At 44.8% G+C, this 1153433-nt stretch overlaps 3 protein-coding genes, 1 long non-coding RNA gene and 1 pseudogene across 15 annotated transcripts; 3 read left to right on the top strand and 2 right to left on the bottom strand.

Moving 5' to 3' along the window:
- The first annotated feature begins 316242 nt into the window (after positions 1–316242).
- On the top strand, positions 316243–328129 carry mylipa (myosin regulatory light chain interacting protein a). The gene is made up of 7 exons (XM_078539204.1): positions 316243–316629; positions 317354–317544; positions 324595–324780; positions 325130–325327; positions 325579–325743; positions 326371–326788; positions 326902–328129. Exons 1-7 carry the CDS (start codon positions 316543–316545, stop codon positions 326989–326991), a joined length of 1335 nt encoding a protein of 444 aa, XP_078395330.1. The 5' UTR covers positions 316243–316542; the 3' UTR covers positions 326992–328129.
- A 163550-nt stretch (positions 328130–491679) lies between these two features.
- On the top strand, positions 491680–599125 carry LOC144679010 (GMP reductase 1). Of its 3 annotated transcripts, XM_078539216.1 has the most exons (10): positions 491858–492079; positions 516440–516559; positions 530350–530433; positions 531099–531272; positions 541197–541278; positions 547578–547684; positions 557231–557273; positions 564856–565015; positions 588880–589004; positions 598160–598232. In XM_078539216.1, the coding sequence occupies exons 1-9, from the start codon at positions 491993–491995 to the stop codon at positions 588956–588958; spliced, it is 936 nt and encodes a 311-aa protein (XP_078395342.1). In that variant the 5' UTR covers positions 491858–491992; the 3' UTR covers positions 588959–589004; positions 598160–598232. The 3 variants fall into 3 exon arrangements, with proteins under 3 accessions (XP_078395341.1, XP_078395342.1, XP_078395343.1); XM_078539215.1 differs by lacking the exon at positions 588880–589004 and having other exon boundaries at positions 491680–492079; positions 598160–599125; XM_078539217.1 differs by lacking the exons at positions 588880–589004; positions 598160–598232 and adding an exon at positions 565199–565322 and having other exon boundaries at positions 491860–492079.
- A 9077-nt stretch (positions 599126–608202) lies between these two features.
- Positions 608203–998471, bottom strand: atxn1a (ataxin 1a). 8 transcript variants are annotated; one of them, XM_078539207.1, is made up of 9 exons: positions 998188–998471; positions 951593–951730; positions 950051–950191; positions 867488–867638; positions 804168–804238; positions 782750–782859; positions 648861–650827; positions 609799–610309; positions 608203–608374 (listed from the first exon to the last, which is right to left on the bottom strand). In XM_078539207.1, exons 7-9 carry the CDS (start codon positions 650670–650672, stop codon positions 608289–608291), a joined length of 2409 nt encoding a protein of 802 aa, XP_078395333.1. In that variant the 5' UTR covers positions 650673–650827; positions 782750–782859; positions 804168–804238; positions 867488–867638; positions 950051–950191; positions 951593–951730; positions 998188–998471; the 3' UTR covers positions 608203–608288. The 8 variants fall into 8 exon arrangements, with proteins under 8 accessions (XP_078395333.1, XP_078395339.1, XP_078395338.1 ...); XM_078539213.1 differs by lacking the exon at positions 951593–951730 and adding an exon at positions 774422–774464; XM_078539212.1 differs by lacking the exon at positions 951593–951730 and adding an exon at positions 694354–694435.
- LOC144673551 (ubiquitin-ribosomal protein eS31 fusion protein pseudogene) lies at positions 721901–723816 on the bottom strand (annotated as a pseudogene). The gene has a single exon (XR_013574373.1). The product of XR_013574373.1 is annotated as a ubiquitin-ribosomal protein eS31 fusion protein pseudogene (transcript).
- A 24952-nt stretch (positions 998472–1023423) lies between the features above and the next one.
- On the top strand, positions 1023424–1031781 carry LOC144673537 (uncharacterized). Of its 2 annotated transcripts, XR_013574372.1 has the most exons (4): positions 1023424–1023531; positions 1024546–1024734; positions 1030600–1030719; positions 1031006–1031781. It is a non-coding gene; the product is annotated as an uncharacterized LOC144673537 (long non-coding RNA). The 2 variants fall into 2 exon arrangements; XR_013574367.1 differs by lacking the exon at positions 1030600–1030719.
- Positions 1031782–1153433: the final 121652 nt, after the last annotated feature.

Raw genomic sequence — 1153433 nt, 5'->3', positions numbered from 1 at the left:
GTCACAGAATGGCTGCATGACATTCTTCTGGGAGAGGATGAACAGCCAGAGATCGTGGTCCACATTGGTACCAATGACTTAGGTAGGAAGGGGGATGTGGTTCTGCAACCAGAATTTAAGGAGCTAGGTAGAAAATTAGCAAGCAGGATCTCAAATGTAGCAATCTCTGGATTGCTCCCAGTACCACATGCCAGTGAGTACAGAAATAGGAGGATAAGGCATATGAATGTGTGGCTGGAAAGGTGGTGCAGGAGGGAGGGCTTTAGATTCCTGGGACACTGGGACTGGCTCTGGGGGAGATGGCACCCGTACAAGCAGGACGGGTTGCACCTGAACAGAGCTGGGATTGAGTTCCTTGTGGGGCGTATTGCCAGTGCTGTTGGGAGGGCTTTAAACTGACTCAGGATAGTGGGGGAACCAAGAGAAAACATTAGAGAGGAATACCAGGGTGCACAAAATACTGGGAGGGACAGGTAGCACTAGTGAAGAGAATAGTAAGTTAGTAGGTGAAGTCAGGGTGAGGGAGAAAGTAACAAAATCTAAATCAGGGTTATGATGCATGTATGTGAATGTACAAAGTATAGTAAATAAGATTGGGGTGTTACAAGAGCAGAGTGCCATGTGGAAATATGATGTTGTGGTGATAGCAGAGACCTTGGCTCAAGGAAGGGCAGAACCAGGTGTTAAATATTCCTGGGTACAAGGTGTTCAGAAAAGATGGGAAAGGAAAGAAAGGAGGAAGGTGGGCGGAATTGGTTAAGGAGAGCATTGCAGTGCTGGAGAAAGAGGATGTCCCAGAGGGTTCAAGGACAGAATCAATTTAGCTAGAGCTAAGGAACAAAAAAGGGTGCAATTGCATCGCTCGGTGTAGTCTATAGACCACCAACTAGTGAGAAGGATGTAGAAGAACAAATCTGAAGGGAAATTACAGGGAGATGCAAACATTATACAATAGTTATAATGGGGTACTTTAATTACCCGAATGTAGACTGGGACAGTGGTAGTGTAAAGGGTGGAGAGGGGCAAAAGTTCTTAGATTGTGTTCTGGAAAATTTTCTACAGCAGTATATGTCCAATCCAACAAGAAAAGACACACTGTTGGACACGTTCTTGGAAATGAGATGGGCCAAGTGGATCAAGTGTCAGTGGGGGAACATTGGACAGTGATCACTGTATTGTATGTTTTAGGATGATGATAGAAAAGGACGATAGGTAATCAAGAGTAAGAATAATTAACTGGATGAGAGCCAACTTCAATGGGGCAAGAACAGAGCTGGGCCAGATAGACTGGAACGAAAGATTGGCGGGAAAAATTGTAGCTGAACAATGGGTTACCTTCAAAAAAGAATTGGTTCGGGCACAGTCAAGGTATATTCCATCGAAAGGGAAAGGAAGGGCAAACAAATCCAGAGCTCCCTGGATGAAAAAGGAGATTAAAATTACGATAAAAAAGAAAAAGCGTGCTTATGAACCAAGAGGGATACAGAAGGGTCAGAGGTGAAAAAGCATATTAGAGAAGCGAAGAGGGATTATGAGAAAAGACTAGCAAGCCAACAGAAAGGGGAATCCCAAAGTCTTCCATAAGCATATAAATAGTAAAAGTGTGGTAAAAGGAGGAGCAGGGCTGATTAGGGACCTAAAAGGGAATTTACACATGGACAAAGGGGCCATGGCTGAGGTATTAAATGAATACTTTGCATCCTTCTTTACCAAGGAGGTAGATGCTACCCAGGCCATGGTGAGAGATGAGGAAACTCTGTCACTAGAAGGATTCAAAATTGATAAGGAGGAAGTGTTGAAAAACTGACGGTACTTAAAGTTGACAAGGCACTGGGGCTGGACAAGATGCATCCAAGGATATTGAAGGAAGTGAGAGTAGAAATTGCAGGGGCACTGGCCATAATTTTTCAGTCTTCCCTAGACTCAGGGAGGTGCCAGAGGACTGGAGAAATGCAAATATTACATCCTTGCTCAAAAAAGGTTGTAAGGATAAGTCCAGCAATTACAGACCAGTCAGTTTAACTTCAGTGGTGGGCAGGATTCTAGAAACAATTATTCGGGATAGAATTAGTAGTCATGTGAAAAAATATGGGTTGATAAGGAAGGGCCAGCAATGAATTTCTAAAGGGGAAATCGTGTTTAACTAACTTGCTGGAGTTTTTTGAAGAGGTAACAGAAAAGATCAATGAGGGTAATGCTGTTGATGTGATGTACATGGGACAGAATTTTCCATTTGATGTGCATGGGAGTGGGACCCGCACACCGACGTATGACGCATGACGCACGGTGAGGTCGGGCGAGTATCCTGATGTCACCGCGTGCCGTCAGGATGGGCGGGCGCACGACGATCTCCATTGCACACCTGCCATTAGTTAACGGGCCACTTAAGGCCCTTGAGGTTCCAATTGACGGGGATTTTGCGGCACCCGTGCGATCTTCGGCTCGTCGCACAGGCGCAACAGGCAGGCGGGTAGCAGAAGTTTGTATAAACCTCACCATCGAACGGGAGAAGAAGGCTCAGTGGAGTCGCGATTCTACAGAATTAAAAGCTATTGTACAAAAGTTACTGAAAGTTGCCTGTGTGAGCTGGAAAAGTTCAAAACGCATACCAGCTGCTTGGTCTGGACTCATAACCTTCAGGTCAGCACTTTGCAGTGAGGATTTGTTTTGGGGCCTGTAGGTTTCAGGAAGCCTCCCTGAGCCTGGGAATGGGAGGTGATCTCTCCATTGGAGGCACCTCCTCTGAGGAGGAAGAGAGGGCTAGAAGGCGGAGGAGGCCAGCAGTGCACATTCAGCCTCCAGGGGAGCCACCTTTGGGAGTACAGGCGCAGGCACAAGGGGCGAAGGGCCAAGAGGTAGTCCAAGGTGGAAGGGGCCACAGAAGACGCCACTATCCTGCTGCCAGGGTATACAGGCGGCGAAGCAGCTACCTCAATATGTCTGAGGTGCAATGCCAAATGAGGCTCTGTCTCTCAAGCCAACACTATCTGTCAGATGATTGAGCCAGAGATCTCAGCTAACTGTGTGGGTGGACACCCCATGCCCGTGGCTCTAAAGGTCACGGCTGCCCTCAACTTCTATGCCTCTGGCTCTTTCCAGGCGTCGGTGGGTGATCATTGCGGTGTCTCCCAATCAGCTGTCCACACTTGAGTCAAGCAGGTTACAAACGTTCTGTTCAGGCATGCGTTGACCTTCATCCACTACTGCCGGGATGAGGCCAGCCAGACAGAGCGGGCCAGTGGCTTCGCAATGATTGCTGGCTTCCCTCATGTCCAGGGTGCTATAGATTGCACACATGTGGCCATCAAGGCGCCAGCAGGTGAGCCCGGTGCCTTCGTCAACAGGAAGGGCTTCCACTCCATGAACGTGCAGATAGTGTGTGATCACAGGATGCAGATTCTGCAAGTCTGTGCAAGGTACCCAGGCAGCTTCCATGATGCCTACATCCTGAGACACTCGCAGGCTCTGAGGATCTTCAGTGCTCCAGCCCGGCTGGATGGGTGGCTGCTGGGTGACAAGGGCTATCCCCTCAGAAGGTGGCTCATGACGCCGCTGCACCATCCAAGAACAGAAGCTGAGCAGCGGTACAATAGGAGCTACGCCTCCACAAAGGCTGTGGTGGAGAGAGCCATCGGCCTTCTCAAAATGCGCTTCCGATGCCTGGACTGTTCTGGGGGCGCATTCCAGTACCCCACCAGATCGTGTGTCACTGATAGTGGTTGCATGCTGCGCTCTCCACAATCTTGCGCTGCAAAGGGGGGACGCTATGGGCAAAGAGGATGTAGACGCAGTGGCTGCGGCTGAACCCGATGAGTCCAGCAGTGAGTCCGAGGATGAGCACACTCAGGGAGATGCTGAGGGGGCAGACGCTGACCCGGGCTTACTCCAGGGAGGCAGGGACACCCGGGACGCTCTAATCCAAGGAACCTTCAGCTAGCGCAGCACATATGGACCTCCAACACAAGCCTGAGCTGCAGCATCCATACTGGAGACATTAGTGCCAAATCTTGCAGGATAGGAGCATTGACGATGGGCCCAGCCAATAAATGTCAAAATACACAAATCACTCATAACATCTCAGGAATCCATCCACCTGCCCAAGGAAAGAGGCACCCTGAGCCATGTTAGACGATATTAATTTAATGCTTTCACAAAAGTGTCTTAACATAACACAAATAAAATGGTGTTGCACTGCAAACACAATCAGAAGGAACTCATAGGAGGGCCAACAAAAAATCACCAGTGATGAACCCGGGCTGTGCCTAAGGTGCCTTAATTTTATGTTTGCAGGTGCTATGTCTTTGTGGTGCCCCGTCGCTGGCACTGGCATCTGAGACAGATGCCACTCGGCAGTGTTGTGAGAATTCTTCTCCTAGAGAAAAGAACGTTGATAAGTGATACTTGTACTGTGATTCTCCTCGTGGCCGGCCCACCCCAAGCCCAGTTGGCCATTGCAGGGGTCCAATGCATCCTTACCCCGATGCTGCCAAACACTCACACAAATATGCCAGGTGTGTCCTTCCCCACCACCACCCCCCCCACCCCCTTGGCTACATGCTGCCTTCATCATACTTGGGAGCACACTGTAGCAAGGAGACACAATGACGTGCCTTGAAGACCACCTTCCACCATGTCATCACCCTGACTTTGACATGTCCTAGAGTTCGAGCACTGCGCCTGGGTGCAGATCCTCCAGGTTGCCGCCACCACAGTCATGTGGATCTCAGTCCAGCACATGCTGCGGGTGCAGAACCCATCTCATCACAACCCTCTCAGTCTGGCCAACACATAGGGATTATTTGCTGGGCCGCCCAGCTAAGGACACATGCCGTCAATGCATTCAGGCCAATCAGACATGGGTGAGGCGCCAGGGGGGAGAAGCTTACATGATGGGTGAAGTGAACGACGCCAACATGCTACTCACCCTTCCCATGTGCAGCAGGCCGCTGAAGCGCTTGCGGCACTGGCGCCGCACCATGTTGTGGGAGCTCACGACCTCCGCTACCTCCTCCCACGCACGTTTGGTCAAGTGGGGTGGCCTCCTCCTCCTCCCGTCCGTGCTGCTACCTCCTTGAGGAGGGCAGCATGGCACTCGTCCAAAAACCGGGGCATACATTGACGACCTGCCCTACCCTCCTACATGGCCAGCCTGGATCTGAGTTGGCTCCGAGCTCTGGCCATGTCCAGCAGCTTTGGAACAGCTGCAGCTTTCCCTTTAAACAGGGCGGCGGGTTGCCATTGGACCCGGCGGCGATTGCCGATCTGCCACCGCCCGCCCACTCCCGCTGTCCCCGGGAGCTGTGAAACATGCTGGGGGGGGGCTTAGTTGGCCCGCCCGTATAAAATGCCAGCGGCGATTGGGCCCGTGCCCGCCCGCACCCACTCCCACCCCGCGCCCCCCGCCAGATGGAAATTTCTGCCCATGGACTTTCAAAAGGCATTTGATACAGTGCCACAGGACAGACTTGTGAGAAAATTCATTGCTCATGGAATAAAAGGGATAGTAGCAACGTGGATACAAATTTGGCTGAGAAATAGGAAGCAGAGAGTAATGATCAATGGATGTTTTCTGGCTGGAGGAAAGTCTGCAGTGGAGTTCCCCAGGGGTCGGTATTGGGAACCTTGCTTTTCTTGATATATATTAATAGTCTAGATCTTGGTGCGCAGGGGACAATTTCAAAGTTTGCGGATGACACAAAGCTTCGGAGTGTTGTGAACTGCGAGGAGGGCAGTGTACAATTTCAAAAGGACATAGACAAGTTGGTGGAGTGGGCAGATAGGTGGCAGATGAAGTTCAATGTGGAGAAGCGTGAGGTAATGCATTTTGGTAGGAAGAACATGGACAGACAACATAAAATAAGGGGTGAAATTTTGAAGAGGGTGCAGGAGCAGAGAGGCCTGGTTGTATATGTGCATAGATCATTGAAGGTGGCAGTGCTGGTGGAGAGAGCAGTTAATAAAGCATATAGTATCCTGAGCTTTATTAATAAGGGCATAGAGTACAAGAGCAAGGAGGTTTTGCTGAATTTATATAAGACACTCGTTAGACCTCAGCTGGAGTATTGAGTACAGTTCTGGGTGCCACACTATAGGAAGGATGTGAACACATTGGAGAGAGGTTGACAAGAATGGTCCCAGGGATGAGAAACTTCAGTTGTGAAGATAGATTGAAGAGGTTGGGACTGTTCTCCTTGGAGAGAAGGTGGCTAAGAGGAGATTTGATAGAGATGTTCAAAATCATGAGGGATCTGGACAAAGTAGATAGGGAGAAGCTGTTCCCACTCGTAAAAGGATCAAGAACGAGAGGGCACAGATTCAAAGTGATTTGCTAAAGAAGTAAATGTGACACGAGAAAAAACTTTTTCACACTATGAGTGGTTCGCGTCTGGAATGCACTGCCTGGAAGTGTGGTGGAGGCAGGTTCAATCGAGGCATTCAAGAGGGGATTCGATGATTATTTGAATAGAAACAATGTGCAGGGGTATGGGGAAAAGGCAGGGCAAGAAGGTCATAATGCTCATTTGGAGAGCCGGTGCAGGCATGATGGGCTGAATGGCTCCTTCTGTGTTGTTAAAATTCTGTGATTCTGGGGTTCTGCCACATTTGCTCAAATTCAAATGGATTTGAGAGCAATGAGAGGCCGGTCTTCAGATCACTCAGAGAGGAAAAGTGGTTCTCAAAACACTCAACCTGTATAGATAGCACTTGCATGTGAACTGATGGATCACATTCATTTCCTTTATCAGCATGTTTTTCTAGCATTTTTTTCAATTTTGGGAAGTGAGTGTAGTCACATGAAGGTAACTGAGTGGACATTAACTGCAGGCGTAGTTTGAGTTTTCTGACACAAGCAACTAGGGTGGGCAAGAGATGATCTTTCCCCTGCAATGACTTGTTCAGCACACTCAGGTGATCAGTGATGTCGGTGAGAAAAGCTACATACAAAATCCAGCTTTCATCTTCTAACTTTGGGTATATTTGAGATTTCTGAGCAAGAAACTGCTGGACTTCTGGTAGAAGTGCCAGGGAGCAGTCCATTATTTTACCGCGGTTTAGCTAGCGCACTTCAGCGTGCATGACAAGGCCTCCATATTCTGTTTCAATTTAGTCCACAAGTTCCACAAACTGATGGTGATGCAGGGGGTGAGCGCGTATGAAGTTAATGATCTGTACCACTTTGTCCATTACAGCTTTCAGTCTGTCGTCCTTTTCAAGTTTAGCACAGAGCAGTTTTTGGTATATTATGCAATGCACACCAAATATGTCAGGTACACAAGCTTTCAACAAAGCTACAAATTCATGGTGTGTTCCTGTCATGGAGGGGCAGCCATCTGTTGTAACTGATACAATTTTTTCCAAAGGTTATTCGTGCTCTTTGAAAAAAATCAGTAAATGCTCGGCCGTGTATTCCCAAGAGATCTAAGAATTCTTCTGTCACATTCAACACAATGAACCTACATGCAGAGCTGAGCAATGTCGTTAATATCTTTGCATTCATCCAGCGCTATACTGATACCCTCACTTGAATGTAGTCCTGAAAAGCTGCTTTGCCAGATCGGCAGCTATATCTTGCACTCTGAGACTCACAGTACACCTGCTGAGTTGCAGACATTTAACACGTTTGATAATTTCCTCTTGGTTTTTAAACCCAGCAAATAAACATCTGATGATTCAATGATGCATTGTTCCACTAATTCGCCATCTGAGAATGACTTTCCATTTTTTGCAAGTAGCCAAACAATACAAAAGCTAGCCAAAGTCACGGTGTCACTCTCATTTAATGCTCATCTAAGTACCTGCTTCTGTGTTTCCATGGCTTCTTTCAGATTTGGAAACTGTCGAGCACGTTGGGCAGAGCCTACCAGAAATTTTGCCACATGAGAGGAAAGGCGTGTTTTATAGGGCAGAATTTTACATCCCGTGGGCGGGTGTGTGCCCAACCTGATTGGGTGTAAAATAGTGTGTGATGAGGTCGGGTGAGCACCCCAACATCATCGCGTACTCGCGCGATATTTTGGTCGGTGGTCATGAGCGGGTGTTGAATCCGCGCCTGCCATTAATTAAGAGGCCACTTAAGGCCATTAAAAAGTCAAATGATGCCGATTTTTCATTGCCCATGCGATTTTGTGCTCGTCGCACAGGCAAAATGGGCAGGCAGCCAGCTGACATTTTCAAAAACCTCATCCACGGGTGGGATAAATGGGGTGAGCAGCAATGCTAGTATCAGTAGTGGGGAGTTTGGCACATAGTTTGCTGCTGGTGACTTCATTGGTACTTGGCAGCTGCATCTCTGTTTGGGGCTTCATTCTTAGTACTTCCAGGCTTCATTTCAAGACTCCTTTGTGTCTCAAAGGCCCCTGGAGGATTCAGACCGTGTGGACCCTTCCAGGTATCAGACAGCCTTCCGTTACCCTGGTAATGGGGATTGTGGTCTCCGCTGGTGGCACCTTCTCTGAGGAGGAAGAGAGGGGCAGAAGGGAGAAGCGGCCAGGAGCCCCAATGCAGCTTGCAGGGGAACGACCTGCGGGAGGAGAGGCAGATGCACCAGGAGCGCAGGGCCAGCAAGAACCCCAAGGCAGGAGGGGGCCGCAGAAGACACCACTATCCTGCTGCCAGTGTTTACAGGTGGCAATGCAGCTACCTCAATATGTCTGAGGTGCAATGCCAAATGAGGCTCTGCCTCTCAAGGGAGACGGTGACCTCCAATTGTCAGATGATTGGGCCTGAGATCAGCTCCGACTATGTGGGTGGACACCCCATGCCAGTGGCTCTGAAGGTCACAGCAGCCCTCAATTTCTATGCCTCTGGCTCATTCCAGGGGTCAGTGGGGGATGTGTGTGGAGTCTCCCAATCAGCTGTCCACAGGTGCGTCAAGCTGGTGACAGACGCTCTGTTCAGATGAGTCCTGACCTTTATTCTTTACCGTACGGATGAGACCAGCCAGGCTGAGCGAGCCAGAGGCTTCACAGCGATTGCTGGGTTCCCCCCATCGTCCAGGGTGCCATCGACTACACACATGTGGCCATCAAGACACCAGTGGGTCAGCTGGGTACCTTCGTCAACAGGAAGGAATTCCACTCCGTGAACGTGCAGATAGTGTGTGATCACAGGATGCAGAGTCTCCAAGTCTGTGCAAGGTACCCAGGCAGCTCCCATGACGCTTATATCCTGAGACACTCCCAGGTGCTGAGGCTCTTCAGTGCTCCAGCCCGACTGGATGGATGGCTGCTGGGTGACAAGGGCTATCTGTTGAAGAGGTGGCTCATGACGTCTCTCCGCCACCCAAGAACAGAGGCAGCACTGCATTACAATACGTGTCATGCCTCCTCAAGGGCAGTGATAGAGAGGACGATAAGTCTTATCAAGATGCGCTTCCGATGCCTGGACTGTACAGGGGGAGCACTACAATACCCCCCTGAGCAGGTGTCATTGATAGTGGTTGCTTGTTGTGCTCTCCACAATCTGGCACTGGCAAGGGTGGGCCCACTGGAGGAAGAGGATCTTGATGCAGCTGCAGAGGCCACAGTGAGTCAGAAGGGAATCACAGTGAGGAGAACCCTGAGGGTGTGGAGGCAGACCTCAGTAACCTGTAGGCAGGCAGGGACACCAGGGAAGCCTTGATCCAAAGCTCCTTCAGCTAGGCTACCAAAGATCAGCTTCAACCATATGCCAGGGCTGCGGCCTTCTTCTTGGATGTCTGAAATGACCCTTTCATTTGTAACCAAAGCCACTCAGTGCCTGTGCAAAAATGTTTAGAGCCACTCAGCATTACATACTGGCGTACCATGCATGAAGAAAATAAAAAGGTGAAGCATACTCAGGCCATTACGACAAAAACAAAATTTATCTCATTTTGACGATCCAAACAAATTTACGTAACCTTCTCTGGTCTTCATTTCCAGACCAGAAGAGATAAACCAAACATAAATGAACAGAAAATCACCCGTGAGCAGTCCCTCTTGTGCTCATGGTACTTTTAACTTACGTTTCCGAGTGCTACGTCTTGGTGCTGTGCCCCCGCCTCTTGCTGGCACTGGCATTGGAGCCAGCCTGTTGACTCTGCTGTCTTGTTGGCCTTGATGACCTTGGCGGTTATCCTCTGGCCAGTGGAGCATGTGCTGGCCCCGCCTGGGAATGAGTGGCCAGTAGCACAGTTGGCATCTCCCCAGTCATCACAGCCTCATCAGATATGATGGCCACTGGCAGAGGGGCAGAGGAACTGCTGCCGTCATCCAGAGCACCCTGAGAGGAGCCTGCAGAGATGACAAACATCTCGTGCGCCAGCGTGAGGTTGCTCTGGACCTCACTGCTCAGCATTGATGGACGGGCACCTAGCTGGGATACTACGTGCCTCATCCATCTCCCACACTGGCACTGACCACCTGAAGTCAGTGCCTGTGTAAAGGCTTGCAGGTCCGAGTGCAATCCCAGGAACTCCTCATTCTGTCCATGGAGCTGCCTCTCCATGAGGGCCGTCACTTATCTCAATGGAGGAGGCAGTGCACTCGGCCATGAGAGTCAACACAGTGCTCACGCTCTGCATGGTCTCCTCCACAATGGAGACCATGGCAAGCACACGCTCACTGATCTCTGCCAGATCCTCCCACACATCTCGCTGGACATCCAGCTTCTGCCGCCTAATGGACGACTCCAGAGGCTCATCATCTGCCATTGATTGAGCATCATCCTAGCCCCCAGCAGTCCAACAACTGCCGGTGTCCTGGGCACTCTCTGCACCTCAAGCAAGTGTGAAGTGCCCTCACCAATGTGCACCAACATTCTAGCTGCCGATCTAATGCCTACCGAGGTGCTAATATCTGCACTGGTACCTGCTTCAGAGAGCAAGTGAAGCCCGGTGGTCCTCCGCCATCAGGGGTGGCCCTTTGGGTCCCACAGAGCGATTGCATGCTGGCAAACCTAAAAGGGAGAGCAAGGACATGTCATCAGTTAAAGTCATCACACTGTCACTGTGCATGCCAGGCACCCAGGTGTGACAATGGAGATCTGCATCATGGTGCCATCGTCTTTCAATGATCAATCGGGACTCCAGGTTCGAGGTTCACATCAATGAAGGGACTACACTAGAAAGGTTGCACAATCCAAAACTCTCACCTCTGTGCACTGTGCTCTTACCTTCATCTGGCAACCCTGCCTCTCTACGCCCGGTTGCACAGGGAGCCTCTTGAGCTTGAGGGCATCCTGTTCAAACCTGGTGAGCAGCAGCAGGTTGGGCAGGCATCCACCTGTACGTGACCTCCCTGCTTGGTTATGGCTCATCTTCTCCTGAAAGGACAGAGGAGCATTGATTGGTCCACCGTCTATCTGCAGCGCCATTGCAGCCAGACCAACCCCAGCTGAGGAACACCTTGCTGGGCAGATCTGAGTTGTGGCCCTTGAGCTGCAAGGCAGTCAGTCAAAGCAGCCAGGGCTCACCTCCTTGGCCAGCTCTGGCGTCATTGACAGTTGGCACTCAGACTCTAGCACCAAGGTCCACGGGGGGACGGCCACACCTTAACACTTCCGTACACTGACCCATGAGAACACGGTACTCACCCTTCCTGAATGCAGCAGGTCACTGAAGCGCTTCCGGGATTGCACCCATATGTGCCGCACCACGTCAAGGCTGCTCACCAACGCTGCCAATTCCTCCCATGCCCTCTTGGTGAGGTGCTGTGGCCTCCTCCTACCTGGGGACCAGGGTGTCCCTCCTGGCAGCCACCTTCTCAAGCAGGACAGTGAGGCACTCATCCGAAAAACAGGGGCCGCGTGCCCACCCGACCTGCCTGCCCGTCTGGTGTCCAGCCGCACTCGATTCCATCACTTGAGTTTGCTAACGCAGAAGGAATGGTTTTCGGTGGCTGCCTTCCAGGGGCTGCCTCTGGCGTTTTTAAACCAGCCGCCGGGTTGCCAATGAACCCTGTGGCCGACCGGCACCCGCCCCTGCTCGGCTCTTCCCGACCAGTGACAAGCTGTGTTTCATGCTGGGCAGGTCTTAATTGGTCCGCCAGCATGAAATTGCAGCAAGGGCCGATCGCGGGTGGCAGGCTGTTTCCCAGCCGCTCCCGGGCACGCCCACCATGCCCGTCCGACAACCTCTAAATCCTGACCATAATGTCTTTTAACGTTATATTTTTTAGGAACTGATATCAATTCCTTGCAAATTAAACAAAACGTTCTGCCTTTCTGTTCAATAACAAAATAATCCATCTCCCAACTCTAACTGATTTTCCTCATTTTGGCTACTTCTTCTTCCTCTGTACTTTTTGACTTTGCACTTGATTCTCCTACTTTAATACAACACTTCAGCACAAAGTGATCCACAGGGGCAAATTAAATATGATCTGAATAAGATCTCTGGAATTGCTTTGAGTCTTGTGTCTCTCTATTTGCCAGGAGTTAAACATATAGCTGCCAGTGTGTGTTTACTGAATTACCGCCAAAAGTATCAAAGGCGCAACCTCCCACATCCACCGGCCAACCACAATGGTCTAACTGCACTTGCATACCCACAATTCGCAGGGCACACCGATCAGCCTCCAGTGCCACTATGCTTTCCTTAGATAAGGGGACCAAAACTGTTCACAGTGTTCTAGGTGTGGTCTAACTAGTGCCTTGTATAGTTTCAGCAAGACTTCCCTATTTTTATGCTCCATTCCCTTTGAAATAAAGGCCAACATTCCATTTGCCTTCCCTATTACCTGCTGAACTTGTATGTTGGCTTTTTGGGATTCATGCAAGAGGACTCCCATATCCTTCTGTGTTGTAGCTTTCTGTAGTTTTTCTCCATTTAAATTATATTCATCTCCTCTATTTTTCCTGCCAAAATGCATATGCTCACATATTCCCACATTATATTCCAAAAAAGTTTTTGCTCACTCACATAACTGTCTATTCCCCCTGTAGACTCTGTGTCATCCTCACCACTTGCCTTCCCACCTATTTTTGTGTCATCCACAATCTTGGTGATAGTACATTCACTTCCCTCATCTAAGTCATTAATATATATTGTAAATAATTGTGACCACAGCACTGATCCCTGTGACATTCCACTAGTTACAGATTACTATCCTGAAAATGTCCCCCTTATCCCAACTCTCTGTCTTCTATTAGTTAGCTAATCCTCTATCCATGCTAATATACTACCCCAAACACCATGGGCTCATATCTTATTAAGTAGCCTTATGTGTGGTACCTTATCAAATACCTTTTGGAAATCCAAATATATTACATCTACTGGTTCTCCTTTATCTAACCTGCTTGTTACCTCCTCCATATTGTATGTTTTTCTTTACATTTGATACTATCCTTAATTTCCTTGGTTAACCATGGTTAGTTTATCCCCGTCCTAGTATCCTTCTTCCTTACTGGGATATATCTTTGTTGTGAGTCATGAACTATTTTCTTAAATGTCTGCCATTGTTCATCAACCGTCTTTTCTGCTAAACTCCTTTCCCAGTCCACTCCAGCCAGCTCTGCCCTCATTCCTTTGTAATTACCCTTATTTAAGTTTAGCACAGTTGTTTCCGACCCAAGTTTCTCACTCTCAAACTGAATGATAAATTCTACCATGTTATGGTCACTGTTCCCTAGGGGATCTTTTACTCTGAGATCATTTATTAAATCTGCCTCATTACACATTACCAGATCCAAAATAGCCTGATCCCTGATTGGACCCACAACATACTGTTCTAGGAAACTGTCCCAAATACACTCTATGAATTCTTGCTCGTGGCTACCTCTGCCAATTTGATTTTCCCAGTCTACACGAAGATTAAAGTCACCCATGATTAATGTACTGCTTTTTTACATGCCCTCATTATCTCCTGATTTATTCTCCGTCCTACAGTGAACTAATCCCACCAGTGTCTTCTTATCCTTGTTATTTCTTACCTCCACTGACATGGATTCTACATCTTCCAATCCAAGATCATTTCTTGCTATCGTACTTATTCCATCTTGTACTAACAAAGCTACCCCACCACACTTCCCTTCCTGCCTGTCCTTTTGAAAGGTCACATACCCCTGAGTATTTAGTTCCCAGATTTGATCTCCTTGTAACCACACCCCCTTTGCCTGTGATCCCCTCAACCTCCTCCTCTGTCACTGCAGAGGAGGCAGCTGGCCAACTAGTGATTCTGGAGGGAGAAGTGTGTGTGTGGCAGGGCCTTTCAGAGCCTTATGCAAGCACTTTCTCCTGCACACGGATCCTTCACTTATCATACTCGTCTCAATGTCCTGACCATTTTGAATGCTGCCTGATGGGGTTCACTTTCAGTTGTCCATCTAAGCTGACCTGCATCTCCACCCACCCAATGATCACACTCCCATGCAGCACCTGATCTCGCCCACCACAGCTGTCGTTTCGCTTTCGATTTGGACAGTATGGTCTGGACTCGCTTTCTCGTACACTCCCCCATCTTTTCCCCTTCCCCAGTCACAAATTTCCTTTCACCCCCAGAAGGAGGCCATTTGGCTCATCACCTCTGTGCCAGATGAAAAAGAGCGATTCAGCCTAATCCCACTTTTCAACTCTTCCTCCATAACCGTGTAGGTTCCAACACAAAATGCAGTGAGGGTTTCTGCATCTACCTCCTTCCCAGCAGTTAATTCCATACTCCCAGCACCCTCTGGATGAAAGCGTTTCTCAATTCTCCACTGATCCTGCTGCCAATTACTTTAAATCTATGTCCCTTGGTTATTGACTTCTTTGCTAAGGAAAATAAGCCCTTCCTTCTCACTTCATCTAGACTTCTCATAATTTTGTAAACCTCACTTAAATCTCCCTTCAGCTGCTTTTCTTCCATAAAAAAACAACACCAGCCTATCTAATCTGTCCTCACAGCTAAAATTCTCCATTGCTGGCAACAGGGGACCATCTCTAACATGTCACAGACCTTCATGATGATATCCATATCCATGGAAACAGTAGCCACCTGCATACAGCATCAGACACAGCAATCAGACAAGTGCATGCTGGTCCCCACAAATGCCTTGCACACTCAGAACGTCACCTTAAACAGGATTGATGAAAATCTAGCCTTGGCCATTCATTGCCTTACTGATGTGCAGCAGTACTCTACTCAAAGTGCTGCCCACTTCTCTTCCATTGATTCCCCCCAACCATCCCCACTTTCGTCACAGCCCTTGTCCTGGCCAAGCCTATCCCTGCACAGGTGCAGTGGGATGGCCTTTGATGGGACCCTCATGGGCTCCAAAACCAGAGGACGACAGCTAAGGGTATCTGATCAGTCTTAATAGGGATATGAGCAGCTTGCCTCCAAGTCTGCTGAAGTCACAAGAATTGAACCAACAGGAGTAGTAGAAAAAGCAAGAGTAAAGATTTGCATTTGCACAAAGTACACAAGTGGGCGTTTAACACAATGTTAGGTTATTAAGCTTTCATTTAATTTTTCTGTACGATTAAAATTATTTGTTTGCTCCATTTTTTCATACTGCCCATCTTTGCCTGCTGTCTGGCAACTGGCTTTCTCCCATGTGATGAATGGTAGGACACGAGTTAAAGACAAGCAATGGTCTGTGATGACTTTGTTGATTGGGCAACTGCTTTGTGTTGGGTTTCAAGTGGGTTCAGAATTTGGCAGCCAGATGGTTTCACTGTTTCAGTCCGACATAAGCTTGTTGGACATAGGGCATCCTGAACAGTTTTGTGTGCTGCTGCTGGTGGCCTCACCACATTAAGTCCCTCCTCCTGCTCCTCCAATGAAGATGATGTACACTCAGCACTTTCTTCCCCTTGCAGCTCCAGTCCTTGTTGCTGTGCTATTTTGTGCAAGGCACAGCACACCACTATCATTCGCGATACCTGGGCTGGTACATATTTAAAATCATCTCAGGATCTATCCAGGCACCTAAAGTGCATCTTCTGTGTTCCAAGCTTCCATTGAGCTTGTTCAGTGGCAGCGCTAGTGGTCAGGTGGCTTCAACACCTTTCCTGGGCATCATTGTATGGTTCGTAAAGAGTGTCATCAGCCAGGTCTTCAGTGGGTAGTCCTTGTCTCCGAGGTGCTATCTGTTAACTCTACTTCAAGCTGTAAAGCTCAGGAATGCTTGACTTGCGCAGGACAAAAGCATCATCCAGCTCCCTGGGAATGTTTTGCAAACATATATGGTTTGTTTGTGGTTGCACACGAGCTGCACACTGATGGAGTGAAAGACCTTGTAATTGATGAATACTCTGAGATGATCTTGGGAGCCTTGATTGCTACATGTGTGTGGAGCTGATAATTCCCTGAACCTGTGGGCCATCAACCAGAACTGCAAAGCTGAGCACACACTCATTCAGACTGGCCTCTTCAGATGCAAATTGTAAGTCCCAGCCCCGGCAAATATGGCCTTAATTACCTGTGAGATGCATTTCTGGAGAGCAGACTATGAAATTCTACAAATACCCCCTGTTGGTCACTGGAAGGAGCCAGAAGTGAAGAAATTAAGAGGTGACTTTAGCAGCCATTGGCAATGCATCCTGCTAGTTCACGTGGCAGGAGGTCTTCATCCAGGAGGCTGCAAATGTCAGTGACCACCTAATACAATACCCTGACCCTTCAGAGACAGTGATGCTCAGACATGTCCGGGCAGCTGATTTGCTGCCTGTAAGTTCTGTGGGGTATCGCCTCCTGCAAGCTGCGTCTCTTTGTTCATCCTCTCTTTTCCCTGGACTGACAGGTGGTGCAGAAGAAGAGTGCTGCTTCTCCTGTTGGTGTTGGTCATGTTGCTGGTGCTGTTGTTGCTTCTTTTCATCTTACAGCTCATCTGAGGCCCAATATAAAGCTGCATTAAGCAACTTCCATGCTTAACTGATGCTTGACAGATCGGAAGTGTAGATCAGATGCACAAAGCTCCAAACTATTGGAAATCACTTGCAACATAATGAAAGCAAACCTCAGAAAAAGCCATGTAAGCAAAAGCCTTTCACTTGGGCTAGGAATCAGGTGTGACATCTCAGTACTTAAAAGATTATTTTGTCTGTCATTTGCTCCGCCCCCTCAAATCCTGCTGTCCTCTTGCCTTAATTGATTTCTCTAGAGTTCCACAAAGGCCGGGAATCTGTGCACACACTGAAAGCTAAAATCCACAATTAAAACAGCTCTCAATGACCAATTTATATACATGTTTGGCAACTTGCCTCTTCCACTACAGCTTTCCCGTGCAAAGCCAAATGTGCTGAAGCTAAAGATGCAAGTCGACAAGTTGCTGCCTGCTTCTTGATGCACTGTCAATTTCATCCTTTTTAACCAGCCACCCACTCCCAAATCCACTCACTTTTCCTGGTTAAAATCCTCCCCCCCACACACCCCCACATCCCCACATAACTCTGTTTCTGTGTCCACAAACGCTACCTGACTTGCTGAGTTCTGCCAGCATTTTCAATTTATATGTCAGTTAAACTAATTTTGCCTTTGAAGGTCAATTTCATTCGATGACTTTGATTAGTAGACAAACCAATAGCTTTGCAAGCTAATGCCATCATTTTGGTTGTTCTGAGTCATTGCACTCAATTACTTCAGTAATGGAATGATTGCTATTTTTGGAATCAATTCTGCCATTCCACCATTAGGTTAATCATTCACTGTTGATTAACATGGATGACATTCCTTTTAGTTGAATTTCTTTTGTAATGACAGCAAATTAAATGTGGACCACTTTCATCATATTTAAAGTCTACAAAGAAACATAATATTTAACTACTATTTTGTGAATAATTATTTTTGATTTAAGTTAAAACACTTCATGGTGAGCAACTATCTCCTTTCTGTTATCTGTGCGGCTATTACTTGGCACATTACGCAGATATGCTTTGAATTGCACTCCAAGGGCATTTGAATCATTAGGGTTTAATAGATTTATCACATTTTAAAGACCTGTGCTCATTTAATTGACAGGGGGAAACGATAATGCAAAATTATAAAAGCTACAGAATGAAAAATGATTAGTTATCACCCTCTGTCACTTGAGATACGAAGAAATCACAAAAAGTTATTTTTTGGAATAGTGAATGAGCAGTCATTTATAAACTCATGTCTTCTGTGCCATAATATTTACTCCCATATCTTAATTATTGTTCAATGACAACAATTACAATTGGTTTGAATCTTGCACAGATAAATAATGTTCATTTGCTGTTTAATAAGACCAAGGGCAACAAAATTTTAGACCATCTAGATCTGCATTAACAACAACGAATCTAGCCGGCAATAGGGGAGATTTAAATTATAAAGTGATGCCATTGATGCTTAATATACACTATTGCAATGATTAACTTCAGAGATTTTTGTTATATTTTTACACAGACACTGCTTCTGTTGAAACATGAATTTGCATACATCAACTTTATTTGTGCATACAAAGTCATTTTTGTGCACGCAACAAGACATTTTTGCACCTCCGTTTGGAAAACAGAGGTCAAGCGTCGTTTGAATCAGTTTCTACACTATAGGTGGCTTATATTTTCAAATTGTTTTATTAATTTCACATTTGGTGGACCTTTTCTTCTTAAGCTATGTTTGGATTTGAGTTAGGCACCCTTCAAGGATTTACAAATGCCATGTTAAGCTTGTTAATTGGGCTAACATATTCCTTGTGAATATTATATCTAACACACAAACCTGGTGTGAGTTGCAGATATATGAGGATTTGGCAGTGTCAGACTTACACCAATTAACCCTGAGCACAATTTCTACACTGCCAGTCCCTTAAGCCCTGAGCTACAAAGTCCAAAGAAAATTAAGTCACAGCTATTTTGCCCTGGGATAAATCTTGCTACATCAGCCTCTCAATGTTGCTGGAGCAGTAATAGAGAACAAAAAAAATATTCTTTGTCCCTTCCTCAGTGCCTAGGATTCTGTTGGTTGCACCCACATATCCACCTGTGCAGGAAATACATATTTGCTTGAACAAAAAAAGTGAATGTTCCTTCAATCTACCAGTGATGCACCATGCCAGGAGAATCATTAATCTGACAGAATCATAACTCAGTTACTCTTACTAATTTTGGATGAGCAGCACGGTTAGGTTTTGTTGAGAATTTTAGTTCCTGGCAGAGGTATCAGAGATTAATCTACAGATCAGTCTCTATGCATATATTGGTGGATTTAATTATTGTCAGGTGACATTTTGAGCAGGTTGAAATGACAATCTAAAGACATGACTCACATACCAAATCAATAGATTTGAAATAGAATACAAGAAATATATCCTACATGGAATTACATTGAGTTTACAGCACAGAAACAGACCATTTGGCCCAACAGATCTATTCTGGTGTTTAAGTATCACACGAACAGCCTCCCAAACTTACTTCATTTATCCTTATCTAAATATTCTTATATTTTTGCCTCCTTCATTAACTTACCTAGCTTCCACTCGAATGCATCTATGCAAATCGTCTCAACCACTCCATACAGTAACGAGTTCCATATTTTCACCAATCTCTGGATAAAGAAGTTTCTCCTGAATTCCTTTCTGGATTTATTAGTAACTATCTTATACTTAAGGCCTTTCATTTTGGACTCCCCACCAGTAGAATCATCTTCTCTATGTTTACCCTAACAAACCCCTTTATATTTTAAACACCATATTAAGGTCAACTCTCAGTCTTCCCTTTTCTAGAGAAAAGAGCCCTAGCCTGTTCAGTCTTTTTTAGTAGTTGTATCCATACAGTTGTGGTATCGTCCTTATAAGTATTTTCTGCACTTTTGTCAGTGCTTCTATATCGTTCTTATTTAAACCAGAACTGTGTATAGTATTCTTAAGAGTGGTTTAATCGTGGTTCCATATAAATTTAACATAACTTCTTTGCTTTTGAATTCTATTCCTCTAGAAATGAACGACAGTGCTTTGTTTTTACTTAGGCTTTGTTAACCTGTGTTGCTACTTTTAATGATTTATTGATATGTACTCCTAGATCTGATTGTGCCTGGACCCCATTTAGATTCTTGGAGAGATTTTATGGAGCCTGCAAGAGCAGAAAACGTGGCGTGTGGGGTGACTGAATTAGGCAGGATACAAAATTTTGATTTCCCTTTGACAGGTTGAGATGCAAAGGTAAAGTCAACAGTGTGCTTGTGGCATGTTGAACCTCACACCGGCCTGTAGCAGGTTCATACTTGGAATACATTTACATTCCATGATATTCATTAGTGTAATTTTTAAAGAAAAGGACCTACCTTTAAGATTAAGTCAGTGGCACAGGAGAATCTCGTTGCATCCGGTTCACATTTATACAATGGTGACGGGCACCAGTTGGATTTGTGCAATTGTGTCTGAGGTCAGCCCTTTTCCCAGTTGAGATCTGCAGCACTAGCGAGGGGAGCAGGAGATTGGCAATTTGTATGCAGGGTTGGGACTGGTAATGGAGAGTCAGTGTTGATGGGGGGAGTGTGGAGTGGGTTTGGGGCATGGAGGGATCCAAGCAAGGATACAGGATAGGGTCGAGGGCATGGGGGAGTGAAGTGGGAAGGGCCTGGTGTCCTGGGTGTGGTGGAGGGGTGGTGGGGACAGTTAATCAAGGTAAGAAAATGAGGAACCTAAAGGGTGGTGTCAATACTGTCCAAATGTGGGTCCATCTCAGGGTGTTGGCCAGCAGATTCCTTGCAGGGCTTTGACTTCACCTACAACATTTCAATTGTCCCACAGAGGATGACCTCAGACAATATTCTTTATAATGCATAGAAGGGAGGGTCAGAATGAAGAACCTACAGGTTCAGCCATGCCTCAGAGAGTGACTGGCCACTAACATGAACTTTCAATAAAGAGTGAACAGTAAAATACAACGTTGTTTCTTCTACAATAAAGGAAATGTTGTCCCTAACACCCCTGTAAACATCAATACGTGTCAACCATGAGGTGTGCCAGTACATTTAGCTCTGGCTAAGCTAGTCACAACAAATAACGATGATGCACACATGAATAAAGCAAAACCAATGTAATGTGAAATATTTACAAGTGGAATTTATATCTGAAAAAAATGCCTGTGCCACCTTTGTGCTCTCAATAATTCTTAAGTTAATATGCAATGGAGTTAGGCAGGAAAATTTTGGCTATGGTGCTGAGCCTCCCTGTTTGACCAAGAGGCTGTTTTATAGCCCACCCATAGCTGCATTGTCAGATGATGGTGGGTTTCACCACTGAAAAGCATCCCCTGCTGAGGAATTGCATGTGATTCCTGTGTACGCTGCTGGTGCTTTAAGTTTTCATTGTAATTGTGTGAGAAATGGGAAAAAGCAGGAGAATGGAAGTGACGCAGACTTCCTGTCCTGACGTCGGGAACGGTGTGCCACTGACAAAATTCCGCCCTTAGACCATAAGACCTTAAGATGTAGGAATGGAAGTTGGGCATTCGGCCTATCAAGTCTGCTCCACCATTCAATCAGATCATGGCTGACCTGATAATCCTCAACTTCGCTTTCCTGCCTTTTCCCCATAACCCTTGATTCACTTACTGATAAAAAAATCTGTCTATTTCAGCCTTGAATATACTTAACTCGGATTCATAGGGCAGAATTTTGCCCTTGGTGGGCGTGCGGGCCCCACCGGCTCGGCGGCGGGCGGCAGCCGACCCCCACCACCGAAACGGGGCCCGCCGCCATTTTGAGTGGGCGGGCCAATTAAGGCCCGTCCAGCGGCCTGCCCGACGGGAAGCGCTATGCACTTCCTGTGCGGGGGGGGAGAGGGAATCCCCATCTGTCAAAGTGCGCTCTTTCACGTATGCATGCGAAAGAGTGCACATCTCCCTGAGACTAAGTGCTGTCTCAGGGAGATTACTGACAGGTAAAAAAACACCAAAAATAGAAAAATATTAAAATTATTAACATGTCCCCCTCATGTGACAATGTCACACGAGATGGGACATGTTAATAAGAAACACATTAACTTTATGAAACCTTTTAAAAACGGACACGAAACCTCATCCCACCAGTGGATGAGGTGTCACGTTTTATCAGAAGCCTGCTGGGGCTCCTGGCCAGCCCGTCAGCCTTAAGGTTGGACGGGCAGGTCTTTAACAATCTTAATTAGCCTGTCAATGGCCTCAATTGGCCATTGACAGGTCGGTGGGCGGACAGCTGATTTCGCTGTCCGCCTGCCTTCCTGAAAATTTAAAGGGACCGGGATGATGTCGGGGGTTCCTCCCGACATCATTCTGCGTCATTTTCCCGTCGGCGAGCGGGCCCTGCCCCCAAATCGCTGACGGGAAAATCCTGGCCATAGACTCATAGGGGGAAGTTCAGGAGCAGGCACGTGCAGGCGCACCTCTAATTGGCGCCCCTGATCAGGATGCTCTGCTATTTTACGTGGGCGGGCCAATTAGGGCCCGCCCAGCATGACGTCCACCAGGAAGTGCTATGTGCTCCCTGTGCGGGCGGAGTGGGGGGGATTCCCTAAGAATGCGCACGATAGAGAGCACTCATCTCCGTGAGGCTAAGTGCTGCCTCAGGGAGGTCAGTGCCAAATTCAAAAATGTTAAAAATTGAAAAATAAAACTTCCCTGACATGTGCCCTCGTGACACTGTCACATGAGTTGGGACATGTCCATCACTTTTAGTTAAACTTTTATTATATTTTTAAAAACCTACATGAAACTTCATGCCGCCTGTGGATGAGGTTTCATGCTTTCTCTGAAGCCCGCCAGAGCTCCTGGCCTGCCCGACAACCATAAGATTAGACGGGCAGGTCCTTTAGCTATTGCAATTACTTTTTGAATGGCCTCAATTGGCCATTGACAGGTCAGTGGGCACACAGCTGATTCGGCTGCGCCCCTGCCGACCTGAAAATTGACATGACGTGGGCTGACATCGGGAGTTCCGTCAGATGTCATCCTGCGTCATTTTACACGTTGGCGTGTGGGTCCCGCCCCCGCACGCCGACTGGGAAATCCTGCCCATAGACTCATAGATGTTTACAGCACAGAAGGAGGTCATTTGGCCCATTGTGTATGTGCTGGTCAACAAAGATCTGACTACACTAATCCAATTTTCCAGTGCTTGGCCCATGGTCCTGGAGGCTATGGCAACGCAAGTGAATATCTAAATAGTTCTTCAACGTTATGAGAGTTTCTGACTCAGGCAGTGAGTTCCAGAGTTCCACCACCCCCTGGTGAAAAACTTTCTCCTCAACTCTCCTCTTAGCCTTCTACCTCTTATCTTAAATGTATGGCCCCTGGTTATTGACCCCTCTACTAATTGAAAAAGTGCCTTCCTATCCATGCCCCTTAAATTCTTATACACCTCTATCAGGTCCCCTCTCAATCTTCGCTACCCCAAGGAAAACAACCCCAGCCTATCCAATCTTTCCTCATAGCTCAGACCCTCCAGCCCAGGCAGCATCCAGGTAAATCTCTTCACCCTCTCCAGTGCAATAATGCGGTGACCAGAACTGCACACAGTACTCCAGTTGTGGGCTAACCAGCATTTTATACAATTCCAACATAACCTCCCTGCTCTTATATTCTTTGCCTTGGCTAATAAAGGCAAGTATCCCATATGCCTTCTAAACCACTTTCTCTACCTGCCCTGTTACCTTCAGGGATCTATGGATCACAGAATCACAGTGCAGAAGAGGCCCTTCGACCCATCGAGTCTGCACCAACATGTGAGAAAGACCTGACCTACCTACCTAATCCCATTTACCAGCACTTGGCCCATAGCCTTGAATGTTATGACGTGCCAAGTGCTCATCCAGGTACTTTTTAAAGGATGTGAGGCAACCCGCCTCCACCACCCCCCCAGGTAGTGCATTCCAGACCGTCACCACCCTCTGGGTAAAAAGGTTTTTCCTCACATCCCCCCTAAACCTCCTGCCCCTCACCTTGAACTTATGCCCCCTTGTGAATGACCCTTCAACTAAGGGGAACAGCTGCTCCCTATCCACCCTGTCCATGCCCCTCATAATCTTGTACACCTCGATCAGGTCACCCCTCAATCTTCTCTGCTTCAACGTAAACAACCCAAGTCTATCCAACCTCTCTTCATAACTTAAATATTTCATCCCAGGTAACATCCTGGTGAATCTCCTCTGCACCCCCTCTAGTGCAATCACATCCTTCCTATAATGTGGCAACCAGAACTGCACACAGTACTCCAGCTGTGGCCTCACCAACGTTCTATACAACTCCAACATGACCTCCCTACTTTTGTAATCTATGTCTCGACTGATAAAGACAAGTGTCCCATATGCCTTTTTCACCACCCCACTAACATGCCCCTCCGCCTTCAGAGATCTATGGACACACGCGCCAAGGTTCCTTTGTTCCTCAGAACCTCCTAGTGCCATGCTATTCATTGAATACTTCCTTGTCAAATTACCTCTTCCAAAGCGTATCACCTCACACTTTTCAGGGTTAAATTCCATCTGCCACTTATCTGTCCAGTTGACCATCCCGTCCATATCTTCATGTAGTCCAAGACACTCAACCTCACTGTTAACCACCTGGCCAATCTTTGTGTCATCCGCAAACTTACTAATCCTACACCCCACATAGTCATCTATGTCATTTATATAAATGACAAATACTACGGGACCGAGCACAGATCCCTGTGGTACGCCACTGGACACTGGCTTTCAGTCACTAAAGCATCCTTCTGTCATCACCCTATGCCTCCTACAACTAAGCCAATTTTGAATCCACCTTATCAAATTACCCTGTATCCCATGTGCATTTGCCTTCTTTATAAGTCTCCCATGTGGGATCTTGTCAAAGGCTTTGCTGAAATCCATATAAACTACATCAACTGCACTACCCTCATCTATACACCTGGTCACCTCCTCAAAAAATTCAATCAAATTTGTTAGGCATGACCTCCCTCTGACAAAGCCATGCTGACTATCCCTGATCAAACTTTGCCTCTTCAAGTGGAGATAGATACTCTCCTTCAGAACTTTCTCCAATAGTTTCCCTACCACTGATGTGAGACTCACTGGCCTGTAGTTCCCTGGCTTATCTCTACAACCCTTCTTAAATAGCGGAACCACATTAGCTGTTCTCCAGTCCTCCGGCACCTCCCCCGTGGCCAGAGAGGAATTAAAAATTTGGGTCAGAATCCCTGTGATCTCCTCCCTTGCCTCCCTCAGCAGTCTGGGACACAAATCATCCGGACCTGGAGATTTGTCCACGTTTAAGCTTGCCAACACCTCCAATACCTTGTCACTCCCTATACCAAGGCCCTTCTGACTTTCAGTGCCTTCCAGGGTCCTACCCTTCATAGTATAATCCCTTGCCTTGTTAGCCCTCCCCATTACCTCATACTTTTCCAGGTTGAATTCCATTTGCCACTGCCCTGCCCACCTGACCAGTCCATTGATATCCTCCTGCAGTTTAAGTCTATCCTCCTCACTATTTACCACCCTACCAATTTTCGTGTCATCCGCAAACTCCTTGATCATACCCCCTATATTTAAATCCAAATTATTTATGTACACCACAAACAGCAAAGGCCTCAGCACTGAGCCCTGCGGAACCCCACGGGAAGCAGACTTCCAGTCACAGAAACATCCCTCTACCATCACCCTCTGCTTCCTATCTACCAGCCAATTTTGGATCCAACGTGCCACTTTGCCTTGGATCCCATGGGCTCTTACGTTCTTGACCAGTCTACCAAGAGGGACCTTATCAAAAGCCTTGCTAAAGTCCATGTAGACTCCATCAAATGCATTATCCTCATCAACATTCCTAGTTACCTCCTCAAAAAATTCGATCAAATTTGTCAAACATGACCTTCCCTTAACAAATCTATGCTGATTATCCCTGATTAATCCTTGTCTCTCCAAGTGCAGATATATTCGGTCCCTCAGAATTCTTTCTAGTAGCTTCCCCACCACCAAGGGTAGACTGACTGGCCTGTAATTTCCTGGTCTATCCCTTCCTCCCTTTTTTAATAATGGGACAATGTTAGCAGTCCTCCAATTCTCCGGCACCTCACCTGTGGCCAGAGAGGATTTGAGAATTACTGTCAGGGCCCCTGATGTCTCTTCCCTTGCCTCCCTCAACAGCCTCGGATACATCTCATCCGGGCCTGCGGATTTATCCACTTTTAAGGCCGCTAAAGCCACCAGTACTTCCACTCTCCCTATGTTAATTTCCTCTAAAATTTCACTGTCCTCCACCCTGATGCCTATACCTGCGTCACTCTTTTCCATTGTGAAGACCGATGGCAAAGTATTCACTGAAGACTGTACACGTCTTCTGGATCCACACACAGGTTATCTCTATGGTCCCTAATTGGCCCTACTCTTTCCCTAGTTATTTTCTTGCTCTTTATATATTTAAATAACCCCTTTGAGTTTTCTTTTATTCTACCCAACAATGCTTTCTCATACACTGTCTTAGTTTTCCTAATTTCCTTTTAAGTTCCCCTCTGAGCTTTTTATTCTTCTGTAGGGACTCTGCTGTATTGAGCCCTCAGTATCTGCCATGAGCTTTTCATTTTTCTTAACCCTGACCTTTATGTTCCTTGACATCCAGAGTGCTCCAGACTTGGTCCCCCACTTTGTCTTTACGGGAACATATTTGCCCTGTACTCTTGCTATTTCCTCCTTGAATGCCTCCCACTGCTCTGACACAGTTTTATCTGCAAGTAGCTGCTCCCAGTCCAGTTGGGCCAAATCGCATCTCATCTTAGTAAAATTAGCCTTTCCCCAGTTTAGAACTTTTATTCCTGGCCCAACCTTATCCTTTTCCATAACTACCCTAAATCTAACTGAGTTGTGGTCACGATCTCCAAAATGCTCCCCTGCTGATACGCCTTCCGCCTGCCTGGGCTCATTGCCGAATATTAGGTCCAGAACTGCCCCCTCCCTTGTTGGGCTCTCTACCTACTGGCTAAAAAAGTTCCCCTGGACGCAACTTAAGAATTTTCCTCCCTCCCTACCTTGGACACTAAAACTATCCCGATTAATTAAAATCCCCCACTATTACTGCCTTATTATTCTTACACTTTTCTGAAATTTGATTACATATTTGATCCTCTATCTCTCCCTGACTGTTTGGAGGCCGATAGTGCATACCCATCAGCGTGTTTGCCCTTTTTGTGTTTATTACTTCTACCCATTTGGCCTCATTTGATGATCCTTCCAAGATATCATCCCTCCTCCCTGCTATAATTGATTCCTTGATCAATATTGCGACCCCTGCCTCTTCTATCCCCCTCTCTATCTTGTCTGAATATCCAATGACCAGGAATGTTGAGCTGCCAAACATGCCCTTCTTTTAGCCAAGTCTTGGTCATAGCTATGATATCATACTTCCACGTGACTATCTGTGCCCTCAGCTCGTCTGTCTTATTCCTCAGGGTCCTTGCGTTAAAATATATTCCATTTAGCCTTGGTAAACTCACTTTTTTCTTCTCTAGCCTATGTTTCCTCTGCCTTCCAGACTCACTTACTAGCGTTTTAACTTCTGTTTTCATCTCAGCTTCTCTCCTCTCTGAACTACTTTTCAGGATCCCACCCTGCAGCCAATTTAGTTTAAATCCGCCCCAGCAGCATTAGTAAACCGCCCCGAAACCTTAATGACCCAGCCTCTGCAGCCTTCTGCAGCAAAGAATTCCACAGATTCACTACCCTCTGAGAGAAGAAATTCCTCCTCATCTCTGTCTTAAATGGGCACCCCCTTACTCTGAGATTATGCCCTCTGGTCCTAGACTCTCCCACAAGGGGAAACAACCTCACAGCATCTACCCTGTTAAGACCCCTAAGAATCTTAAATGTTTCAATAAGTTCGCCTCTCATTCTTCTAAACTCCAATGAGTACAGGCCCAACCAGCTCAACCTCTCCTCCTAAGAAAATCCCTCCATATCCGGGATCAACTTAGTGAACCTTCTCTGGACAGCCGCTAATGCCAGTATATCTTTCCTCAGATAAGGGGACCAAAACTGTTCACTGTAACCGAACGGTTGGACAGGCAGCAAAAAATTTCAATCAGTTAGTTCAATAAGGGCCTTAGTAAGCTGTTTAATTGTCGGCTGGTGCACTGCCGGCTCCCGTGTTTTCCCACCGACCGAAGTATTGCGCGACTGCGTGATGACTTCGGGACGCTCACCTGACGTCATTACATGTCATTTTATGCTTGTTTGTGTCGGGCGCATGCCCGCCCGACAAGCCAAAAATTCTGCCCCAAATATATTACATCTCACTGATTCCTCCTTATCTATCCTGCTTGTTACCTCCTCAAAGAATTTTAATAAAATTGTCAGGCATGATTTCCCCTTCATGAAGCCATGCTGACTCTGCTTGATTATATTATGCACTTCTAAATGCTCTGCTATTACATCCTTTATAATAGTTTCACTTATGTCCTTTAGGGAAGGAAATCTGCTGTCCTTACCTGGTCTGGCCTACATGTGACTCCAGACCCACAGCAATGTGGTGGGCTCTTAAAATGCCCTCTGACCAAGGGCAATTAGGGATGGGCAATAAATGCTGGCCTAGCCAGCAACACCCACATCCCATGAATGAATTAAAAAATAGGCCCTACACTTTCCCAGTGACAGATGTTAAGGTTACTGGCCTCTAGTTAACTGGTTTTTGACTCCCTCCCTTTTTGAATAAGGGTGTTACATTGGCAGTTTTCCAATCCTCTGGGACTTTTCCAGTTCTAAGGATTCTTGGAAGATTCGTACCAGTGCATCCACTATCTCTGTAGCTACTTCCTTTAATATCCTAGGATGCAACCCATCAGGTCCAGGGGACTTATCGGCCTTTAGCCCCATTAGATTCCCTAGTACCTTTGCTCCAGTGATAGTTATTGTATTTATTTCCTCCCCCACTTTTGATTATTTAGTATTTTTGGAATGCTATTGGTGCCTTCTACAGTGACGACTGATACAAAGTATTTATTCAACTCCTCTGCCATTTCCTCGTTCCCCTTATTATTTCCCCACCCTCATTCTCTAAGGGGCCTATGTTCACTTTAGCCCCTCTCTTCCTTTTTATATATTTAAAGGAGCTCTTACTGTCTGTTTTTATATTATTTGCTAGTTTACTATCAAAGTTTATTTTCTCCCTCTTTATTTTTTTTTGGTCATCTTTTGTTGGTTTTTAAAGCTTTCCCAATCCTCTGGGGTACCACTAATCTTTGCCACATGGTATGTTTTTTCTTTCAATTTGATACTATTCTTAACTTCCTTGGTTAGCCGTGGTTGGTTTATTCCCTTCCTGGAATCCTTCTTCCTCACTGGGATATATCTTTGTTGTGAGTCATGAACTATTTTCTTAAACGTTGTGTTACATTAAAGTTTCCAAAAAATATGTTGTTGGTGAGTGGCCTCTTTATTCCTCCTACCAAAGTTCGACACCTCACACTTATCTATATTGAAATTCATTTACCATTTACACTCACATTTTGAAAGTTTATTAATGTCTTCTTGTATTTTATCACAGGCCAGAATTTTTTGCTGAGTGGCCAGGCGCGCGCCTGACCCGCTTGAGCGTAAATTAGCTCACGATGACTTTGAGCGAGCGTCCCTGCGTCACTACGCACTCACATGATATTTCGGTCGGTGGGTGTGCGCTAAACTTGAAAGCGCGCCCGCCTACAAGTAAGAGGGCTATTAAGCTCAATAACGTCGCAATTAACTGGGATTTTTTGCTGCCCGACTAACGTTACGGTTGATGGGCGGGCAAATCAGCCAACCAGCCTTTGCATTTTTCAGGAAGCCTCATCCAAGGGCGGGATGAGGTTTCCGTTATTAAATTTTAAAAAATCTATGCACAGAATTTTTATAATGCCTATGCTCAGGTGACTGCTGGTGTTGCGTGGAAGTTTTTGCTGAATTTTAAAATCTTTATTTGATATTTTTGAAGTCTTCAGCACCCTGAGGCAGCTCTCTGCCTTCAGGGAGCTTTCTCTGAGCGCTCCCCTGCGCCCCTGCTGACTTCAGCGCATGCCCTCCTCCCGCCTCCAACCCAGGCAGCACTGGTCATTTTGGCACGCCGTTAATTGGCCAGTCAGCATGAAATTGGGATTGGGGAATGATTGTGGTCGGCAGTCCAATCCACGGCCACTCCCGGGCCTGCTGATCACGCCTGCACGCCACCATAAAAATCCTGCCCACAGTCTTCTTCAATATTATCTATACTCCTCAATTTGGTGTTGTCCGCAAATTTTGACATTATGTAATCCAAAGTCCTAAGTCCAAATGATTAATGTAATTAGTGAACACAATGGTTCCAGCACCAGTTCACGTGTCACACCAGTCTAAGTGAATACCCTTTAGCCCCTGCTCTGTTTTCTGTTTTTGGCCAGTTTGCCATCAGCTCTGCTACTTGTCCCCTGAGCCCACATGATCTGACCTGAGACTTGAGTCTACTACCTTATGAAAGGTCTTCTGAAAATCCATGTCTATCCATTGCATTACTCTTATGTACTCTTTCTGTTTCTTCTTCAAAGAATTCAGTAAGGTTTATTAAGTATGAACTTCCTGTTTGAAACCCATGCTGACTATTTTGTGTTATATTTTCAGCTTATAGATGCAAGAGAGAAACCTCTTTGTGTAAAGATCCCAATATCTTTCCTACATTTGACATTAAGCTAACTGGTGTATATTTCCCTGGATTTATTCTATCTCCATCTTTTTAGAAATAACAGCCTTCCTGTTCTTTGCCTTGGAGTCCCAAAGATGGTCAAAGGATAAAAGCATCATGGATGGTGTCAGGTCGGTGGGCATTCAGTACGGTGAGTTTCTTGGTGTGGTCACACACCAACTCCACATTGGCAAAGTGGTAGCTATTGCAGTTGCAGTATCATCTGCCATTGATGTGGGCAGGCTGCAGATACATGTGTGTGCAGCTGATAGTGCCCTACACAATCAGGCAGCCCGCTATCCTGGCCAATCATGTATCCTCTCATCCTTGTCTGCCGTCCTCAGGGAGAAGAGGATGATGTTATTTCTGATACCTCCTGGATACTTCGATGGACAGCAAACTGTGAGAGATTGCTAATGACACCAGCTGCTACATGGAAGTAACCAGTTACAAAGAAGGAAAAGGGGACAGTGATCTTCACTGATAGTGGGAGGGCTATTCTCACCCTGGTTTAAGGCCCTAAGTCTTCATGAAGGAGGTGACATAACTCCATCACCACCTCCTTAGTAAAGTGAAGCCTCCTGAGGCACTACTCCTGGCTCATCCCAGGATAGGACTGGTCTCATAGAAGACTCTCTCCAGGTAGGGCTTTCTGCAGCGAACACTACTCCTCCTCCCTCCTCGCAGAGATTCCCCTTTGCCCCGTCCTCTCTCTGTCCTGCTCATGCTGCAGAGCAAGTGACACTGCAACTTTGCCCCCATACATATTAAAGATTATGGTCAGAATTTTATGGTCCCTCGCTGGCAGGTTTGCTGGTAGGGGAGGGCCTGTAAAATTTTCCAGGTGGCCTTCCCACCTGCTCCCAACCTGTCCACAACTTTACAGGGGACGGCGACCCTCCTGCCCCCGCCTCAATTGAGGCCCTTTAATGGACAATTACTGGCCACTTAAGGGCTGCTTTCTGCCTGCAGTGAGCCCCCCACCAACTTAACTCGTCCTGGATTCCAGGGCTTAGAATCTGGGGACTGCTTGTAGTCCCAGTCCTGGCTACTGCTGCTTCTGGTGCTGCTGGGACGAGAGAGCTGCTAGCCCATCAGGTTTGTCGACAGCTCTTTGAGGTGGGAGTTCCCCCTAAGTGACGGGCAGATGTACTGCCTCCAGTCAATTAATGCTCCTTAGAGTCTTATGTGGCCGCAGGGCTGCAGGATAAGTGGAGATGCATTCCCTGCTGACTCTTCAGGTGTCGGCTGGGAAACCTTGCCATCCAAAAAATCCTGCCCTCTCTCTGGCTTCTCTTTGCCTTTCTGTGGAGAGCAGAGGCCATCACATTGCAGCAAATCACCACAGTGCTTCCATCAACATGACCCAGATCGTAAGAAGTGTAATCACATATGAGCACATAATGTCAAAAGCATCTCAACTGCAACTTGTTGAGTGGCCCTTTAAATAGCCTGCGAACAGGGCCCATCCTTCTTGCTAATATTTATTGTTTCAACATTGAATAAGAAAGACATTCCCTACACATTTTTGTTTTAGTGTGTTGCATCAGCCTGTCGTCATGATCTTGTCCTTTCAAGCTCTTTGGGCACATGCCCAGGACACTGGAAATGATGCTAAGTAATTAAATTTCACGCCCATACACTTCCATTATCTACACTTTTCAAAATCATGCTTACTTATAATATACTGTCTTTCCATCTTAGTCATCCCAAAGTGCATCACTTTACACTTTTCCACATTGATCTCCATCTGCCATGCTTCTGTCCATTTCACCATCCTGTCTATGTCATCCTGAAGTCTATAGCTATCCTCATCACTATCTACTACTTTGCTAAGTTTCCTACCACTTGTAGGCTTTAAAACATAGCTCTTTTTACAAGGAATCCCAATATTGAAATTGTAGAAAGAATACTAACAGCAGTCAGTTCTATTTTTAAGAAGTATACTCAGTAGCCCCGTACACACAATGGTTTTTCTTTAACCATTACACAACCTTCCATACCATTCGCTGATGGGTATGATAGAGAGGTAACTTGCTCCAAGTCTTCACCAACTGAGTTTAGTTGAATTGGATCTGTGGCCATCCAACTTAAGAGAAACATTAAGAGAGGATTAGATGCTCCCAAGCTGCCTAATATGTCAATCAGCGAATGGTGTGCAAGGGAGTGGTATGTATCTTCAAACAAGATTACAGCTTCTAGAATTCTTTCCACAAAGTTGCAAACAGTTGCACCAAGAATGGTTTTCAACAATCACTTAAAAGAAACAAATTCTTTGCAACCGCTAGCCCTAACTTTCCAGGTGAGCAGCAACACTGCTGGAGTTGCAGTGGGGCAGCATTCCTGCCTGCCAGCCTGCCTTGGTGACTCTGTCTCGAATCCCGGGGATAGGGTTATTAGCATAAAGAAGAGGATACCTGCTCCATTTATGGTACTCTCTGGGCATCTAAACCACAAGGGATGAGATCAATAGCTTTTAGGAAACAGCATTACAGGTTTGACCTCTGCCTCTTGTGTAACATTTATACCGACATCATGCAGACATACTCTATTTTGGGAAGAGGTGAGATAAGTGTGTTTAAGGCTTTCAGTAGAGTTATGGACGGAGGTGGAACTAGGCAATCGGGGTTTGAGGCTCATGTCACTGATGAATAGGACACCAATGTTCTACATTATTGTGTTCACCCTGAATAACTATTCATAAAGAGATGTGGAATTAAGAGCTGAAGCATACAATTTCTGGTGGGAGCTGTGCAGGATGGCTTCTGACCTCCCAGTATCGAGCTAGGGTAAGTTTTGTCTGAACCTTAACTTAACTTTGGACAGATGCTAGACAATACAGGGCAATTCCATAGATTATAGAATTCAGATTAGTGGCAGAGAGGTTTGATATTATTGGCATAATATGGAAGCTGACCCCATTTTATGGATCAATTCATTGACCGCCACATATCGAAAAGGATAGGAAGAGGAAGATGGATTAGACTTTGGGATATCCCAGACATGTCTGCATGTTTAGAGAGTTGGAAGAGGAAGGGATGGTCCACAGTGTTAATGGCCATGGAAAGTTGAGAAGGATGAGGAGTGATAATATGCTATTGTTGGAGACACAGGTGACTTTGACCATGGTGCTTTGGATGTATGGAATTCGATTGATGGGATTCAAATGGGGAGTAGGGGGAGAACTGGACACAGAATTGGGTAGAAGTGGTACTTCTGTCGTTAGAGATGGAATAGTTGCTGGAGAAACCAGAGTGGTTGAGGGTGGTCTTTTTAAGGAGAGGGACATACTGGCACCAATTTTGAAGGGATTGACAGTATCTGAGGAAAGGGAAAAGTTGATGATGTCAGTGAGAATATGGCTGAGGTAGGTTAAGGAGTTAGGCTGAGTGGCTGGAGGAGCAGGTAATGAATTTGTAGTGTAGAGGATGATGAAAGCAAGAAGGGAAATTAGGTGAGGCTGGAGTAGGCTTGAGGCCTGTAGCTTTGATGGGGAAGTAACAGGGCAGAAATAGGTTGGAGCAAATGTAAAGTTTTTTTGAAGAGCAAGAAAGCTATTCAAACTTAAAACAAAAGTGAGGTGAAAGGAAACTTAGTGAGGGAGGAGTTTTGAGTTATCTTTGTCACTCAGGATGATTCTGGAGTAACAGGAACATTTAACAATAAAAGAAGAGAACCAATGTTGTTTGAGCTAATCAAGCCAGAAATGGCAGTGGTTTGAACAGGCTATTGTGCACATGGATGTGGTGATTTCATAATTGGTAGAGGACCAGCAAAAAGGGTCTTGGAGTTGGGTCATTTGGGTTCCAACAACTCCCATATATGCTTGTGCCATAAGATTCCAGTACCCACCTCTAACATAGTGCATATTAGCTACCATCTTGCAGCACAGTCTGGTTTTTAAAATGCTAGAAGATAAATCACAACAGTAGAACATCATGGCCCTGAAAAGGCTCATAAGTTCCATTGGCCTTCTGCCACAACTATGTTAAAAACCAGTGAAACTACCAGGAAAACAATAGAGAAACAGTTGGAACTGTTTTCCATGGTTTCTGGGAGTTTCCTCACTGCCATGTAAGGGGTGGAATACAGTATCCATCACTTATAAAGCAGTTTGGTGATGGGGTAGGGTCTCCATAAGTCAGTAGCTCTCACTCCTGATGCTCATTCAGAAACCATCACTTGCATAGGAAACAGCACGGTGAGTGAGTAAAAGTACACTAGAAGAATTTACAGTTGAGAAGTAGGAGGTTTTAGAAAGGCTATCTTGACTTAAAATTGATAAGGTACCAGGACCGGATGAGATGCATCAAGGGTACTGAGGGAAGTGAGAGTTGAAATTGCAGATAATCTCCCAGTCTTCCTTAGACACAAGGGTGGTGCCAGAGGACTGGAGAATTGCGAATGTTACACCCTTGTACAAAAAGGGATGCAAGGATAAAGCCAGCAACTACAGACCAGTCAGTTTTACTTCAGTGGTAGGGAAACTTCTGGAAACTATAGTTTGGGACAAAAGCAATAATCACTTAGACAAGTGCAGGATAATCAAGGAAAGTCAACGTGGATTCATTAAAGGAAAATCATGTCTAACTAACTTGCTGGACTTTTTGAGGAGGTAACAGAGAAGATTGATAAGGGCAACACTGTTGATATGGTGTATATGGATTTTCAAAAGGCATTTGATACAGTGCCACTCAACAGACTTGTGAGCAAAGTTCTAGCTCATGGAATAAAAGGGAAAGTAGGCACTTGAATAAGAAATTGGCTGAGTGACAGGAAACAAAGAATGGTGGTTAATGGACGTTTTTCAGATTGGAGGAAGGTTTGTAGTGGAGTTCCCCAGGGGTCATTGTTGGGACCCTTGCTCCTCCTGATATATATTAATGACCTAGATTGTGGTGTTGAGGGCATGATTTCAAAATTTGTAGATAATACAAAGATTGGAAACATTGTCAACTGTGATGAGGATAGTCTTGAAATTTAAAAGGACATAGACATGTTGGTGGATTGGGCAGACAGGTGGCAGATGAAGTTCAATGAAGAGAAGTGTGAGGTGATACATTTTGGCCAGAGGAATATGGAGATACATGATAAAATAAAGCGAGAAACTCTAAAGGAGGTGCAGAAACAGAGGGAACTCAGTGTACATAAGTCATTGAAGATGGCAGGGCAGGTTGAGAGAGCAGTTAATAAAGCATTTAGTAGGGGTATTGAGTATGTTATGGCACAGCTGATGGTAAATGCTGAGCTTCCCAAATCCCAAAGGGAAACTTGAAACAGCTGCCAAAACGGTTTTTGCAATTTATATAGTATGAGGAGAGGTTCTGAAATCAGGAAATGATGTCTCTGACAACTTGCCATGATTTTATAGTAAAGTAAATATTTATTTAAAAAATTAAAGCAAAAAAAAAACACAATTATACTTAAATACCAGAATGGCTTCACACAATAAATGGTACTTTAAAACTGTCCCACAATATCTTAACTACCCTCAGAGCTAACTTTCCCCTTTTCTGTTCAGCAACTATCCTTATTGATTTTAAAATCTATAGAATTCCAGTAATTGTTACCACACAGTGCCTTTTTTCCTTGGGGTGTCCTCTGAGGCTGACAGGAGGTCTGACCAATTATCCTGCTGTTTTCTGGATGTTCTAAGCAGCTACCCCCTCACATAGGCTTCAGTGTTTCCTTAATTGCATTCCTTGCCATTGATCTCTATATTGTCTCTTTAGAAATGCTTTATTGCCAGACTTGATTACACTCTTCTTTACTTTAGCTCTTAGGTTTTTTTAAAAAAGTAAACTTACCCTATCTTTACCTTATTTACATACACCTTTTTACAACCTGTATATATCCCCCTTTGAACTAAAACAACTCAATTCAAAACTATTCCTGTTATTGTTTTATGTAAAACTCTGATTGAAGTTCCTCTTGGTTCATTAAAATATCAAAACACTTCTTACTGTTAGCTTTAAACTCTTGCAGTCACTCTAGCTCTTACTCCAATTACCATATTTAAACCCAAAACAGCCTGCCTCCCAGTATATAAGAAATATGGCAGGATTATTAACAGAAGAAAAATATTACAATTTCTTGTTTTCGTGACAAGTACAAGAGTAAGGAGGTCATGTTGAACTTGTATAAGACACTAGTTAGACCTCATCTGGAGTACTGCATTCAGTTATGAGCATCATACTTGAGGAAAGATGTGAAGGCATTAGAGAGAGTACAGAGGAGATTCATGAGAATGATTTCCGGGATGAAGAACTGTCGCTGTGAGAATAGATTGGAAAGTTGGGACTGTTTTCATTGGAGAAAAGGAGACTGAGAGGAGACTTGATAGAAGTATTCAAGATCCTGAGGGGTTTGGGCAGGATAAATTGTCAGAAACTGTTCCTACTCAAGAGAGCGTCAAGAACTAGAGAGCACAGATTGAAAACAATTGGCAAAAGGAGTAACAGTGATGTGAGGAAAAATGTTTTCGCCCAGAGGGTGTTTGGAGTCTGGAACAAACTTGCTGTGAAGGTGGTGGAGGCAGGATTGATTTAGGTATTCAAAAGGGAATTGGATGGCTACTTGAAGAGAATGAATGCGCAAGGTTACAGGGATAAGGCAGAGGTGTGGGACCAGGTAGAATGCTCTTTCAGAGAGCCAGTACAGACTTTATGGGCCAAATGGCCTCCATCTGCAATGTAAAGATTCTGTGATACACCTCCATGTGGACCTCAGTCAGCTTGTTCCGCTAAGAATATGAGGTAACCACTAGGATCTCAACCCAAAGAATTTCAGGCCCCAGAAGTGAGAAATGCACTGGAATCAGGAGACAAAAAGAAGAGAATGAGAAAGAGATGGAGACAGAGAATACAGACCACTATTTTAGTAAGTGCATTAACCTATCTACTTTAATGGATTAATGACTTTACATGAACACATACATTACAAATATCACACAGTGTGATTTCAACACTCTGGGGAGGAATCGTCCCAGATTTGCACTTAGTGCAGTAGTGGGCAGGAAAAATTACATTTTACCCTCCGGTCGCAATGGTGGCTTCTCATGCCATATCATCCCAATCCTGCTGCTTTGATTATGCATTCCCGGGAAACACGCTGTTTTGATGGCAGGTGGGCTCTCATTTGCTTGCCACGCCATCACCTTGCTGCTTCCTCATGCTAGTTACCATATTTAAAGTGCAGCTGCGTGCACACCTCTCTGTGCTTCCAGCCCAGGCTGCATGGAAGACATGGCCCGAAAGGCAAGAAGACTGCAGCCCCCAAGTTTAATGACACACCCTTGAGTGCCTTTTGGATGTTGTGAAGGCCTGCCATGATGTCCTCTAGCCCCACTCTGGCCGCAGGATGGGCAGCAACATCACCAATCCGGCTTGGGAGGTGGTGGCAGTGGTGGTCAGGGCCAGCCCCCTGCAAAAGAGGACAGCCACTCAGTGCCAATAAAGGATGAATGATCTTCTCCGTTCTGCCAGGGTAAGTCACTCTTCTCATCACTCTCGACTCACACACCCTCAAATCCATCACACATCCACAGGGACCTCGCTCACTGCCAGTTCAAGGGACATCACCATTCACTCTTTCACAGACACCTTCATTGTCCTCATCCCATCCAAGGGACCACTCACCACCCACACATGCCAGGTACACTTCTCATCTGGACTGGTAGGCGCCCTGCTTACACTCTCTTCATCTCTGTTTATGCAGGATAAGCTGGCAGACAACAAGAGGGAGAGGTCGCAGACTGGTGGAGAAATGCCTGAAGTCAAGGTCTTCACGGACTTTGAAAACAGCCATCCAGCTGGCCGGCGACAATCTGGGCTGTTACTATGCTGACGGCGAGGTTGGCAGTGTTGCCGGAGGTCATCGGTAACGGTTGTTGGCTTAGTACAAAGAGGAGAAGAGTCAATTCTCTCATCTCTAAATTCACTTAATTCACGTTGTTAGATCATATACATATAGCTTATACATCTGGTTAGATATAGACATGCAGTTTGCACCAGGTTATACAGTCTTATACCCAAACTAGGATCTAAACGCACACCCACTAGGTTTCTCTGACACTCCCTGAGTGGTCACAGAATATAAAAGCTAATACCCGAAAAAGAGAGTTGACACTGGCCAGGCGTTCCGTTCTCTCTCTCTCTTGCATCTCTACGTTGCTGACGTAGGTTATTCCGCTTCTGCGATGGTTGGTCTCCGGAGTTCTCGCTGGCTCCACGCCCGAAATTCTTCATTCTTATTCCGAAATCTTATCTCTCCAAGCTGTGCTGTCTCTCTCCCGTTGGTTTAGGCATGCTTGCCTTGTCTGTGGCATCTTCTCATTGGCTTTGTCCCAAGGATTTAGGTAGCATTACCTCGTTACTCCTTTCCTAAATAAGGACTTGTGTCTTATCTCATCCCCTTTGTTCTTCAAGAAACTCAGCTACTTCAAACCAGTTCTAGCCAGCTCAGGCCAGTGATTGGAATCAGGTTACTTCAGGTCAAAAGTTGCTTTTGCCTATGTCAGCAGTTCGGCTGCAGCCCCTGGCCAACATCTCCCCCCTTTTGATCCAAAGATACTTATCTTAGGATCATTATTCTCTCTTTCTATGTACCACTTCTGAGGTTGTCATTGTCCCCCAATGGGTATGTTACATCCGTGATATCATATGGTTATATAAAAAATATAAAAGAGAAGTGTATATAAAATACTTCGCACAGTGTCCTTATACTGATAATTGTACCTTCTGTTTCATTATAGCACTAACATTCAATCGGTGCAAAATTTCAATTTTCCACCTTCTAAGCTGATATATGTTGAATATGACAAGTATTAAAGCACATATAATCACAACTACAGCAGCATGTGATAAAATCCTGACCCATGGATGCATTTGAACATTAGATCCCCAATTCCAAAACTTATCCCAGAACCCGGGGTCCTGTAGCAGTTCCTCTGCTTTATCAGCATGAGTTCTAATTATTTTAGTATGTTTAGTCCATTGATGAATTATCTCATTGGCTTCCTCCGCTATTTGCGTCCAATCTGCAGTCAGGTGCGGAATGGGTGGTAGCTCGGTAGGAACATATTTCCGCAGATCTTGGTCTATATCGTTATGTTGGACTGTGAGGTTTTCATTTATTACCATCCTCATTATTGGCTTAGGCAGAACTTGTCCACAGATAACCAGGTCTATGGTCACATTGTTAATGGCCACATTGTGTCCTTCCAGAGGGCACTGTTTCCATCCTTTGTTATAGTTCATAGCCGCTGTGGCTATGAAATACGTTTGTCCCTCAAGGGCGTATTGTAAAAAGGACTGGCTGTTAACAGGCAGAATGGACAATGAACAATTTTCATAAGTACTGACAATTGATGATGATCCAGCCAATCTTTCTAAAGCGCCTGTTATATCCTCCCCAATCAATATATCTCTGATATGAGTCTCTACCCCAGTCAATATTCACATAGGTATGGTCCCAGTGGACCATAATTTTACCTCGACCATTGCTCCCCGATGGTCTCTCAATAAATGGACCCACAAATTGACTAATGATTTTTTTTTCCTCTAGGATTACCAAAAATGTCACCTCTAGAACTTTGTTGCATGAAAACGGTACTCCCGCTCCCTCTGGTATACCCACAGTCTTTCCCGCACACGTTAACCCATCCATTCCCGTATAATACAAATTTAAGTCCTCTCTTTTCCCTTTGTTGGTTCAGACTGTCTTATTCTGCAGTGCAAAGTTGTTCCTGGTCTCGGGATATCCCTCCGCCATCGAGATTGCTTCAGGCACGTTCATTCGTTGTGACGGCTCTGAGGCAGGTTCAACCGCAGTTCTGACGATGGTCAATCCGATAGCAACAAAATGCATTATCCCCTTCATTTTAGGCTGGACCTGTAATGAACAAGTGTAATTTCTGTTCTTATTTACAGTTTCTTTTAAGTACTATTTTAAGTCCAGTCTCTCCATATACTGAGCCAGACCGTCCATATCCTGTTCCCAATTTGTTTCAAATTCTAACCGTCAATTTCTTCTATCCCACTTATTCCCACTCTTTGTTTTATTTTTCTTTCGTTTTTTTCCCTGGATTCGCCTTTGCATGTGAACGGACAGTATCAAATTTGTTTTCAATCACTTCCTCTTTGATATGTAGCTGGTCCTGTCCTTGATCTCCCTGACCTTTGGAATTCGGAACATCATTAACATCAAGCAGCACCTGCTAATGGTGATTATCTTGTTTTTCTCCCACTAACTTTAGCTGATTAATGTGATACTAGCCACTCTTATCTGGTGTCGTTAATATCTTGCATACAGATGGGCTAGCTTTATCTACTATCTCATAGGAGCCAGCAAACTTTGGACTCAAGAATGAGGTGGGCTGGTGTATTCTAATCATTACTCTTTGTCCGGGTCGCAACTCTATCAGGCTAGCTTTTGCGTCAAAATAAGTCTTGCTTTGCTGTTTCTTCTTTCCCTGTCGGTGAGCGGCTACATAATTTGCTTCTTTTACTGTTTCTACTAGCTGTTGTATCCATTTTCCTGATATAATGTGGTCTACCTCGGGTTCGGACAAATCCAAACCTACCAACCCCTCCATTCCCGTCATGCCACTTCCTGCCATGAGTCTATAAGGAGTGTAGCTTGTTGATGAAGCCACGGTATTCCTGATTATCATCAGCACATAGGGCAGAACGACCTGCCAGGTTGTCTTGTGCTGCTGCACCATTTTGGCTATCATGTTTTTCAATGTCCGATTCATTCTTTCCACAATTCCACTAGACTGTGGTCTATAGGGTATGTGGAATCTCTGTCTGACCCCAGAAAGGGTCATAACATCTTGCATTACTTGGGCTGTAAAATGTGTTCCCTGATTCGATTCTATGCTTCGAGGTAAACCCCAACGGGGTAAACACCTTTTCTAATAGAATTTTCGCAGTAATTTTGGCTGTGTTTGTTCTGGTCAGAAAAGCTTCCACCCATTTAGTGACTATTACTAGAATATACTTGTATCCTCCTGGGGCGGGGGTAAGGGGTCCTACATAGTCTATCTGTAAATTAGTACAAGGCCCTTCTACTGGTCTAGTATGTCGGAGGGCCTCTTTCTTAACATTTCTGTCGGGGTTGTGTTGTGCACAGATCAAACAATTCTTGACATAGTGTTCCACGTCACCTTTCATTCTGGGCCACCAGCACACCTCCTTTATCTGATCCAGGGTGCTCTCCGTCCCTTTATGTCCCCATAAGTCATGGTACCAGTGGATAAATTTGGTTCTGTCCCCCCTCTGGCACCACAAATTTTCCCTCACATAAAACCACTCCGTCTTGAATATAGACCCCCTCGTGCCTTTTGTATGTGTCTGACTCTGCTCCTTCTATTAGTTTTTTCAATTCTCCGTCTTTCTTTTGCTCCTCCGTTAAATCCATTACTTTAACCTGCTTCTCTTTCTGGCCCCCGATTTCCCCAATCGGTGGCTACCATTCCTGTCCACTTACAGCACCTAGTTTGGCTAGTTCATCAGCTTTCCTGGTTCCTTTGGGAGATAGTTTTGAATGAGCTTTCACTTTTGTGACCCCAAATCCTTTCCCCTGTGCTTCTTCAAAGATGTACCGTAATAGCGGGGCCGAAGGAAGGGGCCTTCCATCCGCTGAGACAAATCCTCTCGCTTCCCATAGGGGCAAATGTTCTGTGAGGCTATTACAGACATACATGCTATCAGAATATACGACTGATCTAGGCGGAAAGTATTCCGGGTGGCCAACCACATATGCGACGGCTGCTAGTTCTGCTGCCTGCGCACTCATGGTTTTAGGTAATTTCAAAGCCGCACTATATCTTTCCTGTCTGTGTTCATCCTCCATGTATATCCCACTGCCAGTTCTCCTTTCCCCATCCTGTACTGATGAAGAGCCATCCACAATAATTTTAAAATGGGGTTCTTCCTTTCCTGTTTCCTTTGTTTTCCTACTTTCAGGCCCCGTCTTACTCCCTCCCTTTCTCTTTGATACAAATGGGCCCTTGGGGTCATTTGCTATCATCAATTGACACTCATGTTTTTCTCCCTGATAAACTAAGTTATCTGCTAACATGGTAGTGGTTTTTGCCCCCTTTAGGGTTATATTTCTTCCTTGCAGCAACAATGTCCATCTAGCGATTCTATTTTGGCTAACTGCACCATCTTTAATCCTTCCGTCTAACAGTAGCTGTACAGGGGTGTGTTCTGTTAATATTGTAAGTGGGTTTAGTCCCACTATACAGGTAAAATGTTGCACTGCCCAAAAGACAGCTAGCAAGTGTTTTTCGCATACCGTATACCCCTGCTCTACTGGTGAGAGTATACGTGAAGCGTACGCTACTGGTCGTAATTTCCCGTGTGTCTCCTGTAATAGAACTGCCAAAAGGGTGGTTTATGTGGTAGCCACCTCCAATGCAAATGGCTCAGTTGGATTTGGGGTCTTCAGAGCAGACGTGGCAGCTAGTGCTTGCTTTAGAGCAGTCATGGCCTGGGTGTGTTCTGTTTTCCACTCCCAGGCCACATTCTTTTTTAATAATTCCATCAGCGGGGCCACTTTTGTGGCGAATCCATCAATGTGGTCCCTGCAATATCCCACCAAGCCTAAGAAGGACCTTAACCCTTTTACATCCCGTGAAACAGGGAGTCTGCCAACCGTCTCTATCATTCGCTTGTCAATGTCCCTCTTCCCCGGTGTCAGAATCATTCCCAAGTAAGTAACTTTTTGTTTCATGATCAGCGCTTTTTTAGGGTTAATCTTTAATCCCAAGTCATGTAACAATTGCAGTCATTCACTTAGCAATTGATAATGTTCCTTTTTGGTTTTAGTTTGTAGGAGTAAGTCGTCTACATACTGCACTAGACATTCAGGCCTCGAGAATCCTTTAACCCTTCCCTCAGCCATTGGTGAAATTTGGACGGGGAATTGTGAAATCCCTGCGGCAGGGCGGTATCCCTGCGGCAGGGCGGTATCCCTGCGGCAGGGCGGTCCATGTATATTGCTGTCCTTGAAAAGTAAACGCGAATTTATATTGACATTCTTTCTCCAGTGGAATAGACCAAAAACCGTTACTTATGTCTAAAACTGTAAACCACTGCGCATCCTCATTTTGTCGAACTACTGTCTCTGGGCTAGTTGCTACAGTAGGGGCTGTTAACGGGGTGACTTTATTTAATTCTCTGTAGTCTATCGTTAGTCGCCAGCTACTGTCGGGTTTCCTCACCAGCCAAATAGGTGCGTTGTTAGTAGAAGCTATTGGTCTTAATATCCCTTGCTGCGGCAGACTCTGTATCACCTTCTCTATCTCTTCTTCTGCTTGTTTTGGGAAACCGTACTGCTTTTGTGGTTTGGGGTCTCGACCTTGTATACACACACTCCCGGTCATTTCCCCACAATCATGTTTATGTCGGATGAATACTGTTGAGTTTTGTGTGATAATTTGTTGTACTTCACGATTGTCACTCATTTCTCCTGGTTCTATCCACATTTCCCCGATCATGCATATCCTATCCTGATATTCCCCCACCGGGACGAGTGTGTGATTTATACTGCCTATGCCCAAAGGCATTTGCCAAATCATACAATCAACGGGGTCAAAGCAGAGTCCCGCTTTGGCCACATAGAGACTCCCTAATATATGTTCTTGTTCTCTGGGTAATTTGATAAGGACCACTGAATGCTCTATTAATATGTCTCACACACCGACTTCCAACAGTACACTCACATATCCCACTTGTGAATGCCCTGTGAATCCGCTTAGAATAATTTTGTTTTGAATTTTCCAATCTACGTCATTGATCTGAGTGGTGTTAATGGTGGTTCGGGACCGCCCTGTGTCCCAAAGGAATGTAATAAGGCGGCCTCCAACCCTACCATTCACTAGGGGTCTCCCCGTGTCATCCCACCGCGTGTCACACATCCATAACGGAGAGGCCTGAGACCGTCATTGCAGTTCGGGGTACAACCCGGAACTTGGTGGTATTTCTATCATATCACACTGAGGACTTGGTCTATTCGGCCCTTCCATGGGTAGGCTCTGGTTTCCTCCCCGACCTGTATTCTCTCGTCTTGGGTTCAGGCAGCCCCTTGCAAAGTGTCCCTTTTGGCCACAGTTATAGCATTTGGACCCCTCGCCCTGAGTTCTCCCTGTTCTCGAGAAGTTTCCTCTTCCTCTACCTCTACGTCTTCCCACTGTCTGATAAGCTGGAGGGGGTTCCCTCTGAGTAGGTCCCCTGCCTTCATTTCTCCAGGTTGTCACCTGATCCTTAACAGGCATTGCTCCGTCCCTGGATGCCTTGGGTAGTTTTGGTGTTTCCTTTCCCATACTCTAACCATCTTCCTAATTATCCAGGGCTCTGTATGTGTGTCATCAGTGGGAACAAACTGATCTAATGCTTTCTTCGACTCCTCAGTGCCATGCGGCACTAGCGTTCTCAGCCATCGGTTCCTAACCTCCGGCTGTAAATTATCCCTATCTAGGCCTGTGCCGTGGACCCCTTGAAACATCGCCCAAATGTGTGTTGAAAATGCAGTGGGGTGTTCACCTTTTCTTTGATAGCATTTCATCAGCGCCTCCACTGGGTCCCCTCTGTTATCACCCATGACAGATAATACCTGGCCCTTTAAGGCCTCATTTGTGCCTCTACCAAGTTTTTGTTCCTCAGGTAGGGCGGAGTGTATATGTGGGTATAGGCACATTAGAATTAATTTTCTTTCCTCAGCATCGTCTAAGCTGTGTACCCCTCTCTGTTGCCTGACCGCTAGGAACAACTCCCTAGGATCATCCCCGGGCGCACACGTCCCAATATTTTTCACAATATCCCTCAATTCGTGTACCCCAAGTGGGGTGGAATATGTCATATTCGGGCTAGCTTGCCCCTGGTCATCTGCCCCTGCTTGTGCTCTAATGGTTACAAGGGGGGCCATTGGGGCAGACGGTTTTTCCGGCTCTGGAATATATGTCGGCGGTGAATCCTCTGGTGGAGGTTCCCCTTCACCGTTGCTGTATCTATCCACCCCGTCTGCTAATCATCCCAATCTATATCTCCTTGACCGTTTTCTCCACCTCTTCTGGGTGCGAAAGCACACAGTATGCCCCTCTGTGCGGCTAGCTGATCTTGCAGCCTCACTATCAGTTTCTGACACTTTGTGTGATTAGTGTACTGCTCCTCTTTTCTTGAGCTGCTCTGTGAATCACATTCATAGCAGTTTTTAAATCACTACATTGTTGTTTCCATCCCTCCACCTCAGCTTTAGCTGCTTGGGCTTCTCCCTCTCTTTTACTCTTTTCATTAGCCAATTTTTCGCACTGTAACTGATATTGGTTCATGTGCATCAAATCCGCACTTCTCTGTCCCTTTAAATCAGTTACCTTCTCACTAAGGCGGGCTATCTCCTCACGGAGTTTTTTATTCTCTTCCTCTAGTCTGTCTCTCTCCCTCCTAGCCTGCTGTCGGCATTCTATCTATTCCTCAAATAAATATCCGATCACACGGACTTCTGTACCTTTTTAAATTTCTTATCTGACATCTTTGTTTGCACAATTCTCCAAAGGGCCTCCCCAGCAGGTTTTCCCTTGTCGCCAATGTGACCCACATACTCCCCGTATTGCGGCCACTTCCCTATTACGTATTTTTGGAGGAGTCCCTTCCAGTCAAAACAATCCAAGTCCCCAGGGCTTGGAGATTCCCTTTGATTCGTCATCTTATGTTAACAGCTATGAATTAACCCAAACTCCTGTTCTCTGTGTACTTTGCCAACTTGGTTCGGCTCGAGTCTCCCGCTGACTCAACGGAGAGATTTATTCTCAAGCCCACCCAGGGATGCCAAATATGTTGCCAGAGGTCACCGGTAACGGTTGTTGGCTTAGTACAAAGAGGAGAAGAGTCAATTCTCTCTTAACTCTAAATTCGCTTTATTCACGTTGTTAGATCATATACATATAGCTTATACGTCTGGTTAGATATAGACATGCAGTTTGAACCAGGTTATACAGTCTTATACCCAAACTAGGATCTAAATGCACACCCACTAGCTTTCTCTGACACTCCCTGAGTGGTCACAGAATATAAAAGCTAATACCAGAAAAGGAGAGCTGACGCTGGCCAGGCGTTCCGTTCTCTCTCTCTTGCGTCTCTACGTTGCTGATGTAGGTTATTCCGCTTCTGCGATGGTTGGTCTCCGGAGTTCTCGCTGGCTCCACGCCCGAAATTCTTCATTCTTATTCCGAAATCTTATCTCTCCAAGCTGTGCTGTCTCTCTCCCGTTGGTTTAGGCCTGCTTGCCTTGTCTGTGGCATCTTTTCATTGGCTTTGTCCCAAGGACTTAGGTAGCATTACCTCGTTACTCCTTTCCTAAATAAGGACTTGTGTCTTATCTCATCCCCTTTGTTCTTCAAGAAACTCAGCTACTTCAAACCAGTTCTAGCCAGCTCAGGCCAGTGACTGGAATCAGGTTACTTCAGGTCAAAAGTTGTTTTTGCCTATGTCAGCAGTTCGGCTGCAGCCCCTGGCCAACATCTGTGCTCTATCAAGTGAGGATCCAGCAGTGCAACATCCATCAGGCATCCATGCTGTGAGTGATGTGTCCTGATTCAAAGGGCACTGCCTTGCACTAATTATCTCTCCTTGCTTTCGCAGGCATGTGTGGGAAACAGCTGACGGAGTCCATGACTCAGGTCCTCCAATCAAGCCCCGAAGAAACCTCTGAAGGAGAATCTGAAGGCAACCTATGTACCAATGACATAGGTGAAACTAGGAGAGAAGTTCTGCAAAGTCAGCATGAGGGGCTAGGTACCAAATTAAGAAGCAGAACCTCAAAGGTAATAATCTCTGGATTATTATCTGAGCCACAGGCAAATTGGCATAGGGCAAATGAGATCAGAGAGAGGTATGCGTCGCTCAAAGGCTGGTGTGGGAGAAGTGGGTTCCGGTTTGTGGGACACTGGCATCAGTACTGGGGAAAGCGGGGGCTGTACCATTGGGACGGTTTACACCTGAATCGTGCTGGGAAGAGTGTCCTTTCAAATCGCATAACTAGGGAAGTAGAGAGGGCTTTAACTAAACAAGAGGGGTGAGGGATCAGGTTTGGGTAGAGGTAGCAATTCAAGGTGTACAGTCAAGACAGGAGAGCAAAATAGTAATATGAAAAATAAGGATCAGAGAATGGCAGGAAGGGACAGAGAGAAAAAAACCTAAGAATACATCAACAGTCAAGGCTAGATGTTACCAAGGTAACAAAAAGACAAAACTGAAGGCTCTCTATCTGAATGCACGTAGCATTCATAACAAAGTAAATGAATTGATGGCCCACATTGAAGTAAATAAATATGAACTAATAGTAATTACAGACACGTGGCTGCAGGATGACAAAGAGTGGGTCCTTAATATTGAGGGGTACATGACATTCAAGAAGAATAGGAAGCTAGGTAAAGATGGAGGGGTAGCACTGTTAATCAAACAGGGTATTGGTGCAATAGTTGGAGATGACCTTGGTTCAGGAGATCAGGATGTAGAATCGGTTTGGGTGGAGATGAGGAATAGTAGGGGGACAGGTCATTAGTGGTCTACAGGCCCCCTTACAGTAGCCACAGTGTAGGACAAAGTATTCAGAGAAAGTATTGTGTGCTTGTGATAAAGGGACGGCAATAATGATGGGTGATTTTAATCTACACATAAACTGGAAAAATCAGATTGGCAGTAGTAACCTGGATGAGGAGTTCTTAGAATACTTTCAAGATAGTTTCTTAGAGCAGCATGTTCTGGAACCAACCAGAGAGCAGGTTATATTAGACTTGGTATTGTGTAACGTGACAGGGTTAATTAATGCCCTCAGAGTAAAGGCACCCCTAGGTAGCAGCGACCACAATATGATTGAATTCTATATCCAGTTTGAAAGGGTAAAGAGCGAGTCTAAGACTAGTATCTTAAACTTAAATAAGGGCAACTATGCGGGGATGAAAGTTGAGCTAGCTGAAATGTACTGGGAAACTAGGCTAGAGGATAGATCAATAGAGAAGCAGTGGCAGACTTTAAGGGGATATTTCAGAGTATTCAGAATAAGTACATTCCTACAATGATGAAAAATTCTAAGGGAAGGACCCACCATCCATGGTTCACTAATGATGTTAAGGAAGGCATCAAACTTAAGGAAAAAGCATACAACTCTGCAAAGGTGAGTGGCAGGACAGATGATTGGACAGAATATAGAGAGCAGCAGAGAATGACTAAAAGGTTAATCAGGAGAAAGAAATTATGGTATGAGAGGAAGCTAGCTAGAATTGTAAAAACAGATAGCAAGTGTGTCTGCAGGTATTTAAAAAGGAAAGGAGTAAAGTGAGTGTTGGTCCTCTAGAGAGTGACAGTGGTAAGTTAATAGTAGAAAATAAGGAAATGGTGGAAGAAATGAACAAATATTTTGCTTCTGTGTTCACTATAGAGGATACACAAAACATTCCAGTAATAGCTGCAAATCAGGAGGTGAATGGGAGAAAGGAACTTGGTGAAATTGAAATCACTAGGGAAACAGTACTGAGCAAATTGATGGAGATGCAGGCTGGCAAGTCTCTGGGACCCAATGGATTACATCCTCCGGTCTTAAAAGAGGTGCCTAATGAGGTAGTTGATGCGCTGGTGTTAATCTTCCAAAATTCACTAGATTCTGGAAAGGTTCGATCAGATTGGACAGTAGTAAATATAACCCCTCTATTCAAGAAAGTAGGGAGGCAGAAAACAGGAAACTATAGGCAAACTATAGGCCAGTTAGCTTGACGTCTGTCATGGGAAAATTATTAGGATCGATTGTTAAGGAGGTTATAGCTGGGCACTTAAAAGAGGTCAAGGCAACAGGGAAGAGTCAGTATGGTTTTGTGAAAGGAAAACCATGTTTTACCAATTTATTGGAATTTTTTGAAGGAGTAACATGCGCAGTGGAAAAAGGGGAGTCTGTAGTCGTACTGTACTTGGATTTCCAGAAGGCATTTGATAAGGTGTCACATCAAAGGTTATTATGGAAAATGAAAGCGCATGGTATAGTGGGTAACATATTAACATGGATAGAAGATGGGCTGTCTAGCAGAAAGCAGACAGTATACATAAATGGGTCCTTCTCAGATTGGCAGGATGTGAAGAGTGGCATCCCAAAGGGTCTGTACTGGGCCTCAAATTTTTATGATTTACATCAATGACTTAGATGAGGGGAGTGAAGGCATGGGTAGCTAAATTTGCAGATAATACAAAGATAGGTAGGAAAGTATGTTGTGAATAGAACATGAGGAGTTTGCAGATGGATGTAGATAGGTTGAGTGATTGAGCAAAGATCTGGCAAATGGAGTTTAACGTGGGAAAATGTGAAGTTGTTCACTTTGGCAAGAAGATCAAAAAAGCAGAGTGTTACTTAAATGGAGAACGGCTGCATAATTCTGAGGTGCAGAGGGATCTAGGTGTTCTAGTACATGAGGTATGCAGGTACACCAAGTAATTAAGAAGGCTAATGGAATGATCCTTTATTACGAGAAGGATTGAACATAAAAGTAAGAATGTTATGCTTCAGTTATACAGGGCGTTGGTGGGACCACACCTCAAATACTGTGAACACTTTTGTTCTCCTTATTTAAGGAAGGATGTAAATGCATTGGAGGTGGCTCAAAGGGAGTTTACAAGATTGATACCTGGAATGAGTGGGTTGTCTTATGAGGAAAGGTTGGATAGACTGGGCTTGTTTCCACAGGAGTTTAGAAGAGTGAGGGATGATTTGATTGAAGTATACAAGATCCTGAATGGCCTTGACAAGGTGGATGTGGAAAGGATGTTTCCTCTTGTGGGTGGGTCCAGAACTAGGGAGCACTGATTTTAAATTAGGGGTCACCCTTTTAGGACAGAGATAAGGAGAAATTATTTCTCTCAGAGGGTTGTGCGACTTTGGAATTCTCTGCCTCAGAAGGTGGTGGAGGCGGTGTCATTGAATATTTTTAAGGCAGAGGTAGAGAGATTCTTGTTAGGCAAGGGAATCAAAGGTTATCGGGGTTAGATGGGAATGTGGAAATCTAAATACAAAAAGATCAGACATGATCTTATTGAATGGCGGAGCAGGCTCGAGGGGCCGAATGGTCTACTCCTGTTCCTATTTCTTATGTTCTTATATTAACTTAATTGAAAACCCGTCACAGCGCTCACCCACACCCTCTACCAGCGCAGAGACCCACACCTTGATGGGATCTAGCTTTAGAGTAGCCTCGGGATCACATTCTGGTGAGCACATCGCACTTTCTGATCCAGAGCAGGTGGCAGCAAAGACTTCCCAGGTGTCCGGCACTCAGGGGGACTGCTGGAGACCAGAAATTTGCTGAGTCCGAGTCAGGTGACGAGACTCTGGACTCAGTCATGTCACAGTTGCTGGCGCTCCAAAGGCAATCTTGGGAACATTAGGAAGGGATGTCCACTGCACTCCTTAGATTGCAAGGCACGATGGAGGAATCTGCCCATCTTCAGGCTGAGGTGATAGCGCCGACATACCAACACAGCACGGTCAACACTGTTGGGATGGCAGCCACCATGGAGACCTTGGTCCAGGACTACACTGCTGCGCGGGCTGAACTACATCACTGATGCCATATTTGGCGTCGAACAGTGGGATGTGAAGGACGTGGGGCAGTTCGATCTCACTCCAGCTTCCCCTTCTCCTCAATGAGTCAGCCTTGGGCCCTTGGACACCCATAGGGAGGAGGATCAGCAGGTGCACACCCCGAGGCCATCCACTCAGGTGACTGCGGAAGACTCCAGCCCATCCGAATCTCCTCTTCCTGAGACCCCAGCAGCTCCAGCTCCACAAGCCAAGGAGGGTGCCACAACCACACAGCAGGACACTGAAGGCAGGCCAGGGTCCTCCATGTCTTGGCCCTCCAGAGGATGCCTGCCAAGGTCATCACAGACAAGGCATCGCAGGTTGCCTCCACCTCTGCTGTAGATATCCGGGGAACACCAAAACATAGCAGCAGGGTTTGGAAAGGTAAAAAGATGTAGTTACACACTCACTTGTACGTAATGTTTGCTATTGTAAATAAACTCGCAAGAATGTCTCCCTGCCTATGGCTCCTTGTTCTGATGAGCAGTGTTCGTGTCACTTAGATGTGAAACCTCTCTGCACAAGGTAAAGGCAGGTGTCTCAGTCCAGGGCCTCTTCCCTATGCTTTGTGCAGCCTTCAGACCAAAGTGATGGTCCTGCCTCGCACTCACTGGACACATTACTGATGCCTGCACCTCGACGGTGCTTGTCATTGCTGCCAGAATGTCGTGGGCAGGCGCCACAGAGTTCCATCATTCTGTCCGTGTGCTCTCAATACCTTTAAGGTGGGCTGGCCCCCATCTCTTCAGCATCTGTGACCAGTGATGCTGTGCTCTTGAAGGGGTCAGATGCTGAAGACGGACAAAGGATCAGGTGCTTTTAAAGTTTCATGGCCATGTCTCCATGATACGACCCTAATCACAGAGCGCAAGCAAGCTGCCCTCGGCCAGACAGGAGTCAGATATTCTCAAAGGCTATGTGAAGATCTGTCGAGTGTCTTCAGTGCATGTCGTCATCATCCTTCTGCAATCAAGTGCCTATTAGGGCCTCTATTGCATCTCCATGACAAGAGCCTTATCACAGAGGGTATGTTGCACTACCATAAGCCAGACTGGAGTCAAACATCCACAGATGTAATGTGAGGATCTATGGTGTATCCTCACTGCATATCATCATCATCCTCCACAAATGTAGCAGTTATGAAGGCCTCCTGAGTGCTCCTGCTTTGTCTGGCCAGTGCAAGAGCCTCATCGTCATCATCATCACCTTCGACATCCTCCTTATCAGAGGAGACCTTCAGCTGCTCCATCTCCTGCTCAGCAGCAACTCTCCCCATTGCAACGCCAGGTTGTGAAGGGCGTAGCAGGCGACGATGAAGTGTTGCACCTCTGTGGACTGTATTGCAGGGCTCCACCAGGCTTGTCCAGGCAATGGAACGTCATTTTCAGCGTCCTGATGGTTTTCTTCACCAAGTTGCTAGTTGCAGCATGAGCCTCATTATACCTTCACTCTGCTGCAGTCTGAGGCCGCCACACGGGTATCATCAGCCATGTCCTCTGCGGGTAGCCCTTGTCCCCGAGGAGCCATCCCTACAGCCTCTGTGGAGTCTGGAAGATGTCAGGGATCTGTGACTGACTGAGAATGTAGGAGTCGTGGACACTTCCTGGGAACTGTGCACAGACCTGGAGGATGTGTTTGTGGTGAACCAGCTGAACATTCAGCGAATGGAAGCCCTTGCGGTTGATATAGTTGACTGTTTGTTGTGACGGAGATCTGAGCGCCACATGAGTGCAGTCGATGGCACACTGAACCTTGTGGGAAACCCGAAACCTGGATAAATCCCAGCACTTTTCCATCTTGGATTTCCTGGTCTCGGACGAAATGCACTAAGTTGTGTGCCCTTGCAAAGATAGTATCCGTGACCTCATGGATGGATTTGTGTGTGGAGGCTTGTGATATCCCACAGAGATCATCTGTGGAGCCCTGAAAGAAGCCACTGGTGTAAACATTAAACACCGCAGTCACTTTGCAGTGACGTGCAGTGGATGCCCTCCATGTACCCGTGGCTCCAAATCCTGTAGCAGCTGGCAGATATGATGAATCAGTTCCCTAGACATGCGCAGTCTTCGGTGACTCTGGTTCTCGGTCATCTACAGGAATGATAGGCTCTGGGTCTAACTAGGCACTGACCAGCGACGGCTCGCTGTGGTTCTTTGGCGGCGTGTGTGGGAGCTGCAGCTGCCCTTCTCCCTGAGGATACTGCTCCTCCCTCTACGCAGCCAGGCACCTCCATCACTCACTTCTCCATTGTTTTCATCCTCTATATGCTACAAGGCATACAACTAGTTCACCAGGCTCCTTTCTCCTGGTATTCTCCTACTGCAAGATGAAAGAGAGTCGTGTGGGTTAGCTTGGGTGTCCTAAGAACCTCTCTTGATGAATTCTGAAGGCCTCTTAATGCATCCCGGATTGTGCTGGCCACCACTTGGATGGCCAGAGTTTAGTGCACTGCATGGCTGCCCAAAACCCCACCCTACTCCACCCCGCTCCATCTGACCGACTGGTGGCAGCTTTGCCACTGGACTGCATGCTGTGCTCTCAGCTCAGGCACAGGCATTCTCTTAACCCACACTGCAAGGCTACACTGTTAGCTTGAACCATGTGGGAGACTGGCCCAAACCAGGATGGTGATATTGCAAAGGGCTGTGAGCGCCTCCGCCAATGACTACTCCATGGCCAGCTTTAGCAAGGAGATTGTACAATGTGCCCAGTTGTCCAACTCTTCTGCGAACCGCTTTAGTGAACCACTAAAATGCAATATTAATTTGCAGCCTGTGCCTGAGGTATGAAATGCTCTGGAGCACTTGGTGACACTTTCGTGCCTCTGCGTTGCTTGAGTGGGCAGATAAGCTACAGGCCCATCTCCACACATGTCAATGTAGCTGCGTCTGAACTGTCTCAGCTGCAGAGGAATGGCCACTTTCTACACAGTTTCCCTAATGCATGGCTGCTTCCCTCCCCCACGCCCCGCATGTGCTTCAACCGCTGGGCAGCCCTTGCTCCCTCCCCAAGTCACTTTAACCACAGAGCAGCCCTTGGCAGCACCCCCCCCGAAAGTTGCCTTAACCGTAGGGCTGCCCTTGCCCTCTCCCCCAAAGTCACCTCAACTGCAGGGCAGCCTTTGCCCTCCTCCCCAACCTTGAAATCCCACAGGTGACCCTCCTGAGTGCTGTACAACCTTACTGTGCACTCACCTCCGAGATCCCCTCGAAGTGCAGCCCACCAAGTGTACGCCTTATATATGCTGTTGTGAAACACATCTGGGTGCAATCGTGCCGATGTGCTCGGATGATTCCAGCAGGCTAGCCTTACAATGATATGCAGATGTATTACATTGAGGTTCCCGACGTCCAATGGCAGGAAACACGGCCCACCATTGACGGGCTGAGCGGACAATTGCAAACTGGTTTCACAATGTCACCAGAGGGGACAGAAATTTCTGTCCTTTGTCTTTCTGTCAATATGTCTTTCTTTCTCTCTGTGACAAATTTTCATTTCTTGTTTAAGTATTTGGTTTTTGTTGTTGACCACCAGCACTTTACCACTTCTTCTCTATAATTTTTGCTATAAGTGCCTCCCCTTTCCTCTTTGAATAACTTCCCATTGTGCTTTTTTTCCCACCATCTTAATTCCATTCTGCTGTTTGTGTGTATTTCGTATTCAGATGTTTCATTTCTCTGGCCATGCACTGGTTAACTCAGGTACATAAAATACGTTAATGTGCTGGTGTAACATTTTAATAGGTTAAGGACTGTTGTAAAATATTGCACAGTTGAATTTTATGCAAATACCATAACAGTACACTCCAAAAGGAAGTTAAATCCAATCGTGTCTTCTTATGAATTGGTTTGCTGAGGTAGGTTAAGGGATTAATCAACGTCTGCCTGGCTATTCCACGTATTTGTTAGCTGAATGCCAATTCATGTTCAGCACTTTTTTAAAATACTTGACAACAGTTACAACAATTATTATGCATTACAATATTACCATGTGTCCTACATATATTCTGAAATGTCAAATCTCATTTAAATAGATATTGATGATAGGCACACTCAAATTGCATCCAATATCAAAGATAAAATATTCAGCAGAGTTGTATTACACAATCATGAGTTTGAAAGCTAATGGTGCTACCTAAAAAAGTTGAAACTTTTATTGCGGAGATAACATTAAAATTATTTTTGCACAGAGGTGAAAAAGCAGAAATAACTTGCATTTTTATGACTCCTGGTTATCTCTTTAGGGACCCTAAAGCATTTCACATCCATACCTTTGGTGCACTTACTGTTGTTTTGTTACTTATTGAGTTTCTTTTGCCCTTACTCCAGTTATTCTGGTTTCCTCATCTTAATTAGAATCATAGGCACCATCTGGTAGCCTCAAGAGTATCTTCATTGGCTCTGGTATCTGGTTAAGGTGTTGTTAGCATTCCTAGGTTTATGAACCAAAAGACGATCATTAGATTTCTTTAGCTCTTAGATCTATGTGGCGCTTACACAATCTTCCTGTGACATATTTAGAAGTGACAGAGTAACACAATCAACAGGCCTTATTTTAAACAATACCAACCCCTGGAAATGAAGAAAAGCTAGCATTTACACCGCATCTTCTCACCTCAGGATGTGCCAATATGCTCTAGAACCAATTAAGTACTTTTGAAGTGTAATCATTGTTGTAATGTAGGAAATGTGGTAGCCAATTTGCTCAAAGCAAGCTCCCACAAACAGCAATGAGATAAATCTGAATGAGGGATAAATATTGATCAGGACATCAGGCTCAGCCACAAGAGAGCTAACAATGAACCACAACTGTCTGCTGGAAAGGACTGATGAAGAAATTAATAAAGCGATTTGCAATCTAGTTTCTTTAATATCCTTACTGAAGTTAATTGGCCTGATTTAGTCTCTTCATGGCAGATTCTCTATGTTTTGAACAGTCCAAACTAGTTAAATGTCTCAGAACATAGCTGTTTGGATTTGGATAACTATCAGCTAAGTTCAAAATAATCTTCTTTGTTATTAGTGCAGACAACAGAAGGACTCACACAGTATTTGCGTTTCAATGCGTGTCATGGTTTCTACCCTAAATGTTACTGTTTGAAGATCAAACTGATTTATTGTTGCAACATTTGAATTGATTTAAGCTGGGCCATAATCCTTAATGCTGCGAATTTTTAATGTCTTATGAATTGAGACTGAATTAAGGAATTACTATTAAACTAAAGTTCATCAAAATATTTCATATTGCTATGTTGGCAATCACAGCAATTTATCTGCACACAACAAGACCCCAGAAGTAATCAACAAATGATAAAATAGTTCACCCTTTTCAGGATGTTGTTTGAGGGAGGAATATTGACCAGGCCACCAGGAGACCAATAGAATCTTTTAGCATCCAATTGAACAGAGAGACAAAGGGTGGAATCGTCTCAGATTTGCACTAAGTGCGGTTACGGGCAGGTAAAACGATGTTTTGCCTGCTGACTGCAAAGGCGGCTTTTCACGTTGTATTGCCCCAAACCCACCGCATTAATTATGCAATCCCAGGAAACACCCTGTTTCCATGACAGATGGACTGCCATTTACCATCACCTCACCGCTTCATCATGCCAGGCACCACATTTAAAATACAGCCGCGCTCAGTGCTTCTATCCCAGGATTGCAGCAAAGAAGACATGGCCCTGAAGGGGACGAAGACCTGCAGCCCTTAAGCACCTTTTGGATGGCATGGAGGCCCGCTGTGATGGCCTCTTCACCCCCTCTGGCCGCAGGAGGGGCAGCTACATTACCACTCCGGGTTGGTAGGTGATGGCAGTGGTGATCAGTGCCAGTGTTGCATAGAAGATATTGGCCATCCAATACAGATAGAGGATGAATGATCTCATCCATGCAGCCAGGGTATGGCAATCACCTCATCACTCTAAACTCACACACTCAAGCCCATCACACATTCACTGGCATCGCACTCACTGCCAGCTCAAGGGACATCACCATCCATTCTCACACACATACCCTCACATGTCCATCTGATCTCATCTCCTCTGGAGACTCCCTCCTCAGCCCTCACCATCTTGGGGCCATTTGCACAGATCAAGATGTGCCCCCACACACACACCCTGGGCTACCCTTCTTCCCCAGTACAGCCCTCATCCTGCAGCCTCTTCCCTTGCCTGAGCCCACTTTTCCCCCTTTGCCAAGCAAGCCCTAGCCCTGCAGCTGTTGAAAAGCCACCTACATCTGGCTGATCTGGTAGGTAGAGACATGCCCGTAAGCACCCCCTAAAAGTGATGTGATGCTGTCTGTGAAGCCTGGCACTGATGACTGCGAGCGCTGACCGAGCCAAGGCAGGCAAATAAATCTTGAAGTTCCAAGTGAAGTACAGCCCGCCAAGTGTACACCTTATATATGCTTTTGTTAAACACGTCAGTGTGTTTTCCCGCCAATGTGGGCGGATGATCCAGTGAGGGGGGAGGATGAGTCCGGTGGGCTGGCCTTATAGTGATATGCTGATGTATTACAATGAGGTTCTAAATGTTCAATGGCAGGGAATGTGGCCTGTCATTGGCGGGCAGAGCAGACAATCGCAAACTGGTTTCATGATGTTGTGAAACTGATTTTTGGCCTTCTTGCCATGTTGTCCGCTCATTCCACCGAACACGCCCGATGCTGGCGGGCGCAGAAAGTCCCAGCCAAAGTGTCAGTTTAACATTTTATCTAAAGCACAGCATATCCAACAATGCAGCATTACTTGAGAGCCCTGTATTAATAGTAAGTAAAATCTTTCATACTGTTATGGGGATCATGTGGCTGTACAGACGAATCAGCCCTAAGCACGGGTAATCTTTGGGGTGGAGATTTTCTCGCCTTGGTCTTGGTTCAAGCATGTAGCTTCATCAGGAACCCTGGAAATAAAGTTTACTGTTTCTTGCAAGAAACCTGTCCAGTACCCCAAGTTTATTACAATTAGCAACAAGGATAAAAAGCTCCAAAGCTACACCTCACCTCTTGGATGAGAGGATTTTGATTTTTAAGGGAAGAAAGGAAAGCTGACTCACCAGTCATGCCACCCTTTGCCAGAATTGACCCATATGACTCATCCATCAAGGACTGGAGTCAGTACATAGAGCGCCTAGGTTTCTACTTTGTGGCGAATGAAATAATGACGGAGGAGAAACAGAAAGCAATCCTTGTAAGTGTCTGTGGGAGCAAGACGTATAACTAATCCATAGTCTGACAGCTCCGAAAGCGCCAAATTCCAGATCCTTGACCGAGCTTGTAGACCTCGTGAAGGCACATTTTCAACCTAAACCATCGATGATCATGCAAAGATTCAAGTCCAACCCAAGAGTGAGGGCCCCCGGTGAGTCGATTGCAACATACATCGCAAAGTTAAAACAGTTAATGGAGCACTGTGACTTCGATCATACTCTAAACGACATGATGATCGTTTGGTTTGTGGAGTACACAACGACACCATTCAGCGCTGTTTACTTGCAGAAGTTAATATAGACTGAAGCGTGCCATGGAGATAGCGCTAGCAATGGAGAGTGCTGAGAGGGACTCACAGGCTTTGCAGAGTGTGCAACGTGGCACCATTCTTCAGTTAGAGCGGGAACCTACTGCCAGGCGTGACGTGAAAACCAGGGAGACAACAGCAAAGCAGGACATGGTCCCTACTGCTCGAAACTCAAAAGAAATACTGGAAGTAGCTCAGTAATTCAGAAATTAAAGTATTACTAATGGGAGGAGAATCATGTACTGGAAACCTGCAGATTTAAAGAGGCAGAATGCCACTGCTGTCACAAAAAAGGGCTTCTTATTAAACAGTGCAGGGCAAGATCAAGACAGCCATTCAGACAGCAGGCCAAGTTGAATGAAGTGCACAATATAAATGAACCAGAAGCTGCTGATACTGATAACTATTCCCTATACAATCTAAAGGCCAGGAAAACGGAACCAATCATCGTTACCCTTCAAGTAAATGGAAAGCCTCTGGTCATGGAGGTTGACACAGGAGCATCGACCACAGTGGTGGGAGAACATATCTTTAAGTACCTCACAGAAGGTACCCAGCCATTGAGTTTGGAGCAAACCACAGCTCGGCTAAAAACATATCCCTGAGGGCCAGTGCAGGTGAAAGACATCGCCTCTATACCTGTGTCCTACAGGCAGCAGACAGTCCAGCTGCCAATAATTGTTGTAACAGGTAAAGGGCCTAGCCTTCTGGGTCATGATTAGTTGAAAGAAATTAAACTCAACTGGTCAGAAAGTTTTCAAGTCAGAACAGGAGGAATTCTTGAGTTGTTAAAAAAATATGACAGAGTATTCTGAGATGAGTTAGGAAAACTAAAAGGTCTGCAAGCTAAAATATACGTGGATTCCGAAGCAGCACCCTGATTCTTTAAGGCCAGACCTGTGCCTTAGGCCCTAACGGAGAAGGTGGCTGCAGAATTCTGCTGCTTGGAGAAGTTAGGAATAATCCTGCCAGCCCAATTTTCAGAATGGGCAGCACCCATAGACCCTGTGATGAAACCAAATCAAACCATTCACATCTGCAGAGATTACAAATTAACTGTGAACAAGGCTGCTAAATTAAACAAATATCCCATCCCAAAGATCTGTACTTTAAACTTGCAGGAAGAAGATCCTTCACTAAACTGGACATGAGCCATGCATGTCAACAGCTAGAGCTGGACAACACATCTAGAAGATATGTGTAGTAACCTGAGATGTAATGTACCTTTAAGACAAATATTGTAATGTAAGGTCACATGATCTTATTGTCCAATAGCAGAGTAGCACGGGCTACCTCTATGTGAGAGAGTCCTGAGTTAGTCACTGATGAGTGAAGACAGAGTTTTTTGTTGTGAGCACACAAGTATAGTTGTAAAGTTAGTTTGTAAATAAACAGCATGTGTTTATTCTCTGGATGTTCTCTGTCTCTGTACTCACTCGGTCACTCCGAACAAAGCATGCAACCCGGATCCTTTAGCCCCAGCAAAGCAAGGGTACTGGACCCAACACCAACTGGATCCATGTCACCATAAACACACAGAAGGGTCTGTACCAATATACACGGCGACCCTTTGATGTGTCATCTACCTGTACGATTTTTCAAAGAACCATGGAAAGTCTACTACAAGGACTTCCCTGAGTTATAGTGTACCTGGATGACATCCTGATCACAGGATCAACTGAAGCCAAACGTTTGGCCAACCTAGACGAGGTTCTGAAGAGATTTTTGGAGGCTGGCATACTTCTGAAAAAAAGGGAAGTGCACTTTCCAAGCAACTGAATTCACTTATTTGTTTTACTTTATTTTATTCGTTCATGGGATGAGGGTAGGTGTCGCTGGCTAGGCCAGCATTTATTGCCCATCCCAAGGGCTGCATCCATTAGAGGAGAAAGCCAGGGTGATCAAGGAAGCACTCTCTCCTACCAACGTGATGGAGCTCAAGTCTTTTTTGGGCATGGTAAATTATTAGTCACTTCTTGCCTAATCTATCTACAGTGTTAGCTCCTTTATACTTATTATTGAAGAAGGACCACAGGTGGCCCTGGAAGGCACAGCAAGAGGAAACCTTCTTATAAGTCAAGAAGCTTTTACACTCGTCAAGTCTGCTAGTGCACTATGACCCGTCAAAGGAATTAATACTCACTTGTGATGCATCTCCCTACGGAGTGGGAGCAGTATTGTCACACAAGATGGAGGATGGAGCTGAAAGGCCAATAGATATGTCTCCAGAAAATCTCTGTAGCCGAGAAAAGTTACTCACAAATTGAAAAAGAAGGCTTATCTGTCATATTTGGAGTAAAGAAGTTCCATCAATATGCATGGTCGACACTTCACCATAGTGTCAGATCACAAGCCACTTTTGGGTTTGATTAATGAAGACAAGGCAATCCCACCAATGGCCTCTGCTAGAATTCAAAGGTGGGCTTCAATTTTGTCGGCATATGAGGACACTTTTATACACTGTTCGGGTATGCATATAGCAAATGTAGACGCCCTCAGTCGGCTTCCTTTGCCAGGTAGCATTACACATACTCCAGTACCTCAAGAAGTTGTACTTGTGTTGAACTTCCTGGACTCCTCACCGGTCTGTGTGAAGCATAAAAAGAATTGGACAAACCAGGACCCCAATTTTATCAAGAGTCCAAGAACAGGCGTTGCAAGGATGGTCAAATGCACAAGTCTCTGAAGAACTAAAACCATTCTATGCTTGTAAATCTGAACTGAGTTGTCAAAATGGGGAGGAAGAGTCGTCATCCCTTCGCAAGGAAGAGAATTACTGTTGACAGATCTTCATAGTGTGCATCCAGGCATTTCGAAAATTAAGATACTCGCACAAAGTTATATCTGGGGTAGAATTTTCCCCTTGTTGGAGGGGTTGTGTGGGGGCAGGCATTGGTGGGCATGGACCCAATCAGCGCCCCCGATTGGGTCCGTGCCACCATTTTTCGTGGGCGGGTCAATTAAGGACCGCCCAGTGGGATGCGCACCCAGAAGCGCTATGCGCTCCCTGTGCAGGCGGTGGGGTGAGGGGGGTCGAGGGGGGTGGGGGGAGGGTTCCCTGAGTCGGGGCCTGCGCTCTTTCCCACCCGTGGATGAGGTTCCATGAAAAATGCGAAGGCCGCCTGGGCTCTTCGCCTGCCCGACAACCTTAAGGTTGGACAGGCAGCTTTCTCAATAGGCTTAATTAGTTCATTAATGGCCTTAACAGGCCTTTGACAGTTCGGCGGGTGCGCAGCCGACTCGGCTGTGCGCCCGCCGGACTGAAAATGTAAGTGACGCGCGGTGACGTTGGGCTGCACGACCAATGTCACCTCACATCATTTTACGCCTTGGCGAGTGGGCCCCGCCCCCGCTCGCCGAGCCAAAGATTCAACCCCTGGTGGCCAGGTATAGTTAGTGATATAGAAAAAATGGCGAAACACTGTCTCCAGTGTCAGCAACAGCAGAAGTTGCCCATTTCAGGTCCACTGCATCCGTGGGGGTGGCCTGGTTGACCCTGAGTTAGACTACATATAGGCTATGTAGGTCCATTTCCAGGTATCATGCTTTTAGTGATCATCAACACGCATTCAAAGTGGGTGGATATGTATGAAGTGAGATACCTACATTGTATTGAAAAGCTGCACCAATGTTTTATTGTACATGGCCTACCAGAAGTCATTGTTTTGGATAATGGTACTGCTTTCAGTAGTACCGAATTCCAGAGATTCATGAACCTAAATGGGATTAAACATGTCAAAACGGCACCGTATCATCCCTCATCCAATGGGTAAGCAGAAAGAGCAGTACAAACCTTTAAAACAGGCATGAAGAAACTATCCAAAGGAACATTAGAAACACGATTTTCAAGATTTCTTTTCAACTATTGCACAACTCCTCATGCAACTACTAGCTTCACACCGTCTGAATTGCTAATGAAATGCTGCCTTCATACAAGATTGAGCCTAATGTTGCCTAACTTAGAGGGGAAGATGGAAAAGAACCAGAGTAGTCAGAAAGTGAATCATGATGTTTATAGTAAAGATTGGAAATTTACACTGGGAGAGATAGTTTTTGTGCAAAACTTTGCAGCTGGACCAAGATGGGTTCTTGATACAATTGTCTCTGAAACAGGACCTCTGTCATATCAAGTGGAAGTGGAAAATAGGATTGTTAGGAAATACGTGGATCATCTAAGAAGTAGTGAGACACTCCAACAGCCAGTTACTCCACCTAAAAATGAAGTCGAACTTTTGATCCCTGAGGTGCTAGATCAACAAAGACTAGACATACTTGCTGTCTCTGTTGAAGAAAATAATTCTGAACTGCCATTGTCTAAGGATGTCCCAGATGCTGCAGTTCCTGGTCAAGTCGATCCAATAGAAGAATCTCAAGTTGTAGAGTTGCGTCGTTCTACCCAAATCAGAAAACTACCTCAAAGGTTAAATCTATAATTGCATGAACTGCATATATTTTTATAAGATACGGGATAAGATATTTTGAAATAAGAGAGGTAAAACAAAATTAAAGGGGTAGGAATGTAGTAATTGTAAGTAAAACCTTTCATACTGTTATAGGGATCATGTGACTTTACAGATGATTCAGCCCTAAGCGTGGGTAATCTTAGGGGTGGAGTTTTTCTAGCCTTAGTCTTGGTACAAGCATGTAGCTTCATCAGGAGCTCTGTAAATAAAGTTTACTGTTTCTTACAAGAAACCTTTCCAGTACCCCAAGTTTATTACAGCCCCAAAGGTATGGGTCTGCTGTATTCTTGCTATGTTCATGTGCCTCATTATATGCTACATTCTTGAGGTCATGAACTGGTGTCAGCAATCACTTAGATAACCATGTCTTTCTTTGGAGCCAAACTGTCATTAAACATTTTCCTTTACAGATTGTTGGTACACAAGATTGTTTCAGAATAATAGCAACTAAGCCACATTATTCTTCACCTGTGGTTATAGGCCACCTACACATTAAAGGTTTGTTTGGTTGCTAGATAAAAAATGAATAGGAAACCATAAGCATATTTCAGAGTCTCCAAACCAAGTTACTGAGTACTTGTGTTTTCCCAATGCACTCTCTCCCCATAAAGAAAAACTTGCATTTCTTTAGCACCTTTCACAAATTCAGGATAACCCCAAGCGCTTTATAGCCAATGAAGTGTTTTTAAAATATAGTCACTGTTGTAATGTAGGAAATGTGGTAGCCAATTTGCACACAGCAAGCTCCCAGAAACAGCAATGTGATAATGACCAGATAATCTTTTTTTTCAGTGATGTTGATTGCAGGATAAATATTGACCAGGGTACCAGGGCTTATTGCATTGCTTTTCTTCAAAATAATGCCATGGAATCTTTTACATCCACCTTAGAAAGTCATCAAGTATGTACAGAGGTACTGCTGGACTTTAACCAGTTAAAACCGTGCATCTTATCAGCAAAGAGGATTGATAAGCTTCCTGCTACTTATGAAGGCATTCACTTGCAGGGTTATCTGGAGACAAGGAAGAAGAATTCCAGCGTATGATGACAGTTCTATCTCATAGTGTCAGCCATTAGTGTATGTTTCTTGCTTTTTCAGCAGTGTAAGCAAAGATAACCGCATATCATGAGCAAGACCAAATCCAAGGCCTAATGCATGATTAGGTTAGGCTTCCTATAGCGTAAAGATTAAACACCCCACATCCCCAAATTTTAACCAGCAGTTGCATTGAAAAGCTCATTAAATTTGAAGAAAATTGAAAATGCAATTGGTGCTAATCATGCTTATCTGAAATTGGCCTAATAGCATTGGTGGAGTAAAGATTTTGAAATTTAGAAAAGTAGAATTTAACATCAAATGTATCCACCTTAACTGAAGATTTAGTGAAGGGTTTATAGCCTAGTGTTACTTGTGTTCATTCCATGATAGAAAATGTGAGCAAGTAGTAACAGTGTTAAAAATTCCTTTGTCAGCTGAAGTACCATTTATAGCTAAGCAATAAATGGACTGTAAGATTACAAGCAGTCTAAGAATTAATTAGTAATAAACTGAAATGTAGGCAATACAAGTACAGTGTCTCAAAACCAGCAACCTCAGGACCGACCCCGTGCTGGTTTTCGGATCTTGCCAGTTTTTGGGTTGGGTGGTTCGGGTTGGGTCAAGGGTCACTTGGACCACTCGGAGCATGGGAGAAGACAAGCACGCGAAGCTGATAACTAGATGGTATGCCATTGTGCCAATGCAGCACCTAGCTGAATAAGTCGGTAAGTTATTTTACACTTTTAATAATAATAAAAATTCATGCATGACAGCTTAAAAAGATGTCAGATTTTCAGACATAGCTGGTTTTCGGTTAGAAAGATTTGAGACACCTGTACCTGTTTCTCTTGCAAAGTTTCTTGGGGTGAAATTGATCTTTTGCGTGATAATAAGTTGGGTGATAGAAAATTCTACATGCTGTCCCATTTGTTTTCATTGAAGTTAAGGTCAATTTCAACACTCCCCTGACCCAGCACACCACCCCTCCCAGCCCTCCTCCACCCATACATCACACCTCTGTAAAATGCCTTAGGACATTTTCTATACAAATACAACATAATTTCAATGGTGTTGGTGGTCCTGTCAACTGATCCTGACAACTGTTTTTTCTCCTTTCATAGGGGATCCTTGATTATTAGTGTCCTCCCTTGAGTAAGAACTTCAACCAAGGGGAAAACAGGTATTTATTTTGGACTAGGTGCTAAGTGAGTGGATTACTTTAGCCAATGTATGAGCATACATGCTGTGTGGATAACCACATTCAGAATACCATATAAATGTATAAAAGTAGAAGATCATTTGCAGGAACTTATAGGCCAAATTTTCCAGCCGGGTGTGGGGGGGGGGCACAATATGGCAAGAAGGTCAAAAATCGATTTCATGCTGTCGTGAAACCAGTTTGCGATCATCCGCTCCACCCGTCAACGGCAGGCCGTGTTTCCCGCTGCTGCACTTCGGGAATGTCATTTTAATACATTTGCATCTAATTATAAGCCCTGCTTGCTGGAATCATCCCCCCATACTGGACCATCTGGGCACTCACGCTGACGTGTTTCACAACTGTACATAAACGACGTGCACCTGGCAAGCTGCAATTCGCTCGGGACTTTGAGGTTTGTTTGCTCACGTGATTTTGGGCAGCACTCATGGTGATCAGTACCAGCCTTCTCGGGCAGCACCCCCCTCACTTTTAGGGGGGCTCACGGGCAGGTCTGTACCTACCTGACCAGCCATAAGGTAGGGATAGCTTTCAACGGCTGCAGGGCTAGAACTTGCTTGGGGAAGGGGGAGAATTGGCCTCAGGCAAGGGAAGAGACTGTAGGCCGAAGGCTGTACTGGGGAAGGGGGTTATCCTGGAGGGGCACATGTTGATCTGTGCAATTGGCGTCAAGATGGTGAGGGCTGAGGAGGCAGCCTCCAGAGGGGATGAGGCCAGATGGAAATGTGAGAGAGTGAGTGGTGATGTCCCTTGAGCTGGCAGTGAGTGAGATGCCGGTGAATGTGTGAGTTTAGAGTGACAAGATGGTTGCCTTACCCTTGCGGCACTGATAAGATCATTCATCCATTTTCTGCACTGGATGGCCGACCTATTGTGTGCAGCATTGGCACTGGCCATTTCTGCTACCGCTTCCCAAGCTGGAGTGGTGAGGCTTATGGGCCTCCAGTGGCCAGAGTGGGGGTAGAGGAAATCGCAGCGGGCCTCCACGGCGTCCAAAAAATGTCTCAGGTATGTGTCACTGAATCAGCACTCTTCTTGGCTTTTGAGGCCATGTCTTTATTGCAGCAATCCTGGACTGCAACCATTGAGAAGTGTGCATGCGGATGCAGTTTAAATGTGGCGCCCTGCGTGATGAAGCGGTGAGGTAATGGTGTGGCGGGCGAATCGGAGGCTGAGACAGGCGTGCTTCCTGTGGCTACATAATTAATGAGGCGGGAATAGGGTGATATGGTGCAGAAACCCGCCATTTCGGCTAGCAGGTAAAACCTTCTTCCTGCCTGATACCGCACTGTGCAAACCTGGGACAATTCCACCGATAATCTTTAACTCCTGAGAGCTAATCACATTTAAAATTCTAATATGTGATGTTACTAAGAAAATATTTAATCTTACAAACTGCATTTCCAGCATTGGCATTAAGTGACTTACTTAATCAACTACATAATCTGTGGGTTTCATTTTAACCTAATTCTGCTAGCATTTAAGATTGAGATAAAATGATTCCAATTACTGCTGACAGTATTTATCACCTTCATTGATTCATTTTAATATTTAACACAACGCTTGGATAGTGAATACTAATGAGGGCTATCTGTGAATTATTGGATGCTAAGTGTACATCAAACAGTTATGCAGCAGGAACAATAAGGTGAATTTTACACTCCCACCCCGGGACCCCCGCCGGTGTATTTGAGGGCGGATGGGTACGTAAAATAAAAGGGGTGGCCAGCCCACCGCCTTCCTCCCATAATATGGTGGGCAGATAAGGCATCAGCCAGCCTGCCTGCCCTTAGGCCTATTAACGCACTTGAGTTGCTTAGGCACATTCCAACATTTGGTCTGTCCTGTTCCCCATTTTATCACAGACCCTCCCTTCTGTTCTGTTCCTCCCCTTGTGCTAAAACTTCTCAAGAGTCGAACTTTTCCCAGCCCTTATGTAAGGTCACCGGCCTGAAATATTCACTCTTAACTTACTGCCAGAGCTGCTGAGTTATGCCCAGGCATTTTTCAGATTTCCAACTCCTGCAGTCTGTTGCTTTTGTGTTTAATTGTATGAATGGTAGCAGCCATTATACTGCCACATGGCAAAGAGTTTATCTCTTCACTTCTCCTCCCCACCCCCGGCCAGACACAGGCGGATTCACTTGGACTGCCCTATACCTGGGGGGGGGTGCAGTTTTCGAGTCACAGAAAGCTGGTAGCTGATTGGTGAAGGATTTTACCCAGATGGAGTGTGGTTTCAAGTGTCAGGGCAGGAGGTTCCCCCCGCCCCACCCACTGGTTGCCTCTATTGCCCCTGGGATGGGCAGGCTGCTGACGGAGATTGTTTTCAACTTTCTCTTCAACTGAAAAGGTGATTTAACTGTATTTATGACAGAGTGAGAGTGAGTATCTCTGAAGAGAGACGATGCGAGTCTCTGTGTGTCTTTAAACTGTGTGAGTACTTTCTCGCTTCTCGGCCTTTTGGCTAAGATCAAGTGTAGTCGTGAAGCTATGGCTATAACCAGTCGAGCCCCATACCATGGGGTACGTAACACCATTGGGGTGACGGTGAAGGACAGCGAAGGAGGAGCACCCATGGATCGGGCCTTCTTCATCAAGCGGATCCTGTTGAAGGCGTGTGGATTTGAAGTGGAGGAGATCTACTCCCTGCAAGACTTCCCCAGCGCTGGATTTTTCGACGTGACTTTGAGGAGTGTGGCAGCTTGTGCCAAGTTCCTGAAGGTGTTCAAGGAGAAGACAGACCAGCCGGAGATGAAGATCCTGACGGTGGAGCCGCTCTTTGCTCTGCTGTTGCAAGGGGACCGTGTGGTGACGGTGCATCTCTACAACCCCTACGTCCCTGCCGCCGTTGTGTTCACCTTCCTCGCCAGGTACGTCGACAAGGTTGGGAGCTGCATCGAGGTTAGAGACGCCTCGGGATTTGGACGCCAGGTCAAGGTCATGCTCAAGACCGATAGTAAGGGAGCCAGCTTCCACCCTCCTTCCAGCTTCGCTATTGGGGGAAGCCATGGCTACCTTGTCTACACTGGGCAGCCCAAACTTTGCCCAAACTCATGCGGCAAGTCTGGTCATGTGGCGGCCAACCACAGCGCCGCCCTCTGCAAGAACTGCAAACAGGAAGGGCACCAGACAAAGGACTGCAAACAGACTAAGTGCTGCAACCTGTGTGGCGAGGCAGGTCACCTCTAAAGGACCTGCCCCAAACGCTGCCTCACTTATGCACAGGCAATCAAAGACAATGAGGAGGAAGCAGAGGAAATGCTTTGTGTCACTACTACCAAGGACACTTGCAACCCTCCAACCATCAAGGCCCTCAGGGAGAACAACGGGACAAAGGAGGACACAGAGAGAGACAAGGCGGAGGAAAAGATTGAGGCAGCAGACAGCCAATCACAGCACTGCCCCCTGAACCTCCCACTCCTCAGGAGAGCGAATCAATGGAGGAGGAAGCAGCGGAAAATCAGCAGGGGGAGTGGCAGCTGGTAAAGAGAGCCAAAAGGAAGAAGGGGCTAAGAAGGGACCAAGCCACTTCCCAGACAAGTGGCAAGAGGCTTCTCCCATCCGACACGGATGACATGGGCAGCTGCTCTTCGGACGAAGAAGTGCAAGGGTGGCACCTACAGAAGAAGTGGCAAAGCTCTAGGGAGTTGGAGGACGAGACATCCAAGCTCCAGAACATTGGAGACAATGAGGAGACCAGCGCACCCCAATTTTGCCCACAAACCGAAGAGGCCAGCGCACCCCAGGCCCAGGAATCTGGGAGCGGTGAAGCGCTCAGCGCACCCCAGCTCCGGGAAGCCGGGAGCAGCAACGGCCCAGAGGGGGAGAGGATCGGAGAGACTTCTCTAACAGAGGACATTTCAAATCCTGTCCTTTGCACGGACCCCCAGATGCCACCTGAGCGGAACATCTCCAATGGGGTGGTTCAGGACAGTTTCCCCAGCCCATCCAAAGTGAGCAATTTGTGAACACTATGGGTAGTGAACACTATGGGTGAACATATGAGCAGACCAAAGTTCTGGAACCCTCAAAGACAACAGGTTTGGTAAGAGACTTAATGCTTTAAAATGGGTGTAAAGATTGTATCCATAAGTGTGCGTAGCATTAAATCTACTACGCGATGTGTTGCAACCTTGGACTACCTTGCCAAGGTTAAAGCTGACCTGTTGTTTCTGCTGGAGTGTGCGATACCTCAGCTCCTACAGGCAATGGTCACGATGGTGGTCCCATGGGCCATCGATCTGGTCGGGAGGAAACGACTCTCGTTCCTCCGGCCTGGGTATTCTGCTGTGAGGAGGCAACTTCACCGTCTCCAAGGTTAAAGAGGTGGGCGGGCAGGCGCCTCCTCGTAGCAGACATAATGTACAAGAATGCTCCACTCCGATTAATTAACGTGTTCGCCCCGGCACAAAAGGGCGAGCGGCTGGCGGTCTTTCAGCAGCTCCCACTGCTGCTGGCGACCTCCAGGCCGGTTATTCTGGGCGGTGACTTCAACTGCATCATCGATGCGGCTGGACAATCTGGCAGGGCCGACAGCAGATTGGACGCCACGTCCAGATCCCTGATGGAAACAGTTAAGGAGCCAAGCTGCACAACATCTTCAGCAATCCTGCAGACGGAGCGCAGCGTAGATACACCTGGTCGCAGCCAGAAGGGTCCATCCATTCCAGGATAGATTTCCTGTTTGTGTCCTGTTCACAGTCAGATCCACCGACGTCAAGCCGGTGTTCTTCTCTGACCACTGCCTCCTACTGTCTGACTGTCACTTAGAGGAAGACCAGAGGATGGACAGGGAGGCATGGAAGCTAAACGTGCAACTGCTGACCCCAGAGAACATTGAGGAGCTCAAGAGGGATTACAAAGGTTGGAGAACCGTGAAACCCCTCTTCGAGTCCCTGACACACTGGTGGGAAGCAATCAAGGGAAACATCAAGAGGTTTTTCATCTTCAAAGGCACCCAGAAAGCTAGAAAGGAACAGAGGGGAATGTCCCGACTCCAGAAAAACATGCAGGACCTGCTGCGGCTGCAGTTTATGGGGGCCGATGTCAAGGAGGAACTCCAAGAGGCGAAGAGCCAGCAAGCCTCGCTCTTTGCCTTGGAGGACTCCAAGATCATCTTCCGGTCCAGAGTCCGCTCCGTGGAGCAGGATGAGACGTGCTCACGTTTCTTCTTCCAAAAGGTACACAGAGAGAGCTCTGTGATCAGCAGCCTGAAGGAAGAAGACGGCTCAGTAAAGTCATCGCAGTCCGACATTTTGAGGTTCAGCAAATCCTTTTATGCCGGATTGTATGACGTGAAGCCCACAGACAGCACGGCCTCCCAGTCCTTCCTGTCCTCTATCACGGAGGTCTTAGACGACAGTACACGGGAGAGCCTGGACAAACCACTAACTCCTGACAAACTGACTAAGGCTCTTGAGTCCTTCGAGAAGAGTAAAATTCCCGGAGGCGACGGCTTGCCTGCAAAGTTCTATTCGGCTCTGTGGGACTAGATTGGCCCAGACCTGCTAGAAGTGTACGAGAGTATGTTTATGGCCGGCAGCATGTCAGAATCCATGAGGAAAGGCATCATCACCCTCATCTACAAGCACAAGGGGGAAAGGGAGGAAATTAGAAATTGGCGACCCATTTCACTGTTGAATGTGGACTATAAGATTCTGTCCAAGGTCATCGCCAATCGGGTCAAGTCCGCTCTGGAATTGGTGAACCACCCTGACCAGACCTGCACTGTGCCAGGCAGCAAGATCTCTGACAGCCTCACGCTGCTCAGGGATACGATTGCCTATGTGCAGGACAGGGGTGTGGACACGTGCCTCATCAGCCTGGATCAGGAGAAGGCCTTTGACAGAATATCGCACACCTACATGGTGGATGTGCTCTCCAAAATGGGGTTTGGGGAGGGAATTCGCAATTGGATCCAACTGCTCTACACTAACATCAGTAGCGCAGTCTCAATCAATGGGTGGGCATCAGATAGCTTTCCTATTAAATCTGGAGTAAGGCAGGGCTGCCCTCTCTCCCCTGTCCTGTTTGTGTGTTGCATAGAACCCTTTGCTGAGTCCATCAGGAAGGATCCGGGCATAAGAGGAGTAACGATCCCAGGCAGTGGAGGCACTCAGGTCAAAGCCTCCCTGTTCATGGACGATGTCGCCGTCTTCTGCTCGGATCCGCTGTCGGTGCGCAGACTGATCCACATCTGCGACCAGTTCGAACTGGCCTCGGGAGCCAAGGTAAATTGTGGGAAGAGCGAAGCCGTGTTCTTTGGGAGCTGGGCTGACCGATCCTTTGTCCCCTTCACCGTCAGGGCTGACGGCCTGAGGGAGCTGGGTATATGGTTCGGAGGGACCGGGGCATGCATTAGAAACTGGAAGGAGTGAGTGTCTATGATGAAAAGAAAACTGGGCATGTGGGAGCGATGCTCCCTCTCCATTGCGGGTAAGAACCTGGTCATCAGGTGTGAGGCACTCTCGCTGTTGCTGTACGTGGTGCAGGTTTGGCCCATTCCAGACTCCTGTGCGATGGTGATCACCTAAGCCATCTTTCGCTTTATCTGGAGGTCGAAAATGGATTGTGTCTGCAGGGACGTGATGTACAAGCCTCTAGATAAAGGGGAAAAAACGTGCCCAACATCGCCCTTATACTGATGGCCACCTTTGTGTGCGGCTGCATCAAGCTGTGCGTTGACCCTCGGTACGCAAACACCAAGTGTCACCACGTGCTGAGGTTCTACCTGTCCTCGGTGTTGCAAAGGATGGGTCTGGCCATGCTGCCGCGGAACGCTCCAAGTAGTTGGACCATGCCATACCACCTGTCCCTCGTGGGAAAATTCCATAGTGCTTCACAGCCAATGAATTTATTTTGAAATGTGGTCACTGATGTAAGATGGAAACACAGCAGTCACATTTGTGCACAACAACGTTCCAAAAATAGCAATGAGATAAATGACCATACGTTCTGTTTTAGTAATGTTGATTAATGGATAAAATTGCCCAGGACACCAGGAAAAGCCCCTGCTCTAATTCAAATAGCACCATGGGATATTTTACATCCAACTGTGAGGATAGGCAGAGCCTGAGTTTAACAGCTCACCTGAATGACAGAGAGCCCATCCAACAGCACAGCACCCCTTCAGTAATTTACAGATGTATCAGCCTAGATTATATACATAGACCTTTGGAGTTGGTCTTGAATCCACTCCCTTTTGCGATTACCACCACTGAGCCCAAGGCTTGACCAATAGTACCTAGCACAAAGGAAGGTGGTTGTGGTCTTTGGAGGCAAATCATCTCAGCCCCAGGACAGTCCTAGACTCGACCATCTTCAGCTGCTTCATCAATGACCTTCCCTCCATCATAAGACCAGAATTGAGGATGTTCAGTGATGATTTTACAGTGTCTGCTTCCAAACACAACTTCTCAGGTACTGAAGCAGTCCGTGCCCATATGCAGCAAGGCCTGGACAGCAGTCAGATCTGGTCTAATAACTGGCAATTAGCTATCGCATCAAACAAATGCCAGGCAATCATCTCCAATAAGAGAGAATCTAATCATCTCCCCTTGATATGCGTTACCATTGCTGCATGCCCCCCTGCCATCAACATCCTGGGGATCACCATTGAGTGGAAAATTAATTGGACCAGCCGTAGAAATACTGTGGCTACAAGAGCAGGTAAGGGGCTGAATATTCTGTGCTGAGTAACTCACCTCCTTTCCACCATAAGGGACAAGTCAGAAGTGTCATGGAATATTCTCTGCTTGCCTAGATGAGTGCAGCTCCAAAAACGCTCAAGAAGTTTAACACCATCCAAGACAAAACAGCCAACTTGATTGGCACCCTATCTACCATAAACATTCACTCTCTCCAGCAAATGTATACCATACCATAAGTGTATCAGCTACAAGATGCACTGCAGCAATTCACTGAAGCTTCTTCAGCAGCATTTCCCAAATTCATGATTGTTACTGCCTAGAAAAACAAGCGCAGCAGGCACATGGGAACACCACTACCCACAAGTTCCACTCCAAGTACCACGCCATCCTGACTCGGAAACGTATCACTGTTTCTTCACTGTCGCTGGGTCAAAATCCTGGAGCTTCTTTCCTAACTGCACTGTGGGAGTACTTACATCACATGGACTCCAAAAACACTTTGTACCTCATGTGGTCATGTTAAATTTTGCTGTTGCTCGCCTGACGAATGCAGGTACTGACGCAAATTTAAATGCTCACTTTTTGAAGAGCTTCCAATGCTATGTAACTGTGCATAAGTTTCCCATGACTGGCCTTTAACAAGGACTTAAAAAAACAAACTCCAAGAGTACTTTGGTCCAATTGTTTGCCTGACAAGCGCTGAGAAGTCAGCGTGGATGACTGAGTGTGCTTTGAAAATCCAATTATTGAAATCATTGGCTGGAAATTAGGAGCACTGCGAATTGGCCACACTGATCTCTTCACCTGATTCTATGTTAAGCAAAATTCTGTGCCAGTTGTGCAACTCAATTTCTCACCTAAAATGGCTTCTCCAACCTTTTTCCAAGATTCCTTAATGTACATCAGAGTTTAGGAATCCTTGGAGAGGCATTAAAAATGAAAATAGTCCATTAGTACTTTCCTTAAAAAGTTATAACACTTTTTACTCAATATATTTTATCGCTTAGTTTGCAAGGCCAGGAACAATGGACCCAGTGTTCTGTTCTGGCTTGGTTACTTACTGTGTCCTCAAGAACAGAAACTGTGACCTAAATGTATGCCTGTCATTGTTATGTCCAAAAATTTTTAAAAATTCAATCTCAGCAGCCTATTGTGCATGGAGCTGAATAATCTGTCATCCTTATTCGTAGCAGCAAAAAAAACAAATTAACTAATCAATATCTATGTCAAATGGCCAGGTCATGAAGCCTCTTGTGTAACAGCATTTTAGATTGCCTGCAAATTTCCTCTAAGGCATGTTGTTCGATGATGTACTACAGGGTCTGTGCAGTCACATGATGGGGATCTGCAACAATCTGTAAGATTTCTACACAGAGCCTGAATATTTCCAACAAGTGGAATAAGAAACCCGTTTTTCTTTTAAGAAATCATGGGCAGGATTTTTCAGATGGCAGGGTTTCCCACCCCGTGACCTGAAGAGTTGGCAGGGAATGCATCCCCATGAATCACTGCAGGCCCATAGCTATTTAACGCTCCTAGGAGCATTAATTGGCTAGGGACAGGACTTTCGCCCCTCACTCGGGCCTCAAAAAGCTGTCGACCAACCTAATTGGCTGGCTGCTCTGTGCCCCAGCAATGCCAGCAGCAGCAGTGTCCAGGACTGGCACTACAAGCAGCCCCCAGATTTTAAGTTCACGAGTCCAGGACGAAGTACATGCAGGAGGTCTCATGGCACGGAGGGGATGTGAGGCCTGGGGGGTGAGGATCTTGATGGAGAGGCCGGAGGTTAGGGAGCACCTGCTAGGGGAAGACCTTGGAAGGTTGGACCTAATGTGGAAATAAGGCCTTGAGGGTGGCGTCAATCCCTTCCCAAACAAGCCCTGAGCAGTGTAACGTGCCAGGCTTCTCCTCTGCCCCTGAACTCCTCCCGCTAGCCTCAAAATTGGTGTTGCTTGAATAAATGAAGCAATGCTTTTTTTGGTGAGTTGGCAGTTTCAATAACACCGCATCTAAATAAGAAAGAAAGATATGCATTTATATAGCGCCTGGCATAACCTCAGGGCATCTCAAATGTGTTACAGCCAATGAAGTGCTTTTGAAGTGTAGTCACTGGTGAAATGTAGGAAATGCAGCAGCTGATACATGCACAGCAAAGTCCTACAAACAACCAAGAGCAGCATTTTCCCATTGGCGAGCAGGGGTGGGGCACGCTTGCTGACACATAAAATGACGCCTAGTGACGTCAGGCAGGCATCCTGATGTCACCGCATGTCAATTAGATTGTCAGTTTGGTGGGCGGTGCCCACTGAACTGTCAAAGGCCTATTAAGGCCTGTTAAAAACTAATTAAAACAATTAAATGAGCTGCCCATCCAACTTTAAGGTTGGCAGGCAGGCAAGGAGCCCAGGCAGCCTTTGCATATTTCATGGAACCTCATCTACGGGCGGGATGAGGTTTCATGAAGTGTTTAAAAAATCAGTAAAATTTTTTCCAAAATTTCATTAACATGTCCCAGCTTATGTGACACTGACACATGAGGGGACATGTTTCAAAGGTTTAAAAATCCTTTATTTAAAAGTTTAACACTGAAACAAACCTCCCTGAGGCACGGATCTCTGCGCTCTTTTGTGCGCATGTGCGAAAGAGCACAGGGAACCACTCAGGGAATTCCCCCCCACCTGCACAGGGACCACACAGCGCTTCCGGGCGAGCATCACAATGGGTGAGCCTTAATTGGCCCGCCCACGTAAAATGGCGGCGCGGACCCGATCGGGGGCGCTGATCGGGTTCGCACCTGCCACCACCTGCCCCCGCACAATCCCCCCGATGGGGGGAAATTTCTGGCGCATGAGTAATGGGAAGACAATCTGGTTTTCTAGTGACATTGTTTGAGGAATAAGTATTGTCCAAGACAAGGCCCCATGTTACTCTTTGAAATTGTACTATGGGAGCTTTTACACAAACAGGGTCTTGGTTTATTTTAACATTTCAACCAAAAGGCATCATAGCACTTTCTCAGTACTGCACTGGGGCAACCTAGAAATTCTGCTCAAGTCTCTGAAGTGGGACTTGAAACCACAACCTTCTGACTCAGAGGCAGTAGTCCTACCAACTGAGCCATAGATGACACTATTATGCTAAACTTGTCAGAATTTTAAGTTATGATTTTCATGAATGTTATTCCATATTAAGAAAAAAATTAATTTATTTTGACGAAATTTATTAATAATTTCTTGTTAGTTCTTAAACTTTTTGGGGTGAAAATTTCTGAAAGTCACTGGTGGGGCTTTGTACACAACAAGTGGCATATTGGAAAATGGGGTGTGCACTGTCTCAGCACATTTTATCTGACCAGTTTAAATAATAAGCACTGTCAAGTTTTGGCATGTCACTGAGCCAGACTGTGTGAAGAAGATGGATATCAACAGAATTACAGGCTTGGATTTTCTTTTGGTATGTGCTGATATTTTCCATTCAGGTGTAAACAGTTTATATTTACCAAAATAAGGATGGATAAATGATGGTACGATTTTAATATATAGTGCTAATTGACATATTAGCTGTATTAACATTGCTTAAAGAAGCACAACCCAAATTTATACAGCACATTTAATATAAAGAATATCCCAAGAGGCTACATAGGTTGGCATGAGGAAACCAATGCGTATCATTGTAAGCCCTACTCGCCGGAGTCATTCCCCACATCAAATTTATCTCCCACACAGCAGGAAAACACACTGGTGCAGAACATGTATAGACAAGTGTGGTGTGCAGAAGTTGGGACTTACTGTCAGGGCCTTGCTCACATCGCGGACATCTGAGGAGCAGAAGATGTTGGAGCCCAACAGCAAATGGACCCTGGAGGAACACGTGCATTGCATGCAGGGTGGATCCTCGTGGACATGGCTCCGTCGTGAAGCAGCTCACAGAAGGTGGAAGGTCACCATTGAGGGTCTGCTTCAGGATACCAGTGTCTTGGCCATGGTCTGCTATGGATAATCGTTGAGAAGGTGGAGAGAAAGGTCCAGCTGTGAGTGGGAGAGGAAACTGTACCAGGGAGGGTCGGAGAGAAAGGTCTAGGCTTGACTGGGAGAGGAAGTTCTACCGGAGCGAGGGAGGTGGGGGTGGGGGTGGGGTGAAGGGTGGAGGGTGACGGTGAGGTTGGGAGAGGAGGGACAATGGTGTCAGGGGGTGCTGAGGTTGGGACTGAGGGGATGGAGTACGGGGGGAGGTGGGGTGTAATGGGGGAGAATGTGGCAACTGGGAAGGTAGGTGTAAGGGGGAAGGAAGGTATGGAGTTCGGAGGGAGAATGTGCTTCAGGTGGAGGAAGGAGCTCGAAGTGGGGTAGGATTCCAGGGTGATGAATGAGTCTGTGTGGAGAAAAGAGTTAGCGGGGGAAGCTGTACAGGAGGAGGAAGGAGTCCGGGGGGATGAAGGAGTCTGCGGGGAAGAAGTAAGGGTGGAGGAATGGGGGGGATGTCCATGTGAATGTGCAAGGGAGGGGTCTGTGGAATCAATGGCTGCCTCCTAGGGAGTGAAATGAGGGTGGGTGTGGTAGGAGGGAATGGTGAGAATGAGAGAGGGCAGAGTGAGTTGGTAGGTTGGGAGAGTGAGGATGCAATGGTAGCATTAGAAGGGATGGCGAGAGTGGTTGGTGGGAACTTGGAGGCAAACGTGGACCCAGGGGGTGGGAAGGAGGAGGTCAGGGAGGTCTTTGTGGATGGGGGTGGGATTGTCAGGAACATAGGGAACATGCACATTCACCCAGACATCCCATAAAGAAAAGGGTTCTGGCTGGTAGGTGAGGGTGGGGAGGTGGAAGGTGATGCCGGGGGTCAACAGTGATGGGGGAAAGGACATGGGTGACTGGGGGAGGGGAAAGGACAGGGGGGCTAAAGACACACTTCACCAGTACCATCTTGCCAAATCAGAAGTGAAAGGAGCCTCGTGTTGGATGGGAATAGGTGTTGCATGGGAGTGCAGTCAGTGGGTGGGTGGGGATGCAGGTCAGCTCAGATAGACAACTAAAAGAGAACCCCAGCAGGCAGCATTGAAAATGCTCAGAACATTGGGATGAGTGTGATGGAGGAAGGATCCGCTTGCATGGGAGGATGCTTGCATGCGGCTCTATGAGGTCCTGCCCCACACACTTCTCCCTCCAGAATAACTCGTGGGCCAGCAGTATGCAGCTGAACTGCTAGTGCAGGTTTGGGGTGGTTGGAATGCAGGGGGAGGACTCGTGAAGCCTGTAACTCAAGCTGAAAGACACCATTACACATTATTCAGTGGAAGTGAATATATTTTCAGATTATAACGTGGCAAAATGTGTTCACCTGTGCAACTACTTGTGATCAGATATTCTTAACTTTTCTAGGCCTACCACCTTCTCCTAGGTGCTGATATTTGCAGCAGGGGTAGAGACAGCCTGTGCAATGGTTGGCCCTGTTGCTTCTGATGACTTCAGCGCAGGTCCTCTGGAGAGTCAAGGCCTTGAAGCTTGCTTTGGCTGTCCTCCTGTGGGCCAGCTACTCCCTCTACGGTAACAGAGGACGAGGCTGAGGGGGTCATAGACAAATGGGACTTGGAGGGAGAGGACAGCCTCTGAGATTCCTCAGTGGATGACCCCGGGGTGTCCAGCTGCCTCTCTGCCTTCCTTCGGGTGCCTGAGACCCCCGGCCTGACTCCTTGAGCGGAAGGAGCACCTGGAGGGATATCGAGGTGCCCCTTTTCCCTCTCACATTGCCACTGCAGTAATTCACCCATGGCTCCCACGATGAAGTGCAGGTTTGCGTGCATCTCCGTGTTCTGCTGGACCAGGGTCCCCATGGCATCTACCATCTTTCCCATAGAGACCTCCATATATGCACATGTGGGCACCACTTCATCAGACAGCAGGCGCACGCACTCCTCCATTTCACGTGTAACTCTGTTCATGGCTTCCAACAGCTCTGTGTGATGTTCCCCTACCTTCTGCTGACTCTCCATGATGAGTTGGAAGGCCAAAACCAGAGGCTCCTCATCTGACTTGGATCTCACAGATGCCTCTTCACCAGCAGTCTTCTGAGTGCCCGGGAGCTCGGCTGATCCTGCCTCTTCCTGCTGTGGACACGTGTCCATGCGGTGACCACCAGATTGTGAACCTGAGTCTGCTCTAGATCTAGGTCCCATCGAGGTGCAGTGTCTCTGCACTGATATAGGGTATGGGTAAGCACAGTGACAGGTCTTCCAGGCTGCTTATTTCCAGCTCTTCAATGGAGGAGGTGTCCTCTTGGCTGGAGGTGAGGATATGGATGGAGCCGAGGGACTGGCTGGCTGAGGGTGTCAATCGTTTGGCAGATCTCCCTGTGAACCAAAGTAAAGATAATTAGTGCATGGCAGCAGAGTCAAAAGCAGGAGAGAGAGCACTCACAGATGCGTTGAGAGAGGGATGATATAGTGTAGGATCCTCACGTGGGTGTTCACTGCCGAGCTCACTGTTGTCGTAGGCACAATTCTCAAAGTGAGTGAGGGGCCTAATGTGGGCCACTCCACCCCCAGTTTGCGACCTCTCCCTGCTCCTGTGAGTCAGCTTCTCCTGCATGAAAATAGATGGAGAGAGTGTGAGCAGGGCACATGGCTCTGCATGGAATGTTTGTGTGGTGAGCGGAGCCATGGATGGATTAGGATGAGAGGATATGAGCCTGATGGAGATGTGAGGGTGTGTGTGAGAGTTGGTGGTGTTGTCCCTTGAGGTGTGAGATTCCTATAGATGTGTGATAGGTTTGTGAGTGTGTGGGTTGAGAATGTTGAGAAGAGTGAGTTACCCACGCAGAATAGATGAGACCATTCATCCTCTTTCGGCACTGGGTGGCTGCTCTCTTTTGCAGGGCATTGGCGCTGACCACCGTTGCCACAGCCTCCCATGCAGGATTGGTCACCTTGCTTGCTGGTCTTTGCCCAGAGCAGGGTTTGAGGACACCACGGCAGGCCTCCACCACATCCAAAAGGCATTCTGGGGATGCATCACTGAATCAGGGGAGCTGCAGTCTTCTTGCCTTTTGGGGCCATGTCTTCTGTGCAGCAGTCCTGGGCTGGAAGCACTGAGAGGTGTGCGCCCGGCTGCACTTTAAATAGGGTGCTTGATGTGATGAAGTGGTGAGATGACGGCATGGCGGCCAAATTGGAGGCTGTCTGCCAACGAAATGGCGTGTTTCCTGGGAAATCATGATTAATGAGGCAGGATTAGGATGATATGGTGCGAAAACCCGCCATTGCAGCCAGTGGGTAAAACATCCTTTCTCCTGCCTGCTATCGCACTTAGTGCAAATCTGGGATGATTCTGCCCAGAGTGTGCATGGCAAAGTTTTGTACAAATTAAAGTTTTTGGAAGTTGGAGGTATGGAAGGCCAACAGTGAGAGCATTGGACTCACTACAAGTGATGATGGTATCTGTAAGGGCTTCAGTGACAGAGAAGCTGAGGAATGGAGTCTGACCAGGTTAAGCAAGTTCAAAATGTGGTCTATGAAAGTTAATGAAAAGTGAGAGGAAAGACAGCCTTTTTAAATGTTACGACATTGAAAAACAGTTACTTAGCCCAGGAGAGAGGAAATATTTAACTGTGCGTCAGATCAGGAGTTAATGGGCTAAATAAATAGATTGTGAAATATTGTTATAGTAATGAATAGTACAGACGAGTTTATTTTCCAAAGGAAGCAAACTACATTTACCCACTGATGATCATTGTTGAAACTTGTGTAATGTTGTGCCTTCTGGCACAAGACTTCAATGATGTACAGTAACCTTATGGTTGTGGTATAGATAGCAACCAGTGATCATAGGCTCACAGTCTCACCAAGGCAAGGTGTGAAACTGAATTTTAAAAAGTTTAGTCATTTGTGGGTTGGCACCAGAAAAATGAAGAATAAGTAACTTGTAAAAAATTGCTGTAAAAAGCCAAATCATTCACCAATTTTTTTTAGGAATTCCTCCCCAATCTGGCCCAGTTGGTCAAAAACTATGTTGTTAATGCTTAATGCTGCCAGGCACTTAGGAATGGGCAACATGCATTGACTTGCCGGTGTTCCTCACATCTCAAAAACAAGGTTGCTAATGCAGCTGTTCGCAATACAGTGCCAGACTTCTGTAAAGCATCCTATGCATGCATGGAAGTTATCACTGGCTATAAATTCAGTGCAGTGGTGACTATCCCTTCCTCTGACAGGGCAAATCTTCAACTTCATTCTCTGGGCACTGGATAATATGGCACAAATTGGTGATTGCATCGTAATGAAACAGAAAATGCTGGAAATGCACAGTAGGTCTGGCAGCATGTGTGGAGAGGGAAACAGTTAACGTTTTAGGTTGATGACCTTTCATCAGAACTGGAGAAAGTTAGAGATGGAACCGGTTGTGAGCAAGTTCAGATGCAGGGAAAGGGGGAGGGGAAAGAACTAAAGGGGAGGTCTGTGATAGGATGGAAGGCAGAAGAGATTAAATGACAAAAGGGATGATGGTGCAAGGTAAAAGGGGAAAGTAATGGCACAAGTGAAAAAACAAAACAAAAACAAAAATTGCTGGAAAAACTCAGCAGGCCTGACAGCAGCTGTGGAGAGAAAGACAGAGTTAACGTTTTGAGTCCGTATGACTCTTCTTCAGAGCGAATAAACAAAAGATGGGTCTAGAGGAGGTATGAATAGGGAAAGCAGAATTATCATGAGGAGGATAGTGTAGAACTCCAAAAGGACATAGACAGGTTGGTGGAATGGGTGGACAAGTGACAGATGAAATTTAATGCAGAGAAGTGTGAAGCGATTCATTTTGGCAGGAAGAACGCTGAGAGACAAAATAAAACAAAGGGTGCAATTCTAAAGAAGCAGAAGGTTCTGGGTGTATATTTCCAAAAATAATTAAGGAAGCAGGACAGGTTGAGAGCATGATAATAAAGCATACAGCATCCTGGCTTTATCAATAGAGACATAGAGTACAAAAGCAAGGAAGTTATGTTAATCCTGTATAAAACACTGGTTCGGCCTCAACTGGAGTATTGTGTCCATGTTCTGGGCATCACACTTTAGGAAGGATGTGAAGGCATTAGAAAGGGTGCAGAAAAGATTCACAAGGATGGTTCGAAGGGTGAGGAACTTCAGTTACATAGATAGATTGGAGAAGTTGGGACTGTTTTCCTGGGAGAAGAGAGGGTTGAGAGGAGATTCGATAGAGGTATTCAAAATCGTGAAAGGTTTGAACAGAATAGAGAGGCAGAAACTATTCCCATTAGTGGAAGGATTGAGAACAAGAGGGTGCTGATTAAAGGTAATTGGCAAAAGAAAATGGCGACATGAGGAAAAACGTTTTTACACAGCAAATGGCTAGGATCTGGAATACACTGTGTTATGACCAGGTGAGGAGGAGAGTTGGCTCCCCTTCTATTCAGCCCCCTCAGTTTGTCACAACAAAGGTTTTAAAATTTCTTTTCCCCATAAATGCCTTTTCTGATTCAAATGTAGTTATTTGTTAATAGGGAGCCAATCAAAGCAGGTTTTCTTGAGTTAAAGAAAGAGTAAATTTATTATTTACTAAACCCGAGGTAAAATAACAAAGACGCGACCACACACACACACACACACAAACATACACAAATGCAGATATCAGAAGTAGGAAAGTTAGAGTCCAATATAAAGTTAAAAGAATATATGATTAAGTCCTTTGCTTGTCTTTGAGGCATAGATTGCATTAATTTGAAGTTAATTGGTTTTCTGTAGAATTCCGGGGTTGACTTGGTTCAGGTCTGCATTTTGTAGAAGGCACTCTTTTAGCTTCAGAGAGAGAGAGAGAGAGATCTTTTCTGCTCTCTTCCAGCAGTGTTTTCAGATGACAGTGATGTTTCTTTTTCCTCCTTCTCCTTCTGATTCTGCTTGGCAGAACCAGTTTTTAACTCCAGTCTGTATATTCCCAGAAAGGAATTTGATTGGCTAGCAGCTCTCCAGTCCCTGCAGTGACAAGAGCTTTAGTGGACTGAAGAGGAGCTTCAAGACGATGCCTGAGCCGAAGTCCTGGGGCTGGAGGACAAGGTAATTTTAAGCACTCCTAGGGCATGGAAGGTAGGAAAGTCCTGGGAAGGCACAAAGGGGGCGATCTGGGTGTTGGGGGAGAAGCGGGGTAGGGGAGGGAGGTCCAGTGGCCACTGAATCTTAAGGGTGGGAGGGGTGCCCGCAGTCAGAAGGGGGATTCTTATGGAGACACCCATCCTCCCACTCGAGATCTAAGCCCATACTTTTTAGGGCTTCCCCAATGGCAGGTAAATCCTCCTGCCAGCCTAAAAATTGAGCCTGAGTGGAAAACAGTCCTTAAGTGACCAAGGGCCTCAACTGGGGCAAGGGTGGGCCTGAGGTCTTGCCCACCCCAGTATAAAATCGCTGTGAGGTCAGGGCAGGTGGAAATCCAGAAGGAATCCCATTGCTTCAATTTCACACTCACCCCACCTATAAATGTGTCAGCAGGTGAGCATGAAATTCAGGCCCAGATGACTTGTGGTAGCCATTATTTGAACAATGTCTTGTTTTTGTTATAAACAGGCCTTCTTTAAACAGTTCAATATGTCTGTGGTTAGCTGGTGAAGCTGTAGGTAGATCTCACTCAGTCACAATTTCCTGTTGTGATGACCACTGTCTGAGAGTATGGTGGAGGCCGGGTCAATTGAGGCTTTCAAATTGAGTTGGATCATTATTTGAAAAGGAAAATTTGCAGGGCTACAGGGAAAAAGGCAAGAGGGTGGCAGTAGGTGAACTGCCAGTTCAGACACAACAGGCCAAATTGCCTCCTTCTGTGCTGTAACCATTCTATGATTCTATGATCAACAGCTGCTGTCTGAAAAAAATGGTGGTGGAGGTTATTATCTGAAACTGTTGAGCTCAATGCTAAGCCTGAAAGGCTGTATGGTGCCTATTTCGAAAGATGAGATGCTGTCTCTGGAGCTTATACTGAGATTCATGGGAACACAGTATGAGTCCTCAGCTTCGTATTTTCAGCATTTTCTGTTTTTATTTTGGATTTCCAGCATGCACAGTATTTTGCGTCGGTGATTACATCCTTACTTAGCTTTGTGAAGTTCAAGTAGCTATGTTATGTCCAACTGCTGTGCCAGCTGGTTACCTAAGTACTGTTTCTACTGCAGTTTCCGTCATCTGCTCCTCTGCAATATAATAGCCTGCAATTGACACCACACCAAGGCCCTGCAGTTAAGAACATAGCAATGTGGTAACTACAGTTCCACAGCTTGACTTGGCGTGTGGAAACAGGTCCGACTAGAAGTAAATATTTATTTCATCTGAGCAATTCTTCCTATGTTTCTCTCCCATTATCCTGCAAGAGTTTTCCAGCTATTAAAATTAATCTTCCTCCCCATTCTCTGCTTCTGCTGCCTTTCGATGCTTTAGCCATCGGGAGGAAGGTGCATGATAATAAGAACAAAGCTTTTAAAAAGAACAAGGAGTAAATTTGCATTAACATTTCTCACCACTTTACACACTCCTTTTTCTAATACTTTTGGATAGATTTTATGAAATAATTTCATAAAACAGGTGGACATATGGAAATTGAAGCAAGGAGGTCAGTGTGCTTCATAAGATTTTACACCCATTTATTTACTGCATGAAGAACTGTGCAGGGAGCTGAAATTCAGAAAATCTATCCATTCACTTCCTCGGGAATATCCCATTTTCATCAAATCAAAACATGAGGCTTATGATTGAGTGTTTCTATTCACTCTTTAGAAAACTCCACATTTTGTTTGATGTAGTAGTCAGCAACCTCAAAATGATCAGCTTTGTTTGAATGCTTGCTAATAAGGCTGACACAAACAAATTGGCAGCTGCTAGATGCATTCACCAAAGTGCTCTCATCCCTAAATAATATGAGTAAAAATACAAGTTAGAACAGATTTAAGGGCTAACTGAACAAAAGCCATTATAGAACTATAAGTTCACTAATCACTTCAGCTTAGCTTTTCCTCACAACTTTCCCCTTTGCACTTTAGAACTTGTTGCTCTTCTTTCCCCATCAATGCATTTTCCATCTGGTGGCCAAAATTCAGTAGGCTGAAACTTGTGGATGCAACAGGGACTCGGCTGCTGGCTAGAGTGCCAGTGAGACCACTGCATCACCTCTTTTTGACAAGGCCCGCCACATCTTGTGCCATTCAGGCACCTAACAGGCCAGGGAAGGCCTTCCCTGGTAACAGGCCAGGGAAGGCCTTCCTTGATTCGTGGGCCGACGTTCTACCTGCCGTGAACCGCCGGTCAATCAGAGGCCGGCAGCTCTTCTGCGCTTAACAGCGCCATTGGAGAGGAGTGGCTACTGGTGGTACTACACCCACCCAAAGCCTTGGATCAAGGACGAGCCCAGGTACAGGTGAGTGATGGTGGGGGGGTGTTGCAGGTCATAGGCTGCAGGGAAGGGTGTTGAAGGGGTTCGACAGCAAGAGCAGGGTTTCAGCTAGCCCCCCCTCCCCCCCCACCCTGTAAGCAAATACACCAAGGTTTGCTAATTGTGATCCCCTCATGGTAATCCCCTACCCGCCGCTGTGTTAATACCAGTAATGGCGGGATGAGGCCCTTTAAGCTTACTATTAATTGCCCACTTAAGGGTCTCAATTGGTGGCAGAATGGGAAGGCGTCCATGGGCCTTCTCACCATGGACTTAATCAAGGGACCCACCCGTCACTCTCCCGCCTGATTAAATGCCCCTACCACCAAACTCGCCATGAGGGTGGGCACACGATTCCAACCAGTGTTCCAAATGTGGTCTAATCTGTGATTACAAAGCCTCATTATAACCTCTGTAGATTAAAACTCTGCTGTCCTGGCTATGTATCCCAAAATTCTATTTGTAGGAAGGACCTCCCACCAGCTTTATTTAAAAGGATCATCAGCTACTTACAGGCTAGTTGTTAGCTGATTTTTCTCTGCCTGTTGCTTTGTTTTACAAGTGTTTGATGCTTCGGATATTTACCTCAAGTGGCACAAATCTATAGGGAAAGGTGTAGCAGGTGCTGAAGGAGCCTTTAATGAATTCAAATATTCCACACAAATCAGTTGTTCTTAGATATTGGTGCACCGGTAGCCATTAACTTAGACTACAGCGTGACTTTGTGAATGATCAGAGGTCATGCAGAGCTGGACAAGCTTCTGGGAGAGAGAGGAGGAGATGGAAAAGGACTCTTAGAAGGAGACCATATCTACCCATGGTGTTCAGGAAGCAATGCTCCACCCTGAAACTTAGTAAGGAATAATGTGTGAGACTGCTGCTCTTCAATAAGGATACTTTCACTGAAATCTGTCACCTACTGCAACTACAACTGCAACCTCAGAGTAGGGCAAGGATTGAATTTTCTGTGGCTTTGAAGGTGACCGTGGCAATGAACTTTTATGTAAAACAAAAACAAAAATAAAAATACCTGGAAAAACTCAGCAAGTCTGACAGCATTTACGGAGAGGAATACAATTAACGTTTTGAGTCCGTATGACTCTGCAACAGAACTAAGGAAAAATAGAAGAGGTGAAATATAAGCTGGTTTAAGGAGGGGTGGGACAGGTAGAGCTGGATAGAGGGCCAGTGATAGGTGGAGATTGCCAAAAGATGTCATAGACAAAAGGACAAAGAGGTGTTGACGTTGATGATATTAGCTAAGAAATGTGCTAATAGGTGACACTAAGGGTAGAAATCAGGACAAGCAAGGGACTGATAGCCCTAGTGGGGGTGGGGTGGGGGGAAGGGATCGAAATAGACTAAAAGGTAGAGATAAAACAATGGATGGAAATACATTTAAAAATAATGGAAATAGGTGGGAAAAGAAAAATCTATATAAATTATTGGAAAAAAGGGGGATCGGAAAGGGGTGGTGGTGATGGAGGAGAGAGTTCATGATCTAAAATTGTTGAACTCAATATTCAGTCCAGAAGGCTGTAAAGCGCCTAGTCGGAAGATGAGGTGCTGTTCCTCCAGTTTGCGTTGAGCTTCACTGGAACATTGCAGCAGGCCAAGGATGGACATGTGGGCATAAGAGCAGGGTGGAATGTTGAAATGGCAAGCGACAGGGAGGTCTGGGTCATGCTTGCGGACAGACCGAAGGTGTTCCGCAAAGCGCTCACCCAGTCTGCGTTTGGTCTCTCCAATGTAGAGGATACCGCATTGGGAGCAGAGAATGCAGTAGACTAAATTGAGGGAAGTGCAATTGAAATGCTGCTTCACTTGAAAGGAGTGTTTGGGCCCTTGGACAGTGAGGAGGGGGGAAGTAAAGAGGCAGGTGTTGCACCTTCTGCGGTTGCATGGGAAGGTGCCGTGGGAAGGGGTTGAGGTGTAGGGGGTGATGGAGGAATGGATCAGGGTGTCACGGAGGGAATGATCCCTGTGGAATGCCGCCGGTGGGGGTGAAGGGAAGATGTGTTTGTTGGCGGTATCATGCTGGAGTTGGCGGAAATGGCGGAGGATGATCCTTTGAATGCGGAGGCTGGTGGGGTGATAAGTGAGGACAAAGGGGACCCTATCATGGTTCTGGGAGGGAGAGGAAGGCGTGAGGGCGGATGCACGGGAGATGGGCTGGACACGGTTGAGGGCCCTATCAACCACCGTGGGTGGAAAACCTCGGTTAAAGAAGAACGAAGACATGTCAGAGGAACTGTTTTTGAAAGTGGCATCATCAGAACAGATGCAACGGAGGCGAAGGAACTGAGGGAATGGGATGGAGTCCTTACAGGAAGCGGGATGTGAGGAGCTGTAGTCGAGATAGCTGTAGGAGTCGGTAGGCTTGTAATGAATATTGGTGGACAGTCTATCACCAGAAATTGAGACAGAGAGGTCAAGGAAGGGAAGGGAAGTGTCAGAGATGGACCATGTGAAAATGATGTAGGGGTGGAAATTGGGAGCAAAATTAATAAATTTTTCCAGGTCCAGATGAGAGCATGAAGCAGCACCAAAGCAGTAATCGATGTACCGGAGAAAGAGTTGTGGGAGGGGGCCTGAGTAGGACTGGAACAAGGAATGTTCCACATACCCCATAAAGAGACAGGCATAACTGGGGCCCAGGCGGGTACCCATACCCTTTTATTTGGAGGAAGTGAAAGGAGTTTAAGGAGAAATTGTTCAATGAGAGAACAAGTTCAGCCAGACGGAGGAGAGTAGTGGTGGATGGGGATTGTTTGGGCCTCTGTTCGAGGAAGAAGCGGACAGCCCTCAGACCATCCCAGTAGGGGATGGAGGTGTAGAGGGATTGGACGTCCATGGTGAAGAGTCCATGGCTGGGGTCAGGGAACTGGAAATTGTTGATATGATGTAGGGTGTCAGAGGAATTGCGGATGTAGGTGGGAAGGGACTGGACAAGGGGAGAGAGAATGGAGTCAAGATAGCAAGAAATGAGTTCTGTGGGGCAGGAACAGGCTGATCAGTCTGCCGGGACAGTTCTGTTTGTGGATTTTGGGTAGGAGGTAGAAGCGGGCCGTCCAAGGTTGGGAGACTATGAGGTTGGAAGCTGTGGAAGGAAGATCTCCAGAGAAGATGAGGTCAGTAACAATCCTGGAAACAATGGCTTGATGTTCAGTGGTGGGGTCATGGTCCAGGGGGAGGTAGGAGGAAGTGTCTGCGAGTTGACGCTCAGCCTCTGCGAGGTAGAGGTCAGGGCGCCAGACAACAACAGCACTACTCTTGTCAGCAGGTTTGATGACAATGTCAGGGTTGGACCTGAGAATGGAGTGCAGCAAGTTCAGAGAGAGACAGGTTAGAGTGGATGAGAGGAGCAGAGAAATTGAGATGACTGATATCACGCCGACAGTTCTCAATGAAAAGATCAAGAGAAGGTAAGAATCCAGAGGGAGGGGTCCAGGTGGAGGGAGAATATTGAGGCGGGTAAAAGGATCCATTGAACGGGGAGAGGACTCCTGCCCAAAGAAGTGAGCACGGAGATGAAGGCAGCGGAAGAAGAGTTCGGCATTGTGCCGAGCCCGAAATTCATTGAGATGAGGACGTAAGGGTATGAAACTGAGTCCTTTGCTGAGCACAGAACGTTCAGCGTCGGAGAGGGGAAGGTCAGGGGGTATGGTGAATACACGTCCGGGGCTGGGATTGGAAGACGGGATGGGGACAGAGGGATGGGCAGGGGTGGAGGGTCCTGGATGGGCGTTGGTGTCGATGAGTTGTTGGAGCTTGCGTTCCTTTGCACCTGAACTTTTATGTGTTCAGCTCCTTCTGGGCTGAAGCTGGAGATATTTGCAATGCCTTGCAGTTTATCATCCACTGTTACATAAGGAAGGTCACTGAGTCTACTCAATGAGTTAACTACATTTAATTAGTAATACAAAAATACAATCAATAGACATGGAAAACAATTCCCATAAAAAGAGCTAGAATAGATTTTGATGAATATACAACTATATGAGATACAGTGTGATGCCAGAGAGAATCAGGCAGAGTGAGCACATGGCTCCACCAGGGTCGCAAGCTTCCCATGATAAAGAGTTAGGAAATCTCTTTAAGTCAATTAAATGATTCCTCGTGATTCAGGCTTGAGCATGTTGTCCAAATGCAAGTTTATTACTCAGACACGAAAGTATAATAACTGTTCTGTTTATACAATAGATTCATACAACCTGGTTTCCTGCAGAACCAAAGTGATCAAATTTGGCTTCTGTAGATGTTGGACTTCTGACTGTACTGAGAGTTCTCTGAGTTCAAAAAAAATGCTGTATCCTGATCTCTTTGTACCCTTTCTTTGTAAGTTGTATTACATAAAGCCCAGAATGTATATTGAAGTGAGTTCCTCAACATCCAGACTTAACTTAATGGCCATCTTAATAGATTAACTGTTAACTAGTTAATATTACAAAAGGTGCAGCACAACCTAAACAATCTCAGATTGAGTATTTCCAGCAATTTTGTTTTTATTCCAAATTCTGATTAATTTTGATGGGTTCACGAATTTCACCACCAATTTCCTCCATTGACATAAACATAAATTGTTTACCCTTGGCAATGGACATTTGCTGCTGCGCAGCATCACACACAGTGTACACATGAGGCCAGCCGTGCTGCACATTGCAAGGCTAGGCTGTATGCTTTAAAGGAGCATCTCACTGGCCTTATCGTAGCATCATTAAAGCTCTTACGGTACTGGATCCAGCTTCTCTGGTGTTGTCTTGACCCTTGGCAGATCTGGGAGTCTGTCTGGGCCCTAGGGGGGAACAGGACATTCCTGTGAGCTCTACCCCTAGTGCAGGTGGATCTCTTGGTCATGCTCGGGGAACCGATGAGCAGCTCCTTCCTGGGACTCCAGGCTGCTCTGAGCGTGGCCATCCTGGAATAAAGTAAGAGGAGGCTCATGAGTCAGCCTGTTTATGTTTGATACCTTTCCTTGTCATGAAGTTCATGAGGTGCAAAGCTCCTGAGGAGACAGGTTGCCCTGTAGGTAGCATGGGAAGGAAAGGTATGGCTGGCAAAGGTATGCGTGGCCCAATCATAGGGTAGCTAGTGAAAGGGTGCAAATCATGTCCCAGTTCATGAATATTGAAAGGGCACAAGGAGCATGGAGGAGATTTTGTGGCTTTCTTGTGGTGCCTCTGGGGGTAGGCCAGAAGTGGATGCTCAGTTTGCTGCATCCTCTGAGGGCGAAACGTTTCAAGATGGTTGCTGTGGATGTGAGAGGGTCTGAATTGGAGTGAGGGCTGTAGCAGGTGAAGTGTGATGCTGTGGCGACTTACAGAGCTTTGTGAGTTGCTGTATGATGTTCGCTCAAAAGTCAGAGACTAATGGGGGAAGTTGGCATGAAACAATGAACACATGAAGAGAATACAGTCAATGGACCAGCTCACAGGGCTACAATGTATCAGCCAGCAAACAAATACATAGGACTTACACTCCAAGGGTCACAGGTCACCTCCAGCAGTGTGTCAGTGTGAGATCTGAGCTGATCTGTTTGGTACCCTTTCATGGGCAGAGGACAGGAGGAACCAGCCTCTGCCCAGGTCATGTTCTGACCCAGAATGCGAGCCCAAACTCAATCACAGCTCGCAATCTGCACCCAGAACCCACCTCCTGCCAAAATTGGCTAAAATGGCAGGCAAAGTCAGACAGCATTCGTGAGTGCAGTTTACAAGTCACAAAATGGCCTGACTCGTATTTTGTGACCTAAAGACAAAAATTCAGCTGTTGTGTTTTCATCATCGCTGTCTTCTTGCTGTTCCTCCATGACCTGCCCAGGTTGCAGTTCTTGATTACCTGAAAGGTGAAAGACACAATTGGTATGGTTGTGGTGTGTAGGGTGTTGGGGAAGGGAGGTGGTGGGTGGAAGTATGAGGTCCATGCTAACACCATCTGAATGAAGTTTGTAAGAGAATGTAGGATGAAGGGGAAATGGGATGTGAGGAGGATTAGGTATGAGGATGTTGTCATCTTCGATGGTTTCAGTCAATTGAAATTAAAGCCACGGCTTCAGCAATGGCTGTCCCAATAATGACCAGTGCCGTCTTCTCCATGAGGATCAAGCCACCCCTGTCCCTCTCCAATTTAGCTCCTGCTGCCTCCAGATATGCACTACCTTGTTCTGCTAAAGGGAGTGAAATGTGTCAGTGAGTGTGGTGCATTTTGGCTGTTGCGCCCTCCAGAGTTGAATAGCTGTTAGAGTGTGTAACATGTGAGATGTGGATATGTGGCTTGCAGCAGTGATAAGTTATTGGCATGTGAGGGTGATGTTTGAAGTATACGAATGTGAGGTATGAGTCTTGATTGTTAGAGATTGTCAGGGGGTAAGTGATGAGGGTGTGGTGAATTGAGCACTGCCTAGGCTAGTAGTATAGTTCATGTAATTTAAAGATGATCTGGACCACTCATATGAGGTCATTGAACTTGTAACGTTGCATCCAGGTCCATGGACTTGACTTCTGGCATTGACCCCCATGCTTATCTGCTTGCACTGCCTTTTCAGCGTGTGTCATAAGAGCCTCCTGGCCCCTGATGTCCAGGACATCTCTCCTCTTTTCCACCTTCTCCAGTAAAGGCTTCCAGTGTAGCATCCAAAAACCTTGGACACCACGCTCTGCCAAGTTGTGCCATTCTTCAATGTTTCCCAGAACAGAACCACTTCCAACATGACCACCAGCATCTACTCCAGCCACAATACACATCCCCTTTAAGAGGTGTGAGCTCACTTTAAGCAGAACAGGCTAGGTATAAGTGGGGCTACCCTTCATGAAATTGGCCCCCTGTTGATGTATTCAGCCAATCAACAGTGTGGTTAGCACTGGTTGGATGCTAAAATCATTTAAGTGAGCAGGCAGCACGAAGTTGGCTTGCTGTCTATATCGCAATCAGTGGCCAAGAGGTAATCACATATCACGACGTCTGTGAACTCTTTTGGTGCTACTGAATTTAGTTCCCCTTTCCTTTACCTCTTGTACCTAACCTTGTACTTCTCCCAGGTGCTCAACCTGACTAGCAGAAGTGTATGAGATGGCCAGTTGCTGAACTCTGCTAAGTGTTGTTTGAGACTTGAGGTGACTCTTATCTCATAGTCATAGGATCATAAAATGATACAGTACAGAAGCAGGCTATCTGGCCCATTCCATCTGTGCTAGTTCTTTGGTAGAATTAATCAACTATTCTCGCTCCTCCACTCTTTGCCAATAGAGCTGAAACTTAGGGCAGAATCTTCCGGTCAGCGTGCGGGGGCGGGCCCCAATGCGTAAAATGAAGCGCGATGATGTCGGGTATGCATCCCGACGTCACCGCACGCCATCGTGATATTTCGGAGGGCGCGCGCGCGCGCGCTATGAGTTCCGAGGCACGCCCACCATTAATTAACAGGCCACTTAAGGCCCTTGAGGTAGTAATACATAGTGATTTTTCTCAGCTCGTGCGATTTTCAGTGTGTCGCATGGGTGTAACGAGCAGGCAGGTAGGCCACATTTTTAAAACCTCATCCACGGGCGGGACAAGAGGGGTAAGTGGGCTCGCGAATGCGAGTTGTTAGTCATTTACTTTAGAAACTTACTGCTACTTGCTTGTGTGAACAGGAGAACTTCAAATCTCTTCAGAGCTGCTTTCACAGGAATAACAGGCTTCAGGTCAGGACTCTGGAGGGAACATTCTTGGGGCCTTCCAGGTATCAGACAGCCTTCTCTGGAGGCACCTTCTCTGAGGAGGAAAAGAGGGCTGGAAGGGGGAGGAGGCCAGGAGTCCATATTCAGCTTCCAGAGAAGCCACCATTGGGAGGGGAGGCGCAGGCATAAGGCGCTAAGGGCCAACAAAAAGTATAAGGCGGAAGGGGCCGCAGAAGACACTACTATCCTGCTGCCAGGGTTTACAGGCGGCGAAGCAGCTACCTCAATATGTCTGAGGTGCAGTGCTGAAAGTGGCTCCATCTCTCAAGGGAGACAGTGACCTCCATCTGTCAGATGATCGTCCCTGAGATCAGCTCTGACTGTGTGGGTGGACACCCCATGCCAGTGGTGTTGAAGGTCACGGCTGCCCTCAACCTCTATGCCTCTCGCTCTTTCCAGGGGTCAGTGGGTGATCTTTGCGGAGTCTCCCAATCAGCTGTCCACAGTTGTGTCAAGCTGGTGACAGACGCTCTGTTCAGGAATGCATTGACTTTCATTCACTACCGCACGGACGAGGCCAGCCAGGCAGAGCGAGCCAGAGGTTTTGCCACGATTGCTGGGTTCCCCCGCATCCAGGGTACAATAGACTGCACACACATCAAGGCACCAGCAGGTGAGCCCAGTGCCTTCGTCAACAGGAAGGGATTCCACTCCATGAACGTGCAGATATTGTGTGACCATAGGATGCAGATTCTGCAAATCTGTGCAAGGTACCCTGGCAGCTCCCATGACGCTTACATCCTGAGACACTCCAGATGCTGAGGCTCTTCAGTGCTCCAGCCCGACTGGATGGGTGGCTGCTGGGTGACAAGGGCTATCCCCTCAAAAGATGGCTCATGCCGCCTCTCTGCCATCCAAGAACAGAGGCTGAGCAGCGGTATAATAGGAGCCACACCTCCACAAGAACCGTGGTAGAGAGGACCATTGGTCTTCTCAAGATGCGTTTCTGATGTCTGGACCGTTCAGGGGGCGCACTCCAATACCCCCCAGATCGTCTGTCGCTGATAGTGGTTGCATGCTGCGCTCTCCACAATCTGGCGCTGGAAAGGGGGGGCCGCAGTGGAGGAAGAAGATGTAGATGCAGATGCTCCGGCTGCACACTATGAGTCCAGTATTGATTCCAAGTACGAGCACGCACAGGAGAATGCTGAGGGGGTAGACGCTGACCTGGGCAACCTCTAGGGAGGCAGGGAGGCTTTGATCCAATGATCCTTCAGCTAGCCCACCACAGATGGACCTCCAACACATAGCAGGGCTGCAGGCTCCATACTCAATGCCTGAGAGCAACATTTGCCTGGTCAGGAACATTAGCTATGTGGCTTGTCAATAAAGCTCAATGACAAACAAGTCACTCATAACATCATGGGTTCCCTACCACCTGCAGAACTAATGAAGCACCCAAAGGCTAGTTGAGAAGTAAAACATTTAATGATTTCATACAACAAAACAGAAATGAAAGTGCATTAAAAGGTGTTGAGTTGCACACTTAATGAAAAGCATCTAATACGGGGCAAAAGAAAACCACCAGTGATAAGCCCGTGGTGTGCCTAAGGAGATTTATGTTTACATTTGCGGGTGCTATGTCTAGGTGCTCCCCCCTCGCTGGCACTGGCATTGGGGGCAGCCTGTTCACTCTACTGTCCTCTTGGCCTTGATGACCGTGGCGGGTGTCCTCTGGTCTGTGAAGCCTGTGCTGGCCCCGCCTGGGATGGAGCAGCCAATGCCACAGCTGGCATGTACCCAGTCGCCACAGTCTCATCAGTTGCCACAGTCACTGGCAGAGGGGCGCAGGAGCTGCTGCCTTCATTCAGAGTGACCTGAAAGAAGCCCGCAGAGACGACAGGCAGCTTGTACACCAATGTGAGGTTGCTTCAGAACTTCCTGTTCACCCTTGATGGATGGGCACCTAGCTGGGATACTGGGTGTCAATCCATCTCGCACACTTATACTGACCTCCTGAGATCAATGCCACTGTGAGGGTTTGCAGGTCCAAGCGCATTCCCAGGAAGCCCTGATTGTTCTCCTGGAGGAGCCTCACCAAGAGAGTCGCCAGTCCATGGAGGAGGCATTGCGCTTGGCCATGAGGGTCATTGCATTGCTCATGGTCCGCATGGACTCCTCCAACACGGAGACCATGGCACACATTCCATCATGTATCTCCGCCAGATCCTCCCGCATGCCCTGCTGGACTTCCAGTATCTGCTGCCTCAGGGATGACTCCAGAGGCACATCATCAGCCACCGACTGAGCATGTTCCTGGTCCCCAGCAGCCCTCCAACTGCCGGCGCCCTGGACACTCTCTGTCTCCGCCTGCACCTCAAGCGAGTCTGAAGCGCCCTCACTACTGTGCATCGGGACACTAGCCGACAATCTTATCCCCACTGAGATGCTAGTATCTGCGCTGGTGCCAGCCTGGCAGAGATGGTGTGACACTCTTGTGTGTATATCTTTAGGGCCCTCAGGGGTCAGTGGTGGTCCTTCAGCCTCCTGAGTGTGGGCATGCTCTGGAGAGGCTGAAAGGAAGAACAGGGACATTTGATTAGTTGAAGTCATTGCACTGTTAATGTGCATGCCTGGCATCCAGATCAAGATGCGCTCCTCCTTCCATTATCAATGGTCAGCCCATGTTGGAAGCTGAAATCAATATACAGTCAACAGTGGAATGTTTGCACTGACAGACATTGTGACCTCAGTGCACAGCACTCTTACCTCCCACTGGCACCCCAACCTCACCGTGGCCGGTTGACCTGGGCACATGGCACCTCTCCAGCTCGAAAGCCTCCTGCTCGTATCTGGTCAGTATGAGTAGATGGGTCTGACCTTAGCCAGTCCGCATCCATTCGCCATTATTGTGTGCAGTCTCTCCTGAAAGGAGAGAGGAGCATTGATTAGTCCACCCTGTACCTGGATTGCCATTGCAGCCTTGCCATCCCCACCTGAGTGAAACATTGCAGGGCTCATCTGATTCGTGACCCTGGAGCCCCCATACACTCACTCCAAGCAGCCAGGGCTGACCCCTTTATCCAGATGCTGCCTCCATCACATTTGCCACTCACACTGTAAGACCTTCCAAAGCAAGGAGCACTACCACCTAGAAGGACAAGGGCAGCAGATTGATGGCTGCCCCACCAACTGAAAGTTCCCCTCCAAGTCTTTCAGGACTATTGGCGACTCCTCAGATACTGAAGCAGTCCATGTCCAAATGCAGCAAGACCTGGACATTATCCAGGCTGGGGCTGACAAATGGCAAGTAACATTCACACCACACAAGTGCCAGGCAATGACCATCTCCAACAAGAGAGAATCCAACCATCATTTGCTTTAGTGACTGGAAGCCAGTGTCCAGTGGCGTACCACAGGGATCTGTGCTTGGTCCCCTAATATTTGTCATTTATATAAATGACATAGATGACAATGTGGGGGGTAGGATTAGTAAGTTTGCGGATGACACAAAGATTGGCTGGGTGGTTAACAGTGAGGTTGAGTGTCTTGGACTACAGGAAGATATAGACGGGATGGTCAAATGGGCAGATAAGTGGCAGATTGAATTTAACCCTGAAAAGCATGAGGTGATACACTTTGGAAGGAGTAATTTGACAGGGAAGTATTCAATGAATGGCATGGCACTAGGAAGTTCTGAGGAACAAAGGGACCTTGGCGTGTGTGTCCATAGATCTCTGAAGGCAGAGGGGCATGTTAGTGGGGTGGTGAAAAAGGCATACGGGACACTTGCCTTTATCAATCGAGGCATAGATTACAAAAGTAGGGAGGTCATGTTGGAGTTGTATAGAACCTTGGTGAGGCCACAGCTGGAGTACTGTGTGCAGTTCTGGTCACCACATTATAGGAAGGATGTGATTGCACTGGAGGGGGTGCAGAGGAGATTCACTAAGATGTTGCCTGGGATGAAACATTTAAGTTATGAAGAGAGGTTGGATAGACTTGGGTTGTTTTCGTTGGAGCAGAGAAGACTGAGGGACGACCTGATTGAGGTGTACAAGATAGTGAGGGGCATGGACAGGGTGGATAGAGAGCAGCTGTTCCCCTTAGTTGAAGGATCATTCACAAGGGGCATAAGTTCAAGGTGAGGGGCAGGAGGTTTAGGGGGGATGTGAGGAAAAACCTTTTTACCCAGAGGGTGGTGACGGTCTGGAATGCACTGCCTGGGAGGGTGGTGGAGGCGGGTTGCCTCGCATCCTTTAAAAAGTACCTGGATGAGCACTTGGCATGTCATAACATTCAAGGCTATGGGCCAAGTGCTGGTAAATGGGATTAGGTAGGTAGGTCAGGTGTTTCTCACGTGTCGGTGCAGACTCGATGGGCCAAAGGGCCTCTTCTGCGCTGTGATTCTGTGATTCTGTGAAGTCAGTCAGCATCCTGACTTTGAAATTTTTCAGCGTTCCAGCACTGCGCCTAGGTCCAGATCCTGGAGCTCGCCCTCAAGCAGCACTGTGGGTGTACCTGCACCACATGCAGTGGATACAGATGGCAGCTCACCACCACACTCTCAGGGGCAACTAGGCATGGGCAATAAACGCTGGCCCACCCAGCGAAGGCCACATGCTGTGAATGAATGAATGCAATAACAAAATTCCAAGTTGGGTGGGGGGAGGAATAGCGCCAGGGGGGGCCAACTGAACTGCTGTGCTAAGTGACCCATGCCAACATTGTACTCACCCTTCCCAAACGCAAGAGGTCATTGAATCACTTTCGGCACTGAACCCAGGTGCGGCTCACCACATTGTGGGAGCTGACTCTTTCTTGCCACCTCCTCCCAGGCACGTTTCGTCATGTGGGGGGGCCTCCCCCTCCTGTCCCTTGGCACTATGATGTCGTGCTGTGCTGTCACCTCCATGAGGAGGGCAGTAAGGCACTCATCTGAAAATCTTGGGGCACACTGCCCCGCCGACCTGCCCTCCTGCCTGGCCTGCCCTCCGAGAGTGCCCTAGGACACCCTCCTTCGAAAGGCTACCTGCGCCATTTTTAAACAGCCCGCCAGATCGCCATTGGACCCGGCGGTCAACTCCTGCCACCCCCCGCCCCTTCCTGCTGTTCTCGTGAGCCATGATTCACACTGGGCGGGCCTTAATTGGCCCGCTTGCGTAAAATGGCGGCGCGGAGCCGTTCGCGGGCAGTTATTGGTTCCATGTCCTCCCCGGCCTGATCCCGACCAGCCTGCCTGCCATAGGAAAATTTCTACCTTTGGTTTCCTTCAAGTATTTATCCAATTCCTTTTTTATAGTTATGATTGGACCTGCTTTTATCGCATTCTAGATCGTAACAAATCACTATGTAAAAAAAAAGTTTCCTCATGTAGCCTCTTTTTTTTTGTCAATCTGTGAAGTCTGGTTATCAACTCTTCTGACACTGACAATAGTCTATCCTTAATTAGTCAAAATCGTTCATGATTTTGAACACTCCTCACCACTCCTGAAGTCAATTATTAGCCTCCTTATTGTTTGCTGTATTTTTCAGTTTTATATCATTTGCAAATTTTGAAATGATACCCTGTACACCCAAGTTCAGGCCATTGATATTGTTAAGGACCGAGGTGGGAGGAGTGCGCAGTTAATTCTGGCCCCAATTCTCCACAGGTTGTAACAATAGTTCAAATGTTTAATTCACCCACAAAACTGGACAATTGGTACCCTTTGATGCTGTTATTCCCAGCATAAAAAAGACTCTAAATCGGCCTCTTTCAGTAAATGCAAAAAAAAATTGATTTATGATAAAACAAACTACTTTTCAAAAACAAGTTAATAAACTGGTTAACATATAAGTTGTAGTTTAGAAGGGTAACCATTTTCCCCTTTTTAAAAAACAGATATTTGAACCCCCATACACTCACACACAAACACAAAACAGGACAAAACCAACACAGTTCCCTGCAGAGGGTGGAGTATGGGAAAGTTTCTTTTAAAAGGATAAAAATTCGAAGAGATCTGGACTCTGTTGATCAAACAGAATTCTGGTCACAATAGATCTGGAAGTACTTTCAGGTGGATTTTTTGGTGAAACTGTCCTTGATGACTCTTACTTATCACAATTTTGTGAACCCTCAAAAAAGAACAGATGATTTATTCCGATGAGATGTTTCTGAGGAAAGTTTAACTCACACTAGACCGCATATAACACAAAGGTTGGGCAGAGAGAGGGAAAGAGAGAGTCTATTCCATGCAGCTTGCTTCTAAGGCACCCACACTCTTGCTCTGCCTGAGAGATTTTTTTAAAGACTAAGGCTGGAACTTTCTGGTCATGTTGGTGCTGGGCGTCATGGCAGACAGGGCAAGAGACAATATGGCAAGAGGGCCAAAAATTGGTTTCACGCCAGCGTGAAAGCACAGTGGGATCATCCGATGGTGTCTGTCATGGCAGAACACCAATCCCGCTGGAGGCTGGCATAAACCCGCTTTGCATCACACGAATGGATGCTTTTGCAGGCACATCTGGGAAACAGCTGACAGAGTCCACAACCCAGAGTCTCCAATCAAGCCCCGAAGAAACCTCTGAAGAGGAATCTGAAGGCACCCTCGTAGAAGACCTGTCACAGTGCTCACCCACACCCTTCACCAGCGCAAAGACACACACCTCAGTGGGACCTAGCTTTAGAGTAGCCTCAGGATCACAATCTGGTGAGCAAATCGCACGTTCTGATCCACAGCAAGCAGTGGCAGGGACTTCCCAGGTCTCTGGCACTCGGAGGAATGCTGGGTGCCAGGAATTTGCTGAATTTGAGTCAGATAATGAGCCTTTGGACTTGGTCATGTCTCAGTTGCTGGGGCCGCAAAGGCAAGCTCAGGAATATCAGGAAGGGATGTCTGCTGCACTCCTCAGATTGCAAAGCACAATGGAGGAGTCTGTCCACCTTGCTGAGATGATAGAGCCGGCATGCCAATGCACCTAGGTCAACAATGGTAGGATGATGGCCGCCATGGAGACATTGGTCCAGGACTTTAATCCTGCACTGCTGTGCGGGCTGAACTCCATTGCTAATGCCATTGTTGGCCTCCAATAGAGTGTATGGGAGAGGAGTGCTGGGCAACTCGATCTCACTCCAGCTACCCCTTCTCCTCAAGGACTCAGATTGGGGCCATTGGGCACCCATAGGGAGGAGGATCAGCAGGTGCACACCCGGGGCCATCCACCTAGGTGACTCCAGGGGTGTCCAGCTCATCAGAATCCCTTCTTCCGGTGACCCCAGCAGCTCTAGCTCCACAGGTCCAGGAGGATGCCACTGCCACACAGCAGGACCCTGAAAGCAGGCTGGGTCCCACCAGGTCTTTGCCCTCCAGAGGACACCAGCCAAGGTCATCACAGTCAGCAGGCTGCTTCCACCTCCGCTGTGGATGACCAGGCAGCACCAAGGTGTAGCGGCAGGGTTAGGAAGATTAGGAAGATGTAACTCTTTTGAGTCAAAACAATAAACTAATTAGGAAGATGTAGTTGCACAGCCTGGGCACAAGTGTTAATCAATTGTACATAATGTTCACTATTGTAAATAAACTCCCAAGAATGTGTCCCTGCCTATGGCTCCTTGTTCTGATGAGCAGTGCTCGTGTCACTCAGATGTGAAATCTTGGTTCCTGCACATGGTAAAGGCAGGTGTCTCAGTCGAGGGCCTCTTCCCAGTGCTTTGTGCAGCTTTCAGACCAAAGTGATGGTCCGGCCTCACACCCACTGGACACATTACTGATGCCTGCACCTCGACAGTGCTTATCATTGCTGCCAGAATGTAGTTGGCAGGCATCACAGAGTTCTCTCATTCTCTCTGCGTGCTCTCAGCACCTTTAAGGTGGGGCTGGCTCCCATCTTGTCAGCATCTGTGACCAGTGACGCTGTGTTCCTGAAGGAGTCAGGTACTTAAGGCTGACAAAGGATCAGGTACATTTAAAGTTTCATGGCTGCGACTCCATGATACGACCCTGATCACAGAGCACAAGCGAGCTGCTCTCGGCCAGACAGCAGTCAGACATTCACAGAGGCCATGTGAAGATCTATGGAGTGTCCTCACTGCATGTCATCATCATCCTCCTGCAATCGAGTGACTATTAGGGCCTCCACTGCATCTCCATGATAGGAGCATTATCACAGAGGGTATTCATGCTGACATAAGCCAGTCTGGAGTGAAACATTCATAGATGCAATGTGAGGATCTATAGGGTCACCTCACTGCATGTTGTCATCATCCTGCACAAATCTAGCAGCTATGAGGGCCTCCTGACCACACCTGCCTCATCTGACCAGGGCGAGGGCCTCATCGCTGTCATCGTCGTCTTTGAAGACCACCTCACCCTCATCCCATCGATGTCCCCCTCATCGGAGGAGACCTCCAGTTCTTCCATCTCCTCCTCAGCCTGTTCCTCTCTCCTTTGTAGCGCCAGGTTGTAAAGGGCGTAGCAGGCGATGATGATGCGTGACACCCTCTGTGGACTATATTGCAACGCTCCATCAGACTGTTCCAGGAACCAGAACCTCATTTTCAGCTCCTGATGATTTGTTCCACCAAGTTGCAAGTTGCAGCATCAGCCTCGTTAGACCTTTGCTCTGCTGCAGTCTGAGGCCGCTGCATAGGTGTCATTAGCTATGTCCTCTACAGGTGGCCCTTGTGCCTGAGGAGGCAACCCTGCAGTTTCTGTGGACCCTGGAAGACATCAGGCAACTGAGACTGACTGAGAATGTAGGAGTCATGAACACTCCCTGGAAATCATGCTCAGACCTGCAGGATGCCTTTGTGGTGATTGCATACCAGCTGCACATTAAGCAGATGGAGGCTCTTGCGGTTGACACAGTTGACCGCGTGTTGCAACAGTGATCTCAGCACCAAGTGAGTGCAGTCAATGACCCCCTGCACCGGTGGGAAATTCAAGGTCTGGGCAAATCCAATCGCTCTTGCATCCTGGCTCTCCTGGTCCCAGGCGAAGTGCATAAAGTTGTGTGTCATCGCAAAGGTGGCATTTGTGACCTTATGGATGCATTTGTGGGTGGAGGCTTGTGAGATCCCACAGAGGCCACCTGTGGAACCCTGAAAGGAGCCACTGGCATTGAAATTGAGTGCCAAGGTCACTTTCACGACCACTGGCAGTGGATGCCCTCCATGCTCCCGTGGCACCAAATCCTGCAGTAGCTGGCAGATGTGACCAACCAGTTCCCTAGACATGCACAGTCTTTGGCGACATGTTTGTCGGTCATCTGCAGAAATGAAAGGCAGTGTCTACGGACCTAGGGTTTAACTAGGTGCCAACCAGCAACATTTGCGGGACCCCCAGCCACCGCTTCTTCCTGAGGGTGTTGCTCCTCCCTCTGTGCAGCCAGGTGCCTCCGTCACTCTCTTCTCCGTCACCTTCACTCACTGTACGCCATCAGGCATACAGCTAGTTCACCGGGCTCCATGCTCCTGATGTACTCCTCCTGCAGAATGAAAGAGAGAGATGCGTGGGTTAGTTTGGGTGTTCTGTGAACCTCTCTTGACTATGTCTGAAGGCTCCTTAACCCATCCCAGAGAGTACTGGCCTTCACTTGAATCACCATAGTTTAGTGTGCTGTATGGCTTCCCGAAATCCCACCCTGCTCCACCCAACTGCACCTGACCAATTGGCGGCAACTTTGCCCATTGGACTGCAGGATGTGCACTCAACTCAGACACAGGCATTCTCCTAACCCGCAATGCAAGGCTACACTGTTAGCATGAAGCATCGGGGACACTGGTCCAAACCAGGAAGATGATTTTGCAAGGGGTGTAAGCGCCTCCACTAGTGACTGCTTCATAACCAGTTTTAGCAAGGAGATTGTACAACATGCCCAATCATCCAACTGTTATGCAGTCCACTAAAACACTCATTAGTTTGCAGTCTGTGCCCAAGGGGTGAAAAGCTCTGGAGCACTTGATGGCACTTGCATGCTTCCGCGTTACTTGAGTGGGCAGATAAACTAGAGGCCCGACTCCACGCGTGTCAATGTGGCTGCGTCTGAACTGTCTCAGCTGCAGAGGAATGGTCACTTTATACACAGTTTCCCTAATGCGTGGTCGCTTCTCTCCCTCCCACCCCACACATGCATGTGTGCACTACTTTCAACCGCAGGGCAGCCCTTGCCCACACCCCCACCCCCTCCCCACCACCCCCCCACCCCCCACCCCCCAAGTCGCCTCAACCGCTGGGCTGCCCTTCCCGCCCCCCCAAAAGTTGCCTGAACTGCCGGGCAGCCCTTGCCTGCCTCTCAAGTCGCCTCAACCGCAGCACAGCCCTTGCCCCCCCAACCCCAACTTAGTTAATTTTAATTTTATCCCTTTGATATAATTAATAACTCTGATTCATATACTGTTTCCTCATGATTTAAATTACTTAGAACTTCCTTGCCCCTCTGCACCAGATTTCCACTCTCATCAAATTCTGATTGCTGCTCTGTTTAGCAGATTCTCCCAGCTCTGTGTGCCTAGCTTATGACATCTAAGCCCTGAGATGTAGTTGCTGCAGGGTGAACCTCTTATGTTCATTTTTGACACATGTGCAGACATCAAACGGGACTGACCGGAGGACACCGATGTGTGTCTATCCTGAGAAACAGTAGCATCATGTGAGTGGTCTAGAGGAACTTGGCTCTGGTTCTCTATAGCCACGGATCTGCAAATCAATGAAGCTCTGTCAGACATTTTTTTGTGTTCTGGTCCAGAAAGGATCGGGGCTGCCATATGGTCCAGGGTGGATTGTGATTCTGTGAACTTTTCCACCTGGGGCTGAAGACACTGTTAGTGTACTCTTCCAATTGGACCTACTGCATATTCACAGAATCAATTCCTAGTGTATGGAGAAATGCATGATACTTCTCATGCATCCTTCATTGAGGTCCAGGTCCTGATACGTTTTGGCCAAAAGTTGATAACTCCTCACCCTTCGATCAGCAATGCCTATCTCCTCATCTCCAATGTCATTTTCTCTTGCCCATTTAGACTATGTAACACTCTGTGTTCTCACCTCTACCTCACTGTCTAATGCCCCTCAGATGAGTGTGAATGGGCTGGTGAATGAAGGGTGTGCACGATGCAGTGATTGCAATACTGGAAGTAGAAAGGCCTAGAAGATACTCTTCTTTCTTTATGTCTTCTTGGTAAATAACATTAAGAGAATGGGTTGCTGAAGCCCAGAGTTAATTTTAATAGGAGTAACATAAGGATTTTGTGTAGTTGTTGACAGGTTATGTGTGATTCAATAAGTTGAGATGGAAAATAAGCAGAACGCTCATAACATCAAAGAGGGCACAGCTTCGCCACTATATCTCTCAAGTCTGTATACTGTTGGACCCATGCTGTAGCTGGAAGAGCAAGTTCCGCTGCAACCTACAAACAGCAGCAAACACTTCCACTTTTCCACTGACCACAAGATCCAGGCCATAATTTTATCATCAGGTTTAGTAAATTAAGGCTGTGAAATTGGGCTTCATACCATGGCTGATGCCAGTGCTATGGAAGCCCTGAAGGTCTAAAATGGTGCCGGCTGCTTCCAGCATGGTAACATGATGCCCCATGCTATGCGGGGCACGAGCACTGGCATGCCATACGTGCACCAGAAGTGTCAGGAGAGGTCCTCCCATGATGCCAAACAGCCATGCCGGCTGGTTTGACATTTCACAAGCTTGGCCTGCGCATGTGCACTGAACATCTGTGTTAATCGCTCACAGCAGGATAGGCATCCAGCAGAGTGAGGAACCTCCACCAGCTTTATTTACCAAGCCAGCCACCAGTTAAGGTGGGTTTTTGACTTACTTCTTCTTAGGCAGAGTTAATGGAAGTACTGTGGATTGTGTTTGGAAGTGTTTTGGAGACTTGCTACTGTACTACAGGGAGACAACAACATTTGGTGACACAACTCTGCATGAGGAATGGGGGCTGCGATTGCAATGCCTCTAGGTCTGCAACAGCCTTCACTGCAGAGAGGGGAAGGTCTACAAAAAGGGAAGAGGCAGAGGGTTCTCCACAAAAGGCCTTACCTACCATGAGTTTTTCAAGGGCACTTCTCCGACCTCCACCTGACCCAGAAGCAATGGCTGAGGTGACTCAGGTTCAACAAGGAGGCAGTGATAGAACTGTGCCAACCTGACCAGGAGCCTCACAGTGCCAGTGGCTGTAAAGGTCACAGTGACAATGAACTCCTATACATCCAAGTGTTTTCAGGTGGGAACGTGCAACATTTCCAATATCTCCCAGAATGCCATCTATCAATCCATTCAGGAGGCGATGGAAGCCAGGAGAGTCGAATACATTGCTTCTCTTTTCCAGGACATTGGTATTCCCGATGGGGCAAGGCTCTGCGGGCCCCACTGTCAACAGGAAGAGGCATAGAAACCATAGGGGCTACCATTTTCTCAACATACAGTGGTATGCAACCATGCCCATTGCGCCATATTGATAAATGCCATTATTCATGATACACCTCCACTATCTGAACAAGTGAGCATAATACACATATAATAAAAGCTATTGAGCTACCAGGAACATCACGGAATTGACCATTGGCATGCTCAACATTTGCATTGCCCGGACTGCTTGGGTACACACCGAAGCAGGTGTTCAGGTTTGTGGTGATCTGCTGCACCCTCCATATCGCAATCATGAGAGACAGGCATCGCCACAAGGAATCTGGAGTCCTAATCAGGTGGAAGAGGAGAAGGGGGAGGTGGAAGAGGAGAAGGTGGAAGAGGAGGAGACAGGGGGGAAGGATCCTAGATCCCTTTGCCCCAGGCTGACTGTCTGAGAGCACCTGCTCAGAGTTCCATGAAACTACTTTCCTATGGACCCACCATTCCCCACCACTGCATCCATTGGAGACGTCCCATCACAACATCCCCATGCCCACCATCCTACAAAACTTTTTCATTAACATCTTTATTCAACAACATATCCAATTATACAAAGACAAATGACCCACTCTTGTGCATTCCCTTAGTGCCTGCCTTGCAGATGTCTTTGCCTGGTCCAGTGCTCCTAAACAGTGTTATCCATGTGACTGCAGCTTGGCTAGGGGGGGATGCTGACTTTTTGTGGGGGAGACTGAGTATGGCCTTGGAGGGTGTTCTCAAGTAGCTCTTGGCCTAGAAGGCCTGGCTTTGGATTGGACCACCTTGGCACAGAGGTGGGAGAGGTGTGGAAGAGAGGTGGGCAGCAGTCTGGGGCTGGCTGAGAGGCAACAGTAAGGGCACTGGTGGAGTGGCAGTGGTGGGAGCACAAACGCTGTCATCCTGAGAGAAGACAGCAGGTTCATGCTCCACAGTGTCACTGCCACTCCCACCAGGGAACACCTCTGCAGTCCTGATAATCTGTTGGAGGACAGAATGTTGGATTACTGTGAGAGCCTGTATGCCCCTCTGGACACTGAGGCCCATAGCCATGATGGCAACAATCTGAGACTGCAGGGCAACAAGCATGGATCTCATGGCCTTCACCTGAGCTTCCACTGCAGCACTTAGATGTTGGGTGGATTTCACTTGTGCTGCAATGGAAGCTGATCATACTGCCTCACAGTTGGGTCTGTTAATGCTGTCTTGGAGATGGCCTCCACTTCCGCTTGAAAATAATGGGCTCCAAGCTCTGTGTAAAACCCTGTGTGATGTTCGAGCTGGACTCCTCCATGCTCCTTGACACCGACAGGAGGCTGTCTGGCTGGCCTGTCAATGCGTCAAGCACCTTGATGTGCATAAAAATAGAAAATGCTGGAAAAACTCAGCAGGTCTGACAGCATCTGTGGAGAGAGAAACAGAGTTAATGTTTCAAGTCTGTATGACCCTTCTTCAGAGCTACATTTCTACTTCTCTTTAGCTCTGAAGAAGAGTTACACAGGCTCAAAACATTAACTCTGTTTCTCTCTCCACAGATGCTGTCAGACCTGCTGAGTTTTTCCAGCATTTTCTGTTTTTATTTCAGATTTCCAACACCCACAGTATTTTGCTTTTACTTTGGTGTGCATGTTCATCAGTGTTCTCCTGTTAGCTGCACCACTAAACTTCTCATCTGAGGTCACTGCAGCAGAACTCATCTACACCCTCAGGGGAGCTGGCACACAAACTATCCTTTCCTCTTGTGCCTGGTGACTCACCATGTGCTAATCCCAGCTCTATACTAGCCTCTAAAGTTTGCCCAGTGCTGCAGCAAGTGTCAGGTCAAGGGACGGTGCTTCTTCCTCGGAGGACTGGTGTAGCTCTCTCTCTTCCTCCTGGAGCCGCCCTCACTGGCCAGGCAGCCATTCTTTGGTATCTGATAGCAGAAAACAGAAGAGAGGATTAGGGTGAGGGAGGGGGTGTGGGATGAAAATAGGTCCATGGTCATGCCATTTGCAGCTTGCAATTCATGCAAGATAGCAAGATCAGGATGAGGTGAGAATTGAGAAGCGTATGAGGCAGTAACATACCACCATCCAATGATACTGGGTGCCACAGGCTCTATTGCAGCCAGCCCCATGATGCAGAACACTATCTTCTCTGTCAAGTTCAGGGGATGAAGACATGCTGGACCTCGTTGGTTCTCTGCTGCTCCCCTCTTGTATATTGTGCCACCAAGCCTAGCAAGAGAGGGGGTAGAATATCAATGATTATTTTGCACTGATTTCATGTGAGATGCACGCCTTAACTGAATAGCTGGATTTGTGTGAAGGTAGTGGGAGGTGGGTGTGAGACTGGGATCATTGGAGAGTCTGTGAGGACGAGGTAAAGTATTTGAATTTTAGGCCTGAATCCTGACTGCTAGGGACAATTGGTGGGTGAGTGATGGGGATGTAGTGCATTGAGCAGCATGAGAGTTTAATGGTGTAGTCAGTAGCAGATGCCATGTGACGATGCATTCACTGATCTTGACCATCTGCATGAGGCCATTCGATTTCTTTCAGCAGTGCTGCCAGATCCTCAGGGCAAGGATCCTCTGGGAACTGACTTCCCTGACCACCTGCTCCCATTCTTCCAGAGGGTGATTCTTTAGAGCCTTCTGGCACCTGCATAAACATGGTCTCACTCCTCCTGTTCATCTCCATGACTATAAGGCCTCCAGTGCCGCATCAGAGATATGTAGTGTCCTCTCTCTGCCCTGGTGCTCTATTTCCATTCTCTATTTGTAGCTATGACAGTAAGCAGCAGCTTCCACAGCCTCCCTTGAAGAGGGCAAGTCTGCCTTTATGGGCTGAGGCTATCTGGAGCTCCTGCTAGCCTCCCATGCTGTCAAGGCCCCCTGTTGTGAATGCAGCCAGCCAGCAGCATGGATCGTGCGCAGGAATCATAGTAGCAAGGAGGCAACACAAAGTTTGAATGCTGACTGCCTCAATGGGAACGGGCACAGTCAGCTCGCAAATCATGACACCCCACACCTGAAAAAAGAACTTAATGAATTTTCCCCCTTGAATGCATTATATTTATATCGTTACGCCTTAAAGCAAGAGTAGAGGCTGTGGAAAACTTTTCATAAAGGTCTATCTACGTAGTAAATTAAACAAAGTTAATATTTTTTCATATCTTGGGGCTGAAAATCCAAAAGCCCCCACTCTGTTATTAGAAGTGAGCTGAATGTCGTCTTCCATTTGCCTGTTTGCTCTCACCCTTGTTACATCTAAAAACATTCTCAAAAGGAATAACATATTTTCCTACATCCTTCAACAATTCTGTTATCCTGTAGCCATTTTATAGCTGTTAATCATACGTATATACAAATGACAGCAGCCAGAGCTCTGACTTAACGCAGCTCCACAAATACACCTAACAACTTACTTTTTTGTTTTCCTCTTAAATATTAACATTCACTTTTAAGAACATTCATATATGATCTATTTATACAGAAATATTTAAATACATGTTAAAGATTAATTGATAAAACACTTCCTACAAATGACTGAAGCAAGATCCCAGGGACCTGTAACAGTTCTTCAGGACACTTATCTGATTTAAATCATTTTAACATTAATTACCAATGGCAGCAGTTCATTACTTACTTGTACCAAGCTGCCAGCATGAGATGAATGTTAGGAATAAGATTAATGACCACCAAGAGTTAGACAGGCTGCAAAGCCATTTAAAAATAGGGACTATGGTTATTCTTCAAAGAGACAAACATCAAAATATATTCTATTTTTAAAACAAATTCTACGAGTGTCAGTCATGTGAGCGTGCCTTGAGAGGCCTCCTTGTAATATGGATATTAGAATACGCAGCCACAAATGGGTTGGGGGCAATGGTAAATGGTAAACTTAATGTCAGCCACATCTTCATTATAAATTTTTAGAAATACGAACATACGAAATAGGAGAAGAAGTAGGCCATTCGCACCTCGAGCCTGCTCCGCCATTCAATAAGACCATGGCTGAGCTGTTTGTGTTTTGAATTCCACATTCCCATCTAATCCTGATAATCTTTGATTCCCTTGCCTAACAAGAGTCTATCTATCTCCGCCTTAAAAATATTCAATGATCCCGCCTCCACCACCATCTGAGGCAGAGAGTTCCAAAGTTGCACAACCCCCTGAGAGAAAAAATTTCTCCTAATTTCTGTCCTAAAAGAGCAAGCCCTAATTTTAAAACATGGACTCACCCATAAGAGGAAACATCCTTTCGACATCCACCTTGTCAAGGCCATTCAGGATCTTCTATTCTTCAATCAAATCATCCCTCACTCTTCTAAACTCCAGTGGAAAAAAGCCCAGTCTGTCCAACCTTTCCTCATAAGACAACCCCCTCATTCTAGGTATCAATCTAGTAAATCTCCTCTGAACCACCCCCAATGTATTTACATCCTTTCTTAAATGAGGAGACCAAAAGTGCACGCAGTATTCAAGATGTAAGAAATTGTGTTCAAGTTGTTGCGAAAATCTGGTTCATGATTCACATGTTTTAAAATCTAACTTTTAGCTTTAGGAATATAACTTTTTGTTTGGGAACTGGAACTTTTCAATGTCAGTTAAAGGGTAAACAAACTGAAGGCAAGTAGCAATCAAAGGGCCGTAACCTCCGAGCTCCAGGGCAGTGTAACTGCAGGATACCCCAAAGATGCTCTGGGGAACCCCCTGGAGGCTCCCTGGTAAGGCTTGCATGGCAATTGGCAGGGAAGTGCAAACTTCCCATGGGCAATTGCCCTGCACTGGAAACCATCCGAGAATGCAATTTAACTTGCAAACTTCGGATGGTTCCGACTGAATTACGCCAATAGTTACCAACAAAATTTTAGAAGAATTAAAACCACTTCTAACTTCTTGGTAGCTACTGTACAGACCCACACTGACCCCTCCTCAGGACTCCCCAACACCCGAAGCCCCCAGGAGACTCCCTCATCCCCCAACTACCACCTGCTACAGGTCTCCCCCCTCCCCACAGGACACCCCCAACGGGGACTCCCCAGCCCCACAGGATTTCCCCAATGGAATGCCCCGCACTCCCTAGGTACCCCCCGCCAATGGGAACTCATACCATCCCCAATGGAGAGTCTTCCCCCCACCACCCCTTGGGACTCTTGCCCCCAAACTCCTGATTGTCACCACCCTCAAGGCTCAACTCCCGAATCTCACCCCACTCCTGCCAAGGCCCCACCTGACCACCTGACCATCTCCCCCACCACCCCCCACCCACCAACAAAATGCTACCCACTTACCTATACACTTATCTTCTCCCTGGCTTGTCAAAGGCCTTTAAACCTGGTTGGGCTTTTCAACTTACCTGCTTTACGGCAGCTAGTGTCATTAAAAGGGGGTGTGGCCTCTTTTCCTCTGATGCAGCAGCATTCGACTGAAGGCTTCAGGAGCACACTGCCCTGCACAGTTTGGCCTGAGTTGGAAGGTCAGGCGAGACAGAATCGAAAAAATTTAAAGGTAAAAATGTAGAAGCAGAGTGGTAATCTGACTTTGATGCTACTCCACGGATGTTCAGGTCCATTAGGTTGGGGCCATGCTGACTTATCAAGTCAGAGCTAGAAAGGTAAGATCATAAACAACAAGGAACTTGCTCTTAGCTTCATAGGTGGTGTCAGTAAGTCAGTCAAACATTATCCTGTTATTGTTAGAAATATAAGTTATTCATATGGTTTCCCAGGGTCAAGGAAACTTTGGAATTAAAAGTAGTTAATTTGCATTTCTAACTGGGCATAGGCTGTGTGTGTCACCTTGCCATAAAGATTGTGATTCAGGGTGGAGCCTTGGTTAGGAGGTTCTTTAGTTTAATTTATCTATGTCTGTTTGCTGACACAAGCAGACAGTTCAGTTGGATTTTGTGAGGGAAAATAAGCTGTAAGATTTGCTCTAGCTTGAAGCCAGTGGAAGAAATCTACAGTGGCCCTCACAGAACCTTGTGGCAGGAAGCAGCCAGCTTGGAACAGGCAGGGAGAAATATCTGCCAAGGGGCTGGGAATCGGCTGTGGGATCAGCAACTGCACTGAAGATGTGGGAGCATAGAAGGCCATTAGGAACTGCGGTGCTCCTGATATTTAAATCCCTAAGCAAGAGGGCAGTGAAATCCATGCTTGAACTGAAGAGTCCACAGTTGTGAGGTCTTTAAAGAAATTTAGAGGATTGCTTAGTCAAAAGCTAATGGAAAGATCCCCATGTACCTCGAGGAATAGCTGGAATACTAAGGAGAATTAGAGTAAATTCTGCAGGGCTGTGGTATACATTTTGCGTTGGTCCCAGGAAAAGTGAATGAATCTTCAATATTTTTTAAGATAAAGGATCTCTTTGGGAAGAAGTAAGAAGTAGAACTGAGTTTATAGCATAAGTCTTTATAAGCTATAGTATTAAGTTAGTGGTGTTTGCTTTGTTTAATTTCTCTTTATATATACGATAAAGTTTGTTTTTGCTAAAAGTTATGGAATCCTGTGGCATAATTGGGTTGGTTAATTGCTGGGTGTTCAAATTCCTTCTTTAAAAGTTAACTGTCCCGAACAGGATCATAATAAAGTAATACTCCTTATCTTTTCCAATGAGATTACTTTGTGTTAGTAGTATATCAGCAGAAATACAAAACAGAGAAACTGTTCTTTGAGCTTGTTCCATTTAATTCGCACAATGCTCCTCCTGGGTCCAATTATTTTAATGGGAATAGTTTTTCAACTTAATACCCAAATTTAAAACTGATCAGCCTGCCTGTTATAGATTTTCACTTCTATCAATTGACTTAATGATTGTCTAACAAAAGGTCAAACAAAATTGTAAGGAAAAAGTCATGTGATTTGGCAATACTGCTGGCATCAATTGCACGCTTGCTACTGCTGGATAAAAACATCAGCCAGTCATAAGCCCCCAAAACCATGAGGCTTTGCCCACAATGTGGAGTCTCACACGCTTGGAATGCCAAGCGAAGAATCATGCCAGGCGGTCAGCACACTTGACTTACATTGGCTTTTGATTTTAATGCTTGAAGAATCAGTTGCACTAAGAATCTGGTACAATGATCTCTGTACCAGTTCTCCAACCTGCAAACCCGTGAACAAGACTATGGCACCTATATTAACTCAGAAAACATACGAACATACGAAATAGGAGCAGAAGTAAGCCACTTGGCCCCTCGAGCCTGCTCCGCTATTTAATAAGATTATGGCTGATCTGTTTTAGTTTCGAGTTCTACATTCTCATTTACCCCTGATAGTCTCTTGTTAGGCAAGGGAATCAAAGGTTATCTAACTCTTCCTCAAAAATATTCAGTGACCCTGCCTCCATCACCTTCTAAGGCAGAGAATTCCAAAGTCGCACAATCCTCTGAGAGAAAAAATTTCTCCTCATCTCTGTCCTATAAGGGCGGCCTCTAATTTTAATATAGTGCCCCTTAGCTCAGGACTTATCCACAAGAGGAAACATCCTTTCCACACCCACCTTGTGAAGGCCATTCAGGATCTTATTTACTTCAATCAAGTCACCCCTCACTCTTCCAAAGTCCAGTGAAAACAAGCCCAGCCTGTCCAACCTATCTTCATAAGACAACCCCCTCATTCCAGGTATCAATCTAGTAAACGTCCTCTGAACAGCCTCCAATGTATTTACATCCTTCCCTAAATAAGGAGACCAAAACTGCACACAGTATTCGAGATACGGTCTCACCAATGCCCTGTATAACTGAAGTATGACATCCTTACTTTTATTTTCAATTCCTCTCATAATAAAGCATAGCATTCCATTAGCCTTCTTGATTACATGCTGTACCTGCATACTAACTTTTTGTGATTCATGCACAAGAATATCTAGATCCCTCTGCGCCTCAGAATCCTGTAGTCATTCTCCGTTTAAGTCATACTCTGCTTTTATATTCTTCCTGCCAAATTGAACAACTTCACATTTTCCCACAGTATATTCAATCTGCCAGACTTTTTCCCACTCACTCAACTTGTCCATATCCATTTGTAAACTCCTTATGTCTTCTTCAAAACATACTTTCCTACCTATCTTTGTGTTGTCTGCAAATTCAGATACCATGCCTTCACTCCCCTCATCTAAGTCACTGATGTAAATTGTAAAAAGTTGAGGTCCCAGCACAGACCCCTGCGGAACCCCACTCATCACATCCTGCCTATCGGACAAAGACCCATTTATTCATACTCACTGTTTTCTGCTAGCCAGCCAATGTTCTATCCAGGATAATATGTTACCCCTTATGCTATGAGCTTTTATTTTCCACAATTTGATGAGGCACCTTATCAAATGCTTTCTGGAAATCCAAGTACAGTACGCCTATAGGCTCCCCTCTATCCACCGCACATGTTACTCCTTCAAAGAACTCTAACATATTGGTTAAACATGATTTTCCTTTCATAAAACCATGCTGACTCTTCCCGATTACCTTGAGTTTTTCTAAGTGCCCAACTATAACCCCTTTAATGATCAACCCTGACACCTTCCCCATGATAGATATTAAGCTAACTGGCCTATAGTTTCCTGTTTTCTGCCTTCCTCCCTTCTTGAATGGAGGGGTTATATATGCTACATTCCAGTTTGATGGAACCTTTCTGGAATCTAGGGAATCTAGGGGATCTAGGGAAAAAATAACATCAATGCATGTACTACCTCATTAGCCACCTCTTTTAAGACCTTAGCATGAAGTCCATCTGGACCCCAAGACTTGTCAGCCCGCAGCTCCATCAATTTGCTCAGTGCTGCTTCCCGAGTGATTGAAATTTCACCAAGTTCCTCTTTCTCCTCCGCCTGCTAATTTACAGCTATTACTGGAATGTTTTTTGTATCCTCTATAGTGAAGGCAGAGCAAAATATTTGTTCTATTCATCTGCCATTTCCTTATCATCTACTATTAACTCCCCATTCTCGCTCTCTAGAGGACCAACACTCACTTTACCTACTCTCTTTCCTGTTTAAATACCTATAGAAACTCTTGCAATCTGTTTTTATATTTCTGGCTAGCTTCCTCTCACTCTAATTTCCTTCACCTGATTAACCTTTTAGTTATTCTCTGCTGTTCATTGGAAATGGGGAGGGTCTGATATCACATGGGAAACCTGGAAGAAAGTTCAGCTCATCTATCGATTGCTTTTTAAATCACTAGGATTTTACTTCTGAGCTTGACATCCAATATGTGGCAGGAGATATGATGAGGACCGGCATGTGACACAATCTCAACTTCAGTTTATGAAGGGCAAATTTGAAGATGGAATTTGGAGGAGTTTGGAGTTGGGAATATAACAAGGAACTCCCGATGCTCAAAAGCTTCACTGTATCAATGACTTCTCCCTTGAAGTGCATCTGTTGCCAGTAAAGAGATGGCGAATGATAGTCTTTCCAGTAAGGGAGGAAGAAACCTACTGCTAACATCAAGATGTGGATGAGGCGATCAGCAGAAGGAGCATTTTTAATTTTCTTTTTATTCATTCATAGATGTGAGCATCTCAACAAGGCTAGGATTTATTGCCATCCCTAATTGCCCTTAAGAAGGTGTTGGTATGACAAACTTTGATCCGGCAGCAGTACAGAAAATTTGTAATTTCTCTAAAATGTCTGTGGAATCTGTAATTGTTTTTAAGAATGTTTGAATACAACTGTTAAGAGTTTACATCGTTTGTAAAGGGATCAATTAAAATTTTCTTGAATAATAAGAAATACTGGTCCATGTGACCTGATGACTCTTGAAATGGAAGCAGTACCAATAGGAAGGGAGGTAAGAAAGAAGCTGTTGGGCTGGCAGACACAAAGAGAGCTGCAGAAACAAAAGAGAGCTACAAGCAGAGCAGCTGAAAGATGAAGGTGATTAGCACAGAGATGCAGGCACAAAGAGAAAGCAGACTGAAACAGAAAGGAACACAGAGAATTCTTGTGAGGAGAAGAAGCAAATCACTGTCAGGAAGGGGTCAGTTTTTGTGATGGCCGAAAAGGATACAGGAGTTTTTGGAGGTACTATGCGAGCTGGCTAAAAAGGTCTAAAGCCTGGAAAACTGTGTTAATAGCTTGGAGATGCTAAAGAGCTGGGTGTTTTCCCAGAAGTGACCTAACCATGAACCGAGGTGTTTTTGGTTGAAAAGGAACTCTGGAAAGCCACACTGTCAGGACTATCATGACCTGAGGGAAAGAGAGTTTGTCAGAATGTGCCTTTCTAATTATAATCGTACCCGCAAAACTCAAAGGTGAACAAATGTGTTGTTGGATAAGACTCTTATCCTACACTGTGTGAATAAAGAACAGCACATTGTGGAACCGTGTAGCTATGTACTGCCACACTTGTGCAGAGAGTCATGCAAATACTTGTGGTTGGATAAGACATATCTTTGTTATTTAAAGTGAAAATAACCCTTTTATTTGACGTATCATTTGCCTGTTAATTCATGTGTAACTTATATTGGTTCAGATTCATATTAAAGTAAAAACTACAAAAAGTGGAATCTTGTTGGTAATTTCTTCATTTGGGTATCATTTAGTAAATTTGGTTATTTTGGTTCACTGTTTCCTCCATGGGGATCATAACAAAAATGAGCCCCTTTCTTGAACTGTAGCAGTCTGTGTTGTGAAGGTACATCTACAGTGCTGTTTGGGAAAGATTTCCAGGATTCTGAGCCAGAAACAATGAAGGAACAGCAATATATAACAAAGATGAGATGGTGTGTGACTTTGAGGGAATTTAGGAATTTCCCATGTGCTTGCTGCTAGCTTGTTCTTCTAGGTGGTAGGGGTTGCTGGTTTGGGAGTTGCTGTTGAAGGAGGTTTGGCAAGTTGCTTCAGCATATCTTCTAGATGGCACAATCTGCAGCCACTATGTGTTAGTGGTTGAGGCAGTGGATATGTTGTTGAACAAGTGGACTGTTTTATCCTGAATAATGTCCAGCTTCTTGAGAGTTGTTGGTATGGTGCTCATCCAGGCATGTGAAGAGTATTCCATAACACTCCTGACTGGTGCCTTGCCCCAGGATGTTAATGGTGGGAGATCCAATGAGGATAACGCTGTTGAATGACAAGGGAAGATACTATTTCTTGTTAGAGATGGTTATAGCCAGGCACTTGTGTGGTGAAGGTGTTGCTTGTCACTTATCAGTCCAAACCTTGATGTTGTCCAGGTCTTGCAGCATGTGAACATGGACTGCTTCAGTATCTGAGAAGTTGAGAATGATACTGAACACTGCTCAATCGTCAGCGAATATCCCCACTATTGACCTTATAATGAAGGGAAGGTTGTTGATTAAGCAGCTGAAAATTGTTGGGCTTAGGACATCGCCCTGAGGAACTCCTAGGTTTGAAATAATTGACCTCCAACGACCTAACCATCTTTCATTGTCCTAAATATGACCCCAACTAGCGGAGAGCTTCTCCCAATTCCTATTGACTTAAATCTTACTTTGGCTCATTGATGCCATGCTAGGTGAAATGTTTCCTTAATGTCAAAGGCAGTCACTTCCGCCTTACCTCTGGAATTGAGCTCTTTTGCCCATGTTTGGGCCAATGTTGTAATGATGCCCAAAGCCGAGTGGTTTTGGTGAAACCCAAACTGAGCTTCAGTGAGCAGGTTATTGTTGAGTGAATGCTGCTTGATACCAGCATGAGGAGGTGGGATGAACTTACTGCCATATCCCAGGATTCAGGGCAGGAAGCACTTTAATGACCTAACTGTTGTGTACTATGGCAGAATTTTCCAGTCGTTGGCTGGGCACAGCGGAGGGGCCTGGGAGCGGCCCCGAAACGGTTCGCCATCCGCATTCGGGCCCCAACTGTGATTTCATGCTGGCTGGCCAATTAACGGCCAACCAGTGTGAAATGCATGCTGAGGGGCTCAGTGCTGCTGGGGTGGGGGCGGGGGGAGTGCGAGTGCAGAAGTCTGCGCATGCGCAGGGGAGCGTGCCATGAAAGTTCCCTGAGGGCACAGAGCTGCCTCAGGGAGCTGAGGAATTGTGGACACAAAAATGAACATTTTAGAAATAAGAGAAACATGTCCCCCACATGTGACTCAGTCACATGAAGCGGGACATGTTTAAGATGATGTTTAAAAATTTTTATTTTTTAAAAAATTACTTCTGGAAACCTCATCCCACCTGTGAATGAGGTTTCATAAAAGATTCAAAGGCCACCTGGCCAATTCGCCCGCCCACCAACTGAACAGTTGGATGGGCAGCGAAAAATATAAATTAATTACCTGCTTAAGGGCCTTAAAAACCCTCTTAATTGTCGGCGGGTGCGCTGCCAACTCTCGTGCATGCTCGCTGACCGAAAGATCGCGCAAGTGCGCGATGACATCTGGACGCTCACCCGATGTCATTGAGTGTGACTTTACGCCCAATCGAGTTGGGCGCATGACCGCCTGCAAGATGTAAAATCCTGGCCTATATATTTGATTTGCCTTAAAGCAATGCAGAGATGGCACTAGTTTCTAAGTATGCAGGAACTTTACTTGCAGAGTTTTATACAATGCTTTAAAATGTCTATCTCATGCTTCTAGCAGCTTTTGTATTGTCTGTTCATGTATCTCTGTGTTAACATCCAGGCTTAACCAGTCAAGCACAGTGAGCATAGATCAGTTATCAGAGTCACACAATCAAACACAGAACTAGCAAACTATTGATCACTATAATAACTAGGCCAGGAAAGGTGAGTACAGGGACACATTCAGCTACTTCCTGCTGTACACAACACCCACCCCATCACTCTGCCTTGTCAAGCCAACTCCATTACATTACTCATACTTGCCTTGTACATGCACCCATCCTTCATTTTCTATGCACTTCATCACATCTCCATCCATCTATTACTTGCCAATCACTCTTATACTTATGTAACTTCATACCTTTCCATGATGGTCATCCTCACCATATGCACTGTATCCATTTGGTGAACATATGCAGGAGAAGAGAGCACAGGAGATAAGCAAGAGAATTGGAGGTAGACCTCTACAGAATTCCCAACTCGCAAGTGCAGAGGAGGTGGGGAAAATTGATGTGCCTGGCCATCAGAGATGTGGAGAGGTGATCTCACTCTTCCTGGTGATACAATTAAATATCAGTGAGCCACATGCCAAAAGGTATTTGATTTCAACAACGAATGAAATACGATCATTTTCATCATTGTGACATTATACCTTGCCAGTACTAATTCATATTTTTCAACTCTGACAAGGTAATTTTTTCAAGGTGAACAGCAGCAGTTAGTGGAGGTTTCAGATGATGATTCCTGAGAGGAGCGGGAAAAGGTTGCATCAGCACAAAGAATGCCCTGCCAAAAATGCCATTCCTACAAGAACAGAGGCCAACTTAAATCAGTTTGTCACAGCAAAAACTCTTAGCAAAGCAACTAAAGGAGAAACAATCAAGAGCACGGTACCATTCAAGAATTGAAGACATTCAAGGATCAAATGGGAAATATTGGAGTGCAGATATTATGGTCAACAGACATTGAACAAACTTCAAGTTAGACACTGAAACAGAAGTTTCAATTCTGTCAGACAGGGGAAAGAAGTATAAGCCAGACGTATTCCAACCATTGACCCTAAGATTCCACAGTCCAAGAAGCATTATCTGAAAGTCAAGGGACAGTTGACTGCTAAACTCCAGCACAAAGAAAGAGAAATCACAGAAACTTTGTATGTGATTCACAATCAAGGATGCTCACTATTAAGTCGAAAACCTTGCATTGATCTACAACTCATTTTTAAAGGAGACGAGTGGAAAACCTTGGGGAAACCGGACACAAGTTTTTCCTGGAACAGCAGGTGAAAGAACTAGGTAAATATGTACAAGGCAGGCAGCAAACAACAGCAGATGCATTGTCATGTATTCCCGTTGAGAAATCTGAACAGGGGGACAAAGGTCTTGTTGAACAGGTAGGGTATGTAGCTCACTGACTACAAAATCCCTACCAACAACCACGCAGAGGCTAAATAAAATACGACAAGCACAGAAAACAGATGAAGAATGTGCTAAAATTAGAGAATACTGCAAAAATAGATGGCCAGAATATGGGTGGAATCGTCCCAGATTTGTACTAAGTGCAGTAGCGGGCGGGTAAAACAATGTTTTACCTGCCGGCTGCGATGGCGGCTTTTCACACTGTAACGTCCTAAATCCACCGAATTAATTATACATTCCCGGGAAACATGCCATTTCCATGGCGGGCAAGCTCTCATTCACCAGCTAAGCCATCACCTTGCAGCTTCATCATGCCAGGCGCCATATTTAAAGTTCAGCCGCGTGCACACCTCTCAGTGCTTCCAGTCTACGACTGCTGCAAAGAAGACATGGCCCTGAAAGGCAAGAAGACTGCAGCTCCCAGATTCAATGGCACATCCCTTGAATGCCTTTAGGATGCAATGGAGGCTCGCTGGGACGCCCTCTACCCCCACCTGGCCACAGGATCGGCAGCAACATCACTAATCCGGCTTGGGAGGCAGTAGCAGCGGTGGTCAGTGCCAACGCCCGGCAAAAGAGGACAGCCACCCATTGCTGCAGGAAGATAAATGATTTCCTTCATTCCGCCAGGGTAAGTCACTCTTCTCATCACTCTCAACTCACGCACTCTCAAACCCATCACACATCTACAAGGATCTTTCTCACTGCCAGTTCAAGGGACATCACCATTCACTCTCTCACACACACCTTCATTGTCTTCATCCCATCTGTGGGACCACTCACCACCCACACATGCCAGACATACTTATCATCTGACCTGGCAGGCATCCTGCTTACACTCTCTCCATCTCTATTTATGCAGAACAAGCTGGCACACAACAAGAGGAAGAGGTCACTTACCAATGGAGGAATGCCTGAAATCAAGGTTGTCATGGACTTTGAAAACAGAGCCATCCAGCTTGCCAGCGAGGATCTAGATCGTTTCTGTGCTGATGGTGAGGTTGGCAGTGCTCTACCAAGTGAGGATCCAGCAGTGCAACACCCATCAGATAATCATGCTGTGTGTGATGTGTCCTCTTTCACAGGCCACTGCCATGCACTAATTACCTCTCCATGCTTTTGCAGGCACATGTGGGAAATAGCCAACAGAGTCCACAACCCAGGGCCTCCAATCAAGCCCGGAAGAAACCTCTGAAGAGGAATCTGAAAGCACCCTCCCTGAAGTCCCATCACAACTCACCCACACTCTCCACCAGCACAGAGACACATACCTCGGTGGAACCTAGCTTTACAGTAGCCTCAGGATCACAATCTGGTGAGCTCATTGCACTGTCTGATCTACAGCAGATGGTGGCAGGGACCTCCCAGGTATCCGGCACTCGGAGGACTACTGGAGGCCAGAAATCTTTCTGAGTCCAAGTCAGATGATGACCCTCTGGACTTGGTCATGTCACAGTTGCTGGAGATGCAAAGGCAAACTCGGGAACATCAGGAAGGGATGTCTGCTGCACTCCTCAGTTTGCAAGGCACAACGGAGGAGTCTGTCTGCCTTCAGGCTGAGGTGATAGCACCGGCATTGCAACACACCAAGATCAGCACTGGCAGGATGGTGGCCGCCATGGAGACCTTGGTCTAGGACATCGCTACTGCACTGCTGTGCAGGCTGAACCCCATCGTTGACGCCATAGTTGGCCTCCAACAGTGTGTACATGAGACAGGTGCAGGGCAACTCGATCTCACTCCAGCTACCCCTTCTCCTCAAGGAATCAGCCAGGGGCCCTTGAGCACCCATTGAGGGGAAGATCGGCATCCACCCAGGTGACTCCAGGATTGACAAGCCCTTCCGAATCCCCTCTCCCTGTGACCCCAGCAGCTCCAGCTCCACAGTTTGAGGAGTGTGCCACAGCCACACAGCAGCACCCCGAGAGCAGGCTGGGGCCATCCAGGTCTTGGCCCTCCAGAGGACATCAAGGTCATCACAGACAGGGCATAGCAGTCAGCAGGCTGCCTCCACCTCTGCTGTGGATGGCCAGGGAGCACCAAGACGTAGCGGCAGCGTTAGGAAGGTTAAGAAGGTGTAGTTGCACAAGCGGGGCACGAGTGTTAATCTCTTGTACATAATGCTAACTATTGTCAATAAACTCCCACGAATTTTTCCCTGCCTATAGCTCCTTGTTCTAATGAGCAGTGTTCATGTCACTCAGATGTGAAACCTTGCTGAGCAAGATAAAGGCAGGTGTATCAGTCCAGGTCCTCTTCCCTGTGCTTTGTGCAGCCTTCAGCCCAAAGTGATAGTCTGGCCTCACACTGTCTGGATACATTACTGATGCCTGCACCTCGGTGGTGCTTGTCATTGCTGCCAGAATGTCGTGGGCAGGTGTCACAGAGTTCCATCATTCTCTCTGTGGGGCTGGCCCCCATCTCATCAGCAACTGTGACCAGTGACGCTGTGCTCCTGAAGGGCTCAGGTGCTGAATGCGGACAAATGATCAGATGCTTTTAAAGTTTCATGGCTGCGTCTCTACGATATGACCCTGATCAAAGATCTCAAGCGAGCTGCCCTTGGCCAGACAGGAGCCAGGCATTCTGAGGCTATGTGAAGATCTATGGAGTGTCCGCACTGCATGTCGTCATCATCCTCATGAAATCAAGCGACTATTAGGGTCCCCACTGTGTCTCCATGACAGGAGAATTATCACAGAGGGTGTGTGCACTGCCATAAGCCAGACAGGAGTCAAATGTTCATAGGTGCAAGTTGAGGTTCTATGGTGCCTCCTCACTGCATGTCGTCATCATCCTCCACAAATCTAGCAGTTGTGAGGGCCTCCCATGCACACCTACCTCGTCTAGCCAGTGAGACAGCCTTATCGCCGTCATTGTCACCTTTGTGGACATCCTCACCCTCATCCCCGTTGATGTCCCCCTCATCGGAGGAGACCTCCAGATCCTCCATCTCCTCCTCAGTCAGCTCCTCTCCCCGTTACAATGTCAGGTTGTAAAGGGTGCAGCAGGTGGCGTTGATGTGTGACACCCTCTGTGGACTATATTGCAGTTCTCCACCAGACCGGTCCAGGCACTGGAACCTCATTTTCAGCATCCTGGTGGTTTGTTCGACGAAGGTGCGAGTTGCAGCATGAGCCTCATTATACCTTCGCTCTGCTGCAGTCTGAGGCCGCTGCATGGGTGTCATCAGCCACAACCTTGTCCCCAAGGAGCCAACCCTGCAGCCTCTGTGGCCCCTGGAAGACATCAGGGATCTGTGACCGACTGAGAATGTAGGAGTCGTGCAATCTCCCTGGAAACCATGCGCAGATCTGCAGGATGTGTTTGTGGTGGTGGCATACCAGCTGCACATTCAGCAAATGGTATCCCTTGCGGTTGATGTAGTTGATGGTGTGTTGCGACAGAGATCTGAGCATCACATGAGTGCAATTGATAGCACCCTGCACCTGTGGGAAACCTGAGATCTGGGCAAATCCAATTACTCTTGCATCCTGGCTCTCCTGGTCCCGGGCAAAATGAACAAAGTTTTGTGCCCTCATGAAGGTGGCATCTGTGACCTCATGGATGCATTTGTGGGTGGAGGCTTGTGATATTCCACAGAGGTCACCTGTAGAGCCCTGAAAGCAGCCAATGGTGTAGAAATTGAACACGCTGCCACTTTCACAACCACTGGCAGTGAATGCCCTCCATGTCCTTGCGGCACCAAATCTAGCAGTAACTGGCAGATATGACCAACCAGTTCCCTAGACATGCTTCAGTGCTACTGGTTCTCGGTCATCTGCAGGAATGAAAGGCGATGTCTTGGTGTGCACGTCCACCGGTCCCTTAAGGTAGCGGGACAGGTAGATAAGGTGGTTAAGAAGGCATATGGGATACTTGCCTTTATTAGGCGAGGCATAGAATATAAGAGCAGGGAGGTTATGCTGGAACTGTATAAAATGCTGGTTAGGCCACAGCTAGAGTATTGATTTCTGGAATCCGCATTATAGGAAGGATGTGATTGCACTGGAGAGAGTGTAGAGGAGATTTACCAGGATGTTGCCTGGGCTGGAGAGTTTTAGTTATGAGGAGAAATTGGATAGACTGGGGTTATTTTGCCTGGAGCAGAGGAGATTGAGGGGGGACATGATTGGGGTGTATAAAATTATGAGGGGCATAGATAGGGTACACAGGAAGGAACTTTTCCCCTTGGTGGAGGGATCAATAACCAGGGGGCATAAAGTTAAGATAACGGGCAGGAGGTTTAGAGGGGATGTGAGGAAGAATTTTTTCACCCAGAGGGTAGTGGGAATCTGGAACTCACGGTCTGAAAGGGTGGTAGAGGCAGAAACCCTCATAATATTTAAAAAGTATTGGATGTGCACTTACGATGTCATGGCATACAAGGCTATGGGCCTATAGCTGGAAAATGGGATTAGAATAGTTAGGTACTTGTTTGACCGGCATAGACTCGATGGGCCAAAGGGCCTTTTTCTGTGCTGTAGACCTCTATGACTCTATGAATCTATGTCTATAGACCTTGGGTCTAGCTAGATGCCAACCAGCGACGGCTCCCTGTGGCTCTTTGGCAGCTTGTGCAGGAGCCCCAGCCGCCCTTCTTCCTGAGGGTGCTACTCCTCTGTCTGCGCAGCCAGGCGCCTCAGTCACTCTCTCCACAGTCGTCTTCGCTCTCTATAAGCAACAAGACATACAGTAAGTTCACCAGGCTCCATGATCCTGATGTACTCCTGCTGCAGGATGAAAGAGAAAGACACGTGGTTTAGCATAGGTGTACTAAGAACCTGTCACGGTTAAGTCTGAAGGCCCCTTAATGCATTCCGAAGAGTGTTGGCCACCACTCTGGACGGCCAGAGATTAGTGTGCTGCATGGCTGCCCGAAACCCCACCTTCCTCCACCCCACTGCACCTGACTGATTGGCGGCAGCTATGCCCATTGGACTGCATGCTGTGCTCTCAGATCAGGCGCAGGCATTCTCCTAACCCGCACTACAAGGCTACACTGTTAGTTTGAAGCATGGGGCAGACTGGTCCAAACCGGGATGCTGACATTGCAAGGGGCTGTGAATCCCAGTTGTCCAACTGTTCTGCAGTCCACTAAAACGTTCATTAGTTTGCAGTCTGTGCCCTAGGGGGTGAAAAGCTTTGGAGTACTTGGTGGCACTTTGATGCCTCTGCGATTCTTGAGTGGGCAGATAAGCTAGAGGCCTGACTCCAATCATATCAATGTGGCTGCACCAGAGTTGTCTCAGCTGCAGAGGAATGGTCACTTTATACAAGGTGTCCCTAATGTCTGGCCACTTCCCTCGTCCATCCCACCCCACACCCCGCACATGTTTGTGCAGTACCTTCAACTGCCCCTCCTCCCCCAAGTCTCCTCAACCACAGGACAGCCTTTGCCCCACCCCCCTCCAAAGTTGCCTCTACCAGGCAGACCAAATCCACAAGGGAAACTTGACCACACTATCACAATGGTTTTGCAATTTTTATTTATTATGAAAGATGTGTGCACTAAATTCAGAAGTAATGGGTCCACTAAGACCGTTAGAGATTTTAAAAATTAAGTTAAAATATTTATTAGCAAAATAAAAGATTTCAAGCACATACATAAGACTACAATTACTTAATACTATAACAACTCCTATAATTCCTAATTAACCTGGCTCCCAGTTATATCCCACCCTGCCCCTTTATGGCAACAGTCCATAATAGATTTTATTTTGAAAAACAAAGCCAGCAAGTTAACACAGTATCCACTTAACAGTGGAATTCAGAACGGTTTTCTCCTACTTCAGTTACTGGACATAACAGACAGATGCACAAATGGCTGCAAGCTTGTTGAAGGCTGTTTCACGCACTCCTATTAGATCTTACATGGCCTCCAACTGTAGCCTTTCATTCTCCTTTATATATGTTTCTCTCTCTTTAATATGTAAATTCCATTGTTCCATGAGTTTTTGAAACTGTACTTTTCCCATTATATAAAAACTTTCATGTTGCCAATGTTGTCAGTAACCCTTGGGAAAAATAAGCACAATCCTTAGCCTTGCTTATTTGGCTAGTTGTAAACAGACTAACATCCTTTGAAATCCAAACAATTCCTTCACTTACCTAAAAACGCAAATTGCCTTCACACCTTATATGCTAAGACCTCATCCATGTTTACTCATTAGCATTTCAAATACATTTCTACACCTAACTTTTTCTGATAATTTCAAGCTATCAGTCTACCTGACTCCAAATGTAATTACATCACACAGACAGAACCATCTACACTTACACCCATAAACCTACTTTACAACAAACCAGAAAAATATTATGAAAATTTATTATACTTTCAATGAGATTGATTCAGCCCTTTTGATTGTTGTGTTCTCAACCTCCCTTCATTTGTGAGTTTCAGGAAGCCTGTGTAACCTGTAACTCTTGTAGAGTCAAAACAATTAACTAAATTAACAATAACCTGTGTAACCTGTAGATGCCATGTTACATTTGAAAGTAAATTGCAATGTTGTGCCAATTGAGAGATTAGCTCATGTTAATAAGCAACCCACCTCTCCTGAGGAGGTTGCACACAAGCAGCTTAAAGCACTCTAGTTAAATGCGGAAGTCAAAAGGTTGGGGCCAGCTTTCCTTCGTTGTTGGATTTTTAGCTGGTTTTAACCCCCCTACCCAAACGTACGTGCTCCTCCAAGTTAAAATTTCCCTTTTTTTGCCAGGAGTAGAGTTTTGAAATTATGGAGTAGATTTTTAATTTTCTACTTGGGTGTATGACTAGCAGTGCAGATTGGCTGCCTGCGCAAAAGTCAACATAAATATTGAGTGGTTTATATCATGCGTGGAACATTCTGCACCATCAGTGTTATACATGGACAATAAATTGAAATTCACCCTTTTGAGTCTTAAATCATAGGACATTTTTAATTCTGAAACAATTGTTTTATTTCTCGGCAAAAAAAAGTGCTTTCAGATTTGAAATAGTTATCTTGCCCCATTAGCTAAAGAAAACTGAATGTTATTAAAAGATAGAAAATTTGTATTTATATCATGCCTTTCACCACCTTAGTTCAAAGAACTTAACAATCAAGGAAGTATTTTTGATATGTAATCACTGTTGTAATGTGGAAAAGGAAATGTGGCAGCCAAATTACTCCTAGTGAGTTCCCACAAACAGCAATGTGTTAATCTGTTTTAATGATATTGGTATTAAAATATAAAGGGCTTCAATCTTTTCACATAGCTACATTAGGTATTACAGATCCTTATCTGGTATTCAAAGCCACTCATGGGACTGGATTTTACAGGCCCCTGCCATTCATATTTTTGGAGGAGGGTGCAGCACGTAAAATATTACGGGTGGCTGGCCCATTACCTTCTTGCCCACCCCCGACCCATTTCCCATAAAATGGCAGCCTGCCCGCCATCTTAAAAAAAGAATTAATTGGGCAATTGAGCTTATTAACAAGCCAATTGGCATGGATATGATGCTGCCCACATCAGAATATGGTTGGAGTAGGCAGGCAGGTAGGAGTGGGCAGGTTATTTTTTTAATGTCATGTCAATAAGGCATGAAAAAAAATCAAAACTGCATGCATCAAAACCTTATTCCTTTTTTTCTATTTTTAAAATCGACCTTTGCTGAGCCACAAGATTGCTGCTACATGCCACATGACTCACACAATCGGCCATCTGTTCTGGAAGCTTCCAACAGAGATTACAAGAACAAAAGAGTTCCACTCTCATCCTTGTGGAATCTCACACCCCTTTGTAAGGCTGCATTATAATCACAAAGCTAGGCAACTAACAGACAAACTGACTCCCTCCCACCCCCAGCCGGGACGATATCAAAGTCAGAGACATTGAAGCTCGTTATACCTGAAGAGGTGTTAACAGCCACTGTTTCACTGGAAACAATGGATTTTGGCCAGGAGCACAGAAACTGCACGTGAGGCTGCAATTAACTGATTAATGGGCCTCATCACATTATCCCACGCTTCTAGCCTTTTGGACCATTTTAATATTGCATTTCTAGCATCAGAGCTCAGCATGCTGATTTAACACCAACTGGAAAAAACTCCAGCAGATCTCCTGGCTGACCAAGCAGCTAGCCACATCTTTCAACTCCTCGAAACTTGTTTGATTTTCAAAGTCTCTGATCATCGCCTGCCAAGCAGCCTAAGCACAGAAACCCCATCATGCTGTATCGTCATTCATTTCAAGAATTTTTGTGTTGCTGTTTCCAGTCAGAAACTTATCTGGACCACACTCTGCCATGAAGGAAACACCTTCTGGACTTTGACTTCTCAGGCTTTGGAAATCACAGTGAACTAATATTAATTTATGTGGTTCTTTTACTGTTGATGCCCATTGTTGTAAATCTTCCTCTTTTCTATCACCCCTTACTGTATATATGTGTGTGTGTGTGAGGTTGCGAACACTTCCCCCCATCCCCCCAGGTTTCAATGTGAATTAACTAACCTTCCGAGTTAACCATAACATGAATTTGCTGCGAGTTATTTTTAAATTGGATCACATAAACTGAAGAAACAAGCTAAAACCCATGCCCCACCCCCCCTCGACATCCCCCCCCCCCCCCTACCTCAAGGCTCCCTGATCTCTCCATGTCCAATACTTACCTGCCTCTGGGATCCATATTCTCTTCATCCTGGGGCCCACTTGCACTTTCAGCAGCACCACTACTGAGGTCTGGCACTGCTGGGACTGTTAGAACTTCTGGCCAATCTGATTGGCTGGCAGCTCTCGAGGGCAGGACTTCCTCCCATTGAGAGGTGGAAGTCCCACTCTGAGGTACTTAAGGCCACCCTTCTGGCTGCAGGGTAGCTTTGTTTAACATTGGTTGGTTCAGGACCCACATTTCTTCTGGGGGTGGGGGCAGTGGTTGGTGGTGGTGTGGTATAGCTGAGCAGTACGCACCCCCTTCCCCCATATAATTCAGCCCAGGGTGTGTTAAAGTAATCAATCATTTTTCCTCAGTCTGTGCTAAAGGACCAATTTTCACCCTGGTTTTCCTGTGTTGTTGAACTGATGAATTATAGACTGAAGCTATAAAAACATTCCCTTTCAGGAGCACAAAGCAAATGAGGCCACTAAAGATATGAAATATAAATTGCTTTGAGCTCTTGGCTGACATAGCCTTCCCTCTCTTGTACAGGCTTTTAAAACTTATGCTTGGGGACACCTGACCCCTATTTTTTGATGGGTCTTTACTCTTTGTAGCGCCTTGTACTATGGGTCTGTTCTCTCACCAGTTTCCCCAACAAAATAATTTTCAAGCTGTTGAAAAACCTTAGAACTGACTGACCCTGTTACTTCTGACAACACTCAATTGACAATGGCATTGCACAACTTCATATTATTTCCCTTTACATGTCTGAGAACAGAATAGAAGGGAGAAGCAGGTGAAAACTGCATAATTCATGTATTTTATTTTCCTAGCATCTTCAGAAACATTGTATCAATTTGTAAATACATTCATGAAGTGGGTCTCTTTTGGTTGTATTTACTTTTTAATGCCATGTTAAATAATAGCGGTCGCTTTTATTTCCACTCTTACCAACCCCTCCCCCAACCCCCACAGCATTTCACAGCCCAGAGAAGGGAGAGGACAGTGAAAATGGAATGAGAGCCATAGCAATCTGTTCGATTGCAATAAGCAAATTGCCAGTGGCAGGAAGTCCTTACCCGGCCAGCTGAGTCCTTCTTTAAGTATGCAGATCCTGTTGCATGAAAACCTGTTATTTTTTTTTACCTGGGGTCCTAGTGGGAGAGCAGTGGTAGCTTCTGTATTAAACGAATCCTCTCAAGATCTGAATTCATAGTCAACAAGTCTAGGTAAATATTTTGTTTTATTTTTTCTGGTTTTCAGCTCTACTGGGTCCTATAAGAAAACCTTGGATCACCCCTGCCCCACACTCACCCCCACTCTCCCCAGCTCCCTATCGATGATTCCCCACCCTGAGCCATTTAATGCACTTGTTGGCTGGATTCATGCCTCGGGTCTCCAGCGGTGACCTCCAAGGTGCCTGAATTTAACTGTCGGTAACTGCTTTCCACCCAATTCCAGCTATTCTGGTTGGACTATCAGTAAGCAAGTCGCTGTGGACTTTACACTAGCAGCACCTTTTTTCCCTCACCCTCTGCAGTGTCTCCAAATTTGATAGTGTCACTTCTTGAAGGCACAGCCTACAGACAGCTTCACAGTAAGGCTCTCCACACCTCAGGTGTTGCTTGGATCTCACTGAGGTTCTGAGCCTCCATGCACCCCATGCCTTTGGTAAAATCAGAAAAAAGGTAGGAAAATATATGATAAGTGGTTGTTTAACAACCTTAATTCACTCCCCACCAACAATGTGTATGCTACTGATCAGGCCCATTATCTGCATCTCGTAAAGTCGGTCAGCAGTGGGAACACATTAGGGACTGGGGTATTGCTTTGGGCTGCATTAGAGTGCTTCAGTTGGAGTTTGGTGAGAGAGCATTTTTAAGAGTTAATTTCTAACTAAAACTTATTTAATTTAGCAACTAACTAAAAGTTGCTCTTTGGGCAGGGAGAAGGTAAGTTTTAGTCCAGCTTTAAAACAGGGTTATACAAGCGCTGCTTGTAGCTGCAGATAGTTAATTAGTTAACTGGAACAGGTTTTCAGAAGCAGGATTCAGACTGCATAAAAGCAAGCCATCTACAATGCTGCCTTTGTCTGGACTGGAGTGCTGCTTTGGGCTGCATTAGAGTGCTTCATTTGGAGTTTGGTGAGAGAAGGAGTTTGCTGAAGAGTGAAGGAGGTATCCTTTCATTTTCTATCTTTCCTCGGTAAGAAGCGTGGTGGCCTTGGTAAGTAGGACCTGGTGAGTATTCCTTCTGTCCTTAATATTCTCTAAACTAGAGGAAGTTAAAGTAAAAGGAGTAATTTAAGGGTAGGTCATGGCAGGGCAGCTTGGCCACGTGGAATGCTCCTCCTGTGCAATGTGGGAAGTCAGGCACAATTCCAGTGTCCAGGGCGATCATGTGTGCAGAAAGTGTCTACAGCTGCAGCAACTCGAAATCCGCGTTTTGGAGCTGGAGCTGTGGCTGGAGTCACTGTGGAGCAAACACAGGTTTGAGGCCTGAGTTGCTCGCCCTCAAACTGAATTTGAAATTCTGCCATGTTGTGATTGCTACCCCCTAGAGGATTCTTAACTATGATATCTCTTATTAATCCCACCTCATTACACATTACTAGATTTAAAATAACCTGTATTGCTCTAAGAAACAATCCCTGATGCACTCTACAAATTTGTCTTCCATGTTACCCCTGCCAATCGGACTTGTTCAGTCAATATGCAGATTAAAATCACCCATGACAATTGTAGTGCCCTTTTTTCATGCCTCCTTTTTTTCCCGATTTATACTTTGTCCAATAGTGAGGCAACTCTGTGGGGGCCTATAGACGACGCCCACCCATGACTTCTCCCCCTTGCTATTCCTTATTTCCACCCAAATGATTCTACATCACGATCTATTGCACCTACTATCACTACTCACCACCGCACTGCTACCTTCGTCTATCAAAAAAGCTACCCCACTTCTTTTTCCTTTTTGCTTATTTTTCCAGAACATTGAATATTGAGTTCCCAGTCTTGGTCATCTGCAACCACATCTCTGTAATAGCTATCAAGTCATATTCATTTATTTCCACTTGTGCCGCCAACTCATTTATCTTGTTGCAAATGCTGCGTGCATTCAGATAAAGAGCCTTAAGCTTTGACATTTACCATTCTTACTCATTCTGGTTCGAAGTTCTGCTGCACACTTCTGCACATATCTTCTGCCTCCTCCCGTCACACTTTGATTATCATTCGCCTCTTCACTACCCTGCACATCTGCTCTCTCATTTCTTTTTGATTTTTTAAACTTCCCTTCAATTGAACCTTCCCCCCACTAATTAGTTTAAAGTCCTATCTATAACCCTGGTTATATGATTCGCCAGGACACTGGTCCCAGCATGGTTCAAATGAAGCCCGTCCCAACGGAATCGGAACCCATTTCTCTCACACCAATCTTTGAGTCACACATTTACCTCCCTAATCTTATTTACCCAACGCCAATTTTCACGTGGCCCAGGTAGTAATCTGGAGATTATTACCTTTGTAGTTCTGCTTTTTAATTTAGCCCCGAACTGCTTGTAGTCCCTCAGCAGAACTTCTTTCCTAGTCCTACCCATGTCGTTGGTACCTGCGTGGACCACCACAATTGGATCCTTCCCCTCTCACTCCAAGTTCCTCTCCAGCCAGAAGAGATGTCCTTAACCTTGGCACCAGGTAGGCAACACAATCTTTGGGACTCTGTCTTTGCTGCAGAGAACAGTATCTATTCCCCTAACTATGCTATCCCCTATTACTACTGCATTTCTCTTTTCTCCCCCCACTTGAATGGCACTCTGTGCCACGGTGCTGTCGTCTGCTCGCTCATCCTCCTTGCAATCTATGCCCTCGTCCTCACCGGGACCAGATACCTCTTACCTTTTGGATGAGAGCACTGGCTAAGGCTCCTCCAAAGCTAAATTCTGGATCCCCATACCTGTCTCACTCACAATCACACCCTCCTGTCCCTGAACACAGTCCAAATTTTATATAATTAATCTAAGGGGTGAGAGTGTCTCCTGAAACACAGTGTCCAGGTAACTCTCCCCCTCCCTTATGTGTCGCAGGGTCCGCAGCTCAGACTCCAGCTCATTAACTCTGAGCCGAAGTTCCTCGAGCAGCCAACACTTGTGGTCACCGTGGATCACACCGGCGTCTACCAGTCCCCACGTACTACAGGTGCAATGCATCGCCTGCCCACCCATCTCTATTCTATTAAATTAATTAATTTGGATGTTAAATATTTTGAAAGTGAATTTCTTAACTGTAGTCTTCAGCTGTAATAACGTCTCCTACTTTGGCCAATCAAAAGAGACACGGAAGAGATACCCACCGATCACCTACCCATTTTTTTGTGATGTCACACTTCTGCTCTGAAATGTAGAAACAGGTGGAAGGGCTCTCTGCTGCCGGTTTTTATCTCCCGCTGCCGCTGCCCTTCTCACGCAGGTCCATAAGAGAGTAAACTTGCACGGAATGTAAAAGTGGACTGTAAAAGTTTCTATAAGTAGGAAAAAGAAAATGATTGGTGAAGACAAATGTAGGCCCCTTCCAGTCTGAAATGGGAGAATTTATAATAGAGAGCAGGGAAATGGCAGAGCAGTTAAACAACTACTTTAGTTCTGTCTTCACGGAGGAAGACGCAAATAACTTCCCAGAAATACTAGGGAACCAAGGCTCTGGTGCGAAGGAGGAATTGAAGGAAATTAGTATTCCTAAAACAATAGCGCTGGAGAAATTAATGGGACTAAAAGCCGATAAATCCCCTGGACTCGACAATCTACATTGTAAAGGAGGTGGCCATGGAAATAGTAAATGTGTTGGTTGTCATCTTCCAAAATTCTGTAGATCCTGGAACAATTCCAGCAGATTGGAGGATAGCAAATGTAACCCCACTATTTAAAAAGGAGGGAGGGTGAAAACAGTGAATTGCAGACCAGTTAGCCTAACATCAGCAGTAGGGAAAAAGCTAAAGTCTATTATAAAGGATGTGATAACAGGACACTTAGAAAATATCAACGGGATTAAACAAAGTCAACATGGATTTATGAAAGGGAAATCATGTTTCACAAGCCTACTGGAGTTTTTTGAGGATGTAACTTGCAGAATAAATAAGGGAGAACCAGTGGATGTGGTGTATTTGGATTTTCAGAAAGCTTTTGATAAAGTCCTACATATGAGGTTAGTGTGTAAAATTAAAGCACATGGGATTGGAGATAATATATTGGCATGGATTGAGAATTAGTTAGCAGACAGGAAACAGAGAGTGGGAATAAATGAGTCTTTTTCGGAGTGGCAGGCAGTGATGAGTGCGATACCACAGGGATCAGTGCTTGGGCCCCAGCTTTTCACAATATATATCAATGATTTGGATGAGGAGACTAAATGTAATACTTCCAAATTTGCTGATGACATGAAACTTGGTGGAAATGTGAGCGGTGAGGAGGATGTTAAGAGGCTTCAAAGTGATTTAGTCAGGTTGAGTGGGCAAATACATGGCAGATGCAGTATAATGCAGATAAGTGCGAACTTATCCACTTTGGTAGAAAAGCAGAATGGCAAAGTATTACTTAAATGGTGATGGATTGGGAAATGTTGATGTACAAGGGGACCTGGATGTCCTTGTACACCAATCACTGAAAGCAAGCATGCAGGTGCAGCAAGCAGTTAAGAAGGTAAATGGCATGTTGGCCTTCATTGCAAGAGGACTTGAGTACAGGAGCAAGGGTGTCTTACTGCAGCTGTACAGGGCCTTGGTGAGACCACACCTGGAGTACTGTGTGCAGTTTTGCTTTCCTTACCTAAAAAGAATATACATACCATAGAGGGAGTGCAGCAAAGGTTAACCAGACTAATTCCTGGGATGGCAGGATTGTCGTATGAGGAGAGATTGGGCCGACTAGGCCTGTATTCACTGGAGTTTAGAAAAATGAGAGGGGATCTCATTGAAATGTGTAAAATTTTGACAGGGATGGACAGACTGGATGAAGGTGTGATGTTTCCTCTGGCTGGGGGATCTAGAACAAGGGGTCATTGTCTCAGGATATGGGGTAGGCCATTTAGGACTGAGATGAAGAGAAACTTCTTCACTCAGAGGGTGATAAACCTATGGAATTCTCTACCACAGAAGGCTGTGGAGGCCAAGTCATTGAATATATTTAAGAAGGAAATAGATTACTGGACTGTAAAGGCATCAAGGGGTATAGGTAGACAGCGAGAGTATGGCATTGAGATAGAGGATCAGCCATGATCATATTGAATGGTGGAGGAGGCTCGAAGAGCCAAATTACCTACTCCTGCTCCTATTTTCTATGTATGTAAGCTACCGGACGCAGACACACATCATTTTATCAGAACCCCTGCCTCCATTCCTGCTGACATTGAACTGGTAAAATTCTGCCCTTTATTTCTCTTTCTGTACATGTCACATTGAATAAACCTGGACCTTTGTCCTAGGCCCAACCATCTTCGGCGGCTTCATTCTTCCTTCCATCATAAGGTCAGAAGTGGGGATGTTTGCTGATGATTGCACAATATTCAGCACCATTGGCGACTCCTCAGACACTGAAGCAGTCCATGTTCAAATGCAGCAAGACCGGGACATGTCCAAGCTTGGGCTGACAAGTGGCACGTGACATTCGCGCCATACAGGTGCCAGGCAATGACCATCTCCAATAAGAGAGAATCTAACCATTGCCCCTTGACATTCAATGGCATTACCATCACTGAATGCCCCACTATCAACATCTTGCGGGTTACCATTGACCTGGAACTGAACTGGTCTAGCCATAAAAATACAGTGGCTACAAGAACAGGTCAGAGGCCAGGAGTCTTGCAACAAGTAACTCACCTCCTGACTCCCCAAAGCCTGTGCACTATCTACAAGGCACAAGTCAGAAGTGTGATGGAATATTGTCCACTTGCCTGAATGAGTGCAGCTCCAACAACACTCAAGAGGCTTTACACCATCCAGGACAAAGCAGCCTGCTTGATTGGCAGCCCATTCACAAACATTCACTCCCTCCACCACCAGCAAACAGTGGCAGCAGTGTGTACCATCTACAAAATGCACTGCAAAAACTCACCAAGGTTACTTAGGCAGCACCTTCCAAACCCACAACTGCTACCATCTAGAAGGACAAGGGCAGCAGGTGCAGGGGAGTGCCACCACCTGGAAGTGCCCCTCCAAGCCACTCACCATCCTGACTTGGAAACATATCACCATTCCTTCACTGTCACTGGATGAAAATCCTGGAACTCCCTCCCTATCAGCACTGTGGGTGTACCTACACCAGAGGGAGTAGTAGTTCAAGAAGGCAGCTCACCACCACCTTCTCAAGGGCAATTACAGATGGGCAATAACTGCTGGCCCAGCCAGCGATGCCCACATTTTGTAAATGAATAATAAAAAAAAAGACAGGCTTCCCAAGCGCCCAAGTGATTCAAAAGAGGTGCAAGGCTTGAACAAATTCTTTTTGTTTGCACAGAACTGGTCCTGATGTACGAATATATCTTGCTTCTAGCAGGGATAAATGCGCCACTTTACGAGCTCGACTGATTACAGAATCACAACATTTTTACTGCGTAAAAGGGGGCCATTTGGCTCATCATGTCGGCACTGGCTCTCTGAATGATTAATTCCCTTCATGCCATTCTCCCGCCTTCTCCCCGTAACCCTGCACATTATTCCTTTTCAGGTAACAGTGTAATTCCCTTTTGAATGCTTCGGTTAAACCTGCCTACACCACACTCTTAGGTAGTGCACATTTCAAACCTTAGCCCATTTGCTGCGTGAAAAAATATTCCTAATATCACTTTTGCTTCTTTTGCCAATTACCTTAAATCGGTGCCCTCTCGTTCTCAACCCTTTCACGATTTGGAACAATTTCTCTTTAGTTACTCTGCCCTAGCAATTACCTTTATCAAATCTCCTTTCTACCTTCTTTTCTCCAAACAAAACATTCCTAACTTCTCCAATCTATTTTCATAACTGAAGTTCCTCATCCCTGGAACCACTCTTGTGAACCTTATCTGCACTCTCTCCAATGCCTTCACAATTTTCCTAAAGTCCGGCACTCAGAGCTAGACACAATACTCCAGCTAAGGCTGAACTAGTGTCTTATACAAGCTCAGCATAACATCCTTGCTCTTGTATTCTATGCCCTTATTAATAAAGACTAGTATACTGTATGCTTTATTAATTGCTCTCTCAGCCCGCCCTGCCAACCTCTGACTTAGGTACATACACACCCAGGTTGCACTGCTCCTGCACCCCCTTCACAGTTGTAACCTTTATGTTACATTGTCCTTCATATTCTTCCTACAAGATGATTCACTTCATATCCCTCCACATTGAACTTCATCTGCCTCCTGTCCACCCATTCTGCCAACTTGTTTTTGTCCTTTTGAAGTTCTGCACTCAGTTTTTCCTCACAGTTCACAATGCTTCCAAGTTTCATATCATCTGCAAACTTTGAAATTGTGCCCTGTACACCAAGGTCTAGGCCATTAATATATATCTTGAAAAGTAAGAGTCCCAACACTGACCCCTGGGGAACTCCACTACAAACCTTCCTCCAGCATGAAAAACATCCATTAACCACTACTCTCTGTTTCCTAACACTCAGCCAATTTCATATCCATGTTGCTACAGTTCCATGAGCTATAAGTTGCCCAGAGGTCTGTTATGCAGCATTGTATTAAATGCCTTTTGGGAGTCCGTGTACACCACATCAACAGCATTGCCCTCATCAGTCCTCTCTGTTACCACTTCAAAAACTCCAGCAAGTTAGTTAAACGTGATTTTCCCTTAAGAAGTCCATGCTGGCTTTCCTTAATTAAGGCACATTTGTCCATGTGACTACTAATTTAGTCCTGAATTATTGTTTCAAGGAGTTTCCCCACCATCGAAGTTAAACCGATTGGCCTGTAGTTGCTGTGCTTATCTTTATACCCTTTTTGAACAAGGGTGTAACGTTTGAAATTCTCCTGTCCTCTGGCATCTGAGTCTAAGGAAGACCGAAAAGTGATGGTTAGTGCCTCCACAATTTCCACTCTTACATCCCTCAGCAACCTTGGATGCATCTTATCTGGTCCTGGTGTCTTATCAACTGTAAGTACAGACAGCCTATCCAATACCTCCTCCTTATCAATTTTAAACCCTTCTAGTATCTGAATTACCTCCTCTTTTACCATAGCCTGCGTAGCATCTTCTTCTGTGGTAAAGACAGTTGCAAAGTATTAATTTAACACCTCAGCTATGCCCTCTGCCTTCATGTGCAAATTCCCCTTTTGGTCCCTAATAGGCCCTACTCTTCATTTTACCACCTTTTTATCATTTATATGCTGATAGAAGACTTTGCGATTCTCTTATGTTTGCTGCCAGTCTCGTTTCTTACTCTCTTGCTTGCTTCTCTTATTTGCTTTTTCACCTCCGCTCTGAACCTTCTATGTTCGGCCTGGTTCTCAACGGTATTTTCTAGCTGACATCTGTCAGAAGCACACGTTCTTCTTTATCTTAATTTCCATCTCTTTTGTCATCTGGGGAGCTCTGGATTTGTTTGCTGTACCTTTCCCCTTGGAGGAAATAAACCTTGACTGTGCCCGAACTATGACTTCTTTGAAGATAGCCCCTTGTTCGCCATTTTTCCTGCCAATGCTCTGCCCAATGTTATAACTACAGTGAGGGAGCCTATAAACTACTCCCACCAGTGTTTTCTGACTCTTACTATACTGATTCAACTTCATGATCTTCTAAGGCCAGATCCTCTCTCACTAATGTCCTTGTCATCCTTTACTATCAGGGCTGCCCCTCCTGCTTTGCCATTCTGTCCATATTTCCAAAATATTGTGTAGCCTGGAATATTTATTTACCAACCTTGATCACCTTGTAACCATGGGAATAAATGCGGGGGCGGGTGCGAACCCAATCGGGTCTGCATCGCCATTTTACGTGGGTGGGCTAATTAAGGCCCGCCCACTGTGACACGCGCCTGGAAGCGCTGATGTGGAAGCTCCCTGTGTGGGCGGGAGGGGGGGTGGGATTCCCTGAGTCGAGGCTTGCGCTCTTTCGCGCATGCGCGCAAATGAGCGCAGAAATGTCCCTGAGGCACAGAGGTGACTCAGGGAGGTTAGTTTAAATTTTTAAAAGCTGAATGAAGGAAAGAAAAAATTTTAAGACATGTCCCCTCGTGTGACAGTGTCGCGTGAGCTGGGACATGTCAATGAATTTTAAAAAAAATTTTTATTCAATTTATAACAATTCATGAAATCTCATCCCGCCTATGAATGAGGTTCCATGAAAAATGTGAAGGCCGCCTGGGCTCTTCGCCTGCCGCCAACCTTAAGGTTGGACGGGCAGCTCAGTTTATTGGTTAAATTAGTTTTTAAATGGCCTTAATAGGCCTTCGGCTGTGCGCCCACCGAACTGAAAACCTAAATGGCGTGGGGTGATGTCGGGACGCCCGCCTGACATCACCACACGTCATCTTACGCGTCAATGGCTGCGCCCCTACCCCGCTCACCAACCCAAAATTTCTGCCCCATGTCTCTGTAATGGTGATTAGATCTAAATAATTTACCTCTATTTGTGCCACTAGTTCATCTGTCTTATTACAGATGCTTCGTGCTCCACTCTGTTTGTCTTTACCCCCAGTGTTATACTGTTCCGACGCCTCGACCCTTCTCTTTGGATTTCTCAATCTCCTTTCACCCGCAACCCACCCGTCCACCACTGTCCCCCTCTTCCTCCCCCACTGCTGTTCGTTTAATGCCCTGTCCATAGCCCTGGTTATATGATTGTGCAGGACACTGGTCCCAACCCAGTTCAAGTAGAGCCCATCCCAACAGAATTACTCACTCTTTCCTGAGTACTGATGCCAATGCCCATGAATTGAAACCCCTTCTCCCCACACGTCTCTTTGAGCCACACAGTTAATTTTCTAATCTGATTGACCATATGCCATGCCAGAGATTATTACCTTTGATGTTTTGCTTTTTAATTTGGACCCTAACTCCTAAAATTCTCTTAACAGAACATCATTCCTGGTTCTACAGATGTTGTTGGTTCCCATATGGACCACAAAAGCTGGACCCTCCTCCTCCAACTCCAAGTCCCTCTCCAGCGATGAGGAGGTGTCCTTAATCCTGGCACTGGTCCAGCAACACAACCTTCGGAACTCCCAGTCGCGGCTACAGAGAACAGTATCTAACCCCCTGACTACACTGTCTCCTATCACTACCACATTCCTCTTCGCTCCCCCCACTTAAATGGCCCTTCACCATGGTGTCATGGCCAGCTTGCTCATCCACCTTGCAATATTTCTCTACGTCCAGACAGGTAGCAAGCACCTTGTACCTGTTGGACACAGTAAGGGGCAGGGTCTCCACTACATGCTGATTACCCATTCTGTCTGACTCAGAGTCACGCCCTCCTGACCAACTCTAAAGTTCTGCCTAACCTAAGGAGTGCGACTGCCTCCTGGAACAAAGTGTCCAGGTAACTCTCTCCCTCTCTGATGCTCCACAATGTCTGCAACTCAAACTCCAGCTCAGCAAATCTGAGCCGAATTACCTAAATTGCAGACACTTTCTGCACATATGGTTGTCCTGGATTGTAGTGCATTCCACAGATGCCACACTCACACCACACTAATCGCCCTGCCATTTCTGTCTAACTTTATTTATTTAATTAGTCAATTAGTTAATAATTTACACAAAGTAATAAAAAGTTGTACTCCCTAGCTTAGAGACAAAGGAAGAAAACTCACCAACTACTGGGGGCTGAAAAAAAGGAGTGCCTCCTTTCCCCTCAGCACCAAATTTCCACCTGAACCAAATTCCCAACTACACACTCTGTTTGCATCTCACTCCAGTGTAATCTCCTCTCCATACATCCCCTTACTCCATGTGGTTTGAAAAGCCTGTCTGCTGACATGGAGCCTCTGATGAGTCAGGAGCTCGCTTAGCTTCCTACTACAGTAATTAACACCTATTGAACCAACTAATTTCAGCTGTTTGACAGGTAAATCTTTTTAGAGTCAACCAATTAAACTAAATTAACAAAATAAGGGATAAGTTTGACAGGTAACAGCCACTGCCAGGCTGCTCCCTGTTTAATAAGACTATTTAACTCACTTGAAAGTTTAAAACTCTAAGCTAGAGCCTGACTCTTAATCTAAACATAGGGGAGAGTTTTTAGCATGTCGATGGAGCATGCGTGGGTGGGCACAGAGCCAATCGCCACACGTGATCCGCTCCGAGCCATTTTACACAGGTGGGCCAATTAAGTCCCATCCAGCATGAAACGTGGCTCCCGAGACCAGCGGGAGGGGGCGGGCGGCGGTGGGAGTCCAATGGCCGCCGGATCCAATGGCGACCAGGCGGCCTGTTTAAAAACGGCGCGGGCCGCCTTTCAAAGGCTGCAAAGATGGTGCACAGAAGAATGTCTGGCAGCGCTCTCGGAGAGCAGGCCAGACAGGAGGGCAGGTCAGCAGGGCAGTGCGGCCCGAGATTCTCAGATGAGTGCGAGATCATCGCGCCAAGGGACGAGAGGAGAAGGCCCCCCTCCCATGACGAAACGTGCTTGGGTGGAGATGGCAGAAGGGGTCAGCTCCCATGATGTGGTGCCACGCACCTGGGTTCAGTGCCGCTAGCAGTTCAGCGGTCTCTTGTGATTCGGAAGGGTGAGTACCGTGTTGGCATGGGTCACTTAGCACAGCAGTTAGGAGCGCGCCACCCCGAACTCTGAATTTAGTTAGTGCATTGATTCATTCACAGCATGTGGCCTTCGCTGGGTGGGACAGCCTTTATTGCCCATGACTAGTTGCCCCTGAGAGGGTGGTGGTGAGCTGCCTTCTGTATCCGCTGCATGTGGTGTAGGTACACCCACAGTGCTATTTTGGGGGCGAGCTCCAGGATCTGAACCTAGGCGGAGTGCTGGAACGCCAAAACATTTCAGTCAGGATGCTGACTGACTTGGAGGGGAACTTCCAGGTGGTGGGGCAGCCATCCATCTGCTGCCCTTGTCCTTCGACGCGGTAGTGCTCCTTGCTTTGGGAGGTCATACAGTGTGAGTGGCAAATGCGATGGAGGCAGCATCTGGATAAAGGGGTCAGCCCTGGCTGCTTGGAGTGAGTGTATGGCGGCTCCAGGGTCACAAATCAGATGAGCCCTGCAATGTTTCGCTCAGGTTGGGGTGGCAAGGCAGCAACGGCAATGCAGGTACAGGGTAAACTAATCAATGCCCCTCTCTCCTTTCAGGAGAAGACAGCACACAATAATGCAGAGCGGCTGCAGACTGGCAGAGGGCAGGCCCACCTATTCATACTGACCAGATATGAGCAGGAGGCTCTCGAGCTGGAGAGGCACCATGTGCCCAGGTCAACCGGCTGCGGTGAGGTTGGGGTGCTAGTGGGAGGTAAGAGTGCCGTGCACTAAGGTCACAACGTCAGTCAGTGCAAACATTCCACGGTTGACTGTATATTGATTTCAGCTTCCAACATGGGTTGACCACTGATTATAGAAGGAGGAGCGCATCTTGATCCGGGTGCCAGGCATGCACATTAACAGTGTTATGACTGCAACTAATCAAATGTTCTTGTTCTTCCTTTCAGCCTCACCGGAGCACGCTTAGACTGAGGTGGCAGAGGGACCGCCACTGACATCTGAGGGCCCTGAAGATATACATGCACCAGCATCACACCATCTCAGCCAGGCAGGCACCAGCGTAGATACCTGCACCTCAGTGGGGATATGATCATCGGCTAGTGTCCCTGGGGTACAGTGATGAGGGCACTTCACACTCGCTTGAGGTGCGGGCGGAGGCAGGGAGTGCCCAGGGCGCAGGCAGTCAGAGGACTGCTGGGGACCAGGAAAATCCTCAGTCGGTGTCTGATGGTGTGCCTCTGGAGTCGTCCCTGAGGCAGCAGATGCTGGATGTCCAGCAGGGTGTGCAGGAGGATCTGGCGGAGATACATGAGGGAATGCTTGCCATGGTCTCCGTTGTGGAGGAGTCCATGCGGAGTATGAGCAATGCAATGACCCTCATGGCTGAGCGCACTGCCTCCCCCATGGAGAGAGTGGCAACTCTCATGGTGAGGCTCCTCCAGGAGATCAATCAGGGCTTCCTGGGGATGGGCTCGGACCTGCAAGCCCTCACACCAGCAATGACCTCAGCTGGTCAGTGTCAGTGTGGGAGATGTATTGGGCACCCAGTATCCCAGCTAGGTGCCCATCCATCAGTGATGAGCAGGGAGATCCAAAGCGACCTCATGTTGGTGCATGAGCTGCCTGTTGTCTCTGCGGGCTCCTCTCGGGCTACTCCGGATGAGAGCACAAGAACACAAGAACTAAGAGCAGGAATAAGCCTGCCCCGCCATTCAATACAATCATGGCTGATCTCATTTTGGCATCAACTCCAATTTCCCGCCCTCTCCCCATAACCTTTCAACCCATTACTAATTAAAAATCTGTCTAACTCCTTCTTAAATTTATTCAGTGTCCCGGCATCCACTGCACTCTGAGGTAGCGAATTCCACAGATTCATGACCCTTTGAGAATAGTAATTCCTCCTCATCTCTGATTTAAACCTACCACCCCTTAGCCTAAAACTATGGTCTCTCGTTCTAGAATGCCCCACAAGGGGAAACATCCGCTCCACGTCTACTTTGTCTGTCCCCGTTAGCATCTTATATACCTCAATTAGATCTCCTCTCATCCTTCTAAACTCTAGTGAGTATAGGCCTAAACTGCTCAATCTGTCCTTATAAGACAAGCCCCGCATCTCTGGAAACAATCTAGTGAACATCCTCTGAATCGCCTCCAGTGCAACTACATCCTTGCTCAAGTAAGGGGACCAAAACTGTGTACAGTACTCCAGGTGCGGTCTCACCAATGCCTTGTACAGTTGCAACAACACTTCTCTATTTTTATACTCTATTCCTTTAGCAATAAATGCCAAAACTCCATTTGTCTTCCTTATTACCTGCTGTACCTGCATACTAGCTTTCAGCGATTCATGCACGAGGACACCCAGATCCCTCTGCACTGAAGCATTATAAAGTTTCTCTCCATTTAAATTGTAAGTCACCTTTTTATTCTTCTGACCAAAATGGATAACCTTACACTTATCCACGTACCAAACTCCATCTGCCAAATTTTGGCCCATTCACCTAACCTGTCCATGTCCAGTTGTAAATTTCTTATTTCTTCATTGCAACTTACTTTCCCACCTATTTTGGTGTCATCTGCAAATTTAACTATAGTACCTTCTATCCCTGAATCCAAGTCATTAATTTAGATAGTAAATAGTTGGGGCCCCAAGGACCAAACCCTGTGGCACCCCACTAGTTACAGCTTGCCATCCAGAAAAAGACCCATTTATCCCAACTCTCTGCTTTCTGTTGGTTAGCCAATCCTTTATCCAAGCTAATATATTACCCCTAACTCCATGTGATCTTATCTTGTGTATTAATCTTTTGTGCGGCACCTTATCAAAGGCCTTCTGGAAGTCCAGATATACTACACCTACAGGATCCCCGTTATCCACTTTGCTTGCCACATCTTCAAAGAACTCTAGCAAATTAGTCAAACACGATTTACTCTTCATAAAACCATGCTGACTCTGATGGATTGATTGCATTTTAACTTTCCAAATGCCCCATTACTACTTCCTTAATAATGGATTCCAACAACTTCCCAACGACAGACGTTAAACTAACTGGTCTATAGTTTCCTACTTTCTGCCTCCCCCCAACTTTTAGAATAAGGGCATTGTATTAGCATGTTTCCAATCCACTGGAGCCTTTCCACTATCTCCGTTGCCACTTCCTTTAAGACCCTGGGATGTAGGCCATCAAGTCCTGGGGACTTGTCACCCTTTAATCCCAATAGTTTGCTCAGTACTTTTTCTCTAGTGATGTTGATTGTTCTATACCCTCTGCACTACCTGTTACTATTGGGGTGGTACTAGTGTCCTCCACCGTGAAAACTGAGGCAAAATATTGATTAAGCATTTCTGCCATTTCTGCATTCCCCACTATTAACTCCCCAGTCTCATCCTCCAAGGGACCAACATTCACTTTAGCTACTCTCTTTCCTTTTATATACTTGTAGAAGCTTTTTCTATCAGTTTTTACATTTTGCGCTAGTTTTCTTTCATAATTTACCTTTGCTCTTTTTATTATTTTTTTAGTAACCCTTTGCTGATCTTTAAAAGTTTCCCAATCTTCCAGCCTGCCACTGACCTTTGCAACTTGGTATGCCTTAGTTTTTGCCTTTATGTTATCTTTAACTTCCTTGCTTTTTCCCCCTCTTATCATCTTTCTTCCTCTTTGGAATATATTTTACTTGGGAGGAATTGAATATCTCCTTAAATATCTGCCACTGTTCATCAACTGACCTACTTTGTAGTCTTCCTGCCCAGTCCACTAGGGCCAAATCTGCCCTCATGCCTATGTAGTTCCCTTTGTTTAACTTCAGAACACTAGTGTGGGACTCAAGTTTCTTGCTCTCAAACTGAACTTGAAATTCTAGCATGCTATGATCACTCTTCCCTAGACGATACTTTATTATGAGATTATTAATTAATCCCATCTCATTACACAAAACCAAATCCAGAATAGCCTGCTCCGTGGTTGGTTCCACAGCATATTGCTTCAAGAAACAATCTCTAATACACTCTATGAACTCTCCCTTGAGGCTACATTTGCTAATTTGATTAGTCCAGTCTATATGCATATTAAAATCACCCATGATTATTGCTATGCCTTTCTTACATGCTCCCAGTATTTCCTGATTTATACTGTGCTGAACTGCTTTTTGGGGATCTATAGATTACTCCCACCAGGGACTTCTTTACCTTAGTATTTCTTATTTCTACCCAGACTGACTCTATATCTTGCTCTCCAGTGCCTATGTCATTCCTCACTATAGCACCGATCTCTTCCTTTACTAACAAAGCTACACCACCTCCTTTTCTTTCCTGCCTATCCTTCAGAAAACACTGAGTACCCTTGGATATTCAACTCCCAAACCTGCTCCCCCTGTAGCCACGTCTCAGTAATCGCCATCGAATCATACCTATTTATCTCTATTTGCACTGTTAACTCATTAGTTTTATTCTGAATGCTACGCACATTCAGATACAAAGCCTTTAAGTTTGCCCTATCGTCAATTTTCCCTACTCTTATATGATTCTTTGGTGCAATATGGCGTTCACACACTCTGTCCCTTCCTTTCACTTTTTGGTAACAATCAGCCTCGTCACTAACCTGCACTCTTACCCTCTCCTTAAACTTTGACTTTTTATATTTCCATGCTACTGAACCCTCCCCCCGACTATTTAGTTTAAAGCCCTATTTACAACCCTAGTTATGCGATTCGCCAGGACACTGGTCCCAGCATGATTCAAGTGGAGCCCATCCAAACAGAATAGCTCCCTCTTTCCCCAGTACTGGTGCCAATGTCCCATGAATTCGAACCCATTTCTCCCACACCAATCTTTGAGCCACGCATTTACCTCTTTAATCTTATTGACCCTGTGCCAATTAGCTCGTGGCTCAGGTAGTAATCCGGAGATTATTACCTTTTTGGTTCTGCTTTTTAATTTAGCCCCAACCTGCTTGTATTCCCTTAGCAGAACATCTTTCCTCGTTCTACCTATATCTTTGGTACCTACGTGGACCACGACAACTGGATTTTTCCCCTCCCAAGTTCCTCTGCAGCCCAGATGAGATATCCTTAACCCTGGCACCAGGCAGGCAACACAGCCTTCGGGACTCTTGATCCTGGCCACAGAGAACAGTATCTATTCCCCTAACTATACTATCCCCGATTACAACTACATTTCTCTTTTCTGCACTGACTTGAATGGCTCCCTGTACCAGGGTGCTATGGTCAGTTTGCTCATCCTCCTTACAGTCCCCGCTCTTGTTCACACAGGGAGCAAGAATCTCAAACCTGTTGGATAAGGGCAAGGGTTGAGGCTCCTGCAGTGCTACTTCCTGGATCCCTCTACCTGCCCCACTCATAGTCACACCCTCCTGTCCCTGACCACTGGCCGAATTTAAGGTAGTTAATCTAAGGGGTGTGACTGTCTCCTGAAACACAGCGTCTAGGTAACTCTCCCCTCCCTGATGTTTCGCAGTGTCCGAAGCTCAGACTCCAGCTCATCAACTCTGAGCCGGAGCTCCTCCAGCAACCAACTTTTGCTACAGATGTGGTCACTAGGAACCTCAATGGAGTCCACCAGCTCCCACATCATGCAGCTACAACACATTGCCTGTCCCTGCACCTCTATTTTATTTAATTAGTTTTTCAATTTGTTTTTAAATTTCCTACTGGTCTTTAGTTTATCAATCTGTAAAATATTTCTCCTATTTAACTTTAATCTGAAAGCAAGTTAGAATAGAGATTCAAAATACACTTTTTAAAATCAACTGGAACTCACTCTCTCTGCTGAGTTGAAGGTCAAGTGTTAGGCCTCCGATCCTCGGGCCCAGTAGTCACCTTCAATCTGAAGTCAACTTAGAATAGGTAGTTCAAACTAGCAGTCACTTACCAACCAATGAACTTATGGTTTTCCTGTGATGTCGCTCTTTGTTTTCTTTTACTCGGCGACAGTGACTGCAGAGGACGCTCTTCCCAGACTGCTTCCCGGCGATGGTGACTGCAGAGGACGCTCTTCCCAGACTGCTTCCCGGCGACGGTGACTGCAGAGGACGCTCTTCCCAGACAGCTTCCTGGTGATGGTGACTGCAGAGGATGCTCTTCCCAATCTGTTCCCCGGCGACGGTGACTGCAGAGGACATTCTTCCCAGGCTGCTTCCCAGTGACGGTGACTGCAGAGGACACTTTTCCCCAGGGCAGCAGCTCCTCCGCCCCTCTAACAGTGACTGTGGCATCTGATGAGACTGCGGCGACTGGGGAGATGCCAGCTGTGGCGGTGGGGCCAGCACAGGCTCCATGGGCCAGAGGACACCCACCAAGGTCATCAAGCAGGCTGTCTCTAATGCCAGTGCCAGTGAGGGAGGAGCACCTAGACCTAGCACCCGCAAATGTAAACATAAATCACCTTAGGCACAACAGGGGCTTATCACTGGTGGTTTTCTTTTGCCCCCATATTAGTTGCTTCTTAGTCGGTGAGCAGCTCAACAACTCTGAATGAACTTTCACTTCTGTTTTGTTGTATGAACTCATTAAATGTTTTAGTACTGAACAAGATTCAGGGTGCTTCATTACTTCTGCAGGTGGACGGGAACCCATGATGTTATGAGTGACTTGCTTGTCATTGAGCTTTATTGACAAGGCACATAATTAATGTTCCTGACCAGGCAAATGTTGCTCTCAGGTATCAAGTATGGAGAGCCTGCAGCCCTGGCGTGTGTTGGAGGTCCATCTGTGGTGGGCTAGCTGAAGGATCATTGGATCAAAGCCTCCTGGGTGTCTCTGCCTCCCTGGGGGTTGCATTCTCCTGAGCATTCTCGTTCTCAGACTCATTACTAGACTCATCGTGTGAAGCCAGAGCATCTGCGTCTACATCTTCTTCGTCCACTGCGTCCCTCATTTCCAGTGCCAGATTGTGGAGAGCGCAGCATGCAACCACTATCAGTGACACACGATCTGGGAGGTATTGCAGTGCGCCCCCTGAACGGTCCTGGCATCGGAAGCTCATCTTGAGAAGACCAATGGTTCTCTCCACCATGGCCCTTGTGGGGGCATGGCTCCTATTTTACCGCTGCTCAGCCTCTGTTCTTGGATAGGGGAGTGGTGTCATGAGCCACCTTTTGAGGGGATAGCCCTTGTCACCCAGAAGTCATCCATCCAGCCGAGCTGGAGCAGTGAAGAACCTCAACACCTGGGAGTGAAGAGCATCGACACCTCAGGATGTATGCGTTATGGGAGCTGCCTGGTTACCTTGCAGAGACTTGCAGAATCTGCATCCTATGGTCACACACTATCTGCACGATCATGGAGTCAAAGCCCTTCCAGTGGACGAAGGCACCCAGCTCACCCGCTGGTGCCTTGATGGCCACATGTGAGCAGTCAATTGCACCCTGGATGCGGAAGAACCAAGCAATTGCTGCTAAGCCTCTGGCAGCATCTGGGCAAGGGAGTCAGCCCTGGCTGCTTGGAATGAGTGTGTGGTGACTCCTGGGTCATGAATCGGATGAGCCCTGGAATGTTTCACGCAGGTTGGGGTGGTAAGGCTGCAATGGCAATGCAGGTACAGGGTAGACTCATCAATGCTCCTCTCTCCTTTCAGGCTCGATCCGCCTGGCTGGCCTCTTCCAAGCGGTAGTAAATGAAAATCAATGCACGCCTGAACAGAGCATCTGTCACCAGCTTGATACAACTGTGGACAGCTGACTGGGAGACTCCACAAAGATCCACCGACCCCTGGAAAAAGCCAGAGGCATAGAAGTTGAGGGCAGCTGTGATCTTCAACGCCACTGGCATGTGCTGTCCACCCACACAGTTGGAGCTGATCTCAGGGCCGATCATCTGACAGATGGAGGTCACTGTCTCCCTTGTGAGATGGATCCTCCTTCGGCATTGCACCTCAGACATTTTGAGGTAGCTGCATCGTCGCCTGTAAACTCTGGCAGCAGGAAAGTGGCATCTTCTGCAGCCCCTTCCACCCTGCACTTCCTGTTGGCCCTGCGCCCCTTGTGCTTGCGCCACTCCTCCCAAAGGTGGCTCCCCTGCAGGCTGAGTATGGACTCCTGGCCTCCTCCCCATTCTGGCCCTCTCTTCCTCCTCAAAGGAGGTGCCTCCAGCGGAGAGCACAATCCCCATCCCCAGGGTAAGGGAACGCTGTCTGATACCTGGAAGGCCCCAAGAATGATGTTTCCTCCAGAGTCCTGACCTGAAGCCTGTTAATCCTGTAAAAGCAGCTCTGAATAGATTTGAAGTTCTCCTGTTCACACAAGCAAGTCGCAGTAAGTTTCTAAAGTAAATGACTAACAACTCGCATTCGCGAGCCCACTCACCCCTCTTATCCCGCCTGTGGATGAAGTTTTTAAAAATATGGCCTACCCATCTGCATGGCACGGGTTTTGAAAAATCATGGTGCACTAATTTTTCAAGGGCCTTAAGTGGCCCGTTAATTAATGACGGGCGCCCCTCGGAACGCATAGCGCGCCCGCCCACCGAAATATCGCGATGGCGCGTGGTGATGTCAGGATGCACGCCCGAAGCCATCATGCGTCATTTTACGTGTCGGCATGTCATGCCCGCCCCCGCACACCAACGTCAAAATTCTGCCTATAAACTTTAAAAAAAACTTACTAGAATTTACCATCTGACCCAAAGTCCCAACTACACACTCTACCTGCCCACTCCCATATAGCCTCCTCTCCATGCATCCCCTTACTCTGTGAGGGGAGTGCGGTCTTGAGAATATGGATATGGTTCAATTACCTCCTAAGGGCAGGAAAGGTCAATCTCCACTCTCTGACTTCCCCAGCATTCATCTGTACAGCACTCTTCAGACCAACACACTTTGCAGCTCCACTCATTTCTCTCTTTATATGCACCACCTCACATCCCATCTGACCAGCCAACCCTCAAACTCACCCTCATCCTATAGAAATCTCACACCAATCCCTCATATTCATCTTCCACGACTGTTGTCATTCTATCATCTCCACACATTCCACTTCTCATTTACAATTCGCAGTTGCAGGTAAAGAGAGGGTACAACTCAAGGAAGAGGTAGAAAACTGAGGTGGTCCTGCAGTCATAGGCATCCTGACCACTGTGGGGGTAAGCTGTTTGATATTGGCAGGGTGGTAGAGTCACAGGATGTCGGCAATGGAGAAATGGTGGTTTCCCACAGACCTAATGGCAAAATTGGAAATCACACTGCTACTTGGCAGATAACAGTCACTCATGCTGAACTGCTGTAACCACTAACTGAAATGTCAAGATATGCACAATGTAGACTTTTCCACATGTCAGTTCTTATTCATATCTTTCATCTCCCAGAGGCTGGAGGGAGAGGAAGCCGCAGAGTCCTCAGAGGGAAGCATGTACTCTGAGGATACATTATCACTGGGCTCATGCACACCCTCCAGTTCAGATGTGCACATGCATATCATACATGAGCAGGAGCATGTGTTGGAGACAGGGACAGCAGTAGAATATCCCTGTCAGTGGGTGCAGGGCACTCTGAGTTCTGCTCGGCTGGACAGAGATGCTGAGTCTCAGGGGTCATCTATGAAGAGGACAATTCTTATGCAGCAACAGGAAATATGTGTGGTTCTATCAGCATTTCCAGAGGCACTGCACATCTTTAGAGAGAGATTGGAGAAGCCTGTCTCTACCATGAGTGCCATGGTGTCTTGGGCATTTGAATAGCTCCACGAAATTTCCTGCTTGCCATAGAATGCACCCCAGAAAATCTGGAAGTGGGTGAGATCATGCTGGGTTTCCTACATGGCAGCACTTTTTAGGGATTAACCCTCGACCCACACCACACCTGAACCTGCCCCCTTCCCCCAACCCCATAGCCCTTGGCAGATAAAATTCTGCTCTGGATTTATATTGTCACAATGCCATTCCACCTCTCTGGCTCAGAAAGGGAGTAATTGAAGCTGCAGTGTGTCATTTTTCAAAATAGCAGATTGTTCTTTAGATTTTTAAAATTTCAAATTTCAAATTATCTTTTTTTTACTGTCCCTTTTTGTTTCTGTTTTTCTCTGTCTCTTAAAGAGAGGGAAAGAAAGAATTGGACTTTACTTTTTCTGTAGCAAACTTGTATCTAATTCATCCAATTTCCTTCTCTTTCCTACCTTTGTTTCTTTCTCAATCCTTAAATATCATTGGTTAAAGAGAGAGACTTTTGGGCTGGGAATTTGCAGTCACATTTCAGGATTATGATTGGAAAATGTAAATGACCATTAAGTAATATGGCTGCCAGGTTGTTACTTCTGATAACTGGCAAGCTGTAAAGTGAACGAACAGCATTATAAAAAATGGAAAAACGTTCATATGAATTAGAATGGATTATCCATGGGATGTAGTGCTATTCTGCATTGTACAATATTGAAAGGCTAGCCCAGGGTAATATCCAGAGCAAATTGTTTAAACACTCCCCATTGCTTTCAAACATTCTTTGTGTATTATCTTAGTCATCTGTTTGGCTGTTTGAAAGCTTTGAAAGATATATGACCTTACATTCATTCTTTGCAGATCAGCTTATCCATCTACTTGGCTGTTTGAAATCTTTGACAGATGTAAGGTCTTTTGGCTTCCTTCTAAAGCACTAATTGTTTCTGTAGTGCAGAGTTTGTTTAATCCCATTTGAGAATGTGAGTTTGATGGCTTTGACAGATGTATAAACTTCTGAAGATGGTAATGCTTATGAAGTACCTATTCAAATTACATGTATTTATTTTGACAGATTTATGAGCTTCTTAAGAGGCTAGTGGATTTTCAAATGTCTCCTCAAGTGGTTTGTTTTATTTTGTTAGGGTTATGAGCTTTTTCAATGACTTCCAAATGTTATTATAGGGGTTGTGAATTTCTATTTATAAAGTGGATAATAGGTGAGTGGGTTAGGGGGAGTGGCAAGGCCCTGGAGAGGGGGAAAGCATCAGGATCTAGGGGGCCCCAGGCTCAAGTTCTCCTTTTCTATACAAAAAAGCTATAATTTGTTAATCGTTCTGAAGTGAACTCTTATTTCCTACCAACTCCTGCTTATTTCCCCCACCATTTATAAGCGGCCATGAGGATTGCAGCGCCACAGAGAGGCTGCAGGAGCTGCGCTTGATTGATGTGAAGTTTAGACTTTCCATTGGTCCGTGGCACTGTCCATCAATTGAAAACCTGCAGTGGATTGGTGGGGCTGGTGTAGATGGGCACAGGCAAGCATGCAGCAGGCGGAGGCCAGAAAGCATTGGATACAACACAAGGCGCTGGGAAAGCAAAATGTCAGCGCGAGCCTACAAATCTGCTTAGTTCATTTGGACTTTAAATTAACTGCTTCATGTGCAGATCCTGGAATTTAAAAGGGGGATCATATTTGATTCACCATTTTTCCTTTCAAATTTCTCACTCATTTAGACCCATAAAATGTAACTTACAGTTAGAGTTGTATCATCCTCCCTATTCCAAATAATTCAGATTAATATTTTGAGGCAATGGATTTTTTAAAATACCAATTGGCCAACAATATGTCAGTACACTAAGTGACCCTGAATACCCAGCTCCTGGTAAGTAATTGTTGATTGTGATCACATGGGCTTTAATTTGAAACTGGCAACTTTCCCTCACTGGAACACTTGCCAAAACTGAATAAAAACAACTCTATTTTTTAAAGGAAGCAAAATAAATTGTCCTTGTGATTGCTGCTGTTCTTTTATACATGTGGATGGTTTGTGAAACAGGAGCATTATATAGAACCCAAGCAGTGGAACCCAGGCCATTGTTTAATGAATAAAAGTGCACTGCATTCCCCTTTGAAGCTGTGTTACAGTTAGTCAGAAAATTCATAACAAGTATAATTTATCCAATGTTTCATTGCGATGGAAAGCTCAGCTCAGGGTTGAAAAGGCAGTGAGATTGCACTTTGGTTCAGCTTGAGACAGTGAATAGGGAGTGAGATGGAATGGTGCTGTTTTTACATACCTAACTGGAAGATAATACAGCTCATTTAAGACTGGATCTCAGATGAGAACACTGGCAATACAGGGGTGATGGAGGTGTACTGAGAGTTGGTAGAGAGGGTAGAGCTGGATGCGCTCAACATATATGTAAAAGCTGACATGTATAGGGATGGGAAAAGACTGGGACCAAGTGTGGGAAATCTCACTGAGCTAGATGGCAGCAAAAATAAATTAGAGATAGGTGGGGACCATGTGAAAAGCTGCAGAAAGATCAAGGCTAGACAATGCATCTTGGTCACTGTCAAGAAGCTTATTAATGTATATAATATTTTGGAAAATATTTTTCTTTTAAAATGAGGTTTAGTCTGCAGGTATGTCTTAGATTAAAGCCAGCTAGCCTGTGTGCTTTGATGTGTACTAGCTTTGATATGTAAAAGAGATAGCGTGCATTTGCATTTTTTGAATACAGCATTCAAAAAGCAGGGGGTGGGGGGTGAAAACTTGACGCCTTTCTAGCAGCTATCAAGCAAAATGTTTATATTACTAATAAAATTGATACAATGAAAGAGGTTTCGTTGTTAAAAGGTGAAGTTCAATGAGGCTGGTGAGGCAATGAGAATTTGAATTCAATCAGTGGTGGTAGGTATAACTTCAGTAGTTTTCGGGTGTGTAGAGCAGAGGCAATGTAAAATCAAAAGGCAGCTACAAATCTCCAACTGTCTCTAGTAAAAAGGAACCTCATTTTGAATTCGTAAGGTGAACATGCTTTGCCTGGTGTTTGGTTAAGTCTATGGGTTGCTGTTGCCTTAATGGAGATTAGTTTGGGAATTTGTTAAAAGTTATGACAGTAGCAATTTGTAGCCATGTGTATATATAGGTTAACCTGTATAAATTAATAAAATGTTTCAATTAGTTTAATGTAAAACCTCGATAACTGTGGTCTGATTCCAGAATTTAGAGTCACACCTCAAACATAACACTTAAAATTATATGTTCTAACAGTTGTTTAAAGTTTCCCTCTGGGATTTTTAAATAACTCCACTTTACCAACTGCATCGGTCGTAACAGTCACATTCACAGAGGATATCATTGCGACTTGGCTAGCAGCTGTTTCAATGCCATGGCTGTGGCAGAACCCTGATTGGAGAGATTTAAAAATGGACATGCAGGAAGGATGGGTACTGGAGGCAACAACATGTTCAGAGGAAAGGGACGTTGGAGATAGAGAGAGTGGCAGTTTGCAAGGACAGAGGGATTGAGAGTTGCTTTCTTTAGGGGAATAATTTCAGATATGGAAGGGGCAGTACCTGAGGATAGTGAATTTTTTAAACCGCTTCAGCCAGCATGAGGATCAGGAAAGGTGGGTGGTCAATAGTTTAGTGGGAGTCGGTGAATGGAGTGCAAAATTCAGGAAGTTATTCTAAATCTATATAAAACACCAGTTCACCCCACCTGGAATATTGTGTTCAATTCTGGGCACCACACTTCAGGAAGGATGTGAAGATTTTGGAGAGGCTAGAGTAGAGATTTACTAGAATAGTTCCAGGGATGAGGGATTATGGCTACAGAAGCTGGGTTGTTCTCCATAGAGAAGAAATAGGCTAAGAGGGGATTTGATAAATGTATTTAAAATCATGAAGGATTTATATAGAGAAAATAAAGAGAAACTGTTTCTAATAGCTGAAGGGTCGAGAACCAGAGGACACAAATCTAAGTTGATTGACAAATTAACAGAGGCGACATGAGGAGAAATGCCTTCAGCTATTGGAAACGGTTTCTCTTTATTTTGTCTATCTAAATCCTTCATGATTTTACATACATTTATCAAATTTCCTCTTAGCCTTTTTCTTCTCTATGGAGAACAACCCAGTTTCTGTAGCCATAATCCCTCATCCCTGGGACCATTCTAGTAAATCTCTACTCTAGCCTCTCCAAAATCTTCACATCCTTCCTGAAGTGTGGTGCCCAGAATTGAACACAATATTCCAGGTGGGGTGAACTGGTGTTTTATATAGATTTAGAATAACTTCCTGACTTTTACACTCCATTCACCCCACTCCCACTAAACTATTGACCACCCAACTTTCCTGATCCCCATGCTGGCTGAAGCGGTTTAAAAAATTCGCTATCCTCAGGTACTGCCCCTGCAATGAATGGTTGGAATGCTCTGCCTGACAAAGTGGTGGAAACAGGTTCAATAGTAACTTTCAGAAGGGAATTGGTTAAGTATTTGGAAGGAGAAAAAATGTACAGGTCCATGGGGAAAAAGTGGAGCTAACTGGGTTTCTCCTTGCCTGTCCAGACTCGATTGGTCAAATCAGCTCCTGCTGTATTATTCAATCCACTTATTAGATTTTGTGATGCTTGGCCTTCTTTGTGTGGAAGTTCTTTAGTTCTTTATTCCAAATTACAAAACTTAAATCTGATAAACAACAAATGGATTGCCATTCACTGTCCTCTAAGTCAGAGGATATGAAATAAAAGATTTAGCTGTTCAAATGATTTCCAGAACAGGAAAATGAACATGGTGTAAGGTTTTTGATGAACTGATTGTTCAATCATTGCCATAAATATATGGGCTGAATTTTGCACTTGACGCGTGGGTGGGCCTGACTGACTCGGCGGCAGGCGGGCAGCCGATTGCCGCCGCCGAAACGGGCCGTGCCACCATTTTGCGCAGACGGGCCAATTAAGGCCCGCCCAGCAGGTTAGCGACTCCCGTGTAGAACGGGAAAATCGTTGCGGAGGCGGGCGTGTTCAGTCTGTCGGTTCCAATGGGGAACTGGTAGTCTGTATAAAGAACGGCCAGGCAGCCTCCTTTAGGCTGTTCACCATGGCCACTCATAGGGCAGGACATGGTTTGAGGGCAGAGGAGGAGGAGGGAGGGAGCAGGCTGCAGGGTAGACCAGCATGGGGCCACTGTGCCCCTCGGTTCTCAGATGCCTGCCTTGCTGTCCTCCTCCAAGAGGTGTCCAACCATCGGGATGTCTTGTTTCCAGAGGATGGGAGGAGGAGGGCCCCCCACGTCACCAGGTAGGCGTGGCAGGAGGTGGTGGAGGCTGTTAGCTCCCATGACGATGTGCGGCACACTGGAATCCAGTGCCGCAAGCGCTTCAATGATTTGTTGCGCTCTGGAATGGTAAGTACCATGTCAGCCTTGGCCATTTGACCCAGCAGGTACCCTTAGCCTTTGAGGCCCCCCCCACATCTTAGTGTTGTTACTACACTGGGCATTTGGTGCGTGCTGGGTGGGCAAACAGATAGTGACCATGCTTACATCAGCCTTAGTGGTTGAAGAGAAGATGGGTTCTCCCTGCAGCATATGTTGGTGTTTGTTGCATTTGAGTAGTCTGGGGGCAACCTGCAGGGGAGGCAGCTAGACACATACTCAGAACTCCAACACATGTCTTATTGATGGTGATGAGATGGTGGAAGGGGAGCCTCAAGGTGTCATGGCCAATAGCCATCTGCTGGCCTCAGCGCCGCACCTAGTTGTGCCTCCTTGCCATGGGCGCTAAGACCCATGTGTTATTCAAAGTGATGGACGCCGAATGTGTCCAAGGTGGCTGCTGGGGGAGGGGGTTGGGACCAGCCGTACTATCTTCTGGGGACTGATCACCAGTAGTGTGGACAGGAGCCGCTGAAGGCCTCTTCAGCTACTGTGGTTGGGGTGCGGTGTGCACGTGCAGAGTACATGAGCGATCAGCCCCAATAAATGCTCTTCTCTGTTTTGCAGGCAAAAACTGAGAGCAATATAAGGGAGCATCAGCGGACTGGTGGTGGGCACGCTGTGCTCCAGCGCCTCACCACCTATGAGGAGCAGGCCATGGAGCTGTGGTGGAGGCAGGTGGCGAGGTCGGCAGGTGTCGGCAAGGCTGGGGTGCAGCGGCCAGGTATTTGAGGGCCACAGTCCCATCCACACTGTCTCCCCAGCATCCAAACCGCTGATGGTTGCTGCAATTGTTAATGCTGCAACACTGCTCATTCACAGACTGATACAGTCAGACGTGTAGGTCATACACAAAGGTCCCTTGGCCCCTTGAGGATGCACGTCTCTAGCACCTTCCAAAGTCGCCTTATCCCATTTGTGACCACTATCCCCATGGCCTAACATGCCGTGGCATCGCTGCTGCACATCCAAAGACTTATTGCATCTTAGGAGGGTTTGTACCTCCACCACCCTTTCAGGCAGTGCATCCCACATTACTCTGTGCAAAAGGTCCTCAGCACCTCACCTGCCAAGTTCATGGCACTCAACTTAAATAAATGCCACCACGTTAGTCATCCCTGCGCCAAGGGGAAATGTTGCCTCCTGTCCACCCATTCTATGTCCCTCATAACGGTATGAAGGTCAATAATGTGACCTGTCAATCTCCTGTGCTCCACAGCAAATGTCGCAAGTGTATGCAATGTTTCCTCATCACTTCAACTCTCCAGGCCAGCATGGATCCAGGTCAGAAAACTCTGCACTCTCTCCACTCCAGTGCCATCCCTCCCATAAAGCGCAGGTCACAACTGAACGTGGAAGTGTAGATGTGGCCTCGACAGCGTTTTCTGCACTTGCAACATGACCTTCCTTTTCCTACATTCTATACCTTGGCTAATAAAGGCAAGTCTGGCTTCGACCTTGTTAAATGCCTTATGGTCCTGTTCTGCTACCTTAACAGGTCTGCCGAACAAGGTCCCTGTAATCGTAGTGGGTTCCCATGGTCCTACCATTATTCATGTATTCCCGTACCTTACTTGTCCTGCCCAAGTGCTTAACTGAACACTTATCCACGTAACATTCCATGTGGCTTTCCTTAGGCCATCTAACCAGCCTGTCTGTATGCGCGTGTAATGTTTGGGCCTCCTTTTTACTATTTACCACCCCACCAATGTTCGTCTCCTTAGGTTCTTGAAGGGTGAGCACATTATGAGGCTGGGGGGGAAAGGGATGAAAGGTGTTACTGACTGAACGCTAACTGATGCAATGTCCTTGTTGTTAATTTCAGCATCACCACCGCATGGCCGCCCCCAACATGTCCGGAGCCCCCCCTCCACACCTGAGGGCCAAGACTTGCAACTTGCGTCACATCATTTCAGCCAGCCAGGCACCAGCACAGTGACAAATACGTCGGTGGGGAATAAAACGTCAGCTAGTGTCCCGGGGCACAGTGGAGAGGGCACTTCACAATCGCTGGAGGAGATGGCACAGACAAAGAGTGCCGATGGCACCACAGCCAGAGGACTGCAGGGGACCAGGCACATGCTCAGTCCGGCAGTGATGATGTGCCTCTGGAGATGTCAGCAATGCAGCAGCTGCAGGACCAGCGGCAGGATCCACGGGAGCATCTGGCAGGGTTGCATGATGGTGTGCTTCAGTTGGTGTCTGTGGTGGAGGAATCCAGGCAGAGTGTCAGTGACGGCATGAACCTCAGGACAGAGCTTCAGGCTTCCTCCACTAAGAGATTGGGTTACGCTCTGACCTGCAAGCCCTCACAGCGGTAATGGCCACGGGTGATCATTCCCAATGTGGGAGATGTTCTGGGCACCAAGTGTCGCCGCTCGGTGTCCATCCATCTGTGGTGAGCAGGGAGGTCCAATGTGACCTCACGTCGGCGCAGCAGCTGCCTGTCATTGCTGCGCGCTCCTCTCAGGGCGCTCCGGATGAGGGCAGCAGCTCCTCCGCCCCTCTGCCAGTGACCGTTGCGTCCGTTGAGGCTGCGGCAACTGCCAGTTCTGGAACTGGCCACTCCCTCCCAGGCGGGGCCATCACAGGCTCCACGGGCCACAGGACGGCCGCCAAGGTCATCAAGGCCAATAGGACAGCAGAGTCAGCAGGCTGTCTCACAAGCCACTCCGAGCGATGGGGCGGCACCTAGACGTAGCACCTGCAAACGTAAGCATAAGGCACCTTAGGCACTCCCCGGGTATGTCACTGGTGATTTTGTGTTGGCCCTAGTTTAGGGAATATATACTTATGTACATCTGAGCAACGATTGTGTTTTATTTTGGACAGAATAAAGTCCACTTTTCTGACCATGGCTGCGGGTGTTTCCTTTGTGCTGCATTTGTATGTTTCACAGACATCTCATGAGTGTTTGAGTGGACATTGATGTTTCTGTACTAAGCTGTTAGTTGCAGCTGATGAGGTGGAAGATGTAGCACCTAAGTGCCACGTGTGGAAGCGCCAGGCAATGCTGGTCCTGCATGTGTGTGGAGCTAGCTGAAAGTTCGTTGGATTAAAGTGCCCCGGGTGTCCCTGCCTCCTTGGTGTAGTAGCGGGTCGGCGTGCTGCCCCTCATCATCGCCCTGTGCTTCCTCATCCTCTGAGCCACTGCTGGATTCATCATATGCAGCCTCATCCACTGCGTCAAGGTCTTCATCGTCAACTGTATCCCCCCTTTCCAGGGCAAGATTGTGCAGAGCGCAGCAGACTACCACTATCAGAGTGACACAATCTGGGGGGTACTGGAGTGCACCCCCTGAGTGGTCCAGGCAATGGAAGCGCATCTTGAGAAGACCGATGGCTCTCTCCACCACAGCCCTTGTGGTGCCCTGGCTCTTATTGTAGTGCTGCTCAGCTTCTGTTCTTGGATGGGGGAGAGGCATCATGAGCCACCTTCTGAGGGGATAGCCCTTGTCACCCAGCAGCCAACCGTCCAGCTGAGCTGGAGCACTGAAGAGCCCCGGCACCTGGGAGTGTCTGAGGATGTAGGTGTCATGGGAGCTGCATGGGTACCTTGCACAAACTTGCAGAATCTGCATCCTGTGATCACACACTATCTGCACATTCATGGAGTGGAAGCCCTTCCTGTTGACGAAGACACCGAGTTCACCTGCTGGTGCCTTGATGGCCACATGTGTGCAGTCTATAGCACCCTGGACACGGGGGAAGCCAGCAATGGCCGTGAAGCCTCTTGCTCGCTCTGCCTGGCTTGCCTGGTTGCAGCGGAAGTGGATGAAGGTCAATGCCTGTCTGAACAGAGCATCTGTAACCTGCTTGACACAAGTGTGGACAGCTGATTGGGAGACACCGCAAAGATCACCCACCGAGCCCTGGAAGGAGCCAGATGCATAGAAGTGGAGGGCAACAGTGACCTTCAGAGCCGCTGGCATGGGGTGTCCACCCACGCAGTTAGGGGAGATCTCAGGGCCAATCATCTGACAGATATAGTTGAATGTCTCCCTTGAGAGACGGAGCCTCCTTCAGCACTGCACCTCAGTCATATTGAGGTAGCTGCTTCGCCGCCTGTATACCCTGGCAGCAGGATAGTGGCATATTCTGCGGCCCCTTCCACCTTGGACAACCTCTTGGCCCTGCACCCCTCGTGCCTACGCCTGGCCTCCCAAAGGTGGCTCCCTGGATGCTGATTGTCCACTCCTGGCCTCCTCCTTATTCTATCCCTCCCTTCCTCCTCAGCGGAGCTGCCTCCAGTGGAGATGTCAGAACCCATACCCAGGCTAAATGGAGGCCTCCGGAAAGCTGCAGGCCCGATAAAGATTACTGTCTGCAGACTGGTTTCAAGGTACACAAAAAGCTTTTGGAAATCGATATGAACTGCTAACAATCACACAGGCAAGTTTAAAACACTTTCTGCATTAAATACTTTAGAAAAAACATGAACAACCCCTCTGAGCCCACATATCCTGCCCGTGGATGAGGTTTGTTAAAAAATCAGTTACCCGCCTGCCTGTTGGGCCAGTGCGCTGAGGCGAAGATCGCACGGGCTCCTAAAAATCAGCTTCAATTGCCGAGTTAAGGACCTTAACAAGGTCTTTAATTAATGGCGGGCGCGGGTCGCGCTTCATGGCGCGCCTGCCCAGCTAATTATCGTTGGGACGCTCCATTAGTGCACAACATTTTATGCGCTGATGTGCTGGCTCCACCACCCATACGTCAGCCATAAAATTCAGCCCCATGTACTTAAACATAGCATATTCAATTGTAATAAAATTTGTATTGTATGCAAAGAAATTGAAATTCCAGAACAAACAATAATTTAAAATGGTTACATAATGTGATCAGTGGGTCTGGAAACAGAGAAGCACCAAGGCCCATGATTGCTCTCCCTGGCCCTGGGTCGAGCAATGTAGGTGGTGAAAGGTAAGGGAGTAGGGAGTAGGGAGGAGGAGGATTTGGGGGAGGTGAATGAAATAGGGTTGAGGGGTTTGAAGTGGTTGAGGGGTTTGAAGGAGGTAGGGGTGAAAAGTGAAAAGGGTAGGGGAGGAAGAATGAGGGGGTGAGGGGGTTGGAGTGAGGGGGAATTTACATTGATCTGAATGAAAAACTGGGCCATGTTTCTGGAAATGGAGGGGGCCTTTTAACCTGACCACTTTAACATTTCCATTTCGGTCCCGCCCTCAGAGTTGATAAACCTGGGATCATGCATTGGAATTGATCCCAACTCCCACTTCCCGGCTCTGACAGGAATATTCTAGTCTTCGCCCTGTCCTTCACCAGGATGCCATGTGCCCTGGTGCCTTTATCAGCTCGCACTTCCAGCAATTTACAATGCAAAAAAAGAGCTGAAGGATGGGAGTGGTGGGGAAGTGGGTGGGGTGGTGGTAGGAAATCTAACTGATGGAACATGCTCCAGCAAATTCTGACCCATTGAGTTAGATTTTTTCATGGGCTTCAGCAACTCTGATGTCAAGACCAAGTAGTGTTCTAAGTCCCTAATTACTGGCAGGGTGCCTGATGGCACAGTCTTCCCACAGGCGGCCTCCTAATTGGCCGCCTCTATGCTCTTTGTCCCATTAAGGATGGAAGGCAGTCGGGCTCACAATGTTACCAGCCCAATCAGAGGGCCGATAGCTCTGGAACCTCAGCAATGCTACCAGGGGAGGTGGAGGCTGCTGAGGCAGGTTGGAGACCATGAAGGTGCCTCAATATGGAGAGACCTCAGAGGCATGCATTTAAAAGTAAACTTTTTAGGGCTGAAGCCGTTAGGCCCCTCAAACTGGAGGAAAAACCCCTCCAGGTGGATAGTTCCAGCAAAAGCCCCTCCAGATGGATTGTTTCAGCCATGGATGCGAACTTTCATGGCTGTGGCCCCCTCTTTGGAGCATGCCCCTTCCCTCACTGAAGCCTGCTGCAGGGACATCACCTCCATCACAAAAAAAGCCTCTGCGCATGGCAGGGATTCAACCCCATTACTGATGTAATTTTACTTTTAAAATATAGACTTTTGTAGAAAAGGGGGTGTGGTGGGGTGGTGGTGGGATAGGTGGTGATGTGGTGACCAGGATGTTGCAGATAGAATGGTCCCTTCAGAATGCTGAAAGGGGAAGCGAGGGGAAGGTGTGTTTGGTGGTGACATTGCACTGGAGATGGCTCCAGATGAAACAGTGATATATTTCTACTTTCAATTTGGTCCAGTAGGTCCTCATTTTATGTTGACCCATTTTAGGTCGTTCCAATTTAATGTCGCGCAATTAATGGGGCCAGTATTTGTGTTCAGTGTTGGGAGTTTTAATTTAATGTTGTTTCGCGCCAGGTCTGATATAGGGTCACACCACCCAATTGGCACCATTTTGGAGAGGCCTCTCCCATTCCCGACCCTCCCACTTGCCAACCCTCCTTCACGGCTTATCTCCACAGTCCTGCAGCTTGAAGCAGCTCTTCCTGCCTCTTGTCGCTCATCTCCCAAGCCTCGCCCTTACTCAGTGAGGATTTGGGAGAGGGAAGCGGTGAGCAGTAGAGGTGGGGAGCGGGAGGCTCAGCAAGCCGGAGGGTCGGCAGCAAGAGAGAGGGTCGGCAGTGAAAGGGAGGGTTAGGAAGCAGGATGTTTGCCAAGTGGCAGGTTCAGTGAACACAATCAAAGGTGACTGGATGGGTCAGGGAGTGGGAGAGGTGGCGAGCAGTACAGCTGGTGAGCCAGATGATTCAAGATGAGCGGGAGAGACATCATGACCCCAAGCCTCAAGTCGGATGTCATTTTAATTCTCCACCTTGTTCCCTCTCTGATCTTTCTGTTCTTGGCAGTATTCCAGCGGAGTTCAATGCAAGCTCAGACAACAGCACCTCATCTTTTGACTGGGCACTTTGCAGCCTTCTGGACTTAACATTGAGTTCAACAATTTTAGATCATAACTTCTGCCCCCATTTTGTTTGGTTTGGTTTTTTATTCTCTAATTTCTGTGTGAACTACTTTGCATTCAGACGGACGGGTGCTATCGTGCCATTCACATCTCTTCTAGTTACCTTCTTTTCGTTATTTATCCCATTTTGGCTTTGCACCATGACATTTTTTTCATTTAATATCACCTGCCCTCCACCCTATCAGAGACCTTCCCTTTTGTTCTTCTTCTCACCCTCTCCCTTGCACTTGATCAAAACTGATTACATTTCTACCTTTGTTCTGATGAAAGATCACAAGCCTGAAACGTTAACTTTGTTTCTCTTTCCACAGATGCTGCCAGATCTGCTGAGTATTTCCAGCATCTTCTGCTTTTATTTCAGATTTCCAGCACCCACAGTATTTTGCTTTTGAGCTGCTTGTTGCTTACTATGTGTGTTGCATATGAAACTTAGCAGCACCAAATTGCAAAGTGAAATTTTTCTATGTTCAAATATATCCTAAATGATGTTATCATTCACCTTAATGATCTCAAAAGAAAATAAGGAAAGTGCAGCACCCAAACTAACAACAAATCTCAAACAATCCACATTGGACAGGATCATGGTTCCTGTTCCTTTGTTTACGTCTTTAAGCACAAGGCAGTAATGGCTGCTGCAGTTCAATCCAAACAAAACCAGTAGGATTTCTTGCAGTGCTGTACAGGTATGTACAGTGTATTAATTTTAGCATTGCCTCCTATGCTGTGGCTAGTTATATTAATAAACTACCTGTTCTTCAAGGGTCTTTTTCATTATTCTTTGACTTTTGTGATGCCGGTCCCTTAATTTCCAATACTTTGTCCGGTCTCAAGTCTATTTCCTGTTTCAACCTCATAAATTAGTTTTTATTCTGTACTGGCTTCCTATCATTTCTGTCCATGACCCCTTAGTAACCTTTCAATTCTTCACCGGCATAACATCGACTTATCAATCAATCCTGCCTTTCTCCATCCTATTTTCCATACGTAATCTAACTCCGCTTATGATTGGTTTCTGTTCAATTTATTTTTTCCTTTCGTGTACAAAAGAACAGTCTCTCACTGACCTGCATTTGTCAAACATCTATATTGTCATGGTTGGCACTCTGCCTGGACTGGAAACAACTGCTTTTGTCATTGTTAAAATTACCCTCATAGTGAGATATCTCACAAGCTGAGAAATTACAGATCCACCCTGGGCAAGGACTCAGAAAGTCTACTTGTTAAAGAACTCTTCAAGAAATCCTGAGAACTGTGAAAATGCAAAGCTGAAATAAGTTCAATAAAAGCTTGGTAAAAATGAATTAAATGAAACTGTGGAAAATTATTTACTAATATAAGCTCGATAATTTGAAATGAATCAATGTTTTAGTAAAAGAATCCTATAGTGATCTCTATGCTATGTTCCAGACATTCACTCCCATTGCAAGATGCTCTGTAGTTGGCATGTTAATTGGTAATAATTTGTTTTATAAGATATAAGAATGTATAGAACAATAATTGGCCACAATGTTAGCAATGGCTCAGTGCTGATACTCCTGCCTCTGAGTTAGGTGATTGTATGTTCAAGTCCCACTCCAAAGAGTGTGTAATCTAGGTGACACCTCTGAGAGAGTGTTGCACTGTCTTTCAGAAGAGGTGTTAAACCAAGGCTCCATCTGCCCAATCAGGTAGACAGAAAAGTACCCATGGCACTGTTTTGAAGAAGAGCAGTGGAGTTCAGTCTGGTATCCTAATCAATATTTGTCCTTCAATCAACATCACTAAAACAAATTATCTGCTCTTTATCACATTGCTGCATGTGGGATCTTGCATTGTGCAAATTTTGACTGTCGCATTTCCTGCATTACAATAGTGACCACACTTCAAAAGTATTTTGTTGTTGGTAAAGTGCTTTGGGACATCCTTAGGTTGTGCTATATGAATGCAAGATTGCCTGTATTTCTTTCTTTCTCTTATTTTTAAATCCATCTATCTAAGTATCATCAGCTTCTAGTCAACAGCCTCTCTCTGACACTTGGCAAATTTCCCCCGTTTATCCTTTATGCCCAATACTTTGATATATATGCAGTTCTTTTAGAGGCTAAGCTATAATTAAAGTTTTAAAATCTGTCTGCTTATGTAGTTTGTGTTTAAAATTATATAGTAAATGTTCCACTTCTATCTTATTGGCAGAAAATTGTGGGTTGCACATATGGAATTTCTCAATATATGCTTCCAATACGTTCTAATTACACAAACATGTTCTCCAGTTTATGATTCACAAAACATGGAAAAAGAATTGGATTAGCTGAATAAAAATTATTACTACTCCAAACATTACATAAAACATTGGGGGTCAGTATTTGCCGCAAGTCAATTGTATCTTTGGTGAAGAACTGTGTTGCTTTTCTATATTTTTACTGCTATCTTCTGGAGATTCTGAAATTCAGCGGCTGGTGACAAGAAAATTTATGGATGAGGCAAAACTTGGAAGTATTGTGAATTGTGAGGAGGACAGTGATAAACATCAAAAGGACACAGGCTGGTAAAATGGACAGACAAGTGGCGGGTGAAATTTAATGCACAGAAGGAGGAAATGACACATTTTGGTAGGATGAATGAAGAGACGCAATGTGAAATAAAGGGTACAATTCTAAAAGAGGTGCAGGAGCAGAGGGAGCTGAGGGTTTATGTGTGCAAACTATTGAAGGTGGGAAAGCAGGTTGAGAAAGTGGTTAATAAAACATGCGGAACACTGGGCTTTAAAAAAGGGGCATAGAGTACAAAAGCAAGCTTTCTAAAACTAACTTTCCTTTTTCTACATCGTTCTCCTTTAGCTGAAGCTCAGATAATAATTCTATTGCATGTTAGAAATGGTACACCTTTTAAAAAAAATTAAACACCTTACACACCCCTCCTAACACCCCGCCACCCCCCCACCCCCACCCCCCCTCCTCCAAATTATACAAAATACATTACATTTGAAAACTAGATTAAAACATATTTCCCATTGTGGAAATTAAAATAAAATTTAAATTTTGAAGCATACTTACATTTCTGTGCAGGAAATTATTTTTTTGTATAGCAAGCATGCAAATTTAAAAAATGTTATACAATCTCCTTAGGTCCTCTGAAGTTAATTTAGTGCCTACCCTTATTCTACCACCACAAGTGGATCCAGGGAATTCCAGCAGTTGTAATGTAGTTTTAATGTAAATATATTTTATGCCTTAACCGTTATTTTGGTCCAATATGAAGCAGCATTTTACAGCAGAAGCTCTTAATTTTCCTTATTTTAAAACTTTAAGTGTATTTCCAGGCTACCATCCTTCTTGACCCTTCCATCAACAGGAACAGTTTCCCCCTTTCTGCTCTATCCAAACCCTTACTCTTGATCTTCTCTTCTCTAAGGTGAACACCTCCAGGTTCTCCAACCTATACATGTACTGAAGTTCTGGCACCATTCTTGTGAATCTTTTCTGCGCTCTGTCCAATGCTTTCACATCCTTCCTAAAATATGGTGCGCGGAATTGACACAATACTCCAGTTGAGGCTGATATTTTATACATGTTTATCATAACTTCCTTACTTTATATATACTGATATATGGTGATTGGCAAAAGAAGCAATGACAACATGAGGAAAAACTTTTACACAGCAGGTGATTAGGATCTGGAATGCACTGCCCGAGATTGCGGTGAAGGCAGATACAATTGTGGTTTTCAAAAAGGAATTGGATAATTATTTGAAGAGAAAACATTGGCACAGCTATGGGGAAAAGGCAATGAGTGGGACTAGCTGAGTTGCCCTTGCAGAAATTAGGCATGGACACAATGGGCGGAATGTGCTCCTTCTGTGCTGTAACCATTCTATCATTCTAAGAACTTGTCGTTAATCAGAGGGATGGAGAATGTAGCATTCTGATTGGCTAAACTCCTTTTATTCAAATTCAACTGTGGACAGTCAGGCCTGATTGAGTAAAGAGCTGTTTGTTGCCAATAAAATATTACACAAGACTGATTACCTCTGGGTTCCCTTCCTGAAATGTACATGTAAACAATAATGGAAAATTTCCACGTGTAAAGTTTCATTCACCAACTTATGAAACCTTTGTCTCCGTTGGGGCTCAGTTGGTGGCACTCTCACCTTTAAATCACAAATTTGAGTTCAAGATCCACTCCAGAGCTTAAGCACAAAAATCAAGGCTGATGCTCCAGTGCAGTACTGAGGGAGCACTGCATTGTTGGAGGCGGCGTCTCTTGGTTGAGACGTTAAACTGAGGCCCCATTTGCCTGCTCAGGTGGATGTAAAAGATGTTATTGCACTATTTCAAAGAAGAGCAGGGGATTTATCCCCTATGCCCTGACCAATATTTATCCCTCAATCAATATCATGAAAAACAGATTATCTGGTCATTATCATATTGCTGTTTGTGGGAGTTTGCTAAGGACATATTGGCTGTCGCGTTTTCTACATAACAACAGTGACTGAAAGTAATTCATTGCCTGAAAAACACTTTGAGACATTTGGTAGTTGTGAAAAGTGTAGTATAAAGGGTTAACAGATGGGATACGCTAATATATGACAAAGCTGATGATGTACTACTGACACCAGTCAGTCATGTGTTATAAAAACAAAAAGCTAAAAGCTACTGCGGATGCTGGAAATCCAAAACAAAAACAGAATTACCTGGAAAAACTCAGCAGGTCTGGCAGCATCGGTGGAGAAGAAATCAGTTAACGTTTCGAGTCTTCATGACCCTTCGGCAGAACTGAGTATAGTTAGGAGAAAGGTGAAATATAAGCTGGTCTAAGGTGGGGGGGGCGGGGGGAGAGAGAAGTTGAGGGTGTGGTGATTGTGGAGATAAGCAAGCAGTGATAGGAGCAGATAATCAAAAGCTGTCACAGACAAAAGGATCAAAGAGGTGTTGAAGGTGGTGATATTGTCTAAGAAAAGTGCTAATTAAGAATGGAAGACAGGATACTCAAGGTACAGCTCTAGTGGGGGTGGGGTGGAAAGACTAACAAAGTTTTAGTTTTAGATTTAAAAATAATGGAAATAGGTGGGAAAAGAAGAATCTATATAAATTATTGAAAAAAAAGGGAGGGGGGAGAAACGGGGTGGGGATGGGGGGAGGGGGAGATTAAGATCTAAAGTTGTTGAATTCAATATTCAGCCCAGAAGGCTGTAAAGTGCCTAGTCGGAAGATGAGGTGCTGTTCCTCCAGTTTGCGTTGGGCTTCACTGGAACAATGCAGCAAGCCAAGGACAGACATGTGGGCAAGAGAACAGGGTGGAGTGTTAAAATGGCAAGCGACAGGGAGGTTTGGGTCTTTCTTGCGGACAGACCCCAGGTGTTCTGCAAAACGGTCGCCCAGTTTGCGTTTGGTCTCTCCAATGTAGAGGAGACCGCATTGGGAGCAACGAATGCAGTAGACTAAGTTAGGGGAAATGCAAGTGAAATGCTGCTTCACTTGAAAGGAGTGTTTGGGCCCTTGGACGGTGAGGAGAGAGGAAGTGAAGGGGCAGGTGCTGCATCTTCTGCGTGGGCATGGGGAGGTGCCATAGGTGGGGGTTGAGGAGTAGGGGGTGATGGAGGAGTGGACCAGGGTGTCCTGGAGGGAACGATCCCTATGGAATGCCGTCAGGGGGGGTGAAGGGAAGATGTGTTTGGTGGTGGCATCATGCTGGAGTTGGCGGAAATGGTGGAGGATGATCCTTTGAATGCGGAGGCTGGTGGGGTGATAAGTGAGGACAAGGGGGACCCTATCATGTTTCTGAGAAGGAGGAGAAGGCGTGAGGGAGGATGCGCGGGATATGGGCCGGACACAGTTGAGGGCCCTGTCAACGACCAAAAGTCATGTGTTAGACTCTCGAGAGACAGAGAGAGGTTAGAATCATGCCTAAGAGCTACGTGCCTACTCAGTAATAGAAGCAAAATACTGCGGATGCTGGAAACCTGAAACAAAAACAAAAATACCTGGAAAAGCTCAGCAGGTCTGACAGCATCTGCGGAGAGGAATACAGTTGACATTTCGAGTCCGTATGACTCTTGTTCTGATACAGACTCGAAACATCAACTGTATTCCTCTCCGCAGATGCTGCCAGACCTGCTGAGTTTTTCCAGGTATTTTTGTTTTTGTGCCTACTCTGTACCCTGTTTAGAAGTAGTACTAATAAGCAAGTGTTAAGCAGATACCAGAGTACGTCTACAGCCTGTCTAAGAACCAAATCCCACACCAAGACAGAAGGGCCCAATCTCACAACAAAACGCGTTATATAAATGCAAATCATCCTTTTTCTGGAGTTGTCAAAGTCTCCATGTGGAGCGATATTCATTTTACATCTATGTTAAACCTTTGGTATCAATGTACCTTAATGCTGTTTTAAAATCACCCCTGGGACTGACTTCAGTGACTGTTTTCATAAAAAATGCATTAACATTCAGGATTAAAACTGCAGTTAGAATTAGGGATCAACATTTCCATTCACAGTAGCCCCAAAACAACTACAAACTTGAGGAATTTCTAAGATATTAGGGTGTGAGAACTTAGGTTTTGTTACCTCTCAATGCAGTCCCAAGTTAAATCAGAATAGTAATAAGACATGATGCATGTGAAGTTTTTCTAATAGACCTGGGAAACCATACCATCATTTGCAACAGAATGTAACATGGTATATTATGCAGTGGAGCGTGGTGTTTTACCTCTAACTATGTTCTAGCTTGTATCATTATGTAAAATCAAGGCAGGAACAGGACTCTATGGGCAGAATTTTGCCCTTGGCGGGCAGGCTCAGCAGGAACGGGCAGGGGCAGTCAGGAAGCCGACCGCCGACCACAATTGGGAACGGACCCTGATTTCATGCTGGCGGGCCAATTAAAGCCCACCTCGCGTGATAGGTGGCTGGGGAAGCTCTGAGAAGGGGCAGGCAGGGGCGGGGGCAAGATGTCCCCCAGGTCAAGTGGCTGACTCAAAAGCGGCCCAGGCAGCCCCTGGAAGGCTGCCATGGAAGGACACTGAGCTCTCGATGGATTCCAGTGTGGGTGGGCATGGCAGGCAGGAGGGCAGGTCTGAGGGGAAGTTAGCCCCATGTTTCTCCGATGAGTGCCTTGCAGCCCTCCTGGAGGAGTTGGCAGCCAGGAGGGACACCCTTGTCTCCAGAGACGGGAGGAAGAGGCCACTGCACCTCACCAAGGTGGCATGGGAAGAGGTGACATCCAGGGTGAGCAGCCACGACATGGTGAGGCGCACATGGGTGCAGTGCGGAAGCGCTCATTGATCTGCTGCGATCAGGAAGGGTGAGCACCGTGTTCACATGGGTCAGTGTGCAGAACAGTTAAGGGCTGGTCATCCCCCCCGTGGACCTCAGGGTTGTTAGGCTGTGAGTGGCAACTGTCAGTGACGCTGAAGCTGGCCGAAGGGTTGAGCCCTTGCTGCTTGGGCTGAGTGCATTGCGTCTCGAGGGCCATGAGTTGGATGAGCCCTGCGAGGTGTTCCTCAGGTAGGGGTGGCCAGGATGCAATGGCAATGCAAGTACAGAATGGACTGATCAATGCTACTAATACTCTTTCAGGAGAAGACATCCCGTGACAATATTGAGAGATCACCTCCTCATCCTCACCCGTTATGAGCAGGAGGTCCTGAAGCTTGAGAGGCGGCATGCACCTCGATCAACCGGCCGCGGTGAGGCTGGTGTGCCAGGCGAAGGTAAGAGTGCAGTGCACAGAGGCGAGAATGTCAGATATTGCAACCATTCTAGTGTAGTCTCTATATTGATGGCAGCCTCGAACCTGGAGTCCCCATTGATAATCGAAAGATGAGGGCACCATGATGCCGATCTCCATTGTCTCACCAGGGTGCCTGGCATGCACAGTGATAGTGTCATGACTTAAACTAATGACATGTCCTTCTTCTCCCTTTTAGGTTCACCAGGAGGCAGTCACACTGAGAACCCTGAAGGGCCACCCCTGACCCCAGAGGACCACCATGCTCAGCACGCACCTGCATCACACCCGCTCTGTCAAGCAGGCACCAGCGCAGATACCAGCACTTTGGTGGTCATAAGATCGCCGTCTCGTATCTCGGTGCACATTGGTGAGGGCATTTCACACTCGTTTGAGGTGCAGGCAGAGGCAGAGGGTGCCCAGGGAGCTGGCAATCGGAGGACAGCTGGAGACCAGGAACATGCTCAGTTGATGACTGATTGGTCTCTGGCGTCGTCCATTAGGCAACAGATGCTGGAAGTCCAGCGGGGTATGCGGGAGGATCTGGTGGAGATCCATGAGGGTATGCGTGCCATAGTCTCCGTTTGGGAGAAGCCTCTGCAGAGCGTAACCACTGCATTGACCCTCATGACCGAGCGCAATGTCTCCTCCATGGACAGAGTGGTGACTTTCATGGAGAGGCTACTCCAGAGACACAATCAGGGGTCCCTGGGGATATGCTCGGACCTGCAAGCCCTCACACTGGCAATGACCTCAGCTGGTCAGTGTCAGTGTGGGAGATGTATTGGGCACCCATTATCCCAGCTAAGTGTCTGTCCATCAATGGTAAGCAGGGAGGTCCAGAGCGACCTCACATTGGCGCAGGAGCTGCCTGTTGTCTCTGCAGGCTCCTCTCAGGGCACTCCAGATGATGGCAACAGCTCCTCCCCCCCACTACCAGTGATCATGATCTGATGAGGCTGCATTGACTGGGGAGATGACAGCCGTGGCACTGGCTGCTCCCTCCCAGACGGGGCCAGCACAGGCTCCATGGGCCAGAGGACGACTGCCAAGGTCATGAAGGCCAACAAGACAGCAGAGTCAGCAGGCTGTCTCCAATGCTGGTGCCAGCGAGGGGGGAGCACCTAGACGTAGCACCCACAAACAAAAATGTAAAGCACCTTAAGCACAAGACGGACTTATCACAGGTGATATTTCATTCCCCCATTTTACTTTAACTTTTATAATGGTATGAAAAACAATACCGGTTAATGTTTATTTCAGCTATGTTTCACATGCAAAATTAAATGAGATTCTATTTTGTGCTATTGGCCTCTGTATGCTTCATTTGTTCTGAAGCTGCAGGGTCCATTATGTAGTGATAGACGTGAGTCTCCTGAAACTTTATTGCACAACCACAGAGTGTTTGTTGACGGCCAAAGAAATGTTCCTCTCTGGGATCGAGTATTGAGGCTGCAGCCCTGGCATGTGGTGGTGGTTCTTATTTGGTAGGCTAGCCAAAAGAGCATTGGATGAAAGTGCCCCGGGTGTCGCTGCCTCCCTGGAGGTTACCCAGGTCAGCGTCCATGGCCTCAGCATTCTCCTCATGGTGCTCGTCCTCAGACTCACTACTGGACTCATCATCTGTCGCATGTGCAGCAATGTCAAGATCTTCTTCCTCCACTGCGTCCCCTCTTGCCAGTGCCAGATTGTGGAGAGTGCAGCATGCAACCACTATCAGTGACACCTGCTCTGGGGGATATTGTAGTGCACCCCCTGAACAGTCCAGGCATCGGAAGTGCACCTTCAGAAGACCTATGGTTCTTTCTACCACCGCCCTTGGCTCCTATTGTAACGCTGTGCTGCCTCTGTTCTTGGGTGGCGGAGAGGCGTCATGAGCCTCCTCTTCAACAGATAGCCCTTGTCACCCAGCAGCCATCCATCCAGTTGGGCTGGAGCACTGAAGAGCCTCAGCACCTGGGAGTGTCTCAGGATGTAAGCGTCATTGGAGCTGCCAGGGTACCTTGCATAGGCTTGCTGAATCTGCATCTTGTGATCACACATTATCTGCACATTCATGGAGTGGAAGCCCTTCCTGTTGTCGAAGACACCCGGCTCACCCGCTGGCGCCTTGATGGCCACATGTGTGCAGTCAATGGCACACTGGACATGGGGGAACCCAGCAATCGCTGCGAAGCCTCTGGCTAGCTCAGCCTGCCTGGCCTCGTCCATACAGAAATGAATGAAAATCAATGCATGTCTGAACAGAGCATCTGTCACCAGTTTGACACAACTATGGACAGCTGACTGGGAGATTCCACAAAGATCACCCACCGACCCCTGGAATGCAGCTCTGAACGGGGATGAAGCTGTCCAGTTCACATAAGCAACCAGCAGCACACGATCTCCAAAACTCCTCACTACTCACATTGACAATGCTGCTGACCCTTCTTATCCCACCCATGGTTGAGCTTTTGCAAATTGTGGCCTGCCCGCCTGCCCATTTTGCCCACGTAAAGGCCAAACATTTGCATGGGCTATGTAAATTCGGAGACAGTTGGTGTGTCAAGGGCCTTAACTGGCCTCTTAATTAATGGTGGGCACACCTCCGTCTCCCTCGCATGCCCGCCGAGCGAAATATCACAAGAGTGCGCGTTGACGTCGGCACGCTTGGCCAACGTCAACATGCATTATTTCACGCTCGAGCGGGTCGGGTGTGTGCCCGTCCACTGAGCAAAAAATTCTGCCCTATGTTTGCGCAGTTGAATTGGGATCAAGTCCAAGTCAAGTTACCTTGAAATTATCTTTTAAAGGCTGTTGCTTATGGCAAATGACAATGTTAAACATTTTTTGGGGAACTGGATGTTTTCTGCCCTTAGTTACGTCAAGTGCCTTCTAAAGTCAAGCTTATTTTCTGGAAGATGTATTCTAGAACTTTTGGAGCTGATGTCGATTGCCACTGTGTAACCAACAGGTCTTTCATTGTAAGTAAAATAAAGCTGTATCATCTTTAACTCTAACATTTCCTTGTTCAAATCAGTATTTTGAATTTAGAAGAGTAGGGTGAATCATTTGTATGATGCTGGGTTCTGAGGTTGTCTTTCACTCAAATCTTCCCGGTGCTATGCATGGCTTTAAACATTTGCCTGTGTACTTTCCCTCTATACTGTCAAAGTACTTTTTTATTTATTCATTCACAGCTTGTGGCTGTCACTGGCTAGGCCAACATTTATTGCCTATCCCTAATTGCCCTTGCGAAGGATGTGGTGAGCTACCTTCTTGAACCACTGTAGTTCATGTGGTGTAGGTACACCCACAGTGCTGTTAGGGAGGGGGTTCCAGGATTTTGACACAGTGACGGAACAGCAATATAGTTCCAAGTCAGGATGGTGTGTTGCTTGGAGGGGAACACACAGGTGATGGTGTTCCATTCATCTGCTTCCTTTCAACTTCTAGGTTGGAGAGGTCACAGGTTTGGAAGGTGCTGTTGAAGGAGCCTTGATGAATTCCTGTAGTGCATCTTGTAGATGGTACACACTGCTGCTACTGTGCATCGGTGTTGGGAGGAGTGAATGTTTAAGGTGGGGTGCTAATCAAGCAGGCTGCTTTGTCTAAATCATTCATGGGGATGTGGGCATTGCTGGCTAGGCCAGCATTTATTACCCATCCCTAATTGCCCTCATTCAGAGGGCATTTAAGAATCAACAACATTACTGTGGGTCTAGAGTCACATGTAGGCTAGGCCAGGTAAGGACAGCAGATTTCCTCCCCTGAAGGACCTTAGTGAACCAGATGGGTTTTTAACCAATGGTTTCATGGTTTTAATTGAATTCAGACTTCATCATCTGCCATGGTAGCATTCGAGCCTGGGTCCCCAGAGCATTACCCTGGGCTTCTGGAATACTAGTCCAGTGACAATACCACTATGCCACCACCACCATGCTGTTGGACCTGCACTCATGCAGGTAAGTGGAGAGTATTCCATCACATTCCTGACTTGTGCCTAGTAGATGGTGGACAGTCTTTGGGTAGTCAAGTTGATCTTCTTGATCAGCAATGTTCAGATATATTCCCTGGCCTCTCTCATCATCCTTGCGCCTGTGTTAAGCCGTCAACATAAGCAGCACAGTTGCAGTTCACAAAGCACAATTTCTGAAGTGCTAGGAGGTGAAATGTCTCTAGCTCAAGGTTTGATTCTGCAATAGATTCTGGAATACCTGTTAAAAGTGATACCTTACATCAGTTTACAAATGGCTTGCATGTCATTTATAACATGTTGCACTGGTATATCCCAGTAAGCAGCACACAGCTGCATTAAGGCTGTAACTATTACCCTGTTTGCTCATGTGGGGGATTACATTAATTTCCCTATAGATTTGGCATCTCAGATGCAGAAAGCCACGGCCTTTGCCCAATTAGACACTTCCCTCAGGTGCAGGGTGTTATTGATTGCGCTTATGTTGTCATAAAGGCCCCAACTTATCATGTGACGTTTTGTCAACCAGAGGTCCTACCAATCAATCAACGTACAGGTGGTCTGTGACCACCACAAGGCCTTTCTTCACATGTGTGCAAGATTTCCTGGCAACTGTCACAATTCCTTCATGCTGAGGAGCTCTCAACTCCCTCAGCTATTTCAGCCACCAACATAGATCTGTGGTTGGCTTCTAGGGGAATAAGGGCTACCCCTTAAGAACTTGGATAATGACCTGCTTTAGGAGCCCACAAACAGAGGCAGAGCATAACTACAACGGCAGCCATGCCAGAACCAGGCGTACTATTGAGCAGGTAATTGGAATTTTAAAGATGTGTTTCAGGTGCCTCAATCACTCAGATGGAGCTCTGCAATATGCCCTGGCAAGAGTATCAAGAATAGTAGTGGAACATTGCGCAGTGGAGGGGCATACAGATCAATGATGACAATGCCATGGGCAGAGCTCCAGTATCTGAGGAGGAGGAAGCTGAGGAGCAGGAGGAAGCTGAGGAGGAGGAGGAAGCTTCTGATCATTTGAAAGATTTTGAAACAGATGAAGATGAGGCCACCAATGGCAGAGCAGCCGGGTGGCATGGCCATGTAGCCAGGATTGACTCTGTGCAGGAGGGGATGATTGTCAATGGGTCCTTGTGCAAAATAGGTTTGCATGAGTTCCTCTGATATCCTTCCACCTAAAGAACCTTGTACATTGGCTCCACAATTAGTCAAGGAGCTGCCCGCCCCATCTAGGGTCGCCACTGTGACTAAATGTATTCTTGAATGTTTCATCATGACTTGCCCCCATGCTCCAGCTGTCAGTCACCAACACATCCACCCTTGTGACACCTCGCCCTCCAATGCCAATTGGAATGCAAGAAGACTCATTACTTAATTATTACTGAAAAAATAGATTTTTTTGTTGAAGATTTTCATCTTGCACTCATCAGTACAATTCGCAAGAATGCCAATGTAAGGGAAAACAACAAATTTATACCGGATGAGAAGAGAGTGCTGATTGGTTGGCAAATGGACTACTTTCCTTATCCCCCACAATGGAGACAATAAACATCAATGAGTTGGACTCAGTCACATTCATATGGCTGAAACCCTCACCATCATAATTATATTACAAACATGGTAGTAAGAAATTCCCAACCTGGCCCCTCATGAATGTCAATGACTGTAAATGAGGGGCCCATGCTGTCAAATTAACCATAATCAAACCATCCCCGAAATGCTGAGAGTGACATGATGTCAGAATTTAGACCCTATACATGCTGATAGGATTGTACCTTGTAGCCTACATACAGATAAAGCATCTCGCGTGTGAGGAGCCCATAACTGTACAAGAACAGTTCTTTGAAAGAACTTGAAAACCATCATTCCAGCCAATGGTCCAGTTTCTGACGTGGGCACCACATGCAACATTCCTGGTTTCCATATACTTCTGCTTACAGCACAAAACATATCCTGTGACATCTGGAATGAAAATGCAGCCAAAGTAGTGGGCACAGCAGATGACCAATATTACCTGCATAATACATGGTCTCTTGAGCTGCGATGCCTACACCTAGGCCAATATGTAACACTGCATTGCAGATGAATGCTTGCACCCAGCACTCATGCTTGAGATGTACTTACTGCCTAGCATCTGGTCATGGAGTCTGATCATTGAGCCTCTTTTAAAGTCAAGCTTGGGTGGGCAATGAACGATACAAGGAGCAGCTCAGTACTTGAGCCTTTGAACTCTGGAAGTTTAGGTGATACAGTAGAGAAGGAAGAAGCCCTCCAAAATATTACAAATCAACTGACAACCTTGGTCCTGTTGATGGCACATCGCTATGGACCTCAGCATGTCGCCCTCGTTATTGCTGGTAAGAACTATGTTCATAATGTTACCATTCTTTTTTGAGTTTTCTAGTGCGCAAACACATACCAAGTCATGTACAAGTATAAGTAAATACATTAAAGAGGTGCTCCAATGGCTATTTATAATATGAAGAGTGTAACTATGGTGAATTCATGCTGTAGTTAGTGCTGTAGGTGAGGAAACACCCTTCGCTCTCGCACACTCCTATAAAAAATTTTTATGCATTCACGGGATGTGGGCATCACTGGTTAGGCCAACATTTATTTTCCATCTCTAATTGTGCTTGAGAAGTTGGTGGTGAGCTGCCTTCTTGAACCATTGCAGTCCATGTTGTGTAGGAACACCCACAGTGCTGTTAGGGAGGGAGTTCCAAGATTTGGACATTGTTTGCCTCGGAGGAGGTGGAGGCAGGTTGCTTACTTCTCTGTCGAAACAACAATAAGGAGCATGGTGGCTTGCCTCATTGTGCACCCGTTAGGGACTCCTTCCGACCGTAGCCTCTGCATCCCTGCATGGGCAACCATGGTCACTGACATATGTGCAGCAGCCAAGGGTTCCGGCTGGGGAGGTAGAGGAAGATGAGAGTGCTGAGGAGCTCTCAGTAACTTCACCTTCCTCAGACCTGGGTTGGCCTTCAAATGGGCTGGTGGGGCTGGCTGCTGGTGCGCAGCTGTCATTCATTCCAGCAACTGCTGTGCCAACAGTGCGACTGTCCTGTTAAGGGTATGCAGCTCCTCGTGTATTCCATGAATGTCAGCACTCATACTCTGATTGGACTGAGCCAAGCTCCTGAGGGAGGCTTATATCCCTTCCTGGCCAAGACGCTGCTCTTGCACCCACTCTGAGTGTTGCTGATGCATTTCTCCATGAGATTGGCCAATCTCTCATGGTCAGAAATCATGTGGTTGAGCCCCCAGACAATGCAGAGCTCACAACGGTGATGAACTCCTCCCTTTGCAGTCTTAGAGCTCCCAATGTCTCAGGGAACTCTGTAATATGTCCACACATCTGCTCCTGATTTGACAATTGCTGTTTTGGTTTTGAAATGCAGCAGTACTACATGTCCTATCTGGCTTGCTGTAGTAATGTGATCTCTGCCATGAGGCAAGCTCTGTAAGCTGCCATTTTACAGCAATCAGTTCAATTAAGACCCTCAGTGAGAAAGCACTGATGTCTTTGAACACGAAACATGGCTTCAGGAAGTAGAGATAAAATAGAGTTTTGAAATCCTGGAAATGTTGCAGAGAAGACACAACTCAGAAAGGCACGCAGAAATGTTCAAATCTGCTAAAAGCTGCTGAAAAAAGACAAGAAAAAGCAAACAGGTACCAAAGGCAAGGCTGCAGGTAAAATACTGGGTAAGTGAACATGGCAGTAAACTTTCCACTCCCAGCTCCGGTCAAAATGAACGGTGATATGTGGCAGGACTGGCAGTTTTTCCACTTGAAATGGCAAACTACGAGCTGGCAGAAGATTTAGTTAACAAGCCAGAGCCAATAAGAGTAGCTATACTTCTAACACAAGCTTGGAAGTGACTGCTACAAATTGTATTCCACCCTAAATCTAACCGACGAACAAATGAAACAGATGGTAGAAAGCCTTTAATGAACACTTTGAAACCTGACTGAACGTAACTTGTGAGTGCTTATATTCAACACTACAGCTCAAGGGGAAAAAGAACCCATTGAACAGTATGTGTCTACAGTAACACAGCTTGCAGAATCATATGAATTCAGACAGCTAAAAGATGACCTGATTAAAGATAGAATATACTTATGCATACAAGACCCCTCAGTGAGAGAAGGTCTACTGAAAGAGAAGAAACTTAGGGAAGAATTTCCCCCCCGTCGGGGGATAAATGCAGGAGTGAGCATGGGTGGGCGCACCTCTGACAGCGCCCCCGATTGGGGACGCGCCGCCATTTTACATGGGCGGGCCAATTAAGGCTTGCCCAGCATGCTGTCCGCCAGGAAGCGCTATGCGCTCCCTGTGCGGGCAGGGGAGGATTCCCTTAGTGGAGAGTGCGCTTTTTTGCGCATGCGTGCAAAAGAGCACACTCATCACCCTGAGGCTAAGTGACATGTCCCCTCATGTGACACTGTCACATGAGTTGGGACATGTCCATCTCTTTAAAGCATACCTTTATTAAAATATTAAAAACCCTCATGAAACCTCATCCCACCTGTGGATGAGGTTTCATGCTTTTTCTGAAGCCCGCCAGGGCTCCAGGCCTGCCCGCCAACATTAAGGTTGGATGGGCAGGTCCATTAAGTATCTCAATTACTTTTTAAATGGCCTCAATAGGCCATTGACAGGTCGGCGGGTGCACAGCTGATTCAGCTGCACCCCCGCCGACCTGAAAATTGAAATGACGCGGGGTGACGTCGGGAGTTCCGCCCGACGTCATCCCACATCATTTTACGCATCGGTGAGCGGGTCCCGCCCCCTGCTTGCCGACCTAAAGATCCTGGCCTTAAGCTTAAGAAAGTGATAGATCTGTAGAAATGCGGAGCTCTTAAAATTTCAGCTAGAGAATATATATGGCAGAATAGACCAGGAGATACATTGTGCTGAGAAACATTCCAGAAAGAGCAGAACAATCACAGACAAAGGACAGGATGCAAATACTGTGGAGGACATCACACAAAAGAAAAGAAGCTTTGCCCAGCTTGGAGAAAGCAGTGTTTTAACTGCATGAAGCATAATCATTTCATACACAAATGTTTGGCTAGAAAGAAGCAAAACCAAACCTATAGAGATGGCCACAGGAGATATATCAGCAGAAGATCCTGATGAAGCACTATACACCATACAACAGGTTGCTTCCATCAAGTCTAAGGGCCAAGTGCTGGTAAATGGGATTAGGTAAGTGGGGCTCACGTGTTGGTGCAGACTTGATGGGCCGAAAGGCCTCCACTGCACTGTGATTCTGTGATTCTGTGATTCTGTGACGTCTATAAATAATAAAGGATTTGTGACTGTTACAATGACGACCACAGAAGGAGAGTATCAAGTGAACAAGAAGTGTCAGATAGACACTGGTGCGTCATACAACATCATGACCTTCAAAGACCTGTGCAAAATAGCTCAACATGATGATCCGAAGTGAGGCCCTTGAAAGTAAGGTTGAGGCTATATGATAGCACGATACTCATACTGAGAGAACAAATTAGTCTGAGAGCCCAGAGCAATGGCAAGAAGGAAGATCTAGAGTTCCAGATCATAGATGGAATGCAACAGCCACCCATCTCAGCTGAGAAAATCTAAAGCTTGGGGTGGTATCCCTAAAGGTGCCTACAGAGATTCAACGTTAAGCAGCAGCTCAACATGATCTGGAAATCATCAACCCAGCAGAGACATTGAATCTGACAGACTAGCGTCTTGCTCAAATCAAGCAAACTACCCAACAAGATGCAACTCTCTGAGCGCTATAAGAAGTGGTGATGAAAGGATGGCCTGAGAGCATCAGGGACACACCTGTGGTCACAGGACCATATTGAGCATACTGAGATGAAGTGACAGCCTAAGATGGTACCTTGTACAAAGGAAATAAAGTGATCAACCCTAAGATGAGAGGAGAGATCTTCAAGGAATTGAATTGAGTCTGAGAAAGGCAAAAGAAGTGCTCTACTGGCCAAACATGAGCAATGAAATTAAAGACCACACTCCAGTGCGGTGCTTGTAACGAGTACCAAGCTAAACAAGCTAGAGAACTGTTGATGACACATGGTATCCCAGACAGTCCATGAATGAAGCTGAGAGTAGACCTCTTCACTATAGCGGGAGCTAATTATCTTGTCACTGTCGACTACTATGGGAGTTAGACCAGCTGACATCAGTGACGACAGGAGAAATCGTAGAGTGCCTGAAAGCATAGTTCAGTCATTACGGCATTCCAGACATTGTGCTGAGTGACAAGGGTCCTCAGTTCATGAATGAAGAATTCAGCCACTTCACAAAGGATTGGGAAATTCAACACTATACATCATCTCTGCACATCCCCAGTTGAATGGAAAGGTTGAAGCGGCAGTGAAAATCGCCAAAGGAATCATCAAGAAATCAAGCAAATCTAGCACAGAGGCAATCCTCGAGTGGAGAAACACACCAACTTAAGACATGGAAAGTGGTCCAGTCTAAAAACTAATGCCATGCCGCACCCAAACTACTCTTCCAATAGCAAAAAAGCTCTGAAACCAGAAGTAGTAACAGACGTGAGTGTAAAAATCAAGGTAAAAAAGCAGAGAGCCAAATTTCATTTTGAGAAGACTGCTAAACCACTGCCAGAGCTGAGCATTGGAGAGCCAGTTGGGGTACAAACCTTCAATGCTCTCAACAGGAGTCAGCCCACATGGAAACTTGGGATGTGCTTAGAGGAATTGTCACTTAGATTGTACGTGGTGGAAGTGAATGACCAAATATACTGGCACAACTGCAAGCACATACACACAACTAGCGAAACTGTTCCTTCACAGCAATCGACCGGTCAGGGAGAAGGGTTCTCACAAGCTGTACTGAGTACAGAACTACCATCAATCCCAGAGGTCCACGGGTCCCTAACAATGGCAATGGAACAACAACAGTTACCACGGCAACAGGTGCCACGTGAACGATACTCTACAGACAAGGAACATCACCCAGATGAACAGCGAATGACCACGGGCACGTGTATCACTAAGAGACTTGCACGATTTAAAAACTATGTATACATGCACACTAATAGAGACTAATAAGACAAACAGTTGTTCATGCATAAGAGCAGTGGGTGGATAGTGGATAACTTGGGTACTCACAGTTACACATGATCGTGCATGCAAATGTGTCTTCTGTTCGTTAGGAAAAGGGGATGTTTGGATCTTCTGCTCATTATGAAAAGGGGGATGTTTGGGTTTTGAAATGCAAAGGTACCACATGTCCCATCTGGCTTGCTGTAGTTATGTGATCCTTTCCATAGGGGAAAGTCTGTAAGCTGCCATCTTACAATCAGTTTAATAAAGACTCTCACTGAGAAAGCACTGCTGTCTTTGAACTCAAAACAAATACCGTGACCCAAAAGCTGACTCCCAAGGCTCCACGTTCCTGCCCACTGGAGCATCATCGTGATTTTTCTCCCTCCTCCAAGGGGGACTGTGCACAGTTGTCTGACTCTGGCACCTCCCCCTGCACTCTGATGCTGTGCCCTATACTTTGTGCCATTGACTCTACACATGCATTATCCTTCCCAAGTACTTGTATCTGAGTTGGTGATGTGTGGACCAGTATGATACGACGCTGCCTCCTCAGATATCTTTTCCTCCTGTTGAATGCCTAAGGGATGATCTGGCCTGGGTTGGGGGTGTGGGGGGCAGGTGGCGAGGGAGCAAAGCTGAGACCTGTGTGAGATACAAAAGGAGTTATTAAAGTATAGACCTTCTCATAGCGAAAGCACACTCTGATGCATGATGCATGCCATTGCCTTAACCATGCTTGTGCTGCCCATATGACACAAGCCCGTTCTTGCACTCCCTCCCATACCAACACCCCATTGTACTGAGCAAAGTGACAGCATGACCTCAACCATTACCACCATGTGCCAAGATGATTTCAACACCGTCTTCATCACCTGCTAACAGTGATTCACCATCACCAACAGACAGCTTTTTCAGGCACCCTAGCAATTTCCATGGCCATCTGTTCCATAGGACAGATGTGTCTCAGCCAGGCTGACCCAGCCCCAGTCCAGTCCATCTCCATGGTGTTTTTCACCCTTTTTGTTTGTAACACCAACATAAATTTATGTTCATCTGGTATATAGTGCATTGAGGATTATTGATCCTCACTCTGTGCATCACAGTGCTCCAGTGCTCATTCACATGTGTTCTGTGCATACCTACATGAGCTGCATGCACATAGAAGCTTCAGTGCTGAAGCAGAGGTATGTGCCATGTCTCACACCTTAGCTGCAGTGTGCAGATATGACCCTTTCCTTGGAGATCTGTGTGGATGTGCCAAGCTACTCACCTTGCTGGAGCACAGCAGGTCATTCAACCTTTTCCTGCACTTAATCCATGAGTGCTGATGATCTCTTGCTGTTCTCACTGCAGCGCTATTTGAATCCAGGCCTTTTAATTAGTTGTTGCAGGGGCATTACGGCGGCCAACAGGGTAGGGGGCTTCCGGACTCTTCTGGACCTGTTCCCCATAAAACATGAAGGTCCTGGTCAGAAACGTGTGGGGCAACTGGATACATCCCTTCCCCCAGATCTCCTCAGTGTGACATTCCATGACTAAAAATGTCAGGCAAAAAGGGTTGTGAGCCATTCAGATTACAACGTCCTCATTCATTCTTGTGTGCTCACAGTTTAAAACAGTGAGAGCCAGGCCGTGAGTTTTTGAGCTTAAAATAGCAACAGGAGAGCCGGGAGCTTGTTTAAAACAGTGAGAGGAGAACCGGGAGAGGCGAGCAGGGATTTTAACAGTTTAAAACAGCAAGAGGAGACCCAGGAGTTTTACAGTTTAAAACAGCAAGAGGAGAGCCAGGTGTTTTACAGTTTGAAACAGTGAGAAAAGAGCTGGGATTTTTATAGCTTGAAACAGTGAGAGAAGAACGGGGATTTTTATAGTTTGAAACAGTGAGAAAAGAGCCGGGATTTTTATAGTTTGAAACAGTGAGCTGAGAGCCAGGATTTTACTGTTTAAAACAGAGAGAGAAGAGCCGGGATTTTTATAGTTTCAAATAGTGAGAGAAGAGCCGGGATTTTTATAGTTTCAAACAGTGAGAAAAGAGCCGGGATTTTTACAGTTTAAAACAGCGAGAGGGGAGCCGGGATTTTTACAGTTTAAAACAGCGAGAGGAGAGCCGGGATTTTTAGTTTGAAACAGTGAGAGAAAAGCCGGGATTTTTATAGTTTCAAACAGTGAGAGAAGAGCCGGGATTTTTACAGTTTGAAACAGTGAGAGAAGAGCCGGGATTTTTATAGTTTCGAACTGTGAGAGGGGAGCCGGGATTTTTACAGTTTAAAACAGCGAGAGGGGAGCCGGGATTTTTACAGTTTAAAACAGCGAGAGGGGAGCCGGGATTTTTACAGTTTAAAACAGTGAGAGGAACCAGGAGTTATACAGTTTAAAACAGTGAGAGGAGAGCCAGGAGTATTACAGTTTAAAATAATGAGAGGAGAGCCGGGAGTTTTACAGTTTAAAACAGCGAGAGAAACAATGAGATTTTTATAGTTTAAAACAGCAAGAGGAGAGCCAGGATTTTTACACTTTAAAACAGTGAGAGGGGAGCAGGATTTTTACAGTATAAAACAGTGAGAGGAGAGCCGGGAGTTTTGCAGTTTGAAACAGCGACAGGAGAGCCGGGATTTTTACAGTTTAAAACAGTGAGAGGAGAGCCGGGATTTTTAGTTTGAAACAGTGAGAGAAAAGCTGGGATTTTTATAGTTTCAAACAGTGAGAGAAGAGCCGGGATTTTTACAGTTTGAAACAGTGAGAGAAGAGCCGGGATTTTTATAGTTTCAAACAGTGAGAAAAGAACCGGGATTTTTACAGTTTAAAAAAGTGAGAGAAACGATGAGATTTTTATAGTTTAAAACAGCAAGAGGAGAGCCAGGATTTTTACACTTTAAAACAGTGAGAGGGGAGCCAGGAGTTTTACACTTTAAAACAGTGAGAGGGGAGCCAGGAGTTTTACACTTTAAAACAGTGAGAGGGGAGCCAGGTGTTTTACAGTTTACAACAGTGAGAGGGGAGCCGGGAGTTTTACACTTTAAAGCAGTGAGAGGAGAGCTGGGTGTTTTACAGTTTAAAACAGTGAGAGGGGAGCCAGGAGTTTTACACTTTAAAACAGTGAGAGGGGAGCCGGGAGTTTGTTTAAAACAGTGAGAGGAGAGCTGGGATTTTTGCAGTTTATAACAGTGAGAGGGGGGCCGGGTTTTTTACAGTTTGAAACAGCGAGAGGAGAGCTGGGATTTTCACAGTTTAAAACAGTAAGAAGAGAGCAGGAGTGTCACAGTTTAAAACAGCGAAAGGAGTGCTGGGATTTTCAGTCTAAAACAGTGAGAGAAGGGCTGGGATTTTTACAGTTTGAAATAGCGAGAGGAGAGCTGGGATTTTCACAGTTTAAAAACAGCAAGAGGGGAGCCAGGAGTTTGTTTTAAACAGCGAGAGGATAGCCGTGATTCTTACAGGTTAAAACAGCGAGAGGAGAGCCAGGAGTGTTACAGTGTAAAACAGTGAGAGGAGAGCCAGGATTTTTACCATTTGAAACAGCAACAGCAGAGCCGAGATTTATACAGTTTGAAACAACGAGACGAGAGCTGAGATTCTTATGGTTTAAAACGACGAGAGAAGAGCTGAGAGTTTGTTTAAAACTGCGAGAGGAGAGCCAGGATTTTTGCAGTTCAAAACAGTGAGAGGAGAGCTGGGATTTTTACAGTTTAAAACAGCGTGAGAAGTGCCGGGAGTTTGTTTAAAGCAGCGAGAGGAGAGCTGCGATTTTTGCAGTTTGAAACAGCGAGAGGAGTGCCAGGATTTTCACAGTTTAAGATAGTAAGAAGAGAGCAGGAGTATCACAGTTTAAAACAGCGAGAGGAGAGCCAGGATTTTTACAGTTTAAAACAATGAGAGGAGAGCCGGGATTTTCACAATTTAAAACAGCGAGAGGAGAGCCAGGAGTTTGTTTAAAACAGCGAGAGGAGAGCCTGGAGTTTGTTTAAAATAGCGAGAGGAGAGCCTGGAGTTTGTTTAAAACAGTGAGAGGAGAGTCAGGATTTTTACAGTTTAAAACAGCTAGTTAAGCCGGGAGTTTGGACACAGAGAGCATATCTGCATGAAGAGGACAGCAGTAGCAGGAGATAAAAACAGGGGGCAAGGTGCCCCTTCAACCTGTTTCTAACTGTTAGGGCCGAAGTGTGATGTTACAGGAAAACAGGTAGGTGATTGTTGGGTATCTCTTCCATGTTTCTTTTGATTAGCCAAGTGGTTTAAATCAGGAGACGTTATTACAGCTGAAGAGTGCAGTTAGGAAATTCACTTTTTAAATATTTAACATCCAAATTAATTAATTAAATAGAATAGAGATGGTTGGCCAGTCAATGTGTTGCAGCTGTAGCATTGGGGGACTGGTGGACGCTGGTGCGATCCACGGTGACCACATATGCAGCTAGTGTTGGCTGCTCGAGGAGCTTCAGCTCAGGGCTGATGAGCTGCAGTCCAAGCTGCGGACACTGCGATACATCAGGGAGGGGCAGGGTTACCTGGACACTGTGTTTCAGGAGGCAGTCACAACCCTTAGATTAATTACATCAAATTTGGTCCACGGTCAGGGACAGGAGGGTGTGACTGCGAGTGAAGCAGGTATGGGGATCCAGAATTTAGACTGGGAGGAGCCTCAGCCGGTGCCCTTGGCCAATAGGTATGAGGTTCTTGCTCCTGATGTGGACGAGGGCACAGACTGCAGGGAGGGTGAGCAAACTGACCACAGCACCATGGTACAGAGTGCCATTCAAGTGGGGGTAGAAAAGAGAAATTTAGTAATAGGGGATAGCATAGTTAGGGAATAGATACTGTCCTCTGCAGCAAAGGCAGAAAGTCCTGAAGGCTGTGTTGCCTACCTGATGCCAAGGTTAAGGACATCTCTTCTGGGTGGAGAGGAACTTGGAGTGAGAGGGGAAGGATCCAGTTGTGGAGGTCCATGTAGGTACCAATGACATATGTAAGACTAGGGAAGAGGTTCTGCTGAGGGACTGCGAGCAGCTCGGGGCTAAATTAAAAAGCAGAACCACAAAGGTAATAATCTCCGGATTACTACCTGAGACACATGCAAATTGGCAAAGGGTAAATAAGATTGGAGAGGTAAATGCATGGCTCAAAGATTGGTGTGGGAGAAGTGGCTTCCGAATCATGGTGCACTGGCTCCAGTACTGGGGAAGGAGAGAGCTGTTCCAATGAGAGGGGCTTCATTTGAATCATGCTGGGACCAGTGTCCTGGTGAATCGTATAACTAGGGTTATAGATGGGGCTTTAAACTAATTAGTGAGGGGGAGGATTTGATTGAAGGGAAGCTTAAAAAATCAAAAAGAAATGAGAGAGCAGAGGTGCAGGGTAGTGAAAAGGCGAATGATAATCAAAGTGACAGGAAGGGACCGAAAATATAAACAGAAGTGTGCAGCAGAAATCGGAACCAGAATGAATAATAATGGTTAAAAAGTCAAAGCTTAAGGCTCTTTATCTGAATGCACGCAGCATTTATAACAAGGTAGATGAGTTGACGGCACAAATAGAGATAAATGAATATGACTTGATAGCTATTACAGAGATGTGGTTGCAGGGTGACCAAGACTGGGAACTCAATATTCAAGGGTATTCAACGTCCCAGAAATAAAGGCAAAAAGGAAAAGGAGGTGGGGCAGCTTTGTTAATAAAAGAAGGTATCAGTGCGGTGGTGAGTAGTGATATAGGTGCCATAGATCGTGAAGTGGTATCAGTTTGGGTAGAAATAAGGAATAGCAAGGGGAAGAAGTCACGGGTGGGAGTCATCTATAGGCCCCCGAAGAGTTGCTTCACTGTAGGACAAAGTATAAATTGGGAAATAATGGAGATGTGTAAGAAGGGCGCTACAATTGTCATGGGCGATTTTAATCTGCATATTGACTGGACAAATCAGTTTGGCAGGGGTAACATGGAAGACAAATTTGTAGAGTGCATCAGGGATTGTTTCTTAGAGCAATACATTGCAGAACCTACCTGGGAATAGGCTATTTTAAATCTAATAAAATGTAATGGGGTAGAATTAATAAAAGATCCTGTAGTTAAGGATTCTCTGGGGGGTAGTGATCACAACATTGTAGAATTTCAAATTCAGTTTGAGGGTGAGCAACTCGGGTTTCAAACCAGTGTCCTCAACTTAAATAAGGGCAATTACAGAGATATGAAGAAAGAGTTGTCTAGAGCAGGCTGGGAAAATAGACTAAGGGGAAGGTCAGTGGAAGAGCAGTGCAGACATTTAAGCAGATATTTCATAACACTCAGCAAAAATTTATCCCGGTCAAAAAGGATGAACCACCTGTGGTTAACAAAGGCGTTCAAGGAGAGTATCCAATCAAAAACTAAGGCATACAAAGCAGCAAAAACTAGTGGTAGGCCAGAGGATTGAGACTTTTTTATGAACCAGCAGCAGATAACTAAAAAGCTAATAAAGGGGGAGAAAATTGATTATGAAAGTAAATTGGCAAGAAATATAAAAACGAATAGCAAGAGCTCCTACGAGTATATAAAAAGGAGAATAGCTAAAGTAAGTGTGGGACCCTTGGAGGATACGACTGGAGGATTGATAACGGGGAACAGGGAAATGGCACATAATTTAAACCAATATTTTGCATCGGTCTTCACGGTAGAGGACTCTATAAACAGCCCAAAGATATCAGGTAAGCAAGGAGCTAATGGGAGGAAAGATCTTGTAATAATCTCTATCACAAGTGACAAAGTATTTGACAAACTAATGGGACTAAAGGCAGACAAGTCGCCAGGACCTGACGGCCTGCATCCAAGGGCTTTAAAGGAAGTGGCTGCAGAGATATTGGAGGCATTGGTCGAAATACTCCAGAACTCACTGGATTAGGGAAGTTGAAGAGCGGGCGCGCAGAGGTGCGCCTCCAATTGGCGCCCCTGATTGGGGGCGCGCCACCATTTTATGTTGGTGGGACAATTAAGGCCCACCCAGCATGACGTTCGCACGCACAGAAGCGCTGTGCACTCCCTGTGTGGGTGGGGGGGGAAACCCCGGTGGGGGGGAAACCCCTAAACCTGAGAATGTGCTCTTTCGCGCATGCGCAAGAAAGAGCGCATTCATCCCCCTGAGGCTAAGTGCTGACTCAGGGAGATTGGCTCTACTGTAAAAAATATTAAATATAGAAAAAAAAAAATCCCTGACATGTCCCCTCATGTGACACTGTCACATGAGTTGGGACATGTCCATAACTTTTAAAAACACTTTAATTCAATTTTTAAAAACCTACATGAAACCTCATCCTGTCCGTGGATGAGGTTTCATGCTTTTTCTAATGCCTGCCAGGGCTCCCGGCCTGCCCGCCAACCTTATGGTTGGACGGGCAGGTCCATTTAATTACTTAAATGACTCTGTCAATGATCTCAATTGGCCATTGACAAGTCGGCAGGCACACAGCTGATTTTACTGACCCCCCGCCTACCTGAAAATTTAAATGGGGTGCAGTGACGTTGGGAGTTCCGCCCGACATCACTGCGTGTCATTTTACCCATTGGCGAGCGGGCCCTGCCCCCCGCTCGCCAACGGAAAAATCCTGGACCGAGTGTTCTTGTGCATGAAACACAAAAGTTAGCATGCAGGTGCAGCAAGTAATTAAGAAGGCAAATGGAATTTTGGCCTGTATTGCAAGGGATTGGAGTTTAAAAATAGGGAAGTTTTGTTAGAACTGTAACAACTGTACGGGGTGTTGGTGAGGCTGCACCTAGAGCACTGCACATAGTTTTGGTCTCCGTATTTAAGAAAGGATACACTGGCATTGGAGGCAGTTCAAAAGAGATTCACTAGGCTGATTCCTGGGATGAAGGGGTTGACTTATCAAGAGCGACTAAACAGGTTAGGCCTTTATCCATTTGAGATCAGGAGAATGAGGGGTGACCTTATTGAAGCATACAAGATTCTGAGGGGGCTTGACAGGGTAGATGTCGAGAAGATGTTTCCACTAGTGGGGTAATCTCGACCTAGGGGACATAGTTACAGAATAAGGGGACACTCATTTTAAACTGGGATGTGAAGGAATTTCTTCTCTCAGAGGGTAGTGAATGTCTGGAATTCTCTACCCCAGAGAGTTGTGGAGGCTAGATCACTGAAAATATTTAAAGAGGTGGTAGATAGATTTTTGAAATATTGTGGAGTTGAGGGTTGAGGGTTGAGGAGCTGGCAAAAAATAGGAGTTGAGGCCTGGGGCAGATCAGCCATGGTCTTATTGAATTGCGGGGCAGGCTTGAGGGGCCGAATGGCCTACTCCTGTTCCTGTTTCTTATGTTCTTTTGTAACCATTTTCACCATTTTATCAATTATTACTGGTAAGGTATGATGGAGAAACTGGTTCTGCACAAATGTTTGTTGCCATGTATGTTGCAGCTGTGACTCCAAAGTAGCATGCTGTGCTCCATGACCACTGACAGCCCAACTGGTTTCCTTCCTCTTAGCCACACTGTTAAGCTGTGACAATGTGCAGCTGTGTAGGCAGGTGTATTAGTAAGGATTTTTAGCAGGAGCAAGGTTAAATAATAAACAAAGGAATGGCAGGGCTGCTCCAACCTCGAGAGTGCACTTCCTTGTGCAATGTGGAAGCCCCAGGATGCTTCCCATGTCCTTTTCAACCATTTGTGCAGGAAGTGTTGTTAGTTGGAGTAGCTTGAGCTCTGGGTTTCAGAACTTGAACAGCAACTACAATGCACCTGTGAGAACGATGTGAATAGATGTGGTCACCCCATAGCTGGAGTGTATGCAGCAAGAGGGGAATGGTGACCACCAGGCAGTCAAAAAGGAACAGGCAGGCAGTACAGGAGCCCCCAAGTGTATCCCACTCTCCAACCAATATTCAGTTCTGAATTCTGATGAAAGTGATGGTTCATCTGGGGAGTGCAGCCAGAGCCAAGTCCATGGCATCATGGGTGGCTCAGCAGCACAGTGGGGTACAAGAAAGTCTAGAAGAGCAATAGTGATAGGTGATTCAATAGTTAGGCATTTCTGCAGCCACAGACGTGAATCCAGGATGGTTTTTTTTGCCTCATTGGTGCCAGGATCAAGGATGTCACTGAGCGGCTGCAGGGCACCCTGAGAGGGGAGGATGAACAGCCAGGAGAGGTGGTCCACATCGGTACCAATGACATAGGTAGAAAGAGGGATGTGGTCCTGCAGTCAGAACGTAGGGCGCTAGGTAGAAAATTAGCAACAAGGACCCCAAAAGTAGCATTCTCCGGATTATTCCCAGTGCCACATGCAAGTGAATACAAAAATAAGAGGATAAGACAGGTGAATGTTTGGATGGAAAGAGGATGCAGGAGGAAGGGCTTTAGATTCCTGGAACACTGGGACTGGCTCTGGGGGAGATGGGATCTGTACAAGTCGGATGGTTTGCACCTGAACAGAGCCGGGACTGAGATCCTTGCACGGTGTTTTGCTCGTGCTATTGGCGAGGGTATAAACTAATTTGGCAGGAGTGTGGGAACCAGGAGAAAATATCAGAGAGGAATACCAAGCTGCACAAAATACTGGGAGAGACAGGTAGCACTAAAATTGAGAATAGTAAGTTAATAGACGGGGTCAGAGTAAAGGAGAAAGTAATAAAGTCTAAATCCAGGTTATTGTGCATGTGTGCGAAAGCACAGAATGTGGTAAATAAGATTGATGAGTTACAGACACAGATTGCCATGTAGAATTACGATATTCTGGCTATAACAGAGACCTGACTCAAGGAAGGGCAGGATTGGGTATTAAATATTCCTGGATAAAAGGTGTTCAGGAAAGATAGGAAAGGAAGAAAAGGAAGAGGGGTGGCAGAATTGGTTAAGGAGAGCATTGCAATGCTGCAGAAAGCGGATGTCCCAGAGGGTTCAAGGACATATCGATCTGGCTCGAGCTAAGGAACAAAAAGGTGCAATTACATTGCTCGGTGTAGTCTATAGACCACTAATTAGTAGGAAGGATGTAAAGGAAGAAATCTGCAAGGAAATTACAGAGAAGTGCAAAAATTATAGGGCAGAATTTTATGTCCTTTGGGCGGGCGTGAACCCGACCTGATTGGACGTAAAATTGCGCAAGATGACGTTGGGCGAGCGTCCCGATGTCATCACACTCTTGTGCGATATTTCACTCGGCGGGCACGCACAAAGTCAGAAACATGCCTGGTGACAATTAAGAGGGCAATTAAGCCCATTAATGGTGCAACTGACTCTTATTTTTCGTGGCCCGTCCAACCTTACGGTTGGCAGCCAGGCGAATCGGCCAGGCTGACTACATTTTTCATCAAACCTCATCCAAGGGTGGGATGAAATCTCCATTATAAAATAACATAAAAATAAATATCTGTGGACACCATTTTCATGGGGTATATTTTCAGCTGCTTTATTGTGATGCATGGACCTTTTTTTGCAGCCTTTTAAACCTCTATTTAATCATATGAAGGTCTGCAGCTCCCTGAGGCAGCTGTCTGCCTTCAGGGAAGTCTCTCGTGGCGTTCACCCATACCCACAGTGATGTAATTGTCTGCCGTCTTCCAGCTCCCACCCCGGCAGTTCTGAGCTTTCCAGCGCATGTTTCACGCTGGCTGGCTGATAAATTGGCCAACCAGTGTGAAATCGCGGCCGGGGATCCATTTCCCGGCCGCTCACCAGGCCCGCTGATCACGCGTGCCTACCAAGGGTAAAATTCAGGCCATAGAGTAGTTATAATGGGGGACTTTAATAACCTGAATATAGGCTGGGGTAGTGGTAGTGTAAAGGACAGAGCGGGGCAAGAGTTCCTAGAGTGTGCTCAGGAAAATTTCCTACAGCAGTATGTGTCCAGTCTAATGAGAAAGGAAGCGCTATTAGAGCTGGATCTTGGGAATGAGGAGAGCCAAGTTGATCAAGTGCCTGTAGGAGAACATTTAAGGGGCAGCGATCATTGTTTCATAAGGTTTAGGATGACTATGGAAAATGGCAATGAATAATTAATTGGGGCAAGGCCAACTTCAATGGGTTGAGAACGGATCTGGGCATAATAAATTGGAGCCAAAGGTTCGCAGTCAAAACAGTAGCTGAACAAAGAAAAGATGCTTTGGGCACAATCAAGGTATATCCCTTCAAAAGGGGAAGGTAGGGCAAACAAACCCAGATCCCCCTGGATGACAAAGGAGGTAGAAATTAAAATAATGAAGGAAAGGTGTAGTTATGACAGATGTCAGATAGAAAATACAATTGAGAACCAGGCTGAATACAAATGGTTCAGAGGGGAGGAGAAAAAGCAAATGAGAGAAAAGAGGGAGTATGAAAAGAGACTGGCAGCTAACATGAAAGGGAATCACAATGTCTTGTATAGGCATATAAATAGTAAACAGGTCGCAAAAGGAAGAGAAAGGTAAATAAGGGATGAGAAAGGGATTTAAACATGGAGGCAGAGGGCATAGCTAAGGTATTAGATGAATACTTTGCATCTGTCTTTATCAAGGAAGAAGATGCTATTCAGGCCATGGTGAAAGAGGAGGTAATTCAGACACTAAAAAGGTTTAAATTTGATAAGGAGAAGGTATTGGATAGGCTACCTGTACTTAAAGTGGACAAGGTACCAGGACCGGATGAGATGCACCCCAAGGATACAAAGGGAAGTGAGAGTGAAAATTGCTGAGGCACTGGCCATAGATTTTCAGTCTTCCTTAAACTCAGGGGTGGTGCCAGAGGAACTGGAGAATTCCAAACATTATGCCCTTGTTCAAAAAAGGGTGTGAGGGTAAGCCCAGCAACTACAGGCCAGTCAGTTTAACTTCGGTGGTGGGAAACTTCTAGAAACTATAATTCGCAACAAAATTAATAGTAACATGGACAATTGTGAGTTAATGAAGGAGAGCCAGCATGGATTTTTAAAGGGAAAATTCTGTTTAACTAACTTGCTGGTGTTTTTTGAAGAGGTAGCAGAGAGGGTTGATGAGGGAAATGCTGTGGATGTGGTGTACATGGACTTCCAAAAGATATTTGACATAGTGCCGCACAACAGACTTGTGAGAAAAGCTCATGGAATAGAAGGGACTGTGGCAACATGAATACAAAATTGGCTGAGTGACAGGAAACAGAAAGTAATGCTCATGATCTAAAATTGTTGAACTCAATATTCAGTCCGGAAGGCTGTAAAGTGCCTAGTCGGAAGATGAGGTGCTGTTCCTCCAGTTTGCGTTGAGCTTCACTGGAACAATGCAGCAAGCCAAGGACGGACATGTGGGCATGAGAGTAGGGTAGAGTGTTGAAATGGCAAGCGACAGGGAGGTCTGGGTAATGCTTGCGGACAGACCGAAGGTGTTCTGCAAAGCGGTCACCCAGTCTGCGTTTGGTCTCTCCAATGTAGAGGAAACCGCATTGGGAGCAACGAATGCAGTAGACTAAGTTGAGGGAAGTGCGAGTGAAATGCTGCTTCACTTGAGAGGAGTGTTTGGGCCCTTGGACAGTGAGGAGAGGGGAAGTAAAGGGGCAGGTGTTGCACCTTCTGCGGTTGCATGGGAAGGTGCCGTGGGAGGGGTTTGTGGTGTAGGGGGTGATGGAGGAGTGGACCATGGTGTCGCGGAGGGAACGAGCCCTGCAGAATGCTGCCGGGGGGTGGTGAAGGGAAGATGTGTTTGGTGGTGGCATCATGCTGGAGTTGGCGGAAATGGCGGAGGATGATCCTTTGAATGCGGAGGCTGGTGGGGTGATAAGTGAGGACAAGAGGGACCCTATCATGTTTCTGGGAGGGAGAAGAAGGTGTGAGGGCGGATGCGCGGGAGATGGGCCGGACATGGTTGAGGGCCCTGTCAACCACCGTGGGTGGAAAACCTCGGTTAAGGAAGAAGGAGAACATGTCAGAGGAACTGTTTTTGAAAGTGGCATCATCAGAACAGATGCGATGGAGATGAAGGAACTGAGAGAATGGGATGGAGTCCTTACAGGAAGTGGGGTGTGAGGAACTGTAGTTGAGGTAGCTGTGGGAGTCGGTAGGCTTGTAATGGATATTGGTGGACAGTCTATCACCAGAAATTGAGACAGTGAGGTCAAGGAAGAGAAGGCAAGTGTCAGAGACAGACCATGTGAAAATGATGGAGGGGTGGAAATTGGAAGCAAAATTAATAAATTTTTCCAGGTCCAGATGAGAGCATGAAGCAGCACCGAAGTAATCATCGAAGGACCGGAGAAAGAGTTGTGGGAGGGGGCCGGAGTAGGACTGGAACAAGGAATGTTCCACATACCCCATAAAGAGACAGGTATAGCTGGGGCCCATGCAGGTACCCATAGCCACACCTTTTATTTGGAGGAAGTGAGAGGAGTTTAAGGAGAAATTGTTCAGCCAGATGGAGGAGAGTAGTGGTGGATGGGGATTGTTCGGGCCTCTGTTCGAGGAAGAAGCGGAGAGCCATCAGACCATCCCGGTGGGGGATGGAGGTGTAGAGGGATTGGACGTCCATGGTGAAGAGGAGGCGGTTGGGGCCAGGGAACTGGAAATTGTTGATATGATGTAGGGTGTCAGAGGATGTAGGAGGGAAGGGACTGGACAATGGGAAAGAGAATGGAGTCAAGATAGCAAGAAATGGGTTCCGTGGGGCAGGAACAGGCTGACACAATCGGTCTGCCGGGACAGTTCTGTTTGTGGATTTTGGGTAGGAGGTAGAAGCGAGCCGTCCGAGGTTGGGAGACTATCAGGTTGGAAGCTGTGGAAGGAAGATCCCCAGAGGAGATGAGGTCAGTAACAGTCCTGGAAACAATGGCTTGATGTTCAGTGGTGGGGTCATGATCCAGTGAGAGGTAGGAGGAAGTGTCTGCGAGTTGACGCTCAGCCTCTGCGAGGTAGAGGTCAGTGTGCCAGACAACAACAGCACCACCCTTGTCAGCGGGTTTGATGACAATGTCAGGGTTGGACCTGAGAGAACGGAGTGCAGCAAGTTCAGAGAGAGACAGGTTAGAGTGGGTGAGAGAAGCAGAGAAATTGAGACGACTAATGTCACGCCGACAGTTATCAATGAAAAGATCAAGAGAAGGTAAGAATCCAGAGGGAGGGATCCAGGTGGAGGGAGAATGTTGGAGATGGGTGAAAGGATTCGTTGAACGGGGATAGGACTCCTGCCCAAAGAAGTGAGCACGGAGACGAAGGCGGCAGAAGAAGAGTTCAGCATCGTGCCGAGCCCGAAATTCATTGAGATGAGGGCGTAAGGGTATGAAACTAAGTCCTTTGCTGAGCACTGAACGTTCAGCGTCAGAGAGGGGAAGGTCAAGGGGCATGGTGAATACACGGCCGGGGCTGGGATTGGAAGACGGGATGGGGACAGAGGGACAGGCCGGGGTGGAGGGTCCTGGATGGTGTCGATGAGTTGTTGGAGCTTGCGTTCCTTTGCACCTGAAAGAAAGAGACAAAGTTTCTTGTTGAGGCGTCGGATGAGACGAAGAATAAAATGAATCTGGGGGCACGCACAGCTTTGAAAAAGGGTGCGGCGGTGCTGCTGGAGGGAGAGGTCGAGTGTGTTCATATGGCGGAGCAGAGGGTCCTGGGTATATTTGTAATAAGTCAGGTCAAAAGAGTGGCTACTAATGCATACAGAATCCTAGGCTTTATGAATAGGGGCATAGAGTACAAGAACAAGGAGGTTTTGCTGCACTTTAATAAGACACTAGTTTGGTCTCAGCTGGAGTATTACATCCAGTTCTGGATGCCGAATTTTCAGAAGCATGTGAAGGCATTGGAGTGAGTGCAGAAGAGGTTTATGAGAATGGTTCCAGGAACCATTCAGGAACTTCAGTCATGAAGTAAGATTGGGGCAGCTGGGACACTTTTGCTTGGAGAAAAGAAGGCTAAGAGGTGGTTTGGTAGAGATATTGTAAATCATGGGGGTGTCTGGACAGGGTTGAGAGGAAGAAACTGTTCCCACTCATGAAAGGATCAAGGACGAAAGGGCTCAGATTTAAAGTAATCGGCAAAAGAAGCAAAAGCTATATGAGAAAAAACTTTTTCACACAGCAAGTGGTTAGGATCTGGAATGCACTGCCTGAGAGTGAGGTGGAACTCAATCGAGTCATTCAAGAGGGAATTAGATGATTATTTGAAAAGAAACAGTCTGCACGGTTACAGGGAGAAGGCAGGAGAATGGGACTAGTTGAAATGCTCATTTGGAGAGCCAGTGCAGACATGATGGGCTGAATGGCTTCCTTTTGCGCCGTAACAATTTTGCGAATCTACGAATTTTATGATTCTGCAATTTTTGTGAGAGACCTGGCCATAGGACCACAGTGTGGGCGCATGCTGGTAGATAATGTTAAGAGGGCAATTGGATGGGATAATGAGCATGGCACCACTCATCACTTATTCACCCACTGAGGTTTGGAAGCTAACTACATAACTGCATGATATCAGTTCCAGGTAGTGGTGGCAAGACAATGCCATCTCCTTTACTGTGACTTGAGAATCCACTCCATGCTTTCAGTAGTTCAGTTGTGTCCACCGGTGTTGCAGTGGTTAGCGCTGCTGCCTCACGGCTCTAGGGACCCTGGTTTGATCCTGACCTCGGGTGTCTGCCTGTGTGGAGTTTGCGCATTCTCCTTGTGTCTGTGTGGGTTTCTGCTGGGTGCTCTGGTTTTCTCCTACCATCCAAAGATGAGCTAGTTAGGTGGATTGGCTCTGGTAAATTGTCCCTTAATGTGAGTGTGTGTTCTCTGATGGACTGGTGCCCCATCCTGGGTGTACCCCACCTAGTGTCCATTGCCTGTTGGGATAGGCTCCGACTGCCTGCGACCCTGAGTTGGATGAAGCAGCTCTGGAAAAGCGAGTGAGTAGTGTGCACTTTGATTAGGCAGCAACAATGGTAATTCTTGCATAGTGAAAGCCCATGATGGGCCATCCGTTTCAGGGTGAGCTAACAGTTGGACAAAATTTACAGCTTCAGCACTCACCTAACAGGGCAATGATGTTTCCCCTGAGGCACAGGGACTTCACCATTGATGACCTATCTTTCAAATGCGCCTTTCTGTGGACCTGCTTTTTATCTCTGTCCAAGTTGCCCAACCAGCGAGAACATGAAGCCCTTAATTGGGTATTAATTGCTCACTTAAGGGCCTCAATTGGCGGCGAGCTAGGTAGGCTTTCCAGGGGTCTTCCCGCCACTGACTTAATCTGGTTCCCCTCCTACCTGATTGAATGCCCCAGTGCCACCAAACTCGCCACAGGGGAAGGCATTACATTCTGCCCCATATTGCTGAGTTGTTCTAGCTTTTAAACGATATACAAAATTACAGCCGTCTGCAGATATAATGGCAGCACTATTTTAAACTGTCATTAACAGCCAATCTGAAACACAGACAGGAAAACAACACATTAAATCAATCATTTAATCTATAATGAAAAGACAGCTGAATAAACTACTGTAGTCTAACTGAGATGGTGTAGGCTGTCCGTATTCTGCAGTGTGCACTAAGCACAGCAGATGTGATTTTAGGGCTTTTTAAAAAATCTTACAGAGCATCTTACTGTAGTGATTCTATTTAACCAGGATTTGTGGATCCAAGCAAAGATAGACAAAAGAATAAAATACAACCCAGTAAACTGAACTACTGCGTATACTTTATAGACAAGAATATTTACAACCAGTTCAGTCTGGCCGTATTCTCCCCCTCCAGCTAGTTAAATAGCTATTCCTTCTTCTAACTTAGTTGAAACAATGTAACGTGGAATTCAAGCATAGGGACGGCAGGAAGGTTAAAAAGATGCTCCTTTATTCCACCAGCATCACAGCTGTATAAACTCTCAAAGGAAAGCTTAACTTGAAGAGTTACAGAGAATATTCATTGTCAATGCTCAGATCTCTGCCCTATTTGTGGCCTCAGCTCCCCAGCGCAATGTCTGTCTGCTGCCCAGCTCCTGGCCACAGCCCTGCCCTTCTCTCTCTCCATGAGGTTTCTGGTCCCCCTTTCTCCGTCCTGCAGTCCTGGTTCAGGCTGTGCCTCCAGGTTTCTTCAGCCTGTAGCCTGGGCTTAAGCTCTGCTCCTAGTTTTCTAAGGATTTCGGCTCCTGTTCTGAGGGGGCACACACAGGGCCGACTGAATCCCTGCCTGACAACGTCCAGGCCAATGAGCTCTTCTGGCAGTGACCTAGGACCCCACAGGGAATCTCCAAAGCTGGGTGCTGGAAGTCGGGACGTCAAGACAGGAGTAGGTCAGCCAGCAAGACACAGCAGGCAAGTCGATTCAGAGGAGGCTCAGAGCATCCACAGTGGTCAGCAGAATGTGCAGGAAGCACTTCAATGACTATATGAGGTCCGGCAATGTGAGTGCAATGTGACACACAGATTGCAGGCCTGGAAGATCTGGAATGATAAGCAGGTCTGCCAGCTGAGGGCTCATAGTGCTAGGAAGCAGTGAGGGTATGTGCACTCAGAAAAAGTGAGGATATGTGTAGTCGGGAAGAGTGAGGGTGTGTGTGCTCAAGAAGAGTGAGGGTCTGTGTACTCGGGAAGAGTGAGGGTCTGTGTACTCGGGAAGAGTGAGGGTCTGTGTGCTCGGGAACAGTGAGGGTCTGTGTGTTCCGGAACAGAGAGGATATGTGTTTCAGGAACAGTGAGACTATGTGTGCTTGGAAACAGTGAGCGTATCAGTGCCCAGGAGCAGTGTGGGTATATGTGCTCAGGTACAATGAGGGTATCTGTGCTCAGGAAGAGCGAGAGTATGTGTGCACAGGAACAGTGAGGGTATATGTGCCGGGGTACAGGCAGGGTAAGGCTACTTGGGAACAAGAGGGTATATGTGCCCAGGAACAGTCAGGGTATATGTGTTCAGAAACAGTGAGGTTATGCCTGCTCAGGAACAGTGTGGGGAGGAGTGCTCAGGAACAGTGAGGACATGTGTGTTAGGGAACAGCGAGGGTATCAGTCCCTAGGAGCATTTAGGGTCTGTGTGGTCAGGAACAGTCAGGGTATGTGTGCCCCACAACAGTGAGTGTATGTGTACTTGGGAACAACAAGGGTATATGTGCCCAGGAGCAGTGTGGGTATATGTGCTCGGGTACAGCGAGGGTATGTGTGCTGGGGAACAGTGAGGGTATGTGTGCCCAGGAACAGTGAGGGTATGTGTGCCCAGGAACAGCGAGGGTATGTGTGCTGGGGAACAGTGAGGGTGTGTGTGCTCAAGAATAATGAAGGTGTGTGTGCTCAGGAACAGTGAGGGTATGTGTGCCCAGGAACAGTGAGGGCCTGTGTGCTCAAGAACAATGAGGGTGTGTGTGGTCAGGAACAGTGAGAGGACACGTGCTTGGAACAGTGAGGGCCTGTGTGCTCAGGAGGAGTGAGGGTATGTGTGCTATGGAAAAGTTAGACTATGTGTGTTCGGGAACAGTGAGTTCTGATCCCCAGGAACAGTGAAGGTATGTGTGCCTAGGAGAAGTGAGGGAAGGTGTGCTCGGGAACAGTGAGGGTATATGTGCTCGGGAACAGTGAGGGTACAAATGCCCAGGAGCAGTGTGGGTATCTGTGCTCAGGTACAGTGAGGGTATATGTGCTTGGGAACTGTGAGGGTCTGTGTGCTCAGGAACAGTGAGGGTACATGTGCTGGGGTACAGTGAGACCATGTGTGCTTGGGAACAGTGAGGGTATCTGTGCTCAGGAACAGTGAGGCTATATGTGCTCTGGTACAGTGAGGTTATGGGTGCTTGGGGACAAGAGGGTGTGTGCCCAGGAACAGTCAGGGTGTGTGTGTTCGGGAACAGTGAGGGTACATGTGCTCGGGTACAGTGAGACCATGTGTGCTTGGGAACAGTGAGGGTATCTGTGCTCAGGAACAGTGAGGTTATGGGTGCTTGGGAACAGTGAGGGTATGTGTGCCCAGGAACAGTCAGGGTGTGTGTGTTCGGGAACAGTGAGTTTATGCCTGCTCGGGAACAGTGAGGGCAGGTGTGCAGGAACAGTGAGCGTGTGTGTTAAGGAACAGTGATAAGTGTGCACTTTGGAAAAAAACAGGGTATGTGTGCTTGGAAACAGTGAGGCTATGTGTGCTCGGGAAAAATGAGGGTCTGCGTGCTCTGGAACAGTGAGGCTATATGTGCTTGGGAACAGTGACCGTCTATGTGCCCAGGAAGAGTGAGGTGTTGTGTGCCTAGGAGAAGTGAGGGGAGGCGTGCTCAGGGACAGTGAGGGTATATGCGTTTTGGCAGAGTGATGGTATGTGTGCTCAGTAACAGTGAGGGTATGTGTGCTGGGGAACAGTGAGGATATATGTGCTGGGGAACAGTGAGAGTATGTGTGCTCTGGATCAATGAGGGTATCTGTGCTCATGAAGAGGGAGAGTATGTGTGCACAGGAACAGTGAGGGTATATGTGCTCGGGTACAGGCAGGGTATGGCTACTTGGGAACAAGAGGGTATGTGTGCCCAGGAACAGTCAGGGTATATGTGTTCAGAAACAGAGAGGTTATGCCTGCTCAGGAACAGTGTGGGTAGGAGTGCTCAGGAACAGTGAGGACATTTGTGCTAGGGAACAGCGAGGGTATCAGTCCCTAGGAGCATTTCGGGTCTGTGTGGCCAGGAACAGTCAGGGTATGTGTGCCCCGCAACAGTGAGTGTATGTGTACTTGGGAACAACAAGGGTATATGTGCCCAGGAGCAGTGTGGGTATATGTGCTCGGGTACAGCGAGGGTATGTGTGCTGGGGAACAGTGAGGGTATGTGTGCTCAGTAACAGTGAGGGAATGTGTGCTGGGGAACAGTGAGGGTATGTGTGCTGGGGAACAGTGAGGGTATGTGTGCTGGGGAACAGTGAGGGTATGTGTGCTGGGGAACAGTGAGGGTATGTGTGCTCAGGAACAGTGAGGGTATGTGTGCTGGGGAACACTGAGAGTATGTGCGCTCAGTAACAGTGAGGGTATGTGTGCTGGGGAACAGTGAGAGTATGTGCGCTCAGTAACAGTGAGAGTATGTGTGCTGGAGAACAGTGAGGGTATGTGTGCTGGGGAAAAGTAAGGGTATGTGCGCTCAGTAACAGTGAGAGTATGTGTGCTCAGGAACAGTGAGGGTATGTGCGCTCAGGAGCAGTGAGGGTATGTGTGCTGGGGAACAGTGAGGGTATGTGCGCTCAGTAACAGTGAGGGTATGTGTGCTGGGGAACAGTGAGAGTATGTGCGCTCAGTAACAGTGAGAGTATGTGTGCTGGAGAACAGTGAGGGTATGTGTGCTGGGGAAAAGTAAGGGTATGTGCGCTCAGTAACAGTGAGAGTATATGCGCTCTGGAACAGTGAGGGTATGTGTGCTCAGGAACAGTGAGGGTATGTGTGCTCAGGAACAGTGAGGGGATGTGTGCTTGGGAACAGTGAGGGTATGTGTGCTGGGGAACAGTGAGGGTATGTGTGCTGGGGAACAGTGAGAGTATGTGCGCTCAGGAACAGTGAGGGTATGTGTGCTGGGAAACAGTGAGGGTATGTGTGCTGGGGAACAGTGAGAGTATGTGCGCTCAGTAACTGTGAGAGTATGTGCGCTCAGGAACAGTGAGGGTATGTGTGCTGGGAAACAGTGAGGGTATGTGTGCTGGGGAACAGTGAGAGTATGTGCGCTCAGTAACAGTGAGAGTAAGTGTGCTCAGGAACAGTGAGGGTATGTGCGCTCAGGAGCAGTGAGGGTATGTGTGCTGGGGAACAGTGAGGGTATGTGTGCTGGGGAACAGTGAGAGTATGTGCGCTCAGGAGCAGTGAGGGTATGTGTGCTGGGGAACAGTGAGGGTATGTGTGCTGGGGAACTGAGAGTATGTGCGCTCAGGAACAGTGAGGGTATGTGTGCTCAGGAACAGTGAGGGTATGTGTGCTGGGGAACTGAGAGTATGTGCGCTCAGGAACAGTGAGGGTATGTGTGCTCAGGAACAGTGAGGGTATGTGTGCTGGGGAACAGTGAGAGTATGTGCGCTCAGGAACAGTGAGGGTATGTGTGCTTGGCAACAGTGAGAGTATGTGTGCTCAGGAACAGTGAGGGTATGTGTGCTGGGGAACAGTGAGAGTATGTGCGCTCAGGAACAGTGAGGGTATGTGTGCTGGGGAACAGTGAGAGTATGTGCGCTCAGGAACAGTAAGGGTATGTGTGCTGGGGAACAGTGAGAGTATGTGTGCTCGGGAACAGTGAGGGTATGTGTGCTGGGAAACAGTGAGAGTATATGCGCTCAGGAACAGTGAGGGTATGTGTGCTGGGGAACAGTGAGAGTATGTGTGCTCAGGAACAGTGAGGGTATGTGTGCTCAGGAACAGTGAGAGTATGTGTGCTGGGGAACAGTGAGGGTATGTGTGCTGGGGAACAGTGAGAGTATGTGCGCTCAGGAACAGTGAGGGTATGTGTGCTTGGGAACAGTGAGGGTATGTGTGGTGGGGAACAGTGAGGGTATGTGTGCTGGGGAACAGTGAGGGTATGTGTGCTGGGGAATAATGAGGGTATGTGCGCTCAGGAACAGTGAGGGTATGTGTGCTGGGGAACAGTGAGGGTATGTGTGCTGGGGAACAGTGAGGGTATGTGCGCTCAGGAGCAGTGAGGGTATGTGTGCTCAGGAACAGTGAGGGTATGTGTGCTGGGGATCAGTGAGGGTATGTGTGCTGGGGAACAGTGAGAGTATGTGCGCTCAGGAACAGTGAGGGTATGTGTGCTGGGGAACAGTGAGGGTATGTGTGCTCAGGAACAGTGAGGGTATGTGTGCTCAGTAACAGTGAGAGTATGTGTGCTGGAGAACAGTGAGAGTATGTGTGTTCAGTAACAGTGAGGGTATGTGCACTCAGGAACAGTGAGGGTATGTGTGCTGGGGAACAGTGAGGGTATGTGTGCTCAGGAACAGTGAGGGTATGTGTGCTGGGGAACAGTGAGGGTATGTGTGCTCAGGAACAGTGAGGGTATGTGTGTTCAGTAACAGTGAGGGTATGTGCACTCAGGAACAGTGAGGGTATGTGTGCTGGGGAACAGTGAGGGTATGTGTGCTGGGGAACAGTGAGGGTATGTGTGCTGGGAAACAGTGAGGGTATGTGTGCTGGGGAACAGTGAGGGTATGTGTGCTAGGGAACAGTGAGGGTATGTGTGGTGGGGAACAGTGAGGGTATGTGTGCTCAGGAACAGTGAGGGTATGTGTGTTCAGTAACAGTGAGGGTATGTGCACTCAGGAACAGTGAGGGTATGTGTGCTGGGGAACAGTGAGGGTATGTGTGCTGGGGAACAGTGAGGGTATGTGTGCTCAGGAACAGTGAGGGTATGTGTGCTGGGGAACAGTGAGAGTATGTGTGCTGAGGAACAGTGAGGGTATGTGTGCTGGGGAACAGTGAGGGTATGTGTGCTAGGGAACAGTGAGGGTATGTGTGCTGGGGAACAGTGAGGGTATGTGTGCTGGGGAACAGTGAGGGTATGTGTGCTAGGGAACAGTGAGGGTATGTGTGCTCAGGAACAGTGAGGGTATGTGTGCTAGGGAACAGTGAGGGTATGTGTGCTAGGGAACAGTGAGGGTATGTGTGCTGGGGAAAAGTGAGGGTATGTGTGCTCAGGAACAGTGAGAGTATGTGTGCTGGGGAAAAGTGAGGGTATGTGTGCTAGGGAACAGTGAGGGTATGTGTGCTGGGGAACAGTGAGGGTATGTGTGCTGGGGAACAGTGAGGGTATGTGTGCTGGGGAACAGTGAGGGTATGTGTGCTGGGGAACAGTGAGGGTATGTGTGCTCAGGAACAGTGAGGGTATGTGCGCTCAGGAACAGTGAGGGTATGTGTGCTGGGGAACAGTGAGGGTATGTGTGCTGGGGAACAGTGAGGGTATGTGCGCTCAGGAACAGTGAGGGTATGTGTGCTGGGGAACAGTGAGGGTATGTGTGCTCAGGAACAGTGAGGGTATGTGTGCTGGGGAACAGTGAGGGTACGTGTGCTGGGGAACAGTGAGGGTATGTGCGCTTAGTAACAGTGAGGGTATGTGTGCTGGGGAACAGTGAGGGTATGTGTGCTAGGGAACAGTGAGGGTATGTGTGCTGGGGAACAGTGAGGGTATGTGTGCTGGGGAAAAGTGAGGGTATATGTGCTAGGGAACAGTGAGGGTATGTGTGCTGGGGAACAGTGAGGGTATGTGTGCTGGGGAACAGTGAGGGTATGTGTGCTGGGGAACAGTGAGGGTATGTGTGCTGGGGAACAGTGAGGGTATGTGTGCTGGGGAACAGTGAGGGTATGTGTGCTGGGGAACAGTGAGGGTATGTGTGCTGGGGAACAGTGAGGGTATGTGTGCTCAGGAACAGTGAGGGTATGTGTGCTCAGGAACAGTGAGGGTATGTGTGCTCAGGAACAGTGAGGGTCTGTGTGCTAGGGAACAGTGAGGGTATGTGTGCTCAGGAACAGTAAGGGTATGTGTGCTAGGGAACAGTGAGGGTATGTGCGCTCAGGAACAGTGAGGGTATGTGTGCTGGGGAACAGTGAGAGTATGTGTGCTGGGGAAAAGTGAGGGTATGTGTGCTGGGGAAAAGTGAGGGTACGTGTGGTGGGGAACAGTGAGGGTATGTGTGCTAGGGAACAGTGAGGGTATGTGTGCTGGGGAACAGTGAGGGTATGTGCGCTCAGGAACAGTGAGAGTATGTGTGCTGAGGAACAGTGAGGGTATGTGTGCTGGGGAACAGTGAGGGTATGTGCGCTCAGGAACAGTGAGAGTATGTGTGCTGAGGAACAGTGAGGGTATGTGTGCTGGGGAACAGTGAGGGTATGTGCGCTCAGGAACAGTGAGAGTATGTGTGCTCAGGAACAGTGAGGGTATGTGCGCTTAGTAACAGTGAGGGTATGTGTGCTAGGGAACAGTGAGGGTGTGTGTGCTCAGGAACAGTGAGGGTATGTGCGCTCAGGAACAGTGAGAGTATGTGTGCTGAGGAACAGTGAGGGTATGTGTGCTGGGGAACAGTGAGGGTATGTGTGCTGGGGAACAGTGAGGGTATGTGCGCTCAGGAACAGTGAGAGTATGTGTGCTCAGGAACAGTGAGGGTATGTGCGCTCAGTAACAGTGAGGGTATGTGTGCTAGGGAACAGTGAGGGTGTGTGTGCTGGGGAACAGTGAGGGTACGTGTGCTGGGGAACAGTGAGGGTATGTGCGCTTAGTAACAGTGAGGGTATGTGTGCTAGGGAACAGTGAGGGTATGTGTGCTGGGGAACAGTGAGGGTATGTGTGCTGGGAAAAAGTGAGGGTATGTGTGCTAGGGAACAGTGAGGGTATGTGTGCTGGGGAACAGTGAGGGTATGTGTGCTGGGGAACAGTGAGGGTATGTGTGCTGGGGAACAGTGAGGGTATGTGTGCTGGGGAACAGTGAGGGTGTGTGTGCTGGGGAACAGTGAGGGTATGTGTGCTAGGGAACAGTGAGGGTATGTGTGCTGGGGAACAGTGAGGGTATGTGCGCTGGGGAACAGTGAGGGTATGTGCGCTTAGTAACAGTGAGAGTATGTGCGCTGGGGAACAGTGAGGGTATGCGCACTCAGTAACAGTGAGGGTATGTGCGCTTAGTAACAGTGAGAGTATGTGCGCTGGGGAACAGTGAGGGTATGCGCACTCAGTAACAGTGAGGGTATGTGTGCTGGAGAACAGTGAGGGTATATGTGCTGGGGAAAAGTGAGGGCGTGTGTGCTCAGAACAGTGAGGGTGTGTGTGCCCAGGAACAGTGAGCATATGTGTGCTTGGGCACAGCAACCGCGTGTTTGCTAAGGAACAGTGAGGGTATGTCTTTCCAGGAACAGTGAAGGTATGTGTGCTCAGCAACAGTGAGGGTCTGTGCGCTCAGGAACAGTGAAGGTGTGTGTGTTCAGGAACAATAAGGGTATGTGTACTCAGGATCAGTGAGGGTTTGTGAACTCAGGAACATTGAGTTTATGTGTGCTTGGGAACAGTGTGAGTGTGTGTGCTTGGGAACAGTGCAGGTATGTTTGCTTGGGAACACTGAGGGTGTGTGTGCCAAGGAACAGTGCAACATGTGTGCTTGGAAACAGTGAGGATATGTGTGCTCAGAAACAGTGGGGGTGTGTCTGCCCCGGAACAGTGAGGATATGTGTGCTCAGTAACAGTAAGGGTATGTGTGCCCAGGTATACTCCAAAGCCATGGGCCATGCTCGCTTCAGAAGCACTTGTGCAGGAGATGACCCTAAGGCAATGGCATCGCATGTGACTGATATCCTAGATGTGGTGAAGGATAGCACCATGACCTTAACTCTCTTATTCTTGACCTTGCAGGAACAATGGGCGCGCAACTCATCGGAAGGTGTCTGGTTGTGGTGCGGTGCATCTAGCTATACTGATGGCCATGGAGGAAGAGATCCTTCAAAGTGGTAGCTCATCTGGACGTTGGTGATGGCAAGATGGGTGTCCATCCAAGACAGGCTGATAGGATCTTACCATCTTCAAGTAAAGGGGATGGAGCTCCATCCTCGTTTCTTTACTCCACGCCAAAATCTAAGCTCTAATGTTGGCCTTCATTGCAAGAGGATTTGAGTTCAGAAGTAGGGATGTCTTACTGCAGTTATACAAGGCCTTGGTGAGACCACACCTGGAGTATTACATGCAGTTTTGGTCTTCCTACCTAAGAAAGGATATACTTGCCATAGAGGGAGTGCAGCAAAGGTTCACTTGGCTGACACTGGGGATGGCAGGACTGTCGTATGAGGAGAGATTGGTTCAACTGGGCCTGTATTCACTGAAATTTAGATTGAAATGTATAAAATTCTAACAGGGCTAGAAAGACTGGATGCAGGGAGGATGTTTCCCTTGGTTGGGGAGTCTAGAACCAGGGGCCACAATCTCAGGATACAGGGCAGGCCATTTAGGACTGAGATGAGGAAACATTTCTTCACTCAGAGGTCAACCTATGGAATTCTCTACCACAGAAGGCTGTGGAGGCCGGGTCACTGAATATATTCAAGAAAGAAATTGATAAATTTTTGGATATTAGGGGCATCAAGGGGTATGGGGAGAAAGCAGAAATATGGTATTGAGATAGAAGGTCAGCCATGATCACATTGAATGGCGGAGCAGGCTTGAAGGGCCGAATGGTCTACTCCTGCTTCTAGTTTCTATGTTTCTATGTTTAATGTCCTACCGCAGCTCTGTGTAAGCAGTGACTGACAGATGTCTTATTTTCCCACATGACCAGTTGTAGAGGCAGACCCTTAGCATACCACTGTGCAGTCAGCGACAACTTCAGAGGAAGAAGGTAGATCCGAGGCACTACAATCACAGCACCCTCCACCAAGGCAGAAACATTCACTTTGATGGGGCCTCATATGAGTTTAAAACTGGCGGCACAAGGTGACCAGCACTTCATGTGTGAGCAGGAGGGGGTGACAGAGGTAGAGGCGATTGTGGGCAGTCTCCCTTGGAGGAGGAAGAACAGACACAGCCATGCTTAGCTGGGCTCAGATGCAGAGCCTCGGGGATCACGTACAAGGAGGGTCTTCCTGGAGCAGCAGAGTTCCCTGAGGTAGTACAGAGTCTTGGGCAGAGTGGCAAATCTCGTGGAGAGCCATACATGGCATCACGCTGAGTGGATGCAGAGCATTGCACTGATCTGCACAGAATGTGTGCCATATTCTGTAACATTAATCCGTCAGTGGCACTGATGGTGCAAAGATGCATAGAGGGACAACCAGATGCCCGCCAGCTGCTGGTTCCGTCAGCCTTGCATGCAAGCCATGAAAGGATTAGTACATTCAGTGATGATGTCGAGGGAGCCACTTCCCATTGTACACTGTCATCACCAACCACCCCTTTGGCCCCTGCGACTGAGGGACCATCTACACAGCAAGGCCCCATGACTGAGGCTGCCCCTGCATCGACTCAAACCCCACTGGCACCGTAATGCTGAGAAAAATCACCACGGGCATCTCAGTCGTATGCAGACACAAGCCAACAGCCTTGCCTCCAGTTCAGCCTGATCCAGAATGGAAGGTGTCATGTCGATTGCTTTGCTTTGTGGTACTTGGGTTGCTTACGTTAATGTTGCATTCAGCGATAACAACTGGAATGAAATGTTTGATGATTGAATGGGACAGGCAGTTAGCAGCACCTAGAGGATCTAGTCTATCTCGAGGATCTAGCATCTCGTCTATACTCAAGTAGGAGTAAGGGTAAAATAAAAACAAGGGTTCTATTTAGTTATGATATGTCTGAGGAGCTCAGTCCCGTGATTTGCACATCCTGCTCTATGTGGGAAAAGGGAACCGATGGCATAGTGGTGTTGTCGCTGGACTAGTAATCCAGAGACCCTGGGTAATCCTCTGGGGTCCCCAGTTCAAATCCTGCCACGGCAGATAGTGGAATTTGAATTCAATAAAAATCTGAATTAAAAGTCTAACAATGGCTATGGAACCATTGTTGATTGTTAATCCCTAAAGAGTATTAGTGAACCATGGGGCATTTGGCCTACAGGCCCACACCAATGTGATTGACTCTTAAATGTCTTCTGAAATGGCCTAGCAAACCGCTACAAAGGCACAAAAAAGGAACAAAACTAGACGGACAATCCGGCATCAATCCAGGCACCAGAAACAACAACGACATTCGCAGCTGTGTCGACCCTGCAAAGTCCTCCTTACATCTGGGGGCTAGTGCCAAAATTGGGAGAGCTGTCTCACAGACTAGTCAAGCAACAGCCTGACATAGTCATCCTCATGGAATCCTACCTTACAGATAATGTCCCAGAAACCACCATCACCATCCCTGGGTATGTCCTGTCCCACTGGCAGGACAGACCCAGCAGAGTTGGTGGCACAGTGGGAGGGAGTTGCCCTGGGAGTCCTCAATATCGACTCCAGATCCCATGAAGTCTCATGGCATCAGGTCAAACATGGGCAAGGAAACCTCCTGCTGATTACCATGAACTGCCCTCCCTCAGCTGATGAGTCAGTGTTGCTCAATGTTGAACACCACTTGGAGGAAGCACTGAGGGTGGCAAGGGTGCAGAATGTACTTTGGGTGGAGGACTTCAACGTCCATCACCAAGAGTGGCTTGGTAGCACCACTTCTGACTGAGCTGGCCGAGCCTTAAATGACATACCTGCTAGACTGGGTCTGCGGCTGGTGTTGAGGGAACCAACAAGAGGGAAAAACATACTTGACCTCATCCTCACCAACCTGCCTGCCGCAGATGCATCTGTCCATGACAGAATCGGTAGGAGTGACTGCTGCACAGTCATTGTGGAGAAGAAATTCTGTCTTCACATTGAGGGTACCCTCCAGGGTGTTGTATGGCACTACCACTGTGCGAAATGAGATAGATTTTGAACAGATCTAGCAACTCAGGACTAGGAATCCATGAGGTGCTGTGGGCCATCAGCAGCAGAGAATTGTACTCAAACACAATCTGTAACCTCATGGCCCGGCATATACCCCAATTTACCATTACCATCAAGCCAGGGGATCAACCCTGATTCAATGAAGAGTGCAGGAGGGCAGGCCAGGAGCAGTACCAGGAATACCTAAAAATGAGATATCAACCTGATGAAGCTATAACACAGGACTACTTGCATGCCAAACAGCTTGAGCAGCAAGTGATAGACAGGGCTAAGCGATCCCACAAGCAACGGATCAGATCTAAGCTCTGCAGTCCTGCCACATCCAGTTGTGAATGGTGGTGGACAATTAAACAACTCACTGGAGGAGGAAGCTCCACAAACATCCCCAGCCTCAATGATGGAGGAGCCCAGCACATCAGTGCAAAAGATAAGGCTGAAGCCTTTGCTACAATCTTCAGCCAGGAGTGCCGAGTGGATGATCCATCTCGGCCTCCTCCGGAGATCCCCAGGATCATGGATGGCAGTCTTCAGCCAATTCGATTCACTCCACATGGTATCAAGAAACGGCTGAAGGCACTGGATACTGCAAAGGCTATGTGCCCTGACAATATTCTGGTAATAGTACTGTGCTCCGGAACTTGCCACGCCCCTAGCCAAGCTGTTCCAGTAGAGCTACAACCCAGCTATGTGGAAAATTGCCCAGGCATGTCCTGTGCACAAAAAGCAGGACAAATCCAACTCTGCCAATTACCACCCCATCACTCTACTCTCCATCATCAGTAAAGTAATGGAAAGGGTCCTCAACAGTGCTATCAAGGGACACATGGTTAGCAATAACCTGTTTACTGATGCCCAGTTTGGGTTCCGCCAGGGCCACTCAGCTCCTGACCTCATTACAGCCTTGGTTAAAACATGGACAAAAGAGCTGAACTGGCATTACCATCACTGAATCCCCCACTATCAACATCCTGGGGGTTACCATTGACCGAAACTGAACTGAATTAGCCATATAAATACTGTGGCTACAAGAGCAGGTCAGAGGTTAGGAATCATATGTCGAGAAACCCTCCTCCTGACTCCCCAAATCCTGTCCACCATCTAAAAGACACAAGTCAGGAGTGTGATGGAATACTCCCCACTTGCCTGGATGAGTGCAGCTCGCACAACACTCAAGAAGCTTGACACAGTCCAGGACAAAGCAGCCCGCTTACTTGGCACCACATCCACAAACATTCACTCCCTCCACTACCGACGCACAGGAGCAGCAGTGCGTACCATCTACAAGATGCACTGCAGGAATTCACCAAGGATCCTTTGAAAGCACCTTCCAAACCCACGACCACTACCGCCTTAGCAGGTCAAGGGCAGCAGATAGATGGGAACACCACCACTAAGAAGTTCCCCTCCAAGTCACTCACCATCCTAACTTGGAAATATATCGCTGTTCTTTCACTGTCGCTGGGTCAAAATCCTGAAACTCCCTCCCTAACAGCACTGTGGATGTTCCTACACCATATGGACTGCAGCAGTTCAAGAAGGCAGCTCACCACCACTTTCTCAAGGGCACCTAGGGATTGGCAATAAATGCTGGCCCAGCCAGTGAAGCCCATATCCCATGAATGAATAAAAAAAAATCCTAGATGCTCCTGGCAGTCTGGTTGACCATGTGTGCAGGAGGTGCCTCCGCCTGGAGCAATTGGAGCTCCAGGTTTGAGAGCCTGAGCAGCAGCTGGGGGCACTATGGCGCAATCACGAGGCTGAGAGGTTCGTGGATAGCACGTTTCAGGACGTGGTCACCCCGCAGCTTATATGAAATGCAAGCAGAGAGGGAATGGGTGACCACCAGACAGAAGAAGGGGACCAGGCAGGGTAGTGAGGGAATGTCCCAAGTGCATCTCGTTCACAAACCATTTTCTGGCCTTGGAAAACGGTGAGAGTGACGGTTCCTCTGTGGAAGTCAACCAGAGCAGAGGCCATGACACTGTGGGTGGTCCAGCTGCTCAGAGGGGGAGGAAGAAGTATAGAAGGGCATTGGTGGGTAGGGGATTTGTTAGTGAGGGGAGTAGACAGGAGCTTCTGCAGCCATAGACGTGACTCCGGGATGGTATGTTGCCTCCTGGGTGCCAGGGTAAAGGATGTCACGGAACGGTTGCAGGGCATTCTGAAGGGGGAGGGTGAACAGCTAGTGGCAAATGTCAATGAGGCAGCATCTGGGCAAGGGGGTGAGCCCTGGCTGCTTGGACTGAGTGTCTTGTGGCTCCAGGGTCACGAATTGGCTGAACCATGCAAGGTATTCCTCAGGTGGGGTTGGCCAGGCTGCAATGGCGCTGAAGGTAGAGAGTGGACTAATCAATGCTCCTCTGTCCTTCCAGGAGAAGACACCCTATAACAATTCCGAGAGGTTGCGGACTGGCAGAGGACCGCCCCATCTACTCATCCTCACTCAATATGAGCAGGGGGCCCTGGAGCTGGAAGGGCACCATGCGCCTAGGTCAACCGGCCGCGGTGAGGTTGGGGTGCTACAAGGAGGTAAGAGTGCAGTGCACTGAGGTGAGAATGTCTGTAATTGCAACCATTCCATTGTTGTCTCTATATTGATGTGAGCCTCAAACATGGAATCCCCATTGATAATGGAAAGACGAGGGCACCCTGATCTGGGTGCCGGGCATGCACAGTAACAGTGTAATGGCTTCAATTAATGACATATCCTTGTTCTTCCTTTCAGGCTCACCAGCAGCCCATTGGGGTGAGGAGCCTGAAGACCCACCGCTGAGCCCAGAGGACAGCAACCATCACAATACATCTGTGTCACACCCTTTCAGCCAAGCAGGCACCAGCGCAGATACCAGCACCTCGGCGGGCATTACATCGGCGGCTAGGATCTCGGTGCACATTGGTGAGCGCACTTCACACCCACTTGAGGTGCAGGCAGAGGCTGGGAGTGCCCAGGGTGCCAGCAGTCGGAGGAGTACTGGGGATCAGTCTGTGGCTGATGATGTGTCTCTGGAGTCGTCCCTGAGGCAGCAGATGCTGGAAGTCCAGGATGGTGTGCGGGAGGATCTAGTAGAGATACATGAGGGAATGCTTGTCCTGATCTCCAATGTGGAGGAGTCCTTGCGGAGCATTGACAATGCAATGACCCTCATGGCCAAGTGCACTGCCTCCTCCATGGAAAGAGAGGCGACCCTCATGGAGAGGCTCCTTCAGGAGCTGAATCAGAGGCTCCCGGGGATGTGCTCAGACCTGCAAGCCCTCACACCGGCAATGATCTCAGGTGTTCAATGTCAGTGTGGGACCCAGTATCTCAGCTAGGTGCCCATCCATCAATGGTGAGCAGGGAGGTCCAAAGCGACCTCACATTGGCACATGATCTGCCTGTCGTCTCTGCGGGGTCCTCTCAGGGCGCTCTGGATGATGGCCGCAGCTCCTCTGCCCCTCTGCCAGTGACCGTGGCATCCGATGAGACTGCAGTGACTGGGGAGATGCCAGCCATGGCACTGGTCACTCCCTCTTAGGTGGGGCCAGCACAGGCTCAACGGGCCAGAGGACGCCCACCAAAGTCATCAAGGCCAACAGGACAGCAGAGTGAGCAGGCTATCTCCAATGCCAGTGCCAGTGAAGGAGGAACACCTGGATATAACACCCGCAAGCGAAAACTTAAAGCACCTTAAACACAACACGGGCTTATCACAAGTGATATTTGTTTCCCCACTTTTACGTTAAATGTTCATTGGTGTGATGGATAACACCTTGCAATTTAATTTTTATTATGTATGCCAGGCACCACATCATTAAATGTGTTTCTGTACAACAAGCCTCTGGGTGCTTCATTAGTTCTGCAGGTGCAGGGTAACCCATGATCTTATGAGTGACTTGTTTCTCATTGAACTTTATCGAAATGGCATATAGTGCATGTTGTTCACTGAGCAAATGTTCCTGTCAGGAATCGAGTATGGAGCCTGCAACCCTGGCATGTGGTGGGGGTTCATCTTTGGTAGACTAGCTGAAGGAGCATTGGATCAAAGCATCCCAGATGTCCCTTCCTCCCTGGAGGCTGCTCAGGTCAGCGTCTATCCCCTCAGTGTTCTCCTGACAGTCCTCGGACTCACTACTGGACTCATCGTCTGTTGCCAGAGCAGCTGCATCAAGATCTTCTCCCTCCACTGCCTCCCTGCTTTCCAGTGCCAGATTGGAAAGAGCGCAGCATGCAACTATCAGTGACACACGATCTGGGGGGTATTGGAGTGCGCCCCCTGAACGATCCATGCATCGGAAACACATCTTGAGAAGACCGATGACTCTCTCCATCACTGCCCTTGTGGAGCCGTGGCTCCTGTTGTACTGCTGCTCGGTCTCTTGGATGGTGGAGAGGTGTCATGAGCCACCTTTTGAGGAAATAGCTCTTGTCACCCAGCAGCCATCCATCCAGTTGGGCTGGAGCACTGAAGAGCCTCGGCACCTGGGAGTGTCTCAGGATGTAAGCATCATGGGAGCTGCCTGGAAACCTTGCACAGACTTGCCGAATCTGCATCCTATGGTCACACACTATCTGCACGTTCATGGAGTGGAATCCCTTCCTGTTGACAAAGGCACCGGGCTCACCCGCTGGCACCTTGATGGCCACATGTGTGCAGTCAATGGCACCCTGGATGCAGGGGAACCCAGCAATCATTGCAAAGCCTCTGGCTCGCTCTGCCTGGCTGGCCCCGTCCATGCAGTAGTGAATGAAAGTCATTGCACGCCTGAACAGAGCGTCTGTCACCAGCTAGACACAACTGTGGACAGCTGATTGGGAGACGCCACGAAGATCACCCACTGACCCCTGGAAAGAGCTGGAGGCATAGAAGTTTAGGGCCACTGTGACCTTCAGCACCACTAGCATGGAGTGTCCACCCAAACAGTTGGAGCTGATCTCAGGGCCGATCATCTGACAGATGGAGGTTACTGTCTCCCTTGAGAGGCGGAGCCTCCTTCGGCATTGCACCTCAGTCAAATTGAGGAGCTGCATCGCCACCTGTAAACCCTGGCAGCAGGATAATTTTGTCTGCACTGCAGTGCTGCTTTGGGCTGCAGTAGAGTGCTTAAATTGGAGATTGGTGACTGAGGGAATTTAAGGGTTAATTTCTATCTAAAGTCTAGTCTTAACTTAATTTAGTAATTAACTAAAGGTTGCTGTTTGGGTTGGAAGAAGGTGAATTTTAGGCCAGCTTTAAAACAGGGTTTATACAGGCTCTACTTGCAGCTACAACTAGTTAATTAGATAACTGGCTTAAACAGGTTTTCAGAGGCTAGATTCAGACCATATAAAAACAGGCCATCTTACAATGCTGACTTTTTCTGCACTGGAGTGCTGCTTTGGGCTGCAGTAGAGCACTTAGGTTAGAGTTTGGTGACTGAGGGAATTACGGTGAGGAGGGAACGAGGTGATCCTTTGAATACCGTGACTACAGTCGGGTAAATAGTTACTACTTTTATCACTTATAGTTTTTAAGGTCTTATTTTGTGATTCATCGTTTGTAAGGGCTATATTCTGTAACAACGAGGAGCAGGGAAGAATGGCCCTAGAGTAATTGATATTATTTGATATTAAGTATCTTCTAAAAGGTTTAATCTAATTTAAAGGGGTAAGTCATGGCAGGCGAGCTCAATGCCGTGGTGTGCTCTTGCTCTATGTGGGAAGCCGGGAACATTTCCAATGCCCAGGGCCAGCATGTGTGCAGGAAGTGTCTCCAGCTGCAGCTCCTGAAAGCCTGGGTTTCGGAGCTGGAGTGGTGACTGGGGATACTGTGGAGGCAATCTAGTTGTGCGAGTACCCTTGGGGATGAGCGACCATAATATGATAGAATTCTTCATCAAGCTGGAGAGTGACGTAGTTGATTCTGAGACTAGGGTCCTGAACCTTAATAAAGGAAACTACGAAGGTATGAGGCGCGAGTTGGCTATGATGGATTGGGAAATGTTACTTAAAGGGATGCCAGTGGATAGGCAATGGCAAATGTTCAAAGAGCGCATGGGTGAACTGCAACAATTGTTTATTCCTGTCTGGTGCAAAAGTAAAACAGGGAAGGTGGCCAAACCATGGCTTACAAGGCAAATTAGAGATAGTATTAGATCCAAGGAAGAGGCATACAAATTGGCCAGAAAAAATAACAGACCTGAGGATTGGGAGCACTTTAGAATTCAGCAAAGGAGGGCCAAGGGATTGATTAAGAAAAGGAAAATAGAGTACGAGAGTAAGCTTGCGGGGAACATAAAAAACTGACTGTAAAAGTTTCTATAGGTATGTAAAAAGAAAAAAATTGCTGAAGACAAATGTAGGTCCCTTACAGTCAGAAACAGGGGAATTTATAATGGGGAACAAAGAAACGGCTGACCAATTAAATATATATTTTGGTTCTGTCTTTACAAAGGAGGACACAAATAACATACCAGAAATGTTGGGGAACACAGGGTTTAATGAGAAGAAGGAACCAAAATAAATGAGTATTAGTAGGGAAATGGTGTTGGAGAAATTGATGAGATTGAAGGCCGATAAATCCCCAGTGCCTGATAATCTACATCCCAGAGTACTTAAGGAAGTGGCCCGAGGAATAATGGATGCACTGGCGGTCATCTTCCGAGATTCTATAGACTCTGGAACAGTTCCTACAGATTGGAGGGTAGCTGATGTAACCCCACTATTTAAAAAGGGAGGTAGTGAGAAAACAGGGAATTATAGACCAGTCAGCCTGACATCAGTAGTGAGGAAACTTCTAGAGTCCATTATAAAAGATTTAATAGCTGAGCACTTGGAAAACAGTGGCAGAATCGGACAGAGTCAGCATGGATTTACGAAAGGGAAATCATGCTTGACAAATCTACTGGAATTTTTCAAGAATTTAACTAGTAGAGTTGATGAGGGAGAGCCAGGGGATATGGTTTATTTGGACTTTCAGAAGGCTTTCGACAAAGTCCCACATAAGAGATTAGAGTGTAAAATTAAAGCGCATGGGATTGGGGGTGGTGTATTGAGATGGATAGAAAACTGGTTGGCAGACAGGAAACAAGGAGTAGGAATAAATGGGTCTTTTTCCGAATGGCAGGCAGTGACCAGTGGGATACTGCAGGGATTGGTGCTGGGACCCCAGCTATTCACAATATATATTAATGATTTAGATGAGGGAACTAAATGTAATATCTCCAAATTTGCAGATGACACAAAGTTGGGTGGGAGGGTGAGCTGTGAGTAAGATGCAGAGGTGCTTCAGTGTGATTTGGATAAGCTGATTGAGTGAGCAAATGCATGGCAGATGCAGTATAATGTGGATAAATGTGAGGTCATCCACTTTGGTAGCAAAAACAGGAAGGCAGATTATTATCTGAATGGCTATAAATTGAGAGAGGGGAATGTGCAACAAGACCTGGGTGTCCTCGTACACCAGTCGCTGAAGGTAAGCATATAGGTGCAGCAGGCGGTAAAGAAGGCATATCGTATATTGGTTTTCATAGCTTGAGGATTCGAGTATAGGAGCATGGATGTCTTGCTGCAATACAGTGCCTTGGTGAGACCACATCTGGAATATTGTGTGCAGTTTTGGTCTCCTTACCTGAGGAAGGATGTTCTTGCTATAGAGGGAGTGCAGTGAAGGTTTACCAGACTGATTCCTGGGATGGCGGGACTGACATATGAGGAGAGATTGAGTCGGCTAGGATTATATTCGCTGGAGCTCAGAAAAATGAGGGGGGATCTCATAGAAACCTATAAAATTCTAACAGGACTAGACAGGGCAGATGCAGGAAGGATGTTCCCGATGGTGGGGAGTCCAGAACCAGGGGCCACAGCCTGAGGATACGGGGTAGACCATTTAGGACTGAGATGAGGAGAAATTTCTTCACCCAGAGAGTGGTGAGCCTGTGGAATTCGCTACCACAGAAAGTAGTTGTATGTTTTCAAGAAGGAGTTAGACATAGCTCTTCGGCGAAAGGGATCAAAAGGTATGGGGAGAAAGCAGGAGCAGGCTATTGAGTTGGATGATCAGCCACGATCATAATGAATGGTGGAGCAGGCTCGAAGGGCTGAATGGCCTACTCCTGCTCCTATTTTCTATGTTTCTATAATGGCATTTTCTGCGGCCCCTTCCACCTTGGACTTCCTGTTGTGCCTGCACTTCTCCTCTCACAGGTTGCTCCCCTGGAGGCTGAATAGGGACACCTGCCTCCTCCCCCTTCTGGCCCTCTCTTCCTCCTCTGCCTCCAGCAGAGACCACAATCCCCATTCCCAGGGTAAAGGAAGGCTGTCTGATACCTGGAACAGCCCAAGTGGTATGAATCCTCCGGAGTCCTGAACTGAAGCCTTTTACTTCTGTCAAAGCAGCTCTGAAACGAAATGAATTTGTCCTGTTCACACAAGTAAGCAGTAGCAAGTTATAAGCTAAAGTACAAACTACTCGCATTAGCAAGACCACTGACCCCCTTATCCCACCCATGGATGAGGTTTTTGAAAATGTGGCCTACCCGCCTGCCCGTTGCGCCCGTGTGACGGCCTGAAAATTGCACGGGCTACGTAAACTCCCAGACAATTGGTGCCTCAAGGACCTTAACTGGCTCATTAATCAATGGCGGGCGCACCTCCATTTTCATCGCGTGCCTGCCTAGCGAAATATCACGAGGGTGCGCCATAACATCTGCATGCTCGGCCGACGTCAACACGCTTTATTTCTCTGACGTGTTGGGAGTGCACTGACAAGCCGACCTAAAAATTCTGCCCATAAGGGGCAAACACGCTGTTGGGTGTGTACTAGCAGCCCTCAAACAGTCAGGGAGAGATAGAGGATCAAATATGTAATCAAGTTTCAGAGAAGTGTAAGAATAATGAGGCAGTAATATTAGGGGATTTTAACGACCCAAATATTAACTGGGATAGTTTTAGTGTGCAGGGTAGGGAGGGAGAAAAATTCCTAAGTTGCATCCAGGAGAACCTTTTTAGCCAACGTAGAAAGCCCAACAAGTGAGAGGGCAGTTATGGACCTAATATTCAGAAATGAGCCTAGGCAGGTGGAAGGCGTATCAGTTGGGGAACATTTTGGAGATAGTGACCATAACTCAGTTAGATTTAGGACAGTTATGGAAAAGGATAAGGCTGGGCCAGGAATAAAAGTTCTAAACTGGGGAAAGGCTAATTTTTCTAAGATGAAATACAATTTGGCGCAACTGGACTGGGAGCAGCTACTTGCAGATAAAGCTGTGTCAGAGCAGTGGGAGGTATTCAAGGAGGAAATAGCGAGACTACAGGGCAAATATATTCCCGTAAAGACAAAGGGGGGGACCAAGTTCGGAGAACCCTGGATGTCAAGGGACATAAAGGTTAGGATTAAGAAAGAAAGAGAAGCTTATGGCAGATACCGAGGGCTCAATACAGCAGAGTCCCTAGAAGAGTATAGAAAGTGCAGGGGGAACTTAAAAAGGAAATTAGGAAATCTAAGAGAGTGCATGAGAAAGCATTGGTGGGTAGGATAAAGGAAAACCCAAAGGGTTTTTTAAAAATATATCAAGAGCGAGAGAATGACTAGGGAAAGAGTAGGGCCAATTAGGGACCATAGAGGTCATTGTGAGTGAACCCGGAAGACATGGGTACAGTCCTCAATGAATACTTTGCGTCAGTCTTCACAATGGAAAAGGACGATGCAGGTATAGACATCAGGGTGGAGGACTGTGCAATTTTAGAGGAAATTAACATAGGGAGAGAGGAGGTACTAACGGCTTTAGCGGCCTTAAAAGTTGATAAATCAGCAGCCCCGGATGAGATGTATCCCAGGCTGTTGAGGGAGGCAAGAGAGATATCAGGGGCCCTGGCAGTAATTCTCAAATCCTCTCTGGCCACAGGTGAGGTGCCAGAGGACTGGAGGACTGCTAACATTGTCCCATTATTAAAAAAGGGGGGAAAGGGATAGACCAGGAAATTACAGGCTAATCAGTCTAACCTCAGTGGTGGGACAGAATTCTGAGGGACAGAATATATCTGCACTTGGAGAGACATGGATTAATTGGGGATAATCAGGATGGATTTGTTAAGGGAAGGTCATGTTTGACAAATCTGATCGAATTTTTTGAGGAGGTAACCAGGAGTATTGATGAGGGTAATGCATTTGATGTGGTCTGCATGGACTTTAATAAGGCTTTTGATAAGGTCCCTCATGGCCGACTGGTCAAGAAAGTAAGAGCTCATGGGATCCAAGGCAAAGTGGCACGTTGGATCCAAAATTGGCTGAGAGGCAGGAAGCAGAGGGTGATGGTCAAGAGATGTTTCGGTGACTGGAAGTCTGTTTCCAGCGGGGTTCTGCAGGGCTCGGTGCTGAGGCCCATGCTGTTTGTGGTGTATATAAATGATGTGGACCTAAATGTAGGGGGTATGATCAAGAAATTCGCAGATAACACGAAAATTGGTAGGTTGGTAAATAGTGAGGAGGATAGCCCCAAACTGCAGGAGGATATCAATGGACTGGTCAGGTGGGCAGAGCAGTGGCAAATGGAATTCAATCCAATATAGTGTGAGGTAATGGGGAGGGCTAACAAGACAAGGGATTACACTATGAATGGTAGAACCCCGCAAAGTACTGAAAATCAGAGGGACTTTGGTGTGCATATCCATTGATCCCTGAAGGTAGCAGGGCAGGTAAGTAAGGTGGTTAAGAAGGTATATGGGATACTTGCCTTTATTAGCCGACGCATATAATACAAGAGCAGGGAGGTTATGCTGGAACTGTATAAAACGCTGGTTAGGCCACAACTGGAGTACTGGGTGCAGTTCTGGTCACCACGCTATTGGAAGGATGTGATTGCATTTGAGAGGGTGCAGAGGAGAACTACCAGGATGCTGCCTGGGCTGGAGGGTCTGAGCTATGAGGAAAGATTGGATAGGCTGGGGTTGTTTTCCTTGCAGCAGCGAAGGTTGAGAGGGGACCAGATCGAGGTGTAATAGATTATGAGAGGCATAGATAGGGTGGGTAGGAAGGCACTTTTTCCATTAGTAGAGGGGTCAATAACCAGGAGGCATAGATTTAAGGTAAGAGGTAGAAGGCTAAGAGGGGAGTTGAGGAGAAAGCTTTTCACCCAGAGGGCGGTGGGAGTCTGGAACTCACTGCCTGAAAGGGTGGTTGAGTCAGATACTCTCGTAACATTTAAGAAATATTTAGATATTCACTTGTATTGCCATAGCCTCCAGGGCTACGGGCCAAGCACTGGAAAATGGGATTAGTGCAGTCAGATCTTTGTTGTCTGGCATGAACACGATGGGCCAAATGGCCTCCTTCTGTGCTGTAAACATCTATGAGTCTATGTATCCAGACTTCTGCGATTCCAATGTTTTGATGGCACTATGGCACCAGGATGATGAAGTGGGTGCGAAATGTGAAAGTGGGTGCTCAGGGACATTGCGTGGCAGTGGCGACTTGTCTTCCAGGCATTGTAGGGAGAAAGGACATGCCTCTGCATTGCTTGCATCTTGGATGCACTCAGTCTGAATGAGAAAGGTAAGCTTCTGATCTAAATGCCTTTCAGGTATACTCATGAGAAACATGTCTGAATTAGTGCAGCCTGAGCTTTTCTGTCATCCTAGTCAATGGGTTGACACCTCAGTCAGACCTCTGGAAAGCCTTGCAGTGCAGGATCACCGTGCTTCACCACATCTTCCTCCTCCTCCTCCTCCAAAGATATACACTGCTCCTCTGCATCTTCTTCCTCAAGATCCACACCTCTCTGGAGGGCCATGCTGTTCAGAGCACAGCGTACGGCCACCATGAGAGAAACCCTTGAGGGGATGTATTGGAGGGTGCCCCCCTGATCAGTCAAGGCACTGGAACCACATCTGTAGGAATCTGATGGCCTGCTCAATGGTGGCCTTTTGTGCTGAGGCAGCAGTGGTTGTAGTGACTCTGTGCATCCATTATAGGGTTGCACACCAATGTCAGCAGCCATTTCTTCAATGGGTATCCCTTGTCCTCTAGCAGCTATCCACATCGTCTCTCCGGTGGCATAAACAGCTGAAACACCTGTGATTGCCTCAGGATGAAGGCATCATGGTTGCCAGGAAACTGTGCACACACCTGCAGAAAACACTTGTCACACACCAGCTGTAAGTTGATGGACTACCCTTCCTATTGATAAACGCCCCTTGCTGCTCCGCAGGGGCCACATGGGTGCAGTTGGTCACACCTTGCGCCTGAGGAAATTCTGCTATGGAGGCAAAGCCCACAGCCCAGAGTGAGCCAATATAACTCGCAAGGCCTGACGTCTTCCTTTATGAGGGCCCACAAATCAGCAATCGGCACAGCCTCAGGTGATACTGCTGCTCCAATATCTCCAGGCAGCTAATTATTTGGCGGAACACCCTATGGACAGTGTTACGTGTTCATGCCTTGCCTGCCCCTCAGGCTTCACCTCTGTGACCCTCTGTACCAAGGAACTAAATTTGTTCCTGGAGAAGCTGCTCCTCATCATTGCTTGTTGTCAGCTCGGTGTAGCTGAGGCCCATGTCCAGGGATGGCTTCACTTACAACCAGCTGCATGGTAACAGCTGTCTGAAACTCCCAGCTATATTCCACTGACACCTGAGGGTGCACGCCAACCAAACCCCCAATTGTCGCAGTGTCTACACACTAAACTCTTTGCAAGCTCTGCTCTCAGAAAGGCTTCTGTGTGCCAATGCCCCCTTTAATCCTCTTTAGAAATTGCCCCTACTTCTATACTGGCTTCCCACTGCACTGCTGCCTCTTCTCCATGGACATACTTGTGACCCTGTGTGTTTTCTGTGACTCACCTACAAAATCTCATTCTGCTCTTCAAAGAGGTCTCAAATGGCTCCTTTACATCCTCACTTGATGACCCGCCCCTTTCAAGTGGGTTGCCGCTTTCCACTCTTTAATGCCTCCACCAAGATCGCTGGGAGGCTGGGCCATTTAGGCAAGCTGGTACACTGTTTGGTGAGGCAACTTTGCTGGCACACCTGCCAACAATCCCCTCTCTGCTGCACTATGAAAATTCAGCCCATTCTCTCCCCTTGAATTCTGTCTCATTCTTTCCCTTAGCCTTGCCATGCATTCTTCCACCTCTACTTCTTTTGCCATGCAATCTGCTCCCCTCTCCTTGCATTGTGGCTCTTATCTTGTATTCTTTCCCTTTCCCATAGCAAACATTTCCCTCACCCACTCCTCCCCATAGCTAATACAACCCAATAGGGCCCCTTTCTATGTTTTACACCACTTCCAAAACCACAGCCACATTTGCTGTTCCATTGAAGGTAGAAATTCCCACCTCCTCAGAGTTTCTGCCTCCGATATACAGAGACAGCAATTGGGGCACCATCAAAAGTGGGACAAAGAGGAGGAGCAGGGCCTGGATGTTTCACTCACAGGATTTGGGCAAAGTAGGTTCTGGTTACGCTCATCTGAGTTGGTAAACATTGACATGATTGCAAAAATGCTGAATGTCAGGGAGAAATAGTTGGGATGTAGGCTTAATATTGTGGTCAGCCCTCTTGGTGACACTTGTTCCTGGCCAAGCTCAGCCCGAGTGCAATCAGAAAGTAAACTGGGATTAACCATGGGCAGCAGTGGGGAAGACCCATCCTTTCATGTGCTGTCTTCTTGAATCCTGGCAAATGTACTTTTCAACTGCAGTTAGACGCACTAGGTCCGGGCATGGGAACCGTTTCCACCAACATGGACCTTAGTGCAATGTGAAAGCAGCCAGTGACTCACAAAAGAGTATCATGCATCATACGCCTGTTGCATCATCACAACAGGCTGAAGGTCATAACAAAGTTATTTTTTCCATGTTTTTTCAAGGCTAGGCCCTATCAAAGGGCTCAAATGATATCACACATCATGAAAACAAAGCTGAAGTCTGAACCCTGGAGATTAGATCTTATTGCTTTAAAGTCAACTTCTTAATGTTATGAATTTTCAGTTCCTTATTGTGGAGACTTCCCAATAGTACTTGAATTTGAAAGTAATGCTGCACAGTGTAGAGTAGTGTAATCACTTCATGGTGCAGAACCTGAAAGTATATTAAACTATGTGGCAAGTCCTCTGTCATTATTTGAGCCATTGCACAGTACATTGCCATATGCACAGTAGTGCATTCTGTGGGAGCAATCTTTCCACTACTGGTCAGCTGTGAGTAGAAAAAAAATTCACAAACTGGCTGTAGGCCAGTTAGTCTAATATCTGCCATTGGGAAAATGCTGGAATCCATTATTATGGAGGTAGTGGCAGGACATTTAGAAAATCATAATACAATCAGACAGAATCAATATGGTTTTGTGAAAGAGAAATCGTGTTTGATAAATTTATTAGAATTCTTTGAAGATCTAACAAGCAGGGTGGAGGCCAGGCGGATAGGCACAAAGTATGTAGGGGGCTGGTAACATCTTTGTGGGGGTGCTCCTGATGTGTAAAGTGCACCCCCCACCCCGAAGGAGGTACCCCCCCACCCCTTTCTTCACGCCCTTTCACCAACTTTGGTGAAAAACAGCCTTCCCACATTCGACCGCCTTCCACTGCCCAACATATTATGGCAGTGGAGGCAGGTTGAGGTTCTTAAGTGACCATTAACCCACACGTACCTTTTAGGTGGTGGTTCATTGTGGAAACGGATCACAAACTGTTGGAATGATATGGCATAAACTCTGACAAGCGCACCACCTAAATTACAAGGGTTGCTTGTCAAAATCCAAGGCCTGAATTTTGCGCTCGTCGGGCAGGCGCGATCGGCAGGCTCAGGAGCGGACGGGAAACAGTCCCCCGACCGTGATCGGCCCCAAGCACAATTTCATGCTGGCCGGCCAATTAACGGCCAACCAGCATGACGTGCGTCCTGAGAAAGGCTCAGCGCTGCCAGTGGGGGCGGGAAGAGGGCAGGCGACAACGTAACCACACGCGCGGGTGAGCACTTCCACTGAGCTCCCTGAAGGCAGACAGCTGCTTCAGGGAGCTGCAGACCTCCAAATAATAAAAGAAAGCACAAAAATGCTGCAAAAAATGTCCAAGCAGCACAATCAAGCACCTGAAAGCATATCTCATAAAAATGCTGTCCCCAGATATTTCGTTTTGTTTTATACTCTAACAGATTTCATCCTACCCTTGGATGAAGCTTGATGAAAAATGTAAAGGCTACCCTGGCCGATTGGCCCATCAGCCAACCGTAAGATTGGATGAGCCACGTAAAAATTGCTTACAATTGGGCCGTTAATGAGCCTAGCTGTTCGCTTAATTGACGGCGGACGCTCTTCTGACTGCCGCCCATGCCCACCAAGCAAAAGATCGCACGAGTGCGCAATGACGGTGGGTTGCTCGCTCTACATTACCTCATGCGATTTTGCGGCTGTTTGGGTAGGGCACGCGACTGCCCGTGGGACATAAAATCCTGACCCAAGGGTTTGACTGTGAAGTGTGTTCTAAACCAGGTTACACGAGACACATTGAACTGACTGCCAAATTTGAAGACAGCGGATATTTCATTACACCTACAAGTTGACAGTACGGATATACAGTTCAAAGACATAGGGGAGACTTTTCTCCCCATCGGACAGGCTGAGCTGGAGCGGGCATGGGTGGGCACACAGCCAATCACAGCCCGCAATCGGCTGCATGCTGCAATTTTACATGGGTGGGCTAATTAAGGCCCGCCCAGCGTGACACACACCCAGAAGCGCTCAGCACTACCTGTGCGGGCGGGGGGGAGGAGGGAGAGTGGGGGCCTGCGCTCTTTGGTGCGTGCATGGAACTGCCTCAGGGAGATTAATTTGACTGTGAAAAATGGAAAAAAATTAATTTTTAAAAAATTTTAAAGTTTAATTAAAATTTAATTTTAATTTTAAAAGTTAAAACACAGTCACATGAGAGGACATATCTGAATAATTTAAAAAAAAATTTTTTTCCATTTTTCACAATCAAATTAATCTCCCTGAGTGTCACATGAGTTGGGACATGTCTATGAATTTTAATAAAATTTTTTATTAAAGTTATAAACCCTTCATGAAACCTCATCCCGCCTGTGGATGAGGTACCATGAAAAATGCGAAGGCCGCCTGGGCTCTTCGCCTGCCTGCCAACCTTAAGGTTGGATGGGCAACCCTGACAAGTACTTCAGTTAGTTGATAAATGGCCTTAATAGGCCTTTGACAGTTCGGTGAATGTGAAGATCAAAATGACGCGCGGTGACGTCAGGACACACGCCCGATGTCACCGTGCGGAGCCCGCCCCTGTATGTCGACCAGAAGATTCTGCCCATACTTAACATTGACTTGGTGAACTTTGGACAGCACAAGTTCAAACAGCTTAGGGAAGAAACCGCCAAAGATCCATAGCAACGGTGGGCCTGATATGCTGCAGGATCTTCAAGACAACCCAAGATCCTTTTGGTCACACAGGGACAAGCTAGGTATCTCAAGAGGAGTAGCATTTAAAGGAAGAAAGGTGCTAATTCATGAATATCTTCATCAGGGTATATTATCACAATTGCACCAGAGCCACATGGAAATCAAGTGAGCAAGGTGCCTGACGAGGGAAACTCTGTACTGGTCTGGGATTAACTGCGACATTGAAAGAGTCATGGGGATGTGTGAGGTGTGCCAAGTGCATTAGCTAAACCAGCACAGGGAACCACTACACCCTCCCAAAGTTCCATCGCATCCCTGGTCCAGGATTGCAATGAATCTGTTCACCATTCATGGTGACAATTTCCTTTAAATCACAGATTATTTTTCAAAATTCCCAATTATCAGACAGTTCAAGGATACATCAAACACATTTGTAGTGAATGTGATGAGTGCTATATGTAAGCCTTTTTGGTACAGTGGGGGAAATTGTGTCAGATAATGGTCCACAATGTGGAGGCGAACCATTTCATGATATGTGTGCCAGTGGGCCTAAAACCATGTAAAAGCCTGCCAACATTATCCTAGATCCAATGGTCTTGCCGAGAAAATGGTTTGCATAGTTAAATCGCTTATTGCGAAGTGCAGGGAAACAGAGCAAGATTCCCAGTTTGCTATGTTACATTAAAGGGCAACACCGTTAGACATAGTATCACCATCATCAGCTGGAATCATGTTCAGGAGGCAGATCAGGATAACACTTCCAAGTCATCATCTGTCTAGGCTTGCAGAAGCGCAGGATAGACTACTGGGAAGCAGGAGAAGATGAAGTCTACACACAACAGCATGCAGGTGCAGAATTGCCTAGCTTACATGTGGGGCAAAAGGTCCGAGTTATTCACCCAACAGAAATAACCTGGTTCCCCACGCAGGCATCTGAGGTTTGCAGCGAGTAAAGTTCATACAAAGTTGTAACACCTAACAGAGTGACATTGAGAAGGAACAGATGTCAACTAATGGAATTACCCAACTGCATCTTATCCAATCCTCCAATAGCATTGAGAACATGCATTCGCAGGTGAGGTCTGAGGGTGAAATTGTGTAAGTCTACTGTGAAGACAACCAGCACAGCACTAAGTGCAGGACACCCATACGTCTCTGTCGATCAGTCAAGAACACTGCAGTGATGATTCTAGATCTCAGAAGAGTGTTATGGACAGGAGGGGGTTTAATTTAAACAGTCCTTATTTCTCCTTTCACCACTTGTCTGTAAACAGAAAGATATTTTTACTTTGATTTCCCCCTTTTTATAAGCGGTGGCATATTTCCCAATCCCTCAGTTTTGGTGTGATCCAATTTCTATTAATAACCCCACAGCAAACTCAAGATGGAGTAAACTCAGAGGGTTAGTTTATTTGCACACACTCAAATGCAGGAGGAGGGTAGCAACATGGCCTCCTTTTCACTCATACAATAAAACAGGGAGATAGAGAAAGAAAGATTTACAGGGCAAAGGCCACAGAGTAAAGACTTATTGTAGCATGTGAGTTCATAGTCTAGAATCAAAGTCCATTAGTGTATTCCTTCACAGAGGTCAGCAGGTTGAAAACTGATGCTGGATAATTCACTTTTCCAGTAGAGTTGATTTCCATGATGAGGTAGGAACGCAGAGATGAATTAGTCTTGTAGGCAATGGTACAGAAATTCAGAAGTTCCAGTAGAAACATGGGGGCAAGCATTCAACCTGGACAGAGCCTCTTTTCTGAGCTGCTACTTGGTAGATGGAAGATGGCAGACTGATTTGCAGTACAGCAAGACAGTATAACTGGTTCTCCCAGCTAGTAGGGGGGTCATGTAACATGGCTCCCACCTGTCCACTTTGGCTTTGACAAAGGGTGCACATTCATTTATCTGGGTTCCTGAGATTGTTAGTGTTCCAACCGTTAAGAATTTGAAAAGAAGGTTGCAGGGTACTTTGTCCTAGCAGACTAGTAGACTGCAGTTGGTAAGGCCTGGCTTATGAAATATATATGGCCTTTGTATAATCCTCTTTGAATTTGGTCTTCAAGGCTGAGTTAGACAGATTTTTGATGTACAAGGGTTATGGGGAACAGACAGGAAAGTGGAGCGAATGCCACAAACATATCAGCAATGATCTTATCAAATTGCAGAGCAGGGTCGATAGGCTGAATGACCTACTTCTGCTCCTATTTCTTATGGCCTTAACAATCCTATCATTGACAATTGTAAATGCTTAATGGGCTGGATATTCAGCTCGGCATGTGGGTACGCGCCCAACACGCACAAGTGTGAAATTGTGAAATAGTGCACAATGACGTCGGGCAAATATCCCAACGTCATTGTGCACTCGGCAATATTTCAGTCGGTGGGTGCGCGCAAGAGTCAGCAGCACACCAGCTGACAATTAAGAGGGCTCTTAAGCCCATTAATCAATTAATTGAATTGAATTTTTCACTGCCTGTCCAACCTTATGGTTGGCAGGTGGGCGAATAGGCCAAGCAGCCTATGAATTTTTGAGGAAGCCTCATTCACAGGTAGGATGAGGTTTCCAATGTTAATTAAAAATTAAAATTTTTAAAACTCACTTTCAACGTGTCCCTGCTCATGTGACAGAATCACATGAGGGGACATGTTTACCTTAATTTTAAAATCTTTATTTTTAACATTCTTCAGCTCCCTGAGGCAGCTCTCTGTCTTCAGGGAGCTTTCACTGCACGCTCCCCCGCGTCTGCGCTGGCTTCTGCACTCGCCCTCCTCCCCCCACCCAGACAGCGCTAAACATTTCAGTGCACAATCCATGCTGGCTGCCCGTTAATTGACCAACCAGCGTGAAATCGCAGCTGAAGCCTAATCACGTATGGTGGACCGTTCCGCGGCCATTGCTCAGCCCACCCGCCATGCCCGCCCAAAGAGGGGGAAATCCTGCCCAATGTAATGGTTTGTTTTTTTATTTATTCTTGAAGAATGTTTAATATTGCTGTGGACAAAGGAGCTGATACTGGTGAAGCAATTCATAATGAAGAGGGACTGTAGACCATGTAAAGCCTGCATGTTTTAAATCTCAAAATATACAAATTACTAGGACACATTTTTCAGGAGATGTGCATTGAAAAATAAGGATGTATATGTCATGAAAAGACATTTTATTAACCTTCAGTGCTGAAGTGTCCCAACTATGGCTTCTTTGCAACCAATGAGTTTTCAATAAAACTCACCCACCTCAGTTCTACTTGCACTTTTATTTCTTACTCTGCTGATCTGCTTTGTTTAAATCTCCTGTGTCTCATTATTAGATAAATCCTAAATCACTGCACCAAGATCTATCTGTGTCAGCAAGATGTGATTAATGGGATCATGGGTGCAAAGTTAATAGATGATTCAGGCTTCATGGTATGCACCTAAATGGCACTCAAAGTCAAAAAGTTCATACATAATGGGGTTTCCTGTGTTGTTACTTATGTGAAGTCAGAAGTCATAGTTTTATAACAAGATGATATATAATTCTGAGGTGCATTTAAGTTGCCAGCACCTGCAGTCACACCAGCTGCTGCTGCCGCTACAGTCCCCTTATTTTCAGTCTCTACAGTTTAACTGGATGGGCCCCGAGCCTCCTCTAAGGTAGTTGGCTGGCCTAAAATAAAAGCAAAAAATGCTGGAAAAACAGAACCCCATCTTTCGATTCGGCACTTTACAGCCTTCCAGACCTAACACTGAGTTCAATAACTTCAGACCATGAACTGTTTCCTTCATCTTTACCCCTTTTTTTTAATCCAATAGTCTTTTTTAATTTTACTTTTTATTTTCATTTATTCTTTTACTTATCCTTTTTCCCCAACCGCCCCCCCACCTCCCAACACCTCACCCCCACCGCCCCAACCCCACAGGGCCACCTGTCACTAGTTTCTATGTTGCGCTTTCACAAAGCACTGAATCTTGCTCTGCAATTAATACATTCTGCTCTTACCTTTATGCCACTATCAGTACCTTCTTCAGTCTCTAACACTACCGTTAACACTCCCTTTGTCTTGTGTTCATGACATCTTTGTCAATCTCTCCTTAGCTGTCACCTATTCCTGGCCTTCTAACTTGCTCCACCTGCTCCACATCCTCTTAGGCAGCATAAAACCCATCACACGTCTACTTCCCTTTAGCTCTGAAGAAGAATCATACGGACTCAAAATGTTAACTCTGCTTCTCTCTCCACAAATGCTGCCAGACCTGCTGAGTTTTTCCAGCATTTTTTGCTTTTATTGCAGATTTCCAGTATCTGCAGTAGTTTGCTTTTATCATAGTTGCTGGCCATTAGATTATCGCATTCGGCTCACCCTGCTATCTGGCATGATGAGCAAGTTGTAGATGGTGTCACCATGGGCCTCTTGCTTTCTTCCCAATCCCCCTTCCCTCACCCCAACCTCCCCCTTTCTAGTTTCCAGTTTTCAGATATCCAAGAACTGCCCAGCCCCAGCACACCCAGGAGGAGGAGAGAGAGCGACAACAAAGGATTTATGGAAAGGCCCTGTCACGTGACCTGACACTTGCAGCCACCAGCTCAGGTACTAGCACTATTTACCTCGAAGGTTTGTGCATTGAGTTAGGATCTGCATGTGGCAAGTCACTGGGCATGAGTGGACTGCAACCAGTCCAGGGGGAAGGATAGTTCATGTGTCAGCTCACCAGAGGGTGAGGTCGCAGATGAATTCTATTACAGGGGATTGGAATGAAGATCTCAATGGGGCAGCATACAGGAGAATGTTGATATAAATTAACACTAAGATGCTGGGTGTACTGACTGGCCTGCGAAACACTCTCCTGTCATTGCCAAGGAGTATGGAGGAATCCACCTCCAACTTGGCAGAGATCAAGAGGCAGAGGTTGCCCTCTCCAAAGCCTCTGTTCCATCTCCCTATCATGCTGCAGACCCAGAGGCTGTGCCATTGCTGCCCCCAAACCTATTTCAGTCTTTGTATGAACAGATCAGTTAATTTTCTGCCCACCCTATAACGATGCAGCAACGCTCCTTGACAAATCCAGGAACTCACCATAACATGTCCAAAACACTCCATAGTACTTCCAGGGACTTTGCTAAAGCGTAGCTTGTCCTAAATTACTTTACCTACAAGTGGGTGTCTGACCATTTAAATAACTAGTTCTGGGCCCCCTTTTGCAGCTTGTTCTTTGGTGAGTGACCAGCAAACATGTCGAATGGACTTGCTTTTTGCAGGTTTGCAGATAGAGTATCAAAACAGCCAGCAGGGCTGAATGACATCATGACAGCCCCAGTTCCGAGGTTTCCAGCATATGCAGAGATGTCCATATGAGCACCCTTCTCACTGAGGGCCGCGCCCCGAAGCAGCTGGAGACACAGCGCGCCTCATTCAGAGGTCCTCCAGCTTCCACAGCACTGTCTCAAGCAAGGCTATGCATCCAAATTTCAGGCCCATTGTATTTATTATCTGGATTTTCTTTGAATTTCCGAAAGATTCTCATTTTTCCAAACACCATGAGGGAAAGCTCACATGACTACCAAAATTATTACTTGGCTTATTCAAAGTAAATTTCACATAAATAATGAATGTGACTAAATAAGTAACAGCGTAACATCATTAATATTCCAGCCACAAGTCTTGATTATGAAGTGGCTTCAGATTTCTATTAATTCATCGTGAGCTTGCACACACTAGTTGGTTTACACCAGAGAGTGGATTAATTTTCCATAAACAAGAATTCCAAAATGCTTTATATTATCTGGGTAAACGAGAAGGAATTGATTCATTGTGGGACTGTAGAAGATAACCAACTTCATCCAGCAGGCAAGTCTGCAAACCAGCAGCATGATGTTGGAAAGCAACTCCGTGGAAGCCAAAATCAAAAGCATTTCCAGCAGTAGCATTGATAAAACTTGCAAACCACAAAAATACGCTGAAAATAGGTATTATTGCATAAGTCACAGAAGCCATCTTAGTTATACCAAAATCTAATAATGTAGATGGTTAGGATGTAGGTTTAGATGGAATAAAATGCTGAACCTCTGAGCAGAGTAAAGAAAACGAGGGCGGAAAATTGTCCTGGGCCAAGTTTTGCTCAGTCATAAGTTACCAGACTAGTAACCCAGAAGTCATGGGTTCAAAACTGATCTGTGATAAGTTGTGACCATTAATTGAATAGATCTATTCAGTTTTGAGTTTTTAGGATAAGGCAAAAAAGAAGGCTTATGTTACATACCAAGATCCCAGTACTGCAGAAAGCATGATGGAGAAAGCACAGGGGTGAAATCAAAAAGGAAATTAGGAAAACAAAGGGAGGGCATGAAAAAATAATGACTGGTAAAATCAAGGAAAACCCATAGATATTTCAGAAATAAAGAACACGTTGATAACTGAGGAAAGAAGAGGGCCAATTAGGAACCAAAAAGGTAACCTGTGTGTGTAGGCACAAGATATATGCATGGCTCATAATGAATATTTTGCATCTATTTTCACAAAAGAGAGGAATGAAGCAAAGGAGAAGGAGTGCGAATAATTGGATGGTATAAACATAGTCAGAGAGGAAATGTTAAGGTGCTTATCATCCTTGAAAGTGGATAAATTGCAAATGTCCAGATGAAATGTTGCTGCTAAGAGAAGCAAGGACGGAAAGAGTGGAGGCTCTGACTAACATTTTCCTATCCTCTCTGTACCAGGAATGGTGCCAGAGGATTAGAGGACAACTAACTTTGTAACTGTTGTTTAAGAAGGGAATAATTACAGTTCAGTCAGCCTAACCTCAGTGGTGGGCAAATTATTGGAAAAAATTCTGAGGGACAGCATAAAGCATAATTTAGAGAGGCATGGATTAATCAAGGGCAGACAGCATGGATTTGTTAAGTGAAGATTGTGTTTGACTAACTTGTTTGAAATTTTGAGGAGATATCAAAGAGGGTCAATGAGGGTAAAGCATTTAATATAGTATACATAGATTTTAGCAAGGATTTTGACAAGGCCCTAATGGCAGACTGATCAGTAAATTAAAATCTCATTGGTCCGAAGGAAAGTGGCAAGGTGGATCCAAAATTGGATCAGTGGCAGGAAGCAATAGCTGTTTTGTGACTGGAAGGTTGTTTCCAATGGGGTTTCCAGTACTGGATCCTTTGCTGTTTGTGGTATATATCAATGACTTAGACTTAAATGTAGGGGGCATGCTTAAGAGGTTTGTAGATATTATGAAAATTGACCCTTTGGCTGATAGTGAAGAAGAAAGCTGTAGACTGCAGGAAGATATCAATGGACTAGTCAGATGGGCAGAAAAGTGGCAATGGAATTCAGTTCGGAGAAGTGTTAATACATTTGGGGAGGACAAACAACGCAAGAGAATAGACAATAAATGATAGGATTCTGAGAAGTGCAGAGGAACAGAGGAAGTATATTGGATTATATGCCTACAGATTCCTAAAGGTAGCAAAATAGGTAGAATAAGGCGGTCAAGAATGTACACGATACTTTCCTTATTGTCTAAGGCCTAGGGTAGAAGAACAGGCAGGCTGTGCTAGAACTGTATAAAACACTAAATCAACCACAGCTAGAATGTTGTGTACAGTTCTGGCCACTACATTACAAGAAGGAGGTGTCATGCTAGCGACAATGCAGTGTGACAAGGATATTGACAGGAATGGAGGATGTTAACAATAAACAATGGACAGGCTGATAGACTGGATAGCTCTAAAGAAGATTAATGCGGACTTGAAATGTTAACTCTGTTTCTGTCTCCACAGATGATGCCAGACTGCTGAGTATTTCCAGCATTTTCTGTTTGTATTTCTGGGTAGGCTGAGGTTGTTTTATTTGGAACAGAGGAGGCTGAGGGGAGATTTAATTGAGATGTATTAAATTATGAGGGGCCTATATAGGGTAGAATCTTGTGCCCACCCCCATGCCAAGTTTGGTGGCAATAATGGCATTTACTCAGGTAGGAGAGTGGCATGAGGGCACCCCGCCACCTTCTTGCCTCCACCCCAATTAATTCTGGGGCAGGAAGACCCTTGGATGGCCTTCTAGCCCTGCTGCCAATTGAGGTCATTAAGTGGGCAATTAATACCATGTTTGCTTGCAGGCTCCTGGGGGACGATCTCTCATTCAAAGGCAATCAGTGCCTGATCGAGGGACATAGCATCAGGAAGGGGGTGTCTGCTGAGAGCCACCCCCCTGCCCTTGCTGCCAAACCCATTCACCCCCTCCGCTGTGACCCCCACCCACCATCTCTCAACTGCACCTGTGTCCCTCCTCGACCCAATGCCTCAGGTGGGTGTCATACTGGCAATAGCCACCGCCTCCTTGGTGGTGCTGCTGAGTATAGAAATGCTGTCAGCTTCTGATTGACCAGCAGCTCTCTGTGGAAGGTACTTCTGTCACCAGGATCCTTGATCCTGCTGGCCTGTTAGGTGCCTGAGTGGCAGAAGATGCACAGGCCTTCTTGAAAAGAAGCAATGTGGTTGTCTCGCTGGCTCTCCAGCAGGTGGCCGAGACTCCTGTTCCCTCCACAAGATTCTATAAAGCAGATAGGAAATAACTACTCCAGTTAGAAGAGAGGTTAATAACTCTAGGGAATACATTTAAAGTAATTTATGGAAGAATGAAGTTTGGATGCTAGTCCATCAAATTGTTGTCCCTCCTTGTTACTGCAGTGAAATTTTAAGTATTGCCCATTGGATTTTGGTTGCAGGTTATTTGGGTGTTTGCAAAACTCAGGCTGGAATAATGGCACATTTTTATTGGCCAAGGCAGCATGGGAATGTAGTTAACTTTTGCAAAACATGTCACACACCAAATGGCTGGGAAGTCACAGCCTTTGATCAAACCAGATCCATTGGCCAGAATTTTCCGGCTGACGTGCGGATGGCGTAGCCCACGCGAGTGTGCCGATGTCAGCGCGCGCCATCGCGACATTTCGGCAGGCGGACGCGATCAGTTCACCCGCCATTAATTGAAGGGCTCGTTAATTCCCCTAACTTGCCAATTGTGTACGATTTTGAGGGGCCCGTGCAAACTTCGGGTCGGCGCACGGGCCCAACGGGAAGGCGGGTAGGAGATTATTTAAGAAAACTTTTGCAATATCGGGATATGTGGACTCAGAGGGGTTGTTCATGTTTTTTACGAAGTTATAATTGATTAAAGTGTTTAAAACATGCCTGTGTGATTGTTAGTAGTTCTCATCGATGTCCAAGAGGTTTTTGCGTAAAGTGAAAGCATTCTGCAGACAGCATTCTTTTTCGGCCTTGCAGCTTTCCAGAGGCCTCCATTTAGCCTGGGGCTATGGGTTCTGACCTCTCCAGTGGAGGCAACTCCCCTGAGGAGGAAGGGAGGGATAGAATCAGGAGGAGGCCAGGACTGAACAATCAGCCTCCAAGGGAGGCACCTTTGGGAGGCCAGGCGCAGGCACAAGGGGTCTAGGGCCAAGATGTTGCCCAAGGTGGAAGGGGCTGCAGAAGACACCACTATCCTGCTGCCAGGGTATGCGGGCGGCGAAGCAGCTACCTCAATATGACTGAGGTGCAGTGCCGAAGGAGGCTCCAACTCTCAAGGGAGACAGTCTACTATATCTGTCAGATGATTGGCCCTGAGATCTCCCCTAACTGTGTGGGAGGACACCCCATGCCAGCGGCTCTGAAGCTCACAGTTGCCCTCCACTTCTGGCTCTGGCTCCTTCCAGGGTTCAGTGGGTGATCTTTGCGGTGTCTCCCAATCAGCTGTCCACACTTGTGTCAAGCAGGTTACAGACACTCTGTTCAGACGGGTATCCACCTTTATCCACTTCCGCTGCGACCAGGCAAGTCAGGCACAGCGAACCAGAGGCTTCGCAGCCATTGCTGGATTCCCCTGCATCCAGGGTGCAATAGACTGCACACATGTAGCCATCAAGGTGCCAGCAGGTGAGCCTGCTGTTAACAGGAAGGGCTTCCATTTCACAAACGTGCAGATAGTGTGTGATCACAGGATGCAGATTTTACAAGTCTGTGCAAGGTACCCTGGCAGCTCCCGCGACACCTACATCCTCAGACACTCCCAGGTGCCGGGCCTCTTCAGTGCTCCGGCTCGGCTAAATGGTTGGCTGCTGGGTGATAAGGGCTATCCCCTGCGAAGGTGGCTCATGACGCCAGTACGCCGTCCAAGAACAGAAGCTGAGCATCGGTACAATCGGAGCCAGGGCACCACAAGGGCTGTGGTGGAGAGAGCCATCGGTCTTCTCAAGATGCGCTTCCGTTGCCTGGACCGCTCAGGAGGCACACTCCAGTACCCCCCAGATCGCATCTCTCTGATCGTGGTAGTCTGCTGTGCCCTGCACAATCTGCGCTGGAAAGGGGGGATGCAATTGATGATGAAGACCTTGACGTCCTGATTGATGCTGCACATGATGAATCCAGCAGTGTCTCAGAGGATGAGGAAGCACAGGGTGATGATGAGGGCTACAACGACAACCCGCGTTTACACCAAGGAGGCAGGGACACCAGGGACAATTTAATCCAAAGAACCTTCAGCTAGCTCCACACACATGGATCAGCAGGAGCAGCATTCCCTGGAACTACCACAAATGGCACTTAGGTGCTACCTCTTCCACCTTATCAGCTGCAAATAAGGCCTTAGTATAGAAACATCAATCTCCACTCTAACACTCATGATAATTATGTGAAAATGAAAAAAGCATTACAATGAAAAGACGCTCAGCCATGGTAACAAAGGTGGACTTTATTCTGTCCACAATTAAAGCCCACATGATTATTCAGCAATGTTACAAAAAGGGGTCCCCATTCTAAGGCCAACACAAAATCCTATGGCCTGTGGAGCCTGTGATGGCCCTGCCTGGGAGGGGGTGGCCAGCTCTTGAACTGGCATCATCTACCCAGTTGTCGCAGCCTCAATGGAAGAAACGTTGACTGGCAGAGGGATGGAGGAGCTGCTGCTCTCATCCAGAGCACCATGAGAGGAGCTCGGAGCGACGACAGGCAGCTGCTGCGCCGACGTGAGGTCCAAATCTACCTCCCTGCTCACCGCAGATGCATGGGCACCAAGTGCCGGCACTTGGTGTCCACAACATCTCCCACAATGGAAAACACCACCTGTGGCCAGAACCACTGTGAGGGCTTGCAGGTCAGAGCGTATCCCAATCATATTTTGATCCATTTGGTGGAAGCCCCTCTCTGTGAGAGTCGCCAATCTCTCATTAAAGGAACCCTGATGCTCTGCCCCGAGGGCGGATTCTTCACGTGCTCTCTGCCTAGACTCCTCCGTCGCAGAGAGCAACTGAACCACTCCCTCATGCAACCCTGCCAGATGCAAACGCACTTCCTGCCGCCTTTCCTGCAGCTGCTGCAATGGGGACAACTCCAGAGGTACGTCATCAGTGCCAGACTCAGCATGTGCCTCGTCCCCTGCAGCCCTCCGGCTGCTGGAGCCATCGGCACTCTCTGCCCCTACCATCTCCTCCAGCGATCGTGATGTGCCCTCTCCACTGTGACCCGGGACACTAGCCGACGGTAAAGTCCCCACCGAAGTGTGTGTGTCTGTGCTGGTGCATGGCTGGCTGAAATGATGTGCCGCAAGTTGCGCATGTTGCCCCTCAGGTGTGGAGGGGGGGCTGCATTGAGGATGTGTGGGTCGCTCTGGTGGTGATGCTGAAATTAACAACAAGGACAGTGCATCAGTTAGCGTACATTCAGTTCAACCTTTCATCCCTTTCCCCCTCAGCCTCATAAGTAGCTCACCATTAAAGAACCTTAAAAGAAGAACATTGGCGAGGTCCAAATGAGTCAAGACGGGCCCTAAGCATTAAACGCACATGCAAACAGGCTGGTTAGATAGCCTCATGAATGGCACATGGCTTGTAAAGAACCAGAGGAGTGGGGAGAGTGCAGAGGAATCTGATGTGGATGCATTGTGGCCTGGATAGTTGGTAGCTGAGGAAACATTTCAAACAGTTGCGTCATTTTCCCCCGAACTCAGGAGATTGAGAGGTCATATTATTGCCCTTCATTCTGTAAGGAGGGACATAGACCGGGTGGGCAGAAGGCAACATTTCCCCTTGGCGCAGGAATGAGTAACATGGTGGCATTCATCTAAGTTGAGTGACATGAGGTTCACAGTTGAGGTGCTGAGGACCTTCTGGACAAAGTAATGTGGGGCGCACTGGCTGAAAGGGTGCAGGAGGTCCCAAACCCCCAAAAATGGAATAAGTCTTTGGGTGTGCAGCGGCAATCCAATGGCATGGTGATAATGGTCACTAATGGGATAAGGTGACTTTGGAAGGTGGTGGAGACGCGATTCCTCAAGGGGATGACCTGTATGACCCAGACGTCAGAATGTCTCAGCCTGTGAATGAGCAGTGTTTCAGCATTAACGATTGCAGCAACCATCAGTGGTTTGGATGGTGGACACAGAGTGGATGGGACTGTGGACCTCAAACACCTGCCCACCAGACCCCAGCCTCGCCGCCCCTGGCCGCCCTGGCCTCCTGCCTCCTCCTCCATGCCCTGCTCCTCAAATGGGGTGAGGCGCTGGAGAAGGGCACGCCCACCACCAGTCCTCAGGCGCTCCCTGGCATTGTGGTGAGTTTTTTGCCTGCAAAACACATAAGAGGATTTATTGGGGCAGGTCGCTCATGTACTCTGCACGTGCACGCCGCACCCCAACCACAGCGGGCCATCTGAGGCCTCCAGTGGCTCCTGTCCACACTACTGGTGATCAGTCCCCAGAAGATAGTACGGCTGGTCCCAAACCCCTTCCCCAACGGTCCCCTTGGACACATTCGGCGTCCATCACTTTGAATAGCACACGGGTCCTAGCGCCCATGGAAAGGAGGATCAAATAGGTGCAGCGCAGATGCCAGCAGATGGGACTTGCCCAAAAGACCTTGAGGCACCCCTTGGACCATCTCATTACCATCAGTATGACATGTGTTGGAGTTCTGAGTATGTGTCTACCGGCCTCCCCTGCAGCTTGCCCCCAAACTACTCAAATGCCACAGAAACCAACATATGCTGCGCAGAAAGCCCTTCTTCTCCTCAACCACTAAGGCTGATGTAAGCATTATCAGTATCCATTTGCCCACCCAGCGTGCGATGGATGCCCTCTGCAGTAACGACAGCAAGACATGATGGGGGGGTGGGGGCTAAAGGCTAAGGCTGCCTTCTGGGTCAAATAGCCCAGACAGACATGGTACTCACCTGTCCGGAGCGCAGCAAATCATTGAAGCGTTTCCGGCACTGTGTGCCAGTGCGTCTGACGTCATCAAGGGCACTTACAGCCTCGCCCACCTCCTCCCAGGCCTGGCTGGTAACATGGGGGGTCCTCCTCCTCCCATTCTCAGGATACAGAACATCATGTTGCTGGCCCACCTCTTCCAGGAGGACAGCAAGGCATGCGTCCGAGAAGCTGGGTGCACAGTGGCCCCCCGCTGGCCTCTCCTGCAGCCTGCCCCCCTCCTCCTCCACCTCCTCCTCCTCCTCCTCTGCCCTCCTTGGAGCATTTCTACCTCTCCACAAGTGGCCATGGTGCACTGCCTCAAACAGGCTGCCTGGGCACTCTTTATACAGGCTGTCGGCTCCCCATTGGAACCGGCAGTCTGAGGCTGCCCATTCCCGCGACTATTTTCCCGTTCTCCACGGGAGTCGCTTACCGGTGGGACGGGCCTTAATTGGCCCACCTGCGGAAAATGGCAGCGTGGCCCGTTTCGCCAGCGACAATCGGCTGCTCGCCCGACCGACAAATGTAAAATTCTGCCCATTAATACCGCGATAAAGGCAAAATACTGCGTATGCTGGAAATCTGAAACAAAAACAAAAAACGCTGGAAAAACGCAGCAGGACTGACAGCATCTGTAGCGAGAAAGACAGAGTTAACATTTCGAGTCCGTATGACTCTTCTTCAGAGCTCTGAAGAACAGCCATACGGACTCGAAACATTAACTCTGTTTCTCTCTCCACAGATGCTGTCAGATCTGCTGAGTTTTTCCGGCATTTTTTGCTTTTGTTCCATTATTACCATGCCTGCCTTTGATGAACCATTTATAAGGGTTCTTGTGGATTGTGTAGGACCCCTGTCTAAGACTAAATCAGGGCATGAGTATCTCTTGGCCATCATGGATTGTCCACTGTTTCCGGAGGCAGTACCCTTGAAAAAGATCGCAGCAAAAGTTGTGATTAAGGTATTAGTGCAGTTTTTCACTCGGTATGGGTTGCCAAAAGAAATTGTCTGACCAGAGGTCAAATTTCATGTCACGTATGTTTCAGGAGCTCATATGTAATTTAGGAATAAAGCAGCTCAAGTTGTCTATTTATAATCCACATTTCCAAGGGGCTTTGGAGAGATATAACCAAACCTTACAGAATATGACCAAAGCCTACTATCTTGAGTAAGCACAGGATTGGGACAAAAGGATATCATTATTGTTCTTAATAACTAGGGAAGCCCCAAATGAGTTGGCTGGTTTCAGTGCTTTTGAATTAGTCTTTGAGCATGAGGTTTAGGGGCTCCATTAAATTTATTAAGGAGAGATTTTTAGCGCAGGAGGAGGAACTACCCTCCTGGATTACATGTCAAAGTTCCAGGAGAGGTTCTCAAAACGTTGTGCAGAGGCTAGAAAACATTTTAAAGTTTCTCAGCAATTATGAAAATCCCACTGGATAGAACAGCTAAAGCCCAAAAATTTAAGCGGAGGATAAGGTGCTAGCTTTGTTACCTTTGCCTGGCGATCCATTGAAAGCAAGGTTCAATAGACCCTACAATGTAAAGAGGAAACTCAGTGAGGTGAAGTATGGGCGGGATTTTCCAGCCCCGCCCACTGCTGGGATTATCTGGTCCCACCAAAAGTCAATGGATCTCTGGGCTGGGCTGTTGAATATACCACAGGGGGGGGGTCTCGCCACAATGGGGCCAGAAAATCCCAGCCTCTGTGTTCAGTAACCCAAATAAACAAAAGAGTCAAAAAGTGTGTCATGTGAACATGTTCAAGAGGTACTATAACTGTGAACATTGTCAGCCAATAGGTGTAGCCAAAGTAATAGAGATGGGGGGGTAGTGATAAAGATACCTGTGATGAACCAGATGATGAGTATGAGACTGAGAATTCTCAAATTGAACCTCCTGTAGTGAAACTAGTGAATGCGGAAGTATTGGAGGGTCTGCATAAGAAACTGCACCATCTCCCTGAGCAACAGAAAACAGACATAACTGATATATTAAAGGAACAGGAGGCCGCATGTGCAGATAAACCTAGCCAAACCTCTCTGGCTGCTCATGAGTAGGGGAAGCTTGATGTAGGGAGAGCTTTCCCATTAAACAGAACCCCTACAGATTCAATCCCAACAAATTGGCCAAGGTCAGGGAGGAGTTCAATTCATGTTAGATATTGATATAATTGAGCCCTCTCAAAGTAGTTTGAATTCTCCCGCTGCACTGGTACCCAAACAAGACGGTCCTGAAAGATGCTGCGTTGATTACAGGAAAGTTACTGTGACAGTTAAGGTGGACTCTTGTCCAATCCCTCAACTCGAAGTTTGTATTGATAGGGTGGGGAACTCGGCCTTTGTCAGCAAGATTGTTGCTTACGGGATATTGACAAGTGCCCTTTACCGACCGAGCTAAAGAAATTGCCACTTTATGACTCCAGGTGATCTGTCCCAATGTAAACTAATGCATTTGGTGTAAAAAATGCACCAGCTATCTTTCAAGGATTAACCAATCAGGTGATTGCTGGGTTGAATAACTGTGTTGTGTACATCAATGACCTTTTGGTGTACAGCGACAATTGAAGTGATCATGTCAGACATTTGAGAGCTCTGCTTGACCAACTGGCCAAAGCTATTCTTGTTGTAGACCTGGCAAAGAGTGAATTTGCCAAGGCCAAGGTCACTTATTTGTGACATATCATCAGTCAAGGTTAGGTGTTGCCTTGAGAGGCAAAGTTCAGGTCATAATAAACTTCCCTATTCCCAGTACAAAGAGGGAAATAGTACAATTCCTGGGTACGTGTAAGATCTACAGGAAGTTTCACCCTAATTTCAGCATGGCAGTCACCACATTAACTAATTTGTTGGAGAAAAGTGTGAGAGAAGTTAAAAACAAAAACAGAATTACCTGGAAAAACTCAGCAGGTCTGGCAGCATTGGCGGAGAAGAAAAGAGTTGACGTTTCGAGTCCTCATGACCCTTCAGCAGAACTGAGTGTAGTTAGGAGAGGGGTGAAATATAAGCTGGTTTAAGGTGGGGGGTGGGGTGGGGGGAGAGAAGTTGGGGGGGTGGGTGGTAGTAGGGACAAGCAAGCAGTGATAGGAGCAGATAATCAAAAGATGTCACAGACAAAGGAACAAAGACGTGTTAAAGGTGGTGATATTCTCTAAGAGAATGTGCTAATTAAGAGTGGATGGCAGGACACTCAAGGTACAGCTCTAGTGGGGGTGGGGTGGAAAGACTGACAGGGCATTACAGGTATAGATTTAAAAATAATGGAAATAGGTGGGAAAAGAAAAATCTATATAAATTATTGGAAAAAACAAGAGGGAGGGGGAAGAAACGGAAAGGGAGTGGGATGGAGGAGGGAGTTCAAGATCTAAGGTTGTTGAATTCAATATTCAGTCCGGAAGGCTATAAAGTGCCTAGTCGGAAGATGAGAGAAGTTAAAGGCTGTTTTGATAAATGAGTTAGTTTTTGCAGCCAAGTTAGTAAGTTATTCAAGGCAGCCATCAATGTCAGTTACATGGGGTAGGAGAGGTGCTGCTCCAAGATGAGGCTAGTTTGGAACAGCCAGTTAGCTATTTCTCTAGGAAGCTTAATAGGCATCAAAGAAAGTATTTGATCACTCTTTCTGTTTGGCCCAAGAAAAAATAAGACTCCAGAATCTCTTGGGAAAGCAATGGTTGAGTGAACTAAAGGGGGCTGAATCCTAAAAGTGGTGTGAATAGCTCAGACATACTAAAAAACTGAGTGTTTGTATCGGAGGACCAGACCATGAACTGGGTGTTGTTGGCTGGTCAACCGAAAAGGAACCCTGACATGACCCAAGTGAGAGAGTTTGAAACTTGTGACTTGTCAGTGTTTATAGTATCCGGGGACCTCAGATGGAATACAGCTACCAAACAAGAAAACAGCTCAAGGGCCAAATCTATTGAGTGAGAAAAGTGAGAGACCCTATGACCTGAGGCCAAATTGGAAGGACTGTGTTGCCAGATTTTGTGCAGGGAGTGATGTGAGTGTTTGTAATTTCATGAGGGAAATTCATCATTTTGAGTGAAATACTATTTATCTGTTAGTGCATGTTTAATTTTATGTTTAATTTAGGTTTGACTGTTACAGTAAAAGTGTTAAAAAGTGAAATATTGTCCATCAATTTCTTTTGTCGCCGTTGTTTGGGGATGCCTTTCTTTTCAGGTCATTGGTCTCCATTGTAATGTTTTTATTTGGTCAACAGAGACACCATGGGCCAAATGGCATCATTCTATGCCATAAATCTTTCTATATGTCTATTTTTCTAAATGACTAAGAAAGCTACCAAATTGTCATAAAAATCTAACTAATGCACTGAAGTCCTTCAGGGAAGGGAATTTGTTGCCTACATCTAGTCTGATCTACATGGCACTCTAGTCTTAAATCGTTCTTTACTCTTAGTTTCCTCTGGAGCTGCCTGGCAAGCCATTCAGTTGTAAAAAAATCCATTGCTGCTTGAGGAGAAGGTCCACCAGCATCTTCACAGAGCAACCGTAGAATCATAGAAAGTTCATGGGCAGGGTCTTCTGGTCGGTGAGCGGGGGCAGGGCCCGCTCACCAACATGTAAAATGACGCAGGATGACATCGGGCGGAACTCCCGACGTCACCCCGCATCATTTCCATTTTCAGGTCGGTGGGGGCACAGCCGAACCAGCTGCACACCTGCCGACCTGTCAACGGCCTATTGAGGCCATTGAGAAACTAATTAAAGTAATTAATGGACCTGCCCATCCAACCTTAAGGCCGGGAACCCATGGCGGGCTTCGGAAAAAGCACGAAACCTCATCCATGGGTGGGATGAGGTTTCATGAGGGTATTTAAATTTTTATTAAAGGTTTCGATAAAAGTTATGGACATGTCCCAACTCATGTGACAGTGTCACATGAGGGGACATGTCAGGGAAATTTTTTTATCATTTGTGTTACAAATTTTAATTCCCAGCCAATCTCCCTGAGGCAGCACTTAGCCTCCCAGCTGAGGGAATGCCCCCCTCCCACCCCCCCCACCCACACAAGGAGTGCATAACGCTTCTGAGCTGGGCAGGCCAATTAAGATCGTAAAATGGCCCACGTAAAATGGTGGCATCCCCTGATCGGGGGGCGCCAATCGGAGGCACACCCGCTCCCGCACTTCCCCCTCAACAGGGGGAAAACTTTTCCCTATGACACGGAAGGAGGTCACTTGGCCCATCCTGTTTGCGCTAGCTTAAAAAACAAGCCACTCAGCCTAATCCCACTTTCCAGCATTTGGCCCATAGCCCTGTGGGTTACAGCACTTCAGGTGCACATCCAGGCACCTTTTAAATGAGATGAGGTTTTCTGCCTCTACTACCCTTTCAGGCAGTGAGTTCCAGACCCTATCATGAGTGAAAAGATTTTTCCTCATCCCCCCTCTAATATTTCTACTTTAAATCTATGCCCCCAGTCAATGACCTCTCTGCTAAGGTAAATAGGCCCTTCTTATCCACTCTATCCAGTCCCCTCACAATTTTGTACATCTCAATCAAATCTCCCCTCACCTTCCTCTGTTCCAAGGAGAACAACCCCCAGCCTATCCAATCTTTCCTCATGGCTGAAATTTTCCAATCCTGGAAACACCCTCGTAAATCTTCCCTGTACCCTCTCTAGTGCAATTACATCTTTTCTGTAATGAAGTGACCAGAACTGCACACAGTACTCGAGTTGTAGCCTAACTAATATTTTATATAGTTCCAGCATAACCTCCCTGTTCTTATATTCCATGGTACAGCTACTAAATGAAAGAAATATGCCTTCTTAACCATCTTATCAACCTGTCCCACTACCTTCAGGGATCTGTGGACATTCACTCCAATGTCCTTCACTTAAGAACATAAGAACTAAGAGCAGGAGTAGGCAATTCAACCCCTCAAGCCTGCCCTGCCATTCAATACGATCATGGCTGATCTCATTTCGGCATCAACTCCAATTTCCCACCCTCTCCCCATAACCTTTCAACCCATTAGTAATTAAAAATCTGCTATCTCCTCCTTAAATTTATTCAGTGACCCGGCATCCACTGCACTCTGAGGTAGTGAATTCCACAGATTCACGACCCTTTGAAGAAAGTAATTCCTCCTCATCCCTGATTTAAATCTACCACCCTTTAGCCTAAAACTATGGTCTCTCGTTCTAGAGTGCCCCACAAGGGGAAACATCTGCTCCACGTCCACTTTGTCTATCCTGTTTAGCATCTTATATACCTCAATTAGATCTCCTCTCATCTTCTAAACTCTAGCAAGTATAGGCCAAAACTGTTCAATCTCTCCTCATAAGACAAGCCCCGCATGTCTGGAATCAATCTAATGAACCTCCTCTGAACCGCCTCCAATGCAACTACATCCTTCCTCAAGTAAGGGGACCAAAACTGTGCACAGTGCTCCTGGTGCGGTCTCACCAATGCCTTGTACAGTTGCAACAACACTTCTCTATTTTTATACTCTATTTCTTTAGCAATAAATGCCAAAACTCCATTTGCCTTCCTTATTACCTGCTGTACCTGCATACCAGCTTTCAGCGATTCATGCACAAGGACACCCAGATCCCTCTGCACTGAAGCATTCTGAAGTTTCTCTCCATTTAAATAATAAGTCGCCTTTTTATTCTTCCGACCAAAATGGATAACCTCACAGTTATCCACGTTCAACTCCATCTGCCAAATTTTGGCCCATTCACCTAACCTGTCCATGTCCAGTTGTAAATTTCTTATTTCTTCATTGAAACTTACTTTCCCACCTATTTTGGTGTCATCTGCAAATTTAGCTATAGTACCTTCTATCCCTGAATCCAAGTCATTAATATAGATTGTAAATAGTTGGGGCCCAAGGACCGAACCCTGTGGCACCCCATTAGTTACAGCTTGCCATCCAGAAAAAGACCCATTTATCCCGACTCTCTGCTTTCTGTTGGTTAGCCAATCCTCTATCCAAGCTTAATATATTACCCCTAACTCCATGTGATCTTATCTTGTGTATTAATCTTTTGTGCGGCACCTTATCAAAGGCCTTCTGGAAGTCCAGATATACTACATCTACAGGATTACCATTATTGACATTTCTTGTCACATCTTCAAAGAACTCTAGCAAATTAGTCAAACACGATTTACTCTTCATAAAACCATGCTGACTCTGATGGATTGCATTTTAACTTTCCAAATGCCCCATTACTACTTCCTTAATAATGGATTCCAACAATTTCCCAACGACAGACGTTAAACTAACTGGTCTATAGTTTCCTACTTTCTGCCTCTCCCACTTTTTGAATAAGGGCGTTATATTAGCATTTTTCCAATCCACTGGAGCCTTTCCAGAATCCAGGTAATTTTGGAATATTATAACCAATGCATCCACTATCTCTGCTGCCACTTCCTTTAAGAAATCCACTTCCTCCATACCCCTCAGCATCCTCCCATTTATTTTGTATTCTTTTGCCTTGTTTGACCTCCCCAATTGCATCACCTCACACTTCTCCAGGTTGAATTCCATTTGGCACTTTTCTGCCCACCTGACCAGTCCATTGATATTTTCCTGCAGTCTACAGCTTCCCTCCTCACTATGAACCAGGAGGCCAATTTTTGTGTCATCTGCAAACCTCTTGATCATTCCCTCTACGTTTACATCCAAATTGTTAATATAGGTCACAAAAAGCAGGGGACCTAGAATTGAGCCCTGCGGAACCCAACAGGAAACAGCCTTCCAGTGCAAAAACACCTGTCAGCCATTACTCTTTGGTTTCCTGCCACGGAGCCAATTTTGTGTCCAGCTTGTTACATTCCCCTGGATTCCATGGGCTTTTATTTTTTGTCAAAAGCCTTGCTAAAATCCATATAGATCACATCAACTACACTCTATCCTCATCAGTACCCTTGTTATTTCCTCAAAAAATTTAATCAAGTTAGTCTGACATAACCTTTTTTTATCCATGCTGACTATCCTTGATTAATCCATGCCTTTCTAAGTGACAGTTGGCAGTTTACCCTGTCTCTTAGAATTGATTCCAAAAATTTACCCACTACAGAGGTTAGACTGACTGTTCTGCAATTATTCAGTCTATCCCTTGCTCTCTTTTTTAAAAAAAGTACAATGTTAGCAGACCTCCAAGCATCCGGCACCACACTTGTATCCAGTGAGAATTGGAAAATGATGGTTGGACCTTCCGCTATTTCGTCCCTAGCTTCTTTTAACAGTCTGGGATACATTTTATCTGGCCCTTGTGAATTATCCACTTTCAAGGATGCTAATCCCCTTAATTCTTCCTCTCTCCCTATGTTTATCACATACAATACTTCACACTCCTCCTTAACTGCAATGTCTGTATCATCCCCCTCTTTTGTGAAGGCAGATGCAAAGTAAGAACCATACCACATCCTCCACCTCCACACATAGGTTACCTCTTTTGGTCTTTAATGGGCCCTGCACTTTCCTTAGTTATCTTCTTAATCTTAATGTATTGATAAAATACCTTGAGTTCACTTTGATTTTACTTGCCAATTTCTTTCATGCCCTCTCTTTGCTTTCCTAATTTCCTCTTTTATTGCACTCCTCCACCAGGGATGGACAACAAATATGGCCTTGCCAACATTGCCCAAAGCCTAAGAATTTTTTAAAATGGTTTTGCTGTTACTATGAGGGCTTTGCTAGATATTTTGTCCAATCATTTTGGGAACAAGGCAAAGGCCATTAGGCCATTTTAATAGTTTTTAATGTTTACTTCCCGTGAATTGAATCCCTTCTGTTTTGAATTACCTCTTGAACCTAGTTTATACTATTTGCTTTCAGGTTCAACTTGCCGTCCATTAAAGTTATACCATTTTTGCCTTCTCTTATAAATGTTACTTTTATGGGTCAGTGGAAGGGTGGCTGAGAAATTGTTACACAGGCTGTTGACAGAATAATTTGTGATGCCAGGTAATTGAGGAGATTTTGTTAATGGGGAAAATATTGGAAAGTTATGACAGATATGATCATTTCTGACAGGCAAAACAAATGCCAGGACTTACAAATATATAAAATTCTCTCTAAAGATTGCACACATATGCAATCAATCAGGAATATGAAGTCTGATAAATGATCAGGACAGACACAACACTCACAGTAGCCAACACAGAAAAAAATAATGTTATTAAATGGATGAGCAGGTAGGTAGGCAGATGGATGGATAATTGGAAGATCCATATATAGTGATAGATAGATGACAACAATGACTCACAGTTATGCAGTATTTTACTGTAATACATATGTAAATATAGTAAGGGTGTAGATAGACAGATAGACAGACAGATAGATGGAAAGAAATGGAGCTCAAGGAGTGAATTGCAATTAATGACAGAAGCACTGATGGCTATAATTGACACAACCTAAATGGAATAAAATCGCTGTGCATAAGTAACAAAGCACGGCTTTGAAACCCAGATTTTACAAATTAATACATCCAACAGAGATCTTTATGCAATTGGGTTTCATATCAGGAGTTTGGAGGCACTGTAAAGTGAAACATTCCCTAACCTTTCTGAAATTGCTCTGTTCTGCTCTATGATCTAGTTTAAAGAGTGCAGTGATTCCTAAAAGTCCTGCCTGAGAGTTTTTCAGAGGTTACCCTGGTTGACAGACAGATCTACTTTGATCCATGTTCAATGTATTTTCTGTTGTAAGGTGTGTAAGGTGTAGTTCTGTAGGTCTTATTAAGGTACTCATAGTCTTAGGTAGTTCAAAAGTAAGTATTTATTAACTACTAGGAACTATATACATAGGTATAGTAAAGCTAGGAGCTGCCTCCATGCTTCCTTCTACATACAGCTCTGCCCAACATTGCACTGACCCCTAGGCGTGGGTCATGTGCTGTCTTTTATCACTGTGTACTCAGTCCCACATTAACCCTTTATGTGCCAGACCCTTACACTACACCTCCCCCTAGCCTTTATCCAATGCACTTACAAGTTACCCCAGTTTACCCCATGTTTTACATCATTACTACTACCCCATTTCCTCCTTTGAAGTCTCTGTGTTCACAGGTTCAAGTGGTTTGGAGGCCTTATTCCTCCAAGGTATATTCCTATACCTTGTTCTCACAACTATCGGAAGAGTGGTAGGCTCTGCCGCTGCAGGTAAACTGCATTGAACCGGAGGTTGTGCGGGCAAATTTCATCCTCTTTTTCCATTCTTTAGCATTGAATCGCTCTTTGTCAATTCCCCAGTTCTAGTGATAGATGATGGTTGGTTTATTACACCCTTTACAGCATGAATGGACTCTGGACTTGTCTCTTCCTTCATGCGATCGCCGTGACACATGCTGGAATGGAAGATAGTTCTTCCTATTGTCAGGGTGTGACTTGCTAGTAGGCTTACCTTTGTGTTGGGCTGTGTGGTGTGCTGTCATCAATGGACGGCTGCTACTTGATTACAAGATCATTTTTGGCACTGTTGTGCTGGCTGGGGATTGCAGTGTCTGCTCTGTGGTCTCAGGGTTTATCTCTCCAACTGGTGTCAGAACCTGAGGTTGTGGCTCTTCTCATTGCTGGTCCTGCTCTTGACTGTCTTCTACTCAAGGTGTCATAGTAACCATCTGAGTGGTTGACTGGTCTGACCAATGAGGGACTTCTGGCACCTGTAACAAAAGTGGACAAACCTGCTCTGCAAAGAGAGAAGACAATTCTGAGCTGAAGTCCCATTCTAGAGAATCTTTCTTGTTGGAGCTTTCAGAAACTTGCAGTTCTGTACAATGGCTGCCTTGACATCTTCTACCGTTTTGAGGAGATTCAGGGCCACACAGGCATCTCTGCTCATGAGAGAAAATGCCTGGTTACGGATGAGGTACATCAGCTCAAAGATTTATTTGCCGACGTACCTTAATGGTTCCAGAATCATGCCTCTGACTGGAAGGCAGGTTCCTGTGGGCCCACACAGTTGTTGCCTGTTGTTTGTAGCCAGAGGTCTCTCAGACATGGCTCTTTGTCCGATACTGGCTCCCTTGTCCAACTTAAAGTTTGTGAGATGGCCATTAACAGAGATATCCACATTCCAAATGAAAATCCAGGATCTTTGACCACGCACAAGTCATATGGTTATGTGTCCTCTTGGTGTGCTGTCTCGACCACGTGAATGGTCTTGGGATCTTCTGTACATTTTGATGTTTTGGCTTTACACAGCTTCCCGAAATGTCCTACTCAGTTACATTGAAAGCATTGGGTTGAAATTGCCAGATATTGATCATGCCTCTGGGTACGCTTTGTTCCATGGCGCAGGCATGGTTGCTCGACTGCACATATAGGGTATTGCTTTCCATGGCCTGCAATATCCCTGCTTCTGTGCTGTTTCACCAGCGGGACAGTGGGATTTACATTGGATCACAGTTTGCTTTCTCCCTTTAATATGGATCTGTGCTGCAAACGGATTTCAGATTGCATGACAACCTGGATGGCCTACTCAAGGGTTAGACCTTCCTTCACTTGAGGCATGCCTGAGAGTGCATCATCCACCACTCTCACACTATTCCATCTCTGCTTAACTCAGATTCCAGATCTGTAATCAGAGCCTTCAGCCATTCTATAAAGCTCATTAATGAAGGAATCGACAAGTTCTCCTGGCTGCTGGACACGTTTACTAAATTTAGCCCTTTCAAGGGTTTAGTTAATTCTGAGGTTAAAATAATAATTGAATGATTTTAAAATTTCATCAAATTTTGCAGATGTTTTGTTGATTCCTTGTCTAGCTATTATATCAGCAGCTATCGGGCCCATCGAACAAAGCTGCGTGTTAACTTGTTCAGGTTCTATATTTTTATCTAGACCCAAAGCTATCATGTAGCTAAGGAATCTCTTTCTCCAGAGTCACCAATTTTGTGATTGATCTGGGCTTTGGATAAGTCCAAACTGATCTGGAAGTGTGGATTTCTGATGCATAGTTAACATTTTTAAATTGCAGGTTCCTCATGGCTCGGCATATCTCCACCCCACCGCCCCCCACCCCTACCATTACCACCAAGCCAGGGGATCAACCCTGGTTCAGTGAAGAGTGCAGGAGGGTATGCCAGGAGCAGCACCTAAAAATGAGGTGTCAACCTGATGAAGTTACAACACAGGACTACTTGCATGCCAAATAACATAAGCAGCAAGTGATAGACAGGGCTGAGATTCCACAACCGAAAGATCAGATCTAAGCCCTGCAGACCTGACACATCCAGTCGTGAATGGTGGCAGAGAAGTAAACAACTCACTGGAGGAGGAGGCTCCACAAATATCTCCATGCTCAATGGTAGAGGAGCCCAGCACATCAGTGCAAAAGATAAGGCTGAAGCATTCGCAATAATCTTCAGCCAGAAGTGCCGAATAGATGATCCACCTCAGTCTTCTGTGCAGGTCCCCAGCATCACAGATGCCAGTCTTCAACCAATTCAATTCACTCCACGTAATATCAAGAAATTGCTGAAGGCGCTAGATACTGCAAAAGCTATGGGCCCTGACAATGTTCCAGCAATAGTACTGAAGACTTGTGCTCCAGAACTTGCCGCACCCCTAACCAGTTTGGGTTCCCCCAGGTTCATTCAGCAAGTGCAGCTACAACACTGGCATCTACCCAGCTATGTGGAATATTTGCCCAGGTATGTTCTGTGCACAAAAAGCAGGACAAATCTACCCTGGTCAATTATTGCCCCATCAGTCTACTCTCGATCATCAGTAAACTGATGGAAGGGGTCAACAACAGAGCTATCAAACAGCACTTGCTGAGCAATAACCCACTCACTGACGCTCAGTTTGGGTTCTGCCAGGATCACTCTGCTTCTGACTTCATTACAGCCTTGGTCAAATATGGACAAAAGAGCCGAACTCCAGAAGTGAGGTGAGAGTGACTGCCCTTGACGTCAAGGCCACATTTGACCGAGTGTGGCATCAAGGAGCCCTCGCAAAACTGGAGTCAATGGGAATCAGGGGGAAAACTCTCCACTAGTTGAAATCATGCCTAGCACAAAGGAAGATGGTTGTGGAGGTCAATCTTCTCAGTTCCATGACTGCAGGAGTTCCTCAGGGTAGTGTCCTAGGCCCAATCATCTTCAGCTGCTTCATCGATGAACTTCCTTCCATCATAAGGTCGGAAGTAAGGATGTTCGTTGATGATTGCACAATGTTCAGCACCATTCACGACTCCTCAGATACTGAAGCAACTGACAATATCCAGGCTTGGGCTGACAAGTGGCAAGTAACATTTGCACCATATAAGTGCCAGGCAATGACCATCTCCAACAAAAGAGAATCTAACCATCACTCCTTGACATTCAATGGCATTATCATTGCTGAATCCCCCACTGTTAACATCCTGGAGGTTACCATTGAGCATAAACTGAACTGGACAAGTCATATAAATACTGTGGTTAGAGCAGGTTAGAGGCTAGGAATCCTGGGGCAACTAACTTACCTCCTGACTCCCCAAAGCCTGTCCACCAACTACATGGCACAAGTCAGGAGTATGATGGAATACTCTCCACTAGCCTGGATGAGTGCAGCTCTAGCAACACTCAAGAAGCTTGACACCATCCAGGACAAAGCAGCCTGCTTGATTGGCACCCCTTCCATAAACATTCACTCTCTCCACCACTGACAAATAGTGGCAGCAGTGTGTACCAGCTACAAAATGCACTGCAGGAATTCACCAAGGCCCCTTAAACAGCACCTTCCAAACCCTTGACCACTACCATCTAGAAGGACAAGGGCAGCAGAGAGATGGGAACACCAACATCTGGAAGTTCCCCTCCAAGCCACACACCATCCTGACTTGAAAATATTTCGTTGTTCCTTCACTGTCACTGGGTCAAAATCCTGGAACTCCCTCCCTAACAGCACTGTGGGTGTACCTGCACCACATGGACTGCAGTGGTTCAAGAAGGCAGCTCACCACCATCACCTTCTCAAGGGCAATTAGGGATGGGCAATAAATGCTGGCCCAGTCAGCGATGCCTACACCCTGTAAATGAATAAAAAAAAGTTTCTAAAAATTGAAGATGGCACCACCATATGCTACTTCACAAAGGGTTTTCCTGCTATTGCCAGTTTTGGTGGCTCCTACAGTAATAGCTGCCTGAATAGACTGGTTAGTGTCTTCTTGCTTTGGTGCAATGTTCTCAGGTCTTGGAAGCATCAAATCCTGGCTTTTGCTGGGTTTTTAAAGCTGCCTACTCAGTTGCGATTAATTTTTAATTGATTATTATCTTTTCTTTGTTCAGCGCGAGCTTGGGAAATGGGTTCAGGTGCCGACTCGGTATTTGGATTTCTCGGACTGCGATTTAAATTTCTGACCGCTGCAGTATTTAACTTTTCTCAGGACTTGTGTCATCCATGAATTTTGAATATTTTGCTCACCCCTGCTAGATTTGCTGACTGCATACTCTGGGTATTGAGGCTGGTCTTCCATGGGATTCAATGGAGTCTTCTACTGCAATGAGGAATTTAATTTCTGCTCCAGCTTCCAAGCCTTCCTTTGAAGCTTTTCTGGTGATTTCCTTCTGCATCTTCGCTCCTTGAGTTTTTCTTCAGGTCAGAATGCTTTGATTTTTTCCCTCAGTTTCCAGGATTTTAATTTTCTTCTGCAGTCTCTGTGAGGTTTTGAGTTGTTCCATTCACAGCCACCATGTTGTAAGGTGTTAGGCATAGTTTGGTAGGTCTTATTAAGATATTCATAGTCTTAGATGCTTCAACAGTAAGTATTTATTAACTACTAGAAACTATATACATTGGGTGGAATTGTCCCAAATTTGCACAAAGTGGGAAAAATGTCGTTTTACCTGCTGGCCACAATGGCGGGTTTTCGCACCATATCGTTGCAACCCTGCCTCATTAATTACACAGCCACAAAAAACACGCATCTTGCTGGTGAATGGCCTCCGATTTTACCGCCATGCCATTACCTTGTCACTTCGTCATGCAGGGCGCCATATTTAAACTGCAGCCATACACACCTTTCTCAATGTTTACAGCCCAGGAGGGGGCCGGTGAAGACATGGCCCCAAAAGCCAAAAAGATTCCAGCCCCCTGATTCAGTGACGCATCCCTGTGACTCCTTCTGGACACCATGGAGGCCCATCACAATGTCCTCTATCCCTGCTCTGGCCACAGGAGGCCTATCAGTTTCACCACTCCGGCTTGGGAGGCAGTGGCAGAGGTGACCAGTGCCAATGCTGCTCACAAGAGGTTGGCCATTCAGTACAGAAAACGGATGAATGATCTCATCTGTGCTGCCAGGTCAAGGCAACGATCTTATCGCTCTAAACTCTCACGCTCACAAGGCCGTCACACATTCACTGACATCTCACTCACTGCCAGCTCAAGGGACATCACCACTCACTCTCTCAAACACACCCTCACATTACCATCTGGCTTCAGTTCCTCTGGAGACTTCCTCCTCAGCTTAACCGTCTTGAAGCTACTTGCGCAAATCAACATGTGCCACCATACACACCCAGGGATAACCCCCTTCTTCAGTACAGCCCTCACCCTGCAGCCTCTTCCCTTGCCTGAGGCCACTTCCCTCCTTCCCCAAGCAAGGCCTAGCCCTGCAACCGTTGAAAAGCCATCCCCGCCTTATGGCTGGTCTGGTAGGTAGAGACCCATGAGCCCCCGTAAAAGTGATGTGGTGCAGTCTGTGAAGCCTGGCACTGATGACTGCGAGTGCTGCCCCAAGGTAGGCAAACAAACCGCGAAGTCCCGAGTGAAGTGCAGCTCGCCAGATGCACCTCACTTATGTACAGTTGTAAAACACGTCGGAGTGATTGCCTGGATGATCCAGCATTGGGGGATGATCCAGGGCTTATAATGAGATGCGAAAGTATTGAAATTAGGTTCCCAATGTGCAGTGGCGGGAAACACGGCCCACCATTAAAGGGTAGAGCGGATAAAGAGCGGATAATCACAAACTGGTTTCACAACAGCGTGAAACCGATTTTTGGCCTTCTTGCCATATTACCCCCCCACCGCCCGCCATGATGCCTGACGCCAACGGGGTCAGAAAAATTCCGGCCATTGGTCCAGTAGGGTCCAAGCTAGGAGCTGTCTCCATGCTTGCTTCTACACATGCTCTGTCCAACACTACAATCAGCCCTAGGTGCAGGTCATGTGTTTTATTACACGACTGTGTACTCAGCCCCATATTAACCCTTTATGTGCCAGACCCTTATACTACATTTTCCATCCCAGATATTTATTTCAAATTACAGCCAAAATACTTGGTGGGGGAGGGGGGGGAGAGGGCGTTGGTGAGATGGAACCATGGTGGGTGGGTGGTGGGGTGAAGGGTTGTTTGATACAGAGCAGGAGCAGCTCTGAGGAAATTCTTGGCCTTAATCCTTATTTTCATACTAGTTAAGGGGTTGGCATAAGGTTTGTAGGGTTATGGAGTTCGCTTATCATCATCTTCTCAAAAAGCCCATGAAAATTACAGAGGGCTCTCGTGGATGCAAAAGGGGAGAGTTTGGTTTTAGCTCGTTTTTCTGCATGAGATCAGTGATATGTTCAATATGTACATCAAAAGCTCAAAGCCCGTGCCTAATTGGACCTCGGACATCAAATTCCAGTGAGCTGTAGAGCAAATCAGTCACCCAGATGCTGTGCTCCAGACCATTTGGGGCTGGTTGCAATGTCAGCAGCAGCTCTGAGTGCCCTGGTTGGGATTTGGTGGAGGGAAATGTAAACAAGACAGCATCAGGCCACAGGTAGGCTAAGATAAGGGGGGCTGTGGAGCATACACTGGCCAGTACGTGTTACTGTGGAGCTAAGAGAACCACAAGATATCTGAACGATTAATTTGTGAAAAATATAATTTCACAGAATGCCCTGACAGGTCATCAAAGCTTTTCTTTCCTAATATAAAAATCCATTCCTAATCCTTTTGTTGTAGGAACAACAGATCAACTAGTGCAGAGGTGTCCGACCTGCAGCTTGTGACCACAAACCACCCTTCAAAAACTTGCAATCCAGCTCTTGACAGGTGCTTATATTTCTAAGTGATTGCATTGTCCTGTTGAATTTCACAGGCTTTGAGGTTTGGAAAGTGCTGCTTTTAGCACTGTTGCCTCATTAATGGATAAAGCACAAATCGCAAAGTCAAGGAGTGCTTGCAATGGCAGCCAGAGGCAGGTGTAAATTGATGGCAACACAGATTTAAACTTTGCTACCTAAATTTTATAAGTGCATACCAGCAACAAGTCAAGCAAGGGAAGATTTGCATTTAAAAAGGAAGGGTCTTCACGACCTATGGATATCTCAAAGTACTTTACAGCCAATTAAGTAGTTTAGTATTTTTGGGAAACACAGCAGCCAATTTGCACACAGCAACGCGATAATGTCCAGATAATCTACTTTTGTAACGTTACAGCACATGCCCAGCAAATTTACGCCTATGCATTATCCCCAATGATGTGTACTGTGCAGCAAAGTTGAAAATTTGGATCTAGCAGCATTGCATTATATAAATGAAAATTGTGATTGGTGTTCTGAACACATGCCACCTACTAGTCATAGTCCTCAGTGTATAAATTAGCATAATCTATGTAATCAGCACCTTGTAGTATCCTTCTCAATTACACAGTTAGTCATTTATTTCTTTACATTTTCTTTATTTTAAAAATATAACTTACTCATTCTATAAGTGCAATAATAAATGATGAATGTGATTGAATTAAATACTTTATGGTTTCTGTATCACACGGTCATTTTCACTTGATGTTGGAGTGCAGCATTACCTGGGACCTGCGTACCTCAACGGAGTTCCTTTCAGTCGCTGGTCCACTGCATAAGGGTATTCTAATTCCTCTACCTGGAATAAAATATTAAAACACATCAGAGGTACAATTTAGAAGAAAGATAATGTTTATATGGCCTGTTATGTGCTATATGACGTCGACATGAGAGGATAAAAATGTATCCCAACTGATCCAAAGTTAAATCTGGAAAACTTAATGTTCTATCTGAAGCTAATGAAACCTGACATCATTGGAAGTTGGCCTCTATTATATTTAAACATTTAAAACAAGTGAATTTCTTAATAGAATTTTTTACATGTTATCAGGCATGTCATTTCACTTTACTAGTTCAGCTATTTTTTGTATTTTGTTCCATCAGCTCTTGCCAAGTTGGATATGTTAAACAACAGCTGAGAAGGTATATGGGTGGTTTTGGCAGTTCTGATTTTTGCTGAGCTAGGAGGGCAAGCTGAAGTATAGCTGGGGGTGGAGTCCCATCCCACCGTCCCCAACCCCTTGAAGCACCTCAGTCTGCTTTCCTTCTACAAGGCACATTGGCTCTACTCCACGCTGTGCCTAATTTGAGGGTTTGGGCAGAATTTTACTCTCGTCGGGCAGGCGCGCTCCCGACCCGAATGAACGTAAAATGATGCGCAATGATGTCGGGCAAGCGCCCCAACGTCATTGTGGACTCGTGCGGTATTTCGGTCGGCAGGCTCATGCGGGAGTCAGCAGCGCACCCACCAACGAATAAACGGCTTATTAAGGCCCTTAATGCAGTAATTGACTCGAATTTTTCGCTGCCTGTCCAACCATTTGGTTGACGGGTGGGCAAAAAGGCCAAGCAGCCTTTGCATTTTTGGCGAAACCTCATCCACGGGTGGGATGAGGTTTCAACCAGCGATTTAAAAAAATTAACAACTTTTAATACATAGTTGACATGTCCCTGCTCGCTCACGTGATAGAGTCACATGAGGGGACATGTTTTCATTATTTTAATATCTTTATTTTAATTGTTAAAAATCTTCAGCTCCCCGAGGCAGCTCTGTGCCTCGGGGAGCTTTTGCTACGCGCACCCCAACGCATGCGCTCACTTCCGCGCTCGCGCTCCTCCTGCCCCCGCCCCAGCAGTGCTGAGTGTGGGTTAATTAGCCGGCCAGCGTGAAATCCATGTCGGGGCCCGATCGCGGGCGGCAGTCGGCTTCACGATCGCTCCCGGGCCTGCCCCGACGAGGGCAAAATTCTGCCCTTTGTCTCCTGGGGATAAGCTTGTATGTGAACAACCTTTATGTCTGAGTTGGGCCCTGGCATTCTGACACTGTCACACTAATAAGTTGGATAATTAAACTACACGACCCACACAGTCATATCTGTAGTTCTGCACCTGCAGAATACTATCAAACAGTTTTAAATTCCACTTAATCCAAGACAAACTGCTAGTTTGTCAGCAGTGTCAGATTGAATCACATGCTGAAACACCAATGGATGGTTGACAACCCAATTATACATCAAAGAAAAGCCCCATATGCCTCAATTTGGACAGCCTGTCATTTTAATCAGATAATAGTGGATGATGCGAATGTACAACCTGTGTTAAACATAGGTTTAGATCATCATCATCACTGCGTCAGCCTTTATTTTCGTTTGACTTGAATAAAATAATGAATTGCTAACAATTTGATCCAGATATCTGAATGGACTCTTTGCTTCAAAATTGTAATGTTAATAGTCAAGATAAAACATAGGCCAGGATTTTTCCTATGGTCGGCGGGCTGGGCGGGAGTGGGCGCAGAGCCAATCGCCACCTGCGATCGGCTCCGTGCTGCCATTTTATGCGGGTAGGCCAATTAAGGCTGCCCAGCATAAATCGCAGCTCCCGAGATCAGCGGGAAGGGGTGGGCGGCTGTGGGAGGCCAATGTCCACTGGGTCCAATGGCGACCCAGCGGCCTATGCGCAGGCAGCCGTCCTAAGGCTGCCACTGATGTCGGACAGGAGCCTGACAGATAATATCCTTGGAGAGCAGGCCAGGCGGGAGGGCAGGTCAGCGGGGCAATCGGCCCCGAGGTTCTTGGATGAGTGCCTTGCTGCCCTCCTCGAGGAAGTTGCAGCACGCCATGAGTTCCTGGTGCCAAGGGACGGGAGGAAGAGGCCCCCCCACATAACAAAACATGCCTGGGAGGAGGGGACAGAACGGGTCAGCTCCCACAATGTGGTGAGCCACACCTGGGTGCAGTGCCGCAAGTGGTTTAATAACCTCTTGTGATCGGGAAGGGTAAGTACCATGTTGGCATGGGTCACTTAGCACAGCAGTTAGGTTGGCCACCCCTTACCCCCAACTCAGAATCTTGTTTTTGTATTCATTCATTCACAGGATGTGGGCTTCGCTGGCTGGGCCAACAGGTATTGCTCATCCCTAGTTGCCCCTGAGAAGGTGGTGGTGAGCTGCCTTCTGGAACCGCTGCATGTGGTGCACGTACATCCTCAGTGCTGTTTGGGGGCAAGTTCCAGGATTTGGACCCAACGACAGTGGTGGAGCTGCAAAACATTTCCAAGTCAGGATGCTGAGTGGCTTGGAGGGGAACTTCCAGGTGGTGGTGTTCCCATCTATCCGCTGCCCTTGTCCTTCTAGGTCGTGGGTTTGGAAGGTCTTAGCGTGTGAGTGGCAAATGTCATGGAGGCAGCATCAGGTCAAGGGGGTGAGCTCTGGCTGCTTGGAATGAGTGTATTGCAGCTCCAGGGTCACGAATCGGATGAGCCCTGCAATGTTTCACTCAGGTGGGGGTGACAAGGCTGCAATAATGCTGAGGTGTTGCGGACTGGCGGAGGGCAGTCCCACCTTCTCATCATCACCAGATACGAGCAGGGGGCACTGGAGCTAGAGAGATGCCATGTGCCCAGGTCAACCGGCTGCAGTGAGGTTGGGCTGCCACTGGGAGGTAAGAGTGCCAAGCACTGAGGTCACAATGTCTGTCAGTGCAACCTTTCCACTGTTGACTATATATGATTTCAGCCTCCAACATGGGCTGACCATTGATAATGGAAGGAGGAGCGCATCTTGATCTGGGTGCCAGGCATGCACATTAACAGTGCAATGACTTCAACTAATCAAATGTTCCTGTTCTTCCTTTCAGCCTCTCCAGAGCATGCCCACACTCAGGAGGCTGAGGGACCGCCACTGACTCCTGAGGGCCCTGAAGATATACACACAAGAGTGTCACACCATCTCAGCCAGGCAGGCACCAGCACAGATACCAGCACCTCGGTGGGAATAAGATTGTCGGCTAGTGTCCCGGGGCACAGCGATGAGGGCATTTCACACTCGCTTGAGGTGCAGGCAGGGACAGGGAGTGCCCAGGGCGCCGGCAGTTGGAGGACTGCTGGGGACCAGGAACATGCTCAGTCGGTGGCTGATGATGAGCCTCTGGAGCCATCCCTGAGGCAGCAGATGCTGGAAGTCCAGCAGGGTGCGCGGGAGGGTGTGGCGGAGATACATGAGGGAATGCGTGCCATGGTCTCCGTGGTGGAGGAGTCCATGCGGACCATGAGCAATGCAATGATCCTCATGGCCGAGCGCACTGCCTCCTCCATGGAGGGAGTAGCGACTCTTGTGGAGAGGCTGCTCCAGGAGCTGAATCAGGGCTTCCTGGGGATGCACTCGGACCTGCAAGCCCTCATAGCGGCAATGACCTCAGGTGGTCAGTGTCAGTGTGGGAGATGGATTGGGCATCTAGTATCCCAACTAGGTGCCTGTCCATCAGTAGTGAGCAGTGGGGTCCAAAGTGACCTCATGTTGGCGCAGGAGCTGCCTGTTGTCTCTGCGGGCTCCTCTCAGGGCGCTCTGGATGATGGCAGCAGCTCCTCTGCCCTTCTGCCAGCGACCGTGGCATCTGATGAGGCTGTGGCGACTGGGGACATGCCAGCTGTGGTACTGGCCGCTCCCTCCCAGGCGGGGCTAGCACAGGCTCCACTGGCCAGAGGACACCCGCCAAGGTCATCAAGGCCAACAAGACAGCAGAGTCAACAGGCTGCCTCCAATGCCAGTGCCAGTGAGGAGGGAGCACCTAGACATTGCACCTGGAAATGTAAACGTAAATCACCTTAGGCACAACACGGACTTATCACTGGTGGTCTGCTTTTGCCCCATGCTGTTAAGTAGGTGTGCTGTTCAACACATTTAAATGGGCTTTGATTTCTGTATGCAAGTTGGCAATCATTAAATGTTTTACTTCTCAACAAGCCTCTGGGTGCTTCATTAGTTCTGCAGGTGAACGGGAACCCATGATGTTATGAGTGACTTGTTTGTCATTGAGCTTTATTGACAAGTCACATAGATAATGTTCCTGACCAGGCAAATGTTGCTCTCAGGCACTGAGTATGGAGCCAGGCACCTGGCATGTGTTGGTGGTTCATCTGTGGTTGGCAAGCTGAAGGAGCATTGGATCAAAGCCTCCCAGGTGTCCCTGCCTCCCTGGAGGCTACCTGGGTTAGCGTCTATCCCCTCAGCGTTCTCCTGAGTATGCTCATTCTCGGACTCAATATTGGACTCATCGTCAGTTGCCAGAACAGCTGCATCAAGATCTTCTTCCTTCACTGCGTCCCCCCTTTCCAGCGCCAGATTGTGGAGAGTGCAGCATGCAACCACTGTCAGGGACACACGATCTGGGGGATATTGTAGTGCGCCCCCCTGAACGGTCCAGGCATCGAAAGCACATCTTGAGAAGACCAATGGCTCTCTCTACCACAGCCCTTGTGGAGGCGTGGGTCCTATTATACCGCTGCTCGGCCTCTATTCTTGGATGGCGGAGAGGCGTCATGAGCCACCTTCAGAGGGGATAGCTCCTGTCGCCCAGCAGCCATCCATCCAGTCGGGCTGGAGCACTGAAGAACCTCGGCACCTGGGAGTGTCTCAGGATGTAGGCTTCATGGGAGCTGCCAGGGTACCTTGCACAGACTTGCAGAATCTGCATCCTGTGATCACGCACTATCTGCACGTTCATGGAGTGGAAGCCCCTCCTGTTGACGAAGGCACCCGGCTCACCCACTGGCGCCTTGATGGCCACATGTGTGCAATCAATTGCGCCTTGGACCCAGGTTTGCGGGAAAACCCAGCAATCGCTGCAAAGCCTCTGGCTCGCTCTGCCTGGCTGGCCTTGTCCATGCAGTAGTGAATGAAAGTCAATGCACGCCTGAACAGAGCGTCTGTCACCAGCTTGACACAACTGTGGACAGCTGATTGGGAGACTCCACAAAGATCACCCACCAATGCCTGGAAAGAGCCGGAGGCATAGAAGTTGCACTTAGCACCTTTCCTGGCCTTGTGTGACCGCCCCTTAATGCTTCCCCGAGAGTGCTGGTCACCCCTCGGATGGCCAGAGCTGAGCGCGCTGCATGGCTGCCCTGTCAACCTGTGACATGGGGGACACTGGTGCAAAGCGGGATGCTGAGATTGCAAGGGGCCGTGAGCGCATCCAGCAGTGACTGCTACATGGCCAGTGTTGGCGAGGAGATTGTACAACGTGTGCAGTCCAACTGCTCCATGGTCCAATAAAGTGGTGGCGGACTCTAACCCTGTGCAGGGGGTGGCGGTGGGGGAGGGGGGGGGTGGGGGGAATGGAGCGCTCGGTGGCCCTTTGGTGCCTCCACATTGCTTGTATGGGCGGGCAGGCAAGAAGCCTGACCCCAGTCATATCATTGTGGCTGCGCCTGATCTGTCTCAGTTGCAGAGGCACAGCCAGTTTGTATAGGTCCCTCAGTTGTGGCCACGTCCCTCGCTTACCCTGACCTCCCATCTGTGCAGTGCCAGGGCAGCACTTGACGCCCCCCCACCTCCCCAGCTCAGCAGTTGCCTCTGAGGCTGGCCAGCACTTGCCCCCGGACACTATCCACCCCCCCACCCCACCCCCCCGCTTCAGCTGTTGCCTCTGGAGCCAGGCATCAGTTGCACTGCCCCCACCACCCCCAATCCCAGCGCCCCTGAGGCCTGTAAACAACAAGTGAGCTGTGGAGAACACTACTACTCACTCACCTCAGTTCCCCCAAAGTGAAGGCCGCCAAGTGCATGTCGCCTGCGTGCTGTTGTGAAACACGTCGGCGTGCTTTCCTGCTGATGTGGACGGATGATAAGGGTGGGTTCCAAGAGCCTGGTGGGATGGCCTTTTTATTATATGCTAATGTATTACAATTAGCTCCCCACCAACCGATGGCAGGAAACGTGGCCCGCCATCGGCAGGCTGAGTGGACAATCGTGACCTGCCTTCATGCCATCATGAAGCAGGTCTCGCCATATTTTCTCACACGCCACCTATCACGCCTGCCACCAGCGGGCCGGGAAAATTCCACCCTATATACCTGTTCCTTTACCCTTGCTGAGTCAAAATCCTAGAATTCCCTCCCTAACAGCACTGTAGGAGTATTTACACCACATGGACTGCAATGGTTGAAGAAGACGGCTCACCGCCACCTTAAGGACAATTGGGATGGACAATAAATGCTGGCCTTGCCAGTGGTGCTCATGCCCCATGAATGACTAAAAAGACTTTCATTGCAGAGCTTTTCACAAAGGGAGCATGTATCAGTTCTGTTATATATTGAGTTTTGATGAAAGGTCTTCAATCTGAAATGTTAACTCTATTTCTCTCTCCACAGCTACTGCCTGACCTCCTGATTTTTTCCAACATTTCGTTCTAATTTCAGATTTTCAGCATCTGCAGCATTTTGCTTTTATTTTAGCATACATCAGGATTCGGGTCAGCCTCCTCACCAAATCCTGATCTATGCTACCATTACACAAATCCCCGTGCTGAAAGAGCTCATTCACAAAAACTGCCTACATGATGTATCAAAGTATTTAGAATGAGAAAACAAAAGATCTGCTCATTAAGGTGGTATTCCTTGATTGGACTGTTTTTGATTCCTCCCAGGAGTATGTTCTTAACTATGACTGTCTGGATAATTGTAAATATCCATCAGTGAGTTACGCCTTTGAATTACAGTTCCAAGTATTTGAAAACATAGACACTGGGCATTGATCATAAATTATTACTTGCCTTTCTAAAATAAACTGTTTGATTGTTAGTCTGGATCTGGTTAACACTGAGCTAAGCAGGGTTCTTTATCCTGGTTACTGAGTGAGGTGTCAGCTGTGGCTCAGTTCATAGCACCCTTGCCTTTGAATCAGAGGGTTGTGGGTTCATGTCCCACTCCTGGAAACCAAGAACTGTGACTGTACTCAAAAGAGTTGCAATCTGTGACTGTTGATAACTCGAAAGAGTATCCTGGTCACTGAGTGTTAGTTTTGCACTTGTTAGATTTCTAATGAGAAAATTAACTGCTTGATTATTTTATATTAACCTCTTTTGCTCAGCTCTGCAGGTTTTTATTTACGTGTCCCAGATAGTTTGCTTCAAGAGTAGAGTTTTTTTTTTTAATTTGATCTTTTCTTTTCACTCCATCTTTGGCAAATATTATCCAGTCACAATATAAATCCTGACTCTAGCTGTAATTGAATGAATGAAAAGACAGTCTTGTAAATTAGCACTCCAGCTCAAGCACCTGGCGATCAGAGTATAAAATAAATTCCTTGATGATAAACCACAGAGCCCTGGCTGTTTCTTTTCATTGTTCATAAACGAGCACAGACTGAAAAACAGTTCTTAATTTAACCCAATAATGCAGCAGTTAAACTGTGCCCAGCAGGCTTGTGCTGGTGGCAATAGTCCATTGCTAAAAGGTTCCAGATGGTTGAGCAATTGTGTCATGTAAATAATGCTGCTGATTCTGTACGTGGCTTGAAAGAAACAGCCCAGCATGTGCTCTTCATCATCCAGTGAGTAATACAGCAATTGTAAGCTGATAAAGGTTTGGCTTGCTCTTGATTTTTTTAAATTAAACTACAGTGGTAATTTTGTGAGGCAAGGTTTCCAGTGTCAAACCTCACTGTGTGGGAACAGGAGTCAGAAATAATTCTAATTCTGCAAGCTGTACTCCTGTTTAGTGAGACCCTGCACCCTTTGCTTGGAAAATTACCCCATATGCAACTCAGTAAAAACTTTTGAATCATTTCACCTTGGTTGCTAAGTTGATAAGATCCTTGTCTCTTTGCTCTAAATTTGACATGCAATTGCTTGCATTGTGAAAAAGCTGGGGACTTTTTTTTGCAAAGCTTGTGCTTTTGTCAGTGTGACATATGTGAGGGTATCAATAGCTGATCAAAAAAAGAGTAAGAAACTGCACTGAAGTTCCTAAATGCATCGTGTTGGTTGGGTCTGTGGTTGTTTTGATTCAAAACTCTGGGAAATTATTTGAAGAATCTTCCATATGCCAACATAAAGACAAACTCACAAGAAGAAAAATATAATGAGGTGCATCTGGCATGTATAGCAACACATGATTGCCATAAAAGCGGGGAAGTAGCATTAATTGTATAGCTCTTTCAAAGAGAACAACATAAACACAATGGGCTGATTAGCCTCCTTCTATGCTTTTTGATTCTATCATTCTATTCTACAGGTGCAAAATTCAATCATGTGGCACCAGACATTCCTCCATTGTAAAAGCACGGCAAATACTACTGGCTGCCTCTGAACAGGCCACACAGCCTCAGGTATCTGGCGTGCACATGCAGGCACATCCCCTATGTGCACCCAAAGAGGTTGAAAGGACCAGATCACATCTGTGGAATGATGCAACTCAAAGTACCGAATTGGCCAATGAATGTGCAAGGAATGCCTTCCTTATTCACTCCTGAAACAACAAGCATTTTGAAGCAAGCTGGGCCCTGTTTTGGGACTATTTGAAAAGGGCAATTCAGAAAGTTGCAGCTGAGGTGCTGTTGAATTACTTGTGCTGAGGCAAACTTGGTGGAAGCACTTGTGGTGAGTTGCTGGAAAACATTGGAGGTTTTAACTGACTACAGGAAGGCAGAAAATAACATTGCCTCGCATAGATATGGGGGTAGTTGGTTGAAACATCAATCATTCCTCAGCATAAGCAGGGCATGCAGAGGAGGAGGAGGAGAGGGGAACCTCTGTGAGGAGGAAGGAGAAGGAGGGCTCTGCTTTTAAGGCCCAGACCAGGGAGTGTCTTCCAGGAACGCCAGTTCTATTTTGAAATTAGCGCCTCAGAAGGCTGTGCTGCACAAGGTGGTGGTGATGCAATTATGTCACTTCTTTGACGAAGACCTGGAGCCTTAAACCAGGAGATGACGGGTCTCCCAGTGCTGTGAAGGTTCCCATTGCCCTTTTGTTCTTCACAACTGGTTCCTTCCATGCAATATCAGCACCATGGTTTGCCACCCACGAAAGTATCCAGGAGGTGGCAAAAGCCTGAAAGACAGAGAAGGGACATTATCTTCTTCTCCTCGAGGAGGGAAAACAACGATGAAAGAGCAAGTGGGGTTGCCAGAATTGTGGGCTTCCCAATGGTGCAGGACAATGTTGGCTGCAAACACATGGCTCTGCGGGACCTCCATATCAATGGGGAGTGATGGTGCAACCATACAAGTATGTCAATGTGCAGCTGGTGTGCTACTGCACCAAGAAATTCTTATTGGTGAATGCCCACTATCTTGGCAACACCTATGATGCTTTCATCCTTTAATGGTTTGGAGCACCCACCATTTTCAGGCTTTCAAGACAGATAACAACAACAAGCTGCTTAATGACAAAGGCTAACCCCTCACACATGGCTCATAACCCCCTTCGGCCATCCCATCACATGAGATCAGAGGGCCTCCAAAGAAAGAAATGGAACCAGAACTAAAGCAGTGGTTTTGCTGTCTAGATGACCTTGGGGTACCTTTGCAATACACACACGAGAGGGTCTCCATGTTTATGGTAGTGTGCTGTATTTTCCACATCACTTCTCCTCCTGCCTCCTTCCTCCTTCATTCTTCTTCTCTCATCTTCTTCTTCTGTAGGAGGTGCCAGTTCTTTGCTATCTCAAAATGCAAAAGCTTAAGAGGGAAGGGTTGGGGTAAGGGAAGGTGGATGGTGAGGAAATCATGAGCTCCATGATTGCTCCATCTGCAGCTTCCACTTCATGGCACATTTCTGGATGAGCAGTGAGTGCAGAAGGTACTTAAGGCAGAAAATTAGCATCATCAGGGTGAGCACTGTTGCACTGGATGCCACTGACTCCATTGCACTGCAGCCCATGATCTTTTTTATTCATTCATGGAATATGGGCATCGCTGGCTAGCGCAGCATTTATTGGCCTTCCCTAACTGCCCTTGAGATGGTGGAGGTGAGCCATCTTCTTGAACTGCTGCAGTCCATGTGATGTAGGTACACCCAGAGAGCTGTTAGAAAGGGAGTTCCAGGATTTTGACCCAACGACAGTGAAGGAACGATGATATATTTCCAAGTCAGGATGATGAGTGGCTTGAAGGGGAACTTGAAGGTGGTGTCCATTTGTTGCCCTTGTCCTTCAAGGTGATAGAGATTGCAAGTTTGAAAGGTGCTGTCGAATGATCCTTGGTAAGTTGCTGCAGTGTATCCAGTAGATGGTACACACTACTACCACCATGCGTTGGTGGTAGAAGGAGTGAATGTTGAAGGTGGTGGATGGGGCGCCAATTAAATGGTCTGCTTTGTCCTGGATGGTAAAAGGCTTCTTGACTGCTGTTGGAGCTGCACTCATCCAGGCAAGTGGACAGTATTTCATCACACTCCTGACTTGCGCCTTGTAGATGGTCAACAAGCTCTGGTGAGTCAGGAGGTGAGTTACACACTGCAAAACTGAAGGACCATCTCCTCCAGGCATTACAGGAATGTATTCATCCTGGTTCTCCTCCAGTTCTCTGGCTTTCCTGCCTGTTATATGCCATCTTGTCCTGCAGTACCAAGGTCAGAATGTCAGTAACTGTGTCGAATGTGTTTGAGTGATGCCTGCAATAGCTGTGAAGCTGGAAGAAAGCACAAGTAATGAGAGTATGTGCACAGCTAGTGTCCTTAGAAGGTTCTGTGTGGATGAGAGTGTAGTTTAAGAATGCTAGGAGTCAGGGAGTTAGTCCTGAATGTCACGGTGTGATGCTGAGTTGGTGATGGGTGTGGTGCATGAGCTGTGTGGTGTATATTGTGGTGGGTGTGAAATGTAATGTGCAGATGCATTCACTCACATTGACCAACCAAGTGAGGCCATTAAACTTTTTTCCGCACTTCTGCCAGGTCTCTAGTGCCACACTCTAGTCACTCACTACTCTTGCCACCTGCTCCCATTCCCTTCCCAAGGTCACTCTGGAGGGACATGGCCTCCTTCCTGACTTCAACCTCTCCAGAATTAGTCCAAGACGTCACTAAACCTGGGATCTCTCCCCTTCCCTTGGTTTGGATATTGATTCTCTGTCAACGGCCAAAAGCAATTATCTGGCAGCCTGCAGTGCATTGCTGCAACTTACCTTTTACAGGGACTTTACCTCTAAAAATGGGAGGCTGCCTGGAGCATGTGCTTTCTACAGAAGGTTACCTTGGAGTGTGTGGAGATCACCTGCACTCAAATGAAAACTGGGGCTGCACTGGAGCCATCACACCACAATGATGGAAATGAGGTGGATAATTGAATCTCACCCATCCCCTTTCCAATGGGCAGGGCACACTGCAGGTCCAGTCATCACACCCAAAAATCGGGATGAATGAATTTTGTGTCATATATATTTTGCAGGATGATATGGGTTTAAAGGCATGGCTAGATACGGAGACAGAAAAGGGCCAGGGACATTAGGGGAGAAGTCAGCTTGGACCTGCTGACCTAAAAGAAGTTGGGGATTTGGGTGTGAGTTGATAGGAGCATTGGGTTAGGGTGCTGCTCTATCCCAGACTGTTGGTGATGATGCAGTGCTATCCAGGAGCTGCTGTACAAACATCTGGAAGGAAAGAAAGGAATTAGGACCTGTACCGGGAGAGAATGGGAAGGTCAGAGACCCAGAGAGCACAAGGAAGTTGGGACTAGCACCTAGACGAAGCCAGGAAGGCATGAGCCAAGAACTGGGTTTACAGCAGCAGAGAAAGCCCCAGCCTCCTGTTCAACAACAAGCTATTTCTGCTATGGGTAATGAATAAAGAAAGAAAGAGTTGCATTTATAGTGACTTTCACTACCTCTGGGCATCCCAGAGTGATTTACAGTGAATGAAGTAGTTTTGAAATGTAACAGCTATATGATAATCAACAGATAATCTGATTTGGTGATGTTGATGGAGAAGGATCATTGATTCCAAACATGGCATTTTAATGCCACTCATCCTAATGTCTTAGGCGCAATATTCATTCACCCGATTCTTGGGCATGGGGGCCATGTTTTGTGGCGAATCTGCACAATATGGAAACGAGATGGGTAAAATTTACCTACCTACCTCATTTCCTTGATTGTAGCATGGCCATGAATGGTTCCTGCATTAACCTGGATTGCATTGCACTTCTGCAATCCTCTGCACTGCAGGAGCCTGAGTAACATTTGAAGAAATCTTGTGCTCCAGGCAGACTTCCCTTTTTAAAGGCACAGTTCCTGTAAAAAGGAAGTTGCAGCAATGCACTGTAGGCTGTTGGATACTCACATTCCTCCACCAAGGGAGAAGGAGGATGGCACACTAAGGGAAGGTGAGAGCTCCACACTTTACTGACACTGGATGCAAAATGCAGAGAGATGGAAGCCAGGAAAGAGACCTTGTTACCAGTGGGGGTCAGCAAACCCCCAAGATTGAGCCTTCAAATGGAAGAGAAGCAGGGGACATGAGTGGTCAATGGACAGACTGTGGCTCCTAGGACCTGGCAGCAGTGCTGAAAGAAGTTTAATGACCCACTAGGTCGACCAAGATGAGTGATTACATCTGAAAATCACATCTTGCACTCACCACACCACATACCATTCGCACTCACCCAGCAGCTCACCCTGACACTCATGAGTCATCTCGAACATCTTTACATTACACCTCACCCACATAGAACTTCCAATCATGCCATCCACACACAAACCCACAACTATTCAGTTATGGTAGGCACATCATGCAAGCACACTGACACACAGTAACCGACATTCTGCCCTCTCTTGCAGGACAAGGTCACCTCCTGTAGGAGGGAGACCCAAAGGACCAGTGAAAGACCACTATGGAACCATCCTTCCAGTGCCCTTGAGGAGATGGTCTACAGGGTAATGGGCACCAATGCTACAGAGCCAGTGGCACCCAGCGTTATTGTTGCCATCCAGGATGATAATTTGCTGCCTTATTCCCTTCTCCACTCACTCCCCACCATCATCCTGAAAGATGCCATGAAATGGAAACTGCAGATGGAGTGACTATGAAACATCTGCTTCCTCCCCCATCCCTGTTTTCCTCTCCCTTACCCTCCCCTTATGCTTTCACACTTTCAGATGGTTGGTCAGCCACTGCAGCCTTACACCAAATGCTAAGAGGAAGATTATACCTCTGAGAAAGCTGTGCCAACACTAGCCCTAACACTCTCACTCAGCCAGCTCAGATATGGCACTGCATGAATGTTAAAGGCATGAGCGGGCTACAGATAGTCCAGGGAATAGGTCAACTCAAGTACAAACTCCCTGGAGTAGAAAGTTGCATAACAGTTCTGCTGCAGGGGCCCAGTGGAGGACCTTGTTGGGGCATATAGGAAAACATTGATGAACATACACGCCAAGATATTTGCTGCACTGGCAGGCCTGCCAGATTGGATCTCAGCACCCCCAAGCTTCTAGCCTATGTGGAACAGAATATTACACAGAGCTTTCCACCATGGAAGTGGTGGGCGCCTCCATATCAAAACTCATGAGGACCTGATCCTCTCCTACCTGCCTGCCGCAGATGCTTCTGTCCATGACAGTATCAGCAGGAGTGACCACCGCACAGTTGTTGTGGAGACGAAGACCCGCCTTCACATTGAGGATACCCTCCATCGTGTTGTGTGGCACTACCACTGTGCTAAATGGGATAGATTTCGAACAGATATAGCAACTCAAGACTGGGCATCCATGAGGCGCTGTGGGCCATCAGCAGCAGCAGAATTGTACTCGAACACAATCTGTAACCTCGTGGCCCGGCATACCCCACACTCTACCATTACCATCAAGCCAGGGGATCAACCCTGGTTCAATGAAGAGTGCAGGAGGGCATGCCAGGAGCAGCACCAGGCATACCTAAAAATGAGGTGTCAACCTGGTGAAGCTATAACACAGGACTACCTGCCAAACAGCATAAGCAGCAAGTGATAGACAGGGCTAAGCGATCCCACAACCAATGGATCAGATCTAAGCTCTGCAGTCCTTCCAAATCCAGACTTGAATGGTGGTGGATAATTAAACAACTCACTGGAGGAGGAGGCTCCACAAATATCCCCATCCTCAATGATGGAGTAGCCCTGCACATCAGTGCAAAAGATAAGGCTGAAGCCTTTGCTACAATCTTCAGCCAGAAGTGCTGAGTGGATGATCCATCTCAGCCTCCTCCGGCGATCCCCAGCATCACAGAAGCCAGTCTTCAGCAAATTCAATTCACTCCACGTGATAGCAAAAAACGGCTGAAGGCACTGGATACTGCAAAGGCTATGGGCCCTGACAATATTCCGGCAATAGAACTGAAGACTTGTGCTCCAGAACTTGCCACGCCTCCAGCCAAGCTGTTCCAGTACAGCTATAACACTGACATCTACCTGGCCATGTGGAAAATTGCCCAGCTATGTCCTGTAGACAAACAGCAGGACAAATCCAGCCCAGCCAATTACCGCCCCATCATTCTACTCTCAATCATCATGAAAGTGATGGAAGGGGTAATAACAGTGCTATCAAGGGGCACTTGCTTAGCAATAACCTGCTCACTGACACCCACTTTGGGTTTCGCCAGGGCCATTCAGCTCCTGACCTCATTACAGCTTTGGTTCAAACATGGACAAAAGAGCTGAACTCCCGAGGTGAGGTGAGAGTGACAGCCCTTGACATCAATGCCGCATTTGACCGAGTATGGCATCAAGGAGCCCTAGCAAAACTGGAGCCAATGGGAATCAGGGGAAAAACATTCCTCTGGTTGGAGTCATACGTAGCACAAAGGGAGATGGTTGTGATTGTTGGAGGTCAGTTATCTCAGCTCCAGGACATCACCGCAGGAGTTCCTCAGGGTGGTGTCCTCGGCCCAACCATCCTCAGCTGCTTCATCAATGACCTTCCTTCCATCATAAGGTCAGAAGCGGGGATGTTCGCTGATGATTACGCAATGTTCTACACCATTCACAACGCCTCAGACACTGAAGTAGTCCATGTCCAAATGCAGCAAGACCTGAACAATATCCAGGCTTGAGTGACAAGCTGCAAGTAATATTCACGCCATACAAGTGTCAGGCAATGCTCATCTCCAACAAGACAGAATCCAACCATCACCCCTTGATGTTCAATGGCATTACCATCACTGAACCCCCACTATCAACATCCTGGGGGTTACCATTGACCCGAAACTGAACTGGACTAGCCATATAAATTCTCTGGCTACAAGAACAGGTCAGAGGCTAGGAATCATGCGACAAGTATCTCACCTCCCGACTCCCCAAAGCTTGTCCAACATCTACAAGGCACAAGTCAGGAATGTGATGGAATACTCCCCACTTGCCTGGATGAGTGCAGCTCCCACAACACTCAAGAAGCTTGACACCATCCAGGACAAAGCAGCCCGCTTGATTGGTACCACATCCACAAATATTCACTCCCTCCACCACCGATGCACAGTAGCACCAGTGTGTACCATCTAGAAGATGCACAGCAGGGATTCACCAAGGCTCCTCCGATGGCACCTTACAAACCCACGACCACTACCATCTAGAAGGACAAGGGTAGCAGATAAGTGGGAACACCACCACCTGGAAGTTCCCCTCCAAGCCGCTCACAATCCTGACTTGGAAATATATCGCCGTTCTTTCACTGTCTCTGGGTCAAAATCCTGGAATTCCCTTCCTAGCAGCACTGTGGATGTACCTACACCTACAGCTGAGGCAGCTCACCACCACCTTCTCGAGGGCAATTAGCAATGGGCAATAAATGCTGGCTCAGCCAGTGATGCCCCATCCCATGAATGAATTTTAAAAAAGCACCGCCCAACCGACTCATGATGGAGCATTTTCTGGTCACTGTCTCAGCTTCTGTTGCAGCATAGGAGGAAGTCTCCCAATTTATCAGTGGTGCTGTATCAGAAGCCTCCCAATGTATCAGAAGTTCATACGGATGTCATGATATCCAAGGCTGCTAGAATGCAGGCCCAGATTACTGCCATCCAGGCACTAACAGCTGCCTTCATGGATGTGGGTGTCAATGCTCAATGGGACATTCAGGCTTCCACAGCAGTCCAGTAATCTGTGCTCCAGCAGAGGATTGCTGAGGTAACACCCCGTACAAGTAGCAGCTGCTCCACAGAACATAAAACTGCTGTCCTCCCATGGATGGCAGCATTCATGCTACCACCACAGTCATTGCGCCAGCACCCTTGCTATTACCTCTCAGCCAGCCAACTGAGACTGCTGGCACCCCTGCTGAGGTGACGCAGTAAAAGTAAGGCCGTCAAGGCTCAAAGCTACCCAAAGGCATCCTTCATGGCAATGAGCAGTCCACACCAGAAAGTCAGTGGCCTATTGCCAGCCATGCTGCAGCCATTGGGATAGCATAGTGTAGGTTGAGGTAAAGACATCCACAAGGTAGGTATTTAGGGGGAGCACAAGGGGGATTTGTTCTGATTTTCTTTGTATTATTGATATATTGTTAGATAAAATTGTTTTGTGAAGATTTTTGCTGTTGGCCTTTATTGAGTGATATTGATAAGGGGATTTGTGATCCGGAGTCTGAAATGTGTGTGCTATTAGGGAATGATGTGTCCACACTAGTTGTGGGGAAGTTACAACGAAAGCAAAGCCTCACTATGCGGTCCCTCGCTGTCCAGTTGTAGCTGGTACATGTGATGTCCTCACTTTCTCACCTCCTCTTTTTCTTCCTCATCCTCTTTCTCCTGAGGTGGCCCCCAGATCCCGAGAGGTATTGGCTGCAACCCCAAGGTTGTGGAGGATGGAGCACACAACCACAAATGTGGAGATCCTCTTGTGCATGTACTGCAGAGATCCCCTCCAGCGAACTAAGCAGTGAAATCTCAGCCTCAGGAGTCAAATGGCTTGCTCCACAGTGTTACATGTGGCTCCATGGCTTTCATTGAAGGCCTCTGATCTTGTGTGGTAGAATGTTGGCGGGAAGTCTTGAGCCATGTGTGGAAGGGGTGTCTCTTATCTTTGAGTTGCCATCCTTTTGTCCGTTTTGGAGACTCAATTGGGAACTGCTGACTCTCACGGGATAAAAGGATCATGGCTGCTGCCAGGACAGCAAGCATTCACTGAGAGGAATTTATTGATTTGGTCACACACCAATGCATATTAACCGTGCGATAGCCCTTGCAGTTGTGGTTTCGCTCCCTATTGAACCATGTATGCAGTTGATGGAACCCCCTGAAGAAGTTATCCTGGCAAAGCCACATTCCCTCTCAACCTGAAGAGAGAAGAGGATGACGTCCCTTCTCCTCCTGCAGAGCACTTCTGTCACTTCCTGGGTACTTTTGTGCGTGGTGAACTGTGATACATTGCTGATTACATCTTCTCCCGCCTGGAAGGATCCAGTTGCGTAGAAAGAAAGGGTGATGGGCATCTTCCCAGCCACCTGGTTTGAGGTTCTAGGTCTTAGTGAAGGAGGTGACACAACTCCATCACTAACTCCTTTGTGAATTAAGCACTGCCTCCTGAGGTACCAAACTGGCTTATTCCAATGTAGAACTGGTGTTCCTGGAACACCCAATCCAAATAAAGCCTTCAAGGAAGTGCCCTCCTTCCCCTCCCTCCTTGCAGAGTTTCCCTTCTGTACCTCTGCCTCAGCCTGCCCTGCTCATGTTGCAGGGGAAGTACAACTACTGCCCCCATACTTATCAAAAGCTATGTTATTTTCTGAAATTAAAACAGAAAATGCTGGAAATACTCAACAGATCTGGCAACATCTGTGGGAAGGGAAACAGAGTTAACATTTCAGGGCTGTGACCTTTCATCAGGACTGGCAAGAACATTCAAGGAATTCTGGATTTCTGGTAGATCTGTAAATCATGGGTGTATCTGAAACACAAAGGGTGGAATTTCAGTTGGAATCCATGTGGAATTAATTGTAATTGGCGATAGTTGCTGAGGAAGGGGATGTGGCTGGGGATTTGAGCTTTGATGGATATCTGATCATCAAGAGAAGAAAAATGGAAAGCAGTGAAGGTGAACAGGGTAGAAGGGATAAACAGAAATCCTCTCGGCGAGGAGTTATTTAATTTCTATCTTTCTGTGGTCAGCAAATTCCTCCGGTAACTCACCGTAGTACTTCCACCAGCTTTGCCTGAGCGCAAGTAAGTCAAAGGCACTTCAGCTGCAACTTGTTAAGCGGCTCTTTAAATAGCCCAAGAAAAGGGTCCATCTTGCTTCAGAATGCTTATTGTTTCAGGAGTGAATAAGGAAGACATTGCCAGCACATTTGTTGACCAATTTTGAATCCTGACCTTGCATCAACCTGTTGACGCCACTGATGCCACGATCACGCACATTCAGCAATTTCAGGAAACATACCTGCATGTACCACTCCAACAGGAAGCACCAACAATGTCTCGCATATTGAACTTCATCAGGTAGGCCTTATAGCGCCATTAGATGCAGTGCTAGGCAAATGGATTTTGTGTCCCTTGTTTGACAAATAGCCAGACTTCCAGAATAGATTAACACCTTCACTGCCATGGATTCATATGAATACAGTACATGGACTTCTAAGCAGACTTATATAGAAACTGCAGTGTTTGTGTTTAGTTCAAAGTAAACAAAATGACCTGTTCTGAATTAAGTTCCAGGGTTTGAAAAGTCTAAAAGGTTTTTTTTGAAAAATGAAAATACTTCCTTAGCTTTTGGCTCAGTTGTTGTATGACGTAAAATATAATGGATCAAATAGATTACGAAACTGGATCACTATTATTGTGCCCTAATGATAGACTGGAAACCATTTACGCATTTGTGCGTCACATCTTCAGCACTCTAATGCACTTTAATATCTGTGACCTGTATATTTTTGTACTTGTGCTTTTCTGTGGTCTAACTATGTTACATATCAGTTCCTGTTCAAGATGAAAAGAAGATAACTGGTTCTCAGGAATCAATGGTGCTCTTCAGAATATGAGTAGAAGGTAATCGGGTCCAAGTGATTCTCCTGTCAATCTTCCCTCAGGAATTACTTAATCTTAACTCCATGGTTACCTCAAACGACAGACATTAAGAATCAACAGCTTTTAGAAAAGAGGGAAAAATGCATCTATATGAAAGACGGAAAAATGACTGCTGTGGTTTTCAAACTATTGCATCCTATTTTACTCCTGTGAATTTTACTATGGCCTCTGATCAAACCCACTGCTTCAAGGCAACTGAATAAGTTAAGCTCCTTCGTATTAAAATTGGAAATCCGGATTTTTATTCGCGTTTTGGTATCACATTCCCTAATTCAGTTTGTTTTCATTTGAATACTGAAATTCAATGGCCTCATGCATAATGAACGAAAATAAATAATTAAATTGGATTACAGTGGAACATGAACAGCCTCGCATGATTTAAAACGCAGCTACATCCAATGTTCTGTAAGATGAAAACTGAAGTTGTCATGAGTACAAGATTTTCACAGTGGGGGGGAGTTTAGAAATTTTTAAAGGGAAAAGTGAATTATGATGATATGAAATTTATTTCCTGGAGTTATTATCCCCAGAAAATTTCCATTTTTCTCACTGATTTAGCACAATCAGAAGGTAATATTCATTGAGCATAACATAGAGGGTCTAATGTCTGCAGACAACATATGTAAATGAGAAATAATGTAAATAATAATGGCCCTTGGCTGAATAACAACATTGGAAAATTATTGGCATAGACATAAACAATAGAATATTTTTAATGTATAAATTTGAATGTAAAGAACATAATATCATTTTGTATTTCTATAGTGTTCTTCAAACGCAGGGAGACTTTAAGTGCATTGCACTTAAGGAAGAAAAAGTATAAAAATAGCCAATAAATTACAGTGTGGAAGCACCAAGTAAACTTATAAATATTTTCAGCATTCACTTGCTCAGATCTAACCCAACCATCCCAATTCACAAAGACACTCTCTACTCCCTCCAGACCCAATTCATACGCATGCTATTCAACATGCATTCTGTCAGTTCCCCTTTGTACTCTACCTTGATTTCTGCCATCAGTTCTTCCTTCTTCTCCCTTGAAAATGCCTACGCACCTCACCATACTTTCTCACCCCACACCCTTTTGGTATCTATTTCCTGCACCTGCTCCAAACCAAGGAACTTGTGCTATCCACTGATTTCCAGCCACAAGTGCAGACACCATAAATGGGGCTCCAACTGTTGAATGTCTGTGTGAAAAGCAGACAATTGGCATATATGCACATCATGTAAGGCTTTCAGTGGCGTGCTTACAAGTATGAATGTGAGTTAGGAACATTAAAGACTGGGGTATCTCCTGGGCATTGATAGCAAATGCTTTAAACAGAATGAGGGCAGGTACTCATAAGTGGTTGATAAGTTTAGTATCAAGGCATTTCTGGCTCCTTGCTTGTCCTGCCAAGATTATTGAGGTTTTACAGCAGTGAATTGCCACACATTGGGTCACATATTATCTTGCCCACCTCCTTCCCCAGATTGGGCCTTCTAAACATCTGCAGCACCATAATATTTCTCACCTCAAATGGGCATGTTCCCAATGACAGGCATCTAGAATGCAACAAACTTAACCTCAGTAAGGTAGTTAAACTGACTTTGTAAACTTCAGCAAGGGCAGTGTGGTAAGGACAGGCAGGTGAAAGTCTTGGCGCACCACACCTCCGGGATCTCTTCCAATCGGAAAATATGGACTTGGAACGTTGCCTATGTTGATACAGCAACCCACCCACTGGCAGCAACGAATTACCTGCTACAGTATAATTTTGTATTTTTTTAAAGGTGTTTTTGAAGGACAGCCCCTTATCTGTTAAGGCCATTGTTCAATGGTTGAGTAGATCCAGACAGTGGCTGAAACTGTTGCAAGGCTTTAGAGGTAGTGTAGATGCACTTGTGAATAGTACAGCTGCACACAAGGACAAAACCGCAATGATGCACACAGCCACCTATGAGGAAGGTAGCCTTTATACACGTTTAATTCTCCAAGTGCCCAGCTCAGATACATGGAAGCAAATAGTGCTCAAAGTGGGAGAAAACTTCTGGCAGATATCAAAGAATTACTGAATGTCATCACGTCCTGAAAATAACCTCCATGACATAATCAACTAATAATATTACTTTTGGAACATGGCCAATGAATTAGAAATGCTCTTTGTGAAGATCTCCTTGATCTACACTGGGATATTACTGTTCTTGTTGTTTCCACACATAGCTTTGCTCTGCTCACAGTAACACTGCTGTGCTGATTTCAGCAGACAGAGATTAATACCTTCAGCCAGGATTTTATGTATTATAGCCTGATGCAAGTAGCAGCCAACAAGGATACATCCTTCTGCAACAATTCAGTTTTCTGCCATAACAGGCATCAGTAATCCCAGCTTTTCAGGCCTGTTAGATAACAGAAATTCATCTTGATCAGCTTACTAAGTAAAGTGGACTATATTTTAACTCTATACCTTCCCTGGTCATAAAATAGTTGTAAGAGCTTGACCTGGCAAACACCAGTCCCTGACCAAGACCGGTATGTGACTCACTGTTAAGCTGCATTTGAGCTAAATGCCAGGAAGTGTTGACTGTTTCTTCCTCCCTTTCCATAGATTCCCTGTTGTGGTGCCAGTAAAAATTGGGAACTCGGCTCAACATTTGTGGAGTTTGGAATATAAGCCCATATATTAACACTTTGTGGCACAGTGTGTTGATGCTCTCACCCTCTTGCTTTTGCAAAAGAAAGTTGTAGGTTCATGCCCCACTCTAAGACTTAACTACATAACCTAGTCTGACAATTTTGCGCAGTACTGAGTAAGTGCTGCACTGTCAGGGGTGCTGCCTTTCAGTTGAGATATGAAACTGAAGTTCTATCTGCCTGTTCAAATGGATGTAAGAAAAATCCAATGATATGATTCATGGAAGAAAAGGGAGTTCTCCTAGGATATCGTTCCCTCAACCAAAAGAAATTAATGAGTTATTCATTTTATTTGTTATTTATGGGAATTTGCTTTGTGCAAATTATTTATTGCATTTGTCCAGCGATTGCAATTCAAAGGGTAATTTATTGTGGATGTGCAAGATGCTATAACAATCCAAACACTTTAATTTAAGGGCTGTGACACTACCCTGTCCCTTTTCATTGTTTAAAAAACACTTTTTGATACCAGAGTAGATTATTTGATTCTTTGCACACATTGGAGGTTAAACTGGACCACAAAACATTCAGTCCTTTAGGCACCATGTGGCCAAATAAGAATCCAAAATGACTCCAACATACTTCCAATGGGATGTCCGCAGGACACCATCTTGATAAAGAGGCTTGCTTGCACAAATGCACCTAACAACCACTGTCAGCATGTAGAACAGGGACACCAACACTGATTTGAAGCCAATGTTGCCATTTCCAACACTCTAGCCAATGCATTGTCTTGACTTTGCATACCTTAACATGATATTAGTGGAATGAAGGAATTCTAGTCTACAGGGAATGATCTTGCAGTACTTTTTTTGTCATATAACAACTTGTTCTGAAAGAAGTTGCTTCCACACATGGGTTTTGCTTCCTCTGGGAATTGAGCAAGACTAAGAGAATAAAGAGAAGTGTCATGGAGCAGGACAAGATGCTGAAAGAGGGAGGAGGGGGAAAAGGGCACTCAGCAGGAGGCCATATCTGCCAAGAGTCTTCAGGGAGAAATTCTCTTACCTCAACTTCAGCACTGACCAATGCATGAGATGTCCTCACTTCACAAAATAATTCATGAGTGAAATGTGTTACTTTCTGCAGCTACAACTTCTGCCTCAAAGTAGGGTAAGAACAGAATTACCTGTGGCTGTCAAGGTAACCATGGCTCTTAATTTTTATGCGTGACTCCTTTCAGGCTGTTGCGAGAGATGCAAACAACATCTCACAGTTTGCAGTACACTGCTGTATAAGGGAAGTCACTAAGGCTCACTACACAAGGAGTGATAATTTCATCTCATTCCATCTTGCCAGAGACAAGCAAGTGGAATGAGAACAGTATGGATTTTAGGCTTTCCCATGGTGCAGGTGCCATTGACTACACACACATTGCTTAGTATGCACCTCATCTGAGTTCAGCTATTTTTATCGACCAAAATTGATTCCACTCCCTCAATGTGTAGCTGGTGTGCAACCTATGGTGGAAGGTTGCTGGCTTTCAACTGAGGAGATTGCAGTTACTATTGCAGAGGACTTCCTTGCACAACCCTGGGCCTAGAGGGCCTGGCTTCAGAGTGCACCATTTAAACCTGGGCTGCAGCAGTCTGGGCTGGCTGGCTGACAAAGCAATGTACCAAGAATGAGAGGAGGAGCACTGTCATTCTGAAAGAGGACCACAGGTCCTGCAGGGGAGGCAATAGTATAGTGGTTTTGTCACTGGACTAGTAATCCAGAGACCTGGGGTAATGCTCTGGGGATCAGGGTTCAAATCCCACCATGGCAGATAAAAATTAAAAGTCTAAATGAAACCATTGTCGATTGTTATAAAAACCCACCTGGTTCATTAACGCCCTTTAGGGAAGGAAATCTGTCGTCCTTACCTGGTCTGGCCTACATGTGATTCCAGACCAACAGCAATGTGGTTGGCTCTTAAATGTCCTCTGAAATGGCCTAGCAAACCACTCAGTTATATCAAACTGCTACAAAGTCTCAAAAAAAGGAATGAAACCGGACGGACCACCTGGCATCGGCCTATCCCTATCAACCCTACAAAGTCTCCTTACTAACATCTGGGCCAAAATTGGGAGAGCTGTCTCACAGACTAGTCAAACAACAGCCTGACATAGTCATCCTCATGGAATCATATCTGACAGATAATGTCACAAACACCACCATCACCATCCCATGGATATCCCTGTCCCACCGGCAGGACAGACCCAGCAGAGGTGGCGGAACAGTGGTATACAATTGGGAGGGAGTTGCCCTGGGAGTCCTCAAGATCTACTCCAGACCTCATGAGGTCTCATGTCATCAGGTCAATCATGGGCAAGGAAACCTCCTACTGATTACCACGCACCGCCCTCCCTCAACTGATGAATCAGTTCTCCTCAATGTTAAGTATCACTTGGAGGAAGCACTGAGGGTGGCAAGGGTGCAGAATGAATCAGTTCTCCTCAATGTTAAGTATCACTTGGAGGAAGCACTGAGGGTGGCAAGGGTGCAGAATGTACTCCGGGTGGGTAAACAAAACCAGACAACCCACACACCCACCATTGTGTTGTGTAGCACTACCACTGTGCTAAATGGGATAGATTTTGAAGAGATCTAGCAACTCAAGACTGGGCATTCATGAGGCTCTGTGGGCCATCTGCAGCAGCAGAATTGTATTCAAACACAATCTGTAACCTCATGACCTGGCATATCCCCCACTCCACCATTACCATCAAGCCAGGGGATCAACCCTGGTTCAATGAAAAGTGCAGGAGGGCATGCCAGGAGCAGCACCAGACATACCTAAAAATGAGGTGTCAACCTGGTGAAGCTATAACACAGAACTACTTGCATGCCAAACAGCATAAGCAGCAAGTGATTGAGTTAAGCGATCCCACAACCAACGGATCAGATCTAAGCTCTGCAGTCCTGCCACATCCAGTCGTGAATGATGGTGGATAATTAAACAACTCACTGAAGGAGGAGGCTCCACAAATATCCCCATCCTCCCCAGAAGTGCCGAGAGGATGATCCATCTCGGCCTCCTCCAGAGGTCCCCAGCATCATGTTTGCCAGCCTTCAGCCAATTCGATTCATACCACGTGATATCAAGAAATGGCCAAAGGCACTGGAAACTGCAAAGGCTATGGGCCCTGACGATATTCTGGTAATAGTACTGAAGACTTGAGCTCCAGAACTTGCCACGCCCCTAGCCAAGCTGTTCCAGTACAGCTACAGCACTGGCATCTACCCGGCTATGTGGAAAATGGCCCAGGTATGTTGTGTAGACAAAAAGCAGCACAACTCCAACACAGCCAATTACCATCACATCACTCTACTCTCAATCATCAGTAAAGAAATGAAAGGGGTCATCGATAATGCCATCAAGCGGCACTTGCTTAGCAATAACCTGCTCACTGACACCCACTTTGGGTTCCACCAGGGCCACTCAGTTCCTGACCTCATTACAGCCTTGGTTCAAACATGGACAAAAGAGCTGAACTCCCGAGGTGAGGTGAGAGTGACAGCCCTTGACATCAATGCCGCATTTGACCGAGTGTGGCATCAAGGAGCCCTAGCAAAACTGGAGCCAATGGGAATCAGGGGGAAAACACTCCTCTGGTTGGAGTCATACATAGCACAAAGGGAGATGGTTGTGGCTGTTGGAGGTCAGTCATCTCAGCTCCAGGACATCACTGCAGGAGTTCCTCAGGGTAGTGTCCTCAGCACAACCATCTTCAGCTGCTTCATTAATGACCTTCCTTCCATCATAAGGTGAGAAGTGGGGATGTTTGCTGATGATTGCGCAATGTTCAGCACCATTTGTGACTCAGATTTTGAAGCAATCCATATCCAAATGCTGCAAGACCTGGACAATATCCAGGCTTGGGCTGACAAGTGGCAAGTAACATACACGCCACACAAGTGTCAGGTAATGATCATCGCCAACAAGAGAAAATCCAACCATCGCCCCTTGATGTTCAATGGCATTACCATCACTGAATTCCCTACTATCAACATCCTGGGGATTATCATTGACCAGGAACTGAACTGGACTAGCCATATAAATACTGTGGCTACAAGAGCAGGTCAGAGGCTAAGGATTATGTGACAAGTAACTCGCTTCCTGACACCATCTTCAAGGCACAAGTCAGGAGTGTGATGGAATACTCCCCACTTGCCTGGATGAGTGCAGCTCCCACAACACTCAAGAAGCTTGATGCCATCCAGGACAAAGCAGTCCGCTTGATTGGCACCACATCCACAAACATTCACATCCTCCACCACCAACGCACAGTAGCAGCAGTGTGTACCAACTACAAGATGCACTGCAGGAATTCACCAAGGCTCCTTTGACAGCACCTTCCAAACCCACGACCATTACCATCTAGAAGGACAAGGGCAGCAGATAGATGGGAACACCACCACCTGGAAGTTCCCCGCCAAGTCACTCACCATCCTGACTTGGGAACATATTGCCGTTCCTTCACTGTCACTGGTCAAAACCCTGGAACTCCCTCCCTAACAGCACTGTGGGTGTACCTACACCACATGACCTGCAGCGGTCCAAGAAGGCAGCTCACCAGCACCTTCTCAAGGGCAACTAGGGATGGGCAATATATGCTGGCCCAGCCAACGAATTCCACATCCCGTGAATGAATAAAAAAGGTTCCTGTTCCATGGGGCCACATCACCAGATTACTGGACTGCTATGACATGTTGGATGCTCCTTTGAATTGTGGTATCTCAGTGGTGTCACAGCCCTTAACTGAAAGTGGTAGGGCATAATGAGAGCAGTCTGAGCTTGCAAGGCTGCAATCTGAGATTCCTCCATGCTCCTGCCTTTCTGACAGGCTGTCAGTGCACCAGGTATTTGGGCATGTATATCCATCAGGCTTGCACAGGAGCCTGGACCATTGAAATCCTCAGCTGAGCCTTTGGCAGCAGAATTAATGTACGATTTTGCCAAGTGGCAAGCTGGCACCTACTCTCTCCTTTCCTCCATCCTGGCTCTTGCACACTTCTGCCTGGCCTCTCACTGCATGCAGATCCTTCCTTTACCCTAGCCTCTAAAATACATGCAGTCAGTCGCTGAGCTGGTAGCTGCCAATATAAGATCAAATGATTTTATCTCTTCGCCATCACTGTCTTCTTCCTCTTCTCTCTCTATCTGAGAAGGTTCCAGTTTTTGGGTATTTGAAATGATAAAGGGACAAGAGTTGGGTTGTAATGCAGGGAGAGGAGAAAGTAAGAAGTGTACACGACACCATTGGCAGCTTGTGAACTAGAAGAGATTGTGGGATGAGGGAGAAATGGGAAGAAAGAAAGAGGAATAGTTGTGCAGATACCCCCATTACTGACCACTTCAGTTCCTCTAGCCTCAGTGATGCTTCTTCCAATCCTGGCCAGCACTTACTCCTCCATGAAGATTAAAACATGGGGGCACAATTATCCTCCATTTCTTTCCTGCTCCCTTCTGTTATGCACCACCTCCTCCTGCAAGAAAGAGGGGAATGTGTCAGTGTGCTTCCTTTTTGGGTGATGTGGCTGTCATGCTGGAATGGTTGCCAGCGTGTGTGAGCTGTGAGCTGTGAGTGTGAGGCTTGGAATGATGATAAGTGTGTGAGGGTGAGGTAAACCATATGAAGAGTTAAATACTGATAGAGATTGGTGGTAGCTGGGTAATAGAGGTGTAGTGTAATGAATAATAGATGAGCCTAATGATACAGTTAGTAGGATTTTCCAGCGATGATTAAACTCGCTTGACAATTCATGTGAGATTGTTAAACTTCTTCTTACAATGCATTCATGTTCTTGGAGCTACACTCCTAATATTGACCTCTATCTTAGCACTGCTCCTGAACGTATGTCTAAAGGTTTCCCATCCCTCTATGGGAACAGGATATCTCTCCTTTCATCCATGTCTTGAGCCAAGGCCTCCAATCTATTTCGAAAAACATGCTGTCTTGCATTTTCAGCCATTCTTTAATCTTTTACAGTACAGGTTCAGTTCACAAAGGGCTTCCACCTCTTCTTCCAGTCACAATGCATTTCCCTTTAGGAGGTAAAGGCTACCTTAAGTAGCGCTAGGCACCCACATTGTCAGACCTCCTGCTGATTGATGCCTGCAGCCAAGGAACAGCACAGGTAGCATTGGCTGTCATCAGCAATCATGTAAAAGAGCAGATAGCTACAATTTAACATGCTGCCTGTAACTCAACAAAGCGGCATGGGTTAATTGCGGACCGTGATCCTCATGTATGTGCTGTTATAAGGGGCTGTTGCAAAACATGTACTGAAGTGATTGGAACGGATAATCCAGATCCCTAAAAGGCATTTTGAATGATGTTTTCCCCTGCAGATTTCCTATTCCCAAATACTGCACACAAGAAGCCAAGCAATGATCTGATAGCCATGCTGCTCTAAAACCAGCCGCTAAGAGGAACTTGAGCAGTGCAAGATGGTTCTTCCTCTAATTATCCTTCCCATCCTACATCAGCATCGGCGAAAGTGAGAATTCAGGACACAGGACACATGGCTGCATGAATATAAGACTTAAGATTTTTTAATACAACAAATTATCACTCCAGCATGCAAAAATCAAATATAAAGTGGAGTTTTTGAAGAGGAATTCTGCACACTAGTCTACGATTTTCAATTCATTAAAATCAATTAATTAAAATCAGTTAGGGTAAATATCACCTGTTAGCAAATATGAAATTGCAGCCATTGTTTTTGAGAAATAAGTATTTAGCAAATCTTGCTTCATTTGGTTACAGGCACATGACAGGATGCTGAAAATTACACACATCATCACCATAATAACACCGACACCTGAGACTTCCTTCCCTCCAGATAAGAAAAATAAATCATATTTACTTTCCTCATGAAGTAAGTGCCTATTTAATTTTCCTGTAATTGTATAACATAGTTTGGTGAATAAGGTGGGCCTTTAGGATCTGAAAACAAAATAACTTTGAGCAGATTGTCACTGTAACTTTTCACATTTAGAATAATTACACAGAAACTGTCTTGCTAAGTCCTGCAATGTCACAAGACAATTTGCAACCTGCAAATATATCGCAGGTTAGCTCCATAATATTTCCAGGTTGAAGACAAAAATGCACCAAATTCCACTATTTTCAAATTCAAGATCATACTGTGCCCCACAATTTCCAGCAATGACTTAGAAATACATAGAAATATATTGAAGTTATTACTCGGAAACATGCCATTAGCCTAACCAGTCCATCTCCACGTAAGCAAATAATTCTAATCACATTAACTCACGCTGTTCACATATCCATTCAATACCTTTCCTTCATCGACCTGTCCAATCTAACCTTGAATGTCGTTATATTTTCCACCTCAACCACCAACGCTGGAAGTGAAATCCACACCCTTGCAACTCTCTTGCTTTCTGTTCTAAATCTTGTAACTATGGGCTCTTGTTCTCCACTCCTCAGGTTCTGGAAACAGTATAAAAAGACCTGCATTTACATAGCACCTTTCACAACCTCAGGATATCCTAAAGAACTTTACAGCTAATGAATACTTTAAAAGTGTAGTCGCAGTTATAGGAAAACATGGTGGCAAATTTGTACATAGCAAGCTCCCAGTAGCAATGTGTTAACAACCAGATATTGTCTGTTTAGTGATGTTGATTGAGGGATAAACATTGGCCAGGTCACCGGGGATAATCCACCTGCCCTTCCTCAAAATAGTGCCATGGGATCTTTTACATCTTTTACCTGAGAGGGCAGCAGGGCCTTGTTTAACATGTCATCTGAAAGATGGCACCTCTGACAGTGCAGCACTCGCTCAGTACTGTACTGGAATTACAGCCTAAATTTTTGTGCTCAACTCTCTACCCTGTCAGGTAGCTCAGATATAAAATTTGTTCCTCTTTTCCACAATACAATGGGCAGAAGCAGGGGCAGGAAAAATGCAATTTCAATGAGATGGAAGGGGGACAGACAGTTGGGTGTCTATGAGAGGAAGTTGCATTATAAAGATGTTTTGTGCCATGCGGAGGGAGGTGGCATTAATACTAAGTGCCACCTCTCTCAATCCCAGAACAGCAGGCCAGTGATGCACAAGTTCCATGGTCTGATGAGGGTAGGCAAAGACAACTCACCAGCTACTCTTCCTTGGTAATCCTTAGTACCAACAAAGGTTAGGCTAACTGGTTTTCACACTGTTCACCCTGTAATGAGCACCTTATTCTAATAACAGTTCACATTAAATAACTGCTTGGAATGGAAAGAGTACCTGTATCCCAATAAATCAGTTTATATTTTTACAAACTCAGAGAGCAAACACAGGAGAGTACCCCAGAATATTTTCTTGAGTATATTCATTACAAAATGCTCTTGAATATCTAACCTACTATTTTATAAAACCTTTTAAATTAAAAAATTGGTGTCTTACAATGGCTTGACTCCCAATGAAGGAAGCAGGATGAATATTGCAAACCCCAGAGTGAGGCCTCGCACAGAACCAGCATGCACTGGACCTCAAAAATGTTACTCTATTGTCTTCATACTGTTTCTGAAGATTGTCACTGAAATATGAGCCCTGGATATGTCCTGAGAGTCTCCTGATCTTCCAGTGTAGATTCGACAGAAGAACAATGGAAAATCTGGAGACATGGCCAGTTTCAACCACTTACACAATTTCTTTGAGGTTCCACATATCTCCAACCAAAATCACAGGAGGAAGTTGGGAGAACCTCCAGAGAAATTCAGGGTCATGGCATTTTGGCGATCAGACTCATCCTGCAGTGCCTCATCCCACAAAAAGCTATTATTGCAATGAAAGATGCCACAAACCAATGGTGACTTGTCAATGAGAAAAAGAAAATTACAGACATGCTGAATAATTACTTTGCATCAGTATTTATGGTAGAGGAAGAAGTCCGCATACCAAACCTCCCAAGGAAATTAATATTGAATCGGGGCAGGGATTCACCAAAACTAACATAAGCAAAATTAACAGTAATGAATAAAATAATGGCATTAAAGAGTGACAAATCCCCAGGACCAGATGGTTTCCATACCAAGGTTTCAAAGGAAATAGGTGAGAAAATTGCACATGCCCTAACTACAATCTGCCAAACTTAATTCGATTCAGGAATCATTCCTTTAGATTGGCAAATTGCACATGTCACTCCATTAGTTAAGAAATGTGAGAGAGGAAAACATTGGCATTATAAAGCAGTTAGCCTAACATTTGTTCTTGTGAAATGAATAAAGTCTATAATTAAGGGTAGGGTGGCTGAACACCTCAAAAAGTTTCAGCTGAGAGACAGCATGGATTTGTAAAGAGCAGGCATGCCTTTTGAACCCGAACTTTTTAAACAGTAACAGGAGAATGCCTATGGAAGTTATTTATATAGACTTACAACACGTATTTGATAAAGTCCCTCATAAGAATGTTACAAATGCAAGACTTTATGAGATGGTTATGTTTTAAACTGACTCCTTTAATTCAAGGTAAAATTAAGTAGTTTGGAGAGGAAAAATGGGACATCATATTCAGTCTGCCCGAACTAGCAAGTCACGTATCCAAATTTGCTGATGGCACAATGATAGGTGGCATTTTAAGCAATGTAGATGGGAACTTAAAATTACAAAGTGTTATTGATAGATTAATTGAATGGGCAAAACTGCGGTAAATGGATTTCAATGTAAGTAAATACTTTGGACCTAAAATGAATATAACAGGGCACTTCACAAATGATGAAAACCAAGAAACAGAGGAAGTGCAAAGAAACTTGGGGGTCTAAGCACATAGATCATTAAAATGTCATGAATAGATAGAGAAAATAATCAAAGGCGCTAATGGAATGAGCCTTTATAGCCAGAGGTAATTTTTCAACTATACAAAGCCATGTTTACACCACACCTGGAGTACTGTGAGAGTTCTGGGCACCACACCAAAGGAAGGATATATTGACCTTGGAGGAAATGCAGTGTAGATTTGCCAGAATGGTATCTGGACTCCAGGGGTTAAATTGCAAGAAGCGATTACACAAACTAATTTGCACTAAGTGCAGTAGCTGGCATGAAAAACGCCTGTTTTACCCACTGGTCATCCCATTCCCAGCCTTGTTAATAACACGCCTCTTAATCACCCACTCCACCATCACCTCAGGCCTTCAATAAATCTGAGCGCCATATTTAAAGGGTGCCCCTGCACAGAGCTAGCACTCTCCAAGGGATCGAAAGCTGTTGGAAAGTCATGACTGCCAAAGGGAGGAAACATGCTGCCCCCAAAGTTAGCAAAAGGTCTCCCTTGGGCACCTACTGGGTGCATTGGAGGCCCTCCATGAAACCCTCTACTCCTGCTCTGGGCAAAGACCAGTGGGCAACATCACCAATCCAGCATGGGACGCGGTGGCAACGGTGGTCAGTGCCAACGTCCTTCAAAAAAAGGACAGCCACCCAGTGCCGAAAGGGAATGAACGATCTCCTCTGTTCGAGCAGGGTAAGTCACTCCTCTCATCGCTCTCAACTCACACACTCACAAACCCCTCACACATCCACATGGATCTCACTCACTGCCAGTTCAAAGGACATCACCATTATTCTGTCACACACACCTTCATCTGCCCTGCAAATCATGTCCTCATCCTGCCCATGGTACCACTCACCACCCACATGTGCCTGGCATCCTTCTCATCTGGCATAGCAGGTGTCCTGTTTGCACTCTTTCCATCTGCCTTCATGCAGGACGAGATGGCACACAACAAAAGGGAGAGGTCGCAGACCGGTGGAGGAATGCCTAACATCAAGGTCCTCACAGGCTTTGAAAATAGAGTTATCCAGCTGGCCGGTGATGATCTAGACCGTTCCTGTGCGGTCGGCGGTGCTCAACAAGTGAGGATCCAGCAGTGCAGCAGCCATCAGGCAAGCATTCTGTGAGCGAGGTCCCCTGTTCCGCAGTTCTCTGCCAAGCACTAATTATCTCTTCTTATTTTTGCAGGCACATCTGGGATGCAGCTGAGGGGGTCCATGAGCCAGGTGCTCAACTCAAGGCCCAAAGACACCTCAGAAGAAGAATCTGATGACACCCTAATTAAAGACCCATTGCAACGCTCACCCATACCCTCCACCAGCGCAGAGCCACACACCTTGTTGGGACCAAGCTTTAGAGTAGCCTCAGAATCACAATCTGGTGAGCACATCACACTTTCTGATCCACAGCAGGTGAAGGCAAGGACTTCCCAGGTCCCCGGCACTCAGAGGACTGATGGAGGCCAGAAATCTGCTGAGTCCAAGTCAGATGACGAGCCTCTGGACTCAGTCACACCTCAGTTGCTGGAGCTGCAAAGGCAAGCTCAGGAACATCAGGAAGGGATGTCTGCTGCACCCCTCAGATTGCAAGGCACAATGAAGGAATCAGTCCACCTTCAGTCTGAGGTGGTAGAGCTGACCTGCCAATGCACTGAGGTCAACAATGTAGGATAGTGGTCACCATGGAGACCCTGGTCCAGGGCATCGCTCCTGCACTGCTGTGGGGGCTGAACTCCATCACTGATGCCATAGTTGGCCTCCAACAGTGTCAATGCAAGAGGGGTCCATGTAGCTCGATTTCACTTCAGCTTCTCCTTCTCCTCAAGGAGTCAGCCAGGGGCTGTCAGACAACCATAGGGAAGAGGATCAGCAGGTGCACACCCCGGGGCCATTCACTCAGGTGAATCCGGGAATGTCCGACCAATCCAAATCCCCATATCTTGTGACCCCCGCAGCTCCAGCTCAAAAGGCCAAGGAAGGAGCAACTGGCTTACAGCAGGACCCCCAGAGCAGGACGGGGCTCTTCAGGTCTCGGCCCTCCAGAGGATGCCCACCAAAGTCATCACAGACAGGGCATAGCAGTCAGTAGGCTGCCTCCACCTCTGCCGTGGATGCCTGGGGAGCACCAAGATGTAGTGGCAGCATTAGGAAGGTTAAGAAGATGTAGTTGCATAGCCTGAGCATGGGTGTTAATCACTTGTACATAATGTTCCCTTATATAAATAAAGTCCCAAGAATGTTTCCATGCCTATGGCTCCTTCTTCTGATAAGCAGTGTTCGTATCACTCAGTTGTGAAACCTTGGTTCCTGTACAGATAAAGGCAGGCGTCTCAGTCCTGGTCCTCTTCCCTGTTCAGTGTGAAACCTTCAGACCAAAGTGATGGTCCGGCTTCACACTCACTGGACTCATTACTAATGCCTGCACCTCAATGGTGCTGATCATTGCTGCCAGAATGTCGTGGGCAGGCATCACAGAGTTCCCTCATTCTGTCCATGTGCTCTCAGCACCTTTGGGGTGGGGCTGGCCCCCCACCTCTTCAGCATCTGTGGCCAGTGACGCTGTGCTCCTGAAGTGGACAGGTGCTGAAGGCGGACAAAGGAACAGGTGCATTTAAAGTTTCATGGCTGCGTCTCTATGATGTGACCTTGATCACAGAGCGCAAGTGAGCTGCCCTCAGCCAGACAGGTGTCAGACATTCACAGAGGCAACATGAAGATCTACAGAGTGTCCTCACTGCATGTTGTTATCACCCTCCTGGGATCTAGTGACTATTAGGGCCTCCGCTGCATTCCATGACATGAGCCTGAGCACTGAGGGTATGTGCACTGCCATCAGCCACACAGGAGTCAAACATTCACAGAAGGTGAGGATGTCAGGACTGTCCTCACTGCACCTCATCATCATCCTCCACGAATCTTGCAGCTATGAGGGCCTCCCGAGTGCGCCTGCATTGTCTGGCCTGTGCGATGGCCTCGTCGCTGGCATCCTCACCTTCAAAATCCTCATCATCTTCATCCCCTTCTACATCCTCCTCATCAGAGCAGACGTGCAGCTCTTCCACCTCCTCCTCAGCCAGGTCTTCCCCCCTTTGCAGCACCAGGCTGTAGAACACGCAGCGAGCGATGATGATGCATGACACCCTCGGCGGGCTGTATAGCAGTGCTCCACCGGACCTATCGAGGCACCAAACCTCATTTTCAAAATGCCTATCTTTTGCTCCATCAAAGTCCGGGTTGCAGCATGACCCTCATTATCCCACCGCTCTGCTGCAGTCTGAGGCCACTGCACGGGCAGCATCAGCCACGTCGTCGGTCGGTAGCCCTTGTCCCCGAGGAGCCAATTCTGTGGCCTCTCTGGACCCTGGAAGTTGTCAGGGATCTGAGACCTGCTAAGGATGTAGGAGTCGTGGATGGTCCCTGGGAATCATGCGCAGACCTGTAGAATGCATTTGTGATGGTCGCACTCCAGCTGAACATTCAGTGAGTGGAAGGCCTTGCAATTGATGTAGTTGACTGCTTGTTGCCATGGAGATCAATGGCACCCTGCACCTGTGGAAAACCAGAGATCTGCACAAATTCCTGGCTTTCCTGATCCTGGGCGAAATGCCTAAAGTTCTGTGCCTTCGCAAAGATGGTGTCCATGACATCTTGAATACACTTGTGTGTGGAGGCTTACAAGATCCTGCACAGATCACCTGTGGAGTCCTGGAAGGAGCCACTGGTTTAAAAATTGATCACCACAGTCACTTTCATGGCCACTGGCACTGGATGCCCTCCATGTTCCCCATGGCACCAAATCCTGCAGCAGGTGGCATATGTGACTGACCAGTTCCCTAGACATGTGCAGTCTTTGGCGACACTGGTTCTCAGCCACCTGCAGGAATTGTGAGCACCATCTATAGACCCTGGGTCTAGTGAGGCACCTACGAGTGACAGCTCATTGTGGATCTTCAGCTGCACGTGCAGCAGGCCCTGCCTCCCTTCATCCTGAGGGAGGTGTTCCTCCCTTTGCCAAGCCAGTTGCCTCCGCCGCTCTCTTCTCCTTCTCCTCTGCTCTCTGTAAGCCATGAGGCATTCCGCTAAATCACCAGGCTCCATGATCCTGATGTTCTCCCCCTGCAGGATCAAAGAGAGAGACCCGTGGGTTAGCACAGGTGTACTAAGAACGTCTCTTGGTTAAGTCTGAAGGCCACTTCACACATGCTGGAGAGTACTGCCACCACTTGGATGGCCAGTGTGTAGTGCACTCATTGGTTGTCCAAAACCCCACCCTCCTCCGTCCCACTCCACTTGACCGATTGGCGGCAGCTTCAGCCATTGGACTGCATGCTGTGCTCTCAGCTCAGGCACATGCATTCTCCTAACCCGCACTGCAAGGCTGTGCTGTTAGCTTGAACTATGATGGATGCTGGTCCAAAATTAATAAAGACATTGCAAGAGGCTGTGAGCGCCATGGCCACCTTTCGCAAGGGGATTGTACAATTCGCCCAGTCGGCCAATTGCTCTGCTTTCCCCTAAAACGCTCATTAATTTACAGTCTGTACCCAAGGGGTGAAAAGTCCTGGAGCATTTGGTGGCACTTTCTTGCTTTTGTGTTGCTTGAGTGCGCAGAAAATCTTCAGCAACCTGACTCCAAGCATGTCAATGGAGCTGCTGCTGAACGGTCTCAGCTGCAGAAGAATGCTCACTTTTGACAAGCTTTTCCAAGTGTGTGGCCACTTCCCTCACCACCACCCCACTTCCCCACCTACACCCACCCCCCCCACTCCCCTCCCCAACATGTGCTTGAGTACTTCCTTCAGGCTGTGCTTCCTTGCCCCCCACCCCTCACCTCCCGGCCTGACCCGCACTGGAGCCCCTGCCCCAGTACGGGGAAAAGAAGACTTACCTGTGCCGCCCACAAATGTGTGGTGCCTCTTCCTTGATGCCCTGCAGGTGACGCTGCGCAAGATTGTGTGCACTCACCTCCGAATTTTCCTCGAAGTTCAGGTTGCCAGGTGCATGCCTTTCAAAGGCAGTTGTGAAGGATGCCATTCTGAAGTCACAGCGACGTGGGCGGTTAATTTGATATGGGGACTGATTCCAGCGAGCAGGGCTAACATTAGGTTCCCAATGTGCAGCGGGGACAGACACGGCCTGACATTGATGGGTGGAGCGGACACTGGTTTCACGACGGCGTGAAACTGACCTTTGGCCTTCTTGCCATATTGCCCCCCCTCCTGCCCGCCATGGCGCCTGACACCAATGGGACCGGACGATTCCTCCCCTTGGAATTTAGAAGGTTGAGGGGTGACTTGATCAAAATTTTCAGAATATTCAGGGAACAAGTAGGTGAACAGAAAGTCTTTTTGCTGGTTGGAGAGTCTAGGACTAGGGCGCATAGTCTAAAAATTAGAGCAAAATTAAGAATCATTTCTACACACATGGGCCAGGAAGCCGACCACTGTCCACGATCGGGGCCGGACCGCAATTTCACATTGGCGGGCCAGTTAAGGCCCACCCAGCATGAACCGTGTGCTACAGCGCTGCCTGTGTGGATGGGGGGAGGAGGGGAGCGCACAAATGTGCGCAGGAAAAGCTCCCTGAGGCACAGAGCTGCCTCGGGGAGATGAAGATTTTTTTATAATTAAAAATAAAGATTTTTAAAATGTTAAAAACTTGTCCCTGCTCATGTGACTCTGTCACATGAGCAGGGACATGTTATTAATGAAATGCTTAAATTTTTATTTTACTTTTGTTTGCTGTTGGAAACCTCATCCTGCCTGTGGATGAGGTTTCCTGAAAAATGCAAAGGCCGCTTGGCCTTTTCGCCTGCCCACCAACCATAAGGTTGGACAGGCAGCAAAAAATTTAATTCAATTATAACTTTAATAGCCTTAATTTCCACCCCTCTATCACCTTCACATGGTCCATCTCCGACACTTCCCTTCCCTTTCTAGACCTCTCTGTCTCAATTTCTGTTGATTGACTGTCCACCAATATTCATTACAAGGCCACCAACTCTCACAGCTACCTCGCCTACAGCTCCTCACACCCCGCTTTCTGTAAGAACTCCATCCCATTCTCTCAGTTCCTTCGCCTCCATCGTATCTGTTCCGATGTTGCCACTTTCCAAAACGACGCCTCTGACAAGTCTTCCTTTTTCCTTAACCGAGGTTTCCCCCCCCACCACTGCGGTTGACAGGGCCCTCAGCCATGTCCGACCCATCTCCTGCACCTCTGCCCTCACACCTTCCTCTCCCCCCAGAACCATGATGGGGTCCCCCTTGTCCTCATTTTTCACCCCACCAGCCTCTGCATTCAAAGGATCATCCTCCACCATTTCCGCCAACTCCACTGTGATGCCACCACAAAACACACCTTCCCCTCACCCCCCCATCAGCATTTCATAGGGACCGTTCCCTCTGGTACACCCTGGTCCACTCCTTCATCACCCCCAACACCTCATCCCCTTCCCACGGCACCTTCCCATGCAATCGCAGAAGGTGCAACACCTGCCCCTTTCCCTCCTCCATCCTCACCGTCCAAGGGCCCAAACATTCCTTTCAGGTGAAGCAGCGCTTCACATGTGCCTCCTTCAATTTGGTCTACTGCATCCGCTGATCCCAATGTGATCTCTTCTACATCAGGGAGACCAAATGCAGACTGTGTGATCACTTTGTGCAACACCTCCAGTCTGTCCGCAAGTATGACCCAGACCTTCCTGTCACTTGCCATTTCAACACCCCATCCTGGTCTCATGCCCACATGTCTGTCCTTGGCCTGCTACAATGTTCTAGTGAAGCCCAACGCAAACTGGAGGAACAACACCTCATCTTCTGATTTGGCACTTTACAGCCTTCCGGACTTAACATTGAGTTCAACAACTTCAGACAATAAACTCTCTCATCCATCTTAATTCCCCTTTTTCAATCCCCTTTTTTCTACATTCATTTTTTTAATCCACTTATTTTTATTCATTTATCCTGGCTTTATTCCATTTTCTATCCTTTTTTTCCCCAAGGGGAATTCCTACTAATTTTTCTCATTGAGTGGATGTCCAAATACAAAGCGGACATAGGCCATAGAGGTAAGTAACTTCCTTCCCCAGCTGTTAGAAAGCCATCACCACAAAGAATGCAGCAGTTCAAAAAGGCCTAACACAATTTCTGATAATAAGTAAGGGTAGATAATAAATGCCTTTCTAGTGTTACACACATCCTAAGTTCTTTAAAGCCACGGGTCTTTCCCAGTGGCTGTATTTCTGGCTGTATTCTGCATACAGGCCCTGACATAAGACAGGCCTACACCTAGATAATGTTAGACCTAGACAGATGATTTAAACTAGGATAGGCAGGGAGTTAAGGTAGTCAGGTGGACCTTACTTCAACTGCTCTCTAACCTTACCTATGACCAGGTGGCAGACAAAAAGAAAATCTTGTTCTCTATGTGGTTCAAAAGACTCCATGGTACACAGCTGCATTACCCACAAAGACAAAAGCCTTGGAAAACAGTTGTAGAACAATATTCTCCCTATACCCTGAATTTCTGAGTGTAGTAGCAGATAATAGCCAACATATATTTCTCAACCAATATCAATATAACAGTTTACCTTGTCATTTATCTCAATGCTGTTTGTGGGACCTTGCAGTGTATAAACTGGCTGCCAGGTTTCCTTATGTTGCACAGAGACTACACTTCATATTTAATTCAATGATTGTGAAGTACTTTGAAAAGTCTTGAGGTAGTGAAAGGCACTTTATAAATACATGTTATTTCTAATGGAACAAGAAGCAGCTAGAGGTCAGTGTTGAAAAGGTGAACAAAAGGACAGCACATTGCTATAGATGTTATGCCAGGAGATGCCAAGATATTTGTCTTGATGGGCTATTTCAGTATGTACCATTGATCCCCAGAGACCGCATTCAGGATAAAAATTGGTTTAATTTTTTCAGGCTCAGGGACCACAATTTGTTACTTGCCTGTTCTGCTTTTGTTGGCACTCCCACCTCATTACACTGATTGTAGCATAGTGTTGAGAGTCTGCCATGTTGCTTGTTGCTTCATCGTACTGCCAGGTGGCTCTGCATTCATCAGGGGGACATTCAGCATTCTGCTATTCTTAAAGGCAGGCTGTCCCTCTTAAAGGAATGCTGCACTGAATAATATTGTTGAAATTTAAAATGTGTAAAGTAGAGAGAGTCCATAATGTAAAATTTTGTTTGGACACCCCTGATTTATGGAAATACTCAGCAGGTCAGGCACCATTTGTGGAGAGAGAACTAAATCTTTCAGCTTGATGACCTTACATCCATGTTCTCTATAGTTGATCTCTATATCCCAATTTCCCGCTGCTAACAGATCTTGGTGTTCTGATTTAGTATTCGTTCAACAGTGAGGCAACAGGTCTAAGAACAGTCCTATCTAAATCTCCAAAATTTACACAGAACCAGTAAGAAGTATGATTGCAAAGGATATTGAGTTGTCTGGATTTCAAGGGCTGCATCGCCAGAGATTTTAAATGTTAAATGTGGCCACCTGAGATGCCACAGTACACATGAGACCCACAGGCCAATGTCTGGACACCCCCGATTTATGGTACAGCACAGAAACATCCTGGAAAGGCATGTGGTTCCAACATTTTATTGACTTTTAAGTATCTTTTAAATCAGCTTTAGTGATTTTAAATAACAACTTTATTGACAGGTACAATTCAAAACACAAGCATTTTTTAAATGAATTTAATGATTACCAATTTACCTAAATAATTTTTGACAGTCAAAACTGCAACCCATTTTTATTTCATAGATCAGATAAACTGGTGAGAAGGGATGTTTGAAAGTAAATAACTCATATTATTAAAAGTCTTCTATAATTCACAAAAGCTCAGTTTCATCAGAACTAGCAAGATCTTATTGGTGTTGACTCATTTCCAGATGCTCCCAGTTAAATCCTGAATTCAGTCTGACATTTGATCAGGTTTCTTCCCACCATTTCAAATAAGGCCAACAGTTTGCCTTCCTGCCATTTAGCCCGAAGGTGGCCTTTATGCATTCACCATCCTGCTAAACAAAGCATAACCATGCAGAAGTGAAATGTTCAACCTCAGATTGACTTTGGAGTAAACATCATGACCTGGCATAGCTGCCAGAAATTCAGTTGTGTGGGTTAGCATACTTGATTTGCAGCATGGAGAATATTTCATCCATTATTGTGCAGGCCACAAAGGAGACATGCTGAACTTTGCAACCAAATCCCCAGTATTATTCCATCACATTAGCCTGTATATCAGGAGTATTTCATTGTAAAATTTACCCTTATTCTTTATGTACTGTTGGATAAATTCAACAAGGCTGTGTTCCTAGAACAGCCTGTCTGCATGGAAACGCAGCTCAGAGGATTATGTTTTAGCCCTGTCTCTGACTCATGCCCTGCATTGCAACTTGTCTGAATTTTACCTTCTCAACCGACAGTTAGAGGAAGGCGAGTGTAGTAATGGAAAGAGGACAAAGTAAAGTACAAAACTGACAGGAGAAATAATGCTGTCCTCATGTGCAGATAAATGTTAGCCTCCTTCATCAGGAATGAAATCAAGGTGGATTCATGCCTGTGACCCCAATAAGTTTTCAATGTCATCCATACCACTCTGGAAAATCATTTGATGAGTGGCCAAATGTTTTCACATGGAGCGGAGGGTAGTCAGAGGAAGAGTCATCCCTGGGCCTGAGCTACTCTCACATCAGTGGCAGAGGCCACTGAGCAGCTCACCTGCCTGCCATTGTAGCTGGAAAATTGGAAAAAATATTATAAAAAACTATCTCACTGCTAAACGAAAATAAATGACACAGTAGCCCTATACTGGCTCCTATATTCCAAACAAATAGACATTAATGGATTTATCCTATGGACCTGTGCTCCCAGGAGGAAACCTTATTTGTATCTACCCTTATCTCTTTTTAGCTCATTAAATGCAGGCTATTGTTATTATTTTACAAAACAATTCGTCTGAAATACCAAAATAAACACATTATGATTTCCAACAGCAAACATAATGTCCCAAATTTATTCTTGAAGATGCACAATAATTATCTCCCAAGGCATTCCTTACTGTGCGTTTAAAGATGTGCTGCTTTTTAATATAGTGCTAGTAAGGACTGAAAGTCAATTCCCTTCTACTCCAGCGCAGCCAGAAAAAAATTCCCAAAACTAGGTTCTCTCCTTCATTATCCTTCCTCTTCTGCTCCCACTCAATGCAATATCAATTTATCCAAACTGAACTGGTTCTCTTTCATCTTCACAATACAGCATTCTGTTTTTTTATTCATTCATGGAATGTGAACATCCTGACTAGTCCAACAATTATTGCCCATTCCTAATTGCCCTTGAGAAGGCGATGGTGAGCTGCCTTCTTGAACCGCTGCAACCCCTGTGGTGTTGTTAGGAAGGGAGTTCCAGGATTTTGACCCAGCAACAGTGAAGGAATGGCAATATATTTCCAAGTCAGGATTGTGAGTGGTTTGGAGGGGATCTTCCAGATGGTGGTGTTCCCATCTATCTGCTACCCTTGTGCTTCTAGATGGTGATGGCCGTGGGTTTGGAAGGTGCTGTCTAAGGAGCCTTGGTGAGTTCCTGCATGCATCTTGTAGATGGTACACACTGCTGCCACTGTGCATCAGTGCGGAAGGAGTGAATGTTTGTGGAAGGGGTGCCAACTAAGTGGGCTGCTTTGTCCTGGATGGTATTGAGCTTCTTGACTATTGTGGGAGCTGCACTCATCCAGGCAAGTGGAGGGTATTCCATCACACTCTTGACTATTGCTTTGTAGATGGTGGACAGGCTTTAGGGAGTCAGGAGGTGAGTTACTTGCCACAGGATTCCTAGCCTCTGACCTGCTCTTGCAGCCACAGTATTTATATGGCTTGTCCAGCTCAGTTTTTGGTCAATGGTAACCCCCAGGATGTTGATCATGGGGGATTCAGCGAAGGTAATGCCATTGAATATCAAGGAGCGATGGTTACATTCTCTCTTGCTGGAGATGGTCATTGCCTGGCACTTGTGTGGCGTCAACGTTACTTGCCACTTGTCAGCCCAAGCCTGAATATTGTCCAGGTCTGACTGCATTTAGCCACGGGCTGCTTCAGTATCTGAGGAGTCGTGAATGGTGCTGAACATTGTGCAATCATCAGCAAGCATCCCCAATTCTGACCTTATGATGGAAGGAAGGTTATCGATGAAGCAGCTGAAGATGGTTGGGCCTAGGACACTACCCTGAGGAACTCCGGCATTGATGTCCTGGAACTGAGATGATTGTCCTCCAAAAACCACAACTCTGAAGAAGGGTCATACGGACTCGAATCGTTAACTCTGTTTTTCTCTCCACAGATGCTGTCAGACCTGCTGAGCTTTTCCAGTACTTTCTGTTTTTGTTTCAGATTTCCAGTACCCACAGTATTTTGCTTTAACCACGACGATCTTCCTTTGCGCTAGGCATGACTCCAACCAGAGAAGAGTTTTCCCATGATTCCCACTGACCCTAGTTTTGCTCGGGTTCCTTGATGCCACACCCAATCAAATGCTGCTTGATGTCAAGGGTAGTCACTCTCATCTCACGTCGGCAATTCAGCTCTTTTATCCATGTTTGAACCAAGGTTGTAATGAGGTCAGGAGCTGAGTAGCCCTGGCGGAACTCAAACTGAGTGTCAGTGAGCAGGTTATTGCACAGCATGTGCTGCCTGATAGCACTGTTGATGACCCCTTCCATCACTTTACTTATGATCGAGAGTAGACTGATGGGACGGTAATTGGCCAGGTTGGATTTGTCCTGTTATTTGTGTGCACAACATATATGGACAATTTTCCACATAGCCGGGTAGATGCCAGTGTTATAGCTGTACTGGAACAGCTTGGCTAGGGGCGCAGCAAGTTCTGGAGCACAAATCTTCAGTACTATTGCCGGAATATTGTCAGGGCCCATAGCCTTTGCAGTATCCAGTGTCTTCAGCCATTTCTTGATATCACGTGGAGTGAATCAAATTGGCTGAAGACTGGCATCTGTGATGCTGCGGACCTCTGGAGGAGGCCAAGATGGATTATCATGATGCGCTCATTCTTTTTTCTCCCTTTCTCTTTCTTTCCTCACTTCTCTTGAATAGGGTAATTCCCTCTCCCTCTCTGCTTCCTTCTCCTTAACTGTATCCCCAGTAGGGCCTGCCTCCCTCTTTTCAAGATTGGCTTTCTCCTTCACCCTTTCCCCCTTCCAGACCACCGGTACGTGTCTGTCTCTATTTTCTCCTCATTCCCCAGGCCATAGGGCTCCTGAAGTAAAGTTGGGAGTTTGTTTTTTATGGATGGACTCCAGCGCATGTGATTAGAGTTATCATTCATTATAATTATGCTTTTCTAACATTTTTGGGCCCACACAAAAATTCTCACAGTCTCTCAAAGTGCTCTAGCTAGGAATATTGATGTTTGATGTCACAAAATTGTATCTCTTTTTTCCATCATTATTTTTTCTCCTCATTATTCACTTCTGTTTACTTCTCTGAATTGGAGAATAATAGAGCTTGTATAGCACTGAAAGAGGGCAGTCAACTAACAGAGCTCCACTTAAGCTGTCCCAGTGGAAAAAAAACTCTTCCCCTAATTTCTGTTCTATCTCCTCCATTTCTGTCTCTCTGTCGCTCCTCTTATTTCTGTTCCTCGCTTTCTCCTGCTCTCTCTTCTGATTCTCATTTTTCTTCTATTCACTCCCTCTGCCTTTACTGGTATTTCTCTTTCAGTTCACTTCTGTTTCTCATTCTTTTCTTTCTCTGCCCTCTTCCTTACATTTTCTCCTATGCTTCGTTTTTATTCCCTGGGGGAGAAAGAGGGCCTGAGTACATGAGGCCTCAAGTTTGAAAATGGTGACTGTGAAGCACGTGCTCCCTTCTGACATGAAGTGCACCAGATGCCATATTTACAAAGGATTTTGCACCTAACTACTACCAGCAGTGTGCAGACCAGGCAAATCGTGACATCAATCAGTGTGTCACTGATTTCATGCCAGAACAGCCACTTTTGAGTCCCATGAGCTGTCCTACACCCTGCCTTAACCTCATACAGCTGAGCACAACATTAAACAGTATGAATTACCTCATCATCCCATCCCATTACTTAAAGGGATCAGTAACTGTTTACAGGTTAATTGCTGAATTATTTCTTCTTGCTCATTCTACACATTTTGGGAGCTTTTCCATACTTATCTAAAGTTTAATATAGGGAGTAGTCTGAAGTATTTTTTTGGTAGTTTAAAGCTTCTGCAGAAACCTGTTGCTCGTTGACATTGGTGACATACATTGAAGACATACATTGGAGAATCTATATGGGTAAAGGACATTGCCATAGTACCACTGTCTTACAGGCAACAGACAGCCCAGCTTTCAGTAATAATAGTGACAGGAGAAGGACCTAGTCTTCTGGACCAAGACTGGTTACAGAAAATCAAGCTTGACTGGTCTGAAATATTTCACCTGAAAACAGGAGGAGTTCCTGAACTGCTAAAGAAATATGACAGTGTATTTCAGGGTGAGTTAGGAGAATTGAAGGACCTTCATATGTGGCAAGGATCCCTAAGGTCACATTTGGTTCCTCTGGAAAATCATGAAGAGAAACAAAATGAATTTAGTGCCACTCTGAATAAACTGAAGAAACAGTTGGCAGAGAAGTCTCAACTACATTCAATATTCTAGGAGGTAGCCAAGAGATGCAAGAGGCTGAATAGCTGAAGAATCAGCTGAATGAAACAAAAGTGGCATTAGAAGGAAAAGTCATAGAACTTCCAAGATGCATGTGGGTAATGAAGCCATGGGTAGCTCAACTACCAAACTGAGACAAGTTAAGAATTCACCAGAGAGAAATTTGGCCGACTATGAAATCAAAATGAAGGACAAGGCAAAACTCTGCAGCAAATAGAAAAAGAAAAGATAGAAATCAGATTAGAAAAGGCTAACCTGACTCTAGAGCTCAAGAAGCTAGAATGAAGAGCACTGGATGCCACAAATATACCATAAACCATTAATGGGTTTATTCAATGAGGATAAAACCATTCTGCCAATAGCATCAGCGACAATACCACATTGGGCTTTGATATTATCTGCGTATGAGTATACCTTTATGTACCGTCCTGGCTTACATATTGCAAATGCAGACGCACTCAGTCATCTCCCGTTACCAGATAGCATTGTACATACTCCAGTGCCACAAAACATAGTGCTTGTACTCAAATTCTTGAATTCTTCGCCTGTATGTGCGAAGCAAATTAGAAATTGGACAACCAGAGATCCAATTTTGTTGAAAGTCAGAGACTTTGGCCTGAATTTTACCTTTGGCAGGCACACCTGATCAGTAGGCCTAGGAGCGGTTGGAAAACGGACCACCGACCACGATTTCACACTGGCTGGCCAATTAACAGCCAGCGTGAAACATGCGTTGAAAAGCTCAGCGCTGCCGGGGTGAGGGTGGGAAGAGGCCGGGCGATGATATTTCTGTGGGTGCAGGTGAGAGCTGCGAGAGAGCTCCCTGAAGGCAGGCAGCTGCCTCAGGGAGCTGCAGGCCAGAAAAAGTCGAAATAAAGTTTTTAAAAGTTGAAAAAAAAGTGTCCATGCATCATAATCAATCACCTGAAAATACAGCTGATAAAAAGGCCATCTACGGAAATTTATTTTTATTTTATTTCATCATGGAAATTTCATCCCGCCCTTGGATAAGGTTTGATGAAAAATGCAAAGGCCGCCTGGCCAATTCGCCTGTCCGCCAACCGTAAGGTTAGATGGGCAACGAAAAATTGGAGTCAGTTGCACCATTGCAAGGGTGTTAGGTTGTCAAGATGGAATTTTGTTGTGGGGACCAAGAGTTGTCATCCCTTCACAAGGAAGAGAACCACTCTTGACAGAGCTTCACAGTGCGCATCCAGGCATATCGAAGTTGAAAATGCTTGCGCGAAGCTATTTCTGGCAGCCAGGCATAGACAATGACATTGAAAGCATGGTCAAGCAATGACTCCATTGTCAGCAACAACAGAAGTTGCCTGTTTCAGCTCCACTGCATCCGTGGGAGTGGCCTGGACGACCCTGGGTTAGACTACATATTAATTATGTAGGATCACTCTTAGGTGCCATGGTTTTGTTGATCTTAGATACACATTCTAAATGGATGGATAAATATGAAGTCATATCACCAACATCGAGCACAACTATCGAGCAGCTGTGTCATTGTTTTAGCATACTTGGTCTACCGAAAATCATCATTTCTGATAATGGTACAGCCTTTACCGGTATAGAGTTTCAGAGATTCATGAATTTGAATAGAATCAGACATATTAAAATGGACCCATACTATCCCTCATCAAATGGTTTAGCTGAGACAGCTGTGCAAACTTTCAGACCTGGAATGAAGAGGTTATCAGAAGGTACCATAGAAACTCGACTTTCCCACTTTCTTCTCAGTTATCGTAGAATGCCTCATTCCACTACGGGTTCAACACCATCTGAATTATTGATGAAATGCTCCCTATTTACAAGCTTAAGTCTGGTATTTCCAAATTTAGAGGAGAAGGTAGAAGGAATCAGAGTAATCAAAAATTGAATCACGGCATTCATAGCAAAGCTCGCACATTTGCTGTAGGAGATACAGTATTCATGCGGAATTTCGAAAGTGGACCTTAATGAGTTCCTTGAACCATTGTCTCAGAGACTGGTCCCTCATCCTTCCAGCTGGAAGTGGAAGACAAAATCGTTTGAAAACATGTGAACCATATTCATGATAGAGAGACATTCCAACAACCAACTATTCTCCCTGTGATTAACGTCGAACCATCAATTCCTGAGGTGACAGATCAATCTAGAATAGACATGCCCGATGTCTCTGTAGAGTTGCCTAACCCTGAACTGCCACTTTCTAATGATGTGTCTCATGCTACTGTTCCTGATTATGTCGATCCTGTGGGAGAACCACAAATGGTAGAGCTACGCCGCTCTAACCGAACAAGGAAAGCATCTCAGAGACTTAATCTTTAATCACCTGAAGTCGTATATGTGTATATGTTGTTGGATATTCAAATGTTCTCAATAAATAGAAAGTGGAAAAATCTAAAGGGGGAGGAAATGTAGTAACTGAAGATATAGCCTCTCCTGTCTATCAGAGGTCATGTGATGTTCTTGGAGGCGCTGACCAATGACCCCTAAGCGTGGGCAACCCATGGGGTGGGGCTTCCTGATAAGCGTCCTGATCGAACATGTAGCATCTGAAAAATCTCTGTAATAAAGTTTATCTGTTCCTTGCTGAAACCTATCCAGTCCATCATGTCATTACAGAGCTATACCGCTGTTCCTTCATTATCGCTGGGTCATAAACCTGGAACTCTCTTCCTAACAGCACAATGGGTATACCTACACTACATGGATTGTAGCAGTTCAAGAAGGTGGCTTAAGGGCATTTAGGGATGGGCAACAAATGCTGGCCTAGCCAGCAGCACTCATCATATGAAAGAATCGAACAGAAGGAGGAGGCTCCATCAACCTCCCGTCCTCAATGTCAGAACCCAGCATGTGAGTGCAAAAGACAAGGCTAAAGAAGTCAACCTTCACCCAATTTGATTCACTCTACATGATATCAAGAAACATCTGCAGGCAGTGGATAACAGCAAAGGTTATGGACCTTGACAACATCCCAGCTGTTCTGCTGAAAGCTTGTGCTCCAAAACTAGCTATAGCTCTAGCCAAACTGTTCTAGTACAGCTACAACACCGCTACCTACCCAACAAAATAGCAAATTTCCCGGGTATGTCCTGTTCACAAAAAGCAAGTCAAATCTAAACCAGCCATTTACTGTCCCATCAGTCTACCCTCAATCATCAGCAAAGTGATGGAAGGTTTTGTTGACAGTACTAACAAATGGCCTGTTCCATGGAGCTAGGGTTACACTCCTTGGACAACACCTCAATCCTCCTCAAGAACAGAGTGCAGGAGTAACCTGTTGCTTTGGAAGCTCTATCAATACTGGCCCTGAATCCAAGATGGTAGCCATTAGAGTTGACATGGAAACTTTCAGTGATGTTAACAGGGCTCTATCAGGGTGAGCATCACGATCTTGTTGATAGAGCTGACTGCTTGGTTCATGTTGGACAGAATGGTTTCCATGCTCTAAGCAAAGATTGAGACAAGGGTGGTACTGAACTCCAGCATGTTCTGACCATTCGTGCATACGCTCACTGGCTTAATGCTTAGTGCACCTAACATTTCCTGATCTATGCCCATCAGCCTGGGCTCTTGAAGTCAGCATCTGCAACAGAGCTAGTATGCAATTTCATGCTCTGGTGAGCTAGCACAAATGGCATCCCTATGCCTTGCCCTTGCTCCTGCACACATGTCCAGTGAATCACCATGTGATGATCCCTGCTCAAACCTAGCCTCTAAATTATGTGTATCACCAGTGACTGCTTGTTTGGGTCAGATCAAGTGCATTTTCAGAGGTTAAATTCCTCTTCCTGAAGTAGCATAGGTATCGCCACATTTTCGGCACCCGAAATGAAAGAGAGAGACAAGGCTTAATGTAAAGGGAGAGCAAATAGAGATATTCATGTCTGATGAAAGCAGCTGAAGTTTGTCATAGGGTATGTAGGATGAGATAGAAATAAGAATGGCAAAAGAGGAGAAAGTGTGAAGAAACCCAGTGCGACATCTCACCCAGTGTTGTCACTCATTATGGCCATGTCTTTCCCCTTCCTGTGAAGACCAGCACATTATCTTTCCCAGGGGACAGGAATGGCAAACAGGCTTAACCTCCTCCAATGGCAGCCGCCTGTCTCAAGTTGTGTATAGGCTTCTCATGCAAAGAAGGATTATGTTAGTGACATCCTTATGAGCTGTTTAGAAAATATGCCTGTCATGAACATGTAGTTGGCATGCAGTGTTTAAGATGTTTAGCAATGTTCCCTCTAAGCCACAGGGATGCACGGCCGGGCAGCAATCAAGGATGTGCTGCGTAGGCCATGCACGAATATCAGTTCCTTTAAGATGTGTGCACATGTTGCCACGAGGCAATTTTAAAAGAACCAAAAAATAGGCTGTGGACAGCAAAGGGAAATTTGAGGGAACATTGGATGTGAAATGTGGGCTAGTGAGGATGGAAAATAGTGGTGAGTGTGTGATTATGAAGAGAAGGACATGAAGTGATTGTAAGAGAGTGAAGAGAAGCAGGGAGGAGTACTGTGAATGGAAATAAAATACTGCAGATGCTGGAAATCTGACATAAAAATAGAAAATGCTGGAAGTACTCAGCTGGTCAGGCAGCATCTGTGGAGAGAGAAAAACAGAGTTAACATTTCAGGTCAAGGACCTTTCCAAGAACTGAAGGAAGTTGTTCACCTGAGGAGTACTATGAATACTGAGACTGAATATGGTACAAGCATGAGCAGAAAGTGAGAACAGTATTTTTATCTTTGCTATGTTGGTGAGGTTATTAATCTTTTCCTGGCATTGCAGTCATGCCCTGGGAGATCAGCTCCTGACATTGCCCTCATCTGCAACCTCTTCCCACTGGCAGTGTACTGTTGTCTGGAAGGTTTCTGTTCCTTGGGGATTGCGTGGATTTTTTTTCCAATGGATTCCAAGGATTTCCCTCTTGTCCACCCCACCACCTGGACCAGGTTCATCCAATGCAACATTGGAGAGCTTGGCTGCCCTGCCAGGAACTGTTGCAGGTGTCTTGGTCCTAGAATAACATTTCCACCTCTATGCAGTCAGTCTGCCCCTCCCCTTTAACACATGCTGGCTGAGTGGCACCATACGTGCCCAATTCCCGTGGCCCCTCCCCCACCTCAAAGAGAGGTTCCAATAGAGAATATAGAATAGTGCAGATAGAGCGATTGCATACCAGAATCATTTTACTGAGATTTCCAGCACAAGTTTAATTTATTGCCATGGACTACAAGAATACCTGATGCAGATTGTCTGTACTCCTTGCACATCCATTTTCAGGTGCAATTGAATTTAAGAACATAAGAAATAGGAGTAGGAGTAGGCCATTCGATCTCTCAAGCCTGCTCCACCATTGAATAAGATCTGATTATGGCCTTATGTACACCTTTCTGTCTGCTCCCCATAACCTTTGACTCCATTGTAGATCAAAAATATAACTCAGCTTTGAAAATATTCAATAATCTAGTCTCCATTGCTCTCTGGGATAGAGAATTCCAAAGATTAACAACCCTCAGAGAGAAGAAATTCCTCATCTCAGTCTTAAATGGGAGACCCCTTAATTTGAAATTGTGTCCCCTCATTCTAGATTTCCCCACAGGGGGAACATCCTCTCAGCATCAGCCCAACCTGCTCAACCTTTCCTCATGAAAACCCTGAATCAACCTAGTGAACCTTCTCTGAACTCCCTCTAGCTAATACATCCCTTCTTAAATAAGGGGACCAAAATTGTATCTAGACCAAGAGGTGGATAATGATGATGGCAGACACAACAAAATAGGTTGAAAAGATAAAAGAAATAACAGAATTAATATTTTCAAGTACCAAAAGAAACCAGTTGTACTGTTTCTGTAGAATTAGAGACACAATGCAGTATATACAGCCCGTGGCTCTCAATGTAATACCTCTCCTTATTTCTCCCTTTCAATGAGATCTCTCCTTCTCTAAGGTTTCTTCCAGTGGGACCTCTCTATATTTCTGAATGCAATCTCTATCTCTCTGCCTCTCGATGGGATTTCCTCATCTCCCCCTCTTTTACAATGGAATCTTTCTCAAAGAAATCTCTAACTCAGTGGGATCTCTCTATCTCAAATTTGCATCTTTCTTTCAGTGAGACCTCTTTATCTTATTCACTTTCAACAGGATTCTGTCAATGGATCACTCTCGCACAATTGGTTCTCTCACTCTATCTTTCGCTCAGTGGAACCTTTCTCACTGGCCTCTGTCTATCTGTCTCAATAAGATTTCTATCAGTGATCGCTACCTCCTAAGATGGGATCTTCTCTTGTTCTCTCTATTGTTGTTAATGGAATCTATCTCAGTTTCTCTCTGCTCTTTATTTCTGTCTCTTTTTGAATGAGAACTCTGTCCCTTTCCATTGAGTACTCAATTCTCTATTTACTCTCTCTTAAGATATAGAGATCCCACTGAGAAAGATAGAGACTCTATAAGAGGTGGAGATCTCACTGAGAGAGATAGGGAGTAAAATGGTGGTAAAAGGAGGAGTAGGCCGATTAGGGACTAAAAAAGGTGATTTGCACACGGAGGTAGAGGGCATGGCTGAGGTATTAAAAGATTACTTTGGATCTGTCTTTACCAAGAAAGGAGATGTTAACAAAGTCACCGTGAAAGAGAAGGTATTTGAGACACTGGATGAGCTAAAAAATTGATAAAGAGGAGGTAAAGGCTTCTGTGCTTAAAGTTGTTCAGTCACTAGGATAAGATGAGATTCTTCCAAGGATACTGAGGGAAGTAAGGGTGGAAATTGCAGATGCAGTGGCCATAATTTTCCAATCCTACTTAGTTCCAGGGTTGGTGCAAGAGGACTGGAAAATTATAAATGTTAATCCTTGTTTAAAAAAGAGTTTAAGGACAAACCCGGCAACTACAGGCTGATCAGTTTAATCTTTGTGGTGGGAATGCCTTTAAAAGTGATAATCTGGGACAAAATTAACAGTCACTTGGGCAAATATGGATTGATTAAGGAAAACCAGCATGGATTTGTTCAGGACAACTAATTAAATAATTTGATAAGAGTTTTTTAATGAAACAACAGAGGGTGTTGATGAGGTATGCATGACTTCCATAAGGCTTTTATAAACATATGAACATACGAACAAGGAACAGGAGTAGGCCATTCGGCCCCTCAAGCCAGCTCTGCCATTTAATAAGATCATGGCTGATCTGATAGTAACTTCAAATCTGCATCCTGCCTACCCCCAATTACCCATTTCCCCTTGCTTACCAAGAGTCTATCCACCTTTGCCTTAAAAATATTTAAAGATTCTGCTTCCACCACCTTTTCAGGAAGAGAGTTCCAAAGACTCACGACCCTCTGAGAGAAAATATTTCGCCTCATCTCCGTTTTAAATGGACGACCCCTTATTTTTAAACAGTGACCCCTAGTTCTAGATTCTCCCACAAGAGGAAACATCCTCTTCACATCCACTCTGTCAAATCCCCTCAGGATCTTATATGTTTCAATCAAGTCGCCTCTTACTCTTCTAAACTCCGGTGGATAAAGCCTCACCTGTCCAACCTTTCCTCATAAGACAACCCACCCATTCCAGATTTTAGTCTGGTGAACCTTCTCTAAACTGCTTCCAATGCATTTACATCCTTCCTTAAATAAGGTGACCAATACTGTACACAGTACTCCAGATGTGGTCTCACTAGTGCTCTGTATAATTGAAGCATAACCTCCCTACTTTTGTATTCAATTCCGCTTGCAATAAATGATAACATTGTATTAGCTTGCCTTATTACTTGCTGTACCTGCATGCTAGCCTTTTGTGATTTATGCACTAAGACACCCAGATCCCCCTGCATTTCTGAGCTCTGCAGTCTCGCACCATTTAGATAATATGCTTCTCTTTTAATCTTCCTGCCAAAATGGACAATTTCACTTTTTCCCACATTATACTCCATTTGGCAGATCTTTGCCCACTCACTTAACCTATCTATGTCTTTTTGTAACCTCCTTACGTCCTCTTCACAACTTACTTTCCTACCTATCTTTGTGTCATCAGCAAATTTGGCAACCATCCCATCAATCCCTTCATCCAAGTCATTTATATAAATTGTAAACTGTTGCGGTCCCAGCACTGATCCCTGTGGCACGCCACTCATTACATCTTGCCAACCTGAAAAAAACCCATTTATGCCTACTCTCTGCTTCCTATTAGTCAGCCGATCTTCTGTCCATGCCACTATGTTACCCCTTATACCATGAGCTTTCATTTTCCCCAATATCCTTTATGTGGCACTTTATCAAATGCCTTTTGGAAATCTAGGTACAGTACATCCACCAGTTCTCCTTTATCCACAGCACATATTACTTCCTCAAAGAACTCCAATAAGTTGGTTAAACATAATTTCCCTTTCACAAAACCATGCTGACTCTGCCTGATTACCTTGAACTTATCCAAGTGCCCTGCTATAGCTTCTTTAATAATAGCTTCTAACATTTTCCCTATGACAGATGTTAAGCTAACTGACCCGTAGTTTCCCACTTTCTGTCTTCCTCCCTTTTTGAATAATGGAGTTACATTTATTATTTTCCAATCTAATGGGACCTTATCGAATCTAGGGAGTTTTGGAAAATTAAAACCAATGCATCAACTATCTCACTAGCCACTTCTTTTAAGACCCTAGGATGAAGCCATCAGGACCCAGGCACTTGTCAGCCCGCAGCTCCAACAATTTACTTAGTACCACTTCTCTGATGATTGTAATTTTCCTGAGTCCCTCCCTTCTATTTCCTGATGTATAGCTGCTTCTGAGGTGTTACTTACATCCTCTATAGTGAAGACTGATGCAAAATAGCTGTTCAATTCATCTGCCACTTCCTTGTTTTCCGCTATCAGTTCTCCAGATTCACTTCCTATAGGACCAATGCTCACTTTGTTAACTTGTTTCTTTTTTAAATATTTAGAGAAACTCTTACTATCTGTTTTAATATTTCTGGCTAGCTTTCTCTCATACTCTAATTTTTCCCTCCTTATTAATCTTTTAGTCATCCTTTGCTGTTCCTTATATTCTGACAAATCTTCTGGCCTTCCACCTAACTTACCACAATTATATACTTTTTCTTTAAGTTTAATACTATCTTTAAACTTTCTAGTTAACCACGGATGGTGCGTCTGTCCCTTGGACTTTTTCTTACTCGTTGGAATGTATCTATTCTGTGTATTCTGAAATATCCCCTTAAATGTTTGCGACTGCATCTCAATTGACCTATCCCTTAATCTAATTTGCCAATTCACATTAGCCAGCTCTGCTTTCATGCCCTCATAATTGCCCTTATTTAAGTTTAAAAACGTAGTCTCAGACCCACTCATCTCTCCCTCAAACTGAATGTAAACTTCATTCATATTATGGTCACTGATACCTAGGGGCACCTTCAATATGAGATCGTTAATTAATCCCATCTATGCACAACACCAGGTCTAGTAAAGCACCACATAACAGACTTGTCAGCAAAGTTGATGCCCATGGAATAAAAGGGACAGTGGCAGCATGGATATGGAAGTTCACTGAATGACAGAAAACAGAGAATAGTGGTGAATGGTTGACTTTTGGAATGGAGGGAGGTTTATAGTGTGGTTCCCATGGGGTCGGTATTAGGGCCATTGCTTTTCTTGATATAAATTAATGACCTAGACTCGGGTGTGCAGGGCACAATTTCCAAATTTGCAGATGTCACAAAACTTGGAAGTATTGTGAACTGTGAGGAGAATAGTGATAGACTTCAAGAGGACATAGACAGACCGGTGGAATGGGTAAAGGCAAGGCAAACAAAATTTAATGCAGAGAAGTGTGAAGTGATACATTTTGGTAGGAAGAATGAGAAAAGGTAATACAAAGTGAGGAATACAATTCCAAAGAGGGTGCAGGATCAAAGGTACCTAGGGTATATGTACACAAATTGTTAAAGATAGCAGAACAAGTTGAGAAAGCAGTTTGTAATGTATATGGGATTCTGGGCTTTATAAATAGAGGCATAGAGTGCAAAAGCAAGGAAATGATAGTGAACCTTTATAAAACATTGGTTCAGCTCAAATTGTGACCAATTCTGGGTACTACACTATAGGAAGGATGTGAAGGCATTGGAGAGGGTACAGAAAAGATTTTATTAGAATGGTTCTGGTGATGGGAGCCTTCAGTTACCAGGCTAGCTTAACAAAACTGGGGCTGTTCTCTTCAGAAAAGATTGAGAGGAGATTTTATAGAACTGTTTAAGGAGGTGACGGGTCTAGACAGATTAGATAGGGAAAAACTATTTCCATTGGCAGAAGGGTCGAGAAACAAAGGACACTGATTTAAGATGACTGGCAAAAGAAGTAACAGCGACATGAGGAAAAACCTTTTTACACAGCAAGTGTTAGGAACTGAGATGCATTGCCTGAGATTGCAATGGAGGCAGATTCAATTGTAGCTTTCAAAGGAAAAGTGGATAATTATCAGAAAAGAAAAGGAAGGGGAAGTTCTTACAGAGAGCCAGTATGGACACGACAGGCCAAATGGCCTCCTCCCGTGCCTTAACCATTCAATGATTCTATAAGATCGCACTGAAGGAAGTGGAAATCTCACTGAGATAGAGATCCCATTGAGAGAGGTAGGGATCTCACTGAGAGAGATGGTGAAGGAAGTAGAAAACCGTACAATTCTAAAAGGGGTGTGTAGGAGCAGAGGGCCCTGGGTGTGTAATTGCATGTGTCATTGAAGGTGGCAGGACAGATTGAGAACATGGCTAATAAAGAATATGGCACCCTGGGCTTTATCAGCAGGGTCATGGGGTACAAAAGCAAGGAAGTTAAACCTGTATAAAACACTGGTTTGGCCTCAACTGGAGCATTGTGTCCAGTTCTGGGCACCACATTTTAGGAAAGATATGAAGACATTAGAGAGGGTGCAGAAAGGATTCATGAGAACGATTCCAGGGATGAGGAACTTCAGTTATGTAGCTAGACTGGAGAAAGTGGAACGGTTATCCTTAGGGAAAAGAATGTTGAGAGGAGATTTGACAGAGGAATTCACTCTTAGGTGGCTGGACAGAGTAGATAGGGAGAAACTGTTCCCATTGGTGGAAGGATTGAGAACCAGAGGGCACAGATTTAAGTCAATTGGCAAAAGAAACAATGGAGATGTGAGGATTTTTTTATGCAGCAAGTGGTTAAGGTCTGGAACGCACTGCCGGAGTGTGTGGTGGAGGCAGGTTCAATCGAGACATTCAAGAGGGCATTGAATTATTATCTGAAAAACAAGATTGTGCAGAGCTAGGGGGAGAAAGATTCTAGGTGAATTACTCCTTCAGGAAGAAGGACATGACAGGCAGAATGGCCTCCTTCTGTGCTGTTACCATTCTATGATCCCACTGAGAAAGTGGTGATCTCCTTGAGAGATAGAGATCCCACTGAGAGAGGTGGTGATCTCGCTGACAGAGATCCCACTGAGAAAGTGGTGATCTCCTTGAGAGATAGAGATCCCACTGAGAGAGGTGGTGACCTCGCTGACAAATCTCACTGAGAGAGGTGGTGACCTCGCTGACAAATCTCACTGAGAGAGGTGGTGACCTCGCTGACAGAGAACTCACTGAGACAGGTGGTGACCTCGCTGACAGAGATCTCACTGAGAGAGGTGGTGACCTCGCTGACAGAGATCTCACTGAGAGATGTGGTGACCTCGCTGACAGAGATCTCACTGAGAGAGGTGGTGATCTCGCTGACAGAGATCTCACTGAGAGAGGTGGTGATCTCGCTGACAGAGATCCCACTGAGAGAGGTGGTGATCTCGCTGACAGAGATCCCACTGAGAGAGGTGGTGACCTCACTGACAGAGATCTCACTGAGAGAGGTGGTGATCTCGCTGACAGATCTCACTGAGAGAGGTGGTGATCTCGCTGACAGATCTCACTGAGAGAGGTGGTGATCTGGCTGACAGATCTCACTGAGAGAGGTGGTGACCTCACTGACAGAGATCTCACTGAGAGAGGTGGTGATCTGGCTGACAGATCCCACTGAGAGAGGTGGTGACCTCGCTGACAGATCTCACTGAGAGAGGTGGTGATCTCGCTGACAGATCTCACTGAGAGAGGTGGTGACCTCGCTGACAGAGTTCTCACTGAGAGAGGTGGTGACTTCGCTGACAGAGATCTCACTGAGAGAGGTGGTGATCTGGCTGACAGATCCCACTGAGAGAGGTGGTGACCTCGCTGACAGATCTCACTGAGAGATGTGGTGATCTCGCTGACAGATCTCACTGAGAGAGGTGGTGACCTCGCTGACAGAGATCTCACTGAGAGATGTGGTGATCTGGCTGACAGATCTCACTGAGAGAGGTGGTGATCTGGCTGACAGAGATCCCACTGCGAGAGGTGGTGACCTCGCTGACAGAATTCTCACTGAGAGAGGTGGTGACCTCGCTGACAGAGATCTCACTGAGAGAGGTGGTGATCTGGCTGACAGATCTCTCACTGAGAGAGGTGGTGATCTGGCTGACAGAGATCTCACTGAGAGAGGTGGTGATCTGGATGACAGATCTCACTGAGAGAGGTGGTGATCTGGCTGACAGATCTCACTGAGAGAGGTGGTGATCTCGCTGACAGATCTCACTGAGAGAGGTGGTGATCTGGCTGACAGATCTCACTGAGAGAGGTGGTGATCTGGCTGACAGAGATCCCACTGCGAGAGGTGGTGACCTCGCTGACAGAATTCTCACTGAGAGAGGTGGTGACCTCGCTGACAGAGATCTCACTGAGAGAGGTGGTGATCTGGCTGACAGATCTCTCACTGAGAAAGGTGGTGATCTCGCTGACAGAGATCTCACTGAGAGAGGTGGTGACCTTGCTGACAGAGATCTCACTGAGAGAGGTGGTGACCTCGCTGACAGAGATCTCACTGAGAGAGGTGGTGATCTCGCTGACAGAGCTCTCACTGAGAGAGGTGGTGATCTGGCTGACAGATCTCACTGAGAGAGGTGGTGATCTGGCTGACAGATCTCACTGAGAGAGGTGGTGATCTGGCTGACAGATCTCACTGAGAGAGGTGGTGATCTCGCTGACAGAGATCTCACTGAGAGAGGTGGTGACCTCGCTGACAGAGATCTCACTGAGAGAGGTGGTGACCTCGCTGACAGATCTCACTGAGAGAGGTGGTGATCTGGCTGACAGATCTCACTGAGAGAGGTGGTGATCTGGCTGACAGATCTCACTGAGAGAGGTGGTGATCTGGCTGACAGATCTCACTGAGAGAGGTGGTGATCTGGCTGACAGATCTCACTGAGAGAGGTGGTGATCTGGCTGACAGATCTCACTGAGAGAGGTGGTGATCTCGCTGACAGATCTCTCACTGAGAGAGGTGGTGATCTCGCTGACAGATCTCACTGAGAGAGGTGGTGATCTGGCTGACAGATCTCACTGAGAGAGGTGGTGATCTGGCTGACAGATCTCACTGAGAGAGGTGGTGATCTCGCTGACAGATCTCTCACTGAGAGAGGTGGTGATCTCGCTGACAGATCTCTCACTGAGAGAGCCGCTGATCGTTTCTCCAGTTCTTTTCTATTTATCCTTTCACGGGTGCTCAGCCCCCTCACAGGTTTCGCGGCTTCCTATTGGTCGGCGTGAAGCGACGCGCGCGCCTCTCCAATTGATTCCCTGGCGTGTGGGTGACGTCAGGCCGGGTATTTGGGAAAGAGTCGGGAGCACGAGCGGCCAGACCTGGGAGAGAGAGAGGGAGAGTGAGAGTGGCAAGGCCGGGAGCTGGTACCGGGTGTAGGCCAGGAGCCCAGAGCCGGGGGACTGTGTGTGTGTGGGCGAGCGGGAGAGAGCGCGCGCGGGCGGGTCAGGGACCTGGTACCGACAGCGAGCGAGTGAGGGGACTGGTCGGGGCGGACACGGGCAGCCTAGCCGGGCCTGGGTGCCGGGATATCAGCGGCGCCGCCTCAGGGTAGAGGGAGAGCGGCGGCGGCGGCAGGGAGCCAGCGATCCGGTGTCCCGGGAGCTCAGCCACCGCGATGCTGTGTTATGTTACCAGACCCGACTCGGTGGTGATGGAGGTGGAGGTGGATCCGAAAGCGAACGGCGAGGACTGTCTGAACCAGGTGAGCGGGAGCTGTGGGGGGCAGCGCTCCGGGTTTGCTCAGTGACACCGGTTCATGGGGAATTGAAACAGGAGTAAGTCGTTCGGCCCATCGAACCTGTTCCGCCATTCAGGCCGATTATGGCTGATCTGATTGTGGCCTTAACTTTCCTGTCAGTCCCCCCCCCCCCCCAACTCCTTTGTCAATCACAACTGTTTAATTTGGTCCTTGGGGATTGATCCGGATTGAGTCTGTTTGGGGCATTTTGCACAATCCGAGTTGCTTAGATTGTTCAATGTTTTTGCAACACTGGAATTGCATTATTTCAATATGGATTTAACTTTTCTAATTAATGCATTGAAACAACTTGTTCTGTTTTGCCCCGGGTTCGTGATGGAATTTGAAGGCTCACACAGACAGGGGACATTAACTCAGTTTCTCTCTCCACAGATACTGCCAGACCTGCTGAGTTTTTCCAGCAATTTCTGGCTCTTATTCGTGATGGAATTTGTTTGTTGTGGTGGTGCAGGAGGTGGAGTGCAGGGGGTGGAAATCTTTGGGTTTTTTTTTCGGGTATATCGAGGCATTTTTGGGGAGGATCTGTATTGTTATTGGGGTGCGTGAGGGCATATGTGTGTTTTTTGGGGGGGGCTGTGTATGTTTTGGGGATGGGGTTTGAGGTGGGAGCTGTGGTGGTTCAGTGACCTCTTTAATTACTGTAAGGATCTCCTTTCTCCCTCCCCAGGTCTGTCACAGGCTCGGGATTATAGAAGATGACTATTTGGGTTTGCAGTACTCCGCGAATAAAGGGGAGACTCTTTGGCTGAACTTGAGGAACCGAATCTCTCAACAGATCGAAGGAATGCCTCCTTATAGATTCAAACTCCGAGTCAAATTTTTTGTGGAGCCTCATCTCTTACTTCAGGAGCAAACCAGGTGTGTGAGTTTTCAAAAGTAATTTTTGGATATGTCTGACGTTTAAACTTCCTACTTTACATTTTGCTTGGGGTTCGAAGTTTAAAGTTGCAGTTATTTAGTGGCTTTTTACCATAGTTTGTCGTCTTTAGAGATGACCGATAGTAACCTCGTCATTGGAGTGTTATTATAGGTCATTGTGGCAGGAACCAGACGCAACTACTAGGTCCTAGTGCCCCGGGTTCATAACACAGATCATACATTTCTCTTTTGTTAAACTACACTAAAATGTGAGTGGGTGTAATGTATTTCTGCAGTTTTAATTCTGCTTAGTACTGTATTTGAGGATTTGTCAGTTGACATAACTAATTGAAGTATTCTAAGATAAAAGCAAAATAGAGGGTGCTGGAAATCTGAAACAAAAACAAAATGCTGGAGCAACTAGCAGGTCTAGCAGCATCTGTGGAGAGAAACAGAATGGTCATATGGATTTGAAACGTTAACTGTTTCTCTCTCCACAGATTCCGCTAGACTTGAGTTTGCCAGCATTCTGTTTTTGTTTTAGATCTCATTCTAAGTACCAAGAAAAATGCTTTGAAAGAAATTCTATTCTTGGGGAGAATAGATTGTGTACCTGTACACTTAATGATTTTTTTTTTTTACTTTGATTTCCTTTGGATAGGAATCACAATAAATAAGCTAAGTGAAAGCTTAAAATGGCTTTCAAGAGTGCAGTTTCTATAGTAATGCAGGAATTGAAACCAGATAGAAGTGAATACCTTGCTCTTAAAGCCTGTACGGATTTTTTGACTTACACAGGGCTTCGAATTGCTAATTTGGCTTGACTGCATTGACAGGGCATTTTGTTAATCAAGTGCAGAAAAGTGTATGCTTTGTTTCCTCTCTAGAGGATGATTCGAGCATGATGTGGGAGAATGATGCTCCCCTTCTGTATAACCAGGGTCTACCTTCTTTCACCCCACCCTCAATAAAAGCCCCATCAAATGCTGCCTCTTATTATAAATTCTTTCCTAAGTATTGAGGAAAACACTAGTTTTTAAAATTGGATAACTTTAAGAATTGTTTTTATGAAGAAATTCCTCCATGATAAAGATACTTTCATTTTAAGTATAGTAGGAATTTATTTGCACCAAGCTTTTAAATCAATGTGACACTACAACAAATCTGGGCTACAGCTTTGAAAGGTATATGCAACTACAAACGTAATGCTTGGTTTATGTTGTAATTAGTATCAAACATTTTACAAGTTGCCTGCATTGCTGCTTGTAGTAACTCCTACTAGGAGATCTGCTGTCATGATCTGTCTCACACCTGTCTTGTGCCATCCTGATGTCTGTCATCAACTATGCCTATGTTTACCCTTTCTGCTGTCCTCCACATTCTCTTTAGGAGATCTCTGTAGCTATTTAGCTACAGAGATATCTCCTGAATTTGCCAAAGTACTTGGATTGCAGGTGGGTTTGTCTGAAACTTCTGGGGGGGAAGAGATGGTGATGCTTCAACTGACTGAAGACTCACCAGTTGGCTAACCTTTCATCACTTGTTCGCTGAGCATATTGTTTTGTCTCCACTTCTACATCCACATCCAAGTGAGGCGATTTAGTATTCTGACATCAGTCTAAGGCATGTGGAGTTATTTGTCTTGGCAGCAGCACTATAATTTGCTCTGTGCTAAGGAAAGAAAAGTGAACCAGGGCTGGATTTTTTTTTCCAGCATGGGATGTGGGTGTTACTGGAAAGGCCAGTATTTGTTGTCCACCCCTGATTGCCATTGAACTGAGGGCAGTTGAGCCTGTGCCTTTTAAGTGTCTTGCTGTGGGTCTGGAGTCCCAGACCAGGAAAGGATGGCAGGTTTCCTTCCCTAGAGGGCATTAGTGAATCAGATGGTGTTTTTAAGATAATCACTCAGTAATGCTGACAAACTATCTAATTCTACATTTATTAACTAATTGAATTCAAATTGGACCAGCTGCCATGGTGGCGTTTGAACCCATGTTCCGGAGCATTAAACTATAGGTCCAGGCTAATAGTACAGTGGCACTATTTCTCCTCTTCTCTTCATTCCCCCACCCCCCTTCAAAAATCATCATATGGCTATCCAGTGGTATGTGGGGAAATTTGGCAAAAGCCGTATTTGAAATTCATTAAATTCTCTTTCTTTGCAAAGGCTCAGATTTGTGGAAAGAGTGCACTTTACCTGAGTTTTGTATGTCAAATCATGACATGCATGAGTGTTCAGGAAAAGGGCCTATCTTTAGTCCATGTAGTACAGCTCAAGCATGTCTCAACTTCTGACATATTTTACCTTGTTTCAAACATTACCAGTAGCTGTAGTTCTCAACCTAGGCTATTTCAGAGTAGCCATTAAGTACTGTAACAGTTTTTGTATCTGGGTCCCTGGCATAGTTTCAAATGCATCAGGAATTTTAGCATAGATGTCATTGGAGCTGCAGAACTTTCCTTTTCATTTTTAATGGCTAGATAGAAAAATCCTGTAAACCCAGCTGGGCTCCACACCCAAATTCTTGATGGGTGGTCTTGGCGCAACTGTGCCATAGGCACATGTGTAAGACCTACCTACAGTTAGGAAGCATTTACATTTGGGTAACTAGTTTAAAGGAGTAAGTGACTTTCTACTGAAACGTGTAAATTATGTTCCGTGATGGATATCGGGTCATAATGGCAGCTTAGTCCATTGCCATTGAGAGGATGGTAGAGATTGTAGATATAGAATAGGAGTTGGTTTTACCCCTTCTTTGGTGCTGGCACAGATTCTTTTGCTTGCCATGTAATGTCAACCACATGATCTGCATCACTTTAACTATTTAAGTGGTAGTAAGAGATCTATCTTAATTTTGCAACCTCATGCAGCTTACTCATACATATGGTTTATGGATAATTAGCACTACACTAATTCTTTGACAATCACTAGGTTCTCTAACTCTCTATATGCAATTGTGGTTCTATTGCTTGGTTGCTTTTTTAATACCTTATGATGTTTGTACTTTGATCCAAATCTAAACCGTTTAGTTTAGAACTTCAACTTTTTCCACCATTTGAGTTGGAAAAAGTTCAGGAAATTCAGATGACTAAGATTGCCATTTGCAAGGTTAAAGTAATGAAGCAAGTTCACTTCAGATGTAGTATTTGTCAGTGTTTAAGTTAGTTGACTAGTAATCTTTTGACTGACAACCATTTGTTTTATGGGATGAAATGTCACCCTTTGTGCTGGCACCAGCCACAGTGCAGTCAAAGAAACTAGTTTTGGTGATTGGTAGCTTCTGTTTCAAAATGGTGGGTTTTTATTGCTAGTTTCAGTACTGAAATTTCAGGAAGATCAAGTGCCAGCCCTTATATTAGTGTCTTTAAATGTACTCTGCTCCATGCTGCAGGCAACAGTGCCTCTTTTCTCTACTCTCCCCCATACAATTTTCGTCTAAATAGTGAAGAAGCAGGAAATCTGCTTCCTGGCCTCGGCCACTGAATTAGCTAGTGGTAGTTGTAGGAGAAATTACTAGATTGATTATCCAAAATGTTCCCTCTTCACTTAATGGCAGCAGCTTGCCTTGTTTGTGCTGCCTCCAAATCAGGAAGAGATGAAAACTTTGGGTGAGTCATATCTTGCACTCCAGGCTAGATTAGTGCACTGAGTTCTGCATTACCTAATGGGTAATGCTAGGAGGGGAAAAAACAAGAGTTGCATTTATATGGTGCCTTTCACAATCTCTGGACATCTGCAGCAGTTGACAGCAGATGAAATTTAGTCAATTTGTGCACAGCAAGGTCTCTCAAACCGCAGTATGATCAGGTGACCTGATGGTTGTGGAATAAATATTGGCTAGGACACCAGGGAGAACTCACTTTGAAGTAATGCTTAAAATCTTTTACATCCACCTGAAAGGAAAGAGGGCACCCCCAACCATGCAGCACTCTGATTAACTGTTGTTTAATCTTGAAGTGGGATTTGAACCCACCACATTTGACTCTTAGCTAAGGGTACTAACTATTTGAGCCACAGCTGGCAGCTAAATATCTGGCTGATGAACTGGACATTTTACATGTCATTGTTCTGCTGATTGGTTACTACATTAAGTGATGTGGCTTATGTTTTGGTTTGTTTTAAGCCAACACTTGATGCACTGTTTATGTCCCTGCTAATGTATCTTAATGTCCTTCAAGTGAGTATGTGCTCACTTGATCAGTGACTATCCATAATGTGTTAATATTGAAATAGAGAGTATGCAACTGAGCTATCTAGACTTTCCTTCCAATAGAAATACCATTCTTCTAAGTGCTCAAATATCTGACTTGGTGCAGGAACTTTCAGTCAATTGAAGAAACATTGGACAGAGAAATAGATGCAAGTGCAGATGTGGTGCTACTGAAGTGCCAACTGGTCTTTATAGCCAAATATCACTGGTTACTCTTTAAACCAGGTGAGATCCCTGATCAATGTCTAACTGTAGTGGGTATACCCACATATTTGAGCAACTGTAAAGGTGGTGGTATTGTCACTGGACTGGCAATCCCGAGACCCAAGGTAATGCTCTGGAGACCTAGAGCAGACGGAATTTGAATTCAATAAAAAACTGGAATTATAGTCTAATGAAGACCACTACATCATTGTCATAAAAACCCATCTGATTCACTAATGTCCTTTTTCTTAGGAAAGGAAATCTTCTGCCCTTACCTGGTGTGGCCTACATGTGACTCCAGACCCACAGCAATGTGGTTGACTCAAATGCCCCCTGAACAAGGGCATTCAGGGATGGGTAATAAATGCCTAGCCAGTGATATGCACATCCCATGAACGAATAATAAAAATTGTAACAAATGACTATAAGGGCCATCTAGAATATTGGGAAAGTTCAGAAGCATACTAAAATAAACATGTGGAAACTTTGTAACTGAGCCTGAAGGAATCCTGGGACTGAACCAGACTTAATATGGAGATGAATTTGCATCTTGCACAAAATATAATCGAGCACAGCAGACAAACTCCACCCTTTTCTGGCATAGGACTGTGGGGGTCACTCTGCATATGCTATGGTTATGCCCTGGCTTGCAGCTGTTGGAGGGCTCACAATGACCATGGACGTCTTTGTACTTTCAGCATGAATTCTGGAAAAAAATTCTGTAGAGTAGGCACCATCCTATACTGATTGTGTTAAGTTAGTGTAACAAATGGTCATATTTAGCAACCTGTATATAGTATTGTTTTGTTTAAACTACATTGAGAAAGCAGGGCATCACTGGAAATTGGCCAGACAACTGGATTGTTCTATTTTATATTGAAGTAGCCTGCTGAACAAAACTATAGCTTGTTCACTGCATTCCAGAATTTGGTTTTTTTTCAACAATCCAATCTTTAATCTATATAAAACTTGATATGGTAAAGGAGATTAATGGGTCTTTAAATGTGTATACTGCATATTTCCTGGCTAGTTATGTCACTTATCAATGTAAATGTATAGTTGAGACAGCAAGGCAGTTCTATGATGTTGAAACTGTTTCCTTTTATTGTTGCCATTTGATGCATGCTTTGCCCTCAAGTAACCTTCTGTTTACACTGTTAGCACTTGACTGAGTTATCCTTTGCAAAACATGGTTTTCTGGAAGTGTTGGTGCCTTTGGTTAAATGTGGTAATAACCAACCTCCCTCACAGCATGTTGTACTGTTCATCTTTATTCAGAAAATTGACTTTTGGGATTTTTTTGAGCATTTTCTTAACACTTTAGTTGTCAAGTCTTAAATTTGCAAGAATATCTAAAATTGTCAAACTTCCCCAGAGGCTAGCCTAAAAGTTCCATCTCCTCCTACTTAAGTTTTTTCTGGCAATTGTTTCCCTTTCACCTCCCTGCCCAAAGGTCATGCTGACTTATCTTTATCCTCATTTTGTTTCGTTTTGTTAGTATTCTTACCTTTGAGCTCTCTTCCCTCTGCTAACCACTACCACCAATTCATAGCAGCATTATGCTCTCTAGAATTGATATTGTAGTAGTGCTTTTATTTTGCTATCCTGGTTGCCAAAAGTGTTACTTCACTGTGCTTCAAGGCGTTATGTGTAGACTGCCCCTCTGCTTTGTACTGTTATTGAAATTGGAATGTCAGCTATGCAAGTGGAAAACTGAACTAACATGTTGCACTTTGAGTTCAAAGTTGGGTGTGTTGGAGCTGGTTTATTTTGTTTTGGTTCCTTGCTTAGCAAGGGGAATTCCAGATTCCATTAGGAAAGGAGCTAGATTGTGCCAAATACCATGGCCCACAGAATGTCAGTTGATAACTTCTACATAAAAACATCGATCATTTGAATCTTGTTTACTGACTTTTAAGACAGGTTTAAGTAATGCATAATTTTTACTTGTGGTGGGGAGGGAGTGCATCAATTAGATGCATTTCCTTGGTAATTGTTTGGGTTTGAGAACTAGCTATTCAACTGGTCAATCAACTTTGACAGATTTATTATGGAACACAGAACTTATCTATCTGAACAGACCTTGGCAGATCAGCTCTAATTTATGGTAGCTGTGTCACAAGTAGACCTGATTAAAGAAATCATTATTTTTATTTCCCTTAAATGTGGGAAATTGCTGCACTGCACTTGGACAATGAGCAAAATAAATTAAACTTGAGCTATCCAGTTTATAATTGATTTAAACCTATTATCTTGCCTCTTGCCCTACCCAATTCTTGTTCACTCCTAAATCTCTCCAATAGATATACAATTTTGGCTAAATTCTTATTGAACATGATGTACTTCATGGAGGAAACTGTTTTGATATTTTATCAGCAGTTTTCAGATCTTCTGTCCTCCCTTCCCCATTCCCCCCTTCCAAGTTCAGCCCCCTGTCTATGTTCAAGGTGGTAATATTAATTGTGCAGTAGTTCTTTTTATCTCTAAACAAACACTACCTAAACATCTCATTTATTGCTATTAATCTGATTTTTGCTACTGCATTTGCCCAAGTGACAACTGCAGAAGTGTTATTTATAGACTTATACAATACTTATAGAATAAGTTTGTTTAAATTTTTCCCCTTAAACTCTAGGCACCAGTTTTTCCTTCATATCCGGGATGACCTACTAAGCGGGCGCCTACATTGTTCACCAGAGCAGGCTGTGGACTTAAGTGTACTTCTAGCACAAGTGGAATTTGGAGACTACAATCAAAACACTGCCAAATATTCTTATGAAGACCTTTGTACAAATGAGTTAAACACTACCATTTTGAACAGGTAAATGGGCTGCATAAGTGACAAACAGCCTCCCTGTTTTTTAGGCCAACATCTTTGAGAAACCCAACTTAAGATCTTAAAAACCACCTATACAGCCTCAGCTTGTAAATTAAGTTCTACTGAGCTCCTGTTTTTTTTTTAAAATCATGATCCATTTGTAGTCTTAACAAATGCCACTAAGCTTGACTACATCCTAAGAATTACATATTTGGGGAAAGTAAGTAGACTTGACTGACTTTTTTGGGGGGAGGAAACTATATATTGGCATGTTTTGTAGGAACAGTGAGAAATGACTTCACGGTCCACAAATTTGACCAGGTAAATACAAACACTGCTTCTGTTTCAACAGTATTGTTGCAAGACACAAGGGATTAGAAGGAATGAGCCAATGCACAGCTGAGTATAGAGTTCTACAGATTGCATGCACACTAGAACACTATGGTGTGGAGTGGCATTCAGTAAAAGATGGTGATGGACAGAAGATGATGATTGGAGTTGGGCCTGATGGCATATCTGTCTGCAAAGAGAACTTGAGTCTAATTAACAGGTAAATGGCACTAACTGCTGAGATTTTTGTCCTTTCCACTGTCTAAGGATTGTTTTTGTTGTACACTTAAATAATCCTTTTTAAACTTAGCCGCTGGATAATAAGCTGGCATAACCTTCATTATATTCAAGTTTTTGAAGCATATAGCAGTTATGATCCATTCCCCTTCTCTCTCGTCTAGAGATCTATCTTTGTATAGGAAGAGGATGTTTAACAATCAATTAATATTCATTGCCTGATTTACCTTGCAGGATTTCATACCCTATAATCCAGATGGCTACCCAATCTGCAAAAAATGTTTACCTTACCATCACCAAGGAATCTGGTAGCAGCATAGTGCTAATGTTAAAGCTGATCAGTACCAGAGCAGCAAGTGCCCTTTATCGTGCGATAACTGAAACCCATGCTTTTTACAGGTATACAATGTGTTACTGCAATTTAATAATCTTTATTCTTCAATTAATGTTGCCTTGCATAAACTTCAGCCCTAACCTTTATTTGAATGGATCTTTGTACTGTTTTGGAGTTGATGCTTGTAATGGGACTCATTTTGTTGGGAAGCTGAAGTGTTGAGGTGCGTTCATGTGCATCATCCTTTTTTTGTTTGGTTTGCTGAAGTTCAGGTGGTCCCTTTTTTATATATAAAAGCAGTTCACTAATTCCTTTTAGGGAAAAGTCTGCTGGCCTACATGTGACTCCACACCCACAAATATGGTTGACTCTTAACTGCCCTCAAATGGCCTTGCAAGCCACCCAAGACTGTGATGCTTCAAGATGGCAGTTCACTGCCATCTTAAGGGTGACTTGGGATGAGTAATGAATGCTGGCCTTACTAGTAACACCCAATTTCCACAAAAAGAATAAGACTACAGTTCAATGCCAGTTTGACCCATTTGAAAACCAAAAGCCTTAACCTGCACCATCTTAAAAACCAAGTTACTTGATACTCTTGCATACTTAGAATTGTGTATATCTTTTCAGGAGATCACATTTTAAAAAATGACTGTCATTTGGAGCTTAACTGAATTAATATCCTCCTTCAGGTGTGATACTGTTACCAATGCTGTCATGATGCAATACAGTAGAGACTTCAAGGGCCACCTTGCTTCTTTGTTTCTCAATGAAAACATCAATCTGGGTAAGAAATATGTTTTTGACATCAAACGCACATCCAAGGAGGTTTATGACCACACACGAAGAGCTTTGTATAATGCTGGCATTGTAGACTTTGTTCCCCACGATCAAGATGGCCAGAACTCTCCACTTAAATCTTCAGAGCATGAATTGAACTGTAACAGTTGTGAAGGGCTGAGCTGTCAGCAAAGCCAGGCACTCCAAGAAAAGCTTCGAAAACTTAAAGAAGCATTATTGTGCATGGTCTGTTGTGGCGAAGAGATTAATACAGCCTTCTGCCCCTGTGGCCACATGGTTTGCTGCAATTCTTGTGCTAATCAGCTGCAGGTAAGATTGTTTTGGACCATTTTAACAACTTCCTGAAATCTAAAATAGCTTTTCCTGTAAGTCTTGTAGTTCAATAATTACTTTTGTTTAATTCCTAATTTTTTTTTGATCAGGCCTGCCCAGTTTGTCGCTCTGGAATTGATCATATTCAGCATGTATTCCTGCCCACATGTGCCAGTCTACTCAACCTCACTGTAATTTGAACAATCCCAAGGGTCAGCATTTCTGACTGGATGATCTTCAGAGTTCTTCCACATGACAGAAGGAACCAGGAAGCACTCCCGTGTTTGTCCTAATGCAAATACAACTGTTTGTTCTAGACCTCTGTTCTCATATCAACAGATTATGGAAGTTTTTGGTACAACTTGCAAAACACTGAAGATTCACTAAGAAACTTCTCAGATTGTATTAAAAGACTGGCCAAATTCAAGACCAATTGCCGAGGTCTATTAGTTGATCTGAAAATGTACTGTAGCATTTTCTTCCGGAAGCTTGTAAATGGAGATTTGGTGACACTGCCTGAACAATCCCTTTACCTGGATATTGTGTTATTTCTTAATTATATTCATCCATAGTGTTAGAACTTTTAATTCAATTGTTTTGACATGCTTTTTTAAAAAAAAATAAGCTTTTTAAACTTTCTTGTTTTGGTCTTTTTGTAATTCACATGTAAGTGACACCAAAATTAACAACATTGGTGCAAGTGGAGCAGAATCATTTGAGATGTGTAATAGCTTTATTCATCCTTTCTGAAACCAATTACAGGGTGGAAAATGCTGTATTTTAAATGTGATTTTTGAAATTCTGATCTTTTCTATCCACAGAAGAAAAAATTCTTAATTCTGCAACATGCAAATTCACTAGTTCTACACCTCCTCCTTCAGACATGACAAAGCTGAATTGTTTAAAACCAGGTTTGCTTATGGAGTTTCTCTACCCTGAAATGTATGGTCAGTAGAATTTTTCAAATGCAAAGACTTGCTAGAAGACCAATTTTTGTGCAATTCTGGCTGCTTTCGAGGCTAGGAATAAACTAGTGTCACTTTATCGAGGAATTTCCAAAATGTATTGTTCATAGGGTTGCCTTAATGTAGCAGCAATGATAGACTCCATCTGTTTATGTACAGATCAGGTTCTTTGCACAGATGTTTCAGACTTTTAAACATATATTGTTGACTGTCATGTTAGCACATAGCCTCTTGCTCAAAGGGGCATCTATTTTTTCACTTTGTATAAATGAGGTTTATTTCCATTTGAAGCAAAAACATTGTCTAAGCTAGATTTAACTTGACTTTTTTATATTCCTTTTAAAATGTTAATAAAAATTTTGTATCAAACTTATCTGATTTCTGAAGGTATTGCAGACCATGTTTCTTATGGAGCAAAGTTTCCCTGTTTTCTGTAATGAATGCTTGACACTGTTTCAGTGTGCTGCCATTCCACTGGCAGATCTTGGTGTTTATTAGGACTAGCTTGAATTTCTTTCTGAACAAAAACCTGCTTAAACAACTGACCTTCGACTTAAGGTCAGGACTGGTAATTTCAAGTTGCTGCCTCCTGCTGTGCTGAATTCTCTACCCCAAAATCAAAGGGTACAAACATTCCTTTTGACTCTGGGCAGCCCAAGTGTTTCTCAGCCAAAGAATGGCCCGGAATTCTGTTTTCTAGGGGGTTGTAACCTGGAGGTGCACCAGGAGCCATCCATACTGATTTTAAATCAGGCTTTGGATGGTTCTGACTCTTGGAAGAATAGTTAACAAGGAAAAGTTAGAAGGATTAAACCCACTTACTTTCTCTCTGACTTCTCAAAGTGGCTGGGACCTTAACTTGCAGCTTTATAGCTGCTAGTGCCATAAAAGGGCCATGGCTTCACTTTTTTTCTTTACCTTCTCCTACCTCCGAGTATCACTACTGCCCTGCACTAGAGGGACTTGAACCAGGTACATAGCAAATTTCTTACCAGGCCTGGAAGATCAAGTGAGAAATCCACAGCTCCTGACCTGGATAAGTTGAGCAGAGTGGCAATCTGACTCTGCCAAAACTTCCAAGGAGTGGTAGTGTTTTGAAATGTAGCCACTCTCGTTTTGTGGGGGGTGAAAATGGTAAACAGTTTGCACTAATGAGGTCCCACAAGCAACAAGATATGAGGTTGTTTTTGGTGTTGGTTGAGGGAAAACTCTTGGACAGGAACACCCCACCTCTAGTGCAAACTCCATGTCAGTATGTGATGCATTATTCTGAAGTGACTTGAATCCACAAACATGTAACTGGGGATGAGTACTATCTCATGAGGCAAGACTAACATCTGACTACTTGATTGCTAGCCTTAACGGTGAATCCCTGGTACATAAAGGAGGTAGATCTTCTAAGCTTTCTGTGCAACTTGAAGTCCTTTTCATTTTTTTGGTTCTAGATAAAAATTCAGGAAAAAGGTTAAGTCTTGTACCTGATGTGTACTGAGTGCGCAAGTTGTGCATCATAAACTAGATGAAATAATGTATCAATCTGGTTAATGTAGGAGTGATTGTTTTTTATCCATAGCCTGATATCTTTCTCTTCATTTCTTGCCACCCACCCACCCACCACAACTGACAAGGTTATTTTAAATGTCATGTACTGTTGAGGGGGTACAACACTTCTAGAAATGATACTCAATCTCCTGACAGCACTGTTTTTTTCCTCTGCTCCTCCTATGGCAAATGGAAGTGATTTTTTTTTTCTCTTCCAGTTACTGTTTGCATGTTCTCACTGGTGCTTTCTTCATTCTCTTCTTTCCTCCCCACCGCCACCACCCTTAACCTAAGTTCTCAATGCTGCATGTCTAATTATTGAAGTGAGTTCCCCACTACTGGGAGACTGGGAAAGCCATCTGTGCCATGAGATGCCACTGAAGATGATATCCAATAACTGACCCTGGATAGTTTTGCTACAGGCTGAGAACTCTACAGATGTCCTTAGGTGCTAGGTGGAGGAGTGATATGGAACTGTTGCTTATCCTGAGGTAATACCATTTGGGGCTCCATCTAGCATGACCTTGAAGCCTCCATGGCATGGTGCCCTCATCTGTGGATGCATAGACATGATTCCATTACATGAAAATTTCAGTCTAAAACTTGGATGACAGCAGTTTTTGTACTGTTATCATAGCTGTTTCTGATGGGGATGGGGCTTCACTATAAATAGCCCATTTTAGTCGCACCACTATCCAAGAATATAGGAATTGACTATTCCATTGCTTGAGCCTGTTACCATTCAGGTAAAAGCAAAGATGATCTGTTTCGGTTTTATTCACTCACCTTGGATCCATACCCCTTAATACTTGTTCTTGAAACAAGATTGTCCCAGCATCAATAGCACTTTGGGGTGGGGGTAGTAGCACTTTTCCCTAGTGTGTGTCAGGTGGGGTGCAAATAGTGCTTCCTGATTTTTTTTTTCTCTCTGGCTCTTGGATGGTCAAGCTCTAAATTGTCTTTGTTCATGATTTACTCCATTTAAGCTACCATCTCCTGTAAGTTACTAGACAATCGCACTAATTACTTCAATCTTATCTTAAGGTGGGCTGTGGAGTTTAGGGTTCTCTCAACAGCTAAGAGGGAAAGTCACCTTATCCTCTGGTTAGAGGTCTTTTTGCATTTGTTTCTGCCTCCATTCAACTGTGCTCTGTGACTCATCACTTGTACTGCCTTTTTTCTAAAGTGAGATGGCATGTGTATCAGTGGAATCATGGTGTTGCTCTTTTCATGTGGTGAGACCTGAGAGCAGAAAGCTCTGGAGCCTCAGTACAAACCGAGAATTGAATGAGATCAGTTTTGTTTTGCTGAAAATACCACATCAACAGATGCATTTGTTTCCTGAAGTGTAATGACTAGAACTGAACAATATTCTAGTTGTGGCCTAACCGGATCTTTATGTAGGCTCAGCATAACCTCCTTTTTGTACCTGATCTCTATGAAGCCCAAGATCCTATATGCTTTGTCAAGAGTGCTCTCCCTCTCCTGCCATCATCAAGGATCTGGGCACATGAACCTCTAGATCCTCTTGTCGCTGCACACTTTCTTTAAAGTTGTGCGTTTAGTCTACATTGCCTCTCCTTATCCCTTTTGCCAAAATGCATTACTCCTCACTACACAGAATTTAATGGAGAAATGTGTCTGCTAGGCTGTCCTGTCGCAGTTTACTGGTATCATCTTTACCGTTTGCCATGTGTCACATCTTCAGCCTTCTAAATGGAGACCTGTCATACTGGATTAGGTAATCTCATGCTAGTTACCAGTGGCTGTAAAAGTGACTACTGCCTGCAACATATCAGAGTCTGAAGAGAGATATCCAAGATCTTCTAGGCAGCAGTTCATAAAGCAGGTTACTTATGGGTTATTTGCCAAGACTGCCAATTATGTCAAAGTTGCCTCATTTGACATTAGTGGAAATAAGCATCAGGTTTGCAGTGCTGGCTGGGTTCCCAACAGCCATAGGACATTATTAACTGCGCACACACTGCAACCTGGGAACCTCCAAACAATCCTGAGCGTTCATCAGCTGCAATGTGCAGCTGGTAATTTCCAAGTTGGTAAACACCTTGAACTCCAACTTCCACCCTGATTTGAGATCCTGTGAATACTTGATCAACCAGGCTAATAGAAGAAACTAAATTACTTAAATTTGGTAATGTTAAAAGGCCAATCTCTAAATAAACTTCCAGAAATATACCTGGTTGTAAACTGGCAGCTTCAGAATTACCAGCAAAAGTTAAAAGTCTATTCAATCCAAGCTGTGTTTCTCATCAGCAAAGTTTATGCTGCTTTTGAATATTTGCAATCAAACTACCTGAAGGAATTCTTGCACTTTGTTACAGTGATTTAAATGATCAATTATTTGGTAGAAATGCCAGTGAACCAGGCTTAAGATCAAGCCACAAAATGACCTACATTTTTTTAAATCCTTATTTTGGTGTTGTGTTTAGAAACGGAGGATAAACAAATATTCCAAGTTTGTCCCTCGCTTGTCACGTTTTTATAATGATACAAAAGGCACCAATCGCTCACAGGGGATTGTGTAAGCAGCTGTGGGTCCATTTATTGAGACTAAGCACAAGGGAACATTTCTACAGAGGCATAAAACTTAAAGGCATCAGAGATTGTGCGTTGGTGGGTGCGCGTGTCAGACGGCGGGGGGTGTGTGCGTGCGCATCGGATTGTGTGTCGAAGGGTGTGTGCCCGACTGGGGGTGCATGCGTGTGTGTCCGAGGGGGGGTGCGTGTGTGTCGCGGGGGGGGGGTGTGTCGGAGGTCGGGGGGGGTGATGTATGGGGGCAAGTGTGTCGGAGGTGGGCTGGTTGTGGGGGTATGTGGGGGTGAGTGTGACTGACTCCGACCGCCACACACCAACACATACACACATCCACACCCTGAGACTGGTTGTAATATGTAGGACGGTGACCAGACTCCTATGATAATTACACACACATCTTATAGGGAAACTTTGTGATAAATATATCCTTATGTATGTGAATGAGTCAAAGAACACACACTAAAGATGGAAATTTTACATAATAAACTGGATTGTCACTGGGTTGGAAAGACTCCAGGGACGGGCAGCTTTCTCATTAAGGTTAATTGGTTTGTAAATGGCCTTAATGGTCCTTTTGATGGTTCGGCGGGCGCACAGCCGACTCCAGTGCACTCTGCAGACGACTCCGACGTCACCATGCGTCATTTTACCACCCCCGCACGCTGAACAGAAAACGCTGGCCATGGTGATGCATTCTAACTATGAGTCTGATCCAAATGTTTCATCAAATGTGGAAGAAAATACTCCTCCTGAGGTAGATAAATTAAATTTAGTAATCTGTAAAGTCCACCTACTTAAATTTTCCATTGTTTTACTACTGCACAATACTGGACAAAGGTTTTTTGTTTTATTCTGTAAATCATGAGTCTGAAGAAAGTTAGACATTGATGAGATATAGAGTATGAATAATTGTATTATGTGGAACATTGTATTGCACTAGTGGAATATTGACAATGGCAACAGACCAGCAGAATATTTTAATGGAGTCAGACTGAAAGAATCAGAGTCGAAGAGTAGTGGCATTGGAATGAAATATTGGTAACGTTATCACACCATTGAAATATTGGTAGGAGAATCAGGCCTGCAGAATATTGATAATTGTATCAGAACAAGTGATATGGACAATGGTAACAAACTAATAAATAATAAGCTCCCTGTCGCTTGCCATTTCAACACACCACCCTGCTCTCATGCCCACATGTCCGTCCTTGGCCTGCTGCAATGTTCCAGTGAAGCTCAACGCAAACTGGAGGAACAGCACCTCATCTTCCGACTAGGCATTTTACAGCCTTCCGGACTGAATATTGAGTTCAACAACTTTAGATCATGAACTCTCTCCTCCATCCCCACCCCCTTTCCGATCCCCCTTTTTCCAATAATTTATGTATATTTTTCTTTTCCCACCTATTTCCATTATTTTTAAATGTATTTCCATCCATTGTTTTATCTCTACCTTTTAGCCTATTTCGATCCCTTCCCCCCCACCCCACACCCACTGGGGCTATCTGTACCTTGCTCGTCCTGCTTTCTACCCTTAATGTCACCATTAGCACATTTCTTAGATAATATCACCACCATCAACACCTCTTTGTCCTTTTGTCTTTGACATCTTTTGGTTATCTCCACCTATCACTGGCCCTCTATGCAGCTCTACCTGCCCCCACCCCTTAAACCAGCTTATATTTTATCTCTTTTCTATTTTTCCTTAGTTCTGATGAAGAGTCATTCGGACTCGAAACGTTAACTGTATTCCTCTCCGCAGATGCTGTCAGACCTGCTGAGTTTTGGATTTCCAGCATCTGCAGTTTTTTGCTTTTATTTTATTATAATAAATAATAAGCAATGGCACCAGACCACTGAAATATAGGCAATGATATGAGACAAGTGAAATATGGACAATGGTATAAGGCCAATGGAATATAGGCAATGATAAGAGAGCAGTAGAGTATATGCAATAATATCAGTGGCATGTTGAGAATGAAATTAGGCCAGTTGAATATTGATAATAGAATTTCCCCTGTTGAATATTGGTAAAGGTATTAGACAATGGACTATTAGTAATAGAATGTTTTCAGGAATCGAATAGATGCAGATTTGAATTTAAAGGCAGCCTGCCTCCATATTTACAATAAGTTGCATACAGGAAAGAAATACACATTGATTATCTTAGGCTGCCACCACCATCTTCTTTCCTAGCTGCTACGTTGTCTGAGAAAGAAAGACTTGCATTTATATAGTGCCTTTCACAATCTCAGGATATTTTGAGCGCTTTATAGCCAATGAAGTACTTTTTGAGTGTAGTCACTGTTGAAATGTAGCAAGTGCGGCAGCAAATTTGCATTCAGCAAGCGCCCTCAAACAGCAGTGTGATAATGATCAGATCTTTTTGAGGAAAAAAGTCATATCGGACAACGGGGAGAACACCCTGATTTTTTGTGATCTTTAGCCAGACCTCCAGTTGGGTACAGTGTGAGGGAGAACATGAGAAAGGTGCTGGATTTAACCAAAAGGAATTTATTTTTTTGTTTTCCAACATTCAGGAAAGAGGGGTTATTTTTAGACTTTGTTTTATCCTTGCCATAAACATTTAAGAAGCCAATGATAACCCTACTCTCAGCTGACAGTGTTTTACATTTCCAAATGTTTTATTGGATAATCAAATGTATTGGCTAAACATTTTGAAAGACTACTTTACATCCTTTGTTTTTTGCATTCTGTACTATTAAGTTCTCATGGTAATGATTATAGTTATTTGAAATTAGCAGAACTTCCTGAATGAACGGAAAGAACATGTATAAAAATTATACAATGCACATCTTCAAACTGTACCACAAATTATAAGCTTGCCCATCAATCAGGATACAATCTTCTTTCCTCCTTTGCCCTTTCCACCACCATCAATTTAACTATAGATATATATAATACAAGCATTTAAAGGGACCTCAACGTTCTTGGACTATCCTTGAAAAAGGCTACTTACGCAAACATATAAGATGATGATGTGATGTAATTTTTGTTGAAAAATGTCTCCTTAATGCAAAAGCATTATTGTACTATTTGTATATGACGTCTGTGTGACATAATTGTATCGGCTTTGTTTTCACTCCCCTTCTGTAAACTGGTGAGCCACAAAAACAGTCCCGGAAAGGTGAGTAAGAATTTGGCAATTTGGTGTGGGGGTTGTGCAGCGAAGTCAGCAAGCCCACAATTGAGGGAGAAAAGTGAAGCTGGGGCAGGGGAGGCCCATGGTATCTTTGTAAGGCCAGGATGGACACTCCTCCTAATCTTGGCCCATTTAGGAACTTTTAAAAATTGACAAATATCTCTCACCTGAATCTCCTGTGATGAGGATCTTGGCTGCTGCCAGCTTTCACTATCCAGTTGGAGACTGTGCAGTTAAAATGGCAAGTCCTGATGACACAATTGGTGCACAACTTCGCTCTTTAAGCCCCCGATCTTCTGGGATAAGCGGTGTAAGAGGTTCCTGCTCCCATTACCTCCTTACGGATGGCTCTTGACTTTAGGATTTTTATAAAGAAGAAAATTGCACTGATACAGGGTTTGGCTCAACCACAAACTAGTTGTTTATTTTAAAAAAACTCCTAATGCCCTTTAAACAAAGACCCCTAAGCTACTTTAAATGACACCACACACACCTCAATTGGTTAGTCCCATTTAAGTCCCTCCACGATTTAACCTCGGCGCCTACCCAGACACAGAGACTTATTAGAAAACCTGTACTGAAAAACCACAGGCAAAACCACACATTTCTACCCCAAACCTTCCTCAATTCAAACCCAACACCCCCTCCCCCCAACCCGCCCACCAGGATTTGGTTGTTACACTTAAGTTACTTTAAGACCTCAGGCCCAATACCCCTCAGATTTGGTTGATAACTTGCAATCCTCCCACGTAGTTGGCCCTTCTGGTATGAATTGTAGGTCCACGAGCCAGGCTGCTCATTCCTGACCCCCCCCCCACCCTCCTTGACTGCAGCGCCAAACCCTTCGATTTTGTCCTTTTTATGATGATTCTTATCGGAATATCATAAACACATTTCCTGAGGCCATCCAGATGGAAGGTCAGTGCTTAGCACCTTTCAGTCTGTTACTTGCCCTGGTCCAGACAGACTCAGTCAGTGCTGACGTTATTTTCATAATCGTAAACAACGGACTCCACTAGGGTGAGGTATCTCTGGCTCCAAATCTGATATATATTTAAAAGTTGCTCTCCTTCCTTGGCTGCGGCGAATGCTGTTGTGTGATGGCTGTTGTCTAGGGCTGTTTGGCTGAAACAATTGCCCCCTCAGTTTCTTAATTAGGTCACATGATGGCAATTATCTTGTGCCACTGTTGTGATAATGTTCCCATTTCTAAACCTTTAATTGTGTCAGTTCCTTTGCAATGTTGGTATGTTTGAAATTAACCCAGTATAGCCTGCCTCTCTGTTTTGTGTTGCGGTTTGGTTTTTATTGACAATACTTGGTGTCCGTGGCTTTTGGAGGTTTTCATATTTCATAAAGTCCAGTTGGAGGGGGTTCTGATCCCACAGCGGCCTTGCCATAGCTGAATTTGGGCAAGCTCAAATGATGGGGCGGGGGGGCGGGGAAATGCAGCATGACCACTTTCCTCCTCTTAACCACCCCATCTGCACCATTCCCATCAAGTGGATTAAAATTATTTAATTTCCAATTAGTAGAAGACAGCAATTCAATTGTTTCTTTCATTGTTTAGTTGATGTAAAACCTTGATTATCTTGCTGAAAAGAGAAACATGTTGCCAAAGTTTTTCATCTTGCACTCTTCAGGACAACACAAGAAAGCCAAATTTCCTTGATTTTATTTATTTGTAACCCACCCAATAAACCATAACTTGTTTGGAGTTAATTAATTCTAATAATCTAATTTATAAAAGTAGATCCAAATGGTTTGAGTGCCAAACAAGCGTGGTGAGTTCTCTGTGTCCTGGCCAATACTTGTCTATCAAACAACATCACAAAACACATGCACTGGTCAATCATTTCATTACTGTACTAGTCGGTGTACTTTAAAACAACTTATGAAAAACTTTGAGATATTTCTGAGAGAATTTGCTAAGGTGCTATATGAAAGTAAAACTCACTAGTATGCCAGAGTATCTATTTGTTTACCAGGAATAAACCTGGTGTCCTGGCAAAATGGCTAACATTCCTGCCTCAACTAAAACCAGCAAAAACAGATTAGCTGGTCATTCATCTCATTTCCTATTTGTGGGAACATGCATGAGCAAATTGGCTGTAGCAGGTAGTTGTGACACTGGATGGGCTGAAAATTAATATGGAGGAGGTATTGGATAGGCTGGTTATACTTAAAGTTGATAAGGCACTAGGACCTGATGAGATCCATCCAAGGTCCAAAGATACTGAGGAAAATAAGGGTGTAAATTGCAGAGGTACTGGCCATAATGTTTCAATCCTCCTTAGATACGGGGGGTGGTAACAAAAGACTGGAAAAATGCAAATATTACACTCTTGTTCCAAAAAGAGTGTAACGATAAGCCCAGCAACCACAGGCTGTTGTAATGTGCCTTTAAGGGATAGCCGTATGCCATCACTAGAAGGGAAGGGTGTCACGTGATCCAGTCTCAGTTTCACTTTGGCCTGTAAGCAGAACACAGCACACACAGCTATGCTGCTGATGTATTCAAGCTTTCTATCCATGTATATATGTTCTCTTGTGCCTAATCAAAATAAATGAACCCACATGTGTTTGCCCAATTCCTCATGAGAGTGTGATGCCTTTATATCATTATAAAAACACAACACAGGCCAATCAGTTTAAATACGGCAGTGAGGAAGCATATAGAAAATAATTTTGGACAATATTAACAGTCACTTGAGCAACTGTGGATAAATTGAGGAAATCCAGCGTGCATTTGTAAGAGCAAATCATATTTAACTAACTTGATTGAGTTTTTGATGAGGTAACGGAAAGGGTGGAAGAGGGTTATGCAGTTGATGTGGTGTACCTGGACTTCCAAAAGGTAGTTGATAAAGTGCCACAAAACAGGCTTGTGAACAAAGTTAGAGCTCATGAAATAAAAGGGACAGTGATAGCATGGATATAAAACTTGCTGGCTGGAATTTTCCATACCTGCTGGCATCGGGCGTCATGGTAGGCATGAGTGGACAGTCTGACGGGAAGTCCAAAAGTTGGTTTCACAACTTCATGAAACCAGTTTGCAATTGTCCATTCTGCCCGTCAATGGTGGGCTGCATTTTCCGCCGCTGCACGTTGGGTACTTCATTGTGATACATCTGCAAATCATTAAAAGCCCAGCTCGCCAGAATCATTCTCCCACGCTGGATCACCTGAGCATGTCAACGTGATTGCATGCTGACGTGTTTCACAACAGCATTTATAAGGCTGTTGTGAAACACCTGGCAAACTGCACTTTGAGGGGAACTCGGAGGTGAGTGCACAGTAACATTGTGAAGCGCTCGGGAGGGTCGCCCATTGGACCTCAAGGTTGAGGCGCCGCGCTTTCAGGCGAGGGCACAGGCAAGTCTCATTTTCCTGGCCGGCTGACCATGTGGTGCAGGGGGCAAGGGCTGCACTGCAGTTGAGGCAAGTTGGGGTGGGTAAGGGCTGCCCAGCGGCTGAAGGTAGAGCAATCGGCTGCACACCGCCATTTTACGTGGGCGGGCCAATTAAGGCTCACCCAGCATGACGCGCACCCGGAAGAGGCACAGAGCTGCCTCAGGGAGATTAGTTTGATTTTGAAAAATTTTAGTAAAGAAAAAATTTTTAAGACGTCCCCTCATGCGAGTGTCACATGAGCTGGGACATGTCTATGAACTTTAATAAAAATTTTAAAGTTTAAAAACCTTCATGAAACCTCATCCTGCTCGTGGATGAGATTTCATGATAAATGCGAAGACCGCCTGGGCTCTTTGCCTGCCCGCCAACCTTAAGGTTGGACGGGCAGCTCAGTTAATTATTTTAATTGATATTTAAAAGGCCTTAATAGGCCTTTGACAGTTCGGTGGGCGCGCAGCCGACTCCAGTGCGTGCCTGCCGAACAGAAGATCTGAATGATGCGCGGTGACATCGGGACACGCCCAATGTCATCGCATGTCATTTTACGCGTCGGCGAGCAGGGCCCGCCCACACACGCCAACCCGAAGATTCTGCCCTTTGTATAAAGTGACCATCCCTCCATAGCTGAGACAGTTCAGGCACAGCCACATTGCCATGCTTGGAGTCAGGCCTCTAGCTTCTCTGCCCACTCAATCAACAGAGGCAAAAGTTCCTCCAAATGCTCCAGAGGTTTTAACCCCTCAGGCACAGATTGCAAACTAATCAGCATGTTAGTAGACTGCAGAACAATTGGACGACCGGGCACATTGTACAATCTCTTTGCTAAAGCAGGCCAAGGAGCAGTCACTGGTGGAGGCACTCACAGCTCCTTGCAATGTCATCATTCCAATTTGGACCAGTCTCCCCCATGGTTCAAGCTAACAGTGCAGCCTTGCATTGTGGGTTAGGAGAATGTCTGTGCCTGAGCTAAGAGCGCAGCATGCATTCCAATGGGCAAAGCTGCCACCAATCAGTCAGGTGGAGTGAGGCGGAGATGGGTGGGGTCTCGGGCAGCCATGCCGAGCACTAAACTCTTGCCATCCAAGTGGTGGCCAGCACTCTCCGGGATGTGTTAAGGGGCCTTCAGACTTAACCAAGAGGGGTTCTTAGTATACCCATGATAATCCACGCGTCTCTCTCTTTCATCCCGCAGGAGGAGTACATCAGGAGCACGGAGCCTGGTGACCTAGCTATATGTCTCATGACGTACAGAGAGCAGAGACAAAGGAGAAGAGAGTGATGGAGGCACCTGGCTGTGCAGAGGGAGGAGCAGCACCCTCAGGAAGGGACTGCTGGGGCTCCCACACATGCTGCTGAAGAGCGACAGTGAGCCGACGCCCAGGGCCTATTCTGCCTTTCATTCCTGCAGATGACTGAGAACCAGTGTCGCCGAAGACTGTGCTTCTCTAGGGAACTGATCAGTCACATGTGTCACCTGCTGCCGGATTTGGTGCCACAGGGAGATGGAGGGCATCCACTGCCAGTGGCTGTGAAAGCGACTCCTTTCATGGCTCCACAGGTGACCTCTGTGGCATATCACAAGCCTCCACCCACAATGCATCCATGCGGTCACGGATACCATTTCGCGAGGGCACACAACTTTGTGCATTTTGCCCGGGACCAGGAAAGCCAGGATGCAAAAGCACTGGGATTTGCCCAGATCTCCGGTTTCCCACAGGTGCAGGGTGCCATCGACTGCACTCATGTGTTGCTCAGATCTCCATGGCAACAAACGTTCAATTATGTCAACTGCAAAGGCTTCCACTCACTGAATGTATGCGACCACCACAGACATATCCTGCAGGTCTGAGCATGGTTCCCAGGGAGTGTCCACGACTCCTACGTTCTCAGTTGGTCTCAGACCCCTGATGTCTTCCAGGGTCCACAGAAGCTGCAGGGTTGACTCCTCAGGGATAAGGGCTACCCACAGAGGCCGTGGCTGATGATATCCATGCGGCGGCCTCAGGCTGCAGCAGAGAGAAGGCATAACAAGGCTCATGCTGCAGCTCGCACTTTGGTGGAGTAAACCAGAGGGATTCTGAAGATGAGGTTCCGGTGCCTGAACAGGTCTGGTGGAGCCCTGCAATATAGTCCACAGAGGGTGCCACATATTGCCATTGCCTGCTGAGCCCTTCACAAGCTGGCATTGCAATGGGGAGAGGAACTGGCTCAGGGGGAGATGGAGGAGCTGGAGGTCTCCTCCGACGAGGAAGGCATTGATGGCGAGGGTGAGGAGGTCCTCGAAGGCGATGATGATGGCGATGAGGCCATCACACTGGCCAGATGAGGTAGGCGTGCTTGGGAGGCCCTTATAGCTGCTAGATTTGTGGAGGATGATGATGACACCATAGATCCTCATATTGCATCTGTGAACATTTGACTCCTGTCTGGTTAATGGCAGCGCATATACCCTCTGTGATAAGTCTCCTGTCATGGAGAGGCTGTGGATGCCCATAGTCCCTGCATTCCAGGAGGATGATGATGACATGCAGTGGGGACACTCCACAGATCCTCACATAGCTTATCTGAATGTCTGACTCCTGTCTGTCTAATGACACCTCACTTGCGCTCTGTGAACAGGGTCATATCATGGAGATGCAGCAGAAAAACTTTAACTTCTCCTGATCCTATGGCATCCTCCACGAGCTGAACCCTTCAGGACCACCCTGTCACCGGACATAGATGCTGATGATATGGGGGGGCCAGCCAAACCTCAAAGGTGCTGAGAGCACGGAGAGAGAATGACGGAACTTTGTGCTGCTGGCCCAGGACATTCTGGCAGCAATGATAAGCCCCATTGAGGTGCAGGCATGATTGATGTGTTCAGTGACAGTGAAGGTGCACCATCAGTGTGCTGGGAAGGTTGCACATTGCACAGGGAAGAGGCCCTGGACTGAGACACCTGCCTTTATCTTGTGCAGGGACCAAGGTTTCACATCTGAGTAACATGAACACTGCTCATCATAACAAGAAGCCATAGGCAAGGAGATATTATTCGGAGTTTATTAACAAAGTCAACATTATGTACAAGTGACTAACACCCGTGTCCAGGCTGTGCAACTACATCATCTTAACATTCCTAACCCTGCTGCTAAGTCTTGGTGCTCCCACGACACCCACAGCAGAGGTGGAGGCAGCCTGCTGAATGTGACACCTTGTCTGTGATGACCTTGATGGGCGTCCTCTGGAGGGCATAGACTTGGAAAGCTTTTGGGGTCCTGCCACGTGGCAGTGGCACCCTCCTTGGCCTGTGGAGCTGGATCTGCTGGGGTCACAGGAAAAGGGGATTGGAATGGGCAGGACACTCTGGAAGTCACCTTGGGTGGATGGCCCCGTGGTTTACACCTGTTGATCCTTCTCCCTATGGGTGCCGAAGGGCCCAGGCTGACTCCTTGAGGAGAAGGGGAAGCTGGAGTGAGATCGAGCTGCCCCACTCCCCTCTCACATTGACACTGTTGGAGGCCAACTATGGCATCAGCGATGGAGTTCAGCCCGCAGAGCAGTGCAGGACTCATGTTGTGGACCAAGGTCTCCATGGCGGCCACCATCCTACCATTGTTGACCTCGGTGCAAACGCATGCTGGCGCTATCACCTCAGACTGAAGGCAGACACACTCCTTTATCGTGCCTTGCATCCCTTCCTGATGTTCCCGAGCTTGCCTTTGCAGCTCCAGCAACTGAGGTATGACCGAGTGCAGAGGCTCCTCATCTGCCTCAGACTCAGCAGATTTCTGGCCTCCAGCAGTCCTCTGAGTGCTGGAAACTTGGAAAGTCCCTGCATCCACCTGCTGTGGATCAGACAGTGTGATGTGCTCACCAGATTATGATCCCGAGGCTATTCTAAAGCTAGGTCCCACCAAGGTTTATGTCTCCGCGCTGGTGGAGGGTGTGGGTGAGCGCTGTGATGGGTCTTCAATGAGGGTTTTGCAGATTCCTCTTCTGAGGTGTCTTCGGGGCTTGAGTTGAGGACCTGGGTCGTGGACCCCCTCGGCTACTTCCCAGATGTGCCTGCGAAAGCAAGGGGCGATAATTAGTGCATGGCAGGGGACTGTGAAACGGGACACATCATTCACAGCATGGCTGCCTGATGGATGTTGCACTGCTGGATCCTCATTTGGTTGAGCAGTGCCGACAGGAATGGTCCAGACCGTCACTGGCTGGCTGGATGAGTCTATTTTGAAAGTCCTTGAGGACCTTGATTTCAGGCATTCCTCCACCAGTCTGCGACCTCTCCCTTTTGTTGTGTGCTAGCTTGTCCTGTATGAATACAGATGGAGAGAGTGTAAGCAGGATGCCTGCCAGGTCAGATGATAAGTAAGCCTGGCATGTGTGGGCAGTATTGGTGCCATGGACGGGATGAGGACAATGAAGGTGTGTGTGAGAGAGTGAATGGTGATGTCCCTTGAAATGGCAGTGAGTGAGGGCCCTGTGGATGTGTGATGGGTTTGTGAGCGTGTGAGTTGAGAGTGATGAGAACAGTGACTTACCCTGACAGAGGGAGGAGATCATTAATCCTCTTTCGACACAGGGTGGCTGTCCTCTTGCAGGGTGTTGACGCTGACCCACTGCTGCCATCGCCTCCCAAGCTGTATTTGTCACCTTGCTTGCTGCCCTTTGCCCAGATCGGGGGTAGAGGACATCACGGCGACCTCCATGGCATCCAAAAGGTGGGGATGCTTCACTGAATCGGGGTGGGGGGGCTGCAGTCTTCTTGCCTTTTGGGGCCATGTCTTCTGTGCAGCAGTCCTGGGCTGGAAGCACTGAGAAGTGTGCGTGTGGCTGCACTTTAAATATGGCACCCAGCGTTGAGGGTGAATCAGAGGCCGCCTACCAGTGAAACGTCATGTTTCCTGAGAACACATGATTAATGAGGCGGGATTGGGATGATATGGCGTGAAAAGTTGCCATCACAGCCGGCGGGTAAAACGTTCTTTTTCCCACCCGCTACCGCACTTAGTGGGCGGAATCATCCCAGATTTGCACTGAGTGACAAGAAATAGAGAGTACTGGTGAACAGTTGTTTTCCGGACTGTAGGAAGATATAGAAAACATAGGCCAGAATTTTCCCGTTGGCGTGCAGGGGTGGGACCCTCACACCAACATGTAAAATGACACGTGGTGACATCGGGCGAGTGTCCCAACGTCACCGTGCGCCATCACGATATTTCATTGGGCGGGCACGCGCTGAATTCCGATGCGTGCCTGCCATTAATTAACGGCCCACTTAAGGCCCTTGAGACGCCAATCGACGGCAATTTTTCGGCGCCCGTGCGATCTTCGGGTTGGTGCAATGGGCAGGCGGGTAGGACACATTTGTATAAACCTCATCCACGGGCGGGAGAAGGTAGCTCAGTGGGGTCGCGAGTGTGCACAGTCAAATATTGGTGTTTCAAAGTTACTGATGCTTGCCTGTGTGATCTACAGCACTTCAAAACGCATACCAGTTGCTTGGTCTGGACTCACAACCTTCAGGTCAGCACTCTGCAGTGAGGAACCTTTTTTGGGCCTACAGGTTTCAGGAAGCCTTTCCTCAGCCTGGGAATGGGAGCTGAACTCTCCACTGGAGGCACCTCCTCTGAGGAGGAAGGGAGGGCTAGAAGGGGGAGGATGCCAGGAGTGCACATTCAGCCTCCAGGGGAGCCACCTTTGGGAGGACAGGTGCAGGCACAAGGGGCGCAGGGCCAAGAGATAGTCCAAGGCGGCTCGGGCCGCAGAAGACGCCACTGTCTTGCTGCCAGGGTATACAGAGCACGAAGCAGCTACCTCAATATGTCTGAGGTGCAATGCCAAATGAGGCTCCGTGTCTCAAGGGAAACAGTCAACTCTATCTGTGAGATGATTGGCCCTGAGATCTCCACTAACTGTGTGGGCAGGCACCCCATGCCAGTGGCTCTAAAAGTCACAGCTGCCCTCAACTTCTATGCCTCTGGCTCCTTCCAGGGCTCGGTGGGTGATCTTTGCGGTGTCTCCCAATCAGCTGTCCACACTTGTGTCCAGCAGGTCACAGATGCTCTGTTCAGGTGTGCATTGACCTTCATCCACTTCTATTGGGACCTGGCAAGCCAGGCAGAGCGAGCCAAAGGCTTCACGGCCATTGCTGTCTTCCCTCGTGTCCAGGGTGCAACACATGTGGCCATCAAGGCACCAGCAGGTGAGCCCGGTGCCTTCGTCAACAGGAAGGGCTTCCACTCCATGAACGTGCAGATAGTGTGTGATCACAGGACGCTGATTCTACAAGTCTGTGCAAGGTACCCAGGCAGCTCCCACGACACCTACATCCTCAGACACTCCCAGGTGCCGGGGCTCTTCAGTGCTCCAGCCCAGCTTGATGGATGGCTGCTGGGTGACAAGGGCTATCCCCTCAGAAGGTGGCTCATGATGTCTCTCCGCCATCCAAGAACAGAAGCTGAGCAGCGGTACAATAGGAGCCACGACTCCACAAGGGCTGTGGCGGAGAGAACCATCAGTCTTCTCAAGATGTGCTTCCGATGCCTGGACCACTCAGGGGGCGCACTCCAGTACCCCCCAGATCGTGTGTCGCTGATCGTGGTTGCATGCTGTGCTCTGCACAATCTTGCGCTGGAAAGGAGGGATGCTGTGAACGATGAAGATGTAGACACAGTGGCTGCAGCTGCACACGATGAGTCCAGCAGTGAGTCAGAGGATGAGCATGCACAAGGAAATGCTGAGGGGGTAGACGCTGAGCCGGGCATACTCCAGGGAGGCAGGGACACCCAGGAGGCTTTAATCCAATGAACATTCAGCTAGCATAGCACATATGGACCTCCAACACAAGCCTGGGCTGCAGGCTCCATACTCGACATTTAAGTGCAAAATCTGCTTGGATAGGAACATTAGCTGAGGGCCTTGTTAATAAAGCCGAATGTCCCACAAAACACTCATCACGTTATTGGTAACGATCCACCTGCAGAAGAAAAGAGACACCCTCAGACATGGTGACATGTCTGAATTTAATATTACAACCAAAGGAACTTAAGAAAACAAAATGACAAAGGTGTTAACAACCATACCAACTCATAAAGACCTCATAGCGGGCCAACACAAAAGCACCAGTGATAAACCCATGGCGTGCCTAAGGTGCCTTATGTTTACGTTTTCGGGTGCTACATCTTGGTGCTGACCCTCGCTGGCACTGGCATCTGAGGCAGCCTGCTGACTCTGCAGTCCTGTTGCCCTCGATGACCTTGGCGGTTGTCCTCTGGCCCGTGGAACCTGTACTGGCCCCGCCTGAGAGGGAGCTGCCAGTTCCACAGCTGGCATCTCCCCAGTTGTCGCAGCCACATCGGATGGAACGGTCACTGACAGAGAGGTAGAGGAGCTGCTGCCCTCATCCAGAGCGCCCTGAGAGGAGCCCGCAGAGACGACAGGCAGCTGCTGCACTGACGTGAGGTCACTTTGGACCTCCCTGCTCACCGTGGACGGATGGGCACCGATCTGGGAAACTTGGTGCCCAGACCATCTCCCACACTGGCACTGATCAGCTGAGGTCAATGCCGATGTGAGGGCTTGCAAGTTAGAGCGCATCCCCAGGAAGCCCTGATTGGTCTCCTGGAGGAGCCTCTCCACGAGAGTCGCCACTGTCTCCATGGAGGATGCATGGCGCTCGGCCATGAGGCTCATTGCATCGGCGATAGTCTGCGTAGGCTCCTCTACCATAGACACCAAGCCAAGCATAGCCTCATGTATCTCCACCCACCAGATGCTCCTGCACACCCGACAGCATTTTCTGTGTTTGCTGCGTCGCGGACTCATCAGCCACTGACTGTACATGTACCTGGTCCCCTGCAGTCCTCCGACTGCTGGCACCATGGGCACTCTCTGTCTCTGCCTGCACATCCAGTGACTGTGAAGTGCCCTCACCGCTGTGCCGGGACACTAGCCGATGTTCTAATTCCCACCGAGGTGTTAGTATCTGCGCTGGTGCCTGCCTGGCAAAGATGGTGTGACACTGGTGAGCCCGAGGCTTCAGGGCCCTCAGGTGTGAGAGAGGGCCACTGCTGCTCCTCCTCCCGGCCCTGCTCTGGTGATGCTGAAAGGAAGAACAAGGATATTGGATCAGTTAACGTGGAGACAATGTCAATATGTATCCCTGTCCCCCGGATCATTATGCGCTCATCCTTCCATAAGCAATGGTCAAGCCATGTTGCAAACTTCAATCACTGAACATTCAGCACTGCCGTGGATGTTGGGAGAAAAATGGTGACCTCACTGCTGGGCAAACATACCTGCTCCTGGTACCCCAGTCTCACCGACACCGGTGGACCTGGGTGCATGGCGCCTCTCCAGACCTAGGGCCTCCTGCTTGAAGCGGCTGAGAATTGCCAACTGTGCTGGCCCGCTGCCAGTCCTCACCCGCTCGGCTGCATTATGTGCATTCTTCTCCTGAAAAGGAGAGAAGAGCATTGATTAGTGCTACTTGTACCAGGATTCGCTTCGCGGACGGCCCACCCCAACCAGAGTGGGACATTTCAGGGCTCCAGTGCCGCCTCACCCCACTGCTGCAGAACACTCACACAAAGATGCTAGGCCTGTTACCCCTCTCCCGCCCCCACCCCTCCCACTGCCACCCACACCCACCCCCTTGGCCAAATGCAGCCTACATTACATTAGGCACCACATGGTCTAACCTTCCATAGCAAAGAGGCACAAGCACATGGAGTGCAGGGGACAGCAGACCGATCGGTGCTAAGCCACTTTGAAGCTCCCCTCCCTGACTTTAACATGTCCTGGAGTCCCAGCTCTGTGCTTAGGTGCAGCTCCTCCAGTTTGCCCCCAAAACAGTAATGCGGGGGCAGAACCCAACTCTTCATTACCCTCTCAGGCTGACCTTGGCATGGGCAATATCTGCTGGCCAGCAAAGGACACATGCCGTCAATGATTCAATGCAGTCACTACACTCAGACTTGGAGGGGGATGCGCCAGGGGGGAAAGCCTAACTGCTGGGTTAAGTGACCAATGCCAACATGGTACTCACCCTTCCCCAGTGCAACAAATCGTTGAAGCGCTGCGCTATATCGCGGCAGCCCACCACCTCCCCCCAGGCACGTTCGGTCATGTGGATGGGCCTCCTCCTCCCGTCCTGGGGTACAAGGACCTCCCATCGTGCTGCCACCTCCTTGAGGAGGGCAGCAAGGCAATCATCAGAAAAATGAGGGGCACAGTGCCCCCCTGCCTGGCCTGTTCACCAGCAGCGCTCTCTGGAGCCTTTCCACTGGCCATGATTCACAGCCTTTGAAAGGCTGCAGCAGCTTTTTAAAACAGGCCGCCAGGTCGCCGTTGGACCCGGCGGACATTGCAGTCCCACCGCCGCCCGCCCACTCCCGCTGTCCTCGGGAGTCGCGATTCACGCTGGGCGGGCCTTAATTGGCCCGCCGACATAAAATGGCGGCGTGGACCCGATCACGGGCTGCCCTACAGGCAGAAAATTCTGCCATTGTAATGTTACCATGGTTGATGTTAGGACCCCTGTTTTTCTTGATGTATATTAATGACGTAGACTTAGGCATACAGGTCACAATTTCACCACCTTGAAAATATTGTAATCTGTGAGGAGGATAGTGTCAAACTTCAAAAGGACATAGGTAGGCCGGGTTGAATGGGTGAACTCGTGGCAGACTAAATCAATGCAGAGAAGTGTGAAGTGAATGCTTTTGGTAGGAAGAACGAGGAGAGGCAATATAAAATAAAGGAGACAATTCTAAAGGGGTGCAAGCGCAGAGGAACATTGGTGTATATGTGTATAAATAATTGAAGGTGGCAGGGCAGGTTGAGAAAGTGGTTAATAAAGCATATGGGATCTTGGGCTTTGCAAATAAGGATATAGAGTACAAAAGTAAATAGATTATGATAAACTTGTACAAAAAGCTAGTTCAACTGGAGTAATGTGTCCAGTTTTGGCACCACACTTAGGAAGGATATGAAGGCATTAGAGAGGTTGCAGAAAAGATTCACGAGAATGGTTCCAGGGATGAGGAACTTCAGTTGCATGGGAAGATTGGAGGAGTTGGGGCTTGGAGAAGAGAAGGTAAAGAGGAGATTTGATAAGGGTATTCAAATTCATGAGGCGGCTGGACAGAGTAAATAAGGAAAAACAGTTCCCTTTGGCGGAAGGATCCAAAACCAGGGGACACAGATTTAAGTTGATTGGCAAAAGAAGCAACGACGACATGAAGAAAAACCTTTTTACGCAGTCAGTGGTTAGGATCTGGAATGCACTCCCTGAGAGTATGGCGGATGCAGATTCAAATAAGGCCTTCAACAGAGAATTGTGCAATGATCTGAAGAGAAAACAATTTCAGGCTATAGGGAAAAGGCAGGTGGAGGGTGAGGTGGGACTAGGTGAGTTGCTCTTGCAGAGATCCGGCATGGACACAATGGGCCAAATGTTCTCCTTCTGTACTGTAACCATTCTATTATTCCATAATCCACATCATAATGCTTACACTTCAAAAATAATTAATTTGGTGTGTTTTCAAATGTTTTGAGGAAATGCTAGGATGCTGTACACCTTATGTTTTTCTCAAGATGCGAAATGTGAGAGGAATTAAAAACAAAATCAATTTTATTTAACGGATTAGATGTTCAAACAAAAGGTTCTGTTCTTTTCCATTTAGTGTGAGATAAAATCAGAGGAAAGCAGGCAGCTTTCATGGTTTTTCAATTCTTGAAGCCAAAGTGCATGACTCATGTAACTTCAAGCCTGGATTACTTCTTTATTTGTACTAAGCATGTGACAAAAAAAAAACATCTTCAATAAGGAAGAGAATGTCACAATAATTCAATGGCTGATTTTGTCCCTACATGAGAAGTACGCAATGTCCCCTTTATCTTCTTGCTAACCTCCCCTCCCCATTTCTACATCATTGAGACTGGGAACTCACCGTACAGCTCACCTACAATTAGAAATAGTCACTCATTTTCTTTTCATTGAAACTAATCGGACAAGGGCCAACATGAACTAGTACAATTTATTCCAGTGCATTTCCGTCAATAAATTTAGAGGTTACTGTGCACCCTGGAAACAGGAGAGACTGTTGTGAAATGATCTCATGGTGTATCTGTGTTCCATAACTTTGTTACTTTCACAGGACTATACTGTGCTATAACAGATCCTGTGCTTGTTGCTTTTTGCAGTGTAATGAGTCTGACTGGGTCTCAGGTGCCTTTGTTAGGGACAGACAAAACAGAAAGGACTTCTATTACCTGCATATTTAAAAGAAAACAGGTTAATTAGTTTGAAACGACAAACACTGTAATTTCATCCAAAATGTTAGCTCATTCCTTAAAATTATTTTCACATACTGGTTTTAGCCCCCGAATGTGAAATACACCATATTAATACCTTGGAATGCAACATTCTTTTGTTTAATAACAAAAGCAATATTTTGGCTTTTTTTTCATCTCTTTTATTGCTTTTAAACAAGTGTCGTTCCCAGTGAAGGCATGTCCTCTTCATAACTTCAAACATGGGCCGTGTTAGCATACAAGCTTCTGGAGTTGTCTTATTTTTTTTTAAATGGACACTCACAATGTGGATAAGATGGCTTCCAAGAGTCAAGTGGCCTTTGCAATTTCAACGCAGACTCTCTGCAGCTTGCAGAAAGTTTCTAAGCGAATCACTCAGGGTAAAGGCCTCCCCCTGGAATGGGCATACCAAGATGAATTATATCTATGGAATTTACACTTGCTATTGTTTGGGGATTTACCCAAAACACAAGTCCAGACTCCATGGTGGGTAGGGAGAGTTGGGAAAATTCCTGGCTTGGCCTGCCCGCCATGAAGGAAATGTCCGCAAAGGTGGGATCTTCATTTCCGCGGGAGGGTTGGGGGGGGAGGCTGTGCGGATGTGGGCTGGAGTTGGTCTAGCCAACTCAGGAAAAAGTTTGGAGGCAACCATAGGGGCTTCCAGGTGTGGAGGTGGGCTGTTAAAAGGCTCTCCTCAGTGCTGTGCGATTTTGTTGCAGTTAAAATAAAAACACAAAGGCCCTCCAGCCACCCACCCCTATGGTTCTCTTGGATTCTCTCCCAATACCCCAATACCAATCTCTGTTCTTCCACCCATCCCCATGGCCCCTCATTCCCCTATACCAAGCTATGGCACTTCCATGCCCATTGACCCACTATACACTGTTTAGAACCAATGAACCCTGTAGTGACAGTAGGATGTGTAAAAAAAAAAGCTTTGAAAAAAAGTAATTCATTCATAATTTCTCCTACGTTGAAAAAAACTCATTTCTCTACAAGCTAATGAAAGTGTCAATCATCCAGACTGTTTAAAGTATCGATAACAAAAATGAAAAAGTCTTGAAATCACTTGCCGTTGTGTAAACAAACCTTGTAAAATTGACAGCAGAGATCAGAGAGCCTGAGCTGTCAAACAAGCCATGTTTTCTCTGGGATGCAGGTGTTTCAACAAGAGTAATAGTTGTCTGAGGTCTTGTGGTGCGGTGGTAGAGTCCCTACCTCTGGACAAGAAGCTGTAGGTTCAGGTCCCATTCTAGGCTTGACGGAAGGTGCATTTATAATGTGGCCAAAGTGGTTGATTATCAGCCTGTAAATCCTTCCAACATGCCTGATGGCAGGAGGTAAGCGTGGGAGAGTTTCCTCAGCCAGAAGACAATGGCAAACCGCTGCAGTACTTTGCCAAGTATAATCATGGACCAATGCAATGGAAGTCCATGGTTACTAATGACCTCTTAGGGCATGGTACCTAAAGGAGGAGGAGGAATAGTTGTCTGAGTTCTCAGCCAAGCTTGGCATGAGGGACCATAGGAAGTGGCTGTAAGGGCAAAGCTTGGCATAGGGGCATTACCTCCCCTCCTGCAGTCTAGGGTTCATGACTCATCTGAGGTGCCGTGTACAACGACTCTTTAAAAACCTGGCCCAACTCCATGAAAATTACAGAGAAGTAGGAAATAACTATCTCCGTAATGGAGCCGGCCAGGCCGGTAATGCTGGATTTGGGATTTTGACAGGAACCAGCCCATTTCCTTTAAAGACACTCCCGAAAATCAACAGCCCAGGAATGAGGACGTGAATCCTGAAATTGGGAGCCACACACCATTTCTAAAGAACTCCAGAGTCATCCTGAATTAGTGAAAATCTAGACCCATGTCTCCAAGTTGGAACCCTAACAATGAAAGCTGGATAGAAATCAGTTCCCCCTGAGTAAGTTGAAGAACTCATCCATTATCTCCATTGTATAGAAATGGCTTTCAGCTTTAAGACATTCCGGTGGACAATATACCAGTATTGGTCATGTGACTGAAACCAGCTGGAAATAACAGATTTTCATCTGAAGACCCAGGAAGACCTGGGCAGTCTGGAGAGAACACCATAAACCACAGCAACAGTAGAAAAAGACAGTGTCATCTTTGCCTTTAAGAACAGGAGGCTGAAAAAATCTAATAAACCTCCCAGCCTGATTCCTAAATCCAAGTCCACCTGTAAAGAAATTTAACTTCCTGTTATGAAAGCCACAGTGCCTAAAATCGTGACAGCCTTAACATTCATCGCTTCAAGGGAATCCTGCAATAATCTTGATATTCGGCTCCTGCTATCTGAACTGATCTAGTCAGCTGCTGACCTGATTGCCGCCTTGGTTCACACATAGACAAAATAGCTGAACTCCAGAGGTGAGGTGAGAGTGACTGCCCTTGACATCAAGGCAGCATTTGACCAAGTGTAGCATCAAGGAGCCCTAGCAAAACTGGGGTCAATGGGAATCAGGTGGAAAGCTCTCCGCTGGTTGGAATCATACCAAGCACAAAGGAAAGTGGCTGTTGTTGTTGGAGGCCAATCATCTCAGTCCCAGGACATCACGGCAGGAGTTCCTCAAGGTAGTGTCCTAGGCCCAACCATCTTCAGCTGCTTCATCAATGACCTTCCTTCCATCATAAGGTAAGAAGTGGGGATGCTCACTGATGATTGCACAATGTTCAACACCATTTGCGATTCCTCAGATACTGAACCAGTCCATGTCCAAATGCAGCAAGACCTGGACAATAATATCCAGGCTTGGACTGACAAGTGGCAAGTAACATTCGCACCACACAAGTGCTATGACCATGTCCAAGCCACATAATTACAGTGGCTACAAGACCTGGTCAAGGGTCCGCACAACAGTGCAGAACCAAGGTCTCCGTGGCAGCCGCTATCCTGCCAGTGTTGACCTCGGTGCGTTGCAATGTCGGCGCTATTACCTTAGCCTGAAAACGGAAGGACTCCTCCATTGTGCCTTGCAATCTGAGGAGTGCAGCGGACATCCCTTCCCGATGTTTCCGAGTTTGCCTTTGCAGCTCCAGCAACTGAGACATGACCGAGTCCAGAGGCTCATCATCTGACTCGGACTAAGCAGATTTCTGGCCTCCAGCAGCCCTCCGAGTCCTGGGAACCTGGGAAGTCCCTGCCTCCGCCTGCTGTGGATCAGAAAGTGCGATGTGCTCACCAGAGTTTGACCCCGAGGCTACTCTAAAGCTAGGTCCCATCGAGGTGTGTGTCTCTGCACTGATGGAGGGTGTGGGTGAGCACTGTGATGGGACTTCGGGGAGGGTGCCTTCAGATTCCTTTTCAGAGGTTTCATCAGAGCTTGCTTGGAGGCTCTGGATCGTGGACTCCGTGATGTGTCTGCGAAAGCAAGGGGAGATAATTAGTGCATGGCAGTGGCCTGTGAAAGAGGACACATCACCCACAGCATGGTTGTCTGATGGATGTTGCACTGCTGGATCCTCATTTGGTAGAGCAGCGCCGACCTCACCATCAGCACAGGACTGGTCCCGGTCATCGCCGGCCAGCTGGATGGCTCTGCTTTCGAATTCTGTCAGAACTTTGAATTCCAGCATCCCTCCACCTATCTGCGACATTTCCCTCCTGTTGTGAGCCAGTTTGTCCTGCATGGATAGAGATGGGGAGAGTGTTTCAGGACTTCTGTAGGGCCAGATGATAAGTATGCCTGGCCTGTGTGGGTGGTGAGTCATCCCATGGACGGGTTGAGGACAGTGACGGTGTGTGTGAAAAAGTGAATGGTGATGTCCCTTGCACTGGCAGTGAGTGAGGGCCCTGTGGGTGTGTGATGGGTTTGTGAGTGTGTGAGTTGGGAGTGATGAAAAGAGTGACTTACCCTGGCAGAATGGAGGAGATCATTCATCCTTTTCCGGCACTGGGTGGCTGTCCTCTTCTGAAGCTGACCACCGCTGCCACCGGGTTGGTGACATTGCTAGCCACCCTGCGGCCAGAGCGGGGGTAGAACACACCCTGGCGGGCCTCCACGGCATCCAGCAGTCGCTCGAGGGACCCATCATTGAAGCGTGGGGCTGCAGTATTTTTTCCTTTGCTGGCCATGTCTCCCAGACAGCGGTGGTGAGCTGGTGGTGATGAGCGCTTTGCTGGCAGCTGCCTTTTAAAGATGGCAGCTGGCATGATGCAACAGCGGAGTTATGGCGAGTGGGTGAATGAGCCGCCCGCCATGGAAACACCGTGTTTCGTGGGAGTGAATGTATAATGAGGCAGGCTCGGGACGATACTGTGTGAAAACCCGCCATTTTCATTGGCGAGTAGGACTCCATTTTACCTGCCTGCTACCGTACTTAGTGCAATTCTGGGAAAATTCAGCCCGTAGAATGGGTCCAGCATAGAAGAAGGCCATTCAGCCTATAATGTCCATGCCGGCTCTTTGCAAGAGCAACTCAGGTAGTACCACGCCCCAGCCTTTCCCCATAGCTCTGCAATTTCTTTTCTCTTCAGATGCTTATCCTTTTCCCTTTTGCATATCACGTCTGAATCTGCCTCTACCATATAGGGCAGTGCATTCTTTTTTATGTCCCCGTGACAACTTATTTTCTTACCTATCTATGTGTCATCAACAAATTTAGCAACCATTCATTAGGTCTCTCCAAGTCAAAGATCATAAATAGTTGAGGCCTCAGCACTGATAGCTGTGGCAATCCCATTACAGCTTGCCAACCTGAAAATGACCCATTTATCCCTACATTCTCCTTCCTGTTAGCTAACCAATCCTCTATCCATGATGGTATGTTGCTGCCTACACAATGAGCTCTTTTTAATTCATTTATGGGATATGGGTATCACTGGCTGGGCCAGCATTTATTGTCCACCCCTAATTGCCCTTAAGAAGGTGGTGGTGAGCTGCCTTCTTGAACCGCTGCAGTCCCTGTGGTGTAGGTACACCCACAGTGCTGTTGGGGAGGGAGTTCCACAATTTTGACCCAGCAACAGTGAAGGAACGGCGATATATTTCCAAGTCAGGATGGTGTGTGGCTTGGTGGGGAACTTCCAGGTGGTGGTGGTCCCATCTATCTGCTGCCCTTGTCCTTCTAGATGGTAGCAGTGGTGGGTTTGGAAGATGCTGCATAAGGAGCCTTGGTGAATTTCTACAGTGCATCTTGTAGATGGTACACATTGCTGCTACTGTTCGTCGGTGGTGAAGGGAGTGAATGTTTGTGGAAGGGGTGCCAATCAAATGGGATGCTTTGCCCTGGATGGTGTCAAGCTTCTTGAGTGTTGTTGGAGCTGCATTTATCCAAGCAAGTGGAAAGTATTCCATCACACTCCTGACTTGTGCCTTGTAGATGGTGGACAGGCTTTGGGGGGTCAGGAGGTGAGTTACTCAACACAGCATTCTTAGCTTCTGACCCGCTCTTGAAGCCACAGTATTTATATGGTTCAGTTCAGTTTCTGGCAATGGTAACCCCCAGGGTATTGACAATGGGGGATGCAGTGAAGGTAATGCCATTGAATGTCAATGGGCGATGGTTAAGTTCTCTCTTGTTGGAGATGATCATTGTCTGGCACTTATGTGATGTGAATGTTACTTGTCACTTGTCAGCCTAAGCCTGGATATTGTCCAGCTCTTGCTGCATTTGAACTTGGACTGCTTCAGTATCTGAGGAGTTGGGAATGGTGCTGAACATTGTGCAATCATCAGCGAACATCCCCACTTCTGACCTTATGATGGATGGAAGGTCATTGATAAAGCAGCTGAAAATGGTTGGGCCTAGGACACTGCCTTGAGGAACCCCTGCAGTGATGTCCTGGGGCTGAGATGACTGGCTTCCAACAGCCACAGCCATCTGCCTTTGTGCTAGGTATGATTCCAACCAGCGGAGAGCTTTCCCCCTGATTCCCATTGACTCCAGTTTTGCTAGGGTTCCTTGATGCTACACTTGGTCAAATGCTGCCTTGATGTCAAGGGCAGTCACTCTTACCTCACCTCTGGAGTTCAGCTATTTTGTCTATGTTTGAACCAAGACTGTAATGAGATCAGAAGCTGAGTGACCCGGGCGGAACCCAAACTGAGCATCCATGACCCAGTTATTGCTAAGCAAGTGCTGTTTGATAGCACTGTTGATGATCCCTTCCATCACTTTATTGATAATTGAGAGTAGGCTGATGGGGCAGTAATTAGCCAGGTTGGATTTGTTCTGCTTTTCGTGCACAGGACATACCTGGGCAGTTTTCCACAAAGCCGGGTAGGTGCCAGTGTTGTAGCTGTACAGGAACAACTTGGCTAGGGGCATGGCATGTTCTGGAGCACAAGTCCTCGGTACTACTGCGGGAATATTGTCAGGGCCCATAGCCTTTGCAGTATCCAGTGCTTTCAGCCGTTTCTTGATAGCATGTGGAGTGAAGTAACCTTTGATGTGGCACCTTGTCGTATGCCACAACACCCAGCTGCTCCAACCTATTCTCGTAAAGATATCCCTCATTCCTGGAACCATGCTCGTAAATCTTTTCTGCATCCTTTCTAATGCTTTCACATCCTTCCTAAACTGAGGTGCCCAGAATTGGACAAAAATTAGTTGAGTTGAGCTGAGGCCAAATCAATGTTTTGTTAAGGTTCACCATAACCTCCTTGCTTTTGTACTCTATGTCTCTATTTATAAAGCTGTTGCTATCAGTGCTGCAAGGCCTGTACACATCCAAGAAAAAAAACGACCTCAAACTTTGAATGCAAATTTTAAAAGACTCGGAAAAACAGCTGCTCTTTTTGCACTGTAGTTAAAGAAAATAGTGGCCCATAATTCTGAGAGGAGACATTGCAAGAAGATTACTGCACTCTGCAAAAGTAAAAGTGTTAACTAATTTTAATTTATAACATGACAGGAATGAACGTCATTAGAAATCCCTCTCAGATCTTAGCCACCGGGGAATATTCTTATTTCTCTTCTTCCTTTCTGTGCTAGTTTTGAGGTGATACAAGAAAAATAAAAGATAAATGTAATTCATAATTTTTCAAAATTGTGAAAATAAAATGACTCCTTGGAATTCTAAAGGTGTGTTTTGTGAGAGATAAAACTTCTTAGCGGAGCTGAAATTTTTTTGAATAAATGAAAAGAATGACATTTAAAATATCAACAGATTTAATGATTTGAGCACTAAAAATGCACATATATTAAGAGACTGGCATTTCCGTGCTGTCAAACATTGCCGGTTGAAGACTCTATAACAGCCTTGGGAGGGCCAGAAGGGCAATGGTGAGTCATTGTCATCACAGTTGTCTCGTTACTACCTGTGAGATAGTTTCTGGTCTGCCTTGTTCAATAAAATCATTGCATTTTATGTTTAAGGGATGACCTGCATTGAGGCAGCAGCAGCTGCTTTGAAGGAACATTTTACCGCAGATTGCAGTCATATGTCTCAGCATATTGATCCATGCCAAGAGGTTTCATTGCAACAGCAAAGAAAAGGTGATAATGACAAATCGCATGAAGTAACTAGCAGTGCATAATTTACCTTTATTTTGTTTTTAATTGATGTATTCAGTAGTTTCTTCTCCCTTATGGCCACCCTGCTTCACACACTGTGCTAAATTTTCATCTTCATTGCCTAGGCTGTAATCTGGCAGAGCAGATCAGTCGCCCATTGTAGAACCATCAGTTATCCATTCATTTGATTTCAATAGAATGAAAGTCAGGCCGTACGTAAATCAAGCGGGTGATCTGCTGCACCAGATTACCTCCCAGGCACTGACAATGAAAATTTCCATTTCCAGCTTGGGGGGAAAGCAGGTGCCTGGTTCACAGGTCACTGCCTGTACAGGCGGCCTGCTTTTGCTCAGCTGAACTGCTCTTTGCATGTTCATGTTGTTCAGCCGTTGTTAGAGTTTGTATTGTAATTGATTTGCTGTTTATGTGTTCATTTTGCCTGGGGGGTAGTGGGGGAGGGGGGTAATTTTCTTAGCACATTTTTTTTCCATGCACAAATTGGGCTGCATGCTGGAATCCCAAAAAGGCAGGTCTAAGGACCAGCCTAATTTAGGCTCCTAACCTTCAGAACAGTGAGCAGTAGGCCATGATACAGCTTGTTGTTTGGGGTCCAATAAATTTGTCCTGGGGGGTGGAGTGGGTTAAAGGCAATTTGCAGGGGACCAATCAAGCACAAGCCTGCAGCAGCCAGCTTTATTGATGTGGAGGCAGAAACAGGATCCTTAGGCCTGAACACACGCTCCCAGGATGGGCGCACGGAGTCGGGACCTTTTCCATCTCCACAAACCCGACCCAGGAGAATGTGGCTCGGAAGATTGGATTTTCATTCCATAGTGGCGGGGTTCCCTGAGCGTCAGGCCGGACAACCCCGAAATGGAGGCTGGGTGCAGAAGGGGGCAGGGCAGAAGAGCTGGCTAAGTGCACCAGCGCTGTATTGAAGTTTAAGAGAAACAGAAAAACATAAACCAATCTTCTAAGCTTCACGCACACTCGCCATGCCCCAGCCATGCCAACCCATGCCACCTCATGCCTTTGCCCTCCATGGCCCCTCATTCCCTCTATGCCAACCAATGCCCCTCTGTCCACCCCCTCCCCTGGACCCTTACACCCTCCATGCCAACCTATGTTCCCCCACCCACACCCATGGCCCTTTATGGCTTCAATGCCAACCCATGCCACCCCACACACAACGCTTTGCCCTTACACCTACAATGCCAACTCACTCAGTACCCACCATGGGCAGACCTCAGGACTCATACTGAGATTGAACAAAGTTCCAAGTGTTTGTTTCAGACTTTAGCTTTGTGAAAAAAACAGCTCTCGTTCATAAAAATAACAAACATTTCTTTCAGCTGCATAATCCCTTATAAAACCAAGCACTGGAATTCATAGTCCCACTTCAAAAAGTCCATCAAACTATGAAATGGTAGGCATCCTACTGTGACAATGGTCCTTTGTTAAATCAGTCATGCAGCACTAATCCAGTAATGGCTTATGTTAACAGGTAGAATGAAATAGCAAGCAATCATTTGTGTTAATGCTCCAGACAATTTTTTCAAAGAGTTAAAGGGCAGGCGTTTTAAAATACTCGACAGCTTGACTGCTCCCTTTAACAGTTCGTTTTGACACTTTTCACATTTATTTTTGACAGCTCCACTTGACAGTTCACCTTGACACTTTGACAATTGTTTTTGACAGTTCCAATGAGTTTATACACTTTTTACATACATTCGTATCTACGTTTAATAACCCCAAAGGGCACCTGACCTCCTCTAAAGCGCATTTGATATAGAGGCACTGTAGAGGATGCAGAGATTTACAAGGATAATGCCAGAATGTATACATCTCAGGAAAGGATTGACAGGCACGGTCTGTATTCTCTTGAAAAAAGAAGGCTGAGGGGTGACCTAATAGAGGTCTTTAAAATTATGAAAGGATTTGACAGAGCAGATACAGAGAGATTGTTTCCTCTTGTAGGGAAGAGTATAACTAGAGGCCGTCAATATAAGATAGTCAGCAAGAAATCCAATCGGGAATTCAGAAGAAACTTCTTTAACCAAGAATGATAACAGTATAGAACTCGCTGCTACAGGGAGTGGTTAAAGCAAATTGTATAGATGCATTTAAGGGGAAGCTTAACAAGTACTTGAGGGAGAAGAGAATAGATGGCTACGGCGGTGGATTTAGATCAGAAATATGGAAAGAGGCTCGAGTGAAGCATAAGCACTGACATGGACTGGTTGGGCTGATTGGCCTGTTTCTGTGCTATACATTCTATGTAATCCTATGTAAGCTTTTGGTCATCTGACCTAATACCTCCTTTTTTATGGCTGTGTGTCAAATATTATTTGATAATGCTCCTGTGAAGTACCTTGGGGCGTTTTTATTATGTTAAAGATGCTACATAAGTGCAAGTTGTTATCGGCAGGAACTCAATGGGTAGTGGATCAATGGTCAGGGGTTCTGCCATCAGAGTTTGGCATTAGGGGTTTGGTAGGCAGGAGATGTGGGGCAGGGTTTCTGTGTCAGGGTTTCTGTGTCAGGGATTCTGGATTCAGGGGTTCAGTGAGCAGAGGTTCTGGGGTCAGGGTTTCAGCAGTCAGGGGTTTGTTGGGTAAGGGGGTCAAGAGTCAGAGTTTGATGGGCAGGCCTCCTGGTATAGGGTTTCTGAGTTGCGGTTTGGTGGGTAGGGTTTTCTGGAGTCAGGGGTTCTGGGGTTAGGAGTTCAGTGAACACTGGTTGGTTGGCAGGTGTTCAGTGGGCAGGAATTCTGGGTGTAAGTGTTTGGTGATAGGCTTTTTTGTAGACAAGAGTTCTGAGGGCAGGATTTCAGTCAGCTGCATGTTAGTGGATACTGAGTCTCTGAGGCCAGATTTCAGTGAAAAGGGGCTCAGTGGGTTGTTGCTGACCTCTCTTTTCTTTTTGGATAGTGTGAATGTTTACAGCATATTTTCTGAATTCAGAGTTATCTTATTTCCTCCATTTTCTTGATTGTCTCATTTGATAACACCCAGGAGGGTTTTATTGTGTCTACACCCCTACTTTACTCAAATATTTTTACGTTCTCTTGTTGATCCAATGCCTGAAAACATCTTTGTGTATTGTGCACCAATTTTAGTCTCTTCAAACTTTTCAAAATTATCTGCTTGAGGCAACTTAAACCATGAAGTGCCTTTCTGTGACTTAAGTCAGCATGAATCTTATCTTTTGACTGTCATTCTTCCTCATCCTCTTTCATTTATGAGGTTCACTTATCCTGCAATTTCTAGTTCTAACAAAAGGACTAAATTTGAAACATTACCTGTCTTTACTGAACTGCTATGTATTTCCTCATATGGAACAGCTGCCACCATAGTTTACAATTTTAAAAATATAAATTACCTTGACTATTCATATTAATTTGCTGAAACCCTAATTCACCCTGTTTTTGCCACTAGACTTGGCTATTCCTATGCTCTTCAGTCCAAACTTCCACTTCACACCCTCCATAAACTTGAGCTCATCCAGAACTCTGCTGCCTATATCCTACCTCACACCTGTTCATCCATCCTCCCCTTCTTCTTAGGCAATCCCTCAGGATCAAGAATGATTTGCTTCCACTCTGGTTCGACAGGTTCAGAGATGGCTGATAAGTCCAAAGCAAAATCTGCAGACCCTGCCATACGCATGGTAGGGTGGTGCTTGAAGGGTTGGGCAGATGAGGAGTTTGGAGGTTTTTGCACTCTCCAACATCTCGACTTCACCACTGTGTGCTCCCAACAAAGTCTCTCAATGTGTTTGGTGCCTTCCCAAATGAGCCTCCTATATTTTGGTTGGACATATGCCACGGACTCACATGAATTGGTGGGGGTGAGTGATCTCTTCTGGGATGTTCTGAGGACATCTCAAAGCATTTCCATTGTCCTCCGGGGAGTCTCCTGCCATGACTGAGTTCCGAGTTGCAAAGTTGGGTGTCTGGTGTCAGGCATACGAATGTCATGTCCCGCCCAGCGGAGCTGGTTTTGAGTGATTAACACTTCAGTGTTGGGCATGTTGGCTTGGGAGAGCGTGCTGCTGTTGGACCACCTTCTTGGACTGGATTTGGAGGATCTTGATGGTACTTCTCCAGTGCTTTGAGGTGCGGCTGCCCAAGTCTCCGAAGCATATAGATCACCCATCACTTCTGTGCTTGTGGACCTACATTGACTCTCAGTCCAGCATCCTTTGATTTTAAAATTCTCATCCTTGGTTTCCAATCCCTCCATGGCCTCCTGTAATATCCTCGAGCCCCAGAACCCTTCAAGATTTCTGTTCTCCCTCAATTCAGGCCTCTTATGCAACCCCAATTTAATTGCTCTACAATCAGCAGATATGGATCCAGCTCTGGAATTCTTTTTCTAAATCTTTCGTAAGAACATAAGAAAGAGGAGTGGGATGTGGGCTATACACCATTTTGAGCCTACTCTGCCATTCAATAAGATCATGGTTTATTTGCTAGATACTGAGATGGTTGAAATGTTGAAATCTGAAATCAAAACAGAAAATGCTGGAAATACCATGTAGGTCAGGAAGCATCTGTGGAGGTAAAACCAGAATTAACGGATCGGATTTTCACTAACAATTCAGGAAGTTCAAGTCAGCATTGAATGGCTCCAAATAAACATATAGACAATGAAAAAACAAATCAAACAAAAAATTAACTACAAACAGGGCCCATCCTTCTTGCTAATATTTATTGTTTCAGCATTGAATAAGAAAGACATCCCCTGCACATTTTTGTATTTGTGTGTTGCATCAGCCTGTCATCATGACCTTGTCCTTCCAAGCTCTTTGGGCACACACAGTAGAAGTGGTGCTAAGTAATTAAATTTCATGCCTATACACTTCCATTATCTACACTTTTCAAAATCACGCTTATTTATAGTATTCTGTCTTTCCATCTTAGTCATCCCAAAGTGCATCACTTTACACTTTTCCACATTGATCTCCATCTGCCATGCTTCTGTCCATTTCACCATCCTGTCTATGTCATCCTGAAGTCTATAGCTATCCTCATCACTATCTACTACTTTGCCAAGTTTCCTACCAGCTGTAAACTTTATGGGAGGAATTTTACAGCCCCGTTGCATAGGGGTGGGGCTGTAAAATTCGGCGAGCCATTCAAAACTCCATTGACTTAGGCAGGACTGTAAAATCCCACCGGTGTAAAATTCCGCCCTATTGTGCTGTCCCTCTGCCTGAACGTAGATTTTTATCTCAATGCTACTATGCTCAATTTTGAGCAGAATCATGGGGAAATTTATGTCCATTGCATAGCTAGCTCGTTTTACAAGGAATCCCAATTTTGAAGTTGTAAAAGAATAGTGACAGCAGTAGTTCTATTTTAAGAAGTATGCTCAGTAGCCCCATATATCTATTGTTTTTTCTTTAACCATTACACAACCTTGCATACCATTCGCTGATGGGTATGATAGAGAGGTAACTTGCTCCAAGTCTTCACCAACTGAGTTTAGTTGAATTGGATCTGTGGTCATCCAATTTAAGAGAAACATTAAGAGAGGATTAGATGCTCTCAAGCTGCCTAATATGTCAATCAGCGAATGGTGTGCAAGGGAGTGGTATGTATCTTCAAACAAGATTACAGCTTCTAGAATTCTTTCCACAAAGTTGCAAACAGTTGCACCAAGAATGGTTTTCAACAATCACTTAAAAGAAACAAATTCTTTACAACTGCTAGCCCTAACTTTCCAGGTGAGCAGCAACACTGCTGGAGTTGCAGTGGAGCAGCACTACTGCCTGCCAGCCTGCCTTGGTGACTCTGTCTCGAATCCCGGGGATAGGATTATTAGCATAAAGAAGAGGATACCTGCTCCATTTATGGTACTCTCTGGGCATCTAAACCACAAGGGATGAGATCAATAGCTTTTAGGAACCAGCATTGCAGGTTTGACCTCTGCCTCTTGTGCAACATTTATGCCGACATCATGCAGACATACTCTATTTTGGGAAGAGGTGAGAAAGGTGTGTTTAAGGCTTTCAGTAGAGTTATGGACAGAGGTGGAACTAGGCAATCGGGGCTAAAAGCTGAGGTTTGAGGCTCATGTCACTGATGAATAGGACACCAGTATTCTACATTATTGTGTTCATCCTGAATAACTATACATAGAGATGTGGAATTAAGAGCTGTAGCATACAATTTCTGGTGGGAACTGTGCAGGATGGCTTCTGACCTCCCAGTATCGAGCTAGGGTAAGTTTCGGCTGAACCTTAACTTAATTTTGGACAAATGCTAGACAATACAGGGCAATTCCATAGATTATGGAATTCAGACTAGTGGCAGAGAGGTTTGATATCATTGGCATAATATGGAAGCTGATCCCATTTTATGGATCAATTCATTAACGGTCACGTATCGAAAAGGAAAAGAAGAGGAAAATGGATTAAACTTTGGGATATTCTAGACATGTCTGCATGCTTAGAGAGTTGGAAGAGGAAGGGATGGTCCACAGTGTTAAAGGCCATGGAAAGTTGAGAAGGATGAGGAGTGATAATATGCTATCCTTGGAGACACAGATGACTTTGACCATGGTGCTTTGGATGTATGGAATTTGATTGATGGGATTCAAACGGGGAGTAGGGGGAGAATTGGGCACAGAATTGGGTAGAAGTGGTACTTTTGTGGTTAGAGATGGAATAGTTGCTGGAGAAACCAGAGTGGTTGAGGGTGGTTTTTTTAAGGAGAGGGACATGCTGGCACCAATTTTGAAGGAGTTGACAGTATCTGAGGAAAGGGAAAAGTTGATGATGTCAGCGAGAATATGACTGAGATAGGTTAAGGAGTTAGGCTGAGTGGCTGGAGGAGCAGGTAATGAATCTTGTAGTGTAGAAGATGATGAAAGCAAGAAGGGAAATTAGGTGAGGCTGGAGTAGGCTTGAGGCCTGTAGCTTTGATGGGGAAGTAATACGGCAGAAATAGGTTGGAACAAATGTAAAGTTTTTTTGAAGAGAAAGAAAGCTACTCAAACTTAAAGCAAAAGTGAGGTGAAAGGAAACTTAGTGAGGGAGGAGTTTTGAGTTATCTTTGTCATTCAGGATGATTCTGGAACATTTAGCAATAAAAGAAAAGAACCAATGTTGTTTGAGCTAATCAAGCCAGAAATGGCAGTGGTTTGAACAGGCTGTTGTGCGCATGGACGTGGTGATTTCATGATTGGTGGAGGACCAGCAGAGATGGTATTGGAGTTGAGTCATTTGGGTTCCAACAGCTCCCATATATGCTTGTGCTATGAGATTCCAGTACCCACCTCTAACATAGTGCATATTAGCTACCATCTTGCAGCAGAATCTGGTTTTTAAAATGCTAGAAAATAGATTACAACAGTAGACGATCATGGCCCTGAAAAGACTCATGAGTTCCACTCATCTCCTGCCATAATTATGACCAAAAACCAGTAAAACTACCAGGAAAACAATAGAGGAACAGTTGGACCAGTTTTCCATCGTTTATGGGAATTTCCTCACTGCCATGTAAGGGGTGGGACACAGTATCCATCACTTATAAAGCAGTTTGGTGATGGGGTGGGGTCTCCATAAATCAGTAGCTCTCACTCCTGACGCTCATTCAGAAACCAGCACTTGTATGGGAAACAGTATGGTGAGTGAGTAAAAGTACACTAGAAGAATTTACAGTTGAGAAGTGGGAGGTTTTAGAAAGGCTATCATGACTTAAAATTGATAAGGTGCTAGGACTCCATAAAGATGTCAACTGAGATGCATCCAAGGGTACTGAGAGAAGTGAGAGTTGAAATTGCAGAGGCACTATTGATAATCTTCCAGTCTTCCTTAGACACAGGGACCTCCCTGGACTGGAGAATTGTGAATGTTACACCCTTGTTCAAAAAGGGTGCAAGGCAACTACAGACCAGTCAGTTTGACCTCAGTGTTAGGGAAACTTCTGGAAACTATAGTTCAGGACAAAATCAAAAGTCACTTAGACAAGATAATTAAGGAAAGCTAACATGGATTCATTAAGGGAAAGTCATGTTTAACTAACTGGCTGGATTTTTTGAGATGGTAACAGAGAAGGTTGATAAGGGCAATGCTGTTGATGTGGTGTATGTGGATTTTCAAAAGGCATTTGATACAGTGCCACACAACAGACTTGTGAGCAAAATTCTAGCTCATGGAAGAAAAAGAAAAGTAGGCACTTGGATAAGAAATTTGCTGAGTGACAGGAAATAAAGAGTAGTGGTTAATGGATGTTTTTTAGATTGGAGGAATGCTTGTAGTGGAGTTCCTCAGGGCTCATTGTTGGGACCCTTGCTCTTCCTGATATATATTAATGACCTAGTGGTGTTCAGGGCGTGATTTCAAAATTTGCAGATGATATGAAGATTGGAAACATTGTCAACTGTGATGAGGATAGTTTTGAATTTTAAAACGATTTAGACATGCTGGTAGATTGGGCAGACAAGTGGCAGATGAAGTTCAATGCAGAGAAGTGTGAGGTGATTCATTTTTGCAGGAATAATATGGAGAGACAGTATAAAATAAAGGGAGAGATAAAGGAGGTACAGAGACAGAAGAACCTCGTATATATACAAGTCACCGAAGATGGCGGGGCATTTTGAGAGAGCAGTTAATAAAGCATATAGTATCTTAGGCTTTATTAATAGGGACTTTGAGTACAAGAGTGAGGAAGTCATGTTGAACTTGTGTAAGACACTAGTTAGGCCTCATCTGGAGTACTGCGTCCAGTTCTGAGCACCATACTTGAGGAAGAATATGAAGGCATTGGAGAGAGTACAGAGGAGATTCACAAGAATGATTCCAGGGATGAAGAACTGTAGCTACGAGGGTAGATTGGAGAGGTTGGGACTGTTTTCCTTGGAGAAAAGAAGGCTGAGAGGAGACTTGATAAAGGTATTCAGGATCCTGAGGGGTATAGACAGGGTAATTAGTGAAAAACTGTTCCCACTGATGGGAGCATCAAGAACTAGAGGACACAGATTTAAAATAATTGACAAAAGTAATCTGAGGATTTTTTTTTTACCCAGAGGGTGGTTGGAGTCTGGAATGAATTTCCTGAGAGGGTGGTGGAGCCAGGTTTGATTGAGATATTCAGAAAGGAATTGGATGGCTAGCTGAAAAGAAATAATGTGCAAAGTTATGGGGATAAGGCACAGGAGTGGGACTAGGTGGAATGCTCTTTCAGAGAGTCAGTGCAGACTTGATGGGCCGAATGGCCTCCTTCTGCACTGTAAAGATTCTGTAAGTCTGTGACTATAACTCCATAGAGATGTCAAATAATCAAAGATAGCACTCCGCTTCAGCCTATGTAAACAGACCCCTCCTGATCTAATCCATTATTGAGTCTCGGAGCTCAGCCAAGCACACACAATGAGGCCGTCTGCCAACTCATCCTGTCCACCATTTTTAAAGGCCTTCAGAGTCAATTTGACTCTGCAAAAATCTAGCCCAACATTTCTGGTCTGTGACTGTCTTTGGGTAGAATTTAATGCCCTTCCCCGAGGGGAGTTTGGCGGCAGGGGTCATATAATCGGGAGGGAGTGTGGTGGGTGCGGTCTTCACCGCCATCCCAACCATGCCTCTCTACCGCTCTCCCTTCCTTTGAGATGCTTCTTAAAATCTATCTCGCCTGCTTAAATATCTCTTTATGTGGCTTGCTGCCAATCTTTGTTTGATAACTCTCAGAACCTTGCGATGTTTTACTACAGTAAAGGCGCTATATAAATGCAAGTTGTTGTTGTTGTAATGCTGCTAGGGATAAGGATAAGGAAAACATGAGCTCATTCATTCTCCTGTTTGCAGAATCTGGCAAGATCTTTATCCCATGTACAATTACGCCCACACAGCAAATATAGGCCTGTGGAATTTATTACCACTGACCGTTATTCACAGATGCCCATTTGCTTTATCATACTGGGGCTAAAGTTCAAATAGAGCATCACTTGATTAAGCTAGGCTTCAAAAATATCTCAGTGCTGCCCTTAATTTTATAATCGAGCGATGTTGCTGCACTGTCAGATTAATGTACCTACCTCCACAGTCCACATTTCCCAATCTTGCCACCAATGACATGGCTTTTAATGACTGGAGGCCATATGTTCTCCAGTTTACTCTAATGAAAGTTCTATGAGTTCTGAAATGATCAGTGGTAAAATATAAAATGTTAACTTCAGAGCAATTTCACTAGACTCCAATACCGGTATGGAACCTTGCTAATGGTGACTGTACGTTGAAGATTTGAGCTATAACGTTATAGTCCAGTCTCCAATTTATGCTCACATCCTATAAGACCTGCAAGAATAATTTTATTGCACTCGATTTTAATTCTGTGCAAGTGAGTGGGTTTTGAATGGGTTAAAATTGGACCCACAGTTTTAGTTAAGCAATTTATCTTGCAAAAGGTGATCCCACTTAAATATTACCTGATCGTTTAAATTTCATGGGAACCAGGAAGCACACAATGAAAAGAGGTCTTTGACACCAAGGGCTATCAAGTGACCAGAATAGAAATTAGAAAATTTGTTCTATCATGAACTCCACCTGCTCATTTCATCTCTTGTTCTTAAAAAACAGTACCTGATCTTTAAAGATTACTAAACCATGGGTGGAATTTTACAGCTCCGTCGAGTGGGGGCAGGGCCATAAAATGCGATGAACCATTCAGTAGTCCATTGACTTTGGTGGGACCATAAAATCCCGATGGTGTGAAATTCCACCATATGCTCCAGAATATCCATCTATCCTCAAATCTCCACTGTCGGAAGCTATACCAGTGACTAAATTCTCTGTACGTTGTTTGAACCTTAACCGTTGGCCCTTATTTTAAGGTAGCAATGACAGCAAAACTGTCAGTGTTCATCATCATTACTCCATTTAAACTGACATAAACTCCAGGAGTCCAAAAATGCACAATTAAACACAAAAATCCAGAAGTGGGTGTCAGTAGTTGCACTGCTGAAGTCCCACATAATTGCAACCAAGTAGAAGTCATTGAACTGATATAGGCTCACTCTTCTATGCTATTAGTCTCATTGTAAAAGACTTTGTAGAAGTTACACCTTGTTAAATGAGGTATAACTGCGTTTTTGGTGGTGCCTTAAGTTTACAATTACTGCTGAACAATCTCATTATAAGAAATGCATAATTTCAAAATAAAATATATATTTTTTAAGTTTGTTTAAAATATGCCTGTTTCTACCTTAATCCCATACATCTGTCCCAATCATTTATTTCACTCTGTAAAATTTTTAATTAGAAGTGAAAAATTCAGTCCAATTTGCTTCCTAATTTGTTGTCTCTGAGAATGTAAAAATGTGATTGGCTGTTTACCCTGCCTGATGGCTCACTGTTGCTGGGCACCTGGCGATCCCCTTGACTTTTCACCAGAGATTGCTAGATCTTTATGGGAAACTTTCTTTTAGGTCAACGGCGAGCACCATTGCTTCATTGATGACTGCGAAATCCAGGTCATATTTTATTTGGTGAATTTTGTATTCATCAATGTTGTGCTGATGTTAGTGCTGAGGAATGAACAACCTTTTTATTTCAATCACCCATCAATGACTGCTAAGCTAAGTAAACAAGTTAGATGCAGAGTAAATTTCCAACTCTGCCCCTGCAATGTACCTCAGAAGACCACCTTTTACTGAATCAGTGTGGCATTTAACTATTTCCCATCACCATCCATTCTGTGGTGTTACTAAGTCACATAGCCAAACTTAGTGTCCAATTAAAGACAATTTTGTGCACTGGACCCGGGGGCGAACCTCGATAGTGGAGGTGAGATGCACCACTGCACCAGCTAGTTATCTCTGCTACATGTTTAATGGTGCATGACCCATGAGACATAAACATTTTTCTCACTTATCAATATAAGGAAAGAAAAACTTGTGTTGATATAGTGGCCTTCATGACATTATGATGTCCCAAAGTTCTTTACAGCCAATTAAGTATTTTTCAAGTGAAGTCACTGTTCTAATGTAGTAAACAATGCAGTCAATTTGTGCACAGCAAGCTCTCACAAACAGCAAAGTGATAATGACCCGTCCAAAATATGGACTGTCTAGTATATACAGTCCTGCTCTACAATAATAACTAGACTTTAAAAGTACTGAATTGGATTTAACATGCTTTCAGATGTTCCGAGGTCATGAAAGGCACTTTATAAATGCGAGTTCTTCCTTTGTCTCTAACCAGAAGTAAGGATAATCTTAAAATAAAAGCAAAAAACTGCGGATGCTGGAAATCCAAAACAAAAACAAAAATACCTGGAAAAACTCTGCAGGTCTGACAGCATCTGCAGAGAGGAACACAGTTAACGTTTCGAGCTTCACTGGAACAATGCAGCAGGCCACCCCCTACACCTCAACCCCCTCCCACAGCACCTTCCCATGCAACCGCAGAAGGTGCAACACCTGCCCCTTTACTTTTCCTCTCCTCACTGTCCAAGGGCCCAAACACTCCTTTCAAGTGAAGCAGCATTTCACTAGCACTTCCCTCAATTTAGTCTATTGCATTCGCTGCTCCTAATGTGGTTTCCTCTACATTGGAGAGACCAAATGCAGACTGGGTAAACGCTTTGCAGAACACCTTCGGTTTGTCCGCAAGCATGACCCAGACCTCCCTGTCGCTTGCCATTTCAACACTCCACCCTGCTCTCATGCCCACATGTCCGTCCTTGGCCTGCTGCATTGTCCCAGTGAAGCTCAACGCAAACTGGAGGAACAGCACCTCATCTTCCGACTAGGCACTTTACAGCCTTCCGGACTGAATATTGAGTTCAACAATTTTAGATCATGAATTCTCTCCTCCATCCCCACCCCCTTTCCGATCCCCCTTTTTTCCAATAATTTATATAGATTTTTCTTTTCCCACCTATTTCCATTATTTTTAAATGTATTTCCATCCATTGTTTTATCTCTACCTTTTAGCTTATTTCGACCCCTTCCCCCCACCCCTCCCCCACCAGGGCTATCTGTACCTTGCTCATCCTGCTTTCTACCCTTAATGTCACCTATTATCACATTCCTTAGATAATATCACCAACTTCAACACCTCTTTGACCTTTTGTCTATGACATCTTTTGGTTATCTCCACCTATCACTGGCCCTCTATCCAGCTCTACCTGTCCCACCCCCCCTTAAACCAGCTTATATTTCACCTCTTTTCTATTTTTCCTTAGTTCTGTTGAAGAGTCATATGGACTCAAAACGTTAACTGTGTTCCTCTCCGCAGATGCTGTCAGACCTGCTGAGTTTTTCCAGGTATTTTTGTTTTGGTAAGGATAATCTTGTCTAGAATTTTGTTACAACGCAGGAGGCCATTCAGCTCATCATGACTGCACTTGCTCTCCAAATAAGCAATTCACCTAGTGTCATTCCCCCACCTTCTCCCATAGCCCTCCACCTTCCTGCTTTTCAGATACCAGCCTAATTCCCTTTGGAATGCCTCGATTGAACCTGCCTCCACCACAGTCTCAGGCAGTGCATTCCAGACCCCAACCACTCACTGCATGAAGAAGCTTTTCCTCATGTTGTTTTTGCTTCCTTTGCCAATTACTTTAAATCTGAGCCCCCTTGTTCTTGATCCTTTCACAAGTGGGAACAGTTATTCCCTATCTACTCTGTCCAGACCCCTCATGATTTTGAATACATCTATTAAATCTCCTCTCAGACTGGTCGTCTTCAAGGAACAGTCTCAAATTCTCCAATCTATTTTCATCTCTGGAACCATTCTCACGAATCTTTTCAGTTCTCTATCCAATGCCTTCATATCTTTCCTAAAGTGTGGTGCCCAGAACTGGACACAATACTCCAGCTGAGGCCAAATTAGTGTCTCAAACAAGTTCAACATAACCTCCTTGCTCTTGTACTCTATGTCCCTATTAAGAAAGCTTAGGATACTGTATGCCTTATTAACTGCCCCTTTTCTTATTTGTCTATATAATGAAAGAAAAACTTGTATTCACATAATGGACTTTGTGACCTTATGAAATTCCAAAGTGCTTTACAGCCAATTAAGTATTGTAACACCATGCTCTATATTCAGTTGCTCATTATTAACTATTTACATTTCTGCTTTCTTTAGCTCTATTTTTCAAGGAAGATGAAAGCTCTTGTATGTGACCCATTCATATTCTCACTTCCTTGCTCGTGTACTCATTCACTCACATATTAATCATTCACTCACTTCCTCATCTTCTCACAGCATCTGTCTTTCATTTCCCGTTTATGTTTCCCTCTTTTTCATTTCTGCTTTTTGATTCTCTTGTTTATTTTCTGCTGCACACTGAAGGTGGAGGTGATATCAGAAATCGAGTGACACTGGAGATTAATGCATTATCTCTTCACTCAACTGTGACTCTGATTCAAATCCAAGTTAATAGTCTGCTGACTGTAAAGGTCACATCATAAAGCCTTAGATAAACATCAGCCAATTCCTAATCAGTGTGGACACCGAGGACAGCTGCCCAATCAAACAGAATAGGAAAGAACATGGCTGTAGTAAAAATATTCAAAATTGAGTGGCTGGTCTTTAAAGGTTGACGTGCAGTCATGGATTTTCATCCAGGTGTGGAAACACGTTTCGCTGCCCCAATGGCCACACTTCCTTTTGGAGGAAATCCGAGTTTCCTCTGCATTCCCAGCCCCATGCCATTTTCCTCTGACACCTTTGAGGATCAGGAATGCCTAGTCTGCATAACATACCCCCACCCCCGCTGAAGCCAGCTTCGCCATTTTAAATGGGGGATAAAAATCGATTTCCTCCCACACACTATTTTCGCCTGGTGTAGGCTTTTGGAAACCCATTAAAAGCACAGCAGCTTTGAGAGTTTGTGAAGTAAATGGAAAGCCTGCTGAGGAGTCAGGGATATTCTGAAAGGCACGTGAAAATATTTTCACACCTTCAAATGTCACAGCAAGTCCTCGCTTTACATTACCCCGTTTTAAATTGTTTTGATTTAACGTTGTGTTTTTAATGGGAGCGGTGTCCTCATTTAGGGTTGTGGAATTGCATTAATGTCATTTTTCAGCGTGTGACGTAGAGACACATAACCCAATTGGTCCCATTTTGGTTCAGCCTCTCCCACTCTCCAACACCCACTCACCGACCCTCCTGCTCAGTGACTCTCCCGCTGAGTGACCCTCCCACTCCCAACCCTCTCACTCAGTGACCCTCCTGCTCACTGACCCGCCCGCTCACCGACCCTCCCGCTCACCGACCCTCCCGCTCACCGACCCTCCCGCTCACCGACCCTCCTGCTCACCGACCCTCCCGCTCACCGACCCTCCCGCTCACCGACCCTCCCGCTCACCGACCCTCCTGCTCAGTGACCCTCCCACTTCCAACCCTCCCACTCCCAACCCTCCTGCTCAGTATCCCTCCCACTCAGTGATCCTGCCGCTCACCAACCCTCCCGCTCGGTGACCCTCCTGCTTACCGACCCTCCCGCTCAGTGACCCTCCCACTCACCGACTATCATGAAGCTATTAACATATATTATTGGAATATATTTTTCTTTTAAAATAGAGATTTAGTGTGTGGGTGTGTCTTAATTGGATTAAAGCCAACTAGTCTGGGTGCTTTGATGTGTACTAGTTTTGATATGTAAGAGAGATAGCATTTGCATTTTTTGAATAGAGCATTCAAGAAGTGGGGTGAAAATTGACACCTGTCTAGCAGATACCAAGCAATATGTTTATATTACTGATAAAATTGGTACTATGAAAGGGGTTTTATTGTTAGAAGAGGCTGGTGATACAATGGGAATTTACATTCAATGAGCGGTGTTAGGTATAACTTCAGCAGTTTTTGTGTGTGCAGGGCAAAGGCAATATGAGGTCAGAGGGAGCTTTCAGCCTCCAACTGTCTCCACAGGAACCAAAGTGAAAAGAACCTCATCTTGAATTCGTAAGGTAAAAATGCTTTGCCTGGTGTTTGGTTAAGTCTATAGGTTGCTGTTGCCTTAATGGAGATTAGTTTGGGAATTTGTTAAAAGTTATGATAGTAGTAATTTGCAGCCATATATAAATATATTTTAACCTGTATAAATTGATAAAAATGTTTCATTTAGTTTAATGTAAAACCTCAGGAACTGGTGGTCTGATTCCTGTTTTTAAAGTCACATCTTAAACATAACACTTAAAATTATTGGTTATGACAGTTGTTTAAAGTTTCCCTCTGGGATTTTTAAATAACTCTGCCTTACCAACTGCATCAGTCATAACACCAACTCTCCCACTCCCGACCCTCCCGCTCAGTGACCCTCTCGCTCCCAATCCTGCAACTCAGTGACCCTCCCACTCAGTGAACCTGCCACTTACCCCTCCCGCACTCCCCCTGTGCTGCCTCATAGCTCACAAACTACACTGCAAACCTGAACCTTACAGGAAAAGATGAAAATCCAGGCTAAATCGCACATCACTCGGGAGTGCAATTTGCAAGCCTTGAAATGGCCCGACTCACAAAACACACTCCCAAGAGATGAATCCAGCCCGTGTTGTTTGCACTAAATTAAGAGGCCTTTCCTCTGTACTGTGCCCATCCTGGCAGTGTATAACACCAAAAGGGAGACAAAGGATTTATACGTCAAGACTGCTGCACCACTTGATTAGTGCAAAAACAAAAATAAAGACCCTAAATATAACCACAAGGCAGGAAGAGAGCCAGAGGTGGATTTAACCTGAAAGTTAGGTTTCCTGTAAGTCCTGTCGTATTTACTGGCAGGGCTTATTTTGAATTTTGTCAACACCCACCAGCCAAACAGATTGACAAGTTGGAATTGGGTTGGAGTCATGTTGCAAGGGAAGTTGGGTTGAGTTGGTGTTGTATTGAAGGTGACTAATGGTGGGATTGGAGGTTAGTTGATTGGCAGTTGGATATGTGTTGGTAGGTTAGGGTTGTGTTGGGGGTGGGTTGGGGTTGGGTTGGGGTTGGGTTGGGTTGGGGTTGGGTTGGGGTTGGGTTGGGGGTGGGTTGGGGTTGGGTTGGGGTTGGGTTGGGGGTCGTGTTGGAGACGGGTTGGGGGTCGGGTTGGGTGTCAGGTTGGGTTCGGGTTGGGGTGGGGTTGGGAGGCGGGTTGGGGTCGGATTGGGGGTGGGTTGGGGTCGGATTGAGTGTCATGTTGAAGACAGGTTGGGGTCGGGTTGGGGGTCAGGTTGGGAGCGAGTCAAGTTGAGGTCGGGGTGGGAGTCGGGTTGGGGTCGGGTTGGGGGTGTGGGTTGGGGTCGGGTTGGGATGTGTTGGGGCGTCGGGTTGGGGTAGGGTTGGGGGTCAGGTTGGGTTGGGGATGGTTGGGGGTGGGTTGGGGATGGTTTGGAGATGGTTGGGGGGTGGATTGGAGTCGGGTTGGGGATGGTTGGGGGTGGGCGGGGGTCAGGTTGGGGGTGGGTTAGGGTTGGGTTGTGGGTGGGTTGGGGATGGTTGGGGGTCGGGTCGGGGGTGGGTTGGGGTCGGGTGGGGGTCGGGTTGGGGTGGGTTAGGGTCGGGTTGTGGTGGGTTGGGGTCGGGCAGGGGTCAGGTTGGGGGTGGGTTAGGGTTGGGTTGGGGATGGTTGGGGGTCGGGTCGGGGGTCAGGTTGGGCGTGGGTCGGGGGTCAGGTTGGGCGTGGGTTGGGGTTGGGTGGGGAGTCGGGTCGGGGGTCAGGTTGGGCGTGGGTCGGGGGTCAGGTTGGGCGTGGGTTGGGGTTGGGTGGGGGGTCGGGTTGGGTGTTGGGTTTGGGGTGGATTGGAGGTGGGCTGGGGTCGGTTTGGGGATGGTTGGTGGTGGGTTGGGGACAGGTTGGGGGGTCGGGTTGGGAGTTGAGTTTGGGGTGGATTGGATGTGGGCTGGGGTCAGGTTGGGCATGGTTGGTGGTTGGTTGAAGCTGAGTTAGGGGTAGGTTGTACAAGAATTGGGATTGGGTTGTCCATTTAAAGATTCTTAAACTCTCACCCACAAAGAAGGGTTAACATTCTCCCAAAGTTCCAAATCAATTGTCTCAAAAGAAATTAGGAATGAGAAGACTAACTTTATTTTGAAAACCTTCTAAGGAATGTTTTATGTAAGTAAAGGCTCCCACTATCACATTGAAACTGAAGAGAAAGCAGAAATAATTCCTAATCCAATTTACTGTTACAGATTAGTGATCTATTGCACCTGTACTGGTTTCAGTTAATGTATAACCTCGGATATCTATTGTGCACTGAAATATACAAAGGTTAGTAATGTATAAGTTAAACGACGTTGCATCATTGCTCCAGGATTTGCTGTTTTTTCCCCCCCACATTGCAGTCCATCAACAATTGCAAAATGATTCTCATCTTTCCCCTCTGGCAAGATCCAGTATTATCAATACTGAAGCAGACACAAATAAAAGAATCAATAGAGATAAAAGCAAAGAACTGCGGATGCTGGAAATCTAAAACAAAAACAGAAACAGAAATACCTGGAAAAACTCAGCAGGTCTGGCAGCATCGGCGGAGACGATTGACGTTTCGAAACGTCAACTGTGTTCTTCTCCGCCGATGCTGCCAGACCTGCTGAGTTGTTCCAGGTATTTCTGTTTCTGTTTTTGTAAAAGAATCAATATTCTGAATCACTCTGTCACGAGTACATTACTGTATTAATATTCTTCACTGTACACGGAAGGAACAAATCAGCACACAGGGTTCCCCATTCGTTATCTGTCTTGGGCTCCATCCAGTGGACAGTCAGTGAACTTTCAGCAGAAGATAAAACGTTGACCCTTAATCTTGAATATGCTTCACACAAAGTTTCAAAGGTCACTTTGGGCGGAATCGTCCCAGACTTGCACTAAGTGCGATAACGGGTGAGAAAAAGGATGTTGTACCTGCCTGCCGCAATGGCGGCGTTTAACGCTGTATCATCCCAATCCTGCCTCATTAATTAATCATTCCCAGGAAGCACACATCTTCATTGTCCTCATCCCGTCCGTGAGACCTCTCACCACCCACACATACCAGGCATACTTATCATTTGCCCGCCACGCCATCACCTCACCACTTCAGGGGAGGCAGTGGCATAGTGATTTTGCCACTGGTTTAGTAAGCCAGAGACCTGGAGACCTGGGTTTGAATCCCACCATGGCAGACGGTAGAATTTGAAGTCTAATGATAACCACAAAACCATTGCTGATTGTTGTAAAAACCCATCTGGCTAATTAATGTCCTTTAGGGAAGGAAATCTGCTGTCCTTACCCGGTCTGGCCTACATGTGACTCCAGATCCACAGCAATGTGGTTGATTCATAACTGCCCTCTGAAATGGCCTAGCAAGTCATTCAGTTCAACAGCGAATAGGGATGGGCAACAAAAGCTGGCCTTGCCAGCTATACCCACATCCCATCAAGGAATTTTAAAAAAATCACACCGGGCACCATATTTAAAGTGCAGCCGCGTATACACCTCAGTGCTTCCAGCCAGGACTACTGCAAAGGAGACATGGCCCCGAAAGGCAAGAAGGCAGCAGACCCAGTTTAATGACGCACCCCTCAAGCGCCTTTTGAACGCAGTGGAGACCTGCTGTGATGTCCTCTACCTCTGCTCTGGCCACAGGAGGGGCAGAAACATCACTAATCCAACATGGGAGGTGGTGGTAGCTATGGTCAGCGCCAATACCCTGCAAAAGAGGACAGCCATCCAGTGCCGACAAAAGATGAATGATCTCCTCCATTCTGCCAGGGTAAGTCACTCTCCTCATCACTCTCAACTCACACTCACAAACCCATCACACGTCCACAGGGCCCTCACTCATTGCCAGTTCAAGGGACATCGCCGTTCACTCTCTCACACACACCTTCATTGTCCTCATCCCGTCCATGGGACCACTCACCACCCACACATGCCAGGCATACTTCTCATCTGGCCTGGCAGACATCCTGCTTACACCCTCTCCATCTGTATTCATACAGGACAAGCTGGCACACAACAAGAGGGAGAGGTCGCAGACTGGTGGAGGAATGCCTGAAATTAAGGTCTTCACGGACTTTGAAAATAGAGCCATCCTGCTGGCCGGTGACGGTCTGGACTGTTCCTGTGCTGATGGTGAGGTCAGCGCTGCTCAACCGAGTGAGGGTCCAGCAGTGCAACACCCATCAGACAATCATGCTGTGTGTGATGTGTCCTGTTTCACAGGCCATTGCCATGCACTAATTATCTCTCCATGCTTTCGCATGCATATCTAGGAAACAGCCAACAGAGTCCACAATCCAGAGCCTCCAAACAAGCCCCGAAGAAACCTCTGAAGAGGAATCTGAAGGCACTCTCCCTGAAGTCCCATCACAGCGCTCACCCACACTCTCCACCAGTGCAGACACACACACCTTGGTGAGACCTAGTTCTAGACTAGCGTCAGGATCACAATCTGGTGAGCACATCACACTATCTGATCCACAGCAGGTGGCAGCAGGGACTTCCCAGGTCTCAGGCACTCGGAGGACAGCTGGAGGCCGGAACGTTGATGAGTTTGAGTCAGATGACAAGCCTCTGGACTCAGTCATCTCACAATTGCTGGAGCTGCAAAGGCAAGCTCGGGAATATTAGGAAGGGATATTCCACTCCTCAGATTGCAAGGCACAATGGAGGAGTCCGTCCATCTTAAGGCTGAGGTGATAGCACCGGCATTGCAATGCACCGAGGTCAACACTGGCAGGATGGTAGCCGCCATGGAGACCTTGGTCCAGGACATTGGTTCTACACTGCTGCGTGGGCTAAACTCCGTTGCTGACGCCATAGTTGGCCTCCAAGAGTGAACGCGAGAGGGGTGGCGGGCAGCTCGATCTCACTCCAGCTATCCCTGCCCCTCACGGGGTCAGCCTTGGGCCCTTGGATGCCCTTAGGGAGGAGGATCAGGTGCACTTCCAGGGCCATCCACCCAGGACACTCCGGGAGTGTCTGGCCCATCCGAATCCCCTCTTCCTGTGACACCAGCTGCTCCAGCTCCACAGGCCAAGGAGATGCCACTGCCACACTGCAGGGCCCTGAAAGCAGGCTGGGGTCCTCCAGAGGACACCCGCCAAAGTCATCACAGACAGGGCGTCACAGTCAGCAGGCCACCTCCACCTCCGCTGTGGATGCCCAGGGAGCACCAAGATATAGATGCAGGGTTAGGAAAATTAAGAAGATGTAACTCTTGAGTTATCAACAGTCACAGATTGTAACTCTTTCGAGTACATTCACAGTTCTTGGTTTCCGGGAGTGGGACATGAACCCACAACCTTCTGATTCAAAGGCGAGGGTGCTATGAACTGAGCCACAGCTGACACCTAGTTGCACAGTCTGGGCACGGGTGTTAATCACTTGTACACAATGTTCATTATTGTCAATAAACCCCCAAGAATGTCTCCCTGCCTGTGGCTCCTTGTTCTGATGAGCAGTGTTCATGTCACTCAGATGTGAAACCTTTCTGCACAAGATAAAAGCAGGTGTCCCAGTCCAGGGCCTCTTCCCTGTGCTTTGTGCAGCCTTAGCCCAAAATGATGGTCCGGCCTCACACTCACTGGACACATTTCTGATGCCTGCACCTCAGTGGTGCTTGTCATTGCTGCCAGAATGTTGTGGGCAGGCGTCACAGTGTTCCATCATTCTCTCTGTGTGCTCTCAGCACCTTTAAGGTGGGGCTTGGCCCCCATCACACCAGCATCTGTAATCAATGATGCTGTACTCCTGAAGGGGACAGGTGCTGAAAGCTGACAAAGGATCAGGTGCATTTAAAGTTTCACAACTGAGTCTCCATGATATAACTCTAATCACAGAGTGCAAGCGAGCTGCCCTTGGCCAGACAGGAGTCAGACATTCTCAGAGGCTATGTGAAGACCTATGGAGTGTCCTCACTGCATGTCGTCATCGTTCTCCTGAAATTGAGCGACTATTAGGGCCTCCGCTGCATCTCCATAAGAGGAGCCTTATCACAGAGGGTATAAGCGCTGACATCAGCCAGACTGGAGTCAAACGTTCATAGATACAACATGAGGAGCTATGGTGTCTCCTCACTGCATGTCGGCATCATCCTCCAGAAATCTAGCAGTTATGAGGGCCTCCCAAGCACGTCTGCCTCGTCTGGCCAGTGCAATGGCCTCATTGCCGGCATCCTTGCTTTTGAGGACCTCCTCACCCTCATCCCCTTCGATGTCTTCCTCATCGGAGGAGACCTCCAGCTCCTTCATCTCCTCCTCAGCCAGCTCCTCTCCCCGTTACAGCATCATGTTGTGAAGGCAGACAACGACAATGCGTGACACTCTCTGTGGACTGTATTGCAGGGCTCCACCAGACCAGTCCAGGCACCGGAACTTCATCTTCAGCATCCCGATGGTCTGCTCCACCAAGTTGCGAGCTGCTGCATGAGCCTCATTATACCTTTGCTCTGCTGCAGTCTGAGGCTGCCGCACGGGTGTCATCAGCCACGTCCTCTGTGGGTAGCCATTGTCCTCGAGGAGCCATCTCTGCAGCTTCTGTGGACCTTGGAAGACATCAGGGATCTGAGACCAACTGAGAATGTAGGAGTCATGGACACTCCCTGGGAACCATGCGCAGGCCTGCAGGACGCGTTTGTGGTGGTCGCACACCAGCTGAACATTCAGCGAGTGGAAGCCCTTGCAATTCACGTAGCTCTCCATCGCAACAAGCAGACAACTGAACGCCACATGAGTGCAGTCAATGGCACCCTGTACCTGTGGAAAACCCAAGATCAGGGCAAATCCAATCGCTCTTGCTTCCAGGCTTTCCTGGTCCCGGGTGAAATGCACAAAGTTGTGTGCCTTTGCAAAGATGGCGTTCATAATCTCATGGATGCATTTGTGGGTGGAGGCTTGTGATATCCCACAGAGATCATCCTGAAAGGAGCCACTGGCGTAAAAATTGAGCGCCCACTGTCACTTTCATGGCCACTGGCAGTGGATGCCCTCCATGTCCCCGTGGCGCCAAATCCTGCAGCAGCTGGCAGTTGAGACCAACCAGCTCTCTAGACATGCGCAGTCTTTGGTGACACTGGTTCTCAGTCATCTGCAGGAATGAAAGGCAGCGTCTTGCTAGGTGTTGCTAGGCACCAAGAAGCGACAGCTTGCTGTGGCTCTTCAACAGCGTGTGTGGGAGCCAAGCCTCCCCTTCTTCCTGAGAGTGCTGCTCCTCCCTCTGCCCAGCCAAGCAACTCCATCGCTCTCTTCTCCTTCGTCTCCGCTCTCTGTACACCACAATACATACAACTAGGTCAGCAGGCTCCATGCTCCTGATGTACTCCTCCCACAAGATGAAAGAGAGCAACGAATAGGTTAGCATGGGGGTACTGAGAACCTCTCTTCGTTAAGTCTGAAGGCCCCTTAATGCATTCCAGAGAATGCTGGCCACCACTTGGATGACCAGACTTTAGTGCACAGCATGGCTGTCCGAAACTCCACTCACCTCTGCCCCATTCCATTTGACCGATTGGCGGCAGCTTTGCCCACTGGACTGACTGCATGCTGTGCTCTTAGTTCAGGGTGCAGGCATTCTCCTAACCCATGCTGCAAGGCTGCACTGCTAGCTTGAACCATGGGGGAGACTGGTCCAAAACTGAATGCTGACATTGCAAGGGGCTGTGAGCGCCTCCACCAGTGACTACTCCTTGGCCAGCTTTAACAAGGAGATTGTACTATGTGCCCAGTCATCCAGCTGTTCTGCAGTCCACTAAAATGCTCATTAATTTGCACAGACTGTGCCTGAGGGGTGAAATGCTCTGGAGCATTTGGTGATCCTTTCATGCCTCCGCGTTGCTTGGGTGGGCAGATAAGCTAGAGGCCCGACTCCAAGCATGTCAATGTAGCTGCACTTGAACTGTCTCAGCTGCAGTGGAATGGTCACTTTATACAAGGTTCCCCCAATACATAGCTGGTTTCTTCCCTCCCACCCTGTATATGCTTGTGCACAACCATCAACCACAGTACAGCCCTTGCCCCGACACCGTACTGTCAGCCAGCCGGGCAAAAGCGACTTGCCTGTGTCCTCGCCTGAATGCACAGTGTCCCAACCTTGAAGTTGAACAGGTGCTCCTTGAGCGATGCACTACATTACTGTGCACTCACCTACAAGTTCCCCTTGAAGTGCAGCCAGCCAAGTGCACGCCTTATATATGCTGTTGTGAAACACATCGGTGCGCAATCACGCCAACGAGCTGGGATGATCCAGTGTGGGGGGATGATTCTGGTGAGCTGGGCTTATAATGATATGCAAATGTATTACAATGAGGTTCCTGGTGGCAGGCAAAGCAGCCCGCCATTGACGGGCAGAGCGGATGATTGCAAACTGGTTTCACGGCATCATGAAACTGCTTTTAGGCCTTCTCGCCATATTGTCCACTCATACTGTCAAAGACTCTGGATGCCAGCAGAGGCACAGAACATTCTGCTAAAATGCTTGGTAAATTGCCAAGAAAAGGTCATGTACTTGTGACACTTTCATCACAACGCGGTCATGCACTGTGACCATATCATGTGTTTGCTCAAAACACAAAGTGGGACAATCACTTTTTCATGAAGACAGCATCCTTTAGGAAATTTAACCCTAATTCAGGCAAAGTCAATGCAAAGTATTCATGAGTGCCGAGTTATACCTTCAAGTCTGCTTTGAAGGAAAATCTTAGGTATCAGTGGTGAGAACTGGAAGAACTGTTTCAAATTAGATTAGATTTAAAAGCAAGAGGAAAAATATTACAGTGGTTCAGCGTTTGCAGGACTATGGATTGGATGATGTGGCTTTGACCTCTCGTTCCATAGAGATTTCAATCTCAAACATGTTCCTTTAGGTAGATAGGGTGGAAATTGGCAGCTGGTACCATTCTGGATGATGGGAGGGAAGAAAAAGCAGAAGGCTCTTGATAATTCCTGAAGGAATGGTATTGGCAGTAGCAAAGCTGTATTGTTGACCCCAAGTATCATATCACAAAATCACAAAATATTTATGGATAAGGTGGTCATTTGGTCTGTCTTAATTTATCGATTCAGAACAACCCTAAGCTTCCTTATTGCTGCATCTAATTGTTCCTTAAATAACTCCAAGATCTTTGCTTCCAGCACCCTGACTAGGAATCCATTTTTAGTGCCAATTACTCTCTTTATGAAGAGGTTTCTGATGTCAGTCCTAAAGTTAGTGCTCATTAGTTTGTACCTGCGATCTGTTGGCCTACATCCAAAGTTTAACTTGCAATACTATGCCTGATTAACCTTTTCCTATACCAGTTTGGAGTTTATACATATCTACAAAATCATCTCTCTGGTGCCTGCTTTTGTGGATGAAAAGCTCAAGTCTCTCGGTCTTTCCAAATTATGCAGACCTAGCACAAGGTATCAGCTTATTGGTCCATATTCACCACCTGTGGCACTTGAATATTGGCCCAGTATCTTGGCAACCAGAATATGACACAGAAATCAAGATATGGTCTAATCCCAGCTCTGTGAACAGGAGTAGGCCATTTAGCCCCTCGAGTCTGTTCCGCCACTTAATGATGGCTGATCTGTGACTTAACTCCATATCCCTGCCTTTGCCCCATATCCTGTAATACCCTCGGTTAACAAAAAGCTATCAATATCAGTTTTCAAATTAAAAATTGATCTAGCATAAATTGCCTTTTTTGCAGAAGAAATCCTGCCACCCTTTGTGTGAATAATTGTTTCCTAATGTCAGTCCTGAAAGACCTGGCTTTAATTTTTTTGAATATGGTTCCTGGGCCTAGACTCTCCAACCAGCAGAAATAGAGGGCAGAATTTTGCCATCGGCAAGCAGGGGGCGGGGCCCGCTTGCCGATGTGTAAAATGACGCGGGATGACGTCAGGCGGAACCCCCGATGTCATCCCGCCCCATTTAAATTTTCAGGAAGGTGGGGGCACAGCAAAATCAGCTGCGGGCCCGCCAACCTGTCAATGGCCAATTGAGGCCATTGACAGGATCAATTATACAATTAAAGGACCTGCTCGTCCAACCTTAAGGTTGGCGGGCAGGCCAGGAGCCCCGGCGGCAAACAGAAAAAACATGAAACCTCATCCACCGGCGGGATGAGGTTTCATGTAGGGTTTTTAAAAGTTTAATAAAGTTATTATGTAAATTATGAACATGTCCCGTCTCATGTGACATTGTCACATGAGGGGAACATGTTAGGGAATTTTTTTTTTCTCTATTTTTAATATTTTGCAAAGTGTAAGCGGTCTCCCTGAGGCAGCACTTAGCCTCAGGGAGATGTGAGCTCTTTCATGTGCATGCGCGAAAGAGCGCACTCTCGCTTTTGGGGAATCCCCCCCCGCTCGCACAGGAAGCACATAGCGCTTCCCGCTGGACGTCACGCTGGGTGGACCTTAATTGGCCCGCCCATGTAAAATGGTGGCGGGCCCGCTTCTCCAGCAGGGATCGGCTCCCTGCCCGCCAGAGATTGGATCGGGCCCGCCCGCCCGACAGGCAGAAAATTCTGCCCAGGTTCTTCCTATTTCCCCTATCTTCTCCCCTTAATATCATGAAAGCTTTGATCAAGTCAATTAATATTTTAAATTGCAAGGCATAAAACGCTAGTTTGTATAATCTCTCCTTGTAATTTAATTCCTAATAGTTCAGGTAGCATTCTGCTAAATCGACACTGCACTCTCTCCATGGCCAATATATCCTTCCTAAGGTGTGGTGCTCAGAACTGCTCACATTAATCCAAGTGTGCTCCAACCGGGTCTTAGTAGAGCTGAAGCATGACTTTTACCCTCTTGTCTAGATATAAATGCCAGCATTCCATTCAACGTTTTGATTATTTCTGTACTTGTTCATGACATTTTAATGATCTGTGTATCTGGACCGCCAAGTCCACTTGGGCCTTCACTGGTCCACACTTTAGAAAGTACCCTGTTCTATTATTTTTAGGTCCAAAATAGATGGTCTCACATTTGCCTACATTGAAATCCATTTGCCAGCTTTGTTCATTCATTTAATCTTTCAATAACTTTATAACTTTGTAACTTTATACCTCCATCTACATTGTTTACAACATCTCCTATCTTTATGTTATTGGCAAATTTGGATATGTGGCTGTATGACCTAAGTCGTTAATGAACAAAGCAAATAGTTGAGGCCCCAACACAAATCATTGCAGGACACCACTAGCCACATCTTGCCAATTAGAGTACAGTTTTATTATGATTTCCTCTGGCTTAAAATCTACTGTAATAGCTATGTATCATAGGACCATAGAATGTTGAAACGTAGTGGAAGGCCATTTTGCCTATCAAGTCTGCCCTGCCTCTTTCAAAGAGCAATCCAGTTAGTTTGTTTGCTGATTTGTTGATTGTTGCTGTGCATTGATTGGACATGTTTAATGCCCCGTAAACTAAGACTCCTGGATCTCTACCAACTTCATGGGGAGAATTTTCCCTATATCGGGCGGGCTGTGCGGGAGCGGGCATGGGCGGGCACGGACCCAATCGCCACCCGCGATCGGGTCTGTGCCGCCATTTTACGCGGGCGGGCCAGTTAAGGCCTGCCTAGCGTAGTTCACGACTCCCATGGATAACGGGAGTGGGCGGGTGGCGGCGGGTGGCAGCGAGCGTGCACAGACCACTGGGTCCAATGGCGACCCGGCGGCCTGTTTAAATGAAGGCCTGGCAGCTTTTGCAAGGATGCTCACAATGTCTGGCAGAAGAGCACATCAGACGGGCAATGTGCATGACGCAAGTCTGGAGGGCAGGCCAGGCCGGAGGGTAGGCCAGTGGGGCAGTGTGCCCCTCGTTTCTCTGACGAGTGCCTAGGTGCCTTTCTGGAGGAGGTGGCAGCGCGGTGGGGGGTCCATCTTCCGAGGGACGGGAGGTGGAGGCCTCCCCACCAGAGCAAACGTGCATGGGAGGAGGTGGGTGAGAGTGTCAGCACCCAGGGCACATGGGTCCAGTGCCACAAAAGATTCAACGACCTCCTGCGCTCAGGAAGGGTGAGTACATGTTGCCTCAAGTCACTTAATGCAGCCGGCAACCTTTCCCCCCAGCACCTCCCCCGGCAACTCTGAGTCCAGTAGCGGCATCGAATCCTTCACGGCGTGTATCCCTTGCTGGGTGTGCCAGCAGATATTGCCCATGCCCAGTTCACTCTGAGAGGGTTGAGCTAGGATGTGTTCTGCACCCGCAGCATGTGTGACACTGACACCCATAGTATAGAATGGGGTTGAAAGTCAAGGGTCTGCACCTAGACAGAGTGCTGGAAATGGGAAGCATGTTAAAGTCAGGGTGCTAACATGGTGGAAGGGGAGCTTCCAGTTGGCCGGGCACCAATCCATCTGCTGGCCTTTGCGCTCCACATACTTGTGCCTCCTTGCTTAGCAAAGTGACCCCTTGTGGTGCCACATGTGAAGGAGGCAGCATTTGGTCAATGGGGATGGGGTCAGCCTTGGCTTGTTTGGGTGAGTGTGCGGCAGCTGCGGGGTGATGAAGAACTGGAGCCCTGCAATGTCCCACTCTGGCTGGGTTGGCAGGGATGCGATGGGAATCCAGGTGCAGGCTGGACTAATCAATGCTCTTCTCTCCTTTTCAGGAAAAGACTGCGCACATTCCACAGAACGGATGCGGACTGGCGGAGGCCAGGCCCAGTTGGCCATCCGAATGGCTTACGAGCAGCAGGCCATGGATCTGGAAAGGCGCCATGCCCCCAGGTCCACCAGAGGCGGTGAGGCTGGGGTGCCATGGGGAGGTATGTTTGGCGAGCACTCAGGTCACAATGTGTGTCCCAGGAGCCATGGCACAGCTGAATGCTCAGTGATTGAAGTTAGCAACATGGGTTGACCATTGATTATGAAAGGATGAGCGCATAATGATCCGGGGGACAGGGATGCAAGTTGACATTGTCTCCACTTTACATAATAAAATGTCCTTTTTCTTCCTTTCAGCATCACCAGAGCAGGGCCGGGAGGAGGAGGCAAAGGGCCCACCTCTCACCCATGAAGCCCCAGAGCAAATCCACTCACCAGCGTCACACCATCTCTGCCAGGTAGGCACTAGCGCAGATACTAGCACCTCGGTGGGAATTAGATATTCAGCTAGTGCCCCGGGGCATGGCGGTGAGGGCACTTCACACTCGCTTGAGGTGCAGGCAGAGACAGAGTGCCCAGGACGTCCGCAGTCAGATGACTGCTGGGGACCAGGTACATGCTCGGTCGGTGGCTGATGATGTGCCTGTGGAGTTGTCCGTGAGGCAGCAAATGCTGGAAGTGCAGCAGGGTATGTGGGAGAATGTGGCAGAGATACATGAGGCTATGCATGGCATGGTGCCCGTGCTTGAGGAGTCCACGCGGAGCATTACCCATGCAATGAGCCTCATGGCTGAGTGCCATGCTTCCTCCATGGAGAGAGTGGCGACTCTTGTGGAGAGGCTCCTCCAGGAGACCAATCAGGTCCTCCTGGGGTTGCACTTGGACCTGCAAGCCCTCACAGCGGCATTGGCCACGGCTGGTCAGTGCCAATGTGGGAGATGGTTTGGACACCAGTTTGGTGCCCATCCATCTACGGTTAGCAAGGAGGTCCGCAGTGACCTCACGTCGGCGCACGATCAGCCTGTCATCCCTGCGGGCTCCTCTCATGGCACTCCGAATGAGGGCAGCAGCTCCTCTGCCCCTCTGCCAGTGACCATGGCATCCGATGAGGCTGCGGCGACTGGGGAGAAGCCAGCTGTGGAACTGGCCACTCCCTCCCAGGCAGGGCCATCAAATACTCCACGGGCCAGAGGACGGCCGCCAAGGTCATCGAGGCCAACAGGACAGCACAGTGGGCAGGCTGTCTCAACTGCCAATGCCAGCGAGGGGACAGCACCTAGATGTAACACCCGTAAGCATAAATTTAAGGCACCTTAGGCTTACCACAGGTTTCTCACTGGTGCTTTTATGTCGGCCCATAGTAGGTTCTGGAAGACTTGGTGTGATGTCCAATGCCGTTTTTTTTTGCTTTATGAAGTTACATTTGTTCTCTCAATAAATTTTGATATGTTGCCATGGCTCAGAGTGATTCCTTACTTCTGCAAGTGGACAGGAACCCATGATGTTATGAGTGACTTGTTTGTCATTGAGCTTTATTGACAAGGGCCTTAGCTAATGTTAGTACCCAGGCAGATTTAGCACTCAGGTATTGAGTATGGAGCCTGCAGCCCTGGCGTGTGTTGAAGGTCCATCTGTGGTGGGCTAGCTGAAGGTTCTTTGGATTAGAGCGTCCACGGTGTCCCTGCCTCCCTGGAGTATGCCCGGGTCAGCGTCTACCCCTCAGCATTCTCCTGTGGGTGCTCAAACTCGGACTCACTGCTCAACTCATCGTGTGCATCCAGAGCAACTGCGTCCATGTCTTCCTCGTCCACTGCATCCCCCCTTTCCACCACCAGATTGTGGAGAGTGCAGCATACAACCACTATCAGTGACACACAATCTGGGGGTTACTGGAGTGCGCGTGCGCCCCCTGAGCGGTCCAGGCATCGGAAGTGCATCTTGAGAAGACCGATGGCTCTCTCCACCACAGCCCTTGTGGAGGTGTGGCTCCTATTGTACCGCTGCTCAGCTTCTGTTCTTGGATGGTGGAGAGGCGTCATGAGCCACCTTCTGAGGGGATAGCCCTTGTAACCCAGCAGCCATCCATCCAGCCAACTGGAGCACTGAAGAGCCCGGGCACCTGGGAGTGCCTGAGGATGTAAGCGTCATGGGAGCTGCCTGGGTACCTTGCACAGACTTGCAGAATCAGCATCCTGTGATCACACACTATCTGCACATTCATGGAGTGGAATCCCTTCCTGTTGACAAAGGCACTGGGATCACCCTGCTGGCGCCTTGATGACCACATGTGGGCAGTCGATGGCACCGTGGATGCGGGGGAAGCCAGCAATCGCTGGGAAGCCTCTGGCTCGCTGTGTCCAGCTGGCCTCGTCCAAGCTGTAGTGGATGAACATCAATGCACGCCTGAACAGAGCGTCTGTCACCTGCTTGACACAAGCGTGGACAGCTGATTGAGAGACTCCACAGAAATCACCCACTGACCCCTGGAAAGAGCCAGAGGCATAGCAGTTGGGGGCAGCTGTGAGCTTTCGAGCCACTGGCATGGGGTGCCCACCCACACAGTTATGGGAGATCTCAGGGCCGATCATCTGACAGATATAGTTGACAGTCTCCCTTGAGAGACGGAGCCTCCTTCGGCAATGCACCTCAGACATATTAAGGTAGCTGCATCGCCGCCTGCAAACCCTGGCAGCAGGATAATGGCGTCTTTTGCAGTCCCTTCCGCCTTGGACTTCCTGTTGGCCCTGCTCCCTTTGTGCCTGCGCCTCTCCTCCCAAAGGTGGCTCCCCTGGAGGCTAAATGTGGACTCCTGGCCTCCTCCCCCTTCTGGCCCTCCCTTCCTCCTCAGAGGAGGTGCCTTCAATGGAGAGCACAACTCCCATTCCCAGGCTCAGGGTAGGCTTCCTGAAAGCTGCAGGCCCCAAAAATGAGCTTTACTGTAGAGTCCTGACCAAGGCTTTTACTCCTGTCCGAGCAGCAGGTATGAGATTTGAAGTATTCCTGCTCACACAGGCAAGTATAAGTAACTTTCACACTTAAACACCTGAAAGATCACTTTCACAACCCCACTCACACCTCTTATCCCACCTGTGGATGAGGTTTATACAAATGTCTCCTACCCGCCTGCCCATTATGCCTGTGTGACATCTTGAAGATCGCATGGGCTGCAAAAAATCATGTTCAATTGCTGTCTCAAGAGCCTTAACTGGCTCTTTAATTAATGGCGGGCGCACATCCGAACTCATAGTGCACCCACCTTCCGAAATATTGCGATGGCGCGTGGTGATGTCAGGACGCACACCCAACATCACCACCCGTCATTTTATGCCTCGGCGTGTGGGGTCCGCCCCCGCACACCAATGGGAAAGTTCTGCCCCATGCTTCAGACATGGAGTACAAATGATGCGCATTTATCCTTTACTTAGCCTAAGAGGACCTAGCAAGGGGAGAACAACAGGTTATTAAAATGGGTTAGAACCCTTCAGGAAATGAAAAAGAGGAATTATAAAAACAATTTACTTTGAAGAAATAATTGGATTAATTAATCCATTGAAAATTGCACTGGAGAAACAGTTTTTACCAGGCAGAATATTTTTTTGTTTACCTTTAGATTGGATTATTGTTGGATTCAAATAAAGAAAAGTTGGAAGGAAGGAAGAATGAAAGAAAGGATAAATAAATTTTAAAAAAAGGAAGAGCAAATAAAATAAAGGAAGAAAGGACAAATCAAATAAATAAAAGGAAAGTAGGAGAAGCAAAAGAAAGGACATAAGAAAAGGAAAGAATCCAAACTGAAGGAAGGATAAAATCAAGGAAAGAAAGGACAAGCATAGGAAGGGCATGAACTAATGGAGTTTGTAATCGCATCTCTCAGGACATTGCAAGCATTTCGCATTATAAGGAATTCACATTAGAGCAATAAAAATAAATCACTACAGCAAGTGAGAAGTATAAGGCCTGCTGATCTGGTGTATCAGAAATAAGGAAACAAAATATAATCATGGCAATTAAATATAAAGTAAACTCTGGCTTGCTAAGAGTTATGTAAATAATGCAGTGAGTGTGAATTGCTGAAAATGTCCAAAAGAGACCGTGACACATTGCAATGAAGCATAAATGATGGGCAATAACTGGGATAGTGGTGTATGTTTAGCAGAGTGCTTACTCAGACTAAAATGTCCTATCCAATCCAAATTGATGTTTGTGTTTTCCACTGGGATCACAACTGATTAATGCAACCCATTTTTCCCACAAATGAATAGTGCAGGATTTCAGCCTGGATTAGCAAAGCATTTCAAAGGGTCCTGGGGACTTGTAGATATATCACACAGCAAACAGGAAACAGTACAGTAATTAGATACTGCAGAGGCTTTCAAACTGGGCAGCTTAGATTTGAAAGGATTCTCAGAGTATACACGAGGATATTAGATTTCTGTTGCACTGTGATCATTTTTTTCAACGTATAACTACTGGTAAATCATGGTGTATAAGATGACCCCATTTTTCCAGCCCCAAAAATCATGCTTTTGTGTATATATGGCATTTACGCTTTTTCAGCCACGACATACTATACTTGCATTCGGAGTCAGCCTCAATTTTTCTCCCCAAAAATGTATGTTTTACTTACTGGTACCTTATAACTGTGTGTTAAGGGATCAAGCAGCAGATATGGCCTGTGTTGCAAAGGTGTGCGGGAGTTTAAGACATTTCCATTCTTTACATCAGTTGCAGGTGACCTTTCAAAATGGTGACCATTTTTTTGTTTATCTTTGGATTGGATTATTGTTGGATTCAAATGAAGAAAAGTTGGAAGGAAGGAAGAATGAAAGAAAGGATAAATAAATAAAAGAAAAGGGAGAGCAAATGAAATAAAGGATGAAAGGAAGAAAGGACAAATCAAATTAAAAAAAGGAAAGGAGAAGCAAAAGAAAGGACATAAGAAAAGGAAAGAATCCAAACTGAAGGAAGGCTAAAATCAAGGAAAGGAAGGACAAGCATAGGAAGGGCATGAACTAATTGAGTTTGTAATCGCATCTCTCAAGACATTGCAAGCATTTCACATTATAAGGAATTCACATTAGAGCAATAAAAATAAATTACTACAGCAAGTGAGAAGTATAAGGCCTGCTGATCTGGTGCATCAGCAATAAGAAAACAAAATATAATCATGGCAATTAAATATAAAGTAAACTCTGGCTTGCTAAGAGCTATGTTTCACTTTTATATTTGGTGTATAAGTCAACTCCCATTTTGTGAGGGATTTTTTGATGCTTCAAAGGTCGACTTATACACCAACATCTACCGTATGTTATTTCTGTTGCTGTTGAATCGTTACAATGTTTCCTATTCAGATGATGAATCTGTCTTTTGGAAGTCAGTCCTGGGTGTGCACAAGGAGTCCCAAATCCAAAACAGTTTGAAAACTATGAACATATTGTATCTGCATGCATATAATGAGTGCACAGCGCACTCAAACCACTATAAGTTATTGCTATCTGCACATACACATATAGATAACCACTCTTACAGTCCTGCACACAACTATCGTACACACAAACACAGGTGGAGTGTGGAATCTTTAGATAGCACACAAAAGGTATGGTGCAATGCAAGTTGTTCATATGCTATAATCAAAAGACACTTAGAAGTAGCTTTTTGCACATGTACAGCAGAAGATTAATTGAAATAAATATGAGGGCAGCATTTCCAAATCTACATTCAATGTGAAGAAGCTCATCAGCCGCAGTGTATATCAGAAAATCGCAGTTATGCTTACATATGATTTTCCATCAACAACAACGCAGTAAAAACAATCCCAGGCACTTACTGAAGTGGATGGAAGGTCACATTTTCCAATAAGCATTTTGGTGGCTGTTTACCTAGACGGGGTCTGTACTATACAAATGCCTCAATACAGGGAATGGCTTTACATGTGCTTCACTGTTATTCCTAAAGTGGCAATTGGGGTCCTATGGTCTCATGTATGTCATAGCACCTCAATTTGCATTTGTAAAGGGCCTATTGCCTGATCAATTCTCCAGCCCTTCCAATGTTAGCACTGTATGGAACAGGGTGCTCAGCTTTTCCCCACCATTTTAGGCATGCTACTGCCCTGTTCAGCCCAGGGGTATGAGTGAAAATCAGTGCAGTTGGGTCTTACACTCTTGTTGTACTGAGGGAATTTCTAGGCATGTTAATGTTCTTGTAATTGGGGGAATCAAATGTCAAAAAACATAACAGCAAAGCTGATCTAAATTTCACTAAGATTCTGAGACAAGTTTAACACACTATAAGAGGTCAACTGTTAACTAGTACTTAAATCAACTGAGCAAAGTGATACCTCCGTGTCAGTCAATGAGTTGGTGGCAATGCAGGATCTATGGGAGGATTTTCAGCAAGCAGTTAATTTTACAGCAAATAAAGTCTATTTACTCAACAAACAGCAAAGCAAACAATGATTATTTATTCAGCAAGCAGAATCTATTTAAATAATGCACTACAGCAAACAGTCTACTGAGTCTAGTTAAAAAGAGTCATATGAACTACAGCAAGCAAATCTTATACCCAAAACTATAGCAGCCAATAAAAATATCGTGATTACCTAGCAAATTGCAGTGATTAGAGGATAATTGCATTGTGTGCACAAAATCAATCCCAGTCACTTACAGCAGTGGTTGACGGAGAATTACCGAATTGTCTCCATTCTGGCTTAAAATAATGGGTGTCACTATGTATAGCCTCATTTGAAAGGAAGAGGGCTTATAAGTGTAAGATTTGCAGCGGCAGGAAATGTAATGTCAAGATTTTGATTTTAATTAGGATGTCCAATATGCTAATGACACTGTTAATGGCACTGTTGGCTACAACAAGGTAGTCTTATCTCAAATAAAACAGTACTGGATGTGAATCACATGCCCAGAGGTATATTGGACACATATTGGTGAATTTTACAGGGGGACGTATTCCTTTCCCTCCACCACCCTGCACCCCTAGCCAAAAAATCGGTGGGCACCATGCCCACTTTAAATCTGGCTGCCCCTCAGCAATAATACATTGAGGGTGGATTTAATGAGTTTAGGGCGGGACTTTCAGGGACAGGAAGTCCTGCCCTCAAGCTTTTTTTAAAATTACTCATTCACTAGATCTGAGCATTGCTGGTTGGTCCAGCATTTATTGCCCATTCCTAATTATCCTTAAGAAGGTGTTGACAAGCCACCTTCTTGACCAGCTGCAGTCCATGTGGTGAAGTTACCCCCACAGTGCTGTTAGGGAGTTCAAGGGTTTTGACCCAATGATCTAATTAGTGTTTGGCCCTGAAGTCCCAGCAGCACCAGAACACAGTAGTGGCCACTGCTGGGACTACTAAAGTCCAGAGAAGAATTGAAGATGAATACCGGACTACAGATAAGTCCAGTACTTTGGTCAGGGAGGAATCGGGCACCTTAGCGAAGGGGAAGGAGACGGAGAGGGGGTGGGGGGTTCGGGTTTTAGAGGCCAAGGGGGGAGGCACATTGGTGGGAGGGGATACCGTCTTGGGGGTGCTGCCCCTGATGGGAACAGGGTTCCCCCACCCAAAGGAGGCATCCTCCCCTTCTTCCCCACCTTTACCCATACTTTGGAACTCGCCGGGCTGCCTGCCTTCCTTCCCTTCCTTCTGCTTTCTCCAGAAGCATGAATTATTGCAACAGAGGAAGAATGAGATCCTTAAGTGGCCACTAATTGGCTACTCAAGAGCTTCAATAGGCCTAAGGGCAAGAGAGCTGCCTGACACCTTACCCACCCCCATAATTTGGGGAAATGGGCCGGGGTTGGGTGGGAAGGCAATGGGCTGGTCATTTTGCATTATTTTATGTGGCCCGCCCAATCTTCAAATATGCCGGCATGGAGGCTGTAAAAATCACCCCTTAGAAATATAGGGCAGAATTTTCTGCCTGTTGGGCGGGCGGACCCAACCCAATCTCCGGCGGGCGGGGAGAAGCGGGCCCCGGCGCCATTTTACATGGGCGGGCCAATTAAGGCTTGCTCAGCGTGACATCTGGCAGGAAGCGCTATGTGCGAATGTGGGGGGAATCCCTCAAAAGCGAGAGTGCGCTCTTTCATGCATGCACATGAAAGAGTGCACATCTCCCTGCGGCTCAGTGCTGTCTCAGGGAGATTGCTTACACTTTTAAAAATATGAAAAATAGAAAAAATAAAATTCGCTAACATGTTCCCCTCATGTGACAATGTCACATGAGATGGAACATGTTCATAATTTACATAATAAGTTTATTAAACTTTTTAAAACCCTACATGAAACCTCATCCCGCCGGTGGATGAGGTTTCATGGTTTTTCTTTTGCCTGCCGGGGCTCCTGGCCTGCACTCCAGCCTTAAGGTTGGACGGGCAGGTCCTTTAATTGTATAATTGATCCTGTCAATGGCCTCAATTGGCCATTGGCAGGTCAGCAGGCCCACAGCTGATTTTGCTGTGCCCCCGCCTTCCTGAAAATTTAAATGGGTTGGGATGATGTCGGGGGTTCCACACGGCGTCATCCCGCGTCATTTTATGCATCAGTAAGCGGGCCCCGCCCCCTGCTCGCCGATGGTAAAATTCTGCCCATAAAGTTTACGCCACAAAAAGAGACCATTCAGTCCATCATTCCTGCGCTGGAAGAAAAAGAGCTACCAGCTTAATCCCACATTCCAGCTCTTGGTTTGTAGCCCTGTAAGTTACAGCACCTCAATTGCTTATCCAAATGTTTGTTAAATGCGATGAGGGTTTCTGCCTCTATCACCCTTTGCAGTAGTGAGTTCCAGATCTCCCCCCTTAACCGTCTGGGGGAAAAAATAAACTCCTCAACTCCCCCCTAATCGTTCTACCAATTATTTTAAACCTATACCCCTTGGTTATTGACCTCACTGCTAAGGAAAATAGATTCTCCCTATCCACTCTATCTAGGCCACTCATAACTTTACACACCACCTCAATTAAATCTCCCTTCTGCCTCCCCTCTGCTTCAAAGAAAACAAACCCAGCTGATCCAATCTTTTCTGATCGCTAAAATGCTCCATTTCTGGCAACATCCCAGTCTAGAACAGCTCCTCTCGTTGGGCTTGCTACATGCATCTAAAAAAGTCCTCCTGAATATATTTTCTCAGTTTCCCAGTTCAACTCATATGGCCTCATTTGATGCTCATTTTTGCATATCATTCTTATTCACAGCTTTGTGATTGTTTCTTTAGCTAACATTGTGACCTCCCTTCCTTTTATTAATGCCCCTCTCTGTCTGGTCTGGAAACCCTGTAAAATGTAAGGCAGAGGTGCCATTCCTGCCATCTTTAGGCCACATTTCAGTAATAATAGCTTTGTTATCATTCTTCCAAATGTCAATTTGTATGCTCGGTAGACTCCTTGCACTTAAGTATATACCACTAATCATTGAACAACTCCTTTGTTGTCCATTTCCTAGCCTTTGTTTCCTTGGCCTTCCATACTTGCTTATTAATGTTCTGTCTTCTGTTTCCAGCTTTGCTACTCTTTCTCCTCAGGTTCCTATCCATTGCCAAGCCAGTTTAGACTCTTCCCAACAACACCAGCAAACATCCCCGGCAAGATATTGGTCCCACCTTTTGAGGTACAACCTGCCCAGCTTCTACAGGTACCATTGCCTTCAAAAATAGCCCCAATGTCCCAGGATTTTAATGCTTTTGCACTATTTCTCCATTTAACTGCTTTATCGTCCTATTTCTATACTCGCTGGGGGCGGTGGGGGGGAGGGTGGGGGTACACCAGGAGTAATTTGGAAATCACTACCTTTGAAGTCCTACTTGTAATTTCCTTCTTAGCTCCTTAAAATCTGCCTGCAGGGCCTCCTCCCTCTTTCTTCCTGTCATTGGTATTGTATGGGAGCAGGCTCTGGCAGTTCACCCTCCCCCATTTCGTGTCATCTACAGCTGCTCAGTGACATCCTTGACCCTGGCACCAGTGAATCATGTCTGCAGCTAAAGAAACACCTTTCTGTTCTCCTAACTATTGAAGCTCCTAACACTATTGCTTTACTGACCTTCCTTCCCAACCCCTGCACAGCTGAGCCACTTGTGGCACCTTGGACTTGGCTTTGGTCGTATTCCCCAGAAGAAATATCGCCCTCACCAATGTTCAGGGGACCATGCACTACCTGGGTGGTCCTGCTTGACTGTCTGGTAGTTTCCCAATCCCTCTTCAACTGCACACCCTTAAGTTGCGGGTGACCATCCCTAGAAATTTGCTATTCATGTAGCACTCAGCCTCGAGGATTCATCACAGTGACACCAGCTGCTGTTCAAGCCCTGAAACCTGGTGCTCAAAATCCTTCAGCTTCCAACGTTCCATGTACATGTGGTTTTCCAAGACGTGGGAAGTAACATGGAAAAGAATATGCATTCCATGGGACTGAGGTGCTCTGCCATTGCCTCTGTTTATTAGACTAATTAAACTTTACAAAAATAAACTAAAATCTTACTAAAAATTATGCTTGCCTGCTACACCCCAAACAGCACCTTCCCTTTTGCTGACATGACTTTTAGTTTTTTTTAACTTCACTACTAACCTCCTCCTGTCCTACTAATGCCCCTCCTGCAAGTTCTCCATTCCCCAGACAGTGGCCTCTTGTGCACCATGCCCAGCCAGCACTGCTCCCTTGCTCTACCACAGGTAACTGCATCTTTAGCTGTCTCACAGGCTCTGCAATTCCCTTCTTAAACCTCTCTGTCTCTCCTTCTTTGGCGTAGCACCATTTTTTATATTACACCTCAGAATGAGCAGTTCACTTTGTGCCATTCTCCCACCTTCTCCCAGTTACCCTGCAGACTCTTCCTTTTCAGATAACAGTCTAATTCCCTTTTGAACCTGTCTCCACTACACTCTCAGGCAGTGCATTCCAGACCTCAACCGCTTGCTGCATGAAAAAGCTTTTTCTCATATCACTTTTGCTTCTTTTGCCAATTACTGTACTTTAAATCTGAGCCCCTTTGTTCTTGATCCTTTCACAAGTGGGAACAGTTTCTCCCTATCTACTCTGTCCAGACCTCTCATGATTTTGAATACTTTAATCAAATCTCCTCTCAGCCTTCTTTTCTCAAAGGAAAACAGACTCAACTTTTCCAATCTCTCTTCATAACTGAAGTTCTTCATCTCTGGAGCCATTCTGATGAACGTTTTCTCACTCTCTCCAATGCCTTCACATCTTCCTAAAATGAAACTGGGCACAATACTCCTGTTGAGGCCAAACTAATGCCTCATACATGTTCAACATAACTTCTGTGCTCTTGTACTCTATGCCCCTATTAATAAAGCCCAGGATACTGTATGATTTATTAACGGCTCTCTCAATCTGTCCAGCCACCTTCAACGACTCATGCACCTATACACCCAGGTTCCTCTGCTCCTGCACCCTTTACTTTAGTTTGTCTCTCCACGTTCTTCCTGCCAAAATGGTTCACCTCACACACCTCTGCATTGCACTTCATCTGCCACCTTTCCACCCATTCCACCAACTTGTCCATGTCCTTTTGAAGTTCTGCACTATCCTCCTCACAGCTCACAATGCTTCTAAATTTTGTATCATTTGCAGGTTTTGAAATTGTGATCTATACACCATGGTCCAGGTCATTAATATATATCAGGAAAAGCAAGCATCCCAACACTGACCCCGGGAGACCTCCACCATAAACCTTCCTCCAGCCCAAAAAACATCCATTAACCACTACTCTCTATTTCCTGTCATTCAGCCAATTGTTGTGAATGACTCTTATATTCCATGAGCTATAACTTTTCTCACAAATGTGTTGTGCAGCATTGTATCAAATGCCTTTTGGAAATCCACATACACCATATCAACAAAATTGCCCTCGTCAATCCTCTATATTACCTCTTCAAAAAACTCCAGCAAGTTGGTAAAACACAATTTTCCCTTAAGAAATCCATGCTGGCTCTTCTTAATTAACCCATATTTGTCCAAGTGGCTATTAATTTTGTCTCGGATTATTGTTTCTAGAAGTTTCCTCACCACCAAAGTGGCTGGCCTGTAGTTTTTTGAACCAGGGTGTAACATTTACAATTCTCCAGTCCTCTGGCACCACTCCTGATGCTATGGAAGGCTGAAAAATTATGGCCAGTACTTCTGCAGTTTGCACACTCATTTCCTTCAGCTACTACTCACGTTCTGAAACCTGGAGCTTGAGCTGCTGTAACTTCCTGCATAAATCCAGGATCTGGGAAGTGCCCTGGTGTTCCCGAATAGCACAAGATGTGCACTCTAGTGGTTGAAGCAGCCCTAACATTCCTCTGTTTATTAATTAATAACCTTGTTACTGGTAATAAACCTTACCAATACTAATAAAGCTTTACCAATACTAATAAACCTTACTACTCTTAATTAACTTCACTAATACTGAAAAACTCTAATAATACTTAATGTACCTTACTAGTGGTAATAAACTTTATTAAAAATAGAAGTTAAGGCTTACCAACTACTCACTTGTTGCTTGTTATTAATAGTTAATACTTATAACATTTGTTAAACTCCCAGTTGTTTAGACTCAGACCTTAAGCAGCAATACTCACCAATCAACTTGCAGCTTCCCTGTGATGTCACTGTAATTTTTTTCAAACTCAAGGCTATCCTGCACTTTCCCCCAGCGGTAAGTTCAGTATAGCACTGAGTGAATGTTGCCCTGTTAGAGGTGACATCTCTTAGGTTGAGATGTTAAACATAAACATAAAGTTGATCATGAACGATCCCATGTCACTATTCAAGGAACTATGATAGACTTACCCTCCTTCCACCTTCCACCCCCGCAGCCTCCGAATTCAATGGATCATCCTCTGCCATTTCTGCCACCTCCATTGTGAAGTCATTCCCTACATGCCCCTTTCAGCATTCCAAAGGGACCATTTCCTCTGTGACACTCTGGTCCACTCCTCAGGCACCCACAATAACCTGTCCCTTTCCTATGGTCTGTTTTCATGCAAGCACAGGCGATACAACACCTGCCCTTTTACCTCCTCCCTTCTTGCCATCCAAGACCGCAGGCACTCCTTCCAAGTGAAACAGTGGTTTACTTGTATTTCTTTCAATTTAGTATACTGTATTCACTACTCAAGGTGTAGTCTCCTCTATACTGGGCAGACCAAACACATAGACTGGGTGACCCCTTTGCAGAACGCCTCCTTTGAGTCTGCTATTCAACCATTCACACCTCATTTAGACACATCTTTTATTTCTTTATTTATCCCACTTGGCCCTTTGGCTTTTTGTACCATGAAATCTGTAATTATTGTGCTGCCCTCCACCCTATCACAGAGCTTCTCTTTTGTTCATCTTCCTCCGCCTCTTTCCTTTCACTTGCTCAAAACCCTTCACATTTCTAACTTTTCTCAGTTCTGATGAAATGCTAGAGACCTGAAATGTTAGCTCTGTTTCTCTCTCCACTGATGCTGTCAGGCTTTCTGAGTATTTTCAGCATTTTCTGTTTTTATTTCATATTTCCAGCATCCACAGTATTTTTATTTTATAATCAATATTTTGCCTCAGTTTTCACAGTGGAGGACACTAGTACCATCCTAATAGTAACAGGTGGTGCAGAGGATATAGAGAAGGAGGAACTTAGAACAATCACCATCACAAGAGAAAAAGTACTGAGCAAACTGTTGGGATTAAAGGGTGACAAGTCCCCAGGACCTGATGGCCTACATCCCAGGGTCTTAAAGGAAGTGGCAGCGGAGATAGTGGATGCATTGGCTATAATATTCCAAAATTCCCTGGATTCTGGAAAGGTTCCAGTGGATTGGAAAAATGCTAATATAATGCCCTTATTCAAAAAGTGGGGGAGACAGAAAGTAGGAAACTATAGACCAGTTAGTTTAACGTCTGTCGTTGGGAAATTGTTGGAATCCGTTATTAAGGAAGTAGTAATGGGTCATTTGGAAAGTCAAAATGCAAACCATCAGAGTCAGCATGGTTTTATGAAGAGTAAATTGTCTTTGACTAATTTGCTAGAGTTCTTTGAAGATGTGACAAGCAACGTGGATAATGGGGATCCTGTAGATGTAGTGTATCTGGACTTCCAGAGGGCCTTTGATAAGGTGCCGCACAAAAGATTAATACACAAGATAAGATCACATGGAGTTAGGGGTAATATATTAAGCTTGGATAGAGGATTGGCTAACTAACAGAAAGCAAAGAATTGGGATAAATGGGTCTTTTTTTGGATGGCAAGCTGTAGCTAGTGGGGTGCCACAGGGTTCGGTCCTTGGGCCCCAACTATTTACAATCTATATTAATGACTTGGATTCAGGGATAGAAGGTACTATAGCTAAATTTTCAGATGACACCAAAATAGGTGGGGAAGTAAGTTGCAATGAAGAAATAAGAAATTTACAAATGGATATGGACAGGTTAGGTGAATGGGCCAAAATTTGACAGATGGAGTTTAATGTGGATAAGTGTGAGATTATCCATTTTGGTTCGAAGAATAAAAAGGCGATTTATTATTTAAATGGAGAGAAACTTCAGAATGTTTCAGTGCAGAGGGATCTGGGTGTCCTTGTGCATGAATCGCTGAAAGCTAGTATGCCAGTACAGCAGGTAATAAGGGAGGCACATGGAATTTTGGCATTTATTGCTAAAGGAATAGAGTATAAAAATAGGGAAGTGTTGTTGCAACTGTACAAGGCATTGGTGAGACCGCACCAGGAGTACTGTGCACAGTTTTGGCCACCTTACTTGAGGAAGGACGTAGTTGCACTGGAGGTGGTTCAGAGGAGGTTCACTAGATTGATTCCAAAGATGTGGGGCTTGTCTTATGAGGAGAGATTGAATAGTTTAGGCCTATACTTGCTAGAGTTTAGAAGGATAAGAGGAGATCTAATTGAGGTATATAAGATGCTAAAGGGGATAGACAAAGTAGACGTGGAACGGATGTTTCCCCTTGTGGAGCATTCTAGAACGAGAGGCCAGAGTTTTAGGCTAAGGGGTGGTAGATTTAAATCAGAGATGAGGGGGAATTACTTTTCTCAAAGGGTCGTGAATCTGTGAAATTCACTACCTCAGAGTGCAGTGGATGCCAGGACGCTGAATACATTTAAGGAGGAGATAGACAGATTTTTAATTAGTAATGGGTTGAAAGGTTATGGTGAGAGGGCGGGAAATTGGAGTTGAGGCCAAAATGAGAACAGCCATGATCGTATTGAATGGCGGGGCAGGCTCGAGGGGCTGAATTGCCTACTCCTGCTCTTAGTTCTTATGTTCTTATGTATAGGAGCAGGAGGGTTCAGTCAACTTTTATCCCTCAGCCAACACCTGTAACAGATTTACAGCCAACTCTTATAAAAGATTATCCAGTCATTATCACATTGGCCCAAACCTTCAGACCAGGATCGGAATTCTTGTGCAGGATCTTCCAGCCCTGCCCGCTGCTGGGATGGTCCGGTCCCACTGAAAGTGAATGGACTTTTGGCTGGGCCGCCATATCACCTGCCAGTGCCAGCAAGTCCCAGCTCTTATGTCCAACCTTGATCAGACAAAAAATAACCACTTACCTTCCTCCGATATTTCTGGGCAGAACTCAGTCGGCACAGGAAAGCTCGGAGACATCAGCAAAGGGAATTGGCAGAAGCCACATCCCCTTTATATGGCACTAGCTGCCATCTTCTGGTAAGTAAAGAATTGAAATATCCCAAAGTGTTAGCGTATGAGTGTACAGATGAGTGAATGGGTGAATGTGTAGGTGTTAAGGGGGTAGGGTGGGTGAGATAAGTGGGTAAGGGGACAGGGTGGATGCGGTAATTGGGTAAGGGGCAAGGGTGGCAGCTGGGTAGGGTAGTGGGTGGATAGGGTGGCAGGTGAATGAGGTGGGCAGGGTGGCAGATGTGTAGGTGGTAGGTAGGTAGGTAGGGTGGCAGATGGGTGAGGTAGGTAGGGTGGCAGGTGTGTAGGGAGCCAGGTGGGCAAGGTGAGTAGGTAGGTGAGATGGGTAGGTGGGCACTGGGTGATGAAGGTATTCGGGTTGGGTCAGGTTGAGGGCTAGTCAGGTCAGGTTGTGGGGGGAGTTGGAGGGTCACGAGGTAGGGGGGCGCCGGGTGGTGGAGCTGGGTCAGGAGCTAGTCAGGAGGTAGAGGGGTAGTCAGGGGGTCAGGGGGGATTTGTGGGGGGGTGGGGGGGCTGGTCAGTTATATAGTACCCAGGAGTTGGACTAGGCTTTTTCAGTATAACATTTCCTTGGTATGTATCCAGGTAAGCCAGAACTGTCCAAAGTCTCTGACTCTAACTCAGAGTGAGAGACTTTTTCAGAGGGTCCTGAGGAACATGGGAATTGCCCATCGGAAGTTCAAACTTCCCGTCAGTGAGTTGGGGCTTCTGAGAGGTCCCATAGCGCATCTTCTGGGGTGTGTTAGGTCCCTGACCATCCAGAGATTGGAAGGTCTGGTCCACTGTTGTTTGTTGGACCTTGCCATATGTAAATTCTGAGTGAAGTATTAAATACCTTTGACTATTTTATACCATTGTGTTAGTAATAATCAGACTGCACAGATATAAGGCTGGATTTTACAGGGCACTGTGGTGCCCACATCGCTCATCTAAATGTTGTTGGGGAGCCCGTCAAGTGGAAGAGCAGCTGCCCTGCTGAAATTTAACAGTCAATTGGCCGTTAATAGGCTGGACGCAGGATTTCTGCTCTACAGGGTGTCCTGCCTCAGAGAGCTGTGACCAGCAGCTCTGTGGCCCCAGCAGCACCAGGCGGGAGTGGTGGCCTCTCCTGGGACTACAGGCAGTCCCCAATGGAGATCCTCACTGGAGATGGACACCGAGGTTAGATGCGGGGGTGGTCTTCACCGGTATTAAGCTGACAGGACCCGCGAAGGGGGAATCAAGACCAGTTTTGAGAATCCAGTTGGGGAATGTAAAACGGGAAATATGATCTTGGGCTGCGGGTACATCTGATGGACACAGGGAACCCACAAAGGAGGTTCTCCCCATGCTAAAGCTGCCAGGCTTCCCATGTAGCATAGACCATAAGACATAGGAGCAGAAATTAGGCCATTTGGCCCATCAAGTCTGCTCTGCCATTTAATCATGGCTGATAAGTTTCTCAACCCCATTCTCCCGCCTTCTCCCCATAACCTTTGATCCCCTTACCAACCAAGAGCCTATCTATCTCGGTCTTAAATACACTCAATGACCTGGCCTCCACAGCCTTCTGTGGCAATAAATTCCATAGATTCACCACTCTCTGGCTAAAGAAGTTTCTGCTCATCTCTGTTCTAAAAGGTCTTCCCTTTACTCTGAGGCTGTGCCCTCAGGTCCTAGTCTCTCTTACTAATGGAAACATCTTCCACACGTCCACTCTATCCAGGCCTTTCAGTATTCTGTAAGTTTCAATCAGATCCCCCCTCATCCTTCTAAACTCCATCAAGTATAGACCCAGAGTCCTCAAACGTTCCTCATATGTTAAGCCTTTCATTCCTGGGATCGTTCTCGTGAACCTCCTCTGGACCCTCTCCAAGGCGAGCACATCCTTCCTGAGATACGGGGCCCAAAATTGCTCACAATATTCTAAATGTGGTCTGACCAGAGCCTTATAAAGCCTCAGCAGCACATCCCTGCTTTTAAATTCTAGTCCTCTCGAAATAAATGCCAACATTGCATTTGCCTTCCTAACTACTGCATCAACCTGCAAGTTAACCTTAAGAGAATCCTGGACTAGGACTCTCAAATCCCTTTGTACTCCAGATTTCTGAATTCTCTCCCCATTTAGAAAATAGTCTATGCCTCTATTCTTCCTACCAAAGTGCATGACCTCACACTTCCCCACGTTGTATTCCATCTGCCACTTCTTTGCCCATTCTCCTAACCTGTCCAAATCTTTCTGCAGCCTCCCCACCTCCTCAATACTACCTGTCCCTCCACCTATCTTTGTATCATCTGCAAACTTAGCCAGAATGTTTAGCATGGGTGTCATGAAGAGATATTAATGTATGTAACGTTATTGGAAATTATTTTAACTTGGACTTGTAGTAGGGTCTGTGTCTGTGGGTGTGTCTGTTTGTGTCTTAATTGGATTAAAGCCAGTTAGCCTGGGTGCTTTGATATATAGTAGTTTTGAGATGTGAGCAGTAAGATAGAGGGCGCATTTGCATTTTGTTGAATAAATGATTCAAAGACTTGGGGTGAAATCTTGCACCTGGCTAGGAGACACCATGGAATATGTTTATATTAATAATAAAATTGTTGCTTTGAAAGGGGTTTTATTGTTGGAAGAGGTGGAGTTCAAAGGGTCTGGTGATACACTGAGAATTTACATTCAAAGGGAAGGCTAGGTATATACAGAAGAGTTTTGTTTGTGGAAGAGAGGCATGTAATATCTCAGTGCCTGTAAGCCTACAACTGTCTGAAGAGAAAACAAATTGAAAGGAACCTCATTTTGAATTTGTAAGATAAAATGTGCTTTGCCTGGCGTCTGTTTAAAGTCCATGGGTCATTGTTGTCTTGGTGAAGATTTTAGGAGTGATTAATTTGGGGATTTGTTTAATAGTTATTAAGGTAGTAATTTGTAGATGTGTATGTGTTTAATACCTCGTAAAATTAATAAATATTTAATTTAATTTATATAAAAAACCTCTGGAGGCTTGGTGATTTCATTTCTGAATTCAGAGTTGCATCTCAAACATACCAATTGAAAATGTAGGTTATGACAGTTTTTTAAAGTTTCCCTCTGTGATTTTAAATGACTCTGCCTTTAACAACTGCTGTGTCTTTACAATTGGGGGCTCTTGGTGGGATAATATTTATAATTCCTTGATTGGTTTGGAATTGGTGAATCTTAAGGTTATGAGTACGAGATGCACCTTGGATTCGGGAGTTGGTGAGGTTTTTTAGAAGTGGTGAGACTGCAAGATGGCTTTGGCAATTGCTAAGACTTGACTGGGAGTAAAAGATATAACTCTGAATGGGTTGGAAAAAATAACCAAGAGTAAGTTAGCAGAGTTGGCCGATAAGTTAAAATTGGGGTTACCTGTGGGGCTAGGAAATCGGATATAATTCAAAGTATAGCATAGCACCTCAGGAAGTGATACCTGACACTAGTGAGTCAGCTGGGGATAGTGAGACTTCAGTTTGAAATGAAGAAGCTTGAATTTGAACAAGCAAAGGAACTGAAAAAACTTGAATTAGAAGCAAAGGAAAGAGAAATGACATTTGAAAGGGAGCAAGAAGAAAGGCAGGAGAATGGAAGCTGGAACTGGAATTTCAGGCAAGAGAGAGAAAGAGAATATCTGCTTAAAAGGCTGGAAGTTATAAAAGAGAGCTCAGATCCTGAGGAGAGTTCTGATGATGAAAAAACCTTTAACCTATACCCAGTGGGGAGATATTTAGATTTGTACAAGCTCTTCCAAAGTTTGAGGAAAAAGATGTTGAAGCATTCTTTATTTCATTTGAGAAGATAGCTAAACAGATGAAATGGCCACAGGGGTACTGGAGATTACTATTACAGTCTAAGTTGCAGGGTAGAGCGCATGAGGTATATGCTTCACTGTCTGAAGAGATATCGATAAATTATGATGTGGTAAAAAAGGCTATTTTGAGTGCAAATGAGTTGGTTCCTGAAGCATACAGGCAGAAATTTAGGAATACAAGAAAACAGCCTGGGCAAACTTATATTGAGTTTGAGAGAGTAAAACAAAGTAATTTTGACCAGTGGACACAGGCATTAAAAAGAGAGACAACATATGCAGCTCTCAGGGATGTAATTCTTTTGGAAGAATTTAAAGACTCACTCTCTTCAGTAGTGAGAACTCATGTGGAGGAACAGAGGGTTCAAACTGTAAGACAAGCAGCAGAGATAGCTGATGAATATGAGTTAGTTCTTAGAGCTAAACCTTTTCTTTGTCACCCTTTCAAATCAGAAAACGATAGAAAGTGGGAAAGTGAAAGGAAGGTAGGTAGTCAGGGAAGAGAAGCAGCAGCTGGGAATTCCCAGGAAGTTTTTCTACAGAAGAAAAAGGAAGGTGCTGAGGATAGGGGTGACATTCGAAAATTAAGGTGTTTTTATTGTAATAAAGTGGGGCACACGAAGTCAGTGTGTTGGAAATTGCAGGAAAAATCTGTTGTAATTATTTCGGTACAGAAAAGTTCTGGAAGTAAAAGTACTGTAGGTTCTGAGGTTCAGGCACAGGAAAAAAATCAATGGTTTATATATAGGTAAAACAGGGAGAATCAGTGATAGGTAAAGAAGTAGGAATGTGTTCACAATTTACCCAAGGGAATTCTGGGGAGCAGGTTGCAGAAATGTTTAAAGACTTTGTGTGTGAAGGGAAAGTCTTTCCATTACAGGGTAGAATAGGTAAAGATATTAAAATTTTTAAGAGATCAGCCGCTAGTCAATCTTTAATGTTGTGGGATAGTGATATTTGTTGTTCAGAGGGAGTATTGCAGGAGCAGGTGATAATAAGTGGGGTCCATGGAGATGCCAAATCTATTCTGATGTGGAAGGTAAATTTAAAGAGCAAATGGAAGACAGGTGAAATTATTGCTGGAGTGGTGGAAAAATTGCCCATTGCATGGGGTTCAATTTATTCTGGGTAATGATATAGCTGGATCACAAATGTGAGTGATGCCTAGGGCAGTTGAACAGCTCATAGAAGTGTTTTCAACAGAGGTGTTACAGGAGGAGCATTCTGGATTGTTTCCTGATTATGTGATAATGAGATCAAAAGCTCATCGGGAAGAACAAGATAAACAAGAAGAGCAGGCAGATCAAAGGCAAGAAGAAGGTGTCAAAATCCAATTAGATGGCACTGTGTTTGATAACATTGTTCAGGAGGAAACACTACATATAGGACAATTTAGCTGAAGCTTTTAACTCAAGGAGCTTAGTGGAGTTACAGAAAAATGATTTGCAATTAAAGCAGTTATATCAGAAAGCTTATTCAGAAACAGAAGCAAAATGTATTCCAGTATGTTATTATCTTAAGGGAGATATTTTAATGAGAAAATGGAGGGCAGATCATGTCTCAGCAAATGAAAGCTGGAGTGAGGTGCATTAGATTGTTATCCCATTAGGGCATAGAAATGAAATTCTGAGGATTGCTCATAAAATTCCAAATCGGGGGATATTTAGGAATTAGGACAACACAGGAAAAGATACAGAGGTATTTGTTTTGGCTAGGCTTCGTAGGGATGTAGTCAAACTCTGTAGAACCTATCATACATGTCAAGTAACAGGGAAATCACAAGCAATGATTAAGCGGGTGCCTTTAATCCCAATACCAGCATTTGACTTTCACTAGGGTCATGATTGATTGTGTAGGACCCCTCCCTTAAACTAAAAGTGGAAATCAATATTTTATAGACGATAATGGATGTGTCTACCAGGTTTCCTGAAATGCTACCTTTAAGAAATATTACAACTAAGAAGATTGTGGAGGAGTTAATTAAATTTTTTACAAGGTATGGTTTGCCTAAGGAAATACAACCAGATCAGGGGCCAAATTTCATGTCATAGCTGTATAAGGAAGTAATGAGCAGTTTGGGGATAAAACAGTTTAAGTCAACAGCTTATCATCTGGAGTCTCAAGGAACTTTGGAAAGATGGCATCAAACTTTAGTAACTATGATGAGAGCATACTGTCAGGATTATCCACAGGATTGGGATAGAGGAATTCCATTTTTTGTTATTTGCTATTAGAGATGCTCCTAATGCATCGACTGGTTTTAGCCCTTTTGAACTTGTTTATGGTCATGAGGTAAAGGTCCACTGAAATTGATTCATGAGAAATTGGTGGGTTAAAATTCAGAAACTGTTCTCTTGGATTACGTGTCAAATTTCAGGGAAAGATTGAAGAGAGCATGTAAGTTAGCATGGGAACATTTAAAGATCTCACAGTAAGTGATGAAAGTGAAGGCAGATAAGAAAGCTGAAGTTACAGTTTTGTTTCTGGAGGGAAAGTATTGGTTTTGTTACCAGTACTAGGGGATTCATTAAATGCAAGATTTAGTGGGCCTTACAGGATTGAAAAGAAATTGAGGGAAGTAAATTATTTAATAAATACTCCAGATAGAAGAAAGAAGCAGAGGGTGTGTCATGTAAATATGCTTAAAAAGTACTTTGACAGGGAAGAGGAACAAAAAGAGATGCTAGTGGTGGTGGATGATGAGAAAGAGGTGGACATGCAGGATTCTAATCAAATTGTATAATGAGGGGGTGCTTGAAAATTTAACTGAAATATTGAGTTACCTTCCAAGTGTCAAAGTGATTTGGGAAAGCTATTGTAGTCACACAAAATATTTGTGGGAATAAATTGGGAAAGATACATTTAGCTATACATGACATGTCTATACAGGTTTCAGCTTCAATAAGGCAATACTTATAGATTAAATCTGGCAAAGTTATCACAAGTACAAAAAGAAATTGATTTCATGCTTCAAAATGATATCATTGAGTCTAGTTGCAGCAACTGGAGTTTGCCTGTTGTATTGGTACCGAAACCGGATGGAACACAAAGACTGTGTTTGGACTACCGAAAGGTGAAAACGGCGACAAAAGCAGATTCCATTGAGAAAGTGGGACAATTGAAATTCATCACAAAGATTGACTTGCTAAATGGATATTGGCAGGTACCGTTGTTGGAGAGAGCAAAGGGGATATTGACTTTTGTAATGCCAAATGGACTATATCGGTTTAAAGTCATGCCATGAAGGAGGGACCACCCCCTCCTTTAGTAAAATGGCAGAATCATGGGGCTGGAATTATTCACCAACGGGTTTGAAGGTGGGGTGGCTCACTGAATCAAGCAGGCGATCTGCCCGTCGCTTACCCACCCACTGCTGCCCCCACCAGAATTACACCAGCAGTGGGAAGGGCATTGGGTAGTCTGCCTGCCAGCGGCCAATTGAGGATCTTAAATAGGCAATTGCGTCCCTCTTAAGGGCCTTATTCTGATGCCCAAGCCAAATGGCCAGCCTGGTTGGTTTCCCTGCATGGACTAGTGATGGGCAAGGGTGGAGGGGGGTGGGGGGGGGGAGGCAGTGGGGGGCAGTGGTCCCTTCTTAATAGGCGCCCAGCCCCACTGGAGGGCCCCCCTACATTTAGTCTCTCAAACCCTACAACTACCCACACCCCTTGCTTGGGCCTGCAAGCTGGGCACCCATATAACCCTCATATTCTTACCCAAATCCAGGTCCAATGCCACATGCCTCTGTCCCGAAGGGCTGAAGAGATCCTGGACTCTGATTGGTCAGATCTCTCTGAAGCGGGACTTCCTGTTCCTGTGGAGCAGAAATCCCAGCCCCAGCCTATTAACGGTCAATTGGCTGTTAAATAGCTGCACGGCAGCCAGTGTTCCCCTCAGCAGGCTTTCCACCCTACCCAATTCTTTAGCCAGTGTAGGTGAGGAATCTCTTGCCTCGTAAAATTCTGCCCTCGGAAACGTCCCAGAAGGAGGCCATTCAGCCCATTGTGTTCATGCCAACCCTCTGCAAGAGCATTTCTGTTCACCCCGTTCTGCCACACTTTCCCTGCAGTCCTGCAAATATTTTCTATTCAGGTGCTTATCCAATTCCTTTTTGTAAGCCATGATTGAATCTACCTTCACCACACTTTCAGGCAGTGAATTCTAGATCCTAAAATAAAAGCAAAATACTGTGGCTGCTAGAAATATGAAATAAGCACAGAATGTGCTAGAAATACTCAGCAGGTCTGGCAACACCTGTGGAGAGAGAAACAGAGTTAATGCTTCAAGTCAAATATGTCTCTTCAGAAGTTAGCTCTGTTTCTCTCTCCACTTTTGAAAAGAGTATAAGAGTAATTTGAGACATGACATAGGCTCAGTGTAACATGCTTGGAAAGACTTTGGACTTATGGATCCCAGAGTTTTCCATCACTGGGCTCCTCCTCATGATATTTCTAGCCTTTTGTAAACAAACTGATTGAAATTGATAACTAAAATTAGCCCGTTGTCATTGTATCATGTGACTACCAGGTTGGCAGACGGCGAACTAGATGGATGTAGACCTTTCTTCATGCAGCACATAGCCCAGGTTTTCTCCATGACAGGGAGGCAGACCACAATGGCAAAATAGTGGAAATGACTGAAAATCGTAAGAGGCGCTTCTGAGCACGGCAATTCCCATTTTTGTGGGAGTGTGGTTGGGGAGATGGGGTGTATTCCACACATCTGCAGTTTATGGAGGCCAGTTGTCTATTTAAATCATCAGCTGCCACCACTGAAGTGGGATTTTAGTAACCCAGGCGTGTCCAAACCCGAAGTATGCAGATTGGACTTTATTCCTTGGAGCGTAGAAGAATGAGAGGAGATTTGATAGAAGTTTACAAAATTATGAGGGGTATAGACAGAGTAAATGCGAGTAGGCTCTTTCCACTTAGATTAGGAGAAATAAACACACGAGGACATGGCTTTAGGGTGAAAGGGGAAAGGTTTAGGGGGAACATTAGGGGGAACTTCTTCACTCAGAGAGTGGTGAGAGTGTGGAACGAGCTACCATCTGACGTGGTAAATGTGGGCTCACTCTTAAGTTTTAAGAGTAAATTAGATAGTTACATGGATGGGAGAGGTCTGGAGGGTTATGGACTAGGTGCAGGTCAATGGGACTAGCGGAATAATATTTCGGCACAGACTAGAAGGGCTGAACGGCCTGTTTTCTGTGCTGTGGTGTTCTATGGTTCTATGGTTCTAAGAGCAGATCTGGACATTGTGGATTCATTTGGATAGCCAGGGTACTCCTTTGGAGAGGTAAGGTACCCCTTTGGATTTGGACCCAGGACAACTCTGGGGGAGGTTCGATGCCCTTTGTTAAAAGTAAGCACAAAAATGTATAAGAAGTGCATGAACTCATTACTATCAAGCTCATTGGAACTGTCAACAGGCCTGTCAAAATCAACTGTCAAAACTGTCTGAAGCCAAAGTCAAGCTGTCAAGGAATTTTAAGTCCTATCCTTTAAATCTTTGAAAAAAAATGTCTGGAGTGTTAAAAAAAATGATTGCTTGCTATTTCACTCTGTCTGTTGACATAAACCTGAGGGTTCTGGATTACTGGATTAGTGCTGCATGATTGATTTCACAATCATCCATTAATACTGTAAAGTGCCTGCCATTTCACAGTTTGATTGATAGCTACAAGTGGTTATAGAGTTTTTGATGTGGGACTATGAATTCCAATGGTTGTTTGTTATAATGGATAGCGCAATTAAATTAAATGTTTCTTGTTATAAGGCTTTATTTAGATGAACAAAAGTAAATAAATTTTTGTGAATGAGTGTTATTTCCAATATAGTGAAGCCTGCAGTAGACACCTAGAACTTTATTTTATCTCACACCTGCATGGGTCCTGAAGTCCACCCATGGTGGGCACTAGGTGTGTTGTAAGGGCAAGGACTGGTGGGTGGGGGAATAGGTTGGCATTAGTTGGCACTAAGTTGGTGTAGGGCTTATAAAAGGCCATGGATATTGGTGGAGGAGCGTAGGTTGATATAGGGGCTAAAAAAGACAATTGGGGGTGGATGGAAGAACATCCATTGGGGTTGAGGGTATAAGGGGTTATGTGGTGGGTGATGGGCATGAGGTAGCATGGGTTGGCATGAATGGAGCATGGGGAGTGTGTGGGCAGCCATTTTTGAAGGTCGGCTTCGCGGAGTTGGGAATTCTCCTGTCCCTCCTCTACTGACCTAGAAGCGAAATTCTGGGCCTTTAGGAGGGCCAGTCTGAGGCGGGCTTTGAAAATTTGCATTGACTCGGTGAATGGATATGTGATGATCTTTTTTTTCAGTTACTCTGTATATTCCTTCTCCCAGCAACCCCATACCACCCCCTCCCATCCCTATGTCAACTCACAGCACGTACTATACTTAATCATAAAGACATATATGCTATTTCAAAAGATCTATAAATGGTGACTAGGGATCTTGGCCCAAATCTTCTGATCCAGCTTGGAACTGCTATTGGAGTTGGAGACCCATAAGTTCAAACTTCCCAGGCAATTCCAACAAATTCAATGTGCCGGGACATCTGAGGGGTCCTGTAGGGCATCGTAGGAGTTGCGGATCCCCAACAATCGGAGACCAGGAGGCCTGGGCCCTAACCTTTAAACAGACAAGAACATCTGAATCAATACATTATTGAAGTGTGACCATGGTTGGTTTATAAGCAAAAGCAGCAAACAATTTGCACACATCAAGCTCCCACATGCAGCAAAGATGATGAATAAATGTCTCCGCTAACATTGGCTGAAGGAAGAATATTGACCTTGCAAATCTGCAAGCCTTGTTCAGAGAACGACAGTTTGTATTTAAGCCTTTAATGTCATGAAGCATCCCAAGGTGCTTCACAGGAATGGTATCAAACAAAATTTGACATTGAGCCTAATAAACAATTTGCAGAAAATGGGGACCTATCCTCCCGTTTATAGTTAACCCAGGATATTGCCTTAAGTTGTGACACAGTTCAGACTAGTTAAAAGGTCATTTCAGGACTGATATCAGGAAATTGTTCTTAATGCAAAGAGTAATCAATGGCCGGAATTTTCCAGCCACCCCATGGCGGGTTCCCCTGTGGCAGGGCCGGTGAGCCCTTGAAATCACCGTTCACACCGGTGGGGCTGGAAAACTCCGCTGGCATGAAGGGCTGGAAAATTCTGGCTAATGTATGGGACAAACTTCCAATTGGAGCAGCGAACAGTTGCCTTCAACCATTACTAAGATGTATCGAACAGCCTTTAATCATAATTATCTGGTAGTGTGAGATCTCAAATGCGTCTGAATTAAATTTTGTAGCTCAGATGAAGGTACTTTGTGATCGCACTTGATCCCATTAAGAAGAAAGATTTTTTATTTCCGTTGGTGTTTTTCATAAATGCTACCATTATTTTCTTTTCGCTTATGCTTAAATCATCAGCACAGGCAATTTTGGATTAATATTTGACAGGTACAATTTTTATATTTTTCTTAACTGTCCTCATCTCAAACTTTTTTGAGGTTTTACTTGTCAATAATTGGAGCAGCAGTTCACACCCTGACCAATAGGTGCCACCCTACCTCATTGGTTGCTACGTTACTGCTAAATAAGGCTGTGATTCAGGTAAAGTGTAAAGTTTGTGGAGGATTGTAGCAAGGAGATTGGAAGAGATTATTCGAGAAATCTATTGGCAGTGGAGTTCTATTTAATAACTGAAACATCCACAATATGTCTTCTCCTAGAAGCACCCTGTAACAATACATAAATGTCTGTAAAATGAGTTTCTATAAACGTTTGCAAAATGGGTTTCAATGAACACCTGTAAAATAGCTTTTTTAAATGAATAATTACAAAAATTACTTTCATAAACACGTGTAAAAAGTATTTTATAAACACCTGTATAATGGGCCTCTATAAACATCAGCTAAATGGAATTTTATATATATTTGTTATTCGGTGCTATAAATATTGTAAAACTGGCAAAGTGGTTTACATAACCATGTTTTAAAACAGAATTCTATGGGGATTGGAAAATGGGATTATTCAAATGTCAGTAACAATGGGAATCTGTAAATACCTGTGCCACATTTTGGGATTATTTATTATTTGACCAAGAGACATTTTGGATAAATTCATATCAGAATGATGCTGCAGTTTTAAGTTAAATTCAGCTCAAAAGAAATTAAATCCACAATATGCTGTTTCTGAGAATGTAAACCTACAAGTGACCGCTCAGAATAGTGCTTTCTGTATATCACATTAGCTTGAGACAATGGAGATCTTTTATAACATTCCAGAGGATTAGCTTTATTCAAGTAAACTCAGCAAAGATTGGCTCTCTAAGCCTAGAAAGGGGATATAAGTGGAAATTCAACTTGGCAACCTTCAGACATGGGCCACGATTTTATATTGGCTAGGCGGGCTCGGCGGGAGCAGGCGGGGACTGTCGTGGAGCCGACCACCGCCCGCGATCGGCTTCACACCACGATTTCACGCGGGTGGGCCAGTTAAGGCCCGTCCAGCGTGGATCACGAGCAGTAGCGCTGAGTGCTACCTGTGCGGGCGGGGGAAGGAGGGAGAGCCGGGCCTAGCGCGCAGATCGCACATGCGCATGAAAGAGCACTTCAATCTCCCTGAGACACGGAGCTGCCTCAGGGAGACTGTAGCTCTTTATGAAAAAAATAATAAAGAGCAGAAAAATTCAATGAAACATGTCCCCTCATATCACTGTGTCACAGGAGATGGGACATGTTTTTAAATTCAAATGAAATTTTTTATTGAATTTGTAATAGCTTCAGGAAACCTCATCCCGCTCGTGGATGAGGTTTCCTAAAAAACGTAAAGGCCGCTTGGCCTTTTCGCCTGCCTGCCAACTGTAAGGTTGGACGGGCAGCGTAAAATTCAGGTTAATTACCTGGTTAATGGCCTTAATAGGCCTATCAGATATCGGCGGGACACGCAGCCGACTCCAGCGTGTGCCCACCAAACAAAATATCACACGACTTCGCAATGATGTCGGGATGCACGCCTGACGTCATCGCGTGTCATTTTACGTTCCAGCATGTCGGGTGCGCGCCCAGACGCTGAATGTAAAATCCTGACCATGGAGTTGGGGCAGGGCCAGAGGTTAAGCTTTTGGCTTCCTGTTCAGCTAAAGATGGATTCACAGAATGCCTGGGGAAAATAAGTCAGACACAGAGAATGAATGGTGTCTGCTTAATACCCTTAACAGCACCGATTTAGAAAATCATCTCCTTAGCATAAATATAGCTTAATATAGGTGAGACATTTTCAGATTAAAAAGAACAATTTTTGGAATCTAGAGTCAATCCCAATATAGACAGTTCATGAACTGAGGATGAGTCAAGGAAGTGTGCCCAAAGATTCACTTCCAAAGAATTGCTGCAGTTACACAGCGTCTTTGCTTGTCAGCGCTTCTCATTCATAATAGTACAACACTGAACATCAATAGTTAAACTGCTTTCTGAGACTTATCATTGCATCCCATCAATTAACTGACAGTGGATTTGTACTAGTGGATATCATGTACTGAGCATTTGCTCAGTTGGAACAAACCACACTAATCTTACTTTGTGCTGAGTTTGCCAAAGAATGTCACGTCGGATATGATACAGTAGCAACTCTAGTTCAACCCTACCAGTAAAATATGACATAAGCCATGCGTAAGAAGGTATGGATATCTTGGATTTGACCTAATCTATATCATAACTTAACTGAATTTAATGTATCAGCATGCCTTGAGAGGCTGAAGGCCGGGTTGCAGTGCAATTTCTGCAAAATGGAATTGCTGAGGTTTCAAGCTATTCTTACTAATCTACATAGGATTGCATAGAATATAAGGCACATAAACAGGCCAGTTGCCACAGCCAGTCCATGCCAGCATTTATGCTCCACTTGAGCCTCATCTCATCTTCTCTCATCTAAATCTAGCATTGTTACCCTCTATTCCCTTCTCCCTCATATGCTTGTCTAGCTTCCCCTTAAATGCATCTATACTATTCCCTTCAACCACTCCCTATGGTAGTCGGTTCCACATTCTCACCACTCTTTTGGTAAAGACATTTCTTCTGAATTCCCAATTGGATTCTTGGTGACTATCTTATATTGATGGGCCCCTAGTTATGTTTTTCCCCACAAGTAGAAACATTCTCTCTTTATCTGCCCTATCAAAACCTTTAATAGTTTTAAAGATCTCTATTAGGTCACCCCTCTTTTTTTCAAGAGAATAGAGGCCCAGGCTGTTCATTCTTTAAGGATATGTATACCCACACATTTCTGGCAATACCCGTGTTCATCTTCTCTGCACCATCCTCAGTGCCTCCGTACCCTTTTTATAATTTGGTGACCAGAACTGTATGCAGTACTCTAAATGTGATCTAACCAAGGTTCAATACAGGTTCAGCATAACTTACCGACTTTGCAATTCTTTCCCTCTAGAAATAAAGCTTAGTGCTTGTTTTGCTTTTTATATGACCTTGCTAACCTGTGGCATAATCTTTAGTGATTAATGTATTTGTACTCCAGGACCTCTTTGTCCCTCTACTCCACCAAAACTTGCACTTTCCAAGTAGTTAAGTGACATCCCTATTGTCACAGACAAAACTTATTTGTTTTCTTATTGCCCATGACCCTGTTTTGTATTCGGAAGCAGAGCCTTTGACTATTTTTAAGATAGAGGTAGATAGATTGTTGATAAACAAGGGGGTGAAAGGGAATTTGGAGTTGAGGTTACAATCAGATCAGCCATGATCTTATTGAATGGTGGAGCAGGCTCGAGGGGCCAAGTGACCTACAACTGCGCTTAATTCGTATGTTCGTATGTTTTCTTACCCTCAAGAGTGATTGTCCTAATTCCAACAGCAGGTTTTTTGTGCATTTAAAAATAAAGGAAGGTTTTTTGTGCATTTAAAAATAAAGGAAGGTTATTTATTATCACAAACTTGCCCCAGAGTTTTAAAAACTTACTCACTTACTCACTCACGTGATTAGATAAAGAGGGAAAAAAACAATGCAATTACAATTTATGATTGCCTTAGTCTCTTTCATAGCATGCCCATAGTTTCTAAGCTGAGTTGATGCTTTAGTTGAAGCAAAGGCCATGTAAAGCAGAGCTTTTTTCAGGAAGCTATGAAGCCTCTTGTAGCCAACTTTCTAGGAGGTTGGTTCACAGCTGAACTTGAAGTTGCAACAGATTGGGGGGCTGCTGGTGGCATCCTTCTCCCACTTCCAAGTTATGGTTGTTTATTACCATGGTTGTTTGGATGTTTTGCAGCTGTTCACTGGCTTCTGGTGGAATCTGTCTGCAGAACAGCTTCTGGCCATTTTAAAAAGAGCAACAACCAAGGCTGTCTCACCATGTGACCTGTTACAAGTCCAAAGTCCTTTTCCAAATAAAAAGGGGTGGCCAGGTCATCCTGACTTTCACACCTTGAGAGTGGAGACAGCTGGTGTCTTTGTGTCTGAATGACCCATTCAATTTGAAATTACCCTTTAGAATTAGTTTCAGGAAAATTGTCCCAGATTTGCACTAAGTGCGGTAGCAGGTGGGGAAAAGGATGTTTTACCTGCCGGCTGCAATGGTGGCTTTTCTCACCTTATCGTCCTAATCCCATCTCATTAATAATGCAATCCCGGGAAACACGCTGTATCGATGGCGGGCGGGCTCTCATTCGCCCGCCACACCAACACCTCGCTGCTTCATCACACCGGGTGCCATGTTTAAAGTCCAGCCATGCGCACACCTCTCTGTGCTTCCAGCTGCACAGAAGCCCTGAAAGGCAAGAAAACTGCAGCCCCTGGTTTAATCAGGCGCCCCTCGAGCGCCTTTTGGATGCAGTGGAGGCTCATGATGATATCCTCTACCCCCGCTCTGGGCAAGACCAGCAAGCAAGTTCACCAATCCAGCATGGAAGGCAGTAGCAGCAGTGGTCAGGGCCAATGCCCGACAAAGAGGACAGCCACAACCGGGTTAATAGTCTCATCCGTTCTGCCAGGGTAAGTCACCCTTTTCATCACTCTCAACTCTCAAACTCACAAAACCTATCACACATCCACAGAGATCTCACACCTCAACTAACTAACTCTCACACACACCCTGACATCTCCATCAGGCTCATATCCTCTGGAGCTCGCGTTCTCATCCTGTCCATGGCTCCGCTCACCACACATTCCATGCAATGAGTGTCCTGCTCACACTCTCTCCATCTGTTTTCATGCAGGAGAAGCTGGCTCGCAACAGCAAGGAGCGGCCCCAGACCCGGGGTGGAGTGGCCCACATTAGACTCCTCACTCACTTCGAGGAGCATGCCATCGCGCTGACTGGTGAGGACGTGAACGGTGCCTGTGGCGACAGTGAGGTTGGCGATGAACACTCACGTGAGGATCCTGCACCACATCACCCCTCTCTCAATGCATCTGTGAGTGCTCTCTCTCCTGCTTTTGACTCTGCGGCCACACACTAGTTATCCCTACTTTGGTTCACAGGGAGCTCTGCCAAGCGACCGACACCCTCAGCCAGACAGTCCCTCATCTCCATCCAGGTCCTCACCTCCAGTCAGTAGGGCTCCTCCTCCATTGAAGAGCTGGAAATAAGCAGCCTGGAAGACCCATCACAGCGCTTACCCACACCCTGCACCAGCGCAGAGACACACACCTCGGTGGGACCTAGATCTAGAGCAGGCTCGGGTTCACAGTCACCACATGGACACATGTCCACAGCAGGAGGTGGCAGGTTCAGCCAAGGTACCCGGCTGCTTGGGAAAGAGACGTCTGTGAGATCTGAGTCAGATGGCAAACCTTTAGATTAGGCCTTCCAACTCATCCTGGAGAGTCAGCAGAAGGCATGGGAACATCATGCAGAGTTGTTGGAAGGCCTCAACAGAGTGGCTCTTGAGTTAGAGGACTGCGTCCACCTGCTCTCTGATGAAGTGGTGCCCACATGTGCATGTATGGAGGTCTCCATGGGGAGGATTGCGGATGCCATGAGGACCCTGGTCCAGCAGAACGTGGAGATGTGAGCAAACCTGCACTGCATCACGGGAGCCATGGGTGAGTTCTTGCAGTGGCAACGCGAGAGGGAAACCGGGCACCTCAATGTCACCCCAGGTGCTCCTTCCCCTCAAGGAGTCAGGCCGGGGCCCCCGGGCACCTGAAGGGAGGGGGAGCAGCAGCTGGACACCCCTGAGTCATCCACTCAGGAATCTCAGAGGCTGTCCTCTCCCTTCAAGTCCCTTTTGCCTGTGATCCCCTCAACCTCGTCCTCTCACCACAGAGGGGCAGCTGGCCCACAGGAGGACAGCCAAAGCAAGCCAGGGGCCCCAAGGCCTTGGCTGTACAGAGAGCCCATGCTGAATTCATCAGAGGCAACAGGGCCAACCATTGCACTCCACTCCAGCTGTGGATGTCAGGGCAGCACCTAGAAGTCTAAGGCATTCAAAAGTTAAGAAATTCTGATCACAGTTGGTTGCAGGGGTGAACACATTTTGTCACTTTACAATCTGGAAGTATATTCACTTAATGTGTGTTGGTGTTTTTCAGCTTCATTAACAGGCTTTGTGAGTCCTCCCACTGCATTATCCACCCCCCCTACACTAGCAGTTCAGCTGCACACAACCAGCCCATGAGTGATTCTGGAGGGAGAAGTGTGTGTGTGGCAGGGCCTTTCGGAGTCTCATGTGAGCACTCTCCCACGCACGTGGATCCTTCCCGTACCACACTCACCTTAATGTCCTGAGCATTTTCAATGCTGCCTGCTATAGTTCACTTTCAGTTGTCCATCTGAGCTGACCTACATCTCTGCCCACCCACTGATCACACTCCCATGCAGCACCTGTTCTCACCCACCACAACTCTCATTTTACTTTCTATTAGCCAGCATGGTAGTGCTACAGCTTTTCTTGCTCTCCCCGTCCTTTCCCCTCCCCCAGTTACACATTTCCTTTCCCCCATCACTGTCAACCCCCCTGGCATTATCTCCCACCTCCCCTCCGTGACCCACCAGTCACTTTTCTTGTCTGGATGTCCAGGTGAACGTGCACGATCCCTACCTTCCCGAAAATCCCGCCCCCATCCACATTAACCTCTCCGACCTCCTCCTGTCCATCCCCAGGGTCCATGTCGGCCTCCGAGTCCCCACAAACCACCCTCGCCGTCCCTCCTACTGATACCGTCACACACTTGCCCTCCCACCCAACTGCCTCACTCTGCCTTTTGTCATTCTCACCATTCTCTACTACCATGCCCACCCTCAGTTCACTCCCTAGGAGGCAGTCATTGCCTCCACAGACCCCTCCCTTGCAGGTTCACCTGGACATCCCCCCTCTCCACACCCCCACCTCCGGTCTCCTTCCCCTCTTGAAACTCCTTCCCCCCGTTCCCCCACCCTTAGTCCTTCCCCCCTCCTGACTCTTTCCTCCACCCCTGCTTCTTCCTCCAGCCTTACTCCTTTCCCTCTCTGAACTCCTTCCCCCCCCCACGGACTCCTTCCCCCCCTGGACACCTTTCCCTCTCCTGACTCCTTCCTCCCCATGGGCTTCTTCCCTCTCTGGGTTCCTTCCCCTCTCTGGGCTCCTTTCCCTCTCTGAACCCCTTCTTCTTCCTGGGCTCCTTCCACCCTCTGGACTCCTTTCCCTCTCTGGACTCCATCCCCCCCTCCGAACTCCTTCCCTTACACCTTCCTCCCCCACCCTTACACCTACCTCCCCAGTTACCATTGTCTCCCCTATTACCACCTCTTCCCCCGCATACCCCCTACCCTCCCCAGCCTCAACCCACCCACCCCAACACACCTTCCTCTCCCAGTCGACCCTGGACCTTCCTCTCCACCCCCTCATCATCATCCATTGTGAACAGAGCGTCAACGGTGACTTTCCAACTTCCGTGAGCTGCTTCGCAGCAGAGCCATGTCCATGAGAATCCACCCAGCATGCAGTGGATGTTCCTTCAGTTTGCCGTTGCTGTTGGGCTCCAGCATCTTCTGCTCCTCGGATGTCCACGATGTGAGCAAAGCCCTGGAGGTAAGTCCCGACTTCTGCATGTCACAGTTGTTAAGCCGTGTTCTGCACCAGGGTGTTTTCCCGCCAACGTGCTTGGATGATCAGGTGTTGGGGGATGATTCCAGTGAGCTGGGTTTATAATGATATGCAGATGTGTGACAATGAGGTTCCCCTCATCCAACAGCGGGAAACACGGCCCACTATTGATGGGCAGAGCGGCTGATTGCAAACTGGTTTCACAATGTCATGAAACCAATTTTTGGGCTTCTCGCCATATTGTCCACTCACATTGCTGAACACGCCCAACATCAGCGGGCACAGAAAATTCTGCCCATTGAGTTAACATCAGTCTGGAAAGTTCTTTTTGTTCCTTCTTGTGACAGGGGAACAAGAGAAGTCAGGTGATCCTCAGGTGGCCATCTTTGTATAGCATTTTGCAGTTTTTGAAAATATAGAGTACTGACTGAAAGTCCATGATATACTGAAACATTATTCTTTGTACAAAAATGTACTACTACCTCATGCTTGTATTGAACTACATTTGCTAATTATTTCCCCATTCTGCAAGTTTATTAATATCCTCCTGGTTTTTGTTGTAGTCCTCCTGAGTACGGACTATGCACTCCCAATTTGGATTCATCCACAAATTTAAGAAATTGTGTGCTTGTAATTCCAAAGTCCAAATCGCTAATGTAAATTGTGAGCAGCAATGATCCCAGTGGTCCTTGTAGAACATCACTTCTTGCCCACTTTCTGACACTCTGAATAACTACCTTTTACTCCCACTGCTTTCTGTCTTAAGGCCAGGTAGCAATCCACTCTGCCACTTGTCCCCTGGCTCTGTATTCTCTGACATTATTCATTAGCCTGTTATAGGCACCTTATTGAAGACCTTTTGAGAATCCAGATAAGCTACATCCACTACATTAACACTGTTTACTCTCTCTGTTAACTCTCAAAAAATTAAATAAGATTGGTCAAGCAAGGTTTTCCATAAACGCAGTTGCTTGAGTAAGTAATGAGCATTGACTGTGGCAAACTGCAAAGTCAAGCTGGAAAAAACTAGACAATGGTGGCAGACCAGAAAAATCACAAGGCTACGATTGGGACAGCTGCATACAGTGATGTCACACTAAGAAAACTATAAGGCTCTGGTTGTTTTATCCACATCTCCGATAAGGAACCAGAATTTGGAAGTTCTGCAAACAAATTTTTAATATCTGCTCACTTGCAGAGATGGCTTAAGTGGCCCCACTGGCCATAGATAAGGAGAAGAGGTATCAATGATTGACAATAATGAATGTAGCCCGAGACATGCACACATTGGGGAGGGCCTGTCAAGTTTTGGGTTATAAAGTTAGCAGCCGAGGACACTCAGAGCTGCTGCAGTAGGTCGGGTGACTTGGTTCATTGCACAGGAAGAAGAATACGTACACCTGCTGCTCCTGTCCTTTTGGGTAGAAGAGGTCATGGGTTTGAAAGGTGCTGTCAAAGGAGGTTTGGTTAGTTGCTGCAGTGTAGCTTGCAGATGTTTCACACCAGTGTTCAAAATAAACAGGGGCAGAAGGTGAATCCACCCCCAAAATGCCTCCAGTAATCTGCAAAAATGTAAAGATAGGGGCGACAAATTCAATAAAGGTCGGCCCCATTCCAAACATCCGTACAACATGGCTCCTCCAGTGAATTCGGGAAGGCGCAGGTGAAGAGAGTAGGAAAACAACATTCAGTTTCAATGGTGAGCACAGTGAGTGAGCCTTGGAGACAGAATCTGAGAGGAGCTGCTGCTCCAATCACAGGTTCTGTCTCTAACGCTGCTGCTCTGGCTCCTGCAATGACAGGTGCCCTCCCTCCCACTCTTGCTGCTCCTCCAGAGACAGAGAAAAAGGACGTTTTACCCACCGGCCACAATGACAGCTTTTCACACCGTATTGTCCCAATTCCGCCTCATTAATCATGCATTCCCAGGAAACACGTCAGGTCGCTGGCGGGGTATCCTCTCATCGCCCACCCCACCGTCACCTCAGGCCTTAACTAAACCAGGCGCCATATTTAAAGGCTGCCCCGGCACAGAGCTAGCACTCTTCAAGGGATAGGAAGCTGTTGGGAACTGTTGGCTGCCAAAGGGAGGAAACAAGTTGCCCCCAGATTTACTGATGCCTCCTTCGAGCACCTACTGGACACAGTGGAGGTCCACCGTGAAATTCTCTACCCTGACAAACCCGGCATGGGAGGCGGTAGCAGGGATGGTCAGCGCCAAAGACCCGCAAAAGAGGACAGCCACCCAGTGCCGACAAAGGATGAATGATCTCCTCCGTTCTGCCAGGGTAAGTCGCTCTTCTCATCACTCATCACTCATCACTCTCAACTCACACTCACAAACCCATCACACATGCACAGAGATCTCTCTCACTGCCAGTTCAAGGGCCATCACCATTCACTCTCTCACACACACCTTCATTGTCCTCATCCCATCTATGGGACAACTCACAGGCCAGGCATATTTATCACCTGGCCTGGCAGGCGTCCTGCTTACACTCTCTCCATCTGTATTCATGCAGGACAAACTGGCACACAACAAAAGGGAGAGGACACAGACTGGTGGAGGAATGCCTGAAATCAAGGTCCTCACAGACTTTGAAAATAGAGTTATCCAGCTGGCCGGCTAGGATCTGGACCATTCCTGTGCTGACAGTGAGGTTGGCGCTGCTCTACCAAGTGAGGGTCCAGCAGTGCACCAGACAACCATGCTCTGAATGATGTGTCCTGTTTCACAGGCCCCTGCCATGCACTAATTACCTCTCCTTGCTTTCGCAGGCACATCTGGGAAGCAGCCGGCAGAGTCCATGACCCAGGCCCTTGACTCAAGCCCTGAAGACACTTCAGAAGAGTAAATTGCTGAAACCCTCATTGAAGACCCGTCACAGTGCTCACCCACACCCTCCACCAGTGCAGAGACACACACCTCGGTGGGACCAAGTTTTAGAGTAGCTTTGGGATCACAATCTGGTGAGTACATCGCACTGTCTGATCCACAACAGGCAGTGGCAGGGACTTCCCAGGTCTCCGGCACTCAGAGGAGTGCTGGAGGCCAGGAATTTGCTGAATCTGAGTCAGATGATGAGCCTCTGGACTCAGTCATGTCACAGTTGCTGGAGCTGCAAAGGTAAGCTCGGAAACATCAGGAGGGGATGTCCACTGCACTCCTCAAATTGCAAGGCACGATGGAGGAGTCCATTCGCTTCAGGCTGAGGTGATAACACTGGCATGCCAATGCACCAGGGTCAACACTGGTAGGATGGCAGCCGTCATGGACACCTTGGTCCAGGACGTCAGTCTAGCACTGGCTGCTCAGGCTGAATGCCATCATTGATGCCATAATTGACCTCCAACAGTGTGTAAGTGAGAGGGGTGCGGGGCAGTTCCATCTGACTCCAGCTACCTCTTCTCCTGACCCCAGCAGCTCCAGTTACACAGTCCAAGGAGGTTGCCATTACCACGCAGCAGGACACCGGAAGCAGGCCAGGGCTCTCCAAGTCTCAGCCCTACAGAGAACGTCAGTCAAGGTCATCAAAGACAGGGCGTAGCAGTCAGCAGGCTGCCTCCACCTCCACTGTGGATGGCCAGGGAGCACCATGATGTAGCAGTAGGGTTAGGAAAGTTAAGAAGATGTAGTTGCACAGCCTGGGCACGGGTGTCAATCACTTGTACATAATGTTCACAATTGTAAATAAACTCTGAAGAATGTCTCCCTGCCTATGGCTCCTTGTTCTGATGAGCAGTGTTCATGTCACTCAGATATGAAACCTTGGTCCCTGCACAAGATAAAGGCAGTCGTCTCAGTCCAGGGCCTCTTCCCTGTGCTATGTGCAACCTTCCCAGCACACTGATGGTGTGCCTTCACTGCCACTGGTCACATCAGTCATGCCAGCACCTCAGTTGGACTTATCATTGCTGCCAGAATGTCCTGGGCTGGCAGCACAGAGTTCCATCATTCTCTGTGTGCTTTCAGCACCTTTGAGATGTGGCTGGCTCCCCATCTCATCAGCATCTGTATCTGGTGACAGTGTGGTCCTGAAGGGATTATCTCATTAAGGATGACATGGGACCCGGAGAAGTTATCTAAAGCGATCTGCCATGAGCCAGGCATTCACATACGTTATGTGAGGACCTATGGAGTGTCCACACTGTATGTTGTCATCATCCTCCATGAAACTAGCAGCTATGAGCGCCTCCCGAGTGCACCTGCCTCGTCTAGGCAGAGTGATGGCCTCGACCCCATCATCGTTGCCTTCAAGGACCTCTTCACTCTCATCCCCATGATGTCCTCCTCATTGGAGGAGACCTCCAGCTCCTCCATCTCCTCCTCAGCCAGCTCCTCTCCCCATTGCAGCTCCAGGTTGTGAAGGGCACAGCAGGTGATGATGATGCATGACACCCTCTACAGACTATATTGCCAGACCAGTCCAGGCACCGGAACCTCATCTTCAGCATCCCGATGGTCTGCTCCACCAAGTTGCGAGCTACTTCATAAGCCTCATTATAACGTTGCTCTGCTGCAGTCTGAGGCTGCCGCACCGGTTTCATCAGCCACGGCCTCTGCAGGTAGCCCTTGTCCTCAAGAAGCCAACCCTGCAGCCTCTGTGGACCCTGGAAGACGTCAGGGATCTGTGAGCGACTGAGAATGTAGGAGTCGTGGACTCTCCCTGGGAACCGTGCGCAGATCTGTAGAATGTGTTTGTGGTTGTCGCACATCAGCTGAACATTCAGCAAGTGGAAACTCTTGAGGTTGACATAGTGGACCACTTGCTGCCACAGAGATCAGGGCGCCATGTGAGTGCAGTTGATAGCACCATGTACCTTGGGAAACCTGAGATCTGGGCATATCCCAGCATTCTTGCTTCCTGGCTTCCCTGACCCCGTGCGAAATGTACACAAAGTTGTGTGCCTTCATGAAGATGGCGTCCGTGACCTCATGGAGGCTTGTGATATCCCACAGAGGTCACCCGTGGAGCCCTGAAAAGAACCACTGGCCTAAAAGTTGAGTGCCACAGTCACTTTCATGGCCACTGGTAGTGGATGCCCTCCATGTCCCTGTGGTGCCAAATCCTGCAGCAGTAAGTGGCAGATGTGACCGACCAGCTCCTAGACATGCACAGTCTTCAGCGACACTGGTTCTTGGCCATCGCAGGAATGACAAGTGCCATCTATCGACCCTGGGTCTAGCAAGGCGCCGACCAGTGATGGCTCACTTTGGCTTTTCAGCAGCGTGCACAGGAGCCCCAACTGCCCCTTCTTTGTAAGGGTGCTGCTGCTCCCTCTGCCCAGCCAGGCACCGCCATCACTCTCTTCTCCTTCATTTCCATTCTCTGTACACCACAAGGCATACAACTAGGTCACCAGGCACCATGCTCCTGATGTACTCCTGCAGGGTGAAAGGGTTAGCTTGGATGTATTAAAAACCTCTCTTGGGTAAGCCTGAAGGCCCCTTACCACATTCCGGAGAGTCCTGGCCATCACTGGGATGGCCAGAGTTTAGTACGCTGCCTGGCTGCCCGAAACCCCACATACCTCCACCCAACTCCACCTGACCAATTGGCTGCAGCTTTGCCCACTGGACTGCATGCTGTGCTCTCAGCTCAGGTGCAGACATTCTTCTAACCCACACTGCAAGGCTGCACTGTTAGCTTGGACCATGGGGGAGACTGGTCCAAACCTGAATGATGACATTGTAAGGGGCTGTGAGCACCTCCACCAGTGACTGTTCCATGGTCAGCTTCCGCAAGGAGATTGTACAACTTGCCTAGTCATCCAGCTGTTCTCCAGTCCACTAAAATGCTCATTATTTTGCAGTCTGTGCCCAAGGGGTGAAAAGCTCTGGAGCACTTGATGTCAATTTCAGGCCTCTGCGTTGCTTGAGTGGGCAGAGAAGCTAGAGGCCCAACTCCAATCATGTCAATGTGGCTGCGTCTGAACTGTCTCAGCTGCAGAAGAATGGCCACTTTATACAAGCTTTCCCTAACGCCTGGCTGCTCCGGCAAGCAGGACTTATAACGATATGTAGATACATTAAAATGAAGTTCCCGACATGCGGCGGCGAGAAACACAGCCCGCCATTGGCAGGTGGAGCAGACGATTGTAAACTGATTTCACAACAGCATGAAACCGATTTTTGGCCTTCTCGCCATAATGTCCGCCCACACCTGCCATGATGCCTGACGCTAATGGGCAAGAAAAATTCCTCCTAGAGGCTATGATTGCAACCTGCCCTTGGAGGAACTGGGACAATTATCCTAGACAACAATCTGTTCAACTGGAACAATCTACTTTCTCTGGGACTGGGGCCACCAGCTCAAGTCAAATTTTTGAAATACACTGGGATCAGGATGAGGCCTAGGAAAATAAAACAAAAAGGATAGAAGTGGCCAAAAACCCAGAAAGGAGGTCAGTAGCATGCCCAAAGGACCCCATGTACCAAAAACAGGGACAGCTTCCAGTGGAGGGGAGATCAGTCACATTTAAATTTTGTGATGATGGATGGGGGTGGGAAGAAAATGATAGAACCATGTAGATTCATGTGGATTGGTAAAATACTTTTACTAATTTACCCAAACTCTTTGTCCTGGTTTGATTTCTGTTTCATTGCAAAGAATTTTAATGAATCTGATCTTAGTTTGTTATTACAAATTGGGAATTTTATTTTGCTGATGAACAAAGACTTTTCAGATGGTAGGGCAGGCAACCTAGCTCATGGGTGGTGACACCTGTTGTAGGGTGTTGGATACAGTTCGGTAGGTCTTCGTAGTCATACATAGGTTAACTGTAAATCTTTATTGATTCTTAGAACTATTTACAACTATGCAGTAAAGGGTACAAGCCAGGAGCTGTCTCCATGCTTGCTGGTACACATGGCTCTGTCTAACATTAGACTGACCCTGAGTGCGGGACATGTGCTCTCTTACATCATTGTGTAGGCGACACTGCACTCAGTCCCACAATAATCCTATATGTGCAAGATCTTTATCATACACCTCCCCCCAGGTCTTTATCCAATGCATTTTAAGTGATTATAGTTTACCTTATATCTTAAATTGTAATTACAATCAAACATATACATTGTCATTAGTACATTATCACTACCCCACCTCCCCCCAGAAGTCCTTGAATTCAAAGGTTCAGGCAGTCCGGGGGCCTTATAACTCTTCCATATCTCATTTGCACTACTGTTGGAGATGTGGTAGGCTCTGTTGCTCCTGGTTTTCTCAGTTGGTTTGGATGTTGTTCTGACATCTGGGTATCTTCATCCTTTTCTTCTATTCTTTCACATTGAACAGCTCTTGGCCGGTCTGACTGTCACGCTGATCAGTACTCTAACTCATTTCTTGCAGGGTGGATGAACATTGTGCTCATCTCCTTCTCTCTTTTTCACTTCTTCTGTCATCGTGTGGGTCATCGCGATGTATGTAGAAGCATGCATTTCAAAAATGGAACCAATGTTCCCACTTGTTTCCCAATGTTACCCACATTTTTGAGTACTTTATTCTTCACCAGTTGTTTTTCATTCAGCTCAGCAACTACTCTGGTGTGTTGAGTTGCCTTTGTTACTGAGGAACTCTTATACCAGTTTGACAACTTCACCTGGGCATTTAGTTCTGTTCGGAATCTTTCCTCCATGGTCACTGATTGAACACTTGGACTCTTCCAATTCACTTGTTTGGTCATCAATCTGTTTTGTTGGATTTCTCTTATCTGCTTTCTAAGTCTGGATTTGCTCTTCCATATTGCACATCTCAATCTTCAGCTGTTCGATTGAACCGAAGTTCAAAAAGTTCATCAGATTTTGTTGTTAATTCTGCTTTCAAGCAACTTTTCTGATGAATCAGCAATTCTTTCTCCTGTTCTAGGCATTTTGCACAATGCTTACTAGAGACTTGTAGATGCTTACTAGATGCTTGTAATTCATCAAGTTTTAATTGAAGTTCTATCTTTGCTGAATTTGCTTCTACAAGTTCATCATTTAAGCATTTCAACTCCTCTTTCAAGTGTTCTATTTCCTGTGAGTGACATTCCAGTGTTCTCACCAGTTCTCGATTTTCCTTTACAAGCTAATTTTTCATTCATGAAAGTTGGTTTTCTATGCTGATCAGTTTTTCTTTAGCAGAGCCTAATTAACCTGGGCTATCCTTCAAGCTCACATGCTGTAATTAAACTTTTAGCAATTGTCTCTGAGGCTTTTCATGCTCTTTTTTGAGAAGTTCTACTTGCCCTTGCCATTCCAAGTTCTTAATTTTCATCTCTTTATATATATTTTTGGGAATGTAATGTTTTCCCAAGTTTTCGTCCAAATGTCCAACCATTTTCTTCAGCTCTAAAGTCTCTTTCTTGTACCTCTTGGCTTCTTCCTGGAATATAGAACATTTCTGAGTTTTCTCTGCCAACCGGTTCTTCAGTTCTTTCAAGGCCACAACTTTTTTGAGTGCATTTTCTGCATGCTGTTGTGCCTGGCTCTATTTCTGATTGAGTTTTTCCAACTCCTGCTTCAATTTGCCAACTATTTTGTTCAAATTCATTATTTCCTCCTGGTATATTTGCGAAACCTCAGAAATTTGTTTGTTCAGATCTCAAACACTCTGGGTTATTGAAGACTTTAGCTTATTGTACACTTTCAAAGGTATATACTCAGCTTGAATTTTGTGTTTCAAATCTTCCAATTCATCTTTGATGGGAACATTTTCCAACCTTATTTCATTTTCCTTTTACAGGGCTTGTCTATTTTGGACTTCATCTGATGGCTTTCCTTCATTCACAGTCAGCAGCTCGCTCTGCACTGCTACCTGCTGTTACAGTTCAGATAATATGTTGGGGTTTCCAAACAGACATATTTTTGGGACTTCCAGAAAGCCTTTGCCTCTCTGGTGCCCTTGTATCTTTTTCTCTTTCATAGCTTTACTGGGGGTTTTTGCATCCTTCTTTTTAAACCCTGTGCGCTCCATAACTTGAAGGTTAAAGTATTTGTCAAAGGTTTTTAATAATTCATTGAAGCTGGCTGAGGATGCATCAATGCACTTCATTAGGCTTACTTCATCAGCAAGATCACCAAAGCAGTAATCTGTACTTCTTATGACTTTCTACTGAGACCTGATGTACTCTGGCAGTTTAAAACTTTTCTTCTCTAAGATGCCCAATTTTGGGCCTGGTTTGGCCCTTGGAAAAGTCCAAATTGTTCTGGAAGTGTGGAATTCTGATCCACAGTTAAATTTTTAAAAGTGTAGGTTCTGCTTTAAGAGCTTTTAGAATTCCAAGATAGTGCTGAGGTTCATTTGAAGACAAAGAGATTTCCCACGTAGGTTGGTTTTGGTGGGCCCCACTACAATGGCAATCGTGCTCAGCTTGAAAAATTTTAAACAATAGCTGCCTGGATCGACCACCTGCAGAGTTCTCTTGCTCAGCATATTACTTTATAGTCGCAAATTTTTTGAATCCAGGCTTTTGCTTGCTCTTAGCTGCGTTTATAAGTCACCAGTCTCCAGGTTACTTAATTAATTATTTTTCACGTTTCAGAATGAGTTCATGTGCCATGTGTTCAAATGGTCCATCTTTTCCGACAGAGTTTTTAAACGGCAATTTCTAACCACTGAACTATTTAGAAGTTTCTCAGGACTTGCTGTACCCTGGAATTTTAAGGTTTTAGCTCACCTCTGCTTGGACAGCTGACTCTGCACTCTGGGATTTGAAGTTGGACTTCCAACGGAGATTCAATGGAGCCTTCTGCTGCAGTAAGGAATTTTTAAATCTCTACTTCCAGTTTCCAAGCCTCTCTTTGGAGCTATGCCCTGGTGATTTTTCCTTTGTGCCTCTGATTCTTGGAGCTTCTTTTCAGGTCAGGCTGCTTTGCTGCTTTTTTTCTCAGTCTTCCAGCATTTTAATTTTTCTCTACATTTTCTGTGAGGGCTTGGATTTTTCCACACGCTGCCACCGTGTGGGTGTTAGATACAGTTCAATAGGTCTGAAGAAGTCTTCGTAGTCATATATAGGATAACGGTAAGTCTTTATTGACCCTTAGAGCTTTTTACAAATATACAGTAAAGGGTTAGAGTAGTTTCAATGGTTCCTGAAGAAGGCTAGCTATAAACACATTAACATTTATTTTAACATAATTACAGATTATGGAGAGCACTCTTACAAGCTTCTGACCATGCTTGCTTTCCTTTTATTTTCACTTTAGACCAGTGATGGGCAACCTAGGCTAGTGAGTGGGCCGCGAGAGTGACCTTCCTTCATCTCAGTGGACCGCAAGATTGAAATCGGGCATGTGCACTAACCATGGCCCCATGAATAAGAATTTGCGAGGCGTGCCAACTGAACCGTAGCAGCACTTTGACTGGACATAGAGGGAGCGCACAGCTCTCACAGTCAATGTTATGTGCAATCAGCACGCACCTCACTTCACGTGCCCTTGCTTTATGTGTGTATCACTGTAGTAATACCGATAGGAAAAAGCTGTATAGGCAGAAACTAGCAGAATCTGGCAACAGTCAACAAAATGTCTCATGGGCTGCACTCAGAACCCTGATGGCCGCAGGTTGCCCACCGCTCTTTTAGAATGTCTCAGAGTCTCACATCACATAAGCATGTTTTTTCCTTCTATGACATCACAGACTATTACAGTCAACCTTTTATGGGGCTTAGACTAATATACTCCATTATACTACAGTTACCCATCGAAACAATGTAAGTGAGCAGCAGGCCGTGGTCAAGTAAGAAGATACTTCTAAAAGAAGGGGAATGGTACAAGTTCATCTGCGAATGGCACTGTCAATGCACGTTTTACAGGAGCTATCTCACCTCTCTTCTCCCAGAGAGACAATGTAAGCATGCCTGAGGTAGTTGAAAGTGCTGTCATGGCCCAAGAAGTCCTGCATGACATGACACAGGAATGTGATGGTCTCAAGCTGTGATCCATCAAAGAAGAGTGCCATGAGGGGGCCTACAGAGATATTGAATTGAAAAGGTTGCAGAAGGTGAAGCTGGCTTCTCCCAGTCTCACAAAAACCATATTGTGTCATTGGCTCACTCCTTACAAGAAAGATTTGGGTCACTGTCAACCAACAAGATCCTTGAAGCTGTGGCAAAACTTGATCCAAAAAACTAACTACGGGAGCTGAAAAACTATAGAGATGCTGATGTGAAAATATTGCTGGAACACTTCAAAGATATCCTTGCATCCTATGGATGGAAGGTTGATGGAACTATGGCTGAAAGGGCCTGACTAAAGAAGGTAGTCTAAAAATACTGGTAGTGTAATGTCATGGCACACCTTATGGACCAGACTCTTCAAAGAGAGGCAAGAAGACTTCTCTAACTTTTTACATTTAATGAAGATCATACAAGTAATACCATTGGCCACAGCCAAAGTGGAGAGGGGCTTCTCCCTCATGAACAGAATCAAGAGTGACTGGTGAGTCAATCTTGAGACTCAAACCATTGACAAGCTCATGATGATTTCCCTGGTGAACCCTCTGAAGATGACTTCGGTGTGGAATCAACTCCATCCAGATGGTACAAAGCAGGTAAACAAGTGAGAAGACCAGATGTTCAACCATACAGTATGCGTCAGCAATCATCAGCTACCTCGCCTGAAGAAACATCAACCTCTCAGGGGTAAGCATGAAGAAGAAGGAGAAGGAGTAGAAGATTTTGAAAAAGACATGGAATTTGAGGAACATGAAGAAATGAAATGACAGACACTGAGAAAGTGATAGACACAAAAATGCCAGAAAACCATGTTTATTTCAATATGCATACCAATATTCATTACAAGCCTACCGACTCCGACAGCTACCTCAACTACAGCTCCTCACACCCTGATTCCTGGAAGGACTCAGTTCCTTCGCCTCCGTCGCATCAGTTCTGATGATGCCACTTTCCAAAACAGTTCCTCTGACATGTCCTCCTTTTTCCTTAACCGAGGTTTTCCACCCATGGTGGTTGACGGGGCTCTCAACCGTGTCCGGCCCATCTCCCGTGCATCCACCCTCCCACCTTCCTCTCCCTCCCAGAACCATGATAGGGCTCCCCTTGTCTTCACTTATCACCCCACCAGCCTCCGCGTTCAAAGGATCATCCTCCGCCATTTCCGCCAACTCCAGCATGATGCCACCACCAAACACATCCTCCCTTCACTCCCACTGGCGGCTTTCCGCAGGGATCGTTCCCTCCAGGACACGCTGGTCCACTCCTCCATCATCCACTACACCTCAACCCCTTCCCACGGCACCTTCTCATGCAACCACAGATGGTGCAACATCTGCCCCTTTACTTCCCCCTCCTCACTGTCCAAGGGCCCAAACGCTCCTTTCAAGTGAAGCAGCATTTCACTTGCACTTCCCTCAATTTAATCTACTGCATTTGCTGCTCCCAATGCGCGGTTTCCTCTACATTGGAGAGACGAAACGCAGACTGGGTGACCACTTTGTGGAACACCTTCGGTCTGTCCACAAGCATGACCCAGACCTCCCTGTTGCTTGCCATTTCAACACACCACCCTGTTCTCATGCCCACATGTCCGTCCTTGGCCTGCTGCAATGTTCCAGTGAAGCTCAACGCAAACCGGAGGAACAGCACCTCATCTTCCGATTAGGCACTTTACAGCCTTCCGGACTTAATATTGAGTTCAACAATTTCTGATCATGAACTCTCTCCTCCATCCCCATCCCCTTTCTGATCCCCCTTTTTCCAATAATTTATCATTTTTTTACAAATACATTTTTCCTTTCCCAGCCTTTTTAAAATTTATTTCGATCTATTGTTTTAGCCTTTTAGCCCATTTTGATCCCTTCCCCCCACCCCACCCCGACTAGGGCCATCTGCCATTAGCTTGTCCTGCTTGCTACCCTTAATGTCCTCATTAGCACATTCCTTAGATAATATCACCACTGTCAACACCCCTTTTTCCTTTTGTCTGTGACATCTTTGGCAATCTCTTCTTTGCCTTCACCTATCACTGGCCCCCTATCGAGCTCTACCTGTCCCACCCCCCTCTACCAGCTTATATTTCACCCCATTTCTCTATTTCCTTTGTTCTGATGAAGGGTCATACGGACTCGAAACATCAACTGTATTCCTCTCTGCAGATGCTGTCAGACCTGCTGAGTTTTCCCAGGTATTTTTGTTTTTGTTCTAGATTTCCAGCATCTGCAGTATTTTGCTTTTAACCAATTTTATTTGTTTGTTTTACAAACCGTTTGCACTTTGAACATTTATTGTGAATAAATTGAATTTTTCAGGAGGAGTAGAGATTTTAATATATATAGACACTATAGATAAATATTTGCTACTTATGGTTATAATGGAAACTTTTATTTCAATTAAAACTGCTGTTACCACTTTCCATTTATTTTCTCTGTTCTGGTTTTGTTTGAACCACTATTACACAAACCACGTGTACTGTGTTGCCAAATAAAGGCGCCACTTTTCAAAATAACTTTTTAATCTAGCATCGACACAAAGTTAGCATAGTATTTTGGTCTGATCAATCTTTGGCTTGAGATTGGCTGAGTTCATTGAGCTGTCATATAATTATAGAGTCTTTCTGTTTGGTTTTTGTGCTATCTTATCTATCTAAAGAAGGAAACCTTGAAAAAATTTCAACAGAAATACAGAGGGTAATGTTACTACATGACTGTCTTGCCTAATAAAGGAGATAGTGAAAATGAAAAAGGAGCCCCGAAAATCAAAAAGTAGCCCTCCAAAACCAAAAAGTAACCATCTAGAGAAACTCATGGATCCGATCCCTTGAAAATACATATTTTTACCCTTGGTACACACTGCTCCCATTGTGCACCAGTGGTGGAGGAATGTTTAAGGTGGTGAATGGGGTGCTGGTCAAGCGGCCAGTTTGTCCTGGATGGTGCACTTCTTAAATGTTATTGGAGCCACACTCATCCAGGGAAATGGAGAGTATTCCATCACTCCTAACTTGTGCCTTTTGGTTGGTAGACCAGCTTTGGGGAGTTAAGAGATGAATGCTCGCCATATAATTCCCAGCCTCTGACATGCTGTTGTGGCCACAGTATTTATATGGCTGGTTCAGTTCAGCTTCTGGTCAATGGTAACCCCAGGGTGTTGAAAGTGGAGGATTCAGCAACAGTAACACTGTTGACTGTCAGGGGGAGATGGGTAGATTCTCTCTCATTGGAGATGGTCATTGCCTGGCACTTGGGATGGTAACTGCTGTATTGGAATTGCCCTGCTTTTTGTGAATAGGACATATCTGCACAATTTTCCACATTACTGGAACAGCTTGGCTAGGAGTGCAGCTAGTTCTGGACCACAAGTACTACAGTCAGGATGCTGTCAGTGTCTATAGCCTTTGCTGTACCTAATGCATTGAACCATTTCTTGGTATCATAGAGAGTGAATTGAACTGATTGAAGACTGGCTGCAAATACCTTATTATTGATCTTAACTAAAGAAATAGTTACCCTGAAATCTTTGTCCCGAGTTCTCAAGGACACCATGGCTGGGGACTCGAAGAACTGTTAAACTGAGGTAAAAGTAGTTAAGAGTTTTACACATGAGTCAATGACTCTGAGTAACTCTGCCCTTTAGATTCCATCAAAAATGGAGATGTGATTTTCCCTGGGAGTGGAGGGCTGGTGGAATGATTTTATATCTTTCTTGACATCAGATGTAACATGTACCTCATTAATGAATGAAAACAGAAATGTGGTCTTTTTGTTCTTTAAGAAACAACAAGAAAGCCTAATAGAACAGGAAGACTATTTGGCTAAGGACCCATCAGTAGCAGTGTAGCAGTGTAGCAGCTGGAGATGTTTAAGTGTTTAATTACCTACTTCTTCCTTTGGCCTCTCCACATGTTCCATACAACATTCCCCACACCAGATTTGCAAACTTAAAATTCCCACTTGCTTTGCCAAACCTGCTTTACCCCTGCCAAAGAACTATAGAAGCTTACAGTACGGATGAAGACATTTAGCTCAATGTCCATGCTGACTCTTTGCTGGACTGATCCAAAATGAATCCCAATGCCCTGGTCACTCCCCATAGCCCTGTATTTTCTTCTGCTTCAAGAGCTATCCTCTTTTTCTTTAAAAGATGCAAGGATCTCTGCCTAAATAATTCTCTGTGACAAAACCTTACACGCTTCCTGTTAAAAGAAATTTCCCTGATTTTCCCCTCATCACAGATTCTTCAATTGGAGGAAATTTTTTTACCATCAAAACTCTTCCTAATTTTGAAAAACTTATGAAATGTCCTCTTAGCCTCCCTGTTCCAGTGAAAATAAAATCATCTACTTATGCTTGTTAACCATTCCTAATGCTGATGATTCTATTGTAAGGGCTGATTCCCAACTACAGGTTTTACTCGTGTAATATTGAATGAAATGAATGTGGTCCAAGTGAAATGCCATTGTCATAAGTCATTAAGGCACAGAAGGAGGCCACGCAGCCTAACAAGTCCTTGCCAGCTCTCTTGTAGAACAATACAGTCAGTCCCACTCTCACTCTACTCCCCGTACCCTCCCCACTGAAGCCCTTCAAGCTTATTTCCCTCAAGTGTCCATTCAACTTCCTTTTGAAAGGGTTAGTTGTCTCCTTTTCCACCGCCCTGGTAGTCAGGGAGGTCCAGTCATTACCACTTGTTGTGTGAAAAATTTCTTGCTCACATTCCCTCTGCATCTCTTGCCAAAACCCTTAAATCTGTATCTCCTAATCCTTGTTTCCATCAGCTAATGGGAACAGAATCACAGAATTGTTACACTGCAGAAAGAGGCCACTTGGCCCATCATGTCCACACCGGCTCTCCAAATGAGCTAGTCACCTAGCACTAACACCCCCAGCCTTCTCCCTGAAACCTGCACATTCTTCCTTTTCAGGTAACAGTCTATTTCCCTTTTGAATACTTTAGTTGAACCTGCCTCTACCACACTATCAGTCAGTGCATTCCAAACCCTAACCACTCACTGCATAAAAATGTTTCTCCTCATATCACTTTGGCTTCTTTTGCCAATTACTTTAAATCTGTGCCCTCTCATTCTCAATCCTTTTGTGAATGAGAACAGTTTCTTCCTATCTGCTCTGTCCAGACCCCTCATGATTTTGAATATCCCGATCAAATTCTCTCAGCCTTCTATTTTCCAAGGAAAACAGTTCTAACTTCTCCAATCTATCTTCATAACTGAAGTTCCTCATCTCTGGAATCATTCTCGTGAGCCTCTTTAATGTTTTTTCATCCTTCCTAAAGTGTGGCGTCCAGAACTGGATGCAATACTCCAGCTGAGGCTGAACTACTGACTGATATAAATTCAACATAACTTCCCTGCTCTTGTACTCTTTGCACCTATTAATAAAGCCCAGGATACTGTATGCTTTGTTAACTGCTCTCTCAACCTATTCTGCCACCTTCAATGATTTATGGTGAAGTCTGTCACCAAGACTGGCTCGGTAGCACCACTACTGACTGAGCTGGCCGAGTCCTAAAGGACATAGCTGCTAGACTGGGTCTGCAGCAGGTGGTGAGAGAGCCAGCAAGAAGGAAAAACTTACTTGACTTCGCCTTCACATTAAGGATACCCTCCATCGTGTTGTGTGGCACTACCACAGTGCTAAATGGGCTAGATTTTGAACAGGTCTAGCAACTCAAGACTGGGCAACCATGAGGTGCTGTGGGCCATCAGCAGCAGAATTATACTTGAACACAATCTGTAACCTCATGGCCCAGCATATCCCCCACTCTACCATTACTATCAAGCCAGGGGATCAACCCTGATTCAATGAAGAGTGCAGGAGGGCATGCCAGGAGCAGCACCAGACATACCTAAAAATGAGGTGTCAACCTGATGAAGCTATAATACAGGACCATTTGTGTGACAAACAGCATAAGCAACAAGTAATAGACAGAGCTAAGCGATCTCACAACCAACGGATCAGACCCAAGATCTGCAGTCCTGTCACATCCAGTCGTGAATGGTGGTGGACAATTAAACAACTCATTGGAGGAGGCTCCACAAATATCCCCATCCTCAATGATAGAGGCGTCCTGCACAACAGTGCAAAAGATAAGACTGAAGCATTTGCTACAACCTTCAGCCAGAAGTGCTGAGTGGATGATCCATCTCGGCCTCTTCTAGAGGTCTCCAGCATCACAGATGCCAGTCTTCAGCTAATTCCATTCATTCCATGTGATATCAAGAAACAACTGAAGGCACTGAATACTGCAAAGGCTATGGGCCCTGACAATATTCCGGCAATAGTACTGACGACTTATGCTCCAAAACTTGCCACACCTCTAGTCAGGCTTTTCCGGTACAGCTACAACACTGGCATCTACCTGGCTATGTGGAAAATTGCACAGGCATGTCCTATACACAAAAAGTAGGACAAATTCAACCTGGCCAATTACCTCCCCATCAGTCTACTCTCAATCATCAGTAAAGTAATGGAAGGAGTCATCAACAGTGCTATCAAGAAGCACTTGCTTAGCAATAACCTGCTCACTGGTGCCCAGTTTGGGTTCCCCCAGGGCCATTCAGCTCCTGACCTCATTACAGCCTTGGTTCAAACATGGACAAAAGAGCTGAACTCACGAGGTGAGGTAAGAGTGACTGCCCTTGACATCAGGCAGCATTTGACAGAGTGTGGCATCAAGGAGCCCTAGCAAAACTGGAGCCAATGGGATTCAGGGGGAAAACTCTCTGCTGGTTGGAGTCATACCTAACACAAAGGAAGATGGTTGTGGTTGCTGGAGGTCAGTTATCTCAGCTCCAGGACATCACTGCAGGAGTTCCTCAGGGTAGTGTCCTCAGCCCAATCATCTTCAGCTGCTTCATCAATGGCCTTCCTTCCATTCATTAGGTCAGGAGTGGGGATGTTCACTGATGATTGCACAATGTTCAGCACTATTCGCGACTCCTCAGATACTGAAGCAGTCCATGTCCAAATGCAGCAAGACCTGGACAATATCCAGGCTTGTGCTGACAAGTGGCAAGTAACATTCACGCCACACAAGTGTCAAGCAATGACTATCTACAACAGGAGAGAATCCAACTGTCGCCCCTTGATGTTCAATGGCATTACCATCACTGAATCCCCCACTATCAACATCCTGGGGGATACCATTGACCACAAACTGAACTGGACTAGCCATATAAATACTGTGGCTACAAGAGCAGGTCAGAGGCTACAAATTGTGCGACAAGTCACCCCCTGACTCTCCAAATCCTGTCCACCATCCATAAGGCACAAGTCAGGAGTATGATGGGATACCCCCCACTTGCCTGGATGAGTGCAGCTCCCACAACACTCAAGAAGCAGGACACCATCCAGGACAAAGCAGCCTGCTTGATTGGCACCACATCCACAAAAATTCACTCCCTCCACCACCGACGCACAGTAGCAGCAGTGCAAGATGCACTGCAGGAATTCGCCAAGGCTCCTTTGACAGCACCTTCCAAACCCACGACCACTACCATCTAGAAGGACAAGGGCAGCAGATAGATGGGAACATCACCACCTGTAAGTTCCCCTCCAAGCCCCTCACCATCCTGACTTGGAAATATATCGCCATTCGTTCACTGTCAAAATTCTGGAACTCCCTCCCTAACAGCACTGTGGGTGTACCCACACCACTGCAGTGGACTACAGTGGTTCAAGAAGGCAGCTCACCACCACCTTCTCGAAGGCAAGTAGGGATGGGCAATAAATGCTGGCCCAACCAACAAAGCCCACATCCTGTGAATAAATAAAAGAAAAAAAAGCACATATACACCCAAGTCCCTCTGCTCCTTTAGAGTGGTACCCTTTATTTTATATGTTCCCTCCATGTTCTTCCTACCAAAGTGAATCACCTCACATCTCTCTGCATTGAACCTCTTCTGCCATCCGCCTTCCTATTCCACCAGCTTGTCTATATCCCTTTGAAGTTCTATGTTATCCATCTCACAGTTCACAATGCTTCCAAGTTTTTTATCATCTGCAAATTTTGAAATTGTGCCCTGTACACCAAGGTCTAGGTCATTAATATAACAGGAAAAGTGAGGGTCCCAACACTGATCCCTGGGATCTCCAGTATAAACCTTCCTTCAGCCTGAGAAACTTCCATTAACTCTCTGTTTCCTGTCACTCAGCCAATTGTTGTTAATGACCCTTTTATTCCATGACCTCTGCTCAAAAGTCTGTTGTTTGGCACTGTATCAAATGTCTTTTGGAAGTCCATGTACACCACATCAACAGCATTACCCTCATTCTTTTTCCAATCGCACAGTGGAATCTTTGATACAGTCCCCACCACTTGCAGCAGGTGCATTGATGCTGACACAATTTGCTCACTATACGCTTTGGAAGGTTATAAGCAATCCACCTTGCAAATACTTTGGTACACCTGTCAGGGTGAATCACAGGTCTTCAATCCTTTTCCTAACTGCCTCACTTTCAGTCTGTCAAAATGATATGATTCTTGATCTGATCTTGTCATTATTTCTCTCAAGGATGAGTGAGTGAAATGTTTAACTTTTCATCTTGCATCTTGGATGGTTTATATGAATTTGATTTTTCCCATATTAACAGGAAAGTTTGCTTTTTAATAAATCCACTCCTTTACTAAACATGTTTGTGATTAAAATAAATGAAAAGTGATCTATATAATTTGTGATTATATGTTGACAATGGATCACAAACTATAACCTGACACACTGGGATAGGATTAAGTACAAGGTGCGAACTACTTATTGAGTCTCTGTTCTTGCCCAAAACAGCCAGCATGCTTAACATAATGGCAACTTAGAGCTGACAAAAATGGTAATGGAAATTAGAGCAACTGACTCAATTTAAACAACTGTCCAATTTAAATGTGAACATTTTTTAAGTGCTGGGGATTGTGAAGGCAGGATTTTCTGCCTATGCCGTTGGGCGTGTTTGGTGGCATGAGCGGACAATATGGTGCAATCGGTTTCACGACGGCATGAAACCAGTTTGCGATCGTCCGCTCAGCCTGCCAACAACAGGCCCCGTTTCCTGCCATCAGACATCGGACACCTCATTATAATACATCTGCATATCATTATTAGGCCAGCCCGCTGGAATCATCCCCCCAACCCACCCTCCGCTGGATTGTCCACCCACATCAGCAGGAAAGCAGGCCGATGTGTTTCACAACAGCACATAAAAGGCGTGCACTTGGCGGGCTGCACTTTGAGGGGAACTCGGAGGTGAGTACACAGCAACAATGGGCAGCGCTCGCCAGGGTCGCCTGTTAGACTTCAAGCTTGAGGAGCATTGGGGATGGGGGGTCAAGGGCAGCCCTGCCATTGAGGCGACTTGTGGGGGGCATGGGGGTGGGCAAGGGCAGCCCTGCCATTGAATATAGCACACAAACATTCGGGTTTGGGGGTAGGGTGGGTGAGGGAAGTGGCCACGCATTAGGGAAACCTGTATAAATTTATTCCTCTGCAGCTGAGGCAGTTCAGGCGCAGCCACATTGATATGATTGGAGTCAGGCCTCTAGCTTATCTGCCCAGTCAAGCAACACAGGCGTCAAATTGCCACCAAGTCCTCCAGAGCTTTTCACACCCCCAGCACAGACTGTAAAGTCATGAGCATTTTAGTGGACTGCAGAACAGTTGGACGACTGGACATGTTGTACAATCTCCTTGCTAAAACTGGCCATGGAGCAATCACTGTCGGAGCAGCTCACAGTCCCTTGCAATGTCAGCATCCCGGTTTGGACCATCTCCCCCATTTGTTCAGGCTAACAGTGCAGTCTTGCAGTGTGGGTTAGGAGAATGTCTGCGCCTGAGCTGAGAGTACAGCATGCAGTCCAATGGGCAAAGCTGCCGCCAATCGGTCAGGTGGAGTGGGGCAGAGGTGGGTGGGGTTTCGGGCAGCCATGCAGTGCATCAATCTCTGGCCATGCAAGTGGTGGCCAGCACTCTCTGGGAAGTGTTAAGGGGCCTTCACACTTAACCAGGACAGGTTCTTAGTACACCCAAGCTAACCCACGTGTCTCTCTTTCATCCTGTAGGAGTACACCAGGATCATGGAGCCTGGTGAACTAGCTGTATGCCTGATGGCCAACAGAGAGTGGAGACGATGGAGGAGAGAGCGACTCAGGCTTCTGGCTGCACAGAGGCAGGAACAGCACCCTCAGGAAGGATGTGTGGCTGAGGCTCCCGCGCACACCGCCAAAGAGCCACAGTGAGTTGTCGCTGGTGAGCACCTAGCGACACCCAGGGTCTATAGGTGCCGCCTTTCATTCCTGCAGGTGACTGAGAACGAGTGTCGCTGAAGACTGCACATGTCTAGGGAACTGGTTGGTCACATCTGCCAACTACTGCGGAATTTTGTGCCACGGGGACATGTAGGGCATCCACTGCCAGTGGCTGTGAAAGTGACTGTGGCGCTCAATTTCTATGCCAGTGGCTCCTTTCAGGGCTCCACAGGTGACCTCTGTGGGATTGCACAATCCGCCACCCACAACTGCATTCATGAGGTCAAGGATGCCATCTTCACGAGGGCACACGGTTTTGTGTATTTTGCCCGGGACCAGGACAGCCAGGACGGAAGAGCGACTGGATTCGCCCAGATCTCGGGTTTCGCACAGGTGGAGGGTGCGATTGACTGCACTCATGTGGCACTCAGGTCTCTGTCGCAACACATGGCTGACTATGTCAACCGCAAGGGGTTCCATTCGTTGAATGTGCAGCTGGTATGTGACCACCAGAAACGCATCCTGCAGTTTCCAGGGAGTGTACACGATGCCTACATCCTGAGTTGCTCGCAGATCCCTGCAGTTTTCCAGGGTCCACAGAGTCTGCAGGGTTGGCTCCTTGGGGACAAGGGCTACCCACAGAGGCCGTTGCTGATGACACCCGTGCGGCGGCCTCAGACTGCAGCAGAGCGACGCTATAATGAGGCTCATGCTGCAGCTCGCAACTTGGTGGAGCAGACCATCGGGATGCTGAAGATGAGGTTCCGGTGCCTGGACCGGTCTGGTGCAGCCCTGCAATACAGTCCACAGAGGGTGTCACGCATCGTTGTCGTCTGCTGCGCCCTTTACATCCTGGTACTCCAAAGGGGAGACGGGCTGGCTGAGGAGGAGATGGAGGGGCTGGAGTCTCCTCTGCTGAGGAGGATGGGGATGAGGGTGAGGAGGTCCCCGAAGGCAATGATGATAGGGATGAGGCCCTCGCACTGGCTAGATGAGGCAAGCACACTCGGCAGGCCCTCAAGGTTGCTAGATTCATGGAGGATGATGATGACATGCAGTGAGGTGACCCCATAGATCCTCACATTGCATCTGTGAACATTTGACTCCAGTCTGGCTTATGGCAGTGTGAATACCCTCCGTGAGAATGCTCCTGTCATGGAAACACAGTGGAGGCCCAAATAGTCGCTCGATCGCAGGAGGATGATGACGACATGCAGTGCGGACACTCGACAGATTTTCACATAGCCTCTGAGAATATCTGACTCCTGTCTGGCCGAGGGCAGCTCGCTTGCGCTCCATGATCAGCGTCATATGATAGAGACACAGTCATGAAACTTTAGAAGTATCTGATCCTTTGTCCACCTTCAGTACCCAAGCCCTTCAGGAGGACCACATCAGTGGTCACAGATGCTGAAGAGATGGGGCCAGCCTCACCTTAAAGGTCCTGAGAGCACACAGAGAGAATGATGGAACTCTGTGGCACCTGCCCACTACATTCTGGCAGCAATGACCAGCACCGTCGAGGTGCAGGCATCAGTAATGTTTCCAGGGAGCATGAGGCTGGACCATCACTGTGGTCTGAAGGCTGCACGTAGCACAGGGAAGAGGCCCTGGACTGAGACACCTGCCTTTATCTTGTGCAGGAACCAAGGTTTCACATCTGAGTGACAGGAACACTGCTCATCAGAACAGGCAGGGAGACATTCTTGGGAGTTTATTGACAATAGTGAACATTATGTACAAGTGAATAACACCCGTGCCCAGGCTGTGGAGCTTACTACTTCCTGATTGGTCTCAGCTGCAGCTCGTGTGCTGTTGCTGTGGTTGTGCTTGGTGCTGGCTGTGGCTGTTCCTGCAGCTGTGAGGTATCATGTGGCTGTTCCTGCTGCTGTGGGGTTTCCAGTGGCTGTTCCTGCTGCTGCTGTGGGATTTCCTGTGGCTGTTCCTGCTGCTGTGGGATTTCCTGTGGCTGTTCCTGCTGCTGTGGGATTTCCTGTGGCTGTTCCTGCTGCTGCTGTGGGATTTCCAGTGGCTGTTCCTGCTGCTGTGGGATTTCCTGTGGCTGTTCCTGCTGCTGTGGAATTTCCTGTGACTGTTCCTGCTGCTGTGGAATTTCCTGTGACTGTTCCTGCTGCTGCGGGGTTTCCAGTGGCTGTTCCTGCTGCTGTGGGGTTTCCAGTGGCTGTTCCTGCTGCTGTGGGGTATCCAGTGGCTGTTCCTGCTGCTGCTGTGGGATTTCCAGTGGCTGTTCCTGCTGCTGTGGGATTTCCTGTGGCTGTTCCTGCTGCTGTGAGGTTTCCAGTGGCTGTTCCTGCTGCTGTGGGATTTCCAGTGGCTGTTCCTGCTGCTGTGGGATTTCCAGTGGCTGTTCCTGCTGCTGTGGAATTTCCAGTGGCTGTTCCTGCTGCTGTGGAATTTCCAGTGGCTGTCCCTGCTGCTGTGGAATTTCCAGTGGCTGTTCCTGCTGCTGTGGAATTTCCTGTGGCTGTTCCTGCTGCTGTGAGGTTTCCAGTGGCTGTTCCTGCTGCTGTGGGGTTTCTTGTGGCTGGTCCTGCTGCTGTGGGATTTCCTGTGGCTGTTCCTGCTGCTGTTTTCCTGTAGCTGCTCCTATTATTGTGTTGCTGCCTTCCCTCAAGCCTTCTTCCATCCTTTGTGTTGCTGGGGACCTGGAGCCTGAGGCCTGGAGGAGAAAGGGAGAGGGAGAAAGGGAGAGAGAGAGGAAGTGCTGCTGCTGCAAGACAGGGAGGCCAGGAAGCAAGGTTTAACATCTGGGATGGGTGCCTGGACTTTTGCTCGGTGGGGGCTGAAGATAGCGGTGTATTTTGTCGAGAGGGGAGAGAAGACTGCTGCAGACACTTGGAGGAGAAGGGGTGTGTGTGTGTGTTGTTTAAGATCTTGCCACCCACCTCCAGTACCATCACCCCCCCACCCCCACCCACCCACCCTCCTCACTCCGTCCATGTCTGAGTCCATGTAGCTGGTGAAGAGGGACAAGACTGACTCCTTGTTTCAGCTGCCTGCTGAAGGCATCGCCCTCCCTCTATGGGAAGAACATCGAGGACCCCACCCACACACAACTCCACTGAGTGACACCCACCTACTCTTTATCCTTTCCCTCCTGTGTCTCCCTAACCTTTACCCCTCTCCCTCCTCTCATCTCTGTTTTTGTCATCCCAGAGTGGGAGGTTACACCATCCTTTCCCCCTCTCTCCGGGGTTGGATATTGTTGAATATAGAGCTCGGGGTGGGTGTGGCTCAGCCCCAATGCCTGAAACAGGGTCGCCTGTAGCCGGGCCTTCCCGGGTGATTGTGGAGGCGGTGGCTTTCCCTTTCTCCCTCTCCCTCTCTCCTCCAGGCCTCAAGCCCTGTAAGCTCCAGGTCTCCAGCAACACAAAGGATGGAAGATCACTTGAGGGAAGGCAGCAACACAATAAGAAGAACAACCACAGGAAAACAGCAGCAGGAACAGCCACAGGAAATCCCACAGCAGCAGGAACAGCCACTGGAAATCCCACAGCAGCAGCAACAGTCACTGGAAATCCCACAGCAGCAGGAACAGTCACTGGAAATCCAGTAGCAAGGGCCCCCAAGAAAATTTATGCAGGTGCAGCTGCTTCTGGGCCCTGTCACCCTTCCACCTCCTTATCAAGGCCCTGGGGGTGAAGAGCTACACCCATCCTGACATGACAGTCGAGGCCAGCGTGAAGGCGATGGCTGGGGTTGTCGGCCCCTCGGCCATCTTCGCCGCCTCAAAGATATACGGCAAAGCCGTAATTTTCTTGAGATCAGAGCAGGTGGTGCACCTGGCCCTAGAAAAGGGGCTCACTATGGGCCGGACATTTCTGGCAGTGGACCCTCTGGAGGCCACCGCCTAGAGGATCATCATTTCTAATGTCCCGCTCTTTGACCCCGTGAGCTCCTCCTCCCCCACCTCCATCAACTGGGTGAGGTCAGGTCAGGGGTTGCGCCGATCCCACTCGGCCTCAAGCATGCGGCCCTCCGCCACGTGTACTCCTTCCGGCACCAGGTTTTCATCCACCTGGCCCGGGAGGAGTGCGAGGAGGGGGCCCTTAATGTGGAATACGAGGGGGCCACCTACAGGGTTTTCTGGTCCGCGGATGGCGTGTGGTGCCATGCCTGCAAGGAGGTGGGGCACATCCAAAAGAACTGCCCCACCTCCAAGGCCGCCAATACTATCCAGGCAGCCACACGTGGCACAGCCTCTCCTCCCTCCGCCACCTCTCCATCTCCCTCCCTGCAAGGGGAGGTGCCGCCGGGAGCCACCGCCATCTCGGCTGCCGGTGAGGCAAGGGGAGAGCCGCCATGCTATAAGAAGGCGCGGAGAAAGACCCACCACCCGGGGTCCCCCAGATCCCTGAAAACACCGGCTCAGGGGGCAAAAATATTATCCGGCCCTGGCAACATGTCCGCACGTGCTCCCATGTGCACCTCAGCACCATGTGCTGGGCCTGGCATCGCCCCCTGGGTCCGGCGGCAGTGGGGTGCGTGACCCTGAGCCGGTGGTCCTATAAAAGAGGGTGGACCTGCCCAAACCCCAGAGGGCGGAGCGTCCAGAGGGGCTGGAGAGGCGGCAGGGGCCTCGCAGATGGAGGTCCCCACAGCCCCCAGCCTACCCTGGAATAGACGCCACCCCTCGGAGGGGGAGGACATCCCGACGCGTGAGGTCAGATGTGAGTCCTCGCTCTGCCCTCTGTGGGAAGCCCAAACCCCCGACTCCTCGCTGCAGTCCCCTGAGCAGGGCCCCACCCCCACCCCCACCCACCTTGTACCCCCGTGATGCCATCTGGCCTGCCAGGGGACTGCAGCAGTCCCTTTATGGACCCTATAACCGGGTCATCGGGCGGTGGTGGTGAGGAAGGGACTCCCGGCTCCCTCCCAACCTTCAGTGCCGGGCGTCACTGTTTTAGGTCTGGAGCTTTATCCGGACTCGCCGGACGACCCGGTGCCTGGGAGGGAGCGAGGGAGGGTGCCTGAGTCGTTGCTGCCCTTTGGCCCATATCCCCAAGAGGAGACCAGAGAGGACCCCTCTGCCCTTGATCCTGGGGGTGGGATCGAGGTGGAGGTGGAGCCAACTGGCAGCTCTGAACCAGCCCCCGTACTCAATACGGGGGAGGGGCTGGAAGCTGGAGGCGACGACCTGGAGGAGGACGGAGTTTTGGGTGAGGTGGTGGATCCCCTGGTGCCCCCCAGCGACTCTCCCCTCATCCCTTTACGAGGGCTCCAGGATTATTTAGCGAATAATCACGGTCATCGAGACAGGGTCCAGTCGGCCCTGGACTGGTGATATTCTTTTCCTCTTGTGTTCTGGTCCATCCAAGAGGCCCTCAAGACCGCTGGGCTGGACAGGAATGCCAAGAGGAGGGTCCACACGTTTCTCGCTGGGCCCCTGAAGGAGAGGAAGGATTAAAATCGTCCTCTCCTTCTTACACTAGGCATGGTGATGGTAGCACGTATTTCTGACAGTGAAGACTACCATAGCCAGCCTCAACATACACGGCAGCAGGGACGTACAGCGCAGGTTCCAGAACTTCTCAGGTCCTCCGGAACGGGAAGTATGCGGTGTGCTTCCTGCAGGAAACCCATACCATCCCGGGAGACAAAGCTACGTGGCTCCTGGAGTGGTGAGGGGGGGCCTACATGAGTCACCTAGCCTCCAATTCTGACAGGGTGGCTATCTTGCTGGCCCCACATTTTCAGCCAGGGATCTTGGGGGTCAAGGAGCCGGCGCCAGGCCGGTTGCTGCACCTTACTGTGCAGCCTGGGGGGCGCGGGTCTTCACTTTGTGAATGTGTACGCTCCCCTTGGCGCGCAGCAGCAAGCGAGCTTCTTTCAGGAAGTGTCCACTTATCTCGGCTCCATCGACGCGGGCGAGTGCATCGTCCTCGGGGGGGATTTCAACTGTACCCTCGGAATCAGGGACCATCACGGTGCCCAGCACCGCACGCTCGGTGTGAGTAAGTTGAGGGACCTGATCGGGTCCTTCGACTTGGTGGACGTCTGGCGAAATCTCCATCCTGACTCCAGCGTTTTCACTTGGAGTCAGCTGGAATCGGAGCGTCCAGACTCGACCGTCTTTACGTTTCGAAGGCGTACGTGTCCTGCATTCTGTCGGCTTCTGTGCAGCAGATGCCGTGCACAGACCACCATCTGGCGTGGGCGGAGCTCGCTTCGTTCTGCGCTCGGACGGGGTCTGCGTACTGGCCCTTTAACAACCTGCTGCTGGAGGACGAGCGGTTCCTGGACTCGTTCTGTCGTTTCTGGGCCGGCTGGAGAAGGAAGCGGGGAGGCTTCTCCTCCCTGAGGCTATGGTGGGACGTGGTCAAGACTTACACCCATGTTTTCTGTCAGGAGTACACGATGGGGTCGACAAAGAGACGGAAATCCAAGGTGGAGGAGTTGGAGAAGGAGATGCTTGACCTGGAGACACGTCTCTGTCAGCCCAACGTGGACCCGGCCCTGCGGCTGGTGTACGAAGAGGAGAAGGGCGCGCTGCGGGACCTGCAACTCGTTGGGTCTCATGGGTACGTGAGGTCGCGGACCTGGTTCCTTAAGGACCTGGACCGTGGCTCCCCCTTCTTTTACTCACTGGAAAAAAGGCACGGGGTCTGTCAGCATCTCCTTACGCTGCTGGCAGACGACGGATCCCTCGTCTCGGATCCGGAGGGCATCAGGGCCATTGCCAAATCCGACTACTCTGCCCTGTTCTCTCCGGATCCGTCCAGCGAGGATACTCGCAGAGTTTTGTGGGAGGACCTGCTGCAGGTCGGCCCGGAAGGTGCCGGAAAGCTTGTCTCCCCGATAAGTCTAGGGGAGCTGAGCGGCACCCTCGACAGCCTTTCCAGGGGCAAATCCCCGGGGCTGGACAGGCTGACCGGGGAGTTCTTCAGGGCATTCTGGGATGTCCTGGGGAACGACTACGCGGGGGTCCTGGGGGAGAGTATCGCAACCGGGGAGATGCCCCTCTCGTGGTGCAGGGCCATCATTGTCCTGCTACCTAAGAAGGGGGATCTCTGCCTTCTTAAAAACTGGCGCCCGGTCTCCCTCCTCATCACAGATTACAAGATCTTTGCCAGGGCAATGTCTTCTCACCTTGGCACCATGCTGGACCACATTCTCCACCCTAAGCAATCCTACACCATCCCAGGCTGTACTATCTTTGATAATATCTATCTGGTCCAGGACGTTATCCACTTTTCCCAGAGGACTGGTCTGTCGAGCACCTTCCTGTCTCTTGACCAGGAGAAGGTGTTCGACAGGGTGGATCACAAATATTTATTTGGGACTCTGCGAGCGTTCGGGTTCGGGATGCATTTTGTCACCTGGATCCGACTTCTGTACGCTGCCGCAGAGTGTCTAGTTAAGGTTAACGGGTCCCTTCGCTTTGGGAGGGGAGTGCATCAGGGCTGCCCCCTGTCTGGCCAATTGTATTCTATCTGTGTGGAGCCTTTCCTGCACCTCTTGTGGAGGAGGTTGTCGGGATTGGTTCTGCGCGGGCCGGGCATCGGGGTGGTCCTTTCGGCTTACGCCGATGATGTGCTCCTCATGTTCACTGACCCGGCTGACCTGCGGAGAATGCGTGTGTGCCAGGAGGTCCAATCTGCCACGTCCTCTGCCAGGATCAACTCGGGTAAATGTTCTGGACTCCTGGTCGGTCCGTGGCAGATGGATCCCCTACCCGAGGAGCTCAGGCCTTTCACCTGGAGCAGGACCAGCCTCTACCTGGGGGCCCACCTTTGCCCTGCTGAGGAATCCTGGCCAGTGAACTGGCAGGAGCTGGAGACCAAAGTCACCACTCGCCTGCGGTGCTGGACAGGACTGCTCTGAGTGCTGTCTTACCGGGGTTCAGTGCTGGTCATAAACCAGCTGATCGCCGCCATGTTGTGGTCACTTTGACCCCTCCCCCGGACTTTGTCACAAAAATCCAGAGAATGCTCGTCAACTTCTTCTGGGACAAAAGGCTGCACTGGGTCACTGCTGAGGTTCTGAGTCTCCCGCTTAGGGAGGGCGGACAGGTGCTGTTGTGCCTATGCACCCAGGTAGTGACCTTCTGCCTTCAGGCCCTGCAGCGATACCTTTACGTTGAGCCCCCTCTGAGATGGTTTGCCCTGGCGACGTAGTTCTTCCGCCAGGTGCACGGCCTGAATTATGACGTGCAGCTCCTGTTTGTAGACCTGAGGGGCCTTCGTGGCTCCTTGCAGGGCTCTTTTACCAGGACCTGACCAAAGTCTTGAACATGGTCGCCTCGCGACGCAGCTCTCTGCCGTCAGGAGAAGCGGCTATCGTCAGAGAGCCGCTGCTCAGGAATCCGCCCCTCCATCCTTTTCAGTGGCTGGCGGAGAGGAGGGCTGTGGCTGCCGGGGTGACCAGGATCAGGGACGTGCTGGGTGGCGGAGGAGTGGGTGGAGTTGGCGCATCGCGCGTCCATGGACGTCCGGCTCGTCATACTGGGTCTCAAGGTGGCGCAGGTGCGCGGTGGTCATCCGACTGAGCATACCCCTGTTCAGATGGGATTCCACATTGGCCCCAAGCCCCAAACCCTCCCTCAGGAACTGGTGCCCGCAACCTGAGTTGACTCACGGAAATGCCCTCCATGTCCTTTAGCACGGCGCAGAGGGGTTTCCTGTATGGGCTGCTGCACACCCTTCACTTCCTTGCCCTCGCCCGCCACCCGGACAGGCCCTGGCGTGCCTTGTTTCTGTCCGGTGGTGGAGGTCCCCAGTGGGGGTTCTATGGAGGTGTCCTCCCACTTTCCATCGGAGACCTGGGGTGGAGGGTGTTGCACGCGGCAGTCCCATTGTGTCGGTTCATGGACTTCCAAGATACCTATGCCTTTTGCGGCCTTGTGGAGTCCGTGGACCACGTGTATGTTAATTGCTGTAGGCTGCACCCACTTTTAGTTTTTTGAAAAACCTTTTACTGATGTTTTGTTTGCACCTCAGCCCCACACTCCTGATCTATGGGCACCCGGTGAGGAGGGGGGGGCCGGGAGGGAGGAGGACCTTCTCGTGAACCTGCTCCTGGGCCTGGTCAAGTTGGCCATTAACAGGTCCAGAAAGCGGGCGATCGAGGGGGTTGTCTGACACAATTGTCTGCCCCTCTTCCGCGGCTACGTTCGCGGCCGGGTGTTCCTGGAGAGGGAGCACACGGTGTCTGCCGGCACCGTCGAGACCTTCCGTGCCCGGTGGGCACAGCGGGGACTGGAGTGTTTTATCGACCCTGTTAATCACATTTTGATTTGATGTTTGCAAGTTTCCTTTGCATTTTGTCTTTTGTTTTTGCAGTTTCCCTTTAAGGGGCTGCCTTTTACTTTGTCCCTGATTTTGTTAATTTAGTTTAAATGTTTTGACTCAAGAAGAGTTAATTCTTGTTAACTGTCCTCACCCTGCCGCAATGCCTTGGTGCTCCCCTGACATCCATAGCGGAGGTGGAGGCAGCCTGCTGACTGTGATGCCCTGTCTGTGATGACCTTGGCGGGCGTCCTCTGGAGGGCCGAGACTTGGAGGGTCCCGGCCTGCTTTCAGGGTCCTGCTGTGTGGCAGTGGCTCCCTCCTCAGCCTGTGGAGCTGGAGCTGCTGAGGGAACAGGAAGTGGAGATTCGGATTGGCCGGACACTCCTGGATTCACCTGGGTGGATGGCCCCATAGTGTCTACCTGCTTGGTCCTCCTCCCCAGGGCCCCAGGCTGACTCCTTGAGGAGAAGGGGTAGCTGGAGTGAGATCGAGCTGCCTGGCACCCCTCTCGCGTACACACTGTTGGAGGCCAACTATGGCATCAGTGATGGAGTTGATCCCATGCAGCAGTGCAGGAGTGACATCCTGGATCAAGGTCTCCATGGCGGCCGCCATCCTACCAGTGTTGACCTCAGTGCATTGGCATGCTGGCGCTATCACCTCAGAGTGAAGGCCTTGCAATCTGAGGAGTGCAGCAGATATCTCTTCCTGATGTTCCCTAGCTTGTTTTTGCAGTTCCAGCAACTTATGACATGACCGAGTCCAGAGGCTCATCATCTGACTCAGACTCAGCAAATTTCTGGCTTCCAGCAGTCTGCCAATCGGGATCTGGGAAGTCCCTGCTACTGCCTGCTGTGGATCAGAAAGTGCAATGTGCTCACCAGATTGTGGTCCCGAGGCTACTCTAAAGCTAGGCCCCACTGAGGTGTGCGTCTCTGCACTGATGGAGGGTGTGGGTGAGCGCTGTGATGGGACTTCAGGGAGGGTGCCTCCAGATTCCCCTTCAGGTTTCTTTGGGGCTTGATTGGAGCCCCTGGGTCATGGACTCTATTGGCTGTTTCCCAGATGTGTCTGCAGAAGCAAGGAGAAATAATTAGTGCATGGCAGTGGCCTGTGAAACAGGACACATCACTCACAGGAGTCGGTCATGTCACAGTTGCTGGAGCTGCAAAGGCAAGCTTGGGAACATCAGGAATGGATGTCTGCTGCACTCCTCAGATTGCAAGGCACAGTGAAGGAGTCTGTCCGTTTTCAAGCTGAGGTGATACCACCGGCTTTGCAACACACCGAGGTCAACACTGGTAGGATGACGACAGCATGGTTGTCTGATGGATGTGCACTGCTGGACCCTCACTTGGGAGAGCAGCGCTGACCTCACCGTCAGCACAGGAATGATCCAGATCCTCGCCGACCAGCTGGATGGCTCTGTTTTCAAAGTCCGTGAAGACCTTGATTTCAGGGATTCCTCCACCGGTCTGTGACCTCTCTCTGTAGCTGTGTGCCAGCTTATCCTGCATAAATAGAGATGGAGAAAGTGTAAGCAGGACACCTGCCAGACCAGATGATAAGTATGCCTGGCCTGTGTGGGTGGTGAGTGGTCCCATGGACGGGGTGAGGACAATGACGGTGTGTGAGAGAGTGAATGGTGATGTCCCTTGAACTGGCAGTGAGTGAGATCCCTGTGGGTGTGTGATGGGATTGTGAGTGTGTAATTGAGAGCAATGAGAAGAGTGACTTACCCTGGCGGAACAGAGGTGATCATTCACCCTCTTGCGACATGGGGTGGCTGTCCTCTTTTGAAGGGCATTGGTGCTGATCACCACTGCCTTTGCCTCCAAGCCAGGTTGGTCACATCGTTGCCCAACCCGCGGCCAGAGCGGGGATAGAGGACATCGCAGCTGGACTCCACAGTGTCCAAAAGGCGTTCCAGTGACACGTCACTAAATCTGGGGGCTGCAGTCTTTTTGCCTTTCATGGTCAACTTCCCTGCAGTAGTCGTGGGCTGGAAGCACTGAGATGTGTGCGCTTGGTTGGACTTTAAATATGGCACCCGGCGTGATGAAGTGGTGAGGTGATGGTGGGCGGGCGAATGAGAGCCCATCCATCATGGACATGACATGTTTCCTGGGAATGCATAAATAATGTGGCTGTGGCAAGTTTGGGATGATACAGTGTGAAAACCTGCCATCGCGGCTGGTGGGTAAAACGTCATTTTACCCACCGCTACCACACTTAGCGCAAATCTGGGATGATTCTGCCCAGAATCTCTGCAAATTCGATTGGCAGCACAACTGACAATGCAACAATACCTCAGTATGGTGTCAGCTAAGAATAAGTGCTGAAGTCTGTAACGAGCCTTTGATTTAGAGTTGAGGATACTACTACCTGAATGATATCAGCACACTGGGATTAATCTTCATCTTCATCTTCAAGATCTGAGCATAGGGAGGAAGATCTGACAAGGGATGTCCACCAACAGAACCCAAATGATTTTCTTTCATTTTATATATGGCAAATAGAGAAAAAACATTTCCACTATGAAGTAACTTAGAGGGAATAAATGTAAGAGCTTTGCCAAAAGAACGAAGGGAAGGTGAGGGAGATTTTTTTTTGAGGAGGGTTGTTCAGACATGAAGGCTGGATTTTTACGGAATCAGGAAGACTTCATGGAGGGTTCAAAATGGCGGGACCTGGATCTGCAAGTTCCACTCTCATTCTCGGCATTTCTGATATTGAAAGCTGTGTGAAAGGGGTCAGGGCATAATGTGCACAAGCGACATTTACAAATCAGCCAGGCAATTTAAAGGGATAGGAGAGAACAGGAAGTCATGATTTTCACCATCAAAAAGTGCAAAAATCACTGTGTGAGTTCCACAACTCACTAGAGATGTGAACAGCTCTGAAGGCCTGAGGTAAGAGCTGTGTGAGTTATCAGATTTAAAGCTGAATTTGCCTCTGAGATAAAGGTATGACCTCCGAGAAGGGGGCGGAGGGTGGCTGGAAAAGAGCAAGGGCAGATCTGGGTGGGCACCTCTCCATCATCCTTGCCTTGTAAACCAAGAGAAGGCGTGAAATTTCTGACTGCCAGTCTCACTGAGTATTGTCCAGGTAGGAAGGAAGAAATGAGTGCAGGACCCTCACCACATGTGCCATGTAAGAGGAAAGGCAGAGACAGCAGTGTGCAGCTGGAGCCATGGTACCCGGGCATGAGGTGGCAGAGCTCCCAGTCAGAACAGCATGAAGAAGGTGGGTGAGATATTACCCTGAGCGAACCGGAACAGGTATAGCTTCCTCAAAATGATTGAAAGGCAGTGTAGGTGAAGGTTTAGAATATCCCTGGAAATAGTTGGAGAAATCTGTGCCATATTGGATGCTGACCTCGTGCCTTTAACAACAGGTGCCCATGCCCTGCCAATTGTGATGAACATTTCGGTGGCCCTGAACTCTTTGTAGTCGGATCCTTCCAGGGTTCTGGTACAGACCTCTGTGGCATCTTGCAAGCAGCTGCCCATGGGTACATAACATCAGTGACCGATGCCCTCTTTGCCAGGGTCAGGGAGCACATTAATTTCCCATCAGATGTGAAGTCTCAGAGCCAAAGAGTAATGGGCTTCCTGTCAATAGCTGGATTTCCACAACTGCAAGGTGTGATAGATTGTACATAAATTACCATCAAAGCACCAACATAGGAGGTGCACAGATAAATGAGTGGAAAGTCATTTCATTCCATCAATGTGCAACTTGTGTGCAACATCCACGCCTGCACATAATTCCCTTGAAGCTGCCATGACTTGTTCATCCTGAGGGAGTCCAACCTGCCGCAACTTTGAGCCTGTGCCCCAGGCCCATGGCTGACTACTGGGTGACAAAGGTTACCCACTGAGGAGGTGGCTGCTTACTCCATTGCATCAAGCAGAGACGGTGTCAGAACAGTGTTATAACAGCAGTCACCTTCAAACCAGGGCAACCATCGAGCAGGCCATTGGCCTTTTAAAAATGTGTTTCTGATGCCTTGACCACTCAGGGGGAACACTGCAATGCCCTCCTGTGAGAATGTTAAGGACAGTGGTGGCCTGCTGCATGTTGTGTAATGTAGCACAGTGAAGGGGTACATATGCAAGATCCAGAGCCCAGTGAAGTAGACCACTTAACAGAGACGGAGCCATCTGTCTCAGATGAAGATGTAACTGAGGAGGACAAGCAGGAAGATGAGAGGGACTATGATGGAAATGGTGAGAGGCATGCCTGGTTCAGTACATGGCATCACAGCCAACAGTGAGGACCTAATACAGAGGTGCTTCTTCTAAGTAACATTGAGGACATGGAGGCACCCTCAGAAGCAAATGGTTGTCCAGGCATCACTAGATGAGTGCCTTTGACACCTTTGCCACCTCACATCTTCCAGGAGATGTCCATTCCACCTCAAGGGAGAACATCTGCAAGTGTCATGGCATCTCAATGGCTAAATCTTCACCATCATAAGTCAGCATTCAGCAGTCTCGAGCGACTGACCATGAGATTCCCTGTGACAAAGGGGCCAGCAAATGTTTTTTGCAGTCTGTCAAATGGTCACCTAGTCATTATCCGAGGCCTGGCCCCTAGCTCAAGAGTGCTCCTGTTCAGTGTCAGTTGAGACTCAGGGTCTGCAGATTTAATGGATGCACATCAAAAATGCTTCAGCTCAAGACTGGGCATCTTAAAGTAACATTAGAATCACAGAAGTGCCAGGCAATGACCATCTCCAACAAGAGAGGATTTAACCATCTCCCCTTGATTTTCAATGGCATTACCATCACCAAATCCCATACTATCAACACCCTGGGGTTACCCTTGACCAGAAACTGAACTGGACTAGCCATATAAATACTGTGGCTACAAGAGCAGGTCAGAGGCTAGGAATCCTGCAGTGAGTAACTCACCTCCTGACTCTGCAAAGCCTGACAATCGCCTACAAGGCACGAGTCAGGAGTGTGATGGAATATTCTCCACTTGCCTGGCTGAGTGCAGCTCCAACAGCACTCAAGAAGCCTGACAGCATCCAGGACAAAGCAGCTCGCATGAATAGCACCCCATTTTGCATCTTAAACATTCTCTCCCTCCACCACTGATGCACAGTGGCAGCAGTGTGTTCCATCCTCGAGATGCACGGCAGCAACTCACCAAGCCTCCTTTGACAATACCTTCCAAACTTGTGACCTCTACATGTTGAAGAACAAGGCAGCAGTTGGATGAGAACATCACCACCTGCACAATCCCCTCCAAGTCACACACCATCCTGACTTAGAACTATATCGCCTTTCCTTCACTGTGGCTGGGTCAAAATCATGGAACTGCAGAGTGGGTGCACCTACATAACATGGACTGCAGTGGTTCAAGAAGATGGCTCACCATTGCCTTTTCAAGGGCAACAAATGCTGACCTGGTCAGTGACGTCCACATCCCATGGTTTACTCACGTTTCACTCAGCACCCAACTTGACCATGACGGACATGCATGGCTTCACCCTTCACAACTGTCAGGCGACTGAGGGATGGACTTCTGGCTGCAAGCTTCAGTGACACTGGTAAGATAATGCAGTTGTATGTTTACCCAGTTTTTGTACGCACCACTCAGCAATTATAGGCCAATACATCCTTCCTTTGATTTATATGGTATATTTACAGAAAATGGAAAAGGTATACGTAACAATGTGAAATATAACCACATGTAAGCCCATCAGCGACCGAATCACCAAGGGGGCACCTTGCATTTGGGAACGCTGCTACATGGCGCCCCGCCTCCTGTTGCCTTGGAGGAGGTGGACGCAATCCGCTCATCTCTTTGTCTGTAAGGAATTGAGGGGCATCGTGGCCATCATCTTCATGTAGGTAGCCATTGGGGATCTACCTGACACTGAGGGACATACAATTTTGCAGGGGAACCACGCTCACTGGGGCATATACCATGATGAGGTCTCTGCCAGAGGGGCCAGGGATGAGTGTGCAGAACAGTCTCATGCTCCTCTACATCCTCCTCAGCCCTGGTTGGCTTCCTGGAGGATTGGATGGGGTGGTTTGCTGGGGTGCAGCAGTCATCCATTTCAGCATCCATTGTGCCACCAATGAGAATGTCCTGTTATAGGTACACAGCTCATACGCTGACAAGACTGCTCCAGGCTACTGAGTGAGCTCTGTTGCCTTTGCAAGAATTCACGCCGTTCTTGCACCCACTGGGAGTGATGCTGCTTGTGACACTCCAGGAACATAGAAGCAGGAGCAAGCCATTCAGCCCCTCAAGCCTGATTGGCCATTCTTTCATGGTTGGAGCTTGTGTGCTCGAGCCCCCAAGATAAGGTCAAGCTCATCACCACCAGGGACTCCTCCACTCACAAGTGCATTAGTGCGCGTTGCCTTGGGGAACTCAGCCAGATGTCCGCACATCTGCTGCTGCTGATCCAAGTGCTGTGCCCCATAAGGTGACTCCTGAGGCCCCACCTCTATGCCAGCTGGAACATCTTCATCACTGCCCTCCATCCTCTGAAGAAGATTGTACACAGTTATCTCTGACTCTAACACCACCTCCTGCATGCTGGTGCTTTGCCCTTCACCACATGCACCTGACTCGACCGTGTGCTACTTCCCTCTGCAGCGCTAGAATCTGTGTTGGTGGGTTGTGGGCTGGTCAGATGGGATGGCACTTCCTTCTCCTCCTGATGCCTGAGGAAGGTTCCATCTCTGTAGGGGGGGTGTGCAGTGGTGGGATCTGTGTGAGACACAACAGGAGATAATTAGTCTAATCCTTGTTCAGTGCGAGCACACATGCAGTTATAGGTCATTATCGAAAACCATATGAGCAGAAGCCATGGCCCGGAACCCTTTCTTCATGCTCTACCTAGCACCAAATGCCCATTATGCTCGGTCCATCTACCCAATGCTGAATTACCATCACCCTCACCAGCGAAACTATGATTGAAGGTGCAGAGAACACCATGGGCACTTGTTAAGGGTGTTTAGCCATATCCTACACTGGCCTGGGAAGGCACACATGCCATCTGCATGGCCCTCTCCTCCACTGGATGAATCACCCTCAGGTTCATACACCCATCCCTGGTCTGTGCCATCACTGTAGTATTTTGAGCTCTCTTCTCCTGCAAGTGAACAATAAAGACAAACTGAGAGACATTGAATCCTACATCCATGTGCAAGCATGATCTATGTGGCCATATGTCAAAATGGGCATTCAGATGCTTGGACATACAAGAGTGTCAAGTCCATTTATTTCTGTTGATGGTGATTTACATGATAATTGTGTCCCGCCTGATGTCTCAGCCATCTGAGACCCAAACCAGAGGCAAATGTGTGCTTCAGTGAAACAGCTCACCTTGCCTGAGTGCAGCAGGTTGTGGAACCGCTTGCAGCACTGAATCCATGTCCAGACATATTTGCCTGATGCGCTCACAACAATTGCCAGCCACGCTCTCGTTGTGATGGCAGAAGGGTTCTTTCTACCTCCTGGAAACAGGGTATCCCTCCGGCCTTTGACCTCCTGCATCAGGATCTCCAGGTCCTGGTTGCAGAACCTGGGTGCAGCTACTCCATGAGACTCAGTCGCATGGCTCTTCTGGAACATTCTGCCATGACAATGAATAAAGCACGTGGATGAGTCATGATTTTCTCTTTATGCTACTCAATATCCATGTGCAATCGCAAGCTGGAACCTTCTTCTTGAGTAGTGCACAGACTTATGTTGTTGGGGGGTCCATTTGTGGGTTGATTGGGGGCTGTGCTTGTGTGCAAACACCCCAGAATGTTATGCTGTGATCTCGAGTCTATAGGGCCCTGCTGAACTACTTCCCAGGAGTCACACATGCCTATGAGGACAGTGTGCTGATGTCACAGTTAAGGTCAAAGCAGTTTTGGGTGCCCACATTTGAAAATGTGATAGATGAAATGAAATATGACTGGACATGAAGGGTCTGCATGTGGAGTCCTGATACCAGCCCCTGAGGTGCCATGCTCACTTCACTTCCTGTACAGTGTCATGACCTGCTGTAACTGCAAAGATGCTGACATCTACAGGGCTGGGTGTCGTGGATCTTTGTAAACAGTGACTGTCAGCTGTGTGGACACTCCTTACAAATGTGCAATAGGCAGACTTCAGCTTCTAATATTTCCTATGGAAGGCTTTTAATGGGCCATCTCTTACAACAAAAATAACCACTTGACCAACATTGAAAACTTATACTCAGAATCACAGAATCTTTACAGTGCAGAAGGAGGCCATTCGGCCCATCAAGTCTGCACTGGCTGTCTACCGGGAGCATTCTACCTAGTCCTACTCCCCTACCTTATCCCCGCAACCTTGCACATTCTCTCTTTTCAGATAGCAATCTAATCCCCTTCTGAATACCTCGATTGAACCTGCCTCCAACACCCTCTCAGGAATTTCAGCCCAGACTCCACCCACCCTCTGAGTGAAAGATTTTTCTCACGTCACTTTTATTCCTTTTGCCAATTATTTTGAACCTGTGCCCTCTAGTTCTTGAAGTTCTCTTGAGTGGGAACAGTTTCTCACTATTTACCCTGTCCATACCCCTCAGGATCTTGAATACCTCTATCAAGTCTCCTCTCAGCCTTGTTTTCTCCAAGGAAAACACTCCCAGCCTCCCCAATCTATCCTCATAGCTACAGTTCTTCATCCCTGGAATAATTCTTATGAATCTCATCTATACTCTCTCTAAAGCCTTCACATCCTTCCTCAAGCATGGCACCCAGAACTGGATGCAGTGCTCCAGATGTGGCCTACCTGGTGTCTTACACAAGTTCAACATGACTTCCTTACTCTTGTACTCAATGCCCCTATCAATGGAGCCTAAGGTACCATATGCTTTATTAACTGCTTCTCAACATGCCCTGCCACCTTCAGTGACTTATGTATATATACACCAAGGTTCCTCTGTTCCTGCACCTCCTTTAGAGTTTCTCCCTTTATTTTATACTGTCTCTCCACATTCTTCCTGTTGAAATGAATCACCTCACACTTCTCTGCATTGAACTTCATCTGCCACTTCTCTGCCCAATCGACCAACATGTGTATGTCCTTTTGAAGTTCAAGACTATCCTCAACAAAGTTGACAATGTTTCCAATCTTTGTATATCTGCAACTTTCGAAACCATGCCCTGAACACCAGTCTAGGTCATTAATATATATCAGGAAGAGCAAGGGTCCCAACACTGACTGCTGGGAAACTCCACCACGAACCTCCCTCCAATCTGAAAAACAGCCATTTATCACTACTCTCTGTTTCCTGTCACACAGCCCATTTCATATCCAAGTGCCTACTTTCCCTTTTCTTCCATGAGCTAGAATTTTGCTCACAAGTCTATTGTGTGGCACTGTATCAAATGCCTTTTGAAAATCCATATACAGCACATCAACAGCCCTTATCAACCTTCTCTGTTACTTCCTCAAAAACTCCAGCAAATTAGTTAAACATGATTTTCCCTTAATAATTCCATGCTGGCTTTCTTTAATTATCCTGCACTTGCCTAAGTGACTATTGATTTTGTCCTGAACTATAGGGCAGAATTTTGCCCTTGCCAGGCAGGCGCAGCGGGCTTGCCCGGGAGCGGTCGCAAAGCCAACTGGCAGCCGCAATTAGGCCCCGACTGCGATTTCACACTGGCTGGCCAATTAACAGCCTGTTAGCATGAAAAGCGCACTGCAGTGCTCAGTGCTGCTGGGGTGGGGGCTGGGGAGGGCGGGCACGGTAGTTCACACGTGCACACAGGTGTGCGCAGTAAAAGCTCCTGTTAGGGAGCTGAAGATTTTTAACCACAAAAATAAAGATATTTAGTGTCCCCTCATGTGACTCTGTCACATGAGCAGCGACATGTTAAATAGGAATGTAAAAAGTTATTATATTTTTTAATCACTGGTTGAAGCCTCATTCTGCCCGTGGATAAGGATTCAGCAAAAATGCTAAGGTCGCTTGGCCTTTTCGCCCGCCCACCAACCGAACAGTTGGACGGGCAATGAAAAATCCTAGCCAATTAATTGATTAAGGGCCTTAATAGGCCACTTAATTGTCCATAGGCATGCTGCCGACTCCCACGCGTGCCCACCGACCAAAATATCACGTGAATACGCGATGATGTCGGGACGTTCGCCTGACGTCATCACATGTCATTTTACGCTTGTTCAGGTTAGGCGCACGCCTGCCCGATGAGAGAAAAATTCTGCCCATGGTTTCCATAAGTTTCCCTACCACTGAAGTCAAACTGAATGGTCTGTATTTACCGGCTTTACCCTTGCACCCCTTTTTGAACAAGGGTATAACATTCACAATTCTCCAAGCCTCTGGCACCTCCCCTGTGTCAAAGGAAGACTGGAAGATTATCACCAGTGCCTCTGCAATTTCCACTCACCTCCCTCAGTGCCCTTAGATGCATCTCATCCAGTCCTGGTACCTTATCTACTTTAAGTAAAACATAGCCTTTCTAACGCCTCCTCCTTCTCAATTGTAAGTTCATCGAGTGTACCAGTTACCTCCTCTCTCACCTCGGCCTGGATAGCACCTTCTTCCTTTGTAAAGACAGGTGCAAAGAACTCATTTAATGCCTCCGCTATTTCTTCTGCCTCCACATGGAAGTCCCCTTTTTTATCACTAATCGGCCCTACCTTTTCTTTTACCAGCCTTTTATTATGTATATGCTTATAAAAGACCTTGGGATTCCCTTTTATGTTAGTTGCCAGTCTCTTTTCAGGCTTCTCCTTTCCTTAATAGTTTTTTCACTTTCCCTCTGGTTCAAGTATATTCAGCCTGATTCTCCATTATATTTTGTACCTGATACCTATCCACATGCACTTCCTTTTCATCTTTACCTCTATCTCTCTCGTCATCCAGGGCGCTCTGGATTTATTTGTCCTACCTTTCCCCTTCAAGGGAATATACCTTGACATTGCCTGCAATGCTTTTTCTTTGAAGGTGGCCCATTGTTCAGCCACCGTCTTTTCTGTCAACATTTGATTTCAACTCACTCAACTCAGATGCATTCTCATCCCATCGAAGCTGGCTTCCCCCCAATTAATTAGCCTTGCTCTGGATTGTTCCATGTCCATTTTGATGGCCAAATTAAACCTTATGACACAATTGTCACAGTCCCCTAAAGGCTGTCCCACAGATACTTGATCCATTTGAGCCAACTCATTCCCCAGAACCAGGTTTAATAGTGTCTGCCCTTTCGTTGGACCAGAAACATACTGCTGCAGAAAATTATCTTGAACACATTCCAGGGACTCTCGTCCCTCTTGTCCCTTTGCACTATTCCTATCCCAGTCTATATTTGGATAATTGAAGCCCCCCATTATAATTACTATATAATTCTTGCACCTCTCTGTAATTCCTTTGTAAATTTGTTTCTCTACTTCCCTTCCACTAGTTGGTTGTCTAAATACTACACCAATCAATGTTATTGCACCTTTTTCATTCCTTACCTCTAGCCAGAGAGATTCCGCTTTGACCCCTCCGGAACATCCTCTCTGTCCCATACTGGAATGCCATTTTTAATCAGCAATGTAGCAAAGTAAGAGCCAGCTACTGGAGGCTGAGAGAAGGTTGCAATAAAAAGATCACCTCCTTCCCTCTTCACCGAACTCCCTCTTCACCAAACTCCAACTTAAGCACCCTATTGCACACAAGGCAGCACTTCAGTGAAGCTCACATGATATACTGAAGCCTCCTCCCAAGCAACCTTGCGCCCCCTTTACAATTTTCATCCAGTCACAGTCAGTGACTTCCAGGGTGGCCCTCTAAAAAGGGCCTGAGTTGTGAAAAGCCTGCCGCCTAAATCGGCCCCTCCTCTGCTTCCGAAGTGTTTCTGGGGTCTGCACCCACCTCCCAGCAATGAAGATCGAACCTCCAGAGCCACTTTATCCCAAGGCGGGCATTCAAAGCTGGGAATTTTCTCAACTCTGGGAACCCACCTTGAGGATGAAAATTCAGCCCAAAATGTTATGCTAGAAGCTGAAGAGGAAATAGAACCCATAATAGATTTTATAAGGGAAATGGATAAATGTTTGATTGGTTTTTTTGAGAGGTATGAGGGCAATTACCACATTAATATGAAATACTTCCCTCCATTATTTTAAAAGAGGCATTAAAATATGGATTAGCACTTTTAAAATATATGGAAGGGCAATTCATATTTGAATACATTGAGCACCTTTGGATACGTACTGTCCTGGAACACAATAACAAAGGTACTTAATTTTAATTCTTAACCAACTTCAATGCAAACTTATCCAGGAACGATATTCTATAATCATTAAAAAGGTTAAAATCTTTATATTTTTGTAAGCAGTTTATTGAAAGTCCCACATTTACAAATGACTGCATAAGCATTCCAAATATCTTCCAGCCTCCTTTGCTCTACAAGAGCCTATCATGTGAAGTCCCACTGGGTTTCTGACTTTGACCCTGAAAACATTAAAGGCCAACCAGGAAATGTGCTCAGCTAAATTAAAATGAAGATTGAAAGAGAAGGTTACGGGGTGACCAGATAAGGGTCTTTAAGATGACAAAAGTGTTTGAGAGGGTAGATGTGAATAAGATGTTTCCACTGGTTGGGGAGATCAGAACTTGGAGCCAAAAATATAAGGTAGTCGCTAATAAATCCAGTAGGAAATTCAGGAGAAACTCCTTTACCCACAGAGTGGCTCGAATGTGGAACTCGCTATCACAAAGAGTAGTTGAGACAAATGACATAGGTGCATTTATGAGGAAACTAGATAATCACGTGAGGGAGAAAGGAATAGAAGGCTATGCTGATAAGGTTAGATGAAGGGTGGGAGGAGGCACCCCTTGGGACAAATGGCCTGTTTCTGTGCTAGGAACATAGGGGCAGGAGTAGGCCATTTGGCCCCTCGAGCCTGCTCCACCATTCAGTAAGATCATGGCTGATCTGGTTGTGGTCTCAGCTCCACTTTCATGTCTGTCCCCATAACCCTTGACTCCCTTTCCTAACAAAAATATGTCTAACTCTACCTTAAATAAATTCAAAGACCCAGCCTCCATTACTTTCTGTGCATATATTCCTCATAATTCTATGAAGCCCACATGTTAGGCAGTGATAAGACAATAAAAGGTTTGGCTGTAACTTCAATTTTATAAATCAAAACATGCATTGTAAGAGGTCAGAGCTGGAAACTGAGACGCTTCAGTTGGCAGGTAAAACAACGAAGCTTATGGGTCTCTATCATGCTGGAGAAAGTTACAGAGATGGAGCGGGACAAGGCTTTGGAGGCAATTTAAACATAAGGATCAAAAGAGCCAATGTAGGCCAGCAAGGGTGTGGTGGTGGGCAAGCAGGACCTGGTGCAGGAGAGGACAGTAGAAATGTCGATGAGTTTAAGGTGGCTGGAGGATGGGAGAACATCCAGGAGAGTACTTGAATATTTGAGCATCGAGGAGGCAAATGCATGTATGAAGTTTTGTTCAGCAGTGCTACTAAATTAACGGTCTCCAGAATACAAGATAGTTTATGTCCTTCTTATACCAATTCATATTATGTAATAATTCTTCAAGATTGATGGTGACATAGTCTTGGTCTATTGGACTTTATATTCAGATGAACCTTGCAGAATACCTATATAATCCCTAATATTCTGAAGCCTACACCCAAGATGCTTGACACCCTCTAGGGCAAAGCAATGTGTTTGATCAGGACAATATCCACTCAATACTCACCCTTGTGTCACTGATGCACTGTGACTGCAGAGTGTATCAGCTACATGAAGCACTGCAGCAACTCGCCCAGCCAGCGAAGCCCACATCCCATGAACGAATATAAAAGAAATCATAGAATCATTGAACGGTTACAGCACAGAAGGAAGCCATTCAGCCTGTCTTGTCTGTGCCAGCTCTCTGCAAGAGCAAATCACATAGTTCCACTCACCCGCCTTTTCCTCTTGGCCCTAAAATTTTTTTCTCTTCAAATTCTTATCCAATTCTCTTTTGAAAGCTACAATCTGTCTCCACCACACTCTCAGGCAGTGCATTCCAGATCCTAACCACTCGCTGCATAATAAAGATTTTCCTCGTGTCACCATTGCTTATTTTACAAACATACAAGCGTACAAAATAGAAGCAGAAGTAGGCCAATTGCCAGTTTACCAATTACCTTAAATCAGTGTTTTCTGGTTCTGGGTCTTTCTGCCAATGAGAACAGTTTCTCTCTATCTACTCTGTCCAGACTCCTCATAATTTTGAAAACCCCAATCAAATTTCTTATGAATCTTCTCTTCTCCCAGGAGAACAGCCTCAGCTTCTCCAACCGGTCTATATAATTGAATGTCCTCAACCCTGGAACCATCCTCATGATCTTTTCTGCACTGTCTCTTAACAATCCTGTTGGTAAATTAGCATTAGGTCAGCAATAACAACTGCCTTCACCCAATTTCTCACATTAGGGCAGGAGTTTTGGTTCGGCAGGCATGCGCGATTGGTGGACCTGGTAACAGCCAGGGATCAGACCGTCAACCATGATCGGCCACCGACTGCGATTTCATGTTGGCTGGCCAATTAATGGCTAGCCAGCGTGAAAGGCATGCTGAAATGCTCGGCACTGCCGGGACAGGGGCGGGAGGAGGGCGGGCACTGATGTGGGTGCGGGTCAGCGCGGAATGAAAACTCCCTGAAGGCAGGGAGCAGCCTCAGGGAGCTGAAGAATTTAAAAGCAATGAATAAAGATTTAAAAATCCAGAAAAAAATGTCCACACATCAGAATCAGTCACATGAACATATAGATGATGAAAATTCTGTCCAAACATTTTTATTTTTATCAAATTAATAACAGAAACCTCATCCCACCCTTGGATGAGGTTTCATCAAAAATGCAAAGTCTGCAGATTCGCTCATCCACCAACCATAAGGTTCGACGGACCACAAAAAAATCGGAGTCAATTTGAACTTTAATGGGCTTAATTGCTCTCTTAATAGTCGGCGGGTGCACTACCAACTTACACGCACACCCACCAAGTGAAATATCGGGTGAGCGCAGGATGACATTGGGACGCTCGCCCAACATCATCACGCGCTATTTTACCCTCGAGCGGGTCGGGTGCACATCTGCATGCCGGCCTAAAAATTCTGCCCTAGGTTGCAGAGTGCTGTCAAAATCTATTTCAATTTGGCTTGGACACTACTATGAATATTTAATAAACCCAGAAATGGCAAGAAATTCTATTGTGTTTCAAAAAAATATCTGTTCCAAATGTTGCAATCGGGCCACATATCCCTACTAATCATCACTTAATTGATCCCATTAATGGTGAGAAATAGCTTAAGCATTGAAGTCAGTCGTGATTTCTGATGAGAGAGCAGAGTTTGCACCAGCACAGCAGCAAACAGGCCCTTCTGAGTTTAATACAGCAAAGAATTTTATTTAGAATAGTATTATGACTTCACAAGCTCTGCAACTTGTTTTCTTGGCCTGTTGCATGGCCATCTATGACGAAGGAACTTTAGCCAGTACACAGCAAATTAAATTTAGCTAAAACTGCCATGATCTAAAATTGATTTCAATCTGTTTACACAGCACTAACTCCCTGAAGCAGCAATTTGTCAGTTGTTATCAAGTTAATGTCAACAAGTTCTGCGCAAGTTGAGAAAAAAACAAACCTCATTTTAAGCTTGATTCGTCTGCATCGTTTACAAGTTTTTGGTGTGACAGGAATATTTATATTTCTTGGTAGAGAAAAAATAAATTCTGTTGATTACTTCTGTACACTATAATGGGTCTGAGATGTATACTAGTGCTCTGGTTGCTTCCATGAACAACAGTGACTCTGGCCTACAGCACCACTGAAAACCAATTTAAGATTGTCAATCAGGCTTGATGTATAGCTCGCTTATGCCTGCTAGAAGCTACATATATTCACACACAGGGCCCTGTCCTTTGCAGACAGAAGAGACATGTGCATACTTTCCACCTTTTTCACCTAAACAAAAGCTTAGGGAGTATCATTCCCAGGTTCATTCCCCAGGGCAATGCCTTAACCAATCAGAGTCAACCTGCCTGGTTTGAATTTGAACATAATTGGCAGCTAACTGCTGCATGTTGCATTCTCCATGGTAATGCCTCCACCAATCAGAATCCACTTGCCAACCAGTCAACACTCTTTTCTTGTGCAGTATAAATTGTTGTTCCCCCATTACAGTTTGGTAATTTCTTACGAGCTATCCTGATGAGTGCAAGATGAAAAGCTTTGATAGCATGTCTTCTTTTATTATTATTATTTTATTATTATTTTCGGGATGTGGGCATCGCTGGCTAGGCCAGCATTTATTCCCCATCCCCAATTGCCCTTGAGAAGGCGGTGGTGAGCCACCTTCTTGAACCACTGCAGTCCATGTGTTGTAGGTACACCCATAGTGCTGAAAAGAGGGGAGTTTCAAGATTTTGACCCAGCAACAGCGAGGGAATGGCGATATATTTCCTAGTCAGGATGGTGTGTGACTTGGAGGGGAACTTGCAGAGAGCGGTGTTCCCATGCATCTGCTGCCCCTGTCCTTCTAGTGGTAGAGATCGTGGCTTTGGAAGCTGCTGTCAAAGGAGCCTTGGTGAGTTGCTGCAATGCATCTTGTAGATTGTATACACTGCAAACCAATGCGTCAGTGGTAGAAGGTGTGAATGTGGCTGATGAGATGCCAATCAAGCGGGCAGCTTTGTCGAGCTTCTTGAGTATTGTTAGAGCTGCAATTATCCAGGTAAGTGGAGAGTATTCCATCACAGTCCTCATTTGTGTCTTAAAGATGCTGGACAGGCTTTGGAAAATCAGGATGTGAGTTACTCGCTGCAGAATTCCCTGCCTCTGACCTACTTTTGTAGCCACAGTATTTATATGGCTGGTACAATTCAGCCTCTGGCCAATGGTAACCTGCAGGAAGTTGATTGTGGGGGATTCAGCGATGGTCATGACATTGAATGTCAAGGGGAGATGGTTAGATTCTCTCTGGAGGTAGTCATTCCCTGGCACTTGTGTGGCACAAATGTTAATTGCCATTTATCAGCCCAAGCGTGAATGTTGTCCAGGTCTTGCTACATATGGGACATTGTTAAGGCTACGTGAGCAGGGGTAAAATATGACATCCTTATCTTACCAACCAAATCCTGACCATAACAGGGCTTGTTGAAGTATTTAGAAAGATGCAGGAATTTTACTCAATGTTTATGTTTAGCGATTTCACAGAATCACAGAATCACAGTGCAGAAGGGGCCCTACGGCCCATCGAGTCTGCACCGACATGTGAGAAACACCTGACCTACTGACCTAATCCCATTTACCAGCACTTGGCCCATAGCCTTGAATGTTATGACATGCCAAGTGCTCATCCAGGTACTTTTTAAAGGATGGGAGGCAACCCGCCTCCACCACCCTCCCAGGCAGTGCATTCCAGACCGTCACCACCCTCTGGGTAAAAAAGATTTTCCTCACATCCCCCCTAAACCTCCTGCCGCTCACCTCGAACTTATGTCCTCTTGTGACTGACCCTTCAACTAAGAGGAACAGCTGCTCCCTATCCACCCTGTCCATGCCCCTCATAATCTTGTACACCTCGATCAGGTAGCCCCTCAGTCTTCTCTGCTCCAATGAAAACAACCCAAGTCTATCCAACCTCTCTTCATAACTTAAATATTTCATCCCAAGCAACATCCTGGTGAATCTCCTCTGCACCCCCTCCAGTGCAATCACATCCTTCCTATAATGTGGAGACCAGAATTGCACACAGTACTCCAGCTGTGGCCTCACCAACTATACAACTCCAACATGACCTCCCTACTTTTGTAATCTATGCCTCGATTGATAAAGGCAAGTGTCCCATATGCCTTTTTCACCACCCCACTAACATGCCCCTCCGCCTTCAGAGATCTATGGACACACACGCCAAGGCCCCTTTCTTCCTCAGAACTTCCTAGTGCCATGTCGTTCATTGAATACTTCCTTGTCAAATTACTCCTTCCAAAGTGTATCACCTCACACTTTTCAGGGTTAAATTCCATCTGCCACTTATCTGCCCATTTGACCATCCCGTCTATATCTTCCTGTAGCCCAAGACACTCAACCTCATTATTAACCACCCGGCCAATCTTTGTGTCATCCGCAAACTTCCTAATCCAACCTCCCACATAGTCATCTATGTTGTTTATATAAATGACGAATAATAGGGGACCCAGCACAGATCCCTGTGGTACGCCACTGGACACTGGCTTCCAGTCACTAAAGCATCCTTCTGTCATCACCCTCTGTCTCCTACAACTAAGCCAATTTTGAATCCACCTTATCAAATTACCCTGTATCCCATGTGCATTTGCCTTCTTTATAAATCTCCCATGTGGGACCTTGTCAAAGGCTTTGCTGAAATCCATATAAACTACATCAACTGCACTACCCTCATCTACACACGTGGTCACCTCCTCAAAAAATTCAATCAAATTTGTTAGGCATGACCTCCCTCTGACAAAGCCAGGCTGACTATCCCTGATCAAACCTTGCCTAAGTGGAGATAGATTCTCTCCTTCAGAATTTCCTCCAAAAGTTTCCCTACCACTGACTCACTGGCCTGTACTTCCCTGGCTTCTCTCTACAACCCTTCTTAAATAGCAGAACCACATTAGCTGTTCTCCAGTCCTCTGGCACCTCCCCCGTGGCCAGAGAGGAATTAAAAATTTGGGTCAGAGCCCCTGTGATCTCCTCCCTTGCCTCCCTCAGCAGCCTGGGACACAAATCATCTGGACCTGGATTTTTGTCTACTTTTAAGACTGCCAACACCTCCAATACCTTGTCACTCCCTATATCAATTTGCTCAAGAACCTCGCAGTCTCTCTCCCCAAGTTCCATCCTCATTCTCTTGGGTGAAGACGGACGTGAAGTATTCATTCATCACTCTAGCGATGTCCTCTGGCTCCACCCATAGATTGCCTCCTTGGTCCCTTATGTGCCCTACTCTTTCCCTGGTTATCCTCTTCCCATTGATATACTTATCGAATATCTTTGGATTTTCCCTACTTTTACCAGCCAGAGCTATCTCATATCCCCTCTTTGCTCTCCTAATTGCTTTCTTAAGTTCCACCCTGCACTGTCTGTACTCCACTAATGCCTCCACTGATTTGCTTCTCTTGTACCTGCTAAAAGCCTCTCTTTTCCTTCTCATCGTAATCTGAATATCTCTGGTCATCCATGGTTCTCTGGGCTTGTTACTCCTTCCTATCACCCTAGAGGGAACATGTTGAGCCTGTACCCTCCCCATTTCCTTTTTGAACACCCCCCACTGCTCCTCTGTAGATTTCCCCACAAGTAACTGTTCCCAGTCTACCTTGGCCAGATCCTGCCTTATTTTACTAAAATCCACTCTACTCCAATCCAAATTTTTTTTTTTTGCAACTTGCCGATTTCTTTGCCAATAACAAACTTAAATTGTACCATGTTGTGGTCGCTATCACTAAAATGCTCGCCCACCACCACCTCAGCCACCTGTCCGGCTTCATTCCCCAGAATTAGGTCCAGCAATGCACTGTCCCTTGTTGGACCCTCTACATATTGACCTAAAAAGTTCTACTGTACACATTTCAAGAAATCCACTCCATCCAAGCCCTTAACACCATGTCTATCCCAATTAATGTTGGGAAAGTTGAAATCGCCTAATATAATTGACCTATTGTTATTGTTTTTACACACCTCCACAAATTGTGCACATCTTTGCTCCTCAATTTCCCGCTGACTATCTGGGGGTCTATAATAAACACCTAACAATGTGGCTAACTCTTTATTATTCCTAAGCTCTACCCACAAAGCTTCATTCGATGCCCCCTCCAAGATATCATCTCACCTCACTGCAGAAACTGAATTTTTAACTAATAATGCAATGCCTCCTCCTCTTTTACCCCCTCCCGTCTCACCTGAAGATTCTATATCCCGGAATGTTGAGCTGCCAATCCTGCCCCTCCTTCAACCACGTCTCAGTGATGGCTACTATATCACAATTCCACGTGTCAATCCTTACCCTTAACTCAGAGATAAAAACAAAAACGAAAAACTGCGGATGCTGGAAATCTAAAACAAAAACAGAATTACCTGGAAAAACTCAGCAGGTCTGGCAGCATTGGTGGAGAAGAAAAGAGTTGATGTTTCGAGTCCTCATGACCCTTCAACAGAACATGAGGACTCGAAACCTCAACTCTTTTCTTCTCCGCCGATACTGCCAGACCTGCTGAGTTTTTCCAGGTAATTCTGTTTTTGTTCTCACCCTTAACTCATCCATTTTCCTTGTAATATTCCTACCATTCCTGCCTTACTCCCTTGAAACTTAATGCACCTGTACTCCTTCGGACTTGATTATTTTACTGTATTATGATGTGTCCCTTTCTGCTAACATTCTGTGTCCCCTCCCCCTGCTGAATTAGTTTAAACTCCTCCCAACAGCACTAGCAAACCCACCCGCAAGGATGTTAGTCCCGCTCTGGTTCAAATGTAGACCATCCCGCTTGTACAGGTCCCATCTTCCCCAGAAACAGTCCTGGTGATCCTGGAATCTAAAACCCTCCCTCCTGCACCAACTCTTAAGTGGGAGTTGGAAGCCCATGTAACTGCAATTGCTGGAGACAATTTATTTTTAATCCATAATCCATCTCTGCCAGAAATTTTGCATCTGAGGTTACTTTCGATGGAAAATTCACTATGTCTGTGCTGGATTTTTAAACTGTAAGAGATAGGGTCTTAACTTGGGAGAGGACAGGAGGGAGCTCCTTACTGCTTCATTGGCAGATTTTCCAGACTACTGACCACTGTTTCCAGCTTGTATGCTGTATTAAAGAGATTTCAAAACGGTTACTTCAGTTATATGATTTTTCTCTCCCATAATGATATCAGTAGGTGTTTGTTTATCTGATGCCTGAATGACAGTGCTTTTGTTTCATTGCCAAGGAGTGAATAGATTGTGTAGTGTCCCAACCATTAACCCCCTGGATGAGTCATTATCGATCTTGATGAGATAGGAAATCATCTTTCATATAATTATTGTTCTAGCAGACTTTCACAAATACCATGTACCTGTATACCATATATTGCTGGAGAGGTGGTCTAATGGGAATGTAAATGTAGGTACAGTACATTTTTCAGTAAGTCCTTTTCAAGTATTTATTGACATCCACAGGTGTGAAATTCCAGAGAAGAATGTTGTGGCATGTCTGAATTATATTCCACATTGGAACTTTCCAGAAACTGGTCACTGGTAATACCAGATGTCAGGTGATTTATGGCAGCCATCTTAAGTCAGTGTCTTTTCTTGGGCGGAATTTTATGAGCCTGCTGGCGGCGGGTGTGATAGGTGGCACGGAAAATATGGTGCAACCTGCTTCACGACAGCATGAAGGCAGGTCGCGATTGTCTGCTCGGCCCCCACCATCGGTCAGTAGGGAGCTAATTGTAATACATCAGCATATAATTAAAAGGCCGCCCCGCCAGCCTATTGGAACCCCACCATATTGTCCATCCACATCAGTGGGAAAGCACGCGGACGTGTTTCACAACAGCACGCAGGTGACATGCACATGGTGGCCTTCACTTTGGTGGAACCGAGGTGAGTGAGCAGCAGCGTTCACCACAGCTCGCCTGCTGTTTACAGGCCTCAGGGATGCCGGAGGGGGTGGCGGGGGCAACTGATACCTGGCCGTAGAGATGATTGCTAAAGTGGGTGTGTGTCCAGGGGCAAGTGCTGGCCAGCCTCGGAGGCAACGATTGTCAATGGGTGGGGAGGAGAGGGGGGTTCAAGCACTGCCCTGGTGCTGCATCCCACGTACAGGCACTCAAGGTGGGGGGCGGTCAAGGTAAGCGAAGGAAGTGGCCACGGATTAGGGATACCTGTATAAACTGACCATACCTCTGCAACGAAGACAGATCAGGAGCAGTGATATGATTGGGGTCGGGCTCCTAGCCTGCCCACCCATGCCAGCAACGCAATGGTACCAAAGAGCCACCAAGCCACCATAACTAACACCCCCCCCACCACACCCCCAGCACAGATTTTGAGTCACCACCACTTTATTGGACCACAGAACAGTTGGACTGCACACGTTGTACAATCTCCTCGCCAACGCTGGCCATCACTGCTGGGGGCGCTCACAGCCCCTTGCAATCTCAGCATCCCGGTTTGGACCAGTGTCCCCCATGTCGCAGGTTGGCAGGGCAGCCATGCAGCGCACTCGTCTCTGGCCATCCGAAGTGTTAAGGGGCGGTCACACAGGGACAGGAAAGGTGCTAAGTACAACCATGGTAACCACGTCTCTCTCTCTCTGTCTTTCATGCTGCAGGAGGACCACATCAGGATCATGGATCCTGGTGACCTAGCTGTATGCCTGATGGCCTATAGAGACCGTAGAAGATGGAGGAGAGAGTAACTGAGGCTCCTGGCTGCACAAAGGCAGGAGCAGCAACCTCATGAAGAAGGGGCAGCAGGAGCTCCCGCACACGCTGCCCAGGAGCAACAGTGAGCTCTGGCTGGTCGGCGCCTAGCGACACCCAGGGTCTATAGATGCCGCCTGCCATTCCTGCAGATGACTGAGAACCAGTGTTGCCAACGACTACGCATGCCTAGGGACCTGGTTCTCAGTCATCTGTCACTTACTGCAGGACTTGATGCCAAGAGGACATGGAGGGCATCCACTGCCAGTGGCAGTGGAAGTGACCATGGCGCTCAATTTCTATGCCAGTGGCTCCTTTCAGGGCTCCACAGGTGACCTCTGTGGGATTTCACAATCCACCACGCACAAATGCATCCATGAGGTTACGGATGCTATCTTCTCCATGGCACACAACTTTGTACATTTCGCTCGGGACCGGGACAGCCAGGATGCAAGGGCCATGGATTCACCCTGATCTCAGGATTCCCACAGGTGCAGGGTGTGATTGACTGCACTCATGTGGCGCTCAGGTCTCCGTCGTTACACCCAGTGGACTTCATCAACCACAACGGTTCCCACTCATTGAATGTGCAGCTGACGTGCGACCACCAGAAACGCATCCTGCAGGTGTGTGCACGGTCTCCAGGTAGTATGCACAACACCTACATCCTGACTCGCTCGCAGATCCCTGCAGTCTTCCAGGGTCCACAGAGGCTGCTGGGTTGGCTCCTCAGGGACAAGGGCTACCCGCAGAGGCCGTGGCTGATGATACCCATGCGGCGGCCTCAGGCTGCAGCAGAGCGACGCTATAATGAGGCTCATGCAGCAGCTCACAACTTGGTGGAGCAGACCATCGGGATGCTGAAGATGAGGTTCCGGTGCCTGGACCGGTCTAGTGGAGCCCTGCTATACAGTCCACAGAGGGTGTCACGCATCGTCATTGTCTGCTGCCCCCTTTACAACCTGATGCTACAATGGGGTGAGGAACTGGCTGAGGAGGAAATGGGGGAGCTGGAGGTCTCCTTGGTGAGAGCACACAGAGAGAGTGAGAGAACTCTGTGGCGCCTGCCCACTACATTCTGGCAGCAATGAGCAGCACCACCGAGGTGCAGACATCAGTAATGTTTCCAGGGAGTGTGAGGCTGGACCATCACTGTGGTGTGAAGGCTGCACAGAGCACAGGGAAGAGGCCCTGGACTGAGACACCTGCCTTTTACCTTGTGCAGAAAGGTTTCACATCTGAGTGACAAGAACACTGCTCATCGGAACAGGCAGGGAGACATTCTTGGGAGTTTATTGACAATAGTGAACATTATGTACAAGTAATTAACACCCGTGCCCAGGCTGTGCTTCCTGGTTGGTCTCAGCTGCAGCTCATCACTGCTGAGCCGTGTGCTATTGCTGTGGTTGTGCTTGGTGCTGGCTGTGTCTGTTGCTGCTGCTGTGGGATTTCCTGTAGCTGTTCCTGCTGCTGTGGGATTTCCTGTGTCTGTTGCTGCTGCTGTGGGATTTCCTGCGGCTGTTCCTGCTGCTGTGGGGTTTCCAGTGGCTAATCCTGCTGCTGTGGGATTTCCTGTGGCTGTTCCTGCTGCTGTGGGGTTTCCTGTGGCTGTTCCTGCTGCTGTGGGATTTCCTGTAGCTGTTCCTGCTGCTGTGGGATTTCCAGTGGCTGTTCCTGCTGCTGTGGGGTTTCCAGTGGCTGTTCCTGCTGCTGTGGGATTTCCTGTGGCTGTTCTTGCTGCTGTGGGATTTCCTTCTAGTCCTCAACTGGAGCAAGAAGACTATTGCCAACAAGACTGCTGCTATTAGAAACTGCTACTGCATGGGGGAGCCTTGTAATGCCTAGCAAGGCCTGAAGAGCCTGGGAATGGGAGTTTGAGGAGAGCCGAGGGGAGAGGACTCCATTACTGCCCAAGGGGGAAGACTGCTCCTGTGCTGGATATGAGTGCCTTGGGGAAAGTAAAGACTCTGGTTCTACTGTTAGGGGGAGGAAGGAACATCTAAGGAGGGAGGGCTGCGAGAGACTGGACTTCAAGGGGAAAAGGAACCTGTATCCCACTCTGCCCTCCCTTGCCTTGCCTGGGTTAGCTAGCACTGCCCAGAGCCAGCTGCATTTACGAACATTTACCATCGTTCCTGAACTGTGCCTGGACAGTGCTGTCTGCCCAGTTGAAGACTCCTCCTCCCCCTGCAATGGAACATGTGAACCTCCCCCACCCCACCTCAAGGAACACCCCTCTCCGCCTTTGTCCTCTCTGTCTCCCCTTCCCGCCCCTCACTCTACCCTACTCCCACTCCCCTTTGCTCTGTTTGTTGTGTATAATTTACCTGTATTGGGGTGGGTGTAACACTTCCTGATGGCAGCAACAACATCTTCGCTGGTGGCGGGGCCCTCTCGGGCCACCTACGCGGGGGCGGTGGCCTCTTTGGCTCCTGCTTCCCTTGCGGCTTGTGATCCTTTAGGTTACTGACCCGCACGCTCGGGATGAAGTACTACACCCACCCCACCCTGACGATTGAGGCTTGCGTGAAGGCTCTGGCCGGGGTTGTCAGCAACTCAGCCATAGTCACAGCCTCCAAGAAGTACGGCAAGGCCGTGTTCTTTTTGAAGGCCGGGCAGGCGGTGCACCTCGCCCTCGAGAAGGGGCTCACGGTGGGCGGGACATTCCTGGTGGTGGACCCTCTGGAGGCCACTGCCCAGAGGCTCATATAATCTAACATCCCGCCCTTCATCCCCGCTGGGCTCCTCCTCCCCCACCTCTGTCATCTGGGCGCGCGACCCCGAGCTGGTGGTCCTATTAAAGAGGGTTGACCTGCCCAAACCTCAAAGGGCGGAGCATCTGGGAGGGCTGGACGCGGTGGCGGGGGCCTCGCAGATGGAGGTCTCCCCAACCCCTAGTCTACCCCGGAAGAGACGCCACCCCTCGGAGGGGGAGGACCTCACGACTCGCAAGGTCAGATGTGTCCGCTCCCCCAATGAAAAGGTGGTGGTATTTCCGCCCTGTAAATCCTCGCTCTGCCATCTAGGGGGAGCCCAAACCCCCAACCAGAGCAGGGCCCCTCGGGGGTCAGTGAGGGTAACGACCTTGTGGTGGTGCCCCACCCAGATCCATGTTGTACCCCCGAAGTGTCATCTGGCCTGCCAGGGGACTGCGGCAGTGCCTTCGTGGCCCCTATGACCGCGTCATCGGGCGGCGGTGGTGAGGAAGGGCCTCCCGGCTCCCTCCCAACCTTCAGCGCCGGGCGTCACTGTTTTAGGTCCAGAGCTTTTCCCGGACTCGCCGGATGACCCTGGGTGCCTGGGAGGGAGCAGGGCTCTGAGCAGCCGCCATCCTTTAGCCCATATCCCCAAGAGGAGACCACAGAGGACCCCTCTGCCCTTGATCCTGGGGGTGGGATCGAGGTGGAGGTGGAGCCGACTGGCAGCTCCGAACCAATCCCCGTACTCAATACGGGGGAGGGGCTGGAAGCTGGAGGCGACGACCTGGAGGAGGACGGAGTTTCGTTGGTGAGCACCAGGGACAACTTAGAGACGTTGTCGGTTGAGGTGGTGGATCCCCTGGTGCCCCCCACTGACTCTCCCCTCATCCCAGAATCACAGTGCAGAATAGACCCTTCGGCGCAGGTAAGAAACACCTGACATACTTACCTAACCCCATTTACCAGCACTTGGCCCATAGCCTTGAATGTTATGATGTGCTCATCCAGGTACTTTTTAAAGGATGTGAGGCAACCCGCCTCCACCACCCTCCCAGGCAGTGCATTCCAGACCGTCACCACCCTCTGGGTAAAAAAGGTTATCCTCCCATCCTCCCTAAACTACCTGCCCCTCAACTTGAACTTATGTCCCCTTGTGACTGACCCTTCAACTAAGGGGAACAGCTGCTCCCTATCCACCCTGTCCATGCCCCTCATAATCTTGTACACCTCGATCAGGTAGCCCCTCAGTCTTCTCTGCTCCAATGAAAACAACCCAAGTCTATCCAACCTCTCTTCATAACTTAAATGTTTCATCCCAGGCAACATCCTGGTGAATCTCCTCTGCAATCCCTCCAGCGCAATCACATCCTTCCTATAATGTGGCGACCAGAATTGCACACAGTACTCCAGCTGTGGCCTCACCAAGGTTCTATACAACTCCAACACGACCTCCGTACTTTTGTAACCTACGCCTCGATTGATGAAGGCAAGTGTCCCATATGCCTTTTTCACCACCCCTCTAACATGCCCCTCCGCCTTCAGAGATCTATGGACACACATGCCAAGGCCCCTTTCTTCCTCAGAACTTCCTAGTGTCATGCCGTTCATTGAATACTTCTTTGTCAAATTACTCTTTCCAAAGTGTATCACCTCACACTTTTCAGGGTTAAATTCCATCTGCCACTTGTCTGCCCATTTGACCATCCAGTCTATATCTTCCTGTAGCCCAAGACACTCAACTTCACTATTAACCACCCAGCCAATCTTTGTGTCATCCACAAACTTACTAATCCTACCACCCACATAGCCATCTATGTCGTTTATATAAATGACGAATAATAGGGGACCCAGCACAGATCCCTGTGGTACGCCACTGGACACTGGCTTCCAGTCACTGAAGCAGCCTTCTGTCATCACCCTCTGTCTCCTACAACTAAGCCAATTTTGAATCCACCTTCTTTATAAGTCTCCCATGTGGGACCTTGTCAAAGGCTTTGCTGAAATCCATATAAACTACATCAACTGCACCACCCTCATCTACACACGTGGTCACCTCCTCAAAAAATTCAATCAAATTTGTTAGGCATAACCTCCCTCTGACAAAGCCATGCTGACTATCCCTGAACAAACCTTGCCTTTCCAAGTGGAGATAGATTCTCTCCTTCAGAATTTTCCCCAGTAGTTTCCCTATCGCTGATATGAGACTCACTGGTCTGTAGTTCTCTGGCTTATCTCTACAACCCTTCTTAAATAGTGGAACCACATCCCTTTACGAAGGCTCCAGGATTTTTTAGCGAATAATCGCGGTCACTGAGACAGGGTCCAGTCGGCCCTGAACCGGTGATATTCTTTTCCTCTTGTGTTCTGGTCCATCCACGAGGCCCTCAAGGCCCCTGGGCTGGACAGGAATGCCAAGAGGAGGGTCCACACGTTTCTCGCTGGGCTCTTGAAGGAGAGGAAGGTTTAAAATCGTCCTCTCCTTCTTACACTAGGCATGGTGATGGTAGCACGTATTTCTGACAATGAAGACTACCATAGCCGGCCTCAACATCCACGGCAGCAGGGACGCACAGCGCAGGTTCCAGAACCTCTCGGTCCTTCAGGATGGGAAGTATGCAGTGTGCTTCCCCAGGAAACCCTTACCACCCCGGGAGACAAAGCTACGTGGCTCCTGGAGTGGTGAGGAGGGGTCTACATGAGTCACCTAGCCTCCAATTCTGGCGGGGTGGCTATCTTGTTGGCCCCACATTTTCAGCCGGAGATCTTGGGGGTCAAGGAGCCGGCGCCAGGTCGGTTGCTGCACCTTGCTATGCACCTAGGGGCCGCGGTGCTTCACTTAGTGAATGTGTACACTCCCCTGGGCGCACAGCAGCAAGCGAGCTTCTTTCAGGAAGTGTCCACTCATCTGGGCTCCATTGACACGGGCGAGTGCATCGTCCTCGGAGTTAATATTAACTGTGCCCTCGAGGCCCGGGACCATCACGGTGCCCAGCACCGCACGCTCGGTGTGAGTAAGTTTCAGGACCTGGTCGGGTCCTTCAACTTGATGGACGTCTGGCGAAATCTCCATCCTCACTCCAGCATTTTCACTTTCGTGTCACCTGGAGTAGGAGTGTTCAGACTTGAGCGTCTTGATGTATTGAAGGCGTACGTGTCCTGCGTTCTGTCGGCTTCTATGAGGTGAGTGCCGTGCACCGACCACCATCTGGCGAGGGCGGAGCTCGCTCCATTCTGCGCTCGGACGGGGTCTGCGTACTGGCACTTTAACAACTTGCTGCTGGAGGACGAGCAGTTCCTGGACTCGTTCTGTCGTTTCTGGGCCGGCTGGAGAAGGAAGCGGGGAGGCTTCTCCTCCTTGAGGCTATGGTGGGACGTAGGCAAGACTTACGTCCACGTTTTCTGTCAGGAGTACACAAGGGAGTTGACAAAGAGACAGAAATCCAGGGTGGAGGAGTTGGAGAAGGAGGTGCTCGACCTGGAGACACGTCTCTGTCAGCCCGACGCGGACCCGGCCCTGCGGCTGGTGTACGAAGAGGAGAAGGGCGCGCTGCGGGACCTGCAACTCGTCGAGTCTCATGGGTACGTGAGGTTGCAGACCTGGTTCCTTAAGGACCTGGACCGTGGCTCCCCCTTCTTCTACTCACTGGAAAAAAGGCACGGGGTCCGTCAGCAGCTCCTTACGCTGCTGGCCGACGATGGATCCCTCGTCTCGGATCCGGAGAGCATCAGGGCCATTGCCAAATCCGACTACTCTGCCCTGTTCTCTCCAGATCCATCCAGTGAGGATACTCGCAGAGTTTTGTGGGAGGACCTGCTGCAGGTCGGCCTGGAAGGTGCCGGAAAGCTTGACTCCCCGATAAGTCTCGGGACCAACGCCCTCGACAGCCTCTCCAGGGTCAAATCCCCGGGGCTGGATGAGCTGACTGGGGGGTTCTTCAGGGCGTTCTGGGACATCCTGGGGAACGACTACGCAGGGGTCCTGGGGGAGAGTATCGCAACCGGGGAGATGCCCCTCTCGTGGCGCAGGGCCGTGATTGCCCTGCTGCCTAAGAAGGGGGATCCCCGCCAACTTAAAAACTGGCGCCCGGTCTCCCTCCTCAGCACGGGTTACAAGACTTTGCCAGGGCAATGTCTTCTCACCTTGGCACCGTGCTGGACCACATGATCCACCCTGACCAGTCCTACGTAGTCCCGGGCCGCACCATCATTGATAATATCCATCTGGTTCAGGACATTATCCATTTTTCCCAGAGGACTGGTCTGTCGAGCACCTTCCTGTCTCTTGACCAGGAGAAGGCATTCAACAGGATGGATCACGAATACTTATTCGGGACTCTGCGAGCATTTGGGTGCGGGACCCATTTCATCGCCCGGATCTGACTTCTGTACGCTGCCGCGGAGTGTCTGGTTAAGGTTAACGGGTCCCTGACAGCGCCCCTTCGCTTTGGGAGAGGGGTACGTCAGGGCTGCCCCCTGTCTGGCCTATTGTATTCTATCTGTGTGGAGCCTTTCCTGCATCTCTTGCGGAGGAGGTTGTCGGGATTGGTTCTGCGCGGGCCATGCATTGGGGTGGTCCTCTCGGCTTACACCGATGACGTGCTCTTCATGTTCACCGACCCGGTTGACCTGCGAAGGTTGCGCGAGTGTCAGGAGGTCCAATCGGCCACATCCTCTGCCAGGATCAACTGGAACCGGACCTGGAACAGGACCAGCCTCCTCTACCTGGGGGTCCACCTCTGCCCTGCTGAGGAATCCTGGCCAGCGAATTGGCAGGAGCTGGAGACCAAAGTCACCACTTGCCTGCGGCACTGGACAGGACTGCTCCGAGTGCTGTCTTACCGGGGTCGAGTTGTGGTCATAAACCAGCTGATTGCCGCCATGTTGTGGTATCGGCTGGTCACTTTGACCCCTCCCCCGGACTTTGTCACAAAAGTCCAGAGAATGCTCGTCGACTTCTTCTGGGACAAAAGGCTGCACTGGGTCGCAGCTGAGGTTCTGAGTCTCCCGCTTAGGGAGGCCGGACAGGTGCTGGTGTGCCTACACACCCAGGTGGCGACTTTCCACCTTCAGGCCCTGCAGTGATACCTTTACGTCGAGACCCCTCTGAGATGGTTTGCCCTGGCAACGTATTTCTTCCGCCAGGTGCACGGCCTGAATTATGACGTGCAGCTCCTGTTTATAGACCTGAGGGGCCTTCGTGGCTCCTTGCAGGCGTTGCCCGTCTTTTACCAGGAACTGATTAAAGCCTGGAACATGATCGCCTCACGACGCAGCTCTCCCCCATCAGGAGTAGAGGCTATTGTCAGAGAGCCGCTGCTCAGGAATCCGCCCCTCCATCCTTTTCAGAGGCTGGCGGAGAGGAGGGCTGAGGCTGCCAGGGTGACCAGGATCAGGGACGTGCTGGTTGGCAGAGGAGTGGGCTGGATGCTACCACAGGAGTTGGCGTATCGTGCGTCCATGGACGTCCGGCTCATGGCCAATGCCATCCAAGACCTTAGGACAATCGTGTTCGGCCCCGACGTCATACTGGGTCTTGAAGTGGCGCAGGTGCGCGGAGGTCTTCCGTCTGAGCGTACCCCTGTTCGGATGGAATTCCACATTGGCCCCAAGCCCTGAACCCTCCCTCGGGAGCTGGTGCCCCACAACCTGAGCTGCCTTGCAGAAATGCCCTCCATGTCCTTTAGCATGGCGTGGAGGAGTTTCCTGTATGGGCTGCTGCACACCCTTCACTTCCTCACCCTCGCCCGCCACCCGGACACGCCCTGGTGTGCCTTGTTGCCGTCCGGCAGTGGAGGTACCCAGTGGGGGGCCCTCTATGGAGGTGTCCTCCCTCTTTCCATTGGGGACCTGGGGTGGAGGTGTTGCATGCAGCAGTCCCCTATAACCGTAGGTCATGTTGGTTCATGGACTCCCAAGATACCTGCGCCTTTTGCAACCTTGTGGAGTGTGTGGACCACGTGTATATAGGGTGTTGTAGGCTGCACCCCTTTTCAGTTATTTAAAGAACCTTTTATTGATGTTTTGTTTGCACTTCAGTCCCACACTCCTGATCTACGGGCACCTGGTGCGGAGGGGGGTTGGGAGCGAGGAGGACCTCCTCGTGAACCTGCTCCTGGGCCTGGCAAAATTGGCCATTAACAGATCCAGGCAGCGGGCGATCGAGGGGGTCGTCCGACCCAACTGTCTGCCCCTCTTCCGCGGCTACGTTCGCGGCCGGGTGTCCCTGGAGAGGGAGCATGCGGTGTCTGCCGGCACCGTCGAGGCCTTTTGTACTCAGTGGGCACCGCGGGGACTGGGGCGCTTTATTGACCCTGTTAATCACATTTTGGTTCAATGTTTGTAAGTTTCCTTTAAATTTTGTCTTTGTTTTTGCAGTCTCCCTTTAAGGTGCTGCTTTTTACTTTGTCCCTGATTTTGTTCATTTAGTTTATTTGGTTGACTCAAAAGAGTTACTTTTATTTAACATTCTTAATCCTGCCGCAATATCTTGGTGATCCCCAGGCATCCACAGCAGAGGTTGAAGCAGCCTGCTGACTGCGACGCCCATGTGGTAACTTTGGCGGGCATCCTCTGGAAGGCCAAGGCTTGGAGGGCCCCGGCCTGCTTTCAGAGTCCTGCTGTGTGGCAGTGGCACCCTCCTTGGTCTGTGGAGCTGGAGCTGCAGAGATCACAGGAAGAGGGGATTCGGATAGGCCGGAGACTCCCAGAGTCACCTGAGTGGATGGCCCTGGAGTGTGCACCTTCTGATCCTCCCTCCCTATGAGTGCCCAAGGGCCCCAGTTTGATGCCTGGAGGAAACGGGGTAGCTGGAGTGAGATCGAGCTGCCCGGTATCCCTCTCGCATACACACTGTTGGATGCCAACTATGACATCAGCAATGGAGTTAAGCCCGTGCAGCAGTGCAGGATTGACGTCCTGGGCCAAGGTCTCCACGGCGGCCGCCATCCTGCCACTGTTGACCTCAGTGCATTGCAATGCCGGCGCTATCACCTCAGCCTGAAGACAGATGGACTCCTCCATCATGCCTTGCAATCTGAGGAGTGCAGTGGACATCCCTTCCTATGTTCCTGAGCTTGTCTTTGCAGCTCTAGCAATTGTGACATGACCGAGTCCAGAGGCTCACCATCTTATTCGGACTCAGCAACGTTCTGGCCTCCAACAGCCCTCCGAGTGCCGGGGACCTGGGAAGTCCCTGCCTCCACCAGCTGTGGATCAGAAAGTGCAATGTGCTCACCCGATTCTGATCCCAAGGCTACTCTAAAGCTCGGTCTCACCGAGGTGTATGTCTCTGCGCTGGTGGAGGATGTGGGTGAGCGCTCTGTGGGACATCAGGGAGGGCGCCTTCAGATTCCTCTTCAGAGGTTTCTTCGGGGGCCTGATTGGAAGCTCTGGGTCATGGACTCTGTCGACTGGCACATGTGCCTGCGAAAGCAAGGGGAAATAATTAGTGCATGGCAGTGGCCTGTGAAAGAGGACACATCACTCACTATAAGGTTGTGTGATGGATGTTGCACTGCTGGATCCTCATTTGGTAGAGCAGCGCCGACCTCACCATCAGCACAGGACTGGTCCAGGTCATCGCCGGCCAGCTGGATGGCTCTGTTTTCAAATTTTGTCAGAACTTGGATCTCCCTCCCCCTGTTTGCAACTTTTCCCTGCTGTGAGCCAGTTTGTCCTGCATGGATAGAGATGGGGAGAGTGTATCAGGACACCTGCCGGGCCAGATGATAAGTATGCCTGGCCTGTGTGGGTGGTGAGAGGTCCCATGGACGGGATGAGGACAATGAAGGTGTGTGTGAAAGAGTGAATGGTGATGTCCCTTGCACTGGCAGTGAGTGAGGGCCCTGTGGATGTGTGATGGGTTTGTGAGTGTGTGAGTTGGGAGTGATGAAAAGAGTGACTTACCCTGGCAGAACGGACGAGATCATTTATGCTTTTGCAGCACTGGGTGGCTGTCCTCTTCTGAAGGGCGTTGGCACTGACCATCGTTGCCACTTCCTCCCAAGCCGGGTTGGTGACATTGCTGCCCATCCTGCAGCCAGAGCGGGGGTAGAGCACATCCCGGCGGACCTCCACGGCATCCAGCAGTCACTTAAGGAACCCGTCATTGAAGCGGGGGGGCTGCAGTCTTTTTTCCTTTGCTGGCCATGTCTCCCGGACGGCGGTGGTGAGTTGGTGACGATGAGCGCTTTGCTGGCGGCTGCCTTTTAAAGATGGCGGCTGGTGTGATTCAACAGTGGGGTAATGGCGAGCGGGCAAATAAGAGCCCGCCTGCCATGGAAACGACGTGTTTTGCGGGAGTGAATATGTAATGAGGCGGGCTCGGGATGATACAGGGTGAAAGCACGCCATTTTTGTTGGTGGGTTGGACTACATTTTACCCACTTGCTACCGCACTTAGTGCAATTCTGGGAAAATTCTGCCCCATATCTTTTCTTGTCTTTAAAAAAGGCCTTTTGAAACAGTTCAGTATGTGTTTGGTCAGCTGGTGAAATTACAAATTAACATCACTTATGCACAGGTCACCTCATTGTGACAACATGGACTGCTTCAGTATCTGAGGAGTCATGAATGGTGCTGAACGTTGTGCAATCATCATCGAACATCCCCACTTCTGACCTTATGATGGAAGGAAGGTCATTGATAAAGCATCTGAAGATGGTTGGGCCTAGGATGCTACCTGAGGATCTCCTGTGGTGATGTCCTGGGACTGAGCAGATTGACCTCCAACGACGACAACCATCTGCCTTTGTGCGAGGTATGAATCCAACCAGTGGAGAGTTTTCCCCCTGATTCCCATTGACTCCAGAACCACAGGATCTTTACAGTGCAGAAGGAGGCCATTCAGCCCATTGGCTCTACACTGGCTCTCTGAAAGAGTCCTAGTCCCACTCCCCTGCCTTCTCCCCATAACCTTGCACATTCTCTCTTTTGAGATAGCAATCCAATTCCCTTTTGAATTGAATCAATCGAGCCTGTTTCCACCTTCCCTCAGGGAGTTCATTGCAGACTCGAACCACCACATGGGTGAAATATTTTATATCACTTTTACTCCCTTTGCTAATTATTTTGAATCTGTGCCCTTCAGTTCTTGATGCTCTCTTGGGTGGGAAAATTTCTCCCGAATTACCCTGTCCATACCCCTCAGGATCTTGAATGCCTCCATCAAGTCTCCTCTCAGCCTTTTTTTCTCCAAGGAAAAGCGTCCCACCCTCTCCAATCTGTCCACATTGCTACAGTTCTTCATCCCTGGAATCATTCTTGTGAATCTCATCTGTACTCTTTCTAAAGCCTTCACATCCTTCCTCAAGCGCAGTGCTCAGAACAGTACTTCAGATGAAGCCTAACTAGTGTATTTTACAAGTTCAACATGACCTCCTTATTCTTGTACTCAATGTCCCTATTAAAACAACTAAGATACTATATGCTTTATTAACTGCTCTCTCAACATGCCCTGCCATCTTCAGTGAATTATGTACTATACACCGAGGTTCCTCTGTTCCTGCACCTCCTTTAGACTTTCTTCCTTTACTTTATACAGTCTCTCCGTATTCTTCCTGCCAAAATGAACCATCTCATACTTCCCTGTATTGAACCTCATCTGCCACTTACTGTGGATGCTGGAAATTTGAAACAAAAACAAAAATTGCTGGGAAAAACTCAGCAGGTCTGACTGCATCTGTGGAGAAAAAGACAGAGTTAACATTTCGAGTCCGTATGACTCTGTTCTGAAGAAGAGTCGTACGGACTCGAAATGTTAACTCTGTCTTTCTCTCCACAGATGCAGTCAGACCTGCTGAGTTTTTCCAGCAATTTTTGTTTTTGTCTCATCTGCAACTTGTCTGCCCAATCCACCAACATGTTTATGTCCTTTTGAAGTTCAAAACTATCCTCATCAGTTGACAATGTTTCCAATCTTCATACTAGCTACAAATCTTGAAATCATGCCCTGAACACCTGTCCAGGTCATTAATATATATTAGGAAGAGCAAGAGTTCCAACACTGACTCCACTATAAACCTTCCTCCAACCTGAAAAACAACCATTTATTTACTCTCTGTTTCCTGTCACTCAGCCAATTACTTATCCAAGTGCTTACTTTCCCCTTTATTTCATAAGCTAGAATTTCACTCAAGTCTGTTGTGTGACACTGTATCAAATGCATTTTGAAAATCCATATACACCACATCAACAGTGTTGCCCTTATCAACCTTGTCTGTTAGCTCCTCAAAAAACCCAGCCAGTTAGTTAAACATGATTTTCCCTTGATGAATCCATGCTGGCTTTCCTTAATTATCCTGCATTTGTCTAAGTGACTATTGATTTTGTCCCGGACTATAGGGCAGAATTTTGCCCTCGTCAGGTGGACGCGGTGGGCATGTTCGGGGGTGGTCGTGAAGCCGACCACCAGCCACGATCAGGCCCTGACTGCAATTTCACACTGGCTGGCCAATTAACAGCCTGCCAGCGTGAAACGCGCACTGCAGTGCTCAGCACTGCCGGGTTAGGGGTGAGAGGAGGGCGAGAACGGAGGTTCACGCATGTGCGCTCAGTAAAAGCTCCCGGAGGGAGCTTCTCTCTGTAATTTCTTCACAAATTTGTCTCACTACATCTGTTCCACTAGTCTGTATACTACACCAATCAATGTTATTGCACCTTTTTCATTCCTTACCTCTAGCCAGAGAGATTCCATCCTTGATTTTTGTCCGAGCTCATCCATTCCTGGTACCTTACCTATTTTGCATAAAGATAGCCTTTCTAACACCTCTTCCTTCTCAATTGTAAATTCTTTGAGTGTACCAGTTACCTCCTCTTTCGCCTTGGCTTGGGTAGCACCTTCTTCCTTCATAAAGACAGATGCAAAGTACTCATTTACTACCTCCGCTGTTTCTCCTGTCTCCACGTGCAAGTCCCCTTTTATATCCCTAATCCCTAATTGGGCCTACTCTTTCTTTTACCACCCTTTTATAATATACGTACTTATCAAAGACCTTGGGATTCCCTTTTATATTAGCTGCCAGTCTCTTCTCATGCTCTCTCCTTGCTTTTCTTATTAGTTTTTTCACTTCCCCTCTGGCCCTTCTATATTCAGCCTAATTTTCCATTGTATTTTTTTTACCTGACATTTGTCCTATGCGCACTTCCTTTTCATCTTCTCTCTCTTTCGTCATCCAGGGCACTCTGGATTTATTTGTCCTATCTTTCCCCTTTAACGGAATATACCTTGACATTGCCTGCACCACTAGTTCATATATTACATCGATCAATGTTGTTTCACCTTTTTCATTCCTTACCCCCAGCCAGAGAGATTCCATCCTTGACCCCTCTGGAACATCCTCTCTCTCCAATACTGTAATGGCATTTTTATTCAATACTGCCACCACCCCTCTTTTCTTACCTTCCTGTCTCTCCTAAACACTTTGTACCCACAAATTTTTAACACCCAGTCCTGCCCTTTTTTGAGCCAGGTCTCTGTTATAACAATAATATCAAAATTCCATTTGTCAACCTGTGCCTGTAGTTTACCAATCTTATTACCCACACTCTGTGCATTCACACACATGCATATTAAACCTGATTTAGTCTTTTTTTACTTTCCCCCTTAACCTGACCCCATCTAATGACTAACTATTGTCTACTCTAATTCTATCAAACTCTCCAAATATTCTATTGACTTTGATACTACTCTCTGAATATCTTCCTAATGAGTTAATATTTTCCTCTCAGTTTTGCTCTGAATTTGCCCTAAGGTTCTCATCCCCCTGCCAATCTAGTTTAAACCCTCCTGAACAGCACTAGCAAACCTCCCCAGGTGGACATTAATCCAGTCCTATTAAGATGTAACCTGTCCTTCTTGTATAGGTCCCACCTGCCCCAGAACCCCGATTGCCTCAGAAATCTAAAGCACTCCCTCCTACTCCATTTCTCCAGCCACATGTTGAACTGCTCAATCACTCTATTCTTATGCTCACTAGCACGTGGCACTGGGAGTTTTACTATGGCTCCTTGATGTTACATTCAGTCAAATGCTGCTTTGATGTCAAGGGCAGTCACTCTCACCTTACCTCTTAAGCTCAGCTGTTTTGTCCATGTTTGGACCAAATGAGGTCAAATGCTGAGTGGCCCTGGCAGAACCCAAATTGAACGTCAGTGAGCAGGTTATTGCTGAGTGAGTCCACTTGATAGAACTGTCGACAACCCCTTCTTTCACTGTGCTGATGATCAAGAAGAGACTGATGGGGCAGTAATTGGTCAGGTCATATTTGTCCTGCTTTTTGCATACAGGACATACCTGGGCAATTTTCCACATTGTCCGATAGATGTCAGTGTTGCAGCTGTACTGAAACAGCTTAGCTAAGGATGTAGCAAGTCCTGGAGCACAAGTCTTCAGTACTATTGCCAGAATGTTGTCAGGACCGATAGCCTTTGCAGTACCCAGTGCCTTCAGCCGTTTCTTGATATCACGTGGAGTGAATCGAATTGGCTGAAGACTGGCATCTGAGATGCTGGGGACGTCATGAGGAACCGAGATGGATCATCCACATGGCACTTCTTGCTGCAGAGGGTTGCAAATGCTTGAGCCTTCTCTTTGGCACTGATGTACCGGGCTCCCCCATCATTGAATATGGGGATATTTATGGCCCTCCTCTTCCAGTTACTTTGCTTAATTGTCCACCATCATTCAAGACTGGATGTGGTAGGACTGCTAATTCTGTTTGGCATGCAAGTAAGTAAGTCCTGTGTTGTAATTTCACCAGGTTGACACCTAATTTTTAGGTTTGCCTGGTGCTGCTCCTGGGACGTCCTCCTGCACTCTTCATTAAACCTGGCTTGATGGTAATGGTAGAGTGGGAGATATGCTGGGCCATGAGGTTACAGATTATGGTTGTATATAATTCTGCTACTGATGGCTCACAGCGCCTCATGGATGCCCAGTTTTAGGTTGTTAGATCTGTTCGAAATCTATCCCATTTAGCACGGCGGTAGCGCCACACAACACGATGGAGGGTATCATCAATGTTAAGACGGGACTTCGTCTCCACAACAACAGTGCTGGTGGTCACTCCTACCAATACTGCATGGACAGATGCATCTGCGGCAGGTAGATCGGTGAGGATGAAGTCAAATAGGTTTTTCCCTCTTGTTTGTTCCCTTAGCACCTGCCACAAACCCAGTCTCGCAGCTATGTCCTTTAGGACTCGGCAAGTTCTATCAGTAGTGCTGCTGCCAAGCCAGTCTTTGTGATGGAAATTGAAGTTCCCCACCCAGAGTACAATCTGTGACCTTGCCACCCTCAGTGCTTTTCCCAAATGGTGTTCAACATGGAGGAGCACTGAATAATCAGCTGAGGTGGACGGGTGGTGCGGTAGCTGGCAACCATCAGGAGGTTTCCTTGCCTATGTTTGACCATTTGCCATGGGGTTTGGAGTCAATGTTGAGGACTCCCAGGGCAACTCCCTCCCAACTGTAAATCACTATGCTGCTACCTCTGCTGGGTTTGTCCTGCTTGTGGAACAGGTCATATCCAGGGATGTTGATGGCGGTGTCTGGAACAGTGTCTGTAAGGTATGATTCTGTGAGTCTGACTATGTCAGGTTGTTGCTTGACTAGTCTGCAGGACAGCTCTCCCAATTTTGGCACAAGATCCTAGATTTTCATAAGGAGGACTTTGCAAGGTTGTTTCCGGCACCTAGGTTGAAGCCGGGTGGTCCTTCCAGTTTCATTCCTTTTTTAGGCTTCATAGCAGTTTGATACAACTGAGTGGCTTGCTAGGCCATTTAAGAGACAACCACATTGCTGTGAGTATGGAGTCACATGTAGGCCAGACCAGGCTAATTTCCTTCCCTAAAGGACTTTAGTGAACCAGGTGGGTCTTTATGACAATTGTTTCATGTCCCGAGGCTGGCTTTAATTCCAGATTTATTAATTGAACTTAAATTCCACCAGCTGCCATGGTGGGATTTGAACCTCTGTCCCCAGAGCATTAGCCAAGGCCTCTAGATTACTAGTCTAGTGACATTACTACTATGCCACTGACTCCCCCCGGTATTTGCTGACAAGGACGGAAGTCACCTGACTCCCCCTTGACTCCAACAAAACCAGAAAATGCAGGAAAAACTCAGCAGGCCTAACAGCATCTGTAGAGAGAAAAACAGAGTTAACATTTCGAGACCATATGACTCTTCTTCAGTGCTAAAGAGAAGTAAAAATGTGATGAAACTTATACAGTTTAAAGGAGGGTGGAGCAGGTGAAGCTGGATAGAAGGCCTGTGATAGGTGGGGGCAAAGGAGAGTTTGGTAAAGATGTCATGGACAAAAGGACAAAGGGGTGTTAATGATAGTGGTACTGGCTAAAGGAAGTGCTGATGGTGCCATTAAGGTCAGAAGGCAGGATGTGATAATAGCAGGACAAGGGTAAGCACTCTGGAAATAACAACATGAACAATTGACAGATGGCCCTTGTGGGGGGGGTGGGGGGGGGGACTGCACAATTTCCTGATAGCTGCTCACAGAGCTGAAGTGGAACTTCAGCAGAATACTGGCTGCCCAAACATGAGTTCTTCTGAGAATGAGTGCACCAATATACACACGAATTATACCACTGCGGTGCAGTAAGCTTCAAAGGAAGCAAGAACACCCAATCAAATGTTGTCAGGATAGCCTAACTTGCACCTACACAAACAAGTTCATATAAGTAAGAGAATTGATCCACTTAATAATATAGGTCCAGATCCTCTGTGGAGCAACAATTATCGTTGCATTGCCAATCGACTGAAACGTTTCCATGCCCCAATACTGCTCCCCATTTCTAGAAGTGTCTTCTGAGCAAAGTTTCTGTGCAGCATAGCATACCTTGGAGAACTCAACTGCAGTGCTGTAGAGTTGGGGGGGAGGTGGGGGTAACAAGCCACACCCCCGTTTTACCCCACTTGCTGCCGTATGGTAAGTTTAAATGCCCTGTGTGAATGTTAACGAATGGATGAATGAGTGAATGGGTTGGTGGGTAGGTGGGTGAGATAAGTGGGTAGGGTGGCAGGTAGATGAGATGATAGGTGGGTCGGAGGATAGTTGGGTCCGATCAGGAGGGGAGTCAGGTGGAGGGCTAGTCAAGTCAGATTTGGGGTGTAGGTGGATCAAATTGGTCGGTGGTTAGAAGGATAGTCAGAGGGTTTGGAGGATAGTCGAGTGGTGTGGGGTGGGGGTGGTTGGTTGGGTCAGGGGGTCGAGGGGGGAGTCAGGGGGATCAGTGTGAGTGATTTGGGAGTCAGTTCTGTAGTTACCCAGGAGTTAGAATAGGTTTTTTTCTGCCTAGAATTTCTGGGGTAACTATTCAGGTAAGTCCCACGGAACTGCCCAAGTCTCCGACTCTCAGAGTCGGAGACTTTTGCAGAGGATCCCGGGGAGGAGGGGAATCGCCCATCGGAACTTCCGGGCAATTCCTGCGAAGGTCAGCAAGTCAGGATTTCTGCAGGGTCCCGACGTGCAGTCTCTGAGGATCCGGAGACGGGAAGAGAGCTGGGCTATTTACCGAGCCCTCTCTGCAAGCTAACAGAGCCCATACACCGGCTGTGCTTACACTATTGCCCAGTAAATGGGAAGATATTCCCCCCCGCCCCCCCTGTATTGCCAGGAACCATGGCTCTGGTATGGAGTAGGAAGGAGTGCGGCGCTGTCTGTCTATCTGTGTGTGTGTGGACACAAAGCCGACGCTAGCGGTCACTGGGACTGCTCATTGGCCCACTCCATTTGGCAAGGCGCTCCATGGCTCTGCGATTTGAATCCTAAATACAGATTTTGTTGCGTGTCCCAAAATAGGGTAGAACGCAGCCCTGCCCACTCAGTCAATGACTGACTGAAAGAATGCAGTCGCTTTCCGTAAGCAGAGCGGCTGGAGTGTTTCTTTAAATGGGAATTGCTGCTCACTCGCACTGCAGTGTTCCAGGATGTTTCCCTCTGCAGTTGTTTTTTTTCTCTCTCTGTGGAGTGGGAGGGAGGGTGAGAGCGGGCCAAGCGATTTGAGCTATGCAGCAGCTCGGAGAGTGATCTCTGTGAGTGAGGTGGCGGTAGGGCGGGCAGGCTATAAATGCCGCGCGCTGACAGGCAGCGGGCTTTTGGTGCAGCGGAGTTGACTGGGCTCGGCAGCAGCGCTCAGCATGCCGCGGGTGGACGCCGATCTCAAACTCGACTTCAAGGATGTTCTGGTCCGACCCAAAAGGAGCAGCTTGAAGAGCAGATCCGAGGTGAGAGAGAGAGAAAAACACCCGCAAAGGAATTCTTTTCAAATATATTCAGGAAAGGACAGCCACCCACTTTGACAATTTTAGCTGCCTTCCTCCTCCTCCTCCCTCCTCTAATTTGCACCATCCAAAGCTGTGCTTATTTCTACTTTGGAAATATTCCGGTAAAAAAGTTAACGCTACAAGTTTGCTTTGCCCAAGCTTTTAGATGGGGAACGTTTAGCTTGGGAACGAGACTAGAGGACTACCGGAAGGTCAAGTGAAGACCTGTAACAAAATAACCCTTCATGTCTCATTCCAAATACCCTGTCCCAGAAAGAGTTTACTGTCTGTGTTTGATGTGAGCTTTATTTAACATGTTGTGTACAAGTGCTTCAAAGATAACTCGAACTCAGCCATGAACAGCTGGGGAATGCAGTCCGCAGTGACTATTGATCAATATATTGCTGCATTCGCTCCGCAAGAGCTGTGTCTCAAAATGAAATTGTTCCCATGGGAACGCGTGGAGGATATCCCAGTATTGCGAGTAAAGTGCGGCATTTTTTATTCTCTTGGAGTTCACCAGTATTCCAGTAGCTTTTTTTATTCTGCAGTTGTCACAATCACTTAAAGAATCCCAAGAAACCCTTAATCAGAGTAAATATGATAAAACACTTCACAGACTTTTCATTGGAAGGAGAGAGAGACTGGGTACAGAGTCAGGGGAAATATGCTTCCACACAATCTGTGGCTGTTGTGACAATAAATATGTGAGCAAAATTTCGGATGTATCCAAACTCTCCACAAATCATGTACCCGGACCCTTAAGACATTTAACGAGTGCCACAATTGGCCATTTAACTGACTCCTTAATTGGCCCTATCGCTGTTTCTATAACCGCCCTACAACTGATCAAGTAACTATTTATATAACTGAACCAACATTGAGTCATATAACAGTTCCATAACTATTTAACTAGTCATATAACTAACCCTATAATTGTTTACATACAATTTACATAGTGGAATGGACTTTATAACTAATTATGACAGGTAATCAAATGGTTAATGTAGGCAATAAAACAGTATTACAGAAAGTAATGGTACTAAAAAGGCTGCCAAATCCCTAGGACCTGATAGGTTCTAGCCCAGGGTCTCGAAGCCAGCAAAGAAATTGCAGGTGCTTTAGCCAGAGTCTTCCAAAGCTCTGTTAATTCAGGAATTGTCCTCTTAGAATGAAAACTGATAATATAACTCCATTATTTAAGAAAGGTGAGAGGGGAAAAATAACAGGAAATTATACACCTGCTAATCTAACATCTGTTGTAGGGAAGTTATTAGAATCTAGACGTAGATATATCACTTGGAGAAATTTGAGCTGATTAGAAAGAGCCAAAATGGATTTGTAAAGAGCAGATCATGACTAATGAACCTGATTAATTTTTGAGGAAGCAACTAAAGTAGGAAGTGGGGTAATGCCCATGAATATAGTTTATTTGAAGTTCCAGAAGACATTTAGTAAAGTTCCACATAAGTGACTTTGCCAACATTAAAGCTCGGGATCGAAGAACCAGTTCCGACAAAGGGTCATATTGAACTTGAAATGTTAACTGTTTCTCCCTCCATAGATGCTGCCAGACTTGCAGAGTTTTTCCAGAGCTTTCTGTTTTTATTTCAGATTTCCAGCATTCGCATTATTTTACTTTTATTATACTGATAAGGCCATGCCTGCAGTACTATGTGCATTCTGGTCTCCATGCTATAGCAATGGTATTTAGGTTTTGGAGGCAGTGTCAGAAATGGTAATCATGGAGCCTGAGTGATGAGGAGAGAATGAATAGTTTGTGATTGTCACAAAAAACCAGGCTCCAATTTAAAAGAAAGAATGCATATCATTTACCTGCAACTACTTTACATGGTGGAAAGTGAATGTGGGGAATGGATTAGCCAGGGAGGCATTAGGAGATGGGGGAGCAATTTTAACACTGGGTGATGGTGTAATAAATGCGATATCAAGTTAGCTGTGCATTATGCACCAAACTTGGTTTTCCTCTCCATTCACTTCAGGGAGAGGGAAATAAGGTGAGTTATAAATGCATTAGTGTTCAGTTTACACCATTGCCCATAGTAAAATTATTCCCTTACTCTAGAAAACATTATGGGAAACATTGGATAGATAGTTGAGTGTGCAAATGAAATCACTTAGTTTTATAGACTGACCAAGGGGACTGCAGCGCCTTCTCTGCACCTGTACTTTCCTTTGTCCTAATAAATGGTTACATTACAGTGTTTAGAACTGCAAATATACTGGCCACATAATCAATCTCATAATTAGTCAAATAATGATCATAACATCAGTCATAAGTTCTGATGACATTATAAAGCTAGTCATTCAACTGTTTACATAAATTATTCTGTTGTGGAACCTGATTTAATATTTTAACCAATATACTGTTCACTGCCTTCAAAAAAAGGTATTACTTTGGTAATCTAAAGATCTATCAATCTCAGTTTTGCATTTTAACAATTGATCTGGCCTAAGTTGCCATTTGCAGAAGAAGGTTCCAAACTTCTGCCACCTTTTGCATGTTTCCTAATTTTACTCATGAAAAGTCTGGATCTAAATTTTAGTCTATGCCCCCTATTCTTAGGCTCTCTCTATCTACCCTATATGTTCCCCATAATATCTTGAAAACTTTGATCCAATCTCCCCTTAAACTTCTAAATTCATGGGAAAACAGCCCTGGTTTGCGTAATCCCTCCTTGTTATTTAACCCTTGAAGTTCACGAATCATTGTGCTAAACCTAAGCTTTACTGCCTGCAAGATTAATATATCCTTCCTAAGGTATAGTGCTCACAGTACTCCAGGTGTGGTTTATCCAGGGCTTTGTACAACAGCAGCATAACTCCTACCCCTCCTTTGCATTCTAGCCCTCTAGGTATAAAAGTCAACATTCCATTAGCCTTTTTCATTATTTTGTGTCCAGTTGCATCAATCACTAGAATAAAGGACCTTAACAAGGCAATATAGATTGTAAACACCTTGAAAAATATAACCTGCAAACCACTAACTTGACATAATATTTAGTTATTTCAGCAAGTGGTGATGTATTAAAATGACTGGTGCAGTACTGGAGAAAATACCTATTTTTGTCCAAAAAACCTCCTCTTATAGAATAACTGAAGAATATGAACCCTTTGTGACAGAAATTTCAAATAAAAACAATTAAATTTGAACAGAAATTTAAGACTGAACTCAGTTTTGTGGCAGTTCAGGATTAATGTTATTCTATTCGTTGCCTGAACCTAGCAGCCAGTTGTCTAGACTGTGAAACCAGTGGGAAGCAGAACATCTGGATCTGTGGCTGGTAGTAATTACATTTGACTCAAAAACAGAATTACCTGGAAAAACTCAGCAGGTCTGGCAGCATCGGTGGAGAAGAAATCAGTTAACGTTTCGAGTCCTCATGACCCTTCGGCAGAACTGAGTATAGTTAGGAGAAAGGTGAAATATAAGCTGGTCTAAGGTGGGGGGGCGGGGGGAGAGAGAAGTTGAGGGTGGGGTGATTGTGGGGATAAGCAAGCAGTGATAGGAGCAGATAATCAAAAGATGTCACAGACGACGTTAACTGATTTCTTCTCCACCGATGCTGCCAGACCTGCTGAGTTTTTCCAGGTAATTCTGTTTTTGTTTTGGATTTCCAGCATCCGCAGTAGCTTTTAGCTTTTTGTTTTTATTACATTTGACTGTTGATTCACTTGATGGTATTGTTTACTCACTCAAAAGCTGAATAAGAATCTATTCTCGTATTCATTTTCAGGATGTGGGCATTGCCGGAAAGGTCAGCATTTAATGCCCATCCCTAGTTGTCCTTGTGAAAGGGACCATGAGTCTCCCCCTTGAATCACTGTACTCTGTGTGGAGAAGGTGACTACAATGCTATTTGGTAGTGAATTTCAGAATTTTGACCCAGGGGCAAGATAATAATACCTAAAAGCTAATGCATTTTTATATAAGCTGTTTTATTACTGAAATCAGTTCTTGGCAGAGTTGTGCCCATGAACAGGAAAGTGATACACCAGTCAGTGAAATCATACTGCTAGAATTTTCAGCTCTTAGCATCTCTAGATATAAAGATGGTTTTTCATTAAAGGTGGCTGTGTTTTCTTTAGTAGAACCTGTCTTCTTACTTAAGTATACCATGCTCCAAAGGACACATTGAGTGATTAGAATGCCGATCATGTTAACATGCATCCTATGTACATCTGCAGCATGATCCTTTTTAACCTGATACTGCGCATAGGTCACCATGCATGTTAAATGTCATTGCTCCTTGTGAATGATACTGGCTGTAGTTTGTGCTGCGAAATATGGTAAATCAAGAGCAGAGCTGGCAACCTAAATCATGACTTCACAGAAGATCCAATTATTGCTGGGTACAAGGAACTGTGCCAGATAGGGAACTGTCTCATGTAATTGGAATTGACCTTAACTGACACCATCACTCGAAACTGATATATTACTGGATCTTTAACTAGTTATGTCAATTTCTGAAGCCCATTGCTAATGCAAAATTCTGCCAGATTTACTATAATTACGCTATTGGGAAATTTTAAGCACAGTCTTCAGATTCAAAAATTTTTAAATAAAGGCTTCCTTTACAAACTCAACAATTATTAAAGAGAATGCTAAGTTATCATTACTGTTGCTTTAATGCTCTAAGCTGGACCTATGCTTAAGAAATTCCTCATCAACTTTTATCTCTTTGCCCTTTCAATTATAAACATGAAAACATTAGTCTCAAAATGATTCACTTCATTCACTGGACCCCAGCTGCCTCACTTTCCTCTAATCATATCTGTTTCTCATATTATAATTCCATCCTTTTTGTCCATGCTACAGAGATTAATAAGTAAGAAAAGCCTTGGATTTATATGATGCTTGTCATATCTCTGAACAACCTAAAGTGTTTCACAGCCTAGGAATTAGGTTTGACATGTAGTGCCGTGTCTGTTATTATGTAGGTAAGTACAGCAGCCAATTAGTGCACAGCAAGGTCCCACAAACAACAAATGAGATAGATGATCTGTTGAACTGTCTTTAATGATTTAGTTGAGGGATTAATGTTGACCAGGGCATCAGGAGAACCTTCAGATCTCCTTTGAGTAACGTCATGGATTTTTTAATGTTCACCTGAACAGACATGGTTAGCATCTCATTGAAAGACACTTCTTGACAATACAACACTCTTCTTAAGTGTCGGTCTAGTTTAGCTACCTGGTAGTAGTGGAACTTGAGCTGATTCAGAGAAGACTGCTACCAGCTGAGTCAGCCTGACGAACTGTTAATGCAGCATAAACCTGGTGCTATCAGAAATACCACGATATAAAACCTCCATTCCGAAAATTTCCTCCGGTTTTCTCCCTTCTCCTCTGCATCACACTAAGGTTCATACATCCTGGATATTGAATACAGCCCTCACCTGTGCCCATGTACTTGCCAGTGATAGCGTTCAGAAATGGAACATCCGATGGACTTTTCCTGCTCAGGGTCACAGTTTAGAACCTTAGCACTGACAGATTCTTCCAAGTTTACATCAGTTGGCTTATCACAGGCTCTTCCCAGTCCATCTGGGCATACCACAAGACCATAAGATGTAGGAGAAGTAGGTCATTTGGCCCATCGAGTCTGCTCCGCCATTCAATGAGATCATGGCTGATCTGATAATCATCAACTCCGCTTTCCTGCCTTTTCCCCATAACCCTTGATTTCCTACTGATTAAAAATCTGCCTAACTCAGCCTTGAATATACTTAGTGACCCAGCCCTCTGCAGTAAAGAATTCCACAAATTCGCTACCCTCTCAGAGAAGAAATTCCTCCTCATCTCTGTTTTAATTGGGCGACCCCTTACTCTGAGATTATGCCCTCTGGCCCTAGACTCTCCCACAAGGGGAAACAACCTCTCAGCATCTACCCTGTCAAGCCCCCTAAGAATCTTATGTGTTTCAATAAGGTCACCTCTCATTCTTTTAAACTCCAATGAGTACAGGCCCAGCCTACTCAGCCTCTCCTCATAAGAAAATCCCTCCATACCTGGGAACAACCTAATGAACCTTCTCTGGACCATCTCTAATGCCAGTATGTCGTCCCTTAGATAAGGGGACCAAAACTGTTAGGAGTATTCTAGATGTGGTCTAACTAGTGCCTTGTATAGTTTTAGCAAGACTTCCCTATTTTTATACTCCATTCCCTTTTAAATAAAGGCCAACATTCGATTTGCCTTCCCTATTACCTGCTGAACTTGTCTGCCAGCTTTTTGTGATTCATGCATGAGGACTCCCAAGTCCCTCTGTGCTGCAGCTTTCTGCAGTCTTTCTCCATTTAAATAATATTCAGTTCCTCTCTTCCTCCTGCCAAAGTGCATAACCTCACATTTTCCCACATTATATTCCATCTGCCAAGTTTTTGCCCAGTCACTTAACCTGTCTATATCCCTCTGTAGACACTGTGTCATCCTCATCACTTGCTTTCCCACCTATTTTTGTGTCATCCGCAAACTTGGTGATAGTACAATCACTTCCCACATCCAAGTCATTGATAAATATTGCAAATAATTGTGGCCCCAGCACTGATCCCTATGACACTCCACTAGTTACAGGTTGCCATCCTGAAAATGCCCCCTTACCTCAACTCTGTCTCCTATTAGTTAACCAATCCTCTATCCATGCTAATATACTACCCCCAACACCATGGGCTCTTATCTTATTAAATTGCCTTATGTGTGGTGCCTTATCGAGCACTTTTTGGGAATCCAAATATATTACATTCACTGGTTCCCCTTTATCTATCCTTCTTGTTACCTCCTCAAAGAATTCTGATAAATTTGTCAGGCATGATTTTGCTTTTATGAAGCCATGCTGACTCTGTTTGATTATATTATGAATTTCTAAATGCTCTGCCATTACATCCTTTATAATAGACTCTGACATTTTCCCAATGACGGATGTTAAGCTAAATGACCTGTTTTTTGTCTCCCTCCCTTTTTGAATAAGGTGTTACATTAGCAGTTTTCCAATCCTCTGGAACTTTTCCAGAATCTAAGGATGTAGTGCATTCACTATCTCTGTAGCTACTTCTTTTAATATTCTAGGATGCAACCCATCAGGTCCAAGGGACTTATTGGCCTTTAGCCCCATTAGTTTCCCTAGTACTTCTTCTCTAGTGATAGTTATTGGATTTATTTCCTCCATTTTCCCTTTTGCCCCTTGATTATTTAGCATTTTTGGAATGTTATTAGGGTCTTCTACCACGAAGACTGATGCAAAGTCTCTGCTCCTCTGCCATTTCCTGGTTCCCCATTATTATTTCCCCAGCCTCATTCTCTAAAGGGCCTATGTTCACTTTGGCCTCTCTCTTCCTTTTTATATACTTAAAGAAGCTCTTACTATCCGTTTTTATATTACTTGTTAGTTTACCCTCAAAGTTTATTTTCTGCCTTTTTTTTTTGGTCATCTTTTGTTGGTTTTTAAAACTTTTCCAATCCTCTGGCTTACCACTAATCTTTGCCACATTGTATGTTTTTTCTTTCAACTTAATTTCCTTGGTTAGCCATGGTTGGTTTATCGCCTTCCTAGAATCCTTCTTCCTCACAGGATATATCTTTGTTGTGAGTCATGAACTATTTCCTTAAACGTCTGCCATTGTCTATTAACTGTCTTTTCTGCCCAGCTCCTTTCCCAGTCCACTCCAGCCCACTCTGCCCTCATTCCTTTGCAATTATCCTTATTTATATCCTTATTTAAGTTTAACACAGTTGTTTCCAACCCAAGTTTCTCACTCAAACTGAATGCTAAATTCTACCATGATTTGGTCTCTGTTTCCGAGGGGATCTTTTACTCTGAGATCATTTATTAAATCTGCCTCATTTCACATTACCAAATCCAAAATAGCCTGATTCCTGGTTGGATCCACAACATATTTGTTCTAGGAAACTGCCCCAAATACATTCTATGAATTCTTGCTTGTGGCTACCTCAACCAATTTGATTTTCCCAATCTACATGAAGATTAAATCACCCATGATTAATGTACCGCTTTTTTTACATGCCCTCATTACCTCCTGATTTATTCTTTGTCCTACAGTATAGCTACTGTTAGGGGGCCTATAGGCTGCCCCCACCAGTGTGGTCTTTCCCTTGTTATTTCTTACCTCTACCCACGTGGATTCTACATCCTCTGATCCAAGATCATTTCTTGCTATCATACTTATTCCATCTTGTACTAACAAAGCTACCCCACCACCCTTTCCTTCCTGCCAGTCCTTTCAAAAAGTCACACACCCCTTAATATTTAGTTCCCAACTTTGATCTTCTTGTAACCATGTGTCCGTAATGGCTATGAGCTCATGCCCATTAACCTCTATTTATGATGTTGATTCATTTATTTTGTTCTGAATACTACGTGCATTTAAGAGCCATTAATTTTGCATTTTTACCATCCTTTTTCCCCCTTTGACCCTATTTGCTGCTTTTTAAAAATGTTTGTACACTCTGTCCCTTTCTGTCACACTCTGGGTATCATTAACCAAAGCTGCCCTGCAATGCTGCCATATCCTTTTGCTTTGTAAGCCTACATATCCCCTCTCCAGAACCCTACCCCCCTCTCTATTTAGTTTAAAGCCCTCTCTGCAGCAGACTACATTTACCCCGTTAGCCATTATAGGAGCTTCTCCCTTTAATTCCTCCATCAAGCAAAATAACTTAGAAATTCAGTTGTGCGCAAAAATTATCATACAGGTGGTGGGGTACATACTGTATGCACATGTTAATGTTGTCCCAGGCAGCACATAATATCGCTGCTACCTGCTTAATATGAGTCAGGCACACAGCCAATGAATAGTGTGGACCACATACCTGACTGTTTAGGGGTTGGATATCATCTGTATCTGACACCACTTAAACATAGCAGCCTTCTGAAAGAGGAGGTGCATTGTGGTTGCAGTCAACAGGGAGTCAGTTCTGCACTTAAATGGCAGCAGCCAGTAGTGAGAGGGCACAAAAGATTTTCCAATTCTGCCATGAAGACAATGGTTCAAGCTGTGGCCAAGAGGAGAGAAATCATCTTCCCCACCAGAGCAGAAAACATTTCAGTCAGCACCTTTTCCAGAAATAGGATAACATCACAAAGGAGGTCAATAGAAGGGATTTGGATCCCAGGATGTGGTTGCAATGCTAAAACATCTGTGACCCCACCAGAGCTGTCAAGGTAGTGTTCTCTTAACTTGTGTTATAACCACAGCAGATGTTAATTGCAGAGCAAACCAAATCCCGGAGGGAAATTTGGCTTATGGGCAATACCCTTTTTTAATATTCTGAAAATGAGAAGAAAACATACTGATCTCAACAGCAAGAAGTCCAGTAACACTTTTTGGATTTTAAAAATTGAACGTAAATGTTTTATTAACAAGATTAAAAGAAAATGTAAGCACACAAGATTACAGTTACACAGTTAAAATTTGTCTTACAAAACATTCCACTTGGTCAGACCCACAAGTAAACCTTCCAGGCAACACTCCCCTATAGATGTTTAACCATAAAAATCCAGTAATATTACCCAAGGCAAACTGCTGTAGCTTTAATAAAGGCATACCACAGGATCTCTTAAACACTCTTCCACTCTGCTGTGGAAATCCAAGACTTCAGAACAAAACTCCTTATTATAGACCCAGACTTTTTTGGCTTGACCAGATGGCTGATTCAAACTGCATCTTCTCCCAGCCTGGAGCTGTTGCCAGATCATCTTCACACAGCGAACAGCTACACTCTCTCTCCAATATCTCTAAAATACCTTTTTCCCTCCTTCATCTTAGGCTCCATTGTTCTCGCACCTCTTTGAAACTCAAATCTTTCCAAATATGAAATCTTTCCGGTTTCTATTTTGTCTCTCTATTAAACATCTTGCAAACAAATGCACAAGTGCACTCCTTGCAGGAGAAAGTCAGCCACAGCTCTAGTCATAGGCTCTCAGCAATGAAGGTCTAGTCCACCTGTCCATCCTGAAGGGATGGTCCTCGTTTCCTTGTAGCTAGCCTGTAACTTGACAGCCTTAATGGAATAAAGATGGGTGGGCAGGATGAATGAGTCATGATAGGTGCCTGGAAACTTGGCACTGAGCTGTGTGATGTATTGCCTGCAGTTGTAAACTTTGCTGTATGTTGAATAAGTAGAATCCCTTTTAATTGATAAAGGTGCCAGGCTGGTAGTTCTAGCACATAGGGCAATATGGATGCAGCCTATGGCATCTTTCACCCTTGGGAAATCTGAAACGTGGGCAAAGTCTAGCACACTCTTACATTGCTTTGCTCTGTCCAGGGGAAAGAGATATAGTTATTTCTCCTAGTGTAGAGGGCCTTGGTGACCCTCTCTTACAGCAGCGTACTGCAAACTGTGAAGTTTTGCTGATGTCACCTGCTGCGGCCTGGAAGGATCCTGTTGCATAAAAGTTAAGGGTTATGATAACCCTATCAGATAGACATGAGCAGTGCTGCCTGGTGTGAAGTTCCACTTGCAGCTGCAGAGGGTGACAGTTCAATGACAGCCTCCTTGGTGAAGCAAAGGAACTTTACATATTGATCGTTAGTGAAGTTCATGTAGCATAAATGCTCTCGGAAGGCATGCTATGGGTATGGCCTCCAGTGCAGCACTGTTTCCCTCCCTGCTATGTTGCAACTGTTGCTCCTCTCTTCCTAATGCTTCCCATTTTCCAGCCCTACCTGACCGCCCAGGACTGTAGTCAATCTGCTTATAGTGGGGCCCAAAATAGAGCAACAGAATCATCACCTCAGCACTGAAACCTAACTTTCCAGACTCAGTAAAGAGGCCAACAAGATAAACAGCAGCCTGAAAAGACATACAACCAACTAACCTTGAAGCACTGCATGATGTCTTTTTAAATACTGCAAGTGAAGGATCCGTCTTGCCTCTTAGTGCCATGAGTTGCTGGGTGAATTTAGCAAATGTCAAGGCAGGTGCTGCAATAATTGTAAGACCTTTATTTACATTAAATCATTCATTGCTTTAAATAGTTCTGGTTCTACACTCTGGATGCCGACAGAAAAGCTTGATCCAATATGGCAACTGGTGCATTTCAACCTGAAATGTGTCTTTGCTCTGCACCATATAGGAGATTAATGTTTAGTGTTTGAAAAATGGGTGCATGCGATTGAATATATAAATCAATGACTGTTCAAAGAAAACAATAGAGTATGACATCAAAAACCTGATTGCCATTATATTTGCATTTACACCTCTATATATAAGAAGAATGTAATTTTATGACAAGAACCTAACTGGTCATGAGTGTGGATTGCAGAATTGGCCCTCTTGTGATGTAGCCCTATCTCTAATCTCTCTCATGCCTTTTAGTGAGGCTTGGAGCTGGGAGTGCAGCCTCACAAAATTATCCTTCTATTGTAAAAGTAGATAATACCTGATGCCTTTCCCTGGATTTAAAACAATTTTCCCATCTGTGCATCAATATAATAACCACAAATTGCTCAAAGAATTGCAGTCGAAGGTTTTGTTATCATCTGGAGTTAATTATTGGACAAATTCTTGTAGTTCACCAAGATCGTCACTATCCTAGATGTATGAGGTGTGGTGGATAGTTCATACAAAAAAACACTACTATCAAAATACCTATTCAGAAACCACGTTCTGTTGGGTCCTACAATACAAATGTATTTCCTGTGGGGTTCTTTAACACATAATCCTAAGAGTGGTGTCCATTCAGTAGAACATCAGTGACTTCTGCACTGCCACCTTGGCCACTGAAGTGATTTTACTCTGGGTAAACGTTTTGAAACAATTTACCCAAGCAGTGGTAAGAATGTGGAATTCGACAGACAGTGATTGAAGAGAATAATATAGATGCATTTAAGGGGAATCTAAGCAAGCATTTGAAGGAGAAGGGAATAAATGGTAATTATGGTAGCTTTAGAGGAGAAACATTTCGAGGAGACTCAAGTGGAGAATAAATATTGGCATGATCTGTTTAAGCCTGTTTCTGTGCAATATGTCCTATATAATTCTGCCATTTATAAAGAAAATGAGAAGATTGCTGGTGAATTTGTAAGACAGCGATCGGTTTGGGGTTCTGTTGACCGATCTCTTATGCCTTGAGATCATCTGAGTTTCTTTGAATGACAAGGCAATAATTCAATCAGTAAGACGTCCAGTATCCTCTATTCATTTATCTGCACCAGTACTTTAGTTGTCAACTAGCAATGATGGCAGGTGCCTATTATTTTCAGCAGTAGCTTTGTTCCCAGCATTAATATTAATTTAATTGTAGGTACTCTTTTAGAAAAAGAATGAAAGTAGCTAAATATGAATGAAAGTAGTCCTTCAAAAGCAATCCATTTTTGCTTCTTTTGTAGATGCAGCTCATAAAAGGATCCTGATTTCAGGTTCACTCAGCCAAATTAGCAAAGACCTGTTTTTTTTCAATTAATGACAATGTTTTGCAGCCTGGTGAGTGGTTCATTTTGACTCTTAGTGCCATGTCTTGAACTGGCAATGATAAGGATACTACATGTGTTCTGATTATTTTCCTCCGTGTGACGACTGTTCCACGTCATTCTGCAAAGTTGAATTTGGGTTCCAGCCAAAATAGCAAAAGGCTGAATGCTTTGCCTGGTGCTACTTTGGGAACAGATATCATCTTTCTACTGTGCAGCCACTGTGCATAAATTCATTTGTCACATGTACACGCCTTACTATCATGGAGGAGCCAGAGCCCCTTGAGAGAGTGATCGTCATGGTGTCAACTGCAAATGATTCCTCCCATCTAAGAAATTCCTGAAAATGTGTGGGCTTTAATGAAGCAGGCAGATGGCATGTGAATAAACTGATGATAAAGGGAGGCAGTGCTACAAATGGAACCAGAGTAAATGTTTGTATGACTATTATTATCACCAGTAGGGATTCAGAAACTGGACTATAAATTGCTACATTTTTTTAATTCATTCATGGGATGTGGGTGTCACTGGCAAGGTCAACAATTTGTTGCTGATCCATTGAGAACAGTTAAGAGTCAGCCATTTTGCTGTGGGTCTGGAGTTACATGTGAACCAGATGAGCTTTCATGACAATTGATTATAGTTTCATGGTCACCATTACTAAGACTGACTTTCGAATCCATCCTTTTTTTAATTAATTGAATTGAAATTCCACCAGCAGCCACGGTAGAATTTGAACCTGTATCCCCAGAGCATTAGCCTGGGCCTCTGGATTACTAGTCCAGTAACATTACCACTATGCTATTGCCGACTCTCCAATTTAATTAAATAGCATTTATGAATGAGAAGCAGCTGAAACGCTGACACATTGGCTTAAGAAGGCTAATGGAATGCTACCCTTTGTTACGAGAGGAATTGAACATATAAGTAAGGATGTTATGCTTCGGTTATACAAGGCATTGGTGAAACCACATCTCAAATACTGTGTGCAGTTTTGATCTCCTTATTTAAGGAAAGATGTAAATACTTTGGAGGCGGTTCAGTGGAGGTTTACTAGATTGATACCTGGAATGAGCAGGTTGACTTATGAGGAAAGGTTGGACATAGAAACATAGAAAATAGGAGCAGGAATAGGTCATTTGGCCCTTCGATTCTGCTCCACCATTCAACATGATCATGGCTGATCCTCTATCTCAGCGCCAAACTCTCACACTCTCCCATGCCCTTTGATGCCTTTAGAGCCTAGAAATCTATTTTCTTCTATTGTATCCTGGTCCCTAGTTTAGTTGGACAAATTGATCCGGTTGCACGCTTGTTTCGGGATGACCGAGTTGGTACCATAGTCAGAGAAGATCAGCAGACAGTTCTTATGTAGAACACATTCTATTTATTTACAAAGGAACTCAGCAGTTACACTTGTGTGCTTACAACTCAAACCTTGTCTCTACATTACAGACTCTAACTCTAGACTACTCCTGCTGACTACTAAGGTAGCCCGCGCTACTCTGCTATTGGATACTAAGATCGTGTGATCTTCCATTATAACATTCTTCTTAAAGGCATATTACACGTCAGATTACCACATCCCTCCCCCTTTACTCAGAAATACATTTTACAGTTACAATTACAATTTTTCACAAAATATCAAGTTATTTACACAGATAAATAATTTACAAATTCAGTCTTTCTGGGGGTTTCCTTATGCGTGTAGAATGTCTCAGTTTTACTGCTACAGATGTTTTGTCAGGAACCTGCTTTTCTGGTGTCTGAACATCAGGTTCTTTGGGTGCCTGCAAATCTGTTTCCTCAACTCTTGCAGGTACAGCCGACCCTTCAGACATATCTGTACTCAGCTGAGTTCTTTCAACTGGAGATGTTGACACAGTCATGAACACTGGAGGGATCATTTCCTGATACTTTGTTTCTCTCCACCTTTTCTGATCTATATGTCTCCGCATGACTCGGTCTTCTGCTTTAACATGGTAAGAAAGAGGTCCAGTCACTGCACTTAGTCCACCTGATAACCATTTGGGTTCTTCTCCAAAAATTTGTCACATATACCATCTCTCCTACGATAAACTTTGTGTCACGACTATGCCAGTCATATCCAGTTTTCTGACTTCCCTGACTCCTTTCCACCTTCCCCCCCCCCTAAATTTAGCATTATTAAGCTCAATCTCCTTCTGAGGCGGCGATTTCATCAACAATTCTGCAGGCGTCACACCTGTTGTCTGTTGTTGTCGTGTCCTATAACAGGAAAGAAACTGTGCTAGCTTGGTCGCTATGGAGTCTCGTTAATTTCTTCATGCCAGTTTTGAATGTTTGAACCACTCTCTCGGCCAGTCCATTCGATGAAGAGTGGTACAGTGAAGTTTTTCCATGAGTGATACTGTTGAGGCTGATAAACTGTTGAAACTCAGCAATCGTGAATGCTGTGCCGTTATCTGATACAACCACTTCAGGTAGTCTGTTGATAGTGAAACTTGGACATAACTTGTCAATTGTAACAGAAGATGTCGGTGACTTCACCTCATATATGTCCATCCGTTTTTAGTGAGTATCAACAATATGGAGAAACATTGTTCCCAAAAAAGGTCCCACATAGTCAATATGCAATCGCACCCATGGCCTTCCTGGCTGGCCACTCCCACGGGTGTAAGGGAGCTATTGGAGGTAACTTTTGCACTTGCTGACACTGAAAACGACTTTTCACTAAGCTCTCTATTTCTCCATTCATCCCAGGCCACCAGAGGTAGCTGCGTGCTATGGTCTTCATTCGGGATGTACACTATGTAGTTCAGTTAATAAAGGCGTTCGTCCTTTTGGAGGAACAATCACTCGAGCTCTCCACAATAAGATAACATCCTGGCTGGTTATCTCATATCATCTGTGAAAATACGGTTTCATTTCGTCGGATTCCTGTTCTTGTGACCAACTGTGAAGAACTTGTTCTCGTACTTTGGTTAAGACTGGGTCTTGACTTGTCCAATCTCTAAACTATCTGGTATATACCGGTGATGATTCTAAAAAGTTCAATAATAAAACGAGTTCTTGAGGAACTGGAATATCTTCATTGTTTTCTTTCAAAGGCAAATGACTAAGTGCATCAGTGTTTGCAATCTGATTTCTAGGCCAATCCAATTTGATTTCTTTCAGCCAGTTTTGTCCAAGGAGGCTTGACCCCTCACCTGCTACCACCATCAAGGGTAATTTTACTGATTGACTTCCATACTGTACAGTAACCCTGCTTATGCCTTTGATTTTGATATCTTCTCCTGTGTAAGTTTTCAATTTGGCATCTGTTTCTTCCAAGTTTAATTTACATTGCCTGTAATTCAGGTATGTGAAGGTTTGCTCACCTATTACCGTAGTGGAAGCTCCTGCGTCCACCTCTATTCTGATAGGTCTATCATTCACCCTCAATGTTACATAGATTGGTTCTGTTCTTCCTACCTTTAAATTATACAATGAATAAATATCTGAATCTGTTACTTCAGGCTCTTCTACATTATGGATCTCATGGGGTTTTTTCTTTTGATTGAAAATCTGTCTGATGCCAAATCCTTGCAATGTCTCATGAGGTGTCCGTTTCGATGACAGTAAAAACATTTGATTTTTTAAACTTCCATTCATTACAAGGTTATCTTCTTCCACCTCTGTTACCATTATTCTATGTTTTCGTTGCTAAGTCATTTCTTTTTATTTGTCTGCAAGTGGTGGCTGCTTCCTGCTTCTCATCACAGCGGTGTATTTTCACACCCTTTTTGCTTGGGGCTCCCCACCCAACATGGAGGACGGCACCATTTTGCGCTCCTTGTATGTCTTTCGAGTCCCTCTCTGCGCTTTCCATGGCCAGTGCTATTTCTAGCGCCTTCTGAAAATCCAAATTTGTTTCAGACAGTAATCTCTTCTGAATCATATCTTCATTTATATCACACACCAAGCGATCTCTAAGCATGTTATTTATAGATCTCCCAAACTCTCAATATTCTGTTAACTGTTTCAGACTTGCCACATAACAAGCAACTATCTCCCTGGGCCTCTATTTCTTGAGTTAAATTGAACCGTTGTATAGTTACTGAGGGCTTGGGCTGGTAAAGACTCTTCACAAGGTATACTAAGACATCAAAACTGTTCAAATCCAGGACACTGGGTGGCGTCAAACTTTGAATCAGTCCATAGGTCTTACTGCCACATGTGGAAAATAGGATCGTTCGCCTCATCTCCTCCCCCACAATGTCATTAGCTTTGAAAAAGAACGCGAGGCATTCAACATAATGAGACCAATCGTCCACACTTGGGTTGAAAGAATCAAATCTTCCAAACTGTGACATGCTTCTAGGGGACTGCTTCAACGATTAGGACGGAAATTCTACTTACAATTACCGTGCGAGGTCTGGCCCGATTTCAGTTCACTTGATTTCCTTCCTTTTTCTTGCTTTTTCCTCATCGCCAGTTTGTTGAATCCTGGTCCCTAGTTTAGTTGGACGTTGGATCCTGTTGCACGCTTGTTTCGGGAAGACTGAGTTGGTACCATAGACAGAGTAGATCAGCAGACAGTTCTTATGTAGAACACTATTTATTTACAAAGGAACTCAGCAGTTACATTTGTGTGCTTACAACTCAAACCCTGTCTCTACATTACAGACTCTAACTTGGGACTACTCCTGCTGACTACTGCGCTACTCTGCTAATGGATACTAAAGTCATGTGATCTTCCATTATAACATTCTTCTTAAAGGTATATTACACATCAGCTTACCACACACATTCTTAAATATATTCAGTAGCTTGGCCTCCATAGCCTTCTGTGGTAGAGAATTCCGCAGATTCACCAACCTCTGAGTGAAGATGTTTTCCCCATCTCAGTCCTAAATAGTTTATCTCATATCCTGAGACTGTGACCTCTTGTTCTAGAAGTCCCCCCGCCCTCAGCCAGAGAAAACAACATCCCTGCATCCAGTCTGTCCGTCCCTGTGAGAATTTTATACATTTCAATGAGACCCCCTCTCATTTTTCTAAACTCCAGTGAATACAGGCCTAGCCGACCCAATCTCTCTTCATACGATAATCCTGCCATCCCAGGAATCAGCCTGGTGAACCTTCACTGCACTCCCTCTATGCCAAGTACATTCTTAAGTAAGGAGACTAAAACTGCACACAATACTCCAGGTGTGGTTCCACCAAGGCCCCGTACAGCTGCAGTAATACATCCTTGCTCCTGTACTCAAGTTTTTAAAAAATTCATTCACAGGATGTGGGCTTCGCTGGCTTAACCAGCATTTATTGCCCATCCCTAGTTGCCCTTGAGAAGATGGTAGTGAGCTGCCTTCTTGAACTGCTACAGGCCATGTAGTGTAGGTACATGCACAATGCTGTTAGGAAAGGAGCTCCAGAATTTTGACTCAGCCACAGTGAAGGAACGGCAATATATTTCCAAGTCAGGATGATGACTGACTTGGAGGGGAACTTGCAGGTGGTGGTGTTCCCATCTATCTGCTGCCCTTGTCCTTCTAGATGGGAGTGGTTGTGGGTTTTGAAGGTGCTGTCTAAGGAGCCTTGGTGAATTCTGTAATGCATCTTGTAGATGGTACACACTGCTGCTACTGTGCGTCAGTGGTGGAGGGAGTGAATTTTTGTGGATGTGGTGCCAATCAAGCGGGCTGCATTGTCCTAGACAGTGTCAAGCTTCTTGAGTGTTGTGTGAGCTGCACTCGTCTGGGCAAGTGGGGAATATTCCATCACACTCCTGACTTATGCCTTGTAGATGGTGGACAGGCTTTGGGGAGTCAGGAGGTGAGTTACTCATCGCACGATTCCTAGCCTTTGACCTGCTCTTGTAGCCACAGTATTTATATGGCTAGTCCAGTTTCTGATCAATGGTAACCCCCAGGATGTTGATAGTGGGGGATTCAGTGATGGTAATGCCATTGAACATCAAGAGGTGATGGTTAGATTCTCTCTTGTGGGAGATGGTCATTGCCTGGCACTTGTATGGTGCAAATGTTACTTGCCACTTGTCAGCCCAAGTCTGGATATTGTCCAGGTTTTGCAGCATTTGGACATGGACTGCTTCAGTGTCTGAGAAGTCGCGAATGGTGCTGAACATGGTGCAAACATCCCCACTTCTGACCTTATGATGGAAGGAAGGTCATTGATGAAGCAGCTGAAGATGGTTGGGCCTAGGACACTACCCTGAGGAACTCCTGCATTGATGTCCTAGAGCTGAGATGACTGACCTCTAACAACCACAATCATCTTCCTTTGTGCTAGGTATGACTCCAACCAGTGGAGAGTATCCCCCCTGATCCCCATTGACTCCAGTTTTGCTAAGGCTCCTTGATGCCACACTCGGTCAAATGCTGCCTTGATGTCAATGGCAGTCACTCTCACCTCATTTCAGGAGTTCAGCTCTTTTATCTATGTTTGAACCAAGGCTGCAATGAGGTCAGGAGCTGAGTGGACCTGGTGGAACCCAAATTGGGTGTCAGTGAGCAGGTTATTGCTAAGCAAGTGCCTCTAGATAGCACTGTTAACGACTCCTTCCACCACTTTACTGATGATCGAGAGTAGACAGATGGGGTGGTGATTGATGGGTTGGATTTTTCCTGGATTTTTGTGCACTGGACATACCTGGGCAATTTTCCAATAGCCGGGTAGATGCCAGTGTTGTGACTGTACTGGAACAGATTGGCTAGGGGCGCAACAAGTTCTGGAGCACAAGTCTTTAGTGCTTTTGCCAGAATATTGTCAGAGCCCATAGCCTTTGCAGTATCCAGTGCCTTCCGTTGATTCTTGATATCACGTGAAGTGAATTGAATTAGCTAAAGACTCTTGAGATGCTGGGGATCTCTTGAGGAGGCCGAGATGGATCATCCACTTGGCACTTATGACTGAAGATTGTAGCAAATGCTTCAGCCTTATCTTTTGCACTGATGTGCTGGCTACTCCATCATTGAGGATGGGGATATTTGTGGAGCCTTCTCCTCCAGTGAGTTGTTTAATTGTCCACCACCATTCACGACCTCTATGTGGCAGGACTGCAGAGCTTAGATCTGATCTGTTGGTTGTGGGATCGCTTAGCTCTGTCTATCACTTGCTGCTATGCGGTTTTCTGTAGTCCTGTGTTACAGCTTCACCAGGTTGACACCTCATTTTTAGGTATTCCTGGTGCTGCTCCTGGCCTGCCCTCCTGCACTCTTCATTGATCCAGGGTTGACCCCCCTGGCTTGATGGTAATGGTAGAGTGGGGGATATGCCGGGCCATGAGGTTACAGATTGTTTGAGTACAATTCTGCTGCTGCTGATGGCCCACAGCGCCTCATGGATGCCCAGTCTTGGGTTGCTAGATCTGTTCAAAATCTATCCCATTTAGCACTGTGGTAGCGCCACACAACACGATGGAGGGTATCCTCAATGTGAAGGCGGGTCTTCATCTCTGCAGCAATATAGGTGGTTACTCGTACTGATACTGTCATGGACAGATGCATCTGCGGCAGGCAGGTTGGTGAGGATGAGGTCAAGTATGTTTTCCCTCTTGTTGATTCCCTCGCCACTTACTGCAGACCCAGTGAAGCAGCTGTGCCCTTTAGGGCTTGGCCAGCTTGGTCAGTAGTGGTGCTACCAAGCCACTCTTGATGATGGACATTGAAGTCCCCCACCTAGAGTATATTCTGTGCCCTTTCCACCCTAAGTGCTTCCTTGAAGTGGGGTTCAGCATGGAGGAGTACTTGAAGAAGAGTCACATGGACTCGAAACATTATCTCTGTCTCTCTCTCTCTCTCCACAGATGCTGTCAGATCTGCTGAGGTTTTCCAGCATTTTTTGTTCTTGTGGAGGAGTGTTTATTCATCAATTTAGGGAGGGCGGTACATGGTAATCAGCAGGAAGTTTCCTTGCCCATGTTTGACCTGATGCCATGAGACATCATGGGTTCTGGATTCGATGTTGAGGACTCCCAGGGCAACTCCCTCCCGACTGTATATCACCGTGCCGCCACCTCAGCTGGGTCTGTCCTGCCAGTGGGACAGGACATACCCACGGATGACGATGGCGGTGTCTGGGACATTATCTGTAAGGATGACTATGTCAGGCTGTTGCTCGGCTTGTCTGTGGGGCAGCTCTCCCAATTTTGGCACTAGCCCCCAGATGTTAATAAGGAGGTCATTGCAGGGTCGACAGGGCTGAGATTGCCGTTATCGTTTCCGGTGCCTAGGTTGATGCCGGGTGGTCCGTCTGTCCATTCCTTTTTTGAGACTTTGTGGTGGTTTGATACAACTGAGTGGCTTGCTCAGCCATTTCAGAGGGCATTTAAGAGTCAACCACATTGCTGTGGGTCTGGAGTCACATGTAGGCCAGACCAGGTAAGAACTGCAGGTTTCCTTCCCTAAAGGAAGGAACAGCATTAGTGAACCAGATGGGTTTTTACAACAGTCAACAATGTTTTCATAGACTTTTACTTTTTATTGAATTCAAATTCCACTATCTGCCGTGGCAGGATTTGAACCCAGGTCCCCAGAACATTGCCTTGGTGTCTGGATTACTTGTCCAGCGACTATGATGCAATCGCTTCCCCTCTGTCATTTCACATGAAGGCCAACATGCCATTTGCCTTCTTAACTGCTTGCTGCACCTGCATGCCTGTTTTCAGTGGCTGGTGTACAAGGACACCCCGGTCCCTTTGTATGTCAACATTTCCAAATCTATCACCATTTAAATAATACTTTGCCGTTCTGTTTTTCCTACAAAGTGGATAACTTCACTGTCACGACTCATTGGGGATAGTGCGCTGTAATGTCAAGCCCCACTGCTCCCCGAGCCGCGACAAATGTGAAAAGTTTGATCAACCCACCTAATTGTTTAATTTAGGTTAACAGAATACAAGCACCAGGTTTGTAAACTTAATAAGTAAATAACTGTTTATTGAACGAAATGTCTTTAACCAGTGGCAAAAGAAAGAAATATGAACTGCTTATCTCTAACTCTATAACCTAAACTCTACCCCTTCTTAAATCCCTACACACGCGCGCGCGCGCACACACACACACAAAACACACAAAAACACGGATTTTAAGGGTGGGATAAAACAGTTCAATAGCACCAATTCTGGAGCACAGGATTTGATGGGTTGATTTTGATCAATGTCTTCCAAATTCCTTTCCGTTCTTGTTGATGACATGAGGTGGTCTTCCAGCGCTTTCAGTCTTTGGTTCACTGGTTGAGCACTTGCCTTTCAATGTCTTTAACAGTAATTTTTCCCTTTGCCTCACGACAGTGGTTTTCAGAGAAGAGAGCAGGTTGTAGAGATACGAGGAGAAAAAGCCAGCTTGCTATTATTGTAGTATTACTGGAATCTTACCCACACAGGAGAGAGCGGTTTTAGGTCTTTTCCCTTTCAGGTTAGGAGCTATTCTGCTGCACTGCTCTCTCTCAAATCCTGGTGGCCTGGATAGGAGTCAGTTAAAAGGTTGTTGTCAGGCAGTTCCCCATTAGACCTGACTCCTCCTTGGCACCACCCTGCCTTTCATGGCACACTCTGTTCCAGGACAGCAGCATTGTATTTATTCCTCACACTGTTCCAGTAGACATGTCCTTCAAACTGCAGCCATTGTAATTTTAATCCACAGTTCAACAGAAATAAAAATATATGTTCTTTACATCACACTTATCCATGTTGTTTTGCATCTGCCATGTATTTGCTCAGTCACTCAACCTGTCTAAATTGCCTTGAAGTCTCTTAGCACTCTCCTCACCACTCACATTCCCACTAAATTTCACGTCATTGGCAAACTTGGAAATATTACATTTAGTTCCCTCATCCAAATCATTGATATATATTGTGAATAGCTGGGGCCCAAGCACTGATCCCTGCGTTACCCAACAAGTTATCGCCTGCCTCTCCAAAAAACTCATTTTTGCCTACTCTCTATTTCCTGTCTGCTAACCAATTCTCACTCCATGCCAATATATTACCCCCAATCCCATGTGCTTCAATTTTACACACTAACCTCTTATGTGGGACTTTATCAAAAGCTTTCTGAAAATCCAAATACATCACATCCACTGGCTCTTCCTTACCTATCCTGCTAGTTACATCCTCAAAAAAAACTCCAGTAGGTTTGTCAAACATGATTTCCCTTTCGTTAATCCATGTTGACTTTGTCTAATCCTCTTGATCTTTTCCAAGTGTCCTGTTATCATGTCCTTTATAATAGATTCTAGCATTTTCCTACTACTGATGTTAGGCTAACTGGTCTGTAATTCGCTGTTTTCTCCCTCCATCTTTTAAATAGTGGGGTTACATTTGCCACCCTCCACTCTGCCAGGACTGTTCCAGAATCTACAGAATTTTGGAATACGATAACCAGTTTCCATGACCACCTCCTTTAGTACCCTGGGATGTAGATTATTGGGCCCTGGGGATTTATCAGCTTTCAGCTCCATTAATTTCTCCAGCATTATTGTTTCATAATACAAATTTCCTTCAGTTCCTTCTTCTCACTAGATCCTTTGTTCCCTGGCATTTCTGGGAAGTTATTTGTGTCTTCCTCCGTGAAGACAGAACTAAAAGTAATTGTTTGACAGACTGGGCTTGTTACCACTGGAGTTTAGAAAGGTGAGGGGTAACTTGATTGAATTATGTAAGGTCCTGAATGGTCTCGACAAGGTGGACGTGGAAAGGGTGTTTCCTCTTGTGGGTAAGTCCAGAACAACGGGGTAGTGTTTTAAAATTAGTGGTCAGCCCTTTTTAGGACGAGATGAGGAGAATTTTTTTCTCTGAGGGCTGTGCAACTTTGGAACTCTGCTTCAGAAGGCAGGTTTCATTGAATATTTTTAAGGCAGAGTTAGACAGATTCTTGTTAAGCAAGGGAATCAAAGGTTATCAGGATTAGATGGGAATGTGGAATTTGAAACACAAACAGATCAGCCAGGATCTTATTGAATGGCGGAGCAGGCTCAAGGGGCCGAATGGCCTACTCCTCCTAATTTGTATGTTCGTAAAAATTCTGATGATGTTCGTAATTGTACTTCCACCTGAGGTTATGAATGTTTATTTATTCTTGGCATGTGGGTATTGCTCACAAGTCTGGCTTTTATTGCCCTTCCCTAGTTCTTTAGTTTCTCTTGAGAAGGAAGCAGGGAACTACTGCCTTGAACTGCTTCAGTTTGTGTGGTGAAGATACTCCCACAGTGCTGTTAGGGAGAGAGTTCCAGGATCTTGACCCAGTGATAATGAAAGAATGGCAATATATGTCCTAGTCAGGATAGTGTGTTTTTTTTTGTGTGGGGGCAGGAAACTTGGAGGTAATGGTGTTCTTATGTGTCTAAGTCCTTCTATTTGGTGAAGGTCACACGCTTGGGAAGTGCTCTCAAAGAAAGAATTCCAGCCTCGGCCAAGTTATCAATGGGAGGGAGAAGGCAAAATAAAGCGACAGAAAATTCATTCTCATCATCCTTGATGGTGGATAAACTGGATAATCATTGCAAACGTCAACAATTGTGACTATTCAGCTCCTTTGACCAACAGATTTAGAGAGCTAGCTTGGGGTGAAAGAAGGAAATGAGAGGAATAGGGAAATTATACATATCAGGAAAAGGACAAAAAGCATTACTAAGTGAATGTGAACAGGCTTTTGTGAGGACCTCAGGAACAATTAAAAAGACAAGTTTAAATGAGTGGAATGGGGTGACTGTTTCATGGTATGAAAGCGAAATACTGCGATTGCTGGGCTCTGAGGAAGAGTCATACGGACTTGAAACGTTAACTCTGTTTCTCTCTCCACAGATGCTGCCAGACCTGCTGAGTTTTTCCAGCATTTTCTGTTTTTATTATGACTATTTCATGGTGTCTTTTTCACCTCTCTAGGTGGATCTCAAACGAACCTTTACGTTCCGGAACTCTAAACAGACTTACACCGGAATCCCACTTATAGCAGCCAACATGGATACTGTTGGTACGTTTGAAATGGCTGAAGTTTTGAGTAAGGTGGGTAACTTTTTGTTTTGGGATAAATTTTTATGAATGAGCATGTGTTTAACCATTGGCTGTGTAACTGTGCACGCAGACAATTTGACAGAGAGTCAGACTGAGCTGTGTTGTTTTGAAATCTTTCATATCTGGAGACGGTTAAATAATCCTTTCGGTGATGAATTATGTCCCCGTGACTTCGAATAAAGCAGCACCTGTTATTCCACTTGTGACCTTCACAGTTTACTCAGGAAGGCCTTTAATTATTCTTTGCAGAAGGACAGTCTGTTTACTTACTGCAGTGTTCCAATGCACTGCATCACCCAGCTCTCCATTAGTTGAGTTGAATTTGAATTCGACTGTTTACATTTATAGGAGAAGCCATTAAGTAAGATTTACCATAGCTTTGTTGCTGTGCAGAAGTTATTGTGTCCATCTGAATGAAGGTAAACCACTTAGATCAATCTTACATGGTTACTGGTGTTAGCTGGTATGAGGGAGTGCTGTTAGAGAAGGAAACAGAAGCCACTTCCCCAATGCCACCAATTTGAGTCTAATTCCTACAACAGTATTCTTTTAAATCATAAGAAAAACACAAATCTGGGTCAAATTTGTGGTATTCACAAGTGCATGCAAAGCAGGTTTGTAATTGGTAAACACACGAACTGTTTAGTACAGGTCGGGTAGGCCTCCAGTGCATCTTTTAAGAAAAATGTTTCCAAAACCTAAAAGCAAAATGGGGAAGAGAAAAATAAACACTGCTGTTAAGCAGAGCATTCAACTCTCAGCTGTTGCTGGTTCAAGGGCAGGTCATTTGTATGTTTAGGACGCACACACAGGGTATTATTAGGCAGTGCTGAAAGGTGGAGTTGCTGAATATGGCAGAGAGAGTGCAAAACTGAGTAAGTGATTATCACTGCACACACAAGCAATTTACTCAGTGGCAGTGAGGTCATTGACGTTAAAACAAGCTTGAAAAGAAGTGACTATAGAGATGGTGAGGCATTGGTTCTGATCGTCTAGATTTTCCTAGGTTCCAGAATGGTCCTCATGGAAACGAAGGTAGCAAATGTGACCTCATCTTTCAAGAAAGGAGAAAGAGAAAACAAAGGCAAGTTAGCAAGCTAAAATCTAATATTAGGGATGAGAGAACAGGGCACTCAGAAAGTCATAATATGATTGGACAGAATCAAGATGGATTTATGAAAGTGAAGTTGCATTTGACAAATCTCAAGTTCTTTGAAGATGTAACTAACTAGGTGCATAAGGTGGAATTAGTGGATGTGTTTGGAGTATTTGGATTTTCAAAAAGCGTTCCAAAAGGTACTAAACGAGAGGTTATTACATAAAATTAGGGCTTGTGAGATTGGGGCAATACATTAGTATGAACGGTGTTTGGTTAATGGACATAAAATTATAGGACTAAGCAGGTTCTTTTCTTATTGGCAAGCTGTAACTATTGGGATACCACAAGGATCAGTATCTGGGCCTCTGTTGTTTACAATCTATACCAGCGATTTAGATGAGGGGACCAAGAGTAATGTATCCAAGTTTGCAGATGATAGAAAGTTAGGTGGAAAATTAGCTGTGAGGAAATTGCAAAGAGGTTGCAAAAGGATGTAGACAGATTAAGTATGATTGCGCAAGAATGTTGCAGATGGGATATAATGTGGAAAAGTGTGACATTATCCACTTTAGTAGGAAAAGGAAAGCCAGGATTTTTTTTTAAAACGGTGAGAGACTGGGAAATGTTGGTATTTAAAGGGACTTGGATGCACTGTAAATGAATCACAGAAAGTTAATATACAATTAGAAAGCAATTAGGAAAGCAAATGGTATGTTAGCCTTTATTACAAAGGGATAAGAGTAATTATGTAGAGTCTTAGTGAAACTAAGAAAGTATATACTTGTCTTAGAGGGAGTGCAACCTAGGTTTAGAACAAAGAACAAAGAAAAGTACAGCACAGGAACAGGCCCTTTGGCCCTCCAAGCCTGCGCCGATCATATTGCCTGTCAAACTGAAACATTTTGCACTTCCGGGGTCTGTATCCCTCTATTCCCATCCTATTCATGTGTTTGTCAAGCTGCCTCTTAAACACCACTATCGTACCTGCTTCCATCACCTCCTCTGGCAGCGAATTCCAGACACTCACTACCCTCTGCGTAAAAAACTTGCCTCGCACATCTCCTCTATAGTTTTCTCCTCTCACCTTAAATCTATGTCCCCTAGTAATTGACTCTTTCACCCTGGGAAAAAGCTTCTGACTATCTACTCTGTCCATGCCACTCATAATTTTGTAAACTTCTATCAAGTCGCCCCTCAATCTCCGTCGCTCTAGTGAAAACAATCTGAGTTTCTCCAACCTCTCCTCATAGCTAATAACCTCCAGACCAAGCAGCATCCTGGGAAACCTCCTCTGCACCCTCTCAAAAGCCTCCATATCCTTCTGGTAATGTGGCGACCAGAATTGCACGCAATATTCCAAGTGTGGCCTAACCAAGGTTCTATACAGCTGCAGCATGACTTCCCAGCTTTTATACTCAATACCCCTGCCGATGAAGGCAAGCATGCCATATGCCTTCCTGACTACCTTATCCACCTGCATTGCCACTTTCAGTGACCTGTGGACCTGTACACCCAGATCCCTCTGCCCATCGATACACTTAAGGGTTCTGCCATTTACTGTATATTCCTACCTGTATTAGACCTTCCAAAATGCATTACCTCGCATTTGTCCAGATTAAACTTCATGTGCCATTTCTCTGCCCAAGTCTCCAACTGATCTATATCCCGTTGTATCCTTTGACAATCCTCTTCACTATCTGCAACTCCCCCAACCTTAGTGTCGTCTGCAAACTTACTAGTTAGCCCAGTTACATTTTCCTCCAAATCATTTACGTATACTACAAACAGCAAAAGTCCCAGCACTGATCCCTGAGGAACACCACTAGTCACAGTTCTCCATTCAGAAAAGCACCTTTCTACTGCTACCCTCTGTCTTCTATGACCAAACCAATTCTGTATCCATCTTGCCAGCTCACCTCTGATCCCGTGTGACTTTACCTTCTGTACCAGTCTGCCATGAGGGACCTTGTCAAAGGCCTTACTGAAATCCATGCAGATAACATCCACTGCCCTTCCATCATCGATCATCTTTGTCACTTCCTTGAAAAACTCGATCAAGTTAGTGAGACACGACCTCCCCTTCACAAAACCATGCTGCCTCTCTAATACGCCCATTTGCTTCCAAATGGTAGTAAATCCTGTCACGAAAAATCTTCTCCAATAATTTCCCTACCACTGATGTAAGGCTCACTGGCCTGTATTTTCCTGGATTTCCCTACTACCCTTCTTAAACAATGGAACAACGTTAGCCATTCTCCAGTCTCCTCTGGGACCTCACCCGTGGCCAGTGAGGATACAAAGATTTCTGTCAAGGCCCCAGCAATCTCCTCCCTTGCCTCTCTCAGTACTCTGGGGTAGATCCCATCTGGCCCTGGGGACTTATCCACCTTAATATTCTTCAAGACGCCTAACACCTCTTTTTTGGTCTCAACATGATCCAGGTTATCTACACACTCTTCCTTAGACAAATCGACCACTAAGTCCTCTTTGGTGAATACTGATGAGAAGTACTCATTTAGTATCTCTCCCATTTCTTCTGGCTCCACACACAGATTCCCACCTCTGTCCCTGAGTGGGCCCACCTCTGTCCCTGAGTGGGCCTACCCTTTCCCTGGCTACCCTTTTGCTTTTTACATATGAATAAAAGGCCTTGGGATTTTCCTTAATCCTGGTTGCCAATGACTTTTCATGACCCCTTTTAGCCCTCCTGACTCCTTGCTTAAGTTTCTTCCTACTTTCTTTATATTCTCCACGGGCTTCATCTGTTCCCAGCCTTCTAGCCCTTAAAAATGCTTCCCTTTTCTTTTTGAATAATCTCACAATATCCTTCGTTATCCAAGGTTCCTGAAACTTGCCATACTTATCCTACATCCTAGCAGGAACATGCTGGTCCTGAATTCTTATCAACTGACGTTTGAAAGCCCCCCACATGTCAGTTGTTGATTTGCCCTCAAACATCCGCCTCCAGTCTAGATTCCTCAGTTCCTGCCTAATATTGTTATAATTAGCCTTCCCCCAATTAAGCACCTTAACCTGACGTCTCCTGTTATCCTTATCCACCAGTACCTTGAAACTTACTGAATTATGGTCACTTTTCCCGAAATGCTCCCCTACTGAAACTTCGACCACCTGGCCGGGTTCATTCCCTAATACCAGGTCCAGTATTGCCCCTTCCCTGGTTGGACTATCTACATATTGTCTTAGGAAGCCCTCCTGGATGCACCTTACAAATTCTGCACCATCCAAACCCCTAGCACTAGATTAATTCCTGGGATGAGGAGTTTGTCCTATGAGGAGAGATTCAGTAGACTTGCCTATTTTATCTGGACTTCAGAAGAACCACAGATGATCTAATTGAAACATATCAGAGTTCAAAATCATTTTTTCCCCTGAGGCCTCCATTTGCGTTTCTCTTAAAGGCTACTTTTTGATTTTTGGGGCCTCCACTTTAAACACCCTGGCGTTACCATTGACCAGAAGCTGAACTGAATCAGCCATATAAGTACTGTGGCTACAACAGCATGTCAGAGGCTGAGAATTCTATGGAGAGCATTCATCTCTTAACTCTCCAAAGCTGGTCCACCAACCAAAAGGCACAAGTTAGGAGTGATGGAATACTCTCCATTCCCCTGGATGAGTGTGGCTCCAATAACATTTAAGAAGTGCACCATCCAAGACAAACTGGCCGCTCGATCAACACCCCATTCACCACCTTAAACATTCACTTTCCCCACCAGTGGTGCACAATGGGAGCAGTGTGTACCAAGGGCAAAAATATGTTTTTTCAAGGGATCGATGAGTTTCTCTAGATGGTTACTTTTTGGTTTAGGAGGGCTACCTTTTTCATTTTCACCAACTCCTTCATTAGGCGAGGCAGTCATGTAGTAACGTTGGTTAACGTCCTCTCTCCCCCCGCCCCCCCACCTTAGACCAGCTTATATTTCACCTCTCTCCTGACTATACTCAGTTCTGCCGAAGGGTCATGAGGACTCGAAACGTTAACTGATTTCTTCTCCACCGATGCTGCCAGACCTGCTGAGTTTTTCCAGGTAATTCTGTTTTTGTTTTGGATTTCCAGCATCCGCAATAGCTTTTAGCTTTTTGTTTATATATGTAGTAACATTACCTTCCGTATTTCTGTTGAAAATTTTTTCAGGGTTTCTTTCTTTAGATAGATAGCACAAAAACCAAACAGACTCTATAATTATATGACAGCTCAATGAACTCAGCCAATCTCCAGCCAAAGGTTGAACAGACCAAAATACTATGCTAACTTTGAGTCGACGCTAGATTAAAAAGTTATTTTGAAAAGTGGCGCCTTTATTTGGCAACACAGTACACGTGGTTTGTGTAATAGTGGTTCAAACAAAACCAGAACAGAAAATAAATGGAAAGTGGTAACAGCAGTTTTAATTGAAATAAAAGTTTCCACTATAATCAAAAGTAGCAAACATGTATCTATAGTGAATATATATATATAAAAACTTTTACTCCTCCTGAAAAATTCAAGTTGTTCACAACAAATGTGCAAAGTGCAAACAGTTTGTAAAATAAACAAATAAACATGGTTTTCTGACATTTTTGTGTCTATCACTTTCTCAGTGTCTGTCATTTCATTTCTTCTTGTTCCTCAACTTAAATGCTTTTTCAAAATTATGTTCTTTGACTTCTTCACCTTCCTATCCAGCTGCAGGATGTGCAACCTGAGAGGTTGATGTTTCTTCAGACGAGGTAGCTGATGATTGCTGACGCATACTGTAGGGTTGAACATCTGTGGTCTTCTCACTTGTTTACCTGCTTTGTACCATCTGGTTACAGTTGATTGCACACCAAAGTCATCCTCAGAGGCCCTTCAGGGAGATCATCATGAGCTTGTCAATGGTTTGAGTCTTGAGATTGACTCACCAGTCACTCTTGATTCTGTTCATAAGGGAGAAGCCCCTCTCCACTTTGGCTGTGGCCAATGGTATTACTTGTATGATCGCTTTTGGACTATCTTCCTTAGTCAGACCCAATTGGCCCTAGCTCCATCAACCTTGCATTCAGAGATGTAAGGATATCTTTGAAGTTGCTCCAGCAGTATTTTCACATCAGCATCTCCATAGTCTTTCAGCTCCTGTGGCCAGTTTCTTGGATCAGTTTTGTACAGCTCCAAGGGTCTTGTTGGTTGACAATGAGTCAAATCGCTCTTTTAGGCAGCGGACAATGGCACAATATGGTTTTTGTGAGATTGGGAGACACCAGCTTCACCTTCTGTATTCCCTTTCGATTCAATATTCTGTAGGTCCCCTCATGGCACTCTTCTTTGGATCACAGCTTGGGCCCATCATATTCTTTTGTAACATAGAAAATATAGGCAGGAGTAGGTCATTCAGCCTTTCGATGATCATGGCTGATCCTTTATCTCAATGCCATACTCCCGCTCTCTCCCCATACCCCTTGATGCCTTTGGAGTCTAGAAATCTATCTATTTCATTCTTAAATATATTCAGTGACTTGGTCTCCACAGCCCTCTGTGGTAGAGAATTCCACAGGTTGACCATCCTCTGAGTGAAGAAGTTTCTCCTCATCTCAGTCCTAAATGGCCTACCCCATATCCTGAGACTGTGACCCCATGTTCTATATCCCCCAGCCAGAGGAAACATCACACCTGCATCCAGTCTGTCCATCCCTGTCAGAATTTTATACCTATTAATGAGATCCCCTCTAATCATTCTAAACTCCAGTGAATACAGGCCTAGTCTGCCCAATCTCTCCTCATACGACAATCCTGCCATCCCAGGAATCAGTCTGGTGAACCTTTGCCGCACTCTCTCTGTGGCAAGTATATCCTTTCTTAAGTAAGGAGAGCGAAACTGCACACACTACTCCAGGCATGGTCTCACCAAGGCCCTGTACAACTGCAGTAAGACATCCTTGCTCCTGTACTCAAGTCCCCTTGCAATGATTTGCATTCTTAACTGCTTGCTGCGCCTGCATGCCACGCAAAACATCTTGGACCTTGATAACACTGTCAACTACCTCAGATATGCTTACATCATCTCTCTGGAAGAAAAGAGAGAGGTGAGATAGCTCCTCTAAAACATCCATATTCCGTGCCATAGGAGAAGGAACTTATAGGAGGTGAGCTTCTTTATCATTCCCCTTATGTTAGAAGCATCTTTTTTCTTGACTGCAGCCCACTCCTCACTTATTTCTTGTTATTCATTCGTGGAATGTGGGCATCTCTGGCCAGGCCAGAATTTGTTGCCCATCCCTTATTGCCCTTGAGAAGGTGGTGGTGAGCTGTTTTCTTGAACTGCTGCAGTCCATGTGGTGTAGGTACACCCACAGTGCTGTTAGGGAGAGAGTTCCAGGATTTTGACCCAGTGACAGTGATGGAATGGCAATATATTTCTAAGTCAGGATGGTGAGTGACTTAGTGGGGACCTTCCAGGTGGTGGTGTAATGTGGTTTAGATGGGCAACAACAGTAGAGTAGTTCCTCTCCAATGCCAGACTCCTATGATCAAGCCAACGAGTGTCATCTACCTGTGTTGGTCTGAGGATGGTTTCCTCTAGCAAGTCAATTATTTCACTAAGCTCTCAAAGACGCTTGGGTGTCTTCCTCTAGAATTATGTCTATAAGGTTAAGAAGCCATCGATCTCTCAGGTGAAGTAGCTTTCTCTATGCATCTTTAGTGATAAATTCTAACCTATGTGCCACTTGGTGATCCCAGTTAGCCCTAGCATTTCGGCAGCCAGCTTTGCGAAGATCTCAGTTCTCCAGCCAAGTTGACTCTGGTCCCATCTGCACCAAAGCCTTTCAGGTTCCTATTCCATTCTGGGATGCCCTTCATGGACATTAAGTTAATGATGTGAAGGATCCCATTACTTTTGCGCACTGACCCTCATTTGTGGAAAACCATTGTCTAGGCACTTGATGTACACCAACTCTTTTCCTTGCTACTCCTGCCAATGCTGCCATCCATCAGAATGCTTATATAGCTGCAGATTGCACTTGAGTGTTGCAGCCCTGACTAATATCTTCAGCCAAGAAGTGAATGAAGGAACGCACTCGTATTCTCACCTGTCTTTCCAAGATCCATGCCATATCGTTTCTCAAGATGTACAAGAGATGGTAAGTAGGTAAATGGGAGCTCATGCTTCACCAGATGGTAAACTATGTCAAACAGCTTGACCATCTTGCCATATATTTGTACAGTAATTTTCACAACCCCCTGGACTATTGGCTCCTTTTGAATGGTTTGATTTATCCATGCATCATTAGTTACCTCGTGACTACCTAGTGTCCGAGGCCCAAACATCTTCAGCTGCTTCATCAATGGTCTTCCCTCCATCATAAGGTCAGAAGTGGGGATGTTCGCTGATGATTGCACAATGTTCAGCACCATTCACGACCCCTCAGATACTGGAGCAGTCCATGTCCAAATGCAGCAAGACCTGGACAATATCCAGGCTTGGGCTGACAAGTGGCAAGTAACATTTACACCACACAAGTGCCAGGTAATGACCATTTCAAACAACATAGAATCTAATCATTGCCCCTTGACATTCAATGGCATTACCATCACTGAATCTTGCACTATCAACATCCTGGGGGTTACCATTGACCAGACACTGAACTGGACTAGTCATATAAATACTGTGGCTACAAGAGCAGGACAGAGGCTAGGAATCCCGCAGCAAGTAACTCATCTCCGGATTCCCCAAAGCCTGTCCACCGTCTACAAGGCACAGGTAAGGAATGTGATGGAATACTTTCCACTTGCCTGGATGGGTGCAGCTCCCACAACACTGAAGAAGCTTGACACCATCCAGGACAAAGCAGCCGGCTTGATTGGCACCATATCCACAAACTTTCATTCCCTCCACCACCAATGCACAATGGCAGCAGTGTGTACCATGATGTAGGAACTCACCAAGACTTCTTGGACAGCATCTTCCAAACCCACAACCACTACCATCCAGATGGACATGAGCAGCAGACACATGGGAACACCAGCACCTGGAAATTCCCCTCCAAGCCAATCACCATCCTGATTTGGAAATATATCTCCATTCCTTCATTGTCGCTGGGTCAAAATCCTGGAACTCCCTTCCTAACAGCACTGTGGGTGTACCTACACCACATGGACTGCAGCGGTTCAAGAAGGCAGCTCATCACCACCTTCTCAAAGGCGATTAGGAATGGGCAATAAATGCTGGTCCAGCCAGAGAAGCCCACATCCCGTAAATTATTTTTAAAAAAGCTCAGGCTCTGGCTGTGTCACAATGCTGATAATTTCTTTATGTTGGTTGTGCCAGAGATGAAAGGATCAGAGCTGACAGCTCCCTGGGTGTTCTTTGAGCCGGTGCATGCTGTGCACAGTAGGCCTTGCAGAGTAGTTACAGCCTCCTGTCGGAGTTCGTTGCATTCCAATCCAGGTCAGCTTCCAGGCATTTACATTGCTTTCTTTGGAAATAGGTTTCTTCTTCTTGGTACTAGAGATGGTAGATGTAACTCTCTTCATTTCACAAGATGAGCTTGAAGGTGTTTTTAAAGTTTCCGTAGTGCCGGTGGGTTGTTTGGGTTCTCAGGAAGTGCTCCATACTGATTCCAGCATGCTGTAATTTAAAGTTACCATTAGCTTTCCCTTTGTTTACCTTCTATTACTGTCATGACTATAGTGGACCAATGCACTTGTATAAAACCATCAAAGTGACTTCAGCATTTCAACATTTCATGCAGTTGATGTAATTCACGATAAGTCCGTACTAACAACAAAACCTGTCCATGCTGGATTATCTACATCATGCTTCAGTAAAAGGAGGCAAGGTGTCACCACCCATGAGCTAAGCTGCCTACCCTGGCATCTGAAAAGTCTTTGCTCATCACCTAAATAAAATTCCCAATTTGCAAAAATAAATGAAGATCAGATTCATCTGCAATTATTGCAATGAAACAGAAATCAGACCGGCATAAGTACTTTAGCTAAGTTAGTAAAAGTTTTTTTTACTGAAAGACCACATGAATCTGCATGGTTCTCTTTTTTTCCATTTCCCATTGTCTCCTAGTCCCCACCATGAAATTAAAATGTGACAGACCTTCTCTCCTCTGGCTTATGCTCCTGTTCTTGGTACATGGGGGTCATTTGGGTCTGCTCCTGACTTCTTTTCTGGGTTTCTAGCCACCTCGATCCTTTCTCTTTTCTTTTTCTCTTGGGCTTCGTCCGGGTCCCAGAGGATGTCGAAAGTTCATGGAGAATGTGGAATGTTTAAGTGAAGCAGGTTGTTGTCTAGGATAATTGCTGCAGCTACTCCATTGACAGGTTCCCTACCTCCCCAGGCTTCTGTGCTCCTCCACACATAGCTCCTGTTTCCAGAGAAGCAGCATGAGTGGGAGGGAGGAAGCCTGTCATTGGATAGCTGGAGCAGCTGCATTATAGACAAAGCTAGTGATTGGAGCAGCAGCTCCTCAGATTCAGTGTCCAACGATTGCTCGCTGCTGCTCCTCCATTTAAACTGAACGTTGTTTTCCCACTCTCTGCACCTTCAGTTTATGCCACAGGAGCCATATTGCATGGACGGTTGGGATGGGGGCAGCAAATTCAAGAAAGTTAGACCCATCTTTACGTTTTTGCGGGTTACCCGTGGTGTTTCGGGAATAGATTTGCCCGCTGGCCCCATTTATTTTGAACGCTGAAGCATATAAAATTCTTCATCGACTTAACAGAGGAGCAGCTGGGAGTTTTTTCACCTGGCTGTGGAATCTAGAAATAAGGGTCACAATCTCAGAAATAAGGACTTGAGAACAAATTTCTTCTCTCAAAGATTGTGAATCTTTGGAATTCTTTACTGCAGAAATTTGTGGATGCTCAGTTTTTGAATAGATTCAAGATAAAGATCAATAGACTTATGGGTACTAAGGGAATCAACGAATACGGGGAGAGTGCAGGGAGTTGGTGTTGAAGTAGAAATAAACTATGATCTTATTAAACGGTGGGGCAGGCTCAAAGGACCTATGGAATCCTGCTGCTCCTATTTCTTATGCTCCTTTGTCTAAAAAAGTAGTCGATGCTGTAGAAAATCTCACTTCAAGTTGTCAGGCAGTGAAAAATATAGTCAATATCTTAATGTAATTGGAAGCAATGCATACTTCACTGTGGTCATAAACACCTGGAGTAAATCCAGAGCCAGGGCCCAAATTAGTTTCCTTGGGCAGCGACTCTGGATTAAAGCTTCATTCACACTACAGCTGCACTGTTGATGGATTGATAGCTGTGTGGGGCTAACTAACATCCATGCCCAAATTCTTGGTATGTGCACCCATGAATTTCCGCCAGAACTGAGTAGACACAAACTCTTTGCACCTTGATCCAGCCATGGGTGCAAGAACTGATGCCAGAGAGGCGAGAGCAGCTGCCCTCAATTTAATATAGAGCTGAAGAGATAATGCAGGAACTTTATAAATCATTGGTTAGGCCTTAGCAAGAGTATCGTGGACAATTCTGGCACCAAACTTCTGGAAAGATGTAACGATCTTAGATAGAATGCAGGGGAGGTTTACCAGGATTTAAAGAGGGATGAGGGATTTTTGTTATGAGAAAAGGTTTGAAAGGTTAGGACTGTTGTCCATGGAACATAGGTTAAGAGATAACCTAACAGTGGTTTTCAAGATGATGAGATTGTGTTGATAGAAAAAAATTAATCCCTGTGATGGGTGGGTCAATGACTAGAAGTCAGATTTAAAATCATTGACATAAGATCTAGACTGAAGAGGAGGAGAGTTGTTGGGATCTGAATGTTCTATCTGAAAAGATGGTGGAAGTTGTTTCCATAAATAAGTTTAAAAGTGAGTTGGACAGGTACTTAAGGATGTGATACTTACAGGGTTATGGTCAAAAAGCAGGAATGTGATACTAAGCATGACTTCCCCTTCAAAGAGCCAGCATAGGGACGATGGGCTGAATGACCTCCTGTGCTGTGAGTTTCTACGATTTAAATATCAGGGCGCTATTTGCCAATGTAATGGCTTCATGGCCATGGAGCCCTAGTAAAGCTAAGGCTGGGGGGAGTGGGAGGGAAGCAAGGGAACTTTTCCAATGGCTGAGTCCATACCTGGCACAAAGGAATTTGGTGGTCGCTGTCAGAAGTCAATAATCATAACCTCATCACATCTGTGTAAATGTTCCCCGGGGAACATTCTCATCCGAGCTGCCATCATCATCTTTATTAATATCGTATGTGCTGCCACAAGGGTTGGGTGTTTGTTGATGATTCCACAGTGTAGAGCTCAATTTACAACTCCTCCAATAATGAAACAACTCGTACCAGACTACAACAGGACTTGGACAATATCTAAGCTTGAGCTGAAAAATAGCAGATTACAGACATACCACATGAATGCCAGCTAATTTACAAGGATGATATCAGAAATACCTGGGTATGCATATCAGGAAAAGATTGACAGACTGGGTGTTTTTTCTGTTGAAAAAAGGCCAAGGGGTGACCTAACAGAAGTCTTTAAAATTATGCAAGGCTTTGATACAGCAGATACAGAGAGAATGTTTCCTCTTGTGGGTTAGAGCATAACTAGAGGCTGTCAATATAGGATAGTCATCAAGAAATTCAGTAGGGAATTCAGAAGAAACTCCTTCACCCCAAACACCAAGACTGTTGAGAATATGAAACTTGCCACCACTTGCGAATAATATAGATGCATTTACGGGGAAGATAGACAGTTATTTGAGGGAGAGGGAATAGATGGTTTTGATGGTAGTTTAGGTGAAGAAAGATAGGAAGAGGCTCAAGTGGAGCATAAACACTGGCATGGACTGGTTGGGCCAAATGATCTGCTGCATAGATTATGTAACCCTATGTAATTCATCTCCCCAATGACCTTCAAATTGCACCACCATTGTTGAGTCCTCCACTATCAGCTTATGAATCCATAATTTAGCACAAGACTGCTTATTTGCTCCTCACACACACCATTAGTTGATTAGGAAATAGTTGTTGTAATTACAACTACATGGGCACATACCCTGCCCTCACTAGAATACCAGGGACTTTGGCTTGCTACAATATTATCATGACAAGTGATACTGTATAGAGTCTACGACACTGCAGCTCATTTCAACTGTTACCATTACCAGAGCCACAGCTCATTTGCAACTTTTAGATGCTGAATATTGTGGATTAATATTGGAGAATGGATGGAAGCACAGAATGTTTCATAATTCATTGCATTCTTTCAACACATTTAAAAATGTTTATTTTATTCCACTGAAATCTTCCCTTGCTTGCTCTACTTGTCTGACTTTGAGGAATGAGCTGTAATAACTGGCTTGAAATACCCACTATCATGAAGCTAAAGCCATTTTCAACTGGATATAGATCAGGATCCAAACTGAGCTTTACAGGCAAAAGGCTATCTTATTAAACTGAAAGTATTGGTTTACAAATTATTTGATAATATGCCCTGGCTTGGGTGCTGAGTGTGGAAACCCATGACTTTGAATAAGGTTGAAATAGGTATGTAAATAAAAGTAACTACAATGGTGATTCAATGATCCTGGCATTTCCAATGTATGTTGGAGACACTTTGAGTGTTTTCCCAGATAAAGGGACACAAGATGCAGTGGTTTTCCTTATCTGTCCACAGCCCACTTGCTGAGACTCTGCTCTGGTTTCTTTTGCAGTTTGTGATGTTTACTGCCATTCATAAACACTACGCTCTAGAAGAGTGGAAGAAGTTTGCAGCATCTCATCCTGAATGTCTTGAGGTATTATTTGAGAATGTTGTGGGATGAAGTGAAACCTCTGGGTTATTTGTACTATGATAAAGCACTATCATCACTCTGCTCTGCTAATCACATTTACAGTCGTCAATGGTGTAGTGCTTTGTATATTTTGCTTACATTAGTCAATCTCTTGTGGTGATTTGCACTTGGGTGGGCTAAAGAGGAGGCAAAACATTTGCTCACTTGGAGAAGGGGGCACCAGAGGCTTACCTTTGTCCTCTGTGCAGATGGAATGGAAGGCCAGGTTTATCCTCATTAAGGCCTAGCTTCCTGTTCAAACCCATCCCTAGTTATAATTGGACCTTACACCTCATGACCATAAATTTAATGATTGTGGCTTTTGGCATAAATCGTTTCCATCAGTTGGAATTATATAATTAGAATTTGGGCATGGAGGTCAGTGAGACCTGAAGATTTCTATAAAATAGTGTTGAGGGACAGAAAAAACATGAGGCTTGCTGATCTCTACACTTAAATTTCTGATGTACATTTCTAGTGGACCAAATTCTAGGCTGAGAGTGTGAATTTGTGAAATTGCTTGTCATGTTTTTTAACTTTTTTGAATACAGCAGAGTTTTAAGAAGAATCCTGATTAATCATTCTCTAATTATCTTTCTTTCTGTCCCTTGGTTTCTTTCTGTCTTCAGCATATAGCTGTTAGCTCAGGCACTGGTCAGGCAGACTTGGACAAGCTTTACACGATTCTGGAAACAATCCCAGCCTTCAAATACATTTGTCTGGATGTTGCAAATGGTTACTCAGAATACTTTGTGGAATCTGTTAAAACTGTCCGGGCTAAGTTTCCGAAACACACAATTATGGTGAGTATCCTACATCCTCATAAAACTACAGGCGAAACATCTTCTAAAGTGTTTCTAAAGTAATCTTCTATCTTCTAAAGTAAAGTAAAATTATCATGGCAGACAGTCATTGGGCAATCCAACAAGAATCCTCCCCCACACATTGAATTTCCAGTCCAGCCAAGTTGGGAGATGGAAAATCCCTTGTGGGTGACAGTGGTTGCCAAAAGGAAGGAGGGTAAACAGTGAGGAAGTTTTGGTGGAATGCAAAACCTCCAACCTGGTACATGTCATGTACGGAAACATCACACTGAATAACATTGCATCATATATTTCCATCGTGCATTAAAAACATGACATCTAACATTAAAATCAACAGTTCAATGTGTGGCAACAGTAAGGAAGGCTTCTGCTTTTGCTATGTATGGTCAGAGGAGTCGAGCACAAATTCTTGGAGGTGTCAGCCGTGGCTGAGTGGTAGCACACTCACCTCTGAGTCCGAAAGCTGTGTGTTCAGATCCCACACAAAAATCAACACTGACATTCCACTGCAGTACTGAGAGAGAACACTGCACTCTCACAGTTGAGACTTTAAACTGAGGCCCTGTTTGCTCTTTCAGAAATATTTCTTGGCACTATTTTGAAAATGTGCAGAAGAGTTATCCCCTGTGACCTGATCATTATTCATCCAACAATGAACGTCACACTGGAAAAAAAATGATCTGGTTATTATCACATTGCCGGTTGTGGGAGCTCACTGTGCGTACAGTGGCAGTTGCATTTCCTACATTACAACAGCAACTAAACTTAAAAGTACTTCATTGGCTGTGAAGCATTTTTGACATTGTGAGGATATGAATCTAAATTCAAGATTTTCTTTTCTTTTTTGATAATGGGTTTGTACAAGGTAATTTTACAATATCATTCACGACTCAGATCCTGAACCACATGCAGCAATACCTGGACAACATTCAGGCTTGGGCTGACAAGTGGCAAGTGATTTTTGTGCCACGCAAGGGCCAGGCAATGACCATTTACAAGAAGAGGGAATCTAACTATTTCCCCTTGACATTCAATGGCGTTACCATCACTGAATCCCCCACTATCAACATCCTGGGGGGGTTACCATTGACCAGAAACTGAATTGGACTTGCCATATAAATACTGTGGTTACAAGAACAGGTTGGGAATTCCACAACGCATAACTCAGTTCCTGACTCCCCAAAGCCAGTCCACCATCTACAAGGCACAAGTCAGGAGTGTAATGAAATACTTTCCACTTGCCTGGTTGAGTGCAGCTCCCACAACACTCAAGAAGCTTGACACCATCCAGGACAAAGCAGCCCGCTTGATTGGCACCCCATCCACAAACATTCACTCCCTCTACCGCCAATGTGCAGTGGCAGTAGTGTGCACCATCTACAAGATGCACTGCAGAAACTCACCAAGGCTTCTTCGACAGCACCTTCCAAACCCCAACCCATGATCTCTACCACCTCGAAGGACAAGGGCAGTAGACGCATGGGAACACTACCACCTGGAAGTTCCCTTCCAAAGTTATTCACCATCCTGACTTGGAACTATATCGCTGTTCCTTCACCATGCCTGAGTCAAAATCATGGAACTCCCTTCCTAACAGCACTGTAGGTGTACCTACACTACATGGACTGCAGCGGTTCAAGAAGATGGCTCACCACCACCACCTCAAGAACAATTAGGGATAGGCAATCAATGCTGGCCTAGCCAGTGACGCTCGCATCCTAAGAATGAATGAATTGGGGAAAAAATGATATGTCCTCACATGGAGCATTATTTGCAATCCTGATTGCTGTACGACAGCAAAGATCTCCAAGATTAAGGCATGCAAACTGTAAGAAGTGGTTGAGGGGTTGGGATTTTTGTTCTGGAGAGAAAGATCAAGCGAAACCTTATTCAGTAGTAAAAACTTGAGACAATAAGATAAATTGAACCGGAATAAATTTTTGAGATTGCCACAAAGTCTAAAAAGGGGTCATGGGCTAATCCCTTTAGGAGAGGTCAAGTGTACAGAGAGTTCTGATTTGACTCCTTTACACAGAGAGTGGTGGAGAATGTGTAGAATGAAATGTCCAGGGAGGCAGATGGTGTGGAAAAAAGTCAGTTGAAAATTGGATTGGTATTTGAGGGAGTGGGTAATTGAGGTCAATTTGTACAAAGTAAAAGGATGATCAGCCCAGATCTTCCTGTCAGTGCCACTGACTTCTTGCCTAAGCTACAGTAAGGGTCCATTGTTTAGGTGTGTAGGGAGACTGAATGTCGAAGCATCATTGAAGTGAAACTTTATCGTCACGCCCTGTGGTGTCCATCTTCAGTTTAGTGTTTTCAAGGCAATTTTTAATTTACCTGCCCCCTCCCACCTCCCCAGTGCTGCTTGTCCCCCCACTCCTCAGTGCCACACATGCCTCCACCTACCTTCCCTGGTGCCATTCACTCTCCATCCACTTGCCCAGTGCTGCACATCCCCTTGTGCCATGTAAACATCACCACCACCCCCGCCCCAACCCCATCCCTAGTGCCATCCCTCATCCCTCCTCCTGGTGTCACTCATTCTCCTCCCCTCCCCCGCACCCCCCACATACCCACCCCATCCCTTATGCTGCTCACTACACCCCCACCCATTGCCGATGCCACTCATTCACCCCCATCCCTGTCCTGGTGCTGCGCATCTACCCACCAAACCCCATCCCTAGTGCCACCCGCGTCACCGAAAAATACATAAAGTCTATTTTGTAAGGAGTTGAGAAGTTGGTAGCAGTATTACACGGTTGGAGAACTTGTACACTCGTCTGGGACTAAGTCTGAGTCACATGATACATAGCATCATTTCCCCTCTGCTAATATATACAGAAAGCATAACCGCACTCACTTAAAGGTGCAGCACAACATCTTTTTTTGCAAATAAATAACTTCCCATACAAATAACCATAACTATTTACATGGAAATACTTATTTATGTATTACAGAGTTACAAGTTAAGAAACTCATAAACTTACAAGTCCCTGAAGTGGTCTGCTAATATGCCCTGACTTGGCAACTGTAATGATAGCTTGAGGTTGATGAATTGTCAGGTTTGGAAGTTGCTTTGGATTTTGCCTTGGATCTTGTCCTGGATGCAATGGTGATTGAGGATTTGGTACTTCCCTGATTTTCCTCTGTTTGGTCTCACAGTTGTACAATTGGGTATGATGACCTTGTGTGACCTTGACTCCAGACAGATCCTTGCCACTTCAGCTGGTTGCCACATACCTTCCATGGGATGCTGAACTCGAACCTGTTGTCCTGTCTCTGCCTGCATTCCTGTCATGCATGTCTTTCATTCTCCCCTGTGTTTTTTTAAAGTTCTTCTCTGGCTTCTGGAAGGGTAAATTGATAAACTAGGTAGACTTGTTCTCACTTCCCTGCCAAACATGAGTTCCACTGGTGATGGAATGGTTACACTTAGAGGTGTTGCCCTAAGGTGTGGCATTGCAATGAGTAGATCTCGATTGTTCTGTCTGCACTTAGAATTTAAACATTTCACCACACGAATCACTCTTTTGACCATGCAATTAGGTCTGAGGTAGTGTGAATCACAGAATCTTAAAGGCACAGAAAGAGGCCGTTTGGCCCTTCATGTCTGCACTGGCTCTTCAAATGAACATTATGATCTAGTGCAGTTGTCCTGCCTTTTCCCTGTACCCTTGCACATTGTTCCTATTCAAATAATCATCTAATGTCCTCCTGAATGCCTCGATTGAAGCTGCCTCCACCACACTTCCAGGCAGTGCATTCCAGACCCTAACCATTCATTGTGTGAAATAGTATTTTCTCACATCACACTTGCTTATTTTGCAAATAACTTTAAATCTGTGCCTCTCATTCTTGATCCTTTTATTAGCTGCAACTCCTATCTACTCTGTGCAGACCCCTCATAGTTTTGAACACCCATATCAAATCTTGTCTCAGCCTTCTCTCCAAGGAGAACAGTCCCAAACCTCTCCAATCTATCCTCATAGCTGAAGTTCCTCATGCCTGGAACCATTCTTGTGAATCTCTTCTGCACTCTCTCCAATGTCTTCCTATAATGTGGTGCCCAAAACTGTACACAATATTCCAGCTGAGGTCTAACGAATGTCTTATATAAATTCAAACCCTCTTCAAAATGTCTCCCCTTATTTTATGTTGTCTGTCCATGTTCTTCTTACCAAAATGCATCACCTCACACTTCGCCACATTGAACTTCATCTGCCACCTATCTGCCCACTCCACCAACTTGTCTATTTCCTCATGAAGTTCCATACTGTCCTCCTCGCAGTTCACAACACTCCCAAGCTTTGTATCATCCGCAAACTTTGAAAATTGTTCCCTGCACACCAAGACCTAGATCATTAATATATATCAGGAAAAACAAGGGTCCCAATACTGACCCCTGGGTAACTCCACTACAAACTTTCCTCCAGCCTGAAAAATATCCATTGATCATTACTCTCTGCTTCCTATTTTTCAGCCAATTTTGTACCCACGTTGCTACTGTCCCTTTTATTCTATGGGGCAATAACTTTTCTCACAAGTCGGTTGCACAAAACTGCCTCAGGGAGCTGAAGATTTTTTAAATAAAAATAAAGATATTAAAAATAACGAAAACATGTCCCCTCATGTGCCTCTCATGTCACACGAGCAGGGACATGTTAAATATAGGTGTTAAAAGGTTTTATTTTTTTAAATCACTGGTCAAAACCTCATTCTGCCCATGGATGAGTTTTCGCCAAAAATGTAAAAGCCGCTTGGCCTTTTCGCCCACCCTCTAACCGAACGGTTAGACGGGCAGTGAAAGATTCTAGTCAATTAATTGATTAAGGGCCTTAATAGGTTGTTTAATTGTCGGTGGGTGTGCTGCTGACTGCCATGCACCTTATTTTATGCTCGTTTGGGTTGGGCGTGCGTACGCCCAACAAGAGAAAAATTCTGCCCAGAGGGTTCCAAAGCCACACAACCCTCAGAAAAAATTTCTCCTCACCTCTGTCCTAAAAGGGCAACCCCTAATTTTAAAACAGTGCCCCCTAGTTCTGGACTCACCTACAGAGGAAATATCCTTTTGACTCTCACCTTGTCAAGGCTGTTCGGGATCTTGTAAATGCCAATCAAAACACCCCTCACTCTTCTAAACTACTGTGGAAACAAGCCCAGTCTGTCCAACCTTTCCTCATAAGGCAGCCCACTCATTCTAGGTATCAATCTAGTAAACCTCCTTTGAACCACCTCCAATGCATTTACATCCTTAAATAAGGAGACCAAAACTGCACACGGTATTCGAAGTGTGGTCTCACCAATGTCCTGTATAACTGAAACATAACATCCTTATTTTGATGTTCAATCCCTCTTGTGTTATAGGATAGCATTCCATTAGCCTTCTTAATTACTTGCTGTACCTGCATACTAATTTTTTGTGACTCGTGCTAGAACACCCAGATCTCTCTGCTCCTCAGAATTATGCAGCTGTTCTCCATTTAAGTAATACTTTGCTTTTTTGTTCTTCATGCCAAAGTGAACAACTTCACATTTTCCAACATTAAACTCCATTTGCCAAATCTTTGCTCGCTCACTCAACCTATCTATATCCATCTGCAACCTCATGTTCTCTTCACAACATACTTTCCTACCTGTCTTTGTCTCATCCGTAAATTTAGCTACCATGTCTTCTCTCCCCTCATCTAAGTCATTGATGTAAATCGTAAAGACTTGAGGCCCCAGTACAGACCCCTGTGGGACTCCACTGGTCACATCCTGCCAATCTGTAAAAGACCCATTTATGCATACTCTCTGCTTTCTGCCAGCCAGCCAATCTTCTATCCATGCTAATGTGTTACCTCCTCCACAATGCGCTTTTATTTTCTGTAATAACCTTTGATGTGGCACCTTATCAAATGATGTGAAAATAGCACTTAGCGTGTGCTTGATGTATCATACAATTGACGGATGATAGGATGCTTAGAAAAATAAGCAGTGACAACTAAGAAGTCATTCCGATGAACATGGTAGAGGTCAGAAGCAATCTTGGCCAAGGATGAGCAGGAACTTTGTGTAGTAAAAGCAGTTCCTTGTGCTGACTTTGCATATTTTCCTGACACGCTTTGCACTTCTTAACTGTGACTCCAATGTCATTGTTCATACCTGACTGACAGAGTGTCTCTCTCTCTAGCTTCCTCGTATTATTTATGATTGTGTCCTCTGATGCTGATCTACCTGCTGGTACCTAGTTGATTCCATGGATGGTTACCAATGTGAGATCTCAACATGCTGGTAGGCCTGCAATCACTGGGCCTTTGGTTTCTACTACATGGGATATCTGTGACACCCAGGATGACTAGTTCTATTTACGCCCTAGTGCAATGGATGCTACACATGGGGAACTACTTTGAGGTCGCCGGGCAGGTGGGTCCGGGAGTGGCCGGGAAACAGTCCCCCGCTCGCGATTGACCCCTGACCGCAATTTCACGCTGGCAGGTCAGTCAAGGCCGCCCAGCATGGAAAGCAATTTTGCGCTGGCTGGGAAGGGGCGGTAGGGTCGGGGCCTGTTGGCCATCGGGTCCAATGGCAAAAATAGCCCAGGCAGACCCTGGCAGGCTGCCACGGAAGGACTTATGTTCAGTGTTCACAATGGAGCTGAGTGCGGCTGGACACGGCAGGCGGGAGGGCAGGTCAGGTGTACCCCCTCCCCACCCGGCTTTTCGGAAGGGTGCCTCGCCGACCTCCTGGAGGAGGTGATGCCAGGAGGGACACCCTGGTCCCCAGAGATTGGAGGAGGAGGCCACTGCACCAGGAGGGAATGGGAGGAAGTGGTGGCAATGGTGAGCAGCCATGACGTGGTGTGGCGTACATGGGTACAGTGCCAAAAGCGCTTCAATGGCCTACGCTCAGGACGGGTAAGTAAAACTCTGCCCATGGAATTACTGAGCCATTATACGCTGAAATCTTCATGGTAGTGAGTTTTGCCATGGCCTTCCACTTCTGTGGATACATTGCTTGCAGAATTTTCAGTGGCAGTATGTTGGCATTAGCCTGCATCTATTTTTCCAATAGCGAATATTTAACGATTTTCTAAGGACGGATGATCTAAATCGTTGCAAATTCTTCAGACGGTGTAATGGCATCTATGAGTTCTGCGAGATTGACGGTGTGGAATGTATGCACACCACGCCTTAATCATCATGTCATTGTCCATATTGTCCACCATCTCATGTATGTTTTTCCTATGGGATCTGGTACTGCCTGTTTGTGGGCTGCTTGAGCCTTTACGCAATTGCTTGTAGGTCCCTCAGCCATTGCTGTTTTGCACTGCTGCTGCCAGTGACCCTTTTTGCCACATGCCTTGCAGAAATTATGAAATGCTGGGTGGTGCATGTAAAAGTCTGCACCTTCCACATGTCTTCCCATGTTTGGCTCTGTCACTGTGTCAAAGGTTGGGGTTGCACATAAGATCTGTAAGTTTTATTGGCCTGCAATAATCACCTCATGTCCCTGGGTAAGTTATTGATGCTGTAGCTTTCGGGTTTGTCCACCAGATCTTTTTGAATGTGTCTATTGGGGTACATGCAATCACTAACTTGGCGATTCTCTGCTTTTGAAAAATTGCAGTAGGCCCCTTTTCTCTGCATTTACTGATAAAATGATCGATGTATTCCTTGGGCTGTAGACAGTACGACATGAATTCCAGGTGATGGATACGGAAGTTCAATTTGACTCTGAACTGGTCTTCAAAACTCACCTGAATCTTTTTTGGATCTTTTTGGTTTTCTTCTGTGAGCCTGGATGTGTTAAGCCTGTGTAAACCTTCATTTCCAACGGCTAAATGAATCTTTACGGCTTGTATGGGCTGGACAGGCCTGAGTTGACAAATCACAGTTCTGTGCGTTGTTTAAATAGTTTAAACACAGAGAGTGAGTCAGCCACCTTCCAATTTAAGCCGGGGAATTTTGTGAACGTTCTTTTGTAATATTGCCTGGTCCTTTCTGCTTCTCCGTTGTTTAAACAAATACTCCTGCTATTTTACTGATCAGGATTCGAATACTGTGAACACTTTAAACTCGCTACAGTGTGTCAGTCGCTTATAGTTCTTCTACTCACCACAGCATGTTCCACTGCTACTGCTGCACTTGCGACGAGTGGCACTGTTTCCACTTGTGCACATGGTCCTGAAACTCTGCCCACAAAGCTGTGTTGTGGCAGGAACGCACCACTATGCTCCACAAAACGAATAATGGCGCCCAAGACCTTTCCGACTTGCATCAACTCTCAATTTTACCTGTCGTTTTCGCAACCTTACTCTGCTCGATTTCCACAATGTTTCTCGGTTCTCCATTGCCTGCGAAGGATCCAGCCCGCGCCCCAGCTACTCACCTTTCCCAACTGAGCACTGTCCAGCACTGAGCCTCTACCTGGTCACTACCTGTTGAATTCTCAGACTGTGCAGTCCAAACTCCAGTTAGAGACCCCACAATTTGCATTGATTAAGTGGTTTTAAACTTCAGTTTCTTTTCTGATTACCAGCTTCTTCCAAGCGCTGGCCCCATGTTGTGTATGCTGTGTTTAGAAATGAAAATTCTCCACTGCTGGCGTTGTTTTTCTTCTCCTTGTGCTTATTTTAATAGGTAACATCAAGGCAGCAACCACACATAAGGGATTGGTTAACACAAAAATACATAATGTCCATTTAGTAAAGATCTGAAAAGTTAGTAGCAGTATTACACAGTTGGAGAGTTTGCACATGCGTCTGAGTTGCTAACTTCCTCACAACAAACTGCGACAAAGTCTGAATCATATGATACATTGCATCATTTCCCCTCTAGTAATGTATACAGAAAACATAACCACACCCACTTAAATGTGTACCACAACTGGTGTGACAGGGATGCAGGAGGTGGGGTGCAGCGGTAGGGCTGAGCCATGGAGTGTAGGAGAGAAGTGGATGAGCCGAGAGTACAGGACGGGGAGAGAGAGCCAGTCATGCAGGAGGGTGACTCATGCACAGGAGGGGGTATGAGCTGGGTTGCAAAGTGTTGAGCCAGAGGTGCAGAAGGCAGGGTTTAGCAGCATCAGGGGGTGACAGGAGTGTGAATGATGGCACTTCTCCTGATTTAAAGGGCGGGGGTCATGGAGCAGGCTCTACACCTGCTGGAACAGCTCTAAGGAAATCAAAGTAGAAAACCAGGCAAGTCCTGGGCAAACAGCCCATGTTTACATTTTGACATGGCCCATCAGCAGGGTCTCCCACAGAGCCATTACTGGCGAACCAAAAGTTCATGGTTCCAGTGTAAGTCAGCTTCCTGGAACCTTTGAGTCTGATGTGGCACTTAATAGTGGCGAACACCTCAACATTCACTGTTGTTGGGACCATAAGATCTGGGCAGGTTAAATTGATTACCATGATCAATTTTTGGAAGTGTCAGGTGGACTGTAGAGTGTGTTTCTGTGTTTCCCTCTGTTTAAATGCTGTGGATCTCTAATTCCTGAAGCCAAATCATCACAAACAAATGCACAATGGGCTTGGAGAACACAATGTTGTCAGATGTTTCCCTGGCATGCTGTGCTTAGTAGTAGTGAAAAGTTTGAATATCTGAGAGCCAGTTTCTCTCTAACCGACAGCTAAAGAGAGATTTAGTGTAGGTTCACTGATATGGGTGATGATAATCTGTTGCCATGTTTGCTTTCTGGGTCTGCTAATAAAGTAAAAGATGATGATTAAACTGTCTAGATGCTGAAATAGCTTAACATTTTCTGATGTTCTCCTGGTGTGAGGTTTTGCTCACAATCTCCATGCGTCAGTTATTCTTCTTGGCACACAAAGCTGTGCTTTCTTAAGACAATGCCTTTCTGCTATAAAGCCTTTATTTTGTTTTCTCGGTCACTTTTGTCTTTTCAAACCCAAAGGCTGGTAACGTGGTGACAGGCGAAATGGTTGAAGAGCTTATTCTGGCGGGAGCCGATATCATCAAAGTGGGCATCGGACCAGGTAAATGAATAAGGTGGCAGGTAATGAGGAAACAAAATACTCAAGTATAACTTGGGCTGGCTGATTTCTGTTTATTCACATTCATTGAAAACTACAACTACTTCCTTGTTTTCATTCTTTGAGGCTGGAAGGATGACTGAGTTTTAGTATCCTTGATCAGTCCAGTATTTGACCATTAATCACTGTGCCAGCAACTTGGACAAACTATTTTGAAACTTATACAATAGTTTCTAAAAATTCCTCTTAAAGTGCTTTTGTGTGCATTTTTGGGTCAGTGTACTAAGCAGTGTTGTTCTGAGCCACACAGACCATGAATGCCCAGAGATTGCTCATGGATGTATTTTACCTCAACTCCCTAGGCCTAATGTAGATCCTGAGCCCTGACCCTCAAACTGCAGCCATTCAATCCTATTTATGTTTACAATCCTTATTTATGGTTCTTGGTGCTGATACCTCATTAGTTGGATAATCCTAAATCAGAACCCCAGGATCTATTAGCAACAGCAGCTGAAGATGTACATAAATTAATAGGAACATGGATTTAACATTATGGTCCAGGTTTTCTGATGCACTACCAGGAAGTGTGGCGGAGGCAGGTTTAATTGAGGCATTCCAGAGGGCAGTGGATGATTATTTAAATAGAAACAATGTGCAGGGTTACGGGTAAAAGGCAGGAGATTGGCACTAAGTTAAAATGCTCAGAGAGCCGGTGTGGACACAATGGGCTGAATGACTTCCTTCTACACTATAACAATTCTGTAATTCTGTGATTTGCTCCCATAGGATTTAGGGTGAAAAGCTATTTAGGGATATGCTTTGCTTACCTCCCCTTCCTGTTCCAGGAGTGGGGAACATCTGGCCAGAGTATATGTATTTGCTGCAGTTGAGGGAAACATAGCTTGTCCTGATTTTTCCATATTTCGTTGGAACCTGGATGCACATTAGGCCCCAGGGTTAGTGGAGGAGGCCTTAGGGCATTAGGACAAGGGGGAGCTCTGTGAATGTTGACTGAGTGCGGCCATGGGCCACATAACCAGAAATTTCTGACCCCAAACTAGCATGATTCTCCAACAGAGGCCAGGGATGCCACATTCTGCATGTAAGTGACCCCCATGGTCAGAAGTGTGACCTGGGGCAGGGGACCACTCTCAGGATGGATGAAAGTTCCACTTTGTCGTGACCTAATCAGAAAGTCTGGACCAATATCTACCCTTGAAGGTTCCATGATACGCACCTATGTGGCCCATGAAGACAAAATATTGAATACTGCTGCAGTAATCTACCAGTCACTTACTAGTTTACCAATCTTAGTAGGGCTGGTACAAATGGGCACAGTACCTTTAGAGGAAAAATCAACCGGGACACCATCACCTGATCATCATCCAGCAACCCTCACTAAAAGGCTGTGCATGGATGCTGGGTGGTGATAGGGATCAGCTATGATGTGTTCCATCTGCATAGTCCTCTCTCAGAAGTTACTAGTGAATCATTGAGGTAGGATGTTAACCTGTACTTGAACTCAGGTGAAATTAGATCTGCACTCACTCCAAAAACTCAGGCAAACTCACAAGTAAACTGGGAAAAAACTTGTTTCCAATGCATAAAATGCTAGCTTTTCAGGTGCCTTGGCAACTCATTATATTGATCTAATTCTAACACCTACTGAGGGGGGCTGAAAAAAGTATCCTGAGCCTGCTTTCTGATGTGATCCTTGGCATTGTCAGTAGGAGAGAAACCTGAATGTGGGCAGAGTGCTTCCCCTGAGAAATAAAGGAGGGAAAACCAGCAGGTGGGTCATGAAAGATTTTGCCAGCCTGGGAGCAGGATGTCTACTCAGAGCAAGAACCAGGTGGGGATTGGAGGATTTAGTACAAATTTATAGTCAAATAAAGACATTTTCTCTCTAACTGATTATCTTACTGGACCACATTCTTCTTAATGACATTAACGGATAAAACATTTGGGCTTTAGCTATGTTATCAACCTGTGTCAGATCTCAGAAAGTGTGGAGTTTGTGTATTTATAAAATCAATGAAGTAATGGGTGTCAATACCACTGATTCAGTGCAGACGTTACTCCAAGCACGCTTCATGATACCTTTTATGTGCACCAACCAAATCTTATCTACCACGCACACACATGAACATACTCTCTCAAGGGTACACATTCCATCTGTGTATAAATCAGCCTCCTTTATAAGCAGATGAATGTGCACTCCTAGAACAATAGTTCTAGAGAGGAAAAATGTATATTCTGCTTTGCAAGTTAATAACCTATTTCAGCCAAATCTTCTTCTTGGTGTGACCTCATTTTAACTCCTCAGACTCCATGTGACCCAGAGTGAAAATTTGCAGGCTGCGTGAGTTGTTGAGCGGTTGGAGCGGGATGTGGGGCAGTGGGGGGGTGCATGGAGAGAGCTTCAGCAGGGGAAAGAGAGGCTTTAGTTCTTGACGGGGTGGGGGACCAGGAGTTGAGTGTGGTGGGTGTTGGGGGGGTGGTGGTGGTTAGATGATGAAAAGGCATGTGGTAGTATCCTGAATTGTAAAGTATTGGGGCTTCTGTGAATGGTTATTAATGTCATAGGACTCTGATTAATATAATAGGCTCCACATTTTTAATGCTATAGATCATTGATGAATGAAAGAGTACAGATTATTAATATATATGGCCTCTGATTATTAATAGCATCCTGATTATTAATCTTATAGGATAATTTATATTGACACAATTGGCAAATAACTTTAATGTAATAGGATCCTGATTATTGATTCAATAGGACCCTGATTGTTAATTTAAATAATTCTGATTCTTAATATATTGGCATCCTGATTATTTGAGCAACAATTCCCTGATTATTGAAGCAATAGGCTGCTAATTATTAATGCATTAAAAACCATGTCAATAATGTAATTAGAGGTAAATTGGAAAGAAAGATTGGCAGGCAAAATTGTAATGGAACAATGGGCATCTTTTAAAGATTAGATAGTTTGGGTATAGTCAAGGTGTACACACACACACAAGGGGTTAATCAAAGCCAGAATTCCCTGGAAGATGAAAGAGACAGAAAATAAGATGAAGCAGAAAGAGGACATAGATGCCATGGTGATAGTACAAATGAGGATCAGACTGAATAGAGAAGATTCAGAGGGGCTGTGAAAAAGGAAATAAGGGAGGTTGTGAGAAGAAACTTACAACTTGCATAAAAGGGAATCCAAAATACTTCTACAGACATATAAATCGTAAAAAGGGTGGTAAAAGGAGGTGTGGGGCTGATATCTGCTTTAGAGAGGATGCAAAAAATATTTACGAGAAATGGTTCCCTGAATGAGGGAATTCAGTTGCATGGATAGATTAGAAAAGCTGGGGTTGTTGTTCTGAGAAAGGAAAAGGTTGAAAGGAGATTTATAGAGGTGTTCAAAATCAGGAGCTACAGACAGAGAAGATAGAAAGCGCTGGAGTTTGGTGAGTTGAGGGAATATTAAATCTCTTTCTAAAAATCTAATATTGTTTGTATTAACATTTAACCGCAAGTACTGTTTAAATTCTAAGTCTCACCTAAGGGCCTAAGTAGGTAGATAGAAGCTTTCTACTGGCAGCAGCTGTAGATAGTTAAATAAGGAAACACACTTTAACTGTTTTTCCTGTACCTGGACTCAGCCAGTCCCTTTGTTTCAGAACATATAAATTCAGGCATTCTGAGTGGGACCTATCACTGGAGTGTGACCTCAGCGGAGTGCTGAGAGTTTGGGGAGTTGAGGGAGTTTGATGAGGAGGGGAGAGAGGTACTCCTCCTTTTTCTAACTTTTCCCCCTGTAGGAATTGGTTCTGGTTTACTACAGTGGAAGAAACTAGCTGTTTAGTGAGTATCTGGTGAGTGGTTAAGATCTATTCTGTTCCTAAGGTTTAAAATAGAACAGGAATTTATGGTAAGAATAATAAAACACATGAAAGAAAATAAATAATTGAATAAAATAATTAAGTAATTAATTAAAACACATAAGGATGGCAGGACAGGTGATATGTCATGGCTGCAGTATATGGGGGCTCCTGGATAAGAGTGTGATCCAGGGCAAACACCACTGCACTAAGTGTCTGGAGCCTGAGGAACTTCGGCTTAGAGTCATTGAGCTGGAGGCTGAGCTCTGCACACTGCGACACATCAGGGAGGGGGAAGGTTTGTACCAGGAGGTAGTTACACCCCTTTGGATAGGGTCTTCTGACTTGGAACGTGGTCAGGGACAGGAGGGTGTGACTGCAGTTGAGGCAGACAGTTCAGAGAAGGTTTACTAGACTAATACCAGGAATGAGTGGGTTGCCTCATGAGCAAAGATTGGACAGGCTAGGCTTGTATTCAGTGGCGTTTAGAAGAGTAAGAGGCAACCTGATTGAAACCTTTAAGATTCTAAGGAGTCTGGACAGGGTGGATGTGGAGAGGATGTTTCCTCTTGTGGGAGAATCTAGAACTAAAAGGACACTGTTTAAAAATAAGGGATCGCCCATTTAAGACAGATGAGGAGAAACTATTTTTTCTCAGGGGGTCATAAGTCTTTGGAACTCCCTTCCTCAAAAGGTAGTGGAAGTGGAGCATTTGAACAGTTTTAAGGCAGAGCTAAAACTAGGGGGTGAAAGGTTATCGGGGCTAGGCTGGAATGTTACGGAGTTGAAATTACAATCAGATCAGCCATGATCTTATTGAATGGCAGAGCAGGCTAGAGGGGCTGAGTGGCCTACTCCTAATTTGTATGTTCGTATAAGAGAAACTATTCCCATGGTGGAAGGGTCAAGAACTAGAGCAGGGGTGGGGGACCCCTGGCCCGGGAGCCGGATCCGGCCTGTTACACTTTTTCATCTGGCCTGTGGGGAGATTTAAAAATCTGGCCCCGCGTGCTGCACCCCGGGCCAGCACCGCCATGTTCTGATGCCTGTCACCAGAGGCCCAGGCTGTGGACAGAGAGCGAGGCCAGAGATCCTGGAGCAGGAATGCAGGGCAGGGTTGGGAAGCTGCCGGCTCAGCCCCTGCTGACTGAGGAAGAGGCTCAGGTTCAGCTTCGGACTGGGAGTTGGCCAGAGCCTTGGGTTGTTGAGCCACTGTCCTGGGCTGGTTTGGGGTGAGACAGAGTGGGAAAGGAGAGAGAGGGAGAGAGAGACACACAGACAGACAGAGTGGGAAAGAAGAGAGAGAGACAGAAAGACAGAGAGAGAGAGAGAGAACGGGAAAGGAAAGCAAGCAAACAGTTGAGTTGAATTTCAGGAGTGCTACAATTGAGACACAGAAGCTGTGCTACTCATTAAGGAGAAGCAAACAGCCATTGTATTAAAGCAGTGGGTGAGTTGAAAGTTACTGTATTCTCTCTTAAAAAAACAACTTAATTTTTTTATGTGTGTGACCCATAACTGATTTTGTCTGTGTGAGTGGCCCTTGATGAGAAAAAGGTTCCCCACCCCTGAACTAGAAGGACACCGATTCTTGGTGATTGGCAAAAGGACCAAAAGGGAATAAAGCGTTATGTAGCAAGTGTTAAGTTGTAGAATGTACTGCTTGAGAGGGTGGAGGTAGATTCAGTTGTGGCTTTCAAAAAGGAATTCAGGGCCATTGGGAAAGGGTGGAGAAGTGGGACTAGCTGAGTTGCTTTGTAGAGACCCTTTTCGAACTCAGTGGGCAAAATGGCCTCCCTCTGTGCTGTAGCCATTCTCTTATTCTACCATTTATGCCTGAACAATACTCAATGGACTAACATATCATGCTTCACCTGCTCCTGTCAAATATCAATTTGGTTCTGAAGGAGGGTCATACGGACTCGAAACGTTAACTCTGTTTCTCTCTCCACAGATGCTGTCAGACCTGCTGGGTTTTCCCAGCGTTTTCTGTTTTTATATCAATTTGGCTCATTTGGGAGCACTTTCTCTGCGGAGTCAGCAGGTTGTGGATTTAAGGCCGATTGGAAAGTACAATCTTCGCTGACATTTCAGTGTAGTCCTACTGCATTATTGGGGATGTATTATGTTTCTGCCAAATGAAATGGATGCTAAAGGTTCCATAGCACTATACAAAGCACGAGTGGGGAGTTCTCAGTGTCTTAGACAACATTCCTCCCTCAGCCAAAACCACAGAAACAGATTAAATGGCCATATATCTATCTGCTATAGATGGGACCTTGTGTGCAATTGACTTCTACCTTTGCCCACTTAACAACAATGACAACAATGGCTATAACGTGCTTTGAGATGTCCTGGGAATATCATAAGGCAATATATGTTTTTTCCTTTCTTGGTGTCAACTATTTTTTAAACCTCTCTAGGTTCTGTGTGCACGACTCGGATTAAAACAGGAGTCGGCTACCCTCAGCTGAGTGCTGTGATCGAATGTGCTGACTCTGCCCATGGCCTTAAAGGACACATCATTTCTGTGAGTGACTCGCTTAATCATCAATTACAGCCAGTTAGATTAAGGGAAGGAATTTGATAAATTATTCTCTTATTGAACAGAACTTTATTTGATTGAATATACGGCATTAAATGGGGGAATATATACAAATCCTAGTTGGATCATTTGGTTAGTTTACGAGGAGCCTGCTTATTTTATTTGTTAATGGTATTTTTTTTACATATGTTTACGGCCATTTTCTGTTGTTAGTGAATTCCTTTTTGTTTGGTTCATTGATAACCACTAGTATTTAGATCCCAGATTACACAGTCTCTCTGGATGAGAGTGTGCTTGTGATGTTTGAACTAAAGACCAGAATGCATTATGTTAAAAACGAGATAACTATTAATTACTGTTGGTCTCACAGAGAAAATACATGATGTGAATTACAAGACCTAATGTAATCAAGATCATTTTATGGACTGCAAGAGGGAAAGTTGTGCAGTTTGTCATTATCTGAACCCCTTGATCGTATTCCAGGAAAGACAGAAGATACAGAGTAGTGTGTCAAAAGGAAGCATACATTAGTGTGTTGTAATAATTACATAAAGCCCATGGATAAAGCTGCTTCTGAAACCTGAGATGTGTCACTGCCTTGAAGCACACTGCCAAGTATTTGTCATAATCTTATAGCATTGTAATATATAGAATGCAAATAGGGGGAACTGGCTGGTGCACTGGCCACGTTTGGAGCTGATATGATGAAAGTCTCCTCTGTTTGCTGGCTGTAAGGATCCTATGTGAAATGAGTTTGGGCATGGCCTTAATTGGCAGTGTTTCTCAGACAGGCCTAAGAGCAGTGGGTATGGAAAATGGAGAATGTAGGGCATTGTAAGATATACCAAAGGTCATGAAGTGGTCACCTACTGTGATCTGTGCAGTTATGGATGAAAGGTTATCTGCACTCAGCCGTAATGCAACATGTGGCATCTTCAGTGAAGCTTTAAGATGTAGAAGTGAAAACACATGAAAGCTCATGATGCTATTGAGGCCTTGAGCTCTAACCTTAAAAATGCCATCTTGGACAGCTTCAACATACTGGGAGATTGGACACAGACACCCTTGAGGCATAGATCTTATTGTGAATGTACTGAAGGAATGCCCAGGATCGGGGCATGCCAATAGTAAGGAATCAGGTGGCTGTCTCTGATAGTGATACCATGCCCAGTCCATCAAATATCCCTGCACAAGTAGCATCAGAAAGTGAACAGAATCACACAGCCACTGTAAGATGGGATGAGGCTGACCGAGGTACAGGATTATCACAATGCGTGTCAGGAGATGGTCTATGACCAACTGAATCACAGCTTAGAAGTAGATTCAGCGTCACACATTTCATAGAAAGCACCAGCACAATGCATAAATTCCATGGCAAAGAACACTGACAATTCTCACGCACCACACAATGCATAAAATAAATGCACTGCACTCAATTACAATGTAACGGTCATCATATAATTGTGCAGAATAATGCAGGACCATAGCAGAAGGACACTGATTGTAGTGTCATGAAGTATGTGGAAGGTATTTTGGGACACTTTAGTTGGTAGAGATTGGCATAATGAGTTTCAAAAATGGAGCAGCCAAGACATTTATTAGAATCTTTTCTCATGCCTGATGCACGAGCCTTCCAGACTGCTGCCTTTTGTTGTTGCTGTTAAGAATAGAGAAACATTCAGCCCCTCCACCACGTTTTGCCATTGAGATCATGGTTGATCTGTATCCTAACTCTCCCCACTCGTCTTTGGTCTTACCCTTAATTAGTGAAAACACTTTTATTTATTCTTTCACGGGATGTGGACCTCGGTGTCTAGGCAAGATTTATTGCCCCTCCCTAGTTGCCCTTTAGAAGGTGGTGGTGAGTTGCCTTCTTGAACCGCTGCAGTCCATGTCGTGTAGGTACACCCACAGTGCTGTTAGGAAGGGAGTTCCAGGATTTTGACCCAGCGAAAGGAGCAGCGATATATTTCCCAAGTCAGGATGGTGTGTGGCTTGGAGGAGAATTTGCAGGTGGTGGTGTTCCCATCTATCTGCTGCCCTTCTGCTAGGTGGTAGAGGTCGTGGGTTTGGAAGGTGCTGTTGAAGGAATCTTGGTGAGCTGCTGCAGCGCATCTTGTAAATAGTGCACACTGCTACCACCGTGCATCGGTTGTGTGGGGAGTGAATGTTTTAAGGTGGTGGATGTGATGTCAATCAAGTGGGCTGTTTTGTCCTGGACGGCGTCAAGGTTCTTGAGTGTTGTGGGAGCTGCGCTCATCCATACAAGTGGAGGGTATTCCATCACATTCCTGACTTGAACCTCGTAGATGGTGGACAGGCTTTGGGGACTCAGGAGGTTAGTTACTCGCCACATGATGCCTAGCCTCTGACTGCTCTTGTAGCCACAGTATTTACGTGGCTAGTCTAGTTCAGTTTCTGGTCAATGGTAACCCTCAGGTTATTGATACTGGGCCATTCAGCGATGCTTATGCCATTGAACGTCAAGGGGAGGTGGTTAGATTTTCTCTTGTTGGAGATAGTCATTGCCTGACAGTTGTGTGGCGCGAATGTTACTTGCCACTTATCAGCCCAAGCCTGGATATTGTCCAGGTCTTGCTGCATATGGACACGGACTGCTACAGTATCTGAGGAGTTGCAAATGATGTTGAACATTGTGCAATCATCAGCGAACATCCCCACTTCTGCCGTTATGATAGAGAGAAGGTCATTGTTGAAGCACCTGAAGATGCTTGGGCCTAGGACCTATCGATCTCAGGTTTAAAATTATTAATTAAGCTAGCATCCAATGCTTTTTTGGGAGAGAATTCCACACCCTTTGCATGAACAATTGTTTCCTAACTTCCCTCCTGAATGGCCTGGTTCTGACTTTAAGATTATGTTCACCCATTCTAAACTCTTCCACTAGCAGAAAAGGTTTTAACATCTGTCCTATCAACTCCTTTCAAAGTCCTAAAAACCTCAATCGAATCATCCCTTAATCTCCTATATTCCAGGAAATAGGTGCCCAGTTTATGTAATTTCACCTCATAATTTAACCTTCAGAACCCTGGGAATATTCTGATGAACCTTCACTGCACTCTTTGCGATGTGTTATGACCACAACCAATGTTAATTGCTGCGCAGACCAAGTCTTAGTGGGAAACTTGGCTTACGGGCCATACCCGTTTTTTTGCATTCTGAAAATAAGAAGACGATGTACTGATCTCAACTGCAAGAAGTCCAGTAACATTTTTGGGATTTTAAAAATTTTATTAACAAGAATAAAAGAAAGCTTAAGCACAAAAGATTACAGTTGCAAAATTAAGGTTAGTCTTAAAACACATTTCCCCCAAAAAGACACTCCTCTTGGTCAGACACGCTAGTACATATCTTCCAGGCAGCACTCCCTTATAGATGTTTAACTATAAAAATACAGTAATATTACCCAAGGCCAACTGCTGTAACTTTAATAAAGGCATACCACATGGCCTGTAACACTCTTCCATTCTGCTGGGGAAAGCCAAACTTCAGAATAAAACTGCTTTTTGCAGCCCAAGACTTTTCTGGCTTGACTGGATGGCTGATTCAAACCTGCATCTTCTCCCAGCCCAGAGCCACAGCTCCCAACTCAGCTCCAGCTCAACAACTATTGCAGCTCAAAGCTCTCCACAGTAACTCTAAAATATCATTTTTCCCTTTCAGCTCTGGTTCCATTGTTTTCACACCTATTTGAAACTCTAATCCTACAAAATATAAGATCTTTCATATTTCCACCTTGTTTTCGCTTGCAGGTCAATAAAATGTAATATTCCCACTTCCATTTGCCTATGGAACTCCTGGCACCTCTGACTTCCCTTTGATATTCAAACAAACTCTCAACTTATCTAAAAATGCAAATGTTAGATCTAACCTATTCACTTGTACCTCAAATCTAACACCTCTATTCTTTTCATGTTTTAAACCTCCCAGGCAACCTGTCTCCTATTAGTCTCTGCCCAGCTCAATTAAATCATACACAACACACACACACACACACACACACACACACACAGCCTTCTTCACAGAATTACACAATATCCCCTAAAATATTAAAAAAGAACATCCAATCATTTCTCACACAAGGTGTGGTGCCCAGAACTGTAAAAAGTACTCCAGATGTGGTCAACCATGGATTTGTATAGCATAGCAAAAATTCCTCCCTTTTACATTCTCACCCTCTGGTTACAAAGGCTAACATTTCATTGTTTTTTTAAATTATTTTTCTGTATCTGATATTTTAGTGATCTGTGTACATGAAACCCTTAAAGTCTCTTTGGACTCCACTATTCATAACTTTTCACCATTTAAATAATACTGAAGATCTATCCTTTTTTTGGTCCAAAATAGATTACTTCACATTTAGCTCTGTTGCATTCTATCTGCTACAGTTTCGACAATTCATTCAACCTTTCAATGTCTTTTTGTGATTTTATACTTCCATCCACACTACGTACTGCACCACAACTGCTATTGGAGAGCTGTTAAGGAATTATTTTGGGACAGCAGAGTAGCACATGTTTCCCTATTGTTTAATGTTTGTGCCAAGATGCCATCGAGGGACACTGGCTTCTGTGTTCTTCATCAATGAAGGTCTGTATAAGCCAGTTGAACTTGTTTTTGCCACAATTAAAACTCATGGGCTAAGAACAAAGAAAGACTTGCATTTTATATAGCACTTTTTATGACCGCTGGACGTCTCTGCGCACAGCAAGCTCCCACAAATAGAATGGGATAATAGCCAGATAATCAGTGATGTTATTGAGAGACAAATATTGACCAGGACACTGCTCCTCTTCAAAATAGGGGGTTTTGCTGAAATTTTGGTGGAAGACTAGTGGAGCCCCTATGAAATTTCAGTCCCAAGCTCTCACTATTTACAGTATCATAACTCTTTCTAATCTTGAAGATCTGTGCCAGGTCACCCCTCAGTGTGATCAGCTCTAGTGAAAATAACCCTAACCTCACTAACAAAAACAAAAATAAAAATAGCTGGAAAAACTCAGCAGGCCTGACAACATCTGCAGAGAGGAACACAGTTGACGTTTCGAGTCCGAATGACTCTTCATCAGAACTAAGGAAATAGAGAAATGAGGTGAAATATAAGCTGGTAGAGGCAGGTGGGACAAGTAGAGCTCGATAGGGGGCCAGTGTTAGGTGGAGGCAAAGAAGAGATTGCCAAAGATGTCATAGACAAAAGGACAAAGGGGTGTTGACGGTGGTGATATTATCTAAGGAATGTGCTAATGGGGACATTAAGGGTAGCAAGCAGGACAAGCTAATGGCAGATGGCCCTAGTGGGGATGGGGTGGGGGGAAGGGATCGAAATGAGCTAAAAGGTGGAGATAAAACAATAGATCGAAATAAATTTTAAAATGGGTGAAAAAAGAAAAATATATTTTTTAAAAATGATAAATTATTGGAAAAAGGGGGATCGGAAAGGGGATGGGGATGGAGGGGAGAGTTCATGATCTGAAGTTGTTGAACTCAATATTCAGTCCGGAAGGTTGTAAAGTGCCTAGTCGGAAGATGAGGTGCTGTTCCTCTAGTTTGCGTTGAGCTTCACTGGAACATTGCAGCAGGCCAAGGACGGACATGTGGGCATGAGAACAGGGTGGTGTGTTGAAATGGCAAGCAACAAGGAGGTCTGGGTCATGCTTGCGGACAGACCGAAGGTGTTCTGCAGAGCGGTCACCCAGTCTGTGTTTGGTCTCTCCAATGTAGAGGAGACCACGTTGGGAGCAGCGAATGCAGTAGATTAAATTGAGGGAAGTGCAAGTGAAGTGCTGCTTCACTTGAAAGGAGTGTTTGGGCCCTTGGACTTCACTAAATTTTCTTCATAAATGTAACCATTCATCTCTGGAAACATCCTGATGATTATACACTTCATCTTTCTCTCATTGTTTTAATATCCTGCTTCTAACAGCGACCCCAAAACCAAACACCGTACTCCAATGTGACCTATGTTCATGTGCAAGTTCAGCATTACCCTTCTGCCTGTTCTAGTTGCCATTGTTATGACTTTATTTATTTTCACTATCACCTTTACCGATCTGTGTATCTGCACACCCAAGGTCTCTTCTGCTCCTCCATTCGATTTAAGATCCTACCATTGAAGGTGTATTTTCTTTCCCTGTTCTTTTTTTTTACATTGAACTGCTTCTGCCACCACATACCCACCTTACTAGCCTATGTATGTTCTCCTGAAGTATTTCACACTCTGTTTCACAATTTGCTGTACTCATCAATTTCAATATTGTTTCTTAATTCTTAAGTCATGATCTTTTATGTATATAGTAAATAAGAGCGAACTCAACATGAAATATCCTTGAAGACATCTTTCTATTCTGCGAAGCTTCCTTTACTGTAACTTTCTATGTACTGTTTTCCAACCATACCTTTAGCGATATGGTCAAATTCATCTCAGTTGTGTGCGCCATTAACTTTGTCATAAGCCTTATCCCATCAGAACTCTTTCTAATCTTGAAGATCTGTTATGCAACCCCTCAGCCTCACCAGCCTGAACCTAATGCATGCTTTTTGAAAATCTAATAAACTAAGGGAATTTATTGTAAGTAGTTTATCTGTAGAGTTGGTCTAGCATGACCTGCCTTTTAGAAATCCTTGCCCACTGGTTGTGATTATCTGATTACGCTTCAGTGATTAGTAATTTCATCCTGTGTTATCAGTTGTACTAGTTACCAACAACTAAAGGCTAATTGGCCTAAAATTTCCTGACTCATGGGCAGAATTTTGCCCTTGTCAGGCGGGCTCAACGGGACCGGGCGGGGGCGCTCAGGAAGCTGGCCGCCTCCCACGATTGGGGCCAGACCCCGATTTCAAGCTGGCGGACCCCTAACTAAGCCCAGCATGAAACGTGTGCTGCAGTGCTCCGCCTGTGCAGAGGGGGCCAGGAGGGCGAGCGGGGAACTTCACGCATGCATGTGGGTGCGCGCTGGAAAAGCTCCCTGAGGCAGCTCTGTACCTCAGGGAGATGAAGAGTTCTGAAAAACAAAAAAGAATAATTCTTAAATGTTTATTAAAAAAAATGTCCTCTCGTGTGACTCTGTCACATGAGCAGGGACATGTTATGAATGAGATGTAAAACTTTTTATTTTGTTTTTAATTGCTGCTGGAAACCTCATCCCGCCGGTGGATGAGGTTTCCTAAAGGCCCCTTGGCCTTTTCGCCTGCCTGCCAACCGTGAGGTTGGACAGGCAGCAAAAAATTTAAGTTGATTAATCCTTTAATGGCCTTAATACGCCTTCTAGCTCTCAGCGGGCGTGCTGCCAATTTCCGCTCATGTCTGCCCACCGAACTATCGCACGACTGCGCTTTGATGTCGGGACGCCCGCCTGTCATTTCACGCTCGAAAGGGTCTGGCGCCGCGCACACCCACCCACAGAGGTGAAAATTCTGCCCCATATGCTTTTTTTTTTAAAGAACGAGAAAATCATCTGGCAAATTTTGGAAAATTGTTGTCTGAGCCTCTTCCTTCAGGATCTGTGCCAAGGAGCTCTCAGTCAGGGGATGCAAGAATATGTGCAAGGAATAAAGGGGTTGATTATATGAGTTAGCATCCATTAAAATGAACGGATGGAAAATGATCTCATCTCCAAGTCAGGCGTGCTTGTGTCTTTCTCAAGGGCAATTAGAGATGTACAGCAAATGCTGGCCTAGCCCACATCCAGTGAAGAAATAAAAAAAAGACACTACCCACTGTGCATTCCCACAAGAGGGAAAGGAAGGATAAATAAAGCTAGAGCTCCCTGGATGACAAAAGAGATAGAGAATAAGATGAGGCAGAAAACGAGTGCAAATCACAGCTGTCAAGTTGATAATACAAGTGAGAATCAGGGTGGATATAGAAAGCTTAGAGGGGAACTGCAAAAAGGAATGAGAGAAGCAAAGATACAGAGTAGGAGAAGAGACTGGCAAAGAATATAAAAGGGCATCCAAAAACCTTCTATAGGAAGAGTGGGGCTGATTAAAGATTTAAAAAAAAGGGGATTTACACTTGGAGGCAAGGGGCGAGGCTGAGGTGCTAAATGAGTACTTTGGATCTGTCTTTACCAAGGAAGATGTTGCCAAAATCATAGTGGAAGAGAAGGTAGTTCAGACACTGGATGGGCTAAAAATTGATAGAAGATAGCTGGACTTAAAGTTGAAAAGTCACCAGGACCGGATCTGATGTGTCCAAAGATACTGAGAGAAGTAAGGGTGGAAATTGTGGAGGCACTGGCCATAATCTTCCATTTGTCCTTAGATATACAGGGCAGGTGCCGGAGGATTGCTGAATTGCAAATGTTCAAAAAAGTGAGTAATGATAAGTCCAGCAACCAAAAACCAGTCAGTTTAACTTCAGTTGTGGGAAACCTTTTGGCAATAACAGTCACTTGGAGAAATGTGGATTAATTAAAGAAAGCCAGCACGGATTTGTTGAAGGCCCATGTTTAGGGTTGTCCTTTTGGATTAGGTAGCTGTTTGCTTCTAACAGAGAACGTATTTTTAAGCTTGATCAACTTATGTTCGGATAAAGGTGATCAGTTTCTTTCCGCCTGGGCCCTATTTCATATCACATTTGCTTTTATTAACAACTTGAATTTATATAGTGCCTTTAACAAATTGACTCCATCAGCCAGATTTCTTAAATTTGAATAATTTCAACTGTCATAATAGTACTGACAGCAAGTTAAAATACTCTTCATTGGAAATCAGTTTCTCTGATGGAGCTGTAAGTAGAAGAATGTATGAGAGTTCTTAACGCCAGCGAGTGGGAATATTAGCCCTCTCCCCGACTCTCACCCTCCCAACTGTAATCTTGCAGTTGAAACAATGAGAGATATTCCAGTCACTTGGACATCTTCAGTGACTGAGTACAACTGACTATTTGAAGAACTAGGAAAAAGCCATGATTTCCCTGAATCTTTTTGTACTTAATTGGATTATGCATCTCAACATTTCAGCCTACAATGTAATCCTGAGCAGTTTGGAGCCTTTGATCTGGGCTTAATATATAACAATAATATTTAGCCTGTTAAAATTGACAGACACTTTGGCTCATAGGTTTAAAAACAAATTGAGTGTAGTGGAGTTAAAAAATCTTATTGCCTAGTGCAGCAATCAGTCTGATATGGTGGAAGTAAAGGCACTAAAAATAATCATCTGGAACATATAGATAGGCATGGTCACAGATATATCACTGTGACTGATTTGGTTATCAATGGTCTGTGATATCTAACATTGTCTCTGTAAGGCTGTACACACCGTACATCTACCCAACTAAATATCTCCTGGGAACTCAAAATAATTAATAAAAAAATGCGATTAATAAGTCTGTATTTTTAAGAATTTTAAAAAATGACTTTCAGTTCAGTGCAAATTCGCAATTTTAGCAAAAAGCTTCTTTTAGACTTTGCTTTGATAAACTAACTATTCTACAACTTCAGTGATGTTTAGATGTTTTTGTTGCTAATTCTGACCTGCCTTTGATATTTTTTTCCCTCTCTGAAGGATGGTGGCTGCAGTTGTCCAGGTGATGTTGCCAAAGCCTTTGGTAAGTTTTCAAATAATGTCTCTTACATATTTACAAGAGTATATATGTATTAAAAATTGTTTTGTCTGTTGTATTTGTTTTTCTTAAGTGAATAGAAGGGAATAAAACAGGTCCTACTATCAACATTGACTTTTTGGCAGGTTGCAATTATCAGTTAATTTGTACCCATAATGGGAAAACAAGTCAAGATTGTTACATAGAAAAACATAATACTTACAGCCAAAATACAGGCCATTTGGTCCAACTGATCTATCCTGATATTTATCCTTCACACAAGGTTCCTCCCAACTTCAACTAACCCTTTCAGTATAACTCGCTATTCCTTTCCCCCTTCGTGTACTTACCTAGCTTCCCCTTACAATCACCAAGGCTCCTTCAACAGAACCTTCCAAATTCACGACTGCTACCATCTAGAAGGACAAGGGCAGCAGACACATGGAAACACCAGTACCTAGAAGTCCCTCTCCAAGCCATTCACCATCCTGACTTGGAAATATATCGACGTTCCTTCACTGTCACTGGGTCAAAATCCTGGAATTCCCTCCCTAACAGCACTGTAGATGTACCTACACCACATTGACTGCAGCGGTCCAGGAAGGCAGCTCACCACCACCTTCTCGAGGGCAATTAGGGATGGGCAATAAATGCTGGCCTAATCAGCGATGCCCACATCCTGTCAATGAATAAAAAAAAATTCTCAAGGCCACCACACATTCACTGGCATTTCATTCACTGCGAGCTCAAGGGACATCACCACTCAATCTCTCTCTCACACCCTCAACTCCATCTGACCTCATCTCCTCTGGAGACTGCCTCCTCAGCCCTCACCATCCTGAAGTCACTTGCACAGATCAAAATGTGCCCCCACATGCATCCCAGGATAACCCCCCCTTCCCCAAGCGAGCCTTAGCTCTGCAGCCGCTGAAAAGCCACCCCTGCCTTTCCGTTGGTCTGGTAGGTAGAGACCTGCCCGTGAGCCCCCCCGAAGTGATGTAGTGCTGCCCGTGAAGCCTGGCGCTGATGACCACGAGTCTGAAGCAAGGTAGAAAATAAACCTCGAAGTCTTGAGTGACGTGCAGCTCGCCAGGTGCACGTTGCTTGTGTACCATTGTGAAACATGTTGGTGTGCAATCACGCCAAGGTGAGCTCATGACCCAGCATGGGGTGGGGGTGGGTTGGGGCGTGGTGGGGGGGGGGATGGTGTCGGCGAGCAGAGCTTATAACGAGATTCTAATGTGTTGAAATAAGCTTCCTGACGTGCGGGGGCAGGAACGTGGCCTGCCATTAACGAGAGGAGTGGACAATTGCGAACTCATTTTACGACAACATGAAACCGATTTTTGCGATCTCCCAATATTTTCTGCTCCCGCCTGCTATGACGTGCTGCAAACGGGAGTGGAATATCCCGGCTACTGTCTTTCTGATGAGTCTTTAAACCAATGGCCCAAATGCCCTCTCAAGTAGATGTAAAAAATCTGAAGGCACCATTCAAAGAGAAGGGAAGTTCGCCTAAATGTCCTGGCCAATACTTAACTCTCAACCAACATCACTGAAACAGATTGTATTGTCACTATCTAACTGCTGTTTGTGGATCCTTTCCCTGCATTACAACAATAATTGTACTTCGAAAGTACTTCTTTGGCTGAAAAGCACTTGGGGATGTCCAAAGGTGGTTAAAAGCCCCAAACAAATGCAAGTCTTTCTTTCACTAGCATAACCAAATCATGATTTTGTCATTCATATGTAATGCCTTTAAGTTGAGTAGTGGACTGAAATACACTGCTGATGGCTCAGACGTTAGGGGAGAAAGAGGGGAAGTTGGTGATTCACCATAGTCCATTGTATCACTTTGATTTTAATGCACCTTGCATTTTGTACAAACTGGGGAAAATCAGTAAATTCAAGGGGAAAAACGAAATTTCGGTATATAGGGTCATGGAGTCATTGAGTCATTTATGGCACTGAAGCAGGCTATTCAGCCTGTTGAGTCTGCTAACCTTCCACTTCATTCTGAATGACAATTTGAAATTGATTATCCCTTACTACTGACTCTGTAACCAGAGAAAGCAGTCTTTACCTATTGACCTTGATAAAACCCTTCCTAATATTACTAATCGCGTAAGTCTCCTTTGTCGTCTTTGTATGGTGAAAATTATTGCAGTATCTCAAGTCTCCTTATAACTATAGTTCCCTGAACTTGCATCATCCTTTGGAATTAAAGTTGTACAGTCATTATGACTTTAATTTCGGTTATATAATGGGGTATCTAAAACTGCACAGAGTACTCTAACAACTTTTATCATTATTTATTTATTCTTGAACTCTTATTCCTCTATTTTGAAAACCCAAAATGCAGTTGACCTTTTTCACAGCATTATCATCCTGTGCTTTCACTTTCAGAGAATTATGCATTTCAACCCTTTGGTCTCTGTTCATCCACATCGTGCAGCATCTTTCTGCTTCTGCCAAAACATTTCTCCCCATTAAATTATGTCTGCTTATTCAAAGTCTTATGTCAAAGTCTTCTTGACAGCTTCTACAGTCCTCCTTTTTAGTTGCTTATCACCTTACCTTTGTGTCATTGGCAAATTTTGATATTCTGCTGCTTATGCCAAATATATATCATAAGTGGAATGAGTACTGGCCCCATCCTTTTCCAATCTGAGTAATGTGCATTCACCACACTTTCTCTAACATTTCTTCTGATACCATACCCATTAATTTTTAAAACAAGCATCCGAGAGACACCTTGTTGAATACTTTCTGAAAATCCATATACCACATCTGCATTCTGGATAATCAGTTGCTTCACAATTTTTTAAACTCAGCTTTTAAAAAACATTCTCAGGTGAGGCATCATTAGTGATGCTGGTACAAAATGTCCATATCTAGTTGCCCAGAACTGAGTGGATTGTTAGACCATTTCAGAAAGCAGTGTGGAACTGGACTCTCAACACAGACCAAACTGGGTGAGTAAGGGTGGCAGGTTTTCTTACCTAAGGTTTCCTGAGAATATTGCCTATGGTGAGTTGGTGATTTGTATATGCAATAGAATATCTCATTGATAAATTGAACATACTGCTGCTACGGAGGAAAGGACATCCTTGAACAGCAGGACTTTTATTAGTTAGTTTTCATTGACTGGTTGGGCTCCTGTTACATCCAGATCTGTGCTTTTAATCCAGTAAGCACTGGATTTAGATATTGCCAGTGCTCATGTTCGCTCTCCTCTCTCTATAAAAAGAAAACTGACAAAGATGAGCTTGAAGTACTGGATCCATTAACATCTGATGACCGACAGAACAAAAACAGACATGCAAAGAATGGGGGAAATGTTTGTACTTTCAAATAAAAATTTGATAAAATACGATATATAAATATTATTGAATAGATTAAGGGCCATGGTGTTAAAGGTAAAGTGGTGTTGAGGATACAGGAGTGGCTGAAGAATAGTGGGGTTAAATAGCTGGAAAGATGTAGCTAGCAGTCTGTCGTAGTGTCGGGAACTTATTTGTTCCCCATATGTCTAAATGATTTGGATATGGACTCAAACTATCAAAATGTACCAAAGAAATAAAAATTTGGGAGCTTGGCAAATTGTGAGGAAGAGTGCAAGGGATTGCAAGAGAACAGGTTAGGGGAGTGGGTGGGTATGTGGCAGAAACAGCACAATAAAATAAATGCATTTTATATGCCCATTAAAAACAGAGATGAGGTGAAATTTTTTCACTCAGTGAGCCTTTGGAATTCTCTATCTGAAAAGATGGTGGAAGCAGAGTCTTTGAATATTTTTAAGGCAGAGGTGGATAGATTCTTGGTAAGCAAGAGGGTGATAGGTTATCGGGGGTAGATGGGATGCAGATTTTGGGTTACTATCAGATCAGCCATGATCTTATTAAATGGCGGAGCAGGCTTGAGGGGCTGAATGGCCTCCTGCTCCTTGTTTGTTTGTTCATTTTTGGAAAAAGAACTTGAGAATAAAAATATACCATTAATGGGGAAACTCTCAATGGAGGACCAGAGAGATCTGGGGACTGCAGAATCACAGATCTTTAAAAACAGTATTGCAGGGAGAAAAAGCCACAGAAAGGTAAATGGGTTTTATATAAAGGTGGACTTAATATAAGAGCAAAGAGGTGATGTCACTTCTGTTTAAAATATTAATTGGACCACAGTTGGAGTCTTATTTGCATCCTTCAATACAGATAAGGTATTCTAGACATGTAAAAGGTACAGCATTGATTCAATATGATGGTGCCAGGGATAAAATATTAGAATACAGTAAACATGAAGGCTGTATTCACTTTAGCAGTGAAGGTTAATGAGCAGTCTAATAGAAGCATTGAAAAGGTTTGAGTGGGGAGATAGTGAAAAGTTATTGCCAGTCAGTGAATTAGTAATATAGGACAGAAAGGAAATGCAGTGCATTACTGTAACTGGCCATTGAAACCAAACCAAAGGGAATTAAACACTTGTAAAGCAAACAGACTGAAGTGCATCAGGAAAACAAAATAGGAGTTAGAGTAGATAGTCCTCATGTGACACCAGCACTGGCCAGGCATTGGCATGATGGACCAAATGGCCTCCTTCCATGCTGAAATTTCTATGATTCTGTAATAAACTCCCTTGTTTGGCCACCATTTCCATTACTGGCAACTGTCTGAAGCTGAGCAACTTTGGTATTTGATCTCAAAATGAGCTTCTGACTGCATGTCCATTCCATCACCAAGACTGCACACTTGCACCTCTGCAACATTGCCCAACTCTGATCCTGGCTCAGCTCATCTGCTGCTGACATCCTCATCCATGCATTTGTTATCTCGAGATTTGAATACAAGGGTAGTTTTGGTCTCCATGTTTAAGGAAGGATACACTTGTATTGGAGGTTGTACAGTGAAGATTCACTAGATTGGTCCCTGGGATGAGGGGATTGCTTATAATGAGATGGTGAGTAAATTGGGCCTATATTCCCTGGAGTTTAGAAGAATGAGAGATGATCTCATTGAAACGTACAAAATTCTGAAAGGGTTTGACAGGGTGGACATTGAGAGGTTGTTACCGCTAGCTGGGGAACCTAAAACACGGGTGCATAGTCTCCGGATAAGGGAACGATCATTTAGGACTGAGATGAGAAATTTCTTCAGTCAACAGGATATGAACCTTTGGAATTTTCTATCCCAGAGGGGAGAGATTTTTGGTGTCTCTGGGAATCAAGGGATCCTATTGAATGGCGGAGCAGGCTCAATGAACTGTATGGTCTACTCCTGCTCCTAGTTCTTGTGTTCTATTCCAATGCTCTCCCGACTGGCCATTTTCCACCCTGTTCAAATCTATGCTCAACCAAAACTCTGCTGCCTATATTGTAATTACTCCAAGTCTTGTTCAACAATCACCACTCTGCTTGTTGATCTACATTGGTTCCCAGTCCAACAACACAATTTTAACATTAATCCATCCATGGCTTTACCCCATCCTATCTCCATAACCTCCTCCAGCCCTACACGCCTTCGACATCTCTGTACTCCTCCAAATCTGGCCTCTTTCACATCTTCAATCTTATTCGCTCCACCGTTGGTGACTAAGCTTTCAATTGCCTAGGCCTTAAACTCTGGAACTCCCCCCCACCCCTAAACCTCTTTGCTTCTGTACCACTCTCCCTCCTCCTTTAGGTTTGCTCCTTAAACCTATCTCTTTGACTCACCAAAGCCTGTGAAAGGCATGAGTCAGGAAAGTGATGGAATACCCTCCACTTGCAGCTCCAACAAAATTCAAGAAACTCAACATCATCCAGGACAAAGCGGCCTGCTTTTCGGTAACCCACCCTCTCCCTCCACCCTGATACACAGTGGCAGCAGTGTGTACCATCTACAAGATGCACTGCAGCAACTCACCAAGGCTCCTCCAACAGCTTCCAAACCCGCAACCTCTACCATCTAGAAGGACAAGGGCAGCAGGTACATGGGAACACCACCATCTGCAAGCTCCCCTCCAAACCACACACCATCCTGAACTATATCGCCATTCCTTCGCTGTCACTGGATCAAAATCCTGAATCGTCCCTTCCTAACAGCACTGTGGGTGTACCTACACCGTACGCACTACAGCAGTTCAGGAAGTCAGCTCATCACCTTCTCAAGGGCAATTAGGGATAAGAACATACGAACTAGGAGCAGGAGTAGGCAATTCAGCCCCTCGAGCCTGCTCCGCCATACATGACGATCATGGTTGATTCATTTTGGCCTCAACAATTCCACAGATTCACGACCCTTTGAGAAAAGTAATTCCTCCTCATCTCTGATTTAAATCTACCACCCCTTAGCCTAAAACTATGGCCTCTCGTTCTAGAATGTCCCAGAAGGGGAAACATCCGCCCCATGTCTACTTTATCTTATATACCTCATTAGATCTCCTCTCATCCTTCTAAACTCTCGCGAGTATAGGCCTAAACTGCTCAATCTCTCCTCATAAGACAAGCCCCGCATCTCTCGAATCAATCTAGTGAACGTCCTCTGAACCGCCTCCAGTGGCTTTGCCAGTGATGCTCGCATCCTATGTACAAATAGAAAAAAAGACCAAGCTTATGGTCATCTGTCCTGATATCCCTTTCTATGGTTCGGTGTCAACAATGTTTTTAACTGCTCTTGCTCGTGTTAAGTGCCTTGGAATGATTTTGTTATATTAAAGGAGCTATTTAACTGCAAATTGTTGTAAAATAGAGACAACATGAAATGTTGAATTTCAAAAATCATCTGGATAAGAACATTGATGCCCAAAGCTGATTATTTAATGGTACAGAGAATTATAAAATATCAAAGTTACAGACATTTCATTGATAGCAAAATTCTTGAATTTTGAAATTTGAAGGTACCTGGTTTCTGTTACCACTGGAGGGTGCTGCTGTAAAAAAAAAACTCAGGGTTTAGTATAGCATCTTCATCCACTTTTACAGTAGACCTTGTAAATGAAACAATTCATTCTGAGTACAGTGTGAATAAGAGCATGTCACCAAAGAAAATATAAGGAGTTAAATGTAAAAAAGTATCTTTAAGGAGCGTGATGTGAGAGCGCTTAGCACGCTTACTTTTTGTACCACAGAGTGACAACACACAAATTCCCTATGTATACTGGGCCTTCAGTATCAACAAGGGTATTGGGAGAAGGTTGGGGAAACAGCAGTGGGAGAGAATGAGAGTCAGCGGGGTGTCAACATATCTAGAATTCTGTCCAAAGACTTAGAAAAATGAATGGTGGAACATTTTTTTTAAGGAACATTTATTAGGTTTGCAGAAATTATTGCTGAGGGGATTCAGTTTACAGCAAGAACACAAATGTGTTTAATTTTGTTTACTTTTAATAACACAATGTGAACAGAAAGAGACTCTTTGGAATCTGCAGAGCAGTGTAATTTTAATTATTTGCTGTCACGATGCAGGCAGCATTGGCAAGGCCACGTTTATTGGCCATCCCTAATTTTCCCAATGGTGATGGTGCTCCCACAGTGATGTTAGTTGGGAAATTCCAGGATCTCAACTGGCATTAAAAGCTACAGTGTGACTGAGCGACTCTCTTGCATTGATTTCAGGGGCTGGAGCTGATTTTGTGATGCTCGGAGGGATGTTTGCAGGACATGATCAGTGTGCTGGAGAAATCATAGAGAAGAATGGTACAAAGGTGAAACTCTTCTACGGAATGAGCTCTGATACAGCCATGAAGAAGCATGTTGGAGGTGTGGCGGAATACAGGTAATGGGACTAAAAATATAATTGCAGTATTCCTTGTGATCATCTTGAGTTTTATTTATGCAGCACCAGCTCTAGTAACTCAGTACAGAAAGACTTTGCAGAGAACCGAGTTCTGAATTAGAGAGAAATCACTGGCTCTGTGCTTATCCTTTCACTAATTTTACCCACATTCATCACATCCAGGTCCATATGAATCATCGCCTCTCCACCTGATGGACACCTGTTGTATTACAAATTGTAATTTTAAAACTATGTCCCTCCCCTTCAAAAGTCAAATGATTTTAAAATAAAATAACTTAATTGTCAAACATGTATTTACTACATAGCATGTAACTTTCAGCTCATTAACAAGATGTACACTTGTGCATGTATGCATTTAACACTAATTTTATAAAATAAACTTTAACCATAAATAAAATAATTCTTGCAAAACAATCATTTACTGAGGCCAAGCCCACCACTGAGTTCCATAATGACAACATTGACACAAGACTTCAGAATTATGGCATGTTTCTTAATCAGTTTGTTTACCCCACAATTCTCAGAGATGCAGCAAGTCTCCTAAGCTGCTTTTACATTGCTCTAAGGCTGTATCAATGTCAGCTGCACCTGATGCTCAGGTCTCCAGCAGCCAGGGCTGGTATCAAGTTCCTCAAGGCCAGCCATTGGGCTGATCTGGTTAATTATAAGGGATTTTTCAACAACTCATCTTAGCAAATTTGGTAAGTTTGCTTTGGTTGTTGCTAGTGGGCACAGCGCTAGCACAGCACGAGAGCAATAAAAAAAGTGATTCCAGGCACATTCTGTTCAATTGAAATGTTGGTTCCTCATTCTTAGCAAACTCCGCTTTATTCCCATCAGGTTTCACATTCTTGTGAATTTCTGTAATCTCATTCTTAAGTGACAGCTCTTTGTACATGATAGTATGCTCAGAGGGAGAACAGCTTGAAAAAAAGGACAATACCGCTGCCTGGATTCTCTGTTTACACTTCCAGTAAGGACAGCTCCCTATTGGAACCAGAGTATAGCATAACCAGTTCATGTTTCTCATGTAGAAGACACAGTTTGTCTTATTTCTGGCTTTTCACCATCCTTAGAATCGGATTTTAGAATATTCCATCTCATACCAGAGTACTCATTCTTTCATATTCTTTGGCTAATTGCAGTTTTGCTGTAGCGGATCATTGTTTGGTTTTATAGAAATGTAATAAGTGGATGCTCATTTTCTGATTTACGAAAGACTTTGAAAGGTGCTTTCTCAGTGCCCATTCATGGACTACACAGTGGATCCTCATCAGTTTGCCAACCTGCTGAAGCTTATTGATGGGGGAGCCTAGCACCGCTCGACCAGAAGTGGCAAGTGGATGGTCCATCTTGGTCCCCTCCTGAGGTCCCCAGCATCACAGATGCAGCTCTTCAGCCAATTCAGTTCATTCCACGTGATATCAAGAAACAGCTGAAGATACTAGATACTTCAAAGGGTATGGGCCCTGACAACATCCTTGCAATAGTACTGAAGACTTGTGCTCCAGAACTAGCCGCACCCCTAGCCAAGCTGTTTCAGTACAGCTGCAACACTGGCATCTACCCGACAATGTGGAAAATTTCTTAGGTATGCCCTGTGCACAAATAGCAGGAAAAATCCAACCCGGCCAATTACCACCCCATCAGTCTGCTATCCATCAGTAAAGTGATAGAAGGTGTTATCGACAGTGCTATCAAGCGGCACTTACACATTAGTAACGTGCTCACTGGTGCTCAGTTTGGATTCCGCCAGGGTCACTCAGCTCCTGACCTTATTTACAGCCTTGGTCCAAACTTAGACGAAAGAGCTGAATGCCAAAGGTGAGTGAGAATGACTGCCCTTGATATCAAGGCAGCATTTGACCAAGTGTGGCATCAAGGAGCCCTAGCAAAACTGGAGTCAATGGGAATCGAGGGAAAATTGTGTCACTGGTTGAAGGTCATACCTAGCACAAAGAAAGATGGTTGTGATTATTGGAGGTCAGTGAACTCAGTCCCAGGACATTGCTGCAGGAGTTCTTCAGGGCAGTGTCCTAGGCCCAACCATCTTCAGCTACTTCATCAATGACCTTCCCTCCATTGTAAAGTCAGAAGTGAGGATGTTCGCAGATGATTCCACAGGGTTCAGTTCCATTCAGATATGAAGCATTTCATATTCTTCGTCTTAGTCTTCTTTGTCTTGACTTTCTTCTACTACCGGGTTGTGGATCCTGAGGTGGCTAAAAAGCCCAATGCTGGATCCGCACACTCTGCCATAGGTGGGGCAGGTAGTGTTTGATGCGGCTCGGATTTTGGTATGTTCCTGCCGCTGTTTGTGGTGGGTCTCCACCTTGCCCTATCAGAGACATCGAAAAAGTTGGCACCTTCGCAGATGCTTCTTCTCCAGTTTGGGTGGTCTGCAGCCAGACCTGTACAACATTCAGGACTGAGCTGATAAGTGGCATGTAACATTTTTGCCACACAGTGCTAGACAATGATCATCTTCAGCAAGAGAGAATCTAACCATCATCCCTTGACATTCAATGCATTAACATCACTGAATCCCCTACCAGCAATATCCTGGGGATTACAATGGGACTACAAGTTAAACAGGCCTAAAACTACTGTGGCGACAAGAGCAGGTTAGAGGCTGGAAATGCTGACTCTCCTACCCTGTCCACAACCTACGAGGCATAAGTCAGGATTTTGATGGAATACACTTCATTTGCCTGGATAAGTACAGCTTCAACAACACTCAAGAAGCTCGACATAATCCAGGAGAAAGCAGCTCGCTTGATCGACATCCCATCCACCATGTTTAACATTCACTCCTTCAACCACCATGGCACCAAGGCCCCTCCAACTGCACCTGCCAGACCCAAGACCTTACCACCTAGAAGAACAAGGGCAGCAGGTGCATGTTAACAACACCACCTGCAAGTTCCCCTCCGAGCTACACATCATCCTGACTTGTTACTATATCGTCATTGCTTCACTGTTGTTTGGCTAAAATCCTGGAACTCCCTAACAACACTGTGGATGTAAGTACTAGATGAACTGCAGCGGTTCAAGAAGGTGGATTACCACCACCTTCTCAAGGGCAATTAGGAGCAAGGAACATAAGTTGGCCTTGCCAGTGATGCTCACATCCCATGAAAAGAATTTTTAAAAAATCCTACTTATCAACAGTCTTTCAAGTGTCCTCATGAATCTTCCCATTTCCCCTGGCTTCTAGTGAAATCCAAGATGGTGAGAGAATTACCTGAACTCAGCACTTTCAGATGCCTGGTCATGATCAACCCTGATGACTTCTAGAGCTGCAGATACCAGAGAGCACTTCCACTTGCAATATTGTGACTCTAGGTGATGTTGATATCAGAATTTCCACAGCTGGAGGCCAAGTAATAATCTTTGACCACGAGTAGGTCCTTGCTTGATGAAAGGGTCTGCAAAAATCAACACTTTGTTTCTGTGCTCAGAGTTCAGATGTCACAAGTGCTCTCATTTCATAGGGCTGGATTTTACAGGGCATTGTGGGCCCTGCCTCCTGGCTAAGGAATTGGTGGGGAACCTGCCCATGGGAAGAACTGTCATTTTGGCTGTTAATAGGCTGGATTTCCACCTGTCAGAGCCAAGAAGCCCTGCCTTAGAGAGCTGCTGGCCAAACAGATTGCCAGCAGCTCTGTAGTCCTAACTGCACCAGGTGAGAGTAGTGGCCGCTGCTGGGACCACAGACAGTCCCCAAAGGAGAACGTCGTATGAGCCGGACACTCGGGTAAGTGGAGGGGGTTTGGCCGGGCTCAGGCTGGCAGGCCCCGGCAAGGGTGGGGGGTGGGGGACTAGATTTGAGAGGCGGTGGGGGGCAGTAAAGTGGGAAGTGTGATCTTGGAGGGGGCGTTCCCTCTGAAGGGCACAGAGACCCACAAAGGAAGTTCCTTCCTCCACTTGCCTGACACCAGCCCGTGCAGCTAAAGCTGCCAGGCTGCTCGCTTGGCATGGGCCTCCCCCTGTTCTGGGTACAATAGTAGTGGGGGCAAGATGAGGCCCTCAAGTAACCATTAATTGGCTGCTTAAGGGCCCGAATGGATTGAAGGACGGCCGGGCAACCCGACCCCCTCCACCCTCCCCCAGAAAATTTCAAAGAGATCAGGAACAGATGGGGAGGCGGCTGGAAGTCCACATGCTGGACTTTACAAGCCCACCCTGCCTTTAAACCCACTGGCAAGGGAGCGTCAAATCCAGCCCGTAGAATCATGCAGCATAGAAAGATGTCTCTCAGTCCATTGTAGCTGTGCCGGCTCTTTGGTAAAACTATCCAATTAACCCACTCCCCTGCTCTTTCCTGATAACCCTGGAGTTTTTTTCCCTTCAAGGATTTAGCCAATTCACTTTGGAATGTTGCTATTGGATCTGCTTCCAACATTCAGGTAGTGCATTCTGGTTTACAACAACTCGCTGGTAAAAACATTTGCTTCTGGTTCTTTTGCCAGTCACATCATAAATCAATATCCTCCAGTTACCAGCTCCTCTCCTAGTGGAAACCATTTCCTCTTACCTACTCAATCATGATTTTGAACACCTCTACCAAATCTCCCATTAACCTTCTTAACTCCAAGGAGAACAACATCTCAGTTTCTCCCCTCTCTCTACATAATTGAAGTCCCTTTTCCCTGGCAGTCATTCTAATCAATCTCTTCTGCACCCTCTCCAAGACCTCGTCAGCCTTCCTAAAGTGCAGTGCCTAAAATTGAACACAATTCTCCAGCTGAGGCCTAACCAGGGCCTTATAATGGTTTCACATAACTCCCTTGATTCTGTATTCTATTCCTTTCTTAATAAAGCCAAAATCACATGCATTTTAACAGATATCTCAACTTGCCCTGCCGCTTTCAAAGATTTGTACAACCACACTCCAGGTCTCTCTGTTCCTGCACCAAGTTTAAAATTGTACCATTTAGTTCATATTGCTTCTTTTCTTGTTCACTCTCCACTTTGTGTTAAATTTTATTTGCCATGTGTCTGCCTATTTTACCAGTCTGATTATGTCCTACTGACATCTATTACTATCCACCTCATTGTTTGCTAGATTTCCAAGTTTTGTATCATCTCCAGCCTTTGGAATCCTGCCCTTTCGAAACCATATCCAGATCAAGAACATGCATCAAAAAGAGCAGTCCTCAAAAACCACCACCCGGGGAACATCGCTGCATACTTTCCTTCATGGGACTGTTCTCAAAGAGGATTACTTTAATGAGGAATTTACGGAGAGAACTCCAGAGCTTGGGTCTAGGCAGCTGCAGGCCTGGCCACCTGTAGTGGGGAAATTGAAATAGGTGCTGTTCAAGAGGCCAGAATAGGTCTCAGGATGTGTAGGGGTCAGAGGAGTTTGGGATATGGACAGGTGAAGCATTGGAGAGCTTTGAAACCAAAGATGAGAATTTTAAAATTGAGATGTTGCTGGATTGGGGATCTGAGTAGATCAGTGAGCACACAGGTGATGGGTGAATAGGACTAAGGACATGGGCAGCCGCGTTTTGGAGGAGCTCAAATTTATGGAGGGTGCAGGTTGAGAAATGAGAGATAATAAAAGGCTTGGATGAGGGTTTCAGCAGCAAATGAGCCGAGGTGGGGAGGAGATTAAAAATGCTTTACAGACAGTTAAGTACTTTTTGAAGTTTAGGTCACTGTTGTAATGTAGAGAACACAGCAGCCAATTTGCTAAAAGCAAGGTCCCACAAACAGCAGTGAGATAATGACCAGATACTCAGTTTCTTTGGCATTTGTTGAGGGATAAATATTGGCCAGGAATAAAAACTGGAAGACTAACACTGGACTAACATTGGAATAGAAATAAGACGTGCACTGATGGCAAGAGGCAGTCACATTGGACATCACAGCATTGCACAATGTAAAAATTCTTCCAGGTCAGTTTGCCTGGTGACAGCGGTTGTTTCAACTAATCCTTTCTGTATAACTTTGTCTGCATCCTTTTGCTTCTAGCCCAACAGCAACTGGGATTTTTGTTTTTCTTAGCTGCTTCTACATTAGTGGCGGAGAGCTGCTGGGACTGCCAGCTCTCAGAGCACAGCTCTCATACACTCAGCAGCAGCAGCACTGGAGTTGGCTTGCCGGATCGGCTAAGGCAGGCTACCTGGAAAATTTTATTTCTTTTTGTTTAAATAGCTCTTCACAGCCTACCATATGTTTGCCTTGGAACTACCACCGACTGCTAGGGATTTGGTCATCAGGCGCGGTGAATTTTGGAGCTGGTGTTCTTCTGACATCAATATAGAAGGAGCTTGTGCATTTATATCTTTCCCATGTCTTTTCACCACTTTGCGTAACTATTTTCACATCCCTTTCTTCTTTAAATGCCTATCCTATTGCCTCACTCAGATGACCATTGCACATCATCAGCCTCTACTCACCCCTTTTTATCTTTACAACAAACCAGTAAATTCATTGGAAACTTCTGGTATGGAGTTACACTCTCTCAGGTGGTACCAGCTGGAACTCTGAATTCTTCCTGAAAATCAAGGGTTCCGGGCCTGTGATTTTCCCAATCAATGCTTCTTGTGAGCACCATTCCTTATCAAGTACACCTAATTGGGGAATCAGTCCATGACCACCTCTCTGTTAGAGATCAGTAGTCCTGATTCATGATTTCTCATTATTCTTTGCTTCCTGCTTTGCGTTTGTTCAGAAATATAAAGCAGATCACTTATTTTCCTTAGTCACAAAGAAACAAGGAAAATGAGAAATAACTCCTGGAGAAAAGCTGACAAACCGTTGGAGAACTGAGTGGCCTCCTTCTGAGCTGTAACATTCTGATTCCAGTTCTATTCCTGGTTTACTGGACAAGAGCAGGAGAGTAGGTGGGTCAGATGGTCTCTTGATTCTGACGAAGGGTACACAATGCCTGTCTGCTCTCTACAGATGCTGATGGGGGTCTTGCTGTGTATTTCCAGCCTTTCCTTTTTTTTAACATTGATTTTTAGAAGCTGAAAGGAAAAAGCAATGGTGTGAAACAAGGCAAGTGCCTGCACAACCAGACAACATATCATTTGCAACATTCTCGCAGGAAGGCGATCAGCACCCTCCTTAGCATTGGTGCAAAAAATAGAAGGGAATAAATGTTGAAAATACACAGGAGATCACATATATGATGTGAAAAGCACCTTTTGGGTGTGAAGGGTGATGGGGCTAGTCGGGCATCATGACCCATTTATCTCAATCATTTTGATGTTGGCCATCAAGAAGATAGTCTACATTTCGCTCCCGGAAACTCTGGACACCTATGCTCAGCCTCGAGGTATGGCTATCACATCTGTACAGTTCCTGGTGAGGTCTTCAGATGTGGAAGTCAGGATTTTCCAAACATTGTAATTCCTCATGCCAAACAGGAACAGTTGCACACGCACAATCGGCACCCACTGCTTCCGCCGGTGCATGCGCGCTTTCTCCCATCGATTACATCATTGCTATGCACTCATCTGTCGGTGGCAGTACTGGTTTACGCCTGCGCTTTCCTGTTCACCCCTGGCCTGTTGACTCTCACTGCCTCTTGACTGAGCTCTTGCTTCCTCTTACTCGAGCCCTTGTTTGCTGCCCCTCTCCTGCACTTACAGCACCAGTTAGACATGGAGGAAACTGCCCTCTACATTGTCCCATTAGAAATTCCCCATGAACGATTCAAGTTGCAACTGTTAAGATACAGCGTAAAACAACACTCTGTCCATTCAAATGGTCAAAGTACCTGCCAGTCTCCCATGAGATCAGAAAAGCACTGCTTTCTGGAGTATTCCAGTCACATCTTGAAATGATTATCTCAGGAACCATCACAATCTTGTGCAATAATCATCACTGAATACTCAATCTGCTTAAATATTACCATTTTTATTAACAAGGCAGGACTTTTAAGAGAAGAATATATAACATTGTTTGCAGTTCCTGGTTCAAGGTATAATTTTTTTCCCACTGAGCTTGTTCTGCACCATCATTGATGCAGCTACTTAGAACGTTGCTGGCAGTGACATCACAGGCACTACAACTGCATGTGCCAAAAGTGAGCCCTCTGCAGTTGTGGTGTCACCAAACTCCACTTTCCCCAAATCCAGGATCAGCCCCCTTCCTGCCAAGCCAACACACTAACCCTCCCAAGTCAGCAAAACCCAGCTCTGCTACTGCCTGTGCAAGTTTCATCAGAACTGAAGAAGGGTACGGATCTGAACCGTTAATCTGTCTTTTTGCTTTTGTTACAATCCCTGTAGAAACCGATAACTTTTTAAAAAGAGAAATCCCCACGATGCTAATGGAAAGAAAACCACTGGGACAAGATTTCACTTTTTAAAACTTTTACTGTAACAAACCAACTAAAATCACTGTAAATCAAACATAAACAGCTGAAGAATATACCCTGACAGCAGATCTTCTGGTAGGAGTAGCTACAAGCAGCAGCAGATATTTCAAAGAGCTAAGTTTCACTTTAAATAATCAATACAACAATGATAATCACATAATTACAAGCACTCGCATCACTTCCTGCACAAATGTAGGACCACGAACAATACCACAGTCCAACTTGGCCTCTGTTTTGTAGAATTTCTTACTTCCCATCCAATCATTTCAGCTCGAGTTGCATTTGCCAGCAGCCGTATTCCATCAGAAATCCCTGAATGCTGTTATCACCACCAAGGCGCAAGTCTACAAACCCTCTCTCACTCGGGTCACGACAGTCCTGATGGCATAGAATTCCCAGAGACTCCTTCTCTGACTCCTTTACACTGTCTGCTGGGCTCTGTCCCCACTTCAATAGCAGAAATTGGTATTTCACTCTTCCTGTCTTCAGTGTTTTGTCCTTTCCAACTGTATAATACACAGGAAACGGTCTCAGTTCTTAGCTTTCTATTTACCCTTTGCTTCTTACCTGTTCATCCCCATAGCAACTCCAAGTCACATGGGCATTTCTTGGAACCTAATAATGTCATAATGAGGAAACCAATTAAACCTCTTTCAAAATACTCCCCAGAACATTTGTTCTTAAAGGGACATCGCACCAAAGAAAATAAAGACTTTTCCAAGCACATGGGTCATCACATCATCACAATTTACAGATGCATACTGACCTGCTCTGTATTTCAGACTTCCATTTTTGCCTTGTTAAAAAGGGCAGAGGGACCTTTGGTGGCTAACACAGTTTTTTTCTATCTTCAGGATATCTGCTTTCAGTCATCACACTATACAAAATACATTGAGTCGCAGTGCTGAATGAGACAATAAGAAGAATGCATAAACCTTGTAGAGTCAAAAAAAAAAATCTCCAGCATTTAGCTTACATGAAATGACACTTAATTCAATTGGAAAAATGCTCACAGCCACGGAACCATTCTTTAATTCACAGGTTTGTTTTCTGTCCTCAAGGGCATAAGATTATCTTGCAAAAGCAAAATACTGTGAATGCTGTAAATCTGAAATAAAAAGAGAACATGTTGGAAATAATTCAGCAGCCCTGGCAACATCTGTGGAGAGAGAAACCGAGTTAACATTTCAGGTCTGTGACCTTTCATCAGAACTGGGAAAAGTCAGAGATGTAATAGGTTTTGAGCAAGTGAAAGGGTGGCTGGGGGGGTGGGTGGGAAAAATAACAAAAGGGAAGAACTGTGATAGGGTGGAGGGTAGGAGAGAGTAAATGACAAAGGGCCAAATGCCAAAGGAAGTGGTAATGAGACAAGTAAGGAAACAAAAGATCTTTCTAGAGGAGGTGTGAATAGCAGGATCATGAGTAACTGTCATCATAAAGGAAATGAATAAGAGAGAAATGGGAGAGGATAAAACAAACCAGCAAACAAAAAGGAAGCAAAATGGGGGCAGAGATTATGATCTAAAATTGTTGAACTCTATGGGCAGGATTTTTACCTTGTTGGGCGGGCCCGGGAGTGGTCGCGAAGCTGGCTGCCACCCACGATTGAGTCCTGACCTCGATTTCACGCTGATTGGCCATTTAACGACGATCCAGGATGAATCACGCGCTGTAACGCTGAGCATTGCCTCAGTGGGGGCGGGACGAGGGCGAGCACGGAAGTATGCGCATGCACACGAGTGCATGCACTGAAAGTTCCTCGAAGACACAGAGCTGCCTTAGGGAGCTGAAGGTGTTTAAAAGCACAAATAAAGAATTTAAAAATGTTAAAAACATGTCCCTGCTCATGTGACTCTATCACATGAGCAGGGACATGTTATAAGACCATAAGACATAGGAGCAGAAATTAGGCCATTCGGCCCATCGAGTCTGCTCCGCCATTCAATCATGGCTGATAAGTTTCTCAACCCCATTCTCCCGCCTTCTCCCCGTAACCTTTGATCCCCTTACCAATCAAGAACCTATCTATCTCGGTCTTAAATACGCTCAATGACCTGGCCTCCACAGCCTTCTGTGGCAATGAATTCCATAGATTCATTACTCTCTGGCTAAAGAAGTTTCTCCTCATCTCTGTATTAAAAGGTCTTCCCTTTACTCTGAGGCTGTGCCCTCAGGTCCTAGTCTCTCCTGCTAATGGAAACATCTTCCCCATGTCCACTCTATCCAGGCCTTTCAGTATTCTGTAAGTTTCAATCAGATCCCCCCTCATCCTTCTAAACTCCATCGAGGATAGACCCAGAGTCCTCAAACATTCCTCACATGTTAAGCCTTTCATTCCTGGGATCATTCTCGTGAACCTCCTCTAGACCCTCTCCAGGGCCAGAACATCCTTCCTGAGATACGGGGTCCAAAATTGCTCACAATATTCTAAATGTGGTCTGACCAGAGCCTTATAAAGCCTCAGCAGTACATCCCTGCTTTTATATTCTAGTCCTCTCGAAATAAATGCTAACATTGCATTTGCCTTCCTAACTACCGCATCAACCTGCAAGTTAACCTTAAGAGAATCCTGGACTAGGTCTCCCAAGTCCCTTTGCACTCCAGATTTCAAATTCTCTCCCCATTTAGAAAATAGTCTATGGCTCTATTCTTCATACCAAAGTGCATGACCTCACACTTCCCCACGTTGTATTCCATCTGCCACTTCTTTGCCCATTCTCCTAACCTGTCCAAATCCTTCTGCAGCCTCCCCGCCTCCTCAATACTACCTGTCCCTCCACCTATCTTTGTATCATCTGCAAACTTAGCCAGGATGCCCTCAGTTCCTTCATCTAGATCATTAATGTGAAAAGTTGTGGACCCAACACTGACCCCTGCGGAACTCCACTAGTCACTGGCCGCCATCCTGAGAAGGACCCCCTTATCCCCATTCTCTGCCTCCTGCCAGACAGCCAATCTTCTATCCATGCTAGTACCTTGCCTCTAACACCATGGGCTTTTATCTTACTGAGCAGCCTCCTGTGCGGCAGCTTGTCAAAGGCCTTCTGGAAGTCCAAGTAGATAACATCCATTGGCTCTCCTTTGTCTAACCTACTCGTTACCTCCTCAAAGAACTCTAACAGATTTGTCAGGCATGACCTCCCCTTGATGAAACCATGCTGACTTTGCCCGATTTTACCATGCACTTCCAAGTATTCTGAAATCTCATCCTTAATAATGGAGTCTAAAATCTTACCAACGACCGAGGTCAGGCTAATCGGCCTGTAATTTCCCGTCTTTTGCCTCACTCCCTTCTTAAACAGGGGGGTTACATTAGCGATTTTCCAGTCCTCTGGGACCCTCCCTAACTCCAGTGATTCCTGAAAGATCACCACTAACGCCTCCACTATCTCTTCAGCTATCTCCTTCAGAACTCTGGGGTGTAATCCATCTGGTCCACGTGATTTATCCACCTTCAGACCTTCCAGTTTTCCTAGCACCTTCTCCTTGGTAATGGCCACCATACTCACCTCTGCCCCCCCGACTCTCTTGAACTTTGGGGATGTCACTCGTGTCTTCTACTGTGAAGTCTAACGCAAAGTACCTATTCAGTTCCTCCGCCATTTCTTCGTTCCCCACTACTACTTCTCCAGTGTCATTTTCCAGCGGCCCAATGTCCACTTTTGCCTCTCTCTTACCCTTTATATATCTAAAAAAACTCTTGCAATCTTCTTTTATATTACTGGCTAGTTTACCCTCATATTTAATCTTCTCCCTCCTTATTTCTTTTTTAGTTGTCCTCTGTTGGTCTTTGTAGACTTCCCAATCCCCTGGTTTCCCACTGCTCTTCGCCGCATTGTATGCTTTCTCTTTAGCTTTTATGCTGTCCCTGACTTCCCTTGTCAGCCATGGTTGCCTAGTCCTCCCTTTAGTATGCTTCTTCTTCCTGGGGATGAATTTTTGCTGTGTCTCCCAAATTACTCCCAGAAACTCCTGCCATTGCTGTTCCACTGTCTTTCCTGCTAGGCTCATCTCCCAGTCAATTCTGGCCAGCTCCTCCCTCATGCCTCTGTAGTTGCCTTTATTCAACTGTAATACCGTTACATCTGATTCCAGCTTTTTCCTCTCAAATTGCAGGGTAAATTCTATCATATTATGGTCACTTCCTCCTAAGGGTTCCTTCACCTTAAGCTCCCTTATCAAATCTGCCTCATTACACATCACTAAATCTAGAATTGCCTGTTCCCTAGTGGGCTCCACCACAAGCTGCTCCAAAAAGCCATCTCGTAGACATTCCACAAATTCATTTTCTTGGGATCCACTACCAACCTGATTTTCCCAGTCAACCTGCATATTGAAACCCCCCATGACCACTGTAACCTTGCCTTTCTTACACACCTTTTCTATCTCCTGGTGTATCTTGTGCCCCACATCCTGACTACTGTTCGGAGGCCTGTACATAACTCCCATTATGTTTTTTTTACCTTTGCAGTTCCTCAACTCTACCCACACAGATTCTACATCATCTGACCCTACATCATTTCTTGCTATCGATTTAATTTAATTTCTTACTAACAAAGCAACCCCACCCCCTCTGCCAACCTGCCTATCTTTTCGATAGGATGCATATCCTTGGATATTTAGTGCCCAGTCCTGATCCCCTTGCTGCCATGTCTCCGTAATGCCCACCACATCATACCTGCCAATTTCAATCTGCGCCACAAGCTCATTTACCTTATTTCGTATACTGCGTGCGTTCAGATACAACACCTTCAGTCCTGTATTTCCCATCCCCATTCTCATTGTCGTCCCTTTATCTGATGTGCTTGAAGTTAGATTCCTAGCCCCTTCCAAACACTCTGTCCTATTTTGTGTTCTGGAGACTTATAATAGCCTCTCCTGGGCTCTCTTTTCTTTTCAGTTTTTTCATAATTTTCCATGAAGTTGAATCCACCCCCCAATACGCTAACCTGCTGCTTTGTTTCCCATTAGTCATACTTCTTGGAGTTTTACCCTTCCCTCCCCCCCACTTTCTAGTTTAAAGTCCTGTTGACCACCCTATGTTATTTGTCCCGATGTGGACCACAACAACCGAATCCTCCCCCTCCATCTCCAATATCCTTTCAAGCTGGTCAGAGATATCCCTCACCCTGGCACCGGGCAGGCAACATACCATGCGGGACACTCGATACTGCTTACAAAGGATGCTATCAATTCCCCTAATTATAGAATCCCCTACATCTACTACTTGTCTTTTTGCTCCCCCCTCTTGAATGGCCTCCTGTGCCTCGGTGCCATGGTCAGCTGGCTCATCCTCCCTACAGCCCTCTTCCTCATCCATACAGGGAGCAAGTACCTCGTACCTGTTGGTCAAGGTCAAGAGCTGAGGCTCCTCTGTTCCTGAACACAGGATCCCTCTACCTGCCTCACTTGCGGTCACACCCTGCTGACCCTGACCGGACTTGAAGTACTTAATCTACTGGGTGTGACCGCCTCCTGAAACAAAGCGTCCAGGTAACTTTCCCCATCCCGGATGTGCCGCAGCGTCCAGTGCTCGGACTCCAGCTCATCAATTCTGAGCCGGAGTTCCTCCAGCAACCAACACTTGCTGCAGATGTGGTCACTGCGGCTCACAATGGGATCTGCCAGCTCCCACATCATACAGCTACAGCACATCACCTGCCCAGCCATCTCTACTTAGATAATTAATTAATTAGCTCTGCAGTGTTTTTTTTTCAAATTTGGTGCAGATTTCCTACCAACCAATCAGGCCACAGCTTTCCTCTGACATCACTTTTTCAGTTTTGGCTTCAGTTACTCTGTGCCCCGAGGTCACCGCTCCGGTGCTCCTCCCTCCGAGTCTGCTCCCTAGAGACAAGGCCGCGAATCCCCGAGGTAAGCTAGATTTATACTCACCGCTCCGGTGCTCCTCCCTCCGAGTCTGCTCCCTGGAGACAAGGCCACGAATCCCCAAGGTAAGCTAGATTTATACTCTCTGCTCTGGTGCTCCTCCCTCCGAGTCTGCTCCCAGGATTTACTCACCAATCAGCTGCTTTTTCTTTAAAATCCACTTTCAGAAGGCAGGTCTGGTGCACTCCTGAAGGCACTGCCTCTTCCTCTCTTTTGTAGGTTTGAGGAGGAGGGAGGGATGGAAACACTACAGCAATGTAATGTTTGGGGCTATTCCGTTTTTTGACAGTGGGTCCTCCTCGATTCCCTCCTGAGTCACGGTGGCTGCGATGACTTCTCCCAGAATGCTTCAGTCATTTCTCATCAGCACCCTCTGTTGGATGCCCTTCCTCCTGTTGAGTGCAAGAGTCCTTCTCCTCGATTCCCTCCTGAGTTGCGGTGGCTGCGATGACTTCTCCCAGAATGCTTCAGTCACTTCTCACCAGCGCCCTCTTTTATAAATGAGATTGGAACATTTTCATTGCATTTTTAATTCCTGTTGGAAACCTCATCCCACCCGTGGATAAGGTTTCATAAAAAATGCAAAGACGGGCAGTGAAATTTTCCATTTAATTATTAATTTAATGGCCTTCATGGGCCTGTTAATTGTTGGCGGGCGCGCTGCCAATTCCCGTGCGTGCTCGCCGACCGAAATATCGCAATCAGGGCTTGCCCGATGTCATCGCTTGTCATTTTACCCTCGAGTGGGTCAGGTGCGCCCCCGCCCGCTCAGCTAAAAATTCTGCCCTATGTTGAGTCCAGAAGACTGCAAAGTCCCTGATTGAATGATGAGGTGCTGTTCCTTGAAATTGCGTTAAGCTTCATAGGAACACTGCAGGAGGCCAAGAACAGAAAGGTCAGCATGAGAGCAAAGAGGAGAGTTAAATGACAGGCGGCTGGAAGTTCAGGCTCATGCTTGCATACTGCACTGAGGTATTCCGTAAAGGATTCACCTGGTCTATGTTTGGTCTCCCCAATATAGAGGCATTGCATCATGGGCAGTGAAAACAGTATAACTAAACTGTAAAATGTACAAGTAAATCCCTATTTCACTTGGAAAGAATGTTTGAGAAAGGAGGAGGTGAAAGGGCAGGTGTTGCACCTCCTGTGTTCGCATGGATAGATGCTGCAGGAAAGGGTGACTGAGGGATAGACCAGGGCGTCACAAGGGGAATGGTCCATTCAGAATGCTGAAAGCTGGCATCACACTGGTGGTGACGGAAATGGCAGAGGATTATCTGTTGAATATGGAGGCTGGTGGGGTGAAGGTGAGGCTACCACGGTTCTTTAAATAGTGCCATGCAAGCTGTTTATGTTTAGTTGTGAGAGAAAATTAACATCTCACCCAAAGGGATGACAGCTCTAAAAGGATAACATTCGCCTCAGTCGAGGGAGAAAAACTAGAGTCGAGGTAGGAAGAAACCAGTTCAGTGAGACAGTAGGTCTACCAGGACCATCCTGTTTGTGGATCATGGGAATAAGGTAGAAGTGAGAGGTTGAGGATCAAGGGACTCTGAGGTTGGAGGCCATGAAGGGAAGATCTCCAGAGGAGAAGAGAGGTCAGCGACAGTCCTGGAAACAATGACTTGATGTTTAGTCGTGGTGTCTTCGTCTGGGGGAGATATGGGGGAGTATCAGAGAGTTGGTGTTCAGCCTCTTCTAGGTAAAGGTCAGTACACCAAACAACAACAGCAGCACCTTTACCAGCAAGTTTGATGACAATATTAGAGTTGGACCTGAGAGAAGGGAATGTTACAAGTTCAGAGAAAGATAGGTTGGAATGTGTAAGGGGAGTAGATAAAGTGATGAGCCAACATCACACCATACATTCTCAATTAAAAGATCAAGAGTGTAGGTGTCCAGGTGGAGAAAGAATACTGGAGGTAGCTAAAGGGGTACTCTGTGTGGGGGCAAGACTCTTGTCAAAGTAGTGGGCACAGAGGCGAAGGAAAAAGGGTTCAGCATTGTGCTGAGTTCAAAATCTGTTGAAGTGCAGTGTGAGAGAATGAAGCTGAGGCCTTTCCTAAGGACATACTGTTCTGGACTAGAGAAGGAGGGGTAAGGAGTGCCATGAATACATGACAAAGGGCATGATTAAGAAGAATGGGGTTAGAGGGTAGGAGAATCTGGGGGAGTGTTGGTACATACGAATTGTTGAATCCTTTGATTCTTCATGAAATGAGACAGTGGAGCAAGACAGCTTTGAAGTAGAGTGAGTCAGTGCTGCTGAAAATATATTGCTATGGCTACCCGCATGGATCCTAGCTATTTCTGCTTTTTTGTGGGATATGTGGAACATTCTTTGTTCCAGTCCTATTCAGGCTGCTTCCCTCATCTCTTTTTCTGATACAGTACATTGGTGAATACATTGTTGCCATCTCTTGTTCTCACCCTGAACTGGAAAGTCTCATCAACTTTGCCTCCAATTTCTACATTTCTCATACCTTTACGCAGTCTAGCTCCTAATCTTCCCTTCCCTTTCTTGACTTCTCTTTCTCCATTTCAGGCGAGAGGCTATCAACTAATATTCACTATAAGCCGATTGATAACCGCAGCTACCTTGACTACACTTCCACATACCCCTCTCCTTGGAAGGACACCATTCCATTCTCCATCTCTGTTGAATCTATTTGACAATGTAAGCTTCCATACTAGCAATTCCAATAAGTCTTTTTTCCCGACCAAGGACTCTTCCTTCTCTCACTGTGGTTGACAGGACCCTTGAACATGTCCGACCCATTTCCCAAACTACTGCTCTCACTGCTTCCCCTCCCTCCCAAAACCATGATATGGTTCCCCTCATCCTCACCTTCCACCCCACCAGGCTTCATATTCAACAGATCCTCCTTGGCCATTCCCGCCACCTGCAACATGAAGTTACCACGAAATGCTTCCCCTCCTTTTAAAGCATTTCACAGGGACCATTCCCACCACAACACCCTGGTCCAGTCCTCAGTCATCACCAACATCCCCTTCCCTTCTCATGGCAGTTTTCCATGCTAGTGCAGATGTGACACCTGCCATTTTGCTTCCTACGTTCTCACTATCTGTTGAGTGGTGGCTGAGTTGGTACAATTGATAGAGTTAATCTGCAGATGCTTCTTAGGCGGAAACATTAAGTGTATTTACAAGGCTCTCGGCAGCAACTACACGTATGCTTTCAGCTCAAATTCTATCTCGACACTACTGACTCTGAGGTAGCCTGCACTACTGTCCTATTGGTTACTAAAGATCATGTGATGTTCCTTAACAAGCATTATTCTTAAAGGTACATTACATACTAAATAAAACCATAATTACTACATTCCTCCCTCTTTAATTTGGAAATACATATTATTTACAAGTGCAAAATTTACTTAAGACAACATAGTATTTACGCTGGGTAAGGAATTTACAAGTCCAGTCTTTTAGATGGTTTCCTGATGTGTATCGAACGTCTCAACTCCACAACTTCTGATGCTTAGTCAGGAACCTCCTTGAGTTATCTGAACAGAATCACAGAATTTTAACGGCACAGAAAGAGGCCATTTGGCCCATCGTGACTGCACCAGCTCTCCAAATGAGCATTATGACCTAGTGCCATTGTCCTGCCTTTTCCCCCGTTCCCCTCTACAGCGTTTCCATTCAAATAATCATCTAATGCCCTCTTGAATGCCTCGATTGAACCTGCCTCCACCACACTTCCAGGCAGTGCATTCGAGACCTGAACCGCACGTTGTGTGAAAAATTTTTTCTCACGTCACATTTGCTTCTTTTGCAAAACACTTTAAATCTGTGCCCTGTCGTTCTTGATCCTTTTATGAGTAGGAACAGCTTCTCCCTATATATTCTGTCCAGCCCCCTCATGATTTTGAATATCTCTATCAAATCTCCTCTTAGCCGCCTTCTCTCCAAAGAGAGCAGTCCAATCTATCCTCATAGTTGAAGTTTCTCATCCCTGGAACTATTCTTGTAAACCTCTTCTGCACTCTTTCCAATGTGTTTGCATCCTTTCTATTAAGTGGCGCCCAGAACTGTACACAGTACTCTGGCTGAGGTCTAACGAGCGTCCTAAATAAATTCAGTGTAACACCCCTGCCCTTGTACTTTATGCCCCTATTAATAAAGCCCAGGATACAATATGCTTTGTTAACTGCTCTCTCCACCTGTCCTGCCACCTTCAATGATCTAAGCACATAGTCTTTCAGCTCCTGCACCCCCTTCAAAATTTCACCCCTTATTTTATATTGTCTGTCCTGTTCTTCCTACCAAAATGCATCATCTCACACTTCTCCACGGTGAACTTCATTTACCACCTATCTGCCCACTCCACCAACTTGTCTATGTCTTCTTGAAGTTCCACACTGTCCTCCTCACAGTTTACAACACTCCCAAGCTTCATATCTTCTGCAAACTTTAAAATTGTCCCCTGCACACCAAGATCTAGATCATTAATATAAATCAGGAATAGCAAGGGTCCCAATACCAACCCCTGGGGAACTTGACTACAAACCTTCCTCCAGCCCAAAAAATATCTATTGACCATTATTCTCTGCTTCCTATTTTTTGGCCAATTTTGTATCCACATTACTACTGTCCCTTTTATTCCATGAGCAATAACTTTCCTCAAGTCTGTTGTGTGGCACTGTATCAAATGCCTTTTGAAAGTCCATGTACACCACATCAACGGCATTACCCTCATCAACCTTTTCTGTTACCTCTTCAAAAAACTCCATCAAGTTAGTTAAACACAATTTCCCCTTTAGAAATCTATGCTGGCTCTTCTTTATCAACCCATATTTTTCCATGTGACTACTAATTCTATCCCGAATAATTGTTTCTAGAATCTTGCCCACCACTGAAGTTAAACTGACTGGTCTGTAATTGCTGGGCTTATCCTTACAACCCTTTTTGAACAAGGGTGTAATGTTTGCAATTCTCCAGTCCTCTGGCACCTCCCCTGAGCCTAGGAAAGACTAAAAAATTATGGCCAGTGCCCCTGCAATTTCTATTCTCACTTCCTTCAATATCCTTGGATGCATCATGTCCAATCCCGGTGCCTTGTCAACCTCAAGTACCGACAGTCTATTCGACACCCTTTTTATCAATTTTGAACCCTTCTAGGGACAGAGTTTCCTGGTGCTTTGGTGGGCACCTGCAGTTCTGTATCCTCAACTCTTTCAGGAACATCAGACATGTCTGTTCTGGGCTGAGTACTCTCAACACGGAACACTGACCTGGTCGTGATCACTGGAGGAATCAATTCTTGGTGATTTGTTTCTCTCTTCCTTAAATGGTCCACATATTTCCTGATAATCCGGCCTTCCACCTCCACTTGGTAAGATAGAGGTCCAGTCACTGCACTTATTTCACCCGGTAACCACTTTATTCCTTCTCTGAAGTTCTTCACATATAGCATCTCTCCCACAGTAAATTTACTCTCGTGACTATGCCAGTCATGTCTAATTTTCTGGTTTCTCTGACTCCTTTCCACCTTGCCCTCTAAATTCAGCATTATTAAGCTCAATCTCATCCTGATATGGCATTTCAATAATAACTCCGCAGGTGTGACATCTGTTGCTGTGCGAGGGGTGGTCCTGTAATGAAAAAGTTAGTGTGCGAGCTTGGTTGATAAGGAGCCGCCAGTTAGCTTTTTCATGCATTCCTTGAACGTTTGAACCGCCCTTTCGGCCAGTCCATTTGAGGAAGAGCGGTACGGTGAAGTTTTTACATGAGTGATACCGTCAAGGCTGATAAACCATTGAAACTCAGCACTCGTGAATGCCGTGCCATTATCAGAAACGACTACTTCTGGTAGTCCGTAAATGGTAAAACTTTGACGCAGTTTCTCCATGGTAGCAGTTGACGTCGGTGACTTCACCTCATCTATATCCAACCATTTTGAATGGGCATCAACAATGAGCAGAAACAATGTTCCCAGGCAAAGTCCCATATAGTCAATGTGTAACCACACCCAGGGTCTACCTGGCCACTCCCAAGGGTGTAATGGAGCTGTCGATGGCAACTTTTGCAGTTGCTGACATTGCACACAACTCTTCACTAAACTCTCCCAGGCCACCATAGGTAGCTGTGTGCTATGGTCTTCATTCGGGAAATTCCTGGGTGTGCGCTGTGTAGTTCAATTAAAAGTGGCTCCCTTCCCTTTGGAGGAACTATCACTCATGCTGCCCACAATAAGATGCCATCCTGGAGGGTTATTTCATGCCTTCTGTTGAAGTACTGTTTCATTTAGTCAGATACGGGCTCCTGTGATCAACCATGAAGCACTTGTTCTCGTACTTGAGATAGGACTGGGTCCCGACTTGTCCAATCTCTGATCTGTTGAGCACATACTGACGAGGAATCTAAGAAATTTAGCAATAAAACAAGTTCCTGTGGAACTGGGACGTGCTCATCATTTTCTTGTAAAGGCAAATGACTAAGGGCATCGGCGTTTGCGATTTGATTGCCAGGCCTATGTACAAAAGTATATTCGTATGCTGCCATTCGTATGCTTATCGGTATTTCTGCATCTTCTTTCTACGTGCCTTCTTTCTAGCACAGACTTTAATCTCGGCCTTCTTTTTGACTTCACCATTGGCCAGACTTCTCTCAGATGCAAGCTCAACTTGACTGAACTCAGTAGTTGGATCTCCCAAAATTTTATTATCAGTCTGCATCTTGGAAAATTCTGCGACTTTTGCTTCCAAAGCCTCGTTGGTTTCATTTAGCTAATTCTTCAGTTCTTCCGTCTCTTTTTTGTATTTCCTGCCTTCTGGAAAATTGAGCATTGTTGTGTCTTCTCTGCCAACTCATTCTTCAGTTTGTTCAGAGACGTGCGGGATTCTTTCTGTTTCTCTTCATGCTTTCCCAGAGGTACAAACTTTGACCTGAGGGAATCTTGTAATGTGTGAAGGTTTTTCAGCAGGTTTTGTTTTTCCCTTTGAAGGTTGCACATCTCGTTTCAAACTCTGTCATCCGGCAGGGTCTCTTCAAGTTCCTTCTGCTGTTCTTCCAGGTTTTGACATAAAGCAGCCTGTGTTCCTTCAGGTTGTTGAGTCCTTTTTCAAAACAGGAACACTTCTAGCTTCCTAGTGGAGTCTTACTACAAGTGTACAGGGCTTTGGTGAGAGCATACCTGGAATACAGTGTGCAGTTTTCTTCACCATATCTAAGGAAGGATATACTTGCTGTGGAGGCAGTACAGAGAAGTCTCACGAGATTGATTCCTGGCATGAAAGGGTTGTCCTGGGATGAGAAGCTGAATAAATTGGGCCTATACTCTCTAACATTTTGAAGAATGAGAGGTGATGTAATTGAAACATGCAAGATTCTGAAGGGGTTTGACAAGGTAGACACTGAGATATTGTTTCGCTTGGCTGGGGAATCCAGAACACAGGGGCACAGCCTCAGGATAAGGGGTCAATCATTTAGGGCTGAGATAAGGAGAAATTCCTTCACTCAAGAGTTGTGAATCTTTTTTTAAGTCATTGACGGATGTGCCCATCCCTAAGTTCCCTAGAGAAGGCGGTGGTGAGCTGCCTTCCTGAACCGCTACAGTCCATGTGGTGTAGGTACACCCACCGTGCTGTTAGGGAGGGAGTTCCAGGATTTTGACCCAGCGACAGTGAAGGAACGGCAATATATTTCAAGTCAGGATGGTGAGTGACTTGGAGGGGAACTTCCAGGTGGTGGTGTTCCCATCTATCTGCTACCCTTGATCTTCTAGATAGTAGCGGCCGTGGGTTTGGAAGGTGCTGCGTAAGGAGCCTTGGTGAGGTTCTGCAGTGCATCTTGTAGATGGTACACACTGCTGCCACTGTTCATCGGTGGTGGAGGGAGTTTGTGGATGGGGTGCGAATCAAGTGGGCTGCTTTGTCCTGGATGGTGTCAAGCTTCTTGAATCTCGTTGGATCTGCACTCATACAGGCAAGTGGAGAGTATTCCATCACACTCGTGACTTTTGCCTTGTAGATGGTGGACAGGCTTTGGGGAGTCAGGAGGTGAGTTACTCACCACAGAATTCCTAGCTTCTGACCTGCTGTTGTAGCCACAGTGCTTATATGGCTTAGTCCAGTTCAGTTTCTGTTCAGTGGTAACCCCCAAGGTGTTGATAGTGGGGGATTCAGTGATGGTAATGCCATTGAATGTCAAGGGGCGATCGTTAGATTCTCTCTTGTTGGAGATGGTCATTGCCTGGCACTTGTGTGGCGCGAATGTTACTTGCCGCTTGTCAGCCCAAGCCTGGATATTGTCCAGGTCTTGCTGCATTTGGACATGGACTGCTTCAGTATCTGAGGAGTCATGAATGGTGCTGAACATTGTGCAATCATCAGCGAACATCCCCACTTCTGACCTTATGTTGGATGGAAGGTCATTGATGAAGCAGCTGAAGATGGCTGGGCCAAGGACACTACCCTGAGGAACTCCAGCAGTGATGTCCTGGAATTGAGATGATTGACCTCCAACAACCACAACCATCTTCCTTTGTGCTAGGTATGATTTCAGCCAGCGGAGAATTTTCTCCCTAATTCCCATTGACTCCAGTTTTGCTAGGGCTCCTTGATGGCACGCTTGGTCAAATGCTGCCTTGATGTCAAGGGCAGTCACTTTCACCGGGAGTTCAGCTCTTTTGTCCATGTTTTAACCAAGGCTGTAACGAGGTCAGGAGCTGAGTGGCCCTGGGGGAACCCAAATTGGGCATCAGTGAGCAGGTTATTGCTAAGCAAGTGCCGCTTGATAGCACTGTTATGACCCCTTCCATTACTTTACTAATGATCAAGAGTAAACTGATGGGCGGTAATTGCCCGGGTTGGATTTGTCCTGCTTTTTGTGTACGTAGCTGGGCAATTTTCCACATTGTCGGGTAGATGCCAGTGCTGTAGCTGTACTGGAACAGCTTGGCTAGGGGCACGCCAAATTCTGGAGCACAAGTCTTCAGTACTATTGCCGGAATATTGTCAGGGCCTGTAGCCTTTGCAGTATCCAGTGCTTTTAGCTGTTTCTTGATATCACACGGAGTGAATCGAATTGGCTGAAGGCTGGCATCTGTGATGCTGGGGACCTCCGGAGGAGGCCGAGATGGATCATCCACTCGGCACTTCTGGCTAAAGATTGTTGCGAGTACTTCAGCCTTAGGTTTTGCACTGATGTGCTGGGTTCCTCCATCATTGAGGATGGGGATATTTGTGGAGCCTGCTGCTCCAGTGAGTTGTTTAATTGTCCACCACCATTCACGACTGGATGTGGCAGGACTGCAGAGCTTAGATCTGATCCGTTGGTTATGGGATTGCTTAGCTCTGTCTATCACTTGCTGCTTATGCTGTTTGGCACTCAAGTAGTCCTGTGTTATAGCTTCATCAGGTTGACACCTCATTTTTAGGTATGCCTGGTGCTGCTCCTGGCATGCCCACCTGCACTCGTCATTGAACCAGGGTTGACCCCCTGACTTGGGGGTAACGGTAGAGTGGGGGGTATGCCAGGCCATGAGGTTACAGATTGTGTTCGAGTACAATTCTGCTGCTGCTGATGGCCCACAGTGCCTCATGGATGCCCAATCTTGAGTTGTTAGCTGTTCGAAATCTACCCCATTTAGCATGGTGGTGGTACCACACAGCACAATGGAGGGTATCCTCAATGTGAAGATGGGACTTGTCTCCACAAAGTCCTTGTAGTGATCACTCCTACCGATACTGTCATGGACAGATGCATCTGCGATAGGTAGGTTGGTGCTGATGAGAGAAAGTATGTTTTTTCCTCTGGCTGGTTCCCTCACCGTCGACCGCAGACCCAGTCTAGCAGCTATGCCCTTTAGGACTCGGCCAGTTCGGTCTGTAGTAGTGCTACCAAGCCACTCTTCATGGTGGACATTGAAGTTCCCCCAACCAGAGTACATTCTGCACCCTTGCCACCTTCAGTGCTTCCTCCAAGTGGTGTTCAACATTGGGCAGCACTGATTCATCAGCTGAGGTGGGTGGCAGTACGTGGTAATCAGCAGGAGGTTTCCTTGCCCATGTTTGAGCTGATGCCATGAGACTTCATGGGGGCCAGTCAATTTTGAGGATTCCCAGGGCAACCCCCTCCCAACTGTATACTACTGTGCCACCACCACTGCTGGGTCTGTCCTGCCGGTGGGACAGGGCATACTCAGGGATGGTGATGGTGGTGTCTGAGACATGATCTGTGAGGTATGATTCCGTGAGTGTGACTATGTCAAGCTGTTGCTTGACTAGTCTGTGGGACAGCTCTCCCAATTTCGACACAAGCCCCAGATGTTAATAAGGAGGATTTTGCAAGGTCGATAGGGCTGGGTTTGCCGTTGTCATTCCTGGTGCCTAACACTGCCAAATTTTACATTTGGGATTATGCTAATTGCTTTGGGTGGAAACTGGAAGTGTAACTTCAAATAGGAAAGATGGCAAAATTCAAAGTGTATTTAGGGTTCAATTTCTCGATTGTACCCAACGAGACCCCTTTATGTTCCTCACTCCTGAAATGCTTCTGAACCGTTACCAACTTTCTTGCACCCCTTCTGCTGTTTTTCTGCAGTTTCTGCAGCCCCTCTGGACTATTCTTGAATTTTTGAGGGTATTGTCACGACTCACTGGGGATAGTGCGCTGTACTATCAAGCCCCACTGCTGCCCGAGCCAGGACAAATGTGAAAAGTTCGACCAAACCACCAGATTTCCCCAATTCTACCCAACTGTTTACTTTAGGTTAACAGAATACAAACACCAGGTTTGTAAACTTAATAAGTAAATAACTGTTTATTGGACAAATTGTCTTTAACTAGTGGCAAAAGAAAGAAATATGAACTGCTAACTTAAATCCCTATACACACACATACAAGACACACAAAAGACATGGATTTTAAGGGTGGATAAAACAGTTCAATAGCACCAATTCCAGAGTACAGGATTCGATGGGTTGATTTTGATCGATTTCTTCCAAATTCCTTTCAGTTCTTGTTGATGACACGAGGTGGTCTTCCACCACTTTCAGTATTTAGTTCATTGGTTGAGCATTTGCCTTTCAATGTCTCTAACAGTGATTTTCCCCTTTGTCTCTTGACAGGGGTTTCCAGAGAGAGAGAGCAGGTAATAGAGATATGAGGAGAAAAGCCAGCTAACTATTATTGTGGAATTACTGAAATCTTCCACACCCAGGAGAAAGAGGTTTTAGATCTTATTCCTTTCAGACTAGGAGCTATTCAGCTGCACTGTCCTCACACAAAACCTGGTCACCTGGTCAGGAGCCAATTAAAGCGTTGTTGCCAGGCAGCTCCCTTGGTCCAGGACTTCTTTCTGGCACCATCCTGTCTTTCCTGGCACACTCTGTTCCAGGACTGCAACATTGTATATGTCTCTCATCCTGTTCCAGTGGACATGTCTTTCATACTGCAGTCATTGTAATTTTAATTCACAGTCCAAAAGAAGATAAAAAGATGGGTTCTTTACAATAGTCCAACATAAATAAAAATATATGTTCCTTACAGTACCACCCAACAGCCTGCCAGGTCATTCCCCAATAAAAGGTCAACCCCTTGCATGGGTAAGCTTGAGATTACACCCACTCTTACTAGCCCCGTAACAAATTTACTTTTCAAGTGAGTTTTTACTAATGATACCTGAGTACATTCTCCAGTGAGTCCTTTGACTAGCACACTGGAATTTGTTCTGCTTCTCCATGGGAAATCTTCAATTTTCCTTGCTAACAGTGTCTGTAAGCATCCAGCATCTCAGAGAATTCCAATCCCCTTTTCTGATTCATTGGAAACTCTATGGACCATCTTCCCTTTGAATACAAAATCCTGATCGGTCTCTGCACCCTCTGTTGTATTTGCACTGAGACTTACAACTTTCCTGACTCTGGACATGTGCTGTGCTGTAATGTTCCCTGCAATTCCCTGGACATGCCAGCAATTCTCCTTGACATATCCCAGCGTGCTACAATGAGAGGAGACCGGCCGTGGCCCTGCTGATTTGTTTTCCAGACCTTTTTAGATGTGGGAGATTGGTTTGCCCAGCCTCCTCTACTCTACCTTTCCTAGGGATCTGCTTCTGTCCCTCTATCCCCCTTTTATATCACTGATCCAGGCTTGCTGTGGTTCAGTAGTTTGTGAATCAGTTCATAGTTCAGTCATAACTGCAGCTGCCCTTGCTGAAGTAGCCTTCTGTTCCTCAAGGTACATTTTTATATTATAGGGGAGGCAAGTTTTAAACTCCTCTAAAAGTACTGGTTCCCTTATCCCTTTGTAGGCATCCTCTATTTTTAAAGCACAGACTCACCAGTCGAATGCGATCTGTTTAATTCTTTCAAATTCCAAATAAGTCTGTTTTGGTTTCTCACAGGAATTCCAGATTTGCTGTTGCAAGGCCTCTGGGACCAACTCATGAGCACTGAGAATTGCAGCTTTGGTCTGTTTATAATTAACCGTGACTTCAGGGGACGGCCTGGGATAGATTTCCTGGGTCTTTCCTGATATCTATACCATGACCCTGTATCATGAGTGCCCCCAATTCTCATGGCCAATGTAGCTGATCGGATACCTTCTCAAAAGTACCAAAAAGGGATTCTACTTTCTCTTCAAATTTGGGGATAAATTTAGAGAATTTTAGGGCCTCAGTACCTGTTTCTGGGTTACAGGGGTTTGGACTGTTATAAGGCAGAGTGAGATTTTCCCGAGCAGCCTCAAGCTATCTTAAGTCTCTCGCTTTCTGTGCCTGCAACTCCCAATGTTTGGAGCTGGAAAACCCTTTCTTTCTCTCCAGCTTCCCTCTATTTTTTTATTTTTCTCTTTCCTGAAATTCTAGCTCTATTTTCCGCTTTTCTAGCTGTACTTCGGTTAAAGTAACTTGGTCTGGTTCCAATCAGCTTCTTCTACGTGTTCCGACTCTGGGGACTGAGTCCCAAAGGCTCAGCCGGCATCTTGAGAAACTCATATCTTTATTTTATTGGGTATTTTTAAGTCCTATCTGTTTAACTATGGCTTTTAACTGTTTTATGTTTAAGGATACTCATGCTTAGACTCCTGTTCTACAAACATCTATGCATCAAAACTAACCATCTTATCTTTAATTGTTAGTTTCAGAAAGCTCGCTGCTGCAGGTTCTTGTTTGATTTCAGCAATTTGGCTCTACGTTATTTTCCCCATTCTACTTCCAATTTCTTTAAAGTTCAAATTTGGCTGTTTTGCAAATGGATTAAATTCCAGATCCGAGCCTGCAATTGTCTTGGATGCTTTAAAAGGTATTTCGCCAAAGTCATACGAATATACATACAAATTAGGGGAAGTAGGCCATTCGGCTTCATCAGCCTGCTCTGCCATTTGATAAGATCATGGCTGATCTGATTATGGCCTCAACTCCACATTCTGCCTACCCCCAATACCTTTTAACTCCCCTTTTAGTCAAGAACCTATCAACCTCTGCCTTAAAAACATTCAATGATCCTGCCTCCACTGCTTTCTGGGGAACAGGGTTCCACAGACTCATGACCCTCAGAGAAAAAGTTTCTCCTCATCTTCATCTTAAATGAGACACCCCTTATTTTTAAACTGTGTTCCCTAGTTCGAGTCTCTCCCACAAAGGGAAACACCCTTTCAGCCTGTCACCCTGTCAAATCCCCTAAGGATCTTATATGCTTCAATGAGCTCACCTCTCATTCTTCTAAACTCCAATGGATACAAGTCCAACCAGTCCAAACTTTCCTCATAACGCACCCCACTTCCCCCCCAACCCAATCCCAGGAATGAGCCATGTGAACCTTCTCTGGACTGCTTCTCATGCAATGATGTCCTTTCTTAAATAAGGAGACCAAAACTGTATATAGTACTCTAGATATGGTTGCACCAATGCTCTATACAACTGTAGCAAACATCCCTACTTATATATTCCATTCCCCTTGCAATAAATTACAACAGTCCATTTGCCTTCCTAATCACTTGCTGTACCCGTAAATTAACTTCTTGTGATTCATATACCAGGACACCAAGATCCCTCTGTACCTCAAGAGTTCTGCAGTCTCTCTCTATTTAAATAATATACTGCTTTTCTATTCTTCCTGCCAAAGTGGACAAGTTCACTTTTTCTCATATTATACTCCATCTGCCAAATGTTTGCCCAATCACCTAATCTACCTATAAGCCTTTACAGACTCCTTTATGTTTTCTTCACAAGTTACTTTCCTACCTATGTTTGTGTCATCAGTCCTGTCAATCAAGTCATTGACGTAAATTGTAAACAGTTGAGGCCCCAGCACTGATCCTTGTGGCACTCCACTTGTTACATTCTGCCAATCCAAAAATGACCCATTTGGGCCATTCTGTTTCCTTTTAGCTAACCAATCCTCTATGTTAATACGTTACCCCCTACAATGAGCTCTGATTTTGTATGGTAATCTTTGATGTGGCACCTTGTCACATGCCTTCTGAAAATCTAAGTACACCACATTCACAGGTTCCCCCTTTATCCACATTGTTTATTACTTCCTCAAAGAACTCCAATAAATTAGTCAAACATGATTTCCCTTTCACAAAACCTGACTCTGCCTGATTACATTGAGATTTTCTAAGTGCCCTGCTATAACCTCCTGAGTAATAGATTCCAGTATTTTCCCTATAACAGATGTTAAGCTAACTCGCCTGTAGTTTCCTCCTTTGTCACCCTCCGTTCTTGAATAGAGGAGTTATGTTCACTGATTCCCAGTGCAATGGGACTTTTCTGGAATCTAGGGAATTTTGGAAAATTGCCACCAATGCAACGACTATCTCAGCAGCCACTCCTTGAAAGACCCTAAGATGAAGTCCATCAGGACCTGGGGACTTGTCAGCTTTTAGTTCTAATAATTTTCTCAGTACCCTTTCCTTGGTGATTAGAATTATTTTAAGTTCCTCCCTCCCTTTCATCTCTCGACTCACAGTTGTTTCTGGGATGTTATTTGTATCATCTACTGTGAAGACTGATGAAAAATATCTGTTTAATTCATCTGCCATTTCCTTATTTTCCCCATTCTCTCCCCAGAGAACCACGCTCACTTTACTTACTCTTTTCCTTTTTAAATACTTGTAGAAACTCCTAGTATCTGTTTTTATATTTCTAGCTAACTTTCTCTTGTACTCTAACTTCTCCCTCTTTTTTTTATTCTTTGTTTTATATTCTGTCCAATATGACCTGCTGCTAATCTTCATGGAATTGTACATTTTTTCATTCAATTTGATACTATCTTTAACTTTTAGTTAGCCACGGATGGTGTATCCTACCCGAAGAGATTTTCTTTCTCATTGGAATGTACCTTTGCTGAGTGTTATTAAATATCTCCTTAAATGTTTGCCAATGTATCTCTACTGACCTATCCCTTAACCTAATTTCCCAGTTCACTTTAACTAGCTCTTATTTAAGTTTAAAACATTGGTTTTAGACCCACTGTTGTCTCCCTCAAACTAAATGTGAAATTCAATCATGTTAGGGCCACTGGCGCCTTTACAATGAGGTGATTAATTGATCCTGTTTCATTGCACATTACCAGATCTAGAATAGCCTGCTTTCCAGTTGGCTGTAGAACATGCTGCTCTATAAAACTGTCCTGAAAACACTATGAACTCATCTTCCATGCTACCTTTGCCAATCTGATTTTCCCAATGTATATGCCGATAAAAATCACCCATGAATATTGCCGTACCTTTCTCACAAGCACCTGTTATTTCTTTCTGTATATCTTGTCCTACTATGTGGTTACTGTTAAGGGGCTTATAAACTACTCCCACAAGTGACTTCCTACCTTTACTGTTTATCTTTACTCAAAGTGATTCTACATCTTGATATTTAGAACTAAGGTCATCTCTCTCATTGTCCATGAACAATGTATTTGTATGTGTGTTGTGTATTTTCTTACCCAGGGAGTGAGAAATTCAATTTAAAATAGCCCAGCAGTGAAGCCTTTTTACTTTTAAAAAAAAGAGGAAAGGTTAGATGATTTTACACTATTGCTTTGGGATTACTTAAGAAAAGATAAAGATACTAACACATACACAATGTTCAGTCACAAATGAAGATAAAACAATACTTATAAACATATATCAAGATTAGTTCATACTCAGTGATATGTTTTGAAGTCGAGGTGTTAGATTGTCTGAAGTGAAGGTTTTGAGGTAGAATCGTCTCTGGAGCTGCAGTGGCTTCCACTGTCGAATTGCTGGAGGTTGCTTTAACAGGTGAGCCTCTTAACGGGGAAGGAGAGATATTAGCTCAAGTTTCCACTCCTGAATGCTATCCAGTGACCCATGCTGGAAAAGTTTGTATGTGCGTGTGGTTTACTGGGAGGAAAGAATGTTCCTTTCTTCTGCTTCTGCAGGCATGCCACTTTCAAACTGCCTAGTTACTTACAGCAGAAACTGTGGCAGTTTCTAGACACCTTCTTCTGTCTCTCCCCGGGTTGAACCTTCTGCAAGTTGGTTCTCTGTGGATATGCCACTGCCTGCCCTTTTTAATGCTTTTTACAGGTAAGCTAAGATGGCCACTGTTATCATGTGACCTGTACAAAATGCCTCGTCATCTCCCCAATTAAGACATGAACACTTCAAACAACTTCTCCCATCTGCGGTTCTTAGCTTTTGTCCTGGTCAAGGCACAATTTACATTCTTACAGTGAGGCGTCAATAAAACTGTGTTATTTACTGCATGAGACCATAGTGAACTATAATTTAATTTAAGGTCTTTTGTTCTCTCAGAAGAGACCCTGTTTGAAATCCACAATTGTGTCCAGTAGCTTGGAACCATTTTTGAAACAGTCTTTAAACTCAGTCCAAGGTTTTTTTAAAAATGTAATCTTTTAAAAAGTTTTCTAAAAATTTGTAATATCATGACTGCACACTAACAACACTAACGCTGTGAACTGATAGAGCTACCTGTAAACAATACCCGTAAACAATAGGACATTCGGTTTCCTTCACCCCTTCTGATTATGCTGATATTTTGCTGGTGTGGTTTCACAGCCAAAAGTACCCATCCCAGCTGGATATTTTTAATGCATCTCTTCAGGTTGTTGAACTATAAAGGGATCAGAGCAGTCTAGTCCTGTCCTTATCTAATAACCACACACACATACAAACTTTTCCAGCATGGGTCACTGGATAACATTCAGGAGCGGAAACTCGAGCTAATATCTCTCCTTCCCCATTGAGAGGCTCTGAAGCCAACTGTAGCAACCCAAATGCAACTCTAGTTGAGATGAGCTGACTCATTCATGGTTGGAAATCATATCCAGGACCTTCTGGTCTTTATAGGAGTGCTTTATCTACTGGGCCCCTTACATAATAATGAACATGATGAACTTGGATACAGTTGTGTGATGAGTATCCATATCATCTGGAAGCTTGAAAGAAAACTGGAAAATTTTGGAAATGCTCAGTAGATTAGGCAGTATCTGGTGAGGAAGAAACTGAGTTACTGGGCAGAATTTAATCCAGCCCATCGTGGTGGGCAATATATCGGCTGGGCCCACTAAATTGCATGGGAGGCTGCTTGTCAGTCTGCCACTGGTGGGAAAACCTCCCTCAATTAAATTGGAGACCAAAAAGGGCCAGTGCATACAGCTCGCCTGCTCATGGTGGGGTGTCAATTAGGCTCATTGATGAGCCACATGACACCAGTTATCCCGGAGCCCAATGGAATTTAGTGGTGGCAAACAGATTAAGTGGGAGGTGCATCACTCTCCTGTGCCTTCCGGGGGGCCACCCAGCAAACCCTGTTCACAGGCACTCAGTGCCTGATCGAGGGACCTGGCATGGGGGTGGGGGCGGGGGGTGCTGCTGAACCCCCTCCCACACCTGCGACCCTTCCCCATGATCCCCATCCCACTCACCTATGCCCAGGGGTCCAGCGACGATCCGTGTTGTGGTCCTTGGAGCATTACCAGCCGCAGCCACCGTTTCCAATGGCACTGATGGCAATGGAGAACCGCTGGCCGATGATTGTCCAGCAGTTGTTGGGGGTAGGATTTCCACCCTTGGGCTCCTAAATCCTGTGGAAGGCCTGACACTGGCCAGGCGCTTATTTGGTTATCGCCATCACCCACATTAAATCCAATATTTCAGGTCAATGAACCTTCATCGGAACTGGAAAAAGTTAGAGATGTAACAAGTTTTAAGCAAGTACGGGTGCAGGGAAAGGAGCATTGGGAAGAAAAGTCTGTGGCTGCAGAGATTAAATGACTAAAGGGATGGTGGTGTAAGGCAAAATGCGATGGTAATAGGATAAGTAAAGAAACAAAAGATGGGTCTAGAGAAAATAGCTGAATCGTCAACAGCTGCCATCCAAAAAAAGGGGCAGAGATTATCTGAAATTGTTGACTATGGAAGGATGTAAAATGCATAATTAAAAGATGTTGCTATTCCTTGAGTTTACATTGAGCTTTACTGAAACAATGTAGGCCAAGGATTGAGAGATCAGAGCGGGAGCCGAGCAAAGAATTAAAATGACAGACAACCAGAAGCTTGGGGGGTCAAGATAGTGAACAATTGGAGGTATTCCGAAGAGGTCACCATTCTGCGTTTGGTCTCCCCAATGCAGCAATCACATTGAAAACAATGAATACAGTATACTAAATTAAAAGAAGCTCTCCTCGAAATTGCTCGATTGCATCTGCAGTGAGGGAAGAGCTTCGCTTCCTTAGACTGATCTCAGATCTTTCTCTTCCGTTCTGTTGCCTTCCCCAGAAGTTAGCATTATTAGCAGATGAAGAGGGCAGTGCAGGCAGTTATACTGCCCAGTAGATGTGGCAAGGATTTACAGGTTGGATCATCTTTTCTCTCCCTTCCCTTCACATGTAGGCTCTTACCTAACAGTGTGGATTACTTCTTAATTCCTTTTCCATTCAGGGCTTCGGAAGGCAGAACAGTGGAGGTTCCATACAGAGGAGATGTGGAGAATACAATACTTGACATTTTAGGGGGATTACGCTCAACCTGCACCTACGTGGGAGCTGCGAAACTGAAGGAACTGAGCAGGAGAACAACATTTATTCGAGTAACGCAGCAGTTTAACCAAATGTTTTCTTAGCTTGGGCTCTCATGACAAAAGAAACTGAAGAGTTCCATTTCTGCAGTGATGTCTCATGCAAAAGCTTGAGTGTAGTTCAATATAATTTTCACTTTTGCATCATGCAATATTATTTTGCTGTTTCCCTGGTTTGAAGCTTTAAAAAAAATTGGACCCATTGCTTCTAGAATCTTAACTTTCAGCAAGGTTTGCAATGTTTCCTTTGTCTATACAGTCAAAAATATTCCATAGCTGTGAAGCACTTCACTGAATACAACACCTCAAGATGAAAAATCAGTAATTGCTTCAACCAAATTATTTTCAAGTATTAAAAATATGGGGCATTACTGCCTAATATAAAAACCTTTCAATCGCTGTTCAGGAGTATACAATTGTGAACATTGTGAAACCATAATGTAATTTATTTAAAGAAGTATTTTTGATTATACAATACTGCTTAAGCTATGTATATTGTCTGAGGACATGGAATGAAAAATTAAATACTTAAAACAAATGATTCATTTTAATAGTGTGCAGCTCCTTCATGTAATAGTGATATTACAGGAGTGGAATTGACCATAAAGATAAAAGATAGAGACAATATCACATCAGTTGGAGCTCTCCAAGAACAGTGTGCCAATTTAAAATTTTTTTGAACTGATACTATTTTTATGCTTCAAGATACATCACATTGCTTAATTTTTGTTTTGAAATACTTCCTTAGGCAGTGAATTATGAAAGTAGAAACAAATTATGTAGTTCACTTCAATTCCTATTATTAACCCTTTGGTGGTATAATGATGTCAGTGACGTCTTGAGTCAACCATTCTTTTGCTGAAATTGGGCAAGTAAAGCTGATCAACTATACATGCAGGGAACCAAAATCTGGTTAGCCGCATGATATCTATTTGGAATCTGCTAAATTTAGAACTTTTTATCTTTAATCTGGATTAAGCAGCTAAGATTTGAAATGTCCAGCATATAGTGACTATTCGATATACGGTTCGATTATATGTAGCGTTGCAAGCAAATCACCTCACATAACAGTGAAGAGTCATTAAAAAAATTCCATGGCACTGATCATATCGTACAACTTGTAGAAATAGTTGACAATGTTTCTTAAACTTTATACATAATTGAAATTTTTTTTAAAATAGCTTTGAGTTCCAACAGAGCTAATAAGCCAGAGTATGTCACACAGCCAGCAGTAGAATCCAGGTATTGGCCTCCAAGGCCAAAGGAATATAGAAATGTTCAGGAGAGAAAAGATGACTGCCTTCCATCTTGTTAGCTTCAGTGTCGGGGTAATATATCTCATGATATTTCTTATACAGCTCCATTAAATTTTGAACCAGGTACGTATCTAACTAACTGTCATGAAATTTTCAGTAGTCAGCCCTCAGTTTTCCTTGACAGTCATTCTCTACATTCGCAACCCTCTGCTTAAAGCAGATAAACCTAAATCTTTTTTTCATCCAACCTCATCTAAGTTTGAGACCATGCTCTCCTATTATAGAATCTGTAACTTTTAAACATGCTGACGTTTAGTTGTCTAAAAGCTAATAGTGCCTCGAGTGCTTAAGTGCAATCAATCCTGAACCTACGCTTTTCCTGTGTCAACACTCTCGGCTTGTGCAACCTCTTATAATTTAGGTGCCCAATCACAGTTGTCTAATTAATTTGTACCAAGTTGTCATAAATGATCCAGATCCGGTAGTTTTATGGGGTAGTTTAAACAATCCATGTACATTAATTAGCATATACACTACAGCAACAGCTCCCAAAGCCACACTTGGGTGAGAGTCATGGCTCTGTTGGTAGCAATCTCATCTTTGAGTCATAAGTTGTGGGCTCAAGTCACACTTCAGAAATTTTAGGTTCTAACACTTCAATGCGGTACTAGGAACTGCTGCAATGTATTTTTTTAATATTTGCCCTTGGGATGTGATTGTCACAGGCAAGGGCAGCATTTATTGGTCTTCCCTGATTGCCCTTGAGAAAGTGGTGGTTAGTCTTGAATCACTGCAGTCCATGTGGTTTAGGTACATCCACAATGCTTTAATTCTGCAGTAGTTTGATGCTGACTGGCTTGCAATGCCATTTCACAGAGTACTCGAGTCGCATGTAGGCCAATGTTTCCTCCCCTCAAGGATATGAGTGAACCAGATGGGTTTTTACGACAAATCTAGTTTCACGATTAATTAATAAGACTAACATTCTATTCCAGATTTATTAATTAATTGATTTTAAATTCCACCAGCTGCTGTGGAGATTTGAACACATGTTTCTAGAGCATTAGTTCAGACCTCTGGATTACTAGTCCAGTAACACTACTGTCCCAGGAGGTGCTGTTTGAGGTTTCAGATGTGACATTAAACTGAAGCTCATCTACCCTCTGGTGGACATAAAAGATCACATACACGATTCAAAGAGCAGGTGAGTTTGCCCCAGTGTCCTGCCCAATATTTATCTATTAACCAATATCCTAAAACCTCTTCTGGCCATCCTCACACTGCTGCTTTTGGAACCTCACCATGTGCTCATTGACGTGTTTCCTTAATTATGCTGATTACACTTACATATTTTTCAATTAGCTGTAAAGCTCTTTGGGATATCCTGAGGTGGTGAAAGGTGCAATGTCTTTTTTGCTGAGATCACTGCAGAATCAAAATACTGCCCTTTAAATGCTAAGCTCCCCATTCATTTCAGTAGCATTAGCCCTTAAAGTACACCCACATTATCTTTTTTATTTTTTTCCTGTGAACTCCCAAACTGAAACAATTACAGGCAGCAACTGCACACCATATCATGATTCACAGTTTCTTGGTGAAACAACTGGGGTAATAGCAAGTTGCAGAAAATTGATGACATCAAACACATGATTTGAATGCCACAGGATTTACAGGCAGTTAGAACCTACTTTAGAAAACACTAATGTATACATTTTATTTAATAAAAATCCAAAGCCAAGGCATCAACTAGATCCTATCTGGTTTTAGACTTGGCAAAAGTTGGAAGCTTTCAGGTCTAAAGAGCACACATCTCTATAGGTTTCTCGGTCCTCCCTCCACTCTATAGTAATCCAACATTTCCCGCACAACAGTTTTTGTGGTAGGGCCCACACTGAAAATGTGGAAAATACCATTATCAGCAATGTCTTAAGTTTGAAGCCACTGGAATAACCAATAAAGTACATTTTTTGCTCGAGTGTTGCTGAAAAAAGACATTTTGTCAAAGCTTTCATCTTGCACTCATCAGGACAATCGCAAGAATACCAATGTCAAAGGAAGCAACAGCTTTATACCATATGAGAAGAGAGTGCTGATTGGTTGGCAAGTGGACTCTGGTAGAGGCATTGCCATGGAGAATGCACCAGTTAATGGTGACTGACAGATAACTGCCAAGCATTATTTGAAATTTAAGCCAAGCAGCTTGACTCATTGATCAAGGCATTGCCCTGAGGAATGAACCAATGAATGGCTATCACTTTTGTTCAGCTGAAACAGGCACAATGTGTGTACATGTTCTGTCTGCAAAGAGCAGGGCCCTGTGTATTAATATATGTAGCTTCCAGTACACGCAAATATGCCACACTGCAAGCCTGACTGACAATCTTAAATTGGTTGTCAGCGTAATTCTTAGCACAATGGGGATTATTTAGCAAATGTTGTCCAATCGTGGAATCACATCTAATGTTGGACACTGTTTTGAGTTTTGCAAGCATGGGCTGGATGTGTACAGTCTGACCCTTGCCTCTTGTGAACAGTGGCTGGACGATACAATTCACCAGTCTTTGGGACATACGGCCTACATACCGAGCATCACATTGGCACTGAAATTCATACACCACATTACTCATTTACGTGATAGGCAGAACGTGTTTTTGGCTTGATGGCAGCATCCTGGTAGTAGCGAATACCACTCGTGTTGCTACTGTAAGCCTGAAACAGCTAGCTTTACCTATTGCTCAAATTTTTGAGATAGATTACCCTAGAAGGGTAAGGTGAGGTAGATGGGGCACTTTTCAGGGCCGAAAGCGATGGCCTGTTCATGAGTTTGCGTGATATAGGCATGAAATGATGCATTCATAACTAGTGCATTCTCCATAGCACTGCCTTTACCAAAGTCCACTTGCCAACTACTCAACACTCTCTTCTGATATGGTATAAAGTTGTTGCTTCCTGACATTGGTATCCTGATGAGTGCAAAAAAAACTTCGACAAAATGTCTATTTTTTAAACAATACCCAAATTCTGTACTGCCAAATGGCTATTTATATTTTGTTCTGTGGCAATGAGTCCTGGACCAAATGGTTCTTCACAGAACAGCAAGGCACAATTTTACTACTATCAACGTGCTATGGGTGGTTGTGGATGTTTGCAGGGAGAAGGGTGGTTAGGCAAAGTGAACTACATCACCATAAAGTAATATTCTATATGCCACTAAACTACTGTGGTATTACAGAATCAACTCTGCTCACTGAAAAATAGAACATGAATTGAAAAACTTGTCCTTTTTTTTACATCCGGCCTCTCTCAGCATATAAAACTTGCTCCCTTAGCTTGTAATGACTCTATGTTTGGGAGAGTGCAATCAAGGGCAATCCCCTAGAGTAAAATGTCTTCACTTCAGACAGCCACTAAGTAGATAATTAGCAATGACCTGAGAAGTGATACAGGAGAACTGTAGTGCTTTGCATACTCATGTCAGCATTTTTCCAAACCCCAGTCAAATTCTATGTTAACAGAAATATTAGTTAACACAAAACATGTTTCAAAATTTTAGTTCGTGATTGAAGTTAATTTAACACCACAAAGTGAATGCAGTTTCAAAGTGAAGGTGACCTATTTAACAGTAAATTGCCATTAATTTGGGCAGACTGCTTCACCTTTGGGTTCCAGTGGAAGCTGAGGAGCTACAAAAGAAAATAAGTTTCCTTTTGTCTAAGCAAGTTGCAGGATGACATCCTCTCTCCCAAAGAATTGTTGGTTAATCATAGCAGTATTACCTATATTTTTGTGAAATCTTCCAAGATGAGGCATTATTTTTCATACTTTGACTGTAAACTGGGTTCATTTAAACACTCTTTAATATTTTACATACTTAAGTAACTCCCTCACCTAAACTCTTTTCTAGACTTCTAAGCTTCGCCAATGTTTCAGAGTTTGTCCTTTTCCATTTCTGATCAGTTTTGCTACTATTTGATATGCCCTAATACAAGCATGTCTCTTTTGTAGCATGGTGACTAAAACTGTTATAAAGTCTTTGTGTAACTTGTATACTTACAAGAGTAAATGTTATGAAGCGGTGTTCTTGGTGCAGAGCTTTGCCTGCCAGGAGTACCTTCTGGGAGTTTGGCCATGGGAAGATTTTCTTCTGCAGGGCCAAAAACCTCCATGTCCAAGGTCAAGGTGTGCACTCCTGGTGACCAAAGTTCCATAGGAAGCACCTATTCATAAAATACCTCAATGATTCTACTTTCCTGGCTACATATCTTAGCATTCTGTTAGTTTTTTTTTATAGTTGGCTCATGACACTGTCCAGACAGCAATATTGTGCTGCATGCTCATCCTTTCCTGTTCTCTCTCTTTTTGCATCAGGAACAAATTTGACCAGGTTTACTGTTGGCTGTGTAATCATATATGTAGATTAAAAACAATAGGATTTAAGCACTGCTTCTCCTGACTGGGGAATCCAGAGCAAGAGGACAGAGTTTCAGGATAAGTGGCTGTCATTTAGAACTGAGATGTGGATGCATCATCATTGACTAAATTTAAGGCTGAGATAGACAGATTTTTGGACTCTCAGGGAATAAAGGGGTATGGGGAGTGGTGGCAAGTAGAGTTGAAGCCCAGGATCAGCCTTAATCATATTGAATGGTGGTGCAGGCTCGACGGGTTGTATGGTTTTCTCCTGCTCCTATTTCTTGTGTTCACACTTTGCACAGAAGGCTGTAAAAGTGCCTAATTGATATATGAAGAGCTGTTCTTCGAGCTTCTGTTGAACTTCACTGGAACACTGCAGCAGGCTGAGGATAGAAATGAGAGTGAGGCCAAAATGGTGAATTAAAATGACAAGCAATCGGAAGTGCAGGGTCATGTTGTGGACTGAGCAGGGGTGTTCCACAAGGCAGTCACCCAGTCTGCATTTGGTCTCCTTAGTGCAGGGAAGACCGCATTTGTGAGCAGCGAATACAGTAGACTAAATTGACAGAAGTACAAGTAAATCACTGCTTCACCTGGAAGGAGTGTTAGGGGGTCTTGGGCAGCGGGGAGAGAGGAGATAAAAGGGCAGGTGTTACACCTGCGAATGCATGGGAAAGTGCTGTAGGAAAGGGTCAAGGTGTTGGGGCTAATTGAGGAGTGGACCAGGGTGTTGCAGAGGGAATGGTTCCTTTGGAATGCTGACAGGAAGGAGAGGGGAAGATGTATTTAGTAGTGGCATCATTCTGGAGGTGGTGGAAATGGCAGAGGATGATCATTTGAATGTGGAGGCTGATGGAGTATAAAGTGAGGACAAGGGGAACCTTATTATGCCACTGGAAGGGAGGGGAAGGAGTGAGAGCAGAAGTGCAGGAAATGGACTTGACACGGTTGAGGGCCCTGTCAACAACAGTGTGAGGGTGGTATGATGGTGAGGAAAGCTTGAGGTTCAGCACCTCCTTCTGATAGGTACTTTATTGCCCTCTGGACTCAACATTGGGTTCAACAATATCAGGCTCTGATCCCCATTTTGTATTTTTTTTGCCACGTGCTGATCTGAATCTTGTTCTTCGTGGTTTTGTTTTTGGACAGAGCTGTTCATTATTCTGTCCTTCACACTCTGGACAATTGCTTTGCTTCTTGACTTCAACCATTACCACTCCCTTTGTCTTTTGTTCCATGTCCTTTATTATTTAATCTCTCCTGCCCTCTACCCTATCCGTGACCTTCCCCTGTTCTTCCACCCCTCCCCCTTTTTAACATCATAAAACCCATCACATTTCCACTTGCCTTCAGTTCTATTCATGTTACACTCAATGTTAACTCTCCATAGATTTTGCCAGGCCTGCTGAGTATTTCTAGCACTTTGTTTTTATTATGCCAATGACATTTTTTTGCAATGCAGTCTCTGTTGTAACGTAAGAAATGCAGCAGCCAATTTGTGCACAGCAAAGGTAACAACCATAATAAAAACAGAAAATGCTGGAAAAACTCAGCAGGTCTGACAGCATCTGTGGAGAGATAAACAGTTAACGTTTCGAGTCCGTATGACTCTTCTTCAGTTGCTGTTAGTTAGACCTGCTGAGTTTTTCCAGCATTTTCTGTTTTTATTTCAGATTTCCAGCATCCGAAGTATTTTGCTTTTATTAAAGATAATAACTATTTTTCTGTTTAGTGATATTGGTTGAGGGATACATATTGTTCGGGAGACTTAATTCCTTGGTTCGCAAATGTTTTTTTTAACAAAGGCACAACAATGTTAAAAGCACTATCTCCTTTTTTAAAAAACCTGTGTTTGATACAATTCCAAATTCTACCCTGTAATCCTGTGACTTTTAGTTTTCAGTTCTTTATTTTACCTAATTCCTCTAAGGAACTGGATATATTAAAGAAATTGGACAGCAACAAATTGGTATCACATTCTCTAGTGAATGCAAAGCTCTGCTTTACTCCTATCAATAATAATAGAACCACTGCGTGCTCCATGACTAAACTGCTTAGTTGCCCGATGAGGCTGTGAAGTTAAGTGATTGATACAAAGTGCAGCAAAAAAAATAGAACTGGAAACAAGCAACTAGAGGAAACAGTTGCGGTTGGCACTGTTATTTTATTAGTACGAGTATACTGAAACAATAAACTTGTACTGGTATACAGACAATTTCTTTAAAACAAAATTTGTTCAAAGTCTGGATCAAATATTATCATAATAATGAAATAACTTCTAACTAGAAAACCTGCAAGCACCATCAAAGAAAGGGACCATAAAATTCAACAGACCCGAGTGTATCCTACAAATAGACACACCACGATTAGAAAATAGAATATGAATTCTTCCATTTGTATAATTGTTTAAAAAAAGCTAGTGCAAGTACAATATTGTACACTGGAATTACATAGAATACGCACGTGTACGGAAAACGTCCCCCTTTCACAATGAAAGCTCTTAACTATGTATTTATGCACTGAAAAAACTCTCTCATCATCAGTAAGGTGCAAAACATTTTTCCCGCCCCCATTTTCCTGCATCTACTGGCCATTGCCATTAGGTGACCACAGCTTAGTCAGTCCATGAAGAAAACAAAAAAGACAATTGCCGCCTCTAATTGATTCTCAATGGAAGACTTAAAACTTTCAATAGGTACTAACAACCAAAAACATAGCAAATTCAGGAGCAGCAGTTCATATCTGGGAACTATTCACAAACTGGCTGCACGTCTAAAGCCTCTTTGTACAGTACTTCATTCTCGCCACAGCCTGAACAGATCAATCTCCTGGACATTACAAATTAAAATGTACAACTAAATTTAACCTTCAACTTCTTTAATGGTTTTTCCCCCCTCAAATATATTACAAGGTATGAAAGTCAAAGCTAGTTTAAACAGTATCCGAGCCTTTCAAAAACTGAGTAACCTTCCACCAACATTCAAATCTCCATGTGCAATAGGTTCATGTTACCTGTACTAATCGATATGAGTGAGCCTTCACTGTTAAACCTTTCGAAAGCAGTTTGTTTACAAGGTCCTAACCAGATACAGTGCTATGATGATCCGATCAGTAAGGTAACAATATTTGAGGCTAGGTCTGTTAAAAAGAAATTAGGCTTCAGAGTTAGTGAAAGTGCTGCTTCCGGTTACATCAGTGTTCCACATGCACACCAGCCCCATCCCTGAGTAAGAGGTGTGAAAGGGTTCTACAGGTCTCTCCAATCATTCTGTCCAGACAAATTAAAAAGGTGTTGTAGGTGGAAATCTCTACTATTATAGGAACAATCAGTAAATATGTATAACTGTCTACATACAGGTGGGATTACCCTGACTACCTTTGTGTGAATTGTTTTATTTTTGTCCACTACAAACTTTTTAAAAATAGCCTGCTGTCAGTTAACTATTGCAAATCAGACTTTGTAGAGGCACATGGCTGATCTGGTTATAAATGAAAAAAGCTTTCCTTGCATTCTGATCCAGCTTTTTTGTTTAAAAAGGAGGCCAGGGACTCAGTTTAAAAAAAGGCAGCAGTACAATGATTAGCGAGAAATGCAAATAATATTTTTTCAAATGTGAGTTAAAAGATGTGAACTATCAGGCTAAACTTGGCACTTTTAACAAAAGGTGGCTGCACAAGCAAACAAATTCAGAGTAATAGGCGGTCGGATCGAATAATGTGACCTAGCAATTTTCTAAACTGGAATTCTTACTTACAAATCAATATAAAACAAGTAACTGAATTGTTCACATTGCGCCTGACTATTTCCTGTAGTGTTTCTTAAGCAGAACCAGTCAGTTAAGTGAGTCCCTGCTTCCATGCTGGGGAAAAAAAAAAAATCACCTATTTAAATGTATAGTGGTACTGATTATTTTATCTAAAATCTCATATGCATCTCTACTCCATTGTTTCTCCATTTCAATTACCTCTTACCATCTAGCATTAAGAAAAATAAAAGAATGTGACTGCCCTGAGCAAGTTAATGAGAGGGCTGATGCATTTACTGAGCAGAAATTCCATTTTATCATTAGGAACCCAGCACTTACCAAGCAACGTGAATGTGCAATATATTGAAAACCTGCCCAGCTAATTTGGTGCATCGCTGAGAGGTTTAATTATAATGAACTTCTGCAATACTCAAGCCTTTTGTCTCACCATCCCCCTGCCCATTCCCACCCCCCTCCCCCCCACCCCCAACTCCCCATTAAGATCTTGAAACAGCTTTGGAATACAATCTTAAAGATGCAAGTGCCAGCTACAAGCCAAGAAATTAGAGTTTCCAATGCTAGCTAAGCTTCAAGTTACTTGCACAAATTAAAAAAGTTATCACCCCCTGTTCACTTCCAACAGTTTTCAGTTTTGTTTGAGAACCTGTTACGAAACAAAAAAAAACTGCGTTATCAAAGGAGGCTTTGTTCATTTTAAATACTGCATTTTTGATGAATGACATTTTAAGTGTTTTTGTGTTGTGCTTCAAAAAGCACTGTGCATGTCAAACTAAAAAAGTCTAATTTAAGCTCTACCTGAAGATGACTGAGAACAAAGATTTGAATGAGTAAAATCCTGTACAATTTTTTTTTAAATCATAAGATATCACTGGTGTACACTGACATTCATGTGTAACATATAATTAAGTAGATAAGAAACCTTTTCATTACACTATTTGAAACCATTTTCAATTTTGAAAGATCTGCTATTGAGGAGCTTGATATCTTTTAAAATGGCAAGTTACTGGAAAGATTTACCAATATCCTTTTGAGCTGTCCTAAAAGAGATTAATTTCATTAGATATGACAGACTTTTGAGTCAACCACTCAACTCAATATCCCATGAAACACTGTGGGAAGGTCCCAATGCTAAGGCAGGCCAAACAATGATCGCTACATTTTTTTTTAAGTTTCTCCTTTTTCAAAAAAAGTAGAGAAAAAAAAACCTGACAGATTCACTGCATGATTGTTGACTCTCAAGGTGTGCAAATTGCCAAATGCTTTAAATGTACAACAGTTAAACACTGGATAACCCTAGATTTCTCTTCCAGCTTTTGTTTCAACTCTCTGGGATCTTTTCCCCTGTTTTTGAGGCATTACATTTAAAAAGTGCTTTCTGATCAAGCAGTCTTCAGTGGATTACTGCTACCATACATAATCATTCACACAAGAATCAAGATAAATGATTCTCATTCTTCCAAACAACTTGAATCGACAATTGAATCGTTCTAGACTCACATCTTCTAGACAACATCATTCTTCAGTTTCCTTTTCCTTTAAAGTTCAGTATCTAGCTCTATATGGATGACAGTGTTTACAGTTAATACTAAACTTGTCATTTTGGTATGACTTTGAGATTCAGAACAGATACCCAGTAAATAAATATTACTGAATTGCAAGTGCTTAAAGACCATCCTGCCACTCTGTTGTATTGCACAACATTCAAGTGAGCATGGGGAAAAAGAAAGTGGCACCAATCATCACTAAATATGAACTGAATTTTAAAAAAAACAGTACCAGAGAAGACATTAATGGATTCTAATCATGATAGGAATAATCCTGGTGAGAATTTTCATAAGAGCATTCAATAAACAGTGAACAGTCAGAGCTATGTGGAAAGAACATAGTTACCAGTCTCCTCCTTAACACCATTTGAAATTATTACAACATGTTATTAACAAAAAAACTAAAATAACAAGCAGATAACATGTAAATACTGGGGTTGTTTCTAGCTTTAAGTCTACAGTACAGTATTATAGATTTTATTTTTTTTGAGCTTCCACCACTCCCCAAAGTGCCTTCACTTGCCTACGTTGGACCGTCCTTCAATGCAAATCTTAACCTCCTGAGGAATGAAGGAAGGCTTGGGAAGATTTAACGGCTGCTCTTCATCTGTCTTCTCTACTTTTCGTGTTTCGGGAGCAGACCACCTCCTTTTCCTTGTTGGAGGCCTCCCGACCTCTGTTTTGTTGAGCCAAGACCTTGTAATGGTTTCAGAAAACTTCAGTTTGCCATTTTCTGAGACAACTGGTACACTTCCCTGAACAATCCCGTTCTCTCGCTCCAAGTGCCGGGGCCTGTTCTCAGATATACTATAATTCTTTGGGTGCTTCAACAAGACACCAGTCGAGTCAATAGCCTGTCCTTTCTTTATAGAGCCATTTTTCAGATTTTTCAGTGTAAGAGATATGCAAACGTCACCAACAGAAAGTTTGGAACATGGCAAACCAAAGAGTTGGGAGGTTCTCTCCGGGCAACATGATGACCAGCCTTTTCCAAAAACAAAAAAAGGGTGTTCCACCAGAACTTCAACACTGACCTGGAAATCAAATTCAACACTGTAAGTCTTCATCTGTTTAAATGCAACACACAAAACACGAGCTTCACTAATTATACAAGCCTATTCATTATTAATAGTTGACAAAAAAAACCACAATAAAAAAGCAAAAATGACAATTAGTTACAGTTTTAGATATCAAAATGTAAGTGAGCATATGAAATAAAATGACCCATCTCCCTCAATAAGAATTAAATTAAACTTGCACACAAGTTTGGAGTGGTAAATGACACCGTAAGGATCTTTAATGGTTACCCCATGTTAAGCCCTCCCTCAATTACCTTTGTCAGCTTCATGGCTGCAAAGCTAATGCTGAAATTTTAAAGTAAAATCAGTTCTGACTATTGGAACAAAAGTACACTGGAAATACACTATCCAAGGCTCCACCCACTGCTCTGAAAGCTGCAGCATTCATTGAAATGATAGTTCTAAGCTAAAGAAATAAAAACCAAGACCAGGTGAAGGAAAACTTAAACTAAATACATCTGCACATGGCTACACCAAAACTATTTACTCTGCAAACAAATGGACTCAACTGGCATGTTATTTGCTTGTAATACAAAAGGGTCACAAACCACAAGTGCTGCAGGTGATTGTAAATTAAGGCACTCCTTAGCACGATTAAAAAATCCGCCTGGAGCTTCTTACTGTGGATTACTCCACGCCTGGTAAAGATACAAGTTCATGTTCAAAACTTCTACATCACTTTTACTGTTAAGCATTGTTCAACAGCAACTTTGATTACATCTTCAAACTTGGTGCTGGTTGGTGGTTCTGCAAATACCACAATCACCAATCATGGTTTTTATCCAGAGTTTTGAGAGTAGTCCTCATACTGTTTTCAAGAAGTGTCAGCAATGAATTTGTTTTACATGATCTACAAAATTATATTGTAGCTAACTTGTATTTATTTAGCACCTTCAATATGGAAAACATCCTGAGGCACTTTATGGAGAGGCGGGAAAAGAGCTAAAATAGAGGAATGGGCTCAGATTCAAAGGAATAAGACTAAGATAGGATGACAAAAATTCAGTTGGAAAGATTAGTTTTGGTAAAGATTTTAGAAGTGAACTGAAAAATGGAGAGGGAAGGAGGTAAAGAGAGGAGGACTGAAGGAAGGTTCTTCCAATTGTGGGTGAAGGATGGAAGTTTGTGCAATTCAAATTGAAGTTAAATTTCTGGATTCAGTCACAAACGGGTTTGGTCAGGCTGCTGACAAGTAGCCATAACGTTACGGACAGAATTCATGTGGTGTCTTCCAGTCCATAATCAGGACATTTGTATGTGAGGTGAGTGTATTTCCTTGCCCTCAGTGATTTTATATAAATTCCAGCAGCAGGCTTTTGGTGATTTTAAAAAAGGTTATTTATTATTACATATGTGCCCCAGATGTTTGAAGCTCAACAACTCAATCACTCGTCTAACTCACACTATCACTCATGCAAGGATTAGATACAGATGAAGTTAAAGCCGTAATTATAAAAATGGACTTTATAACTCAGTCTCTATGTCCATATGGGCCGGATGTCGTCTTAGTTGAGTTGATACTTTAGTTGGATTGAAGATCTTTTAGAAGCAAAGGATTCTCATGAAGCTACAAAGCCTCTTGCAGACAAATAGCCAGGAGATTTGTTCTCAGGTGGACTTGGAAGCTGAAACAAGTACAGTACTTTGGCTGCATTAGAAGACTTTCAGCTATAATGGTTCAGATGTTTCTTGGGGTTTCAGACGTTTCTCTGCTGGATTTGCTTCGTTCAGGATATTTTAAACTGCAGTCCCTGTAAGTTAGTTTCAGTCATATGAATGCAGGCTCCAAACCACCATGATACAATGGCAGCTGACAATGGTCATTCACTCTTATCTCTGCCCCAACTTGAGTTTATTCAATGTGGCATTCAGAGACCAACAGTCTAGAGATTCCGTATTCTCAAACACTGGTTCATCCTTAATGAGATATCTGAACTTCACAGGTGGCTGCGAAGGGACTCTTATTCAGATCCATGTTTAACTAAATATTGGCCACAGAATTGAATACTGTCCACAGTTTAGTGCAACGAGGTTTCACCAGACTGATTCCTGGAATGGCAGGATTATCCTGTGCTTGTATTCTCTAGAGTTTAGAAGAATGAGTGGTGATCTCATTGAAACATACAAAATTCTTACAGTCCTCGACAAGGTAAATGCAGGAAGGATCTTTCCCCTGGCTGGTGGGATGGTGGGAAGACGGCGGTGGCGGGGGGTGGGGGGGGGAGAGTGGCTGGACATGGACGTGGTCTAGAACCAGGGGACACAATCTCACGGTAAGTGGTAGGCCATTTAGGTCTAAGATGAGGAGGAATTTCTTCACTCAGAGGCTGGTAAGTCTTTAGAATTCTCTACCCTAGAGGGCTGTGGAAGCTCAGTCATTGAGTATGTTCAAGGCAGAGATGAACAGATTTCTAGATAGTAAAAACATCAAGAGATATGGGGATAATGCAGTAAAATGGCATAGAGGTAGGAGATCAGCCATGATCTAATTGAATGGTGAAGCAGGTTTGAGGGGCCGAATGGTCTACTCCTGCTCCAATTTCCTATGTTTAAATGCCCATAGTCACATATTAAGTTGCAGCCATCTTAACAGGTTTTGTGGCCACTTTCACAAAGAATGATTTTACATAGTATCCAATATCTTCAACTCACCGTGAGCATGACAATAGAGTAGCAAAAACTGTAACTAGGCTTAGTTTGAAAAATCAACTCTTTCAGTAATGACATTTTATGTTGAAAATAAATTTTAAAAATGAAAAAAGTACAAACAACAGACGTGCTGGGTGCAAGAAAACATTGAGACATCAAAAACATCAAGGTATCATTGGACACAAGTCCAATGAATGTTACTTCATATGAATTGGCAGAAAGAAAGAAATTTCTTGACCAGTTTATCATTGAAACCTGCAGTCTTTGCAGCAGTACCTACAATTTAACAGGACAGCAGTTGGATGAATAGTCGACAGAAGGAAGAGATTCAACCATCTGGTATCGAAATAAGGCTTTTCATTCATCATTTACAAGATAGTATGCGGTCACCATTCATCAGAGCCAAATGGTATAATTAACAAGAGAGGGGACAGGGATATAAAAGCAAGGTGACAGACAATTGCTGGGCATGAAGAACTGAACACTAAGATGTATTAAACTTTCTTATACAAAATTGTACAAAAATACATTAGCAGTTGGATAAATAATTAATCATGTAAAGCCCAACAAAATAGAATGGGTGACAGACAAGTAGGCTCAGTATAATTGGTAAATACATAACATACAGTAATATGTGGGGTGGGGAAAAGATGGCACCTATCTCATTTCTTTCCTCAAATTTAAAAGGCTGCATATATTACTTTGCTAATACAACATAGTTCTAATCTTATGCTTTGAGACCATTGCTTCTTCAGAAATAATTTATGCTGTCAGTGGGAAAAACAACCAATTCTACATCCTAGTAGTCAAACGTATGTTTCAACATTGCTGGATGGCCCTGCTAACACAGAACAGAGATGACCATGAAATCATCTCTTTGATGCAGGTGTCTCAGTGTCTTGTTTCAAATTTAGGTCAGTGCCTAGATCTTAAGAAGTTGCACTGATTGATCAATAAAACCAAACCAAATTTGATGCTCCAACCAGTTGGGCAGTAACAGATCATTGACTAATCTTCCTTATGACCCTATAAATCAAAAGAGAACAAGCAGCCAGAAAAATACTTCTCATCAAAGGTTAATGAATTTGTAAATTGTTACTTTTGGATAAACTCAGTTTTTGCATTGCAAGAGGGAAAAATGAAAGTATAGTAAATGAGTTTACATGCTTTGAGGTAAAGTTAATTAGCATAATGGACAGCACCCCTAGGCAGCAAACCTCCTTTCCCTTAGTTTAATGAAAGGAAATTCAGATCTGCTTTTAAACATACTGGGATGATTTTCATATATTAACTTGCATGACACATCGTACTTATGACTAAACTTTAGCAATCGGTAGCTGGCCAGGCCATTTGAGACATTAAGAACCAACCAGGTAATTCCGCCAGGCACACACTCAGCTCCTCACCTCATTACAGCCTTGGTCCAAACATGGACAGAAGAGATGAACTCAAGAGGATAGGTGAGTGTGGTTGCCTTTGACATCAAGGCAGTATTTGACCAACTGTGACATCAAGGAGCCCTAGCAAAATTGGAGTCATTGGGAATCAGGAGAAAACTCTCCACTGGTTGGAGTCATACCCGCCATAAAGGAAGATGGCTGTGGTTAAGACCATAAGATGTAGGGGCAGAAGTAGGCCATTTGGCCCATTGAGTCTGCTCCGCCATTCAATGAGATTGTGGCTGATCTGATAATCCTCATCTCCACTTTCTTGCCTTATCCCCATAACCCTCGATTCCCTCACTGATTCAAAATCTGTCTATCTCCACCTTGAATATGCTTAACGACCGAGCTTCTACAGCCCTCTGCGGTAAAGAATTCCACAGATTCACTACCCTGAGAAGAAATTCCTCCTCATCTCTGTTTTAAATGGGCGACCCCTTACTCTGAGATTATGCCCTCTAGTCCTAGACTCTCCCACAAGGGGAAACAACCTCTCAGCATCTACCCTGTCAAGCCCCTAAGAATCTTATATGTTTCAATAAGGTTGCCTCTCATTTTTCTAAACTCCAATGAGTACAGACCCAACTGACTCAGCCTCTCCACATAAGAAAATCTCTCCATACCCAGGATCAAACTAGTGAATCTTCTCTGGACTGCCTCCATTGCCAGTATATCTTTCCTTAGATAAGGGGGGCAAAATTGTTCGCAGTATTCTAGATGTGGTCTAACCAATGCCTTGTATAGTTTTAGCAAGACTTCCCTATTTTTATATTCCATTCTCTTTGAAACAAAGGCAACATTCCATTTGTCTTCCTTATTACCTGTTGAACTTGTATTTTAACTTTTTGTGATTCATGCACAAGGACGCCCAAATCCCTCTGTGCTGCAGCCTTCTGCAGTCTTTCTCCATTTAAATAATATTCAGCTCCTCTATTCTTCCTGCCAAAGTGCATAACCTCACATTTGCCCACATTATATTCTATCTGCCAAGTTTTTGCCCAGTCACTTAACCTGTCTATATTCCTCTGTAGACACTTTGTGTCATCCTCATCACTTACCTTCCCACCTATTTTTGTGTCATCCGCATACTTGGTGATAGTACATTCACTTCCCACATCCAAGTCATTGATAAATATTGCAAATGATTGTGGCCCCAGCACTGATCCCTGTGACAGTCCATCAGTTACAGGTTGCGATCCTGAAAATGCCCCCTTACCTCAACTCTGTCTCCTATTAGTTAACCAATCCTCTATCCATGCTAATATACTACCCCCAACACCATGGGCTCTTATCTTATTAAGTAGTCTTATGTGCGGTACATTATCGAATGCCTTTTGGAAATCCAAATATATTACATCTACTGGTTCCCTTTTAGCTATTTTGCTTGTTACCTCCTCAAAGAATTCTAATAAATTTTTCAGGCATGATTTCCCCTTCATGAAGCCATGCTGACTCTGATTGATTAGATTATGTAATTCTAAATGCTCCGCTATTACATCTAGACAATAGACTCTAACATTTTCCCAATGACAGATGTTAAGCTAACTGACCTTTAGTTACCTGTTTTTTGTCTCTCTCCCTTTTTAAAAAAGGGTGTTACATTGGCCTTTCTCCAATCCTCTGGGACATTTCCAGAATCTAAGGATTCTTGGAAGATTACTACCAGTGCATCCACTATCTCTGTAGCTACTTCCTTTAATATCCTAAGATGTAACCCATCAGGTCCAGGGGGCTTATCGGCCTTTAATCCCATTAGTTTTTCTAGTAATTTTTCTCTAGTGAAAGTTATTGTATTTATTTCCTCCTCGCCTTTTGCCTCTTGATTATTTAGTATTTTTGGAATGCTATTAGTACCTTCTACTGTGAAGACTGAAGCAAAGTGTTTATTCAACTTCTCTGCCATTTCCTGTTTCCCCATTACTATTGGAGGTTGTTGGAGGTCGGTCATCTCAATCCCAGGACATCACTTCAGGAGTTCCTCAGGGTAGTGTCCTCGGCCCAACCATCTTCAGCTGCTTCATCAATGACCTTTCCTCCATCATAGCATCAGAAGTGGGGCTGCTCGCTGATGATTGTACAATGTTCAGCACCATTCATGACTCCTCGGATACTGAAGCAGTCCATGTCGAAATGCAGCAAGACCTGGACAATATCCAGGCTTGGGCTGATAAGTGGCAAGTAACATTCACGCCACACAAGTGCCAGGCAATGACCAACTCCAACAAGAGAATCTAGCCATCTGCCTTTGACATTCAATGGCATTACCATCGCTGAATCCCTCATTAGCAACATCCTGGGGGTTATCATTGACCTGTAGCTGAACAGGACCAGCCATATAAGTACTGGGGCTACAAAAGTAGGACAGAGGCTGTGATTCCTGCGGTGAGTATCTCACCTCCTGACTCTCCAAAGCCTGTCCACCATCTACAAGGCATGAGTCAGGAGTGTCCACTTGCCTGGGTGAGTGCAGCTCCAACAGCACTCAACAAGCTCAACACCATCCAGGACAAAGCAGCCCGCTTGATTGGCACCCCAGCCACCACCTTAAACATTCACTCACACTGCCAGCAGTGTACACAATCTATGGGATGCATTGCAGCAACTCACCAAGATTCCTTCAACATCACCTTCCAAACCCGCGACCTCTCCCACCAAGAAGGGCAAGGGTAGCATATGCATGGGAACACCACCACCTGGAAGTTCCCCTCCAAGCCACACAGCATTCTGACTTGGAACCATATCACCGTTCCTTCACTGTCGCTGGGTCAAAATCCTGGAACTCCCTTCCTAACAGCACTGTGGGTGTACCTACATCATGTGGACTGCAGCAGTTCAAGCTGGTGGCTCTTCACCACCTGCTCAAGAACAATTAGGGGTGGGCAATAAATGCTAGCCTAGCCAGCTATGCCCACATCCCATGAACAAATAAAAAAAGGTAGTGCGAGACTACAATCATTTGTAGGCCAGAGCCTACAAATAGGAGTAACAGGCTGCCTTTCCTGAAGGCAATCAGTAAATCAAAATTGGATTTTGTAACAATCCAAACATTTTTATGGTTACTTTTCTCATGCTAGCCCAGAAATTATCAGGTTGATTTCAATTTCAAAATTTGTCTTAGTGGGATCTGAACTCTCGGCCCGTGGTTTTCTAGTCTAGTACCACAACCACCAGAAGACTGTACAAATCCTGCATTATTATACACTCTTCAGAAATGAATTTGGTTTGGTTTCACAAGTGCACCTGTACCACCATCACATTTCTGAACACCATATTATGATATTACATAGAAATCTGATCACCTGAAAAACAAAATACTTGTTACAGAGAAAAACGATTAGAATTTGTTGAGTATCAATTTGCTTTCCCAATATTAAATAATGTGACTGTGTTCTCTGTTGGCATTTAAGATTCTACTTAAAACTTGCCTCTTTGATGAAATGTTTGGTCACCAGCCCAATATTTCCTTATGTAACTCAGTATCAAATTTTGTCTGACAATTACATGTTTTACTACATTAAAAGCACCACAGAAATGCAAGGTGTTGTTGTAGAAACCTGGAGAATTTATCACTGTTGCATGAGAAACAGACCGAGATGCAATTTGAGGTGAGGAGAGAGAGGGCATGTGGGTAGGGGGAGCGCGATGGCAGGGAAGGAGGCAGAGTAGAGTGTCAGGAGCAAGGCATGAGCATATGAGAGGGAGATGGTTGATCTACTTAAGTCATGAAGATATTTATACACTCTAGTGGCATAGTAAGCAGCATTTTATATGTTGAATTAGGTTGTAAAGCAGTAGTTCTACTCCTTTCAAATCAACGCAACATTCCCTGTTGAAGCACAGGGATTTCAAGAGATTGGAATCTAGCTGCAAGGTTGCTCACTGCGCTACCTCTAAGTTCATACAGACTGCATTATTCTCAACTTGTTGACCTGTCATTTCCTTTAAAACATACAGCTTGTAAACATCATTAAAATTAATGTTAAAAGTTCCATGCATAGCACTGAGATATTAGGATGCTGTGCCGCAAGTTTGATATTCATGACATTCCATACAATAATACAAAATCTCTCCTCTTCTGGGGTAGGGAAGGGGGAGACAGATGATAGAAGGGGAAGAGAGGAAGTTCAGAACATGCTGGAATGTGTGCAGATGCACCTTTTATTAACCACTTTAAGCTACGTTGACAGGGTTTTAGAAATTGGTTCCTTGATAGCTCTCTTCATCAGGGCAGGAGACCCAAGAAAAGGAGACACAGACATGACCCAGAACTGCAAACATGTTGTACAGGGTCACTAGCTTGTACCCCCCCAACTGGCCACATGGCAAGTTCCCAGTATTGGCCATAGATTTCAGAGACAGCAATGACGCAACATTAAATCAGATCAAATTAACTCTGGGTCATTTTTGTATACCTCTGCACAGCTGCTTACAGAGAACGATTCAGAGGCATGATACATTCCTGTCCTCTCACATGTAACATAGCTATCAAATGCAGCCATGATATTTGTGGCAAGACTTGAGGTAAACGGAACAGTGCTGAGCACCCGTTTTGCACAATTATTTTTAAACATAACTATGTTCTAAAGATACTTTCACGGGCTCAACAAATTTATCCAGTAAGCATCCGAACCATACATGCTAGGATTAAGTCAGATCTCCAGTTCATGCTGAGTGGGGCCTTTCAGCACCTCAGTTATGCTAGAGAAAATCATTTGCTCCCCAAATGTTTTTCTGCAATTCTTGCTGGAAGTGTGCATTTACATGTTGGGCGGAGGCAGCATTTGATTTGCTGACATTCAATTATCTAGTATTAAGCATAAATAAAGGTCACTTGGAGGAGAAATGAGATGGTAGCTGTCATTTGTGGAACCATATCCTAGCTTGGAGTCAATGCCTTCAGGAGCTGAAGGAAGAAAATTGCAGAGAAAAAGTTGAAGAAAACAGTTAAAGATAAAATAACATGCAGCTCACTTTACAAGATCATTAAAAATATTTATTTCCCACCATCTGCATCACACTGCATTTTTCAGCTGTGTGCTTAGATGATACAACACCCTTAATCCAGGACAGATGCAATATCTGTGGGCTGTATCAGAATAAACTGAAAATAAGATCTATAAACTGAAAATAAAATTAAGTAGCACATCACAAACAATGAATAGATCTGAGAAATGACTCAAAAGAAATAGGTAAATGTAAAGCAATTTCTGAATACTAAAATGGCATTTTGTGTTGTTGGGAGGAAATTCTACTCTTCTACCAGAGTCAGCAGAATAGCATCTTGCTACCTATAAGTGGCCGTTCCTTTTTTTTATAATTTGTAAAACAGATAGAATTGGACTTTCTGCAAAGTTCCCGCTTAGATATTAGCGCAATCTAAGTGGAATTGACAGAAATAGCACAAATGACTGCAGAATTTATAAGTGAGTAAATGCCCATAAAAATTTACATTGGAGCTCCATGATCTTTTACACTGAGCTCAATCTCACCACTACCTCTCCTGACCCCTCCATGATCTCTAAATAGCATCGCTGCTGGTCAGACATCCAGTTCTGGATGAACAGAACTTACGTCCAACTAAATATTGAGAAAATCAAAGCTATACACTAACCACACTTCATCCCACTGCTTGGCAACCATTTTAGACTGAACTGTTTGCAACCTTGATGTTTCTGAGATGAGCTTCCTACCATATTTCTGTGCCATCACTAACAGCATCCATTTCCACCTCCATAAAAGTGCCGAAGTTTGCCCCTGCCTTATCTCATCTGCTGCTGAAACCCTCACCCCCATACCTTTGATAACTCGAGACAACTATTCAAGTGCAGACCTGTTCACTCTCCAGTCTTCCACCCTCCATTAATAACTCTGGCTGTACCTTAACTCGCAGCAATTCCTTTGCTCACTGACTTATAGTTTAGCTCTTGGCGAAGCACTGCCTCTATTTTAAAATTCTCATCATTGGTTTCAAATTCCTCCGTGGCCTCATTCCTCCCTATCTCTATAACCTCCTCCTGCCTTACAACTCAGATCTCCAATTTTGGACCCATAGAATGATTACAGCACTGAAGAAGGCCATTTAGGCCATTGTATCTGTGCTGGCTCTCTACAAGAGCAACTCACCTAGTGCCACTCTCCTGCCTTTTCCCTACAGGCCTGCAATTTTTTTTCTTTTCAGATAATGAGAAATGCATCAGTGCCAACCTCTGGGCCTGCTCTACTCAGTTAGAATCATAGAATGGTTACAGCACTGATGGAGGCCATTCAGCCCAACCTGATTTTAATCACTGGTGGCCATGTCTTCAACTGCTAAAGCTCCAAATTCTGGAATTCCCGCCCTAAACTCCTCCAACTCTCCACCTCTCTTGCCTTCTTTAGGACACTCCTAAATCAAGCTTTGACCAAACTTTTAGTCATCTGCCTTAATATATGGTTCAGTATCAAATTTTATTTGATAATGCTATCAGATACCTTGGGGTATTTAAAAGATTTAGTCACATTAAAAGATATATATAAATGCAAGAAATAGTAGTAGTTTGTTCAACAGTCAATTCTTTTGAAGCAATCCTTGTCCACAAAGCTGGTCATGTTCCCAGGTCGGTATGTTGAGTTTCCACAGATTCTGCTCCTTTTGTGTGTGCTCAGAATTTCAGGCACATGGCAGCCATGATCACATTAACCCATTGTTAATGACCTGCAGCAACAATAACCAGCAGTCCACTGAAGCCTGACTCAGGTCTATTTCTCTTACTAATATTACAATTACTTTGAATTTAGTCCAACAGGTTGAAATTCAGTCACCTGATCTGCCCTTGGAGCATATGGCCTATGATCAGCAATCAACAGAAATCAATTGCTGCAGTTGAAGAAACAACCAATTATTTGAACAAATTTCCAGTTTAAATTAGCTTAATTTTGCAATCTTAAATTAGTCCCTGGAACATTGGCCATGTCCCAATCATAGATTACAATTGATAACATTGATTGATTGCATTGATTCATGAGATTTTTTACATTTGGGTTTAAGCAATGACTCTGAATAGAAAATTAGACATGTCGCCTTGACAAAATTGGCTCAATTTCCAGATTGCATCCCATGGGGAAAATCCAGGTCCTAATGCCAATTTTATGTTTGCAGTGGATTGACAAAGATTTATTGTGGACAATAAGAACTTTGAGCACAGCCAGGTTATGACCTTTTGTTTTTGCCTTCTACACTTAATTTTTATATAATTTTTCTTCTCAAAATCTTTCTTGTGAATTTTCTGTAGTGCCTCTGGTTTGGGCAAAACTCAGAGCTTGGGTATATGGAACTGCAACTGCCCTGTGTAAATGGGCAGCAAGCAATATTAGGAATAACAAAGGTACAACTATTCCCTTTGCTATGTAACAAACTCCCAATAAGTGTGGCTCAGTATAGGATCTGAGTAAAGGAGTGGATGAACCTCCAAATGTTAGCACCCCATGGTATTATCAGTGACCCAATTCCACTTCCCATCTCAAAGTATTACACAGTAGAAACTACCAGTATTAATAAGTACCACACTCTTCACAATCTCAATCAGCTAGATTTTCTACATTGCTAAATTGAACCAGTGGAACAGTACAACTTGGGGAAGGCTGTTATGACAGTGTGAAGGATCATTCATCATTGATACTGTGTCCTGTGGAACACATCACTTCAAAGAGAACAATTCTTCAAGTTAACTGTTATATCTCAATGATTTAGGCTTTCGTGTAGGGGGCATGATTAAGAGGTTTGCAATGATACAAAAAACTGGCTATGATTGATTACGAGGAATAGAACTGTAAACTGCAGGATGTCGTCAATGGACTAGTCGTGCTGAGCAGAAAAGTGGCGAAATAGAATTCAATCTAGAGAAGTGTGAGGAAATGCATTTGGGGAGGACAAATAATCCAAGGGGACACACAATAAACAGTAGGATACTGAGAAGTGTATTGAGCAGAGCTACCTTGGAGTGCAAGTCCCCAAATCCACTGGAACAGGTAAGAAGCATACAGGATACTTTCCTTTATTAACATAAGGGACAGCAGAGGAGATCTACTCCCTGCAAGACTTCCCCAGCGCTGGATGTTTCGACGTGACTTTCAAGCGTGTGGCAGCTTGCGTCAAGTTCCTGAAGGTGTTCGAGGAGAAGAGAGACCAGCCGGAGATGAAGATCCTGACGGTGGAGCCGCTCTTTGCTCGGCCGTTGCAACGGGACCGTGTGGTGACTGTGCATCTCTACAACCCCTACGTCCCTGTTGCCGACGTGTTCACCTTCCTCGCCTGGTACGTCGACAAGGTAGGGAGCTGCATCGAGGTTAGAGACACCTTCGGGATTTGGATGTGCAAACGCCAGGTTAAGGTCACGCTCAAGACCGATGGTAAAGGAACCATCCTCCACCCTCCTTCCAGCTTCGCTATTCCAGCTTGTCTACGCTGGGCAGCCCAAACTTTGTCGCTCATGCGGCAAGTCTGGTCATGTGGCGGCCAACTGCAGCGCCGCCCTCTGCAAGGACTGCAAACAGGAAGGGCACCAGACAAAGGACTGCAAACAGACTAAGTGCTGCAACCTGTGTGGGAAGCAGAGGAAATGCTTTGTGTCACTACTACCAAGGACACTTGCAACACTCCAACCACCAAGGCCCCCAGTGAGAACAACGGGACAAAGGAAGACACAGAGAGAGACAAGATGGAGGAAAAGATTGAGGCAGCAGACAGCCAATCAACAGCACTGGCCCTGAACCTCCCACTCCTCAGGAGAGCGAATCAATGGTGGAGGAGGAAGCAGCCGAAAATCAGCAGGGGGAGTGGCAGCTGGTGAAGAGAGCCAAAAGGAAGGGGCTAAGAAAGGACCAAGCCACTTCCCAGACAAGTGGCAAGAGGCGTCTCCCATCCGACACGGATGACAAGGGCAGCTGCTCTTCGGATGAAGAAGGAAAAGGGCGGCATCTACAGAAGAAGCGGCAAAGCTCTAGGGAGTTGGAGGATGAGACACCCGAGCTCCAGAACAGTGGAGACAATGAGGAGACCAGCGCACCCCAACTTTGCCCACAAAGAGGCCGGCGCACCCCAGGAATCTGGGAGCAGTGAAGCGCTCAGCGCACCCCAGATCCGGGAAGCCAGGAGCAGCAACACCCCAGAGGGGGAAAGGATCGGAGAGTCTTCTCCAACAGAGGACATTTCAAATCCTGTTCTCTGCATGAACCCCCAGATGCCACCTGAGCAGAACATTGCCAATTTGGAGGTTCAGGACAGTTTCCTCAGCCCATCCAAAGTGAGGCAATTTGTGAACACTATGGGTATGCAGGAGCAGACCAAAGGTCTGGAACTCTCAGAGACATCAGGTTTGGTAAGAGACTAAATGCTCTAAAATGGGTGTAAAGGTTGTATCCATAAATGTGCGTAGCATTAAATCTACTACGCGATGTGTTGCAACCTTGGACTACCTTGCCAAGGTCAAAGCTGACCTGTTGTTTCTGCAGGAGTGTGCGATACCGCACCTCAGCTCCTACAGGCAATGGCCACGATGGTAGTCCCATGGGCCATCGATCTGGTCGGGAGGAAACGACTCTCGTTCCTCCAGCCTGGGTATTGTGCTGCGGGGAGGCAACTTCACCATCTCCGAGGTTAAGGAGGTGGTGGGCGGGCAGCTCCTCGTAGCAGACGTAATGTACAAGAATGCTCCACTCCAGTTAATTAACGTGTACGCCCCGGCACAAAAAGGCAAGCGGCTGCAGGTTTTTCAGCAGCTCCCACTGCTGCTGGCAACCTCCAGGCCGGTTATTCTGGGCGGTGACTTCAAATGCATCATCGATGCGGCTGGACGATCCGGTACAGCTGACAGCAGATTGGACGCTATGTCCAGATCCCTGATGGAAACAGTTAAGGAGCCAAGCTGCACGATGTCTTCAGCAACCCTGCGGACGGAGCGCAGCGTAGATACACCTGGTCACGGCCAGACGGGTCCATCCATTCCAGGATAGACTTCCTGTATGTGTCCCGCGCGTACCCAGTCAGATCCACCGACTTCAAGCCGGTGTTTTTCCTCTGACCACTGCCTCCTACTGGCTGACTGTCACTTAGAGGAAGACCAGAGGGTGGGCAGGGGGGCATGGAAGCTAAACGTGCAACTGCTGACTCCAGAGAACATTGAGGAGCTCAAGAGGGACTACAAAGGTTGGAGAACCGTTTAACCCCTCTTTGAGTCCCTGACACATTGATGGGAAGCGATCAAGGGAAACATCAAGAGGTTTTTCATCCTCAAAGGCGCCCAGAAAGCTAGAAAGGAACAGAGGGAAATGTCCCGACTCTAGAAAAACATGCAGAATCTGCTCTGGCTGCAGTCGATGGGGGCCGATGTCAAGGAGGAACTCCAAGAGGTGAAGAGCAGCAAGCCTCGCTCTGCCTCGGAGGCCTCCAAGATCATCTTCCGGTCCAGAGTCCGCTCTGTGGAGCAGGATGAGACGTGCTCACGTTTCTTCTTCCAAAAGGTACACAGAGAGAGCTCTGTGATCAGCAGCCTGAAGGAAGACGGCGGTTCAGTAAAGTCATCGCAGTCCGACATTTTGAGGATCAGCAAATCCTTTTATGCTGGATTGTATGACGTGAAGCCCACAGACAGCACGGCCTCCCAGTCCTTCCTGTCCTCTATCACGGAGGTCTTAGACGACAGTACACGGGAGAGCCTGGACAAACCGCTAACTCCTGACGAACTGACTAAGGCCCTTGAATCCTTAGAGAAGAGTAAAACTCCCAGAAGCGACGGCTTGCCGGCGGAGTTGTATTCGGCTCTGTGGGACTGGATCGGCCCAGACCTGCTAGAAATGTACGAGAGTATGCTTCTGGCCGGCAGCATGTCAGAATCCATGAAGAAAGGCTTCATCACCCTGACTACAAGCACAAGGGGGAAAGGGAGGAAATTAGAAATTGGCGACCCATTTCACTTTTGAATGTGGACCATAAGATTCTGTCCAAGGTCATCGCCAATCGGGTCAAGTCCGCTCTGGAATTGGTGATCCACCCTGACCAGACCTGCGCTGTGTCGGGCAGGAAGATCTCTGACAGCCTCGCGCTGCTCAGGGATAAGATTGCTTATGTGCAGAACAGGGGTATGGACACCTGCCTCATAAGCCTGGATCAGAACAAGGCCTTTGACAGAATATCGCACACCTACATGGTGGATGTGCTCTCCAAAATGGGGTTTGGGGAGGGAATTCGCAATTGGATCCAACTGCTCTACACTAACATCAGTAGCGCAGTTTCAATCAATGGGTGGGAATCAGATAGCTTTCCTATTAAATCTGGAGTCTGGTAGGGCTGCCCGCTCTCCCCTGTCCTGTTTGTGTGTTGCAATGAACCCTTTGCTGAGTCCATCAGGAAGGGTCCGGGCATAAGAGGAGTGACAATCCCAGGCAGTGGAGGCACTCAGGTCAAAGCCTCCCTGTACATGGACGATGTCGCCGTCTTCTGCTCGGATCCGCTGTCGGTGCGCAGACTGATCCACATCTGCGACCAGTTCGAACTGGCCTCGGGAGCCAAGGTAAATCGTGGGAAGAGCGAGGCCATGTTCTTTGGGAACTGGGCTGACCGATCCTTTGTCCCCTTCACCGTCAGGGCTGACGGCCTGAGGGTGCTGAGGATATGGTTCGGAGGGACCAGGGCATGTGTTAGAAACTGGAAGGAGCGAGTGTCTATGGTGAAAAGAAAACTGGGCATGTGGGAGCGACGCTCCCTCTCCATTGCGGGTAAGAACCTGGTCATCAGGTGTGAGGCTCTCTTGCTGTTGCTGTACGTGGTGCAGGTCTGGCCCATTCCAGACTCCTGCGTGAAGGCGATCAGCCGAGCCATCTTTCGCTTTATCTGGAGATCGAAAATGGATCGTGTCCGCAGGGACGCGATGTACAAGCCTCTAGATAAAGGGGGAAAAAATGTGCCCAACATCGCCCTCATACTGATGGCCACCTTTGTGTGCGGCTGCATCAAGCTGTGCGTAGACCCTCGGTACGCAAAAACCAAGTGTCACTACGTGCTGAGGTTCTACCTGTCCCCGGTGTTGCGAAGGATGGGTCTGGCCACGCTGCTACGGAACGTTCCAACTAGTTGAACCATGCCGTACCACTTGTCCCTGGTGGAAAAATTTATGCAGAGAAACACCTTTGACCACAAGTCGATCAGGCAGTGGTCAGAACGTAACGTCTTAGAGGCCCTGAGGGAAAAGGAGGGTGGATCCTGTGGGATGGTTCCCCGAGCAGACTGTCAAAGTCATTTGGCAGAATGCCTCATCGCCAGAACTTTCCAACAAGCACCAAGACGTAGCTTGGCTGGTGGTGAGAAAGGCCCTCCCCGTCAGATCCTTCCAACACGCCAGGAGTCTCACCCCCTCTGCACGTTGCCCTCGAGGTGGCTGTGGTGGGGACGAGACCGTTGATCACCTCCTTGTGGATTGTGCCTTTGCAAAGAAGGTCTGGAGAGAGATGCAGTGGTTTCTGTCAAGGTTCATCCCGAGCAGTTCTGTGACACAGGACTCTGTGCTCTACGGGCTGTTCCCAGGGACACACACCGAGACAAACATCAACTGCAGCTGGAGGATCATCAACTCAGTGAAAGACGCTCTTTGGTCTGCCTGAAACTTGTTGGTCTTCCAGCGCAAAGAGTTGTCCCCGACCGAGTGTTGCAGACTGGCACATTCCAAGGTCCAGGACTACGTGCTGAGGGACGCACTAAAGCTTGGGGCAGCCGCCGCAAAGGCGCAATGGGGAAAGGTCACTGTCTAAGACCTTTCTGCCACAGTGCATCGAGGGGCTGGGAACTGTTGAGAGCCCTTCGGGCTGCACAGCTCAAAATGAATGTATGCAGTGAATACTAATTGTATTGAAGCACCTCAGAGTGCAACATGATGGATGTTGATAACTCCAATACCATTGTCTGATTGTCTGCATTGACCATATTGAAATGATTGTGATATTCATTGATTGTATTGATGCACCTTGTGATACATGTATAAAAGTTGAATCTGATTGTACTTATGTGATGGTGATTTTGAAATGTTCTTCCAGATATTTTATGAATAAAGTATATTTTTCAAAAAAAACATAAGGGACATTATGCTAGAAGTGTACAAAACACTAGTTAAGCTAGAGTACTTTGCACAGTTCTGGTCACAACATTGCAAGGAGGAATTGATTGAACGAGAGAGGGTACAGAGGAGATTTAAAAGGATGTTGCCAGGAATGGGGAATTTTAATTCTGAGGAAATATTGGATAGGTAGGGGCTGTTTTCTTTGGAACAAGAGAAGGTTGAGGGAAGGTTTAATTGAGGAGCATAAAATTGAGGAGCCCGGATCCAGCTGAAGGGAAGTACCTATTTCCATTAGCAGAAATGTCGATAACCAGGGGCATAGATGTGAAGCAATTGGCAAAAGGATTAGAGGGGAGTCAAGAACGTTTTTCACCCAGAGGGTGGGGGGACTCTGGAACTCACTGGCTAAAAAGGTGGTAGTGGCAGAAGCACTCGTCGCATTTTAAAAAAATACTTGGATATGCATAGGACTACAGATCAATAGTTGAAAAGTGGGATTTGGCTGGATAGTTTTTTCTTTATCACCGCAGACACGATGGGCTGAATGGCCTCCTTTCTGTGCTGTAAATTTTCTATGTTATGACCCTTATCCTGGAAATGCTTGGTGATAAGTGCACTGGTCCAATCAGCTCTTTTAAGTGAATTTGAAAAATGTACAGGATGATTAGCCTATAAAGGCAAGACCCATTATAAATATGAATATAAGAATTGATAATTGGAAGATGATGACACAGAAGTGTCACAAAAACATGGCACCTGGAAGACAGGTAATGTAGGCAGGAAGCGCACACATGTGGATATTTAACAAGATCTAGATGCGCACATATTCACTCATTGTGTGCAATGCAATGGGAGCTCCACAAGTATTACACACACTATATTGCATAAGAGATTACTCTTCCACCCACGAACACTTCCTGTCAACATTTTGCATTATGAATTCCTAAGTCCCCATTTACAATGGAAACTGCCTATGCAAATGTGTCACATTCTCCCTCCAGAGGCACTACAAAACTAGGGGAAGTTGTAGTCCAGTCAGGTGAAGCAGGATTAGAGGGCAAGAGATAATTGAACCAGAGCATGCAGGCATAATTCAATATCCACTTTATATTGTCATAAATTCTGTCCTTATTTTATATTTCCATGATAAATTTCTATGTTCACATTTATAATGGAGACTTGTGTATGTAAACTTCTAACACAGTAATACATCCTCTAGCCAGTGGTGGAATTGCAGGGGGTTTTGGGGTGGGAGTGTGCAGAGAAGGTGCAATTACATCTTATATTTACAAGGACAGTTTCCATTATTAATGTGGAGAGAAAGATTTGGAAAAAGTTAACCGATGCACAATACAAGATTTTTGATACATAAAAATACACAAAACATCTGTGGTTTTTTGCTTCTTTTTTTCGTTTTGCAGGGAAACTTTATGATACAGGACACAAAAGATTTGTAACTAAATTTTGTCAACATTCACGCATACTTACCCCAAAATTAATCCAGGTGTTGTGCATCAAAGAGGATCAGAGATATATGTCTGCTTATTCTACAGCTATTTACATTAGCACGAGGAAGAAATGAGGTGATCGCACTGATTTGCAAGAAAAATAAAAGCCTATTTACTGTAAATGTGCACATTTCCACACTACATTGTACGATCGAGAGCATTGTGTGTTATTTTAATCAGTTTGTAGCCAAATCTGGTGCTGCAGAAGAACGAACAACAGATACACTAAATAAGACACTCATAATTGTACATCTCCAAGTCCCCCTGCAGCATTCTTTAAGCCAGACATCACCAGTTACGTATTTGTAACACAACTTCCCATCATTCATCCTTGCTGTACTTGGCCTAATCTCTGGTACACAATAACTCTTCCAACATAATAATGCGTTCATTGACTTCTGCCAAAGAAATAAATGATTAAAGTATCAGGGCCTGCTCCTACAGACAAGCGAGTTTGATTTTTCTGTTGACCTCAATTGTGCTACTGTGGGAAAGGAGATACAGCAAGTCAAATCTTTGTCTTGTGCACCAGGACTGTGAGAAGCCGGAGAACAATCTCTCACTGGCAGTTGGTGCATGGCCCAATACACAGGGTAGAGGAAGAAAAAGTATGCAAAGATTAAAAACTAGAGCTTTTTTTATTTGGGGGGGGGGGGGGGGGGGGTGCGGGGGGTACATAACAGAACTCAGTGTGCTGAAAGCTGCAGTGTCAGATGTGGGTGGGGCTGGGAAGTTGAGACAGAGCAAGATGGTGAAGCTACAACACAGGACTACTTGCATGCCAAACAGCTTAAGCAGCAAGTGATAGACAGAGCTAAGCGATTCCACAACCAATGGATCAGATCTAAACTCTGCAGTCTTGCGCATCCAGTTGTGAATGGTGGTGGACAATTAAACAATTCACTAAAGGAGGAGGCTCCACAAATACCCCCATCCTCAATGATGGAGGAACCCCGCACAGCAATGCAAAAGATAAGGCTGAAGCAATCGCAACAATCTTCAGCCAGAAGTGCTGAGTGGATGATCCATCTCGGCCTCCTCCGGAGGTCCCCAGCATCACAGGTGCCAGTCTTCAGCCAATTTGATTCACTCCACGTGATATCAAGAAATGACTGAAGACACTGGATACTGCAAAAGCTATGGGCCGTGACAATATTCCACCAATAGCACTGAAGGTTTGTGTTCCAGAACTTGGCATTAGTACAGCTACAACACCGGCATCTATCCAGCAATGTGGAAAATTGCCCAGGTATGCCCTGTGCACAAAAAGCAGGACAAATCCAACCTGGCCAATTACTGCCTCATTAGTCGACTCTCGATCATCAGTGAAGTGATGGAAGGAGTCATCAACAGTGCTATCAAGTGGCACTTGCTTAGCAATAACCTGCGCATGATGCTCAGTTTGGGTTCTGCCAGGGTCACTCAGCTTCTGACGTCATTACAGCCTTGGTTCACGCATGGATAAAAGAGCTGAACTCCAGAGGTGAGGTGAGAGTAACTGCCCTTGACACCAAGGCAGCACTTGACCAAGTGTGCCATCAAGGAACCCTAGCAAAACAGGAGTCATTGAGAATCAGGGAGGAAATTCTTTGCTGGCTGAAATCATACCTAGCAAAAAGGAAGATGGTTGTGGCTGTTGGAGGTCAATCATCTCAGTTCCAGGACATCACTGCAGGAGTGCCTCAGGGTAGTGTCCTAGGCCCAATCATCTTCAGCTATTTCATCAATGATCTTCCTTCCATCATAAGGTCAGAAGCGGGGGATGTTCGCTGATGATTGCACAATGTTCAGCACTATTTGCAGCTCCTTAGATGCTGAAGCAGTCCATGTCCAAATGCAGCAAGATCTGGATAATAACCAGGCTTGGGCTGACAAGTGGCAAGTAACATTCGTGCCACATAAGTGTCAGGCAACGACCATCTCCAACAAGAAAGAATCTAACCATTGCCTTGACATTCAATGGCATTACCATCGCTGAATCCCCTATCAACATCCTGGGATTATCATTGACCAAAAACTGAACTGGACTGCCATATAAATACTTTGGTTACAAGAGCAGGTCAGGGGCTAGGAATCCTGCTGCAAGTAACTCACCTCCTGACTCCCCAAAGCCAGTCCAAAATCTTCAATGCACAAGTCAGGAGCGTGATGGAATGCTCTCCATTTGCCTGGATGATTGGCGCCCCTCCAACAAACATTCACTCCCTCCACCACTGATGACAGCAGTGTGTACCATCTACAAGATGCACTGCAGGAACTCACCAAGCCTCCTTCAGCAGCACCTTCCAAACCCATGACTGCTACTATTTAGAAGGACAAGGGCAGCAGATACATGGGAACACCACCACCTGCAAGTTCCCCTCCAAGCCACTCACCATCCTGATTTGGAAATATATCACTATTCCTTCACTGTCACTGGGTCAAAATCCTGGAACTCCCTTCCCTACAGCACTGTGGGTGTACCAATACCATGTGGACTACAGCAGTTCAAGAAGACAGCTCAATACCACCATCTCAAGGGCAATTAGGGATGGGCAATAAATGCTGGCCTAGCCAGTGACGCCCACATCCTGTAAATGTATAAAAAACGATGGATTGCAAAGGGCATATTTTTAAGGATAATGAAGCAGGAGGATGCATAGCATAAAAGTATGCACAGAACTATTTTGTTATGTTTATCCTCTTTGGTAATTTTTTTTACTTTATTAAATTGAAAGGCGTTAATGCTGAGGGTGGTATATTTTTCTATTTAGGGAATCTAAAATGAGCATCAATTATTCGCGAGTCTAACTCATGGGTAACTAATTGCACGGGTTGGTTGCAGGGAGAAGCTTGGTCTAGTCTGCACAAAATGCTTGAATTCTATACTGGTGTGATAACTGAACTTCCTGCACCAGCTCTCCTGATGGCATCCAAGTGAGTTTGACAAATGAATGCCAATTTTTGGACAATTTTGGCATGTGAATTTATATCTTGTGGGAATTTGGTTGAAACTATTCTGACTTATTTTGTCAAATACCCTTTAAGATGAGGAAAAATAAATTTTGGACTTGATTCAACCCCAGTTCTTGAAGTTGAATGGGATGCTTGGTAATCCACTGGACCAACTCAGCACATGTGCTAGATTTAGAATACCTGCCTGTGGGGTTCAGTAGCTGCACTTTTTTTTTAAAGAAGAGGACATAACCATGACATATAAACAGCCCTGCTAACAAATTTAATAGAAAACACAACCCCAGGTTTGTATGTCAGAAAAACTTGTGGCATATGCACCAGAATTTACCACTTATGGAAATATATCAGTGAAAAAAATATTTCCAGTGATAAATGCAATCAGAATAATAATGTGCCATTACAGGTAGTTTCCAAATTTTACTGGGCTGGAAAAAAATACCAGACTCAACTTATATCAGTTAAAAACGTACTGCAAGAATCATAAATACCATCAGCCAACCTTGGAACATGACAGCTCAGGGGTCTGAATAACACCTATACAATGTGGCAAGTTTTCCCACTACAACAGCCCCAAATTAGATAAAAATTGTAATTCTTCCAAAGGATTTATAGCAGCTTATCAGGCTACTTGTCAATAAAGAGTTGGGTCATTCCAGAGTTATCTAGGCAGTCTCACTTGTATCTCAGGGTGAGCAGGAAGCATCTTCTATTGGAGTGGTCATATCATCAGAGTCACTGGCTAATGTTCTGCTGCTCACGAGGTAATATTCTAGTAACTGCTACTTCTTTCATGCAGAGTAATTATTTCTTGAATCGTTTGCTTTATACAAGAGCGGATTCAAATTGAATGGTTCTAATGTCAAACTGCCAGTGACTCATGAATAACAAAAAAAGCCAAGAGACCAAGTTCCTGTTTACTGCCAAACATTTGCTATTTTTTACACCTGGATCAATGCCATTGTGCGTGGTGAGTCAGTGGAAACACTGGAAGTTGGTAAGTGATGGGGGCGGGGGGAGATAGTAAGAAATGCATAGTGGTAGTAGTGGTGATTGTGTTTCTTTTGGTTCAAATTCTGAGCCACTATGTGCGGTGAGAAAGTTGTTTTTGATTGTTCCCTGGGATTGACGTCAAATCAAAATTTTTTTTGAGGTTGCAAAATATTTGAATGAATGAATGATGGAAATGACTCAAAACATTACATATAAATTACCGAAGGAAGCTTTTTGGCCTATAGTGTATGTGCGAGCCCTCACTCCTCAACTCAGGGTGTTGCTGGGTGTAGCTCAGTGGTGGTACTCCCATCTCTGACACAGAGAAAACATAGAAAATAGGAGTAGGAGTAGGTCATTCAGTCCTTCAAGCCTGCTCCGCCATTCAATATGACCATGGCTGATTCTCTATCTCAACGCCATACTCTCGCTCTTTCCTCATATCCCTTGATGCCTTTAGAGTACAGAGATCTATTTCCTTCGTAAATATAATCAGTGACTTGGCCACCACAGCCTTCTGTGGTACAGAATTCCACAGGTTCACCACCCTCTGAGTGAAAGTTTCTCCTCATCTCAGTTCTAAATGGCCTACCCGCATCCTGAGACTGTGACCCCTTGTTCTAGAACCTCCAGCCAGAGGAAATATCATCCCTGCATCCAGTTTGTCTATCTGTGTCAGAAGTTTAGACGTTTTAGTGAGAGCAATGAATCAGAAGGTGATTGGTCCAAGTCCCACACCAAAGACTTGTGCACAAAATCCTGGCTGATTCTCCGGTGCAGTACTGAGGGAGTGCTGCACTGATAGAGGTGCAATCTTTCAGAGAAGACTTAAAACTGAGGCCCAGTCTGCCTTCTCAGATGGATGCAAGAGATCCCATGGCATCATTCTGCACAGCAGGAATGCTCTCCTGGTCAGGGCCAGGGAGAGAAATCGCGGGCCCTGGTGTTTCTCCTGTTCCAGAGCACTTATTTCCACCCTCCCCACCAAATTCTAGTAAAACCTGTGTCAAATGCACTTCAAATAATAATGGCAAGAGAAACAAGGTAACTTATTTTTTCCACACAAAACTTTACACCAATAATTTATACTCAGAAAAAGCCCTTACTTCCCCCAAACTTAGGCATTTAATGTGATCAGGCAAACCTGCCTTTCATATTTTTTAAAAAAGGTAAATAAACCTGCAAGTCAGTTTTAAAGGGGACAGCCTCTCTGCATTTGCTCCAGATGCTTTCAACACATTAACTAACGCCGGTGGATGGCAGAGGGACAGGTCTAGTCACTGCACTCCACCTTGGCCAACAACCTCCACAGGCACAGAGAGATGCTGAGATATGAGGGTGATTTGAGGATTGGATCAGCAGCAAGCAGAAAGTTTATTAGTGATTAAGGCTAGCACTGCAACCTGTGGAGGGAAGGTGGAAGCCCTCCCACCAGCCTCTGCCTCCTGCCACCATCTGATTGTAGCCTACCCGCCATCATGTCACTTGCTTTCTAAAAAAATTATATTTATATTTCATTATTTACCATAATCTCACTCAATCTTTGGAAAAAATCGATGGCGAGGGAAAAGCTGTCAAAAGAATGAGAATTCTTAGGCAAACCCACTAGGCTCGTCACAATTGCTCTACAAAGACTTTGCTCAGTCTTACTGACCTGGCCAATACTTGTCCTGCCAAATAAAAGAGAGATTTGGCCATCACATTGATATATGTGAACCTTATTGGGTACAAATCGGTTGCAATATTTCTTCCAGGACAACAGTAACTACATTTCAAAAGCACTTCATTGGCCGTAAAATGCTTTGGGACCACCCAAGGTCTTTTCTCTTATGTATTCAAATTCCATTTCCCTGCTCTTTCCATGTCTTTCATACTCTTCTTAGGATAGTCTTTACCGCATGAGTGCCCTAATACTCACTTTCCATGAAGCATCGCATGTCCTAATACCCCTTCGTATGGCAAAGAAAATGTAACTTCAGTCTACTCTCAATCAAAAGCAAAGTGATGGAAGATATCATCAATAATGCTATCAAGCTGCACTTATTCAGCAATGACCTACTCATTGATGCTGTTTGGGTTCTGCAAGGGCCACTTGGCTCCACTCATTACAGCCTTGGTCCAAGTATGGATAAAAGAGCTGAATTCCAGAGAGGAGGTGAGAGTGACTGTCCTTGACATCAAGGCAACATTTGGCTAAGTGTGGCATCAAGGAGATCTAGCAAAGCTGAGGTCAATGGGAATCAAGGAGAAAGCTCTCCACTGATACTCATACCTAGCACAAAGGAGGATGGTTGTGCTTTTTGGAAGCTAATCATCTCAGCCTTAGGACTTTGCTGCAGTGTTCCACAGGGCAGTGTCCTAGGCCTAACCATCTTCAGCTGCTTCATCAATGACCTTCTGTTGAACATTAGATTAGAAGTGAGCATGTTCGCTGATGACGACGCAATGTTCAATACTACTCACAACTCCTCAAACACTGAAGCAGTCCATGTCCACACGCAGCCAGACCCTGACAACATTCAGGCTTGGGTTGATGTGTGGCAAGTAACATTTCACACCACTAAAGTGCCAGGCAATGACCATTCTCCAACAAAAGAGAATCTAACCAACTCCCCTTGTTATACAATGGTATTACCATCACTGAATCCTGCACCAAGATTTTGGGGGTTACCACTGATCAGAAACTCAACAGGAACAGCCGTACAAATACTGTGGCTACGAGAGCAGGAGGGGGGTTGGGAATTCTGCAGCAAGTATCTCATCCCCTGATTCCCCAGAGCCTGAACACCACAAGGCACAAGTCAGGAGTTTGATGGAATGCTCTCCATTTGTCTGGATGAATGCAGTTCCAGCAGCAGCCAAGAAGCTCAACACAATTCAGGACAAAGCAGCTGACTTGATCAGTGCTCACCAACCACCACCTTAAACATTCACTCCTTCCAGCATGGGTGGACAGTGTCAGCACTGTGTAAAATCTACAAAATACACTGCAGCAACTCGCCAAGGTTCCTCTGACACCACCTTCCAAACCTGCAACCTCTACCACCTAGAAGGTTCAGGGCAGCATGTGGACACCACTGCCTGCAAATTCCCCTCCAAGCCACATACCATCCTGATTTGAAACTATATCATCATTCCTTAACTGTTGTTGGGTTGAAAATCCTGAAACTCCCTCTTAACAGCACCGTGGATGTAAATACATCAGATTGACCACAGCAATTCAAGAAAACAGCTCACCACCACCTTTTCAAGGACAATTAGGGATGGACAATAAATGCTGACCTAACCAGCAATGCCCACATCCCATGAAAAAAAAAACCTCCCCTTTATTAAGGTAGACAGGAAGGAACGTTTCCCCTTGGTGGAGGGATCAATAACCAGAGGGCATAGATTTAAGGTAAGGGGCAGGAAGTTTAGAGGGGATGTTAGGAAGAACTTTTTTTCACCCAGAGGGTGGTGGGAATCTAGAACTCACTGCCTGAAAGGGTGGTAGAGGCAGAAACTCTCATGACATTTAAGAAGTATTTGGATGAGCACTTGCGATGCCATGGCATACAAGGCTATGGGCCTAGTGCTGGAAAATAGGATTAGAATAGTTTTTATAATAGTAATTGTTTGACCGGCGCAGACTCGATGGGCCGAAGGGCCCTTTTCTGTGCTGTAGACCTCTATGACTCTATTCAGTTCATGATAATCCTAAATCTAAGCTTCTTAGTTAGCAATCACCAGGCACTAGGAACACTCATTCACTAATTACCCTCATAAAACACAAATATTTGGAAAACTTTCAACAAATTCTGCTTAGATAGCTCTATTCAAGTGAAGTTTTTCAAGACTTCCTTCATAACTATATCCTTTAATTTCCTGCGACATTCTACTGTCTCCTCATAGTGCCCTTTCCACAGCTAATATCCTTTCTATAAGGGGATGCTCAGAACTGCACACAGTACTCCGACTGTGTATTAAAGCATATAATTATAGCAATGGAAAAAATATTTCACAAGTTACCTATGGTTTAGGTGAGGTGTTCTCATTAAATGAATTACTGTCTTACCAAAAACTAATCACTTGAATATTAATCAAAGGAAATGAATCCAAAAAAGGGATCTTCAGTAAAGACAAGGAGAGCGTGGATGGGACAGCGAAGAGCTGCAGGAAATTTGACCCATTATGCAAGTTCTAAAATAAACATGGAGAATCAGAGATGGAAAAGCACGAGCTCTGATGTTTCAACCTCATTAGTTGTTTTCATTTCAGCCAAATAAAAGCTGGAAAGGAATTATTTGGTGACTCTGCAGCTCTGGGCTATGTTTAAAAAAGTTAGTATTTCAAATGGAGGTGAGGATTCCCTCCATGGGGAAATAGGGAATTTTAATTGGTCCCAGGTCCCCCCAAGTGGTGGTGGGGGGAATTCACAAAAAAAGGAAAAAAATAATTGAACACAAAAGCAAGACAAAGGTTAATATCCCTTTAGTCCTGAGGCAGGGCTAACTAACATAGATGTTGCCTGGCCTTATGCATTTTGTTTAACCAAAATATGACAGGCACAACGATGGCATCAAAAATATTATTACATAGAGCTGAGGTAACACATGACAATGGCCCAGGTTCTGAAGCTGTTCTGCAAGCATTCAGGAGGATGCACATTTCCAAAAGTCACACATTGGGTGTCCAGGAGAGCTGAATGCCAGATAATGGGATTACCCCAAAGGAGTTGTAGAACTAGAACATACAACCGAAGCAAAATGAAAAACAAGTAAAATCAAATATAACACATATAGTTAACATCAGTTGTCAGCCCCCAATAACGTAGGACTGATTGCTTATCAGGAATTCTAACTGAATTTTTTTAGAAAATAAATTTCTGTTGTACGATTTCTTGCTTCTATTGGAATATTTTAAAATTTTCATATCAACACCTAGAAGTGAGTGCAATTTTGTCAAAAATACCATAAAGTCTAATGTGTTCCACGAATGCAATGGGTGTATGAGAGAGAAATAGTGCTTTATTATTTTGTAGCCATGAAAGCAAAATATTAAATTGTAGACTATTCAGTTAAAAAGCAATGTTTTTAAAATTTACCTTGAAGGTGAAAATTAGGAAATATAATTTGCTTTTGTAACAAAATCTTTTTGTAGAAAACAATTCTACTGATTTCTGTATCCCACTGAATCATGGGTTTTACTTCAAGCTGGAAGAATTAACACAAGGTTCATATACATGGCCTGCAACATCAAAGTATTAGTAACAAACAGCTTCCTGAAGATTTGCTCGAAGGGAATGCTATGAAAAGTAGTTGCATAAACATTACTGACTTACACCATTAAGAACACAATGGCAGGCAGAAGTGAAGTACAGATACTCCATACTGTCTAGAAACGGGGCATGAAAATTTCAACGATTGCAAGAATATGACAAGACATACATGAAAGCATTGAGCAAAGAGTCATGGGCTGCTAAAGCAAGTGGATCCAGTTTGCATTTTTGTGTTATCTTGTGCAACATTGGACCTGAATTTGTCTGAACATGATACATTGATATTGATGTGCAAACCCATCAGCAACCTGTAGCAAAGAAACAATACCCAGTGAACATAGGAACACAATAGGAGGAGGAGTAGGCCTTACAGTCCCTCGAGCCTGCTGTGCCATTCAATAAAATCATGGATGATCTGACCTTGGCCTGAACTCCTTTCTGGCTTGTTATACAAAGCATGCATCTTGCAGTTCAAGAATCTGAATATGTTCAAGGTTGAACTCTCTGGGGTAGAGAATGTCAAAGTTTCATGGCCTTCTAAGAGAAGAAATTCCTCCTCACCTCAAATTTAAATGGGCAACCCCTTATTCTGAAACCATGTTCTCTAGTTCCACATTTCCTCCCCCGAAAGGAAACAACTTCAGCATCTACCCTTTCACGGCTCCCTCAGAATCTTCTACGTTTCAATGAGATCCATTTGTCTTCCTAATTATTTACTGTACCTGCATGCTAATTTTTGTGTTTCATGGACAAGGACATCCAGATCCCTCTATACCGCAGTGTAGTAGTCTCGCTCCATTTAAATAATATTTTGCTCCTGTATTCTTCCCAACCAAAGTGGATAACCTCACATTTCCCTACATTATCCTCCATCTGCCAAATCTTTGCATCCTCACTTAACCTATCTATATCCCTTTTCAGACTCCTTACAACTTACTTTCCGACCTATCTTTCTATCAGCAGCAAACTTGGCTACAATGCTGTCGGTCCTTTCCTCCAAGTCATGAATATAGGTTGTAAATAGTTGAGGCCTCAGCACTGATCCCTGTGGCGCTACACTCTGTCAACCTGGCAATGACCCTTTATCCCAACTCCGTTTTTGGTTAATTAGTCCAACCATGAGTTCTCATCATGCGTAGTAACCTTTTATGTGGCACCTTATCGAATGCCAACCAGGAAAGAGGCATTACTGGATCTGGTTCTGGGGAATGAAGTGGGTCAAGTGGATCAAGTGTCAGTAGGGGAACATTTAGGGGATAGTGATCATAGTATCATAAAGTTTAGATTAGCTATATAAAATGACAAGTAGCAACCCAGTGTAAGAATAATAAATTGGGGGAAGGGCAACTTCAATGGGGCGAGAACAGGTATGGCCCAGATAAACTAGAATGAAATATTGGCTGTAAGGGAACAATGGGCTGCCTTTAAAGAGGAGATAGTTTGTATAGAGTCAAAGTACATTCCCATGAGGGGGAAAGGTAGGGGAAACAAATCCAGAGTTCCCTGGATTTGGAAATGGCAGAGGAGTTGAATAAATACTGTGCTTCAGCCTTCATGGTAGAAGACACTAATAGCATTCCAGTACTAAATAATCTAGGGGCAAAAGAGGGGGAGGAAATAAATACAATAATTATGAGAGAAAAATTACTAGGGAAACTAATGGGGCTAAAGGCCGATAAGTCCCCTGAACCTGATGGGTTACATCCTAGGATATAAAGGAAGTAGCAACAGAGATAGTGGGTGCACAGCTAGTAAACTCCCAAGAATCCTTAGATTCTGGAAAAGTCCCAGAGGATTGGAAAACTGCCAATGTAACACCCTTATTCAAAAAGGGAGGGAGACAAAAAACAGGTAACTATAGGCCAGTTCGCTTAACATCTGTCATTGGGAAAATGTTGGAGTCTATTATAAAGGATGTAATAGCAGAGCATTTAGAATTACATAATCTAATCAAGCAGAGTCAGCATGGCTTCATGAAGGGGAAATCATGCCTGACAAATTTATTAGAATTCGTTGAGGAGGTAACTAGCAGGATAGATAAAGGGGAACCAGTAGATGTAATATATTTAGATTTCCAAAAGACATTTGATAAGGTACCAGGCGCAAGGCTACTTAATAAGATAAGAGCCTATGGTGTTGTGGTAGTATATTAGCATGGACAGAGGATTAGCTAACTAATAGAAGACAGAGTTGGGATAAAGGGGGCATTTTCAGGATGGCAACCTCTAACTAGTGGAGTGCCACAGGGATCAGTTGCTGGGACCTCAATTATTTACAATATATATTAATGACTTAGGTGAGGGAAGTGAATGTACTATCGCCAAGTTTGCGGAAGATATAAAAATAGGTGGAAAGGTAAGTGGCGAGGATGACAAAAGGAGTCTACAGAGGGATATAGACCGGTTAAATGAGGTTAAATGGGCAAAAAAGTGGCAGATGGAATATAAAATGGGAAAATATAAGGTTATGCACTTTGGCACGAAGAGTAGAAGAGCTGAATATTATTTAAATGGAGAAAGACTGCAGAAGACTGCAGCACAGAGGGATTTGGGAGTCCTTGTGCATGAATCCCAAAAAACTAGCATACAAATTCAACAGGTAATAGGGAAGGCAAATGGAATGTTGGCCTTTATTTCAAAGGGAATGGAGTATAAAAATAGGGAAGTCTTGCTAAAAATATACAAGGCACTAGTTAGACCACGCCTAGAATGCTGTCAACCGTTTTGGTCCCCTTATCTAAGGAAAGACATACTGGCATTGGGGGCAGTCCAGAGAAGGTTCACTAAGTTGATTCTGGGTATGGAGGGATCTTCTTATGAGAAGAGGTTGAGTAGGTTGGGTCTGTACTCATTGGAGTTTAAGAAGAATGAGAGGTGACCTTGTTGAAACGTACAAGATTCTTAGGGGGCTTGACAGGGTGGATGCTGAGGTTGTTTCCCCTTGTGGGAGAGTCTTGGACCAGAGGGCATAATCTCAGAGTAAGGGGGCGCCCATTGAAAACAGAGATGAGGATGAATATCTTCACTCAGAGGATAGTTAATCTGTGGAATTCTTTACCGCAGAGGGCTGTAGAAGCTAGGTCATTAAGTATATTCAAGGCGGGGATAGACAGATTTTTAATCAGTAAGGGAATCAAGGGTTCTGTGGAAAAGGCAGGAAAGTGGAGTTGAGGATTATCAGATCAGCCATGATCTCATTGAATGATGGAGCAGACTCGATGTGCCGAATGGCCTACTTCTGCTCCTACGTCTTATGGATGACAAAAGGGATAGAGAGTAAGATGAATCAGATAAAGGATGAATATGAGTCATGTCGATAATACAATTCAGAAACAGGTTGAATATGGAAGGTTCAGAGGGGAAGTGAAAAACAAATAAGAGAAGCAAAGAGAGTGTATGAGAAGAGGCTGGCAGCAAATATAGAGGGGAATCCAAACGTAATTTATAGCACTATAAATAGTAAAAGGTTGGTAAAAGAAGTGGGATCGATTATGGATCTAAAAGGGGATTTATGCAACGGAAGCATAGCTGAGGTACTAAATGACTACTTTGAATCTGTCATTACCAAGAAAGATGCTGCTGCTTAAGTCATAATGAAAGAGGAAGAGGTTGAGACACTTGATGGACTAAAAATTGATAAGGAGGTGGTATTGGATAGGCCGGCTGTACTTAAAGTTGATCAGTCACCAGGATTGGATGAGATGCATCCAAGGATATTGAGGGAAGGAAGAGTGGAAATTGTGGAGGCACTGGCCATCATTGTCCAATCCTCCTTAGATACAGGGTTGGTGCCGGAGGGTTGGAGAATGGCAAGTGTTACATCCTTGTTCAAAAGAAGTGTGTAAAGATAATCCAAGCAAATACAAGGCAGTCAGTTTAACTTCAGTGGTGGGGAAGCTTTTAGAAATTATAATTCAGGACAAAGTCAACAGTGACGTGACTTGGGAAAATGCTGATTAATTAAGGAAAGTGAGCATAGATTTATTAAGGGCAAATTGCGTTTAACTAACTTGGCTGGAGTTTTTTGATGAGGTAAAAGAGAGGGTAATGCTGTTGATCTGGTATACATGGACTTCCAATAGGCACTTAAAGATATGTTACATAACAGGCTTGTGAGTAAAGTTAGAGCTCGTGGAATAAATGAGACAGTAGCAGCCTGGATGAAGGTTTATAGTGGAGTTCCCAAGGAACGGTGTTAGGATTACTGCTTTTCTTGACATGTATTAATGAACGAGATCTTGTTGTGCAAGGCACAATTTCAAACTTTGCGGATGATAGGAAACCTGGAAATATTGTGAACTGTGAGGAGAATAATGTTAAAGTTCAATACAGGTTAGTGAAATGGGTGCACAGATGGCAGATGAAATTTAATACAGAGAAGTGTGAAGTGATTCATTTTGGTAGGAAGAATGGGGAAAAGCAATATAAAACGAAGGAGACAATTCTCAAGAGCAGAGGGACCTGGGGGTATATGTGCATAAATCACTGAAGGTGACAGGGAAGGCTGAGAGAGCAGTTAATAAAACTTAAGGGATCATGGGCTTTATAAATAGGGGCGTAAGGAGGTTATGATAAAACACGTATGTATAAAACACTGGTTTGCCCTCAACTGGAACAGTGTGTGCAGTTCTAAGCACCATACTTTGAGAAGGCTGTGAAGGCATTAGAAAGGGTGCAGAATACATAGAAACATAGAAAATAGGAGCAGGAGTAGGCCATTCAGCTCTTCGAGCCAGCTCCGCCATTCGTTATGATCATGGCTGATCGTCCAACTCAATAGCCTGCTCCCGCTTTCTCCCCATATCCTTTGATCCCTTTCGCCCCAAGAACTATATCTAACTCCTTGAAAACATACAATGTTTTGGCCTCAACTACTTTCTGTGGTAGCGAATTCCACAGGCTCACCACTCTCTGGATGAAGAAATTTCTCCTCATCTCAGTCCTAAATGGTCTACCCCATATCCTCAGACTGTGACCCCTGACTCTGGACCCCCCTCCCACCATCGGGAACATCCTTCCTGCATCTACCTTGTCTAGACCTCTTAGAATTTTATAGGTTTCTATGAGATCCCCCCTCTCATTCTTCTGAACTGCAGCGAATATAATCCTAAACGACTCAATCTCTCCTCATATGTCAGTTCCTCCATCCCAGGAATAGATTCACAGGAATGGTTCCACGGATGAGAACTTCATTGATAGATTGGAGAAGATGAGGCTGTGCATCTTGGAGAAAAGAAGGTTGAGAGGAGATTTGATAGAAGTTTTCAAAATCTTGAGGGTTTAGGGCAGAGCAGAGGGGAAGAAGCTGTTCCCATTGGTGGAAGGATGGAGAATCATGATTAGTGAAAGAAGTAACAGAGGCATGAGGAAAAACTTTTGTACATAGCGAGTGGTTAGGATCTGGAATGCACTGACAGTGTAGTGAAGGTAGATTCAATCATGGCTTTCAAAAGGGAATTGGATAATAAAAAGAATTTACAGGGCTACGGCGAAAAGGCTGGGGAATGGGACTAGGTGAGTTGCTCTTGAAGCGAAATGGCATGGACTTCTGTGCTGTAATCATTCTATGGTTCTAAAATTTTCCCAAACTTCTGGCCTACCAGTAATCTTCACAACATTGTATGCCTTTTCTTTCAATTTGATACTATCCTTAAATTCCTTCTTTAGCCATGGATGTTCATTCTTTTCGTAAAGACTCTCTTTTTCAATAGAACATATCTTTGTTGAAAATTATGAAATGCCTCTTAAATATCTGCCATTGCTTATCTACAGTCTTACCCTTAAATCGATTTTCCCAATCCATTTTAGCCAAGTCTATCCTATTTCAATTTAAAACACTAATTTCAGACCCATATTTCTCACCCTCAAACCAAATGTGAAATTCCCTGGATGATCCCCTACTATGTAGTCTGTTCCCCGGTTGTTCCAGAAAGTATTGTTCTACAAAACTATCTTGAACACGCCCTATGAACTTGTCCTCAAGACTACCTTCACCAATTTGTTTTGTCCAATCTATACAAAGATTAAAGTGATTGCATGCATTCAGATTTTCTCAACTCTGATCCTATTGCCTGATGCACTCTTATGTTTGCACGCTCTGTCGCTTCCTATAACACTCTGGTTTATCATGACCCATAGCGCTACTCAGCACTACTGCCTTGTCCTTGCTCTTTAACTTACTAAATATCCCCTCACATGAACCCTCCACACTTCCCTTCAGTATTTAGCTTAAAGCCCTATCTACAGATCTAGTTACTTGATTTGCCAGGATACTGATCCCAGTCTAGCTGAAATGAAGCCTGTCCCAAAGGTACAGTGCTCACTTTCCCCAGTGATAGTGCCAGTGCCCATGAATTGAAACCCATTTCTCCCACACCAATCTTTCAACCATGCATTCAACTCTGATCTTACTGACCCTATACCAATTTGCTTATAGTTTAAGCAGTAATGCAGAGGTTATAACCTTTTGGTTCTGACTTTTAATTTAGCCCCTGGCTGCTCATATTCCTTCAGCAGAACCTCTTTCTTAGTCCTTTCTATATCATTGGCGCCCACGGGGACCACGACAACTGCATCTTTCCTCTACCACTCCAAGTTCCTCTCCAGTGCCAAGTAGATGCCCTTAGCCCTGTTACTGGTAAGCAACACAGGTTTTGTGACTCTCTCACTCAGCTGCAGAGAACAGTATCTGTCCCCCTAACTAAACTGTCCTCTACCACTGCTACATTCTTTTTTATTGCCCAAATGGAATAGCCTCCTATACCATGGGCTGTGGTCAATTTTCTCATCCTCCCTGCAGTCATGCTCTCATCCATACAGGCTGCAAAAACGTCACACTTGGTGAGGGCAAAGGCCAGGCCTGAGACTCCTGCAATGCTACCTTCTGGATTCCCATGCCTGCCTCATTCATAGCCCCACCTTCCCTTCCCTGACCACAGACCAAAACTGAAGCACCTAACCTAAAGGGTATGACTGATTCCTGGGACAAAGTGTCCCAGTAACTTTCTCCATCCCTGATCCATCACAGTATCTGAAACTCGGACTCCAGCTCATCAACTGTGAGCCAAGTTCCTAGAGCTGCAGACACTAATTGCATATGTTGTTGTGGATCACACTGGTGCCTACAAGCTATACATGGCACAGCTGCAATACTTTCCGTGCCCTGCCATCTCTGCTGTATTTCATTTAACTAACTGGGTGTCCAAATTTAAATATCACTCAATTGTCTATTTGTAGCTTTTAATCTAGGTAATAACATTGTTTATTAAATTTAGTTATATGTTCTAGATCTTTACTGTAACATAGTCTACAGTCCTAATTCAATCCTATTTGCGTTTTTTTTAACATAGATGAAGCATCGCTCCTTACACTTTGAATTCTCACACTTACCAAATTCCCTTTCACCCTAATGAAATTAGCACTCAGGTGAAGCTGCTCTTTGCTAATACTCTTACTATTAATTCACTTACAGTTTTACATGCCCTGATTGAAACTTTTAATTTTCTGGCTCTTATTGCTCTAATTTAGAGTGAAAGAGAGAAAACAAAAGAAGAAATGCTTAACTACTTACCTGCATTCCTAAGACATCACATTGATTTTTTTCCCCCATTTTCTCAAACTCGATTCATTGGTGCTCCACCTTGCTCAGACTTGGCCTCGAGCCTCGAGGAATTGTGATTTGCCACAAATTACAGGCTATTAGCTTCATGAAAATGGCATATTGCGCTTAACTTCCCTGCAACTTTCATGACATTTCTGCACTTGCACCTTAATTGCCCAGTAAATGTCAGAGAGTCAAGACCAGTAATTAATAGCACAAATATCCTTTAATGATGTGATAACTGATAATGACTCTCAATCATTCTCTCTTGCACAGAACGTAAACAATTAAAGCATTACTTCAGTTTGCAAATTGAGAGATTTTTAAATGTCAAATTTTTAAATATACTTTCCTGCTTTTCCTATTTTCATCACTCTTTTAATCCAAACTATCTTTCTCTCTCTATTTCTCTTTCTGCACCTGATTTGATATTGAATTCAACCTCATTCTCAGTCCTTATTCTGTTTATTTCTTAATCCTTTAATCTCACTGGTTAATGAGATACACTTTGTTCCATTGTTTATCAAGGTTCCAAGTGCCTTACTTCTCTCTATATACCCTATCTGTTCCCCTTAATATCTTGAAAACTTTGATCAAATTCACCCTTAACCTTCTAAACTCCAGGGAATACAACCCTAGCTCATGTAATCCATCCTCGTAATTTAACCATTGAAGTCCAGGTATCATGCAGGTAAATCCTTGTAGAACAATTTGGTTCTCATTGGGTAATTGAGAGTGGATTCACAAGAGGAAGCACACAAGTCCATCTCTGACAAGGAGTTTGGGGTATGATCCTAATTGGTATAAGACACAAACAGCAGGAAGCAGAAAAGTATGTTTTATGTGCTTCAAACAGATGTGGCAATGATCGGCAAAACCAGTTGTCCACCATAATGCTCAAGTCTGTGGAGATGAGTGCCATATCAGGGTCATGGCCAGGATGAGAGAGAGTAATAAATTTTGGGGCCTCAAAAGTGAAAGTGAGCGTGTGATTACTGTGCTAAGTTACACAGCTAAGAACTACTGATGTCTGAAAGTTAATGCACCTCAGCATATCAACAGTATCTACTACAAAGGAATCGGTGTACCAAAACTTCTACTAGACTTGTTACGATAGTATCAGCCTATCAAAAAGCCCAAACTACTGACCAAATTCGAGCGCTTCACTTCACACCATCCCGCTATCCCCAAAATAAGGAGCAACACGTATTTGTTCACAGATATTTAGCATTTTCAACTAAATAAGGTGAATGGCCTTCCAGATTTGAAACCATCTCATGATCCCCCCCCCCGACCTACAACCATCTCATGATCTCCCCAATCTGCAACAGCCGTGCGACCATCACCCGCGCCCCCCCCCCCACCCCAGACCCACAAATATTTGTAACCTTCCTGAACTGCAACTGCCCTATAATCTCACATGAATTAAACTGGATTTAATAATATTTTAGCTACAACACTACCTTTATGTGACTTCTAGGTTCATCATTCCCCATAATCTACAATCCCCACCTCCTCGAGTGTGACTGTAGCCTTGCATAAGCGGCTATTTGGAGCCATAGGTGAAAGCTGTGCAGAAAAGAAAAAACTGAGAGCCATCCAAGGGATGTGGCACACCTAACATTGAACAATCAAGATCCTTGATTTGGTTCCAGGATCCACTGTTCAGTCTGCAGAGGCTAATTCAGAGCAAAACAGGTTTCTATCATCACTGCAAAAATATGATATCCTAGCTTTTTTCTTCGATATTGAAGAACGATTAATGGTAACGAGTTTACACATTATTGAAAACCTTATAAAAGTTTTATTTTAAGCCAAGCTTACATTATTTCATGTCTAAAATAAGTTGCCAGAATTGTGTTTCCACTTATTAATCACCAGAGCTTAAGTGTTTAACAGTTTCAGAATCTCATAATAATGATGCTGACTAACCGTATTTACTTTCAAATGTATTTACCATCTTGCTCTTTAGCATCCATCACTGGTCACATAAAGGCTCAGCAAATCGCTAGTGAAACTGTATATGAGTCATAGAAGCACAACCGTCAACACCTACAGATGGGATACTTCTGTGTCAGCTCATTTTAATGGCATCAGTGGATGTATTCGTCACACTTAGGGATCATCAGGTTTTATTGATAACTTAAAAGGCTGGGGCGTGTTTCTTTCCCCCCCAAAGAGAGAGAGAAAAGTAGAAGGGAAGTCTGAGCTCCAAAAAATCCAGGTAAATTGAGAGAACAATCAGTGAAAAAATCATTTTGAACATTTCAAAAATTTGAAAGAAAAGCAAACAATTAGCTCAGTTAAGCTAAACGGCAACCTGTAACTATTTACACAGCACACAGACGCTACCTTCACAGGGCTCACCATCAGATGCCCTTAGATAATTTTCTTTAAACTAAATAGTGAAATAGAAGAACCTATATTTATTGTTTTGGCCGCATACCTACCACTGATAATGGGATAACAGAATTGTTGGAAATTACGCCAATGGAGAATATTTGTGATCTTATTTTAAGTAAGCAGCGCCATGGTATGTAATCTGTGCCAGCCTTTGACTGATAATCTGAGTCTTCATGTGACCACTAGTATGGTAACTGCATCAACGAACTGCTGCCTCTGCTCTGAACCCAACTAAGAATGAAAGGCTTGACATTTGCATGAAAGCGGTGCCTAATAATCTAAGTCCCCTTAAAAAAAATTCAAACCACACAATCTTTCCTGCTGAAAATCAAGTTCCAAGGTGTGCAGTCATCACATCAGTGACGCCCATAAGGCAACTATAGCACGCAATGCGTGCGATGACATCACATGCACCTCTAGGCTTGATTTTTGGCAAGAAACCAATGGGAAATTACAGGGTTCTTTTTCTCAAATTTGGATGGCAATTGGTTTTACTGATTCACTACCCAAAAACATAGTTCCTTAAATCTATCAGTGGAAAATTGACACAATCCTGCTATTCAATCCTACTCTTTGTAAAGAAACATAAAATGCTCCAGTTGACCTGGTGTCTCATACCTGTGTTCTGTGTTCTCCAACTGCAAACTGCAGGAGAGCAAAGCTGGAGGTGTGACTGCCTTCAACGCGCTCCACAGTACTAGAGTCAATCTTCAGGTCACTGCTGATTTCAGCGCTCTGTATGAAGTCCTCTGTTTTTAAGTCTTCAACTCTCTTAAGCTCTCCATTAGCTAGCTGTATGATTGATCCTTTCATGAAGTAGGGAGGCAGTTGATTAGAAGCTGCGACAGGAGGGTTCACTGACTGTACCACTGGCAGGTGTACTTGGGCCTGTACAACGGTCGTCTGGTAAGTTGGCTGAGTAACAAGCGATTCAGCATGATAGTTTTCACTCTTGGGACTGGCCGTGCTGACATATGGATGAGGCACTGCAGCAAACTGAGAAGATGTTGTAACTATTGTAGATGTTGCCCCTGATGCTTCAACCGCTGTACTGCATACAGGAATGAGGAGGGGCTGGGTGCCTGGGATTACTAGGTGTTGTTGTAGGTTCCCATGGTAACCAAGTGCTTGCTGCTGACTGCTTATGTAACCAATAAGTGGCTGTTGAGAGCCAGGGTACACAGCACTAGCAGGCAGTCCTATAGAGAGGTGCTCAGTGGGATTATGGGTAGTTTGGATGACAGAATGTGGAGAAAACGCAGCCTTCCCATGATTTAAGTTAGTCTTATCATATAGTGCCAAAGGAGAGCTGTCCCTGTCTATGGCCTGTTGGACCTCCAGATCTGTCGTAGGCGTGTGACTGTTGGGTATAATCATTACTGAGGCTCTAGTGCCTAAAGTTTCTTGTGCATTATAGTCAGCAGGACTTGGGTGAACAACCCCATGGGTCCCATGCCTTATTTCATAGTGCCGAGAAACTGGTTTGTTTGCTGCTTTTTCCATGTTCATTTCTGTGCTGGGTGAGATGGCGTATCTCCTGCTTTTTTCAATTTCACCATTTGATACTTCCCTTCTTGGAACTAAATGTGGCCTGATGTCTTCAACCTTCCTCATGGATTCCCTTGGTGCAACATGGTATCCAGTATCTGTATATTGGAGAACCACCTGTGATGGTGTACTGACTGCAAGGGTATGCGGTATCAGGGATGGGTGAGTGTGTAAATGCAGGGGAACTGTTGTAGGGGAGAGGGGCCTGGTCACATTTGGAGACGAACTTGAAATTTGCACATACTGATTTTGCACCGTGGGTAGAGGCGACCCTGTTATCATTCTGTGTGGCCTGACCACCTGCTGCTCAACTTTATGCTGGGATGGGCTACCCATACTGGCAAAGATTGTAGGGTAGGGTTCTAGATGGGAATACTGAGATGGAGTGGCAGAAGCATTAGAGGCTGTTGGGGAGATTAATGGGGAAGGGACGAATGCAGCAGGGCCACTGTATGGTCCGCTGTAAGGTGGCCCAACAAACTGAAAAGCAGCAGGCTGCAGGGGGGCATACTCTACTGGCGAGGCAGAAGGTCCTGGTTGAGCTAATGCTGAAGATGAATAAACAGCACGAAGATGTGTTACCCCTGGAGCAGGTCTAACATTCCCAGGCGATGAATAGTCCACTGCAGTCGCAAGTGGTTTATACAGCGGTAAGCCAGTTTCCACTGGGGTTTCTCCTGCTACTTTGACATGTCCATACCTCATGCCCACATTGCTTTGGCTGCTAGCTACATTGGCGAGCCATGCCAAGTTTTCACTGCGACTGCTCTCACTCACAGTAGCTGCTACAACCGCCTTCTCTGCCAAGGGCAGGGTGCTAACAGGAAACTCCCGCTTTTTGGGTGGTAAACATTCATTGCTGCGTTCCTGGTTCGATTTCATTTTTAAAAAGACTTGTTTAGTGTCTGTTAGGCTTTGATTCTAGTTTGATAACCTGGATGTCGCATTTGCTTTCTGGCAGTTCGTCCCAAAATGATCCAAGAACTGCATGAGGCGTCATTTCCTCCAGCCAGAATTCTTCACAACTGCTCCGGAATCTGAAATGCAAAGAAAGGTTAAAAACCTCTCGTTTAGCAAATAAGACAACTTTAACTTTATAGCAAATATATAAATTAAAAATAATTGTATCACGAACTGTATGAATATCATGACTACACTTTCACCCTAATGGCACTTTCAAAAGAAATTTCAAGCCATCCAAGATAAACCAGTTTCTTTATCTATCACCTCCTTCTCCCTTCCTCCACTTCCCCTCCCTCTCCCAGAAATGCTAAAGGCAATTTTAAAAGCAGGTGAATACAACAGACCTGCAGTTAAAGTGTCACACCTCGTTATGTTTAATCCTCGAGGGAAAGATATTCCTTACTACTTATTCATGAAAACAAATGCAGTCCATTTGAATTTTAGGTGCTTTGATAATACAGACTTAATTCCGTACGACTGCTTAAAACTAGTTACAACCAGCCTAAAATGAAGACTGAGCATGCACATCAACATTCTGGTATTTTAAATTTCAACATCATTTTCCTTTCCAAATCACAACTTGGAAATGGTTGTGCAGTTATGAAGCAGTACTTGTGTAAGCAAATTGTGAGTCCTATAAAAAAATCAATATTTTCAGCTTATCTCTAATGAATTTAAATGCAGAGTTTCAGTATTCAGGAAGTTCATTCACAGTATTTTCAAAAATTCTCACTAATGCACATTTGCTCATTACTAAGCAGTAATGTGAGGAAGTTATACACTACACCAATGCAAATTTAAGAAAATAATTTTAACAGACAATAGATGGTTTTAACTGATGTTGTACAATTAATAGAGTATTCAGTAATTAATACAGGCTGGTACATAGGATATTTTCTTCAGCTAAATTTAGCTCTTTAGCTGCACCCAGTGATAGTATAAAAATAAATGCAGGCTGTAAATATCTGTTAGGAGTATTTATAAAAAGCCCAGTCTAAGCAGAAGTTAAATTTATTCTTTCAAAGAATAGAGATGCTTTGCTTGCTGGATATTCTCATCAAAATGGAATGTTTTACACTCATTTACAAGGTCCACCTTTTGTAAGCATGAACTAGATTTATAAAAGGTGTAGAATAATTGCGAGTGTGTTTTAAACTATACAGAGAGGAACTAAAAGCCCTCTAAAGGTCAAGTTACACTAAAATATGCATAAACGAAAATTTAAATTAAAACTATGACAAATGACGAATCTGCTGCAGCTTGAAAATACTATTAAATCAGTGCGTTCCAGTTTGGCTTGATGCTGAATTAAGGCGGCTGCAGGATAGCAGCATAAACGTGTTCTTGATTTTAAAGAGTTAAACCCGAAAGATTTCAACCTGAATGATCATGGTAAACCACTGAAAATGGCAGCACTGGCCTACTGCATTTTAGGAATGACGCATGCACCCATGTCCCTGTTTCATGTGGGGGGAACTTCATCTTTGTGTACCAACGAGCAGCATCAGGGTACACGATCATTTTCCAACATTCATGCTGCCTACTCACGTGTCTTGGAAAAAGCAGGCCCACATGTTTTTCCAGTCAATATCTTTGTTTCAATTGCATTATTGATGGCCAGTGGCACAATGTCAGAAGGTGGCCCCTTCAGTAACCTGCATTGCACACTGATGGCCAGAAGGAGTTCCATGGAGCAGGAGGTGCTGAGAATGCAGCTGATGATGCCCCAAGTCCTCCTTTTACCACGAAACATTGCAAAGTCAGTTTAGATATTTAATAGTTAAACAGTTTTATTTACTCATTTCAAAATTATTTTGGTGATTAAATCCAAGTTCTGATTATAAAGATTTGGTTTCATTAATGACCTTAAAATGCATAGATTTGCCCACAGCTGATTTAATCCTTTTAAAAATCTGAATTGGGGAGGTTTAAAGATAAACGGAAAGAATACAGGAATCTGTAGAAATTAAACACTTGGCACATAATGCACAGAGTGAAGAAAGGAGTTAAACTGGTGAAACAAAAATTTACCTATGCTTCTCATCATAATGGTGATGGGAAAATATACTGGAGCAAACATATCCCAGGCCAAGTCTGCACTCTATGTTTTATCAGAGATGCACAATTACATGCTTGTGGAATTTACTACCGTACCCTGTTTACACTCATAATGCCATGGGATGATCTAACTATTGCTGGTGAAACAATCCTGTTTTTTTAACAAAAAAGGGGTAAAAAGAGTAAAGGGGTAAATAAAAGTCAGCACCAGCCTGCTAGGCCCTCACTAATGTCCTGGCTCTTTCATTGCATCAGTTTAAAGGAGCCACTTTAGTATTTTAAAGGGAGCAGAAGGACAGGTCTTTTTATCATCATTTTCTGAGCTCTGTTTCACCAAACTGAACAAGCAACATTTTAAAAACGCCAAAAGATTTACTTAGAGTCAGGGCTTTTTTTTATTCGTTCATGGGATGTGGCTGTCGCTGGCTAGGCTAGCATTCGTTGCCATCCCTACCTGCCTTTGAGGAGGTGGTGGTGAGCTGCCTTCTTGAACCGCTACAATCCATGTGTTGTAGGAACACCCACAGTGCTGTTATGAGGGGAACCTGCAGGTGGTGGTGTTGCCATACATCTGCTGCCCTTGTCCTTCTAGGTGGTAGTGGTCGTGGGTTTGGAAGTGCTGTCGAAGGAGCCTTGGTGAGTTGCTGCAGTGCATCTTTTAGATGGTGAACACTGCTGTCACTGTGTGTCAGCGGTCGGGGGAGTGAAAATTTGTGGTGGATGGGGTGCCAAGCAAGCAGGCTGCTTCGTCAAATTTCTTGAGTGTTGTTGGAACTGCACTCATCCAGGCAAGTGGAGAGTACTTTGTCACACTCCTGATTTGTGCCTTATAGATGGTGGACAGGCTTTGAGGAGTCAGGATATGAGTTACTCTCCACAGAATTCCCAGCCTTTAACATGCTCTTGCAGCCACAGCATTTATATGGCTGGCCCAGTTCAATTTCTGGTCAACGGTAACCCCCCAGAATGTTGATGGTGGGGGATTCAGCAATGGTAATGCTGTTGAATACCATGGGAAGATGATAAGATTCTCTCTTGCTGGAGATGGTCACCCTGGCACTTGTGTGGCACGAGTGTAACTTGTTACTTATCAGCACAAGCCTGAATGTTGTCCAGGTCTTGCCACATATGGACACGTACTGCTTCAGTATCTGAGGAGTAGCGAATGGAACTGAACATTGTGCAATCATCAGCTCCCACTTCTGACCTTATAACGGAGGGAAATTCATTGATGAAACAGGTGAAGGTGGTTGGGCCAAGAACACTACCCTGAGGAATTCCTGACCTTGGACCGAGATGATCAACTTCCAACAACCACAACCGTCTTCCTTACTGCTCGGTATGAATCCAACCAGTGGAGGGTTTTCCCCCAGTCCCATTGATTTCAGTTTTGCTTGCGCTCCTTGATGCCACACTCAGTCAAATACTTCCCTGATGTCAAGGGCAGTCACTCACACCTCATCTCTGGAGTTCAGCTCTTCTGTCCATGTCTGGGCCAAGTCTGTAATGAGGTCAGAAGCTGAGTGACCCTGGCAGAATCCAAACTGAGTGTCAGTGAGTAAATAAGGCAAAGGGGGCAGTTTTCAATCAGTCAACCTTGCTAGATAGCTGTGTTGTCTTGGTCATCGTATTACAGGAAAGTTATTGGAAGGAACCCATAGGTCTGTATTAGAGGCCAATTCTTAAACTTACAAGTCTCTTTGAGGAAAGATCATTATCCTTGAATCTTTACTCTCTGGAAGAGAGTGAGGGGAACTTGATAAGAGGTATGCAAGATTTTCAGCGGAATGGGAAAATTAAATGCTATTAAATTCTTTTGTTGCTAATGGGTTTCAGGAGTACAGAGTGGCAAAAGAAGTATGGAATTTAAATAACATTTCTTTCAGTAAGAGACCACAGTAAAGAACCTGATGGGAGATTTGGAAGAGTAGGTTAGATGGATCATTCGTCTTCCCCTCCTCAAACGCTACTATTTCACTGTGTTATTTTTATTTTGTAATATGTAAAGTGCATTGTCACAAATAAGAGCTAAGTCATTCTTTTGCTTAGGAATTCTACTTCTTTGTCAGAATGAGAAAGGAGTATGAAACTTTGAAGTGCACAGCTGTTTTGCATTGCACTATGCTATTACCAATTAATGAGGTCCTTGTATATGACAAAGACTTTTTTTTATATGCTTTCACAGGATGTGGGCGTTGTTGGCTAGGCCAGCAGTTGTTCCCTATCTGCCCTTGAGAAGGTGGTGGTGAGCCGCCTTCTTGAACTTCTGCAGTCCATGTGGTGTAGGTACACCCACAGTGCTGCTGAGAAGGGAGTTCCAGGATTTTGACCCAGCGACAGCAAAGAAACAACAATATCAAGGTCAGGATAGTGTGGGGCATGGAGGGGAACTTGCAGCTTCCTTTATGTCTCCTGCCCTTGTCCTCCTGGGTGGTAGGGCTGTGGGTTTGGAAGGTTACAAAGGAGTCTTGGTGAGTGGCTGCAGTGCATCATGTACATGGTACACAATGCTGCTACTGCGCATCAGTGGTGAAGGGAAAGAATGTTTAAATTGGTGAATGGTGTGCCGTTTAAGCAGGCTGCTTTGTCCTGGATGGTGTTGAGCTTCAGCTGTTGTTGGAGCTGCACTCATCCAGGCAAGTGGAGTGTTTCCATCACGCTCCTGTGCCATCACATTCCACACGTGCCTTGTAGGTGGTGGACAAGCTTTGGAGTTAGTGGGTGGGTTACTCACTTCAGAATTCCCAATCTTTGATCTGCTCTTGTAGTTGCATTATTTGGGTGACTGGTCCAATTCAGTTTCTGGTCAATGGTAACCTTCGGGGTGTTGATAGTGGGGGATTCAGCAGCAGTAATGCCACTGTCAAGGGAAGATGGTTCTGACGGAGATGGTCATTGCCTGGCACTTGTGTGGCATGAATGTTACTTGCCACTTATCAGCCCAAGCCTGAATGTTGTGCAGGTCTTGCTGCATATTGGCACAGACTGGTTCAATATCTGAGGAGTTGTGAATAATACTGAACTTTGGGCAATTACGCAATCATCAGCAAACATCCCCACTTCTGGCCTTATGAGGGGAGGAAGCTCATTGATGAAACAGCTGAAGATGGTTGGCTCGAGGACACTACCCTGTGGAAATCCTGCAACAATGTCCTGAGACTGAGGTAATTCGATTCCAAAATTACAACCATCTTCCTTTGTGCTACATATGGCTCCAGCCAGTGGAGAGTTTTCCCCCAGGTTCCTATTGACTTCAATTTTGCTTGGGCTCCTTGATGCTGCATTTGGTCAAATGCTGCATTGATGTCATCAGCAGTTACTCGCACCTCCTCTCGAGTTCAGCTCTTGCCCATGTTTGGACCAAGGCTATAATGAGGTTCAGAGTCAAGTGGCCCTGGCTGAGTCCAAACTGAGCATCATTGAGTAGGTTACTTATATAGTGCTTTTCACGATCACTGGATGTCTCAAAGCATTTATAGCCAATGAAGTACTTTTTGAAGTGTTGGTACTGTTGTAATATAGGAAACATGACACACAATGTGCACACAGCAAACTCCAACAAACAGTAATGTGATAATGACCAGATAATTTGTTTTTTGTGATGTTGATTGAGGGATATGTACTGGTCAGTACACCGGGGATAACTCCCCTGCTCTTCTTTGAAATATGGTGCCATGGGATCTTGCACATCCACCCGAGCAGGCAGATGGGTCCTTGGTTTCTCATCTAAAGATGGCACACCTCCAATAGTGTCATTCTCTCTCAGTACTGCTCTGAAGTGTCAGCCTTGATTTTTGCACTCAAGTCAATGGCCAATACAACAACTTTTGGTATCAATTCAAATTTTCCTTCTTTCCACCAATTATAGAGCAAACAGCAGCTGTTTTTAGTATTTCACTTAGTGAAGTGCAAGGGCTCCTGGCTTCTAGCCTGACAGTGCACTTGCTAGATCACTGAAGCAAGACCTGGTTTAACAGCAATAAAGGCCTAACACCCCTCTAATTTGAATATAAAATCATCTGGATCTCGAGAGTAAATGAAAAGTGCAAAACTAAAACCATTTGGCCTAGCATGTAGCAGCTCTTGAAAAGAGAAATCCAATTCATCCCATTCCCCTCTTCTTTTCCCATAGCCCTGCAAACTATTCCCCCCCCAACAAGTATTCACCCAATTCTCTTTTGAAAGTTATTACTGAAGCTGTTTCTTCTTTCACTCTCAGACAGTGCGTTCCAGATGAGGATAACTCACTGAATAAATTGTTCTTCTTCTGGTCACCTTTGGTTGTTTTCCTAATTACCATAAAACTGTGTTTTCTTACAACTGACTCTTCTGCTGCTGGAAATAGTTTCTCTTAATTTACTCCATTGAAACCTTTCAAGATTTTGAACACCCTTATCAAATCTCATTTAACCTTTTCTGCTCTGTGTAGAACAACCCAATTTTTCTAGTGTCTCAACATAACAGAATTCTTTCATCCCGAGTACCATTCAAATAAATCTCGTCCATACCTTATCCAAGGGTTTGACATCCTTCCTTAAGTGTGGTGCCCAGAACTGAACACAATACTCCACCCGAGGTCTAACCAGGGTTTTATAAAGATTTAGCATAACTTCCTTGCTTTTGTACTCTATAAACACTCCCGAGCTCTCTCCACTCTGCATCCCCCTTTAAAATTGTATCTAGTTTATATTGCCTCTTCTTGCTCTTCCTAACAAAATGAATCACTTCACGCTTCTCTGCGTTAAATTTCATCTGCCATGTGTCTGCCCATTTCGCCAGTCTATGTGCTCCTGAGTTAATATCCTCCTCCTTGTTTACCACATTTCTGAACTTTGTATAATCTGGAAACTTTGAAATGATGCCCTGCAAACACAAGTCAAGGTCATTAGCATGCATGAAAAAGAACAATGGCCCTAACAATGAGGCCTGGGGCTACTTAAAAACAAGTCTGAAAAACGAGTTTCACCACTGAAGTTCCACAAAAGTAAGATGCGAAAGAGCACGTTTACTTGAATACAGGCTTTACAGAGTCCTACCCAAAATGATAATCTCTCTCTTCCTTTTCAAGAAGAGGACATCCTGAGTCCTTTGACTCGTCTGCTGTATCTTTTCAGCATTTCCTGCTTTTATGACCAAGATTTCGCAATGTGATCGATGATAGCCATTTGGACACAAAGTGAATATGTTCTGAAGAAAATATTGATGCCAAAAGAGGAACTTTAAATCTTACTGGTTGAAACCAAGAAATTTTACAGAAATTATTTTTTCAGGCCCTTTGAGGGGCATTTCTCTCCTGGTATCATAAACTGAATTACATCAAACTTTAAGGAACAAACAAAACCACAAACATACTTACAACCAAGTATGTTTTTTACATATTTTGTTTTGAGGTAACAAGGAGGTTAATGAGGGTAGTGTGTTTCATGTAGTCCACATGAATTTTAGGAAGACTTTTGGCAAGGTTCCACATGGAAGTCAGGTCAGTAAAGTAAGAGCCATAGGACCCAAGGGAAAGTGGGCAAGCTTCTCAGTACTATGGGTGCCTTGTATTAATGATTTGGACTTAAATGTAGGGGGCGTGATTAAGAAGTTTACAGATGATACAAAAATTGGTCATGTGAAGGAGAAAGCTGCAAACTGCAAGAAGATATCAATGGACTGGTAAGGTGGGCAGAAAACTGACAAAATGAATTCAATCCAGCGAAGTCTCAGGTAAGGTATCTAGAGAGGGCATACAAGGCAAGGGGATACACAATAAATGATAAGGTGGCTGAGAAGTGTAAAGAAACAAAGGCACTGTGGAGTACATGCCCTCAAATTCTTAAAGGTTAAGGCTGCACTTGCGATACTTATATTAGCCGAGGCATAGAATATAAGATCAGGGAGATTGTGCTACAACTGTATAAAACACAAGTTAGGCCACAGTTAGGGTACAGAGTACAGTTCTGGTCAACACATTATAGGAAGGATGTGATCGCATTAGAGTACAGATACGCATGAGAATGTTGCCAGGAATGGAGAATTTTAGTTATGAGGAAAGGTTAGATATTGGAACACAGGAAGCTGAAAGAAGATTTAGCTGCTGTTTGTAGCTACTCTTACAAGGAGATCTGCTGTCATGGTATGTTACGCTGGTCTGTCTTGCGCCATCCTCACACATCCACTATAGTTCGTCTGCAAACGCGGTGACATCTGTCATCCAACAACTCCTAAGTCAATCCCTCTTCCTGTTGCCCTCCAGAAGAGATCTCTGTAGCTTTTCAGCTCTGAGCAAATGGCCGAAATACTGACATTTTCTTTTCTAGATGTCACTCTGTAAAGAGCTCTTATCTCTCCTGCTATTTCAAGTACCTCTTCATTTGTCTTATGATCTGTATATGGAATCTTTAGCATAGATTTTAGCGTCCACATTTCAAAGGCCTCTATTTTCTTCCACAGGTCTAATTATTGTCCAGATATAATTCACGTGTATAAAATTATGAAGGGCTTAAATAAAGTGGATAGAAAGGGCCTATTTCCATCAGCAAGAGGGCATAGATTTAAATTAATCGGCAAAGGGATTAGAGGGAATTGAGGAGAATTTATTTCACTCCAGAAGGTGTTAGGGTTTGGAACTCATTGTCAGATAGGGCGGTAGAGGCAGAAACCCTCATCACATTTAAAAAACTTGGCAATGCATCAGAAGGGCTGTAATTTACAGGTCTAGTGATCAAGAGCTGTAAAGTGGGATTATGTTAAAGAGTTCTTCATTGGCTAGCACAGACATGATGGACCAAATGGCCTCCCTTGTGCCATAAGTACAAATACATTTATTATAAGATTTTGTTTCAATCCCAATGAATTAAGTAGTACTGATAATAAAGACTTCTGCTCAATCCCTAGAGACTGTAACGTGCATACTGTGCTACAGGTGGCCACTGGTTTATTATTTCAGTTATGACCAAACTTGTACTCGGAACAAATACTGAACCCCCATTGCAAACCTTGTGTCAACTGAAAAACAAGTCCCTGAATTTTACCCTTGGCGGTTGTGCGCGATCGGTGGGCCCGGGAATGGTTGGGAAATAGGCCCCCACCAGTGATTTCACGCTGGCTGGCCAATTAAGGCCTGCCCAGCTTGAAATGCGTCTTTACAATGGTCGAGAAGGGGTGGACAAGGGCCTGTCGGAGGCTGGTTCCAATGGCAACCCGGCAGGCAGTTTAAAAACAGCAGAGACAGCTCCTTAAAGGTTGCCAGGGAAGAATCATATTCTGCATTCTAGAGACTGAAGCTATGGCCTCAACAGCAGTTGGAGACGCCAGGTGGGAGGGCTGGTCGGGTGGGAACTCAGCACCCCCCCCCACAAGTGCCTCGCAGTGCTCTTGGAGGAGTAGCTGCTAGGAGGGAAACCCTTGTTCCTAGAGATGGCAGAAGGAGGCTACTGCACCAGACAAAAGAAGCTTGGGAGGAGGTGGCAGCCGAGGTCAGCAGCCATGATGTTGTATGGTGTACATGGGTGCAGTGTCGCAAAAGGTTCAATGGCCTGCTGCGCTCGGCAAGGGCGAGTGCCATGTTGGCATGGATCAGTGTGGAGGAGTGTTAAGGGTTGGCCGTCCCCCCATGATGCTCAAGGGTGTTAGACTCTGAGTGCCAACTGTCAATGACGCCGGAGTTGGCCAAGAGGGTGAGCCCTGGCTGCTTGGATTGAGTGCCTTGCGGCTCGAGGGCCGTGACTTGGATGTGCCCTGCGAGGTGTTCCTCAGGTGGGATTGGCTAGGCTGCAATGGCCCTGCAGGTAGAGAGTGGACTAATCAATGCCCTTCTGTCCTTTAAGGAGAAGACAAGCCATAACCACATTGAGAGGTCAAGGACAGGTGGATCGCACACGACCACCAAGGGTAAAATTCAGGCACGTTTTTCAGTTGACATAGGGTTTGCAATGGGGGTTCAGTATTTGTTCCTAGTACAAGTTTGGTCATAACTGGAATAATAAAACAGTGGCCACCTGTAGCACAGTACGCAAGTTAAAGTCTCTAGGGATTGAGCAGAAGTCTTTATTATCATTACTACTTAATTCATTGGGATTGAAACAAAACTCCCCAAACTTCCTAATATTGACCAGATTTGAGTAGGATACCTTGGAGGTGGAGAGCTGCCACGTATCTTGTCAGCTGGTCGTAGAGAGGCTGGGGTACCAGGCAAAGGTAAGAGTGCAATGCACAGAGGTGTGTGTTTCGGATGGTGCAAACATTCTTGTGTCGTCGCTTAATTGATGGGAGCCTCAAAACTGGAGTTCCCATTGATCATGGAAAGACGATGGCAGCATGATGGAGATCTCCATTGTCTCACCAGGGTGCCTGGCATGCACAGTGACAATGTGAAGACTTAAACTAATGTTATGTTGTTGTTCTCCCTTAGATTCGCCAGCAAGCACTCGTTCACAGGACCCCGAAGAGCCACCTGGTGCCAAAGGACTGCTGGGCTTCAGCTGCACTTGCGTCACACCCACTCTCTGAGCCAGGCACCAGCGCAGATACCAGCACCTTGGTGGGCATTAGATCTTCGGCTAGAATGTCGGTGCACAACAGTGAGGGCACTTCACACTCACTGGAGGTGCTGGCGGAGGCAGAGCACGCTCAGGCGCTGGCAATCGGAGGACTGCCGGAGACCAGGACGACGCTGAGCCGAAGACAGATGACGAGCTTCTGGAGTTGTCTATTAGGCGGCAGATGCTGGATGTCCAGTGGGATGTGCGGAAGGATTTGGCAGAGATCCATGAGGCTATGCGTACCATGGTCTCTGTTGTGGAGGAGTCCATGCGGAGCATAAGCACTGCGTTGACCCTCATGGCCAAGCGCACTGCCTCCTCCGCTGAGAGAGTGGTGACTCTCATGGAGAGGCAGCTTCAGGGACAGAATCAGGAGTTCCTGGGGTTGCACCCAGACCTGCAAGCCCTCACACAGGCAATGAACTCAGGTGGTCAGTGCCAGTGTGGGAGATGGATGAGGCACCCAGTATCCCAGCTAGGTGCCCGTCCATCAATGGTGAACAGGGAGGTCCAGAGCGACTTCACATTGGTGCAGGAGCTGCTTGTCATCTCTGCAGGCTCCTCTCAGGGCGCTCTGAATGACAGCAGCAGCTGCTCTGCCCATGACTGTGGCATCTGATGAGGTCGTGTTGACTGGGGAAAAGCCAGCCGTGGCACTGGCCACTCCCTCCCAGGCGGGGCCAGCACAGGCTCCATTGGCCAGAGGATGACCATCAAGGCCAACAAGAAAGCAGAGTCAACAGGCTGCGTCCAATATCACTGCCAATGAGGGGGAAATGCCAAGACGCAGCACTCATAGACTCAGATGTCTACAGCACAGGAGGCCGCCATTTGGCCCATCCTGTCCACGCCAGTCAAAGATCTGACTACACTAATCCCATTTTCCAGCGTTTGGCCCAGAGCCCTGGAGGCTACAACAATGCAAGTGAATTTCCAAATACTTCTATATAAACTCGTAAACGTAAGTTTAAGGCACCATGGGCACAAGAGAGACTGTTCACGGGTGATCTTCTGTTCTGTAATATTTTGTTTATATGTTTACTGGTGTGGAAATGAACACCAGAGATGGTAATGTTAATTTGTTTTGAGTGTGACAATTATATAAATTTTGCTTTTGTTGTAATGGCCTGAGTATGCTCCACTTTATTTTGGTGCAGGTTATGCCAGTATGTAATGCTGGACATGGGTGGCTCTAAACTTTATTCAACAGGCACTGAGTGGACTTTGGGTTCAAATGAAAGTGTCATTTCAGACATCCTGGTTGGAGGCAGCATCTCTGGCATGAGGTAGGAGATCTTTGGCAGCCTAGCTGAAGGTGTGATGGATCAAGGCATCCCTGGTGTCCCTGCCTCCCTAAAGGATACAGAGATCTGCCTCCACACCCTCATCGCTCTCCTCACCGTGCTCCTCTTCTGACTCACTACTGGGTTCATCCTCTGTGGCCTGTGGAGCTGCCTCAAGATCCTCTTCCTCCAGTGGGTCCCCCCTTGCCAGTGCCAATTCGTAGAGAGTGCAGCATGCAACCTCTATCAGTGACACCCACTCTGGGGGGTATTGTAGTGCTCCCCTTGAATGGTCCAGACATCGGAAGCACATCTTCAGAAGACCTATTACCCTATCACCGCCCTTGTGGAGGAATGACTCCTATTATAACACTGCTCTACTTGTGTTCTTGGGTGGCAGAGAGGCGTCATAAGCCACCTTTTCAACCTTGTCACCCAGCAGCTATCCATCCAGTCGGGCTGGAGCATTGAAGAGCCTTGGCACCTGGGGGTGTCTGAGGATATAAGCATCATGGGAGCTGGCAGGGTACCGTGCACAGACTTGCAGAATCTGCATCTTGAGGTCATGCACTATCTGGACTTTCATCGAGTGGAATCCCTTCCTGTTGACGAAGGCACCCGGCTAACCCGCTGGCGCCTTGATGGCCACATGTGTGCAGTCGATTGCACCCTGGATGCAGGGGAACCCAGCAATCACTGCAAATCCTCTGGCTCGCTCAGCCTGGCTGGCCTCATCTGTACGGAAATGAATAAATGTCATTACCTACCTGAACAGAGCTTCTGTCACCAGCTTGATGCAACTGTGGACAGCTGATTGGGACACACCACAAAGATCCCCTACTGACCCCTGGAAAGAGTTGGAGGCATAGAAGTTGAGGGCCACTGGCATGGGGTTTTCACCCACACAGTTGGAGGTGATCTCAGGCCCAATCATCTGACAAATGAAGGTCACAGTCTACCTGGAGAGGCGGAACCTCCTTCGGTATTGCACCTCAGCCATATTGAGGTAGCTGCATTGCCGCCTGTAAGCCCTGGCAGCAGGATAGTGGTGTCTTCTGCAGCCCCTTCCACCTTGGGCTACCTGCTGTCCCTGCATCCCTTGTGCCTGCGCTTCTCCTCCCACATGTCGCTCCCTTGGAAGCTGCATTGGGACACCTGGCCTCCTCTCCCCCCTGCCCTCTCTTCCTCAGAGGAGGAGGAGCCTCCAGCGGAGACCACAATCTCCATTACCAGAGTTACAGAAGGCTGCCTGATACCTGGAAAGATCCACACGGTCAAAATCCTCTGGGGGCCTTGGGGACACCAATGAGTCCTGAAATGAAGCTTGGAAATGCTAAGAATGAAGCTCAGAACTGAGATTAAGCTATCAAGTTCCAATGAGCAACCAGCAGCAAACTATCTCCTAAACTCCTCACTGCTCACAATGGCAATGCTGCTGACCCTTTTTCTCCTGCCGTTGGATGAGGATTTGCAAAAAGTGGGCTGCTTGTTTTGCTCGTGCGACGAGCACGAAATCAGGTAAAACCTGAATCAATTGGGTTTTTAATGGCCTTAAATGGCCTTTTAATTAATGGCGGGCACAGCTCTGACACCAGCGCATGCCCACTGACCTGAAGATTCTGCGTGTGCGGGATGACGTGCCTGCCCATGAGATGTAAAATTCTGCCCATGGAGAAATCCAGAATCTCAATTAACAGAAAATAGAAACCTGAATGATAAAAGCTGCTGGTGGAGTATGCAAAGGGAATTGGTAGGTCATTCAACTGTTACCACGAGAACGCCTCAGTGTGCTGTATATATAGATTTCTCAAAAACATTTGGCTGCTGGAGGAGTGCCACTGGCTGTAACACAATCTCGGAGGGTTCTGATGACTACATAAACAGCCAAAGCTTTGCTTGCATGATACAGGATGTCATTAAGAAGCCCCCCTCCCATCAACTCTTTGAGAGTGTTGTAATGCACTCCAAACCAGCTGCTGTGCTATACATAGAATGTTACATATTGTGAGAATACATTAATCACTGCATGGTCATGAGACTGATGGGCATTCACTAACCTACAGCAGTAACTCATGACTCATTCACCATCACAGGAATTCTATCGTGTGACTGACACCACAGATAAATCAGAGTGGAATTTCATTATTGTGAACTATCGTAAACTTCACATACACAAACAGGTCTATGGGAACTGTAATTCACTACCTAGTCAGTAGTGATGCGTAAGGCTTTGAAGAGGTGAATCCTTGTTGAGATCACACTGTTGCTTCTACTTCTAAGTTTCAAAACATGATATTTGATGGCAATGAAGGTGGCTTGTTCCAACTTTTACAAAACTTATCAGCATCAAACAAAAAGAAAAAAAGTGATAAAGACAGCAATTACAATTCTATCTTTCCCACTCCCCTCCTGAAAGTGGTAACTTACGTTGGTGCACAGATCTCTGGAAGACAGCAATCCTCTGGTAACTTGATTCATGTGCAAGTAGGGAATCTTGACAGACTTTACAACTGGAACAGTCATCACAGCCAAACATGACTTTGTATCCTTCTCACAACTTGCTTTCCTACTTATCTTTACATAATCTGCAAATTTGGCTACAATACAGTCTGTCCCTCCATCCAAGTAGTAATACAGCAGTAGCAATGAGCTAATGTTGGTAAAAATGGTCATAATTCACACATTAACAGGGCAAAATTGGTCTTTGCCAGTAGTGCAAAACAAGCTCATAGCGACTCGGCAGCTGGTTTTACACTCTGCCCAATTATCTTTTCCTCAGGCTTCAATGGAATAGAAAATTGAGCATGGTTTAAAAACAGGCTGCTGATCCACTGTGAGCCTGCTACTAGCAAAGACCAATTTCACTTCCAACATCTCTAAGCAGACACATAAAAATGGTAGTGAACAAAGCTTGTACTGAATCCCCACTTAAGAGTCTTCAGCATTCACCACTACTGTAGTGGTGCATATGAGCAGCTCTTACTGACTTTAATCAGTATACAGGCATTTCCTTCATGCACTCTCCACACAAATATGTGTCTGTTTAATCTTTGCATTGAAACATTTTAAATGCTAATAAATGTAATTTTAAAGGTAACAGACTAAACTCTCAGCTGACTTCCACCCATAAAATTCAAATAGACAGTTGGTATTTTGACACTAATCTATCGTAAAAGATTATGCATTTGATTTGAAAACTACCGTTACAAAGAAACATTTGAGTAAGAGCAAAAGATTCCCCAGATAAAAAACAATCCAATATGAAAGTCTGCTGGCAGAGAAAATAAACTTGCAATACTACAACTTTTAAGACTACAGATTTATCAGAAATTTCAACTGAACAAAAAAAATTAAGCTGGCAGACAGACAGACAGGAGTTAATAGAAACAGCCCCTTTGAGGTAATAGAAAGCTGACTGCTCAATTGTCAAAATTATATTGGAGAGAGAGAAGAAAAAGCCTTTCTTGTCTACATGAATGAATTTAGCATAATTGGTTTCTATTGTTTGTGTCCATGCTATTTTTGTAGTGTAACAATGCAGGAGAAATGTGCATATTTTGAAGAGATATGTTTTTCATTTCACTGAGTCACTTTTACCCTATTATGTACTCTATTCATGTATTGGAAAAAAAATCACAAAAAACTTAAAATCACAATAAAGGGACAGATCAGATTTCTCCCGTCTGCACAGGTGCTTTTGAATAGAGTAAAATGCACTAATTAAGATAGCTCAACAGGTTCTAGCTCCCCTTCATTTGCAAGCTTCCCTGTTCAGACTGCTACTTCAACTACTGACTTGGTGGAATATTCATCATGGATTGTTGCTGACCTGAAAATTTATTCCAATACTATATTCCCTTTCAAACACACATACATCCTTATTTTTGCCACGTTTGTTCTCTTTTCTTGCCAGTTTTCCCACCTGTCCTTTGCATAAACTTAGCACAAAACCTGAATAAACACAGATTAGGGGGCAGCCCAGCTACTTTAGTTGATCAAAAAAAATATATATCCCTCCATTTGACAAAGTTTTAAATTACAGGCCATACATACAAAACAATGGCAAATAAGGGAGAATCTTAGGAATGGTTAAGAATTTGCTGAAACTTTCTGGTTAGACTGAGCTTTTGGTCAACTATCCTAATTTATCCTTAACAAAAATAAAAATACCTGGAAAAACTCAGCAGGTCTGGCAGCATCTGTGGAGAGGAACACAGTTAACGTTTCGAGTCCGTGTGAGTGAGTCCGTATGAAGAGTCATACGGACTCGAAACGTTAACTGTGTTCCTCTCCGCAGATGCTGCCAGACCTGCTGAGTTTTTCCAGGTATTTTTATTTTTGTTTTGGATTTCCAGCATCTGCAGTTTTTTGCTTTTATCCTAATTTATTCTTATGTGGCTCAGTTTCAAGTTTTGTCTGGTAACAAAAACAAAATCTGATCCTGTGAAATGCCTTGGGATCTTTTACTATGATAAAAGCATATATAAATACAAGTAGTTGTTGTTGTTGAAGGTTAAAGAAGTCCTCATGCTGAGGTTTGGGGTCATGTGGAAATTAGTGACCCAAGGAATGATGCTGGGACAACTTCTTGTTTGCAATTTACATCAATAATTTGGATTCAGAAAATCAACGCAAACGGATCATTTTTTGTGGTATATTTCCCTTGTAGCAAATAATGTGAATCATACACTTTAATGATTGCTACCAAATCCAGAAATCTGATGCTCAGATCTAAATCTTGGCAAAAAAAAAGATTTAAGATTAATAGTTGAAGAAAATTCAAGTCAGTGTATGAGATGTGCTTTGAAATGTTTCTGGTTGTCAAATTATAAATTTGCATCTAAAAACAATAATTATATAAAATAACATCTATATTAATTAAAAAATCTAGGCAGCCTGTCTAGTGATGTAATTACACCCTTTGGATCACATCGTTTATTAAGTAACATCAATAAGATTGGTTCATTCCATTAGCAGATACTCAAAATGTACCAGACTTGCACCTTGCTCGTATTATAGCAACAGCATCGGCAACCTTGGGTCCATTCCTGGTGTCTCCCTCCTCAGCTTCGCACTTCCTCACCCAATCTCTTCTAGCTTTCCCCTCCCATATGCTGAGCAGCACGTAAATGTTTTAAGGCCACTCTTCTGACTTCAGAAAGTGTAAAAAAGGCTTTGCCAAGAACAAAAATGGGGATAAGATGGAAATATTCAGCAGGACAGGCAGCATCTGTAGAGAAGCAGATGTCAGACAATCCAAAACCTTTCCTCAGACTTTGCTGAGGACTGAAGGTGAGAGTTTTAGACTGGATTCTTCAATAGAACTTGGAATAAGTGTACAATCAAATCAGGAAGAGGTGTGGCACACTGAAAGCAGCACAAACATGGGCGATGAAGGCAGAAGTCCAGTGAATATAAATGTAAAATACTTTCCACCTGCCACAGGTCTTTTATGAGTAGATCATCTTTTGTGAGGAGGAGAAAGTGAAGTATGAAATGAAGAAGGGACCCGGAAGGAAAGGGAAGAATAGGAAAACAAGTGAACAAGAGTTGGAATGGTTGGATCAACAATGTATGGTTTGGGATTTTGTGCAATGCATAGGGGGCAGGATGCGAATGAATGAGTACGAGAAAAGCTGTACCAGTTATTGCAGCGGACCAGGAGCTGACCAATGCTGACTGTACATCTAACTTGCTGAATGAAGGTGGGTGGATGGGGGTGTGTAGATGCCTGCTCAGAATTTCAGACCTGCACTCACTGTCGATGCCAGGGCCCAGGAGCTGGGCTCCAGTGCTCTATTAACAGCGAGCACAGGAGAATGTTGATAAAGCAGGTCAATATCCGAAAACAACCACCAACTAGAGTATTCATGGAACAGGCTCCCAACAGAGATGACACAAAAAGTCATACTGGACTTGGCAGCACAACTCTTGACACTATGTTAAGGGGAGGGGTATAGAAGCATGTAAACCAGAGATTATATTGAGCATTTTACTTGTCTGCAAGCAATACTAAGGGATATCATGAGCAAGTATAAACAAAAGTTTAGGAGATGGCAACAAGATTACTTCGAGATCTCAATAAACTTAGTTTAAAAAAGTCAATTGAGGTGTGCACTTGTATTTCACAAAAAACAAAGCATTACTTAAGAGGAAATTTATCCCAGTAAGATAGCACTTAAAATAAAATACAACCAATTATATCCTGTGCAATTTGAAACCACAGGGCAAAGGCTCAGCTACCATACCAGGACAAGTGAGGGTTGGAAACAAATGGCAAAAGTTGAGCTGTTTAACTAAGTGATAAATATCCATATTTCCAAACTCTGTAATACCGCAGTAAGTGCAAATTTTAATGACAAAGCTTTTTCACACAAAAGAACACTTGCAGAACTTATTTGATGAAATAGAGGTTACAAATATATTGGAGATAAATATGATCTTAAAGTTTCCGTTGATAGTCATGGTTTTGTAACAAACTTACAATTGCCTATTTTTTTAAAGTCATCCTTGTCATCCAAACCTTTCTAAATGACTCAAAAGTTTGCAGATTTTGACTGAGCTGAAACATCATCAATATTACATTCACAAGGAGCACTATATTCTTTTTTTTAAACATTCAATCCCAAAGTATAACAACTCCAGTGAGCTCCTCAGAAATCAACCAAATTTTACATCACTTTGTGCTGACTTAAGGTTCAGTTGCAGTGGCTGTAGAGGACACTGCAATTGACCAACACATATTTAGTCTAAAGAGCACAAGAACAGGGGAAGAAGAAAGCGGAACTGGTCAGAGTTCTTACTCCTGATTACTTTCATGTCACTCCTGTATGTGGACAGGGTCTGTCTCAATTGTTATACTACCACAGTCCAACAGTCTGCTGACATTCGCTATCTTGTCCAGCAGCCTCTACCAGACCTACATGCCTTGCATTTTCAAAAAGAACAGGCTTTGCGAATGGCTTAGTTGTGGCCCTTAAATATTAGGACCTCAAGGAACAGAAAAGGTTGCTTGTTGATTAATGAATTTAGGGCATCAATGAGCAGCCATTTTGTACCCATTAACACTCCAACCCGCAAGTTTCAACAGTTGAGGGTGAATTTATTTCTAGATTCAGAGGAGTGGAAAGAGGAGGGAGAGAAAAGAGAATTGGACAAAAGAGGGAGCTATACAGTTAGAGAAAGAGAAAAGGATGGTGGGGGGAGGAGGGGATAGGTATGAAGATAGGAACAGGGCCTGCATTTTGTGCGCTAAGGCCTGGACATTTTGCTGGCAAGAGTGTTATTGTTTTGTGGTAGAGGCCAGGCAAAAGTATGGGAGATCAAGATATTTGTATGCATAATACTGCTTCTTAATATGGGGAGTTCCAAAATTTTGTGTCGGAATTCTATTTGATTACTGTCATTTTCTGTGTATTGGGGCTCAGCTCTGCAAAATCATGCAGCTTACTCACTGGTTTTGACATGAATCATTACCTCAGTGCCAAAAAAATAATTTGGACATCCTTGATCTAACCCAGTGTTCTTCATTGCAAGGCCCTCAATCCAGGGGCATCTCCTACCAGCACTAAGTGCGGCTCCCCAATTCCACCCATCCATTTTCAGTAATCACTTTATCCTCAGAGGGTCATGGCGAGCTGGAGTCCAACCCAGCATTATATTCCCATTTATTTTAAACATTAAAAAATGTTTACCAAGCCTATCAAAAGCCAGCCTTCTTTACATGTCACAGTGGCCACATGGTACAATGTGCGCCAGTAAGTATATCTAAGTATAAGCATTGTATAGTAATAGTAATATTACCATAGCAACCACCCCAGAACTAGCAGATTATTCAACTGTTCGTGCCATGTATTTTTATGGTAATAAGCAATGATAATTTAGTAGTCAATGTGGTTCTCACACTGCAGGTTTTTTGTTAAAGTGGCCCTTGCTTGAAAAATAGTGAAGACAACTGATCTAGACGTGAAGATAGCTGCTTGCAGGAATTATAGAGAGCAATGTGTAACCCTACAGGAGTTTGAGGGAATTGCAGAGGGCAATCTGTAACCCAGCAGGCACCTGTATTTTCAGAGAGAGTGGAGAAAATTTGGAGGGGAGAGGTGTACGATCACTGCCCAAGTTTCCAGTCTGAATTGAAAATTAAACTGTCCCAAATTTTGCAGTGTTTACTCCACTAAAACTGGCAACTTCAGGAATGCACGCATGCATAAAAAAATGTGGAAATGCAGAGTTCCTGTCAACAATTCTACATTCGTCCTGAAGGTATGTTGAGGCATCCTGATCAAATTAATCGAATTAACGAGAGCTTTCACTTTACAATGTTAGTCTCATGGTACAAAACAACTTTGAAAGAAGTTACACTTCGTTGATTGAGGTTTAATTGGCTTTTTGTTTTACTGGTGTGCGGACTTCTTAATTATTGTTAAGCATCCTTAAAGGCCCTGAAAGGCCATTCCGTTTCATATTTAGACTTGGTGGAATGTCAGATTTCTCCATAATGATAAAAAATAATTCTACATTTAAAAAAAATTTTTTTTTTAAGTTTACCTTTATTTTAGCATCTAGGCTAATTCAATCATATTCCTCTATTTAGTGAAAAAACCCTTCACTTCTAATTTAAATTAAGTGCATTTAGCCTCTACATTTGCTGTGTGTGAATACTTGGATTTGACTGGCTCCTAACCAGCTTGCTGACGACACTGCTGCTGCACACCAAGATATGCCCTTGATATGCAGCCAGATTTAAAACTGTTATCAGGAAAAGGGAAAACTAGGCTACAGAAATCACCAGATCTTTGTGAGCAGCTTTATTCACTGCTGTCTGCAAAATCCAGGCAATTTGTTCCCTTATATTCATTGTTCACCTTCCCAAATTTTTGACATTCAGCTCGAATCTGTATTCACATGTCTAGGTCCTCACCCTTCCACAGTAGTAGGGTTTGATTACATTATTGGCAGTGACAATGTTTAAACTGACCATCTTCATACACTTATGCTTTTTTGATTGATTCCTGTAAATTTACACAGGCAATTTGAGAAGCTGTGGGTGTATAAAATGACAACGGACGCAAACTTAGATCAATTATAAAAGAAAACTGGCCCCAACCTGGTAACGAAGGCGAGCCACACATGCCAGAATCAGACCTCAGTATCTATCAGTATCTTAGTTAGCGCAGCAGTAAGAGGGCTACAATTGGTCTCCACATCGTATTGCTGATCACTATCTAATGACCCTTGCTGTAAAACGTGAGGACGGGCACATGTCGGGGGGAGGGGTACACGCATGCGAGGGCGCACCTCTGAGGGCATCAGGTGTGTATGGCAAAAGTCAAAAGTGTATGGCAAAAATGGAAGGAAATTTTATGCCCCACCCCTGAATATGCAGTTGGGCCAGGGTTCTCACATGAGCGATTTGTGGAGGCAGCTGGCCATTTAAATCACCAGCTGCCTCAGGCGAACTAGGATTTTAGAAGTCCAGAAGTGTGAAACCCAGAATGTACAGATTAGAACAGGTAAGAGGTCATCGGTACTTGGTGGATTCATTTGAATAGCCAGGGTACCTCTTTGAAGAGGTAAGGTACCCCTTTGGATCGGGTCCCAGGATACCTTTGGGAGAGGTAAGGCACCCTTTGGGATTGTTAAAATTAAACATGATTGTGTGTGAAAAGTGCATAAACTCATTGGAAATGTCAAACTGTCAAAGAATTATCCAGCTGTCATTGAACTGTCCAAGGATGCTAAGTGAGTTGGCATGGAGGGGCTAAGAGCAAAAAGTGGTGGGTAGGAGGCATGGGTTGACATTATATTTGCATAGGGATATAAGGGTGGGAAGAGGGGCTTGGATTTGTATAGGAGGCACGAAGGGCCATGTGTGGTGGATGGGAGCATGGGTTGGCATAGGTTGGCATGGACAGGGCATAGGGACGGTGTGGTGGGATGAGGGGTGAGGGCTGCTTTTGTTTCAATGTATTTTATTTATTTAAAAGCAGTGCCAATTCCAAGAGGCAGGCCTTCCACCCAGCCCACTTCTGCACCTGGCAGCATCCACACTTGTTCCTGGGTCGCTCGCCCCAACTCCTATTTCAGGCCATCTTCCCAGACTGAAAACCCAATCTGCAGAAAACATTTTTAAAGGTTGGGTACGCAGAGGCGGGAAATCTTCTGACTCTGTGCAACCGACCCGGGAATGAAAATCCGGGCATGTGAGAGTGTGTGCGTGTATGAGCGAGAGGGAAAATATGGTTGAAGAAGAGAAATGTTGTCTGTATGAATATTAAGAAAGCATTTGATAAAGTATCACATAAAAGACTGGTTAACAAAATGAGGCTCATGGAATAGAAGAGTCAGTGTCAACTTGGATAAAAAATTGGTTTAAGGCCAGAAAACAGTGAGTCATGGCCATTTTTCAGATTGGAGGATTGTAAACAATGACATTCCCAAAGGTGAGTGCCAGGGCCACTTTTTTGATATACATAAGTGACTTGGATATTGGAATAGACTGAACTCTCAAAATTCGCTGATGATACCAAACTTGAAGGTTTGGTAGACAGTGAGGATGATATCAAATGACTGCAACAGGGCATAGATAGGCGAGCAGAATGGACAGTCAAGTGGCAATTAAAATTTAATATAGAGGAGCGTGAGGTGACAAGTTTTAGCAGAAGGGATAGCGAGAGGCAATATAGACCTAATATCTAAAGAGTGTGCAGGAACAGAGGGACTTGGGGGTTCATGTGAACAGATCTTTGAAGGTGGCAGGATATATTGAGAGGAGTTAGCATAGCATAAGGGCCTTGGGCTTCATAAATAGAGGCATTGAGTGCAAAAGCAGGGAAGTAATGCGGAATCTTTTATAAAACTCTGATTAGGCACAACCAGATTATTGTGCCCAGTTCTGATCACCACACTTTGGGAAGGATGTGAGTTCTTGAGAGGGTGCAGAGGAGATTTACCAGAATGGATTCACAGATGATGGAATTTAGCAGCAAGGGTAGGTTTTTTAAAATGTATTCGTTCATGGGATGTGGGCGTCACTAGCTAGGCCAGCATTTATTGCCCATCCCTAACTGCCCTTGTTCAGAGGGCATTTAAGAGTCAACCACATTCTTCTCCTTGGAGCAAGGGAGCTTGAGAGATTTGATAGAAGTGTACAAGTTTTGACAGGTTTAGATAAGGTACAAAGAAAAGTTGATCCTATTTTATGATATAAGGAGTAGGGGCCACAGATTTAAGGATGCAGAGGTGGGTGTGAGGAAGAACATTTTTAATCTTTGAATGGTAATGGCCTGGAACTCGCTGTTTAGAGGGTGGCGAAAGGAGAGACAAGCAATGATTTCAGAAGGAAATTGGATGGGCACTGGAGGCATTTAAACTTACAAGGCTGTAGGGATACAGCAGGGGAATGGGACTGACTAGGTTGCTCTACAGAGAGCCAACAGGGACTTGATGGGCCAAGTACTTTGAGGATAGGATCAGCTTGGACTTTAATGCCTTCTCTTCGTTTTGTAGTTGAACAGCTTCCTGGTACTCTCTTTTTAGGCTCACAAGAATGGCCACTTGGTTATGTCCCAGACTGTGAAAGGCATCAGTGAAACCATACATCAGCAAGAAAGCAACAGCTTCAGAGAAAGGAAAGGGGTACATTGGACAGAAAACAGAGAGGGGGATTTTTCTGTTGAAGAAAATAAAATGCATTTTAAACATTGTACAAGTAGGAACAGAATGTTGACACAAGCAGGAGATTTTTTGTGCAATTTGTTAATTTTAATTCCATAATCACCATTGCGGCAACATCATCGCCACACTGGCTGCAGCAACTGAAGTTGGCCCTTCACCATCCCTTTCAGGCAATAAATGGGGCCTTAATGTTATACACACCCCAAGACCAAATTTTATAAAGATTATAAGCAAAATCCGAAGTTTCTTCACAACAAGCTAATATGAAAATAAGATTAAAATAAGTTTCAAATTACTTCTATAGCTTTTTAGTCTTAAATATGCCAAAAAATATGTGGAGCTCTAGAAATATATTTATCAGCAATTAGAACACTGATACCATATGATGAGCTATTGGGGCAGGGCATGAAGGGAAGGGTAAAGAGGAAACAAGAGATGGCACCATCCCAACAGTCATTATTCAGGGATTCCCAAACTGCAGGTCAATGATGGTGAGATTTTGGGGTCATGAGTTCCAAGGCAGTAATGGCTGTCATAGAGCCTAGACAGATTTCTGACAGTTGCGAGACCCCTTTAAACGCTTGCACTTTTTTTGTGCTGCACGTGGCCTAACAGATTGCTCTGAGGCCCAATTGCAGCTACAAAAAAGGCCTGTGAATAGGTAGGTCTTTGATTCTTTTGGAGAAATCCTGTCTTTTCATCAACTCCCTCCACCCCCACCCCACCCCCCCACTCCTCATTCAACTCCTGTTGCTTCTCCCTCCGCCCTACCAACTCAATGGCTGAAGCCTTCTCCCCACTCGTGCTTAACAAGTGAAGTCTCTCCCCTCCCTGCTCAACAACTCACGCGCCCCCCCCTCCAGCCAAATATTCACTCTGGGGTCTCTCAGTCTGAGGCATTAAAATGTGATCACAGCAGGAAAAAACTTTGGAAGCACTGCTTTAGTTACTCCTATCTTCTTGTGCCACTGACTGTTGTGACAATGAGACTCGTGCAGCTGATGAAGCAAAAGCTAAATGTGCTGCTTTTTTTTTCTTTGAGATGCTATCCCCTTTTTTTCTAAAGCAGGTCTTCCTGACTACTACCAGTCCCTCTGAGCAATGAACACACTGTTCTGATGGCAGCATGACATAAAAGCCTTAGCTATCAAACCATGATGGGCAGTCTGTGCATGTGCACTACAGAGACCAGAGGGTCAGTCGATTTACAGTAGGGCTAGCAGCGCCATCCACTGGCAAACAACGGAATGCAGAGCAGTTATGGTGCTCTCCTAAACCCGGGCTGCAATAAAAGGTTTTGAATAGTAAAAGTCAAGGTATAAATCGCAGTTGCATGCATATCTCAGAAAGCAAGGAAAGAAGGCATTATAAAAACTAATTTATATTAGAAATAGGTTGGCACCTACTGCCTACGAAGTTATTTTACATGATGCTATATTATTGTTAGTTATTTCCTGAAATTCAGGCTTCACGTGGTCAGTTCCAACCTGAATGTAAAATACACTAAAACCCCACACTCCAAAGATCCATTAACCAATAGGCAAGGAGTGTCCTGGTACTTTACTTCATCTTGTAGCAAATCCGAATTTTAAAATTCCATGTATATAAATTAACCAACTTGTTACCAATTGTACCAATACAAGGGGGAAAACAACAATTTATACTGTGAGAAGAGAGTGCCAATTGGTAGGCAAGTGGACTCTTGATTGGTAGAGGCGTTGCCATGAAGAATGCACCAATTGATGGTGACAGTTAACTGCTAAGATTGTTTGAAATTTAAACCAGACAGCTTGACCCTGATTGGTCACGGTTTTGGTATTCTTATGAAGTGTCCTGAATAATACAAGACAAAAAGCTTTGACATGTCTCTTTTTTCCCCACAATAACCAACTATGTCAACCAAAGTAGATCAACACAGTACAACACATCTTGCTACACAATTACTGGCTCTAAATTTAATTTATAAAGATGTCCAAAAAAATGTACTCACATTTTTCTGAAAATTGTCTGTCCTTGGATCTAATCAACACTTGCTTGTTCCAAAGATTGCATCATTTTTTGGATTTGGAGCTAGTTGTACACAAAAGCCCCAACCCAGCTGACAGTAAAGACAAATACGAAATCAGCAGCCGATTTGAAGTTGATTCATGCAAGTGAACAAGTTGCTATCACTTGCTTGCCTACTCTGTGACTAAGCTGGTACTATTTCAGTGAGCTTCAGCGTTTTGAATAATACCCATAGCCACACAATTCTTCATAAAATAATTTAGCAGATTGGTTTCTACTCACTGTGCCATCTGCTGTCAATGTGGATCTACCACCATTTCTGTGAAGCAAGTTTTCTACCGAGAATTATGGGCAATTGTGTACATGTTAAGTAAATGGTGCACTGCGAGTCTACAATTCATCAACGGAGAACATTCATGAAAAAAGCCTGATCGAGTTTATTACAGGGCAATGATACACCAGGACATCACTATCCTGTAGTTGCATCTGCGACAATTATTTAAAAAAATGGCTCTTCACAAATAAAACCTGACTGGGTCAGGATTATTTGGTCAGCCCTCCCAATATCTCCTCCCTTGACTCTGTGTATATTTTTTCCCCCTTATTCATCCATGAAGCACCATGACATGTTTTTCTACATTTAAGGTGTGATATAAATGCAAGTTTCTCTTTAATTTAAAAGCATCAGTTTAATTTACCTGTAATTTTCTGAATGACTACATTCCACCTAACCCCCCACTTCCCCCACAGTGAATAATCATCACTCCTCTGCTCCTTGGCAGCCATTATCAATGCTGGCACTGATTCATCTGAAATTGTAAAGACATCATAACAACTGTGCTGCTACTTCACCTACTCAGCAGTCTTCAGTGTCTCCCTCTACCTTGGTGCTTTTGATTACAAAATTAAAAAGTCATCCAGCAATTCACCCCTGGCAAAAATGCCAACAATGCGCAAACTCAGGAAATATGGCACTCACCATCACGGGATGATAAGTAGAAGTAGTAATTAGGCAGATTATCTGCATTAGATGTGTTTTTTTCTGTTCCATAGGATAAAAACTAACTCAAATTTTGCAATGCATTCATGGGCAACTCAGTTACCATTTTGCACCAATGTCCCAGAATCACAATTTTAACGGCACAGAAGGTGGCCATTCAGCCCCATCATGTCTGCACTGGACCTCCAAATGAGCATTATGACTTAGTGCCATTGCCCTGCCTTTTCCCCGTACCCTGCAGTGTTTCTATTCAAATAATCATCTAATGCCCTCTTGAATGCCTTGATTGAACCTGCCTTCACCACACTTCCAGGCAGTGCATCCAGGCCCGAACCACTCATTGTGTGAAAAAGATTTTTCTCATGTCACATTTGCTTCTTTTGCAAATCGCTTTAAATCTGTGCCCTCTCTTCTTGATCATTTTACGAGTGGGAACAGTTTCTCCATATCCACTCTGTTCAGCCCCCTCATGATTTTTGAATATCTCTATCAAATCTCCTCTTAGCTGCCTTCTCTCCAAGGAGAACAGTCCCAACCTCTCCAATCAACTTTGTAACTGAAGTTTCTCATCCCTGGAACCATTCTTGTAAACCTTTTCTGCACTCTCTCCAATGTGTTCACATCCTTCCTATAATGTGGCGCCCAAAACTGTACACAATGCTCCAGCTGAGGTCTAACGAATTTCTTACATGAATTCAGCATAACCTCCTTGTTCTTGTACTCTATGCCCCTATTAATAAAGCCCAGGACACTACATGCTTTATTAACTGCTCTCTCCACCTGTCCTACCACCTTCAATGATCTATGCACACATACACCCAGGTCTTTCTGCTCCTGCACCCCCTTCAAAATTTCACCCTTTATTTTATATTGTCTGTCCATGTTCTTCCTACCAAAATGCATCACCTCACACTTCTCAGCATTGAACTTCATCTGCCACCTATCTGCCCACTCCACCAACTTGTCTATGTCCTCTTGAAGTTCCACACTGTCCTCCTTACAGTTTACAACACTCCCAAGCTTCGTGTCATCCACAAAATTTGAAAATATCCCCTGCACAGCAAGATCTGGATCATTAATATATATCAGGAAAAGCAACGGTCCCAATATCGACCCCTGGGGAACTCCAGTACAAATCTTGCTCCAGCCCAAAGAATATCCATTGAGCACTACTCTCTGCTTCCTATTTTCCAGCTGATCTTGTATCCACATTGCTACTGTCCCCTTCATTCCATGGGCAATAACTTTTCTCACAAGTCTGTTGTGTGGCACTGTATCAGATGCCTTTTGAAAGTCCACATCAATAGCATTACCTTCATTGACCTTTTCTGTTACCTCTTCAAAAAACTCCAGCAAGTTAGTTAAGCACAATTTCCCCTTTGGGAATCCATACTGGCTCTTCCTTATCAACCCGTATTTTTCCCATGTGACTACTAATTCTATCCCGAATAATTGTTTCTAGAATCCTGCCCACCATTGAAGTTAAACTGACTGATCCGTAATTGCTGGTTAATGCTTACAACTTTTTTGAACAAGAGTGTAATATTTGCAATTCTCTAGTCCTCTGGCACCTCCTGAGTCTAGGAAAGACTAAAAAATTATGGCCAGTGCCTCTGCAATTTCTGCTTCCTTCAATATCCTTGGATGCATCTAGTCCGGTCTCGGTGCCTTGTCAACTTTAAGTACCAACAGTCTATTCAACACTTCCTCCTTATCAATTTTGAGCCCTTCTAGTTACAGAGTTTCCTCATCTGTCACCATGGCCTGGGTAGCATCTACCTCCTTGGTAAAGACAGATGCAAAGTAATCATTTAATACCTCAGCCATAGCCCCTTCGTCCATGTGTAAATTCCCTTTCAGGTCCCTAATCAGCCCTACTACTCATTTTACCACCCTTTTACTATTTATATGCTTACTGAAGACTTTGGGATTCCCCTTTATGTTGGCTACCAGCAGCCTTTTCTCATAATCCCTCTTTGCTTCTCTAATATGCTTTTTCATCTCCATTCTGAACCTGCTGTAATCCTCTTGGTTCTCAATTGTATTTTCTACCTGACACCTGTCATAAACACACTTTCCCTTCTTTATCTTAATTTCTATCTCCTTTTTCATCTAGGGAGCTCTGGATTTGTTTGATCTACCTTTCCCTTTCGATGGAATATACCTTGACTGTGCCCGAACCAATTTTTTTTTGAAGGTAGCCCATTGTTCAGCTACAGTTTTTCCCGTCAATCTTTCGTTCCAGTCTATCTGGCCCAGCTCCGTTCTTGCCCCATTGCAGTCGGCTCTCATCCAGTTAATTATTCTTACTTACTTATTCTTGGTGTCCCCCTTACTATAAATTGCTCTCTGACAACAACAGTGCTGGAGGCCACCACACAGTATAAACAACTTGATGCTGCTTCTGTTGAAAGTTGCCAGAAATGGGGTTTCAACTCTCTACCTCAAACAGAATTGTCACTGGCAAAGCTGAAGAGTTGCAGCCAATGTTTGCCATCAGATCTGTCATTATGGGACGGAAAGGATCCACAAAATGCAATTTTACAATAAAAGTCTCTTTGAATCTTATATGAATCTCACAATACAGTGTACTGCGTATTGCCAAATTCAGTCTGGATTAGAGCAGCTCTACTGAAAGATGAGCAGTTATATAAAGGTGCATTAAAGAAACTATCCTGTCTAGGAGTCATTTGTGACGGTACAGTAAATGTACAATAAATGGTTCATCACAAGTAAAACCTAACTGGGTAAGAATTGTTTGGTCACACTTAACATCTTTTTTGGCTTGGCGTCCATTTTTCCCCTCACGCTTCTGTGAAGCACTTTGGCCCTTTTTAATGTTAACCATTACAACTGCCACTAGAAAGATGATTATCCCACTGGTATCATGGTCCAACAGTTGCTGGGTATGACTGGATTTTGATTATCTGAATTACATGTTAACATTATATAAAAGAAAGGCAATGGAGTAGTGAACACACAAGTTACTTTATAGTGACTGAAATCCATATTGTGACCCATTTCTAAAAGTATGGATCCTACACAGCTGATTATAGTATGATAGCTGCTTGTGTGTAAAACAGCAGGACTCCGTAAAGCCAGGTTTTCTGGATCATCAGACCATCTCCAGCCCTACAATACACCAAGAATTCTTGTGCTCCTCTGGCCACTTGTGTATCCCCAATCTCCTTTGCTCGATGTATTGACAGCTTTGCCTTCAACTGTCTTGCAGGAATACTGACGTTTTCTCCCTAAACTTCTCTGTATCTTTAAGATACTCTTTAAATCCTAACCTTTTTACAAAGCTTTTAATCACCAGTCTTAACATCTCGTGTGGCTCGATGCCATACTTTGTCTGATAATGCCCCTACCCCTTGAGACATTTTATGATGTTAAAAGCAAGCTGCTGTTGTATGTTCCACTTTCACATACAGATTCCAGGAAAGAAAAATAGGATGGCAATTTCCTGCACTAAATAGAGCTCAACAATTTGCTTCGAAATATCCACAAACTTTACAATAAGATGTATATTAACTGAAACTATTAATGCTTCTGACCAAATACCAAAATATAGAAAGACATGCATTTATTTATACGGTGCTTCCCATGACCACCAGATGTCTCAGAGCACTTTACAGCCAATGTGAAGTACTTCTGAAGTGTAGTCACTGTTCTAATGTAGGAAACATGGCAGACAATTTGCACACAGCAAATTCCCATAAACAGCAATGTGTTAACGATTAGACAATCTGTTTCTGAGATATCGACTGAGCGATATTAGCCAGGACACTGGGGATAACTCTCCTGTTCTTTGAAATAGTGCCATGGATCTTTTACATCCGCCCAAGCAGGCAGATGGGGCCTTGGTTTAACATCTCATCTGAAAAACAGCTCCCTCAGTACTGCACTGCAGTGCAGCGTCAGCCTTCATTTTAGTGCTCAAGCCCCATAGTAGGATTTGAACCCAGAATCTAATGACACAGAGGTGGGAGTGCTACCAACTGAGTAACAGCCAACACATATAGCTCTCCTCTAAATAACATGAAGCATAACACACTGGCCTGCAGTTCACAGGAAGCCACACATTTATAGACCTTAAAAGGAATTGTACACAGTTCATGTCTACATAGAAACGGGCCAAATTACAGATTATCCGGCCACAAAACTCCAAAAATGACAAGAGTAAAGAACTCCAAGAATTATCCAATCATAATAAAGAAAAGCCTGCTATATGTAGACAGATTATATAATTTATTTAAAGGATATGTCAGCCAATCATGCCTCCATAACTATGACGTTTGACACCAGGAAACATCTATAGTTCTTCAAAAGGGTAATTCAAATTTCTGAATGGAAGGCCCTAATGTGAATTTGGAAGAGGAGATGGCATTATACTGTTCCCAAAAGGTGCAGCCAATACTGAAACATCGTGAACTGTAACAGTGGGCCACAAAACTGGACTTCTGATATTGTCCCTAATTGTCATTGAGGGACTTATCATTGGAAGGTTCTTCCAACCATTATGATTCAGGACTCTTGACATATGCCCCAGCAGTAGTTAGGCCAATGCTATTGAGCAGCACTTTTATGTTGTCATCCCATCTTGTCTACCTCTCCGTATCATAAAATGATATAGCACAGGGGGCAACTTTTTTCTTTTCAGTCTTTTATGGGATTTGGGTGTCACTGGTAAGGTCAGCATTTGTTGCCCATCCCCGATTGCCCTTGAATTCATTGGTTTGCTCGGCCATTTAAGAGGACAGTTAAGAGGCAACCACACTGCTGTGGGTCTGCAGTCACATGTAGGCCAGGCCAGAGAAGGACAGCAGATTTCCTTCCCGGAAAGACATTAGTGAACCAGATGGGTTTTTACAACAATTAATATTAGTTTTATAGTCACTATTATTGAAACAAGCTTTCAATTCTAGGTTTATTAATTAATTAAATTTAAATTCCACCAGCTGCCATGATGGGATTTGAACCCATTGCCCCATATCATTAACCAGGGCCGCTGGATTTCAGGGAAATGACATTACCACTACGTTACCATCTCCCGAGCTGTTCCACTGATCACACCCATGTTGCCTTTTTGATAGAACAATCCAACTATTCCCACTCCCCTGCTCTTTCCCAAGGCTCTGTAAATGTTTGACTTTCAAATATTTATCCAATCCTCTTTGGAATGTTAGTATTGAATCTACTTCTGCCACTCTTTTACACAATGTATTCCAGATGATCATAACTTGCTGCATAAAAACTGCTTCTTTCGCTAATCACCTCAAATTGGTGACCTCAGATTACCAACCACTGAAGTCATCTCTACTACTTCATCAAAACCATTCATGATTTTGAACGCCTCTATTAAATTTCCTCTTAACCTTCTCTGCTCTAGAAGAGGAACCCCAGCTTCTCCAATCTCTCCAAATAACTGAAGTCCCTTATCCCTAGTTCTATTTGAGTAAATCTCCTCTGCACTCTCTCTTAGGCCTTGACATCTCTCCTCAAGTGTGGTGCCCAGGATTGAACACAATACTCCAACTGAGGCCTAACCAATGTTTCCTAAAGGTTTGGCATAACTGTCTTGCTTTTGTATTCCAAGCCTTTATTGATTTTTTAAAACCAAGGATTTGTTTTTTTTTTAAAAAGTCTCCTCAACCAGTCACCTTCAAAGATTTGTGTAATACGCGTGGGCGGTGTCTCTATTCCTGCAACCCCTTTAAAATTCTTACTAAGTTATATATTGCCTTTCCTCATTCTTAATACCAAAATGCATCATTCCACACTTCTTTGAGTTATATTTCATCTGCCATGTGCCTTGCCTATTTCACTAGTCTATGTCCTCTTGAACTCTGTTACCATACTGCTCATTTTTTACTTCATTTCCAAGTTTCATGTCATCAGTTAACTTTGAAATTATGTCCTGTATACTGTCCTCCACCATCAAAAACAATTGTTCACCATTACTCTGTTCATTGGGAAATTTCATATCCATGCTACCATTGTCCCTTTAATTGCATGGACTTCAATTTTGCTAATGAGTTTATTAACACTACTTTGTTAAAGGCATTATAAAATACAAGTTGTTATTGTGTAGTGTTTTATTAATTGCTTTTTAATAGTTCATATACACATCAACTACTACACTACCTAATCAACAAATTCTACCAAATTTGTTCAATTTATTAGTCAATACTTTTCCAAATACCAATCAAATTGTCTGGTGTATTGTCTCAAAGTTTCCCACCACTAATGCTAAGCTGACTGGCCTTTTTGAACAGGTGTGTAATATTTGCAATCTTCCAGTCCTCTGGAATATTTAAGGAGAACAAGATGTTTGTGACCAAAGCCTCTGCAATTTCTACCCTCACTTGCCTCAGTGCTCAAGGATGCATTCTATCTGGACTGGGTAACTTATCCAATTTGAAGACGGCCAACTTGTTAAGCATCTCCATTTACATCCTATCCAAAATTGCTACAATCTCCTCCGTTGCTGTTACATTGGCAGCATTATCTTCTCTAGTGAAGATAGGTGCAAAGTACTTGTTAGTACCTCAGCGCTCTGACTCCACAGTGATGTTTCCTTTTGGTCCCTTCCTTTGGCTATTTATATTTTTATAAAAAACTTTTTAGTTCCCTTTTATATTAGCGAATAATCTATTCTCAAACTTTCTCTTGGCCCTTTTATTCCCTTTTTTAGATCTCCTGTGTGAGCAGCTATGGACAAAATACAGTGGAAACATGATGTACTCGAGGTATATAATGGCCTGTGGGACTCATATACATTTCTCATGTCACTGGAGTAACATGAACAATTCTTGTGTTACACTGGATATACATAGTAGGCAGCTGTTTTTAATTACCAGTAACCAACATCCTCCACAAGCAGTATTAATTCAGATTCTTCAAGGGACCACAAAATTTCACCACTGATTTGACAGATTATTCAAAGCAAAATTTTCACTGTCTTCTTTAAAGCCATAAAAGATGGAGGAGGTCAAAATGGTGGATGATTAAGATACAGCATTAAGATTGAAAGGAATAATTTGCAAAATTTATTCAACACAGTATTTAAATCTGAATTTACACACCTGCTTGCTGTAATAGATTAACATGGCGTAGTAGATGGGCAGTCTTGTGAACAGAACATAGGCAGAAACAGTTGTTAGTGATTTCCCATCTTTTAAAATATGTATTCTTGCAAACAGTGTCCGGAAAGAGATATGGTGTAAAACAGTAACTTGACGAGAACTTAACACAAAGGGAAGAAGTTTTCTCTAGGCTGTGTCCAAGTTTTCAGTGTAGTTACCAGAAATTGGCCAAACTTGTGTGAAAGATTGAAGAATTTCAAGTGCAAATTACCAGTGTAAATTGAGTTTCTGCAACATTTTAAGCTAGTTTAAAAAGTGTGCTAGAAATTGACTCCAGCCACAAAATAATCACAACCCATTGCGAGTTTTTGCTAATTGTGCTCATTTGTAGGACTTTGAGAAAGGTCTTAAAATGAACCCCTTTTTGAGATTCAAGAATACAGGTATATTTTAAAACTTTTAATTGTTATTTTAAGTCCTAAGAATCTGACTACCGTACATCAATGTAACTTGGAAATGATATGGTATAGATTTTAAGTCATTTTCAGTTATTTAAAAGGCTGCATTTGCTGCTAATGCAGTGCATGCGCAGTTGAACTTTTACTCTGAGACATCATTGACAGCGACGGAGATCAAAATCAAAACCAAAAAAGAAGTAAAACCGACTTTCCAAAATAAAAAAAATGCAGTTTAACAGAAATAAGTTTTTAAAAAACCTGACACAAAGTTAAATGTGAGCCAGAAACTAGCGCGTGTACTACTTTTCCCTTGATCTTCAACTCAGTTCAATGTAACAGGCTTGACATAGCAGTTGTCAAAGACTCAGACGTCGACAGCACAGGAGGAGGCCATTCGGCCCATCGTGTCCGCACCAGTCAACAAAGATCTGACTACACTAATCCCATTTTCCAGCACTTGGCCCAATAGCCCTGGAGGCTATGGCGACGCAAGTGACTATCTAAATACTTCTTCAATGTTACAAGAATTTCTGACTCAACCACCCTTTCAGGCAGTGAGTTCCAGACTCCCACCACCCTCTGGGTGAAGAAGTTTCTCCAACTCCCCTCTTAGTCTTCTAACTCTTAACTTAAATCTATACCCCCTGGTTTTTAACCCCTCTACTAATGGAAAAAGTGCCTTCCTACCCACCCTATCTATGCCCTTCATAATCTCATACACCTCTATCAGGTCCCCTCTCAACCTTTGCTGCTCTAAGGAAAACAACCTATCCAATATTTCCTCATAGCTCAGACCTTCCAGCCCAGGCCGCATCCTGCTAAATCTCCTCTGCAGTCTCTCCAGTGCAATCACATCCTTCCTATAACGTGGTGACCAGAACTGCACGCAGTACTCCAGCTGTGGCCTAACCAGCGTTTTATATAGTTCCAGCATAACCTCTCTGCTCTTGTATTCTGTGCCTCGACTAATAAAGGCAAGTATCTCATATGCCTTCTGAATCTCATTATCTACCTGCCCTGCTATCTTCAGGGATCTGTAGATACGCACACCAAGGTCCCTCTGATTTTCAGTGCTTTCCAGGGACCTACCATCCATAGTGTAATCCCTGCCTTGTTAGCCCTCCCCAAGTGCATTACCTCACACTTTTCCGGGTTGAATTCCATTTGCCACTGTTCTGCTCACCTGACCAGTCCATTGATATTCTCCTGCAGTTTATGGCTATCCTCCTCATTATTTACCACCCTACCAATTTTCGTGGACTTCTTGATCATACCCCCTACATTTAAGTCCAAATCATTTACGTACACCACAAACAGCAAGGGCCCCAGCACCGAGCCCTGCGGAACCCCACTGGAAACAGACTTCCAGTCACAGATGGTAGAGGGATGTTTCCCTCTACCATCACCCTCTGCTTCCTGCCTCTCAGCCAATTTTGGATCCAACGTGCCACTTTGCCTTGGATCCCATGGACTCTTACTTTCTTGACCAGTCTGCCATGAGGGACCTTATCAAAAGCCTTGCTAAAGTCCATGTAGACCACATCAAATGCATTACCCTCATCAACACTCCTGGTTACCTCCTCAAAAATTCGATCAAATTTGTCAAACACCACCTTCCCTTATCAAATCCATGCTGACTATCCCTGAATAATCCGTGTCTCTCCAAGTGCAGATATATTCTGTCCCTCTGAATTCTTTCTAGTAACTTCCCCATCATTGATGTTAGACTGATTGGCCTGTAATTTCCTGGTTTATCCCTTCCTCCCTTTTTTAATAATGGGGCAACATTAGCAGTCCTCCAGTCCTCTGGCAGCTCACCTGTGGCCAGAGAGGATTTGAAAATTACTGTTAGGGCCCCTGATATCTCTTCCCTTGCCTCCCTCAACAGCCTGGGATACATCTCATCTTGGCCTGCAGATTTATCCACTTTTAAGGCCACTAAACCCACTAGTAACTCTTCTCTCTCTATGTTAATCTCCTCCAATATTTCAGTCCTCCACCCTGATGTCTATACCTGTGTCGCCCTTTTCCACATATGAAGACCGACACAAAGTAATCATTGAGGACTGCACCCATGTCTTCCGGATCCACACAGGGATTACCTCTATGGTCCCTAATTGGCCCTACTCTTTCCCTAGTTATTCTCTTGCTCTTTGGGTTTCCTATTATTCTACCCACCAATGTTTTCTCTTGCACTCTCTTAGCTTTCCTAATTTCCTTTTTAAGTACCCCTCTGCACTTTTTATACTCCTCTAAGGACTCCGCTGTATTGAGCCCTCAGTATCTGCCATAAGCTTCTCTTTCTTTCTTAATTGTAACCTTTATGTCCCTTGACATCCAGAGTTCTCCCACTTTGCCTTTACGGTAATGTATTTGCCCCGTACTCTCGCTATTTCCTCCATGAATGCCTCCTACTGCTCTGACATGGTTTTATCTGCAAGTAGCTGCTCCCAGTCCACATGGGCCAAATCGCATCCCATCATAGTAAAATTAGCCTTTCCCCAGTTTAGAACTTTTATTCCCGGCCCAACCTTATCTTTTTCCATAACTATCCTAAATCTAACTGAGTTATGGTCACTATCTCCAAAATGCTCCCCTACTGATATGCCTCCCACCCGCCTGGGCTCATTTCCGAATATTAGGTCCAGAACTGCCCTCTCACTTTTTGGGCTTTCTACGTACTGGCTAAAAAAGTTCTCCTGGATGCAACTTAAGAGTTTTGCTCCCTCCCTACCTTGCACACTATAACTATCCCAGTTAATATTTGGGTAGTTAAAATCCCCTAGTATCACTGCCCTATTATTCTTACACTTCTCTGAAGTTTGATTACATATTTGATCTTCTATCTCTCCCTAACTGTTTGTTGGCCTATTGTACACACCCAACAGCGTGTTTGCCTCAAAAACAGAAAATGCTGGAAAAACTCAGCAGGTCTAGCAGCATCTGTGGAGAGAGAAAGAGAATTAACGTTTCAAGTCCGTATGACCCTGAGTTTTAACTTCTAATTCCATCTCAGCTTCTCTCCCCTCTGAACTACTTCTCAGGATCCTATCCCCCTGCTAATTAAGTTTAAATGCACCCCAATGGTATTGGCAAACCTCCCCACGAGATGTTGGTCCTGTTCCTGTTCAGATGTAACCCGTCAAGCTTCTACAGGTCCCACCTCTCCCAGAAACGGTCCCAATGCCCCAGGAATCTAAAGCCTTCCCTCCTGCACCAACTCTCCAGCCAAGCATTTATCTGCTCTAGCCTTCTCTTCCTATAATCACTACTGCGTGGCACCAGTAGTAATCCGGAGATTACTACCTTTGAAGTCCTGCTTTTCAATTTCCTACCTAACTCCTTAAAGTCTGCTTGCAGGGCCTCATTTCTCTTTCTTCCTATGTCATGATGAGATACTTGACAGCCTGGATCTGTTCACAGGCTGTGCAAACATGGAGGTAAGGGAAATTCAATTCCAGACAGGGCGGGGAGGTTATGTATTGTCTAGCTCACTGGTCAGGTCAAAGAAACCCACCAGGTAGTGAATGTATCAGGATGACTAGCCATTAGTGGCTGTTTAACAAGATCTTGTAGCCCTATTAGTAGTTGTTTAGGGAGGTCCTGTTGCTATCAGCAACTGTTAATGAAGTCTAGTAGTAATGGCTGGAAACAATTGTAAAAGGTGCTGTGCCACTGCAAAATTTTTAGAAGCTTTCCCCTGCCTGCCTAGGAGAGTTTCTCCCAGGCATGCTTGAATAAAGATTTGTACTTACATGGATCTTACGGACTCTGGAGTGGCTTTTCTCCACAACTGGCGTAGTCTGCAAGATCCTTGCAACGTCGGGCACTGGCACCAATTCGAACACAGTCACCAACGAACAGGTGAGTATGCTTATTTAACCATCCATTAGATAGGGAGGTCAGTGTTCGACATGGATAGCCGGTGGGCAGAGCAGAGGATCCGAACCAGAAAACGGGTCTGTGGGTGAAGTAAGTAAAGATCATAGGGCGCCAGGGGGCAGAGGATTCCTTGGGTAAACTTGATTGTTTCTGGGGCAAAACGAGGTTAGAGGTGATGAATGGCCGTAGGGTAAAACGGGGGAGACCCATTTCCCATAGGATATCAGAACGATCGTAGGGTAAAACAGGAGATCTGCTTCCCAAAGAGTAGTGACACTCCGACTATAAACACAACATTAACCACAGCAGATAAAACCGCAGAGTGGGAACCTGCAGGGTCACTCACTGACTTATAAGTGAATAGAAACAAAAAGGTATTAAGTAAAATGACCAAGGAAGGCTGGGATCCGTCATGAATCCCAGATAAGCGTAAGGACTGGTGGGAAAAACAGATGAAAGAAAAGGAGAAGGTAATAATTATCTTATGTAAGTGCTACCTCAATATGTGTAAGTCAAGAAGCTTAGAGATAGGAGAGCTGACTGTTGAAGGGATGACTGTTGAAAGAACAAGAGGTGCTCTGAGCCAGGCTTGCCCACCTTCACCAAAGGGTAGCCAGAGCCTCTGCAGGACGACTACTCCCCCAAGATGAACCAGAGGTGGAATTGAAGGCACCACCCGGGTATGAGGCCCCGGAACCAACTGCTCCAGTGATGGCCATCTATCCAGGTGGAGAGGGCTTGGTGGGTGCCAGGGCAGCTCCCATAGAGATGAGACAGAGAGATGTACCAGATCCAGCCCAAGCTGCGCAACTCCAGACATTAGTCATGACAATACACAAACCTTTCACTCCGGGCAAGAGGCAGATGCTATTAGAAGATCTGGCCTCTCAGACCCAATTGCAGTAATACCGGGTTTTGGAGACAGTTGGAGGAAGTGTCCGAGATCCATAACATACACTTGAGAATGTACGCATCCTCGTAAGAGCCAAATGCCCCTGACAGACATGGAACCAGTGTCCAGGCAACATTAAAGAGGGGGCATGGGTCATGGAAAATGACATGGTCCAGGAGAAATATCAGGTTTAAGGACGCAGTACAGGGAGTGTTAAACGGGCAAAGCAACTGGGGAGCGATAACTGTGGTCATACAGAAACCCGGGGAGAGCTCTGGCAATTATGCTGAGTGAAAATAAATGGCCTACGACGAGTTTTCTGGGGCACAGAATATCATTCAGGATGATCCAGTATTTTTAAAGATGTTAAAGGAGGGGTTTAGTCAGCAGGACCAGAAAATCCTCAATCTGGGATTCTCAGCACGCAACAATTACAGAACTATCTTGCCATAGGCAGGTGAGATAGATGTCAAGCAGGGAAGGTGGACTCCCAAGCAGCCACGGTAGAAGTAGGGATAGCTGCAACATGTGGTGAGATAGCTAGATCACGGCAATGTTTCAATTGCAGCAAGATAGGATGCCACGCCAAGAACTGAGAAGTGATGAATGAGACACTGATTGAAAATGCTTATGTGATAAATCATTTTCAGCTGTATTAATAAAGCTGCACCAGGTTACAATCCTTAAATATATCAAGGAATATGTAATAATGCAAGATTATTTTTATTTAAAATTTTGCCCTGAAGCACTGCCCAAATGCACCGATTCATGGCTGATTTTATGTTCGGCAATAGGCAAATTCATTTCAGTACAAACCGTGGAAAAAAAAACACATTTCAAAACTACTGCAATTGAATGCAATTGCACCTGGATCGCCAATTGTACCCAGGTCAATATCTGTCGTCCTCTAGGCTTGTGCAAATAATCTGGTCTGATGCTCCACTGTAATTCTGAGAGAGTTCTGCATTGTTTGAGAACCATTGTTCAGATAAAGACATTAAACCAAGAGTCATCTTGTCTGTTCAGGTGGATGCAAATGATCCATGCCACTGTTTGGGGGAAAAAGTGTTAAGCAGGGTGGTATTTCCATGTCCTGACCAACATACATCCCTCAACAAACGCCATCAAAAACAGATGATCTGTTGATTCATTCATTCAGTTGGCTTCTGTGGAGTTGTGTTGTGAGAAAAATGGTTACTGTTTTTGCCTATTTAACAGCTACTTTAAGTCATCCATTGGCAGTAAAGTGCTTTGGGATATCGCAACCAGGAATGCTGCATCATGTGGCGGAACAGAAATTAATTTAACAAGCTTTCTCCTACCTCAGTTTCCTTACCATGACAACAGGAGAAGAATTAATACGTTGTTTTGCACTTTAAAAATATCTATTAAGGAAAAATAGTTACAACTATTCATCTCCCTGTTCATCTTAAACAGGAATAACGGAAATATAGGTTTGTCTCTGGTTTGTACAATATCTAATTTGGCTAGGCTCTACCATAGGCCAATTCAGTTATCAAGGACCACTGAACTCTTGGCTCACCTGAAAAGTAGCCAAGATTGTGTAAGATAAAACAATCAAATTAACTATCAGAAACAGAATAACTTGGCTTCAACATTAAACTAACAGATTAACAATGTCCAACTCTATTACAAAGCCTAACTCAGGATTACTGCAGGCTTAGCTGGATTTAACTTAATATAGCGCATCACAAATATTCAACTTTGAATATTTTATCTACTTGGTCAAAAGTTTCTTATATGCAGTAGATAGCAATTTCAATCTAATTAACTTTATATCATGGCCAATTTAAGTAATATACAGACACAGAAAACCTCTGCATTGTAATTCTGCTGCTTGATCAAAACACTTAGTTCAGGCCTCTGCAGTACATCTCATGATTCATATATAGTTCTTCCTGAAGTGACTTCCTCTTCAAATTTCAGCCAACACTTTACAAGCAGTAATGCTATACTTTACCAGCCATAACTATGATTGGATTCCTCTGAGGTGAATTTGAATACAATCTAAGGGTGCAGCTGCAAAACAGCAGCAAAAGTCTGTTTCCTCCAATATTGGCTTAGGTCAAGGTATGGTACTGCTCACTATTTCAAGATCATCCTGGAATACAAAAATAACCTCTGGGTTCTCTTCTTTATGACAAAGTACCTTCTTAAACCCTCTCATGGACTTCTTTGCCACTAAGATTGAAACCACCCAGTCAGCTGCATCTGCCACTTCCCTCAAGTGCCTTGAGTCATTTTACTATGTTAAAGATGCCATATAAATGCAAATTGTTGGATTAGCAGTCCAGAGATCATGAGTTCAATTCCCACTGTGGCAAATTATGACAATGAATCCAATGAATCTGGTAATTTGTGGACAAGTGCCACAGAAACTGCCAAATTTTGTAACTGGCTCATGACTATATTTCAAGGAACCACCCCTAGCTGCGACTCCAGTCTCACTAAGGGACTTTTTGTTCCCAGATCCCAATCCTGCCATCGGGATGAAATGTGGTGGCAAAGCCCAGTCAGAGATTTTAGAGGAGGTGGCCGCTTCAGGGTGTCCTTTTCAATTAAGGATGGTGGGCAGGATTCCGCATCTGGTGGGCCATTAGGAGGCAGTCCAGCACTGGAAGATCTGAGGTGGGTGCTGCTGAAGTAGGTGGATAACTGAGAGAGTACCTCAAGATGGAGGCTCCCTCTGAAGTCCTTTCAATAATTAAAAGTAAAATGTGGCCACAGCTGCAGGCCAGTATTGTGGAGAAACAACCGCTCCACAGATGAGCTGCAGTCGCAGCTGTGGCCCTCTGGCAATCACAGCTGTGGGGGAGGGGGGTATAGTGTGGGAAGGAGAAAGAGGGTGATTTAAATCATCTTTAAATTAGGCATTGCTGACCCCTTAGCCTGTCATTTGGAGGCTACCTCTATCCTTAAAAAACGCTTTAGTCTCTGTCCATATGCAGTCTGGAAAATTCCAGATGGTGCTTGAAGAGTGCCTTCAATAGACACTAAAATTGGTCGAACTGGCTATCTGCTGCTGGCAGGTAGGTAGCACCACTACCCACCTACTCTGAAGCAGCCTCCTTCAAAATAGGTTGGGTGCGGAACATGCCAGCTGGCTGACTTTCCAGCCAGTAGCATGAAACTGCCATCGTGCCCGCCTCCGGTCCCACCTCTGCACCTCTACGAAAGTTTAACCACAAGTGATCGACTCTTAATGTCGTTAGTCCAACTAGGAATGGAAAACGATTGCTACCGGTGAGGTCAATGGGCAAAAGCAAAAAGCTAAGTTTCTTTGTACTGAAGATGAGCAAAGTCTTCTGTCAATAAACTCGTTTATAACTCCTTTCAATGATTCGGATTGTACAAAATCGGGTTCTTGGCTGGGTCTTTTCAGCTGATGAGCTTTCTGATACTGTAACATATAGTTGTAGTGATTAAAGAAATTTATATTGCACATCAACACATCTTCAGAATGTTCCTAAGTACTTTCCAACCAGTAAGTTACCTTTTGAAATGTAGTCAGTCACTTATGTAGGCAACTTCAGTGGCCTTTTTTGGTGCACAACAAATCCCACAAACAACAATTGTCAGAGATGCCAGCTAATCTGTAACCTCTGGTGTTAACTGAACCATTATCTACTCCTATAAAAAAATTCTGAACATACAAATTAGGAGGAATAGGCCACTCAGCTCCTGTGCCATTCAATAAAATCATGGCTGATCTAATTTTAACCTCAACTTCACATTCCTGCCTATCCCTGATAGCCTTTCACTCTCTTACTTACCAAGAATCTATCTATCTGCCTTAAAGATATTCAAAGGCTCTGCCTCAATCACATTTTGAGGAAAAGAATTCCAAACTCTCTCAACCCTCAGAAAAAAATTGTCCTCACCTCTGTAATTAATTGGGCATCCCCAAATTTTACAGTGACCCCTATTCTAGATTCTCCCACAACAGGAAAATTAATGCTTTCACATCTACTTGAATTGCAAGAAAAGATAAAGAGCTTGTGTTAAAGTTTCATCTGTTAAACAGCACCTCCAACAAAACACCTAGATTATATGCTCAAATCATGGCCTGGATTTGAACCCTCAGCTGTCTGATTCAAGGCAAGAAAGCTATCATCTAAACCCAGCTAACACTTATCACCTCGTATTGATAGGTCTAAATAACTTCTAAAGTCTCCCCAGTACTAAAAATACACATTTTAATAAATCAAAGAGTAATTTTCCTTCAACTGGGAGGAAGCAAAATTCAGTGCGGGAATTTCTCCTCCAAATTTCCCAACTCCTGGCATAGCAAGTAAACTGTGAATTTGAGAACATCCCATGTAAGCTGACAAAGATAAAAGAAAAATGCTGAAAATCCACAATATAGACAGGATAGGGCTGGAGAAACACAGCAGGTTGGTGTAGCACCCGAAAAGAAAATACAGCTTAAAATTTCAGGTGGAGACCCTACACAGGTACCAAGCCAGAACAATAGCCTGTCTTATATCTTACTATCACTTGCAGTGTTTTCGATTTTGATTGGTAAGCATTGGTAAGGGCGGTGAAATACACATTTGATTACTCATTGCTTTACTCGCTCATCATGTCCTGACAACATGAGCCTGTGTTTCACTGTATCGTAAGTCATAAAACTTACTGACAGTTGCTTGACTCAATCTATGTTCTTTCTTCATCCTATCCTACAATTTCAGCTGTTCAGAATACCTTATCACTGACTTCAGAGATCAAGAGATTTTCAGAATTACTTCCAACTTTCAGTGTTCCCACTGACTGTGTTTCTGGGAGCCTGAAAAGGAACAAACAGGTGGACTGTCACTCAGACAATGGAAGCTACTTCCAACACATCTTTAGCATAGCCAGAAGCAACATAATCCTAGTCTAATTGCCAGAGAAACAATGTATTTTTGTTAACCTAAAATGCTCATGTTTTTATCATCAAGATGGAAAAATTCAATTTCCACCCTATTTTCTCTCAATTTTAAGAATATTGTAGATTATGCCTCATTTCTCTCCTCTGCCCATGTCCACTGGCTCACTACAAGGTAGCCAGTACAACACTACACTTTGACTCAACTATATTCAGCAAGCAAGGGGAAAATAACCCTGGAAAACCCACAATCTGCTAGTGGATTTAATGTAGGAAAATAGTCTAACTTGTTGTGCCCATAGAAACTTGCATTAATTTCTGTGCTTTGTATTTATTGCAGTCATTTTTTATTAATATAGATAATGCTGTTAAAACAACTTGCTTTGCAGCGCCGGTTGATTTAGGTTACTGATTTTCATTCTGTTTCTTTTGTTTTAAAGTGCTTTCTATTGTGGAAAAAAATGTGCTGTCTTATCGTGCTGCGAAGGTGTGTGACCTGTGACATGCGAAAAGGAAGCTTCACTTTTAATCAGCAATCAACCACACACAGCATCAAACCCTCAAAGCATGCTCAATTCAGCCCATTCAGTGCTACTTGCATCAAAAATTTCTGCTAATTTTTGCCATAATGAAAAGATTCATAGATAATAGGAAATTATGATTAACTCAGTGAAATAAAAACACTAGTGTAATTGAAAAGCAAAAAAAGAAAGGTACAGTAATTATTTAATCTATGGCCCTAAAAGGAATATTTAAGGAAGCTCAAAACACAATGGACATTTGACCCCTAACTGAAGAACCCAAAAACACAGATGGGTAACAAAATAGGACTGTTATGTCAGTTTTATCAGGGGATTCATTCCTTGTTAGAAAACAGCCCATTCTTACAGCACTTTTTTCTTCATTGGAAAACAATTGAACCTTGCAACCCCATTAAAGAAAGTATTTTGGAGCTATTTTCCAGATCTAGGAAAGCCAGAGGACTGATCTGGGGAACAATATTCAGTGGGGAAGCTCAATTTTGACATTCTGAAGAACTGAAAAGCCATAATTTTTTCAATAGAATTTCCACCATGGGGAATTCCCTTCGTAATTATGCAAGCTTAAAAATGCCAGCAAACTGGCCAGTAAACAAAGAAAATAGAAGGACAAATCCTCATGTGTTTATCTAGCTTCCATAGAACCATAGAAAAGTTACAGCACAGAAGGAGGCCATTCGGCCCATCTAGTCCATGCCAGCCCGGGGACACCCAAGTGCCTTTCTAATCCCACCTTCCTGCACCCGGCCCATAGCCCTGCAGTTTACTGCACTTATGGTGCAGATCCAGGTACTTTTTAAAAGAGTTTAGAGTTTCGGCCTCTACCACCAACTTGGGCAGCGAATTCCAGACACCCACTACCCTCTGGGAAGGGTAAAACTCCAAGAAGTATGACTAATGAAAAACAAAGCAGCAGATTATCGTGTGGTGGGGTAGATTCAACTTCATGGAAAATTATGAAAAAACTGAAAAGAAAGGAGAGCCCAGCAGAGGCTATTAAAGTCTCCAGAACACAAAATAGGACAGAGTGTTTAGAAAGGGCTAGGAATCTAACTTCAAGCACATCAGATAAAGGGATGACAATGAGAAAGGGGACAGGAAATACAGGACTGAATGTGTCTGAATGCACGCAGTATACGAAATAAGGTAAATGAGCTTGTGGCGCAGATTGAAATTGGCAGGTATGATGTGGTGGGCATCACGGAGACATGGCTGCAAGGGGATCAGGACTGGGAGCTAAATATCCAAGGATATGCATCCTATCGAAAAGATAGGCAGGTTGGCAGATGGGGTGGGGTTGCTTTGTTAGTAAGAAATTAAATTAAATCGATAGCAAGAAATGATGTAGGGTCAGATGATGTAGAATCTGTGTGGGTAGAGTTGAGGAACTGCAAAGGTAAAAAAACCATAATGGGAGTTATGTACAGGCCTCCGAACAGTAGTCAGGATGTGGGGCACAAGATACACCAGGAGATAGAAAAGGTGTGTAAGAAAGGCAAGGTTACAGTGATCATGGGGGATTTCAATATGCAGGTAGACTGGGGAAATCAGGTTGGTGGTGGATCTCAAGAAAATGAATTTGTGGAATATCTACGAGATGGCTTTTTGGAGCAGCTTGTGGTGGAGCCCACTAGCGAACAGGCAATTCTACATTTAGTGATGTGTAATGAGGCAGATTTAATAAGGGAGCTTAAGGTGAAGGAACCCTTAGGAGGAAGTGACCATAATATGATAGAATTTACCCTGCAATTTGAGAGGAAAAAGCTGGAATCAGATGTAACGGTATTACAGTTGAATAAAGGCAACTACAGAGGCATGAGGGAGGAGCTGGCCAGAACTGACTGGGAGATGAGCCTAGCAGGAAAGACAGTGGAACAGCAATGGCAGGAGTTTCTGGGAGTAATTTGGGAGACACAGCAAAAATTCATCCCTAGGAAGAAGAAGCATACTAAAGGGAGGACTAGGCAACCATGGCTGACAAGGGAAGTCAGGGACAGCATAAAAGCTAAAGAGAAAGCATACAATGCGGCGAAGAGCAGTGGGAAACCAGGGGATTGGGAAGCCTATAAAGACCAACAGAGGACAACTAAAAAAGAAATAAGGAGGGAGACGATTAAATATGAGGGTAAACTAGCCAGTAATATAAAAGAAGATTGCAAGAGTTTTTTTAGATATATAAAGGGTAAGAGAGAGGCAAAAGTGGACATTGAGCCGCTGGAAAATGACGCTGGAGAAGTAGTAGTGGGGAACAAAGAAATGGCGGAGGAACTGAATAGGTACTTTGCGTTAGTCTTCACAGTGGAAGACACAAGTGACATCCCCAAAGTTCAAAAGAGTCGGGGGGGCAGAGGTGAGTATGGTGGCCATTACCAAGGAGAAGGTGCTGGGAAAACTGAAAGGTCTGAAGGTGGATAAGTCACCTGGACCAGATGGATTACACCCCAGAGTTCTGAAGGAGATAGCTGAAGAGATAGTGGAGGTGTTAGTGGTGATCTTTCAGGAATCACTGGAGTCAGGGAAGGTTCCAGACGACTGGAAAATCGCTAATGTAACCCCCCCCCCGTTTAAGAAGGGAGTGAGGCAAAAGATGGGAAATTACAGGCCGATTAGCCTGACCTTGGTCGTTGGTAAGATTTTAGAGTCCATTATTAAGGATGAGATTTCAGAATACTTGGAAGTGCATGGTAAAATCGGGCAAAGTCAGCATGGTTTCATCAAGGGGAGGTCATGCCTGACAAATCTGTTAGAATTCTTTGAGGAGGTAACGAGTAGGTTAGACAAAGGAGAGCCAATGGATGTTATCTACTTGGACTTCCAGAAGGCCTTTGACAAGGTGCCGCACAGGAGGCTGCTCAGTAAGATAAGAGCCCATGGTGTTAGAGGCAAGGTGTTAGCATGGATAGAAGATTGGCTGTCTGGCAAGAGGCAGAGAGTGGGGATAAGGGGGTCCTTCTCAGGATGGCGACCGGTGACTAGTGGAGTTCCGCAGGGGTCAGTGTTGGGACCACAACTTTTCACTTTATACATTAATGATCTGGATGAAGGAACTGAGGGCATCCTGGCTAAGTTTGCAGATGATACAAAGATAGGTGGAGGGACAGGTAGTATTGAGGAGGCGGGGAGGTTGCAGAAGGATTTGGACAGGTTAGGAGAATGGGCAAAGAAGTGGCAGATGGAATACAATGTGGGCAAGTGTGAAGTCATGCACTTTGGTAGGAAGAATAGAGGCATAGACTATTTTCTAAATGGGGAGATAATTCAGAAATCTGGAGTGCAAAGGGACTTGGGAGTCCTAGTCCAGGATTCTCTTAAGGTTAACTTGCAGGTTGAGTCAGTAGTTAGGAAGGCAAATGCAATGTTGGCATTTATTTTGAGAGGACTAGAATATAAAAGCAGGGATGTGCTGCTGAGGCTTTATAAGGCTCTGGTCAGACCACATTTAGAATATTGAGAGACATTTTGGGCCCCGTATCTCAGGAAGGATGTGCTGGCCCTGGAGAGGGTCCAGAGGAGGTTCACGAGAATGATCCCAGGAATGAAAGGCTTAACATATGAGGAATGTTTGAGGACTCTGGGTCTATACTCGATGGAGTTTAGAAGGATGAGGGGGGATCTGATTGAAATTTACAGAATACTGAAAGGCCTGGATAGAGTGGATGTGGGGAAGATGTTTCCATTAGTAGGAGAGACTAGGACCCGAGGGCACAGCCTCAGAGTAAAGGGAAGACCTTTTAGAACAGAGATGAGAAGAAACTTCTTTAGCCAGAGAGTAATGAATCTATGGAATTCATTGCCACAGAAGGCTGTGGAGGCCAGGTCATTGAGTGTATTTAAGACCGAGATAGATAGGTTCTTGATTGGTGAGGGGATCAAAGGTTACGGGCAGAAGGCGGGAGAATGGGGTTGAGAAATTTATCAGCCATGATTGAATGGCGGAGCAGACTCGATGGGCCGATTGGCCTAATTTCTGCTCCTATGTTTTATGGTCTTATGGTCTCTGCGTAAAGAAGTTCTTCCTCATGTCCCCCCTACACCTTCTGCCACTTATCTTGAATTTACGTCCCCTGGTTCTAGAATTCTCCACTAAGGGAAACAATTTTATCCTGTCCACTCTATCTATTCCCCTCATAATTTTGTACACCTCAATCAAGTCACCTCAGCCTTCTTTGTTCTAAGGAAAATAACCCCAACCTATCCGATCTCTCCTTGTAGCTACACTTTTCTAACCCTGGCAACATTCTTGTAAACCTCCTCTGCACTCTCTCCAGAGCTATTACGTCCTTCCGGTAATGTGGTGACCAGAACTGCACACAATACTCCAGTTGTGGCCTCACCAGTGTTTTATACAATTTCAACATTATATCCTTACTTTTATATTCTATACCTCTGCCAACGAAGGAGAGCATTCCATATGCCTTCTTTACAACCTTGTCTACTTGAACTGCTGCCTTCAGGGACCTGTGTACTTGTACGCCAAGATCTCTCACTTCATATACCCCTCTTAGTATATTCCCATTTATTGTGTAATCCCTGTAACTGTTTGACCTCCCTAAACGTATGACCTCTCACTTCTCTATGTTAAAATCCATCTGCCACTTTACCGCCCACTCCACCAGCCCATCTATATCATTTTGGAGATTATGGCTATCCTCTACACTATCCACTACTCGGCCAATCTTTGTGTCATCTGCAAATTTCCCAATCGTGGCCCCCACGTTCACATCCAAATCGTTAATATATAACACAAACTGCAAGGGTCCCAACACTGAGCCCTGTGGAACACCACTTGAGACAACTTTCCATTTGCAAGGGCATCCATCGACCATTACCCTTTGTTTCCTATGACAAAGCCAACCTTTTATCCAGTTTGCCACATTACCCTGAATCTCATGGGCTTTTACTTTCCTGACCAATTTGCCATGTGGGACCTTGTCAAATGCCTTGCTAAAATCCATGTACACAACATCCACTGCACTACCTTCATCAACCCTTCTTGTCACTTCCTCAAAGATTTCAATCAAATTTGTGAGGCAAGACCTTCCTTTAACAAATCCATGCTGACCATCCCTGACTAGTCCATGCCTTTCCACATGACAGTTAATCCTATCTCTCAGGGTTGATTCTACTAATTTGCTCATCACCGATGTAAGACTAACTGGCCTATAATTGTTTGGCATTTCCTTTGATCCCTTTTTAAACAATGGAACTACGTTTGCATTTCTCCAGTACCTCCCCTGTATCTAGTGAAGATTGGAAAATCATCCTCAGAGCATCTGCTATCTCCTCCCTGACTTCCTTCAGCAGCCTAGGAAACAATCCATCTGGCCCTGGTGACTTATCAACTTTCAAGGATTCCAACCCTTCGAGTACTTCCTCTCTCTTTATGACTATCCCATCAAATATCTCGCAGTGTTCCTCCTGGACTACTGTATCTACATCCTCCCTTTCCTTTGTAAACACGGAGACAAAACAATCATTCAAAACCCTTCCCACAGCCTCTGCATCTACACACGTTTCCAACTTCATCTCTGATAGGTCCCACTTTTTCCTTAACTAAACTTTCAGCATTAATGTATTGGTAAAACATCTTTGGGTTATCTTTAACTTTACTTGCTAATCTTTCTTCATGCCCTCTCTTTGATTTCCTTATTTCCTTTTTTACTTCGTCCTTTTCCATGGTAATGCTAAATCTAACTGAATTGTGATCACTGTACCCGATATGGTCGCCAACTGTCACTTCACCCACTTGCCCTTCTTTGTTCCCCGAGACTAGGTCTAGAATTGCATCTCCTCTTCCGTTCTTTGACAGTGGGTCCTCCTCGATCCCCTTCTGAGTTGTAGTGACTGCGCTGACTTCTCCCAGAATGCTTCTCAGTCACTTCTCACTACCGCCCTCTGTTGGATACTCTTCCTCCTGTTGAGTGCAAGGGTCCTTCTCCTTGATCCCCTTTTGAGTTGCGGTGACTGCGTTGACTTCTCCCTTTGCTATTTGCCTCTACTACTCCTTGTGGTAGTGAGTTCCACATTCTTCTTATTTAGGATGCAAATTTCTCTTGACTGTCCTATTGGATTTATTAGTGACTATCACATTTATGACCTGTAGTTTTGGACACCCCCACGAATGGAAACATTCTCTCTACATCTACCCTACAAATCCTTCCATAATCATAAAGACCTCTATCAGATCCTGCCTCAGTCTCTTCTCTTCTAGAGAAAAGAGCCGCCACCTGTTCAGCCTTTCCAGATAAGTATATCCTCTAAATTCTGTTATCATCCTTGTGAATCTATTTCCCGCCTTCTCTGGTGCCTCTATATCCGTTTTGTAATATGTAGATCAAAACTGTGCACAGTACTCCAAATGTGGTCTAACCAAGGTTCAATACAAGTTGAAATTAATATCATTGCTTTACAATTATTTCTCTCTAAAAATGAACCCCAATCCCTGTTTTTTTCCCATTAACTTGCATCACTACTCTTAGTGATTTGTGCACCTGTACCCCTAGATCCCTTTTCTCCTCTACTCCATTTAGACTTCTTTATCCAAGCAATATGTGACCTATTTTTTCCTTGAATCAAAATACACTACCTCATCTTTATTGAAATTAATTTGCCAATTACATACTTATTCTGCAAGTTTATTACTCTTCCTGATGCTTTGACTCCTGTTCCAATTTTCAGGCAAACATGAATCTTGGCAGCCAGAGCTCCAGTCAGAAACAGTTGGAAGCCTCATATAATTTAAAACCCAGTGCCATCTTTGTCAGTCATTACCCAGGTACCACTAGTTCCTGCTCCCACTCATCAGCAAGGGCCTGTAAAGTTAGGAGACAGCCATTTGGAACAATGCTTAAAGCGAGCCTCAGCTGCTGTCAAGTTGAGCTGTATAGCACTTTTGGAGGCATTTTGCTGGAATTTTGAGTTATTTATACCAACAAATTCACAGTTGCTGTAGCTTCTGAACTCATGTTTGCTGCACTGTCTTTCTGTTTCCAAGGAAAAATACACATCTTAAAGCTGCTGCTGCATGCACTTGATAAGTGACCACAGTTCTACTCCCTCCCCTGCACCATCACCCACTCCACCCAATTTAGTTAGCAATGAATTTCATGCCGGTGGTTCGTTGCTTGCATGCGAGTTTTCCCCTCTGTTCCATTCTCAGCCGAGAATAGGAGGCTTAACTTGTGCATAATTACAGACTGTCGTACAAGTAAATGTAATACCATGTGGCCCGGCACCCCAGTTTTGGAAGGAAGATGAGGATTAATGTATGCAAGTCTGTCTCCAGTTGAGAGAAGGAGGGAAGGACAAACACAAAAATAAGAGACAAACAAAATGAAAGAAAGATTTACCAAGGACAAAGGCAGTAAAAGAGTTGGCGAGAACTGACGAAGTGTGCAAGAGGTAAACAGATGGAAAGAAATAAGGAAACAAAGTTTGGAAGATAGAGAAAAAAAGAGACAACAAGGAAAGGGGTAATTATGGTAATAAAACAATTACCGAAGAACTTTTCCACAAGCAACATCACAGGAAAAGAACTAGAAAGTGCAACCATATTTGTTCATTAGTGCTTTTCTAAGGAACATATATGTATACAAACATCCATGAGGGATTAGGTGATTGCAACCTTTTTATGATGTTATAATATCTTTAACAAGTCACTTCCTTGCCCTTATTCAGGATCTGCTTGGATTTTGCATCTGTCTATAAGCAGTAACAAGTTACATGTCATCCAGTTTTTGTCAGAGGTGAACATTAACAGGTGTATTCAGACACCACGAAAAAAAACTTGGGAGTCCTGTATATTGTGCAAGTTTTGTCAATGCTTGTGATTCACTGTGGGGTGGATTTAAGACAATGATACAAACATGGGCAAGTTTTGTACATGCCCATTGCTCAAGAGTTGCACCCACAATTTTAGCTGCAGATCTTCCCTGATGTTTGGGGAAGGTCAATGTAAGAAATATACAATGCTGTTCTGTAAGTTGACCCAGGATAAAACTTCAGTCCTACTGCATTTGTGGAAGTTGCCTTTTTGCAGGGAACAAAACTACGTCATGAGATGGTGTCCTGTGCCTCCAGCAGCATCCAAGTTACCTTGTTAATTTTACAGCAGGATTCTGGATGCAGAGTTATAACATTATAAACAAGAATAGTGTCCAAGCACAGTTGGCAAGCACTGCAAGTTCAAAAGACCTCCTTTAATTTGGATCCCAGGAGTCCATGAGCTGGCTCTCAGTGCATACAATGCTAAATTTGGGATCTTTTATCCTGAAAGAATCATAGACCCATTAAGAACTGAGTTTATCACTGGGATTAGGGAGCCAGATTTAGATGTGCAAGAGCACTCCCAAAAATCCAAATTAAAATAGAAGTGACACTTGATACAAGACCATGAGGGCAACACATTATCAAACTATGTCTATGTTGGCAGTCACAAACACTGAACAAATATGAATCGTACAATATAACATTCACACAACTGCTACAAGTTCAGCATAGATAGATAACACAACATATGAATAACGGCAGAATCTGATAAAGCTTTGATGTAATCATCATAAATCCCCTTTCTATTCTTTACTGATCTAAAAGAACTGTTCCGGAAGCTATCCAGGCTGTTACTTTCTTTGTACCTCATCAATAATCACTACACATTCAATCTTGCACACAAAAACACACGCACGCACGTGCATGCATCACTTTCTCAGCAAGTCCAATTGTTCTGGCATTAGAACCATATTCTACCTATCAAATATTTAAGGGCCTGTCAAGGGAATTGCTTCTCCAGCAGATAGTGATAAATATTGATATTTATAAACGACAGCAAATATAAGGTAGAAGGGCTAACAGCTTTATTTGAATATTCAGTGCTTGGTGTTCCTCCAGTTATAGGAATAAACCTCCAACAAAGGGGACCTAATCTCAAATTTCACTGCTGATAGATATTCACAATGGGACTTCTCTTGCAGGTGAATTTCGCCACTTCCATGTAACATTAAGAGGAGAATCATCGTCCATCATTTCTGTTGCTATTCTGCCTATTGGTTGGAGCTAGAAACCATGATGGTAGTTACACAGTGTTCCTCCTGATCAGATGGTATTTTGTGGATGCATGGAGAATATTCTGGATAAAAAAAATCACATCAGCACATTAAATTTCATTATAGTAAGAGTTTTGAGAGCCAGAGCCAGCAATTAAAAACAACTGGCTCTGGACTTTTTAAACTCTCACTATAAAACTAATTTAAATATAATGCATCGGGTTATGGTGATCTGGAATGCACTGCCTGAAACAGTGGTGGAAGCAGATGCAATAACTTTCAAAAGGGAAATGGACATGTACTAGTAAAAGGAAAAGAAAATTGCAGGGCCACAGGGAAAGAGCTGAACTGGTCAGACAGCACAGGCATAATGGGTCAAATTTTTGTGCTGTAAGGTGCTACATCAAATTTCTTCAATCTAAATGGATCCATTACGGAGGCTTTGCAAACAAATCTTTTTATTTGTAAGCTTAGCACAGCACACACTACCTTGGCAACAAGCAATGAGTGTCATTACAGAATCACAGAGTACAGAAGAGGCCCATCAAGTCTACATCAACACATGAGAAACACCTGACCTACCTACCTAATCCCATTTACCAGCACTTGGCCCATAGCCTTGAATGTTATGCCGTGCCAAGTGCTCATCCAGGTACTTTTTAAAGGATGCGAGGCAACCCGCCTCCACCACCCTCCCAGGCAGTGCATTCCAGACTGTCACCACCCTCTGGGTAAAAAAGTTTTTCCTCACATCCCCCCTAAGCCTCCTGCCCCTCATCTGGAACTTATGTCCCTTCGTGACTGACCCTTCAACTAAGGGGAACAGCTGCTCCCTATCCACCCTGTCCATGACCCTCATAATCCTGTACACCTCAATCAGGTCGCCCCTCAGTCTTCTCTACTCCAACGAAAACAACCCAAGTCTATCCAACCTCTCTTCATAACTTAAATGTTTCAGGCAACATCCTGGTGAATCTCCTCTGCACCCCCTCCAGCACAATCCATCCTTCCTCTAATGTGACGACCAGAAATGCACACAGTACTCCAGCTGTGGCCTCATCAAGGTTCTATACAACTCCAACATGACCTCTCTACTTTTGTAACCAATGCCTCAATTGATGAAGGCAAGTGTCCCATATGCATTTTTCACCACCCCACTAACATGCCCCTCAGAGATCTATGTACACACACGCCAAGGTCCCTTTGTTCCTCAGAACTTCCTAGTGTCATGCCGTTCATTGAATACTTCCTTATCAAATTACTCCTTCCAAAGTGTATCAACTCTCACTTTTCAGGGTTAAATTCCATCTGCCACTTATCTGCCCATTTGACCATCCCGTCAATATCTTCCTGTAGCCCAAGACACTCAACCTCACTGTTAACCACCCAGCCAATCTTTGTGTCATTAAAGCAGCCTTCTGTCTCCTACAACTAAGCCAATTTTGAACCCACCTTATCAAATTACCCTGTATCCCATGTACATTTGCCTTCTTTAAGTCTCCCATGTGGGACGTTGTCAAAGGCTTTTCTGAAATCCATATAAACTACATCAACTGCACTCCCCTCATCTACACACCTGGTCATCTCTTCAAAAAATTCAATCAAATTTGTTAGGCATGACCTCCCTCTGACAAAGCCATGCTGACTATCCCTGATCAAACCTGGCCTCTCCAAGTGGAGAGAGATTCTCTCCTTCAGAATTTTCTCCAACAGTCTCCCTACCACTAACGTGAGACTCACTGGTCTTACTCTATAATCCTTCTTAAATAGCAGAACCACATTAGCTATTCTCCAGTCCTCTGGCACCTCCCCCATGGCCAGAGTTGAATTAAAAATTTGGGTCAGAGCCCCTGCGATCTTCTCCCTTGCCTCCCTCAGCAGTCTGGGACACAAATCACCCGGACCTGGAGATTTGTCCACTTTTAAGCCTGCCAACACCTCTAATACCTTGTCACTCCCTATATCAATTTGCTCAAGAACCTCGCAGTCTCTGTCCCCGAGTTCCATACCTTCATCCTCATTCTCTTGGGTGAAGACTGATGTGAAGTATTCGTTCAACACTCTACCAATGTCCTCTGGCTCCACCCATAGATTGCCCCCTTGGTCCCTAATGGGTCCTACTCTTTCCCAGGTTAACCTCTTCCCATTGATATACTTAGAGAATATCTTGGGATTTTCCCTACTTTCACCAAAGTAACGCTCTGATATTAAAGAAGGGCATCAGACAAGCTCAGGAATTGCAGAGTTGTTTGTGATGCCTGATTCTGGCCTGGGACAATTTAACTATACATCACCCAAACTTTTACAGCAAGTGAGAGAAAACTAAGTGTTTATCCTAATCTCAGCATTTAATCTTTATTCTTAGTGTTTGTGACAAAAACAGATTATAGCTGCCATGTTTTGATTAAAAGCTCTGCCTGCAGCCCTAACATTTTAAGTCAGCACAACACCTATTTACTGCCTTGGACAGCACAAAAAAAACTACTTAAGCATATATTCATCACTTCAATTTAAAACTTCACTAACACTTTTTGAGCAACTGATGTTCACCTTTTGACCAGCACAGTGGTGACCAGACCAAACATTGATATTCCTGATTTTTATCGATATTTCCTCAACTGAGGGTTCTCACACAGCATGATGGACAGGGCTCTCAGTGTCCAATCCATTTCACACACCTCTGCTCTCACCCCTTTCTCTCCCTCCCAGAATCACGATAAGGCTCCCCTTGTCCTCACCTACCACCTCACTAGCCTCTGCATTCAACACATCATCCTCCGCCATTCCCACCAGCTTGATACAACCACCAAACACATCTTCCCCTGCCCTCCCATTTCAGCATTCCGAAGGAACTGTTGCCTCCACAGCACCCTACTCTACTCCTCAGTCACCCCCAACACCCCCTCCCTTCCCTACGGCACCTATCTGTGCAAGCGGAGGAGATGCAACACCTCTCTTCCCTACTTACTGTCCAAGGCCCAAACATTCCTTTCAAGTGAAACAGCGATTTATTTGCACTTCTCTCAATTTAGTACATTGTATTCGCTGCTCACAATGTGGTCTCCTCTACATTGGGAAGACCAAAAGTAGACTGGGCGGCCACTTTGTGGAACACCTCTATTCAGTCCACAAGTACGATTCTAAGCTTTCGGTTGCTTGTCATTTTAACTTTCCACCTTGCGCCCATGCTGACCTTTCTGTCCATAGCCTGCTACAGTGTTCTAGCGAAGCTCAATTCAAGCTCGAGGAACAGCACCTTATCTTTCGAATTGACACTACAGTTTTCTGGAGTCAACATTGAGTTCAAAAACTTTAGGCCATAACCTCTGCATCCCTCTTGTTCTATGTATATGCTTCTCTTCTTTGATTTACTGGGTTAGTCTTCATCTTGCTTCTTTCTTTAGCCCTTCGTGTTACATTTAGATAGTTTTTATGTAGCTCTTCACACCCCATCTGTTTCTTTACTATACTGCGGATATTGGAAATCTGAAACAAAAACAAAAATTGCTGGAAAAACTCAGCAGGTCTGACAGCATCTGCGGAGAGGAAGACAGAGTTAACGTTTCAAGTCCATATGGCTCTTCATCAGAACTTCAGAGTCATACGGGCTCGAAACGTTAACTCTGTCTTCCTCTCCACAGATGCTGTCAGACCTGCTGAGTTTTTCCAGCAATTGCTGTTTTTGTTTCTTTACTATATCCATTATCAATCTCTTTGGCTGTTGCATCATGAAACCTTTTGTCATTTAATCTCTCCTGTCCTCCACCCTACCACAGACCTTCTCCTTTGTTCTTCCTGCCCTTCCCCCCACTCCCCTGGCTTAAAAATTCCTCCATTTCTATCTTTCTTCAGTTCTCATGAACTGAAATGAAACTCTGTCTCTCTCCACAGATGCTGCCTGGCCTGCTGAGTTTTTCCTATTTATAGCATCTGCAGTAATTTGCTTTTTGTAAGGAACTCAAATATCAATACAAAAATGAACAAGAGCAACAATGATGAAAACATCAGTAGTCATGACCTGGCATAAGCATCCAGGTTACAATCTGCATAATGAAAATAAGCTCATGCATTTATAGTCAGACATGATAAAAACAATTCCATTTTGATGTGTAACCAAGTGATGCAGGGAGAGTTGCTGTTATGAAAGCTGAGATTCTACACACAACAAACCACAAGAAACCAGTGGGAGCAAAATTTCCACGAAAGAACAAAGGGCTGTAAAATATTTGTAAAAGAACATATTTATTATGCTCTGCATCTTTCCACAAAGCCAGGTGGTAGGTATCAACTAATATATTTTGCATTTTTTACATCTGCATCAGGCTGAAACTGCCCAACATTGGCGCCTTGTTAGGCCCAGAGCCAAGTTTCGTATCCCAAATTTCATTCTACCACCTCTGCGACAACAGGTGGGATTTTCTGGCCCCGCTGAAAGTCAATGGACTTTTGGCTGGGCCGCTGAATCCCACCATGACAGGACGGGAAAATCCCGGCCACCGTCTGCCTCCTCTCTTATTGTCACTGCTGTCAAAACTCTTATTCATACTAATGTCAGCTCAAGGCTCAATTTTACCTGATGCTCCCCTTGCTAGCCTCCCATTCCTTTCAAATGCCCAATTGATCAAAATTCAGCAAACTACTGAATACAGTTTTGTTATTCAACTCTTTTACATTTACATAGTTGACTTATATAGAACTGTCAGGAGTTAAGATGACATACTATGATATATATTCATAATTATAATTTATATTTCCCTCAGTCCCAGGTAGGGGTGGGCCTGTCTGTAATATTAAACTTTCAAAATGGCAGCCAAAATCTTCTAGAATCTGGAGAACAATGAAATACGAGGTTAAAATTGTGATTACGTTAAATGTTCTTTTATATTTCGCTTCCATGCTGGATGGAGAGCAGCTGCGCATCAAAATTTATCACAGGACCTGTGCAGCCAGTTTACCCCATAACATACAAGAAATATGCATTATCAGAGACCCGCTCATGGAATGTCACCCAGCTACAGAATGGCCAGAGTCAGCAAGGAAGTGGCAGGTACATTTTTAACTCTTTTAGGGTGACGTACAGGATTCAGACAGACCATAGAGTCATTAAATTAGCCATAATTTGAGTTAGTTCAGGTTCAAGATCAGTTTAAATTCCTGGAGTTGCTGAATTCATAGCATCAGATTCTGTTGTCAAAATAGGGGCGAGGCTAATTATTTATTAACTGTGCTTTTTTTTTATTCATTCACGGGATGTGGCCTTCACTGGCTGGGCCAGCATTTATTGCCCATCCCTAGTTGCCCTTGAGAAGGTGATGGTGAGCTGCCTTCTTGAACTGCTGCAGTCCATGTGGTGTAGGTACACCCACAGTGCTCTTAGGAAGGGAGTCCCAGGATTTTGACCTAGTGACAGTGAAGGAACCACAATATATTTCCCAGTCAGGATGGAGGGGAACTTCCAGGTGGTGATGTTCCCATCTAACTGCTGCCCTTGTCCTTCTATAAGGTACTGCTTGTGGGTTTGGAAGGTGCTGTCTAAGGAGCCTTGGTGAATTCTTGCAATGCATCTTGTAGATGGTACACACTGCTGCTACTGTGCGTCGGTGGTGGATTGAGTGAATGTTTGAGGATGTGGCGCCAATCAAGTGGGCTGCTTTGTCCTGGGAGCTGCACTCATCCAGGCAAGTGGGAAGTACTTCATCACACTCGTCACTTGTGCCTTGTAGATGGTGGACTGGCTTTGGAGAGTCAGGAGGTGAGTTACTCATTGCAGGATTCCTAGCCTCTGGCCTGGTCTTGAAGTCACAGTATTTAGATGGCTAGTCTAGTTCAGTTTCGGGTCAATGGTAACCCCCCAGATGTTGATAGTGGGGAATTCAATGATGGTAATGTCATTGAACATCAAGGGGCGATGGTTAGGTTCTCTCTTGTTGGAGATGGTCATTGCCTGGCACTTGTGTGGCGTGAATGTTACTTGCCACTTGTCAGCCCAAGACTGCTGCATTTGGACATGGACTGCTTCAGTATCTGAGGAGGCGTGAATAGTGCTGAACATTGTGCAATCATCAGCGAACATCCCCACTTCTGACCTTACAATGGAAGGAAGGTCATTGATGAAGCAACTGAAGGTGGTTGGGCCGAGGAGACTACCCTGAGGAACTCCTGCAGTGATGTCCTGGAGCTGAGATGACTGTCCTCCAACAACCACAACCATCTTCCTTTGTGCTAGGTATGATTCCAACCAGTGGAGAGTTTTCCTTGATTCCCATTGACTCCAGTTTTGCTAGAGTTTCTTGATGCCACGCTCGGTCAAATGCGGCCTTGATGTCAAGAGCAGTCACACTCACCCCACCTCGGACGTTCAGCTCTTTTGTCCATGTTTGAACCAAGGCTGTAATGATGTCAGGAGCTGAATGGCCCTGGCGGAACCCAAACTGGGTATCAGCGAGCAGGTTATTGCTAAGCAAGTGCTGCTTGATAGCACTGCTGCTGACCCCTTCCATTACTTTACTGATGATGTAGAGTAGGCTGATGGGGCAGTAATTGGACAGGTTGGATTTGTCCTGGTTTTTATGTACAGGACGTACTTGGGCAATTTTCTGGGTAGATGTTGTAGCTGTACTGGAACAGCTTGGCTAGCGGTGCGGCAAGTTCTGGATCACAAGTCTTCAGTACTATTGCCGGAATATTGTCAGGGCCCATAGCCTTTGCACTATCGAGTGCTTTTAGCCATTTCTTGATATCACGTGGAGTGAATCGAATTGGCTGAAGTCTGGCATCTATAATGCTGGGGACCTCCTGAGGAAGCCAAGGTGGATCATCCACTTGGTACTTCTGGCTGAAGATTGTAGCAAATGTTTCAGCTTTACCTTTTGCACTGATGTACTGGGCTCTCACATCATTGAGGATGGGGATATTTATGGAGCCTCCTCCTCCAGTGAGTTGTTCAATTGCCCACCACCATTCACGACTGGATGTGACAGGACTGCAGAGCTTAGATCTAATCTGTTGGTTGTGGGATCGCTTAGCTCAGTCTTTCACTTGCTGTTTGGCATGCAAGTAGTCCTGTGTTATAGTTTCACCAGGTTGACACCTCATTTTTAGATATGTCTGGTGCTGCTCCCTGGCATACCCTCCTGCACTCTTCATTGAACCAGGGTTGATCTCCTGGCTTGATGATATTGGTTGAGTGGTGGATATGCCGGGCCATGAGATTACAGATTGTATTCGAATACAGTTCTGCTGCTGCTGATGACCCACAGTGCCTCATGGATGCCCAGTCTTGAGTTGCTATATCTGTTTGAAATCTATTCCATTTAGCACGGTAGTAGTGCCACACAACATGATGGAGGGTCTCCTCATTGTGAAGGCAGGGCTTCATCTCCACAATAACTGTGTGGTGGTCACTCCTACCGACATTGGCATGGGCAGATGCATCTGCGGCAGGCAGGTTGGTGAGGATGAGGTCAAATATGTTTTTCCCTCTTGTCGGTTCCCTCACCACCTGCCACAGACCCAGACTAGTAGCTACGTCCTTTAGGACTTGGCCAGCTCGGTCAGTAGTGGTACTACCAAGCCACTCTTGGTAATGGACATTGAAGACCATCCAAAGTACATTCTACGCCCTTGCCACCCTCAGTGCTTCCTCCAAGTGGTGTTCAACATGGAGGAGCACTGATTCATCAGCTGAGAAAGGGTGGTACGTGGTAACCAGCAGAAAGCTTCCTTGCCCATGTTTGACCTAGTGCCACGAGACTTCATGGAATCGATGTTGAGGATTCCCAGGGTAACTTCTTCCCGTCTGTATACCACTGTGCCGCCACCTCTGTTGGGTCTGTCCTGCCGGTGGGTGATGGTGGTGTCTGGGGCATTGTCTGTAAGGTATAATTCCGTGAGGATGACTATGTCAGGCTGTTGCTTGACTAATGAGACAGTTCTCTCAATTTTGGCACTCGCCCCCAGGTGCTAGTTAGGAGGGCTTTGTAGAGCTGACAGGGCTGGGTATGCCTTTGTCATTTCCGGTGCCTAGGTCGATACTGGGCGGTCCATCTGGTTTCATTCCTTTTATGAGACTTTGTAGCGGTTTGATACAACTGAGTGGCCATTTTAGAGAGCATTTAAGAGTTAACTACATTGCTCTGGGTCTGTCTGGAGTCACATTTAGGGCAGGCCAGGTAAGGATGGCAGATTTCCTTCCCTAAAGGACATTAGTGAACCAGGTGGGTTTTTACAACAATCGACAATGGTTTCATGGTCTTCAGACTTTTAATTCCAGATTTCTATTGAATTTTAGTGTCGCAGCGGGATTCAAACCCTGGGGCTCTGGATTAGTAGTTCAGCGACAATACCACCATACCATTACCTCCCCGTGTTATTTATGCACAAATGGTACAACAATTTCAGAAGAGGGGCAAATACACAGTTAAACTAAAAAATCCGAAAGTTTCTCTGTGATTTGCACTACTCCGCCATTAGGTTCTGGAAAATGGAATCTCGCTGCCTGCCTCATCATTGAAATACGCTGAATGGAGCAATGTTACTGTATAAATGCAATAGACTCACTGTCTAAACTCACTGCTTAAACTAAGCCCAAATTAGTGTCAGGAGGAATGTGACATATAGTTTTCACTAAAAGCACATAGGGGAATTGGTGTTTATGCAGTGCCTTTCACACTCGTGATCATAATATCCCAAATCATTTAATATTGCATCTGTATCCTAATCCAATGAACTACTTTGAAACCTGGTACAGTGCAAGAAAGGACTAATACAACTGAAGAAATCAACTCTACTAACCACAAAGGACAGAGCATAAAATCAACTAGATGCAGTATTAACATTGATTCTCACGCCCTGCTAACTGTAGGTGTCATAGATTCCATCAGTTATTTTGGAACCCAAGGTCTCTTCCTTGGCTTTTACCTTCACAATGCTATCAACAGTCACGTTTCACTTGCAACTAACTAGACCATGTACCAGCTGCCATACAATCAGACATACTGCACTTCTCATTGATCTTGGGTACTTCAAACTCTGTAGCTTCACCAAAAAACAACTCAAACTCCATAGCACTCATCCTTTGCTACAACATTAAAAGATCCTAGCGGCACAAACTTATTTATAAGCCTCCCTCCTCCTGCTGTACATAAAAGTTTCACGTCTCAAATGTGGACACACTAGAATTGCAAAACATGCTTGGGTACAAAAATCGGGTTTCACAAATCTTTTGAGCATGTAACTAACAGAACAAATGAGGAGCAACCAGTGGATGAAATAAATTTGGATTTTCAAAAGCCTTTTGATAAGATGAGTGGTTACAGGGATAAAGGCTCACAGGATCGCGGATCACATGTTAGCATGGGCTGAGGATTGGTTAACGGAGAGAAAACAGTATTGCTGAAACAAAGAGACATGCTGTCAAAGCTTTTCGTCTTGTATTCATCAGGACTGCAAGAATATCAAGTTTCAAAGGGAACAAGAATTTATATTTTATGAGAAAAGGGTGCTGATTGGTTGGCAAGAGGGCTCTGATTGGTTTAAACGTTGCCATGGAGAATGCACCAGGGAACAGTTATGCCCCCACGTTGTTTAAATTCAAACCAAGCAAGTCGACCATGGTCAGTTGAGGTGTTGCCATGGGGAATGCACCAGGGAATAGTTGTCCCCCAAGTTTTTGTTTAGTTGAAAAAGGCACAATGCTTGGACATATTCTGTTCGCAAAGACAGGGCCCTGCGTATAAATATACGTAGCTTCTAGCACATGTTAGTGAGCCACATTGCAAGCCTGGACTGATAATCTGAGTGTAATTCTTTGCACAGCCATGATTGTTTAGTAAGTCCTGCCCAATTGCAGAATTACATCTAATGTTGGCCACTATGTTCTGAGTTTTGCAAGCACAGGCTGGTTGAGTACGGTCAGTGCTCTACCTGTTGCGAACAGCTGAAGGGACGTACTGTTTGATAATGATCCACCAGGGGTTGGGGCGAATGGCCTACATAACTGGCATCACACCAGCACTGAAATTCATACACCACATTACTCATTTGTGGTAGGCAGAACTTGTTTTTGGCTTGATGGCAGCATCCTATTAGTGGAGGACATCACTCGTATTGTTACTACATATTAGCAGCGTGAACCGGCTAGCTTCATCTGTTGTTCAAACTGTGGACACATTGGGTAATCTGAGGTGAACTGGGCACTCTTCGGGACTGAAAGTAGCGGCCTTAAGCCCATTCATGAATTTGCGCGATATACAGTGAGCAATGATCGGGGTCGGCATTATCCTGATTTGATGCGCCCTATTTCAGCATCAAGCTTGCACAGTGAGTAAATGGCTCCAGCCCTATTAACGCTGTTGCCGTTAAGGCCAATCTTATAGCGTGTGATGCTGTAAGAATCCCAATGCATATACTGACCAGTGAAGGCAGGCTTGCAGTAGAGAGCCCATTCACAGGTTTCTCAACTAGCAGGTTGAGGAATGAAAGCAGAATAGGAATAAACTGGTCATTTATGGGATGCAATGGTGTAACTAGTGGGGTGCCGCAAGAATCAGTGTTTGACCTTCAGCTATCTACAATATATATCAATGCCTTAGATGAGAGGACCCAGTGCAATGCATCCAAACTCGCCGATGAAACAAAGTTAGGTGAGAAGTTATGATGAGGATGATGTAAAAGGTGGCAAAAGGATATAAATTGGCTAAACGTCCAAGTAAGATGATGGCAGATGATGGAGTATTACGTGGGGAAGTGTGCAATTATCCATTTTGGAAGGAGGAATTTCAAAAGCTGAGACACTATTAAATGTTGGTAATCAGAGGGATTTGGGTGTTCTTGTCAAGAAACACAGAAACATGTAGGTACAATAAGGAATTAGGAAGGCAACTGATATGTTAGCTTTTATTGCAAAGGGGTTGGCATATAACGATTTCGGGATTTGATGAGACCATGACTCTGGGGAGCTTTGATCTCCTTACCCAAGAAAGATCACTGGCTTATATGGGGTGCAACAAAAGTTCACTAGATTGATTCCTGTACTCAACGAGAGATTGAGTCGGCTGGGCCTTTATTCTGAAGTTTTGTAGAATTTGAGGTGATCTCATTGGAACAAATACTTTTAAAAGGCTTAACTAGGTAGATGCTGAGAGGCTGTTCCTCTTGGCTGAAGAGTCTAAAAGTAGGAAGTCACTCTCAGGATAAGGAGTTACCCTTTAGGATTAAGATGAGTGTTTTTTCACTCAAGGGCTTATGAATCTTTGGAATTGTTTACCACAGATGGCTGTGGATGCTCAGCCACTGGGTACATTCAAGAATGAGACAGATTTTTTGGTAGTGAGGTAAATGGAGAAAGGGTTGAAAAGTAGAGCTTATGTCGAAGTTCAACCATGATCTGAGTCAGGAAGTGGGGGGGAGGGAGAGCAGGATCAAAGGATATGACAATAAGACACAGGGGTAAAAGCAGGCCATTCGACCCATCGACTGCTCCGCCATTCAATGGCTGATCTGATAATCCTCAACTCCACTTTCCTGCCTTTTCCCCATAACGCTTCATTCCCTTACTGAGTAAAGATCTGTCTATCTCAGCCTTGAATATACTTAACAATTCAGCCTCCACAGTCCTGTGAGGTAAAGAATTCCACAGATTGACTATCCTGAGACAAGAAATTCCTCCTCATCTGTTTTAAATGAGCACCCCCTTACTCTGAGATTATGCCCTCTGGTCCTAGACACTCCCACAAGGGGAAACAACCTCTCAGCATCTACCCTGTCAAGCCCCCTAAGAATCTTATATCTTTCAATAAGGTTGCTTCTCATTCTTCTAAACTCCAATGAGCACAGGCTCAACCAACTCAACCTCTCCTCATAAGAAAATCCCTCCATGCCTGGGATCAACCTAGTGAACCTTCTCTGGGCTGCCTCCAATGCCAGTCTATCTTTCCTTAGATAAGGGGACCAAAACTGTTCACTGAATTTGAGGTGTGGTCTAATTAGTGCCTTGTATAATTTTAGCAAGGCTTCCTTATTTTTATACTCCATTCCCTTTGAAATAAAGGCCAACATTTGATTCGCCTTCCCTATTACCTGAACTTGTATGCTAGCTTTTTGTGATTCATGCACGAGAACCCCGAAATCCCTCTGTGCTGCAGCTTTCTTCAGTCTTTCTCCATTTAAATAATATTCAGCTCTATTCTTCCCACCAAAGTGCATAACCTCACACTTGCCCACATCATATTCCATCTACCACATTTTCGCCCACTCACTTAACCTGTCTATATCCCTCTTTGTGTCATCCTCCTCACTTGCCTTCCCACCTATTTTTGTGCCATCCACAAACTTGGCGATAGTACATTAATTTCCCTCATCCAAGTCATTAATATATATTGTAAATAATTGTGGCCCCAGCACTGATCCCTGTGGCACTCCACTTGTTACAAGCTGCCATCCTGAAAATGCCCCCTGTATCCCAACTCTCTGACTTCTATTAGTTAGCCAGTCCTCTGTCCAGGCTAATATACTACCCCCAACACCACGGGCTCTTATCTTATTAAGTAGCTCTATGTATGGTACCTTATCGAACGCCTTTTGGAAATCTAAATATATTACATCTACTGGTACCCCTTTATCTATCCTGCTTGTTACCTCCTCAAAGAATTCTAATAAATTTGTCAGGCGTGATTTCCCCTTCATGAAGCCATGCTGACTCTGCTTGATTAGGTTATGCATTTCTAAATGCTCTGCTATTACATCCTTTATAATAGACTCCAACATTTTCCCAATGACAGATGTTAAGTTAACTGGCCTATAGTTACCCAATTTTTGTCTCCCTCCCTTTTTGACTACAGGCGTTACATTGGCAGTTTTCCAATCCTTTGGGACTTCTCCAGAATTTAAGGGTTCTTGGAAGATTACTACCGGTGCATCCACTATCTCTGCAGCTATTTCCTTTAATATCCTAGGATGCAACCCATCAGGTCCGGGTGACTTATCGACCTTTAGCCCCGTTAGTTTCCCTAGTAGTTCTTCTCTAGTGATAGTTATTGTATTTATTTTCCCCCCCTATTTTGCCCCGTGATTATTTAGCATTTTTGGTATGCTATTAGCACTATATGACTTGGTTGTCTTTATTTGTGCTGCAACACTTATTTCCTGCACATGTTTAGTTGCAGTCTCAGTGTCAGTATCAGAGCATCAGCTGATGCATTAAAACAAACAAATTGGCTTGACACAGATGAACAATAAAGTTCAAGTTATCCGTTTTTGGGTCCATGCAGTTCCTTAACCATTTCCAAGTTCTTGTATCCACATTACCTATCATTTATCAACTGTTCCTCTGTAAAACATGCTTCTGATTCAGTGAATGGTGAAGATATATAATCAGGAAATATCAATAAATGAGATTCCTAACTTGCAATATAGAGAATTGACATAGATTTTTACTTAAAAAAAAATTAAAGAAAAGTATTTTGAATAAAATACTTCATAATTTCATGCAGGATTCGAAGTACTGTTCCTGGGATTAAGAGTCCAATTATCATCAAATGGATCTACCTGTGAGGGGCTCCCTGCACAAAGGCTTAACACGCAAGGAGAAAAATAGCATTTAAATAAATTGATTTATTTTCTGTATTTTCATTGTCTGATTTATTATGGGCTGTGGCAAGTTAATTGGTTAAGAGCGTGCATGAGAAAGTGCACGTGCGTGTGCGAGAGTGAGTGTGTGTGTACAAGAGTGAGAGTGTATGTACGAGAGTGTGTGTGCGTGTGTGTGTACGAGAGTGTGTGTGGGTTTGTATGAGAGTGTGTGTGTGGGTGTGAGTGTGAGTACACGAGAGAGTGAGTATGAGTGTGAGTGAGTGTACGAGAGTGTGTGTGTGTACGTGCGTGCATGACAGAGAGAGTGTGTGCGCGCGTACACGACAGAGTTTGTGTGCATGAGAGAGAAAGAGAGAGTGTGTGTGCGCGTGGGCTTTAACTCTGAAGCTGCAGCCATTTCTCTACCTTGATATCATTGCAGAGCTTTAATAATACATCCACTGCCAATCACAGCACTAACACTCATCAATTGTGATGTAAATAGGCAGCTTTACAAAACCAGATTTCATACAGTAATTTGGACATAGAAAAATTCCATCCTACTGCCAACATCAGGTACAGTTGCGCATGTGCCAGTGGCTGCAGTGTGGGTCAAGTGTGCAGTTACAACTGTTCCTGCTGCACTTTCAGTTGGTGGCAGGAGTAAATGTTCTTTCTAATGCAGTTTCCTTCCCCGCCCTATTATTATTTTGGTGCACATCACCCTTTAGGTTTGCCCAATGTACAAGTTCAAGTTCTGCTTTGTTTCCCCCTCCTCTAGGTATGTGATCATCCACTTTGGACCTAAAACGTGGTCAAATTATTTCCCAAATGGCAAGAGGGAAGGAACCATAGAGAAGCGGGGAGAATTTAGGGGTCCACATAGAGTTAACATAAAATTAGTGGACTGCAGCTATGAAAAGTAACTTAAAAGTTTAATGGAATATTAGCTTTTACCTCAAGGGGACTGGAATACAATGGAATGGAGGTTATGCTACAGTTGCATAAGGCTCTGATTGGTCCACATCTGGAGTACTGCATTCAGTTCTGAGTACTACATCTGAGGAAAGTTATAGTGGTCTTGAAGGGAATGCAGTGCAGTATTTCTTGAGGATAGATTGCAGAGGCTGGTCTTATCTTCCCTTGAGCATAGATGATGATTAAGGGGTGATCCATTTTGAGACAATTAAAGGATTTGATAGGGAGAAACTATTTCCTCAGGTGAAGGAGTTTAGATCAAGGGGCATTAAAATTGCAGGAAGCACTAATTCACACAAAGGGTTGTAGAAATCTGGAACTCTCCTTCCAAAAAAGATGAAGCTACATTTAATCTAAAAATTCAAAGCTGACATTGACAGATTGTTAGGCAAGGGTATTTAGGAAAATAACTCCATTAATCCTCCCTGATTCTAAGATACAGATCAACCATGATCTGACAATTGTAGAACAGACTTGAGGGGTTGAATGACCTACTCTTCTTCCTACTGTCCTCTATGGATGTGCAAGTCTTTCTTAAACCATCCGCTCTCTGCCAGTTGCAAGGTCATACTTGAAATGAACTTCATTTAGCCAATTCCTGATAGGAACAGAAAATTGCCTACATTTGGCACAAATTGCTGTAATTTGGCTACTATGCTATAAGAGCAGTCTTAATAGTGGCTGGTGTAGGAAGTAGGAAAGAAACTCAAGAATGGTGCTGATTGCATTTGGGATATTGCGCGCTTACAGGTCAGAGTAGAGGGAACTTTAACCAGTGTCATAGCTGACCCAGGAACAAGAAGAACAACACTGAATACATAAGTTCCATTTCCCCTGCTCTTATGTTCACGACCTGATGAGACGAGCAAACAAATGCTCTAAAAAAGGGAATCTTCAACAATAAATTTACAGATTGAATGAGACTTTGTACTACATTTGGTAAAGCTGAGCAACAGAATTCAAAATCAACTCCCTAAGATGGCAATAATAATGGGCTCTTACAGTACAACTCTTAAGTGTTTAATTTCCTGTATGCTATTTTCAGTACACTGATTTAATGATTGTCCGAAAAGTTCAGAAAGCAACTTAAACTCATTAATTGCTGCAGGAACAATAGTATTCAGAGGAAATTAATCCCATTAGCGGTAGGGTATGTTGTTTTGTGACCTTAATCAAAGTGTAGCTTTCCAACATTGTGTATTGTGTTCCAAGTGCTATAATGAGATCACTTTGTTATTAGACTGATCTAATTAGGTGAAAGAGAAATAAAACCAGAAAACTTTGGAAAAACTCAGGAGGTCTGGCAGTATCTGTGGAGAGAGAAACAGGGTTAACTTTTTGAGTCCTTATGATTCTTCTTCAGAGTGCAAGAGAAACTGTGTTTGACAAATCCAGAGAAGTTTTTTGAGAATGTAATTAGCAGGGTAGATAAAGGGAAACCAGTGAATGCAGTATATTTGGTTTTTCAAAATTATTGGCACATAAAAAGTTATTGCACAACATAAAGACCCAGGGGGTTGGGCTAATATATTAGCATTGATAGAGAAGAGAGAAAGACTTGCAGTGCTTTTCACTATCATTGGATGCCTCAAAGTATATTGTAGCCAATGAATTATTCTTTGAAGTGTTGTGCCTGGAAAATGTAGGAAACACACAACAAACTCCCACAAGCAGCGATGCAATAATAACAAGATAATCTGATGTTGATTAAGGGATAAGTACTGGCCAGGACCCCGGGGATAACTCCCTTGCTCTTCAAAATAGCGCCATGGGATCTTTTACCTCCACTCGAGCAGACAGATGGGGCCTCGGTTTAACGTCTCATCTGAAAGACAGCATCTCTGACAGTGTAGTGCTCAGTCAGTGTTGCACTGAAGTGTCGTCCTTGATTTTTGTACTCAAGCCCTGGGGTGGAACCTAAACCTGGAACCTTGTGATGCAGAGGTGAGTGTGCCACCAACTACAAACTGGATTGATTAAAGGATAGGAAACAAGTAGAAATAAATGGGCCATTAACTTACCGTTACTAGTGGGGAATCAATGTTGGGGCCTCAGTTATTTATAATCTATATCTTAGATGAAGGAACCAAATGTAGGGTTTCCAAGTTTGCTGATGATACAAAGCCAGGTAGGAAAGTAAGCTACGAGGGGGACACTAAGGGTTCACAAAGGGATAAAAGCTGGTTAAGTGAGTGGGCAAGAAGATGGCAGATGGAGTATAATGTAGAGAAGTGTGAAGCTATTCACTTTGGTCGTAAGAATAGAAAAGCAGAATTTTTTATACAAGGAATGCAGAAACTTAGCATGCAGGTGCAGCAAGCAATTAGGAAGACAAATGGCATGTTGGCCTTTATTGCAAGGGGATTGGAATACAAGTATAAAGTGTTGCTGCGATTGAACAAGGTTTTGGTGAGGCCACATCTGGAATCCTGTGTTTTGGTCTTCACATTTAAGGAAGGATATATTGCATTGGAGGTGGTACAAAAAGTTCACTAAATTGGTCCCTGGGATGAGGGGGTTTTCCTACTGAGAGATACAGAACAGGCACAGACACAGTGGGCCGAAGAGCCGCCTCCTGTGCTGTAACCATTCTATGTTCACATTGGCTCTACAGTTTTAATATCTTTAATAATTTTATTTTTGTCTCATGGGGAAGAGAAGAGTGTTATCAAGGAGAAAAGACAAAAATCAGGAAAGATCAGAAAGAGGTCCCTTCAAGAAAATTAGCAGACAAATATAAAAACAGCAATTGTATGAGCTGCTTATGTTAGTGCATAATTTTTTAAAAGGTCAGGTTTTCATCTTATGCCCTCAGTCAATGCCAGACTGCAATCATGATTATTGAAAGCAGGTATTGAGCAGCAAACTTTCCTGCTGATTTTATGGAGCTTAGAAAAACTATTACAGCAGTAGGTTAATGTTAACCAGATTTATTCCTGAATACACAATACTTTAATTTCTCTCACTTACTTAGATGTCACCAGGTAGTGTTCGGCTGCAGGCAAGAAATGGTATTAATCTGGAATTTAAAGAATTAAAAACTAGCTAAACATGAATTCCTTTCCCCAATCCCTCTCATTCCAACATTTTCTGGGTTTTGTGACACACAGATCCAAGTTCTGCTTCTTTGAAATTAACCTGGGTGACTGATCCAATCATTCATATTGTAAGTCACTGAAATGGTGTCCCCAAAATAAAACAAAATTTATAGATGGTATGAAAAATGTTGGCAAGATGGAGTTTTTTTTTTTGAAGTTTTCAGAGTTAGGATTAGTGACTTAGTTGATTGCTTTTCCTTAATGGTATAGGATAGCACTGCAGTTAACTAGTGCTCTACAGAGCTAGGCAGTCACTGTAAACTAAATGTGCATTTGCCAGTTTCTTTTTCTGCTTTATTATTTTCACATGATTCCAATGTTTAACTATTTTACAAGAACTCTCTAAAGGAGCATTGATGAATGCAAGTTTGGAACTCATTATTTGGAGGAAAAGAAACATGCACAGAGACAAGGTAGAGTCATTTGTAAATTGAAAAATCTATTTTTGCACAGTCCACTGGTCTGACGACTTACATCTTGAGAATCAGAAACGAGCTCCATCTTCAGAGTCTGCCAATCCCATTCCGGTTTTAAAATCAGTGACCAACAACTCGCTTTCTCCCTTGCCTGTTCTGTTTGCAGTTCTCGCTCACCAATAGCTGGATAAAACTTGATGCCTAGTATTGCTCGCTTTTATTTGGTCTGCAAAACCAAGGCAACAGAAGCTAGACTGTAACACACAGTGATTGCAGAGCATTCCGCAGATCTGAGATTGACAGGAAAAGCAAAGACCACAAACCCTTCAGTTCACATATCAAAAAAAGCTCACAGCCATGTAAAATCAGCAATGATTTGAAATTCAATTTTGATCATGACTCCGGTTTAGATCAAATATACATAAATAGAGCAATTTCAACAATTACCATTAAAAATCTAATTAACCAAAACAGACGGCAAATCCTGGAAATTAACTTTTTCTATAAAGAATTAAAGGGAAAGTTTAAAAAATAAGTTCGATGCTCAGAGAGCTGTTACAATATGCCAGTCTCTGTGACAAAACCACTGTTAAAGCAAGTCCATAATTTTCTTTGAAAAAAAATTCGAAAAAGAGGAATGTCAATGGGTAATGGTGGGGCAGGAGGGGGGTGGTGGGAAAGAGATCAGGAAAGTGAGATTTAATGAAGGGCCTCAGCGAAAAACACAGGCTCAGATCAGACAGCCAATCTCTATGCTATATCTTATTACTCATTTCAGTTAAAAATGTGTTTTAAGGTGGTTTCTTTTTGTGTGTTACACTCTAGTCAAATCCCCATTGCGCTGTTTTCTATTGCTGCTTGGTCAAAGTGGATTCTGGAAGACCCATTTACATGATTGGCTCCGAGAGTTAAAATAATTTAGTTTGACTCCTTTATCCTGCTGCCAAAAGTACAGCCATAGGTTTTCCAACTACACTTTGCATATATATTATACAGACCTTTAGCACAGGAAAACAGCCGAAGGATCATAATCCACAGTTCTGCTATGGACTGAGCAGTGCAAACGCCAGTGGACAATCTCCTGCAATCTGAATAAGCAGCAACATATGCTTCACTGCACATGTAAAACTGCTTTTATTTTATTTTTCATTTTCCAGCATAGTTTATTACAAACAGTTTAATTATGCATCTTCGGCCTTGTTGAAACAGTATGTCAGACAGCACTTCCCATAGTATTGCCTGTTGAAATGACTGGCCTGGAACACACCAGCACCACACTTCTCAGAAGGACATTCACGCCGCAGACAATAGATTTTCCCATATTCATCAACCTTGTAATATTTGAGGACAGCAAACTTGACCTTCTTCCTCTTATGCTGGTTTTTCTTTGGTGTGGTGTAAGGCGACTTCTTCCTCTTCTTGGCACCACCATGAAGTCTCAATACAAGGTGCAAAGTTGATTCTTTTTGGATGTTGTAATCAGAGAGTGTATGGCCATCCTCCAACTGCTTTCCAGCAAAGATAAGTCACTGCTAATCAGGGAGAATACCTTCCTTGTCCAGAATCTTAGCTTTTACATTTTCAATGATATCTGAGGGTTCAACCTTGAGGGTTATCGTTTTCCCCGTGAGGGTTTTCACAATGATCTGCATTTTCAAATTCAACTCAACAACTCCTTCCCCTCAGAAAGGTGCAGCATCGAAAGAGATGTTTTCCTTAAATTTAACTGGAGTTTGTGAACTATTTTTAAGAGCTTTGCCCCCAAGCCAGCCAGGGGTTGAACCTGGAATCTTCTGATCCGTAGTCAGATGCACTTTTATATTGAACCTATTGAGGTGCCAGAGCCACTGGCTCCTAATCTGCGTGTCTCGGGCAGGTGGCAGCAACCCTGGAGTCAACTGGTCAGATTGATCCTCAGACTCCCAAATTTGGTCCAAAAAACATCTGATTCTGGCACATAATTAGATTTAATCTCCAGTTTAGTACTAATTAAGCAAGAGAGCAAACCCAATAAGCTTGCAATTTGCATTTCAACTAACTTTATCCTCTCCTTGCTTGCAGACAATATTACAGACATCCTGTATCTGGAATTCTTCACTGTGGAGATTTTATGAGAAGTTCAGACTTAGGTTTTTCTTTCCCCTTGTCTGCTTTCATTCTCATCCTCTGCATTCTATTTTTTCTTACACTGCCTAAGATTATGAAGTGTGTGTCTTGTAAATACAAACTGTGACTCCAACCATACTAATCTCAATGCAACTGATGACACAAATGAGCTATGATCTGAATGACGGACCAGTTTCAAGGGGCTGAATGGCCTACTTCTGTCCCTTTGTTCTTATGCATGCTGCCTATAATGGACAGCAGGTTCAGCCCCTTGAACCTGGTCCATCATTCAGTTAGATCATAGTTCATCTATGTCAAAATGCTCATCAACCTGCCGTGGTCCACTAATCTTGAATATCATTGATGGATTTTTGTTAGGCAATCTCAGTTTTGAAACTTTTAATGAAGTTCCTCCATTCTTTTTTCCTCTTTTCTTTCTTGCCCTTTATATACAAGTGTTAGCTCGTAAGTCATGTCTAATGAACCTAGTTGAATTTTTTGAGGAGGTAATTACGTGGGATTGTCTATGGATGTCATGTGGAAGACTAGAGCAGCTAGGGCGGTTCTCGTTGGAGCAGAGAAAGGTAAGAGGAGATTGGTGTTTAGAGGTATTTTAAATCATGAATGGCTTAATAGAGTAAAGAGAAACTGTTTCCACCTCAGAAGAGGGTGTTTTCCAGATTTCTGCTACCCTTTGTATGAAGGAGTGCTACCTGACATCAACCTTGAACAGCCTAGTCCAATTTGAAAGTTATACTCTTTTGTTCTGGACTCTCCTACCCAGAGGGAATAGTTTCTCTATCTACCCTATTAAATTCTGTAATCATCTTAAAACATCCCCCCTTAATGGGAATACAAGCCAATTCTACATAACTTGCCCTTAACTTTTCCTTTTTAATGCTGGTATCATTCTGGTGAATTTGCACTGCAACACTCCAAGGTCAATAGCATTCCTGAGGTATGGTGCCCAAAACGGAACATAGTACTCTAGATGGCATCTTATCGGGGTTCAGTGCAACTGTAACATAACTTCCACTTCGCATATTCCATCCAGTCCTCGAGAAAATGCCAACATTCCATGAGCCTCTTAAAAGATTTTTTGCGTCTATACACTAGCTTTTAGTGATTTCTGGGATGCTTAAACCTCACTGCTCATCCACACTTCCTAGCTTCTCGCCACTTAGAAAATGTTGCGAATTTTCTTTCTTGAGTACCAACTATCCCACAATGAACTCCATCTGCAGTTTTTCCCCAATGGCAATCTATCAATGTCCTTCTACAACTTTGTCCTCCCATCTAAACACTATATATTGCATCAACTAACTTGGTGTCATCAGCAAACTTAGATATAAACTCTTTATTCCTTCATTTCCTTCATCCAACACTAAGTGAAAAGTTGGCGCCCTATTATAGGTCCCTGGTCTATAGACACATCTGGCCAATTTGAGTTTGGCTCCTACTCTGTCTCCTACCTCCTAATCCATTTCTTCTCTCAAGGCAAAAGGTTGCCTCTGATTCCAATTCTCATATTTTTGTTAACAATTTGATATGTGGAATCTAGCTTTCTGGAAGTCCATATAAATAAAACAGAATCATAGAATGATACGACACAGAAGGAGCCCATTTAGTCAATCGAATCTGTGCTGGCTATATGGTAGGTAGAACTATTGAATTAATCCCTCTCCTCATCTTTTTCTCCACAGCCCTATAATTCTCATCACATTTCAATGTTTATCCAATTATTTTTGAATTTTACTACTGAATCTGCTTCCACCACCCTTTCAGGTAGTGCATTCCAGTTCACAACAACTCAATGTGTAGAAAAACAAAAATACTTCCTCGGATTCTTTAGCCAATCACCTTAAATGCATCTTTTCATTACTGACTCTTCTGGGGTGGAAACAGTTTCTCTTTACTCTATTAAGCCAATCATGATTTAAAATACCTCTCAACACCAATCTCTTCTTACCCATCTCTGCTCCAAGGAGAACCACGCTAGCTGTTCTAGTCTTTCCACATGACATCCACAGACACTCCTACACTAATTATCTCCTCAAAAAATTCAACTAGGTTCATTAGACATGACTTACAAGCTAACACATATAAAGGGCGAGAAAGAAAAGAGAAAAATAAAAAGGAGGAATTTCAATACCTAAACATTTTAAATGTTCACTGATAGCAGATCAGTGGCTTAAAATTCAGCATTCTCCATTTCTCTGCCCACCAACATTTAAGGAATTTTGGAAAAAGGGAGGAGAGAAACCGAAGCAGCACTTGACCAGTCAAGCATAGGAGGTAGTCCATTTTGCCTGTTTCAGTATTTCAGTAGAGTAATCTAAACCAATCCCAATGCCCTGCTCCCACCCACAGCCCTGCATCATCACCATCTGCTCCAAATACTTATCCAATTTTTCCTTATAAAATTCATTGGTCTCTGCCTTTACCACATGCTGACACAATGGAGTCCAACTCTGAAGAAATTAATCCTAATTTTCCTTCTCAATTTCAGTGTGGATTTTAAAATTAATGACCCCCCCCCCCCCACCCCCCTCACCCCATCACTGCCTTTAGCTATTCCCCCAAACAAAACAATTCATAAGTTTAAAAATCTCTAAGAAACCTCCGCTGAGCCATTTCAGCTTGGCAGGAAACATTCCCAGCATCTGAAGTAAGTCTCTGCTTCAGAGTGAATCTATCTACACTGTAGGCTCTCTACGGCTTTAATGTGGCTTCTTTAATGAGATGCCGAAGACTATAAACATCACAAAATCATTGTTTTTGTCCTTTATGCTTCCAAATTGAAAACCCAAGATGTCCCCAATTGATGCTGACAAATGAAAGATTTTTCAGCAGGGAAGACTGCAGTGATTTTTCTCTTCCCCAACCTAAGAAAATGGGAGGCCAATTGTAGTAACTGCTTGCACCCTGCACTGCACCTCCAACCACTGACACCTTCCAGTTAAAAATAAGAAAATTCAAGAGACAACAAATGTTAGTATTTATGGCTCAGTGCCACATTACATTACCTAGCAACAAGTGCGTGCAGTCACTTCTGAGTACAAAAAGTAAGGTATGGGAGAATGGTGGTTCTGGCAGTAGATCAACAAATCAAAGAGTGAGTGTACTAAGTTGTGAAACCGGGTTCAAATGAATCTGGTAATTTTTGGGCTAGCACCGGGGTGAGGGTGCAGGAGGGAGGAAGGAACTATTATCATAGAACAAAGAACAAAGAAAAGTACAGCACAGGAACAGGCACTAAGGCCCTCCAAGCCTGAGCCAATCATATTGCCCGTCAACTAAAACATTTTGCACTTCCGGGGTCCGTATCCCTCTATTCCCATCCTATTCATGTATTTGTCAAGCTGCCTCTTAAACACCACTATTGTACCTGCTTCCACCACCTCTTCTGGCAGCGAATTCCAGACACTCACTACCCTCTGGTAAAAAACTTGCCCCGCACATCTCCTCTATAGTTTTCTCCTCTCACCTTAAATCTATGTCCCTTAGTAATTGACTCTTCCACCCTGGGAAAATGCTTCTGACTATCTACTCTGTCCATGCCACTCATAATTCCACAGGCTTTTGCTTCCAGCAAATGCTGGGATGTGCAATATTTCTGCATTTCGTTTTGGTGATACTTTTCTATGGTCATTGTTGTTTGCTGCTGTAATTCAACAAGCAGAGAACAAAGTGATGGTGTTCAAAAAATCAGCATCAATTCACTACAACCAACCTAGGCTCTGGCTCAACTGCTCCCTCCTCCACCCCAACCCCCGCCACGCCGAGTGAAACAGACAGCTCCATTGAGCGGCCAACAGCACAGTGCACCCTCCTGGCAGGATGAGTGACAGCAGTTGGGTCCAGGCTGGCATGAGGCTAATTGGCAACAACCGCCCCCACCCCCCCCACACCCCGCCCAATCCCAGCCAGCTCCCAGCCTCATAAGAACATAAACAGGAGAAGTAGGCTATTCAGACTCTCAAGCCTGCCCCGCCAGTCAATAAGATCGATCTAACAAGGCCTTAACTCCACTTTGCTGCCTGCTCCCATAACCCTAGATGCCCTTGACTATCAAAAAATCTGTTTAACTCAACCTTGAATAAATTCAACGACCTAGCCTCCACTGCTCACTGGGGAAGAGAATTTTAGTTCACTAATTTCCTTCAGAATGCAGAATCCAGTTTGGCCTACATGTAACTCCAGCTCACATGACCTGATTGACCAACAATGCACTCTGATGTAGCCTGGAAAGTAATTCAGACAATCACTTCAACAAAAAGGGTGGGCATTAAAATATGCCATTTTCCATGATGCCTACAACCCAAGCAAAACTTAAAAAAGCTATTTGCAAATCTGCTCCACAAGTCATGAATTAACACAGTTTTTTTCTTTATAACCTATAATCCTGAGAGGTAGAAGTTATGGGTGAGAAGTATACACTGGACTTTACAGCTGTTTTGGAAAGATCATTAAAAAAGCACTAAATTAAGGCTGCAGAATTAGGTTTAAACAATATTTAAACTCTTGCTCAAGGAGCCTGGGAAAAATGTTAAGAATGCTGGCTAAGAATGCACGTTCCCAGTAGAAATATAATAAAATGCAGATTCAAAGTAATTGTGGAATTCTGTTAGAGGTTTGGATAACTTAAATATCAAATTCAGTTGTGCTTTGCTTATTTCCCTTTCATCGATCCTGTCACACAATTAGAAAGAACAGAAGCCAAACTGAGATCCTGCACTTTAACAAATTAAGAATAACTGACAGATCAGGCTATGAAATACTGTAGGGTACATTTTATTATTGTCTGTCAGGTTATTACTTTGAAAATAGCTTGAATGTACAGCCTTTATGATATTCTTTTAAATATAAAAAGGAAGCATTTACGTAGATCAGAGATTTCTAAACTATAGCTATGGGCTTGAGCCATGACAACCTGACCCAGAGAGGCCTGACAATCCAAGTCTTGGAGTCCAGCAACTGAGTTTGACTTGAGCTTCTATTCTGTACTCTTGTTTGTTTGGATAAGGCCGTTTAGTAATGTTATTGGGGAATAAATCTTAAAAATCTGATGACAAAGATCTGTCAGTATCAACAATTTGAGATGTATATAAATTAGTGGGAACACAGGCTTAAACTTTACATGTGACATGCATCTGTGTGTCCACGGGATGGGGTGGGAGGGAAAGCTTGGACACCCTTGCTATAGATAAAGCCTTTTTGCTTTGAATTAACTGGACAGATATGATTTCTTATGTAATGATACACTGCATTCTTTTCTGGAGAGCTCACTGGGTAAATATTTGGTAATTTGTTGAACATTTTTGTGGTTATTTTTTTCTCTCTCTCTGGAAGAAACTGCTCCAATTTGCAGAGTGTAACAGCAGAAAATACAAGCACATTTCCACATTTGTTTTTACTTAAAGGGAGTTCTGGGTTACAACACGACCGTTTTCTGCTAATTTCAAGGGGCAGTCACACACTATGGTTTTCTTGATTTATGGGATTCAAATAGTATCCCCTCGAGGATGTATATTTACTTTCTTCCGTTTCAAAGTCATAAGGTGCTTTATGCAGGTTCAGTCACAAAGAGTATCTATTTACAGGATTAGAAATTGGAAGCAAGAGATTGACAAATGCATATATCCACATTTTTTTCAGTTACTGGATCACTTAGGACAAGGTTTTTTTTGAAACAACATTATATGTTGATAAAGATTCTATTTCAAGATTCTGGGCATTGAGGGTGGAGTTAACCTGAACTGAATCCACCTCGGAAGTAAATCAATCCTGAAAAAACATTAAAATTAGCACCCTGAATACAGTAAGGAATTAATCCACACCCCTCCTACTCGTGTGTTGAGTACACAATAAATCTGTTGGCAGTGCCAGATAAATTAGCTTTTCTGGAGCCCAAGCACACAATTCCATGGCATTTCCTTTGCAATTAAAATACTAACCAGTCTGCTGTTATCTATATCCAGCATTTGACAGTCTGAGGTTCTGTACAGTAATGATCTATGGAGTGGTGACTGCCCCACAGCCTGCAAATTTGTGCGCTTGCACAAAGTGGACTCACTCTAGCTCCTTCCTTTAAATGGATCTTCAGTCTCACTCCTGTGCTCTGACCTCACTGGCCAGCACTTTTCCAGGTGATTCTTTATTGACTGTCATGCAAGATCATGGGAGATTGACAAGTTCAACTAAAATTTGAACCACTAACTCTTTTCCAATGTATCACATAAAATTAAACTATACACTAATGGAATTAGTACCCACCCAAACCAGCTTCTCAAACGTACCAAACTGATTTGTTTGTTCCAGGAAAATAAATCCAGCCTGCAGCTACTGGTGCTTTTTAAACCAGAAATAACTTAGGAGTCAAACTCTACCTTCTGCTCCCTTGACCTTATTCATACTAAAGTGACCATCCAACTTCCCCTCCTGGTCCCATGAGATCTAATATTCTTAACTGTTCTCTATCTCTTCAGGTGATGGCCCTTTTCCTATAAATCTGCTGTCATTATCCATCTATCAACCCCGCCTCCAACATTCCTTTCCTCTCCAAAGTCCTTGAACGTGTTGTTGGCTCCCAAATCCCTGCCCATTTTTCCCAGAACTCCATGTTTGATTCCCTCCAATCAGGTTTCATTGCAATGAAACGACTCGCAAAGTCAAGAATGGCATCCTGTGTGACTGACAAGATAAACTCTCGCTCTTCATCTTTCTCGACCTGTCTGCAGCCTTTAACATGGTTGGCCACACCATCCTCTCCTCCTCCAATGTTGTCCAGATGGGTGGGACTGCTCTCACCTGGTTGAATTCTCATCTATCTAATCGTAACCAGAGAATCACGTGCAATTGCTTCTCTTCCTGCACAGCTGCTGTTCCCCCAAGGACCTATCCTTGGCTCCCTATTTCTCATCTACATGCTGCCCCTCTGCAGTGACATCATCTGAAAGCACAGAGTTAGTTTTCACATGTACACTGGTGACACCCAGCTCTTCCTTACCACCGCCTTTCTAGACTCCTCCACTGTTGCTAACTTATCAGACCGCTTATCCGACAAAGTCCATTCCCTATCCTCTGACGCCATCCCTCACCTTGGCAACAGTCCAAGACCTCACCAGTCTAGTCACAACCTTGGGTTATATTTGACCCAAGGTGAGCTTCTGACAACATATTCGCCCATCACCAAGGCTGCATATTTCCACCTCTGTAAAATGCCCGACATCGCCTTGTTTCAGCTCATCTGCTGCTGAAACCCTCGTTCATGCCCTCATTACCTCTGGACCACTCCAATGCACACCTCAATGGTCTACCACATTCCATCCTCCATAAACTTGAAGTCATCCAAAGAGGCTGCCGGTTAATTAACTCACACCAAGTCCCGTTCACCTATCACCCCTGCGCTCATGGACCTACATTGGCTCCCAATCAAGCAATGTCCTGATTTTAAAATTTCCATCCTTGTTTTCATGTACCTCCATGGCCTCATCTCTCCCTACCTCTAATCTCCTCCAGCCCCGCAACCCTCCAAGATATGCGTACTCACCTAATTCTGGACTCCTGAGCAGCCCCAATTTTAATCGCTCCATCATTGAAGGCCGCATCTTCAGTTGCTAGGCCCTGAGCTCTGGAATACCCTCCCCACGCCTCTCCACTTATCCACATCACCTTCCTCCTTTGGTACTCCTTAAAACCCCATCCTTGACCCAAGTTTTTGATCATCTGACTTCATATCTCCTTATGTAGCTTGGTGTCATTTTATTTCATAGTGCTCCTGTGACATGCCATGGGATATGTTATTAAAGGCAATATAAAAATACAGGTTATTGATTTTGAGGCAAACAGGCATCTATGAATATACTCTGTAGATGTTTCTAATATGTCATACATGTCTCACATCTTACCTGCACCTAATTTCAGTTTCTAATTCACATCTCTTAAACCAAAAATCATTATCACCATAAGAAACTTGCTCCCATATAACAGGCAATACCATTCCTGAATTTGCCAACACTGGGTGTATGGCAGTTAGACACTTAACCCAATTTAATTATTGCCAGAGTTCCTGCTGCTGATCAAGTGACTTTTTTTAAATGTACAAGTGCATGGACAGAGTGAGGACAGCTGTGGTATCATTCATGGCATAATGTGATGCCATACACTCGCTCCCCATTCAAACATGAAATATGACCATTTGGGTAACTGTCCACTGGATTGCAAGAAACCTCAGAAGGCAGCCCACTGCCATCTTCTCTAGGCAACATACAATGGGAACTGAATATGGCATCACCTGCATCTCAGTCTGAAAGCAGAAATTAAAAAACTCAATCAGTGCCTTCAGGAGAAAAGGGGTGAACAAAGTAAAGGGGAAAAATAAGTTTCCATATTTTTCTTTCCTGCAGGGTGATAAGCAAAATATTTCCATTACCTATTCCTCTGGTTGTGTTCCCTATGGCACTCAACTTTGGCTGACAGAGTAGTCTGGCAGCGAGCTTCCAAAGCTTTGCCAATGCCATTGAAGGCTAACACTAAGTGATGTGCGAGTGTGACCTGACTATGTCACACTCTCAGTGTCTTCTCTCCCTGCACCAAAAATGCTTTCTTTTCATTCTTTATATCCTCACAACAACCCAGCTTGAGATGTGGAGAGCAGAGGGACCATAGATACAAATTCATGACAAAGACATTAATGCGACATTGTAAATGCTGCCTGCTATAAGTTCTGTGTTCAAGCAGTTAAGCACATGATGTAACTAATATAATGACCCCAAAACGGTGAACAAGTCTATGGGAGTTAAGAAAAAAGAAAGACAGGCTTACTTTTATATAGGACCTTTCATGTCCACCGGGCATCTCAAAGTGCTTTATAGCCAACTAAGTACTTTTTTTAAAAAATGAAGTTGTTGTCGTAATATAGGAAACACGGCAGCCAATTTGCGCTCAGCAAACTCCCTCAAACAGCAATGTGATTAAGACCAGATAATCTGCTTTTTGTGATGTGATCAGCGGGTAAATATTGGCCAGGTTACCAGGGGATAACTCTCCTGCTCTCTTCTTCAAAATAGTGCTGTGGGATCTTATACATCCACCTGAGCAGGCAGATGGGACCTCAGTTTAATGTCTCATCTGAAAGCTGGCACCTCCAACAGTGCAGGGCTCCCTCAGTACTGTACATAAGTGCCAGTGTAGATTTTTATGCTCAAAGTCCTGGAGGGGACTTGAACCCAGAACCTTGACTTGGAGATGGGAGAGTGATCAACTGGGCCATGGCTGGCACAAAAGCACCTGGAGGAAAAGTGCACGAGAGGGCAGTGCTGATTAGGAGAGCGAGTAATAAACTATGGGCTACAGATGAGCGTGCAGCAAGGAATAGTTTGATTGTGTAGTAAAATGAGCCAGCAAAAGATGTTATTGATTTTTCCATTACTGTTCTTTGCTAAACGTAGTATAAATTATAGCCTATTTGCAAAGCTACATTAATCTACATGCAGAATCAAAGGTCGACGGAAAAACCGTGGATAAATCAACAGCCACAGCTATTACCTGAGTACAGGTGAAATATTTCATTTTCAAATTTAAACATCAAGGTGTTCTCAATTTGTAGGTAATCAGCTACCTAAAAGCATCAGCAACTTTGTTGTTCCAACAGCAAAATACTGAGGATGCTGAAAATCTAGATTTCCAGCAACATGTCGAATCAGGGAAGTGACAATGGTGTTAGTGATTTAGAAGGCAATGGAGATATTGGTAGACTTCTGACAAAGAAGTAGGCCCAAGTCTTATTTACAGCACCTGAGCTACATTTTACAGTGCCTGTGATCTCCACAACCCCCGAAGTTTACCCACAGTTCTGAACCATGTAGTTTCAATGATACCAAACCATATCTACAGTTCCTGGGAAGCCAAGCCGCATATTCCCATTTCTGGAATCGGTCTCACTGAGAAAACAGCTTCCAGGTATTTATAATAGACTACAGGCATTTAAAATTGTTTTTTGTTTAAGAATTTCTTAAAATATAGTATAGCATTTTTTAAATATTTAAATAAAGAATTTCTTAAAATATAGTATAGCATTTTGTAAATTTTTAATGAAGGGAAATTTCATGATGGCTGCTCAAACCATAGTAACTGGTTTTTTTGGTAGCCTGTTAACTGATTAATCATGATTGGTTGTTTTGTATTTCTTCAGTAACTGACTTCCTTGTTTTTGATTTTGCATATTCCCTAAATTCTTATTCTGATGTGATGTTTTTTGGCTTAGATGCAATGAAGAAACAGTGGTCCCAGAGGTTGCTTACAAATGCACTGATTTTATAATACATGCCTACGCATCTATCTTTGTATGTTTAGGTTTATTTGCTGATAAAATGTCTGGTGCTTCACGAGTTGTTAATGTTTTTCAGTAGTTCCTTTCTAAATAGTGATTAAAGTCCTGTTTTATTTAAGTGATAATATTCTCGATTTTACTTTTACAATGGTTAATACTGAATCATAAAGATCAAGAGGGTACATGCCAAGTTAGTTAACCTCAGCCAGTGTGGCAATGGTAATTCTAAAATTAGATTCTGTGGGCCTAATTTTTACTTTGTGTGATTGCCTTCAATGGAAATAAAAAGCGAGAGAGATATACAACAGGCTGCCAATACACTAACACCTGTTTTACCCTTTTGCACAAAGCCAAAATTACCTTCTGTGTGCACATGCAGAGGTGAGAAGATGACAACATTGTTATTGATCATTATCCAATGGACAGCAAGTGCAGGCTGGCAAATAGGGTTGTTTCCACTGATAGATCACCCACCCCAAGAAAATTGCACAGCCTACTGAAACACTTATTCGGGCTTGTGAAGATGGAGTACCAGGGACTGTCGCTGCCAAAAGAATTGTACCCAGGAAAAGCAGCAGCACTTTAAGGAAGCAGGGGTAACCACTGGAAAAGCTTACATTTTCAATGTTTGCCATCCGTGCCTGTTAAAGTTAGAGCCAGCATTTAGAACAAAATCTACTCCCCTACTTTGAATTGTTTTCAGAAATCCAACATCATTATTACTAACTCAAACTATTAGGCAACTCAACTGCATTAAACCCATAAAGACAGGGTTCATTTCATTCCACTGGGCTCCACAATGACTCTCCCCACACTAGGGAGCAGAAACAGAAATTTCCTTTTATCTACTCATGCATCCTGTGGCAGCATCACATAAATAAATCCATGCAAGGATGCTTTATGTAAAAATAATTACAGACTTGGCATTGACAGGAAAACAAAGGCAATTCTGTCACTTCTGTGTAGTATATTATTGAGGAGCTTTCTTTTGATCAGTGATTTGGTGATTATGTAGTTATGCAAGTGAAGCCTTTCACTTTAAAAGGGAATTATGCCTTGCATCCAAAAAATCATTACAAAGCAGAATTCTGGTAATCTTTCTGAAACATAGGATTTAGAATATGGCAGTACATGTGCAATTTCAACCCAATGTTGTCCCGTTTTTAATACCTATAATGGCCTTTTGGAAGAGTGGCATCACATGCTCCACATTATACACCATTAAAATATCCTCAGGAATTTTAGCTCAAAAGATAAACCTGTATTGGTTTTTCTTTTTTGCCAAAATTCTCTGTAAAGTTCAGTTAAAGGGAAACCTAACATTCAGAGTGCACTACACAACAAGAGCGAGAGGTGGTAAAATCAGTGGGGAAATGGGCAGAGACGAGATACCAAATAGGTTAGTTGCAAACCTTTCCTCGGTTTTCTACCCTCTACTCTCCCTCAAAGCAAACACAGCAACGGGTTTGAAAAACATTGTAGCACAGAACATCTGTTCCTTCTTGAGATGGAAATCACGCACTCTCAAAGGGACTGGAATGGGGGCAGAATCCGTTTCTGTTGGATTTCTGTTCCTCCCTTGGTACGAAGACCACACTGGCATTTATTTCATCCATCATACGCCATAGTCCTGATTCAAATTGGGTTGTCTGGCTGAACCCCAGGTTCCCCCTCCCCAGAAATCTTACCAAATATACCTCTATCATAGTAAATACATTTGCATGGCATATCTATTGTACAGGGCCTCAACAGGTCCCACAAAACATGGAATAAACAGAAATCCAATCCCAAAAGATTAAACTGCTTTAAATTTGGGGGGGGGTGATGACTGCAAGCAAAAGCATGAAGATGGTTGCCGACCTCGCCAATGAAGTGGCTTGGCGCTGTGATAATATCTCACCCAGTCCATAGCACCAGCGCCCCAATAATGTCTATACTGCCATGGGGGCCTCTGTTTAATGAGTAAATGGCCACATCCTCTAGATCTTTGCAAGAACAGACTAGCGGGCAGATATTCTACCCGGAGTATCTGGGCTTTTTTTTAATTTAAAAAAAAGCATAATATTGAAAACATACCATTCAGTGCAAATAGCCATCAGGTTAACTTTTCTTCAAAAGCATTTACTTCCCAAGGTTGGCCTAATTCCTTTATTAGCTGAAAACTACAGCGTACTTTCCTTGGGACATCTGATTAAGGGGCCTACATGACAGTGGAAACAAGCAGAGTCTTCTGACACTATTTCAATAGAAAGGCCCAATGCTTTGCTGTTACAGATGATTCCTCATCAAGGCTAGGAAGCATATTCATAATTTGATTCTTAGAAACAGGCATGCAAAATTAATAGAATGTTGATAACTAGAAAGAGAGTAACATCTTTCAAGGTTCCCCAACAGAAGTCCTATTGACTTACTGAAAATTTTGTAGTATCAGCAACAGTGCAACACAAAAACACAGACAACATGCAAATTTACTCTTAGGTTTACAAGTGGCATCATAAATTCTGCTCAGTTGAGCTTTGCACAGTGAAAATGTGAAAACTTGCTCTGTATGAAATAGGACCATTGGTCCAGAAGTCTTCAATTGTGACTAGATAGGCAAATCTTGGGAACATCCAGGTAGACCGCAAGGATTTTTGACCACAGACTAAAAAATACATGGGACCACTAAACTATAATAAGTTAAGCAACTGGATTGAAATATCTTCTTTTCACTGTTTATACATAAGTGAAAAGTTTGGCAAAGATTACAAAATCAGGGCCAACAGACCTAGCCCTGGACAACTCTGGCATTTTGAAAAGATATATGCTGAATAAATATGCAGTAAACTAATATTTATCCACATGTCTGCCTGTCCAAAATATGTTTGTATCTTCCAAAATTTAACTCTTTGAAGTTACTCAAGGCTATCCAAACAAGTCGATTATCCCAGGAGTTTGCACAAACTACTGTGCACTGTTTAGTACTGTACAAGGGCATCCCAATCTTTTGTTTTCACAAAGGTTTGTGCCATGCAGCCTTGGGGGTCACATATGAGGCTTAAATTCAGTTTCTGTTATCTGCAGATATCCGACACTAACACATGTTGGGCTCTGATTCAGGATTTATAAACCAGTGACACACCAGCACCTTTTCAATCTTTCAAACAGGACAAACCAAGCAAATAAATGTAATCGTAAACAGGATGGAGTTGGCTGAGCTGTAGGAGATGGATTGCCAGGGCCTCAAGCCACATATAGATTGGATGCCCCAGTTGTGCAGCATTTGAGAGCTTTTTCTAATTCTGCACCAATGCTTGAAAAAAGCACACAGCAAATACTCCTCTCCTGGTCATTACATTTTGGCATTGTATTGCAAACAACCTTAAATCGTAATAACTGTCACACCATTCAAGTTAACTCAAGTAAAAAGAGAGAAAAACTGTCAATATGTTTGGTTACAAGAGCAATAGGGAATAAATGGCAAAGTTATTTTTGATGCTGAACCTACATATTGAGCCTCATATTTTAATTCTTTCCCCATTCTCTTGCTCTATTATTTCAGTCACAATGCCCTCAAGTGACCTACTAATTTTGGCCACTGGAACTGCCATTTAAGCAAGTTACCAGGGAGCAGCCAACAACCATGGAATTATAGCCTAGCACATCAGCACCTTCAGGGGACAGAAAATTGGAAGGGGAAAATTGAAACAGCGCAGCAAGGTCTCACAAACAGCAAATTAATTATTTTCTTTAATTGGTGTTGGTTGAGGGAGAATTGCTGGAAGAGTGTCATAGGGTCTTTTACATCACAAAACTAAGCAGACTGGGCTTCAGTAATACCTCATTGGAATCAATTTCAGTACTACACTGAACTATCAGCCTAGCTTATATGCCTAAATCCATGTGAGGAGTTCTAAACAATAATCTTCTAACTCAGAGAAAACTGGGTGTTACCAAGTGAGCCATGACGTGATTGTGCTTTGGTTCACGAACACAATAATCATTATATTCCATTCTGCTGCTAGGAGAGAATGCACAACTGTAGTCTGCTTGGACTATGCACCTATAAAATGGGGTCATTGGCAAATTGCCTTCACTTTAATTATATACTATATTTTACTTACCAGTTAGTTGTTTGGAGAAATCTTACGCATGAAGGCTGACTCTGAAGTCATGTCCAAAATAAATTGATGAATCAACTCTCCTCAGACAACCAGTAAGTTCCCAACATTGGGAGCCTAACCAAAAATTATTTGATCCATGTGTCCTGGTCCTTGAAGGCTGCAGTTTCAAGTCTGAATTTCTTTCTCAGTTCTGGTTTATAGAGTAATAGAGACATTTACAGCATAATGTACCTTTTTTTTTTAAGTAATTTGTATTCATCCTAGAACTAGGCTAGGTTTAGGCAGTGGGGTGAGGGAATGAGAGGGACTTTCCCAATGGGAAATTAGCTTTATCCAAGCTTTTTTGGCCATCATTCAACATGTAGTTGCCTGTAGTCACAATGAATTGCAGAAGTCTTCTAAGTAAGCCACATTTCGCTGGTGGGTGATACGAATATGTCCTAACTCCTTTGCCTGGTCTCCCCTTACCACTGACAACTGCAGTCAGAAGTTCAGATCTCAATTTGCCAACACCACTCTTGTTCCATCTGTTTTGTAGCTGCATGAGCAGACACCAAGTTGTCTCACTAAATTTCTTACTCCCCATCGTTCCTCTATGTACACGCCAAGTTAGAAAACTAACAAAAACTGAGGAACAATTTAAAGAACAGTCTAAAAATGAAAGTTCAACATGCAATTAGGTTGAAAGTTCAAAGAGGCACTGGTTTGTCATAACATTAGCTATGGATTTACCAAACAGTCATTTAGTTAGTCGGATATTGTGGTAACCAGAACAGGGATTTTCCCTCATCTCTTGTAGAGAAATTCTGGGGTGTTGCGGATATGTACCAATACTCTTTGCTGCTAAATCTCACCATGACAAACGTATAGCAATATTACAAAAATGGGACAGAAGAACACTTCTCTTCCCAGCAGCCCCGAGTGCAGAGAGACATCTTCTCTCCTTCCTCCTCAGCTTTCTCTAGTACGCTTTCCCCACCCATGCCCCCCTGGTTCACATCATAACTCTTTACCCTCAGTTCATGTGTGCACCCTCTTCCTCAATCACTTTCCATCAATTCATACTGGCACCTTCCTCCTCTTTTCCTTCTCCCCGTAATCCCCCATTTCATGTCAACACGATCCTCCACCTCCCCAAAGTTCACACACTGGCACTGCTCCCCACCATTTCCTCCCCACAGAAGGCTGATGTAGTTTCATTTGCTTACAGATTTCCCTCTCCCTTCTTAATTCACACAAGTGGGGAAATGCTATAATAAAAAGCTCTCTATTGATGAAATTACTGCGGCTTCTGGCTTTGATTTGATTGTGTTCTGCAGGGATGGAGCTGTGCTGTAGGCAGGAATTCCTGATCTCTCAAAACTATCTCGAAAATTCCACCCACAGCATTCCATGGAACAGCAGTAGAATTTGTAAGCGGCACTGATTTTCATCTGCAAATATAAACAAGGGGACAATGGCCTCAAAACGCTGACTATTATTAGTTGGCATGTAATGTTTTCAGATTTGCATTTCCTGCTAACAGCAAAGATCAAGAACTACTTGGGAAATTTTAGGCCTAAAGCTATGGTTATGTTTTGGGATCTTCCTTCCTGTGAAAAAAATAGTCAAAGGATTTTGGAAAATAATAAGTTACCTTAAATGTGTTTTAAAGCTTACTGTTCTGTGCAAGTTAAAAAAGGGATTTGGCACAATAGATAGCTATGAGCAATGTCATTTCATCAATAATAAGCAATTGGTTAGCTTGTCTCAGAATCAAAAAACACCCCACATTTGCTGTGTTAGGGAGTCTGCTCCGGTTTCTGGTTATGAATATAGATAACACAAAGATACAAACAAACAGTCAGGGGAGTTTTTTGAAGCAGGTTATTGGAAGGCAGGCAGGCAGATCTTTGAAACATAAAGCTGTATGGCAGAGTCCCAGAACAAGGTCAGAAGGCAGGGGAGAATTTTTTTTAAAGTCAGAAAAGCCAGCCTTGATGTGGAGAAAATGTGGCTTAATCTGCTTCTAGGGAAACTTGGGGAAAAAAGCATTTAAAAGACAGGAATATCCAGATCACTTGGGGATGCTACCATTATGTCCTTGGGTTATGCTGCTGTACAAGGAGGATATCATGTACAGAGCAAATTAATTCCCAACAAAGAGACATTTAGAGTGAGGCCACCGAATCTGAGGAAGTAACTTTGCTTGACATTTCATCAATACATCTGAGCTCCAACATGTTCCACCATTGAGTATAGGAATAAGGCTGTCTTGCTGCAGCTGTACAGGGCTTTGGTGAGACCACAGCTGGAGTTTTGTGTGCAGCTTTGCTCTCCTTGCCCAAGAAAGGATATACGTGCCATTGAGGGAGTGCAGCGAAGGTTCACCAGACTGATTCCTGGGATGGCAGGGTTGTTGTACGAGGAGAGATTGGGTCGGCTAGGCCTGCATTTACTGGAGCTTAGAAGAATGAGAGGGGATCTCATTAAAACGTATAAAATTCTGACAGAGTTGGACAGACTGGATGCAGGGATGATGTTTCCTCAGGCTGGGGGATCTAGAACAGGGGGTCACAGTCTCAGGAAACAGGGTAGGCCATTTAGGACTATGGGGAGGAGAAATTTCTTCACTCAGTGGGTGGTGAACCTGTGGAATTATCTACCACAGAGGGCTGTGAAGGCCAAGTCATCATATATTTAAGAAGGAAATAGATAGATTTCTGGACATTAAAGGTGTCAAGGGGCAAGGGGAGAGAGCAGGAGTATGGCATTGAGATAGAGGGTCAACCATGATCATATTGAATGGCAGGGCAGACTTGAGGGGCCGAATGGCCTATTCCTGCTCCTATTTCCTATATTTCACCACCTTAAATAGCACACTTGAAAGACCCAACAAAACATCTACATCCATGAAGCAGGCATCCTGGCTCAAAGATCAGGTGGCCTATCCCATCCTTATTTACTGAGAACACTGGAAAATGTAACTTTTTTTTGATCATACTTTCTTAGTAATTATGATATTGTGATATTATGCAGGCCTCTAATTTTACTGTGAAGGTCCATGTTGCAAGTGTGGTCAATGCTTTTGTAGATGCTAAAAGCAGGTAATTTTGTAAACTTCTTTCAGAATGCAAAAGTTTAAGATGGTTAGATTATAGGATTGCTGAGAAAAAAATTAAGCATTTTCATCTGCAATGAATTACATTATTGAGATTTTTTCTTGCTGCCCACATTACACATAGGGTTAATGTCAGATTCAGGTGAAAAAAATAGGCCAGGCTTTCGATGCACATGCACACCAGATTTATGACTGATAGATATCAGGGGAATGCAGAAATGGGAATGCAAAAATTGTAAATTGTAACAGTGTATCTGATTGTCTGGTTCAATACATCAACAATTGGATTATTCCATCACAATCAGGTAGGACAGATTAATTTGTTTTCATTGGGAATCAATTCAAACAACTGTATCCCTGTGAATCTTTTGAATATTATTTGTTTAATTATCAGCTCTCTGAGCTAGAGAGAGATTTCTAATTTTCTTTATTCCTGCCCACAGCCAAAGAATTGCAGGCTTGCTTGCTCCAAATTGGCAAACATGATGAGGGGCCATTGCTGCAAGCGGACATCTCAAGCCTCCATGGTACAACAGCACAGAAATTACCACACAAGATTAATCAGGGATTCTGATACAAGCCCAGATTACATTCAGCGTCAGCACAGGAAAAATGACTGCTGTTTTTATATCCTGAGGAAGAACAGCAAAGTCCGTAATTAAGTCTATTGCTTGTTCTTGCTCATTTATCTGCTCGTGGTTGAATAATTCAGGGTAGTAGTTTACAGCCTGAGCCATGGTCTGATAGGTTGTTTATTCTTCTGCTTTCTAAAGTCAAGGAAACCACACGTAAACATGTCGATATATCTAGTAGGACGAATACAGTGACAAAGGTTTTCCATTCAATCCATGGGTTGGGGGCAAGGGTTTGCTTATGTGAAAGGCTGGTAATGCTAAAATTATTCGGAGTAAAAATCCAAAGATGCAACCAATTAAAAAAAAATTGGAATTATTTCACTCCAAGAATTTTCTTCCCAATGATTCATGACAGACTAATTGCCAATTCCTCTCACTTACTCAAGCTTACATCTACTCTGCTGCAGCTGTAGCGATGCTAGTAGTTCACTTTCAGAGACCAAGAACATTTTTTTAAAAACCATGAAATCTTTATCCTATGCAGATCATCATCAAGGCCGAAGATAGTAAATGAGGAGACTTCATCGATCAGGAAGAATTGATTAGACAATGTCAAGTTTCTGCTCTGAAAGTTTAAAGGGACACTGTTGAAAGCCCTTTTTACACAAAACTTCAACAAGCAACAATTTCTTGCACGCATAATATGTAGACCACTATACATATATAACTATACATATAAGGGCATTTTACTAAATGGGCAGGAAGTATCACTTTTGAGTAACTAACAGGTTGTGTGATAATATTTTGAATTCGACAGTCAAGATTGCCTATTGCCAAACAATTCTTATGTGAGTACATTTTAGAATGTTCACTCTCCCATGTCAATATCTGAACTCGTCAGCTAACATCCAGACCAATGACTACCTGATAATGGCAGATAATGCGGAAATATTTCTAGATCTAGAGGTAATGTGATAGTGACTGCCCTTGACATGCAGCATTTGACTATGTGGCAGCAAGCAGCCCTAGTAAAACTGAAGTCAATGGGAATCAAGAAAAAACTGAAGTCATACCTAGCACAAAGGAAGATGGTTGTGATTGTTGAGGCCAATCATCTCAGCCCCAGGTCATTGCTGCAGGAGTTCCACAGGGCAGCAACCTAGATCCCACCATCTTCAACTGCTTCATCAATGAACTTCCCTCCATCACAAGGTCAGAAGAGGGTCTGCTCGCTAATGATTGTGTAGTGTTCAGAAAATGGAGCAAATAATGCCCTGGACAACATTCAAGCTGGGGCTACCAAGTGACAAGTAACATCCGTGCCAAACAAGTGCCAGGCAATGATCACCTCCAACTGGAGAGAGTCTGATCATTTTCCCTCAATATTCAATGGCACTGGCATTGCTGAGAATGCCCCATCAATATCTCGAAAGTCAACAAAAGCTTAACTGATTCAGCCACATAAATACTGTAGGTATAAGAGCAAGTACAAGGTACAATATTCTGCAGTAACTAACTCAGCTAGCTCTTGACTCCCTAAAACTATCTACAAGGCACAAATAAGTAGCAGTACTCTCCAGTTGCCTCGATGAGTGAAGCTCCAACAACACTGAAGAAGATTAACACAATCCAGGATAAAGTAGCCCACTTGATTGATACCCCTCCACTACCAGCGCATTGTGGATGCAGTGTTTACCATATACAAGGTGCACTGCAGCAACTCGACAAAATCTCTTCGGCAGCACCTCCCAAATCCGCAACTTTACTACAATCTCTAGAAGGACAATGCTATAGGCACATGGGAACACTACCATCCGCATGTTCCCCTCGAAGTTCACAACATCCAGAGTTAGAACTATATAACCATTTCTTTATAGTTGTTTGGTCAAAATTCCTGGAACTCCTTACCTTACAGCATTGTGGGTGTATCACCACACAGACTGCAACGGTTCAAGGCGGCAACTAACTACTACCTTGATGAAAAGCTACCGAACTATAAGTTGAAGAAAATATTGCATCGTTACAGCTGTTTGACTGGTGCTGCTGGTGCATGCTGGGAAAAGAGGAACACTGCACATGCTCAGGTAACACATTCCAAATTCACATTAAAGAGTCAAAGGCCTGATTGATAATAACAACATCTAGCCTAGGCTTTTTGAAGAGGCTGAGGCCTTCAAATGAAAATATCAATTAAGGTGTTCAAATATACGGAAGATAACTTGATGGATACATTCAAGTCAAATTGCAAAAGCTTTAATTTCGTGCTGGAGATCACTTTCTAAATTCTGCTGCCTTGGTATTTTTCCTCCTGCTTTTAAGAGCCATTGCAAAAAATTTGCAGCAGTGCCTTTGGTCATTTCTCCAGTCGCTTCTATCATTGATGGTGTCACCATCTCTTCAGATAATTTTTATGACAGAAGTGATATATTAATGCTGTTGAATGACTTAAAAGTAAAATTTCGGCTTTCAAGCTTCTGAATGTCTTGTAGATGGCCTAATAATGGGCTGCAGCAAATTACAGGTAAAATCTTATACCCTTTTTCACACATTTAAGTTTTGAAGTCAGCATTTCTATTCCACTTCTTCAAGCATTATTATGGGGTTTATACAGAGGGGAAATTCCAGACTAAGAGTGCTAAACAATATCATTTACTATAGAAAGATAAAAAAACCTGCATTTATGTAACACCTTTCATGACCTTAGGACATCCCAAGTGCTTAACAGCTAATTAAGTACTTAGGAGTAGACATTGTTGTAATTTAGGAAACACAGCAGCCAATTAATGCACAGCAAGGTTCCATAAACAGCAATGTGATAATAACCATGTAATCTATTTTAGTCATGTTGACTGAAGGGGGTGGGAGCTAAATATTGGCTAGGGCACCAGGGAAAACTCCCCTTTTCTCCTTTGAAATAGTGTTTTGGGATCTTTACATCCACTTGAGGGGGCAGACGAGGCTCGAGTTTAATGCCTCTCCTGTAAGGCAGCACCTCCAACAATTCAGCATCCCCTCACTATTGCATTGGTGTGACAGGTTAGATTTTTGTTCTCAAGTCGCTGGAGTGGGACTTGAACCCACAAACTTCTGACTCACTCAGAGGCAAGTATGTTACCCACTGAGCCACAGATGGCGTATAAAGACTAAAATTTTCAATATTGGTGGCAAAGTTATGTGAAATTTGATTGGCAAACGTAAAGGAGGTCTATAATACTTCTGGGGCCTTTTTTATACATAATTAAAATCTCCCATATGGCACTTCATGTCCTTAAAGTGTTATTTGCTGATATCACGATTTTTGGCTGCACTTTTTCTGTCAATTTTCTGTTTAATTTAGCAATCATCAGGGTATAGTTGCAGGCTAAGAACACTGGATGGCTCTGTGGAGTAAATTTCTGAAGTGTTTCTCCCAAATAGTCAACATATTGTGCATTAAAAGTCATGTATTTGTCAACTGATCTTTCGGCAACATCACGGGCAATTTACTGGTATATTATTAAATTGTCTGATTGATCAGGGTAACAACGCAAAAGAAGCTATACAGTCTTTTCATGGAAAGCAATTCTTTGGTCTCCATCTCGAAAATTCTGACAGCAGTGAATTAGTTCTGTTGTTGGTCAAGGGTGCCATTTAAAATCGTCAGCTCTGCAACAAAGTGAAGTTGAATTCTTATCTTAGATTGCCAAGAAAGGCTATGCTTGAATCAGGATATGGTTGAACTAGGATTTCCATAACCTGCAGCTAATAATAACCACCATGCAGATCTCGGTACTGAACGGCCATTTGCTCAGCACTTCAACCGGAATAAAAATAGAAAATACTTAAACGTCACTATTCTGTGCAAATTCAACTGCCCTTCTGTTGCCGTCTCCAGACTACAGTCAACAAATGGAAAGACTACATTAAATGGATAATTAACAAAATAGCTTAGGTGCAGATCAGTGTATTAAATGATAAAATATTACAACAGCTCTCCCCTGGGCATTCATCAAAATAAAAACCTTCATGAAATCGAACTTGCAAGTTTAAAAAAAAATTGTCACTTGTTGGCTGGCCCCCTCATCAGGGTCATGCCTTAGCTCCATTTTGAAGCTAGACATAAACACAATGTGCACTCTCTCCCAGGCCCGGCTCCCACCACCCCCACTGCCCATGGCTTTCAGCCAACATAAAGACATGTCATATTTCCATGTCTAGCCTCAGAAATGCTGCAGATCTGGCAGCTCAAATAAAAAGCCCAGCCAATTGGTATTACATTTCAAGAAACCATAGGCATTTTCTATTTTTTCAAAATTCCATAAGGTTGTCTTCTCCATACAAATGCACAAGGTAAAGTCCCAGTGGTTCTTCATCTGATAATATATACCTCTTACTGCTGAAGAATCAGAAGCTGTATACAATTGGAATAAATGGTCAGCAGTATGTACAGTACAATTCTATGCTTCAATGTAGACATAACACACACAAAGATCTAAAACCTTGAAAAGTATTGTGTGTAATTAAACTATTTTCTCTTTGGGTTGCATGGGTCAAATTGTAGAATTGGAGTCACCATTTAAGACGTTTTCATATGTCAGACATTCCTTTGAAGATAAGATATATTTTGCTCATGTAACAATACTAATTATAACCACTAACAGTTTGAGAGATTTTTTTTAAAACATCTTATATCAAACAGGATGCTCAATAGCCAACTGTGAGATAGTTATAATGAAAAGTTAATGACCTGAATATTAATTCTGGCTCTCTCTCCACAGCTGCCACCTGACATGCTGAGTGTTTCCAGCACTTTGTTACTTCAGATTTCCAGAATCTGCAGTATTTTGCTTTTGTATTGTGAGACACAGTATTATCTTGAATCAAAGGATGATCTCTTTTATCCAGGTTTGATGGTTACCTGCAGAATTTACTCCTTTTTCTGCAACAACCTGGCTTAGTGACGGGAAACAAAGTACTGGTGGATGGTTGTTTTTCAGACTGGAGGACGGTATATGGTGGTGTTCTCTGGGGTCAGTATTAGGAACCCTGCTTTTCTCCATACATATTGATGACCTAGATTTTGGTATGCTGGGGACATTTTTAAAATTTGTGGTTGACAAAAAAATCGGAAGTATTGTGAACTGTATATGAGAAAGATGGTGATAGAATTCAAAATGGCATTGACCAGCTGGTGAAATGAGCAGAAACATGGCAGATGAAATTTAATGCAAAGAAGTTTGAAGTGATTCATTTTGGTAGGAAGAATGAGGAATAGCAATATAAAGGATACAATTCTAAAGTGCGTGCAAGAACAGAGAAACCTAGGAGGGGTATATGTGCACAAATTGCTTAAGGTGGCAAGATAGGTTGAGGAAGCTGTTAAAAAGGCCGTTGTCCAAAAATATATGGGGACAGAGGTTATAAGCTGAATTGAACTCAAATGTCCAAAAGGCTGTGAAGTGCCTAGTCAAAAGGTGAAATGTTGCTCCTGAGCTTGCAGTGAGATTCACTGGAACAATGCAGGAGAGGGCAGAAAGGTCAGAGTGGGAGTGGAGCAAAGAATTAAAATAAGGAGCGACCGGAAGCTTAAAGTCACGGTTGCAGGAAATGTTCTACAAAGTGACTGCTCAACCCGCATTTGGTCACCCTAATGTGTTATTGTTCATTTGTTCTGCGTGGAATCTTGTCAACTGATTGCAGCATTTGCTTATCTAACAATATTATTAAACCTGGTTCTTATTAAGTTCATTGTATTTCAATGGACTAAGGTGAAGGTGGCAAGGGGCAGTAAGGACTCGAATTCCTGATTGTCACCTCTGATAGAAAAAGTTAGATGGATATACATTGGGTGAGGCAGGACCTGGCTTGGCTGTGATGCTTTGCATGAAAGGCTAATCTTCCAATATTGTCTAGACTTGCTCATAAACAATAGCAACTTTGTCAAAGTGGTAAAAAGCCACCAAGCATCTTTGATACCACACCCCTGTAAGTGCAACTGCCTGCAGAACAAGAGGACAAGATGAGAAAATCTATCTAATTTCCTGATCACATGCTGTTAGAAAAACAAACTTGATTTCAGTGCCAATCATGCATTGTGTCAAACTTTTAATTCTTTCTCAACATCTTTATTTCCTTTCACTCATGTTGCACTGGCTCTACTGCTTTCACCTTCCAGTACACAATGAAAGATAAAAAACAAAAAAACCCTGCTGCATTTGATAGAGGACTAATTGCTGAATGTTATGGCAGTAATTGAATCCCTTGGGTGTGCTTATATTTATAAACAGGTCAAGCTTTGTTCTCATTGTTAGATATTATTTGCAGCATCTGAATGAATTAACACAGGCTTCCCTACGCACATGACATGCTGCAGTATTAAAACATCAATAGACACTCCTAACGCAACAAGATGCCAGAATGACAGTTGAAGGGAGTTCTCAACACCATGGCACGGCAGTCATTGAAAAGGTAATGCAATAGAATTGAATGACTGTTCTACTACAGTGCAACTTGATTTGACTCGAAAAGAGTTACAGTGCAACTTGATTAAAGTGCACCTAGCTGCACAGCTGGAACTTGCTATTTAAGTCTGATGATCACTGCAGTTGGACAATTCAGATCTGCATGGCCCAAAGACAGCAAGAAGCCTGGGAGGCTTAGAGATGAGTAAACTGGAGAATCCTGGAAATTTCAGAGAATGAAGGCCAGAGTTAGAAAAATAAACCAACCCTAAGCACAGAAGTGTTTAGGCAAATTGGTAACCCTCTATCCTCCACCCATTTAAAAACTACAACCTATCCAAAACTCAGCTGATTGTATTCTGTCCCACTCTAAATTCCACTCTTCTGCTCCCTTTTTGATGCTGCCTCCTGCCCTGACTCAGATTTTTGGCTACACCCCCAACTCTGATTCCTGACCTGTTTCTGGGCTCAACCTTGATCCCTGCACCTTTGAACACCAGTGCTGAGCCCTGCCCCTCTTCTGGCCCTGACCCCTGCCATTGCCGAAATACTTGTAGATGATCAGGTAGACAGATAAGAGGAACATGTGCAATTAGACCATACTGTATATTGCAATGGATATTCAACAAGGAAGTATATTTTCACAATAATGTCTTACTTGACCAAGCAAACTGACAACAGATGTTTAACATATTTAAAGACATCATGAAATAGTGTTTAGCCACAAAACTGTGGTCTCCTCACCGACTTCGACAAAAATGATGGAGACAATATTTCTAAAAGACTCAGTTTTCCCTTAACTACAGAAGCATGTGCTAGGCTCTTTATTACTGAATTGTTAAAGGAAATCCACTTTCCTTAACTATAAACGGAAAGGCCTCAAAATAGAAAAAAGATTTACCAATAACATTTCCGGCTTTTTCCCTAACAATGATTCACATTGCAGTATGGTTACTATACCTGACCCATAGAGCAATCAGGGCAGCAGCTTGATCCCTGAATACAAAAGGCAAACTACAACATTTTATTCGGTCATGCTCCATAAATGGTCCACCCAACTACAACTAAACAACACCGAATTGAAAAATATAGACAGAATTCTGCTACCTGGGGTCAATGGTCTAAAGTGAAATGAAGCTTGATGAGAAGATATCAGCTCGTATTGGTGGTACTGTTGTGGTTTTTGGAAAACTTCCAGCAAGAGCCTGGAAAAACTCCAAACATACAACTGCCACACAGCTACGAATCTATAATAGTTGATCAGCCTGAAAAGTTAACTCTATCTCTCTCTATAGATGCCCCCTGATCTGCTGAGTATTTCCAGCATTTTGTTTTTATTTCAGAATTCCAGCATCTACAGTATTTCACTTAAGAATCTTTAATACCTGCACACTAAGTAGACTGCTAAATGGTGCTGAAACTTGGACTACATATGAGAAGGGTGCAGATTGAATTTATTTCATATGCGTTGCTTCTGGAAGATCCTTGTGTTCATTGGAAGCATAGAGTCCCCAACACAGAAGTACTGCAGCTTCCTAACTCAAAGTATCACGGCAATGCTCAAGCGACATCAGCTATGATGACTAGGTCATGTTGTTAGAATGGACGATGGTCACCTACCAAAAGTTGCACTGTATGGAGAGCTTGATAGTGCTAGTGGATCTGTTGGGTGGCCAAAACCAAGAGACAAGAATTTACGCAAGCAAGACATCATTTCATGTCAGATTGTTTCCATTTGTTGAAGTCAATCTGTATGTGGCCAAAGCACTTGGCGCCGAAGTTCCTCAAATTTCCATGCTCCAGTGTGGAGACCATGTCTTCAGATTGCCACAGAAGAGAGTATGCAGAAGTAGTCCCTTCTCCCACTGCAGCCAACAATGACTTGGTCAAATTGGGCTGTACTCCCACGTGAAGACTCATAACAGATGAGATGTGAATTGTCGGGAATGATAGAAAGCCAAAGGGAAGAAGCTCCAAAGCTTATAAAATCAATATCAAACTCACAACAAAAACACTCATTATATACAAAACAGAGTAAATTTATATGATTTAATACTTTTCAGGAGTGGAGGAAATACTTGGACTCTGTAATTTAAGATATACAATTTCTCTCACTTTAGAAGCTGCAATACTCCCTGCTGAAAAGAGATTCCAAATACTGCAAATCCCAGCCAAAACAAAAAGATCTGCTCAGATGATGTTTGAGTGGGATTCTCAGACAGCTCTCATTATGCTGAGTGAGAATCAGTGTACTTCCTGCTCCTCCATGCTGAACGTGTTGCTGCACTGCAACATTTCAGTTTCTGCAGCCAGGGCTGCAGCTTGAGTTACACAGAGCTCATTCTAATAATAAAAACAGCTGAAGAGATGTTGCAGCCACAACAGATCAGACAGGTAAATTTTTCCACTTTTAAGAAGGTACTGCAAGACAATGAAAGTATTTTAGTAATTGAATAAAATTTATTATTACATAGACTCATTCAGAAATATGCAGTGGTCTGCTTGTGTACATTTTGAAAAACTGATTTACTATCATCACTGCAGTCTGTCTCATTCATAAGCTGCACTTCAACCTTCATTTAACTTGCAGCAGCTCAATTGACTCACAGTGGACCAAGCACTGAACAATCTTGGTCCTGCTAAAATCCCAAGAAGCTAATGACCTTCACACTATTCAAGTTTTGCAATCAATATGTCAATCTTTTTGCCCCTGATACACAAGCTAAGTAATACTTATATAGTAGGGGAATAATTCTCTCATAAATAAACTGCCAGCACCAAATCATAGAAGTAGTAGGCAAGTAGAAGTAGAGGGCAGTAGGCTAATAATTAAGCTTTATTTGATTACACTTCACATACTTCCAAGATTAGGCTAAAGTAGAGCAACAGTCTTAAGTAGCCAATTTATGATTTGCTGCTCATGTTTAAGGACTGATGGACCAAATAGCACATTTCCCCCCAAAATATAATTTAAACAGTAACATTAGTAAAGAGGTTCCATCTGGGTTGTCCAAAATATGGTTATAATCACTTTTGTCATGAAAGTTCTCAGCCTATTAAGTGATAACATAAGATATAAACCAACACCCACTTTCCAATGCATTACTTATCAGTTTATCATCTAAGGTCTTAATCAGTGATGAATTTTGGGCTCCTGCTGCAGATCACTTCAATACTTCCAATCATCTGAGGAAACCAATCTGAATTGAGGTAGACCTGATGATTAATCAGACCTCGGCACTGAAGAAGGGTCATACGGCCTCGAAACGTTAACTCCTTTCTCCCTCCACAGATGCTGCTAGGCCTGCTGAGCTTTTCCAGCATTTTCAGTTTTTGTTTCAGACCTCATCACTAGTTGTTTCTAGGCCCTTCCTTTCTCAGCCAAAAGTAAACTGCCAAAACTAGCACTAGTATGTTTGCCGTCAACTTCTTCAGAGCTTGTGCTATCAGAGGGGAATTCATGAAGCTATATTCCCTCCCTAGAGAGTAATTGTTTAGTGCAATAACTCCTTAATAAAGATTTCCATTCACGTTGTATGTTTATATAAATGATGCCAATCCTTTCTCCCAGTGTGGTAGAAAACTCATTTTTATGTAAATACGTTCCAGAGAAATAAATTACGCACTGATACTTAGGAAAAGGAAAAGCAATTGCATTGACGAGCAATATTGCCGCTAGACTAGAACTTTAAACAAGATGCTTCAAATATTCTCAGTAAAACTGAACTCTGATGTATTTTTATAATATGACTAATGCGTAACACAACTGATACCTAACCCACTGAATGAAGCCCAGAACCTATACATTTAACAGGAAATGTGATCCAACTCATAACTCAGGTAACAATGTAAATGCCAAACCACTATTTCTCCTACTCACTACAGTTTCTAAAACTGCTCCTGAGGATCAGTTGATTACGTTTCAACATTGAATATGAAGTGCATAGGTTTTAATTTCAGAAGTAAAGACTTTCAGGGCTCAATCTACTTTTTGTTGGGAGAGATGAAGACTTTTATTGTAAATTTCCATACCTGTGGGAGTCTTGATATTCTCTCAGAAAGAAGGCAAGTAGAAATGCAACAAATTCATTTCACAATTAAAAAGATTTTTCTGTTAGGCTACAACATAATATGAAAATGCATTCTTTTTTCATTCTTTATTCATTCATAGAAAGTGCATTCCATGAGCTTGGCACTCTCGCTTTTAAGTCAGAAAATTGAGTTCAAACTCCATTTCAGAGACTGGAGCAAAAAAAATCTAGGCTGACACTCCACTGCAGTACTGAGGGAATGCTCAACTGTCAGAGCTGCCATGATAGGCATAAGACGGTAAACCGGGTCTAGTCTGCCATGTCAGATGGCGTAAAGATCCCATGGCTCTATTTCGAAGAGGAGCAGGGGAGTTATCCTCAGTGTCCAGGCCGATACCAAAGTACCCAAGTTATTTCTTTTACATTTCAGGTTTTATGCTATTAATTGACATTTCAAATCAGGATTCCAAATGCATAACCATAAGAGGTCATGGTTTCCAACTCATCCAACATAAAGATCTGATGAAATGTTTCCAGATCAAGTTTAGCACTTAATTCTAATGTTTGATTCAAACTGTGTGATGTACCTACATTTTCCTGTTCATTAGTATTTCAGAAGGAAATTTATTTCTTCTCTTCTGGATTCTAAGCGTAACCTCAAAAGATTTTGTTAGGTTACTGGAGAGATGACAGTTGAACAAATGTACAGAGAAATTAGGTGCTTGGTGAGCATTTTTATTGGGGTGGTGGGTAGGAGAATAGAAGAACACATATAAAGTTAGGTTAAAACCTAGCAAAACATTTTATATGGAGGTCACAAACTAGTTTTCAGACAACCACAACATAAAACACCTCTTTCTCTTTCATCTGTCCTCATTCCCCACAAGGCTGGGGGGGGGAGGGAATGATGGGAATTATTAGGGAAATACCAAGTGCAATTTTGGGTGATTTCTGCTAATCATTCTGGAACTTTCAATTTAGTAATAATTGCTCCAGAAGCAAACTGTTTAGTTTAAAAAATGAACAAATACTGCGACCGAAAACATTCAAAATGCATAGAGTTGGTAGATTTGTTCATCTACTAAACATCTGTTGTTGCATTCTGCCACATGCCAGAGACAGCATGGCCTCGAAACTGTGCAGTTTAATCTATACATTTGACCTCCCACAGATAAATAGTACACCTAATGACCAAAGTGACATACACCAGTTTGCATGTTTGCTTTTTGCATCGGGGCCAATGACAATCAATAAACACTGTTCACACAATTTCCAACACCAAGGGTTGGACTAAAATGCCAAGGGAGGGCAGCAGTGCTTTCACCTTTCTCATCTACTGCAAAAAAACAAACTGCTGAGAAAAGAAAATAATTATTCACGCTATAAATTTCCGACTCAAACTCGTCACAAGTGCTGCTCAAGGAAAAGTGCAGCAAGCTTTAAAAAAACAAAACCTTAAAAGGAAAAATTGTTTTTATTTAAATAGGCTAACATTAAATCCATAATGGTCTAACCCATGCTATTTTTCTGAATTTCTGAACATCACCTGTGTATGAAACAAATAGCAAGTGCCCAGGGCAGATTCTTGTCATGATGGTGAAATCTAACAGATCAGACCACAAGTTAATTTAATTTATTGGGGATGATTTTCAGATGTGCACTGGAAAATTGTGGGTGAACTCTCTCGAAACATGAGAATTCAATATACCTGTGATAGGTGTTGCTAGGAAATATTGGGTGGCTGAATGGTAGTGGGGAAGCAGGGTGAAGTGGAGAATCTGCCCACCCACTGACAAGCTAGCTGACTGCAGCAGAAATTCCAGGTTCACAACCATGTTTTGGTCACTTACTTGTGCTGAGGTAACGCTAATTTCACTGTGGTACATTGCCATTTTAGTGAGTCCTCAGTGTTCTGGAAAGAATAGCAAACATTTTTGAAATCTTGTGTTGCCTTTTACAGCTGGTTTTGGCAATACAGATGATTGACTGTTTAGCTTAAAACAGCATTTGAAAGTTTAAAATTGATTCATTCCCCACCCAACAGAACCCTGGAATACACTGGCTGCCAGGAAGGAACAGGAAACCCTGCTGTCCAGTGTTGCTAAGTGCATAAATGTGATAAACAGATTGCATGACATGGCAATATAACACTACCACCAATTTGCAGGCAGGTGTATTACGCATCTGCTCCCAAGGGTCTTCCCCAAAATTCCACCCATCTCCCACAGCCCAATGTAAACAAACTATCCTCCCCCAGGCCCAAGAATTTGAGGCTCTTATTCTTTAACCAGAGTTACTTATTGGGTTTATTTCCAAATCAGGGTCCTACTTTACATGACCTGTTAAAGGCCATAAGAACTATCACATGATTCATTCTCCTACTTTACAGGATATGTCATAGTACGATTGTCAGACTCACTCACCACACATATGCTGCTCAAAAAAATGTACCCTTTATTGTCACAGTACTGACAACACAACACACTAGAAATGTAATTTAGATAAAATTAAAGCACTTGGTCCAATATTCTTTGGGATGTTTGACCTGCACTAAACCTTGCAGCTAACTCCAGGTGAGAAGATCATCAGACCAACAAATGGAAAAAACTCTCACTGGGAAAATGTAACCAGTGGGGCCTGTGCTATTTAAAATACAATAAAATGATATGAATCAAGTTTCTGCAATTATATTACTAAATTTGCTGTTAACGCACAGCTCGGGGCAGATGACAAGTGGAAATTCAATTAGAGATCTACAGAGTGACTTGGGGAACTGTGTGTCTCAGTGGTACCAAGGTTGAAAACCATTTCTATCTGATAGGATGAAAGTATTCTTTGTCTTTGGCAATAAGGACCTTATGTGAAATGGGTTTTGGCATACTCAACTCAAATCCTATTCTGCATGGACTTGCCACAAAAAAAATCTGTCCCTAACTGGCAGTCATTCAGGGTGGAAAATGGGTAAGAAAAAAATAAGCGCACTTCAGCCACATTGTTAGAGTTAGGGAGTTTTGCTGGGTTTGTTTGAAATTTACACCAGGCCCCTGAAATGGCAATAGTTCAATTCTCCAGCATGACATCTCTGACCTAAAAAAAGGGGCAGGGGAGGGAAATAAGCAGACGAGTACACACACAGCCAAAACCTGAATGTTTACCATGTATATTGGTAAATGTTTGGGGAGTTGATTATCATCTCAATCACTCCCCAATATTCCCAATTATTTGGTGGTGGGGTAGATGGGGGGAGGAGTTTGGAAACAGCATCATTTACATTTTTTAAAAAACATGTAAAAAGAGATTGCATTTCAGGTTCCGAGCTTTCTATTTCATATAGCCGATCTATTGTGCATTTCCAACAATTTCAGATTTTTGTTCCCTACACTACAACAGTGACTACACTTCAGAAGTACTTAACTGCTTTTGGATATCCTGAGGTTGTAATAGGTGATATTTATTTTTCTAGCACTTTCTTTCTGCTATAGTTACGTACAGCATTTGGTGGGAACAATTGCCTCTATTACCTATAATAATCCTTGGTTCTTGTCTGTCTGGGCTGTTCAGATTAGTTGGTGGGTTGATTTTGTGGGCAGAGCCCAGCACATGTCAAAATACGTGGGTCATGTGGAGAGCTAGGAGTGTGTGACTCACATGTGGTTGCCAACGGTTGGTAGTGGGTGCAACAAAAAACAGCAGAGAGTGAGGATATGACGTGAGATACTATCTGTAGACCATTTTAACAAATCGGAGTCAATGCAATCTTGCCTATAGTGCACAGAATCAAAAGTACTTCAATACTGTGTTTGAGTGTTATACGTTAAATTATTCTTACTACTATATAAGTGAGACACCTATAACAATCCAACTTTTACAACAGTTTCTCCAGACTTAACCCATGCTTGGAAGGAAAAAAAAAATCTATAATTGCACTGCTGGCTTTCATTATTCAAGTAAATAAACTTTGATATGTCAATTGCCAATCTATGTTGAAATCCCAGTGACAAACACTTGTATGAGATTTTACTACCATTGTGAGCTTTGGTTTGTGACAATCCTGGCTGGAAAAATTGTTTCTGTGAAGCATGGAATGAGATTGATGGGCAGAGTGGAGGCAGGAGGGATGGAATGCACATGGAAGCACAAGGCGCCTGGAGGACTGCGGCGAGTGGCGCATGTGGGGTTGCCAAGTATTCTTGTAATAAAGATACTAATTTCACCGCAAATGTTTTGCCGGTCTCTGCTAACATCCAAAATAATCTCGGTTTCTAAAAACAAATCTCGAATATAAAACAATAAAATGATAAAACCCTCAAATACGTTTCTCACAGTTAAAATTCAAATGAAAATCAAATCATCTCAGACACATTTTCTATAAAATATTAATTTCCTGGTCATAAAACAGCATAAACTAGAAAAGGTTAAGTATACAATACCACCTTTATCTAAATGTGCTATCAAATTATTTAAATACACCTCGTCTTAAAAGTACATCTTTCAGCGGCATTAAAGATGTCTACAATCATAATCATGGAGAGGTTACTGCTAGACAACCCCAAAATCACCACAAAATTTGTTTAACCAGTTTTCTCTCATGCAGAAACTCAATTGGAAATGCCAACAGCTAAACCTTAACAGGGACTGAAACAAGTCATTCAGTGCCGATTTCTTTCACCATGATAGTTGGCTTGGAAGCCTGCCAGTTACATTTACTGGCTGCTGTTCAGAAATGTCAAACTTCTTTGGACTCCAGATTCCCAGTCAGTCAAACAATCCAATCAGTACTAAGGGTGTATGGTTTATTTTCGTTAAACAAACTTAGTTTTCCGAGATTGCTGTTAAAACGATTACTTTCTATAATGCAAACGTGCAAGGTGGGGGCACATATTCCTTTTCACTTTTACAAACTCAACTGATTTTATAATCCATGACATTATAAGCTGCAACTTACACAGCAAAAACTGAAAACCAAAAAATAGTCCTGGCATGGATTTCTTGTGCAGCAAATGCAGTTTTAAGGAATTACCAATGGTTACAAGACATGGTGGGCCTGACTTTTTACTTTCAAAATATCGATACTTGTTTTGTTTTGTAACAGTCCCTGTAGAGAGAGAGAGAGAGTGAGTGAGTCTGGAAAGTCACGGAAAACATCTAGGGGGAGAAATTTGTCCACTTGGCATTGCTTCTAGTGGCGCAACGCAGACTTGCGCTGATTCACTGGGACAGGCAATGCCACGGGTCACTACCAGTGTGGCATTCTTCAATAATATCAATGAAGAATACCACATGAGCTGCACAGGTAGAAGCCCAAAGTGCTACGAGAGCAAATTTGCCTCTCCTAATGTTCCTAATGCACCACGTATTCAAATACAAGCAAACAGGCTCCCAATTACAAGTGAAGGACAAGAACAGACATGTTGTAAGAAGCACAGGTATATTTTTTAATTTAATAGCTGCCAGACAAGAAGTCAATGTATACAAGTCAACCCAGGCTAAATTTCACCAGATACGCCCCTAGCAAGGATCTATAATGTATTAAAAAGTCTTAAATGGAGCACTTATTTCTCAACACCTCAAACATTACACTAAAGTATGTCCTGATTTACGAGCAATGCCATGGGATACCTTAGCAATGTGCATGTGCTTGCGTGTAAGCACAGCCCAGGATGACTTGCTGGTCAAATTCCTATACTTATAACGATGATGGGGCAAATCTTTTAAAAAGCTACATTTTTCAATCCCCCTCATCTGTAATGCAAGAGCAGTATTAAACCACAATTTTCTATTCATGACAATTTTTAAAATTACATATTTTCAAATTGAATTGGCTGGCTAACAAAGCACTACAAAACATAAAGCAACGAATTTGCCTCAGCAAACCAATTCAACAGCAAATGGAGAAAGAAAACTCAGGTGTTAGAATCAACAAAGTAATCAGTGCAGAGTATATATGCACATGTACTTCAACTTTATCGTGCATTTGCTGGTAAAATGGTAAGATTAAAGGCAGAGTGTTTTTTGATTTTTGTGGCTGCTTTACATATTCAGCTGTGCATGGCTGCAGCAAAGATTTAGGAAAGGCCATTTCAATGACCAGTACATGGTAGTCCTTATGAACAGTGTTTCTGAAATGTATGCCCAAGTTTTGGAGCTCAGGGACAGGACTTGCATCAGACAGAGTTGCAACTGACTGATCAATTTGGGGTCCATCTCTATGAGAACATGGAAGATGATACACAAAAAACACTTGAATAATAGCAGCAAAGCAATTCCTACGACTTAATATGAAGAGGGAGCAAATATATATGGTATTCCTTCAATTGCAAATTATTGAAGATATAAATCAAAGCAACACTGATTAAATGAATGATAAGAAAGTCAGGAAACAGTGCATGGGTCATCTGACAGTGTTGAATTATTAATCAAGTATTCAGTACTGAATACATGCAACCAGCAAAACAACTCATAGTAAATCAACCACAAACAAAACCACAGCACCATGGATCAAGTGGTTGCCAAAGAGGGAGGGACTGGTGCAGAAATTAAGCAGAATTAGGCAGTTCCAGATTGGGGATTTGACAGATTCTGTTCCATTTGCAATTAAGTCCCAAATGATGTGTTGCCTTTCAAAAGCCAGTTTAACACAACACTGAGCACATGCAAATGATTTGAAAGTGACAGGAAGCACCCAGATGTCTTGGTTCATACTGGAATCCAATGACATAGGAAGAAAAAGAATTAGGGTCCTGCAAAGGAAGTTTGAGTACTTGAGAGCTAGGGCAGGGCTACTTAAAAAGGTTGGCAAGTTTACAAATTTTGTTTTTTAATTTGCATGATTCTTAACCCTCAGGCCATGTATTTCAGGAAAAAACAGACTACAGAAAAGATAGAACTTCTGAGTTATAGGAAAATTCATGGGAACTGTTGTTAAAGGAAACCAAACGACTAACTCCAACATTGTGCATTTCAAGTAACCTTTTTCACCAAGTCTAAAAATGATCAACATTGCCCCTTTCACAACCTGTCAATTTAAGTTAGTGAAAAATCAAGCAACAGTTTTGAGATTTCAGAGTTGACATATAACCACCAATGCCATTGAGTGATAAACAGAATAAATAAATCATATTATAAGTTTAAGTCACTTTCCCGTATAATTGCTTATAGCACATGTCACAACTAGACCCACATATCACTAATTTGGTCCATCATACTTAAATGATTGCCTTTAGATCTCAGTTAACCATGCCAATTTGCCTGAATATTCACTTACTATCACAACCAAGTTGGAATGAAGAACCAGTAGCCCCAATCAGATCACTCAAATAATTTCTTCGAAATGCTGTCACCATTTCTTCCTCAGTCAGCTCAGAATTTGCCAAAAATAGATGTACATCAATCACATAACAAAATAAATATTTCTTTAAAAAATTTAAGATGTACTCAAAAGTTGGTGATTTAATTTAAAAATGCCTCAAGGAATATTCCACACACACATCTGGCTCACGTATGTGCTCTTTGGGACCTGAGTTACGAGTCCTGCTTCAGTCCCAGAGCTTGTAGGCTGAGCAGTTCCAGCTTGGTGTTGATAAACTGTGTAAGAAATGCATCATGGAAATTTTACATGCCTACTATCATAGAAATAACATGTTTAGATAATCAAGAAATACTGCAGTTTCACCATGGGAGTTAAAGGTGAGGAGACGCATCTTAATTAGGTTTTGTAAAGTGGAGGAAAACACAAACATTATCTGAAGACATTTTTGCATGAGTAATGGTAAGTTTAAATTTCTCTCTCATGTCCGTCACTTGATATATTGTTTCAGTAAATGGATAGATCGCGCCCATGGGCAAACCACAAATGTTCAGCTGGAGTAAAACCACGCTAACCATCAGAAAATGCACTTCAAATTTCAGAGACAAGTGCTGCCACTGAGCTAAAACAGGGCCAGAAGGTCATGGATTCAAACTTCAATCCAGGACATCACAAAAGCCAAGCTGCACTGTTGTAAATGCTCTCCTTTGGATGAGAAATTAAGCTGAGCTCTCATCATCTGTTCAGGTACATTTAAATGAATCCATGGCACTATTCAAAGGGCAGGGAGGTCCTCCCAGGGACCTGGCCAACAACAACAGCTTGCATTTACATACAGCTTTTAACATTGTGGAACGTCACAAGGCACTTCGCAGGAACATTAACAAAATTTGACAGTCACACAAGCAGATATTAGGACAGGAGGCCAGAAGCTTGGTCAAAGAGCTATGTTTGGTAAAAGCAAGAGAAGTATAGAGGCAGACAGGTTTAGTGAGGGAATTACAGAGTTTAGAGCCTAGACAGCTGAAGGCATGGCTGCTAAAGTTGCTGCAATGAAAATCAAGGATGCCTCAACTAACCACCAAAAACAGACTCAAAAGACCATAAGACATAGGAGCAGAAATTAGGCCATTTGGCCCATCGAGTCTGCTCCGCCATTCAATCATGGCTGATAAGTTTCTCAACCCCATTCTCCCGCCTTCTCCCCGTAACCTTTGATCCCTTTGATCAAGAACCTATCTATCTCAGTCTTAAATACACTCAATGACCTGGCCTCCACAGCCTTCTGTGGCAATGAATTCCATAGATTCACCACTCTCTGGCTAAAGAAGTTTCTCCTCATCTCTGTTCTAAAAGGTCTTCCCTTCACTCTGAGGCTGTGCCCTCGGGTCCTAGTCTCTCCTACTAATGGAAACATCTTCCCCATGTCCACTCTATCCAGGCCTTTCAGTATTCTGTAAGTTTCAATCAGATCCCCCCTCATCCTTCTAAACTTCATCAAGTATAGACTCCGAATCCTCAAACGTTCCTCATATGTTAAGCCTTTCATTCCTGGGATCATTCTCGTGAACCGCCTCTGGACCCTCTCCAGGGCCAGCACATCCTTCCTGAGATACGGGGCCCAAAATTGCTCACAATATTCTAAATGTGGTCTGACCAGAGCCTTATAAAGCCTCAGCAGCACATCCCTGCTTTTATATTCTAGTCCTCTCGAAATAAATGCCAACATTGCATTTGCCTTCCTAACTGCCGACTCAACCTGCAAGTTAACCTTAAGAGAATCCTGGACTAGGACTCCCAAGTCCCTTTGCGCTCCAGATTTCTGAATTATCTCCCCATTTAGAAAATAGTCTATGCCTCTATTCTTCCTACCAAAGTGCATGACCTCACACTTCCCCACGTTGTATTCCATCTGCCACTTCTTTGCCCATTCTCCTAACCTGTCCAAATCCTTCTGCAGCCTCCCCGCCTCCTCAATACTACCTGTCCCTTACATGCAAGATTTTGATCCAGACTAGGCAAATGAAAAAATTGAGTTATCGATAGCAAGCATTGAGAATTTGGAGGCATTGTTATTTTCTTCTTCTCAACATTTAATTCTGTTAAAATTAAACTCTCCTGCTGTATCAGACTAGCCACCTCATTGGCTGGTATAAAGATGGTTATAGCCTCACATGCCTGTTGTTCTTGGCTGCTGCAGGAATAGCACTATAGCCTCAAAAGAAAACAGGACAGTATTGCAATATACCGTTGGCAAGAGGAAGGGTCATTTGATCCATCTGAGTTCAACCATCAAGAAAGAGCCAAAAATGACTCATTATTCCTATTTGTTCCAAAGTGGTCAAGCAACCTTTCTCAGCCTGTTACAACAAACATAGTTGAAAGACATGCTCATACTTACTGGAATAGCAAGTCTTAGATTCTAGGTCAAAATACATGAAAGTGGTGCATCCAATTGTTTTGGGGATGGAAAATGACCTAAATAAAATGTTTAGATTTAATAGTGAAATAGAAAGAATGAATACAAGGCCTTTGTTCATTCCCAAATTCTTAATGTTCTGATTTCAAATAAGCATGAATAGTAGTATCTTGCTAGTGTTACCGCAGCAAGCAAGCCTCAGGTCCATCACATTTTAATCAAAACAGGAACCCAAATAATAAGCTAAAGACCAAAAATGCATGACAGCTATTTAAAGACATTGATTCCAAGCTACCCATCAAATATGTGTTGTGCCCAAAAACTGGTCATCTATAGCACCACAAATCCCTCTCAAGATAAATGTGACATTTATGGAAAGGATCTTTACAATGCAAAACACTTGTAATTTGTTCTACCTATAAGGAGACAAAGCAAATTACTTTCATTTACTGATAGCCTGGTGGTAGAAGATGCTAGGTTTCACAGCCAGAAGATAGCTACTTAGCAAGTATACAATACAGTTCTGTCATCAAGAGTCTCTCATCATAATAGCAAGCATTAGCATTTCAATGAAATGTTATTATTTTGTGGCAGCTGTGGCTTAGTTGGTAGCACACTCTCCTCTGAGTCGTAAGACTCCGTCAGGTTCAAGTCCTATGCCAAGGCTTGAGCAGAAAAATCAAGGTTGATATTCCAGTTTCAGTACTGAAGGAGTGCTACACTGTTGGAGATGCCAGATGAGATGTTAAACCTGAGGCCCCATCTGCCTCTTTGGTGGATATAAAAGATCCCATGTCACTACTTTGAAGATGAGCAGGAAAGTTATCCATGGTGACCTAGCTAATATTTATCCCTCAATGAACATCAAGCAGATTATCTAGTCATTTTCATAATGCTGGTGTGTGAGCTTGGTGTGCGCAAATTGGCTGCCGCATTTCCTGCATTAACACAGTAACTACACTGGAAAATTATTTCATTGGCTACAATGCACTTTGGGATGTCTGTTGGTGATGAAAGGCACTATAAAAATGCAAGTCTTTCTTTGCTTTTCTTTCCTAATTAGAACTATAGAAAAGTTACAGCACAGAAGGAGGCCTTTGGCCCATCTTGTCCATGCCATTTCTGAATACAAATTCCAGAGCTCTAAAGTGACACAAAAATCATTTGCCATTTTTTCATAATTAAATATATTTTAAGGCAAATGAACATTCTTTTTATATCTTTTGCTGTGGTTGGGTGGGGATAGAAGGGGGGGTGGAGGTTAGAATTTTTAATCCCATTCTTTAATGGAATTAACACTCCAATGAACCTAATTGCTATTAACACATTAAAACCCAGCAGAATCCACTGGCTGATAATGTTCAGCTAAACTGAATATACTTGGTTAAGCCATTAGAGGCTAACACATGGCTGGCTTGTGTCCAGATCTGTGCTAATGATAGCAAATCAAAAAGTGACCTACACTCACTGGGTACGTGGGGAGCAGGAAGCAAGCATCATTGATTACACCTAATAAAGGATGCCTGATTCACCCCCTACGCTAGAAATCCTGTGTGCCATGAATTAAAAAGTAAACTGTGTCAGTACCCAGTTTCAGTACTGTATTTATTGGCTTAAAAAGGAGTCATATGCAATAATTAGAAACAGTAATGTCATAATTAGAACCAGTTCCACAGTAAACCAATTTGAATTCTTGACTCTGCCTAAGGAGCCATGTTAAAGGTATTTCATTAAAAAAAGAACAATTGTTTTCATCTAATTGCTTGCCAAAATTGTGAGATCAGCATTTTCGGGAGGAATTGCATGGATTTGGTTTAGTACCTCAAAAGCCAGATATTTTATAGTTAATTTAAAAAATGGGCAGAGCACTTTAACCACACCCTCAGTCTTCATCCATCAATGAAAAAGCAATTGATAGGCTGCCACAGACTGCCATCAACTGTTCTCTTGATGACCCTCCCAAGCTGTTAGAAACGACAAAAGCTATCAAACTCCTGTCTGCTGGAAAAGCTCCAAGAGCTGATGCTATCTGAGCCGAGGCCTTCAAGGCCAGAGGTCAATGCCTGGTAGTGAAGAAGTTCACTGACTCTTTCAGTCCATGTGGGAGCAAGGAACCATCCCACAAGAATACAAAGGTGCCTCCACTGTCCACCTCTACAAGCAGAAAAGAACTTGCCAATCTTGTGACAATCATAGAGGAATGTCACTCCTCTCTATTGCTGGTAAAATCTTTACCAGAATCCATCTGAACCACTTAGTGCAACATTTCAACTAGGGTCTGCTGCTAAAAAGTCAGTGTTGTTTCTGAAAAGATGGAGGAACCACTGATATGATGTTCGAGTTAGGAGAAATGCCAAGAACAAAACATGGACCTCTACACCATGTTTGTTGACCTGACCAAGGTCTTTGACACAGACAAACATGAAGGCCTTTGGAAGGTAATGGAGAAATTTGGCTGCCCTGAGAAATTCACCTCAATGGTTTGACAGTTCCATGACAACATGCTCGTGCGTGTCCTGGATCATGCCAAATCTTCTGACCCATTCCCAGTTACTAATGGAGTTAAACAGGGCTGCATGTTAGCTCCAACTCTCCATGTTTTTCCCCACCATGCTCTCTACTGCCTTCCATGTTGGTGATCCTGGCATCGCAATCAGATATCTCTTGGATGGAAAGCTGCTCAATCTCAGACAACTCCGGGCAAAGACCAAGATCTCCAAGGACATACTTCACGATTTCCTGTTTGCCGATGACTGTGCACTAGCTGCTGATTCAGAGCTGGAAATGCAACATAGCATGGACCTGTTCTCTAATGCATGCAACAACTTCAGCCTTATGATCAGCATAAAGAAAGCTGAAGTAATGTATCAGCCTGCTCGAGGAAAGCCCTCGCTCGAGCCAAGGTTTCAGTTCAACACCAAAACCTGTCAGCTGTGGATAAGTTCACTTATCTCAGCAGCACACACTCTCGATCTATCTATATTGATGATGCAACACATGCAAGAATTGCCAAAGCAAGTGTAGCCTTCAGCAGGCTCCGAACATCAGTCTGGGAATGAAGATGAGCAGGTCTGCCTACCAAACTAAGTCCACAGAGCAATAGTCCTGCCCACTCTGCTCCACCCATGAGACTCAGACTCTCAAGAAACTCAGCCACTTTCACTTGAGCTACTTTCAAAAGTTCCTGAAGGTGAGATCGCAGGACAAAATATCAAACACTGGGGTGCTCACCCGAGCAGGCATGCCAAGTATCTACACTACATTGAGATAGTCACAACTGAGTTGGTTTGGTCGTGTAGCCGGAATACCTAGCGCTCGCTCACCAAAGCCAATCTTCAATGGAAAGCTTGAGTCTGGGATGCGCTACATGACACTCTGAAGGCTTCATTTTGGAGACAAGCACACCTAGGATCACTGTGCTTGGCACAACCAAATAAAATAAGCCTCCTCTGAAAGCAAGTACAAATCAGAGGCAGAGAGAAAACACAGGAGAGGTAATCCTGAGCCAGCAACTCATCCGAAATTCATCAGCAATATGCTGTCCTATTTGCAGCAGAACCTTCCGGGTGCAAATTGGCCTTATGCCCACCGGAACCTTACCAAATACTCCAGAAGATGAAGATGGTCAGTTCTGTCTCGAAGGATGAACAACAGTTAATTATCTCATACCATGATTTATAAGCATGCCTTCATATTGGATGCTGCTGCTGTGCATCATCCCATTAATCTGTTTAGGTTTAATCATGGCCAAATTAAGATACAACAGAGACAACTCCTTTTAAATTGAAATGCCACTACTCATAGATTTCACCAGCAGAGTAATCATCTCTGGATCATTTAGAAATGCAATCGAATGAAGATTATATTATAGTTAAGTTTTTTTTTAAACAGTTTATTGATTCTTTCAGTAACAAAATAAGTACAAAAGTAGTATCTCACGAGACATTTTTATGTCCATCATTCGCTGCACTGCAAGTTCTGATTCTAAACCAAGGAGGAACTAAACACTCCCTACAGGAAGGAATGGAAAATGAGAAGGGAAGGCAATCTGCATTATTCTCATGCAATTGGTTATACAAAAACAGATCTCAAGATCCAAGGAACTGTGGCTGGATGAAGACAAAGCTAAACCAAGATAAATACGTTACAAAAGTTAAGGGGGTGGTAATACAAAAGGATCAAAATATAATTATACAAGATTCAGGAAACAAGAACTCATCGTTAAGCTAATATTCTCAGGCACTGCATTCCACATTTGCTGATTCTACAAGAATGACAAATTATGATTTGCTAATGTTGCTATTTAGAGGCTTCAACTTTACTGGAGTAAGGCAAGAATTTCAGGAAGAACTCCATTACAAATACAACTGCTAAAAACACCTCCAAGCCCATTGCAAGGCAAAATGTTTCATTCAAAACATTCCCAAAAAGACCAGGTGTCTTGTGTTGGGGTTCAAATTTAAACATTTAACTGTACAGTGTGTAATTGACAGAAGGTAAAGTCGCACGCGATCAGAGGTGAGCTGGCAAGATGGATACAGAATTTGCTTGGTCATAGAAGACAGAGGGTAGCAGTGGAAGGGTGCTTTTCTAAAAGGAGAGCTGTGACTAGTGGAGTTCCGCAGGGATCAGTGCTGGGAGCTTTGCTGTTTGTAGTATAAATAAATGATTTGGAGGAAAATGTAACTGGGTTAATTAGTAAGTCTGCAGACGCCACTAAGGTTGGAGGAGTTGCAGATAGTGAAGAGGATTATCAAAGGATACAACAGGATATAGGTCGGTTGGAGACTTGGGTGGAGAAATGGCAGATGGAGTTTAATCCGGACAAATGCGAGGTAATGCATTTTGGAAGGTCTAATACAGGCAGGAATTATACAGTAAATGGCAGAACCATTAAATGCATCGACGGGCAGAGGGATCTGAGTGTACAGGTCCACAGGTCACTGAAAGTGGCAACGCAGGTGGATCCAACAGAGGGCGCTGGTGAGAAGTGACTGAAGCATTCTGAGAGAAGTCACCACAGACACCGCGACTTAGGAGGGAATTGAGGAGGACCCACTGTCAAAGAACGGAATAGCCGCAAACATTACATTGCTGTAGTGTTTCCATCTCTCCCTCCTCCTCAAACCTAAAAAAGAGAGGAAGAGGCAGTGCCTTCAGGAGTGTACCAGACCTGCAAGGGACACTCTTCTGAAAGTGGATTTTTAAAAAAAAGCAGCTGATTGGTGAGTAAATCCTGGGAGCAGACTTGGAGGGAGGAGCACCGGAATGGTGAGTATAAATCTAGCTTACCTTGGGGATTCGCGGCCTTGTCTCCAGGGAGGAGACTCAGAGGGAGGAGCACCGGAGTGGTGAGCTCGGGGCACAGAGTAACTGAAGCCAAAACTGAAAAAGTAACATCACAGGAAAGCTGTGACCTGATTGGTTGGTAGGAAATCTGCACCAAATTTGGAAAAAAAACAATGCAAAGCTAATTAATAAATTAATTATCTAAGTCGAGATGGCTGGGCAGGTGATGTGCTGTAGCTGGATGATGTAGGAGCTGTCAGATCCCATTGCAAGCCACAGTGACCACAGCTGCAGCAAGTGTTGGTTCCGGCTCAGAATTGATGAGCTGGAGTCCGAGCTCCGGACGCTGCAGCATATCCGGCAGGGGGAGAGTTACATGGATGCTTTGTTTCAAGAGGCGGTGACACCCGGTAGATTAAGTACCTCAAGTCCGGTCAGTGGTCGGGGTCAGCAGGGTGTGACTGCAAGTGAGGCAGGTAGAGGGATCCTGTGTTCAGGAACAGAGGAGACTCAGCTCTTGACCTTGTCCAACAGGTACGAGGTACTTGCTCCCTGTGTGGATGAGGAACAGGGAGGTGAGCCAGCTGACCACGACACCGTGGCACAGGAGGCCATTCAAGACGGGGGAGCAAAAAGACAAGTGGTAGTTGTAAGGGATTCTATAATTAGGGGAATTGATAGCATCCTTTATAAGCAGGATCGAGAGTCCCGCATGGTATGTTGCCTGCCCGGTGCCAGGGTGAGGGACATCTCTGACCAGCTTGAAAGGATATTGGAGAGGGAGGGGGAGGAACCAGTTGTTGTGGTCCACGTCGGGACAAATAACATAGGTAAGACTAGGAAAGAGGACCTGTTTGGGGATTATCAGGAACTAGAAACTAACTTAAAGAACAGGTCCTCAAGGGTTATAATCTCCGGATTACTATCCAAGCCACGTGCAAATTGGCATAGGAATAAGGGAAGTAAACACGTGGCTAAAGGAGTGGTGCGGGAAAGAGGGGTTCCATTTCCATTTCGTGGGGCACTGGCATCTGTACTGGAACAGGAGGGATCTGTATCGTTGGGACGGTCTCCATATGAACCGATCTGGGACCAATGTTCTAGCGAAAAGGGTAAATAAGGTGGTCAACAGGACTTTAAACTAGAAAGTGAGAGGGGAGGGAAGGGTAAAACTCCAAGAAGTATGACTAATGGGAAACAAAGCAGCAGGTTAGCGTGTCGGGGGGGGTGGATTCAACTTCATGGAAAATTATGAAAAAACTGAACAGAAAGCAGAGCCCAGGAGAGGCTAATAAAGCCCCAGAACACAAAATAGGACAGTGTTTGGAAACCGCTAGGAATCTAACATCAAGCACATCAGATAAAGGGACAACCAGGAGAAAGGGGACGGGAAATACAGGACTGAAGGTGTTGTATCTGAATGCACGCAGTATACGAAATAAGGTAAATGAGCTTGTGGCACAGTTTGAAATTGGCAGGTATGATGTGGTGGGCATCACGGAGACATGGCTGCAAGGGGATCAGGACTGGGAGCTAAATATCCAAGGATATACATCCTATCGAAAAGATAGGCAGGTTGGCAAAAGGGGTGGGGTTGCTTTATTAGTAAGAAATTAAATTAAATCGATAGCAAGAAATGACGTTGGGTCAAATGATGTAGAATCTGTGTGGGTAGAATTGAGGAACCGCAAAGGTGAAAAAACCATAATGGGAGTTATGTACAGGCCTCCAAACAGTAGTCAGGATATGGGGCACAAGATACATCAGGAGATAGAAAAGGTGTGTAAGAAAGGCAAGGTTACAGTGATCATGGGGGATTTCAATATGCAGGTAGACTGGGAAAATCAGGTTGGTAGTAGATCCCAAGAAAAGGAATTTATGGAATTTCTATGAGATGGCCTTTTGGAGCAGTTTGTGGTGGAGCCCACTAGGGAACAGGCAATTCTAGATTTAGTGATGTGTAATGAGGCAGATTTGATAAGGGAGCTTAAGGTGAAGGAACCCTTAGGAGGAAGTGACCATAATATGATAGAATTTACCCTGCAATTTGAGAGGAAAAAGCTGGAATCAGATGTAACGGTATTACAGTTGAATAAAGGCAACTACAGAGGCATGAGGGAGGAGCTGGCCAGAATTGACTGGGAGATGAGCCTAGCAGGAAAGACAGTGGAACAGCAATGGCAGGAGTTTCTGGGAGTAATTTGGGAGACACAGCAAAAATTCATCCCTAGGAAGAAGAAGCATACTAAAGGGAGGACGAGGCAACCATGGCTGACAAGGGAAGTCAGGGACAGCATAAAAGCTAAAGAGAAAGCATACAATGCGGCGAAGAGCAGTGGGAAACCAGGGGATTGGGAAGCCTACAAAGACCAACAGAGGACAACTAAAAAAGAAATGAGGAGGGAGACGATTAAATATGAGGGTAAACTAGCCAGTAATGTAAAAGAAGATTGCAAGAATTTTTTTTAGATATATAAAGGGTAAGAGAGAGGCAAAAGTGGACATTGGGCTGCTGGAAAATGACGCTGGAGAAATAGTAGTGGGGAACAAAGAAATGGCAGAGGCACTGAATAGGTACTTTGTGTCAGTCTTCACCGTGGAAGACACGAGTGACATCCCCAAAGTTCAAGAGAGTCGGGGGGCAGAGGTGAGTATGGTGGCCATTACCAAGGAGAAGGTGCTAGGAAAACTGAAAGGTCTGAAGGTGGATAAATCACCTGGACCAGATGGATTACACCCCAGAGTTCTGAAGGAGATAGCTAAAGAGATAATGGAGGCGTTAGTGGTGATCTTTCAGGAATCACTGGAGTCAGGGAGGGTCCCAGAGGACTGGAAAATCGCTAATGTAACCCCCTTGTTTAAGAAGGGAGTGAGGCAAAAGATGGGAAATTACAGGCCAATTAGCCTGACCTCGGTCGTTGGTAAGATTTTAGAGTCCATTATTAAGGATGAGATTTCAGAATACTTGGAAGTGCATGGTAAAATAGGGCAAAGTCAGCATGGTTTCATCAAGGGGAGGTCATGCCTGACAAATCTGTTAGAAATCTTTGAGGTAACGAGTAGGTTAGACAAAGGAGAGCCAACAGATGTTATCTACTTGGACTTCCAGAAGGCCTTTGACAAGGTGCTGCACAGGAGGCTGCTCAGTAAGATAAGAGCCCATGGTGTTAGAGGCAGGGTACTAGCATGGATAGAAGATTGGCTGTCTGGCAGGAGGCAGAGAGTGGGGATAAGGGAGTCCTTCTCAGGATGGCGGCCAGTGACTAGTGGAGTTCCGCAGGGGTCAGTGTTGGGACCACAACTTTTCAGTTTATACATTAGTGATCTAGATGAAGGAACTGAGTGCATCCTGGCTAAGTTTGCAGATGATACAAAGATAGGTGGAGGGACAGGTAGAATTGAGGAGGTGGGGAGGCTGCAGAAGGATTTGGACAGGTTAGGAGAATGGGCAAAGAAGTGACAGATGGAATACAACGTGGGGAAGTGTGAAGTCATGCACTTTGGTAGGAAGAATAGAGGCATAGACTATTTTCTAAATGGGGAGAGAATTCAGAAATCTGGAGTGCAAAGGGACTTGGGAGTCCTAGTCCAGGATTCTCTTAAGGTTAACTTGCAGGTTGAGTCGGTAGTTAGGAAGGCAAATGCAATGTTGGCATTTATTTCGAGAGGACTAGAATATAAAAGCAGGGATGTGCTGCTGAGGCTTTATAAGGCTCTGGTCAGATCATATTTAGAATATTGTGAGCAATTTTGGGCCCCATATCTCAGGATGGATGTTCTGGCCCTGGAGAGAGTCCAGAGGAGGTTCACGAGAATGATCCCAGGAATGAAAGGCTTAACATATGAGGAATGTTTGAGGACTCTGGTTTATACTCAATGGAGTTTCGAAGGATGAGGGGGGATCTGATTGAAACTTACAGAATACTGAAAGGCCTGGATAGAGTGGATGTGGGGAAGATGTTTCCATTAGTAGGAGAGACTAGGACCCGAGGGCACAGCCTCAGAGTAAAGGGAAGACCTTTTAGAACAGAGATGAGGAGAAACTTCTTTAGCCAGAGAGTGGTGAATCTATGGAATTCAGAAGGCTGTGGAGGCCAGGTCATTGAGTGTATTTAAGACCGAGATAGATAGGTTCTTGATTGGTAAGGGGATCAAAGGTTATGGGGAGAAGGCGGGAGAATGGGGTTGAGAAACTTATCAGCCATGATTGAATGGCGGAGCAGATTCAATTAGCCGAAGGGCCTAATTTCTGCTCCTATGTCTTATGGTCTTATAAGGTAGTCAGGAAAGCATTTGGCATGCGTGCCTTCATTGGCAGGGGTGTTGAGTATAAAAGTTGGGAAGTCATGCTGCAGCTGTATAGAACCTTGGTTAGGCCACACTTGGAATATTGCGTGCAATTCTGGTCACCACATTACCGGAAGGATATGGAGGCATTGGAGAGGGTGCAGAGGAGGTTTACCAGGATGCTGCCTGGTCTGGAGGTTATTAGCTATGAGGAGAGGTTGGAGAAACTCGGATTGTTCTCACTAGAGCGACGGAGATTGAGGGGCGACTTGATAGAAGTTTACAAAATTATGAGTGGCATGGACAGAGTAGATAGTCAGATGCTTTTTCCCAGGGTGGAAGAGTCAATTACTAGGGGACACAGATTTAAGGTGAGAGGAGAAAACTATAAAGGAGATATGCGGGGCGAGTTTTTTACGCAGAGGGTAGTGAGTGCCTGGAATTCGCTGCCAGAGGAGGTGGTGGAAGCAGCTACGATAGTGGTGTTTAAGAGGCAGCTTGACAAATACATGAATAGGATGGGAATAGAGGGATACGGACCCCGGAAGTGCAAAATGTTTTAGTTGACGGGCAATATGATTTGCGCAGGCTTGGAGGGCCTTAGTGCCTGTTCCTGTGCTGTACTTTTCTTTGTTCTTTGTTCTTCTTTCTTCTCGTATTGAACTTCTCCCTGAAGTACTTATCTTTCTCTAGTAAACTGATAAAGTTAACTTTCCTATCTTTTATGGGTCAACAAATTACACAATGTGGTAAAAACACTGAACCACGCGACTGAGCCTTCTCTTGAACCTTGTGAATGAGTGAACAAAAATAATTACAGCAGAATTTTCTTTTAATTTGTTTGAGTAGAATATTTGCTCTTATATTGGTGTTAGTTGAATGTTTGTGCCATTTGTTCATTAGTCACTTTCTGGGTCTTCTAGAAACTAGATTTAGTGGATGCAGCAGTTTCATATCTCAGGGATAATGGCACAAACAGCTCACTAATATCAATATAAAAGGGGTGCATGAAGTTCAGGCAGCAATTGTTGGTGGCAAACATCACAAATTGGTCTCTATACTTGTTAATATAACTAATTAGGTCAAAACTGGGAAAGACATTAAGAACTTAGTACTTCGATAATTTAATAATGCGCAGTGTTTTGGTCAAGAGACATGTCACACCCCTAAGTGGGCTTGCCCTTGAAAATCCCTGGCTTACCTCCACTAGAGCTGAATTTTAAAAATGTTCTGTGCTTGTAGGCACTAAAGAGCTTATAATCACATGCGCTGTGTATGTAGCGAGAGGAGCTGCATCACTGTCATTTGAAATTTCACAGCAGAGCTCTGCACACATTTGCACTCACACGAGCGGAATCTCTTTACTTCACCACTTTGTGCCCCACTCACCCGAAACAAAAAAAATGAAAGCAGGAATTTTAACTGCAACTGTCTGCTAACGTTGTTAAAATACACTCATTATTGAAGGGGTGACGCAAGTTTTTTTTTCTTTGTGATGAACAACACGTAGCCTTGCTGTTTATGTATAAAATTTATACATATGTTCTCACTGACTCGTGTACATCTCAAGCTGTTGATATAGCCAGACTTTCTTGTTGTGATTTAGAATTTGCCTAACTAGGTACAGCCCATACCAAATCTCCAGGTGCACAAATTTCAAATAGGACAAATAGCAAATAAAGTTATGCAAACCGTAGTTACTGATAGGTCTTGGGGTTGCAGATTGGAATCTTCTGATTTACTTACTGTATAGCTCACAACTTGGGCACTAAAACTCAAAATGTGCTGTCAACCCCAGCAATTATCTTGTTTGACATTTCATTCGAAACGTCATCTGGGCACATTGATGTTGTGATCATTATGTGCACAAGTGAGTCTTGGACTGTATGGATTTGCATGCACATTATGTCATAAAGACATTCATTCTTGTGTGCTCTGCCTGAAGGCAGGTTGGTTCCTTGGCCCATTATCTGATTCTTCATTCTGAGCCATTTTCATGGCAGATTTTTTTTTTTGTCAGTGCTGATGTGCCATTGCCTTCCATTCTCAGCAGCAGGCCCCAAGCCTATCTCAGCCAGAACGAGAATCAAACCTACGCTGTTGGTGTTACTCTGAACCAAATGTTAGCCAACTGAGCTAACCAGCCCTCCAAACACACACATGCACAGAAAATTGTTTGTGTGCAAGTACACACCTGGTTAATTGAGCAAGGGGGAGGGAGGGGAACTCAGTGACAGTAAATTATCACAGCACAAAAACCCACAATTTGTCTCACCTGAAAGTTGAAGGCTGATAAGACAAAAATGCAAGGACCCCAGCTGAAATAAAATTGGGCAGTCTTAAAATCATTCTGAGTGGGCATGAGGCCACAACACAAACTCCAATAGCTGGGCAATGGCCGTCATTAAGCTAGCAATATCACTCAGAGAAACAAGGCTAGACCTGGCAAATTTGCACTACTACAGTATGGAATGCTGATCAGAGGTTAGGAGAGCAAAGGGACTCACTCAAGTTTTGTTGAAGGCCATTTCCAGAGATCCTAGCTTAAAAGAAATGCCTGTGCTTTTATTTGAAGTGTTTACATTTTTTAAAAAAAAATCTATCACCCCGGCGCTGGAGACTCTGAACCCTTGTCTACAGAGTAAATCTGCTGAAGGCCACAAGAGAAGCCAGTTGCTTTAAAGAACACCACTGCAACAGAGTAAAAAGTTAACACTCCACATTTGGCCCCGTTACACTGAAGACTGAGAGTTCTGAATGCCAGCAATAGGTGCCCAAAAAAGGTAATGGCTTCCATTTCCCAGCACTAACATGCCTCAAGCTTGACGAATACAAACAAATTCTCTGTTGTGTCTTCACAAATATTTCTAAGGCACAAGAGTTTCATGTTTGAAGAACCTACCTCTCCTACAAGGTGCTGTGAAGACTGGACAAACAAGAGGCTGTCATACAAAATAAGTACATTTCGGTCCATCTCCAATGCCAATCGGTATTATAATTGGCTTGACACATTGAACTGATTTGGTATTTGCAATAGTAGAATCAACTGCTTGAATTGGCACTATAATTAACCAAAGAATATTTACTTCCAAAGAGAAAACGTAGCATTAAATGACAGCCAGCTTTGAATTCATATTTGATGCTAATGGTATAGTCAGGTGTCATGAAGCTATTAATGTATATATTATTGGAAACTATTTCTCTTTTAAAATAGAGGTTTAGTCTGTGGGTGTGCCTTAATTGGATTAAAGCCAGCTAGTCTGGGTGCTTTGATGTGTACTAGTTTTGACATGTGAGAGAGATAGAGTGCATTTGCATTTTTTGAATCGAGCATTCAAAAAGTGGGGTGAAAACTACCACCTAGCTTGCAAATACCAAGAAATATGTTTATACTACTAATAAAATTGGTACTATGAAATGGGTTTTATTGTCAAAAGGTGGAGTTCAAAGAGGCTGGTGATACTATGAGAATTTACATTCAATGAGCGATGTTAGGTATAACTTCAGTAGTTTTGTGTGTGCAGGGCAGAGGCAATATGAGATCAAAGACAGCTGTCAACCTCCAACTGTCTCCACAGGAACCAAAGTGAAAAGAAGCTCATTTTGAACTTGTAAGGTGAAAATACTTTGCCTGGTGTTTGGTTAAGTCAATGGGTTGCTGTTGCCTTAATGGAGATTAGTTTGGGAATTTGTTAAAAGTTATGATAGTAGTAATTGGAAGCCATGCGTAAATTAATAAAAATTAACCTGTGTAAATTAATAAAAATATTTCATTTAGTTTAATGTAAAACCTCGAGAACTGGTGGTTTGATTCCTGAATTTAGAGTTGCATCTCAAACATAACACTTAAAATTATAGGTTATGACAGTTGTTTAAAGTTTCCCTCTGGGATTTTTAAATAACCCATCTTAACAAACTGTCTCATAACACAGGTGACTTAATGCTCTACAATTCCACAGCCCTCAATTCCCTTCCCTGTTTTTCCCTATTGTATTGTAACCAATATCTGGTGAAGCAATACCTCATGTTGAATCCAAATAGTGTCAGGTGACAGATTTTCTAATCCCTATTGATTTGTAGCTCATTAATCTGGTTGCATCTTATATTATGCGGGTTATTAAACATTATTGATCTCAGCTCTTAATTGTCTTGACAGAAAATGAGTCCAGCCTCTGATGTACTACTGAGCCATTATTGTAAATGTTTCAAGCGTTGTTGTTTACAAATTGTAACTCCTAGTATGGAGACAATTAGTTATTCTGTTTAAAATCAGAACAGTGTATCTTATATTTTGGTTAATGTGCCAGTGAGAAACATTTAAAATGTACTAGGAAGTACAGTATTTAAATGCTTAGGACAGGTCTTGCCCATCATAAAATGCATCTTTAAATTTCCCCCAAAAAACACACCCAGCAGCAACCATTTAACCTCAAGCTGTCTCACTAGGTTTGGTACAAAGTCGTGAGACAACCAGTCATTACTAAACAACTTCGAAGTGCAGGCAGTTATAGCATGATATATTAAAAATGTTTTTGAAGCTTAAAATGCACAAGTTTTCAAAACAAAATACTGCATTTGAGAGCACCCCAAATTCTTAACAGATGTGTTATTCAATCTACATTAACATGTTGTAAAATTTGGTTAGCTTTTCAGAGTTCTGAGGGTCCTGCTGTTAGCAACACAGGCCAGAAAACTCTGGATTTGATTACTAGTCCATGCAATGTTACCTGACCTTAGTTGGGGAAACAATTAACCCTGGGCAGCATGGATGGGAAAAAAATCAGCCAGAGTTCTCCTGGTTGTTATCTAGTATTACCAGCTGGAATGGTCAAAGGAAGGCAGAATAGGATTTGCATGTGATGCCCTCCATGGGTGCATTCCAAATTTCACTATTTGGGCTTACACATTAAGAATGGCTACTTGGATGAGGTAATTGATAATGGCTAATGGCTGTGGAACAGTACCCTAGCAAGTGTCAGCACCAGCAGAGAAATGGGGAAGAAAATGGAAGAATTTATCAACAAATATGCATCAATAACATATCAATAAACTTGGCAATCCATCTTCAATGGCAGAGGTTTTTTAGCCCTCTAGGGGTCAGCTTTACATTCTGACAAGATTTTATCAGTGATGGGGGCTTGATGTCCAGTTCTGGACAACTCCTGCACAAGTTGCAAGGTTTGCATATATTGTTTTTGCATGCACAGCTCTAACTAGTGATGGTCTCTATAATAGATGCTTCAAGAACTTTACACAACATGACATCTGACTGCATCAATCAGCACCAATCCATAAATCCCTGTCAATTTCACTCTCCTCCAATATATTTTTACATGAGCCAAGGAAAAGTTACAAAATCTCTCCTTTTTGCAAGTACAAAACCCTCCCCCTCCCCTTATGGTATTCTGTCTTTTGACCCCATATATCAAATGCAACTAATAGGGCAATTCATTCTTTAACAAGGTTACTTTTAAATTGGTTGCGGAGAACAATCCCTCGCTCTCTGCAAGGAGTCTTTCCTATATCAAACATGTTTCCATTTATTTAAACTCTATTTTAATAATTAGGCTAATTCTGATGGTTATGGGGCATGGTGGGGAGAACAAAAAGACCAAGTGAACACTTGTTATCATGCCCTTAAAGGCAAGTGTGCAGCTATTTCCAGTGATGCTTTAGTACTTCCTCCCTATCTCTATAGCCTCCTTCAACCCCACAATCCTCCAATCTCCACAATCCTCTAGTTCTGGCCTCTTGCTCATCCCAGTTTTCTTTGCTCCAATATTGACAGATATGCCTTCAGCTACCTAAACCTCAAGTTCTGGGATTCCTTCCCTCTGCCGTTCTGCCTCTACCTCTCTTTTATGATGCTCCTTAAAACTTACCTTTTTTTTTCCCCAAGAATATACTTTATTCATAAAATATCTGGAAGAGCATTACAAAACATTTCAAAATAGCCATCACAAAAAGTGCAATCCGATTCAACTTTTACACATGGATCACAAGGTGCATCAATACAATCAATGAATATTACAATCATTTCAATATGGTCATTACAGACAATCAGGCAATGGTATTGGAGTTATCAACATACATCATGTTGCACTCTGAGGTGCTTCAATACAATTATAATACAATTAGTATTCAATGCATACATTCATTGTGAGCCGTACAGCCCCAGGGGCTCTAAACAATTCCGAGCCCCTCGGTGCATTATGGCTCCTGCATACCCATAGTGTTCACAAATTGCTCACTTTGGATGGGCTGAGGAAACTGTCCTGAACCACCCCATTGGAGATGTTCCACTCAGGTGGCATCTGGGGATTCGTGCAAGGAACAAGTTTTGAATTGTTCTCTGTTGGAGAAGTTTCTCCGATCCTCTGCCCATCTGGGGTGTTGCTGCTCCCGGCTTCCCGGAGCTGGGGTGCGCTGAGCGCTTCACTGCTCCCAGATTCCTGGGGCTGGGGTGCGCTGGCCTCTTCGGGTTGTGGGAAAAGTTGGGGTGCGCTGCTCTCCTCATTGTCTCCAATGTTCTGGAGCTCAGGTGTCTCAACCTCCAACTCCCTAGAGCTTTGCCGCTTCTTCTGTTGGTGCCACCCCTGCCCTTCTTCGTCCGAAGAACAGCTGCCCTTGTCATCCGTGTCGGATGGGAGACGCCTCTTGCCACTTGTCTGGGAAGTGGCTTGGTCCCTTCTTAGTCCCTTCTTCTTTTTGGCTCTCTTTACCAGCTGCCATTCCCCCTGCTGATTTTCTACTGCTTCTTCCCCCATTGATTCGCTCTCCTGAGGAGTGGGAGGTTCAGGGGGCAGTGTAGTTGATTGGCTGTCTGCTGCCTCAAACTTTTCCTCCACCTTGTCTCTCTCCATGTCCTCCTTTGTCCCATTGTTCTTATTGGGGGCCTTAGTGGTTGGAGGGTTGCAAGTGTCCTTGATAGTATTGACACGAAGCATTTCATCTGCTTCCCCCTCGTTGGCTTTGGCTGCCTCTGCGTAAGCTTTTGGTTACCTGTCCTATTATTTCATGTGTTTTGATGTCAAATTTTGTGGTTTACTATGTTGAAGACACTACATAAATACAAAGTTACTGTTGTTGTTATTAGTAACGTCACCAGAGTGTATGACATAGGCTTGCACCTTCACACTCCTGGCCTCTTCCTTAACACCGAAGGTTATTGCCAAGCAAGAATTAAATTCCTGAAGGCTAAGTGGGAAAACTGAAGGGAGAGTCAGTGATCATTTATACCCACTTTTGGTCAAATTTAGAGTGTCATCCAGAGAGGGTTGGAAAGGGGGGAAAAAAAGTGTTTGGCTTTGATTTGACAATGCATATGTTCAGGAGCCATACAAGATTCATTGGTCAAGATAATTACAATTTTCTCCCAAAGTTGACTGTGGCTTCTTGTGTATACAAAGACGTGTTTACCGACAGATTACAAACCTTATATAAAATCACACAGAAATCCTACCCGTCGACTTTTCAGTTAGTAGTTTGGGGCCTGAATGTGCTACAAAAACTGGTTTTGTATAACTTTTGTCACCCTGTTGAAGTGCTAAGTGATTTGTATTTATCCCTCTATATTGATAATGGGCTGATCAGCTGTCCTCATAAAGAGCCTATTTCAATAAAGATTACTGCTATAGGATCATTATTTAATTGTTCTTATGGTTATATTTAGGGACAAAAAATAACGAGCACCACATAAATGAACCAATTAATTCTGTCTTACCCTCTTATGATAGCTTTAAAACCATGGGACAAACCAATTTATTTTGATCGATAAAACAAAAAAGGCATCAAGGTAAAAGTGGCATTTTTGGATTCTCTAGATTCCAATAATACCAGTTTCTTCAAATCAGTCCTTCTTAAATGGTCAGGTGATAATTACCCCACTGCCTTAGCCTGTGTCAAATGCTAATAAAGGAGGTCTGACTTACTTTCTATATTGTATATGGTAGATTAAATGTGACATCTTCCTCGAGGCTCTTGGGGAAAGGTTACTCTTGAAGCAAGACTACAACATGCCCATTTTATTTTTTTTTTAATCCATTAGGTTCCAAATTTGGTTTAATGTCTTTTAGTATGAAACTTGCAGCTTTTTTGCTGCCTTCCTTGTGCAACTGTCCAGAAATTGAAGACTTCTAGATGTCAGTTCTGTCATTAGATCTAGAATTCCCTTCACAGGTCAACTTTTTCACACTCACAGATCCAAACTTTCACCTTTTTCCTACAAGAGGCTTCACAGGCACCAAATCCAAGAAATGGTAATCTGACACATCTAACCAGGACTACTGGATTAACTCCAACTCCATTCTAAACAAACTTTTTAAAAACAGATTCCTTTTAACATCCACACTTCTACTGACCTTAAATATGCCACTGGCACAACACCTGAACCCTTCAGAATCTTGGAATATTTGGTATCAATGATAGAAAGCTTATGTCAACCAATGTATTTGAATACTACTTTTGAGTACATGCTGACTTTATCATGACACATTCGTAATTCCTTTGCGAGTGCATTGTTTGACCATTCTGCTTTGCACTATTTAAGTCTCAGCAAAGCATTAAAAAAACAATTCTGGATTAAGCCAACATGCAAATAGAACAGAGGAGCAAAAAGGCTGTTTAGCCCCTCAAGTCTGTTCCGCCATTCATTTAGATCATGGATGACTGCAACCTAACCCCATATCGGTTAGGTTAATAAAAATCTATCAAAAGTTCTATAATTAACAATTGATTTAGCATCAATTGCCATTTCTGAAGAAATTTCAAACTTCTCACACCCTTTGCATGTTTCCTAATTTCTTGAAAGGTCATATAGCAGTAAACATATACACACACAAAGAGAAATATAAAAGCTTTAAACTCACTGATGGTGAGATTTTTATCTGTGTAGATTTTGTTATATGGAATATTAACGGAAAACACGTAACATCGAACAGGTTTTAACCATATCCTGTACTTACTGAAGTTGTTTGCCACACATTTACACAGAATAACCAATCACTCTGCATGACAATGAAAGTGTGGCTAATGCATTTTGTTGAACCATGAGGGGATGTGCATTGGGAATATTTATTCCTATCTTAAAAGTAACTATTCTTCTAGTAGTAGCAATTTCTTCCATTTAAAATTAAAAAAAGGATGAAATAGGAATTGTTCTGCCAAATTTTCCACTGGAATTAATTCCCTGCAGCAATGTTCTCCACTTTGTGTCCAGAAATCACCGACTGATAGCAGAATATTATATGGTCATCCGCAAACCTCCAATATCTCAACCAAGTGGATAATTTGAGCGAGCCTCGACAATGGTCAGATAGCCTGCTGAAACTCAATGAATCAGTTAAGCTCTTGAAGACACTACCATGCATGATTACTTCCATAAAAGACAACAGGAACTCAATCAATTTTTATTCTCCCTAGTTTAGGCACACAGATGACAGAAAAGAAGGGCATCTTTCCACTAAGAAAAGCGATTAATCACCTATAGGATTCGAAACACAAAGGTTACTTGCTGCAAGAGATTCATATTCCTGGTCTGTAAGCTACTCCAAATGATTAGCTTTGTCCCCTGCCTGGGATCAGATTTAACTGTTTCTAACATCTGAATAGACCACAATTCTTCCTACACATGCTGCACGAAAGAATAATAAAGCTTCTCCTCTACAGGTTCATTCTTAATCCCACATCTCTTCTCAAGTAAGATTAAAGCTATTAAAAAACATTCCATTAACAGTGCCATGGGCTATACAAGGTGGGAATCTAGGTTCAGACAACAGACAAATGGTCAGACCATGTCCAGTCAGCAATATGCAAATTAACATGACTACCAAAAAAACACAATATGATGATTTGTATCACAAATCCATCATAACAGATCTTTGCCCAAATTCCCAATCTTCGCCAAAATCATGTGCCAACACAAAAAAAGATTAAAAACAAAACGAGAAAATATCTATAAAAAATCTATTCTGAGCTTGCCATGAGTTTTAACCCAATAAACTCATTTTAATGTATATAAATTGGTGGGGGGGGGGGGGTGCGAGGAAACAGCACACCATCTATGAGGAGAGGCCAAAGAAAAGGTTAATCTTTCAAATCTGTAGCATTTTCCAGTTTTGATGATGGGTCATAGACCTGAAACATTAACCTAACTCCCTTGTCCTTTCTCATAGTTGTTGCCTGCCAATCAGAAAATACTCGAAACAGAGTTACAGCATCTGCAGTCTTTCGCTTTTTGTCTTCTTCCATCATGGCAAGCCTATTTCAGTTTCTGAAAAGTGGACAAATATACAATGCATGTTGCAGTTTCATAGCAATTCATATTCTATGGGATTAGTAATAAATCTACATTACTGCTGCTTTCAGGTGGCAATTAAAGGCTCATCATACAGAGCTTTGCTCCATATCCCAAGGCTGTAAACAAGGAAGTGAAGAATGCTCTGGTTCCAGCATAATTCATTGACATTATATAGTTTACAAAAGCTTCAATACCTTTTGCAGGCCACTAACATTTGGTAAACCTTAGCCTATTGAACAATGGGGCACTGGGTGAATAGCCTCACAATAATGAACAGAATTGCAGTTCAAAGAAAACACAACATACCACGTGAAATGCAGCTCTTCAGTCAGCATCCATCAGAATCCATCCATCATCTCTGGTGTATCCATTACATCACAGATCTTCAGCATGTCTTAAGCATGAATAGTAAATGCCTGGGAACCAAGAACGAAGAAAACATCAAACATTATGCTATCAGATAACAATGTAAAATGCATTGCAATGAATTTTCATTGCACTTTGAGGATTGTGACATCTGTGCATGGGGAAGATGCCAGTATCAACCAGAGTGGCCAATACCGTGCACAGCAATTTGCATTTATATAGTTCCTTTAGTTTAACCCAATGCTTCTTTCAGGAAGGATGGAATCTAAGGCTAAGCAGGAATTTAGAACAGAATTAGGGAAGATAATTGATGAGGCATGTTTTGAGAAGGCTGTAGAGGGGAGAGAAGCACAAGGCTGAAAGGGTTAAGAAGAGAATTCCTGATGACGTGGATACCGAGAGCTCTGAATTAGTTGGAGTTTGAAGCACTTGTGAAGCTGGCAAAGACAGTGTTGAAAAATCAAGCCTCAAATTCACAAAAGCATAGCCAAGGGTTTCAAAGCTAGGGGTATGGTAGGGGTAAAAGCGGATGATATTTCCACTGTGAAAACAGACCCTTTCAGTGATGAACTGTGTGTGTGGTTAGAGATCCGAATTAAGTATGTATACTGTCAGGTTTAATCCTGACTATTAGTAGAAGAGATGGACTCCAGCTAAGGTGCAGTTTAAGTTGATAACTAAAAACAACTGGTTTGATTTCAGCAATGTTTAGTTGAAAGAAGTTCTGATTGTTGGACTGTATTAGAACAGCATGGCAACAGTTGTGGAGTCAAAGATGATGATGGAAACGTAAAGCAAAGTGTTGCTAGGTCAGGGCTATTATTGCAGACTGCCTCTATCAGCTGTCATTGTAATTAAATAAAAGTACAAAGCATGTAGCTTCACTTATCTACGTCAATCTTTGAAAAATAAAATCGATTCCTAGTTTAGAAAACTGAACAAATCCTTTAGCACCACAGGAACAAAAGTTTTCTGCTACCACCCACCACCTTTATAAATTATAGCACAAAGTTTGGTGAGAAGTTAGAAGCTGATACAGCACTTGAAATCATTTACAATTTTAGACCCACTTGCCAGGCTATTCCATACTTGGATTAGGGTTTACAGGAAATTAGGTTAAAAATAAATGATTTACAAATCTTTATTCAACAACCCATATAGCCATTTATCAAAAATTCAAAATGAAGCACTAAGTTTTCAAACATTCTATCTGAAAAATTATATACAGAAAAATACAAAGCGATGGAAAAAAAGCAGGGCAATGTGGTTAATTTTGACTATTAGTTCTGATGAAAGGTCATCGACCTGAAATGTTAAGTCCGTTTCTCTCCACAAATGCTGCCTGACCTGCTGAGTGTTTTCAGCATTTTTTTGTTTTTATTTCAGATTTCCAGCATTTTGTTTTTGTATTAATGGTTAATTCTGGATTGTTCCAGCAGAGCTGGCACAGGCACAAAAATACTTTTATGGAGTGAAGAAAGATAATTCACAGGAGAACAGAGACAGATATCATGCACAATTAAAGGCAAAAGCTGTTACTTGAGCAACTAGAAGTTCAATGGAGGTGTTAGTGAGTAACTCTCAGCTCAGTCATAGCACACTTGCATTGAGTCAGAAGGTTACGGGTCTAAATTCAGCAACTTGAGTACAAAAATCTAGGCTGACTCTTCAGTGCAGTACTGAGGTAGCAAAATTTTCACCGTTGGGAGGTGTCATCTTTTGGACGAGATGTTAAACCGAGACCCATATCTGACCTCAGCAAGTTCCCACAAACAGCAGCGTGGTAATAACCAGGTAATTGTTTTTTTCATTGTGATGTTGATTGAGTGATAAATATTGGCCAGGATACTGGATAACTCCCCAGCTCCTTTTCAAAACAGTGCCTTAAGATCTTTTACATCCACTTGGGCCTTGGTTTAATGTCTGATCCGAAAGATGCATCTCCCAACAATGCAGCACTCCCTCAGTACTGCACTGGAGTGTCAGTCTAGATTTTTGTGCTCAAGTTCTGTATTGAGACTAGAATCTAGAACAGTGTAATTCAGAGGTTACAATGCTATGAACTGAGCCATGGCTGACACAACTACTTGTAAGGGAACTTGCAAGTGCTATGTTCCTTTGCACCTGTTGTCCTTGTCCTTTTAGCCTGTAGAGACCACAGAATCGAACGGTGCTGTTAAGGAAGCCTTAGTGAGCTTCTGTGGTGCATCTGGTATTTGGCACACACTGCAGCCTTTTGCCAGTGCTGGGTGCAGTGAATGTTTATGGTGGTGAATGGGGCGCCAAACAAATAAGTTGCTTTGTCCCTGATGATGTCAAGCTTTGAGTATGGCTGGAGCTGCATTCATCCAGAGAGGTGGAGAACATTCCATCGCACTCGTGACTTGTAGGTGATGGAAAACCTTTGAGCATTCAGCAGAGCAGTCACTCTCCATAGAATACCCATATTAGAAGACCTGTTCTGAGCCAGTGTTTATGTGGCTGGTCCAGTTAAGTTTCTGGTCAATGGTGACTCTCAGGATGTTGGTGGCGATGATGTAGTGCTATTAACTGTCAAAGAGAGGAGTTTAGACTCTTGTTGGAAATAGTCATTTTCTAGCTCTTGTGCAACAGAGGTTATTTACCACTTTTCAGCCCAAACCTGGATGTTGTCCAGCTCTTGTTGCATTTGTCCATGAACTGCTTAATTATCCTGAAAAATAGCAAATGGGATTGAACACTGCGGTCATCAGCGAGCATCCCTGATTCTGACTTTATGATAAAGGGACGGTCATTGATGAAGCTTAAGATAGTAGGGCCTACTCTGTCCTGAGGAACTTCTGCAGGGTGGAGGATGTACTGGGAATAAGATGATTGACCTACAATAACAACCATCTTCCTTTGTGCTCAGGATGACTCCAACCAGTGTAGCTTTCTCCCAATCCTCACTGACTTCAATTTTACTAGAGCTCCTCAATGCCACACATGGGCAGTCACTCTCACCTCTCCTCTGGAATTCAGTTCTTTCGACCATGTTTTTACTAAGGCTATAATGGAGGTCTAGAGCCATGCACAGCGGAAACTGACCACTGATCAGCAGGTTATTGGTGAATGAATATCACTCAATAGCACCATCAATGACACCTTCCATCGTTTTGTTGATAATTAAGTGTATGCTGATGGGACAATAAGCAGCAGATTGTCCTGTCCACAAAATGCAGGACAAATCCATACCTGGGCAATTTTCCACAGTGTCGAGTTGACACCAGTGTTGTAGTTATGTGGAAAGAGTTTGGTTAGAGGCATGGCTAGTTCTGGAGCACTAATCTTTAGCAATTGTTATTGAGATGTTATCAGAATAGTCAGTTATTGGGATCCATAGCCTTTGCTATATCCAGTATGCTCAACCATTTTTTAATATCATGTGGAGTGAATCGAATTGGTTGAAAGTTGGCATCTGTGATGGTGGGGGCATCATGAGGAAGCCGAGATAGATCATCCATCTGAAATTTTTGGCTGAAGAGTTGTGAAAGCTTCAGCCTTGCCTTTTGCAATCACATTCTGGACTCCTCCATCATTGAAAATGGGGATGTTCATGGAGCCTCTTGCTCCCATCAGCTGTTTAATTATCCACCATCTTTCACCACTGGTCGTGGCAGAACTGTACAGCTTTACCATGATCTGTTGGTTGTAGAATTGCTTAGCTCTCTCGATGACATGCTGCTTCCGCTGTTGAGCATGCATGTAGTCCTGCTGTAGTAGCTTCACCAGGAATAGCACCTTAATTATAGGTATACCTGGTTCAGTTCCTTGCATCCTCTTCTACACCTTTCATTGAACTAGGGTTGGTCCCCTGGCTTGACACTAATGGAAGGATGAGGGATACACCAAGCCATCTGAGTATAGATTGTAGTGGAATACAATTCTGCTGCAGTGTCTCATGGATGCCAATTTTGAGCTGCTAGATCTGTTCTGAATCTCTCTCATTTAACAGGGAGATAATGGCACAAATAGCAATGGACCCTGTCCGCAGTGTGAAGACAGTACTTTGTCTCCACAAGAACTGAGCAGTGATCACTCCTACCAATATTATCATGGACAGATATACCTGTGATCAGTAGACTGGTGAGGACGAGGTCAAGTAGGCTTTTCCCTAATGTTCTTTCTTTCATCACATGCCCAGTCTGATAGCTATGCCCATTAGGATTCGTCAGCTGGGTCAGTAGTCATGCTACCAAGCTAATCTTGGTGATGGACAATGAACTCCCTAACCAGAGTACATTCTGTGCCCAAACTAACCTAGTGCTTCTTCCAAGTGGTACTCAACATGGACACAGGCCAAAAGATATGATTCAGTGAGTATGAATGTCAGACTTTTGCTCATCTCGCCTGTGAGATAGCTCTCCAAATTTTGGCACAGGTCACCAGATATAATCAAGAGGGACTTTGCAGAGTCAACTGGGTTGGGTGTGCCTTTGTCGTGTCCAAGTCCAATATTTTGGTCAATGTAGGGTGGTCCATTCAGTTTTATTCTTAACATACTTTGTTACAGCGGTTTTTGATGTTACAGTGATTTTTGATACAACTGAGTGATTTGCTGGGCTATTTCAGAAGGCATTTAAGTGTCAATCACATTGCTGTAGGGCTGGAATCATATTTAGACCAGATCAGTAAGGATGGCAGCTGTCCCTCCCTAAAGGATAGTAGTGATGCAGGTGGGTTTATATGACAGTTCAGTAGATAGTTTTTTATGGTCATCATCACTGATGCTAATTTTTTTAATTCTAGATTTATTTAATTAACTGAACTTAAATCCCCCTCCTGTCACGTTGGAATTTGAACTCTTGTCGCCATATCATCCAGGTCTCTGGATTACCAGACTAGTAACATAACTACTTTTCTAGATACCCACCACAGCATGAAAAATTGAAGTGTGGAGAGGAAAGAGATTTTTGTATTACCGTGCATAATTCAACATGTATTCATATAGTGCCTTTAAATGTAGAAAAATGACCTAAGACACTTCAAGGAAAAAATTTACACCAGGTGAAAGGAGAAGGGGAGACTCAAAGCTTGATCAAACAGATAGACTTTAAGAGGGGTGTTAAAAGGTGAATAGAGAATGGAGAGGTTTTTGGAAGAAATTCGAGAGCTTAGGGCCAAGGACAGGTACTAACAGTGGCAGGAAAGAAATGGGGAGATGTGCAAGAGACCAAAATTGGTTTAGGGCTACAGGAGGTAACAGACAAAAAAGGAGACAGCAAACAGGAGAGACTAAGGTGGGCCAAGGATGACTGTAGCAATAAGGAAAAACATTACTGCTTGGGATCAGAAGGGATCTAGCCAGGGTAAAATGGAATCCAAGACTGACAGGAAAAACTAATACAACAATGGTGATCTTTGAGCAGAAGATGCATCAGATACAGGCTAGGTAAATGGTATTGGAACCAAAACCATGACTTTATGGGTGAAGAGGGTGATAGAGAATATGACGAAAAAGAGATAGCATGTTTGATGCATGTCAGATGAATTCTTCAAGTGAGAACTAGGTCAAACCCGGAGGACCAGGTTGAGATGGGAATCGAGAGAAAAATAAGACTCGAAAAAGAAAGAATATGAGAATAGAATGGCAGGTAACATAAAAGGGAACCTGAAAATCTTCCACCAGCATGTAAATAGAAAGTTGGGAGTATGCAATGGAGTGGGTCCCATTAGGGACAAAAAGGGTGATATATGATTAGAGGCTTAGAAAAATGCTAGAATACTTAATGAGTGCTTTTTAATGGTGTTTACTAAGAAAGAGGAACCTGACAAAATAATCGGTAGAAGCAGACGGTAGAGGTAATGGACGGGGTGAAAATTGAGGCAGGAGGTACTGGAAAGGCTGGCTATGCTTAGAGTCACCTGGTCCTGTTGACTTCCATCCCAGGTTGAAGGACATTGGGGTGGAGATAGTGGAAGAGCTTTCCTTAATCTTCCGATCTTCACTGGATACTGGGGGGTGGGGGTGGTGGAAGGAGTTGCCAGATGATTGGGGAGTGGTAAATATGACACCTTTATTCCAGAAAGGGTGTAAGGACAGTTCTAGCAATTACAGGTCAGTTAGTTTAACATCAGTGGTGGATAGGAGTTTTAGAAACAATCAGGGAAAAAAAAAATCAACAGGCACTTGGGGAAGAGTTGGAGTTAATTAAAGATGGCAAGCATGGATTTGTAAAAGGCAAACTGTGCTTGACTAATCTAATTGAATTTTTTGATGAAGTAACAGAGATGGTTGAAGGGGATGTAATGAATATTGTCTCTATGGATTTTAAGAAAGCTTTTGACAAAGCAACACATAAAAGTCTGATTAGCAAAATTGAGGCTCATGGAATAGAAGGGTCAGCGTCAAGTTGCATAAAAGTTGGCATAAGGACAGGAAACAGTGAGTCACGGTAAATGGTTATTTTTCAAACTGAAGGATGGTAGACAGTGGTGTCCCACAAGGGTCAGTGCTACAGCCACTAAAAACAACTTTGTATTCCAATATCCATGTAAAGTTTCAAAATTTCCTGATGATACCAAAATGGAGTGGCAAACTTCGAGGATAATACTAACTGACTGCAAGAGGAAGGATATAGATAGGCGAGAAGAATGGGCAGGCAATTGGCAGATGGAATTTAATACAGAAAAGTGTGAGGCGATGTATTTTGACAAAAGGTATAGGGAGATACAATATAGATTTACTGGCACAGTTCTAAAGAGTGTGTAGGGACAGGAGACCTGAGGCTGCATGTGCATAGGTGACAGGATATATTGAGAAGTGGTTAGCAAAGCATATGGGATCTTAGGCTTCACCAATACAGGCACCGAGTACAAAAAGGAAGAAGTTATACTGATTCTTTATAAAACTCTGATTAGGCCACAACTAGAGTAGTGCACCCAGTTCTGGTTACCCCACTTCAGGAAGGATGTGAGGGTCACGAAGAGGGCATAGAGGAGGAGATTTACCAGAATGATTCCAGGGGTGGGGAATTTTAGCTACAAGGTTAAGTTGGAGAAGCTGGGCTGTTCCCCTTGCAGCCAAGGAGACTGAGGGGAGATTTAGTAGAGGTGTACAAGATTATGAAAGGTTTAGGTAAGGTAGACAAGAAAAAAACCTGTTCCCATTAGCTGTTCCCATGGCACAAGGACCTGGGGACATAGGTTTAAGATTCTGGAAGAAATGTCAGAGGAACGCGAGTAAGGATCACTTTTATGCAGCAAGTGATAATGACCTGGAACTCGCTACCTACGAGGGAGGTGAAAGCGGAGATGATCAATGATTTCAAAAGGAAATTGGATGGGCACTTGATGGAAAAAAACATGCAGGGCTACAGGGATAAAATGGAGGAATGGCTGAGTGGATTGCTTCACATATAGCTGGAATAGACACCACAGGCCAAATGGCTCCTTCTGTGCTGTAAATCTATGAATCTATGCTTAACATTGTTAAGTCATATCTAATGTTAAGACAGTCAGGCCTTTTATGAGTAGTATTATCTATGACCTGATGGGGAGAAATGCATTGAAAATTGAAGCAAGAACAGTTATTGAACAGATCTGAAGAAGTGGCCTAAACCAGTAGAGTTTGGATAGGGCACTGGTGATGGTGGTTGGGGAATGAGGGAGTCTCCATTGTTCATCTGAGCTATTTGTAGAATAGAACCACATGTTTAGAGACTCAAGATAAATATACAGAAAATTGTTTCCAATCATTATACAAGTTCTGATGTTTTTGGAATCTTGCCAAAACATTGTAATGCATTTTTATCGTACAGTTTCTTCAACTTCAGCTAACATGGCATTTATTTCAGTTCAATAGTTGAGTGGATAAATGCATACTTGATCCAAGTCTAGAATTAAAAAACAAAACCATTTTGCATTGACCCCACTTGCATAGCATTCTTGGGTCAAATTTTTTTGTATGTATATGATCCCCATCTCTTAATAACATAAACGTGATCAAAATGTTCCCAGTTATCCATTTTCAAGAGTTCAGCATTGTTATTCAGCACATTAAATATATCTACTTTGTTGGTAGATCTCATCTTTTGAATCATGGACATTTAACAGTACTGAAGGCAGTCATCTGGCCCAAAGGAAGACCTTCTCAGGCAGCAACGAGACCTTTCTTCCCATTCCTCACACCCACCATCCCATGGTGTCTCAGTGATATTGCCCTAGGTTGTCATTAATTGGCAATTTTATGTTGTAGACTTGCCTACTATGAATTGGATTGTATCTGTCCAGATCCTTGTAGCCAACTTTAATCCCATCAGTTTGGCCAATTCTTTTTACACTATCACCTTGTCAAACTCAGAGCTGAGCTGTCTGTCTCACCTAAGTATGGAATACCATATACTAAATGTAACTGGAAGTCACTCCTTGCATAACTCAGTAACTTAGTATTAGGGCCTCAACAAATATTACATAAAGAAAAACTGCAAAATGTTCCAAACATAATAAATGGAGCCAAGACATGCAGTAAACATGCACTAACACCAGTGAAGATAGTAGATGCTTTCAGTGACAAACAGATTGAGGAAAACTTTAAAAGAGGTGTGTGTAAAGGCTGAATTAGCTGCGCCTTGCCAAAAAGGGAAATATGATACATTCCAGCATTTGCTACAGCATACAGTTTTCCTACTGGCAGCTGTTGAATAAGTTTTCAGTGTAGGTCATTACAGGAAACGAGTTTTCCTGAAACATCCAAATGTTAAGCAGCTATGCTTTCATAGTCCTGTTCATACTTCAAAACTACTACTGAGCCTGGGATCAGTACTCACTCCATCCCCATTACTACACAGTGCTGGGGAGCCAAGAATTGTTTTAGGAACAAGTGAATTCTGATGGATGGTCTTTAATGCAACTTAAACTGGGAGAAGTCAAGAGTTGTATCCTTATAAAGGAAATAGCAGTAAAACTGACATGCTTATTTTGTGGGTGGAGTATAGTTTTCATCTCTAAATGGCCACTGGCCTCAAGTAACTGATTTTAAATCTAAAGGTGACAAAAGTGTTTACACTTTACAATCCTACAGTTTAAGTACAAGAAATCATCCACTGACAAGACTAAGGGTGCAAAGATGGAACCCAAATTTATTTTTTCCTTCATGATTCCCCAAGCCTTGCTCTTTGCTATGCATCAGATGCTTTTGCCTGCAAAATTAAACTAGATTTGGAGTCAACTTGTATTTAACTATTTTTAAAATGATTTCACATCAAATCAAAGACTGTTTGCTGAGAGGTCAAAAATAGATCCTAGTTTTGTCAAATATGCTGTTTAGAACCACAGTCTTTTCAATATTATATTTCGTTATTTTTTTTAAAATCAGTGAACCTTTCGAAGACTAAATGTTTTGTGTGGAATGAAGCCTTGTAGCATTTATTTCACAGATTCCACTGAACATGCACCATGGACAGTCCCAAAGCATAGTAAACACAAATTAATACAGTTTTGTGTCAATTCATGGCAAAAGGTGTATGTCAGAAAACCATTAATATAACGTAAATATGAGTGGTTTCCTCTCAGGTCCATGTAAAAGAAAATACAAACTTACTATCCTGCAGTTCCTTGCTCTGACTACCACTTTTTTCACATGACAATAATTAGCTCAGCCACATTTATAAATCTTGAATGACCAAGAGTTTTAAGCACTCCACTGTGGTATTTCAGAACCGGGAACAGTGCCTAACAACCTCTAATTTTCGAATTTCTCAAACTTTTTGCCTGAGCTTTATAATAGTAATTCCAGGATATTTCTAATGCCCTTTGGGTGCTCATTATTTAAACCTACAATCCTGCCAACATTTGTGCGGCTGTTACTAATAGAAAAGAATGCCGAATTGGGTCATGATACTACACTGAAACACTATCAGAACTCATTCCAAAAACTCAATGACAAAAAAGATCATTCCCTCCTCCTCTCACAGAATTCTTGTAAAAACATGGGTTAGTGTCTACTGAAGTAGATTTTAAACAATTTTTTAATGAAGGTGGGTGGACCAAATGATTCAATGGATTGAAATATCAATTTAAAATATTACTGCTCCTTTCCAATGTCTGACCTCCAACCAACCAAAGGTGAGAGCCAAGCCTGGTCACCTATATCTGTAACCGCAGCAACCAGCATGGTCTTGCAGCCTGCACATACGCTGCAGGTCTTCTAGGCACAATTTCTTCAAAATAACAGCTTAGAATAATACGATGACTTTCTCAAGGCAATCTCAAACAGCAAATTCTGTCTGAATGTAAAAGTTATGGCACTATTTTTCTGCTGCTTCTTGACAAAACTACAACATAATTTCTCTTAGCATTCATCTTTTAAAAAGTCACAAAGCTGATCTTAAAAGTACCAGAAACACTCTCCAGCCCCCACGTTATTGGAATCTTTAAAGCCAGCTGACAGGCATCTTCAGTTTTCAAATAAGACAATTTATATGCAAGATCTTATATTATCACATACTGTTGCCATAGCTAACTTTAATTTGCAATGTTGAAGTAGCAACTGATTTTATACTGCAAAGAACTGCAAAATAAAAATGTGTGAAAAACACTGCCAATTATCAGATTGTACAAAATGGTTCTTATTCATCTTTACCAGATCGTGATCAAACCTTTCCTGTACACACGGAGATTTGGAGATATCATGCAAAGTCTAAAACCAATAATATACCTGAAGTTTTTAAATGGTATATTCTCTTTCAGATGCATATTAAATATTCAATATCAGTTCTATAACAATGCTTTCCCCATCTTCCTTTACTTCTCTTTTTAGTCTCTGTACTGCCATTTCACTTTGTTGAAACACTATTCCCTCCCTCACAAATGAGTCATAATGCGTACTCTCTCTAAACAACTGCATTAAGATGTGTAGGCTAAATGATACGTTAGATTAAAAGATACTTTAAGACATTGTTTTTTCTTTTTACCATTTTTGCTTGCTTTTTCTAACTTTCTTAATTCTCTCCTTTTGTCCCTCATTTACTCCTTTTGGCAGCACCTTAATCTTTTCACAAGTAGTAACCAAGATGAGATAATACAATGTAACTAGACTGCATGAAAACTTCAGTCTCATCAGTTCCTCAGCTGCTTACTCTGGTAATTCACACAAACATTTTAAATTAACAAGCAACATATAGTATGAATGTGCTTGTAACGTTTTTTCTTGTTTGCTTTGTCATGTTCAACAATATTTATTATATCTATCTGTGATATATTTTATCTGACTTTCTCCATATGGCATGCCATTCATCTGTTCCAATACATCAGAGTAGTATAGATCCTTCTTGGAACACAATCTGGCATCATTCACAAATTTAGACATCCCAATTTTAATGTTTTCATTGAGTTGTTTACTGGGTACGATAAACCATTAGGTTCCAGGTCCAAACCAGAGTCATTGTTGTCCAACTAGAATGGTTATTACCAAATTGTGTTTCGTAGTCAACAAGATTTGTAACATATTCCTCTCAGCTTTGTCTACTGCTATCCCAGTTTCCCTTAGTTCTGAGGGATGCATTCAATTTGTATTATGATATCAAATTATTTTAGTTTCATAATGAGCAGCATTGGTCTATTAAGTCCATGACTTTGGCTGCTTCTCCCAGGATCGCTGGTTTTACACCAAAAGAGAACAAATCAAAGATCATTCATACTGTTTCCTCCATTATCTCAGTCCTCACCTTTAAAAAGAAACTTATGTTCTTGTACACTTTGAGTGTACCCAAATAATATTTTTTCTACCCAATGCCTCTTATGATTTGCTTTTCTGCAATTAAAGGGAGATGTTTATTTCTATGCATACTTATCCAGTATTTTTCAGGAGTCTGTCCTTCACCTCATTGCAAACTGACCTTCATTTGTGCATGTAATGCAGGGCAGAAGGATAATAAATAGGTCAATATGCAAGAGCTTAAATAAAAGTCTTTGGGATCTCAGGTTCTGTAATCAAGTGGATGTAAAGTTCATGGGGAGATTACCAAGTGCTGGGCTTTGTAAAAATACATTGTTGGACTGAAATCTAACCAAAAATCCTCCACATCCATCATTCAAACAGTACTTTAATCTTCCACAACTTAAACTTTAAAGGGGGAAATATATGGACAAGAAAAAGCTTTTAGTATAAACGAGGGTAACCTCAAGGTTCAAAAGGTGGTGTCCAGGGTCTGTGTTCTCCAGGGTCAAGAATATCATTTTCCACAAGAGGCAAATAGAATGTGAAAGAGTTCAGTGAAATTACTTCCCTCCTCTCCAAAAATAAGTATATTCAAGGTTTTTTCCTTTGTCTTCCAATTTGTGGAGCTAGAGATAAAGGGATCAGGTTTTCTCTAAGAGACAGTTGACACTTACTGTCTTAGAAAAAGTTAACCCGCCCTATAGTCAATGCAGAAAAAAAACAAAAAGGGCAAATAAGAAAAAAAAAAATTCACACTGAATGCTCACCCTGGCACATTGATGCATTTGTAATAACCTTTTATTGAGTATATTTTACTACATACTATTCAACTATCTGTGGCACTGTTGATGGTCACAAGGTGAACACATTATTTGAATGCAAGGCAGCAACAGAGTTGGAAGAACAGAGGACCGGGGCAAGGGAGCGAGAGTGAGCCAGGGCCAGAGAAAGAGAAAGAGAAAAAAAAAGAGAGAACCAGGGTCAGAGAGCGAACGAATGCCAGAGTGAGCAAGTGCGAGCGACCGCCAGAGAAAGACAGTGTAAGCGCGAGCGAGCACCAGAGGGAACGCCACACAGAGAGAGAGAGACAGAGGGAGAGCCATCACTAGCACAGTCCACAGAACTTTCTAGTGCTCAAGTCTAGAACAACATAACAGCACAGCAAAAATTGATGAGAAACTTTGATCTGCCACATTATAAAGGAAAATGTTGGCAAGAAAGTCTGATCATAAATCATGACTGCAGGGTTTGGGACTATCTTTGATACTAATAGCACTTTTACCTGCGAGTTAGAAGGTAATGAGATCAAGTCTCACTCCAGACACTTGAGCACTTAATCTAACCTGACAGTTCTGGGCAGCACTGAGTACATACTGCACTGTCAAAGATGATGTCTTTCAAATGAGATGTCAATTCAAGACCATCTGCCTACTCAATCCACATCATTATTTGGAGAAAACAAGCGAGTTGTTCCAGTGTTCTGGCTAAGATTTATCCCTCAACAGATTACCTGGTCACATTTCTTTTTTTGCTTTTTTTCTTTGGGGGCCTTGCTATGTGCAAACATTCTGTCTCGTTTCCCTCTATTGTAACAGTGACTATGCTTCAAAGACACGAGGCTGACAGTGAAGATCTCTGAGATGATCTAAGGACATGAAAGACACCACGTGAGTGCAAGTTCTTTTCTTACTTTAGAAAGTGCAGCCTTATAGAATGAGGGTATCCCCTGGAGATGCCAGTGTGGACTGCACATGTTTTGGGGTCTAAAACTAGGGGCTATAAATATAAAATAGTCATTAATACACCCAATAAGGAAATGAGGAGAAACTTCTTTGTTCAGATGGTGAGACTGTGAAAAGGCTATTACATAGAATAGTTCAGATGAATTGCATAGATGCAATTAAGGGAAAGCTAGACAACTGCATAAAGGAAAAAAGGAAGACTTGAGTTTATATAGCACTTTTCATGACCACAGGGTGTCTCAAAGTGCTTTACAGCCAATGCAGTATTTTTTGAAGTGTAGTCACTGTTGCAATGTAGGAAACGTGGCAGCTAATTTGCACTCAGCAAACTCCCACTAACTGCAATGTGATAATGACCAGATAATCTACTTTTGCCAGGGCACCGGGGCTAACTCCCCTACTCTTCTAGAAATAGTATTACGGAGTCTTTTACATCCACCCGAGTAGTCAGATGGGACCTCAGGTTACATCTTCAACAGTGAAATGCCCCCTCAGCACTGCACTGTAGTGTCAGCCTTGATTGAAGGAGGAAGGTTATGTTGAGAGGTGAGATATACTAAGCTGTGGTAGGTTACCCGTCTGGAAAAATAAACACCAACATCATAGAAACATAGAAAATGGGTAGGAGTAGGCCATTCAGCCCTTCGAACCTGCTCCGCCATTCATTATGATCATGGCTGGTCATCCAACTCAATAGCCTGCTCCCATTTTCTCCCCATATCCTTTGATCCCTTTCGCCCCAAGAGCTATATCTAACTCCTTCTTGAAGACATACAATGTTTTGGCCTCAACTACTTTATGTGGTTGCGAATTCCACAGGCTCACCGCTCTCTGGATGAAGAAATTTCTCTTCATCTCAGACCTAAATGGTCTACCCCGTATCCTCAGACTGTGACCCTGGTTCTGGACTCCCCCACCATCGGGAATATCCTTCCTGCATCATTTGGGCCACGTAGCCTGTTTCCATGTTGCAAATTGTACATAATTCTAAGATACAGCACCTTTAGAAGTGTACCTTTATCATCAAATAGGTACAAAAATTTTGTGATGTAAAAACCTTGTTTAGTGTTGGCAGTTCCAGGAGATCCAGTGACATTATGTAGACAAATGAAAAAAAAAAACTTATGCTGACATTACCTCCATTTTAGTTGCCTGAAAAATGCCATTGACAAATTGGGAAAATGTGGAGATTAAAATTGAAGTGGGTACACAACCTGATTAAAACCACATGTCAGATGGTGAAGGACCAAATAAAAGCCTCCCATCAGAGGTGGATTATCATGACATTTAAGCAACTAAAGCTTCACAAAGTCTAAAACAAACTGTCTATTACAAAACCTGGGGCAAAAAGGTGTTCATGAATTATCGACAACAAATGACAAACAAAATAATTAAGACGAAGTATATATTTAGATCACATTAACAAAATACTGATCATGACGCTAGTGGAATACTGATGTTGTATTGACAACATAGAACACAATTTCTACATCGAATATAGGAACAGGAGTAAGCCATTCAGCTCAAGCCCAATCTGCCATTCAGTTGGATTAAACTAAGTTTTGAAATTTTTAACCAATCTAGCCTCAAAAACTTTCAAGGAAGAGAATTCCACATTTCCACTGCCCTTTGTGTGAAGAAAGGCTTACATTTATATAGTGCCTTTCACAATCGAGGGACATCTCAGAGCACTTTACAGCCAATGAAGGACTTTTGAAGAGAAGCCACTGCTGTAATGTAGGAAGCATGGCAGCCAATATTCACACAGCAAATTCCCAAAACAGCAATGAGCTAATGACCAGATATTACTTTTTGTGATATTTACTGAGGGATAAATATTTGCCAGCACACTGTGAATAACACCCCTGCTCTTCTTTGAAATAGTGCCATGGGAACTTTTATGTGCACCTGACATGGAAGGCAGGCCTCGGTTTAATGTCTCATCTGAAAAACGCTGTTTTCAACAGTGTAGCGTAAGTGCGTCAGCCTGGAGTTTTGTGCTCAAGTCTCCAGAGTGGGACAACCTTCTGACATAGATGCGAGAATGCTACCAACTGAGCCGTGGCTGGCATGTTAGAAATGCTTCATGACATCAACCCTGCAATTTTAAGGTTATGGCCCTTGTTCTGGATTTCCTCAGATTAAATAGTTTCTCTCTATCTACACTATCAAATCCTTTAATTATCTTAAATACCTCAATTAGATCATCCTTTAATGTTCTATACTCAAGGGTATACAAAAGCCTAGTCTATGCAGCCTATTCTCAAGATTTCACTCTTGTAGCTCTGGCATCATTCTGTTGAATCTGCACTGCACCTCCTCCATGGTCAATATTTCCTTCCTGAGGTGCAGTGCCCAAACTGAACACAATTCTCTGAATGGAATCTAACCATAGCTTCAAATAACCAAAAAACAAAACTTTCTATACCAATCCTCATGAGTAAAGGCCAACACTCCATGAGGCTTTTAATTTTTTTTAACCTATACACCTATATATTTGTATAGATTGCAGAACTCTTGAGGTAGAGGGATCTGGGTGCCCTAGCACATAAATCACCAAAGTATGCAGGTACAGCAAGTGATTAGGAATATAAATGGAATGTTGTTTATTGCAAGGGGAATTGAGTATAAGTAGGAGGAAAGTTTTGCTACAGTTGCACAGGGTATTGGTGAGACCACATCTAGAGCACCATGCACAGTTTTGGTCTCCTTACTTAAGAAAGGGTATAATTACATTAGAAACAGTTCAGAGAAGGTTCACTCAACTCATTCCCAGGATGAAGGGGTTATCTCATGAGGAAAGACAGGTTGGGCCTGTATCTATTAGAGATAAGGAGAATGAGAGGTGATTTTATTGAAACATATAAGATTCTGAGGGGACTTGACAGGGCGGATACTGAAAGGATGCTTCCCATTGTGGAAGAGACTAGAACTAAGGGGCACAGTTTAAAAATAAGGGGTTTCCCATTCAAGACAGAGGAGGAGGAGAACTTTCTCTCTCAGCAGGTCTGTGGAGTTCCCTTCCCCAGATAGCAGTGTCATTGAATATTTTTAAGGGTGAGTTAGATAGATTCTTGATTGACAAGGGAGGGGATAGACAGAAAAACAGAGTTGAGGGCACAATCAGATCAGCCGTGATCTTAACAAATGGTGGAGCAGGTTCGAGGAGCCGAATGGCTGCCTTCTGCTCCTAATTCATATATTAGGAATGCATGTATGCATGTATGTACTAGATTTTTGTAATTTCTATATGGACCCCTAAATCTCTCTACTCACCTACAGTTCCTAGCTTCTTGTCATTCAGAAGCTATTTTAATCTGTTTGGATCAGAAGTGGATGATCCCACATTTCTACACAGTGGACTACAACTGTCAGTTTTACCCGCTCATTAATGTTGCTTTGGAAATATCTGCTCCTCACAGACGTTTACAGCATAGGAGATGGCCATTCGGCCCATCATGTCCACACCAGTCTACACTAGTCCCATTTTCCAGCGCTTGGCCCATAGCCCTGGAGACTACGGCGACGCAAGTGAATATCTAAATATTTCTTAAATATTATGAGTTTCTGACTCAACCACCTTTTCAGGCAGTGAGTTCCAGACTCCCACCACCCTCTAGGTGAAAAAGTTTCTTCTCAGCTCCACTCTTAGCCTTCTACCCATTGCCTTAAATCTATGCCCCCTGGTTATTGACCCCTCTACTAATGGAAAAAGTGCCTTCCTATCCACCTATCTATGACCCTCATAATCTTATATACCTTTATCAGGTCCCCTCTCAACCTTTGCTGCTCCAAGGAAAACAACCCCAGCCTATCCAATCTTTCCTCATAGCCCAGGCCCTCCAGCCCAGGCAGCATCCAGGTAAATCTCCTCTGCACTCTCTCCAGTGCAATCACATCCTTCCTATAATGGAGTGGCCAGAACTGCACACAGTATTCCAGTTGTGGCCTAACCAGCATTTTATACAGTTCCAGCATAACCTCCCTGCTCTTGTATTCTATGCCTCAGCTAATAAAGGCAAGTATACTATCTACACTATTTATGGTGCAAACTAACTTGGTGTCATCAGCAAATCTGGATATATGGCGGAACATTCCTTCATCCAAGTCACCTAAACCATAGTGAAAAGCTGAGGCCCCAGTAGAGAAACCTGGGAAACCACAATTCAATTCATGTCAACTGGAGAGTATACACTCATTATCACTGTTCTGCCTTTTACCGCTTAACCAGTTCCTTACTTGTGCCAATTAGTTGCCTCCAATTCCATGTGCTCTCTTTTTTTCTCAGCAATCCCTTATATAGAACCCTTATCAATACCTTTTAAAAAGTCCATAAAATTTACATCCATAGAACCTCTCTTATCTAAAGAGAGATTTTGAGGAGCTCCTCAAAAAAATTCAACTAGGTTAATTACATGTGATTTACCACTTACAAATCCATGCTGGTTCTCTCAGATCAGTTCATATGTCCAAGTACTTCGTCACTCTGTCCCTAATAATAAATTCTATTAACTTCCCCACAACAGACATTAGACTAGTGGGCATACAAGAATTATAGAAACTTACAGCACAGAAGAATGTCATTCAGCCCACTGTGTCCATGCTGGCTCTTTAAAAGAAGTTGTCCTTAGTCCGACATCTCTGCTTTTTAACTGTAACCTTTTAGGTTCTTCATCCCTTAAATGCTTGTCCAACTTTCTTTTGAAATTTTTAACGTTGTCAGTTTCCACCATCTTCTCAGACTGGGCATTCCAGGTCCCAACAACTCAGTGAAAAACTCTCTCATCTCCCCTCTAGGTCTATTGCCAATGATTTTAAATTTTTGACCTCTGGTTATCCAACCACTTATCAGACAGAATAATTTTTCCTCTATCTACCCTATCAAAACCTATCATCTTGAAACTTAGGTAACCTCTAAAACTTTTTCTCTACAAGGAAAACAGACCTAACTTTCAATTTCTTAGTTTATCTTAACAGTGACATTGGATTTCCACATGCTCAACACTTATGTATGCAATACAATATAAGTACAGAAATACTTAAACTCAATTAAAATGAAATAAAAAAAAGTTAATATGTTTATGCTGATATCCTTCAATGGACCAGCATATTCTCGACTTAGCAAGGGTATCCACATACTTTCATTGTTACATATTAGACTCTATTTTAAAACATTGTAAGCAGGAATCATCCAAGGCTGATTCAGAATACAAAAACTAAACAAAGCTAGTTGACATAACCAGATAAAATAAATTCTGTGCTTCACAGAATTATTTGTGGAGATTCATATTACTTTTTGTAAGGCTTGTCTTCATAGTCGAAGCACTATTTACTTTCAAATGAGGCTGCATCCACTGAACAGAATCCAAAATGAAAACAGATCAGAGGCCTAGCAAAACCAGAACATCAGGCAATTAACCAAAAGATAGTGGAGCATGAAACCAACAGATAGACTGAAAATGGAAATGACAAGTGCACATCGTAAGGAAAATGAAAAGCCAAAGATAGCCAAATGCTATTACCATGTACAAGTTGCTTTCTTGTTAAAAATGACTGACTTTCACAGCATGGTTATATAGCAAATAGGTTTCAAAAATCCATATTCCTCCACCATCTTAATGACTGAATTTATTAGAGAGCATAGGTTTACTGTAAAAACTGAACTGATGAAAAGCTGGAAGAAAATGGCACATCAACTTTGTCAACATAAATATCAATTGCTTCTAAAGGTTCTGAAAATGCACATAAGTGAACCATTTTGAGTAAAAAAAACTGAGTGATCAAGAAAAAATGACACCTAATTACAACTGTAAATTGTGGCAATGGTCTAAACCAGTTCCAGAAGGGGGAAAAAAAGTACTTTAACTGCAGTGGGAGCACACTCACATCAAAGTGAGAAATTATGGGTTCAAGCTCCATTCCAAAGACTTGAGCACATAATCTAGAATGATACTTCAGCGCAGCACTGCTCTGACGCTGGCACAGTTTAACTTCTCATTTGGAAGACTGAGTATTCATTCGCCCTCCTAGGTGGATGTAAAAGGTCGCATGGCACTATCTAAAAAAAAAAGGGGGAGTTCTCTCCAATGTACTGATCAATATTTTCCCCTCAATATCATTAAAACAGTTTATCTGGTCTTTATCACATTGCATGTCTAAGGCCTTGCTCTGTGCAAATTAGCTGCTATGTTTCACAAAGTCCAAACATGACTACAGCTCAATAGTACTTAATTGTAAAACACTTTGGGCCACCCTGAGCCCATTAAAGGTGCTATACAATGCAAGTTTTTCTTTTAAGATAATTTACTGGGCCACATAATTTGATTTATTTGCACAAACAACAATATTTATAAAAGTTTGATCAAATGTGTAGAGAAGAAAGAATATAAAGCTTTGTTCATTTCAGATTTATTTTCTGTGCTTCACTGATGCAATATGACCCCAAAAAAATGAACGTGTCTTTCTGTGGAGTTTAATGATTCAGAATCATTTAACTAGCAGTAATGATGCATTCAGAAATGGTGGCCACATGATACAATAAAAATCTTTGGTTATAACGTACAGAAACCTCTAGAAATTGCACTTAAAATTTTAGGTAAAAAGATTTATTAGCTTTCTTATTTGCAACTGCAAACATTTGAACTAAGTAAAACGAGAAATTGGGGAAAAAAAGAGCACCAAAACATTAGCACCAACTGTCTTCAAAAATCAAGAACATTCTACAAACTAACCTTGTGAAATTGCAGCATTACTTGAAAATAAACATCTCCTTTGAACAGTAAACATTAGATCCTTGATGGCATTTGCCACACTTTCTGCCAGTTACGCATTAACACAAAATCTGTATCCCTATTTAAATAATGAAAGTGCTGAGAAACATCAGCACATTATATTTTAAATGTTTTGGCTCCATTAAAGCTAACCTAAGTGAGGGTATCTGCCTCATTGAGGAGAGGACAAGCTGGTTACCTTTGTTCTGGTATACCACTTGGAGTCACTATTACTCCAGTTGCCTAGCTACTTTCATTACCAGTTCATGCGTTTAAGAAGCTGTAAAAATGTGCATGGCTCTTTAGATCATGGGAGCTTTACAATTGAACAGAAGGATTATTTACTTGCTACTCTAGCATTATTTGTGGAAGAGGAGAATTGTCATGATGCCAAGGTAGTATGTTAATGTAAATTGTTAATGAATTAAGCAGCAAACTTCAGTGGACCAAAAAGACTGCAGCACATTTGAGATCACCTGCAACTTGACCTATTTTTAGATAATATTTAGTCCATATGAAGTAGGAGGTAGAGTATACTAGTATAGAGTACCAGACCAAAAGAAATTACAAACGTTTTACAATGGCACACTGTACTGGGATGAGGAATATTTAACTCTTTTTAAAAATCTGATTTCCAAAACTCAAACTTAAGCTATTTCATATCCATTTCAATAACAGTGGTTTCGCTTATTGCAAGTATCGACCTTGCTCAAAAAATATTACTATCTAGAATAAGGTGAGGTTTCAGTTTTAAATAGCCAGTAGACAGCAAGATTGGAATATAATGTACATAATGTAATGGAAGTATAATGGTCTAAGTGCGACGTTGCAAATGCCATCTAGTGTGGCAGAACACAATAATAGGCAATAGCTATTAACTTTGTATAGCTGCACAGTAGAAACGTAAACATTTTTTCATGTTGTAAAGACACCATTGCACAGCATAAATTAATGCAAGCTCAAAAAAAAGTTAGATGTACCCAAAGAAATTAATTACTCGAAACGTCACTATCGTCGTGAGCCTAAAAAGGTTTTATGTTCGCTTTGACATTGCAAGACGTATTAACATTCCAACGTAGGTTGCCTTGGAACCGTTATAAATGTGTAAACCCCCATACACAGGCGCATATATAGTATACATAAATACTGACAACCCAGATTTCCCTTACCAGTCGCAGCTCACTACACTTGTCGGACATTTGAACACTTTGTTTCTTGAAAAAAGCAGATCTCTGGGAACCTGCAAACACAAGGCAGACAAATGAAGAAAAGCAACAGCAACACAAAAAAAAAAATGCTACGACCTCCCGGTAAAGCTCCCGTGCTCCGGCTGTAGGCGGCAGTTCCCCCTCCTGGGGACTGGGGCGGCCTCTCCGCCCAGCTGAGGATGGAGCGGGCCAGGAAGGCTCGGGGTTAGCGGGGAATCCAGAGCCATGGTTACCGGCGACTGACAGCGGCACCCGCTCTGTGTCTGTGTGTGTGTGAGAGAGAGAGAGGCGCCAGCGTCGGTCTCTCGGGCTGTCTGGGAAGCTCCTCTCTCCATCACTCACTCCGCTCTTCCTTCTATTAAAGGGGCTGCCTGATATGCCCCCGGGGGGGGGGGGGGGGGGGTTCAACCTAAACCCGTTGAACAAACACACTGGCTGCGTAGTGGTTTAAGCTGCGGGATTTATCAGCATGACTGAGACAATGACCTGGTTTTATCTTCTGGAGGGCGGGAGTAAACCTGACAAGTTGATGGGAATGGGATGAGGGAGGAATTAGAAAGTTAGAAACCTGGTATATCTTCCCTTCGTCCCTTGGCCGCTGCTTCCTGCTTCCCTGAGGGCCACCATCTTCCTGTGTGCGCCGGTCAATCCCGTCCGGGCGGAATGTGGGGAGCGGGAAGATGGCGGCCCGGCCCGGCCTGGCCTGACCCGGAGCGCTCGGACCTGTGGCCGAGCACTGGGAGGGAGGTGAAGAGGCTGCGGCACTCAACCGGAACCCGAACCAAATGGACAGAGGATAAAACCTGACCGAATATAGAAGTTCACCTGACAGAACAATTCGAATAGAATGCATAAAGCCGCAGCGTAGAGCGGGAGAAGCATCTGCATTACATCATGCAGAAAATAATGATAAAATAAACATGGAAACTGACAGGAGAAGGCGGTAAACACCCCAGTGCAGAACAGACATCGGCCGAAAGCAGAACAGAACATGAAGAAATGCAGAAAAATTCATAATGGAATAACAGGGAAAAAAATCTAATAGAATGTAGATCGGAACCCCAATAAAGTCCAGGGTGAACCTTGACAGAATGTACAATAGAACATAAGAAATGGGAGCAGAAGTAGACCATATCTGGGCCATTCAATACGATTAAGGCTAATCTATTGCACCAACTCTGCTTTCCTGCCTACTCCTCATATCCCTTTATTCCCTCAGGGACCAAAAATCTATCTCAGCCTTTAATATACCCCTTTGGGGATAGCAATTCAAAAGATTCAAACCCTTGAGTGAAGAAGTTTCTCATCATCTCAGTCCTAAATAGTTGACCTTATCCTGAGACTGTGCCTCATGCTTTAGATCCTCCAGCCAGCAGAAACAACCTCTCAGCTGTCTGCCCTGTCAAGCCCCTTCAGAATCTTGTGTGCTTCAATGAGATCACCTCTCATTCTTCAAAACACCACAGACGATAGATCCAATTTACTCAGCCTTTCGTCATAGGACAACCCTCAACCTAGGAAACAGTAAAGTAAACCTTTGTTATACCACCTCCAAATAAGTATATCCTTCCTCAAATATAGAAACCAATTAAACTAGCACACTACAACAGATGTGGCCTCACCAAAGTCCCGTTCAATTGTAACAAGACTTCCTTCATCTTGTACCCCAAACACCTTGCAATAAAAGGCCAACGTGCTATCTGCCTTCCTAATTGTTTGCTGTACTTGCATGTTAACTTTATGTACAAGTACACCCAAGTGTCACATCAACATCTGGAAGTTCCATGTCTTTTAAATTCTGCTTTTCTATCCTTACTACCAAAGTGAATGACTCACACCTCCCCACATTATACTCCATCTGCAAACTTGTTGCCTTTGCAGCCTCTTTGTGTCCTCCTCACAGTTTACATTCTCACCTAGTTTTAAATAATCAACAAACTCGGTCTCTTTGTATAAGCATTAATATAAATTGTAAGTAGCTTAAGTTCCAGCACTGATGCTTCCATTAGTTAGAGTATACCAACTTGAAAACATGCTGTTTATCCCTGCATTTTGCATCCTGTCCATTAACCAATCGTCAATCCATGCTAATATATTAACCCCAACTCCAAGCCTCCTTATCTTGCCTTTTGGAAATCAAAAGATAATACATCTATTTTATCTATATTCCTAATTACATCCACAAAAAGCTCTAATAAAGTTGTCAAATATGATTTCCCTTTCATAAAACCTTTAAAGTGCATTGTTATGACTTCCTTCATTATTGATCCAGGATTTTCCCTACAACTGATATCAAGTTAGAGGGGGTCTTGTGACACAGTAGCCTCCCTATCTATGACCCCAAAGCTCCAGGTTCAAGTCCCACACCTGGACTTGATGGTCATGAAATATGAATTCATAACATGACCAACAGGTTGATTATCAACCTGTAAATCCTTTCAATGCACTCATGGCAGGTGGTAAGAAAGGGAAAGTCTCCTGGGTCAGCCATGCTTGATGTAGAGTGGTCCCCCTTCAGCTATAGCCTCTAGAGACAGGCTGGAGACCTATTCCAGGAAAAACGGTGCAAAAACAGATGTAAGCATGTGCTTCATCTGCCTCATGTGTCGCTAGGCGTGGGAAGAGAATCAAGAAGTTGTTGTTGTCAGGCTAATAGCCTGTAGTTCCCTGTTTTCTTTCTCCCTCCTTTCTTGAATCACAGTATTACATCTGCTAATTTCCAATTTGCTAGGACCATTCCAGAATCAATATATTTTGGAAAATCATAACCAATGCACCCACTATTTCCATAGCTACCTCTTTTAGAACCCTAGAATGTGGGCCGTCAGGTCCTGGGGATTTGTCAGCTTTTAGTCCCTTAAATTTCTTCAATTCACTTTCTCCACTGATGTTAATTATCTTAAGCTCCTCATGCTTGTTAGCTCTTTGGTACCCTATACCTGGTATGTAATTTGTGTCTTCTACTGTGAAGGCAGACACAACATATTTCTTCATTTTGATTGAATTTTTTGAGGAGGTGACCAGGTGTGTAGATGAGGGTAGTGCAGTTGATGTCGTTTATATGGATTTCAGCAAAGCCTTTGACAAGGTCCCACACATGGGAGACTTATAAAGAAAGCAAATGCACATGGGATACAGGGTAATTTGATAAGGTGGGTTCAAAATTGGCTTAGTTGTAAGAGACAGAGGGTGATGACAGAAGGCTGCTTTAGTGACTGGAAACCAGTGTCCAGTGGCGTACCACATGGATCTGTGCTCGGTCCCCTACTATTCGTCATTTATATAAATGACGTAGATGACTATGTGGGGGGTAGGATTAATAAGTTTGCGGACGACACAAAGATTGGCTGGGTGGTTAAAAGTGAGGTTGAGTTTCTTGGGCTACAGGAAGATATAGACGGGATGGTCAAATGGGCTGACAAGCGGCAGATAGAATTTAACCCCGAAAAGTGTGAAGTGATACACTTTGGAAAGAGTAATTTGACAAGGGAGTATTCAATGAATGGCATGACACTAAGAAGTTCTGAGGAACAAAGGGACCTTAGCGTGTGTGTCCATAGATCTCTGAAGGCAGAGGGGCATGTTAGTGGGGTGGTGAAAAAGTCATATGGGACACATGCCTTTATCAATCGAGGCATAGATTACAAAAGTAGGGAGGTCATGTTGGAGTTGAATAGAACCTTGGTGAGGCCACAGCTGGAGTACTGTGTGCAGTTCTGGTCGCCACATTATAGGAAGGATGTGATTGCACTGGAGAGGGTGCAGAGGAGATTCACCAGGATGTTTCCTGGGATGAAACATTTAAGTTATGAAGAGAGGTTGGATGGACATGGGTTGTTTTCACTGGAGCAGAAAAGACTGAGGGGCGACCTGATCGAGGTTTACAAGATTATGAGGGGCATGGACAGGGTGGATAGGGAGCAGCTGTTCCCCTTAGTTGAAGGGTCAGTCATGAGGGGACACAAGTTCAAGGTGAGGGGCAGGAGGTTCAGGGGGATGTGAGGAAAAACATTTTTACCCAGAGGGTGGTGACGGTCTGGAATGCGCTGCCTGGGAGGGTGGTGGAGGCGGGTTGCCTCACATCCTTTAAAAAGTATCTGGATGAGCACTTGGCACATCATAACATTCAAGGCTATGGGCCAAGTGCTGGTAAATGGGATTAGGTAGGTAGGTCAGGTGTTTCTCACCTATCGGTGCAGACTCGATGGGCCGAAGGGCCCCTTTTGCACTGTGTGATTCTGTGATTCATTTCTTCATTTCCCATGACAATTTCATCTATCTCTTCCTCTAATGGACCAACATTTATTTTAGCTACTCTGAGAGTTCACGATATAAAATTGTTGAACTCAATATTCAGTCCGGAAGGCTGTAAAATGCCTAGTCGGTCGCTTGCCATTTCAACATTCCACCCTGCTCTTATGCCCACATGTCATTCCTTGGCTTGCTGCATCGTTCCAGTGAAGCTCAACGCAAACTGGAGGAACAGCACCTCATCTTCCGACTAGGCACTTTACAGCCTTCCGGACTGAATATTGAGTTCAACAATTTTAGATCATGAACGCTCTCCTCCATCCCCACCCCCTTTCCGATCCCCCCCCCTTTTTTCCAATAATTTATATAGATTTTTCTTTTCCCACCTATTTCCATTATTTTTAAATGTATTTCCATCCATTGTTTTATCTCTACCTTTTAGCCTTTTTTGATTCCTTCACCCCACCCCACCCCCACTAGGGCAATCTGTACCTTGCTTGTCCTGCTTTCTACCCTTAATTAGCACATTCCTTAGATAACATCACCACCTTCAACACCTCTTTGTCTTTTTGTCTGTGACATCTTTTGGTTATCTCCACCTATCATTGGCCATCTATCCAGCTCTACTTGTCCCACCCCCCCTTAAACCAGCTTATGTTTCACCTCTTCTATTTTTACTTAGTTCTGTTGAAGGGTCATTCGGACTCGAAACGTTAACTGTGTTCCTCTCCGCAGATGCTGCCAGACCTGCTGAGTTTTTCCAGGTATTTTTGTTTTTGTTAACAACTTTTATTTGTCTAATGCCTTTATTGTATTAGGGGAGAGCCTGTGGCGTAGTTGTAATGTCACTAGACCAGAAAGCCAGGCTAATGCTCTGGGGACACAGGTTCAAATCCCATCACGGCAGCTGGTGGAATTTAAATTCCATTAATAAAACCTGGAATTGAAAGCTACTTTCAGTAAAAACCCACCTGGTTCACCAATATCCCTTAGGGAAGAAAATATGCCTGGTCTGGCCTACGTGCGACTCCAGATCCACAGCATTTTAAATCTTAAGGGCGATTAGGGATGGGCAACAAATGCTGTCCTTGTCAATGACGTCCACATCCCATGAAAGAATAAATAATAAAAACAATCCCTAGGCACAATCACAGGAGCATTATAATGCAAAATTTGACACATGAGTCACATAAAGTGATATTAGGGCAGTTGGTCAAAAGCTTTTTAAAGAGGAAGGAAAATCTTAAAGAAGGGTGGAGAGGTTCAAGAAGAGAATTTCAGAGTTTAATCCCTAGGCAGCTGTCGGCACAGCCACCAATAGTGCAGCAATTAAAATCAGGGATCCTCAAGAGGCCAGAAACAGATGAGTGCAGATATCTTGGCGGGTTGCAAGACTGGACAAGATTACAGAGATAGGGAGAGGCAAGGTCATAGAGTTATTTGAAACAAGGATGAGAATTTTGACATTGAAGTGTTGCTCGACCGGGAGCTAAAGTAAGTCAGCGAGCACAGGAGCAATAGGGGACACAACTTGGTACGAGTAAGGACACGAGCAAAAGAGTTTTGGATGACTTGTTTACGGAGGGTATATTGGAGCAGGCTGACCAAAAGCACACTGAAATAGTTAAGTTTAGAGGTAACAAAAGCATAGATGAGGGTTTCAGCAGTTGATGATCTGAGATGGGGGCGAAGTCAGGCAATGTTACGGAGGTGGAAAAAGGTGGTCTTAGTGATGGCATGAATATTTAGTCAAAAGGTCACCTCGGGATCAAATGTGACAACAAAATTGTGAACAAACTGGTTAGTCTCAATTATTGCCAGGGAGAGGGATGGAGTTGTAGCCACAGAATGGAATTTGTACGGGGACTGAAGACAATGGCTTCAGCCTTCCCAGTATTTAACTGGAGGGATTTTTTGCTTATCCAGTACTGGATGTTGGACAAGCAGTCAGATAGCTTAGCAACACCCATAGGAGGTGAGATATGTGGTCATGCGGTAGAGCTGAGTGTTGTCAGTGTGCATGTGAAGACTACACTTTGCTTTCGAATGATGTTGTCGAGGGGCCACATGTCAATGAGAAATTGGAAGAAGCCAAGGATAGAGGCCTAGGAGACACTAGAGGTAACAACTGGCAGAATGCAGAATAGACCCCAATAGACTGCAGAATGCACCTCAATAGAATAAGCGAATAAAATCTGATGCCACAGAATAGAGCTTGATAGAATTCAGAACAGATGGTAGTGTGCAGCACAAGAGTGAGAGTAAGAGAATAAGCCCAAATACAATAATATTAATAACTGGAAAATAATATTAATCAGAGAATAACACCCAATAGAATGTAGAATATAACCTGATTGAATGCAGAGTTTAACTTTATAAAACCAAAGAATAGAAACCAATTGAATACAAAATAGATTCTGATATAGTGTAACACAGAGCCTGATTGAATACAGGATTAAACTTAATAGATCAAGAAAACAGAATATGACAGAATAAAAAAAAGTGCACCTGATATTATACAATGCAATACCTGCTAGCATCCAGTGGTCTGACAACAGAATAAGAGAATAGAATCTGATAGAGCAAGAGACCAAAACTTGGCAGCACAAGAGACAAGTGCCTTATAGAATGCAGTATAAATTCTAATAAAATGCAAGGGAGAACCTGATCAAATTAGGGATCTAGGATGCAGAATAGAACAAGAAACACACTGGAGAATGGAAGAATAAAACTGAATTAAAACTAACGTAACACGGAAAAGCCAAACAAAATAGAGCATAATAGGTGGACACACCTTGTTAACGGTAAAATTTATTCTTCTGTCTTGTAGAACCATTGAAACCCCAACACTGATCCCTGTGGCATTCTACTAGTTACAGTTTGCTAACCTGGAAATAATCCATCTATCCCTACTGTTTCCTGTTGGCTAATAAGTGTGTATTTAATCTGGTGGTTGTTAAAATTAAGTTGCTTGCATGTAACTGTTAGTGGGATCAGTTAGAGAAAGCCAATCTGATCAGGATTCAGTTCACTGTTGAAAGTGAGGATTAGGTTTATGGCTGTAAATGATCTACACACATTATGAAGTCTTTCGGTTGTATTGCCATTGAAAGTTTGATTAAAGTTTCAGGAATCATTATTAAATAGATTTCACCAGTAATGAGTTGATAATCCCAGTAATAGTATCGGTGAGTAATCCCTAGATTCAGGCAAGGTCTCAGTGGATTGGGAAATCATAAATGTAACGCCTCTTCAAGAAAGGTCAGGCAGAGTCAACATGGTTTTGTGAAAGGGAAATCATGTTTGACTAACTTATTAGAGTTCTTTGAGGAGGTAACAAGGAGGACCAGTAGATGTGAAGTACTTGGATTTCCAAAAAGCATTTGGTAAGGACGCACATCAAAGGTTTCTACATAAAATTGGGGGTAGCATATTAGCATGGATAGAGGATTTGTTAGCAGTTCGGAGAAGGTTCAGTCAGCTGATTCTTGGGATGCAGGTGTTATGTGGAAATATTGAGCAGGTTGGATCTGTATCCATAGTTTAGAAGAATGAGAGGTGATCTGATTGAAAAATAAGATCCTGATGGTACTTGACAGGGTAGATGATGAGAGGGGGGAATCTAGATTTAGGAGGCACAGCTTAAAAATTAGGGGTCTCTCACTTAAGGCTGAGATGAGAAATCTTTTCTGAGGGTTGTTAGTCTGCGGAATTCTCTTCCCCAGAGAGCAGTGGAGGCTGAGTCACTGAACATATTTAAGGCTGAATTAGGTTTTTTGATTGGCAAGGGAGTTGAGGATCATGGGAGACAGACAAGAAAGTGCAGTTGAGACCACAATGAGATCAGCCATGATATCAAATGGCGGAGCAGGCTTGAGGAGCCGAATGGTCTACTCCTAATTTGTGCATGTGCGCACGCGCTTAGATTGCTGTTTGAGATCTAACTAATCTTTAAAAGCTCAAGAACTACAAGAAAATGACACCAACATAACTGCAAATTTTAAACATAACAAGTGATTGTCCATGGTGCTGCTAATGTACAGTCAATGAACCAAAGTCTTTTAATATACTAGTAAGCAATAGGTTAGGGAGAGAAAAGTCAGGAACTCACTCCTAGGGGAGAGTTTTCCCACCTCCTACCCATGGAGGCAGGGGTGCCAGGAAAATTATAAAATCGCTGGTTCTGAGACGTGTTTATGTTTTCAATCACTTTTTCCCAGGGTGTGGGTGGTTATTATATCAGCAACTAACAGGGATTTTTCTAGAGTAGGGACAGTGCTGGAGTTGGACCCACCAACTCTGGACAGAGATCGGAAACAGCCACAGGGGCTGCTGTGCGTCCACTTCAGTTTTCTGGGACTTTTTGTTAAGTATTAGGTTCTCTAGCCCTCAACCCTCACACCCCCTCACTCCCCAAGCCCCACTCATGCCCCTCCACCCACCCCAAATAGACACTCATACCCTCAATGCCAACCCATGACCCTCACTCATCCCAACAGCCTCTTAAAGCCCCTATGCCAGCTTAGGCCTGAATTTTCCCGTCGGCGATTTGGGGGCAGGGCCCGCTCACTAACGGGAAAATGACGTCGGGAGGAACCCCCGACGTCATCCCGCCCAATTTAAATATTCAGGAAGGCGGGCGGACAGCGAAATCAGCTGTTTGCCCGCCGACCTGTCAATGGCCAATTGAGGCCATTGACAGGGTAATTAAGATAATTAAAGACCCTGCCCGTCCAACCTTAAGGCTGGCGGGTAGGCCAGGAGCCCCAGTGGGCTTCTGATAACACATGAAACCTCATCCCACCAGTGGGATTGTGTCAAAAACTTTAATAAATTTTATGTGATATTTATTAACATGTCCCATCTCGTGTGACATTGTCACATGAGGGGGACACGTTAATAATTTTTTTATTTTTCTATTTTTCAACTTTGTAACACTTTCACTGATCTCCCTGAGACAGCACTTAGTCTCAGGGAGCAGTGCACTCTTTCGCACGCATGCGCGAAAGAGCGTACTTTGACAGATGGGGAATTCCTCCCCCCCATGTCGGGCAGGCCGCTGGGTAGGCCTTAATTGGCCCGCCCACTTAAAATGGCGACAGGGCCCGCTTCGGCGGCAGTTTTGCTGCCCGCTGCCGAGCCGGTGGGGCCTGCCCGCCATCCGAGGGCAAAATTCTACCCTTAGTGCCAACTCATGCCAACCCATGTCTCCCCTGCCCACCACCCTTTGACTTTATACCCTCCGTGCCAACTCACCCAGTATCCAACATGAGCAGACCTTAGGAGTCATGCTGAGATTAAATAAGATAAAGTTCTAGGTATCTATTACAGACTTCACTATATAAAAAATTCTCATTCATAAAAGCCCATTCAACATACTTAACTCCCCTCAAGCACTTAATCCCTTATAAAAACAAACATTTGTATTCATAACCCAACATCAAAGACAACTAATCCTTTAATAACCTTGTGGTGCTATCAATCAAACCATGAACCTACAGCCTACCCACTGTGATAATGACAGATTATGGAAACAGTCAAGCAGTAATGATAGCACTTAGAGTTATGTCAATAAACATCTATTGAAACTGCAAGCACAGATTGTTTCAACTCTCAGCCACGCACAGACTGTTTTTATCAAAATTTAAAGGATAGGGGATTTAAATAACTTGACAAAGACAGTTCCACAGACCTTATCGCCCTTTACAAGCAACATCTACTCTAGAAATTTGTGACTCTCACACGACATGATCCCTGGGGTCTGCCCATGGTGGATACTGGGTGAGTTCGTATGGAGGGTATAAAGGCAAAGAGAGGTGGGCAGGGGGAGGCATGGGTTGGCATGAGTTGGCACTAAGTTGGCATAGGGGCTTTAAGAGGCTATGAGTTCAAATTGCTCTACTGAGTTCTGATTTCCTGCCTTTCCTCCACTGGTGAAAATAGGACCTATCAGAAATGGGGGCAGGACTTCGTGTTCCAGGTTCCCATCGCCATTTTGGATCAGTGGTGGAATCTCCACAACTCTGTGAAAATCTAAGCCACAGTCTCATTCCATCTCTTCCTGCTCTTTCATTTTGTCTCTTTTGCATAATTAACAACAGCAGTTTAGGTGAACTGAAAATGTTTTTAATAAAACAATTCCAGTCCCTCTTACACATGGCTAATCCTATTTATCATATTAGTGGGCATGGATTTAAAATTTTCACATTTCGAGAATTTCTCTAATTTCCTCAAAAGTCATGCTTTAGCTACACTCACTACTTTTAGAACTTCGTGCTAAAAAACTCACTACTTTAACTCAAACATCCCAAAACATTTCACACACAATTATCACATTCTAGTGCAGCTACAGTTATGCGCTGAACACTGCACACAGCAAGATACCTCATATCGAAAGGAGATGAACAATCAACTAAGATGTGACATTGCTTCTGGTAGGGATATCTTCTAGGACTACGCCCTGCTATTTTGCAGATGGTGCTATCAGAACATTTAACTTCCACCTGGACACTTTTTTCCTCTCCTATTCTTGGTATATTAACTATATTAAAAGTAGAAATGTAAATTGCTATTGTGTCTCATCCAAAGAATTGCACTTCCAACAATGCAGCACTTCCTCAACATATGTTGAAATTCTACAGTAGAGCTAGATTTCACGAGCATTGGGCTCAGGGACAGCAGTCCCTGAGACTGGTGACTTAATCCAATATTATTATTTGGAGGGAAGGGACTTTTTTCTATTTCACATCCCCATTCCTAATCGCTCTTGAGAACTTGGTGGTGAGTTACCTTCTTGCACTACATATGGTAAAGGCTCTCCCACAACACTAGTGGTTTTCTTGATATAACTGAGTGGCATGCTGGGCCATTTCAAAGGACTGTTAGGAGTTAACTCTATTGCTGTTGATTTGGAGCAAGACCCCAGAACAGGTAAGGACAGCAGATTTTCTTAAAGGATATTAGTGAATCAGTTGGGTTTTTACAACAATCGAGTAGTTTCATGATTACCATTACAGATATCAGCTATTTTGAATCCAGATTTATGTAATTAACTGAATTTAAATTCCCCAACTACTGTGATGGAATTTGAACTCATGACTCCAGATTATTAGCCCAGGCCTCTAGATTACTAGTCCAGTATCATAACCACTATGCTACCTTAATTTTGCTGGTGGTGGTTTTGGGGGGTGGGGGGCGTGGGGGGGTGGGGGGGGGGGGCGCGGTGCAGTGGCACAGCAGGAGTGGTGTAGCTTCCCTATTGACCTCCAAAATTTTATTTCCTAAGAAAAAAATTGACATCAAAGAAAAAGATTTATTTTTTTTTCTGGAAAGATTACATTTTAGTTAGGATCCTCATCTTCATTAGTGTATTGCCATACCTAGATATTGTTTTTAACTGTGATGGTAGTGCATTATCCCTGCTCATTCTCTCTCCGTAACACTCAACACTGTTAACACTCCATTTCCTCTAATGTGGTTCCATCTCCATAACATTACCTGTTTATGTCCTACCTCAGTTCCCACGTTGCAAATATCAGGTGGCAGGTTCAATTTCAGGTCACAAATCTCCCCCCAGCACCAGCCTGCCATGAAGTGCAATTTTCACTGGGTTGGGGTCTTAAGGACCCTACACACGGGTCTGCTGCCTAATTAGTAGCGGAGGATGGACAGGAATGGAGGCAGACACCAATGAAATGGAGCACATTCTGACCTGAACCAGAAGATGTTGCTGTGGCTGCCATTCATGCACTGTCTTAAAAAAATGAGAGTATCTTCATCTTCAAGGCAGCCATGGCAAATGGAGAGCTGGGAGCCGGAGTAGAGTACAGAAAGTTTGGGTATTGAAATTTCATTGCTGCTCAATACATTTTTGTTCAAGCTTTCACATTTTTGCATCAAATAAAATCGCGTCAGCGCTGTCATGTTCCAGGCTGCAGCTGGTCAACTTCAGAGAAATCCTAATGGCCGCCCACCCCCTTGAAAATCTTGGGAAATCAGAAGTCAAGCTTTTAAACAAGCTCCGTAATGATCTCAACATGTCTAATTATCAAGGCAGGCAAATTCACTTTCCTGCCTGTCCCTCAGACCCACACAGGCTGCTGGTGCCATTTTTTTTCCCTGTCCCTGCCTTCTTTTCATCCTAATTCAGGAGGAAAAATCCAGCCTCTTCTGTCTTCTTTCCTTCTTCCAGAACCCATCTCTTCAATCAAACTTTTAGTCATCTCTCCTACTCTCTGCTTCCCTGGCTTGCCATCCTTCTTCCATACACCCCTTTGTGAAGTATCTTGGAACATCCTTTACATGAAAAGCCCCAGATAATGCAAGTTATTGTTGATGATTATGCAGATAACTTTAGGAGATCAGAATTAATATGAGCTGTTAGCCATAAATATAAATTAATAAAAGTGTAATCAGAAGATAGTCTTGCTTTACTTTATGTACATGTATGTTTAATGAGTAGATTATGAATTAAAGCACTGTGTCCAGTCGACTCTTTCATTTTAATTGACCTAAGCACCAAAACGAGCCAATTAACCCTTTAGATATAAACAGAGCTTGTGCGAACAGAACAAGCTTAAAACGAGCCTACCTGATAGTCAGAACAGCATCTTGAAGACTATTCATGTTTCTAACTGCACAGGGGAAAACAGACTTTGACATCTTCATGGGCAGATATCATTCCAATATCCATTCTACTATGGCAAGGCCATATGACGTAACAAAGACAACTTTGCAAAGTTTCAGCTATCAGTGAAATGTCTTATTTGATAAAATTAACACTCTCACCAGAATTTGTTAGGAGGCCTTTGTCTGTTTGTTATCTCCACATATTTTATTCAGTAACTAATGCTCCAACTAACAGTTGTGACAACAGTCACATAAGCTTTACCTTTTTAGGCTGAAATATAGAGACTGTTTTTAGCTAGTTAGAGTGCACACAGGAAAGAAAGTTAACATCTAAAGCCAAGGTAGAATGTCTTCTGGAGCATTCTAGCCTTGCTAACTATGGGCTGGATTTTCATGGAGTTATGAAGACTCAGTAAAGGAGTGAAAATAGCAGCATGAAAGGTAAGTTCAAAAGGTCCTCTTCATGCCCCATACCAAGTATGCCACCCCCACCCACTCCCATTATGCAATCTTTGCTGAGAGCCCAGAAATCTATTAGAGTAGTTAAACACCTGAGACCAGGGAAAACATTGTTTGATTGACAGCTCTGGCTCTCTGATCTCTTCTGTCAATTTCACAATGTTTATTTACGCAAGATAAAGAGGTTTCAAGTGCTTGCAGTTTCAGCTATTGATACTTTAAAGGGTCTGGATGATTGACAATTTTATTCGCCCGTAGTAAACACTAGTTTTTTTTAAGAAAGTGAAAGTTATCAATGAATTACATTTTTAAAAGTTGTTTTTTAAACATATCCTATTGTCACAATAGGTTTCATTGGTTCTGTACAGTATATAGCGGGTGAATGGGCATGGAAGTGCCATAGCTTGGCATGGCGGATTGAGAGGCTAAAGGAGGTGTTTGGGGGCATACTTTGGCATGGGGGCATGAGAAACCATGAGGGAAGGTTGTGGGGAAGGGGGGGGGGGGGGTCATGAGGTGGCATGAATGGGAAATGGAGAATGTGTGGGGATGAGGGATGAGGACTAGAGTGCCTTATTTTTTTCATTATAACTGGGACAAAATGCCACAGCACCAAGACAGGCTTTTTAAAAAACACACCTCGGCACCCTTTGTGGCTGCCTTCGAGCTCTTTCTCAGGTCGCCTGGCCCAACTGCAGCCCACACCCTACCCACCACCTTCCTGCCCACCGCCCCCCCACCCACCCCATCCAGACAGGCTGAACAGGGAATTTTCCCAACTCCCACTACCTGCCTCAAGGATGGAAATCCAGCCCTCACTCGTTCATAAAAACCAATTCACTACATTTACATTCTTTCAAGTGCTTAATCCTTTATAAAAACAAGCATTTATATTCATAGTCCCACATCAAAGACTTTGGGTAGAAATTTACAGCCCCTCCTGCCAGTGGGAATTTCCAGTCCTGCTGAAGTCAATGGACTTTTGAACAGCTCACCACATTTTACGGTCTGCCCCTGCTGCAAGAGGGCCATAAATTCTACCCTTTATAACCACTTGGAGCTGTCAAGCAAATTGTGAACTGACAGACATCCCTGTGTGATAATGATAGGTTGTGAAATCAGTCATGCAGCACAAATCCTATAATGATAACCCTCAAGCTTATGTTAATAGTGTGAAGTGGCATGCACTGATATTTTTTAAACTGCAGAAATTTTTTTTAACATTTAAAGGCCAGGAGATTTAAATGCCTTGACAACTTGACAATTCCTATCAGCTTGACAGTTCCAATGAGTTTAACCACTTTCTACACACATTTATGTCTAATTTTAACAATTCCAAAGAGCACTTGACTTCTCCCAAAGGGCACCTTACCTCTCCCAAAGGTGCCACTGGACCTATCCAAAAGGGTACCTTACCTCTCCACAATGATATTCTACCTCTCCAAATAACTCCAACAGCTTTTGACCTTCTCCTGAAAAATGTAAAGCCCACAGCTCATGTTTTGGACATTCCACTAGCGGAAATTGGATGTTTGAAGGCAGCTGCACTTTTACACGGAAAGCTGCCTCTGTGAACCATGGATGTACAAACTACAACCCGTCCTTGTTAACCCCCTACCGAAAATAGTGGGTGCCAGGTTCAGGGGCAGGACTTCTGGAATCGGATCTCTGGCGCCATTTTTGCTAAGCCGGAGACACTCTCCGCCTTTATGAAAATTCAGGCCAATGTATTTCCTTGTGTCAAAGTCCATAACAATAAAGCTTGGATCTGAGATTCAGCAAATGTATTACTTAGAGCAAAAAACAAAATGGGTGCATGCACTCATGCTGTGTTTGTGAGCCAGTTACGAAACAGGTTCTAGGTTTGATTTAGGTGTGGGTGGTCATGTATGAAAGCATCAGTTTGCATGCCTGCTCTTATCTGGTGATCTTTGCTAGAAAGCGTAAAAAAAATTGGTTAAGTCAGAAAGGGCTGTGAGCCGTGATGTCCTCATTCACTGTCCAAACCCTCACATGAAGAATGGCTACTTCGATGAGGTCTCAGAAGGCACCTAGCAGATATGTAATCGCAACCCAAAAAATATTGGGGAGGTGTGGGTTAGAAAGGGATTAACTAAAACTGTAACTAATAGTGTATCAATGTGCATTCAAATTGTATTCTACTGAATTAGACGTGAAAATATGGGCAAACAACTGAATTATATGCTATTGTGGAATGTTTCTTATATGCATCAATGTTAGCCCACCTCCTCAATGGTATGATATATAAATAATTTGTAGATATCAGGTAATGCTGCACAGGTGGTAGATAAAGATACTCCTGCTGACACCAAGTGCAGAGTGAAGTGCATTTTGCTGAAATTTTCTAAGGAATTTCTAAGATTTTAGAGCCAGTTTGTGAATGGTACCAGATTTAGGGGGGGAAATGATCAGTACCAGATCCTCAGGGCAGAGCGACAAGAGCTCTTGCGAAACTTGATGGAAGCTCAAGTAAAGATTCAGCTGGAATAGTGCCTACAGATGGTGGTGGTTTGTCCTACACTCAGCATAGGACTTCTTTCATTTCATCTGCTTGGGGCTTCAAGCAATTGCACCTGTTGCACGGCAAAAATGTCACTTCTGCAAGGTTTTACATCCCATCTGAAAAATAGCACCCTCGGCAATGCAGCACTCCTCCGTATTACATTGAACTGTTAGCCTCAAGTGTTGTGCTCAAGTCCCTGGAGTTAGGCTTTAACGCATGACCTTCTGAGGCGTTAAAATCATTGGCATTGGTCTTGACGTTTCTCAGACCGGAAATGATAACACTGATAACCTCAAAGCAAAACCATTAAGTTCATCCAGCAACAGGTTTTTAGACTTATAATACCCAATATAATAACCTGTTAACTTGTTACTGATCCTTTGTGACAGCATAGTCAATGACATTTAAATTGACAACCCACATATAAAATACGTACAGTGGAGATCTTCTGAATGCAATGCTCTAACTAATAATGTTAAGTGCATGAGAACTATCTGTACGTTACTGTAGATGATTCAGGACCAAGGGGAAAGATGGAAACCTTAAGAGTAATTCCACACTTACAGTGAGACATTAAACTCACAGAAAATGAAAGCTGATAAATTATAGCTAAAATGTTGTAGCCCTAAGTCTACCTCACTCTCCCTGCGAGTGCAGCTCCTCACTGGGAGCCCAGGATTACCATTCCTGTATACAGCTGGATATTGTTTGTAACTGATAACAGATGTAAATAAATTCACCACAAAGACTTCTTGCAGTTTTTATTGGTCTCTTAATTCAGATTCTGGGGACTTTGTACATTGGGGACACTCCTGACGTTCATTCCATTAAGTTGATTTTGTGTCAACCAGCAGCAAGCTTGCAGACATAGGTAAGGGATAATGTACAAGTCTGTAGTCAGTCCAGAGCCACACTTAATAAATATGAGAGAACAGCTACCAGATGGTAGGCTCCCAGAATTCAAATTTAGAAGTGTAAAAACAGGAGCTGAAAAGATGCCCTTCAAAGATATTTATTTAATGCACTCCTTTTACCAGATGTTACTCATAATGTAGTTAAGTACAGTTCTTTAAGGAGATTTCTATTCTAAATGAACAAATATCAACTATTGACACAAAAATCTCAAGTGATCCTTGATTTCACAGTTCAGCCCTTTGTTTGATCACTGACATTGACTGACACTCATTAAATAAAATCTCCGAATGTGAAACAATCTAACAGAAGTCTGGAAAACTACTATTCTGCTTAAACCACAATGCCATAGTAGTTATTTGTTTTAGCTTGGTGTTCTCCCAGTCGGAAATTGGTATCAGTATGTACATCTAGGTAGAACGTCTTCTGAAACAAAGGGGATGGGATCGTTCCTGATTTGCACTAAGTGCGGTAGCGGGTGGGTAAAATGACGTTTTACCCACTGGCTGCAATGGCAGCTTTCCATGCCCTATCGTCCCAATCCTGCCACATTAATTATGCATTCCCGGGAAACATGCTACTTCCATGGCAGGCGGGCTCTCATTTGCCCGTCACGCCATCACCTCGCTGCTTCATCAGGCCGGGCGCCATGTTTAAAGACCAGCCGTGCGCATACCTCTCAGTGCTTCCAGCCCACGGCTGCTGCAAAGAAGACATGGCCCCAAAAGGCAAAAAGACTGCAGCCCCCAGGTTCAATGACGCGTCCCTTGAGCACATTTTGAACGTAGTGGTGGCTCGTCATGATGTCCTCTACCCCCACTCTAGCCACAGGATGGGCAGCAACATCACCAATCCAGCTTCAGAGGCGGTGGCAGTGGTGGTCAGCGCCAATGCCCTGAAAAAGAGGACAGCCACCCAGTGCCGAAAGAGGATGAATGTTCTCCTCTGTTCTGCCAGGGTAAGTCACTCTTCTCATCACTCGCAACTCTCACACTTCCAAACCCATCACACATCCACAGGACCCTCACTCACTGCCAGTTCAAGGAACATCACCATTCACTCTCTCACACACATCTTCATTGTCCTCATCCCATCCATGGGACCACTCACCACCCACACTTGCCAGGCATACTTATCATCTGGCCTGGCAGGCGTCCTGCTTATACTCTCTCCATCTGTATTCATGAAAGACAAGCTGGCACACAAGGGGGAGTGGTCACAGACCGGTAGAGGAATGCCTGAAATCAAGGTCCTTATGGACTTCGAAAACAGAGCCATCCAGCTGGCCAGCAAGGATCCTGTGCTGATGGTGAGGGTCAGCAGTGCTCAAACAAGTGAGGGTCCAGCAGTGCAACATCCGTCAGACAGCCATGCTGTGAGTGATGTGTCCTGTTTCACAGGCCACTGCCATGCGCCTCAACCTTGAAGTCCAACAGGCATCCCTTGTGAGCACTCCACAATGTTACTGTGTACTCACCTCCGAGTTCCCCTCAAAAATGCAGCCCGCCAAGTGCACGCCTTTTATATGCTGTTGCGAAAGACATTGGCATGCTTTTCCACTGACATGCGCAGACGATCCAGTGGGGTGGGGGATGAGACCGCTGGGCTAACCTTATAATGATATGCTGATATATTACAATGAGGCTTCCAATGGCGGGAAATGTGGCTTGCCATCGACGGGCTGAGTGGGCGATCGCAAACTGGCTTCACAACGTTATGAAACCGACTTTTGGCCTTCTCGCCATATTGTCCGCTCACGCCGCTGAGCGCACCTGATGCCAGCAGGCATGGACAATTTTGCCCAGGGTGGAAGTGGCCAATGATTTTAATTGTTTTGTATGCAGGAGAGAGGCAGGGGCAGAATTGCTCGATATATTGCAAAAAAAAAACCTCTCAGAAATTAGGCAGGGTCGCTCAAACTAATTAAAATTAGGTCAGAAAATGATGTCCACAAAATTACCCACGAAACATAAATGGAACAGCCAACAGTATTCTAGCTTCAAGAGGCTTGGCTTCTGAATTCTGGGTGCTAACATTTCTAGAGAGAGAGGTTTCTCAGCTTCTACATATTTTCTGAAATTACAGTAATTCTTCATTGTAAAAATAACTCTATATTCACAAGTTACTATTTTCCCCATTTTATATAACATTTATTTTCTTAGTTATTCATGGGATATGGGCATCGCTGCCCATGCCAGCATTTATTGCCTAGTTGTCTTTGAGAAGATGGTGGTAAGCTGCCATCTTGAACTGCTGCAGTCCATGTATTGCAAGTACTCTCACAATGCTGTTAGGTAGGGAGTTCCAGGTTTTAGACCAAGCAACAATGAAGGATCAGCAATGTATTCTTAAGTCAGGATGGTGTGTGACTTGGAAATGAACTTGCAGGTGATGATGTTCCTCCACCTATTACCCTTGTCCTTCCAGGCAGTAGAAGTCATGGGATTGAGAGATGCTGTAGAAGAAGCCTCAGTGAGTTGCCGAAGTGCATCTGGTACACACCGCTGCCACTGTGTGCAAGAGGGAGTGAAAGTTTAAGGCGGTAGATATCGTCAAGCTCCTTGAGTGTTGTTGGAGCTGCACCCATCCAGGCAAGTGGAGAGTATTCCATCACATTCCTGACTGGTGCCTTGTAGAGGGTGGAAAAGCTATAAATATTTTCAAATTACCGTATTTCTATACCATAGAAAACTAGTCTCAGATATTGCAGTATTTCACCATTATAAATGAGCTGTACAGTTTCTTAAATTACAGTTTTTCTCAAATATAAACAAACTGCTCACAAATTGCAGTAATTCTCCATTTAAAATAAACAATACAATCTAATAATTTACATTATTTCTCCCATTTTAGTTCTTTAGATTCTCAAATTGCATTATAAACAAAATTCTACATAACCTTATTAATTACCCCTCCATTATAAATAAACCACTATATATCTCAAGTTACAATATTTCTTAATTATAAACTGCTCTATATTCTTAAAATGCAACATTTCTCCATTATACCTATACTTGATATTCTCAATGTACAACAAATACTGACTTTTAAGGTTATAATCAACTTCAATAAAGTTTTAAAAAAAGCAAGATTTCTTATCACTTGCTGCACTTGCAGGATATTCGACCATGGACAACATCATGGCCTTCCCTGACCCTATCTTCACCCAGCAGTCTTTGCAGACTTTCCACTAGGGATAACCTTAAAATAATTGGGACTAGGGACCCAGATTGAGAGCTTTTCCATTTCAATGATCCAGAAGCACGAAAGGCAATTGTACCACCCCCATTGAGATCACTTGAGCACAGTGCAAACTAGGGGCGGAATTTTCTGTGCCCACTGGCACCGGGCATGCTCGGTGATATGAGCAGACAATATGGAGAGAAGGCCAGAAATCGGTTTCACAACGTTGTGAAATCAGTTTGTGATCATCCGCGGGCCGTCTTTCCTGCCATCAGATGTTGGGGATCTCATTGTAATAAATCTGCATATCATTCTAAGACCAGCCCGCCGGAATCATCCTCTCCCCCACCCCCCCACCCCGCTGGATTGTCCACCAACGTTGGCGTGATTGTAGGCCGGTGCAGAACACGTTTTGTGATGTGCAGGAGTCCGTACTTACCACCAGGGCCTTGCTCATATTGCCGAGGAGCAGAAGATGCTGGAGCCCAAGAACAATGGCAAACTGGAGAAACATCCATTGCATACTGGGTGGATTCTCATGGACATGGCTCTGCTGCGAAGCAGCTCACAGAAGTTGGAAAGTCACCAATGAGCGTCAGCTCACAACGGATGATGGTCGAGGGGATGGAGAGGAAGTTCCAGCTGTGTTTGGGAGAGGAAGATGTGCCGGGTGTTGGGAGAGGAAAGTCTAGGATCTGGCGGCATGGGGGGAGGGAGGTGAAGCAGAGGTTTATGCGGTGGGGGGGAACGAAGGTGTCATGGTGGATGAGGTTAGGGGGGCAGGGATTATGGGGGAGGAGGGGGTAACAGTGGAGAAGATGACAACTGGGGAGGTAGGTGTAAGGTGGGTGGAGAGTGTTAGGGAAGGAGTGCAGAGCAGGGATGGAGTCCAGGGGAGGAAGGAGTGCAGAGAAAGGAGGGAGTCCAGGGGGAGAGGAAGGAGTGTGGAGAGGGGAGGGAGTAAGGGTGGAGGAAGAAGTAAGGGTGTCTGAAGGAGATGGGAACAGGGAAGGAGTAAGGATGGAGGAAAGAGTCGGAGGGGGGAAAGACTAAGGGTGGCGGAAGATGCAAGGGTGTCTGAACGAGTCAGGAGGAGGAAGCACTAAGCGGGATGGGGGGAAGGAGAGTCCAGGGGCCAGGGGGGACTAATGGGAACGGGGAGGGGAGTCCAGGGGGGAAGGGGTTCCAAGGGGGTAGGGGAGGGGAAGGGGTCCAGAAGGAGGGATGACCAAGTAAACGAGCAAGGGACGATGAGTCCATGACTGCCTCCTGGGGAGTGAACTGAGGATGGGCGTGGTAGGAGGGAATGATGAGAATGACCGAGGGCAGAGTGAGGCGGTAGGGTGGGAGGGTGATGGTTCAACAATAGCAGTAGGTGAGGGGGGTTGGTGGGACTTGGAGGCAGACACAGACACTGGAGGTGGGAAGGAGGCTGGGGTGGTGAATGTGGATGGGGGTGGGATTTTCGGGAAGGAAGGGAACGTGGACGTTCACCCAGACATCTCCAAAGGAAAAGGGTTGTGGCTTGTCGGTCACAAGAGGTGGGGCGGAAGGTGATGCCGGTGGGGGGGCAGTCAACTGTGATGGGGAAAGGATATGGGTGACTGGGGGAGGGGAAAAGATGGGGGAGTGAATGAAAAACTGAATCACCACCATGCTGTCTAAATCAAAAAAGTGAGTTGTGGTGAGCGAGATCAGGTGCTGCATGGGAGTGAGATCACTGGGTGTGCAGAGATGCAGATCAGCTCAGGTGGACAACTGAAAGTGAACCCCAGCAGACAGCATTGAAAATGCTCAGGAGATTGAGGTAAGTGTGATACATGAAGGATCCGTCTGTGTGGGGGAGAGCTTGCACAAGGCTCCGAAAGTCCCTGCCACACACACACTTCTCCCTCCAGAATCACTCGTTGGCCAGCTGCTCCCTCTGCGGTGACAGAGGACAAGGTTGAGGGGCTGACAGGCAAAGGGGATTCGGAGGGAGAGGACAGCTTCTGAGATTACTGAGTGGATGAAGTAGGGGTGAAATCTTCGGGTGCCTGAGGGCCCCAGCCTGACCCCTTGAGGGGAAGGAGCATTGGGAGGGATGTCAAGGTGCCCTGCTTCCCTCTCGCGTTGCCACTGCAGGAACTCACCCATGGCTCCCGCGATTTAGTACAGGTCTGCACACATCACCGTGTTCTCTTGGACCAGGGTCTCCATGGCATCCGTCATCCTCCCCATGGAGACCTCCATATGCACGCATGTGGGCACCACTTCATCAGACAACACGCGGACACACTCCTCCGACTCACGTGCCGCTCTGTTGAGGGCTTCCAACAGCTCTGCATGATGTTCCCACACCTTCTACTGACCCTCCAGGATGAGTTGGAAGACCAAATCTAGAGGCTCGTCATCTGACTCAGGCCTCACAGATGCCTCTTCCTCAGCAGTCTCTAAGTGCCTGGAAGCTCGGCTGAACCTGCCTCCTCCTGCTGCGGACACATGTCCATGCAGTGACCTCTAGATTGTGAACATGAGCCTGCTCTAGATCTAGGTCCCACCAGGGTGTGTGTCTCTGTGCTGGTGCAGGGTGTGAGTTAGCGCTGTGACGGGTCTTCCAGGCTGCTTATTTCCAGCTCTTCAATGGAGGAGGTGTCCTCTTGGCTGGGGGTGAGGACATGGATGGAGCTGAGGGACTGGCTGGCTGAGGGTGTTGGTCGCTTGGCAGAGCTCCCTGTGAACAAAAGTAGAGATAATCAGTGCATGGCAGCAGAGTCAAAAACAGGAGAGAGGGCACTCACAGATGCGTTGAGAGAGGGATGATGTGATGCAGGATCCTCACTTGGGTGTTCGCCACTGAGCTCACCGTCGCCACAGGCATGGTCCACGTCCTCACCAGTCAGCGCGATGGCACACTCCTCAAAGTGAGTGAGGGGCCTAATGTGGGCCACTCCACCCCCTGGTCTGGAACCTCTCCCTGCTGATATGAGCCAGCTTCTCCTGCATGGAACCACATGGAGAGTGTAGGCAGGACACATGGCACTGCGTGGAATGTCTGTGTGGTGAGCGGAGCCATGGACAGGATGAGGATGTGAGCTCGAGAAGATATGAGCCTGATGGAGATGTGAGGGTGTGTGTGAGAGTTAGTGGTGTTGTCCCATGAGGTGTGAGATCCCTGTGGGTGTGTGGTGGATTTGTGAGTGTGTGAGTTGAGAATGATGAGAAGAATGAGTCACCTTGCGGTACGGATGAGGCCATTTGTCCTCTTTTACCAGGCATTGGTGCTGACCACTGCTGCCAACACCTCCCATGCTGGATTGGTGATGCCGCTGCCTATTCTGCGGCCAGAGCAGGGGTAGAGGACATCTCGAGAAACACGTCACTGAACCGGGGGCTGCACTCATTTTGCTTTTCGGGGCCATCCTGTCTTCTGTGCAGCAGTCATGGGCTGGAAGCACTGAAAGGTGTGTGCGCGGCTGCACTTTAAATATGGTGCTTGGCATGATGAAGCAGTGATGTGATGGTGTGGCAGGTGAATGAGCACCTGCTCGCCATCGAAACGTCGTGTTTCCCAGGAATGCATAATTAATGCAGTGGGTTTGGGACAATACGGCATGAGAAGCCCCCATTGTGGCCAGCAGGTAAAATGTCATTTTCCCTGCCCCTACTGCACTTAGTGCAAATCTGGGACAATTCCACCCTTGGATTGTATCTGAGACAATCTGAGTTGATATGGCTTTGTGCTGCACTAGGTGGCGCCTTTATCCTGCCAGCATTTGAAGACGCTTAAACGTATAGTATACATAAAATGCAAGGTAATTCAAGCATTATGACGGAGCAGTTGTCATGAAGATATGAAATACAATAGCCTATTTCCCTAAATTGTACATGTTAACTTTTGCTCCATTTAAAATGAAAACCTGAAGATGCACTTTAGCACAGTAGAGTATGTAAATTGGAGACTAATGGTTTAACTAGGATAACAGTAATAATTGTGATAAATTAATAGGAAAAATGACAAAATTGTAAAAAGGAATTTATAGATGTCCAAAGAAAAACCTCACAGTAGTATTATTAGTGGAATTGTATATTAATTTTCAATATACAGCAATGTGACATCTAACAATCATCTCATCCAAAGAGCCATGTTGGAATATTCACTGACATAAATTACTAATTTTCTCAGAAAGGCAAGTCTGCAACATGCACTATTAGTTATTCAAGACATAGGCTCTATTCGTCATCTTAACAATTACTTTGTATCAGAGGTCTTACAGTACTTTCAATGTTTCTTCGGAATATGGACTTGCCATAGAATTTCTGAGGAATCAGGTACAAATTACACCTGTAATCGCCACATTCCAACTGTTAATCCTACGATATGCACAGCTGGAACTAGTATTGACAACCAATGAACAAGGAAAACCTGATCCAAATGCAAGTATGTTGCAAAATAAAAGTCAGGCAACATATATTATAGAAACCAAACTAATACCATGAAATTATTTTGAAGATTGAGATGATGCTCAAGATTCACTTGCACAATTTATGATGTTGTTTAGAACCCTGGGTTAGATTACTATTTTGTAACGATTCCCAGGAGTTTTATTGTTCTCTATGCAAATTATAATTCTCCACTAAATAATGACTGTTCAAATGAGCATCATCATAAAACAAAAGGGCAACAGCTAATGACAGTTCCTGCAAATAATTACAAGTAAATGCAACGATATTACCTGGCAGTTACTGGTTGTATCCGACAGCCATACATTAGCTTTTTAAATTTGTTTATAGAATATAGCTATCGCTGGCAATGCCAGCATTTGTTGCCCTTCTCTATTTGCCGTTGAGAAGGTGGTGGTGAGCCACCTTCTTGAATTGTTGCAGTCTTGTGGTATAGGTATACTCAAAGTGTTGTTCGGCATGGAGTTCCAGGATTTTTGCTAAGCAATGCTGAAGATGCGACAATATCCAAGTTGGGATGATGTGTGACTGGAGGGGAAATAGGAGGTGGTAGCATTCCCATGTACCTGCTGCTCTTATCCTTCTCGGCGGTAGAGGTCCTCGGCTTGGAAGGTGCTGTTGAAGAAGCCATAGTGAGTTGCTGGAGTGCATCTTGTAGATGGTACACGCTGTTGCCACTGTGCATCGGTGCTTGAGAGAGAATGTTTAAGGTTCTGGACGAGGTGGAAACCAAGCCAACTGCTTTGTCCTGGATGGTGTCGAGCTTGTTGTTGGAGCTGCACGCATCCAGGCAAGTGGGGTGTATTCCAACACATTTCTGACTTGTGCCTTGTAGATGGTGGACAGGCTCTGGGAAGTCAGGAGGTGAGTTACTCACAGCAGAAAGCCTCTGACCTGCTCTTGTAGCCACAATATTTATATGGTCCAGTTCAGTTTCTGATCAATGACAGTCCCCAGGGTATTGACGGTGGGGGATTCAGCAATAGTAATCCTGTTGAATGTCAAGGGGAGGTTTTAGGCTCTCTTTTGTCAGGGATGGTCATTGCCTGGCATTTGTGTGGCACGAATGCTACTTGCTACTTATCAGCTCAAGCTGGAAGGTTGTCCAGATCTTTCTGCATGAGGTACGATTGCTTCCTTGGGTGGAATTTAATCCGGCCCATCGCAGTGGGAAGCATGGCGGTCAGGTCCACTTAATCACAAGAGATGCTGTGTGTCAGTCTGCTGGCAGCAGGAAAATCTCCTATGATTAAGTCGCAGGCGGGATGGGGCCAATACAAGGAACTCACCTGCTTGCATTAGGCTCATTAATGAGCCAATTGACACCAATTATCCCTGAGCTCATTGGAATTTAGTGGTGGCTCAGGGATTAAGTGGGAGTCACACAGTTTGCCCAAGCCTCCAGAAGGCCGCCCAGTGGCCTCGTTGTCAGGCACTCAGTGCCCAATTGAGGGACCTGAAGTTGGTGGGGGTGAGGGGCAGAAAGCCACACCCCTGCCCCTGACCCTCCTATCCCCCCTCCCCGCGACCCCCAACCCACACTCACTCACCTATACCTAGGGATCCATGGCGATGTCCTCAGAGCATCACCAGCAGCAACCACTGCCTGTGATTGGCTAGCATGTCTTGGTGGGCAGGATTTCCACCCATGGTCCTAAATCCCAGGGAAGGCCCAACACTGGCCAATTAGGTGCCTGAGAAGCAGCTAAATTCCCTTATTCCAAGGTGCAATTTGAAATTATATCTCCAGATCATTAGTCCAGGCCTCGGGATTACTAGTCCAGTAACAAAACCACTATGTTACTATACCTCGTGTACCATAGGATCTTATTCTACTCACAATGTGAATGAAAATTCCATTGCTGTTGTGCTGGAAGACTGACGTGCTTGGCATACCAAATGTTCTGACAGTCAAACCAGCAAAGTTTTGTAAGTAAAGTGTTTTTCCTCTTGAAGTATTATGAAATATTAAAAAATACTACACAATTACAGACAAATTACAAGCTGTACAACAGCTAAATAGCACTAAAATTTAAACAGCATTGCAATTTTTCTTTGTACTTAAAATTTTCTAAATGTGAATGAGATTGATCATTGACAACGGAGTTCATGAGCTACAAAACACAGCAGTAGAGACGCAACCCGAACAAAACTACTTTGTTCATAGATATTTTAAAGATCCAAATGTGATCAGAGGCTTAATGAATACCACAATCAGTCTTTAACTTATGTCACAATATATACTTTCAGTAGATTTGTATTTCCACTTTGATCAGTTTGTAGTAGTCTTATTTCTTGAGCCAGAAAGTCATGAGTTCAAGGCCCACGCCAAGATTTAAAACAAAGCCTGGGCTGATACTTTAGTACTGTGGGAGTGCTACATTGTCAGGTTAGCCACCTTTTTGTTTGAGATGTTCAACCAAGGCCTTGAGATGTTAAACCAAGGCCTGTTCAGTTAAATATAAAATATTAATTGTTTGAAGAAAAACAGGGAGTTCTCCCAGCAGTGTGGCCTATATGTATTCCTCACCCAACATGATCAAGAACAGATTAACTAGTCATTCATCTTAACTGATGTTTGTGGAATCCCGTTGTGTGCCAATTGGCCATGGCAAATTGCCCACAAAGCAATATCAGGACTTCAAAAATAATTTATTGCTTGCAAAGCAATTAGGGTATTCTAACATATTATATAAATTCAATTTCTTTATTTCCTTGTTAATAGTTGATACTGATAGTAGACCTCTCCTCATCTTGTCATGCTCACACAATATGGATTCATGGATTTATTTGAAATGAACATTTTTACCTTAGAACAAAATGGAGGCTGGACACTCTGCTTTTGAAACAAAATGGAGTTGAGAGGTCAGGTGCCCTTTTTTTGTCAATATATGTGGAACTACACATGGCACAGGAAGCTAGCCTGCCTGTCTGGACTAGAGAATAAAATGCAAACAACATTTCCGGACATTTCATTGAGAAGGCATTAAAATGCAACAGACCTTTCCTGTGGATTAATGGCTGCCATTATCCAAACTGTTACAGAAACCTGTTCACAATGGACTTGCAGGCTTCTTGGCTTCAGAGTGGAATTGCAAGAATTCGTGTGAGAAGAATCCCACTCTATCACAAGGATATGTAAATAGGTGAAACTTGAACACTATTGTGTGTCAATGGCCAAGCCATCAGAGACCATTTATGAGGACATTGCAAAAAAAGATACAATGGTCACATGACAGAATCCAGGTTTCTGATAAAGGACATTTAATAAGACACCTTTCGGGAGCAGCAGGCAGAGAGAAAGAAGTGGAGTTCCAGACCAGTGAAGGAACAGGATCCTGTCTAAAATCCATCAGGCGGCAGAGAATTGGAGCTGACCTTTACCTACCTATTTGAGGAACCAAACCAGGTTTTTGCTGCAGGAGTTTTGATTGCACCTCGACTGCAGTGAAGTCACAGAAACCTGTACTGCAAACACTAAGCCATGGTGAATCTGTCTTCATAAACCTCCAACCTCGCTTTCTCCAGTTGATCAAGAAAAGGGAATTACAGACTTGCAATGTTTCAAGAGTTCATATCAAAAGATGCAAGTATGTCAATGATTTTTTTGGACTTTTAAGACTTAAGTGCATGTTGCCTCTTTTGCGTGTGTGTGTGTGAGAGAATGAGAGTGTGACGTCAGTGAGTGAGAATGTGAGAATGTGTGTGAGTGTATGAGAGTGAGAGTGTGATGTCAGTGAGTGTGTGTGTGTGTAAGTGTATGAGTGAGAGTGAGAGAGAGTGAGTGAGCCAGCGGGTGAGAGTGAGAGAAAGAGTGTGAGTGAGTGCTGTTGCGAATACATTTCGGATGTTGAGTAATAAACATTTATCCTACTTTTTAAAACCTTTTGAGACAATGTGTCATTTGTCTTCTCCTGTGAGTTACAGCACTCAGTGTGTTAAAACACTTCTTTTATAACAGATCTATCTTTGGTCATTTGAGAGGGGTGGGGGGGGGTGCAGAAGGAGGGGGGATCCGTCCGACCAACTGTCCCCTGTCTATAACAATCTCTAGATGAGCTGAGTAGAGGTGAGTCTTTTTCAGTTTACAATAGCTTCATTTTTCTTCTCTTTTTCCTCTACTTTGCAGCCTTTTACTCCCCAAACTGATGAATGGTCAGGCAATCGGCTGCAAGGATTTTTCAGAGCCTGCTGTGATCAGGCTACGGAAATGATATAGGGTGACCCACCTCTGATTTCTCCTTTCCTCCAAGGAATTGGAATCACCTACCTCAATGAGTCATTTCCTCCTTTACTCCCCTTTCAACTGACCTCAGCTGCTCGCCACATTTAAAATGGCAGGATTAAACCAGTGCTTTCCTTAATAGTGCACTTCATTTCTTTTTTTACACATACAAATTGTCCTATTTTTGTTATTATACTTATTCCTTCTTTAAAACATTCACACTTTATTGAATGCAGTAAATATCTTCACATTGAATACCACGGAAAACTTTTCACCATTTAATTATGTAATTTAAATTAATATTCTAGATTATGTTGCAAGATGCTTTGAGGGCATGATTAAAATGGCATCAATAAAAATCTAGTTTGCAATGTTTGGAAGTTATAAAAGGCTCCTTCTTCGATCATGACATTATGAGTAGTAATTCATTGCTGAGATAAGGCATTTTTGGGGAGAGACATTCTAATACAAAATTGCAAAATAATCTACAAGTACTAAAAGTAAAAAGTAAAGTGCAAGCACAGAAACATTTGTTGTTATTGGCAAATGATAGCCAGTTTTAAAATGGCACTGAATACACAATAAGAACATTTTGAACATGGTGCTTCAAATGTTAAGATGCAATAATAATCCACAAAACATTTTATAGTTAGACAGGCAGCCCTTCAAAATACTAATATTCCTCATGTTGACTAAGCATTGATATTTAATAGTCATTAAATCTCGCTGGAGGACAGCAGGCTGTAATTTATTACATCATGACATCATCCTGTCTGCATATTTGTCAATTACAGTGGAAAATGTGAAAACTGTGCCAATAAAGGGACCTGTCAAAGGTTTCATAGAAGCCAAGGGTTCAAGACTACAAAGATAGTGTTATCCCTCAGTCCCAGAGCTATGGAACTCACCCTGACTCTGTTGTCAATTTGTGACTGGGTTAGCTGCCACTGGATATTCAAAAATCTCTTCTAGAAGTATGCCTTGCTTTGACACTATCTGGAGTCTGGTTTTTCAGTAAGGTCCTAATTAAGTCTTTTCCTTATCTAATAGCAGACCTGAAATGGTTAAAGGCCATGTCCTTCTTGATAGTCAAGAGCCTAGGCCAGGTGCAGGTGAATATTTTGTAAAATTAATATTGTCACAGGCCAGATTAGTTGTACCTTACACCAGCAGCATTTGCCTGTTCCATGGAAACACAAAAATGCTTATTATGTGTAGGTGCATACATTTTAAGCCTTCTGATACTGCCCAATCTGATGGACACAGTGCCTTGATGGTGAGCAATGCCATTTTAAATTTTGCTTCTCGTGAAACTTCAGTTTTTGGAATTGAAAACAAGTCTAAACATTTCCACCTTCTTGGTGTATGAAGTAGAGAACAAAAACCAATCCGCACATTAGAGAGAGTGATTAATTTGATCTTCATGTACTGATTATATATCAAGTAAAGGCACCTTTATTTTCTACACTTTGACACACTTGCAGGAATACAGGTTTACTCAAGGCACCTACTTGATGTGTTACAGCTAGTGCACAACCAGGCACCCAATCAGAAAAAGAACTCCAACAATGATACTAAACAACCCATTAATCCCTTTACCAAGCAGAGCATTATTGTAAAAAATGCCAAGTGCATCAGTCCTGCTGCTATACAGTTTACAAATTGAAGCAGCAAGATTGAGTTAATCATTGACAGGGCACTTTACTGATCAGTCCCTTCAGATTATTGGGGATGGTGTGAGCAAACAGATAAATTGTCCTCTACAAATTGGAATGGCAACCACTACTGAACAGCTATGGGGAGCATTCATGCAAACGAGTAACAAACTGCGCTTGGAGGATGCGCAGAAAAGGTGTTTAATTTAAATAAAAGTGCCGTGGCAAACAATAAAGAACACTGCCACGATCTGCCGCTATTTTACATGGATTAATTGTCTATTTCTTAACATTGCTATGTATGGTTATGAATACTAATTACTTTTGGTAGGAAGTTGCAGGTGTGAAGCACATTTCCCTGAATAGTTTCTTATTAGAGAGCACAAAGTTAACCCAAGTTTAGAGGTATCTTGATGCAAATGGAGCACATAAGACAGCGGGTGGAATTTTCTGTGCCCGCTGGCATTGGGCGTGGTTCAGCGGCGTGAGTGGACAATGTGGTAACAAGGCCAAAAATCCAAAAATCGGTTTCACAACATTGTGAAACCAGTTTGTGATTGTCCGCTCAGCCCGTTGATGGTGGGCCACATTTCCTGCCATTGAACGTCAGGTATCTCATTGTCACACAGCAGCATATCATTATAAGACCAGCTAGCCGGAACCATCACCCCATCATTGGATGGTCCGTCCACGTCGGCGTAATTGCATGCCGACATGTTTCAGAACAGCATTTATAAGGCATGCACTTGGCAGGGAACTCGGAGTTGAGTGCACAGTAAGGTTGTGCAGCGTTCACCTGAGTTGCTCGTTGGACTTCAAGGTTGAGGCACATTGGAGGTGGGGGCAAGGGCTGCCCTGCGAATGAGACGACATGAGCGGGGGTTGGCATGGGCTGCCCTGTGGTTGAGGTGACTTGTTTGGGATGGGAGGGCAAAGGCTGTCCTGCATTTGAAGGTAGTGCACAAGCAGGTGTGGGGTGGGTGGGCGAGGGTAGCGGCCACGCATTAGGGAAACCTTGTATAAAGTGACCATTGCTCTGCAGCTGAGACATTTCAGGCGCAGCCAGATTGACATGCACGGAGTTGGATCTCCAGCTTATCTGCCCACTCAAGCAATGCAGAGGCATGCAAGTGCCACCAAATACTCCAGGGCTTTTCATCCCTCAGGCACAGACTGCAAACTAATGAGCATTTCAGTGGATTTCAGAGCAGTTGGACGACTGGGCACATTGTACAACCTCCTTGCTAAAGCTGGCCATGGAGCAGTAACTGCTGGAGGCGCTCACAGCCCCTTGCAATGTCAGCAATCCGGTTGGGACCAGTCTCCCTCATGGTTCGAGCTAATAGTGCAGCCTTGCAGCGCGGGTTCACAGAATGCCTGCGCCTGAGCTGAGAGCACAGTATACAGTCCAATAGGCAAAGCTGTCGCCAATCGGTCAGGCGGAGTGAGGTGGAGGTAGTTGGGGTTTCGGGCAGCCATGCAGCGCATGAATCTCCAGCCTTCCCAGTGGTGGCCAGCACTCTCTGGGATGTGTTAAGGGGCCCTCAGACTTGAGCAAGAGAGGTTCTTAGGACACCCAAGCTAACCCATGTGTCTCTCTTTCATCTTGCAGGAAGAGTACATCAGGATCATGGAGCCTGGTGAGCTAGCTGTATGCCTGATGGCTTACAGAGAGTGGAGACGATGGAGGAGAGAGCAATGGAGGTGCCTGGCTGGGCAGAGGCAGGAGCAGCATCCTCAAGAAGAAGGGGCAGCTCGGCTCCCGCACATGACCCTAAAGAGCCACAGCGAGCTGTCACTGGTTGGTGCCTAGCTAGACCCTTTCAGGGCTCCACAGGTGATCTCTGTGGTATCACAAACCTCCACCCACAAATGCATCCATAAGGCCACAGATGCCACCATCATGAAGGCACACAAACTTTGTACATCTTGCCCAGGGCCAGGAAAGCCAGGATGCAAGAGCACTGGGAATTGTCCAGATCTCGGGGGGATCCACAGGTGCAGAGTGCCATCGACTGCACTCGCGTGGTGCTCAGATCTCTGTCGCAACAGGCAGACAACAATGTCAACGCAAGGGCTTCCATTCACTGAACGTGCAGCTGGTGTGCGACCACCACAAACACATCCTGCAGGTCTGCGCACAGTTTCCAGAGTGTGTTCATGACTCCTACATTCTTGATCGCAGATCCCTGCAGTCTTCCAGGGTCCACAGAGGCTGCAGGGTTGGCTCCTTGGGGACAAGGGCTACCCACAGAGGATGTGGCTGATGACACCACAGCGGCCTCAGACTGCAGCAGAGTGATGCTATAATGAGGCTTATGTTGCAACTCACAACTTGTTGAAGTAAACCATCGGGATGCTGAAAATGAGATTCCAGTGCCTGGACCGGTTTGGTGGAGCACTGCAATATAGTCCACAGAGGGTGTCACGCATCGTCATTGCCTGCTGCACCCTTTACAACCTGGCACTGCAACGGGGAGAGGAGCTGGCAAGGAGGAGCTGGAGGTCTCCTCCAATGAGGAGGATGCCGATGGGGATGAAGGTGAGGAGGTCCTCTGAGGCGACGATGATGATGAGGTCATTACATTGGCCAGACGAGGAAAGCGCTCAGGGGGCCCTCATAGCTGCTAGATTTGTGGAGGATGATGTCGACATGCAGTGACATGACCCCATAAATCCTCACATTGCATCTGTGAATGTTTGACTCCAGTCTGGCTGATGGCAGCGCACATACCCTCTGTGATAATGCTCCTGTCTTGGGGAAGCAGTGGAGGCGCTAATAGTCGCTCGGTTGCAGGAGAATGATGACGACATTCAGTGCAGACACTCCATCGATCTTCACATAGCCTCTGAGAACGTTTGACTCCTGTCTGGCTGAGGGCAGCTCACTTGCGCTTTGATCAGGGTCATTTCATAGAGACAGAGCCATGAAACTTTAAAAGCATCTGATCCATTGTCCGCCTTCAGCACCTCAGCCCTTCAGGAGCACAGAGTCACTGGTCACAGGTGCTGAAGAGATGGAGGCCAGCCAGAGCACACAGAGAAAATTATGCCTGGTCACTATATTCTGGCAGCAATGACCAGCACCGTCGAGGTGCAGGCATCACTAATATGTCCAGGGAGTGTGAGACCAGGCTATCACTTTGGTCTGAAGGCTGCACAAAGCACAGGGAAGAGGCCCTGGACTGAGACACCTGCCTTTATCTTGTACAGAAATATTTCACATCTGAATGACAAGAACACTGCTCATCAGAACAAGGAGCCATAGGCAGGGAGACATTCTTGGGAGTTTATTTACAATAATGAACATTATGTACAAGTGATTAACACCCATGCCCAGGCTGAGCAACTACATCTTCTTAACCTCCCCTATCCTGCCGCTATGTCTTGGTGCTCCCTGGACATCCACAGCAGAGGTGGAGGCAGCCTGCTGACTGTGATGACCCTGGCGGGCCCCAGCCTGCTTTCGGGATCCTGCTGTGTGGCAGTGGCACCCTCCCTGGCCTGTGGAGCTGGAGCTGCTGGTGTCACAGGAAGAGGGGATTCGGATGGGCTAAACACTCCCAGAGTTACCTGGATGGACGGCCCCGAGGAATACACCTGCTGATCCTCCTCCCTGTGGGTGCCCGAGCTTCCCTCGGGGTTCGATTGGAGGCCCTGCATCGTGGACTCTCTTGGCTGCTTCCCAGATGTGCCTGCGAAAGGAAGGAGCGATGGTGCATGGCAGTAGCCTGTGAAGCAGGACACATCACTCACGGCATGGTTGTCTGATGGATGTTGCATTGCTGGATCCTCACTCGGTTGAGCACAGCCGACCTCACCGTCAGCACAGGACCAGTCCAGATCCTCACCGGCCAGCTGAATGGCTCTGTTTTTGAAGTCCGTGAGGACCTTGATTTCAGGCATTCCTTTACTGGGAAGAGACCTCTCCCTGTTGTTGTGTGCCAGCTTGTCCTGCATGAATACAGATGGAGGGATTGTAAGCAGGACGCCTGCCAGGCCAGATGATAAGTATGCCTGGCATGTGTGGGTGGTGAGTGGTCCCATGGATGGGATGAGGACAATGAAGGTGTGTGTAAGAGAGTGAATGGTGATGTCCCTTGAACTGGCAGTGAGTGAGATCCCTGTAATGGGTTTGTGAACATGAGAGTTGAGAGTGATGAGGAGAGTGATTTACCCTGACGGAATGGTGTTGATCATTCATCTTCTTGCGGCACTGGGTGGCTGTCGTCTTTTGCAGGGCGTTGGCACTGACCACCGCTGCCACCGCCTCCCATGTTAGATTGGTGATGTCACTGCCCCTCCTGCGGCCAGAGCAGGGTAGACGACATCACGGTTGGCTTCCACTGTCTTCTGTGCAGCAGTTGTGATCTGGAAACACAGAGGTGTGCACGTGGCTGTACTTTAATTGTGACACCTGGCATGATGAAGCAGCGAGGTGATGATGCCACACCATGGGTGAATAACAGCCCGCTCGCCATGGAAACAGCATGTTTCCCAGGAATGCATAATTAACGCGGAGGGTTTGGGCCGATACAGTGTGAGAAGCTGTCATTGCGGCCGGCGGGTAAAACATCGTTTCCCCCCACTCCTCAGGCTACTGCACTTAGTGTAAATCTGGTACATTTTGCCCAGCGTTGAAACTCTTTTGAACTATTTAAAAATGCTTGAAAAAGACAGACCACATTATTCGAAACTGAGCAAAGCTTTTCAATAACTATCTTCGTGCACAGATAATCTGACTAATTGAAAGTACTGAACCTGCTTATCCATTTTCAGTTAGCGATATAAGTTTTATTCCTTTCTGCTAGTGGAGTCTTTGCTTCTCTTTGTAAACTTGTCTCGAAGAATGTATACTTTTCTTCTGCGGAAGATAGCCTTCAAAGGGTGCAGCTGTGCAGGGACTGGTATCAGTGCACTACACAAGAATTTTCATACCCGTTACAAGGGTGCCCTAATGGACCTCATAGTCAGGGGCTTGGCAGTGCCAAAATTTGTGCAGGTGACACTGACTGTGGGCTGTGCAATGATTTTCACTTTCTCTGGGACATTGATTTTCACTTTCAGCAAATCCAAATCAGTGTTTGTATTCAAAAACATAGCCTCGACTGTCATCACTACAGTAAATGTAGAACAAGGCCCAGGTGCACACCCTGCAACTTATTTTTTAAAAAAACATTGCGTGCTCAAGAGAAGGAAGTGTGCAAGACAGTCACACACACGGCACCCTGTGCCCTTACGTATCTTAAAAGCAGATGTCAGGTTAAATACACACATTAACAGGGTGCTAGCAAGCTTCAGGGAGCTGAGGTTATAAGTGAAAGGAGCTAACTGTTGCCATGTGGCAGTACAATATGGTCAGGAGCCCTGTTGAATCTCTCAGATTCTGGCATTATGAAAAGCCACCATTGAAATGGAGGAACCTTCATGATAATGAATTGGAAACATAGGGGAAAAAGTTTGGTTGCTCCAGGTGGGCGGATCACAATTCATGATTAACCCAGTCCCAGTCCTGCTGAGCCAGGCAGCATAGAAACTCCTCATTTGAATGATTGTAGCTAAACACGCTGTTGACTGGTTGTGCTGTTAAAAGGGGTCAAGCAGCACAGTTTTAGTCAGCCTGCCCCGATTAAACTGGAGCTGCACTCATTATACAGATGCACTGCTGAGTGTCTGTAGAGGTAGTGGCAACAAGGCAAATGAAGCAACAGAGCAGAGAGAGGGCTCCCAGGTTTTCCAATGCAGCGCTGGAGGCATTGGTACAGAAAGGTACAATGGAGGACAGAAGCAATGCAGGCACAACCTGGGAAGGAAAAGGGAGCAGGTGAGCAGAGAGGTCAATTCCCAAAGCCCATTGCATCCAGCTTCTCCAAGAACATTCAGAACGACAGTATGTTCCTGCCTTAAACTTCTGAAGCACCTATTAACTGTCCTTGGGCATTTCTGGGATTCATTTGGCAATTATTGTTCCAATTTTGTCTTCTGCTATAATAGCCAGATCTGCTAAAGGTGCTTTGATCCTCATTCTGAATGTTTATAATCCTTACATTGTATTGACACCTGTGTCTGGTATCTGGCAATCATTAAGTCGTCCATCCTTTGCATCACTATGGAATGTCTTATGTGTTCCATGAAGGAAAAAATGTTTTCCCAGGAGTCATTTTCAATGCAGCATAAATCTGATTCAATAGCATCTCTCTCTCCAAGAACTGAACACCAGTTGGAGCCAGTTGCCTATCAATATAAGACACCTTTACAAACCAGCAATTCAAAGGGTGATACCAATTCAGGGATCTCAAAATTCAATTTCATCAACCTTTTATACAATCCGTTAAATTCCATGATATAATCTTCCATGGAATCATCATTTGTTTTCCAGAAACCTATCAAATTCTGACCATGCTTCATAGGCATATTACAGATGCTCTTTCTTGTAGATTTAATCCAAGACCTCTAATCCAAACCTTCATCACTATCAAACTAATAACAAAATAGCTGTTGAGTTTATTTCTGGTGGGAATCAATAATGCCATAATACCTGGTCTTTGGTAGGGATGTAACCCATATCCACATATACACTTCATTCTTCCACTAGTCATACTGTTCAGACTCAGAGAACATTCGAGGGTAATCATACCCTGACAATTTATACTCGTTTTCTGCCATCTTCCACAATGGCCACTGGGACTTTAGCTTTCTGTCTTCCTCCTTCAGCCACCATGCCCCAAGAGGGCATTGGCAACCATGGACTTTTGAATTGGTCCTTGATTATCCTTGGAAAAGTACTGCAGTGGTTTGCCATTGCCTTCTGAAGTATGGCTGACCATGAAACGCTCCCATTCTTACCGCCTGCCATCAGGTGTATTGGAAAGATTTACAGGCTGCTAATCAACCTGTTGGCCATGTTATGAACACACCTCCTGTGGCCATCAAGTCCTGAAGTGGGACTTGAACTCGGAGCTTCTGCCCAGAGGTAGGGAGGCTACCACTGTGCCTCAAGACCTCCTTCACCTCCCATTAGGCTTTCTAGATCCTAAATTTATGAAAGGGTTAAGGGTGTCTACTCTCCTAGGGTAATAGTGTAGCTAGGAGTCTGCACCTTCTTATTGCTAGACTGAGAAAGCGAACTGAGTGTAGAATCCCTGCAGAGAAACAGAATTTGGAACACTGCTTTAAAAGAAAACTGGGCAGATCTTCTACAAAGGAATGCACAGTAAAGTAAGAGCACTGTTTGGTTAAAATGAGGTTGCAGCAATAGTTTCAAAACCTATGACACAAGAAAATTTCCAAATTTGTGGATGACAGCAATTTCGGGGAAATACTCAATACTGATGATGAGGACTGCAACAAATTACAGGAGAATAGTAATAAACTTGCAGAATGAGGAAATAATTGGCATGAAGTTCAACACCAATAAATGTAAATGTGAGGTGGTACATTTTGGTGGGAGGAATCGGGAGGTCACTTATTACTCGGAAGCTGCAAATCTAAGTGGGGTAAAGGGACAAAGGGATCCCAGGGCACAAATATATTAATCACTAAAAGTTGCACCACAAGTCAGCAGAGCTAGAAAAAGAAAGTAAAACAAGCACTAGGCTTTATTTCTCGAGTGATAGAATGGAAAAGTAGGGAAGTTATGCTAAACCTATGCCAAACCTTGGTTCAGCCATACCAAAGTACTGTGTACAGTTCTAGTTGTCATATGATAAAAGGTCTAAAGACACTGGAAGGGGATGCAGAGAAAAGATTTACAAGGATGATACCTGGCATCCATAAATTACATACAGGATAGGACTGACAGGCTGGGTCTCTTTTCTCTTGAAAAAAGAAGGCTGAAGAGTGACCTAATCGAGGTCTTTAAATTTATGAAAGGATTTGATAAAGTGGATAGAGAAGGGATGTTTTTCTCTTGTGGGGAAGTTCATAATTAAAGGTCATTAATATAAGATAGTCCAAGAAATCCAATAGGGAATTCAGAAGAAACTTCTTCACCCAAAGAGTGGTGAGTGTGGGACTTGCTATCATAGTGAGGGTTTAAGTGTATAGTTTGAATGCATTTAAGGGGAAGCTAGACAAGCAGGGAGAAGAGAATAGAGGGTTAAGATGATAGATTTAGATGAGGAAAGATGGGAGGAGGTTCGAGAGGAGCATAAATGCCCATGCCCTGTTTCTGTGCTATATATCCTATGTAATCCAATGTAAAATGTGTATCTGCTCATTTTAGGCCTATGAAAATCAGATGCATGTGTCCCTATTTACTTCTTTTCAATATTTATGAATTAAGCTCTGACGAAACTATCACTGGTAGAGCATGCGCCCTTATAGCAAAAATGGCTGAGGTACTGTTTCGTGAAATAAGATATAGTTTCGATTATTGTAACAAATCGATTCTGATTCGCAAAGAGGTTCTGACCTGCAGGTTGAATACAGTATATTTGTCTACTCTCAGTATCTGTTGTTGAGATCCAAGGCAGTCAAATAGCAGATTTCCTATAAGATAACTGAAATTGCCAGTAATGCACAAATGTATACCCTTGAACTATCACCTTGAACATAATTGGACTAAATGCTATTGCATGACAGAAATAGTTATTGTTAATTGCTGACTCACTGTTGCAGAAGTGACATCACTGGCACGAGGTAGGGATTTTTGATTTCTCATGAAGAACAGGATTTCCTGAGTTATCGGCATGTAATTCAAACCAAACATGAAAATTCAGATAGAATACTGCAGTTAGTATTTGTTTGATATAGTCGTACATGGGCTCTCAGAAGAGATCTTGTGCTTGCAGTTAACAATCTCACTCTTAGATTTATGCACTGCAGCATAGTTAGCTGTAATCCTTGGAGTTACATTCTGGAATAAAGACATTAAATGAAATTTGTATTTAACATGCAGCCATGCATATAGGCTGCAGTATTCAGGCTGTACATACTGGAAGGTTGTACAATCTGTTGTCAGCAAGGTGAGGTCACTAACTCTGCAGCTATTTTGCAGAACAGTATGCATCTTCACAATGTAGAGTGTTTGAACATTAACATATACACTAGCCATACTGTACTGAATTACATGCCTTTTCTAATGTTTTTCAAAGCCAGAATTCTTCCCATTCCCCCACCTCCGATGCATTGATTCTGCTCTTTTAAATGAATCTTAATAAGTTGCTGTCATTTTAGTTTACATCACTGTTTATTTCCTAGAATTCTGACCATTCAAATTAACATAACCACCACAAAACTACAGCTGGCTTTGGAAGGATGAGACTGGGGAAAGTACAAGTAATTAAACAATTATTCACAGTAGAATTAACTGGTCACAGGAACACCAGTAATTGAGATATTCACTGCCAGAAGCAACTAGAAGGGAGCATTTGATGTAATGCAAAATCAACCCTCCTCTGTCTCAAAGGAGTTTCAACCAAATGTTAAATATTTTTTGACTTTTGTAGTTGATCCCCTGCAGTTATCCTCATTCACACAGTCATCAACAAAGTAGACACATTACAGAATTCTCAGGCCCCAGAAAGCTTTGCACAATACAGAAAAATCATGGACATTTCCCTTTGTTCCTTAAAAAGAAAATTAGTGTTATGCTTTCTCATTTTAATCAACGATCAATATTTGTGTCAGCTTGTTAGCATTCATGCTTTTGAGTTACAAGGTTTTGGGTTTGATTTACACTCCAGGTCTTGAACATGTGAAACTAAGGTCATAACCCAGTGCAATACTGGAGGAATGCTACATTGTCAGAGGTGCTATCCATCTGGTGAGACATATATTAAACAATTAAAAGGCTCTATCTACTTGTTCCTCTGCCTAAAGTGGGCATTACTCAGAAGTGCAGGGCCTTCTCCCTGTGCTCTGGTCAACATTCTTCCTTTGAAGCAATACCACTAAAAAACAGATCAACTGGCCATTTGTTTTTTCTCATTACAATACTGGGACATTGCTGTGCACAAAATGGCTGCCACATTAAAATGAATGGACGGAGAATTGCGGGCAGCTTGTGCCCGATTTTGATAAGGGCTTTTGCCCAGTCAAACTCTTATTCCACAGGGTAGAGAGAAAAATCTCCCCTCTTCCGGAAGTCCCTCCCCAACCCAACTGTCTTTTATGACTCAGGCGTGTCATGAATTCATGTTCTGACAAAATAGGTAAAAATAAAAAGGGGGCCTGAACATGAAGGCTGAAATGTTCCATCCCCTCTGCGGCGGCTTCCCCTGCAGCGGATGTGGCGTCAGGGGAAACCGCCATATCTTCCACGCCTGCCTGCCACTAATCCCGCTGATGGCGGGGGGGTGGGAGGTTCCACCCACTGGGCGGATCATCCCAGATTTGCATAAAGTTCGATAACGGGCAGGGAAAAAGTTGTTTTACCCGCCGGCCGCAATGGTGGGCTTTTGCGCCATATCATCCCTTCCCATCTCATTAATTATGCAGCCACAGGAAACACACCATCCGGCTGGCGGGAGGCCTCTAATTTGCCTGCCACGCCATTACCTCACCACTTCCTCACACAGGGCGCCACATTTAGACTGCAGCCACATGCACACTTCTCAATGCTTGCAGCCCAGGACTGCTCCGGTGAAGACATGGCGCCAAAAGCCAAGAAGATTGCAGTCCCACCTCCACCCCCCCAGTTCAGTGGCGTATCCCTGGGACACCTTCTATACACCGTAGGGGCCCACCATGATGTCCTCTACCCCTGTTCTGGCCGCAGGAGGCCCATCAGTCTCACCATTCTGGCTTGGGAGGTGGTGGCAGAGGTGGTCAGTGCCAACGCTGCACACAAGATGTCAGCCATCCAGTGCAGAAAATGGATGAATTATCTCCTTCATGCCACCAGGGTAAGGCAACCATCTTATTACCCTAAACTCCCACACTCACAAGGCCATCACACACTCACTGGCATCTCACTCACTGGCATCTCACTCACTGCCAGCTCAAGGGACATCACCACTCACTCTCTCACACACATCCTCACATCTCCATCTGGCCTCATCTCCTCTGGAGACTGCCTCCTCAGCCCTTAACATCTTGAGGCCACTTGCACAGGTCAACATGTGCCCTCACACACACCCTGGGATACCCCCCTTCCCCAGTACAGCCCTCGCCCTGCAGTCTCTTGCCTTGCCTGAGGCCACTTCTCCCCCTTCCCCAAGCAAGCCCTAGCCCTGGAGTTGTTGAAAAGCCATCCCTGCCTTACTGCTGTTCTCGTAGGTAGAGACCTGCCCATGAGCACCCCCCTAAAAGCGGTGTAGTGCTGCCTGTGAAGCCTGGTGCTGATGGCCATGAGTGCTGCCCGAGCAAGGTAGGCAAACAAACCTTGAAGTCCCGAGTGAAGTGCAGCTCACCAGATGCACGTCGCTTATGTACACACCGATGTGCCTGGATGATCCAGCGTGGGGGGGAATGATTCCGGTGAGCAGGGCTTACAATGAGATACTAAAGTATTGAAATTAGGTTCTCAACATGCGGCAGTGGGAAACGCAGCCCACCATTGACAGGTGGAGCGGACGATCGCAAACTGGTTTCACGACGGTGTAAAATCGATTTTTGGCCTTCTCGCCATTTTGTACCCCCACCACTACCACCCCCCACCACCCCACCCTTCATGACGCCTGACGCCAATGGGGCCAGGAAATTCCGGTCACTGTTTTAGGCTATGTTAAACTGAGGCCTCATCTGCCTGTTCAGGTGGACATGAAAGATTGAAGAAGAATAGGTAGTTTTCCCTGATCAACATTCATCCCTTAGCCAACATCACTAAAGCAGATTAACTGGTCATTCATCTCAATGTTGTTTATGAGACCTTGCTGTGTATTATTGCCTACAAAACAACAGTGACCACACTTCGAAAACCTCAATGTTTATGAAGTCCTCTGGGGAATTCTGAGATTGTGAAAGGTGCCATATAAGTGTACGTTCTTTCTTTGTTCTAACAATTTGTACCAGACTACAGATGCCCAAGCTTTAATTGTTTCAGCAATTATGCAAATCCTCCCGCTTAGTCAAACATCAGCCCAAATTTCAGCTGGGGGTGAAGGGCAAGCGTGAGACTGAATGGGTGAATATGAGATTAACCACACTCACTGGCATGAAGCATGAGCCATCTGCACTCTTGCCTTGCATATGAGCCTAGCAGTGATGTCAGTGACGTCAGGCTAGTGAGTGGGAGCTGGACAAGTGCAGCTAGAGGGGTCCCTGGTAATCAGGTAAGTGTTGGGGAAGAGAAGGGGAGAGAAGGGAGAAGCCAATTATGATCAGGTGAGAAAAACCCAGGGCACTAAGAGTGTTGTAGGGTCCAGAGGAGCACTCATGTTCCACCTGGCCTACAAAGAAACCTTATTAAAAATTACTTTTCTGGCCCTCTTTTGGGATAGCTGCTGCTCACAAGGCTGACACTGGACACTGAGCACAGCTGTCAGGTGTTAACAGATATTCAGATCTGAAAGACTGCGTCAGATTCCAACTTTTGAATTTGAACAAAAACTTCAACTACTTGGTTCAAGGCATCCCTATCTGGCCTGTTAATTTGGCCAATGAGTGTTAGATGAGTAGATCACTGCAAGGATGTTAACCTCTGCACACCCTGTACTATACTATCCTCAGAGAAGGTGTCTGACATGATGCAGTGGAGCCTGGAGGAAGTGGTGATGTCAGGAACATCTACATCCTCTTCTCTGACAGAGGTTTCCAGAGCAGTTCGTGCATCTGGTAAGGGGGAAACCATCTGGAGAGAAAGATGGCAATCAGCTTCCAAAAGATTTTAGATGCTTCCTCCTGCAGTCCCTATTTCTCAATGGTCACAGAATTTATCTGATTCCATCAAGCTTAATCTCCCACTAACTGGGGCAATCAGATTCATGACCCAGCACAAGCAGTGTGACTAGAAGCTTCCTTTTTGAGCTGTCCACTCTTTCACGATGCCAACCAATATCACTTATACATCTAGATCCACTGGTACCAGGTGGCAGGATGCAGAACTAGGCCACCTGTGCCCCTACAGTGGCGAGGGGGCCTACTGAAGAATCCTCCTGAAACTCTGAGATAAGGTCCACCTTGACCTCAACAGGCTCATGATACCACAGCATACCAAGCACCACAGGCATTCTTGGCCCTGAAGTTTCACTGCAATGTAGCGCCACTCAAATTTAAGAAGTCATAGAGTCATAGAGGTCTACAGCACAGAAAAAGGCCCTACAGCCCATCGAGTCTGCGCCGGTCAAACAAGTACCTAACTATTCTAATCCCATTTTCCAGCACTAGGCCCATAACTTTGTATGCCACAGCATCGCAAGTGCACATCCAAATGCTTCTTAAATGTTATGAGGGTTTCTGCCTCTACCACCCTTTCAGGCAGTGAGTTCCAGACTCAGACCACCCTCTGGGTGAAAACATTTTTCTTCACATCCCCTCTAAACCTCCTGCCCCTTACCTTAAAGTTATGCCCCTTGGTTTTCCACCAAGGGGAAAAGTTCCTTCCTGTCTACCCTATTTACGCCTCTCATAATTTTTAACACCTCAATCATGTCCCCCCCTCAATCTGCTCTGCTCCAGGGAAAATAACCCCAGTCTATCCAAAACAAAAATAAAAATACCTGGAAAAACTCAGCAGGTCTGGCAGCATCAGCGGAGAGGAACACAGTTAACGTTTTGAGTCCATATGACTCTTCAACAGAAGTTTTTCCAGTCTATCCAATCTCTCCTCATAACTAAAACTCTCCAGCCCATGCAGCATCCTAGTAAACAAAAACAGAAACAGAAATACCTGGAAAAACTCAGCAGATCTGGCAGCATCGGCGGAGAAGAGCACAGTTGACGTTTCGAGTCCTCATCATGTCAACTGTGCTCTTCTCCGCTGATGCTGCCAGAACCTGCTGAGTTTTTCAAGATATTTCTGTTTCTGTTTTTGTTTTGGATTTCCAGCATCCGCAGTTCTTTGCTTTTGACATCCTAGTAAATCTCCTCTGCACTCTCTCTAGTGCAATCACATCCTTCCTATAATGCAGATTCCAGAACTGCATGCAATACTCTAGCTGTGGCCTAACCAGTGTTTCATACAGTTCCAGCATAACCTCCCTGCTCTTATGTTCTATGCCTCGGCTAATAAAGGCAAGTATCCCATATGCCTTCTTAACCACCTTATCTACCTGTCCCGCTACCTTAAGGGACTGGTGGACATGTACACCAAGGTCCTTCTGATCCTCGGTACTTCCCAGGGTCCTACCATTCATCATGTATTCCCGTGCCTTGTTTGTCCAGCCCAAGTGCATCACCTCACACTTATCTGGATTAAATTCCATTTGCCATTGATCAGCCCATCTGACCAGCCCGTCTATATCCTCCTGTAATCTAAGGCTACGTCCCTCACTATTTACCACCCCACTAATTTTCGTGTCATCCGTGAACTTACTGATCAACCCTCCTACATTCAAGTCTGAATCGTTTATATATACCACAAACAGCAAGGGACCCAACACCAGTCCCTGTGGAACCCCGCTGGACAGAGGCATCCAGTCACAAAAACACCCCTCGACTATCACCCTCTGCTTCCTGACACTCAGCCAATTCTGAATCCAATTTGCCAAATTGCTTTGGATCCCATGGGCTCTTACCTTCATTATCAGTCTCCCATGCGGGACTTATCAAAAGCCTTGCTGAAGTCCAAGTGGACTACGTCAAATGCGTTGCCCTCATCTACACAGCTCTTGGAAAAATTCAATCAAATTGGTCAGACATGACCTCCCCTTAACAAAACCATGCTGACTGTCCTTGATTAATCCCTGCCTCTCCAAGTGTAGATTAATTCTGTCCCTCAGAATTGCTTCCAATAGTTTCCCCACCACTGAGGTTAGATTGACTGGCCTGTAGTTCCCTGGTTTATCCCTTCCTCCCTTCTTGAATAATGGTACCACATTGGCTGTCCGCCAGTCCTTTGGCACCTCTCCTGTGGCCAGAGAAGTATTGAAAATTATTGCCAGCACCCTGCTATCTCCTCCCTTGCCTCACTAACTGCCTGGGATACGTTTCATCCGGGCCTGGAGACTTATCTACTTTTAAGCCTGCCAGACTACTTAGAACCTCCTCTCTTTCTATGCTAATTTCTTTAATGATATCCCAGTCCTTCTACCTGTATTCCATACCCATGCTGTCCTGCTCACTTGTGAACACTGACACAAAGTATTCATTTAGAACCCTACCTACGTCTTCCGGCTCCACACACAAATTATCACTATGGTCCTTAATGGGCCCTACTCTTTCCCTAGTTATCCTCTTACTCTTAATGTACTTGTAAAATAACTTGGGATTTTCCTTTATTTTACCTGCCAATGTTTTTTCATGCCCCCTTTTTGCTCTCCTAATTTCCTTTTTAAGTTCCCCGCTACACATTCTATACTCCTCTAGGGCTCCCACTGTTTTGAGCCCTCGGTATCTCCCATGAGCCTCTCTTTTTCTCTTTATCCAATCCTGTACATCCCTTGACATCCAGTGTTCTCTGGATTTGTTGCTTCCACCCTTTGTTTTTACTGGAATATGTTGGCCCTGTACTCTCCCTATTTCCTTTTTGAATGAGTTCCACTGCTCTGACGCAGATTTACCTAAAAGTAGCTGCTCCCAGTCCATTCTGGCCAAATCATATCTGATCTTATTAAAATCGGCTTTCCCCCAATTGAGAACTCTGATTTCTGGCCCATTCTTGTCCTTTTCCATAACAACCTTAAATCTAATGGAGTTAGAACAGTGCAGAGAAGCACCAAAGACATGAACAATGGTAATAGAATGCATTTGTTATATAAATGCAAATTGTTGTTTGTGCGCAGTAAACATCTCATTATGATACGAGTTAGCCCATTCTTTGGTTTTTATGCTTGAGAGGCTGTTTAAACATCAGTTTGAAAAAATTAGAAATTAGCTCACTCCTGTAAAACAGGTGTCTAAATGTCCTCTATGTTGGATCGCACACACATTTTGACTTGGTAGTGTGACACCTGCCATTATTGGGAAAGGTTACAGTGTAGGCATCCAGGGCATGTGCTTGAAACAAACATTAGATTTTTTTCATTTACAAATAGGAGGGCCCACCATCTGCTTCAGGACCCTTTTTCGAAATTGAGCCACCCTGGACCTGCGCATTTAGGGTGACCACACTTACATGTGGTACAGTGATGGTCATTATAGGGGCTGCTGGAGGAGACCACCATTAAGGCAACACTGTTTGAAAATATGTACCTGATTGTGGAGCCCTGAAAACCATTGCCAGCCCCCACTGAGCTTCCTTCCAATCGTCTCTCCATCGTTCCCATTCCATGGGATTGATTAAATTCACCTCATAGAAACTCAGTTTAACATGTGAAAGATGACACCTCCCAATACTATAAAATTCCCACAATTTTGCATGGAACTATCAGGCCAGCTTTTTTGCTCATTTGTCTGTAGGGGACTTGAACCTATAACTTCCAAGTCAAAACCAAGAATGCTATCGTTGAAATGAGGCTGAAACTTTGTAAGGAAGAAAGGTGTCAATCTTAAGGTATGCATCCCTCATTAGGCCTGGAATCTGAAAGATAGGTAAGCTCCTTTATGAAATTGAACAAAACAAAGGCCGGGATTTTCCGTATCATTATGGTAAGGCCTGTTGCAGGAGATTTGACAGCCAAGCCAAAAGTCCATTGACTTTCAGCAGAACTGGACAATCCCAGTGGCAGGCAGGGCCAGAAAAACCTGCCCAAAATTGTGAAGCAGGTGAAGAAGACAATTGGAATTGGTCAAGGATCATGTATGCCAGTTCCTGTTAAAGGGAGGTAGTTGACTAAATTCCTAGGCCAACAAAAGAGTTTTTTTTTTAAATAGTTGGAAAGAGATGAGAGCTGATGGAATATCTTTCAGGTAAGACATTAAACCAAAGTCTGATCTGCCCATTAGGTCCTTTGGCATTATTTTGAAGAAGAGTAGGGAGCTCTCCCCAGTGACCTAGTTAATATTTATCCCTGAACCATCAATACTAGAATAGATCATCTAGTCACCATCTCAATTCTGTTTGTGAGACTTGTCTGTGCACAGACTGACTGCCATGTTTCCTACATTATGACAATGCCTATCTGCTTTTAAACAAAAAACTTATTTTTATCCTTTCAGGTGTCAACATGGCAGGACCCACCAATTCATGGATAACAACGCTGCTCTGGATCCTTCTTCCCCTTTATTTGCCTCTGACCTCATCCTTTTTTGCAACCTCACCCCTTTCCATACTTTCACAGCCCCCCTGACCTTCCGCTCACCGACCCTGAACCATAGTCCTCAGCTTCATCCGTTCACACCCCCACCTCAATGAATTTTGAGCTTAGCGTGACACGGTTTTTCTTCCATCGCCTTCATCTCCATGTCCATTTCTTTGGCCAGAAGTGTTCCCTCTGCACAGTAGATCCTTATACCCATCTGCAGTGTTCTCCCTGTACCTAGAACCCTCCCTTTGGCCTTGTACCCTCTCTAAATTTTTTAACTGAAAACTGTCAGTGTGACATCAGCCTTCTCCATTTCTCTGCTTCTCTCATTCATCCAAACCCATCTGTTTCCTGCAAGCTCTCTGTTCTCTCAGGTTCAACCCTTACATTGTCATCAAATCTGATGAAAAGGGTAGCCCTCCTGTTATTTAACATGCCGATATCTACCTAACAGAGGCTGAAAGGCAACTCTCTAGCATCTCCTCCAACCTCCCACTGGACCATGACCTCACTACCAAACGTCAAACCATTGTTTTCCAGACTGTCACTGATCTCATCTCCTCATGAGATCTTCTATCTATGGCCTCAAACCCCATCCAAAAAGCCTGCTTCTGCCTTCTTCCTAGGATCCTTAAACAGGACAGCCCTGGTGGGCCTGTTGTTTCAGCCTGTTACTGCTCCACTGAACTGATTTTTCGTACCTCAGCTCTATTTTTCTTTCCCCTTGTCCAATCTCTTCCCACCCTCATAAGTAACTCTTGCAAAGCCCTCTGCTACTTTAGCCATTTCCAGTTTCCTGAACTTAATCATCTCCTTTTCACCATGGACATCCAATACCTCTACACCTCCATCCCCCACCCGGACAGTCGGAGGGCTCTCCATTTCTTCCTTGAACAGTGGCCCAATCATCCCCCATTCACCATTATCCTCCTCCACCTTACTGAACTTGTTCTCACATTGAACAATTTCTCCTTTAACTCCACTCACTTCCTCCATTTCAATGGATGATCATTGACCTGAAACAGTAACTCTGATCTCTCTCCAAAGATGCTGCCAGAAATACTGAATTTTTTTTAGCATTTTCTCTTTTTGCTTCCAAAGTACTTAATTGGTTTAAAGTGCTCTGGGAAGATCTGAGATTGTGAAACATGCTAGAAAAATTAAATACCATTTAAATATGTTATCTGTCAGTTTCTTCACAATGGCATTGCCTAGAGCACAATGTCAATTTCAGAATGATTAAATTTTTCAAAGCTTGGACAGCATTGATTTCAGTAATGATCCTTTAACACTTCAATATCTCGGAATTTAAATACTTGAATTTTTTTCCCCTATCATGCCTGCCTAAAATGTTTAAGGAGAAAAACCTCAAGCTGTTTGTACACTGGCATTTGGACAGCCAGCTTCCGACACACAATCTTGCACAACCAGCGCAACCCCAATGTAACCTTCCCGAATTTGCTAAGGCCAAACATCAGGAAGACCGGTTTTTTTGCTGCATGCTGGAGTGACAGTGATATGGCAGCAAGATGCCTCTTAAAATACTGCACAGTAAAACGAAAGCCGTCAAGACAGTGCTTGGTTGAGCAATATCAGGTTTCTGAAGAACTGAGCCAATATTTCATGTTGAAATAATGCAAGCAGCATTCATTGACCAAACTAAACTCTCCTGCTCTGCATTGCAATATATCCCGTTAGTTGTTAATGAGGTCATCCCAAAATATGCCCTTCATATGTTAACCAGGTTATATCCTGTTGCTCAAATACAATTGTCCATGCTGACATTGCACCACTCCCTCCCCCTTCCATCCCATAAAGTATAGTGTGGCACTGAATATTTCACATGAACCACAGAATGAATGTGGCCATACAGAAAATACTGAAGGCTCATGCATTATATTACGGACATGTCAATTTTTATAGCAAGATGCCTCATTGGCATCAATGAAATGCTTAGATAACACTAGTCAGGTGACTGGGTGACCAACTTCATAGCTAAGATGTGACAAGTAACCTCAGACAATCAGTTAGTTGACAGAATAGCTACATTAAGGGAAGGAGCATTCACATCTTTATGATAAAGATTCTGCGTTAGTGAGATACCATGGTGAAACTCAGGAATGTAACCTAAAAATATCTGGCTACCATGATACCTCTTTCTTTAATGAGGCTGTTTAATTTTGTTATGTTTCAGATAGTTTTATGGTTCACTGTAAATATTGCAGAAGCATATTGACTGAAAGGATTTTTATTGTACGCTAAGCTTCACCCCTGTCACCAATAAAAGGCTGATGACAAAACAACTCAGAAGCTGCGCTGTTAGACTTTTCCCATAGATTTGGAGCTGACTCGATTGGGTCCATTTAGAATAATAGTTGCATATTCATTGTAATCCAACTATCTACAGAAATTCTGGTGTACATTTTCAAAATATAATAGAAATTCATTTGAATAAATGCCCCTAACAACTGAATTTTTAGTTGTAATCATAATCCTTGTGCATGTCAAGAGGTTGCCTCTCAACAATGCAATTTTTGATGGGAATCTCAATTCTATATATTTAACCTTTCAATAATTTAGATCCATTTACAGTCATTGCAGTAATTCCATTAATAGCCAAATAATTAGTGGCTTTCGGTGCAATCCAATTGCTCTCCTGCTGTTCAAAAAGCAAGCAAATTAGCACATTGATTGTAAACCCCACCTCCCCCTCCATTCCGTGCCCCCCTCCCCACCCCCCGGCCTGGTGCCTTATGATGACAGTGGTTCTGACTACTAAACAACAGATAGCGAAGGAATATAGCAGCCACCCTAGAAGAAAAGCATATTTAATTGATCCCACTGACCTGTGTTTATGGATGAAGTTTGTCTTTGCGTTGTGGGTAATAATCAAGCCCTGCTGACTTCACATTTGGGTGGAGATAACACATGTCAAAGCTGTATCTTAAAGGATATTTAGAAGGATCACCAATGTATGTGATTGAAATGGCATTTTTTTAAGCCAATGGAAAGAAAAATTGGGCAAGGCGTCCAATTGGTGCCTAATCTGCTACTGCTCCCATGAAGTTGAATTTCAACTCCAGTGAGATTAGGCTCATCCCACAAGCAAAGTGCCTTCCTTTCCTCAAAAGTACCTGGTAACCATTGCCAAAGGACAAGTAGAAAAATCAATCATTGCCTTCAGAATATTTAAACAATGCCAATGTTACAACTCAGTTGAAAGGCATAGCAATGATTTGCTAAGGCTGCTGGCTGCCCAGCAGTAACACCTTGTTCATAGCACTCATACCTGAGGCCCTCTTCATTCTCATGATTGTCTGAAGCTGCACCTCAGTGATGTCCAGCACACTGATGACTCTCTTTATTAAGACATCATGAAATTTGCAGCACACCTTAACTATCTTGGATATTTCTCTCGAGCATATTCTCTAGCGCCCTCAAGTGATCCAGGCTAATCACTGTTTCGAAACTTCATAAACTGATCAATGGACACACCAATTTTGACATGAGCCATACTGTACACCTCATTGGTTATCACAACAATTGATGTCATCAGTCAACTCAATGAAACTAGCTTGAATCTACTCAGTCAGCTATCAACATGGAACAAGTCTTGCAAGTTGGACTGTTGCAGGATTTATGAGTCAGTGCAGCTCTAAGGATACTGGCATCAATGGGGAAGATTTGCAGATTGACATGCTGTCTGCACATTGACTAATTAACATCTTTGCAGGTTTTTTTGGTAGGAACAGCTTGGCTTGATGGACACAAATGAGAATATGCATGCCACTGCTGGTGCCCTGCATCCTTGAGAAACTGTCAAATAAGTTGTGGTTCTTGGATCCCTGCTGCTGTGTCAAACCGTACATATTGTGGTGAGTGTCTTAACCAAACCTTTATAATATTGTGGATCCATCATCACTGAAAGGCTTACACTCAAATTCCTCACTGCAGCTTGGAAGGATTCTGAAGTCAATAATTAAGGCCTATGAACACCTTAAGAGTCATGGGTAGAGGATACTCACAACTGACTGCAACTCCAGCTGAGATGCAGAGTCACAGCACAATTCAAAAAGTAGTTACCAGGATATCCATGCGCCTTTCATTCACTATTTCATAATCATATCCAGGTAGATAGTACCAAAGCAGTAGACATTGTCCCACGAGTGTCTTGATGTTGGCAGATCTTATGGTTTATATTGTCTGCCCTGTTTCATTCTCTGCAACCTGCGTCTCTGTACTACAATTTGCATTTATATATTGGCCTTTAATATAGTAAAATGTCCCAAGGCAACACATGAACATTTATCAAACAAAATTTGATAACTGAGTCAAATTAAAAAGTATTAAGGTAAGTGACCAAAAGCTTGGACAAATAGGTAGGTTTTTAAGGACTGTCTTAAATCATGAGATACGGACAGAGAAGGTTAAAGAGAAAATTCTAGAGATTAGGTCCTAGGCAGCTGAACTAGTTGCCAATGATAGAATTATGAAAATCGTGATGCGCAAGAGGCCAGAATTGGAGGAGCAAAGAGATCTTGGAGGGCTGGAGGAGATTACTGAGATAGGAGAGAATTTGATCAAGGATAAGAATTTTTAAAATCAAGACATTATCAGACCAGGAGGCAATGCAGATCAGCAAAGTCAGGGGTGATAGAATGACAGGAATTAGTGGGAGTTAGGATATTGGCAGCAGATTTTTGGATGAATAAATACAAACACTGGAAATAATGTTTGTCTATAAACTGTGCTTGCTGCACTACCTTTATTTTAATAAGAAAGTCAACAGCTACAATATTTAAGCAGATCTCACAATGATTATCACCCAGTTATTATAATGATGCAGTCTGATAATTCTGATCACAGACTCTTCACCTCTTTGTACCTGCATGGAATCCAGGGGGAGCAGTAAATGCAACAAGGGCTCAGTTAGGTTTAACAAGCTGGGAGTTGGTAAAAGAAAATCCCAGATCTGAGCTCCAGTTTGGAGGTAACAAAATTCAGAAGAGCTGACATTGCTCCAGAAAAGGTGACAACTCACAAAAAAATGCATGCAAAAGAAAAACGCCGCTGAAGAAAACTCTATAACCGAAGACAATATTTTAAGGCAATAAAATAAGTTAAATTTGTTTTCCTCACATTGGATTTCATGATTTTTAGTGTTTATGGTATTATATTCCACAATTCGGTTTGTTTTTGTGTGAAAACTGAAATGCAATGGCCTCACATATCGCTGTAAAAATGCAGTTACAACAGGAGTGCAATGGAACATGAAATTATCATGACTGAAACAGCAGCTAGACCCAGTACTCCATCAGTTATATTCAAAGGAAAAAAACCTTAAGTACACAAAAGTGTAATTCTTGCAGTGATGAATTCAGGCATTTATGTTTGAACTCTGGTGGTGCAACATTTACTTTCTAGGGGACAGGGGGTGATGAGACGGTCTAGGAGTTTGCTCTCAGGAACATTACATTTTTGATAAATCTTGGTGCAATTTCCAGCAATTTGAAGTCTAGTATGATTCTTTTCCTTGTTTGTGTCTTTTGTTCTTGTGCTATTCTTTCTATTTTCCACTTCTGAGATTTGTCATTTGTTAAAATTTGATCCATTTGTGCATTTTTACCACCTTGTGGTTGCATAATCCCACTTGTTCAACCTTGATCTATGCCTTGGGACTTGCATCCATAAAGTTAAAAAGAGACTCAACTACTTAAAAATAAACATGCAATTAATCACTTTCAGTAAGTTCTGCATGATGAAGAATAACATGAGTTACTATAAGGCAGTTACACCCATAGAACTGTAATACAGCATAAACCAGAACCTCAAGGTGAGGGGCGAGCAAAACTGAGAAAACAGTAAAGCTGAAACTGTACAAGCAAGGGATCTGAAAAATAACAGCTTATGACAGGGTCCAATCATCATCCAGTTGTAACACCCAATTGTTACAATAGTGCAGTTTGATAATTCTGAATCAGCCACTTCACCTCTTTACACATGTATGAGGTCCAGAGGGATAAAATTAGAAAAAAAAGAAATACATAGCTGTTTGCAAGATTGCTATCTCCCACAAACTGAGGTATTTATACATATTGCTCTGTATGTTTACCCATGTGTTGCAGTGTTGTGGAGGGGTCCAGTTTCTAGCATTGCATCTCAAGGACAATTATTGCTAGACCATTTGCATTTGCTCCAAAAGTCTACATTCATGTCATGATAACAGATGAATGTAACACTTGAAAGAGCATGCTTAGGACATAGGGATAGAACATGAAGTGTGTGAATGCTGAATTTTCCCCATTGTATGTTATTTCCCACAGGATGTTGGTTCATAAGGAATTTTGTTTTTGATGAGGGCATGCCTCAGGGAGCTGAAGATTTTTAACAATCAAAATATAGATATTAAAAATAATGAAAACATGTCCCCTCATGTAACTCTGTCACATCAACAGGGACATGTTAGATATGAGTGTTAAAAGGTTTTTTTTAAAAATCACTGTTGGAAACCTCATCCCCACCGTGGATGAGGTTTTGGCAAAAATGCAAAGGCCGCTTGGCCTTTTCACCCGCCCGCCAACTGAACGGATAGACAGGCAGCAAAAAGTTCTAGTCAATTAATTGATTAAGGGCTTTAATAGGCCACTTAATTGTCAACGGGCATGCTGCCGACTCCCATGTGCGCCCGCTGACTGAAATATCGCAGGAGTACACGATGACATCGGGACGCTTGCCCAATGTCATCGCGTGTCATTTTACACTCGTTCGGGTCAGGCGCACGGTTGCCCAATGAGAGAAAAATTCTGCCCCAGATTTTTTTTAAATTGAATTTAAATTCAACCAGCTGCCATGTCCTGTGTCCCCAAGGCATAGGACTAGGCCTCTGGATTACTAGTCCAGTGACATTACCACTATGCCACCATCTCCCCCTAAGCCATGCAAAAAAATGCATGCAAAAGAAAAACGCTTTTTTGAACTACTGGGAGCTTGGGAAGCCTATAGTTCCCCGTTGCTTTCTCCATGGCAACACCTTGGCCAATCAAAGTCGACATGCCAACCAATCAGCACCCTATTCTCCTGCCTTTTAAGTTATTGTGATCGTTTGAAATTTGGAATTCTCCATTTGTCCTGCTGAGTGCAAGACGAAAAACTTCAGCAGCGTGTCTCTCTTTTCAGCAATATTCAAGTTCTGTTTCAGTTTGTTGTGGAACACACATTTTCCATGGTTCTGCATTGTAATGCAACTGTAATTGTTTGAGGCTCAAAGATATTTCTGAAGAGGAAGTTGCCTGGGATACAGTTGTGTGCACTTACCGATAGTGATGAAAACTTGCAGCTGTGTAATTCATTTTGCACTGGCTCACAGTACAACAAAGCAGTTGCCTCACATGTTATTTCCAGCACAGAAATGAACTTCAAGAGAGATCAATAACAAGCATGTGATGTGCTGGGTTACATAAACTATATAAGCTATATATGAGCTGTTTTCTGGATTAACTGTGATCTTAACAAAGCTGATGGAATCCTCCACCCACAGAAACAAGGACTGATGCATAAGAGTAGATGTGTATCAGAGAAGGAATACAACTGCTGAATTTGTTGGAATGACTGGATTGCCATCACTTTTGCCTGAGAGAAAAGGCATTTATTTTGTTCAGTGAACTGAATGTGATACCTGTGGATGGTTTATTAATTTGCAAGCACTGGCACTCTTTTACTCACTACCTCAGATGAATGTTCTTCACATCTGAGTGCCAGCTGATTATTCAGCCATTGTCAGTTGCACATTGAAGATCAGAATCGTCTTGTTGATGCTGAGCACTCAAGAGCCTGGCTGATATTCTTCTTCATAGTCTCAGGAGATGCGATCTAAGGTGGCATCCTCATTGTCACTCCAGCTAGGACCAATTAACACAGTACACTCCAGGGTTTGTACCTGGTACTTTCTGGACTGCATGGGTCAGTTGGGTATCAGGAAGTGAATCCAATCAATGAACCTCCAAGGAAGCCCCAAAACCGACATTTGTAATCACAAAATGATTAATCCTACTAAATTGGAAAAATGATCATATCCCTTGGATGGTAGTTACAACAACATCATTGCAGACATGGACATCATTATTTCTTTGGACCAGTTGAAGGTTTTTTAGACACAAAAAGGGATGTCCACATTTATGCATTCTCTCAACATGTTTTTCTATTCTTTCTCTCCAGAAAGGCATCCATTGTATCCTGGGCCTTTTTAAACTCTGCTTTGATGGCCTTCTCTATAACTATTTACTCAACTGTGTTAATCTATGGATGAAAAGAAAGTCCTGTTGCACTTCTCTCACTTCCCAACTTCTAAATGACTTGTGCCACCCATTATTTAAAATATGGCTGAAAAGACAAATATGCTGTTGAAGCTTTTCATCTTGCAACAATTTATACTGCATGAGAAAAGGGTGCTGATTGGTAGGCCAGTCAGCTCTAATTGGTCAAGGCTTTGCCATGGAGAATGCACCAGGGAGTGATTGTTCCTCATGTTTTTGGTTAATTAAAAAAGCACAATGCCTGGACATGGTCTTCCTGCTTGCACATGATAGGGCCATGCGTATGAATATATGTAGCTTCGAGCAAGCGTAAGAGGGCGCTGGTGAGAAGTGACTGAAGCATTTTGGGAGAAGTCACAGCAGCCACCGCGACTCAGGAGGGAATCGAGGAGAAGGATTCTTGCACTCAACAGGAGGAAGGGCATCCAACAGAGGGCGCTGGTGAGAAGTGACTGAAGCATTCTGGGAGAAGTCATCATAGCCACTGTGACTCAGCAGGGAATCGAGGAGGACCCACTGTCAAAGAACGGAATAGCCCCAAACATTACATTGCTGTACTGTTTCCATCCTTCCCTCCTCCTCAAACCTAAAAAAATAGAGAGAAGAAGAGGCAGTGCCTTCAGGAGTGCACCAGACCTGCGAGGGACACTATTCTGAAAGTGGATTTTAAAGAAAAAGCAGCTGATTGGTGAGTAAATCCTGGGAGCAGACTCAGAGGGAAGAGCACTGGAGTGGTAAGTATAAATCTAGCTTACCTCGGGGATTCGCGGCCTTGGCTCTAGGGAGCAGACTCGGAGGGAGGAGCACCGGAGCGGTGACCTTGGGGCACAGAGTAACTGAAGCCAAAACTGAAAAAGTGACATCACAGAAAAGCTGTGACCTGATTGGTAGGAAATCTGCACCAAATTTGAAAAAAAAAACACTGCAAAGCTAATTAATAAATTAATTATCTAAGTCGAGATGGCTGGGCAGGTGATGTGCTGTAGTTGTATGATGTGGTAGCTGGCAGATCCAATTGCGAGCCGCAGTGACCACATCTGCAGCAAGTGTTGGTTGCTGGAGGAACTCCGGCTCAGAATTGATGAGCTGGAGTCTGAGCTCCAGACGCTGTGGCACATCCAGGAGGGGGAGAGTTACCTGGACGCTTTGTTTCAGGAGGCGGTCACACCCGATAGATTAAGTACCTCAAGTTCGGTCAGGGTCAGCAGGGTGTGACTGCAAGGGAGGCAGGTAGAGGGATCCTGTGTTCAGGAACAGAGGACCCTCAGCTCTTGACCTTGTCCAACAGGTACGAGGTACTTGCTCCCTGTGTGGATGAGGAAGAGGGCTGTAGGGAGGATGAGCCAGCTGACCACAGCACCATGGCACAGGAAGCCATTCAAGAGGGGGGAGCAAAAAGACATGGTAGTTGTAGGGGATTCTATAATTAGGGGAATTGATAGCTTGCTTTGTAAGCAGGATCAAGAGTCCCGCATGGTATGTTGCCTGCCCGGTGCCAGGGTGAGGGACATCTCTGACCGGCTTGAAAGGATATTGGAGAGGGAGGGGGAGGAGCCAGTTGTTGTGGTCCACGTCGGGACAAATAACATAGGTAAGACTAGAAAAGAGGACCTGTTTGGGGAATATCAGGAACTAGGAACTAAATTAAAGAACAGGTCCTCAAGGGTTATAATCTCCGGATTACTACCCGAGCCACGTGCAAATTGGCATAGGGACGTGAGAATAAGGGAAGTAAACACGTGGCTAAAGGAGTGGTGCGGAAAAGAGGGGTTCCATTTCGTGGGGCACTGGCATCAGTATTGGAACAGGAGGGATCTGTACCGTTGGGACGGTCTCCACCTGAACCGATCTGGGACCAATATTCTAGCAAAAAGAGTAAATAGGGTGGTCAACAGAACTTTAAACTAGAAAGTGGGGGGGTGGAGGGAAGGGTAAAACTCCAAGAAGTATGACTAATGGGAAACAAAGCAGCAGGTTAGCGTGTGGGGTGGTGGATTCAACTTCATGGAAAATTATGAAAAAACTGAAAAGAAAGGAGAGCCCAGGAGAGGTTATTAAAGTCTCCAGAACACAAAATAGGACAGAGTGTTTGGAAAGGGCTAGGAATCTAACTTCAAGCACATCAGATAAAGGGACGACAGTGAGAAAGGGGGCAGGAAATACAGGACTGAAGGTGTTCTATCTGAATGCACGCAGTATACAAAATAAGGTAAATGAGCTTGTGGCGCAGATTGAAATTGGCAGGTATGATGTGGTGGGCATCATGGAGACATGGCTGCAAGGGGATCAGGACTGGGAGCTAAATACCAAAGAATATACATCCTATCGAAAAGATAGGCAGGTTGGCAGAGGGGGTGGGGTTACTTTGTTAGTAAGAAATGAAATTAAATCGATAGCAAGAAATGACGTAGGGTCAGATGATGTAGAATCTGTGTGGGTAGAGTTGAGGAACCGCAAAGGTAAAAAAACCATAATGGGAGTTATGTACAGGCCTCCGAACAGTAGTCAGTTTGTGGGGCACAAGATACATCAGGAGATAGAAAAGGTGTGTAAGAAAGGCAAGGTTACAGTGATCATGGGGGATTTCAATATGCAGGTAGACTGGGAAAATCAGGTTGGTAGTGGATCCCAAGAAAAGGAATTTGTGGAATGTCTACGAAATGGCTTTTTGGAGCAGTTTGTGGTGGAGCCCACTAGGGAACAGGCAATTCTAGATTTAGTGATGTATAATGAGGCAGATTTGATAAGGGAGCTTAAGGTGAAGGAACCCTTAGGAGGAAGTGACCATAATATGATAGAATTTACCCTGCAATTTGAGAGGAAGAAGCTGGAATCAGATGTAACGGTATTACAGTTGAATAAAGGCAACTACAGAGGCATGAGGGAGGAGCTGGCCAGAATTGACTGGCAGATGAGCCTAGCAGGAAAGACAGTGGAACAGCAATGGCAGGAGTTTCTGGGAGTAATTTGAGAGACACAGCAAAAATTCATCCCTAGGAAGAAGAAGCATACTAAAGGGAGGACGAGGCAACCATGGCTGACAAGGGAAGTCAGGGACAGCATAAAAGCTAAAGAGAAAGCATACAATGCGGCAAAGAGCAATGGGAAACCAGGGGATTGGGAAGCCTACAAAGACCAACAGAGGACAACTAAAAAAGAAATAAGGAGGGAGAAGATTAAATATGAGGGTAAACTAGCCAGTAATATAAAAGAAGATTGCAAGAGTTTTTTTAGATATATAAAGGGTAAGAGAGAGGTAAAAGTGGACATTGGGCCGCTGGAAAATGACGCTGGAGAAGTAGTAGTGGGGAACAAAGAAATAGCAGAGGAACTGAATAGGTACTTTGCGTCAGTCTTCACAGTGGAAGACACAAGTGACATCCCCAAAGTTCAAGAGAGTCGGGGGGGCAGAGGTGAGTATGGTGGCCATTACCAAGGAGAAGGTGCTAGGAAAACTGAAAGGTCTGAAGGTGGATAAATCACCTGGACCAGATGGATTACACCCCAGAGTTCTGAAGGAGATAGCTGAAGAGATAGTGGAGGCGTTAGTGGTGATCTTTCAGGAATCACTGGAGTCAGGGAGTTCCAGAGGACTGAAAATCGCTAATTAACTCCCTTGTTTAAGAAGGGAGTGAGGCAAAAGACGGGAAATTACAGGCCAATTAGCCTGAACTCGGTCGTTGGTAATATTTTAAAGTCCATTATTAAGGATGAGATTTCAGAATACTTGGAAGTGCATGGTAAAATCGGGCAAAGTCAGCATGGTTTCATCAAGGGGAGGTCATGCCTTACAAATCTGTTAGAATTCTTTGAGGAGGTAACGAGTAGGTTAGACAAAGGAGAGCCAATGGATGTTATCTACTTGGACTTCCAGAAGGCCTTTGACAAGGTGCTGCACAGGAGGCTGCTCAGTAAGATAAGAGCCCATGGTGTTAGAGGCAAGGTACTAGCATGGATAGAAGATTGGCTGTCTGGCAGGAGGCAGAGAGTGGGGATAAGGGAGTTTCTCAGGATGGTGGCCGGTGACTAGTGGAGTTCCGCAGGGGTCAGTGTTGGGACCACAACTTTTCACTTTATACATTAATGATCTAGATGAAGGAACTGAGGGCATCCTGGCTAAGTTTGCGGATGATACAAAGATAGGTGGAGGGACAGGTAGTATTGAGGAGGCGGGGAGGCTGCAGAAGGATTTGGACAGGTTAGGAGAATGGGCAAAGAAGTGGCAGATGGAATACAACGTGGGGAAGTGTGAGGTCATGCACTTTGGTAGGAAGAATAGAGGCATAAACTATTTTCTAAATGGGGAGAGAATTCAGAAGTCTGGAGTGCATAGAGACTTGGGAGTCCTAGTCCAGGATTCTCTTAAGGTTAACTTGCAGGTTGAGTCGGTAGTTAGGAAGGCAAATGCAATGTTGGCATTTATTTCGAGAGGACTAGAATATAAAAGCAGGGATGTGCTGCTGAGGCTTTACAAGGCTCTGGTCAGACCACATTTAGAATATTGTGAGCAATTTTGGGCCCCGTATCTCAGGAAGGATGTGTTGGCCCTGGAGAGGGTCCAGAGGAGGTTCACGAGAATGATCCCAGGAATGAAAGGCTTAACATATGAGGAACGTTTGAGTACTCTGGGTCTATACTCAATGGAGTTTAGAAGGATGAGGGGGTATCTGATTGAAACTTACAGAATACTGAAAGGCCTGGATAGAGTGGACATGGGGAAGATGTTTCCATTAATAGGAGAGACTAGGACCCGAGGGCACAGCCTCAGAGTAAAGGGAAGACCTTTTAGAACAGAGATGAGGAGAAACTTCTTTTGCCAGAGAGTAATGAATCTATGGAATTCATTGCCACAGAAGGCTGTGGAGGACAGGTCATTGAGTGTATTTAAGACCGAGATAGTTAGGTTCTTGATTGGTAAGGGGATCAAAGGTTACGGGGAGAAGGCGGGAGAATGGGGTTGAGAAACTTATCAGCCATGATTGAATGGCGGAGCAGACTCGATGGGCTGAATGGCCTAATTTCTGCTCCTATGTCTTATGGTCTTATGGTAACGGAGCTACATTGCGAGCTGATAATCTTGAATTGGTTGTCAGTGTAAATCTTAGCACCTTTACATTGCCAACCAATCAGCACCCTTTTCTCAAGCAGTGTAAATTGTTGCTTTCTTTGAAATTTGTCTTTCTTGCATCTATCCTGATGAGTGCAAGACCAAAAGATTCAACAGCATGAATATTGCTGTAAAAAGAGACAAGTTCTGTACTTCCAAGCAATTATTTAAAATATTCATAGAATATTCAAGAATATTCATAGAAGAAATTTATTTGAATCAATTTTGAATCAAGTTTTAATGATCTTTAAAATAAATTTATGTACTGTGAAGTCTCTTCTTTTATGAAGAGAGTCGGCTGAACTTGAACCTTTCTTTGTAACTTAAAATCTTGCTCGCTTCTGTACTCCTGAAGGGCAAATTTGCATTCAGCAAAGTCTCATAAATAGCATTGTGATAATAACCTGATAATCTGTTTTTGTGATGTTGGCTGAAGGATAAATATTGTCCAACTGAGAGAACTCCCCTGCTCTCCTAGTAGTAGTCCCATCAGATTCTTTACCTCTACAGACAGCACCTTAATTTTACATCTCACCCAAAAGAGAGCACCACTAACAGTGCTGCATTCCTTCAGTACTGCATTGAAGTGTCAGCTAGATTATGTGAAGTCTCAATCGTGGGGTCAGAATGTTGTTGAGGCATCTGGGGTCTCGCCTGCCTCTTTTCTGGAGGGTCTACCAAACCACAAGCCAATCAGACAGTGTTGAGGCCAGCGGCGGGCCTTCCCCCGAAATCAAGTCCCCGAGGGCAGAAGTCTTACTGAGTGAGAACTGCCAGCCAGTCAGAGGCTGGCAGCTCTTGGGCTCAGCAGCTCCACTGGGGAGGCTGTGGCTGCTGCTGGAAGAACAGGTACAGGAGTCCCAGGATTGGGGAGCGACTCAGGTCAAAGTGAGTAATTGGGGGGTAGGCGGGGTGGGGGGTGGTTTCGCAGGTTGGAGGTCACTGGGAGAGAGATGCAGGGAGGTCGGCAGCAAGGGCAGAGGTGTGGCTCTCAGCAGCCCTCCCCACCCCACTTCACAATGTCTAGTCCCTTAATCAAGGACCTTTAATAGAAGCCCCCCACCCCCAGGAGCTGACAAGTTGGCTGCACGGTTTTAGCTGCTGTGCATGCCGCATATTGACAGGCTGATCTGCCGCTGGGTTATTACCAATGGTGGCGGGCTGAGGCCCTTAAGTGGCAGCGGGAAAGGAAGCTCTACTATGGGCCTTCCCACCCAGAAGATAATTCTGGTGGAGGTGTGAAGGTGGCAGGGTTGCAGTATACCACCATCCCGCTCACACTGCAACCCCGCCACCTTCCCACCTCCACCAGGATTATGTTCTGGGTGGGAAGGCCCATAGTAGAACTTCCTTCCCCGCCGCCACTTAAGGACCTCAGCCCGCCACCATTGGTAATCACCATCCCCCCCAATTACATGCCCTTCCTGCCTCTAAGCTGGCCACCGCATACGATTCTGTCCCGAGACTTGAACCCAGATCTATTGAATCAGAGGTAAGAGTGATATCACTGAATCATTCCAAAATACAAGTTTCAATCCAGATGCAAAGGGCAGAGAAAAGTCACTTCCCCAGTGGGTCAAAAATACAACAATGTGAGAACAGGCTACGCATTATGCTTATGAAAATAGATTTATTCACTATGCCTTCTAAAGTGATGACATTCCTGCATTGACTAATGTTAATGAAAAATTCAGTGTGGTGTTTAGGCAAGGAAGTATCACTTTGTGCTCTTGCACGTACCAAGAGTTTCACAACCTCCATCTCTTTTCTGATTACCGCACTTTACTTCATTTAACCTACATTCTCCCTTCTTAGTTCCTTTTCCAAACTGATTTTCTTCTATTTATTCTGATTGAATTGCACCTACAACTCATTGACCCAATTATTAAACAACAATTTGCAAAAACATAACACAGAAAAAGATCCCAAAGCATTTCAAAGAAAGGGAGTCCAACAATAACCTAGCTAAAGTTTTTTTGAATTTGTTTAAATTGTTCCCCATGTCCCCCAGTTTTCAGTCCGTAAGCTTGAAGATGATTATTTTACTACTCCAAACCAATGCAATTAAAATGTAGCAGATCATGCATTAGGTTGGTACATTAAATCTATCTAGCAGAAAAATGAACAAGGGTCATACTTTTTTGTTTGACTCTTCAATTAAAGAATGTAACCATAACGATTTGATGAAATATCAAATGAGAACGATTCTACAGGAAAGCAATCAATTTGAACCAATTACATTGCTCATTGCTGGGTTTCTACTGTCACAATGGATTTTGGGCCCGGGTGAATATGTAGCTATAACAAAAGAAATACATAAAGAGTAAAGTAGTTGATGCAAAAATCATTAAACTTACCCATAAAATTAATCATTTCATGTTAGAAATTCTTAAAAGAAATTTCTTGTCCCTCTTTCTGTGGCCTACTTTCAAGTTCTGCTTCTGTCCCAGAGTTATAAGTTTCACTTTAGTGTGGGTGTTGAGGCTTTCCCGCTGCTGTGGACAAGTTCTGTGTTTAAGAGAGAGATAGAGAAAATGATACATTATCAAAGTTGTTGTGGAACTACAATGCCCTTAATGCACTATGGTATACTCTTGTCATATGACGACCTGGTAGAAAATGATTCTTCATGATCAGCTTCTGTGGACAAACTTGATGAGAGAAAGAGAGGTGCATCATGGGAGTTTGTATTTTCATTTTGTTCCTGTGGATCTACAATAGCCAAGAGCTCACTAGCGACAATCTGTGTTACATTAGAATAAGAATCCCAATATTTTTGTAACTTAGTGTTCAAAGAAATATAAGAGAAAACTATCTTTGTTTTATGGTCCTTTGATTTTCTCTTGAGCTGCTTGCAGCTAATACCAGGAGATTAACTTTTCATTCCAGGAGAATCCAGGACAACACTGGAGAGTTGGCAACCTTGGGGGTGAGTGGGGGGTGGAGTGGTTGGAGGTGTGCAGTAGGGGTGAGGTGGGGTGGTGGTGGTTGTGGGAATGGGAAGCCCAGGGTATTATGCCAACGGCAGCATCAGCAAGAGCTACAAATCAACCATGGGAAGTGAAGGGGGAAATATAACATAATCATCTAAATAACGAACAAAGGAAAGGAAGAACAATGACATTTGTATTCTATGCAAGTTTTATAAAGTGGTAAGTCAATAACATTACAAATATTATATCTGAGCCTGTATCTTTCAGTATGAATAATGCACATAATACCACCTCAACTGGAAAATATTGCTTTACTAAACTTGCCGATTACCGTGGAGAACAAACTGCTGTTTCGTTTGTGTCACTGTCGGATCCTGCTAAATATTGGAAAAGAAGCTGACGGGCTCAGCTGTGACCAGTGTCACTGGAAATCAAATAATCATTACCTTACATCAAAACTAAAAAACCCAAGATTAATCCTTATGTTTCACCCCATGATTTTTATTGAAAAAAAGTTCCCTTTTTCTATATTTTTGAGTCAATTTTCAATCCAGTGCTTCTACAGCACTGCAAACTCCTCTGGCTGCCTTCATCTGGCATTAATGGGGTGGAGGGGTAACAACTTCAGTGATGGCAGCAGCAGCCTTACTGTCCTATTAATACCAGTGATGTGTCCGCCTCCGTTATGAAAGGAGTCTACTGCCAGGTGAATAAAGCCCTGCCTGTTTGACCTGAAATAATATGGAAATTGGGGTCCTGCAAGAAGTGGCTGAGGCAAATAACATAGATGCATTTAAGGGGAAGATACATAGGCACACGAGGGAGAAAGGAATAGGGGAATAGAAGGAAGATAGGTGAAGAAGGGCGGGAGGAGGCTCGAGTGTAGCATAAACACCAGCCTGGACCTGTTGGCCCAAAAGGCCTGTTACTGTGCTGTAACTACTTTGTAATATGGAAACTGAGGTCCATTTTAGGTCAGAGCTAGTCAGAGCACACAAACGAGTTCCACGAGTAACGCAACTGAACAGACCCGCTAAAGGTTGCTGTCGAACTATTTTGTGGGTCCCAGAGGAGCATAAGTAATCTGGGCTGCTCCGGCCTGGGACCCCACCCACTGCGACTGTGATCCTACTTGGTTGTAGGGCACACAATGCAAAACTAATTTTGGAAAAGAAGCCCTCTAATGTTGATCATATTCTGTACTGATCCATTTTACAAATGCTCAAATGCACTCAGATTGATTCTGCTGCTTGGTATGTCTTAAGCCAATATCAACAGTATCTTTGTTAAAACACTACTGCTAGTTTCTTCAGTAAGGCCTGGACTTTTCACATATACGCTGGTGATACCAAGCTCCACCTCACTACCATCTCTCTTGAACCGTCCCCTGCCTCTGATTTGTCACACTGCCCCTCCAGCCTCCAGTATTGGATATGCAGAAATTCCTCCAAATAAGCACTGGGAAAAGCCAAAGTCATCCGTTCCCATCACAAACTCTATTCCCTAGCCCAGTGTTCTTCATTGCAAGGCCCTCAATCCAGGGGCATCTCCCACCGACATTAAGTGCAGCTCCCTGACTCCATCCATCCATTTTCAGTAACCACTTTATCCTCAGAGGGTCACGATGAGCTGGAGTCCAACCCAGCATTATATTCCGACTTATTTCATTTTTAACGTTAGAAAATGTTTACCGAGTCTATCAAAAGTCAGCCTTCTTTACATGTCACATTGGTCACATGGTACAATGAGCGCAAGTAAGTATATCTAAGTATGTGCATTGTATAGTAACAGTAATATTACCGTAGCAACCACCATAGAACTAGCCAAGTCTTTAACCATTGGTGTCGTGTATTTTTTTGGCCCAAGTGAGTTACTGGAGTAGTAAGCAATGATAATTTAGTGGTCGATGTGGCTCTCACACTATAGGATTTTTGCTAAAGTGGCCCTTGCTTGAAAAAATAGTGAAGTCAACTGCCCTTGCTTGATTCCAGCTTCTACCTGGCAACTATCTGTGGCTGAACCAGACCATTCACAACCATTGTGTCCTACCTGGTCCTCAGCTGAGTTTCCACACCAGTAGCCTCTTCATCACTAAGACTGACTACTGCCATCTCCATAATGTTGCACGAATTCAAACCTGCCTCCACTCATCCAATGCTGAAAACCTCATCCATGCCTTTGGTACCTGCAGACTTGGCTATTCTAACATTCCTGGCCAGCTTTCTTTAATTCCTTCATGGGTGTCGATGGCTAGGCCAGCATTTATTGTCCATCCCTAATTGCCCTTGAGAAGATGTTGGTGAACCGCCTTGTTGAACTGCTGCAATCCATGTGGTGTAGGTACATCCATAGTGCTGTTAGCAATGAAATTCCACGATTTTGACCCAGTGACAGTGAAGGAATGGTGATATAGTTCCAAGTCAGGATGGTGTGGGGCTTGGAAGGGAGCTTATAGATGGGGGTGTTCCTATGTGTCTGCTGCCCTTGTCCTTCTTGGTGGTAGAGGTCATGGGTTTGGAAAGTGCTGTCAAAGGAGCCTTGGCAAATTGCATTCCTACCCTGTATCCTTCATAAACTTGAGTTTATCCAAAACTCAGATGCAAATTAGAAGTCCCATTCACACAACACCCCTGTGCTCATTAATCTAAAATGACTCATGCAATTTTAAAATTCTCATTCTTACTTTCAAATCTCTCCATAGCCTCATCCTTCCCTGTTCCTGTAACCTTCTCCAGCCCTACAACCCTCCAAGGTCTCTGTGCTCCTTCAGTTTTGGCTTCTTGGACATCATCAGCTGTTAATCACTCTGCCACTAGCAGCTTAGGCCCCAAGGTTTGGAATTGCTTTGCTAAATCTCTCTGCCTCTCTGCCCTCCTTTCAGATACTCCTTAAAACCTGCGCGTGCCCCCAGTTTCATTTTATTCTTCGTCTCATCCGACGCCTCAACAAGAAACTTTTTCTCTTTGTCTTAAGTGCTAACACCCATCTAGGACCCTCCACCCCTGTCTGTCCCTCCGTCCTCACCCCATCTTCCAATCCCAGCCCCGGCCGCGTATTCACTATACCCCCTGACCTTCCCCTCTCCGGCGCTGAACGTTCAGTGCTCAGCAAAGGACTTAGTTTCACATCCTTACACCCTCATCTCAATGAATTTCGGGCTCGGCACGATGCTGAACTCTTCTTCCGCCGTCTTCGTCTCCATGCTCACTTCTTTGGGCAGGAGTCCTCTCCCCGTTCAACGGATCCTTTTACCCACCTCCAATATTCTCCTTCCACCTGGACCCCTCCCTCTGGATTCTTACCTTCTCTTGATCTTTTCATTGAGAACTGTCGGCGTGACATTAGTCGTCTCAATTTCTCTGCTCCTCTCACCCACACTAACCTGTCTCTCTCTGAAGTTACTGCACTCCGTTCTCTCAGGTCCAACTCCAACATTGTCATCAAACCTGCTGACAAGGGTGGTGCTGTTGTTGTCTGGCGCACTGACCTCTACCTCACGGAGGCTGAGCGTCAACTTGCAGACACTTCCTCCTACCCCTCCCTGGACCATGACCCCACCACTGAACATCAAGCCATTGTTTCCAGGATTGTCACTGACCTCATCTCCTCTGGAGATCTTCCTCCCACAGCTTCCAACCTGATAGTCGCCCAACCTCGGACGGCCCGCTTCTACCTCCTACCCAAAATCCACAAACAGGACTGTCCCGGCAGACCGATCGTGTCAGCCTGTTCCTGCCCCACGGAACTCATTTCTCATTATCTTGACTCCCTTCTCTCTCCCCTTGTCCAGTCCCTTCCCACCTACACCCGTGATTCCTCTGACACCTTACGTCACATCAACAATTTCTAGTTTCCTGGCCCCAACCGCTTCCTCTTCACCATGGACGTCCAATCCCTCTACACCTCCATCCCCCACCAGGATGGTCTGAGGGCCCTTAGCTTCTTCCTTGAACAGAGGCCCCAACAATCCCCATCCACCACTACTCTCCTCCGTCTGGCTGAACTTGTTCTCACACTGAACGATTTCTCCTTTAACTCCTCTCACTTCCTCCAAATAAAAGGTGTGGCTATGGGTACCCACATGGGCCCCAGCTATGCCTGTCTCTTTATGGGGTATGTGGAACATTCCTTGTTCCAGTCCTACTCCGGCCCCCTCCCACAACTCTTTCTCCGGTACATCGATGATTACTTCGGTGCTGCTTCATGCTCTCGTCGGGACCTGGAAAAATTTATTAATTTTGCTTCCAATCTCCACCCTTCCATCATTTTCACATGGTCCATCTCTGACACTTCCCTTCCCTTCCTTGACCTCTCTGTCTCAATTTCTGGTGATAGACTGTCCACCAATATCCATTACAAGCCTACCGACTCCCACAGCTACCTCGACTACAGTTCCTCACACCCCACTTCCTGTAAGGACTCCATCCCATTCTCTCAGTTCCTTCGCCTCCGTCACATCTGTTCTGATGATGCTACCTTCAAAAACAGTTCCTCTGACATGTCCTCCTTCTTCCTTAACCAAGGTTTTCCACCCACGGTCGTTGACAGGGCACTCAACCGTGTCCGGCCCATCTCCCGCGCATCCGCCCTCACGCCTTCTCCTCCCTCCCAGAAACATGATAGGGTCCCCCTTGTCCTCACTTATCACCCCACCAGCCTCCGCATTCAAAGGATCATCCTCCGCCATTTCCGCCAACTCCAGCATGATGCCACCACCAAACACATCTTCCCTTCACCCCCCCGGCGGCATTCCGTAGGGATCGTTCCCTCCGGGACACCCTGGTCACTCCTCCATCACCCCCTACTCCTCAACCCCCACCTATGGCACCTCCCCATGCCCACGCAGAAGATGCAACACCTGCCCCTTCACTTCCTCTCTCCTCACCGTCCAAGGGCCCAAACACTCCTTTCAAGTGAAGCAGCATTTCACTTGCATTTCCCCTAACTTAGTCTACTGCATTCGTTGCTCCCAATGCGGTCTCCTCTACATTGGAGAGACCAAACGTAAACTCGGCGACCGCTTTGCAGAACACCTGCGGTCTGTCCGCAAGAAAGACCCAAACTTCCCTGTTGCTTTCCATTTTAACACTCTACCCTGCTCTCTTGCCCACATGTCTGTCCTTGGTTTGCTGCATTGTTCCAGTGAAGCCCAACGCAAACTGGAGGAACAGCACCTCATCTTCCGACTAGGCACTTTACAGCCTTCCGGACTGAATATTGAATTTAACAACTTTAGATCTTGAACTCCCTCGTCTATCCCCACCCCCTTTCCGTTTCTTCCCCCTCCCTTTTGTTTTTTCCAATAATTTATATAGATTTTTCTTTTCCCACCTATTTCCATTATTTTTAAATCTATACCTGTAATGCCCTGTCAGTCTTTCCACCCCACCCCCACTAGAGCTGTACCTTGAGTGTCCTGCCATCCATTCTTAATTAGCACATTCTCTTAGATAATATCACCACCTTCAACACCTCTTTGTTCCTTTATCTGTGACATCTTTTGATTATCTGCTCCTATCACTGCTTGCTTGTCCCTACAACCACCTCCCCCCCCACTTCTCTCCCCCCCCCACCTTAAACCAGCTTATATTTCACCCTTCTCCTATTTTTACTTAGTTCTGTTGAAGGGTCATGAGGGCTCGAAACGTCGACTCTTTTCTTTTCCGCCGATGCTGCCAGACCTGCTGAGTTTTTCCAGGTAATTCTGTTTTTGTTTTGGATTTCCAGCATCCGCAGTAGTTTTTTGTTTTTAACTCCTTAAAACCTACCTCTTTGACCAAGCTTTTAATCCTAACAGCTCTTTCTCTGGCTCGGTGTCAATTTTTATCTGATTACATTCCTGTGAACACCTTGGGGCATTCATTAAATGCAAGTAGTTGTTATGCCAGCAGAAATCCAAGTATTTTTCCAGAGGTTGCGAAAATGGAAATGGGAAGAAGGGGAAGGGGAGCGAGCTGTGGCATTCTTGTGGTTGTTGCAGCACCAAACCTATGTAGTCAGGGAGTTGCTTGCCTGTCCACCCCATTAGTCAGGAACAGCTGTAACATTGAAAATATTCTCTATAGTGTAGGCTCGACGATAACAGTTCTAAGATTCCACATTGCCATTTCTCAGTCTTGATCGGACTGTCCTGCTTTATTTTTACTTTTACAGTTTTACAATTTTCCCCACAAATGCATGCTACTGAACTCCTACTGCCATAACAGCTAGTTGCAAGTGTTTGTAATTCCATCTAAATCAACCACTACAACCTAATTACCCCTTACATATGGGAAATCATTTCAACATTCAAATAAAACCTACTTGTAGAAGGATCTCCCTAATGACAAGATAATTGGTCAGTATATATTGCTAGATCTATCTATGTGCACAAAGGAGTTGCCAACCTGCCCAGTTGGGAAGTTAGCCTTGTGTCTGATGTGATAAGTCCCTAGGGTTTGTTCAAAACCCTTAAAACGATTGAGATGCTGTGTCAGTGTTTATGGGCATTTGTTTCCCAGCGTGTCCACTCATACTCAATAATCAACAAGAGGAAGTCACTTCATGCTGAATTTATAATTATAGTGCATCTGTTAGAGATCGGCCCCAACCACAGCCGTGCAATACAAAGGGGAAGGTGCTAGTTCCTCCGGTAATAGCAGCTTAGCAACTCTTTCTATAAACAAGTACTAAAACTGCAGGGCACCTTTTATTTCTGGTCACAGTCGGCCTTTTGAATTTGATTTCTGAATTATTGGTCTGAATGGACTTTCCAATACATGCGGAAAGGTCTGCAGTTAGAAGCCACTATCCTGACTTTCAAAAGACGGAACATAACTATTTTTGTTGCCAACAGTGCTCTGAAACCCATTACACAATGACCCAGAATTTGCTGGGAAAATAACAGACTGTTAGGTGTGCACACCTTTATTAGTGCAAAGAAAGTTGTGGCGAGAAAGATATGAGTTGCAAATCTCCTCAAATTATTGGACGATTTGCATCCACTGTTATCTTCCCATGAGTTTCAAGAAATTGCTGCATCTGCACTGTTAAAACTAATTAAACCTGCTCCAGAAAGGCTCGTTCTTAACAATGAAAGGTCTATCTTAATTGTGAGTTTATGCTGTTGCAATGCCACTCAAACACAGAACTGTGGAGTCTCTCATTCCTACAGGTAGTAAATTGTTTCTCGAGGTTTTTTAAAAATGTTGATTTAAAATTTGATATCTCTTTTCTAATTTTTCTTTCCTATCTCTTTTCTCTACTTCCTTCTCCATCCTGCCTCTCGTTAAGGAGGAAGGCACAAAGGAAGATGGTTGTGGTTGTTGGAGGTCAATCATTTCAGTTCCAGGACATCACGGCAGGAGTTCCTCAGGGTAGTGTCCTAGGCCCAACCATCTTCAGTTGCTTCATCAATGACCTTCCTTCCATCAAAAGGTTCGAAGTGGGGATGTTCGCTGATGATTGCACAATGTTCAGCACCATTCGCAACTCCTCAGATACTGAAGCAGTCCTTGTTCAAATGCAGCAAGACCTGGACAATATCCAGGCTTGGGCCGACAAGTGGCAAGTAACACTCATGCTACACAACTGCCAGGTAATGACTATCTCCAACAAGAGAGAATCGAACCATCACCCCTTGACATTCAATGGCATTACCATGGCTGAATCCCCTACTATCAACATCCTGGGGGTTACTATTTACCAGAAATTGAACTGGACTAGCCATATAAACACTGTGGCTACAAGAGCAGGTCAGAGGCTAGGAATCCTGTGGCAAATAACTCATCTCCTGAGTCCCCAAAGCCTATCCACTATCTACAAGGCACAGGTCAGGAGTGTGATGGAATACTCTCCACTTGCCTGGATGAGTGCAGCTCCAACAACGCTCAATAAGCTTGACACCATCTAAGACAAAGCAGCCAACTTGACTGGCACCCCCACCACAAACATTCACTCCCACTACTACCAATGAACTGTGGTAGCAACGTGCAACATCTACAAGATGCACTGCAGAAATCACCAAGGCTCCTTAGGCAGCACCTTCCAAACCATGACCACTACCATCTAGATGGACAAGGGGAGCAGATACATGGGATCACCACCACCTGGAAGTTCCCTTCCAAGTCACTCACCATCCTGACTTGGAAATATATCGCTGTTCCTTCACTGTTGCTGGGTCAAATTCCTGAAACTCCCTCCCTAACAGCACTCTGAGTGTACCTACATGGACTGCAGCTGTTCAAGGAGGCAGCTCACCACCACCTTTTCAAGGGCAGTTAGGGATGGGCAATAAATGCTGGCCTAGCCAGCAATGCCTACATCCCATAATTGAATTAAAAAAAGGATGGGTTATGGAGATAGACAATCCTGTTGTTCACCAAGGTCCCAGATTCCTCATTCTCTTTTCGGCACCCTTAGCAACTTCACGTTCAGCAATTTGTGACAGAAAAAAAATTTGAGCTGACAGTTAGGAAAAAGAAATCTAACTATCGGGGCATACTGCGAGATGCTCCACTCCAGCATATTTTGGCCCATTATAAACGAGGCTGATTCCAGAGCGCCAGGCACTAAAAACTCGTGCATACCACTTCAAGCAGAAACTTTATGAAATATAAATGCAGCCACAGTCTCTTTGCAGTGCCAATATACTCTCATAACTTGACAGCAGTTTGCTGGATTCAGACATGCCAATGACAGCAAGCCGACAGCTCTGTCAGGTGAAAGAATGTGCATGCAAAAGTGCCCAAGGCTCCATTTTTTTTTCATTCTTGCCATGTGGCCATGACTTGGCAAGGCCAGCATTTATTGCCCATACCATTGAGTGGTCTACTAGGCCACATCAGAGGGCAGCTGGTATGTGACTAAAGTCACATATAGGCCACACTGGGTAAGGAGGCTGGCCTCATTCCCTGAACTGCTTTAATGAACCAGTTAGGCTCTTATGACAATCCAACAGCTTCATGGTTACTTTTACTGATACCAGCTTTTTATTTCCAGACATTTAAAGAAAAACAGAACTCAAATTCTCACACTGGCACGATAAGATTTGAACACACACTCTCTAGATTGTTAATTCAAATCACTGGATCACTAATCTAGTTACATAGCCATTACTCTACACAAAGAAATTCATCTCAACTGCATGCCCAGTGTGAAATACAATGATTGTACCCAGTAGTCTGAAACCAAGAAAAGAGTTTTAATGAGGCCTATGAGCAGTGGCTCTGCTATGAGAGCAGCACTAATTTCCTGGAACGCACTACCCACATGGGTGGTGGCAGCAGACAAGATCAATGATTTCAGAAGGAAACTGGGTAGGCACTTGAGGGAAATAGACTTGCAGGGCTAAAGGGAAATAGAGTGGGGAAATGGGACTGACTGGATTGCTCTACAGAGAGCCAGCATGGACGCAATGGGCCAACTAGCCCCTGCTTCTGTGCAGTAATGACTCTATGACTAATTATAATGGATGGAAAAATCGCAGCTGCATACCATGATTTCCCAAGGTATAGTTTCTGTGGATGCTGTGACTCACTGGGAACAGTGGATTGCAGAGTCTCCCCTATGGAATCTCCCCATATCAGCTATCTAAATGTTCAGTACTCTGTTTGAATACCTCTCTGAATTTGATCCAATTATTTTTCCTCCAAAAGTTCTCTCAACTTTTATTATTCTCTCTTGCATGCAGTGAATCTTTCTCCCTGAGGAGCCTGAATGGTCAGTTGAATCTCAATTTATGAAACAAAATCAGAGCCTGTTAGTAAAGTAATGCTCAGCTTCTTCTCTTTAAACCTGTAACTAGTTCTTTTGATGCGACAATATCTGACAATGGAAATTAAAGCATGCCATCATGCCATGCCACATTTTGCTACATCGCTCTAATCAGTTTCTACTTAGTTGTGGAGGTCTTTGCATTATGCATAATTTTAAAATGCCCAATAGAGACAGAAAGGAAACTGTAATCTGCCCTTGGGCCCATAGACAGCAACGAGTCATATCTACTTTAACAAGTGCATCGCATAATAAGTACCAAATTGGTGGGTTCCTCAATTTGTTTTCAAATAAATAAGGGAAACATAGTTAAATTTTTTAACATTAAAACCTTTTTTTTTCATTTCTTCCTTTAACTTACTTTTTTCACTTTTAACCTGGAATGGGTGGGTTGTCTTATAAGGAAAGGTTGGACAGGCTAGACTTGTATTCGCTGGAGTTTAGAAGACTAAGAGGTGACCTGATTGAAACTTATAAGATCCTGAGGGGTCTTGACAGGGTGGATGCGGAGAAGATGCTTCCTCTTGTGGGAGAATCTAGAACTTGGGGTCACTGTCTAAAAGTAAGGGGTTGCCCATTTAAAAAAGAGATGAAGCAAATTCTTTTCTCTCAGACGGTCATGAGTCTTTGGAATTCTCTTCCTGAAAATGGGGCGGAAGCAGAATCTGAATATTTTTAAGGCAGAGGTGGATAGATTCTTGGTAAGCAAGAGGGTGATAGGTTATCGGGGGTAGGCAGGATGCAGATTTGAGGTTACTATCAGATCAGCCATGATCTTATTATATGGCGGAGCAGGGTCGAGGGGCCGAATGGCCTACTCCTGTTCCTTGTTCGTATATTCGTATGTAATATTTTTATCTCAACAGGAACTTGTAACAACTTACATTTATATAACACCTTTAACATAATAAAATATCCAAAAGCACATCACAGGAATATATCAGATAATCACTGAAACGGAGCCAAAAAAAGTGACATTAGGAGAGGTGGCCAAAATTTGGAAAAAGAGTTAAGTTTTAGGAAATGCCTTAAAGAGAGGTTCAGGCCCAAACAGTTGAAGACACAGCCAGCAATGGCAGGATGAAGGAAGTCAGAATGCACAAGAGGCCAGAGTTGAAGCAACACAGTTGTTGGAACGTTGTAGGGCCGGAGGAGATTATAGAGAAAAGATCCATCCTGAACATTAGTGACCTAACATCTAGAGATGTGGTTTTAGATAACATTAACATTTACACAGCAGCTGCCGTATCACAGTGTAGTGGGTTTAGACCGTGAGGTCAGTGTGTAACAGAGATTTAGATCAGAGGCGTGCACACTTGGATTGCCGCAATGAACCTCTCCAACAGCCTAATCTCCCTGCATGATACCGTAATACCCTTGTCCACTCCTCAGTCACCTCCAAACACCCCATCCCCTTCCCACGGCACCTTTCCATGCAAACGCAGATCTAACACCTGCCCTTTTATCACCTTACTCCTCACCTTCCAAGACCCCAAACATTCCTTTCAGATATGAAGCAGTGATTTACTTCTTTCAGTCTAGTCTACTGCATTGACTACTCACAGCATGGTTTCCTCTACATAGGGGAGACCAAATGCAGATTGGGTGACCACTTTGTGGAACACCTCTGTTCAGTCCACAACCATGACCCTGAGCTTCCAGTGGCCTGTCATTTTAATTCTCCTCTCATGCTGACATCTCAGTCCTTGGCCTGCTGCACTGTTCCAGTGAAACTCAACGTGAGCTTGAGGAACAGCACCTCATCTTTCAATTAGGCACTTTACAGCCTTCTGGACTCAACGCTGAGTTCAGTCCATGAAATCTGTCCCTATTGTTTGTTTGTTTCGGTTTTGCCCTAATTTTTTCTTGCAGTCAGCAGCACACCTGCTGTAGGCAAATCTTTTGTTTGTTTCTTTTCTTCCCCCATCATCATTTCCTTTGGTCTCTGTCACTCAACTTCTCCTCTCACAGACCTTCCTTTTGTTCTCTCCCACCCACCCCTTTCTTAAAACCTATTCCATTTCTAACTTTTCCCAGTTCTGATGAAAAGTCACAGACCTGAAACGTTAACTCTGTTCTCTCTTCACAGATGGTGCCTGACCTGCTGACTATTTTACAGCATTTTCTCTGTTTATTTCAATCTCGCTATAATTAGCCTTTGATAGTCCAGGAGCAGAGTCATCCCAGATTTGCACTAAGTGCGGTACTGGGTGGAGAAAATGACGGTTTACCCACTGGCCACAAGGGCGGCTTTTCACGCCGTGTCATCCCAAACCCGTCGCATTAGTTATGCATTCCCGGGAAACACGCCGTTTCCATGGCGGGTGGGCTCTTATTCGCCTGACACGCCATCACCTCACCGCTTCCTCACACTGGGCACCACATTGAAAGTGCAGCAGCCGCACACACCTCTCAGTGCTTGCAGCCCACGACAGCCGCATGCATGACAGGATGGCCCCGAAAGGCAAAAAAGACTGCAGCCCCTCCGCTTCAGTGACTCGTCACTCAAGCGCCTTTTGAACGCTGTGGAGGCTAGGCTCACCGCGATGTCCTCTACCCCGGCCCTGGCCGCAGAATAGGCAGCTGCATCACCAATCATGCATGAGAGGTGGTGGCAGCGATGGTCAGCGCCAATGCCCTGCAAAAGAGGACAGCCATTCAGTGCAGGAAGAGGATGAATGGCCTCATCCGTTCTGCAAAGGAGACTCATTTTTCTCATCACTCTCAACTCACACACTTACAAACCCATCACACAACCACAGGGATCTCACACCTCACGGGACAACACCACTAACTCTCACACAGCCTCACATCTCCATCAGGCTCATATCCTCTCGAGCTCACACCCTCATCCTGTCCATGGCTCCGCTCACCACACAAACATTCCATGCAGTGCCATGTGTCCGGCTCTCACACTCTCTCCATCTGTTTCCATGTAGAAGAAGCCTGCTCACATCAGCAGGGAGTGGTCTGAGACCGGGGGGTGGAGTGGCCCACATTAGACCCCTCATGCACTTTGAGGAGTGTGCCATCGCGCTGACTGGTGAGGACATGGACCCTACTTGCGGTGACGGTGAGATCGTCAGCTAACACCCTCGTGAGGATCCTGCACCACATCATCCCTCTCTTAAAGCAAATGTGAGTGCTCTCTCTCCTGCTTTTGACTCTGCTGACATGCACTAATTATCTCTACTTTGGTTCACAGGGAGCTCTGCCAAGCGACCAACACCTTCAGACAGCCAGTACCTCAGCTCCATCCACATCCTCACATACAGCGAAGAGGACACCTCCTCCATTGAAGAGCTGGAAATAGGCAGCCTGGAAGACCCGTCACAGCGCTTACCCACACCCTGCACCAGCGCAGAGACACTGCACCTCAGTGGGACCTAGATCCAGAGCAGGCTCAGGTTCACAATCTGGTGGTCACTGGATGGACACGTGTTTGCAGTGGGAGGAGGCAGGTTCAGCCGAGCTCCCCAGCACTTGGAAGATTACTGGAGATCAAACATCTGTAAGGTCTGAGTCAGGTGACAAGCCTCTGGATTTGGCCTTCCAACTTATCCTGGAGAGTCAGCAAAAGGCATGGGAATATTATGCAGAGGTGCTGGAAGCCCTCAACAGAGTGGCTCTCGAGTTAGAGGTCTGCGTCCACCTGCTCTCTGATGAAGTGGTGCCCACATGTACACGTATGTCAGTCTCCATGGGGAGGAAGGCGGATGCCATGGAGACCCTGGTCCAGCAGAACGTGGAGATGTGTGCAGACCTGCACTCCATTGCTGGAGCTATGAGTGAATTCCTGCAGTGGCAACGCGAGGGAAACAGAGCACCTCGATGCCCCTCCAGAGGCTCCTTCCCCTCAAGGAGTCAAACTGGCGTCCCCAGGCACCCAAAAGGAGGAGGAGCAGCAGCTGGACATCCCTGGATCATCCACTCAGGTATCTCAGAGGCTGTCCTCTCCCTCCGAGTCCCCTTTGCCTGTGAGCCCCTCAACCTCATCCTCTGTCACCGCAGAGGGGGTAACTGGCCAATGAGTGATTCTGGAGAGGGAAGAGTGTGAGCAGCAGGTCCTTTCAGAGCCTCATTCAAGCTCTCTCCCACGCTTGTGGATCCATCCTTCATCACATTCACCTCACAGTCCTGAGGATTTTCAATGCTGCCTGCTGAGGTTCACTTTCAGTTGTCCATCTGAGCTGACCTGCATCTCCACCCACCCGGTGATCACACTCCCATGCAGTACCTGATCTCACCCAGCATGACTCTCATTTCACTTTTGATTTAGACAGCATGGTGGTAATTCAGTTTTTCATTCACTCCCCCATCTTTTCCCCTCCCCCAGTCACCCATATCCTTCCCCCCATCACTGTTGACCCCCTGGCATCACCTTTCACCTCCCCTGTGGCAGACCAGCCACAACCCTTTTCCTTCGAGAACATCCAGGTGAACGTGCACATTCCCTTCCTTCCTGAAAATCCCACCTCCATCCATATTAACCTCCCTGACCTCCTCCTTCCCACCCCCAGGGTCTGTGTCTGCTTCCGAGTCCCCACCAACCCCCCTCACCATCCCTTCTACCGCTACCATTGAACCCACACCCTCCCACCCTACCGCCTTACTCTGCCCTTGGTCATCCTCACCATTCCCTCTGTTCACTCTCCAGGAGGCAGTCATGAACCCACATGCCCTCCCTCTGGACTCTTTCTCCCCCATTCTGGACCCCTTCCTCCCTTGAACCCCATTCCCCCTCCCGGACTGCCCCCAGCCCCTGGACATCCCCACTTAGTCCTTCCCCTTTCCCAACTCCTTCCTCCACCCTTAATTTTTTTTTTTATTCATTCATGGGATGTGGGCTTCTCTGGCTGGGCCAGCATTTATTGCCCATCCGTAAAATTCTTCCTCCAGCCTTACTCCCTCTTCTCTCCGCACTCCTTCCCCCCTTCCTTACACCTTCCACACCCCTTACACCTACCTCCCCTAGTTGCCGTCTTCTCTCCTGTTACCCTCTCCTCCGCCCGTACTCCCTCCCAACCTCACTCCACCCTGACACCTTCATTCCTCCCCCAACCTCACCCCGACCCCTTCATTCACCCCTCCCAACCTCACCCCGACCCATTCATTCCCCCCTCCCAACCTCACCCTGACCCCTTCATTCCCCCCTCCCGACATCTCATCCTCCCACTATCAATCCTGGACCTTCCTCTCCTACCCCCTGGTACATCTTCCTCTCCCAAACACAGCTGGACCTTCCTCTCCACCCCCTCGACATCATCCATTGTGAGCAGACACTCAACGGTGACTTTCCAACTTCCGTGAGCTGCTTTGTAGCAGAGCCATGTCCATGAGAATCCACCCAGCATACCATGGGCGTTCCTCCAGGGTCCTGTTGCTGTCGGGCTCCAGCATCTTCTGCTCCTCGGATATCCACGATGTGAGCGTCTTCCTGATGGTAAGTCCCAATTTCCGCACATCACACTTGTCAAGACGTGTTCTGCACCAGCGTGTTTTCTTGCCAACATGGGCGGACAATCCAGCATGGGGGATGATTCCGGCAGGCTGGTCTTATAATGACATGCAGGTGTATTACAATGAGGTTCCTGATGTCAGACGGCAGGAAACGCACCCCGCCATTGACTGAGCGGACAATTGCAAACTGGTTTCAGGACATCGTGAAACTGATTTTGGGCCTTCTTGCTATATTGTCCGCTCACGCCACCGAGCATGCCCAACGCCAGCAGGTACAGACAATTCCGCCCCAAATTCAAAGTTCCAAGGTGGACTAAAGGCATAACTGGAAATTTATCTAGGTTAACTGTGCTCAGGATAATGTAAAAAATCTTTTTAGTTGCTGATAAATGTAACTATCACATAAGCATGCATTGCAACATCACTGCACTCACATCATGATACAATAATGTGAAGAGTTTTCATTGCAACTGAAAGCCAAGAGATAAGATTGAAGTGTTGGGGAATCTGATATAAATCAGCTCTCCAGCCCCTGAACTGGTACAATTCAAGCTCGTTTGATGCGGTATAAATGCAGAGCAGTTTTAGGTTTTCATAGGTCTGTTGTTAGATTAACTGTCCTCTCTTCTAGCTAGCTAAACAAACAAAAGCCACTTCTGCAAGCTCTGTTGCACACGTTGTCAGTTGCAATGCAACATCAGTTTAATGTATTTCTGGTGAATTATTCATTCAAGATCACTTTAAGACACCTGTGGAAATTGATTCTAATTTTCCTGTTAGAAAATATCTGACAATGGAAAGTAAGTATGGCATTGGCAATATCTTGCAGTATCATTCATACCAGTTTCCACTTGACAAGGGGCATTGACTACCCTGTAATTGAGCAGTTCTTGCAAAGAACTAGCATAGCTACTTTGGGCTGAATGGCCCCAATCTTTGTTGTATGATTCTACTTAGTAATGGTGGACTCCATTTTATGCAAATTTTAAAAATGCATGAACTTTACAATCAATGTGTTTTAATTAAGAGGCAATTTTAACCCTGCAAATTCTGCCACTGTTAGTACAAAATAACTCCTAAATATTTGGAGATAAATTTGAGTGTTGACAAAACTTATTGAATCTTGCAGTCAGCGCCCAAATCTAATCTTTTATACCATTTATCACCTAACTCAGTTCTTTGCTTCTACATGACTGTACATTGAACTATTTTTAAGCACTGCTTTCAAAGGTACTGTTCTCTTCCAGGAGATAAGGCTAGATTTTAATAGCATTGGGGTTTTGGGGTTAGAGGTCAGCACAACTCAAAAATGTTCTAATTGTTGGGAAGTCCTGTAGGTTCCTTTGACTTCCACATCCAAGTTCCCAAAATGTACCCTGAACATTCAAAGCTGTTCCCCTGGTAACCACTGTGCATGTATGAACATAAAATATCTAGTTTTAGCAGCATTCATATAAAGCACATTAATCGACATTGCTTCAAATCTCCAATCCTCCCTTGCCTTCACATGGGCCATCTCCCACTCTTCCCCTCTTCTTCAACTTCTCTACCTCCATGTCTGGAGACAGACTGTCAACCAACATCCACTGCTTCCCACAGCTTCCTTGACTACATCTCCTCACAACCCAAACCCCACGAACTCATGTCTCTGAATTATTAATACATACTAGTCCAGTAAAATAACCACTATCCTACTCTACCCCTTGTTATCAGAGATCAGTCAAAGGGGTGTTTTATAAACCCATTCTCACATGTGGGAAATAAATAGCTGACAGTACCATGTGGTAGAGTGCACGATTGGGAAATTGCACCTAAAAAAACTCTTGAAATTGCACCGGTTAAATGACGTTTCAAGTTTCCGTTAAAATTCATTTGTCAAATCCCAAACATCAAATCTCCAGCACAGTTGGGCAGGGCAAAAGGATGTAATGGTTTCTCTTTTTTTTCTGTCCATTAAACAGTATTCCTTTGATGTGTTTAATACTGGTAATGTGGTGCAGTTTTATGAATAAAGATGCAAGTAGATTTATCACCAAATATAAGATTTTCAATAAAGGTATCCAGTCTTCTGTCTGTGGGCAACCAGGCTTTCTAGGACCTTTACAAAATGGCAGACAGAACCTGGATCCGGAAGTCTTGCCTCCATTTCCAGCAGATCCCATTTCACTGTTAGGGGAAATGGGGTGGGGTGTGAAGCAAACAGGCATCATGTATGAATCAGCTGGGCCATTCAAATTCAGTGCACGGGACAAGCAGATCTGATTTTCGCTCCAGCAATGGCCTCAACCCACAATGTGTGTCCCATGACTTTACGGTGGAGACGTAAATGCTCTTGAAGGGCAGATAGGGTATTTTGTCAAGTTATTTAAATCCCCTGCCCTTTAAAATTTGAAGAAAATAACTGTCTGGCTGTGTTTGTATGATAAAAAAATACTGGGTCTATTACTTCAATTGCTGTTTATTGACAAAACCCTAAGTGCTATTATTATAGCACCATTACTGGTTGACTGCTTCCACAACCTGTTATTACCACATTGGGGAGGCTGTAAGCTCACAGTTTGATTGACAGCTCAAAATGTTATGAAAGGATTAAGTATCTTTGATGTGGGATTATGAATATAACGGTTTTATAGGGGATTAAGTGCTTGAGGGGACTTAAATTTATTGAATGGGCTTTCATGAATAAGTGTTTTTTACTTAGTGAAGTCTGTAATAGATACTTAAACTTTATTTTAATTCATCTCAGCATGGTTCCTGGAGTCTACTCCTGGGGTCTGCCCATGGTGGATACTGCCTGAGTTGGCATGGACGGTGTAAGGGAAAAGAATGGGGATTGGGGGGGGGGGGAGGTGCATGGGTTGGCATAAATTGGCACTAAGTTGATCCAGGGGCTATAAGGGCCCATTGGGTTGGGCATCGAGAGTATGACGGGTCATTGGGGGTGGGTGTAAGGGCATGGGTTGGAATGGAAGGTAGGATGGATATTGGGGTTGGGTAGGGGTCATGGGTTGGAATGGAAAATATGAGGGGATATTGGGGACGGGTACGAGTAATGGGTTAACATGAACTGGCATGGATGGGGCATGAGAGTGGGTGGGGGAAGGTGAAGAAGTGTGAAGAATGAGGGCTAGACGGCATAATACCCAATGAAACAGCTGGGATGAAGTCCCAGAGAACTGAAGCAGGCCTTTTAACTAGCCCGTCTCGGCACTCAGCAGCACCTGTGGCTGCCTCCGAACTGTATCTGGGGAAGCGGGTCTGACTCTATCCTACACCTGCCCCCACCATTCTGGGCACTTTTTCCAAAGGCAGCTGCACCAAGCCTGGAAATTTCCCGCCTCAAAGGTTTCAATTCAGCCATAAATCACGGTCAATAACTTAAAAAGATGAATCTGAACTATTAAATAATTTAATTGATGTGCACTAATCAGTTTCTGAGTAAACTAAGTATTCCTTGATATGAAAAACTTTTAAAACATGCCTACTGTGCACTCAAGAAAATGAGAATAGCTTGAAGAGCCTCCCTGAAACAATACAATCATCAGAAACTCGCAATGTTGACCAGGGAGCACTGTTTTGCGGATGAGACCTGAATGAGGCAGAAAACAGGAGCATAAGTGGTTTTGGGTGTTACCTACCTACATTTCAAATTCCCTGATCTTTTTAACTGGAACCTAGGTACAGAGCTAGTGGAACTAACCATCCCCCCCACCCCCACTCAGAGATTGTGCATAATTACCAAACTAAATTCTTTAAAGAAAAAAATCTAGAATTGAAATTTGATTTTTGCTTTCTAAATAAAAGATTGCATGGAAGTTATTGTGTAATGTGACTCTCACCCAATTATAGAGCATGCCGTCACAGTTTTCTGACATGAGATATTTTCACTGTAGTTTAATTACTGATTTCAATTTTTGAGATATTTTCTGATTGGGATGAAGCTTATTAGTGCTGCGTATTGGAATGCTTCCCATTTCAGGCATCCAATGTCAACATCAAACACTCCCATGTATGATACAGCACAGCCAGAGACCAAGTGAAGTCCCTCTCCTCTGCCCCAACAATATATCTCAACTCCAACCTCAACAGCACCATCCTGTAGCCTCTCCAACTGAGATTGATGAGTGGAATAGCTTTTTTGTTGTGGGTCCATATTTATTAGGAATTCTTTTGCCCAGCAGATAGATGAGACTTTCATCCCATCAGTCCTGACCTGATTAAAACCCAGGGGGCTGGATTTTCAATGTGGGATTGGGAACCTGACACTCGGTTAAACTCCAGATCCCAACCTCGTTCTCCAGCTGCATCACACTCCTGGGAAGGTCAGGGGGTCGAACAAGGAGGACACTGGCCTTCTACAGCAAGCTAAGGGCCAGCACTCATGCCAGCACTGATAAGCCCCACAGATTCCTCTCAAAACCATCTCCAAAGAAGTTTATTCGGGCCCTGTGGTGAAACACTGAGGCACTCAAGACTGCACAGGCTTGGCAGGGCCCTGAACAAGCTCCTAAAGGAAGTTAAAGGGCCATTAACTGGAGGTGAATGCCTTTCCTACTCCCTACCCACTGCCAGCCTATTGAAAATTCAAAACTGTCCTGGAGGTATTGGAATGTTGACACGACTTCCGGGAATGCCATTTTCAAAGCCTGCCCATCCTGGATTCCAACCCTGTGGCCCTTTGAAAATCCCAGCCCAGGTCTCAAGGGTCAAATGTCTGAGCCCAACCCCTTTTGCTGGGCATTTCACTGAATATATATATATATATTTTAAAAGCATTGTAAATAATTTGTTGTGACAATTCAGGTCTTAACTATTCAGCAGACATCTTCAAATTCTACAAATAGCTTTTTAAGATTGGGCTTTTGTATTTTTTGTGGGTTGAAGTCCAAATCCAAGGACTTGAGCACAAAATCTAGGCTGAGACTCCAGCGCAGTATTGAGGGAGTGCTGCTATGTTGGAGGTCCCGTCCTTTGAATGAAATGTTAAACCGTGGCCCTGTTTACCCTTCGGTGGATGTAAAAGATGCCATGGCACTACTTCAAAAAAGAGCAGGAAAGTTCTTCCCAGTGTCCTGGCACCATAAAACAAATGAGACAAGGACAATAGCTAAACAAATCACAGGGAAGAATCATTGCATTACTATTCTGAGGGACAGCATGCATGACAGAAAGTAAGCCTCCCATTGAGGCTATTTCACTATTCATACCATCACAGGGGCTGCCAGCAAATTAATTAGCAGGGACTGACATGGTGATTTAATTAACAGAGTTTTCCATTTCAAAGTAACAACTGAAATCCTCAGACAGAGCAAGTCCTTCTCTACTTTTCTGTGTTGCTGTCCTGTTTTATGCTTATTAACGTTGCCCTTCATTTGGCATTATAATGAACTTGGAAACTATTTAGCACGGCTGCGTTATAATGAACTTGGAAACTGTTTAGCACGGCTGCGTTATAATGAACTTGGAAACTGTTTAGCACGGCTGCGTTATGATGAACTTGGAAACTATTTAGCACGGCTGCGTTATAATGAACTCGGAAACTATTTAGCACGGACGCGTTATAATGAACTCGGAAACTATTTAGCACGGCTGCGTTATAATGAACTTGGAAACTGTTTAGCACGGCTGCGTTATAATGAACTTGGAAACTATTTAGCACGGCTGCGTTATAATGAACTTGGAAACTGTTTAGCACGGCTGCGTTATAATGAACTTGGAAACTATTTAGCACGGCTGCGTTATAATGAACTTGGAAACTATTTAGCACGGCTGCGTTATAATGAACTTGGAAACTGTTTAGCACGGCTGCGTTATAATGAACTTGGAAACTATTTAGCACAGACGCTTTATAATGAACTTGGAAACTATTTAGCACGGCTGCGTTATAATGAACTTGGAAACTATTTAGCACGGCTGCGTTATCATGAACTTGGAAACTATTTAGCACGGACGCGTTATAATGAACTTGGAAACTATTTAGCACGGACGCGTTATAATGAACTTGGAAACTATTTAGCACGGCTGCGTTATAATGAACTTGGAAACTATTTAGCACGGCTGCGTTATAATGAACTTGGAAACTATTTAGCACGGCTGCGTTATAATGAACTTGGAAACTGTTTAGCACGGCTGCGTTATGATGAACTTGGAAACTATTTAGCACGGCTGCGTTATAATGAACTTGGAAACTGTTTAGCACGGCTGCGTTATAATGAACTTGGAAACTATTTAGCACGGCTGCGTTATAATGAACTTGGAATCTGTTTAGCACGGCTGCGTTATAATGAACTTGGAAACTATTTAGCATGGCTGCGTTGTAATGAACTTGGAAACTGTTTAGCACGGCTGCGTTATAATGAACTTGGAAACTGTTTAGCACGGCTGCGTTATAATGAACTTGGAAACTATTTAGCACAGACGCTTTATAATGAACTTGGAAACTATTTAGCACGGCTGCGTTATAATGAACTTGGAAACTATTTAGCACGGCTGCGTTATCATGAACTTGGAAACTATTTAGCACGGACGCGTTATAATGAACTTGGAAACTATTTAGCACGGACGCGTTATAATGAACTTGGAAACTATTTAGCACGGCTGCGTTATAATGAACTTGGAAACTATTTAGCACGGCTGCGTTATAATGAACTTGGAAACTATTTAGCACGGCTGCGTTATAATGAACTTGGAAACTGTTTAGCATGGCTGCGTTATAATGAACTTGGAAACTGTTTAGCACGGCTGCGTTATAATGAACTTGGAAACTATTTAGCACGGCTGCGTTATAATGAACTTGGAATCTGTTTAGCACGGCTGCGTTATAATGAACTTGGAAACTATTTAGCACGGCTGCGTTATAATGAACTTGGAAACTATTTAGCACGGCTGCGTTATAATGAACTTGGAAACTATTTAGCACGGCTGCGTTATAATGAACTTGGAAACTATTTAGCATGGCTGCGTTATAATGAACTTGGAAACTGTTTAGCACGGCTGCGTTATAATGAACTTGGAAACTATTTAGCACGGCTGCGTTATAATGAACTTGGAATCTGTTTAGCACGGCTGCGTTATAATGAACTTGGAAACTATTTAGCATGGCTGCGTTGTAATGAACTTGGAAACTATTTAGCACGGACGCGTTATAATGAACTTGGAAACTATTTAGCACGGCTGCGTTATAATGAACTTGGAAACTATTTAGCACGGCTGATTTATAATGAACTTGGAAACTCTTTAGCACGGCTGTGTTATAATGAACTTGGAAACTATTTAGCACGGACGCGTTATAATGAACTTGGAAGCTATTTAGCACGGCTGCGTTATAATGAACTTGGAAACTATTTAGCACGGCTGTGTTATAATGTACTTGGAAACTCTTTAGCACGGGTGCATTATAATGAACTTGGAAACTATTTAGCACGGCTGCGTTATCATGAACTTGGAAACTATTTAGCACGGCTGCGTTATAATGAACTTGGAAACTGTTTAGCACGGCTGTGTTATAATGAACTTGGAAACTATTTAGCACGGCTGCGTTATAATGAACTTGGAAACTATTTAGCACGGCTGTGTTATAATGTACTTGGAAACTCTTTAGCACGGGTGCATTATAATGAACTTGGAAACTATTTAGCACGGCTGCGTTATAATGAACTTGGAAACTATTTAGCACGGCTGCGTTATAATGAACTTGGAAACTATTTAGCACGGCTGCGTTATAATGAACTTGGAAACTATTTAGCACGGCTGCGTTATAATGAACTTGGAAACTATTTAGCACGGCTGTGTTATAATGTACTTGGAAACTCTTTAGCACGGGTGCATTATAATGAACTTGGAAACTATTTAGCACGGCTGCGTTATAATGAACTTGGAAACTATTTAGCACGGCTGCGTTATAATGAACTTGGAAACTATTTAGCACGGACGCGTTATAATGAACTTGGAAACTATTTAGCACGGCTGCGTTATAATGAACTTGGAAACTATTTAGCACGGCTGCGTTATAATGAACTTGGATACTATTTAGCACGGCTGCGTTATAATGAACTTGGAAACTCTTTAGCACGGCTGTGTTATAATGAACTTGGAAACAATTTAGCACGGCTGCGTTATAATGAACTTGGAAACTCTTTAGCACGGCTGCGTTATAATGAACTTGGAAACTCTTTAGCACGGCTGTGTTATAATGAACTTGGAAACTATTTAGCACGGCTGCGTTATAATGAACTTGGAAACTATTTAGCACGGCTGCGTTATAATGAACTTGGAAACCATTTAGCACGGACGTGTTATAATGAACTTTGATACTATTTAGCACGGCTGCGTTATAATGAACTTGGAAACTCTTTAGCACGGCTGCGTTATAATGAACTTGGAAGCTATTTAGCACGGCTGCGTTATAATGAACTTGGAAACTATTTAGCACGGCTGCGTTATAATGAACTTTGATACTATTTAGCACGGCTGCGTTATAATGAACTTGGAAACTATTTAGCACGGCTGCGTTATAATGAACTTGGAAACTATTTAGCACGGCTGCGTTATAGTGTACTTGGAAACTCTTTAGCACGGGTGCATTATAATGAACTTGGAAACTATTTAGCACGGCTGCGTTATAATGAACTTGGAAACTATTTAGCACGGCTGCGTTATAATGAACTTGGAAACTATTTAGCACAGACGCTTTATAATGAACTTGGAAACTATTTAGCACGGCTGCGTTATGATGAACTTGGAAACTGTTTAGCACGGCTGCGTTATGATGAACTTGGAAACTATTTAGCACGGCTGCGTTATAATGAACTTGGAAACTATTTAGCACGGCTGCGTTATAATGAACTTGGAAACTGTTTAGCACGGCTGCGTTATGATGAACTTGGAAACTATTTAGCACGGCTGCGTTATAATGAACTTGGAAACTGTTTAGCACGGCTGCGTTATAATGAACTTGGAAACTATTTAGCACGGGTGCATTATAATGAACTTGGAAACTATTTAGCACGGCTGTGTTATAATGAACTTGGAAACTATTTAGCACGGCTGTGTTATAATGAACTTGGAAACTATTTAGCACGGTTGCGTTATAATGAACTTGGAAACTATTTAGCACGGACGCGTTATAATGAACTTGGAAACTATTTAGCACGGCTGCGTTATAATGAACTTGGAAACTATTTAGCACGGCTGCGTTATAATGAACTTGGAAACTATTTAGCACGGCTGCGTTATAATGAACTTGGAAACTGTTTAGCACGGCTGTGTTATAATGAACTTGGAAACTATTTAGCACGGCTGCGTTATAATGAACTTGGAAACTATTTAGCACGGCTGCGTTATAATGAACTTGGAAACTATTTAGCACGGCTGTGTTATAATGAACTTTGATACTATTTAGCACGGCTGCGTTATAATGAACTTGGAAACTCTTTAGCACGGCTGTGTTATAATGAACTTGGAAACTATTTAGCACGGCTGCGTTATAATGAACTTGGAAGCTATTTAGCACGGCTGCGTTATAATGAACTTGGAAACTATTTAGCACGGCTGCGTTATAATGAACTTGGAAACTATTTAGCACGGCTGCGTTATAATGAACTTGGAAACTATTTAGCACAGACGCTTTATAATGAACTTGGAAACTATTTAGCACGGCTGCGTTATGATGAACTTGGAAACTATTTAGCACGGCTGCGTTATCATGAACTTGGAAACTATTTAGCACGGACGCGTTATAATGAACTTGGAAACTATTTAGCACGGACGCGTTATAATGAACTTGGAAACTATTTAGCACGGCTGCGTTATCATGAACTTGGATACTATTTAGCACGGCTGCGTTATAATGAACTTGGAAACTATTTAGCACGGCTGCGTTATCATGAACTTGGATACTATTTAGCACGGCTGCGTTATAATGAACTTGGAAACTGTTTAGCACGGCTGCGTTATAATGAACTTGGAAACTATTTAGCACGGCTACGTTATAATGAACTTGGAAACTATTTAGCACGGCTGCGTTATGATGAACTTGGAAACTCTTTAGCACGGGTGCATTATAATGAACTTGGAAACTATTTAGCACGGCTGCGTTATAATGAACTTGGAAACTATTTAGCACGGCTGCGTTATAATGAACTTGGAAACTATTTAGCACAGACGCTTTATAATGAACTTGGAAACTATTTAGCACGGCTGCGTTATGATGAACTTGGAAACTATTTAGCACGGCTGCGTTATGATGAACTTGGAAACTATTTAGCACGGCTGCGTTATCATGAATTTGGAAACTATTTAGCACGGCTGCGTTATAATGAACTTGGAAACTATTTAGCACGGCTGCGTTATAATGAACTTGGAAACTATTTAGCACGGTTGCGTTATAATGAACTTGGAAACTATTTAGCACGGCTGCGTTATAATGAACTTGGAAACTATTTAGCACGGCTGCGTTATGATGAACTTGGAAACTATTTAGCAGGGCTGCGTTATAATGAACTTGGAAACTATTTAGCACGGACACGTTATAATGAACTCGGAAACTATTTAGCACGGACGCGTTATAATGAACTTGGAAACTCTTTAGCACGGCTGCGTTATAATGAACTTGGAAATTATTTAGCACGGCTGCGTTATAATGAACTTGGAAACTATTTAGCACGGCTGCGTTATAATGAACTTGGAAACTATTTAGCACGGTTGCATTATAATGAACTTGGAAACTATTTAGCACGGGTGCATTATAATGAACTTGGAAACTATTTAGCACGGACGCGTTATAATGAACTTGGAAACTATTTTGCACGGCTGTGTTATAATGAACTTGGAAACTATTTAGCACGGACGCATTATATTGAACTTGGAAACTATTTAGCACGGACGCGTTATAATGAACTTGGAAACTATTTAGCACGGCTGCGTTATAATGAACTTGGAAACTCTTTAGCACGGCTGTGTCATAATGAACTTGGAAACAATTTAGCATGGCTGCGTTATAATGAACTTGGAAACTATTTAGCACGGGTACGTTATAATGAACTTGGAAACTATTTAGCACGGCTGCGTTATAATGTACTTGGAAACTCTTTAGCACGGCTGTGTCATAATGAACTTGGAAACAATTTAGCACGGCTGCGTTATAATGAACTTGGAAACTATTTAGCACGGGTAAGTTATAATGAACTTGGAAACTATTTAGCACGGGTACGTTATAATGAACTTGGAAACTATTTAGCACGGCTGCGTTATAATGTACTTGGAAACTCTTTAGCACGGCTGCGTTATAATGAACTTGGAAACTGTTTAGCACGGGTGCATTATAATGAACTTGGAAACTATTTAGCACGGCTGCGTTATAATGAACTTGGAAACTATTTAGCACGGCTGTGTTATAATGAACTTGGAAACTATTTAGCACGGGTGCATTATAATGAACTTGGAAACTATTTAGCACGGCTGCGTTATAATGAACTTGGAAACTATTTAGCACGGCTGTGTTATAATGAACTTGGAAACTATTTAGCACGGGTACGTTATAATGAACTTGGAAACTATTTAGCACGGCTGCGTTATAATGAACTTGGAAACTATTTAGCACGGCTGTGTTATAATGAACTTGGAAACTATTTAGCACGGGTGCATTATAATGAACTTGGAAACTATTTAGCACGGCTGCATTATAATGAACTTGGAAACTATTTAGCACGGCTGTGTTATAATGAACTTGGAAACTATTTAGCACGGGTGCATTATAATGAACTTGGAAACTATTTAGCACGGCTGCGTTATAATGAACTTGGAAACTATTTAGCACGGCTGTGTTATAATGAACTTGGAAACTATTTAGCACGGCTGCGTTATAATGAACTTGGAAACTATTTAGCACGGTTGCATTATAATGAACTTGGAAACTATTTAGCACGGACACGTTATAATGAACTCGGAAACTATTTAGCACGGACGCGTTATAATGAACTTGGAAACTCTTTAGCACGGCTGCGTTATAATGAACTTGGAAATTATTTAGCACGGCTGCGTTATAATGAACTTGGAAACTATTTAGCACGGCTGCGTTATAATGAACTTGGAAACTATTTAGCACGGTTGCATTATAATGAACTTGGAAACTATTTAGCACGGTTGCATTATAATGAACTTGGAAACTATTTAGCACGGGTGCATTATAATGAACTTGGAAACTATTTAGCACGGACGCGTTATAATGAACTTGGAAACTATTTTGCACGGCTGTGTTATAATGAACTTGGAAACTATTTAGCACGGACGCATTATATTGAACTTGGAAACTATTTAGCACGGACGCGTTATAATGAACTTGGAAACTATTTAGCACGGCTGCGTTATAATGAACTTGGAAACTCTTTAGCACGGCTGTGTCATAATGAACTTGGAAACAATTTAGCACGGCTGCGTTATAATGAACTTGGAAACTATTTAGCACGGGTACGTTATAATGAACTTGGAAACTATTTAGCACGGCTGCGTTATAATGTACTTGGAAACTCTTTAGCACGGCTGTGTCATAATGAACTTGGAAACAATTTAGCACGGCTGCGTTATAATGAACTTGGAAACTATTTAGCACGGGTAAGTTATAATGAACTTGGAAACTATTTAGCACGGGTACGTTATAATGAACTTGGAAACTATTTAGCACGGCTGCGTTATAATGTACTTGGAAACTCTTTAGCACGGCTGCGTTATAATGAACTTGGAAACTGTTTAGCACGGGTGCATTATAATGAACTTGGAAACTATTTAGCACGGCTGCGTTATAATGAACTTGGAAACTATTTAGCACGGCTGTGTTATAATGAACTTGGAAACTATTTAGCACGGGTGCATTATAATGAACTTGGAAACTATTTAGCACGGCTGCGTTATAATGAACTTGGAAACTATTTAGCACGGCTGTGTTATAATGAACTTGGAAACTATTTAGCACGGGTACGTTATAATGAACTTGGAAACTATTTAGCACGGCTGCGTTATAATGAACTTGGAAACTATTTAGCACGGCTGTGTTATAATGAACTTGGAAACTATTTAGCACGGGTGCATTATAATGAACTTGGAAACTATTTAGCACGGCTGCATTATAATGAACTTGGAAACTATTTAGCACGGCTGTGTTATAATGAACTTGGAAACTATTTAGCACGGGTGCATTATAATGAACTTGGAAACTATTTAGCACGGCTGCGTTATAATGAACTTGGAAACTATTTAGCACGGCTGTGTTATAATGAACTTGGAAACTATTTAGCACGGCTGCGTTATAATGAACTTGGAAACTATTTAGCACGGGTACGTTATAATGAACTTGGAAACTATTTAGCATGGCTGCGTTATAATGTATTTGGAAACTCTTTAGCACGGGTGCATTATAATGAACTTGGAAACTATTTAGCACGGCTGCGTTATAATGAACTTTGATACTATTTAGCACGGCTGCGTTATAATGAACTTTGATACTATTTAGCATGGCTGCATTATAATGAATTTGGAAACTATTTAGCACGGCTGCATTATGATGAACTTGGAAACTATTTAGCACGGCTGCGTTATAATGAACTTGGAAACTATTTAGCACGGTTGCGTTATAATGAACTTGGAAACTATTTAGCACGGACGCGTTATAATGAACTCGGAAACTATTTAGCACGGACGCGTTATAATGAACTTGGAAACTATTTAGCACGGACGCGTTATAATGAACTTGGAAACTATTTAGCACGGCTGCATTATAATGAACTTGGAAACTATTTAGCACGCCTGCGTTATAATGAACTTGGAAACTATTTAGCATGGATGCGTTATAATGAACTTGGAAACTATTTAGCACGGACACGTTATAATGAACTTGGAAACTCTTTAGCACGGCTGCGTTATAATGAACTTGGAAACTATTTAGCACGGCTGCGTTATAACGAACTTGGAAACTCTTTAGCATGGCTGTGTTATCATGACCTTGGAAACTATTTAGCACGGCTGCGTTATAACGATTTGTGCGGCAGATTTTTTTTTCAAATTTATTCTTTCATGGGATGTGGGAATTGCCTGCAAGGCCAGAATTTGTTGCCCCATCTCTAATTGCCCTTCAGCTGAGTGGCTTGCTGGGCCATTTCAGAGGGCAGTTAAGAGTCAACCACATTGCTGTGAACATGGAGTCACCACATAGGCCAGAACAGGTAAGGACAACAGGTCTCCTTCCGTAAAGGAAATTAGTGAACCATCTGGGTTTTTATGACAATCAATGCTAGTTTCATGGTCACCATTATTAAGACTAGCTTTTAATTCCAGGTTTTGTTTTAATTGAATGTCCCACCAGCTACCATGGTGGGACTTGAACCAGCGTCCTCAGAGCATTAGCCTGGACCTCTGGATGACAAGTCAAGTGACATTACCACTATGGCACCAGAATGCAGATTTCTCTCAGGCAGGAAAGTGGTTTCAGTCTGTGAGAGCATAAAATCAGGGGCAGGATATTCCTGTAAAGTCTCCAGTTGTAACCTTGAAGCTTTGGATTTTAAGCCTATTCTCCAGTTCCCAGGAGATGCTCACAAATAACCTCAGACAGAACACACTAAAAACGAAAACCTGTGAAACAATGAGAGAGAAAAATATGCAACGAGTAGAAAACATACTAAAATAGATTCTACATACTACTATTTTCCTATTGTTCCCCTCAATATATTTGGATTATTTTTGCCCGTAGCTTGTTAATCATAGATTTGTACTGTTTATTCAAATACACTCTTGACAAATAACTTATGCAAAAGAAAGCCTCACAGCTCATTAAATAACTAATATAGAGCTGCAAACACTTTTATCATCTTTTTTATTTGTGTTTGCTATTTTAAATATACCAGCAACTACTTGATGTCCTGTGACACTGTTAAATGGATAAAAGTGAAAGTTTAAGTACTGAGAAATCAAGGACTTTGTACTATGTTTTCTTCTCATCAAATAAAAGATGGCAGGGCAGGTTGAGAAAGTGGTTAATAAAGCATATGGCATCTTGGGCTTTATAAAATAGAAGCATAGGATACAAAAGCAAGGAAGTTATGATGAACCTTCCAAATCTGCAACCTCTACCATCTAGAAGGACAAGGGCAGCAGATAGATGGGAACACCACCACCTGGAGATTCCCCTCCAAGTCACTCATCATCCTGACTTGGAAAGATATCACTGTTCCTTCACTGTCACTGGGTCAAAATCCTGGAACTCCCTCCCTAACAGCACTGTGGGTGTACCTACACCATATGGACTGCAGCGGTTCAAGAAGGCGACTCACCATCACATTCTGAAGGGCAATTAGGGATGGGCAACAAAATTGGTGGCCAAGCCAAAGATGGCCACATCCCATGAAAGAATTTTTTTTAAAAATCCTTTATAAAACACTGGTTTGGCCTCAGCTGGAGTATTATGTGCAATTCAGGGCACTTTAGGAAGGATGTGAAGGCATCAGAGACGATGCAGAAAAAGATTTATGAGAATGATTCTGAGCATGAGGGACTTCAGTAATGTTAATAGCTTGGAGGAGCTGGGGTTGTTCTCTTTAGAAAAGAGAAGATTGAGAGGAGGTTTGATAGAGGTATTCAAAATCATGAGGAGTCTAGACAGAGTAGATAGGGAGAAACTGTTGCCATTGCAGGAACCTGGTTACAATATTTAGGGCTTTTCTGATCCTTTAAGCACCCTCACCACTATTTCTGGTGTAGCAGCATTGCGGATGTTTTCTTAGTTGTACTATGTAGTTCCACTAGAAAGAGGCTGAAGCAATAACTAAGCGAAGAATTCGAGAAGAGACAGGGGTAGAAACAGGACACAGGAACAGGCAAAAGATGAGGAGTGTAATCTAGCTTTCAGACTGAAAGCTGGACATAAACCCTCAAAGCCTAGGATCTAGGAAGGAGGTGAGCCAGAAGTATGGTGTTTGGTGTCTGGTAATCATACGAGGATGAGTAGCATTGAGCAATCATGTGAATCTCGATTTTATGATCAGTATTATTTTAATATCCGTATCAATAGGTTACCACTAGCATTAAGATAATGCCAATTGGAATATCAAAGCTACGGTTTCACATACACAATGGTCAAGATAGATGGACAAATGGTCTCTTACCAATTCAACTTTTAAATTTGTATATGTCACAAAATTGTGATGGCACAGGAGGCCATTTGGCCCATCAGTCTGCATTGGCTCTCCAAATGAGCAACTCACCTAGTATCATTCCCCCACCTTCTCCCTGTAACCCTGCACATTCTTCCTTTTCAGATAACAGTGTAATTCCATTTCAACCTTCTCAATTGAACCTGCTTCCACCACACTATCAGGTAGTGCATTTCAAATCCTAACCACTCACTGCATAAAAAAGCTTCATATCATATCACATCTAGCTGTGTCCTGCTGACACCAAAAGGCAAAGAATATTGTTGGAGAGCTGAATTAAGACAGTTGAAAAAGCACAGTCATTGACATAGTCTAGGTTTAATGACTACCAAATGTTTGCTCTCCCTGCTTACCCAGTTTCTTGCTCTCACTGGCACTCCAAAATCCAACATTAACCTCGCCCACCTGGTGGGAACACTGAAGCTTCGGGCCATATGCTTCTTTACCCTTTCCAGCCAGGCGGGTTAGCTTAAAGTCTTCTAAACAAAAACTGAAAATATTTTGTAACCTTTCCATTCTTAAAAGGGGCCAAATTCATGGCATTGCCTCAAACAGATCTGGACGGGTTTGTGCATGCTATCTGGTTACAACAGCAAAATCCATGCATCATGGCAAGCAGAACACATGGTAAGAATAGTTTATGATTTGACCCACTTGCATTCATTTGAAATGTCTCTTCAATACCATCACAACTGCATCAGCTACAAGATAATGTACTCACCAAGGACTGTACCAACTGCTTACTGGCAAACATTTCAACAACAATGTCAAGCTTGGTAACATATTATCACGCTGCTAGGTTCAGCTGGTTTTCGTAAACCTTATTTGAATATCACTCACCCACAGAAGTGTTGTTTAAGTCAATACCTGCCCCTCAGTATTCAAAGAGTAATTTTAATTTCTGAATTTACTCAGAAGAGATAAAATCAAAACACAGAATGTCAGTCCAAAGTAAGTGGTTGGGGATTGGCTTTGGGGAAATCCCTGATCTTGCAAAAATGCCTGTTTTTAAACCAGAGATGTTTTTAGCAGGATGTGAACCTAAACAGCAGCAGTAATATGATACCCACAGAACTATAGTAAGTTACATGTCTGAACCTCACTTCCTCCCTTCACGTATGAAATAAAACAATTGTTATAACTGGCAAGAAAGGACAAGCCAGGGATAGCCTGAGAACCTGGGAGAACGCTCAAATTATTCACTTTCCTCTTATTAGTTGATTCGGTTTGTTTTTAATTTATTGTTCGTAATTTACTATATCTTAAGGGCCTCTCATCAAACTAGTCATCCTCCCTCAGACAATTGAGGAAGGCCACCACACTCCTGACTGGCTTGTCACAGTTTCCGAATGCTATTTAAGTTTATGTTGCAAATATCTGGCAAGGGGGTCTTGACTCTTGTGGTGGGGAAGACATTACAGCTTGTCAAGGAGTTTCAATACTTGGGCTGGTTACATGGTAATATTTTCAATACCAAGAGTATACAGATGTTAATCCACATAATACTCCAAAACTGGTATAAAAACAGTGCTAAACTGGTGGCTTTCGCTTCAAAGAGTTATGCATTTTAAACTCCAGAACACCCCCAGAACTCTCCGAGAGCAGGCTGCCTGCTCAAATAGTTAGGGAGAAGAAGAAGGAATAGAGAGCCCCATTATGTCAAAAAAGGCAACTAGCTGTGAATTTTTACAAAACTTTTGACGGTTGTTGATCTTGTTTTCACGACGGTCATCAGCCCACACGGTCACTTTTTTTTTTAAGGGCATGAATCCGATTTCTTTCCCCATCCTTCTTGGCTTTTCTAGACCAAGTTCTAATGTTACCAAAGACAATCAGCACTGAGGTAAAGTTTTTAGGGCCAAAGGCCATTAATTAAGGCCCCTCGAAGTGATGGGGAAACCCCTCCGGCTGGATCATTCGGCCAAATGTGTAAGTAGTTGCTGCAATAATGAGTAACAGTTTTAAGAACCTACAGACTTGAGGGCATACTTAGGGAGAACAGACAATCCCCAAAGCCCCCATCTAGACACCAACCACACAGCGAAACATGACGGCAGTGAGTAAAAGACCCAGCAGACCTTAAAAAGATGTAGGACTGGCAATAAGAGAGATCCTCAAAGGAAGGACAAAAGAAAATAACTTAAGACTCACCAAGACGTAGTAACATCTCAGGAGCTGCAGATTCAAGGTGAGACACAGAACCAGACACCGGACAGCAGTGGCACAGGCCCATTGCAGCAAGCAGCAGCACAGAAGCAGGGACAATTCCAGGACTTAACAGAAGCATAGAATCCAGACTACCACTTCCAGAACCATTTCAGAGTGCAGAAGGCTCGCAATAGGCCTAGAACTGGGACAACTGGAAAATCACAAGGTACAGAACTGCTTCAGGTTTACATAACAAAGCTCAAAAATATGTGGTCATGCACTATTTTATGCAATAGGATCTATCACTGATGACATGATAGCATAAACTTCACCAAGATCATCTAGGAGTAGCAAAATGTCATGCGAGAGCACAGCAATCAGTCTGGTGGCCAGGCATTGCTCACTAAAGAAGAAATATTTCTAACTGTCTTACTTGCGCCATAAACAGCCAAGAACAAAAAGAACACCGTTACCTTCTACTTTTCCATTCAGTCAGTGGGAGGGCCTGGGAATGGGTCATTTGAATTTAGCGAAAACGCTTCCTTATTGTCATTGATTACTACTTATGGTGGATTGAAATAAACAGATTGCATAGTATCACAGCAGAAAGAGTCATCTAATCCTTCAAGAGAATTAATGCAACACGTAGCATCCCGGGTATCACTGTGGATGACAATCAGCCGCAATTTGTTAAAGAGCTATTCCACAATTTAACAAATGAATATGGCTTTGTTCATGTAACAAGTTCACCTCACTATCCTCAAGTGAATGGAGAAGCTGAGAGAGGGGTACAAACCATTCAAGATTTATTGAAGAAAAATGAAGACCTTAGTCTAGTTTTTCTGAGTCATTGAACGTCACCATTACAAAATTGTTTCTCACCGTCAGAGGTACAAATGGATAGGAGATTGAGAACGCAGCTTCCATCTCTGGAACAAAAACTCAAACCCAGTATCACCTTGAACAACCACGAGAGGGTAAAACAGTGTAAGGAAGAACAGAGAAGCAACCAGGCTCGGAACTTTAATCACAGGCATAGAGCACATGAGTTTCCACTGCTGAAGTCCAGGGAGAGGATATGGGTCCAAGACCAACAGAAGAAAAGGCTCAATCATTGAAAAATCTCCACAACCAAGATCATACAGGATCATGACAGACCAAAGTATAAGGAGAAACCACAGCACCTTAATATCCTTGGCGAGAAAGCCAATGGAAACTTGGGCTTACTACTTAGATGGAGATCGGTCACCTCAGAGACTGACCCTGTGAAGTCTGATAATTTTTGGGGCTGGGGGGCGGGGGGTGGTGATGTAGGAAGATGTAAGTATGATGGGGATAAAGACTTGGGGGAGGGGGAGATGTAGGCTAAATGGCTAACATCAGAAGTGCGTGATGCTGATGTAATAATGATGTCAGATCACAAGACTGAGAAGAAAGAGAGAGATCTGGAAGGAGGAGAAGCTCCAGCCTTGTGTGGAGAAACAAAAGTGTAAATACTTGCTGTAAATAAAATGCAATGGTTTTAAGAGATCACAGACTCAAGCAGCATATTTGGGAGAATAGACAGTCCCCAAAACCCCATATAGACCCCAACACAACGAAACAGCCCCCACCGCCCCACATCATTATGGTGGCCACTACATGTGCAGCGGGGGGGGTGGTGCGCTCTGCTACTGACAAAATGCCAGTAACGCTGCAAAATCAGACCCCGTTGGGTCCATAATGACTAAATTGGCAGCCTGCCTCCATGATGCAGGTAACCAATTTAGGTCCCTGCCCGCCGATGGGAAACTTCCCTGGCAATGGGCAACATATCCCAATGTGGCCTCCCTGCTTCCAAGCCTGCCATCAAGGGGCTGGGAAAATTCAGCCTCACATTGCTGTTTCCCCATACAAGAATTGGCCTGAAGTGCCACTTGAAACATGTGAGTGTGTGAGGTTCCAAACTACACAACCCGAAGGGTGACATGCACAATTCCTTGTCATTAACCTTTTTAAAAGTAGAAATGTATTTAATTTGATCAGTGGGGTGGGCTGATGGTGTCACAGGCAGGAACCTTGGCTTGGTTTTCTTTTGCCTTTGGTGCTGGGACAGTGGAACCATTTTTAGCATCTCCACACTGTCCTGGCTGAGAGCAGCAAATTCAGACTCATGACTGAACCGCCAGCCTTCTGCTTACCAACATTTTAACACCTGACCTAGTCTAAAAATTGAAATAAAAATTCATTCATTGTTCCCATTGGATTTGAAGTGAGTAGATTAACTGATATCACAGGTTACTATAGATTTTAGCCACTGTTTTAAATTAAAATCTTAAAGAGATCTGGAAACCCGACCATTATCAGCCATAGATTTTTATTTTTAGTTTTTTTTGTTTGCACTTTAACAGTGGCAGCAGAAAGGTGACATTACAAGTATTTTGAGCAGACTTGTGTGTGAATGACTACCAGCCCCTGGTGCACATCATGCTTGTTGCAAATACGCTGGCCTCAGATCACACAAACCACATCATCAAAATGTCAAGAACCAAGAATATTAACAGCTACAACTATGCTGAGGTCATAGTTTAACTAAAAAGGCTGCAAAATTGCCGACTAATTTTTCTTTATCCTCAGTGTTTGCAAACACACACCACTCAAGATCATCTACTGTGCATAGTAAGATGCATATTTAATAAGCAAAATTTGGAAATCATCAATCAGCATGCAGCAAAATTTGGGGATTGATTTAAAACTCCGTGAATGCTAAATTGTCCACCATAAACTGGAAGAATCCATATAGTTGGATATCTGACCTTATTAGGCCACTATGATCACTGCTATGTAAATAGATATGATCACTTAAACATAACAAAGCATATTTACTCATTGGTACAGTGTTCTGTGTTGCCCTTATCAGCAGAACATTTCTTACAATGGAAGATAATTGTCAGTATTCTTCCTGACTAATATAATAGACCCACATAAGTGGTTAACCATAAAATACACTTGCACACAGCTGAACTGCGTATTTGAACCTGTCCTGTTGCTCTGGTACCTCTTCTCTTACTCATTTGTCAGTGAATTCAGATTCCACAGGCTTACTGCTGAAGCTGCTTTTCACAAATGTTGGGTTTGATTTTCAGTCTCGCCTTCTGCCTGTTCCAGCCACAATTTTGGGGACCCGTTCCCATTTGAATTTGGCAGCTGAGCTGCAGAGACCAAGGAGAGCTCTGATGCTGGTTGCTGCTCTTTGGTTTTGACAATGTTAGTGACAGAAGCTCACAGATGCACCCTAAGAACGGATGGCGGAGAGGCTGAGCTGGCAGTGACTTGAGTTGTTTTTCTGTAACCAGGAACAGTCAGGGATGAGCAGGTCCAGGAGTAGCAGCAGCAGGGGAGAGCAGGTCCAGGAGTAGCAGCAGCAGGGGAGAGCAGGTCCAGGAGTAGCAGCAGCAGGGGAGAGCAGGTCCAGGAGTAGCAGCATCAGGGGAGAGCAGGTCCAGGAGTAGCAGCAGCAGGGGAGAGCAGGTCCACGAGTAGCAGCAGCAGGGGAGAGCAGGTCCAGGAGTAGCAGCAGCAGGGGAGAGCAGGTCCAGGAGTAGCAGCAGCAGGGGAGAGCAGGTCCAGGAGTAGCAGCATCAGGGGAGAGCAGGTCCACGAGTAGCAGCAGCAGGGGAGAGCAGGTCCAGGAGTAGCAGCAGCAGGGGAGAGCAGGTCCAGGAATGGCAGCAGCAGGGGAGAGCAGGTCCAGGAATAGCAGCAGCAGGGGAAAGCAGGTCCACGAGTAGCAGCAGCAGGGAAGAGCAGGTCCAGGAGTAGCAGCATCAGGGGAGAGCAGGTCCAGGAGTAGCAGCATCAGGGGAGAGCAGGTCCAGGAGTAGCAGCAGCAGGGGAGAGCAGGTCCAGGAGTAGCAGCATCAGGGGAGAGCAGGTCCAGGAGTAGCAGCATCAGGGGAGAGCAGGTCCAGGAGTAGCAGCAGCAGGGGAAAGCAGGTCCAGGAGTAGCAGCAGCAGGGGAGAGCAGGTCCAGGAGTAGCAGCAGCAGGGGAGAGCAGGTCCAGGAGTAGCAGCAGCAGGGGAGAGCAGGTTCAGGAGTAGCAGCATCAGGGGAGAGCAGGTGCAGGAGTAGCAGCATCAGGGGAGAGCAGGTCCACGAGTAGCAGCATCAGGGGAGAGCAGGTCCAGGAGTAGCAGCATCAGGGGAGAGCAGGTCCAGGAGTAGCAGCAGCAGGGGAAAGAAAATCCAGGAGTAACTGGCATCAGGGAACAAGTAAAGGAACAGCCAACATTGGGGAGAGCAGGCCAGGGGTTCTCGGTATTGTTAGAGAGTGAAATAATTCACCAAGCAGCCAGTGCCATACTAGAACCTTTTATAATAGTCAACCTTTGGCCTTTAATATTGATCCAAGGCTCTATTATCAGGATGATAAAGCATATTGCACTTCAGAAATTACTCATTTTGTTAGCAGGGCAAAGTTATTTGTTTCTTGGGTTTTGTTCAGTGGTGCATAAATACTGTTAGAAATACAGCAAACCACCCAATGAGTCAAATCCCAGGGGATCTGACCACAAATTTGTGTTAAGCGGAGCTTCGTGATAGCTGAGGAGGCCCCAGTCCCACAAGAATGCATCCCTATGTAGCCTACTATCCTTACATGGACGGTCTGTGTCAAAAACAACAGATTCCAATGCCAAATGACAACATGGTAATGCAGTAAATGTGTAAAAAAGATCTTTATTCAGTTTGTTCACACCTTACAATGGTATAACTTTGTAAAAGGCTGGAGCTTTGCATTGAAAAATGTCGGGAGTTAGCTCCGGGAAAACTCTAATCTTTTTCTGCTTAGCGTGCTGTCTGCAGACATACTTATTCAGTCCATCCTGTCATCAATGCAGTCAAACATATTTTTGGTGTTTTCGTGCTGCAATGCAAAATCCTGGAGGACCTCTGCATGTTTGGCGGGCATTCATTAGACTCTTCAGGGTCATCGGCCTCCTCGGGCTCCTTAGTTGAAGAACGTACTGTATCCATGATTGCATCATCTGTCAGTTCCATCGTGCGGTGTACGACATCGTCCACATCCGTGTAAGTTTCCATGGTTGTCTCTGCTGGAGTTTCCATGCCAGCCTCCCGCAGGCAAGCGAAAATGCTTAGTCATCAGGTTGATTGGCTTCACCTTGCTCCTCCTGGTTCTCAACATCGTGTGCAGTCGAAACTTGTTTGAACCCAGAGTGGTGGAAGCAATTGGTAATTGTGGCTTCAGTCACCACCTTCCGCGCTGTCTTCATCATGAACATGGCCTCTAGAACAGTTGGGTTGAACTCCCTTCTTATCGATGGCCTTGGTAAGTGACAATTTGCCATTAGCAGTGGATTTTCAGGTTCCTAATCACCCCTTGATCCATTGGCTGGATGTTGGCTGTAGTGTTGGGAGGAAAGAACATCAGCTTGCTGTAAAAAAATCTTCAACGTCTCTTCGATCGACAACACTTTGAACTTTCTCACAGGTTTGGCCAAACTTCCAGGTTTTGCATGGCCTTTCATAGGGAGATCTTGATGTCAAATGTTAGCCTGCCTAGTGCTCCATGATTTTGTGCTCTTTTGTGGTCTAACTCCACTCTGATTGGTTGGCGCAGTCATATGACAAGCTTAGACAGGTTTGGCTAATCCAGAGTTACCAGCACAGAATTTTAACTTATCATGGGCATCATTCTATGGGATTTGCTATTCTGCTGGCGGGAATGGTTGTCAGCTTCAACATAACTAGAATTTCGTGTTGCCTGAATTTGACTCATCGCGATTTCAATGTACTATATATATTTTTTATTCATTCACTGGATGTGGGCTTTGCTGGCTGGGCCAGCATTTATTGCCCATCCCTAGTTGCCCTTGAGAAGGTGGTGGTGAGCTGCCTTCTTGAACCGCTCCAGGCCATATGGTGTAGGTACACTCAGTGCTGATAGGAAGGGAATTCCAGGATTTTGACCCAGCAACAGTGAAGGAACAGCAATATGTTTCCCAGTCAGGATGGTGAGTGGCTTGGAGGGGAACTTCCAGGTGGTGGTGTTCCCATCTATCTGCTGCCCTTGTCCATCTAGATGGTAGTGGTCGTGGGTTTGGAAGATGCTGTCTAAGGAGCCTTAGTGAATTCCTTGTGAATTATTTGTGAAGACTGCATTTTCAGTGTTAGTAAGACAGGCAATATTTTTACCTTGTGTCAATTGTGATCCATTATTCAATAAATTTGCTGTATTACAGGTGACGGACTAACCACTGTCTAATCCAGGCCAATGCAAAGATTTAATTAAAATATTACGCAGACAGCTTGCAATGGTGACTGACAGATGAGAGACTTGGAGATGCGTAAGTACCGATATATTGAACATAAAATATTAAAGGTGCACAAACAAGAAATTGCTCTGAGTCTCCTATCTGAATGTTCAAGGGGTAATGTACTGTAATAACTTAGGGAAATTCAGAGCCTGGCAGCATGGGGACCATCGGCACTCCCAGGTGCAAGACTACCCATGAGTAACACTGCAGGAGAGCTGCAAGTATGTTATAAGCAGTAATTTTTGCAAGGCAGGACTGCTGGCGCAGAGGCTCGCTGGTGGTGAGCATGGGTTAGAGAAATCAGGCAGATAATACTATAGACCAACGTATGACCCACACGTGATTGACAAGGGTATTGCTCCCCACAAGTGTAGAGCAGAGATAGGCCTAAAACACTACAGCCTGATTCTCCAACCCACACTCTCCACCAGTGAGGTTCCATACTGACAGTAAAATCTCTCAAAATTACTCTTTACAATTAGGGATCCTCAGTGGTAGCAAACTGAAGTAGCACTTCTGAGGGTGGACATTGGCCTTATTTCATGTGAATGTATAGGATTGTTTGGATGCAAGGCAATGAGGAAAAGCAGGCAAGGAAACAGGATGAGGACAGAACATCTGTAATGGTATAGCTAAATCTTTCTATCCATCAAGATGGGTGTGTGCAACCCAACCCAGCCAATCATCCTCTATTCCTTGTGCCCAGGTGATCCTTTACACATACATGTAAAAGGTAATCCATCTCAATTGTCCCTAAGCTTTCTTTGATGAGTATATCGGAAAGTATGATTGTAATCGTTGAATACTGTCAATACCAATTATAAGGAACTACACTTTTTAATTATATGCTGTCTGAACTGATTATTATTCAGTGTGCAAAATCTTGCTGTCGAGCGAAAACACTGAAATAAATAGATGGCCTCCTGTTCTCACAAACAAAACTAAAATCAAAGTGATAACTCTTCCTCATGAAATGTGTAGGATTGCACTGAACAGAACGAAGCATAACTTGTTACAGTTTGTTGTGCAAGATGTAGATTTGGGTTAATTGAAGTTTCAGAAACATTCAACAATTACTTAACTGTCATCAGAATATCAGCACAAATTTTCTTACCTAATTAACATATAAACTTTTGATCAAACGATTTCTAAACGTGTTTTTCTGGCAACCAAAAAAGTTAATCTTTAAAATCTGAAATGTGTTGTTTTCAAATGCTTTAGTCGTCAATTTTGGATCTAACTTATTTCTCTTTTTCAGATGGAAACAAGGCCAGGCTACAACAACAACTTACATTTATATTACATCTTTGACATAGTAAAATCGCCCAAAGCACTTCCCAGAATGGTTATCAAACAAAACGTGACACTGAGTCAATAAGGAGATATTAGGGTAGATGACCAAAAGCTTGGTCAAACGGCTAGGTTTCAAGGAATATCTCAAAGGAAGAAAGACAGAGAAATTTAGACAGTGAATCCAAAGCTTAGGACCTTGGCAGCTGTGGGCACGACAATCAATTGTGGAGTGATTAAAATCAGGGATGCTGAAGAGACCACAACCGTAGGAGCACAAATATTTCAGTGGGTTGTAGGGCTGGAGGAGATTAGAGATAGAGAGTGACGACGAGGTCATGGAAGGATTTGAAAACAAGGATAAGATGGATGGGCAGGACTTGGTGCAAGTTAGGACACAGACAGCAGAGTTTTTGATGACCTTATGTTTACGGAGGGTAGACCATGGGAGGCTGACCACGGACCTGTTGGACTGTTAAGTCTAGAGGTAACAAATGCTCAGATGAGAGTTTCAGCAGCAGATGAGCTGAGGCAGAGTCAGATGATGTTAAGGCAATAGAAATAGGCAGCCTTAGTGACGATGCGGATGTGTGGTTGTAAGTTCATGTCAGAGGAAATATGACACGCGGGTCGTGCACAGTCTGTTCCAGCTTCACACAGTTGCCAGGAAACATGACTAAGTTGGTAGCTAGAATTTGGGGTTTGTGGCAGGGTCTGAAGATAATGGTGTTTGTCTTCCCAATTTTTAATTGGAGGATAGATTTGCTCATCCAGCAAGAGGTGTCGGTCAAACAGTCGAACAATTCAGAGAAAGTGGCGGGATTAAGAGAGGTGGTGGTGAGGTAAGAGTTGGGTGTTGTCAGCGCCCCTGTGGAAACTGACACTGTGGCCCAGATTTTCATGGAGACCTTTAAAAATAGCAGTACAACCCAGATCCAGAAGTTCGCCCCCATTTCCAACAAATTCCATTTTTGCTGGTAGGGGAAAGGGGGCGGGCTGTGACTCACACAGGGGGAAGCTGAACTCAGCAAGGCCATTGGAACTCAGTGCTAAGTTCAAAAATATTTTTGCTGTTGCAAAGGCCTTAACCTGCAATATGGGAGTTATGTACTTTTACAGTAGTGATAAAAGCTCTTTGAGCGCTTCTAGAAATGTCAAACTGTGAAGTTATTTAAATCCCCAGTCCTTTAAAACATTTTTTTAAAAGGCTGTCTATGTGAGAGGTAAAAAATCTCAAACTGTCAATTTTTTAAAGATCCCCAGCCTTTTAATCTTTTTTTTAAATAGGCTGCCTGTGTCAGTCAGAGTTTTAAAAAATCCGGTGAAGCAGTTACAATAGCTGTCTGTTGACATTACATCTAGCATTTTTTTTTTATTCATTCATGGGATGTGGGCTTCGCTGGCAGGACAAGCATTTATTGTCCAGCCTTAGTTGCTCTTGAGAAGATGGTGGTAAGCTGCCTTCTTGAACCGCTCCAGTCCATGTAGTGTAGGTACACCCGCAGTGCTGTTTGGAAGGGAGTTCCAGGATTTTGACCCAGCGACAGTGGAGGAATGGAGATATATTTCCAAGTCAGGATGGTGAGTGATTTTGAGGGGAACTTCCAGATGGCGGTGTTACCATCTATCTGCTGCCCTTCTCCTTCTAGGTGGTAGTGGTTGTGGGTTTGGAAAGTGCTGTCGAAAGAGTCTTGGTGAATTCCTGCAGTGCATCTTGTAGATGGTACACACTGCTGCTACTGTTTGTCAGGGGTGGAGGGTGTGAATGTTTGTGGATGTGGTGCCAATCAAGCAAGCTGCTTTGTACTGGACAGTGTCAAGCTTCTTGAGTGTTGTGGGAGCTGCACTCATCCAGGCAATTGAGGAGTATTCCATCACACTCCTGACCTGTGCCCTATAGATGGTTTGGGGAGTCAGGAGGTGAGTTACTCGTTGTAGGGTTCCTAGCCTCTGACCTGCTCTTGTAGCCACAGTATTTATATGGCTAGTCCAGTTCAGTTTCTGGTCAATGGTAACCCCCAGGATATTTATAGTGGGGGATTCAGTGATGGTAATGCCATTGAACATCGAGGAGTGCATTGCTGGGCCATTTCAGAGAGCACTTAAGACTCATTATGTCATTATTAGTGCTTGGCTGCTTTTCACAGCCTATCACTATCTCAACAGGGGATTCTAAGTTCACAGTTTGATTGACAGCTCAAAGTGGTTATTAAAGAATTAGCTGTCTTTGATGTGGGGTTATGAATACAAGTCGTTTTCTATATAAGTGATTTAGTATTTGAGGAATTTAAATTTTGTGAATGGGCTTTCATGAATGGGTTTTCTTTTACTATAGTAAAGGCTACAATAGATACTTAGACCTTAATTTCATTTCATCTCAACATGGCACCTGTGATCTGCCCAGGATGGTTAATGAGTGAATTTATATGGAGGGTGTAAGGGCAAAGGAGAGTGGGTTGGGGGCATTGTTTGGCATAACTTGGCATGTGGGCATGGAGGCAGCATGTGAGATGGGGGGAGGGGGGGGGGGGGGTGAGAGGTGAGGGATAGAGGGCCTAAAGTTTAACAAAACAACTGGAATGAAGTCCCAGAGAAAAGGACTAGTGTTTCCTAAATGCACACATGAGAATGGGAAACAGCCTCATGTATTCTTTTTCCTAGTCATGTTGCTCATTGAAATTGAAGCTCTTACAAGCAACTGAAGAGAAACATGCAAGAATGCAAAGTGTGGAAGAAAGAGTGGAGGACCTACCCTTCGGCAGATCACTGCTACAACATGTGACAAAACCTAAGTATTTTTGCAAAAGATTTAGCATGACTTCAATTTCCTTAATTCTGTCATAGTACATAAAGGGGTGCATTTTGCGGAATGGCAGACTGTTTGACCCCTCCCCCACCTCCCAGAAGTAAAGCTGGCCAGAAGCCGAATTGTTCTATGCCATCCCGTCCCAAAGCAATAATACACTGCGAGCGAGCTAAATAGGTGGAGAGTGGCACTTCTACCCCTCACTCAGGAGGAAGTTCCACCCTCAGGAGTTGCTGGCCAATCGGATTGGCCAGCAGCTCCATCACTCCTGGCAGAGCCAGAGCTGAGTAGTCGACACTGCCAGGATTGCAGGAAGAAGGCCGAAGAGGAACATACCTGTCCCAAGAAGGTAAGCCCGGGTGTTTTTAGGGTGGGAAGGGATCCTAGAGGCCAGGGAAGGGGGAGGTGGGCAGGAGGCCATGTTGTGTCAGGCAGGCAGCGCAGAAGAAACAGGGGGAGTGACAGCTTGGGGGGGTGTCCCTAACGTGTGCAGGGCGCCCCTCGAGTGAGGTGCCCCCTTCCTCACCGCCTTTGTTCATGCTGGCCTTCAAAAAAGGCCAGCCCATTCCTGCCCAACTGCCCATGCCAACTGTATTATAGCGTGGGCAGCATATTATGCAGGTCAATAGGCATGTTAACAAGCCTAAATGACCTTAAGTGATTTATGTACATTAGGCAGGTGGACTATTGACTATGGCGCCTGCCCACCTAGCAAATTATGGGGGAGCTCAGGGGTGGGCAGGGAGGTGGTGGGCTAGCCACCCAACCTATTTGACATGACCCATGACCCCCCCTGCCAAAAACACGCCCAGCGAGGAATATAAAATCCAGCCCAAGGACTAGCTGGTCACATAACTCATGTCCCAGCTTAACTTGATACAATGCTGCAATGATTAGTTGATTGCCAAGGAGTCCACTGGAGAACGAAGCCAAGCCACTCAAATCCAATACAAGCATGCATGATTTGTTCAGAGACATGTGTATTATATGCAAGAAAATGATAGCTCTATTTAAAATGAATGGATTTATGATTTTGTTATAGGTGATACACAGACAAAATCCTGCTCCCCATTTCTGCATCAACATTTGGACAAACCTGACAACTCTTAACTCAAGGAGTGTGGATTAGACTATCAAGTGTGGAGGTCAGAATGCCCAATTCACTGCCTTCCTGGTTTTAATGATTGGGAGCGCAGTGCCAGATTCACCAATCTGCACTCCCAACAGTTGAAGCCACACATGGAAACCTCGCCTTGCAAAATTTACCATGTAAAACAATCATTTAAATTTGGAGCTAATATTGGGTCTCCGGTGCTGAAAAAAATGACTTGTTGATGAGAACAGCTTAATATTTTCTACTGTACGGATCAAACCTAGTGTCAAACCTAACAAACTCAGTGAGGGAAACAAATTTTACTCTTAACCAAAAAGTCAATTTCATTACTCTGTACTCAACACAGGCTTTGAACAAATTAGGTTGGCCGAAGAATGTGTGCAATATCTGTGGTTTTATGAAGTACATCCTCCCATGTCTTTGATATGGAAACCTTAGGGCCCAAAAATTCAGTTGTTTCCATTTTTGGGCACGCAGAGTGGGCAAAGTACATTCCCTGCAACTGAATGGAGAGTCCTGAGGTTCCCCAATTTCATTGCATCCTACTCTTCCTTGCTAAGGTAAGTTACTTAAATTCTTGTTTGGGCCTAGCAGGCAATCCTTAGCTCTGGGATTTCCTGGCACCAACTGCCTCAAGTCGAACAAGTCTTGCACAAGCCCTGCCTTAAACAGGTGTTAACCACCTTATTTGCAAATGCAAAGGGCCTAACCTTTGTTTCAAGTCTGCATAAAGGTCTATATTTTTGGTCTTAACCTAATGTTCTTCCAGCTAGAAATGTCTGCACACTTCCTGCCTGTCATACTGGGGCTTTAGTAGCCCAAGCAATGCCAGAAAAAGTCCACTTTCTGGGCCCAACAATTTTACTCTCAGCTCACCACATGAAAGATTGTCAACTTATTTGCATTCAAACATACAAAGAAGAAGCATAGGATTGATTTTTTTTTAAAGGAGAATAGCAGCTGCAATATTTGACTCTCACACAGTGTTGAAATATTAGGCTGTCCTCATCAACAAGTTATTCTTTCAGCACTGGAGACCCAACAAATATTAACTCCAATTTTCCAGTTTAGCAGGCTAAACTTGAACAGCAGAACGGAAGCTTGATACTGTAATTCCAGGAAGTGTAATGAAGAAACATATTTCATATGAGTGGTTTTAAAATCTAGGATGCAAACACAGCTTCTCTAGAATAAATTAAAGGGCTATTTTGCAGTGTTAAGATCGAGAAAGTTAAATAAACCATTTTAATGTTTTAAATGAAAATAAAGCAAAAATAGATGGTATACTGAATGAGATGTGAGAGGGATGAAGTGTATCACATATCGATAAGACTACTGATAAGGAACTAATAATCTGTTAATCACATGCTAACTTTTGTTATGTACTGGAAATGGAAAGAAAATATGAAAACTACTCACAAAAAAGTGAATTAACTCTGGACAAAAGGTAGCAGAAAATTAAAAATCTATAGGCGGAATTTTCCCTGAATTGTACAAAGCGCAGTGGCAGGCGTGAAAAAAGGTGCCTTTCCCACTGGCCGCAAGGGCGGATTTTTGTGCCATATCGTCCGCTTTCCACCTAATTAATTATGCAGCACAGAAAACACTCCATATAACTGGTGGGCAGCCTCTGAATCACCCACCACGCCATTTCCTCACTCCAGGTGTCATATCTAAACTGCAGCCATGCACACAGTTCTCAATACCTACAGCCCAGGACTGCTCCAGTGAAGATATGGCCCTGAAGGCTAAGAAAAGTTCAGTGACCCATCCCTGGAATGCCTTTTGGAGGCCCACCATGATGTCCTCTCCCCCCGCTCTGGCCTCAGGAGGTCCAGCAATCTCACCACTCTGGCTCGGGGGGCAGTGGCCGTGATGATCAGTGCCAATGCTGCACAGAAGTGGTTGGCCATCCAGTGCAGATAGAGGATGAATGATCTCATCCATGCCACCAGGGCGAGGCAACCATCTCATCACTCTAAACTCACACACTCACAAGGCCATCACACATTCACCAGAATCTCACTCACTGCCAGCTCAAGGGATATCACCACCCATTCTCATACACATACCCTCACATGTCCACCTAGCCTCATCTCCTCTGGAGGCTGCCCCTCAGCCCGCACCATCTTGACGCCACTTGCACAGATCATGTGCCCCCACACACACCCTGGGATACCCTCCTTCCCCAGTGCAGCCCTCACCCTGCAGCCTCTTCCCTTGCCTGAGGCCACTTCTCCCCCTTCCCCAAGCAAGCCCTCGCCCCGCAGCCATTGAAAAGACACCTCCACTTTACGGCTGTTCTCATAGGTAGAGATCTGCCTATGAACTCTCTAAAAGTAATGTGGTGGTGCCTGTGAAGCCTGGCGCTGATGACTGATGCCCGATGCTACCAACACGACAGAAATAAAAATGGTTGCAGTTCTTAATCCTACCGAATTTTGGATGCTCCCTGCACTTAGCACCAACACGTCACTAGAACAATTATTTCTTCACTCTCCATGCCATAGAGCATTGTTATTAATTAAGCTAATACTGACCAACACCATATCAGAAAGAGCCACGGTACATTTCTGCCTGTTAGTAAACCTAAACTGCTTATAGTAAAGTGGGATAAAAATGACACATATCTGTGGTAATGCCTGAATTTGAATTCTGTTAGGTCCAGTTCAATGCATAGTAAGTTCTGCAAGTGATTCCCCAAGCTTTATTCTGGGCGTGTACGCTTGCAGCTCATGATTTGCAATATTTTCACAGCAGCACAGAGCTCCCTGATCTACCACATCAAGCTGCATGCACTGCACAAGCAAATATTTCTGTAATTTCACAAATTCCATGTAGAATAAGTCATGCACTGAACATGCTGCATTGTGTTTTGACAGGAAAGATGGTTATTTTCACTTTGGGTGATAATGTAATATGGGGGATATCGATTCAGCCATCGATTTTCATTTCCACTGCCATTGCTATGTGAGTCTCTGAGGTTAACCTGGAATCTTGAATTTGCAGGAACATCATGGAATCTTTGCAGCTTCTTGAATCAGCAGAAGGTCCGCAAATAAGAAGCAGTCAGGAACCAGTGGCACCACATTGGACTGCAGCTCTCAGGTCCTGGTGATCGATATTTCTCAGCTTTTCAAGATCTGATAGCTGCCATTAGACCAGCCAGCTGGCCAGAACAAAATGGCAATGGCTGCAAATCCATCTGCCTGATACTACCATCTCTCAGGAGAAGAGTTCGTGCCAGGTTTCCAGTCTTCCTCCACAGAACATGGAAAACAAGATCAGGCCACCAAGAGCAAGTTCCAGAGATGCAGCCAACCGTGGTTCCCTGTCCAGAACTTGCTTTTTTAGTAAATTAATTCTCGGATGTGAGCATCACCAGTAAGGCCAGCATTTATTATCCATCCCTAGGTGCCCTGATACAACTGAGCGGCTTCCCAAGCACCTTTAGGAGGATAGTTAGGAGACAACTGCATTGCTGTGGGACTGGAATCACATATAGGCCAGACTGGGTAGGGTGGCAGGTTTACTTCCCTAAAGAATATTAATGAACCAGGTGGATCCTTATGACAAACCAATAGTTTCACTGTCATTTTTACTGATAGCAGTTACTTATTTCCAGATTTTATTTCAATTGGATTAAATTTCTCCAGCTGCCATCTTGGAATTTGAACTCTAGCTTCTCTAGATTACCAGGATAGTACCATACCCATGATAATGCTGCCATGAAATGAGGGGCAACTCCTTTCAGAGATGTACACAAAACCAAAGTGAGTTCTCATCTGCCTACAAATCCACTCACCGTACTGGATAACAACCAGTTGTTAGAAAATATAATACAGAAGACAGAGTAAAATACTGCACCTCTCTAACACAGAAGAAGAAAGCAAGAGGACAGATTTTATCTGCTGCATTTTGCCACAAAAGTATTTCTAAATGTTGTTGAAAAATATAAAATCATCATTACCTCCAAATGGTTTAAACCATCTTTTGTGGTAAGTTGGAAACCACAGATTATTTAATGCTCCTGATTTTTTTTATTGTTAATAGTCATTTGGTAGTACAGAACTTGAGTATTGCTGAGAAAGAGAAATGTCAAAGCTTTTCATCTTGCACTCATCAGGGCACTTCGCAAGAATACCAATATAAGGGGAAAACAACAACTTATACCGTATGAGAAGACTGTGCTGATTCGTTGGAAAGTGGACTCTGATTGGTAGAGACGTTGACATGCAGAATGCACCAGTGATGGTGACTGACACTGCCAAGCATTGTTTGAAATTTAAACCAGACAGCTTGACCCTTCAGCATGTCTCTTTTTATGGTTAGCTTGCAGTTGCAATGATGTTAGCATAGAGATGATAGGCGTGATTTTTAAGTCATGCTGGGACTGGGAATGGAGGTGGGAGGATGAAAATACTGGCACCAGTTGGAATGCTGGTTCCCCAGTTCCCGCCTGGCCCCAGGTCATTGTGAGGAGGTGGTTGAGGGGGTGGGTTGGCAGGGTTTCCTGCCTGCAAGCATTAGCCCATGTGGCTCGTTAAGATTCTATTAAGGCCAATGGAAGGAGACCAACTGGAATTAATGTAATGACAACCCAAGAGAGAGAGGTGAAGTACTTGTGTGATGGTAATTTCCAATTATTTGTCACCTGCATTATATCAACAGACAATATTTTGCTTCGTGAATTCATATTGATCTCAGAATGAAAAAATGGATTCACAAGAACAGAAGAATTAGGAGCAGGAGTAGGCCATTCAGCCCTCGAGCCTACTCCACCATCCAATAAGATCATGGCTGATCTGACTGTGGCCTCAACTCCACTTTCCTGTCCGTCCCTATAACCCTCGACTCCCTTTAAGAACAAAAATCTGACTTCAAGCTGCAAGATAAATAGAACAACACTTCAAAACAAATTTTTAGCCATTTTCACACTCATGTAGAAGTGTGGAAAGAAGTCAGCAATCCTGTTCTTGAAGGGAATGTGGGCCAGGGAATCAGAGTTACAGTGTTGTATTTCTGTTTCAAACCTTTGTTCAGGATGGGCAGAATTTTACATCGGGTGCGCCTGACCCGATTGGGCGTAAAATAGCGTGCAATGATGTCGGGCGAGTGTCCCAACATCATCGCGCATTCGTGCGATATTTCGGTTGGCAGGCAAGCACGAGAGCGGGCAGCATGCCCGCCAACAATTAAGGGGCCTATTAAGGCCATGAATCAATTAATTGAAAGCTACTTTTCGCTGCCCGTCCAATTTTTACGGTTGGCGGGTGGGCGAACCAGCCAGGCGGCCTTTGGATTTTTGAGGAAACCTCATCCACGGGCGGGATGAGGTTTCCAACATTAATTTTTTTTTTAAAAGTTTTTACAGAATTTTTACTATGTCTTTGTTCATGTGAGTGAGTCCTATGAGGGGACAAGTTTTTCACATTTTCAAATTCTTTATTCTTGATTTAAAAATTCTTCGGCTCCCTGCCTTCAGGGAGCCTTCAGTGCGCGCTCCCCTGCCCATGCGCACTTTTGCGCTCGCACTCCTCCTGCCCCACTCCAGCAGCGCTGAACTTCTCAGTGCGCCTTTCACGCTGGCTGGCCTTTAATTGCCGTCGGGGGCCGAATGTGGGTGGCGGACCATTTCCCGGCTGCTCCCGGGCCCACCCGTCGTGCCCACCTGACCATCCAAAAATCCTGCCCAATGTGTATTTCTAAATACATAAATTACACTGTTAAGTAAAGGAAGTGCCTGGAGAAATGAAATAGAATATTCACACCACTGTGTAAAAATGTTAAATTTCTTATACTAAAATATATATTAAAATAATTTTTTTCAACTGAGATTGGAATCCAGACAACTTGGGGAAATGCAAACACAATTGTGTGCCAGGTCCAGCAATGCCTCAATTTTAAAACTTTTCGTTCTTGTTTCAATTCTCTCCATGACCTCACCCCTTCCTATTTCTCTACCCTCTTCCAAGCCTTTAATCCCCTGAGAATTCTGCACATCCCTGATTTTAAATTTCACCACCATTCAGGAGCCTAGACCCTAAGGTCTGGAATTCCCTCCCTAAACCTTTCTGCTTCTCATCTTTCCTCCTTTGTGACACTCTTTGAAATCTACCTATTTGATCACACTTTTGGCCATCTGTCCTAATATCTCCCTTATGTAGCTTGGTATCAAATTTGACAATGCTCCAGTGAAATACCCTGTTATTGATTACTACATTTACATTTTGTATTCATTCTTCGAATGTGGCCACCACTGGCAAGGCTGCAATTATTGTCAATCACTAGTTGTTTGACAGCATTACGTCATGTGGAACTGAAATCATATAGATAACGTGTCAGGCTCCCTGCCCTAAAGGACATGAATGAATTGGTTGGGTTCTTACAGCAATCTTCATGATCAATTTCTGGGGTAAGCTCACAATTAATGAATGAAAATTGCAACTTGTTAAAAGAGTACTGTAAGTTCCCTTGAAGAACTTCCTGATATCAGTCCTAAGTTTATTTTTACTAGTTTGAATCTGGATTAAGGGCTGAATATAACTACCAAGCTTAGCCCATCCTCCTCCCTCACTGAAAATATTTTTCAATGCAAATGAGAACAACATAACTCAGGTATTCATGCAGGCAAAGAAAAAACTAAGCTTTTTTGATAAAGCACCAAGATACTCAAACATAAAACAAGAAACTATATCGGAAGCACAGTCATTCCAGAACAACATGCAAAACCCTGCACCTTTCATGCTGCTTTATGCCATCAGTCCAATAGTGAGAACTTGCTGAAGGTGATCAGTACAGAAATGAGATTAGCGTGACATTTGCTGACACTTGTGGATCGCACCAACATGAGTCAGCAGTCGTAGGTAGAGAATGGAGATAAGAAGAATATAGAATGAGCTCCCTTAAAGTGAGAATTTGTCCAGTAGCTGATGTTTACCCTTTAAAGATTGTGGTTGCATTTTGGCGGTATTTGGAAATGTCATTATACTTTAAAATGCTACGGACTCCCCCTGCCACATATGAACAAAGACACATGTATTAACCCGTTTGCTTTTTTTTTGTGTATATTTACAATGTGATACTTCATGATTTACTCCAGGAATTAAAGTGGTTAGAAGTTTAGAAGGGAAATGCTTCCTTGGAGTAATTCATTGCAATGCAGGAATGTATTGCTGTTAGTTTTTCTGTGATGAATTTCAAAATTTCTCAAATTTCCATTTGCCGCTCCCATTTTTCAAACTTCATCTGAACACTCCAGTAAAAAGGGAAGGGGTTAAGGGTAGTTACTCAAACTAGCAGAAGTGGTGTTCCACAGGGAGTGATGCTGTGACTACTATTGTTCATTATTTAATGGGGGACTAGAAATCCAGAGGCCCAGGCCAAAGCTCTGAGGACATGGCTTCAAATCCCACCACAGAAGTTGGTAGAATTTATTGATTGTCAGGCAAACCCGTTGGGTTCACCAATGGCTTTAGGGAAGGAAATCTGACATCCTTACCCAACATGTGACTCCAAGCCCACAGCAAAGTGGTTGACTCTTAAATGCCCTCACCACTCAGCTGTAGCAAACTGTTACAGGAAGGGCAAAAAGTAATAAACCCAGATGGACCACCCAGCACCGACCTACACAATGACAATGGCAGACCCAGTCCTGACGACCCTGCAAGGTACTGACATCTTGTGCCAAAACACCTACACCATGACACAGTCACACTCACCAATATTCTTACAGCCAATGTCCCAAACACCACCACCCCCATCCCTGGGTCTGTCCTGCCATGACCAGAAGTGGTGGCACAGTGGTATACAGTCAAAAAGGAGTTGCCTTGGGAGACCTCAACATTGGCTGTGGAGCCAATAAAATCTCATGACAACTGGTCAAACATGGACAAGGAAGCCTCCTGCTGATTACCAACTATCACCCTTCGCAGATGACTAATCAGTGCTCCTCCATGTTAACACCACTTGGAGGAAGAACTGAAGGCAGCAAGGGCACAGAATGTACTCTGGTTGGGAGACCTCAATGTCCAGCACCAATAGTGGCTCGGTAGTAGCACTAATGACCAAATTGGCAGAGTCCTGAAGGATGTATCTGCCAGACAGAGCCTGTGGCTGATGGTGAGAAAACCAACAAGAGGGAAACACCTACTACGCCTTGCCCTCACTAATCTACCTTTGGAAAACTGGATCAGTCATATAAATACTGTGGCTACAAGAGCAGGTCAGAGACTGGGAATTCGGCAGCAAGTAACTCACCTCCTGACTCCCTAAAGCCTGTCCACTGTCTACGAGGTACAAGTCAGGAATGTGGTGGAATACTCGCCACTTGCCTGGATGAGTGCAGCTCCAACAATACTCAAGAAGCTCTACACCATCCAGGACATAGCAGCCTGCTTGATCGACACCCAATCCATCTTAAACATTCACTCCCTTCGCTATCAACGCACAGCAGCAGCAGTGTGTATCATCTACAAAATACGCTGCAGCAACTCATTAAGGCTTCTTTGGCAGTATCTTCCAAACCCACAACACCCACCACCCTGAAGGACAAGGGCAGCATACACATGGGAACACCACCATCTACAAGTTCCCCTCCAAACGTCACACCATCCTGACTTGGAATCATATTGGCATCCTTCATTGCTGCTGGATCAAAATCCTGGAACTCCCTTCCCAACAGCACCTGTACCAGATGGACTGTGGTGGTTCAAAAAGGCAGTTCACCACCACCTTCTGAAAGGCAATTAGGGATGGGCAACAAATGCTGGCCTTGCCAATGAGATCCACATCCCATGGATAGCGAGGGATGCAGAAGAGGTGGGGGAATTGCACTGCTGGTTAAGGAGAATATCACAGCTGTGCGACAGGAGGACACCTCGGAGGGCTCATGCAGCGAGGCAATATGGGTAGAGCTCCGGAATAGGAAAGGTGCCGTCACAATGTTGGGGGTTTACTATAGGCCGCCCAATTGCCGGCGGGAGATTGAGGAACAGTTATGTAGCCAGATTTTGGAAAGATGTGAAAACAATAAGGTTGTTGTGCTGGGTGATTTTAACTTTCCCTATATTGACTGGGAATCACTTAGTGCTAGGGGTTTGGATGGTGCAGAATTTGTAAGGTGCATCCAGGAGGGCTTCCTCAGACAATATGTAGATAGTCCAACTAGGGAAGGGGCAATACTGGACCTGGTATTAGGGAATGAACCCGGCCAGGTGGTCGAAGTTTCAGTAGGGGAGCATTTCGGGAAAAGTCACCATAATTCAGTAAGTTTCAAGGTACTGGTGGATAAGGATAACAGGAGTCCTCGGGTTAAGGTGCTTAATTGGGGGAAGGCTAATTATAACAATATTAGGCAGGAACTGAGGTATCTAGACTGGAGGCGGATGTTTGAGGGCAAATCAACAACTGACATGTGGGGAGCTTTCAAACGTCAGTTTGAAACGGCATGTTCCTGCTAGGATGAAGGATAAGTAAGGCAAGTTTCAGGAACCTTGGATAACGAAGGATATTGTGAGATTAGTCAAAAAGAAAAGGGAAGCATTCGTAAGGGCTAAAAGGCTGGGAACAGATGAAGCCCGTGGAGAACATAAAGAAAGTAGGAAGACACTTAAGCAAGGAGTCAGGAGGGCTAAAAGGGGTCATGAAAAATCATTGGCAACCAGGATTAAGGACAATCCCAAGGCCTTTTATACATATGTAAAAAGCAAGAGGGTAGCCAGGGAAAGGGTAGGCCCACTCAGGGACTGAGGTGGGAATCTGTGTGTGGAGCCAGAAGAAATGGGAGAGATACTAAATGAGTATTTCTCATCAGTATTCACCAAAGAGAAGGACTTAGCGGTCGATTTGTCTAGGGAAGAGTGTGTAGATAGCCTGGATCATGTTGAGATCAAAAAAGAGGAGATGTTAGGCGTCTTGAAGAATATTAAGGTGGATAAGTCCCCAGGAACAGATGGGATCTACCCCAGAGTACTGAGGGAGGCAAGGGAGGAGATTGCTGGGGCCTTGACAGAAATCTTTGTATCCTCACTGGCTATGGGTGAGGTCCCAGAGGACTGGAGAATGGCCAATGTTGTTCCATTGTTTAAGAAGCGTAGCAGGGATAATCCAGGAAATTACAGGCCGGTGAGCCTTACGTCAGTGGTAGGGAAACTATTGGAGAAGATTCTTCGTGACAGGATTTACTACCATTTGGAAGCAAATGGGCGTATTAGTAAGAGGCAGCATGGTTTTGTGAAGGGCGGTCATGTCTCACTAACTTGATCGAGTTTTTCAAGGAAGTGACAAAGATGATCGACGATGGAAGGGCAGTGCATGTTATCTACATGGATTTCAGTAAGGCCTTTGACAAGGTCCCTCATGGCAGACTGGTACAGAAGGTAAAGTCGCACGGGATCAGAGGTGAGCTGGCAAGATGGATACAGAATTGGCTTGGTCATAGAAGACAGAGGGTAACAGTGGAAAGGTGCTTTTCTGAATGGAGAGCTGTGACTAGTGGAGTTCTGCAGAGATCAGTACTGGGACTTTTGCTGTTTGTGGTATACATAAATGATTTGGAGGAAAATGTAACTGGGCTAATTAGTAAGTTTGCAGATGACACGAAGGTTGGAGGAGTTGCAGATAGTGAAGAGGATTGTCAAAGGATACAACGGGATATAGATCGGTTGGAGACTTGGGCGGAGAAATGGCAGATGGAGTTTAATCCGGACAAATGTGAGGTAATGCATTTTAGAAGGTCTAATATAGGTAGGAATTATACAGTAACTGGCAGAACCCTTAAGTGCATTGACAGGCAGAGGGATCTGGGTGTACAGGTCCACAGGTCGCTGAAAGTGGCAACACATGTGGATAAGGTAGTCAGGAAGGCATATGGCATGCTTGCCTTCATCGGCAGGGGTACTGAGTATAAAAACTGGGAAGTCATGCTGCAGCTGTATAGAACCTTGGTTAGGCCACACTTGGAATATTGCGTGCAATTCTGGTCGCCACATTACCAGAAGGATATGGAGGCATTGGAGAGGGTGCAGAGGAGGTTTACCAGGATGCTGCCTAGTCTGGAGGTTATTAGCTATGAGGAGAGATTGGAGAAACTCGGATTGTTCTCACTAGAGCGACGGAGATTGAGGGGCGACTTGACAGAAGTTTACAAAATTATGAGCGGCATGGACAGAGTCGATAGTCAGAAGCTTTTCCCTAGGGTGGAAGAGTCAATTACTAGGGGACATAGATTTAAGGTGAGAGGAGAAAACTTTAGAGGAGATGTGCGGGGCAAGTTTTTTACGCAGAGGGTAGTGAGTGTCTGGAATTCGCTGCCAGAGGAGGTGGTGGAAGCAGGTACAATAGTGGTGTTTAAGAGGCAGCTTGACAAATACATGAATAGGATGGGAATAGAGGAATACGGACCCTGGAAGTGCAAAATGTTTTAGTTTGACAGGCAATATGATCGGCGCAAGCTTGGAGGGCCAAAGGGCCTGTTCCTGTGCTGTACTTTTCTTTGTATGAACAAATTAAAAAAACATAAATGATATGCATTCAGGAATGGAGTACAATCCCAAACTGGCAGGAGGCAGGGAGGGGGTGTGCACAGTTCATACTGACTAAGACAGCAGCAGAATACAAGATGACGTTAACAACCTTGCAGAATGGGCATGTAAATTGACTAACTACCCCAACTGACAGCATGTGCCTCGTGATCTCCTCCAGGAATTTGTACTACGAGTTCAGATTTTTATGACGATGTTTATGCCTGGTCTCCATTTAGACACAAGGATATAGAAATACTGGAGAAAGTGTCAAAAAGAATTACAAGAATATCACCAGAGAGAGTACAACAAACAGGCTGGTGCTCTTTTCTCCAGAAAGGAGAAGATTGAGAGGTGGGTTGTTGGATGTCTTTAAATTTATGAAAGGGTTTGATAGGGTAGACATAGACAAATGGTTTCCAATAGTGGAAAGTCCAAAACTAGGCACCATAAATATAAGATAATTGCTAATAAATCCTATAACAAATTTAGGAGAAATTTCTTTACTCAGAAGAGGTGAGATTGCGGTATTCACTACCAGTTGGAGTCAATGAAGCGATTAGCATAGATGCATTTGGCGAGAACCTAGGTAAGTATATGCAAGAGAATGGATTAGAAAGACGTGAAATGAAGAAAGGTGGGAGGAGGTTGATATAGAGTACGTGGGCTGAATGGTTTGTTTTTGTGTTGTAAACTTCTGTGCAATTATAGCCCTCAATGAATACTTTGCGTCAGCCTTCACAATGGAAAAGGATGACACAGGCAAAGACATCAGGGTGGAGGACTGTGAAATATTAGAGGAAATTAACACAGAGAGGAGGTACTAGCGGGTTTATCGGCCTTAAAAGTAGATAAATCCGCAGGCCCAGATGAGATGTATCCCAGGCTGTTGAGGGAGGCAAGGGAAGAGGTATCAGGGGCCCTGGCAGTAATTTTCAAATTCTCTTCAGCCACAGGTGAGGTGCCAGCGGACTAGGGGACTGCTAATGTTGTCCCATTATTAAAAAAAGGGAAGAAGGGATAAACCAGGAAATTACAGGCCAGTCAGTCTAACCTCGGTGGTGGGGAAGTTACCAGAAAGAATTCTGAGGGACAGAATATATCTGCACTTGGTGAGAGATGGATTAATCAGGGATAATCAGCATGGATTTGTTAAGGGAATGCCATGTTTGACAAATTTGATCAAATCTTTTGAGGAGGTAACCAGGTGTGTTGATGAGGGTAATGCATTTGATGTGGTCTACACGGACTTTAGCAAGGCTTTTGATAAGGCACCTCATGGCAGACTGGTCAAGAAAGTAAGAGCCCATGGGATCCAAGGCAAAGTGGCACACTGGATCCAAAATTGGCTGAGAGGTAGGAGCAGAGGGCGATGGTAGAGGGATGTTTCTGTGACTGGAAGTCTGTTTCCAGTGGGGTTCCGCAGGGCTCGGTGCTGGGGCCCTTGCTGTTTGTGATGTACATAAATGGTTTGGACTTAAATGTAGGGGGTATGATCAAGAAGTTCGCCGATGACACGAAAATTGGTAGGGTGATAAATAGTGAGGAGGATAGCCGTAAACTGCAGGAGGATATCAATGGACTGGTCAGGTGGGCAGAGCAGTGGCAAATGGAATTCAACCCGGAAAAGTATGAGTTAATGCATTTGGGGAGAGCTAACAAGGCAAGGGATTACACTATGAATGACAGGACCCTGGAAAGTACTGAAGATCAGAGGGATCTTGGTGTGTATATCTACAGATCCCTGAAGGTAGCAGGGCAGGTAGATAATGCAGTTAAGAAAGTATATGGGATACTTGCCTTTATTAGCTGAGGCACAGAATACAAGGGCAGGGACATTCTGCTGGAACTGTATAAAACGCTGGTTAGGCCACAACTAATCAATATTCCGTGCAGTTCTGGTCACCACATTATAGGAAGGATGTGATTGCACTGGAAAGGGTGCAGAGGAGATTTACCAGGATGCTGCCTGGGCTGGAGGGTCTGAGCTATGAGGAAAGATTGCATAGGGGTTGTTTTCCTTGGAGCGGCGAAGGTTGAGAGGGGACCTGATAGAGGATTGTGAGGGGCATAGATAGGGTGGGTAGGAAGGCACTTTTTCCATTAGTAGAGGGGTCAATAACCAGGAGGCATAGATTTAAGTTAAGAGGTGGAAGGCTAAGAGGGGAGTTGAGGATAAACTTTTTCACCCAGTGGGTGGCGGGAGACTAGAACTCACTGCCTGAAAGGGTGGTTGAGTCAGAAACTCCCGTAACATTTAAGAAGTATTTGGATATTCACTTGCATTGCCATAGCCTCCAGGGCTATGGGCCAAGTGCTGGAAAACAGGATTAGTGATGTCAGATCTTTGTTGACCAGCATGGACACGATGGGCTTCCTTCTGTGCTGTAGATGTCTATGAGCCTAAGACTACCAATGGGTCGCAATAGGCAAGAATTTATACAGTGCTGAAAAGATCAAGCTGCAAATGTAAAGCTTGGGTAATTTATGGGTGTTCACAGAGTTCCAAGATAGAACTGTAGCCTTAGAAAAGACAGCTTGGCTCGGCTGGTAACAGGGTCATCTCTGTGTCAGAACAAGATGGGTTCAATCCCGCACTCCAGATTTTGATTTCACAATCTCGGCTGACACTTTGGCTTGAGGGAATGCTTCCAGCGTCATTGAGGAAATGATAATCTGAGATCCTGGCTGTTTATTTAGGTGACTATAAATGATTCCATTGGAATATTTAAAGAAGAGTTTGCATGGTGCCCTGGCCAACTGTCCCTCTTCAATCACCAAAAAAAGAACCCCACATTAACTCATCATTGATCTCCTTTGCCTTTTATGGAAATTTGCAGTGCCTGTTGCACTTGCTCATACAGCAATAGTGACTGCACTTCAATCTCATTGGTTGCAAAACACTTTGGGACATCCTGAGGCCATAGTAAGGCACTACATAGATGCTATTTTTCTTATATCTCACTGCCAGCTTTTTAATATTCTTTGCAGCATTTAAAAATAAGACATTTTTTACTGTGAGCAGGTGTACTGAGCTTGGTGGAAGGTGTACAATGTGAGCAAAGGTGGCTGTGATGTATGATTTTAAGATATAAGGATCACACAATGCTGTGTGCTATTGATTCCTTTATCACAATATGATGCTAGGGACAGTCTTAATGCTAAGAAAGCATATTACCTTATGGGGTAAATTTTACAATTTAGCACCTTTGGCTACAAGGGTCAGATATTGGAAGGGGTTATCGCAAATTCAGGGATAGAGATCAGTGTATATAATTTGGAGCACTCCCAACTTTTGTCCTTGTGCAAAATACAAATGGGGCACACTGCACTCCAGGTACACGTCTAAATCATAAGGCATGTCACAATATTTGTTGATCTTGCTACAACATTATGACCACTCAAACCCTTAAGGCCATTAAGTGTCAATGAATGTTTCATATGTTCCGCCAAACGGTCTAATAAAATAACCTCACACAAGTAACATTGGGGTCACTTTGTACATGATGGAATAATGAAATAAAATCGGATGTGTTCTATAACTGGCAAGATACTAAAGTATCATCCAAGTGGTGAAGTTAAAAGTTAAACCCCATCACTTTCCTGCAGAGTTTATAGAGGTTTCAGGAAACGGTCACCTGATTTTGTTTGTCTAACATCTTCTCACCAGCATATTTTTCAAATGCATTTCTTAATTATAGTGTCGGAAGTACTTCCAGATGGTCAATGTCTTGCATTACATACAGAGAAGTGCAGGTTATATTTGGACATGTGAAGGGAACGCAGTGGAAGACGCCACACTCCTTTCAGCTTGTCAGCCACATGCCAAGATACACTTTCTAATTCTGTTGCAGATTTGAAATTTCACATGTTCTTCAGCACACTAGGTCAAGGGCACTGCAGAGATCCCTCAAAAGATGTTAAACATCAGAATCTCATGTACCTGCAAACAGTCACAGGAAATATTACTGTCTTTGCAGGCTGAAAAACCTGTACAGACTGCTAACTTCTGCAGCAGGATCTGATTAGAGGCAAGAAATTGTAAAGAAACACAATGACACTGAACAGTTTTAAATTATTGTTGCAAAGTTGTTTCAGTAGCAGAATGTATTTCCATTTGACATGAACCACCACCAACAGTCTCTCTATACTTCTCTTCCCTGTCCCTTCTGCCTTCACTTCTATTAATAAATGCAAAGAACTTGTGGATTTCTTTGTAAGAGGTTTTCTTTTAATTCTTTCATAGGATATGGACGTTGCTGGCTAGGCCAGCATTTCATGCCCATCCCTAATTGCTCTTGAGAAGGTGGTGGTGAGCTGCCTTCTTGAACCACTGCAGATCACCTGGTGTAGGTACACCCACATGCTGTTAGGAAGGGGATCCAGGTTTTGACCCAGTGATAGTGAAGGAACGGCAATGCAGTTCCAAGTCAGGATGGTGTGTGGCTTGGAGGAGAACTTGCAGCAGGTGGTGTTGCCATGCATCTACTGTCCTTGTGCTTCTAGATGGTAGAGGTCACATGTTTAGAAGGTGCTGTGAAAGGAGGCTTGGTGAGTTGCTGCAGTGCATCTTGTAGATGGTACACACTGCTCCTACTGTGCATCGGTGGTGGAGAAAGTGAATGTTTAAGGTGGTGGATAGGGTGTTGATCATGCAGCCTTTTTTGTCCTGGTTGGTATTGAGCTTGTGGAGTGTTGTTGGAGCCACACTCATCCAGGAAGGTGGAGAGTATTCCACTATGCTCCTTACTTATGTATTGTAGATTGTGGACAGACTTGAGAGAAAGGAACTGAGTTACTCACTGCAGAATTCCCAGCCTCTGACCTGCTCTTGTAGCCACAGTATTTATGTGACTGGTCCAGGTAAGTTTCTGGTCAATGGTAACCCCAGGATGTTGCTAATGGCGGATTCAGCAATGACAATGCCCTGGAATATCAGGGCGAGATGGTTAGGTTCTCTCTTGTTTGATATGGATATTATCTGGCACTTACGTGGTGCAAATGTTACTTGCTGCTTATCAGCCCAAGCCTGAATGTTGTCCAGGCACAGGCTGCTTCAGTATCTGAGGAGTCGCGAATGGTGCTGAACATTGTGCAATCATCAGCGAACATCCCCACTTCTGATCTTATGATGGAAGGAAGGTCATTAAAGGAGCAGCTAAAGATGGTTGGACGGTGGACACTACCCTGAGGAACTCCTACAATAGCGTAATAGGACTGAGATGATAGGCCTCCAACAACAACAACCACCTTCCTTCATGCTAGGTATGACTCCAACCAGTAGAGAGCTTTCCCCCTAATTCCCATTGACTCCAGTTATGCTAGGGCTCCTTGATACCACAGTTGGTCAAATGCTACCTTAATGTCAAGGGAAGTTAGTGTCACCTCACCTCTCAAATTCAGCTCCTTTGTTTATGTTCCAACCAATGCTGTAAAGAGGTCTGGATCCCTGGTGGAACCCAGCTGCTAGCCAATCAGAGGCTGGCAGCTCTTCATTGTTCTGCAGCATCACAGGGAGGCTGTGGCTGCTGCTAGTTCTACACCCACCCGAGGCCTAGGACTGCCAATGGACTTAGGCACAGGTGAGTGATGGCAAGAGAGGGGTTGTGAGCTGGGGTCATGGGAGAGTGCACCGGCTGCGAGGGCAGGTGGTTGGCTCTCAGCAGGCCCCCCTTCTCAATAGCAGGCCCCTCAACCAGGGACTGATGGTCTGCGAGTGAGGGACAGGGTTTGCTTTTTGGGCTTCTTGCATGACGAGTCCCCTGCCTGTCCCTGGATGAATCCCAGCAGCAGCAGGATGAGGTCCTTAATTGGGTATTAATTGGCCACTTAAGGGTCTCAATTGACGGCAGGATGGGAAGGCCATTCACAGGCCTTCTCACCAGGGACTTAATCGGGACACCTGCCACCCTCCCACCTCAATAAATGCCACCCTGGCACCAATCTCGCAATGGGGTAGAGCATTAAATTTCGCTCCCCATCTCTGTCTAGTTTCTCTCCCCTGTCCTTTCCAATATCATTGCATCCAATAGATCCAACCCCAATTCCCACTATTCACTGACAAGTCAACTTTCTCTATGCTAGCTGACACTGCGACTAGTTCCCTCTCCTGAGGTAATATTCCTTTCTCAAAAATCCCATTCATCACCGTCTCCTCCAAAAAAGCTCACTCTCGAGCCCTCAACCATTACTAATAACTGCTTCATATCCAAGTTCCCTTTTCCCACCAAGAATGTGTTGTTGCTTCTCAGATCCATGCCCACTTAACCCGCAACTTCCAATTTGAATCCCTCCAATCATGTTGCCACCTTCCCACAGCATCAGAGCGGCCCTTACCAAAGTCAGCACCAACAATGTCAGTGACTGTGAGCATGATGCATTGTTCCTCCTCATCCAGCCTTCATTGTAATTTATCACACCATCATCCTCTTACTCCTCTGTTATTCAGCTCAGTCAGGCTGCTTTGTTTGGTTCCACTGTTACCTATCCAATCATTGTGAGACCATCTTGAGCAATGACATTGTCCCAGTACTTATACCTCTGGAGTTCTAAGGAACTTGTCATGTTCCTCTTCCTCAACTACATACTGCTCCTTGGCATCATCACTCACAGGCATGGCTTTGACTTCCAAACATAGGGCGGAATTCTCCCATCTTATTCCTGTGGCGGAGTTTGTTTCCCGCTGTGGAGACCGACGGGAAACCATGCCATATCTTCTGGCCCTGACATCATTAATTATGCATCCAGGGTATACATAACATCTCACTGTTTTCCATGGCAGGGCGGGCTTGATGGCACGCGTCCCACCGTATTTAAAAGGCGCCCGGATAGCCACAATGTCAAATTAAGAGCTGTCTGCAAGGTCACCCGCTGGCCCAGCTCCGAAGTTTAGTGATGCCTCCCTGCACATTCTTTTGCACCATGTCGAAGTGCACAACCCACTCTGATCTCATCAGGTGGTTGCGTAAACCACAAACACCCCAATATGTCAGGGTCCAAGGCCTGGTGGCACAGCGTGTCCTGCCTCACAGCCCCACTTCCGGGCACCCATGCTGCACTCACTGTGCCTCTTTTACCCTTCAGCAGACATGGAACACTGCATGGAGGGGGAGGGATGGGTGGGTGGGAAGGGGGGCTTAGGCACAGAGGGAACCAGCAACCCCTGCAAATCACATGACTGCCTGAGCCTTGCCCTTGCAAGTGGATGCGCTCAGTGTTCCGGAGGGAGCTGGTCCACAATCCTTCTGCCCAATTCACACCAGTGATAACCTGTCACAAAAGTGGGCTAACTTGCAAGTGTGGGTATGATAAATGAACTAATTTCCAATATCCAATCCATGCAACATGCAACTCCTCAAACATGTTCTCTTCTTTGAGCAGGAAAAGATCTGGAGAACGTGAGAAGATGGGCGGGGGGGCGGGTGGTGACCATTTTTCTGGTCTCTGACTGAATTCGAGGAGAGGACTTCTGAGCTTACAGGAGTGGAGTAGGGCAGAGCCATTGGCAATGGGGAGCACCTCAATGCCCCTCCAGGTGCCCCCTCCTCTCAAGAAGCCAGGCTGGGGTCCTCGGGCACCCAAATGGAGGAGCAGCAGCTGGACATCCCTGGGCCATCCAATCAGGACTCTCAGAGATTGTCTGCTCCCTCCGAATCCCCTTTGCCTGTGACCCCCCAACCTTGTCCTCCGTCACCAAAGAGGGAGCAGCTGGCCCACAGGGGACAGCCAAAATAAGCCGGGACCCTCTAGTCATCGGCTCTCCAAAGGACAGCCGCCAAAGTTATCAAAGTCAACAGGGCCAGCCTTTGCACAGGCTGTCTCCACCCCTGCTGCGGATGTCAGGGCAGCACCTAGAAGAAGTGGTAGGCAATGCAAAATCATGAAATTTTGATTCAAGTGGTTTCACGGGTGAACGTTGTCACTGTATTAGCGCAAATATACTCTCTCTCACTGAATAATGTCTACTGTTGTCTTTCAGCATCATTATATAGGCTTCACGAGACCTCACCCCCCACACCCATCCCCCCCAAAACTAGCAGTTCAGCTGCACTCTGCCACATCCCAAGTAATTCTGGAGGGAGAAGTGTGTGTGTGGCAGGACCTTTCAGAGCCTCGTGCCAGCACTCTCCCACGCACGTGGAGCCTTTCTCCATCACATTCATCTCACTGTCCCAAGCATTTTGAATGCTGCTTGCTGGGGTTTGCTTTCAGTTGTCCATCTGAGCTGACCTGCATCTCCGCCCACCCACTGATCACACTCCCATGCAGCACCTGTTCCCGTCCAACACGAGGCTCCGCTCACTTTCAATATCACGAAGATGGTTGTAGTCATATTTCTGATGAGCTCCCCCACCATTTCCCCTCCCCCAGTCACCCATGTCCTTTCCCCCATAACAATAGACCCCCCTCCGGCATAACCTGCGTCCTCCCTGCCATCACCTTCCAGCTCAAACCCTTCCCATTCCAGGATGTCCATGAACATTCCCTACCTTCCAGAAAATCCCACCCCTGTTCACATTGAACTTCACAACCTCCTCCTTCCTACCCCCAGGGTCCATGTTTGCCTCCATGTCCCCACCAACCACTCTCACCACCTCTCCTACTGCTACAGACGCATCCTCACCCTCCCACCCTACTGGCCCCCTCTGCCCCCTGTTACTCTAACCATGCCCACCTACCATGCCCACCCTCAGTTCACTCCCCAGGAGGCAGTCATTAACTCCACAGACCCGTCCCTTGCATGTTCACCGAACATTCCATCCCCCCTCCTTACACCTTCCTCCCGCTTTACTCCTTCCTCCACCCTCACTCTGTCCTCTACCCTCATTCCTTCCTCCATCTCCCCCCCACCGAACTCCCTCCTTCCCCCAGATAACTTTCCCACTCAGAACTCCCTCCCTTACACCAACCTCCCCACTTGCGCCATTCTGCACCATTACATCTTCCCCACTCCGAACCCCCTACTCCTGCTCCTCTGAACACTTTCCCCTTCTGAACTCCTTCCCTTACACCTTCCTCCCTGCCTTACACCTTCCTCCCTGCCTTACACCTTCCTCCCTGCCTTACACCTTCCTCCCTGCCTTACACCTACCTCTCTGGGAGCTGCGTTTGAATCCAACCTACACTGATGGGACAAAAGACTCCTCTCCCTGCTGGGTGTTAAGGTCCCACATGGAATTAGTTTCCAGCAAGCACAGAACTGCCCACAAGTTGGCATTGAATTCTTGATGGAAATATTCACACTGATTTAGTAAAACTTGCTCTTTCAAAATTGAAAGGGTGCGATTCTGAATTCAGAATTTTTTTTTTAAATCAAGAAAAGTTCTCTTTTTAATGTTTCAATACCTGGTGATTCAAGCTTTCTACAACTGTTACTGTTCACACCTAATGTTAAAAAAGCATTTGGGATCCTTGATGTTATTTATGGAAACACAGAGTAATAAGGTGAGGACATTATGTTAAACCTTTATAAAACATTGGTTAGGCCTCAGCTATTGAGGTGTCGTGTTCAATCTTGGACACCACACTTTTAGAAAGGATGTCATGGCCTCCATGAGGGTGCAGAAGATATTTACTACTAGCCTGGCACCAGGGATCGGGGACTTTAATTATGTGGAGCTGAAGTTGTTCTCCTTAGAGCAAAGAAGGTTAAGAGGAGATTTGATTGAGATGTTCAAAGTCATGAACAGTTTTAATCAAGTAAACAAGGAGAAACTGTTTCCAGTGCCAAAAAGAGTTGGCAACCCAAGGAGTTTGGCAAAAGAACCATTTACAACGTGAGGAAACTTCTATTTTGTAAAGTGAGTTGTTGTGATCTGGAATGCATTGCCTGAAAGAGTGGTGGAAGCAGATTCATCAGTAACATTCAAAAGAGAATGGGATAAATACTTGGAAGGGAAAATGTTTACAGAGCTATGGGGCAAGACTAGGAGAGTGAGATGAATTGGATAGCTGTAAGAGATACAATGGGTCGATTGGTCTCCTTCTCTGCTGTATGATTTTATAATGAATGAAAAGATGTGCCCCATCAAGAATGAATCCACCATTTCCAGCAGTGTAACATGAAGACAACACATAACAGCTCTGAATGGACACTCCTGACAGTAATTGTGCTGTAAATGCTGACGTCCATGGGATAGGTTTCAACCCACAATATATTTGGAAACAGGACAAATGTGAACTTATTAGAAATCTCCGAGTCACAGTCCAGAAAGAAGCAGCACTGTGTGTGCGCCTAATTGGTACCCAAAGCTGACGGGATTGGCTCCATGTACTCTAATCCTATTTCCCTTCCCTTTTATATTCCATCATTTCAATTACTTATCCAATTCCTTTTCAGACAATTTGTGCTGTACATGTCCATGTCCCTTTTCTGTCATTGCACCAGCAGACTTTATATTAAAAAATGTAGAAACATATAGTACGGGTAGTCTACCTGAAGCAATGTTCAGTTGCAGACTCCCTGATGAATGCAAGCAGTCTAAACCAGGATTAAGTCCTGTGTTTCCTATCCTTATCTTGGATGGGCAAGCATTCACAGGATTTGAACAGTCTTTTCCCATACTCACACAGATAGCTGCCAAACAAATACATTCTGTAAACAGCTCCAGAATATGTTCACAACTCAGTTGACTGGTTTGACCCATTAAGCAGCTCCAAACATTTTGCATAATGTGTTAGATGAGTCCCCATCCAAGGACATTGGAGGCACTTATCCCATGGTCTTCCTAACTCTGCATTGTATATCACATCCAATCTGGGAATGTACATTCTCTGCAACCTGCAGAAACAATTAGCAGCAATTGATTCAAAACCTGCATGTGCTGCAAGCAGCAGGAAAGAATCCAAAAAGAAAATTGTAGACAGAAATGCTTCATTTTTATCACACTGTAGTAATGTCTCTTATTTTTAAAAATCCAAAATTGCCTAGCAACTGGCTGCAAGATTTGTTTCTTGTGCCGGATGGGAAATGGATGTTAAATAGTACTTGACCAAATCATAAGAGCAATGATATTCGTTTAGCAAAAATATCGATGCACATAAACAGGACTGCAATAACAGTAGATAGTACTAACATTCATTTATCTGGGGGTCCACATATCTTCTGAAGACTGCACCTATTTAAAAATGGGTTCAGAAAGAAAGACTTTGCATACAGCACAGAAGAAGAGCATTTGGCCCATCTTGCCTCCATTTAGCTCCACTTCCCTCCGCTTTCTCTGTAAGCCCTGTAAATTTTTACTTATCAAATTATCCAATTCCCTTTTGAAGGTTGCTCTTGAATCTTTGTCACCAGCTTTTCAGGTAGTGAATTCCAGATAACAACAACTGCTGAGTCAACATATTTCTCCTCATCTTCCCCCTGGATCTTTTGCCAATGATCTTATATATAGCCATGTCCTCTGGTTGCCAACTCTCTCGCCAGTTAAAAACAGTTTCTTCCAAACATACTACATGAAAGAGGGAGGTCTTGTGGCACAGTGGCTACTGTCCCTGCCTCTGAACCAGAAGCTCCAGGTTTGAGTCTCAATCCAGGACCTGATGACAACAAAAGGTGTATTTATAATGAGGCCAAACAGGTTGATTATCAACCTGTAAATTCTTCCAACACATCTCTGGTGCCGGTAAGAGCAAGAGAAACTCCTGGTCAGCCATGCTTGATGCAGAGTGGCGTCCTCAAGCTGTAGCCTGTGATGATTGTCTAGCGACCTCTTCCAGGAAAAAATAGCTACAGAAACAGATATAAGCACATGCTTCATCTGCCTCATGTGCCACTAGGTGCAGGAAGAGAAGAGAAAAGAAGGTTATGAAAACCCCTAAAAATTCTGAACACCTCAAGTAAATCTGTCTTAATCTCTGCTCTAATCTCTCTTAATAACTGAAGTCCCTCATCCCTGGTACCATTCCAGTAAATTTCCCCTGGCCCTCTCCAAGGCCTTGACTTCCCTTGTAAATTGTGGTGCTCAGAATTGCACACAATACTCCAGCTGAGGCCTAACCAGTGATTTATAAAAACTTGGCATAACTCCCTTGCCTTATGCCTCTATTTATAAAGCCATATACTTTTAACTAGCTTTCTTGATTTGTCCTGCCACTTCCAAAGATTCGTGCACATGAACCTGAGTCACATTGCTCCTGCCTCCTGCTTAAAAGTATACCATTTCATTAATATCAGCTTTCCTCACCCTTCTTTCCAAATGCATGATTTCATATTTCTCTGTATTAAATGTTCTCTGCCATGTGTCTACACAGGTTGTCTAAGTCCTCCTGAAGACTGCTATTCTGTTCTTCACTGGCAGCTCCAAATCTGAATTTCATGTCATCTTCAAAATTAAAGTTATGTCCTGTATATACAAGTCTAGACCTCTGGAGAGTACCACCTTATGGCCCGTAACTTCCGGTGGAGGGGCAATTGAGTTGGATTGCCACTCCATTAGTAGTTACTTAGCTTGACATTCAATTGCTCCTAACTCACCCGTGGTAAGATCTGTGTAGTGCAATGCGCTCCCGGGGCCTATTGTCGAGGGCAGCTCGCTCGCGGTTAAGTAAGGGTCAGGCTTCGGGGGAATCAGGTCAGGCCTGATGGTGGACGAGTTTGGGAGTCAGGTTGGCCTGGGGGGAATCGGGTCAGGTTGTGGGGTGGGGGGAGGGTCGAGACTTGGGTTGGGCTGAGGGGAGTCAGGTCAGGTTGGTGGAGTTGGGGGGGGGGGGGGGGGGGGGGCAGTGGGGACTCAGGTTGGGCAAGGAGGTTTGGGCAGGGAGGGGAATCGGGGGAGGTGGGTTGTCCTGTGGGGGTGGTGCAGTCCTGTGGGGTATCAGAGTGGGTCAGTACAATAGTTACCCAGGAGCTAGAAGCGGTTTTAATTCTTCTAACTTTTTCTGGGTAACTATTGCTGCAACACAGTTAGAACCATCCCAAGTTTATCATTGAAATCACATTTTCAGATGGTTTCCAGTGCAGGGCAATTGCCCAAAGGAAGTCTGAATTGCCACGCAGTCCTTACCTGGGAACTTCTGGGGGAATTCCCCAACGTATCTTTGGGGTACCCCCCAGATACACTGCCCTGGAGCCCGGAAGTTACAGCCCTATATTTCCTTTTAGTCTGAAAAACAAAAGTTCCTGTGACTCTCAGCTTTTTGTCCCTTAGCCTAGTGATTCTCAAAAAGTGGTCAGTGGACCACGGGTGCTTCGAGAGTGGTCCAAAATGGAATTCACTGGTGCACAACACCATGGCCAAGGCCATATGAGAGAATGGGCCTGAACCCTCATTCCCATTCTCGTGTGGTGTCACACAACCAGACCGGCTCCTGTGTGCGCAGCAAGAGTCATCATAAACGCAAACAACAAATATTGTTTTATAAGCAAAATTATGTTACTGTTACAACATACAAATGTGAGATCAAACTTTCAACACTTGTGGGGCTGAAAGCGAAGCGGAGTAACTGGCTGAACGTGGAGCCCAAGAAATATGTGAAGTTCTCCAGCTTGGAACCAGACATCACCTCATTGGTGTCTCATCAAAAGCAGCACCGTTCTTCTCATGGCAGTGGCAAGCAAAAGCAGGTCACTTAGGACTGGTGGATGGTTCCCGATGTCTTTTGGCCTACCTTAGTGGTCCATGGATGAAAATGTTTGTGACTTAGATAACTTTATCCCCACACTGCCACGCCCTCTTTAATCCCATATTTCTTACAAGTCTATTGTGTGGTACATAGTCAAATGGCTTTTCAAAGACCTGATATACAACATCAACTGCGCTACCCTCCTCATCCTCTCCATTACTTAATCAAAGAACTCAATTAAGTTTGTCAGACACAATTTATCTTTAACAAATCAGTGTGCTGCCTGTCATTTATCGACCCATGTCTTTCCAAGTGACAACTCATTTTCTCCCAGACAATTTTTTTATTCATGGGATGCAGGTGTTGCTGACTGGGCTAGCATTAATTACCCATCCCTAATTGTCATTGTTCAGAGGGCATTTGAGAGTCAACCACATTGCTGTGGGTCTGGAGTCACATGTAGGCCAGACTGGGTAAGGACAACAGATTTCCTCCCCGAAAGGACATTAGTGAACCAGATGGGTATTTTCAACAATGGTTATCATTAGAGTTTTCATTCCAGATTTTTATTGCATTTAAATTCCACCATCTTCCATGATGGGATTCAAACCCAGGTCACCAGGCATAACCCTGGGTCTCTAAATTACCAGTCCAGTGACAATACCACTATGCCACCACCTCCCCCATCACCAACACTAGGCTAACTGACCTGTCGCTATCATTTACTCCCCTCCCAATTTCTGAATAGGCTAGTAATATTTTCAACACTCAAGTTCTCTGGCTCCACTCCCATATTGAAGGAGGATTGAATGATTGTGGCCAGAGTCTCCTCAATTTCCACCCTTACTACCCTCAGAAACCTAGGATGAATCCTATCCGGAAGAGGTGACTTCACTACTTTGAGCACTATCAACCTTTTAAGTACCTGCTCGACCTCCTGCTTTATTGTGACATTGGCAGCATCCTCTTGTTTTGTGAAGACAGATGCAAAGTGTTCATTTAGGATCTCAGCCATGTGGTCTGCCTCCCCAAGATGATCTCCTTTAATGTCTTAATTGAAATGAACTCTTTACCAGTTTAGTGTCTTCATCTTTGATTGTTCCTTGTCACTTTCCATAACTACTCAAAACCTAATGATATTGTGATTTACTGTTTCCCAAATGCTTGCTCCCCCACTGACAGATGCTAAACGTGCTCCACTGTATTCCCCTGAGTTAGAGCCAGAGCTGGTTCCTTCCTCATTGCATTGAAAACACACTGAACAAGAAATTTCTCCTGTACATATTTCAGAAATCCCTCCCCTGTCTTGCCCTAACACTGTTTTCATTTCAGTGTAGACGAGGGTAATTGAAAACCCTACTATTGTGCCATTACTGTCCCACAATTTTTTGAAATCTGCTTTAGATTTGCTTCTTCACCTTCTTCCCACTATTTAGTGGTCCACTGTATATATCCACAGCATAGCATAGGGAGGCAGTGGCATAGTGGTATTGTCACTGGACCAGTAATCCAGAGACCCACGGTAATGCTCTGGCAGCCTGGTTTTGAATCCCACCAAGGCAGATGGTGGAATTTCAATTCAATAAAAATCTGGAATTAAAAAATGATTGTCATTCACTAATGCTGTCCTTACCTGGCCTAGCCTACATCTGATTCCAGACAGTGATTGTCCCCTAAATGCCCTCTGAAATGGCCATTCAGTTGTATCAAACTGCCAAAAAGCAAATAAAAAAGAACGAAAATAGATGGACCACTCAGCAGACTTAGACACCGGAAACGACAATGGCAAACTCAGCCCTCTCGGCCCTGCAAAGTCCTCTTTAGTAGCATCTGGGGGCTGTCCCACAGGCTAGCAAGCAATAGCCACCCCTGTTCCACTGCAAAGGAGCTCTTGTTCAAGGGGGTTGTTGATTTCAGCAGTGACCTGCAGTAAGAGCCTGAACCTCCTGGGGCATTGATGCTCAGGCATATCAAGAGAACCTATCCTCTGCCTGTCGACTGAGTTTTGGGACACCTGCCTCCTTCCAGCTGGATCTCAGTGTCTATTCCTGCCCTGTGGAGGGGCATGCAGTTTGTACTGCTGGTGTCGGTCCTCATGCTGCAGGAGCAGTTGGCCATTGTGTGATTACGCTCTTGCCCCTCAGCAGAGGTGCCAAGTAGGACTGTATAAGCTGCTCTCATGCTGTAACAAAGGCTGGCAGCACAGAAGTCCAGCCGAAGGTGAGACAGGTGAAATGCCTTCAAACAAGTTGGCAGTCACCTGTCAGCAGTGAAAGCACTCAACGAAGTAGCGCTTTCAACAGCAGTTTCTCAATGGCCATGGCTGCAGCTCTTCAGTGTAACTGATAAAAGCCTTCCCTGCTCGTCAGTTTCATTGAAGAAGTTCTTCTTGCTGTGCACTCGCCTTAGTGACCCTGGCAAGGTGCAGACATTACATGGAAGCCATGCTTGTTGGGAAAAAAGGGATTTATGATTAAAAAAGACTTTCATTGCCCTTTTAATCATCTCAATTGTTTGCCTGCCAGACCCACAGTGATTCCCCATAGGATTCAAACCCACCATGCGGAAAGCCAAAGGAGAATAGGATGATGTCAGGCTCCTGGCTTAATATCATTTTCTGGGACTTTCCCATCACGCACTCACTGAAACCCACCTCCACCTGGCTAGGAAAATTCTGCCCCATGTATTGAACCTTTTCCATTAGGAAAGATACTTACTCTGGCCTGCAGAGAACCTGGAGGGCAGTCAACATTCCAGACCTTTTGGCCTCCTCATTGTACTGGTATCCATTCATCACCAGTGCCCTCTGCTTCCTTATTATCATGGTCATCAGCTTGGTGTGCTGATGCTTAATGCAACTTTATGGTGATCACAATAAATACTAAGGTACCAGAATAGTCAGTGTATATCCTCGAGTAGCTATCTCCCTCCACATAGGTCACCTCTGGGCTATCCCAAGGTTTTCCTTATCTGTGTACTGCTGCTTGGTGGTGCTAACCACTTCACATGTATACAAATGACACCCAACGTATGCCTCTTCCACTGGTAAATCAGTGTCAGTATGGTGTCGCTGTGGACTCATCACTTTGCAAGATAGATCTTGCAGTCACTTGATTGGAGTCACTTAACATCACAGAACCGCTAGTGATATGAATGGCAATTGGTAGCTCCTGTACTTCCTCACATACCTGTCTGGTGACCATTTCACTGTCTGTCAGGCATCAAGACCTGGGCCAGAATTTTTCCCCCGTCGGGCAGGCTCAGCGGGGGCGGGCGGGGATGGTCAGGAAGCCAACCGCCTCCCACAATTGGCTCCGCACCAGGATTTTACGTCAATTTTATGGAACGAACAAGAAGAGGCGGGCAGGGGCTGGTGCTCAATGTCTGCTGGGTCCAATGGCAACCCAGCGACTGATTCAAAAGCGGCTGCGGCAGCCATGCGAAGGCTGCCGGTGAAGGACGTTGACCTCATGATGGGGATTGTAGCGGGTGGGCATGGCAGGTGGGAGGGCAGGACAGCGGGGCAGTCGGCCCCGCGTTTCTCTTGTCCTCAGGGATGGGAGGAGGGGGACCCCCTCACCTCACCAAAAATACCTGGGAGGAGGTGGCATCCAGGGTGAGCTCCCATGATGTGCTGAGGCGCACATGTGTGCAGTGCCCGTAAGCAGTTCAATGATCTCCTGTGATCAGGAAGGGTGAGTACCGTTGGCATGGGTCACTTAGCACAGCAAGTAGGAGCTGCCCACCGCCCCCCCTCTTGGACCTCAGAGGTTTCAGAGTGTGAGTGGCAAATGTCAATAAGGCAGCATGTGGCCAAGGGGGTGAGCCCTGGCTGCTTGGACTGAGTGTCTTGCGGCTCGAGGCCACAAATCGGCTGAGCCCTGTGAGGTGTTCCTCACGTGGGGTTGGCCAGGCTGCAATGGCGCTGAAGGTAGAGAGTGGACTAATCAATGCTCCTCTGTCCTTCCAGGAGAAGACATCCCATAACAATGCAGACTGGCAGAGGACCGCCCCTGCTACTCATCCTCTCTCGATATGAGCAGAGGGCCTTGGAGCTGGACCTAGGCCATGCACCTAGGTCAACCGGCCGTGGTGAGGTTGGGGTACCACGGGGAGGTAAGAGTGCGGTGCACTGAGGTGAGAATGTCTGTCATAGCAACCATTCCATTGTAGTCTCTGTATTGATGTGAGCCTCGAACATGGAATCCCCATTGATAATGGAAAGACGAGGGCACCCTGATCTGGGTGCCAGGCATGCACAGTAACAGTGTAATGGCTTCAATTAATGACATATCCTTGTTCTTCTTTCAGGCTCACCAGCAACCCATCGGGGTGAGGAGCCTGAAGGCCCACCACTGACCCCAGAGGACAGCAACCATGGAAACACACCTGCGTCACACCCTCTCGGCCAAGCAGGCACCAGCATCTCAGTGGGCGTTGCATCGGCGGCTAGTGTCCCTGGGCACAGCGGTGAGGGAACTTCACACTCGCTTGAGGTGCGGGCAGAGGCAGAGAGTGTCCAGGGTGCCAGCAGTCGGAGGAGTGCTGGGGATCAGGAACATGCTCAGTCGGTGGCTGATGATGAGCCTCTGGAGTCGTCCCTGAGGCAGCAGATGCTGGATGTCCAGCAGGGTGTGCGGGAAAATATGGTGGAGATACATGAGGGAATGTACGCCATGATCTCCATTGTGGAGGAGTCCTTGCGGAGCATGAGCAATACAATGACTCTCATGGCCGAGGGCAGTGCCTCCTCCATGGAGAGAGTGGCGACTCTCATGGAGAGGCTGCTCCAGGAGCTGAATCAGGGGTTCCTGGGAATGCGCTCGGACCTGCAAGCCCTCACAGCAGCATTGACCTCAGGTGGTCATTGTCAATGTGGGAGATGGATTGGGCACCCAGTATCCCAGCTAGGTGCCCATCCATCAATGGTGAGCAGGGAGGTCCAAAGTGACCTCACATTGGCGCACGATCTGCCTGTTGTCTCTGCGAGCTCCTCTCAGGGCACTCCAGATGAGGGCAGCTGCTCCTCTGCCCCTCTGCCAGTGACTGTGGCATCTGATGAGGCTGCGGCAACTGGGGAGATGCCAGCTGTGGCACTAGCCACTCCCTCCCAGGTGGGGCCAGCACAGACTCCATGGGCCAGAGGACACCCGCCAAAGTCATCAAGGCCAACAGGACAGCAGAGTGAGCAGGCTGTCTCCAATGCCAGTGGCAGCGAGGGGGGAGCACCTAGACATAGCACCCGCAAGTGAAAACTTAAAGCACCTTAAATACAACACGGGCTTATCACTGGCGATATTTTTTCCTCCACTTTTACATTAAACATTCATTGGTGTGATGGATAACATCTCTCAATTTCATTTGTATTATGTATGCCAGGCACCACATCATTAAATGTGTTTCTGTACAACAAGCCTCTGGGTGCTTCATTAGTTCTACAGGTGCAGGGTAACCCATGATGTTATGAGTGACTTGTTTCTCATTGAACTTTATTGAAATAGCACATAGTGCATGTTGTTCACCAAGCAAATGTCCCTCTCAGGCATCAGGTATGAAGCCTGCAGCCCTGGCATGTGGTGGTGGTTCTTATTTGGTAGGCTAGCTGAAGGAGCATTGGATCAAAGCGTCCTGGGTGTCCCTGCCTCCCTGGAGGTTGCCCACGTCAGCATCTATCCCCTCAGCATTCTCCTGAGCGGCGCACATCCTCGGACTCACTACTGGGCTCATTGTGTGCAGCCAGAGCAGCTGCGTCAACATCTTCTTCCTCCACTGCGTGCCCCCTTTCCAGAGCCAGATTGTGGAGAGCGCAGCATGCAACCACTATCAGTGACTCACGATCTGGGGGTTATTGGAGTGCGCCCCCTGAACGGTCCAGGCATCGGAAACACATCTTGAGAAGACCGATGGCTCTCTCTACCACAGCCCTTGTGGAGGTGTGGCTCCTATTGTACCGCTGCTCGGCCTCTGTTCTTAGATGGCGGAGAGGCGTCATGAGCCATCTTCTGAGGGGATAGCGCTTGTCACCCAGCAGCCATCCATCTAGCCGCGTTGGAGCGCTGAAGAGCCTCGGCACCTGGGATTGTCTCAGGATGTAAGCGTCATGGGAGCTGCCTGGGTACCTTGCATAGACTTGCTGAATCTGCATCCAATGGTCACACACTATCTACACATTCATGGAGTGAATCCCTTCCTGTTGACGAAGGCACTGGGCTCACCCGCTGGCGCCTTGATGGCCACATGTGTGCAGTCAATGGCACCCTGGATGTGGGAGAACCCAGCAATCGATGCAAAGCCTCTGGCTCGCTCTGCCTGTCTGGCCTTGTCCGTGCGGTAGTGAATGAAAGTCAATACACACCTGAACAGAGCATCTGTCACCAGCTTGACACAACTGTGGACAGCTGATTGGGAGATTCCAGAAAGATCACCCACCAACATCAACCCCTGGAAAGAGCTGGAGGCATAGAAGTTGAGGGCCACTGTGACCTTCAGTGCCACTGGCATGGGGTGTCCACCCACACAGTTGGATCTGATCTCAGGATCGATCATCTGACAAATGGAGTTAATGGTCTCCCTTGAGAAGCGAAGCCTCCTTCGTCATTGCACCTCAGACATATTGAGGTAGCTGCATCGGCACCTGTAAACCCTGGTAGCAAGATAGTGGCGTCTTCTGCAGCCCCTTCCGCCTTGGACTTCCTGTTGGCCCTGTACCCCTTGTGCCTGCGCCTCTCCTCCCATAGGTGGCTCCCCTGGAGACTGAAGAGGGACACCTGGCCTCCTCCCCCTTCTGGCCTTCTCTTCCTCCTCAGAGGAGGTGCCTCCAGCAGAGACCACAATCCCCATTTCCAGGGTGAGGGAAAGCTGTCTGATACCTGGAAGGCCCCAAGCAGTATGAATTCTCCGGGGGCCTGAACTGAAGCCTTTTATTTCTGTCAAAGCATCTCTGAAACGAAATGAAGATGTCCTCCAGCAGCAACTTATAAGCTAAAGTATAAACTACTCACATTAGCAAGCCCACTCATCCCTCTTATCCCGCCTGTGGATGAGGTTTTTGAAAATGTGGCCTGCCCATTGCACCCGTGCAACACCCTGAAAATCGCACGGGCTGCGTAAAATCAAAGACAATTGGTACCTCAAGGGCCTTAACTGGCCTGTTAATTAATGGCGCGCCTCCATCTTCATCGTGCGCCCGCCTAGCGAAATATCGTAAGGGTGCGCGTTAACGTCTGCATGCTCAGCCAACATCAACGCACTTTCTTGGTCGGATGTGTCTGGGATACACCCGCTCACCGGGCTAAAAATTCTGCACCTGGAAAACCCAAAACTTTTTTCACATCAGCAAAGCCAAACACAAGCTGTATGGATCCTACAAAAGAAATGGATCCCTCAGATGCTGATTCCACCTCCATCTCCATCACTCAAGGCCAAGTCTGCCAGTGTACATTAGCATCTTGCTGGGTCATGAGATAGGCTTCAAACCACAAAAACAAGTCCATAAGTAAAATCATAATGTCCATCTCTGTAACACTGTCAGCTTGCATCACGATGCATCCCATTACTGACTAAATCCTCACCCATAGCTCTATTACTCCCAAGGCTGATTTCTCCAATGTGATTCCTCACAAGCTTCCCAGACTCCATGGTACATAAAGCACTACCCCTCTGGAAATCTGATGGACATATTCTATCTTGTAATAAGTCCCAAACATTCATCCTATGCCCAACACAAACTTTCACTCTTCTAAACACCCTTGTTGGAGCTAAGCTGTAAGTTCTGGAATTCCCGCCTAAATCTCTCAGCCTGTCTACCTATCTTTCTCACTTTCAGATGCCCTTTAAAACCTACCTCTTTGGCCAAAGTTTTGGTAATTTGGTTTAATAGCTCCTTATGCGGCTCAGTGTCAAATTTTGTTTGTTAATGCTTGAAAAGTGCTTTAGGATGTTTGATGATGATAAAGGCACTGTGTAAATGCAAATGTCATTATTTTGTGTGCACCCACTTCCTTCTCTCCACTGACAGTGTCAGAAGATTCATTGGCATCTTTCCATCTATGAGAGAGGATGGGAATGCAGCTTCAGGACTTTGGTGAGGTCACATGAGAGCATCTGCTGCACTTCTTCTGATGGCTGAACAAGCCGATTCTGGAATGGCAAGTGCCACACATGAAATTGTCCCTTGCTGTTGGTGCAGGATGATCTCTGCTGTCACCTTGTTTGCAGGGCTGGCGACTGCTTTGGAGCTTCTGAAACCAGATCTCATCATGGTGACAAATTCCTGCTCACAGCTAGTGTCGCCATTTGCATTGATCGCCAGCTAGAGTTTCCCACTTGCCATGATTTTCAATTTCATGTCTCTTTCAACAGCATCCTTCAATCAGAGCTTTGGACACCCTGCTGGTCTCTTGGCTCCCTCCCCACATAGTATACCTTGGGGATAGGGCCATCTTCCGCCCTGTGCACGTGCCCAAACCAGCGAAGCCTTCTGTACTTGATTAGTGCTAGCATGTTTGGCATGTCTGCCCTAGAAAGGACTGCTTCATTGGTGACTCGGAGCAGGACTTTTTGGCCCTGCCAGTGACGGGCATTGTCATGGGCGAGATGAGAAAATTTGGAGAGCAGCCAAAAGTCAATTGACTTTTGGCCATTCTCCAAATTTTCCCATCCCACCCACGACGATGCCTACTGCTGGTGGGACCAGAAAATCCCACCCTTTGCCTTTCCATGTGATGCCAAGGATGCGCCGTGGACACCAGAAATTTAAGTTATTGAGCCTTTATTCTTGGTAGGTGCAAGTTGGTGACAGAAGCTTCAGCCACTACACTGCTACATTCTAGAACTCTCTTCCTAAGCCCCTTCACATCTCCATGTTCAAATGCTTCCTCTTGAACCAATTCTTGAAGCACTTACACTAATTATATTTCCTCTTCCTGCTCAGCATTCTACAACTATAATGAACCTGAGGATCTATTTCTGACCATAAAATCTTGTGTTATGTATTTTAATAGACATTTTTAGTTATACCCCGTGACATGGTTTAAAACTGGTTTCAGGGTGATTGCTTTCTGCAAGAGCTTTATGTTGTCTATCTGTTGACAGAGAATACAAAAACACTCGGTTTGACATTGAAGTGGGAAAAATGTTAGTCTTCCTTTTGTTTATGTATCTCTGCAAATAAACCCTTTTCCGGTGCAAATTGGTTTGCCAGACAATTCAGGCTTGGAATGTGTTTATGTTGTAAGGTTACCTCTGCTGGAGGAGACACTGTCATTAACCCTAATGGCTGAACCATCAATAAAAACAAGCTTTGTTCTTCAAAAGCCAGCGAGCAGCAGAACGTGCCGGGGTTCCTCTCTCCAGATTAAATTTGATGCTATTGCCAGTCAATATAGCACTTGAGCTACCTCCTGCCGTTGTGTCTTTGTTCTGATTGTTGATCCACAGTTCTTTGCCCAGAAAGTAGGATTAACAATGGCAAGCTTTCCCTAGTTCTGAAGTTAAATTCATGCAATAGAAACAGAAAATGCTGGAAAAACTCAGCAGGTCTGGCAGCATCTGCGGAGGGAGACACAGAGTTAACGTTTCAAATCTGTATGACCCTTCTTCAAAACTTTGAGTCATACAGACTCAAAACGTTAACTCTGTTTCTCTCTCCACAGATGCTGTCAGGCCTGCTGAGTTTTTCCAGCATTTTCTGTTTTTATTTCAGATTTCCAGCATCTGCAGTATTATGCTTTTAAATTCATGCAGTTTCATTGTTCAGAGAGGGCACTATGGCGAGGCAGGATTCCAAGAGAGCAATGATGTGTGCTTCTGCACAAATCATATAAACAGGTTTTTGGTATTTTGATTTGAACATCAGTTTTAAAACAATCAACATAACTGTGAACTGCTAATTTATTAATCTCCTGTATTATTGTACTTTCAAATAAATATAACTTAGTAGGTCTTAACCTGAATTATATGTTCTGCCAACATGATGTTTTCTATCAATTCAGAAAGATGTGGAACACAAAGTGGATGGGCCAAATTATCTCTAGTGCTTGGCCCAGTGCTAGAAAAGGTTCACCCTGTGGCAACGCCATCCCAAATATTTTCCACATAAAACCAAGTTTTAACTTGATGGGAAGCCGACAGGAGTAGATAACAATCCAGTGCAGAAGGAAATAAAATGCTTGCTTTTATATAGGGCCTTTCACAATCTTTACATCGAATGAGGTGCTTTTGACATGTAGTCACTGTTGTAATGTAGGAATTTGTGCATAGCAAGCTCCCACAAATAGTAATCTGGTAATGACTAGATAATCTGTTTGTGAGATGTTGACTGCAGGATAAATACTGGCACCAGGGATAACTTCCCTGCTCTTCTTTGAAATAGTGCCTTGGGATCTTTTACATCCATCTAATCGAGCAGTTCAACATCTGAAAGACAGCACTTCCAACAGTGCAGCACACCCTCAGCATTGCACTAGAGTGCCAGTCTAGATTTTTGTGCTCAAGTCCTGGGACAGGACTTAAACACCAAACCTTCTACCTTGGTCGCAAGAGTGCTAACAACTAAGTGAGGTGTTGATACAATGTGTCACTTATTGGAGACTTAGATACACAAATCTTCAAGGCTTCATTTGAATTCTGCTGATCATAAGACCACAAGACCATAAGACATAGGAGCAGAAATTAGGCCATTCGGCCATCGAGTCTGCTCCGCCATTCAATCATGGCTGATAAGTTTCTCAACCCCATTCTCCCGCCTTCTCCCTGTAACCTTTGATCCCCTTACCAATCAAGAACCTATCTATCTCAGCCGTAAATACACTCAATGACCTGGCCTCCACAGCCTTCTGTGGCAATGAATTCCATAGATTCACCACTCTCTGGCTAAAGAAGTTTCTCCTCATCTCAGTTCTAAAAGGTCTTCCCTTTACTCTGAGGCTTAATGATCAGTTCCTTATCCATCATGAGCAGAAAGCAGCAACTGCAGCAGAGTAGAATGAAGGTCAGGTGACTGAAAGAATGCCAGTAGCAAGTTAAGTTGGGGGATGGGAGGATGGAAGGGTGAGGCTTTCATGGCTGGAGAAGGAGGAAGCCTAGGGCAGCAGAGGGCTAGAATTTCCTTCCGGTGCCCTTGACCCTACTCTTGACCCTATTAAGGGAAGTGCCTTAAGTTTCCTTAGGGAACCTCATTGGATTCCCAATAGCTTCACCTGCCCAAACCAGGGCATGCTCCCAATGCTGCCATTGGGATCCCACGTACCATTGTGGGACCCCAAATTGCATTGATTGATGAACTCCCAGTTGGCACTCTTAAAGACTTATCCACCACAATAACCAACAGTATTAAATGGGGAATTGGTGGGAATGGAGTGAAAAACAGAGCCACTCCATTTTAACTGCTCACCCTTTCCCTCCTAGGAGTCAAAAGAATTAAAATTGCCCCTCTAGTTGAAGTTAATGAGGTTTTCTTTTTGTTATTCATTGGATGTGGGCATCGCTGGCTAGGCCAGCATTTATCACCCATCCCCAATGTCTTGTTCCTCATTCAGAGGGCATTTAAGAGTCACATATAGGCCAGACCAGGTAAGGATGGCATATTAGTGAACCAGGTGGGTTTTTACAACAATTGGCAATGGTTTCATGGTCACCATCAGGCTTTTAATTCCAGATTTTTACTGAATTCCAATTTCACCACATGCCATGGTGGGATTCGAACCCAGGTCCCCGGAGTATTACCCTGGGTCTCTGGAATACTAGTTCACTGATAATGCCACCTGCCCATGCCTATGGAAACTGACTTTGACAATGACCATAAGCATTGGAACATACCCAGATGTTAACACTGATCCCCTATAAAGTGTTTGGTGAAGTTTATTACATGGAAAGCACTATACAAGTGTGAATAGTGTTGTTCATGTGGTGACTATTGCCGTTCAGATGCATCTTGAATGTCACTTGGTTCTCCTCGTTCTGTGAAAAGAGCAGATGTGAAATGATGAGTAAATGGCATACTTATCTATTCAAGTACTATATTGTTATCATATGCAAAATTATGTACTTGTGCATGGAGACATTGGCATAACACATTGGGCAAATCACTGAGTTATATGATGCATAGACTATTTTTAGTCCACCACTCCAACCTACTCAGCCCAATGCCTTTGAGAGCCTCACTCCTAAATAAGTCAATAACCTTCTCTGGTTCTTTCACAGCTCTGGTCATCAACTGTTCCATTCCATGTCCTCCTATTAGTTTGGACTATAACCATAAAAGCCTTGCAGAATAACATAGGGAGGGAGCTGAAAATCCTCTTCTTGCTGCTAGCAGAATTTCCTGGAGTCAGGGCAGGTTAACTTAATGTGTAAGTGTTGAGGGCCAAGCCAGGGGAAAGCAAGCAGGAAATGAGGTAGAGATAAGGTAAACCACTTTGCTGCATAATTGGTCCCTTTGTAAAGGGGACCAACAGTAGTCATGCATTGGGTATTTCGATGGCAGTGTTGAGGCCAGGATTCAGTCCTGTTGGCCCTGGATGGGTCCCACTTGCACCCATCAAACGAACCGTACACTGGGTTCATTCTGGTATCCAGATCTCTGGACAGGAGAGGGGCAGCATGTGGGCTTCGCTGGCTGGGCCAGCACTTGTTGCCCATCCCTAGTTGCCCTTGAGAAGGTGATGGTGAGCTGCCTTCTTGAACCGCTGCAGTCCATGTGGTGTAGGTACACCCACAGTGCTGTTTGGGAGAGAGTTCCAGGATTTTGACCCAGTGGCAGCGAAGGAACAGTGATATATTTCCAAGTCAGGGCGGTGAGTGACTTGGAGGGGAACTTCCAGGTGCTCCCATCTGTCTGCTGCCCTTAAGTACAGCTCTGATATTGAAGATTAGCCGCCTAAGCTGGGATACAGCGGCTGGAATTTTACTCCCCCACCACCCCCAACCCCCCTCCCACTCAGGAGCAGTGGGTAGGTGGCCCACCTGCCCTTAGGTCATTTGCGGCCTTTAGGAGGCCATAAACAGCTGGTTAAGGGCCTCTTCCCGCCGCCTCAGGTGTTTTGCCAGTGGCTGGTGGGGTTGGGGAAGGGCACTTTGCCATCTGGAGAGGCCACTCTAAAAGGCTAGCGGCCTCCCTGCAGGACCGGGGTGGAGGCTTTCCTAATTGAGCACCCTGCAGCCTATGCAGGGCCCCCCAGCAGCTTGGACCACTTTCATGATTGCCTGAACAACATAAAATAGTTCTATGGGCCAGCAGAGGCACGCTCACTCCCAACCTTATGGGACCACCGCCTCTGCACCGAATGCTAGCACATCTCAATCCCAACCACCTTCTCTGAGCTTTGCTGCACTCCCAGAGAAATTATGTCAGAAACTCACCTCTAGCCAAGATGATTTTGGTCCCAGGAAGTCCCTCCATGCAACATTCACTTTGCCATCACCCCATGTGGAATGTAAATGTCTGTTATTTTCCCTTGTGCTTGTCTTGTTACATTTCTCTGTCTTCTTTTGATATCTCTATAATAACTGATTGTCTTTCAAGTTTTATTAAGTATTGTGCTAATATGTGAATACTGTTGTCTTACCTTTATGCTTTTTCAAATCATGCAGTTCAAGTCTTCTAAACGCTTCACCTGCTTCTCCAGGTGATAGACACCAATGAGGATCAATTGGTATTCAGGAGTAAAATGATTGGTGCACTAGGAGCACAGTCCAATCATTTAGGGGTACAAGTAAGGCACCAAATGGATTCCTGTGCCTCAGTTGAATGGAACAGGTGGACTGCCACTGCTACTCTCACTAATGATTGGCGCTAATGTGGGTAGAAAATCGGGCTTCCCTGAAGTTATTTCAAAGCAGCTTGCACATCTTACTGGGAATGTGCATTTTGATTAAAGTCAACGGGAATTCAGGATTTCTGAAAATGGCAGGCAAAGGTGAAGCTGGCCTTCAGGTGGTGTCCTGGAGGTATTGGTGTAGATTAATTTTAATGTCAGTGTGCTGAGGCTTGGCTTAATATTTATATTTATGGAAATGTCAGCAAGGAGGGATGTTGTCTTTCTACCCAGCAGGAGGAGGATCTCCAGGTAAGCTGCCACGCATGCAGGTAAAGTGGGTGAATGCCAGAAGCATTGCACCATGGGGATGGCTGCAATGCAGAAAAATTTTTAATGGGATGACAAGGCTTGCTAAGGGAAGATTCCTAACTTATATCTTATATTATACTCTGATGAGCTTTGCAGGACCTGTAGCCCCAGCACTCTCAACTCTTCTCTCCCCCAATTACCATCAGTCTTCTCTAATTACTTCAGCACAATTCACTCCACCTCCCCTGTTGCCACTGTAATACTCTGCACCTGCTACTGTCCTTACTATCACTCCCCTCATCTTTGGGGAGAGAAGGGATTCTTCAAGAGAATCTCTTCAATAGTTTGCTACTATACAACTGCGTAAGCTTGCAGCACTGCATTGCGTTACTCCTTTTCTGCATCCTCCACTTTCTTGTTCCCTATTGTGTTGTTCCTCTAGTTCTTCCTCCTCTGGCAGCTCCAATGCTTCCACTCTTTGGATCGCTAAATTATACAGCATGCTACAAATGACCATGAATCTTGAGACTTGCTTGGATCTGCATTGAAGAAATCCTCCAGAACACACTGAACAATGGAACTTTTTCTTTAAAACATCAATCGCATATCCTAAGACAGTTTTGCTTCTTGAGTGGCACCTGTAATTTCAAAGTTCAGCATCTGTCTCTCCAGGTTCCTCAGGATGTAAACGGCCATCACTCGACCCCAAGCAGCCGACCTGCCATCCAACAGTCCAGATGGAAGGTAGGTGGCTATTAAGAATTGACATTGGATGAAAACCTCATGACTGTTGCTGGGAAATGAGGCATATTGTCAACATCCTTTCATCCACGCAAGATAGGAAACCACATACAAATCTGTATGATTGTATAAGCCTGTGCTCTTAGGCAATTTGTTCATTTAAGCAATGGCAACCTTTCCTGTTGTTGAACATTGCTGGTTCTTGATGGGGAGCACACAGGCCAAGGGGGGAATATTTACAATGCCCTGCACTTGTGGCAATCCAACAACTCCGGCAGATTACTCAGCATTTTCTTGTTCTTGGCAGCATCGATGGGGAAGGTAATGAATTTCTGAAGCGTTGCAAAGAGTGTATCTGTTACCTGACTGATGCAAATGTGCAGAGTGATATCAGGCCAAATCTTGCTGCAAAAATAATAAATGTTAATGATGCATGCTGTTATTTATATGCAAATCAGCCAACAAATTCAGGGATACATCATGAATTGCGCAACTCCAGAACTTGCAGGTTGATTTATATAATGGGCATCTCATTCTCAGCTTGCATTATTTTTAAGGACTTGTTGGATTTACACATTAATTTCCCACTAAGTTCACAGGAGAAAGCTAGAATTGGTGATTAACATCATTCTAGCTTGCTAATGCATTGCCAATCAACACCTCTGCCTAGAAGGGGACCAATTTAAACCGGTCAATTCAATTCCTGCGTGTAATATTTCCTTAGAAATTGAAACATTTCAATTTTAAGTTTTAAACTTTTTTCAACAATACAATGGCTTTTTTCAGCAATACTCAAGTTCTGTACTACTAGGTGACTCTTTGTATACTCGAGACAAAAGGTACAACAAAGGCCAAATTCAGATATCAACAACATAATCCAACTCACAGGCAAGTTATTTATTGAATTTCTCCGACAGTGCATTAGACCCAAGGTTCATTTCCAAGCGTATTAATAATGCTAAAAGGGGACATAATCCCAAGATTAAGCAATGGCTCATGCAGAATGATAGTGAACAGATTGGTTGTATGCTGTGTCCTACACTGCACTTGGTCTGGGGTGCGCACATTTCTTCCATTTTAAGTTATTTCTTACTTCTCGTTCCTGTCACCCGTTTTTCTCTCTCTTAAGTCAGCCTTTCTTTCCTCTCATTATTTCTCTTTTTGTACCTGATTTGATGCTACTTCCTTCTCAGACCATTCCTCTGTTTCTTTCTCAATCCTTAAATCTCATGCCTACAGAGATGTACTATTGGTCCTGTCATTCACTAAGGTCCCAGATACCCCGTTGCCTTTGCTGTGCCATTATCAACTTGTTCATACACCAGAAAAATTTTTCAAGTTGAAGGTTGCAGGAAAAGGGTTAGCTAATGGCGTATGCCATGAGATCCAACCAGATTTGGACCATCAGTTACAACCCCTAGAGTGATCCCGAGGCATCAAAACCACTGTGACCTTGATAGCCATCAGCAGTGCTTATCCTGGTGCTGGGCTCCAATTCTCACTCCAACAGGTACAATGCCCAGTCACGGTCTTCCTGCTGAAGTGGGGCCATGGACACATTGCTCCTCTGTTGGGTGCAGGTGTGATGTTCAGTTTCTGAATACCCATATGCTGTATGGCCCCCTGGACTCTCTCCTCCTTTGCCACCTTCTGGCAGCCTCTGCAGTTCTATGCTCCCTGCCTTGTTATTATTCTTCCTAATCATTTGGCAATCTTAAAGCATAACCCTTCATAAGCCTTCTCAAATTCACCTAGGCCAGCAAAAACTGTAGCATCAACCAAAAATTGGTGAACATTCAAACACCAGCCAAAATAGCCAATACATTAGCCAAAAAGCACCTGCAGCTTATAAAGCCAAACCAGAACCCTGACCTAATAGAGGTTTAAGGTCCCATTAAATTTGTTTGCCATTGCATGAATGCCAACATAAAGAGGAATCCCAAAGTCTTCTATAGGCATTTAAATAGTAAAAGGATGATAAAAGGAGTAGGGCCGATAAGGGACCTAAAAGGGAATTTACACATGGACAAAGGGGCCATGGCTGAGGTATTAAATGATTACTTTGCATCCGTCTTTACCAAGGAGGTAGATGATACCCAGGCCACAGGGATGAGGAAACTCTGTCACTAGAAGGATTCAGAATTGATAAGGAGGAAGTGTTGAATAGACTGTCAGTACTTAAAGTTGACAAGGCACCAAGACCGGATGAGAAGCATCCAAGGATGTTGAAGGAATTGAGAGTAGAAATTGCAGGGGCACTGGCCTCAATCTTTCAGTCTTCCCTAGACTCAGGGGTGGTGCCAGAGGACTGGAGAATTGCAAACACTATGTTCTTGTTCAAAAAAGGTTGTGCAGATAAGTCCAGCAATTACAGACCAGTCAGTTTAACTTCAGTGGTGGGCAAGATTCTAGAAACAATTATTCGGGATAGAATTAATAGTCACATGGAAAAACATGGGTTGATAAGGAAGAGTCAGCATGAACTTTCAAAAGGGGAAATTGTGTTTAACTAACTTGCTGGAGTTTTTTAAAGAGGTAACAGAAAAGGTCGATGAGGGTAATGCTGTTGATGTGGTGTACATGGACTTTCAAAAGGCATTTGATACAGTACCACAAAACAGATTTGAGAGAAAGGTTATTGCTCATGGAGTAAAAGGGACAGTAGCAACGTGGATACAAAATTGGTTGAAAAATAGGAAGCAGAGAGTAATGGTCAATGGATATTTTTCGGGCTGGAGGAATGTTTGTAGTGAAGTTCCCCAGGGGTCAGTATTGGGACCCTTGCTTTTCCTGATATATATTAATGATCTAGATATTGGTGTGCAGGGGACAATTTCAGAGTTTGCAGATGATACGAAGCTTGGGAGTGTTGTAAACTGCAAGGAGGATGGTGTGGAACTTCAAGAAGAAATAGACAAGTTGGTGGAGTGGGCAGATAGGTGGCAGATGAAGTTCAATGTGGCGAAGTGTGAGGTGATGCATTTTGGTAGGAAGAACATGGTCAGACAATATAAAATAAGGGGTGAAATTTTGAAGGGGGTGCAGGAGCAGAAAAGACTTGGATGTATATGTGCATAGATCATTGAAGGTGGCAGGACAGGTGGAGAGAGCAGTTAATAAAGCATATAGTATCCTGGGCTTTATTAATAGGGGCATAGAGTACAAGAGCAAGGAGGTTATGTTGAATTTACATGAGACACTTGTTGGACCTCAGCTGGAATATTGTGTACAGTTCTGGGCACCACATTATAGGAAGGATGTGAACACATTGGAGAGAGTGTAGAAGGGGTTTACAAGAATGGTCCCAGGGATGAGAAACTTCAACTATGAGGATAGGTTGGAGAGGTTGGGACTGTTTTCCTAGGAGAGAAGAAGGCTAAGAGGGGGTTTGATAGAGATGTTCAAAATAATGAGGGGGTTGGGCAGAGTAGATAGGGAGAAGCTGTTCCCACTCAAGAACGAGAGGGCACAGATTTAAAGTGATTTGCAAAAGAAGCAAGTGTGACATGAGAAAAAACTTATTCACACAACAAGTGGTTTGGGTCTGGAATACACTGCCTGGATGTGTGGTGGAGGCAGGTTCAATCGAGGCATTCAAGAGGACATTAGATGAATTTTTGAATAGAAACAATGTGCAAGGGTATGGGGAAAAGGCAGGGCAATGGCACTAGGTCATTTGCTCATTTAGAGAGCTGATGCAGACGTGATGGGCTGAATGGCCTCCTTCTGTGCCATTAAGATTCTGTGATTTACACCATGATTTGCCGGGTGGGGTTACAAGCTGTGCACAGACACCATTTCTCATACAGGTCCTAATTCATATAAACGATCTTCATTTCCATTTGGAATGGGGCCTACCTTTGTTTCAGGCAGCTGCTAGGCATGCCTAATGAGTACCTGACCGAACAGGGCATTGGTGCACCTGCGATGCTCATCATGGGATGTCATACTGCAAAATTTGTCATTTTGGTATCCGACTTAGGCCTGAGAAACTGGTGACATACAGTCCAATTTCTCCCCCACAATTTTCTGAGCTCAGTTACATCATTTCACAATGACCTTCCCTGTGCCATAATTCAGAAGCAGAGGTGTTTGTTAATGATTCACTTTTCAGCTTCATTCATAACTCCTTTGATGACGAAGCAGTCAATGCCAGCTAACAACAGCAGCAGTGTCATGGAAATGCCAACACCCTCAAATTTCCCTGCAAGTTGCACACTCTGCTGATTTGGATATAAACCACTGCTCTACGTTGAGAACATCACTACCTTCTCAGGGTCGTCAGGGATGGGCAATAAATATGTGCAGGCCTGCAATGCTCACATCCTGAGAATGAAAACATGGCATTGCTTAAAATTTGAATGCTCTCACCATTTTAAATCATAACCATCAATAACAATAAGAGGTTTATTAACCAAAGCGAGATTATAGTTACATATTTCAATTAGTGCCAGTAACACAGAGGTTGTGGGTGGAAACCTACAATCTTAGTCCCTGCCACAACAGCCAAGCCCTTCTTTGTTTGGCCCCTTGTTTGGGACATGACTCTCTGAACTGTGTGCCCAGCAATTGCTCCTTGCCACAGCAAACCAATTCACATCCTGCCTCCAGGTTCCCGACAGACTAGGGAGGGAGGGTTGGATGACGTATCCATTCTGTCAAAGGAAGGGACCACAGCAGGTGTCAGAGAAATTCATCGGCACTTGAATTTTTCAGGCAGCAGCAACCACAGGAATGGAGAGGAGAGCGAGGAAGACTGATCCCTAGGTTTCTCACTCTTATCTGGAGGCCCTGCTGCAGAATCTGAAGGGCTACAGTGAGGTGAGCTTGCACAAGGCTGGGAGGAAGAGGGCAACATCTCCAATCAAGCAGCAGGGGATGGAAATGGCCAAAGAAGTCAGCAGCAGAAGTGTGGTCCCTGTAGCCTGGAGACAGTGCAGCAAAAGGATCCAGGCCGTCAGGAGGGCATGACAGCAGGACACATTCAGGTGCCAAGCTCCACACTCTTACTTTCCCAGCATTCTCCAGCACAGCGCTCCTCAAGGCCAACACACCTTGCAGCTCCACTCACTCCTCTCTCTGCAGACCCCTCACATCACCATCTGTGCAGCCAACACTCTCTCTCACCCTTGGCCTATTGACTTCTTACACCCATGCCTCACAGTCGCCCTGAACTATTGGTGTCCTTCCTTCCTCTGCACACAAGCCATGACAAGCACCCATGCCTCTCTGCTTTCTGTCCTTGCAGAAAAGAGCACACAGCTTGGCAAGACGCAGAAACCCTACAGCCATGAAGAAACTTCTGCTGCTGTGCACTCACCTCGGAGACTCTGGCAAATTACTGACAAGTCTGGGTTCAATGGCTGGGAACTCCAGGACTCACAGCTAAAGCATTTCATAATTGGTTTCTTAACAACACAACAACAGCTTAAACACAAATCCAATGCTGCCCAGGGAAAAGCCAGACTAGGGCAGGATCACGCTACAATCCTGACCCAATGCCAATTTTTGGATCTTTCCAATCTCGCCCTTATCCAAACCACCTCCAATGGGCTGGCAACATTCTGCCCTGTGAGTCAGTGTTTCTCAAACTTTTTTGATTGAAGGATCCCTTTTCAAATGGATTAATAATCACAGATCCATCCCCATAGCCATCTAAATTGTAACCTTAACAATTCCTTTCACATTAACATTCCTGAGTATAAAGTTCATCAGTGTCCTTTTAAAAAGATTTGCATGAAATTTTGTCAGGACAGTCTGACAGAATGAGAATGGATGCTATTGGTCTGACAGAATGAGAATGGATGCTATTGGTCTGACAGAATGAGAATGGATTCTATTGGTCTGATAGAATGAGAATGGATGCTATTGGTCTGATAGAATGAGAATGGACGCTAATGGTCTGATAGATTGAGAATGGATGCTATTGGTCTGACTGAGTAGGAATGGATGCTATTGGTCTGACAGAATGAGAATGGATGCTATTGGTCTGACAGAGCAGGAATGGATGCTATTGGTTAAGTGAAAACTTTTATCTTTCCTTCAGCTAAAAGCTAATCCTACAGGTTCAGCAACATGCCTGAATATTTCACCACAATACCTCCCTGCTCTTCTTAAGCTTGGTGGCTCCTGTTGGGATCACTGGCACCTTTTCAATACAACATGCATTTATATAGCACCATTAACAAAATAAAAGATGTTACCCTTTATGCCAGACTTACTCACAGCACAGCTAATGAGTGTTTCAAGACTTTTACGTCCCCCTCTGCTGTTTACCGACTTTCTGCACTGGAATATTATGGACAACCTGCCTGGGGTGTGGTATTTCTACCATTTGGGTCAGCACGTGGGCCTGTGGCTTCCATCCAGGTCACAGGTCCAACTGTCATCCTCAGTGAACAAAATTTGGCTTGATCATTGTTCCAGACCTCTGGATAAGACTGACGCTTTGGCTCTTTCCTATGGTTCTCAGCCCCAGTTCTGTGAATCTATTCCTGGTGTCTCTGGGGTCTCTCACTTCATCTGTCAGGATTCTCAGTCAGTCAGAGGTCCCGCTAATCCAGATACATTGTCTGTTACCAGAGTTGCCTCAATCCCAGTGCCCACCTGGCAATCACTCACTGGTGTCTCACTCTCTCAGTACTGAATTGAAGGTCAGCTCAAGTTGTCAGTGGGATTTGAGGCCAATCTTCTGATTCAGAGGTGACAGCACCACTGACTGAACCATGCTGACACTACAATCAGCGAGACCTTAAAACTGACAGATAACAAAGATATAAAGGGCTAATATATAAGGATATATAAGGATAACAAAGGTATAAAGGGCTTCTTCTGCCTATAACGAGATGATATTGCCCTCTTCTCCAAGATATATTTTGTATATTCTTCTCAGCTGAATCTTCAGGCAGATAAACTAACTCCTCAGCTGGGTCTAATTTGATAAGCATTACCTGATATGACTGTCTTTTAATGTTAACTAAAAGAGATTCATAAAACATTTGCAGTCAAATTAGTATATCTATCACAACGGTATGTCTTTAAATACAAGATTTCTTGTCTCTCGTTCACCAAATACTTTAACAGAATCAAAACTTTTCATGCTGAAAAAAACCTACATAAAAAAGCTGTTCATATGTAAAAACAGGTGTTTAAATAGCAATTTTGACAAGAGTCTTGCCTTGTTTATAGTCATAGAATGTGAAAGTCTCATTGGGGACTGCTTTCTCCCAAGTTGAAAAGGCAGGTTCACATCTGATTGGCTCGATATTATTTAATATATTTATTATATTATTAAATATTATACTCTATTTCCTTAAAATATGCCTGTTATGATTTCAGCATCTTTCATCGAAGAAAACAACTTCCTAACTTGTTCCGTGACAAAATCTTTGTTTTGGATTCAAGTTTCGTAACAACATTACAACTGTTCCTTTCTTGAGTCTAAGTTTGTGTGGTGGCATGCCCATTGGAGTTGGACTGTGCTGTAAACTCTGGAGGATATAGAATGTTATCATCTTTTCCATCCATAGGATCAATGCTGATGCATTCTTTTAATTCATCTGAAGGGTTTCTAAAACATTTTCATTCAAATCTGATGAATCTTCACCTTTGAGTACAAGGGATAGCTTTCAAATAATAAGTTGCATCAAATAAATGACCCCATCATTTTACTACACTTAGCCAATTCCATCATCTCATCCACACCTCCCATACCATCCTATCCTTCCCATGCCATCCACGATCTCACTCCTTCCATCCCTCCCGGAAACAATCTCTCCAGCCAGGGTAACCTCGTTGTTGTTGGGTTCCCCTTACCTTCTGCTGTTTTTGTTCTCCACCACGCCCCCCACTCACTCCAAACACTGCTGCCTCTGCCACAAACTGTTGGCAGCAGTACATGCATCACATGCTCTTCTCTGTGCACCCCATGTGCCTCGTGCACCAGGCACCCCCCACTAAATAAACCCGCCAACTGAGGCACACCCTAAACTGACCAACCAAAACAGCCTGGGCAGACAAAAAAATAGTGTTATTATTAAAGATGTTAGCTTCTGTGTGACAGCTGCCACCAATCTAGATTTATATCGCTGCTTCCGAAAAAGCATCCTGCTCCTATATACTTCTCCTTTGGCCTGGCCCAAGACTGGCAAGGACATCCCAGATTTCCTCAATTTTCCTTTCCGCTGCAGAGAGGGATGCACGGGTTTGATCAGAAACTGATTGGTATGAAGAGATAGGGCCTGAATCAGCGTTGGATTGCCACTCTGTGCCCAATTTCTTACCTTAATATTTTTTCAATCATATCTCGACCTTCTGACTCAGTCCGGGCAAGATCCAGGCAGTGCAGTGCATCCCCAGGTACTAACATCGAAATGCAGCTGAGCCAGCGGGAAGGAAGCTACACCCCCTTTTTTACACCAGTAGGATTTGGGGATGAGGGTGATCGGAGGTCAGGGAGAAAGATTGGAGGACCAGAGAATTGTGGGGGTGGGGGAGATTGGAATCCCATGGGGTGTCGGTCTGGGTCCATACCAGAGTTACTCAAAGTTAGAATTGGTTTAATCCTTCTAACATTTTCTGGGTAACTATTGGTGTAACCCAGTCGGAACCATCCAAAGTTTGCGATTTAAATCACATTTTCAGATGGTTCCCAGTGCAGAGCAATTGCCCATAGGAAGTTTGCACTTCAGGGCAATTGCCATGCAAACCTTACCTGGGAATTTCCGAAGGGGATTCCCCAGTGCATCATTGGTTACCTCGCCCAATATGACGCTGGGGAGGTCGGGAGTTACGGCCATAAAATTTGCCTCTTTGTATCATTAATCATTGATCATTGATATCCCAGATCCTAGTGGTGCCAGGATGGTGCCTACTAGATGGGATGGGGTAGACATCTCATCCCTCTATTGACTCTAAAGTCCTCAGTTTCAAATGATATGAGCCCAATAACACAATTGTCCTTAAACTGATATCAAATTGACATTTTTTTCTGAGAGATGAGAGAGTGAGAGAAATGAAAAGTCTCACACAGCTGTACTGAAAATGTTCTTCTGTTGTTGAGATTGGGGGAGGGGTCATTGTTGTGCAAAGGACAGAACTTATATGGTCTGTATAACAATCATATGCCAGACACAGAACCTGTATGATGCTGATTTTGGGGGTGAAATTTCCCAAGAGCCCATCTCACAGGCAGGGTCTCCCATGCAGCTGACAGCTTGTGGGAATAGTAGAGAAGTTCTGGTCTGGTGGAAGGCAGTATAGCTGCCATTTTACATAGACCTTGCAGGCGGCATGAGGAGGGCATGTTCTTAGGAACATTACTCCCTGGATGGGCGAAAAGGAGAGAGTTTAATTCCTTGAGAGAAGCATCCTCTCATCTTGATTAGAATTTTAAAAATGGCATCACATCTGGCATATAAAAAAAAATCAGAATCTGTTAGCCTCATTTAAATATAAATTGTAGATGTGTAGCTTTCATCAATCTCATCCTCCAGCACAACATGCATAATCTTTTAACACATAATCTGTACTGACGGGCACCCCTTTAACACCTTGTACACACTACTGTTGCTGTTATCACCTTTTCACACTGTCAATCAGTTTTTGTGCTTCACAACAACGCATTCTGTGAGCCATCTGTTTGCGCCTACATTCAGCTCACTTCCTCCCACCCCCTATTTGTGTAGAGATTCAAGACATTCTTGATGGTTTAACAAGACCCTTCATGCAGTACGCATAATCTGTAACTCCAGTAACCAACATCTAAACAAACACTGCAAGAATGTCTGCGTTAGACTCAGTGCGCTCTTACATGGTGTGCTTGACACCCACTTGTGAAGTAAGCCTGATGTGAGGCTCTGCTGCAAGAACATCCCATTTAGAAATATTTACATGACTGCCTAGAGGATTATAGATTTTTTTTAAAAAGACAACCAGTTCCTCCAGAAAAAATCTAAAACTCTCCTTCAAACTGCAGCAGCCATTTGTCTCCAGAGGCTTCTCTTCACTATTCTACCTGAGAGTCCATTCTATTTATCAATCACTCTTTGTATAAAAAGTTTCCTGATATCGGAGATAAACTGGCCTTTTACTAGTTCGAACTTCGTGTCTCCTTGTCCGATCCTTGCAATTTATTGGTGTGTTGCCTCCCTGGGGCCAGGGTCAGGGATGTGACGGAGTGGCTGCAGGGCATCCTTTTAGGGGAGAGTGAACAGCCAAAGGTCATGGTCCACGTTGGTACCTATGGCATAGATCGGAAGACGGATGAGGCCCTGAAAGCAGGTTTTAGGGAGTTAGGAAGGAAATTAAAAAGCAGGACCTCAAATACAGTAATCTTAGGATTACTTCCAGTGCCACATGCTAGACAGTTTAGCATCAGAAGGACTGACCAATTGAATATGTGGCTGGAGAATTGGTGTAGGAGGGAGGGCATCAGATTTCTGAAGCATTGGGACCGGTTCTGGGACAGGCAGGACCTGACGGGTTATACCTTAACAGGACCGGGACTAATATCCTCACAGGGAGATTTGCTAGTGCTGTTGGGGAGGGTTTAAACTAGCTTGTCAGGGGGCTGGAGGCTGAGGGGTAACTCAAATTGGAAGGAAGTAAAGCTGGTAACAGGAAGTGGAAAAGTAACAAGCGAAATTAGAAGGCAGGAGAAACAAAGGCAAGCATCAACTGGGTTTAGAATGTGGAATAATGTGAAAAAGACAAAGTTAAGGGTGCGCTACCTGAATGCACACAGCGTTCGCAACAAGGTAAATGATTTAAAGGCACAAGTTGAGGTCAATGGGTATGATCTAATTGCCATTACGGAAACATGGCTAAAGGGTGACAACGGCTAGGAACTGAATATTCAAGGATTTGGCATTTGGGAAGGACAGGCAAAAAGGAAAAGGAGATGGTGCTGCATTGATAATAAGGGATGGGATCAGTGCCTTAGTAAGGAAGGATCTCAGATTCGAAGAATAAAATGTGGAATCTGTTTGAGTGGAGCTAAGAAACAGCAAGAGACAGCAAACACTGTTAGGAGTTGTTTATAGGCCACCAAACAGTAGTGGTATTGTGCGTATGGTATTAATCAGGAGGCTAGAGAAACATGTAGCACATGTAATACAGTAATCATGGGTGACTTCAACCTGCATATCGACTGAGTAAATCTAATGAACACTAACGCTGTGGAGGACGAGCTTCTGGAGTGTGTTAGGGATGGTTTTCTGGAGCAGTATGTTGAGGAACCAATGAGAGAACAGACTATTTCAAATCTAGTATTATGTAATGAGAAAGGACTGCTCTTGACATCAAGGCAGCATTTGACAGAGTGTGGCATCAAGGAGCCCTAGCAAAACTCGAGACAATCAGGGAGAAAATCTCCGCTGGCTGGAGTCATACCTAGCACAAAGGAAGATGGTTGTGGTTGTTGGAGGTCAATCATTTCAGTTTCAGGACATCACTGCAGGAGTTCCTCAGGGTAGTGTCCTCAGCCCGACCATCTTCAGTTGCTTCATCAATGACTTTCCTTCCACTATAAGGTCATTAGTGGGGATGTTCGCTGATGATTGCACAATGTTCAGCACCATTCGCCACTCCCCAGATACTAAAGCAGCTCATGTTCAAATGCAGCAAGACCTGGACAATATCCAGACTTGGGCTGACAAGTGGCAAGTAACATTCATGCCACACAAGTGCCAGGCAATGACCATTTCCAACAAGAGAGGATCTAACCATTGCCCCTTGACATTCAATGGCATTATCATCACTGGATCCCTCACTATCAACATCCTGGGGGTTACCATTGACCAGAAACTGAACTGGACCAGCCATATAAATACTGTGGCTACAAGAGCAGGTCAGAGGCTAGGAATCCTGTGGTGGGTAACTCACCTCCTGACTCCCCAAAGCCTGTCCACCATCTAGAAGGCACGAGTCAGAAGTGTGATGGAATATTCTCCACTTGCCTGAATGAGTGCAACTCCAACAACACTCAAGAAGCTTAACACCAACCAGGATAAAGCAGCCTGCTTGACTGGCACCCCTTCCAGAAACATTCACTTCCACCACCACCGACGTACAGTAGCAGCAGTGTGTACCATCTACAAGATGTTCTGCAGAAACTCACCAAGGATCCTTAGGCAGCCCCTTCCAAACCCACGACCACTACTCCTAGAAGGACAAGGGCAGCAGATAGATGGGAACACCACCACCTGGAAGTCCCCCTCCAAGCCACTCACCATTCTGACTTGGAAATATATCACTGTTCCTTCACTGTCACTAGGTCAAAATCCTGGAACTCCCTCCTTAACAGCACAGTGGGTATACCTACACCACAGGAACTGCAGCGGTTCAAGAAGGCAGCTCCCCACCACCCTCTCAAAGGCGATTAGGGATGGGCAATAAATGCTGGCAAAGCCAACAATGGCCACATCCTGTAAATGTATATAAAAAATGTTATTGTAAAAGAACTTTTAGGAATAAGTGACCATAATATGATAGAACTTTACATTATGTTTGAAAGTCAGGTAGTTTAACCTGAAGCCAAGGTGTTAATTTTGAGCAAAGGAAATTATGAAGGCATGAGGGACAAAATGCCTGAGGTGGTTTGGGAGAGATTAAAAGAAAAGGCCTGTAACATTGCCAGGAATATTAGTTAACCTGAGGATTGGGAGGATTTTAGATAACAGCAAAGGAGGGCCAAGAAACTGATAAAGAAAGAGAGGATAGAATATGAATGTAAACTAGCAAAATTCATAAAAATGGACAGAAAAAACTTCTATAGATACGTAAAAAGGAAATGTTTGGCTAAGACGTGGGTCCATTACAGGCAGAGTCAGGAGAATTTACAATGGGAACTAGAGAAATGGTAGAGAAGCTAAATGATTATTTTGTATCTGTCTTCACTGAGGAAGGTACAAAAAATCTCCCAGAATTAGAGATCCAAGGGACTAGGGAGAATGAGGAATTGAAGCAAACTTGTATTAGTGAGAAGGTTGTATTGGAGAAATCAATGGGACTGAAGGTTGATAAGTTCCCGAGGCCTGACATTCTACATCCCAGAATGTTGAAAGAGGTAGCTATGGAGATAGTGGATGCATTGGTGATCAATGTCGAATATTCTAAAGATGCTGGAACAGTTCCTGCAGTTTGGAAGGTAGAAAATGTCACCCCACTGTTAAAGAAGGGAGGGAAGAAAGAAAACAGGGAACTAAAGACCTGTTAGCCTTACATCAGGGAAAGTGCTAGAATGTATACCAAAGGATGTGATAAATGGACACTTGGATAATAATAATCTGATTGGGCATAGTCAACATGGATTTATGAATGGGAAATCATATTTGACAAACCTGTTACCCGAGTTTTCTGAGGATGTTACTAAACAGAATTGATAAATGGGAATCAGTGGGCGTAGTATACTTGAACTTGCAGAAGGCTTTTGATAAAGTCCCCCACAGGAGGTCGGTTAGCAATGTGGGATAGGAGGTAATGTGCTGTTGTGGATTAAGGGTTGGTGAACAGGCAGAAAACAGAGTATGAATAAACGGGTCATTCTCACGTTGCTAGGCTGTGACTAGTCGGATACTGCAAGGAGGTGTACTTGGGCCCCAGCTGTTCACAATATGTATCAATGATTTTGATGTGGGGGCCAAATGTAACATTTCCAAGCTCACTGATGACAGAGCTAGTTGGGAATATGTTATGAGGAATTGCTGAAAAAAGAAACATGTCGAAGCTTTTTGTTTTGCACTCATCAGGACATTTCGCAAGAATACCAATATAAAAGGGGGAAAACAACAATTTATACTGAATGAGAACAGCGCTGATTGGTTGGCAAGTGGACTCTGATTGGTAGAGGCGTTGCCATGGAGAATGCACTGGTGATGGTGACAGACTGTTATCTGCCAAGCATTGTTTGAAATTTAAATCAGGCAGCTTGACCCTGATTGGTCAAGGCATTGCCCTGAGGAATGAGTCAGCGAATAGCTGTCACTTATTTAGTTTAGCTGAAACAGATGCAATATGTGTACATGTTCTGTCTGCAAAGAACAGGGCTCTGTGTATTAATATATGAAGCTTCCAGTGCACGCAAATGCGTCACATTGCGAGCCCAACTGACAATCTTAAATTGGGTGTCAGCGTAATTCTTAGCACACAGAGGATTCTTTAGTAACCATTATCCAATCACAGAATCACATCTAATGTTGGACACTGAGTTTTGAATTTTGCAAGCATGGGCTGGTTGGGTACGGTCAATACCTTGCCCGTTGCAAACAGTGGCTGGGACATGCTGTTTGATATGATCCGCAGTCTTTGGGACGTACGGCCTACATACTGAGCATCACACTGGCACTGAAATTCATATACCACATTACTCACTTGTGTGGTAGCCAGAACGTGTTTTTGGCTTGACGGCAGCATCCTGTTCGTGGCGAATACCACTCGTGTTGTTATTGCATAGTAGCAGCGTGAAACAGCAAGCTTCACCTATTGCTCAATTTTTGAAACAGGGTGCATCAAAGGCATCCTGCGGGATACCGGCTACCCTGATCAGATCATTTCACACTGTATAGCACGCAAACTCATGAAAAGGCCTAAGGCTGTCACTTTCGGCCCTGAAAACTGCCCTGTCTACTTCACATTACCCTGGTATCTCAAACTTGAACTAAAGGTGAAGCCAGTGGGACTGTCCTATGAAGAGAGATTGGGGAAACTGGGCCTGTATTCGTTCGAGTTTCAAAGAATGAGGGGTGATCTCATTGAAACCTATAAAATACTCAAAGGGGTAGACAGGGTAGATGCGGGTAAGATGTTTCCCCTGGTTGGAGAGTCTAGATGCAGGGGACACCAAGCAAATTTCAAAAATATGGGGAAAGCCACTTAGGACTGAGATGAGGAGAGGTGAATTTTTTTTTTACTCAGAAGGTTGTGAATCTTTGGAATTCTGTACCCCAGAGGGCTGTGTGATTATCACTCAGTGATTATGTTAATCTGTTAATCTCTGCTTTAATGACATAAAAGGGATAGGTGGTAGTGTGGGAAAAAGGCATTGAAGTGGATGATCAGTCATGGTCGTATTGAATGGCGGAGCAGGTTCAATGGGCTAAATGGCCTACTCCTGCTCCCACGTTCCTATTTTAATCTAAAGATCCAACATTATATTTTCCATTCTTCAAACTATAAGCTTCTGTAAGATCACTGTCTGCTGCATGGGAAAGATAACAGATTTCCAAAGAAAAGGTCATGAAGAATTTACCCTGACAAACAAAACCATCATAACCTGCTTCAAACAGAGATGCTGTTTGAATTGAAGTGGAGCCACACAACCCACTGCTGATTGAGAGGTTTGGCTCATATACCTTGTTATACGACTTTTCTCTCTGGTGAAGTGGGCAGTGAAGTCATATCTCATCAGACATATCCAGGTATCCACGATGTGGTCCGTGAACACACCTGTTCATTCCAGGCCGACTGCCTCAGGTCTCTAATCGCTCTCTCACGTTTCTTTAGATCCTCTTCTTTCTTCTCCAAAACAAGTCAGAAAAACAAACCCAATGGGAGGCCCATCTTTCGAATTGAAATTGTGGTTGTCAAGTGGAAGCTGAAGATGGTGCCACCATGGAATTCCTGCTTTCCTCACCAACCCACCTCCCTCAGCGCAAACCCCCTCTTTTGTTTCTATGCTTCCAGATACAGAGAACTGCTGCCTGGACAATCTCAGCAGAGGAGGCAGAAGGAAGAGAAAGAGCTACCCCATGACAATGATAAGGATACACTGTCACCTGATTTAACACTAGCAGCCACCAGTTCAAATATTGGCACTGCTTGGAGGCTAGCACAGAGTGAGTCACCAGGCATTGGTGGGCTGCAGCCAAGCCAGGGGGAAAAGGGTAGTTCATGTGCCATCTCCCTATGGGCAAGGATGCAGACAAGGTCTGCTGCAGGAGACACAGAGGGTGGGGTACCACACAGGAGAATGCTTATGACGATGCGTACTGAGATGCTTGGGGCATTGGCGGACCTGCAGGATGGCCTCCTATCACTGTCCACGAGCCTGGAGGAATTTCTCCCCATCATGGCAAAGGGCATTGCCCAGAGCCTAGAACTCATCTTTTCCAGTGTGAGTGATGGCCAACTCCATGACAGCACTGCTGGACCAACCCTTGAAGGAGCATCTGGTGGCCACTGTCTTAGTTTCTACGGGCAGAATTCTCACAATATCTCAAGAAAACAACAAATACTTGCATTTATATAGCGTCTTTAATGCAATTAAACATGAAAAGCTGCTTCACAAGGACATTATAAAACAAAACTGGTTAGACTACATTTAAGAGTACTGTGTGCAAAGTCACCATATTATCAAAAGTATGAAGAGGTGCTGGAGAGGGCGCAGAGAAAATTTACATGGATAATACCAGAAATTTGTGGCTGTACATATCAGGAAAGGATTGACAAGCTGGATCTCGTCCCTCTTGAAAAAAAGGCCAAGGTGTGACCTAATAGAGGTCTTTAAAATTATGAAAGGCTTTGATGGAGCGCATCGAGAAAGAATGTTTCCTCTTGCGGGGAACAGCATAACTAGATGCCATCAAGATAAGCCAGTCATCAAGAAATCCAATTGGGAATTCAGGAGAAACTTCCTTATGGTGAGAATATGTTAGTCACTACCATAGGGAATGGTTGAAGTGAATAGGTTTGGATGCATTTAAGGGAAAACTATACAACCATAAGGGGGAGAAGGGAATAGATGGTTACAATGGTATATTTAGAAGAGAAAAGATAGGTTGAGGGTCGAGCTGAGATAAAACACTGGCATGGACTGGTTGGGCCAAATAACATGTTTCTGTGCCATATGTCCTCTGTAATCATGTGTAAAAAGATACCAGACCCCTCCTCCACCCCGAGCCACAAAAGATGATATTGGGCCCAGTTTTAATTGTACAAGTAAATGGGTTTTGAGCAAGTTAAAATCTCGCCCATTAGGGCACATAACAAAAAGCTTGGCCAAAGACATAGGTCAGGACTTTTAGGATGGCGGGGTTTCCCTTCCCACCATCTAAAGAGTTGGTGGTGAACGCATCGCCGCCGATACTGGCTACCACGCAACCATTTCACGCTGCACCAAGCATTAATTGACTGGATGTGGGGATGTCCATCTCTCACGCAGGAGGAAATCCCGCCTCAGAGTTACTGAGCAATCTGGAACACCAGAAGCTGCAGTGGACAGGGGGAATGGAACTACAAACAGTCCTCAGAGTCTAAATCCCGGGAGTCCAGGACCAATTAAGTGTCGGGGTCTAAGGGCGGGGAGGGCACGTGAAGCCTAGGGGATGGGCAGAGCGTGAGGTGGGGTGTTGGAGGAGAAGCTGGGGGGGGCAGGGAGCGACCAACAGGGGCTAGTCCTTGTGGGGCCGCCCGATGTTAAAAGGAGGCTATTGACCGAGGCAACCCCGGTCCCTTCCCGCTCAAGGCCTGAGCAGGGTCACTTTCCAAGCCTCCTCCCTGCCCCTGAACTCCTCCCACAAGCCTGAAAATTGAGGCTGGGTGAAAACGGCCATTTAGTGGTCATTAATTGGCCACTTAAGGTTTGGGGCAAGGGCAGGCCAGCCGGCTTAGGCTTCACCTGTCCCACCGTAAAAATTGTGGGGAGATGGAGGTGGGCGGGAGCCCGGCAGGAAAGCCATCTGAAGAATTTTGCGGGACTTGCCCACCTGCAAACCCACCAGCAGGGGAATGTAAAATTTTGCCCATACATTTAAAAGAGTGTCTTGAGGAGCAAAGTGATGTCGAGAGGCAGAGATGTTCAGGGAGGGAATTTTTGAACTTAAGCCAGGGTATCTGAAAGCACAGCCACCAATGGTGCAGGAGTTAAAATCAGGAATACACAAGGGGCCAGAATTAGAGAAGAACAAGTATCTTAGAGAGATATGGGGTTGGAGAAGATTACAGAGACAGGGAGGGGCAAGGCCATGGAGGGATTTGAAAACAAGGATGGAAATTTTAAAACTGAGGCATTACTTACCCAGGAGCCAATGTTGGTCAGCGAGAACGGGGTGAAAGGTGAAAGGGATTTAGTGTGAGTTGGGACAAGGCCAGCAGAGTTTTGGATGACCTCAAGTTTACTGAAGGTTGAATGTGGAAGGCCAGCCAGGAGCGGATTGCAATAATTAAGTCGAGAGGTAACAAAGGCATGAATGAGGGTTTCAGCAGCAGAAAAGCTGAGGCAGGGCAGAGTTGTGTGATTTAGGGTGGTGGAAACAAACAGCCTTAGTGATGGTGTGGATATATCATTGAAAGCTTATTTCAGGACCAAATGGAGCATCAAGGTTGTGAACAGTCTGGTTCAGCCTCCATAGCCAGGGAGCGGGATGGAATCAATGATGAAGAAATGGAGTTTGTGATGGGGGCTGAAAACAACAGGTTTAGTCTTCTCAACATTTAATTGGAGGAAATTTTTGCCCATCCAGTACGGGATGCCGGATGAACAATCTGACAATTTGTAGACAGTGGAGGGGTCAAGCAAAGTGGTGGTGAAGTAGAGCTGGGTGTCGTTGGTGTACTTGTGGAAACTGACATGTTTTTGGGTAGCTTTGGATCAATACTCCGGTGTATGCAAGGGACACAGCTGTATGAGCACAGGAAGTGGCAGACAGAGCAAACCATGCCTGGTAATTAGTGTGTATTGTGGCAGCAGTGTGTATGATATAAGATGCATTGCAGAAATTTGCTATGACTTCTTCAACAGCACCTCCCAAACCCACGACTTCTACCACCTAGAAGAACAAGGGCTGCAGATACATAGGAACACCACCCCTTCAAAATTCCCCTTCAAATAACACACCATCTTGACTTGGGTACATATTGCCATTCCTTCACTGACACTAGAAAATCCTGGAACTCCCTATCTAACAGCACTGCGGAAGTTATCTTCGCCACTTGGATTGCAGCAGTACAAGAAGGCAGCTCACTACCACCTCCTCAAGGAATTAGACTTGGGCAATAAAGACTGGGCTTGGCTACACCCCACAAATGAATTTATTAAAAATTCATTCAAAAACTACATTTTAAAAAATGTAAGTATATTCTGTTTTGGTCTTACCAAGCTACATGACAATACAATGAGGTGTTGTTTGTCAGACTCCAGTTTTCCCAGTCAGTTACCATCTTCCACTCTCAATGAATTGGAACTCATCCAAAACTGCGTTGCATATATCTTAACTCACCTCAACTATCGTAAACCCATCACCCTGTTCTCATTAACCTACACTGGCTCATGATCCACCAGCACCATGATTTTAAAATTTTTATTCTCATGTTGAAATCCCTCAATGGCCTCACCTCTTGCTATCTGAACTCTGCAGTGTGTGTACTGTGTGTGTCAGCCCTGGAGTGTGAATGCCGTGCATTCTATGGACTCGGGAGTGTGAACGTCTTGGGCGCCCTTAACCCGGGAATGTGTGTGCTCTTTGTTCTCTGCAAATAGCAGTATTAGCACTGTGCCTTGTCTGAACTCTCTATAACGCCTGCATATAATAACAGAAAGTTCCAGCATCGCAGTATTTTGCTTTTATTCTGTAGCCTGCCTGCCTGCCTGACAGTGACTGGTTCCAGCTACACATTACAAAGGGCTTGAATTACTCTACAGCAGACAGGATCAAATTACACATACCAGACAAAATGTTTTGGGTGTGGCTTGTCCTCCAAGGAGGCCAATCAGAAATCTGTTCCTCCGCATACCTGGTGCAAATGCACACAGTCAAAAAAAACTAGGACAAATACCAAACCATCAATGAATCAATGGAAAAAAAAATGCATACAAAAAAATGAATTCACAAACAAGTAATGCAGTAAGCAAGCTCCTGGCACTACCTGCAAAGGTTGCCATGCAATTGTTTAGTGAGGGAGTAGAGTTTAAAGACACAATATATATATCTGCCAATGACCCTTGACTTTTCCATAAACCTTAACCAGTAAGGAGCGTTGTCTGTGATAAGAGCCAACAGTCTGCCTGGTTAATATCCGCTTTGCAGTTGCTGCACACATTGGACTCTTCTGTGTTATCTATAATGTAACCAAATATTAAGTACAGAGGATCAGAGGGACCTTAGTGTACATGTCCGTTGATCCCTGAAGGTAAATAAAGTGACTAAGAAGCATATGGGATACTTGTCTTTATTAGCCGAGACATAGAATACAAGAGCAGGGAGGTTATGTTGCAGCTGTATAAAACACTATCAGGTGTGAGGCACTCTCGCTGTTGCTGTATGTGGCGCAGGTCTGGCCCATTCCAGACTCCTGCGTGATGGCGATCACCCGAGCCATCTTTCGCTTTATCTGGAGGTCGAAAATGGATCGTGTCCGCAGGGATGCGATGTACAAGTCTCTAGATAAGGGGAGAAAAAACGTGCCCAGCATCGCCCTCATACTGATGGCCACCTTTGTGTGTGGCTGCATCAAGCTGTGCGTAGACCTTTGGTACGCAAATGCCAAGTGTCACTACGTGCTGAGGTTCTACCTGTCCCCAGTGTTGCGAAGGATGGGTCTGGCCACGCTGCCGCGGAACGCTCCAAGTAGTTGGACCGTGCCGTACCACCTGTCACTCGTGGAAAAATTTATGCAGAGAAACACCTTTGACCACAAGTCCATCAGGCAGTGGTCAACACGTAACGTCTTAGAGGTCCTGCGGGAAAAGGAGAGGGTGGATCCTGTGGGGTGGTTCCCCGAGCAGACTGTCAAAGTCATTTGGCAGAATGCCTCATCGCCAGAACTTTCCAACAAGCACCAAGATGTAGCTTGACTGGTGGTAAGAAAGGTCCTCCCCGTCAGTTCCTTCCAACATGACAGGAGTCTCACCCCCTCTGCACGTTGCCCTCCAGGTGGCTATGGTGGGGATGAGACCGTTGTTCACCTCCTGGTGGATTGTGCCTTTGCAAAGAAGGTCTGGAGAGAGATGCAGTGGTTTCTGTCGAGGTTCATCCCGAGCAGTTCTGTGACACAGGACTCTGTGCTCTACGGGCTGTTCCCAGGGGGACACACCGAGACAAACATCAACTGTAGCTGGAGGATCATCAACTCGGTGAAGGACGCTCTTTGGTCTGCCCGAAACTTGTTGGTCTTCCAGCGCAAAGAGTTGTCCCCGACCGAGTGTTGCAGACTGGCACATTCCAAGGTCCAGGACTACGTGCTGAGGGACGCACTAAAGCTTGGGGTAGCCGCCACAAAGGCGCAATGTGGAAAGGTCGCTGTCTAAGACCTTTCTGCCAAAGGGCACCAAGGGGCTGGGAACTGTTGAGAGCCCCTCGGGCTGTACAGCTCACAATGAATGTATGCATTGAATACTAATTGTATTATAATTGTATTGAAGCACCTCAGAGTGCAACACGATGTATGTTGATAACTCCAATACCATTGTCTGATTGTCTGCATTGACCATATTGAACTGATTGTAATATTCATTGATTGTATTGATGCACCTCGTGATCTATGTGTAAAAGTTGAATCTGATTGTACTTTTTGTGATGGCGATTTTGAAATGTTTTGTAATGTGCTTCCAGATATTTTATGAATAAAGTATTTTTTTTTAAAAAAGTTAGTCCACAGCTGGAGCACTTTGTGCAATTCTGGTCGCCACACTATAAGAACGGTGTGATTGCACTAGAGAGGGTGCAGAGGAGATTCACCAGGATGTTGCCTGGGCTGGAGCGTTTTGCTGCCTGAGGGGGTGGTAGAGGCAGGAACCCTCACAGCATTTAAGGAGTATTTAGATGAGCACTTGAAATGCCATAGCTTACAAGGCTATGGGCCAAGTGCTGGAAAATAGGATTAGAACAGATAGGTACATGATGGCCAGCATGGACTCAATGGGCCAAAGGGCCTGTTTCTGTGCTGTATAACTCTATGACTATGACTCTATGATTACTTAACCTTATGACCTCCAGAGAACATTCAGACAGCAGAGCACAACTGCATTACGAATCACACTCAAACAACCCACATAACCACTGTACTAGGTATCTAGTGGTGCTAGTTTAGTGGTACTGTCAGTGGACTAATAATTCAGCAACTGCAGGGTAATCCACTGGGGACCTGGGTTCAAATCCCACCATTGCAGAATTCAATAAAAAATCCAGTTGTTGTGAAAACCCATCTGGAAAGAAATGTGACTCCAGACCCACAGCAATGTGGTTGACTCTTAAATGCCCTCTGTGATAGGCAATAAATGCTCCTACCATAAACAAATTAAAAAAATATATCAATGTTGTTTGGAGATATTGTTCTGACAATGGGGGCCCAATTATTTAAGTGATGGGTTACAGCTTGGGCAATTTCTCCAACATGTCTTTATAGTTTGACAACATTATAAACAAGCAGTCAGTCTGTTCTCAGCCTACTCTGCTTTGTATGAGTCAATGTAACTCAAGTCCAATAATTAATGCTAAATGACTTGCTGGAGAATATGTAGGATGTCCATCACATTTTCAAGTTATGACAGAGGGCAAAAAACATCCTGTGCATCCAGCAGTCCAGGGGCTTGGACTAATAATCCAGAGAGCAGGAGTTCAAATTCTACCGTGGCAGTGTAAGAATTTGATTTCAGTGTCAAAACTTTATGAAGAAATAAGTTGACAAAAGTGACTGTGATGCTGCTGGATTGTCATAAAGTCTTACAGCACAGAAGAGTTATACAGCACAGAAACAGGCCCTTCGGCCCACTGTGTCTGTGCCAGCAATTAAGCACCTATCTATTCTACTCCCATTTTCCAGCACTTGGCCCATAGCCCTGTGTACTATGACGTTTCAAGTGCTCATCTAAATACTTCTTAAATGTTGTGAGGGCTCCTCCTCTACCAGCCCCTCAGACAGTGTGTTCCAGATTCCAACCACCCTCTGGGTGAAAAAACTTTTCCTCAAATCCCCTCTAAACCTCCTGCCCCTTACCTAAAATCTGTGCCTCCTGGTTATTGACACCTCCACTAAGGGGAAGAGTTGAGCCCCTCATAATTTTGTCTACCTCTATCAGGTCCCCCCTCAGCCTTCTCAGCTCTAAGGAAAACAACCCTAGCCTATCCAGTCTGTCTTCATGGTTGAAACGCTCAACCCAGGCAACACCCTTGTGAATCTCCTCTGCACCCTATTCAGTACAATCAAATCCTTCCTATAGTGTGGCGACCAGAACTGCACACAATGCTCCAGCTGTGTCCTAACTAGAGTTTTATACAGCTCCAACATAACCTCCCTGCTCATATATTCTATGCCTCGGCTAATAAAGGCAAGTTTCCCATATGCCTTCTTAACCACCTTATCTGCCTGTGCTGCTGCCTTCAGGGATCTATGGACATGTACACCAAGGTCCCTCTGATCCTTTGTACTTCCTAGGGTCCTACCATTCATTGTGTATTCCCGTTCTGTGACCATCACCCTCTGCCTCCTGCCACTAAGCCAATTTTGGATCCAATTTGCCAAATTGCCCGGGATCCCTTGGGCTCTTACCTTCTTGACCATTCTCCCATGCGGGGCCTTGTCAAAAGCTTTACTGAAATCCATGTAGACTGCATCAACTGCACTATCCTCTTCTACACAACTAGTCACCGCCTCAAAAAATTCAATCAAATTTGTTAGACATGATCTTCCCCTGACAAAGCCATGCTGACTATCCCTGATTAATCCCTGCCTCTCCAAATGGAGATTAATCCTGTTCCTCAGGATTTTTTCCAATCACTTCCCTACCACTGATGTTAGACTTTCTGGCCTGTAATTAACTGGTTTACCCCTAGTACCCTTCTTGAATAATGATACCACAGTCGCTATCCTCCAGTCCTCTGGCACCTCTCCCGTGGCCAGAGAGGATTTGAAAATTAGTGTCAGAGCCCCTACAATCTCCTCCCTTGCCTCACATAGCAGCCTGGGATACATCTCAACTGGGCCTGGAGGCTTATCCACTTTTAAGCCCGCTAAAACCTTTTCCATTTCACTGCTAATTTATTCAAGTATATCACAGTCCCCTCCCTGATTTCTACACCTACGTTGTCCTTCTCCATAGTGAACACAGATGAAAAGTAATCATTTAAAATCTCACCTACGTCCTCCAGCTCCACGCACAGATTGCCACTTTGGTCCCTAATGGGCTTTTTTCTTTCCCTGGTTATCCTCTTGCCCTTAACATATTTATAAAATGCCTTGAGATTTTCCTTTATCCTGCCCGCCAGTGTTTTTTCATGCCCCCTCTTCGCTCTCCTAAATACTTTTTTTAATTGTCATAAAATCACAACCAGCTGATTTCTATCCTTTAAGGAAGGAAACCAGCCATCTATCCAGTCTGACGTATATATAACTCAAAATCCACACTAACATGGTTGACTTCACTGTCCTCTGATGTGGCTTAGCAAGCCCCTCAGCTCAGAGCAACAGGAGATGTGCAAAAAATGCTGGGTCTTGCCTGTAAAACCCACAACCTGAGAACGAAGCTGAGTTAAACCACTGAGATCAAGTTAAAACTGCTCTAGACTAGTCACATATGAAATTTGCATGTCAAACTGCAAACATTAACAGTGAGTGGCATCTTTAGCTTACTTCCCATGTGGTGCACTATCCATTACACTTACTATAGCCACAATAATTAGCTGAATGAGTTTAACGCACATCCTCAGCACAACAGCACGCCACATCCTCTGAACTGTATTTTGGAAGTGTGAATTATTATACAAATGGGATTCATGTGCTGTTCCACACTCCTGATGTTAGGTCTTGTGACCCACAAATTACACCAGAGCCTGAATTTTCAGCTCGGCAAGCGGGTGCGATCAGCCCCCAACCACGATTTCACGCTGCGTGGAGCGTGCGCTAAAAAGCTCAGCTCTGCCAGGATGGGGGCAGGAGGGTGGGCGGTGACGTCAACGCGGGTGCGGGCGAGTGCTGAAAGAAAGATCCCTGAAGGCAGAGAGCTGCCTCAGGGAGCTGCAAACCCGAAAGCCATGAAATAAAGTTTTGAAAAAAACTGGAAAAAAAAACGTCCGAGCATCACAATCGGACACCTGAACATATAGATGGTAAAACTGCTGCCCACAGATTTTTATTTTTTATTTTATTTAATAACAGAAACCTCATCCCGCTTTTGGAAGAGGTTTGATAAAAAATGTACAGGTCACCTGGCCGATTTGCCTGTCCACCAATTATAAGGTTGGACGGGCTATGAGAAATAACAGACAATTACGCCATTAATGGGCTTAATTGCCCTTTAACTTGTCAGTGGGCATGCTGCTGATATTTGCGCGCGCCCGCCGAATGAAATATTGCGCAATTTCACACCCAATCAATGTAAAATTGAGCCCCAGCATTCTAATAGCAACACAACAATTTATAGGTTCATCACTGCAAACTCCGAACATTTGTATCGTATTACATTTTTTTCCTTTTGGAGTTAAGACTTCTTTGTGTACTTATCAACATAAAATATGTTACTCCACTCTTTGCCCTTAATGTCATCATCAAGTACTCCCAGGTCAGTTCCCACATGAATTAGGTTCCGGGCAAAGGTATAACTCCCTCCACTCTGCCCCAACATAAAAAATATTCCCTACTGCCCTTGAATGATATTTTGATTCCCTACGCCAATCATCCTTCAGATCACTCACTAAGAGTGTGTCAGTTTTAGTACTGATTTATTAGTGATTTTGGTCAAAAAATTACACCCACTAGGATGTCGGAACTAAGCTGCAACTACCAAACCTATGGACTCATATAGCCAAGCTTCCATCCTTTCACTAGGGACTGGATTTTGGAAGAGGTGAAAAGACAAACATTTGGCAAGGGTAGTAGCTGAGAAGAATGGTAATCCTCTCTTTTAATGCCAGTCAAACATGCATGCATCACAATGCATGCAGAAAAGTTTACTTCTCCTTATAAAACATTACCTACACTTTTAAAATTTTTAAATAAATTTATGCACATTGAATTTATTTTGTTTTTCATATGATTTTGTTCATGTCTATACTCCCTCTTCAATAAATAAAAGCTGAGGAACAGTGGGGCTTCAACTGTACTGGGAGAGTCATTTTCATGTTTCTATGGAAAACTTATCTAATTTTATACCCTTCACTGTGTGAAACATCATTCCTCCAACAGCCCACTGTAATTTAATTTCTAGCATTACCATCACTGCTCCATAGACACCTGCAGTGCGATTAAAAAAAGAATCACTGAGCTGGCGTCATTCTCTTCATTAATCCTACAAATTACATGCAATTTAAAGTTTGGGTGTTCATAGCAACAGAATTGAAAAATCAACTTTTTTTTTTACTGACAAGAAAATTTGCCAATAGAAAGAAAAGAACAACTGGTAAATTTAAAATTTGAGAATCAATTAAGGCCAGTTTCAGTTGTGGTTCAGTGGGTAGCACTCTCACCTTTTAAGCCATAGACATTTGGGTTCAAGTCTCATTCCAGAGACCAGAGTACAAAAACTAGGTTGACACTCCAGTCCAATACAATGGAGTGCTGCACTACCGTTTTTCACAGGCTCAGACGTTTACAGCACAGAAGGAGGCCATTCGGCCCATCATGTCCGCACCGCTCAACAAAGATCTGACTACACTCATCCCATTTTCCAGTGTTGGCTGATAGCCCTGGAGGCTATGGCAATGCAAGAGAATATCTAAATACCTCTTAAGTGTTACGAGAATTTCTGACTCAACCACCTTTTCAGGCAGTGAGTTCCAGACTCCCACCACCCTTTGGGTGAAGAAATTTGTCCTCAACTCCCCTCTTAGCATTCTACCTCTTAGCTTAAATCTATGCCCCTCATTATCTTATACACCTTTATTAGGTCCCTTTCAACCTTTGCTGCTCCAAGGAAAACAACCCCAGCCTATCCAATCTTTCCTCATAGCTCAGACCCTCCAGCCCAGCCGCATCCTGGTAAATCTCCTCTGCACCCTCTCCGGTGCAATCACATCCTTTCTATAATGTGGTGACCAGAACTGCACGCAATACTGATTAGTTGTGGCCTAACCAGCGTTTTATACAGTTCCAGCATAACCTCACTGATCTTGTATTCTATGCCTCAGCTAATAAACACAAGTATCCCATATGCCTTCTTAACCACCTTATCTACTTGCCCTGCTACCCTCAGGGATCTGTGGATATGCACACCAATATCCCTCTGATTTTCAGTACTTTCCAGGGTCCTACCCTTCATAGTGTAATTCCTTGCCATGTTAACTCTCCCCAAGTGCATTACCTCACACTTTTCCGGGTTCAATTCCATTTGCCACTGCTCTGTCCACCTGACCAGTCCATTGATATCCTCCTGCAGTTTACGGCTATCCTCCTCACTGTTTACCACCCTACCAATTTTGCTGTCATCTGCGAACTTCTTGATCATACCGCCTACATTTAAGTCCAAATCATTTATATACATCACAAACAGCAAGGGCCCCAGCACCGAGCCCTGTGGAACCCCAATGGAAACAAAATTCCAGTCACAGAAATATCTCTCAATCATCACCCTCTGCTTCCTACCTATCAGCCAATTATGGATCCAATCTGCTACTTTGCCTTGGATCCCATGGGCTCTTACTTTCTTGACCAGTCTGCCATGAGGGACCTTATCAAAAGCCTTGATAAAGTCCATGAAGACCACATCAAATGCATTACCCTCATCAACACTCCTGGTTACCTCCTCAAAAAATTCGATCAGATTTGTCAAACACCACCTTCCCTTAACAAATCCATGCTGACTATACCTGATTAATCCATGTCTCTCCAAGTGCAGATATATTTCGTCCCTCAGAATTCTTTCTAGTAGCTTCCCCACCACTGAGGTTAGACTGACTGGCCTGTGATTTCCTGGTCTATCCCTTCCTCCCTTTTTTAATAATGGGACAACGTTAGCAGTCCTCCAGTCCTCTGGCACCTCACCTGTGGCCAGAGAGGATTCGAAAATTACTGCCAGGGCCCCTGATATCTCTTCTCTTGCCTCCCTCAACAGCCTGGGATACATCTCATCTGGGCCTGCTGATTTATCCACTTTTAAGGCCAATAGTCTCTCTGGTACCTCCTCTCTCTCTATGTTAATTTCCTTTAATATTTCACACTCCTCCACCGTGATGTCTATACCTGCATTGTCCTTTTCCATTGTGAAGACCGACACAAAGTATTCATTGAGGACTGTACCCATGTCTTTCGGGTCCACACACAGATTACCTCTATGGTCCCTAATTGGCCTCACTCTTTCCCTAGTTATTCTCTTGCTCATTATATATTTAAAACCCCTTTGGGTTTTCCTTTATTCTACCCACCAATGCTTTCTCATGCACTCTCTTAGCTTTCCTAATTTCTTTTTTAAGTTCCCCTCTGGCACTTTCTATACTCCTCTAGGGACTCTGCCGTATTGAGGCCTCGGTCTCTGCCAGAAGCTTCTCTTGTATTCTGAATCCTAACCTTTATGTCCCTTGACATCCAGAGTTCTCCGGACTTGTCCTCCACTTTGCCTTCACAGAAACATATTTGCCCCGAACTCTCGCTATTTCCTCCTTGAATGCCTCCCACTGACACAGTTTTATCTGCAAGTAGCTGCTCCCGCTTCACTTGGCCCAAATCATATCTCATCTTAGTAAAATTAGCCTTTCCCCAGTTTAGAACCTTTATTCCCGGCCCAACCTTGTCCTAAATCTAACTGAGTTATGGTCACTATCTCCAAAGTGCTCCCCTACTGATACGCCTTCCACCTGCTTGGGCTCATTTCTGAATATTAGATCCAGAACTGCCCTTTTCCTTCCTGGGCTTTCTACATACTGGCTAAAAATGTTCTCCTAGATGCAACTTATAATTTTGCTCCCGCCCTACCTTGCACACTAAAACTATCCCAGTTTCCTATGAGATACTGAACCTTTCAGTACATTTAAAAGATCCCATGGCAATATTTTGAAAGTGAGCAGGGGAATTCTCTCTGGCCTCAATCAACACCTAAAACAGGTTAGTTATTTCATTGCTGTCTATCAGCTCTTCACACTTGTTGTTAGAAGTGAAAGTGGAGGGGTTCGGAGAATGAGTTTAAAAAATAGTTTGCAGTGCAGAAAAGAGCTGGGGATTATCTTTGTCTTCTAGGATCATCCTGGAGTATGAGCAGTTTTGGCAGGTGAGAAACAGGATCCAATGGTGTAACCAGATCTGGCAATGGTTAAACCAATTGTCTGCCATATAAACTTTCAAATCCGAGTCCTTGGACTTAAGGGAGAGGAGATGATTACCATACTAGTTTAATGGCTAGGTTAAGAAGAGTCATGGTTTTAATGGTGGCAAGGGCAAAGGTAGAATAGAGGATGTGATTGAGCAAATCATTCACTGTAGAAATGCTGTGGTGAATGGAGAGCCAAAGGATAGACAGGGGGAATTTGGACTTGCCGTTGTAAGTGAGCTGGGGTAGACCAATTTCACTTAAAAACCCCAATCGTTGTAGTGACTTTCATCCATCCCTCAGGGATGGATTCAAAACCTGGTCCCTGTGGTACAAATTTTCCAACCTACTGCTACACCCAGCGCCCTAGGCAAGCAAACACTGAAATCATTGCAGAATATATTGCTGAGTGACGGTTGCAGTCGTACAGTGACAGGGAGGTGTGGCTGCTTACAGCACTGTTAGAATTTTTTCCTCAACCGAGGATTCCCTCCACTGTGGTTGACAGGGCCCTTAACAGTGTCCAACCCATTTCCTGCATTTCTGCCTCCCTCCTCTTCCCTTCCCCTCCATCCCAGAACCACAATAAAGTTCCTCTTGTCCTCACTTTCCACCCCCTCAGCCTGCTAGTATTCAAATGATCATCTCCACCATTAATGCCACCTCTAGCATGACCTTTATTCTGCTATTAACACCTACTCTGGACCTATGCTTTGTTTCTTTACTACAACTATTACCACTCACTTTGCCTTTTGTTCCATGACATCTTGCTGCCAGACCTGCTGAGTTTTCTCAGCACTTTGTTTTTATTTCAGATCTCCAGCATCTGCAGTATTTTGCTTTTATTCTACTGTTAATTACAATGCTTTTCATATTTGTTTTAAATGAATACAAAACATAATGATAATTTAAGTTGAGGGCGCTTACTACAATCTGTGCTGGGAAGTCCATTAAAAATTTATGATGTATTGCACTGAATATATCACTAACATCACAGTTGTATGAGTAAAGATAAGAGCTTCACCTCGGACAGTGGTGATAAAACCAAGACTGTGAGAGCAGCCCTCAAAATAACGGGACACAGTTTATTCCTCAGTTAATGTGTTCCTCATATCAGCTGCATTGTTGTGGGGAGGGTCTATGCAGAAGTCAAGCCTCCCTGTTGGAAATTGAACACTAGATTATCAGTCATCTGTGGGCCTCTCTCACATACCTCACTGTGGCCAGTTTGAAGCAGTATTGGTGGACGTCTAGAATGAACTCTTCAGCTTGGGGCAATCAGAGTCAGTGCAAGGCCCAGGGAGAGCATGGGAGACAGTGAGAATAGTAGAAGCATTTCTCCCGCTATGGCATTGTCACATGGGTGCTAGTAGCAGAGGGCAATTGAGAATGTCTTCAGGCAGTCAGCCCCTTCCAAGATCTTTAAGGGCAAATGTAAATTAATTAATAAATTTGGCTTTTTTTTATTTCCAAGTACTAAACTATGATGCATTTGTCATCATATGTCATTTCAAAACTGTTCAACTATGTCAGCCAAGAGCAATCTCAGTCAATGAAACAAAGAAAAGACTCATACAGTGCAGCTCATGGCCACAGGATGTTCAAAAGCAGTTTAAAGCCAATGGAGTAATTTTAAAAGGGTAGACATTATAATGTAGGAAACATGGCAGCAATGCTCCCACAACAGTAATGTGATAATGACCAAATAATCTGTTTTAATTGGTTGAGGGATAAATATTGGTTAGGACATCTGGGAGAACATTTTTCAGTATCGTACCGTGGGATCTCTTACATTCACCAGAGGGGGCAGATAGGACATTGGTTTAACATTTTGTTCAAAATGAGGCACCTGCGACAGTGCAGTACTCTTTAGTACTACAGTGGAGTATGAACCTAGAATTATGCACTCAAGCCTTGAGAGTGGGACTTGAACCCTATAGTGAGAACGCTATGGCTGACACCCCTCCAACTCCATTGTGATGTGCAACATTTGTTGATCCCAAGGAGCTCATGCAAAATGCACTGTCCACGTTCTCCTGGAACTCTGCTGCATGCAATGTTGTGATTATAGCATAAAATTTAACATTGACAGTGCTTTCTAATGCACCAGATTTACAGTGCCATCATTCGTAAATGACCTGTTGAAAAATATTGGACAGATGCATTATCGATAAATCAACGAATCCCTTCTCGTGACTTCATTTTTTGCATTGTATTTGAACAGGATGCATAAAGTATGGTTTGGACAAATATGCGGATCAAATTTCACCCTTTCAGGAACTGAAGTTTAAGTTTCATTTCATTTAAGGGGTAAAATAAATGACTTCTGGTGATTGAACATCAAGAACGTAAAGATGGAACAGAAAAAAGGCACTCAAGTTACCTGGTTTATTCAGTCATTTAGTCCAGCTTGCATCCTTCAATTTGGTGTACTGCGTTCGCTGCTCCCAATGCGGTCTCCTCTACATTGAGGAGACCAAACGCAGACTGGGTGGCCACTTTGTGGAACACCTTTGGTCTGTCCACAAGCATGACCCAGACTTTCCTGTCACTTGCCATTTCAACACATTTCCATCCTGCTCTCATGTCCACATGTCCGTCCTTGGCCTGCTGCTATGTTCCAGTGAAGCTCAATGCAAGCTGGAGGAACAGCACCTCATCTTCCGATTAGGCACTTCACAGACTTCCGGACTTAACACTGAGTTCAACAACTTCAGACCATGAACTCTCTCCTCTATCTACATGTCTTTTTTATCCCTTTTTCTAAATTAATTTTTATTTTTTATCCACTTATTTTTACTTTTATTCATTTTAATTTTCATTCATTTATTGATTGCTTTATCCTCCTTTTTTATCCCCCCTTCTAATCCTACTTTCGATCCTTTTTCCCCATCACCACCCCTCCCCCCACCCCAACCCCACAAGGGCCATCTGTTGCTTGTTCATGTTGTTCTTTCCAGAGTGCTTACCCTTGTTCTGCTATTATCACATCCTGCTTTCTGACCTTAATGCCACCATCAGCACCTCCTTTAGCCAGTCCCACTATCATTAATACTCCCTTTGTCCTTGACATCATTGTCAATCTCTCCTTTGCCCCCACCTATCGCAGGCCTTCTATCCAGCTTCACCTGCTCCACCCCCCACCCCCACCCCCCCCCCCCCAAACAGTATAAATTTCATCACATTTCTACTTCTCTTTAGCTCTGAAGAAGAGTCATATGAACTCGAAACGTCAACTCTGTTTCTCTCTCCACAGATGCTGTCAGACCTGCAGAGTTTTTCCAACATATTCTGTTTTTGTTTCTGTTTTTGTTTCAGATTTCCAGCATCCGCGGTATTTTGCTTTTATTTAGTCCCACGTACTGGGCCTGCACTGATCACTTTCATCTCCTTTTTGCACTGATAGAAATACCTACTCCCTTTGATGTGGGATCTGTTCAGTACCTTTTCAAATGCTTCTACCAAATCTGCACCTGGAGGCTGTCTCTCCTAAATGTTAACGCACTCTCTTCACTTTACAATCAATTAATTACTCATGTTTCTTCAATCGACATGCATCTTATCAATTCCCTTCATTTCTTTTCTCCAAAGGGAATAAGTTGAACTCTCATAACCTTTATTTTATACCTCAGCTATCTAACGGCCTGAAAGGTCCCTATTTTTCGATGTTTTCCAACATCCTTTCCAAAGTTTGTTGGACCCAGTTAGGTGTGAAGTGAGGTCTTAGGAACACAGCCAATAAAAACAAGCTGCAACAGTGTAAAGTGTAGGTACTTGAAGCACAGGTTGTGCCCAATAAATGTATATTAATTGTCTTTATCCCTTTGAAACAACTGGGCACAATTTCTGACTGACAACATTATCACAGTTTATAAACTGTTACATTTCTTGTGCCAACAAAAGCAACATAACTGCCACAAAGAAGAATGATAAAAGTAACCCTCTAACAATGAGTATAAAAGGGTAAGTGTTCAGAGTTCCTGCCCATGATAAGCTGCCCCCAGCAATGCCAGTTTCACTTAATGATCAATTCTTGGGCAGCATGCCTGCAATTTCTTGATGTGCAGGGGTGGTCACTGCTGGTAGCATACATTAGTAAAACTGGTCTGGCGTACTGACCTGAAACAATAACTCACCTTTTCTCTCATCAGATGCGAATGGGACTTGTTCCTTACTTATGCTATTATTTGTTCTTAAGTCGGGTCTGTATGGTGGTGTGCTTTAGCTTCTAGGCTCTGTTCAATTTTCCCACCATACACAGGTCTCATTGTGGCCCATAAACCAACAACCAGCAGCAGACAACAGTATCAGTTAGCATTCAGTGTTTTGGAGCTCAACACAAACAAAACAACAGCATTTATATAGAGTTCCTAATGTTGTAAAGACATGTCAATGCTTTACAATGTACAGAAATAAAAATGATCAGCAAGTGAAGGGGAAGAACAATTTAGTGGAATTAATGAAGCAAATTAAGAAAAACTTTTGAAAGCGGGAAGGGGGCGGGGGAGCCGAGAGACTAAGAGAGATGTCCAGGGGAGTATAGGCACGTTGGTTGAAACAATGGCCACCATTGGAGGATTCAAGAGAATTGGAATATGGAATACATCAGGGGAACAAGAGCTGTGCATGGGAATATGGGCACCATCTGTTCCACCTACTCTCAATTTCAGCAATTTCAGTTGGGAGAGATAACTCATCGTTGCTCTCACACACTTAGCAATTGCTTTGATTTATCTGATAATACTTGTGTCTGCTGTAACCAAACAAATCAAGTCCACCAAATATGGAGCTACAGAAGGTTAGGTGAGCAGAGAGTCAGAAATTGGGTGAGGTATAGCTTTCCTAATTTTAATTTCTAGTGAAGTATAACGGGCAGCTGAATAAACATCATCCATTTTACACTAATTATCCAAAGTCAAAATTACTCACCTTTTATGATCACACTATTTCACACATCTAGTGAGAACAATAATGCAATAACTATTCTGTTACATGACAATTCTCAATGTGTAGTTATTACAGTCAATAACTTGCAAACGTTGACACAGAAAACCTGAGGTACTGTGGAGCTGACCATTATTATGGAAAAGTGGCCAAATTATATTTACCGTGAGTCAGGCACATGGTGTAACAAATCCCTAATGACAGTTAATGAGGATAAGTTTACTAATTCTCACACCCAACCTGGAAATTCACCCACCAGGAGGACATATACGAAATTCAGGCTCAAAGAACAGCAACATCGGCAGCATTTTAATGCCTGAAAAATTCTGTGCAGCCCACATCCAAATTCCCGATATGCATTGGTCATGGATTCTACACTGGGAAGTGACTTCAAAGCCTTCCACATAATTTTGAGAGGTTTTGATAAGAGTAAATAAACAGAATCTGTTTCCATTCGCAGGAATACCAGTAACCAGAGAACACAGCTTTAGAATGATTGGCAAAAGAACCAGGGGTGGGATGTGGTGATCTGGAAGGCACTGCCTGAACAGAGTAGTAGAAACAGATTCAATAATAGCTTTCAAAAGGGAATTGGATAAATACTGGGAAGGGGAAACATTTGCATGACTATGAGAAAAGAGTAGGACTAATTGGATAGATCTGTCAAAGAGTTGGCACAAGCACAAAGGGCCGAATGGTCTATATTGCACAAATCTTTGATTTTCACTAGTTTTCTTAACTCCATTGTAACCTAAGATTTTTCACTGCAGCAAACCATCAGAGGATGGTGGCAAGGTACATCAAAGACAAACCCAAACAAAACTAAGTCAGCATCAAATATGCTGAGCAGTCAACCAGATACACCCGGCAGGTACTGTTCATTGCAAAAAACAAAGCTGACAATGCAAAAATAATGGAAATTTCAAAACAAACTACAATGTTAAACAAGTCATGACTTCTCCAATTTGCTTTTATTAAACAGGCTACTTTGGAGCAGTTGAACACTATATTGGGCTAGTTCAGACATGCAAACAATCCTACAGATGATTTCCCTTTAAGAAATGTCCCACTCTGTATGTCTTCAGTCAATGTTACGTTGCACTGGGTGGAGTATCAACCTGATGATGTCACTGCTTTCATTTTACAAGGAACCTAATTCGCACACACATCCCATAACCTCTATTCCATGATTGTTTATGTTAACCTCTCTCCAACAGAACAAGTCCAATTAGGATGATGTTTCATACTGGATTAGGCTTTGATCTATTTATCTGACTTAATTTTCACTCATCATTAGGATTCAAGCAGCCATAGCTAGCAACTCAGGAATTCCATGGTCTAGAAATTTGATTACAGTTAGAAAAAGGCCATTAGGGGTTTAAGGGCACACTGCAGAACCACAAATCATTTTGTCCTGCACTGGTCATTCACTGCATGTGTGTTTGTCTGGGAATGGGGTGGAGGAGAGTTTGCAGAAATTGTGTCTCTCTGCCATTTAAAAAGTAGTCAGCACCTCTTAAGGGGGAGGTGCACTCTGGCTAAAGACAGTTGCAAGGGGAGAAATTGCTACAAAAGCTGCATACAGAATCCAGATTCTCCAATGCTGCTTAATTTGGAGGCCCCGGTTCAAACTGTGGAACAGGAGGAGAGAGAGTCCCACTGCACTTGCCCTCCCCTGCCCCCTCCTTCCCCTGGACAAAAGGCCCTCCAGTTAAGACCTTTGCTGCCAATGGTAAGTGGTTGCAGAGGAGGTTAATGTCTGGAGCTAATCTCCCAGGACATGGCTACAATGAGCAACAGAAATAACATACCACCCACTCTTTATTCTCAAGTTGTGGGCGTTGCTGGCAAAGGCAACTAGGATTGCCCATCCTAGTTGCTCATGAGCCTTTTTGCTGAACAGCTGCAATCTGTGTCCCACAGTGCTATAGGTAGGAAGTTCCAGGATTTTGACCCAGCTATGATGAAGGAATGGTGATACATGCCCAAGTGAGGATAGTGTGTTACTTGGAGGTGGAGGCGTTCTCATGCACCTGCTACCCTTGTTCTTCTAGATGGTGGTTATCACAGATTTGGTAGTTACTACCGAAGAAAACCTGGCAAGTTGTTTCAGTATATCCTTTAAATAGAATATAATTCAGTCACAGTAGTGGAGAGGTGCATGATAGAGGTGCCAATCAATTGGGCTGCTTTGTCCTGGATGCTGCTGAGTTGCTTAAATGCTGTTGCATCCAGGTAAGTAAGAGTATTTCATTATGCTCCTGATTTATGCCTTGTAGGTGGTGAAGAGGCTTTTGGCAGTCATAAGCCACTCACCACAACATATCCAGCCTCTAGCCTGCTCTAGAGCCGATGCATTTATGGGACTGGTCCAGTTAAGTTTTCAATTAATGGTAGCCCCCTGGGATGTTGATGGCTGGGGATTTGACGACGATAATGCGATTGAATATCAAGGGGAGGTGATTAGACTCTAAATTGTTGATGATGATCCAGCCCAAGCCTCTCTTGCTACACATATGCAAGTGCTGCTTCACTACCTGAGGAACTGAGAATACAGCTGAACACAAAATCAATGAACAACCTCACTTCTGATATTATGACGGAGGGAAGATTACTGAAGCAGCACCTGAAGATACTTGAGCCGAGGACACTGCTCTTGCCTGACATGGAAACATATTGGAAAATCCATTCCATCCACTTTAATTCTAAGTCAGAAAATCAAGGACTACATCCAGACATCCTGATATCTTCTGCCAGTCAATGAAGTTCCCAAACGAGAATAAACATTCCTAAAATCCACGCATTAAATGTACACCCTGATTTACCATTCCACATATTCTCCAAAACAAAAATACATAAGGCACAATTTTACAGATCTGCCCCAATTGTCAATCATTTTAATGGTGGAAAGTTTTTGCAGGGGTTCTGACCTCAGCTTCTTAGGTTCATGAAATTTAGCTAATAACATAAGTAGCTGAGGCCCTTTTATATCCCACATACATAATACAGATACTAGTCACTTTTAAGCATGCGCTTTCAACAAATATACAGAATAAATTTTCTTACACTGTTCCGAGGACAGAGACATGCTTGTTACATACTTTGTACACACATATAGCCTAGTTTCCCTTATAATACTCTTCACATGCATAACATTGTTTCCTTACACACACATATATAGTGGATTCCCTTATGTACTCTCCAGGAAAAGACAACATAGATGTTATATTCCTTTAAAGATCCTCTATACTCTTGGATCCCCTTATAAACAGCCTTACCATGCACATAATGTAAATACTAAATCCCTTATATATACTTCCACTGTTACGCTGAAGATAAATAGTGAGAAACTACAGACCAAAGAACTTCATGGCATTGATGGAAAAATGGCTAGAATTCATTATCAGGGCAGAGAAAATCTACACTTAGGAAAGTGTAAGCTAATTAGAGAAATCAGTACAATGTAGTGAAAGGCAGGTCATGCCTAACTAACTTAATAGAACTCTTAGACAGATTCATTGAGGTGGTAAATAGAGGATGATCAATGAATGTCAAAAGCATGGATATCTGGAACATAATTGTCAACTAAAATTAAGGAGAATGTATTTCATGACAAATTGGTGGCATTGATAGAAAATTGTTTGGGAAGCAGGAGGCAAAGAGAAACATTTTTTTAAAAATAAATAAATAAAGGGGACACTACTGGGCAGTGGCAAGTGATAACACTTGTTTTTTTTTATATTAACTACCTAAAATGGAATGAAGCATATCCAACTTTGTACCTGACACTAGGTTACAAGGTATAGTGAACTATGAAGAAGCAGGAAGCTGAAGGCACAGCTGGATTAGTTAAACAGTGAGCAGATGCAATGTTAGGTAACAAATGGGAGTCAGTATACATTAGACTGTTGTGATCCCCATGAAGAAACCATAAACCAAAAATAATCAAATTTACTGAATGACCTCCAACTGAAGAAATTACCAACAAGGTTCCATTTTTTGTAGATTTGACTGTAACATAAATCAGAACCAACACAAAGTACACTTGAATTAACACGCAAATAAAAAGGTAAATTTCATTTTACATAGTCAATACCACAAAGATACATCTTACACAACCACAAACAACAATTATTATTTCCCAGGCAAACATGCCACTATGTAGTTTAACAGTTCCACAATATGTTCTCTATTCACACAGGGTAGGTCAGGAGTCTATCCAACATCCGACAACAACTTTCACCTTTTGAAAGGTGAAAGCATAAATATCATCAGCAAGGCACATTTCTATGAATCCTCTCTCCCTAACACCCCCATTCATGGTTCAGCCACTTTTGGGAGAACACTGTTTAGCATCTCCGAGCTATTCACAGTCTCCCAGGTTTTAGACCTTTTTAGCTAGCTCACACAATGCCTCCAAGAGCTCGTGTCTCCTTTTCTGCCAAACAGAAAGGCTCACCTCTTCCTGAGAGGAATTTGCTTCTTCTCCTCACAAGAATTCAATGTGTTCCTCTTTCTCTTTGTGTCTGCATCTGTACTCTGATTGCCTTCACCCTCCAGCTCCTCTGCTTGTAGCTTCCTTTTGACTATAGATACTCTTTGTGTCTGCCAGCCACATGGCTTCTTTCTTAACTTCCTCCCTGTTGCTACTGCTTCCAGGTCAAGGGTCACCAGGCCACATGGACCAGCATTTCTTATTATCCATGAATATTACAATTGATCCCTTTAAAAGTTCACATCAATTGTAAAAGTCCTTTTCAAAGGTTCTTAATAATTACAGATTCCACAGACCATTAAATTAAATTACAAATTTTCCTTACTGTCCTGCTTTGTCACAAGATACAAGAAGAGGTGATAGAAATATATCAGGAAGCATCAGGGAGATAGATGAAAAAAGAGTTTTAAAAGCCCATAAACCACTAAAAGTTATAACTCTCCATGTAAATAGCAAATCAAAAATGCTGGTAAGATTTTGGATTCATCATCAAAAGGTTTAGAATTTTAAAAAATGAAGCACTATTGCATTTATACAGGGTACTGGTCAGGTCTTTCATTATTGGGACCAATTTCACACTTACAGGAAGCACATTATTGAATTGAAAATCATGGACTGTGCACCCACAATGTCCCATCATACGTTCCTTGAAAGTAGAGCTCAGTAAACCATGGGGAGAGGGGAAATTGGTCAATGTTGTGCCTGTTTAGCAGGTATAAAATGAGGCACCAAGAACCCAATTTCTGTATTAACATCCAGTAACCATCAGTGACTGGGGTCCCCTATATCGGTAAAGGCACCCCAGCCACCTATGCACCCACCTGAAGCAGGCATTGGGACCCCTGGAGATGCAAATCAGGACTTCAGCTTTAGGTCCCTTTACAGATATTAGTCAAAAACTATGTGAAGTATGCACCATGCCAGCTCCAGCAAGATTTTTCAGTTCTACATCAGCCTTGGTGATCCTTAAAGAGATTGCATCAGACTGCCACAAAAAATAGCCAAGCTTCTTTTACTTACTTTTCTGTGGATCCGTGAGGAGTAGGAGCACTCTTCCCTGCTTAATAGCACTATTGTGGACAACTGCCAGTCAATGCTCAGCCCCGCTCCCATTCTCCTCCCTCCCAGGACTTTCCTCAGGGTCACTGCCAGCAAGGCGGCTGGATCCCCGGGCAACCAACAAGCTGCCTTGAGAGGTGGAACAGACATCCGAAGTGAACCAATAATATTACAGTGAGGTTTGAGGTCTAATTCATGCTGAGCTTCAGGACTCACACTGAAGCACACCATCACCTCAACTAATTTCTAGCCCAGTTTTTGGATGTCTATCCTTAAGAAGGATATATGGGCCTTGAAGCAATCCCACTAAAGGATCCCTAAAGATAATATCTGGAATGAAGGGAATAAGCTATAAATGAGAGAATGCGCTCCCTAAGAATGGCAAAATCAAGGAATGATTCCATTGAGGTGTTTAAAATAATGAGGGGAACTAACTGTAAGGAATGACTTATCCTTTCAGTAGATAATTCAGAGCAGGGAAACATCATCTTTAAATGTGAACTGAGCCAGTTAAAAATTAATCTAGGAAAAAAACTTAACCACACAAAGGGTTGTGAGGATGTGGAACGCACTGTCCCAGAAGTCCATCGATATCGAATCAGTTCAAATAAACTGTAAATACTTACTTAGAGGTTAAAGATTTTAAGCAATGTAGAGATAGGGCAAGGAGTCTGGATGAAAAGATGAGGTAAAAACACCTTAATAAACAGACTAACTGTTTATTCATTTCATTGCTATCTTACTATTCACAAAATGGCTGTCACATTTGTCTACATAATAATAACTTAATTTTATAGTTAACAGCATGAAGTAATTCTGAGAGCTGTGATGAAGTGCTACATAACTGCACATCTTTTATTTGCTCCATCTGCTCCCCTGTGGAAGCTGGTATTGACAGGTTAGTCAAGCTGGTCCTTGGAGCATGCACAGCGACATCCAGGGGCATAAGATCCAAATAATTCAACACTCAGAGAATCCAGGACAACAGGAGGCTGTGCTTTTCAGTAATACTATGCTTGGAGAGCATAGGCAGCCATTTGACACCCATGTAGGCACCAGACTTGTACAATCACACAGCTCTAAGCAAGTGCCTTCAGGTAGCACCGAAAAGCATTTGGCTCACAGTGATACAAGCAAAGGGTACCTGTTACATAGATGCAGATGCATTCGAGGAAGCTACAGATATAATAAGTTGCTCTTCTTAATTCAAAGTTGCTTTATTAAAATTATCTGATAATTCAAAAAAGTGTTAATGCTGAATTCACATTTTGTTGGTTATTTACATTGCTTGGTTCAAATTATCAGGTGATTCAATTTTTAAGGCAAACATAAATTTAAATTATTAGTAGACTGTAGTGGGACTTGTACATCCTATAAAACTTGCTAATTGTATGAGTAGCCCTCGCCACATCATCTCCCTCAGCTAAGGAACACATCAGGTTAGAACATCCAGTGAAGGGAAATAAAGAACTTCACAGCTTAAAATACAAATGAACCTGAAAAAAAAGTGCAATTGGACCACATACACATAAACAGCACATGCACCGAAAGGCAACAAAACAGTGTTTATCTTAAAATACCTTGAAGTCTGACATTCTTTAAAGAAAGCATAATTTGTCTCAAAGCTAACTGAACAGCCAGTCCCCTGCAAGCACACACAACCTGTATGGCGAGTAGCATCTCCTAAGCCCTCTGCTATCCTAGGCCACTCTCTCCTACTGTTCTGACTGCATTTTGAGATAGCAGACAATAGCTGCAGCACCATTCTGCAGTGTTCATTTCAATCAGTGTTGTGCTGACAGTGAGAAATTGTAACATCATCCGCCAACACCAGATTCCACTTCTACAGCGCTCCTCACATAAGAAAATGCTTCAGAGCACTTGACAAGACCGGAAAGAGGGCTGAACACTGAGTGGATTCGTGGGGTTGGGGCAGGCATGGTGACAGTTAAAGCCCTATCAAATAGGAGGGTTTTCTATACTGGGAGGGAAGTGAAAGACAAAGAGATTTTGAGAGAGCTCCAAAGGGCTGAAAGAAGAGCCAATGCTAAACAAACATGAAACAGAGTGAAAGAATGGAGTGGCCAATCATATTGTAGGTGGAAATGAGAGTGAAAAGGTCAAAGAGCCACAGTTATGGTTACAGCATATTTCACTGATGATTTTGACCAGGCTAGTCTCAGAATCACAGGCTTGTGGAAGAGATGGAAACTGAATTAGGGACTCTTGGACAGGGAAATGTGGGAGGGGTAGACTGTGTAGTTGGTTACAAGGAGATAATGATTCAAAACAAATAAGCCGTATAATATGTGTATAAGTTCCTGTAAGTGTTGGCACCATTCTGTCAGTTACATCACAGCCTAAGCAAGCAACATTTCCATGGTAATACAAGTGAAACATTCATATGCCATGTTCAGATTTTTTTTTAGAACTCAGAATGTCCTATGTATTGCAAATCCCTGTTCTGAATGGAACATTAGCAGTCACTCTTCATTTACTTCCCTTTTTCTTAAGCAAGGCCTTTAACAAGGCTTTTAACCAATGCTATTTTTGTTTCCTCAAAGTTTCAGGCCCTGAGCAAGACTTAGAGCAAGTGTAATATTAATAAGAGTCCAATGCAGTTTTCAACCAATCTTTCACACCACTCCACCACACAAATTTTTGTCCAAATTAAGCTCAAGAGGAAAATTCAAGGCCTGAAATTTCTCCCATTGCTCTGTCTGAGCACAAGTCAGATGGAGTTCAGCCAAAGTGCACTCCACCTGACATGACCTGAACCTGCCTAGATTTTTGGATTCACACCACCTGTGTAGGCACAGTGTAGTTCTCCAGTTGCAGGCCTATCGCTTAGTTGGGGCCTGCCGCCATAATTGGAGGTGAAAATCCAGTCATTGAGATTGGCCACCATCTTTGGGGCCTTTGGGCTGCTGACTGACATGGTTGGGGCTGGGGGACTGCAGGGGCACCAAAGCACCAACAGCTTCTTCTGGTGTTCCTGTATGTGGGCACCTGGCCAGCAGACGTCCAGCTCACTGAAGTCACTCCCATCTCATTAGCATTGTATTCCCAGAAATGCCAGGGCAACGTAAAGAAGACAGACACCCAGTGTCACAGATCTCTGCTCTCTTCTTCACGCCTGAGCATTCCCTCTGCTCATAGAAGAGGAATACTCCTTTGATATGGGTACATGACCTGTTATAGTCCCCCAAATTCACATATGGGTTAATCTTTCAAGTATCTGCCAGCAGCAACAAGCCTCGCCTACTTCCAGTTCATATCAAAAGATGTATTGATTTAAATGGATGCCAAATCACAGCCATTTTTCAAAATGTACTGCTGATCAGCAAGGCTCCTCACAGCCAAAATGTAGCTGCTAGGTTATTTTAAATACCTCCATGAAAACTTAATATGGCTTACTATCATGTATAAAAACATACTATGTAAACATACCAATGCTATTAAAAAAACAGAATATTAAAAATTGGATACCACGACCCCTTATGTGCGGCTCCTTTATATGTCTCCAGCACAATAAATAATACATCCCCATATACTCTACAAACACAAAATGTAAATTTGTAGATACCCAAGTGTTTAATTCCACCATGCATAACTATTATATCTGTACACATATAAAATATAAAGATCTTCCATCCAGGGTACAGGCATCACATTCCAGACACTACGTCACACTGTGATACTGGCTACAAAATAAAGGGAATGAAAGCCAGTCACTGATCCGGAACCTAAAACTTACTGTTACAATTGCCCTTTGATTGACCCCGACAGTTTCTAAGCAGTTACAATTGCCCAGATTTACCCTACGGATGGTCCTTGAACAGTGGGCCTTAAAGAGTTGGCCACAATTGCACCTTAACATCACAAACCCTAGCTTAGACATGAACAAGTAACACATCACTTAAAATGATGATTTATGATTGTATAACACAAACACACATACAACCATACTGAAGATAAAGCATCCATCCTGGAAACCATCCAGGTCACGTTACAGGACCGCATACCTTGAAATAATTCCGAAGAAATGCGGTTATTTTTCACTAAAAAACTGGATTCAGCCTAGTGAAAATGATAGGTAAAACATTTGACTAGCCCACGCTTACAGTATGGAATACGCCAAAGGACACCAGCTCTTTCACAAGATAAACATACGCACCTCAATGAGCAGATAAATAACGTCTGTTACCAGGGCAACCTGATCTAATTACATGATTGATCAGGTCCAGGGGTAGTGCAGTGAAACCCTACACCAACATCTATCTACGTGCAGTTCACCCGACAGCTTTTCCAAGAACTTCCACACATGGAAATCATTTCTGAGACTTTCATTATTCAGTGCAGTGAACATGTTAACAGGCAGCTAATTTAATATATATAAAAAACACTGCTTATTGTCAGCACTGATGCAATGGCTTGGAAATAATCATAGTATTCCCACTGTCATTCATGATCTTTTTACCCAGCAGCTCAGCCTCAGAAAGAGAAGTAACTGCCTCACCAAAAAAACAATGCCCACATTTTTTGCATCTGTTTACTGCACTTATTGCCTTGAATTTCTACATTTAAGTGACGGGAGGGAGGGGTCAAGGTGTCAAAACAACGTGAGTGGGCAAACCTGATCCCACCGCCCTTTGTTGCTCTCTCCCCCCCATCTGACACAAAATGTGGTCATTTTGAACACAAAATCTTGACTCGTTCGTGGTAGATTTCGTGAGTTGTCGATAAGTCTTGTAGTCAATCAGCCTTTAAACAAATGTGCTGAGATTTATCAAGTCCAACAGTTTTATATACTTGGCATTCAAGGAGGACCCACTTTAAGAATAGCATATTTAAAACCAACACCCAGCATTATTGTACAAAAAGGCAGATGGAGGAATAAAAGATTTGTAGATGAGTCATAGCGATAGTAACAATAAGGAGACTTGCGTGGTGTCACTGTCTGCTTAGATGGTCTGACCGCAGAGCTCTCGTACTACAATGTATCGGCAGTGTTGTAAACAAGATAAAATGTTGCCTTCTGCAGACCAGCCCTATCTATCCCGATTACGCAACGCTCTGGCGAGCCCGTCTCCTGGATGACCCGATTAAACAAGCTGTCAGCTCACTGACGGGCTCCCGTTTCCCCGAGCTCTGCCCCTCAATTGCACTCCCCTCCCCAGCGCCGGCAACAATTCCTAACCCTTTCCCCACCCCACTCAAACAAACCGGGCGAAATAATGACAGTACATACTCAGGGCCGCACTTCGTATTCAACACACAAAAAAAACACACGCACTACACACACACACACACACACACACAGTTTTCTCAATCAGATCTCTGGGCAAGGCAGTGTTTGTACTACAGGAGGGATCCTAGCCATTTCACAACAGCCTACATACACACAGAGCAAGGAAATGACAGTAAATCGCCAATGCTGTGTTTGGGAGAAAAACTTTGAGATATATATCTCAAAAAGACTTACAGCATACAATAAGGCGGCGAGTCTTTAGAAGGTGGTGCTCCTCGATGAAGGAAGCCGAGCTTTGTAGCTCTGTAGTAATGTCTGTCTTGCAGACACCGCTCCTGCTCTCTGCTTCTCTCCTCTAGCGCTGGCTCTCTCACTCTGTAACTGCGTGTGTAACATAAGCCAAATATGGAGCAGTTGGCTGCGTCTGCTGATAGCTTAAGGATTCTACTATATGCAAAGGATGCAAGACAACACACATACTGGCGGGTTGCCAACAGATCCACAGATTAATGCAAGCACATTGCTAGAGAGAGAGAGAGAGAGCGAGAGACCAGGGTTAGAAGAGAAGAAAATATGTAAATAAGTCTCTTGCAACAGAAAACAGTTCAACACATAGGAGCGTGTTATGCGTGGACATAGTATGAATACGCACTCGGCACAGGAGTGCGATGGATTTTGAAAATAAAGCTAAATTTGTAAAAGTCACGTGTACAGTACAACCAAGGAGACTTTTAAAAGCCAGTTGAGTAACTTGCCTCGGGTAGTACAGTAGAACGTGTTTGTTACAACAGTGCAGATTGTAAAGCTGCCAACTATTTTAACCCATCCGTTACAACGACCTATTGCGCTGAACTGGAAGAAATGGACGGAGTAAAACGACATAATGAATACAAATAATGCGCAACAATCCCAAGTTTAATATCATGTTTGCCCGGACCATATTATGTAAGTTTAACTTTCTAAATAGTTTTTTTTTTCAGATTTAATCACTTGTCATTCTTAGGGATTGACTTGCGTGCATTTTGTTGTGTGGAGAAAATGCTCAAGTTACAAAGTCTAAACGATTAATTTTACAATTAACGTCTTCCTGTCCACCTCGGACTCCATTCGCTTTACTCCAACCAATGACACCCCTGTCATGTTCCACTCTAACCCTTCAATACTTCAAAGGTCTTTCAATGTCTCGGAGATTTCTCTTCCCCACCCAAGACTCGGAGATCCCACCTTTTCCAATGTCAGCATCTGAGATTTCCCCTTATGTGATCCTTGGTTTTTAAATGTGCTCTGCCTCTGGAGAGTCAGCTGTTAGAAGGTTCCTTTAAAACAGAAGAGGACTATTGGAACAGTTCCGGAATATTCCTTTAAACAGAAACAAGCTGCTGGAATATCCCGTCTAGCAGAAGGGCCGTGTTCCCTCTTTCCTGAGAACAACATGAACAGCTGGAACCTCTCTCAGTCACTCCTGATTGGGCAGGGATGATGTAATGTTTCAATGCAGTACAAACTTCACACACTGGGGTTGCTGCAGTGTGTTTGTCCTTTACAACACCAAGTGCTGGACCCAGTATCACTGTTATTTTCCAGGAGGAAATGTAAGTGGGTCCTCTTCCAACATTTTATGTACATGGATGAAATTAAAGCTGATCGTTTTCCAGAAGTTACAGTGTTTTAATATAATTCACCAGACCACAGTTGCTGTGATTGTCTTATATTCAATGTTCCAGTTATGCTATATTAATTTTCAATTGAATATTTGCATTTTGTATTTTTGGAAACTGCAAGTATACACAAGGCTGCCAAAGGCCACAGGCTTCAAAGAGCCCTAAAGAATAGGCCTTGACAGCTGCATCTGAAAACCTAGGTGGCATTTGAAAAAAGATGCCTATTCATTGTGTAATTAGGGGAGCTACCATTGTTTTAAAGATTGTTTTTATTATACAGGGTTCTGCATAATATTCTCAATAAATTGGGAACAATTGAACTAGGCATGACTGTAATAGTTCCCTGTAATCATTTGCTACAGCATTAAAAGCACATCTTAAACCATCTAACACATGGAGACCTACAAGGTTACTAACTGTACTGTTCATTTCTGACGTCATTCTTAAATGCCAGCTGGTTTATGAGCCAATACAGAGCAAGGAATTAGCTTAGTCATGGCTTACTGTGACTGTACAGCTCCGACAATGGGAGCATATGGGATTTAGCTTTAGGCTAACTCTCAGTGTTAGCTACCAGCATTCCTAGAAGACATTTAATATATTAAAGGCACAACTTTAAATGGGGAAGGGAATCAGGTGCAGGATGGCTTGCAAATTACCCTGACCTCTGCAACATGAGGTCCAGGGGATTTTAATTCCCGTGTTTCACCTACGTGTACCTAGCCATTCTCCCACCCAAAACCAGCAGGAAATGGCAGTTGACCATCAGAGAGGGGTAGCGGTGATGAGAGTGTGGGGCAAAGAACAGGAGGCTGAAGGAATGATCCCTGGCTCTCAGGTAAATTGAACAGGGTTGGCGGGCAGGGGGTGTGGTTGGTGGTGACAGCCTTGGGTGGTTTAAACTTTGATTGTTGGATCCAGAAGTGTCTTTGTTTTTGTTCAAAAAATATACTTTATTCATAAAAATTTGTAAAGGTACTTTATACTACAATTCAATGTACATTACAGATCAATTTAGTTGAATACTGTACATAGTACTATGAGGTGCCTCATCCCACTGACCACGCAGATTGCATCAACATTTATATTGCATTTACATGGCATGAATTTCCACCAATTAAATATTGGGAAGACTGAAGCCCATTGTCCTCAGTCCCTCTAAAAATTCAATTTCATAGGTACTGACTTGTTTGAACCTGAACCAGGCTGCTCACAATGTATCATATTCAATGCCATGAGGAGTTCCGACCACATATCTGCACCATCACTAAGACCACCTATTGCCACCTTCAGAACATCACCCAACTCTACCTGCTGCTGGAAACTTTATCCATGCCTTTGTTACCTCAAGACTTGACATTTCAATGTTCTCCTAGCCAATCTTCCTCCTTTCCCTTCCATAAACTTGAGGCCATCCAAAATTCTGCTGCTTATGTCCTCACTTACAGCAAGTCCTGTTCACTCATCACCCCTCTGCTTAATGACCTACATTGGCTCCCAGTTAAGCAATGCCTTGATTTTAAAATTCTTAGCCTTGTTTTCAAATCCCCCCATAGACTCGACTCTCCCTATCCCTGTAATCTCCTCCAGCCCCACAGCCCTCCAAGACATCTACGCTCATCTAACTCTGGCTTCTTAAACATCCCTGATTTTAATCGCTCCAGCATTGGTCATTGTGCCTTCAACCACCAAGGGCCTAAACTGTGGAATTTCTTCCCTAAAACTCTCTGCCTCTCTTGCCCTTTAAAACTCTCCTTAAAACCTATCTCTTTGACCAAGATGCCTGTGTCTCTCCTTAAGTGGCTAGGTGTCAAATTTTGCTTTATAAAGCCCCTGTCTTGGGATATTTTGTTACATTAAAAGTGCTATATTTATTGTATATTTACAATATATTTATAATTGATATGAGGCTTTAGAGAGGGTGCAGAAAAGCATTACAAGAATGATTCCAGGGAAGAGGGACTTCAGTTACATGGATAGTTTGGAGAAGCTGGGATTGTTCTCCTTAGAGGAGAGAAGGTTGAGAAGAGATTTGATAGAGGTGTTCAAAATCATGAGGGATATAGTCAGAATAGATAAGGAGAAATTATTCCATTGGCAGAACCAGACAACACCAATTTAAAGAGAATAGCAAGAGAACCAATGTTGCCATGAGGAAACTCTTTATTATGTAGCGAGTGGTTAGGATCTGGAATGCACGATCTGAGACTGTGGTGGAGGCAGATTCAGTCGTGGCTTTCAAAAGGGAATTGGATCAGTGCAGGAAGAAAAAAATTGCACTGCTACCTGGGAGGGCCACAGTCATGGGACTAGCTAAACTGGTCCTGCAGAGTGCCAGCAAGGCTTCAATGGCCTCCTTCTGTGCTGTAACCAATCTATATTTGTTGCATTTAATCAACTTCTGATGCATATTCGGAGGGGTTTTACACTGGCTCTAGCCCCTCCATGTTCAGTGGTGGGAGGGCCCTAAACTGTGGCATTTCCCCATTGAGCCTTTGCAGTGGCTGCACTCAACTCAAAGGCATCCCTCAACACATAATCCTGGAGCTTTGGAATTTGCTAGTCTGCAGCAATCGGTCATGGACAGCTCCTTGTACTGGAAGACCAGCAAGTTTCAGGAAAACCAAAGAGCATCATTCGCTGAGTTGATGGCCTTCCAGCAGCAGTTGTTGTTTGCCTTGGTGTATAACCTTTGGAACAGTGTATAGAGCGGAGTCTCATGTTATGGAGTTGTTCAGGATGAACCTCAACAATAATCACTACATCACTTTCCAGGTGTAAGGCACATTTAGATCCAGGAGGAGATGGGTGATGGTCCCTTCCCTGACCAGCCACCTCGAGCACAGTGTGCATGAGGGATCTGATGGGGAGTGCCCTTCTCACCAGCAGCCAAGCTACATCTTGGTGATTGTTTGAAAGTTTTGGCTCAGGAATCAGCCAACAGGATTCACCACCTCCTCTTCCAAAGGGCATCGAGGATGTTATGTGCAGTCCACCGTCTGATTTACGTGATTTTCTTTGGGGTTTTTTTTGTTTTTACAGTGCCCATTGAGTCTGCGCCGACACGTGAGAAACACCTGATCTACCTACCTAGCCCCATTCACCAGCACTTGGCCTTGAATGTTATGACGTGCCAAGTGTTCATCCAGGTACTTTTTAAAGGATGTGAGGCAACCCGCCTCCACCACCCTCCGAGGCAGTGCATTCCAGACTGTCACCACTCTCTGGGTAAAAAAGTTTTTCCTCACATCCCCCCTAAACCTCCTGCCCCTCACCTTGAATTTGTGTCCCCTCGTGACTGACCCTTCAGCTAAGGGGAACAGCTGCTCTATCCACCCTGCCCATGTCCCTCATTATCTTCTACACCTCAATCAGGTCATACCTCAGTCTTCTCTGCTCCAACGAAAACAACCCAAGTCTATCCAGCCTCTCTTCATAACTTAGATGTTTCATCCCAGGCAACATCCTGGTGAATTTCCTCTGCAGCCCCTCCAGTGCAATCACATCCTTCCTATAATGTGGCAACCAGAACTGCACACAGTACTCCAGCTTTGGCCTCATCAAGGTTCTATACAACTCCAACATGACCTCCCTACTTTTGTAATCTATGCCTCAATTGATAAATGCAAGTGTCCCATACGCCTTTTTCCACCACCCCACTAACATGCCCCTCCGCCTTCAGAAATCTATGGACACACACGCCAAAGTCCCTTTGTTCCTCAGAACTTCCTAAGTCATGCCATTCATTGAGTACTTCCTTGTCAAATTACTCCTTCCAAAGTGTATCACCTCACACTTTTCAGGGTTAAATTCCATCTGCCACTTATCTGCCCATTTGACCATTCCATCTATATCTTCCTGTAGCCCAAGGCACTCAACCTCACTATTAACCACCCGGCCAATCTTGTGGTCTAAGATGTTTTTCTGCACAAGCCTTCCTACATGGCACAGTTCAGCTGAATGGAGCATTCTGCATCAATGTGACCAGACCAGAGACAGATAGAACCTGAGCACACAATGACACTTGGTGTTTGCATACAGAGTCTATGCATAGCTTTTTGCAGCCACACACAAAGATGGCCATCAGGATGAGAGCGACAGTGAATGTGTTTTTTCCCTTTACCTGCAGATTTGTGCATTGTGTTGTCTGCGGAGACGGTACATTTTTGATCTCAAGATCAAGTGGAAAATACCTTCAATGATTGTCATGGCACAGGAGCTGGGTATGATCCAGAATTGTGCCATGTCCAACAACACCAAGGACACCTCCCACCTGATGACCAGGCTCTTACCTGCAATCAAAAGAGAGCTGCCACTTTCCTAGTTTCTGTATGCTGCTCCCAGTTCTTGGTGCATGCCCAGGCCGTCCATATTCCCAGCTCTTTCAGGTAATCCAACTTATAATGGTGAAGGCGACAAAGAATAAGTCTGCCTAGTTTTAAAAAAAACATGGTTCCACTTTCATTGTGATTTACTTTGGCTCTCCAGGCCAGCTCAAACTGGTTGCAGCTGCTCATCAGCCCGCGGACCAACATAGGATCAGAGCAGAAGACAACGACGTCCACATACAGGGAGTTTTTGATCCGAATGCCTCTGCTTCCTGGGATCATCATCCCTCTTATACCCCCAACCTTCCTGATTGATTTGACAAAAGACTTGATACAAATAAATGACCAAGACATAGAGAGATCAGCCTTGTGCAACCCCACATGTGATTGGAAAACATCTCTGATTCCAACTCACCCATTGAGTAAAACTGTGCTGTTTGTGTAGAGCAGTTGGATCCAATTGCAGATTCCTTCCCCCAAACCCCATAATGGAAAGTACATCCATTATGTAGAAGTGTGATTTTCTACAAGATATTCTTCTTCTGGTCCAAGCTGATTAAGAGGGTATCCATCCTAATGTCCCACACATGGGCAATTATAGAACTGTGTACCACGAGGTTATCTTTCTGCTGGTTACAGCTCAGGTCTGATTCAGATAGATCACCAGCTCCAGGCCAGATTTGAACTTATTGACCTTCGACAGAATGTTGTCAATGTCAAGCAGTGAAATAGGCTGCCAATTTCTTAACTCTCCCCTCTCCCACTTCTCTTTGTAGATGAGAGTGATGATCTCTTTTATTGTGGATTCTGCCATGCTGCCAGCCAGAAGCATACTCTCATATACAGTCTGGATCCATCTAATTTCACAGAATTGAATACAACTTGGCTGGTAAACTGTCACTTCTGGGAGTTTTACCCATCTCGAAGGTCTGGACAGCCTTTAGCAGCTCATCCAGGTTCTGTGGTTTATCCAAAATCTCCCACTTGCTGTCATCTAAAATCTCTGAGATAGAGGGCAAGAAAGGTTGTATAGCTGTAGGCTTCATGTCATACAGCCTGGCTTGAAAGAATTTGCTGATCCTCAATGTGTGTCTTCTTTGTTCAGGCTACTGATCACGGAACATTGTGTGCCTTTTAGAAGAAACATGAACATGGTTCATCCTTTTCCCTGGATTGAACACTGGACCATCTTGGAGGAGTGAGGCAAAGAGTGAGGCCTGCCGGCTCTTCATCTCAGAGACCCTCCCCAGCATTAACTCCCATCAACTCCAGCATGAGCAGAATCTGCTTGCTTTACTGAAGTCAGGCCATTTTCCTGGTTCACACTTTTAGTCTCTCACCTTCTGAACACCTTTGAGGATGGAAGACCTCTTGATATTCATCTTGACTGTTTCCCACCAGTGCATCAGGTAATCAAAGTGGGGTTTCACAGTTTCCTCACTTTTATAATCTATTTTGTGTTCCTTGATGTTTTCAGGGGTTAGCAGTTTCATGTTCAGCTTCCATGGCCCAGTGGCAACCCTCTGGTCTTTCTGTCAATCAGCCAGGAGGCAGTGGTCAGAGATGAACATTGGCATGACAATGGTGGATATGACCTTGAGTGCTTGGGATACAAACAGAAGTCTATTCTGGAACAGATGGACCCACCTGGTTTTGACTGGGTGTATCACAGTGGTGCTCCCTCTGCAGGAGTGTGGAAGATGCCACACAGCTTAACATCTTTTACTGCTTCCATCAGGAATCTGGATGCCATGACTGGTTTGCTGTTGGCTCTCCAAGGTTGTCAGATTGCATGGATCATGCATTTTAAGTCCCGGCCTAGGGCAACAGGTCCGGATGTCGCCAGTAGCAATGAAAGATGGCCAGTCACTCACTCTTTAGAGCTGGGATGTACACATTGATGAACATGAGCAGAGTACTTTTGTACTCTGATATTTGCTACAAGGAGGCAGCCACCTACTACCTCCTTTTCTTCAGTGATGGTGAAGTTGCCTCCATACAGCAGAATACCCAGGCCAAGGGATGGCAATTGTTTCCCCCTGACTAAATCGATGGCTCATGGGACCAACATAGTGACCATTGCCGATAACTGCTGTGGTGTGGTGGTCTTCATTCCTGCAAGAACAGTAGGTCAGCTATTGGTGAGGTACTCCAAGGTCAAAATAAATTGCATACTGGGTTTAATGCTATGTGCATTAATGGATACAATCTTTAAACCCATTTTATTAAAAACAGTGTAGCCTAACAAAAAATAATCTACCAGCCTTTTGTTTATGCTGGTCCCAGTCATTGGGTCTGTTCCTGTATGTCTGTGGTCTGAATGTCTGCTGAACTAACCCCAGGCTGAGGTCACAAACCTAGCGGGAGAAATTTGTTCAGGTAGCGCTGCTGGGTTTATCTTGGGTCCCGAGAGGCAGGCAACGCCATGCATTGCCCATGTGGCGTTCTTCAACGATGTTAGGAGCGGTGCTATGCAAATGAATTTCTCATCTGGGTCTCTCACAGGAGGGTTGTTCCCTGGGGTGATATTGGGGATGTCGTGTGACGGGGGAAGCTTGGACTGCCCCAAGTTGGTGTTGGCTCTTCGCTCTGTTTTTGATCTGTGGTCTAGCTGCTCCCGGTTCCTGGAGCTACTGCTCACTCTCTGCATTGCTGCTCTCAGTATTCCAGTGCTTAGGTGTGCTGGGCACCTCGCTGTTCCCGGTGGTCCGGATCTGGGGGATTTGTTGCGGGGGGATGGTGCGGGGAGAGAGCTTTCTGTGTCATTGCGGTCTTTGGCCTTTTGCTGTTTAGTTTGGTGATGATAGTGGCTTGTTATGCCTCACCCTTTATCATCAGACAAGCAAAGACACTCTGTCCATCTCAGACACAAACTGTCTTTTACCGTTCATCTTGGGGGCAGCTCCACATTTCCTCTTGCCCGTTTTCCTGTTCACCACTTGCCAATCTCTCCGTTGTCCCTCTGCTGATCCCTCTTCCATGGACTCTTGTCTATTCGGGAAATGCTCTGGATTGAGTGTTGGGATTTGGCAGCTTGATACAGCATCTTTTTCCAGCTCCTTGTTCCTCTCTGTGGCCATCTTCCTCATGATTTTTTCACAGTGTGTTTTGTTGGTTGGGGTGGGGTGGGGGAACAGGGAGTGGGGGGGGGGGGGGCGCAGGGATAAATATTCTTGGCCTCCTTTGAGATAGCATCATTTGTTATCCCGTCTCTTGTGCACTGCCTTATCCTTGCAGTCTACATGTAACTAAGGCTGTGCTTAGGGTAGGTTTTGTAGAGATGGCTGGCCTCACAAAGCTAGTTGCAGCACTTATTCCCTTTCCAGTACATTCATATATATATTTACACTTGCATATACACTTTTAGTTACACCTAATGTGTTTCATTTATATAATTATATGTACATGTTATAATAAATAGATCCTACAAAATATGATTCATTCTTTCTGCCTTGCAGAATTGTACAAGGAAAAGGAAGCATGTTAAGGGTTAAGAATAGTTTGCCGTGACCTGCTCAGAAACACAGCTGCGCAGTACCAGAACTCCTGGTTTACAAAGGCAAGCGCCAACAACCTATTTGAACACAGAAGAGTGACTGGTTATTATGATCAAGTTTTGTAATGTATTTTCAAAATGAAACAAAGACTGCCTCCCAAGCTGATTTTAACACAGTAGCTCTCAGGTATCTTCATAACTTTGCTGTATTTTGTTTCGAGATAAGAGCTCTCCCTGTGGCGCGCTGCCAAAACAAACTCACAGACTCCCACAATTCCCTGCCATAAATCAACTTTTCATGAATTTCCCTGCCAACACACATATTTCAAACAAGTCAGATTGTAGCAGTATCTGGTTCTGTAACATATGAGAAAAACTGACCTTCAAAATATCAGAAAGCTTTCATTCATATTGTGGTTAACAACATAAACAATATTCTGAAATGTGTTTTATATTGGGAAAACACACAATCACACACTGCATTGTTGAGGAAAGACCACATTCTCTATGTCATTCACCATGGTATGGATTTTATTTCATGAGAATTGCAGCAAAACTGATTTTCTGCTATCACCATGCAAATGTATGCACATTTTATCCCCTATTGACTGCAGCTGTACATTTCTCTGTGATAGACAAAGTTTTAGGCAACACGATGGTTGATATATTTGTACTGGCCAGTAAGAATGTGGCAGCAAATAGGTTGTCAAACGGATTAATTTGGAATTTGGCATTATGAAGACCTGTGGGGAGGTTTGAAACAAGTTTTATATTTGAAAAAAATTACCATGATAAGGCAGGAATATGACCAGGTCTTAATATGGAGGTGAAGTACCTATAATTCTAACTTGTTACAAGCTTAAACATTAGGTGGTGCATTAACTTCTTTTATAAGGCTATACTGCTTGTATATTTAGAGGCCAGAATAACAATGAAAAGAACGTGGGCCATTTCAAGAGAAGGCTTTTATAATAGTCCGGCAGCTCAAAAGATAATTTGTAAGGCAATAAATTTTTCCTGGCTTTCCTAGCTCCACCCTGGATAAATTCCAAATGTTCAAACCTCCATTGCCTGCTTCCTGTCTCACTTAGAATCATAGAATAGCACAGCACAGAGGGAGGTACAATGGCACAGTGCCCTAATTTGTGGGTCCATCCACTGGTTACCCCACCCACAGGTAACCCGTAAAATTCACCCAATAGTGTCTTTACTGGAGTGAAATGTTCCAGGATGCTTCACAGAGGAGAAACAGTTGCGAAGAAGTAATACAAGGACTAGGATGACCAAAAACAAGGTTGAAAGGATAGGCTAGAGAAGACTTTCAAAAGTTAGAAGGGAAGCAGCCAGCTGGAGGAGTGTATGGAGGGAGGTCCAGAGAGGAGGACTAAGAAGAAAGAGCCTGGCAATAATAGTGAACCAAAGAATGGGTGGAATGTACAGAAAGCCAGAATTTATAGAGGTACAAAAGATACACACAGATTATAGGAGTTTGCAGAGATAAGGAAGTGCAAAACCATGAGGGAGGGTGTAGTTATGGAAGCAGTGGGAGTGAGGTGAGGGTAAAAGCAAGCAAGCAAGTTGCTGAAGTTAAATTAAGTGGCCTTGGTGACAAATAGGTTATAGAATTTGAAGCTCAGCCTTTACTCAAGTGAGACATCAAAGTAGCATGTCATGTAGTTCAGAACAAGGTGAGCAACCAGGGATAAGGATGGAGTTGAATAACATCTACTCCGTTGTCCCAATGTTCAGTTGAAATACGTTTTGACTGCAGATCACAGTTCTAACAACAGGACTGTGTCACAGAGCCCACGGATATTTGTTATGCAGGTCTGGCTGCCCAAGAAGATGATGGAGAGAGAGATAAAATTACCCCACTTTGACACATGTGGTGCTAGTGGAGCCTCCTCTTTCCAAAGTTTAGAACAGCAGACTCCTGATAGAATTTTTGAATGCCTAGCTAACAAGAATGTTGCATGTTTCCTCAGAAGTGTCCCAATCACAGGAACTGTTGTTTCAGTGGAACTGAAAGGAAGTATTGCAGGATGTCCAGGAGTCAGCAAAACTTTATTGGCCACAGCCACCAAAATGCTATGAACACAGACCCTGTCACATCAATGACTGTGGGAACTATCTTTTCAGTGTTTAGGTCTGTAAATAGAAACATAGGGCACAATGCTCCCATTCTGACCGGTTTCACGGCAGGTGGGAGCAGAGAATTTAGCGGAGGCTGAAAATCAGAAACCCGCCAACATAAAAATAGTTTGCAATTCTCCCGATGGCGGGATGATGGCGGGTCGGGTAGCCCGCTGAGCAGTGGCTTGAACCTTATTTACATTCATTACCATCTCATGAATGCTCATTAAATTAGTTTATTGCCAGAATCATGTGTCGCCTTCCAATCTTGCATCACACCAGTGAGAAATCACGTTGGTCTGAACCTTGTTTGAAAAAGGGTGGCATGCACTGGTCTGACCTCACTTTGCTTGCGGATTCGAGGTAAGTTCAATACAAATAGCCAATCTTCCACGGTGCTGCGCCGGCCTCATTGCGATGCCAGTGGGGCGCCACACTGCTGGGCCTGGCGGGTTGGTCTGCTCCCGGTGCTTGCCTCTGTAATCACAAGGACAACAATGTGCAGCGGTACCCAGACAGGGCTCAACTTTCATACACTGACCAGTATTGCAACCAGGGGTGGAGAGGCAGGGTGTCAGTGTGGTCTGTTACCGGTTGGTGCCAAAGTTGAGCAGAAGGACAGCACTGTGCAGTCGCACTCAGACATGGCCGAGCATTCTGAAACCAGCATTTTGACTGGTGAAGGGGTTGGGGGGAGGAAGGCTTTGCAAGGAGTTGGGGGGAACACATGGTGGGCAATGGGGATGGGGGGCTTTGCAAGGGCTTTGGGGGAACGCACGGCAGGCAATGGGGAAGGAAAGCTTTGCAAGGAGTTGGGGGAAAGGGGGCATGATGGAAGGCAGAGGGGCAGGAAGGCTTTGCGAGGAGGTGGAGGAGGAGGGTGAATGATGGGAGGCAAAGGATAGACTGAGGGGTGGGAAGCTGTAGCTCAACAAGGGTAACTGAAACGCTGACAAGCAAGGGGCTGAAATGGATACCACATGTACAAATGGGAGGGAATCCTTGCAGACTCTGGAATAGAAAAGTGTGGGTCGGGGCAGTGGTTGTTGGTATGGTACAAGAGGTATGAGTCGCACACAGACTCATAAAGGCGGGAGGGTGGGAAGGGAGACCGTGTAGTCTTCAGTCAGGAGAGCAATAGGGAACTCTGTGAAACTCAAAATCCTTGGTCTGGGGCTTGCAGTCAGGAGTCAGAGAGTAGAGACAGTCCTGGGGCTCTGTGGACCTCATAGTCAACAGTCAGAGAGTGGAAACAGTTAGGGAGTACAGCAGGCATGCTGCAGGAGTAATCATTGGGAGCATGGTGTATTCCTACTCCAGGGAAGGGCAAGGGTTGTGTGCTCAGTAGGAATAATGCACAGCTTGGTGTATAGTGCGGTCTCACAGTCGCTGTCAATGGGCTTGTCTGTCTCTGTACTGGGCTGCAGATGGTATGGTGATGGTTAAGGGAGGTATCTGCAGCCTGTATTTGGGGAACACATATTAAAGGGGGTGGGGGTATGTGAAGCTTTACTGTGGAGGGTTCGCCTCAGTAGGTGACCATGCACACAGCCTCCAGATGGGGAGGGTAGATGTCCACATGGGGCTTGGGCATTTCATTAGTGATGGGCTCGGGGGGGAGGGTAAGAATGTCCACCACAACAACTATGAGATCAGTATTACTCGGGAGGCTCCAATAACAGGAGGGAGCTCTACCCTCACCATAAAATTTCAGGGAGTTTTCTGGGACACGGACAGTGAGGGGTGCAGCGTCGGAGCTCGTTTCAAAATAGGAGTGCAAGACTACCATCTTGCTCTACTGGAGTTATGGTGCAGTTCTAAATCAAAAGTAGAAGTGAATCTGAACAGCAGGGGTCTGAGATAGCGTGAGAGAAGTACACTGTTGGAGTAAGGGGTCCTTTCTGGGGGTGCCCTCTAACTTGTTGGTGCTGCAAGAGTGAACTGGAGTGTTATTAGAGAGAATGGAGGAAGACCTCATTGTGAAGAAAGCCATTGGAAGCCAAAGCCTTTATTAACGTTGTAAAGGGGATACTCAAAAGTCAATGGCTTAACAGCATATTCACAGCATATCATCATTAACACGTCGGAATGTAAAATTTGGGAATGCAGGCAATCGGTAAGAAGGCACAGGGACAGCATTTATGGCATTCCATTAATGGAGGCCAGTCACATGCTCTCCAGAATTGGCATTCCTGATGGGCCAAAGGGCATCCATTAATTAATCATCAGCAACTTATTGTTAGTTAGAAGTCAGATCGGAAATTGGAGCACTGAGCTAGGTTAGGTAACGCTTGTCATTCAACCTTCTCATAGCAATGAAGGATTCAGATGTTACATTTCTGGAATGGCATCTTGGTCACCTCAATGTGGGTGGTAGCACCGCAAAGACAGGGCAACATCAGCGACAATGCAAGTGGTGCAGAAACCCTCTGTAGAGCATTACAGTTGCTATAGGTAACAGATTGTGAGCTTCAATATCTTGAGCCGTTACTCATTAATGTCTTCAATGTTTCATTTCAGAGAGAAGGTAAACACAAAAATGGATCCAGGGTTCAATGCTGCCTTTTCGAGGCTCCTATTGCAATGGAGGAGACGAAGGAGGGAGAGGCGACGCAGAGCCCAGCTCCACATGGACCCAAGGGGAACCAGAGCAAGAACAAGAGGGTCAGGAGTAGAGACCCAGACAACGAAGGCAAATCGCCAGACCAAGGGTATACTGTAAAAGACTCTCTTATATACAAATGAGAGAGAGACAACGCCAGGCATGTCTGTGCTTGTCCTGAGCTATGGTAGATCATATATGCCACATTCTTCTTGAAGGCCTGATGTCCTGTGGAGTTGGAGGCTATCCCCTGCCAGTGGCTTTAAAGGTGACCGCCACGCTCAATTTCTTTGCTTGTGGGTCATTCCAGGGATCCACAGGGGGTCTGTGTGGCATCTTGCAATCCGCAACACATAAGATGCATAAAGGAGGTCACAACTGCCCTTTACAGCAAGGCACAGCACTAGGTGAGGTTTGCTCTGGGCAAAGAAAGCCAGGCTGCAAGGTTCATTGGCTTTGCAGCTATCTCAGGCTTCCCAAGGGTGCAATCAAGTGTACCCATGTGGCTTTAAGGGTTCCATGATAGTAGCCCCTAATGTTTATAAACTGCAAAGGCTACCATTCCACCAATGTACAACTGGAAGCACATAATGCACGTTTGTACCAGGTACCCTGGGAGTTGCCATGACTCCTACATCCTGAGTCATTCCCAGGTGCCTGAGATTTTCGAAGGGCCTGAATGTCTACAGGGATGGCTGCTTGGGGATAAGGGCTACCCACTGAAACACTGGCTGATGACACCGGTGCATCGCCCTCAGTCGTCCCAAAGAGAGGTACAACGCTGCTCACAGCTCCGCACGCTCCCTAATAGAGCAAATCTTTGGGATTCTGAAGATGCGCTTCAGATGTTTGGACTGCTCAGGTGGCTCACTATAATACAGCCCCCATAGGGTTTCACGCATCATCGCAATGTATTGCACCCTTCACAACCTGGCGGTGCAAAGAGGTGATTCCTTGCCAGAGGGTGAAATGGAGGAGGATGAGAGCTCTTCGAGCAGGAACCTCAAGAGGGTGATGAGGGTCAGTTTGAAGGCAATAATGCCACAGAGGAAGCAAGATGTGGGAGATGTGCCCGTGACACTTTAATGCCAGATTCCAGGAGGAGTAAAGTGAAGGCAAAGGGAGATGGCTAAAGTCCTCCTGGCCCTCAATGCCATCTTCTTTCATCTCAAAGGATTTTCACCCAATAGAATCAAGAATCAGCATTGTCACTTGCACCTTCTGGCCTCATGATTCACCAGGCCGTGATCTCTACAAAGGTCCATGGTGCCCTCTGTATGCACTTGCTCGGGGAAGTGAGAGTCCGTTCAACAATGAGAGGATGTGAGAAGTGACTTGAAGCCGTCCTCGCCACATAATTAAAAAATTACAGTGGCCAGTGAGATGAAGACATGGTTCGGGATCTTCTCATCCCACCCAGGGCTTGTCCTTTTCCACTACCACTCAGGAGACACAACTGCCATTAATCAATCAAGGCTGATATGCTGCCCTCACACAATAGTCCTCCATGAAGACGAAGGTTTAGAAGTGCATAAATCACGCACTTCTAATCAAGATTTTAACACATCTCCCTGACATCACACGAGGGTGTGGAGACTATCTTCACTGAGGTTAACATCATATGAATGTGAATCTCACAGAGGGAGACTATCAGGAGAAGCCTGTACATAATTACACCTTCAGTTGACCAAGACATTCATATAAATATCTAATGTATGTACAGAAGTGCAACATTGTTACAATGGTAACACACCACACCCATGACTGAAAAGTGATTTCAAAATTTCTTAATTTTACAAACCCTACCACTACACCTGGGTCAGCTCCGACATCCACAGCAGAGGCGGAGGCAGCCTGCTAACTGCTACATCCGGATGTCTGTGATTACCTTGGCGGACATCCTCTGGTGGTAAAGCCTGGAAGGCCCCAGCCTTATCAGATGCATCCTCCTTGGCCTGAGTAGCTTGAGTGGATGGGGTCACAGGCAGAGGGGACTGGGGGCAGCTGGACACTCTTAGAGTGTCCTGAGAGGAGGTTCCCAGGATGTCTGGCTGATGCTCATCCTTCATGTGGGTGCCCGAGGGCCCTGCCCTGAGTCCTTGAAGAGAAGGTGCACCTGGAGGGAGGTCAAGGTATCTTGTCCCCATGTCGCCTACATCCTGTTGGTGCCCACCAGGGTGTATGGCCATGGAGTCCAGGGGCGAGCGCAAATCTGGCAAAATCTGCTGGACCAAGGTCTCCATGGTGGTCGCCAACCTTCCCATGGTGACCTTGAGGCACTTGCGTGTCAGAACCATGACATCGGACAGAGCACAGATGGACTCCTCCATCGTTTGCTCTAGTCTGCTGAGTGACTGTCGAATCTCTGCCTGATGTTCCGCCGTCTGTCGTTGCATCTTCAGCATTGAGTTTGCGGCTGCTTCCAGAGGCTCATTATCTGACTCAGGCCGAGCGGGTGGCTGGTCTCCATCAGCCCTCCGAGTGCCGGAGACCTGGCCTATCCCTGCCTCCGACTGCTGCAGAGATATGTCAGTGAATTGTTCTCCAGAAAGTGAGCCCGAGCCTAATCTAGGGCTGTGCCCCACCGACCTGTGTCTTTGCGCTGGTGGATGATGCGGGTGAGCACTGTGATGGTTCTTCATTAGCTTCCTCTTCGGGCATTGTCTGGGGGATGGGACTTTTGGTGGGCACTCTTGTGAGCCTTGATCTGTTGTTGCCTATAAAATAGAGAATGGAGTTTTAGTTGATGAGCATGAGGAATATAAGACTGCATGTCAGTCACAGTGATTGTCATGTGACGTATTGAACTGATGAAGGTGTGATCTGTACTAGGTTGCTGAGACAATCCGATCTCCCCTTCCCCACAGGAGCAATCCCTGTCCTCCTCAGCAATCTCGGCTGCAGCCTCCTCAGACTCACTGAGGGCAATGATGCCACCCCGTCCGGCCTGCACTCTTTCCCATCTGTTGTGGGCAAGCTTGCCCTGGATGAAGACAAAAGGAAGGCATATGATGAGAAGGGATGGAGCAGAGACTGGGAAAGATACATGTCCCCTGTGTGTAGTGAGCCTTCCCCAGCAGGTGTGAGTGTGGAGAGTGCACAGCATGATAGATGGAATGGTGGTGATATGAAAGGTTCTGTTAACCAGTGGTGATATGCGTCCCCTGCTAATGGTTGTGTGAGATCCCTGAAGAGAGTAGCCCTTTGAGTACACAAAGCCACGATGAGAGTTTGATATTGGAGGGTGTTGAAGGATGACTTTCCCTGGCGGAGCGGATGAGATCATTCATCCTCTTCCTGCGCTGGATTTTGTTTCGGCTGCGGTTGCCAGCCATGCTGACCTCCTTTGCGATGCCCTTCCAGGCCGGAGAGGTGAGGCTGGTGTGCTTCCTGGAACCATCCCTGTGATACAGGACATCCCAATGTGCCCGCACTCCTCTGATCAAGGCCTTAAGGGCCTGGTGGATGAAGCTGCCTTCTTCATTTGACTCGAAGACAACTCTGCGCGTGTCCTGGAGACAGGCGGGCTGGAGAGGGTGAGATGTGTGTGCTCAAGTGGCATTTAAATATCGCACCCGGAGCTTCGACCCTGCCAGATAAGGGCAGGATGGACGAATCAGCCAGGTGTTTTGGAGAGATACTCGTCCATGCGTAATTAATGAGCTTTCAAGGGTGGAATTGGGTGTGATTTCCCACCATTCTGAGCAATGGAATATGCACCGCAAAACCACCCCCGCCACAGTACATAGTTTCAAAAACGGAAAATTCCACCCATAAAAACATAGAAAATTTAGCACTCAGAAGGAGGCCATTTAGTCCATTGTACCTGTATCCGCTGAAAAAGAGCTATTCAGCATAAACTCACTTTCCAGCTCTTGTTCCATAGCCCCGTAGGTTACAGCACTTTAAGTGCATACCCAAGAAGTTTTAAAATGCAAAAAGGGTTTCTCTGCCACCCTTTCAGGCAGTGAGTTCCAGAGCTCCATCAGCCTCTGGATGAAAAAATTTCTCCTCAACTCCCTCCATCTCTTCTACCAATCACTTTTAAATCTATGTTCCCTGGTTATTAACCTCTCTGCTAAGGGAAATAGGTGCTTCCTATCCAATCTACCTAGGCTCCTCAATTTTATACATCTCAATTAAATCTTTTCTCAACCTCCTCTGTTCCAAACAAAACAACCATGGCCCCTCTAATCTTTCCTGATAGCTAAAATTCTCCACTCCTGGCAAAATCCTCACAAATCTTCTCTGTACTCTCTCGAGTGCAATCATATCCTTCCTGTAATGCGGTGACCAGAACTGTACACCGTATTCTAGCTGCAGTCCAACTAGTGTTTTATACCCTTTTGGCATAACCACCCTGCTCTTATAATCTATGACTTGGCTAATAAAGGAAAGTATCCCATATGCCACCTTAACCATCTTCCTACCTGTCCTGCCACCTTCAGAGATCTGAGAAAGTATACTCCAAGGTCTCCCTATACCTCTACACTTCTCAGTATCTAACCATTTATTGCGTATTCCATTGCTTTGTTTGCTTTTTCCAAATGCATCACTACACACTTCTCCAGATCAAATTCCATTTCATACTTTTTTTCCCATCTAACTGGTCCATTAATATCTTCCTGCAGTCTATATCTTTCTTCCTCAATTATTGAGCACATGGCCAATTTTTATATCATCTGCAAACTTTTTAGTTATGTTTAAGTCTAAGTCATTGATACACCACGAACAGCAAGGGACCCAGTGCTGTGAAACCCCACAGGGAACAGCCTTGCAGTCACTAAAACGCCCTGGCATTGAGCCAACATTGGATCCAACTTGCCATTTGCTCTTGGATCCTATGAGCATCTACTTTTTTGACCAGTCTGCCATGTGAGATCTGTCAAGGACTTCACTGAAATCCATGTAGTCTACATCAAACATGCTACCCTCATCAATCTTCCTTGTTACCTCTTCAAAGATTTCAATCAAGTTAGTCAGACAAGACCTTCCTTAAAAAATCTTTTCTGACTGCCCTTGATTAATCCTTGTCTTTCTAAATGAAAATTTATACTGTCAGAATTTTTTCCAATAATTTGTTCACCACCGACGTTAGACTATCTGCCCTCTACTTACTCAGGCTATCCCTTCCTCCCTTTTAAATAACAGTAGAACTTTAGCAGCCTTCCAGTCCTCTAGCACCACCACTGTAACCAGCGATAGATACCTACAGTGAACGTGCAACATGGCATCAGTACAGGCAATGGCAATAATGGTCAGCTGTTGCCTAAAACTATAATGTTGATCTCAGGGGATACTATTAAAGAGTAGGACAGACAAGCATTGTCCTCTCAACCACCTTGTCCAACATCACCTTAATTTCAGTAGCCATCAGTGGGAGTCTGCCCTCATAGTCTGCAGATAGATGCTTGTACCAAGTGTTTCATTTCCCTTCATTTCTTGGTCTGCTGCCCCTTCAGCTTCGCCGAAGTCTTTTAATGGTTGAGATGCCTTTTGAATCTCTACAAAGGTTGTCAGAATTTTTATCTCTTCTGTTGTGACTCCCCCCTCAAATTGACCTCATACTTTTAAATGTAATTTTTATGCAATTTCTACTTCCATCAATTGTGTACTCCCTACAGCTATTCATTTTTGCACTTGAAACCGTGAATTATGCATATATGCTCATGCTGAATGCTATTAACACTTTCCCATTCTAACAGGATGGGATCTCTTAACCATTTAAACCTGACTGACAACTGGAGGCTCCTGCCAGAGTCTATTTTATGATAGAAGGTGGGCTTTGCAAGTGTTGTCACTGCTCTGGAATCCTTCTTAAGCTCAAAGTTGAATGGCTATAACACCTTGCCTGCACATGTCGCTCAAATAGAACCTTCAAAATAGAGTTGCTATCAGGTTATAATTGGCTCACAGTGACTGATGAGATCCATCCTACACTGTGAATCTATGTACTCTGGGAAATTTATTTAAATTGGTAGCTAATTCTCCTAAGATATTTGTTTTCCTAGCCTTCAGCATAGAAGCTTGTGGTAGGTGCTTGTTAAAAACTCCGTATGCTGAGCAAACACTACATTGTGCCATCAATTGTACATGAGGGGTTAAAATGAACACAGATCTGGAGCAGATGTTTAATGTTTTCAGAAAATGAAGACTAGAAATAGTGCTGCAAATATCTTTGATTGTGATAAAACACTTCATATTTTATGCACTTTCAGCTGCCCCCTCTTCCAGAACTTTCCATTGAATGTATTTTAACCCAGCAAGATGTGACCTGTTCTCATTCCTATGTTCTCATTCCTATGCCAAACCTAACCTGTAACTGCTTCTTGCAATAGCTTATTGTGATTCTCCATTTTACCACTGATTTATGGCTGAATCATATTTTCTATTCCTCCCTGAACAGTGCCTCAAAAGTTGCAACTCTCATTCAGTAGGTACCTTTGTGATACATTTACAATGACTGCAGATGGCCCATATAGAAGGGAGGCTACTGCAACATTTGACACATTCAAACGATTGTACAAATAAGTAAACAAAAGCTGTTAGACCTAATGTGCCATACTTTGCTGCGGCACGGCATCTAAATGCGTTTAGGTTTTAAAATATTTTGTGTCGCAGGTTGCTGAAAGTGCGAGTTGATAACATCATAGTGAGGGAAACGGGGCACCTGGGACCAATAGGGCATCCTATTAACACTTTCCCATTCTAACAGGATGGGATCTACTCTTGACCATTTAAACCTGATTGATCCTCCAGATTTGTGTTCATTTTAACCCCTCATGTACAACTGATCTCCTTAACCAATCAGATTAAGAATTGCAAAATAAACAGCAAAAGGGCTGAGAGGATGTATACATTAAAAGTGGGTGAATTCAATGTCAAATCAGATACAGAAAGAGAAATAAAGAGAAGGAAAGATGGATTGGATTAAAGCAAATAAAGAGAGGGACATATGGGTTGGATTAAGAGAAAGAAAAAGGGAAACAATTTTTTAAAAAATTATATTTTATATTTTTTATAATCTCCAGTAATTAAAACCTGAAGGAATGAGTCTTCACATTTATAATAACTCTTTAAAATAATATAGAGATTGTTTGACAATAATTGACACTTTTTGCATTGTTAAATGGGCATTTAAATTAAAATGGACAAGATTTAACATTCTGTTTAGCTTATAACTATCACACAAATACAACAACTTCATGTCATTTAATGCATTTCAATGGTGAACCAGACAGTGGGATAATTGCTGAGCGGTGAATCTCAGCCAGCAACTTTTGGATGCAAAGTTACTGTGCCACTTTCACATAAATAATGGCGAGTACCATTAACTTCACTGTTATTTTGGCAGCAGATTCTGGCCAATATTGTTTGCTTGAAGGCTAAAGGCAGTACTAGACATTCCATAACACACTGCTGGACTGTTGAGAGAATATGGTCACTCACAATATCCCTCTCACCTGAAGCAAACATGTATTGAGATAACCAGAGTCCAAACCTTTCCAAAGTCAGATACTGATTAACTCCCATTAACTATACAGTAGCCAGTTAATACCACTCAATTCTCTCATTCATATTCCCCAATTTGCCGTTTCATTTTGGTATTAACTCCCTTCTTTCCAGAGATTTCTCACATATTTGTCTGATAATGACATCTTTACAGTGCTTAACATTTTGACGGAAGTATTTCAATCCTGGGGCTCCCACTGGGGGACAGTATTCATCGGGAGCATAGATGGGAAGCCATGACCACACAGCTCGTGCTTTTAATGAATGGAAAATGCTGGGCTGCCTATCTACAATTTCCTAATGTGCCTTCCCTGTGATCAACACTCCCCACTGGGAATGTAGAATCACCTGCTAAAATATCTATCCAATTTATGATCTGTATCAGTCTATTTAACCCATTAGTTGCCTTTTGTAGAAGTTGTTAACATATTTGGGCACATTGCTTCTTATTTCAAGTCTGTTCTATAAAGGGGCTCTAGTCCTGCTCATATCAGGTCTGACAAAGGGGCCTACATGATATGTTAACTATCCTTTCTCTTTTAGGTATCGACTGATTCCCTGTGTGTCTCCAGCATTTTCTGTTCTACACATACTTCTACACTGTAGAGATACAATTAATTAGCATGAAAAGTGTCCAGTCACCCCAGCAATTCAAAAAGTAAAACACACAAAATATGGAAAGTGACATAAAAACTCCAACTTATAAATGAGCAAATTGTAATTGTGCTTTTGCTTAAAAGACTCATTGGATGTATAAATTAACTATGCCTGGTTCTGCATGAAAAACTCCCAATTAAGTTGAAAGCTGTGGGAATCCAGAATAGCACAGGGGACTGGACATAAAGCTGGTTCTTGGATAGGAAAGTAAGGGTGCTTGGTGACATGTGTTTTGCCAGGCAGGTGGAGTTGGTGCTGAGCCGTATTTCCTAGGGGTCAATGTTGTTTTGTGGTAATGTTTGAGGGTGAAGTGGGATGGATGGTAACATCCAATGTTGCTGTGAGGGATTTGGAGTATTCATGCAAATGGACTGATGGCACAAGAAATTTGATGCTGATAAATAGAAAGTGTGGTCTATTAAACAAAACAAGATGCAATGCAAGTGCAAAATAAATGCAGTGTAAGTCGCACAACTCTACATTCCTTCAATTCTGCCCACTTTTGCATCTCTGATTTCCTTCACCCTATAAGTGGTGGTCATGCCTTCAAAATGTCTGCACCCAAAGCTCTAGAATTCCCTCCTTGAACCTCTCTGCCTCTCCACTTCTTTCCTCCATTAGGACACTCCTTAAACATACCTCTTAAGCTCAGCTACTTACTCACCTCCCCTTACAACTCTTTATGTGGCTGGGTGTCAAGTTTTTATTTGAAAAGCCTCCTGTATAGTGTCTTAGGAAATCATAGTGCCTTAAAGATGCTATTTGGATGCAAGTTATTATTTATAAAATATACAGCACAAAGTAACAATGCCTTGTATTATATAACACCGTTCATGGCTACCAGGTGTCTCAAAGCACCTTGCACCCAATGAAGTACTTTTAAAGGGTGATTATTGTTGTAATGTAAGAAACTGAGCAACCTGTGCACAGCAAGCTCCCACAGTAATGTGATAATGACTAAAACATCTTTTTCTGTGAATCCTGATTGAGGGATAGCTATTGGCTAGGATGCCAGGGATAACTCCTTTGCCCTTCTTCTAAATAGTGCCAGGGGATCTTTTATGTCTACCTGAGAGGGCAGAAAATCCAGTCCATTCAGCCCAACCAGTCCATGCCAGTGTTCATGCTCCACTTGAGCCTCTACCTGCTTTTCTTAATCTAATTCCATCAGCATAACCTTCTATTCCTTTCTCTCTCATATGCTTGCCTGACTAAATTGAATATTAGTTGCCTCAACTGCTCCATGGTAGAGAGTTCCACATTCTTACCACTCTCTGCGTGAAGAAGTTTCTTGTAACTTCCCTATTTGATTTCTTGGTGATTATCTTATATTGATGACCTCTGGTTTTGCTCTTTCCCACAAGAGCAGGCATTGTCTCTACATCCACTCTATCAAAAGCTTTCATCATTTAATGACTTCTATTACATCACCTTCTCTTTTCAAGAGAAAAGAAACCCAGCCTGCTCATTCCTTCCTGATGGATATAACCTCACCTTTCTGGTACTATCCTTGTAAACCATTTTTGTATCCTCTCCAGTGCTTCTATATCCTTTTTTTAATATGGCGATCAGGATTGTACACAGTGTGGGCTAAATAAGGCTGAATGCAAGTTTAACATAACTTCTGTACTTTTCAGTTCTATTCTGTTCTTTCCAAAGCACTTAATGATTGACCCAAGGAAGTGAAATTCACCCACTTTGGAAATTGTTTTTACGGCTAAAATGAATTCATAAATCCAAGTTTTGCGGAGGGCTAGTTATTTGAGGTTTGCTTTGGGGTATTGATGATATAATGTTTGGAGCCAGAAATTTCCCTTTCATGCTTGATTAGTTCTTTTATCATTCTTGCATTGACAAAACATCTCAAATTGTAATGAGGAGGAATCTGTGCTTTAAAGCTGAGCTCACAGCTGCAGCCTGCAGCAGAACCAATATAACAGGTCAAAGTCAGTGCTAAGCAATTAGGAGTAGAGTTTCCACTTTGGGTGCAATCAGCAAATCTACGCAAATTGCACTCAAATTTGTGCAGGCTCTGAGGGGCATTTTCTTTCCTCGGATTTCCACCCGAACTTATTTACATTTCTCCCAGCACAAACTCAGCCATGAACCAGAACATTGGGCAGGATTTTATAACAATTCTTTTCTAACAATTTCACATTAAAAATATTCATTGATGCATTTATGAGTGGGAACTCGGTGCAGTTTGATTAATGCAGCTAACAATGTATTCATCAGAAAGAAATAAACATTTTTAATCACAGCGGCCTGGATTTTTTGCTCCCGAGGTGGGTGTGCAGAGTTGGGAAATCCTGACTCCCCAAACCCACCTCAGGAGAAACTACCCTGAATGGCTAGATTTTTGCTCTGGGGAGGGAGGGGCGGATGCAGAATGGAGTCGGGCCCACCACCCTAAAAGCAGTACAGATGCAGAGGCATCTCGGGTTGGGTATAAAAGGGCGACCTGTAAGGAGTTCCTGCTGTGAGGCAGGAAGAGGATGCAAGTGCTGCTCTTACTTGGAGGAGAAGTCAGCCAGGTGAGTTCGAACTGTAATAGTTGTAATACTCCTTGCTGACACTGGCAGAGATGGCCCATCATGGGCTTTCCATAGGAAAACTTAGTCATTACTGCTGCCTTGCACATTGTAATGAAGGAGCACACTCAAGTAAAGGCTGGAAAAGCTTCACAAGATCCTGCCATGGGGGTGGAAGCATGTTGGCACCATCAGCTGCCCACGGTATTCTGTATTGACTCAGATTAGTATCATGGTTCAGGGGATGACTGATCGATGCCTGTGTTTGAAATGGTTGCATTTCTGTGGTATTTGCTGAAACCTTTTGAGCTCTCCTAAAGGGTACCTGACCTCTCCAAAGATCTTCCGCTAGTTTTACACATTTTGCCCAAAGTCGCAGGTCCCACGGTCATGTTCTAGAAATCTCTGAAATGAAAATCGCTTCTAATTGAAGGCAGCTGCGCTTTTAAATGTGCCCCTGACTCTGTGAACTGCGCATGTTCGAAATCCATCCGGCCCCTGTAACCCTGCCCTCTCCCCCTCCCCCTGCCCCAGCGAAAATAGTGGGTGCCGGATATGGGGGTGGGCCTTCTGGATTCGGGGCTGCGATGATATTTTGGATGAGGTACGGAGTCATTCCAATGCCATGAAAACCCGGGCCAGTGTCAATCCATTAGCTGTGAGTAACCAAATTTTAAGTTACTGAAAATGACTTTGAAACTATACAGAACCATTTCCCAGTTATATCGAGGTAGTGTAGTCAGTTTCTTAGTATTTAAAAAGTTACAGTCAGAGACTTTTCTTAGTATTATTGTGCGCGGAAGTACCAGCCTAATTTTCAGAAGCTCCTTAAAGGCCTCCAAATGAGAGCAATTAGCGAAAACATACAATTATTAGTCAATCCTAGGAAGCATGGTCATTTTGTGGACGAGGCCAAGCACAAGCACAATGATTTTTAAATTAATGAAAAAGATTGTGAAAACACAAGTTGCCCTGCACATAAACGTTGGCCAAATTATGCAGAAAAAAAAGTGAGCAACTGCGCAGAAATTCCAAGCACCGATGTTTCTACAATGATAATTGTTCACTAGGATTTCACATTGGGAAGAAGTAAAACTCCAGCTCATTAAAGTATATGCTACCTTTTATATAATGAATGTTTTTAATAGCAATAGCTGATTTAAAAAATGTAAATAGTAGTAGACCAGACAGTGGCCACTACTCAATCCTGTATTTTTGAACCCGCTCTACCATTCAACTCCAGACCTACAGCAATGTGGCTGAATCTTAAATACCCTCTGAACAAGGGCAGTTAGGGATAGGCAATAAATGCTGACCTAGCCAGCAATGCCCCCATCTCATGAACAAATAAATTATTAAAAACCTGTTAACTTGATGACAACTGACTTAACCTGTCTACATCTCTTTGCAGCCCACCTAGCTTTGTATCATCAGCAAACTTCTAAGCCATTAATATAGATTGTAAATAGCTGAGGCCCCAGCACTGGTCCTTGCGGCACTCCACTAGTCACAGCCTACCAATTTGAAAATGCCCCATTTATCCCCACTCTCTGTTTCCTGTCCGTTAACCAATCCTCTATTCACACTAATATATCACCCCCAACGAGCATGCCCTATGAACCCTTCTCTTGCATATTAACCATTATATGGTACTTTTTCAAATCCTTTTCAGAAATCTAAGGATTGGATTTTTCGGATTACCCCGAGCTGAAAAGTCCGTCAGCACCACAGTGACCAGAAACCTGGCCAATCTGATTGGTCGACAACTCTGTTGTCCCAGCAGCACCAGGATTGAGTAGTGGCCAATGCTGGAACTGCAAGCAGTCTCTGGAGATGAAGTGTCGTGAATGCTGGACTTCAGGTAAGTCCACGGATTTTGGACTTGGCCCAGCAGTTTTGGGGCCATGTTTTAGATGGGGGGATGGTGGGGTGGGAGGCTTAAAGGGGGAATTCGATCATGGTAGGGGGAGGTGCCTCCAATGGGCAAAGGGTCCCCCCAAAGGAGGTATCCCATCTTCCTGCTGGGCTGCCTGCCTTGCTTCTCCTTTCTCCTGCCGTGCGTATTATGATGGCTGAGACAGAATGAGGCCAGGCCCTTAAGTGGCCATTAATTGGTCACTTAAGGGCCTCAATAGGCCCAAGGGTGCCTAGGCTGCCTGATGCCTTACCTGTCCACCATAATATGGGAGACAGTTTGGGGGTGGACGGGAAGGCAGCGGACAGGCCACCCATTTTATTTACAAGCACCCCACCTTTAAATAGGGAGGGGGGCATAAAATTCACCCTCAAGTACACTACATCAATCGGTTCCCTTTATCTACCCTATGAGTTACATCCTCAAAAAACAATAAAAATCATACTATGATTTTCTAAGTGCACTGTCCTGATGAGCTGCCTTGTAGCTCCCTGTTTTCTCTCTCCCTCCTTTTTTGAATAGCAGTCTTACACTTGCTAACTTCAATCTGCTGGGACCATTCCAGAACTCAGGGAAGTTTGAAAATCATAGCCAGACATCCAATATCTCTGCAGCTATCTCTTTTAGAATGCTAGAATATAGACCATCAGTTCCTGGGGATTTGTCAGATTTTAGTCCCTTTGTTTCTCAGTACTTTTTCTGTGCTGATATTAATTACCTTAATTTCCTCACTCTTTTTAGTCCCTAGGTTGCCTTCTATTTCTGGCATATAACTTGTGTCTTCTACTGTGAATTCATTTGCATTGTTATGCAATGTTCCTAGCATGTTGAATTCTAAATGTGCAATTTAGAGACCACAAATAAAGGGTGGCATCCAGCTTTAAAGCCTTACTGACTGCCCTCTAGTTGATAACATCAATGTTTGAGGTAATAGGAGATGCTTTTGATGGGAAATGCGAATGCAGTATCTGTTGAACTGATCTTGAGTTGTCTAGCTATTCATAGAAACATAGAAACACAGAAAATAGGAGCAGGAGTAGGCCATTAGGCCCTTCGAGCCTGCTCCACCATTCATTATGATCATGGCTGATCATCCAACTCAATAGCCTGCTCCCACTTTCTCCCCATACCCTTTGATCCCTTTCGCCCCAAGAGCTATATCTAACTCCTTCTTGAAAGCATACAATGTTTTGGCCTCAACCACTTTCTGTGGGAATGAATTCCACACGCTCACCACTCTCTGAGTGAAGAAATTTCTCCTCAACTCAGTCCTAAATGGTCTACCCCATATCCTCAGACTGTGACACCTGGTTCTGGACTCCCCCACCATCGGGAACATCCTTCCTGCATCTATCCTGTCTAGTCCTGTTAGAATTTTATAGGTTTCGATGAGATCCCCCCTCATTCTTCTGAACCCCAGCGAATATAATCCTAATCGACTCAATCTCTCCTCATATGTCAGTCCCGCCATCCCAGAAATCAGTCAGGTAAACCTTCGCTGCACTCCCTCTATAGCAAATACATCCTTCCTCAGATAAGGAGACCAAAACTGCACACAATATTCCAGGTGTGGTCTCACCAAGGCCCTGTACAATTGCAGCAAGACATCCCTGTTCCTGTACTCGAATCCTCTGGCTATGAAGGTCAACATACCATTTGCCTTCTTTACCGCCTACTGCACCTGCATTCTTACCTTCAGCGAGTGGTGTACAAGGACACCCAGGTCTCGTTGCACATTCCCCTCTCTCAATTTATAGCCATTCAGATAATAATCTGCCTTCCTGTTTTTGCTACCAAAATGGATAACCTCATATTTATCCACATTATACTGCATCTGCCATGCATTTGCCCACTCACTCAGTTTGTCCAAATCACACTGAAGCATCTCTGCATCCTCCTCACAGCTCACCCTCCCACCCAGCTTTGTGTCATCTGCAAATCTGGAGATATTACATTTAATTCCCTCATCTAAATCATTAATATATATTGTGAATAACTGGGGTCTCAGCACCGATCCCTGCGGTACCCTACTAGTCACTGCCTGCCATTCGGAAAAAGACCCGTTTATTCCTACTCTTTGTTTCCTGTCTGCCAACCAGTTTTCTATCCATCTCAGTACACTACCCCCAATCCCATGCGCTTTAATTTTACACGCCAATCTTTTATGTGGGACTTTGTCGAAAACCTTCTGAACGTCCAAATAAACCACATCCACCAGCTCCCCCTCATCAACTCTACTAGTTACATCCTCGAAAAATTCCAGTAGATTTGTCAAGATGATTTCCCTTTCATAAATCCATGTTGACTCTGTCTGATTCTGCCACTGTTTTCCACATGCTCAGCTATTAAATCTTTTATAATGGACTCTAGAATTTTCCCCACTACCGACGTCAGGCTGACTGGTCTATAATTCCCTGTTTTCTTTCTGCCTCCCTTTTTAAATAGGGGGTTACATTAGCTACCCTCCAATCTGTAGGAACTGTTCCAGAGTCGATAGAATCTTGGAAGATGACCACCAATGCATCCACTATTTCTAGGGCCACTTCCTTAATTACTCTGGGATGTAGATTATCAGGCCCTGGGGATTTATCGGCCTTCAATCCCATCTATTTCCCCAACACCATTTCCCTACTAATACTGACTTCTTTCAGTTCCTCCCTCTCACTAAAGTGTGTTCCCCAACATTTCTGGTATGTTATTAGTGTCCTCCTTTGTGCAGACAGAACCAAAGTATGTATTTAGTTGGTCAGCCATTTCTTTGTTCCCCATTATAAATTCCCCTGTTTCTGACTGTAAGGGACCTACATTTGTCTTCACCAATTTTTTTCTCTTCACATACCTATAGAAACTTTTAAAGTCAGTTTTTATGTTCCTTGCAAGCTTACTGTCGTATCCTATTTTCCCCTTCTTAATCAGTCCCTTGGTCCTCCTTTGCTGAATTCTAAACTGCTCCCAATCCTCAGGTCTGTTGTTTTTTCTGGCCAATTTATATGCCTCTTCCTTGCATCTAATACTATCTCTAATTTCCCTTGTAAGCCATGGTTTGGCCACCTTTCCTGTTTTACTTTTGCGCCGGACAGGAATAAACAATTGTTGCAGTTCACCCACACGCTCTTTGAATGTTTGCCATTGCCTATCCACCGTCATCCCTTTAAGTAACGTTTCCCAATCCATCATAGCCAACTCACGCTTCATACCATCGTAGTTTCCTTTATTAAGATTTAGGACCCAAATCTCAGAATCAACTTTGTCACTTTCCATATTGATGAAGAACTCTATCATATTATGGTCGTTCATCCCCAAGGGGCCTTGCACAACTAGATTGCCAATTATTCCTTTCTCATTAAACAATACCCAGTCGAGGATGGCCTGTTCTCTCGTTGGTTCCTCAATGTATTGGTCCAGAAAAACATCCCGTATACACTCCAGGAATTCCTCCTCTACGGTATTGTTACTAATTTGATTTGCCCAATCTATATGCATATTAAAGTCACCCATAATTACAGATGTTCCTTTATTAAATGCGTTTCTAATTTCCTGTTTAATGCCATTCCCAACATCACCACTACAGTTTGGGGTCTATATACAACTCCCACTAATGTTTATTGCCCCTTAATGTTTCTCAGCTCTACTCATACAGATTCCACATCGTCGGAGCTAATATCTTTCCTCACTATTGCGTTAATTTCCGCTTTAACCAGAAATGCAACTCCACTGCCTTTTCCTTTTTGTCTGTCCTTCCTAAATACTGAATACCCCTGGATGTTCAGTTCCAATCCCTGGTCACCCTGCAGCCATGTCTCCATAATCCCGACTATATCATACCTGTTTACATCTATTTGTGCGGTTAATTCATCCACTTTATTGCGAATGCTCCTCGCGTTAAGGCACAAAGCCTTAAGGCTTGTCTTTTTAACATTACTTGTCTCGTTCCCACTATTTTTCACTGAGGCCCTGTTTGATTCTTGCCCTTGATCTCTCTGACTATCACTTTTCTTATTCCGCTTTCTGTCTTTTGTTCTTGTCTTTGATTCCCTTTCCTCTGACACCTTGCATAGGTTCCCATCCCCCTGCCATTTTAGTTTAAACCCTCCCCAACCACTCTAGCAAATATTCCCCCTAGGACATCAGTCCCGGTCCTGCCCAGGTTTAACCCGTCCAGTTTGTACTGGTCCCACCTCCCCCAAAACCGGTCCCAATGCCCCAGGAATCTGAAACCCTCCCCTTCACACCATCTCTTCAGCCACGTATTCATCCGATATATCCTGCTATTTCTACTCTGACTGGCATGTGGCACTGGTCGTAATCCTGAGATCACTACCTTTGAGGTCCTACTTTTCAACTTACTTCCTAACTCCCTATATTCTGCTTTTAGGACCTCATCCCTTTTTTTACCTGTGTCGTTTGTACCAATGTGTACCACGACCACTGGCTGTTCACCCTCCCCCTTCAGAATGTCCTGTAGCCGCTTTGAGACATCCTTGACCCTAGCACCAGGGAGACAACATACCATCCTGGAGTCTTGTTTGCGGCCACAGAAACGCCTATCTATTCCCGTTACAATTGAATCCCCTATAACTATTGCATTCCCACACTTTTTACTCCTCCCCTGTGCAGCAGAGCCAACCGCGGTGCAACGAATTTGGCTGTTGCTGCTTTCTCCTGAGAGGCCATTCCCCCCAACAGTAACCAAAGCGGTATATCTGTTTTGCAGGGGAATAGCCACAGGAGATGCCTGCACTGCCTGCCTAGTCCTCTTGCTTTGCCTGGTGGTCACCCATTCCCTTCCTACCTGTGGACTCTTAGCCTGCGGTGTGACCACCTCTCTATACATGCTATCCACAGGACTCTCCGCCTCGCGGATGCTCCACAGTGTCCCCAGCTGCCGCTCCAGCTCCAAAACCCGGGCTTCCAGGAGCTGCAGCTGGAGACACTTCCCACACACGTGCTGGTCCCGGGCACTGGAAATGTGCCCAGTTCCCACATAGAGCAGGAGGAGCACACCACGGCTTTGAGCTCTTCTGCCATGACTTACCCCTTTAAATTAAATTAAATATTTTGGAAGATACTTAGTATCAATTACTTTTGGGCCCTTCTTCCCTGCTCCTCATTGTTACAGAATATAGCCCCTACAAACGATGAACCACAAAATGAGACCTTAAAAACTATAAGCAATAAAAGTAGTAAATGCTTACCCGGCCGTACTCAGCATAACAAGGTTTGGGGGAGATGGGAGGAAAAGAGGTAACACCCTCAATTACATGGAAGTTGTTGCAGTGTTTCCCCACATGGACCAAAACCACTGCCCCCACACCCCGACCCTAAGATCCACTGCAACCAGTTAGGTAGCACAGTCACCAGTAAGATAGAATAAGGTAAATTTCTGCTCACTATCATGGTGGTGTCAGAATAGAATGGATTCTGGGAAGAGGTCAGGAGTCAGATGGAGCTCAATCTCCACCCATGCTGCATTGTGTCTGAACTTTTGGGCAGGTCAAAAAGCTATCACAGAGAACTGACGAAAGCTTTACTTAATATTATGATATTTCGAAACAGGATTCTTATGACCACACACAATTTCCTGACAATGATATTTGGCTGTATTGTGCCTTGAATTTGCTTGTGTAGAACAAACCTTGGGCACAGACACGGTTTGGCTTGATAGGAAGTCGGTATTGAAAGGGGGGAGGTGCTGCTTTGAAAAAAAATAGCTGCAAGTGCAGCTTACCTTTAAATTCGGATTGGAGCTATTTTGTGTCTGATTATTTCTGCGAGTTTCCTGATGGGGTTTCATCTTTGCTTTATTTGCAGTGTAAAAAGGAAGAAAAGAGGAATGCAAAAACAGATCATATTGCATTAAATCTGGGCTGCCCTTATCTACCATTGTCAACAAAGATAGATCTATAGGCATAGGAACACACACCTTGGAAGGTCAGAAGAAAATTGCCTTTGCATCCCTGATTCTCTTTGGCGCAGCACTGATGACATTATTTCAGCTATCTCAGCCTTAAGTTCTTGAATTCTTTCCCTAAACCTCCTTGCCTCTCTTCCTCTCCCCTATCAAAACCTACCTCTTTTTGACTCCTGTCCTAATATCCTTTTATAGGGCATATTCGCAAGTCTTGTCTGACAATATTCCTGTCAAGTACCTTCGGATGTTTTACTGTGTTAAAGGTGTTATATAAGTTCAGGTTGTTGTTGTTGTGGTTGTTTGCAGGCTCTGGTTCACTAGGTAAGCAGGAACAGAATAGTACCGGCCCCTGGAATCTGACTTCCAGCCAATTTCCACTGAGGAACGACACTGTCGGTGGAAGCCAACAGTAGCGGAGTCCTAAATTTTTATACATTCATCTCATTCCAAGTTGCTACTAGGGACGTCAGCAATGTAAGTTAATCTGCAATTCATAAATGTATTAAGCAAACAATTATTGATCAGGAAAAAAAATTCATAATTTTTCCCAGGGGCAGTCTTCACTGTCCTTCACTGTCGCTGGGTCAAAATCCTGGAACTCCCTCTCTAACAGCACCGTGGGTGTACCTACGCTACATGGACTGCAGCGGTTCAAAAAGGCAGCTCAACAACATCTTCTCAAGGGCAATTAGGGATGGGCAATACATGCTGGCCTAGTCAGCGATGCCCACATCCCGTTAAAGAATTTTTAAAAATATCTGCAGCAGGATGAAAGGGTTCAACAACCTGTTTTTGCATGTTAGGTTCCTCTGAAATGCAGGACATCATTCTTTGTCCACATATCCTTGACTGACAAGGGAGTCAGAGGGTATGGAGGATAGACAGGAAAGTAGAGGTCCCAATCAGATCAGTCATGATCTTATCAAAGAATGAGCAGGCTTGAGGGGCTAAATGGCCTACTCCTGCTCCGAATTTGTATGTTTGTACATATAGTCATATGTTTGTATGTTCATTGCTGTTGCCCTATGGACTGCTGCACACAATCTGATGGCTTTTGTGAATCACAAGAGCTTACAATCACTAAACATTGTCCAGGTTGACAAGGAAAACCAGTCACAACCAAGAACAGAGGTAAGATGAAGACGCGGAGCCAGAAGGTATTTCAGCTGAACTACCTTTGCAGGAAAACTGTCCAGGTATATATTATTGAGGGGGAAATAAATTGATAAATCTAACAATTACTGCTCCAAATCAACAGTAAAGTGACAAAAGAAGTTATCAATAGTGTCATTAAATGGCACATATTAAATAATAATATGCTTCTCAGTGCTCAGTTCAGGTTGCAACAAAACTGCTCCGCTTCTGACTTCATTGTAGCCTGGATCCAGCCTGGATACTAGAGCTATGTGGCAGAGAAGAAGTGTAAGTTCTCACGGCAGCATTTGGAAAGTATGGCTGCAAAGATCCCAGCAAATTAAGTCAATGGTGGTCAAGGGGACAATCTTTCAGTGATTGGAATCTTAGCTGACAGATAGCAAGATAGTTAAATGCCAACTATCATAGTCTCAGGCCATTGCTGCAGGAGTCCCTTAAGACTGCTCATTATTGACCAAGATTGACACAGGGCAAATTGGCCAACATACTACTTCTGCGGATTCTAAAAGACATGGAAGGCCATGGCGGAACGAATTACTGTGAAACTTTCAGCGTACAACAATTTATTTATTGCATGTGCAAGATCCTGGGGTGCATGTAAAATCAATACCGTGGGTGTCACAGATGTTCTACATTGTGGAGACTAAAGGCCCAATGATTGCAGGTCTACCGGCATGCTGTGACCTAGCACTAGTGACAATCCATGGAATCAATCAGACATCACATGGAAGATCAACCTCAGAAACTACTCCATTCAGCTTAGTTCATGACTTAACATTGAAATGTCCAGAATGACAGTTTCAAGGGAGCTGCAATGTTACACTTTCAGGAGAATGCAAGACTGTCAATTGATGCACCACGTAAGTGCAGCATCCACTTACAAGACAAAATAAAGGTCTAACTAAACAAAATGGAGAAATATGGAATCATTAGAAGAAAACAAGAGCACACAGACTGGTGCAGCTCAATTGTGTATGTCACAAAGCAGGACAGTTCATTGAGAGTTTGCCTCAATCCACGATGTTTAAACATAGCTTTGAAATGTTGTTCTTACAAAATACCCACATTAGAAGAGTTAAATCTGAGATTTGCAGATGCAAAATTCTTCTTAATGCTGGATGCCAATCATGTTATTGGTAGTTACATTTTGCGGTGGAGTCCTAAGAGCTTACTATATTCCCTACCCTGTTCGGATGATACTGTTTTCAGTGTCTTCCTTATGGACTGTCTGTTAGCTAGGAGCTCTTACAAGCTCACATGGACTCCATTACATGCACTGTACCGGGGTGCACCTGTATCATCGATGACGTTGCTGTTGTGGGTGGAACAAAGCAAGAACATGACCATAATATGGACTTATTGATGCAAGCAGTACATAATGAAAAATTGGTGTTCAACGGCCTGAAATGTGCCATCAATATGCAGCAGATCAATTTCTTTGGTTCTATTTATTTCAGTACTGGCATATACCCCGATCCGAGTAAAACAGAGGATATTAAGGCCATGCCATGTCCTTAAGATAAGGACGATCTTTGAAGATGTCTAGGTATCTTTAATTTTCTGTCTCTATACATTCCCAATTTCACTAAAAAATCATCCTCGCTAAAGGAATTGTTGAGAAAGGATGTTCCTTTCCTGTGGCACGAAGACCACCAATATCTCTCCAAAGCACTGAAACGGTCATTATCAGAAGCATCGACATTGCAATTTTATGATCTTAGGGAGACAACGATCCTGGAGATGGATGTCTCACAGAAAGGCCTAGGAGCTCATATATTACAAAAAGGCAAACTGATTGCATTTGCTCCAGAATCTCTGTCTGTTGCACAATCCAACTACTTCAACATCGAGCAGGAACCATTAGCTTTGGTTTTTGGAATCATGTGTTTTCACGCCTCTCTTTGGCAAAAGATTTGTGGTGGACAGCGACCGCAAGCCACAAGGTGATTTAGCGAAAGCTTAGCACCGCCAAGGTTGCAACATCTCTTGATAAAGATTCAAGGTTATGACTGTGAGATTAGGTACATGCCAGGTAACTTGATGGTCACATCGGATACACTTAGCAGATTGCCTAACCCAGCGAAAACAGAAGATGTACCCTTGGATCAAAGTTGACTTCATTGACATCAAACTTGAAGATGTTCTCCAAATTGATCTGGTACATTTTGATCAATGCTAATGCCAGCAGATACAAGAAGAAACAGTGAAAGATTCCACATTACAGAAAGTGTGGAAAAACATCATTAAGGGATGGCCTGATCCAATCCAGCATGTTCACAAACACGTGATATCATTTTGGCCTTACTGGGATGAGCTAGCCTCCTCCCACAGAATCATTTTTAAAGGCAGGTGGATGATCATACCAGAATCTTTCCGACCTGATATTCTTCAACAACTTCATCACTCACACATGGGCATAGATCGGATAAGAAGACTTGCAAGAAATACAATCTATTAGCCGGGTATGAACATTGACATTGAAGTCGTTGTCAAGAAGTGTGAGGAATGTCAAGAGCATATGCCAAGTCAGCAAAAAGAACCACTCATTTCACAAGGAGCTACCACTCATCCTTGGTCCAAAATCACATCCAACCTCTTTCATTCCCATGGCACTAACTTCACCATCATCTTCAGCTACTTTACCAAGTACCCCATTATTCGACAATTGCACAATATGTCAAGCACAATTGTCACGCACACTCTTAAGTGTTATTTTCCATTTATTTAGCATGCCTAGAGAGATCATTTTGGGTAGCGGTCCACAATTTATTGGTAAGCCATTTCAGGATATGTGTGAGAAGTGGAATATCGATCACACTACTTCTTCTCCTCATTACCTTAGATCTAACAGCCTAGCGGAATGAATGATTGGCATGGTGAAATCCCTAATTCTCAAACGTAGACAGACCAAGCAAGACACCTTGCAATGTTACATCTGAGAGTGACACCTTTAAATGCAACTATTCCATCACCAGCAAAGCTCATGTTTGGCACACCAGTGCATACCAATCTACCTACACTTATGCATTCTACTCTCTCAGAAGCTACAGAGCAACTTTTAAAACTGCAAGAGAAAATAACCAACATGCACAATAAATTTGCGGGTACAGAATTGCCAAGATTAGAGTTGGGACAAGTTTGTATCCAGAATCCCACAGAAGGTACGTGGCAACCAGCTAAGGTGACAGGATTTGTTCAGAAACAAGGTCCTATGAAGTCATTACAGACAAAGGTGCAATGGTGAAGCATAACCAAGGACAAATCAAATCCATTCCAGCTTCTCAACCATCGTGCAATCCTATTGCATCTTGGGCAAGATCCTGAACGCAACCAGGAATAACATCCAAGAATGACAAACTCACAGATCACTGTGAACAATTAAAGAAACCCCCAGACAAAGTTACTATCGCAAGATCTGGGCACACCAGCAGGTTACCTTTACACTTTATGGACTCATAGATTCATCAGCTTTATGCACTTATGTAATGATAATTAAACATGAATATGTATTGTAAATAGTTCTACTTTTTGGAAGGGGGGAAAGTATCTTTAAAAACATAGGGGGATGTTGTAATAGGCTTTTAAGGGACAGCATGCCATTACTAGAAGGGAAGTGTGTCATGTGATCTAGTCTCTGTTTCACTTTTGCCTGTGAACAGAACATAGTACAGCTCTGAATTCTTCAAGCTTTCTACCTTTGTATGTTCTTATGTGCTTAGTCTAAATAAATGAACTCACAGCATGTTTACACAATCCCTTATGAATGATTGGTGCCTTTATATCATTATGAAGACATGACAAGAGTGACCAGATATCAGGTGGCCCCAGTGACAGCAACATAATCTGACCTGGCTCTGCTCCTCTTTTGCCTCCATGTGCTCACTCATATTCTGTCCCTACTTCAACCTCAAAACCGAAATTCTCCAGGGTCTGCCTGCAGGGCCTGTGGTAGGTCAAGATAGGTCATGAGCCACTGCATGTCGGCACAGGCACAATAGCTAAATGGTTTTCTTCTGAGTTGTATCATTTTATGATTCTATGGATTTTATACATTAGGGGTGGAATTATCCCAGATTTGCACTAAGTGTGGTAGCGGGCAGGAAAAATAATGTTTTACCCGCTGGCCGCAATGGCGGCTTTTCATGCCGTATCATCCCAATCCCACCTCATTAATCATGTATTCCCGAGAAACATGCCGTTTTGATGGCAGGCAGGCTCTCGTTTGCCCGCCACGCTGTCACCTCGCCGCTTCCTCATGTCAGGCATATTTAAAGGGCAGCCACACGCATGCCTCTCGGTGCTTCCAACCCAGGACTGCTACACAGAAGACATGGCCCTGAAAGGCAAGAAGACTGCAGCCCTCCGATTCAGGTACGTTTCCCTGGAACGCCTTTTGGACACCATGGAGGCCTGCTGTGACATCCTTTACCCCCGCTCTAGTGGCAGGAGGTCCAGCAATCTTACCACTCCAGCTTGGTAGGTAATGGCAGCAGCAATCAGTGCCAGTGCCAATACTGCACAGAAGAAGTTGGCCATCCAATGCAGATAGAGAATGAATGATCTCATCCGTGCAGCCAGGGTATGGCAACCATCTCATCACTCTAACTCACACATTCACTGGCATCTCACTCATTGTCAGCTCAAGGAACATCATGATTCACTCTCTCACACACACTCACATTTCCATCTGGCCTCATCTCCTCTGGAGACTGCCTCCTCAGCCCTCACTATCTTGAGGCCACTTGCACAGATCAACTTGTGTTCCCACACACACTCTGGGATACTCCCCTTCCTCAGTGCAGCCCTCACCCTGCAGCCTCTTCCCTTGCCTGAGGTCACTTCTCCCCCTTCCCCAAGCACGCCCTAGCCCTGCAGCCATTGAAAAGCCTTATGGCTGGCCTGGTAGGTAGAGACCTACCCGTGAGCCCCCCTAAAAGTGATGTGGTGCTGTCTGTGAAGCCTGGCGTTGATGACTGCGAATGCTGACCGAAGCAAGGTAGGCAAACAAACCTCGAAGTCCCAAGTGAAGTGCAGCTCGCCAGGTGCATGTCGCTTATGTACAGTTGTGAAATACATTGGTGTGCAATCACGCTGATGTGCCCAGATGATCCAGTGTGGGGGGGTGGGGTGGGGTGGGGGGTGCAGGTGAGAATGCAGCTGTATTACAATGAAGCTCCTGATGCCTGTTGGCAGGAAACGTGGCCTGCCATTGATGGGCAGAGCAGACGATCGCAAACTGGTTTCATGACTTTGTGAAACTGATATTTGACCTTCTCACTCAGGCCACCAAACATGCCTGCTGCCAATGGGCACGGAAAATTTCACCCTAGGATTCAGCCAAAACTGACACTTAACTTTTAAATTCCTGATCGCAATTTTGCCTGGGTTTCAAATATAACATGAATGACAGAAGGACATTGGAGGATATCTATGTGACTGTGGTGTGCCAAGTCAGAAAATACCTTAGTTCTTTGATTTTAACTTCATCTCTACTGGAGTGGATGCACTCTGGAAGGATTAACATTGGGTGGAATTTAATGCCTCCCCAGGTGAGTTTGGAGGTGAGAGGCATTTAATTCAGTGGAGGGTGCTGGATGGGCACTTCGCCGCTTTCCCCGCTCTGCCCAAGTTAAGTCTGGGTGGGAAGGCTCATGCATGGCCTTCCTACCCCACCGCCAATTGAGGCTTTTAAGTGGGCAATTAATGCCCACTGTCATTTTTGCTTGTGGGCTCCTGTTGTGGGGGGGTCCTCATTCCAAGGCACTCAGTGCCTAGTGGTACCTCGCAGTACCAACAATTTACCCTAATAGACTTATAGAAACTGTTAGGTATTAGCTGTGGTTCAGTAGGTAGCACATTCACCTTGAGTCAGAAGATTAATGGTTAAAGTTCCACTTCAGTCACTTGAGCACAAAATCTAACTGATGCTCCAGTGCAATACTGAGGAAGCTCTGCAGTGTCTGAGGTGTCATCTTTCAGTTGCAATGTTAAACTGAGATCTGCCCTCTCAGGTGAATGTGTGTGATCCCATGGCACTATTTGAAGAACAGTTGGTGAGTTCTCCTGGCCAATATTTATCCCTCACCCAACATCACTAAAATAGATTATCTAGTCATTATCACATTGTTGTTTGTGGGAGCTTGCTATGCAGAAATTGGCTGTTGCGTTTCCTATGTTACAACAGCAACTACATTTCAAAAATACTTTGTCGGCTCCAAAGTGCTTTGGGATGTCCTGAGGTGTCAAATAAATTAATAACTTTCTTTATTACATAACATTACAATGAAATTGTTAATATAATTATTGAAATTAGTACAGACTCAAAGATATCATTATGTAAATACTATCATATACTTTAAAGATCAAGAGCCTTTTTCCCTCCCAACACAAAAAGACTTATCCTTAAAAATTATCACCATATAAATATCAATTCTGTCATCAAATGCTTAGCACTGACATTGACCTGTGATATCAGTTCTACTATAGGCTGCAGCTGTCAGCTCAGCTTTTAACCACAGATTCCTCATTATTACAACTTCAGCTGTTTTGCCAATGCAAGGACATGTTGGCGAGGCCTCTGATTGGCCAGAGACTTAACTGACTTAGCAAACCAGCATTGCAAATCAATACACTGTACTTCACTGCACAAAGATAAATTGCACAATTGACATCAGGAACAAGAAAAGGCAAAGTACCAGTGATTAAATGCAGTCAAAGATATTTCATTCTACATAAGCCTCCCAGGCCAGGCATGATTTTACAATACACTCTGTGGCTTTATTCCAGGGGTAGTTTTTGTACCACAGTTCATAGTGTTTTAAGTAGGTCACACACAGCTTAGTCAGGATACACTGTCAGCAACAGTCACCAAGAGCTGCAAGGAGGATTGCAGGAGCAGCCAATCACAAGGCCAAGGGACATTAAGAGTAGAGTATCAGGAAACTGCGTTCCACAAACAAGCTGCATTGAAGTTCCTGCTTTGTTCCAACAGCTGACAGACAAGCTTGGACATATTCAAGCTCTTACTCAGCCGTTTATAGCAGTGCATGGACTTATCGTACTGACAGACATGTTGCTAGTGCTGCTTAAACATTAAGCTGAATGAAAGTAATATGAAAAATATGATTCTGCCTCATTATGTAACATCTATACTCTAGATCTTTTATTGAAAGTGTAATGATGGATCGTGCAAGACCACATACCAGGGTCACCTGATGAGGCCTATTATGTAAGGAGAATGAACATGTAGTAAATCATGGTGATATATTCTCAGTGGTAATTTTACGATGCTGGTCAGTTTTGTTTTATAATAAAAATACTTTCTGGCACAAGACATAAGTAAAAATTGCTTAGGGAAAGGAAAAACATTATTAAAGACTGGAATAAAAACACGCAATCCTGGAAATACTTAGCAGGTCTGATAGCTTTTGTGGAGAAACTGAGTTAATGGGCGGAATTGTCCCAGATTTGCACTAAGTGCGGTGGTGGGCGGGTAAAATGACTTTTTACCCACTGGCCGCAATGGGAGCTTTTCACACCGTATTGTCCAAAATCTGCTACAGTAATTATGTATTCCTGGTAAACACGCCCTTCCCATGGCAACGGGCTCTCATTCGCCTGCCACACCTTCGTCTTGCTGCTTCATCATGCCAGGCACTGTATTAAAAGTGCAGTCTCACACACACCTCTCAGTGCTTCCAGCCCATTAATGCTGCAAAGAAGACATGGCCCTGAAAGCAAAAAGACTGCAGCTCCCAGGTTCAATGACGCGTCCCTTGAGGGCCTTGTGCACACAGTGGAGGATCGCTGTGATGTCCTTTACCCCCGTTCTGGCCGCAGGAGGGGCAGCAACCACACTAATCCAACTTGGGAGGCGGTGGCAGCTGTGGTCAGCGCCAATGCCCTGCAAAAGACGACAGCCACCCAGTGCTGCTACGGGATAAATGGTCTCATCCGATCCACCAGGGTAACTCACTCTTCTCATCACTCTCAACTCACACACTCACAAACACATCACACATACATAGGGATCTCACACCTCAAGGGACAACACCACTAACTCTCACACACACCCTCACATCTCCATCAGGCTCATACCCTCTTGAGCTTGTGTCCTCATCCTGTCTATGGCTCTGCTCACCACACAAACTTTCCACGCAGTGCTATGTGTGCAGCTCACACTCTCTCCATCTGTTTTCATTCAGGAGAAGCTGGCTCACAGGAGAAGGGAGAGGTCCCAGACCAGGGCTGGAGTGGCCCACATTGGGCCCCTCACTCACTTTAAGGATTGTGCCAACGTGCTGACTGGTTAGGATATGGACCCTACCTGCAGTGAAGGTGAGGTCGGTGGCGAACATCCATGTAAGGATCCAACACCACATCATACCTCTCTCAACACAACTATGAGTGCTCTCTCTCCTGCTTTTGACTCTGCTGCCACGCACTAGTTATCTCTACTTTGGTTTACAAGGAACTCTGGCAAGTGATTGACACCCTCAGCCAGCCAGTCCCTCAGCTTCATCCAGCTCCTCACCTCCCCCATTGAAGAGCTGGAAATAAGCAGCCTTCTTTCAAGTTAGTATGCTTTATTTGCTGTTCACAATGTGCTGTCTCTAAATTGGGGAGACCAAAAGGCTGGGTGACCGCTTTGCAGAAAACCTCCGTTCAGTTTGCAAGCATGATCCTGAGCTTCTGGTTACCCATCATTTTGATTCTCAGTTTCCCTTCCACCCTGGTCTCAGCCTCCTACACGGTTTCAATGGGACTTGGTGTAGGCCCAGCGAACGGCACCTCATCTTTCGACTGGGCATTTTACAGCCTCGCAGATTCAACATTGAGTTCACCGGCTTCAGATCGTGACCTCTGCCCCCATTTTTCCATTCCTCGTTCTGAGTTTTATTTTGTTTTCGATTGGCCGCTGACGATTCTGCTAATTCTGCACAATTCTTTTCTTTCTTTGCTTGTCCCATTGCCACTCCCTTTTCCTTGCATCATTGACCCTTTTGTCATTTAATCTCTCCTGCCTTGCGCCCTATCACATATCTTCCCTCTTGTTCTTTTTCCTCCTCCCCCTTTCACAGCCTCTGGACTTGCTTAAAAGCTGTTATATCTTGAACTTCTTAGTTTAACAAAAAGTCATCGACCTGAAACACTGGACGGGATTTTCCGGTCCTGCCAGCGTTTCGTGGCAGGTGGGAGCGGAAAGTTCGGAGAGAGGCCAAAATTCAGAAACCTGCCAGCGGGAAATCAGTTTGGAATTTTCCCCTCACTGCTTTCTTACTGGGCTGGTGGCAGGTCAGGTTTCCCGCTGATCCATGTCTGAAATTTCATTTGCATGCATTGCCAGGTCATGAATACTCATTAAAAACACTACTCGCCAGAATCACGTTCCCCCTCCCAATCTTGCGCCATGTCAGCGGGAAATTAGACCAGTCTCAATCACGTTTGGAAATGAGTGCCGTGCAGCTGTCTGCCCTCACTTTGCTCTTGTCTTCGAGGTGAGTGCATCATTCAAAGCCTACCTGCAGCAGCGCCGCTCAAGTTTCGCAGCAATGGCAGTGTAACACCACAGTGATGGGGGTGTAGGGTTGGTCTGCTCACAGTGGGTCCTTCCGTAACTCTGGGGGGGACAGCACTCAGTGTGAGTAGCTGCTCTCAGGCAGGGCTGCACTCTGAAACAAGAGGCCAGCATTATGACTGGGCTGGGGTTGGGGGCGGGGCTGGGGGGAGGGGAAGGGTGATGAAGCCATGGGCTATGGTGGGATTCAGGGTGTGGGGATGGATGGATGACAGAGGCATAGAGGACGATGGGGTATGGTCAGATTTGGGTGGGGGGAATAATGGCAGGCAGAGGGGAGACCGAGGGTGGGGAAGCTAGAGCCCAACATGAAAGACTGAAATGCAGACACCGAAGTGGGTGGATGGGAATCGAGCTGTATGAATAGGAGGGGGTGCACGCAGACTCCAGAATAAGTGGAAGTGAGGGGGGGGGGGTGCTGGCGTGGTTGTGTTAGTGTGGCACATGAGGGGCAGGTTGCACAGAGACTCATGGGGAGGTTGGGGGAAGGGAGACTGTGTTGCGATCAGCCATGAAGGAATGGGAAAGCTCATTGAAAGACACTCATAGTCCCTGGTCTAGGCCCAAGTGTTCGGGGTAAGAGTTTAAAGGCAGTCCTGGGACCTTGTGGACCTCACAGTCAGGATGAGAGATTAAAGGCAGTCCTAGGACTCTGTACCTTACAATCAGGGTGAGAGGTTGAAGGCAGGCCTGGGGCTTTGAGGGCCATGCTACAGGGCTATGCATGGCACACACATCATAGTCCCGTTCCCAGGAGGGCCAAGCCTGTGTGTTCAATTGGGATAAGGCACATCTTGGTGTGCAGGGTGTGTTCATTGTCTTACAGTTGGTGGTGATGGGCTTGTCTTTCTCAGTACTGGGCTGCAGATGGGATGGTCAAGGTTAGGGGAGGTATCTGCAGCCTGGAAAAGGGGAAAACGTAATAAAGGGTGGGGTGGTGTTCAAAGCTCTCCTGGGAGCTTCTCCTCTGTATGTGACCATGCACACAACCTCGTGTCAGGGAGGGGTGACGTCCACATGGGGCATGGGGGCATCAACAGTGATGGGTTTGGGGGGAAGGCTGGAATGTCCACCACAATGACAATGGGATCCAGGGTTACCAAGGGAGGCAGGAAAATAACTGGAGGGAGGTCTACCTGCATATCGTGAGATTCCACCAAGATTGGTGAGACCGGAACTGATAGGAGGAGGGTGAAAGCTGGTCTCAAAGTAAAAATGCAGCACCACCATCTTGAAACCCTGAAGGTATTGTGCTGTTTAAAATCGAAACTGGTAAAGAATCTGCATGGCAGGATCTGAGGCAGTGTGGGAAGAACCCATGGATGGACTCCTTTCAGGAGATACCCTCAAACTGCTTAGAGTCACAACATTGAAATAGAGTCAGAGCTGAGAGAAAAGAGGGAGACTTCCTTGAGAAGGTGCCATTGGAAACACTGCTTTTTGGTGCATTTTAACGAGAGACTGAAGGAGTCATTGGCTTCACAGTACAATTGCTCTATTTGAGCATTAACAGAGACGTATGTGAGAATGGTTGCCTTCATTGGTAGTGCCATGCACAAGACCTGCAGCCATGATGCTCTCTCCAACCATGCGCACATCTCAGAGTCAGTTAAAAGTTTCTCATTAAGGTGGCAATGACTTCTTGCAGTGTTTGTGCTGTTGTGCGGACTTTCATTCCCAAAGTGCATGGATACAGGGTTCACCGCTGACCTTTCCAAAGATTAGGGCCGAGTGAATCATGAGGGTTGAAGGTGCGAGTCCGAATGCTGAACTTGCTCTTGACGTCACTGGTTGTAAAGGCCTTTCAGTGCAGTGGCATGGCACTAAGGTACAGAAGGAATGTGGCCATGTCCCATTGCCTGCACCTTACTCCTCCTGGAATCTTGTGGCTCACAGTGTGGCACAGGCATGTCTGCCACACAGTGCTTCTTCCAGGGCATCCTCACTTGAAAGCTCACCCTCATCTCCCCTTTCAGGTTCCTGCCCTTCCTATTCTTCATCATCTGAGGAGCTCTCAGCCTCCTCCATGACTCCCTCTGGCAAGGAATACCCCCTTTGAAGTGCCAGGCTGTGAAGGGCCATCTCATTTTGAGAAGCAATTACAGCTAACCCTCCAAGATTATCGAGCATGCCCAACTCCATGTTGGCTTGTAAGAAGCAGAGGTTACTATTGCATTTTGCAAACACTTCCAGTAAAGAGTTTGGCATGTCTCCCTGACATAACAGAAGGGTCAAGTAACTATCATACCTCAGCTACACTTCAGATGAATGTGAGGCTCACAAAGGGATGCGAACACTGGGTGGGAGCATGGCTCACCCTCGCTATAAGAGGGCATATAGATGCATATGCACACAACTTTCAAATAACAAGACCATTCTCATGAACAGCAAATCTATTTACAAAGGTACATGATATATACAGTGATTGAACAACCGTGACCCAGAAGTGATGTCAAAGTTTCTTAATTTTTCTAACCCTACCGCTAAGCCTTGGTGCTTTCCCTTAATCCACAGCAGAGGTGGAGGCAGCCTACTGACTGCGACGCCCTGTTGTCTTTGATGACTTTGGCAGGTATCCTCTAGAGGACTGAGACCTGGAGGGCCCAGCCTGCATTGGGTCTTCTGCTATGGGGCAGGTGCACCCACCTCAGCCTGTACAGCTTAAGGTGATGGGGTCACAGGCAGAGGGGACTGAGATCGGCTGAACATTCTCGGAGTCACCTGGGTGGATGGCCCTGGGGTCTCCAGCTGCTGTGGGTACTCGAGGGCCGCTGCCTGACTCCCTGAGAAGGCGCTCCTGGAGGGTGGTCAAGGTGCCCCACCCCCTCTCGCCTAGCCACTGATGGAGCCCAACAATGCCTATAGCAATGGACGGCAGATTAAGCGCAAATCTGGCAGGATCTGCTGGACCAAGGTCTCCAAGGTGGCCACCACCCTTCCCATGGAGATCTCAAGGCACTCGCTCGCATGTCGGAGCCATGACATTAGATAGAATGTGGACGGACTCCTCCATCCTTCAGTCTGGCCTGTTGACTGCCTCTTGCAACTCTACCTCATTTTCTGCCGCCTGTCATTGCATCTCCAGCACGTTAGAGACAGCCTCATCATCTGACTCAGACTCAGCAGGTGCCCGATCTCCAGCAGTCCTCCGAGTGCTGTCACTGCCTCCGACTGCTGCGGAGATGTTTCAGTGAGGTGTTCCCCAGAATGTGAGCCCGAGCCTAATCTAGATCCATGACCCAGCGGGGTGAGTGTCTCTGTGCTGGAGGAGGGTGCAGGTGAATGCAGTGACAGTTCTTCTTCTGACATCCCCAGCATTCTCCTCTGAGGTGACCTAGTGTCTAGAGCTTATGGTAGCTCTGTTGGTCTGTCAGGGTCTGCTGGTGCCTATGAGAGAGAGAGAAGATAGATTTAGTTCATAAGCAAGCATGTCACTCACTGTGATTATCAGGATGTGATTGACTCATGGAAGACTCATCCATGCTGGCTTGCTGGGAGAGGCCGATCTCGCCTTCCGCACAGGAGCGATCTTTTGTCTTCATCTGCCAGTTCGGCGGCATCCTCCTCAAAATGGGACAGCTCCTGGACGTCTGCCGTCCCTCCCCCTGCCTGGGATATCACCCTGCGGTTGTGGGCGAGCTAGGCCTGCATGAAGATAAATGGAATGGAACGTGATGAGAGAGATAGAAGAGAGGTTGGGAAGCACGCATGCCTGCTGTGTGTGCTGAGCTCTCCCCAGTAAGGGCTGAGGATAGAGTTTGTGCAGCATGATAGATGAGATGCTGATGATGTTAAAGTGTCCGTGAGACAATAAGTGCTGATGTGTCCACCGCTAATAATGTGTGAGATTCCTGAGCAGTGTAACCCTTTGAGTGCATGATACCATTAAGAGAGTGTGAGATTGGAGTGAGCTAAAGGTTGACCCTGGTGGGGTGCATGAGATCATTCACCCTCTTCCTGCCCCGGATGGCGTTTCTCAGGCAGGTGCCCGTCAAGCTGACCTCACTTGCAACCGCCTCCCAGGCTGGCAAGGTGAGGCTGGGGGTCTCCTAGAGCCACTTCTTGGGAGAGGACACCCCGGTGCTGGCGGACTCCACAGATGAAGGCCTCAAGGGAGTCATTGCTGAACAAGCTTTTTTCTTCAATGCAGCCATATCAGGAAGTTTCCTGACAACTAGCTGGCCTTCAGGGAACAATGTGTGTGTTTGGGTGGCATTTAAATATGGCACCCAGAACCTTGACTCCATTAGGTAACGGCAGGGTGCACGAATCAGTGCCCATCCTGCCACGTGATTCGGAGAGCTACTTGCCCATGCATAATTAATGAGCTTCCGAGCATGAAATCGGGGTGCGATTTCCCGCCATGCTGCCCAGCGGGAAACACCCACCACTGCACTGAGTCTCTGGAATGGAAAATTCCGCCCGCTAACTCTGTTTCTCTCTCCACAGACGCTGCCAGGCCTTCTGAGCATTTCCAACAATTTCTGGGGCTTTTTTTGGATTACCAACACCACAGTATTTTGCTCTTGTGTTAGTAAAGACTGAAAAACTGAGCTGAGCTTTCAGCAGAGGAGGCAGTTCAGTTGCAAGAGCTGAAGCGGGAGCCAAGCCTGCTCTGGAGGCTGGCTGTGGGATCCTGGTGCAGCATTTTGACAGCTGTCACCAATTCAGAGGCTGCTGCCAAGTCGCTGTCCAATTCAGGAGGGAAGCCTGAGGGCCAGCACTCAGCAGCCTCAGCAGCGCCACCTTAGCAGTGCCCAGTGCAGAGGCTGCATCACCAGGGAGAGAGAGCACCTCAATGGCTGGGCGCCATTGAAGAGCACGTAGCTTATTTTTGAACAGCCTGGGCAAGCAGACCCTGGTGATAAGACAGGAAGTGGCGGTGGTGAGAGGGCAGGTTTGTGGGACACTGGCAGCGCCTTGGGTGCAGGGGTGGCCATTCTTGCTGAGGAGGTGCCCTCTGTGGGTCATGGAGGGCTCCCCCCTGAGAACCTGCTAGGAGGCTATCAGGGTTTACCTGGCAGTCTGCCCATATGATGGTGGGCCCTCCTGGTGCAGGCAAAATGCCCACTGGGGCAGAAAGTGGCTCAATTGGCTGTCTGGTGGGTGGCAGTGCCACTAAGGTTCCCAATGCTGGCAATATGCCTTGGTGACCTATACTTTGATGTACAGGGCACAATTTCAAAGTTTGACGACGATACAAAATTTGGAAGCATTGTGAACCGTGAGGAGGATAGGGGCATAGACAAGTTGTGGAATGGGTGGCAGATGGAGTTCAATGAGGGGAAATGAAAAGTGATTCATTTTGATGGGAAGAACATGGAGTGACAATGGTCGGGATTTTCTGGCCCCACCCACCGCTAGGATCTTCCAGTCCCACTGAAAGTCAATGCACATTTGGCTAGCCTGACGCATCCCCAGTGGCTGGTCCCACCATAGTGGGATCAGAAAATCCTGGCCAATATAAAATGAAGGGTACAATTCTAAAGGAGGTGTAGGAACACAGGGACCTGGGTGTATGAGTACATAAGTCATTGAAGGTGGCAGGACAGGTTAAGAGCACAGTTAATAAATCATACAGAATCCTGGGTTTTATTAATAGGGACATAGAGCACAAGAGCAGGGAGGTTACATTGAACTTGTTTCAGACACTAAGTCGGCCTCAGCTGGAGTATTGTGTCCATTTCTGGGCACCGCACTTTAGGAAAGATGTGAAGGCATTGGAGAGAGTGCAGAAATGATTCATGAGGAAGGTTCCAGGAATGAGGAATTTCAGTTATGAAGATAGATTGGAGAAACTAGGACCGTTTGCCTTGGAGAAAAGAAGGCTGAGAGGAGATTTGATAGAGGTATTCAAAATCATGAGCGGTCTGGACAGAGTAGATAAGGAGAAACTGTTCCCGCTCATGAAAGAATCAAGAACGAGAGGGATCAGATTTAAAGTAATTGGCAAAAGAAGCAAAAATTATATGAGAAAAACCTTTTCACGAAGCGAGTGCTTAAGTTCTGGAATTCACTGCCTGATAGTCTGGTGGAGGCAGATTCAGTTGGAGCATTCAAAGGGGAATTAGACAGTTATCTGAAAAAGAAGAATGTTCACAATTACAGGGAGAAGGCGGAAGAATGGCACGAAGGGAAGTGCTCATTTGGAGAGATGGTGCAGACACAAAGGGCTGAATGGCCTCCTTCAATGCTGCAACAATCCTGTGGTGGCAGGAAGATGTCGGGCTCCCCTTCTGACACCAAACCCTGGCATATTTCCTGCCCTCTTGCTTCCAATGGGCCAGGAAATTGCAGCCCATTGTTTGACAAGACAAAGGTAGCAGAGCTTTGGTCTCCAGGAGTTACAGACATAGAAACATAGAAATATACAAACATTCAGGGAACAGAAGGAGGCCATTCACCGAGAACATAAGAACATAAGAAATAGGAGCAGGAGTGGGCCATTCGGCCCCTCAAGTTGCACTGCTATCTCCCATGACACATTAAACTTACGCTCCATCTACCTGCTTGGATGGATGTAAAAGATCCCATGGCACTATTTTGAGAAAGAGCAGGTGGGTTATACCTGGTTTCTTAGCCAATATTTATCCATTAATCAACATTACAAAAAGCAGATTATCTAATTATTACATTGCTGTTTGTGGGAGTTTGATGAGCGTAACAGAAATTTCACTTCAAAAAGTACTGTATGGCTGTAAAGTGCTTTGAGACAGGGTTTGAAAAGCACTATGTGTGTGCGAGTCTTTCTTTCTTTCTATGACAGGAGTTAGTTAGATGAAGAACCTTCAAACCCCATCCTCCATTCTAACAGGGCACCATCAGAGGTCTGATGATACCACTTTTAAAAATTTGTTCCCAGGGTATGGGCAACAGTGGCAAGGATGCCATGACTGCCCAGACTTTGTCACTCTGACAAGGTGGTTGACTTTCTCCTTTAAAAGCTGCAATCCTTGTAAGGATAGTGCTTGCACATTATTGGGACTCCCAGGATAGTGGCTAACAAACAAAGAGACATTTGCATATATCCAAGTCAGGACATATGACTTAGAGAGCAGCTTGGAGGTGATGGTCTCCACGACATTGGTGCTCTTGTCATTCTCGGTAATTGAGGTTAGAGGGTGTGAGGTGCTATGAAGTAACCTTGGTGAGTGGCTGCAGTGCATTCTGTAGATAGTGCATAGTGGTGAGGGGCAGATATTGAGTCTAGCAGCTAGAATGTTGATCAAACAAATTGCTCTGTCCTGGAACTGTTCTGACTTCAAGGAGTATTCGATCACATTCCTGACTTGAGGTTTGCAGATGTTGGAGAGCCGTTGAGGGGTCCAGAGTTGAGCTACTCTGGCCACCTAAGGTTCATCAGTCAAATACAAAACTAAAATACTGCGGATGCTGGAAATCTGAAATAAAAATTAAAAAATGATGGAAATGCTCAGCAGGTCAGGCAGCATCTGTGGCAAGAGTTAACATTTAAGGTCGATGATCTTTCATCAAAACAGGAGATTGTTTGGAAACTGTTCTGATGAAAGGTCATCGACCTGAAACGTTAACTCTGTTTCCCCTTGACAGACACTGCCTAACTTGCTGAGCCAGCATTTTGTTTTTTATTTCGCAGAATCACAGAATTGTTACGGTGTAGAAGGAGTCCATTCAGCCCATTGTGTCTGCACTGGCTTTCTGAGCATTTTAACTTGGTACCAATCTCCTGCCTTTTCCCCGTAACCCTGCACATTGTTCCTATTTAAATAATCATCCAATACCCTCTTGAATGTCTCAATCGAACCTGCCTCCACCACACTTCCAGGCAGTGCATTCCAAAACCTAACTATTCGCTGTGTGAAAAAGTTTTTTCTCATCTCGCATTTGCTCCTTTTGCAAAACAATTTAAAACTGTTCCCCCGGTTCTCGATCCATTTACAAGCAGGAATAATTTCTCCCTATCTACTCTCTCCAGGCCCCTCATTATTTTGAAAACTTCTATCAAGTCTCCTCTCAGCCTTCTCCTCTCCAAGGAAAACAGTCCCAACTTCTCCAATCTTTCATTGTAACTGAAGTTTCTCATCCCTGGAACCATTCTCGTAAACCTCTTCTGCAGTTTCTCCAATGCATTCACGTTCTTCCTATAGTGTGGCTCCCAGAACTGTACACAATACTCCAGCCGAGGTCTAACCGGTGTCTTATAGAAGTTCATCAAAACCTCCCTGCTCTTATACTCTATGCCCCTATTAATGAAGCCTAGAATACTGTATGCTTTAGAAACAGCTCTCTCTACCTGTCCAGCACCTTTAATGACTTATGTATATATACACCCAGATCTCTCTGCTCCTGCACACCTTTTAGAATAGTTTCCTTTATTTTATAGTGTCTCTTCATGTTTTTTGTACCAAAGTGTATCACCTCACACTTCTCCGCATTGAACTTCATCTGTCACCTATCTGCCCACTCCACCAATGTGTCAATGTCCTTTTGAAGTTCTACACCGTCCTCGTCAGTTTACAATTCTCTCAAGTTTTGTATCATCCACAAACTTTGAAATTGTCCCCTGCATACCAAGATCTAGATCATTTATATATATCAGGAAGAGCAAGGGTCCCAATACCAACTCCATGGGGAACTCCACTACAAACCCACTTCCAGCCTGAAAAATATCCATTAACCATTACTCTATGTTTTCTATCCCTCAGCCAATTTTGTATCCATTTCATTAATCAAATGCTTCTTCACTTAATTCACTCAATCATGTTACAGAAATAAATGACGCACAATGTCTGTGAAAGGCAGGGGCCCAAAGTGTGCATAGCAGGCATTATAAAGCTGACCCCTATGTGGAGCAGTCATGCAGCTAATGGGAGGCACTGTACTTTAGCTGTGGAGATGGCAAGATCAATGGATCAGTGCAAGCAGCAGGTTAGTGGATGCAAACCTAGATTTCACCATACGAGCATATGAATTAGGAGCAGGAATAGGCCACTTGGCCCCTTGAGCCATTCAATAAGATCATGGCTGATCTGATTGTAACCTTGACTTCCTACCCACCCCAGATAACCTTTCATCACCTTACTTATCTAACTCTGCCTCAAAAAATATTTAAAGACTCTGCTTCCACTGCCTTTTGAGGAAAAGTGTTCCAAAGACGACCCTCTCAGAGAAAAACCAGTGAAGCAATCTATTAGGCAGAAGCTTCCTTTCCATTCAGTGTTTCCTTCACCCCAAAGTGCTGTACTCAACCAACCTTAATTTGTACTCAGAGTTCAACAGATGCATCAGATCAAAGAGGATCACATAATTAAGAGGAGGAGGATGATGATTATGATAACGGGGAGGAGAAAAAGGAATAGGAAAGAAAATTCTTTCAGGTGGTCGTTAACAATCTTGATGACTGAAGCGGGAGTTCTTGACCTTATGTTTGCTTAAACAGAAATCCTCCGTCCCTTCCCCCTTTCAATGACGATGAGGGTGAAGAGGAGAATGAAGATTGTCAGACAAAATTCAGTAGGCCAGATCACAGCCTGTGTTACTCAGCCTCAATCCTCTGCTTCAGTTGCTTTCTCACTGCCCGGCACCAGGTCAGATCCTTTCACCAGGGTGGGAGTGGGACAGGGGAGTGTGGAACAAGGATAGAAAGTGTCGGTGTGTACACTGACTACATGATTCACAGAGCATGATGGAGTTAGGGGAGGGGGATTGGATCAGGATGTATTGCCTTCCCTGCAGAGCCAGAGGACAAGGCTGCCATTTGCTTCAGACTGAAAGGAAAATTATCTTTGAGAAACATCTCACTGATCTGCAGACTCTGCGGTCAGTCTCCAAACAACAGACAAGTGTGATCAAGGAGGGTGTAGCCCTCATTTGTGTGAATATACTGTAAGGTTTTTCTCTGATGCGGATAAAACTGCAGCCTGTGGCAGTTTCATTGGAATCAGCAGCAGTCCTCCACTTCAAAATCCAATCGTGCCTTCTCCTCCATGACACCATAGATTGGATCCCTGGTAGCAGTACAGGACAAATTAGACATAGCCCTGTATCCTGGCTTTCAGGCTTTTTAGGCTAGGATCTCTTTCAGATCTTTCCAAATCATTAGTCAACAATATTCCTGATCAGTGTCAAACATGTCCAGGGTGCAAAACCACGGTGATGAATAGAGGCAACCTATACGAACCTATTGTTTCTCAGGACATAACCATGAGTATTACCAACACCCAAGCATTGCCCCACAGTCTCCAGCTACGGAAGATTAATCTCAGAACACTGCTGCAAGCAACACTTAAAAAAATCAACGGGACATTAAAAACATTATTTTCTTTCAATACTTTTATTTGTTATTCATAAAAATGCAGGACATGACACAAAAAAGGTGATTTGTCTCCAATCTGGCGAAGAGCCTGTTCACATTCCATTTGGCTAGGTGGACAGTGCAACATGATGATGGAGATGTGGGGCAACCAGTGGGGAAGCATGGGGTGGGCAGGTGGAAAGAGGAGGCCATGTGATGAAACCTCCAGGAATTGGCTATTCTATGCAGCATGTACCAAACTCTCAGGAAAGGAGGGCTACTTCAGCTCGATGAGCCTCTTGTACCTCGAGAGCAACCAATCACTTCTCATGAAACTGGTCTGCAGATTACACCCAGAAAAAGCATTAGAATAGTGCTTGTTTAAACAGTAATAAGAGAGAAGGTACAGTTATCTCATGTTCATGTATTTATGGAGGTGCTGGCATACAAGAAAGGGATCATTTATCTTCTGCATATGAATTCACAGACATTAAAGAATTGCAATGTGAAGTAGGGGAAAAGAGGGCTGAGGTACTCAATTGTCTCAGGCACCAGGTCAGAACTAAATGTATACCTCTTTTAGAGAGCCAGCATAGGTGCAATGGGTTGAATGGCCTCTCTGCTACACTATTATACTAAAATTGCTGTAAGTGACAAAGATTTAAGTAAAGTGTAATGTATTAAGAAACGTGAATGACAACAACCTATCTATTGGCACAATAGTATTTTGGGTTAAGCATCCTCATTGCATTGAGTCAATAGAAGCTATCACTTGGATTTAGAAACCAAAAAGTAACAAAGGATTAAGTGCTTCATTTATGCCATTTTTTTTAATCCATTGGTTGACTGACCCATCACCTCAAAACCAAGCTACTAAAAAAGTCACGTAAGTAGCTGTTGGGTTTGCCTAACAAGAGTCCAAGCACTGTCTCCATGTGGTTACACTTATTTATCTAAAGCCCAGTCAACTTGGGCACAGGTTCACAAAGGCCTAGAGTCTCCAATGGGTGCATGAGAGCACTGTTGATTTTTAACTAGCTAAACTGTGCATCTTACCAGTACAGAGTACTGCTGAGCTGCTCAGTGGTAATGGTGCTATTAGGTCACTGGCTTGCAGGATGATGTGGAACTCAATGGAGATTTAGGTTTCAATTGTTACCCATCCAAATTCTATGAATGATCCAATAACCTGGTTAATCATCAATAGGAACCTGGAGTGCTACGAGCTTGGCTAGTCAGCATTCGATTACTGTGTGTTATGTTTTCTCGTTCCCAGTAGTTAATAATAATCACACTATAGATTCAAAATGCTGGAACTTCATTGAGTGCATTTCTTTCTGCTCTCCATGGGGCTGGTGGACAGATAGACTGATACATTGTTTCTCAGCACCTGGCTGCAGTGTGACAGTGAATGTGGCACTCTGGGATAAATATTCACATAACTATTAGTTCCTAGCTCTTAAAGAATAATGGCCCAGATCTTCCAAGCAAAGGCAATGATGAGTGGATTGCCATTGCACTGCGCTCAAAGACTCTTCTGATCTACGCAATTGCACATTTCTTCTGGGATCTTGCAATCCCGGCTGCCAAAGAAATGCACAGCATGGCGTCATTCGGGGAACTTCATCGGAGTGGAGTAGAGTCAGGAGAAGACTGGACTTATTTATGGCACTAGCTGCCATGTGTTAAGATTAAAGGTCCTGGCCAAGATTTTCCGGCCCCGTCATGGCGGGACGCGCCACGGGGGATGCTTTCGGTGGGACCAGACAATCCCGATGGTGGGCAGGGCTGGAAAATCCCACCTCCGGGCTTTGAGCGCTAGTAAATGAATGGGTGAATGGGTGAGTGAGTGAATGGGTAGGTTGGTGAGTGGGTGGGTGGCTGAGTGGGTAGTTAGGTTGGGAGGGCAGTTGGATTGAGTCGCAGGGGTATTTGGGTCAGGTCGGGGGTAGTCAGGTGGGTGGGGGGTCGTGGGGTCGGGTCGGAGGTGGTGTTAGGTTGGGGGATAACCAAGTGGTTGGGGGATAGTGAGGGTAGTCAGGTCAAGAGGTAGTCGGGTGGGTGGGGGTTAATTGGGTGGTTGGGGAGGTAGTGGGGTTGGGAGTTTAGTCAGTGTGGGTGGGTGGGTGGGGGGGTCGGCTGTATGGTTACCCAGATGTTAGACAAGGTTTTAATCTGTCTAACAGTTCCCGGGTAACTTTGCAGGTAAGTACTGTGTAACTGTCTGAAGTCTCCAACTCTAGCACAGGACTTCCACAAGGTCGTGCATTCATCTTCAGCCGTACATCTGGCCTCCAATGATCCTGTGACTGAAAGATTTGGCCCAATATAACCATCACTCTTTCTTAAAAAAAAATAGATGTGCCTCTATAATCAATACAACTATTTCAATAATTAACATTTTTTCTAAACTAAAGATGATAATCGACTTTTATAAATAAGCTGAACAACTTAAGGGTCTTTTATAACTTGTTTCTTTTTCTCAGAAAAATGTTATTCATGGTATCGCTTAGGTGGTAGGATGTTGCACCTCCATCTTGTGGATTTGGCATTCATCCTCTCAGTGGTGTGTTAGCATGCTGCACAGGCAATGCTGCGTATGTTGCTCCTGGTGTAGGAATCATGCTTGATGTTACTCATGTTGTGTCATTTGCTGATGATGCTGTTGCTGCTAGTGATGTTGTCTTGCTGGTTAGTGATCTTGCTGGTGTTCTTAATGATCTTTTCCATTGTTGGAATAGGGTAGTGATTACTTGATTAAGATCTTTGGGATCCAGGCAAATTCTTAGCTGTCATTTATGTGGAGGGTGAATCACTGGTTTCATTGCTGGATCAATTGTGACGTGATACTCAAAATCTTCAAAGTCTCATCAAAACACTCTGGGTACATTTGTACCAGGTCTACCTTGCTTCTGAAACGAGGACATTTTTCAATGAATGTACGACCTTCAACCCTCAGTGTTGCCTTCTTCACCTCATGGTTTACTGAGGTAAACTGCAGCTCTTCACAACTGCTCTGGACCATCTGTTTCAGTGACATTGTAAACACAGTTAACATATCTTCCTTTGTGCATCCCTTTGATTTTGGTGGTTCCTAGTTGTCGAATCTCAATTCCCCTGTATACCATTAGCATGACATTGCTTGGTTTCAGAGCACCTTTCCTTGGATAACCATTTTCTTTTAAATTTTCAGGAAGAATCTTCTGGTATATTCTGAGTGGGATGATGTTACTCTGTGCTCCAGCATCAAGCTTCAGCTTCAGATTTATGATTGTGGGCTTATTTCTTACCCTCTTCAAGATCTGAATGGTTGTGCGAATTTCTTTTCTCTAGGAACTGTTGCTTCCAGCCATTTCATGCCGTTGTGTGGTTCCTATGTCTATTGTGTCTTCAAACTCATCGTCACCTTCCAAGGTATGAATATTTTGGTTTCTTATCCTTTTCATTCACCCTGTTACTCTGACTCTGCTAACTCATTTACCACCTTCTTTCTGTGTTCTGCATGTCTTCTCCCAGTGATTTAACTGTCCACAAACTTTGAAGTTTGATCTATATGTGGGACATTTCCTTCTGTTTATGAACTCATGTGGTTGTCCACAGTTCTTGCACATCTTTCTCTCTGTCTATTGTGCATTATTTTGTTGCTGTTTAACTGCATCAACACTGCTGCCGATCTCTTGACTTAATGGAAAGCTAAGTATTTGGGTAGCTAGCGTCTTCAACTATCTACTCGTGGCTTCATGAGCTCTGTCAGTGCCTAAGCCTGCAATGATTATGAGCTCATCCTTCTTGATTAAATCTTAGTGTACTTCAGGGTGTGCAGAACCCCAAATGTCAGGGATCTAGCAGCCTTTCATCTGTGTCCTTAAATTTACTTTTTCTGGCTACATTTTTCAATCTTGTTATGAAATTGTCAACAGGCTCAACTGATTCCTGCCTCAGGCCTTGAAATTTATATTGGTAGATCTAATGATTTGACTTTGGCTAGAGATGTGTGCTGAATTTCTCAAAAACTTTTTCTGGGTTTCTGCTGTCATTTTCACTCAGCTCCAACTAGTAAACAAATTTAACCTCCTGCCCACAAAAGGATCAACTGTGACGTGATGACCCTGTCTGCACTTTTGTTTAAATTTCTCAAAAGCCTCTATGACATCACCAGCCTCCCAATTCATGATGGGGAGTATCAGAGGGAGGATGGCCAAACACTCACCATATATTATTGCTCATAACTTAATCAATACAGTTTAATGTACTGAATGAATATCATAAACTGATCAATATTCTCTTTTAGTGTGGTGCTGTAATTGGAGTGAAAACGCTTTTCTGGTGGAGTTTAGTGAAGCCTCCCGGCGAAAGCGGTTGTGTTAATTGCTAAGGTGACCATTTCATTTTCATGTGATTCACTCAGTTTTCTCTCTCTTTCTGACTCTAATTTGGATTGATTTTTCAATCTAATTCAGCATTAAATTTGTTTAAAATGTTTGGGTTTTTATGCTCACAGACAGCTACTGCCACCATGTTATGTCTTCTGGTGCACATAAGTTAGTAGTAATCATACTTTGGACTGAAAATGCTGGAGCTTCATTGAGTGTATTTCTTTCTGCTCTCCATGTGGCTGGTAGATTGATAGATTAATATATTGTTATTCGGCATATTACTGCATTGCAACAGTGAATGTGGCACCCTGGGATAAATATTCACATAACTATTAGATCCTAGCTATTTATGAATAATATAACGCTGAATCTTCTACAGGCTTGAGCATGTGTCTGTAACTCTATGTGCTTCTTAAATGGCAACATCTCAAGATTTCTTCACTACTTACAGCACACGATAGCACCCAAAGAAAGGGAACAGGCCCAAATTGGTGATTACAAACTCCTGACATTCTATGAAGAAACTACCCAGATATCTTTAGCTACAGAAAGAAAGACTTGCATTTATATAGCATCATTCATGACCTGAGAAAATCTCAACATGCTTTACAAGCAATACTGTACTTTTGATGTGTAGTCGCTGCTGCAATGTAGGAAATGCAGCAGTCAATGTGTGCACAACAAAGCTTCCACAAACTGCAATGCGATAATGACCAGGTCATCTAATTTTGGGTTGTTGATTGAGGGATAAATATCAGCCAGGATAATAGGGATAATTCCCCTGCTCTTAGTCAAAATAGTGCTATGGGATCTTTTGTGTATACCTGAAAGACAGCACCTCCAACCGTGTAGCGGTCCCTCAGTACTGCACTGGAGTATCAGCTTAGAATTTTGTGTTCAAGTCTCTGGAGTGGGACTTGAATCCACAACCTTCTAACTCAGAGGCAAGTGCGTTACCAGTTCAGCCACAGTCAATACAGAAACTGGCAGGCAATGAGAGCATTATATGCTCGGTTGCGGTCACCTTTTTGGAAACAACAGGTGCAAGGCTTTGATTCTCCAAGGTCCACTCCCTATGAGCACTGTTCTTTCCTGTGATCGTAGAACCATCCTATACTATTTAGAGACTAAAATGGTTGTCAATGTTAGGCAAATCACTGCTGTGATATTCTTAATCATGAGCTATGTACCTGAGATATATCTTGTGCCACAAACAAACATGAAGTTTTGATTTACAAAACATGATGCGTATTAAATAGTTAGGGGATATGCATCCAGCTTTCTATCTTATATCCCTGTCTTTCACTTCTTTTTCCCTTGCTCTATTTTTTTTTCTTTGCTGCCACCTGACTATGGGCAGAATCGTCCGTGATTTGCATTAAGTGTGGTAGCGGGCTTGAATTAAGACGTTTTACCCGCTGGCTGCAATGACGGGTTTTCACGTCGTATCACCCCTTCCTGCCTTATAAATTATGCAGTCACAGGAAACATGCCAGATTGCTGGCGTGTGACCTCCGATTGGCCCACCATGCCGTTACCTCACCACTTCCTCACACCAGGCACCATATTTAAACTGCAGCTGTGCGCACACTTCTCAGTGCTGGCAGCCCAGGACTGCTCCAGTCAAGGGTGTAGCCCTGAAAGCCAAGAAGAGCGCCGCCCCCCCAATTCAGGTACGCATCCAACAGATGCCTTCTGGATGCTGTGGAGGCCCGCTGCGATGTCCTCTGACCCCGTTTTGGCCACAGGAGGCCCATCAGTGTCACCACTCCAGCTTGGGAGGCGATGGCAGAGGTGGACAGTGCTAATGCTGCACACAAGAGGTCGGCCATCCAGTGCAGTAAGCGGATGAATCCTGTGCCGCCAGGGTGAGTCAACTATCTCATCAATCTCAACTCTCACACTCACTAGTCCATCACTGGCATCTCACTCACTGCCAGCTCAAGGGACATCACCACTCACAACTCCACCTGACGTCATGTCCTCTGGCAATCGCGTCCTCATCCCATCCATGGCTCCATTCAGCACACACACACACGCCTGGCATCCTTCTAATTTGGCCTGGCGTGCGCCTCGATCACACTCTGATCAGCCAGATGTTGAGGTCCATGTTGGTACCAGTGATTTAGGCAGGAAAAGGGGATGAAGTCCTGAAAGCAGACTTTGGGGAGCTAGGAAGGAGATTGAAAAGCAGGACCTCTAAAACAGTAATCTCAGGATTACTCTCAGTCTCTCTTGCAAGCAAGTATAGAAATAGGAGGATTGCGTGAATAAACACATGGCTGGAAAGCTGGTGTAGGAGGGAGGGTGTCAGATTTCTGAGGCATTGGGACCGGTTCTGGGGAAGGTGGGACCTGTACAAGCTGGACAGTCTTTACCTGAACAGGACTGGGATGAATATCCTCGCAGGGAGATTTGCTGTTTGGGGTCGGCGGGGTGGGGTGGTGGTTTTAAACTAGATTAGGAGGGGGATGGGAACCTGAGGGCAAATTTAGAGCAGAGAACCGGAGATGGAGAATTAATGAGTGACTCTGAAAGACAGAAGCAGCACAGCTTAAAAAGTGTCTAGCACAGAAATTTGGCAGTGTTAAAAGGTATATAGGTAAATGCATGGGGCATAATAAATAAAGCCAATGAGCTGAGGGCACATGGCAGCATGATATCATCACTATAACAGGAACTTGGCTTAAGGAGGGGCAAAAAATGACAGCTCAACATCCCTGGATATAGAGATTTCAGGCAGGAAAGGGAGTGAGATAAAAAAGCGGGAGGTGTAGCATCACTGGTTAAAGAATTAGTTGTGAGGCAGGATGAAATACTAAATGAAACATCAAATGAGGCCATATGGGTTGAGCTCAGAAATAAAAAAGGGGCAGCCACACTGCTGGGAGTATACTATCGACCCCCAAATAGTGGAAGGGAGTTAGAAGGGCAAATATGTAGACAGGTTTCTGAGTGCAAAAACAAAAGGGCAGTATTAGTTGGGGACTTCAACTTCCCTAATGTCAATTGGAATATGAACAGTGTGAAGGGCACAATGGGCACAAAATTCTTGAGAACTTTTCATTCAAGAGAACTTTTTTAGCCCAACAAGAGAGGGCACAATTCTAGATTTAGACTTAGGAAGTGAAGCTGTGCAAGTGGATGAAGAAGCTGTGGGGGACCATTTTGGAGATAATGGCCATAACATAGTTAGATTTAGTACCATTATGGAAAAGGACAAAGACAGAACAGGAGTAAAAGTTCTAAATTGGGGAAAGACAAATTTTACAAAGCTCAGAGGTGAGCTGGCAAGAGTGAACCAGATACAGCTATTAGAAGGGAAAACAGTGACAAATCAGTGGGAGGCATTCAAGAGCGAGATTCTACAGGCACAGTGTAGACATGTCCCCACAAGGAAAAAGGGTGGTACTGCCAAATCTGGAGCCCTCGAGTTATCCAGAAGGTTACAGGCCAAGATAAAGCAGAAAAATAAAGCTTATGACAGCCACAAAAGGTTTAATACTATAGAAAGCCTCGAGGAGTATAGAAAGTACAGGGGTGAAGTAAAAATGGAAATTAGGAAAGCAAAGAGAGGCTATGAAAAAATATTGGCAGGTAAAATCAAAGAAAATTCTAAGATGTCTTACCAGTACATTAAGAGCAAGAGAATAACTAAGGAAAAGGTAGGGTCTATCAGGGATGTACATAGTAACTTGTGGGTTGATGCAGAAGATGTGGGCAGGGTTCTGAATGAGGACTGTCTTCACTAAGAAGAGGAATGATGCAGACATTCTAGCTAATGAGGAGGAGTGTGAAATATTAGATACAATAAGCATAGTGAGAGAGGAAGTACTGGAGGGACTGGCATCCTTGAAGGTGGATAATTCAGCAGGGCCAGATGGATTGTATCCCAGGCTGTTGAAGGAAGCCAGTGAGGAAATAACGGATGCTTTGAGAATAATTTTCCAATCCTCACTAGACACAGAAGAGGTCCCAGAGGATTGGAAGTCTGCAAACATTGTATCATTATTTAAAAAGGGTGCGAGCGATAGGCCAGGAAATTATAGACTGGTCAGTCTGACTTCCATGGTGGGCAAATTATTGGAAACAATTCTGAGAGAAAGGATAAACTATGACTAGAAAGGCACAGGTTGATCAGGGATATTCAGCATCATTTTGTTAGGGGAAGATCATGTTAACTAACATAATAGAGTTCTTTGAGTAAGTAACAAGGAGGATTGATGAGGGTAGTGTAGTGGATGTTATCTACATGGATTTCAATAAGGCATTTGACAAGGTCCCACATGGCAGACTGGTCAGAAAAGTGAGATCTCTTGGCATACAGGGGAAGGTGGCAGGTTGGATCCAAAATTGGCTCAGCAACTGGAAACAAAGGATAATGGTTGATGGATGTCTTTGGGAATGGAATTCGGCTTCCAGTGGTGTTCCACAGGGCTCAGTGTTGGGGTCTTTGCGGTTTGTTGTATATATTAATGATTTAGACTTAAATGTGGGAGGCATGAATGGGAAATTTGCAGATGCCACAAAAATTGGCTGTGTCGTTGATGGTGAAAAGGATAGCTGTGGACTCCAGAATGATATCAGTGGTTTAGTTGAGTGGGCGGAGAAGTGGCAAATGGAATTCAATCCCAAAAAGTGTGAGGTAATGGGGAGGGCAAACAAAGCAAGGGAGTGCTCAATAAACAGGAAGTTATTGAAAGGGGCCGAGGAAGTGAGACACATTGGAGTGCATGCACACAGGTCCTTGAAGGTGGCAGGACAGATGGACAAGGTGGCCAAGAAAGCTATGGAATGCTTTTCCTTATTGGATGAGGTATTGAATACAAAAGCAGGGATGTAATGATGGAACTGTATAAAATGCTGGTTAGGCCACAGGTGGAATTTTGTCTACAGTTCTGGTCACCACATTACAGGAAGGACATAAATGCTTTGGAGAAATTGCAGAGGAGATTTACAAGAACTTTACCAGGGCTTGAAAATTGCAGCTATGAGGAGAGATTGGATGGGATAGGGTTGTTTACCTTAGAACAGAGGAGGCTAAGGGGTGACATAATTGAGGTGTACAAACTTGAGGGGCCTAGATAGGGTAGACAGGAAAGACTTATTTCCCCTAGCTGAGGGATCAATTACCAGTAGTGATAGATTTCAGGTGATTGGTAGAAGGGTTAGAGGGGACATGAGGAAAAGCTTTTTCACCCAGAGGGTGGGGGGCATCTGGAATTCACTGCCTAAGTTGGTGGATGAAGCTGAAACACTCAACTCATTTAAAAGGTGCCTGTATCTGCATCTTAAATGCTGTAAACCTGCAAGGTTATGGACCAGGTGCTGGAAAGTGGGATTAAAATGAGCGGCTAGTTTCTTTTTTCTCTTTTGGGCCAGCACAGACATAGTGGGCTGAATGGCCTCTTTCTGCACCATAATTTTCTAAGGTTCTATGGTAGCGGCAGGGTTAGGAAGGTGAAGAAGATGTCGTTGCACAGCCTGGGCACGGGTGTTAATCACTTGTACATAATTTTCACTATTGTAAATGAACTCCCATGCCTTTGGCTCCTTGTTATGATGAGCAGTGCTTGTGTCACTCAGATGTGAAACCTTGGTTCCTGTACAGATAAAGGCAGGCATCTCAGTCCAGGGCCTCTTCCCTGTGCAGTGTGCAACCTTCAAAGTGATGGTCCAGCTTCACACTCACTGGACACATCACTGAAGCCTGCACCTCAACGGTGCTTGTCATTGCTGCCAGAATGTCGTGGGCAGGCGTCACAGAGTTCCCTCATTCTCTGTGTGCTCTCAGCATTTTTGAGGTGGGGCTGGCCCCCCATCTCTTCAGCATCTGTGATCGGTGATGCTGTACTCCTGAAGGGGACAGGTGCTGAAGGCTGACAAAAGGATCAGGTGCATTTAAAGTTTCATGGCTGCATCTCCATGATATGACCCTGATCACAGAGCGCAAGCGACTGCCTTCAGCCAGACAGGAGTCAGACATTCACAGAGGCTATGTGAAACTCTATGACACATTGTCATTACCCTCCTGGAATCTAGTGACTATTAGTGGCTTTGCTGCGTCTCCATGACATGAGCCTGAGCACTGAGGGTATGTGCACTGCCATCAGCCACACAGGAGTCAAACGTTCACAGAAGGTGGTGATGTCAGGACTGTCCTCACTGCACCTCATCATCATCCTCCACGAATCTTGTGGCTATGAGGGCCTCCCGAGCACGCCTCCTGATGACCACATCACCGGCAACCTCACCTTCGAGGACCTCATCATCACCATCCCCTTCGATGTCCTTCACATCGGAGGAGAGGTGAATCTCTTCCATCTCCTCCTCAGCCAGGTCCTCCCCGCTTTGCAGCACCAGGTTCTGTAGCGTGCAGCAAGCTATGATGATGCGTGACACCCTCTGGGGACTGTATTGCAGTGCTCCATCGAACCTATCGATGCACCAGAACCTCATTTTCAAGTCGCCAATTGTTTGCTCCACCAAAGTCCGGTTTGCAGCATGACCCTCGTTATACCATCACTCTGCTGCAGTCTGAGGCCACTGCACGGGCATCATCAGCCACGGCCTCTGCGGGTAGTCCTTGTCCTCAAGGAGCCAACCCTGCCGCCTCTGTGGACCCTGGAAGGTGTCAGGGATCTGAGACCTACTGAGAATGTAGGAGTTGCGGATGCTCCCTGGGAATCATGCACAGACCTGCAGGATGTGTTTGTGGTGGTTGCGGATCAGCTGAACATTCAGTGAGTGGAAGCCCTTGTGGTTGACATAGCTGACTGCTTGTTGCCATGGAGATCTAAGCGCCACGCGAGTGCAGTCGATGGCACCCTGCACCTGTGGAAAACCTGAGATCTGTGCAAATCCCTGCTCTCTTGCTTCCTGGCTTTCCTGATCCCAGGCAAAATGCATAAAGTTCTGTGCCTTCACAAAGACGGCGTTTGAGACCTCCACTTGTGTGTGGAGGCTTGTGAGATCCCACACAGGTCACCTGTGGAGCCCTGGAAAGAACCACCATTGTAAAATTGAGCATCGTGGTTACTTTCACAGCTACTGCCAGTGGATGCCTTCCATGTCCCCATTACACCAAATCCTGCAGCAAGTGACATTTGTGACTGACCAGTTCCCTAGACATGTGCAGTCTTTGGCGACACTGGTTCTCAGTCATCAGCAGGAATGACAAGTGCCATCTATAGACCCTGAATCTAGCAAAGTGCCTATGATCGATGGCTCTGGATCTTCAGCTTCATGCACAGCAGACCCTGTCACCCCTCCATCATGAGGGAGGTTCTCCTCCCTTTGCCGAGCCAGGTGCCTCTGCTGCTCTCTTCTCCTTCTCCTCTGCTCTCTGTAAGCCGTGAGGCATTCCGCTAAATCACCAGGCTCCATGATGCTGATGTTCTCCCCCTGCAGGATCAAAGAGAGAGACACTTGGGTTATCATGTGTGCACTAAGAACCTCTCTCAGTTAAGTCTGAAGGCCCCTTCATGCATCAAGGAGAGTGCTGGCCACTGCTTGGATGGCCAGTGTGTAGTGCGCTCATTGGCTGTCTGAGACCCTACCCACCTCTGCCCCACTCAAACTTGGCCAAGTGATGGTAGCTTCACCCACTGGACTACAGGTTATGCTCTCAGCTCAGGCGCAGACATTCTCCTAACCCACACTGCAAGGCTGCACTGTTAGCTTAAACTATGAGGGATACTGGCCCAAACATTAATAAAGACATTGCAAGGGGCTATGAGCGCCTCCACCAGTGATTGTGCCATGGCCACCTTTCGCAAGGGGATTCGACAAGTTACCCAGTCAGTAATTTTCTGCTGCCCTAAAATGCATATTAATGCAATCTGCGCCTGAGGGGGGTAAACTTCTGGAGCATTTGGTGGCACTTTCACGCTTTTGCGTTGCTTGAGTGGGCAGAGATGCTTCAGAGGCCCGATTCCAAGGAGGTCAATGGAGTTGTTGCTGAATGGTCGCAGCTGCGGAAGAATGCTCACTTTTGACAAGCTTTTCCAAGTGCGTGGCTGTTTCCCTCATCCTCCCCCCACCCCCCCGGCATATGCTTGTGTACTTCCTTCTGTCTGTGCTGCCTTGCCCCTGCACCCCCCTACCTCACCCAAACTGGAGCCCTAGCTCTGGCACCGCACTGAATGCCTGCCGGGAAAAAGCGACTTGCCTGTGCCCCCACGAATGCACGGCACCTCTTCCCTGATGTTCTACGGGCAATGCTCGTGAGCGCTGTGCAAGGTTGTGTGCACTCACCTCAAAGTTCCCCTCAGTGCAGGTCGTCAGGCGCATGCCTTTTAAAGGCAGTCGGGAAGCAGGCCGTTCTGAAGTCACGCTGATGTGGTAAGTTTGAGATGGGGGGATGATTCCAGCAAGCAGGGCTTATAATGAGATGCCAAAGTATTGAAATTAGGTTCTCGACGTGTGGCGGTGTGAAGCGCAGCCTGCCATTGACAGTTGGAGTGGACAATCACAAACTAGTTTCACAATGGCGAGAAACCGATTTTTGGCCTTCTCGCCATATTGTCCGCTCGCACCCACGATGACACCTGCCGCCGATGGGACCGGACAATTCCGTCCCATAGCATTTTTGAGCAGCTATGGATGTGGGACTATCCGAGTATTCACAGTGATAGTGACTGTCTTCTATTAAAAGTATAGGCTCGATGAATGCAGGCACATCCCACTTCCACTGCAATCCCTTGCTCCAGCAAAACATAATTGCGCTATCCTCAAATGGTCACCCACCTGCTACAAAATAGTGTTATTCTTTACGATGAATCACATCATGATTGCTGTTAAAATCATATATTACTTCAATCCAGACATTGCCTACGTTTATTGCTTGTGCAGTTACAGAGAGAAAGAGTGAAGCAAATCAAGATAGGAGACTAATAGAATAAACAATCTAGTTTGTCATGCAGCTCCGCATCACCCTGAGCGTTGGACAATGTTGCAAATTTATCTCTGGTAGTGTCTTCTCCTAGCCCCTTCCTCCAGGATTACTGAAGATTTCAATACCATCGTATTGATTTTCTTATGGCCTTATTCTGAACTGACTATTGTCTGTGTAACAGGCTCATTATCAATTCTGCACAGCTTTTTACAGTGGTTCATCATAACTGAGACACATTTTCACAAATTTAAATTGCTTCCTCCCTTCAGGAAACTTCAAATTTACTGTACATATCATTACAGAATTTAAATTCTTGCATTTTTACACTTCTATAAATTATCTAGTCATTTTGTGAGGCTCTCTTTAATATTTTACCACATATCAAATCAACATGAGGACAACGCCCTAGAGAGCTTCTCACCAGATCCCACTGTGATTAATATTCATTTACAACATCAAAAGTGCAGAGGTTTGCACTTCAGGAATCAAAGTGTGCCTCTCCTGTAATTTTCCTATCTTAAAATTAATGGGGGTTTGTGCCACAGTGCGGAATTATCCCAGATTTGCACTCAGTGCAGTAGTGAGCGGGAAAAAACATGTTTTACCTGCTGGCTGCAATGGCGGCTTTTCATGCTGTAACGTCCCAATCCTGCCTCTTTAATTATGCATTCCTGGGAAACACACGGTTTCAATAGCGGGCGGGCTCTTATTCGCCCCCCACGCCATCAACTTGCTGCTTCCTCACGCTGGGCACCACAGTTAAAGTGCAGCCACCGCACACACCTCTCAGCGCTTCCAGCCCACAACTGCTGCATGGAAGACACGGCCCCAAAAGGCAAGAAGACATGCAGCTCCCAGGTCCAATGAAGCATCCCTCAAGCTCCTTTTGGACAAGTGGAGGCCCGCTCTGATGTCCTCTACCCCTGCTCTGGCCGCAGGATGGGCAGCAATGTCACCAATCTGGCTTGGAAGGCGGTGGCAGTGGTGGTCAGCGCCAATGCCCTACAAAAGAGGACAGCCACCCAGTACTGAAAAAGGATGAATTATCTCCTCCGTTCCGCCAGGGTAAGACACTCTTCTCATCGCTCTCAACTCACACACTCACAAACCCAGCACACATCCACAGGGCCCTCACTCACTGCCAGTTCAAAGGACATCACCATTCACTCTCTCTCACACACACCTTCATTGTCCTCATCCCGTCCATGGGACCACTCACCACCCACACAAGCCAGGCATACTTATCATCTGGCCTGGCAGGTGTCCTCTTTACACTCTCCATCTCTATTCATGCAGGACAAGCTGGCACACAACAACAGGGAGAGGTCGCAGACCGGTGGAGGAATGCCTGAAATTAAGGTCCTCACGGACTTTTAAAACAGAGCCATCCAGCTGGCCGGCGATGTCTGGGACCGGTCCTGTGCTGACGGTGAGGTCAGCACTGCTGTACCAAGTGAGGATCCAGCAGTGCAACATCCATCAGACAACCATGCCGTGAGTGATTTGTCCTCTTTCACAGGCCACTGCCATGAACTAATTATCTCCCCTTGTTTCCACAGGCACATCTGGGAAACAGCAGACAGAGTCCATGACCCAGGGACTCCAAACAGGCCCTGAAGAAACCTCTGAAGAGGAATCTGAAGGCACCCTCCCTGAAGGCCCATCACAGCGCTCACTTACACTCTCCACCAGCGCAGACACACACACCTTGGTGGGACCTAGCTTTAGAGTAGCCTCAGGATCACAATCTGGGGAGCACATCACACTTTCTGATCCACAACAGGCGGCAACAGGGTGGCAAGCTAGGGAACATCAGGAAGGGATGTCCGCTGCACTCCTCAGATTGCAAGACACGATGGAGGAGTCCATCCGTCTTCAGGCTGAGGTGATAGTGCTGGCATTGCAACGCACCAAGGTTAACACTGGCAGGATGGTGGCTGCCATGGAGACATTGGTCCAGGACGTCACTCCTGCACTGCTGCGCGGGCTTTACTCCATCGCTGATACCATAGCTGGTCTCCAACAGTGTGTATATGAGGGGGGTGCCGGGCAGCTCGATCTCACTCCAGCTTCCCCTTTTCCTCAAAGAGTCAGCCATACGGAGGAGGATCAGCAGGCGCACAACCAGGGGCCATCTGCCCAGGTGACTCCGGGAGTATCCAGCCTATCCGAATCCCCTCTTCCTGTGACACCAGCAGCTCTAGCTCCACAGGCTAAGGAGGGAGCCACTGCCACAGCAGGACCTCGAAAGCAGGCGGGGCCCTCCAGGTCTCGGCCTTCCAGAGGACGCCCGCCAAGGTCATCACAGATAGGGTGTCACAGTCAGCAGGCTGCCTCCACCTCCGCTGTGGATGTTGGGGACGCACATAGGGATAGCCGCAGAGTTAGGAAAGTTAAGAAGATGTAACTTCTTTGTTACAAACCAAATAAACTAAATTAACAAATCAAGGGACAAAGTAAAAGGCAGCCCCTTAAAAGGAAACTGCAAAAACAAAGACAAAATGCGAAGGAAACTTGCCAACATTAAATCAAAATATGATTAACAGGGTCGATAAAACACCTCAGTCCCCATGGTGCCCACTGGGCACAGAAGGCCTCGAGAGTGCCGGCAGACACCGTGTGCTCCCTCTCCAAGGACACCCGGCCATGAATGTAGCCGCAGAAGAGGGGCACAGAGTCGGGTTGGACAACCCCCTCGATCGCCCGCTGCCTGGACCTGTTAATGGCCAACTCGGCCAGGCCCAGGAGCAGGATCACAAGGAGGTCCTCCTCCCTCCCAGCCCCCCTCCGCACCGGGTGCCCATAGATCAGGAGCTGAAGTGCAAACAAAACATCAGTAAAAGCTTCTTTAAATAACTGAAAAGGGAGTGCAGCGTACAACACCCTATATATACGTGGTCCACAGACTCCACGAGGCCGCAAAAGGCGCAGGTATCTTGGGAGTCCGTGAACCGACACATCCTACAATTATATGGGACTCCTGAATGCAACACCCTCCACCCCAGGACCCTGATGGAAAGCAGGAGGACACCTCCATAGAGGGCCCCCCACTGGGTACCTCCACTGCCGGATGGCAACAAGGCACGCCAGGGCGTGTCCGGGCGGCGAGCGAGGGCAAGGAAGTGAAGGGTGTGCAGCAGCTCATACAGGAAACTCCTCTGCGCCGTGCTAAAGGACACGGAGGGTGTTTCCATGAGGTGACTCAAGTTGCAGGGCACCAGCTCCCGAGGGAGGGTTCAGGGCTTGGGGCCAATGTGGAATTCTGTCCGAACAGGGGTACGCTCAGACGGAAGACCACCGCGCACCTGCGCCACCCCGAGATCCAGTATGACATCGGGGCTGAACACGACCGTCCTAAGGTCTTGGATGGCATTGGCCATGAGCTGGACGTCCACGGACGAACAATATGCCAACTCCTGTGGTAGCATCCAGCCCACTCCTCCGCCACCCAGCACGTCCCCGATTCTGCTCACCCTGGCAGCCACAGCCCTCCTCTCCGCCAGCCACTGAAAAGGATGGAGGGGCAGATTCCTGAGCAGCGGCTTTCTGATGATAGTTGCTACTCCTGATGGCAGAGAGCTGTGTCGCGAGGCGACCATGTTGCAGACTTTGATCAGTTCCTGGTAAAAGACGGGCAACGCCTGCAAGGAGCCACGAAGGCCCCTCGGGTCTATAAACAGGAGCTGCACATCATAATTCAGGCCGTGCACCTGGCAGAAGAAATACCTCGCCAGGGCAAACCATCTCGGAGGGGTCTCGATGTAAAGGTATCGCTGCAGGGCCTGAAGGTGGAAAGTTGCCACCTGGGTACGTAGGCACACCAGCACCTGTCCGCACTCCCTAAGCGGGAGACTCAGAACCTCAGCAGTGACCCTTGTGGTTGACATAATTGACAGCTGGTTGCCATGGAGATCTGAGTGCCATGTGAGTGCAGTTGATGGCACACTGCATGTCTAGGCAAAATCAGAGATCTGGGCAAATCCCAGCGCTTTTCCGTCCAGGCTTTCCTGGTCCCAGGCGAAATGCACAAAGTTGTGTGCCTTCGCAAAGATCGTGTCTGTGACCTCATGGATACATTTGTGGGTGGCGGATTGTGAAATCCCACAGAGGTCACCTGTGCAGCCCTGAAAGCAGCCAATGGTGTAGAAATTAAGTGCCACTGTCACTTTCACAGCACTGTCAGTGGATGCCCTCCAAGTCCCTGTGGCACCAAATCCTGCAGCAGGTGGCAGATGTGACCAATCAGTTCCCTAGACATGGTCAGTCTTTGACAACACTGGTTCTTTTTTATCTGCAGGAATGAAAGGCAGCGTCTATAGACCCTGAGTCTAGCTAGGTGCCAAGCAGTGACGGTTTGATGTGGCTCTTCAGCTGCATGTGTGGGAGCCCCAGCTGCCTCTTCTTCCTGAGGGTACTGCTCCTCCCTCTGCACAGACCATAAGACCATAAGACATAGGAGCAGAAATTAGGCCATTCGGCCCATCGAGTCTGCTCCGCCATTCAATCATGGCTGATAAGTTTCTCAACCCCATTCTCCCGCCTTCTCCCCGTAACCTTTGATCCCCTTACCAATCAAGAACCTATCTATCTCGATCTTAAATACACTCAATGACCTGGCCTCCACAGCCTTCTGTGGCAATGAATTCCATAGATTCACCACGCTCTGGCTAAAGAAGTTTCTCCTCATTTCTGTTCTAAAAGGTCTTCCCTTTACTCTGAGGCTGTGTCCTCGGGTCCTAGTCTCTCCTACTAATGGAAACATCTTCCCCACGTCCACTCTTTCAGTATTCTGTAAGTTTCAATCAGATCCCCCCTCATCCTTCTAAACTCCATCGAGTATAGACCCAGAGTCCTCAAACGTTCCTCATATGTTAAGCCTTTCATTCCTGGGATCATTCTCGTGAACCTCCTCTGGACCCTCTCCAGGGCCAGCACATCCTTCCTGAGATACGGGGCCCAAAATTGCTCACAATATTCTAAATGTGGTCTGACCAGAGCCTTATAAAGCCTCAGCAGCACATCCCTGCTTTTATATTCTAGTCCTCTCGAAATAAATGCCAACATTGCATTTGCCTTCCTAACTACCCTGTCAACCTGCAAGTTAACCTTAAGAGAATCCTGTACTAGGACTCCCAAGTGCCTTTGCACTCCAGATTTCTGAATTCTCTCCCTATTTAGAAAATAGTCTATGCCTCTATTCTTCCTACCAAAGTGCATGACCTCACACTTCCCCACATTGTATTCCATCTGCTACTTCTTTGCCCATTCTCCTAACCTGTCCAAATCCTTCTGCAGCCTCCCCACCTCCTCAATACTATCTGTCCCTCCACCTATCTTTGTATCATCTGCAAACTTAGCCAGGATGCCCTCAGTTCCTTCATCCAGATCATTAATGTATAAAGTGAAAAGTTGTGGTCCTAACACTGACCCCTGCGGAACTCCACTAGTCACCGGCCGCCATCCTGAGAAGGACCCCCTTATCCCCACTCTCTGCCTCCTGCCAGACAGCCAATCTTCTTTCCATGCTAGTACCTTGCCTCTAACACCATGGGCTCTTATCTTACTGAGCAGCCTCCTGTGCGGCACCTTGTCAAAGGCCTTCTGGAAGTCCAAGTAGATAACATCCATTGGCTCTCCTTTGTCTAACCTACTCGCTACCTCCTCAAAGAATTCTAACAGATTTGTCAGGCATGACCTCCCCTTGATGAAACCATGCTGACTTTGCCCGATTTTACCATGCACTTCCAAATATTCTGAAATCTCATCCTTAATAATGGACTCTAAAATCTTACCAACGACTGAGGTCAGGCTAATTGGCCTGTAATTTCCCGTCTTTTGCCTCACTCCCTTCTTAAACAAGGGGGTTACATTAGCGATTTTCCAGTCCTCTGGGACCCTCCCTGACTCCAGTGATTCCTGAAAGATCACCACTAACGGCTCCACTATCTCTTTAGCTATCTCCTTCAGAACTCTGGGGTGTAATCCATCTGGTCCAGGTGATTTATCCACCTGCAGACCTTTCAGTTTTTCTAGCACCTTCTCCTTGGTAACGGCCACAATACTCACCTCTGCCCCCCCGACTCTCTTGAACTTTGGGGATGTTACTCGTGTCTTCCACCGTGAAGACTGACACAAAGTACCTATTCAGTTCCTCCGCCATTTCTTTGTTCCCCACTACTACTTCTCCAGCGTTATTTTCCAGTGGCCCAATGTCCACTTTTGCCTCTCTCTTACCCATTATATATCTAAAAATACTCTTGCAATATTCTTTTATATTACTGGCTAGTTTACCCTCATATTTAATCTTCTCCCTCATTTCTTTTTTAGTTGTCCTCTGTTGGTCTTTGTAGGCTTCCCAATCCTCTGGTTTCCCATTGCTCTTCACCGCATTGTATGCTTTCTCTTTAGCTTTTATGCTGTCCCTGACTTCCCTTGTCAGCCATGGTTGCCTCGTCCTCCCTTTAGTATGCTTCTTCTTCCTAGGGATGAATTTTTGCTGTGTCTCCCAAATTACTCCCAGAAACTCCTGCCATTGCTGTTCCACTGTCTTTCCTGCTAGGCTCATCTCCAAGTCAATTCTGGCCAGCTCCTCCCTCATGCCTCTGTAGTTGCCTTTATTCAACTGTAATACCGTTACACCTGATTCCAGCTTTTTCCTCTCAAATTGCAGGGTAATTTCTATCATATTATGGTCACTTCCTCCTAAGGGTTCCTTCACCTTAAGCTCCCTTATCAAATCTGCCTCATTACACATCACTAAATCTAGAATTGCCTGTTCCCTAGTGGGCTCCACCACAAGCTGATCCAAAAAGCCATCTCGTAGACATTCCACAAATTCATTTTCTTGGGATCCACTACCAACCTGATTTTCCCAGTCTACCTGCATATTGAGCCTCAGTCGCTCTCTTCTCCATTTCCGCTTTCTGTACAGCACGAGGCATACGGTTAGGTCATCAGGCTCCATGCTCCTGATGTACTCCTCCTGCGGGATGAAATAGAGGGACACATGGGTTAGCATGGGTGCACTAAGAACCTCTCTTGCTTATGTCTGAAGGCCCCTGAATGTGTTCCAGAGAGTACTGGCCACCACTTGGATGGCCAGAGTTTAGTGCGCTGCATGGCTGCCCAAAACCCCACCCACGTCTGCCCCACTCCACCTGACTGATTGGCAGCAGCTTTGCCCACTGGACTGCATGCTGTGCTCTCAGCTCAGGCGCAGACATTCTCCTAACCCACACTGCAAGGCTGCACTGTTAGCCTGAACCACGGGGGTGACTGGTCAAAACCGGAATGATGACATTGTAAGGACTGTGAGCACCTCCACCAGTGGAGCTGGCTCCATGGCCAGCTTTAGCAAGGAGATTGGAACAATGTGCTCAGTTGTCCAACTGTTCTGAAATCCACTAAAACGCTCATCAGTTTGCAGTTTGTGCCCGAGGGGTGAAAAGCTCTGGAGTATTTGGTGGCACTTGCATTTGTCTCTGCATTGCTTGAGTGGGCAGATTAGCTAGAGGCCTGACTCCATGCATGTCAATCTGGCTGCACCTGACTGTCTCAGCTGCAGATGAATGGTCACTTTATGCAGGTTTCCCTAATGCCTGGGCGCTTCCCAACCCCCCAACCCACGTGTGCTTGTGCACTACCTTCAACTGCTGAGCAGCCCTTGCCCCCACCCACAACGCGCCACAACCTTGAAGTCCAACAGGCGACTTTCACGAGCACTCTGCAACGTTACTGTGCATTCACCTCTGAGTTCCCCTCAAAGTGTAGCCCGCCAAGTGCACACCTTATATATGCTGTTGTGAAACATGTCAGCATGCACTCACGCCAACGTGGGTGGTCAATCCAGCGTGGGGGGATGATTCTGGTGGGCTGGCCTTATAATTATATGCAGATGTATTATAATGAGGTTCCTGATGGTGGGAAATGCTGCCCGTCATTGACTGGCAGAGCGGATGATTGCAAACTGGTTTCACAACGTCGATTCTTGGCCTTCTCGCCATATTGTCCACTCACGCCGCCAAACATGCCCGACGCCAGCGGGCACGGAAAATTCTGCCCAGAATTCCTGATATTCTCACTAAACTATGCCAAGTGTTCCAGAGGTGAAAACGGATGGAGAATCAGACAAGCTGCTTCCCTGTTGGGCACGTGATCCTTTCTGCCTGACTTCTCCCTTCCGCTGAGACGAACTGATCAGGTACATCCCCATACAGGAAAATCTGCCTCACTCTCTCCCAGGCTATATCATTATAAATGGTCAAGAATATAATATTGAACAAAAGGTCACAGAAATTACAACACAGGAAGAGACTGTTCGCCCATTGGGCTGGATTTTCGCACAGGTTTCAGGAACCTGATGTCAGGACTAAATTAGGGTCCCAAACCTGAACATGGAGTGCAGTCCTCCCACACGACTCCTGAGGTCTGCCCATGGTGGATACTGGGTGAGTGGCTATGGAGGTGGCATGGGGGCTGGGTAGGGGGCAGAACTTAGCATTGAGTTGGCATGGAGGACATGAGGGGCCATGGGGGGTTGGGTGAGGGATGGATGGGGGTTGAGGGGGTGTGAGATGTGTGCGCTGGACAGCCGAATAGCTTCTGAAATAACTTTGATAAAGTCCCAGAGACCTGTAGTGGACCCTCAGCTAAAAGTCTCAGTAGAGTCACATATTGATCAGTATTCTCCCTCTCTTCCTGGGCTCCAGCGTTAAATGCGCAGCATTCATAAATGACCTTAATAGAGGGTTCAAGTTGGGTCTTCATTGCCTCCAAAATTTCACAAGCCTTGCTTTTCTGCCCTCAATGAGGTTTAGGGTGCCGTACAGCTTTTAGCATTCCTTCACCATCACTGATAACAGAGTTGCCAGTCTTATTTGTATAGGTTTTTTGTTCAGCTCTTGGCAGTCTCATAATTCTGCCATTGAGACTAGAAGAATCGCCAATTCCCTCTCTAATCTCCCTTCATCTCCATAAGAGCAGGTACTGGAACATTCAAAGCCATAATGACTCATACAGCTGCCAGTGTCCTGTGCAAAGTTGCAGATCAGAGCTTTAATTATTCTCCACTGTTTTTCACATCTGCTGGCTCTCTCGCAGCTATCTAAATTGGCCCAATCCCAGCTGCACACTTCTGACATCATGTTCCATGTGATGTGTAAAATGGCTACTGTCCAAAAACCTTTATTTACATGTAATGACATCAGAGATCACATGAGTACAGCAAGCCACAGTGTACAAAGCAATGTACCCAAACTCTGTGTCTAACTGCCCCACTAAACACACACCCCACATTGACCATCCACCATATCCATCCTTGCAGCGCATTGCCTTCCCATGCCAGTTGGAAAACAATCAAATGCTTAATTATACAACCAGCTGATGCTTGACTATAAGTCTTTTTATCTCATCTTCAGTATTTTAATAACCAATAGTTGGTCAAAGCAAATGAAAAGGTCATTCACAATTTTAATGCCCTATGATTTTTCTGCTGGGTTGCTAATAGCAGTGTCCTGGAGATTAATCTTTAAATCCTGAGACTCTAGAAAAATCCTGGTCAGTTGGCAACCTCAATTTTAATCAATTTTCTTTTCCCTACATGTAAACATCTTTTGAAAGACAGTTGCTGCTTTAAGAGTTATGCATGATAAAGCATTCCATGTTTTAATATTTTTCTAATATCTTCCAACATTTTGGAACCGGAATAATTTTTAAAAATTCGTTCATGGGATGTGGACATTGCTGTTGCCCATCCCCAATTGCCCTTGAGAGCGGTTAATAGTCAACCACATTGCTGTGTGTCTAAAGTGACATGTAAGCCAGACCAGGTAAGGATGGCAGATTTCCTTCCCTAAAGGACATTATTGAACTAATCAGCAACAAAGGGACCTAGACTCAGGTCTGTCAATGTCCCGAGTCCAGCCCCCCTTGCTACAGGCTGGTTTAGCTTTATTGGTTCATTGGTAATAAAAGGCCATAGACTCAGAATTGACAAGTTATCATTCAAAATCTGTAATAACTTTGAAAACATTTTATTAGATCCTCTTTTCTGCTACAGTGAAAAAGCCTCAAATTTTTAACTATTTCTTGCAACTATAAGCTCTCGTTCCTGGTATCTGCCTAATGATGCTTTGTTATACCTTGTATGGTTCCCACTATCTGTCCTATAATGGGGTGCCCAAAACTGCATGTTATATTCCAAGCTCAGCCTAGAAAATGCCTGATACAAATTCAACATTACCTCCCATGGGATATAAAACCCAGAATTCATTTTGCCCTTTCAGAGCCACTTGGACCAGCATTCCCACTTTTTAAGATTTATGTATACACACTTGTTAATATCTCTGCTCTTTCATTCTGTTAAGAATATCATTTAGAATACTTGTCCTTTCGTAATCCCTTTTTCCAAAACGTATAACTTCACAGGCTGAATTTTCAGGGCCCCAAATGGGGAACAGAGGTGGGATGGGTGTGAAAATACCGGCGCCAGGCAGCATGTCAGCTCACCACCATACATTTTGGAGAAAATTAGTTTGGGCCCAGGAAGGACGGCAGGCAAGCATTTAGGTTTGTTAAGAGCCTTCTTAACGGTAAGTTTAGGAGGCCAACTGGGATTTTCAAGTCAGCCTCCAGATTCTCAAAGTGACAGAGGGAAAATCAACTAACTGGAGGCAGGCACCCAGAGACAGGCTGGGGTGCAATCACTCCTAGCAGGCCTCCAGGGTCTCTGTGCCTGTTTGGGTGTGGGTACAGCCAAAGACCACCCTGTAAAGCAGCACAACCCACCCTCACAGTAGTGACCTGGCTGCTTATTTATTCAATTTTCTAAATAATGGTTGAGAGAGCATCTTCTTACTGAAGCACCCTCTCAGTTACAAATTGTACTGCAACTGGGTGGTTCTTTGCAGCTAGAAGGCCCCTGATTGGCCCTCCACTGTGAGAGCCCGCCCACTGCTCTTAATTGTACATGAAACCTATCTCCCTGCCAATTAAGGGATTACCCACTTGAAAATCTTAACTTTAATCAGTGCACTTGGACCCTTAAGTCACTTTGAGCCACCACTGTTTCCTGCTTTTCACCATTTAGAAAGTACCTGGTTCTATCCTTTTTAGGTCCAAAGTGGATGACCTCACCATTTGCCTGCATTGACTTCTATTTGCCTCTGTTTTCCCATTCACTTAATCTATCAATATCTCTTTATAATTTTATGTGTCTATCTACACCATTTACAATACCACTTGTCTTTGTATCATCAGCAAATTTAGGCTTTCTATCTTATCATCTAAGTTATTAATGAGTGGAGTGTATAGTTGATGCCCCAATACAGATCCTTGTGGAAAATCAATAGTCACATCTTGTCAATTAAAGGCCTGCTCATTAACCCTACCCTGTCTCCTTCCACTCAGCCAATTTCTTAAACAAGTCAAGATTACCTTCAATTCCATGAGCTTCAACCTTAGCTAACATTCTCGTATGAGGGATTCCATCAAATGTCAAAATTAATTGGCTTTTCATTTCCTCATTTATGTTTCTCCTGCTTCTAGAACAAGGATGTAAGATCCAGCCCTTTGGCATCATTTCCTTGTTCAATGATCTTTGGATTTTTTAATTTATTTTTATTTTTTATCCACTTATTTTCATTTTTATTCATTTAATTCATTGTTTTATCCCCTTTTTAACCCCTTTTCCAGCTTTTTTCCCCAACCACTGCCCCCTTCCCTCACCCCACCCCCAAAATGGCCATCTGTTACTTGTTCCAGTTGTTCTTTCACAGAGTGCTAACTTTTATTCTGCTATTAGCACCTCCTTTAGCCCTTACCAGTACCATTAACACTCCATTTGCCTTTTCACCCATGACATCTTTGGCAATCTCTCCTTAGCCTCCACCTATCACTGGCATTCTATCCAGCTTCACCTGCCCCATTTCCCTTAAACACTATAAATTTCATCACATTTCTATTTTTCTTTAACTCTGAAGAAGAGTCATACAGAGTCAAAATGTTAACTCTGTTTCTCTCTCCACAGATGCTGTCAGACCGGCTGAGTTTTTCCAGCATTTTCTTTTTCTATTTCAGATTCTCAGCATCCACAGTATTTTGCTTTTATCTTAGTGTTTAATTCACTGCCACATCTCTTCCAGGAATGCCTACCTTGAAGAAGTATTGCTCTTCTTTCCGACAGGATTTCCATTTGTCTCTTTTGCCTTGTTCGCCTTCATTGCTTTCCATTTCCCTCCTGGTGTTTGACAAGGTGTTCACTAAAACTTGCTTTCACAGCTGTATTTCCTTCCTCAGCGACTGCCTCTGTCTCAGACTTGCCCCATGTGGATTCCAACTGAATTTCTATCCCTCATGTTTCGAATCCACCCAGGATTCTAGGTATCTCCGGGACATACAACGCTCCTCGGACTGCTGTTCTCACCTCATCTTGAGATCCACACTCAGTGCCATGCGCCGCCATATGAACACACTCGACCTCTCCCTCCAGCAGCACTGATTCGCCCTATCTCTAAGCTGTCCTTGTCCCCAGTTACATTTTAGTCTTCGTCTCATCCGAAGCCTTAACAAGAAATTTTGTCTCTTTCTTCCAGGTGCTAAGGAACGCAAGTTCCAACAACTCATCGACACCAACACCCATCCAGGACCCTTCACCCCTTCCCGTCCCTCTGACCCCATCCCGTCGTCTAATCCCAGCCCTTGCCGTGTATTCACCTTACCCCCGACCTTCCCCGCTCTGATGCTGAACATTCTGTACTCAGCAAAGGGCTCCGTTTCATTATGCCCTTACACCCTCACCTCAATGAATTCTGGGCTTGGCACGATGCTGAACTCTTCTTCTGCTGCCTTCATCTCCATGCTCACTTCCTTGGGCAGGAGTCCTCCCACCGTTCAATGGATCCTTTCACCCGCCTCCAGTACTCTCCCTCCACTGGACCCCTCCCTCTGGCCTCTTACCTGCCCTTGATCTTTTCATTGAGAACTGTCAGCGTGACATCGGCCGTCTCAATTTCTCTGCTCCTCTCACCCACTCTTTCCTGTTTCCTTCTGACTTGCTGCATTCTGTTCTAACCTTGACTTTGTTATCGAATCTGCTGACAAGGGTGGTGCTGTTGTTGTCTGGCGTACTGACCTCTACCTCACAGAGGCTGAGTGCCAACTCTGAGACACTTCCTCCTACCTCCCCTGGACCATCACCCCACCACTGAACATCAAGTCATTTGGCAGAATTTTGCCCTTGGTGGGTGGGCTCAGCTGGGGCGGCCAGGAAGCTGACAGCCGCTGTGATCGGGCCGGAAGGTGGTTTCATGCTGGCGGGCCAACTAAGGCCTGCCCAGCGTGAAACGTGAGCGGCAGCGCTCAGCACTGCCTGTGTGGGTGGGGGAGAAGGGCGAATGGGGAACTTTGCGCATGTGCGCGAGTGAGTGCTTCATAATCTCCCTGAGGCACAGAGCTGCCTCAGGGAGGTGAGGAGTTATAAAAAAAAAGAAAATGAAATCGTTATAATACTTGTCCCCTCATGTGACAAAGTCACATGAGGTCACATGAGCAGGGATATGTTGTTAATTAAATTTTAAAACTTTAATTTGATTTTTATTTGCTTTTGGAAACCTCATCCCGTCCATGGATGATGTTTACAAAATTAATGCAAAGGTGCCTGGCTTTTCGCCTGTCCGCCAACTGTAAGGTTGGACAGGCAGTGAAAAATTTAATTTAATTGATTGTTTAATGGCCTTAACAGACCTTGTTGGCGGTGCGCTGCCAACTCTGGCGCGTGCCTGCCGACCGAACTATCGCACGACTGCGCGTTGACATCAGCACTCTCAGCCGACATCAACGCGCATCATTTCACACTCGAGCAGGTCAGGCGCACACCCACCCAGCGAGTTAAAAATTCTGCCCATTGTTTCCAGGACCGTCACTGACCTCATCTCCTCTGGAAATCTTCCCTTCACAGCTTCCGACCTCATAGACCCCAACCTCGGACAACCCGCTTCCACCTCCTTCCCAAAATCCACAAACAGGACTGTCCTGGTAGACGTATCTTGTCAGGGAACTCATTTCCTCCTATCTTAACTCCGTTCTCTCTCCCCTTGTCCAGTCTCTTCCCACCTACATCCACGATTCCTCTGATTCCCTACATCATATCAACAATTTTCAGTTCCATGGCCCTAACCGCCTCCTCTTCACCATGGACATCTAATCCCTCTACACCTCCATCTCCCACCAGGATAGTCTGAGGGCTCTCCGCTTCTTCCTTGAACAGAGACCCAAACAATCCACAGATGCTGTCAGTCTTGCTGAGTTTTTCCAGCATTTTCTGTTTTGATTTGGAAAATTATAGTTGATGTCTCTACGGTCTCCTCCCCAGTCTCCATCAGTATTCTCAGAATGCTTGCCCTCTGGGCCTGGTGACTTCTCTATTTGCAGTACAATTAACTTTTTTAACACTGTACCTTTCGAATATTGATCTCTGGGAGTAGCTCTTCAACATCCTCCTCTGAGTGTTCATCATAGCCATGTTGGCAGCAATCAGTACATATGATGGACCGAATGGCCTCCTTCTGTGCTATAACGACTATGCCTAAGATGCTATGACTATGTAGAAAGGAAAAGGTTATGCTGACTTGTTTTAAGAATGTTAATAACAGGGCAACAGTTGTGTAATGGTTAACAAAAACAAAAATACCTGGAAAAACTCAGCAGGTCTGACAGCATCTGCAGACAGGAACACAGTTAACGTTTCGAGTCCATATGACTCTTTAACAGAACTAAGGAAAAATAGAAACGAGGTGAAATATAAGCTGGTTTAAGGGGGGGGTGGGACAGGTAGAGCTGGATAGAGTGCCAGTGATAGGTAGAGATAACCAAAAGTTGTCATAGACAAAAGGACAAAGAGGTGTTGAAGCTGGTGGTATTATCTAAGGAATGTGATAATAAAGGTACAGATAGCCCTAGTGGGGATGGGGTGGGGGGACGGGGTCGAAATAGGCTAAAAGGCAGAGATAAAACAATGGATGGAAATACATTTAAAAATAATGGAAATAGGTGGGAAAAGAAAAATCTATATAAATTATTGGAAAAAAAGGGGATCAGAAAGGGGGTGGGGATGGAGGAGAGAGTTCATGATCTAAAATTGTTGAACTCAATATTCAGTCCGGATTTATTATTACATTCCTTAGATAATATCACCAGCTTCAACACCTCTTTGTCCTTTAGTCCGTGACATCTTTTGGTTATCTCCACCTATCACTGGCCCTCTATCCAGCTCTACCTGTCCCACCCCCCCTTAAACCAGCTTATATTTCACCTCTTTTCTATTTTTCCTTAGTTCTGATGAAGAGTCATATGGATTCGAAACATTAACTGTGTTCCTCTCTGCAGATGCTGCCAGACCTGCTGAGTTTTTCCAGGTATTTTTGTTTTTGTTTTGGATTTCCAGCATCCGCAGTTTTTTGCTTTTATCTTAATGTGTAATGGTTATGTTACTGGATTAGTAACCCACAAACCTGAGAGAAGGTTGTTCAAATCCCACACAAGGCTGGGAATTTTGGCAGAATTTTGCAGTCCCCCCACAGCGGGTTTAATGGTGGGCAGTGGGCAGTGTGGGGGTGGGAACAATGCAGCTGGAGCTGAGAGATCAGTTTTTCGCTGACATAAAATGACAGCGGGATCTCAGCGGGCTTGCACTCCCGGCCTCCATGGCAGGTCAGCATTCCCACCAGAGACCGGTGTGAAACCGATTTCCATCCTGCTAATGGGGTACAGACGAAGGCCTGACCGAAATGTCCACCCCAACCCAATCGTTCACGCTCTCAACGGGAAATCACGCCAGTTCAGAACATGTCTGTGGCGTGTACGTATTGGTCATACCTGAAGAAGGCCTGGGGCAGCTTGCGGGATTGGAATTGAGACCTCCAGCAACCGTAGACCCTGGAACATGCAGCAGTGAGTGGGGAAGGCATCTGCCAGGTTGATCTTCCAGCTTCAGAGTCTTCCACGAGGTTCACCTTCTATCTTAAGCAGTGGGTCAGTTATGTCCAGGCGCCTTTTAAATATGGCACCTGGATATGACGGCAGGGCACATGCTATCCAACCCATCCTGTTGCGCGATACATCAGGAAAGCCCCGGCTGCATAATTAATGATGCCGGAGTCGCACAATACAGTGCAAATTCCCAGCAGCCTCTGCGGCAGGAAACAGTCCCCATCCCAACCCCTCCCCCCCCAATCCCCACCCTGGCACTTAGTCCTGGGATGGAAAACTCCGCCCCAAGGATCCAGTTTTAAAAGTAAACAAACTGATAACTGTAAAAGTGACGTGAAGTTGTTGGATTGTCATTAAAGCCAAACTGGTTCACCATTGCACTTAAGGGAAGGAAACCTTCCTGGACTATTTGTGATTCCAGTACCACACCAATACATTTGACTCTTAATTACCCTCTGAAGTGGCGCAGCAAATCATTCAGTTGAAGAAGGCGGCTACCACTATTTTCTCAGAGGAATTAAGGATGAGCATTCAATGCCTGCCTTGCCCGTTCCACCCACAGTTGAGAGAATAATAACAGGAAAACTTTTCCTGCATCGTATTTTTACTATAATTATTGATTTATTTTTTGCAACGGACTTTATGCAAATGTTGATTTCAAGGAAACAAAACAGGGAAGGAGACATAGGATTTCACAGCATGTGAGCTGAGGTGCGAGGCTTATCATTGCATACCCAACTGTACTTGCAAATATTTGAGTTTAATGGAGTACTAGCTGCAAATATCGAATAACGAACACCTGAAATGAAGGCTTCAGCCTTTTCTGGTTTTGACTCTTTTTCACCAATCTTTTCTCCTTCTGTCCTGATTTATTCTAAGAAAGATGGGGTAATTTTTTACATATATACTCCTGTTGCAGAACTTTAAAAGACGTCGATGGGAAAAAGATTGTTTCATTGGAGTCAAAGATTGGCAGGAGAAATGGTAGCTGATCAATGGACTACCTGCAGAGAAGAGATAGCTTGGCACAGTCAAGGTATATTCCCTCGAAAGGGAAAGGTAGGGCAAATAAATCCAGAGTTCCCTGGATGACAATAAGATGGAAATTAAAAAATGTACCTATGACAGATGTCAGGTAGAAAATATAATTGAGAACCAGGCTGAATATAGAAGGTTTAGAGGGGAGGTGAAAAAGCAATAAGAGAAGCAAAGAGGGAGTATGAAAAGAGAGATGTAAGATAGGAATCCCCTCCAACCGGACTTAATGAAATATAAAAACCCCTAAACCCACAGACACAAATATTGCAAATAAACAGGCTGAACCTCAACAAGAAAAACACACAAAGGCAGGCTGTACTGTCGGGGTTAATTCTCAAAACATTCCAATATTGAAGCAAAACTGATACTATGAAAGGACTTTGGAACATTATCTAAACAATGACAAAAGATAACTCAATTAAGAAGCTGAGAAGGTCATTGTAACAAATGGCCCCAGACAACAGCCATCATACAAACAAAATCAACAACCAAGGAGGAGAGGAACCTGTTACACACATATAAGCCTGGGAGCCAGAGATACTTCATTTGGATGGAGTCCATTGTTTTGGTTGTGGAAACAGCATCAGCAATGAATGGGTCCATCTGGAACAAGGCATGTACCAGACTAAAGGGATTAAAGGGTGCTAAGGACTGACCATGTGGCAGGAAGACTTAAGGAAATATGTTCATCATTCAGCAGAATGTCTTCAGAGAATGTGTTTTGATATTTTCAATAAGGGTCATCATAAAAGGCCAAGATCACAGGGTCTGGCACAGCAGTCAGAAGGAGGTTCAGGGCTGGTCACCTTGACTCAGGCCTACTTTCAACACTGGACAGACCAGCTGTGTTGGGGATTGTAAGTGTTTTCAACCATACTGTGGTGATATTGGCTTGAAGGTTCTGAACTGCAGTCAAGGAGGAGGGTCAGGAAAGGTCAACTTGACTCGCGGACCCACAACTTTAACCGGAAGGACCAACCGTGTGGGGCGTTGTAAGTTATCAGCCAAATCCAGAGGGCATTGGGGCTGAGGTTTAAAGGGTAGTTTAAGGGTAACAACCAAATCCTGAGGGAGTTGGGTTGATTTGAGGAAGGTTTTGGGCAGAAACGTGGGGTTTTGCCTTTGGTTTTTCTGTAGAGGCTTTTTAATAAGCCATGGATTTGTTTTTGATGTATTTACCGGAAGCTGAAGTTAAATCGGAGAGGGATTTAAATCGGGCTTACCAGTTAAGTGTTGTGTAGTGTCATTTACACTAGTTTAGAGCTCTTGTATCAGGGCATTAGGAGTGTTTTAATAAATGAGTTTGTGGTTGAGCCAAACCCTGTGTCTATGTAATTTTGTCCTTTATAAGATCCTAAAGTCAAGAACCATCAGTAAAGGGGAATCGGGAGCACGAATCTCTTACAAAAGCAATGGGCAGCCAGCATAAAAGGGAATCCCAAAGTCTTCTATAGGCATATAAATAGTAAAAGGATGGTAAAAGGAGGAGTAGGACCTATTAGGGACAAAAAGGGGGATTTACACATGGAGGCAAAGGGCATAGCTGAAGTATTAAATGAATACTTTGCATCTGTCTTTCTCAAGGAAGAAGATGATATCCAGGACACGGTGAAAGAGGAGGTAATTCAGACACTAGCAGGCTTTACAATTGATAAGAAGGAAGTATTGGATAAGCTGTCTGTAAAGTTGATAAGGCACCAGGACCGGATGAGATGCATCCAAGCATACTGAGGGAAGAGAGAGCGGAAATTGTGGAAGCATTTGGTTATAATATTCCAATCTTCCTTCGACTCAGGAATGGTGCATTGATGACTGGTGAATTGCAAACGTTACACCATTGTTCAAAAAAGGGTGTAAGGTTAAGCCCAACAACTACAGGCCAGTCAGTTCAACTTTGGTGGTGGGGAAACTTCTAGAAACAATAATTCAGGACAGAATTATAGTCACATGGACAAACACAGATTAATCAAGGAAAGCCAGCATGGATTTCTCAAGAGAAAAGCATGTTTAACTTACTTGCTGGAGTATTTTTGAAGAGAGTCGATGAGGACGATTCTGTTGATGTGGTGTACATGGACTTCGAAAAGGCATAAAATATAATGCCACACAACAGACTTGAGCAAAGCTATAGCTCATGGAATAAAAGGGACAGGAGCAACATGGATACAAAATTGGCTGAGTGACGGGAAACAGAGAGTAATAGTTCGGCAGCATCGGCGGAGAAGAATAAAGTTGACATTTCGAGTCCTCATGACCCTTTAACAGAACTAAGTAAAAATAGGAGAGGGGTGAAATATAAGCTGGTTTAAGGTAGGGGGTGGGGGGAGAAGTGGGGGGGGGGTGGTTTTAGGGACAAGCAAGCAGTGATAGGAGCAGATAACCAAAAGAAGTCATAGACAAAAGAACAAAGAGGTGTTGAAGGTGGTGCTATTATCTAAAAGAATGTGCTAATTAAGAATGGACAGCAGGACACGCAAGGTACAGATAGCTCTAGTGGGGGTGGGGTGAAATAAGACTAAAAGGGCATAAAAGGTATAGATTTAAAAATAATGGAAATAGGTGGGAAAAGAAAAATCTATATAAATTATTGGAAAAAACAAAAGGGAGGGGGAAGAAACGGAAAGGGGGTGGGGATGGAGGAGGGAGTTCAAGATCTAAAGTTGTTGAAGTTTTTCCAGGTATTTCTGTTTTTGTTTTGGATTTCCAGCATCCGCAGTTTTTTGTTTTTATCTAGAGAGTAATGGTTAATGGATGTTTTTCCGGCTAAAGGAAGGTTTGTAGTGGAGTTCCCCAGTGGTCTGTATTGGGACCTTGTTTTTCCTGATATATATTAATGACCTGGACCTTGGTGTACAGAACACAATTTCAAAGTTTGCGGATGATACAAAATGTGTAGGCATTGTGAACTGTGAGGAGGATAGTGTAGAACTTTGAAAAGACAGACAAGTCGGTGGAATGGGTGGACAGGTAGCAGATGAAATTCAATGCGGAGAAATGTGAGGTGATTCATATTGGTAGGAAGAACATGGAGAGACAATATAAAATAAAGGGACAATTTTAAAAGGGGCGCAGAAGTACAGGGACTTGGGTGTATATGTTCATAAGTCATTGAAGGTTGCAGGACAGGTTGAGAGAGTGGTTAATAAAGCATAAAGTCCCCTGGGCTTTATTAATAGGGGCATAGAGTATAAGATCAAAGAGGTTATGTTGAACTTGTGTAAGTCACTAGTTTGGCCTCAGCTGGAGTATTGCGTCCAGTTCCTGGCTCCGTACTGTAGGAAAGATGCGAAGGCATTGGGGAAAGTGCAGAAAAGATTCATGAGAATGGTTCCAAGGATGAGGAACTTCAGTTATGAAGATAGATTGGAGAAGTTAGGAACGTTTTCCTTGGAGAAAAGAAAGCTGAGAGGAAATTTGATAGAGATATTCAAAATCATGAGGGGGCTGGATAGAGCAGATAGGGAGAAACTTGTGAAAGGATTGAGAATGAGAGGGCTCAGATTTAAAGTAATTGGCGAAAGAAACAAAAGCAATACGAGAAAAATATTTTTCACACAGCAAGGTCTGGAATGCACTGCGTGAGAGTGTGTTGGAGCAGGTTCAATTGAGGCATTCAAAAAGGAGTCAGGTTGTTATTTGAAAAGGAAGAATCTGCAGGATTACAGTGAGAGGGTGGGGAAATGGCACCAGGTGAATTGCTCATTTGGAGAGCCAGTGCTGACACAATGGGCTGAATGGCCTCCTTCTGCGCTGTAACAATTCTGTGGTTCTGAGATGCAACAAGTTGTTATGACCCGGGGTGCATTGTCTGGAAGAGTTGTTTTGGCAGATTCAATTGTGCCTTTCAAGATGGAATTAAATATATATTTCTAAAGGGAAGAATTGTGGAAAGAGCAGGAAAGTGAGGCTAGTTGGATAGTCCTTTCCAAGAGCCATCATGACACAATGGGCTGAATGGCCGCCTTCTGTAAGATTCTATAATTCTATGTAGCCCTCCCAAACCTCACCTAAGTGTCCATTCTTGCCTGAGTCTACTAAGTAGCAGCAAACACAGAGGGCAGTGTAGCTGGGGCTGCTCCTGAGCTGAATCTACACACAAGCTGGGTTGGGGGTGCAATTCACACCTTTACCAGGGGTAGTAATCTGACAGAATGGATCACCTGCTAGTTTCAGAACTGGTTTGATTTTCTTCCCATTGATTTGTACTTCTATAGAAAGTTTCTTCACAGATTGCTGTCAGACAGGGGTGTGTCTGCTTTGCTGTTTGATGTTGGCAATGTTTGGTATGCATGGAAACAATCAAGCTATAGATCCCACAGTGTTTCCTTCTTATTAGCATTCCACAGAAATGTTCCTTCGATATTATGATTTAGAATAATGGAAACCTGCTTGATTTTTCTTTCGATTATGATTTGTTGACAGCCTGACTTTAAGAATTTAAAGATATAAAGCACGAGAACCTTGGTGCAGTGGCTGGTATATGTTCAAATATACTAAATGAGTGGCTTTTGAAGTACAGCTGGAAACAACATCATCTCAACAGCTTTCGAGAAGGAACTTCACTTCACTTGTGCTTCTAGTGTGATACTTATTGCATTATTTTTCACTTCTGAATTTTCCAACTATGATTTTTTTCAGACCTGCAAATTAGTGACAGGGGCCAAAATTCTCATGGTGGAAATTCCTTTGGATTTTCCTCTTTTTCTGCTTATTTTAGTGGGAGGACAAACAGGGTGTGAGGAGAAACAAGATTGTTTCCACTATTGTCTGACGGTTTGCACCTCAACCAAAAGGTCTAGGAATATCTAACTCAGTCGATTTGCCTTTGTCAGCTACGCATCAGGAGAGATGGCAGACATGACTTACGGCATCTCCTGCTGTTTGGCCTTTGGATAAGATCAACATAGGGGTGGCTCTGGTGACAGCTCTGGAGGTGACCACAATCTCAAACACTTATTTAACTAGATTGTTGCAAGCTACCTCAGGTGGTATATGCCACATTGCCCATCTACATACTGGTGACAGAGGCTTTGTTTGCCAGCTTAATTCTTCCACTGCTTTCTCAATGGGAAGTCCCCAGCAGCATGGGAAAACACAGTATTTTTGTCAAGTTTGTCAGATTTCCTTAAAGTACTGGCAATATAGTTATCGTGCATCTGGTTATTTGGGCCTCTCGCGTAAAACATATGGCAGAAGATATCTATTTCATTAATGTGCAGGTGGTTATGACCATAGACAAAATGATGTCTGCCATCAGCCATTGATGAGAGGTTAACAATGATATAATGAGGCACATGTTCACCAGGACCAGTGGAATATGCCATCTGCACGTTTAAACAAAGGTTCAATTAATTCTACTCTTAACGGATAGCCAATTAAATATAAATTTGAAATAAACCTGTAAGACGTTTGTATTTGAATTGAATAGTTCAACTTCTCCCTTGGGCTCCTGCCAAGACAAAATGGATAATCATTGTATTGCTATGTCAAAATAAATTTGGGCAAGTTTTTCTGCCCAAGCTACTTTTAAAGGGAAAAAAATTATTCACTTCTAGCAGCGCTAAAGAAACGTAGTCAATTCCCTGGAGACAGGCAGTGCCACTGGCCACAACCTGCACAGCCAGCGTGGGTTTCCTTTTTGACATCATTGAAGAAACACGTGCAGGCCACAATGGCCCTTGGCCCTTCCTGCCCCTGGAAATCAGTGTAACTTGTGTAGAAGTGATGCTACGCAAACAAACTTTTCCCCCTTAGTCCTTTATTGTCATCAAACTTACCCCAACTACCACAGATATCAATACTGTCATTTGATGTTTCCTTATTCCATCTTATTAGAATTCAGCTCTTTATGTAGGGTTAATATAAAATCCTAAAAATGAATTGAAAAGCGAAAATAATGCTTCTTATCCCAATGCATATCCTTGGTGACAGTGTATCACCTGGACCGAACCAATTGCTGCTTCTAAGTCCTTCACTAGTGGGTGATGTGAACATTGTGGCTGGCTGTTTGATGCTTCTTGGGGTGCAGGTGGCTCTGTATCTCTTTGTACTGGGTCATGAGATGGCTCTGCAACTGCTAGTGGTAACTATCTTATAGGTGGTTTCCTGGTCCTGTCCGTTTACTAACATACCTTGATTTATTTGAGTAGGGTGGTTGAGTGGGGATGATGTGGCACTCCCCTGAGAGATATCACCTTCATCTATGTCAACTCCTCCCCCTGCTGCTAGGCATGTCTAGTGATCTATGTGGGAGTAGGCTGCTGTACCACAATAAAGGCAGTGGAGCCTGCCTCAAGATTCTCTTAATTCAATCCCCCAACATATTTAAGCCAGGTAAGAGAGACTCCTATACACCGAAGCTCCTATAGCCCTAGTTAAGAGCATTCAGGAGAGAAACAGTGGCTGAGCTTAAGACCACTAAAAGCTGGAGGCTCCATTGAGGGTGCAGTTGTCATGCACTCAAGAGTAAACTGCAGTTTCATAAAATGGTTGTGCAGCACTCCAAAAATGTGTGTTGGTGACTCCACAGTCACAATGAGATCTTACATATTGCCTGTCACATTTAAAGGACTGCTGATGCATTGAGGCTCAGAGAACAGACTTCTTTTGCTTGGAGTCCCTGAGCTCAGTAGCTAAGGGAAGAGTCAAACTGCTTCTCCAGTCTACAGTCATCTGCTCCTTCACGGTTTCCTTAATTTTCTCCTTCTCGCGTGGATCCCGAGCTCTTTATTGTTTATTTTACTGCTGTTCCCTTCTGAAACCCACCAGTGTAAACCTTCCCAATGGATGTACCCTGTGCTGTTCCTTGTGGCAGCAATAGGAGCTAAGGTCACTGCAGCTATGACTATTTGATTTTAGATCTTACTGCACATCTGTAGAAGGGAACATCATATGTTATTGAGAAAATGGTCATTGCTTGAGGAATTACTGCAGGAATGTCCTGGGGCTGAGATGATTGGACTCCAACAACTGCAACCATCTTCTTTTGTGCTAGGTATGACTCCAACCAGAGGAAAGTTTTCCCCCTGATTCCCATTGACTTCAATTTTGCTAGGGTTCCTTGATGCCAACACTTGGTCAAATGGCAGTCACTCTCACCTCACTTCTGGAATTCAGCTCATTTGTCCATGTTTGAAACAAAGCTGTATTGAGGTTTGGAGCCAAGTACACCTGCAGAATCCAAACCGAGCATCGGTGAGCAGGTTATTTTTGAGTAGCTTGATAGCACTGTCAACAATACCTTCCATCATTTACTAATGATTGAGAATAGACTGAAGGGGCAGTAATTGTCCAGATTCGATTTATTCTGCTTTTTAAAGACAGGACATACGTTAATGCTAGAATCCAGTGTTGTAACTACACTAGAACAACTTAGAGCTGTGGCTAGTTCTGGAGGACAAGACTTTGGTACTACAACCAGGTTGTTCTTGGGGCCCACAGCCTTTGCTATATCTAGTGCACTCAGCTGTTTCTTGATATCATGTGGAGTGAACCTAATTGGTTGAGGTCTGGCATCTATGATGATGGCGGCCTCGGGGGAGACAGAGATGGCTCATTCACTCGGCACTTCTGGTTGAAGATGATTGTAAATGCTTCAGCCTTGTCTTCTGTATTCACAGCCTGGGCTCCGCCATCATTGGGATTGGTGATGAGGACAAGTTGAGGATGAGGTCAAGTAAGTTTTTCCCTTATGTTGATTCTCTCACCACCTTCCATAGGCCGAGTCTGGAAGCCATGTCTTTCAGGACTCAGTTCAGTCAGTAGTGGTGCTAGAGTCACTCTTGGTGATGGGTATTAAAGTCCTCCAACCAGAGACATTGTGCCTTAGCTACTTTGAGTTTCTTCCATATAGTGTTCAACATGATTCGTCACCTTAGGGTGGGCGGTAGATGATAATCAGCAGGAAGTTTCATTTGACCTGATGCCATGAGACTTCATGGAGTCTGGAGTTGATCTTGATGATTCTCAGACACCCATTCCTCCAAACTGTCTACCACTTTGCTGTCATCTCTGATGGGACTATCCTGCCGGTGGGATAGGACATGCCCAGGTGATAGAGGAATCTAGGACATTAGCTGAAAGGTATGAATCTGCGAGTACGATTGTATCAGGTTAATACTTGACTAATCTGTGGGACATCTCTCCCAATTTTGTTACAAGATCCCAAATGTTAGAAAGGACAGCTTTTCAAGGTCGACTGGGCTGGTTATAAATGAAAGGTCACAGACCTGAAACGTTAACTCTGTTTCTCTCCCCACAGATGCTGCCAGACTTGAATATTTACTTCAAATTTCGAGCATCTGCTGTACTTTGCTTTTGTACCTTTGTCATATCCAGTGCCTGGGTTGATGCCAGGTTGTCCACCCAGTCTTCTTAGACTTTTTTGTAGCAATTTGACACAACTGAGTGGCTTCCTAGGCAATTTCGGGTGCAGTTAAGGGTCAACCATATTGCTATGGATCCAGAGTTAGTTATAAGCCACATTGGGAAAGGGCAGAATGTTTCATTCCCTAAAGGATATTAGCGAACAACATGGGCAGAATTTTCAGTTTGACATGTGGGGGGTGGGCCCCGCACGTCAGTGCATAAAATGACGTGCGGTGATGTCGGGCGAGTGTCACCGTGCGCCATCGTGATAATTGGCTGGGCGGGAGCGCGATGAAGTCCGACGCACGCTCACCATTAATTAACGGGCCAGTCAAGGCCCTTTAGTCTTCAAATTGACAGCGATTTTTAGACACGCGTGCGATCTTCGGGTCAGCGCACAGGAGCAACGGGCAAGTAGGTTTCTATGAACCTCATCCACAGGCGGGATAAGAGGGCTCAGTGGGTTCATCAATCTGCTTTGTGGAGTATTTATTGGAGAAAGTATTTTAAACTTGCCTGTGTGATCTGCAGTAGTTCAGAACACATTCCAGCAGCTTTCTGTGTACTTTGAACCTTCAGGTCAGCACTCTGCAGTCAGGAATCTTTTGCGGGCCTGTAGCTTTCAGGAAGCCTCCCCTTAGCCTGGGTATGGGATCTGACTGTCCACTGGAGGCAGCTCCTCTGAGGAGGAAGGGAGGGCTAGGAGGAGGAGGAGGAGGCCAGGAGTGCACATTCAGCCTCCAGGAGAGCCACCTTTGGGAGGACAGGCGCAGGCACAAGGGGCGCAGGGCCAAGAGATAGTCCAAGGTGGAAGGGGCTGCAGAAGACGCCACTATCCTGCTGCCAGGGGACACAGGCGGCGAAGCAGTTACCTCAATATGTCTCAGGTGCCGGGCCAAAGGAGGCTTCGACTCTCATGGGAGACAGTCAGCTATATCTGTCAGATAATTGGCCTTGAGATCTCTCCTAACTGTGTGGGCGGACACCCCATGCCAGTGGCTCTGAAGGTCACAGTTGCCCTCAACTTCTATGCCTCTGGCTCCTTCCAGGGCTCGGTGGGTGATCTTTGCGGTGTTCCCCAATCAGCTGTCCACACTTGTGTCAAGCAGGTCACAGACGCTCTGTTCAGGCGGGCATTGACCTTCATCCACTACCGTTGGGACCGGCAAGTCAGGCACAGCAAGCCAGAGGCTTCGCGGCCATTGCTGGCTTCCCCCGTGTCCAGGGTGCAATAGACTGCACACATGGCCATCAAGGCGCCAGCAGGTAAGCCCGGTGCCTTCGTCAACAGGAAGGGCTTCCACTCCATGAATGTGCAGATAGTGTGTGATCACAGGATGCAGATTCTGCAAGTCTGTGCAAGGTACCCTGGCAGCTCCCACGACGCCTACATCCTCAGACACTCGCAGGTGCTGGGGCTCTTCAGTGCTCCGCCCGGCTTGATGGATGGCTGCTGGGTGACAAGGGCTATCCCCTCAGAAGGTGGCTCATGACGCCTCTCCACCATCCAAGAATAGAAGCTGAGCAGCTGTACAATAGGAGCCACACCTCCACAAGGGCTGTGGTGGAGAGAACCATCAGTCTTCTCAAGATGCGCTTCCGATGCCTGGACCGCTCAGGGGCCACACTCCAGTACCCCCCAGATCGTATGTCACTGATAGTGGTTGCATGCTGTGCTCTCCACAATCTTGTGCTGGAAAGGGGGGACACAGTGGATGATGAAGACGTTGACGCAGTGTCTGTGGATGCACACGATGAGTCCAGCAGTGAGTTCGAGGATGAGCAGGCACAGGGAAATGCTGAGGGGGTAGACACTGACCTGGGCATACTCCAGGGAGGCAGGGACACCTGGGAGGCTTTAATCCAATGAACCTTCAGCTAGCACGACACAAATGGATCAGCAGGACCAGCCTTGCCTGGCGCATCCATACTCAGCACCTAAATGCAAAATCTGCCAGGTCATCAGCAGGAACTAAGGGCCTTGTACATAAATTTGAATGTCCAAACAAACACTCATGACAGTTTTCTTAAACATACACATGCAGAACAATCGAGCCACCCTCAGCCATGGTCACACACCTGAATTTTAATTTTAACAACAGAATTCTCCCAATTGTAAAACAATACTGTTAGCAAGTAAAAAGAAATTCTAAGGACCTAATCTTGGGCTAACACAAAAGTACCAGTGATAAGCCCATGGCGTGCCTAATGTGTCTTACATTTCCATTTACGGGTGTTATGCCTTGGTGCTGCCCCATCGCTGGGAGTGGCATCTGAGACAGCCTGCTGACTGTGCTGTCCTGTTGGCCTCGATGACCTTGGTGGTTGTCCTCTGGCCCGTGGAGCCTGTGCTGGGCCCGCCTGGGAGGGAGCTGCCAGTTCCACAGCTGCCATCTCCCCAGTCGTCGCAGCCTCATCGGATGATACGGTCACTGGGAGAGGGGCGGAGGAGCTACTGCCCTCATCCGGAGCACCCTGAGAGGAGCCCGCAGAGACGATAGGCAACTGCTGCGCCGATGTGAGATTGCCTCGGACCTCCCAGCTCACCGTGGATGGATGAGCAACAAACTGGGAAGCTTCAAGCCCGGACCACCTCCCACACTGGCACTGACCAGCTGAGGTCAATGCCAATGAGACGGCTTGCAGGTCCGAGCGCAACCCCAGGAGGCCCTGATTGGTCTCCTGGAGGCGCCTCTCCATGAGAATCGCCACTCTCTCCATGGAGGAAGCATGACGCTCAGCCATGAGGCTCATTGCATCAGTGATGCTTCGCGTGGACTTCTAATTCACAGACACCAAGCGAAGCATAGCCTCATGTATCACACCCAGATGCTCCCGCACACCCTGCCACATTTCCTGCAGCTGCTGTGTTGCAGACGACTCCAGAGGCACATCATCAGGCACCAACTGAGCATGTGTCTGGTCCCCCGCAGTCCTCCAACTGCTGGTGCCATCGGCACTCTCTGCCTCTGCCAGCTCCTCCAGTGATTGTGAAGTGCCCTCTCCACCGTGCCCTGGGACACTAGCCGATGTTCCAATGCCCACCGAGGTGCTAATATCTCCGCTGGTGCCTGCCTCACAGAAATGGTGGACGCTGGTGATACTTGAGGGCCCTCAGGTGTGAGAGAGGGCATCTGCAGTTCCTCTTGGTGGCCATGCTCTGATGATGCTGAAATGAACAACAAGGACAGTGGATTAGTGAGCGTGCACACACTGACACACTTCATCCCTTTCCCCCTGGCTCATTATGCCCTTGACAGATGCCTCACCTTCAAGAACCACATCGAAAAGACAAAGGCAAAAGTGAGCACACGAAACAACATCCTGAATAAGCTCACTAACACAAAATGGGGAGCAAGTTCGAAAACATTGCGAACCAGTGCACTTGCTCTTTGCTATTCCACTGCCGAATACGTCTGCCCTGCATGAGAAAGATCTACTCATGCTAAGAAGATGGATGCCGTTCTGAATGCAAGCTGCCGACTTATCACCGGTTGTTTAAAACCAACAAACACCAACAGCCTATGTATCCTGGCAGGTATCGCTCCCCCTGATATAAGAAGAACGGTGGCCAGCAAGAAAGAGCGACTCCGTCAAACATCAGATGAGAGGCACCCTCTACATGGTCATACACCTACACCCAGCTGCCTAAAGTCAAGGAAGAGCTTCATGAACTGTGTTGTTCTATTACAATCAACCCCATCTGAAGCCCGCATCGCCTTGTGGAAAGATCGGCTCGCCAGTCCCGAACAACCCCCAGCGATGGAAATTCTACCGGATGAAAGCCTTCCCCCAGGAGCTAATTGCAACTGGGCAACCTGGGAGTGCCTTAACAGACTTTGGACTGGTGTAAGTCGTTCAAAGGTGTCACTAAGCAAATGGGGATATACAACCAGCCCGACAACTTGTGAATGTGGAACTGAGCCACAGACTATGCAACATCTCCTGCAATGCCTATCGCTAGAGGAACCCTGCACTGTTGCAGATCTTGCCAAATTCAACAACAAGGTGCAAAATTTGTCCAGTTCTGGCTAGGCCATGTATAGACTGTCCGTGGACACGATAAGAAGATTATGCACTCAACCTACCAGAACCAATTGGCATGAACATTTGTGGGGTGGTAAATAGTGAGGAGGATAGCCTTAGATTACAGGAGGATATAGATGGGCTGGTCAGATGAGCTGATGAATGCCAAATGGAATGGAATGTGGATAAGTGTGAGGTGATGCACTTGGGCAGGACAAACAAGGCACGGGAATACACGATGAATGGTAGGACCATGGGAAGTAACAAGGATCAGAGGGACCATGTCGACTGGTCCCTTAAGGTAGCGGGACAGGTACATAAGGTGTTTAAGAAGGCATATGCCATACTTGCCTTTATTAGCTGAGGTATAGAATATAGGAGCAGGGAGGTAATGTTCCAACTGCAGAAAACGCTGCTTAGGCCACAGCTACAGTACTGCATGCAGTTCTGAAATGCGCTTTATGGGAGGGATGTGATTGCAGTGGAGAGAGTGCAGAGTATGTTTACCTGGATGTTGCCTGGCCTGGAGAATTTCAGTTATGAGGAGAGATTGAATAGACTGGGGTTATTTCCACTGGAGCAGAGGAGATTGAGGTGGGACATGATTGAGGTGTATAAACTTGAGGGGCATAGATAGGGTAGACAGAAAGGAACTTTTCCCCTTGGCAGTGGGATCAGTAACCAGGGGGCATAGATTTAGGGTAAGGGACAGGAGGTTTACAGGGGATGTGATGAGCAACTTTTGCACACAGAGAGTTGTGGGAATTTGGAACTCACTGCCTGAAAGAGTGGTAGACGCAGGAACCCTCCTAACATGTAATAAGTATTTGGATGTGCACTTGCGTTGCCATGGCATACAAGGCTATGGGCATAGTGCTGGAAAATGGGATTAGAATAGTTAGGTACATGTTTGACCCGCACATCCTCGATGGGCCGAAGGGCCTTTTTCTGTGCTGCACACCTCTGACTCTATCACTCTGTGACCGAGCAATGTTGCAACAATAACAAATTTAACAATCATCAGTGCTGTGGCTGTTGGGGGGACATTGCGGATCTCATTGTTGGCCTCACCTGGCCGTGACACCCCAGCCTCACCGACACCAGTTGACCTGGGTGCATGCCGCCTCTCCAGCTCAAGGGCCTCCTGCTCGAAGCGGCTTAAGATGAGGAGGTGTGCCTGGCCGCCTCCAGTCCTCGCACGAGGCATTATGAGCATTCTTCTCCTGAGAAAGAGAGAACACTGTTCATTACGGCAAATTGCACATGGATTCTGCACGCGCACACCGCACCCCAACCATAGTGGGCCATATCAGGCCTCCAGTGCCTCCTCTCCCCTCTACTGCTGATGACTCACACAAAGATAGTACGCCTGCTCCCAACACCCCCAACATCACTTTAGGACACACACAGTATTTGCTCCCATAGCAAGGAGGCGCAACTACCTGCAGCGTCGAGGGCAGCAGATGGTTCTTGGCCACGACACCTTGAGGCTTCCACCATCTCATCACCCTGAATAGGACATGTGCTGGAGTTCTGAGTATGCGCCGAGCTGCATCTCCTGCAGATTGTCCCTGGACTAGTCATGTGCGACTAAGAGCAACACATGGTGTGGGGGAGAACCCATCTCCTCATTAACCACTCAGTCTGATCTAAGCATGGGCACTATCTGCTTGCCCACCCAGCGAAGGAAAAATGCCCAACATGATTCAATGCAGTCATGATAGTTAGACTTGGCGGGGGGGGCCTCAAAGGCTAAGGCTACCTGTTGGGTTAAATGCCCAATGCCAACATGGTACTCACCCTGCCAGATCGCAACAAGTTGTTGAAGCGCTTACAGCACTGGACCCAGGTGCGCCGCACCACATCGCGGGAGCTCACCACCTCCGCCACCTCCCCCTCAGGCATGTTTGGTCATGTGGGGGGGCCCTCCGTCTCCCATCCTGGCGTCCAACACCTCCCCACGTGCTGCCACCTCCTCGAGGAGGGCAGCAAGGCATTCATCTGAAAAACGAGGGGCGCATTGGCCCCCTGCTGGCCTACCCTTCAGCCTGGCCTGCTCCTGTGGCAGACCCTGCAGCCTGCCCTGTTCCTGTGGCAGACCCTGCAGCCTGCCCTGTTCCTGTGGCAGACCCTGCAGCCTGCCCTGCTCCTGGGGCAGACCCTGCAGCCTGCCCTGCTCCTGGGGCAGACCCTGCAGCCTACCCTGTTCCTGTGGCAGACCCTGCAGCCTGGCCTGTTCCTGTGGCAGACCCTGCAGCCTGGCCTGCTCCTGTGGCAGACCCTGCAGCCTGGCCTGCTCCTGTGGCAGACCCTGCAGCCTGCCCTGCTCCTGTGGCAGACCCTGCAGCCTGGCCTGCTCCTGTGGCAGACCTTGCAGCCTGGCCTGCTCCTGTGGCAGACCCTGCAGCCTGGCCTGCTCCTGTGACAGACCCTGCAGCCTGGCCTGCTCCTGTGCCCTTCCCTCCAGCCTGGCCTGCTCAGCCAACCCCCTGTGGGTGCGCCCTCGAACTGGCCATTGTCAGCAGCCTACAGGAGAACAAAATACCACTCAGCTATTGGCGGTGGAGGATGTCAGATTTGCGGAGAGAGCACATCAAAAAGATTGCAGATGGTTCTTTGCACTAAACCTGTGTTATAGTCTAATTGTACTGCAGAACTGTTGTACTAGGAAATCCTGAGTGTATATAAAGGACAGGTCCCAATATTCCATTACATAAACATTGCATCAACACTAGCGTTTTGAGTAACACATCCAGTTCTACCCTCAAATTAAATTTCCCCTTAGAATTAAAACCTAAATGGGAGTATAGATTGAAGAATCAGCAGCAAAGGTCCCCAGTTTGTTGTGCTACCAATTATTAAAATTAATTACTGGGAGTAATTAATTTACAGAATATGTAAGGAGTCGGCAAATACGCTAGGCGGGCCTTAATTGGCCTACCTGCGTAAAATGGCGGCACGGACCCGATCGCAGGCGCCAATCGGGTCTGCACCCGCCCGCATCTGTTCTCTCCCAACCCCGCATCCGCTCTCTTCCCCCCCTCCACCACAACTGAAAATTCTGCCCCATGTGATTTTATGATAATCTGGTAGTTTCATTGCTGAGACTAATTTTTTAATCCCAGATTTATTTAATTAACTGAATTCAAACTCCCCACCTCTGCTGGGATTTGAACACAATGTCTGATCAGTAAATCCAAACCCCTGGATTACTAGTCCAGTAACATAACCACTATGTTACCATATTCTGTAAATTAACTACTCCCGGTAATTAATTTTAATAATTGGTAGCACAACAAACTGGGGACCTTTGCTGCTGATTCTTCAATCTATACTCCCATTTAGGTTTTAATTCTAAGGGGAAATTTAATTTGAGGGTAAAACTGGATGTGTTACTCAAAACGCTAGTGTTGATGCAATGTTTATGTAATGGAATATTGGGACCTGTCCTTTATATACACTCAGGATTTCCTAGTACAACAGTTCTGCAGTACAATTAGACTATAACACAGGTTTAGTGCAAAGAACCATCTGCAATCTTTTTGATGTGCTCCCTCCGCAAATCTGACATCCTCCACCGCCAATATCTGAGTGGTATTTTGTTGCTATTGGTAACATTGCTGACAAGCCTTGAGCTGCATACTTGTTCAGAAAATGAGCACAGAATAAATGAAATTGCTTCAAACTGGATCCATACGCAATACCAAAGAAGAATACGCTTGATCAATTATTTTGCCATCTATGGCACAGTTACCAAATTTCCTAGAATCTACTTACCACAGGACAAAAACATTTGCCCACATCTTTCCCTGGTTTTTCTCCTCTCTCCTTTCATATCATTTCTGATCTCACTCTGTCCATGAGACCCACTTCCTGTTCCCTTGACCCCATTCCCACTAAACTGCTGACCATGCAACTTCTCCTCCTGGACCCCATCTTAGCCGCAATTCTTATGTCCTCTCACTTAAGGTGTTGTCCCTCCCTGCTGAAAATCTGCTGTCAACACACCCTCTCCTCAAATAAACAACCCTGGACCCCACAGTCTTTGCAAACTACCATCCCATCTCCAATCTCCCATTTCCCTTCAAAATACTTAAGTGTGTTGTCACCTCCCAAATCCGTTCCCATCTTTCCCAGATCTCCATGTCTGAATCCCTCCAATCAAGTTTCTGCCCCTGTCACAGTACCAAGACAGCTCTTATCAGACACACAAACGACATCCAATGTGTCTGTGACAAAGGTAACCTTTCTGTCCTCATCCTTCTCAACTTCTCTGCAGTCTTTGACATAGTTGACCACATCATCCTCCTCCTATGCCTCTCCACTTTCATCCAGCCCTGGGATTGCTGTTATCTAGTTCATTTATTATCTATCTAGTCATAGCCAGAGAATTACCTGCAATGACTTCTCTTCTCACTCCTGTACCATTGCCTTTGGTGTCCCCCAAGGGTCTATCCTTGCCCCTTCCTGTTTCTTATCTACATGCTACCCCTCAGTGACATCACCTGAGAGCAGAGTCAGTTTTCACATGTATGCTGACGAAACCCAGCTCTGCCGCATCACATCTCTTGATTCCTCTGGTATTGTTGAATTATCAGACTGCTTACCCAACATCTCGCGCTGGATGGGCAGAAATGTCATCCAATTAAATATTGGAATGACTGAAGCCATTGTTTTCTGTCCCCACTCCAAACTTCATTCCCTAGCTATGATTCCATCCCTCTCCTTAACAGTCTGAGATTAAACCAGGTGTCACATTTGACCCTGAGCTTCTGGCCTCATATTTGCACTATGATCAACTATTTCCATCTCTGTAACATCACTTGACTTCAACCCTGTCTCAGCTCATCTGCTGCTGAAACCCTCATTCATCTCTTTGTTTCTTGTGGACTTGACTATTCCAACGCACTCCTGGCTGACCATCCACATTCTACCCTCCATAAACCTGAGGTCATCCAAAACTTTGCTACCTGTGTCTTAACTTGCAGCAGATCCCATTCCCCTTTTACCCCGATTAGCTCCTGGCCAAGCAGCACCTTGATATTAAAATTCTCATCCTAGTTTTCAAATTCCTCCATGGCCTTGACCCTCCCAATTTATGTAATCTTCTCCAGCCCCACACCCTCTGAGATATCTGCTCTCTGCTAATTCTGGTTTCTTGAACATCCCCAATTTTAATTACCCCACTGTTGGTGGTCCCTAGACCCTGTCTAGGTTCTAAGCTCTGGAATATCCTCCCTATGCCTCACTACCTCGCTTTCCTCTAAGACACTTCATAAAACCTACATCTTTAACCAGGGTTTTGGTCAACTGACCTAACATCTCCTTATGTGACTCCTGTCATATTTTGTTTTATAATGCTCCTGTGTTTTATTACTTTAAAGGTGCTTTTAAATGGGAATTGGTATTTGTTGCTATTGCTTCTGTGCTCACAATCCTTGGCAATCAGCTCTACCAATATTCTCAGAGTGGAACTTAAACACCATGGGGAGAATTTTCTGCATGTCGGACAGGCCGGTTGGGAGCGGGCGCGGAGCCGATCACCGCCTGCCCGTGGATGAGGTTTCCTGAAAAACGCGAAGGCCGCTTGGGCTCTTTGCCTGCCCGCCAACCTTAAGGTTGGACAGGCAGCATTGATAATCGATCACCGCCTGCGATCGGCTGTGTGCTGTCATTTTACATGGGCGGGCCAATCATTTATGAACTTTTATTACGTACTTAATCTCCCTGAGGCAGCTCCGTGCCTTAATTGGCCTGCCCAGTGTGATGCACAGCCGGTGAGCGCTACCTGTGCGGGCGGGGGGGGAGGAGGGAGAGTCAGGGCTTGCGCTCATGTGTGAAAGAGCGCAGAAATCTCCCTGAGGCACGGAGCTGCCTCAGGGAGATTAAGTACATAATAAAAGTTCATAAATAATAAAGTTGAAAATTATTTAGGCATGTCCCCTCATTTGAAAGTGTCACATGAACTGGGACATGTTTATGAATTGTGCAAAAATTATGCATTTATTTAATAAAACTTTCAGGAAACCTCATCCTGCCCGTGGATGAGGTTTCCTGAAAAACGTGAAGGCCGCTTGGGCTCTTTGCCTGCCCGCCAACCTTAAGGTTGGACAGGCAGCATTGATAATGACTGTAATTGGTTTTTTAATGGCCTTAATAGGCTGTTGACAGTTCGGCGGGCGCGCATAATATCTAAATGATGTGCGGTGACGTCGGGACGCACTTCCAAATCCTGGCCCATGTTTAATTGATGTAGCAGTGGATCAAAGAAGTAACAGCTATTTCATTAGTTGAGAAACACCCTTGTGAGAAAGTGTAGGTGACCCCTGTCAACCATCCCATCCACCTGCTAGATCAAATTAAACTCGTCACTGGTTGCATGGGGCAGAATATTGCCGTTGGCATGTGGGGGTGGGCCCTACACGCCGACGTGTAAAATGACGCAAGATGATGTTGGGCGTGCGTCCCAATGTCACTGCACGTCATTTTGATATTTTGTTTGGGGGGCACACGCTGGAGGTGGCTGCGTGCCCGCCGAACGGTCAACGGCCTACTAAGGCCATTAAAAAAGTAATTTAACTTATTAAGAACGCTGCCCATTCAACCTTAAGATGGTAGCAGCCTTAATTTTATTTTAATATAGTTATCTTCAGAGATTCTAGAACAGGGCATAACCTCTTACTGCTGCACAGGACATGCATGTTTGATTCTGTGATGTTAAAAGATTATTAAGTTGCTTATCATGAATATCAAGATTACTGGTGTCTGTGAGCTCCCCAGATGATCAAACTATCCCAGAAAATCTGGAGCCTCTCCTATTGATGAAAGTATCCCCTTACATATTTGTCCTGGGATAATTTCCCCTCCATACCACCATGATGTGATAAACAGCTATCAATTAGAGCCTTCTGTGGCAAGAGGCCCACAAAAGGTAAACACTGGGCTTTAATAAAGGAGCCAAATAAGATTCCGTATACTTGCCTATGGAGGCAGTTCAGTTTGGAGATTTGATATAAACTGGGATGAAGTGTTTGAAATGCTGAATATTTTCTGTTTATTTATTTATCCACAGGATGTGGACATCACTGGAGAGGCCAGTGTTTACTGTCCGTCTCCACTTCCCCTTGAGGCAGTGGGGGTAAGCTGCCTTAGTGGCTTGCGAGGCCATTTCACAGGACAGTTAAGCTCTAGCCACATTGCTGTGGGCCTGGAGCCACATGACAGTGAGACTTGGTACGGGTGGCTGGTTTCTTTTCCTAGAGGAAAAGCAGTGGAATGTTTTAAACAATTGGATAGCTTTATGTCACAGTTACTGATATTTGATGTGATTTCAGATTTATTTAATTAAATGAATTCAATTCCCAGACTGTCCTGGTGAGATTTGCACTCATCTCCAAATTATCAGCCCAGAATTGCCAGTCCAGTAACAAACTACTATGCTACTATACCTGTGTTCCCGGCACTTTGGCCGGGTTTTTCCGGCCCCGCCTGCTGCTGGGATCCGCTGAAAGTCAATGAACCTTTGGTTGGCCCGCCACATACTGGGTCCGACCACGGCAGGGCTGGAAAATCCCGGCCTTTGTCTTTGGCCACGATTACTCCATAATGGGTACAGTAAAATGTCCATCCAGGACAACTCTGAGCTGCTTGATTGGGAATACAATCTCACGAGTACCCTTACGTTACAGGATGCATTTGCAAATTGTTAACCAGGCCATGCAAATTGTTACCAAACACATCGAGCAGAATCTTCTGCCCTCTCTAGTGGCGTATTTGGAGGTGGTGAGGGTATTTAATCGGGTGGGAGGGTGGCAGGTGAGCACCCCAATACCCTCCCATCTCTACCACGATTAAATCCAGGCAGGAAAGCCCTGATCAACCTTTCCACCTCGCCACCAATTGAGGCCCTTTAGTGGACATTTAATGACCACTTAAGACCCTTATCCTTCCACCTCTGGCATTTACCCAGATGTGGGCTGGTTTGTCACCAAGTGAACCTGTACAGGCTGCTTATCATCTCTATCATAGGGAAAGGAGCCAGAAGATCACTGCAGTTTAGCGCTAGGATGGGACCTAAAGATTTGTATGTGAGAAAGCAATGGTGATTTATAGGCTCTCCAAGCTCCTGGCTAATTCAAAAATGGCACAAGGCTTGCACATATTCCTTTAGTTTGCAGAGAATGGGTACCTGCTATGAATGTATGTCGCTTCTAGCAAGTGTAAATGAGCCACGTTACGAGAGCAACTGATAACTTAAATTTATTGTTAGTGTAGCTAACTCAGAATTGTTCAGCAAGTGCTGCTCAATCACAGGATCATGTCTAACAGTAGACATTTTGTTTTGGGTTTTGCAGGCTGGTTGAGTACGGTATGTACTCTGCCTGTTTCGACAAACAAAGGAACATGCTGTTTGATTCAATCAGCCAATCATTGGGGTGGCCCACATACCTGGCATTGCACCGGTGCTGAAATTCGTACACTATGTGCTCGAGTGTGTGGTAGGCAGAACATCTTTTGGTTCTTTTTGGTCGTAACCTGTTAGTGGAAAATACCACTTGCATAGCCACTGCATAGGAACAGTGTGAAACGGCTTGCTTAACTTGTTCAAAATTTTGAGGTACTTTGCCTTTTCAGGGTAATTTGAGGTAGACTGGGCACTTTTCACTTTTCACAAAGCAGCAGCCTTTGGCCCATTTGCGAGTTTGTAAGGTACACAACAAACAATGATCTGATCAAGATAGCCATTGTCCCACAGGATAGCTTTGATGTGCTCTATTTCTGTGCCAAATTTGCAAGGTGAGCATATGGCTAGGACCCTATTTACAAGATTGCTGATAAGGCTAATCTTATAGCGTGTGGAACTATATGAAACCCAGTGAGTATATTGACTGGTGAAGGTAGGCTTGAGGTAGACAGTAGTGGCGAACCCATTAGCAGGTTCCTCAACCAGCTCATTGAAGAAAGGGTGCGCATTAGACTGCTCCATCGCCCCTTGGGGGGCACATAGTTCCCTGTTTTTCCTCCCATGGCAACGCCTTGGCCAATTAGCGTCAACTTGCTAATCAATCAGCACACTTTTCTCCTCAGAGTTATAGAGTCAGAGTTTTGCAGCACAGAAAGAGGCCCTTTGGCCCATCGTGTCCACGCTGATCATCAAGCCCCTATCTACTCTAATCCCATTTTCCAGTACTTCATCCATAGCCTTGTATGCTATGGCATCTCAAGTCCTCATCTAAACACTATTTAAATGTTATGAGGGTTTCTGCCTCCACCACACTTTCAAGCAGCGAGTTCCAGGTATCCCCCACCCTCTGGGTGAAATTTTTTTTAATCAAATCCCCTCTAAACCTCCTGCCCCTTAACTTAAATCTATGCCCCCTGACTATTGACCCCTCCACTAAGGGGAAAAGTTTCTTCCTATCTTCCTAGCTGCTACTTTGTGAAAAGTGAAAAGTGCCCAGTCTATCTCAAATGAAAAGGCAAAGTATCTCAAAATTGTGAGCAAGTTAAGCAAGCGTTTCACACTGCTCCTATGCAGTGGCTATGCAAGTGGTATCTATGCCCCTCCTAATTTTATACACTGCAATCAGGTCCCCCCTCAGCCTTCTCTGCTCTAAGGAAAACAGCCCCAGCCTATCGAGTCTCTCTTCATAGCTGAAACGCTCCATCCCAGGCAACATCCTGGTGAATCTCCTCTGCACCCTCTCCAGTGTAATCACATCCTTCCTATAGTGTGGTGACCAGAACTGCACACAGTACTCCAGATGTGGTGTCACTAACGTTTTATACAGCTCCAACATGACCTCCCTGCTCTTGTATTCAATGCCTCCACTAATAAAGGCAAGGATTCCATATGCCTTCTTAACCACCTTATCTACCTGTCCTGCTGCCTTCAAGGATCAATGGACGTGCACACCCTCTGATCCTCTGTACTTCCAGTCACAAAAGCAGCCTTCGACCATCACCCTCTGCCACTTGCCACTAAGCCAATTTTGGATCCAATTTGCCAAATTGCCCTGGATCCCATGGGCTCTTACCTTCTTGACCAGTCTCCTATGTGAGACTCTCAAAAGCCTTACTGAAGTCCATGTAGACTATATCAGCTGCACTACCCTCATTTACACACCTAGTCACCTCGAAAAATTCAGTCAAGTTTGTTAGACATGATCTCCCCCAACAAAGCCATTCTGACAATCCTTGATTAATCCTTGCCTCTCCAAGTAGAGATTAATTCGGTCCCACAGCATTTTTTCAAAAGTTTCCCTACCACTAATGTTAGACTCACTGGCCTATAGTTCCTTGATTTATCCCTACCACCCTTCTTGAATAATGGTACCACATTTGCTATCCTCCAGTGCTCTGGCACCTCTCCTGTGGCTAGAGAGGATTTGAAAATTAATGTCAGGGCCCCTGCAATCTCCTTCCTTGCCTCCCACAGCAGTCTGGGATACATCTCATCTGGGCCTGGAGATGCATCCACTTTTAAGCCCACTAAAACTGCTAATACCTCTTCCCTCTCAATGCTAATTTGTTCAAGTATATTACAGTCACCTCCCTGATTTCTATACCTACATCGTCCTTCTCTATAGTGAATACAGATGCAAAGTACTCATTTAAAACCTCACCTACGTCTTCCGGCTCCTTGCACAGATTGCCACTTTGGTCCCTAATGGGCCCTACTCTTTCTGGTTATCCTCTTGCCCCTAATATACTTTTAAAACGCCTTTAGATTTTCCTTTATTTTATCTGCCAGTGTTTTATCATGCGGCACTTTGCTGTCCTAATTTCTTTTTTAAGTAACCCCCTGCACTTTCTATACTCCTCTAGGGCTTCCACTGTTTTGAACCCTCGGTACCTACCATTAACTTTCCTTTTTTCTTTATCTAATCTTGTACATTCCTTGCCATCCGGGGGTTCCCTGGACTTGTTGGTCCCGCCCTTCACCTCTACAGGAACATGTTGGCCCTCCACTCTATTTCCTTTTTGAATGACTTCTACGGTTCTGATGTAGATTTTCCTACAAGTAGCTGTTCCCAGTTCACTTTGGCCAGACCCTGTCTTGTTGTGTTAAAATCTGCCTTCTCCCAATTCAGAACCTTTATTTCCAGTCCATCTTTGTCCTTTTCCATAACTACCTTAAATCTTACTGAATTATGGTCACTATCAACGAAATGCTCCCCCATTGACACTTCTACCACTTGCCCGGCTTCGATCCCTAAAGCTAGGTCCAGTACTGCCCCCCATCTCTTGTAGGACTTTCTACATGCTGGCTTAAAAAGCTCTCCTGGATACATTTTAAGAATTCTGCCCCCTCTAATCCTTTCACACTTTATCTATCCCAGTTAATATTGGGGAAGTTGAAATCCCCTACTACTATTACCCTATTATTTTTACACTTCTGAGATTTGCCTACATATCTGCCCTTCTACCCTGACTGTTTGGGGTTCTATTGTACACTCCCAGCAATGTGATTGCCCCCTTTTTGTTTTTAAGTTCTATCCATATGGCCTCATTTGAGGAACCTTCCAAGATATCATCCCTCTGTGTTGCAGTAATTGACCCCTTGATCAATATTGCGACACCACCTCTTCTTTTACAGGGCCCCTGCCCTGTCTCGTCTGAAGATCCTATACCGTGGAATATTGAGCTGGCAGTCCAGCCCCTCCCTCAACCATGTATCTGTGATAGCAATGACATCATATCCCCATGTGTTAATCAACACCCTCAACTCAGCTGCCTCACTCGCAAGACTCCTTGCATTAAAATAAATGCCATCCAGCCTTGCCATGCTCTGGTGCCTTAACTTGACTATATATGCTCTGCCTTCCAGATTGACTTGTTTTTTCTTCTATACTTGTCTGTACATCACCCTCTACTATATCTCCACTTCATATCCCATCTCCCTGCCCAATTAGTTTAAGCCCCCACCAACAGTACTAGCAAATGCACCTGCAAGGATGTTGGTCCCTTTCCAGTTCAGGTGCAATCCGTTGGACTTGTACAGGTCCCACCTTCCCCAGAAATGGACCCAGTGATCCAGGAATCTAAAGCCCTCCCTCCAGCACCAACTCTTCAGCCAGGCATTCACCTGCTCTATCCGTCTATTCCCACTAGCACGTGGCACTGGGAGTAATCCAGAGATTACAAGCTTTAAGGTCCTGCTTTTCAGTCTGCTACCTAGCTCCCTAAGTTCTCCTGTGACATAAATTGTCGTAATTATTTGAAATTTGAAATTCTTGCATTTGTCCTCCTGAGTCTCTCTTTTCAGCAATATTCAAAAATACATTACTTTGGCTTACTCAGGGAGTTAAAGATAGGGTTAGATTGCAAGAAGAGGTTTATAATGTTGCAAGGAATAGTTGCAAGTCTGGGGATTAGGAATGCTTTAGAAACCAGCAAAGGGCCACCAAAAAGTTGATAAAAAAGGGGAAAAAAATAGACTATGAGAGCAAACAAGTCAGGAATATAAAACTAGATTGCAAGGACTTTTACAAGCACTGTATGTAAAAAGGAAGAGAAGCATGAAAGTACATGTTGGTCCCTTAGAAGCAGATACAGGAGAAATTGTTCTGGGGAATTAGGAAATGGCAGTGTCACTGAATAAATATTTTGTGCCTGTCTTGACAGCGGAAGACACAAGTTGCATACCAGAAATATAGAGGGAACCTAGGTGCTAAAAAGAATGAGGAAATTACGGAAATTAATAGCAGTAGAGAAAAAGTACTGGAGAAACTTAAGGAACTAAAATCTGACAACCCCCCAGGACCTAATAGCCTGTAACGTAGGTTTATAAAAAAGAGATAGCTGCAGAGTTAATGGATGCTCTGGCTATGGTTTTCCAAAATTCACCAGATTCTGAAACGGTCCCCAGTAGATTTGGAGTTAGCAAATGTGACACCGCTATTCAAGAAATGAGCGAGAGAGAAAACAGGAAATTATAGGCATGTTAGACCGACATCTGTCGTCGGGGAAGTGCTGGAGTCTATTATTAAGGATATCTTAACAATCACTTAGAAGGGGGTGCACAGGAGGGGGTGCAGAGGAGATTCACCAGGATGTTGCCTGGTATGAAACATTTAAGTTATGAAGAGAGGTTGGATGGACTTGGGTTGTTTTCGTTGGAGCAGAGAGGACTGAGGGGCGACCTGATCGAGGTGTACAAGATTGAGGGGCATGGACAGGGTGGATAGGGTGCAGCTGTTCCCCTTAGTTGAAGGGTTGGTCACAAGGGGGCATAAGTTCAAGGTGAGGGGCAGGGAGTTTAGCGGGGGATGTGAGGAAAAACTTTTTTTATCCAGAGGGTGGTGACGGTCTGGAATGTGCTGCCTGGGAGGGTGGTGGAGGCGGGTTGCCTCACATCCTTTAAAAAGTACCTGGATGAGCACTTGACACGTCATAACATTCAAGGCTATGGGCCAAGTGCTGGTAAATGGGATTAGGTAGGTAGGTCAAGTGTTTCTCACGTGTCGGTGCAGACTCGATGGGCCGAAGGACCTCTTCTGCACTGTGTGATTCTGTGAAATCATTATATGATCAGATAAAGTAAACATAGGCCTGAATTTTACCTTTGGCAGGTGTGCGCGACCAGCGGACCCGTGAGCAGTTGGGAAACGGACCCCCGAACGCGATCCGCAGCCGACCATGATTTCACACCGGCTGGCCAATTAACAGCCAGCCAGCATGAAACATGCGCTGAAAAGCTCAGTGCTGCCTGGGTGGAGGCGGGAAGAGGGCGGGCGATGATGTTTCCGCAGGCGTGGTTGAGTGCTGCGAGAGAGCTCCCTGAAGGCAAGCAGCTGCCCCAGGAAGCTGCAGAACTGAAAATCATCAAATAAAGGTTTTAAAAGTGAAAAAGAATGTCCATGCATCACAATCAATCGCCTGAAAATGTAGCTGATAAAAATGCTACCCACAGATATTTATTTTTATTTTATTTCTTAACAGAAATTTCATCCCATCCTTGGATGAGGTTTAATGAAAAATTCGCCAATTCGCCCGTCCGCCAACGGTAAGGTTGGATGGGCCACGAAAACTTGGAGACAATCGCAACATTAATGAGCTTAATCGGCCTCTTAATTGTCGGTGTCTGCTGAGCGAATGTGAGCTCGCCCAATGTCTTCCTGAGATTTTACACCCGATCGGGTCGGCCGCGCGCTCGCCCGCCCAATGTAAAATTCAGCCCATAGTTTTAGAAAAGTGAAATTGTGTTTGATAAGTTTATTAGAGTTTTATGAGGTTAGGGGAACTGGCACGGTAGATAAAGGTGAACAAGTAGAAGTACTGTTCCTGGATTTCCAATGGCATTAAATAAGATGCAAAAAGTTAATAAACAAGATAAGGGCTCATGGAGTTGGAGATTATATATTAACATGGCTAGAGGATTGGTTAATAAACAGGAAGCAAGGAGTAGGCAAAAATGGGGCATTTTTAAGTTGTCAGGCTGTGACTAGTGGAGGAATCGATGCTGGGCATTTATTCACAATCAAGATTACTGACTTGGACAAAGAGACAGAGAGTAATGTATTTAAGTTTCTGACGCTATAAAGCTAGGTGGAAATTTAAGTTGTATGGGCCTCCAAAGGGATGTAAACAGGCTAAGTGAATGGGCAACAAGGTAACGGATGGAGTATAATGCGGGGAAGTGTGAGGTTATACACACTGGTCATAAGAGAAAAGCAAAATATTTATTAAAAGGTGTGAAACTTGTAAATGTTGATGTTCTGAAGGGGCTTAGGTATGTTCATACAAGGAATGAAGAAAGTTAGCATGCAGGTACGGTAAACAATTAGGAAGGCAGCTGGCATGTTGGCCTTTATTGCAAGGGGATTGGAGTACAGGAATAAAAGGAGCCTTGCTGTACAGGGCTTTGGTGAGACCACATCTGGAATACTCTGTACAGTTTTGGTCTCCATATTTCAGGAAGGATATATTTGCATTGAAGGCAGTGCAGCCAAGTTTCACTAGATGGTCCCTAGGGTGAGAGCGTTGTCCTCTGATGAGAGACTGAATAAACTGGGCCTATTTTCTGTAGTTTAGAAGAATGAGAGGTGATCTCATTGAAACATACAAGGCTCTGAAGGGGCTTGACAGGGCAGACACTGAGGTTGTTTCCTCTGGCTGGGGAATCGTCTCAGCACAAAGGGTCAATCATTTAGGACTGAGATGAGGAGAAATTTCTTCACTCAAAGGGTTTGGAATTCTCTACCCCAGAGAGTTGCCGATGCTCCATTATTGAATATGCTGCACTTAATGCTGGGATATGCAGACTTTTAGTCTCTCAGGGAATCAAAGGATATGGGGAGTGGGCAGGAAAATGGAGTTGAAGCCCATGATCAGCCATGATTGTATTGAATGGTGGAGCAGTATGGTCTACTGCGCCTATTTCTTGTGTTCTTTTAAGAAACATACTGGTTTATTTAGCTGTGGCAGGTCTAATCTTCAGCTGTTCACACATAATAAAGTATAAAATAAAGGACCATGCTTTTGATATGCAATCTCACCAGCTGGCAGTACACATCAGCGTCATTTTTTATAAGTAACTTCATCCATTGTCACCGTGTTGTGGGAAGTCACAGACGTGCCTGTGACACTTACTGAAGTGGGTGGGCGGAGGGGGAGGGTGGGCAGGGTGCAGGGTGGTGGTCAACACTCAGGAAAAATACTCTTTAGAAATTTAAAAGTACTCTTCCCACATTTTACACTCCACTATCTGCCTAATCTACCTATATGCGCTCCAGGCAAGTGGTTCTGCATCATTCACAACTGTGGCTCTGTGGTGGCACTCTCACCACTGAGTTAGAATGTTGCATATTCAAGTTCTATTCCAGAGACTAGAGTACATAATCTAGGCTGACACCAGCCCAGAACCGTGGAAGTGCTGCTCTCAGAGGTCCTGTCTTTTGGATGAAACATTAAACCGAGGCCCTCTCTGCTCTTTCAGATGGATGTAAAAGATCCCAAGGCATGTTTTGCAGAAGAGCTGGGGACATTTCCCCTGTATCCTGGTTAATATTTATCCTTGAACCAAAAATCACTAAAACAGATTAGCTGCTCACTTATTGATTTTTTTCTGGAGCTTGCTATATGCAAATTGACAGCTCTATTTTCTGTATTACAACAGTGACTACACTGCAAAGTATTTCAGTGGTTATAAAGTGCTTTAGGATCTCCTGAAAAGGTGAAAGGTGCTACGAAAATGCAAGTTCTTTCTTGCTTGTGAGCATTAGTTTGTAAAAACACTTCAGAACTACAATTTGAAGTAAAATGTTGCCAAATGCAGCATGCCATTGATATTGAATCCCATGCATGCTATAGCATACTGATTGGTAATGACAGGGTAAACCCAATATTAGAGATAATCTCCATTTTGGTGCTGATATGGAGTTCATTTCATACAAACATAAAGCACTCTGTTTCATTAGCAGAATTCCCATGTTAAATTGAAAATTCTAAATGTCAGTGAATAACTCATGAGGCATGTATCAGCTTCATAGCCAAAAGTTTATACTCCTGCTGTATGGCTAGATCAGTTGCTAGCATTTAAACATATAATTAAACGTTGTGGATTCTAAGTTTCACTCCTGGACCTGAATATACTGACATTTCAATATATTATAAACTGGAATGTTGTATTTTTGGTGGTTCTGTCCTGAGGACAAAACATTAAACCTGCATTTTTTGAAATTAGGCGGAGAATTTTTGTGGTCTCCTGGCCAACATGCCTCTTTCAACCAATACCACAGTCGATGTTTGTGGGATCTTGCTATGTGTAAATTGGCAGCACAAAGCAGAGATGGTATTCATTCCTTGTAGCAGGGCTTAATTTAACTGGAAACCAGACTTGTAAAAATAAAACCTGCAAGTCAACATGAATTCTTTGCAATAAGTCATGGAAGGATAACACTTCCACTAACATCAGCAGGTTCCCAGAAGATGCCAACATGAAAACCTTTTTACAACAAGCTGATGTAAAATTAATGGTGCTGACAAAATCCTCGATTGGGTTCAATAAACTAATACATGGCAAAACGTTTCTGGCTATGAATGCCTAATATGATGTGTCTGAGGACTTTCTGGTAAAGGGCCTCGATGAGGGCTGCAAAAGAGAAAGTTTGCCTCCTTTCTGATGAAGCACAAAGTTGACACTTTTCAGAGCTTCCAGGGCATGGGAGATTGTTTATTTAGGTGGAGTACAACATAGGACCAGGAACATAGCTTCATGTCTTTAGCCTGCTTAAGGTAACATGGAAGGGTCAAACTCCATTTCAGGTCAGGAACTATCTAAGATAAAAGGCCAAGGTGTCCACCACAAGTACTTAATGACCCTGAAAGTCTCTCCTGCACATGTTAGAGCAGGCCTGTCTTTGGCACTCTGCTTCTTGAGGGAGGCTGGCACAGAACAATGACAACCTCTGGAGATGGAACTGCAGACAACTCCATTCCCAGCATTAAACTTTTCTGTCACCAAATCATCACCGCTAACATTATGTCAAATCATAAATGCATCAAGCAAGTGACAGAGACCTTGCTTACAAGGTGAACATGTTTATCACTTTTCTTGTAGAAAGGAGAGATCATAAGTTTTCTGGATGACAAAGTGCAGAAAATCAGAGATAGTGTAGATTGTGGCCAAGCAGGCCCCTTGCACCAACCCCATTGTCCAAGTGAATTGAAAGGGCTTCCATTCTATTATGTCCAAGTGATGTTGGATTATTGGGATCTCACATACCTGAGGCCACCGATAAGATCTAACTTTAAAAAGCCCACTGTGCCAGGATTATTTGGAAGAACAGGGAAAAAGCAAGTTGGTTCTTACCTCTTTGATCTTGGTTCAGTGCCACTTTGAGAAACCTCAGAAAAGTCAGTGAATGCAGATTCAGGATTAGTCTTGAACACACCAGAGAGATGCTAGAGCAAAATTCCATTACTTTGACTGCTGGGAGTGTTGGGGGATATTTCTATTGCATAGCCCAGCAATGGTCTCTAAAACCATCAAAATCTGTTGCACAATTTTCCAATACAGGGGATTTGTTACTAACTGTAAGGTCAATAGGCCTGGTTCCAGAGCAGGATTGTGAGGAACAGAAGGAACAAATGGATGGGAATTTGCAACCAAGACGACCAGTGTGCAAGTCACTCAAAGGCAGCTCTTTTATTTAACTGTATAATGTAATCCTTGCACAACCAGTCCCACCAATTTTCTCACCATACAATTTAAATTACTATGCATACCATCCTTCTCCCGCTGCAACTTTAATATAGCTGTTGGCAAAGAAGCTTTGAACTAGATTTCACTTAAAAATTAAGAAAATGGGAGACTAATGTATCCAACATCGAAGCTTCCATTTTCTGATTTATGTTCTATTGCTACTACCTATTGCTATTCCAATAAGAGGAGTAAGAGTGGTGTAAAGTACTGATCATCTATGAATAGAGAGGGGCCTTCGACCTCTTTAGTTAGGGTCATGAGATGGTCCCACAACTGTTTACACCAAGTCTGATACTTTTAGGTATTTCCCATTACATAGGATGGTGGGCTGGGGTCGGGGGGCGGCGGAGGAGAGCGGTGTCAGTGGTCAGTGAGTGGACTGGATATTGTCACCTTAAGAAACAGATGCTTCATTTGTGCTTCTTTGAGGGAGGATGTCCTGTCATGCCAAACAGGGCAAAGCTCCTTGCCTTGATTTCATCACAGACTAATTGTGCCATTGCTCATCCACATGTCCATATTCTCTATTTTGTGGTTTTCTTCCCTTTTGCTGTTACCTGCTATTCTGTCCTCCTCCCCATACAGTCTTTACGAGGGCTGCCAATGTTTTGTAATTAGGTTCACAAACGGCTCACAGATTTCCCTTTTGGTTCTTAATGGAGCCACGTTTTAAGTAGCTACCCTTTAACAGCGAAGTAGGTATACCTGACATGACTATTGGTAACATGCCTTGAAATGTCTCTAGGGCTTTTAACAGAAGTAAAGTTGACATGGATTTTCTGTGTACTAGGTATGGCAAAAATATAAACTTGTTCTTTACAAAGGTATTTACGATTTCACATCCACCACACAGATGCAATCAGGGTTTATAATGGCCCCGGGAGATTGTGTGAAAGAACAACATGGAACAAGTAACAGATGGCCTGTAGGGGATGGTGAAGGGGGTAGTGGTGGGAATAAAAGGAAACAAAATGGAATAGAAGGGGGGATAAAACCACAGATAAAATGAATAAAAGTAAAAATAAAAATGAATGTAGAAAAAAAGTGGATTAAAAAAGGGGTGAGGTTGGAGGAGAGAGTACATGCTCTGAAGTTGTTGAACTCAATGTTAAGTCCGGAAGGCTGTAAAGTGCCTAGTCAGAAGATGAGGTGTTGTTCCTCCAGTTAGCGTTGGGCTTCACTAGAACATTGCAGCAGGCCAAGGGCGGACATGTGGGCATGAGAGCAGGGTGGGGCATTGAAATGACAAGCGACAGGAAGGTCTGGGTCATGCTCGCGGACAGACCAAAGGTGTTCCGCAAAGCGGTCACCCAGTCTGCGTTTGGTCTCTGCAATGTAGAGGAGACCGCATTGGGAGCAGTGAATGTAGTAGACCAAACTGAAGGAGGTGCAAGTGAAGCGCTGCTTTACCTGAAAGGAGTGTTTGGGCCCTTGGACGATGAGGAGGGAGGAGGTAAAGGGACAGGTGTTGCACCTTCTGTGATTGCATAGGAAGGTGCCGTGGGAGGGGGATGAGGTGTTGGGGGTGATGGAGGAGTGGACCAGGGTGTCCCGGAGGGAACTGTCCCTATGGAATACTGACAGGCGGGATGAGGGGGAAGATGTGTTTGGTGATGGCACCATGCTGGAGTTGGCAGAGGATGATCCTTTGAATGCAGAGGCTGGTGAGGTGAAAAGTGAGGACAAGGGGGACCCCCTATGATGGTTCTGGGAGGGAGAGGAAGGTGTGAGGGCAGAGGCGCGGGAGATGGGTCGGACACGGTCGAGGGCCCTGTCAACCACAGTGTGGGGGGGTAGAAGGGGGAATCCTCAGTTAAGGAAAAAGGAAGACATGTCAGAAGCGCGTTTTGGAAAGTGGCATCACCGGAACAGATATGATAGAGGTGAAGGAACTGAGAGAATGGGATGGAGTCCTTACAGGAAGCCGGATGCGAGGAGCTGTAGTCAAGGTAGCTGTGGGAGTCGGTGGGCTTGTAATGAATATTGTTGGACGGTCTATCACCAGAAATTGAGACAGAGAGGTCAAGGGAGGGAAGGAAAGTGTTGGAGATGGACCATGTGAAGGTTATAGAGGGGTGGAAATTGGAAGCAAAATTGATAAACTTTTCCAGGTCCAGATGAGAGCATGAAGTGGCACCGAAAGAGTCATTAATGTACCAAGAAAAAAGAGTTGTGGTGGGGGCCTGAATAGGACTGGAACAAGGAATGTTCCACATACCCCATGAAGAGACAGGCATAACTGGGGCCCATGCGGGTGCCCAAAGCCACACCTTTTATTTGGAGGAAGAGGGGGGTGTGGGGGTTCAAAGAGGGGTATTTGGTTTCCTCCAAATAAAAGGTGTGGCTATGGGTTCCCCCATGGGCCCCAGTTATGCCTGTCTCTTCATGGGGTATGTGGAACATTCCTTGTTCCAGTCCTATTCAGGCCCCCGCCACAACTCTTTTCTTAGTACATTAATGACTGTTTCGGTGCCGCTTCATGCTCTCGTCTGGACCTGGAAAAATTTATCAATCTTGCTTCCAATTTCCACCCCTTTATCACCTTCACATGGTCCATCTCTGACACTTTCCTTCCCTCCCTTGACCGCTCTGTCTCAATTTCTGGTGATAGACTGTCCACCAATATTCATCATGAGCCCACCGACTCCCACAGCTACCTCGACTACAGCTCCTCACACCCCGCTTCCTGTAAGGGCTCCATCCCATTCTCTCAGTTCCTTTGCCTCCATCGCATCTGTTAGGATGATGCCATTTTCCAAAACGGCGCTTCTGACATGTCTCCCTTCTTTCTTAACCGAGGTTTCTCCCCCACTGTGGTTGACAGGGCCCTCAACCGTGTCCGACCCATCTCCAGCCCCTCTGCCCTCATACCTTCGCCTCCCTCCTAGAACCATGATAAAGTCCCCCTTGTCCTCACTTTTCACCCCACTAGCCTCCGCATTTCAAAGGATCATCCTCTGCCATTTCTGCCAACTCCAGCATGATGCCACCAAACACATCTTCCCCTCATCCCCCGTCAGCATTCCACAGGGACCGTTCCCTCTGGGACACCCTGGTCCACTCTTCCATCACCCCCAACACCTCATCCCCTTCCCACGGCACCTTCCCATGCAATTGCAGAAGGTGCAACACCTGCCCCTTTACCTCCTCCCTCCTCACCATCCACGGGCCCAAACACTCCTTTCAGGTGAAGCAGAGCTTCACTTGCATCTCCTTCAATTTAGTCTTTTGCATTCACTGCTCCCAATGCGGTCTCCTCTACATTGGAGAGACCAAACGCAGACTGGGTGACGGCTTTACGGAACATCTTTGGTCTGTCTGCAAGCATGACCCAGACCTTCCTGTTGCTTGCCATTTCAACACCCTATCCTGCTCTCATGCCCACATGTCCATCCTTGGGCTGCTGCATTGTTCCAGTGAAGCCCAATGGAAACTGGAGGAATAGCACCTCATCTTCCGATTAGGCACTTTACAGCCTTCCAGACTTAACATTGAGTTCAACAACTTCAGAGCATGAACTCTCTCCTCCAACCTCACCTACTTTTTTAATCCCCTTTTTCTACATTCATTTTTATTTTTACTTTTATTCATTTTATCTGTGGTTTTATCCCACCTTCTATCTCATTTTCTATCCTTTTTTACCACCACTGCCCCCTCCCTGCACCCCATCCCCCACAGGGCCATCTGTCACTTGTTCCACGTTGTTCTTTCACACAATGCTACCCTTGTTCTGCTATTATCACATTCTGCTTTCTCACCTTTATGCCACTATCAGCACCTTTTTTTTTTAAGCACTAACCACTACTATTAACACTCCCTTTGTCCTTTTGTTCATGACATCTTTATCAATCTCTCCCTTGTCCCCATCTATTGCTGGCCTTCTATCCAGCTCCACCTGCCCCACCCCCCTTTAACAGTATAAATTTCATCACATGTCCGCTTCTCTTCAGCTCCGAAGAAGGGTCATATGGACTTGAAACATTAACACTGTTTCTCTCTCCATAGATACTGCTAGACCTACTGAGTTTTTCCAGCATTTTCTGTTTTTGTTCCATAGAGTTTATATTTGATCAATATAGAATCCATACACTGGGCCTGTAAGTCTTAACCTAAGTCCAGGGAGTATCCTTTGCTGGAAAAAACCAGGGCTTAGACATTTCTAAATGTGAACATGGTTACTATCAGAATTTAACCATCAAAAGCAGCACAGCACTGGTAGACTTTTCACTGCTTGTTCAGCTAGCCTGCCAGAGAACAAGTTTCCTGGGTTACCTGGACTGGAGTGTTCCTATGACATATCTATGCCTCCAGGTGCCATTCCTGAACCAATCTGGCTGATCAATCATTGACCTTGCCCTGGAATATTGCATAAATACCTAATTGAGATATCAGATTACCAAGTCTGTCATGGAGGGTCGACTCAATTCCAACCTTCCATTACCAAGCAACTTAGGCCAAATGGATTGTTTTTGTCCTGTACATTCTATGTAATTAATTCTAGGCCCTTTACTTTAGCATACCACACAGCATTCCATTCAAAGCTCCATCAAAGAACTCCATTAAAAAGAATATAGACACTCTCTCCTTAGTTGGTGCTGGTTTCTTCAGCATGGGTGGTCCCCACCCTCTGCTGGTCCAAGGTTGGCGTTTGAATGCCAAATTCTTTTCTGTAATCTTCTGAATGTTAGGAAAATGTTTCCATTCATCCCTTTCAACTGCTCTGTAGCCACATCGCAGACCATATGTTGGGGAGAATTCCACAAGTGATTCATTGGCCACAAATACAACCACCCCCGACTAGTGGGACTGGCGCATTGAAAGGGGTTAAAGTGTAAGAATGGTAGCTCCCAGCTCGAACCTGCCACCTGTCCAGCTGTTTAAAATTGTACTACCCAAATCAGGTCATCAACAAGGCTCCCACAAAGAACAGCTGGGGGCCTAGTTAACATTCAAAAGTCACGGACTGATGACATCATCAGTGCTGTGTCCAGCAGCAGATCCAACTGGCCAAGGTAATAATCTGCTCCTTTTAAAACTCCTTGTTGACCAGGATGAGTGGGAGTGCTTCCCCTGGCCCCTCAGAGAGCCTTTTGGCTTCCCTCTAAATTTGGCTGGGTTTTTCACCCACCAGCTGGCACCCCTGCACCCTTTCCGCCACCCCATTAAAATCAAGGCTATTGTATATTCAGCATCCCAGCTACAATTAAATCTACACCCTCCTCTGAAAATTGGGGCAAGAATTTATTAACTGCATTTTAACATGTAGAGCCCATCTTTTATCTGTTTAAGCTAGTTTAAGTTATTTTTAGACACTGTTTAATAATGTATTTATGAATACTGGTATATAACCATTACTGGTGGCCAGCTGCTCCTTTTATTTGTGGCATTTATGTCGCACAATGACTCAGCTTCTACCCACCTGGTAACAAAACTGATGTTAACACCATTTGGGGCTGCCCCACAAAACGGAGTGGGAATCTTACAAAAGTGACAGACAGGAAATGACCAATGGCCCATCTGCCCTTCCCCAAACACACGTTGGCCAGGGCATCACAACTAAACACTTCCACCCTCCCTCTTGTCCTAATCTCCCACAGTCAAGTAATCTTCTTGGAGAAGGGAAATAAAAGAGAAAAAACCCAGGGACAAAAAGGAAAAAATATACCATGAAAAATTCCTCCAAGCTCCTTCAGGTAATCAAAAACATGGGTAGAATTTTGCCCTTGGTGGGCTGGGCGAGGGCGGTCGGGAAGCCAACCGATGCCCACAATTGGGACTGGTCCGCGATATCACGCTGGTGGACCAATTAAGGCCCGCCCAGCATGACACATGAGTGGCAGTGCTCAGCGCTGCCTGTGTGAGCGGAGGAGGAGGGCGAGCGGGCCTAGCACGAACTTTGCGCATACGCGCGAATGAGCATGCGGCTGTCTCAAGGGGATGAAGGGATATATAAAAAAAAAATAAAATAAAAATGTAATAAAACATGTCTCCTCATGTGACTCTGTCACATGAGCAGGGACATGTTATTATATCAATTGTAAAACCTTATTTTATTTTCATTTGCTTTTGGAAACCTCATCCCACCTGTAGATGAGGTTTCCAAAAGAATGCAAAGGCCTCTTGGCCTTTTCGCCTGCCCACCAAACGTTAGGTTGGATGGGCAGTGAAAAAATGTAGCTTAATTGATTATTTAATTGTCGACGGGTGCGCTGCTGACTCTAGCGCACTCCCGCCCACTGAACTATAGTGCAACTGCACGTTGATATCGACATGCTCGGCTGATGTTAACACACGCCATTTCATGCTTGAGCGGGTTGGGTGCGCGCCCACCCACAGAGCAAACATTTCTGCCCCGTGTGATCCAGGAGACGACATGGCCCAACTGTTATCTGTTAATCCACCAGTCTTCAATATCTCCACCCCAGTCAAGAACAAGTCCAGCTCCCTCTTGAAGGTGCATCAACACCCACCACATCAGCTGGCAACACATTCCAGAGGCTCACTGTATTCTAGGAAAATAAAACTTCCTAATATCCAATCTATTTCTAGTCTTACATAGCTTAAACTCAGGTCCCCTGGTACTCCCCAGTCTGTTAGATTGGAATAATCTATCAATAGCAGGCTATCCAGATCTAAAATGACTTTATAAATCTCTACCAGGTCAGCCCTACGCCTATGCTGCTCTAGAATAAATAAGTCAAGGTCTTTGAGTAGCTGAGTATAAGCTAGGAATCATTCTTGTAGCTCTCCTTTGGACCCTTTTCAAGCCCTCTATATCACCCACCAAGAAGGTCTGCTGGTGCACTGGGTGGCATCCCTGCCTCTGAGCCAGAAGCTGGGAGTATAAGTCTCACCCAAGGACTTAGTGGCCAAGGCCGCAACATGGCCAAACAGGTTAATTATCAACCAGCTAATCCTTCCAATATGCCAATGGCAGGCACTAAGAGCTGGAGAGACTCCTGGCCAGCCATGTGGTTGAAAGGAAGTTGGAGCTTCTACCATCACTATCCATAGCTCCAGATGACAACATGCACATAAAAGGGCCTGTTGCCACAGCAACTTGGACCCCGGAGTGATCTGTAATACACTATGCATTACACCACCATATCATCCACCATGTGGGGCAGGAGGGTGTAGGGAACTGAGACAGTGTTTGGGGAGGACGGAGACTGGGGACTGGGAGAGATGAAGTCTAGGGAATGATGGTGCAAGGAGTGAGGTAAATATGGAATGTGCAATCAAGGGATGGGAGATCAAGGAAGGAAGGGCATTGAGGAATAGGGAGGGATAAGCTTGATGCTTGGGGCATTGGAATTCAAACAAGGAGGCAGGAGGGGTCCAGCATTTTTGGGAGCAATGTGTAGTGAGTGGGAGCAGCACTGCAGGCTGAGAGAAGAGCAGCCAGTAAAGGGGAAACCCTGGGGACCTTACTGTCCATAAATAGCGAAAGATCATTTCCACTGGTGAGCCAATGGAGGCCTAGGGAATGGAAACCAAGGACACTCACTGGTAGAACCAAGGGGGATGGAATGATTCTTGAACTGTTGGCTATTAGGCCATGAAGTCCTTCACCACAAAGCTATAGCTTAAGTTAATATAGGCCTGAATTTTTCAGGTGGCGGGCGGGCTCGGTGGGAGTGGGCGGGGGCGGCTGCCTGCGATCGACTCCGTACCGCCATTTTATGCGGACGGGCCAATTAAGGCCCGCCCAGTGCAAGACACGAGCCGTAGTGCTCAGCGCTACCTGTGCGGGCGGGGGGAGGGAGGGAGGGTCGGGCCAGCGGTCTATCGTGCATACGCACGAAAGAGCACTTCAATCTCCGAGGCACGGAGCTGCCTCGGGGAGATTGAATCGTTATTGAAATAATTAAATAAATGGAGAAAAAATTGAATTAAACATGTCCCATCTCATGTGACTGTGTCACCTGAGATGGGACATGTTTTTATATCTCAGAAATTTTTTTATTTGTTTAATAAAAGCTTTAGGAAACCTCATCCCGCTCGTGGATGAGGCTTCCTAAAAAACGTGAGGGCCGCTTGGCCTTTTTGTCTGCCCGCCAACCTTAAGGTTGGACGGGCAGCGTTAACAATCACATTAATTACTTCCTTAATGGCCTTAATAGGCCATTTACATATCGGCGGACGCGCAGCCGACTGCAGCGTGCGCCCACCGAACAAAACATCGCGAGGCAGCGCGATGAGGTCGGTACACACACACGTTTTATGTGTCGGCATGTCGGGCCCGCCCCGCACGCTGACTGAAAAATCCTGCCCATAGAATGAGATAAATAATCGAAAAGGAGACATAAAAAGATCTGGGGTGAATAGGGTTTTGGGAAACAGCTTGAGCACCATAGGCCAAATGGCCTCCTCCTGTACCATAATTTCTGTAAGTCTATCAAGACTCTCCTTTATTGAATTCGAGCCCAGGAAGTGGTTTAGAATGTTTGTGTTGAGCTGAGCTCTGAACGATGTACTCTGTGGGACGTGTCCCAAACACTGAGCTCACCACTCTTTGTGCAATCTCTCACTTTGGTTCTGGTCAGTGTGAAGCCCAATAAGAATCAGCTCTGACTGAGATTTCCAGTTCAGACTTGTCACCTTCACATTGAGTCAGAGTCAAAGAGACAGGGGAAGAAATGGGGCCAATAAAAGTGGGGCCAACTGGGAGCCTGACTGCACTTTGTGCAGTACAAGGACTTCTGACTATGTTTTCAGGGTAAATTTCAGCAGGTTATACACGGAATTATATAAAATATACAGCACAGAAACAGGCCATTTCTCTCAAACTAGTCCATGCTGACGTTTATGCTCCACTCGAGCCCACTCCCATATTTTCTCATCAAATCATCATAACCCTTAATTCCCTTCTCCCTCATACACTTGTCTAGCTTCCCCTTCATTGCTCATATTCTGTTTGATTCAACCACTCCCTATGGTGGCGAGTTCCACATTCTCACCACTCTTTGGGTTAAAAAAAAGTTTCTTCTGAATTCCCTGTTGGATTTCTTGTTGACTATTTTATATTTGAAGATCTCTAATTATGTTCTCCCCTACAAGAGAAAACTGTATCTACTCTTATCAAAATATTTCATAATCTTAAAGATCTCTATTAATTCACCGCTCAGCCTTATTTTTTTTCCAAGAGAAAAGAGACCCAGCCTCTCAATCCTTTCCTGATATGTATACTTGTGCATTTCTGGTATCATCCTTGTAAATCTTCTCTGCACCCTCTCCAGTGCCTTTATCCTTTTTATAATATGGCAACTAGGATTGCATGCAGTATTCTAAGTGGTTTGATATATGACTAGAATAATTTCCTTACTTTTCAATTTTATCCCTCTCGAAATGAAGTCTAGTGTTTGGTTTGTTTTTTTTTATGGCCTTGTCAGCCTGGGTCATAACTTTTAGTGATTGGTGTATTTGTACTCCGAGATCCCTTTGTTCCTCTACCACACCTACACTTCCATCTTCCAAGTGGTAATAAGTGACCTCCCTTTTCTTCATACCAAAATGTCCCACCTCATATTTGCCTATGTTGAATTTTATTTACCCATTCTGGAATCCAGCCAAATTAGAATTATGTGCTTGTACAGAGGATGTGCTGACATAGATCAAATGGCCTGTTTCAATATTGTAACTTATATTTACATGGTCCTCTCTGAACCAACATCATACTGGGTGGAGTGCTTAACTCTGGTAGCATTGTGAAACTGGGGATATTGAATAAGTCCAATTTTGGATGTTCAAAGGATGGTCAATCTAATACTCACCCTCACAGAAGTTCAAATTTGACCCATTATTTGATAATGAATTCATTTTCTGTATGTGAGATCTTGCTGTGCACAAATTGTCTATTGGCTTACAAAACAACCATGACTGCAATTCAAAAAAGCAGCGTTTTGGGATGTTGTGTGATATAATTAACAGCAAGCATGTCTTATTTATTATATATTCTCCAGCTTCTGGAAAGAATAATTGAATGCTTACAGCACAGAAGGAGGCCATTTGGCCTGTCCTGGCTGTGTTGGCCTTCTGAAGGAGCAATTCATCTACTGCCACTCCCTTGCCCTTTCCCCATAGCCTTTCAGATAATGATCCAATTGCCTTTTGAAAGCCTCAGTTGACCCAGCCTCCACTTCACTAAGGTCGTGCATTCCAGATCCTGACCACTTGCTTCCTGAAAAGTTTTTCCTCATGTCACCATTGCTTCCTTTATCAATTACTTTAAATCTGTGCCCTCTCGCTCTTGACCCTTCCACTAATGAGTACAGTTTCTCCCAATCTACTTTGTCCAGACTCTTCATGATTTTAAATACCTCTTAGCCTTCTCTTCTGAGGCGAACAGTCCCACCTTCACATCCTTCCTAAAGTGTGGTACCCCAAATTGGACACAAAACTTCAGTTGAGGCTGAACCAGTGTTTTACACAAGTTTAACGTAACTTCCTTGCTTTTGTACTCTACGCTCCTATTGATAAAGCTTAGGATGCCATATGTTTTATTAGCCACTCTTTCAACCTGTCCTGCCATCCTCAATAATTTGTACACATAGACACCCAGTTTAGAATTGTACCCTATTGTCTCTCTGCGTTCTTCCTACCAAAATGAATCATTTCACATTTCTCTGCATTAAATTTCATCTGCCACTTGTCCATCCATTCCACCACCTGTGGATGTTGTTTTGAAGTTCTACACTATCCTCCTCATGGTTCACAATACTTCCACATTTCGTATAAACTTCAGATTTTAAATTGTGCCCTGTACACCAAGGTCTAGGTCATTACTCTACATCAAGAAGAATTTCACTATAAACCTTCCTCCAGTTGGAAAAACAACTGTTCACCACTATTCTTTGTTTCCTATCACTCTACCAATTTTGTATCCATGTTGCTACTGTCCCTTTAACTTTGCTCACAAGTCGGTTATGGGCACTCTATCAAATGCCTTTTGGAAGTCCATGTACACCACATCAACAGTATTACCCTCATCAACCCTCTCTTTTACCTCATCATAAAACTCCAGCAAGTTTATTAAACATGATTTGTCCTTAACAAATCCGTGCTGGCTTTCCTTAATTAATCAGCATTTGCCCATGTTACTATTGTGCCCTGAATTCTCATTTCTAAAAGTTTCCCCATTACTGGGGTTAAACTGACCTTCCTGCAGCTGCTGGACTTATCTTTACACCCTTTTTTGAATAAGAGTATTACATTTGCAATTCTCCAGTCCTCTAGCACCACCCCTGAATCTATGGAAGACTGAAAAATTATGGCCAGTGACTCCACAATTTCCACTCTCACCTCCCTCAGTTTCAAAGAGAACTTTGAAACATCTTATCGGATCAGATTTGCATATATTAGTCTACTAGCAAGATTCACTAATATTTCATTTTTGCTGTTATTTTTCATGGTAATTAAAAAAATCCATGACACTAATGGAAATGCAAAGGCAGCAGTACCACTATGTTCCTGCTGGTGGTGCTCCTGAGAATGGCTTTTATGTACAGCGTTCCTGTACAGAATTAACATAGCAAAGAAACAGGACATTTGACACAAATAATCCATGGCGGTGTTTATGTTTCACACAAGTCTCCTCCCACATCTATTTCATCTAACCTTTTCACATATCCTTCAATTCTTTTCTCTCTCATATAGTTATCTAACTTCCTCTTAAACAAATCTGTGCAATTTGCCTCAACCACTCCATACGGTATCAAGTTCTGCATTCTAACCACTCTAAGTAAAAAAATGTTCCTAAATTACTTTTCAAATTTATTAGTCAATATCTTATAATTATGATCCCTAGTTTTGTATTCCACCAGAGATAACCAGCTAATCAACAGAACCATTTAATATTTTGTTCTATGATATATATAACAACTTAATATATAATTTTAAGAGTGACTTTAGCAAGAAGTTAATCAAGGCTAATTTCATTAACATCTTTTTCTCCTTCCATGTGTCCAAAATTATTTATGAAAATTTAGTAAATATAAACATAGTTATATGACTACAGTGATATTGGTACTTCTGTTGAACTCTGGAACTTCTTCTGCCTCTCTACACTTTCAAGGCTGTGACTGATACATTTTTGTTCAACATGGGTAGTGTGGAACATGGAGCAAAGTGGGAAGGCATTAAATAGAACTGAGGTGCAGATTAGCCATGATCTAGTTGAAGGCTCAAAGGGCTGTCGCTAATATATTCCTGCTCCTCTCAGTTTTTCAAAACCTCCTGATAATCTGAGCCTATGATCACCTCTCTTCTCCTTCTAGTCTAAACGTGCTGTATGAATGAAAGTTGTTTAAAATTAAAACAATTGGCAATTGGGTGGCACAGTTGATTACCTGTGGGGATGGTCCCCGGTACTCAGAAGGGAGCATCAGTTATCATTGGGGTAGGTGGGAGGCTGGAGTTCGGGCCAGTGTTGGGGTGGGTCGGGGAAGGAATTGGTTGATGAGTGTGTTTGAGACAGTGATCAGGGCTGGAGGAGGCTGAAGGTTTCTATGTGAGGCCTGAGGGGAGCATTCCTGCTCCCCCTGGATCACAAAGAGTGCTAAAAAAGCAGATCTCTAGCAATTGCCTTGGCCAGTCAGCACCTCCCTCCTCCTGTCTCAGATCAGCAACTCAGGTCTCCACCTCACTTCTGGATAAATTTAAGTTGTGTCACAGATGACATTGTCAGGATGCAATTTGAAATGTCAGCTATACCCCTGCCTTCCAATAGCCTGATTTACCCAAGTTAAAATTTAATGGGGTGGGAAAGGGATTGGGCTGTTTGGTCTTGTATTTTAATCCCCCCATAGCCCTCACCCATCATCAGGGGAGGAGTTAAATTATGGCCACAGTTTTCATGGTAGCTCAGTTGGTTGAACTCTCATCTCCCAGTCAACAAGTTGTGTGTCCAAGTCACTCTCCAGCAACCTGAGCACATGATCCAACCTGATGTCAGTGCAATGCCAAGCGAGCACTACATTGTCAGGAGTGCTGTCTTCTAAATGAAATATTAAACTGAGATCCTGTCTGTGCCCCTAGGTGGGCATAAAAGATCCTGTGACACTATTCAACGAGGAACAGTGGAGTTCTCTCCAGTGTCCTGGCCAATATTTATCCCTCAACCAACATGACTTAAAAAAAACATATTTTATGTTCATGATGACATTGCTGTTGTGGAAGTTGCTGTATGCAATAGCTGTGACTGAACTTCAAAATTACTGCATCGACTGTAAAGCACTTTAGAACATTCCTGAGGTTGCGAAAGATGCTATATAAATGCAAGTCTTTCCTCCCCAAAATGAAGTGTGTTACAATTCCCGTACAGACCAATAATCTTTAAAACAAAATCACCACTTCCAGCGAATGACTGAAAGGACCACATGGGATTTCAAGCTTACTACAACAAACTAAAAGCAACCTTGACAAAAGACTTTCAGTAACAAACTTTATTCTAAACTACAGAAACAATCCCCCATTTAACATTTAAAAAGACTGAAAATCTCCCTCGATGATTATACTTTACTCTATTCCTCAAGTAGATACTTCATTCTCCAGGAATGAGTCCAAAGCTATTCTCAGCTCATTTTCCCTTTTCCAGCCAGATAACTTATACTGGTCAAACTGACTTTCATGGTGAGAGTAGAATTGGAGATCCCTCACTCCCTAGATGAATCATCCAGCTTCATGAAAACCTTCATAAAATTGCTCTCTCTCGCTCTGATTCTTGTAGACTGACCATGTCTGTGAGGTTCAGTGATACTTTAGGAAAATCTGCAACCCAATTCTACAATGGCTTACTATGGACTCTTGCCCTCTCAAAGCTCATCTCCAAGGCAATGGGCCTTGTGTCCGGGTAAAAATGCTAATTAGCTATCCTCTAGAGCCCCTCAACTTCAATGGACAATTTAAAGTGTAACTGTTTACAAAACCTGTCATTCCTAACACTCCCTGAGACTAGGAGATTAACAATCTATCCGCTGTCAGCATAGCTGCCCTAGTCATTGTTTATGTGGGGTGACTATCTTACACCTTCTTCCCATTAAGGCAACCCAGGCTCCCCTTTAACCTGTAACAACCAAGCCACCCAAGCTTGTTGTTGGCAGAATTCAGAGCTGGTTACATGACCCCCCTTCATTCCTCCATTTAGCCTTACATTAAAGAGACAGTCACAAAAAAATAACTTACAAACTTCATATTTATAAAAAATGAAGCTGCCTCAATGAACCTACAACAGAGGAAACCATTTTCGGTTGTGGTTCACTGTTCCCATTTAACTGGTAAAACCTAAATCAGCATAACAAATCAAGATCACGAATGAATCATGTTAAAATATTTATTAAAGTGTATTGTGAAATAATCCTCTTGAGTAAGCTAAAGCCAGCCCTGAGACTACCTGGTCAAACCGTGTGCTGAGTTTTCCCAGAATTGCACTACGTGTAGTAGCAAGCGGGTAAAATGGAGTCCTACCCGCCAATGAAAATGATGGGTTTTCATGCTGTATCTTCCTGACCCCACCTAATTATATATTCACTCCCTCGAAACACGCCGTTTCCATGGCGGGCGGCTCATTCACCCACTCGCCATCACCCCACTGTTGCATCACGCCAGCCACCATCTTTAAAAGGCAGTCGCCAGCAAAGCACTCATTGCCACCAGCTCACCACCGCTGCCTGGGAGACATGGCCAGCAAAGGCAAAAAGACTGCAGCCCCCCTGCTTCAATGACAGGTCCCTTGAGCAACTGTTGGATGCAGTGGAGGCCCGGCAGGATGTGCTCTACCCCCACTCTGGCAGCAGGATGGGCAGCAATGTCACCAACCCGGCTTGGGAGGCGGTGGCAGCGGTGGTCAGCACTAATGCCCTTCAGAAGAGGACAGCCACCCAGTGCCGCAAAAGGACGAATGATCTCCTCCGTTCCGCCAGGTTAAGTCACTCTTTTCATCACTCGCAACTCTCACACTCACAAACTCATCACACACCCACAGGGCCCTCACTCACTGCCAGTGCAAGGGACATCACCATTCACTCTTTCGCACACATCATCATTATCCTCAGCCCATCCGTGGGACCGCTCACCACCCACACAGGCCAGGCATACTTATCATCTGGCCCGGCAGTCATCCTGAAACACTCTCCCCATCTCTATCCATGCAGGACAAACTGGCTCACAACAGGAGGGAAAGGCCACACACAGCTGGAGGGATGCTGGAAATCAAAGTTCTGACGGAATTTGAAAACGGAGCCATCCAGCTGGCCGGCGATGACCAGGACTGTTCCTTTGCTGATGGTGAGGTTGGCGCTGCTCTGCCAAGTGAGGATCCAGCAGTGCAACATCCATCAGACAACCATGCTGTGAGTGATGTATCCTCTTTCACAGACCACTGCCATGCACTAATTATCTCCCCTTGCTTTCGCAGGCACATCTGGGAAGCAGCTGACAGAGTCCATGACCCAGGGCCTTCAAGCAAGCTCCGAAGAAACCTCTGAAGAGGAATCTGAAGGCACCCTCCCTGAAGTCCCGTCACAGCGCTCACCCACACCCTCCACCATTGTAGAGACACACACCTCGGTGGGACCTAGCTTTAGAGTAGCCTTGGGTTCACAATCTGGTGAGCACATTGCACTTTCTGGTCCATAGCAGGCAGTGGCAGGGACTTCCCAGGTCTCAGGCACTTGGAGGACTGCTGGAGGCCAGAACGTTGCTGAGTCTGAGTCAGATGATGAGCCTCTGGACTCAGTCATGTCACAGTTGCTGGATCTGCAAAGGCAAACTCGGGAACATCAGGAAGCGATGTCCACTGCACTCCTCAGATTGCAAGGCACGATGGAGGAGTCCGTCATCTTCAGGCTGAGGTGATAGCACCGGCATTGCAACGTACTGAGGTCAACATTGGCAGAATGGCGGCCACCATGGAGACCTTAGTCCAGGATGTCACTCCCACATGGGCTTAACTCCACCTCTGATGCCATGGTTGGCCTCCAACAGTGTGTATGCGAGAGGGATGCTGGGCAGTTCGATCTCACTCCAGCTACCCCTCCTGCTCACAGAGTCAGCCAGGGGCCCTCGGGCACCCATAGGGAGGAGGATCAGCAGGTGCACACTCCGGGATCATCCACTCTGGTGATCCTGGGAGTGACCGGCCCATCCGAATCCCCTCTTCCTGTGACCTCTGCAGATCCAGCTTCACAGGCCAAGGAGGGTGCCACTACCACACAGCAGGACCCTGAAAGCAGGCCGAGGCTCTACAGAGGACGCCTGCCAAAGTCATCACAGACAGGGCGTCGCAGTCAGCAGGCTGCCTCCACCTCCACTGTGGATGTCCAGGGAGCACCAAGACATAGCGGCAGGGTTAGGACAGTTAATGGGAATTAGTTGCACAGCCTGGGCATGGGTGTTATTCATTTGTACATAATGTTCACTATTGTCAATAAACTCTTAAGAATGTCTCCCTGCCTATGGCTCCTTGTTCTGATGAGCAGTGTTCTTGTCACTCAGATGTGAAACCTTTCTGCACAAGATAAAAGGCAGGTGTCTCAGTCCAGGGCCTCTTCCCTGTGCTCTGTGCAGCCTTCAGACCAAAGTGATGGTCCAGTCTCACATTCCCCAGAAACATTACTGATGCCTGCACCTCGGCGGTGCTGGTCATTGCTGCCAGAATATAGGGCAGGCGCCACAGAGTTCTCTCATTCTCTCTGTGTGCTCTCAGCACCTTTAAGGTGGGGCTGGCCCCCATCACACCAGCATCTGTGACCAGTGACGCTGTGCACCAGCTCCTGAAGGGCTGAGGTGCTGAAGGCAGACACAGCATCTGATGCGTCTAAAGTTTCATGGCTGCGTCTCTGAGATGGACCTGATCATGAAGCGCAAGTGAGCTGCCCTCGGCCAGGCAGGAGTCAGACATTCTCAGAGGCTATGTGAAGATCTATGGAGTGTCCTCACTGCATGTTGTCATCATCCTCCTGCGATCGAGTGACTATTAAGGCCTCCGCTGCGTCTCCATGACAGAAGCATTCTCACAGAGGGTATTGGTGCTGCCATAAGCCAGACTGGAGTCAAAAGTTCATAACTGCCACATGAGGATCTATGGGGCACCTCACTGCATGTCGTCATCATCCTCCACAAATCTGGCAGCTATGAGGCCCTCCCGAGTACACCTGCCTCGTCTAGCCAGTGCGAGAGCCTCATCCTCGTCAACGTCCTCCTCATCAGAGGAGACATGCAGCTCCTCCAAATCCTCCTCAGCCAGATCCTCTCCCTGTTGCAGTGCCAGGTTGTAAAGGGCGCAGCAGACGACAATGATGCGTGATACCCTCTGCGGACTGTATTGCAGGTCTCCACCAGACCGGTCCAGGCACCAGAACTGCATCTTCAGCATCCCAATGGTCTGCTCCACCAAGTTATGAGCTGCTGCATGAGCCTCATTATAGTGTCGCTCTGCTGCAGTCTGAGGCTGCCGCCTGGGTATCATCAGCCACAGCCTCTGTGGGTAGCCCTTGTCCCCAGGGAGCCAACCCTGCAGACTCTATGGACCCTGGAAGACTGCAGGGATCTGCGAGTGATTCAGGATGTAGATGTCATGCACACTCCCTGGAAACCGTGCGCATACCTGCAGGATGCGTTTCTGATGGTTGCTTCTGCACTTTGAGTGGAAGCTCTTGCAGTTCATGAAGTCCACTGAGTGTAGCGACAGAGACCTAAGCGCCACATGAGTGCAGTCAATCGTACCCTGCATGTGTGGGAATCCCAAGATCAGGTCGAATCCAATGGCCCTTGCACCCTGCCTGTCCTGGTCCCAGGCGAAATGTACAAAGTTGTGTGCCATGGAGAAGATGGCATCCGTGATCTCATGGATGCATTTGTGGGTGGCGGATTGTGAAATCCCACAGAGATCGCCTGTGGAGCCCTGAAAGGAGCCACTGACATAGAAATTGAGCACCGCGGTCACTTTCACAGCTACTGACAATGGGTGTCATCCATGTCCCCTTGGCGCCAAGTCCTGCAGTAAGTGGCAGATGTGAGCCACCAGGTCCCTAGACATGTGCAGTTGTTGGCGACACTGGTGCTCAGTTATCTGCAGGAGTGGCAGGTGGCGTTTATAGACCCTGGGTGTCGCTAGGCGCCAACCAGCCATGGCTCGCTGTCACTCCTGGGCAGAGTGTGCGGGAGCTCCTGCTGCCCCTTCTTCATGAGGTTGCTGTTCCTGCCTTTGCGTGTCCAGGAGCCTCTGTCACTTTCTCCTCCATCTTTTACGGTCTCTGTAGGCAATCTGGCATACAGCTAGCTCACGAGGATCCATGATCCTGACATGGTCCTCCTGCAGCATGAAAGAGAGAGAGACGTGGTTATCATGGCTGTGCTTAGCACCTTTCCTGGCCCTGTGTGACCACCCCTTAACGCTTCCTGGAGAGTGCTAGTCACCCCTTGGATGGCCAGAGATTAGTGTGCTGCATGGCTGCCCTGTCAACCTGCGACATGGGGGACACTGGTCCAAACCGGGATGCTGAGGTTGCAAGGGGCTGTGAGCGCCCCCAGCAGTGACTGCTACATGGCCAGTGTTGGTGAGGAGATTGTACAACGTGTGCAGTCCAACTGTTCCACGGTCCAATAAAATGATGGTGGACTCGAAGTCTGTACCGGGCGATGGGGGGCCAGGGCTGGGGTGAGGTATGGAGTGCTTGGTGGCCCTTTGATGGCTCCGCATTGCTTGCATGGACAGGCAGGCTAGGAGCCTGACTCCAATCATATCACTGTGGCTGCGCCTGATCTGTCTCAGTTGCAGAGGCCTGGTCAGTTTATACAGGTGTCCCTAATCTGTGGCCACTTCCCTCACTTACCCCCCCCACCCCCACCTCGACTGCCTGTGCGCGGGATGCAGCGCCAGGGCAGCACTTGACCACCCCCCCCGACCTCAGCAGTTGCCTCCGAGTCTGGCCACCACTTGCCCCCAGACACCCCCCACCCCTCAGCAGTCACCTGCGGGGTCAGGCATCAGTTCTCCACCACCAACCCCCCCTCTCCCCCCCAGCACCCCTGGAGCCTGTAAACAATGGGTGAGCTGTGGAGAACGCTGCTGCTCAGCTCAGTTTCCCCAAAATGAAGGCCACCAAGTGCACGTCACCTGCGTGCTGTTGTGAAATACGTCGATGTGCTTTCCCGATAGTGGGAAACACGGCCCACTGTCAACGAGCTGAGTGGAAGATCGCAACCTGCTTTCACGCCGTCTTGAAGTGGGTCCCGCCATATTTTCCGTGAACATTACCTATCTCACCAGCCACCAGTAGGTTCAGAAAATTCCACCTGGGAAATTTGCTGTGTAGAAAACTGTAAACATGAACCCTTTTTCTGATCTACTTTACAGAGCAGTTTAGAATATCAACATAGTCTCATTAAACAGAGGGAGATTGTCATTCGGATCACTCTGGTTGGTTTTGGCAAATTTACCAAGGCAGAAGTCATAGTTCCAAACATTTCTTTCCTTAGTGTTGTCTCTTCATGAGCCTCCTGCAGCAATTCTCTTACTCCTTTCACTTTAATGTTCTGAATCTCAGCTGCAAGTTAGTTTGTCTACAGGCACATGCACTTTGCTTTGTTGATTTCTGTAATACTCATCACCTTGAGCTACCTCATGCAGTAATTAATTCATTATAATTTTTAAAAAGCTTATTCTCTGGTTGTGGGCATCGCTGGCAAGGCCGACATTTACTGCATTCATTGCTCTGAGAAGTGGCCTGCTCGGCCACTTCAAAAGGCAGTTAAGAGTCAATCTTGTTGGTATGGGTCTGGAGACACAAGTAGTCTAGGCTGGGTACAGACAACAGCTTTCCTTCCCTTGAAAACCTTAGTCAATCTGATGGGTTCTACAACAATCCAATGATAGTAGTCACAATTATGAAAGGAAGTTATGTGATCAAAATTATGTATATGACAGCATGAACTAACTCCCACACAAAGAGAACCTATGAATTTAATCTCCTTTTTGGATTACTAATTTACCATCTTATTATAGAGTTTATCGTACTGAAGTAGATATATCTCCTGAAATAGCCAATCTTCTTCTGAACCACAGCAAATCTGGGTCAGGTAGTTCGTATCAGCAGATGAGAGATAAAGGGAGATAGAAGAGACAGAAGTAGACCTCAAGGGAAAGGAAAGGAGAGTAGAGAAGACAAGGCACCCCAATCTCTAACTTTTAAAAGAAAGGGCCTAGAAAGCAAACCAGCAGGGCCGTGCCCTGCCTGTGTTTACTGTGACAGGCCAGGACATGTCAAGGAGCACTGCTGGAGTTCAAAGAGAACCACAGGAGACAGCTGCCAAGGCCTGCATCAAACAATAGAGACTGGTCTTGGTTCAATTTTCATAAGTATTATTTTATCTATATCAGGAATTAATCTTTGTGTATATGTGTGTATGAGGGTATTGTTTTTTTCTTAAGCAACCCCCAGAACAAGAATGTAAAAATAAACTAACCTTTTCTTTTAAGTACAAAAGGCTTTGCTATTTGGTTACTTTAAATTGACTCATTTACTCCAAGGGTAAAATATACACGCATACAAATATATTGATCGTGGGCAATTTTGAGGAAAAACCTTAAAATTGCCTGTGACAAAGCTCTAAACCCCGTAGAAGGCCTGCCTGTCATGGCAGAGCTGGATTTCGAACCGTCTCTTCAAAAAGCTTAGCAAAGCGATTCGGTCATTTGCCATGGGAAATGTTTCAGGTGCTGATGCTATATCACCTGAACTCATCACTCCTGCAGCATCTGCACAAACTTCCTTGTGTCTGCGGGAGGGAGAGAGCAGTGCCCCTAGATATGCACGATATAAAGATTGTAACCCTGTACAAGAACAAGGCCGGATGCAGCGATTGCAACAACTATTGAGGAATCTCCCTGCTGAACGTTGTGGGAGAAGTACTTGCTTCTGCTGCCCTTGTCAGACTGCAGATCCTGCTGAACACATCTACCCCAAAGCCCAGTGTGGTTTTGGAACTGGAAGATCCATAACGGACATGATCTTCTCAGTCTGGCAGCTACAAGAGAAATGCTGTGAAGAAAGGAGATCGCTATATATTGCCTTCATCGCTGTCACCAAGGCATTCAGTCATGTGAGCAGAGGCGGTCTATTTAAGCTGCTGGAGAAAATTGGCTTCCTGCTGAAGCTACTCAATGTGGTCTCCTCTTTCCATGACAATATAATGGGTAAGGTCAGCTGTGTCAGGGCCACATCAGAACATCTGAGGTCTGCAATTGGGTCAAACAGTGCTGGGTTCCGGCACCAACAATCTTTGGCATATTCTTCTCTTGGCTGCTGTCCTATGCCTTCAGATCATCTATAGAAGGCATCGACTTACATACCAGAACTGATGGAAAGCTGTTCAGCCTTGCTTGCCTGAGGTGCAATACAAGGGTGCACCAAGTCCTCAACAGAGTTGCTCTATGCCAACGGTGCCGCACTAGATTCCATCATCGAGGAGCACCTCCCTGAACAGCCTCCCTCACACTTGTAAAGAGCTTGATTTGATCCTCAGTATCAGGGAGACAAATGTCGTGGTCCAGGATGTTGCCATACTGCCATCTATCAGCATTAACAATGTGACACTGGAGATTGTTTATAGCTTCACATATCTAGGGTCCACAATCACCAGCAATCTCTCACTTGATGCTGAAATCAGTACTCGCATCTCAAAAGCTGCAGCTGTTATATCCAAGCTGAGTGAAAGAGTGTGGAACAACTGAAAACCTGACTGAGAACACCAGACTGCAAATCTACCAAGTCTGCGTCTTCAGTGCCTCTACAGTATTGAGATCTGGACAACATATGCTAGGCAGGGGAAAAGGCAGAATAGTTTCCACCTTGGCTGTCTCAGATGTACCCTCAGCACCTCTTGGTAGGTCAAGGTCACCAACTCCTGGAGTGTGCTAATCCATCAGCATACACTCATTGCTAAGACAACAATGTCTGTGCTGGCTCAGCCATATTCATCATTTGGATGACAGCCATATACCCAAAGTACAGTGAACTTGCCACTAGGTCATGACATCCTGAATGTCAATATCTCTGACACAAGGACATCCACAATCGAGATGTGAAGATTGCGAACATTGACACTGACAGCTGGTGGGTAGTAGCTGACGACCGTGACCTTAGGAGGCTGACTGTTTGGAAGGGCATTGGAAGAGGTGAGTAGAAGCGAAAAGCTTAGCTAATCGAGAAGGGGGCCCAGAGAAAACAGAGACCAGCAAATTGTGCACGTTCTCAGCCCAGAGACTGCAATGAGGGCCTCCTGAGCCACACCAGGTGATGCTTAACACAGAGCTGAGGTGACCACCAAGCTGCAAACCATTGTCTTATGAGATAGAAGGCTGCCACCACTGACCTCTTGTGCATCCTGCTTCACAACAGTTGGCCGTCATGCTTTCAGCCATGTTGGCCCCTCTGAAATTCCCTCCCTAAACCTCTTCACTGTCCTCTTCTCCTTTAAGACCCTCCCTAAAACCCATTTCTTTGAGCAAATTTTTGGTCACCCTCCTAATATCTTTCTTTTCCCCTCAGCAATCAATTCTATCTGATTATTCTTCTGTGCTGTGTTTTAGGATGTTTTTCCGTGTGAGGTACTAATTGTTAATTGTATATTAATTGTGTTTAATTATTTGCAGGTAGTGGGCATTAATTGGGGTTTCACTTGAGCACATATCAAGGAGACACAGGCCTTCTGCGTCTGGTGGGCACTGTGGGGGCTGAGGTGATTGTTGACCCCCACAACCACATTTTGATTTAAAGTTTTGTAAGTTTCCTTTGCGAGATGTTTGTTTTTTAGCTGCAGTGCTCCTTTAAGGGACAACCCCCTTTAATTTGTCCATTTGCTAATTTGTTGTTTTTTGTTGATTTGTTAATTGGTTCTTTTGGTTTTACTTAAAAGAATATACAGGAGACACACCTCCTGTTCCACAGCTACTTTTGCGCTTGGGTTTCCCTGGAGAGGGAGCATGTATTATCTGTTGGTATGCTTTAGGCCTTCCATGACCAGTGGGTACCACAGGGACGGGAGTGATTATAAAAAAGGACTACTGAAAAATATAAAGAGATACAGACTGAAACTGTGGCGTGACTGACTCTGTAAGTAAATGTAAGACTGAGTGGAAATCAGCTCCATTACTATCCTTCACCAACTGGCTTTCCAGAATATAACACTAAATAAATACAAGGAGCTAAAAATTCAACAGGGCTCCTTTGCAAGTGTGGGGCTGTGAAGCACAATCGCTCCACACCAATTAAGGTGACACAGGCAAACTAGCCTGCACTTTTTTAAAGCCAACCGGTGCCCCTTAAAGGGGTGGTCATTCTAGCAGCACCTGGTGTTGGAATAGTTTCCAGAAGTGTTTCTCACAAGGAATAAAGTGTAGCAATGGAACAGCAAGTCAGAAAAAGGGCTCTCAGGCTCTTTGATGCAATGCTGGAAGCCTTAGTTAAGGAGGTGAGGATTCATGTTTCCACATGGGGTCAAGAGCTCTTCAAGGCACACACTGCAAAAGGAATGACAGCAGGTGACCATGGAGGTCAATTCAAGGATCCTGGCCCCAAGAACCTGGTTGCAGTGCTACACAAAGTTTAATGACCACACAATATTGGCCACATTCAATGAATGCATCTTCAAATACCAAATCCTACCCAACACACCACCAACCTCGCACATCACTCAAAGAACCACAACTCCTCATCATTCATCCATCAGCAATCGCAAGCAATCAGGGCTCATTCAGATATTCCACCTCATCCTCACACACTTATTACTGCTGCAAATCTCATACCCACACTTTGCAGATCCCACATACTTCCAGCTATTCATCCGTGACAGGCTTATCACCCAAACACAGTGCCAGTGCTGCCATTAGGTGAACCAGGTGCTCGCCTAGAGCAGCAAGATTTGGTGGGGTGGGGTGGTTGGTGTGGTGGGGGGGTTGGTTGGTGGGGGGGGTGGGGGTTGGTGGGGTGGGGGGGTGTTTGGTGTGGTGGGGGGATGGGGGGTGATTGGTGGGGGGAGGGGGTGGTTGGTGTGGTGGGGGGTGTGGTTGGTGGGGTGGGGGGGGTGGTTGGTAGGTGGGGAGGGTGGTTGGTGTGGTGGGGTGGTGATTGGTGGGTGGTGAGGGTGGTTGGTGTGGTGGGGTGGTGATTGGTGGGATGGGGCGGTGGTTGGTGGGGTGGGGCGGTGGTTGGTGGGATGGGGCGGTGGTTGGTGGGATGGGGCGGTGGTTGGTGGGATGAGGCGGTGGTTGGTGGGATGGGGCGGTGGTTGGTGGGGTGGGGTGGTGGTTGGTGGGGTGGGGTGGGGGATGGTTGGTGGGGTGGGGGGTGTGGTGTGGTGGGTGGTTGGTGGGGGGGTAAGGATGGTGGGGTGGCAAAAACCTGATAGCTTTTTTTAAAAATTGGAACTGAAGCCCCATGCTTTAAACAAATCAGTCCTATAATTCTTCATCAGCAACCAAGGAGAAAGAAATTCCAACTCCAATCATCATGAGGCACTGTCATGTGGCGACATCACATCCAGCGCAGTGACGCCCAATCAAATTCAAACCTCCTTAAACTGAAAAAGAAGCCAGGAGGACTCTGATTGGCTGGCAATTTGGTGGACTGCGATGGGGTTGGTGAGGTTTGAATTTCATTGAGGGATTGGGCACAAGCAGCAAGCGTTAGTCTGACAGTGATGGACGCAAGCGGGAGTTCGATCACTTCACTTCTGATCGGGTCGATTTTAAGCTTTACTGCAAATATTCTCGCATTATTTCCATCAATGACTGTGACTGGAAGTTAAACAGCAGAGTTTTCACCCACAACATGCTCATTGCTCGGGTGTGTTCACTGGCTCCTGGGACTTGCTTCCGCTAGAACCCACTCACACTTTGCCTGTGGTTTTCTGCAACATCACCTCTGCCAGCTTTCCATAACAACACATCTGCCAACGTCTCCCAGAAATGGGAGGGCAGGGGAGGGGGCACCAGGCTCACAGAGGGTGGCAAATACCTTTGCCCAAACACATTGTAACACACTCACTGACACTCCTCTCTTTCTTACAGGACAAGGTGCTACATAACGGGAGGGAGCAGCAACAAACCGGCAGGGGACAGATACCTTCTGAACCCCTTGGAGAATACGGTGCTGTGTATTGTTGCTGTGACTGAGACCATTGCAACCAGCATCACTGAGAACATCCAGGATGATAGGATGTTCTTACCTTATGCACCTTATCAAATCCCACTTCATCCTTATCCCACAATCTGGTTTGAAGTTCAAGCTGCAGATGGTTGTGACCATGGACCTCTTGCTTTCCAGCCTAGAGCCCCCCTTCCTTACCCCAACCCTTCTCTTCTGCATTTCTGTTCTCAGATACCAAAGAACTGCTGCCTCTTAATGGAGGCTGTGAAGAAGAGTGAACGTTTGATGAAGAAGCACTGTCATTTACTCTGACACCCGCAGCCACGAGCTCAGATACTGGCACTGCATGTACTCATAAGGGTGGTACATTGGCAAAATCAGCACATGGTGAGTCACAGGGCACCAAGGGGGTAGGATAGCAGGTGTGCCAGCTCCCTGGGGTGAGGTCATAGCTGAGGTCTGCTGCAGAGGACTCAGATGTGGATTTCAATGGGGCAGTTGGAAAAGGCTGATGGGCATGCACACAGATGTTTGGTGCATTGGCAGGCTTGCGAGAGAGCCTGTTGCCACTGTTAAAGGAGCAGGGAGGAGTCCAGTTTCAATGTGGGCAGAGGGCTTTGCATAGAACCTGGAGCCCATCTTTTCCAGCATGGATAGCACCTGTGAACCCAGCCATGATGCAACATCTGGGGGCCAATGTCTCAGCTTCCATTGCATCATAGGCAGAAGACACCTAACCTCTCAATGCTGCTGTGGAAACTCAGGCTGAGGTCAAAGAGATCCATGCTTGTTACCATGCAAACCCAGCTTGGTGCAATGCAGGCTGTAACTGCTGTCATCATAGATGCAAATACCAGTGCTCAAAGGGGATTACAGCTCTCTCTGTCCTCCAGTAGATTACTGAGCTTGTTGAGGTGCCACCCAAGGGAACTAGCAGCAACTGCATGGTGCATTTCCTCTCTAAAGATGACAGCATTCGTGCTCCCACCACTGCCACTCCGCCAGTGCCCCTGCTGCTACCTCTCAGCCAGCCAGTCCAGACTGCTGCTGCACAAGCTGAGGTGGTGCAGTCCAAAGCCAGGCCCACAAGGCCTAGAGCTGTTCGAAGTTGTCCTACTAGTCCATCTGCAGTCTTCCCCACTCCACCAAGCATGCTGCAGCCACTGGAGCAGCACTGTGTAGGATGAAACACCAGGCCAGTCAAAGGCACACGCAATATAGGCACTAAGGGAACTCACAGGGGTGAATACTTCAGTTTTCAAGTGATATTGAAAGTTTTGTTGGAAGACATTGCTTTGGAATGGTTGATTTATGGTGTCTTTTATTTCAGGCTCCTGGCCAACAGGAAGTGAACTGACCAGGAAGTGAATGAATTCTGTATTGTTTTGTCAAATTAAGGTACAGAAAGTAATAATCCCTCCTTTTGAGTGTTGAAATCAATGTGAATTCAGCAAGGATGCATCCTTTTGCACTGGAAGGAAGTCAAAATAACAGGGGTGCAGTGATAGATTGATCATATGTGGTTGACCATTTGTGGTTGCTGGCCTGTGGGTAAGTCAGTGTCGTACCTCACTGTCACCTATGGGGCTCTGGCTTCTACTCATTTTAGTCAGAAATCATTGCACAAATGTACCATATAACAACAGGTTAACTTATCCATAGATACAACTAGCACAGGTCCTTGCTGACTGAGATAATTTATCACACAAAGTCCATGGTTTCTGTTCATTTACCCAAAAATTTCTTCATAACTTGAAACTGGTCCATCACTTTGACACATGGCTATATTCTTCAACTTGCATCAGTCACTGCAACATAATTACATGTATCAGAAGCACAGTTAGTTTGCAAGGCAGAACTGAAAGATCCTTGAAAAAGTTTGAATGCTGGAATATTGACAAAGCCACACAAGAATGCTATGTAGGTTCACTATTTTGTTTACGCGGGTTTGAAAATTATTCAGTAGGAGTAGCTGAAGATTTTTCACATTTTGTTGTTATTCATCACCAGTTGTAGGTAAGGAGACTACAGCTGAGTAACTGGAAAATTGGAAATGTGATCATGTGGGCCAGGATGTGAGGTGCTCTGTCTGCATGTCAGGGACGTGCAGTACAGGCCACCAAAAATTGGGGAAGTGAAGGGCTGAGAATGAAGTGACTACATTCTATTTCTCTAAGATTAAGATGTTCTTTTCCAGTTACATTTGTAACTTTCAATAATAATCAGGAAAGCTCTGGCCCAATTTCCTCTCCTTAATATAGGAGGCCTGAGGCCAATTGTCGCACCCCTACAACCATTTCAACGCTGACTAACAACCCAAATTTAGCTCAATAGCATAGCTGCGAGGGGGAGATGTCAACTTCATTTATTTACTCTGATAAAGAGTCTGATGAAGAGTCATACAGACTGGAAACGTTAACTGTATTCCTCTCCGCAGATGCTGTCAGACCTGCTGAGTTTTTCCAGCTATTTTTGTTTTTGTGCCATTTATTTACTTACTTACTTTCTAACTCTCCTGATCATTCAGCTTGGTATTCTAGCCCACCCTCTTATTCTTTCCTCACATTTGCCAGCCAAGCCGAGGAGTCACTTTGCCTGGGGCCAGCCCTCTGCTAATGCTGCTATATTATCAATTACTGGGAGATGGGTGGGTCAGAGATTATTGCTTACCTTACCAGTGATTCATGGAAACACAGCATGTCCCCACAATCCATGGAAGGAGACAAGAAAAATAGGAGAAGTAGATGAGGTAGCAAATGGTATAGGAATATTAAATCTGAACGCAGCTTCAAATTAAACCACAAGAATAAGGCAATGGATATAGGTACAAACTGGCAAAATAAAACAAAATAAGACATCAGCAGGTTGAATGGTGGAATAGGCTCCCCACAAGTGCAGTGGAAGTAAAACCACCCAAATCATTTAAATAAAATAGTTAGATGTCACAATGAGAGGACTGTTGCACTTTCTCTGGATAATGAGCTCAGATGGGTCGAATAGTTTATTTCATCCGCATTTATCTCATGACTTGGAATTAAGAGTGGAAGTGAGCACGGACTAACAGGCATTGTGAAAGAAAAGGTCACCAGAGAATTAATTAGAAAGCTCTATTAAGAGTGTCCAAGATTGCATCAATGCTTGACTACCTGTCCATTCTGTATTTGTATCAGCTATTTTTGATTTGTAATACAATATCACCTCATTGTTCCAAACGAGCACACTGAAATCTGAATTAAAAGGCTCTCAAGACCAGAAGTCATTCCCGTACAAACAATGCTCTACATTTTTAATGACTTGTTACACAAATTACCTGTCAAATTTTACCCTCCTCACTTCAGTTGTCACACACTGTTGATTTGTCCAAAGTGAAACAGTTGTAGGGAACATATAAATTACGAGCAAAGAAAGTGGTTAAGAAGCATCAATGAGAAAATGCTAAGTACCTATGAAAACAACCACAGTCCATTATACGGCATAAATTGCTGTTGTTGGAAAACAATATATCCTCCGACTCACTGTAAGCATTGCCATGGGAGATTTCCCCATTTATAGTTTCTTTTTCAGGTTTATGGTACTCTGTTCCCCTTACTAATTCCATTCTTAAATTAGTGCTGGGGATTGTGCCCTGTTACACAATGCAGCTTTATACTAAAATATGATTTTAGTTTTAAAAAAACCAAGCACACTATCTTAAAAGTCTTCTAATAATGTAACAACAATAATGACAACATAAGTTGCAGAAATGTACACCATTCTTTTCAAGTGCCATGTGGGTTAGCAGGTGAGGACAGGGAAGCCTTTGGTGGTTCTGGGGGGGAGCGATAGAGATGGGAGTTTAAATGAGGGAAATGAGACAGACACAGTTAAGGGCCCATTAACCAAAGAAAGGAAGACATACTGTATCAGAAGCACTGATATTGCAAGTTGCATCGTCAGATCAGATGTATTGGGGTCGGAGATACTGGGAAAATGGAAGAGTGTCCTTATAGGAAGTGGGTTGGGAGTTAGCTGTGGGAGTCAGTAGGCTTATAGTAGATATTGGATCAAGAGACTACTCCCAGAAATGGAGATAGAGAAGTCGAGGAAGGGAGTGGAAGAATTGGAGATAGATTATTTGAAGGTGAGGGAAGGTAGAAATTGGAAGTTGATGAAATTTTCCCGCTGGGTTGAGAACAGGAGCCAGCACTAACACAGTCATCAATGTACTGGAAAAAATGGTGAAGGAGGGGTCCTGAGTAGGACTAGAACAAAGAATATTTCATATATACCACAAAAAAGGCAGGCATAACTAGGATCCATACAGGTGGCCATAGCAATACCTTTTAATTGGACGAAGTGATGGGAGAAGTTGTTCAATTTAAAAACAAGTCAGCCATGTGGAAGAGGGTGGAGATGGCTGGGCACTCGTTGGGCCTTCATTCAAGGAAGATGTGGAGAGTCTTAAAGGTGGGGCATGGAGGTGTAGAGGAATTGGACATCCACAGTGAAAAAGATACGGCTAGAGCCAGGAAACTGGAAACTGTTAAATTGAAGAGGGTATCGGAAAAGTCACTGAGGTTCATGGAATGAGACAGGACCAGGTGAGAAAAATAGAAGTAAGATAGGGGAAACCCTTTCAGTTGTGCAAGAACTGGCTAAAGTATTACGTCTATTAGGGATTGTGGATCTTGAGAAAGAGGTTGCAGGAAATAAAGCCCATGGTGTAAGGGGTAACATATTGGCATAGATAGAAGATTGGCTAGCTAACGGAAACAGAGAGTAGGCATAAATGAATCATTTTCTGGTTGGCAAGATGTAACGAGTGGTGTGCCACAGGGATCAATGCTGGGAGCTCAACTGTTTACAAATTATATAAATGACTTGGATGAAGGGACTGAAGGTATGGTTGCTGAATTTGCTGATAATACAAAGATAGGCAGGAAAGTAAGTTGTGAAGAGGACATAAGGAGACTACAAAGGGATATAGATAGGTTAGGTGAGTGGGAAAGGATCTGGCAAATGGTGTATAATGTGGGAAAATGTGAAATTGTCCATTTTGGCAGGAAGAATTAAAAAAGAGCATGTTATATAAATGGTGAAAGATTGCAGAGCTCTGAGATGTAGAGGGATCTCGGTGTCCTTGTGCATGAATCGCCAAAGGTTAGTATGCAGGGACAGCAAGTAATTAGGAAAGCTAAATAAATGATAACATTCTATCAGCTTTCCTATCGTTTATTGCAAGGGGAATTGAAAGATAAGTAGAGAGGCTATACTTCAATTATACAGAGCATTGGCGAGACCACATCTGGAATGCTGTGTACTGAATTGCACTCCTTATTTAAGGAAGGATGTAAATGCATTAGAAGCAGTTCAGAGAAGGTTTACTAGACTAATAACTGGAATGAGAGGGTTGGCTTATGAGGTAAGGTTGGACAAGCTAGGCTTGTATCTGCTGGAGTTTAGAAGAGTAAGAGGCAACTTGATTGAAACATATAAGATCCTGAAGGGTCTTGACAAGGTGGATGTGGAGAGGATGTTTCCTCTTGTAGGAGAATCTAGAACTAGGGGTCACTGTTTAAAAATAAGGGGTCGCCCATTTAAGACAGAGTTGACGAATTTCTTTTTTCTCTCAGAATGTCATGAACCTTTGGAACTCTTCCTAAAAAAGTGGTGAAAGCAGTCTTTGAATATTTTTAAGGTGGAACTAGATGGATTTTTGATAAGCCAGGGGGTGAAAGGTTATTGGGTTCAGTGGGAATGTGGAGTTCAGGGACAGAATTTTCAGTTAGACATGTAGGGGGCGGGTCTTGCACATCCGCGCGTAAAATGATGCACGGCGAAGTCGGGCGAGCGTCCCAACGTAACCGTGCGCCATCGCGATATTCCGCTGGGCAGGCGTGCAACGAAGTTGGACGCGTGCCTGCCATTAATTAACGGGCTAATTAAGGCCCTTTATTCGTCAATCGACGGCGATTTTTAGGCATCCATGCGATCTTTGGGTTGGCGCACAGGCGCAATGGGCAGGCGGGTAAGAGACTGTTCTATGAACCTTATCCACAGGCGGGATAAGAGGGCTCAGTGGGTTCATCAATCTGCTTTGTGGAGTATTTAGTGGAGAAAGTATTTTAAACTTGCCTGTGTGATCTGCAGTAGTTCAGAACACATTCCAGCAGCTTTCTGTGTACTTTGAACCTTCAGGTCAGCACTCTGCAGTCAGGAATCTTTTGCGGGCCTGTAGCTTTCAGGAAGCCTCCCCTTAGCCTGGGTATGGGATCTGACTGTCCACTGGAGGCAGCTCCTCTGAGGAGGAAGGGAGGGCTAGAAGGAGGAGGATGCCAGGAGTGCACATTCAGCCTCCAGGGGAGCCACCTTTGGGAGGACAGGCGCAGGCACAAGGGGCGCAGGGCCAAGAGATAGTCCAAGGTGGAAGGGGCTGCAGAAGATGCCACTATCCTGCTGCCAGGGTATACAGGCGGCGAAGCAGTTACCTCAATATGTCTGAGGTGCAGTGCCAAAGGAGGCTTCACTGTCAAGGGAGACCGTCAACTACATCTGTCAGATGATTGGACCTGAGATCTCCCCTTACTGTGTGGATGGACACCCCATGCCAGTGGCTCTGAAGGTCACAGCTGCCCTCAACTTCTATGCCTCTTGCTCCTTCCAGGGCTCGGTGAGTGATCTTTGCGGTGTCTCCCAATCAGCTGTCCACACTTGTGTCAAGCAGGTGACAAACGCTCTGTTCAGGTGTGCATTGACCTTCATCTGCTTCCACTGGGAACAGGCAAGCCAGACAGAGTGAGCCAGAGGCTTTGCGGCCATTGCTGGCTTCACCCGCGTCCACTTCCCCCGTGGCCATCAAGTCGCCAGCAGGCGAGCCCGATGCCTTCGTCAACAAGAAGGGCTTCTACTCCATGTATGTGCAGATAGTGTGTGATCACAGGATGCTGATTCTGCAAGTCTGTGCAAGGTACCTAGGCAGCTCCCATAATGCCTACATCCTCAGACACTCCCAGGTGCCGAGGCTCTTCAGTGCTCTGGCTCGGCTGGACAGTTGGCTGCTGGGTGACAAGGGCTATCCCCTGTGAAGGTAGCTCATGACACCTCTCCGCCATCCAATATCAGAAGCTGAGCAGTGGTATAACAAGAGCCACACCTCCACAAGGGCTGTGGTGGAGAGAGCCATTGGTCTTCTCAAGATGCGCTTCCGATGCCTGGACCGCTCAGGGGGCGCACTCCAGTGCCCCCCAGATCGTGTGTCAGTGATATTGGTAGCATTCTGCGCTCTCCACAATCTTGCGCTGGAAAGGGGGGACGCAGTGGATGATGAAGACGTCGACGCAGTGTCTGCGGCTGCACACGATGAGTCCAGCAGTGAGTCCGAGGATGAGCATGCACAGGGAAATGCTGAGGGGGTAGACGCAGACCCGGACTACACCCAGGAGGCTTTAATCCAGTGAACCTTCAGCTATAAAAACAAAAAACTGCGGATGCTGGAAATCCAAAATAAAACAGAAACAGAAATACCTGGAAAAACTCAGCAGGTCTGGCAGCATCGGCAGAGAAGAGCACAGATGACGTTTCGAGTCCTCATGACCCTTCAACAGAACCTTCAGCTAGCACGACACAAATGGATCAGCAGGACCAGCCTTGCCTGGCGCATCCATACTCGGCACCTAAGTGCAAAATCTACCAGGTCATCAGCAGGAACTAACGGCCTTGTACATAAATTTGAATGTCCAAACAAACACTCATGACAGTTTTCTTAAACATACACATGCAGAACAAATGAGCCACCCTCAGCCATGGTCACACATCTGAATTTTAATTTTAACATCAGATGTTCTCCCAATTGCAAAACAATACTGTTAGCAATAAATTCTAATGACCTAATCTTGGGCTAACACAAAAGCACCAGTGAGAAACCCGTGGTGTGCCTAATGTGCCTTATGTTTCCGTTTGTGGGTGCGACGTCTTGGTGCTGCCCCATCGCTGGCACTGGCATCTGAGACAGCCTGCTCACTCTGCTGTCCTGTTGCCCTCGATGACCTTGGCGGTCGTCCTCTGGCCCGTGGAGCCTGTGCTGGCCCTGCCTGGGAGGGAGCGGCCAGTTCCACAGCTACCATCTCCCCAGTCATCACAGCCTCATCGGATGATACGGTCACTGGGAGAGGGGCAGAGGAGCTGGTGCCCTCATCCGGAGCGCCCTGAGAGGTGCCCGCAGAGACGACAGGCAGCTGCTGCGCCGATGTGAGGTCGCCTCGGACATCCCTGCTCACTGTGGATGGATGGGCAACAAACTGGGAAGCTTCAAACCCGGACCATCTCCCACACTGGCACTGACCAGCTGTGGCTAATGCCGCTGTGAGGGCTTGCAGGTCCGAGCGCAACCCCAGGTGGACCTGATTGGTCTTCTAGAGGCGCCTCTCCACGAGAGTCACCATTCTGTCCATGGAGGAAGCATGATGCTCTGCCATGAGGCTCATTGCATCAGTGATGCTCTGTGTAGACCCCTCCACAGACACCAAGCGAAGCATAGCCTCATGTATCACACCCAAATGCTCCCGCACACCCTGCTGCATTTCCTGCAGCTGCTGTGTTGCGGACGACTCCAGAGGCACATCATCAGGCACCAACTGAACATGTGCCTTGTCCCCTGCAGTCCTTCGACTTCTGGTGCCATCGGCACTCTCTGTCTGTGCCAGTTCCTCCAGCAATTGTGAAGTGTCCTCTCCGCTGTGCCCTGGGACACTAGCCAATGTTGCAAAGCCCACCGAGGTGCTAGTATCTGCACTGGTGCCTGCCTCGCAGAAATGGTGTGCGCAGGTGACACTTGAGGGCCTTCAGGTGTGAGAGAGGGCATCTGCAACTCCTCCTGGCGGCCGTGCTCTGATGATGCTGAAAAGAATAACAAGGACAGTGGATCAGTTAGCATGCACACACTGACAAACTTCATCCCTTTCCCCCTGGCTCATTATGCGCTCAACCTACCAGAACCAATTGACATGAACATTTGTGGGGTGGTAAATAGTGAGGAGGATAGCCTTACATTACAGGAGGATATAAACGGGCTGGTCAGATGAGCTGATGAATGCCAAGTGGAATGTAATGTGGATAAGTGTGAGGTGATGCACTTGGGCAGAACAAACAAGGCACGGGAATACACGATGAATGGTAGGACCGTGGGAAGTAACAAGGATCAGAGGGACCTTGGTGTGCATGTCGACTGGTCCCTTCAGGTAGCGGGACAGGTACATAAGGTGTTTAAGAAGGCATATGGCATATTTGCCTTTATTAGCCGAGGTATAGAATATAGGAGCAGGGATGTAATGTTCCAAGTGTAGAAAACGCTGCTTAGGCCACAGCTACAGTACTGCGTGCAATTCCGAAATGTGCATTATGGGAGGGATGTGATTGCAGTGGAGAGAGTGCAGAGGATGTTTACCTGGATGTTGCCTGGGCTGGAGAGTTTCAGTTATGAGGAGAGATTGCATAGACTGAGGTTATTTCCCCTGGAGCAGAGGAGATTGAGAGGGGGCATGATTGAGGTGTATAAGCTTATGAGGGGCATAGATAGGGTCGACCGAAAGAAACTTTTCCCTTTGGCGGAGGGATCAGTAACCGGGGGGCATAGATTTAGGGTAAGGGGCATGAGGTTTACAGAGGATGTGACAACCAACTTTTGCATACAGAGGGTTGTGGGAATCTGGAACTCACTGCCTGAAAGAGAGGTAGACGCAGGAACCCTCCTAACATGTAATAAGTATTTGAATGTGCACTTGCGTTGCCATGGCATACAAGTCTATGGGCATAGTGCTGGAAAATGGGATTAGAATACTTAGGTACATGTTTGACCCGCGCATCCTCGATGGGCCGAAGGGCCTTTTTCTGTGCTGCACACCTCTGATTCTATCACACTATGACCGAGCAATGTTGCTACAATAACAAATTTAACAATCATCAGTGCTATGGATGTTGGGGGGACATTGCGGATCTCATTGTTGGCCTCAAATACCTGGCCGTGACACCCCAGCCTCAGCGACACCAGTTGACCTGGGTGCATGCCGCCTCTCCAGCTCAAGGGCCTCCTGCTCGAAGTGGCTTAAGATGAGGAGGTGTGCCTGGCCGCCTCCAGTCCTCGCACGCTCCGAGGCATTATGAGCATTCTTCTCCTGAGAAAGAGAGAACACCGTTCATTATGGCAAATTGTGCACACCGCACCCCAACCACAGTGGCCCATATCAGGCCTCCAGTGCCTCCTCTCCCCGCTACTGCTGATCATTCACACAAAGATAGTACGCCTGCTCCCAACACCCCACAACGGCCCATTGGACACAAGCTACGTACATCGCTTTAGGAACCACACGGTATTTGCTCCCATAGCAAGGAGGCGCAATGACCTGCAGCATCGCGGGCAGCAGATGGTTCTTGGCCACGACACCTTGAGGCTTCCACCATCTCATCACCCTGAATAAGACATGTGTTGGAGTTCTGAGTATGCCCTTAGATGCATCTCCTGCAGGTTGTCCCCAGACTAGTCATGTGCAACTAAGAGCAACGCATGGTGCAGAGGAGAACCCATCCCCTCATGAACCACTCAGGGGCACTATCTGCTTGCCCACCCAGCGAAGGAAAAATGCCCAACATGATTCAATGCAGTCACGACAGTAAGACTTGGTGGGGAGGCCTCAAAAGCTAAGGCTACCTGCTGGGTTAAATGCCCAATGCCAACATGGTACTCGTCCTGCCAGATCGCAACAAATTGTTGAAGCGCTTATGGCACTGGACCCAGGTGCGCCGCACCACGTCGCGGGAGCTCACCACCTCCGCCACCTCCTCCCAGGCATGTTTGGTCATGTGGGTGGCCTCCTCCTCCCGTCCTGGGGGACCAACACCTCCCCACGTGCTGCCACCTCCTCGAGGAGGGCAGAAAGGCATTCATCTGAAAAACGAGGGGCGCATTGGCCCCCTGCTGGCCTACCCTGCAGCCTGGCCTGCTCCTGTACCAGACCCTGCAGCCTGGCCTGTTCCTGTGCCAGACCCTGCAGCCTGGCCTGCTCCTGTGCCAGACCCTGCAGCCTGGCCTGCTCCTGTGCCAGACCCAGCAGCCAGGCCTGCTCCTGTGGCAGACCCTGCAGCCTGGCCTGCTCCTGTGGCAGATCCTGCAGCCTGCCCTGCTCCTGTGGCAGACCTTGCAGCCTGGCCTGTTCCTGTGACAGACCCTGCAGCCTGGCCTGCTCCTGTGGCAGACCCTGCAGCCTGCCCTGCTCCTGTGGCAGACCCTGCAGCCTGCCCTGCTCCTCTGCCCTTCCCTCCAGCCTGGCCTGCTCAGCTGACCCCCTGTGGTGCGCCCTCGAATTGGCCATTGTCAGCAGCCTACAGGAGGCTACCAGACCTTCTTTTAAACAGACTGCCGGGTCGCCACTGGACCTGGAGGTCTGTGCACGCCCTCCGCCGCCCGCACACTCCCACTATCCACAGGAGTTGGCAATAACGCTGGGTGGGCCTTAATTGGCCCATCCGCGTAAAATGGCGGCGCAGACCCGATCACTGGTGCCGATCAGGTCCACGCCCGCCTGTGCCCTCATCCGCTCTCCACCCCCCCCAAAACGGAAAATTCTGCCCCAGGTTACAAGCAGATCAGCCATGATCTTATTGAATGGCAAAGTAGCCTCGTGGGGCTGAGTGGCCTTCTCCTGCTCCTAATTCGTATTTGTATATATGTTAGTACGTAGGTGGAAGCAAGAGGTAGAAATAATGTGAGACTGGGGGACTATGAGGTTGGAAGCCATTCAGGGAAGACCTCCAGAAGAGGTCAGTGACAGTCTGGGAATCGATGATTTGCTATTTTGTGATGGGGTGATGATCCCGGAGGAGTTGGGAGGAGGTGTCATGCAGTAGGTTCACCAAAGACCAAGAATGTCACTCTTGTCAGCAGGTTTAATAACAATGTTATTAATGCTGCAAGTTCAGAGAGAGATAGGTTAGAGTGAGTGAGTGGAGTAGAAACATTGGGATGGCTGATATCAAGCTGGCTGCTCTCAATGAAAAGATTTAGAGAGGGAAATAGGCCAGAGGGAGAGGTCCAGGTGGAATGGGAATTCCAAAGATGGGAGAAAAGGTTTGCTATGTGGGGTGGGTGGCGGTGGGGAGGGGGGGGAGGGGGGTAGAAATCCTGACTAAAGAAGTAGGCACAGAAGGGAAAGGTGAGGGAAGAAGAGCTCAGCATTGTACTGAGCTCAAAATTCATGACATGTTACAGGTTTTTGTCAAGGGATAAATGCTGGCAAGGACATCAGGAGAAATTCCCTTGTCCTCTTTGAATAGTGCCTGTTGCACAGATCCAAGCCAGTTGGTGAAGTCAAAACTAAGACCTAAAAGACCTAAAAACTAAAAGTCTTTCCTTGCAGAGAGAGTTTTTTTGACATAGTGCAGAGTCGATACTCCTCCACCCCACCAGTGTCCCAGCTATCTCCATGTATGTGTTTTTTTTTCGTAAAACCAATAGGAAAGGGGAACAAATCAACAAATTAACAAAAGATCATATGAACAAATAATTGGGGGGTATACAAATACCAATCACCTGTTTAACAATGTAAGTGCCACTAAACCTTAACTATGTAATTGCCAATAATTTTGACAGTGTTATGGGATCTTTTACATGCACTGATGGAGGCAGATGGGTTTTACATTTCATCCGATAAATGGAACCTCTGACAGCACAGTGCTCTCTCAGGTTCTCACAGAAGTGTTAATTTAGATTATGTGCTTAACTCTTTCGAGTGTCAGAGCTGAGAATGCTACCACTGATGAGATCTAGAACTCTTAATCTACTTGAAGGCTTCAAACCCCGTGAACAGAAATAAATTGAAACCCCAGGCTGCAGAGAGGGGAGCAAATGTAATTTGGATACTTTTGAGAAAAGTTTTGACATACATAGGTTTATGGGTAAATTGGTTTTCTCCCCATAATAATGTTATTATTAAAGTATTATGTTATAAATATAATTTTTGAATCTAATATACTGGCATAAACATAGCCATTAACAAACATGAAGATAATTGGTTGACTGATTTGATTGTTTAGTTTTGTGTCAGCTTCTTATTTCCAAATTGTAGATGTCAGTGAATGAAAGTGAACTTTCATTGTTTTGCAAACAGCTAATGGGGTATTTTGGGCCAATTAGCACTGTTAACTGACAGAATATTGATTATTTCAGCAAATTTTCAGATATAATTCCTTATAGGCACGTGCATGATGTAAGAATTTTCTTGCTACAGGTTATATTCACATGATTCAACCCTATACTTTGCAATGTACAAATCTTTGTAGTTGCCAAGTACTTTCTTGCAGAGTGACTTTTCTGTTCATCCTGTCCTAATGCCCATACCAGAATTAAATTGGAAATTCTAGATGAGAATTATCTTTTTTTTAAAAAGAAAAGATCCTATAACCTCATTATTTTAGTTCATTTTAATTCACGTTTGTACAAGACAAGTGACCTGATTTTTGATGTCTGTCTCCCTGTAAATTGTGAACTCCTCTAATTATAGCACCAACAAGAGGCTTTTCTTCTAATCAGTAGTTTTTCTTGAGGCTCATTCTGTTTGAACCTGCATTCTCTACTTCCACACTCAGGCCAAGTTAAATAGGCTACTTATGTCATACGAACATATGAATTAGGAGCAGGAGTAGGTCACTCGGCCCCTCAAACCTGCTCCACCATTCAACAAGATCATGGCTCATCTGATTGTAACATCAACTCCACATTCTCACCTACCCCCAATAACCTTTTACCCTCTCAACTTTAGAATGCTGAGAGGGGTAGGCGAAGTTATGGCTCATGCATTCCCCTCCTAATTTTTTCATTCAATGAAATAGAATTCAGTACTGAGAGTTTCTCTTGGTAACTCATTCACATGGCACACACTTACAGCTTTAGACCAACACTTGGTAAGTGGGCCTTGTAATTCTTGGAACCAGAGATTGTGAATTGTGTGATCTCAGTTCTGGTGGGACAATAAATTTGGAGCTGGACCCGCAATGCTGTGATTCATCTTAATTGCACTGCCCCTTAAAATTCAAATGGCAAGGCTGAAGGCGGGGTTGAGGGGTGGGGGCTTGCTACAACAAGAAAGCGCATCTGGGGATGTCCCTAGCCGAAGATGACCCAAATCTTTACCACAGAAAAGTAAATAAACCCATAGGGCATAATTGATCTTTTCCAAGACACCAGTTTGATTTATTGAGATTAGAAGATGGGTATTTACACCCCATGCCGCTGGTATGGACTAATAGGTGCCACTTCACCCCATTGATGGAGAGTACAGCAAGATCTTACAGGCATGTTGTTTGAGAAAAACTCCCTGCCCTTCATAGAACCATAGAGAGATACAGCACAGAAAGAGGCTTGATGGCTATCGTGCCCTTCACAGTTTTTTTTTGGTAGAGCTATCCAATGAAATCCACCCCTCTGGCCTTTCCCCATAGACCTTTCAGGAATTTATCCAATTCTCTTTTGAATGTTACTTTTCAGAGCTTCCGCAGTTAATTCCAAATCACAATACAATGTATAAAACAATGTTTCCTCATATCACCTCTCATTCTTATGTCAATCACCTTAAATCTGTGTCCTCTGGTCACTGATCCTTCTGTCACTGGAAACAGTTTCTGCTCACTTACTGTATCAAAACCATTCATGATTTTTAACATCTGTATCAAATGTCCTTTTCATTCTTTGCCCTAAGGACAACAACCCCAGCTTCTCCGGTCTCCCCATATAACTGAAGTCCCATATCCTGGTACTATCTCTTCCGCACCACCACAAAGGCCATGACATCCTTCCTAAAGTGCGGTGCCCAGAAATGAACACAATACTTTAGCTGAGGCCTCTCCAGAGCTTTATAAAGATCCTGTATAACTGACTTGCTTTTGTACTCTATGCCTCTGTTGATAAAACCAAGGATGCTATACACTTCTTTAAACAGTGTTCTCAACTTGTCCTGCCACCTTCAAAGATTTGTGTGCACATACCCTCAGTTGTCTCTGTTCCTGCACCTTCTTTAAAATTGTACCATTTAGTTCATATTGCCTCTCCTCATTCCTTCTACTAAAATGTATCATTTCATGTCTGCATTAAATTTCTGCTGCCATCTGTCTGCTCATTTCACCAGTGTGTCTATGTCGTCCCAAAGTCTGATACCATCCAACTCATTGTTTATTATATTTCTGATTTTTGTACCATCTGCAAACTTTGAAATTCTTCCCTGCATGCCTAAATCCAGGTTATTAATATACATATTGAAAAGCTGGCAGCTCAGTGCAGAGCTCCTTCCGTTCTGCACTGGAGTCTCAGCCTACATTATGTGGCGTGAAGTGAAATTTGAACCTGCAACCTTCTCAGAGGCTCCCATCAAGTCTGTTCACACCATGCTTAAATGGCAAATATTTCATCATTCCAGTTATAGATTGCAAAAGGTTTGTAAAAATAAAGCATTGAAGCATCTGTGAAGGCCACGTCAAGGGCTGAGTCATTGAAGTCCTGATTGACATTGCATTTGAGATTCTGTCATGAACTTCATTTGGTTTGTGGGGAGAAAACTGAGTGGTAGTCAGAGAACCTGGCAGTACATTAATATTCGGATTAACCAAATGCCAAATGAATACCTGGATCAGGAGCATATGAAGACTTGAAAGGAGCTACCAAGATAAGC

Source organism: Cetorhinus maximus, chromosome 3, assembly GCF_964194155.1.
Source record: "Cetorhinus maximus chromosome 3, sCetMax3.hap1.1, whole genome shotgun sequence".
NCBI classification, from domain to species: domain Eukaryota; kingdom Metazoa; phylum Chordata; class Chondrichthyes; order Lamniformes; family Cetorhinidae; genus Cetorhinus; species Cetorhinus maximus.
This window is presented reverse-complemented; position numbering and strand designations above follow the sequence as displayed.

What these genes read in the sequence shown, in the direction of transcription:
- atxn1a (XM_078539207.1), bottom strand. Translation starts at nt 650,672, where the DNA reads ATGAAATCGAACCAGGAACGCAGCAATGAATGTTTACCACCCAAAAAG. An exon ending in TTGGAGAACACAGAACACAG is followed by an intron (nt 610,310 to 648,860) that starts GTATGAGACACC and finishes TTTGATTTCCAG; the next exon opens with GTCAGTGTTGAAGTTCTGGT. An exon ending in TGAAGGACGGTCCAACGTAG is followed by an intron (nt 608,375 to 609,798) that starts GCAAGTGAAGGC and finishes GTTTCGTAACAG; the next exon opens with GTTCTCAAACAAAACTGAAA.
- LOC144679010 (XM_078539215.1), top strand. Translation starts at nt 491,993, where the DNA reads ATGCCGCGGGTGGACGCCGATCTCAAACTCGACTTCAAGGATGTTCTG. An exon ending in CTCATCCTGAATGTCTTGAG is followed by an intron (nt 530,434 to 531,098) that starts GTATTATTTGAG and finishes TTCTGTCTTCAG; the next exon opens with CATATAGCTGTTAGCTCAGG. An exon ending in TGATGTTGCCAAAGCCTTTG is followed by an intron (nt 557,274 to 564,855) that starts GTAAGTTTTCAA and finishes CATTGATTTCAG; the next exon opens with GGGCTGGAGCTGATTTTGTG.
- mylipa (XM_078539204.1), top strand. Translation starts at nt 316,543, where the DNA reads ATGCTGTGTTATGTTACCAGACCCGACTCGGTGGTGATGGAGGTGGAG. An exon ending in TTACTTCAGGAGCAAACCAG is followed by an intron (nt 317,545 to 324,594) that starts GTGTGTGAGTTT and finishes CTTAAACTCTAG; the next exon opens with GCACCAGTTTTTCCTTCATA. An exon ending in GAAACCCATGCTTTTTACAG is followed by an intron (nt 325,744 to 326,370) that starts GTATACAATGTG and finishes ATCCTCCTTCAG; the next exon opens with GTGTGATACTGTTACCAATG.